This window comes from Cyanidioschyzon merolae, chromosome 15, assembly GCF_000091205.1.
Source record: "Cyanidioschyzon merolae strain 10D DNA, chromosome 15, complete genome".
NCBI lineage: Eukaryota > Rhodophyta > Bangiophyceae > Cyanidiales > Cyanidiaceae > Cyanidioschyzon > Cyanidioschyzon merolae.
The window spans coordinates 1-902900 of NC_010141.1; the positions used below are offsets into that span (position 1 = coordinate 1).

Consider the following 902900-nt stretch of genomic DNA (forward strand, 5'->3'; position numbering starts at 1 on the left):
CCCCCATTCCCCCCACATTCCTTGATTGCAACAGGAAGCCAGTATTCGAGGCTCCCCTGGTTCAGGCCAATGATTCTGGATCACAAGAAAATCGAAAATGCACCACTTGCCAATGTCCAATTTGCGACATAGGCCGTCAGAACGACCAGGCTTAAGTTCGGAGCCTCCAAGCGTCAATCCTTCTCCAGGCTACGAGATCATCGTGTCTCTACGAATGCTTGCCGCTGCTTCTGATCTGTGGGATCGAAACGTTGGTTTCGAAGCTCCTGGGCCCCGGACTTTGATGACTCGCTACTTCTCTTGTTTATACGGTTGCTGCTCGGCGCCTCGTTGTCACTGAAAACGAATTGGACCTTGCTGGGCATCGCGACTGGAAGTGGCCGGTTGCTCCATGCACTAGTTGGACATACCGGCTTCTGCTGCGGCCGAAACTTTGTGACTGCAGCTGGTTTTGCCACTGAATGTACTCGGACGAGGACAAACACAGCAGAAGGACCGGAAGTCCAAGTTTAATCCGGATTCATCGAGGCGCGGCTGCGTTGAACGGGACGGGCTGCTTTGAATAGCGCAATCCCTTTTGAGCTTCGGGTAGGCTGGCCTGCAAATACTTTCTGAGTATGCGACCTTTGAAAAAAATTTGCTGCAATGGAGCGTTTGTAGTCCCGGATCGTGCAAACCGACCTGACCTGGTGGGTCTTACCAACGGCTTAGGCTTATGTTAGCGGAGGTGTACATGTGGACCGGCAATACCGACACGAATGCGCGTTTAAGGAGAGAGCCGTTGTATAATTTTCTCTTGAAACATAAACGTCGTTCAGCTCTGTCAGGATATTTGGAGCTTGTCTATTCTTCTTGGAACACGAAGTACGTAACAGAGTGGATACCTGCTGGTACAAGACTCCTCTTCATCGACGTATGCTGCGGGGCTGCAGATGCTTGTCTCCAGGGAGAGTCGACCGCACTCTAGGGTTATGTGTATGCCAATGCTGTTTCGGGACGCCATATCTCGTCAGAAATCGCTCAAGCGAATATGCGTACCATGCTTTCACACCTATTCCCGTGACTTTCCGTTGTTGCGCTTTCCTATGAGGGAGTGGTAAGCTTTTCCACAATAGACCACTGCTCCCGCTGCCGTTTGGGGCCACTCTGGATCAAGGAACATTTATATTGTTTTTTCGGTTCGAGGGTATATGCTCGAAAGCTGTTTCTGGTAGCTTCCAAGCCGTAAAAATCTATATGCATGCACATTACTACTCCAAGACACATTCCACAGCGCAGACCATTATCATTCAGAGATGAATGTACAGTCAAATAGGAACGTTCAGCAACTCGGTAGCCACCATACCATCCCAAACCATCGAAAGAAGTGAATTGCGGATGGTTCATTCTTCAGTGAACTACACGTAATTCTGTACTCATCCACGAGTATAAGCTCCGATGCAGCCCATATGTAGATTAATATAAACCCACTGGTCTCCACAATGGGGTATACCTTTTCGTGAATAGTACATTGCCCTCCATTCTGGGACGAAGATTTCATTCATGCCTTACATGGTGGGGATTGTTGTTGTAGGATACACTTCCGTCTTGAATGGCATACGAGCAACATAACGCGGATAAAATACAAGATAGCACGCATTGGATCTCGAAATGTGTCACCGTACTGCTGTTCCAATAAATCATTGCGGCTGCTCAGCAAGTTGCAGGTATATTAATTATGAAAGCCCTCGCCGAACAAACGCGCTGCACTGGTATATTCCATGCAGTCCATCTGCACATGGCAAGATACCCAATGTGCCGTCTGAGCCGAACGCTGTGTCCCATATTCTTGTCAGCGCATTCTCACGAGCAGGCCACTGCGCAGCAGGTGCCATCGCACTTGATGCGAACGTTGTGTACCAGCTTGCAAGGGCTCTATCGACCCCAAGACGCCATGTGCACGTCAGCGGTGCATAGAGGCCATCATGCGCCACAGCGGTATTGCCTGCCACCGAGTGGTCCAGCAGCTGTGCTGCGATGTCCACCAGAGCGTCGCATCTACCGATACGGGTGCAAGGGCTGCTGCTATGGCTGGGTCTCACCTCAGTGTCCTGTCGTATGTGCTGCTGCTGCTTTCGTGAAAAGCTCGACGCGGTGGTAACTATAGTGCTAAAAACACCAGATTGTATATGCATCGTATACACCAGGTGGTAGCTCGTCAACCGCAGCTGCCACCAGAGGGCGTCTTGATCACTTGGTTCTCCGCTGTAGTGCCGGTCTCGTTGCGTAACCATACCGGGAAAGGGTCATCGATCAGTTGCTCACGCCTATCGGCGTCGATTACAGCCATGCCAGAAAGCAGCTCGCTTATCACCGGTCTATTGCCCTGACGATTGTTCGGTACATAGCGACCCGCTGGAGAGCAGAATGGAGAGCCTTCGCCAATAGAGATCTGCATTTCATCACGTTCATCGTACCCGATGGAGGCTCTGCAACTTAGCGCGTCGATGATACCATCAATGTTGCCGTAGAGAACAGCGTCGGTGATGGTGCTAGTGTCGTTGACAATGACCTCGTCTCGACGCATAAGGTGAAGAGATCATTACAGAGAGTAGAAACATATCCTCCCCGGACAACGATCGTTTCTTTGTGTTCAGTAGTACAAAGAACTGCGTAATATTGCGCGTATCGATGCATTGCATTGCTTGTCTTGATAAGCTCACCGCAAATGGATGCTCCGTCTGTTGTGTCCACGGAAGCCCTTCAAGTTTATTCAAGACTCTTAAGATTGGATGTGTAAAGGTCATTATCCACGAAGGGTAAAAAAGTTCTGAGGAAGATTAATAATGAGCGATTGAGCAAGTACCACCAAAGAGATATAGGGTGTTCGCTGGACCTACGGTGCCAGACGCGCCAAATCTGTGACCCCGGAGTGTTACTCAACCCGATATTCCCTGTTTGCCGTTTCGTGCCCCAGTGAAACCTACGCTGTCTCCCACATGCATCCAATTCTATACAACAGAACAAAATTTCAACTTCCATATATCTCTCAGATACCCTACTCATACGTCAATCAGTCCGAAACAGTCAAGGAGCTGATAGTTGTCATTAGGCTCTCGGAATCTTTTGGTCCGAAGCGTCCAGTGGAATAACTGTTCGAAATGCTTAGCGAAATGTATCGCAGCTTTCATATGGGATTTGCTTTTAAGTGCGGCTAATCCAGCTCTATTCGGTGGTCACTGTGTTGTACTCTCACAAGCCACAATAAAGAGATTTACCAAGACTTCCAGCTGGACAAAAGGGATATAAATGGCCATCTAAGCCAACACAAGTTGGGCATGCTACCGTGCCTCGGGCGCGTCGCTCGTAGATGGGCTCTCCAGAGAACCGTACCTCGGGGACGCATTGGCCTCGTAGAATCGCTGCACCTAAGTTCATTCGCCAGGCAATAGATTTTGCACTGACGCATCACTGTAGCCCTAGTTCAAATTCCAGCTTCCATGTTACCAAAAGTTCCCATCAATTCCTGTCCAGGCAGCGGATTGCTTTCTCGAGGGCGGTATGTCATCGTTCTTGGCCGCTCCAACGGAGCCTTATACACCTGAAGAATTGAGTGCCTCAGAACCTCCAACCTATATCCATGAGAATTTGTTACGATAATTGTCCCAGAGATTATTGAAGACGCCGCACGTGTCACGACTGCCAAATAACCAGAGCACTCCGCTAGCACCGGTCCGGGAGGCCGCACCGTCCCGAGCCGGAAGCATGTTTCTGGTATATGAACCACCATGAACGCCTTAGCTACGAGAGCTACCTGTAGAAGCACTAGAACTGATCCAGGCCCAGAACACAGTATCTTCGGAATGAAGAATTCCATCAGTTGTGTGCATACTCTGAACGAAGTGTACCATAACCAAGAGTCTCACTACAAACATATATTGTGGTCGCATATGGTAAATCCGGACGGTTCCGCACCGGAAAACAAACGTTACTGAGAAAATCGAGTTCCCTGGAGTCTATCGGATATAGGGGCATTAAGCCGTTGTTGTTGCTCTTCGTGCTGCTTCTGGGCTTACCACCTAGAGTTTCCGGAAAGTATTCTGATGTACCCTCCTCGAAATCGTGCAAGCACCGCAACCTGAATAAGGCAGATCTACGCAGGGCGCTCCCGTAACGAGACATTTCTAGTCTAAAACGATAAATATTTCTCTTAGTGCCTGCACGATTGTAGCCTCGGGTCCAAATTCTCTCCCGGATCCGTGCGCACGATTTAATAGGAAGCAAACGTGCGTCGATTTTATGTACAGACATGAATTGCCTTTCTGTTCGTATATGAGGAGCAGTGCACGCAGTAAACTCAAGGTACCCATATATATTCGTCATTGTGCCCTGCACAAGAGCGCTGCAGCGCAAACAAGGGAGTGGTACGGCTGGGGTTGTAATTTTCTGGCAGCGTTTGGATGGCAATCATTCTGATTTAGAGTCGATACAGGTCTGTAAAACTCGGAGCTTCGAGTGCATTCTGGCAGCAATTTTGGTAGACTCAAATCTATGTCCTTAAATACACGGAGACAACCAGTCATGCTAAGAAGAATGCCTTCTCTTTCCGGATACGGTACCAGTTTGATCCAGACGGTATTGCATATGCAAAGCACGGCCTTAGTCTCTACCAATATCGCGTCTCGCATGGCTGTGCAGAGCCGAAAGATTCAAAAACTCTAGCAAGGCGTCTGTCGCAAATGCGGACGCGGCCGGCTACGACTCAGTACGAAAACTTCCTCTTTCTCTGTATCATCTGATCATATTTCTTGAAATCCACACTGGGCGTAAGTTCGGCGTCCACTTGCCACCACCATAAGGATGTGAGCCGTAAACAAGCACTGCTGTGTTGCCAGCCTGCTTATGATAGCATGCGTGTGCAAATTTTTTCAAAGCATCAAGCTTCTGCTAATTGGAACATACTTAATCATCGGTCTTCGTGCAGCGTCCGAGTAGGTATCCATTATTTTGATTGACAGGCCGGTTATATTCAAATGCAAAACTCATATTTGTACGGTCGAGAACGGTACACGGTAAATTCAGAATCGTTTCGGCCCGTATTATCAGATGTCTCCAGTGGCCGCTTCGAGTTGATTTCAATGATTGTTGTCAGTTCGAGCTCTCTTGTGCCTTTGTCTGCCCCAGGATGCTGCACGAGCACCTCTAATGCTGGCGCGGAGGCAGCAAAGTGACAGAACGGATTTGCCATGCAATTCCTAGAATCTCGTGTATAATTCGGGCCTCCTGGTCACATTTTTGGCTCGTAGAGTCTGCTTATGCCCGCCTTTACTTACAGTGCGACACTTTCAAGATGCGCAGCCAATGCGTAGGACCCTCGGGATCGATATATCCCTTGCAGATGTGCATATATATTCCCACCGTTTCGCGATGTTGGACTTTGCTTTGAGCCCACCTCTGAAAAGTCCGTGTGTAACTTGACCCAGGTGCTCGTACACGTTGAAGGTCCTTCCGCCAAATCGTGAAACCGCTGATTTTCGTTTTTACCCCAGGGGCACCCTGGACATGTTCGACTAATTTATCTGCCCAAAATACTGCCTGGCACAGATTCATTCGCAGTTCATCGTTGAATTTCTTCGTCCTCCAAGCACGATGCGTTACTGTTTCGAATCGCGAGCGGATCCTGACGAGCTGCCATGACGGTACGAACGTGTTCACGACTTTGAAGAATCCAAAAATCTCTGCAAATGTCTGCCAGATGGATGCTCTAACGTCACAAGCTTGTGAGACAGTTGTTTCTCGAATAGGCGATCCCCACCTCAGTTCACAGGCTCTCTTTGCTGGCCGTCTCGCTGAGAGCCTCGACGGAACCTTCCCCGGATATGGAGCGGGAGCCCTCAACTAGAAAATTTCGCTATGGGATATGCCAGAGCATATCAAAGTGCATTGCGATACTCTCGACTGCGTGCGACCGCTGCTTTCAGATCTGCCAGCAACAGAGTGACTCAGCCGATCAGACTTCCTACATCACAACTGGCGGTAACAGAGGAAATACTTAGCTACTATCTTCTGCGGCCACTGAAGACTCACGCGCAATATTTGGGTCTCGAGATCTGATTCTGTGCCAGCAAGGATTACTTTCTGGTTGTATTCAAAACGTGTACATACTGTTTCTTTAAATACCGGTGAACACGACCTATCCGTTACAGAATCCGGCTCTAGCTTTAGCTTCTCGTCTCGCGCGATGGCGCCGGAATCAGAAATGAGCCCTTATCGCTGTTCCTGACGTCCAAAGTGGGAGCTCAGAGCCGCACGTGGACACGTGTTCCGTGCAGCGCTGGCTGGGCGTACATATTTGGCGATCGCGAATGCGCGCTCGATTCGCTCGCAGGAGATTTCGCGGGCGGAGAAGACGGGATGGCAAACCCACCAATACGTGGCAGAATGAGGATGCAGCAACGAGATTAACGCTTACGTGTCCAGAGGACAAGACATAGATCGGTGTGCGCACGCTTGGGCTCAGAGCTTCAACACGAGATAATCTTTGGGCTTCTTGTAGACATAAATTGTCTCCAACGAACATGCTACGAACGCGCGGTTTTCAGTACAACCCATTGTTGAGGACAGGTATTATTTTATTGCTGATGATATGGGCCCAGCTCTGCTCAGCTTTTCAGGAAGCAGACAAAACAAGTCTTGGAGCGAGACCTACGCAGGGGCTGGCGACGAAGATATCTTGCAGCCCAGCGAGCTACGTTCCCACATGCAAAATTGAGAGATATTGCGTCAGGCATGATACTTCAAATGGGTGTGCAACAAAGGAACAAGCATGTTCACGAAATGAGCCACATCGTAACAGACTGCAACAGGTGGAAGATAGAGTCCAACATTCAAGGGGCTTCACAAACAGCATGTGGTATAATCTTTTGCGACAAAGACAGGAAAAGGTCAGTGTTGTGGACACGCGAGTTGATTGCAACTCTGAGTGCGAACAGAAAGACGCCCGAGTCTGCTTGGCATATGAGTATCGCAAAGTGTGTCTCATTTGCTCCTGCATACGCTCCTATTCGGAAATGAAGGACGCTGCTCAAAGGTACCCGGAGTATATTGGGAAGCAAGATCAAGGCCTCGGGATGCAAAGCACACTAAATGCGGGTACGAAGTACGAAATTTTTGAGAATCGTTTCCAGCATCGCTACAGATGCCTCTGGGTGCCTACAAACCAGGACGCAATCACGTCATCAAGAGGAATACTTCGGGCCATGAATTCTCGACTTTCCTGGATTAAGGCAAGATTGCAGAAGACTGGCATCCGCGATGCAGCACAAGTACCCGCTGTGTCCCAAACGGAGCGTGAACAAAGTCAGTGGCTGCCAACTGAGCCCGTTGGGAGACGTGCGCCGGGGGGCGCCTTGCCTTCTATGCCGAATACCATTATCAGCTTGGTGGGAACACCATCGCTCTCTTTGTCACCAACACCACCGTCACCATCAGCTACTTTGGTTCCGACGACGCCAACGATGCTACCGACGCCAACAACAACGGGGATATCAACGGTTTTACCGAGCACCATGGAACCTCTACCATCACCTTCCACCGCGACAACATCTGCGATGCCAACTCCGATGATGCCATCGCCATCAACGTCAACCTCCACATCATCAGCTACGCCACACACATATATGCCGTCACCATCACCTTCGGCATCGACCATGACGCCTCCGTGGACGGCAACTGCAACATCGAGCTGCTCCCATACCAAGACTCATTCTCATTGGACCGGGACGATGACTGCGCCAAACCCGCCTCCACCGACATACATGCCATCCACCCAGTACCCTCCAGGGTGCTACACTGGCCCTCCGACCGTTATGTGCACATGTGTGTGCTCATGTCCGACAGCAGCACCACCCTCGATGCCGTCAACGATGTCACCGACATTCACCGCATCCGCGTTACCCTCTGTTTCTCAATCCTCAGCTACAGGTTCTATTACAACAACAACAGCATCAGCTTCCCCATCAACGACCCTGTCTGGACCCGTGAGTAGAACACCATTCCCGTCAATCATCGTGACATTCATGTTCCGTTGAAGACCTCGAAGCACCGAACTGGGCATTGTGGTATGCAGAGAATCCGATCCGTGCGAATCCATGCGTTTGAAAGTGAAACGTGAATGAGATACTGTAGAAACCTTTAGACTGGGATGACGTACACGTGCAGCTGGATTCGTTTCTCGACTCTGCTGTACGCTTTCGCGTCCACCTGCGTGCCAAGGATGCTATCGTGCTTCTCGTTGAACGAATTTGCCTCTGAAAGAGTCATTTCCTGATGCAATCATCAAAGTCACCAGGGGCCGATGCGCCCATTCAATGGACCGAAATCTTGGACCGAAAATTGAGCTGGCAATGCGGTCTTAATGCTTGCGACAAGAGCAGAGCCACTCAGTACAACGTTTGCAGGGAGAACCCGCATGCTCAGCAAAAGGAACACCACTCTAAATTGTTTTCTTTGGGTGTGAATTATTTCTCCGAAACGTGGAAGGAGGAGATGTTCGGTGAGTACCCTTGCGGACTGAGGTGCGGCAAAGCTCACAGAGCTCTTCCCTAGTCTTCCTCAAGAGCGGTAGGCCTCGCAGGGAGCAGGTGTAACGCTTTGTGGCCCTTGAGTCCCTTCTGTCCAGGTGCAGGATCCAGTCAACCGTCATTGCTTCCAGCATGCAGGCGATCCAGACCAACTCCTCCGCCGTTCCAGTCAAAGGCCGGCTTTCTGCATGTCGCAGACGCAGCATGCGAGAACGGCTGTGGGCAAACCAGAGCAACCTCGTATGACGTGGCAACCGGTCCCCAGATGGTGGCCATTGTCAAGCGCGTCACAAAATAGTTCCGCAAATGGAATCTAGACGAAACTCCCAGCAGGAACCCACATTGCTGTAGTGGATTTTGCGTACACTGTTGCATTCCGCTCACCTTGGCGTCAAACACTGCCACAAAAGATACTTCTTCAGCTCGCAAAAAATCTTCATCTGGAACATTAGCGCGCAGAATTGTCGCTCTCTCTTCTATGGCATAGAATGTAGTCTCAGCTCTCCGGGGTGACAGTACCAGAACCCATTCAGAATGGTGCTCTCTCTCAACGCTCCATCTTTACTAGCCGCGATGTTTCGCACTATGGTATCCACGAATACCCGCTTCAGATCCAGAGCATCTGCTCAACAACACGCGTGATTCGTTATCCAGCGTGTAGGTGCGGTCACTGCAAGCCGCTCGCGAATAGCAGCACGAGCGGAACCTCGGATATAAAGCAATAATCACAGTTATATACATAGGTCTAATGCTGCCTCCAACCGCAAACGAAGCCGTAGGCATGATTCTTTTAGCTATACAGTTAATTCTAAATATACCATAATGTGTCCATGCTGGTGCGGACAAGGCTGCCATCCTTTTTTTGGTTTCACTCGGCCCTTCCATTTACCACGGATCCCAGAGTTCGGGATGGATGGGTAGTGGCGTTCGGGACGCGTCCATCATGCCCCAACCTACTTCAAGTTTCATGAATTTTTTCTTTCGGATATACTGGTCGTATTGTACGTTCTATCATGCGCTGAGCCTGCCGTGAGCACCCGCCTTAGCGCCTATACAGCTGGAGCAGATGCTGCAAGGAGACAGAACGGCTTTTCCGTACCACTTAAAGCGTCGACTCTAGGCGTGGTTTATCCAACACGAGGTCGGAGCACACAATCATTTAGCATACCTGCAAGATGCGCAGACAGACCTACTGCCTCCGGTAGCGCGAAGCAACGTATTACGAAACCATCACGACCAGTGCGACGCCCAGACGCAGCCTAGACACCCCTAGTCCCAACTTGGACTGCGTTGCAGATGAATTGCTCAGGTATCGCCACTGCACCCACCACTGGGAGAAGCACTTAGCAGGAGCCGGGCAGACTCGTTCGCTCTCGGGACCTTTCGCCTGGAGGGTACAGTTTCGGAAATGCGGTAAACCTTTCGCCCTTTTATAGCTTACCGTAAAGAGAGGAAGATGTTTTTGCCGGATAGCTAGATAGTGGCTATTCTCTTCTCTTCTTCTCTATAGCTCGCTCGATACGCGCACCTCTGTATCTAGCAGGCATGAGTCATGGCGCGCGTCTCGCTGTTGAAGGAAACAGTGATCCTGATCATTAGCGTAACGCTATCATGTACATGTTGTAACGGTGTTGACGTCACAGCAAACTATACTTATTTGTTCGATTGTGTTTTGAACTTCAACCAAGTGTGTTCAAGTGATTTTTCGCAGTTAATCGCAGACGTGCTCGAGAGTGCTCTCTTTCTCATAAAGAAAAAAGAAGGATGGTTATGGAAACGGAAGTTGATTATTCTGGAGGCCCAGGGACGCCGGCTGCCAGAAAAAAACAAAAAATAGTGCCGAGTCCGGAAGAAAAGGAAGAGAAGAAGAACCGAAGGGGGGAAGTCCTACGTCGAATGCGGCAAAAAGGACGGCTGTACGACGAGATGATGGTGAAAACCTTTCTTCTTGGACATATCAAGGATCCGTACAGGGAAAAGCTGCGAGACGCTATCGAAAAACGTGTCGACTCGTACTCCAAGAGTATTGTCAAGGCTTCGTCAGGACTGATGCATTTGGCGAGGGAGATGTACCGCGACGTGACGCACATGGAAACAGTCGATGTTCCTGACGAGTTTTTCGACAAGATGTTTATTCGTCAGCTGATGCCTGGCACAGAGAAAGCGCGGAAGGCAAACGAGCGGGTTCACGCTCTTCACGAAAACTACGCGGAATTCCGCTTCTAGGGTGCCCGATACAAGGGTGACGCGGATATTTAAAGCTATGGGGCGATGAAGTACCTCACGAATCTGAAGAACTATTTGGCAATGAACCTCGAACGTTTCATGATACGCGCCGTGTTTGCGCTCTACCCTGGCATCTCTTGCAAAGGGATATGGACGATTATCAAAGGCATCACGAACGATCGCAAGCATGAAGATGAGGTCGAATTTGTCGTGAAGAAGGCGTCAAACGAGAGTACGAATTAGGATTCCGTCATCCGTGCGGTTGTACAAAAGCACTGTGCGGTACTGGGGTTGGCGAATCCAGCAGGAAAGATATCAGAGTTGAAAAAAGATAAGGACAGATACTATCGCCTCGTCCTACGGTATTTCGTGTTTCTCGACCGAGAGCTCGAACGCAAGGCGGAGATGATGGTGAATAGGGAAAAATGAAGAGTGGGAGAGACGGAAGGCTTTCCTGATGGGGAAGCGCTTCGACGTGGTTCCAATGTGCAACATCAGGTCACATTTTGTGAGTATCGATTCAGGCGTCCTTCACGGCATCATGAAGGAGATCAGTCCCGAGTTCAATGTTAACAGGAAGGAGTTCAGCGGTGAAAACTGGGAGACGTCCTGGAAGAATATCTTCGATTTCAAACGTCTGAAAGTGAGCGAGCAAAAGTTGTTCACTGGGATGATCGAAACCGATGGAGTAGCCTTGTGTGTACACTATCGGCGGTTGAAGAAAGATCGTCCAGTTCCGCCTTCGACTGCGCCCTTGACGAAGGATGAAGAAAACAAAGAGGAGGATCCTGCGATGCAGGAGGTTGAGGATAGCGACCTTGTCGTTGGCGCGGCGAAGGATGAAGATGGGAAGGAGGCGGATCCTGCGACACAGGAGGTGCAGGATAACCACTATATCGTTGGCGCGGCCCCTGGGAATACGAATATCATAACCATCGCAGCACCGTAGCGTGTGGAAGATGGTACTGATGGTAACTTGCGTCAGAAATATATGCGTCTTTTGAGGTTCTCGAGAGCGAGATACTATCGAGAATCCGGTATGATGAATGCAAAGAAGAAAATCGAGATATGGAATGCAGGAACGAAAGAGCACCTGGAAGCTTTGAGCGAGGTGACTAGCCGAGGTGCCGACTTTCAGGCTTTTCTGAAATTCATGGATGATCGCGTTGCCCATTGGGATGCACTGTACGAGGAGTATACAAAGCCCCGGTGGGCACGTTTGCGTATGAATCTATACGGTGGGAGGCAGCGGGCGTTTACCAACTTTTTTAATGAGTTGAGTGCCCTCAAAGAAGACGAGACTCAAAGGCTCGTAATAGCGTACGGAGCAGGGCGATGGAAGACCCAAGAAGGAACTACGCCAGCTCGAACGACAAGAACGTACAAGGAGTGTCCACGGCTTTTCGTTACAATACCGATAGATGAGTTCCGAACGTCCTATACACACCATGAACTGGGGTGTACCCTTCAGAGGGTCGTGATGGAAAAGTGCCAGAGGAGCCCTGAGGAAATAGCAATTACGGACCGCTGACAGACGAGCAAATAGGAAGGAGGGCGAAAGTTCGTGGACTTCTTGCATTAGTGAGTACAACCAGTGATGGCAAGAAACGTATGGAGTTTGTTAACCGAGACTTTAACGCCGCAGTCAATATACGGAGATGTGCGGTGCTGGAGAATAGACCTCCAGAGTAGACAAGAGGGAATTTTGTTGGACAACCCCTCAAAGTGGAACTATATGAGAGAACGTTGGAAGCAGTAGTAGGTGGCCGGTCCGAAAAGACGAGGAGGCGTCTGCACATCAGCTGAAGACTTCTTGTCTAGGGCCCCGGTCGCCGCCACTACTGTACACGCCCGACGTCGTTCGACTTTAGAAGGGCGTTCGGATCGACTAGAACTTGGGGCAAGTATCCGAAGTGTTCGGGACTCAGTGTCGACAGGGCTCTTCCCGACCCATGCTTCTGAAGCATGCTCTTTTCATCGGATATGCGGTCGGTAGTCTGCGTCATCCTGCAGCGTCTCTCTGCTGACCGGTACTCTCCCGAATTCGGCACACTGGCAGTAGAACGCATCCTTCACATGCCTTGAACCATACCCTCCACTGCCAACATGCGCGCCCTGGGGTCGCCCAAAGCATCCGCGACCGAGCTTTGCATATCTAGAGAATGATCTGACCGGATGCAGAGGTCGACAAGGTCTTGTGAGGCAGCACAATGCAGTTGCGAATCACAACGCCGCCGTCGCACTCGACATGCGATCCGAGGACGCTGACACGTCCGGCCTCGGACTCGATGCCGTCACCCTCGACACGAGCCCAGGGCCCAATGACCGACGACCAGCCGATGATGCTGTTTGCGATATACGCATGCTCTCTAACTACACAATCTTCTAGGATGATGCAGTGCTGAAGGCGAACGCCTGCACCAATCACGCAGCCAGCTCCAATGGAAACGTTGGGTCCCACTTTCGCTGACGACGCCACCCGGGCCGTCGAGTGTACGAAAACAGCGCCTACAAATGTAGGACTCGTACTACTCATTGTCACTGAACCACGGCCTAGGTCGTCAGTGCTCTTGGTAAAGAGCCTGGAGGCTAATGCCTCCGGGCGGTAAGCATGATCCGCAAGCTGCTCGGGATGCACCTCAGCATAGTGCTCCAGATAAAGTTTCGAGGCAAGCAGCGCAGCGGCCGGTTCCTTGATCTGACACCAAAAATCTTTGTGCTCGTAAATATATATAACTTTCCGACCCTCATAATGCATGATAACATCCTGCTCGAGTCTGATATGGTTGCAGTCGCTCTCGCTAACGCTAAAAAGGCTTCCACCGCTCGCGTTCTCAGTGAGCGCCCAGCGACTGCACTCTACACACGTCTTCTCCAGAAGTTCATAAAATGAACCTGTCGTTGCGATATAGATACCACAGTTGATCAGGTTGCTTACCCAAGTCTCGGGTTTCTCTACATAGTGCAAGAGTTCGCAGGTATCGGGGTGCTTCACCATGCATCCGTACGCTCTTGCGTCCCCGGAAGGAGGCACCGTCTTTCCCAGCACAGTTAGTGGTTTGCCGTGTTTGCGATGAAACGCCAGCATATCGTTGAGAGGAAAGCTGGAGGCTATGTCGCAGTGTAATATGAAGAGCACCTCGGGAGAGCCAGAGCGAATAGCGTCGCGGTAGCGCCAGATCCCGCCGGCTGTGCCTAGGGAGCTCTCTTCGCGCAGGTATCGCACACCAATACCCAAGTGGTTCGAGGCGTTCTGCACGAAGTCTGAGAACAAACTCTCGTCGTAAAACCCGAGAAGAATCACTTCGAAGAGCCCAGGGACCTGTGCCAATCGTTCGAGGTGATGCAGGATCATCGGCTTTCCCGCGATAGGGATCAACGGCTTCGGCAGGTCAAAGGATAACGGGCGAAAGCGCGTGCCCTTGGACCCGCCTCCTACTAGTATCACAGCCTTGGCGCTCATCAGCGACTGCCCTTTCAGAGGTGCCGCTGGAAGAAGAACGCGGCTCCACGACTCGAGCGCAAGCGTCAAACGAAAGCGCTGAGGCTGTACGGCAGCGCCGATGGCGATGTGGCAGGCGCCGGCTATGCCGCCTCTTTTAGCGCTCGGTAGCCGAGCTACGATTTTCAAGGGGTTAGATCGATGAGCCATTTCAGGGTTTACTCGCTTTGCATATGCGGACGGGGAACAATGAAGAAACTTAACTGGCATCATACTAGCCTCTGTGCGGTATAATCTAGGAGACATGCTTCTTTGAGGAACACTTGCTAGATCCAGTAGTCTCTGGGCAGTGGAGGCACGCCCGTCCACGGCAGATATCAATGGTCTACAGCTGTGTCAACTATGACTGAAATACTGAACTGATCGCGCTGCTCTTGTGTTACGATTTATTCCGAACTTTTATGAAACAATGTGGACTCAACAATCGAAGTTCAGAAATAAGGGCGTACGGATTCGTAAATGGTTTTGGGATTCTTGTTCTTTTTTGGAGTGGCTGCCTCGACTCTTTGCCGCTGGAACACGAAACGTCCCTGAAACTATGGCGATTTGCCACGCCCTCGGATAAAGGTTCGAAAAATAGCCGATAACTACCACTCGTGTCATATGTGTGACCTTCCGATGCTCTGCTCTCCGCTCAGGGAGCATGTCCAAACCATGAACTCATAAAGGTTTCGATGCTCCTGCTTGGAAGCAACGCAAGGCAACATCGATTTGCACCGCTGGATGGACTACGACGAAAACACTTCATGTCGGCCCTGGACGACTTTCTTACGCGATCACGCTACGAGTTCACTGGGAATGTCACGTTAAATCATCGCTTCGTATCAAAAGATGAGTCCTCCTCTTATTGCAGCCATCAATGCGAACGATGCTCGATATTAGCATGGCGCCTGTCACGGGATAAGCTCCCAGACGCTCCTGTCTCTGTTTTGTCCATGCCGAAACGCCACTTGGTCTCGGACTTGTGTCACCGCTACAATCCCTGCAACTGCCGGCAGCGCCATCAGTATCCACATAGGTTGCAGAGAACGATCGATGTTTCTCGACTTGTTCTCCAGCGTGGACTTTTATTCCGGTACTTGTTTCGTCATGGAAAACGATTCGTTCCTCAAATTCGTTATCGCATAGAATAGTGTCCGATCGCGCGCCCAGCGAGCAGCGTCATAGCCAAGGGGATCTCCTGGAATACGCCCATGATCGTCGGGTACGATACCGGGCGCGGAGAAACGAAGAGGATGTCGAAGCAGAGCCTTCTCTACCCGTCAAGGGCGACTACCTAGCGATAAAGCAGACGTTTACGCGCCACAGGGGGCACGTGAACGAGGCTTTATCGTCGACAAATCGAAAAACCTGACCAAAGCAAAGTCTAGCCGCTGCGAAATGCGTACAGATGCCGTATTCAAAGAAATTGAAGGTCACAAGCGCAGCATTTCCTCCGACTGCTGGAAACGGAACTTGAGCTGAAAAACAGACCGGCGTATTCAAAGCCAGAGGCAAGGAGAAAGAAAAGGGAACCGTCACAAAAAACGCCTCAGCTGCTTGTTTCGATGACAGTGGGATTATAACCATACTTAAGCATGTGCGTCCGAGATCAGTAAGAGGATCGGTTCGATTTTTAGTCTGACATAGGTGCAGGTCTGGGCGTGGAGAGCGTTCACGCAGCGCGCGCGAAAAGGCTCACCAGTGGGACTACGCTGTCTCGGCAGCGAAGCAGCAGGGCGGAGACACTCCACACGACACGAAATCACCGGCGAGTCTCGCAGGCAGCGGCTTGTGCCTCGCCTTGGGCCATGAATGCACCTAACAAACGTGGTCAACGCGCTGGAGCATACGCGTCGAAAAAACACAGCTCAGTGCGGCAAACTCACGAACGCTCATTGCGGGAGCGTGCGGAACACGCACATAGCGCTGTTGCGTGAGCAAGAAACAGTATTTACGAAGCATTCTAGTCCTGGTCAAGTTGCGAGTGACGGACTTACATGTCCTGCGTATCGCGTACCGGGTTTATAGGCGGGCTGTGGGCGCGCTCCCCTCGAGTCGCAAGGTGTTGCAGGCTTTCCGCTTCGGTGCCCTTCAAACGTTCCACTGCAAAAACCTGATCAACTACAGCGATTCAGTGGACTGGAGCTCGAGGAGTACACCACGTTTTGCAGGCGTATCAAGCGTGCTGATCGTCAAACTGCTCGTGTCTGCTTCAATTGTCGAGCTCTTCAGGGGCTTGCTGACGTGCTTCTCTAGATAGTCGGATATGAGAACGTATTTTTGGTGTTGTTGTCCGCCGTCAGGTGCCAGGGCACCAACTCTAAATGGTGCGCCTCGAACGACTGCGAAGTTTTCCTTATCAAGTGGATTCGAAGGCGAGAGCCCGAACAGTCCTTCTTTTCCGGAAGAATGCTCATCTTCCGTGCTTGACGACAGGATAGACGCCTCTCCGTCATTATGGCTTTTCTGTATGCCGGTCGCAATCACCAGCGCCGGCTCACGACTGAGATTCTTCTCCAAATCATATTGTGACCGGTGCATTTTCACGATTTTCTCAATAGCTTTTGCCAGTGGTGGACAGGCGTTGCCGATACGCCGCTGGAGGGCGTCAGCCCAAGCGAAATACTCTGCGGTTCGTTGCTGGCTCCACCCGTGCGGGCGGCCCTGCTCACATGCAAGAATCTCACGCAAGTTCACGAGTTTGTCAGCGAGTCGAACCATTTTGGCCTCCTTACTCTTCAACATGCTACAGGCAGCCTCAATTTTTTTGCGGTCCATCCGGGTCAGCATGCTGGAAGCTTTCATGACGCGCCAGTCCTTCGCTCTTCCCCACATGTTTGAGAGTCCTTTTTCAGAGCCAGGTGTTTCCCCTTGCACGGCCGTATCCGATCCCTTCACGTCATTTGGCTGGGCTCTCGAGAAGAGACGTGTCCACAGGGACCGTTCAGTGGAAGCTCCAGTCGCTCTTGCGGTGCTCTCTTCATGGAGCATATTAGTGCTTTTCTTCTCAGTGAGAAAGTCATTCTGTAGTCTTGCTCTTTGATCCAAAGGATGTTGCACGGTTTTCTCAGCGAGATGGCGGCTTAGAACACGTTTTTCCGCCCAACATTCACGCACAATGCTGGAAATTTCAATGCCGAACTCCTTTTCGATCTCGACGATGGAAGCACTCGAAGCGGATGATGCGTTTGCAGCAGTCAAGAGAAGCTTGCCATCGTGGTTTTCGTCCAAGTCGTCAGGCAAAGCTTCTTGCGTCAAAGCGTTTTCAGTGTGTGCAGCAAAGTGCTCATCGCTGATGGCATGACAAAGAATGCCGGCCAGAATAACCCGACCATCTCGGACGCGACCATCGTGCCACAGTGCATACGCAACATTCAGTGCATGATTAATGTAGGGTGTACGTTCTGTATCCTTGCGGCGATGGTTCCGATGCTTCCGTGCAGCGAAAACGCAAGCGTGAAGCAGCATAGCGATGAAATCGTCCGGCGTGCGGCACCAACGAGCTGGTTTCTGTTTGAGTGGACGACGCTGCTTCAGTATTGCAGCAAGCTCCTCGGACCATATGCGCTCTTGCTCACTCAACTCGACCACAGTGCTGGCATCAGTGCGTTCGAGAGCAGGCTCGCCGGTTTCTGCACTCGCGGAGAGAACGCCATCCTGCTTCACTGCCTGCTCAGCGTCTTGCGCGGTACCGTGCACAGCTGCGTCAACAGCACTAGGCGCTTTCGAGTCTGCAGACTGGCTCTTCAATGACTGGAGACGCTGCACAGAGGCGCGATGCGCAGCAACTGCCCGAATTACCTGGTCGATTAGAAGCTCTTCCTGCTCCGACGCAGCAACGCCGTCCCCCTCAAATACTTCTGCGCCAGTGACTCTCAGAATCACTGAAGACGTCGTTACGACTGAGGGTGCCGGGTCTGAGCGGCGCACCTTGGTCAGCTTCGTGGAAGACGGCCGCTGGTTTCCGCGGAGCAGCCAACCGAGTCCAAAAGCGATCAAGGACGACAACACCTCGGCAGAAACAGCGTGTGTTGAAGAAGAATGATCCCGTTTCTCCTCTGAGCTCATCGTATCGCCTCGTACGTAACAAAAGGCAAATAAAATGCAGCGTCTTGCGCGCTGCTACCAGCACCCTTTGAGTCCGTAACAGCACGCGATCCCGTCGCATCTGCAGCGTCCTCGAGGGGGGGCGTTCAAAATCCAGTGGCGCGCATTCGGGGACACGCCACCAGCGTCACGCGGGCAGGCGCGTCGCTTTGGGACGCACGCGCGATGTCACAGATGCATCGCAGCTCGATCAGGACAGAGGTAAGGTTCTTTTCTATACATCAAGGAATGAAATTGAAATTCATGGACATGTGTATAAAATTTGTAATTTCGGACACGTCATGTTTGGGACGGAGCGCTTGGCGATTTCTTTCCGATGACGAGTCGGTTCCATTGACCATAGACCCCAGATTGCGGGATGGGTATTGGCTTTCGGAAAAGCGCCCATCATGAAGCACCAACACTCAAGTTCAGTCTCCCATACTTCATTTCGGATATACCGGTCATTTCGTATGTTCCACCGTGCGCAGATTACCTGCCGTGAGCACCCGCCTTTGCGCCTAAACCGCTGTACCAGATGCATGACGGAGACAGCACGGCATTGACAAACCACAGAGGGCGTCGGCCCGAGGCGTGGTTCATCCGACACCGGATCGGAGTACATAATAATTCTGGGAGCCTGCAAGCTGCGCAGACAGACCTACTGCCTGTGACAGCGCGAAGGTATAGACTAGGAGTCCACTGCGACCAGGGCGACGCTCAGACGCAGCACACGTGCTCCGAGTTCCAGAATGAAGTGCGTTTCGGACGATCCGCTCACATCTTAGTACAGCACCCGCAACTGCAGAGTCGCACGGAGCACCTGCCCGGCAGACTCGATCAGTCCGCGGAACCTTCCGCCCAGAAGACAAACTTTCGACAAAACGAAAAGGTTCTCCCTCTTGTAACGTTCACCGTAGAAGCAGAATGAAATCTTTATCTCGTTCCTACTTAGTAGTTCGTTTCTGTTCTTTTTTCTATACAGCCCGCGCCAGGCGCGCACTTCATTTCCTCGACAATGAATTCCGCTGGCCGTCTCAGCGAACCGCAACAGCGTCGGTCTCTGCGACGGGGAAGCTACTTCTTGGTTGGTATGGACGTTGGTTCCTTTGGTATAGATCCTGACATCCAGTTGCGGAATGTAAAGCTTTTCGAAGTGCATATACGCCGGACGTGGCTTGCGCTGACATTGGCACGGCGAGCTTGCTACGTGGTTCTTATAGTACTGTGCCTGCACGCTGCGTACTGCGCTAAAAAGGCTTGCAGCGCAGTCTTTTCAGTGCAGCTCTTTGGAACCAGTGTCCCCGCAGTTCAAGCCATGAGATCGAGTTTTGATCAGAGTGCTCCGGGCCAATTGTACCACGGGTGCTCTGCGAAATTTGTCAATCAGGATACTATGCACGGTGCGTCTACCTCAGACTGTGAAACGTGTGACCTTGCGTCGGCCCAGCTCGCGGAGAAACCTTGTACAAACGCCTGCGCAAATAGCCCACCGGGAACAGGCTTGGATTCTAGCGGTGTTTATGGGTGTGCGGTGGAAGCGACGCGCGGGACAAGAACCCGCGCGGTGCTCCGTCTTCTGGAAGCATTGAAGTACGCTACTTTGTGGGCACTGAGAGGCTTCTTGCCTCTATGGATCTTTTTTGGTATGGGTATTTACAGGGCGTTTCTTTTGGACTCGCAACTATACGTTATTCGTCTGAACAGAGTATTGTCTCGCTTCCATATCGTCTTTTCGCGCAGCGCTCGCCGGCTGCACAAGGCCGAGCGATATGCCTCTAGAGCGCAACACCCGAGTTCATGGACGTACGCCGAGCAACGCATTGCGAGGCCACCAGAATCGGAGCGACTCGAGCATCGCGCTGATCGGGGAAAACTGCAGAGGACCTCCTGACCTCCCACGAGCACCGAAAGTGGCCGATGACTCGGTAGCGAGTGTTCATGGCAAGCAAAATTGGCTTCAGGCGTGGACGCCTTTCGTTATCTGGATCACGAGGCATACAGGAGCGTTTTGTTTGCGCGGATGCTGGAGTTGGCAGTGGTGCACGGCGTATTGAAATGGTGCCAAAAGAGAAAAGGGCTATCACAGTTGATTTCCCTAGTGCTGCAGAGAACCGCGCTTTTGGATACTGCACATCTTGCGGAGCCTTCGTTGCAGAAAATTTCAAAGTTTGCGGTCTCAAATTTAACCAGAGCTGGCGATCTGAAAGCCTGCCGCGTATCCTGCGCTTCTTCGAAAGAAACGCATCACCACTCTCAAGCACAACTACAGGCTACGGAATGCCGGCTCGACCGATTACGTGATCTGACGGGAGGCGGAGCTTTGAGGGAAACTCCGAACCATTTTATCGCATTTCGGGCGAAAAGCGTTCCTAGCAGATTACACACTGCTGGGTCCTTGCACTACCATCAGCGGATGCTTATCGAAGAGCCAGGACCCCAGCGCTCGTATCAACCTTAACGCAACCGAGAGCCGAGACGCTCGTGTCGAATCTGTGAAGCTCCGGCCGAATTTCGTGACGGACAAAAATTGCATCGCAGCGCGCCTCGATCACAGGCGACCCCCGTGTATTCGATGGAGACTCGAAAACGGCGTTGACTCGGGAAAAAATGTCCATGCATATGCGCGGATGCCGTTGGCTTTCTCTGCAGGTCGGCAGAGCAATGTCATAGGTGCATGGAGCACGCTCCAGGCTCGACACGAATGCTAATAGCGATGGCTTCTCGGGGATTCGGCTCCACGCTCGATAATCCTGCGTTTCCACGCACACGACATGTTCAGTGACGTCGCTCGGTGGGCGCGACTCGTGAAGCTTGGAGTTTCGTAAAGTCTTTTTCAAGTTCATCGGTGACGCAGCATCGAACGGTTTCGTCGCATGCTTGCGACGCTGCGTTCGGCGCGCACAGGTTGACAACACAAAGGGGGAGGACGAACCGGCCGCATGTTGCGCTCTCGAACGATCCTCTTGAATATGCTTCCGAAAGCGTGAGACTTTCGCTTGTATCTGGACGCTTCCGGGCACGCTACAGTGCTTGACGTCAAAGGCCGCACACCATTTTGGTCGGTTATCGTACGTGCGCGCGCTGACGACATCGGGTGCATCAAAGCGATCGCATCCGCTATACTCACACCGGAGCATTCTGGAACTTTTGTACCAGCCCGACTCATTGTTTATTTGATCGTTGTTCTCGCAGATATTCGAGAAAGGAATTGTATCAAGCTGATTGGAAGAAGGTCGTGGAAGACCTTTATTCTGTGGTTGGTAGCTTGTGCAGTATGGTCTTTCCCGTACCCGTTAGTCATTCTAAGGTCAGCAAGTGGATGAACCACCATCCTCGCAGCTCTTAATCTGATCATCGTGCATTCCGAGAAACAAAACTTTGTAAACTCTATCTAGACGACTGCCAACGTGTCAATTCATGCTACAAACTGTGCTCTCCGAGGAAAACTACCAAAGGAGCCACAAAATGTGAAGTGTTAGTCAGATTTATACGCATGATGACTAAGCGACACGGATGGAAGAGGAATGACATGCCCTCATTGGACGACCATTGTGCATTGAAGAACATACAGTCGATTTCGTACAGAAAAACGAGCGCCTAGTACTCGAGCCGCAGGTGTTCGTCTCAACCGATCAGAATTCATGCGCTGGATATGGTAGACTTGTGTATTGGTACTCAACAAGAGCAAACTGCTGTTCCTAAAGAACACACTATGGAGCACTCCGACGACTTCCGCCGTAGCGCCGGACTCTGCCGTGAGGGCGCCTCCTGATCGCCGAACCAACTGGATCGTTCAACTTCGCAGCATTCGCTGATGTACGATCCGTGGCTGCTGCTGCTGCTCGTATTCCTCTGTGCGGCTTGTAGCCAACGTCATTCTGCATCACTCAAAAGGCGTCAAGGAGTACGCAACTAAGATTGGCATTGCGCTGCTTGGCATGCCCACCTAATCTCCCTTGTTTAATTCACTCGAAAGCGCCTTTTCAATACTAAACTGCCACTTTTATATTTATGGATCAGTTGAAGAGCCCTTCAGGTCCGCTCCACTGTTGTTCAGTGAGTCGTTCTCTACCTTCACGGGTCTCGAGCTACTGCACAGCTTCTTTGCTCATACACGGGAGAGCCCTAAAGGGCACGTCTCGGTCCGTGGGTCTGCTGCGACGGGGAAGGTGCTAGAACGGAACCTGAGGGCTATCAGGTGCATATCCCGGAATGAAGAGGCGACTTCCAATTGGAATGCGCAGCCACTGCATCTGACTCTCAAGGAAAGCTGGTTGTCTTCAAAAGCTCTCCGAGATATCTTAGAGTTGAGTTTGTTTCGCTTGGACAGGTACCAGCGTTGCCGAAAACCTTTAACACTGAACCTCAGGTCGTGCGGCAGCGAACGGTAAAGACCGCCACGATACTCTCCGCCCGAAATGCACCGGATGCACCCGTCACTTTCGTCGGAAAACTGGGCATTGTTTCTGAAAGCAGTCACGTTGCGACCACTTGGAACTCTCACAGGCACGGAGACCAGCGCAGATCCTTTCCGTCGCAGAATACTCGCAGAACACATTGACCGACGGGCTGCTGAATAGAAGTACCGTACTCGACGACAGCTCGCGCAGGAGCCTCCGAGTTTCGCAATGAAGTGCGACTAGCACCAGTCCTCCGAACAAGTTCAAGTAGCACGCAGTCAATACCACCTACTATGTTGCCCTTCTGGCCGATCAACGTGCACACGGCGCCTCCACGCTCACGCGATAGCGCCTAGCGCCCGCGCCTGGTGCGCTTCCGCGAAACCTCACTACCACGCTTCAAGTTGTACCTATCGAGCCTCTCACTTTCAAGGTTTAAGGATGAGCTGATGCCTTCTAAAATCGGTGCGACGCAACAAGAGAACACAAACACCTTGAGTACCAGGAGCAATCGCACGAAACTTCCGTGAACCTGGCCCCCGCATGCAGCAGCCGTGCACGATCAGATAACCCACAACGGCAGCAGGCAATTCAGTGATCCCAATCCGTGCAGCACTTGCCGACTCCTCGCCGCTGGCTGCACCCTGCGCTGACTAACGCGCTGCCCAGCGACGGTGTCCTGAGTGTAACAAACGCGATCGAGTACTGTCGGAAATGAGTATGCAAAACAACCGCCATTCTCTCCCGAAACCAACTGCTTGTTGCCGTGCACCTGAACAGTAGATGCTGTGAATCGTTAGGATACCTTCCGGCAAATTAAAAATTACGCGTTAGAAGCGTCCATATCGATGTTCGAAATACATGAAATCGCAACATCGGAGGCGTAGCCCGAGCTCAGTTGCTCGATGATGGCCCGTAGACGAACAAGCTCTTCGTCTCGCTGAGCGAGCTGCTCTTCCAGAGACTGAAGGTGCTCACGCACGCGTCTGCGGGTAAATTTTCGCAGCGAGAAACGCCCGGGCAGCTCACTCTCCGCTGTGTTTCTCCGGTTCTCTTCCGTTTCTTCTATCTTCTTTCGCAACTGCAGCAGCTCTCGCTCCGCTTCACGCGAACGCTTTTGTTCGTTGCCAAGACCTGATTCGGCTCGTCGCGCTTTCCGTTCGGCCTCAGCGAGCTGCTCATCGCGGGCTGCCAACTGCAAAACGAGTTCAATCTGGCGACGTTCTAGCTCCTCAGCGCGAGACGCAATGGGCTCTAGATGCGCCATTCGAGCGTTCAGGACCAGGAGTTGCTTATCGAGGTCGTCACGCTCTCGCCGTAATCGCGCATAGTGCCCTTGCAACTGTTTGTTTTCCCGTTCAAGAGCGTCCAACCGTGACCACGTAAGTGAAGTCTGTGAGCTCGCTTCATGACGTTCGTGTGTTGAAATCCCGCGCCAATGAACGTGTTTTAAGAGCGATAGCGGTTCAAGAAAAAGTTCCCGCGATGGTGAGTGCGGCTCGCTGACGCACCCAGCCGTCTGAGCACCGTGGTCCCGGCGCGGGGCACTGCCTGCTCCACCCGAAAAAACTCCCAGAAAGCTTCTTGGACTCGGCAGACCCGACCCAGTAGAGAACTGCTTCGTAAACTGTGGGCACTCGCTGGAGAGCTCCTCCGTGCTCCGACCTGAACGCTGAGTGTCACCGGATCCGGACGAACAGATGAGCGTGGCAACAGCAACCAGTGCAAACGCCGCCCCGTAACCCAGACTTTGCAGCGTCAGTAACCAAAACAGGTGGCTCAGGCTGGGAAACCCGTTGTTCCTGGAAAACACCTGAAACGAATGCAAGCTATAGGCAAAGCTCACAGCGAGCGTGATTCCCGCAACGACCAGCCAGGTCGCCCTTCGAAAAGAGGTGCGCTGTGGCATGCCACGCTCCCACTCACCGGCAGAAGCAGCAGGGCGTTCCCGGTTCACTAACTTGGACATTAACTCCTAAAGTGAAGCTGGACGGACCCCTGCCTCCACAACAACTGGAAATCCAAGTCGCTTTCGCTCCCCAAATTCTGTGATCCGTTGACTCGCTGCGCAGTACGGCCGCGCGCCCTGCTCCAGGTGATCGCGCGCTCTGGGGGGGAGACCCTGAGAGCGCCGGCGTCGCCTTGGCGTCCATCTACCGGTCCAATCAGCGACAAAATGGACAGATCAAAAGACACCGCCTGCGCACGGTTGTTGCGAGAACTTTCACCTCAATGGTGTTTCGCTCCCAGGGGCGTGTGATGAAAACGTATTTTCGCGGTTTATGGCAGAACTGTTCCAAGTACGTCCATTTGAAGGACTAAAATTTGCAAGAGAAGGGCATGGACGTGTAAGTCGGGGACCCAGAAAGCCGTCATGAATAGATGCCGAACAAAAGAAAAAATCCTTTTCTCACCGATTATCGAGCGTAGAAGAGCAAGTGATGATGATGATGAAGAAGGTGGCAGAGAAGAGGGGAGGTAGACGGCCAAAAGCGCATGCTTGATGCAACAATGACGAAACTACAGTGGCACAGAGGTCACGAGTGACTTCGAGGAATCATTGCAAATGTGAGTTCCACCAGAGTCAATAAACGCAAAGAGTTCGTGAAACGGGACTTCGACACCGTCATTCATATCAGACGATAAGTGATGCCGACGACGAGACCCGAGGAGGTGTCACAATCCTACTTTCTGGGGCAGCCTCTCAGGCTCGATATGTGCCTGGGTAAACTGAACCCGATAGCATCGGGCCGCTCAAAAAAAGGCTGGGAGCGTCTGCGCGTGGGTATATGTATTTTCCTTCCGTGGTCGGGAAACGTATTTTGGTTCATTGGCTGTCGACATGCGTCGATTGCTCTCGCACAGTGATGCTCGCCTGGATCGCTATGATCGCGGATCGCGGCTCCTTTCAGAAGCACTGGGCAGCGATAGAGACGTGCGCTGCGCCACAGTCCAATGTAGAGCAATATGTGCCGCTGTCACTCGCGAGGAGAGCTGTGGGCTCGCTAATCCTTGAAAGCGATACAAGAGGTGCACTACGGGCACGAGACGCACTCGTTGGACTGCTTCACTTGGCGGAAACGAGCAGCCAGTGGAATTTGCGGACGAACAAAAGTCAGCGGCATGAAGACCAACCTATGCGAACGATATCCAACATGATATACTTATGATCGCTACTATTCGACCGAGCGTTGACCTCAGCCTCTTTCGCGCGTGTTTTGCTGGTTTTCGTGGTCGAGCGATACCTTCACGAACCCGAAGACGGCTCCGCATCGTTGTGACAACGGATAGAGCGCTGCATTCTCGGTTGCAGGCGTCTCCCTGGAGCCGCAGCGCATCCAGCCCATATTGCAGATCAGCATCGATGGCATCCACCGGGGCCCGAGCCCATCCCATGCGCCCCATTGTTGAAAGCGGTCGCCGTTCCGATGTCCTTGGATCCAGAGTTTCTGGATACCCGGTTCCTTCAAGTCGCAAACGTTCGCGATAGCCAGCAACAGCGCATGCCTGATGGCATACAGAATGTGACAGCCCACAAACTAGCGTTTCCCTGCGGATAGCGTCAATGGGATGAGGACCATCAAGGCGCCGAGGACTCGCGTCCATCACGTCGTCGAAATCGATACCTGTCTCGTGATCGGAGAAGACAGAGTATCCAGCTGAATCTAGCCAGCTGGCCACCGCAACGGGCACTCTCCGTCCGACGCCACTTATCGCGTTGATGAGCATTCTGGTGGCGCGAACCCATTTTATGCAAGCAGAACAGGTCAGTCTCAGGGGGCCTCTAGGCGGGCGCTGCGGAGGGCACCACCTCGAAAAGTGACATGTCCTTCGTATCCGCTTCTGTTCTGGAGACGTGCAAGCGTTATCTGACGGAAGCTATCTTTTCTCCACCGCATGCTCATCGATAAAGAGTGGCAACTCGCGACGCATGGCTTGCATCATCCGATTCTGGCAGCTGCGAACGCTACCTCCAACGTGGACGACTCGGACTCGAAGCGGAACCCACTGTCCCGTTGCTGTCAGCTGGACCTGGTTCAACAACGAACAGGCCGCCCATAACAGCCGATACTGATCCCGTGGTGCTCGTAAAATGGCTATTCCAGTCTCAGCGTCAAAGTATTTAGTTGCGAGGGAAGGGACCAATAGACACCAGCCCAAGTCACCGAAGCAGCTTTCGATAGTTGCCCGCAGCGCAGCGTGGAGTTCCCGCTCACCAAACGGCAACGGCAGGCGGTATACTTCAGCGGTGCGCGCTTGGTGGGCGTCCGCTGTATTCCCAGTCGACGCGGGCCCGACTTTTGAAAAGTATCTGCGTTTCTGCCCAACTAGAGCGCCGCGCTCCATAGGCTGGCCGGACGGCTCTCCGCAACGAGACACTTCAGCCTCCGTCCGTGGCTGCGTTCCAGCGTCAGACGCGTTTCGAATCTGACAGACAAGGTAGCGGCATCTATAACGCACCATTTAGACTTGAAGACCTCGAGTCGAAACCTAGAACAGTGGCTCCGTCCGTGAGACGCGCTTGTCTGAAAATAATCTCGAGCCTGCGCTACATCCGGGTCAGATGAAAAAGGAACAGTAAACAGTTCGTTCTGGTCTAGATGTTTGATTTTTTCGGATCTTATGAACGATGTACAGCATCGACACTCAATGACCAAAAGTAGCACTATTGGATTCATATGCTGTTTACCGATGCTCGGTCGCCGTTTCGGGATGGCATCTTCGGCGTTTCGTAGCTGGAATCGTAATGGAACCTAAACCATGAGCATTTATAACGCCCGCGAGCAACGGCTCCTAAAAATACCCGATATCGTTATCCAGTGTATACGGACTGGCCTCCACGCTTCTCTGCTCTGTATGTGCAGCGTGCCCAAATCGTGCGGTCTTCGAGCCTCTTCGGTTTCTGTTCCGAGGCTACGACTGGGCGCATCAATGCTGGCCACTGGATTCTTGGGGAACTGCGGTCGACGTGCTCCCTTGGCGGCCTGTTTGCATGGTCATCCCGAAAGTTCACGGAGATGCTCATGTCAAACGATCGATTCGGTTCGAAAGACATATCCTGCTCTCTTTGTGGCCACCGAAGACTCCCGTTTTTTTGAACAGCACCGTGATACCTTCCTCTAATGGGTATAAACCACCAGACACTCCCTTGTACTGCTGAAATTCGAACATGGGCGAAAGTTCGGCAAATTCAAACTCGGACATCTGGGAGGGAAAAATGAAGCATTCACAAAAGTATCCTGCAAATCACGCTATTGAAGACTGTGGGAAGTGACCCAAACTTTAGTGTGCATGCACGTGTGAATGAGCTTGTCCTAGTTTATTCCCACAGAGAGGTACTTGCCATTCTGTAGAAGCGGCGGCGACGACGACGACTACTCAAGTCGCTCGCAGGCGTTCTCAGAGACTGATGCTATCGGCGGAAACTGCACCCCAGCGTCACCTCTAAAGCAGCATGCACAGCAATGTAGATAGGAACCAACGCGTCGAAAAACGAATTGACAGTTTCAATATCGCACGTCTCGTTCAGCGCATGTCGCGAACACGGCGCATGCACCCTCGTTGCCGAATCCCTAAAACAGCCAGCTGGAGCCCCAGAGTCGTTTCATACATCGAATTTATTCACGACGAGCATGTATTCAGGATCTGCGCTTCATGCGGGGAGGCGACGCTCCACGACCACCATGCCATCTCGTCGCAAACAGTGCAACTTTCCATACCCGGGCCGAGGCTGCTGATGTAGGCGAACGATTTCTAAGGCCTTCGTCACGAGTGCCCTGGTGCCCATGCCATCACGCACAGAGGTCACCCGCGGTAGACATGCTTGGAGCACCAGGCTATGTAGACGCCGATGGAAGCTGTGCTTTCGAAATCGTGTTCATTGCGATGACAACTCTACCAAGCTGGTACATTCACTTTCGGCAATTTACGAGCGATAAAGGGCGCTCGTTTCTGGTAGCGGTGCTTCCATGCTACTATTCCGCATGCGAGCTTGGCGTCGAGATGACATCGCAGGAAAAAGAGGCGGAGAGTACGAGCGCCGCCGGCGTCTGGCCCAGGATGGATTCCTTGTGCTACGATCCAGTGACCGCGGGCGCCGAGTATCGAGTCCCTGTCGCCAAGGCGTCCTTGTGGTATTTCGCACAAGCGTACAAGAACCAGATTCAGTGGCGGGATCTCCGTTCGGCGCGGGAGGCCCCTTCTGCGAGAACTCCACAGAAACCTGGCGGCAACCGATGTAGGCTCCATCCATCTCTGAGCGCGCTCTGATCGCATCGTCGAGTGACCGGAACTCGATGAACGCAAAATGCTTACGCCTCTCAATGCGTTCAATCGGCCCAAATCGGTGGAAATGGATGAGCAGGTCGCGGCTTGTGATTTCATCAGGGTCAAAGTTGACCACAAAGAGCGTTTTGGATGTCGTTACCGAGTTCTCCAAACACGCCCCATCCCCGCCTGTGATGCTATCTTCGCCCCCAAGAGTCTTTTCGCTCTCCTGCAGTCTGCTGATTGACGCTGGAGCGGTACCTCGCGCCCATTCCGCTGTGAGGATCCGAGACTGCGATCCCAGGCGCTGGCCGTTCAGAGCAGCAATAGCGTGTTCGTAGGCTTCAACCGCTGTGTCTTCACTAAAGTATACAAAGCAGTAATTGCTTTTCATTTCTATACGCTGAACTTTGCCATAGGGTTCCACCAACTTCTCAATATCCCGCTGTGGAGCACGCCCAATATTCGCTATGTAAAGCGCTTTCACCCCGGTCGGCGTTACCTTCGGTCCTGAAGAACCCCAGACATCTGAATTCGATAGCCCCTCAAACTCCCTGGTGCTCATAACCCTGAAATATGGCGAGAAGCGGCAAAAAGAAGGGTTCACTACTTTAGATCTTCGGTTCGCCAAGTAGGGGCGAAATAAAGCGGCTGCAACTCCCTGTTTGAACGTGTCTGGAACCGCTCCGGACACCTAGGGTCTGAGTACCAATTTGCCTCCTCGAAAAAATGTTTCAAAATCCGTAAGCACACGCCGTCAGCGGTGAACGCTGCCGTACGAACCAGAGGATACCTGTCCTAAGCGCAAGCAATATACCTGGATCACGGAGATGCGTACGCGGCACGACGTCTGCGTCCGGGCGGCCTGGTATCACGTCCGCGACAAACGTCTTTCAAAAGAAACACGTTGCTGCCAGTGGTACAGAAGTGGCCGCAAACGCGCCTTAGACAAATTGGCACCAATTGTTGTATAGACGCCTCCCCGTCTTTTTCGACCGGCCACCTACTACTACTGCTTCCAAATTCTTCTCATATAGTTCCACTTTGAGAGGTTGTCCAACAAAATCCCTTCTTGTCTACTCTGGAGGTCTATTCTCCAGCACCGCACATCTCCGTATATTGATAGCGGCGTCCAAGTCTCGGTTCACGAATTCCATCCGTTTCTTGCCATCACTGGTTGTACTTACTAGTGCAAGTAGTCCACGAACTTTCGCTCTCCTTTCCATTTGCTCCTCCGTCAGCGCTCGGTACTTTTTTATATTCTCAGGGCTCCGCTAACACTTTTCCATCTCCACTCTCTGAAGTACGCACCCCAGTTCATGGTGTGTATACGAGGTTTGGAACTCATCCACAGGTATCGTAACGAGACGCCTTGCGCACTCCTTGTACACCCTCGTCGTTGGAGCTGGCGTAGTCCCATTTCGTGTCTTCCAGCACCCTGCTCCGTACGCTACGACGAGCCTTCGAGTCTTGTCCTCTTTGAGGGCACTCAACTCATTGGAAAAATTCGCGAATGCCCGCTCCTTCCCACAATAAAAATTCATTCGAAAACAAGCCCATCGGGAATTTGTATACTCCTCCCATAGTGCATCCCAATTGGCTACACGAATTGCCATGAATTCCCGAAAAGCTCCAAAGTTCGCTCCTCGGCTAGTCACCTCGCTCATAGCTTCCAGGTGATCTTTCATTCCTGAATTCCAAGTCTCGATTTTCTTCCTCGCATTCATGGTTCCTGATTCTCGATAGTATCCCGCTGTCGAGAACCTCAAAAGACGCATGTCTTTCTGACGTAATTTACCATCAGCACCATCTTCCGCACGCTTGGGTGCTGCGATGGTTATGATATTCGTATTTCCAGGGTCCGCACCAACGACAAAGTCGTTATCCTCCACCTCCTGCATCGGAGGGCCAGCCTCCTCTTTGTTTTCTTCATGCTTCACCGCGTCAACGACAAGGTCGTGCCCCTCAACCTCCTGTGTCGCAGGATCCGCCTCCTTCTCATCTTCATCCTTCGTCACGTCAACGACAAGGTCGTTAGCCTCCACCTCTTGCATCGGAGGACCAGCCTCCTCCTCTTCTCCATCCTTCGTCACAGGCGCAGCCGAGGGAGGGACTGGCCGATCTCTCTTCAACCGCCGATAGTGTATACACAAGGCTACTCCATCGGTTTCGATCATCCCAGTGAACAACTTTTGCTTGCTCACTCTCAGACGTTTGAAATCGAAGATATCCTTTTAGTACGTCTCCCAATTTTCACCGTTGAACTCCTCCCTGTTAACATTGAACTCGGGACTGATCTCCTTCATGATGCCGTGAAGGATTCTGGAGTCGATAGTCACAAAATGTGACTTGACTTTCCACATTGGAACCACGTTGAAGCGCTTACCCATTAGAAAAGCCTTCCGTGCCTCCCACTCTTCATTTGTCTCTTCACTCAGTTTCACCTCTGCCTTGCGTTCGAGCTCTCGGCCCAGAAACACAAAATAGCGCAGGATGAGGCAATAGTATCTTTCCTTATCTTTTTTCACCTCTGATATCTTTTCTGTTGGATTCGCCAACCCCAGTACCGCACGGTGCTCTTGTATAACCGCGCGGATGACGGAGTCCTCATTTGTGCTCCTGCGTGACGCCTTCTTGTAGACAAATTCGACCTCATCTTCACGCTTGCGATCTTTCATGATGCCATTGATAATCGCCCATTTTCCATTGCGAGAGATGCCCGGATAGAGTGCAACCACGGCGCGTATCATGCAACGTTCGAGGTTCTCTGTCAAATGGTTCTTCAGGTTCGTGAGGTACATCATCGCCCCATAGTCGTAAATATCCCGGTCACCCTTGTACCGAGTACCCTCGAACCCCTAAAAGGGATGTTTTTCGTGTAGGGCATGCACTTGCTCATTTTTCCCTCCGTGTTTGCCCTGAACCAAGCATCAGGTGACGAATAAAGGTCACGTCAAAAACTCGTCTGGAATCTCGACCGTTTCGATGTGCATCACGTCGCGATACATCTCCCTCACCAAATGCATCAGTCCTGACGACGCCTTGACAATACTCTTGGAGTACGAGTCGACACGTTTTTCGATAGCGTCTTGCAGCCTTTCCCTGTACGGATCCTTGATATGTCCAAGAAGAAAGGTTTTCACCACCATCTCGTTCTACGGTTGTCTTTCTTGTCGCCTTCAACGTAGGGCCTCCCACTTTCGGTCCTTCTTCTCTCCCTTTTCTTCTGGACTCGGCACTGTTTTTCGTTTTTTTCTGGCAGCCGGCGACCCTGGGCCTCCAGGATCGTGGACTTGCTTTTTCATAGCTTTCCTTTTTTAGTTTTTTTTTGAAAAACAACGCTCTGTGAACGCTTCTGTTATATACTGCGAAAAAAACTTGAATACACTTGTTTGAGGTTTGAAAGAAAAATGAACTAAAAAACTGTACTCTGCTAAGACCTTAACGGAAATCCAATTTTTCCAGTACAACAACACGCTACTGATCAGGATCGCGTTTCCCTTCAACAGCGGCATTCGCATCGTGTCAGTAGACTGGCCGATCTCCGAGGTATCTGGGCGTCGATCTGGTCGTGGTGAGCAAAACCCCGGGTACAAAAACACCGATAACAAAACAAACTAGTCGCAAACTATTTATTAAAGAACAACTATCTTAAAGACTCACATATCACGCCCGCCTTAGAGGTCTAGTTTTTCCGGAGAAGCTCTGAAAGTGGGTTAACGCGGGGTGCTTGGGCGACAGCGAAGGAAGCCCACACCAGGGACCTTAACCGCAACGAACGGAGGGGCGGCGGCAGTAGCACCAGAAAATGTTGACGAAAATCCTGATCAGTCATCCGCCCCTCCCGAATCAACGCTGCAGGTTCCGGCGCAAATCTTGGATCGATCCTTAAACTCGGGCTCCGGTTTACCTCCTACATTGGGTACCTACCTCAACTTTGGAAACAGTCTCGGCGGATACTTTGGAAGACGGCTGGCAGCATGTTCACTGTCAAAAGTGGAATAAGCGGCTTGCCCGCCTATGTGTTTGGGGAGCGGATACGAAGCCGCTGAAAGGTTGGTTCATAGAGTATCCCCTGTGGTTGAGGGTAGCTTCACGCGTCCGGCAAGATAAAGGTCGCATTTGAATCGACCTTGACTAGCGTACATCTGATTCTACGCTAGCGCTGCGGCAGACACTCAGTGAACGACTGGAATGCAGGAGGCGCTGGAGGCATGTGCGATCACACACGCCATGGAGGGTGCGTCTAAATTGACGACGTATCTCTGGAATGCCGCAGCGCTATTCCTATTCCCTTACGCGCTACGAATCGGTAGGTATTGCATCATGGAATATTTGTGGGATAGCCTCGGAATTGAGCTACGAAATATCGAATTACCAGTAGAGTAAAGAGGAACTTATACAAGTCGGGGACTCTACAATAGGGAAAGAGACCCAACCAGATACGGAAAAGGAGGCACAAAGTCCTCATGATCCACGTACCAGAAGAGTAACTAGAGAAAGCAGCTCAGCAAAAAGCCCGAAGAAGAAGAAGACCAACAAGAAAAGACAGAAGAATAGAGAGAAGAACACCCAAGCGGGCCCATCACAAGGTATCCCCCGAAAGGGCACTCCAGCGGGAACTCAAGAAAGCTGTCAACAAACCGAGTCACCTACTCACAGCGCTGAAGATCCGAAAAGCCGTGCATGCAAGTCTTTAGACCAATTGGCACGCGAGTTTGTAGATGAGAATCAGAAGATCGCCAGAGAACTGGGACTGCTGGCACCAGAACGCAACAGTTGCAAACCTCAGTACCTGAAACGACGTAAAAAAGCACAGATTGATGAATGCCACCGACTCAACAAGATCGTCAACCGCACCGCCATACGCGCCAACGCCGGAGACAAGGAAGCGAAGGCAGCGCTACCGGCGCTACAGGCGCAACATGAGGAAGCTATCAAAAGAAAGAAGAAACTTTCCAGAGAAAACAAACGAGGGGATCGAAACCGCAGAATCGCCTCCCTGGCGAAATCTATGCTAGAGAGCACCAACGAAGATGAGACTTGGCGCTACATCCGATCGAGACTGGACCCACCAAAAAAGTGCTTGGGGCTCACACCAATCGTTTATAAGGAAGCGCTGAGGACGGAGAGTTCCTCAGTGAATGAGGCCTGGACGGACCACGGGATAGAGCTGCATGAAGAAGCAACTGGGAACTGCCAAGACCGAATCTATTGGCACCAATATGCTGCAGAACTACCGCGCCTCGACCTGGTACCAGAATGGAACGACCCAATCTTCTGGCCTGAATCTGTTCGGACCCTCTTAAGGTCATGCAACCGCAAAACACCTGGCTTTAACGGTATCCCTGCGGAGTGGATGAGACTGGCGACCCCAAAAGACGGGACAACAGGGACACCATCGATACCAGATGAACCTGACACAATCTTAGGCAAACGCCCTCTGGAGCTCATCCAACGCATGTTTGAAGAGGCATACATCCCTGATGTATGTAGGAGTGTTGAGGTCGCACCGATCCTCAAAAAGGACTCCCACATACACAGACATGAACAACTACCGGACTATTCGCCTCATCCCGTCAATCATGAAGCTACTTTGCGCCATCCTCACAAACCGGATCCAGAGGGGCCTCTAGGAGCGCAAGTTCTTCGCCCCAAAACAGGCTGGACTCCGGAGCCGCGAGGAGTGCATGAGCCATGTCCTGACCCTCATTGAAGTGGCGCAACGTCGCTTCATTAGCGACCAACAACCAACTTACGTATGCTTCATCGACTTCCAAGAGGCATTTGACACGGTCCCGCATGAGGCTCTATTTCTGAAGATGGAACGAGCCGGAGTCTCCGCAAACTGCTTGGCGTTTTTCCGTGCGCTCTATGCAGACTCGTGGATGCGCATCCGACTGGGCGACGGCTCAAGAACCCCTTGTATAAGAATACGCCGTGGACTGCGACAGGGCGACCCCGCATCCCCGCTCCTTTTCAACATCTTCATCAACGATCTGCTGAACAATTGCAGACAATACGGGCTTGAGGTGCCGTGGATAGACTGTGGAGATGCTCGGTGAGGAGCCCTCACGTAGGAACCGCCTCGCAGGCCTTCTATTTGCGGACGATGTCGTGCTGTTGGCACCCGCCCCGGAAACGCTTGCGGCTAGCATGGAACAAGTCAGCGCCTGGGCCGATCGCTGGGAGATGAGCATAGGAGCATCGAAGTGCGGCGTTATGGCCATCCATGGAGACTCGCAGAGCATTCGCAATCGCTCGTGGCGGTTGCAGAATCAGGAAATTCCGATCGTGGAAAAATATCGCTACCTGGGGGTCTGTCTCACGCCGACGCTTGACGAAAAGGCACACGTCGACGAGATGATCGCCAAGATGCATAGACGTACAGCGATCGCACGCCCAGTCCTATCCGACCCTTCTATCCCCTTAGCAATCCATACGAGGGCACTAAGGATGTGTATCATCCAGCCTACGACCTGGGGTGCTGAATGGTGCAGCATGAAGCACCCAAATGCCTCGCGTCTGCAGACAGCCGCCAACAGGGCAATGCGACTCGTTGTTGTTGTTGGATGCTCAGTGCAGAGCAGAGCGACCAACCTGCTGGCACTCGGACTTGAACTCGAAATACCCTCGATAGAAGCGATAGCAGCAGGCTGCTGGGCATGTATACGGACCAAAGGGCCCGCCATGCGCACCTCTTTGAGTCGGATTTTCATGCAGACCCCAACGCACCGCAAGAAAACTTGGATGAAATCAGCGCAGATTTGGCTGATGCGCCTCTTAGGCGAAAACACGCTCCAATCGTTCCCCAGGAATATAGAATTCTCCCGTCGCCTCAAGCGAACGGTCCAAACACCAATATGGGAACGTATACACGGTACCAGTCGCGCCAGTAACGCCGGCTTGACCCTATCCGGAACTACAACCTAGAATACACATGCAAGCACTGATGGGAGGCGCTGGAATTCCCGGGACTTGCTCGAGGTGCCCAGTAGCTCGCCAAAATCCACGTTGGTGGCTCCTGGCTACCAGCACGTGCTCTAAGCCGTATAGGAACACTGGAATCGCACTGGGAATCACACTGTCCCTGCTGTCGAGACGAGACCCCCCCCCCCCCCGAGACGCTGACATATTTAGGCTTACAGTGCCCGCGCTGGAAGCAGGAGCGCAGCGAGCTCCTTGAAGGACAGCAGCAGCTGGGCATCAGCGTGATAGTCGAAGGCCGGACACTCACTCTGAGTGTAGCACTGGCAACTGATGGTCCGTTAACGGAGCCTCAGCGCTCATCAATGGCGAACAAACTCACATGCTACGTTCTAGGCAGAAGGTCCAGCGAATCGGATGCGCACACGGGCCCAGTGCGCTTTCTGCGCCTACCCACTGTGGTGGGTATCGAGCACAAACCCACGTTGCCAACCGACAACAATGCATTCCATGCATGATCACGAAGGAGAGAGGCGGCTCCCAGGATATATCCTAACAACCAAGTTTCTCCAGCGTGTCGTGCAGCGAATACAAGCCTGCATCCGCAGACTGTCCGAGCACAAACTGACGACGAGACCCGATTCTACGTCGGGTGAACCACACCTCGAGCCGACGCCCTTTGTGGTACGCCAACGCCGTTCTGTCTCCGTGCAGCGACAGCACCGGCGCTGTAGGCGCTATTGCTGTCGCTTTCGGCAGGTACTAGGCACACACGATAGGACGTATGAAATGACCAGTATATTCGAGAAGAAGTAGAGGTAATGTAAAATGGAGGTAGGGGGTTGATGGATACCTCACCTCGCACTGAAAACCCCAAAAAGAAAAGAAAAATGCGCATAATCGGAGAACGCTGGCCTATGGAAACGTCTTGGCAATGAAAAAAATTCAGGGCGTCCCTTTCCCACGGTGTCCGCTATGGCGATTCGATGCGCCGCGATCGCCGCCGACGTCGCCCGAGGCGGGTGCCGCGTGCGCGGCGCCGCCTTCTTTCGCCGATGTCGCGACCTACTCCGCCGACACTTGTTTCTAAGGCGACCACCGCGACAGTGTCGACGGCTTGAAGCTTCGGTTTGTGTCTTGCCAGTGACGTTTGGACTATAGTCGCGACACTCGTCTCTCCGTGTGACTCGTTCTAGGAAGATTACTCAAAGCACTAAGCACAGATCTTCAAGCGTCTCTAACAAACGAGTGCGTTGGACTTTGGGTTGGACGGCAAGCTCGTGAGGCCCTCCGAGTGAAGTGGAACCCTGTCGAAACGAAAGCGCTGTGGGCTGTTTCTGAAAAAGCGGTCGCACTGGCGCTTCTCTGAACCGCTGCGTTTCCGTGGCGTGTATCGAGTTTATGCTGATCGAGCAAATTAGCTTGTTCCCGTTCTCGGACGAGGAAGTCTGGCTGGCCGCTATCAAGTGGAAGTGTGCAGCGTTCACGGACGTGGAGACCGACCCTGGCTAGCGTTGGCTTTTCGGTGAGGAAACTCACAAGTAGGAAACAAACTCAATGGGGTCCGTTTATGAGCCAGTAGGGTTTGAAGGCCCAGAGAAAAAGCTCGAAATCGACTTTCAACCAGCAGGTGAGGTAGCCGGTTCGCCCTGCTCGCCAAAGCATAGCCTTCGGTCGGTTCCGCGTAGCAAATGGGAAACAATTCTGGCGGTTGCGCAGTGTAATATCCTCTCGGTATTGCAGAACGCACACTGCGACGCCTATTTGCTTTCAGAGTCATCCATGTTCGTCTTCGATCGAAAAGTCATGATCAAGACCTGCGGGACGACTTCGCTCCTCCGCACAGTTCCCGAGCTGATGGCGGTCGGCCAGCAGCTGCAATTGGAGATAGGATTTCTGCAGTATTCACGCACTGCCTTCCGTTACCCAGAATACCAGCCCGCGCCGCATCAGAGTTTCCGCGACGAGATCGCATACCTCCGCCAGTACCTACCTGAAGGCTTCGAGCGCGTCATGGCGGATGACCACGCCATTCCGCCTGCCCAACGCATGGCGTGGCATGTCTTCACCTACGATAATCAGCGAATGCCCACGAATGAGCAGAGCCTCGAGGTGTGCATGTTTGATCTAGATCCGATGGCAATGCGGTGCTTTTTCGGCGATGATTCGTTACACGGAGGCGATCCAGTGCTGTGCACGCATGTGTCCGGCATCGATGATCTCTTGCGCGCCGCAAAGCGCCTCGATCAGAATGCAGTGGATGACGACGGCGCCGCGCCGCTCGTCGACGCGCACCTCTTCTCGCCGTGCGGGTATTCCATGAACGCCCTGGACGGATCAACCTACTACACGATTCATATAACGCCTGAGAACCACTGCAGTTATGTGTCCTTTGAGACAAACGCCCACTTGGGCTCTTTCGTGCCAGTTTTACGCTGCGTTCTTGAAACATTTCGGCCAGCGCGGTTTCAGGTTGCATACGTAGGCGATGAGCAGGCAGCAGGGACACACGCGGCGCGCGACTGGCCCAAGCACCTTCACGCTGGGGAGCAGCGTTTCTCGCGTCGCGACGCTCTACAGACCGGGGGATGCGCAAAACCCAAGTGCTCCCCGATGGTATGGAGAAGGACTGGGCCGTACAATCACTGGATGGCGAGCAGTGCAACCTATCAGTGCGTGTTGGGCTGGCCGTCCCTAGCTTGCGATGAGATCGCCGGCGAGAGGGCGCACTGCGGCTACAATGGGTGGAGTTCACCTGTCTCCGGTGACTCGTGGAGTACCCGGCCGACGCCGTCGCTCTGTTCCGACTCCGAGCGCGACCTCGATGACGTTCCACTGGACTCCTCAACGACATTGGATGGACAGGCTCCGAACATATCCATCGGGTAGCGAAGCGAAGGCGGTAGCTGCGCTCGCAGACGTAGCGATCAGAATTTCACCAGGACTGCAACATCACCGAGGGGAACCGAGTTCACTCGATTCATGGAAAGATTTCGATGCCCTAGGCTTCACGGTTCGTAAACGATACTTTCAACGAATAATCAACGCACTCGTATCCCTGCGATAAGCTCACGCTGATAATGTCCGCAGCAGCACACATATAGCGAGGTGCTGTTTCCAGCGTGATACCACCACTCGCTTCGATCAGGTACCGACAATGGGGCATGGTTGCGGTCTTCTCACGGAGCCGTTTCGCTGTCTCACAAAAAGTCTCTGGATCCATGTTATCCAGCATAATCACATCGGCGCCCGCTGTGATGGCGGCAAGGGCGCTCGCTTCCGAACCGCACTCAACCTCGACGCTGACTGAGAAACCAGCACAGTTGCGTGCTCTGCGAACGGCCTCTTGAATGACGATTGGGTCATCGGGTGCTCGCTGGAGCTCCAGCCCGATGCAGGCCAGGTGATTATCCTTTAGCATGATCATGCCAGAGAGGTCCACCCGGTGCATGTCAGCACCACCAATGTGCATGCCATACTTCTCAACCAGTCGAAACCCTGGCGTCGTTTTACGTGTTCCCGCGATGACACCATGCCACTGGCGTACCCGACAGAGTTGCTTGAACTGGCGAGCACGCGTCGCAACACCCGAACAGCGTGAAAGCAAGTTCAAGGCGGTGCGCTCGCCCTGGAGCAAACGCCGAGCAGGCCCGCGAACGGTGGCAAGAGGTCGTTTGCCTGCACTCGAACTACCTTCCGCGCCATCCCAGTACTGTCCTTCTAGACTAGTGGTAGAAGTGGTACCTTCGTCGCGCCAAGTGACGCTGCAGCCGAGTGTTTCGAAGACCGCGTCGAAGAACGGACGTCCCGCCACGACGCCAGCACTTTTCTGCCAGAGCGTTCCACTAGCGGGCCGCAGATCTACGAGAGAACCACTGAAATCGAAGGATGGGGCATCTTCAAGGAGCCAGCGCTCTATGTGCGCGTTCAGCAGCAGCGGCAGAGGTGCGACACGCGCTCGCTCCAGCTGCTTTTCTTTGCTATTCATGCAAAGCGATTCTCGAACGACTGGAGCTTGCGCTGAATAGCGTTTGGTAAATCTCAAACAGCTTGAGCTCTACTACAAGTTATGCTCCGTCCAGAGGGCAACACAGCGGCTAACGCAAAGCAGCCTGGACTCTTGAATGAAGCATCTGGGGCACTTCTTGAATGAGCGATCGCTCTGCGCCAGACGCCGATGCCCAGCTCGGGTGCACTGGGGTCCATCGCTACCGCTACTTGTCCGTACGCTGAAGCGTAAAGAAACGCCCGAGAATCCACCCTGGAAATCACTGGAGAGAAAAGAACGTATGGAGACCGGACGATGCCTCCTGTGAGTCACGGAGACAGGGATGTAGCAGTTGGATCACCGTTTGCGGTGAGACGCTGGCATCAGGCTCGGGAAACGTTTGTATGTGCGGTCGTATCCGTGGGAGTGCTGGTGTGCTGTGGCGGTGGTGCTTGCGAATCAGACGACACATGACCGCGAGGCATTCAACCAGCTGCGCATGCTAGTGCTGACGCAGGAGCACGTACTATGTCCGAAATGTGTGCTCTAGCTTTCACTGAAGCTGTGGCGTTGTCGGTGCTAGGCACGGTATCCGTTCTAATGCTGGAGGTTTTGCGCATTCCAGGAATCCCCAGGAACGCTTCGGTTGCCTCGATGGACTACATTGCTGCAAATTCTTCTGCTTGGGCAAGTGTTTCCGTTTAGAAGTATTTCGACGAGAAGCGCTGACCACTGCATGAAGCCGAAATCTTAGAGGGAGCCAGCAGTCCGCGCAGATGCTTTTTACTGGACACAAAGTGTCATCAAGTGCTGCTGTAGGTTTTTCCCCATTTACTGAAGAGGCGTGTCGGTGCCGAACTCGGCCCGCTGATCAGTCGTGCAAGCTCCCAGCTTGCTCTCGGAACGCATAAATGCGCTTCGTGCAGACAAGGAATGGAAGCGTTGTAGTGGTTCGTAGGTTCTTTCTTCTTTCGAGCTGTTCGATAGCGTTCACATAGAACGCTCTCATGCGCTCGCTTATTCGCTGCCATTGTCAGCTGCGGACCTGAACGGTTCCACAGGCACTTTTTTTGAGGCGATCGGCTAGCGCACGCACGCCATGTTTTCCAGTCCGCTGCACCGATAAACCAGCGCGGCGTGGGTACTCTCGTCGACGACGCGACCGCAGCACTGCTGTTACGGGTTTACGCGGGATAGATTCCAGCCGGAAACCTTCGATAGGCAGTACTGGAAGCGGTTGGAAAACGATCGCCCACGCTTCACTCGGGAAACCTTACTATAGTCTGTGCTATAGAGAGGAATATGCTCTGCGACCTCGAGCACCGTACGCGGCGTCCGGATCAATATCGCTGAAGCTGCTCTAGCACGGAACCCGCATTCAAGTTCATGTTTTAAACTGAAACATGCTCTGCGCTCATGAACAGTGTGGAGGCCATTCGAGCTATCTCCGTGCTCCTTTTCACGCCCTCGCGTGTCATCGAGTTCTTTCCCAAGACGCGTTTTGCGAAAGAAATTCTCCCTGTAAATTCATAAGGCAGAGCAGAGAGCCGGCGCTCAGCACGCCATGACTTTAGCAGCGCTCGCGTTGCAAGTTGCCAACGCCGTACAATGCCAGGGAGCCTCGGCTTGGTCTGCCACACTCAGGTCAAAATAACGTGGGACGAACCTGCGTAACTGACTCGGACGTACGTACGAAACCTGGTTCTCTTCCCAGTATCATCAGCAACAGCCTTTGCGAGATTCTTCGGCGACTGCTCCCTTTTCCGGTCTCTTGTCTCTGGCGTGCCATAGCCGATCTCTCCTGTGATCGATGTACTATGTCAGCAGTCAACGGATGCCGATGGCAGCATCGAAGCCTCGATTTCGCTGCTTCTGGCTGTCGCCGACGCGCTTCATGAACAGACCGTAGATGCGATCTACGCCCCGCTTGGCATGTTCGCCTTCTTCATCATATACCGCCTCTGTACGCCGTATACAGCGGTGACGCTTCGCTACCGTCGGTTATTCGCGTATGTCGACTGCGCGTCTTCCGCGGGCCGTCCTACAACGCGTGAACGCTTGCCTCATCGCCCGGCACATGCCCCGCCATGGCACAGAACGCTTCTCTGGGTGCGGTCCTCGGTTTCAGCACGCGGTGCCGTGCACTACGATTACGTGCTCCACCCGGGCGATCCTCTCGCCATTGTCTCTGTCCTCTGCACGAGCAAGCGCGCGCTCTTCCAATGGATAGATGATTTATGGAACGCGATGTCGTCCACGATGAAACTTGTGTCGGAAGGAAAACCAGGGCTGGATCAGCATTCGAGAGATTCGGATGCGTCAACGCTGCCTCTGTACGAATCGATGACGCACTCTGCACTAGCCGCACTCGCGGCGATACAAGAAGGCCGGTTCGAAACCTCTTCTACGTGCAACCGGAAGCGTCGTGTGCCTCAGGGAGTACAAGCCATGAGGTATGCCATGCTCCTGGGGAATGCGGTTCCGTTAGTGGCCTCAGAGAGAGGATAATTTGGCTTTCCGTGAGATTGTTTATTTGATGTGAGTGTCTCAGTGAACTCTTGGCGTGGACTTGCGAAGAGGTCGATGAGGGTCTTCGATGGGTTTTTCCTATTCAATCCAGATGCGCAGAATGCTGAGCCCACGACTTGCCTACAAAAACTGGTTGATCGAAAACTTGGTGAATGCTTATGTTGAGCATGCTGCGCGCAATAAATGGAGAAGCGCGGAGTCTCGTACTTACGCATTGGATAACGATATCGGTTCTTTTACGGAACCCTGCTGGAGGGCGTCGTGCTTCATCATGATTTCGATAAAGGATCGAATTCCAGCAGTAAAGCATCCGAGGCGCTACAGCAAAATGACGACCGAAAAAGCCACATCTGGCGTATGCATCCGTACGCTCTTGTTGCTGCAGGTCGAACGGTGAGGCTGGTCATCCCATAAAATTCTGACAAAATCGACATGCAGTTCAGTATGCCACGTTAGCGTTGACATGGATGTCGCGCCTCTGAATTGTGTGCGCAAATTTGCGCACCGCAGTTAACCAGAGTCGCCTGTACTCCATGATTGCTCAGGATATTTCCGGCGTGATACACGGAACAGCAAGCCTTGATCATTGCAGCACGCATCGTACCCAATCAGAAGCCGCAGACGAAAATCGTTAGTCTGAACTCGCGGCCTCGATCGCTGACGAGGCATTGTCGCTGGCATGCGGCGGCTCTGCTGTTGAACGCTGCGACGCTGCAACGTCTGGCGTGCCTCTGTCTGATATGGGTGTGGCGGTCTGCGACCTCCAGGCCGGGGCCGCCGCAGCTGCTGCAGCTGCTGCAGCCTCGCGCGCAGCTTCCTCCGCCAGGTCCTCCGGGATGCGGTACCGATCCATGGAAGCGAACAACGTAGATGGCGCTCCCGTCGGTAGCGGCATTTTCAGGGCTGATATCAGCGGATTGCCCGTAGGTCTTGGTCTATAGAGTGGCTTTTCACCGGGCGATGTATGCACCGATCCGATAATTTGAAGACCGTGGAAGAGGTCGACGCCCAGCTCTGCCTTACAACGGCGATAGAAATCTTTCGGCGCCAGTTTTCCGCGACCGGTGCCGCGTGCAATCATGCGCTGCGACTTGACCCAGAGCCGCACCGAGCGAAAGCGATCTCGACGACAAATAACGCTCGGATACGGATGCAATGGAGTCCATTCATCCGTTTCGTAACGCCATTGGCGGAGCTCGGCAAAACGCTCCTCCAGAGAATGTGTTCGCTTGTTTCTCTCAGCCTGAGGCGTATCTGCTGGCGCCGTCGATACGCCCTCATCCGAAAGATGATCGCCCTCAGATTGTTCAGTGGATTGTCTGGGGTGAGCGCGCGGCTGCGTGAAGCTATCGCTGCCAGTCTGGGAAGCCTCTGGTGACTGCTGCTCCAGTTCGTTTTGTTGCGAGCCCGCGTGCGTTGGTGTTGCGCGCCCCTCACTATCAACCTGAGACGTGACCTGCTGTTCCTTGTCCCGTTGGCGCTCCTCGCGTTTTCGTTGCCGCTCTGCTTCACGTTCTGCTCTACGTTTCGCAAGCAGCTCCGATTCCCGTTTTCGATAGACCGACTCCAGATCCTTGGCTGTTACACTAGCGTCGTTCACAAAGACAGGATGTTGTTTCAGCTCGGCTGCGAAAACTTTGAGCATTTTGGAGACGCTGCGGGGTTTCTTGTAGCGAAAATTAGCAGCATTCAACGCTTGAACCTGGTGGACAAAGTACTGGTGCACGCAATCAAGAAGCGCTGGCCTCTCGAGCAGGTTCGATTCCGTTGCTCCGTCCGCAGCAGGCAGCTGCTCCGCTACAATGTGGAGCTGATCTCGTATCTGGCGTAGCTGCTCTTCGGCGTCGCGCTCTACCTGACGCCAGTATCGAGCAGATGCAACCTGCAAAAGCTTCGGCTTGGTTGTTCGCAGGAATGCTAAACGATTGAAGAGTTCCTCTTGAAAGCGGTACGGGACGGAGCCCTCACTGGTGGGCACCGAAGCAAGTCGAGCAGCAACAGCGCTTTCGCAAAATTCTGCCAGCAATTCCACGAGTTCTGGTACTTTCTCCCATCCATTCGGCTTCTTGTCTCCGTAGAGGTCACGAATGCGTGCCTCTAGACGCCGTGCCACCTCTTCCACTCGCTGTGGGAGCACAACTCGTGAATGGCGCCGCGACCAGGCCCATTCCTCAAAGTCATCGTCCTGGGATGGCCCCGAGCGTCCCGTCATCCCCGAAGCGAGCTGATGACGCTCCGGCGTCGATGCCGCACTAGCAGGCCGCGGATCCGCCGAAGGAATCCGATTCCAGCGCTGCCCCAGGATGCTGGATAATACGCCAAAACCAGGCTGCATATCAGCTGCAAAATCCTCGGTTATTTCAGAGTCATCAATAAAGTCGGAGTCATAGTCATAAACGGAGTCGTCGGACTCGTAGTTGCCACGAACTGCAGCGTTCAGCCGTCGGCGTCGCCGTTTGCGACCTTGACGTTGTCGTCCGGTTGGAACTGTCGCCCTCACAGGTGCAATAGTCTGTGGAATTGAGGCAGGTGACCCCGGAGGCTGCTCGCGAACGTTTGTTTCCAGATCTCCCTGCTTCGTGGGAAGCCGCAAGCTCCCCGTCGCTTCCAAAGCGGAGACTGGCTTGTTTGCTTCCGTTTGAGAGGGCTGGGCAGCCTCAGTCCTGAATGCGACACCATCGGACGCTTCTAAAGTTCCTGAAGCGACGACGGAAGCGGTAGCAGTGGACGGCGCAAGCACGCGAGTCGCGCCGGCCGTTTCCTCGCGTACGGGAGCCGGAGCAACAGCGCTCTGCCGACGCATGAGCTCCCGAAAGTTCAGTTCATTGGTCCGCTCAGGATCCAGCCTCAACATAGTCCACCTTTTCGGACTAGAAATTTGTTCTCAGATTGTGAAGACTGACCAGCGACAGACCCAACTGTTACGTTTCGTACGGAAAACGTGGATGCGGAGGAGATTGGTGGCGCGCAATGTCGCGCGCTCTGCCCTAGGCGGCGTACTAAGGAGCGGCCGTGCGTCTGGCAGAACGCGTTTCTGTTGTTGTTGTTGTTGTTGCTGAGTAACACTTTCATTACACTGTAGGTATAAAGCTGCCTCTATCCTAGTCTCATGCCCTGGTCAGGCTGTGGTATGGTAAAGACGGCAGCGCAACGCGGATCGGCATAGGACGGGTACCTAATGGAGCTCGGACGCTTGCAATCGTCGTGTGTGCGAGACCGAAAGCGCGCTGCATGGGTCCCAAGTGCAAGCTGCTGACCGTGCTTTATTGAAAAGCGTTGTTGGGATTTCCCATTTCGTTCTTGTGTCCCTACGTGAACGGATTGTGCATCAGACGTTGAGGGTCAGCGCATTGCAGACAATGCAAACCGACCGCTAGCACATTTGCATCAGTACAGATTTTTCGTGCTTGCAGCCAGGCAATTCGTTCGGTGCATCCACGAGAGGGCCGAAACACTCCCCCAAAGTCACGTTTCCTATCAACTCTTACAACAAAAGCAGCGCACAGCTGGCGCGAGATAAAGCCGTCTCTCAAGTTCGTCACTCCGGGGGCGCGCACACGCGTACCTCTTGCGCACCGATACGATAACAGCGATGCTAAGGCGAAAGCGTCCCATATACATTCGGGATCCGTAGTGAGCTCGACAACTCGGTGGTAACTGCGTGGATCAAGCCTTTCTTTCCTGACGGACTACTACCCTGACGCTGAGGCGTGGAAATTCCCGCGAAAGGCATCAGGCAAAGCACGCTGAGGATCGCAGTCTAGCGGCCTGCTCGAGTCGCGAGTCCGGGAGCTTCCAGCTCGATGTAACCGGGCGAGACGATATAGAGTGTGTCCGCACGAGCGCGAACGGGCGTCGCGACCTCAGCACCCAAACCTCATGACAACAAAAACCACAAGCAATTGCGGGTTCCGGCAAAACTGATCAATGGTTCTTTTAGCCACGTTACGTCGTCGAGTCTGGCCAAATGACCCCGCGAATTATCTTCAGACTAGACAGGTCCTGGTTGTTTGGTCAAAGTGCGTGGCGCGAAGCTCCCCATAGCTGCTTGCAGTTGGTGCTTCTGGTGACGCCGTGCAGGGCGAACGCTTTCGCAACCAAGGCCAGTACCGACCAACACTTCACATTGTAAATCGGTACCAGTATACTGAGACCTGAGCGGTTTGGTCTGCCGGGGTATCGGTAATATACCTCACCCGCCGATGAGTGCCATTGCGTAACAACGCAGCAGCGTACACGGTCTTGGTTTGTGTACAAAAGCCTGTGGACTGTCCGCTGGCTGCGCCAAGAAGAACGCTTGTCTTTGCGCTACATCCGGGTCAGATGAAAAAGGAACAGTAAACAGTTCGTTCTGGTCTAGATGTTTGATTTTTTCGGATCTTATGAACGATGTACAGCATCGACACTCAATGACCAAAAGTAGCACTATTGGATTCATAAGATGCCTACCGATGCTCGGTCGCCGTTTCGGGATGGCATCTTCGGCGTTTCGTAGCTGGAATCGTAATGGAACCTAAACCATGAGCATTTATAACGCCCGCGAGCAACGGCTCCTAAAAATACCCGATATCGTTATCCAGTGTATACGGACTGGCCTCCACGCTTCTCTGCTCTGTATGTGCAGCGTGCCCAAATCGTGCAGTCTTCGAGCCTCTTCGGTTTCTGTTCCGAGGCAACGACTGGGCGCATCAATGCTGGCCACTGGATTCTCGGGGAATCGCGGTCGACGTTCTCCCTTGACGGCTTGTTTGCATGGTCATCCCGAAAGTCCACGGAGATGCTCATGTCAAACGATCGATTCGGTTCGAAAGACATATCCTGCTCTCTTTGTGGCCACTGAAGACTCCCGTTTTTTGAACAGCACCGTGATACCTCACTCTCTCACGGAGGTATGCTCCAAGAGGCTCTCCTCTGTCTCCCATTCGCATGGACAGAGGTCTTCGACTCGGACTTGAGCTGTCGCAGTGAACGCTCCCAGTGCAGCGCTCATTGCCGGTCCGCACCGAGCGATCATAGACAGATCGACGAATCTCGACTTCCTCTACATCCTTTACTTGCCGCACGCTACGTGTTTCATCGCGGGTAGCATCGCGCTCCACACATCTTTTTTATCGAATGAAGCAGTGTGCGTTTGCGTGTGCAACGCATAGAGCAAGTGCCGAGACGATCTCCCGGGAAAAGCACGTCATCGAAGTGCGTCGCACCGGCTGCTGAAGCCGTGCATGGCATCGAAAGAGGCGTCCTGTGTCCATCAATAGGGTCTGTCTAGCGACCGAACAAAAGGTCACGGGTTATAGGACGGCGCTCGGTCGGGAAGATGCGTTGGACATACCGAAGCACCTGACCACAGTCAAGCGTTATTGCCCGAAAAGGCGCACCAGGCCGTATACAAAGATGAAGAATAGAACGGGCGAGGCGTGGATCGCTGCTGCTGACTCTACGTTACCTTTTGTCGATAACAGCCAGACGCAGCGAGCTTCAGAAGAGAAAGCTGCCGTCAGCTTCATTCAACAGCTGAAAAAGGATAACGATCGCAGAAGAGACCTGAATACGTAAAGCCGGAGAAAACAGACTGAGAAAGGAGCAGAACGGCAGACAAAGACCGATGAATATAAATCTAGAGATAAGAGAGCAGTGTCAGTGTTAGAGAACTCATTCTGACAAGAATCTGATGCGGTCGCAACTAGCTCCAGGCTGCCTACGCGGCGAGTTTGCGACGCACCTGCTGCGTCCAACGCTGCCGTGCCCCTGAACTATTAAATCCTGAAAAGGGAAAGTTATGTCGTCCAATGTACCGCATAGACTGCTTGATTACAAGGGTAACAGCACTATCCGGTTGTGGAGCAATGCTTTCGTGGAGTATCGATTCCAAAATTTACTTGAGTCCGCAAAAAATGCGACTGAGCGCTGAGCACGGGTCCCTGCCGCTGTCGCTTGGTACCCGCGCACGGACACCAAGTGACGACTTGCAACCTCTACACGATCCATACTCAATTATGATCGCTGCCGGTGTCGCTTGGTACCCGCTCACTGACGCCAAGTGGCGACTTGCAACCTCTATACGATCTATTCTCAATAATGACCGCTGCCGGTCTCGCTTGGTACTTGCGCACGGACACCAAGTGGCGACTTGCAACCTCTACACGATCCATACTCAATCATGTGTCCAATACAGCACCACAGCAAAGCGCTGTGCCCTTTACATCAGCGCCACCTGCGCTGATCTCGACCGCATCATTTCAACAGACGCAGGAAGATTCTTGTCCCGGTTGTCAGCGGCATCAACGTTGGCGATGCGCTGCAATGGCGCAGCGGCGACGAATTATGAGTGTTCGGCATGATTTGCGACCTGTTGCTCTCGCTTTCGCTTGGCCTCCTCTAGAAGCTCAACAAAGTGTCCATGATCAGCGAACAGAATCAGCAGCCGGATCGCCAGCGGCACCAGGTCCATTCTTCGGAGCGTGGTGTCCAGCTGCCATCGTGCGTGCTTGGCCTCCTCCTGGGCCAACAGGGATGCAGCAACTTGATCACCACCGCTCGCTCGGACCTGGAGCTCTGGACGAGGATCCCGATGAACAACCAAGACACTGAAGCGCAATTCTTGATTCGATGCTCGAGAGATGCGTTGCCGAACAGCCCGCAACGCTACGCAGACCCAGGCCAAATCATTGTGATGCTGCGCTTCGGCCGTGGGTAACTGTTGTTTCGAGTCTGGCGTTCCAGGCGCCAAAAGTGAAGCATCAAAAGTGCCCACTGCCGACGGTCCAGTCTGCAGGCCATCCAACTCGTATACCTTGCCGCCGAGAGGCACATAGGAGACGTAATGGAAGACATCTTCGCGCGGAAGCAAGTTACGAAGGGATGGATCCTCTTCCAGTAAAATACCCCGCAGAGGGGAGAATGAGTTGTGAACCGCGCAAATATCCCTAGCATTGGCCAAAAGCTCGCCCCGTGTCTCCGCATCAAGTGCCTGCGCAAACTCCGCGTACTCTGTCAAAAGCGGGCCCAGTTGCAGACCTCGTTGCCGTGCGTTCAAGAGCACTGCAAGCAAAGCTTGGGTGGCACACGCATTACGAATGACTTGCCGCGAAAAGATTAAATGATGAGGAGTTTCGGCAGTCGAGAGCGGCTCAGACGCCGGCGCTGCCAATACTTGGTCGTACTTGAAGAGAAAGATGAGGCCGAAAACCGGACACGCGAGGTTGGCTGCAACAAACGCTTCTTCACTGAGGTCCACGAGTTCGTCCACCTGGACACCTTTCACGCCCAGTTCAGTTATCATGGCAGTAAAGACACCAGGATCCGATTCGATGGTACACCAGCCTCCCTCCGAGTCAGCGCCGTCATCAACGGAGCTCGCCATTGTCGTCGGTCAGTGCTGAACTTTTACGCTTCGCCAAAGGTGTACCCGTTGCGCTGCGTCTTTTCGATACGCCTTCCCGAACTGATACCACGATCTATCTGGACTGTGAAACTCCGCAGGTAGACGCACAGACGGCAACCGCAGCCGAGAAGTTCTCGCCACCCTCAGGGCTGGATGTAGAGGCGTTGTTGACGGCTTGCGCGCGGCGGCCGCTGCGGTCGTGAGCATCCGCTCATGCCATTGGTGTACCATAGGTGACGTCGCTTTTACCGCTGCGTTGCGCCGACGCGGTGACTGTTCAGCGTCCGCGGAGGCCAGGTCTCTGGTCGCTACGGGCACCGGGCACAGGTTTTCTCAGTACGAGTGGCGCGGCAGCTTCTGGACTCGCGCATCTGGTACCAGTCTGTGCACGAACGGGACTGTTGCGTCTCCGTTTCCCGCGCGCATGGCAGGGAAACGAGCGAGCGACGGTGCAGCGGCGAGCAACCCGTATAACTCGCTGTTTGCCGACATTCTTACGTCAGTAATATCCGTCACAGCCTTATTCATTGGTGCAAACATTATTCGAAAAAGGCTGGACCCAGCATTTGAATCGAAGAAGGAGCTTGAACGACGTCGCAAGGAGCTCGAGGAGCGCCTCCGGAAGCAACGCAGCAGCTGTGGGCGGCCACCGCTGGACCTTTCGGACTTGACCCCTAACGAAGAGGTTGTCGCGCACTATCTGGTCGATCCTGACGAACTTGATGTGCAGTCATTGGATGATGTTGGCGGCCTAGAAGAAATCAAAGAGGAACTGCGCGAACTTGTGATCTTACCGTTCCATCGCCCCGAACTCTTTCCTCCCGGCTCGCTTTTGCAACCGCCAAAAGGGATCCTTTTATATGGACCGCCAGGAACTGGGAAAACGATGCTCGCGAAAGCACTTGCAGCTGAGTCAAAGGCGTGTTTCTTAGCTATTTCGCCAGCGACGCTGTTGAGCAAGTGGGTTGGCGAAACGCAGCAGCTCACCCGGGCAGTCTTCTCGCTCGCGTACAAAATCCAGCCGTGCATCATATTCATCGATGAGATTGACGCGCTGTTCCGCACGAGGAGTGCGCAGGATCACGAGGTATACCGGGATTTCAAAGCGGAGATGATGCAGCTCTGGGACGGATTGACGACGGACTCCAGCGCCCAAGTGCTGGTACTGGGTGCCACGAACCGTCCCTGGGATGTCGATACAGCGATACAACGTCGGATGCCGAGGAGCTTCCTGGTGGACCTCCCGGGCGTGGAACAACGCAAGCGCATTCTTGATGTCATTCTCCGGTCCGACAGGCACCGCTTGGAGGCATCTACCGAAGAACTCGCGAAGCTTACCGAAGGTTATTCGGGAAGCGATTTGCGCGAGCTCTGCAGGGCCGCTGCGCTTCTTGTCCTACGAGATGCAATGCGCGAAGCCAAAAAGTGCGGCGTCGACGTTTCCCAAGTGCAGCTGCGCAGCATGCGACTTGAGGATTTTGAGCGAGCGATGGAGCGAGTAGCACCGACCGGTGCCCATGCTGAAATTTTTCGGTACCGCCAAACTCTGGAACGTGTGCGGAAGCTGCGCGTCGCGCAAGAAAACAGTAATGTAGAGTCCAGAGAACCCGATGAGCAAACATTGGTTGCCGGAATCGAGGAGGCGCTCCTGGTAGAGGCTAATGAGTTTGTGGAGCGCGTTGGTCGTCGGCTGGGCTGAGCGGCAAACCCGCGTAAGGCAATGGCAATTGTTTCCAGCAAGTGCTTCTCGTTGATCGAGGTGCCTGACGCAGCGCGGTCCAGAATGGAGCATGCGCACGCACGCACGCACGCACGCACGCACGCACGCACGCACGCACGCACGCACGCACGCACGCACGCACGCACGCACGCACGCACGCACGCATGTTCCTGTGACGTGTCCACCAGATCGGGGCGCACGCATTGCCACAGGCAGCGTTTAATGCGCGGATCACTCGTTGGGAAGCGCGCGTATAAATGCAGCGCGCGATCTCATACGATGCGTGTGACGATACGCAAGGCACGTTCAAGCTGCACAGCTGATGCAGTGTACCTCTGGATACAGAGCAGGATTGCGTTGTGCTCCTGCCTAGTATGGGTTGTGTGTACGGCGGGCACCTGCATCTTTGCGTAAAGACACCAGCGAAGCTTCGCAGCCGATACTATCTACCCGTAGATATGTCCCTGAATTGCGTTGTGCTTCTGCCCGTCATCAATGTGTTATGCGAAGGTTCTACCAGACGCTGCTACGCAGGAATACGCTTGCAGATCACTTCGCGCGCCGTGATTTGAGCAATTCTTGTTGGTGAAGCGGACAGACGTTGCACGCCGCGCACATCAGGCATGTGTGCACGCGATCCGCTCGTCGCTGCGTGCTGCATGAGGAAGCACAACCGTTTGACTTTGTGAGTCTTATTCGAGCCTGCCTGCTAGTTTCAGGATGGGCTTGCACCTTCAAAAGCAAAATATGAGCCAGCAATAATGATCATGTGAACCCCCAGTGCTTCCTTTCGTTCGAGGCAGGACAAACCCGGTTTCATTGGCAGAATTCCTTTCTGATTCGCAGATACCAACTTTTACCGTTTTCCTTGCAAAGCGTTGCAAGAATGAAATAAACCTCTGGCGGAGCGCTTGACACGTTCAACTGCTAGCATGCTTGCCAAACGCCACTCGAATCCCGGAACACCGAAATGAAACCCAGTTTTTCGTCCTGAAATTCTCATCCTAGAGACGCCAGCAAGATGAGCATGGATGCTGTGGGCTTTGAGCCCTGCAGCGTGCTGCGACATGCTACCGCCCACGATCGCACCTCCGAGGCTAAGAAGGCATAGGCTCGTGTGCGATGGCGCAACGTTCCGTGAATGCCATGCCCCGTGAACAGCTCGCTTGACGTCGATACAATCGCCACCGTACTGGAGCTAAGTTCGCCGTAGCGTCCAATGCAGCACCCGCTTGTTTTCGACGAGCACGACGATATTTCGTCCTGTGGAGCGGCCGAAACATGTCCAATACCATGGCCACAAAAAGAAACGTTGATCCTCTCTACTTTCATGTCAGAATATAATTTCAGAGGTTGTCTACCAAGGTCGTTCACCGTGAAGTTTTGGTCTCTTCCCAGTATCATCAGCAACAGCCTTTGCGAGATCCTTCGGCGACTGCTCCCTTTTCCGGTCTCTTGTCTCTGGCGTGCCATAGCCGATCTCTCCTGTGATCGATGTACTATGTCAGCAGTCAACGGATGCCGATGGCAGCATCGAAGCCTCGATTTCGCTGCTTCTGGCTGTCGCCGACGCGCTTCATGAACAGACCGTAGATGCGATCTACGCCCCGCTTGGCATGTTCGCCTTCTTCATCATATACCGCCTCTGTACGCCGTATACAGCGGTGACGCTTCGCTACCGTCGGTTATTCGCGTATGTCGACTGCGCGTCTTCCGCGGGCCGTCCTACAACGCGTGAACGCTTGCCTCATCGCCCGGCACATGCCCCGCCATGGCACAGAACGCTTCTCTGGGTGCGGTCCTCGGTTTCAGCACGCGGTGCCGTGCACTACGATTACGTGCTCCACCCGGGCGATCCTCTCGCCATTGTCTCTGTCCTCTGCACGAGCAAGCGCGCGCTCTTCCAATGGATAGATGATTTATGGAACGCGATGTCGTCCACGATGAAACTTGTGTCGGAAGGAAAACCAGGGCTGGATCAGCATTCGAGAGATTCGGATGCGTCAACGCTGCCTCCGTACGAATCGATGACGCACTCTGCACTAGCCGCACTCGCGGCGATACAAGAAGGCCGGTTCGAAACCTCTTCTCCGTGCAACCGGAAGCGTCGTGTGCCTCAGGGAGTACAAGCCATGAGGTATGCCATGCTCCTGGGGAATGCGGTTCCGTTAGTGGCCTCAGAGAGAGGATAATTTGGCTTTCCGTGAGATTGTTTATTTGATGTGAGTGTCTCAGTGAACTCTTGGCGTGGACTTGCCAAGAGGTCGATGAGGGTCTTCGATGGGTTTTTCCTATTCAATCCAGATGCGCAGAATGCTGAGCCCACGACTTGCCTACAAAAACTGGTTGATCGAAAACTTGGTGAATGCTTATGTTGAGCATGCTGCGCGCAATAAACGGAGAAGCGCGGAGTCTCGTACTTATGCATTGGATAACGATATCGGTTCTTTTACGGAACCCTGCTGGAGGGCGTCGTGCTTCATCATGATTTCGATAAAGGATCGAATTCCCGCTGCAAAGAGTCGAGGAAGCCACTTGGAAAATACGACCGAGACTCCCAGAACTACCTAAGAATCCGTAAGCCGCCATTGTTGCACGTCCTTTTTCGAAGCTGTTCATCTAGAAAATTTCGGAGAATTCGAAGAGCAGGAATATGGCGAGCGATTCTGCGTCCCATTCTAAGCTGGCACGGGCCTAGAAGAAATGATATTTGAAGCTGCATCAGCATGCATTATTCGTTTGCTCGCAGCATCCGACAACTGTAGAATGACTCGATAGCCTCGAATCCACCCGGTAGGAGCACCAGCCTCCTTTCGATACGCATGCCTGTTCAAGAGCATCCCAGAGAAATGACCTCGGAAGGTACGGGACTCGACAGTGTGATATCGCAGAAGCATTGGGCTACTTCAGCATGTTCACCTACAACGGCGCACTTGGTGCTGTGAATGTCATAGGGCGCCATGTGTACGATTGCCCCGCCCGATTCAGGGCTTGTATCTTTCCAGCAGGAAAAGTTATCCTCAATTCGAGTGCTCCTTCCTGGAAGCGGTCGTGTAACAATGTGCTTTGAGGAATCACATGCCGCGCCTAGTCTAGACTTGAACGATGAAAGCGCCGCGACGATCTCGCTCGCTGCCTCACAGACGTCGGGCTCCGAGCGAAACCTAGTCGTTGCGGAGACCTCTTCTGCATGTCTGCAGCATAAATCGGATTTCTCTCGGGTGCATCTTTTGAGCACTTCATGGAACGACAATCACAACGTTCCAATCGAGAGCCCTGGTTGTGTACTGCAATACCTCCGATTAGATCATCGAAGCCGGATTTCTCTGCTGTACCTCGTACGAGCATCTCAAGGGGCATAGATCACAACGTCTCCATCAAGAGCACTTGTCGAATGCTGCAATTCTTCCGGGTAGACGATGGAAACGAGCGCATTCACTGTATTCCGATAATGTGCAAGCATCTCAACTGTCCCCAGTCGGTTCGCGACATGGAAAAACCCAGTAACGTGGAGTACCTGAGCCTTTGGATAGCGTTCTAAAGCTTCCGCGATACTGAAAGCCATTGTTGCGTCCCAGAGAGATTGCGCTTGGAGCATTCTCTGCATGCGCTCCTGTTGAGCTTGTGCAGAGCTCGGATCCGGTCGCATTACCTGCTGCATGATGGCCTGAAAGGCTTCGCTGTAGGCGTTACTGGGTGCAGGCCAGGGCGTCGGTGCGCACCACGCACGTTCCTTCGGTGAGAGCGTCTCCATAACCGCTTGCTGGCCTTGTTTTGCCACTCGGCTTGTGATACTGCGAGGGGCGTTCGCGGCGAGTACAGCAAGGTTATTGGTGCGGGCGAAACGCACCAACGGCACGTACGGTTCGGGAACCACGCTCTCTATCTCGTCACGAAGCATCGCCTCGTTGAGTACATGTTGTTGGGATCGATCTAGGAACTCCAAAGAGAGCAAAAGTTGTCGATTCTGTCGTTGACTACTTAGCCACAGAGCTTCCAGAATACGAAGTTCAAGCTGCTGCGCGACCGAGTGCTCGTGATTTTCACCAATAAACACGACTTGTTCACAAACTTCAGAGGCGAAGATGCTCAAAAGTTTTTCAAGGGATACCGACTGCCCACGGAAAAAACAACGGTGCACACCCGACGGAACCGCCATGAAAGCAATATATCGTGAACCGGTCTATCGTGTGGATGCTTTCAAGTTTCAAGCGCCGCGGCTTGCCTCGTGCCGTCGTATCGGCTTTGAGGCGAGCGCTCGAGTTTTGAACCGTGTAATTGGTACTCACAGGAATTCATCGGTCATTTTCGTAACATTAGGAAGGAAACGCAACTTGCCGCGCTCGATGGGCAAGAGATAGGGAGCATGTGCCGAGAAAACGGGTACAGCAGTGCCATGCTAGAAGCGAATCAGATGAAAAAGGAACAGTAAACAGTTCGTTCTGGTCTAGATGTTTGATTTTTTCGGATCTTATGAACGATGTACAGCATCGACACTCAATGACCAAAAGTAGCACTATTGGATTCATATGCTGTTTACCGATGCTCGGTCGCCGTTTCGGGATGGCATCTTCGGCGTTTCGTAGCTGGAATCGTAATGGAACCTAAACCATGAGCATTTATAACGCCCGCGAGCAACGGCTCCTAAAAATACCCGATATCGTTATCCAGTGTATACGGACTGGCCTCCACGCTTCTCTGCTCTGGATGTGCAGCGTGCCCAAATCGTGCATTCTTCGAGCCTCTTCGGTTTCTGTTCCGAGGCTACGACTGGGCGCATCAATGCTGGCCACTGGATTCTTGGGGAACTGCGGTCGACGTTCTCCCTTGACGACTTGTTTGCATGGTCATCCCGAAAGTCCACGGAGATGCTCATGTCAAACGATCGATTCGGTTCGAAAGACATATCCTGCTCTCTTTGTGGCCACCGAAGACTCCCGTTTTTTGGACAGCACCGTGATACCTCACTCTCTCACGGAGGTATGCTCCAAGAGGCTCTCCTCTGTCTCCCATTCGCATGGACAGAGGTCTTCGACTCGGACTTGAGCTGTCGCAGTGAACGCTCCCAGTGCAGCGCTCATTGCCGGTCCGCACTGAGCGATCACAGACAGATCGACGAATCTCGACTTCCTCTACATCCTTTACTTGCCGTACGCTACGTGTTTCATCGCGGGTAGCATCGCGCTCCACAAATCTTTTTTCAAATGAAGCAGTGTGCGTTTGCGTGTGCAACGCATAGAGCAAGTGCCGAGACGATCTCCCGGAAAAAGCACGTCATCGAAGTGCGTCGCACCGGCTGCTGAAGCCGTGCATGGCATCGAAAGAGGCGTCCTGTGTCCATCAATAGGGTCTGTCTAGCGACCGAACAAAAGGTCACGGGTTATAGGACGGCGCTCGGTCGGGAAGATGCGTTGGACATACCGAAGCACCTGACCACAGTCAAGCGTTATTGCCCGAAAAGGCGCACCAGGCCGTATACAAAGATGAAGAATAGAACGGGCGAGGCGTGGATCGCTGCTGCTGACTCTACGTTACCTTTTGTCGATAACAGCCAGACGCAGCGAGCTTCAGAAGAGAAAGCTGCCGTCAACTTCATTCAACAGCTGAAAAAGGCCAACGATCGCAGAAGAGACCTGAATACGTAAAGCCGGAGAAAACAGACTGAGAAAGGAGCAGAACGGCAGACGAATCCATCAAAGGCTGGTGCTTATGATACTGAGAAGAGACCCAGACGCTACAGTGTCCGCACGAGTTCGTAGACCCGTCCCTTTTTCCTGGCAGTGGTGTAGTACAGTACACGGACTCTGGATTTCACTCGTTCAAACTAAGAGCTCGATACCCCCGGATTCTCGACCGCTCATGCTCCTGGATACGTCGGTAATGCTCCAGACTGATCTACGCTGTTTCACTTCAAGAGCCGCAGCAACGAGAACAAGCTCAATAGCGATAAACAGTTGTCGCTCGACGACCTGACGCCCGCCGGTGACGCCCACCGTAGCGACGCGTGCCCACCGGCGACGGAGCCCTGCAGAGCTCTATATTCTTCCTCGTTGACCTCAAGTAAGCCTTGGAGCGCACTGCAGTCCGCTTCTTTATAGATTGATAGATCGAACGATACAGGTTAGCTAGAGCTAACGATATGGAGGTTGAACAGGCGGCAACAATGCCCCAAGTTGCCAATGGAGGGGATTTTCCTCGAGGTAGAGACGATGATCTGCCGGTTACCGCAGCTGCCGCCGTCACCTCTGACAGGCGGACTCGACAAACCGGAACGAAACGGAGTAAAAGAGCGAGCACCAGCGTGATCCGCAAGCCACAAAAAATCAACTTGTCACCGTTGGTGCGCTCTGAGCGGGCAAAGGTTCCCGCGTGGCTACAGGTCGGCGACCTCCAGCCAGGGACACTGCTGCTGGGTTGCGTCGTCACCGTTAGGCCCGAAAGAGCAGTTATTCTCTTGCCTTACGGCATCTGGGGCACTTGTCCACTTGCCGGCACAGAGGCGCTGGAACGGAGCGCCTCGGGAGCTCCGACTGCAAGCGTGGCGGTTGCTGCCACCTTGAAGCTCCAACCGCAAACAATCGTGCGAGCCTGCGTTCTCAGCCGGCCACTTGCGTCCCACGAACTAGAGCCGGAGCGCAGAGCAACACATCAGAGTGGTAAACGCGAACGAAGCATCCATCTGAGCGTGGATCCGCGTCACGTGAACCGCGGGTTAGGTCTGTCGGAGCGGCTCGCGGACTATGGTCCCATTCAGGTGCGACTGTCGCTCCCGTTAGATGACGCACAGAAGCGTTTCACTGTCGAGGCGCTGGCAGAGGACCCGTCGCAAGATCGGCGTCTTGCGTTGCAGGTCAGCGGAGCGGGTGCAACTGCTTCGAATGATACGGGAATGGTGTGTTGGGCGTCGCTCGCATCATGGAACGAGCAACGACGTACAGGCATCCTACAGAATGATCCGAAAATGGTCGCAGAAGCGTTCACACGAGGCCATTGGACGCTCGAGCAGCTGAGTCCCGGAATGCTTGTGGAGGCACAGGTTCTATCACGTGACGAGCGCTTCGCCATCGTGCGCTTCCTCCAAGTCTTTGAAGGCATCCTTGAATGGTTCCATTTGGATCAGTGGGAAGACTTTGCTCGACTCGAGCCGGACGCCATTCTTCGTGTCCGCCTGATTTACATCGATTGTAGGCGTCGTCGGATCATGGTGACCGCCCGTACTAGTCTCGTGAACACGCTGACTCTGCCGCTATTGGTGTCTGCTGCCCGCAGGTATCACCGCGGCTCTTTCGTTGAAAGTCTTCGTGTGTTCAAAATAGAAAACGGACGCGGAATCTGGCTCCGCAAGGACAAGGAGGCGATTTACTTTTTCGCGGATCGCAAGATGCTCAGCGATGAGCGATTTTCTCGAATGGAAAGGCTGTTTCCGCTGGGCACAGTCGTACCCCGCGCCCGAGTCGTGAGTCACATGGCGATGGAAGGCATCGTGCGCGTGAGTCTGAAGCCGTCTCTTCTTGAACGAAAGTTTATGGACGTTTCAGAGTTGGAGCCTGGTGCCTTGGTGCGCTGTCGGGTCCTCGGATGGATATCCGTGACCCCGGCGACAGCGACTCCTTCACTGCGCGTCTCCATTGAGGACTGCCTCTCCGGTGAAATTCCTCTGGAGCTGCTCACCGATGTACCGGTCCAGTGGCGGCGACTAGAGAAGAAGTTTCCACCGGGCTCGCAACTGCGATGCCGGGTCTGGCTCGTCTACCCCAAGCGCAAACAAGTGCTTTTGACAGCTCGCCGATCGCTCGTGGACTCGGACCTGCCGATTCTCGCTGGCTGGGATACCATGCAGCAGGGCCAAGTATACGCTGGTATCCTGGGGCCGCGCGATCCTTCAGGCGCATACCGTGTGCTTTTCTATCAACGCTTCACAGGTATTCTGCCAGCAAATCTAGGAACGGAAATGGCCTCGTTCAAGTCCGGCCAAGTTATTCGCGTCCGAGTGGAACGAATCCATTCAAGGAGGGCGAAGCAACTGCTGGTGAGTCTAGATAATAGTGCAGTCACTGCGACGCCGATGGCGGCAGCAGCAGCAGCAGCAGCATCAGAGCAGCAGAGCGATCAAGGCAGGTTACGTCCAGGCACCCTTGTGCGTATTCAGAGCGCCTTTCGCGACCAGGTAGGGCGCATCCTGGCTCTCGTGTACATCGACGAGCCCCGCGCGAAAGACGCTGGTGCGCAGTCTGCGAAGAGAACTTGGCTTGTGCTGCTTCCTCGCCAGCATCTCACCGATTATCCGATGTTCCAGAAATCTTGGGCCGCTGATGCCGGTCTAGCCGCACTCTGTGACGAAGTTGCGCTAGTGATCGATGCTGGTCACACTGGAGACAGCTCTCTGCCGCTCATCTCGCATCGCTGGTCGCTCTGTCGAGCAGCAGCTTGTGGACTGCTGGATGACGGGGCGGTGGAGCGATCTGCACCTGGTTCCATCGGAGTCGGGTATGTGGAGCGGATAGGTGCCGCTCAGGCCTACGCTGTAGTGCGTCTGGGGCTATCGTCGCGACGGGTTCACGTCCAGCGAGCCCTGCTTGCCGATCGCTTCGTGGATCAATCCACGAGCGTGCTTCTCGAAGGCCAGCTTGTTCTCTACTCCGTTCGAAATGGATCTCGGTATAGTTTGCGCTACAGCGACGTCCAGCCTGCGCTCGAAACAGAGCCGTATCGCGAATTCTTCCAAGAGATGCGCTCTCTGGTGCCGCTCGTTCGAGAACTAGCGCGACTGTGGCGAGCACATGAAGCATCCCAATCCCTGGGTCTGAGCTTGCCGCTACCCGGCACGCTTGTTCGTGGTCGCGTGCTTTACAGTGGCGACGATAGAATGGATATGGAGGTTCAGCACGAGCAGGTCATCTATCGGGGAGTCGTTGGATCGTACCATTTTGTGGACACACAGGCTGGCGAGCAGGCTCCAACTGCCAGCCGAGAAACATCCACAACTCGTGCCGCAGTGGGGCAACTCTGCACTGCTTTGGTGCTCTGGATGGATCCACTTGCCAAAACAATGGTATTATCACGCAAAGCGAGCCTGTTGAAAACAGCACCGTTGCCATGGAGCGACGCTCAATGCCTAACTGCGACCGATAGCACTGTATCGTCGTCACTAGGCGGATGTACTCGAGTTCAAAAGGCGCAGGTCTTGGCTGTCTATGGCCAAGTTGCTGTACTTTTGGCCCAAGCTCGCCTCGCGTTCATGAGTACCCTCGATATCAATGGACGCGGAACAGAGCGGCCTGTCCATGTCGGACAGCAACTCACGGTAACTGCTAGAACGGCGAACGCAACAGCACGACCGCCTCCTGCACCTGCTGCTTCGACTCCTGCTGCTGACGACGAGAATAACGGAGCCAAGAACGGTGACGACGCTGCAGAGTGGCCTGCCTGGATGCGCGCCATGTTGCGTGCCAGTGTGCGACCTGCTGCTCCTAGTACAGAGACTGCCGCTCAGAGCGCGGGCGTTCAGACGAAACGGCAAGTGCCACAACCGCTATCCAGACCGCCTGTACGTATCGGTGACGTCGTTACGGACGCCGAGGTGACGGCTGTGCACTCGTTTCAGGTACATGTGCGCTGGTCCGATGGCCAAACAGGTCGCGTGCACATTATCAACGTAGAGAACGAGGGCGCCTTTCGGGAGCTTCAGGTCGGCCAGTTGCTGCCGCCTGCTCGCATTGTCGCTCAGCGGCGGCCGCGGCAGTGGGAACTCTCGCTGCGTCAACGCGACCTCGAAGCCACCGATGTATTGTCGTTGGACTCGCTGCCTCAAACTGGCGACCTTGTCGAGCGAGCAGTGGTGAAGACCACCGACCTCAATGCACAGGGTGACGTTTTGGCTGTATGGCTCTACGTTCGACCGGGGCTCGTTGCCCGCCTCTCACGCCTGGAGGCTACACCGCGAGTGCTCGATGAAAGCTGGGTACCCGGACGCTTTGTGCAGGGTCTACGCGTTCTCCGCGCGGATGCTGATCGCAAACGATATGACTTGACCACAACGGACCCGCTGCTTGCTGGCCAGTGCATCACTGGGGCACGAGTACGGTCGGTGCATCCAGTGGATGGTATCGTGCGGGTGCAGCTTCCGCGAGGGCAAATGGGGGTCCTTTTTATCGGCTGTCTGCCCTATGAAGACCCCAAGGATCCATTCCGAACGCTGCAAGGTATTCAAAAACTGGATGTTTACCTCGTTGAAGATTGGATTCCTTCCAAGCAAGTGCCGGTTACCGCGATACCGGAGCGTCAACCGCTCCGCTGGGCGCAACTCCACCGCGGTGATGTCGTCGGTGCTTTTGTGCGGCACGTTGACCAGGCGGGGGTCTTTCTGAACCTTGCTCCAGGGCTAGTTGCCAGGTGCCTATTGCGCGATCTCGCAGAGGGCTTTGTGCCCGACCCTGTCCAGGTGTATCCAGTCGGTATGCACGTGCAAGCGATGATCACCGACTGCGGCGGCAGTGACGCACGCCACGTACGCGTCTCGTTGCGAGCAGCGCAACAACAACAACAGCAGCAGCAGCAACGGGCCGTTGCAGCGGAGCAGGCACCAACGTCAGCGGTTCACATCGGGGGCGTGTATTTGGGGCGCGTTCGTCGCGTCGTTCCGTTTGGTATCTTTGTGGAGCTGCTGACAGATCGTACAGACGAGGGCGATGCACAAGTGCTCGCTACGGCGCTCTGTCATCGAAGTGAGCTGGTAGAGCAGGGACCATGGCCTCTGCCCGAGGAGCTTCCACAAAGGTTTCGGGTCGGTCAGCACCTGCCGGTGTTGGTGGTAGCGAGAGACGCTGCTGGTCGCTTGTCACTATCAGCGAAGGCCTCTTTGATAAAGGAGGCGTTGGCTACGCAATGCGCCTCTGCGAAGTCCATCGATGAGGTGGACTTGGGTGCTGGTTTCACTCCAGCGCTCAAGGACGTCATCGTGTCCGCCACAGAGGACGAGAATGTCGCGCACGAACCGATCTCTAGAAGCGGTAACTGCGACTCGCCAGCATCTGCGGCTACCAAATACGCAGCTTCATCTTTGATGGGGAGCGAACGATCTCCTCAGCAGAGGGATGCGATGGCGTGTCTGGGATCGAACACAACAGCACTCGATCATCTCGAGGAGAATACGGAGACGGAGGAGATGGAGCACACTGCGCACCAACCGAATGGCGTCTATGCAGCTGTGAACGGTGCATCGGCGGGTACGCTTCCGTTCCTCGCGATACCAAGCGAGACAGAACTGGTACGCGAGGACGCGGACACACATGCATCCAAAGATTGGTCACGGTCTGTCGATGAAGCATCTGGGGCTGCAAGAGCACCTCTCGACGATGAAGCGCTAGAACGTGGCGAACGTGCGCTCGTAGAATCGTTGCACAAGCCACAGACCGCAGCAGACTTTGAGCGCGCGCTACTGGGGCGCCCCAACGATCCCCAGCTCTGGATCGGCTACATGGCCTTGCATCTCGCTACCGGGAACGAGCTTGAGGCAAGAGGCATCGCAGAGAGAGCTCTGCAAACAATTCACTACCGCGAGTACCAGGCTCGCATGCGTGTGTGGATTGCGTACCTGAACCTGGAGCGTTCCGCAAACGCTGCCGCGGATCCACTCGAGAGCGACATCTTTCGCCGAGCGCTTCAGAACTGTGATAGCTTGCAGCTGCACCTGCGCTTGGCGCGTTCCCTAGAGGCAGCTCAGGAAGTCAAACTCGCTGGCCGAGTCTACGAACATGCATGCCGACGACACGGTCACCAGACGGCGTCTGTTTGGATAGCGTATGGCGCATTCTGTTTCCTTCGAAGCTCACAAGAGGTCCTGGGGCGCACGCTTCTAGAACGAGCGCTACGAGCACTGATGGACCCCGCTCAGCACGTTCAGTGCATCCTCAAGTTCGCTACGTTTGAGTTCAAGGGTTCCGGTGAACCTGAACGCGGGCGAACGCTATTGGAGAACCTGATTCAGGCGTTCCCCAAACGATTAGACTTTTGGAACGTGTACTTGGATATGGAGCTGATGCTTTTACGCCAAGAACGCGGCAAACTCGAACTCGTTCGCAGATTGTTTCGTCGATGCACAGCGCTTCCCAATCTTAGTCTGAAACAGGCCAAACACTTCTTCAAGCGATACTTGGAAGTGGAACGAGCATTTGGCGACGCGTCTTCCGTCGAGCACGTGAAGCAGGCCGCGCGCGCCTACGTTGCCCAGCGCACGGGCGAGGCGCCGCAGCGCTAAGCCACTCCGACGCGATGCACTTGCGAAAGACGCGCCCTTCTCTCGTTTCCATAAAGCATACTCACGAGGCATACAAGCCCAGCATCAAGGTTTGAGGAGCCTACAGCGAATTCATCGTGCTTTTCTCGCTCAAATACATCAAGCGTACTTGTTCTCGTTTTCATAGAGCGAACCCATGGAACACGCACGCTCACGAACAAGGTTCAACGGTCGTTCAGCGAAGTCGTCGTGCTTCGCGTTCGCTTTCGAGGAGCGTGAGGATGTCGCCCTCGCGCACTGGACCCTTCACGTTGCGGATGATCGAACGATTCTGATCATCCAGAAACTCCACCCGAACTTGAATGACACCACCCCGGGACCCAGTTCGCCCAAGAATCTGTTTCACTCTTGCAAGTTTTACCGGTTGATCCATCGCAAACACAAGCGAACTTGGATGCAAACGCAGGCACACAGCGCTCAACAAGAAACAATGCGAAACAGCGCGTCCTGAATGCGACAGATGCGCACGCAGCGTCGTCGCTGCGGCGCGCCGCGATGTCACGCGCCTAGCCCGATGTGACGTTCGCGGTGCGATGCGCCAAGCACCAGCGCACGCCGACGGGCGGCGGCGTAACCGCGGGATGCTTCACCTGCAGTATCCCTGGATGTGCGAATTCGGCGTGGAACTCGGGGAAAGGAACCTCAAGTACCGCAGAGCACTGAAGACGCTGCGTCAAAATTCTGACGAGTAACGCATTGAGGACGAATCGGTCGCGTGATTTCCACAGTGCCGAGCGCATTCGTGTCGTTCAATGGGGTGAACTTGGGGCATTCTTCCACATGGGTCCAGATGTTTATAGGGTGCAAGTAGTTAGCAAATAGGCCGTTGTTCATGTACAGGCACTTTCGCAAAACGCCAGATTCAGAGGACGCTTGCGTATGGCCTTAGTAGCGAGACCCTGCGATGATGCTGGTGGCGAGTCGGGCGCTGGTGCTTACTGCAGCACCAGATGCACAGCCCAGAAGTGTGTCGCGAGAAGGAACGGTCACGCGGTAACTGCCTCTGCTTTTTGGTTTCACACCTGCACTGTCCACGTTTCTTTCTCTCTGTCCAACACTTGATGATCGCCATCATGGTTCAGAGCCCGTCGCATGGAAACTTCAGCGGGATGCAATTCCATGACAACGGATGCGCTGGATTCGTGCTGAAGCCCACGCACGCTCAGCGATGTTGTTCTGTCTGGGAGGAAACGAGACGACGCTGGAACATCCACCATCGAAAAACTTGCCTACAGTCTGCTCCGCGTCAACAGAGTCGCTGGATGGACTGATCTGTGGCTCGTGCGCAGCGTCCTCACATCCGCTAAAAACAAGTGATGATCGCTCGTCTGGTTTTGGGCGGCAACTGCACCTTTAGTGGACTACTGTGCGACGTATCCATCAAACTGCATGAAGCGAGAAGCCGACGCCCTCTGTGTGTGCTACGGCAACGCCGTACTGTCTCCGTGCAGCGACCGCACCGGCGCTATAGACGACATTGCGGTCGCTTTTGGCAGGCACTAGGCACACACGATAGGACGTATGAAACGACCAGAATATCCGAGAAGAAGTATAGGTCATGTAACTTGGAGGTAGCGGGTTTGATGGATACTTCACCGCGCACTGAAAAAACACAAAGAAACAGAAAGAAAAGAAAAAAGCGCATAATCGGAGAACGCTGGTCTATGGAAACGTTTTGTCAATGAAGAAAAGTCAAACTGCATGAAGCGAAAAGGCGCCGCCGCCGCCGCTGCCGCCTGCTGCGCAACGAAACATCGCGCGACGTCCAAGTCCGATACAAGCTCTGCTGCTACACATCACGCCTGTAAACGTACTCGCCGCGAGTCGCGTCGTTCTTCTGTACTTTGTGAGAGCGCTTGGGAGCATGCCTGGTTGAGCACGAGTGCTCATGCGATACCTGCGATCAAGCGCATTGACTGCGCGACTGATCAAAGCCGGGTGTTTGCGTGAACCAGCGTGGATGTCGGCGCTCCGGGGTCTGGAGGCTGTACGCGCACAGCCCGTGCTTGATCCGGACGCTCGGGTTCCGAAGCCTGGAACCCGGACGCGTACGGCGAATGACCACACTTCACGGGTATCGCTGCTGCAACGACTGCGCCGCCGACTTGCGGAACGTCACCCCGAGTGGCTACTCCACGTTGTGGTTGACCTCAATGCACCAACGAGAGCAGAGCGCGACGTGATCGAAAAGTTTGTTCGTATGCAGGCGGAGCTCATTCAGAGGGAGCAGTTGTCCGAAGAGGAAGCTTATGAACGCACGCTGGCCGTGCTACGCAGCGAACTACCGCGGACGTCGCAGCTGGCGGCGCTGGTTGAACAGCAGCAGACCGCGTCAAAGAGTGTCGGGTTGTCTCAGGTTATGGTGGCCGCACCGTCGCTTTCCGTTGCTAGTCCCGAGCGCCCACTCCAGGATCCAGAGGCCGTTTTTCTGGCAAGTCTCCAGGATGCACAACGTGATCGCTGGTTATTCGAGCAGTTTAGTAGACGTTTAACGAGTTAGAGACGAGGTTTCCGCGTGAACACTGCGAACGAGTCTGTCGATGTGAACGAGCAAGATCTACTGGGCAAGCGTTCGCGGAACAGCGTTGGGGCGTTATTGTGTTCCGTGCTGGTCACGCGCGAGCATCCCAGAAACTGAGCGTGCATCAGTAGGCGGCACGCCTCTGTGTCAAAGGCGTCGCACACACACACACACACAAGTACGCACGATATGAATTTCAGCGGTGCTTGGTATCGTTGCACAGGATACCGCCGGCATTCGCTTTCCAAGGCGGGCTCCTCATACCATGTATCGATATCATGGCTCCTCCGCAAAACACGGATGATCGCCAACAGCAACGAAAACGGTTAGACAAGTCTGATGGAATCCGTGAGACAGCATTGGTGTAGCGAGCTTCGTTCAAGGGGTGCGCTATCGCATACTTCGTCGAAACAGATCGATATGATGCGCTGGCGCTCAGCGAGGCAGTATGCACCAAGAAACAAGGGAGAGACGCTGACGACCATACGTCTTTGATCGTGTGTGCGAGGTAAATTACGAACAGGCACGGGCTTGTAGAACGGGTTCATCGCTGGCGAGCTCTCGTCGAGCATGCGTCTCATGTACGTGATACCGACATAAACAGCAAGAGACACGACATTCTTGCGGTGAGCATTTCTGAGTACAGTGTAAAGAGGCCATGGGCGCAGTTAGAGAGGAAGCATCCTCGACAGATCGCCGATGGTACCGGTTGGTGTCATATATGCGCATATGTTTCGTAAATGACCCGCTTGCAAGCGAGCTCGCTTCTTTCGTATGAACTTCGAAGCCTGTTGGTCATTCAGGGTGGCGCTGAAACCCGCTCCATCTCCCGAGACATGTTTCTGGGGTGCAGCATCATTCACATGAAAAGAGGATCATCGAATCTACCGCGAGCACCGTCACGGGCGCTCCGACAGTTTCGTGCTGTGCTAAGCGACTGCAGGTGCTCCACTGGTGCAACTTGCCCCAGTGTCTGCTGACCGCATCTCATCCCCGAAACCCGACATACACCAGCTTTACCAGTGCATCATCGACAGATGTAACCAATCGTGCGCGTAACACGCAACACCAATGCCCGTATAAACATCAGAAGACCTCCGGTAGGAGACCTCGAATCTGATGCCTCAAATATGATCCGTAAACCAAAAAATATCGCCGGATCATGAAGCGTCCATTGATACCTACTCAGTGGCGCTGCCCAGCTTTTTCGGACCGGCCGCCTGCAATCGGTCTCAGTTTACCCAAACACATTTCGAGCTTGAGAGGCTGCCGTGCGATTCTAGATCGCTTCAGTTCCTCGGGCATCGTCTTGATCAGCACAAGTCTCATGATGTTGACGGCCGGTGTTGGAGTATCGGCTCACAAACTCCGTGCGTTTCTTGCCGCTGGCGGATCGCATCGATGTACGGGTTGCTAGTACTCGTGCCGTCTCTGCCACTGCAGTCTCGTCATCGTCCTGTCGAGCAAACACCTTTTCCCGCCGATCTCCTCTCTTCTTCTTGTTCTTCGTGACTTGCTCTTCTTCACTCGATATTCGACGACGAGACGATTTTTTCGTTGTTTTCCGGTACCCGGCGATGCCAACCCTCTAGGATCCTTGACTTCCATGTCCATGCCTTGCCATGAGTTCTTTATTTCTTCAAATGAACGCACTTGGAACACGTCTGCTATAAACCGCGAAAAACCTCTTCATTTCCAGTCGCCTCGGTATGAACCAAAATGAACTCGAAAGACTCGGCAGGGCACCCGTCTGTGCCAGGGTGTTCGGCCAGATTTTGCCGCCCCGCGGATCAAGTCGCTACCCAGAGACGCCACTGTTCTTGTCCCAACTTCGTCTGAGAAGGGGTCGTGCGCCAACACAGTGTTTCGAATCAGACGTATATGGACTTGAGCAGCCCGCAGGAGACCTTGCGTCCTCGCTATAACGCGGTAGCGTGGTCGGTGTTGCTGGTGCGGCGTCCAAGAACGCTGTTGGCGACGGCTGGTCAAGCTGCGCTGCGCCCAGCGCTGATGGTTCGTGGATTCAACGTCAGGGTCGGGATCGTGTTGCATCAGCTACCTGATGCACCGATCCGTGCTAGAAATTACCTATACTGTCTTTCTGAGAAACAACCGGACTCTAAAAAGCCGACGGACCGGAGCCGGCGGGACGCTTCGCAACCAGTGCCCAGAGACCAGTCCGTTGAGCAACGCCTCGCACGAGAAGCCACTCAGCACGGGCACGGATCAGAGGAGGAAGCGCCTGTCTTTGATGAGACTGCCGCACGGGCTGCTGAGATTCTGGAACTTTTGGAAGGTCTGCGCGCATTCCGGCAACGAATTATTGATGATGCGCAAGCCATGGCGAAGCAGATCAGAACCCCGAAGGAGCAAGTTGATGCGAGTTTAGCGAAACATCCCGATATCGCTAAGATTGATGCGAGCATCCGCCGACTGGAAGCGGAGCTGAAGGCGATCAGCGATAACGTGTGAGTTGCGGATCTCGGGCAGAGGCGCTCCGATACGTGGCCATATGCCACGTCAGTAGGAGTAAGAAAGCGTGAAGCACCTTCCGGCTGGCTGATCGAACGCAGCCGCCGTGCCACTCGCAAGCCGGTGATGGTGCATGGAATTCCCGTCAGATTCTGAAGCGACTAGCTATGAAGACGAGGTATATAGGTGGCAGCCAACGCAATGCTAGGATTTGCAACGATAACGGCTCAGCTTCGGGCCTGTTTGAGACGGAATGGAGCTAGCCGCTGCATTGTACAATTTTTTCTCAGCAAAGGAGCTCCGCCATGACGCGCTCTTCATCCGCTGGCGATGCAACGATTCGACAGAAACCGATTCCTTCACCAGGTGACGGATTTTCCCATTTGCCTGCAAACGACGTCACCACTTTCACCACATCGTTCTCGGTGCTTTCAAAAAGAGTCGGGTGATTGGGTCCCCGCAAAAGCACTCTCCGTATGCATTCATCCAGTGGAACCGGGAAAACGAGAACGCCTACGGGGTAGGCATTCGCTTGCGCTGCAATCGCTATCCAGACCGCTCGTTGTGCGCTATCCACGTTGCACCGGTCGACAATGACGTGGCGAGGAGGATCAGACGTGAGCGCCTCCTGCATCATGCGCTCACACTCCTGCCGAGATCCGAGATCATCCTGGCTGACTCGTACCCAGTTTTCACCTCCGTGTTTTAACACGAGTTTCGCGAATGTCGACTTTCCCGATCCAGGAATGCCACAGAGTAGGACTACGCGGGACCGATGCGCTCTCCCCGAGCTCTGGAGTTGCTCCTCCGAGGACCTGTATTGAAACTCGGAACTGGCTGCTGTCACCTCGGTCAGCGGCGCAGCCACACCCCAGCGTTGATCAGCTTCGCGGGTGCGCCCGATGTCGCAGTCGTGACCAGCAGTGTCGTCGGTGTTGCTCGGCGAACACGCAGTCGATGATAGGCAGCTCACGTGCAGCTCTCCACGCTCCTTACTGGCCAGAACCGACTGTTGCGGGCGCAACCGCTCCAGGTCCGAAGTGCCGTCTGTTCGCGAAAGCAGTGGCGCTCGGACAGCGCTCCGGATCGAAACGAAAAGCCTCTGTAAACGGTGTACCAACTGTACCGTTTGGCGAGCTGGGTTGTTCCCTGAGGCAGTGCTGGTCCGCATATCGCCAGAAAACAATGTCTGGCGTAGAGGGTGCTCGCTCAGAGCCAGCGTCACTTTGCAGTGTCGCCGCGCAGCGGGCTCCCTGCTCTTGCAGCAAAGTCGTCGAGCACACGTGTTTGCCGGCGTCGGTCGCTGCTGAACCAGAACCAAAGTTGGACCCACGAAAAGTCGAGTTCCAAGCTTCCTCTTGAGCATGGTCCTCAGCGACACCGCGATAGCCAGCCAGCTGCACAGTGCATAGTTTTCGGACAGTGCTGCGGCCAGAAGCTGCCGTTCAGTAGGGTTTACGCTGCGCGAACGGCGCTGCGGGAAGTTTGGGCGTTTTGCGCGCACATCGAATCCCAGGCGCTGGCCGCGCTGCTCCCCAGACCTGCTACGGTACAACAGGGGATTCACCGGCGTTGTCGGTGCTTATGTACTCATCTGGGGTGGCGTCCGACCAGTGGGGCTTGACTGAAATGATATATGTTGGAGTATGTTTTGTGTGGAGCGTGCATCTGGGGATACAGCACGCGCATGATGCGTGCGTGCTTGGCACCGAACGCAGTAGCCACGACGACTCCTACAGAGCGCCTCCTCTGGGTCGTTGAGGGCGTCAGATTCCATGCCACACTTGAGACTGGCAGTGCCCATACACGCACTGGAGCTGAGCGTTGTCATAAATCGGGACCTGGGGCTGCGAAACAATCGCTCTCAATGGTATTGCTGGCGTGCAACGAATGGACAGCGGGCACCACAACGCAAGTGCCCGCGGAATGCGGTGCGCTGGATGATTTCCTTGCATCTGTATGCAAGGATGCGCGCTCTGCTTCTTGTGCTGGTGCTGCTGCTTTGGGGAATTTGTGCACGTGCGTCATCCACGCTGATGGTTGCTTTTCGAATGGTGACTACTGAGGCGCATTCGCGAACATACATACTGATCTTTACCGAGCAGCAAGCGCGAAGCAGTCGCATGTAAGCGATTGTTGCGACAATCAGCTACCCGCATGCGTAAAGCTCTACCATTGCCAACGATGCTCTCTACTGAAACCGCATCATCCTCGGAAGGCACGTATCACCGATGCGCTATTATCATTGGACGCAAGCCGCCGAATCATCGTGCCGTTCGGCAGCGCGTGCACCACCAAACGATCAAAAAGCGCAGGTTACACCTGCACCCGTTCGCCTGCACCGCAGTATCTCGTTCAAGCAGTCGCACGATGATGGGGCTATTGCGCCAATCTGGAAACCGCACCGCCGTCCACCGACAATCCCGCGAACACCCGTGTCCTTTCCTACCTAACAAAATGTTAACGTACACCGGGGGATTCCGATTGGGCGCCAGCTAGCAGCGCTCTATGTAGCAAACACACGTCCACGTGTCGATCGCGCGTGCACCGGAATCCCGCCTCTGCCAGCAGCTGTGCGCTGCGGTGATCGCGGATTCGCGCCAACGACGCCAAGCGCTGCTGCTGGTGCTCTCGGTGCCCGTAATCCGTTGTTGCGCTCAGACGATATGCGCGCGCGCGCACGCTGGCGGGGGCACTGGCTGCGATCCGCGAACGTACGTTGCCGTAGCGCTGCATTTTTCGTTGAGGCTGTGCTTGCTCGTAGGTCGAGAAGCGGCCCGGTTGCGGCCGCAAACAAGTTCGAGTCCAAACGGGACCCGCAACAACACGAACAAGTGTTTTGGTGAATGTTCCTCTTTGCTAGCACGTTTGTGTGTCAGCGAGCCTGGCCGCGAGCGCGCTTTCGGAACGCCCCGTGTCGGCGCGTGACGTTGGACGCTAGGGGTGACTCAGTGAGTGCAGGTGCCGAACAGCCGACGCGTCGTCCTGAGGCGCCCGCGAAAAGGCGTGGGAGTCGCTTTCTCATCAAGGTCCGAAAGTCTGTGCGCACCACACGCAAGCACGGTAGCGTCATTCCAGCTGATGTTTGGTTACCACCCGAACTAACAAGTGACGTTTTGCCTTGCGGCGACAGCAAACTCTTGGATAATGAGGCGCACTTACCGGCGCTGGTGCTCAACGCGGACTATAGACCCCTTTCGTACCTGCCACTGTCGTTGTGGTCCTGGCAAGAAGCAATAAAGGCGTCGCTTTCGGGTCGCGTTCGTGTTGTTGCCGAGTACGATAAAATTATTCGTGCACCGTCGATGAGCATGCGGTTGCCTGCTGTGGTGTGCCTCAAGCGCTTTCAGCAGAGCACGGTCTCTCGGGCAGCTTTCACACGTTTTAACGTCTTCCTTCGGGACTCGTTCCAGTGCCAGTATTGTGGTACGAGCGGGCCTATCACAGATCTGACGTTTGATCACGTCGTGCCGCGTTCGCGCGGTGGCAAGACGTGCTGGCGCAATGTCGTCACCTGCTGCACGGCCTGCAATCGACGCAAAGGCGGCAAACTGCCCCACGAAATACCAAATATGACGTTGCAACGTCAACCTTATGTACCGCTATACTGTGAATTGCAGGAAGTGGCCCGTAAGTTTCCCCCGCGATTCTTGCATGAGACCTGGGCAGACTACCTGTTCTGGGATGTGCCCCTGCAACGAGACGAATGATGGAGGTTTGGGGTACGAACGTGACTTGGAAGTGCCCCGCCCCGCGGTTGCGTATCTCGAACGTTTGCCTGTCTGGGGCAAGCCTCGTTAGAATGCAGCACTTCAGTGCGAAGTGAGTATACGAGCTGCAAGAGCTGTCGACCAATCCACGGAGCGCGCGCTTCGTGGAACCATCTGATTCAGAGGATCCCGGGCAGAGCCATGATCTCTAGGCTTTCGAAGGCGTATCGCTGCTTTTGCCGGCATTGGCGCTGTTCGTGGTCCAGATGTATTGGAAGCGAGTCCGACCGAACGCTATGCGCTGTCGAGAGAAACGACTGATTCAGCGTGTTATTTACTTTGCGATGGAGACGAATCCGCAGGCCACGATCGAGCCCTTTGCGAACAGTGCTTATTTCTGGTCGATCTGTAGATGTGCAGAATGGAGGTGTCAGGTGCATGGAATGCGCGTCACGATACAACGCGGATCTTGTGGCACGACATGGCATTGCACAGCTGGTACCGAGGAAGCTTCGTCAGAAACCAACAGGGAGCTATTCTTTCCGTGTGGAATCGTGAGAAGCGTGCAATCGCTATGGGTTGCCATCCGTCGTGTATTTCAACGCAGCGAGGCCGTTTCATCTAGCGTGAATTCTAAAATGTGCAGTATCTGCTCATCGGTCAACTGCAGTACACTCGTGTCCGAATGAAGTGGAACCTGTCCACTTGCCTACGACAGGCGCACGCTCTCAAGTCTGGACAGCTCCCACTGCCATGAACACTGGTCTTTGCGGGCTTTTTATACAACTGATTCTTTTTTCTTCTTGACATCTTCGGCTCTAAACTCGCCTGGCTCTCCTGCCCGACCAGCTCCATCGTCCGCAATTCAAAGGATTTTGGCGGAGGCGTTCAATTCTCGTGTTCACCGCTTCTGCACGTGATTCACAAGCACCACGCGTAAGCGGAAAACTTGCGATCTACGCTTCGCTTGTTGCTTTCAATATCTTTTTGTCAGGTTTTGCGCGCCCTTCGCAGCGCTGACGCGTCACAATTGGTAACGGTTCCCGAATGCGTCGGCCGCTCCTCGCTCTTCGGTAGACGCCCTGTGGCGCGCTAACGCTCGCTTGATCGCTTGTTTCATGCCCTTGACAGGTACAGAAAGGAGGTCTCCGCTGCTTTGCTGTGTTTTGGCTCCTAGTCCGAGCCATGCGAACAACCCCTCGACTGGGAGACGCCCTCGGAGAATACTCTGTTCGCTACAGGCGCAAGCGCACGCTGTTCCATTTGATGGAGGAATCGTTGAAAGCGATATTGTCCGGGATGGAAGAAGCACCCGAAAAGGAATTCTAGGCTCGAGAACACGTCGAGAAATGTTGATCCATCTCCGGCTCCTTGTTTCCAAAATGCTGACGCTTGCTCTATCGGAAGCCGTCGCTTTATGGACAGAGGTCCATGTCCAAGACACGTGTCCGTGCAAAAACCAGGATGCCGATGCCTTTCGAGGCATATCTCGTGATAGGCTTCGAGCTGGTGTCGCATGCATTTTGCCGATGGCCTCTAAGAGAGGGGCAATTTGTTTCTTGAGCGGAATCGATTCTTTGAAGTGAAAAGATCGTTGAATTCGCAGCGTGAACCTGTGAACAAGCAATCAACGGATGACGTCGAGGTGTTTCCCTTTTCAAGTCAGCGGTGCGAATTCCAACGGCCACGATTTGTCCTGGAACAGAGAGATCGAAATCTTGAAAAATGTGAAATTTGAGCATGCTACACGTACAAAAAGGAGAAGCGTGGAAGCCTGCACATGTTAATTGGATGAAGATATCCACTTTTTTAAGAGCTCTTGTTTCATTGTGTCGCGAATCATTTCGATTCCGGCGACGTAACGAATTCCAGCAGCAAAGGATCGAAGGAATCGCTGCGAAAAGACTACCAAGAATAACAAACCCCGTATGCAACCGAACGTTCTTTCTACTGTTCTGCGACCACCAAAGCTCCACGTCTAGAACATCTTCTGAAAAACAATCACAACGCAGGAACAAAGCGACTGCTTCAGTGTTCCGTGTTTATCCGACACAACTCCAGCGGACGGAAATCTGTCCCTATCCGAGAACAGCGAATAGTTGCAACGCAGGCATGCCCTGCACCCGATCGCATCAGGTAAACGGCCTTCTTCGATTGAGACAACGTTTCTCCGCACCGGGGATTCCCGATTTATCCATCCCACAGAGCAGGCAAACCATGGAGATCACGTATTCGGTGAAAGCGTTGTCACCAGGTCTCCTCTGGTTGCGTTCAGCGCGATTGCATGCCCATGGACGTTGCCATACGACGCATCGGTCGCCTAGGCATTGGGCACTTTGACTGGCGATAGACCCATCTGTTCAAAGCGGCCGCTCTGCTCCCAGGCATGAACGCCGCCCTCAATTTCCTCGAGCACACGAGCGGCCGTCTCCGAGGAAGCTCGGAATCCCTCGAGGAGTTGCTGGAGCCGCGGACGGTTCCGGAACACCGGACGATGATGCCACTTGGGCATGATCGCAGCGTACATCGCCAGTGTGGGCGCCAAAGCGATATCTGCGAGGGTCACCATTTGCGTTTCGACGGCATGACGTCTGGTATTGTCCTCAGTGAGCATGGTCTCGAGTGTATCGAGATGTAGCTCGATTTGCGAGAGCCCATGCTCTCGCTCCGCAGGTGTATTTGTAGGCCGATACAGCACCGCCTGATTCGTCGTGAGGTACAGATCGTGCACTCGTACATAGAGACGCGCGCGAGCTCTTTTCTCTGGAGTCTGCGGCCGGTATCGCTCCCCGAGTCCGTATTTGTCGAGGAGATACTCGACGATGACGTCACTTTCCCAGATGCTCTCTCCCGTGGGCAGCACTAACGCAGGGAACTTGCCATACTTGTGCACTCTCTGTCGATATTCCGAAGTTTTCAGGTATGAACCTGGAGGTTCAATTTTTATGTCCAGGTTGTTATCGTAGATGATATACCGAACGCGAGCAGAAAAGTTCGACACGGGAACCGAGAAAAGCGTAGCAGTCTGGTTGCTTGTCGTGTCGTTCATCAGCACGCACAAGGTTCCCTTGTTGATAAAGTGACGCCGTTGGGCTCGCGGAAATATTGCTTGGATAGGCGTATGCTTAGGTCGAACAGGCAGAGCGTGAATGAAAGCCATCGGTTGTTGCGTAGGCCCCAGAAATACAGCGCGCTCTCTACGTGCCTCTGGGCGGGTCTAAGCGAAAGGACACAATAGTAATTGACAACTCTGGCTGCAAGCGATGCGATGCAGAGGCCACCGGGCGGCGGCTGCGGAGGCGTCCGGTGCTCGATGGAGCGATTCGCGAGGCCTGCCTGCCTGCCTGCCTGCCTGCCTGCCTGCCTGCCTGCCTGCCTGCCTGCCTGCCTGCTTCTCGCTACTGCTGAACAGCGTTTCGCGCCACGTGTGGTGGATGAGCTTAGGCGCTGCTCGATCAATGTTTACGCCAAGAGCTACCCGCATTGCTCTGTGGCTTGCAAACCCGGATGCTGGCCGACCGCATGGGTCCAGTACGTGCTGCTGCCAGATGAAGATCGAAGAACGAGTAGTTTTGGTGTTTAGGGTTCTCGGAATGGAGGCTCATTCCTGGTAGCGTTCATTAGAGATTCGCAAAAGAAGCCGCCGATGATTTCAGGGCTGGGTTGAGCGTCTTTTGCGCGCTAGATGACAGGCGTATGCAGAGGTATCCACCATCAAGCACCCTTCGGGACCTCAGTAGTCACCATTCGAAAAGCAACCATCAGCGTGGATGACGCAAGTGCACATATTCCCCGAAGCAGCAGCACCAGCACAAGCAGCAGAGCGCGCATCCTTGCATACAGATGCAAGAGAATCATCCAGCGCACCGCATTCCGCGGGCACTTGCGTTGTGGTGCCCGCTGTCCATTCGTTGCACGCCAGCAATACCATTGAGAGCGATTGTTTCGCAGCCCCAGGTCCCGATTTATGACAACGCTCAGCTCCAGTGCGTGTATGGGCACTGCCAGTCTCAAGTGTGGCATGGAATCTGACGCCCTCAACGACCCAGAGGAGGCGCTCTGTAGGAGTCGTCGTCGCCACTGCGTTCGGTGCCAAGCACGCACGCATCATGCGCGTGCGCGTACCTTCTAGGCACAAGGTCCAGCGAATCGGATGCGCACACGGGTCCAGTGCGCTCTCTGCGCCTACCCACTGTGGTGGGTGTCAAGCACAAACCCGCATTGCCAACCGACAACGCATTCCATGCATGATCACGAAGGAGAGAGGCCGCTCCCAGGATTCATCCTAACAGCCAAGTTTCTCCAGCGTGTCGTGCAGCGAAGGCAAGCCTGCATCCGCAGACTGTCTGAGCACAAACTGACGACGAGACCCGATTCTACGTCGTGTAAACCACGCTTCGAGCCGACGCCCTCTGTGGTATAGAAAAGCTATTCTAGCTCTATGAACTATCTGCTCCAGCGGTTCAGGCGCAAAGGCGGATGATTAGGGTAGGTACTAGACACACCCGATAGGGCATATGAGACGACCAGAATATCCGAGAAGAAGTATAGGTAATGTAACTTGGGAGTAGGAGGTTGATGGATACTTCACCTCGCACTGAAAAACCCAAAAAGAAAAGAAAAATGCGCATAATCGGAGAACGCTGGCCTATGGAAACGTTTCGTCAATGAAAAAAAATGTGCATGCGCGCCGTCGCCGCGTCGCTGCGTGCGTGCCCCGTCATCGATGCCGTGCACGCGGTAGCGCTGAACGCTCTAGCGAGCGAGGCAGCAGCGTCTTCATTCCTTCTTTGTGACAGAGGCACCGCGCTACCTTCATACGTCTTGATCTGGTTACCTCACAACGTGCATAGCGTTTGAAACTGCACTCGTATCCTACTTACAAAGGACGTGGCGGCGTGAGAGGAAAAGCAGTGGCACGGACGCGATCCCGCGAGATGGATACCACCGCCAGCTACCACGTGTTGCTGGTGTTGCTCTCCGTTGAGACTTTTCTCTTCTTTGCAGTTATTGCACAGACAGCAGTGCAGGAGCCGCTCGCACACGGGAAAATCGCCCGCTTTTTTGGCCTTGCTTTTCTGTCAGAGTCGGTTGCGGGCCTCGCACTTGCAGTTACGCCACTGCTGCGCGGAAGCGTGTTCCTGCTGGACCTTTTTGCGCTGATCGCTGTTGTGGCGATATGGGCGGGCGCCGCTGTTGCAATCATTGGTGCGGCACACGTTGTTTTTCCAGAGGATGCGAGACGGGAAGTTCGGGTAGCTCTGGTCGTGCTGTTTGCGTTTGTGTTCGCGTTCGGAACCGCGCGTCTCTATGTCGCAGTAAGTGCCGCGACACCGGCTTTGCCCCTCTGGTCCACAGACTCGCTGCGGGTGTCTGTTGCGGTTAGCCAGGGCGCTATGGCCAGCGTGGGTGCTGCTTGTGTCCTGCGAGCGCTGGCTCGACCGAAAATACGGGGCCGGAACGGGGCTTCAGTTTTGCTCCTGGGAACCTTGGTTTGCCTTGTAGGTTCAGTGATTTGGACATGGCTGTTAGGCAAATGCGAGTTGTCGCAGACGTTGGACAAGGAAGATGTACGGTGTCCGCTTCCACCGGTGTTCGATCACAACGCTCTTTACTGTCTGTTTCTTATTGCAGGCAATATTCTGAGTGCAGAAGGCGTCCTGCGTCTTATGGCTGTCGGGGACGGCGCGTTGAACTATGCAGAGATTCCCTGAAGGGCATTGCACTCCGTTCGCCCTCCGGTGATCCTAAGTCGACTGCTTACCGGTTCCATTGAGCGACAGGGTACATCAGCGAACGATAAAAAATGCATCGTGCCCGTGAGTCGCGCGCTAAAGACGCTTGGAAACTGCGTCGTACATTGTCGCCCAATGGGCAGCTGCTTGGTTTCGACGCTTGACCGACAATTGGAACCGTACCGCGCTGCGGGCGTGCATGTGGGTACCTGTTTGTGCGGGCCTTGCGTTCGTCTGGAGACAGGCATGCCGAACATGAAACCAGCCTGTTAGCAGGCTACCGTGTGGAGTCGCTATCGGACTCGCTGCGATTCCCGGACACAACGCGGCCCGTGTTCTTTTTCGCTGCGAATGCGAGGAATAACACAACCGCTTTGAGGCATCGCAAAACCAGGCTAGGAGAGTCAAAAGCTACTGACTACCGTCCAGGACGCAGTAAACACTCTCTAGTACTCTTTCTGGTAGAACTAGGGCAGATCGCTGCCTAGTTCATTAGCCGCCATTAAGAGGCGCTCGGTATGTTCCCCGGGGAGGCGTGCGGGGTAACCCGATGACGAAAGCGAATTTTTCCATGATGAAACAAGTACCGGAAGGAATGCGCAGTTTGCATATACTGTCGAGACATACCGATCGATCTACGCTCCCCTTGTGCAGAGCGATGACCCAAGCTCCTCTGCAGGATATCGCTGGGTCCACAGCACGCCGTGCTCAAGATGCTTTTCTTTGCAAGCACTGGAGACAGGAGTCTCTGGAGGCACGTCCCGTGAGCGGTTTCGTTCGGCTGTGGACTGCCGTTTCTTCCACAGCGACAAAGGGATGAGGATTTGTGTCTCGAACCGGATCGATTGCTTGCTGACGTTCCAGGTCCAGGGAGTATGCGGCGCGCGCTCCTGAACACGTCCTCAAGCCACGTCGTCGAGTTTTGGTCTCTCGTCTATCCAGCGGCGTGCACGACCGCGCCCTCGACTTGCCCTGAACTCGAAAGATCCACAGCATGAAACATGTGTGATTTGCGCACAGTACACGTCATGACATGGGAAGCGTGGCGGCGTGTCCGTATGAACTGCATCACGATAGCGGTTGGTTAGGATTCCTTGCTCCAGCGTGTCGAGAATCAGCGTGCCTGCTGTAGCATACCGAGAATCCGGCGGCAAAGAGACGATGGAGCCAGTCCGAAAAGGCATCGAAGCACCCTAAATTTACGTATGAACCCGAAAGCCCATCTTGCAGCACTGAGCGTGTCGAGTCTATATACCTACAACATTGGACGGGAGCAAAACAATCGAGTCGCAGAAACAGTGAGGAGTAGAGCGCTCCACCGTCTTCTGACACGAGAGTTGTTCGCGTTCGCAAGCCCTGCAACGGCGGGTTCTCAGCCAGAACCGGCGGTGGATCTTGCTCTTCTGCCATAGCGTACTCGTTCAAGTGACAAAAACACGTGCCAGTTGCGTGCGTTTCTCTGTCGCTTCTTGACAGCGGTGCTTACACCCTGGACTTTTGCTCTGCTTCGTGTTACTCGTGGGTACGGAAAACCAGGGCTGTAACAAGAACGCATTTCCCTACGACCTGTCTGTGTTGGGGAAGCTGCTGGGCGAGGACGCTGCAGCACCCGGTTCAACGCAGGTGAGCGCTCTCGTCTTGACGCCTTGGAGCATGCAACCAGGCACCGAAGATGATCCGCTTCCGTACTCTGAAGCAGTAGTTGAGCCACTTACTCTAGAGTATGAAGCTCCAGAGCACGACACTATGCTGGGAAACGGAGAAGCGGCGCGAGCGGGCAGTGCGGGAACCCCAAGCCGCCCAGCGCATCCCGAGGATGCAGTCAGTTTTCGTTTTGATCCCAAAGTTTGGGAGCAGGTGCACCTGAAGGATGAGAGCAACTTGATTTTTTACGAGGGCGGCCTCGACGACGAAAACGACGGCACAGCTGGAGGTTTCGACGAGATTCAGGAGCAGTTTCGGGAATCCGAGGAAATACAGGCCTCTGGGGCGCATACTCAGTCAAACTCGGCGGAGCACAGTTGTATGAGCGCGCCGTTCTACTTCTTATGGGGTATAATGCTACGCATTCTCCAACCTTATTTCGAAATCGATAGTAGCGATGTGATGCTCCGCTTGAGCCGCTCATTCGTACCTATTCGACCACTGCTCGCCGGCGAGCATCACCAGATGAATATGGTATTGCGCCTGCACAAAATATGGACCAGGATTCGCCAGTTTTCTCAGGCGCGTTCGCCGGAAACCGCTGAAACTAATGCGACTATCGACAGTGATATCAGCGACGACGAGTGGACCTACTCGAGGAGAGCGGACTTGTATGGGCCGTTCTGGATCGCGACCACCTTGATCCTGTTACTCTCGCTGAGCGGGACAGTTTCTCACCTGCTTCATCGTGCCTCGGTGCATGCTGTACAGACAGCAAAGGCGTCTACAGCTGTGAAACCGGTTTGGAAGACCTCTGAGATTATCCGCCTAACCGTTTCAGCAGCGATTATCTATGGATACGAGCTTCTGGCCGCCACTGTGCTTTGGGCGCTGCGGCTTGTTTATCGTTCGCAGGGCCAAGTACCGCCCTGGACTACCATGTTGTGCGTTGTAGGGTATGCTCAGGGCCCGCTGGTACCGGCGTCATTGCTTGCGCTGTTTCCCTATCAGTTCTTTCAGTTTGTTGTTATGGTTGTTGCTTTTGCCCTTAGCGTGGGTTTTTTGGCGCGCAACCTGCTAATTGAGCCACTGGCCGGCGCCGATACTAGTCTGGATGCTGGTGAAGCCACGATTACGGAACCTATCTGGTTGTTGAAGCAGCGTGCACTCGTGCCGGCGCTTGTAGCTGGCTTGCTCCAGATCGGCTTTGCGATCTGGTGCGTACTCTTCATCATTCTGTAAATGGGAAAACGCTGAAAACCATATCGGAATCCGAGTATGTGACGAAAAGCGGTGTTTGAACGGGTCCGGAGACGATTCAGGAAGCAAGCAATGCAATGCATTTGGATGCTAATGATATCTATGTTTTGACATCGTTGGCCTTCATGCACGCACTAGAATTCCGGTGCGAGGAAGCGGCTCGGGGTCCGTTCTCACTGCAGCTGCAGTGTCGATTGGATCGAGTCCTTCCGTACAAACAGAAGCGACTCATGGCTGCTGGAGAATGCACTGGTCCTCTGAGCGCGGGCGACACCGGCCCCCAGAAGAAACAACAACAGAAGACAGAGATGACAGGGAATAGCTCCATTAGCTTTTCTAGATTAGAGACAAAACGTATGGAGTGCCTTGCCGCCGTTGTCTTAGAACGCTGTTCCGCAGGGGCGTCGGCATCGACAGCCTACGGCGTCTTCGATGCCCCTTGCAGACCAAGAATGCGTGACCGCCCGCTGGTATAGGGCGCTGTAGCAACTACTTGGAGCGTCTTCGATGCCCCTTGCAGACCAAGAATGCGTGACCGCCCGCTGGTATAGGGCGCTGTAGCAACTGCTTGGAGCGTCTTCGATGCCCCTTGCAGACCAAGAATGCGTGACCACATAACGACGGTGGCCATAGTAGCTGGCGACCGGGCGCCAGTGACAAGTAGACTCGAGGAGTTTTCATGAACAAGCGTCTTGTTCCGGGGACTGCTGCTTCCTATCCCCCATATACATCCGTATTCCGAAAGAAGCTTCCCATTGGTTTTCGATCACCAAACGCATCTATACATCTATCAAGTCTAGTATGGGACTGTCCCATCGCGCGTCATGAGCATCGGACATTGCGACTTCATCCTGTGTGGTAGAGCGTGAGCGCCAGAGACACAATGTCCAGATTTGTGCGCTTTCAAAAAACGCAGCGTTTCGTACCCGGACAACGACCACACCACCAGGAGCGTTTCTCGACCAGTGAGTCGAGCGCCTGCACAAACTGGGTTACTCTTCGTCTTTGGAAACAAGAGCAATATGTTTTCTGTATCCTAATGGCGTCGAACGCCCTGTCAACGGCTGCTTTCTTATACCTTCATGCTCCAGACGCTACCGCCTGAAGTGGTGCGCCACCTCACCAGCGCTCCCGTGGTAACAAGTCTAGCCAGTGTTACCAAGGAACTGGTTGAAAATGCACTGGATGCAGAGGCAACCCAAATCAGTGTCTTTCTCTCTGGATATGGCCTGGAGTTCATCGAAGTAAGCGACGATGGCTGCGGAATCGCCAAACAGGACCTTGAGCAGCTCGCGCAACTCCACACAACCTCAAAGCTTCGAGCTTTCGCGGAACTATCGAGCATATCTACGTACGGGTTTCGCGGCCAGGCTCTAGCATCACTGGCTATGACGGGTCGACTGGAGATTTCATCACGACCGCGAGATCGGGACGCCTCGGCGGTACCTGGCGTCGCTTTTCGTGCTAGGTACCAGGCTGGTAGGCGCATCTCTGACCTGGAGCCCGAGGCGCGTCCCTATGGTACGACGGTGCGCGTATATGAACTCTTTGCATCCATGCCCGTTCGTAGACGGGAGGCAGAGTCTCAGAAAAAACGAGAACTTCAAAAGGCAATTCAAATCCTGCAGACGTATGCGTTAGCGGCGCCCACGGTGCGCTTTTCGGTTCAGTGGACGCCGAAAGGTCGCGAACGTCCAACGCTCTGCCTAGCCACACAGGGCAAATGCACGCTCCGTTCGTGCTTCAGCCTGTTGTACGGTGCGGAACAGCTCACGAAGCTGGTGGACCTCGCGGTAATTGTAAAGTGGCCCACACCGCTGCCCGGTGCCTGCACAGAACCTGAACTCCACATGCGGGGCCTCCTGAGCCGATGTTACCCAGCAGCAGGGCGCTCTGCCCCAGATCGACAGATGTTGCTACTGCAGGCAAAGCGGCCGGTGCAGTGGACCAGAATGCGCCGAATGTTGGACTCGGAGTTTCGCCAACGAACGTGCACTTCGCTCTACCCTGTTTACGTGTTGGCCATCGACCTGCCACCAGATACCTTCGACGTCAATGCGAGTCCCGACAAAACCGAGGTCCTCATTCACGACGATGCAGCGGTGGTTGCCTCGGTTCGGGAGGCATTGCGTACATCATGGACACAGGTGGCTGACGTCCGCACCAGGGCCCCATTCTCGGTGCAGACTGGAAAGTGCGCCGATGCGCGAGCGAAAGCCCCCGACGATCATCTGCGAGCTGCTCAACTAGCGAATCAGCTGGAATGGTCTGTCACCACAGAACAGAAGCGAGACACTAGTCAGAGGCTTGTCACAGATGCGAGACCCGCATGCGTCAAGGAAAGTGCTACATCGACGCTCGCTGCGTCGGAAACGACGCTGTCGTCGTCAGGGATGAGCGCGGGAGTTTGCGTCGCCTCGAGAGCTGAAGTAGAGGCTGCGTCCTTCATCGTCGACCATGTGAAGCCGCACACAACCGAACAGCCATTCCGTGAATCCCTGCAAGCATCCTCGGCGGCGGTTGCGGCGACGACGGGAGCCCATGAACAATGGGAAACAGCTGAGCCACTTGCTCAGCGATGGACGCATCACAACGCTGAGGCTGCCTCTAGCGGAACGGAGTCCTCGGGCACGATTCATAGAAGCGCGGATACGATCCTGAGTGGTGTGAGCGGTGTCAACAGCCACGAGCACGATCGTGTAGTCGCTCGCGCGTCTGGTGCGTCCATGGAGCGCTGGCTCGCAGTCCACGTCGTAATCGATCCTTTCCAGTGGACGTCATCTGCGAATATCTCTCGCAGCTCAGGTTGCGCCCGCGATGCCGACTTGCCGCATGTGGAGCCTATCATTCGTGCCCGTGTTGGTGAGCGTTTGCAATTGGCGTGCCTCTTGGAAGCCAGTACTCCGAATACGACGGAGGATTGCGTCACAGAATCAAGCACTGAGGCAGACCGGGAACTAGAACAGCGATTTCACAAGCATTGGTTCGAAGAGATGCGTATCATCGGTCAGTTCAACTGCGGTTTCATCCTCGCAACCTATGGTTCCGACCTTTTCATCATCGATCAGCACGCGGCTGACGAAAAGTACATCTATGAGTCATTGGCGAGGGCATTGCGTCCGCGTACACAGAGCATGCTCCAGCCACTTTCGATACCCGCTTCGGCCTCGGAAGAGCTCACGCTCTGGGAACAGCGCGAAAACCTGGCAGCGCTTGGGTTCGAGCTCGAGTTTCGGTGGAGTGCGCCTCCCACGGAGCGTGTCTGGATGTTGGGAGCTCCCACGGTATGTCAGACGGTGCTGGAAGCAACCGACTTGCTAGAGATTGCGCATCAAGCACCGCTCACTGGTCGGGTTGCCGACCTGCTGCGTGCCAGTCGAGTGAAGTTGCTGCTTGCGACTCGCGCTTGTCGTCGAGCAGTGATGATCGGGATGCCGCTGGATCGTACCCACATGCAGAGTATTGTTGCTCGTTTGGCGACGCTGGAGCAGCCGTGGAACTGCCCACACGGACGACCGACAATGCGTCATTTAGTACGGGTCTCCGAAATCGGGTTCCGCAGGGCGGTCACCTGATACCTGGGCAATGCAGATAGATCGTTTGCAGACGATGTATACGGTATGCATGAAGTAACCCGACTTTAGATGCACTCCAGACGAGTGCTGGTTGTATTGGGTCTGCGTGCGAATGCAGTGCGGGTTACGAAGGTAGAATCCTTTATGTTTTGTCGTGAAGATTTTCGCCGGCTCGTCTCGCGATGCGTAAAGTTTATGTCAAGAGAAGGGGACGAGCCTCATCGAAATGAGGCGCGAACTACTTCTACTTCTACTGATGCTGCTGCTGCTGGTGGTGGCGGTGGCGGCGGTGGCGGTGCTAGGTGCATTGCATTCCGGGCCAGATATCGCTATTTAGAACCCGAGTTTCCGTCCTGGAAACTATGCGACAAGATCTCTGAAGACCATGATGAGTGCTCTGTGCATTGACGCAAGCCAGAGTACGTTCCACGGATGTCAAGGAGGATTGTTCGACCTCAAAACAAACCGTGCTCTGCGCTTTGAACGGAGCACGCTGCAGTGGGTTGCACGGGTACATGAAATCAATGTTGGACCTGAAGCAAAATGTTCTTTCGTGCCTGTAATCCAATTCACCCGGTACGAGCGGAATAAGGCGTCTGGGTCTCAGCCGTCGTAGAAAGGCAGACAGCAAGCTCGATAACCTCGTCGCAGTGCAGACTATGTATGCGCTTACTTCACAAAATATTTAGCGTCACAGACAAGTCATGCTTTTGTGCCAAAATCGTAGGAAAAAGTTCGATTGCGTTTCCTAAAGAACCAATTCGAGTATCACGAAACAGGTTTATCCAACGCATCCTCACAATCGTGGCAGAATGAAGTGAAACGATTTCAACCAGCCTATTCTGGCGTTCAAATGAGTGGTTGAGTATATCCGGCTGTTACCAAAACTGGTCTTTGCGCGCTCGTTCGGTAATGTCTTTCGTATACCTTCGGCAAGCTTCTGCGCTGGGTGTGCAGGTCTCCTGTGTCATTCGAGCTTCGGTTTCAGTAGTGGATGGATATTGATGGCAACGGTAGTGGTACGATGCCGCAATTTCGAGTTGCTGTCGAGGCATTTCATGCACAGAAGGTAGTTGCGATCAACGTTTTGCTCGCCATGATCATCTTCATTGCAGACAGCTTCGGTGGGCGCTTTGTACCGCTGACGCATGCCTGTGATAAGGTGCCCCCATATGTCCATCGTGCCTCCGTTCCCGATAGCCGCCCTGGGTCGCGTCAAGGCCAGCATCATCGCTCAGGAACCGTCCTCGAAGCGTACAGAAGGTGTCAGTGGATACCCGCTCCCGTTTCCGCGCCCGTTGCCGTGCCCTACAACCATGTGCTTCTTCTGGGGGATCCACTCCTCGAGTACGCTCTCCACTGCACACGAAAGCGCATGATGTGCTTTGCAGTTGTGGATTTGCAGAAAGCGAATTTTTCCATGATGAAACAAGTACCGGAAGGAATGCGCAGTTTGCATATACTGTCGAGACATACCGATCGATCTACGCTCCGCTTGTGCAGAGTGATGACCCAAGCTCCTCTGCAGGATATCGCTGGGTCCACAGCACGCCGTGCTCAAGATGCTTTTCGTTGCAAGCACTGGAGACAGGAGTCTCTGGAGGCACGTCCCGTGAGCGGTTTCGTTCGGCTGTGGACTGCCGTTTCTTCCACAGCGACAAAGGGATGAGGTTTTGTGTCTCGAACCGGATCGATTGCTTGCTGACGTTCCAGGTCCAGGGAGTATGCGGCGCGCGCTCCTGAACACGTCCTCAAGCCACGTCGTCGAGTTTTGGTCTCTCGTCTATCCAGCGGCGTGCACGACCGCGCCCTCGACTTGCCCTGAACTCGAAAGATCCACAGCATGAAACATGTGTGATTTGCGCACAGTACACGTCATGACATGGGAAGCGTGGCGGCGTGTCCGTATGAACTGCATCACGATAGCGGTTGGTTAGGATTCCTTGCTCCAGCGTGTCGAGAATCAGCGTGCCTGCTGTCGCATACCGAGAATCCGGCGGCAAAGAGACGATGGAGCCAGTCCGAAAAGGCATCGAAGCACCCTAAATTTACGTATGAACCCGAAAGCCCATCTTGCAGCACTGAGCGTGTCGAGTCTATATACCTACAACATTGGACGGGAGCAAAACAATCGAAACGCAGAAACAGTGAGGAGTAGAGCGCTCCACCGTCTTCTGACGCAGGCGTGTCGCGCAGCCACCGTCGCAGGCGCTTCGAGTGCAGCAACAACTTGTTGTCTCTGAGCCGAGTTATCGGGCAGTTTCCACAAGCGCTGCTTTCTTCGTAGTGACTCTTTGCAGTCTGTCATCAGATACCTGGTTGACTCCGCAACGAGTAAGCCTACGACACAGCAGTAGTCGACTAAAGTGCACGAGCGCTCTGGTCCAGTGAGACGGTTCGTGAACCAGCCGAAGGTTGACGTCAGATAAACGCAGATTCCAGAAACGAGAGCCCCACAGGTCGTTGTGCTCAGCTCTGTGCTCGACATAGCAGCTGCAGTTTTTGCAATGTTTGATACGGAAAACGGCATCGTCTATACCATTGAAGAAGCCGATCCTGAACAGCTTTCGTCAACGATAGAACAGGAGAGCGATGCCTCATCAGCTAGTGAACTCTCCTTCGCTGCAGAGTTTTTCGACTGGACAGGTCCGGAGGCGCTAGTAGAGAACGCTGCCTCTCGTCGAAGATCGGAGTCTGAACAAGCACGCGTTGACCGGGACCCACGCCACGAAACTCCTGAACACAGAGCTAATCACCACGTCACCGATTCTGGTGAAGGCACCAAGCCTGACAGCAACGGCACCGATGCGCATACGGCGCTCGCTACTCATGATCGTCTGAAACCGCTTGAGAAACGCGTTCATGCTGCTAGCGCTACAAAGCATTCCAGCCCAGAGGCGAAAGTTGATACCGTCCGACAAAGCGAGTCTTGGGCGGCGCTTGCGCTCTCGCCTCGCATGCTACGGGTCGTCGAGTCGCTGGGCTGGATGCAACCAACTCCTATTCAGGCCCAAGCGATACCGGTTGCACTCGCTGGACGAGATGTGCTCGGATCTGCTGTAACGGGCTCCGGGAAGACGGCAGCCTTCCTGATCCCCATTATCGAGCGTCTGTATCGGGCGCAGCGTGCCGATGGCGTACGCTTCGCCGCTGATGCCTCACAGACTGCAGCTATACGCGTTCTTATCGTCTTACCGACTCGTGAACTCGCAGTCCAGTGTCATGCGGTGCTTGAGGCAATTTGCGATCGTACGGCGAGGGAAAGTGCACGCCGGATGAAGCAGGGCGTCGCAAAGTTCGTTGGCACGCCCGAGCAGACGCGCCTTCGCTCCGTGCTCCTAGTCGGTGGACTAGCGCTGAAACCGCAGGAACTCGCGCTGCGCCATGTTCCAGATATCATCATTGGTACCCCGGGGAGAATCATTGATCACGCTCGAAACGCTCCAAACTTCACTCTCGATGACGTTGAAATCCTGGTACTCGATGAAGCAGATCGATTGCTGCAGATGGGCTTCATGGATGAACTGCGAGAGGTGGTTCGACTATGCGCGGCGAGTGCGCCCTATCGACAGACGATGCTGTTCAGCGCGACACTGGACGCTGGTGTTGAGGAACTGGCTCGTTTCGCGCTCGCGCCGGATCGAGTTGTAACGGTTCGCGTGGATGCTACGTTTGATCTCGTTGGAACGCTTGTCCAAGAGTTCGTGAAACTGCAAATGCCCGAAGTTCTCGTGGAGCCGGCACAAGATACGCGCGATACCCTGACGCACGCCGAGCAAGTTGTGCAGACTGAGCGCGCCGCGTTATTGCTGGCGCTCTGTTCCCGCAGCTTCACCCGCCGAGTCATTGTTTTTTTCGCCCGCAAAAGGACTGCACATCTCTTCAAAATTATCTTTGATCTCGTCGGACTACGTGCCGCGGAGTTGCACGGGAACCTAACCCAGGCGCAGCGCCTTGATGCATTGGAGGCCTTTCGCACCTGCACCAATGCAGATTTTCTGCTCTGCACCGATCTCGCAGCGCGGGGCCTCGATATCCACGGGGTAGAAACGGTGTTGAATTATGAGTTGCCGAAAGATATTCGGGAATACGTCCACCGGGTGGGCCGCACTGCACGCGCGGGTAAGCATGGTCGGGCAGTCTCGATATTCCAACAGACAGACCGGAAGGAGCGTCATCTGCTGCGACGCTTGCGGGAGCAGGCTCGACGATATCGGGTAGATGCTCTCCGGGGAGATGCACCTGTACCCGCTCCTGTTCTCCTTGAACGTCGAATACCTGCAACGGTGATCCGGGAGTGGCGTGATCGGCTGCATTCCCTCCTGGATAGCGTTCGAGAGAAACTGCGACAGGAACGGGAGCATCGGGAGCTCGAACGTGCTGAACGGCTCGAGCGAAAAGCGCATAATCTTCTCATCCATGAGCAGGAGATATATGCACGACCGCCGCGAACTTGGTTCCAGAGCAAGGCCGAACGAAAACGTGCGCAGATGGTTGATCAGGAACCTGCCTCGAAGGAGCGTTCTGAACGTTCTAATTCTCACAAACACGATAAGGTGCGGAAGCGCAAGCTGGTAACAGCGACAAATCGAGGTGCGCACAACCGGAGTAGGATGTGAACGGGTGCGGTGGTGGTATCCACGGCTTTGTACTCAGTCGCATGGTTGTGTCGATTCTGTTTAAGCAGCTTTGGCAAAAGCCAAAACGAGCGTGTTCATCGTTCAACCACGATTTCTTAGCCCGCAGCGACTGAAAGCAACTGGGCGCGCTTTAGGTTTCCGCGGCAGCGACGGGCGAGTCGCTTCACGACGCTTCGTTCAGTTGCAAGTCGAGCATCCTGTGGTCTGTGCACCTGGGATAGACTAACGCCGTGGAGGATGCGGAACCACGCTGCAGCTGGTAAAAAGAGGTACCTCCAAAGACGCTGATACTCTCCGCTAATCGAGCTACAAGACATGCTCTGCAAAGAAGAGCTAGGAAGGGCTCTTGCAGTATGCTGCAGCTGGTAAAACGAGGTACCTCCAAAGACGCTGATACTCTCCACTAATCGAGCTACCTAGACATGCTCTGCAAAGAAGAGCTAGGAAGGGCTCTTGCAGTATGCTGCAGCTGGTAAAACGAGGAACCTCCAAAGACGCTGATACTCTCCGCCAATCGAGCTACCAAGACATGCTCTGCAAAGAAGAGCTAGGAAGGGCTCTTGCAGTATGCTGCAGCTGGTAAAACGAGATACCTCCAAAGACGCTGATACTCTCCACTAATCGAGCTACCTAGACATGCTCTGCAAAGAAGAGCTAGGAAGGGCTCTTGCAGTATGCTGCAGCTGGTAAAACGAGGAACCTCCAAAGACGCTGATACTCTCCGCCAATCGAGCTACCAAGACATGCTCTGCAAAGAAGAGCTAGGAAGGGCTCTTGCAGTATGCTGCAGATGGTAAAACGAGATACCTCCAAAGACGCTGATACTCTCCACTAATCGAGCTACCTAGACATGCTCTGCAAAGAAGAGCTAGGAAGGGCTCTTGCAGTATGCTGCAGATGGTAAAACGAGATACCTCCAAAGACGCTGATACTCTCCACTAATCGAGCTACCTAGACATGCTCTGCAAAGAAGAGCTAGGAAGGGCTCTTGCAGTATGCTGCAGATGGTAAAACGAGATACCTCCAAAGACGCTGATACTCTCCACTAATCGAGCTACCTAGACATGCTCTGCAAAGAAGAGCTAGGAAGGGCTCTTGCAGTATGCTGCAGATGGTAAAACGAGATACCTCCAAAGACGCTGATACTCTCCACTAATCGAGCTACCTAGACATGCTCTGCAAAGAAGAGCTAGGAAGGGCTCTTGCAGTATGCTGCAGCTGGTAAAACGAGGTACCTCCAAAGACGCTGATACTCTCCGCTAATCGAGCTACCTAGACATGCTCTGTAGCGATGATCCAGCTGGCGCCCCTACACCTAACTGTATCCCCAGCTGTGGAGCGGAGCACCGCTCGAGCGACACCAACCTGGAACTCGCCGCATGCACCTGCCAGCGCATCCCGTGAACAACTTTTATCGGATTCTAGCGCCTGGAGTGCGAACCGACACGTCCTGCTCCAGCCGAACACTTTCGAGGAGAGGTTTTGCGTTGATGGACGCTGATTTTCCCGAATGGGAAGCTCCAGCGGTCAGCCTCTTCGATTGTTTGCTCCAGGGGTGTCACGAGAACCCGAACGGTCGTTGTGTACGCTGCGAGAACAGCGTCGGGTGTCCTGTCGCCTCCGTTTCTTCGGACGGCTGGCTGGCCTACGCACAAGTCAGAGCGTACGTGGATCGCCTTATCGCATACCTGCAGAGCGAGCCATTGAAACTGACTCCAGGGAAACGCGTTGCCGTTTATAGCGTGTTTCGGTGGGAGGTCTCGATCGTTCTTAGCGCGGCGAGCTTTCTGCAACTGCCCGTCGTGCTCATCGACGCACACGAAGACGTCTCCTTTGCTCGTGCGCTACTCAATAACCAATGTGTTTCACTTCTGTTTCTTGGTCAGGAACAGAACTGCGAGGAACTCCAGAGCTATGCAGGTAGGTGTCTGCTTTTGGGAGCGGCGGCTCTAGACCTGCCGTCGCAGCCGCCGACACTATTCTCGGTACTGCAGGTCGACACTGCCCCGGAGGTCGTGACATCTGGGCAACCTCGTCGAAAAGACTCCGTCGCGCTGATCATGCCAACCGCGGGCATGACAGGTCCACGACGAGTCATCTGCGTAACCGAAGAACAGCTAGCCCAAGCCGCACATGCGCTAGCCCCGTTGCTTCAGTATACATCGTCGGATGTAGTCTGTTTTCTGACATACTCCATATTTCATCCATTTTTTATTGTACATATCCTGCTGTTATTCCGAGCTGGCGGTGCCTTTGGAGCCGAACTCCAGACACTCGACAATATACGAAAAATGCGTACAACCGTGCTTGTTGGCCCAGGTGCTATACTATCCACATTCTATGAGCTTCTCCGCAAAGAGGGTGAAAAGCTTCGCGGACTTGCGCGTCGCATCTTTGCGCTGCTCGTGGAGCAACCTCCATTGAATCAATGGGACCCAAAAGCGGCGCTGAAGAGCACGCGAACAGGCATCGCGCGCTCGGTGATGCGCAGCATCCGCGACCTCTTCGTGCCCCAGTATCGCCTGACGGTCAGCGGCATCTCGCGACTCGCCGAGGACACACGACTCTGTCTGGAGCGGCTCCTTCTGGAACCTGTACTCGATGTATACGGGCCATCGGAGTGGGCTGGCGTGTGTCTTGCTCGAACGCGCAAACGAGAGCATGACGAATGGTTCTGTATCCTGAGCAGTCCCTTCAACCGTCTGGGCCGTCTCTCGACACTCATGCGTCAGGGCGAACATACGGCGTACGGCGAGCTGCACCTCCATATCAACGGAAAATGGACAGCGACGGGGGATCTCTTTCGTTTCATCATGAACCGGGGTCCAAGTGACCCTGAAGCACCGCAATGGCGAGCGCTCGCATTTGTGGATAGGATCTCGAAGATCGTGCTTTGTGCAGAGCACGGTGCGAACGAGTTGGATACCTCTTTGGTGGAGCCAATTGAGCTTTCTCCACATGAGAAACAACCGCCGTTTCTCTCACTGAGTCTCATGGAACGGGCATCACAGCGCAGTGCCTTTGTTCGACAGTGCTGGATCTCGTTTGAGGCACCACAGCGTCTCATGGTTCTTCTGGTTCCCGTCCGCGACATGGTATGGAAATGGCTACGAATGCGACAATCCGCGAATGGCACTGCACTCGTGCCGTCCAGAGACGCGCTTTCGGTCGAGCCGATGCGAGATGTCTGCAACGACGCCCTGTTCCAGGAGGCTGTTGTGTGCGACCTGCGGCGCGTGCTCGTCAACTGTCGTGCCATCAGAGACGAATGGTTTGATGCGCTCTCCTGGGAAATCTATTTTGAGCCACAACTCGATGCGGGCTGCTTCGATTTGGGCTTCACTCCGCGCAACCGCCTCTTAACACCGTCGTTCGAATTGAGAACGAAATCACTTCGTGCCTATTATGGGAAAGAGCTTGGTATTCCGGTGCCGAGGGCCTCGCTGGAGCGCGGTGCGTTACTCGCAGAGCAGCTTGATGAGGAGGGCAGGCTCTCGGAATCCTCGAATAGCGACGAATTCGAATCAGACATAGGCGACGAGCCGGAGACTGCAACCGCTTCGAGTCTACAGCGATGGCTTTTGACGCTCTGGTCGGCTTTGCGCGCTGACCTCGTCGATCCTGTTTTGAATGCTGATGAAGAATGCATCGAGCATCGCTCGTTTTGGGGACGCATATTTCACCGTCAGCTAGTCACGTCCGATTCCGCCGAAAGGGCAACTACGCGAAGCACGCGAGAGACCTCAGCTGGTGAAGCTGCATCCACCAGCATACCTCGCACAGACCCCGATCCAGATGGTGCTTCAAAAGGCCCAGCACCCGCTCAGGAGATAGGCTGGATCGCACGTTTCTGGCGATCAGCGGGCGATCCTGGTCTCAGCGAGCGTCCCCCGGTGCATTTGCCACGCTTCGCGAGCCTCGATGCTGACCTGCCCGATGGTGCTTGTTTGCCGCTGTTGCATTCGACGCGAAATACTGGTCGACGACAAAGACAAAAGGCGCACGATGGACGGCTACGTAGCCGTGATGGTGGTGCAGCTTCAGGGCACTCGCGATGGCGCCTCGGTCGATTGTGGAACACGTTGGTCCATGAATCGCCAGATCACGACTGTGTGGATGCTGGTGCTGCTACACAAGTTGATCGTGGAGCGGGCGACGGGGCGGATATGGTGGGAGGCCTCACGGCATCGGGCGCCTCAGAAGCTGCAGCGCAGATGCCTCGATGGCGGCGCTGGTTGCACGTCCCGAGAGTCACAGCGTCAGGCGTGTGCGGTGCTCCCCAAATGAACGAGCACATGAGAACGATTCGGAAAGGGCGTAAGCGGAACCGCTATGATCACCACTCTGCCGAGTCGCTTTCCATATCTGATTCTGAGATAGCACGGCGATTTCAGCGCCCGTGGCGGAAGTTTCCTGTACAGTTCCATGCAGCGGCTGCCGGTCGCATTCGGCAATGGTGGACGGGCCGCGACTCCAGTGACCGGCACGTGAACGCGAGCGTCACTAGCATTCGAGAGCACAGTGATGATCACTGCATCGCAAGTGCTTCAAATGCCACTGAGCAAGGAGTTTGTACAGAGACGAGTTCGAATGTGAGCGCGGTAGATTCGCTTTCAGAGAACTACCAGGGATCCATGCGTATTCAAGGTCTTCCATGAAGAATCGCGTTGACAGAGAGGCATGGAGGCAGACAGTGGTGCATTTCGCTATGGCAGCCGATCCTAGTGCATCCAGATTCTGGGCACGGTTTGCAAAGGGACCTACTTGGGCGACAAGTCGGGTAGATGCCATTATTCATCTTTCGCATGGTTGCGAGTATTGCATTCCAGACGGTCTTTATGATCGTATGAAACGAAATGTTAATGTGACGGTGGCAAAATCTCATGGCGTCCTACAGTGTACGCAGAGCAGTGCTTTTGGATACACATGTGTGAGCGCGCTCCCTTTTTTGTTGTTGTTTTTCGAGTAGGTATTCAACAAAATGGGTGTATCCATAATATTCGAGAGACGTGGCCGGAACACGTGAAGCTACCCCTTGAAGCTTGTGGAAAATGGATTCACTTGCTCTAGAAAGTTTTGTCTAGGCTTAATAGGTGGGTGAACCATGTCTCTTTCAGGTCTGGTTGCGAGCGTCATGGACCTAAACAGACCATGTCAAACATAATTCACGCAATTGGCCCCTGGTCAGTACGTATCACTCCCGATATTCTCTACGACCTATGACAAAACGCCACAGGATGTGAGGTTCACACAAGGATCATACTTATAATCATGCATAGACACAGATGGAGGGAACAAAGCATGCCTTGATGTGCGATTCGTGCATATTGAACAATACACGATCGATTCGGGAGTGAAATGCGAACGCCTGATACAAGAGCGAAAAGCGTTCGTCTCAGTTGATGAGAATGTCCTCACGCGAAATGATAGATATGGATATGGGGATCGAATGGATGACAAAGCGCTGTTCCTAAGGAAGAGACAAGCCAGCATAATGACATCTTCGGTAATAGCGACGACTTAGCCGTGTGAAGGCCTACAAGACGCGTCAAACGGAAGATATCGCTCAACACCAGAACCGTCGTTGAAGCAGTTCTTGCCTGCATTGTCCCGTATTCGGCGGTCATGCTCCTGCTCAGCGCGACTTCCCGTTGTTCCAAAGCGGTCGAGGTGTACGCAGCTGACGTTGGTTTTGCGATACTGCACTTGCGAACATCTCCTCCCTGGTTCCGTTCAATCGACGGCGTATGCTGTCTTGTCGAACACCATCTCTACGACGGCGTATACGTAGACGAGTCATTCGCATCTGGAACATCAAAGTTCTTCGAGGAGTCGTACGCGACCTTCACCAGTCCTGAACGGGCCTGTTGCTCCTCTGCACATGCGTAGGAGCGGACGGAGCGGCGCGCTTCGGTACGTGAGCGTGCTCGCGACAGCAAAGGCCTAAACCGTACATGAGGAATTGTGTTCACTGATGCATCGAAGAGAAGGGCACCATTGCCAACGTCTACTCAGGTCGTCTGATTTCCGTTGACTCAATGGGCTTGGAGTGGAGCGCCCACGCCTACGCAAACCTGAAAACTCACGGAGAAGGCGAAGCGGTAGAAGGGGAAGAATGTCACCTCACAAGCAACAGTCAGTTGCTTTCGAAAACAGCACAAGGAGAGATCGGAAGGAAAACTGGTTGTTGCGGGGAGGTCACTCTGGACGCAGTGTCAACGCCTCGCTATGACGACACGTCAACGGGGAGGATCCTCCAAAAAACGAGTTTCGGGACGCCATGAAGTCTCTCGAAGCTTTCCTCATCTTGATGCGCATCGTCAAACACTTGTGCTTAGGCGAACCGGACGCACGATTTCGGTCTCCCGTACACTTCTTGGGATTTGCTCTATCCATCCGGCATGCGGCAACACAACTGATACCCAGGCCAGAAGATGCAACACCGCCTGATTGTAGGATAAGAACGTTGAAAACGCGCTCTCGAGGATAGCTTGCGGCGTCGCCGTGCCACCTCGGCGATGAGCGCGTCTACGACGCGTTTGCGGAAACTTGTGAAACTAACCTCCGCATCCATTTGTGGATCGGTCTGGAGCACTTGAGAAAGTATATCTTGTCGGTGTTGGGCGGTCGTATTCTCGGAGCATCGGTCGAGAACGCGGGAACCTATGCAAGGAAGGAATCCTTAGAATGTCGATTGCGGCAGATGACGTGCTGACGTTGGCGGCCGATGCTATCGATGCGCTTGTGCGTTCCAAAGAGGTGTCGCAACGAGCGCGTTGATCGCTGCAGATCATCGAAGTTCATTGGGTCGCTCACGGCCTCGCAGCGGCGGACATCGTACCCCACGCTAGATGAACCGCGATGCATCTTGCGCTATGACAATATCGAGAAGCGAACTCCCCCGAGCCAGGCGGACTTTCTTTCCGAATGCGAGCGCCCGAGCCGCTTCCACCGGCAATGACATGTGGTACCCGAACGGGAGCTAGAGGCCGAGTATATCATCGTTGACGCATGGATAGCGTATGGTCTCCTTAATGGGCTATGGCTGGTCTCTGCGACCAACATTGCAGCATTCGAACAGCTTCGCGAAGAGCATCGGCCGCGCTTGTTCAAGATTTCCCGTTTACCGGAAAGAGAGACACAGAAGCATACATAGACGAGTGAGAGCAGCAGACGATCCTTCTGCATGTGCTATGTTAGACTCAGTGCTGAGTCGAATAACGGGGCTCGTTTTCAAATGCTCCAGGTAGCTTTTACAGACACTGCGTGGCGGGCGTAGATTCCTGGTTGATGGGCGTCGTGGCGGTCGCAGTACCGCCAGACCAAGGTGACAGAGCCAAGAGACCCGTACGCAAAGCAAGTGAAGCTGCCCGACTTGCCCAGTGCCCAGGATCGTCGAGTCGGGCATGATATACGCCCGGGTGCATACGAACGAGCGGCATGACTGCTTCATGGACCATGGCAACGCCCTGAGCATCGTATCGCGCAGAAGGAAATGCTTTGTACACTACGGTATGTGCGCTAATGAGCGTCCACACGGCTGTTGTGGACGATTTCTGGCCTCGGTACATAAGCCATCACGGAGATCGCCAACGTTTATTGATGGACGAATGCGAGAAGCGTACGTCTGCGAGCTTGTTCCATGAACAGGGAAGGTAGATGACCGATTACGCGCGTCATTTAGCGGCGGTGGGAGCCCCTGCCGCAGGACGCGTTGTCGAGCGAAATAGCTACGCTCCTCCTCTCTCGAACAGAGTGTACAGCGGGTGCAGGAATCGATTCTATAAGATTTCTGTCGATGCTTTCAGGATGACATTCGCGCGTCACGAGCACATGTGCTCGCTCCAAAACGTTTAGAAGCGGGAAGCGAATCAGAGACGGACGCACGACATGGTGCCTCGCGTACGGACGGCATATTAGGTAGCGAGGCAATCGAAGGGAAACGACTTGCGGGGGTGTGATTCCACCAGCAAGCGTTCGCGCAAGCACTCGCTGCACCGTCACTTGAGCGTCTCGGTGAGCACTGGGAAATCTGTAGGAGTTCAGGAGTGTCCAGCGGCTTGGAGTTGTGCGAGCGTTAACGGAATCAATTTGTACACAGTGCATGGGTATTGTAGTGAATCGCAGGGGGCCTCGCGATGAAAACGATCATTAGTCACGAACGTGCGCATTGGACTCTCGCATGGTGCAACGCAAGGAAATGGTGCGGTTCAGCGATCCACTGAGACTGGAACGCCCTGCATACACACCAGAAATGGTTTACATTGCCATGCGGTAAACGACAATGGTGTTCCGTTGATTGCTATTTTTCTGAGTGCAAGTCTGAAAATTAGCAAGTACCTTAGATCTGTACCAGGATGTCACCTTTTATTAGAATGCATGTGGCGAAGAAGGCAGCGCAACAGATTGAACGCTGCACTGCTGAATTGCGTTTCCTCCTCAAAACTGATCGAGTCCTTCGAAGCTCACCCAGCATCGGCATGATAGTTTTCAATCTCGACCGAGCATGTGCAATTGAATCGGGAACTGAGCCTCGCCTGGAATGGATTTGCGGCTGTACAGGATCTCGAATGCGGGAAAGGGCTTCGAAGCTCACCCAGCATCGGCATGATAGTTTTCAATCTCGACCGAGCATGTGCAATTGAATCGGGAACTGAGCCTCGCCTGGAATGGATTTGCGGCTATACAGGATCTTGAATGCGGGAATAGAGATACTGATCTAAAGCGCTGTGCAACAGAGTGTGCGCAGTCGCAAGGGGCTCCCCGCTTTCGTATCATATAATCGGGGCTGCAGCGCGGCGCACAAAGAACGCTGTTTCGATCGTGGCTAGTGCGGGTGTTTCGCGCCCGCCGGTTACAGGTGTAGGGACAAGTACAAGGTCAGTCGACAGCTCGATACTAGCTCGCGAGCACGTATTTGAGCTACTGCTCTTTGCGGCCGAAACGAGAAAACTTGCATGCACAGCGATCCCTCGTCCTACAACCTGGCTGGCTCGGAGCGCCACACTCGATCTCTGCAAATGAATACGGTGTCGCTGCTCAGAGAGTTCCACAAAAGTAATGCTCCACGTGCAGCGATAGGCGCGCATGGCGTTGCGCGAACATAACCAAGATGCTTCGCGAGACGGGATACGCAGGCACCTACTTGCACACTCTGGCAACGTTCCGACACGTATCCCCGCTCGGAAAAGACCCCGTCGCGCCGCATCATCCCGAGTACGCGTCTGCGTGGAGAGAAGCCTATCTCTGCCCGCAGCCGATACCGCGATATCGAGAGAGCTGAGTCCTGAGCATGCAGCGTTCGAGTCCAAGCTACACAGCATCACGCCCATAGGAAACGCGATAAGCATTGTTGTGACGAAACGTTGGCCATGCGAATTGTCTTGATTCGGCATGCACACAATCCATGCAGCCGGACCTTGACCTATCGAGTGCAATCGATGCGCGTACCAAGCGTTCGCTAGTGCACAATCGTCATCAGCGTCTTGAGATGCAGCCTCTGGGCTACGAAAATCCCAAGATGTTTTCGCATCGCCTACCAGCGATGCATCTGCAGAGCCCCGACTATGCACACGCACACACCGGATCGAGTGCGTGCGTGCGCGCGTAAAATTCTCCCGCGATCACCGCAGGACACGCATCGCTGGCGGGGCGCCACTTTTTCCCTCCGATGCGTTTCCCGCGGAGACGGATAGCATCGCCCTACCGCTCCATTCATATCTAATTAACTCATGTATTCTTTCTGCTTTAGCCTATGGCCTGTAGAATAAACGCGGAGAAGGACTTCGAGGCAGAGCCCGAGTCTTCCACGAGCGGTACAGGTAGCCGGGCGGAGCGCAACCGCGTTTTGCCTGAAAGAGCAGGCAGAGCAGCAGAGTCCATCGTATCCTGGGGTCCTGAAGTGTACGACGCTGCCGCTGCTTTGTCGCAGTTGCGCGAGAACACGCACTGCGGGCCGCCAACACAAACGAAGCGTCGTGGACGGCCAAAGAGAACTTTCCGTTCTCCGACACCTTTCGGGCCTACCGGACCGAACCGCCGCTGGAAGCGATTCGAGGCAGGTCCAGGGCTGCGTTTAGAACTGACGCGGACGGAACTCGAAAATAACGCGTCCACGCAAGTGGAGTGCCCTCAGCCGAGCTGTGGTCGTGTCTTTGGATCGCGGCAGGCGTTGGCCGCACACTTGCGGCATTTTCCATCTCATCGTTCTTTCTATAACGAAAACGTAGGTCATCGGTATGGTAACTCTCGCGTACGTATTCGCTACATCGCAGCAGAGGAGTCGCACCAGGCTGCTTGCGGATCGGAGATGGCGCCTTCTTCGGCGCCCTTGGCGACTGCCCGAATGGAGGTCCCAGTGGATCACGCATCCAGGGATCAGGCTGAGTCGAGGGAGCGTTTCGCCAAACGAAACCTTGTTGGCGGTCGTGTGCTGGGCAATCTCACCAATATCGCTGCCCAGATCAATGAACAAGGCGTTTCTGTGTGTGACGATGTGGCACGAACTCCGGGCGCCTTGGAATCGAAGCGCGTGTCGTAAGCCAGCTGGCACCGAAGACTCCGCAAGCCTACTTTCGCCTTCCAGGTGCGCGACTGGTGCGGTTACCAGAGGCGCACAGAAAGCGCCATCGAGTCGCACCAGCGTCACGGGGTCGTATACGTTTGCTGCTGCAACCGCCCTGCTGTTGTTTCCTCCTGTTCATGATTGGTGCCAACGCTCCGATTCTTTCTGCGAAATGGTGACGGCAACGTAGCAATCACGCAGACAGCGCAACCAGAACATGCGAATCACTGGATATCGTCTGGTTTGCCACACATCGCGAACCCATCTCTCAAATATGGTACCTGCACATGCTCCGGGTTCGAGTGCAGGCCACAGCGGTGCGCGTCTCTCAGAAATGGCATCGGCAGGAGCTTCCAGTTCGAGTGTAAGGCGCACCTCCTTGAACGCCGTGCAACGCGATGGTGCGATTCCTGATTGTCGGCGAGCTCGCAGGCTGCACGACCGGGGCATCGAGTGGATCATCCGAATAGAGGGAGCGCGTTGACGACCTCAGCGCCGAATGCATCCGCAAGAGATACGACTTTCGCATCCTTTACGCAGATCGTCTAAAGCAAGATTGATGATGGACACAAGCTCGACGAAGCGCCTTTGCTAGTGCGTGTGCATGATCGCGAGGCATTCTGATACCGCAGTTTTCGAGGCCAGCCACGCCGCCCTTTTGCTGCGAAATACCCGCTCCATACGAGCGTCACTCGCTGTATCTCAATCGACGACGTTGAAGCGATTGTGCAGACAGGAAAACATGAGGTTCTTAGGCAGGGTCAAAGCGGTTCTGGGCTCCAAGCTATGCGCAAACGCTGCCTTTGCCAAAAGGCCAAGCAGCTTGCATTCAGAATTCGAGGTGAGGCTCCGACGGAGGCTCAGCACGTCGGCAGTCTGTAACCCTAACGATTCATTTCGCTGGCGGGAGCGTCGTCCGAGACGGCCTGCAAACGGTAAATTAATTGAGCATGCGCAGCGATCAGGGATTCCCCTCTGGAGCCGAACACACAGCTCCCCATCTGATGACGTAAGCGAGGAACCACAACAGATGCCACCCTAAGAGCGTCTTCCAGACGGTACACGTGGATTACACCGGCATCCGTTGCAACGCATACCAGGCCGGGATCAACGGCAGTCCCGATGTGGTCCTCATCGAGCGCGACATCGATAGCGCCGCATCCTCCTCCGCTGCCGCGCAGTCCAATGACCCTCTCGCCCCGCCCGGACTGATTCCAGATATCTGTACCCTTCTCATAATCAAGGTAGCGTAACGAATCAGATGTTTTCACGACGAGACCGCGCGGGCCACAGCGCACGACTTCGACAGTACTCGCAACTGCTGCAAGGAGGCGACCACCGTCGAGTTCAGCCAGTCGACCCTGCAACACTTTGCTTTCCGCACCGGGTGCCTCGGCCGGCCCCGTCCAAGTGCTCTCCTCAAATCTGAGTTGCCACACTCGGATTTCGGACGGCTTCGTACGCGCTACGAAAAGCGCATCCTCCGGAGAGAGCGCGAGCGCTGTCGGCCGTTCCAGATGGACTCGCCCGATGAGCTGCACATGACGATGACCGCCCAGAAGCTGCCATACACAAACCCCATTCCCTGAGGCAGATGCGAAGACACCCTCGCGGCTGGGGTGGGCGCCCACCGCGCGAATGCCGAGTGCATCAGCAACCGCATGCAGATCGACTGCGGTACAGGCCTCTGCTGCGGAGAGCGGTTTTCCAGCTTCATGCGATATGATGAGGATTTCCGAGGCTTCCGCGATGCTGAGAACCCGCAGCCGACCAGAACGGCAGCCGATGACGACCAGCGTCTCCAGGGTTGCTTTGCCTCGTTCACTTGCTGGCACCCATCGCTCTAGCCAGGAGCGCTGCTCCCTCGTCGTGACCGGCAGTACGAAACAGCAACAGGTGAACTCGTCTCCATCCGAAGACCGAAAGGCAACACACAAGTCCAAGTTCGGACCCAGGTGCTCGTTATCATAAACAAAGCAATACTCGGAAGAAAGAGAGGCGATTAAGTTGTGTGCAGTTGCTTGCACTGTGTTGCGCTCGAGTGCGCGAATATCTTCGTTGTGCGGTTCACGAATGATTCGCTTAAGCTCCAGTTTCTTCAAGTTCGTTTCCCATACTGACATGAAGCGGAAAGTCCAAACGTCCTTAACTGACTTGTGCGCTACCCAGGTGAGTACGCACCAAAAGCGGTAGAAAAAAGATACGGAGAGAGCGCGGGCACGGGAGACGCGCGCCTTCCCGCGCCCTGGCCAGCACGACAGCTGCGCCATCGAATGTGTCGCAGCTGCGGATACGGGCTGGTGTGCGCTCGCAACCACTCGACGCAGTATCGACCATAGTGGATTCTCGGGGAAAAGCCTGATTTTCAATTAGACGTATGCGCGATGGTTGGTTGAAGCTCCATTCCATGTTTGAAATGATGCATGCTTGCCTAGAAGACGATATTCGGTGCGCACTGGGGATATCTGGTTTGTCCCGACGATCCAATACGAAATATATCCATCGTTAGGCAGTGGCGGCGTCGTGCACTTGGACCTCCACGGTGCACGCCGCTCGTATCATGACAGTAAGGCAACGATGCCTGTATGTGGATGTGTGCTGGATACGGAACGTCAGGAACGTGGGCCTGCGCGAGAACGTGGCAAGGCCATCCAGAGGGCACAGACAGCGTCGAACGGGCCCGTGAATCGGAATCGTGGGGTATCGGAGAGCGCCGCACTGGGGCAGCGGATAACCGTCGTATTCGTAAGGCGGATGTGGTCAGGGGCATTCCCCAGTTACCATGCGCTAAGTATTCGATGGTCCAGGTGAGGCCTTCGAACGATCTCGCTATTGATTGGGCTGTCTGTGGGCGGCCTATACAGAAGGTTTGTCGAATCAGGAAATCGTGTACGTGTGACCGTTGACACATCGGGAGTGAACCAGATTTCTCCGTAAAACCCAGAGACGGACGCACGACATGGTGCCTCGCGTACGGACGGCATATTAGGTAGCGAGGCAATCGAAGGGAAACGACTTGCGGTGGTGTGATTCCACCAGCAAGCGTTCGCGCAAGCACTCGCTGCACCGTCACTTGAGCGTCTCGGTGAGCACTGGGAAATCTGTAGGAGTTCAGGAGTGTCCAGCAGCTTGGAGTTGTGCGAGCGTTAACGGAATCAATTTGTACACAGTGCATGGGTATTGTAGTGAATCGCAGGGGGCCTCGCGATGAAAACGATCATTAGTCACGAACGTGCGCATTGGACTCTCGCATGGTGCAACGCAAGGAAATGGTGCGGTTCAGCGATCCACTGAGACTGGAACGCCCTGCATACACACCAGAAATGGTTTACATTGCCATGCGGTAAACGACAATGGTGTTCCGTTGATTGCTATTTTTCTGAGTACAAGTTTACCAACCCCAGTACGATGGAGCGCGTGACACAGCTTTCCGGTACGCATACCTGGTATTCCAACAACCCAGTGGACGTGCAAACACGAGCACAACCCCTTTGAACTGAAGTTGAAGGAAAGGTACATCGTGCAACGCTTTCCCAGTCCGGGATCATCGCGTTCATCTGTGCGACGCGGTGCTCTGGGATCGATTCGCATTCCGCGTGGAGCTTTGGTGCATGGAAACCGAATGTTTGTTGGAACGGGTACCGCAAGGTTTTTCGCCACAAAAGCCCAAAAGGCAGCAAATGCAGGACAGCAGCACGGCCGTTTTACTGGCTATGACCACGTCGTGCTCGTGAACCGAGTGAATGCGCCGCGACGACCTCGCGGTAACACGCGAAACGCTTCCAGTGCCTTGCGCATTCAGCAGCCTCTATCACTTTCAGCGAACTTGTTCCGGAACGAAAAGAAAAATGATTGGCCACGCTGTTTCCCGCAGGTGCTCTGTGGGCTTCTAGTGGCGTTGCAGCTCCAGTCGAGCGATTGCACGGTGTTCGCGAGCGCGAACCCCACCGAGAACGCTGGTACGGCACCGCTCGAAGCAGAGCCATACCTGAAACAAGGGCGACCCGTCCCAGCGACGACTGAGCCACTGACTCTGGGTCATGCCGCGGATGTTGAGCACCGCGTCACGCGCGACGCTACAGGCACCCTGATTCCCCTCGACATTGTGCAGCTGCGGGCACCGCGCGACGTTCGCTCGCCGCCAGTTCGGTCACGAGATGCCGTGCTTGTCCGGTACGTCGCGTTCCTTGAAGATGGAACTGTGATCGAAGACAAGAGAAACGGCAAAACTCCGGTTTTCTTCCGGGCGGGCACTGCAACCCTGCCGGCGGCTGTCGACTTGGGGGTGGAGGGTATGCGGGTCGGCGAGCAGCGACGTGTTCGCGTCCGAGCGGTGGACAACTTTCACGGAGTGAATCTGCGGCTAGGCGCTGCTGCTGTGGTACCACGTGAGAGTACCCTTTATTATGACATAGAGCTGGTCGGGATCAATCCGTATTCGTAAGCGGTAGATCCGGATCACGCGGGGCATCACATGGACGATTTCAGTTCGCGCTTCATGGGTATGATCAAAAAAACTGGTGTGTGCACCTCTGCCCTGAATGATCGTAGTGCTTGCTGACGACCCAGGACGTGTTATTTGCACAAGCAATCGAGAATAGCTGCCAATGACGCGTAACAAAACTGACCGAGCTGAAACCGTGACGAAATGTCGACGACTAGGTACCCGCGAGATGGAGTTCGGCCACGAGTCGTTGGCGCTCGTGCTTATCACCGTGTACGCAACGACGACGCCAAAGTCAGCGTGAAATGGAACGGGTGTACACGCTCACGTTTGAGTCTCTTCCCATCGTTATCAATGCCAGCGTTTGCGCGCTTTTTCTGTGACTGTTTCCTTTTCATCTGTGCGAATACGGGTATTCTATAGGCCGGCTTCTGTTCTCGCTCCAGCGCCATTTTCAACGGTTGAGGGATGTTGATGGCAGCGTTAAAGTCGCGATTCCGTAGCTTGCTCCTGTTATCGAAGCGATTCATGCGTAAGCAAAAGTCACGAACAAAGCTTCACTTGTCGTTCTCATCTCCGTTGCGTCCAGCCTCGATACGCTTTTCGTGGCGCTGACACATGCTTGTTACGGGGGTGCTCCTGGGCGTCCGCCGCACTTGATCCTCCGAGAATCGCCCTGGGGCGCGTTCAGGTGTGCGTCATCGCGCTTTACATACCCTGGACGGATACAGAGGTGTCTCCCCGGTTCCATCATCCGTTTCCGCGTCCAGTTTATTACCCTACGATCACGACTTTCGTACGAGCGATCCGCTCGTCGAGTATCCTGCTCGCTGCGCGCGTACACTGTTCTTTTCGATAGAGAATTTGTGAAACACGGTGTTGCCCGTAATGGCACGAGAATCGGAAGGGACATAACGGCTGGAGAACGAGTCGTAGCATGTCCTTACGTCAACGCTGGCTTTGCCAAAACCGGTGATCGATGTTCCGCTGGAACCAATCGCTGCGAAGTCGCAAGTCCGAGTCCAAGACTCTATTCCATAATATAGAAGAGACGGCAGTCTCTATGAACATGTCCCGTGGGCGGTAAAATGAGGATCTAGTGTTCGGTTCCGTCGATCTCCATGCGAAAATTTTTCTTTCCGATGGAGACGATTATCTAACATGGCAAGTTCAAGGAGCGCTTCGCTTGCGCCTATGAAGCGTTACTCAACGAACCATGCCGACGCTTTTTAGGCGGCGATCTAGCGACGCGAACTTTCTGCGCCCACGCGTTACTCTGAAACAGGAAGATCGAAAGCTTCAAAAAGACTAGAGTAGAGAAGCAGGATACATGTCAGCAAACTCGAAAAGCGGAGACGTGTGTATACGAATTGGAAGGCGATCTCGGTTGCTTTTACGAACCCAAGTGCGAGGGCGTCGTGAATCATCTTGACTTCAGCTACGAAATGCATCCCAGCGACAGAGAGTTGATGAACCCATTCTGAAAAGAGGACCGAGAACCCCAAATCTACATATGAATCTTTCAGCCCCGATCTCTACCCGAGAAATGTTGATGCTGTACATGTACAAAAAAAAGAATCGAAAGACCGAACATGCAGGATAGGAACGACTCGTCCAGGGTTCCATTTTTAAGCGAAACGGACCTCGGCGCAAAAGCAAAAGCTTCCAACCAGTACAGATTTGAAACTTATCGACCAGCTCTCCGCTCTGGCCGACCGCCTCCCTCTCTCTCACCAGAACAGCATCACGCGGTAAATGCTTGTACCCATAATGCGTTCCACTGAGCGAGTGCGGACAGCCAGTCGTGACGGATGCTCGGCTGGTCGACCTCATGATCATTCGCTGCGGCGCCGTGCCTGCTGGCATCATCCATGCGAGACTCTGGTGCGACACATGCGGAGGCCTCGCTCGAGGACTCAGTCACTGAAGCGCTTGTATGAACATCAGTCGACATCCATAAGCAGGTATCGAACAACGCGTACGTGATCTCATGTCCAGGGGATACGTTTCGAGCCGCACACTGCGGCAAGATGTGTTGAATGACGATTTCGAGCAGCTGGCGACGTAAGCACGCTGGCAAGTCCGTCGAGGAAAACATGCGGCTTGCTCGCTGCAGCATCTCCAAAATTTGTTCATCAGAGAGGAATATTCCGCGAAGTTTGCATAGGATAAGCTCGTAAAACTGAGCATAGTCCGGCAAAAACGCAAGCGCTGCTAAAATTTGCCGCCGCTGTTGACCCACGGAAGCAGGAGCCGGGCGATCCTGCAGCGCAGCCTCAAACGCGTCCAATAAACTCTGCTTCTGTGCAAGAAACCACATCATGTCCGGCAACCGCACGGAATCACCGATTTCCAGGCGGCGCATCTGTGCAGTGCAACATCGCAAAGCCTTTTCTTTTTGCCCCAGAAGGACCCATTCGTAGAAGGCAGCAGGCCATATTGCGTTTGCTTCCAGCAGGCGCGCACGAGCAGCGTGCAGCGCATCGCCCAAGGCCTCGCGCTCTAAAGTGGCGACTCCCGCACGGTGCATCATGCGTATTGCTTCGGCCTCGAACAGCCGTTGCTCCCGAAGAGAATGCAGACTGGATGGGATCAAGGCCAAAAGCATTCCTGACACGGCATTGGCCGCGGCAAACGACGTCCGGTAACGTAGAGTCATGCGCCAATAGTCGGTAAATTCAGTGCGCTCCATGAGTGTGTCAGCGTATCGCTGCATAAGCGGGCCTGCGATGGACGTCATACCGCTCGGAGGAGAACATGTGTCCGCCATGTGAACGGCGTGCCAGATCCCAAAGGGAAAAAGTGTCAGTGCCACTATGGCTTCTTCAAAGTGGCCCATAGCTATCGCGTTGGATATCCAGTACAGCACTGCAGCGGGTTCCAGACTGCCTTCTCGTATCGTATCGAGGTACTCGGCAGGGGACGCGAGCGGAAACCTCAGACAAGCGCTTTTCGCTGCTTTCGAGGAGAGCGCTGCGAATGAGCGCTCGTCCTCATAGCTTCCGCGTCCGTACAACACATGGGCTATGAAATCATCCGCCCAGTTCCTTACAACGTCTAGGGAAAATTCCTCCTCACCACTGAGGCATTTTAGGAGTTGATTCGCCTCATGGAGCCCGTCTATGTTGCGTCCATTAGCTCCTAGCTGTGAAAGCGTCTCTGCGGCAACAGCGCACGCTTCCTGCCATTGTCTCCAGTTCGGGGCAGTGAGTGTTTCGGGAGCCTCGTGCAGCGCTGCCGCCACCAGCTCAAGAACCGATGTCGCGTCTAGCAGTTGTGTGTCGCCACCCGCTCGATCGTTCCTGCTTTTGGACAGCGCAGCGCCCAGCAGCTCCAGCGCAGCAGAAGGTCGACCCTGGGCGCAGGCGCGATGAACGGCCCGCCAGTCCAGGGTGCCGGAGCGTTCAGAAGGTGCGCTTTCCGGGTGCTCGGGTTCTGCGGTACTCACGCCAGCATACCACTGGTGCAGACACTCGTCGATGGACAAAACATTTTCAAGCGGCTCGTCGCAAAAAAGCAGCGCCTGGGCAAGCCGCCAAATGCCCCCGAGCGCGGGTAAACTCGCCAGCACCCGCGCCTCTTCTGAACTGCCACAGTCGCTCGCTTCAAGACCGTGTGCCGAAGTTGACTGCGCACTCACCTGCTCTACCAGGTCGACATAGGATTTCCAGGCAACATGGCGCTCACGCGAGCTTCGCACACCAGGCTGATCGCGAAAGCAGCGCCATATTGCATAACCACCACAAACGAGCTGTGCTGTGGGCGTTAAAGAGCCGTTCTGGAACACTTGCATGACCCGATCGGGACGCCTCGTCCACCAGTCGAGTGCAGGGACGCTGCCTGCCACTTCCAGTGCGATCAAGTTCCGAACCCAGAGATAGACTCTGGGTACACGTGGAGAACGGAGCTGGTGCAGGCCCTGAAGGATGCATTCTTCTCTAGCTGCAGTGCGCCGGTGCGCGAGCGCAGGTCCGAACATTCCACTGGGGGCTCGCTTTCACAGCCCGACGTTCACGACTGTTGGCTTGCACTGCGTCTAACCGACACGAGCAGCAGCAAGCCTGCCTTTTATTTCTCAGTGTGACACTTTAACATACGATAAAAGGGTGCTCGCTTCAAATCAATTGAAGCTATCACGGGCCGGTTGCGCAGAGGAAGCACAGGCTACTGGTGAGGAAGAGGCCTCCGGTTTCCAGCGAAGCTACCCATGCGACCGAGACTGCTCTTCTTGTCGTCGCTACCCCAGCGCTACTGGGGCAGGTTCACCAACCCAAGTTTCTGTCTGCACGAAGCGAGCGTTCGATCGTTGCGCAGACACGGCGGTAAGCAGGGTCACTCGCCGAGCTTGGAGCTGCTTGCCTCGGACGCGGCCCCTGAGCACTCGGCGAAGGTTCAGGCCGCAACGGCGTCCTCGGCGGCTGCGTCGCCAGCACCGAAGAATGCTCGGGGCCGCCAAAACCCCAATATCGCTAGCCCCGAGTCGGGTGCAACTGCAAACAACCTTCGCGTACTGCGGAGCGCCCGCCTCGAGAAAGTTCACGCCATGCGTCAGGCTGGAGTCGAGCCCTACGCGTACCGTTTCGAGGTGAGCCACTCGACACAGGATCTTCACCAGTTGTTTGGGGACGTCGAACCAGGCACGATCCGGGATGATGTTCATGTTTCGATCGCAGGCCGCATCATGAATCGTCGCATCTTTGGGAAACTGGCCTTTTTCACACTCCAGGACTCGAGCGGTACGATCCAGCTTTATTTGGACAAACAACGCATCACCGAGCACATGCAAAATCGAATACCTGAATCTTTTTCGCGGTTGAAACAGTGGATCGACGCAGGTGATATCATTGGGGTCACTGGCTCGATCCGAAGAACTGAAAAAGGCGAACTTTCTGTCTACGTTAAGGAATGGACGATGCTTACCAAGTCCCTGCGTCCTTTACCGGACAAGTGGCACGGCCTCACGGACATTGAGAAGCGCTATCGCCAACGCCACATGGATCTCATCGTGAACCCCGCTGTACGTGATGTGTTCCGCAAGCGGGCTCAGATCACTGCCGCGATTCGACGCTTTCTCGATACGCACGGCTTTTTGGAAATCGAGACACCTGCGCTGCACCAACAGGCTGGTGGAGCCGAGGCACGTCCCTTCGTGACGCATCACAATGCCCTGGACATGGATTTGTATCTGCGAATCGCCACGGAACTGCATCTAAAGCGACTGGTGGTGGGCGGCTTCGATCGCGTCTACGAAATGGGCCGCATCTTTCGAAACGAGGGCATTAGTACGCGGCATAATCCCGAGTTTACCAGTATTGAGATTTATCAGGCGTATGCGGACTATGGGGATATGATGCGTCTCATGGAGGATCTGGTGGTGCAGGTCCTGCGGGATGTGCATCAGGGTGTGTTGCAGGTTCGCTATCAAGATACAGAGTTGGACTTTAGTCCACCGTGGCGGCGCGTTTCCCTCTTTCAGATGCTTCAGGAGCGCACCGGAATGGACTGGCGCTCCACTGCTTTGAGTCTGGAGGAGGCGCGAGCGCTCGCTCACAAGCACGGCTGCCCGGCTGGCGATGCACGTAGTATAGCCGAAGTCGCGGTAGCGGTGTTTGAATCGCTTTGCGAGTCGGATCTCGTGCAACCGACGTTTGTTGTCGACCATCCGAGGGAGACGAGTCCGCTTGCGAAGCCGCACCGCTCCGAATCGGGCCTTGTGGAGCGTTTTGAAGTTTATTGCGCGGGTCGAGAGCTCGCGAACGCGTTCTCGGAACTGACGGATCCTGTGGATCAACGGGAGCGTTTCGTAGAGCAGTCTGCCCGTAAAGCGGCCGGGGACCTTGAAGCGTGCGACGTTGACGAGTCGTTTCTGGCGGCCCTGGAGACTGGTATGCCGCCAACAGGAGGTCTCGGAATCGGAATCGACCGTCTCGTGATGCTGTTGACGAATGCGCCCAGTATTCGGGATGTCATCGCTTTTCCGCTGCTGCGGCCGACGTTGGAGTACCCGAACGACGGGTCAGATGATGCAGAATAGCGGTGTTTGGAATGAGAATGGCAGCTCGTGACCGGGCCTGATCGAAATGCTGTTAGAGATGCTTGATCTTTTGTATGGCAGGGGATATGCTCGTTAGATACGGCGAGCGTTGACTATCCGCGACTGCGTGCTTCATGTGCTGGAAAAACCACATCCTGATGACGCACTGTTGCTGCACAAGCAATGGCAATGCTGAAAAACACCAGGGAGAATCGGATGAACTTACACCATTTAGTATGTCCTTGGATCGACTCATTTGTATTCCGTCGAGTTCAGGTGTAGCAACGACGATCAAGAGGGCGCAGCAGGGGTCGTCATGCTTTGGGGCAAGTGCACCGGCCACGTTGGTGAGCGTCGACTTGCACGGAAACCATGTTCGCCTCGATTGACTCCAGCTGCTTGTACAGAGGCGAGCCATACCCGGATTACCACTGGCAGGCACGGAATTATTGGGAGACGAGAGCGCGTACGTGTCGGTGTGTTTTTGTGGGGCTACAGATGCGATGCCTCAAGACGAAGAACGCTGGTCTTCGGCGCCGGACATGCGGAAATGCATTCTGTCACAACATTACCGTGAAAAGTGGTGTGTTCATGTGCATGGGCGTGCGTGACCTCCCAGACGAATTCGGACGCTACTGAATGAGTATACTATTGGGAAGCGTGGTGGACAAATGGATCGTCGGCTTATTGCCATCAAAGCTGGCATCTTCGTGTGTGAATCATTTAGATGAGTTCGAAAGCAACTGAATGTGTACATTGGCAGGGATCGCAAGTGCCTTGCTCGCGAGCATCGCAAAAACCGCAAACGTACCAGCGTCCACAGACGACGCACGCTGACCGAGGTATGTCATCGGATGGATACGCTTGATGCTGATGCTGCCGGATAGCAAACACCATGCTCAGCAAGCGCGTTGGCCCTCAGCATGTCGGACAAGGGCTTGCGTTCCATAGGAAACATTCCATGCTCCGTTGGGGCCCAGCCCTGCGGGACGAATTCCATGGGTCAAATCTTCGACAAGGCAAGGTCTACCAGTTACAAGACATGTAGTAGTCTTTTACCGCGAGTCGTCGGTGCTTGTTCGCGACTCGAGTACTTCAAGTTCCCAAAGAATTCTTGTCATGCTGCCACGAAACACGCGTTCCGCACCCACATGCTATGTCCGTGGCTTGCGTAGCGTTCGGAGGTAGCTGCGCAGCATGTTCAGTACCGTGAATACCATTCGTAGCATATGCAGAAACCATAGACGCATTCGGTATCTAATCAGCCGGCTGAGGCCAATGATGCCCATGGTGGAGGTCGCACGGCCCCCAGCCTCTGCAGGGTCGACGAATGCAGCGCGATCGCTGGTACGCTCCGTTGGAGACGCCCCCCATGCGACCGTGTTTTCGTCCATAGATATTTCTGGGCAGCTCAGATTTTCCAGGTCCTCGGCAGAGATTTCCACATCTGCTGTAGTTGCTCCGTCTTCGGATTCGCTTTTGCCGGGACGCCAGCCACGGCGGATGGCGTAAAGAATGTCTAACCTTTGTCGCCCTAGTTCAACCGAGGTCACTTTTGCAGGTTCCGAGGGAGCGCGTTTCGTCGTCGACTGGCCTGTTGGGACGCGAAAGACATCCGATATCCTGCGAGGCCTGCCCAGCGGTCGACGCGGCATCCTTTCCAGAGTCCCAGGCTCTTGAGCGTGCGCATTCGCAAGCTCGTCTCGGGTTGGCTCGTGTTCGGTGCTCTCTTTCGCGTCGGAATCGGTCGCCATGCTCCCGAGTGTTTGATGCTCAATAGCAGAGGCGTGCTCTGATTCGGTTTCATCATGCGGCATTGCTTCGAGCGAATGATTCGAGTCATCGGGCGCGAGCTCTGTCTCCGAGGCAGCTTCGGCGGCAGTAGACGGTCCATTCAGCACAACGTCTGAATCAGCCAGTCCATCCACGGGCTGCACCAGATCTTGATCACGCTCTGTGTTCGTTTCGTCAAAAGGATGAGTAAGTACTAGATCTGCTGTTTTTTCTGCCGAGGTTCCATCCGTGTGTGCGTTCGTTTCCTCTTGCGCTAATGAATTGCCTGTGATCTCCTCCAGACAGCGCTGCATCGGCGCAGTTGCACCATCAAAAAGAGTACCCATTCCGAAAGGCTCGTCTGGTAGCGCTGATGAAGATAAAAGAGGCGATTCCTTCATCCTATCACTGTTCAAGTCATCGACAATGCCTTCCGGCGCTTTCGAGTTCGAGGGCTCTTTCTTATGCAGCAACCGTGCCTCTTCGGCTCCAGGAACCGTTGCCTCCGTTCGGGGTGAAGCTTTTGCCTGGTGTTCCTCACAACGCAGCGGTGTCGCACCACGTATAATCTCCGATCGGCCGGCTCGTGAGCTCTCTCCACCGACACGTACAGAGTGATCAATAGGTACCTCTTCCCGCGCTTGCGCCGCGGGATAAGATGTCTGGTCTGCAGTGCGGAGATGATCACTTTCCGTATGGCAAGACTGGGTCGCCGCAGATTTGCTTGAATACTTCCGCCGCCTCCCGAGGTCGTTTATCTTTACCTGAAACCAAAAGCGCCGTTGGTGGAGAGCGTCCATAAGCAAGCGCGCAGACGGCGCCTTGCCGCCATAGAGGTGTCGCTCCATGCAGCTTCTGTCCAACCCATAGTGGACACGACAAGTGGGTTTCTCCAGACCGCGACTACGGTGATACGCAGCATGCATACCCGAAGGCGTTGTGTAACAAAACATAGGCCTCATTATTTAAGAATGATGACTCGAGCTCTGAGAAGAGCGGAACGCTATCGCCGAAAACCGGGAAAGCCATCCATGCAGCGGGATCGCGAGGTCGAGTGAGTCGCTCCCGGGCCGCTCGCAGCGCCCCCGCCAATTTCGTGGTCGCAATCGGAGTTTCGATTTTCGGGAAATTGACGGCTGCTGCTCGGCTGGAGAACCGGTGGTGAGTCAGTTCTTGTAGGCGTGGAGAATTCCGGAACACCTGTACCAGAATACCCCTTTCGTTTCAGTATATTTCTGTCATAGAGAATCAACGAAAAAATGTATCATGCAGGTTGGGGGAAGCTTGCGGACAAAAGGGATGATGTCGCTGCTGCCTTGTGACAAACGGCCTTGCTTCTGCCCGCTAGTCATTCCAAGGCCAGCACGTGGATGAACCGCTCTTGTTCTAGTCCTAACACGGAACGTTGTCCACGTAAATCAGAAATCAAACGCTATGTACACGATTGTCTACGTGCTACTCTAGTCCACTGGAAAGTTTCCCCGTTGAATGCTATCAAACGAGGTACTGGATTTCAAGTTTCAGTATCGTTGATACGAACGATGATAAATAAATAGGCTTGGGAAAAGAATGAAGCACGGTTCTATGGGAAACCGTTGCGCATTGAAAACCATGCTCTCGGTTTCGCACTGAAACATGCACGCTTATTATGAAAGCGACGGATGTTCACGTCACTCCATGAGACTGCAATCGGGAGCATTGTCAGATCCATGCATATGTGCACTGAACAAATGGGCAACTGCTGTCCATAAAGAACATACAAGCGTGTATGACGAGAACATCAGTCGAAATGGCGATTCGGTTGTGTATTCGGTAGCCTGTTCAACGCGCTGGAAGCAAAAGTCACCAATTCGCGGTGTCGTTGGGTTGTGGTAGCCACTATGACGGTGGGCGCAGTACAGCGCGCAAAGGCTGCCATCCCGCCCCCTTGGCAAGCGCGTATGGTGTGCACAGGGTTCGATGCTATACGAGTCCCACGGATATGTTCAGGACCGAATACACGTGCGAGGGTCACAGATGCGCGCTGAACCAGGCGGAGAAACAGTATTCAAGCAGAGACAGACGCACAAGGTGGTGTGCGGTAAGCTGATCGATTGTCGGCTACCAGGGCAATAATTGGTGAGAGTCTTGCTGTGGTGCACGTGCGCCAGCGATGGTGTGCCGAAGCGTTTCCTGTTCCGTACCCTAAACGGCTCGATAAACAGCAAGGAATGTCTTGTGCTCCTGGAAAGACCGGCGGATTAACTTCGAGAGAAGGTTCGGAGACATCGTTTGGTAGTTGGTATGGGTATGATAATGAAACGCTGAAGACTTGTGATACAAAAAAATCAGTGGCCAGAGAGACGGCATTGGAGTCTCGGATGGAGCAAGGCAACGACATGATACAGATCAACAATCGAGCCAGTCTACAGCGTTGCGTATAGGTGGATAGGGAACGGTTTTCTTGAGCAAGTGGTCATCGACGCTGGCGCTCTGTTATTTGACATTATCGTATAAATCGATTCGATGAGTTAAACAAATTCATCTTGGGTACGGGAATCAGCCTGCAGATATCAAGGAGACAATCGAGTCACTGCGCGCACTTCAACGCTCGGGAAACTCGAGAATTACCTCTATTCCGTGCAGAGAGGTTCAGTAAATTCAGCAATTTTCTGGATGTCACTTATCCCGGAGACTGGATTTTGCTGGGGCGCCTCCTGCCGGCGATGGCGCGCACTCATGCTTTTTCGCATCCAGAGGAAAAGTACGCTCCAAGAAGACCAGGAGGTCGAGGCAAACAGTTTTCGCTGCACCGCGACCTGCGAAGCAAATTTCATCACTTGCGTCATCCAGTAGGCACACGAGACCCAGTCCAGATGCGATGCACGCAACAGTGGCGAATTTCCGCGTTTCGCTACGTGCTTCCCCCAGGAACACCAGTTCTCATAGAAGGTTGCTATCGTTTTTGCGGGAGATCACCATGAGCTGACCTCCGGTTCTCAGCGACTTTCGGACCCATTCATACCAGTCCTATCGCACTGATGAACTAGCGTCGACGTTTTGCGGATATCGCTAGAACGCATGCGTCCATGTTTCTTGCATCGTACTTGCTCGGACACGGACACCAAGGCTAGATTCACTGACATGGCGGCCTCCCAGAGTTTTCTCACGTGTCCATGCATTTGAAAGAGACGTGATCGGAATCCCGCTGCCCCAACGTAGTATCCATTGAATCTGAAAACTTTATGAAGTAGCCTTTGCAGATCGCTGGTGCATCGTATCTGATTCATTGTTTGTAGCAAACAAAAGCGTCATGTCTCTAACGTTTGCTAACACGTATAGGGGGAAGAACGGCATGGCTAGAGTTATTTGTGTACCACGTGCAAGGCTACCTGCAATATATCCATGGAGCCCCTGCTGCGACGAACTTATGAGGAAAGGCGGGCCGCTCTTCTGCGAACAGGTGAGCTGAAACGATCAACTCTTTTGCGAACAGATGAGCTGAAACGATCCGCTCTTTTGCGAACAGGTGAGCTGAAACGATCCGCTCGAGCGTTCCCTGGCGATTTACCCCGCCGCCGCTTGCCGCCCTGCGCACGCATTCCCCCCATTTCCCCCCATTTCCCCCCATTTCCTCAGTGCGCACGCATTCCCCCCGGCGCACGCATGCCGCCATGCGCACGCATGCAGTGAGACACGTAGGAGCGGTGCTCGTAACCTGCGCACGTACACCAACAGCTTCTGCTTCATAGTTCAGTTGCATTTGTTTCAGCCTCCTCAGCGGCACTTTTTCAGGCACGAGAGCCGTATCGCTGAGGGCAAGTCGAACTGGTGCTGCAGGTGAGGCTCTAGCCTGAACAGATGCCGTCGTCCCCGACACCGGGGGAGCTGCGCGCTCGACTGGAGGATCCTCAGCTCACCTCTGCAGAGCGTCTCAAGTTGCTTATCGAATTACGGGAAAACATTGAGTGGTTTCAATCTACAGATTACCAGCAGTTTCTGGACCAATTAATCCCGTGCTTTGAGCAGATTCTCACAACGTTAACGAGACCGCAACTTGAAGAGAATGCTGAACAGGCTCTGCGACGAACCGTTCTCGAGGTGCTGAGTCGTTTGCCGCACGGGGAGGCGTTGCGGCCGCACGCACGACGACTCCTGCAAATGTGCCAGTATGTGCTCGACGTTGATGATGCGGAGCCGAACGCGGTTCTGGCGCTGCAGATCATGTTTGAGTGCCACAAAGCGTACCGTCCGCAACTTGCAGCGGCGATACCACCCTTTTTGGACTTTGTTTTGCGCATTTACGGCGTTTTTGAGTGGCGTGAATCAGATGATGATTCCCTGGTTGCTGAAGACACCGGACAACAGGATACATACCTTGAGCCGGGTTTGGAACAGGATGGCAGCGTCGAGGCAGCGTCGCGCAACCGACCGACGAATGTGCGGTATGCCCCGGCCTTGCGCTCTTATCGGACGGTTCGCGAATGCCCTCCGTTGTTTATGTATTTGTCGCAACACTATCCTGCTCTGATCGAGCCGCGACTCGATGAGCTTCTCGCAGTGATGGTGCGCGCTATCGAGATCCAGGTACCGCCGACGTCACCGGCTCGAGCTCTGCCGATCTACCACGACTTCATTACAGCGCAGATGAAAACCGTATCGTTTATTTCGTTCTTGCTGCGGCAGTTTGAGTCGCGAATGCTGCAGTACGCGGAGCGCGTTCCGCGCTCCGTCGTGAATCTACTACTCAACTGCCCAGACAGTGCGGTCTCGATTCGGAAGGAGCTGCTTATTGCCAGTCGGCATTTGTTAGCAACTGAGTTTCGCAGGGGTTTTTTCCTGCAAACAGACCTCCTTCTGGATGAGAAAGTCCTCATTGGAACCAGTCGAGCTGCTTACGAGACGTTGCGACCTCTGGCCTACTCGTTCCTCGCAGAGTTAGTTCATTTTGTGCGTTTAGAAGTGACGCTACCTCAACTGAGTCGCATCATTTATCTCTTTTCGACGAACGTTCACGATGCATCCCTTAGTTTCTCTATGCAAGCAACATCCATTCGTTTGTTGCTCAATCTCATTGAGGGTATCATGCACCGTCGCGAAGACCTCAACACCCGCGGACGCCAGCTTCTAGAACGTATTTTCGAAACGATTGTAACCAAGCTGATGGAAGTCGCCGAGGTGGTGCCGTCGTTGCTCGTGAGCACCGGCGCCGCCGACGGCAATGACGCCGAGGATAAGGCGAATGGGTCTGCGTCGAGCCAGCGCGCCTCTTCACCCATACCTGAGCCTTCTGCGAGCACAGAGACAGGTGCGATGCGCCCATCTGCAGTCCCGGATGAAAAGTCTCAAGAGGAGCGTTCCAAAGAGGTGCAGGAGTGCCGCCAACTCGTTAGAACCCTCGTTCTAGGTCTGAAGACCATTGTATGGAGCATGAGCAACGCTTTCGGAGACTCACGCACCCGGGGTCTGACTGAATGGGAATGCATTCTTGTCAGCCGGATGCTGCCGGCAGCGCGAACCTGTTTCCAGCTCTACAAATTCGGAGAGCCGGCGGAACAAAAAGAGATTTTGGACCAATTCGCTCAGGTGTTCACGGTAATGACTCCGCGCAACTTTCAAGACATCATCGGTGGACGCCTGCCCCAGCTGCTGGCGTTCATGGTCGAGCACCAGACTGCGCTCTCCATCCCGCAACATTTTTTGGCGAATACGAGCACCTCACGGTTCTTTGCGGATATCCTGATCACTTTTCTGACGGAGCATTTGGAGCAGGTGGTAAGCGACGATGCTGCGCGAGCGTCGGTGCTGTTGCGGTTATTCAAAATCATGTTCGCTTCGGTAACCCTATTCGCCGATAATGAGCCGGTGCTGAAGCCTCACCTCGGTACCATCGTTCGAAGGTGCCTGGAGCTCGCTGCCACTGCAGAGAATCCTACGAATGCACTGCAGGTGCTTCGGGCACTCTTCAAGTCTCTTGCAGGGGGTCGCTTTGAGCTGCTTTATCGCGAATTCGTACCTATGCTCTATTACCTGCTTCATAGCCTGGAACGACTCATGCAAGGGCCTCTAGGCGAATCGCATGGTCTCCTGCTCATCGAGCTGTGCCTAACTGCACCGGCTCGCCCATCCACTATTTTCCCGTACTTGCGTATGCACATGCGACCATTGGTGCGCGGCCTAGATTCCGAATCGGAGCTAACTTCCTTAAGTTTCCGAACGTTTGAATTTTGGATCGATACGCTCCACCCCGAGGTACTTGAGCGATTGATGCAGGCGGTGCAACCAGAACTGGAACGAGCGCTCTGGCGATACTTGTCGCCGACAAGCCCATTTTCAGCACAAGCAGTGCGCATTCTAGGCAAGCTGGGTGGTTTGAATCGCAAGACACCTCGAGAACTGACACCCTTGCCATGGCAGCAGCCTGTTCAAGCCATACATGCCGCGTTGGCCTGGTGTGATCGCGCCGAGCCGCTCACGGTAGCGCTCGATGAAGTGATCAATGCTGCAGTCGACGCAGTGCTATTCCAGGCCTCGTACAAAGTCGCCGCATACACTCTCTTGCAGCAGGTGATGATTGCCGCGCTCTCCAGCGCGTTGCCGCCACAGATCAAAGGGTGCCCTGCGGACCTCTTGCCCGCAAGCGTGTACACGATGACGAGTGCTTTCCCCCGGTTGCAGGTGTCCAAGACGATTTACACCAGAATGCTTACCGCGCTGTTCTTTGCCAGCGGTGATGACGCTCTGCAGCAGACTCGAAACGCTGTGGAATTTGCGCGACAACTCTGTGATTATTTTTGTCGCATATGGATGGCACCTGTTCTTATGGAGAAAAGCACGTTGTCGGCACTCGAAGCAGCAGCGCTTAATGCCCATCGCACTCCCCCGGAAAACATCACCGAATGGACTCGATTTCCAGCCGCAGTGACCATCGACTGTTTCCTGGATGCACTGGTGGAGGCTGCTGTGCTTCAGCAAAAGACCCTCGATCTGGCTGCTGCAGCGAAGGATCTTAACCTGTTCGCGCTGAGCCGCTGTGTCGAATTATTCAAAGGTGACTTTAGAGGCCCGCAACGCCCTGTGGTACCTGCGAGCGACGCAGCCGAGGTCGCGGCGCCTGACTCGAAACCGCTGACAGCTGCAGCCAAAGGTGCCCGCGCGACGGAGGCACCGAGTGCTGAGACAGCGGCAACCACTGCAGTAGACGCTCCCGAGCACGAAAGCGTAGACCGTCTGCGCGACGACCACCGAGGCGCAGATACAGCGACTTGCGTGGACGAAGAGATCGCGCCACCGCTGCATAGTGTCGCGGGGGCCTCGCGCCTGACCGAGCAACTTGCGCTGCTGGTAGAGCGCATCTCCCATTTGGGTTATCGGGAGCGATGGCAGGATCGCCTCAGCTGTGCAATGCTGCTGGCCGGCATCATCGAGCAACTGCCAACGGTGGTATTCCTGGATCGCTCTTATTGTCTTTACGAAGCGCGACTTGTTCGGGTTCTGCTGCAGGTTCTCAAAGGCTGCGCGCAAGAGGGCATGGCCAGCCGCAAACCTGCCCCACTAGTTCGACAGACATTGGAGACCCTACTGCGGCGTTGCCACGAGCCCACTAGTCCCGCGTGGGCGCTCGAGGACGTCACGTCGTCGACAATCCCGGAGACCGATCGACCCAGCAAGACCAATGCATCGACACCTCGTGCGCGCTGTGGAGATGTGGTCGCCTGCCTTGTCTTTGATTTGGCCTCAGAGCACCAAGCTGTGCGCGAGACTGTGCACGCGTCGCTGGCACAACTGCTGCGCTACGGCGTTGGCCAGAACATGGCCGAGGTGCTCGCGCTGGCCCAGACACAGATCCTGCGGCCGTTACTCTCTCGTCGTGTTCGCACGCTGCACTATTCCAGTCAGGTTGGGCATGTGGATTGTCTGCATTACTGCCTCGAAAACGGCATTATCCGGCCTTTCATTGATCAAGAGACGTCGCTGTTGCGCACCTCGTTGGTTGCAGCGATGGAGATATTTGAGGATCCGATTAATACGAGGCTCGGAGAAGCGGATGCGCTCATGCTGAACCGCCTGCTCGAAAATCGTTTCGTCGACCAGGAGACCATCACGGCTATTGTGATGCTGCGGGAGAAGGTGCTGCAATTTTTGGCGCTTTGTCTGCGGCAGATCGACCAATTGGTACACACGCCGAACGAGGATATACGCTCGCTGTACGCACGCCTCGTTGCTTGTTTCTTCCGCGGTGTCGAGAGTCGGCATGAGGCCGTCACCAGGGCGGCGAAGCATGGACTGCGCGTTTTCACAGAACGTTCGCGTCAACTGCCCCGTGGGATTCTGTCGAGTAATCTGCGCCCGATTCTCCAAAATCTCTCCGACACGAACAAGCTCTCGCTGCCGTATGCGCAGACGTTGGCAAATGTGCTGGAAGTGCTCTCAAACTGGTTCAATGTGCAACTCGGAGAGCGACTCGTGGAGCATTTGATGAACTTGCGCGCTGGAAACCCACGCAATCCGTCGTTGCTAGCAGCGCGCATCATTGACTTGTTCCATCTATTGCCACCGGCTGCTTCGCGCTTTCTCGATCGGCTCATCGCCATTGTGCTGTCCTTCGAGGATGAAATGGGGCCAGCGGATACCGGAGCTGGTCATCACGGTCTGCAAAGTCGCTGGGCAGGCTCCATGTCGCCGTATCGTGCTCCACTGTTGCGTTACCTGGAGAAGCACGCCAATCTGGCGATTGGCTACTTTTTAGAACGCATTCGCTTTGCGAACTACGCCTTGTTGTTTCAGTCATTGCTGCGAGCGCACAATGCGGAAAACCTGCGTCGCGAACTGGCGAACGACGTTTCGCGCTTTATTGCGGCAACCTTTGATCGTGGTCATCTGTTGCAGGGTCTGCTCATTGTGGATGCACTCGAATCGTTCCAAGCAGGCTGGATCGCCACCCAGCGCCCAATATACAACATCGCCTTGCAGATCTGGCAGTCGGCAGAGCGACTGGAGCGCCTCCGCCGCGAGGAGACGCTCCCCGTTGACCAGCTGGCCGAGTCGTCACTGTTGGCACACGTGATCCTAGCGTACTGTGCTGTACACCATGGCGAAGTCGACGGTCTGTATGCGTTGCTCTCGATATTCTCTTTACGCACATTACGCGACTTTAGTTTCGTTCGACGCTTTCTTACCGAGACGGTAGCCCAAAGCTATCCTATTCTGTATCGCAAGAAGATTGTGGAGCGATTTCTGGAGCGTTACCTGGATCCTGAGCTTTCGGACGAAGTGAAAATGTATGCGCTGCTCTATCTCGTGATTCCAATTTTGCGACAGGCGTTTCGTGCCGGTGAAGGGCTCGCGATTCTCGATGCCGTGACGCTCGAGGTGCTGGTGAAGCGTCTCTTCACGAGCACACCACCAGCATCGGAAGCGCTAACAGACGCCAGTGCGGATGGCGGCGGCGGCGGCGATACGGCGCCAATGCTCGCGTCTCCTGCGGAGAGCGACGTGCTTGGAGAAGCGCTGCTGCAACTTTCGACGCTGCTGATTGAGGAGATGCCCATCGAGCTGGTGCAATATCGCCGCGAAATCATCCGCTTTGGATGGAATTATCTGAAGCGAGATGATTCGATCGCCAAGCCGTGGGCATTCCTCAATGTGGCACGCTTCTTTGAGGCCTACCAAGCCCCGGAAAAGATTGTGCTGCAGGTTTTTGTGGCGCTTCTGCGAGCAAGTCAAAGCGAACAGCGCGCACTCGTACGCCAGGCGCTTCGTATTGTGACGAGCATCTTGCCATCACGTCTTCCCGCGACGCTGGGTAAGGCGCGCCATGCGCCCTGGATTCGTTTCACCAAGAAGATCTTAGTGGAAGAGAGTTATTCAGCGCTGCACTTGGCGCATATTTGGTCGTTAGTCATTGATAAGCAGGAGCTTTTCTTTCCAGGCTACGCGTCGCTGATGCCGCACATGGTGAACTCGTTGCCGCGTCTGGTCTCGGGCAGCGTTTCAGCTCGAGAGCACCGACGCCTTGCGTTGGAACTTGCGGGTCTCGTGGTCGCGTGGCAGCAGCGCTTGCTGCAAGTCGGGAACAACGCCTCCATTTCATCTAACGCACCATCAGAAAATGGGGAAAGCGCAAACGCTAGTCCGCAGACGGGCTCAGCGCCGATGGCATCGCCAGATGTCGCTCGCCGTCTGGAGGATCTCTCCGCAGTTACCGAAGTGGTGCTGCAGTTTCTGATTCGCCTGCCGTTCCTGGTTTCGGAGCCAGGAGAGCACACAGAGCTTTTCACGCGAGCGCGATCGCTACTCGTCAAAGCGCAACGCGTTTGGAACCACCTGGGCAGTGAGCGCTCACCGATTGCTCAAATGTCCTGTCTCGACAAGCTGCTGGATAATCTGGCGGCTACGGCTGCTGCGTCGCCAACGACAGCCACGGGGCAAACATCGGCTAGCGGTACAAATACCGCCGCGATGCCTGGCGCGCCGGCACCCGCGCAGAGCCACAGTACGACGAGCACTATCTCGACATCGACAACGAGCGCAGGCGCGGCGAGCGCTGCACATCATCGCACAGCGAATGCCGGTACCGCGTCTGCGACTGTAGCACCGCCGAATAACCCGCGAGATGCGCCAGCGAGCCGAGCACGGGAAGCACTCGCGCGTTCCCGACGTCTCGTGCTGGAGCACATCGTGGAGCTGTGCGAGTTGTTTCTCGATTGGCAGGGCATTCGCTGGATTCTCGCGAACAGTAACTCACTGCGCAAACTCGTGCGTCCGGTGCTCGCAGCGGGCATGCTACCGCTTGCCTACCGATTCGCACTGCTGTTGTGCAAACTCTGGCTCCAGATAGGGGACGCCCTGCGTACACCCGAGTCAACAGAGGATCAGAGAGCAAATCTGGAAACGGTGCGACGAGACTTGGAACAAGCGCTGTTCGAGGCACTCGATATCCATTCGGACACGGCGACGTTGCATCGCTCGTTGCTCCTGGCCCAGACGCTTGATCCAGAACGTTTCACGACGAAGCATGTGGAGCTGATTGTGCGCATTTTGCAAATCCTCATGCGAGAGTGCCTCGCAGGTATCCAGACAAATCGTCGCATGGTGCTGATACCGGCACCAGCGTCCGGGGACCGACCCCAAGCATCTTCGAGCCGAGCGCAACTCGGCACTTCAGCCGGGCGTTCGTCGCATCCGCCTGAAGCTTCTGTTACTGGTTCTGGTACCGGAGCTTCCTGGCCAGCCGCTACAGGTACGGTTACGAAGACTGGTACTTTTTCGACCATGACGCGTCTCGCACAGGTTGCAGGTGAATCAGCACCGTTAGGGTCTGTAGCGGACCCAACCGCCAGTGTCAAAGAGACCAAGTCCGCGCATGTGGCATCCGGCGATGAGCACTTGCCAGCCAAGGGCGGGTTCGAGTATCCAGGGGTCGCGAACCCGCTCCTTGTGTGTCTGGAGATTCTTGAGCGGCTCTTCCATGGTCTCGCGGATTATCGCCGGTCGTTTTTGCAGATGCTCTGGGTGCTCTTGGACAAGTGCTGTTACAGCGAGGTACTGATGCACGTGGTGCGCGTCCTGAGTCAGTGGATTCTCATGGATGCCGATGATCCTGGCGCATTCCTTCAGCCCAAAGAGAAAGTGCATTTTCTTGTGAAAATGACCGTGTTTGAACGTATTACCGGTGCGGAGGCGCACCTGGAAGCTTTCCTGCCGCTCGTACTGCGCCTCTTGGCGGAACCGTGCCATGCACTGCCTCGAGACTGGCTACCTCGACTCGAACGGCCGTTTATGATCGGATTGCGCGCGAGTAATCCGCAATTGCGTCAAGCGTTCTTCCAGCTTTTGGATGAATCCATCATTCGTAACCCAGTGGATCGACTCTACTACATTTTTGAGTATCAGAGCTGGGAATCGCTTGCCGACTCGTTGTGGATTCGACAGGCAACCGCCTTGCTTCTGGCACTGGTGCAAGTCCCCGGCTCACGGATTGAACTGACCCCGGACTGCGTTCGCCTTGGCTGTGTATCGTATCGTAGCGGCACCGCTGCGGATGACGCCATGACCTGGGAGGTCTCGCGGCCGGGCGCTGACGCTCCTACTGACGCTGCTGATGCCCCCCGTGAGACATTGACAAAGGGCGCTCAACGATCACCTACGGACGATGCGTATGTAGAAGCGTTTGCCGGTGCCTGGACGGCGCTCGACGGGCACGTCGATACAAATGCATTCTTCGAGGCGCTCCATGAACTCTTGCATCACGATGTGAGTACGCTACAAAGTCTCTGGACCCAGCTGTTCGGAGCGGTGTGGTCGCTCCTGAGCGATCGCGAAGAACGCCTGGCCATGCAAGACGCACTGATCGCACTGCTCTGTCGCGATTATCTGCTGACACAGTGCAGGTGGCGAGTCAATGTCGTGCAGATCATTCTGGATGCGGCGACCAAGTGCGCACCGCAAGTTGTGATTCCGCCTCAGCTCGCATTGCATCTTGCGACGCACTGGAACGCCTGGCATATTGCACTGACCTATTTGGAGCGACGTTCGCGCTCGTCGACTTTGGGTGTGGCGCGGCATTCGGATTTCGTGTTCGATTCGCTGCCTGATGGTCATGAATTTGCTGGGATTCTGGACGCGAAGGCAGAGCTCTATCGGCAGCTGAACGAGTACGATCTGTACATTGGCCTATGGAAGCGGCGCGCGATGGACTCGCGAACGCTCTTGGCGCTGTCTCTGGAGCAACAAGGCCACTTGCCGGCAGCTCAGAACCTCTACTATGATGCGATGACGAATACAGAGAGCCGAGTTGCTGTCACCGAGGCCGAAGCCGCACTCTGGGAAGATCGATGGCTGCACTGCGCCGAAGAATTGAACCAGTGGGATGCACTCACCGAGTTTTCGCGCACAGTGATGCACCCAACGCTTCTACACGAAGCACTGTGGCGGTTGCCGGACTGGGCGGCGCTCAAAGAGCTGCTCATGAAGATGCCGCCCGAGGATAGTCCACGCCTCAAGATTCTCCAGTCGTTTGTGCAGTTACAGGAGAATCGACTGGATCAGGTGGAGCCTTTCATCTCTTCGGGAATTCGACGCGCCCTCGAGGAGTGGCAAGGCCTCCCCGAGAACTCCAGTATTACGGCTTTTGAGCCATCGCTGGTGCTTTTCCAGCAATTTGTCGAGCTGAGTGAGAGTGCCTCGATTCTACAGGAGCTTAATAACGCGCTCCAGAACCCGACGCTGCTGGAGACGCACGCGGAGAACATTCGACTGGTGCTGGCGATGTGGCGCGATCGTCAGGCCAATCACTGGGATCGGCTCAGCGATTGGAATCGCTTGATCTGCTGGCGTAATCACGTGCTGACTGCGGTAGTGCATACGCTGCAGGGGTTGCGTAATCGCTCGCGGGTGGATATCCCACAGCCGCTACTCTGCATGGGAATCAACGAGACTGCCTGGAATGTGAACTGCTACGCGCGAGCGGCGCGGAAACAGCGTTTGTCTGAAGTGTGTATGCAGGCCCTGCAACGCATGTATCCTTACTCGACAATGGATGTGCAGGATTTTTTCATGAAGACCAAGGAACAGGCCAAGGCACATTTGCTGTTGCCTTCGAATGATGACGTCGCCCTGCGCGCCGGCCTCGTTCAACTACAACATACGAATCGGGAGTATTTCAATACACGCCAAAAGGCATACCTCAGTGCCTTGGAGGGCGAGTTCTACCACCGATTGGGCGAGTTTGGGGCAGCGAATCAGGCGTTTGCGTCCAGCGTCCGTGAATACGGCGAGCACGGCGGCGTCTGGCTCCGTTGGGCCCGCTACTGCGATCAACGTGGTCGTTTGGCGAGCGCCGTTCACTGCTACCTGCAAGGCATTCGCTTTGGATCTAGACAAGCGCGCGAGCATCTCGTGTCTGTGTTCCGCATCGTTTTTGCACTGGACGGGGCGTCGTCGAATGCCGTCGCTGACTCGAGTAGCCTCGAGGCGATGCAGACAGAGCAGGCAGCAGCGACGACGACGACGACGACGACGACGACCGGCACGGCAGACGCTGCTGCTCCCGCCTCGCCGCTTACAACGACATCGGCGCCTGTTGCCGTGTCGTCGAGCAGCGCGGCGGTGTCTGCGGGCGCTTCCGCTGAGGTGCACGCCTCACAGACGCCTTCGGAGGGTCTCGGCGAGTCGCGCACCGACGCCTGTGATGTGTGTGAATCCTTCGTCGGGGTACTCCCGGTCTGGATCTGGGTACCCTGGAGCCACGAGCTCATTTCGTTATTGTCCTTGGGACGCGAGCTCAAATTGTTGCGGCATATTTTGCTCCGCGTTGCCGGCTACTATCCAGAGGCACTCTTTTTCCAACTGCGGACGTTCATCGAGGAGCGACGGCTGCTCGATCGCCCTACCCGGATGCTCTGTCCGCGGGTGGATCAGATCCAACTTCCAGTGATGCATCCGCTGCGTTCCCAAGTCGCCAGCGGGATACCTCCCTCGAGCAGCAGCAGTAGCAGCACATCGAGCGCGAAGAGGAACGACCCCACAACAATAACCGCAGCAGCTGCAGCTGCTGCTACTACTGCCGGTGCGGATCGGTCCCGCAAACCGGAGTCGACGACGACGACGACGACGACGACGCTCTCTGCTGCCGGAAATGAACCATCGAGCGTTGCTGCTTCAGCCGGGAACACTGCCGGGAACAGCGCCCAAAAAGATGCGGAAAACGCAAGTGCCAGCGGTGCGAACGCGGCTTCAACGGGAGCGACGCCCGCACCAAACCAGCCACGCGGCTCAGGCACGAGTGCGCTCCCGAGTGTCGAGCAGAATATTCTCAGCATGTTGCAGTTGCCACTCGGAGATACACCATTCGAAATCGCCGACACTGTGCTGGCGTTCATGGTGAAGCAACACCCCCAGCTTCTCGTTGAGTTGGAGACCATTGCTCGTGAACTTAGTTTGCGCATGAAACCAAGCGCTGAAGAACAGGTGCTGCACGTGCTGAATGCACTGCTGCATCGATGCTGGAGCCTGCCACCGCTGATGCATCGTGAGGTGAGCTCGGGCATGCGCAGCGCCCTCGAGGAGGTCAGCAAGATGTGTTTCGGGACCGGGTTGGCCGCGGACGAGTTCCACGTACCACCGACGTTGGCAGATCTCCGTGAGGCCTTTGAGGCAGAACTTGCACCGCAGACCGCCAAAAACTTTCCAAAAACGATAGAGCCGTTTGTTGCTCTGCTGAGAAAGTGGCGGGGAATCTTCAGCCGGCGCGTTCAAGCCATGCCTGAAACGCTGCGCCTAGAGCGAGTCTCCCGCAAATTGGTCGACGTTCGTGATTCCCAGCTGCACGTGTTCGGTCAACTCATTCAACTGGCCCAGGAGGATGGCGAGCCTCTGCCCGATCTCCTGGTCCATATCCAGAGTTTTAGCGTCGACGTGCAAGTTGTCCACCATTGTGGGAGTTCCGCACGCGGCATCGCGGTAACCGGATCCGACGGCCGTCAGTACCGGTTCCTCGTGGAGACAGCACTTGGGGCGTCGCTCCAACGCAGTGAAGATCGCGTTGGACACGTTTGTCGCTTCATGAACGCACTCTTCCAACGGGACAGCGAAGCTCGCCGTCGTCGGTTGGTAGCTCTGGTGCCGTTCTCGCTGCCGCTGAGTCCGCAGGCACGACTCGTTGCGTATCAGGAAAACACCCTGCGCATCCAGCACGCGTTGCAGGCATTCTGTGAGTGTCACGGATTTGACATGGATGATACGCTGGTGGCTTTCCGCGATACCTGTGCACTGCGATTGGAAAGTTTGGGAAATGTTGCTTCGCGTGAGCTGGCGCTCGAGTACCGCCTCGATGCGTTCAAGCGTGCGTGCCTGTCGCTACCGGACTCGGTGCTGGCGCACTGGGCTGCAGCCTCGCTGCCGGATGCGAATTCGCTTTTCATGGTGCGTAAGCGATTTGCGCTGAGTCTGGGAACCTCGTCGTTGCTCCTGTATCTCTTGGGGGTGGGTTCACGGACACCAATGCATATTGGGATTCATGGAAGCACTGGTGATGTGGTGCATCTGGAGACGCACCCCATTGTGGTGAGTCGCGGTCAGCAGGTTTACATTGGATTTGATGAAGCGGTTCCGTTCCGATTGACGAGGAATATTCGGAGTCTCATTCGCCTGACGGGAGTTGAGGGCCCCTTTGCTGGCTCGATTGCGGCGACGTTGAATGTTGTGTATCGTAACTGGGCGCTTCTGCGGGACCTCATGGGCATCGTTTACACAATGGAGCTCTTTGAGAGAACCAGTCGAGAGACGCTCCGTGTTGAGGATCTGGCGCAGGCGGTGGAAGAGAGCCTTGTGCGGAGCTGGGCCCGAGTCGAGCCGCTGCCGTTCTCGGCAGCACCGCTGGTTCAGTCACCAACAGCACCAGCGTACGCTGCGGCAACGGCAACGGCAACGGCAAACGGGAAACGCGTACCACACCCAGAGTCCAGCCACGGTGGTGATCATGATCATGATCATGATCATGATCACGAGGTGACGCAGACCCTACCACCGCCTGTGAATACAAAAGCGAATGGCCTCGAATTCGCGGAGCGTTGCGGGCCGGCGACCTCGGTTCGCGACGAGCCCGAGGGTGTCGCTCGCCGCGTCGCTGAACTCATTGCGAACGCTGGTGACCCTGCGCACTTGTCGCAGATGGAGCCGCTGTGGTATCCATGGTTCTAACGCATCGACAGCTGCAGTGGGGATGCAGGATACGCGCGACGGCGAGCTAGTTCGTTCACGAACGTTTCGTGATCGGAGCACGAGTAGCGCGCTCGCTGGAAACAAGGTTGAAGAGCGCACGAGTTGTTTCGGGGGATACACGAACAAGCGTTCCCGAGTCGATTCTGGATCGAGGCACAGCTGCTTCGGGAAAGCAACGGATCAGTGAGCGCGATGTCAATGTCAATGACGACAACAAGAACAACAACGACGAGGTCCGGGCGTCTTGTTGTTCATATGCGGCTGCAGGGTATCTTTAGTCGTATTGAATCATAGAACAGTATGATCGTGTATCCGTGTTCGGGGTAAATCTTACGCTGTGAATATAAACGGCGCGAAAGTGTTACTGGATCGTTGAACGACACTCTACAGGTGCGTTGCTCTAGGCGAGCCTCCGATGTCCTTTGCTGCTGACCACGAAGTTTTTTCCCATCGCACGTCATCAGCGTTCCAATACAATACCCACACACACACACAGACAGAGAACTCAATGGAACCTCGAAAGTTCGCTCAGTACAAGGCCGCTAGACGCTGCAGAAGCACGAGACATCTCCGGATGTTGATCGAGGCGTTCAACTGTGTGTCTACAGAGAAGGAAACGTCAGCGCATGTGGTTGTTCGCGGGAACACACACACACACACACACACACAGACAGACACAGACAGACACACACGCCACTGCAAACCTGTCAGGTTCGATTGCCTCGTCATCTGTGGTCCGGTCTGCCTAAAGTACACCATTTCGTGGATCGCTCTCCGTTTTATGCTGTGCTTTTGTACCGGTTTCAGGGTGTAACCGGGCTTTTGATGCGTATCTTTCGTCGTGGACGCCTCCATGGGAATGGTACAGGGTGCGCTTCCTGCACTCGTTGGATGCTCTCGTCTGCGACACGCGATTACAGCCTTTGAGCGCTGCAGGATGCCCAGTGGTGCAGAATGGAACAAAACCACGCGACTCGATGGTCATTTGCTTTTCCAATTCATTGAAAAAGTTGGTGCATACATGCTCTCTGCCTCTGTACAACAGAGACCGTTCGCAATTCTAGATCGATCCCGTGGAAACCGTCCAAGTATCGCCACATGCCCTTTATGGACGCGCGTATCCTCTCTAAACCGTAAAATTTCCTATACCAGTCAGTAGGTTTTTTCTGGAAGAGTGAAGTGAACGTACAATGCGAACAGAAGAGGGCGTACATCGTGACGCGCTCGAGAGTGCTCCGCATAGGGTTCGCATTTCAAGGTTGGTTTTGAGTTTTTTTGGTACCGCAGCTGGCGATATTCCAGGTGTCGACTCGATGCGGCGACCTGTAAAGTTAAGTTGGGAATCAAGTGTTCCATTCCCTGGACTTTTGCTCAGGTCGCACGGCGCATCCTGCCCCGCGCGCCAGCTGGGTTGTCGTGCGTAGCTTTCATCGACAAGTTCTGGATGAATGTGGATTGTTGGTTGTCCTGCGTCCGGACTCCTACGTACCGTTGCTTATCGACGTGCATCGAGAGAGTAGAGGCGACCGCTACTCGAATAAGAAGCCATACAATTGCTAATGGAGTACGGTCTTTCACTTTTCAGAGGAATCTCCCCGGTAATCGGTTATAGGAAGGAGGGGTTTAGAAGGGTTTCCGGCTGATCTTTCCACCCTGGCACTCTTCTCATTACTGTTCTTGCTTGTACTCTGTTCGGAAGGATGCTTCTCTTCATTGTCGGGCGGTTTGCGCGTTATATCCTTGGCTCGTCGGGGCGTCATCCATGAGGTCGCTGTACCCTGTATGCATTTTTCCACGCGATTCACATGTGTGGAGTTATCTGTCGGCCAGAGGCTGGTCTCGTCCATCCATGAATCTACGAATCCTCGAGTACCTTTTCGTAGTTTTCTCTGTCGAAAGCACGCTCCAGGACCGGAGCGCATATATGCGCTCCGTGCTGCACTCAAACTGAAGAGCGATAGTGCAGAACGGGGGCTCGTGAAGGTAGAGACCGACTTGTCGGAGAACAGAGCCACGGATGCGAACGCCGCATCGAGTGATTGAAGGTCGTATAAAAGGTGTTTGAGAAGAGATAGTTCGCCTTCGACTTAGTGAAACAGGGACAGAAAGCGGGTACGAAGTGCAGCTCAACGCTAGTCGCAGGCGCGTACTCCCTGACCGCTGTTGCGTAATGTAAATCGACGTTGTCAAGAATCGTTACGAAAGATTTCCGGAAGCACAAGTCAGAGGGTGTTTCGGCGAAGGATTCGTTACTGAACGCTCCTGAAGGTTAGGCGATTTGTAGTGTTCAAAGAACTAGATCGCTGCTGGGGCTCACGTTGTCGTCAAGCCAGGTTGTCTCGTCTTGATGGGCAGCAGTCCAGCGCTTCTTGAGTGCGCTTACACAAGTCGACTAATACTGCCGAGTAAATTCTGCTCGAATGAGACGGATACTTTTGACCCTTGTACGAAGAGCTCGAATTTCTCCTTGAAATTGATAGAATCTTGATCAGCGTGCGACGTTGTACCACGGAAACATGCGTGTTTCTTAGTCCTTCCGATTGTCTTCCTTGCGTATGGAATCTCAAGTACGGAAACGTCGTATCTCGTGGCAGCTGCGGTAGTATTTTTCCGAACACGTATGGATTGGAACGGGTTCCCCGGGAGATGATTGTATAGATGAATTCTTGAAAGTTCTGAGTTCGGTGCATGATTCACAGAATCGGGACTGGATCAAGTGTGCTTCACACGCCTGCAGACAGCAGACGCCTGGTTTGCTCGTATTTTTGCGACCACGCGCTAGTTCACAAGAGTCTCATCTTCGCTTGACTGCGTGTGAGAAAACGGATAAAAACAGAAAACGCGTGCCGATGACCATATTCTAGAATTCAATGCGCTGCGAATGACCTGGGCATGTCGTGTGCAAGTCAGCCGATAGCGTTCTAAGTGCAGCATCGGCTGAGTGGACCGTATCACTTGGGTCAGCACAGAATGGGACACCGAACTGCTCGCGCTGTGTGTGCCTTGCGATTTTCGTCGCAACTTGGGCTTAGATATCTAGCTTCGACGTTCGGCATTGTAGCGGTATGAGGTTACGGGTTGATGGGAAGTTTCATCGCGCTCAGCAGTTCTTCAGGGGTGAATTTTCCGACTGTTCGACGCCTCTAGATCTTGTATACAAGCCTCGACTCTGCTGTTTTCCTTAAGCGTACCATGTTCAAATCACGCATTCCTCAAGTTTTCGATCGTTCTGTTCCAAGGGAACTCGTGGGTGCAGCTGCTCGTGCGGCTGGACTCGCGAAGAGAGAAACTCGATGCTGCACCTAGGAAACTCCTTCAGATGTTCATGCCAAACGCCCAGTAATTGCCCTAAAAATGATCGGTACCGTTCGAAAGACAAACCCACCACGCTTTACGTTCATCGACGAAAGAGCGTTCCATAGATGCGTGACATATGTAATGGGATATGCCTCCAGAGACTCTATTTTCATCTGTTTATATGTCGTATTGTCTTGGACTCGAAGCTCGGTCACCGCGACATCGCGTGCAATGGAGCATCCGTTACCTCTTTGCACCAGGAGATCGAAGGTTATAGTCGGATGAAAAGTTTTCTCGACATCATCTCCTGCCTGAATGATCTCGTCGATACTTGCTTCATCATGGATCACATCGCATTCCACAATTCTTCTTCTGATTGAGACAGCGTGCACTTGCGTGTTCAACGGATAAAGTACTCGCCGAGTGCATTCCCCGCAAAAGCCCCTGACCGTTGGGCACGACATCGGTTTCGAACGCGGGAGCGGGCATCCAGCCCAGCCCTCTGTACACGTCAAGGGCTTCTACCGAGCGATGATGAAAGTCTCCACGCGCTACAGGTCAGCTCTTGGAGGAAAACGTGCGGTGGACATCTGGGAACACCTGATCGCAGCCAAGCTTCAATTTTACGAATGGCGAACCAGCGCTGTATGCAGAGAAGAAGAGCTTGGCAATCGACACGTAGATTCAACCGCGTAGCTGTACATGACATAAAAAAGCAGAATAGCCAGAGGTCGCGAAATGAAAAGGCGAGCGCTGCCGTCAACATCCTCTGACTGTTGACAAAGGAGCCAGAGATGCAAGAGAGATCGGCGTATTGAAAGACGACGATAACAAGAGAAAAGGAAGCAATCGCAGAAGAAGCCCACAAAAATTAGAATTCACGATCGTTGAAAGATATGCAAGCTTGATCGTATGCTTTCGAGTTTGCGCACTGCACGCACTCCATTTCATGCTCGTACGAGTCTAGCGCACGGGGTTGCGATGGATCCATCGAGACCCTGCAGCGCGCATCTTTCTCCAATGTCAAATTAATTCCAATAAATACATTGAAATACAGTGTTGTATCGAAATGTGCTGGACATCATGGAGACGCGGCATGCGCGCAGTCGTCAGCATTCCAGCGAGCGTCTTGCAGGGCATCCAGCATACATAACTGCTTCGAAACGCGGTTGCGGTCCGTTCGACCGGCACCATCGCGTGCGCTCGTGTGTGCAGCGGTGGTGCTGGCCCTGCAGCAAGTGAGCTGGCGCTTGATGCATACCTTGCACCTCGCAACGAAACAGCCGTTCGGCGTGCACTGTGTTGCAGTGTCGCCTAGGGGGCGCCGACGGCAGCAGCAGCAGCAGCAGCAGCAATATCCCCAAAAACGCACTGCAGGCGTGCCTCTCGCGTTTGGCGGCGGCTGGGAAGTCACCCTGGGATCGTTGCTTTCTACACTACTCGCCCTGGGGCTGGTGCTCTGGGCAGAACGAAGATCTTGCTCGGCTTGTCAGGGCACAGGCATGGCCCCGTGTCCATCCTGCAGGGGAACGGGCTGGGCGCCCGGCGCTCGTGCACAAGTCTGCGGACGTTGCGACGGCGTCGCACGCGTGCCTTGTCCGCGGTGTGCCGGGCGCCGGCCTCGTCAGCGGCAATCAAGCCGGCGATCGACAACATTCACAACTCGAGGCGACAAGTGAAGAGGCACGGGAAATCGTCAACCGCTGTCGCAGAAAACGCCTTGGGGTCTGCGTAGATCGTAGTCATGGCGTTACAGAGCGCGGACGCTTCACCAGCACCGGGAATAGAAACCGCACTCGAGGGAGGCATGACGCCAGCGCCGCGAGCGCGTTACTCCTTCACGCGTCTCGGTAGCAACGATGCTGCTAGTGATCCTGGTAGTCATGGTTTACGGACTGCGCTCGGTCCGATGCGCTAGCGTACTTATGACGACAGTGCCTGCTTATCATGGATTTCAGGAATTGGGCTGAAGTACGGTGGGAGTCTCTCGAGACCGCTCAGTGCACTGACCACAGATCAGACGCTCGTGCGGCGCACTTGCGCAGTGCTGGAGCCAGCTCCACTCGCCCGCGGTGCTTCAGCATCAATGAGGCAGCGGCACGGGCATCCAAAATCTCGCTGAGTGCATCGTACGCAACCTTCGCAACGGACGAGATGCCTAAACCGGGTCGTTTGAAGATTGCAGGCAGACTCTCCAGGGCTTGGGTGAGGAAGGGTTCGTCTGCCAGGGCCGACACCGTCGCAAACGCGAGGACGCACTCGCGGCGAACATCCAGCAATGTGCTGTTCAGGGCCGCCTCCCATAGGCCGCGCAGCAACTTGCTCATTGAAACGGAGAAGAGACGTCTCTGGTCCTGGTCGTCAGGTCGATCTCGAGCGGCAATGAACAGCAACTCGACACCAAAGCGGCGACTGAAGGCCGCCGCAGCCAGCGCCAACCACGCCTCGGGGCTGCGCAGACACCGCAGCAGCGAAGCGTGGACATCGCGTGCTGCTGACGGGGTCTCCATGCACAGAAGCCAACCGTTTCGTAACCAGCTTACAATCAGGGGACTGGATGCATATTTGGAAGCGAGTTGCTCACAAAATTGGATATGCAAACGGGCCAGCTGCGGTGAAGTTTTTGCATAGCCAAACGCGCCCTCGCGGAGAAAGAAGATGGCATCACGAGGCGCACACGATAACAGAAACGGCTGCAGGTGCTCCGCCAGTTCGGAATACCGGTACGGCCTCTCTTCCAACTGGCTCAACTGGCCAGTATCTTCGATATGAAACATGTAAATAAACGCAATTGCAGCAGCAACGCGTACAGCTGCTGAACGATCGCCATTCATAGCGATTACGATGCGTTCTCGCAGCGCTCCGTACACGGGTCGTTCGCGAATCCATTCCATGGCTGCTGGGGTTGCGTTCGCCACCGAGCGGAGAACTTGGAGCCACAGCGTGAGCGCTGCGAGTCGTCGAACAGATTCAGCGCTCGCCAGAGCGTAGAGCGCCCGTCGCATGGCCGTGTCTGCGAGCGGGCGTCGAGCCTTGTGCGCATTGTCGCCGTTGGGCTGTGACCTGCGCTGCAGCTGCGCAGAGCCGCTGTCAGAGGGTGCTTCGGTTGTGTGTTCGGCATCCGAGCGCTCGTCCTGTCCGCCCGAGAGAAGATCGTCCAGCTCGAGTAGGACGTTCGATGATGCTGTATCGCGCGTAGGATCGGCGGAAGCCGCCTCGTCTACTTGGCGTTGCGTAGACAGTAGTGCTGCCTCGTTGGTAAACGGCCAAGAGGGATCGTTAGCCTCCAGGAACATCCATTTCTCCCAGGGTAACGATCGGGAAAGCATGGCGAGCATTTCCAAAATGCTACGATTACCGGTGGAGTAGTCACAGAGCTCCTGAACATACGTGAGAATCTCCTTGTCACTGAATTCTTCCGACTCGATATGATCGCCTGTATCGACACTCAGTGACTTGTTTCGTGCCATTTCAGCTTTGACTCGCGCTGCCAGGAGACGGCGATTCGTCATGGCCATTCGCTCTGACGACAGTTCCTGGGCGGTAGACAGCATGCTGAGGCGCATTTGCGCCAGCGAGATGTACTGTGCCCCCGAACGCTTCACGTCTGTCGTATTCAACTGATGAATATGAACCAAGCATTGTAGAATCTTCACTAAGTAGACCTGGGTGGCCGGATCCGCAGCCAGCCTCGCCAGCAACACTCGATTACAGAATGCTCGACGGATCAGACCGCGCATTCGAGTTGGCAGGTTGAACTCCCCGCTGGTCCGCCGACAAAGCTGGGTATATTGCAACACCAGAGCCACACCATGACGACGCACTGCCGCTGAGCGCGCATTCCAGGCTAGTTCAATAAAATGTACGGGAATGGGGTAGGGTTTCTGGGCTAGTTTTTCCAGTCTAAGTGCCTGGAGCTCGCGCCAGCCTAGCAGCAGCGCTTCCAGGAACGCGTCGCTTTCCCGCGGCGACGAATGCAACTTCAGCGGTCCAGCGGTGGCGGCAGCATCGTCAGTTGCGGTACCACTGGTGTACAGCGCATTCGAGCGTGGACGGAAATCAGCTGTCCAACCGCTGTCTGCGAGGGAGCAACGACCCAGTTGGACCTCTTCATCTGTTTCCCAGACGTTCACCAATGCGCTGCATGATGCTATATCCAAGTCAAGTGTGACAGAGGCTTGCTCAAGTTCTGAGTAGGGAGCCCCGACTACGCTACATGAACCGCGTAGCAAAAGAGTCGCCAGCTGATCAACGATACCCGATGAAGGCAACGCCACCGCCAGCGCAACGGCAGTCTGCAGTGCACCAACCTCTCTTGCGTGGTGCCGTTTCTCGAACTGCAGAGACCACTTGCGAAAAGCTTCGGCGATCTCAGAGGTGTGCTGAGAGAGCTGCGTGGCGAGTTCGTTCTCATCGTTGCTTCCAGTGGTCACGACGGCCACAGCTCGAGCGCAACGGCGTATAAGCAGACGCGCCGCCCCGGCGACCCGCGAGCCATAACCTCCAAAAGTGAGTTGGAGTAGCTGTGGGAAAAGATCGAGGGGTGACTCATCAGTTACAAGAAGTAAGCGTAGTGCTGCCAGGAGCCGACTTTCGCTGCGAAGCGCCTTGTCGTTCTGCAGCTCCTCTTGGAGGGCGATTCGGCCGATTGTTCGGTACGAGTCCTCCGAGCGTTTAACACTCTCAGAAACTGCTGTGGTTACCCTTGACTCGCAAACCCTACCGACTCCGTATTTTTCTATACACTGAACGAGGTACTGTCCTGGGAAAAACCACATGAAACTACACGTGTGCGAAGCCACTCGGATGACGAGAAACGAAGCGCATTCGTTGAGTGAGTCAGTGCGGCCTGTCTGGACAGGTTATACCACGAGTCCAGAAATGGGAGGATTCGGACTACCACATAGGCACAACTTCATAACGTCGGATTCGCTTTCAACTCGGGGGTGACATTCTCCGCAGCAACGAAAAGGTCTTTTGAATCTTCGAGTTTATCTACCAGATTAGCTGTGGGAGGTGTGTTTTATCGGACTGAGAAAAAAATTGACTCTGGTGGGATCAGTTTAACATAACCTCTGGCGTGCTGGACCAGTGTGCTGCGGGACGCTTGCGGGGAGAGAAAGGACGACGAGCAGACACAAGTGACCGCAGGCAACGTTGGCTTTGTCAAGATGAGGCTGAACGCTCTTCTCCAAGAAAGCTGCCGCGAACGGATATAGTCCTCGGTCCCAATTATTAAGCCAGCCGTGGCAACTGGTTCGAAGGGGAAGCATATGCCCTCGAGAACTTACACATTCTGACGATTTTCTCCAGCGACACCTGACCCAGCTCAACATATTGCTCATTTCGCTTCTTACAGATAACGAACAGATATAGGTGCAAGATGGTCAAAAAATGGACGGGCGGAGAGGCCACAAACGCGCTCCCGCTCCTCGATGGGAACTTTTTCGCTCTTGCATGATTGCTTGTATCGAGAGAAGCATGTACAACTTCGAGAGAACCATCGGCTCGAGTGTCACTTCGATCGTCTCTGACCCAGACGCACGGGAGGACAACCCGAAAGGGAAGAACAGTGAGCGTGCGCGACAGTGGATTTCCTCGGAATGACTCAAACGCTTGCGGAGCTTAGCCATCAAGGTGGCGACAACAGAAACGAATCACATGCAGATGAACGTCGAGTCAAACGTCGCCCATTACTGAAAGCCCAAGCACGGAAACAAAATCAAGGAAGACGCTAGAAAGAGAGGGAGGGAAACATTGTCTGTGTTGTCACCATTCGATCGTTCGTATGCCTCGACGCGTCACCCGCCTCCCGAATGATCGAGAAATGAAAACGAACGTGACACTGGCGGCTGCGATCACGGAAGACGTGATGAGATGCATTCGCGAAGGCTTGTTTGTGAAGCACTCGTTCATGATGCGAGGGGTCCTTTTATCTGGCCAGCAAATAGTTGAAAGAGTGTGTGAACGTTTCGAATACCTGACGGGAGTAGGACGCAGCACGCAGAACAAGTGAACGTCACCCAAAGACGTTCGCTCTCCTGTCTACGGAGCGTGGCTTCACTATAGGTTACGTTGCTTTCAGTTACTTGAACATCGTGGGCGTGCTGCGATGTCGTGGCATCGAGAAAATGAGAGGAAACGAAAGGAAATCCTGTGAGGAAATAAAGAGGACGGTTTACCAGGAAAACCTCAATATCAAGAGTGCCGAAACGAAAAACAGTCCATTCGATTTCCGGATACTCGGACATGGGCACGGTGTCAGCCATGCACTGATAGCATCGCCGAATATTTCGGGGCGAAGGGGAAACGATGGAAGCCTGCCGCCTCAGCATGATAATCAGAGCCTCGTGGGCATCGATCCGGGTTTTCCAGACCTGGTTTTTTGTGCACCCGAGTCCAGGGTCAGAATAGCGTCATTATAGCAACAGAACAAACGCCCACGAGGCGAGGTTCGTCTACAGCGCAACCAAGAGACAAAAAATACAACTTACAGCCGGAGGGTGTGACTGCTCGTCTCATCTTTTGCGGAACGATGCATTCTACTGACAATACTTATCTGCGTAGGTAACTGAGCGTTCTCCTTGAATGACTGGAAAACAGAGCTGGTTCTCGATACCAGCGCTAGCGGTTCCTCCGTCACGTGTTTGAACACTAAACAGTCCAGGGGATCTGCGACCCGCCTCTGGTGCGGTGTGGCAAAGAGGCAATCCTCGTGTTCCGGAACTGGGATGCCGAGGTCAAGCATCCGATCTCCCGTCGGGCGTGCGGCGCATTCGAAGCGACCAAACAGAAGTTTCGGGAAATACCGGATTTTTTTCATTGACAAAACGTTTACTTGGGCCAGCGTACTCCGATTATGCGCTTTTTTCTTTTCTTTCTTTTTTTGTGCTTTTTTTTTTCTGTGCGCGTTGAGGGAAATGCCGGATGTGCGCATGGTGGACATCGATGAATGCCGGACGTCGATTAAGTATTCTTGTCACGCAAGTCGCCTCACGAATTTGAAAGGGATGATGACGAGAGCTATCAAAAACAAAGAAACGAAATCAAAAGAAAGGAGGTCGTATATTTCTCGGATCCGCAAAGTGCTGCCCTGCAAGCGTGTACGAGGCAGGGGCGAGAGGTAATTCTCCCAGCCGAGGCACCACATGGAACCGTGACGACAACGGATGCCACAGCATTCCGCAGCTGCTACAGATCAGAGTGAGTAGCGTTTAACAACCTGCACCGTTGCAGCGCTCGACAGAAAATGAAAATCATAGCCCAGAGGCCAAAAAGACTTGGCAATCTTACAGACCAAATGTCTCGAGGCGAGAGAAAGGTTACGGTACCCCGAGTCTCGTATGTGACGAGCATTTTACACTGATACAGGCATGCAGGAGAGCGTGCGATGCAAAGACTGTCCTACAATGTTGGAGCATGCTCGTACACTATCATAGAAGCAAGCAAGCAAGAACGCGCGCGCACACGCACACCTTCGTATTCATACATGAATGTGCGCAAGCACTTGTATAGAGGCAAGTATTTTTTCATGGCTTCATATCGATGGATCTGTGTAGATTCCGCTGGGTACTCGCCGAGTGCCGGTCATCAAACAAGAGACTGACGGGACCGTAGCGACCGCACGCAAGAATCCGAAGGGCAATGCAGTGAACATCCCCAGTTCAAGGCACCGAGTCCACATGGCGGCATCGATCCGGGGATACGCACCAGGTTGCGACTCGTCTCCAAATCGTTGATCTGGTCGGTTATTCGAGATCTCGGGTGCGCTTGTAATGCATTTTCGATATGGGCAAATGACCGACGCAGAGCTTTTCTGGTCGTCCAAGTCGAACGACAGCGAACATGTTATAGCCGGGCGTCCATGGAACGAGAAGGCGCCTACGACATCCGCATCCTATCGCGTTCGTTCAACCGAGTTTATGGTACGCAGGAGAAGACCGCCGCAGCAACGTACAATGCGCTGTCGTTGGTTCTCAGTTTCAGTGCGCGCTTCACGGGTATTTGCAGGCGTTGTCGTGTCCGGCGCGTTGACCAGAACCTGCCTCTCTTCCAAAACTTGGACCTGTGGACTTGGTTACCTCCGGAGACACCGAACCTGCCAAGTTTTCCGGATTACCGTTGATCCGTCTGGAAAGCGCTCATTCGCTGAAAGCTGCTTGTGCCGAGAAAGCAGCACGCATCGCCAGCAGGTTCACGGACTAGCACTAGAACACGCGAGTGCAAGGCCTCATCTCCGGAGCAGTTCTATGTATCATGTTCGTACTCGATCTCCTTTCCTGATACATTGTAAACGAGCTGCTAAGAGCGCTCTTCAGAACTGCTCGGGTTCGCAGGCGCTGACCAGAAGTCGCATTCGATAGAGGCATCTTCCAAGCCGTCGACATTCCAGGAGCCGCCATGTGGTCCATAGCGTAAACGCGTGGGATTCGGCAGACTCGATGGCCACAGGTATTCGCCCGAGTCGAGTCCAATGCATGCCAAGCTGGATTCAGAGCAGTTGGGACTTTGATATCTCGCCTAGTTGCTAGTCGTATATTGGCTCAAGAATGTTTTCCAGGAACTGATGGGCGTCTGCACACGTTGCCAAACTCATGATCTGAACGCCGTTATTGCTCAAGCCTGACGCACATTGCCGCGTCGAGCCCATTTCGCCGGAATCTTCATATCCAGATGCTCTACGAGCCCGTGCCCGCACATGTTCTTGGGGCGCACAAGCCATGTCGGCATAGTGCACTCCCGTTTGCCCTGGGTTCAATAAAAATCCCACAACGCCAGCATGCAGCACTGAGCTTACCGAAATCACCCGCAGTAGCTGACTCGTACAAAGAAGACTGCTGGTCGGCCCCGTTGCCGAAGCGAATACGTGGTTCAAAGCTGCTTGCAGAGTCGGCACTGTCGAGGATGGCTCCGTCAGGGCTTCAAGTACCAAAGCATCCTTGCAGACATAAATCCGCTGGGCAAACACGACTTCGAATAAGGTTCATACAAACCCCGCCCGCTACGTCCACGCACAATCGTTCTCGAGAGATAACGCTCGATGCGAACGCACCCTTCTTCGTCAAGATCATGGAAATCACCTCGTGTGCAGTGTGTTGTTACACTTGCTCGCTGAGCCTCTTCCCATGTACTTGCTATCCAGTTTTACATGTGATGTCGCTCTTCAACTGGTGGCCGCGACCCTCCATGCGGAAAGCGGACCCCATGCAACTGCCGCCGATGATGACCATTGGGGTCAACTAGGTCAGCACAGAGTCGCTCGAGTAGCTGAGCGATCCCCGCCATGCTCGGTCGTGCGTCCGGCTGTTCTCGCCAGCACAGATGCATCAGTCGAGGGATACGCAGGTCCACGAAGCGGTGCGGTATCTGCGGACGCGCCCTCTGCAACGAAACCTTGAGCTGGATCTGTAGAGGGGTACACCCCGGGTACGGTTCGATCTGATGTGTCATCAATTGCCACAGTACGATGCCGAAACCGTAAACATCGGCCTTTTCGCTGTAGGCCTCACATCGAATAACCTCAGGTGCACTGTACGCAATCGTTCCACATGGCGTCATCTTCTCACCGAGCGACGCCATCACCCGGCTGAGACCGAAATCAGAGAGCTTTAATACAAGACCATTATCCCGGTCGGCGAGAAGGAAATTGTCACTCTTCACATCGCGGTGGATGATTGGTGGTTTCTGGGCGTGTAGAAATGCAAGAGCACGTGCAGCGTCTCTCGCAAACGCCAGGTCTTGCTGCAGGTGCGGTTCCGCCTTCCGAATCCAGTTTGTGAGCGTTCCTCGGTTCAAGTACTCGCAGATGAAATATGGTGGAAGAACGGATACGTCAGAAACGCCCAGAAAACGGACAATATTTGGATGGTGCAACGTCGAGAGCAGTCGCACTTCCTTCTGAAACTGCTTTAGCAGGTGCTCGCGTTCAGCCTTCGATTTACCAGAAACGTGGAGTACCTTAACCGCAACGATATGAACGTCTTGCCAGCGAGCTTTAAAGACCTCACCAAAGCTCCCCTTCCCGATCCTCGCCAAAACCTTGAGCTCGGCTGGCTTCACGACGATGAGCGGAGGCGGGTGCCCAGCTGCGGGTTCAGTCGCAGTTTCCCGCCCTGTCTTCCAAAAGAACATATAATGGTGCGACAAAAACCAGAGACTATCTGCAGTGTTTGCTAGGAAACAAAAAACAAGCAAAGAAGCACAGAGCCGAACCAGAGCCCAAAAAGTCCAGCGCGAAAACGCGTTTTCCCTTGTATTCGTACTGGATGCAGTGCGACTGTGGCATCGGCGCGTGGGCGTTTGAAAGCGCTCCGCTGGCGGCTTTGACTAGGGGCGCTCATGCTGCTCTGGCGTTGCCGTTTCGCCTACGGATATCTGAGGGTGTCATCGATGCCTCGATATACAGAGGCTCTCGCGGGCACCAACGCTGGTGCTGTCCGGAGCAGCCCGAGGTCTAGAACAAGCGTTCCCCGTACCTATTCGTTCCGCAGCATTGTTTCGTTGTAGCGTATAGGTGCCGGTAAGCGGCACCTTGGGATTTTGTATGCGCGTTTTTATAACGTAGGATCGATGAATCAAACGTACGTTCCACAGAAGAGCAAGCTGTCTACTCATTTCCATGGAAGAGGCACCATCTCATCTACGAAAGCTTGTGTACTAAACCAGCTTCTGCAAAAAGAAAGTCCCGTCGGCACTTGCGATTTTATAGAGAGAGCGTGTAGACGTAGTGTCCAAAGCAGGGACTCTATATACAAGTGGACGGCGTTTTGGACGCCTTCAACGATGCCGACATCCCTATGCCATAGAGCACACACACTTTTCAGAATGATGCATCGATCTCGCACGTTCACGGCGTATCGTCTCGGGTGACGGCAGTAAACACCGGTTCGTGTCCAGGTCGAATCGATCGCAGCTGCAATCAACGCAAGCGCAAGACTGTCTGTGAACGGCGCTTTGCCAGAATAGCGAGTGTTCAGGCCTATAACGAATACGAGTTATGAACGAATGGCAGCAAAACAGCCACCAGACGGTAATGGGCAGCGACCATCAACGTCCTCCGGCCGTGTCTGTTATCGCTGGAGTATAGTCTCGAGACCCGCAGAGAGTCAACTGGCCAAGCACGACCTGTGGTCGTCGCGAACACCAGAGGTGAGCTTCATGCCCGACGTGCCCGGTGAGTACGTTTTGTGCTTTAAACAGTTTTATCAGGGCAAAGTCTTTACGGATCAAGTGCGCATCTGGGTAGAGAAATCGAATCGAGTGGATCAAAAGCAGAAAGCGTCTGCGGCTGACGCAAACAGCTCGCCCAGAGAGACAACGGCCGTCGGATCAGGGACTCCAGAGGCAGCGAATCCGGCCTCTGCTGGAACCGACGACACTGGCGCTCTGATATCAGAGGGGCAGCAACAGCAGCACCAGCTCCCTCGTCCACCGGTCGACGCGGAGCTCTGTGTTCACATCAAACTCCCAAGTTCGTAGAGGCGCCGGACACTGAGGTCTATGCTGGATACTCGTTACCGGTTGCGAGCAAGGAAAAACAAATCGACCTGCACGCCCCGGAAGACGCAGGCGAAGCAACAACGGTTGTTGGCATCGCCTTTCAGAAGCACTTTAAAGGCGACTGGGAAGCATGTCGCATACGCTGGCGGTCACGATTATCCATGGGATAGGAAACAGCGCCCGGGGTTCGGTTGCGGACGGTGCCCATTAGGGCTCCGAGGGATCACGGAGCGGTTCGGGCTTCATATTCAGCGCAAATACAACAAGCACATCGCTAACGATGAACCAGAAGCATACGCGATGCCTTGCCATCGCCACCCATTGATCCGAACGACGATGCGGTGCTGGAGGGGTCGGCTCGTCCGCTAGAGCGACGACTTTGCCGTCGTTCCCGATCATGCTACCGCATGCGTACTAGATGCATGGGTATATCAAGTCGGTTGCCAACCCGCGTCCTTTACGATGAAAGAGGCGTCTGCTTGCGTTTCCACATGCACCCACGCACACCTTCCGGGACGTTCAAGCAGCGTACAGGTGCCACAGGATACTTGTCATGATCTGTGTGCACCCGGCGATCGGTGCAGGTGCCGGCTTTTCGCTCCCAGCAAGCTCGATGTGATTCCGAAACGATTCCCCTGTATCAGTCGCTTTCCTGGACGGCGATCAGATGTGTTCAAGATGATTGGCGCTCGCCTTCCGGGAACATGCTCAGTCGGCAGCAAGGATTTGGGTGCCACTGCCTGAACGCCTCCGTCGTTCGGTTTCGCGAGAGCGACTCTTACTTGAGGTCACTGTTAAGCCGACAATCTCGCGGAGGACATGTCTGGCGTGTCCAATGTCGGGTAGGAAGAACTCGGCGCTGGTGGGCGCGGAGCTCCCCGCAGTCACCACCCCGGATCCGACGCTACACGTCCACGCGATACGATCGCCAGTGTCGCGTCGATAACCGCGAAGCAGCGTGTACACTTCGTTATCATCCCGTGTATCAGCGGCCAAGCAGAAAACGAGATGCCACGAGGATCCGAGATCCTGCAGAACTCGGGCTACGGCAGCAGCCCGGCTACCGCCGCTGGCTCGAAAGTCAATGCGCTTGGCGCTGCCACCCTGGTGAATGACCTCCATCGGCATGGTGGTACAGTAGTCCACGAGATGGGCTTGCAATTCACGGGCCTGCCAGACTCCGTAATCGGGATCAGCATCGCGATAGTGCCAGGATATAGAGCGCTCTTTGATCTCGAGAAAGCTTCCCGGTGTTCGTTCGGTGTAATAGTTCAAAATAGGCAAGATTTCGTGTTTCCATTTGAGCTCGGTCTCGCTCGCATTTGCTTCGGTTGCACTCGTGGTGACTTTCCATTCAGTTAGCCGCCCAGGGTGTCGATAAAACTGTCCATCCTCTGCGATCAGGCCCATGGATAGGAGCGTGGCGTTCGCAGAGCGCTCTCCACCGGCCCGGACTTCCTCAAACCAGCTCATGAGATGGCTGCGATCCCTAGAGCTCATCAAATAGACTCGATTATTTCCGTCCGAACAGAGACGCATCAGCAAGCGCCAGAGCATTTGCGATGGCGCCGCCAGCTCAGGGACACTTTGTTGTTCTTGGATGCTTCCCTCGTAACCGAGAATGAACAAGCGATGCTGAGCACGAGCCACTTGTTGCATGAACTCCGGAACAGTCAGCAGCTGCTGGCTATCTGGCTGCTGTTGTTGCTGCTGCGTGCTGCGCAGCTGCTGCAACTCGGAGACAAACGACTGCGCCCAGTACGACGCTGTGTGCGTGGTAACATACCGATAGAGCTTCCAGTGCTTCATTTCACGCTCGCGATCACTCATGGTGAGTGCCTCATGCATCGCGGCTGCAAGCTCCTCGATATTCCATGGATTCACCCGAATCGCACCGGAAAGCGACTGTGCCGAGCCGGCAAACTCGCTCAGAATCAGAACACCACATTTCTCTCTCTGGCACATAACATACTCATAGGAAACTAAGTTCATGCCGTCGCGAATCGACGTGATAACGGCAACATCAGCGACGTGATACAGGGCGCACAGCTCCTCAAAAGGAATGCTCTGATTGATAAACATGATGGGTGCATACTCCACGGAGCCGAACCTGCCGTTAATCCGTCCCACAAGCTCGTTCGTGTACGCGATCAGCTTGCGGTACTCTTCGACCTCAATTCGAGACGGGACAGCGATCTGGGCCAGTACCACTTTCTCGTGCCATTCGGGGTACTTTTTGAGCAGGGTTTCAAAAGCGAGCAGCTTGTGCGGTACCCCCTTAATGTAGTCCAAGCGATCAACCCCGATGAGAATTTTTTGCCCTCGAAATCGATTGCGCAGTTCCTCGATCCGGGCTTTGACCAGCGCCAGCTCCATCGTTCGCAAAAACAGGTTCGGATCAATGCCGATGGGGAAAATGCCGACCCGCGCAAAATGACCGTGGAAGGCGACGCCCTTGTGTGACGACTCCAGTCCGAGGATCCTCGTACATACTGAGAGGAAATGGCGCGCATAGTCGAAGGTGTGAAAGCCAATGAGATCCGCCGCAAGGACGCCCTCGAGAATCTCCCGCCGGACAGGTAGAATCCGGTAGACCTCGCTCGAGGGAAACGGCGTGTGCAAAAAGAAACCAATTCGAGTTGAGTGACGCAGTTTTCGTCGGAGCAGTGCTGGGAGCAGCATCAAGTGATAGTCCTGAACCCAGACTGAGTCGCCCCGTCGATACACCGACATGATTGCTTCGGCAAAGCGCTGGTTGGCTGTCGTGTACGCGGCCCAATACTTGTAATCGAACTTGCGCTCTCCGTCCTGGGAAACAACCTGCAATGGAACGTAGTGGAATAGAGGCCACAGCACATCGTTGCAGAATCCATTATAGTACAGTTCGTGAAGCTCTGCGCTCAAAAATACAGGCACCAGACCGTACCTATGAAGCAGCTCCGTGGATACCTGCGTCTCGTCTGCGGGATCGACTTCGCCTCCGGGCCAACCAACCCAAATGAATGGGAGCTCACGCGGGTCCAGCGCACCCTCCAGTGCCGATACGAGGCCCCCAGAGCTCATGGTATAGTCGTACTGCCCATCATTGCGACGCTTCATCGTAATCGGTAAGCGATTCGACACGATGATCAACTTCGGCTTACTCTCATCCTCTGATTGCATTTCAGAGTGCATATCGGTGCGTGTGTTTCGCGGTAACGAAGCCGCACGTCGACTAACGCGCCAGGAACCAGTGTGCTCCGTGGAGGCGCGAGCCTGGGTGCCGGCTGCGTCCAGTGCCGCTGCCGTGCCGTCGCTTCCTCCAAACGCCTGGATAGCACTCGATTCGGTATCTGCTGGACTACCAGAGGCTTGCGAAAACTGACTGGGGCCCTCAGCGATCGTTTCCCTGACGGTCTGTGTTGCTGCCGATGCGGGAAGCGATATCGTTCTGCTCAACGCAGCGGAGGCGGCGTCATCGGAACCGGTGACACCAGTCTGTTGCAGCTCACCAGCGACGGGTGTACTCTCCGCTGGTGTCCCCAAATTCAGCGGCGTTCGGTTTGTGCCACTCGGTGGATTCCCCGACTCCCGAAGGTCCATGAGCTGGAACTGGAGCTCCTGAATGCGCGACAGAAGCTCATCTTCGGTTACATGATTCGGGGATACTGACGCTCCAGCTAAAGGCGAGCTCTGTTCAACAGCATGCGATCGTGCATGCGATCTTCTGTACGCAGCGCCAGTCGATCGGTAGGGGTTTTCACCCCCGATCTGCCGGCCGTACAGCGCGGCCGTGACGTCTGTGTAACTGCCCGCTCCCGACTGACCTGCACTAGAGTCTTCAAGTTCAAAGTCTGTCGAAGAGAAATCAACCACTTCTTCAACATCTTCAACGGAATCGGAACTTTGATTGTTGGCATTCATCGGCCCAGGAAAGGTCACGAGGAAAAACTCCAACGAAATCCTCTGCACTTGTTCCGCAGAAGCGAAACTGCTGCAATTTGAACGAGAAGACGCCCCGTCACGCAGTCTGATTTTCGTACAGAAGCTCCAGTTTAGCACTTGAACCGCCAATACTATACAGAGCTGGTAGAGAGCCCGCGCTTTTTTAACAGTACGCGCGCTCCAGGTTGCAACGACCAGGGCAAGCACCAATAGCCTCACGAGTACGAAGCGATACAATCGCATCGATACGGTTCTGGGCGCGTAGGCTCAGCGCCGATCGTCTTCTCGCACCCGTACGTTGATTGTCGCCCTGTGTGTGTGTGTGTGTAGGATCGGCATGCGAACATCGAAACGCTTTGATCTTTTACGGTTTCATCGTAGGTCGGTTTGTTCGGATACAATATTCGGATTATGAATGCTGTATTCAAGCAGAGGACAAGACGAAGAAGGAGCCGGTGTTTAGGAGCAAGGATGAAGTACTCGAGCAACGTCGCGAGATGCGTTGCCGCAGCTCTATCAAGGTGTCTCGTACGCTGCAAGGAAATGGAAATCAATGCACAACGACGATGGAGACAGGCGGAATCCCATTTTGCATGCAATTTGCGAAACCGTTGCTTGATCCAGCCAACGAGGCTCAGGTTCGGCAGTTCAAGGTAGACGAAGAGAAAGATCTGGTGATGAGCGTGCATCTAGGATTGAAGAATATCGTGTTTGGTGGCTCAAAACCAAACCAAGAGGCCAGCGCCAAAGAGCGGAACGGAAAACGGATTAGGCTGGTTAAATTTTCCAGGGCGCGCTCGTCAACGAGAAACGCGCGCTATAAACGCCACGAGATACACCGACAAATGGAGTGGCAGCCTCAGTGCTCATCCAGACGCTCTGAGCACTCTTTCGAGCAGAGAACGATGCTTCACACACTTCATGACGTGGTTGTATAAGCGTTACAATGGCTCTCGAAGAGGATTTTTTCACTCGAGTACATGAGACCGTGCTGGGGCCGCAAACGCGGCTGCGGTTGTACCAAGACGGATCGGGCACGTTACCCAATTTGTTCAATGCGATGGAAGAGGAATTGGAAATAAACGTCGTGTCGTTTGGTGGTCGCCTAAGCTGCTGAACGCGCTGTAGCGCACAAAGGGTACCATTCTGCTCCTTCGACGAGAGCGTACAGCTTGTGCAGGAATTGATTTATCCACATTCCCATCGATGAGTACAGAGTGACATGAACAGATGACGAGCACGGTTTTACGCTGTCACAAATAGAGAAGAAATGCGAAAAACAGACCCGAATCAACGAAATGGTGTACGGTACGCTGAACAGCCGTTCAAGATCTAGACAATCGACGTTGAGACGCGTGCGATAATGTGATTCCACACGAGCAGCCAGGTGCGCAAACCCTTTCTGCACCCAGACTACAGCGCCTCGATTAACTTCAGGAGATCTTTGGTACCCTCGGAGCATCCGGATGATTTGTCTAGAGCATATATTCGAGACAATCGTTTGGTACTCAGGGTGGGTATTGTGATGGAAAAAAAGTCGTTGATCAGCAGAAAGAGAGAGCGTGTGTGCACTCTGTATTCCTGCCCGATCGCGAGCCCATGGTATGGTACGGTTCAGCGGAATCCAGGTACATCGGAGCGCCATATACGTACATATACCGAGAATAAATTTTCTGGGCAATTCTTCAACGATAACTGTTGTGCATGATACGATATTTCTGCGTATTCGTTATCCAGAGGCGGCGTACGGGAACTCCTAGGAAACGTGGAAATACATGGACAAACCTGTCTAAACTACAGCCGAAGCCGCATTCGTCACTCCAGATGGTGGACACGCGCGCTTCCCTTCCTTCCCTGACGTCGTTTCTTTTTCTGTGCTGCCGCCTGACGCAGACTACACAGATTGCGCACTGGAGGCTAGCTTTCTGAATAGTGTACTAGGCTCTTCGCTAATGATCATACATACCTGAGGAGCAAGTCACTTTGAGCGTTTGCGGTCCGAATCTCACACATGAAGGCGGCAGCACAAAACTTCACGCCGAACGGTGCGAACGGGGGCCGCACCTCGCTCTTCCGCGCTGTCCTTGCAATGGCCTACTACATCACAGCAGCTTCGGGCTTGACAATATTGAACAAAAGTATTTTTTCCAGTTTTGGCTTCCGGTACCCGCTGGTGCTTGTTGAAGCACAACTCTTGTGTACACTCGGGCTCTTCGAGTTGTTGACGCGGTGTCATGCGCTCCAGCGGCCGACCTGGAGCTTCGCCAGCGCATCGAAAATGCTGCCCCTTGTTGGCTCTTACCTCGTCATGCTATTGAGCGGCATGTTTGGACTCCAGAACACGACGCTGGTCATCTATAATACGTTACGGCGTACCACTGTGGCTTTTGTTCTCGTCCTCGAGTACTTTATTTTGAACGTGTTCCCGACCCTGCCAACGCTCTGCTGCGTCCTCGCTATGACGTTAGGTGCCACGTGGGCTGGTCTCGTGGACAGCACCTTCGATCTATACGGATACGTGATGATTTTCGTTGCGAATGTCTCTTCAGCGTTATATGTTGTGTATGCGCGACAAGTCAAACAAACATCAGCATGGAGCAACACCGACATCCTGTACTTGAATAGCTTATTCTCCGCACCGCTGGTGTTAGGGTTTGTGCTCTGGCGTGGTGAGTTGACACAACTCTATCGTATGGGAATCGGAGCATATCCATGGAGTTTTTATTTGATTTTTGCATTGGCCTGTTTGATGGGCTTTATTATCAACCATTCAATCTTCTACAACACGAACACAAATTCGCCACTGACGCAGACCATCTCTGCGCAGGTCAAAGATGTGATTTTGCTCGTTGCAAGTGCACCGTTCGATGGAACCAAGGCCATCAGCGAGAATTTGGTAGGTATCTTGATCAGCCTGCTTGGCAGTGTAGCGTACTCGATCATCAAATACAGGGAGCACAGGGCGCTAACAGAGGAGCGTCACTAGCGCTCCCACGTTCCATGCACCTCATTGAAGTAGCCTGCGGAGATGATTTTCCTCGAAGAACGTCTCCAACGAGAGCCATTGGCTACGCGCGAGAAACCGGATGCGCTTCCAGACGCCAGTGTCGCTGCCAGGCAACCTCGCTTTGTTTTGCTGATCGCGAATGGCTACTCCGTCTACGCTGTGGACCGCTGAGATACATGTTGTGGTATTCTCAGGGGGGCGTGTCGCGTGGAAGCGGACGCAAGTTTAGACGAGTACGTAGAGGCATGGCAGTCGTGACTGATAAGAGACGCTGACGTCCCAGCTGCGTACCGGCAATATCGACAGGCCATGAACGCCAACTGCACGGATGCAACAAAGCGAGTCGGCTTTCCGGTGCACGCGTTTATAGCTGCCGACGGATGATGGACACTGCTGTTGTATCGCTCCTGGAGCAGAGCGCCCGCTTCTTGCGACAGTCTCCAAAATGCTGGGGATCCGCGTGGTTGCATGCCCACAAGCTCGACTGATGGGCGTGCGTTGCTCCGACGTTTGCACGCTTGCCACGTGCATGAAACTGGTGGAACCTGAAGCGCGCTGGTCCGTTCACCATCGAACTCGAAGCAGTGCAGCGTGTCGAGTCGAGTGCATTTCAGAGCGTGTATCAAGGCGCGTCGCATGAGGCATCTGTCACGTAATTTGGCAAGAGAACCGGGGTATTCACGATGAGCGCTGTCTCGCTTCATGGAAACCGATGTTCATCGATCATTCCGCGTACGAGCTAGGATTTCGCGGCCCATCAGCTGAACAGGACCCCAAACGCCCAGGTGGCAGTCTCTCGAGTCGACTTTCGACGGCCACTGATACATAGTTTTTCTACAATGGGGCGCAGCCAACCGAGCTCACGGAGTGCGGACACCGCGGCCGGGCCAAAGGTCTGTCCGATATCACCCATGACACCCACAACTGCGCGCAGCATATCCTCATCGTCCACAACCTCTTGGCTGACCTGCTCGCAGAACCGGATGACCCACTCAACTTGCTGGCGATCGATAAGAAGCCCGGCTTTCTGAGCAGCATTCAATCCGTTGATAATCCCCGTGTAAGCGTCCAGAATACACTGCCGCATTTCCAGGATCCAATCATTGGTCTCATCGTCAAGCACGGGTGTTTGCAACGTCGACCAGGCTGCGTGTTGCAAAGCGGCAATGCAGGGGTCCAGGTAAGGCTCGAAAGCTCCCTCCAGGGCCAGCGCAATATCCCCAATACAACAGAGGATTGGAGGCTTCACTGTCCGGTTCAGGAGAGTGTTCTCGAGCGCCGCAAGCAGCACTTGGACGGTTTCAGCTGCGAAGGGCTCGAAGCGCTTCTCCAGCGCCCTACAGATATCGCTTATTGTGCCAATTGCAACCGCGCAAACATGGTAGGCCTCCCAATTGCGCACACTTGCGAGGACAAATGGCATAGCGCGAGCTGCATACGACGCAAATGCGTGTTCCACTGCGGAGGCAATCGAACCAAGGGCCATCAAGGCATCCTCGTGCACTGCAACGGAACGATTTCGATTGAGCACTTGCAGAATCATCTCCACTAGGCGAGAGGTAGTACCCTCCAGTAGCGGTGGATCAAGATGCTGGACGAATACCTGAATGAGTCCGCATAAGAGGCCTTGAATTTCTATCTGGAACGCTGGCTGATTTGCAGACGCTGCAAGCATCGCATCAGATTCCTGTAACGCCCTTTCCAGGCTGTGCATGGTGAGCGGTAAATACTCTCGGGCTAGTGACCTGGCATTTTCAGGTGAGCTCTGCTGCACCAAAGCAATCAGCGTTTCGTACGACGATGCCAACAAGTTCCATTCATCCGCATCATCGCGTTGCGCCGTCTGCCACAAGGCGTTCGCCAGCGTCAACGTAGCCGCCGAAATACTTGCCAGCGCTTCCGCCGACTCGTGTTGTGTTTCTATCAAGGAGGTGAGGGCGTAACAGGCACTTCGTGCAACCCGAGGAGTATCCGCAAGCGCTCTCATCAGTGCGGTCAGTGCCGCTTCTATGACATTCGCATTGAGGTGCGTTACCAGATGGGCAATCAAGCGACCGAGGCTCCATGCTGCTGTATCGCGGACTGCCTCGTTCTGCGCGGTTTCCAGCATCCGCAGGGGAAGCGCGAAAACTTCCAGTGTGGTCTGCTCGTCGTTGGCGCTCGTAAACGTCACTGCGATGGAGCCGACAGCGACCAGTGCCGCCTCGTGGGATCGCCAATCCCGTTGAACATCCAGATGCTCTCGAATAAATGGCACAGCAGCCTCCAGTGTTGCTTTCGGAGCGACCTGCGCAAACAGAGAAACGCATGCACTTGCAGCTAGGACTCGATTCCAGTTCTCGCCTTCGACGTCCTCGTCCTCGTCGCGCCGGATCAGACACTGAGTGAGGAGCGGAATTAGCGCTGGCGCTGCCTGCTCCACGATCCCCAAGTACGCTGTCTCTAGCGTGCCATTCTGTAAGAGTTGATGCTCTTCCAGACGCTTGATCTCGACATCGGCCACGGATGACCAGAACTCTATCGCTTGCACCGCAACATCCTCCTGATCGTACTGAATCGCATGACATGTGAGCTGAAAAGCCATCTCGATAAAAGTGAGTGGTGGATTAGAGGGGCTCGGACAGGCAAGTTTCTCATAATACTGGCTCGCTATACCAACCAGGCACTCGTAGGCGCTGCGTCGGAGCTCGGCATCGGCAGGCTCAGCCGCCGCCATCATCACGGTGCGCATGATCATATCGCGCTCGACTTCGTTCTCCATATTCTGTGCGACGAAAGCCAAGGCGTTGAAGAGCGCAGTCGTTGCAGCCCGTCGAACGAGCGTATTCTCCTTCGGAACGGGCGGCTCGGTGGGCGTGGTCTCATGATCGCCGCGCATGCCTTGAACCAGCGCCGTTAGGATCAGGTTCGACTGGTGGGCGATAACCCCCGCGACGGACGGTTCCTCGCAAATGTAGCCCAGTGCCTCGACACAGCCGTGTTTCAGAGCATCGCTAGAACCAGCCTGGGTCAGCGGTTGGACCAGCTGCTCGATCAGTTGGGGCCACTGGCCGTGCGGAAGCTCCACCACCGCAACCTGAGCGAGCGCTTGCGCAGCCTGTCGTCGGACTGAGGCTCCCCCCTGTACAGTACCCAGCGCCTGAATAAGCACACAGTGTACTTGCTTTCGCTCTGCAGCACCAATCTGAGCAAGCCAGCGCTCTGTAGCGCCCTCTTTTGCGGAGCCAAAACGCCCACTGAGCGAGTTTTTGAGCAGGATACCCGCCAACTGTCGCGCTTGAATCGGCGCCGTCCCATCGGCCAACAGCCCAACTAGATCAAGCACGAATCGTACGTATTCATCGTTTTCCAGACGAAATAACTCTGCTTCGGCGGCCTCTCGAGCTTGATGATCTGGTGATTGCGCCTGTAACAGCAGAGGCGCGAGCTGACTCATGAAAACGGCGCGTTACCTGGCGTTCGGGCTAAGAGGTTCACGCGATCTGTCCACGGATGAATCAGGTTCAGAGCCTCAGCTTTGCTACACCGCTGAGAACCTGCCAATGGATCTCACCCTTTCTGCAAGAAAGCGCCTCGCAGAGCGGCGTCTAACCTCTTCCAAACAACACCCCGGGCTAACTGCGACGCTGCCCAGAGCACGAGTGCACAGCAGCGCGGCTTCGACGTCTGCGTTGTGCCGCTGCCGCCGAACTGGCAGCCGCGCCGACGTCCATCCACAGGCGCGATCGCGTAGGCGGACACGAGCGCCGTGCAGCATGCGTCTATCGGCTGTCAACTCAAGTGTGTTTCATCCGCGGGTGCGTTGCAACGAATGCTTTTTCGCAGGGTATAACAGGGGATGGAATTCACGATACAATGTACCGTATCGATCGTAGATCAGTTGGATGTCGGATATGGATTCTTTACTGAACAGGGCAAAGAGGACTGCATTCCGCCTTCGGGTCTCTCATAGGGTCGTACTCAAATGGCTGAGGAATATTGAAAGAAACGTGCAGATGTACTCCGTACCAAAAACTGGTATTCTCTAATACTGCTTGCGGTCTATGGTAGAAAACGACCAGTTGATCGCCTTTTGCGGAAGGTAAAAGCGATAATAATAGACACCAGCGGCGTCTCTGTTTCTCAACAGGTGGTTCATGTGGACGTGAAATCTCTGGGATCCAATCGCAGAAAAAGTACGAGTTCACGCACAGCCATCTTCCACGGAAATCGCAACTACGGAATTCCTGGAACGTCAAGATCGGTATGAAGTAGACGAACGTCAATTTGTTTCTGCAGAAGATGTGAGTTCCTTCTGAGGAAACGATCGGAACGTCTATCGGTACGCGCGGAGCAGGGCACCAGTTTTGTGTACGATTGAATTCGAAGAGAACGGCGACATCATCTGCTCTAGGCGCAGTGGATTCATTTGGCAGCCTCAGCGTCGCTCCTCGAGAAGGCGCTTACCAAAGCACCCACTTGGTTGAACCATTGAAGATCTTCCCGAATGTCTGGCGAAGGCCTTCCATTGGACAACATACCCTTTCACCATTCCACATGCGTTCGAGCTTTTCTTCGATTCTATCGGGGCAGAGCTGCTTTTCATTCCTCCATACCCTCAGAGATTCATCCCCATGAAACAAGTGTTTGCCATCGTGAAGCGTAATGATCCCTCCACTGCACGAATCCATGAATCGTTCTGCTCACGGTGACTCACAGGGACATATTTCGCCGTCCTTCCGCAAATCTATCTCGCTCCTGCAAGGTCCTCAGCTAGGGACATAAAGAAGTGCTTTCATTTTGAAGAAAAAATGTTCAAGGCATGAGCTGAGTTGTAACCTTCAGCAGGTCGAGCTCGAAACAAGGCAGCCGAGCGCTTCTGCGATAGAAAAGTACGGAAAGCTGATAGACCACCAAATGGTAATGAGGGCACGGCCTCGAGGACTCCTTGCGCTGGTAAGTTCCACTAGCGGTAGAGCATGCAAGGAGGTCGCGAACCGAGACTGCAACGTCGCCACCAAGATCAGATGATATGCGGTGCCAAAGACGAGACTCCCGGAGCTGACGCGATCCAACTTTCTGGGGCAGCCTCTCAGGCTCGAAGGGTGTTCGGATAAAAAATGAAACCTTTAGCAGGAAGCCGGTCAAAAAATGCTGAAAGGCCTCTGCCGATGGATATCCATTTCCCCTACAGGGCCGTCGGACATTTTGTTTCACTGACGACGTTTGTATACGCGCAGGTTTTCAGACATTCGAGGTATACTTGTTTGTGTACGTGTTCATGTATGTGTTTGGTTGTACGCGTGCTTATGTGCAGCGCATCCGAGACCTCCAGAAGAAACGTGATGATCTGGATGCGAATACTAGGGACGCGTGACGGCGTTGTCTGTAACGTGCTCCAGTTGTCCGGAAAGCAGTAGAGTGTTCGGGGCAGTAGTTTTCCAGTGCTCGAGTTAGTATTCGTGTCTGGTTGGCGACATCGCAATCTGGTTGTATCCATGATGGCAGCGCCGCTTCGAACTGGCACGGCCTGCAGCTACCCGAGCGTACGTGCATATCTCATGGTGCTGGTAATTTTGATTTCGCAGAAGTTTTCGGCGACAAGCGTATAAATGCGTGTAATCTACACGGAGACGTCAGACGTTCGCGGCTGGTGCGGCGAATGATGGCGCTAGTGTGCGACGCTGCTTTCAAACGATGCCCAGTAACGTTGGATGCACCCGTCTGTAAACATGACCAGGGAATCGATCGTGTCTTGCAATCGAGACACTACACAGTGCGGAAGGTCGACGGCGCCGCAGAGCGCACCTCACGTGTACGCCTCCAAGCGAGACTGCACTGGATGTATTGATGAACGGAACAGGGGTGCGATTCCCTGGTCTAGTGCCCAGCACCGTTCCCTATGACCGCAATCTGCACATGTTCAGATTGGTGATACGGAAGAGTTGCTGCGCACGCTGCGGAAAAAGGAGACCGTTGCGGTATTGCAGCATATCAGCGACGGACATAGTGCAGCACGCGTTTTTCTCGCTGTACAGCTGGTGCCAGGCACGCGCTTTGGTAGCAGAGATGCATATGCTTGGCTTCGTGTCTGGACCGTATTCGGCAAATACTGAATGATGATGTAGAATGGCAGATTGTGATCTTGCGCCCTTCAGAGGAAACGAGCCGCAAACTCGAGTTTTTTTCCAGCAGCGAAGTTTATAGTGCTGGCTCGTTGAATGCAAGTCCACGTGCACTCGTGTCACGCTCGCTCCAGCGCATGGCTTCATGGCGGAAATCACATGACGTCTCACAGATATGCAGCGTACGATACGTTTCGATGAGCGCTCGGATGCGCTGCAGCGACGAATGGCGTCGAGTCTCTGCTCTAGTAGAGCTGTCGCTCAGGGCGTTCAGCACACGCAACCTAGAACAGAGGCGGCTACTTGGTCTGGAGCGGTGCCTTTGAGCTGCCCAAGAGTGGCTCACACGAAGCCGCGGGCGGCATTTCATTCGACTGCAACGCCGCTAATGGTGCATAGTGCGTGGCGTCGGGCGCCCAGCATAGAGGTGGAACGCAGCGGCACCAGTTGTCGACGAAAGCGGCACCTGCCGAGCTCACCCTGCCGCTGCCGCACGCAGGTTGGTGTCTGCAGAACCTCCGGGTAAAAAACTCGAGCTCGACACCCATGTCGATGCAGGCGGATTCTACTTCAGAACGTTTTGCGCGACAGTTGCCCATCTGGGGCGACTACGCCCAGCGCCTGCTACAGCGAGCGCGTGTTGTTGTCATCGGTGGAACAAGCTCCGCAGCGGAGGCGATCAAGTGCTTGGTACTAGGCGGGGTCGGCTCGATTCTTCTGGCAGATAGTGCTCGGATCACGCCCGCAGACACGGAGGGCAACTTTTTCTTACCACCTTGGACGGTGGGCGAGTGGCGTGCGACTGCTCTGTTGCGATCTTTGGTGAAGCTGAGCCCGACGACGCGGTTCACGGCACGACTGGGCACTGCTCAAACTCTAGTGAACGAGTGGACGACACTCCAGCCTCTTTCCATGGTTATTCTGACGGAGGGTACCACCGCAGAGAAGCAACAGCTTGCAAAATTTTGTTGGTATTCAGCGATACCTCTATTCATTGTCAGCGTTCACGGTTTCGGTGGCTCCTTGATACCCCAGTTCCCAGAGCGTGTCTTTTTCCGGTCGACAGGATTGCGCCCGGCGGTGCACACAATAGAATATTTGCAAGCCATTCGTGTGATGAATCCTTTCAATGCCCTAGCGGAGTGGTGTACGAAACGTTTCTGGCCTCTGCAGCAATGGAGTCCATCGCAGCTCGCAGCTATCCCCTGGCCGGTGCTCGTGGTTTTAGCGCTGCAACAGGCCAATCGTAGTATGCGGCCGGAAAACCGCGATCCCAGGCAATCCACAAACACCGACCGTGCAACTACAAGTGATGGATGTCGGTGCACGGAAGCAGAGGAGCGCGAACACCGTCACGAGCCGACCGAAGCCGGTGGGGCGCTAACCCAGGCCGCACTGCCGCGTGAACGTCAGAGTCGGGGCGCGGGCGCGCTCCTGGTACCCGGCTGTTTTTCCGCAGTATCTGGAGGTTCCGCGTCCGAAGCCGTATCTAGTCGAATCGAACGGGCATTGATATTGCTGCGAAAATGGGAACCAAGCGAGCTGACGTCAGCGAACTGGAATATGGCGGTCGCGGCTCTGCAGAAATTGCGTACTGCGAGCACAGATCCGGATCCGAGGATCATTCGAGAATCCTGCTCCTTGCGTAATCGTCAGCTTACGCGAATACTGGAGGCGACCAGAGCCTTTGCCACCCAGCACGGTTGGCCGGTATTTAGCGATCTTGGCGAACTCCACGGCGATCCAGAGAGCGTCCACGAATTACGACGCCTCTATTGGGAGCAGGCGGAACACGACATCGAGACTATCTGGCGGCTCGTGCGGGCAGACCCGATGGAGGCCGAAGCGCCGGACTCTATTTCGAAGGAGCTTGTTCGAGAGGTTTGCTCGAACTTGTTTTTCATGAAGACATGGCGCACGCAACCGTTTTACTGCCTATATGAAGACGCGGCGGTGGAGAAACCGCAGCTGGCTCCACCAACGACAGCAGCACAACGCAGAGCAGCATCGTTGTTTCTCGCCCTGATTGCTCATGAGTGCTGCCAAGAGCTGGACCGGACCCAGCAGCTTGTGCGACGTCACGGTGCGGATGCTGTGCTGCTCGAGGAAGCCCAGCGAATTGCCAGGCTCTGGAGCTGGCCGCCCGACCTGATTGATTCCGTGCGTCTGCGTCATCTCGCGGAGCTGTTTGCCGAGGAGGAGCATCCCTCCGTGCCCATAATGCTCGGCTCATTTGCGGCACAGGAGGCCATCAAACTCGTCATTCAATTATTCGAACCCTTGACGACGATACTGGTGTATGACGGTCTCGCCGACAAAGCCGATCTCCTGCACCCCGCGGTTGCATCATAGCGCTAACAGGGAATTTTTGTTTCCTGGTGTCACATCGATGCTGCGAACCAGTACCCTGCCAGGTGGACGACTGCGGCCGACAAAACGGGAAAACGACCAACAGCGCACTCGCTCGTGTGACATCATCGCTGCACCGTCCTCGAGCGGACGCCCTTCGACACGCCACCGTACCGTCCTGTCCCTGCAAAGCGACCGCAGCAGCGCATCTCGCGTCACAGCAGGCACGCACGCGACGCCCTACCCAGCACGCAACAATCGTCGGATTCCTGTAACCAAAGGATCTCACCAGGTCTGACCTCGCGTCGGTTCAACCTAGCGACATGTTTGTGGGGTTGTAAAAGTGACCACACGTCTGTTGGTGGCAGCTGCTCTGCTTGTTGCCATCCATCAAAACACATCTGGCGGAGGATCCCAATGCGATGCACGCATCGATCCCAGGCGAAATTGCCGCTGCGCACGCACGCACGCACGCACGCAGCAGCTCCTGACGTGTCCCGCGATGCGGTGCCTTGCTGGCCGGCCGCCAGCATCGATCACGAACGGCACACAGGTGCGCGCCTGCCTACCGCTCGGCGATCGCTACGCCACGAGAGAGCGTCCGGGTGCATGCACTGACCGCCTGCATGGATGGTGTCGCTTGACGCACGCTGTCCAAAACGCATAGGCTTAACGCTTGACGTATTCTGGCCCAAGCATCCCAAAGCATGCGTTCTCAAGACGCAGTGTAGGCAGATTCGAACATCCTGGGTGTTGTCATCGGTATTGGGCATGGTTCTGTTCGCGTATATGGCGGAAGAGCGCGTTCCTCGAAGTGAATAACTCGCTGCACGTCTGGCACTTGTACGCGGCAGGAGCACCAGCGGCAGCAGCGCCTGCATTTTGCGCTGCCGTTGCTGCTGCGAGATGACGACGACGACGACGATCCTTCGCTGTTTCCGCACGTCGACGGTGTGGTCGGCTGCGCTCGCGATCTCCCAGGGCCCGCAGCTCGTCCGTATGGGCTGCAGCGTGCGTGCCTGCTTCGATATCTCGGCCCGCGTTCGTTGATTTGCCGTTCATGTGGGCGTCTTGCATGGAGCGAGTGCGTTCAGCCTCTTTAGTGGCGCTCTTGGGATCACTTTCAGAATGTGCATTCCTGGTGCCGACTGGAACGGCGAGGTCGTCTTCGATCTCATCATCATCATCATCATCGGCATGGTGGCGCCTAGAAACGCTCTGTTCCGATTCAGAAGAAGCCTCGACGGAGCTTGCAGGACGCACACCGGCTTGTTCGTCTTCTGAACATTGACCCTCGCAGAGCGAGCCGTCCCCGTCAGGCAGCTTTTTTTGTCTCTCGCTGGATGCACGTTGTCGCATCGTCTCGTTGGGGTGCGCGTCTCCATTCACCACGTCGTAGACGTGATCCTCGTCTCCTGTTGCTTCCACCTGACCCATAATCCGGAATACCTGCACTTCTTCGCCTTTGGCAAGACAAAGATCCTTGCGAAAGCGTCGTACGCAATCCCGATGCTTCTTGCTATGCTCATGATTTTCCCACTGGGCAAACGTTTTGAAATACTTCTTACACGCAAGGCATTGAACACCTTCGATCGTTGGTTGAACCGCATCACTTGCTCCGTGAGGCTGGTTCACATCAGGTGCCTCCTCGCTGATGCCAGCGTACTCCAAATGCTCCAGTAGCTCCTCAAGATTCGGTATATCCTCTTCAAGCTGCGCAGCAAGCCTCGCCGCATGCAGAGACCGAAGGCGTTCCCACTGTTCTCTTTCCTGGACTTGTCGTTCTAGCTTCTCAGCTTCTTTTCGTGCTTCTTCTTCCTTGTGTTTCAATACTCGACGATCCCGCTTTTTCACAAAGGCAACGAGCTCTCGCACGAGCGCTTGGAACTCTCTGCGAGCACGCTCCCGCTCGCGGCGGTTGTCGCGTTCTATGGCCCGTCGAATCTCCCGGTTCGGCGCCTCGCTCGGGTTCCAGGAGTCCGCAAACGCGAACGTCTTCGCTGATACAAAGTTCTCCCAGAAGTTATAGAAGCGACGTACACTGGGCCAGTCCGCTGTGGCACTGCCGAACGGGGGCGGCTGTGCGCCTCCGGCTGCCACCTCTTCTCTCGCAAGCTGCTCGAACGCTGCTCCGTATACGTGATAGAAACCTCGTTCTCCGTCTTCGTAGCCATTATAAGCAGAAGATCGGAAATATTCATATATATTGAGTTCTGTCGCCCGGTTCACCGTACGCTCTGTACGAGAAGCGGCACCGGTGTCCGTCCCAGGCGCTTGAGTCGCCTCCAGCGGATCCCGGCCGCGCAGGATATCCTCTCGGTGGTCATCATACCATTTTCGTTCATGTGGGTCTGAAAGCACTTCGTAGGCTCTCCGAAGCTCCTTGAAAGCCTCCGCTGCCTCTTCTGGTCGGTCGGGATTCTTGTCAGGGTGCAGGCGAAGCGCTGCTCTGCGAAACGCTCGCGTGATCTCCTCCGCGGTGGCGTCCCGTGGAACACCAAGAACTTCGTAGTGACAGCGCATGACAAATGTTTGTGCCGCTTTTGGGGTCTGCCCCTGATCGTTATTAGAACCCCACCAGAAGAAACGCATTTTCCCACGGAAGCGGCAGCGAACGCCGTTCAACAGTCGAAAGTCGCCAGCAGTGTACAGTAGTTGCGAATGACCTGCCCTAGACGAGACACGTCCGAATGACGTGCAGACGCCTCCCAGTATTTTTGGACCGGCCACCGACTACTGGTTCCATTTTTTTCTCATATAATCTAACCTTGAGATGTTGCCCTGCAAAAATTTCTCTTGTCATCTCTGGAGGCCTCTTGTCCATCACCGCACGTCTCCTGATATTGATAGTGGCATTAAAGTCTCGATTCACAAACTCCATGCGTTTCCTGCCATTGGTAGTTGTATTCATTAGTGCGAGTAGTCCGCGAATTTTCGCCTTAGTTTCCATTTGCACTTCCGCCAGCGCTTTGTACTTTTTTACACCCTCAAGGCTCGGCTGACACTGCTCCATCTTGACCTTCTGGAGCGTACACCACAGCTCGTGGCGTATGTTGGATGTTCGGAACTCATATATCGGTATTGTGACGAAACATCGTGCGCATTCCTTGTACGCTCATTGCGAGTTGCTGTAAACCGGAAACGAAATTCTCCTCGACAAGCCATAAAAGTGGTGTTGTGGCTTTCCGCCAGACACGGTGGCTGTTTTTGCCGTGTCCATGGTCCCGCAGGCGTGTCCCGGAGTGCGCTGACTCCATAAAAGCCGCGAGTTCGCGCTGCTGCCCTGGCATCGGGGTGCTGGCGGCTCCACAGCACAGATACCTCATGATGTGCGGGCGAAGCATGCTGCTTCAGCACCGTAAGAACGATGCGCTCTCATGCGCGTTCCCCTATGATCCGAGATGTAATCCACAGAGTGATGCTGGCGGCTATGACCGAGCGTCTTGCATATAGAATGCAAATCTGGGAACTGCGGCCTAAGGCTCGGAGTTCCAAGTCACGAATGGTCCATATGCTCACGATCGGTACTCGAAGCGAGCGCGCTGGACATTATACACTGCTTTGCTGCACGAGAACAGTGCTATGCTCGGGGCCGGCTAGAGTACCTTACGAAAAGTCAGCAGGAACGTCGCTTTCAGGTACGGTGCGTGACACGGGCTAGGCGAGAGCGATCCGTTTGCGAATCATTTCGGAATGCGAATTCGATGTTCATGAGTGTCTTCCCGTAGTAATGCCTCTTTACTTCAGGTTCGAGGCGCGCCTGTTCGAGTTGGTTTAGCGCTTGCGTTCGAGCTTTTTGTCGATTCCATCGGGAAGCAGACCTGCTTTTTATTCTTCCTTGCACTCCGTGATTCAAGCCCATCACAGACGTGTTTTCTATCGTGAAACGTAATGATCGCTGCACTGGGCGAATCGCTGAAGCGTTCTGCACAATCACGTCGGAGCATATATCGTCGTTTTTCAGCAAGTCTTTCTCCCTCCGGGCAGGTCGTCGACTACGGGCATTCAGAAGTACGTGCATTTGTCGAAATAGAAAATCCATGCGAAAAGTATGGACATGAAAGTTAGGGATCCCGGAGGGTCGTCATTGCCAGGCGCCGGAAAAATGGATATATTGCTCTCCTCGTCGACCAGTGAGCGAAGAAGAGCAAGCGAAGATGATGACGAAGAAGAAGAGAATAGATAGGCGAGAAAAGATGGATGCCCGACGAGACGCTGGCGATTCTTTATTAGCACTGACGGCGCGAGTTCTAGCAATCCTGGCAATCGTGCGTTCAACCGTCGACGATGCTCGCATGTAGCTCGTGAACCGAGACTTCACTGTCACCATCAATATCAGACGATGCGCGGTGCAGGAAACGATACCCGAGGAGCTATGACGATCCAACTTCGTAGGGCATGCGCTCAGGCTCGACGCGTGCCTGGATACACTGAAGCTGCCAGCAGGTGGCTGGTCAGAAAAAATGGGAGGCTTCTGCACGCGGGCACCAGTTTAACCTCCATGGGCGCGAAATGCCTATCGTTTTACTGACTACAGACGTTCATTCTCGAGCTCGCTCGTACGGCCACCAGCAACTAGTATACTGTGTTAAGAAGCATGCACAGTGAAATTCCGCAAAAGCTGAGCAGTCACCTGCATGCTGTTCTGATCTGGTAGGCTCGTACGCCATTTGGAACGTTGGAGTCGTTTGCTTGTGCCTCCTTCGCGAACGAGCGATGCGGCGTCCGGAACCTTGGCCAAAACGCGTTCCAATACATTATTTCGAAAAGCTGGGCGTGAGACGCGAGTCAGGACGAAACGGCAATGCGCGCTCAAAGTATGGAAGACTCGATAGAGTCGACCTATCGAAAACAGCTGAGAACCCGAGGATACCAGTCGAACTTCAACGGTCTTGGACGAAGTTCACAGCCTCAGCACTTGAAATGCCATCCAAATCGCATCAAAACTTGAATATTGTTATTCGGGAGCAAATCGCGTCTCCGCGCTGGCCTGCCAGGGTTACGCCTCCGATGCCGTTCAGGTAGCCTTCATTGGAACTGGTTGTCTCCCAATGAGCCGTCTCGCTCGGCGGACCGCTCCCGCAGGCAATGTGCGTTTCCATTCAAAGTCAATCACATGCATCAAGCGTTCCAGGCGCTGCTCATTCGCCTGCACGGGACACTCGCAGGGCAACACGCTCTGCAGGCACAAGACACTAGTACGATATGCGCGTCCTTCGCAGATCAGCTCCATAGATTGTGGAACCCAAACGACGCTCCACATTCACCCAAGGACGAGAGAGCGCCCGCCCCGCAGAGCGATGGGATCCGCACGCGGCTCCGGTGCGCAGCCGCTGCCACGCGTCGTTATCGGGAGGCCTCTTCCGACTGACGGCATCAGGTCATCACACGCTCATACAATGCTCAATCTCCAACCGGCTACGGGGAAAAGCTCTGGAAGAAGGAAATCGAAAAACCCTCGTCAAACCGGTCGCCATCGCCACGTCGCAGAATACGTGCCCAGTTGACTTCAAACCGACCGAGGCTCGTACAGCAGGCGAGTCCAAGACCCGCTGACATGCGCCAACTCTGGCGCCACGCGACAGCGTCCGACCATTCCCGACAGTCACCTATTGCACAGAACGTGTGGAACTGTAAGCCGAGGGAGCGTGCCACTGCACTGGTAACGATCGGGACGCCTAGATGTAAACCTAGTTTGTAGTAGACATCTCCACCGATGCTGTCTCCATCGGCGCTGGGCCCTAGGCCCCGATTCCGGAAGCCTCGGAATGCATTCGCACTGCCGCCGACGAAAAATCGATCGCAGATCCTCGTCTGACGCAACGCATGCCGGGGGCCGGCACGGTGCTCGCTTTTCCGGTCTTTCATCGCAGCGAGCGCTTGGTGGAAGGGAATGATCATTCCCCCCTGGAAGCCAACTGAGAACACGATAGGAGGCATCAGACGCTCGGGTGGTGACGGGGCAGCGTCACCAGCTGCAAGTGAATCGTCCACATTGCGCACGAGTTCGCTGCCGTCGGCTCCCGTCAGTGGCACATTCCACTGCCACGAGAGCTCGCTTCGAATAAATCTCGTTGCGGGATCGCCACCGAGTCCCGCTAGTTCACAGTTCCACTGAGCATTCGTACCCTGACGAGGCGCCAGCGGATCGTCGCGACCATCCCGGGTCCAGGTGTATTTGAATGAGCTCTTCACTGAGTGCCCAGCTTGTTCACGAACCCTGATGCTTGCGTGCGGTGCGACTTGCCCCAGCTCGCGCCAGCTGCACTCATAAGCGAAACGTCCGAACCGCGTCTGGAGGCCGGCTTCAAAGCTGCGCTGAAACTCACTATACGAACTTGTGTCCATGCGATTCAGCAGGGCGCTCTCGGCACTTGCCGTCGCCAATGCGTCCAGTAACCCCCAGGGATGTGGTTTTCGCCAACCGCAAACAAGATGATTCGTGGCTGTTTGTTTTGCAAATAGGTAGCGGTTCGGGTGCACCAGTGCAGCGAGGCTACTCAAACTCGAGAGCGCGAATCCGGACCCGCCGACGCCCGCACCAAGTTGGCAATGCAAAGCATCTCCCGTCCCAGTAAAGTTTATGAAGCCTCCATCAAGCTCGAGAGCGGTCTCGCCGGTGCGCGTATCGGTAGAGGTCCCAATACGGAGTGAAAAAGGTGGCGCCTCACGCACAGTAACGAGTGCATCGCAGGGCACAGACTCTGCAGTTGGCTCACCGTTCGCAGGGACCGCCGATTCATCGATGAGAATGTCCACTGCACGGAAACACTCGGTCAGACGGAGTCGCTCGGTTGCGAGTGACGCTCGTTCGAGGAGCTCCTCGAGTGTCAACGAGCGGCGGCTAGACTCAGGAGGCAACGAGTCTCGGTTCTGCTCCTCCGACAAAGATGCATCTAGGAGGCTCTGGACAAAGTCGATGCGAGTTCGTTCGACGCCGCGAATAATGACCCGCCGCAGACGAACTGTTTCACGCAAGATGTCGCGAACTGGTGCTTCAAGATTTTGCGCTGAGGCAGTAGCTTGCTCAGATCCGGAAACCATCCGCGGGTGCGTACCAGTGCAGCGCTCCTTGAAGAAAGCTGCCGATTTCTCCACCACACACTGGAGACGTAGACCTCAGACAGTCGAGGTCGATCGCAGCTGCCGAGCCTTTGCAAAACCTGTCCACGGTGTAAGCAGACACGTCGTCCCCAAAAGTCTGCACCAGCGCAACGCCACATTGGTTCGGGCGAGCGCTTCCGCTGCCGAGGGCGATCCTGCGGGCCTGCCTGCACAGCCGCTCGATGAGTGCATTGTCGCCCGTTCGGCGTTCTGGATCGACTGCGTTGAATGGGACTGCATCTGGCAGTGACGTCGGAGGTGTTATGGTGTCATCTGGGTGTGCAACGATGCTCAAATGCGTTGCATGGGACTGCATCTGGCAATAACGATCGACCGCGTTGACAGGGACTGCATTTCGCACTAAAGTCGGAGGTGTCATCGTATCATCTGGGCCTCAAGTCGTTCGTGCAGTGTTGATGCCGGGTCGAAGAAAGGGACCGATTGCCCGTGCGCTTTTGTCCATGCGCACAGTCCCTGGAAGGCGGAGTGCGTTGATGATGGAGGTCCTTTTTGGATGCGTCCCCCAGATATCCCGCTGTTCAGACTCAAAAGGGTGACAGTCCTATTGAAAAGGTTCTCGTGCATCATGCCGCTCGCTAGTTTCGTCCCGGACAGCAAGGATAACCCCTAAAAGAGCTACAGACCACGGCGACGAGCTCGATGAACAAGAGTCTGCTCGTTCGGCGGCTGAAAAGCAGCAGCAGCAGCAGCAGCAGCAGCAGCAGCAGCACGTTGCGCTGTCACGATCGAATTCGTGACATCACCGCCGCGCTTCACGGACGGCACACATCGCGCACCATCTACGAGCACATCTGTTTTCGCGCTGTACGCTCTTGAAGAGCAAAAACCAGGTGGCATATGAGGGCCAAGTGGAAGAAGAAGCGTATGCGCCGCTTAAAGCGAAAGCGACGAAGGATGAGACAACGTAGTAAGTAAGGCTGCTCTTTTCGTCTCCATAAATGTTGGCAGCTTGGCTCGCAACGTGCACGACAGGCACTCGGGGCGCCAGTTCATGAACGAGCTCGCGGCTGTGTTGCCGGTTTACGTGTTGGGGCGACTCTTTTTAGCTGAGAGTCGTCGTTGTCGTTGTCATAAATTGCGACACAAAGTATTTGCCGCCTCTTCTTCTCTAGACGGGTGAGTTGAAGCTACGAACTCGGAGGGCACAACTTTGACCTCGGAAACGAACCAGTTGGAACGGTAACCACTTTTAGCGGTATTATAAACAGGACGGACAGCCTTTTCCCCCGATCACTTGCAAGATGAGACTCTCCAGAAAACGAGGCGTTCGCCGGTCTCTACGAACACTGGCCGCGTGCCCGCTGCGTTAGTGCGTTTGCTGGATCTCCCGTTGAATCTCAGCAAGCGCCAGGCGCACGTCCCGCTCTGTTACCACCCTGTTTTCTCGTGCACACTCTTGGAAGAGGCTGTACAACCGCCTTTTGGCGGCGCCCCAGGCATATGCGTACTCCAGCTCCAGCACCCGCTTGCCCTGAATCGAAGGCGGAAACGGAGACATTTCCACGTCGACGGCACCATCCGCAGCCTGTTCCTCATCAAAAAGCCATTCCAGATGCGCAGCGTTTCGTTGTGAGCTGCAGGCGTCACATGGACAGACTACCGCCTCCAGTTCCTCCACAGTCACAAATATCGGAGCCATTTGCTCCGACTGCGTCGACGTGTCGCTGTCAAGTACCGCTTGCGCAATGCAAAGCGGTTTCGACACGCTGCCCGCTGCCTTGGCAGCGGGCACCCATAGCGCCAAGGGGCTGCAGCTCCGCCGGCACGCAGTGCACACAAGCAGCCCGTCCGTGGAGCCCGTCGTCGCGTCCAGGCCACCGAGGCACTTGACGTGGAACCAGTCCTCACAACCAATACACTGGTGCATGGTGTCGTCTTTCTCGCCTTGATACTCGGCGTCACATACACAGAACCTGTTTCGAGCGTTGTGATGCTCTCGCAGCCACCACACCTGAGAGGTCGGCAACGGCGCAGCGGCAACGTCGCTTAGCGCACAGTGCGGAGGCGCACACTGGCATACGAGTCCGTGCTTGTTTCCCAGCGCAAACGTGTCGTGGTCTGCGTGGCAGGCATCCGCACACGCCTGGCATACGATGGACGGTAAACTGGGGCCCTCGGGCAGCGCTGCCCGCGTCGTGCACGTCCGACAGACACACACTGCTATTGCACGTTCTGCTTGAGAGCGCTCGCGAGCACACTGCCAGTTGTGCTCTGGACACGCAGCACTGACTAGGTCCTCCAAGGTCACCACATCCTCTGAGTCTTCGACTGAACCGAGAGCGTGCTCACTAGACCCCATGCTTCGGGCGCCGTGGCAAAAGTGCAAACCCCTGGAAACAAACGTCTTTCAAAAGAAAAACGATGCAGCCTGCGGTATACAGAAATGGCGCGCAGCGCGCCCGAGTCAGAACGTCTCCAGCTGACGTGCAGTCGCCTCCCCGTCTTTTTGGACCGGCAACCTACTACTGATTCCAACTTTTTTTCATATAATTCCACTTTGGGAGGTTTTCCAACAACGTTCTCTCTTGTCAACTCTGGAGGTCTTTTCTCGAGCACCGCACATCTCCTTATATTGATGGCGGCGTTAAAGTCTCGGTTCGCAAACTCCATACGTTTCTTGCCATCATTGGTTGTACTTACTGATGCAAGCAATCCTCGAACTTTCGCTCTCCTTTCCATTTGCTCTTCCGTCAGCGCTCCGTACTTTTTCGTATCCTCAGGGCTCCGCTAGCACTTTTCCATCTCCACCCTCTGAAGTGTACACCCCAGTTCATGGTGTGTATACGATGTTCGAAACTCATCCATTGGTATCGTAACGAAACGCCTCGCGCACTCCTTGTACGTTCTTGTCGTTGGAGCTGGAGTAGTCCCTTTTTGGGTCTTCCAGCGCCCTGCTCCGTACCCTGCTACGAGCCTCTGACTTTTATCCTCCTTCAGGGCACTCAACTGATTGAAAAAACTCTCGAACGCACGCTGCTTACCACACTATAGATTCATTCGCAAACGAGCCCACCGGGGCTTGGTATACTCCTCCCACAATGCATTCCAATGAGCAACGCGAACTTCCATGAATTTCCGAAAAGCTTTAAAGTCCGCTCCTCGGCTCGTCACCTCGCTCACAGCTTCCAGGTGCTCGTTCATTCCTGCATTCCATTTCTCGATTTTCTTCCTCGTATTCATGATTCCCGATTCTCGATGGTATCTCGCTCTCGAGAACCTCAAAAGACGCATATCTTTCTGATGCAAGGTACCGTCAGTACCATCTTCCCCACGCTTCGGTGCTGCGATGGTTATGATACTTGTGTTTCCAGCGTCCGCGCCAACGACAAAGTCGTTCTCGTGCATCTTCTGTGTCGCAGGACCCGCCTTCTTCTCATCTTCATGGTTCTCCGAGGGCGGAACGGGCCGATCCACACTCAACCGCCGATAGTGTATGCACCTGGCTACTCCATCGGTTTCGATCATCCCAGTGAATACCTTTTGTCTGCTTACTTTCAGACGTTTGAAATCGAAGATACTCTTCCGGGGCATCTCCCGGTTTTCGTCGGTGAACTCCTCCCTGCGAACATCGAACTCCGGACAGATCTCCTTCAAGATGCCATGAAGGATTCTCGAGTCCATAGTCACAAAATGTGACTTGATATTGCAAATTGGAACCATGTTGAAGCGCTTCCCCATTAGGGCCGACTTCCGCCTCTCCCACTCTTTATTTGTCTCCTCACTCAGCTTCCTCTCTGCCTGGCGTTCGAGTTCTCGGTCCAGAACCACAGAATAGCGCAGGACGAGGCGATAGTATCTTTCCTTAACTTTTTTTCAACTCTGATATCTTTTCTGTTGGATTCGCCAGCTCCAAGACTGCACGGTGCTCTTGTATTACGGCACGGATGACGGAGTCCTCATTCATGCTCTGGTTTGACGCCTTCTTGTCGACGAATTCGATCTCATCTTCATGCTTACGATCGTTCGTGGTGCCATTGAGGTCCGCCTATACTCCATTGCGAGAGATGCGCGGGTAGCGTGCAAACACGGCACGTATCATGAAACGTTCGAGGTTCATTGTCAAATGGTTCTTCAGATTCGTGAGGTATTTCATGGCCCCATAGTCCTAAATATCCCGGTCACCCCTATACCGAGTACCCTCGAAGCGGAATTCCGGGAAGGTTTCGTGGAGGACATGCACTGCTCATTTTCCCTCCGCGCTTTCGCTGTACCAAGCATCAGGTGACGAATAAACGTCGTGTCGAAGAATTCTTCCGGAATCTCGACTGTTTCCATGTGCGTCACGTCGCGATACATCTCCTTCACCAAATGCATCAGTCCTATAGAGTCCATACGAACCCTCGTGAAGTACGAATCAACATAATTTCTGATGGCCTCTCGCAGATTTTGCTTGTGCGGATCCTGAATATGGCCTAGATGGCATGATTTCTTTACAATCTTGAAGTAGGGTCGTCTTTCGAGTTGCATTTGGCGCCGGGCCCCCCCTTGTTTTGCGTCATCGTCGTGTCTTGTTTCTCTTCGGTCGGTATTCTTTTTCGCTTTTTCCGCTAGCCGGCGACGCTGCCCCTCCAGGATCCTCCACTTCCTTTTCCATAACTTTCCTCTTTTATTTTTTTGTAACGCACTTTGAACGCTTCTGCTATAAACCGCGAAAAAAACACGAGAATACACTTGTTTGAGGTTTGAGACACAAATGAACGGAAAAACTGTACTTTGCTACAACTTTAACGCAAGTACAACTTTTATATTAGAGCAGCACGCTATTGATCAGGATCGCGTTTCCCTTCAGCTGCGGGATGCGCGTCGTGACTCGAAAACTAACAGATCTCCCTGGTGCGCAAATCGATAGCGCTATGTAGAACAAAGAACAGAGACTCACGACTAGCGAGCAACGATACAGCAATTTCTCTCCCGTTCTACGATAAACGTTGAAAACGGGGAAAAGGTTCCCATATTCTGAAGAGTCCTCCCTCTAGGCGAAAAGTCCCGCGAGCCGGACGAGTCTCCCGGACTCGTGCTTCGTGCTCCACCCAGTAGCGGGCGCTGTGGCGAGACCTGAGCAGTTCGTCCGCAACGCGGTTCATTCTGGGACTAGATGCGGGATGCTGTGTTTGGTCGTCGCCCTGATCGCAGTAGACTCCTAATATATCGGTTCGCGCTTTCGCAGGCAGTAGTTCTGTCTGTTTAGCCTACAGGCTCCCAGAATTATTCTGGACTCCAACGCTGTATCAGGTAAAGCGTTCCTCAATCCGTCGCCCTCAGTGGTATGGCAACGCTGTTCTATCTCCATGATGCATCCGTCCCAGTGGTATAGGCGCTAAGGCGGGTGCCCAAAGCAGGCACTCGGTCGCACTACAGAACGCACAAAACGATCTGTACATCCGAAAGGAAGTATAAGGAACGGAGCATGGAGGTAGAGTGCATCATGATGGACACTTTTTCGATCAGCTATACCCATCCATCTCGCTATCTGGAATCCAAGTACAATGTAAACGTTTTGTCATTGGAGAGAAATCAGCGGCAACAGCAAATGCAGCGGATTTTGTTCCATGTGAAAACTTCTCACACAGGCGAGCGTGCCGCGACTCTGTGTGCTTGCTACCTGCGCGCGGTGAAACTTTCGTCGTTCCACGCTTTACGTCCGAGTTTCATAACCCATACTTCTTCTCGGATGTACTGGCGTTTCAGACGTACTATCGGGCGCCGAGTGCCTGCCCGTGAACATCCGCCTCAATAGCGCTTGTAGCGCCGGTGCTGTCGTAGCACAGAAACAGAACGGCGTTGCCGTACCGCAGACGGCGTCTGCTCGAGGCATGCTTCACCTGACGTAGAACTGGGTCTCGTTGTCAGGTTGTGCTCGGACAGCCTGCGGATGCAAAACTTGCTTTCGCTGCACAACACATTGGAGAAACTTGGCTGTTACGATGAATCCTGGGAGCCGCCTCTCTCCTGCGTGATCGTACATGGAAAGCGTCGCCCTCGGTTGGCGACTCGGGTCTGTGCTTGGCACCCACCAGTGAGTAGGTACGCGTAACACTGGTCCCGTGTGCGCATCTGGTTTGCTGGACCTTCCACCTAGAAGGTAGAGTATGAGTTCGCTGACCACTGGTGAGTGCTGGAGCTCAGTTACGGGACCATCAGTTGCTAGCACTACACTCAAAGTAAGTGGCTGGCCTTCATTTACCACAGTGATTCCCAGATGTTAATGTCTCTCAAAGAGATAGCTGCGTTCTTTTTTTCCAGCACAGGCACAGAAAGCTTAAGTGTGCTGGCGTCTCTGGCATCCCGATTCCGCTGCACCGAACGCCGCGATCCTTCGAAGCCCTGCATCGCGAGCACGCTGCCGCCCATCGTCGATGATCACGAAACGATTTTTCCGTTCGTGTTGCATGAACGTTTGCGTTCTTACTTGATTGCAACTCGCAGTTTCATTGTTGTGTATAACGCTGGATAATGTTCGTGCTTACAACAAATAGCCTTACGTTTAGAACGGTGCCTCGGTGTTATCCTGGTACGGTCGAACGTCAGCATACAACGCTGGGCAGGAAGCGTGTGGCACTGCGCATGACGTATGCGCTGCCGAGTACAGTTGATAACGCGCGTGGAGGGAGCGGAAGCGGTGGCGACGGTGGCGGCTCCTCGGGCTCCGATGACGACTACATACCAGATATGGGGAAGCGCACGCTGCTGAGCCTCATTCTCTTGGGTTCAGTTGGACTCCCAGCAAGCATCATGCTGAGCACATACGCAAGCTACTTCATGCCGCCGTCGAAGAACAAGAGTTCAGGCGGCGTGATTGCCAAGGACGCCCTCGGGACGCCTATCAAGAAGGAGGAGTATCTGAAGACGCATCCCCCCGGCTCTCGTGATCTTGTGCAAGGCCTGAACGGGGAGCCCACGTATCTTGTTGTGAACGACGCCGGCGAGCTCGAAACCTACGCACTGAATGCTGTTTGCACGCACCTCGGCTGCGTGGTGCCTTGGTACGCAGCACAGAACAAGTTCATTTGCCCTTGCCATGGCTCGCAGTACGATCGTACAGGGAAGGTGGTGCGCGGTCCAGCTCCGCTTCCGCTCGCTCTGGCACATACCAAAGTGGATGATGACGGGTTCGTACAGATCAAACCCTGGAAGGAGACCGACTTTCGAACTGGTGAGAAGCCCTGGTGGAAGTGATGTTCTGTAAAATACCTAGTGTGTTGGAGGGCGCGGTCGAACAGACCTCGAGTGGTAAACGACATGCTTTTAGCTTGACTTGGTCGTAGTGCAATGCGCGATCATACGGCCTGTGGGCCAGCGGAGACGGCCTCGTAACGAGACGTTTTCGGGGTTCCCGTTTCTGCTGCGCACGTTCGACGTGTCTGTTCATGACCAGACTGTGATGGATGGACCCGAGGAGCAGCGCTAAAGACGCGCCCTTTCCGAATACATGTTGAAACGCGGTGCGAAACAGTCTCACGAAGGGCACGCACGAAGCGGAAACCCGGCAGTGTCTCCAGGTCACGCTCCACTGCATTGAACGTAGCGCCTTGGATGCACCGGTGGATATCGGATTCGAGTACTACACGAGACGCAAAACGACGGAATGGAGAGGCGTCCTTGTTCCCACGACCAACTCTTGGCCAGGTACACCTACATGGCGCGCTTCCATAAACAGACAGCCCCACGACAGGTTCATCTCAATCACTGCCTGGAGAATATCATCAGACCAGTTGCTGGCCTGATGCAGACGAAGCGTGAACGGACGCATATCGGTATCATGCACTGAATGCACAGAGACAAGTCCGTTGTCGACGGCAGCGCTGCAGGCATATTTGCACATGTGCACTTTATCGGGGGCGCGTCTTTGCTAGCTTGCTTGCTTGCTACTGGATGCTCGTTACCGCTTGTGGCGCCTTGCGCTCCAAAAGAGGTCTTGGAATAACAAAGTTCCGGATACCGCAGAACGCGCTGTTTGTAGCGAACGCAGCACGTCGCCTGCACCAGGCTGCCCCAGACTCGAGTGCCGACCAGCGAGCAGGCGGCCGCGGGTAACCTCGACGACAACAGCTCTGATTTGCGAAGACTCCCCAAAAAGCCAACAAAGTCCAAAGGTGCTTTCAACGTGGAAATCATCCCAGTCGGCCGCACAGGTTGCGGACGATTACCACCCAGAGCGAGGTTTAGCTGGTGTCCGGCGTTTGGCCCGTCACCGCCGGGTTCGGAAGTCGCTCTTCACGTCGTGCCTGGCGTATTTCGGCCAGCCAAAGGTCACGACAGCGTCGATAGCACTCTTTCTTTTCGCGGCAGGTATCGTGTGCCCCAGGCTGGCGCTTGGCTTCCCCGACGCAGCGTAGCGCCTCCTCCCTGAGCCTAGCACAGGGGTCCGCCGGCGCTGCCGGACTCACCACGCTCGTCGAAGACGATCGCGCAGCGCTCATGGCAAAAACGCAACTCGTGAACGTCCCCCGGCTGCTGGGTTTTCCTCTCGCAACAAGCTCGACTCGAAAGGCAGCGAGATGTCTACCGAAACATTCCAAGCGTTTTACGGATCAGTGCGCCCTCAGCAGCGCCGTGCGGAAAAGCGCTCTGAACGATTGGATGGGATCCAGATGCCTATGCTGCAGGGTATTTCCTGTGAATGCAGAGCACTCGTTTCCGGTTTCTATGTTGCCGTCGCATGCACAGGTGTAAGCGGACAGTGAATTGACCTCTTGCGCTGCACTCGTGAAATGTCGAGCACGAATTCATCCATGTCAAACTGAAATGGTATTTGCCGCAAGCTTCCCATGAAGAGGCATTTGCTGGTCGCATTTGGACTTTGGAAGCGATGCTGAAGACAAGTTCATCGCCGCGAACTCGCGTTGGAGCGGGATGCTTTGGCATTTCGCGACTGCAAAGCAACGTTCAGTGAGTGCTGGTGAGTGCCAGCACGCACATGCCAGCACCATGCCCTGAACAGACCCAGAAAACGAATCGACGCGAATGTTTAGCTGCTTTTTCACCAGATGTGTCATATTGGCATCTATCGGATGCGTGAACGCTACCATCAAAGAGGCCCGAGGTTTCCGTTCTTGTAGTCTTTGTACTAAATTCTGTTTCACTTCCGCTGCGATGTCTAGAAGGAGATCGAAATCACAATGCAATGCATAGTGTAGATCGTAGATGATTTGCATGTAGCATATACATTCATTTCTGAACAGTGCAAGGAAGACTGTATTCCTCGTTTAGGACAGTCATACCACCGTACTCAGATGGTTGGCAAACACTGTAAGAAAAATGTAGATGCACTCCGTGCCAGAGATCGATATTCATTGAGGTCGCTTGCAGTCGATCTTAGAAAACGATCCGTTGATCACCATTTTCGGAAAGCAACAGCGACGATAATAGCCGCCACAGGCGTCACCGTTTCTCAACAGCTTATTCTTATGATCCCGAAAACATTGGGATACAATCTCAAAAAAAGTCATCGTTCAAGCAAAGGCATCTTCCATCCAAATCGCAACGACAGAGTCCCTGGAACGTCACGATCGATAGGAACCACTGGATCGTCAGTTTGTTTGTTCAGTTGATGAAAATTGCTTCAGAAGGCACGCTCGGAGCGTCAATGGGTATTCGAGGTGAAGGGCGCCCGTTGTACGTTCGATCGAGCTCGAAGAGAACGACGAAATCATCATCTATTATAGCTTTAGAAGATTTATTTGGCGGCCTCAGTTTCACTTGTAGAAAAGACACATGCAACAGCACCAACCAATTTGTCCAAGCATTGAAGACTTTTACCCGACGTCTGGCGACGTCCTTCTATTGGGCAACGTGGCATATCACCATATCGCTTGCGTTCGAGCTTTTTGCCGATTCTATCGGGGTAGGGGTGATTTTTGTTCGTCTGTGCGCTCCGTGGTTCAAGCGCATTGTAGGAGTGTTTTCTATCGTGAAACGTGATGATCGCTCCCCCGGGCGAAACGCTGAGCGTTCATCACTCGGTAACACATCGGGGTACATGCCATTTATCTTGCGAAAGCCACGCTCCCTCCGAGAAAGCCCTCATCTAAGGGCAAAAAACGTGCGGTCGTTTTGACGAAATAAAACTCCAAAACAAAGCTATGCACGTGCAAGTCGGGGATCCTGAAGGGCCCTTGCCGCCGGCTGGCAGAAAAAAACGAAAAATTCTGCCAATGGAATAGGAACAAAACAGAACGAAGAAGCAAAAGGGCGAGGCCCGACGTCAAAAGCTGCGCGAAAGACGACTATGCGACGAGACGCTGGCGAAAGCCTGTCTTGGTAACCATATCAAGGATTCGGACAAGCAAACATGCAACAAGTCATCCGAGACCGTGTCGAGTCGCACTCCATGAGTATTGTAAAGGATTCTTCAGGACTAATGCCTTTGACGAAGGAGATGAATCGCGGCGTGACGGGCATCAAAACAGTCGAGGTTCCGGGAGAATTTTTCAACACCATCGTTATGCATCACCTGATGCTTGGCACAGGGGAAACGTCGAGGAGAAAGGAGCGAATGCATGCCCTCCACAAAATTACCCCGAATACCCTTTTCATCGGTAATCGATACCGGCGTGACTCGGATATTTACACGTACGGGGCGAAAAAGTACCTCACGAACCTAAAGAACCATATGAACATGAACCTCACACGTTTCATGATACGTTCCGTCTTCGCGCTGGACCCGTGCCTCTTTCGCAAAGCGATAGACGGGTTACCATCAATGGCATCTCGAACGATAGTAAGAACGAACAGGAGATCGAACTCGTCGACAAGAAGACCTCGCACAGGAGCATGAATGAGGCTTCTGTCATCCGCGCGGCTATTCAAGAGCACCGTGCACTCTTGGGGCTCGTTGACCCAGCAGAACAGGTATCAGAGATGAAAAAGATGGAAAAAGAAAGATGTTACCCACACTTCCTGCGCTATTTCGTGTATTTGGACCAAGAACTCGAACGCAAGGCTGGGATGGAGCAGGGTGTGCGGAAAAATGCAGAGTCGGTAGAACGGAAGGCTGCGCTTGCGGGTACGCGCTTCGAAGTCGTTCGGTTATGCGAGATCAAGTCGCACTTTGTGACAATCGACTCCAGAGTCCTTTACGGAATACTGAAGGAGATAAGTTCGGGGCTCGATGTACGCAACAAGGAGTTCACCGGTGAAAATCGGGACACGTACTGGACGCATGTCTTCGACGTCAAGCGTCTCAATACGAGCCAGAAAAGGTATTCAGAGGTGTCATCGAAACTAAATGAGTAGCCATGTGTGCACACGATCGGCGCTTGAAGGCAGATCGTCATATCGTGCCTTCGGCTTCGCCCGTGACGAAGCATGAAGATGTGAAGCAGGCGGATCCCGCGACGCAGGAGGTTCAGGATACTGGCTTTGGCGGCGGCGCGGACCCTGGGATGACGAATATCATAACGATCGCAGCACCGAAGCGTGCGGGAGATGGTGCTGATGGTAACCTGCGTCAGATAGAAATGCGTCTCTTGAGGTTCTCGAGACCGAGATACTACCGAGAATCCGGTTCAATGAATGCGAGGAAGAAAATCGAGACATGGAATGCAGGAGTCAAGGATCAGCTGGAAGCTATGAGCGAGGTGACGATCCGACATGCGGACTTTCAAGATCTGCCAGAGTTCATGGACACTCAAGCTGCTCATGTCGAGGAGCTGCGGAAAGAGTATCGAAAACAAAGGTGCGCTCGTCAGCGTTTGAATCTGTACAGAGAGAACCAGCGTGCATACGCCAACGATTTCAATCCGTTGAGCGCCTTGAAGGAGGACGAGAGTCAGAGGCTGGTAGAAGCGTATGGGGCAGCGCGCTAGCTGGCCCGAAAAGGGACTACGCCAGCTCCAACGACAAGAACACTCAAAGAGCGTACACGGCGTTTTGTTACGATACCAATAGGTGAGTTCCGAACATCGTATACACACCATGAAGTGAGGTGCGTACTTCAGAGGGTCGAGATGGAAACGTGCCAGCGGAGCCAAGAGGATATAAAAAAGTACAGACCGCTGACGGAGGAGCAAATGGGAAGGAGGGCAAAAGTTCGCGGACTCCTTGCATTCGTGAGTACAACCAATGATGGCAAGAAACGCATGGAGTTTGTGAACCGAGACTTTAACGCCGCAATCAACATCAGAAGATGTGCGCAGCTGGAGAAAAGACCTCCAGAGTTGACACGAGAGAGAATTTTGTCAGACGACCTCTCAAGGTCGAAGTATACGAGAAAAAGTTGAAACCAGTAGCAGGTGGCCGGTCGAGAAAGTCGGGAAGGCGTCTGTACGTCGGCGTATAGGCATCCGATCTGCGGCGCGCCGCTCGCCACTCCTGTACCCCTAGCGACAGCGTTTTTCTTGTGAAAGGCGTTTGTTTCCAGGGGTGCCCAGGGGGTCGCTTTAGCCTAGCTTTTGGTCTCGAAAATGCCTCAATGGGACAAGCGCGCCAGACAGCGAAGAAGCAACCAGTCTCGTTGGCGTCGGGAACCATGGGAGACGCAGGAAGTCGCTTCACCGTTAAGTTGGCTCTGCTTGCCTGCGCGTGTGCTAGCGTGCTTTGGCTCACCTCCGAGCGAAGAGCTCGCTGAGTCGGCGCAGCCGCCCGACGACATTGTGCCTTGGGAGGACTCCGAAACCGCCGACTCGTCTTCTCAAAGCAGTTTTGGTGGCTCTGATGAAGGTGCGCGCCAAGAGCTTGCGTGCCGTACGCGAGCGGAGAAAGTGGACGGCAACGGCGCTGGCACCGAGAACGACCAGGATGAGCAACTATCCGTCGAGCTGGACGCGCTTCGTCGACGTCGCTCCTTCTCGGCCACGAGCTTCCACTTGCCAGCTGTATCCCGTCCAACAGCGGCAGGTAGCATTGTCGACATACCGTCAGAGCGTCCACAGACCGCGCAACGCAGAGAACGTCAACGTATCGTGGGCAAGTTGGCGCTCGTTGGGCTCGGTACTCAGCTTCTGCTGCTCAGCTTGAAGTTGTACAGATTTGAATCGCTCTCACCAGCGTATCTCGTTTTTTCCGTCGCGTTTTTCGTGTTCAGCGGAGGACTTGCTTTCCTGAGTCTCCACTACTTTAAAATGGGGCGCCTGCCACCTTTTCTGGATGTGGCTGCAAAACGGCGAGAAGCGTCGCACAACCGTTCGTGTGGGACAAGCCCGGCCCGCTCCAACACCGACTCGACGATGCGTACGCTGAGCGGAGCGGGTTCGGCGTTCAGTACTCCAACGGCGGACAGATCGCCATGCACGCCCAAGTCTCGAATTGCCTCGCGCTCTCGAGAGTACGCTCAAAGCTTCCAAGAAAAAGGCGATGCGCAGGTCGTCAGAACGTCATTTGACTCGCGATCAAACCGACGAATCTTCTCAGTGCTGGGTGTCGAGAGCTCGCAGTCATTTTGCGAGCAACAGGGGTGCAGTACAAGAATGCCGAGCAAGAGTCGACCGGCAGCGATACGAATCGACGTTACCAGCGAGCGTACCGCGGCAACATCAGCGAGCGATGACGCAGTTAGTGCGGACAACATCGCCGTGTCCGTCAGAGAGCCGTCCACGCTCTCTGATGCCGATGCTGATCATACAGAGCATGGTATCGAGAAGCGTCGCGGCACCTTCCGCGAAAAGCCCGGCCAGCGAGGCACGCCCGGTGTTCGCGCTGCTGTTGCCGAAACCCAGCGACGACATGTGCAGCGGGCGACAGAAACTCGTAGCGCCGGCGCACCGGCCTTGCCGGTACCAGACGCTTCGGACCAGATGAGAGCTGGCGCATCCTTAGAGCAACGGCGTCGATCCCGCGAGGCATCCTCTCTGTCAGACGACGGAACGCCTCCCGAAGTGCAAATTGAGTCACTGCGTATTGTAGAGAGTTGGGAGAAGATGCGTATAACAGCAAAGAAGGAAATCTTAGCGGAAGATTTTTGCGAGGGAATGCTCAGTCTATTGAGCGTCATCGATGCATTGGGTCCCGCTTTTCGAATCATCAAAATCGACATTCGAAATCATGTGAATGGGATCCACCGCAGCTGCACGAAACACAACTGCCGCACCCTGCAGCGCCTCATTGATGCAGAGTCGAATCGGGTATCACGCTGGTTGAATCCATCGGGCATTGGCGATGGTACGGAACATGTGCTCTGGATGAAACGGGCCATGCAGTTTGTGTACATGCTGTTGTACATGTTTTTGGATGGCATCGATTTAGACCGGTGTGTATACCATGCATATCGCATGACGCTGCGAGCCTGTCACCCGTACATTGTCCGGAAAGTAGCGGAGAACCTGCACCGCTTCGTCCCTACCAGAGCTGGCTTTTTGCGCAGAATCCACGCAGATGAGGACTTTGTTTTAACGCAAATGCGGCGATTCTTGAAGGCAATCGAACCGCGTCTTGATATTATCGTTGAGGTATTCAACGCAAACCAGCTGGAACCGCACTGTCGATTCTCATGCGCAGAATTGCGCCGGCTGGCACAGCACTGTGCAAAATATGATATCGACGAGGATATGACGCAGTGAATGTAGATTTCAGTTGAGTCCAGCGAAACTCCTGTTTTGATCGGCGGTTTCCGCACGCGTCGCGTTCGCTGGCCTTTAGGTGCTCGCGGCATGACGAATGCGGATAAACGATCTCGTATCTTCAGAAAGCTCCTGAGCCATGGATGGATCGCGACCTACCCTGGTTCGTCATGCGACCTTGTCCTGCGGTTGCGCGCACTCATTCATCGATATCGCCACAAAAATGCCGGTATCGGACACGGGGTGGTGTGTTCGCGAGGGTGATAGGGGGTTTTCTGTAATCATGCTGCTTGCATATCACGTAAGTGACATGCCGTAGAGTCGTGGTCAATCCAGGCTCTCGAAAAGCAACCTTCGTGGACTCGTTTCATAAACCCATCATAAGCTTCGTTTGGATGCTGTCGCGTGCAGACTGCCGCGTTTCTCCGAGTCAGCTTTGTTCATGGTCCTTGACCCATTTCAAAAAGAGGATGCTAGCGTCCAGTGGGTCCACTTTTGGCGAAAAGCCCCAGTAGTAGACCGAGGCAGCGTGACCGCCCATCAGTGCTGCCGCTGCAAAGCCTGCAGTTGCAGCGAGTGTTGCCCCGAGCCCCGAGCGCCCATACTTGTACGCAAACGCACCCGACCCAACCGCACCAGCAAGTCCAGTGGCGATTGCGAAGTTACCTGCCCTTCGACTCTGCCTGAGACAGTTTGCCTCCGCGGGGTGCTCCCTGGCAAACTCGCGAAAAGCTCCGCGCTTCCAGGACTTTACCTCACCAACAGCGGCATACTCTTTCAGTTGTCGAAACGTTCGGAACTGATCCCAAAAGGAATCTCCCTCTCTTGACATAGAGTCTCGGTAGCCTAAACTGTGAAAGCGACAGCAAATGCGCCCACGCAGAGCCAGGTGTCGATCATCGGAGAATGTCCGAGCGACTGCGAGCGTGCCTGTTTGCATCGCTGCGCGCCTCCGCGCGTAACCGCTATGTTTTTCGTGGAATACGACGTCTGCGATGAACCTGAATATCTCGAGTACGTGATTGTTGTCGGCAACGAGAAAACAGGCGACAATTCCTTTTCAGATGGTTTGATGCTTCACGCCTGCCAGCACAGTCTCTCGATTCGAACATAGGATTCGACTCAACGACTTTTGGGCTACAGTGCTCACTCGACGGTAAGCTCGCCACGACATCCGATTCTTTTCATGGACAAAACGTTTCCATCGGCCAGCGTTCTCCGATTACGCGCATTTTTCTTTTCTTACTTTTTTTGTGTTTTTTTTTCAGTGCGCGGTGAGGTATCCACCAAATCCCCTACTTCCATGTTACATTACCTGCACTTCGTCTCGGATATTCTGGTCGTTTCATACGTCCTATCGTGTGTGCCTAGTACCTGCCGAAAGCGACAGCAATAGCGCCTACAGCGCCAGTGCGGTCGCTGCACGGAGACAGAGCGGCGTTGCCGTAACACAAAGGGCGGCGGCTCGAGGCGTGGCTCACCCGACGTAGAATCGGGTCTCGTCGTCAGTTTGTGCTCGGAGAGTCTGCGGATGCAGGCTTGTCTTCGCAGCACGACACGCTGGAGAAACTTGGCTGTTAGGATATATCCTGGGAACACGACATCCGATGCACCGCCGCAGTCGCTATACGCGCGCTCCGAGCGGCGTCGACATACCAAAGCAGGCGTCGGATCGACATAAAGATACAGGGGGCGACACCTAAATTTCCGGTGTAGTGGGATCGATGCATCCAACCAGAATCCCGGTAAGCACGAATTGGAGCAGCAATTAGGGAAGCATTCCACGCTTCTCTCCGAAAACTACGCAACACTGGCATCCACAGAGGCCCTTCTGCACGAAGAGCAGATGCAACCTCAGGCATTTTCGATCCGGCACTGCAGCAGCAGCAGCAGCAGCCGATCGGCGGCAGCAGCGGCCGATCGCAGAATTTGAAATTGCCGTGCTTTTCCGGCTCGCTTGCCCCTTCACGGCTTGCCGCCATGGCGGATGACAAGGAGAATCAACCGCGCCGGACACTTTATCCGAACGAGAGCACAAAGCTGTTCGGAGAGGGTCATGATGTGAGAGAATGTCAATCCAACGGAGACGCCTCGTCAGAAACTTGGGTAGACGGCTGCAGTGACGCTATTCGGGTCGTGCTGCGTGTGCGCCCGCTGACGCCGGCGGAGCATGAGCGCTCCCAGAGAACCTGCCTCGAACTGGACTCGGCAACAAACTCAGTTTTAATAGGAACGAATAACGACCTACGTCGATTCACCTATGATCATGTGGCGTCGCCCGAAGTTGACCAGGCACAGATGTTCTATCTTGTCGGTCGGCCGATCGCCGACAGCGCTCTTGACGGCTATAACGGTACAGTTTTCGCTTATGGTCAGACAGGGAGCGGCAAAACGTATACAATGCAAGGAGATGTCTACACGAACAAGGAATCCGAAGAAAAGGACAACCGGGGGCTCATGCCACGGCTGTTCGAATACATTTTTGCGCAGATCGCCCGCCGGGAACGAGAGCACTCTGCAACGCGGTACCTCGTCAGGTGCTCCTACCTCGAAGTATATAACGAGGTTGTCACAGACTTGCTGGATCCTCTGTCTACAAATCTGGCCATTAGGGAGGACTTTCGCAACGGCGTCTCTGTGGAAGGCCTCTCCGAGGAACTCGTGTCCAACGCGGACGACTGCTTGCACGTTCTCGAGCGAGGTCTCTCCAACCGCCATATTGGAAGCACGTCGATGAATAGGGAGTCCTCACGCTCGCATTCGGTGTTCATCATGGTTATCGAGAGCGAGACGACGAATGAAACACGTGTAACGACTCGGCGCCGATCCCGTCTGAATCTTGTTGACCTTGCAGGCAGTGAGCGTCAAAAGCTTGCCAGAACCTCTGGACAAACGCTCCGGGAAGCCGGCAATATCAACAAGTCTCTCTCTGCGCTGGGAAACGTTATTAATGCACTCGTCGATATCGCGAACGGCAAGGAGCGCCACATTCATTATCGCGACTCGAAGCTTACGTTTCTGCTCAAAGATTCTCTGGGCGGCAACACGAAAACGACCATGATCGCAACGGTCTCTCCTAGTGAGCAGAATTTCGCGGAAACACTGAGCACGCTCAAGTTCGCGCAGCGCGCGAAATACATCAAGAACAAAGTTGTGGTGAATGAGCACCTCTCCAGCAACAACATTGCTGCCCTGCAGGCAGAGATCACTCGACTTCGGCAACTAGTTACTTCCGCTGGCATTCCAGTAGACGCAGACGTCTCCAAAGTTGGCTGGATTGTTGCACGGCAAAGCGTGCCAGGCATAGACTGTGAGAAAATGCACCTACAGAGAATCGGCGATCTCGAGCGTCTCCTCCTTGAGGCCCTCGATCGTGCTCGCTATCACCAGGAGCAATACCAGGCACTAGAGCGACAGAACGAAGCTCTCAACACAGCGTGCCGCAAGCGAGACAAAGTTTTGCAGCAAAACAAGATGATCCTTCGATTGCGAGATGCCGCACTGGAACGTGTACGCAGTAGCGGCGAGGTCTATCCAACGTCAGAGGAGCTCCTGAAAGAAATTGAGATTCTCCGCGAACAGATTGAGCACCACCCTCAAGTAACGAGCTATGCTGTGGAAAATATGCGTCTGCAGGAGCGAATTCGCGTGCTAGAGAGCCTGGTGCCCGCAGATCAAGATCAAAGTGCTTTCGTCAAGCTGGAGCGCTTCGTGGAGCAGCTACGAATAGCATATCAGGCGTGCTGCGAAGAAAAGAATTCACTGCACAAGAAATTGCACGAGCTCGTGTACGCTGAACTGGAGCCTCTTGATCAAGCGGAGAAAACACACAATCGCTTTATCGCCTTGGAACTGTACAAATGGCGGGAGAAGGAACGTTTCGAACAGCAAGTCGAGGAAGCTCGTTCGGAATGCCGTCAGGCGATGCTCAAGTACGAGCACGCACAACGTGAGTTGGAGACGCTTCGAACGAAATTCAAACAGGTAGAACAAGCATACGAGGAGAAGAGAGCAGCATGCGTGGAGATGGAAACGGCGCTCTCCACGCTCCGTCTTCAACACGACAAACAAACGGACATCGAGCAGAAAATACTCATTTTAAGTGATGAGTTGCGGGAATCCCGTGAGCGGTGCCAGAGTCTAGAGACGGATGCCGCGGCGCTCGAGCAAGAGTGCGATCGCCTGCGTGCAGTGTTGAATGACACCAAGGACCGTCTGCAGCACACTGAGACGGAGAAAGAAGCTCTGGAGCAGCAGCGAAATCAGCTCGAGAAGCGCCTTGAGCAACTTGAAAAAGATGGCCAGCACATGCGTCAGGAAGCTGCGGAACGCGCGCAAGCCATGGAGGCTGCACATAACGCCGCGCTCACCGATCTGGAGAGCCGTCTCGCGAACGTCCAGATGGAGCTCGAGTCGCAACTGGAACGGAACTGTGCGCTCCAAGATCAAATCGACCAACTGCAGTCCGAGACAGATTATCACCGAGGTCGATATCAGGAAGCCCAGCGAGAGCTCGCCAACGCGCAAGAACAAGTCAAGGGTCTGGAGAGCAAATTGGCTCAAAGCAACGCCACCGTTGAGGAGTTGCGCGCCTCCCAATGCCAACAGGCGGCGAGCCACGACGAGCAATTGCGGAGCGCTTTGCGTCAACAGAGGAGTGCTGAAACCGCGCTGCAGCAAGAGCGCGAAACGCTTCACCGATTACAGAGCGATCATGAACAACTCCTTGCGCGACACGAAACCATTCAACAGGAACTTCGTGAGAGTAGAGACATGATCCAGCGACTGCGCGTGGGCATGCAAGCTGCACAGCACGAGGCGCACGCTCAGCAGGAAGCGCGGCTCGCACTCGAACGTCGCGTGACAGACTTGGAGCAGGAGCGAGCCCAGGGCTGCGAGCGCGTGGCGACGCTCGAGCAGGACCTCACCAGTGTGCGTCAACGTGCTGATGAAGCTTCCACAGAGGCTGCGGCTCGCATCAGCGAGCTCATTCAGGAACTCGAGCGCAAGCACTCGGCGCTGACCCGCGCCCAGCTCGCTCTAGCAGAAACCGTCGCCAAAGCCGACCTCGAGCGCAAGCAGCTAGCTGACGAGCATGCGGAACGCCTCAGGGCTCGCGATCGACTGCTAGCCCAGTCTGAGGTAGAGACTGCAAAGTTGCGCCAGGGAATTGAGAACTTACAGGCTTCTGTTGCCGAATATCGCAACGAACAACGTGAACTGCATCGCCTTGCAGCCCAGGAGCGGCAGCAGCGCAAAATGCTCGAAGATGACTGGGAGAAACAACGGCGTCAGTACGCGAGAGATATGGATGCACTCCGGAAGCGCCTCGAGGCGGCCGAAAGCGAAACGCGAATGCGCTGCGATGCCCAAGCTGACGCTCAGCGAGAGATCGCTTGCATTCGTCAACAAGCGGAAGCCTACCAACAGAAATTGGCGCATGCCGAAAAGCATCGCGCTCAACTCGAAAATCGACTCGTCATGCTCGAGCGAGATAAGCAGCGACTTGTCGCCGAGAACCGCCACGCCAATGAGGCTTTGATTCGCGCACAAGCCCAGTTCGAAGCACTCGAGCGCGAGCACAGGCAGACCAGTGAAGCGCTCGAAAAGGAACGAGTAGCGCTCGCGAGCCTTCAGACCGAATTCGAACAGCTCCAGATCATGTGCGAACGCCTGGAGGAGGAGAATACCAAGCTTGGTGGACACCACAATTTGCGTCAGCGCATTCATCATCATATTCGAGTCAAGGAGGAGAACGCGGTGCTTCGCAAAGAGCGCGACCGCATCGCTGCTGAGCTCGATGCCTGCAGAGCTCGTCTTGCCGAACTAGAGAACGCACCCGGCACCAGCTAGCACCCCGTCACATCCGCACACTGTCGTCGACCGCCGACCGCGCCTAGAGCCGTCCTCCGAATGACGCGGGAGTTGCGACTCGGACACCACGTGCTACGTCGTTGGTGCGCTCGACGCTGCACCCGACACCGCTCCCGTGAGCTGGTCCTCTATCGCTCGAACGATGGTGTCGACGCTGGCCATTGCCCCCACTCCGGTGTCACCACAGGCAAGCATTTTCACCGTCGGCTCAATGATGTGCGTCCCTCGCTTGACCAGTAATTGTAAATGTTCCGTTGTTACCGGATGATGCCACATGGCCGTGTTCATTGCGGGCGCAACCAGAACGGGTTTGGAGCCAAGTTCCCACGCTCGCGCAACGCACAACAGCAAGTTGTCACAGATGCCGTACGCCAGTTTCGCAAGCGCGTTTGCGGATGCTGGCGCAACAACCAAGATATCCGCCTGACGTCGAATCTCAATATGAAGCACGGGGTCCCCGATTTTCGCCCAGCTGCGCCACTCGTCCTCGTCCGTGAAAAGCGAAACGCCTCGCTCGCGAAAGAACGCTACTAGATCAGCAGGTGCTAGCGCTGACGCAGCACCAGAATACTCGGCTGCCGCCTGGCCGAGAAAGCGCAGTCCGTTGGCGGTTGCGACAACCAGCGCGTTTGCCCTGCGAGCCCGCAACGCTTCCACAAGCTCCAAAGAGCGTAGCGCGGCAACGGAACCGGTTACGCCCACGACGACACAGCGTCCTTGCAGGGTGGTTGCAACCGCTGAACGTGGTGCACTCGGAGTGCTGTCACTGTTCTGGTTGGCTTCACGAGCCTGTGCACGCATGAGGCCAGTCTTGTGTACGGTGCGCCGCGCTGTGCTCCGCGTGAGCTGCACCGTGCGCGCACTGCCGAGAAACAGCGGTGTTCGGGTTCTGGAGCTTCCGACGCTCTCGGGATCTTTTCAAGTTAATGTTTTAAGTGCGTAGCATGACGACCCTCGGAACGCGTCTCCCTGTAGCGAGGTACGGACGGTTGCAGGCAGCTGTGCGCTCAGCTGACAACTGGCGTGCCTAAAGGCATATTTGACGCAAAAGTATCAATCCTGAGATACGTTCTCCATGATTCGCGTATGGACGTATCGAATTCATCTCTTATGAGTCATATTTATATTTATCTGGAAGAGTTGCACTTCGCAACGGGCAGTTTGCGGCGGCGTTGCGTTGCTGGTGGATGGGCGCTCGTCCAGGTGAGGGCTTGCCTGTTCATTCGTGCGCAACTTCGAGCCTGCGATATCGCTTGGCTCCAGATTCCGTACCAGAGATGGTATGCGCTTCCAGGCGCATCGACATACAAAACAGATGCCCGATCTCCTGGTTATTCTCGACGAGGCGTTCGTACTGGATATGTGGATCGGAACGGGCCCTGCTTACCGCAGTCTGCGACTGTGCAGTGCAGAGGCACGACCGTGCATCGCTTGTCGTCTTTTCCAAACAAGGTTCGTCTCTGCGTATCGTGGTTATTGAGCGTCACATCGCCGTATGCTCATTCAGAAACATAACGTCCCAAAATGTTCAGGTTCCACGCATCGCCACATGTGCTTCCGCATTGCAGTCCAGGGAATCCGAGCCGAGTGCCCGGAGAGATTCCCATCACGACGTTTTCCTTCGTGCTGAATAATAGCTGGCGTTGCCGCAGCCATCAGCGTCATTGACGCGTCCGCCGGAAAGCCGAACTCCCGATTCGAAGCCCGCCTCCCCGGCCGCTTCCACAAGTATCATCATCCGGTCTGCTACGAGAGCCGAGATACCAGCATCAAGGGCGAGCTACGCGTCGGGTGCCACCAAACGTACATATGCGGGCCAGGTTTTCATCCAGAATGACATTTCAGGGCGCTTGCCCGAGCTTTCTTACTGCCGCATCCAGGAGCGTCCGAGGAACAGTCGCACCGTTCACGCGTTCAAGGTTTGCATGGCATCACATCAGTGTATCTGACAGGTTTCCGCGAAGAGGTACGTGCTGCCGGAGGCAACGCAGCGGCCTTACCAGACGCTTCAACGTGTCCGACGCTGGAGCGCGCTCCCCGGGCCAAGTAACGCACCCACATCCAGTGCGTGACACGCCCGGCGGGTGCTGCGAGCCCGCCACCACCATCGAGCAATATCGCGCCGCCACGTGTCGGCACCAGATGCGACACCGGCGAGGCACCCCGGGATACGCTGCTGCACGCAGCACGCGGGAACGCCTCCGGGGTGACCCCGCGCGCTGCCTACAGAGCGGCGCCTGTTCCGTAGGCGCGCATCTGGATACGGAGCATCCGACGGCGCGGTTGGAGTCTCGGCGTCAAGCGTGGCACCAGAGCTCGCGAAAGCCGCTGGCGAGCTTGCGCCCGTCGATTGCGGTCCAATGAGGCATGCGGGCGCACGCTTTGGATTGCTGCCCGCGCCCGGCCGCACACGGCAGCGATCGACGGGCGCTAGCACCGAATTCGAATGCGCGCAGCAGTGCCGCGCTGTGGTGTCTGCTGGTGTTGGTGGTACCGGGTGTGCCTCGGATCGCGGCAGCCGATCAGGGCCGTGCGCGGCGGCTGGGCGTTTATTTCCTATCCCGTAAGTGTTCTGACGTTTTTGTTTTGCGCGCAGCCTTGACTTTCCTTGCTAACAAGACCTTCAGGTATGAGCGAAGCAGCAATCCTCGCGGAGGCGATTGAGAAGGGCTCGACCTTCGATGAAAAGCTTGTCACACAGCACGCGAATTGGGTCCAGAGCATGTCGTTCTCGCCCACAGCGCGGTCGCTGCTCACAGGCTCGAACGACGGCTCCGTTCGAGTGAGTGACCCTCGAACGGGTGAGAATCGGCTTGAGCTTCGGGGCGACTTTGGTGGTCAGGTGTACGCGTCGCTCGTAACGCCGACTTCAGACGCAGTGGTCGTGGCCTGTGGTGACGGCAAGATTTACGTCTACGACACCGAGACGGTCAAGGGCCCCCAGAAAGAGGTGCGTCTGGCGGCGCGCCTGCGTCGGACGATGGAGGCGCACGGATCGAATGCGGTGCTCTCGCTGGCGATAACGAAAGACGGAAGCACCCTCGTATCGGGGTCGGTCGGTCGCGATATCGTGAAACATGACATGAAGAGCGGCGAGGAGCTCGGACGGTTTGTAGGACACGAGGGCTACGTGTATTCTCTCGCGATTTCAAGGGATAATACGCTGCTTGCTTCTGGATCTGGTGATGAAACCGTGCGGGTATGGAATATGAAGGAATGCACCTGTATCCACACGCTTACGGAGCATATTGGTTGGGTATGGGGCGTTGATTTCCACCCCAAGCGAGATATTTTGGCCTCTGGTTCGAATGACCGGACGATTTGTCTGTGGAATCCTCAGACTGGAGAGCTGCTCCAAAAGATCGAAACGTTCGAACACGTTTACTGCTTGCAGTTCGCACCAATCACGGGCCGGTTTCTGCTCTGCGGAACCAGCGGAGAGAAACCACTACGTATTTATGATATGGAGAAAAACTATGCCGAGTATTTGATCAACAACACGAAGCAAGGGGGTCGAGTGTTCGCTGTCGCATTCGCCGCCTCTGAATCTGCATTCGCAGCCGGCTCCGAGGACGGCAACGTCGTGCTCTACCAACCCAAAATGCCGAGCGACAGCGCCAGTACGACGCGTCGCAGCGCGGCCGCTGCACGCCCGGCGGCCGAGCCCAGCCCAGTGGAAGATGCCGGTGCTGCTCGTGCGCCAAGCACGAAACGCACTGGCGGACGTCGCTCAAACTTTTGTAGCTGTTTTGGTGGTGGTGGTGGTGGTGGTGATGGTGGTTCCAGCCGCCGCTAAGGCGAGCGCGCTACCGAGCAGGCCGCAGCACGCAGTACTTTTCGGTGGCAGCGAGCGCACACGCTATACTGCAATTTGGCGGCTAGAGAAGCGCCCCCGTAACCCATTGATATGCTCGCTTTGAGAGAGCCCGTCGTATCGAGGGCGGCTGTGGGTCGTTGTCGGTAGAGTATTAAGCAATAAAAGATCTTGGTCGATATCGTGAACGTGTATCGGATTGATCCTCAGTCATCGTCGAGTTTGGTGTCGTTGCGGCAGTGCGAGTCTTCATCGAACGGCACCGTCTATGCTGCCGACACGCGAGAATACCCGTCGAGCACACTCCTGATCCCGGGCTTGGTGCCGGCACCAAACCCGTATGCCAGACATCCAATGAGCATCCTAGCTGGAAACGGGATGCTGCCAGGGACCCGCTCAGGGCCATGCGGCAGCGACACTCCTAGATGTCATGGTGGCGGTACCCGCTGGGCTACGTGACTCGCCCGGCTACACGACAGATCCGCGCCATCGCGGTGGCATCGATAACGACTGTTTGTTCACATATTATGCATATAATTTCATATTTTTCTATTTCTGGACAATGTGCGCGGTGAGACACGCAGGACACCGCTCGTGTCACACGGACCGAAGGTCACGTTCCCAGCGACTGGCGTGCGCGCCGCGGAGCGAGACGCATTTGAATGCCCGTACGCGCTCGGTGCTGTTCTGCGAGAACTACCAGGCTTGGTATGACAGGAGCAACCTGGAACCAGGGCCCGTATGCAACAAGATACACACCAAGGACTAGAGATAGGCTCTCAGCACTCGGTCGCCAGCTTTTGGATGCCAGATATGGCCGCTCACGAGAGTCACACGCCACAGTTCCGACAGCTTCATCTGTAGCCGGTGGTAACTTTGAGCACAGCGCGGCGTATACTGGGCGCTTTTATGACAGAACCGGAGTGGCTGTAGAGGGTAGCGTATTGAAATCCTCAACGACGGCGAATGACCTGGATGCGGAAGGCTTCTTGCGAGCGCACACTTCTCGAATGTCGCTCTGTAACGATGGTGCGCAGCGCTCGCTTCTCGCTGACCAGAGCTCGATGGACACGAGCTCCCCGGTGTACCATGGTATAGCGGCCGCCAACGTAGGTGAACGAGACACAGAGCCGTTTATAAAAGAGCCGAATTTCTGGATCACAACCGGCTCCAAGCCAGCGGTCACGCGGGCGGGGCGCGGCTCCCGAGCCGCTTTGGAGCCGAGGCCGCAGCCAGTGCTGCATCGACTGCACACCACGGATAGGGTCCTGGACAGTGCTACGATCACATCGCCAGCAACCGGTAGTGACCTGTCTCCACAACGCTTCCAGAGTTCGCTCCAAGCCTGTGTTGCAGGCAGCGCACCTGCAGATACGTCGCCTCGTGCATCCGCCACGATGCCGCAGGCGATCGATGCGAACCGTCGGATGCTCTACGCAAACGCTTCCCCCGCATGGAATCGTGCGGTACCCGAAGATAACAGCGAGAACAACGACCTCGATTCCATAGACGCAGCATCCAGTTTGGATCCTGCTTCAGAGCGAGATTTCTATGACGAGATTGCGACGGGGAGGCGTCACGACATGAGTGCTAGACTTGAGGCTCTTTCCCCCGATCGAGCGCCGAGTGTCTCGGCGTGCAGCTCAAAGAGCTCCCCGCGTTCCCCAGTGGCGTCCAAGAGCTTTGCGCAGTTGCCTGATCCAGTCGCAGGACAAGCATTCGAATGGACAGAGGCGTGCGATCCGTTCACCGATGACGGCAGTGTAGAGGATACGTCCTCGAGATTTTCCACAGGTGAAATAACCCAGAGGCTGGAGCTTTTGCAACAGTTGCAAGAGCGCCTCGAACGGATCCGTGAAGACCTGAGGCATCAATTCGAATCAGATTCCCCGCCACGAGCGCACACTCGTGATCAAAATCAGTCGTTCGAACACGATCCGAAATGGAGGCTTATCTCAGAACATATTCGGTGTCTGCGTGAGTTGTGGCGGCACGAGTCAAACCAGGCCAGCGAACTGCGTTCGGTACTCGCAAAGCAGCAGCAACAGCAGCAGCGACAAGAGAAGCATGCAGGCCAGTGCTCAAGATATGGAGCTGCAGGGGTACCCGCGCCAGCCCGCTCACCCCGTCTCCAAGCTAGACAATCATCACCGTTGACAAGTCGCATGTCTGCCTCTTTTGAGCGGTCTCTACTGCCCGAAAATGAAAACATGGACCCCAGTTCCAGCTGCGCCATGCAAAACTGCGAGGGCTCACATCACCAGCACCGTTTGACGGGCGGAAACTTCGCGTCGTCAGTCAACTCAAGAACACTCGTAGAGCGTGCTGCGTGCACCCACAAGTCCAAAGAGGCGGCGAAAAAGCACCTAGCCGGCGGCAAACGCGTTTGCTCGACTCGTGACGCAAAGATGCCCGTTCGCGAAGCAGGTCGAGCAGCTCGCCAAGAAAACCGAGCGCGTGCAGTGGTTGTGTCTGCTTCGTGTAACCAGAAACCCGGTGCACACAATGATGAAGTGAGCTCGCAAACGGTTTCAGCGGCAGCACCGATGCACCTTCTGGCTAACGAGGCCGCAGCGAGGCATGCACACGTGTCGAAGGGAGCCACCGACACGTCACTGAGCAAAATCCCTGCTCGACGCTGTGAGCGCTGCGCGTCACGGCTCAGTCGCACTCGCCAAAAGTTGCGAGTTGCGGTTCACGCTTTGGTTGCAATGCTGCGGTTGACAAAGCGCGTCCATCGAAGCAAATCTTCGCCCGAGCCGAAAGCTCCAAACTTCGCCTCTCCTGGGCGGCGAGAACAAACGCCCTCGCACCGAACAAGAGCAGCGAGCGCTTGTTTGTCAGTTGCCCAGGCTGCGGAAAACGAGTACGAGCCGACGTTTCCAAGCCACCGAGCGACACGTTTCTCTGCACCGTTATCAGCGCAGCCGACTACTCAGTTACTCGAGTCCTCGTCCGAGCAAGCCGACCCAGTGCAGGCACGAGCCAGGCGTCGAGGCAACGAAAGCTGTGACGGTCGTAGAGCGCGGGCGCTATTCCAGGCGCCGCCTTGCGGCAGAGACCCCCGACGTGCCGACGTTCGAACAGTCTGTGTATACCGCCAGGCACTGCGGCGGGTTCTTCGCCGACTCATAAGCCTCACCGCAAGCTCGACTGCAACTGCGTCCAGTCCCGCACAACCAGCGGAGAACGCTGTAGCATCTGAGCGTTGAACGCTGTGGTCGGTAGTCGCAGGCCTCGTTCGTTGAGATCGCCGGGTCTGTCTTCGCGGTCATCGAAGCACCGACGGACACTGATCCAGCGTTTTTCTTGTACCACACATGCCTGTGCGATAAACCAAGGCGACGCGTATGTTCCGCAGTGTGCTCGTTGAAGCCGCTGTTCGAGTCGAGTCGCCGCTACTCGCTCATCGTCTCGAGGATGCGCTGTTGCACGCTTGCAAACAGCGCTTTTGCAGCCGCATTCTGCCGTCGCTGGGCGTTTGCCTCACGGCTTTGCGGATCTGTAAGCTGGTAGACGGGGCGGGAAAACAGTTGGCTTTGGAGATATGGCCTGTGGAGGTCTCCGGCGGTGGCCTACGAGCTCGAGTTCACGTGGAGCTCTTGCTGTGGAGCCCGCTTCCGCACGAGCTCGCTTTCGCTCAGGTCCGTTCCTGTAGCCGGTTTGGGATACGTTTATCCATATTGAACGGATTCGATTATGCGTTCGTACCACCGGGGAGCATGCCGGAGCCATGCACCTATCACGAGGAGCAACGTTGTTGGAGCTGGCGTTTCAACGAGGACGATTTTGTCATCGGTGAGGGTGACTGGGTTCGTGTTCTCATTGAGCGTGTGGAGTATGCCACGGACAGCGCAATGGCCACTTTCGACAGTCCGGGTACTGTCGGTAGCGGTCCGCCGCTGCATATTCTGCCGCCGCCTGTACCCGTAGGAAGAACTGTTATGGAAACGGATCAAGCGAACGCAACACCCGGAGCGCATCCCGAACATGCACCGCCGCTGGAAACGGAACCGCCAGAATTCTGGGAAACGCCCAGCATTCTACCACTGCGTGTTTGGGCACGCTTGGACGCACCCGGTCTGGGACCGATCGACTGGTGGTCGTAGAGTGCGCTGCGTCAAGCACCGAGGACACGAGCTCGTTACCCGACTCAACCGGTTGCAAACGGTACCCTTGGACGCTCGACGAGGGCGATGGCGAGGTGTGCGCCTCCGTGTACCGCCCGCAAGTTCATGGAGCACAGCTGCAACGGGTCAAGTTTCGGTATCACGTTGCTGGAACAGAAGCTCGTTTCACGCGCGTCAGGCGTGCGTATGTGCATGCTCGGGTATCGTATCTGGGAAGAGCAGGAGGAGGCGCGGCGGCTCACCCGGACTTGTTGTTGGGGCCGGTTTGCGGCTGCGTTTGCTGTCCGTAGCATCGACGCGCGGGCTGTTGACGAAGGCATACAATGTTGCTGATCGAATGCGCGCATGCGGTGGTGACTTTCAATGCAACAGCAGCAGCAGCAGCAGCAGCGAGCGGTAGCCAGCATCGGGAACCTCCATCAAACAGGATCACGATGTCTCTGAAGCGCACGCTGCTAAGGCGCCTCGATGAGCGCATTAGGAACGTGTGTGAGTGCATGTGGTGGCGATGGTGGTGGCGGTGTGTAGGTACACGGCGTCGCGTGTTTTCCTACACATCCGGTGCGAGTGTGCGCTTGCGCACAAGGACCACGAGCGCTGTTGCAAGGCACATTCTAGTCGATTGAAAATGGGACACGAAACGACGCGCTCTGATTCTGTGTTGAGATGTTGTCAGAGCTAGTGTTTCATTGGACAGCCTGGACATCAGAAATGTAGCGTGCTTGGATTACGGATGCTTAGATTTTTTTAGGATTGTCGATCGTGGTTTCGGAGTGGCTCCTGCGACGCCATGCCGCTGGTTTTCGTGATGCCGCTACGATCCGCATGATTCGTGACGCTTTTGCGGACGATTCCGGAAATAAATGATACCATGATTCCAGTTCACATGCACAAGCTTCTATGCTCCTCCGTTCCTTGCATATAGCATGCTTGGATCATGCATTGTTTACGTTTTTGATCTCTCCGTTTCAACGCAACTCGCGCCGCTGAATCGACGACGAAAAGAGCTCGACGAAACCCCGTGAAGACCGCGTCACAAGATCGTACCACAAATTCACTAAACTTTTCATTCCAAATAATAAGTTCAATTCAAAAGATAAATCCTCCTCTAATTGCGGTCATCAACGAAGCTGCATTCGACAACAGCGGCGGCATGATGCCTGTCACAGGAGGTGCTCCCCGAGGCTTCCGCTTTCTCTGTGAGGAAAATGGTAATGGACCCGGCCATGGGTCATCACAGGGATCGCTACTGATAGAGCGCGCGTCGACATATAAAGCGCGAAGCGAGCGTAGACGGATCGAAAGTTTTGGAGTTGATCTCCAGCCTGGGTTGCCGTCTTGGTGCCTGATTCATCATGGACGGTAACATCGCGTCCCAAACAGCCTCGATCTTGGAAAGCAGCGTGCGCTTGCACGACCAGCGGACAGGGTACTCACCGAGGATCTCGCGCAGAGGAAACCCGTAATCGTCGGGTACAGCACAACGCGCTGCATCAAAGGGAGGCATCTTGCAGCGCCCTGCGTACCGGTCAAGCGGTTGTACTGAGCGGTGAAGCGAGCGCTGACGAGCGATAAGCGGCGGTTCCTCAGCAGCAGCAGCAGCGATACTGACTTTTTCGATGACAAAACGTTTACATGGGCTATGGATCTCAGATTGCGGGATGGATATCGGTAATTGAACATGCGCCCATCATGAAGCATCTACATGAAAGATCCATCACCTGTACTTGCTCTCGGATATACTGGTCGTTTCGTGCGTTCTAGCGTGTGCCGAGTGCCTGTTTGGAGCACCCGCCATGCGCTTAGACCGGTGGGGCTGATGCATCACAGCGGCAAAACAGCTTTGCCCTGCCAGCGAGGGCGTCGACTCGAGGTGTGATTCACTATTCACAGGATCGGAATTGGTGATCATTTTGGGAGCCTGCAAGCTGCGCAGACAGACGTACTTTATGCAGCGGCGCCAAGCGATATTCGAGAAGTCCACGACGACCAGGGCGACGCCTAGACGCAGGCTATGCGCTCCTAGTCCCAGAATAAACTGCGATGCGGACGAGCTGCTCAGGTCTCACGAAACCACCTGCAACTGGGGCGAGCACGAAGCGCGAGCCCGAGACACTCGTCCGGCTCTCAGGACCTTCCGCCTAGAGGATAAACTTTAGACAGTACGGAAACCTCTCCCGCTTTTAACTTTATATCGTTGCTAGTTAGGAGTGAGCCTCCGTTCTTTGTTCCGTATTGCGCGCTCGACACGCCCACCTCCATACTTGGCTGGCTGGCATGAAACACGACGTGCATCTCGCCGATGAAGAGAAACGCGATCGCGATCATTCGTTGACTTGGTGCTCTAACAGACAAGTTGCGTTTGCGCAAAAGTCCTAGAAAAGTATAGTTTTCATTTCAATCGCGTTTCAACCCTCAGTTTAGTGTACGCAGGTGATTTTTCGCGGTTTACACCAGAAGCGTTCAAAATGGGTTCATGTTCAAGAAAATATAGGAAAGTGATGCACGTGCAAGTCGGGGATCCTGAAGGGCCCTTGCCGCCGGCTGGCGGAAAAAAACGAAAAACTTTGCCAATGGAATAGGAACAAAACAGAACGAAGAAGCAAAAGGGCGAGGCCCGACGTCAAAAGCTGCGCGAAAGACGACTATGCGACGAGACGCTGGCGAAAGCCTGTCTTGGTAACCATATCAAGGATTCGGACGAGCAAACATGCAACAAGTCATCCGAGACCGTGTCGAGTCGTACTCCATGAGTATTGTAAAGGATTCTTCAGGACTAATGCACTTGACGAAGGAGATGAATCGCGGCGTGACGGGCATCAAAACAGTCGAGGTTCCGGGAGAATTTTTCAACATCATCGTTATGCATCACCTGATGCTCGGCACAGGGGAAACGTCGAGGAGAAAGGAGCGAATGCATGCCCTCCACAAAATTACCCCGAATACCCTTTTCATCGGTACTCGATACCGGCGTGACTCGGATATTTACACGTACGGGGCGAAAAAGTACCTCACGAACCTAAAGAACCATATGAACATGAACCTCACACGTTTCATGATACGTTCCGTCTTTGCGCTGGACCCGTGCCTCTTTCGCAAAGCGATAGACGGGTCACCATCAATGGCATCTCGAACGATAGTAAGAACGAACAGGAGATCGAACTCGTCGACAAGAAGACCTCGCACAGGAGCATGAATGAGGCTTCTGTCATCCGCGCGGCTATTCAAGAGCACCGTGCACTCTTGGGGCTCGTTGACCCAGCAGAACAGGTATCAGAGGTGGAAAAAGATGGAAAAAGAAAGATGTTACCCACACGTCCTGCGCTATTTCGTGTATTTGGACCAAGAACTCGAACGCAAGGCTGGGATGGAGCAGGGTGTGGGGAAAAATGCAGAGTCGGTAGAACGGAAGGCTGCGCTTGCGGGTACGCGCTTCGAAGTCGTTCGGTTATGCGAGATCAAGTCGCACTTTGTGACAATCGACTCCAGAGTCCTTTACGGAATACTGAAGGAGATAAGTTCGGGGCTCGATGTACGCAACAAGGAGTTCACCGGTGAAAATCGGGACACGTACTGGACGCATGTCTTCGACGGCAAGCGTCTCAATACGAGCCAGAAAAGGTATTCAGAGGTGTCATCGAAACTGAATGAGTAGCCATGTGTGTACACGATCGGCGCTTGAAGGCAGATCGTCATATCGTGCCTTCGGCTTCGCCCGTGACGAAGCATGAAGATGAGAAGCAGGCGGATCCCGCGACGCAGGAGGTTCAGGATACTGGCTTTGGCGGCGGCGCGGACCCTGCGATAACGAAGATCATAACGATCGCAGCACCGAAGCGTGCGGGAGATGGTGCTGATGGTAACCTGCGTCAGATAGACATGCGTCTCTTGAGGTTCTCGAGACCGAGATACTACCGAGAATCCGGTACAATGAATGCGAGGAAGAAAATCGAGACATGGAATGCAGGAGTCAAGGATCAGCTGGAAGCTATGAGCAAGGTGACGATCCGACATGCGGACTTTCAAGATCTGCCAGAGTTCATGGACACTCAAGCTGCTCATGTCGAGGAGCTGCGGAAAGAGTATCGAAAACAAAGGTGCGCTCGTCAGCGTTTGAATCTGTACAGAGAGAACCAGCGTGCATACGCCAACGATTTCAATCCGTTGAGCGCCTTGAAGGAGGACGAGCGTCAGAGGCTGGTAGAAGCGTATGGGGCAGGGCGCTAGCTGGCCCGAAAAGGGACTACGCCAGCTCCAACGACAAGAACACTCAAAGAGTGTACACGGCGTTTTGTTACGATACCAATAGGTGAGTTCCGAACATCGTATACACACCATGAAGTGAGGTGCGTACTTCAGAGGGTCGAGATGGAAACGTGCCAGCGGAGCCAAGAGGATATAAAAAAGTACAGACCGCTGACGGAGGAGCAAATGGGAAGGAGGGCAAAAGTTCGCGGACTCCTTGCATTCGTGAGTACAACCAGTGATGGCAAGAAACGCATGGAGTTTGTGAACCGAGACTTTAACGCCGCAATCAACATCAGAAGATGTGCGCAGCTGGAGAAAAGACCTCCAGAGTTGACACGAGAGAGAATTTTGTCAGACGACCTCTCAAGGTCGAAGTATACAAGAAAAAGTTGAAACCAGTAGCAGGTGGCCGGTCCGAAGAAAACTGGGACGCGTCTGCACCTCAGTTCGGGACGTCTTGTCAAGGGCGCTGTCGTCGCCACGTCTGTATACTGGCGGCGGCGACGTTTGTTTTTCGAGAAGCGTTCGCTGGTATCAGCCGTGGTCGCGCGTGTTTATTCGGTCTTCGACAGGCGCGACATGTTCCTAACCCCAGTTGGCACGTCCTGCACTGGAACGCTTCGACGTCCGATAATTGGGAGGCAGCGTTTACAAACCGCCAAGCTCGGGCGTCTGGTGGCTCGCACCGCGGTCCCCGACTCCCTTGAAGTTGCGGTAGCGCAGGCGCAGGAGGCTACTCGGCGTGCCCTGGCAAACTCCTTGCGTCAGCTGCGACTCGAACTCGATACGTCTCTCGGGGACGAGACCTACTCTCGATTGAAGCAAACGTTGCCGTTCTTGCGGCTGCTTTGTTTGGCCCTGCTTCAAAGTGACGAGTCGTTGAGGTCGAGTCTACGAGTCCTTCTTCCAGACGAGGGTGCGGCGGCAGCTCTGCGTAACGACTGGAAGTCCGAAGATCAACTATCTTCAGTTCCGGTATTTTCAATAGAGAGTAGAGTGCGGCGACGTGAGCTGGTCGCCGAAGCACGTGAACATACCGTGACCTGTCTGGCGGTGACGCCGCGCGCTACCGAAGTCGACGCGCTCCAGGAACTGGCTCGTGCTGCGAACGAGCACGATTCACTGCGTTTGATTGTACTCAATCCAGAGTTGATCGATATGGGTGCAACTGGGCTGGGACTCGCAGCGCGTCGCCTGCGCGATCGCCTCCTGAACGGTCTCGAGCCTGTCTATTATCTGCGCACAGCGCCGTGGGGTCTCGTGCTACGTGTTTATCCCGACGCGTGGAGCGTCTGGATTGATCGTGAGCGGTACCTGGCCGTGAAAGGAGAGCATGAAGCAGAAAATGCTGCCAATGACGACGACGCCTTCGTTTGCATTGCAGACGACTGGCAGGAGCAGCCCACTGGTGATGCGCTCGCAGACCTGGTGGAGTCATTCATGAATCCAGAGCAGGCGTTAAGTGGTCCGTTGGCAGGGCTTATGCAGTCGTGGCGGAGTCTACAACGTTTTCTTCGGGCGCTTCGCCAAACTTAGTATAGTGGAGTGCCGTAAAGGCTTCCCTTGAAGAGCGCGCGTTCGCGAGCCCCGAATGTGCTCTTGGTATCGGCAATGAGCGGTGGTCGATCACTGCACGTACCGCAAGTGCGAGTAGATGCAAGCCAAGGCATTACGGAATCGGAGACGGAATGCTCCTTGTAGACGCAAGCCCCGAGCACACGCTCAGGCGTGCTCTGTCGTCGAAATGGACAGCGCAAAGCACATCCACTCGCGGTTCGCAGCGACGAGAAGCGCGATCACCGGTGTGATGCGACTTCGGGCTAGGTTTCTGTGATTTGCTCGTTTTAGAGGCAAGACGGGTACGCTCGTTCGATATCAGTACCAGAGGCGTCGGTGTCCGCTTGTCATCGTGTCTTTGATTATCGCCGAGGCCCCGCGTTCATCGCTCGCTCAAGCAGTCTCACTGAATGGGATACATACGAGCATACCCGCTCATTTGAGCAGGCCGCATCAAACTGCCACGGATGTCGCTAGCATGCTCTCTGGTTCAGGCCTGATGAAAGCCAGCTTCCAGAAGGTACGTTCCTTCAGGAAATTCTCGTTCACGAGGCGCGCGCGTGCATACTCCCGCTTCCCCGAGCAGCAATGCCCCGGGAAGCTGCGGCTACGAACGCGGTGCGCACGCTACGGAAACACTCAACCATTCGACGCAAGCGGTTCAGCGCTACCAAACACTCATGGCCCCAATGCGTTGCATGAGCTTGACCGCTGCCGCGGATCAGCGGGATCGCCGCTCACACGCTGCGGTATGCGCAAGGCTTGCAGTTCGGCGCGACGCTTGCGAGCGGCTTCCAGCAGTGCTTGTGCCAGCTGCTGCAGTCGATCCAGCTCTTCGGCGGACATCTCGGAAACCGAGTCTAAGAGCACCTTTTCGAATACCGCTGAATCGAGCGCAGCATTGCCGACTCGCTCGAGCAGTGTGCGAATCGTGTCCCGGAGCACGTCGGAGGAGTTCAGCGGCTCGGCATGCGTTTGAGATTCCGTCTGGAGCAAGAGGTGCCGCTTCCTCATTGAGACATCTTTGTCCTTACGATAGTAATACCTGCCACCGTGCACTGTCGCACCAGCAGCTGCCAGTCGTCGGGTGATCTCAGCCAGGCCCGTTGGATCAAGCAGAAACGAGGTTCCCAGTTCAATGGCGTCATCGTTCATACAAGTCACTTGAGAGCGATAATAAAGGTCCGCAGCGCGTTCAAAACTGCGCACAAGTCGCAAGCGTGCGGCCTCGAGCTCGCCAGTCGGCACCAGGCCTGTGGCCCGCTGTCGAGGATCGACCGCGGGCGTCGCAGCGCCTGCAGTGCACCCGTGCAGTCCGGCTGCGACATGTTCCCGTTCGAAATAGGACAAAACAGCCTGAATAAAGGTATGGTAAACCTTCGGGCACCCCCGGTACTCGTATTCCATACGACCTTCGCGTAATGCAAGCTCCACATTTACCATCCGTTCGGGATGGAACTGAAGACCCACCAGAAAGCGTCCCTGTGTTGGATCGAAACAGTTTGGGTCGTAGAAGGCCTCCACGAGGCCGTCATCGGCGTGCGCCATCGGCTTCAGACGCGGTGCCAGCTTCTTCACGCCCTGGTGATGATACGAATTGACCCAGAGCTCATCTTCCTCGAACCATTGATAGAGCGGTGTATCGCGCACGATTCGAATCCGATGACGGTGGCCGTCGTAGTTGTTATAGTCGATGTGCTTGACGGTGTCACCGAGCTCGGCTTCGATATCGGCGTAGAGGGTACCACCGCAGGCGACGTTCATGACCTGGCTTCCTCGACAGATGCCCAAATAGGGAATGCCGCGCTGGAGGCAGCGGCGAGCCAACTCGAACTCGATCGAGTCCTTCGCTGTATCGTAGGTGGTGTCTTCAGCGTGCCGTTCCCGAATTCGACGCAGCGTTTCCTGATCGGCAAGCACACCGCCCTGATTTTCGTAGTGCTTGTAGAATTTGGGGTCAATGTCTTCACCCTCACAAAGCAAGAGACCGTGGAACGGTTCATACGAGTCCAAGCAGTCGATCATGCGCGGAACTCGCGGCACGATGACCGGCACGGCTCCCCCGCCGAGGACGAGTTCCAGATGAAACTCGCCAACAAAATCAACGAACTTTTGTTTTCGCACGTGGCGACGAGAGACGATGAGCACACGCGGTAGCTTCTTGGCCAACGCCTCCAGAGCGACGCGGTCTTCGAGGCCCACCGTTTCCATCCTCGCCGCAGAAAGTGAGTTTCCCCAGTTGGGACCTGTGAAGAAAATAAGCAGGTTTCTGAAAAACCTGATAAGAAAGCAGTCTCCAGTAACGAAGAGCAACTATGTTTCTGTGTTTTTGTCAAGGGAAGTGGTGTTGTGAACACGCCGGCGTCTCCATGGTACGGCGTGGCACGGCATTTTTCGACTGACTTGACCCCTCTTGCAGGGCGGTTGCGCTGTTCACAGCCGTCATGTCGTTGAGCGTTAGAGTGGTGCTCCCCGGTGGGGACTTTATCTTCATTCGAGGACTTACATCGAATAGTCTGGTGAAGGACGTGTTGGATCGATTACAGAGCCAAATGCCGACGCTTCCGCCTGGACTGCTCTGGTATCAAGGTCGTGCACTTGCCGAAGCGCATACCCTCGCTGAAGAAGGCATCACAAGCGGCGTCTCGTTGAACTGGACAACCGCGTCATCTAAACCTAAAGAGACTTGGAAAGGAGAACACATATCAGAGGGCTTTGTTCCCGGGGAGGCGCTCAAAGCACTGGTGCCGTTCAGCGAGCAGTTAAACGCCTGGACGCTTGGAGACCTACGAGCTGGAAAGCTGCGAGCGTTCTGGAGGCTCCGTCAACTACAGACTCTAGGAACGATAGACGGAGACACAGCCCGGGTTCCAGGTTCCGTCGAAAACGCTCAAGATACTGAGCAGGCGTTGCGAGCCGGACTAGAGTTGGCGCAACGCACGCTAGCTTCAGTGTCCAATACTTCGTTGAGCACACTTGAGAACGAGACAGAGGCCCGCTGGCGTCTTGAGCAGCTAGCTCTGGCACTTCGCTGGCTTAGTGACGGGCTGTTCTGTGTCAGTGCCATCGCGTCGGCGGGTGCCTATTCCGGCCGAGGCGACGCAGAAGAAGCCTTGGGTTGCACCGCTGCACTCCGAGAACTGCTAGGGCGGATCCAGTCGAGCGAGTCCCCCGGGTTCCAAACTGAGCAAGCGGAATCCCAAGCAAATGTCTCCACTTGGCAACCGGAGATTTCATCAAAGTCGACATCGGCTTCCAGGTCGGGTACATTGTCTTCAAGGGCGACTGGCGCAGGCTCCGTGCTTGCAACGTCGCTTGGTGGCATCGCAGGCGCAGCGACGGCTAAGAAAACGACATTTCGAACACAGGCAGTCCCTGCTGCGTCGGTACCCAAGCGCTCGGCAGCTTTTGCGACAACTCGAAGCGCGCCGGTCATAGATTCTCGACTGGAGTCGCTCATTGACGAGTCGGAGCTGCAGCGATGGAAGGCTTTACTCGCAAGGGATGCGCGATATCAGCCGTCAGCAGGAATGCGGACACTGAGTGTGCTCTATCGCTCTACAGGCCGTCATAGTGTTGGGCTCTGAGAAGCATTATTCGCAGCAGCTGATGCAGCAACAGCATAACCGATTGGACTAGCCTACCATCATCCTCAGTGCACCGGAACCCGGCACTGGATGCTCCGGCAGTGCTTTTACCTCAAATCACTTGACGGCGTATAGCAGCATTCTAAGAAAATTCAAGAGAAGCAGTACCAAACAGGAACGATGCTCGCTGATCCCTTCTGATCATAGGAGGACGCGATGTCCAGCGTTTCACGGCGAGCGAATCCGCCTCTTGTAATGAGTTCTCTAGTGCGACGCGCTTGTGAAACGTGGAATCGCACCACCAACATCATCAACACCAATACCGTTACGATCGCCATGACTATCGCCAGAGGCTAACATGCCTCTGCGCGGCTTGCACCATGCGCTTTCACGGAGCGCATATGTTCCAAATCCCACAGAGCAACGAGACTCGCGTCTGGTGATGGTCCTCAAGGCAGCGGCGGCCTGGATTCTCAGGGCTTGTTTGAAGGCGAATGTTGCGAAGAGCATTCGGTCTCCTCGGTAGGCTCGTTCCACGTACTGTAGCGGGGTATGCCCTCGTGGCGCCAATGGTGCACCATAGAACGAGTAAAGGGCGCTATTTTGCGTTCGTGAAGCGGTTCCTCGTGTGGATCATAGACGACGTACTGAAAACCATATTTTTCAGCGTACTGAATAGCTGCCTCTTTCGAGGAAAAAGTGAGCGTTGTTTGCGAGAGCGGATCACCGCTGCTGTACCAACCCATGAGCGGGTTTGTCCAGCGCCCGAAACCGTCCTGAACCTCGAACTCTGCTTTCCAGAGCTGCGTCCGGGATCCTCGCCCTTGCTGCGTTGCGGAACGAGCAGGTCGGTAGATGCGCAACCGCCGAGACCGGTGCTCGTCGGGAGTGCCGCTAACGCGCCCGAGGGCACCACGGGTGTCCTCAAAAAGCCTTCGCTGACCACTGAGTGGGTTCTGCCTTTGGAGTATATGTTTCCACAGCCCACTAGCTCTGTGGAGAACGTAAGCCATGGACACGGAACTCGCAGACGCGCCTGGAGCAAACCGCTGTTCGTTTGTTGAGCGTGCCACAGCGGCGTGCAGTCAGCGGCGCAATGCCGACCTTCATGTCTGTGCCTGCGGGAAGGCGGCCTGCTTGGGTGCTTCTTTTTCTCTTGGGTGCAGCATCGTTCACGGGGGCTAGGGAACCCCGATTGCATGCAATTGCTATCGATATCCGGAGAAGAGTCCATCGTACCACACCAGACCTTCGAGTGCCACCATTAACCACCATTATCACTGTCTGCAATTACCTCCAGAGATTCTGGTTATATTGTGTGATTCTCCGGTTGCCAAGCACGCTACGAGTGCCTGTAGCAGCGGTGCCCGTATGGACGTCGACTCGACAAGTCGATGATACTCCCTTGTCATGCCGTGTCGCCATGTAAAGGTATTTCGCACCCGCGTGCATCACCACGCGATCCGGTGTGTCGTCCGGGTCGCGAATCGGAGACGCTTTCGCTAGTGCGCGCTCATCGACTGTGTTTTTACCACCATTCCTAGACTGCTCTCTATCAAACGCTATCGTGACAGTGCAGCGGTCTCAGGATACTGCAGGAGTGCGACGCTTCCTCGGGCGCCGCATCGACATGGCTGCGTAGCAGCGGGCGATTGTTCAACGATACAACATACGTATGCAGAAACGCAACACCTCGCTTTGCTTCACACTGATGTATCCTGTGGGCGCACACTGTATCCTCTGCAAGGATACGCACACTTCATCGAGTGAAGTAGATGACTGGAAGAGGCCTCGCAGCCACCGATACGATGCTTGCTGCAGATAAATCTGTGCATCTCTCGTGCAATAGCGCTTCAGAGTCACATACACGCTCCGTTCGCCCCAGATGCGTCTTCATAAGCGTCTTTGGTCCAACAAGAGCCAGGAACCCAGCACTGAAGCATATACGCAGAGGCGATTGTGCGGAAAGCAGGGTTTCTTCCGCCGAGGCGGCGCAACATTTGTCCGTGCGAATCGTACCACGAATACTGAGAGAATACAGCTGTTTCCCGGAAACCGTTGTTATCACCTTGATCCAGATGCCACCGGTGTTCTGCTCAGAGTTTGCAGTTGGATACCTTAACACGATTTATATCGACATGATGGAGACAAGTCCGGGAATCGGAGCCAACAGCCAGCGTGCAGGCAACTGCGCTGCGCTAGCGCTGGGCGTCTTCGCGTCGTTTTCGCCAAACACATGCACACACAGAGGCATACAATCACTCCAATCTGCAACCGTGGCACGTTCAACTGGAACACAGAACAGCTCGCTCTGACCATTCCCTGCGATTTTTTCCAAGAAAGTTAGTAACTGTACGGTCTCGGCACTCGAAATGCAGCAAGACCGGCCTACGTATTCAAACGTGGATTCAGGATTCTTGGGCGTGTTCTTTTCGGAGTGGCGCGTTCGACCGTTGCCGCGGCAAGTCGCTACGCTACCGGAATCAAGATGATTCGCAACACCCTCGAAAAGCCTCCGTATAATCATCGATATTATCATCCAAGTTATACGTGCAAGCCTCCATTCGTCTCCATTCCTAACGTAGAACACATGCAACGCACGCTTGCTTCAGGTTCTCAGTCAGTCTTTCTGTTTCAAGGAAACTGGAGGGTGCAGCGAAATGCGCTGCTGGATTGACGAGGAGAAAACCTCGACGTTGTTCCTCTTGATACGCTCACGAGCGCATGCCGGAAGCTCGCTGAACTTTTCACCTCAAATAGTCGATCTCGTTCCAATAACAAAGCGTCCTCCCTTGATGGCATTCGACAGCAACATGATACCTCTCACGAGACATGCTCCCAGAGGCGCGTGCATCCTCTGGTTGCACCATTCAGGGTCTTTGCCTCGTTATTGAGTCGTCGCAGCGATTGCTTCCAGTGGAAAGGGCGCGACCGCTTTGCAACAGGAATATGTTGACATATCGAATATCGATACGACTGTTCCTCAGGTTTGGATCTTGATTCGATTACCTATTTCATCACAGACAACATCGCGTTCAACAAACCCCGACCAAATGGAACAGCGCGCGCGTGCTGTTCCAGCAGACAGTGTACTCAAGGAGAGGATCGCCCAGAACAGATCCGTCATACGACGCTGTGATATGGAGTGCGGAAACGGAGCAGCGTATCGAAGGGAACCTCCTCGGCCCGGTCAAGTGCCTGTACCGAGCGATGAAGAAAACGTTCACGCGCCACCGCGTGGCCCTTGCCGGAGAACGAGGAGTCCGTCTGACGGACTTGCGTCCACACCTGACCACAGTCAAGTGTCAGCGCTACGCAGGGCGCACCGATGCAGCACACAAAAGAATGTATACTGCAAGCGTCTTCGAAAGACGGAAGCGGTGTACCCGGGCCTTGAACGCTTCCAACAGCATCCCTCGATTGCTTACAGCGGAGCTGGGTCGACACGGACGACCGACCGATTATGCAGCCCGAGATAAGAGCGGAAAAGAAAGCAGTCACACAAAAAGCCCGCAAAGGCTGATATTGACGACACTGGGAAGAAACCGAAACTTTAGAGTGTACGCTCGTATCCTTGGATCTGTTCCACGGTATTATTCTGACGTGAGCGTCGTACTACAGAACGAAACTCCAAACTCCTCGACAGGTCTCCAATGACCCTATTCCAGTTTATAGCAGCAACGGTGGCTAGCACTCGGCTCAGCGCAACTGCAAAGCGTGCCCGGCACTCCGGGAGACACCCCGCGTGCGCGCAGCCGCATCCGGTGTGCGTGCATCTCGCCCGCCGCTGCTGGGCCACCACAGCAGCACAGCAGCAGCACAGCAGCAGCGGCAGCAGCAGCAGCAGCAGCAGCAACAGTAGCAGTGGACGTCCACACGAACGGCACCTGGGATCGTACCCGAGGCATCGCCCGGTGGACAAGCCGGTGGTGCAACGCGTCCCTGCTGCTCTGTGGATATGGCGGGGGTTCGGGAGCGTGATTCTCTCGAACCTTCGAGAGAGCCTGCTCCACGGGTGCAGCGAAAGAGCTCTCGTGACGGGAGCGAAAGCAACCCGAACCGCAAAGCGAATCGTTGGTCCTTCTCCGGCATCGAAGAGGCACTCGAGTTGCCGAGCGCCCGAACGAATTCCCTGTCAGCACTTGATGTAGACAACACGAGAGCAGATTCAAGCCGGAGACGACGTCGTGACGCGACCTCGACAACTTCCTCCAGTTCTACGGCAAGGTCGCGCAGCCGCACCCCGGAACGGTTCGCTTGTCGACAGCTGGCGTATCGTGCACCCCCTGGAGTCGAGACATTGGCGTACCATAGCTATGGGCTATTCCTTGGAAAGCTCGAAACGCTGCGTTTAGGTGTGCGTAGCTTCTTTCGAAAAACGGTTCCACGCTTTCTGAGTGCTTGCTGGTGTCTGCTGCAGTTGCTTCTGCTCCGTGCCAGGTTCAATCCGACAGCATTCGTCAAAATGGAGCAGCTTCTGGGCGGGTCCTGCTGGATTCGACGCCCAAGGAGTCGAGATGGCTCTGCTTCGCAACCATTAGATGCGAAAGCGAATGACAAACGTGCTTCAAAACAGGTGAAAATGGGCCGTGATGCCGAGCGCAGCCGCTCTGCCCAGAACTCGACCGAGCCGCAGGCGAAGGGGTTCTCTTCTCGATTGGCTGCAGCTGGCGACCGCTTTCTTTCCTATATCGCTGCATTTGGATTGCTTGGCATTTCGCCATCATCGATCTTGGGTGGCATCCGCAAGCGCCTCGTTCAGTATCACAGTATGTTCTCGTGGGAGGGCGTCGTCGGCCGAGCATCACGCTGCGCAGCCGCGCGAGGCCGGACGACGCTCTACTGGTGTCGCGACACGGTGTTGCGACCCGGCTCAAAGCCAGTGCTACTAGGTCTGGCGTCGGCGCAAGTACTCGGTGCGGTCTCATGTGATATTGCCGAATGGGTAGCGCGAATAGTTCTGGAAACGTTTGCGCGATGCTTTACTCGAGTTCGCGTCGATAGCACCACCCTGATCGACAGTATCCAGTTTGGCGGCTTGTTGCCGCGCTTCGCTCGAGTGTCGTGCGGCCCGTTTCTTGCGTACGCCTCGACGCCGACGGAACGGAAGATTCTTGTGCTCGATCTGGACGAGACTCTGGTTCACAGCAGCTTCAAAGAACGCAATGGCTGTGACATCACCGTCGAGGTTGAGGTCGATGATGTTCCGACGGTATTCTTCGTTCGAAAACGACCGCATTTGGAGCTATTCATTCGAGTCGCTCGCCAGTGGTACGATCTGGTCATCTTTACTGCTAGCCTGCGCCGTTACGCAGACCCCCTGGTAGACGCACTCGATCCAACGCGCACGCTCTTCAGAGCGCGATACTTTCGGGAGGACTGTGTGCGCCTGCCTCCCTATAATTTCGTGAAAAACTTGAATATCATCAGCCCGAATTTGGGAAAAGTCATTATTGTGGACAATTCACCGGCGAGCTATGCTCTCCAGGCAGCCAACGCTCTGCCAATCGACGCTTGGTACGATGACCCATTCGATGAGGAGCTGCTTAACCTTTTACCGGTGCTTCGTAGCCTGAGTATTCTGGAAGATGTCCGCAGTGTACTTGGTTTACGCTTAACGCGAGGTTCATTGATCAGTCGATATAAACCGCTCGTTGCGATGTAGTTAGACCGCTAGAAAATCGGCTCCTTGCGCAACAGCAGCGAAGACACTCCCGCCCGACCCAGAAGCACCTAGTCGACTCCGGCCGCGGAGAGAGAATGTCGCTTTATCCACTTGGTTTCGGAGCGAGCGTCTGCATTGGTGTTCGCAGTGGCACCACAGACAATCGTGACACGAGTCGTCGTTTTACGTAAACGAGCGCACCCTGGGATATCTGTAGCCGCAGGTCCTTTTTGCGTGTTTCTCTCGTTGGTACTCAACAAAATAGTGTTTTACATGAACTGGAGAAAGGTCGAGAACCGACTTTATAGTGTGAATACTAGGTGACGAAAAACGACTTGGCTTGTAAAGGTCAGTGATTCTAAGGTCAGCAGCTGGACGAACCATCCTTGAGGTCGTCCGTATCAAGCAAGTCGTGCGCCCAGCACAGAACTTGGCGAAACCCGTACCCACCCAACTGTCTCCAGGTCAATCGGTTCAGCTCCATACCTTATTTGATACTAACTATCAATGAAGCCACCGGATGTGAATCTTCCCTTTTGTTAACACAAACATGAGTAAAGACACAAGGACGAGCAAGAAAGAGACAGGCTTCTTTCAACGAGCGTCGCGCGTTGTGCGACCCATGCTCGGTTTCGCCGCAAAACGCATACACATCGGATACGAGTGATATTCGCCTTACTCCATGAGACCTCTTTCCGCGGAAATGATAAAGCGCTTCATGGGTTCTCCAAAAACGGCAAACTACTGATTACAAAGCAGAAATACGAGAGAGGGAGGCCGTTGTCAGCCCAGCGGCGACTCAATGACACGGACGTTGACAAGTCGCAAAGCACGGAGGACCGTTCACCACCTCATTCCTCGTCGCAGTACTTTAGGACTGTTGCGTGCCACATTCACCTGCCCTGGTGTATGAGACTGCATCGCTTTCCAACAATCTAAAGCGTTCAAAGAGTACGCAGGTGAGACTGGCAATGAGCTGCTCTCCATGGAAGCCCGTTCTCTCTGATTCGATCCATTCGAGCGGTTTTCTTGTATTGTGAAATGCCTGTTAAACGCTCAAGGAGCACTAGACGAGTCCTTCGCATCTATGACAACGTTCTTCGAAAACTCGGTCTCTACCTTTACCAGACTTGCACAGTTGAGTCGGTTTTCTGCTCGTATGCAGGAGGCAGCGGAGAGGTGCGTTTCGGCATTTTTTGCGCGCTGACGGCGGTCAAGGTGGCGAGCGGGCACCCCACGACTAACACATACAAACATAGAAAAGGTAAACTTAAGTGCCGCCGCCCATTCAGTGCGTCTAAATCCCAAAGAAGAAACACGGATGTGGAGTAGAGCGATCAATTGAATGCAAAACCTCCGATGATCGTAAAGCCGGAAAACCCAGCAGACAAAGAAGCGAGCGATCCTCCCAGATAGGGGATCAGGAGCGGCACGAAAAAAGCCTGTTCAAGCGGAAAGATCCATCCGGAATCCTTGTCGACACCTCACTACCAGAACATACGGACGGGGAAATGCCCCTAAAACGCAAGATCTCGGACTGCATTCGGGATCACGTAGCGTCTCTTCCCGGGGCAAGGCACGCTGAGCTTCGCCCGTCTTGCCGCACCTCATCAAGCAACTGTTCGTGTGAGTTTCGGACGCCGGGCCGACCCAGAATGTCCAACCAGCACACGTATGCATGTTGTAGGGTTTCCATCCAAGGCGATCTCGATGACATCGACGCTTCACGAGCAAAGATGGATGCTGGAACAGGTGGAGCAGAAACGTGTGAGATCGCGCTGAACGCATAAATCGGTGTGAATCAGTTCTCTGAAGCTCACTTGACGAGGCAATCGAAAATGAGAGGCTTGCCACCGCATGATTCCATCAGCAACCGAGCATGCAAGCACTTGTCGCACCAGGACATGAAGGCCTCGTTCAAAATCCGGAAATGACTCTTACTGGCGGACTATCCAGCGGATTCGTATCCAGCGACTTTACGAGGAAATCCCAAAGCGTCTAGTCTAGGCAGAGTATTAGAATGCTGAACATTTTCAACGAAAAAATCAACAGTTCGGAGAGAGGGCATTGGATTACCGCCCGCAGCGAGGCACTGGTATGATACGTTAGGCAATCCGAGTATGCTGGAGCGCCCTGCATTTGTTCCGATACGAATTTCCTGTGCAAATGTTTGAGGATCATCGTGTTTCATGATTCCATGTAACTGAGCATACAATGACACAGCACCGCAGAGGGCAACTTCTCCGGCCCCAGAGAGAAATCTTTCCCGAAAGTGCTGCCGTCTCGCAGCAGCGCTTGGTACAGCGTTCCTGGACTTGAGAATGATTTGGATGCGCAGAGGCCACGCTAGAGCATATGATTGAGGGTGCGGCACCAGCCAACGGACCGCGCAATGACGAGGATGCTTGCAAGCCTGCACCTCATTGCTGCGTGCAGGATGTACACCAGCACACGACATTTTGGTGCACGCGTGTGACTTGACTGTGTTCGTAGAGCCTGGAGCAAGCGACCTGCACCACGTACAATAGAGCGTCTAGTACAGATCATGCTGTACGTCATCACTTGGTCGGAGGGAGGACGCGCACCCGCTCCTGCCCAAAATGCGCCCGCAAAATGGGTTCCAGCTTGTTGCGATCGCCGAGAACCAAGGTTATTAAGGCATCATCATCGATGCGGTCTCGAGCCGCTTGTTGCAGGGAGCGCGCATCCACTCGTTCAATGCCTGCTCGTAATTGTTGCAGAAAGTCGTCGGGGTACCGATGGAACCGGTACAACACAAGACGACGGAGCATTTCGCTCTTATTCGGAGCAAGCTGAAATACCATGCTATTCAAGACATAGTCTTTCGCATAGTTCAACGCGTCTGGCGAAACCAGCTCGTTATCGAGTCGTCGGAACTCGGCCTGGATGCCCTCAACGAGCGCAGGCACCTGAGCGGTCTCGGTCTCGCCACCAGCGATGAATACCCCGGGATAGTTGTACTTTGGCGACCACACGCCATATACCGAGTAAGCGAGACCTTTTCGTGAGCGTAGCTCATCGAACAGGCGTCCGCCGAGTCCATTCATGAGGGCGTTCATGACATCCAGCGCAGGATAGAGTGGATCTCGTAGCGTGCCGCCGAGTTCGCCCATCGCCACCTGAGCCTGAGTGAGTCCCGGCTTCTCCACCAGCAGAACCAGCGACGCATTCGGGTTCGGCCGGGGCGCCGGTGCCAACGCCATTCTGGGCGGGTCGACGAGTCGCGACCAGTCACCAAACGTCTCTTCCGCAAGCCGACGAACAGACGCTCGATCCAAATCGCCATACAGCACCAGAAAAGTATTGAAATCCGGTCCGAAATGATCCGCATGAAAACGAAACAAATCATCTCGTTCAATGCGATCGATGGACTCGTCGCTCGATTCGCGAGCAAACGGCGAGACGCTTCCGTAGACGAGCTTTGCAAACGTACGCCGGAGCACAGAGCTGGGTTCATCGTTACGACGCGCGATGTTAGCGTGCTGGTGCTGCTTCACGAGCTCCAGTCTGGGTGCAGAGAAAAGAGGCGCTCGAACGAGTGAGCTGGCTGCCCGCAACACCTCACCTAGGTCCGATGGTTCGCACTGGAAAGCGATTTGAAATGACTTGACCCCCAGTGACGTTTCGATACTTGCGGCGCGATTCTCCAGGAAATCATCGAGCTCCTCGGGGCTATATGCTGCGCTACCGCCCTCTCGAATAAGAGCGGTAACCGTCTCCGCGAGCCCTACCTTGTTCGGCGGGTCCAGCCACGAGCCCGCCTCAGTGAGCAGAAAACCGCTGGTGAGCGGGACTTCATGGTCTTCGAGGATCAGAAGATGAAGGCCGTTCTTAAACGTCTCTTCGTAGATCGACTCTAGGGTTGGTAGAGCAGGTAGCGTCGGAAACGACAACGTTTCCCAAGGTGCGGGACCCGGTTCTGAACGCTCTGCGCTCACCTCAGTACACGGTTCCACCAGAGCGACAGCCTGATCAATGTCGTGGGAAAAATACGGGCTGAATCCAAGAAGGACAGAAAAGCCTATGACTGCGAGCTTGGCCAGCCTCTGCAAGGACGCCACATTAGGTCCAAGCTGCTTCCGTTCGGGCGTCGCGCAAGCTCGCCCCAGCCTCAATCTCGTTGCCGCAAGTTCATGTCGCCTTGTGAAGGGCGAAAAGGCCTCTGCTCGTACGAGCTTGCCACGGCCGAGTCGCTCTCTGCCTGGCGGGATCGCAACGAAAGCAGATTGCACGCACGCTCGCATAGCACTCCCTGCTACAAGTGTGCCCTTTGCACCACTCCAGCGACCACAAACAGTAATAGGTCTAGGGAGGCCGCGTTTTCCGACAAAAGATCCTTGTCCTGGCGAGATATTTAGCCCCGAGTACCTGACCTCACCAAATGATCGTGCCAGGTGCGCAAGCATGCGGCGACCCGTGCACGAGCGAGCATGTTGCTTGATGCGCATGGTGTACGCCTTGACAAGACATGTCCAGTAATGGGTAGCTTACCGCTCAGCGCTTTGATCCGCGCACAGGCCATCGGATGGACGTTCAGGCAGCGATCGCGTACGCACATAGGATTCTAGAAATTTGGCGACAATGCTGGAACTGACAGACAAGTGCGCAGGGCGCCTCCTGCAGTTGACCCTTACATGGCGCTTCTTGAGTCGTCGGGGTAATGCAGTCTTTTAGGATTCGCTGATTACCGCCTGTAGGCCTGTTGGCTCACAATGGACGTCAGAGCGGCGTTAGACAAAAGGTCAGATTCGGGGCCTCATCGGCATGGAGGCACCTTGACCGATTGTCGCAGATGCCCAGCTCGCCTGCGCCTTTTGATTGCTAGCTGGTCAGCGTTTGCGTGCGCAGCACTGGTTCGTGAGCAGACCAACGCGTGCGCGCACTTTACACGAAAACATCACCGAATTGCATTTCGTGGCGAAGCAGCGGTGGCCCGTGGAAGCAAGAACTGCGGATGCTCGAATCGCATCGTCTTTTAGAGAGCTGCAGAATTTGGTCTGAATGCCCACGTTTGGGAGACACCCGGGCGTCGGCACTGCGGATGCACAACTGCTATCGTCAGGTACGGGCTGCCTTGGTCATTCACGGAATGCTTGGCCTTGAGGTCGGCACAGGAGCTGTCCGGAGCTCCATAGTATCGGCGAAAACCATCAGCAACCAAGTATCGCATGCACCCGCTTATTCGGGAATCGCGAACGCCACGGAATTGCTCCATCTCAGAATACCCGTGAATTCCTCGGACAGACGCAGACGCCAGCCGGCATGATGCCGCCGAGCTCGTAACGTACCGCCCGCATCGCGTAAACACCGTCGATTCGAAGCGGCTGTGGGGTTCGCACGCGTGTGCAGCGCACCGTCAAAAAGCCTAGCAAGCATGAGCATGGTGATGAGATACCCAAGTTGGCCGCATCAGGTCTCTCGGTATCAAGCCCGGAGCTGCCTGCATCAGGTGCAACAGGGCCACGGCAGGCTCCGCAGCGCTCGAACGACTCGAATAGCCGTTAGAGTGCCCCGGTGGTCGCAAACAGCACCCGCCGCATCACCAGAGATTTCATTCAATTCGATCCGCTGAAATGTCAGTGCGCAACACTGTCTGACCGCTGCGGTACCTGGCAGAGAAACCCTGCTCCGGGTACGTCGATACCCACCCTGGAGCCGGGAATTCCCATACAGTACCATCGATCCTGTCCTGAAAAACAGCAGCCTCGCCTGCAAGTCGCCATTGCATTCGCAGCTGATTTCCATTCTTCTGATGGTGTCTGGTCGATGCATCAAGCCTTGGACCCTAGGAATGCGCGACGAGGATCAACAGCGGTAAAAGTATCAGTGATGCTGTTCATCTGGTGTCAGAAATGGCGATGACCCCGTTGCCACTGCCACTGGTGTCATCCAAAGCACCGGGCGAACGTTGCGCGCTACCAGCATGGGCGCATTCGTTCGTGCGAACGCTTCAGCGCTGTGCAGCTGCGCTCCATGTCGAAGTATGTTCCTATCATCTATATATGGAACAAACGATAAACCATCTTTCTTGGAACTTGTTTCACAGGAGCAGCTGCTGTTGGGCTTGCGACCGGCACTGGACCGAGTGCTCCACGGCCTGTGCGAACGGTTCTCCGGTCAGCACTGGTTACGGGCCCTGCACCGTCGCACTGACGAGCTCTGGTTGCTGATTCTGCTCGTCGTTGAAGGCCGCTCGCTTTATTCGAACGGAGCCACTGTTGCAGAGAGTTTTTACGGACTCCGAAGACGCACGAATGAAACGTCCACACTGGCCTCGCGACCAAAAGAGGAGCACGGGCCAGCGCCTGGTCTGCCAGCGGCAGCGGTATGGAAAAGCGTTTTGGAAAGCGCAATATTGCCGTATTTGAGAACAAAACTTGACGCGTTGTATCAGGAATTTTATATCCAGGCTAGCCTTGGCTTAGACGGCTTCTGGAGCTGTTTTTGGAAGCGACTATTCCTCCGCCTCTACCCTTTCTTGCGAACGTTGGACCACTGCTTCGTGTTTCTCTTTCGTCTTCTCTATCTGTTCGGTCGAACCGAGTACTACAGCTGGCCTTTACGACTTGAACGAATCGTTGTCGTGCGAGCGCCCTATGCCGCTGGGCTAGTCCAGGGGCGACCTGCGGCTACACTGCTGCAGCGGTTCCTGGACCGCGCGTTCTCTGGCGGCAAGCTCGCTCTTATAGTAGGACTTTACACGCTTCGTTTCGTGGACTGGTTTCGATCCAATTTAGAGCGCGAGCGCCGTGAGCAGGTTCGGTCCTTGCCTTTACCACCACCGCCAGAGCCTCTGGGTCCGCCGCAGACCCACGCGTGGACACCAGGCGCTTGCGCTCTTTGTCACAGAGCGGACTGCTGCGAGCCCTCTGTTTGTCTGGTCAGCGGCTTTGTTTTCTGTGACGCTTGCTTACGCGAGCATATTAAGATTCATCGGCGTTGCCCGATAACAAAGTTTCCCGCATCCGAGTTGGACATACGTCGGCTCTACTTCTCAGACGCTCTATGACGCGGTGATGCGCAGCGGTCTCTCGAGCGATGTTCCAACATCGTGCCCTCCAGACGTAATGCTCACTGACTAGCCATTATCGATAACCCAAGGCATGTTCCTGCCGTCGAGTTCCAGCTAGGGCCTCACATGCCTGCACAGAGGGTGTTCTTCGCGTGCCACAGCAGCACACCGCGGGTGCGCGGTTTGTCTCCGCACCAGCGAATGCAGACACCACAAGCGCTTGCGCAGAGCTCGTTTTCGGGCCTATCCAACGGCCTCGAAGAACGGTTGCCTCCGCATCTGCTCAGCAGGTACTCGCTTACGGTTCCGTGCTGCAGCGTTCAATAAAGTTCCTGGTTCGTTCTTGCAGCATTCGGAGCATGAACCGCTCACGCCGTAAGTGCTCGTGCGCGGAGCGGTTGGCCCCCGGCTCAAGCGTTTGTTGCTCGACAGCGTGAACGTCCATCTCCGAGATGTTTACCTCAAAGTTTGCCAGGTTCGCACGTTCCCGTGCTCTCTGCATGCGCTCTTTGGACAGTTCGAGGCGCTTCCGCAAAAGTTCTTCCAAGTTCGTTTTGTCCAGCTTGGCTGGCCAGTAGAAACCGTCCTGTGGTCCCACGAGGATCGGCTCTAGTCTACGCTCCTCCGGCGGATCAAGCTTCATCTTCCGTAACTTGAACCGGAACGCCCCACCCTCGTTGACAGTCCAGTTCACGAGCCGGAAAAAAGCCAAGGAACTCAAAGACCCCACGAGAAAGTATACAAGCGGTGCTCTCCAGGTCGATAGTCGCGAAGCCTCAGAAAACGCTCGCATTTTCCAAAGAGTATACCTTTCGTTTATAGCTCATTCAGAGATGTACAGTAGAACACAAGGTGCAACTGAAACAGGCATAGTGCGCCTTTACCTGAAACGAAAGCGAAACAAAATCGTTAGGCCGACGCAGGCACCTGCGGCGTGAAGCGCTGCAGCTGGAGTGGCGAAACGTTGCGGCTGTGGTACTGCCGCTGGACCCCGCAGGTGTGCGGGTGCGCTCCACCCACGATCACAATCATTCCAGTAGGAAACAGTGCGGATGAACCGTATAGTTCGCAGCGCATAGCTCGTTGGTAAGGACCAAGTTGGATACAAAAGCGCGTGCAGCATCGAGCATTAGTGTCAAAATCCAGCTCCGAAAGTCACCTGCTCCAGAGGAGTCCCTTGCACCAGGTGCCGGTCATACGAATTGCATTCAGAAGCAACACAAGCACCGTGCCAATGACACACACACATGATGCACCAATGTAGGCATTGCGAGACCGTTACATTCTGATGCTGAGCCTTCTTGCCGCGTGCTCTGAAAAGCCAGGTCATTGGCGGTGGCTCTCGCGATGAGGTTCTGCATGAAGCACCGCTCAGCGCTTTAAATGTACGGACAATGCGGTAATGGGATCCACTAAGGTTCCGCTGCAATGCATGTATTTCCAAGCCCAGTGCTCGGTGGTGTCATCCATGCAGTTGCTCTCCTGCACGGAAACGGAGACGCTGCGGCGCACAGCCACAAACGCTCTGGTACGACCTCGAGCGAAAGCGGCGATTGCATCATTCTACAGAAATCGGGCCAAAGCTGCTGCTCAACTTCAAACGCAGATGCAGCGATGTGCATACACAAGTATAAGCGGCACGAAAGACCTCGCTACTGGAGCGATCGCGTAACGAGGAACCCTACTGATCCGAGTACGAACCTTCGAGCACTCGACGTCCACGATACAGACCGACGGGGTCCCTGCTCCCGTGGCTAGTCAGTCCCCAGCAGCCAATATCCGCTGATATTGCTGGTAGCCAGCGAGACATCATCGGCAGAGACGCCGTCGCTCCGAGCTCAGACTGCTAAGCGTCAAGTGCTCGCGTTTTCATGGAACGTCAGGTCCGCCGATCCAAGAGCGACTCGTCTCTGGTATAGCCCGACGTATGGCATCACCATATAATGAAGACGCATCGTGATGGAGTTGCCGCGAAGTGTTTCGTTCGGAAACGCACGCAACGGATATTTGGCTCTCTCACCTATGAGTCGGATAACTCGGCTGTCCCTGGATCCGACTACTTTATCCCACAGAGTAACTTGGCTCGACGCGTTTTTACTCTCTGCAACAATGAAGACATAGAGCTGCCGGTACGTACCTCTCCAGACGGGTTGGAAGTCAGCTTCCATATCTATGGAGAGAAACGCAGTTTCCGAGGCACGCGGTAAGTTACCGTGGAACCCCAGGATGCGCCCTCCAAAGTTCTTGACTGTGATCTGTGGACATCGCGCCGTGCGCACTGCGTCTAACGCAACCTGCAGAGCCAGCAAGATCAAGAACCAGAAAAAGCAAGTAGCAGCGTAGGAAGTGAGGCGCTGCCTCCAGGTAGACGCAACCATACTGGACGCTACCAAAAACAACTGCGAATGAATTGCCGAACGATCACACGTTCCTCCTTGTGCGAATACGCTCGAGATCTCCGTTCAATAACGTCTGCACTGAGAGCAAAAAACGAATGACGCTGCTGGGCCCTGGTCGACCTGCGCCCAGCATTGACCAATCCTAGTTTCGCGGAGACGACTGCTGATGATTCGCGTTCGCGCCGCTGCCACGGCAACGCAGGGTCACAAGCTGCATCACCGATGCTGGAAAGGCACGTCCCATGCAAGGTCCAGCACATCATGTTCTCCAAGGGACGGCGCTGTACGAACCAGTTCCTCAGACGCAGTTTGTAGCTGCGTATCTGCATCGAGATGGATCGCTGGTTAGAACTGGGGGACGCACTACACAACGCTGCCTGGCGTACGCTGGAACGCTTCACCTCGATGTGTGCAAAGAGGCGCGCAAATACCGGTGCAGTTCAGCCGGATGGAGCTCGACGAATCGCTCGGTGGAAGCAGGTATCAGCATCTGCGATTCGAACGCATGTCAATGTCGAATGGAACGGGGTCTCCGACTCGAGCGTATACACGAAAATTCGGGTCTCTTTCTCTGGTCTTCAGCACTAGCGTTTGCGGAACTGTTCTGTGACTGCTTCCTTTTCCTCTGTGTGGCCGTCGGCTTTCCGTACGGTGTCCTGCTCTTTCCCTACAATGTCCTTCGTTCGCAGTGGAAGGGTTTCGGTGGCAGCGTTGAATTCCTGAATGCGCTGCTTCCGCCTGTTACCGATGCATTTCATCCGCAGGCGAAAGCGGCGACGTATGCCTCGCTTGCCATTTTCATCTGCATCGTATACAGCTGAAGTGCGCCTTACATAGCGGTGGCACGCAAAACTGGTCAGCTGCTCCCAGAGGTCCGCCATACATCCACATCTAAAGGCCACAGCGCGGCGCGTGGACGCTTGCTTTATCGCGTCATACGAGCGCTTGACGAGCCCATGAAGATCCCCTGGATGCTCCCCGCCGTTTCTTCGCCCGGGGTCGTACACTGCGATCGCGGGCCTCTTCGGGGTGACGTTCTCGGTCAGTACTCTGTGCAGTGGAGACGCAAGCGTACAGTGTCCCATTCGATAGAGGATATCTGGAACGCAAGGTTGTCTATGATGGAAAGAGTACAGGAAGCAAAATCCAGCATGGAGAACAAATCGAGAAATTTCGATTCATCTATGCTACCCTCGCGCAAAGCGATGGTGCATTCTCGACTAGAGGCGATCGCAGCGACGACAGAAAGTCTCAGTCCAGGGCCCCCTTCCATGGAATCAGAATCGAGGAGAGCCTCTGGGGGCATATCCAGTGGGCGCGATGATGCTGTTGCGAAGTGTTGCCTCGCCGATGCCCGCAAAGGGCGGATTGTATGCCTTTTAAAGGGATTCAATCATTTGAAGAGCCAAGTCCAGTGAACTTTCGACGTGCGCTTGTGAAAAAAGTCATCGGGAAACGACGCGGATTTTTTTCCGCATCCATCCTGCGGCGCGAATCGTTGTGCCGCAGAGGAGCCTCCAAACAGAGCGAGGGAAAAGTTGAAGAATACGTGATCTGACTCTTCCACATACGTACGGAAAGGAGAAGGGTGAATGCATGGAAGTATGCATTGGAGAGTGATATCGGTTATGTTATGAACTCAAGGGGCACTGCCTCGGAGATGCCAATGGGAAATGACGACCAGGAATCCTAAACCTATGTATTACACCATGAGCGCTTATTCCTTCATTGAAATATTGGGGCGCTATCCCTAAAGAAAAGCTCGTGAAAAAACCAAGGCACGAACAGAGAAAGCAGTTCTCTTTCCGTTTCCATCCGACATGGGTGCAGGCAGCGGGTCCGTCGAGGTGGATAACCACGAGGATCCAGCGCTTCGTGCAACTCCACACGCTTGGGTCCTGGTCAAAGGCCCACGTCGCAAAACGGCGCCAGAGTCCGCATCCAATAGCGGAACGGAGTCAATGTACTCTGGAATCGTTCAAGCTGCTAAGTTTCTCCATCGCTTGGTGCCCGTCGCAAAACGGCGCCAGAGTCCGCATCCAATAGCGGAACGGAGTCAATGTACTCTGGAATCGTTCAAGCTGCTAAGTTTCTCCATCGCTTGGTGCCCGTCGCAAAACGGCGCCAGAGTCCGCATCCAATAGCGGAACGGAGTCAAGGTACTCTGGAATCGTTCAAGCTGCTAAGTTTCTCCATCGCTTGGTGCCGCGCCGGCGAGTCCGCATGCACAGCGCGTCGGAGCACAACCTGAAGACGACATACGACCGCTCGTTATGCGAAAAACTGCTTGAACGAACGTCCTTATGGGAGTCGATAATCGGTTGTATCTCTGAGCTGCATACGTACCAGCGCTACGGGCATCCATTGAATGCTCGGCACCCAAATGATCATAGGAAATTATCAGTATTCCCAAAGAGACCAATAGATTATAACCTGTAGAATTTTTTGCCGTATCTTGTGGAATAACGGATTCTTTCTTACGTGCTGGTAACAATCGCCGTCCGAGCGATGCCCTGGTGGTCGTGCACACGATCCTCCACTTTCGGCGCTCTGCGATGCAGCCGAAAATGTAGTGGCGGCGCGCTCCGTCTGGGCCTTTAAAGCACGTTTCGAACGAACAAAACCCGCTTACCAGGATGCAGCGCCCAGAGGGCCCAGGGACGCACACGATTCCTATGCCGAAACTAAACTCAGCAGAGGATGTTTTCACTTTTTGGTTTGGGGTAGAGCCGTCTCTTGAAAAACGCCGAAAGTGTCTTTCCTCCTTCAGCTACTTCGAGTCGCGCGTTGCAACGTGGTTTCTCGGGAAGAACAAGGAGTTCGAGCTAGTTCAGCTGGAAAGCGTTGACCTCGTGCATCGAGCCGGGCGAGGCGAGCTGCACGGCGGCGAGTGGGACCAACCTCTTGGGTTGCTTGCTCGGATCTTGCTGACGGATCAGTTTCCACGGTGCATCTGGCGCGGACGCGCGGAAGCCTTTCAGTACGACAACGTAGCGCGCGGCATATGTCGTGCAATCCTCGAGAAGGGCTGGGACAAGAGCGAGTTTTTTTTCGCAGAGCGTATATTCATATATCTACCTCTAGAGCATAGTGAATCCCTCGCAGATCAGCGCGAATGTGTTCGTCTGATGCGCACCGCAGCAGCGGGCTCGCCATGGCTCACACGCTGGAAACACGCGCGCAGCGTCAACGTGAAAATGGCTGAGGATCATCTCCGCGTAATCGAAAGGTTTGGACGATTCCCATATCGCAACGAGTCCTTGGGTCGGGCTTCATCGCCCGACGAAATAGCATGGTTGAGATCAGGGAACTTGCCGGTATTTGCAAAGAGCCAACTCGCATCATCGCAGCACAACGAGGCCGCGAGCACCGAGCCAGCTTCTGCGGGCGGGAATGCATCCACAGAACGTGCTTTTGGCAGAGTGTCCCGGTCACCGTGGACTGCGCTATCGGCTGCGGTGCTGGCCATTGGAACTGCAGCTGCCATCAGCTATCGCATCTACCAAAGGCGCCATGAAGTCTGACGTCTGATGGGACTCATTGACCATCTGGTTTGCTTTTCCGCGATGCGCAACGCCAACGCAAACTGGTGCGCCAGGATCACATTTGGTGACAACGCCTCCCCGCGAAGCTCAGCGGTCATTGCTGGGTAGCCAAATTACCGATTTCATCGGATACCGCAAGGCACCATCATCAGCAGTGGCAGGTCTTCTGTTATGGCTCTGGGATAAATGGTGCATTCGTTGGAATCTGTACCGACTCTGGGACGCAGTCTGGAACGGAGGGATCTGATGGCGTGCCGCCTTCTCAATCTGTATCAGACGAGAATGGAATGGTGAACTGCTCGCGCTGTTCCTGCATTTCGGTTTTTTTCGAACATTTCTGGAGTTGGTGGCGAGCTTCGACATTCAACGTGAAGCAACGAGGGACGATGGATTCATGAATATTTTAAGGATTTTTGGTCGTCTTTTCCGTATGTCGTCTCTGATTCTATGTCGCGGGAATTCGTTACATCAACGCAATCAAGATGTTTCGGGACGCCGCCGAATAAGAGTTCGTAAAATATCTGACAGAATCATCCAATGCATGCATACAAGTCTGGATGCTTCTCGTTTCCTGAAGTGCGGTCTGCTCCAATCTTGCATTCTCCAAATGTTCGGTCTTTCTGTTCTCGACGACGTCGTGGCCCGTCGACTTGCTTATTTGCTCATGGCATACGTTGACTGAACTTTTCGCTTCAGCGAATGATCGATTCGGTTTAGGAGACGAACCCTCCTATCTCACTGGTCATCGACGAGGCGGCATTCGACAGCAGCCTGCTGCCTCTCACATGACACGCCCGCAGACAGACCCGTCTCTTCTGTTTCCATGGAGAGAGGCCTCGTTCTCGGACCTGAATCATCCCAGCGATCGCCCGCGGTGGAGCGTACGTCAACGCTTTCCACGCAGGTAGGGTAGACGAAACGAAATTTCTCGCCCAGGTTTCCCGCCTGAGTTTTATTGCGATTTCTGATGCCATCATGATGAACATCGCGTTCCACAAACCTCGATCGAACCGAGGAGCGTGCCCGTGCTTGTGCAGCGGACTGAGCGCCTACCGAGGACTCTCGCCCGGCGGGTGCTCGATAGTGTAGGGTACGGTGCCGGGCGTGGAAACGGAGGATTGCAACACCGACAAGCATCCGTACCCGTCAAGCGCACAGCCCAAGCGAAGAAGCAAGCCCGTGCGTGGGCGCCACGCCCACCCGCAAGCTCCGTCGCGCTCCGGGGATGTCTGGTGGTGGATGCCCCGGAACACTCCACCACAGGATGCAGTCCTGCATCGCTTCAAGAGGTCTCGCGCCGGCAGTGCCGGATCGCAGCCACACCCAAAAAACCCCATTTGTGACAACTGTCTATCGTGACATTCGTGCGCGTGTCAGAACTGCCGGTGATTTGGCGGCAACGCGCGCCCATTCGGACCTGTTCTTGGCGTTGTTTGCACGTCTTGCGAAAAACATGCCGGACTTTGCGTTCGTCACGACTGTTCATCACAAATTTAACACTCATTCGCATACCGTCTGTCGTAATAAAAGTAAATCCAGGTGCAGAAAAGGCCTAGCGAACGTCGAAAGCCTACTTGACGCTCACGGAGACGGCCTTGAGCAACGACCGACGCCGCAGTCTGTATTGGCGCACAAGGCGCTCCGAGCCGGTCAAGTGGGACTCTCTTCAAGTTCTCGATCAGACTACCAACAAAAGCCGGTCGACACGGACACACCACCGTGTGTGGTCAAGGTTTTCGGCGTTGGCGGTGGCGGGTGTAACGCGATCTCTCGTATGCTGGAAGACGGAGAGTTCCGCGGGGTGCGGTTCGCTATCGCCAACACAGATCATCAGGCATTGATAGAGTTCAAGAAAAAATACATTTTATATACGCAGAACGCTGTTCTAGAAACAGTTGTTCCACTGGGTGAAAGCATCTGCAGAGGCCTCGGTGCTGGGGGCAACCCCGAGGTCGGCTGCGCAGCAGCCGAAGAGTCCCACGATCGCATCGCACAGGCGATTGGTGTCGGGACAGACCTCCTGTTTATTACCGCGGGCATGGGCGGCGGCACCGGCACCGGAGCCGCTCCCGTTGTTGCGCGCATTGCCAAGAGTCTCGGAGCGCTCACCGTTGGGGTGGTCACCAAGCCGTTCTCATTCGAGGGCCGCCATCGAATGCAGCAGGCCTTGGATGGCGTTGCTGCGCTTCGTGAAAACGTGGACACACTCATCGTTGTCAGTAATGACCGCCTCATGCATGTGGTTCCCAAGAATATGCCGCTCAAGAGAGCTTTTCGGGTAGCAGACGACGTTTTGAAAAATGGTGTGCGCGGCATTTCCGAATTAATCACGCGACCTGGTCTCATTAATGTGGATTTCGCTGACGTTCGCTCGGTCATGGCCGAAAAAGGCTACGCGCTTCTCGGATTGGGAACAGGAAGCGGCGAGCGCCGAGCTAAGGAGGCAGCACTCGCCGCGGTGTCCTCGCCACTGCTTGATTTCCCTCTGAACAGCGCAAAAGGCGCAGTGTTCAATATTTGCGGTGGACCCGATATGACGCTCAGCGAAGTGAACCAGTGTGCGGAGGTCATATTCCAGCATCTGGATCCTGACGCGAGCATCATTTTTGGGGCAACGGTGGATCCGACGCTTGGGCCGCGCGCTGATATCTCCGTTACTGTCGTTGCGACCGGGTTTGCGTCCTAATGAAACTAGACCGCAAGCGTTCCATGCAGTACAGATTGCTATAAACAAGGAAGCTCGTTGCTATGGAATGTCCATCGAGTCGGCGCGAGCGTCGATAATCTCGCTGGGGGCCTCATCATTCATATGCAATCCCTGATTTTTCCCAAGCGAGCAGTGCTCCAATGCCACACACGCGATGGTCACTCGGTGTGATACCACAGCCATTCCGTTGGTAAGGAAGGATTCCTGTGCGCCCGAGCGGCTTCTCTCGGCACTCTATAACAAGCAAAAAGCTCGTGCCGGCTCGTAGCAGGGGCAGCGATGTGCGCTTCGCCACCATGGACCGCTTCACAGGGTCAGCGTCGTCCGCTCCGTATCCGTCTCGATCAAACCGTCGTCCTCAAATGCCGCCTGACCTAGCAGATTGGTCTCGGTCAAGTGATCCAGCTCGGGAATGTCGGCCATGCCGCGTGAAACCCGGATTCGGTGGAGCATGTCCACAATCTTCGGATGCAGATGTTTCAACGCAAGCTCACGTCGTGGATCGTCGCGCTCCCAGCTGCGAAAAAATGGACCAGGAACCCGCAGTATTCCATTCTCAATATCATCCAAACAGTAGTCAAGGGTGAATACCCGATAGAAGTACTCTCCAAAGAAGCGATTATCCCGAAGGCCGCTTCGCACTGGCGCCCCGTGGACCATTCTAACGTGGATGAACATCACATTGTAGAGAACGACCCAAAATCTGATTTTCGCGTGATCATCTGTTAGCGTTCGCGGATCCGCTGACTGCAACTGCGACGCCGCGAACAAATACTCCTCGCTCGGCAGCTTTCGATGCTGCATGCATTCGCGGCGAATACGTTGCAGCAGCGATTCAACCAGCTCAATGGCACTTGCCAGAATCGGGTTCCCGGTAAAGTCGGAAGCAAGGTTCAAGACCCGTCGCGCAGGCTGTCGCCATTTCTCGTGTGCAGCAAAGAGCTCTTTCGCTCCGGCGTCCTGGAGTGCCTGGGGCTCGCGTGTTGCCCGGCGATGGGCATGGGTGCCGCGCGGCCACCACGAGTTTATCGCTCGGGTCACCCGGCGAAAGCCCTCGGCCGCGTGTCCTGCACTAGAGGCGGCATCGAAAGACAAAAAATCTCGCTTTTCGAATGCATCGGGCCCCAGAAGCTTACTCGCATCTACACGGTGCAAATGACGAAAGTCGATGCCTTTGAAGAAAGGATGCAACTTGAGTGCACGCATCGTAATGCGTTGGGCTGGATCCTTGTTGAGAAGCTTCTCCACAAGGTCTCGACCCGAACTTGTCGGAAGACATGACTTGGGGAACGCAACGTCGTCTTTCAAGATACTTTGAAAGAGTAAGTAATCTGTTTCGCCACGGAACGGGAGCTCGCCGCCACACAGCATCTGGTATAGGACGACACCGAGCGCCCAGAGATCGCTCTCGAACCCGCCTCCTGGTCGTTCTCTTCGGAGCTGCTCTGGTGCTAGATAAGCGAAAGTACCAACAAAGGAATCGTAACGATGTTTGTCCTGCGGCCGCGGAGACCGCCCCGCCAGTTCGTCATCCGGTGTTTTGCCCAAAATGGCGGCAACGCCGAAGTCTGCAAGCTTACAGTGGCCCTTGTTCCCAATGAGAATATTGTGTGGCTTCAAATCGCGATGGACGATGCCGTTTTTGTGAATCAAATCGACCGCGGACACAATCTCTGCAAAGTAGAAGCGCGCTGCATCAAGGCTCAAGGCGCCGACATGATTCCCACCGCTCGGAGCCGCCCCGTTCGGCTCACGCTTCTGGAATCTGTCTCGATGCGACGGATGCGGCGTTTCGCTTGAAGCGCGCCTACGAGCGAGCAGGCGCGCCAGGTCACCGTGTGGGCAAAGCTCTATAACCATATAGAGAAAGTTCTCATCCTCCAGAATAGCTTTCAGCTGCACGATGTTTGGATGGCCCAGTCCCACTTGTAAACAAATCTGCTCTGTTCGCAGGGGGAGCACCTGCTCATTCTGCTCTGCCAAAGCTTTCGAGATAACTTTCACCGCATACTCCCTCCCGGTCGGAAGGTAAGTAGCTCGCAGCACCCGCGAGCATGCACCCTCTCCTATCAGTTCCGTCGCTTTGAAATCAGCGCGCGATGCACCCTGTAGCTCAAGAGGCGGAACGCCAGGCAGCAGGGCAATGAAATGACGGCGAGCATTGCGCTCGCCGTCGGTATGCCAGGAGTGGCTGTCCGCTACTGGGGGGCTTGTTTTGCTCGAGACTTCCGGGACCGGCGGCTGATGCGGTAGCATTTGGTCTGTCTCTTTCTCAGATTCGTCCCGAGAATCTTCGAAGCACACAACAGGCTCCGGTTTAGCGGATGTGTCCACAGGGAGACCGGCCGCGCAGCCACCCTTGATGCCTCGCTCGAGTTCGGCAAACCAACTTTCATCCACTGCCCAGGAGGGCGTCCGGCGCTCCCGGCGCCACGTACTCATCATTTCGAGCTAGGCCGCTCTCACCACCGACGAAGAATCGAAAAGTTTCCCCGAAGCTGGAACTCTACAGAAAGCGTTGGCGCCCCGCGCGCTTCCCCAAAAGCTTGCGCCGAGCTCACCCCGCAGTTGCGTTCCAAGCAGCAACCTCCGGCACAAACGAGGGCTCCCTGCTGACTTCCGACCCTCTGGGCGCGAGCCCCAATGGAGGCGACGCTCAATTCGAGTCCCTAAGTCCTTATTGTCACGCACGCGTGATGCACCACAGAAATCGGCGGTATACTCCACCAACCAATCACGTATTCAACATTGGAGGAAAAATGCCACGCATACGCGGACGTCCCGCGCTGCATGCGTGCCGCGAGTGGCGCACGCACATTCGACTGAACGCACCCGATATCTAGCGGACACGTGTCCATATTGCTCGAATCGGCGATGTTGCCGACGGCACGTCGACGGGCATCGGTGAGCAGCAGGCACCAGCGCATGCTTGGGAATGTTCGCTGCGCTACACGCTGAGCCATCGGAAGCGAAGAGGTATATAGTGCGACAAAAGTGTGAAAGCAGCGTGTACCAATGGTTTGAAATACCTCTCCGGATTATAAAATGTACAGAACGCAGTTGATGCGTCAGGGCAAACATGCGTTGACTTTACAAAGTTGGTAGATTGTTGTGTGCTTTTACGCAGAGATATATAGTATGGTGACTTGGTAGCTCCGTGTTAAGGAGTGGATGTTCGTGTCCTCACAAGGCAGATATTCAGTTTGATTTATGCACGTCCACACAACAGCAGCCGAGTGGGCGCAGAGCATGCAGCGGCGGCGGTAGCGGTTGTCAAAACTGCCGCACTCGATTTCTTGTCGAGCATCGTTTGGGATCGATAAGAGCGCCCAGATGCGGTCGCTTCTGGCGAATGGAGCTTTCGCGCTGCGTACGCACGCGGAAGCGATAGGTAACCTCGATTTAGGTGCTGGAACGGCCGGGAAAACTCAACAAACTCGGGGGCTCGGCGTACTTGCCAGCGTTTGACTTGTAAAGCCACCGAAAGAAAACCAGAAGGACCTACACGAAACGTTCTAACCGTGGCCTGTGCCAGTGCACAAGCTCGAGTCACTCGAGAACCTCTACATGCAGTGCATCGCGGCAAACGAGTTCGGAAGCTTTTTCAAGACATGAAGCACCTCAACTGGATTCGCTTGTGGTACGATCCCTGACACCGATTGATGGAGCACCGTGGTCGTTAGCCAGGTGCATGGGAAATTCGGTCTCGATGGATCCAGGTATTACTGGATTCCCTCTGCATTCTCGGTATTTGCACCGTTCCACAGCCTTGCTCCACGCGTGGTCCGAATGTCCTCTCTGCTGCGCTGATTTTTTCATCGCAAGTCATCTGCGTATCGGAGCCATGCCACAGTGCGTCCGAAACGATGCCTGCGGACGCTCCTGGGGCACGACATCCTTCCGCATGTCGATCGAGCCGCTCAAGTCCAGGTTGAGCGTGTGTTTGCGCGCACGGTTGCTCCTGGGGCACTCCACAGGGAGCAGCTCGCATGCTAGTGCCTCGCATTCGGACGTTCAGGCATGTTTCCGCACTCCGTACCGTGCATTTGTCTCTATTTGACGCCCCTGTGCTCTGCTTGTTTCGGCGTACGGTTGTATGCATGATGAGCGTAGATGCCGTTCAGGAGGCATCGACGAGCCTCGAAGAGAATCGATTCGTGAACGTGTGTGACGCTCTCGTCGACGGAGCAGGAGCGCAGCCTTTGCGCGTGAGCGCACGTCCAGCGTCGTGCGCTGCTACCAGACGACCCGAGATGTTAGTCGTGATCGTGGCGAACATGTTGAACGGGGTGGCGAGTGCGCGCTTCTTCCCGCCGACCAGCGGAAGCTGCTTGGGAGCCCCAGCTCAACCGCGTGGTCCCGTGTCCTCCTGCCGAAAATCCTTCTCATGAGCCGTGTGCATACTCGTGTATGTACTGGTGCACAGCACCCCTTGTATCTGTACCCGCTTTTCTGGGCCTCTGCGGCGGCGGTACATTGCGCAAAAGATGCACTCTACAGGGACGCACAGACGGTTGTTGCGGAGAGTTTGGTACTCTTTGGCACTGGCGCTGTCGGTGTTCCTGTCGCTGAGCAGCATGGCAGTGCATCGAAGGATGCTGGAAAGCCCGTGTGTGTGTGTGTGTGTGTGCGTCGCTGGTCCGCCGATTAGGCCGCATTGCATCCGCGGTGCCGAACATCACGCTTCATGTCGCATGCGGGTTTGGTCGAGCAGGTCTAGGCCAGTGTGGACATCCGGCACACTTGCACCCGGAATGCCGTCGAACTGCTTGCTCGACGAGGCGCTTCCGTGCAAGGACAGCGAAACGAGTATTTCTCGAGTGAAGCGTTACACGCTCATTCATGACGCTCTGTGTCGTTGCGCGTGTCGGATACGAACGACTCGCCTACTGATGCGTGATCCTCGAAGCGGTGTAGAAGCATTAGGAAGGCGGATTTGGCCCGATGGAACCAGGGAGCATCGGCTAGCACGTGGCGCACCTGAACGCCTATGCCAGCTGCGTACGCCTTGACCACGTATCAGAGATGGAAAGCGACGCTGCCCCTGAACAGGACAGACGCGTACGGGAAGCAGAAGCCAGGAAGCGTGCATCGACGAAGAGTGCGCTGTTGAGCGATCCAGTCTGGTTGGTGATTCACAGGAGACCGCATCCTTGGATGGTCGTTCGCGTTGATGTCGACGGCATGCTCGTTTGACTGTTCTGAGCAGACCGAGGCTTGCCCCTGTTTGCGTATCCATTGTGGAAGTCGACCAAGTCTTCTTGCGTGGAGCCTCGTCGAGCGAGACGATCTCTGGCCCCTGCCACGCTCCGCCCTCGCGTTCCAGCATGACGCCGATGGTGTGGTATGCATCGTGCGTCTGTCTCCCCGAGAAGCGTCCTTTCTTTCTTTCGTGCTTCGTCCATGGTGTCTCTTCGTCACTGTTCGTATCAACGGCACGCGGAATTCGGAAGCTCCGGCTTCTCTGAAAGTACTTCCTGCACAACGCGTAGAATGGGATGGATTGACGAGTACTGGGTTGCATAGGCAGCGTTTTCATCAATTTTGTTTACGGGTTATGACATTCAGAGCAGGGACTTGCACGGTATTTGGTCCAGTGGCTATCGCAGATTGACTGCATTGGACAAGCACCGCCGTTCTTTTTCGCGAGCTTGCACTCGCAGCATCACGGCATTCCGTAACCTTTCTCCAGAGCGCAGGATACAATCCTCTGTATTGAATCGCTGTGCGAGAAACAAAAACAATACGGGTGTGCTGGCGCAGCTTCTCCAGAATTCACTGGTCTGAGCGTAACGCCCGAAAGGTGTTGGAAGCAGCGAGTCGCGTCTCGTCTCGACACTATTCCTTCCCAGCACCTGGATCGCATCGGAAACCGATCACGCAACGCGTTCGCCATCGTACCAGCAACGAGACGCCCTAGAGGCACGCGCACCATCAACGCATCACGATGATCAGCGTACGTACATCGAAAGCGCCTCTGCCCCGCCATTGTCCCTGTCTCCCAGCAGGTGTGGCGCTGCCGTCTGGCCGCATCGCTGGCGCGCAAAGCGCTGCATTCGCCAGCGCTGGGACACGCTGCCGATCCCGCCATCTTGGCATTTCGAATCCGTGAGCGCTGGGGGCCGCGCGTTCCCGGGTGCTCTCGTTCCGGTTCCGTAGTCGCTTACGGGATATGCCTGTGGGCAGCGGGGTAGAACCCCAGGCGGCTGCGTTTGAAAGTCTGCAGCCGCCCTGGCTGGGCTCGAAACCTCCACATACACAATCTACGCGAGATGACTTAGAAGCTGTTATGACAGAACAGAAACTGGAGTTGGAGAGCGCCCAGAGACAACGTTTAGCTCGTTTGGAGGAGCGAGCGCGAAACCAGGATAAGGTTATCGCTCGGTTACAGAGAGAGCTCTATGAAGCTCGAAGGCTTATTGAGGAAAGAAAAACCAGTCCAACACTGGTGGACGCAATCCGGGTACCCGCAGGTGTTCAAACGACAACGTCCAGCGCCGGCAAACAACACGACGTCGCATCGCTCGCGCTGCAACTTGAGGCGGCCAAAGAGGCACTCGCAGCTGAGCAGAGAAATAGGCAGGAAACTGAGAGGCTCAGTGAACGATTGGCGAAATCTTTTGACTCGTATCTGCAGGAGATGGAGCGACGTCAGCGCGCTCAGGAGCAGGAATACCGTCGCCAGGAGATGCACCTTCGAGGAGAGCTTCGGCGTTGCAACATGGCAAAGGCGCACCTGGAGGAGCAGCTCGAGCTGGAAAAAGAGTCACTCCGTGCGGCCCAGCAGGAACTCCGTGGGCTGCGCTCCAGGGTGGAAGGCACCATAGAGGACATGAAGGCTCGCCAGCTGCAACTGGAAGAGGGAAAGCGGGAGCTCGAGCGAAATCTGAATAAACTCTCCGATCAGCTTGAGAAAGAGCGCACTCTCTTTCAAAGCGAGCGCGAACGTTTTCAACAGGCGTCCCGTGAGGCGTACACGATGCTGAGCGAATCCGCCGCCCGGAGTGATGAACTCGAAAAACGACTCGCTGAGACTCAAGCGCAAATGCAACAGCTTCGAATCGAATTCGGCAGTCAGTTGCAGGCTGAGGTAGCACGCTCTGCTGCACTTGAGCGCGACCTTGACAGATATCGCCAGCGAAATCGACAGTTCGAAGACCGTATTGACGAGCTACTTACCGTGAATCAGAAACAGGCGGAGGAACGCGCCTCCCTTCGGGCGGAAATACGACGACTGACCGACGAACTGGTACGTGTTCAAGCACGCAGCACATTCGCTGAACGACGCCTTCAAGATCTGCTTCTGGATGCATCAAGCCCGCAAACGGAGGCAAACCTGCTCCCGGGAGATACAGGTGACGTCCCGACGCCATTGTCGGGCAGCATCATGAAAAAAACGTCTCCCTCAAGCGTCCACAAGCTTCAGAACATCGAATCGTCCCTTCGTGGCATTTCCGAAGAAAATGCAGCGTTCCGAGCCAAGGTTCGCGCCTATCTGGACAAGCGAACTCCCGAGCCGCGCAGTCGTTCACTCGCTGATGATACGCATACAAGATCTCAGAAGGGAACGCCTCCATAGGGTTTTCACGTGCATCGACAGACACAAGTAGGTGCAGTTTCCGCGCTAAGCGGCTTCATCGCATTGGATCTTTCGAGGTAGGCGCGTGAGCGCTTCGAATTCCGTCGGACTTGCTTTACGAATCGAAGTGGATCCGTATGGCAAGCGCCCATGCATGCCTCTCTGGGTCAAGAAGAAGCTGCCATGCGCTGCATGCTCTTGCAGCCAATATTCCATGACGCTGCTTTATGGGCAAGAATTTTCCGCCGCTTACACGATCCAACGCCAATGCCAGCATCAACAACGGCTTGTCCGTAAGTTTACAACAGTGTCTGGACTATGCTTACATGGTGACAACGACGGGAACCGTCGTCGTCGCGCCGCAACGCTGCACCTGACTCGCGTGCCCTACAGAGACAGAGAGAGAGAGAGAGACAGCGCGCTTTTCGCTCCTCACCACCAGGTCAATAACGTGCATGCCTATCGCACGCGTGCAGGCCTGGTGATCGCAGGTGCAGCACCGACAAGCCAGCTTCCTATCGCGTGTGCTGGCCATCCGCGAGGTGCTATTCCCGATTAAACAGCACCCGATCTCAATAAAGTCTGAGTACCCATTCCACGTCACGTCTCTGGAGATGTGTCCGGCAGGAGCGCAGATGCCCGCAGGCGCCACACAGCTCTGTTGCCATCACCGGATTCGCTCAGATAGGCGACAAGCTTGAGCACTGCTCGGAACTCGGCAGCGTTGATGCCGCGTACGCGCAAGGAGGACTTAAAGGCGCCCGCAAGCTCCGCAGTCGTCGCCCCGGGCCCGCGTCGCTGTAAATACGACGTAATCTCGTGCACAAGAGACTGCAGCTTTCGAACCTGCTCCTCATCGTCATCGACCGCTTCGCGTTCGTGCAGACACTGAAGCAGTGCCTGTGACGCAAGTTTCGATGAAGGTGCTCGGTTCGCTGTCGCTGTCGAGCAGAGCCACGGCGCCTGTGTCGTTGGTTCAGGTAGCGGGGTTGTCGGCGTCTGGTGGTTCAGTGAACGACGCAGTGCCGCCAGCGCTCGTTGGGCGACTCGATCGGCCTCGGCCTGGAGCACCTGTCGATCGAATGCGGTCCGGGGATGCTTTCCTGATACCTCCAGCGTGGAGTCGTGGTTGAAGACTGCCGCCACTTGATCAAGCGCACGGGCATCGTTGCCGTCCAGTAACTGTCGCATGATCCGCATCTCCGCTGTTAGCTGTTCATTCTGCTTGGCATCTAGCTTACAATGATTATCGGCATCAGCATCATCACCAGCTGCTGCTGCGACGCTCACCGGAGCGAGCGACTCCCGTGCAGTCGCCTGAACCTGAACAAAATCCTCGTCTGTAGCGTCTTCATGCAGCGTCAGAAGCTCGTGTATATCTTTTCGTTTGAAAAATCGGCGCTTGCGAGGATCATGCAAAACCTTTTCAGAGAGAAACGTTTTGAAGATCTGGCGGTGGTATATCTTCTCCTCGATGGTGCCGCGCGTCAACAGGCGATAGACGACAACTGGGCGCTCCTGGCCGATGCGCCAGGCCCGTTCGCGGGCCTGGGTATCGGACGCCGGGTTCCAGTCGGGATCGTAGATAATCACGCGATCTGCTCCGATTAGGTTGAGACCGAGCCCACCCACGCGAGTGGTCAACAGGAAGGCGAAAATCGAGCTATCGTGATTGAAGCGGTCTACCAACTCGGCTCGAAGTGCAACATTCGTCTCACCGTCCATGCGCAAGTACGTGAACTGCCCCTTGTTCAGCGTTTTCTCGAGCAGAGTGAGCATGCTACGCGTCTGCGAAAAGATCAGCGCTCGATGATTCGTCTCGCGGAGCTGGTGCAGCAGGCGATCCAAAGCGAGGAGCTTACCCGAAGTACTCTGGCGCAGGAGCTTCCTCTCTGAGCCGGATACATGGAGATCAGCAGCCGCGAGCCGCGGATGGTTACAAATCTTGCGCAGGGTCGTGATGATTGGCAGTAAGTTCAGCTGTCCATCTGCGGCTCGTTCGACGTCAATGGCATTAAGGTAGTTCTGGTAGATCCGTCGCTGCTCGGGTGTCAGTCTGCAGAGGAGAACATGTTCCTGTTTTTGTGGTAACTGGAGTGCAACGTCCCTTTTCAAGCGTCGCAAAAGATAGGGCGCAATCAGATCTCGCAGTGTCGATGCACAGCGATACGCGATGTGAACCTGGGCGGGCGTTGCGTTCGCGAAACCGCCTAGAGATATGGGTATGCTGAACTCCTCCTCAAAGGACTGCAATGTTCCGAGCCTGCCAGGGTAAATAAAATCAAAGAGACTCCAGAGCTCACAAAGACGGTTTTGCAAGGGTGCACCGGTCATCAGAATGCGATGTACCGTGTTGAGTTGTTTGCATACTCGTGTGACCTCTGCTTCGGGATTCCGAATGCGATGGCCCTCATCCAGAATTACATAGTCCCAACGTCGGCTGGTAAACCAACTCGCATGAATGCGAAGGTGTTCGTAATTCGTAATGAATATAACTTGCGATGGACACTGATTCGGCTGGAGCGCGGACTCCCCGATACCCAGCACGGCGTGCAGGACGCGCACTTGCAGTCGAGGCCACCAGGTTTCCAATTCTCGTCGCCACTGGTCCAGAACAGTGACAGGTGCCACCACTAGAATCGGGCCTTTCAAGAGTCCCGAGTAGTCGAGCGCTGCGAGAAAAGCGATGATCTGAACAGTCTTTCCTAACCCCATTTCATCGCCCAGAATCCCACCGGTACCCTGTACATGAAGCGACCAGAGCCAAACAAGCCCCTCCTTTTGGTACGGAAACAAACGCTCATACAGAGACCGCGGAAGCCAAAGTCCAGGTGCAAGTTCCATAGCTGCCTCAGTTCCTACGGCATGACCTGCTTCGAGCGTACGCGCAAGCTGCTGCGAAGCTAGTGCGTCCGGCGAGCCCGTTGGTGTAAACGAAACTTCTCCGTTGCGATAACCGTCGGTGCTCGCAAGATCTCCGAGTTCATGAACTTGTTCAGCTTCAAGCTCAACCAGCTCGCTTCTAAGTTGTTCCAAGCGGTTGTGCAGGTAGTGGAGTCGTCGCCGCGCCCGGCCGCTAGCCGCAACGCTGCCCGCGTCACAGGCGTCGTCGCTGCGCTGAGCCCGCTGCGACGACGTGCCCGCTCCGTGCTCGCTTCCGAGCACCTGCTGGAGTAGCTCATTCGTTTCTTGCTCTAGCACAAGGATTTGCTGTCGTGTTTGCTCGATGAGATCGCGATGTGCTTTCTGCACAATGTCAACAACGAGTTTTCCCTCGTCCACCACCTGCACTGCAGGATCAGTGACCAGTGCATCGCTCCTCGCGACGTACGACGTTGAATTCGGGGCAGACATTGTTCGTGAAACGTACGACCAAATGCGTTCACAACCATAAGTCCACTTCTAATGCATAGTTCTCGGGGAAGACTCTTTTTTTACGTTCTTGTTTCGTACCGCACACCAGCGCCCTGTTCACGATCGAGCGTCGAGGGCGCGCGTCGCAACTGGAGAACGGCACCGATTCGCGTACCGCATGGGGGTATCTGACGCGTCCACAGCGCTGTGGTATGGAGAGTTTGCATGTTCGTGATGTGCATCGCTTCGGATCGGTCATGAACTGTGGAAGAGTTATGAATTGGTTCAGCGGAATAGATTACCATTTGGATTTGATTAAAAAAAGCGGTGAAACCTGCGCACGCTTCACGGATTGGAACGGGGAAACGAGCGAGAAATACGTGCTGCAGCGGGAGCGCGCTCTCCGCGACAGCCTCTGCTGGACGACGTCGATGGTTGCTTCAGAGCTTGCTGCGAACAGCTGGGAGTACTTTCAATCATTGTCTGGTGATTTTGGTTCGTCATTCACGGTAGGGTCTTGTTGGACGGCGCAAACTTGGACCCGCAATGCCACGGATGAGCCGCGGGAGTGTCGACCGCGTATCCAGGTGCCGGTGAGGGTATACCCAATGGAATGCTGCAGCTCGAGCTGTCATGATTGCCCCGCATACACTATCAAGATAAGATCCGCCTCAGCGCGGTGACTTTGGAGCTGTATGTCTCGCTATACCCGTGTCAAATGAAAACGGGATACTGGATCGATCGCTCTGGTCCTTACCTGAGCGTTGCCCAACTTTTTCAGGCGTTTAGCCCTGAAATTCGAAATGCGATCAAAAAATTCCTATTCATTTATACCATGTCGTATGATTCTCGGTCGTCTTTTAGACATGTCAAGTGCGACGCGGTGCCACTGGGTTTCATCGCTTCTGCTTCCTAACAAAGATTCGCAACGACGATGAGCACGGGTTCGTAAATTGCCGACGTCATTCTACAATGCATGCGTGGAAGTCTGGATGCTTCTCGTTTCCTGAAGTGCGGTCTGCTCCAATCTTGCATTCTCCAAATGTTCGGTCTTTCTGTTCTCGACGACGTCGTGGCCCGGCGACTTGCTTATTTGCTCATGACGCACGTTGACTGAACTTTTCGCTTCAGCGAATGATCGATTCGGTTTAGGAGACGAACCCTCCTATCTTACTGGTCATCGACGAGGCGGCATTCGACAGCAGCCTGCTGCCTCTCACATGACACGCCCGCAGACAGACCCGTCTCTTCTGTTTCCATGGAGAGAGGCCTCGTTCTCGGACCTGAATCATCCCAGCGATCGCCCGCGGTGGAGCGTACGTCAACGCTTTCCACGCAGGTAGGGTAGACGAAACGAAATTTCTCGCCCAGGTTTCCCGCCTGAGTTTTATTGCGATTTCTGATGCCATCATGATGAACATCGCGTTCCACAAACCTCGATCGAACCGAGGAGCGTGCCCGTGCTTGTGCAGCGGACTGAGCGCCTACCGAGGACTCTCGCCCGGAGGGTGCTCGATATTGTAGGGTACGGTGCCGGGCGTGGAAACGGAGGATTGCAACACCGACAAGCATCCGTACCCGTCAAGCGCACAGCCCAAGCGGTTAGACAATCGCTGTTGCGCCGCATGGTAGAGCGCCATGCAGATTCTGTGTGGTCGACACATGCAAACACCTGACCAGAGTCGAACGTTATCCCTGCGAAGGGCATACCAAGATCGTTAGCCGAGAAGATGGAATATGGCAAGCGAAGCATAGTTCGTAATTTGTGCCTATGCATGAAATGCAGCAACAACAGCTGGAAAGCAGCAAGATCAGGAGTTCAAGGTAGCTGCCAATGGCCTTCGACTGCCAACACCAGAGCTGGAATGCCAGGAGGAACCGTCGTCGTTAAAACAGGCGATAAGAGAGAGGAATAGGAAGCAGTCACAGAAAAAGCCCGCAAAGGCTGGTGTTGTTGATACTGGGAAGCGACCCAAACTTTAGAGCGTACGCCCGTGTCAGGTAAATGGGCCCGTCGCATTTCATTCTGACCTGGACGTGTAGCAGAAACGGATGCGCTGCTGCTCGAGTTCGATCCCGACGACGACGATGGAGGTTTCGCTATGCATCGAGCTTACCCCATCCGCAAGCGTCATCGCTTGCCTGGTCCAGCTGACTACCACGGACACGCAGCAGCTTCAACGTGCGCTGCAGCAGCGAGGCGCCACCTATCGACGCTTGCCCAGGAGTAGTATTGCCCCGACGCCGGACTCGGGTGTGCGCCCGTGGCCAGACCCTCGAGTGCGCGCACCGCCTCCCGACACATGCCCAGGAGCAGCGGTGCCTTGTCGTTGCACGCGTGTGTGGACCCGCGCACTGCCATCCTCCTGGTCGACGGGTGCCTGATTTCCTCCAGATTCCTTCGGTGTCGAGCCATGAGATGCACAGTACGTGAGCTCGTCACGTAGGCTCGGATTCCCGGACGCGTCCAGCTACGGAATTCTCCTGACTGGCGAGACCACCGGGGAATCCGCGTCTTACGTCCAGGCCAAGTAGGCGATCTGCGCACATCCGTCGTCCAAGTGCTGCGCAGCAGGCGCATGCCCAGTCCCAGTTTATCGGTTATCGTCCCTCGAACCAGACATCGTTTTCACGAATGCAAATTCACGAGCATGCGTTTATCACCGAGCATTCGTGCGCAGAATTCATGGAAGTGTCACGAATGGAGCTCACGATGCACGTGAGCGAGGTTTAATCATTCCTGTCCGACGAGCGTACTCGAACAGACCGCCGGCATCAATGACAGGCTGGATTTCACCGAGCGGCTCCAGTTCGAAACGCTGCCCGCTATTGAGATTCCGTATGCTGAGGGTCTCAAAGTCAATCACGGCCTCATCTCCGGTCTTAAAGTGCTCAACTAATCTCGTCTTCGATACCCATGGATACAGCTCACCCGTCGATGAGCAGTTGCGGAAAAAAATACGTGCGTATGAGGTCGCGACGACCGCCTTGGCACCGGCCGCACCAAGAGCAATAGGTGCGTGCTCCCTGGAGCTTCCGCAACCAAAGTTCTCACCTGCAATAATGATGCTATACTTTGTGGATAACTGTCCTTCTTCAACAAAACGCTCGGGATAGAGCTCTCGAGGAAGACCTTCCAACGCGTGGGAGCCAAGCAGTTGATACTCTGCTGGCACCGATGGCAGCAAGCTCAGGTGCTCAGCGGGGATGATTTGCTAATTTGCACGTGAATAGGGTTAGTATCTGTTATACAGCCTTCATGCACCCAGGCAAACAACTGCGTCTGCTGTTTTTAGACGATTCTCCGCCAACTGAAGCCGTCCACCCAAACCCCTGCACCGGTTTAAGAGCGGCAACCGAGTGCAAACGGCGATAATTCCACAAAACTTACGTCTGTATCAATGTTATCGTGAACAACGAACACACGTCCTTGAATGTTACCCGTCTCTGGATCGCGTTTCCGACCAACAGAGCAGACGTCCTCCATTCGAAGCGGAGCGGGCGTCTCCATTCGCACGGTAGCCCGACGAGAACAGCCCCTCGAGCGGTAACCAGCCAAACCAGGAAGACGAGGCGCGGAGCACCTCCCGAGAGCGCTGCTCCTTGCTCTGGTCCCCTGAACAACCACAGCGTTCGAAAAAACGAAAACCATTGTGAACCTTGAGCTTGTTTTCTCCGAGAACGTTCCTCCGGGTGTCGCTTCGTCCCCAGAGCGTATTGACCGTCGCGCGGGGCAGCGACACCGCGCTGCGCTGTCGCGGGAGGTCACCCGTGGAGCGCTCACACTCCGAGGCACTAGGATCGTACACCTGCTTTGTACACCAAGAGCTTGAACCGCTTTGGAGCTGGGAGCGTCCTCGGTAAGCGTCTGAGAATAGAAGACGCTGCCTTGGTATACGACGGGTGCAGTGCTCCCGAGCACCATCGCTGGCACTCAAAGGGTGTCGTTTCGCACGCTAGCGTTAGGGGGGTGTCCATCGCTTGACTTGGTCGTGAGCGGGGAGCGTTCGCTAGAAAACGCTTCATTGGATACTGCTCAGTGCTTTCCTTCTTGAGCGCTAACATTTTCGGAGCACGACGCACGCACAAACGGCGATCTGGAGGCTACGCAAGCTCTAGAACGGGAAACCGCTATGGAATGACGAATTCTGACCACATTAGTCTCTTTAACTTCGCTGGAAGACAAGTTCCCACGCTTTCATGCTTTTTAGGTCCGCGCGAGCGCATGTCCCAGAATCAGCGACCCCAGCGGACTGCTTTCGTTGCGTCATACGCGGGTCCGCGTGGAAGCGCTGCAGCTGTGCCGCAGCGTAGAAACGCTGAAGAACGAATACTTGTGTGCCGGATCAAGCAAGCGAGTTGCACCGTGAATACGCATTTGCATCGAAAAGCGCCTACCCAGCTTTTGTCTGTGGAGAGCGCGAGATGGCCCGGCGGCATGCTATTCAGCAAGAGGCAACAGCGTCATCAACGACAACGAAAACGGGCGCTGGCGCTGTGCGCTGAGGCGCCACACCCCGGGAAGCCACAGCTCTTGGTACAGCGAGCCGCAGCGTTCGCTGGACAGGCCGCTGTCCTTGGCCTGCTCTGCTATCTCCAGTTTCTTCTAGGCAATGGATCCTTCTCCATTATGGACAACACGGAACCCAAATTCGCTGTATGCGCAAAGAACATGCTTCGAACGGGGAACTGGCTCATTCCGCAATGGAATGGACGAGTTCGCTTTGATAAGCCTCCGCTTGTTTACTGGCTCCAGGCTGTCGCATATCGTCTGTTTGGATTTACGGAAAGCGCCACGCGACTGCCGACTGCGCTAGCAGCTTGCGCGGTAACCCTCATGGTGTACTGTTTCAGCGTAGGCGCCTCCAGCGACAACATGAGAAAGCGGCAATTCAAGGGCCTGATTTCCGCCGCAGCATTCGCCTGCAGCCTCTATGCAGTCGGCTGGGCCCGAAGTGGTGTCTCCGATATGGTCTTGTGTGCATGCATCACAGCGTGTTTGGGGTGTTTCGCAGCCGCCTATATCTCGGAAACAAAAGCGACCCGTTTCGCCTGGTACATTGGTATGTTTGCAGCTGCGGCATTGGCACTGCTCACGAAGGGCCCCCTGGGCGTTGCGCTCCCAGCCCTGATCGTGAACGTCTTCCTCGTGCTCGTCGGTCAATGGCGTGCGGTTGTCCTTCACGAGATTCCCTGGACTCGAGGTGTTCTCCTCGCCGCTGCAATCGGTCTTCCGTGGTACATGCTCATTATCCGTGCATACGGGCTAACCTATATCAAGGCCTTCTTCGGCTATCATAATCTGGCCCGCCTGACAAGCGCTGTGAATGCGCATAGCGGCCCCTGGTACTACTATCTGGCGTGTCTTCTACTGGGGTTCCTTCCCTGGGTCGCAGCGTTACCGGTTGCACTTGTCGCTGCCTATCGTCGCTCCGGCTTCGCCGCAGCGTCGAGAAAGTCGTCGCGACGCGAGCAAATCCCCTTATTCATCACCACCTGGTTTCTGCTTACAATTTCGTTCTTCTCCTGCATCCGCACGAAGCTCTTCAGTTACATACTGCCTGCTATACCGGCTGCTGCTCTGCTCATTGGCGAATACTTCTCAGGCGTGGATCCGCGCAAGCCAGCAGACTGTGGGCGCGCAGAGCGTCTGATCACTGCGCTGGCAGTCATCATAATCATGGCTGCAATGGCGCTGCTCTGCCTGCGACTCGAATCACTCATTATCGGCAGCAGCGGAGGAGCTGGCGACCCCTGGATTCTGCGGGTCTGTCTCGAACAGGTGCGAGCTCAGAAGCTGGTCTGGCGAGGCGTTGCGCCCTGGGTGCTCGGTATCGTCGGCGTTTTGGTGACCTGTTCCATCAGCCGCTGGTATCGTTATCTGCCCACAGCTATGGCGGCAAGTTTTATGCTCTTTCAATGCATGTTCCTATTGCCAGCGATACGTGTCTGGGACCGCGCCCACCAGCAGCCGCTTCGCGAACTAGCCCAGTGCGTTCGCAGCCTGCGTGAGCGAAGCGAGGCCGACCTCCGCACCGACCGGGTCTACATGATGGTATTTGGATGGTGTGATGGTGTCCCCGAAGGCCAGCCTTCGGTTGTTTGGTACAGCGACTTTGATGGATGGCATTTTGCTGAGCGTCCCGAGGAGACGCTCGCAGACATTGTGCTCATGGCACGACGCGATGATCGTGCCGAACGTGTTTGCCTCGTTTCCAGGCCAGCCGCGGACGTTGCACCAAACTACGCCAGTCTATGGTCGGCTTGCTGCGATGGAATCGCTGAAGACGACCTCCGCGACGCTAAAGATGTGCTGATCCTGGCGGATACATCGATCTGGCGGACGATTCCCGGGCAGCTGCCGGATACCAAGGTCATCGAGCGACGAGGTCCATTTGCGCTCTATCGCGTACCGCCACGAGCGGCACTGCGAGCAGTACAAGCGATACGAAATCGTGGTGGTACATACGCTTTCCAACGTGATCGTCTTGACTTGAAGAGCATGGAGCCAGCTTCGAATATGAAGGAGTATCCTTGACACCGATTGATGGAGCACCGTGGTCGTTAGCCAGGTGCATGGGAAATTCGGTCTCGATGGATCCAGGCATTACTGGATTCCCTCTGCATTCTCGGTATTTGCACCGTTTCACAGCCTTGCTCCACGCGTGGTCCGAATGTCCTCTCTGCTGCGCTGATTTTTTCATCGCAAGTCATCTGCGTATTAGAGCCATGCCCACAGTGCGTCCGAAACGATGCCCGCGGACGCTCCTGGGGCACGACATCCTTCCGCATGTCGATCGAGCCGCTCAAGTCCAGGTTGAGCGTGTGTTTGCGCGCACGGTTGCTCCTGGGGCACTCCACAGGGAGCAGCTCGCATGCTAGTGCCTCGCATTCGGACGTTCAGGCATGTTTCCGCACTCCGTATCGTGCATTCGTCTCTATTTGACGCCCCTGTGCTCTGCTTGTTTCGGCGTACGGTTGTATGCATGATGAGCGTAGATGCCGTTCAGGAGGCATCGACGAGCCTCGAAGAGAATCGATTCGTGAACGTGTGTGACGCTCTCGTCGACGGAGCAGGAGCGCAGCCTTTGGGCGTGAGCGCACGTCCAGCGTCGTGCGCTGCCACCAGACGACCCGAGATGTTAGTCGTGATCGTGGCTAACATGTTGAACGGGGTGGCGAGTGCGCGCTTCTTCCCGCCGACCAGCGGAAGCTGCTTGGGAGCCCCAGCTCAACCGCGTGGTCCCGTGTCCTCCTGCCGAAAATCCTTCTCATGAGCCGTGTGCATACTCATGTATGTACTGGTGCACAGCACCCCTTGTATCTGTACCCGCTTTTCTGGGCCTCTGAGGCGGCGGTACATTGCGCAAAAGATGCACTCTACAGGGACGCACAGACGGTTGTTGCGGAGAGTTTGGTACGCTTTGGCACTGGCGCTGTCGGTGTTCCTGTCGCTGAGCAGCATGGCAGTGCATCGAAGGATGCTGGAAAGCCCGTGTGTGTGTGTGTGTGTGCGTCGCTGGTCCGCCGATTAGGCCGCATTGCATCCGCGGTGCCGAACATCACGCTTCATGTCGCATGCGGGTTTGGTCGAGCAGGTCTAGGCCAGTGTGGACATCCGGCACACTTGCACCCGGAATGCCGTCGAACTGCTTGCTCGACGAGGCGCTTCCGTGCAAGGACAGCGAAACGAGTATTTCTCGAGTGAAGCGTTACCCACTCATTCATGACGCGCTGTGTCGTTACGCGTGCCGGATACGAACGACTCGCCTACCGATGCGTGATCCTCGAAGCGGTGTAGAAGCATTAGGAAGGCGGATTTGGCCCGATGGAACCAGGGAGCATCGGCTAGCACGTGGCGCACCTGAACGCCTATGCCAGCTGCGTACGCCTTGACCACGTATCAGAGATGGAAAGCGACGCTGCCCCTGAACAGGACAGACGCATACGGGAAGCAGAAGCCAGGAAGCGTGCATCGACGAAGAGTGCGCTGTTGAGCGATCCAGTCTGGTTGGCGATTCACAGGAGACCGCATCCTTGGATGGTCGTTCGCGTTGATGTCGACGGCATGCTCGTTTGACTGTTCTGAGCAGACCGGGGCTTGCCCCTGTTTGCGTATCCATTGTGGAAGTCGACCAGGTCTTCTTGCGTGGAGCCTCGTCGAGCGAGACGATCTCTGGCCCCTGCCGCGCTCCGCCCTCGCGTTCCAGCATGACGCCGATGGTGTGGTATGCGTCGTGCGTCTGTCTCCCCGAGAAGCGTCCTTTCTTTCTTTCGTTCTTCGTCCATGGTGTCTCTTCGTCACTGTTCGTATCAACGGCACGCGGAATTCGGAAGCTCCGGCTTCTCTGAAAGTATTTCCTGCACAACGCGTAGAATGGGATGGATTGACGAGTACTGGGTTGCATAGGCAGCGTTTTCATCAATTTTGTTTACGGGTTATGACATTCAGAGCAGGGACTTGCACGGTATTTGGTCCAGTGGCTATCGCAGATTGACTGCATTGGACAAGCACCGCCGTTCTTTTTCGCGAGCTTGCACTCGCAGCATCACGGCATTCCGTAACCTTTCTCCAGAGCGCAGGATACACTCCTTTGTATTGAATCGCTGTGCGAGAAACAAAAACAATACGGGTGTGCTGGCGCAGCTTCTCCAGAATTCACTGGTCTGAGCGTAACGCCCGAAAGGTGTTGGAAGCAGCGAGCTCACTGCGCGACGAGCATGCGCCCTCACGTGGGCGATGTTTTCCTGCCGAGGTCTGCGTGCTCCGCCGCCCTCGCCAAGGTGCTCGGTAACGACCGCGCCGACAGAGTTCAGCTTGCAGCAGGGAATAACTAACCGTGAAACTATCCCAGAAACTCGCCGAGCAAATTTCGAAAGCAAAAAGCTGGCGACAAGGTTAAGCATCCGGTCCTGTACGAAAACAGCGACTCAATCCGAGGTTAGGAAATACAAGAGCAAGCTGTCGCGTGTCCGTATGGCGGCCACATACGCGCATTCCATATCGCAGAGATTCTGGACTGGTAAAAATCCACACCCAAAGCGCACTGAACCATCGTGCGGAGCGCACACGATACTCACAAAAGACACGACATTCCGTGGCTTCCAGGATCGACCAAAGCCGCGATACTCCATAAGACCTACCGCACTGGAATGGGGGCGGCTGTACATACAGGCATCCGCGGAACCTACGATGGTGACGCTCCCCATACACGAAGGTATCTGTGCATCCAGGTCGTCTGGTTCGATCGATCGATAGAATCTGGAATATGAAAAGAATCTCCCACACCATGTCCATAGCCAAAAGTATCGGTACTGAACGTGATAAACTCGTCTGTAGCTCGCTGCATTTCACAATGGCATCCTACTCGTAAGCGTCCTGCACATGAGGCAGGCCCCCACTGAAACAAATACAGTTTCCAGCATGCCATCCGCTCAAATGGACGCGATTGTTCCGTCTGTTCCGTTGCGTATTCGTCGGAATCACCCGGTATACATACATACACACGATGATGCATCTCGACTCTGACAGTTTGCGGTGACGTTCGTGTCCAGTGCAGTGCGTCCGTGGCGGCGCCACGACGCCAAGGGTGGCACGGCAACGACATCTGCATCATCATCGTTTGGGTCGTGGATCTTTCACCGTCACCGGATGCTCTTACATGCGTCACGCACTGCAACTGGTGAGCGCTAACACGTTTGCAGAAAAACTACGGTTTGTGGACCAAGAAGAAGCTGCGTTCTTGCTCCCTAATATGCCTTGTTCGCGGTATCGGGCCATAACATGCGCTCATAGGCATCACCGTGCAGTGGAAGGAGACAAATCGCTGTCTCAAGGGGCTTCCAACGGAGCGCGCATGCTACAGTTCACCTTTCGCATTGCATGTTTAGAGCCGAACGAGCACCCCTTGATTCTTCATGTACTGCTTGAGGTCGGGAATGCGAATCGTGTTGTCATGGAAAAGGGAGGCAGCCAACGCTGCCGATGCGCCACCTTGCGTCACTGCGTCCACAAAGTGCTGCATGGTGCCTGCACCACCACTCGCAATAACGGGAACGCATACCGCATCCACAACAGCACGGGTAAGCTCCAAATCGAAACCCGCCAAAGTTCCGTCCGCATCCATGCTTGTCAGCAGGATTTCCCCAGCTCCTAGCTCGGATCCTCTTTGCGCCCACTCCACAGCATCGATCCCGGTGGGTTTACGTCCGCCAGCGACATAGACTTCCCATTTACCCGGACTGCGCCTCTTTGCATCAATTGCAAGTACAATATTGGCCTTTCCGAGCTGGTATGCACATTCTTGGAGCAGCTCCGGGCGTGCAACAGCTGCGCTATTGATGGCGACTTTATCCGCTCCAGAGAGCAGCGTGCGTCGCGCATCCTCGACCGTGCGTATTCCACCGCCAACTGTCAACGGAATGAAGATGGATCCTGCGACCTGTTCTACAACTCGCAAAGTCGTCTCATGGCCGTTCGGTGTTGCCGAAATGTCGAGAAACACGAGTTCGTCGGCACCGTCCTCGTAGTAGACTCGGGCCTGCTCAACGGGGTCACCTGCGTCTCTGAGGTTTACAAAATTGATTCCCTTGACAACACGGCCATCCTTCACGTCCAAACATGGAATGATGCGCTTCGCGGGTCCCGAAATACGCTCCTGAGGTTCAAGCTGCTCATCCACCGACAATATGGTTGTCGTTGAAAGCGGCGACGAGGACGCAGCCGCCAGACATTGAACCGTGCGCGCTGCCCTGGAAGCTCGCCCACCAGATCCGCGACCAAAAGCAGCACAGCACCGCAGCTGCCAAGCCCCAACGCTAGCCCGCCAGGTGCTCTGCCGCTCGATCGGGAGACGCAAACAGAGGCTAAAGCCAAGCGCAGGACACTTCCGACTGCAACGCGTGTTCACCGTTCGACGGCAACGAGGTAGGGCGCTCGCCATGGCCCTTCCCCAGGACCTGGACGTCAGCTTGAAGCCGCAAAAGATCCACCCGCAGTTGAAGTGGACGCAGCACACGCTGCAGCAGGAACCAGTACGAGTTCGGACTTGCTCCTGCTGCTCCTGCTGCTGCTCTCAAGCGTCAGCCAGGAGTCTGTCTCAGCTACGCCGCTGCTTCAGGCCTGCCTGCGCTCTACGGATACCTGTGCTGGACATTCGGTGCCATCTCTAAAGTTGGACATCCGATGCCATCTCTAAAGTTGGACACTCGGTGCCATCTCTAAAGTTGGACATACGATGCCAGCGACGGTTCCCAGGCCCCGGCTTGCACTGCGACATCTCGTCGACGTCGTCGACTGTACCGGGGATGATCGTCAACGGCATTGCGCTCTGGGCGTGCTGCTGCGTCTCTCCTGCCTCAGGTGTTGTTGTTGTTCTTGTTGTTGTCAGCGGCGTTGGCGGCTCGGCTCTGAGGTGCTTTCAAACCAGTATCCATTGTCAAGCCAAGCTATGCTTACACGTGCAGAAAACAGGGGTTTTGTGCGTTTATTGTTCATCTCACGTCTGGGTCTACTGCGCACGCCGTCGACCTTTGGACGCTGGGCAACAGCGTGCGCCCCCCAGCGGCGTGTACGTGTCGAACAAACAGCGAGGCCGCTTGCTCATTGCTGCGGCGTCCGAGGGCTGCGGTCGTGCTCAGCGGCATCGACACCGCGTACCAGTCAACAAGCGAACGCAAGTCAGAAAGCACCTGTCGCTGCTGGTGACGCAACGGGGACCTCTCGACTCGACGCACTGCCGACGAACGAGACGAATCCAAGGCTGTTGCGCATTCGCCATACCTGTGCTCACGTTATGGCTATGGCCGTACAGAGAATATTCCCCGAAGCCAAAGTGACTATTGGGCCTTGGATAGATAACGGCTTTTACTATGACTTCGATATCAGTCACCCATTCTCACCGCAAGACCTCGAGCGCATCAAACAGGTCATGGATGAGATTATTCTAGCGGATTTGCCGCTAAAATGCGTGGCGCTCTCACGCGAAGAGGCGCGCGCCCGCGTCGAAGCACTCGGTGAGCCGTATAAGCTGGAGATATTGGATTCGATCACCGAGGAACCAATCACGATCTATTCCGTTGGAGACGACTGGTGGGACCTCTGTGCCGGGCCACACGTTGCCAGGACCGGCGAGATCAACCCGGAAGCGGTGCAGCTGGAGGGTGTTGCTGGCGCCTACTGGCGCGGCGACGAGTCGAAACCGATGCTCCAACGCATCTACGGAACCGCTTGGGAGACGCCTGAACAGCTTCAAGAGTATCTACGTCGCCGTGAGGAGGCCAAACGCCGAGATCATCGCGTGCTCGGAGAGCGGCTTGGTTTATTCTCCATTCAGCAAGATTTGGCTGGACCAGGGCTTGTTTTCTGGCACCCGAAAGGAGCCTTTATTAGGAATATGATCGAGACTTTCTGGAAGGATGCGCATCTTGCGGACGGCTATCAATTGCTGTACACTCCGCATCTTTCCGACCGCGAATTGTTCCGCGTTTCCGGTCATGTGGACTTTTACGCGGAGAGCATGTTCAAACCGATTGAGTGCGAATCTCGAGAGATTATAGCCAAGCCAATGAACTGTCCACATCATGTTCTGGTGTACAAGAGCAAATTACGCTCGTATCGAGAGCTTCCGGTGCGCTTCGCCGAGTTGGGTACTGTCTACAGGTACGAGCGATCGGGCACGTTGCACGGTCTCATGCGCGTTCGTGGGTTCACTCAAGATGACGCGCATATTTTCTGCACGTTTGATCAGCTGCGATCCGAAATCAAGCGAGTCCTAGACCTCACTGAAACAATACTATCGCGTTTTGGATTCCGTGACTATCAGGTGCATTTATCGACCCGACCCAAAGTTTCCATTGGTAGTGAAGAGGCCTGGTCGCGTTCCGAGCAGGCGCTGCGCCTTGCGCTCGAGGACAAGGGATGGTCTTTCACCGTTGATGAAGGTGAAGGGGCCTTCTACGGAGCGAAGATCGATTTGAAAGTTCGTGACGCACTCGGTCGTTTATGGCAGTGCTCTACCATCCAGTGCGACTTCAATTTACCCGAACGATTCAATTTAGAATACGTAGCGAGTGATGGTTCACGCGAGCGACCTGTCATGGTGCATCGCGCGATATTCGGCTCGCTGGAACGCTTTTTTGGGATTCTGATCGAGAATAGCGCCGGGGACTTTCCGTTGTGGCTCGCGCCAATACAGCTCCGGCTGCTACCTGTCTCTGACAAATTCTTACCGTTCTGCGAGCAGGTGGTCGACAAGGCCCGTCGACGTCGTCTCAGAGCGGAGATCGATCTGTCAGCGAATCGCCTCGGCAAAAAAGTTCTCAACGCAGAAGAGGAGCACATTCCCTACATGGCCATTGTCGGTAAGCGCGAGGTTGAATCGGATGCACTGTCGATGCGTTCTAGACACAAAGGCGATCTGGGATCTGTACCAGTAGACGAAATCCTCGCCCGTCTGGAATGTGAAGCGTCTATGCAGCTCTGAGCACGCGGCACTGCGAGCTCATGACGGCTAACCACCGAAACCGCGACGACTCGCGGGCGTGCCTGCCCGCTGACTTGCCGCATGCGCGCCGCCGCCGCCGCCGCTGCTGCTACTGCGTCGTCGCCGCATCCGATCAGCGTACGGCGTGAAGCAGCGAAAAATCTCCCGCACCCGGGGTTCCAGCGTCGCATTAGCAGTACCCGATCCACCGTAACTGGGCACCCTCTGACCAATCAGGGCTTTCATAGACGCTAAAGTCTGTGCAAGCACCGCGTCGTCGGCGAATCCGAGGGCATCAGGGTGCGGCAGCGCTGCGCGAACCCACAAGATGCCCGTCACCGTGGAGCGTCCCCGCACATAAACCACAATCGTGTGCTCAGGGCCTGGTAATCGACCGTTAGCGCTTTCACCAGAAGCGTCCACTCCCGAGCACACGTACTGATACATCTCGTCCGAGGCATGGAGATCCCCAAACCAGAGCAAAGTTGTACTCCCGAAAGAGAACTGATGCGCAGCCTGATCGCTGTAGACTTGCCGAGCGCCACGCATATTGCGCGCCGCCATGCGTGCCGTACGGCATGCGTGTTCGAGGCCGCAGGCGCGTCGACGCCCAGCGACGGGATCCGGGAAGCACAGCGCATCGCCAGCGACGTACACGTCCGAGGCAGCTGCCAGCTCTCGATTGCAAACGATGCCACCAAGGATTGCATCGATTTCCAGGTGTTGCACCTGTTTGAGCACTGCAACGCCGCCGGGTGGACGCGCTTTATTCAAGACGGTAAATCGATCGGTGCGAAACGAGACAGCAACGCTACGATCGTAGGTTCGGACGAAGAACAACTCTAGATCGCTCTGGGCGGCAGCTGTATCGGTGCGCTCCTGAATATAGCGCGGTTCTGCGTACGGGATAAGTTCGATGCCCAGATCGCGGAGGCTTTGTGCGACTTGTTTGGCAACTTCTTTGGGTAGGAATTCTCCGAGCGGCTCCGACTCGGGGAACAGAATGGTCACTGAATGGAGACCGCCGCTCCAAGTTCGGATTTCGGATGCGAGCACACAGGCATACCAGTCCAGTCCCAGCAGGGTGTAGTGCCTCGGTTCGGTGCATTCGCGCCAATCACAGCCCGCATGAAGTTGGCCGGCGGGTATAAAGTAGCGGCTCGCATTCGGACCCATGACGCAGCTGTCTGGGCAACTGTTTTCTTGGCCGGTTGCAAGCAGAAGTCGTCCGTAACGAATGGGATCGACGCCCTCGAGTGTAACGGTCTTCTGTTCAACGTCTAGGGCCTGTAATCGATGGCCTTCGTGGAATACCCGGTGGTGGTTTACCCATCGTTTACACTGTTCTTGCGTCCAGGATGGATCGTAGCTCTGGTCCGTGACCACCAGAAGCGAGGCGTCTGCGTCACACCGAGCAAGTTCTGCCGCTGCCTCGTGGGCCGCTGGTCCACCGCCAATAATCACATAGTCGTAGGAAGAACCAATAGATGCTGATGCTTTGTGCGAGAGAGACTTGACTTTCGAGTTTTCGGCCGCCTCGCAAGAGGTTTCGTTCGCTATTGCGCTGGAGACGGAAAACCAAGGTGCCTTGAGGGCGCACCAAACGCGAAACTGATTCCAAAAGTGAAATCGTCGTCTATAGTTGCAACGTTCGTGGGGCTCCTTATCCAAACGATCCGCTGCACTTGGGTGCCACAAGCCTGCACCCAGCTGGTTCGTCAGACTGTCGCTATCCCCTGCGAAAGCGAAGAGTCCGAGCCCCGCAGTCAGGCCACTCGCCAGGCAAGTCTTGAGCAACCCACGACGTGCTGAACAAGTTCGCAGACCAGAACAGGAACGAGACAGCAGCTCGAAACAGTACAGTGCTCTTCCCCAGCTCATGAACCAGCTGCTCAGTGCGCTGAACCCGCCGTTCCAACTGTATAGTGAGAGCACGTTTGCGAAAGACCATTACCTGAAGTATGCGCATTGCGATCTAGCGGAAACGCATTCCCTGGCTACGAGGCGACTGCGACTGCAACAGACGCCTTTTGTTGCTGGAAGGCCCAAAGCGAAGTGCTCCTGGTGCGTTTTCGGCACTTTGCAAGTCGCATGTGCGCAATGCACAAACCCGTAAAGCGGAGATTGGGGCAACACCGTTGATTCTTCAGCGGATAAGCATGGTCCATTTTTTAGCTGCAGGATAGATGTGGCTTCCAGGGATACCGCAGTAAGGGCTTGTTATCATCATCGGTGGAAGTAAACACGATTCCATGTCAGATTCCCTAAATTGCACCAACCAGAACCCAGAATTCTGCTCGGGCGTGGTTGTAAGACGGGCGTCCATTTGCTGCGTTTTCGTGATACATCGCTGAGCAATCTAGTCAAATCTCCCGGGAAGCGCGAACGCCACCAATAACAATGAAGCAACTTCTTCTCCGCATGAGATTGTATCAGGCTGAACCAGTCCCCGAATCGCTCGCCTTGCAGAGGCCAATGCTCCATCCATGCATCGCTGGCACGGGGCAGCGTCTCAGAAGCACCATGCGGCAGCTCTCGCGGGACCGAACCATTGCAAAATCGGTGCTTCCAGAACGATACGATCACAGGCTCAGGACTAAACAAGCCCGTTCAGTGATTGGCTGCGCAATTCGCTCGCGAAACCGCGACAAGGCGCATTCTGCATCGGTGAGGTCGGCGCGGTCCAGAGATGAACGCGTGTCGCTCCCAAGCGCCCGGCTACATCACCTCAAGCAACCCAGGCACTGAGGCGCGATCACGCCCGCCCCAAATGTGACACACGTGCGTCTGCCGCTACACGTCGTCACATTCCTCATCCGCACACGTGCCTCGTTCCGTGCCGATGCTCGAACGCATGCACCCGTCTCAGCTGTCACGCAGGCGCGAACGCGTGCGACCTGGTGATTCCCTGTTGGCTTCGAGCAGCGCACGCACCGGCGCTCCAGGCGTCCTTGCAGACTCTTAACCCTAGGGGCCATAAGAACCAACCATTACCCCCAGAGGAAAGTGTAGATGGTGCCGATCCTGCTGGTGATGGTCATTGCGGTTATTGCGTGGAGAGCCGAAGCCCAATTGCGACAAATTGGCCTTCGGGTCTACCGCGTGCCGATCGCAATCGCGCGCACTCAGGAATCCTCGCCTGGATGCGGCGTTCCCGCACCCCTATAAGGAAAATACAGTCTAGCGCCTGCGCCTGACGTGCCCGGCCTGTCGACGCGCGAAATCTCCGGTGTCTCTGAGAGCCGCACACGCCCGAGCGATCGGTGCAGGCGACACGCGCGCACCAGTCGCAGCAACGTGATGGCGTCGATCGCTGCGTCCCGCCACGGCACGGCATCGCTTGACGTGGACCGTGATCTGTCTGATGGTGTGTACTGGACTGCGTGAATAGAATTTCTGTAGCTTTGTGTGTTGCCCCAGTCGCTTCAGGCACCTGAAACCATGAACGTACCACAAAAGTTCCATATAGAGGATGCGACGATACAGGGTGTGCGAATGGCGCTTTCTCACCCGCGCGAGTGGGTGCCTGGTCTCGTCCACGCGCTGCGCACAGCGCAGAGCCCGGTGGGCGCTGCACCGCTAGCTGCAGCGCTCTGGTTCTCTATGCTGTGTGCGCTATGGGCGTATGTACGCTCAAACATAACCGGCAGTACGTCGCAAGTAGACATGATGTGGTCACTGCTGCCGCCTGCATACGTTACCTGGTTTGCTGCACTTGCTTTCTACACTTCGGGGGCGTCTCCGCGACTCGCGGTGATGACGGCGCTCGCGCTGGCGTGGTCGATTCGAATGACGTACAACTTCGCACGCAAGGGTGGATACTCTGGCGTGGAAGACTACCGCTGGCCGGTGTTGAGGCGGAGGATCTCGAACCCGATCCTCTGGCAGCTCTTCAATATCGGCTTTGTGAGTATTTACCAGAACTTGCTGCTTCTGAGTCTGGCTCTGCCCGCGTGGGCGGTCTTCCTTCGGAGTCAAAGCGCCTGGACTGCAGTGGACACTGCAGCTTTATCCATGTTTCTCATGTTTCTGCTTCTCGAGACCGTGGCAGATGAGCAGCAATGGCGTTTTCAGTGTCGAAAGCACGCCTTGACGCTAGTTCAACGTGCGCAGCACCCGAACCCAGATATCCGCCGAGGTTTCCTCACAAGTGGCCTCTTTCGTTTCTCACGGCATCCGAATTTCTTTGCCGAGCAAGGTATGTGGTGGGCGTTTTATCTCTTTGCTGTAGGTGCCGTACTAGGCGAACAGAAGAACCCCGCATGGTGGCGAGTGATCTTCCAGGGGAGCGCGGTGCCTTTCTTCCACTGGAGTATCATCGGGCCTGTGCAGTTGACGCTTCTCTTCCAGGGAAGCACCTGGTTAACTGAACAGCTCAGTTTGGAGAAATATGGGGATCTGTACCGCGCCTATCAGCGGCGGACAAGCCGCCTGATACCCATGTGGGCGCCCGCGCTTCTCAAGGAGCATCGAGCGTAAGAGCTGGAACAGGACAGTTTTCTGGTACGCTGATGTTATTCTGCTTACCCAGACGAGACGAGGCTGAAAAATTTCCAGTTGCAGACGGCACTTAGATTTCAAGTGTCTGGCGCATGTCGTTTCCTTGGTTGCGATCATGCCGCGTGAATATGATGTGACCAGACGGCTTCTGATTTGAAGAGCGATCGCCGCCCCTGCCGGTCGAGCAGGAATCATTGTGTCGGACTATCCGCGGGACTGCGAGCTCCTCATATCGTTCTCGGCATGCGCAAACCGACCCACACGGGTCATTGTTTCCAAGTTCCGTTCCCCATCCGCTTGCATAGTGCAAGCAGTTTCAAAGCTTGGTACCGGCGGTCTCCATTGAGGTGCGTCACTACTTCTTGTAAAACATGCGCAAGCCCAAGAACATCTAGCGCAAACGTCTACAGAGGCCTGCAGCGCCGTTCTTCTCATGCGCTGCGACCTGGGCAGTGCCTCTCGTGTCGTAGCAAGCGGTCGCTACGCGGCTCAGCGCCAGCAGGGTTGCAAAATCGATCATACGTCGATGTCAGTTGGGGAAAGGGAGCTGGAGCGCATTGAGCGGAGACAAACATTAATAGGACCGCGGCTTCCTCTATGGTTACCAGCAGGAATCGCACATCCGAGGTATTCAAGAACCGGGAAGAAAAGTAAATGAATGCGAGGCCGCAGTTCCATGCGTGTGCAGAGTGCCTACCCGGCCCCTTGAACGCAAGCTGAGGCGGTCGAGCAGCGGCACTACTCGCAAACACGCCTCGAATGGGAAGCTGACACACTCGAGTCCTTGAGCACAAGTCTCTGACCCGACGCAGTAGCAGTTACTCAAACGTTTGTGGCCAGTCAATGCCCTGCAACGCAACGGATCCGCACACTTTACGAATTTGCCCATGGCAACGGGTCAAGCGGCACCATGTTCCTTTTGGCGGAGACTACCCGGGTACGACCACAACTGGCAAACATCTGAGCGCTCCGCCGGGATGCTTCCGCCTGCCACACAGTTCGTCGCGGCGTCAGCGGAAGACCTCGTGTCGAGTCCGTAAAACGCATTGGACCTTCTCGTAACTCGAACGTGGCGTAGCCATGCGCGATGAAGGCATTCAGTGTGAAGCTGGATGGCATCTCAGGGCTCTCGCTCGTCTACCCATACTGTAAGCGATGTTGACCGAGTTTGCTCCTGGTCCCTAGGCAGGGCGAGCCATGTAGCTCGGCCCCCGCCTGAGTCGTTCGAACGAGCCGGGCGAGCGCACTGCTGCCGAGACTCGTACCCAGAAGACCTCTTCGTTATGAATGCATTGGATACCACAAAATACGAGTTTATCGCCGAATCGGGCGCGAGGCAATCAGAGCAGGCTTCCAGATGACGCGGGAGGCTCAAACGAGACCCAGAAGGTCGCAGATAACCCAACACCGAGTAAAAGTCGATTCCAGGAACAATTAAAATCTTTGCAAGCGGGTAGGCGCGCCTCTCGAAGCCGTATGCACCATCCAGTCGCTGCAGCTGGAGCGACCGGGCGCACGCCTCACCTGGTAATAGTCGTCTCCTCGGGAACGACTCCAGCGTGTGGATCGGCTTCTCGAAGGTGTCCCTGGTCAGCTTTGTCGGAACGCCCGGGCCCCGCTAAATGGCAGCATACTGCGTACGCACTGCTGCAAGTATTGCGTGCGGATCGCAGTCTGGACTCAGGTGCGCCTCACAAAATATCTCGTATTCGTCGCTTTTGCTCCTCTGTGAGGGTTACAGGGAACAGAACCTTGAATTTCAGGATCATGTCACCCTTCTCGTTCGGGTTCTTGCTATTCGGCATGCCCAGGCCGTTAATCCGTTTTTCAAAGCCCGGATGGACGACCTCCGGTATTTTGACTCGCAGCCGACGGCCATCGAGGTGCTTGAACTCGATCTCCGTCCCAGTCAGCGCATCCTTGAGCGGAACCTGCACATTGTAAATAAGGTCATTACCTGAGCGCTCAAAAAGCGGATGCGGCTTCTGTTTCAGAATGAAGACCACATCAGCTGGAATCTCGTTAGGGTCGATTTCGTCGCCCTCTCGCTCGAAGCGGATTTTCGTACCGGCCTTGAAGCCTGGTCGAATATCAATCGTAAGGATTTTCTCGACGGGAACAATTTGTCCGGACGAAGCGTCCCGTATTCGTTTCGTGAGCTTAATTTTCTTCTGAGTGCCACTGTACAGCTCCTCTAGGGTCAAAGCGAGGGGCACTTCATGATCGGGCGCCTTCTTTTGAGTTCGCCGAACGCCGCCAAAGCCGGAATCGAAAGGAGACGCTCCGCCAAAGCGACTGCTTCCAGCACCGCCGCCAGTTCTCGATGAAAACGATGTGAACGGATCGTCTGCCGCAGCGCGACCGAAAAATTCGCGGAATAACTCTTCGGGATCCTGGAAACCAAAGCCTCCGAAGCCACCGGGCATGCCGGCGCCACCGGGCCCCGCTGAAGAAAAGAAGAAGGTCGTGCCGTTACCGCCGCCGCCACCGCCCGCCCCTCCTGGAAAGCCGGCGAAGCCGCCAGGAAAACCGCCGGCGCCTGCACCACCGTTCTCGTGCATGCCGGCCTTGATGCCTTCTTCACCAAATTTATCATATATTTCGCGTTTCCTAGGGTCTACGAGAACCTGGTACGCCTCGCTGATTTCTTTGAACTTTCGCGTAGCGAGCTCCTTGTTGTCAGGGTTCTTGTCCGGGTGCCATTTCATTGCGAGGCGCCGGTACGCCCTTTTCAAGGCTGCCTCATCTGCATCCCGGGGAACGCCAAGAATTTTATAATAGTCGAGTCCCATTCCTCTTCACGACAGCAACTCCCTCGAAACGCTCGGGGCGTGCTTCCACGCGGGTTTACGTGTCTGTTGTGTGTAGCAAGCCAGAGGATCTTGCAACACTCAATGGCCCGATTTCGCTATCCACATTGCCGCTTTCATCCGTTGATGCTCGAGGCACGCGCCTGGCCGGCCGCACGCTGATCGCTGGCGCGCGCGGAAGTCTCTGGAAGGCGGGGTCATATTTTTCCCTTAATGGACAGTTCCATCACATGCTGCGTGTCGCGTTGTACCCGCTACGGAGAACGTAGATCATCTGCAGCGGGGATGTGACAAGCCGATCGCTGTGCCCTCATGAAGCTGGGTATGGACAGGCTCGCAATGCTTAGCGTTTTGGTATCTGCACTTGGGGACGCAATCCATCAGAAGGCCTCTGGGTGATGCATAGAATGACTGGATGGTCTCTGGTTCAGTGAGTAGGAGGATTCGATCATCGCAGATCTCGAACGCCCAGCTTCCTATTCCTCTCTCGGGTGGAAATGCAGTACTGAACTGCTCGATCTGCTCTTACATTTCTTCATTCATTTCGGGCTTGTTTTGGGTGTACTGTCTCGATTTTCGAAGTACGATACGAGGGACTTGCGAGTTCGTACGTATTTTTAGGATTCTTGGACTTATTTTTGAGTGGCTCACTCGAATCTCTGCTGATGGAGCTCATTGCGTCTTAGGAATCAAGATGATTCACGTAATCGTAGAGCAAGTGTTCGTAAAATGACCAATGTCATTATCCATTGTATAGGAAGTATCCTCCATTCTTCTCGTTTCTTTTGCGCACTGCATCCTCTAATCACACGTTGTATCCAAGTTTTAGACCTTTCTGCTTCGGGCCAACCTGTGGGCTCAACAATTTGCGCGTCTGGACTGACGACGAATACCACTCGTCGATCTCAAATGGCGGCATGTGTAGAAGCTCGTGCCAAAAGTTCGTTGAGCTTCTCGAGTCAAATATTCGATTCCGTTCCAAACACAAATCTACCACGCTCTGTGAACATCGACGAAACTGTTTCGGCGGCAGCATGATACCTCTCGTGCGATATGCTCCAAGACATCCCGTTTCCTCTGTTCTTTTTCGATGGAAAAAGGTCCTGGAGTCGGACTTGAGGCATGACAACGATCGCTTTCGTTGGAGTATGTGTGACCGCTTTGCACGAACGCAGCGTCGATGCATCGAGAGTTTTCGATCTTTTCTCCACCGCTCTTTTCGCTTTCGGTTCTTGATTCGCCATGAATCAGCTCGGGTTCCGCCAACATCTGTCGAATGGTACAGCGTGCGCGTGCGTGTGCACCAAAAAGAGTACTCGCCGAGGATATTGCTCGCAAGAGTCACGCGATCGTAGGGCAGGGCACCGGGAGCGAAAACGATGGAGACTGCCCAAAGGAGCCTTCCGTAACCGTCAGCGACATGCGCCGGACCCTGAAGCCAGTCTGAACGCGGTGCAGGACGGCCCTCGGGCGAGCGGATCTGAAGTGCCTACAGAAGCCCTGGTTCACGTTCAAGTGTCACCGCTGCACAGCGCGCACCGAGGCTTTATGCATAGAGTATCAATATGCGAAACGAGGCGTGGATCGCAACCACCGTCTGAGCATGAAACGCGTCGGTAACAGCCGGAAGCATCGAATCCGAGAGTTTAACACTGCCGTCAACATCGTTTGACTGCTGCCAATAGGGCCACAGGGACAAGAGAGACCTCTGTGTTTAGATCTAGAGGTAAGAGCGAGGGCAAGGAAGCAATTGCAGAAAATTCTCGCACTTTCTTGTATTGATGACATTGGGCAGAGACTCGAACTTTAGAGTGTACGCACGAGTTGGATACGCGGACTCTAGTCTGAAACGGATATATTCAGCGACTCGAATGGCCTCTGAGTAAACGGGTCTATTGAAGCGATAGGAAATGGAACACTCCGGAAGGAACGTTACAGGTTCTGGTACTCGTGAAATATAGAAGAATTTGTGCGGCACACGAGCTCCGTTTCCTGATTAGCACCAAAGCTTCCGCATCCGAAAGCCTTACTGGTTGCTTCGCGATATCCGTCGCCCATGCAGAGATTCTGCCGCCTTCGGCCTCGTCGCTGGCAAAAAAGGAGCGGCTGTCAGGTCAGGTCCGTGTCATGGCCTCCACACAGAAGCGGAAGCAACCAGACCGCGGAACTGCTTTCCGTACTCGAGCTGGGCACGAGACGATGACCCCAGCTCTGCGCTTCGTATCCGACTGCAGGCATGCAACGCGTCCAGTCCATTCGTTGTATGCAATCGTTAGTTGCAGCCTCCTGGAAGCAGCAGATATTGATTCAATTGCGTGATCTGTATGTCCAACGCGAACTAGGCTTTATCAGAGTCGCATTCGCACGCATGTATCGCTCAGTTCTGCGTACTTCAAATCCAGTACGCAAATATGTGTCCGAAATATGCAGTCTCGCATTTCTACGCACCTATACTTCCCACAAATGCCGGTCCGAAAACCATTGTCAGTGTCGATAACATCTTGATCAGCACGTGCAGACTCGGTCCCGCTGTGTCCTTAAGCGGATCGCCGACCGTGTCTCCAGTGACACTCGCCTTGTGTGCCTGGCTACCCTTGCCGCCGTAGTGCCCATCCTCGATGTACTTTTTCGCATTATCAGCCGCACCTCCAGCATTATTCATAAAGAGCGCCATAAGTATCCCAGCAATTGTGGCAACCATAAGGAGACCCGCCGCGCATTCAAGTCCTAGCAACGGGCGTCCGGTCATATTACCTATGAAGCGGAAGAGCATCCCAATCATGATAGGAGCAAGAACCGGCAAGAGTCCCGGCAAAACCATTTGACGAAGCGCCGACGCTGCAACGAGCGCAACACAACGCTCATACTCTGGCTTCTCAGTGCCAGCCATAATGCCAGGATGGTCACGAAACTGCCGCCGAACTTCCGCAACGACGCCCTGTGCAGCGCGACCAACGGCAGTCATCGCCAGACTCGAAAACAGAAACACCACTGCTGCACCTAAGAGACCAGCGACAAATACCTCCGGCTTCGCCAGGTCCACCGAATTGAACACCATCTTTTCCGGCAGCTGTGCACTCATTTCCTCCATAAAGGAGCTGAAGAGCAAGTAGCCCGCAAGCGCTGCGGAGCCGACGGCGAAGCCCTTGGTGAAAGCTTTGGTGCTGTTCCCCGCTGCATCGAGCCGATCGGTTATGCGACGAACGCTGGGGTCCGCTCCGCTCATCTCCGCGATGCCACCTGCATTATCAGCAACGGGCCCGAACACATCCATTGCCAGAACGATTCCCGCGGAGCTCAGCATGCCCATGGTGGCCACAGCAGTGCCGAAAATTCCAGCCGCGTTTCGATCCGGCATGCCAGACGTTGCACCGAGCCAGTACGCACCAAGAATCGCAGCTGAAACGACGATGGCAGGCAACGCACTCGACTCGAGACCAACAGCGAGCATTCGTATCACATTCGTCCCGTGACCGTACTCTGAGGCTTCCGCAATGCTGCGCACAGGCCGAAACTTGGTATCCGTATAATACTCCGTTATGAGTACGTAAAGATAGGATACTGCCAGTCCAATCATCCCGCAGAGCGCGTAGTGCCACCAGGCACTTGGCGCCACATTTCCGACGCGCAAAAGCAGCCAGCATAGTACCCAAATGGAAATTGCTGCAAGCACCATCGTCACACGAAAGCCTCTTTTCATGATCGACATTGGATCTTCAAGCCTCGTCTCGAAGGCATCGTCAGTCCTCAGCAAAGAACGCTCTTCGTCTCTCGCAACGCCGCTGCTCACACGAACGGTGACGCCGCCGAGAGCGCTACATACCAGTCCGACGGCATGCACGCAGAGCGGAAACAGAACGTACGCCGCTTGACTAGCCCCGGACAAGTTCGCCGTTCTCGCGAGCGTGCCTCCGAGAATGCTCGCTCCAACTAGCTCCGCAGAGATCGACTCAAACAGGTCACAGGAGCGCCCGGAAGCGTCGCCGACGTTATCGCCTACCAAATCAGCGATGGTGGCTGGATTTCGCGGATCGTCCTCGGGAATACCTGTGTCAACTTTGCCGACCATATCGGCCCCGACATCCGCAGCCTTGGTGTAGATGCCTCCCCCAAGCTGTGCGAAGAGCGCCACAAAGGAGGCTCCAAAAGCGTAACCCACGAACAGGACAGGGACCTGCGTTATGTCGCCAGCCGCCATCCCCGTCACAAGGGCGAACCAGTAGAGCAAGATGAAGCCCACCAAACAGTTGCTCAGTATGAGGAGACCCCCGAAGAGGCCACCTCGGAAACAAACCTTCATCGCTTCAGCATAGGACCTACTTGCAGCCGCTGCAACACGCACGTTCACCCGAACAGCCAAGTACATTGTCAGCACACCAGAGAGCGCCGAGAGCGTGCCACCAAGCAGAAAGGCTGCCGCGTTGAAGAAAGGTGAGGCTTGCGTCGTGCCGCCCGCACCCCCTGTGCCGAAAAAATAGATCACAAGCGCGAATATACCTGCTATGCTAGCTATCGTCGAATACTGCACCTTGAAAAATCCGGAGGCACCCTCTTGAATCGGACGCGCGACATCGCGCATGGACTGCGGCCCTTCTGGACAGCCGATCAAGTACTCATACAGACGGTATGTAAAAATCAGTGTTCCAAACGCTATCACTGCTAAAACTGCCAAAATAAAACCCGCCGTAAACATTCTCGTTTCTATGTAGCAACTTGTCTGGGGAGAGCGTCACTTGAGCGCGCTAAGTACAGTTGCGCGTGTCTATGGGCTGCAACCTGCGGGACAAGCAGTAGCAGCAGTAGGAGCAGTACAAGCGATTTTATCCTATCAGAGATAGCTGCAAGAGCTGCATCGCAAAACAGCGCTGCGCGGGTGATCTGGGGCCGTGCGCTGCACATCGAGCGCAGCCAGTGCCTCGATCGCCATGCGCAGATGTTGGTTCCCAGAAGGTTTCCACTGGTATGGGATTCGATACTGCGGGATGGATGGATGGATGGATGGTTGGTTGGTTGGTTGGTTGGTTGGTTGGTTGGATGGATGGTTGGTTGGATATGGGCTTTTGGGAAAGCGTCGATTATTCTCCACTCTGCCTCCAAGTTCGATTTCTTATACTCTCTGTCGGGTGTAAGAGTCGTTATGTATGTTCTATCGTGCTCTTAACCTGCCTTGAGCACGGGCGATAGCACTTATGCCGCTAGAGCAGATGCTGAACGTAGACAGGAAGGTTTTGCCGTACTACTATGGGCGTTGGATCCAGGCTTGGTTCATCCGACATGGGGAGTGGATTCATTATGATTCGGGGAACTAGCAAGCTGCGCAGAGAGACGTGCTGCCTGCGGCAGCGATAAATGATATCCTAGCAGTCCACTGCGACCAGGGTAACGTCCAGACGCAGCCTAACTGCTCCCAAATCCCGGAATGAACTACGCTGCGGACGAGTCGCTCAGGTCTCACTAAAGTACCCGCCACTGCGAAGAGCATAACGTACTAGCCTTGTGGAGCCTTCCGGCTGGAAGGTAAACTTTCGACAATACGGAAAGTAGTTTTCCCTTTTGACGTTGACCTAAGAGGGAGAGAGAGATCGTTATATTGTTGCTAGCTAGTGGTTCGTTTCTATTTTTTTTCTACAACGCGGTCGATGCGCGCTCCTCCATATCTTGCAGGCATGATTCACGATGCACATCTCACCGTTGAAAGGGAATGCGATGATGATCAATAGCCTGTTGTTCTGACTTACAAGTCGAATTTGCGTTGTGGTCGTAGCAAAGTATAGTTTTTCAGTTCAATTGTGTTTCAACCCTCAAGCAAGTGTATTCAGGTGCTTTTTCGCAGTTTATAGCAGAAGTTTTCAAAGTGAATTCGTTATCCAAAACAAAATACAGTTATGGAAATGGAAGAGGAGGATCCTGGGCGGCCGCTGTCACCGGCTGCCCGACAAAACGAGAAACAGTGCCGAGCCCAGAGGAACAGACGAAGAACAAGAAGCAGAACTGGGATTTCGTACGTCAGATGCAACTCGTGATGCGATACATCGACGAGAATATGGTGAAAGCCTTTCTTCGAGGCGATACCAAGGATCCCCACAAGCAAAAGTTTCTAGAGGCCATCAGAAATCGTGTCGCGTCCCACTCCATGAGGATTATCAAGACTTCTTCAGGAATAGTGCATTTGGTGACGAAGATGTATCGCGACTTGACATATATGAAAACAGTCGAGGTTCCGGGAGAAAATTTCAACAAGGCCATTATCCGCCACTTGATACTTGGAACCAGGTAAACGTCGAGGCCAAACGATCGAGTACACACCCTACAGGAAAATCACGCCGAATACCGCTTCACCAGTACTCGAGACAGGGGTAATTCGGATATTGACACTTGCGGGGCAATCAAGTGCATCATGAACCTGAAGAACCATATGACCATGAACCTCAAACGCTTCATGATACGCTACTTCGTTGCACTCTGCCCGGGTCTCGTTCGCAAAGGGATCTGGGGCGACATCGATGGCATCATGAACGATCGCCAGCATGAATAGGATATCGAATTCGTCGACCAGAAGACATCACCCAGGAGCACAACTGAAGCTTCTGTAATCCGCTCGGCTATTCATGAGCACCATGCTGTCTTGGGGCTGGCGAGTCCAGCAGAGAAGCTATCAGAAATGAAAAACGATGTAAAAGGATACTATCCCCTCATCCTGTGCTATTTCATGTTCCTGAACCTCTAGCCGAAGAAAGCTTTCAAACCATCAGAAACATTCGACGACGGCAACTCCACTGGAAACATAGCCGTTCGCAGCTGATTTTGCACCGAGTTGCGCGACGCGCTTGTCGCATGCACCCTGTAGCCGTCGCCTACGCATATGTTTATTTGCGAACGGCATTCAAATAGGTCACATGTCAATGAAAAGGTGCATTGCATGAACCGTGGATGCGCTGCCTTGCCGTTTGCTGGAAACTGCAGCAATCAAGAGGCACATCGATGAAAAGTTGCGATGCATGGTCCCAGACTCGCTGCCTTGCTGGCTGGCAGGAAACTCCAAAAAAAATCCCCACACGTCAGAGGCTAAGCAATCCAAACCACTCGAGTTTCGCGAGTCAAGAACGGCGCGATCCCTCTTGTAAACATATCCACATCCAAAAATCAAGTTCCAGGATGGGTCAGTTTAAAGCTTGGGCTCCAGCCATGGTAATAACGCAACCGTGTCATCCTCGATAGCAAGAACAGAATATTCCACTTATTTAACATGAAATATCAACAGCCAGTATAGAATCGCTTCGCGTTCCATTATCGTGACGTATCCGCGAGCGTTTCCGATGGCATCGCATCGATATCCAGAAGCTTTGCTCTGGATGCGCGTCTTCCCCCAAACACATACGACTGCAAACGCGCTGCGGGGCGTTCGCGAGCACTTGCGCAAGCCTAAGGAGATTTTGTTCGACCTTGATTTCAGTCAGGTGTCGGCTGCAACAAGCTTCAGTTCAAAACATATCATTCGCGATGTCGCCATCGGTGCGTCGTCGTTTGCACCGCAGTCGATGTACAGCTGGCGTATCGGTGCTTCTGTGTGCCTTCTTGGTTTCATGAAAATGACAGAGAACTTCATATGCCGCCCGAATGCCGCTAAGATACGCACCACCTGCGGTGGTTGGATGTTTCCGGCTGGTATGCTCGCCGGCAAAGAACAGGCGTCCATCCACTGACTCCGCAGCTGTGTCATAGGCAGCGCCAGAGCTCCCCACCGGAACGTAAGAGTATGCACCTTGAGAATACTGATCTGATCTCCAACGCGTCACAACTGTCTCGAGCGGGTCAGGAGCTTCGGGAAAAGCCAATCGTAGTCGCTGCATAGCGGATGCCGTGATCGCATCATCGCTCAGCATCTCCATGGAATCAGCGGCATCTGCGGGCAGCATACCCATGAGTGCAGGACATCCAATCAATGGCGTAAGGTCCCAGAACATATAGAAGCGTCCATCGTCGTGGGCCACCTCTTCAAGAGGGCATGCAACTCCGAACGAGCACAGCTTTGCGCTTTTTCGATCCGGATGCGTATGTGAAATCCAAAATGCACACGAAAAAAGGAGCACGATTTTGTTGAGGTTGCCATTGCCGACAGCGCGCAGGGCATCACGTTTCCAGACCGGCAACTCCGGGACAAAACGCAATAGTTTCGGGTCACGCAGAACACCGAGTGGTACAGCCAAAATGACGTAGTCTGCCAACTCGACACTGCCGTCACCACAAACAACCCGAACTGTGTCATTCATCCATTCAACTTTCTGCACTGGTCGCCTCAGCTGGATGTTCAAGCCGGTGGCTAGAGCCTGCACGACTTGGTCGAGTCCGCCCTCGACCATGCAGTGCTCACCTTCAAATCCGAAAGGATCATCTTGGTCCCAGTGACAGAGGGAGAGTTTCTCGAGCGGTGCTGCGCATGCGTATTCCAAGTTGGATACGTGCCATCGGACGATTGGCTGAAACTGATCAGGCTGCTGGTGGAGTTTCTGTTTCATGGCTTTTCGAAAAGCGTCTCCCAGAGATATACGATCAGCATCCCGGAGCTTCTGGCGCATTTTCACAGTCTCTTCAAGAATGCTGTTGTAGATGTCTTCGATTTTTGCGTCTAGCTCGGGGTCGAGAACCTCGTGAACACCAGCGAATATGGGACAACTCGGGTCGACTTCGCGTAAATGCAGCCTCAACTGATACAATGCAATTAAACCAAGGGGATTCTGGCGGACTCCGGTGATGATCATGGCACCGAGATCCATAGACGCCTGCCCGAGCGAAGCTCTATGCGTCCAGATTCGACCACCAATCCGCGGACGGGCCTCCAACACCCGGACATCAAATGCTGGCTCGCATGCCCGCAAGTGCCGGGCAGCTGCAAGGCCTGCGATGCCTCCACCGATGACCAAAACTCTTGCAAGCGACTGGACACCATAGCTGGCGAGCTGTTGGAGAGGTACGGCGCCAAAGAGGATCTTGCCTCTCCAGTGCAGGAAACGGAAACAAGCGCGAACGAGTTTGGTATATTCTGATGGTGTCTCCTGCTCAATATCCTCTGTGGATAGCCACTGCGTAGGATTACGCCACCACTTCCGAATGATATGATTTCGCACATCCAGAAAGAGGTCCGTGAGCGCTGATACATACTCGGGGAACTGGGCTGCCTCCTCAGGTTCGATCTCATTGACGGTGATGCCAGACCGCACCACAGCGGCAATATGTTCGCCTGGATTGAAGCAATCAAGCTTTGGCAAGTCACTTTGCGTAGCTGTGTCCACCGCCTCTGCGAGCAACTTCTCGCAGGGCTCTAACCACTTTCGGTAGGTCTTCCCGAGAGCGTTTCCCGCATTCGTTGCCGTCCATGCCAGTCGCTGTTGCTGGGCTATCGGTTGAAAAGCCCGTTGCTGGTGCACCGTATGTATGCCTCCTCCAGCACGTACGCCCTCAAATAGCATAAACAAGTCAATCTGGCGCCAGCCAACCCGAGGAGCCTTTAGTTCAGCGAAGCCCTTCTCGGTCCAATAGCTCGTCAGGGCTCGGTCGAAAGCTGCGCGGCCGATCAGCCGACAAAGCGGGTCATCTGGTAGCGTCGACAAAACTGAGCAATCTTTCATTTGTCTCTCTGTACTACCTTTGACCTAACACAAAGATCCTATTCCCTATGGAAGAGTCTTATGGACACACTTGCGCGGCATGCGCCACTCAGAAGCAAGTCTGCGCGACAAGCCGCGAGGCGAAAAATGCGCGGATCGATGCCGGAAGTGCAGCAACTTTTGGCGATCCGCTTGGGAGACAAAGACAGAGAGAGAGAACGAGCCGCGAAGCAGCGCAACCATCCCGAATACGATGTGATGGGTATATGTCGCTGCTCACCACTGCTGCATCAGCATACCAAGGAGCTTTACCCGCTCAAGCAGGGGATGCGCTTCAGCGATGCACAGTGCCTCCAACGCTGCGGAGTGCATCTTGCAATCGATGCCATACCTGTTTATCTAGCATTCTGGAATACAGCAGGCAGTATGCACCTACAGCAATCAAATATTCGTTCCAGTAGTGCGGCTCGAGTCCTATGGAAATGCTGTAAGCGCACGCACACTTTTCTTCCATGTGAATAAGCCACGCCATGAGACCAGCGCTCATTGGACGTTCCGGTTCCCGAACAGGGGCATCTCTTGTCGAAGATCATGGAATTGCGCTCGGGCGTTTATCGCGCACACTCAAGCTTCATGGACATCGAATGTACCAATCATCCGATAACGTCGAGCCAACAACCGCAGGGGAATGGTGGAGCTGCTCTGTCTTCCTACGGCGTCTGCAAGGATCCAACAGGCGCGTTGGTTAGACAAGGTACACTGCAGTGTGTTTGAACGAACCATGATCCGCAAATGAATTGTCAAGTCTGACGTTCGCGGAATCTTCAGGTCTGAAGCAGACTCTTGTTTGTTTCCCTGCATGCCGGAACCAATCGTGAACTCGAAGGGTCCCGGTTCGATGCATCGATCCTAAGCTATCATCATTGTCATCTCGTCCGCCGTGGTGACACGCTCACGGCACGTACCTATGCTCATTTTGTTTTCAGCGACGTGCTCGCTGTATAAGCGCCGTCTAGAAACTTGCGTCTGGCGTGGAAGGCTTCCCTGACGTGAAGCGCTCCCAGAGGCACACCTATACCGTACAGATTAAGAATTCGACTCGCGCAAGCATGCAGCTCCATTGTTCATAGGAAATGCTTCGCTCGGATGCATCTTCACCTACCCGAGGTTGAAAAGCGTCGCAGCATTTTACGAGACATGCGCTTTCATGAGTAAGTTTCTTCAGCGCCAGAACGTACGAAGCCAACACTAGTTCGCCCGTGTTGCTTACCTTGATGTCCATGTTTCCGCCGCAACGTAACTGTCGCCTAAGAGGTCGTATCGCACCAATTATCAAGAATTGGAAGATGTCCAACCGAGGCTTTCGATTTTGCACCCGCATGAAGGCTGGTTGCACAGAACACTGCTCCAAGCCGATGAAAGGTGCTGAACAGCGGGACATAATCAACAATTTCGCTCCCGAAGAGCCAACCACTTCACACAGAAGACTGCTCCATGTTCGTGACAGGTGCATACAAGCGGAAAAAATCAGTGATTTCGCTCTTGTAGAGCCAACAGCATCCCGTAACGGCTGTTCGATTCACGAAGAAGCTCCTCATGTGTGCCGTATTCGACAATCTCGCCATTCTCCATAACCGCAATGCGATCAGCATCTCGAACGCTTGAGAGACGATGAGCAATAAAAATAGTGGTTCGTGGGTACGCGCTTGATGCGAATAGCTCACGAAGACTCGAAAGAATATGAGTTTCATTTTCGGCATCGAGAGCGCTGTATGCTTCGTCGAGTATGAGAACACCCGGCTCGCGGTAAAGCGCCCTAGCGATAGCAAGGCGCTGCCGTTGCCCACCCGACAGATTTGAGCCACCTTCTCCAACCAGCGTTTCGTACCCTGCAGGCAGATCCTTCACAATGAAATCGTGTGCTTTTGCTAATTGGCAACAATATTCAACTTTCATGGGGTCCATTGGCAAGCCAAACGCAACGTTCTCCGCTACTGAGAAATTCAACATCGGTGCGTCCTGGGGCACCACGCAAACCTGTCGGCGAACATAGTCAAGCGGCATGGATCGGATATCGACACCGTCCAGGTACACGAAACCGCGCTGTGGATCACACATGCGGCTCAATACAGCAATCAATGTTGATTTGCCGGCACCGCTTCCGCCAACGATGGCTACGCGCTCGCCTGGATGAACAGTCATCGTGACGCCACGCAGCACATATTCCGAATCTGGTGCATAGCGGAACCATACGTTCCGTACTTGGATTTTTGATGCGGCTGGTTTGGGAATACTGGAGGTCTCTATTTGAGTACGCTTTTTGGGACGCAGGTTGATAACACGAAACACTCGTCTTGCCGACTCCTCGCCTTCTTTCACACTCCCCAGACCAGAGGCTATCCCTTGCACTGGCTCTATGAGAAATGCCACAGCGGCGATGAAGGAAACGAGCTCTTTCGGCTCGAGATAACCCCAACTGATACAAAGTGCGCTTGCATAGAGCATTGTCAGGACTGTTATAGCGTAGCAAACAGATATAGCAGGTACAATCCCGGCTCGAATAAAATGCATGCGGTTCTTTGCGAGAAGGAGCTCTTTCGCGAATGCTTCCAGTTTTGACGCAGCAAAATCCTGTGCTAAATACAACTGCAGGAGTTGCCGATTCCGAAAAGAGTCTGCAGTCGCTGCAGCGTACCGAGCGAACAGCTTCTGCGCCTGTCTTACATACTGGTCCAGTCTTCGTTCAAGAATCGCATAGACGACAGCCATGAGCGGTGCGGTACATAATATACACAGTGTCAAGGGCAGAGAAACATACAACATATAAGCAAGCATCACGACGAATTGGAGCACGCTGGGCGCAAGCGAGCGGAGAACGAGAAGCATGGCACTACCTACCCGCTCTATCTCCATGGTGGCTTGCATGGAAGCTTCACCAGAGTCTAGGGCGCCCTCCTCTAGACCGAAATCAAGGGCGGACGCAACATAACGCGCCCTGAGCGCGTCTTCGACAAAGTTGCATGTTCGGGATAGCCATACATCCTGACCAAACTGAGATGCTACCCGCAAAAGGAGCGCAACGCTGCAGCCGACCGCTAGTTGGCCCACGTTTGCCAACGAGCCGGCAGCCACGGCCGAGCTTAGACGCCCGAAGAGGCGAATAAGCCACAAAAGGGACGAACTCGACATAAGGGTGCATAGTCCCGAGAAAACAACCTCCTTTGTGTGTGTCCTGATCAAGCTAGCGAAAACCTGAGCCAATTGCCACCGACCAAGGCTTTGAATACCTGCCCCAATAGCCGAGTCGCGGGAGATGCTTTGAAGTTGTGTCACACTGAGCTTTCGCAAGCGCTTTCTAGGAACGGCTACCACTTTCGGAGCCCTCCGTCCCAGAAAGCAAACGACAGGAGACACCAGATATCGCGACTGCTGACAGAGCTGATCGTTGCCACCATAGAACGCAACACTACTCCATAAACTTGGAACGATGAAAGCTAGCGAGCGGCATTCTTGGACAAGGTGCCTTCCCCTTGCCATAGCTTTTGGACTACACCGTTGCTGCTGGCGTCTTCGACAGGGCGCACTGCGGGGCCACTGACCCGCACGGGCTCGACCGTCGAGATGGACGTGCTGCCGGGGTCGTCCCAACCTGCGCTAAACGCTCACTCGTGTCATATTAACATGGAATACCGGACTGGTAGCTCCGTGCCTGCCTTTCTGTCTCTTTCCGGACCTTTTTTGGATGTACATCCTAGACATTCAAGGTGCAGCGACGGGGGATTACGGATTCATGCACAGTATCAGAGTTCGTGGTCGTCGTTTCAGAGCGGCTTTTTCGAGCTTTTGCCGCTGGAATCCGTTCCGCTACGGGGTAGAAGATGACCCGCTGCGCCCTTGAGTAACGGTTCGTAAAACAAGCCGTGTCATTATCCACTGCATACGTAGAATCCTCCACTGTTCTCATTTCCGTACCTGCAGCATGCTAAAATCATACATGCTTAAAGTATTCGATCCGTTCGATTCATGGTGGTCCATGGGCGCAGCAATTCGCGCCTTTAGATAAACAATGAAAAATGCGACTTCATTGCCGGACGACTTGTTAACAAGCCCATGCCAGAAGCTCATTGAAAATATCAAATGAAATAATTGATTCATTTGAAAATATAGATCGTTGTCTCTTTGTCATCATCGACGAAACGCAATTCGACACTAGCATAACGTTTGTTACGGGTTTTTCTTCCAGGATATCTCGCTCAACTGTTTGCGCGGAAAAGATTCTTGGACTTTGGGCATCGGAGCAATGGCTTCTAACTGAGCATGCGTTATCAACTTGCATAAAGGGAGCGAAGACGGATCGAATTTTTTCGACGTGATCATCATCCTGAATACTCCTTCTGGAACATGTTTCATCATAAACAATACAGTATGACGCAAATTCTCTACTTAATGGCGATACTTGCGCTCGCGCCCGCGAGGGATGGATTACTCGCCTTGGATTTCTCTTAGAACTAGCCCATGATCGTAGGATTCGGCTACGAGCACGGAAACGGCGGAGGACATGAAGCGAAGCCTTCTGGACCCGTCAGGAGCATCTACCAAGCCTTTCGTCGATAATTACAAAGAGACAACGATCTATATTTTCAAATGAATCAATTATTTCATTTGATATTTTCAATGAGCTTCTGGCATGGGCTTGTTAACAAGTCGTCCGGCAATGAAGTCGCATTTTTCATTGTTTATCTAAAGGCGCGAATTGCTGCGCCCATGGACCACCATGAATCGAACGGATCGAATACTTTAAGCATGTATGATTTTAGCATGCTGCAGGTACGGAAATGAGAACAGTGGAGGATTCTACGTATGCAGTGGATAATGACACGGCTTGTTTTACGAACCGTTACTCAAGGGCGCAGCGGGTCATCTTCTACCCCGTAGCGGAACGGATTCCAGCGGCAAAAGCTCGAAAAAGCCGCTCTGAAACGACGACCACGAACTCTGATACTGTGCATGAATCCGTAATCCCCCGTCGCTGCACCTTGAATGTCTAGGATGTACATCCAAAAAAGGTCCGGAAAGAGACAGAAAGGCAGGCACGGAGCTACCAGTCCGGTATTCCATGTTAATATGACACGGGAGTACCAGCAGGCTATGGAAAGAACAAAGCGGCCCTAGTGCTTGGGCCCAGCATAGTCTGCCTTCGCGACAACAGCAAACCATCTCGCACGAACACGTATCGAGCCGTCACCTTCATGCTTAGCGCACTGAGTGATTTCCAGGCAATCTACTGACAGAATCGATGCAAGTCGGCTAGAACGGCGAATGGGTGAAATTACCATCAATGGATGCGCGTGACGCATGCCACTTATCCAACAGGTATCTTTTTGAAACTTCCATAATCTATAGCAGACTTGCACCAGCGCAGGGAACGACGAAGGCTCTCCGACGGCTTTCGAGGTGCTGTTGCCTGGACGCGGTAGGTGCATGCCGGTTCGCATCCTGCTAACCAAACTTCCGGATCAGAAGCGATCCAGCATTAGAGACACGACACAGCTCCGAACACATCTGTGATGCATCACAGCGTCTGCACCTGTTCACAGCCCATGATCAGCTTCCGCTGAGAGACTCACCACTCGGTGACAGGTAGCTAATGCATTCGTCCGATGCATCTTGCGATCACGTGTACGACGCGGTTTTGGAATCTCTCTAGAGGTCCGCAGCACTGCAAAACACGCTCCGTGCAGGTTCAACACGGCACTGCTGACCATTTTTCTTGTGGAATTTCGTGAACGCAAGCTTGTAGGCGCAGCCCGGCCGCTCTATCATTCCCTCAGCATCTCAACCGTGAAGCATACTGCAGCTGAGACGGTGCCCACAACAGCACTTGCTGCGAGAAAATAGCCAGCACTCCCGGGGCGCAGTTGAGCTCCATTCGAAGACGAGTGCAGCGCAAGCCGATTCCTCAAAGCGATGAATAGCCACTTCATCCAGAGCGTCGAGATCCCGCTGGCTGTTCCAGCTGCGGCTGCTATCAGGCGCGGATTCCGTAGCTGTTCAACCGTAGAGAGTTTCTCTAAAACATGCCCAGAGGAGTGATCGAGGATCTTATCCGTCCAGATCGCGCTCTGGCGGTCCAGGAAACAGTATATTCCATAATACTGGGCAGTGAAGACGCCAAATTCCGCTGCACGTCCGATCGCACTGACAAAAATCATACTCATATACAAGTGTGACGGGTACGCAAAAGGTCTCGGTACTCGAAACTGCCATAGGTGTCTCCAGTCGAGAGCCTTTCCCCACGCCGTGTTCGTGCAGTCCCGCACGCTGTTGTCCACGTGGGCAGTATCAGAGCGGTGGGAGCCCCAGACTCGGTGTACCCCAACAATGGCGCCCCAAGCGAGGCCCAGAGGAACGCCTTTCAGCGCTCCGTCGAGTACCTGAGAGGTACAAGACCAGTCTGGTTTGCGAGTCCTTACTGGCTCCGCCATGGGACCCGATCAGAGACCAACACCCGCAGCAAAACTGCCATTGCAGTCTCGGCCTGTGAGCCACAAAAAGCAAACGGTGCTGAGCGTTTCGCTGCCCTTATGCAACAGAGACGTCACCGCTACCCCTTTAGCCTCGCAGGTTGCTCTCTGGTAGATACCCACTCAAACGTACTAGGCCGCAGCTTGCTCACGAAACCAGTGAAGCGTCCTGCATCGCGCAGGTACCTGCTTCTGACAAGCGCTCGACGCGAAAAATTTTCATGCGTTGCTTGATGGACGAGGACGTTGCTGAGACAGTCTCTGCCAGTGGAGCCGGGTGCGTTCTCGGGGATTTCGGGGCGTTTGGGGAAGATCGTACCAAGTTTTGGGAATGCCACAGCCATCCGAGTTAAGTAAACTTGGAAAGGGCAGCTGCCAGCCAAAGCCCCCCGCGGGACTTGCGTTTGTGGCCTTGGGACTGGACGCTAGACGCATAGTAAGAGCGCTGGTACACTGCGGCTACCGCGAACCCACTCCAATCCAGCGCAAAGTGATACCTCTGATTTTGTCTGGAAGGGATGTGGTTGCCATGGCCCGCACCGGTTCTGGAAAGACAGCTGCCTTCTTAGTGCCGCTGATCCAGCGCATAGCGCTCCATCCGACGCAGTGCGTCGGTGTCCGCGGGCTCGTGCTATCACCCACGAGAGAGCTGGCTCTACAGACCTTCAAGTTTTTATGCGAATATGCAAAATATGCAAGGTTGCGGGCAGCGCTTCTCATCGGCGGAGAGTCACTGGAAGCACAGTTCGCCGCACTTGCGCAAAATCCCGAGGTTTTGGTCGCGACTCCTGGTCGCCTGCTGCAGGTGCTTGACCAAGTTCCTCACTTTTCTTTGAAGCTATTGGAAATAATCGTTCTCGACGAGGCCGATCGCTTGTGGGAAGGCAATTTGGCCAGTGAATCGAGGCGAATACTCGACATGCTGCGGGGTACACCGCAGGTTGAGAACGTGTCGGGCCTGAACGTTGCTGCTCAGACACAGAAAGTGCTGGTATCGGCGACATTACCAAAAGATCTCGCAAACTTTTCGCAGATGGTCCTCTCATCGCCTGCATTTGTGCGGCTTGATGAGGAAAAATTGCTCTCCGAAGCTGTGGAGACCGGCTATATTTTCTGCAGGCAGGAAGAAAAGATCGCTGCTCTGATCCATGTACTGCGCACGCTCTTAGCGTCCAGCAAACGGATTTTAGTATTTTTTGCCACGAAACATCATGCGGCATATGCACATAGGCTCTTATCTAGGTATGAAAATTGGCCAGTCGCTTGTATTCACGGTGGGATGGACCAAATATGCAGAAAGAGGACCCTAGAGGAGTTCAGAAAGAAGGAACAAGTCTCACTTTTCGTGACAGATGTGGCAGCGCGCGGGCTCGATTTACCACAGCTGGACGTGGTGATCAATTTCCATTTCCCACCAAGCCCGAAACTATTTGTGCACCGCTGTGGACGAGTCGGTAGACGCGGACGCAAAGGGTGGTGCTGGTCTCTCGTGTCGACAGATGAAGTACCATATATGCTCGACGTGTGGTTGTTCGCCAACGACGGGAAATCTTTTGCCTTCCGAGAATCCAGTGAAGAGTGCCCCGTGGATGTCGGTAACCGCGGGTACGTGCGGGACCTTAGATCCCAGAACGTCGGTCGCGTGTCCTCTGCCATTTGCCAAAGTATTGCAGAGCGTATACAGAGGGCCGAAATGGAAGATGCAGAGCTGCAATCGCTCCATCAGAGTTGCGTCCGTGCCTATGATCTGTACCGAAGAACGAGGATCAAAGCATCCGGAAGCTCTGTTGTGCGTGCACGACATCTTCGTAATGAGTACTGGAGCCACGTGTCGATTCACCCGATTTTTTCCTCTGCGACTGCTCAAGAGGAAACGCCTGCACAGGAGCAGGCTGGGAGAGTGGTCCAAGTTCCAAACAGTGACGGCCCGGAGACAAAACGAAGCGAAGTGCTCCGGGATATTCACTGCTGGCGACCACGTGCGCCCGTTTGTAACGTGCAGCAGACAATATCCGGCCATCACGCATTGCTTCGCACTGCCTCAGGTCCGGGACCTCGTCTTAATGAAACTATCTGCCGGGAGACTGAGGCCAATGATACAACCACGGCGCCTAGCAGTACCGCTGCTTTGGACGAAGCAGCCGCGATTTCTGTGGACTGTGGACAGAGCGATGCCTCGTCCGCTGATCGAATAGAATCGAACACAAGAGAGAAGCCTCGCCAGCGGAAGCGTGCTCGTGAGGCGCTGCTGCAGCGGGAGCACACGTTCGCCGTTCCAGCAGAACCTCCTGCCTCGACAGTTACGGATCGGATCCGGGCGGCCTTTCTGCAGCTGGATCAGAGTACGGACGTCGATCCGAAGAAAAATGACAACAGTGCTAGTGGCGTTGGAGGATTGGGAGCATCTGTTTCTCGCCGATCATCCAGCCTACAATGGGACTTCCGTCGTAAGAAATTCATTCGAACAACGTCACAGAATGGAAATATCAACGATATTCGGGTTCGGCGAAGACTGCGTCGAAAGTTTTCAGAGGAGAAGAAACAAAAGAATGCCACCCGAGATACCGTTACAGCCTATGAAAGATGGACACAGAAAACACAAGCCTACATTCAGCAAACAGGAGCTTTGCCTAGATCATCCATATCAACGCTAGCGCTCCAGACTGTGCGCAAACCTGATTATCGCAGCAAGCAGAAAAAGAGCTCGCGGTGGCGTTCGCGACATGCTCCACTTGGGCTTCATATCGACACAGAAGTGATGCCGAGCTCCGCGCAGATGATCTCAAACCGAGCTGTAACGCGCTCTCTTCCTGAAATTCGGAAGCATAGGAAACGCAAGGCCGTGATTCAACATATTCAGCGAAAGATCGGGAAACCAAGCCGTTCGAGAAAGTAGGGAGCGCATCCTGCGACAGCATGGACGAAACTGCAGATCAGAACATGCCGGGAACGTCTTTCCCAGCAATGAAACTTTAGAGCATAGATGCCATACATGCACCACTTAGATAGCCTGCGGCAAATCCGATGTGGCAGTCTGCCCCTGAAAGCACATGAATGGAGCCAACCTGTTTGCGGGCGGACTGGGATATTCCGCAGACGAATCCCCGGAATTTTTCCACGTTGCCTAGTGCCGCAATGCCACAAGGCGGGTGTGTCTGAGCGGAGCTCGATGCATGAATTGTGACGCTGCAGCTAGTGACTTGGATGGAATACGTTAATCTGCCCGGATAATGCCATCTACCGTTCATGTTTGCATCGATTCGATCCTTGGATATCCTTGCAGACCGCAAACCTGTATCCGCCATAAAGCTCATGTTTTGGTCATCCTGAGACCTCTCCGCGACTGCCGTCAGCGCACTAGAACGATCCTCTCCCCAGCGACTGCAGTAAGCTCATGGCTCCGTCCTTGTTTTCCCCAATGATCAGTATCGTCACGAAGATAACGGCAAGCAGCACGCCTACGAGTAACTCTCTTTCAGAACCCGATTCCCTGGATTGCCCGGCTTGGTTTAAATTACGCAACTTTCGAATGATACACATGACTTCATCATCGCCTGGTTGTCTGTTTTCGTACTGCGTTTGATCAAGGGTCCCAACTTTGGTGTACACAATTTTGGACCTTTCTTGCATGGCTCGTTGCCAGCTGGCTGGGTGCAGCCTGGTCGGCGAGCATGCGAAAACATTCCAGTTTTCACCAAATGAACGTATGAGCACACCGTGCTCTACAGCGATGAGATCCGGCCGCAAAATCTCCACAATTGGCTCCATGAAGAAGCCGATCTGGAAACTATACAGAAACTGCCGTCTCCTGTCAATTTCGCGGATCGACAACGTGACATTATCAGCCTGATCCTCGAGGTATGGATTCAAGAGAATCCAGATAACTTGAAAGTCGCGTCCTGGTCCATGTGATGAGACAACATCCAGCGCCTGCATCTGTTGCTGGATCAGGTTTTCAAGCCGCGGGATCGCCGAGTCACCGCGAAGATTTCTTGGTTCAACGATGATGATGAAACCTCTCCACGTCGCTGATTTCTTGGACAGAAGCTCACTAGCGTCCCATGTAGCATTTGCAGACTCCTCTCCAAAACAAGAAAACTTTGCCGATGCCTCTCCGCAAGGCGTGACGTCGCCCAGTTCATCGAAAAGACTTTTGGCCGCGTTCGCCTTACCTGCTGAAGAAAACACCAGTCTTACTTCGTTCAACTCATCACCTATTGAATAAAAATTCGTGGCGGTCAATTTTTGGGCAAATGCGTAGGTCAAAGCGAAAAGAAGCGTTTCCGAGTACGGCACCGTTGTTTCAAGTTTCTCGTTAATGCCAGGCAGAGCAACGACACACCTCAGACGTGTGCAACCGGCATTAACAGCCTTGAGGATCGAGTCACTGAGTGTTTCAACTGTGTTCTCCAGGTCCAACGGAGGCTGCGCATCCGTAGAGAGTACAGAGGAACCCAGCAGCCCACGAGCACCCGAAGCGCCTTGCGACCCGTCCAGCCCCTGAAACGCAGTAGTCTTGTGGGCCAAGCCTGGTGCCCCGCGACGCTGTTTGTCTGCGAACGGCGCTCTTCGTGGGAACACAACCCGGTGCTCTGGTCTGTGTCCACGAGCTCCAGCGAGTCTTCGCCTGAGCCTCCTGAACGAGACAAAGGTTGGGTTGAAACTGGTACAGTCTACACTGAGGCTAGAAAGGAAGCATGATGCACCAGCTTGCACGTGACTGTACCCGTTTACGAGCATAGACACAGCCGGTTCGGATTCTGAACCCTTGGAGATTCTTGTGTACTTGCGGCATCTCGGGGAAACGGGATCGATGAGCTTGCGGCAGAGGCAGTTTTGCACAGATGGAAATAATTGTATCAATAGGCACATGAACCAAAAGAATTCGCACACGCGTCCGCTTGACTAGAAACGCCTCGCTTTATTACGCTTGGCTTTCAAGACGTTGCCCGGTGTGCTTTGAACACTTCTTCGCAATGCCAGTCAAGCATTTGTCTCTTGAGGCTCGAAAGCGCAAGCCCGAGAAGCGGAGCGCTCTCTGGCACCAGAAACCGCTGCCACAGCAACTTGCCGGGGAAGTCCAACCGGTTCGTGCCAGACCACGTCGCAAGAGCCTTGACGGCGCTCAGCGCGAGGCACGCTCTCCAGGTCATTCGAGTTCCGACTCCGATGAACTTCGAGATGTTGAACAACTTAAGGGATCTTTGGCGTTCGATCTATTTCAAGGTGATTCAAGCCACAACCGGGAAACTCGGGCGTTACAACTTGCGACGGAGCAACTACTTGAAACTGATTATGATCTGGACGAAGCGGCACTCGTGTGGGGAGCCACGGAACCTGGACGCCCTAAACGTCGGCGCGCTTCCAGTAATTTAGGTGAGATCGAGTTCGAGTCAGACTTCTCAAAGTCTGAGGAGTCGTCGCTATCAGGGTCCAGTGACACTTTTTCGGATTCTGCCGTTGAAGATAGTATTGTCCACTCAGAAGATTCCACTGCACTTCTACAAATGACGGAGGAAGAACGGGACGCGCTTAGATCATTTGAACTTTCGCGTGCTGATCCGTCTGCAACAATCAACTTGGCGGACTTGGTTGCAGCAAAGCTCCGTGAGGGCGCCGCCGCATCCCCTGGTGGCCTCCCCGGTGCTGGGAGCGCAACGGGCGCGCCAGAGAGCCAAAGTCGAGAGGCTAGATTTCGTCAACTTTACGAATCTGTAGGTGAAGTGATGCATCGATACAAATCCGGCAAGGTTCCAAAAGCGTTCAAGCTCATGCCGGCTCTGAGGGACTGGTACGACGCGATGTGGCTGACCCGGCCAGAGCAATGGTCGCCTCAAGCTCTTTTCGTCGCTACGAAGGCATTCGCGTCGAACTTGGACCAAGCAGCAGCTCAAAAGTTTTATACCTCTGTTTTGCTGCCGAGGTGTCGCGAAGACATTTCTGCAAGAGGCAAATTGAATGTACACTTATTTCAAGCCTTGCGAAAAGCGACGTACAAACCGCAGGCTTTTTACAAGGGCCTAATCTTTCCATTGATCGATAATGAGTGCTCACTACGAGAAGCAGCGGTTTTTGGTGCTGTCTTGAATCGTTGTCACATTCCGGCCCTACATTCGGCGGCTGCGTTACTCTATCTGTCCCAGAAGCCGTATTCTGGACCCGTCGCACTCTTTATTAGAGTGCTTTTAGACAAAAACTATGCGCTCCCCCGCCGCGTCATCGAAGCATTGTTGAAGCACTTCCTTCGGACTCGAGGGGACTGCCGCGATTACCCTGTACTCTGGCACCAGAGCCTGCTCGCCTTCGTGCAATACTTTAAGTCAGATCTTTCTGCAGCGCAGGTGGAGTCCCTTCGTTCGTTGCTTCGGGAAAAGCGGCACCATTCAATTACACCTGCGATTCACCACGAAATTCAGAGCATTGTCCAGCAGAGAGACGGGGAGATTTGAGCTGACCACAAGCGAAGAGCGAACTCACTCTGGCGTTGGCAGCTCGAGAAGCGTCTCCGAGAGTCAGCAGGTACGCCATCAGGCACGTGAGCTACCGCGTTGCTGCTGTGACGAGTCGTCACTGCAAGCGCTTTATTCGACCGTGGTTCTGCTACATTTCAGATACACAAGCCCATGGCCTGCTCCAGATTACCAATTCAAGCCCGAACGCGGACGGCAGCGTCTGCATATCCTGATGCGGCAACGTGCCAGGAACTCTAGATATTCGGACCCAAGCATGCCACCTGAAGTGGGAGCTTGCCTGGCACCATGCTAGAGAGCGCCGCATCTTCGGGAACAAATTCGCCTTGTTCCCGTGGCGACATGATTGCGCAGAGTGCGTACCACAATAACGCTCGCGAGGACGGCTCTGCTGAGTGACCAGTGTACTGCTCGGAGACTGGTATTTGGCTCAATGTGCTTTGACAAGGAAATTCACACCGCTTGGAATGAATTTGATGCGAGATGGCTCGCTGGAATGCGCGGTCTAACTCACGTGACTTTCTGAAAAATCGAGTCGTTCAAATAGGCTTGTATATGGCGAGAGCGCGAATCGCGAACCAAGAATCTAGGCTTCTGTGTCGAGTTTCGTGTAAAAGATTCACTTACGCTGGATCGAGAGCCCACGATCCTCGCCTCACAAACGCGTACCGTTTCTCGGCGAGCGCCTCTCGTTCCGTCGCTTCGCTCTACATCCGAGGACGGTTGCCTGCGAGGTCTCGACGTCGCAAGCAGTGCTCTTTCATTCATAAGTCGCGGAAATCCGTTGACGTTCGATGCATTTCCTCTATTGTCCACGATCGAATCTGCTTCAGAAACATGCTGGGCGAGTTTTCGTTCCTCCATAACTCATTTGACATTCCTAGCGAGCGTCCGGCCCACACGCGGTGCACAGGAGTAATCACTCGAGTTGCGGAGACGAGGAAAACCTCAGACCATTGCGCACGCTCCTCAACTAGAGGAGGTTTCTCGAGTCGAAGTGGAACGTTGTGCGCTTCGCAGACCCTAAGGACTAGCTCCCGCATGTGACCGTGTAGTACGTCATTCACGGCAGTAGCAACATACCCCTCTTTGTAAATGAAAAAAATATTGCTCACAAGGCCTTCAAGAATGATCAGCGACGTAGATGCTCTCCGCACAATTACAAGCTCAATAGAGTCGGCGTGTTCTCGAAGTTCCTCGCATCGCTTGCGATCACGAACCCAGCCACTGTACTTAATGCTAGGATTGGACCGTTCTATTCCTAAATGGAACTCAACCTCCGCGTGCTTGGATACCACTTCGTGCTCTACTGTTGGTGGAGCAAGTTCAGAGCAGCGCACGAATACGGGTACAGTTTCATGCAGGTTACAACACGCTTTGGAATCGCTGGTTCTCGCGGAAAAGACTTTATTTCCATCGACGCATGGAATGTAGATAATAATCAGAGCCTCTGCCGCCTCGCCGTTTCCACCCTGTTTACGCTGATAGACGAGGGCCCACTGGTGAAGTGCAGTTCTTATACTATCCCTCAGTTTCTTGGTGGAAAAAAGGGAAAACCGACAGCTCGCGGCTTCTGTATCCTCTAAAAGGGGCTGTAGCGGTGCTCTGCCAGCGTCCTGAACCAAAGCTGCAAGCGTTCGCTGCAAGCGTTGAACGTGGAAAGCATAGCACACAATGCTTCTGCCTCCGTTCACGGTACGCGCCGCAGTGTACGCACCCTGCGGGAGTTCGAGTAGAAACGCTGCCGGCGAATAACTGTGCAAAAGCTTCCATACAACAGCGGCGTGCTCCGCGGGTTGCACACCAAGCTGCTCTAGTGCACTCTTGAGAACATAGACGGCTCCCGAGTCTGAAGTGGTCAGAGCGAGCGCGCTTGAGACTGCAACGCCGTTAATGACCAGTACCGTTGCGGACTCATCGAACGCCACCTCGCCCATTCGACAGACCCCCAGAGCTTTCGAAATAGTGAGTAGTGGCGACACCTATTTAATCTCAGAATAAGTTTCCGCCATATCGTCAACAGACAAGAAGATAAACTGGGTCTAGTGCATCGCATGTACCGAAAATGGGGCGTCCCGTTTCAGACTTTCAATTCAATTCTATTCCACCTTTGCTGCGATTTATTGGAGGAGGTCAAAATCGCTTTGCAATGTATATATCCTAGACGAATTGCTTGCAGGACGCATTCATTACTGTGCAGTGCAAGGAGGACAGCTTCCTTCTTCAGGCCAGTCATAACACAGCACTCAGATGCTTGCGGAACATTGAAAGAAACAAGTATATGCGCTGCGCATCAAAAACCGGTATTCTCAAAGAGTGCTTGCGATCGATTGTAGAAAACGGCCTGTTTATCACCTTACGGGAAGCAAAAGCAACGATAGCAGCCATCATGAGCGCCTCTCTTTCTCAACAGCTTGTTCATGTGGTCCTAAAAACATTCGGATACAGTCGAAGAAAACGAGACTTAGTTCACGCACGAGAGTCTTCTACCGAAATCGCAACGACTGTGTTCCTGGAACCTCGAGGTCGATGTGAAGCACCAGGACGTTGGTTTGTTTTTCTGACAGTCGAAGAGACTTGCGTCGGAGGAAAAGGTCGGAGCGTGTGCGGGTTTTTGCGGTTCAGGGAGCTCGTTATCTGCACGATGGAACTCGAAGAGATCGAGGATATCATCATAGGCTCTTACTGCAGTAGATTCATTCTGCGGCATAAGTTTCGCTGGTACAGAAGGCTCACATAATAGCAACAACCATCTCATCGAATCATTGAAGATTTTTCCCTGACGCTTGGCGGCTTCTGTCCATTGGACAACATGCATTTCATCAAGTCATTTGCGTTCGAGCTTTTCCGATTTCATCGACATAGAGATGCTTTCCATACCCCCGTACGCTCCTTGGTTGAAACCAATCCAAGGAGCGTTTTCTGTTGTAAAAAGTAATGATAGCTCCGCTGGGCGGATCGTTGATGCCTTCAGCTCACAGTAACACACCGGGGCACATATCGTCTTTCTTCCGCAAGTGCTCCTTCCTCCGGGAAGGTCATCATCTGAGGCTATTCAGAATTGCGTTCATTTTAAAAAAAATAAATGGATGAGCCTGTGTGTACGTTTCAGAGGTTCAATATGGAATGAAGGCGGCGAAGCGTATCCTCGACAGAAAAGCAGAGAGAGCTGACAGAGCAGCAAATGGCACAGAGGGCACGGGTCCGTGATCTCCTTTCATTGATGAGTTTATGCAGCGGCAAGAAACGCGTCGAGATCGTGAACGCAGACTTTGACTCTGCTATCAACATCAGAAGATGTGCATTGATGAAAACGAGACCCGCAGAGCTGACGCGATCCAACGATGTAGGGGAGCTTCTAAAAGCCGAAGTGTACAAGCAGAAACTGAAGCCGATACCAGGGGCCAGTCAAAAAACGCTGGGAGGCGCTTTGAGTGGATACTAATTTACCCTCAGTGGTCGCGAAACTTTTTTTCTTGTACTGACATGTCGTCTATTAACGAAGTTTTCCGTAAAGCACGGATGGATACCGATTTCGCAGGGCTCTATCTTTTGCATGCGAGTCTGATCTCCTCTGCTTCATACGTGTCAGCGTCAAAATAGAACACTGAACAGCTCGCTCTTATCTCGCTTCTCGAATTTTTCCCGAACTTTGCTATGTGCACAGCATCGAAAGTCGAAGCACATCAAGAAATACTTTCAGTCTCTCACGTAGGTTTAGAATGCTCTATTGTCATTTCAGAGTGGTTCCTGCCAAACCTAGGTACTGGAACACGTTATGCCATCCTCATTGATATGGGCAGTGGCGCACTTGAACAAGCGCCCGTAAAATAACCTATGTCATTATCCAGTTCATACGTTCAAGCTTCCTCTCTTCTCCTTCCCCAGCTTTATGATGCTCAAATCACGCGTTCTCCACGTTTTCATTCTTTTTGTTTGAATGCAACTCATAGATGCTGCTAGATGCGCCCTCTATTGAGGACGAGAAGAACCCGACGCTTTCCCTTGACGGCTTGTTCGCAAGCTCATTCTCATAGATCATGGAACTTGTTATTCCAAATAATCGATTTCATGTAGAAGACAAATCCTCTTTTCTTTGTGACCGTCGATGCGGGAGCATTCGTCATCAGAGTGATTTCTCTCTCTGGATACTCTCCATGGTTCCCATCTCTTCTGTTTGCATGTAGATGCTTCTTGGACTCGGACTTGAGTCATCGCAGTGATCGCTTCCAGTAGAAATTGAGTCATCACTATACAGGAAAGGGACTTAAACGGATCAAAATCTCTCTACTTGTTCTCCAGAGTGGAGCCCCCGTTACTTTGCTCGCCATGGACAACGTCACGGTCCACACAGACTGTATCGAACGAAGCAGCATGCGCCCGCGCATGCGACGGGTAAAGTGCTCGCCTTTGAGATCCCGAAGAACAAGCCCGTGATCGTGGGAGACTCCACCGGCCATGCTAGCCAAAGAGCGCATCGAGGGAAGCCTTCTTCAGCAGTCAAGCGCGTACGCCGAGCGATGAAGCAAACTTTTTCGTGCCGCAGGGCGGCCTTCGGAGCTGGAATTGTGGCAGACATACATGAACATCCGACCCCGACCATGTTTCACCGCTTCGAAGGGCGCGCCGACGCAGTTCACAAAGAAGCAGAAAATTGGCAAGCGAAGCGCAAATCGCTGCCACAGGCCGCGGGCACATATCATCGACAACGGTCGGGAGCTGCTGAATCTGGACTTGAACGTCGCAATCAGCATCCTTTGGCTGGTCAAAACGGAGCTGGAAGGACACAGGAGACAGATGTATAGAAAGCCGGAGTAAAGATAGAGGAAAAGGAAGCAGTCGCGGTGTGAGCTCTGCAAGCTGCTCTTGACGACAGTGGGAAGAGATCTGAACTTTATCTTGTACTTACGAGTCAAGTCAGTTGTCAACTTCCGTATTATTTTGATGTTGGTGTAGCGGAATAACGAGGGTACTCGATCCTGAGCGTTTCCGCCTCGCAACGGTTCAAATGTGGTTCCAACACGGCTCTCAGAAAAGAGGGCGTCTCCAACGAAACCGAGGACGCAAGGAAATTCCGGATTTTTCTCCATACCGCAAAGGCATTCGAGCGTGCATCGGGCATGCATCCTCACTGTAATGTGATGCGCCTACGTTCTTTGATCGGGGGCTCCTGCAGGCCTCCGGAGCACTAGCTGCACTCGAACCAGAACTGCTATTTCCATGGTCCAAAAATTTCCAGTTTCCTCTACGAGCCCCATATATACGTATTCCGAGATCGTTTACGATGTACGCACAGCGCGGACCTCATCGCTGTATACAGAGGAGGCGCTGCGACCATACGTCCCGCACCGTAACCCCAAATCAAGCATCCAGCCGGAAACGCCGCCTTGAAAGCCAGCCCGGGGAAGAAAGATCTATCAGATCCCGCCTCGCGCACGTTGATCGCATCCGAAGCCACCTACAGGACGCTTCCGTTGACAACACATCGGCGTGCATAGTCCTTGTACAGCTTATTCTGTAAATGTCCAGTATTTTCACGTCATCGGCTTGATTGCGAGTCTATGTTCTGAGGCTGCGGCGGCTGCGGCGGCTGCGGCGGCTGCGGTGGCTGCGGAAGCATCTTTCAGGTGCCAATTGGCGCGCACTCGGCAGGAATCGACAACGAAGTATCGGATTTAAAAGCAGTTGTCTTCAAAAAAGAGCGGGGAAACAAGTTCGGGCGTGACCATTTCAAGATCATGGTGATCAAGCTATTCTCAAAGCTTGGAGAGAACTCGAAGAAGATTTTGAACGATGATTTTGTTTTCCAGCCGAAACTCACTGTGAAAAGCACGACACAGAACGGTGTAACGTACTCTGTGAACGGTGTGCAGACGCCGAACGGAAACATTGAGGCGGACTTTGGGACGAAATTCAAATTAGAGCCTGCGAACCTCGGATCCATTATATCCGGTGGTGCTGCAACAAACACAATCTCTCTGAAGCTTTTCACCACCGGTGCAGTGAGTGCAGAAACCGTGCTCGACGACGTTGCAAATGTCAGCGGTCTGAAGGCGACCCTGTCGGGCACCGTGCGTGACGCTTCCAACTTTGTCGCTCTCACTTCCGAGTACGTCGGGCACATACTTGCGATTTCAGCTGGTGTCAATGTGTTCGGTACCACGGCGGCGACGAGTTCAGGTGACACATCGTCACCGAGCACTGCGCTTTTCAACGGCTCCCTTGTTTTGGGCGCTGAAGGCATATATGTCGGCGGCGAGCTCGAGTACAATGCGAGCAATGCAGCCATAAGCAAATACAATGCGGCGATCAGTTACTGCGATAAGGGTGAGAGCGAGCTGCTTCTTGCCCTCACGGACAAAGCTCAGTGTATTCGTGCTTGCTATGCTCACGCTATTTCAAAAAGATTGAGCGTCGCCGCAGAAATCAGCTATAGAAGAGCGACGGATGCCAGGCTTTTGACTGTAGGATTCAAATACGGAATTGACGAGCTTTCATCGGTCAAAGCTAAGGTAGATTCTGCAGGCGAACTTTGTATGGCCTACATCCAAGAAATTCGGCCGAGGACGACTTTAGTGCTTGCCTCCAGATTGAACGTGAACCAGTTGGACAAAGGAGGCCATCGGGTCGGGTTGTCTTTGACATACGATGCCTAGGTCTGCTGTTGTTGCCGCTTCTGGCTAATTTGCGGTTCGTAAGCCGTCTTTAAGCGACTTAATCCGATACAGGACGGTCCAGTTGGCAAATCATGGTCAACAGAGCTTTTCGAAAGAATTGGTAAAGTTTTGCGTGGGCATCTCTGATTTTTCGCCAAGCGAAACACGTACAGCGAGCAAATACCGATCGTCGAACGGAGTATATTTGACCTTTAGACTTCATCTGGGAACGCACAAGAGCTGGACGCTTTTGCGGGTGTTTGATGGAGGCGCTGTTTTGCAAGCCGCGGAGAGTTATGCTCTTGTGGTTACCGAGTCATTTTCCTCTTCGGGCCGTAAAGTCAATTTGCGGACAAGAATGGGAACGCACTCCCTTAATACATCGAAGAACTTTTGCACTTTCTGCAGGTATGCATCTAGAGCTTTGGAGAGACCTTTGTTGGGGCTTCGGGCGTTTGGTGGATCGGTCGTGGCACGTATATTTTGCTTTTATCTTTTTTGGAACACCGAACGCTGTCCAACCTTTGGAACGAACTGCTTTTACAGCACGATATGTTTCGTTCGTATTGAAATTGCATATCTCCAAGGAAGCATAGCCCCATCTATTGTTGGACTAAAAATGCACAGAAATATTGCTCAAATTTTGTTGCGTAGAATAAGAGAATCTGATGGGATGCATCCGGGATCGCCACGGCTGCCGTTTATAGACTCTCGAGACAAAAATCAAGCCCATGGTTTCTGGGGAAAAAGCCAGCATTTTAGCGAAAATTCCTCGCAAGACGAGAACCGAAAAATCTCTGCAGGATACGCACCTCCTGAGTGTGCTAGGCATCTGCTCAATAAAGCTCTTGGACAAATCCTATCCTGGATGCGCACCTGAGAGCTCTTTGCAGCGAATTCAGGAGATCAAACAAGCAATTCACTAATTCTGGAATTTTTGCACCATACCAAGTCTCGATGTGTCGCAGGAGTGCAAACGCTTGGACAACATCAGAGTAAACTCGGATGTCCTATTCTACATAGTTTTGCATACCCGAAACATTGATCATCCATGCTGCCAATCGTTGGATGATGCCAGCGATCAACGAACTCTGACGTACAACGCGTGCGCGCAACACGCGAAGGGCGTTTGTCGGCCGATACGAACGTTTCCGAAATGGCAAAATTTAGGTGGCACCTCGGGCAATCTGAATAAATATGCACGAGACTTGTCGCCTTTTGCTTTTAGAAGGCTGCGCTGACGGCCTCTACTGGTGCCACGTGACTTGCAGTGCAATGCCGGGCACCAAAGCGAAAATATGCATTCCAGTGTTCGCTGGAGCATACGGAAGTGAAATTTGCAGATTTGAGCGAGCGTTTCCTTGAGACCTGCACGAACTCTGCAAATTTGACGCAGGCAACTTGAAGAATGGATACAGCGCGGCCTACCGCGATATCTCTTTGCAACCATAATAGGATAAAAAGGAAAGAGTCTACTTGCGTAACTCACACAGGTGTTCTAAAGACTGTGTCTCTTCACATTGCCATCAACATTAGCGGGTTTTGGCTTTTTCTTTGACTGTGTCCCTAATTTCTCCCCTCTTTCCGGTATTGAATTCGCCGGATGCTCATTGGCCACCAGCCCTTTTGTCAGAAGTCGAAGGACGCAAATGACAGAGTTCATGTCCCGATCTCGCTGCTCCCTGCTGTTTTTGACGACTTTCCTGCACAGACGCAAGTTGCAATCTACTTATCGCTTGCCATTTTCATCATCTTCTTCCACCAGCTCTGCATGTCAGTCGCAGCGGCGACACTCGACTGTAGTCAGGTGTTCATGCCTTTCCACCCAACCACATCCTTCGAGTGCCAACTTGTAGCGCGTGAACATTTGTTTCATCGCATGGTACATGCCCTTTTCAGTTAAAGAGGGCTCGCCCCGGTGCATTCCTCTGTTTCCGCGCCCGGTGACATTCCCCTACGAATGCTGACTTCCTGTAGGCAATCTCCACGAAGAGGACACTGTCAGCTGCAAGCGCAGGTGCACACTGTCCTACTCTATAAAGGATTTGTGGGATGCGATACTTTCTGTGATGAAACAAGCACCGAAAGTACAACCCAAGCTGCAAAATTTTTGATTCATCTGTGCTCCCTCCGTGCGAAGCTGTGATGCACTCACTGCAAGAGGGATTAGCTGCGATGAATGAGTTCCGAGTACAAGACCATTTTCAGGCAACTTGAAGAGACGGGCACCTGCTGGAGCTTGTCACGTGTGAGGCGTCATGCTGGCCCCGAATGCCGTTTCGTCGATAGCCACAAAGAAATGAGATTTTTTTCTTTCGGGCGTAATCGATTTTTTGACCTGGCAAGCTCAGGGAACTTTCGGCATGATTTTGTAGACAATTCATCAAGGGACGACGTCGAGTATTTTTCCTCCTCAAGCGTTCAGCACGATCAGCTCCACCCACAATAACCCTAGAAACAGAAAGATCCAAAACCTGAAGAAGGCGTGATTTGAGCATATTATACGCACGGCACCGGGCTGAATGGAGGCATGCATACATGAACGTTAAAATGACTTTGGTTACTTTTCGAAAGCTTTCTTGAGTGCGTCGCGTATCAGCCTCATCCCGGTAACGTAACAGATATCTGCGCCAACAAGTCGAAGAAGCCACTCTGAAAACGCGGTCCAGATCCCTAAAAGTTCATCAGAATTCGTAATCCCTTATTGCTACAATGCGCATATCGAGTCTGTGCATGTAAGAAAAATTTGGAGAAATCGAAAAGCCGAGACACAGCGAGCAGTTCAGTGTTCAGTTTTAATCTTACACGGGTATGGTGAGATTTTTTCTCGCTGCCCGACGAGTATTCATGAATCTCCTCATCTGTTGCGCGAAGCAGTGAACTGGAAGTTACACGGACTACGGGATAGAGCAAAATCCTTTCTGTAGCTCAACAAAACAACAACGTAGCTCCGAAACCCCAGAGTTCTTCACAGATATTTTCATCTCAGACCTAAGCCTGCGCTATGTACTGAAGGCATGTACCCGGAAACAGCGCTGCCAGCGAAGTCTAGTGTCTCAAGTTGCACCGTCGCTCGCGTCGACTTTTCCAGTCAAGAACGGGCAACAGCTGTCTAGGAGGCGCGCAACGTATGCATTTTCTGGGTTCGCACACCGGAGACAGTGCCTACTCGGCTTCAAGACGCGAACTGATCGTTGAATGCTCGTTTCTACCCAGTACTATTCACTATCTATCTCTCTTAACTTGACCGGTGCCACAAAAAGTGCGAGGACACTCTCTGTGCAGCTTACAGTTACGCCAGACACTGCTCCGCGTTCCAAAAAAGCTGTGGTGCTGCGCGGGCTCGAACCGCGGACCTTCGTGTGGCAGCTATCTGCTTATCAGCACGATGCGATAACCATCTTCGCCACAGCACCTTCACTAGATCGCTTACAGCAATGGCGCCAGCGACGTAAGTTGGATTCAGGAGACCAAAAATTCTATATAAATCCCATGGCTTGGATGCGCATCTGGATTAGATCGCTGCTTCGTGATTTAGACGCCGAAGCGCTACAACTTGGCGAATGCTTATAGTATAGAGCTTTGGCGGGGCTATCGTACCAGCTCAAAGCGGTTGGACTCTTTTGCTATTCTTCACATGCGGCGTGAGAACGCTTTCAGAGCGCTAGCTCTCTGCATAGCGCTCTGTATTCTAACGATAATTATTTGGGACCAGTACTGGAACGTCCTGCTGCGACATGGCTACGGTACTACCTGGTTCCGGCGGCGTGCGGAACCGCATGAGCGCGCGCCGCATTCGCTCCAGGAAAACGACGAATCCGTGGTTGAGCTTGAGGAATACGCGAGTCTCGGAGAACTGCTTTCAGCTGCAACGTGTACTTCGAATTCAGACTGCACCTATGGCCTAGTGTGTGTGAACGCCACTTGCACAGGGTGCTCTAGCACAGAACAGTGCAGCAATATTCAGCTTGACTGCGATGCCAACTCCAACAGATGTGTGCATAAGCCTCTCTCTAGATTTACTTGGCGCGATGGCCTTACTTTCGGTCTAATATTTGTTATCGCAGGGTTATCGAGCACAGGGGGCGTAGGAGGCGGCTTTTTATTCGTGCCTGTACTCGTGCTACTCACTGGCTTTCAAGCAAGGCGCGCTGCTGCACTATCCCAAGCACTCGTAACTGGCGGCTCGGGTGCTAATGCCTTCTATGGTTTAATCACACGCCACCCGTTTCGAGAACGCCCGCGAATCGACTATTACGTTGTGACTGTGTTCATGGCGACGATCCTCTGTGGGACGAGTGTTGGCGTCATCCTGAATATACTCTTCCCGAATTTCTTCACGCTCTTCATGCTCGCGGTCCTCGTTGCGTACGTGTTTTACATTAGCATCAAGAAAGCCATTCAACTGTGGAAAGATGAAAGAGCTGCATCGCGGAATGTTCGGGCCCAAGACCAAGGCGCCGATGCGGCTGCATCGAACGATGTGAACGCAGATGGCTCTTACGACGCATCGTGCCGTGGAACTGAGGCAGAGCATTGCACCGATGAAAGTTTCTCTATCCACAGTGACCAAATTGTAGACATGCAGGATACCGGTCACGAGCGTACATTTTCAGTCAAGTCCGAGTCAGTTCATTCTACCGAGGGCAATGAAGGCATGCGCACCTGGGCTTTCGGGCGCCTCTGGACCAGACTCATAGGTTTCTTTGATCCGACACTTCAATTCCACAGCGCAGACGAAATTATGAAGTATGAAAGTCGTCAGTATCCGCTCGGATCGCTTGTATATGTGCTCGCTATCTTTGCGTTTCTTGTCGTCTTGTCGGTATTCCGAGGTGGAGGCTCGAGCCGAGTGTCTGTGATAGGTGTGGAAAACTGCAGCGCAATTTTTATATTGCTATATATTGTTCAGGAAATTGGACTTCTCTGTTTCTCGGTCGCCGCAGGTTTTCGTAATTTGCGCATGCATCTGGTCAAGTTACGTGTCGGTTATGAGTTTTACGAGCGCGACATGGAATGGACGCGCAACAGAATTTTGTGGATTGCTCCGCTCATGATCTTTCTTGGAGCCGTTGGTGCATGGGTCGGCGCTGGTGGCTCTTTCATGTCGACTCCGATTTTAATTGCTGGAGTCGGAATGGATCCGCTCGTGGTGCAAGCAACTGCGGGGTTCATGAACTTCGTGGCGGCTTTTTCCAGCGCGATTCAGTACTATGTGAATCATGAGCTACCGCTGGACTATGGCCTCGCGCTCGGGGGCACCGCTTTCCTTGGATCACTGTCTTTCGTTGTCTTTTTCAATAGGCTCGTGTACAAATTCAAACTCCAAGCTATTCTTGTGTTTATCATGGCAGGGGTCATGTTCGGGGCCGCAGTTCTCAATATCTACGCGGGAGCGTTAGAGCTCAAAACAACACTCAACCAAGGAAAGCCGTTCCCCTTCGGGAACATATGTGGGTGATTTTCGAAACGAATTCGTACTGATTGGAGAGATACCGGCGTCGATGCAGGCGGAGACATCTGCGACTCTCGTCGCAGCACGCTCTTATCTGGAACTCGACTCGCTGGCAAATGCCGTTCATCACGGAAGCCTAATGGTTGCGATCAAAAAGGCACGATATGCGCTGCATATGCCGATATTCGGAGGCGAGATTAACAGTGGTGCTTATTTTTGCTGAGTCTATGCAAATACGAGCACGTGATGCGATGTCCAAAGTCGGTGACAGAGTCAACGAATGCTTTTTCCTCTTTTAGCGGGAAAAAGCGGCATGAAAACAATCTGAATGAAGTAAGCGCCACTATATCAAGGGCGCTTTCGGAGATGGAAATGAGCCCTATGTCTCGAATCTTACCAGGCCGGCAGCGCTCCTCAGCGGATTCGACAGCCAGCCGGTCGATGACTTTGAAACTAGATTCTCCATCAGAATTCGAGATGCACTGAATAAGAAGAATTTCACCTCTGCTCGTTCCAAGAAAAGCGTACCGATTCCCTGAATTTGCGCCATACTCACGGACAAAGTAGACGCAGCTGATCAGAGCATCCGTAAGTTTTTCCGATGAGACAGCAGTGCCCGAGTTAAGGTCATACATTTCGAGAATACTGCGCCCTGCGAAGAAAAAGACAGCAGATTCCGGACACCATTCCACGCTTTCGGGCCGGAAACCGAGCCGGAATCGAAGCTCAGGAAATGCGAGGCTCTTGATGCTCTCGCGTCCATTGGAGGTATTTCTCGGTCGACATCCTCTGTTTCGCTTTGATTCTAGCAACTTCTCCAAACTCCATAAAGTCAATTGCGGTCTTTCATCCAGCGTGAAAAACTGGGCTTTGTTTCTTGTCATAACGATATGGGTTATCGGCCATTTCCCAAGCGAAAGCGTTTTCTTTAAGAACCACTTTCTGAACGGCTGGCCTGTACAAAGCCAAACTGCTAGTTTGCCTCTCGTTTTGCCCCCAGCCGCGAGCAGAAAAGTCCGGTCATGAAGCCGAACGAAAGCCAGATCGTTGACGCATTCTGTCTGGCTATCGAAAGTCTCAAGCAAAACGCTTCGGGAAACGTCTAGAAACGCAACTTCACCGTTAGAAGCCCCGAACGCAGCGAAAACTGCCGCTTCACCAGCATCTGCAGCACTATAGACAGCGACTTTACGAACGGAAGCGCTGAGCACGACCGATCCAAACGCTTTTATAACAGTTATAGGACTATTTTCGCTAGACAACGAGCACTGTTGATGCTTTTCGCTGTCAACAGAGGCGAACTTTTCGCCGGGCAATATATTTTGAGCAAAGTTGAGCTTCGCAATACCTCCAGAGTACGTTCCTATAAAGGCCTCTGCTACTGTTATCCTAGAACTTGTTTCCGAGGTCCGCCCAGCGGCCTCCATAAGGAAGCAACAACCGAATACCCCGTGCCAACTCAGCACATCTGCTGGCAGGTCGGCGTCGACAGCGGCTTCGACATCAGCGACGATTTGCGCGCTGAAGTTTCTTGGTTGAGGTCGACCCATGGATTCGAAACTGGGGCGTGAGCTGAGAATCAAACTAGGCGTTGCGCTTCGTACTGCGAAAGATCTTGACTACTATGAGAAAGAGCTTGTGACGCTCCGAATGAGGATAGAAGAGGAAAGGAAAAACGGTTCGGATTGCTTGCGCCAACTGCAGGACGTTTTTAGTGAGACGGAGGCTATGATCCCGGACGCACGGTTCCGGCTTCAACGAGCTACCCAGGAGCTTGAAGTGGCACTAAATAAGGCCAGTTTTGCTGGTGCAGCTGATGAATCCGACACGAGCCGGGCGGAAGTCTTGTTACAAGAACTGAGAACGAAGCAGCTTGTCCGCTGAGATGTTTCGAGTACTAGAACGTGCGATACCCCCGACGTCAAGATAGATTTTCACACCGTATCAAAGTGCTCATTTGTTAGAGCTTGCCTGGATTCATTTTTATTCAAGGTAAACACGGAACCGTTTCGAATAGAACATGTGTGTCGAGTTGATTTTCTGTAAGTCGACTTGGGTTGCAGAGTTTGAAATAGGCATGAAACAGCGTAAGTCTAAGGGTATTCTTATGGGAGATTCTAAATGGCTGCTGCAATCTAAAATGGAATGGGTTTCCCCAATCGCCAAAAATGCGGATAGCGAGAAGAGCAGCGCTCCCTTACGATGCGATGCTGAAGCTCAGCCAGTTGAAGGATATCTTTTGCTGCAGCGGAGGGTTCGCGCTGACCTCCAAGTGGATTCATGTTCGACTTCACGTCACCGGGGCAAATTGCATCTATTCGAATATGCGATGGCGCCGTCCGAGCTTGTAAAAGAGTTAGCCGGTTTAACAAAGCCTTTGACAGCCGATACGCAGGTTCGTCACCGTGGACGACTGCATATGGCTGAAGACCGGCCTGATCAACTCGCTCGACCACTGCGTGCATAAAATCGGTCAGCTCATCATAACTCTCCAACTGCTCGATAGCCCTGCGCCAGTATGAATTAAAGAAGCACAGTTCCCCGTCACCTGAGCTCACATTTATGACTGAACAGGGCTCAGGGTAGTGCCTCATGTCCAGATAGTGAAAAACCTCGTAGAGTCGCTGCGGAAACACGACATTGACAGAGAAAGTTTCCAAAAGTGTAAAGGCGTCCCAGTTTTTCGGGCATATGGCAGCAATATTTACTACGAGCTGAATGCGCGGAAACTTCTCCCAGGCAGACACTAGCAACGAAAGTTTGGAGTGAAAATCCTCTGAGGTTGCGGAACGAGCATCAAGTTCAAACAAGAATAGGTTTTGCGGACAGGGACCCCGCGTCGACTCCAGTGTCTTCCTTTGTCGCGTTAAACCGAGTACGATCCAGCCCTCGCGCAGTAAGTTGTTTACGGTTGACCATCCGATAGAGCCCCCGCAGCCTGTCACTAACGCGACTCTTGGTTGTGAGTCCATCAGAGCTGCCCTGACACGAAAACACTACTGCGAGCGGAACGCTCGGAAAGCTCTTTGTGGACGCCCTCCAGAGTAGACACTCAAAAATACGTCCAAGTCACAACCACGACGTCGTACGGACTAGACAAAAGAGGGCTCAAATGAAAATAAACATGCAGCCACTACAGTTTCTAAAGCTTTTCAACGACCAGACGAAATACACTGCGCTCTTATCTGTGCGAGGCGACTGGATGGTCGCTGTACACAGACAGTGCTCTCACAGAATTTTTTGACACCAATTTGTCGGAGGATTAGTTGAATCAGCAGAGCCTTTCGCAGCGATGGAGACACCCTGATGACATCTAAGCAACTCTGGTGTGCGGGTATTGTAGTCAAGTCGAGTGTAGCTTCCATTTATACTCAGTAAAATAAAAACATTCTACGACCATGGAGGGTATCGTGATACCCGCTACCAGATGCCTCCTAATCTCTTTTGACCTGCCGCCTGCTATCAGTCTCATCCTCTCATTGTAAACGTCAAACCGGATGGGCTGCCTCACAAAATTCGCTCGCGTCAGCTCCTCCGGTCTCGTCTTCAGTACCCCACATTGTCTGGTATTGATGGCGGCATTGAAATCACGGTTAATGAACTCCGTGCGTTTGTTCCCTCTTGTGGAGCTCACTATTGGTAGAATTACTCGAACTCGTGCTTTCTGTGCCATTACAGTCTCGTCGTGCTCCCGCGGGACGAACACCTTTGTCTCACCTGCCTCCGCTCTTTTTATTCCACGTGATTTGCTCTTATTCGCTCGATGGTTGGCGATAAGAGGATTTTTTCGTTTTTTTCCGGCAGTCGGTGATGACGGGCCTCCAGGAGGATCGACTTCCCTGTCAATGCCTTCCCCACTGATTGTTTTATTCTAAAAAATGGACACGCTTCTTTATGCTTTTATACGAAGATCTTCCCGAGAAAGAGGCACTGGTATAAGAAAGAGGAATCGTGCCCAGGCGTTACCATGCTGAAAGCTTCAGAGGTTCGCCCAGTGGAGCGACCATTACGTTCCACAATAGAAAACACTCGTACGATGGGGTTGAACCTCGGGCAGTGCGAAGGAGTAAAAAGCAGCTCTAGCCCTACAGAATCGGTAAAAGCTGGAACGCAAATGGAATGGTGCAATGTCATGTTGTCCAACTGAAAAACGTCGCCAGAGGTTAGGGAAAAGTCTCCGACGATTCGTCGAAGTGGCTGCTGTGTTATAAGTATTCTCTACGAGCGAAACTGAGGCCGCCAACACTATCTACTACAGCTAGAACAGATGATGGTGTCGTCTTTCTCTTGGAGATCCATCGTACACGCCTTGGGCTCCTTCTCCGCGAATACGCATATACGCCCCAACGGTTTCGTCCGAAGTTAGTCTCATCGACCGAAAAGACAAACCGATGTCCCTCTGCTTAATACCGGTCGCGCCGTTCCGGGAATTCGGTGGTTGCGATGTCCGTGGAAGATGGCGGAGCCTGAAACTGAAAAATTTTTGGGACTACATCCGAATTTTTTCAGGACAACACGCAAAAGCTGTTGAAAAAAGAGACGCTCGAGGCGGCTACCATCGACACTTTTGCTCCCCATACCGTGACCAATGAGTCAGTTTCCACGATCGACCGCAAGCAGTCTTTTAGTATTTTGGTGTTTGGCGCAGAGCCCATGTTCTTGGTTCTTTCAGTGTTTCGTAATTATCTGAGTACTGTCGTATGACTCACCTCAAGGACGAATGCAAGTCCTCTTTGCACTGCGCGGTCAAGAATGTATTCATAGGAAATTCGCCTACGATCTAAACGGTACATCGCAAAGTTAGTTCGGTCGTCTGCAATACACTGTGTAGAACCACGCATTTACACTCAATGGGAGTGGCCCAGAACAGAGTTGAAAGAATAACCAAGACGCAACTTGGCGCCAGCAAATTTGGCACGCATTGTTTTCCAAGCGACTTCAGTCTTGTGCTGTCACTGGCTGTTGCCTTAATGAGGTTGATGGTATCGAAACCTCGTATATATATTAGCGCGCTTATTTTGGGAGTCATTGTCGTTGCAGTGGCCCTGCGCAGCTTGTCAAAGTTCTCCCATTCCACTCTAGTCTCGAGAGGGAACAGAGGGCTAGAGTTACACGCTTTTTATAACGTTTTCTGGAACTCAGGGACGCCACGTATAGCGCAAGAGCAACTATCCTGGCTCGAATCAAGCGGAATCAAAATCGATGCTCTGCACGTGTTCGCTTTCGGGACTAACCTGTCAGGGTTGGAAAGAATCGAGAAGTGGACAAGTGCACCAGTCGTATACGAGCAGTTGAGCCCGATCGGGAACGAGGAAGTTACGCTTGCGGCTCTACACAGGTTCTGCACAGTTGCGGAACTGAAAGGCAAAAGTGTCTTCGTTTTATACTTCCATCCAAAGGGTTCGTTTCATCCGAGCATTCGAAATGAAAAGTATCGACAAGCCGTTGGGCATTATGTGCTGCGAAAGCCCCAGGGTTGCCTGAGCGCCATGGCGCTTCAATCATGCGACGCTTGTAGTCTCCGCTTCTCAGAGTATCCGCACGCTCATTTTCCTGGGAATATGTGGTGGGCAAACTGTAGTTATATCTCCATGCTGTATGCGCCGGATATTCCGAGAACAGAGCTCAAGTCTGCAAAGCTTCCGGAATATTGCATAGGGCTCGGTCGGTTTGCTAGTGAACACTGGATTGGTTCGCACCCTCAACTAAGACCATGCGACTGCTTCCCCGTCACTGAGGACGCATTTTACTGGTATGGGTTCTCGGGTCTCGATGGTGTCCACCGTCTGATGAACAGTACGATGGACTGCAGGCGGGGGCCGCGTCCGAATATAATTGAGATTGCGCGAAAAAAAGGATACGATGTCGAGCTTAACCTACGCTGCCGTGAAGTTTCGGCCGCAGGCGACAGACGCGCCTATGGCTTTGAAACTACGTCGAGCTAAGGCTCGCAATGGACACGGTATAGAAAAATCAAACCGGTTTTGAAAATTGCGATCCGGTGCGCCGCTCGAATTATTCATCGACATTCGATTTTATGCTCAGTCGGAGTGCCGTTTTACTCCTGTATTCTCTAAAACCTTGGTACGCTCGCTACGGGAAGTCTTTAATGCGTTTCTGGCGTGCAAGTCTTATTTCCTGGGGAGTAATTCCATTCCGACATCACTTAGACACACGCCTATTTTGCATCTTCGGATCACTCAAGACATCCACACGGGTCTCGTCCGTTCGCTACGGTGGCCTGCTCCGGTCTTCTTTTACTGGAATAGGGCTGTTTTCCTCCATTAAAAATACTTTCCGCATGGATCCTCTGAGATATATATTCAAGGCTTTAAAACCCCACTTGGTAGTTGACAGGTTCAGTTTATGATACTCTCACTAGCGAGATTTCACACTCGGAAGCTGTTTCCTTCAAAGAGAACACTGGCTGCACCTTACGAGAGTGGGGCTTAGTCGCGCAACAGCACTATGATTTGAAGCTCACCAACGTAGGGAAAGGCTGTAGCGCGCACTGTCAGCGCGACATAATTCCAAAACCTTACTCTTTTCGAACGCTTTGCTGGTTCCGAAAATATGAATTGCCCCATTCGAGTACGATCCCAACAACTGCTTTTGCACTTCAAAATACCTGAAGACGCAACTGCGCCGCATCCATTGCGAGCCTTAGCTCGACGTAGTTTCAAAGCCATAGGCGCGTCTGTCGCCTGCGGCCGAAACTTCACGGCAGCGTAGGTTAAGCTCGACATCGTATCCTTTTTTTCGCGCAATCTCAATTATATTCGGACGCGGCCCCCGCCTGCAGTCCATCGTACTGTTCATCAGACGGTGGACACCATCGAGACCCGAGAACCCATACCAGTAAAATGCGTCCTCAGTGACGGGGAAGCAGTCGCATGGTCTTAGTTGAGGGTGCGAACCAATCCAGTGTTCACTAGCAAACCGACCGAGCCCTATGCAATATTCCGGAAGCTTTGCAGACTTGAGCTCTGTTCTCGGAATATCCGGCGCATACAGCATGGAGATATAACTACAGTTTGCCCACCACATATTCCCAGGAAAATGAGCGTGCGGATACTCTGAGAAGCGGAGACTACAAGCGTCGCATGATTGAAGCGCCATGGCGCTCAGGCAACCCTGGGGCTTTCGCAGCACATAATGCCCAACGGCTTGTCGATACTTTTCATTTCGAATGCTCGGATGAAACGAACCCTTTGGATGGAAGTATAAAACGAAGACACTTTTGCCTTTCAGTTCCGCAACTGTGCAGAACCTGTGTAGAGCCGCAAGCGTAACTTCCTCGTTCCCGATCGGGCTCAACTGCTCGTATACGACTGGTGCACTTGTCCACTTCTCGATTCTTTCCAACCCTGACAGGTTAGTCCCGAAAGCGAACACGTGCAGAGCATCGATTTTGATTCCGCTTGATTCGAGCCAGGATAGTTGCTCTTGCGCTATACGTGGCGTCCCTGAGTTCCAGAAAACGTTATAAAAAGCGTGTAACTCTAGCCCTCTGTTCCCTCTCGAGACTAGAGTGGAATGGGAGAACTTTGACAAGCTGCGCAGGGCCACTGCAACGACAATGACTCCCAAAATAAGCGCGCTAATATATATACGAGGTTTCGATACCATCAACCTCATTAAGGCAACAGCCAGTGACAGCACAAGACTGAAGTCGCTTGGAAAACAATGCGTGCCAAATTTGCTGGCGCCAAGTTGCGTCTTGGTTATTCTTTCAACTCTGTTCTGGGCCACTCCCATTGAGTGTAAATGCGTGGTTCTACACAGTGTATTGCAGACGACCGAACTAACTTTGCGATGTACCGTTTAGATCGTAGGCGAATTTCCTATGAATACATTCTTGACCGCGCAGTGCAAAGAGGACTTGCATTCGTCCTTGAGGTGAGTCATACGACAGTACTCAGATGGTTGAACAATACTGGAAGAAATAGGGATATGCGTCCAGCGCAGTAAACCGATATTCTCGAAGACTGCCCGCTGTCAATGCTAGAAAACGACCCGTTGATTACCATACGGAATGCAGAAAGCGACGATAGTAGCCGCCACGAGTATCCCTGTTTCTCAACAGCGTGTTCGTGTAGTCCTCATAACACCAGGATTCAGTCGCAAAAAAGTCCGATTTACGTCACGGCCATCTTCCACCGAAATCGCAATGACAGCGTGCACGGAACGCCGCGATCGATATGAAGCAAAGGGATGTCGGTTTGTTTCAGTCGATGAAACTTCTTTGGTACGACACCCTAGGGGCGTCTATTGGTAATATGCGGAGAGGAAGCCCGTTGTTTGTACGATCGAACTCAAAGAGAATGAAGATATCTTTTTTTCTAGCTTCAATGGATTCATTCGGTGGCCTCGGTTTTGCTCGTGGTGATGGCTCGTACAAGAGCACAAATCAATTCGGTGAATCATTGAAGAATTTCCCCTGACGTCTGGTGACGTCCATCTATTGAAAAATGTGACATTGCACCATTCCCCTTGGGGGCGAGCTTTTGCCGATTCTATCAGGGAAGAGCTGCTTTTCATTGCTCCGTGCTCTACGTGTTCCAAACTATTCGAAAGAGTGTTTCCTATCGTGAAACGTAATGATCGCTCCACTGGCCGAGTCGCTGAAGCGTTCAGCGCACGGTGACTCCGGGGTGCATTCGGTTATTCTTGCGCAAGTGCTTCTCCGTCAGAGAAGGCCCTAACCTAAGGGCATGAGGAAGTGCTTTCATTTTCAAAAATAAAAAATCCAAGGGAAAGTTATGGAAATGGAACTCAAGTATCCTAGAAGCCCGATGTCGCCGGCAGCGTGAAAAATCGAAAAAATTCTTTCCTCGCTGACCATCGAGCGAAGAAGAGCAAGATATGAGGAGAAAGAAGAGGGAGATATGAGAGAAAAAGTATTTTCCCGACGGGAAAATCGCTAGACTGTAGTGACACCGAGGGCAAGAGTTCGAGGACGCCTTCCACTGGTGTGTTCAAGCAGAGGCAAGAAACGCATGGAGTTCGCGACCCGAGACTTCGACGCCGCCATCAATATTAGGAGATGTGCGGTGCTGAAGAGGAGACCTGAGGAGCTGACGCGAGCGAACTTTGTGGGGCAGCCCCTCAAGCTCGAAGTGGACACGGAGAAGCTGAAACCGATAGCGAGGGTCGGTCAAAAAATGGCTCGGAGGCGTCTGCGGATGGGTAGATATATTTATCCTCCATGGTTATGAAATGCTTATTGTTTCAGTGACCGTTATGTGTACAATGCCGAGAATATCATTGTCGGCTCTTTCTGGCAATGCGTTGCAGTTGAGTCAATCATACTGAACAACTACTACCCGTCGTAAAATAATGGAGAGAGCATATCTTTATCTTACAAGCAGAATCCAATGGATAGAACGAAAAACTCTAGAATAGGTCGAGCAATGCTGCATCTTTCGTTGCTTCCGAGTTGCTGCGAATGAGCTGTTTGTCGGCTCTTTGCATCACTGCAGATTCTCTGCAGCCGTCACGCCCGTCTGAGCCGAGTATTGACGTAGAGCAGCTATATTATCGACGAACCAGTCAAGGTTTTCGGTACTGGAAAATATCTTTTGCTACTTCGAGCGATCGGATGCACTCTGTTTGAAGAGCCTCACAGGTGGCTTTCCAGGATTTTCTTCTGAATGGCTCTCGGTTTCATTGTAGACTGACGCGTGACCGGACTCTAGCTATCCGAACCAATCGACTCTACGTGGGTATTTCAAACTTCAAATCTAAACTCGAAGAAGCTAAAAACATGCCAAAGAAAAACGTGACACTTGGTCAGGTCAGCTGAGTACCTGATCCCTTTGAGCGCACAGTTTTCTACAAGACCATCTCCAGAACCCAATTTTGTTGCTCAAAAAAACCCACTTTTTGGTTAAGAAGCTGCGAGCTTGACTGCAGACTGTATCGACGAACTGAGGAACTCTCACTTGTACAGCATGATAGCGCACAGCTTTCGATGCGCAGCGCTTTGAGCAGCCTAGAGCCGAGTGGATAGCCAGAAGCATGATGATTGCACGTTGCATCGCGCAATGATATTGGTAAAATATTTGCTCTGTCTTTGTTCGTATAGTTTTGTTGTGGTCTAGTTTGTTTAATTCACCTGTATAAGAAAGCGTACGGATAGTTTCCGCAGTGGATGGAAGCATACCTCTCAGCACCTTCACGACCGAGTGTGACGCTTTCTGAATTCTCTGGTCGCCGGGTTTGCCAGACGAAACGGAACGATTCTCTTCTGGGCGCTCGGGGGAGGTTTGCACCGGGCACGTGGGAGCGCGTAGTGCTCGGGCGTCGCGGTGGTTCCCGTACAGTCAGTCGTTTGCCTCAAGTGCGTGCAACAGCTACTGCTGGGGTATCGCTAGTGAAGCCAAAGCAGACGGGGAACGCGTTCGCTGACCTCTGCATCAACAGCATTCGTTTCCTGGCTGTCGACGCCGTAGAGAAGGCGAACTCTGGACACCCTGGAGCGCCCATGGGTCAGGCCCCGCTCGCGTTTACTCTTTGGGACAAGTATCTGCGCTTTAACCCCAAGAATCCGAACTGGGTCAATCGCGATCGTTTTGTGCTAAGCTGTGGTCATGGGTCTATGCTTCAGTATGCTCTGCTTTACCTTTATGGATACGATCAACCAACAATGGACGATATCAAAACTTTCTGTGAATTTGGTTCTTGCGCTACGAGTCACCCCGAGAACTTTCTTCTTCCTGGCGTTGAAGTGACCACAGGGCCTCTGGGCTCTGGCGTGGCACAGGCTGTTGGTCTCGCTATCGCCGAAGCGCACCTCGGAGCAATGTTCAACACCCCAGAGGAGAAGCTGATTGACCATTACACCTACTTCATTATGAGTGATGGATGCATGCAAGAAGGAGTAGCTGCAGAGGCCGCATCTTTGGCAGGCCATTTGGGACTGGGGAAACTAATCGGGTTTTTCGATGATAACAAGATAACTTACGATGGACCAACAGACCTTGCGTTTAGTGAGGATGTCGTATCTAGATTCAAATCGTATAACTGGCAGGTAATTAGCATTGCAGATGGAAACACAGACATCGACAACATCTCGAAAGCAATCGAGGAGGCGCAAAAAGATCTGACACGACCATCACTAATCATAGTTCCGACAACAATTGGTTTTGGCTCACCAAAACACGCGAACAAAAGGACAGCACATGGAGAACCTTTCGGATCTGACGAAGTCAAGGCAACGCGGGAGAATCTTGGATGGAAATATGCTCCTTTCGAGGTCCCAGAGGAGGTGCTGAAACATTGTCGCCGCAAGATCCAAGAGGGGGCACGTCTTGAACAGGAATGGAATGAGCTCTTGCAGCGGTACAAGAGTAAGCACCCAGAACAGGCTGCACTATTCGAGCGGATGGTGATTCGCAAGGAGAAGAGCCCTGGTTGGGAAAAGGCCCTCAAGGATTGTGCGGCAAAGACAGGCTCCATGGCTACGAGGCAAGTCTCCGGCGCAATGCTCAATGCGCTCGCTGCGGTGATGCCGGAGATCATCGGGGGATCTGCAGACCTGGCCCCTTCGAACAACACGCTCCTGAAGGGCTTTGGCGATTTCTCTCGTAACAACTACAAAGCCAAGAATATGCGCTTCGGTGTCCGCGAGGCAGCGATGACTGCGATCACCGCGGGCATCAAGCTCCACAACACTGGACTGTTTCCCTACTGCGCGACTTTTCTGATATTCACCGATTACGCCCGGGGCATGCTCCGCCTTGCTGCCCTCTCCGAGGCGGGAATCACGTTCATTACAACGCACGACTCCGTCGCCTTAGGCGAGGATGGCCCCACGCACCAGCCCATCGAGCATCTGGCTAGCCTGCGAGCTATGCCGAATGTGTACACGTTCCGTCCGTGCGATGCGAACGAGTGCGCAGCTGGCTATGCGCTCTCGATCCGGCATGATGACAAAGTCGTTCTGTTGGCGCTCACGCGACAGAAGACGAACAAGCTCGAGACATCCTCATACGATGGTGCCCTGCGCGGAGCGTACGTGGTTTCGGATAATAGCCCTGCGGGCAAGCACCCGGATGTGATCCTTATCGGAACAGGCTCCGAGGTGGACGTCGTCGTGGAGGCCGCCGATCAACTACGAACTAGCGATGCTTTGAATGTGCGCGTGGTGTCGATGCCCTGCATGGAGCTCTTTGAGGACCAGGATGCAGCTTATCAAGAGTCTGTGCTTCCTGCTGCCGTGCCTCGCAGCCGGAGGGTCGTATGTGAGGCTGCCTCAAGCTTCGGCTGGTCGAAGTATGCGGATCACTTTGTGTGCATCGATCGCTTCGGAGCGTCCGGCAAAGGGCCTGACCTGATGAAGTACTTTGGGATCACGCCGTCGAACGTAGCGAAGAAGGCGCGAGAGGCTGCAGGAAAAGGCGTTTGAGGACGCCGCGGAAGCAGCGGTTCTGTGCCGGGCAAAGATTTTCAAGCGGCGTTTGCTGCGGCAACGCTCTGCGGAATGGGAACGCTTTGGAAGAGAGTATTCTTGCAGGGTCTAAACACGGCTGTAGTATCCCGCGTGATCACGTTGGGCCTCATCGTTCTCGTTCGCAAATGCGTTCCGTAGAACGTGCTGTTCTCTAGGGTAACAACGGCTGGGTACGCGGCAGCTGCATCGCCTCTGGGCTGGAGCGGGTCCTGCGGTTTTGAACCGTTGTCCACCTCGAAGGTTTTCTCCCGCCGATGGCGTCCGGGTTGGAGCACCTCCAACGGGCGCTCTGGAGACGGGGCCTTCCGTGCTTCAGCCTTGACTGGCTCACGCAAGCACACGAACGTTACCCAGACGTTGAAGAACTCGTAACGTTTGCTCTGGAAACAGTCGACTTTGAGGACCGGCGCGTCGTCGAGAGAGGCAGCCTTCCTGCGGAGGCACAGCCAGCGCTGCTCTCCAAGGAAGACGGCGTGGTCGTTCCCATACGCGGGGAGCTTCTCGTTTTTCAGGTGCTGGACGTTGCGGACGTCAGCGCCGCTGAGGAAAAAGCGGATCTTCCAAGCGGGCCCGAGCGCACTCTGAAGCTTCTGCTGACGGACGGTCGCCTCGAGTTGGCCGCTATCGAGGACGCTCCGATACCGGACCTCGGAACGAGTCTCCCTCGTTGCACGAAAGTCTGTGTGCGGAAACCTATGCTGCTGCACGGGTTGCTGGTGCTGCGTCCCGAGAACACGTCCGTAGTGAGGCCTCGGCCGAGCTGCATATAGAAGGAGTGGCTGCGGCTGCCGCTTGGGCGTATCGCAAACGAGTTCTTGGTGATGCATCGGGCGAGCAGCTGCCGCGTCCAGCTCGAGTGTCGGACCGAATATCGCCTGTTTGATGATGTATCTGCGTGGAGCTTTCGAGATGGATACGCTTGTACGAAAAATGATCGTAGGTGTGGCATGCCTGCATGCTCGAGACACCGGCAGGATGCGTTCTACGACTGTGCCTCGGAGGCTCGTGCAGAACGCTGCCGAGACGTGCACACTGGCGCTGTGGCGCTTTCGGGCTACGGAAGTCTGGAAAGAGCGTTCTCCAAGCTTTGCACAACGCCTATGCCGGTACCTGCAAGACCACGCTGTGTCGTGAGGCACCCCTGGTTCCCATGGGTCATGCTTCAGAGCGCGAGTGAAGCGCCGCGGATGCTGCTCCATAGCAGAATAGGTGCGGTGCTAGATCGAACTAGCGGCCTGATCTAATATGCACGCTGGTGCGTGAAAGTCTTCCATGCACATTTTGGGATATGGAATCGAGTGCGTAGCAGAAGATTGCGCAAGACTGTTTCGATGCATGCGAGTGCGCACGCTGTGACGCAGCAGGGGATTTGCGAGCCTCGGCTGGCAGGGCCCCCAGCCGGCGTCCACGAGGGAATAGCTGAGCTGTCCCGTCTGTGTGTGGCGTTCGCAGTAGCAGCAACAGCAACAGCAACAGCAACAGCAACAGCAGCGCGCTCGACTCCAGAGCAAGCGCTCACTGAAGAAACGCCACCGGGTAGGGCATCTATGCAGCGAACCATAATCCTCAGAGCGAAGTCTGGAGACTGGTGTGTGGAACACGGTGGATCTGGTGCGGAATGATATCTGCTTCCGTAAATGCCGATTGGAATCGAGACATTTAGGGATCCCCTATAAGATTCAAGGATCCTGCGCTACTGAAGAACAACTTGCGGGGACTCACCGAGGATCCATCGTCGTGTCCGAACGATCGCGGCGAAGGATGCAAACGCATGATCTCCCCAGTCACGCATAATGCCACGGACGGAAGGTGCATAAGATATTTCGATTCCAGTTCTATTCGTGCACGCATGAGCTCCCTAGTCACGCATAATGCCACGGAGTAAAAGTACACAACGTATCTAGATTCCGGTTTACTTCTTGCGCTTCTTGTTCATACTGTTGCAAGGCGAAATCGTCGGTGTTCGCAGTTATTCACGGGTATAACGCCGAAATTTGCGATACCCTGACGCTTACCGGTGGGCGGGAGCCCTCCTGTGGACACACTCGGCGATACTCGGTGCATGGGCTGTAGATCACAGGCGGACGATCGTTAAAGGTCGCTGTGATTTTAGTGTTGCCCATACCTCTACGCGTGGAAGTCATCCCCAGAGGGCGGCTCTCGAGCGCGCTGCCCTCGGTGACTCGGAGCGGCGCATGGTCTCCGCACTGGTAGCGATGATGCAGGAGCATCACTCGAGCGCAACCTGTGTACGCCCCTCTCGGGCACCAGTCTGCGTAAATCTACCAGAAAAATATTCGATCGTCTCTGCCGTAGGTGTCTTGCTCGACAGTGCGGTCAGCGCGGTGCATTGGATGCGCGGAGCTGCCCCTGGGATGGTCCGCTTGGTTTCGGGTTGTGCGCGGGTCTTCCAGTGACCCCTCGCGTCCACAGAAGCATCAGGCCGGTGTCACGTAGAGCGCTCCAGTTGCTGCGAGCCTGTGGATCCTGCACTAGCCGAGCACCGACTGGGCGCTCAAGGTTACAGCGGGGATCGTCCAGTGTCTGTATCACGGTGGTAGTCGAAGGGCTCATTGAAAACGCATCCAACTTGACCCCGTAGATATCTCTCCATGAGATCCCTGGTTGAAGCGTTGAACTCTTCCGAAATGGGGCGGCCGAAGTAGCGGCTTTCGTTCAGCTGCTTTCGGACACGCTTTGCGAGCACCTTTCCGAGTTCGACGCCCCACTGGTCGAATGAATTGATGTCCCAGATGAAACCCTGGACTGCCGTGCGATGCTCATAGAGCGCGAGCAACTGGCCAGTGGCGTACGGATCCAGCCTCTGCAGCAGCAGCGTCAGACTCGGCCTGTTGCCAGTCGTCACGAGATGCGGAATCAGCCATTCGGGGCGGCCCTCTGCACGACACTCCGCCGCTGTTTTGCCGTACGCCAGAGCATCTGGCTGGGCGAAAAAGTTCGCCATGAGCTCGTCTGCATTGCTGACCGGCTCACCCTCGATGCACAGCGGGTACTGGGACTCGATGAAGCCAATAAAATCGCAGGGTACCGTCTGCCCCATATGCAGCAGCTGGAAAAACGAGTGCTGGCCGTTGGTGCCGGGCTCTCCAAAGTCGATCTCACCGACCGCGTAGTCGACGTCGTCGCCGCGCAGCGTCACGTGCTTACCGTTGCTCTCCATGTCAACCTGCTGGATATGAGCGGGGAACTTGAGAAGCGCCTCTGCGTAAGGATGCAGCGCCCGGCTCTTGTAGCCGAGAAAAGACAGGTTCCAGACGCCGAGAAGCCCCATGATCACCGGCAAGTTCCCCGCCAGCGGACTAGCAACGTCGTAAAAGTTCGCATCAACAGAGCGCGCGCCCTCTAGAAATCGCAGGAACGTGGGGAAGCCGTACTGAATCGAGAGCGGCAGCGCTCCGACCGCAGAGCACACGGAATACCTACCCCCGACCCAGTCCCAAAACTCAAAAGTGTTCCGCGGGTCGATCCCGAACTTCTCCACCATCGGCACGTTGCTGCTGCAGGCAACCATGTGGAGCCGCACGACCTCATCCGAGCGCCCCATTTCGGACCAGAGCCATTCGCGCATCGCCCGTGCATTCAGAAGCGTCTCCGCGGTTGTGAACGACTTGCTCACGATCACTATCAGCGTCTCCTCCGCCGACAGATCCTGCGTGCAGCGCTTGATATCCACAGGATCCACGTTGCTGAGAAAATGAAGGTGCCGCCCCCGCGCCGCCTCAAACGCCTCCGGATCCGTCCGAAACGCCTCGTGCACAAAGTCTGGCCCCAGATACGAGCCGCCAATCCCCACAGCGATGACGCTGCGAAGCGGCTTCCCCGTGGCGCCGCGATGCTCCCCGCTGCGCACCCGCTCGCTGAACTCACGCACGTGATCGAGCACCCGCCACACGTCACGAACAACGTCCGTACCGTCGACAACAAGGCTTGCGTTCCGCTCCGCGCGAAGCGCCGTATGCAGCACGGCGCGCCGCTCGGTCACGTTTATGTGCGCGCCGGACTGCATCGCGCGGATCTTATCCACCAAACGCGCACGACGCGCTAGCGCGAAAAGTAGCTCAATCGTATCCTTCGTCACCCGCTGCCGCGAGTAGTCGAGGTAGATCCCGTCATACTCAGCGCGCAGAGAACGCACGCGATCGACGTCCTGCATCAGCTCCCGCAGGTGCAAACGATCGATCTCAGATGCATGCTCCACCAGCCGTCTCCACTCGGCAGTCTCCGAGATGAGGACGTAGTCGGTCGGCACCGGCAGTGGTGGCGGCGTTTCCGAAGGAAGCCGCCTCCCAACGGTGTAGCTCCCGCGAACGTCCCCCGCTGTGCAACGCGGAAACGCACGTCTCCGCAAAAGCCCAGCAGACCCGTGGTGCGGGTACAGCGCCCTGGATCGGCGCGATCCAGCTACCCCACCCCGAAGCGGCCACCCAGGCACGACAAAGGCGCTCATCAGGCGAACACTCTCCCAGCAAGCAAAGACCAGGTGCACACTATTGCGCACTGCACCGCGCAGCGAGCTTTCAACTGGCGTCCGCTTCTTGGGCGATTCGCCTCCGGCACGCGCGGCAGGCGGGTGCAGCTGCGAGGGCGCGGCCAACGGATCAGCGACTCGTTGATAGACTTTCACCTGAATTGCGTTCCATACGCAGGTGCGTGCCATCAACTGCTCTTTCGCCGCTGATGAGAGACGCGTTCCGCGTGCGTGCCTTAGCAGAAATAAAAAATCTAGGGGAAGGTATGGGCATGGAAGTCGGAGATCAAAGGCGGTCGCCATGGCCGGCTTCTTGAGGGAAAGGACGAAAGAAATCCTGGTCTCGCCGACCATGGAGCGAAGAAGCGCAAGTGACGAAGAAGAAGAGAGGCACAGGGGCGGCAGGCGAGAAGAGGGGTTCGCCCGATGAGACTGCGACGAGACTGTACTGGGAGAGGGGGCACGAGATCGAGGAACTCTCGCAATATCGAGTTCATGCAGAGGAAATATAGAGATGGAGTTCGTGACCTGGGACCTCTATGCCGCCATCAATATCAGGGAATGTGCGGTTCTGGAGACGAGGCCCGCAGAGCCGACGCGATCCAGCATTGTGGGGCAGCCCCTGAGGCTTGAAGTGCACAAGGCGAAGCTGCAGCCGATGGCAGGGGCTGGTCAGGAACTGCTGGGAGGCGTCTGGGACTGGATATATATTTACCTACCATGGTTGTGGATTATTGCGCGTGAGGCAGCGCGATATTTCTTCCACCTCGTTGATTGGGCGCTTCTCCCAGCGCGCATACATTCACACCGACGCATTCGATCACGCACCATTCTCTTCCTCGCCACCCTTCGTTCCCGGTACAATACTTTTCACAAAACGTGTAGATTATTACGAAATTCATTGCGGCACTTTGCACTGTCGCGGGCATATCGTACAGGACTTTCTGCTGAGTGCGATAACGCCTCCAAGGCTTCTAAGACATCATTGCGTTTGGCCTGCACGTTTCTGGATTATTCGCCCAGTCATTACTCTCTGCTGAGATAAAGATGAGACGTATGTTAGTAGGTCTTACAGCTGTTGGTTGAAGTCCGATGGTTCACCAACGATTCCTCCAGTGCGTCGTCGTTTACCACAGGCAGGCGGACTCCTCCTCGAGCCTCAACGAAGCGCTGGTGTATGGAGTCTCTTTCCCTGGCTTCAGGCCGACGCACTGTGCATAGCGGAGAAGATTCACGAGGACATGCTTCTGCATTGCTTGATGTTCCACCGTGTCTTACCTCATCTGAGCAGAGGAGCGTTTGGGCTCTCAGTGGGCCGTGTACCGTGCAAGACGCCCGCGTTTGATGATTTTGGATGCAGCTACGTCATTGGTCTCGAAGGAGGACGCTACGTCTTGTCGTGATGGTGCGAATTCTTTGTTCCTTCTTTATTTCTTTCCCATACGCATCTATCTTTGCTTTCATTGACTTGTCGCTCCTCCTCCCGTTTTTGCGTTCCTTCGAAGCTTCGGGCCAAGAGCGCACAATTTCTTCCATGCACTCCAGGCAGTCGATAAGCTCCTCTTCTGCTTTGATGCTCTTCGTGTTGTGCATCAGAAGCATCTACGCCGCCTGTACGGAGGCGCCCCACTCAATCAAATTGGAAAAAAGCCTCATATCGAGGTGCTGGTAGGAGCGACTTAAAGATTCGATTGGAAAAGTAGAAAATTTCTTCCCTTCAGGGACACGGTACAGCACCCCAAATGCAGAAGCATCATCCCTTTCTTTTGCTGGTTACTCACAGGCGACAGCTGAATCATTTCTTTGGCGTATTCGTCTCGGAAAAGCATTCGACGGAGGTTTACAATGCTCCCTCTCTTTCCAGTCGATGGGCTTCGACGAAACGCCGATAACGAAGAGCTCCTTCATGTCGCCCGGACTTGAGACCGACTCGTGGTTTTTTCGTTTCAACATCAACGAATACATCACCCGAGGGTGGAAGTGAACGCTGACGTGTTTCAGGCTCGCCGTGCATACTTTTCGTCCCAAGTGCCTCTTTGTTTTTCTGGAACGCTTTGAGTCTCGCAACGAGTGAAATCCTCGGCATCCGCAAATTTGTTCAGCTGAAAGACCGAAGAGCGTTCGGCGTCGATGAAAGCTCAGAGCGAGAGAGGAGTACTCGGCATGTACTCTGGAAGAGTGAGGGCATAGAAGGCGGTCGGTGTCAATAGTCTCTCAAAGAAATTCATCACTTTCACAAGGTCCTTGAAGTGAGGAATGTCCGCAGTCTTGTGCGAAAGGCAAGCATGTTGCTGGAGCTTGCTGAAAGAAATGCATATTTACATGCGCAGGATGTGTGCTCCGGCAAGAGCAAGCACGCTCAGATGAATCCCTTTATGAGTGTAGCGTCGCAAAGTAGCGACACGCAAAGCTCCTCGTTCGCGTAGCTGCCCGAGCGTTGAGGTTCGTACAGCAAGGCGATCCGTCGAAAGGTGGCGACGTTCTCTGGGACGGGTATGCACCTCTGTTCGAAATGCTCTAGGATTTCTTTTTAGTCCTTAAACAGCTGTTTCCCTCTCTCACATGGTGTGGTTGGGCTGTGTGCCTCTGTTGACGAACCAGCAATTTATTGTCATTCTCAATTCATCTTTCAACTTTTTCCCTCACGTCTCTTCAGAAATCCGCCAACCTAAAACTTGGAAACCTTGTGCGAAACAAACCCTGGCAGGCCGGGCGGTTTCAATTGCGGCCTCTAAAGCGACGAGCACCAGTTCGTATTGAGGACAATCCAAGGTATTGACATGTGCATCCGCTTCCCCAGGTCAGTGCCTCGCGGAACCGGAAGACGTTCTTCATTTGGCGAAACTATGGAAAATAAGTTCGAATGCATAAAATGATCCATCCTCTGGTCTCTACTCATTACCAACGGAAAAGTATTTGTGGAACGCGATTTTTCCACGAAGAAGAATATACTGGGGCGAAAATCCGGGTTTGAGGACGAGTTGAGAAATTTCGATATTTGCAAGCTCCCTTCTTGTGAAGATCTGATGCGCTCTTCGTGGAAAGCGATCGCTGGGATGACTGACGTCCGAGTCTTAGATACTTTTCTCTCCAAACAGAGGAGGTCGGAGCCTCTGAGAGCTTCTCTCGATTTTGGTACTATGCTGCTATCGAATGCCGTTTCATCGATGGCAGGACGGAGTAGGGGACCCTCCTTTTGAACAGAATCTATTGTATTACCCTAGATGGTCAGTTACGTTCTAGAGTGATCTTGTCAACGAGTCTCCAACGAGCAGCCTCGAGTAATTTTTGTCGTCAACCCAGCAGTAAGCGAGACCTGCTGCGCCCACGACTTGTCTTGAAACATAAAGATAGAAAACTTGAAACATGCATGATTTGAGCACCCAACTCGTAAGGAAGGAGGAAGAAAGGAGGCTTATAAATACAAAATCGATCATGATACCGGGTATTTTACAATTGCTTGTTTGACAGCGTCGAGAATCAGCTTGATTTCAGTGACGCATGGAACTCCAGCGGCAGACTGTCGAAAGAGCCGCTCAGAAATGCCAACCGAGTGTTCTAAAATTAAGTATGAAACCATATGCCCTTATGGCTGATAGTCGAACGTTGACGCTGTACATCTAGAAAGAGTGCATAAAAACGAAAGACAAGAGAAGACCGAGCAGTTCATTATTCCATTGTGTTCGGCATTGGCGGAGGCACAAGCATTCGCTCCACAGTGGCAAATCTCGAGCGAGTGCGTTTCTGGAGTTCTTCCACAGGCAAAAAGACCCGACCGCGTGTAACAATTTCCTCTGCTAGAAATAATCGATTACGTGCGTGGACTCCTCGGTGACCCTGCAGCAGTCGAATTTCTGCGTGCTTCGTGCGTATCGGCGCCCAAAACGCCCTTAGGCTGTGACTGGGCTGGACACGCTAAGGACTGACACGGGAGCCAGAGGCTGGGATCCAGCCTGGGCAGTTTGGGTTTGCTGGTCGCGTGGAATTATAAGCAGTGTAAATCACTTGTTCGGACTGAGGTGAGTGCCTTAAGTAACTTGGCTGTTTGCTGAACCAGCTCTCGTGCGTGCTGTTGGCGACTTTGGCTGGGTTGCACAAGCTTGGTGCCCAAGTTCGTAGCCCCCAAACGCCAGGTTCGAAGTGCACATTGGCCACGGTCTCGGCTTGTTTACTGACTTTGCGCTCTATGAAACCCGCAGTAGCTCAACAGGATGGTCCGAGGCGAAGCCAGCTCCAGCAGCATGCCACGCGCTTTGAGCATCGCAGGCTCGGACTCGGGAGGCGGTGCCGGCATCCAAGCCGATCTGAAGACTTTTGAAGCCCTCGGCGTGTACGGCATGACCGTTATCACAGCGATCACGGCCCAGAATACGGTTGGAGTGCAGGCCGTGGAGGGTGTGTCTCCCGCTTTGGTTCGCGCCCAGTTACAGAGCGTTCTGAGCGACATCGGCGTTGACGCCATAAAGACTGGTATGCTTTTGGACTGCGGCACCATCAACGTGGTGGCAGATACCATAGAGAGCAGCGAACCAGCTGCCATGGCGCCTCTGGTCGTCGACCCAGTCATGGTGGCAAAGAGCGGCGACCGCTTGCTTGCCGCCGATGCAGTAGCGGCCTTGAAGACTCGTCTTGCACCGCTGGCAACGGTTCTAACGCCAAACATCCCCGAGGCCGAACAGCTGCTAGGTAGGCGCCTCACAATCGATAGCATGGATTCAATGCGACGTGCACTTGTCGAGCTCATGGAGGAGTTGCCTGAAACGCGCGCAGTTCTTCTCAAGGGCGGCCACCTAGACTCCACTGGCAACGTCTGTGTTGACCTGTTTAGCGATCGCGTACACGGCGGTCTAACTGAGCTTACACTTTCAAGACTTAGCTCGAGGAACAGTCACGGAACGGGCTGCACCACTGCATCGGCGATAGCTGCTGGCCTCGCTAAGGGCTACCCCTTGCTTAAAGCAGTTTACCTGAGCAAGCGATATGTGCACGGGTGCATTGAGCATGCCTTGCCGTTGGGCGCTGGGTGTGGTCCGCTCTTCCACGCACACCTTCAGGCAGCAGATGGTGCTCTCGATGCTAAGCTGAAGGAGCTTATCGGAGACTGAGGCGACATCCCAGCAATCTTTCTGATTGGACTCAGAAGGATTGCCTCGGGCGCTGCAGCTACTTGCCGCGGTAAAGTAAACAGGAGAGAACAACCGTCCTTTCATGGAGCATCCACGGTGACCGGCCGCAAAGTGTGGGAGTGACTTGTCAGCGTCCCAAAGGTATGAAGGCCTCTTGCGGCTTTAGGCCACGAGTGATCCTCTATAGGCACCGACAGAAGAACCAACCCTGGACAGGGAGCACTTCATCGAGTTCGCTATTCGAGCAGTCCATTCCTTGCGGGTTTCAGGGTTCTGAATCGCGCGAGGCCCCCACCGCCCGGTTGCCTCCGACAAGAACCGCTCGCAGCACTGAGGGCCACCCGCGTATTGTTCGTGCTGTAGCGCGTCCCGAGAAGCTCCAGATCCAGCACACAGATGGGGGCATAGAGCGCATGCGCCTCATTCGTGTCATATCCTCGCCTGGAGAATATCTGTACGACACGAACCAGACAGAGCGTGATGTTCTACCGGCCGGTGCTCCCGAAACCCTTGCAGCCGCGTTGCGTTTCCTCCAGCTCGGCCACCTCCACAACTGGTGGTGTCTCGATCCGTTCCAGAATAAGCTGAGCAATCCGCATCCCAACTTCGACCTGGAAGCATTCCTCGCCCAGGTTGAAAATCACAACACCGAGGTTCCCGCGGTAGTCCTGATCCACTACTCCAGCGCCGAGATCGATACCGTGCTTCAGAGCCAGCCCGCTACGAGGTGCAACACGGCCATACGTGCCGACAGGTACGGCAACTGCTAGGTCAGTGCGGACGAGCGCGCGGCCTCCTGGTGGAATCTCGACGCTCTCAGCGGCAAAGAGGTCGTAGCCCGCCGCGTGCTCTGAAGACCGGAGAGGCAACGTAGCGCACTCACTCAATCGTTTCACACGTAATGCACCAGACTCTTGATTGCTTTCCGTTTGGCACATGGTGAACCTCTTCACGCACTAGCAGCGAAGCAGTAGTACGGAAATGCAAATTCCCGCCAGATATGTTACCGATGCGCGAGCGCATATGGCCAGATTCATGGGTGGCGCGCGCTCAAGCCACACGAGACCATGTTTGCGTGCCGCGCGCGCAAAATGCTACGAACAGCGTCCTAGTCAGCTGTATACTGCGCGGGAAATCATCCCTCAAATAGCTGCCTGAGTCGCGTCCAGTGAACGAGTCGGGAGCATGCTATCTTGTGGTCTCGCAGCGCGGGAACGCTAGAGCCGCTGCTGGTGGGGCTGTATACGCTGACGCAGTTATTTAGGTGCGCTATTGTCTAATCGAATGTGGATCCCACCGGCTGCACACAAGCACCTGAGGACGAGAGGAGCACCTGCCGTATCCGTTTGAGTACGCATATGTTCCAACAGCGTGAGAATGATCGCACGAAAGGGAATGGTCGCCAGATTGTGCTAATGACGAGCTGTCTCCGAGTGCTGAGCCTGCCTCGTGCGCCCACTGTAAATCTCTGTTTGCCGCCGGCGCGCCTGAGGCAACCGCTAGGTGCAGACGTAATGGCCTCGTGATTCCTTGTGGGCATCATCTCGAGGACGCAGGCGGTTTCATACTATTTGCATTCGTTTCCGAGTGCGCTCCTAGGCGTTTAAACACGGCACTGGCAGGTTGCGCTCTGCGCGAGGCGCCGCTGCAGTTCGTGCTGGCTCGAACGGGCTCGTTTCTTTCTCGCGCAACGTGTGGCTACTGCAATTTGTGATTTGTAATTGCTTATTGCTGCATGAAGCCGCGTCCGAGGCATACTCTATGGAACTCGAGCCCGAGCACCGAGAGGATTGGTGCAAAACTCGAGCGAGCTTAGCAGATTTCGAGCTATACCTTCGTGGCGATGTTTGATGAGGGGACCTGGCATACGTTCCCGCAGCATCAGCTTCTTGCATAAATGTCCAATGGTTTGAGCATGCAATATCGCCTGTTATCTTTTTATTCTGAAGCAGCACGCGGCGATTGATTGTTGAGTTCACATCGGAGCAATTTAGGCGCTTGCCTCGTATTTGCGCCGGCTTGCATCTATTTTCAGAAAGTTGGCTTCTTGGGACCCTATAGCATCTGTACAACCGACTCCGCATCAAGTGGTTTCAGTTTTTTCCCATTGTGAGGAAAACATGCTTGCATTGGATCCGTTTCGGTAATGCATGCCCGGAGGCGCACCTGATGATGCAGCCGCGATTAGCTCTCGTGCGTTGCGGTCGTTGGCAGGATGCGTATCAACGTGTGATGTTCAAGTTGATCCTTAGTTGTACATAAAATTCTAATTCAGGTCAGCGCAATCGACAACCATGCGTTTCGCACGCGTTGACGACGACGACATCAAACATTCATAAGTTTTTGGGGAACGACTTTCAAGAAGCTTACCTTTCTGCAAAATAATGCTCGCATACCTCTCAGCACCTTCACGACCGAGTGTGACGCTTTCTGAATTCTCTGGTCGCCGGGTTTGCCAGACGAAACGGAACGATTCTCTTCTGGGCGCTCGGGGGAGGTTTGCACCGGGCACGTGGGAGCGCGTAGTGCTCGGGCGTCGCGGTGGTTCCCGTACAGTCAGTCGTTTGCCTCAAGTGCGTGCAACAGCTACTGCTGGGGTATCGCTAGTGAAGCCAAAGCAGACGGGGAACGCGTTCGCTGACCTCTGCATCAACAGCATTCGTTTCCTGGCTGTCGACGCCGTAGAGAAGGCGAACTCTGGACACCCTGGAGCGCCCATGGGTCAGGCCCCGCTCGCGTTTACTCTTTGGGACAAGTATCTGCGCTTTAACCCCAAGAATCCGAACTGGGTCAATCGCGATCGTTTTGTGCTAAGCAGCGGCCACGGGTCAATGCTATTATATGCTTTGCTTCACCTCTATGGGTATGATCGTCCAACAATAGAAGATATCAAACAGTTTCGGCAGCTTGGTGCGGTAACCGCGGGTCACCCCGAGAACTTTCTTCTTCCTGGCGTTGAAGTGACCACAGGGCCTCTGGGCTCTGGTGTGGCACAGGCTGTTGGTCTCGCTATCGCCGAAGCGCACCTCGGAGCAATGTTCAACACCCCACAGGAGAAGCTGATTGACCATTACACTTACTTTATCATGGGTGACGGATGTGCGCAGGAAGGTGTTGCCTCCGAGGCATCGTCTCTTGCAGGGCATTTACGACTGGGGAAGCTGATCGGTTTCTATGATGATAACAAAATAACGATTGACGGGCACACTGATCTTTCATTCAGCGAGGATGTGGGTGCACGCTATGAGGCGTACGGTTGGCAGGTCCTGAGGGTTCCCAACGGTAATGAGGATCTCGGAGCAATTGAGCAGGCCATCCTCACAGCAAAAAGCGATACAACGCGTCCATCACTGATAATTGTCTCGACTATTATTGGCTTTGGATCCCCTCACAAAGCAGACACGCATGATGTTCACGGAGCTGCCCTCGGTGCCGACGAAGTCAAGGCAACGCGGGAGAATCTTGGATGGAAATATGCTCCTTTCGAGGTCCCAGAGGAGGTGCTGAAACATTGTCGCCGCAAGATCCAAGAGGGGGCACGTCTTGAACAGGAATGGAATGAGCTCTTGCAGCGGTACAAGAGTAAGCACCCAGAACAGGCTGCACTATTCGAGCGGATGGTGATTCGCAAGGAGAAGAGCCCTGGTTGGGAAAAGGCCCTCAAGGATTGTGCGGCAAAGACAGGCTCCATGGCTACGAGGCAAGTCTCCGGCGCAATGCTCAATGCGCTCGCTGCGGTGATGCCGGAGATCATCGGGGGATCTGCAGACCTGGCCCCTTCGAACAACACGCTCCTGAAGGGCTTTGGCGATTTCTCTCGTAACAACTACAAAGCCAAGAATATGCGCTTCGGTGTCCGCGAGGCAGCGATGACTGCGATCACCGCGGGCATCAAGCTCCACAACACTGGACTGTTTCCCTACTGCGCGACTTTTCTGATATTCACCGATTACGCCCGGGGCATGCTCCGCCTTGCTGCCCTCTCCGAGGCGGGAATCACGTTCATTACAACGCACGACTCCGTCGCCTTAGGCGAGGATGGCCCCACGCACCAGCCCATCGAGCATCTGGCTAGCCTGCGAGCTATGCCGAATGTGTACACGTTCCGTCCGTGCGATGCGAACGAGTGCGCAGCTGGCTATGCGCTCTCGATCCGGCATGATGACAAAGTCGTTCTGTTGGCGCTCACGCGACAGAAGACGAACAAGCTCGAGACATCCTCATACGATGGTGCCCTGCGCGGAGCGTACGTGGTTTCGGATAATAGCCCTGCGGGCAAGCACCCGGATGTGATCCTTATCGGAACAGGCTCCGAGGTGGACGTCGTCGTGGAGGCCGCCGATCAACTACGAACTAGCGATGCTTTGAATGTGCGCGTGGTGTCGATGCCCTGCATGGAGCTCTTTGAGGACCAGGATGCAGCTTATCAAGAGTCTGTGCTTCCTGCTGCCGTGCCTCGCAGCCGGAGGGTCGTATGTGAGGCTGCCTCAAGCTTCGGCTGGTCGAAGTATGCGGATCACTTTGTGTGCATCGATCGCTTCGGAGCGTCCGGCAAAGGGCCTGACCTGATGAAGTACTTTGGGATCACGCCGTCGAACGTAGCGAAGAAGGCGCGAGAGGCTGCAGGAAAAGGCGTTTGAGGACGCCGCGGAAGCAGCGGTTCTGTGCCGGGCAAAGATTTTCAAGCGGCGTTTGCTGCGGCAACGCTCTGCGGAATGGGAACGCTTTGGAAGAGAGTATTCTTGCAGGGTCTAAACACGGCTGTAGTATCCCGCGTGATCACGTTGGGCCTCATCGTTCTCGTTCGCAAATGCGTTCCGTAGAACGTGCTGTTCTCTAGGGTAACAACGGCTGGGTACGCGGCAGCTGCATCGCCTCTGGGCTGGAGCGGGTCCTGCGGTTTTGAACCGTTGTCCACCTCGAAGGTTTTCTCCCGCCGATGGCGTCCGGGTTGGAGCACCTCCAACGGGCGCTCTGGAGACGGGGCCTTCCGTGCTTCAGCCTTGACTGGCTCACGCAAGCACACGAACGTTACCCAGACGTTGAAGAACTCGTAACGTTTGCTCTGGAAACAGTCGACTTTGAGGACCGGCGCGTCGTCGAGAGAGGCAGCCTTCCTGCGGAGGCACAGCCAGCGCTGCTCTCCAAGGAAGACGGCGTGGTCGTTCCCATACGCGGGGAGCTTCTCGTTTTTCAGGTGCTGGACGTTGCGGACGTCAGCGCCGCTGAGGAAAAAGCGGATCTTCCAAGCGGGCCCGAGCGCACTCTGAAGCTTCTGCTGACGGACGGTCGCCTCGAGTTGGCCGCTATCGAGGACGCTCCGATACCGGACCTCGGAACGAGTCTCCCTCGTTGCACGAAAGTCTGTGTGCGGAAACCTATGCTGCTGCACGGGTTGCTGGTGCTGCGTCCCGAGAACACGTCCGTAGTGAGGCCTCGGCCGAGCTGCATATAGAAGGAGTGGCTGCGGCTGCCGCTTGGGCGTATCGCAAACGAGTTCTTGGTGATGCATCGGGCGAGCAGCTGCCGCGTCCAGCTCGAGTGTCGGACCGAATATCGCCTGTTTGATGATGTATCTGCGTGGAGCTTTCGAGATGGATACGCTTGTACGAAAAATGATCGTAGGTGTGGCATGCCTGCATGCTCGAGACACCGGCAGGATGCGTTCTACGACTGTGCCTCGGAGGCTCGTGCAGAACGCTGCCGAGACGTGCACACTGGCGCTGTGGCGCTTTCGGGCTACGGAAGTCTGGAAAGAGCGTTCTCCAAGCTTTGCACAACGCCTATGCCGGTACCTGCAAGACCACGCTGTGTCGTGAGGCACCCCTGGTTCCCATGGGTCATGCTTCAGAGCGCGAGTGAAGCGCCGCGGATGCTGCTCCATAGCAGAATAGGTGCGGTGCTAGATCGAACTAGCGGCCTGATCTAATATGCACGCTGGTGCGTGAAAGTCTTCCATGCACATTTTGGGATATGGAATCGAGTGCGTAGCAGAAGATTGCGCAAGACTGTTTCGATGCATGCGAGTGCGCACGCTGTGACGCAGCAGGGGATTTGCGAGCCTCGGCTGGCAGGGCCCCCAGCCGGCGTCCACGAGGGAATAGCTGAGCTGTCCCGTCTGTGTGTGGCGTTCGCAGTAGCAGTAGCAGCAACAGCAACAGCAACAGCAACAGCAGCGCGCTCGACTCCAGAGCAAGCGCTCACTGAAGAAACGCCACCGGGTAGGGCATCTATGCAGCGAACCATAATCCTCAGAGCGAAGTCTGGAGACTGGTGTGTGGAACACGGTGGATCTGGTGCGGAATGATATCTGCTTCCGTAAATGCCGATTGGAATCGAGACATTTAGGGATCCCCTATAAGATTCAAGGATCCTGCGCTACTGAAGAACAACTTGCGGGGACTCACCGAGGATCCATCGTCGTGTCCGAACGATCGCGGCGAAGGATGCAAACGCATGATCTCCCCAGTCACGCATAATGCCACGGACGGAAGGTGCATAAGATATTTCGATTCCAGTTCTATTCGTGCACGCATGAGCTCCCTAGTCACGCATAATGCCACGGAGTAAAAGTACACAACGTATCTAGATTCCGGTTTACTTCTTGCGCTTCTTGTTCATACTGTTGCAAGGCGAAATCGTCGGTGTTCGCAGTTATTCACGGGTATAACGCCGAAATTTGCGATACCCTGACGCTTACCGGTGGGCGGGAGCCCTCCTGTGGACACACTCGGCGATACTCGGTGCATGGGCTGTAGATCACAGGCGGACGATCGTTAAAGGTCGCTGTGATTTTAGTGTTGCCCATACCTCTACGCGTGGAAGTCATCCCCAGAGGGCGGCTCTCGAGCGCGCTGCCCTCGGTGACTCGGAGCGGCGCATGGTCTCCGCACTGGTAGCGATGATGCAGGAGCATCACTCGAGCGCAACCTGTGTACGCCCCTCTCGGGCACCAGTCTGCGTAAATCTACCAGAAAAATATTCGATCGTCTCTGCCGTAGGTGTCTTGCTCGACAGTGCGGTCAGCGCGGTGCATTGGATGCGCGGAGCTGCCCCTGGGATGGTCCGCTTGGTTTCGGGTTGTGCGCGGGTCTTCCAGTGACCCCTCGCGTCCACAGAAGCATCAGGCCGGTGTCACGTAGAGCGCTCCAGTTGCTGCGAGCCTGTGGATCCTGCACTAGCCGAGCACCGACTGGGCGCTCAAGGTTACAGCGGGGATCGTCCAGTGTCTGTATCACGGTGGTAGTCGAAGGGCTCATTGAAAACGCATCCAACTTGACCCCGTAGATATCTCTCCATGAGATCCCTGGTTGAAGCGTTGAACTCTTCCGAAATGGGGCGGCCGAAGTAGCGGCTTTCGTTCAGCTGCTTTCGGACACGCTTTGCGAGCACCTTTCCGAGTTCGACGCCCCACTGGTCGAATGAATTGATGTCCCAGATGAAACCCTGGACTGCCGTGCGATGCTCATAGAGCGCGAGCAACTGGCCAGTGGCGTACGGATCCAGCCTCTGCAGCAGCAGCGTCAGACTCGGCCTGTTGCCAGTCGTCACGAGATGCGGAATCAGCCATTCGGGGCGGCCCTCTGCACGACACTCCGCCGCTGTTTTGCCGTACGCCAGAGCATCTGGCTGGGCGAAAAAGTTCGCCATGAGCTCGTCTGCATTGCTGACCGGCTCACCCTCGATGCACAGCGGGTACTGGGACTCGATGAAGCCAATAAAATCGCAGGGTACCGTCTGCCCCATATGCAGCAGCTGGAAAAACGAGTGCTGGCCGTTGGTGCCGGGCTCTCCAAAGTCGATCTCACCGACCGCGTAGTCGACGTCGTCGCCGCGCAGCGTCACGTGCTTACCGTTGCTCTCCATGTCAACCTGCTGGATATGAGCGGGGAACTTGAGAAGCGCCTCTGCGTAAGGATGCAGCGCCCGGCTCTTGTAGCCGAGAAAAGACAGGTTCCAGACGCCGAGAAGCCCCATGATCACCGGCAAGTTCCCCGCCAGCGGACTAGCAACGTCGTAAAAGTTCGCATCAACAGAGCGCGCGCCCTCTAGAAATCGCAGGAACGTGGGGAAGCCGTACTGAATCGAGAGCGGCAGCGCTCCGACCGCAGAGCACACGGAATACCTACCCCCGACCCAGTCCCAAAACTCAAAAGTGTTCCGCGGGTCGATCCCGAACTTCTCCACCATCGGCACGTTGCTGCTGCAGGCAACCATGTGGAGCCGCACGACCTCATCCGAGCGCCCCATTTCGGACCAGAGCCATTCGCGCATCGCCCGTGCATTCAGAAGCGTCTCCGCGGTTGTGAACGACTTGCTCACGATCACTATCAGCGTCTCCTCCGCCGACAGATCCTGCGTGCAGCGCTTGATATCCACAGGATCCACGTTGCTGAGAAAATGAAGGTGCCGCCCCCGCGCCGCCTCAAACGCCTCCGGATCCGTCCGAAACGCCTCGTGCACAAAGTCTGGCCCCAGATACGAGCCGCCAATCCCCACAGCGATGACGCTGCGAAGCGGCTTCCCCGTGGCGCCGCGATGCTCCCCGCTGCGCACCCGCTCGCTGAACTCACGCACGTGATCGAGCACCCGCCACACGTCACGAACAACGTCCGTACCGTCGACAACAAGGCTTGCGTTCCGCTCCGCGCGAAGCGCCGTATGCAGCACGGCGCGCCGCTCGGTCACGTTTATGTGCGCGCCGGACTGCATCGCGCGGATCTTATCCACCAAACGCGCACGACGCGCTAGCGCGAAAAGTAGCTCAATCGTATCCTTCGTCACCCGCTGCCGCGAGTAGTCGAGGTAGATCCCGTCATACTCAGCGCGCAGAGAACGCACGCGATCGACGTCCTGCATCAGCTCCCGCAGGTGCAAACGATCGATCTCAGATGCATGCTCCACCAGCCGTCTCCACTCGGCAGTCTCCGAGATGAGGACGTAGTCGGTCGGCACCGGCAGTGGTGGCGGCGTTTCCGAAGGAAGCCGCCTCCCAACGGTGTAGCTCCCGCGAACGTCCCCCGCTGTGCAACGCGGAAACGCACGTCTCCGCAAAAGCCCAGCAGACCCGTGGTGCGGGTACAGCGCCCTGGATCGGCGCGATCCAGCTACCCCACCCCGAAGCGGCCACCCAGGCACGACAAAGGCGCTCATCAGGCGAACACTCTCCCAGCAAGCAAAGACCAGGTGCACACTATTGCGCACTGCACCGCGCAGCGAGCTTTCAACTGGCGTCCGCTTCTTGGGCGATTCGCCTCCGGCACGCGCGGCAGGCGGGTGCAGCTGCGAGGGCGCGGCCAACGGATCAGCGACTCGTTGATAGACTTTCACCTGAATTGCGTTCCATACGCAGGTGCGTGCCATCAACTGCTCTTTCGCCGCTGATGAGAGACGCGTTCCGCGTGCGTGCCTTAGCAGAAATAAAAAATCTAGGGGAAGGTATGGGCATGGAAGTCGGAGATCAAAGGCGGTCGCCATGGCCGGCTTCTTGAGGGAAAGGACGAAAGAAATCCTGGTCTCGCCGACCATGGAGCGAAGAAGCGCAAGTGACGAAGAAGAAGAGAGGCACAGGGGCGGCAGGCGAGAAGAGGGGTTCGCCCGATGAGACTGCGACGAGACTGTACTGGGAGAGGGGGCACGAGATCGAGGAACTCTCGCAATATCGAGTTCATGCAGAGGAAATATAGAGATGGAGTTCGTGACCTGGGACCTCTATGCCGCCATCAATATCAGGGAATGTGCGGTTCTGGAGACGAGGCCCGCAGAGCCGACGCGATCCAGCATTGTGGGGCAGCCCCTGAGGCTTGAAGTGCACAAGGCGAAGCTGCAGCCGATGGCAGGGGCTGGTCAGGAACTGCTGGGAGGCGTCTGGGACTGGATATATATTTACCTACCATGGTTGTGGAACATTTTTTTGTTTCGCTTATCTTACACAGTGCGAATTCCGTGATTAGAATTGGGATTCCTGGGCTGCGCAATAGCGGCCGAGGTTCTGGGGAGTGCCCACAGTTGCGCTCCGCGTATGGGTATGTTCCGCAAAACGGCTGATGCCATTCTTGCCGTTGAAATTTAGGGTTTGGTTAATTCCAACGGCGTCTTATTTCTGAGTGCCGAACGCGACGATTGCGCTCCCTGTGGCGCTGGGTACGCCATTTTCGCATCGGAGCTGTGCTCTACGATGCTTTGCGAGCAAATGGACCTTGGCGGGACCCATATTCATAAACTTCGAATACTTTATATTCTGCACGCGAGTTCCTGATGGTTTTATCTGTTGGCGCGCGATTTGAGTTACGCGTTCCCAGGCTACTCGCTTGGCTCTAATTTCCGAAAAGACCTGGAATAGCTTTCGTTCATGAGAGACCCAAGCTTCTAGATTAGATCCTCTTTTCCTTTGACGAGAGCGTCGCTTGCAGTGTTTGAATCTTAGGGGACATATTCTGGTGCACGATGCTGTAGCTTCTGAACTCCCCGCCCCGAGCGCGGGCAATCGCCATGACAGCAGATCACAGAACTTCGGAACCTAACAAGTTTTAATCTCTTTCTACTCATTCTTAACCAACGCGTCAGAGGTTTGAAGGCCTGCAGCAGCGAGAATTTCTGGTGACGGGGCGCCCCGTTGTCTGAACACAAATGTCCCGCTACGTCCAAGATTTCACGCTCAATGGCTTTGTATGTGTTTCGTCGTGCATGGTAGGTGCCTTCCACGAGGTGCCTTCCACGAGGTGCCTCCGCAAACTCGAACATTATTCCATATTCATGGAGGAGAAGCGTCCAGGCAACCTCTCTTCTTTCCATAAGCTCATAAATTCCGCCACCCTTCGGCGGTTGTCTATCCTTCTGATCAAACTGCAGAACTAGCTTGCGGACCACATATCCGTTTTCCTAATGTCTATTTGAGGCTCAGACAAATATTCCGAAAACGCTTGAAAAGCATTCTCTGTGATGAGTGTTACGTACACAATTTCGCGCAGAGGGCTCTCTCATGCAGACGCTGCCGATCGTTGGAATCATTGCGATTACCTCCTCAAGAAGTTTTTTCCTCTGTTGCTCTATTGAATCGGGAGCGTGAGCTTAGAGTTCGAACAGAGATATGATCTGGGTCGTGGGAGCAGGTTTACTTGCAATATTCGCAGGAAGAAGCCTCTCGAGAAGGGGAAGGGAAAAAGATGATATCGCTCTGAGTACCGAGGAGCTTCACAAAGCGCCTCCGGCAGTTTTCCTCGAGTGGGGGGACGTGCGAGTGAAAGTTAAAGACAAGCGGCATCCTGCTGGACGCCTCATCTTATCCCATGCAAGAGGGGTTGCTCGACCAGGTCGAATTCTCGCAATAATGGGTGCTTCAGGTAGTGGCAAGTCCACGCTGTTGCGGGTACTGGCGGGCCGGCTCCCCAACTCTGGTGCTTATTCCGTTCAAGGTTACTTGCGGATTCGCATTCGACAAGCCTCTCAGGCAAGGGAGCTCGTGGGGAATACTTCGAACACGGGAAATAGCGGCAGCACTCAAGCTCCTTTTCGGACTGCGTTTATCGAGCAGGAGGAAAGTTTCTTCTCGCAACTGACAGCTCGCGAGACGCTCGAATTTTATGCGGAGCTCTTGCTGCCCCGACGACTCAGCAAGAGCGCACGCCAAGCTTTTGTGGAGAATCTTATTTCTGAGCTTGGTCTCGGGCGCTGTGCTGAAACACGTATTGGTGATGCTCGGAATCCTGGTTTGTCTGGAGGCGAGCGGAAGCGCCTCGCCATCGGCTGTGAGCTTTTTGGTAGCCCGAGTCTCATTTTTGCGGATGAACCTACAACGGGCTTAGATGCGAGTCAGGCGCTAAAAGTGATGGAGGTGTTTCGAAGACTTGCCGATGAAAGCCGGACTGTGATTGTGACCTTGCACCAGCCGAGGAGCAGCATTCTCGATCTCATTGATGATCTCATAATCCTCTGCGATGGTGAGATCGTATATGCTGGTGAGTACAGATTGGCTGCAGAGCACTTTGAACAAGTTCTTGGCCAACAGCGGCCTGCCGAGTCATCCGTGGCTGAGTGGCTTATAGATGAGGTTTCACCAGACCAGCTTCAACCTGAGCACTCACGTCGAAAAGTGTCGAAACTTATCGCAGCGGTTCCGATACATCTTTCGATCCCGTCTAATGAACTGGAAGGAACGAAAGCAGTTTCCGAGAGAGCTTTAAAGGTAAGGCTGCGGCCTGTGGTTCCGCTTCGGACACAAGCCCGGTTGCTGTTGCAGCGCGCCTGGCGACAGGTTTCGAGGGACTGGAAAACAAATTTGGCACGCTTGGGGTCAACAATTTTCTCAGCGCTTCTTTTCGGATCGATCTATTATCGCCTCGGTCTCAGCCAAGCCGCAGCTCAAGACAGGCTTGGTCTCTTGCAGGTTTCTACCATCAATACAGCCATGTCTGCGTTGGTTAAGACATTGTATATTTTCACAGAGGAGCGTTCGATTGCATCGAAGGAGCGCGCGAGGGGAATGTATGATCTCTCTGTATACATAGCGACGAAGCTGTTGGCAGAAGCTCCCATAGCCGCGGCCTTTCCTGTGCTGTTTGGAATTTTGACGCACCGTCTCTGTGGTTTGCGAGCCACCCAGGGACGTTTAGGTCGATTCCTTGGCATGCTCACGCTCGAGTCATTCGCCAGCGCGGCCTTCGGGCTCTGCGTTGGCGCTATTGCACCCACAACTCAGGCTGCAGTTGCAATTGGACCGGCACTGATGGTTATTTTCATCGTTTTCGGTGGCTTTTTTGTAACAAACCCCCCCTCGTGGGCGCGCTCTATTCCCGAGATCAGTCTTATTCGATGGGCGTTTCAGGGTCTCGCAGTGAATGAGCTTCGTGGACTCCGTCTGCAGAAGTCAAACACTGTTGGAGAGGCAGATACCGGTGATGCAATCCTGGCTCGAATGCAGATGAATAACGTCTCTCTAAGCAAAGCGTTCCGGCGGGAGAGCCAAATTCTCTTGGGGTTGTACGCGTTGACGCTCTCCATGCTGATGCTGCGGGAGAAGTTTGCATCAGAGAGCAAGCAGCTGTTACGTATTCAGATATCGAGTCCCGTGGATCAATTTATATCTGAGAGCGGCCCTTCAGACACTCGGAATTGACAAGTCCTCTGGAATACACTTATCCAGATCGCATACAATCGGAATCAGCTGATCACTGGCGGACTGTTTTGGAAACGATTGTTTCTATTTCGCTCCAAATGGACGCGCTTGAAGAATCCGACCAAATCGGTTGCATCAATGTAATCACCAAATGCTTGTGGAACGGAGAAGCAACTGAAAGGGAGCTGAGATTTCTGACTGGTAACCAGCGATATTGGTGCGACAGGCGGAATCCAGGTTATTTCACCCAACCACAAAAACATAAACAGATTCTTGCTCTGTGTGAGCGACCTTCACCCGATCCCACTGTGCGGCTTTTGCCGAGCTTCAACGAGATTCCTGCATTCTAGATGGTGACTGTTGGACGTGAGCAACGGAATAGAGACTTCAAACTCCAGCGACAGTGGTCACGAGCGTGGTGCTCCGGAAGCGAAAGGTCCATGTGATGCTGGAATTTTTCATGGCCTTTGATCCAAAACACATGTCAGTAAACGGAAAAGTTTCGCTATCAAGGAGTGCGTGCATATGCCGACGCGCAGAAGCCTCCCAGCCTTTTTGCCCGACACTCTGCAAATGGCTTCAGTTTCACCACAGACACTTCGAGCCTGAGACGCTGTCCCACAAAGTTTGCTGTCGTCTGCTCCTCGAGTCTCGTCTTCAGCATCGCATACCGTCCGATGTTGAAGGCGAGGATGAGGTCTCGGTTCATGAACTCCTTGCGTTTATTGCCTCTTGTGGAGCTCAACTTTGTAGGGATTCCTAGAGACGACGCCCTTGGTGCCACTGCAGTTTTGTTATCGTCCCGTTGGGCAAACACTTTTTTCTCGCCTATCTCCCTTCATCATCTTCTGCTCCTTCGTCACTTGCTCTTCTCCGTTCGATGGTCGGCGAGAAGAGGAATTTTTCGTTCTTTTTGCCCTACTCGGGGATTATGGCTTCTCAGGATCCTCTACTTACGTTTCCGTCACTTTCCCTAGGATTTTTCATTTCGTCAAATGAACGCAGTTGTCTATGCCCTTGGGTTGGTACATTCCCCGAGCGAGAAGGACTTGAGGAGGATGGACGACTTGTGTCCAGGCGGCACCGTTTGGTAAGAGCGTCACCGATTGGTCTTTGAGCGATCATTATTTGTCACGATAGAAAGCACTGATTTGATGGGGTTGAACCTCGAAGCGGACAGAGGGATCAAAAGCTGCTCTAGCCCGATATAATCGACATAAGCTCGTACGCAAGATGGAATGCGAAGTGTCACGTGGTTCAATAGAGAAACGTCTGCAGACGTGAGGAAAAGTCTTCAGTGATTCGGCAAAGTGGGTTCTGTTGTATGAGTCCTCTGAACGAGCGAAACTGAGGCCGCCATTTGGATCCACTTCATCTAGAGAAGAATACGATATCGTTGTTCTCTGCGCATCCGATTGTACATATACCGGGCTGCCTACTCCGCGAATACGCATATATGCTCCGACAGTTTCATCCGGAGAAATTCTCTTCGACTGAAGAAACAAACCGACGTCCTCATACCTCATTCCGATCGCAAAGTTCCAGAAACGCTGAAGTCGCGATTCGCTGGAAGGTGGCCGTGCTTGAACCAGAACTGTTATCTTCTTGGCTGTATTCCAGTGTTCTCAGGACAAGAAAAACACGCTGATGAGACAAAATGACGTCCGTGGCGGATACTATCGTCGCTTCTGCTTTTCCTAAAGTGATCAACGGGTTGTTCTGTAGCATAGACCGCAACTGCACTTTGAGAGCATGGCGTTTTCGCGCAGAACGAATGCATGCTTTTTTCAGTGCTCCTCACCCATCTGAGTACTGCAATATGACTGATCTGACGGAGAAATGCAGCCTTAGTTGCAATATTCAGGAAAAAATATCCTACGGGCAATTCGTCTTCGATCTATAGGGTTATATCGCATCGTAATCTCGATCTCCTGCGATACACCACAGCGGGGTCGAACAAAACTGAGTTGAAAGACAATAATAAAACAGTGATCGTATCAGATCAACATGGAATGCAGAACTCATTGCTCTGTTCCTGCCTTACCATTCTCTTCCGAACATTTGTTTGTATGTTAACCCTCGACATTCCAAGTGTATCGATCAAGGCTTCCGCATTCGCGAACAGTTTCAGGATCCTAAGTCGCCTCCTCGGAGTGGCTCCAACGCTTTCGCGCTGATACTCGTTACCTCAACTGATTCAAAATGATTCGAGGCGCATTCTAAAACTGGTTCTTCATATAAGCCACACTATTATCCATCTCATAAGAACAAACATGTAGTCTTCGCTTTTCTGTATGAGAAAGACGCTCAAATCAGGGATTCCTAAAATTTTCGATCGCTCCACTTCAAGGCAACTGTCGGGCTTTGCAATGCGCTTCGCAAAATTGACGAGGAAAATAATTCGACATCATTCTTTGACGACTTTTTCATAAGCTCATGCCAAAGGCTCACAGAAATATGCACATCAAGTAACCGATTCCGTCCAACGGCAAATTATCCGCTCTTTGTTACCACCCACGAGAAGGAACTCGACACTGGTACGGCACCTCTCGTGGGATATGCTCTCAGAGGCTACCGTCTGTTGAGTTTACTTGGAAATGGTTCTTGGACTCTGAAGTGAAGAATCGCAGCGATTTCTTCCAGTGGAGTGGTCGTCATCTTTTTGCTCGAACGGAGCCTAGACGGATCGAAACATCTCGACTTTTTCTGTAACTTGGATATTCCTTTTGGTACTTGTTTAGACAAGGACAATTTCTAGCTCCACAAATCCTCTTTCGAGTGGACGGCGTTCACATCAGTATACATGGAACAACGCACTCGCCGAAGGGAGTCGCCCAGAAGAAGCCCGTGATCGTAGTGCACGGCGGCGAAGGCGAAAACGGTATGGGACACCAAGTGCAGTCTTCTGTGCCAATTACAAGCATGCACTGTGTAATGAAAGAAGCCCTAGAGCGCCACAAGGCGCCTACTGTCCCCGAGGCGGAGTGGTGGACAGTTTTGAAAACCCGATAACATTCAAGAGTTATCCCTAACAGGGTCGCATGAACACTGTACGCGAAATGGACGAAAATGGCAAGCGAAGCGTGAATCGCTTGCTCTAGCTGTTTATGAAATGCGTCGACAACATCTTGGAGCGGTGAGATCGCGATATGAACGTGGTCATCAACATCCATCTACTCATGGCGAGGGCGCTGGAAGGAAAGGAGATACTGGCGCGTTTCAGACTGGATGTATGAGATAGAAAAAGAAACCAGTGGCTCTAAAGGCCTAAAATGACTTTTGTTGATTAGGATGGGACGTGGAACAGACTTAAGAGTGTGCGCCTACGTTAGAGAATATGTTTCGTTTCATTCTGGAAAGCGTCTAGTTCGAAATCCACTCAAATCGTCAATTCGGTATCCAATTTGACCGCCTCAGTAACGCTGGCTACGCCGCGGCGCTGTGTAGAGATTCAACTTTGTTTCGATACTGTCGCTTGAAACGCTCACGAGAAAGATGAAGCGCTCAGCGTCAAAACGCTCCACTGCCTGCAGACTCTGCATTTTTTATCTTTTGATATCTATGGTTATTCAGCACGCGCTGCTTTTACAGCAGCCCGTCTCTGCTACAGAAGGAGCTGGACTATTGGGGAGTCCTCGTGTTGCGGCTGAGTCGCAGCCGGCAGAGAACCCCCACACGCCGCACTCGGGGCAAACTGCCAGTGGCCAGTCTCAACAAGCTGAAGCAGCTCAGCGTCTCGGTCGTGAAAATGCTAGCGAGGGCTCTTTAGAGGAAAGTGATGAAGATGAACTCGATGGAGAGCTATGGCGCCTGCGTGAGAAGACGAAGGAACTAGAGCAGCAACTTGCGCGTCTCCAGAAAATTATTGAGGAGAAAAGCAGTTCGGAAAACTCTCTTCTGGAACAACTCACGCGGCTGACAGAAGATAGGAAAAATCAAGAACAGAACCGGCTCGATCTTGAGGCACAACTGGAGCACGTTAGAGCTGAACTAGCTGAGCTTCAGGCGCGACCCACTCCGGAACCAGATCTGGCTCGTTTAGACCTGATTGCTGTGGTCCGAGCGAAAGCCCATTATCGTTCAAAGCAAATTATGGGAGCGCTCGAGCGACGCGGAGTTTCCGGACGTGCGCGGAAGTTGCGGCGTCTAGTGGCTCGGACTGGCCGTCACGCTGCGCGCAGTCTTCGTGCACTGAGGAAAAAGGCCAAGCCCCATTTGAAACGTCTTCGGCGTTTGTTACGTGCGACGGGCCGGGTGACATCCCGCCGAATCCGAATCGTAGCGTATAAGCTTGAGCCGCATTTGAGGGTCATATTCGCACGTGGCGCCGTCCTGTTTCACAAAACCGCAGCGAAGGTTAGCCGCTCTGTCCCTCCAAGCCAGCTACAACGCCTCCAGAATATTTACCACACCGTTTTGGCGCGTTTGCTGGACTTTAGACGTTGCTATAGGAAGCAAATGAAACTCGTCCCAGAATACACAACAGCTGAGCACGGGAATGGCTACGCATCCACCTTTGAACGCGCGGTCTTCCTCAAAGAGAACGCGCGAATTGCAGCATGGTGCTTCTGGCAAGCAGACTCGACATCTCGAGTGATTCTTATGGGCGCTTTCTGGATGTCTATGATGTTCGTCTGGATGAGTATGGTCATTCTGGTTGTGATTGGACGCCTGGCATCCAAAACTTTGCGCATACTTATCCCCGGGAGATAGAGCGTGCACGTTGCATAGGCTTGAGGATCCAAATTATAGGCGAGCAGCAAGCGCTATGAATGCCCTGTTCATATAAATGCGTGATGCATGCTGCAGCAAAAGTGAAACCGGGCATGGATGCGGCATGTCGACTCTTGCGTGCTCCTCACACAACTGAGTTTGATCAGACTCCTGAATAGCCCGGGCGAAAGTTGCGCTCTCTTGAGTAGAGGAACTGGCGAATCGATTAGGGTCCAAGTTCACCCTTGAAATTTAGCTCAGTACTCACAGCTCAGCTCGCACTCGTTGCAGTCGCCTTTCTTGGGCCATCATGGAGCATTGATGAGTCTCGCCACTCTTCATCTGGCGCGCGTTCCCTGTCAGTGGCGCGAATACGTACCTGACCTCCTTCGCGGGCAAGAGCGCGATCTAGCAATGAAGCGGTGCGTTTCCGTGGATTGGTCGCCGGATTCATGGACCCTGCGTGTTCCATCCGCTGACGGAAACGCGTTTCCATTCTTTCAAGAATCTCGATTCGGAGCGTGGGTTTAGCAGCGCAAAATCAGCGCTCGTCGTCGGTCTGAGCGCCCGCAAACCAGTTTCCGCAGCGTGCCAGCGACGTGGAACAACACGCGTGAGGGATTCGACGGTCAGGTCCAAGTCTTGGGACAGGAAGTCCCGTCGAAGCTCCCAAAGCATTGTATTTTATCCGTTACAGTGGTAGCCACCGACGCATCTGCATGCAGCTTTGGCCAGGAGGGCGCTTCCGGCGTACGCACCATCTATCTGAAAGGTGGCATTCAGGCTTGGCCACCACCATTGCACGACTAAATTGGCGAAAGCATCTTCTGATGTGCCGTATCAAAGCTCTGTTACTTTTCGCCCATGCCAGGGGTACCCCGTCGGGCGCACATGCTTCGATGCCCCTGATCCGTGAGCATGTTTGAACTCGATGTTCAGGGAGACAAATACCGAAGCTGAAATACTGCTGTTGCGACCATGTCGCTGTTGACGGTTGTATCCGGCACTGGTGACCTTGGCGGCGTCGGAAGCTCGCACTGAACCGGAATTCTTGGATGCACGATTGCCGTTTGCTGCTATGAGAGCGAGCCAAACAGGCCGGTCAGGCCTTTAGGATCTAAGATGCATGCATAGAACCATTAGACTCAGACGCTAGGTCACGTTTTGCATCCTGGAAACAGAGCGAAAGAGGTCTGAGTGATAGCTAGGGTCTGAGATTCACGCAGCTAACCAGAATACTCGAATACTCGATTGCTGTTTGCATGCGGGAAGGGGACCCCGGAGGCTTGTTGAGTATTGAGGCAGTAAGAGTCATGAATCTTACGAGAATCCTCGGATACACAAGTACTGTTTGCGGACAGCGGCCTAGAATCACCGCTCTTTTCCCGCGGAGCCGCCTCGATATGCAAGGTGCATTCCACGCGCTATAAAGAGTGCGTTGATCGAATGCCGTTAAATGAGGCGTGCAAATGCCGGATACTGGACCTTTCTTTTGTCAAGATGAGCACGGAAACATCTGGTTAGTAATGTCAAACATGAATATAGCAATCTGTTTCTACATCGAAAGCCGCGAGTCAGCAACGCAGCATGCTCGTTGCTGCGGACGGGGGTTTATTTTAGTGAGGCGTAGAACACATGCTACGCAGATCATGGACGTCGCTATCATTGGCATTACCATCTTGACATCCTGCATAAAAGTAAGTTGCATTCAGTTGGCGGCCTCTCTATTTCCAAGAGCACGATCACGGTCCGGCAGGAAGTTGTAGGCGCTAAAGTGGTGGTCAATTCTCTCCGATCGCATTCAACTTCGCTGTTTCGCAACACGCCGTCCATGTTGTAGAGTCTTTACTAGCCTTAATCTCTTGTCTTTAAAAGACGGTTTGCAGGCAAGTTATCAGGTGGCAAAGTCACCTGTCTGTGTTGGAAACGACAATTTGCCGTCGAAGGTGGCGGAGCGTTGCTTCTAGATATTACGAACGGAAACAAATACCTCCCTTCTTGCCAGAGATCACACTGGAGGTAGAAAAACGCTTTCTCCGTTCCTGCTACGAATCTGCAGCCCCTGCTGGCTCCGATGCTAACACGAAGCTTGCTTGCGGTCACGGCTAGCGTCAAATATAGAGCACCTTTTGCCAGCAGGTGTCCGTTGGGCAGCAGCCCGTGTCACTGCGTTCTCCGTCCAAGAATACTCCGATTTTTTGCTCTAGATCGCAATCAGGATGGTTCGCAACTAAGAAGTTCAACGCCCTTACTGCGGCACTGGGAGAGGATCAGGCGTAGATATCCCCAACACATTCTTTTATACCAAGTTGGCGACTTCTTTGAGTGTTTTAAGGAAGATGCTGTTACGCTCTCCGAGACGCTCGGCATAACGCTTACCCGCCGTGGCGTCGGCAAAGACGCGACTCCCATGGCGGGCATTCCTGTTCGCTCTTTGGACGCTCACTTGCATCGCCTTGTACAAGCGGGACATCGAGTAGCCTTATGCGAGCAAGTTGAGCCAGCCTCGTCAGGGAGTCGCCGCCTCATAGATCGGCGTGTAACACGCCTTGTAACACCGGGAACTCTGGTGGAGTCTATCCAGCAAGCCAATGAGAATAATTACCTTGTAGCGGTTTCCTTGCCGGCGAACTCAGCTTTGGACGGGAATGAAGCGAACAACGCCACGTGTCGCATAGCTCTGGATCGTACAAGCGCATCAAATCAATTGGACACGACATATCTAAGCGAAGTGCATGATGCATGCGTCTATTATGGCGTTGCCTGGGTAGATTTGAGCACCGGACAGGAGGTTCAGTGCAGCCTCGAGAGCTTCGAGACGATTGGCGAATGCCTCAGTAGGCTCCAGCCGCGAGAGATTCTCGTGCGGGGAACTCTTCCTGATGATGCAGAGGCTTGTTTCGCATACACCCTGCTGCGCAGAGTAGTTTCAGATAAGTGCCTCATGACCTGCCATGATGAGCGCTTCCGATACCAGCTCCCAGACCAGACTGGAAATGGAACCTTGACCCCCCAGGAACGACGCGCTGTCGAAACCTTGTTTTCCTACATCGAGCAAACACGCAATCCAATGGAGGACAATGCTGAGGGCGTCGCATCCTCTGCTGAGAGACTGTTATGCCTGCGACCGTTGCCATTAGAACTCTGGCCAATCGTACGGCGCTTTGACGCCGGAGGTTTCATGCGCATCGATGCTTCTACACGGCGAGCTCTAGAGCTGCACAGATCCCTGCGAGACCCGTACTCGCGCAGAGGCTCACTATTGGCTGCTATCGACGCTACCGTGACGGCGCCAGGTGCTCGTCTGCTTTCGCTGCGACTTGCGTGCCCTTTGGTGGATTCGGCCGCCATCGAGCGCCGGCTTGACGCGGTGGAGTTTTTCGTGAAGCACCGTGCAATAGCGCGCGAAACGCGAAGGAGCCTCCAGCACGTGCTCGATATTGAACGAATCGTTCAGCGAATCTTTCTCACAACTGGGCAAGCGGTTCGAGAGGGCCGCTTCACGGACTTTGAAAGAGTAGAAAATACGAACGAGCATTTGTTGAGCTCGCCCGCAATTGCCCGTATACAAAATTTGATTCGGGACCTTGTTGCCCTAGGTGAAAGCCTGGGGCATGCCCAGCGTCTACGTGATCATATCTGGAAACGCTTTGCTTCAAAGGAGAGCCATCATGACCCGTGTTTCGAGGCCGTCCAGCGACAAATGGATCGCATTCGCTGTGACAACATTTATAATGTTTTATCAACCGCCCTGGAGGGTGTCTTGGGTCCAGGCACGACAGTCGTTGGCGTTTCACCTCCAGATTCGGAAGCACGGGTGCGTTCCGGAGACATCACGTGGCCTCCGGACTCGAACGCGGATGGTCAGGAAGCACGAACATCAGACGGTACCCGAGCTGCGGCTACTGGCCCAGCAAGCACTCAAGCAGGGGCGATACGTCCAGGATACTCTGCGGAGCTTGATGCAGCAGTGGTAGAGTACGAGCGCAGCTTGCAAGCAGTGGGTGCACTCGAACAGGTGTATCGTGAGGTGCTAGGTCTGAAAACTCTCAAAGTTAGAAGCAATAATCTGTTAGGATGGCACCTGGAACTAACCCGAAGAGAGGCCAGCCGCCATCAGCTGTTCCAAAAGGCCCAAACTCACGGCAAGTGGGAGCCACTCGGGCTCCCCGTATCCGCTGCTAATCCATCGCCCTCTGATATTGATCATCACAACGTGCCTTCCTTGATGATGCGGAACAAACTTACTGATGATGCTGTTAGACGAATCAATGAGACCCAACACACTGTTCGATTTCGAAGTAGATTATTGGAACACTATGTGGCCAATCGTCTTCAAGCTGAGGCGCGCTTCCTCCGTATTCAGCAGAACATCCTACTCGAACTGACTCATCGGTGTGCAGGCGACCCACATGCACGTGAGCAAATACGTGAAACTGTCGCAGCGTTGAGCGAGCTCGATGTCGCAGCAGCGCTTGCTCAGGTCGCTCATGAACACAACTATTGCAGGCCAGTTCTGCATCGACCTGCTTCGGAGAAACCTCGCTACATGATTCGCATCGAGAATGGCCGACACCCAACGGTTGAAAGAGCAGTGCGGAATTTCGTTCCGAATTCTTGCTATTTGGAGATCGCTGAGGATAGCAAGATCGCGTCTCCTTCTCTGCTCGTGCTGACCGCAGCGAATGCTTCAGGAAAATCCACATTTTTACGACAGATTGCTCTTATAACGATTCTGGCACAGACCGGGAGTTTCGTGCCGGCTGATCATTGCGAATTACATCCTGCAGATAGAGTTTTCGCCCGCGTCGGTGCCGCATCAGGTGATGATCTTCTCTCTGCGCGTAGCACGTTCTTCCTCGAGATGGAGGAGACGGCGGCAGTACTGCAAAAAGCTACGCGACAATCCCTAGTCGTTCTGGACGAAGTCGGTCGAGGAACGTCCGGCGAGGACGGGCTCGCAATTTGTGAGGCCGTTGCAACGGCTCTTGCCCCCCGGTGCCGCACCATACTCGCCACCCATTATCTCGAAATACCGCGTAGAATTCTGGAGAGAACGCACCCTGCTGCAAAACACACCAGGTGCTTCACCGCGAAAGTCGAGCACGATGCCACGAAACGGGCGCTCAAGTTCTCCTATCGACTCAGCGAAGGAGCAGCAAGCTCCAGCTTTGGTATCGAGGTTGCACGGCTCGCCGGGGTCCCGGAGCCCGTCTTGCGTCACGCAGAAAGCATCGTCCAGTCGAGGAACGCTCAAAAGCTAGGAACTCGTTCCGGCAGCTGAGTGCGCGGTAGTGCTCGGCTCCGTCTCTGCACCGTGGTGCTCGGCGCCTTTCAAGAACGGCTTACTGAAACGAGGGTTCACCGACCTGCGATAGTCCTCTTCCCCAACTCTGCCGTAATATCCAGCTAAAAATAGAACGACACCGAAACCTATGGCGAAAGGATATGTTTCCGGTTTACGGACCTCCGAAATCACTGCTCGAAAGTACTGCCACGACATGATTAAGAAGGGAGCGCCACAGCCAACTACAAGTGCGGATCGTAGGAGCGAATGTTCGAGCGAATCGCCCCAACCCGTCGTGCATGCTCGGCCTGCCTATGTCCTTTATGTATATTTATGTCCAAAAGCATGGACAAGTAATGGATGCGCTCCAGAATCAGAGAATTCCACGAGTGACGCTTTTTCATGTGAAACGAGCGAAATGGACCGGACGGTCCCAACATACTGCGAAGCTCGAGCGCATTTCTTGGTGCGCCAGAAACGGAACCTTACTGATTTGCCGCACATCGCAGGTAGAAGTTGCATTGCGCTTATCTACTCCTCGTGAGAGGTGCCCGCACGAGCTCATCGGGCCGTTCAGGTGGACAAGTACCGCGCTGTGAACGGCTCTAATTGGTGAAGCCTGACAAAGAGCGACATAGACCGGTTGGTTACGAGGTCAGCCGCTTTATACGCATGGCAGGATGTTCTGAAATAGGCCTAACAGCACGTTTCATTGTTTTTGCTCGTTTTCTTGCATGTGTTCAACAAAAGTAATGGATCCTGTACATTGGAGCGAGGTCGCAGAAAGACTTGATGCTTTCATTTCTCGTTCGCGACAAGTTGCTTTAATCTTCAAGTCAATCAGTCTCCGTTCATGAGCAAGATGAATCTTCCTACTCGTGGTACCCGTACTGGACTTCGTGCATCCAAATAAAGGACTAATAAGACTCTGTGTAAACGACGGTTTCCCCTGCAACCCTCTCCACTCTATGAATTTGCTGAAAAGTATTATAAAAAATGTGCAGGATGTCACGTTACCGACTTGTTGATACGAACGGCAATGAAGAGACGCGGATACTCGCTGGAAATGGCGCGCCTGCCTGGGAGATGGTAGCGCGTTGAACAAAACGCTTTCGGTCTCGTCAGGAGTCTCGAACATATGTCTCAAGGGCGACTGATATTCCTCTGGCTTGATGAAACTTTATTCGGGGAGGTGTGGTAGACCTGTATATGGATATTCAAAGAAGGCAAACCGTTGTTCGTAAACAAGAGACAATTGACTGGGAGGACAACATCAGCTCGTAAGAAGATTCAATCGTATAGTCGCCTACAATTGCCTGAAGGGCTGGATCGTTCACCAACTCTTCCATCCTTGCAGCAAGTCGTGGCTCTTCTTTGCGTATTTCTTCTGTCCAGGTCTTAGACAACCTCGCTTTCAATCCTTGAAGAACGGCCGAGGAGAGCGCGGCTGAGACTGGCGTCGAGATGCTCGTCGTGTCACTTTGTTCTTCCAGGTTCAATCCAGCCGGTGGCATCTTCCCTGATATCGAGCTTCATTTTTATGCTAATGGACCAACAGATGAGTTCTTAACATCCTCGCCAACGTTCTTCGGCATATCCTCTTCTACCGTTACCAGCCCTGAACTGCTGTACTGCTCCTTTGCTAGGTCGTGGGAAGCATGGTAAAGGTGCGATTCAGTCAGTGGTCGTGCCAGCGACGGAAAAAGTACCGAGCTCGAATTCTACAATAGTAGATTCATTTCTTGATAGAGAGAGCATCGGGCCCAGTATCCATCCAGTGCATTTGAGCCCTGAGGAAAAACGCACGAATATAGAGTATAAAGACCAAATCTATGAAACCCCGCCGAGCAAATGAGGAGGCGGACACACTTTCAGACGAAAAAAAAGAATGATCCCCCTTCTCTCAAACGCGGACGAGGGCGGACGGGAAGTATACATCCTCAGAGCGCAAAGATCCGTCTGAGACAATTTTCACGATCCTTTACTATAACACGTCAACGGGAAGAATCCTCCATTAAGTGAGTTGCCGGAAGCCAAGCAGGATCGCCTGGCTCCTTACTCGATGGAGGTTCAGCTTGCTTCCCTCGCTATGGGACATCTCATCGAGTACCTGGGTGTATCAGTTCCGGGCTCACGACTAACAGCTGTCCTCGTTCGTTTGGTATATTCTGTCTAAACTTCCTGCGACATCTGATGCTAGGGCCAGGAGAAACAACGCAGCCGAAACGAAGGATCAGCGGGTTGCAGGGAAGCTTCCTGGAACACTTTGACGGATGACCGTGCCGCGTCACCATCACGACCTCAACAGCGCAGGAGCCAGGAATATCAGACCTGCCTCAAAAATCGTATCGGGATCACTCCCGTGCGTTACATGTGATATACCCTGTAGAGGTTGTAACCGTATTTCGCTCACCTTAGAGGCACAGAAAAAGGCGGACTCAGGGAAGGAATCTTAGAGGTTTCGATGGATGTACGTGATGATCAGATGGTGCCGGAATAGATCGAAATGATAACGACTTGTAATAAGGCGCCTGATTGAGAGCAAGGGTCGCCTCAGATCGTACAAACCCGTCGTGTTGTTTCAGGCCTCGGCCCGAAGGACCCCGTTCCCATAGTATGGATGAAACCTGATGTCAGAAGTCCATGCATATTGCGCTACAATTTTTCCTAAATAGAGCGCTCCAGGGCGAAAGATTCCATTCCAGAATGCGGGCGCCCTCGCCGTTCAAGCTTGTACTCGGTATGGTCCGCATTCGTCATATCTATGCCGACTATATCGCTGTAGACGTTTGGCTTCCGTACTGTATGGCTTCCTGGCCGCAACAGTTTGTCTCTGCGAGCGCGCTCGAAGCTTTCGAACAACTTCGCGAAGAGCATCAACAGATATCGTATAAGACTTCTCGTTGACATGGGGAAATGGAAATTAGTTACAGGGACGACAGAGGTCGACTGAACACAAAGCTACATGCATTTTAGGAAACTTAGACGTGGGTCGCGCAGCGAGACCTCATTCCAGAATTTCGAGGTAGATGATCGGACAGATTTCATTTTGCACGCGCACTTGGGGTTGAAAAACATCATGGCTGTCGCCCGACATCTCAGTCCAAAGGACGAGGTAAAAGACTTGAACTGATGGCTCATGAAGCTGCTCAAATTTTCCAGGGCATCGCAAGATCGACATTTGGGCATGATGGACGCCCGGAGACTACCCGCAAGTGGAATGGCGGCTTCAGGCATATCTCAGCATTCTGTGCGCCGGGTCGAGCAGATGAGAGGACTTGGTACGCTTCATTCAGAGAGAACATAAGCATCCGAATGGCTCACGCGGACCGTCTCTGACATGGGTGCATGAGATCGCGCTGGTGCTTCTAAAATTTTCGGACGCAGGGAGCCAAGAATTGATAATTCGAGGACCTTTTCAATCGGTTAGAAAAGGAACTGCGTGATGAGTTGCGTCATTTGATGAGAGCCTGTGGTGCTCGGCGTGCTGCTGCGCGGAAAGGCCGTACTCGTGGTCCTTCGAGGAGAGCATGGGTGAAGCACGGGAACCGATTCAGCTCGATGTCCACTGATAAATGCAGAACGATACTCACATCAGAGTTACGTGTGCATGCCGGAACTACTAGAGAAGAAGAAGAAAGTGAAAGAGATACGTATACACGAGATGGTGTCTAGTAGGCCGACGGAACGTCAACTGGCGATTCAATCGAAAGCGAGACACCTGCTCTGGTTCGATTCCACCAGCGACCTCGCGGGCGAGCATCCTCTGCACCCAGACTTGAGTGCCCCTGTCAACGTAGGAAAGTATCTCGTGCTTCGGGAGCGTGCAGTAGCTTTCTTTCAAGCCGACATTCGAATAAATCGTTTGGAACTGGATGTGGACATTAAGCTGTGTCGCTAAATAGTTCCGATGAAAAAATCAGCGGCTAGGAGAAGGGAATTGGATTCCCACTCAGAGCAAAGCAAACGTGAGTGACGTTTCCGCAACACAGCATGAGTTGAGCGCCATGTGCCTACACGGGGAGCCGTTTTACTGGGCAATCGGTTAGCGACAACAGGGTTCCATTTTCCGATATTACAGAGCATACGGCAGTGTAAAACGCCAAAGCCCAAATTTTTCCGCGTCCTGCTGACGTGCTGTCAGGGATAGACCAGGGCTGTTCGTTGTTGATCTGTGCTCCAGTGCGATGCATGCCTCTCCTTGACGGAAGCTATTCGAGGTTCGCGCCAGGAACGGACACAAGCCCCGGGGAAAAGACGGTGGAGTAGCGTACCCCGGTATCGACGCCCCGGCGACGCATGGAACGGCACCCAGTGTGATGGGATCGTCGCGTGCGCAACGCGCGCAACGTAGTATGCCACGCTTTTCAAGTCGGGAGCGGCACACTGAAAGAAAGCGCTGAAGTTTTGGCCCCCAAGGGCACCAAAAGCGCTCCGCTGCTCGTCATGGCGGGAGATGCAGCGCGTGCAGCTCCGCAAACTGGTAAAGAGCGACCGCCACCGAGGTTCATAGAAGTTTTCCACGACAACCTTGAGCGAGAGCTTGACGTAATTTCGTCACTTGTTGCGCTTGGCAAGTACAAGTTGGTTGCCATGGATGCAGAGTTCCCTGGCGTCGTCGTGCGACCTCTTGGAAACTTTGACTCACCAGAGGACTTTCAGTACCAGACCATTAGGTGCAATGTCGACCTTTTGAAGGTTATTCAAATTGGGATCTGCCTGGCCGACACGGAGGGCAGTCTGCCAACGACAGAGGAAGCGCCCGCCGGCAACGTATGGCAGTTCAACTTCGAGTTCTCTCTCGCACGTGATATCTATGCACAGAGCTCCGTAGAGATGCTTCAGGAAGCTGGAATCAAGTTCGACGTGCTTCAAGAGCGCGGCATCGATCCGATCTATTTTGGAGAGCTCCTGATCACATCTGGGCTCGTAATGAATCCGGATGTAACCTGGATTACGTTTCATTCAGGATATGACTTTGGTTATCTGGTGAAGACATGCACAGCAGACTTGATGCCCGCGACAAGGCAAGCGTTCTACGAGCTTCTTAGCATTCTTTTCCCAAACTTTTTGGATATCAAGAGTTTCATGCCGTCTCTGCAGCTGCATGGCGGCCTCAATAAACTTGCAGAGACGCTGCGAGTGCGTCGACATGGCCCCGCACATCAAGCGGCAAGTGATGCGCTGCTCACGCTGGATGTTTTCAACCGTTTGGCGAGAGTGCATGCGAACTTTATTGCGTTCGATCAATTTCTCAACAAACTATACGGGCTAAGCTTTCCGACCAGCGTAGACGTGACCAACACAAGCATGCAGGCTCAGCCTCAGAACGCGCTGGAGATGAATGCGTTGCTGGAGGATACAGACCGAATACGCTCGGAAGATGGGTCAGGTTTCGCAAAGCCCGCGGTCTGAGCGTCTCGAGACCTGTTGAGCTTCGTTATGGCGAGATTCATGCCTGCAAATATATGTTAGAAATGTTTCTAACGAAATATGCGCAGTTGAAGCCATAAGCTTGAGTTTTGACTGGAGCCAGAAGATAGAAACAAAGGCGCTGGTTACCGCAGCAAGCCTGAATATGCATTTGTGACCTGATTTTTCTGAGCTGTATTCTCTAGGTGCGCTGCGTCCGTATGCGATTTTTCAGCTGCGACATTTCCGGCGATGGGCGCGGAGTGTGTGTGACCGAGTTAAAAATCAGCGTGGCAACAGATTCCGTTCGAAACTTGTAGAAGGAAGAAACTCATTGTGAAGAATCGGTAGAGGAACAGCAGGGGGGTGGATGGCGCGTATGAGCTTTGAAACGGTGTGCGATGCAGCTCCCAAACAAGCACAATACTTAATCCAATCGGCTGGATCGCTTGGCTTCACAAGCTTTCGCAAAAAGCTTGGAATGGACACTGAACAGGATTCACCAAATCGTGGTGGACGAAAGCAGCCTCGTGTTCCAAACACAAATGTTCGCAGTTTTAAGGTAACATGTCGTACATGTAAGCAGAATTCTATGCCGAATGATAAACTCGACACCTGTAGGAAAATGGCAGGGCACGTAAGCAGTCTCATATGCGTAAGGAGAGGGTTGTCACTTTGAAGAAATAGATTGTTTGACGAAAGCAGGTTTGGGTGCTATATGCTAGGCTTGAAATTTTAAGGAACTAGATCGTGGACAGATTCTGTCTTGTTCACCAAGGGGGAAGCGGAACATTTTGAGGAAAGAGATAAGATCGTCAAGACGAAACAGATGTCTCGCTGTTGGACTCGCACGATGAAAGCATACCAAGCATTGGTTTCAAAGTGCGAAACAAAACATCAGATGAGTCGCAAGCGTGGAATGCAATACCTTTGAATATGTTGTAATCTGCAAAGGGCTTCCATTCCCATGGCAGAAAAAATGGACCAGGCCCTTCGACACGAGCGCACACGCTAAAGTCTGGTTCGCTTCTCAACGTTGCCAACATCAGCTGTTGTGGATTTGTTCTGCGACTGCTTCCCTCATCTCTCTGATCTCTCCAGCTTTCAATACGCCGGTCGCTCCTGTCGCCAAGGTCCATTGTCACACGTCGACAGATGTTAATGGCAGCACGCAAGTATCGATGCCGCTGCCTACGGCTATTGTGGATGCATTTCACTCGCAGATCGTAGTTGTGATGGTACTTCGCTTGCCATTTTTGTCTTCTTCGTATACCGTCGCGATGGGTTTTCGTGACGGAGGCATATGACTGTAATCGGCGTGGTCCCGTGTACTCACCAAACCCTCTCCGGGCGCCCGGCTACGGTGCGTGAAGGCTTGCCTCATCGCTCAGTTCATGATCTTGCTGGATATAGAAGGCTCTCCTTGATGCCCTCCATTACAGCTGCGTCCGGCGCCTTACCCTAAACTCGCGAACTTCTTCTGTTCGATCTCCTTTGCGCGTACTCTGTCCGCTGCACGTGGAAGCGCACGCTAGTCCTTTCGACGGGGGATTTGCGGAACGCGGTATTGTATACGATTGAACCAGAACTAGAACGAAACTCCGGACTGGGGTGAAAGTCGAAAAATGTCGATCCGAGTAAGCGCCTCGCATGCAAATAGGTGACACAGTCTGAATGAGGTGCAATCGCTGAAGTTCGAGTCCGCAACTGTTTGCCATGCAAACGGAAGCGACGAGAGCCCTTGAGAGCATATTCTATGAGCGGTATCATGCCGATGTCGAATGCCATGTATTCTATGGCCACAAAATGATGAGGTGTTATGCTCGAATGGGGTCGATCATCAGACGTGAGAAGCTCAGTGCTGCCCTGGGCATGAGCTTATGGAGACCTGGCACCAGGAAGTCGTCTGTTCTCTATTCGTCGTCAGGCCAGCAGTGCAAATCGCTGCGCCCACGAGTTGGCTTGAGAAAGAAAGGTCGAAAACTTGAGGAACGCATGATTTGAGCATGCAACAAGTAACGGAAGGAGAAGGTTTGAGTCTTGCGTGAATGTTTTGGATCATAATATGGTTTACTATTCGAACCCCTATTCAAAGGCGTAGGAAATCATCATGATTCTATTGACGCACCAAATTCCAGCGGCAAGTTGTGAGTGCTCAACTCCGAAATGATCGAGCGTTTCAAAATCATCTATGACTCCATACGCCCGTATTCCTTCACTTCAAATCTTGAGGCTGAGCAACTAAAATAAGTACGGAAAATATCGAATAGCTGAACAGAATGAGCAATTTAATATTCCATTTAAAAGCAACAAGCTGTACTTGACAAGGTCTCACGCACGAAGTAATTGAAGGGTTCTTCCAGATCTGGATAAAATGGCACTCACATCAATCGTTAGGTCGAACACCACGTCTCATTTTGCTCCGCCGATGGGTTCATGGCGAACAACACCAGTACTCTCCGTAGAAGGTGCTCTGTCGTGTCACAGTAAACACTCACATTAGGCAAGGGGATGCTACGCTATTCGAGCGACGATGTGATCTACCAGCGGAAGTCGATGTGCCCAGTGCCACCGTTGAAGTTAGACAGATGGGAGGCTAAACTTCTATTCGAAGCCTCGATTCGAGCGTATAACTTGCCAAAGTGTCGTTCTGGTCTTCCATCTCTATTTTTTTCCTGGGTACTGCGGAAAGACTGACCTGGGAGAGGAATGCAGTCCCCCTAGTACTGTCCAGGAAAGAATATATCCTGCAGGCAATTCTTCAAAGATCTATGGGCTACATCGCACACTGTTTTCGATCTCCTGCTCGATACCGTATCGGAGATGGAACAAGAGTAAGTTGGAAGACCATAAGACCGCTTTCTTTCGAGTGCTTCCTAGCAACGACATGTCGAAGCGTGATCTGGCGCGCACCAGCGCTGTGATCCTGCCAGCGAATGAGCGCGCATCGGCGCGGGTGTGCTGTCGCGGAGCGCGTCGTCCGTCGACTGCTTCCGCAGATCATTTTCCGGGGGTACACCTGGGCACGAGCTTCGAGACTCCGGTGCCATACGTGCAACACGGAATCCTAGAAGAAAAGCGTCTGATATCCTAGGATAGGGCTGCGTATCGCTGTAAACGATTCTGTCAATCTTTCCATGGCGCCTCTGTGTTTTACAGTTGCGCCTGCGAGGAAAAACGGGTCAGAACGCTTGCGCCGGTTGGGGGCCGAGCGAGCGGACGGCGCGTTCCTGGCGGCTTTATGCAAGTCTAGATGGGCGCGCTTCGGGCGCAGAACACAAGTCTCAGGTCTCCACTGGAAACTTACCTGCATTAGCACGCATGAGAATGTGTCTGAGGCACCGAACTCACTATTACGTGAGGAAGACCTTCAGAGTGGCCCGCTGACGACCGAGCACCAGAGACATATTCAAGGTGTGCCTCCGGTACACCCCAGAATGCGGGCGAATTTTGAGAACATGATAAGAGCTGCTCAGAACTCCATCTGTCTTGCGTTAGAGAACGTCGATGGTTCCGGAAAGAAGTTTCGTGAGGACGCATGGGTACGCGGCGCTGATGGCGGTGGCGGCATTTCCCGCGTTCTCCAAGACGGTCATGTTTTTGAAAAGGCCGGTGTTAACGTGTCCATTGTTTACGGCACCATGCCTCCCGAAGCCTTGCAGGCAGCCTCTGCCGGCGCTGTCGCTCGTAATGCGGGATACGCCCGGGACGAACGAGTCCCGTTCTTTGCGGCCGGAATCTCATCCGTCATTCATCCATGGAATCCGCATGTTCCGACGATGCATTTCAACTATCGGTACTTTGAAACCGACAAGGGCATGTGGTGGATGGGCGGGGGCACCGATCTCACGCCGTCCTACCTTTACGTCGAGGATGCGCAGCATTTCCATGGCGTTCTGAAATCAGTCTGTGATCGCCACGATGCCGCGTTCTATCAAAGATTCAAAAAATGGTGCGATGACTATTTCCTCATTCGTCATCGGGGCGAGCGTCGCGGCATTGGAGGCGTGTTTTTCGATGATTTGAATGATCGCCCGGCAGAGGAACTGTTCAAATTTAGTTCAGATATGGTGGGCCATGTGGTTGAGGCGTACGTCCCCATCGTTGAACGCCGCAAGCACATGCCATACACTGAAGAGCAAAAACGTTGGCAGCAGTTGCGTCGAGGTCGATATGTGGAGTTCAACCTCGTCTATGATCGCGGCACCGTCTTTGGTCTCAAGACCGGCGGTCGTATCGAAAGCATTCTTATGTCGCTGCCGTTGACGGCACGATGGGAGTACGATCATCAACCAGCAGAAGGGACTCCAGAATGGGATCTTCTAGATGCGTGCAGACATCCTCGTGAATGGGTGTAGTGCGATGCCTTTCAGGTCGCAGGCGGTGTACGTGCCGAATTCTAGACAGGAAATGAAAGTTCCACTTACAAAACAAGGCGGAAACTCTCCAGCGTACATAGCAACCACATGTCATCTAGCGCATCTCGGATCCACTGCATGGTTTGGCTTCCGCAGGATGGCGCACTTGCATGGAATTCACTCCGGGGATTCCACTGCTTGCTGCATCGCTCCAGGATAACAATGGTTGAGCAAGCCATGGCGATGCTGTTCGGTGACCGACGCGCTGCGTTACGAGTGGCGACTCGCACATGCCGTTCAAGGCGCCACCAGTTTCGTTCCGGCTCGTAGCATAAGTGTCAGCCCGCATCTCGTATACGCGTATGGCAGGATGTTCTATGTAGCGCGTTGGCCTCCATGCAGCGTCGTGTTCCGGGGAGAACATCCGATTCGACAACAGGTGGGGATTCCGAGGCATCGGATGGGTCGCACCTCCGATACGCATGTAGTGGCGAACCGGACGCCTAGCGCTGATATCCCAAGGAATGAGACCTGCATCGATCTGTGCAGGTTGAACTTCGCGACGGAATAATGCACCAATCTGTATATACATACTGCAGTGGGGTGCAGGGAGAAACGGGGTTTGGCGGTTTGTCGTCAAGATGCTGCCGTGGTAAAGCACGAGATTTGCACTATGAGGGACCGAGGCTCGCTGCCCAGCTTCCCAGCGATGCGTCGGTGAGGAATCGACTCTCGATGGCATCGAAGTCGAAGTCGTCCAGTGCACGTTCGACAAATGTTTTTTCGCCACCCTGTTGATCGTTCTCAGACAAGGTTTCAGTCGCTGACGGCTGCCACAGTGGTTCGACAGCAGGCGCCGCAGCTTCAGAATCCGGCTGAGGATGCTCTCCGGGTCGTGCTGGCTGAAGAACGGGCTCTTTCTGCACCGTTTCGTTTCTTGATGGTTGCCAACTCGTTTCAGGGTTCAGGTCGAGCCCTGAATGGATTGGCAAGCCTTCTTCCATATGAACTTTGGATTCGATGCCGAGCTTCTGGAGAACGAGCTTGGCATAATCAAGGTAAGCGTTGTCGGGATCCGATGAGAAATCCGATTGACGCGGATCCCCGCCTCCCGTCAAGAAGTGTTCCACAAAATCCGGATCTACGACAACTATGGCGAAGATGGCATCCTGGACGACAGCGCGCTTGCGATACATCAAGCGAGCGTGGGCCTGCGTTAGTCGAACGAGCGATTCCAGGAGGCGCACCGTTGTGCGAGCAGCGCTTCGCTCCGAGTTCGTCCTTCGCAACGCATAGTACGCGCCAAGCACGCACTCGGATGCGGGAGACAGCGTCGGGCGAAAAGTGCCTCGCACATGGTGCAGGTACTGACGCAGTTGTTCGAGGCTCCAGTCCAGCGATGGAATGGGATTGTCGAACACGTCATCTGGAGGTCTTCGGAATGGACTTTTTTTCTCAGCGTAATCATTGAGCACGAAGTCAGCGACTCGTTCATCCCATTCATCATCCTGTTTGTCTGTCAGGATGAGAATAACGTCGAAGCGACTGAGTAGCGGTGACGCAACTCCCAACGCAATGGACAAACTGTTGCCTGTCTCGCCTGATTTCCTTAAATGCTGCAGTGAGGCCTTTGTTGCTTTTGGATTAGTTGCCGCGAACACGGTTGCTCTCGTGTTCAAACGACAAACAAGACCGGCTTTTGCGACGCTCACAGTCTGCTGTTCCATCGCTTCGTGGATCGCCGCTCGATCATGTTCGCGTATTGAGTCAAATTCATCAATGCAGCAGAGCCCGCCATCAGCGAGCACCAGGGCACCGGCTTCGAGAGCCCATTCGCCGGTCGCTGGTTCGCGTACAGCGGTGACTGTGAGGCCTGCGCCGCTCGTTCCAATGCCGGTTGTTAATACGGCGCGCGGGCTCAGAAGTGCTGCGTAACGCAAAAGGCGGCTCTTTGCCGTACCAGGGTCGCCGACCAGGAGCAAATGAGATTCACCGCGAACGCGTGCGCCGCTAGAGTCTTCCTGGGGAACGCCACCGATAAGCGAGAGCAGCACAGCCAATTTCACGATGAACATACCATACGTTTGCGGACAGACCGCTCGGATAATGCGATCTCTAGCTCGGAGGATAACTCCATCACGCTTAGCTAGGCGCCAAAAATGCCCAAATGCATCTAAGAGATCTGGGCTGATATCGACGATCGCTTTGCGTTCATTGTTGATCTGGACGTAGTTTGCCTCCAAAATTACATCCATATCGCAACGTGTACCGGGTACGAGAGGGCGAAGCCACCGGCGCTGCAAAATGCCGGTCACGGTTATCTCATCTCCGGCTTTGCAAGACCCCGCCAATTCATCTGTAAGCACGACAAGGATCGATCGTGGTATGGAGCCCATTCCGAGATGCTGTACGGATTCCTGAAGGCGAATTTCCTGGTAATCTCCACAGGCGCAGGTGCCAGCGTCGCCGTTGCTTCGAGTCACAGGGGCGAAGCGTGTACCCGAACACGGAGCATTACATCTCTTGAATCTTTTCCAGGGTCTTCCTCGAGTCGTTGAGGTCGCCTCAGACGTTTCTGAGTCTTGCAACTCGTTTCCAGATGGACAACGGAGTGGCAACTCAAATACAACAGATTTGCTGACCGGCGTCGCTTGGGCTCGAAACTGATACCCACACTTCAAACATTCGTACTCGCGTTCCTTTTCGCGTACCATAACGCTCCCGGTTCGCGTAACGGTTCCCGATAGTACGATAAGGCGTCCCATGTCTGCCGATCTTAGGCCCGAAATCGTCGGCTTCGTTACTTCCGCACATTGCGGCAAGTTTGATATCCTCACATGTACAAGTGGTTTGAACGACAAACGCTGTTCTTGCGTTTCCGAAGCATGCGAAGATTCTCTCTCCGTTAAAAGTCTTGTTTGAGCATCACGAAGGGCCTCGTCCAGAATAGGGAGAAACGTCGTGGGCCTCGCCAAGATAAGAGCCGCGAGATCGCTATGAAAACAGGCCAAATCCAGAAAGTTCACCCGCACGGCAGCGTATTTGGATACGTCCGGCTGTGCTAGGATTCGTTCGATTTCCTGAAAATGCTGGGATAGAAGAAAACTCGAGAAAGTGAAGATATACTCGCTAAGACAGGGTTCGGTGCCCGCGGGGCCCGCAACTGGAGGCAGCTCCATCGCTTACCCGTAAACCTTTGGGTCAGACGTTCAAGCGCCCGCACTCACGATGCCTGCACGACGCGGGGGGCGCAAACCAGGTTCCTGCCGTCTACCTCCTGATGCCCTGTCTTCAACAAAGTTTCCTACCTTGGCACAACGTAGGTGCTCTCTCCGATCCTTAAGTCGGTGCAGTGGACGTATCAGCACCGGTTGGTCGCGGATGGAGCTGGACCCCAAACCGTGCGGAAACACGCCGGAGCACGTCGAGTCTGAGGGATATTCGGGCGTGACTTGACCAACCGCAAATTGATCCAAAAAGCGCAAACTCTCACACACCGCGGAATTCCAAGAATTTTGCATGAAAGCACTTAATCGCACGCCTAGCGAAACTGGTGCGGGCGACACCAAAGCGCGCTTTTTCGCGCCCAGTCGCGTGCCGCAAAGACACGCAGTGAGGGGCAACACGCATGCGCATGTCCGCTGACTACGTGTCCGCATTGTGGCGCGCGCTTTTTCCCGCTGCTTCCCGAGCGTGTCGATTCATTCGCTTCACGAACTTGGAAAAATTGGCAGAAAAGAACCATTACCTGGCAACCCGATAACAATTTGCTTCCCCCTATACTATAAGCGTTCATAAGAGAAAGTTTCCGTATTTTAGAAAGATCATGGTCCAGACGGACAGTTCCGCGAGCCGAACGAGTCTGCCGGGTAAGTGCTCCGTGTCGCCAATGGCGAAGGCTGTAACGAGACACGGGCAGCCCGTCCGCAAGCTGGTTTATTCTGGGACTAGGGTAGTTAGGCTGCGTCTGGGAATCGCGTTTAGCGCGGTGGCCTCCTAGCATATCGTTTCGCGCTGCCGCAGGTGATACGGGTGTCTATGCAGCTTGCACGCTACCAGAATGCTGATAAACCTGACCCCATGTCTGGTGAACTACCTGTCGAGCTGACGCTCTCAGTGGTATGACAAAGCCATACTGTCTCTGTGCCGCATCCGCGCCTACGGTAAAAGTGCTATGGTGGGGTACTCACGATAGGCACTTGGCGCTCGATAGAGCGTATGAAACGTTCAGTACATCTGAAAGGAAGCATAAGTAATGCAGCTTGGAAATGGGAGGAACGGCGAATGTGTTGCCGTGTGCTGATATCAAGCCCACAGTCGCGCATCTCTGCCGTGTGTAAACTTTTTGTCAAATTATAATCGTCTTTGTTTCATCCTTCTCCAAATATCTGAGTACTGTGGGATCACTCAAAATTGAAGGAGGAATGTAGTCCCCCTTGCACTGTTCCGTAAAGAATATATTCGTACACGCATTTCATTTACCATCTAAAGGGTACATTGCATCGTGATTTCGGTCTTCCGCTATACATTGCGAAAAAGCACTTTATTGCACTCCGTGGGGTGAGTTAATGTTGATTTCAAAGACCATAGGCGTTACAGGCTGCGTTGCTGCATCCGGGAATAGAATAGGACCATATTTGCCAACAGGCTGTAGCAGCGATTTTCGCAACCAGCTACTCGATGAACTTTACTGAAGCCGCGTATTCATGCGGCATCAGAGTGGAGCTCACGCACCTCGTATATCGCAAGGCGATGCGACTCGGATACAAAAATGACAGAGAAAAATGAAACTTCTTCCTTTTGATAAATGGGATGTACGCATTATAGTTTGCGCCTTTTCTAATTGTCCTCAACATCAGCCTTTTGCAAGCTTATTCTTCGACCGTTCTTTTCTTCTATATCCGGCTTTGAACACTTCTTTCTCTCCTTTCCCTCCGGTTTCGTCGTCAGCAGTCCATGGGTGAAGGACGCAGGGGTAAAGTACCGAATTCGCAGCTTCCGGCTGTTATTATTCATGCATTTCATGCACAGGTGGCAGTTGCTCTTGATCGATCGCTTGCAGTCGGCAAATACTTCGGAGACAGCCTCTGTGCGCCGGCTGCAGCTGTGCCAATGGATTGCGGTTGAGCGTTCCCACTCGTCCACCATATGTCGTCCACGGAGTGCCACCCGGTGGCACCTCAATGATTGCTTTATCCTCGGTATATGTCCATGAAGGGTAAAGACGGCTCCTCAGGAAACCGTACACAGTTTCCCGGTCCCGCAACGTGCCCCACGCTCACCTGCTTCCTCAGGGCGATCCTTCGGAAAGTTCCTTGTCCGCTGCACGCGTAAAGCTTACACAGTCCCATTTGATACAGAATTTTTGGAACGCAATGTTGTCCATGATGAGAGGGGCATCAAATGGAAAGTCTGGGCTCATAGTCGAGTCGTGAAAATTCGATTCGTCTACGCTCTTATCGCGCAAAGCTGAGACGCACTGTCGACTGGAACAAATGGCTGCAATGACACAGACCCGGGCCCAGGACGCTTTTCCACGCAATAAGAAGAGAAAAGTGCATCTGATAGCATACTCTGTAAGGGTGGTATGCTGCTGTCGTGTCCTGTTTTTGTCAATGTGCGTGAAGAGCGGAGGGTTCGTCTTTCGCTTAGAATCATGTATTTGAGGAAAAATTTTAGTGAACTTGTGGCATGAGTTTATGACGAAATCTCCAAGAAACGGCGTCAGGCTTTTTCGTTTTCAATGCACTGGTGGTGATCGCTGCGCCAACGACGCTGCTGCAAACGGAAAGGGCGAAAACCTGAAGAATGCTTGATTTTTTTAGTGCATACTACGCGTAAGTAGACGAGAAGAGAGGTGTCTCGTTCGTACGCATCGGACAATATCATCTGTCATTTTACGAACGCTTGCCCGCAGGTGTCACAAATCACCTTGGTGCAGGTGACGTTCGGAATTCCAGCTCCAAGGAGTCAAATGTGTCACTATGAAAAACTGACCGAAGATACTGGGAGCATACGTAAATCGGTACGCCTTCACTGCTGCACTTCGATTTTTGAGGTTGCGCAAATGAAATAGCTCTGAAAACTATCAAAAGGCAGTAAAAGAACGAGTATATCCATGTTCCATTACAATCTGATACGCGAAAACGCGGACACATCGCTGTCAACAACTGCAGACGAGCCGAAGCACCCGGCGGGTGCATCGCTGCGCGCCAAATTCCTCTGCATGCGCGTGCGGGATTTGTTCTCCCGAGCGAGTGCCTGATATCTGCCGCTGCAACGCGGTGGGACTTTCCCAGAGGGAGCTCGCTTCCTCTGGAACTGAGGCTCTCGAACCTTGAGGATCATCAGAGATCCTTGCATAGAGACCTTCTTGAATTTGAGCAGCAGATTCGTGGCGATCTGGCTGCGTTGGAGGGCGCAATGCTTGGTAAATTTCGCGCCTTGCTTGCCTTTCTGAAGAAGAGCTCCGTTGTCGGTGCTTCTAGCCAAACGGAAGCTGTCGGGGCGTCGAGAGTCCTGGCCACAATTCGACCTGCTTGAGAGATGCGGTTGGGAACGTCCGTTACTGCACGCGAAGCGCTGAAGCGCAAGCGGAAACAGCGCCACCGAGCGGTGTGTCGACACCGTGTTTCACGTGTTCAGGCCAACTAGATCGTGATCGATATTCCCGTTGGATTTGAGAGTTTCGCCTCGCACTGGCTCGAGTGGAGCGAGCTCGTGAGGAGCTCGCGAAAAGACTGGACATGGTCGAAACCACGACCGCAAACCTAGTGCACATGGTCGAGTCAAGAGCCCGTCGTTTCGGCCCAGGTGGCCGCTTCGCGGCAAGCGGCGACGCCTGGAATGAAATATTCCAAAAGGACGGAACGAGCTCGCGCGTTCAGCTGTACCTATTGCGTATGATTGACGGTGTCGAAGAAAAAATAGCAGGTATGGTCCGCGACCAGGCAACATGCTTTCGACGACCATGAGGTGTCGACTGCAACAACCAAGATGCGATAACGAGTCACACGAAATCAGGCGCCTTCGAACGACGAAATCCTGAGACATTACAGTTTTTTACGGCAAAAATCTATTACTGCAGCGTTGTGTACGTGGTTATATCGAATAATGGAACATTACGGTCGATTAGCAATTACCGAGGAAAATTTTTCACGGCGTACGTGCAAGGCGCTTCAGACGTTCTGGATAACTGACCATACAATTGAAATGCGTTGCTCCGTGAGAGAATCCGATGCTCGCTCCGCAGGCCAAGAATCCTTTTCACCGCACTTCTTCCGCATTGGAGCAGAATTTCCATATGGAATACTGAACGACTCCCTCGCAAGTATGCATGACAGAAAGCCGCTGAACGATCCGGAAGCACATGACTCTTCCTGATTTTGATCGAGGCGTTTAAGCCGCGGTGTGAAAAGTGCCTGCGCACGTTTTAGCTGGTGGAATCAGACCAGAATAATCAGGTAGTTTTTGGTTTCCTTGCAATCTGACACTCATTCAGCCTACCGTACACTATATCGTAAATCCGTATCTGTTTCAAGCTCTTTTTCTGTATCTGTTTCTGTGTGCACTCGTGCCCGTGATGTGTGAATCTCACTCCAAGCTCATCGACAAGAATCAAACAGAATCGATCCCCGCACTAGTTGTAAGCTTTCGTGTGCGGAGCCGGCATGCAACATTTGCGCGCTAAAGCACGTCCAGCGCCGCAAGATACCACCACCGAACGACGTGACATATATATATCTATCCATTTCTAACTTGCAGTGCATTTTGGTCGATGCACGCTTCTTGCATGCGCACAACTGACTCTGCTTGCGAACCAAGCACGCTCCCTTGTACTCGTGCAAAAAATCGTCCGTTTGAGTCAGTTGGACTCTACGGAGTATAAGTTTAACGCAGACCGATCTGCTCGATTCGATGCCCAGAGCGTCGAGATGGGTTCCGACCCGGCCACTCGACACGCTGGTATATCTCCTGACGTCCTGCGTACCCAGCTCTCGCTGGTACGGAGGTCTGGGAAAACTGAATGCCTGCACCAGCTTTCCTTTCAGGTCTTTGGGTTCGGCCCCTTGGTTTGGAGATGCGGCGCTGGTTTTGACGCCTTCCAACCTGGGATCCACGCCAAACACAAACGCTTGCTTTTCGCTTACCTTGAAGGGTTGAAAATGAGTGTCGTTACTCGACTCAGGCTTTGTCCTCAAGACTTTGACAAAGTACACGTAGACTGATATTCCGTCGGCCTCCACCGTCGCTGTGGATTGCTTTTTATATTCTCCCTGTAAAGGAGAAAGCTCCGATTCGCTCCATCAATGCTGCTCGACGTTGTTCGAATGCTTCATATTTGCTCTTAGAAACCGGCCGTGGCTCACCGACAACGCCATACACTGGACGAGTGTCTACGATGAGCATACGGGCTCTGATGAAAGATATCCCAATAACGTCGCATAGACACTTCAGGAAGCCATGGAGCTGGGATTCACAGAGCAGTTGTGCCATGCTCTTGCGGGCTCTGTTCAGGAACACTTCGAAACGCAAAATCCGAGGAATGTAGGCATCCCGTTTCACCGATCGTTTGGATATCACGTCCGCCAGTTCTGGGGAAAGGCTATCACAATGAGTTGGAACTGTACGAAGCTACCCATATTCTCGTTGAGACATCTCTTCTGAGCTCGCTACCATTTCGAACGTTCCAGGTATCAGCTCTGGACATGATTTAATCGACGCACCCGCGATCGTTTTCTTCAGTATTCACCTTTCTGAACCAGTAACGTGAGGCTACGATACCCACAGTGTGATCCTAATGAAGCGCTCTAGACTAAACCGCATCTCACTCCGGTTTTTGAGGTCTGCTTGATACTTTTTCAATCTGGTTCTATAGACTTTTATTCCGATCGATGCGGCACCGCGAAGACTCGGGCATGCTGGAAAGCGTTCCAGCGAATCTCGGATCCTAGTAACAGGCAGTGATGCATCTTTAGCCCCGGGAGTCAGCAGTGCTCCAACATGAAGGCTAGATCGAAAATTTCGAGGGGAATATAGACAGCTCGTCGTCCTACGTCCCGTACTCGTGCGAAAATCTGTTTGACGTGGTGCGTCCAGGCAAGGGAAACTGGGCTAGGCTTCCTCAAGAAAGCTGCTACGCAATCCCTACTGGCGCCATCTGTAATATGTTTTGGAATATTCTCTCCAGTGATGAGATTGAATACGGAGCCATTGAAAGCGCTCTCAGACTGATTTTGCGGCGCCGACATTATTCCCTTCCAGTGAATCCTCATCGTCGTGGCTGGAGGGTCTTTCTCTTCTTTGCCGGGTGGTTTCCTCTTCTTCTCCTTCACACGGTGGAATGCCATGGATGTGATTGCGTTACTCCATATCGATTTGGTTCCCTTGAGATTCAGACACATGGGGAGAACGACCGGTACAAAGCTCGCCTTCCCTACGAATCTATCCACAGCTATCAAATTTCCTTTTGTCACTATCTCTGTTGCGAGCATGTCCACGATCTGTAGTGCTTTTTAGCGTCCCATCACGCATAAGAGCGGAGGAGTGGCACGCTGGTTCGTGGATGATACAGGGTAAAAACGACTTGAGAGAGAACCGTGGCATGGACGCGAACGACTCCTGAATTCATCCACAAGCGCACATGCGACGTTAAACAACATCGATGACGCCCTCAACTGCAATAAACTGGAGAGAATAGGTTGAAACGAAATATAGCTCAACGCCTGTCTCAGCTGCATGTCGTCCTTTGTGTTTTGTAAAGGAAAGCGGCCATTTCGAAAAGTGAGAAAGACTAGTGAGGCGAAAAGCCCCGAAGTGCGTCGGCGACGAGTCCAATATGTGATGATGGTATCCTTTTTAGATTTTGTACACTATCACATGATTCGAATGCCGGTTGGACTTCTATTCCAGGAGTGCTGGCTTGTTTTGTGGTGATGGACATCGGGTTGACTTCTTCCACCGTCGAGTGACAAGCAGAATATTTCTCCCGCATGAATTCTCATCGAGTGAGTCAAACACCATTCTTTGCTGTCATCAGCGTTCACATTTGAGTACGAGATCCATTCTCTGTGCTTCAACACTTGACGGTCTCCTGTGGAAGCACAATTTTCTCTTTTATCTATCCGTATCTGTTCATTAGCGGTCGATTCTGCGGTAGAGATCCTCCATATCCTGTGCCTTCTTAGATAATAATTCCAAGAAAACGCAGTGAATAGAATGAACCAACAAGGTTAACAACATGAAGGTAGAGTTTGATTAGTTCTGTTTTGGTGTAGAGCGTTTTGGATAAGGACTACGAGATAGGTGGCTCATCTACCAGGTGCCTGAAGAATTACTGAGTTGTTCATTTCGAACCTTTCGCGCCAAAGCTGTCAATGAAAGAATAAACTGCTGCCGCGACCGTTCTCCGTATTAGATGATATATTCCTTATGTTGAGAGCATTCGATAAAAACAAAAACAAAAAGTTCATGCACGTACGGGTGTTCAAGGGACACGCTAATTTCATAGTCCTTCAACTCAGGATTTTTCACGCCCGCAGCAGTGCATAGCAGGAGATCGAAATCACGATACAATGTATTCTATAGACCATTGATCACTTGCCTGTAAGATATATACTCCTTACAGAACAGTGCCTGGAGGACTCCATTCCTCATTCATCTCAGGCATATCACAGTACTCAGATGAACGAGAAACACTCAAAGAAACAAGAACAAGGGCTTCGCGTCGAAAACCGGTATTCTTAACAGGTGCTTGCGGTCAATGGTAGAAAACGACCCCTTGATCATATATTCCTGAAGGCAAAAGCGATGATAGTTGCCAGGATGGGCGTCTCTGTTTCTCAACAGCTTGTTCGTTTGGCCCTGAAAACACTTGGATACACTCGCGAAAAAGATCCCTATTTCACGCACAGCCATCGTCCACCAAAGTCGCGACGACAGCGTTCCCGGAACTTCGTTATCCATATGAAGCAGCGGGACGTCAATTCATCCTCGTCGCCGAGACTTGCTTCAGACGATACGGGTGGAGCGTATATGGGTATTCGAGGAGCAGGGCGGCCGTTGATAATACGGCCGAACTCGTGGAGACCGAGGACGTTATCAACTGTTCTGGCTGCAGTGGATTTACATGGCGGCCCCAGTTTCGCTCGTTGAGAAGCCTCATGCAATAGCACCAGCTTCGCCTTATCATTGACGACTTTTCCATGACGTGTAGCGACGTCATTCTACTGGACGACATAGCATTTGGCCATTCCCATCGCGTTCGATTTTTTGGAGATCCTGTCCGGGTAGAGCTGCTCTTCAGTAGTCCGTTCTCTATGTGGTTCAAACGCATCGAAGAATGGTTTATTCTACTGAAACGTAATGGTCGCTCAACTCGTCGATTCGCTGAAGCGCTCAGTTCGGAGACATCGGGACACATTTTTGTCTTTTTCCCGCAAGTGCTTTTCCCTCCGGGAAGGTCCTTACCTAAGGGCATCAAGAATTATGTTCATTTCAAAATGCTATGGGATGAGTTGGGGTGTACACTTCAGAAGTTCGATATCGAGAAAAGCCAGCGGAACGCTTCGGCTATTGAAAAGTATGGAGAGCTGACCGAGCCGCAAATGGCACCGAGGACACGAGTTCGAGGACTCTTTGCATTGGCAAGTTTAAGCGGCGTCATGAAAAGAATTAAATTCGTACGTCGAGACCAGAACGCCGCCATCAATATCGGGAGATGTCCTGTGCTGAACACGAGACCCGAGGAGCTGAGGCGAGACAACCTTGTGGGGTAGCCTCTCGGGCTCGAGTTGTACAAGGAAAAGCTGAAACTGATAGAAAGAGGCTCGTCAAAAAGGGATGGGAGGCATCTGCACAGGAGTTTTCATTTACTCTTCTTGGGCGTTGGACATAGTTTTGATTCACTGGCGATGATATGTCTAGTATAACTCTTTCGCTACACGCATGTTCCGAGAATTTCCGCGAATCCGGTTTTGTCCGTGATCAATTTTATGGGATCAAAATACATTGGTCAGATAAGAGAGCTTTTAGTTGGCTGCTAATGCTGAAGGTTCATTTGATCTCTTGAATGCAGCAGATTAGATGCTTATTTCATAAAACCTCTGCTGTAGATCTTAATTTCGGTGGGTTCTTGCGATGGAAATAGTGGAGTATGTTGTATCGAAACGGTATCCGCGGAGTGCCCAGTTGAAAGCTCGACGCTTGATGGTAAGTTTTCGACGCTTTGAATTCGGCAGCTAGGGTCGTGAAAGAGTTTGTGCTGGAGAGAAAGCGCGCATATTCAGCGGAATGCAACGAGGCACAAAACGCCCAGAGCCGACCATTGCAGAGATCGGAGGCAACTGAGCGTGAACGTGTTTATTCCACAAGCGCCTCTGTACTACAGCCTCAGGTGAGCGCTCGCTGAATTGCTCACTGGCGGCAGCATCTCATCGTATTTAGATGCCGTTGGATCGCAAGCGGGTCGCAGCGCCAGAATTGACTCCCAGAACGACGCCCAACTTGAGAACCTCATTTTGATTCAAGTTCAACACGGAAACTTTATGTACGGCTATGGAATGAGTTTCTTCTCTTTGCCTACTTTTGCGAAAGCGGCAACGCACTGCTCGATATCATCAGTGGAGTGGGCCGCTGAGATCTGGACCCGAATACGCGCCTTGTCCCGCGGCACCACGGGGTATGAAAATCCAACGACGTAAATACCCTCCTCAAGAAGAGCCTTGGCCATGTCGGCTGCTATTTGGGCATCTCCGATCATGACAGGTACTATAGGATGCCACTCGCCGCCCAGACGAAAACCTGCGGCGCCCATTTTCGTACGAAAGAGTCGAGTATTTCTGGCGAGTCGAGCACGTAATTCAGAGGCTTCCAAGGCCTCAGCGCCACCTGTTTCCGTCGTACTGGCTCCGGTTCCATCACTGCGAGCAGTGTCCGCACCAGAAGCCGGCGATCGCTTGCGCATTAGCATATCAAAGACGGTCAAACTGCCGGCTACAATAGATGGCGGCAATGCATTGCTGAAGAGGTACGGCCGGCTGCGTTGTCGCAGAATCTCAATGATCTCCTTCCGGCCAGTGGTGTAACCGCCCGCGCCGCCACCGAGCGCCTTTCCTAATGTGGATGTAACGATATCAACTCGATCCATGACGCCGCATAGCTCTGGAGTCCCGCGTCCTTTTGCACCGACAAAGCCAGTCGCATGGCAGTCGTCGACCATGACGATCGCGTCGTATTGGTCCGCGAGGAAGCAAATCTGCTCCAGAGGCGCGACATCGCCGTCCATACTGAAAACACCGTCGGTTGCTATGAGCTTATGGCGCGCACCTTCCTGATTCGCTTTCTCCAGTTGACGCTCGAGGTCCTCCATGTCGAGGTGGCGATAACGATAACGCCGAGCTTTGCACAGGCGAACGCCATCAATGATGCTCGCGTGATTCAGCTCATCACTTAAAATCGCATCCTCCGGGCCCAGCAATACTTCGAAAAGCCCCTCGTTCGCGCCGAAACAAGAATGATAGAGTATCGTGTCCTCAGTATCGTGGAACGTTGAGATTTTCCGCTCAAGTTCTTTGTGTACATCTTGTGTTCCGCAGATGAAACGCACCGAGGCAACACCAAAACCGTGGCTATCCAGTGCATCACGAGCAGACTGTTTGATTTCGGGATGATTCGCCAAACCGAGGTAGTTGTTGGCGCAAAAGTTCAACACTTTGCGCGGCTTGTTGTTGGTCTCCGGACTCTCCACAACCACGTCTGCGGCTTGAGGGGAGAGAATGCGTCTCTCCGACTTGTAAAGCCCAGCGGAGCGAATGCCGTCCAGCTCTTGGTGAATCCACTGATATAGGCCGGTGTCGCGCCACTTTCTCCGCCGTGCTTCCGTGCTCTGCTCAGGCGTCGCCGCCAGGTGTCGCCGAGTTTGCCAGCCCCATAAACACGACGTGCGCTCGCTGTTTCTTGTGAACACCCCAGGAGAAGGCGCTCCGCTGTACCGTCTTACAAATGATCTTCCATACGAAAAACAATGGAGAAAGTTTCTTCCCATATCGTGTGCAACTAGTTCCAAAGCCGAGGAGGATGCGAATGCAGGTCGATGCAGACCCCCATTTGCCCTCAGCGAATGCATCGCTGAGCACACGACGATGCGCCCCGCTGCGCAACGGATGGGCCGCATTCATCGCCGTTCCGTCTCTGCCAGATGCAATTGGAAGAGTGAATAGCTCGAGCTGTTCCTGCTTTTTCATTCTTCCGAACTTTTTTACACATGCAGCATTGACGTTCAGATTGCATGAACGAGCGGTACATGATTCTTACGTACTTGTAGGATTCTCGGTCTTTTTTTAGATTTTGTTCTTACGAGACGTTGCGGCGGGAATTCGTTCTGCCACTGAAACCATGGTGATTCGCAACGTCATCAACGAACAGATCGTAAAACAATCTATATCATTCTATAATGCGTACGCGGGAATCGCCAGACTTTCAAGTTCTTTACATGCAGCATGTTCAGATCACGCATGCATCACCGTTTCGATCTTACTATTTCATGGCAACCCGTGAGCGCTGCAATTTGGGCGGATAGATTGACGAGGAAAACAACACCTCGTCGTCCCCCTGATGACTCGTTCACAAGTTCATGCCTAGAGTTCAATGAACTTGTCGCGTCTAATAGTCGATCCGTTTGCAGAGACAAAGACTCTTCTCTCTTGGGCAGTCGAGAAAACCAGAATCCGCAGCAGCATAATACCTCTCACGAGATATGCTTCCAGAGGCTTCCATCTCTTCTCTTTGCATAAAAAAGGTATTGGAGTCGGACTTGAGTTATCGCAGCGATCACTTCCAGTGCGGAATGCTTTGCCGCTCTGCGCGAAGGTAGCATACAGACACCGAAATTTCTCGACTTGTTCTCACGCCAGAATTTACCTTCCAGTACATGTTTCATCATGGGCAACCTCGCGTTCTGCATGTCCTCTATCGAGTGCAACAGCGTACACTTGCGCGTCCAGCATACAGAGTGCTAGACGATAGGATCGGCCAAGGCAAGCCCCCCATATAGGAGCGCTTCAAAGAAGGCGGATACGGAGTGACGCGCGGACAGGAGCCTTCTGTACCTGCCATTGGCATGCAACGAGCGTTGAAGCAAGCGTTCACGCGTTGTAGGACGGCGCTCGGAGTGCGATACCGTGTGCTGGATACCTTTTTGCTCCTGACAACACTCAAATGTCAGCGGTACGAACTGCACACCGAGGCTGTCTGCAAACAAGATGAAAATGGCTAGCGAAGCATAGATGACAACTTCCATCGATGCATGAAATACATCAACAATAGCCAGAATCAGAGAAATCGGGATTTGCATGATTTCTTGACCATTCTTCGATAGCTGACAGCGGAGCTGGAGGGCAAGGAGAGATCAGCGTACTCAAAGCCGGAGACAAGATGGCGGAAATGGAAGACGTCAAAGATAGAGCCTGCAAAAGCTTGTGTTGATGGCAGTGTGAACTGACCCAAATCGTAATGTGCGCGTTCGCGTTCATCTAGTAGACCTATTCCATTTTTTATTCTGACATGGGTGGACGCTCGCGAACAGGCGGATCACTGCACAACAGCTGATCTCAACAAAACGGAGAATTGCAGAAGAATCCACATACACTCTTGTCTTGGGACGTATAGTCTCTGATCTCTGCCCTATCAAGTGGCACCAGAGGTTGTAGCGCATGCAAATCCACATACACTCTTGTCTCGGGATGTATAGTCTCTGGTCTCTGACCTATCAAGTGGCACCAGAGGTCGTAGCGCATGCAAGGCGCACTCACAATCCGGCCGCTCCCGCTGTCGGCAATCATGAGTACCACGTCGCTTTGATACAAAACCAGGTGGCGCTGCGTCACAGCATCTTCGTACGCGGGCACCTCACATCTGAGGCTCAAACAAAATAATCAATAATCGGGATTCTGCGCCAGCGTCTCAGAGCCTTGTCTTTGTGCACCTAAGGGCGCGCGCAGCGGCAGACTGTCATGGATGGGATACCAGCATCCGTACGGAAAACACGTCTCCGGCGACTGCGTGATTGGAACGCTACTCCGTGAGCCGGCTCACGCCCGAACTGGTGCTGCTGCCGACAAGCAGCTCAGCCATCGAAACAACGAATCTGTTTTCCATCTGGACAACATCAGTTCCTTTCGAGTAAACGATGCGCGAACATCTCATCAACCCGTTCATATTTGCAGAAAGACGCTTCGAAGGAGGCACGTCCACCAGTCAAGCTGCGGAGCGCGTTCGCATAGCCGATCAGACCCTCGAGCGGTACGAGCGCCTCGACCACAGAGCCGCTTGCATCTGTGCCGAGCACCTGCCCGCGGCGTTGCGGGGACGTCAGGTCCCGAATCACGACGCCATACAAATGCTGCTTATCGACGCTCGTGTCGGAACGCGTAGGCTCGTCGGGCTCGCTTGCAAGCTCTCCAACTGCATCCAGTCGTACCTCAACTCTCATGACAGGCTCGACGAGTGCGACTGTTGATCGACCGAGTGCATCGTGGACAGCATCCACAGCACAAGCTCGGAGCGCGGTTTCCACTGGATTTTCCGCAGAAATCTGATGAATGACTGCCCTGACCCCAACGACAGGGAGACCTGCTCGAGGGCCGCGCTGGAGCGCCGCTCGCGCACCGTCCGTGATAGCGTCCCGAATTGACGCTGGGATTTCGCGACTTGAAGGCGCGAGACCCTCTTGTGGCGACGCGCCCCTGAACACGAGGTTGGGGCACAGACACACCTCGCGTTCAAGTCGAATTCCATCATTGCTCTCGTTTCGAGGCAGTGGGTGCAACGTCACACGCATCGATGCTCGTAAACGAGTCGCGCCCACAGTACGGTCCATTGTGGAAAGCGGCATCTGATCGTGGCTCTTCAGCGTGCACTGGACGCTGTTCACAGCGGATACGCACCCAGCACCAGGCTCAGCGACCGTTTCAAAGAGCGCCACTCGCGGCGCACTCGCATGGAGGTCCTTTATTCCGAACTCCCTCTCGAGCCTTTTGCAGGCAATATCAAGGTGAAGCTCACCCATGCCGCTTAAAAGCAACTCTCCCGTGCGTTCATCTTCGTGAAAGCGAAGACTTGGGTCATCAAGTACCAGAACCTGCAGCGCGGCAATCAGTGCCTCCTGCGCTGAGCGCTGGTATCCCGTGTCACGCGCTAGCGCGACGCTAAACATAGGCTCTGGTACCGGCACTGGCGGGAGACGCACCACACTGATGGGATCGGCATCTGACGAGACCAATGTGTCACCGGTGCGGACCCTTTTCAGACCGCTCAACGCATAGATACCTCCTGTTTGCACGTGCTGGATAGGCATGAAGTGGTCTGCGTGCACGCGGAAGACGCCTGTCACGCGTTCCTGTACGGCATCATGCCATTTGACTCTGTCTGTCGAGAGAATTTTCAGGACAGACCCCGTCTGCAGGCACGCTGTGGCTCCCGCGGAAAACACGCGGACAAATGTAAGTGGTCCGCGGTGCAGATCCTGCTGAACCTTGAATGCGTACGCTACTAAAGCGTCTTTCGAATTCATGGCGATCTTCCGAGTCGACCCCCCATCGAGCGCCTCCCCCAGTCTCGCCGGACGCTCCTCCGGCGAGGGAAGCAGCTCCTCGACCGCATCCAACAAGGGTTGAATGCCCATACCACGTAACGCTGACCCGCAAAATACCGGCACAACGTGGCGTTCCAGCGTGGCACTACGAAGCGCACGGCTCAAGTCGTCGTCGTGGACGGGCTTACCGTCCAGATACTGTGTACACAAGCGATCATCATATTCTGCTAAAGTCTCGACAAGTGCCTCTCGTAGATCTGTTGCGAGCTTCGACCAGGTCAGCGGGGTGTTTCGATTCACTGTCAGAAGCGGCTGGACGGATGCTTCCGCATCCATCGCAATGCGCTCAACTGCTTCGCCGTGCGATCCGGTGAAAAGCAGCATATGGTTGGTGGCCCTCAAATCCACGATCCCTACATGTCCGTTCCATGCTACCGGCGCTGTCAACAATACTGGTCGTCCGCCCAGGGAAGTGCGAATTTGCTGCAGACACCGAGACACATCCGCCTCTTTTCGATCGCACTTGTTCAAGAAAATAAGCCTTGGCAGCCCGTATCGATTCGTCTGTCTCCAAACTGTGGCAGTTTGCGCCTGAATCCCCGCGATTGCGTCGACGAGCACCACAGCGCCATCCATGACGCTTAGAGAGCGCTCCACCTCGAAGGTGAAGTCCACGTGACCAGGCGTGTCGACGATGTTGATGAGTACAGCGGACTTGCGATCCTTGGGTTGCGGGAACGGCGGCCACGTTACACTGGTAGCTGCAGCTTGGATCGTAATCCCCCGCTGGCGCTCTTCCCACAGGTAGTCCATGACAGTGTCGCCGTGATCAACGTTTCCGACCCGCCGCGAAACTCCCGCATAGTACAAGATCTTCTCCGTCAAGGTCGTTTTCCCTGCATCAACATGCGCGACTATCCCTATATTTCGTATAGAGTTCGGGCGTACCTCAGTCTCTGAAACGGAGGATGCAGCCTCACTCCAGAAGCGCCACTGGCTGTGGCGTTGTCGAAACGGTGCACACTTTTTCGTTATTCGAACTGGATTCAAGGGCAACCAGCTTCTAAAACTCGCCCAGAACGTGAAAGTTCCCTGTCTCAGCAAGCCCATATGGAGCGTTTATGGGCAGCGAGCCTCATGCGGTTCCCAGACTTGCGCTTCGACAACGTCGACTACCCGTAAAAAGAAACGTAGCTGCTGTCTGCAGCACGCCCGCATTTCGCCTTGTAGTCTCTCGACTGGGCTCTTTTGGTTGCCGGCTCTGTGGGTTATGGATGAGGGCTGCAGCAGGTGTCTGCTTGAAATCACTGAGATCTTGGGTTTTTCTTGGTTCCACTAGAGGTCACCAGTGTACGCTGTCTGGCTTGGTTGCCCGTACTAGTCAGCAGAGAGGACAAGAGGTGTTTTGGCGTCTAGAGCGGACCTCGGAAAGCGTGCTCGTACCAACACGACGTTGGTCGTCTAGTTGGCGACGATACGTTGCACATCAGTCGACAGGCGCTGCAGTTGAATCAAAGAGCACAGTGGGAAAGGCTGAAGAGAACCCTGCCGAAGCAGCAGAGACTATTTCTGTAACCTTTGTGGACCGAGAGGGCGTGCGGCACGCTGTTCGAGCACCGATCGGCTCCTCGATGCTGGAGGTTGCACACGAAAACCACATTGACCTGGAGGGTGCCTGTGAAGGCTCTCTTGCTTGCTCCACTTGTCACGTCTACGTCAGTGAGGAACACTTCCGACGCCTACCCGAGCCCACTGACGACGAGAACGATATGCTCGATCTTGCCTTTGGGCTGCAAGAGAACTCGCGTCTGGGCTGCCAAGTCATAGCGACGAAAGAGCTAGACGGCATGGAACTGACCCTCCCGAAAGCTACTCGGAATATGGCAGTTGATGGGTATGTTCCGAAACCACACTAGTCTTTTCGAGTCAATCGCTTGAACGATAAGAACCGCACGTGAAAGCGTGTCCTGTTGGAAGTAATGACGCTCGCGTGCGAGACCACTGGACATGCAGCCGCCAGATGTCGGGGAACCAGGCGTTGGGCGAGGAGGCCTAGCGTATGGTGGAGACGCCACCAATGAGGGCCTTGATCAGATATAGCGACCGGGAGACGGACACACAGACAGCATGACTGACGGACTGACAAACCAACCGATCAACTGGCTGACTGAATGGCTAGCAGACTTACTGACTGACAAACTCGAGCAGAGCATGGGATCACAGGTCTCATTGCCAACGACAACGACGCAGCAACATGCTCTATGCCTCGCTTTTCATTTCACCGGTTTTGTTGGATGGGTGGCACATTCCTGGAATCCCACACAAAGAGTGCGGCCAGCATGACCTGACTCTGGCACACGCTCTGCATCCATCGAGCGCTTGAGACCCCAGCCCACGCCAAAGATAAGTCATGCATGAAGACGTCACTTGTGCTCCAAAAGCAAATCGTGTTTTCCAGGACGCTGAAATTCGGTTTCCTGGTGTGCTTAAAGGCGCTGCAGCCTCGGGAGCTCGACGTGCTGAACCATACTCTACAGCTCGCTGTCAGAAATCCAGGATGTACGGTACTGCAGGGTGGACAAGCTTTCAAATTCGGGGCACGTTGCTGTTTTTCAAAGGATCAAACGCTGGATATCCAGTTGTCTAGGTCCAAAACCGGTCCAAATTCGGTGTACATCGCTGTTGTTCAAAGGATCAAAAGCTGAATATCCGGTTGTTTAGGTCCGAAACCATCCAAATTCGGTGTACATCGCTATTTTTCAAACGATCAAAAGCCGTGTATACAGTGATGCAGGTAAAGCATGCCTCGAATCTGGTTCGCTTTGCTGTTCTGCAAACAGTCATTGATTGTGAGCAAGTGCAACAGCGTCGCCTCGGATAGACGCTTACGAAAGTGTCGTCCTTGATCTGAAACTGGGTTGGCATACGTATCGTAGACTTGCCCGGATGCGCCAGCGGGGCGCTCCCATCGACGGCATCAAGCTGCATTTAGTGAGCGTACGCTTTCGTCTGCATGATTCAGGACTGGTGGATACGTTTGGGTATTCCCTTCCAAACGTCCTCAGCGACTTTTTCCATGAATACGTCCTAGCACATGTGCTCAAGAGGGCAGCCCCGAAGGGTCTGGCTAGAACTGCTGCACCTCATGCGTGCATGTGCCGCCGCCGAGCTCCCTTTCGCATACCCGGGAGAGAAGCCACAAACACACACACCGTTATCGTCGTGCTTTTCGTTGCTCTCGTCAGCATCTTTGTAGCTTTATACAGTGCTGTCACCATGCAGACGAGCAATCTAGTCGCGGTACTTCATTTCCGAAATGGACCAACCAACGGGGTCAAACTGTCGAGCGAAGCGGTGCACTTTGTCCCGAAGCTCCAACAAGGAAGGAAAGCGCGTGCCCTCAGCGCCGTCCGCCATTAAAGCTCGAAAATCCTTGAGCTTGGGTCCAGCAATCTTCTTGAGCTCTCCCGTAACCTTCAGTCCCTCGTCAACGAGCTCGGCAATGCGTGCAAAGTCTTTTTCTGTGCAGCCCCGAGTCGTCATGGCGTGCGCACCCATCCGAATGCCGGAAGGATTCATCGCACTTAGATCACCTGGTACCGTGTTCTTGTTGAGCGAAATATCTGCGAGCTCAAGAACTCGCTCAGCACGAGCTCCATCCAAACCACGGGAGCGCAGGTCGCACAACAGCAGATGATTGTCTGTGCCGCCACTCACAATGCTAACGCCGCGTTCCGTCAAACCGCGAGCGAGCGCCTGAGCGTTCGCAAGAACCTGGCGCTGGTACTCTTTGAACTCTGGTGATTTGGCCATCTTCAGGGCTACTGCTAAGGCACAGATTGTATGGTTGTGAGGTCCGCCCTGGAGTCCGGGGAACACGGCGTTCTTAATTGGATTTTCCAGGTCGTACTCCTCTATGATTCCTGTTTTGGGGTCCTTGCTCTTCACGCCTTTGCGGTAAAAGATGAGCGCACCGCGCGGGCCCCGAAGCGCCTTGTGTGTCGTCGTCGTGACGACGTCTGCATATTCGAACGGCGACGGTATCACACCAGCCGCAACCAGACCACTAATATGCGCGATATCGGCAAGGAGGTATGCCCCTTGCGAGTCGGCGATTTTGCGCATCCGCTCGTAGTCATAGAGCCGCGAGTAAGCCGAAGCGCCCGCAATCAACAAACGGGGTCTGAAGAGGTTCGCCAATTCCTCTAGCTTGTCGTAATCGATGCGCCCGGTAGCCTCGTTTAGGCGATAGGGCATGCTCTCGAAAAAGATGCTCGTAGCGGACACACGCTTCTTGGCTGTCATGAACCCGTGACTCAAATGGCCGCCGTGCGGTAGGTCAAGCGCCATGATGCGATCATGGGGCCGTAGCAGGGCAGTATAGACGGCCATATTCGCTGGTGACCCGGAGAGCGCCTGCACGTCAACCCCCCAGCGCTCTGGATCCAGGGAAAACGCTTCCAGTGCCCTTTGCGTACATAGCATTTCCGAGCGGTCAATCCACTCATTCCCTCCATAATACCTGGCCCCTGGTCGGCCTTCCGAATACTTGTTGGTTAGAGGCGACCCAATGGCCTCGAGAACGGCTCTCGGTGCAAAGTTCTCCGACGGAATGAGCGTCACACAAGACCACTGACGCTGCTTCTCTCGTTCTATTATTTCCACAATATCTGGGTCCACTTCCGCTAAGGAAGCGTTCAACACCGGTTCCGCTGTTCCACGACGCTCCGGCGAGGGTACCGGTTGAGCCGCCGCGAAGAAGCGCTGTCCTCTCGTTGAATTCACCGCCAAGAGGCCCCGTAGTGCGTCTAAGGTTTTATTCGCCCCCCAGGTGCCCTTCGAACGACTAATGAATGAGCGTAGAGTAGCAGATGAGAGCATAGAGGCAGTTTATTGAGAGTTATAGCGCACAAGGCGTGTGAAAACTGGCGGAGCGCACCGCAGGCGTCAGCGATGCGAAACAGCCGGTAAAGGACGCAGATGAATTCGTGGCCGCAGGGACGCGCAGCGCCATGGCGGCACGCTCGGACGCTGTTGCTACCAAAAGCAGGGGAAGCTCCATGCCGCAGGCCCTGGAGGGTTCCCCCAATGCAGCCCAGATGATGCACACCGTGCAGCTAGATGCACTCTTCTCCCATGCAGCATAGTCTTATCTTCCAGAGGTACATCGCACCGAAGCTGGTGTGGCGTCCTCGGTTGCACCAGCTGCGGGGCGACGTCTGCGAGAAACTCTTCAGTGCGTACGATTGTGGAATACTGAACGCACCTGGTTTCCATTTGCCAAAATGTCAAGACTGTCCAGGTATAATTCATGTGAAGAACAGGATATCCGTTTGGTTCATTCGAGGCTTGTCTCCGGAACGGCTTCGAAATGAGACCAATCATCGTGATCGGGGCAGATCTGTGGTCTCCATGTGAATGGCGATACCTGCGGGCGGGGCTGTTGCAGCAGCTTGCAAAGAATGAGACGGTTCCGTTTTTGTAAATGCGTGTACAAGACGGGTCTCTCGCAGAGCTCGAGAACAATATCGCGTACGCTATCGTAGCGTGGTTGATCATGCAGGCATCGTGCGGATGCACTTCGCCCATCGAAAGACTTCGCTGCGCATATCCGTGCCGGGCAGGGGAGCAGAATGCTATCGATACTGGCTCGGTGTCCTCATTTGCTGCTTCGGCTTACGGAGGCAGTAGCGAATTGTGCACGGGATCGATGTTGTCGAAAAGAGCGCCTCTGCGATGAGGCGACCTGAGACATTGAATTGATATCGGGCAAATCCATTCCCAGCGGGCAACTGGAAGTTCGACGCTCGGCAGCGGGATCTCGTGGAAGGCAGTACCCGTAGCAGCGATTTGATATCGGGTAAATCCATCCCCAGCGGGCAACTGGAAGTTCGACGCTCGGCAGCGGGATCCCGTGTACGAGAAGGCCAAAGCACATGAGCACCCCAACGGGACAAGTCGCGAGCCACTCGCACGATTTGCCGCTGCAGCAAGGTCAGCGAATCGAAACAGAAGACCATGGATGGGCGGAAGCTGCCCAACACAGCCAGGAATGTCTGCGTTTTTCTCCAGAAAACTCTAAAAGTTGCAAATCTCAGAACGGTTTGCGTATTTGTTGAACGCTTGGACGCCAACACGGATACGGGACGATTTTCGAGAGTTTCGCCTCAACGCATGTACTGGAGCCTCTGGACGGACAGCATATCCGCGCGAAGAGATTCCATATGTTTCCAGAGACAAAAAGTTTACGTTGATCGGGGATCCCATATTGCGGAATGGGTATTGGCTGTCGGGAAAGTGTCCATCATCCTGCGCTATACTCCCAGATTCCATCACCTGTTCTCGGGTGTACTGGTCGTTTTCTACGTTCGATTTTGCACCGAGCCTGCGGTGAGAACCCGCCTCAGCGCTTATACCGCTAGAGCAGAAGCATCACGGAGACCGGACTGCTTTGTCATACCAGTGAGGGCGGCGACTCGAGGCAGGGTGCACCCCGCACGGAATCCGAGGACAGTATCATTCTGGAGCCGACAATCTGCGCAGGCAGACGTACTGCCTGCGGCACCGCAAAGAGATGTGCTGGGAGACCACGTCGACTAGGGCGATGGCTGGGTGCATCCGAACCACTCCTGTTCCCAGAATAAACCTGCATTGCGGACGAGCTGCTCAGGTCTCTTCACAGCACTAGGCACTGGGAAGAGCACGACGCACTTACATAGCAGACTCGGTCGGCACGCCGGACATTCCGCCTCGAAGGTAAACTTTCCACAATACGGAAACCTTTTCCCCCTTTTAACGCCTACTGTGAAGGTCGAACGAAAGTATCATCGAATTGCCAGTTAGTGTTTAGCTTCTGTTGTTTTTTCTATAGTGCGGTCGATACGCGCACCTCGATTCCTGGCAGGCATGACACACGAGATGCATCTCGCAGTTGATGAGAAACGCGATCCTTTTTTCGCGTGTTGCTCTAGCGTACAAGATGTATTTGCCTGAGCGTAATACCAAAGTAAGTTTCCCAACTGAATTGTGTTCCATTCCCAAATTAGTGTATTCAAGTGATTTTTCTCGGTTTATAGGAGACGCGTTCGAAGCGCGTTCATCGTCAGAAATGGAAAATACCAGAGCAAGTTATGGACATGGAAGTCGAGGATCCTGGAGGGCCGGTGTCGCCGGCTGCCGGAAAAATTAGGGAAAACAGTGGCGAGCAAAGAGGAACAGAAGAAGAAGAAGCCAAGCCAGGAGGACCGACATCAATGACTGCTAGAAAGACAACAATGCGACGAGTTGGTTGTGACAGCCTGTCTTCTTGGACATATCACAGATCCGTGCAAGCCAAAGTTGCAAGCGGCCATCAGAAATCGTGTCATTTCGTACTCCCTGAGTATTCGAAATGCTTCTTCAGGACTAATGAATTTGGTGAGCAAGATATATCGCAGCGTGACAATTACGAAAACAGTCGAGATTCCGGAGGAATTTATCTACAAGAGCTTCATTTGTCACCTGATGGTTGGCACAAGGGAATCATCGAGGAGAAATGGGGGAGTGCACACCCTCCACGAAACCGACGGGGCAACAAAGTACCACAAGAGCCTGAAGAATCATATGACCATGAACCTCGAACGTTTCATGATACGCGCAGTGTTTGCGCCATACCCGGGAATCTCTCGCAAAGGAATATGGGCGACTATCAATGGCATCACGAACGATGGTCATCATGAAGATGAGATAGAATTCATCGACAAGAAGACGTCACACAGGAGCAAGAATGAAGCTTCTGTAATCCGTGCGCGTATTCAAGAGCGTCGTGGGTTACTGGGCGGGCGGATCCAACAGAAAAGATATCAGAGTTGAAAAAAAATATGCAAAGATACTATCGCCTCATCCTACGGTATTTCATGTTCCTGGATCGAGAACTCGAACGCAAGGCAGAGGTGACGTTAAGTGGGGGAAAATGAAGAGTGGGAGAGACGGAAGGCTCTCCTAATAGGAGAGCGCTTCAAAGTCGTTCCGTTGTGGAACATGAAGTCACATTTTGTGACTACCGACTCCAGAGTCCTTTACGGTATCATGGAGGTGATCAGTTCGGAGTTCGATGTAAGGAAGACAGAGTTCTCTGGTGAAACCCGGGAACGAACTGGAAGAATATCTTCGATTTCAAACGTCTGAAAGTAAGCAAACAAAAGGTATTCACTGGTATGATCGAAACAGATGGGGTAACCATGTGTGTACACTATCGGTGCTTGAAGGTGGATCGCCCAGTTCCGCTCGTGACGAAGCATGAAGATGAGAAGGAGGCGGATCCTTCGACGCAGAAAGTGCAGGATAACGACTTTGTTGTTGGCGCGGACCCCGGGGAATATGAATATCATAACCAACGCAGCACCCAAGCGTGCGGAAGGTGGCATTGACGGTACCTTACGTCAGAAAGACATGCGACTTTTCAGGTTTTCGAGAGCGAAATGCTATCTAGAAACGGGTAGAATGAATGCGAGGAAAAAAATCGAGAAATGGAATGCAGGAATGAGAGAGCACCTGGAAGCTGTGAGCGATGTGACGAGCCACGGAGCGGACGTTCAGGCTTTTCTGAAATTCATGGAAGTTCGCATATGGCGCACCGGGATGCGCTGTGGGAGGAGTATGCCAAGCCCCGGTGGGCTCGTTTGCGAATGAATCTATACGGTGGTAAGCAGCGGGCATTTGCGAATTTTTTCAATGAGTTGAGCTCCCTGAAGGAGGACGAGAGTCAGAGGCTGGTTGTAGCATACGGAGCAGGTCGCTGGATGATCCCGAACGAGACTACGCCAGCTCCAAGGACAAGAACGTACAAAGAGTGCGCATAGCGTTCCGGCACGATACCTGTAGATGAGTTCCGAACATCGTATACACACCATGAACTGGGGTGTATACTCCAGAGGGTGTAGATGGAAAAGTGTCAGCGGAGTCCTGAGGATATAGCAAAGTACGGAGCGCTGACGGAGGAGCAAATGGAAAGGGGGCGAAAGTTCGAGGACTTCTCGCATTGGTACGTACAATCAATGGCAAGAAACGTATGGAGTTTGTGAACCGAGGCTTGAACGCCGCCATCAATATCAGGAGATGTGCGGTGCTGGAGACGAGACCTCCAAAGCTGACGAGAGAGAATTTTGTGGGGGAACCTCTTATGGTCATATTATACGGCAAGAAGCTGGAACCACTCGTAGGTTGCCGGTCCAAAAAAACCGGGAGGCGTCTGCACGTCAGTTGGACGCTTTTCGTCTGGGGCGCCGGTCGCCGCCACTTTTGTACACCGCCGGCGGCTGCGTTTTTCTTTAGAACGGCCTTCGGTGTTAGCGTTGGCACTAGCAGTTTATCATGTTCAGCTACGCTGGAAACGCTTTGACCCGTCTTACATTTAGCAATGGAATAGAACGTGAACATCGGAGCGAGTTGACGGGTAGCAGTCGCTCCAGACGGTCGCACCGCCAGGTAACGCTGCCGCTGCGGACGTACGCAGCACGTACGCGCGCTTATAGCTCCGCCGATGCTACCAAATTTTTGGATGCGAGGAAGTTACCGTTTTTGAGAGCAACGAAAGTGATCAATTGCTGCTCGAGCTTGTCGATGCGGGACTCGGGCAGCAGTGGTGCAACCGGCACCGCCCCTGTTGGCACCAACAGAAACACAGCAGCGCAGCGGGTCGGACGCGCTGCAGTTGACTGGCAGTCTCTCGGTTTCGGGTTCACGCCGACCAACTGCTACGTCAAAGCGGTCTGGAGAGAGCAAACTGGGACCTGGTCTCCTGTAGAGGTCGTCCCATACGGACCCAACGGTGAAGCTACGTTCCCTCTGCACGTCGCGTCGACGGCCCTGCACTATGGACAGTCCATATTCGAGGGCCTCAAAGCGTTTGCATGTGCCGACGGGCACGTTCGATTGTTTCGTCCACAGGAGAATGCCCGCCGTCTCGAGCGCTCGGCCTTGCGTCTGAATATGCCAGTGGTACCAGCTGCGCTTTTCCTCGAGGCGGTGACCCGATGTGTATACGAAAATCTGGAATTCGTGCCCCCGTATGTCGAACAAGGCGGTGGCGGATCACTCTATGTACGCCCTGTTCTGTTCGGATCTGGAGGTCGCATTGGCCTCGGCCCAGCTGATGAGTATACCTTTATGGTGCTGGTGGTGCCGGTCGGCAACTACTACAAGGGCGGCTTATCGCCAGTCACAGCATACATATCCACGAATTATGATCGAGCTGCGCCCCGCGGTGTGGGTCACGTCAAAGTGGCAGGCAACTACGCCGCCGACTTGAAACCGAGCATGGAAGCGAAACAACGAGGCTACCCGATCAATCTCTATTTGGATGCGCGTGAGCAAAAGTTTATCGAGGAATTCGGAACCAGCAATTTTTCTGCGGTACGCTATCTAGATGAAAACGGAAACCGATATGTATACGTTACACCAGACAGTCCCTCGGTTCTGGAAGGTGTCACCAACAAAACGCTCATGGAGCTTTCACTAGATGCAGGGATGAAGGTGGAGCGACGACGCATTCCTGTCGAGGAGTTGGCAACGTTCGATGAGGTGTTCGCCTCGGGAACCGCTGTTGTGATCACAGCTGTGGACCAGATTGTATATGGTGATCAGGTCATCGGCATCGGTAAGCATCCCGGCTCTGGTCAGGTAGGACCTGTGGCGCGCCGACTCTACGACACCGTGCGCGGGCTTCAGACGGGGCGATTGCCAGACCGGCACGGATGGACGTATTTGGTCGCCTGAGCGCTGTTCACGGTGCGTTTCCACAGCAACAGGCAGCCGCGTTTGCATACCTCTCACAGAAAGCAGTGACGAATGAAGAACTGTCTGCGAGCATGTCGGCGCATACGATTTTATGATACGAATGCTGTGCGGCTAGCGACTCAGGAACGAAAGCGCACGCGTCTCAGTACTTGGCCAAGCTCGATCGAATTCCGATGGACTGGGGAGCGTTTGCGTCAGCCAGTGTTCCATTGCTCGCGCTTTCCAGTGTGAATCGCGAGGCTAGATCGCCCTAGTATCATCCATGCTGGGTTTGGTCGTAGCCGGCTCCCTGGACAAGTTTCTCGACCGCGGCGGCCGCCTTGGGGTCCATGCCGGACTCCGAGTCGTCAATCATGCTTGCAGCCAAGCGGAAAATTCCGACCAGAGCTGCCAGCTGAATGCGCTCTGAGGTTGCGCTTACGAGACGCCATTCCATGTTGGCTAGCTGCTCAAACAAAAACGCCTTCACCTTTGGGCTGAGCTCCATGAGCATAACGGCCTCATGGAGGCCGTGGATCATGTCGAGCAGGGCAAAGCCCTTACCTTTCTTGATTTCGCTTATTTTGCAAAAGGCTTGTGCGAAAGGATCGTAGAGCAGTATCTGGGCGATCGCATGCAGATCAGCGGGGCTGGGCATGCCAGCATTCGCATAGACTCCATCTTCTGTGACTCGAGCGGAGGCAGATGCGAGGAATGTGCTTTGCATGAGGTAAATGGCCCGTCGCATGTCGCCTTGTGCGATGCGGGCTAGCGCATCGAAAGCGGCCCGATCTACTGGGACGCCTTCGCGATCGGCAATGTACTCAAGACGCTGGATCATCTGCGCAACTGGTACCGGTTGGAAGCGGAATCGGGTACATCGCGACTGGATGGCGGGAATAATCTTGTTGGCGTAGTTGCAAATCAGGCAGAACCGAATGTTGCTCGTGTACTTTTCCATGATCCGGCGTAGCGCTGCTTGGGCCGCGGAGGTCATCGCATCCGCTTCATCAAGGATAACCAGCTTTATCCCGGCCTTCAACGCGTAAATGTGTCGAGTCGAGGCAAAGGTTTTGATTTGCTCGCGGACGACGTCGATTCCCCGGTCGTCTGAAGCGTTGAGTTCGAGTACCATTGTCTTGAACTGAGCCCCGAACATTTCTCGTGCACAAGCGAGGATTGCTGTCGTTTTGCCTGTTCCCGGTGGCCCGTAAAAGAGCAAGTGGGGCAAGGTGCGTTCCGCTATCAACCTGCGGAGCGTTCCGCGGATTTCATCGTGGGCAACGATCTCGTCAAGCTCGCGAGGCCTGTACTTTTCGACCCAGATTGTCTCCGACTGCTCGCTCTGTGTCGCTGTCAGTCGACCGTTTGAAGACATTCCGATTCGCAAAGCGCGGGTCGTGTTCCGGACGCCCAGGAATGCCGTCCCGAGTTCACTTTGACAGCAGCGACGCTCGACAAAGCTGCTTTTCCTGGTTTACGGAGCAGCCTACAGCGGAATCGTACCCAGCGTAGCGACAGCGCAGCGTCAAGCGACACTGTTTCGCGGGTAGCGTTATCGCCGCGCGCTCTGCAGCGGGTGTACGCACAGGCCTCGACTCGACGACCGCAGACAGCGGCACACTACGAGGCCGCTATCTCTGCGTCCGAGGACAGCAGTGGTCATCCAGCGCCATGACTCCGTGTTTGTCCTGGGACTGGGGTGGACTCGAAAGTCGCAGAATCCCTTGATCCGTCGAGCGTCTATGCCCCCGACCACAAGGTCGGTCTGGAGCTGCTGGAGCGCACATATGTCTGCGCAGGCAGGCGCTAACACCTGTTTCCTGGACTGTGTAGTCTCTTGGTACTCGGGTGCCTCGCTGAATCAATGTAGAGCCATTTAGTTTACACCATGAAAGAAAAGTGACGCTGAGTGCTCCAATGTCTGAAAAGGAAACGTATAAACTTGTGTGGAAATGTCGTTGGCGTGCATCCAGCGAGGCTTACGCGCTCAATGGGAAACAGAACTGTTGGCGTGCTTGCCATCGAAGGATGCCGTACGCCTGCATGCAAACTGACCTCTGTGGAGATGCTCGCCAGTTAGCACTCGGGGGATGCATCGTACACACCTAGCTTGTCGTCCGTTCGAGCTGCGTCTGTGGTCGACGAAATCACGACATGCTAGAGAGCGCCAGCACACACGGGTCACGACTTGAACACCGCAGCGCTGGGGGCGCGTACGCCCGTCGTGCGCAAGCGCCGTCAGTATCGACTGCTGCAGGTTGCGGTTAGCTGCTCGCCACAACAGTACGGGAGTTAGATAGCGTTTGACTCTTGAACGGTGTCGGTGGTAATGATGGAGTGCCCTGCGCGGGATCTGTGTTGCGTTGACCATGCTTAGTGACTGCAGCGCTTTTGTGGTCGTTCCAAGGTTCTGCTACCGGTTGCACGTGGGCGCGTCGCCGCCCGGAGCGTTGCAGTCGTCACGACGGCGAGTGGCTAGGTTACGGGAGCGCTCTGCTGGCACGCTTCCCTGGGCACGTGCAACATTCTGCAAGGCTGGGTGTCGTATTGGCAGCAGCAGTTGCAGCGTGTTGCTTCGCTGGAAGTCGTGCTTTCTTGCCGGTGAGGAGCGTTCGCACCTCCGCCAGCTCGGAAGCTTGGTACAACAACCGGGCGCTCTCCGTCAGCACGTAAGTATGAGCTTGTTCTCAACGCCTGCTCAAGTCAGTTCTTATGAAATAATTGAGTCATATCCACACGACCCGAGTGCGTTCACGCAAGGCCTCGTCTACGCTGAGGCGCCGATTCATTCCCCAGACGAGGCCGAGTGGACGATGTTGCAAACCTCGACTGAGGTCTTTTACGAGTCCACCGGTCTTGTGGGGGAATCTTCACTGCGCTGCGTTCACAAGTTATCAGGGAAAGTCCTAAAATGTGTGCAGGTCCCGGCACCGCATTTCGCTGAGGGCCTCGCGCTCGTTCCACGACCCACTCGGATGCTGTTCCAGCTCACGTGGCTGACCCGCACAGCCTTCCTCTACGACGGTGTATCGCTGAAACAGGTGCGGGAAATACCGTACGATCTCGAAGGCTGGGGAGCAACCTATGATTCCAATCGCCATTGCATCTACACGAGTAATGGAACCGACCGAATCCATATCGTGGACGCAGACACCTTCGAGATCCTGGACCAAGTTCGGGTCCGTTCGAGTCCGTACAAGTTCTCGCGCTCTTGCCCGACATTGTGGTACCTGAACGATCTCGAAATGATTCCCGATACTGACGAGCTCTGGTGCAACGTTTTCTTCAGTGACTATGTTGCGGTTGTGGATCCAGCGTCATGGGAACTGAAACGATGGATTGACCTGCGCGGTTTACTCTTACCCGAGCATTGCCTGCCTTGCCATGAAGTGGATGTCTTGAATGGACTGGCCTGGGACAGAAATCGGCAACTGATGTACGTGACCGGGAAACGCTGGCCGCGAATGTATGCCATTCGAGAACGCCCATAGCCAGCAGCGTGATATAGGCTCTAGCGCCCACCAGGTCGGAACCGGCAGTAACTAGAATCCCCAGTACCTCTCTGGTGCTGAAGAGCGATAATCCGATTCCGGTACCGGGGGCGATCAGAGCGCAGCATTTGCTGCTGCCCGAGTCGAGGATCTCCTGCAGCAGCGCATGCGGCACCAAACCTGTTCACAGCGAAATGCATGCAGTATTTATGGGAAGGTAACCCCGCGCTCCGATTCCATCGGATATCACGAATTACTGCAAGCTATGGTGAAAACAGCTTGCGGTAAGGGAACGTCACGTACGGCGTTTGAATATCGGCATGATGTACAGGCTGAGTCATCGCATGGTGCACCAGGCGTGCTTTTTTCCGCACTGGTCGTGACGTCATTCATTGGCGCCGTGTGCATGGCAATGCATGCGTACACACAGGCGCGCATTTTCTATATACATAGACTCGAATGCGACACATGCGTTCACTACTGATCGCTGTATACAGCGAGCACCAGCAGCAGCACTGGACTTGAGAGCGCCTAAAAAGAATAGAGACTAATCGCTAACTAGCTGCAACTGTGCCGGAAGTACAAATACTAACAATTAAGTAGCTACTCGATAACAATTCCGTGCCACCTTCACGGTAAGCTTTGAAAAGGGAGCATTATCCCGTAATTTCGAAAGTTTACCTCATAGGCGGAGAGTCCCACCAGCCGGACGAATATGTCGGACCTGCGCTCCCTGCTGCTCCCAGACCCGAGTGCTGTGGCAAGACCTGTACAGATCGTCCATCACGCATTTCATTCACGGACTAGGAATGGGTAGGTTGCATCCAAGTGTCGCCCTGGTCGCTGTCGGCTTGTGGTATAGCGCTTCGCGTTGCCGCTGGCAGTAGGTCTGTCTGAGTAGCTTGCATGCACCCAGCATGATTATGGATCCCGATCCCGCACCATGCAAACTACACCTCCAGCCGATGCCCTCATCGATACCGTAAAGCGGTTCTGTCGCCCTAACGCATCTTCCCCAGCGGTATACGCGCTATTGCAGGTGCAGCAAGGCAGGCACTCGGCGCACGCTAGAACCTACGGAACGACAAGCGTATCCGAAAGGAACTCGCCGAAATGGAACGTGAATGCATGATGCATCATGATGGACGAGTTTCCGATTACCAATATCCATCCCACAAACTGACATCCATGTACAAGTAAACGTTCTGACGAATGAGAAACATAGTCTTGAAAATGCTCCTCGACGGCGCCTGTGTCCAGATGATTCCCGCCAGGAGTGCGCAGCGCCGCAGGCGATCGTGATCCATCCTGCCTTGGACCATGGTATTCACTTTCCGCAGGCGGGGTAGTGTGTGCACAGTTTCAGGAGAGGCTGACGCACGTAGACGTTGTTTAGGGGAACTTTTGGCCGCGTTTAGGCCCTATGTTAAGGTATGACGTCCATAGATTTGATAGGATAGTGATTGCGAGGACGTCGGTGGCGCCCGCCGGCTTCGTGGAGGCAGTGACGACGCTGCTTCCGTCGCTGACGAGCAGAATCAGCTGCGTTGGAGCGCACGCCACTCTCGCGGGTAGGGACGCAGTCGGTTCACGCACGTTGGTGAAGCTATGCAGGCGACCGCTTTACGTATCTGCAAAAAGAGTGGATTGCGCGCGGAGCTTGACGCTGCACCTCCAGGAGTTTTCCGATGCTGAAGCGGAGGAAGTGCGCGGACCTGTTTCAAGAACGAACAAACGCAGTGCAACTGTGGCGAAAACACCTCAGCATGCAAATGAACGGGCCCTAATCAATCCGGTGGAGACCAGTTCCGCACCCGTAGAGGCCGGAACTGGGAAACGTGCGCTCAAGTCGCTGCAGGCGTTGTCGCTGTGGGAGTATCTGTGGCCGCGTGGACTTTTAGTGCTCGTTGCGGCCATCTGGGGCACGAATTTTGCAACTGTAAAATTCATCGGGGACGCGGACTCTTTGGATGTGTCCGCTGGCGCCTTTGTTCGGTTTGGTATTGCGGCAATCGCGATGGCACCGTTCACCTGGAGGGCCGTTCAGCGCCTCCTTGACGACAAAACTCCGACCTCGGAGCACGGATCGGATGCAAACGCCGCTCCGCAACCTGAGGTAGCGGGAACGGAAGACCCGTCAGCAACTGTAGAGCAGCGTTTACGCAAACGTACCTCTGAATTTCTGTTCGGTGTACTCGGTCTTGGGACTGTCGTGTTCACCGGCTATTTTACGCAAGCAATTGGTTTACTCGGCACAGATGCCAACAAGTCAGCATTTCTGTGCTCACTGACCGTCGTCTTGGTTCCGTTCATGGAAAGAACTTTCCTGGGCAAACGCATCGAGCCGCGGGCGTGGATGTCCGCGTTCTTGGCCACGATTGGTGTAGGGCTCCTTGAGCTCGATGGCTCTGCGTCTGTGTCGCTCAGCGATTTGTGGTCGTTTTTGCAGGCGGTATGCTTCGGTGCAGGCTTCATGATTGTCGAAAAGCTCACCCGGAGGTTCCCAGGACACCCATTGGAGATTGCCGCCCTGAACCTGACAATCGTAGCGGTTTACAGTGGCCTATGGTGTCTGAGCGCAGCTTTCGTGTCCGGGACCACCATGCAAGACCTCTTACAAAGTCTGGCACAGATCCTGATAGATCACGGCTCTGGAGTGGCGGGAGCGCTCCTCTATACTGGTCTGGTTACAACCGCGCTTGCGGTCATGATGCAGACAGTTGCGATTAGCAAAGTCAGCGCCGAGGAAGCGGCGGTCATTTTTTGTTTGGAGCCCCTCTTTGCGGTAGCGTTCTCAGCAGCACTACTTGGAGAGAGTATGTCCATGAAAGGCGCGTCCGGCGGTGCGCTCATATTGCTTGCGGTACTCTGCAACCAGGCGCTGAACCCAGAGATGCGCTCGCGGTTAGGTTTGCAGCGATCGCGTACCAGAAATATTCGCGCGATAGAGGGACACACGAGGACCCTTGCCCCATCGGATCGTACTCCATCGGTAATCGCGCCGATGAAACCGCGAATGGTTTCCCCAGCTACACCAGAGCAGTTCGTGAACGGTACCGCGCCTGAGTCCGCTTCGTCCAGTAGTACACATCTGGAGAAGCCGCAGCAGCCTCGAACTCGCCCACGCCCGTCAATCTTGCCGAATGAGATCACCTTCATCGCGTCGAAAGACAAAAATAGTGCGTCTACCGCATCGCAAGCAGAGGACACGCGATCCGACGAGTCGGAAATGGCGAGTGTCCACAGCTAAACACGGCAGCATGAAATTTTCGGATTCAACTAAAATGTTCTTTTGTATTCAAGGGGGCAATGCGCTACGCTGTGTCCGATATGTAACCACGGAATGACGGATGATGCTGAATTGCTGCATCTGATTGGATGTCACCGGAAAGGCAATTGCTGCTGACGACCACGGAGGATGCGTCGTTTCCTGCAAATACGACGATATTGATGGATGGTATCACAATGGGATAGCGTTTGGCGAAGCTGGGGACGCAGCGAGTCCTTTCTGATCCCAAGTCGCCGTGAATCCGGCGGTGCGTTCCTCGTAACCCGGTGATATGCTGCTTGTCGAAGTCTTGCGATTCAATTGGTAATACCTCTGTTGCGTCTGGTAGAATGCTTTTCGGCAGTGCCGAACATGAGATCGAAATCCCCATGAAATATACCGTATAGATCGCAGACGAATTGCCTGTAGGATGTACGTTCCTTACTGAACAGTGCACAGAGTACTGCATTCCGTATTCAGGTCCGTCGTACCACAGAACTCAGATGGTTGAGGAACACGGAAAAAAAGAAGGATACGCGTTCCGCGTCAGCAACCGATATTCTAAAAGACTGCTTGCGGTCAATGGTGGTGGACGACCCATTGATCACCGTACGAAAAGCAGAAAGCGACGATAGTTGCTATCGCGGGCGTATCTGAATCTCGCCAGCTTGTCGCTGTGCTCCTGAAAACACTGAGATGCGGTCGTAAAAAAGAATCCTAGTTCATGCACGATCAACTTCTGCTGAAATCGCAACTACGACACAGTCCCTGCAAGGTTACGATCGATATGAAGCACAGGGACGTCGGTTCCTTTTTGCAGTCGACGAGACCTGCATCGAACGAAACCGTCGGCGCGTATATGGGTATTCGCAGCTAGGGAGCCCGTTGCGTATACGGATGAAGTCGAAGAGAACGAGGATATCATCTGTTCGATCTGCAGTGGATATATTTGGCGGCCTCAGACGCTTTCACGGAGAAGGCTCACGCAACGGCACCAACCATTATGTCGAATCCTTGAGGACTTTTCCCTTGACGCCCAGCAACGCCCCTCTACTGGACAACGTGGCATTTCACCATTCTCTTTGGCTTCGAGCTTTTGCCGATTCCCGCGGGGCAGATCAGCTTTTCATTCCTCCGTACGCTCCGTGGCTCAACCGCATCGACGGAGTGTTTTCTATCGTGAAACGTAATGATCACTTTACAGAGCGCATTGATGAATCCTTCAGGACACGGTGACACACCAGGGCACAGTACCTCGTTCGTCCACGTGTGCTTCTGCCTCCGGGACGCCCCACTCCCTGGGTCATATTGAAGTGCTTTCATCAAAGGAAATAGAACATCTATGGGACAGGTATGGACATGGAATTCGGGAATCCTGGAGGCTCGGTCTAGCCGGGTGTCGGAAGAGAAACGGAAACATCCTCTTCTCGCCAACCAGCAAGCGAAGAAGAGCAAGTCGTGAAGAAGAAGAAGAAGACGAGGAAAAGCGGAGATAGGCGAGGAAAGTTGGTTGTCCGATGTGACGATGACGGGACTGTAGTGGCGCAGAAGGCGCAAGTTCTAGGAATCCTTGCATTGGTACGTTCCACCAACGGTATTGCAAGCATGGCGTTCGTAAACAAAGCCTTTAACGCTGCTATCAATATCAGACGATGTGCGGTGCTGAAGACGAGACCCGCGGAGCTTACGCGATCTAAATTTGTATGGCAGCCGCTAAGGCTCGAAGTGTGCAGGGATAAACCGAAACCGATAGCAGGTGGCAGGTCAAAATACGCTGGGAGGCGTCTACACGTCGGTGTAGATACAGACACGCTATCGTCGTGAAGCTTTTCAGGTTTCATCGATAAGGCATGGACATGCTCGTTGGTGGCAGGGAAAACCTCGCGAGACTTGCCGTGCGCATGCTGGTGCGATCCGCTACTGCATGCGCCAGCAAGCACTTTATGAGCGCACTCACGGTCATGAGATCACGGAAGACCAGGATCCGCTACGACACGCGCCAGCAAGCACTTTAGAAGCGCACTCGCGCCCATGACAGGCCGTCATAGATCCGATTTCGACACCACTGGCGAGATTTCACGGGAATCGCCCAACTGGCTCAGGACTCGATGATCATCGTATCCGTGGATGCGGCACCAGTATCCACCGTGGATGCCGTCGTTGGTGCCGTCTGTGCTCGGAAGCCCATGTACTCTGCGTACTTGGTTATGCCAGAATCATCATGGGACAAGTTGACCCAGCCATCGGCTTTGACATGATAAACGTTAATGTAGCCGCCGCTGTAAGCATCTCGGTGGGTTGCGTGGAAGATAGCGCGTCGGCCGAGCTCCGCAGCCTCAGCTGCATCCATGTCCCAGCGATAGAACTGGTCCAGAACTCCGTAAGCAAATGTTGAACCTGACCCGACTGAGAATCGTGTCCCCCGTAAACGAACACCATCGCTATCGACGTAGAAAAGCTGCGGGCCGGTTTTATCCCAGCCCGCAATCATCGTGCCCATGGACAATCCCATGCCCTTGTATTCGTAAACGATATTGGCAAGAAGCTTGGATGCAGCGGCGACTGAGATCCGTTCCCGGTGCTGCAACTCGTGTAGACGACATCGCATTCCGAGATAGCGCTCCCAGAATGAGCAGTCGGCCGCGCCGCCCGCCATGGTGCCCAACAGATATGGATTGATCTCGATGATTTTCTTCACGGTACCAGATCCAATGTATTGGCCCATAGACGCTCTCGAGTCGACGGCCACAATAATCCCATCGCGGAAGACAAACGCTAAAGTGGTTGTCCCGTGCAAAAACTTCACCAAGGAGCTGTTCTGTTCGTCCCGTAGAACGTCCCGCAACCTCGGTGCGATGCTTGCTCCGCGAGGAACTCGAACTCGCCCAAGACTCAGGTCCATGGGTGCAGCGGTGTTGTCACCGTCCGAGCTGGGGCATATGTCGCTCCCGCTGCACAACGAAAACGTCCGATCTAAAAACTCCAGCGGTGCGTACATGAGCGGAACAGGACGCTGAAACTTTGAGCTGTGAAGAGAACCGCGGTTTCCCTAACAAAGAACCGCCTGGTCGATGCAGAGCGCCGTTTGACCAGGAGTACACACAGCAAAGCCAGTCAGAGAAGGGCCTCCAGAAGCGTCCCCGTGCGACAGTAAGGCGTGCCTCAGCCCGAGAACGGACGTGCGAAGTAGCTGCAAGTCTCCCGTGCTCACTTAAAGGAAACCTTCGGTTTTGTGCGTGGCAAGTCAATGGCCAAGCTGCTGAAGAACGAAGCAATCCTAACGGTGCGAGAACGTTGAACTGAGCCAGCCGCTCACGTCCACGCGAGAAACGCCTCGAGCCCGCGCAATACGCCTGAAACGTCGTGCCCGGCTTGCGGTTCAGCGCAGAAGCGCTGTCCATATTGGACCATTTTTGTACATAACTGCGCTTCAGCGTCGCTACACCCTTACCTGGAACACGGAACCGCTCGATATGTTTCTGAATTTTGATGTATTCGAACTTTTTAGATGTGCAACATCGACATTCAAACTGCATCCGTGCGAGATTACGGATTCGTAGATACTTGTAAGGTGCTCGATCTTCTGCTGGGGTCGCTCTTTCGAATCGTCTCCGCGGGAATTCGTAATGTCTCTGAAATCAAGATGATTCGCAGAGTTATTGAACACGAGTTGGTAAAATAACTGATACAGGTATCCCATGCAAATGAACAAGTGCCATACCTTTTCCGTCCTTACTTGTACAACGCTCAAAACACGCATACACTCCGAGCTGTCTACATATCTGCATCAACGGAAATTTTGGACTCGACACTTTTCGCAGCTTGATTGACGAGGAATCATACTCCACTTTTTCGCATGAAGACTTTTCAAAAATTCATGCATAGAGTTCAATGAACTTGGCAAGTCGAGTATTCCATGCGGTCCAATAGACATATTCTGCTCTCCTAGTGGCTATCGAAGAGACGCCATTCCACGATAGCATCATGATCGGTCTCATCGGGCACCATCCTTGAGGCTCCCTGTCCTTTCTGTTTGTATGGGAAAGGATCTTGGACTCGGACCTCAGTCATTCCAGGCATCGCGTCCAATGGAGCATGTCTTGCCAGCTTGCATGAATCACGCGTACACAATTGCAAAGTTCTCGACATCGCCTTCCGCCTGGATGTTCCCTCCGGTACCTGTGCCACCACGGGCAGCTCCTCGTTCGACAAATCCTCTCTCTCGTACCGGACAGCGTACGCTCGCATATGCAGCAGACGTTGCACCCACTGGATGCCTTATCCAGAAGAGATCCGCTTTCCTAGGGTACCGCACTGAGCGCGAGAACGGGGCAGCGCCTCCCAGAGAGCCCCCTGGATCTGTCAAGCGTATGTAGCAAACGGTAGAGCAAGCGTACGCAAGCTACAAGGCGGCGTTCAGAGCATGAGCTGCGGCACGCATCCGGGAACACCCGGCGAGGTCCACGTTTCACTCCTGGAAAGCGCGCACGGCTGCCGCAGATGATGATCATCAAAATGGCAAGCGAAGTATCGTTCGCAACGACCGCCCGTGCATGGAACGCGCGACCAAAGTTCGCGAGCTGCTACATCAGAACTTTCATGCTGCTATCCACATGCTTCGGCTGCTGACAATAGAGCTGGAGGCGCTGCGCATACCACGCGAATGAAAGACGTAGCTGGTGGAGCAAGGAAAATCAAGCCGTCAGATACCTTGCCTCCATTGACTGTTGTTGACGACAATGGCAAGAAATCCTGACTTGAACGTGTACACTCGAGTCCGTATAGTGAAGCTCTTCCATTGTGGTCTGAAAATGACAAGTGCAAGGCAGAACTGTTCGTGTGCATCGGCAGTCGTGCGTTTACCCGCTGAGGCCGCCCGCGCCCAGCGTCCAGATCCGTCGAGCGATTCGTTTCCGTTCACAGCGTCTAGGGCTTGACCTTTAACGCTGTCTGTATATGTGTGTGTGTGTGTGTGTGGGTGCTCCTGCGTACGCTCGATAGTCGACTACACCCAAAGAAGAATTTGAAATAGCAATCAAACGCTCATGTTTGTCACATGTTTACTCGTGTCCGGTTCGAGGCGTAAAGGAACCGCTAACTGTGCATTGAACTTGCACAGAGCACAAACGGCAACCTGGGCAGCCTCGCGAAGCACGCAGCAGTTGCAAGTGCAAGGTTGGCGGAAACCCGTCAAACCAGGGGCATGCCAGGTCCTAAACGCCCAGTTAACTGTCTTTCGAAATCCGAAAAGCGGAGGGCCCGGCGCTCAAGCGAGCCGCGAGCCGCCGTCATTCGCACAGGTCTTGCGTGAAATGGCGCCCACTGGAAAACTCGACGACTTTGTCGTTTACGACTCAGACGGAAAACAACACCAGTTGCTCGATGTTGTCGGGAGTTACGGACCAGAAGATAAGGATATGAAAGCAACGTTAGTGATCTGGCCGCGGCACTTTGGCTGCGTGCTTTGTCGCCGCCTCGTGAAAGAGCTCGCCGCCCGTGAACAAGCCTTTCGACAAGAGCGCAAGTGGCGGCTCATGGTGATAGGTTGCGGCACTCCGGAGCAAGCTGCCAAGTTCCGTACGGATGCAACGCTTGGGCCCTTACCAGCGAGCATTCCGGTATACACAGATCCGTTGCGTCGTTCGTATCTCGCACTACGTTTCCGACGCGGTATTCTGTCAACGTTCAACTTGCCTGCACTACAGAACATCTTGGACAGTTTTCAGAAAGGCGAGCGTCAGCGCTGGGATATGATTCCTCCGGACGCGTTCCAACAGGGTGGTATTGCGCTCATTGAACGGGATACCGGGGCACTCTGGATGCTGTACCGTAGTCAGTACGCTGGCGATGCGCCCACTGCAGAGGACCTCCTGAATATAGAACTTTGATGCAAGCTGGGATATATTTTGCGCATATTCATGGAACCAAGGCTTGTCGCCTGTTCTGGCATGAAACTCTGGTGCATGATGCCGGCGCGCCAGAACGATTCACGTTTCGACGTATGACTTGGTACCGGCCCGGACTCCCTGGCGGGCGCTACTCTTTGGTCACATGGACAGCGTGCCGGGCGAACAGAGCCATAGCAGGAGCCGAGTGTCCCTATATGGCCGACGTGTCTGTGTTCAGATAAAACGAACCTGGGATTGTGTGACGCCCACGCAAGGTGCGAGGCACTGGCAGCGGCTGCTGCTTCGCCTTCAGGAAAGACGCCAGTCGAACAGAGCCTCGTGACCGGCGACGGCACGCGAACGTACGGTCGCAGGTTGCTGCAGCTCACACCCTCTGTTGACAGCGTTTGGCGGTCATGACGCGTGCCGTCGCAAAGCTTCAAATCGTTCGGGCAATTTTACCCAGCGAGCAGGACCCCACACAGGAGAAGCACCTGAGACATCGTTCACGTACGGAATTGCGATCTGTTACCCACCCACGTGAAACTGCACCAGACTGTGCACCCAGACGCTGTCCGCTGCGTACCGTCGACGGGACAGCTTCAGTGTGAGGCCATTTTACGAGCGACCAATTCACGTGTTGCTTGCACTTCAGCGGTTAGTTTCCTGGAGGTATCGTCGTTTTGCGTACGCGATATGGTCAAGCCATCTGCGAGCCGGCGACGTATTCGTACCAGCACCCGAACCAAGCCAGAAATTGCCATGACGAGTACGGCAACGATGAGCAAAGTACGCATCAGGCGGAGCAGCGCTCGCTGATGCCTCGCAGCGCCACGGCTGGTATGCCCAGCGACATGCTCACGCAAGCCGAGTTCCAAGGTGTAGAGCTTGCGCCACCATTTGCCCGTAACATAAAGATTTCGTGGTCGATTCGCATCCCAGGCAATCCCATTGAGCACTGCATCCGGATGTACGGGGTGCACCGGTGACGGGCCCTGCGCTGTTCGCTCCAGTGCCAGCACCGACAGGTTCAGTTCACCGACAAACAGCGCATGACGCTGACGCTCCAGACCCGCGCAAATATCCATAACAACGATGTTGCTTGAAAGCCAGATATTTGCCCATAATTCGGGGAAGCGTTCCGGCCGATTTGCAGCTGGTCTCATGACGACCTCCAGTTCGTTCAGAGACGAGACCTGCTCTCCCGAGCAGGGATGGTGTAACGCGGGAAAGCTCGTGAGCCATGCTAGTGTCCGGGGATGTCGCACTGTAATGATGCTCGATCCGTTGCTCATGAGGAAGCAAGCTGGCTCCTCATCTCGTCGAAGACAGTGCTCCGAGTCGGAGCAGGTCCATTGCCGCAACGCACCCGGGCAGGCTGCCAGGTGGTCCCAGTGGACTGCAGCGAGACCCCAGGCACCCGAGGGCCCGTACGGAATGTCCTGCCCAAAACGGTATCGGAGCTCCGTGCGATCGAAGGTTAGGGCACGTCCAGCGCTCAAGGTCAAGACGACGATAGCATCGTCGAAGGCGCGGTATGCAGCACCTTCGGCAAAGAGGCTAGCAGGTTCCACACGCGCTGTCTGTAGGACGCGACCTGTTGGTAGTTCAACGTGTTGCAGCCTCGAACGAAAACGAAGCCCGCTCGACTCGTATAATCGACTGCTATTGATGGGGTCAACGAAGAGACCCTGCGTAAACGTAGTCTCGTCGTGTGGGAGTGCGTTTAAGACGCGAAAGGGAATAGCGTGTTGAAGGTAGCAGACGCGCTGAGCGTCTGGCGCCCAGGCCCGGTGCAGCACCGCTCCAGAGACGACAGCTACGGCACTTGCGATGAACAGAAAGAGCGTGTGGAGTGGTCTGTGCATGCTCCTCTTTGAATGCAGCTGTGCTCTTTTACGGCAGACGAAGCCGTGTTGTTCATACTACCGAACAGTGGAATCACTTCATCGGATCCAGTCGATGGCAGAGCTTGTTTGCCGCATGAAGCATTTGCAAAGCGAAGGCAGTTGCGCTTCGCATGCGGGTGCACTTGTTTTTCCTGGAGCTGTAAACCCCTGCGGGCTCTCATCAACGTACGGTGACGAGGTTGCACACATCCGGGAGACATTTGGGCAAGCGCCTGTTCTCGAGAAGAGGTGCTGGTTCTGAGGTAGCGCTCACCTGGTGTTTGGTGTCGCTATTCCGCTTTCCGAGACGGTGCTGTTGTGGAGCATCGTGCGCAGGTCTCCAGGCTTCTGTTCGGTGCTTGGTTTGGTAAGCGTAGCGAGAACAGGCCTCGTGATGGCCCAGAAGCGCCACACGGTTGCACAGGACCGCGAAACGGCAAACGCTGGGCACGGTGAACCGCAGGATGAGGTTGCAGGTTCGACGTCTGATGCGTGCCAAGCTCTCTTCGACGCCTACATATCCTGTACACAGCGCTATTTGAGCAGAGGCGGCTTGATCAGAGACGAGTGTCGTCAGGAAGCGAGAGCCTATCGGGAGTGCATAGCGCACTATCTGGAACAGCAGCGAGCGACCTCGAGTGTCGGTAGAGTGCGGGCAGAACCGACGCGTTTCCAGGACTCGTGACGCGATACGACTCGAAAGCTACTGCGTAACAGGGCAAGTACAGAAACGAGAAGCTGTCACTGCATCCTGTGACGTGGCGCTGTTCAGGGAGCACTGCAATCAAGTCGCTTTACCGAAACTGCTGTATAGCGATGGGGGTTCTCTCGAGGCCGCTTCGCTGCATCGTTGAAGGAATAGAAGCCCCGAGGAAATCGCTTTGACAGAGAAGTCATGTGAAAACGATTGCACCAGTGAAAGCAACTGTTATTCCTGTGTTCTGATTACAACTGCTCAAAATGAAATGGAAGCGGAGTGCGGTGTCATATCATAAAAAATGTGATGCTGGCGCTAGTCGACATCCATCCAAGCAAGCGCCAACATTGGCCTTGGTTGGTCGTTCATGATACGCTGATACGTGTTCTTTGTTTTATTTCTTTTGAACAAGGTATCCGCTCTGCAGCGAGCTGCTGGGAAGCCGCTCGGGAAACGCTCATGACAGCCTAAAGTTCTGTGTTCGGATCAAGCGAAACCTCTAGTGCAATCATCTTCGCAATGAGACGCTTGTCGGCAGGGAGCAGATGTTTACAAAGCCTCCCGTTACAATCGTGCGTTTACGAGAAGCTGCAGCGATAGCCCTGGGGGCCTCCCAGCGTCAAGAGTCCGCGCAGCATCCTCGCACGACGGCCAAGCTGGCGGTATACTCAGGTCCGAGGTCAGCGATGCTTCCTGGGACGACATTCGCAGCCGCAGCGTCCCGTACACCGCAAAAAGGGTATGGTTGCGTCAGAGACCTGTTCGGGATAGATTCGCTCCCCGACATACGTTCAGCGGCAGTGCTTTCTTTTGCCGAAACGGCTATGCGATAAAGCAAGCCAGCGAGCGAAAAACCATGGATACCAGTCCAGTTCAGCGCGTTCCACTCGCGACGCTCGCACGACAAGTGCGGCAACTCGGACTGGTTTGGCACTGAGCACGATTCCAACTTTTCCGGTCGCTAGCGGCGAGGAATTGCCCCGCTTCGACCAGACATAAGCTGCTGCATGACGCGCTGGAGGCCACCCGGACCGCTTCCCAGTTGTTGGAGCATGCGTGGGTCCATCATTCTTTGCATCTGCTGCTCCATAGCGCCTATATTGGGTATGCTGTTTGGGCCGGTACCGTGGCCAACGCCGCCGTGCCCGGGCTGCATCAGGTGCTTCATATTCTTCCCGATACGACTCCATGCCTTGCTGATCAGTTTGTATTGTGTGAGAACCTCATCAACCTCCTGCACAGAACGACCACTACCACGAGCAATGCGACGTTTGCGTGAATCATCCCACCGCACTGAAGTACTTTCATCAAGCTCTTCCCGATTCATGGAATCGAGAATGACGAGCATATTCCGCACTCGAGTTTGAGCGTCCTTCTCGGAGCCTTTGGGCAGTATCTCCGCCATGCCCGGCATCATGGAGGCGACTTTGCTCAGCGGCCCAAGCCGCAGCACATTCGAGTACTGCATCTGCATATCGCGCAGCGTCAGGATGCCCTGTGAAATGCGATTCATTTGCTCCTCATCGGGATTCTCCAGATCTGCCTCCGCAATGGTCGACACGAGACCACGCACGTCTCCCATGCCTAAAAGGCGTCCGACAAAACTCTGTACCTGGAACTCTTCCAAGTCGTCTAGGTGTTCGCCAGTGCCCAGGAACACGATCGGTGAATGGGTAGCGGCCACTGCGCTGAGGGCACCACCGCCACGGGCGTGGCCGTCCATCTTGGTGAGGATGACGGAACCCACTCGAACGCGCTGTTGAAACGCTCGTGCCTGGTCGTAAGCTGCCTGACCGATGGAACCGTCCATCACGAATATCACGTGATCTGGAGTCAGCGCTCGGTCCAATTGCTCCATTTCAGCGAAGAGGGCTGCCTCCTGCTTGTGCCGTCCACTCGTATCGACCAGAATGACTTCGAAGCCCTCGCGACGGAATCTTTCGACGCCCTCGCTCGCAACCTTGACAGCGTCGGTCTCACCGTAGCGCCCATAAAAAGGAACACGTGCACGTGTTGCATTCTGTCGCAGTTGGTCGAAGGCTCCCGCTCGAAAGGTATCGGCACAAACGAGGCCGGTGCGGTATCCCTTGCGCTTGTAAAAATAGGCTACTTTGACACAGCTGGTAGTCTTGCCGTTTCCCTGGAGACCGACGAACATGATGACGTTTGATTGGCCGCGTTGTGGTCTATAGGGCGGTATGCCTGGGTCCAGCATACGACATAGCTCCTCGAAGACGGTTTTGTGGATGAGGCGGCGACGATTGGTGCCCGGCGGGAGCTCGGCTAGTCGAACGCGGTTCTTCACGCGCTGGCGCAGCTCCGAGACCTGTTTTACGTTGACATCAGCCTCGAGAAGGGCACGTGCTACCTCTTTTAGAGCTGCTTCCAAAGCTGTTTCATCTACGACGACTTGGTTGGTTAGCGACTGCAGCGCCTTGACGATTTTGGTTCCAAGTGTTTCGAGAACCATGAAGCTGTGCAGGTGGCGCCGAACCGCAACAGCCTCCAGCACTTACGGCCGTTTTTTGACCTTGGAAGGCGCACCCGCTCCAATAAAAAGTGCTGGAGGCAGCCGCTGTTCCTTGTGACAGGTGCGTGCGAAGCACCGCGTACCGCAAAAACGGAGCGTTCCCCGGTAAACGACTGACCAGGTTGAGGTTTCGGGTCTGGGTAGCTGCTGGGACGTAGCAGCGGGCCCCGGTGCGGCCTGCTGTTCAACTAGATGGGTGCGTTCATAGAATGAGCAAGTATATACTATGGTGTTCGGAAAGTATAGTTTAGTCGCAGGGGCGAACACGCCTCGCCGATCTGCGCGCCTTGCTGCCCCGCTGCGTTTGGCAGATGAGCATGGGATGCGACGCTGGTCACTCGGTTCCCGAATTTCGAGTTGTTCCACCAGCATGAGCACCGAGATGCAGACTCGATATTCATAGAGTGGCAATCAAGGCTCACGAGCGCCCGGGTAGCTTTCGAATTCGCGGTCGTCGTTTCGGAGTGGATTCTGGGAGACGTTGCAGTTGGAATGCCTCATGGGAGCGGCATCAAAAAATGATTCGCGACACCTTTGAACAAGGGTTCGTCCAGTAACCGACTTCGCCATCCCGTTTGTACGTATACCGCTCCATGATTCGCTTTTGCGTACGTATAGCATGCGCAAACCGCGCATTGTTCAAGTTGCAGGTCTTTTATTTCTAAGAAAACGCAAGGATGCAGCAATGCGCGCTGCTGCATTCACGAGGCGCGAAGCTCGTCGTCGTCCTTTGGCGACTTGTTCAGAAACGCATGCAGAAACTTCGTTGACCCGATCACGTTAAATACTCAATTCTATTCGAAAGAAAAACGCTACTCCTTTCTTTGACCATCGACGCGAATGCAATCGGCGTCAACATGTTCTCGCTCATGGGACATGCTCCCAGAGGTTCGCGTCTCTTCTGTTTGCGTGGAAGTGGGTCTTGGGGTCGGACCTGATTTGCTGCAGCAATCGCCTGCAGTGGGGAGTGCGTCACTGCTTTGTACGAAGCGGTTTCGTCCGATCGAAAAGATTTCGATTGTTCTCCAGCCTGGATTCTCCTTCCTGTTCTTGTTTCATCATGGATAACATCGCCGCTCGCGAATTCTCTATCGAATGTAAAAGCGTGCACTTGCATGTGAGCGAACAGAACACTCCCTGAGCGGATCGGCATGAAGAGGCCTCTGTTCGTGGTGTACGGCGTCAGGCGCGAAAACGGAGAAGAGCATCGGGACGACATTGTGTATCCGTCAAGGGCATGGACCGAGCAGTGCAGCAAGCATACGCGTGTGACGAGGCGGCGTTCAGAGGAGGAGATGTGGGAGACCTACGGGAACACCTGGCAACGGACAGGTGCCATTGCTGCGACGGACATGCCCTGATCATATGCGAAGGAGACGATACCGGTTGGTGAATCGTCGATCGATCGCAACTTTCTGCTGTGTATGAACTGGGTAGAAAACAGTGGGAAGCAGCGTCATCGCGACATGAACGATGCCATCAGCATCCTTCGACCTCGTTCATCGGACCCGAGCTGGCGCGATAGACCTCGGTATGTGAAGCCGGATACCAGAGCGATGAAGTGGAAACATTTGCGGAAGAATCCCGTAAAGGCTGACGTTGATCACAGTACGAAGAGACGCAAACTTGCGCGTGCACGCCAGAGTTCGCTACGTGGACTCCCGCCACCTTAGTCCAACACGGATATACTTGTTCACGTCGCACAGTCCTATTACCCAACTGTATCTGCTTTCATGGTCGAGACTACCGGTCGCATACGACGCATCAGAGACCGTATCCCGCAGAACTGAAGATAGCGCTTGTGAGCGCCCGGGAAGTGTTTGCGCGCTCGACATCGCAACGCCACCGCGCGTTGCTCTGCGGTGAATCACCGAGTGTTGCGCATGATTCGATGTATTGGGGGCAACATTGCTGACAACGTTCGCGTTAGCCTGTTGGTTTGTTGGGATACCTGCCCTCGACGCAACGAGCGCTTGCCGCAGAGCATTCAGTGTCTGCAAACCTCGCTCTATGGCACTGCTCTATGAAAAGTCCGCGACCTGGCGTTGGCTCGTGCAGCAGGCGCGACGCTCCACAGCAGGGTTGCTCCGAGTGAGCGGCGCCTTCATTGCGATAGGTATGGGCACTGGTGTTGCGATTTATGCTTTTAGTGAGTGGTTCTCCGGTGGTGCGGAAGTGCGCGCGGCAAACTACCGGGCAGCTATGCGTCACGACCCGGAGGCTAAGCGCTACGCCGACCACAGCCGGGACGCGCTGCGAGCACTTTTCGCCCAACGAGCGGACCAGCAGAATGTGGAGCCGGAGACGAGCTCTGAAAAGAGCTCCGTAGCGCTCCCGAAGATTCCCCGAGTGGCCTGGCACCCCAAGGCCGACCCCAAGCCGGACTCGTGTTCCTAGACGACCACGGTCGCTGGTCGCTTCCCCGGGTCGGTTGGGTCCCGGGTGTCGCTCCTCTTCTTGAGTCGTGTTGCACACTCGGGTGCACCTCGCTCGATGCCCTCATACCACTCCGCCAAAACAGGCAGCCAAGTCGGAGACGCCAACATAGAGGCCTCGACGCTGTCGCCTTGGAGACCAGGGGTGTCTGCTGTTGCGGTTGGCGCTGAAAGGTTACTCGAGCCCTGGATAGAGCCCTGAGACGCACCTGCTTGCTCGCGAGGTGCCTCTCGGGGTGCTGGCCCCTGCCTCTGAGCTGGCTGGTCGGAGCGAGTCCGCCGTCGCCAACGAAACCAGCCCCCTGAACCCGTGCGTGCGGCGGGTGCTGTGGACCCTGAACCTGTCGCCTTTAACTCACACAGTGCCTGTTCACTGCAAAGCATCTCCGCCAATTGCCAAGCTCGCGTTTGAACCAACTGCCTGCGCGCCTCTGCTAGCTGCGACTCGCGGTGCTTAAAGTCTGCGATCTGTAACCGCAGGCGCTCTTTATCGTCCTCTAGCTGCGTTTTACGCTCTAAACCCTGCAATGCCACTGCGAGCGCTAAACCAGCACACCCCATAGCGATCCAGTCCCAACGAGGAGCCATGTTAGTGGCTCAGCAGCGGCCTGCTATCGAAGACACCGACGAAGAACGAAAACGGGGAAGCAGCGCCGACTGCCAGCATATCTGCACGGCGACCAGAACGGTTCTCAGAGACCGGTTCGATATTGACCGGGCGCGCACACTCATACGCTTCCTCGCCTAATACCTTCAGGGGTTTATCTAAACATCACTGGTACAGTTGATCATACGACCAGGAGTGTGCGCTCGCCCGAGTCCAGGAACCTGAAAGCGGGACGGGAACAGAACGTCGCCTCGTGGACAGCGTGGCGCTCTCTGGTGGTGCACTGGACCCAAGCACGCTTGGGTGTTCTTGTGAATAGTTTCAACCGGGGAAGTAGTAACTATTCTGGAATAAGAATGGAAACCCGTTGGAAAAGCGTCTTGTACACGTTCACGACACCAGTGGGTAGCGAGAGGACCTTCCCGGAACTTCCTCGCAGCTACCTAGCAGGTAGGTCGTCTGCGGGCACCTGTTTAGAAGAACCAGCGCAGCGAAGCCTGCTGAACGCAAAGTTCGCAAACTTGACGAGTTCTACGCGATGAATTTACAGTGTGTTTGCAAGGCGGCACGTAAGCGCAACGTTCGAGCACTTGATGGCGAACGGGGGTCGCTTTGCCGCTGCACCGACGATAAGACACCGTTTGAGCTGGTGTCAATAACGACGACGGAGAAAAGCGCGTATATTCAAGGACGATTCTGCGAGGCGTGCACGTCGTCATGCATCCAATAGAAACAAGAGTTTATAGAGTGGAAAAAATGCTCGTTTTCTTGGTCCCTTGGACCCACGAACAGAAGCGCGTCGGTGGCTTTGGTAAACAATGTGCACGACATCGTCGTTCCCTGAACAGAATGCTTCGAAGCGTGCTTGCGTCATCACACAACGACTCTAGTCACGCCAACGAAGATGTCTGGAATCATCCTGCTCCTGTTTCTATGACGAGTGTTCCATTTCGATGCTACGCTGAGCAAACAGACACACAGACGCTTGCACCCAAGCATTCGTCTACTATGGTGCGCGGATCCTAGGGTCTCTGCTGCACCAGCGTAGCAGCTAAGCGTTTCGTGAATCGAGCCGAAAGCTGCCCGCACCTAGCACACAGGCCAATGCGGAGATGCAGCCAGGCTCCTGGGGACAGCACCACGGGTCCAAGGCACGCGACGACACCGCAGCGTGTTCCAGCGACCGAGAAGCTGCAGCAGTAGCGGGCATGGAGGTCAATGTGCTGCCATCCAGAAGCCAAGGTCTTTACACAGACAGCCCTGCTGTAGTATCGAGGGCGCACTCAAAATGGAGATTCTGCACCCGATAGGGACGAGACGGCGTACATGCCTTCCAAGTCGGAGGCGCTCCACGCATCCATGTTGGCTTCGTCGTCCTCCGCCGAGAGACGCAGATATTCGAGTGCTGCGAAGCGATCCCAGTCCGTTAGGTCGGGGACTGCCCGCTCCTGTCTCAAGAGTGATGGATCTCGACTTTCGATCGCGATGAACTTGTTCAAGTTGAACAGGATATTGAAGAAATGGCTCTGCATGCGACTGGATCGTAAAGCTGAACGCGTGATCACCGGTGGATCAAGATCCTTGCTGATCATGTCCAGCAACTGACAGAGAATATCCTCAAATGCAACTGGTTCGTGCCCCAGACACTCCATTCGATGCAGTTGTTCTGAATAGAGCCAATCAACATCGTACAGGGTGATCTTTCCATCGCCGTCCGCATCAATGCAGCGAAACCAATAATCCAAGGCCGTCTCTGAATTCTTGTCTTCCTCGCTGAGGATAAACCAGATGAAATCCGTATAGCTCATGTAGCCTGGGCGTGCGCAGTCGAGAGGCCTTCCTCGTCCACTAAAGATACAGTCAATGATCCGGTAGGTCAGGGCGTGCCCGTTGTAGCGCAGCAGATCCTCGCGGTCGATCATGAGATCATGATCTGTGTCCAATTCCCAGAATCGACAGTAAATCACGTAGAAATGCTCGTAGCTGAAACAACTACGCTCCTGGTTGATGTCCTCTTGTTCGTCGACGCTTCGAAAAATGTCCAAGAGACGATGTCGGCGGATATCCGACAGATACGCCTGCCCATTCGGCCGGTTCAGATAGTAGAATATCCGTTCGATGACTGTCTCAGCGTAGCGATGCTGGAACTCTGGGGTGGACTGCAGAAACTGTAAGCCGGGATGCGTCGCCAGCAGCGCATCAATGAAGGGTCGAAAGTCGGAACCAACAAGGTATCGGCGCTCATGTGCTTGTCGGTCGGCTCGATCCCGTTGCCCGTCGAGATTCCGCCGATTCGATGTCCATGAAGCTGCTGCAGACCTGGGCGAGATGCTGCTTCTTGGTGAGGATACGCTGTGAGCGTCGCTCTCCGTACGCTCCTCGTTCGGAACCGATGCGTGATAGTCACGGGAGCGTTGGAGTGCGTGGAAGAGGCGAGCGTGTCGATCGTAGCCGGCACAGTCCTCAACATACCATTGCAAGAATATGGACTGATGGATACGCTCACCCGTTGCCCCCGGGATGCTGATCTCCTTTGCGCCCTTCTTGTTCGTACCTTCTACCTCCGAAGCTACGTTGGACGTTTCGAAGTGCTGTTGGCGTTGGAGCAAGCGCTCGAAAATGACCAGCGAGACAAAGCTCGGCAACCCGACAATGTCCATAATGAGTTCAACGACCTCGCGCTGGCTCAGTGCTCCGTCTTGGCAATCAAAAGCGGCCTGTATGGCCTGTTGTTCTTCTGCAGCCCGGATGACGTGTTCGTGCGCGCGCCCATCTGGATAGTAGAAGCGCGGGATCGTCTCCGCCTTTGCGAATGCGCACTCTGATGGTACAAAGAGCGCATTCACCGCTGAACGCTTGTTCAGACCTCCTGAATGGAGCGCATTTCGCTGGTGTGCTGTCTCCTCACATGCAGGTAATGGTGGCGAGAACGATGCTCCATTCTCAGTCGAAGAGCCATCGTGGCCTACTCCCGAGTCCATATATGATGCGATCTCATGGCAACGCTCCTCGGTATCGGATTGACCATGTGCCATCGCCGCATCGCTATCCTCAACTTCGGACCAGATCCTAAAAACCTCATACTTTCTGATGAAATGTGATACTGGCGACTGTGGGCTCGACGTCAAAGAAGCTTCCTCTGTGGAGCTACTCCGTGAACGGCCTTGCCTTGCAACGCGTGCTTCGCCACCAGCGGGCGAGCCCGGAGTTTGGCTCAAGATGCGATAGAAGGCGCTGCGCGCCGCTCCGGCCGGGGAGTTTGGCGTAATGGTATCGGCATTCGTCGGACGCTTTGCGGTTGCCCCGTGCGATGCAGCATTACACGAAGCTGTCGGGCTCGAAAGTCGTTCCTGGCGGAGCATGGTAGGCTTCGGTGAACCAGCAGTCACAAGATCTTCGTCGGTCACCCTTCCCGTGACGTCCAGTTTCCCCAGGACCTGCTCCAACCAAGCGAGCGTTTCCGGGAGAAACAACCAACGCATAAAGAGGTACTCTAAGTGCCGTTTCGGCTCTAGCGCAATATCCGTGGCCGATAGCGTCACCAGCAGTTTTGGTGCGTCCATGGTGCCGGAAATCGCGTGCACACCGGACTCGTCGCCCCCGGTAACAAACACAGCTGTAACCTCTATACCAGACTCTATGGTCTGCTCAGAGGACATTATTGAAGCGTTCCTACGTAGATCACTCGAGCTGCTGCAGCTCAGCGGAGTCAGGCCGGGGAGATGTGTGCCAAGCCTCACCCGCTTGCGTCTCAAGACACGAGGCGAGACTGGAACGCACCTTTCAACTTTACAACCATCGCCAGAAGCCGTTCGAAAGTCGAACGACGTCGGGCGTGTACAGTAGTGGCGGCGAACGCGCCCTAGACAAATCGTCTCCAATTGCTGTGTAGACGCCTTCCCGTCTTTTTGGAGCGGCCGCCAACTACTGCTTCCAACTTTTTCTCATATAGTTCGACCTTGAGAGGTTGTCCAACAAAGTTCACTCTTGTCAACGCTGGAGGTCTCGTCTCCAGCGCCGCACATCTCCTTATATTGATGGCGGCGTTAAAGTCTCGGTTCACAAACTCCATACGTTTCGTGCCATCACTGGTTGTACTTACTGATGCAAGCAATCCTCGAACTTTCGCTCTCCTTTCCATTTGCCCTTCCGGCAGCGCTCCGTACTTTTTCGTATCCTTAGGGCTCCGCTGGCACTTTTCCATCTCCACCCTCTGGAGTGTACACCCCAGTTCATGGTGTGTATACGATGTTCGAAACTCATCTACAGGTATTGTTTCAAAACGCCGTGCGCGCTCCCTCTACGTTCTCGTCGTTGGAGCTGGCGTCGTCCTTTTTGGGTCTTCCATCGGCCTGCTCCGTACGCTACTATGAGCCTCTGACTTTTATCCTCCTTCAAGTCACTCAACTGATTGAGAAAGTTCGCGAACGCACGCTGCATCCCACCGTAGAGATTCATTCGCAAACGAGCCCACCGGGGCTTGGTATACTCCTCCCACAGCGCATCCCAATGGGCAACACGAACTTCCATGAATTTCCGAAAAGCATCAAGGTCCGCTCCTCGGCTCGTCACCTCGCTCATAGCTTCCAGGTGATCCTTCATTCCTGAATTCCATGTAACGATTTTCTTCCTCGCATTCACTATACCGGATTCTCGATAGTATCTCGCTCTCGAGAACCTCAACAGACGCATGTCTTTCTGACGAAAGTTGCCGTCAGCACCATCTTCCGCACGCTTGGGAGCAGCGATGGTGATGATATTCGTGTTTCCGGGGTCCGCGCCAAGGACAAAGTCGTTATCCTGCACTTTCTGCATCGCAGGATCCGCCTCCTACTTTTCTTCATGCTTTGCCGCGTCAGCGACAAAGTCGTTATCCTGTACCTCCAGCGTCTCAGGATCCGCCTCCTTCCCATCTTCATCCTTCGTCACGTCAACGTTAAAGTCGTTATCCTGCACTTTCTGCATCGTAGGACCCGCCTTCTTCTCATCTTCATGCTTCGTCACGTCAACGACAAGGTCGTTATGCTCCACCTCCTGCGTCGCAGGACCCGCCTCCTTCTTTGCTTCATCCTTCGTCACGGGCGCAGCCGAGGGCGGAACTGGCCGATCTTTCCTCAATGCCGATAGTGTACACAGATGGCTACTCCATCGGTTTCGATCAACCCAGTGAGTACCTTTTGTTTGCTGACTTTGAGAAGTTTGAAATTGAAGATATTCTTCCGGTACGCCTCCTGGTTTTCACCGGAGAACTCCTCCCTGCGAACATTGAACTCCAGACTGATCTCCTTCATAATGCCGTGAAGGATTCTGGAGTGGATGGACACAAAATCTGACCTTATGTTGCACATTGGAACCACGTTGAAGCGCTTCCCCATTAGGAACGCCTTCCGTCTCTCCCGCTCTTCATTTCTTTCCTCACTCAGCTTCATCTCCGCTTTGCGTTCGAGCTCTCGGTCCAGAAACACGAAATATCGCAGGATGAGGCGATAATATCTTTCCTTATCTTTTTTCAACGCTGATATCTTTTCTGCTGGATTCGCCAGCCCCAAGACTGCACAGTGCTCTTGTATAGCCGTACGGATTACAGAATCCTCATTCGTGCTCTCGTTTGACGCCTTCTTGTCAACGAATTCGATCTCATCTTCATGCTAGCGATCTTTCGTGATGGCATCGATAATCGCCCATATTCCATTGCGAGATAGGCCCGGGTAGCGTGCAAACACGGCGCGTATCATGAAACGTTCGAGGTTCATAGTCAAATGCTTCTTCAGGTTCGTGAGCTACTTCATCGCCCCATAGTCGTAAATATTCGAGTCACCCTTGTATCGAGTACCATTGAATCTGTAAAAGGGATGTTTTTCGTGGAGGGTATGCACTAGCACATTTTCCTTCCGCGCTTTCTCTTTACGAAGCATCAGGTGTTGAATAAACGTCTTATCGATGGACTCGTCCGGAATCTCGACCGTTTCGATCTGCGTCACGTCGCGATACATCTCTCTCGCCAAATGCATCAGTCCTGACGAAGCCTTGACAAGACTCTTGGAGTACGAGTCGACACGGTTTTCGATTGCGTCTCGCAACTTTTCCCTGTACGGATCCTTGATATGTCCAAGAAGAATGGTTGTCGCCACCTTCTCGACGTACAGCCGTCTTTCTTGCCGCCTTCGACGTAGGGCCTCTCCCTTTAGGTCCTTCTTCGCTTCCTTGTCTTCTGGACTCGGCACAGTTTTCGTTTTTTTCTGGTAGTCGGCGACACTGAGCCTCCAGGATCGTCGGCTTGCTGTTTCATAGCTTTTTTGTTTCTTTGAAAAACAACGCTCTTTGAAGGCTTCTGTTACATACAGCGACAAAACGCTTGACTAGACTTGTTTGAGGTTTGAACCACAAATGAATTAGAAAACTACACTTTGCTACGACCTGAACGGATATCCAATGTTTTACAGCTGAACAACACGTTACTGATGCCCACGACAGGGACCTTTACCACAATGAACGGAGGGGCGGAGGCAGTAGCAGCAGAAAATATTGACGATAATTCTGAGTAGTTATCCGCTGCTCCCGAAACAACGCTGCAGCTTCGGGCGCAAAATCTGGGTCCATCCTCGAGCTCGGGCTCAGTTTTACCTCCTTCTTCGGTTTCTACCTCAACTCTGGAAACAATCTCGGCGGATATTTTGGAAGACGGCTGGCGGTATGTTCGCGTTCGAAGCTGGAACGAACGACTTGCCCGCCTATGTGTTTGGGGAGCGGATACAAAGCCGCTGAAAGGTTGGTTCGTAGAGTATCCCCAGTGGTTGAGGGGAGCTTCATGTGTCCGGCAAGATAAAGGTCGCATTCGAGTCGACCTTGACTAATGTACATCTGATTCTACGCTAGTGCGGCGCCAAGCACTCAATGAACGACTGGAATGCGGGAGGCGCTGGTGGCATGTACGCTCACACACCCCGTGGAGGGTGCATCTAAATTGACGACGTATCTCTGGAGTACCGCAGCGCTATTCCTATTCCGTTACGCGCTACAAATCGGTAGGTATTGCATCATGGAATATTTGTGGTGTAGCCTCGAAACTAGAATAAGAGATATCGAATTACTAGTAGAGTAAAGAGGATCAGATACAACTGAAGGACTCTACAAAAGGAAAAGCGATCCAACGAGATACGGAGAAGGAGACACAGGAACCTCATGATCCACCTAGATGCAAAATAACCAGAGAAAGCAGCTCAGGAAAGAGCCCGAAGAAGAAGAAGACCAACAAGAAAAGACAGAAGAATAGAGAGAAGAACTCCCAAGCGAGCCCATCATGAGTGATCCCCCGAAAGAGCACCCCAGCAGGAACTCAAGAAAGCCGTCGCCAAACCGAGTCACCTACTCACAGCGCTGAAGATCCGAAAAGCCGTGCGTACAAATCTTTAGACCAATTGGCACGCGAGTTTGTAGATGGGAATCAGAAGACTGCCAGAGAACTGGGACGGCTGGCACCAGAACGCAACAGTTGGAAACCGCAGTACCTGAAACGACGTATCAAAACTCGGATTGATGAATGCCACCGACTCAATAAGATCCTCAACCGCACCGCCATACGCGCCAACGCCGGAGACAAGGAAGCGAAGGCAGCGCTACCGGCGCTACAGGCGCAACATGAGGAAGCTATCAAAAGAAAGAAGAAACTTTCCAGAGAAGACAAACGAGAGGATCGAAACCGCAAAATCGCCTCTCTGATGGAATCTACGCTAGAGAGCACCAACGAAGATGAGACCTGGCGCTATATTCGATCGAGACTCGACCCACCGAAAAGTGCTTGGGGCTCACACCAACTGTTAAAAAGAAGAGCTGAGGACGGAGAGTGCCTCAGTGAATGAGGCCTGGATAGACCACGGGAGAGAGCTGCATGAAGACGCAACTGGGAACTGCCAAGACCGAATCTATTGGCATCAGTATGCTGCAGAACTACCGCGCCTCAACCCGGTACCGGAATGGAACGACCCAATCTTCTGGCCTGAATCTGTTCGGACCCTGCTATGCTCAAGCAACCGCAAAACACCTGGCATCGACGGTATCGCGACGGAGTGGATGAAACTGGCGACCCCAAAAGACGGGACAACAGGGACACCATCGATACCAGATGAACCTGACACAATCTTAGGCAAACGCCCTCTGGAGCTCATCCAACGCATGTTTGAAGAAGCATACATCCCTGATGTATGTAGGAGTGTTGAGGTCGTATCGATCCTCAAAAAGGACTCCCACATACACAGACATGAACAACTACCGGACTATTCGCCTCATCCCGTCAATCATGAAGCTACTTTGCGCCATGCTCACGAACCGGATCCAGAGGGGCCTCGAGGAGCGCAAGTTCTTCGCTTCAGAACAGGCTGGATTCCGGAGTCGCGAGGAGTGCATGAGCCATGTCCTGACCCTCATCGGAGTGGCGCAACGTCGCTCCATTAGCGACCAACAACCAGCTTACGTATGCTTCATCGACTTTCAAAAGGCCTTTGACACGGTCCCGCACGAGGCTCCATTTCTCAAGATGGAACGCGCCGGAGTCTCCGAAAAGTGCTTGGCGTTCTTCAGTGCGCTCTATGCAGACTCGTGGATGCGCATCCGACTGGGCGACAGCTCAAGAACCCCTTCCAGAAGAATCCGCCGTGGACTGCGACAGGGCGACCGCGCATCCCCGCTCCTTTTCAACATCTTCATCAACGATCTGCTGAACAACGGCAGACAATTCGTGGCTGAGGCGCCGTGGATAGACTGTGGAGATGTCCGGTGAGGAGCCCTCAGATAGGAACCGCCTCGCAGGCCTTCTATTCGCGGACGATGTCGTGCTGTTGGCACCCACCCCGGAAACGCTTGCGGCTAGCATGGAACAAGTCAGCGCCTGGACCGATCGCTGGGAGATGAGCATAGGAGCATCGAAGTGCGGCGTCATGGTCATCCATGGAGACTCGCAGAGCATTCGCAATCGCTCGTGGCGGTTGCAGAATCAGGAAATTCCGGTCGTGGAAAAATATCGCTACCTGGGGGTCGGTCTCATGCTGACGCTCGACGAAAAGGCACACATCGACGAGATGATCGCCAAGATGCATAGAGGTACAGCGATCGCACGCCCATTCCTATCCGATCCCTCTATCTGCATAGCAATCCGTACGAGGGCACTAAGGATGTGTATCATCCAGCCTGCGACCTGGGGTGCTGAATTGTGCGGCATAAAGCACAAAAATGCCTCGCGTCTGCAGACAGCCGCCAACAGGGCAATGCGACTCGTTCGTGTTGGATGCTCAGTGCAGAGCAGAGCAACCAACCCGTTGACACTCGGACCTGAACTCCAAACACCATCGACAGAGGCGATAGCAGCAGGCTTCCAGGCACGTGTGTGGGCCAAAGGGCCCATCATGCGCACCTGGTTCAGTCGGAGTTTCATGCAGACCCCAACGCACTCCAAGAAATCTTGGATGGAATCGACGCAGATTTGGTTGGAGCGCCACTTAGGCGAAAACACGCTCCCCAATCATTCCCCAGGAATATAGAAGGCTCCCGCCGCCTCTAGCGAACGGTCCGAACAACCATATGGGAATTTAGACAAGGTACCAGTCGCGCAAGTAACGCCGGCTTGACCCTATCCGGAACTACACCCTAGCATACACATGCAAGTACTGGTAGGGGGTGCTGGAATTCCCGGGACTTGCTCGAGGTACCCAGTGGCTCGCCAAAATCCGCGTTGGTGGCTTCCGGCTGGCAGCACCGGCTCTAAGCCGGAAAGGAGCACTGGAATCGCACTGGGAATCACACTGTCCCTGCTGTGGAGACGAGAGCCCCCGAGAAGCTGACGCATTTACTGTTACAGTGCCCGCGCTAGAATCAGGAGCGCAGCGAGCTCCTTGAAGGACAGCAGCAGCTGGGCATCAGCGTGATAGTGGAAGGCCGGACACTCATTCTGAGTGTAGCACTGGCAACTGATGGTCCGCTAACCGAGCCGCAGCGCTCGTTAGTGGCGAACAAACTCACATTCTACCTTCTAAGCGGCAGGTCCAACGAATCGGATGAGCACACGGGTTTAGTGCTCTTTGTGCCTGCCTACTGGCGGGTGTCAAGCACAAACCCGCATTGCCGACCGACAACACATTCAATGCATGATCACGAAGGAGAGAGGCGGCTCCCAGGATTCATCCTAACAGCCAAGTTTCTCCAGCGTGTCGTGCAGCGAAGGTAAGACTGCATTTGCAGACTCGCTGAGCATATATCGACGAAGAGACCCGATTCTACGTCGGGTGAACCACGCCTCGAGCCGACGCCCTCTGTGGTATAGCAACGCCGTTCTGTCTCTATGAGCTATCTGCTCCAGCATTTAAGGTGCAAAGGCGAATACGGAGCGGCAGCTACTAGGCACACACGATAGGACGTATGAAACGACCAGAATATCTGAGATGAAGCATAGGTAATCTAACTTGGAGGCAGGTGCTTCATCATGGACGCTTTCCCGAAAGCCATTATCCATTCCAAATTCTGGGATCCATGGTCAATGGAAACGTCTTGTCAATAACAAAAAAACAAATTGCGCTCGGTGGGCGCACCTCGGAGATCGGGAAGTCAACTGACACGACGCGCATGCCGCCGTAGAAGGGTAACGCGATTGGGATCAGTAACGTGTTGTTCAGCTGTAAAACATTGGATATCCGTTCAGGTCGTAGCAAAGTGTAGTTTTCTAATTCATTTGTGGTTCAAACCTCAAACAAGTCTAGTCAAGCGTTTTGTCGCTGTATGTAACAGAAGCCTTCAAAGAGCGTTGTTTTTCAAAGAAACAAAAAAGCTATGAAACAGCAAGCCGACGATCCTGGAGGCTCAGTGTCGCCGACTACCAGAAAAAAACGAAAACTGTGCCGGGTCCAGAAGACAAGGAATCGAAGAAGGACCTAAAGGGAGAGGCCCTACGTCGAAGGCGGCAAGAAAGACGGCTGTACGACGAGAAGGTGGCGACAACCATTCTTCTTGGACATATCAAGGATCCGTACAGGGAAAAGTTGCGAGACGCAATCGAAAACCGTGTCGACTCGTACTCCAAGAGTCTTGTCAAGGCTTCGTCAGGACTGATGCATTTGGCGAGAGAGATGTATCGCGACGTGACGCAGATCGAAACGGTCGAGATTCCGGACGAGTCCATCGATAAGACGTTTATTCAACACCTGATGCTTCGTAAAGAGAAAGCGCGGAAGGAAAATGTGCTAGTGCATACCCTCCACGAAAAACATCCCTTTTACAGATTCAATGGTACTCGATACAAGGGTGACTCGAATATTTACGACTATGGGGCGATGAAGTAGCTCACGAACCTGAAGAACCATTTGACTATGAACCTCGAACGTTTCATGATACGCGCCGTGTTTGCACGCTACCCGGGCCTATCTCGCAATGGAATATGGGCGATTATCGATGCCATCACGAAAGATCGCTAGCATGAAGATGAGATCGAATTCGTTGACAAGAAGGCGTCAAACGAGAGCACGAATGAGGATTCTGTAATCCGTACGGCTATACAAGAGCACTGTGCAGTCTTGGGGCTGGCGAATCCAGCAGAAAAGATATCAGCGTTGGAAAAAGATAAGGAAAGATATTATCGCCTCATCCTGCGATATTTCGTGTTTCTGGACCGAGAGCTCGAACGGAAAGCGGAGATGAAGCTGAGTGAGGAAAGAAATGAAGAGCGGGAGAGACGGAAGGCGTTCCCAATGGGGAAGCGCTTCAACGTGGCTCCAATGTGCAACATAAGGTCAGATTTTGTGTCCATCCACTCCAGAATCCTTCACGGCATTATGAAGGAGATCAGTCTGGAGTTCAATGTTCGCAGGGAGGAGTTCTCCGGTGAAAACCAGGAGGCGTACCGGAAGAATATCTTCAATTTCAAACTTCTCAAAGTCAGCAAACAAAAGGTATTCACTGGGTTGATCGAAATCGATGGAGTAGCCATCTGTGTACACTATCGGCATTGAGGAAAGATCGGCCAGTTCCGCCCTCGGCTGCGCCCGTGACGAAGGATGAAGCAAAGAAGGAGGCGGGTCCTGCGACGCAGGAGGTGGAGCATAACGACCTTGTCGTTGACGCGGACCCCGGAAACACGAATATCATCACCATCGCTGCTCCCAAGCGTGCGGAAGATGGTGCTGACGGCAACTTTCGTCAGAAAGACATGTGTCTGTTGAGGTTCTCGAGAGCGAGGTACTGCCGAGAATCCGGTATAGTAAATGCGAGGAAGAAAATCGTTACATGGAATTCAGGAATGAAGGATCACCTGGAAGCTATGAGCGAGGTGACGAGCCGAGGAGCGGACCTTGATGCTTTTCGGAAATTCATGGAAGTTCGTGTTGCCCATTGGGATGCGCTGTGGGAGGAGTATACCAAGCCCCGGTGGGCTCGTTTGCGAATGAATCTCTACGGTGGGATGCAGCGTGCGTTCGCGAACTTTCTCAATCAGTTGAGTGACTTGAAGGAGGATAAAAGTCAGAGGCTCATAGTAGCGTACGGAGCAGGCCGATGGAAGACCCAAAAAGGACGACGCCAGCTCCAACGACGAGAACGTAGAGGGAGCGCGCACGGCGTTTTGAAACAATACCTGTAGATGAGTTTCGAACATCGTATACACACCATGAACTGGGGTGTACACTCCAGAGGGTGGAGATGGAAAAGTGCCAGCGGAGCCCTGAGGATACGAAAAAGTACGGAGCGCTGCCGGAAGGGCAAATGGAAAGGAGAGCGAAAGTTCGAGGATTGCTTGCATCAGTAAGTACAACCAGTGATGGCACGAAACGTATGGAGTTTGTGAACCGAGACTTTAACGCCGCCATCAATATAAGGAGATGTGCGGTGCTGGAGACGAGACCTCCAGCGTTGACAAGAGTGAACTTTGTTGGACAACCTCTCAAAGTCGAACTATATGAGAAAAAGTTGGAAGCAGTAGTTGGCGGCCGCTCCAAAAAGACGGGAAGGCGTCTACACAGCAGTTGGAGACGATTTGTCTAGGGCGCGTTCGCCGCCACCGCTGAAAACTGCGGGAAGCAACGTCTTTCTTTTGAAAGAGGTTTGTTGTTGCTGGTGGCGGTTGTGCATCTTTATATCCTGGATCGTGTCAGCGATCTCACACGGTACAAAAGTTGAAGGGGTGCAACACACGTACAGCTTCTCTGTCTGGGCACGTGCAACGCTCGAATCCTGGCGGCGCTCTCGAGACTGATAGAGAAAGCCCGCTTGTGAGGTATGCTCGGCGCTTGTTTGATTCGCGCTCTTACCCTGCGCAGGAAGCCGTGAACAAAATACTGCTGGCATGGAGGCAGAAGGGGTTGCTGTTGCGACTGCCGCAGAGCAGGCAGCACTAGTATTCTTCTGCGGTCCGCTGAACGGCAGCATCTTTGTAGCGGAGTGCGCAGAAGTAATAGATGCCGCTATCGTTGAGAGCTCCGAGGCGTGGCGCTGGACGGTGCGACCAGTGTGGCTGCGCTCTCCCACGAGCGACAACGCATTGAGCCCCGCACTGGCGAGAGCAACCACTGACGGACGCGAAAGAAAGCGACAGCGGACGAAACCTGCTGACGTATCCGCCAATGTGTCCGAACGAGAGCACCTCCGAGCAGCCAAGGTTGCCGCTGCCCGCTCTCTGCGTGGCAATGGGGTACGCTGTATCGCGGCTCAGCGCTGCGGGCGGGCGACAAGTCGGGGCGATGGCGAGACCTGCTGGATGCTTGCCGCTGCCGGAGATGATAAGATACTGCGCGTTTTTCGAGGGAAACACATACAACCCGCGCAAGCGACAGATGCAGCGATGCTCTGGGAGACTGTCGTCGAAAAGTAAGCTGGTTCGGTACGAGTACCTCGCTAGCATGCCGAGATCTAAGGATGAAGCGTATAACTGCATTGGACTAGAGTTTCTGAGTCTAATTCTGTGCTGAAAGCGTTGCTTTCCCTTGGCTGTCTGAAGCTTTCCGGAACGCTGGCCGGGTGCCTCGCACGCTTGACGATACGAGCGTCGCGGATGGAGCCTTTGCTGGACAGATAAACTAACCGCGGTAATTTTGAGCACAGAGCGAACCCGAAACGGATGACAGCTGTACAGCTGGGTTTCGACGGCCGTGTGGCGCTCACAGCCGACAAATTCGGTGACGTCTACGCGCTCCAGATCGGGGAGGAAGCGTTGCTGCCAGAGCCGGCTTGGCAGTATTTGTTGCGTCAGCCGGTATATGTTGCGGGGGACGCTTCTGTAGAGCCAGTCATGGGGCATTTGTCAATCATTACATCGTTGGCAATCGATCCTGGAGGCCGTCTCATAGCTAGTGCTGACATCGAGGGCCAAATTCGCATTTCGGCATTTCCGGAGGTGTACAGAGTAGAGCAAATCTACTCTAGTTGCGGCGGTGATCCATCATGGTGCACATCCAGCGACTTTATCACGAGACTCTCCTGGAAGCATGGTAGTCAAACGCCAACGCTCATAGGCGCTGGGACCGACGTCTGGTTCGTGGCAAAACAAGTGAAGCCGGTGCCCGCGGCACGCGACACTTGCGATGGTGAATCCTGTTGGCGTATCTGGGGTGGGCGTCTCGGCTCCTTGCGCGGAACTGGAGCGGCCTATGAGGGATCAACTTCAGACGAGAACGCATCAATGGTGGCCCGAGCGCCTTCTGAGGGTGCAGCTGGCCGCGCACTGGGTCGAGCATCGGGGCTGGAATCTTGCTCGACGCACGGTTTCACGTGGATTTGTCTGGATATCGATGCTCGCCTGACGCTAGCGCTCTGGGGCAACGCTCAGCATCAGACGTGCTTCAGTATTATTTCGTTGATGAACGCGGAATCCGAGAGCGCACTGCATCGTTTGAATGAAAGACTGGGCGATGCTCGAGCTCGCTATCGAACGCGTATACCAACCGGATGCTGCTCACTGCCGCTCAGCACGTGCTTGCCCAAGGGCCGTGAACACCAGCTCCGGTCGTTATCGACGCCCGTAGAACTGTGCTCGATGATCTTCGTTCCGACAGCGCCTGGTCCACTTGATGCCGCGGTCTGCTCGATGCATGAGACAGGCGCCCGGTGGACACCTGAGGTGACCCGAACCTCCACAGACGTCTCTGAACCCGAAGCTGTTCGTTTCTTCTTTGTTCTTCCCTTTGTGGAAAGCGATGACCCAGCAGCGGAGGATGCGCTGTTGCCTCTGGCGGCGACGATGCAGTGGACGCTCAACCAGTCCGTCGCAACTTGCATCCGAGAGTCCAGCGGGGCGTTCAGTACATCTGAGCGAGCAAACACACCTTACAATGCCTTACATCACTCGGGCTGGAGCTGGATATTCGATCAGGCATGCAACGCCGTGACCGGAGGCGACGGAAGCCCAGCGCCCGTGCCGACCCCCACTACGGAAACCTCGAGGTAGAGCAGGGACAATTGCCAAGGAAACCTCGAGGTACAGATTGTGCGTGAGAAAGCCTCACACGAGCGCTTCACGCGCGCAAACTGGTTTTTGGATGACGATTACCGCACGGAGAGTCGCGTCCGAGCCCAACGCGATGCATACATCGCGATAAAGCGCACAGACTTTCACAGCATACGTCGGATACTCGCCTATCGCAGCACAGTTCGCGTCGATGACGAGACCGTTACATGGTGCAGTTTTTAGCGTGCAAATGCTCAGGATATGATATCCCGACGACTCCAAGCTCCGCAAAGCCAATATCGACGCAAATTCTACGCTGCAGCCGGACGCTTTGGTGCTGCGGCTCTGGGTTACAGGGCTCTAGCGCCTGGTGACGGCATGCGGCTGCACCTGGAGATGTCGGTGACGCCCGGATCCACATATATCCACTATTGCCTGAACCAGTTCTCAAATCGACGGCGTATCCGCAGCGATTTCAGATATCCACGATAACGAAAACCTCGTAAACGCGCTCGGGGTCGTTGTCGGCAGCTGTCTCTGCCGGTGTTCGTTTACGAATCGTCATTGCGCTGTACGTGATCGCTTTTACCTCAGTGCCAGTGCCGTGTTTTTGTGGGTCAAAAGCCTCACCGAATGCAGTGACTTGCATCTGATAGGATTCTCGAGCTTCAGCGGTTAACTGGCCTTCCGAATCATTTAAATCGCTTTCTCGAAATAACTCTTTGTCGGAGACTGGTATTTGCCACGCCGTCACCAGCACTCGTGCAGCCACGAAGCCGTCCACGTGAAATCGATATAGACCCTCGGACAGAAAGTCGTACAGAAGACTCTTGAGATCGTGACCCCGAGCGCTCCACGTTTGCGGACTCGCATCCAAGCGCGCACGCACTTGTTCCACGTTGAGCATGACCCCGTAGAGTCCCAGCAGGCACTGGGCGAACGCCCCAGGCAATGAGCTCGACCACGCATGGATCATGACGTCGGCAGTGTGGTCAAGATACGTAAACTGGCCACGCGAGTCTAGAATGCTCGCCTCGGCGATCGCAACCGGGAACGCGTCGAGTGCCTCAGGCTGCTCCTCCGTTCGCTCCGGGACGTGGTGAGCACCAGAGTCCCGACACAAACGCTGACTTGAACCAGAGGCGTGGGCGCCTTCCTCGCCCTGCCCCATAGGATCATGCGTTTGGTCAAGTACCGCTTGCCCTGGCTGGTGCAGACTCTCCAGTGAAGAGGCAGCCGTCGTCGCTGGCTCAGACGTGCGAACCGTAGCCCGCCGCTGGCAACGGGGCCCCGCGGGACGCCTCGGAAGTGAACGGAACCCCCATTCGATCATATGCGGGTCAAGAGACATACTGTGGCACTGTTTGCTTTCAGGCAAGCGTCCAGTGCTGGCGTCGAGTCGCACGTTCAATACCCGAACTGAGTTTTGTCCACAAGCGACTTGTATCGCTGAGAAGCTATCTCCCAGCCGCGTACGGCGTTGCGCATGTGCTGGCGTCCTGCCGACGCACCGATGACTCCCAGGTCGTTGCCGCATTCACTTGTGAACTTGGGTGCCTGTGGGGCCACCTAAACAGCATAAATCCAGAAAGCATGGCGTTTGGAGTGGTTCCGCAGACACCAAGGCAACAGCCGTCTTTTTTTCGTTCGCGAACGACGTGCTGTTTCGTGCAACGAACTGCGCAGAGCTCTCCCGCAGTCCTGCGAGCGGCTAGTGCGCTCTCCTGGAACGAAGGCGGAGCCCAGAGGCCGCTTTGGTTCGTTCCCCCGGCCACAGGAGGACAATCTAAACATTGTGCGAGTGGTAGTCTGTTGATCGCTGCCTCTGACGGGAAACCGGCGCACACGAACTTGAACCGTCAACGTTCGGGGCCTGCATATCGACCGTCGCGGGACACCAGGCGCGGTGGACACCACCGTGCAGGCGGACGCCCCCAAGCAAGGCGTTCCGAACAGCAGTGTTTCGTGCTCGTCGCCAACCCGTGCAGACGACCAACGCAGCGCCCGATTATTGAAGTTCGGGCAAGCAAGGCTGTCTTTGGGAAACGAGCAACGGTGCGGACCCGAGCGCGAAGACGCCTTCGCGCTGCTGCACGGCAAGTGCTGGTGATCTGGGGACGCAGCGACTTTTCCTACGTTATTCACGGCTTACCGGAATGTCTCTTTGTGTCGTGGAAAGACCTGCTACAGGAAATGATGGAAGCTTTGCAACGGTCTGGTTGTGCGCATGAGAAAGCTCGTGCTCCGCCACGTCTACCGCAGCACCCACACGACGCCTCCTCTTCATCAAATGGGCAGGCGTCTGCCGCGGAATCCACCAAAGACGGTTCTCCAGCCGCGCAGTTGACTCAAACAGATGAAAAACCCACTACAGACGCGTTTCGACGACAGTAGCGCCAATGTCACTGCAGTGAAGCGGCGCTCGAACCATACCAGCATGACGACTCAGACAAGAGCTGGAAGTACTGTATCGCATGAGCCGATGTTGGCGACCATTCTTCCATTCCATTGAGGAGTAGAATCGATGATGCGAGGAGGTCGCCATGCGCGCTAGTGGATGATAGCGAATAGAGCGAAACGGCATTCAGTGCTGTGGCCGACGACAGTGCCCCAGATGCATGCCCCTAGCCCAATGCCCCTATTCTGATCACGATACCTGCAGCGATGCCTTGGTGTAGCGTTTTTCGGATGCAATACAGGCAGGCTGCATCGAATGGATGCGGAATATGGCGGGAAACGGGACACGTGTGCCTTGAATGAACCCCGCGATCATGAGGAACAAGCGGACTCGCCCGTGTGTGTATCAACCGCGTCTCCTTGCGGTGTTCACATTCCGCTGATAAAGCGCTTTGCTGAGTACGAGACGTTCTCGTGATGAGAGCGCAGCCCCGGTGCTTGTCTCTCGCAGTGATCACGCCCATGGCAGAGCACTGGGAACCCCCGCATTGCACTCATAAAGCGCTTTGCTGAGTACGAGACGTTCTCGTGATGAGAGCGCAGCCCCGGTGCTTGTCTCTCGCAGTGATCACGCCCATGGCAGAGCACTGGGAACCCCCGCATTGCACTCATAAAGCGCTTTGCTGAGTACGAGACGTTCTCGTGATGAGAGCGCAGCCCCGGTGCTTGTCTCTCGCAGTGATCACGCCCATGGCAGAGCACTGGGAACCCCCGCATTCCACTCATAACGCGCTTTGCTGAGTACGAGACGTTCTCGTGATGAGAGCGCAGCCCCGGTGCTTGTCTCTCGCAGTGATCACGCCCATGGCAGAGCACTAGGAACCGGAACGAGTGCGTGCACTGCGATTCAGCTTGAGAATGAGGAGATCCTCGATACCATGTGCTAAACGAATACCTGGTGGACAGCAAATATCCCGACCATATCGCCGCTCTTCGAGTTGCATACGCGCCACACTGATTGCTAAAAACGGAGGCGGTATCACGTCGCGCTCCACGAACACATCGATGGCTCGTACGATCCAGTTCACGAACCCGAGTTGAAGGTCGGTGCATTCCTCCAGATCGGTCGGACGAACTGGCAGCCGCATTCGAAAGCCACGGGGGTGCAGTACACCCGATACATCAACGGCATAAAAACCCGCATGAATAGGCAGCATGTTCACCGGATCGATTTGGAGCTGTCGTAGAACAGCCCGATAACAGTGGTCGATCGGTTGTGCTGATCCGTTTTGCACAGCGCTTAATGCCGCTTCATCAGTGTAAACAATGAGGTTATAGAGTGGTCCGCAAAACGTCAGTGAGTTACGTCGATTCCGAGCGCAGCGGTGGTAAACATGCAGGTCCGCATAGAGCGGCTCCAACGGCACACTAAGATAGATGTCAGGCTGTTGATAGCGTTGAATCACCGCAGGGATCATGGTTTTCGAGTGTCTGTTTCGGGACCTTGCCGAGCTGGCACGGTTCGGTCGCAGCATCCCCGTCAGGCTAGTGAGTGCGGGGTGTAGAGGCGCCAACCACTGAGGCCCCGGTGACTGCTCCACTGCTGCAGACGCTTTCTGCACAGTCGCTGCCTGAGCTGCCTGCCGGTGCTGTTGGTTGCGTAGGCCCCAGCGCGACTCTTGGAGTGATCTAGCAACGCGACTGGCAACCTGAGGCTGCACGCGAGCCGAGGCTAGCGCCGCTCGTTGCACAGCGATCCAGCCCTGCATGTGCCTCTCGGAACAACCGGCGTTTGTTGAGCTATACCAACAGCTGGACGTGAAACTCAAACTTCGAAACTGAAGTATAAACGCTCTGAAAGAAAACAACGCCAACGCTGCAGCGGCAGGTGCGCTGTCGTCTCTCGGAACACTGAAACCGATGATTGTATGCCGCTGAATGCCATGGTTGTGGGCAAAGCAGCGAATTCTGGAGAACCTGTACCAGAACACCCTATTTATCTTGGTTTCCCCAAAGGCATGGAACAAAGGGAAAGTATCGAGTAGAGTGGAGACAAGTCCCGCAACGTCTGTGTGCTGTGCCTGCTGGCATGACCTGTACCAGAACACGCTATTTATCTTGGTTTCCCCAAAGGCATGGAACAAAGGGAAAGTATCGAGTAGAGTGGAGACAAGTCCCGCAACGACTGTGTGCTGTGCCTGCTGGCATGAAGGAGAACGGCATGACGTGTCGGTGTCAGTCACTTTTTCGGTCAGCAGGCGGATGAACTACCCGCGCCGTTGTTCCTATGCTGATAGCCTTGCACCGAAAACAGAACTTGGGAAACTCTATTCACACCACTGTATCTAGTGGTCCTCTGGTTCCACTCCGCACGCCCAATCCGAAATACCATTGAATACGTCGTAGAATGAGAAGTTTCCATGCCTTGGATACGAATGGTGATATATGGACGCGCATCGACCGAGATAAGAAGCACTTTTTGCGATAGACCTTTCGAGCGTTGAACAACTCATAATCGATTTTTTAGTGGCATATGAACGCTGATTACCGGAGCAATCAGAGATTCGTCTCTTTCGATGAGACGTTATGAGGTAGCAATGCTAGACCTGCATATGCATCATCCTGGAGAGCGCAACCCTTTTGCTCCCAGAGATGGGCCTGAGCGGCGACTCAGTCGTACGCTCGCCCACAAATCGCTAAATGAACAGAGACCTTCAACATCTTCTCCTTCGTCGAAGCACTCTTCGTGCCTTCTCCTTCCAATATTTTTGCGTCCTGCTCTTGGACAACGTCCCTAAACATGCTTGGACAGCTGGCGAGGCGGACACGGCTGAGAATTGCTTTGAGCTGCGCTTCGTGCTTGCTGATTCTCCTTCGTTTAATGCAGTCGATGGCGTCTTCACTGTTGCCCAGTGACAGTTTTTCAGTAACGGACCAATAGGGGAATCGTTCGCGTCCAAAACATCGATGGATGCAGGGCGCTATTAGGAATCGTGTAGCTTCTGACTTGAGGCAGACTGGCCGAGATTTCCTCGTATGAAGCATCCAGTTAAGCCACTGATCGTACGAGTTCGGGACCTAGGGATGCCAATTCTCCACAATTCTCTGGTTTGCTTCCAGCAAACCTTCAATACGGCAACACAGCTAATGCTCGGGACTGAAGAGGCTGCACAGATTGTACATAGGATCCGGGATGTACACATCCGCGTCCCAGAATACCATGACACGTTGCCGCAGCACGTCGGCGATGCGAGCATCCAAAGCGCGGGTACCGAACCTTGTCTGACGAACATCGAAAAAGAACATCTCCATATGCAGATCATTGTCGTGAAGTTCATGCAGCGCAGCAGCTGAGCGTTGTGCCCACAAATTCGTGGTCCGGTAAAATGCGAAGTGATGCACATGATTCTTGGGATGTTGATAGAGGCAAGTGATCGGCTGGTGCCACAAGACATCGAGGTGATTGCGAGCTCAGACGAGATGCCGCAACGAGATCCAGAGACGCTTCAGGTCGTTCATGCTTATGATGGTGCTCTGTTTCTCGGACTGTTGGATGTCGCATGCAGATATCGTTGGAAATGTGATGTGTTCGTGCATTCCTTGCTACCTGCACTCCCGTGTTTTCCTGAAGCGAACGCTCCAGAGCAAGGAATGCTCCATGTCACTGCAACCCGGGCGCTCTCGCCTCCTCAAAGCTTGAGGACGATATGGTCCCCATGAGTCACATCTACGCCAAAGATATTACCATGGACAATTGGATAGCGTACTTTACGGCCTGTTCAGGGAGCGACGGCTTGTCTCTGGCAGCAAACGTAGAGGAGTATTCCGACAACATCGCCTGGAGCGTTGGCGGAGCCTTTGCAAGGTGTCTCGTTTACAGGGAAGAAACGGAAAGAAGCCGATCAGACAATCGAGATCAACGGAATATCCATTTGTATGCAATTCTTGGAACCTTTGCCTGAAGCGAGCGGCTACAATCGATTGCAACCTTTCGTGTAGATGAAGCTCAGGACTTTGTGGTACACGTGGATGCCGGGTCGAAAGCCGTCATCGTCATCGCCACGCGTCTCGATCAGGAGCGCGGATCCAAACGCCTGATCGGGAGCATGGACGACGCTGCAAAACTATTCGAAGGCTCTTTACGATAGCGAGAAGGCCACGCTGGAGGCCAGGATGCGTACCAGCAGGTCGAAGGACGGGATCAGGACCCGTTCGACGCGCTGAGCACCGCATCGAGCCGATGAGGATGCTATTTACGCAGTACTCAGAGCGTCCGTGAGCATCCAGATGCTTTATGAAGACGAGTTTTGACAGGCGTGTATGTCAGATCGCGCTGGAGTCGCCAATTGTTCTGATTGGATGGAGACAAGAACATGCTTTAGCCAATTGCATGAATGAGTTGGAAAAGTGACTCGCCGACAAATCGCGTCTATCACTGGTAACCTATGGTGCTAGACGTGCCGTAGCGCGCAAAGGCTGCCCGTTTCCCATGATGAACCGAGCGTACAACGAGTGCAGGTATTGATCCTGAGCGATTCCCATCGATGCGCTCGAGGCGGCATATGCGCACCACGACCATGAACGCATGTGGAATCTGGTAGAAGGAACCAGTGTGAAGCAGATTCGGATGCACTATCTGGTGTCCGGGAAGCGGACCGGACGCCAGATACCGAAGTGATCGAAGATGAGAGGCTTGCTGTGCTGCGATTCCACGAGCAACAACGCACTTTCTGAACCCAGACCTGAATGCCTCCATCACCAATACGAAACGTGTCGTGCTTGCAGGGCGTCCGCCGGCCTTGTATCGATCGATGCTTCGAGGTGATCGCTTCGTACTCAATGTTAGCGTTGTGCTAAAAAGGCTGAAGGCTTCTGATGGGTAAAAATCAATAGCCAGGAGGCCGAGCATTGGAATCTCGAAAGGAGTACGGCATTGGCAGGGCACGGTTCAGCAATTCAAAAACGCCAAAAGCGTGGTATATATGCGACAGGAACACTTTCAGCCTGGGCAATCAATGACCAATTGATGAGCTTCATGAATTGATGTTGCTGAGTACACGAAACTCGCCATCGACGAAGGTTGATGGCGTTACGTCTCGATCGCAGTGATGAAGGCGTAGCAAACAATGGGGAACAACGAGTATTCCCATGCATTTACGGGAAGTAGTCTCCGAGCACGCGGTAGCAGCTTGGGGCGGAAAGATGCCCCGCTTGGTGACCAGCCAGTCACTCGGTCTGTCAGCCAGACAGCCGGTGCCATGAGGTATCTTGCCGACAGGTGTCTAGCCCGCCATCCATGCTCGTATCCCTTTCAACTACAACGTTCTAGAATTCGCCAGTACCGTCCACGCTTTGTCACGAACGGCTGTCGCGGACGCCGCCTATGGTGTGTCCAGTTCCTGCCTAACGTTTTCGAATCAATCGGATGCTCGCTAATTTCGTGCGGCGAAAGAGTCACGCCCCTTGTCGTTGCAGCACAGGCACGCCATCCCCAGCCGCTGATGACCGAATGCAGGGTCAAACGAGCCTTCGCGTGCCTGCATACAGCGCCTGGAAGAGCGGGACGCCGGCACGCGGATGTGCTGACGCATCATCGCAACTGCGGCTGGGGAGAGTCGGTGGCATTCGATGACTCGGTGTGCGTCGATGACGGCAGACTCTGGCTGGTACGTCGCGAAACGAGCCATGCTGAACGGGGCCATGGCCAACGGCGATACGTCGTTGCACCGGTGCTTGCTTCATGAGCTTGCGTTGCTGGCGCTACCGGCGCATTCATCATGGTGCCGCTCGGCGGGAGCGCTTCACCAATACCCCGCTCGACGTCTCCAGGTTGTGCAACTGGATCCGGTAAACGAGGTTCATTTGGTAGAGCATGGTTCCGCAACAACGGCGAAAAGTCTTCGCGACATACCGGGCACGCCGGATGCTTGCGCAACCACGGGTCAATGCAGTCTGTATGAAAAAGGTGGTGGCAACCGACCCGACGCACGCGATCCCCATCTGCAAAATCCTCCAGACACACTGGACACGTGATGCTGCTGTAGGCGATCGACCTCTCTGGGTCGAACATGGCGGATTCGGGGGGTAGTCGCGGCACAGCCGCTAGATCCGTCGTTGATTTCGCCAACTCTCGCGCTTGAACAAGCAGCGACGGTGAAGTCAACGATTCCGCGGAATTCGGCATCATCATATACGGTGTCGTGTTATCATTGATCGCATCAGGGGTGCGCTCGCCCCCTAGAGGTACCCCTGGAGTTGCTGCAGCGTTTTCCCCAGCGGCAGCGTCGTCACTCGTATCCGAGCGCTTGCAGGATTGATGCTCTCCGCTGCAATACAAAGACGCTGGGAATACAGCTTCAATTTTTTCAGGTGGTATCGGAGGAAGACGGTTGCGGGCACCGCGCTGCCCTCGCAACGGCACGATTCGAATGCCGCTGTTCGCGAGCCTCTGAGCTTCGGCCTCGCTGACGTAAGGACCCATCGCATAAAGAACGCCTGGATCCGTCGGGTATTCCCGCCGCGGGAACAACCAGGCGAGAAGCAGCCCTATACCCAAGACGCCGGCGATGCCTCCGAAAAGTATCGGGAGTAGGAAAAACCAGCTGTTGTAGAAAGGCGGCCCGGTGCACGCCGGCGACGCCGGTGGACACGAACCACTGCTACCGCCACAAATTTTCACTTGCAGGGTCACGTTTGCCTTGGAGAACGGATCCATATTCGTTGGACAATACCGGTTTGCAACCGAAACCCAGTACGTGCTTGCATTTGGTGACAGCAACACGTTTTGCGTCGAATAGCCGCAGATGAAACTGTTCGTATCCGATTCGTTCGCTGGGAAGTTATCATTCGGAGAGAATGTTGCGAACACAGGCATCGACCGGTAAGATCCATTGTCCGGGGTAACCAAAAGCTCTGGGCAGCCGTTTTGCCCTTGAATCGCTAACGTAACAGCATAGTTGGTAGCTCCCGAGCTCGTATTCAATGTTTGTGCGGAGAAGCGATAATACGACAAGGTGCTGAAATTCACCAAAGTCGTCGTGGATTCTCCAACAGTAATATTGGGTGCCTCCACTGAGCAGTACGGTCCGACAAGGCTGCCGCTGCAGTCACATACCCCCCTGGTACTACAGGTCCCATTTCCCCAGCACGGACTTTCGGAGAACGGTCCTAAGGCGCAGGTTTGCTTCAGCGAGTCCGCGAAGCGCAAACGAATCGGCCCCTGTATCGTGATTGATTGCGGCTCGCTCGTTAGTACAGAAGAATAGTTCCCCTGGACTGCTACATTCAACGTCCTATTCCCAAACTGCGTCTTATTCAAGACAACATAAACGTATGGGAGTCCAGCGAGATAGCCCCAGTTGTCCGTAGCCAGCGTCAGATTTCGTGCAACATCCTGAACAGTGAGCTCGACGCGCCCAGCCAAGCGAAAAGCATCAACCGTCACGTTTTCTCGTGACATTTCAATTATAAGATACGAGCTATCCATGGAAGATGTATTGACGCGAAACGACAGCGCGGGGCTCGCTACCGGCAAACTAGCGAAACAAGCCGAGCTATCCTGTGTCAAAACGGTGTCGTTCGAGCACGTTTCATTTATCGCGCTCCATGGTACTGGAGTCGGCACAGAAGCGTTGACATGCCCAGTGAAGCGTAGCAGTAACAGGGATAAAACCCCAAGCAAGAAACCGAGCTGCGCTCGGTGCTCATGGCTCGCCATGGGCGCTGCTATCTGCCGTGGAGCGCGCGCCTCGTGCTCACGTTGGCGTTCACGTACCGCCCCAGGCGTGAAACTTGTGCCACTGGTCAAAGCTTTGAAAGTGGAAACTATCACTGCTAGGTTGTACGCACACACCGCAACTCAAGAAGCAGGTATCCGAGCGTTCGTTCAGAGTCCGGATTCCGGGTGCGGAAATCGACGTTGGCGTTGTGAACACGATCGCGCTGCATGCGGCAACGCAAAGGGCGCATCCTCACAGAGGAGCCAGAATACGCTGAAACGTGCAGTTTTTTGGCCATTCTATATGCTTTTGAGAGAGCCACAACATAGCGCACAACTCCTCGCACGCTACCCCTGTACCAGGTGAAAAGAAGGACACGAAGCTGGTTGCTCTGGTTCTTTTTATTCGATTTCTTGTACAATATTAGCTGTAAATGGACAGTCTCTACATTTGGCGTACAGCGAAAGAGCGCTTTACGTACATGGACGTGATTTAAGGACTTTCGGTCATCGTTTTGAGGTGTGTACTTGGACGCTTTGACGAAGGCATATGCTACGTAACGTTAATGAAGATGGGTCGTGACACACTCGAATGAGAGCTCGTAAAATAACCGATAGCAGTATTCCATGCGAATGCACGAGCCTCAACTCTCGTTCCTTCGCTATGCGACGCATGCTCCATATGATGCATGCGTCAGGTTTTCGATATCTCTGTTTCAAGACACATTGTGGGGGCAGCGATTCACACACTCGGATTGACGAGGATAAACAGTCGACGTCGTACTTTGACGACATCTTCACAGCAGAGGCATCCGCGAAGGGGCTGAATTCTCATCGCTTTTAGCGACGCTATGTTATCGCGTATCTGCCAGTATCCCGCCCGATTCATCCACTGTACACCTTTCAAAAAGTATTGAATCGGATGCCGGGCTTCAAGTAGGCACACCCGCCGCAGCAGAACGAAGACGCCACGACTCCTGTAGACGATACCACGGAACTCAAGGCTATTTGGGTAGCTAGATCTATGAAGTCTCTGGTGCTTCGTTGAGAGTCGGTGGAAATCTCTAAACATCCTTGGAGGAGCTGAGATCTCCTCTCTGGATACCTGTAGCGATTGTGTACGCACCGTATTTTGGTTCGATTCACGTATCTCGCAGCGTAGAAAAGTTCCGCTCCGACCGGTAAAGTCGCGTTTCCTCAGCTTCGAATGTCATGAGTCCAGCCAGCCGGTACTTGCACACATATCTACCCATACATGTCCATGCACATGTACATAGAATGCGGAGCTGTCGTCGAACGCATGGGCGAGGCACGATCCCACTTCTTAGCCGCCACGAGCCCCGTGAGAATACACCAAACGACCCATAATCATCATTTGCAACGGAAATATCCATCCGCTCCAGTTACCGTGCCCTAGCGATGAAGGATGGTACGCACCACTTGGAAGCAAGCGCAGCGAAGAGCTGAATCACTGAGCGAGACCCGCTTATGTCGCTGGGATTCCCTCGAAGCCTGTTAGGACAAAGCGCTTGGAAACCTGCCCTATTGTTTCCACATTACCCTCGAGTAAAAATCGATCTCAAATGCACTTGAATACAATACCAAAAGCGTCTAGTGACGACGCAGATCCCTCAAAGCTCTATGGTATAGAGCGCGGCTCGCTTCACCGATCATCGAGGTGGCGCTTGTTCGGAACTCGGAAGACGTCCGCACTTGAGCGGTTTGTCGACCTGCACGCTGCTCGGGACGTGAGGCATACGTTGACCTTTAAATCTTCGAATAGCCACAGTTTTCGGTCTTCTTAACTGATTCAGCATTCGATCTTGAACGCGTCTTCGACGAAGCTGGACACCGGTCTGGCCCGTGCGCCTACAGAGGCGCAGCAGCCGCCAGAGGACCCTGGCCTGACTACTGTCGTAGAAAAGTTCCGAGCGACGTTCGATGCTAACTTGGACTGGCAACCGCTGCAGTATGGCTTGGTAGATGCTGTAACGCCGGGCGCACAGCGGAAAGGTTCTGTTTCTCAGGTCCTTCGCGCAGAACGCAAAGCTCAGCGACAGAGAGCGAACAGACTCGCCTCTATCGCCGTGGACGCGGCAGCCGTCCAAGCACTCTACGAACAAGGCAGCTGGGTACTTGCGCCTGAACTCGCTGGAAACGCTGCTCTTGGGACGTCCCCAGAGCAGAACTGGCTTCGTTGCTGGCCGCTGCTGGGGAACAAACGTTGCGGACGCTGGTACGTGCCGCCGCCGAACACTTTCGCTCAGCTGGGCGAACTTTCATTCGAACCAGTGGTGCACTTCAAGTCCGTTGATGGGCATCATGGCAAACAGCGCTTTTCAATGCGGTTCATGAACTTGCCAGCCTTGTTACAATGCATTCGCTGCGGAGGCCTGGCGATTGTGGATGCGACCCGCTCCGGGAAACTCTGGCCGGATGCGTTACGCTGCACCTTGCCATTGTGGTGTGCAGTAATGAACGCTTTGTGGTGGTGGCCCGTTTTCCACAGCTCGGTCGACGATGTCCCGGATCCTGCACAGCTCTCGTGTGTTGCAGCATTCTGGCTACGCCTTTGTTGCAACTGGGGCATCGACAAGGACGAAATGACACAGTTGGGGCAAGCGGCCGCCGCTGCACTGGGCGCATTGATATCCTGCAAACCTTTTATGGACTGGTTTGAAGAAATGATCCGCCAGCGCAGTGACTGGGGTGTACTTTGGCCAATGGTCGCATTTCGAGGCGACCAAAAACTCGCTGAAAGGTTTCAGGGAACGTCCGCATGTCGCGTTTGTTCGGGACAGTCGTCGAGCGATACCGGGGACTGGCTCTCGCTCAGCTGCTCAGTACGCGAGGCCTTGGCGGTGCTGCAGCAGGTCGGAATGCGTCTGCAGTACACCGGGGGCAAGCAGTCGTCTCTGCATGTGATACCTGTGGTTGGGATTTCCGCATCTGATGCTCGCCAGGAGGGCAACCCGATCCTCAGTTGTCGTTACCGCTATGTCGCTGGTGCCGGAGACGACGAGGAGTCCTGGAGCGAGGGCCTCGAGCCGACGCTCTGGTGGCAATACCAGTCGCGTATTCGGGATGTGCTCGCACAGGGTGAAGCACTTTCGTCCGTCCTGCCTGATCAGTCGGCTGAAAACAGGCACATTTGTGGGATAGATCACGGAAGCTGCAGAGTAGAGATCCTTGCAAGCATTTGGAAGCAGGAGCGTGTACATGTTTTTCTGGGACGTTGCGCCTGTTCCAGGGCTAACCCAACATCTGGAGACCACTGTGGACTCCAGTCGGAGAATTCCTTGCACGCTCGCCGGGTTTTCTGGCTGGATGCGCTCCCTTGCAAGCGCTCTTCGCGTGCAGCAGCAATGCTAGAGTCCAGTTTACGGAGTGCAAGCGTCGCAATACAGCAGACGCGCTCAAACGAAGACCTAAGCCCGACGCGTAGCCCGTCTACGCAACCTTTGCATTGCACGCCGCACGAACTCGAGAGAGAGCAATCGACAAAAGCTTGGAAGCAGCCGGAAGCCGCGGGAGCGCGCTCCGCGCCTCGCGCCTATGCACACCATGGGGATAACTCCGCCCAACAGTGTGCTCGCTCGGCATCGTATGCTCCATGCAAACATTTGCTGAATTCAGGACAGCCTGCAGCGAGTAACGGTCAGCAGCGATGCGAGGATTGCCTAGCGGTAAGCAACGGCAAGCTGTCTCGTGCAGAGGCGAGCGCTGCCGCCCTTCTCGATACGCTGTTGCCCCAGATACGCCAGTGTATACAGGAAGAGGATCGATCGGTGGTGCTAGCCTCCACAGCGGGGGACGGCCTGGCGCTCGCAGCCGCCCTTGTCTGGCTGGCCACCAGTGGTCTGCAGCAGCCAGAGACGGGGCTGTGTCGTCTTCAAGAGACTCTCCTGCTCCTACAGTGTCGATATCCTTCAGCGGAAGTGTCTCAAGCGGTCATGAAGCTGGTTCGCGCACACCTGCGACGTTATGCGAGGTAGACATCTGGACATAATGCCAATTTCCATCGATACACTATCAAGATTAGAGAGGTCGAGGAAGTTTCGCAGGGCACCGCTGTAGATGGCGGCATGCAAACAGGCTCTCGCTTACGCCCAAGAAACCCAGATGCGTGAGCGGGTCCTCACGAACGCCCACAGAAGAGATAGCGACGCGGCTGACGTGGCAACGGTACGAGAGCGGGTGCCTGCTGGCTCACCACACGCCTGCTCCTAGTGCACCTACGAACGCACCATACCAAAGCAGCTGGCAGTGCAGCAACACAAGAACAGGTGCCTCGAGGTTTATCACACGCTTGCTCACAACTGGTCTCTGGACACGGAAGCGAACTTCATTCTTTCCAGCGCAAGAACTGGTGGCCGTTGCGAGCCCGCGGGTATCCCTTTCGCCCTAGCGGACGACGCGAAAGGGGTTCCACTGCCTCCACTCGTCAGGGTGCTGCGGCGGAGGCAACCACTCGATGTCAACGCGATCCACCCGCGCAAGCTCTGGACCACGACGACACCAAGCCAGGAGCTCCTCAACTTTTGTAGTGGTTCCAAACGCCTCGAGCTCCACGGAGCCGTCGGCACAGTTTCGCACCCAGCCAGCTACGCCGAGCTGTGTGGCTTTCTCCTGCGTGGAAGCTCGATAAAAGACGCCCTGTACAAGACCGTAAACTCGAGCTCTACAGTGACAGAGGCTTGGACTCGCTTCCATTTGACCCAGTAGGTCACGTGTCCTATGTGTTTGCTGTGAACGGGATTGCAGCACTCGCGAGCAGTTCATCGCGGTTTCCTCGTTCCGTTCGCTTCCAGGCGATACCAACACGCTGTCTGTTTCAACGACCATTTGCATGGGTTTGTGTGTTGACTACCAGCTGTTATTCGGATTCGAAGTAGCTCAGATATGCAGTGCTCTGATACATACGCTTGAGAGCACCTTAGCGCTCCTGGGGCATTCTGTGCGCTTGCAGCGATGTTCTTCTTGACCCTGGATGAGGAGCGACTTGGATTGCCTCGTAGCGTATCGTACTATTTTCGCGGTAAACGAGTCGTTTAGTTCCCGAAATCGCTTTGTAAACGCAGTGTCTCTACGCCTTGAGGCAGTGCGGAGATATCGGGCTTGTGTTGCTTTTCAAGGCGAACATGGTCAGAGCCCCGGAGTTCCGCCATGTGTGCGTCCGCCTTGAGAATGCCCGGCGATAGCTTGAGTGCATCTCTTCCGAGCACATATCAAGCAGAGTCTCAAGAATCCCCATGTTGGTATTGATTCAGTACGGAGCATCGGTGCAGCACGCCTGCGACCTCAGAACTGATGCCGGAAAACAGCGCTCCAGAAAGATCCCATCCCCGGTTTCCTGATCCAGCGTAACGCTTACCTCGACCAGCGTACCCTCATCGTCTCTAGGTGATTTCTCGGGACCTTTCGCTGCGTGGCTATCGTGGATTGGAAGCCGCCGTCTCTGTCGGGGCATCCGCAACCACCAGGCACCTGTCGTCCATGCGCATTCCAGGTCATCGCTCGCCGAGACTTTGCTCGCAACGAGTCGTTCGCTGCTTCGTTGTGAGTCATCTTCGAGGGATTTGCCTCTGGCTCTGCGTCAAGCACTTGACGCCCTCTCTGGGGCTGCCTCATCGACGACGCGATCGACGGGATGCTGGTTCCGCTCTGGCGGCATCTGCAGCGGCTGTGGGCGCACTGCTCGGTTCCCCGGTGCGCTCTGGATCCGCCTCCGGCGAATTCGTCACCATGGCTTCCTCATGCTCTGACGATTCATCAACAGAAGGCGATGCTCTCGCAAATGCCTCCTCCGCTAGAGGTTCCGATTCAATCATCCGCGTTTGCGGACTGTCGCCCAAGTTACCAGCGGTATCGCTGTGCGCATGCGTCACGATGGCGACTCGCTGGTTGACTGCGTCGGACACTGCGAGCACGGTTGAGTAGCCGCCTCCGTCTGTGGCTACTGGCAATGCTCGTTTATTGAGTTCCCGTTTCCTCTTCTGAGCCGTCACCCGGAAAACCGGAGCGGTGAGTTGGAGTTCCTCGGGCGGGAGCTCCACTGTATCGCGATCGCCTCTGAATACAGGCAGGGGAACCGCATTCAGTTCACGAGCGTGAAGCATCTGCACTTCTCGCGGTGGAGGCTGCACGAACTCTCGTTGTAGCTTGAGTTCAATAGCTAGCTTCACGTCGTTCACGTCGATCTCAGCCATGTCACCAGCTGCAGCAGCTGCGCTAACTCCAGAACCAGTGCGACTAACTTTGCCCTGGCCACGATGAGCGTGTTCTGACAAGTCCCGCGCGTCTGTCAAGACCTCTGCAACATAGCGATAGAGAAGCTCCAGTAGTTGGTGGATGACGCGATCATCATACTCTTCGATGCCCATCGATGACAGGATGCTCGCGAGTATGCGCGCGTCCAGCGGCGCTCCAGCGACCTCCACTTTACTCATGTTGCTGCGTGTGCAAAAACTATTTCCTTAAGTGAGGTCCAAAGCGACACAAGAGTCCAGCTGAAAGTTCGAATCGGTCAGCCTCGGTGCACCGACGCCTCAGCGAAGCGAGCGTTGGTTGTGGGCAGCGGCCACGTCCGAGCGAAACCACAAGTTTGTGTTCGTTCGGGAGCTACTAGTCACCTTCGAGGCAAGCCAACCTGCCCACGGAATGAATCGACTCCTGAACCCGTACACGCTCTGAATAAACGTCACTGGTGACCGATGCGAGTGTCTCAGCGCAGCACGCGAACAGGTATAGAAATGCGAGGATGTGTGCTGGGCGTGTTGGTGCGTGCGCCAGACGCTGCGTCGGCATGAGCACGTTCCAAAGCGAGTTGTCTGCATGGACTCAGCCTTGCGCGCTTTGGAAGGTTCCTGTATGGGAACAAGGGTACTATGTGGTGTCGGTCACTGTAGGAACTGAGTAGAACAGGTTCGGTTTGGGAACTGCTTGGGTTTTCGAGCAGTCGAAGACGACTGAGCTAGCTCTCGTGGGTTGTTTGAACAAACGCTGCGTTCTTGGATAATAGTGCAGTACGTTGCTTTGGATTGACTGATAAATTTTCATCGCACTGGGTCACCGACAGAGTTACGTGCTACAAAACTGCAGGCAAAGCGCTGTGTCCGTGCACGACAGAGCACTCGGTTGCTGCGGAGACAGCATCCGGCAGCGTGGTGCCTCCACAGCGAGCCGGATCGTTTCTTTCTCGTGCGTATTTCCCGAGGACATAGAGGATGAGCGCCATTGCTGGGCACTAGATTATAAGGTATCGAGGCATTTTGAGCCAGACGAGGCTTAGGGCGCACGACTAGACTCAGCCTTTATCTCGTTAGTTACCAGTACGCGTTTGGGCGCATCCACGGGTTCCGTCCGAGTCATTGGACCGCTCGAGATATGGTATGCGGTATCTGGCCTGTTCGCTATGTCGACGCGGAGCCATGTGCCGCTAGACCTGATGCCAAACCAGTGTTTGTTTCGTTTGTTGAAAATGCAAGGAGCGAAGCCTGGTCAGGTTCGGTAAGCCGGCGGTGTCTCTGCTGGAGCCCATTTGAAACCTCGCTCAGTGATGCAATGATCGTATTGAGGGTCATATCTAGTTTTACATGGATATGGGGGAAACAACATGGGGTCATGCATCCGCCCGAACAGGCGGTATGAAAATGATAAGCAGGAGCGCAGACCAAGAGCCGCGTACAACTTGGTAAGCGGTAGTATGTACATTAGACGGCAGCCCCGGGGCAGCCAATGTGGTGATTGCTGCTGGCCCGAAATCGCGCTTGCCGAGTTGTCAGTTTAATCTGTGAATCAGCATCGCGCGGTACTCATCGTATCGCAGTTCCGCCTTGGTGCTTCGGTATGTGGTCAGGAAGACGCATTCCGACCACCAGGAGTCGGTTTCCGTCGCCGGAACGTCACCTAAGTAACCAGATTTTCTGATAAGAGAACAAATGGTCTCGTATTTGCTCCATTTCAGTTCTAGCGGAACCTCGGGTAGATACGTTGCGCTGTACCGCGAGGTCCGTGGCCTTGTGAACCTTCTCCACGCAAATCGCCGCTGCTGAGACTGCGGTTCCACTTCAACAATCAATCCATGGACGCCAGGTTCCCAGTCCCAAACCGAGTCGCGCTCCGTAAAGTCGCTCAGAAGACTAACAACGCATAGCAGCCGGGGAAGTTCCTCGATACGGATCGGGGCGAAGCGACGATCATGCAAGGCCGCGGTGACTGCGTATGAACGCAATGCATCGTGGAGGCCGGTCGGTGTCAGTGTACCGATGCAACCGCGAAGTTGCCACACCGAGTCGGTGGTCGTCCGCAGATGCCCTCTGTCCGCGAGTATCTTCCATGTGATGAAGAGTCCGTAAGCGTCGCTGTCTGGTGGCAGCGCTTCACGGAACGGGTCGTCATCGGTTGATAGACGACCTCGAGCGCGCAGTTCCCGTTCTAGCACCGAGAACGCGTATGCACACATGACAGACGTCGCGACCACACCAGTAACCCCACCGGGGTGCTGCGCAGCCCCGCCGGCACCGCTGACCGTTGCGTTCGAAGCGTCCACCTGGGCGGTTACCGAATTGTTGAGCGGCAATCCCGGTGATTCTCTGGCTTTCGTTGCATCACTCAAGTTCCGTGCCGTTGGTTCGGTGGTAACGCTGCTCTCGTCCGACGTTGCCGCTGGGCTCCGTGTCAAGCGCTCGCCTGCACTTGCGGCCGGCTCAGTTGCTGCTGAGGAAGCTTTGTCACCAAAGTCAGTGTCTGAACGCTCTGACTGAACAGCGTCTCTTCGAATTAACTTATTCCACATAGGCAAGCAAACGTTTTCAGGTGAACGTGCGTGCGCACGTCCATGGACGCACGCATCCGCTTCCTAGACACGCACGCGTGCACGCACGCATGTCAAGTCTTTCAACTCAATTCTGTTTCACCCCTGCTGCAGCGTATAGCAGGTGATCGATATTACGATGCAAAGTACCGTTTGAATCGTTGGCGAATTGAATGTAGGATACATATTCTTTACTGAACATTGGGAAGAGCACTGCACTCCTCTTTCGGGTCAGTAGGACCATAGGAGAGGTACGGTTGGGGAACACTGACAGGAACCCATGTATGCTGCCTTTACCAAGACCCGATATTCTAAAAGTCTGCTTATGGTCAATGGTAGAAAAGGACCCGTTGATCACTTTAGGAGAAGCAAAAGCGACGACAATGGTCGCCACGAGCGTCTCTGTTTCTCAATACGTTGTCTGTTTGGCCCTGAAACCCTGAGCGTTCCGTCACCAAAAAGTCCGATTTCGATCACGGACATCGCGCACCGAAATCGCAATGGCGGCGTTCCTGGAACGTCACAATCGGTACGAAGCACATGGACGTAGGTTTGTTTCTTAAGTCGATAAGACTCGCTTCGGAAAAACGGTCGGTGCTCATATGGGTATTCGCCGAGCAGGGCGCCCGTTTTATGAACGATCGAACTCGAAGAGAACGACGACATCGGCGTATGTTCTAGCTGAAGTGGGTTTATTCGGCAGCCTCAGTTCCGCTCGTAGAGAAGGCTCATGTAACAGCACCACCGACTTTGCCGAATCATTGAAATCTTTTCCCTGATTTCTGGTGACGTCCTTCTAGTAGATAACGTGGCATTTACCTGTTCCCGTTGCGTTCGAGCTTTTGCCGATTCTGCCGAGGCGTAGAGCTGCTTCTCATTCCTTCGTATGCTCTGTGGTTGAATCTCATGGATGGAATGTTTTCCGTCGTGAAACGGAATGATCGATCGATCGTTCGAATTGATGAAGCCTTCAGCACAGTGACACACCGGGGCACATTTCGTATGCCTTCGGGAAACCGTTTTCCTTCAGGCAAGGTCCTCTCCCGATGGCATAAAGGAGGGGATTCAGTTTCAGAAATAAAAAACCCCAAAGAAAAGTTATGCACATCGAATTCGAGTACTCTGGAGGGTCGTCACCCCCGGGTCCGACAAAACCAGAGCGAAAAGTTCTCTTCTAGCCTACCATCGAGCGAAGAAGAACAAATGACGAAGGAGACGAGGGAGAGTGGGACCTTGGCCAGAAAAAATGTGTATCTGACAGGACGGTGACGAGACGTAGTGTCACAGAGGGCACGAGTTCGAGGACTACTTGCATTCGTGAGTTCAACCAGAGGACACGAACGCAGGGACTCTGTGAACCAAGACTTGAACGCCGCCATGAATATCCGGAGACCTGCGGCGCTGAAGACAAGACCCGAAGCGCTGATGCCATTCAACTCTGTGGGGCACCCTCTCACACTCGAATATTGCACGGAGATGCTGAAGCCGATGGCGGGCGGCCGGTCGGAAACGGCTTGGAGGCGTCTGTCTGGAGGTATATACGGATAACCTCGATGGTTATAGAGCTGCTCAGTTTCACTGATAGGTACGTTGACACGCACACCTCTGAACACGCCGCGGTTGCCCAGCGCCCCGTTGTATGCGAAGCACAGCATTCTGAGTTATCGGACCCAGCACGTCCTTTTCTGTTTCTGTCTATTTTTTCCTTGCAGCTATTCAACGAACACAATGTATTTAATGAATGGGAGGAACGTCACGAAAAGACTTGACACGCTCACCGCTAGCGAGCGAGGAATGGTTATATGTGTTCAAGCCAATCACTGCACCGTCCTGAGGTTGACGAACGGACCCTCTCATGGCTCGTATCCTGAACGCTGTCGTCCCAAAATCCAAGTTTCCAGACTCTTTCTACAAGAATGTCTCCTGGTCACTCAATTCTCGTCACATATAGTCTATTAGGAAAACGATTAAAGAAGGCACCAGACGAGCAGTTTCCATTCCGTGCATACGAACGGTGATGATGGGAAACGGATGCGAGGGAGAAGCGCGCCTCTATACAAGACGGTCGCGCGTCCAGCTCCACACAATCGATTTCGTACTGACACGCGAATCCTCATTCCAGGACAGAAAGGTATTCGTCTCACTCGATAGGATTCCGTTCGCGAACAACGGCGGACCTGTGTACGGGTACTCAAACCGGGGCCGAACCGCTGTTTACAATGAAGAAACTAAAACGAGCATGACGACGGCATCAGTCCTAGTGGAGGAGCTGTCGTGTGGTCTCGTATTTATCGCAGATGGCTCGGGATCGTTCTCCACCTTATACTTCGTCGAAGCAGTCTTCGCGGATCCTCCTTCCCATATTCTTGCGTCGTGCTCTCAGACAAGGGCGCTTTCTATCACATATCTGGGTCAAGGGCATCGGCGGAATGTGTGGTGCTTCAAGCTTTATTCTGAAGAGCAGCTGCGCTGTAAATGCAGAACGCTTCGGTACTTGGGCAACGCAAAACTGGGCCTGTCGAGAACGGGTGCAGCATGTTCCCGCTGCAAACTCGACTCGTCGATGTTGTTATTGTGGGTTCTGCCCTGCACCCGAAACTCACGAGCGGCGTCGCAGCTAGGCCCTCATCTCTGGACCCATGCATCGTTGCTCTTGACACGTGCGGGAAACCTTGCAGATGCTGAGCATTTTGGGCTCGATCTCCAGAATGAGCTGAGAAAGCAGTCGGCGCTCAAATCCAATCTGTTCCGTTGCCGTATCGCCAGTCGCACGGCTCCCGGGACGCAACCCGTCTCTGCATCGCTTCCAGGCTCGCTTGACGCACTCTGGGCCAGCTACTGGGCTAATGCTCCAAACACCCGGTGCATGACCCGCAGACAAGATATTGCACAGCGAGCGTGGACGCGTCATTCTGGCGGCCCGCAGGTGACCTTGGATCTGGAAGCGCCTTTCTCCATCTCACGATGGATCATGCCTGATGTAAATGAGAACATTTACGATGTTGGCGCCTGGGTTCACCATCGAAATCACAATCTCTAGGAATTCTCTGACGACATGCGCGCAGAGGTGTCCGCAAAACGGAAACAGCTGTTGGAATGGATCTGAGCGTGATCTCATCCGTGCCCGCACAAGGAGATGCGATCCGCTTCTACCAAATCAAGGTTTGATACATGGCGGACAAGTGCCTTACTGATCTCAGCCCGAAAGACCGTTCCGAACGCGGTTTCCGTTCCTTGGTTCATGCGGCAAGCAAGGGTTCGACGTCGTATCGGTTAAGTCCGACGATGACGTTTGGACACTGGAACTTCGTCCTCGTCTTCGTCCTCGTCAACGGCATCCTCGTCGTCGTCGTCGTCGTCGGCTTCCTCTTCCTCTTCGTCTTCATCAAAGTCTCCGCCCCCGTCCTCATCGTCATCGAACTCATTATCCTCATCATCCTCTTCTTCACTAAACTCATCGTCCTCGTCTTCTTCGTCGTAGACATAGTCGCCCCCGTCATCATCTTCATCGTCCTCGTCATCAACGTCGCCGGCGAGGTAGTGCCCGCCCGAAGGGCCTGACGCCTCATCTTCCGAATCCGCCCCATTATTGTCATCTTCCTCCTCTTCGTCCTCGTCATAGTCACCCTCTTCGTCCTCTTCTCCATCCTCCGCGTCACCACGGTCGTCTTCCTCGTCTTCCTCGTCCAGATCCGCCGGCCTTGTTTTACCATACGCCTGTCGAAGCACTGCGTCCTCCTGTTGAATCTCTTCCTCGTCCTCTTCGTATTCCTCATCGTTCTCGTCTTCCTCTGCCCCCTCACCTTCAGCCTCTTCGTCGTCCTCAACGTCCTCGCCATTTTCATCCTTACCATCTAGCACCATAAGTCCGCGAATCTCGCGGAACATAAACGCGCGATAGTCTTTCAGGTTGCTCACCGGGCATCCGTAGCAGTCGACGACCCTAAGGTGCAAACAACCGCGCAACGGCTTCAGCGAATCGAGCGTGCGAATAGCGTTTCCAGAAAGATTCAATACCTCCAAGCGAGGAGCGTGTGTAGGCAAAAGCTCCAGCCCGGCACCAGTTAGGCGGTTGTCGCTGAGCTCCAGCCTCCGCAGCGCCGGAAGCATCGGAAACCCCGGGGTCAACGAAGTCAATCCGCATCCGTTCATGGACAGAACCTCCAGCGAATCGAAGTTCTCGAGCCCACTTGGATGCGATTGTTTGCAACGGTTGTCCAGCACTAACTCCTTGACCTGTCGAGGGAGTTGCTCCCCGATGGCCTTCTTGATTGCCGCCTCCATCTCCAAAAGGTGGCGTCTTTCGACGATCTAGCTTCTTCCTGTCTCCGAAAATGATTCAAATCGATGATCCTCTGTGTAGCGTAACGCGGTCAGACTGCTATCCCGTTCCTTACGACGGCCAGCAGAGACTAGTCGGAGACTCTGCTGCTCGCCTCAGCTCGCTACAGATGAAGAGCGTCCTCTGCAGGCTGAATGCGCGTGTGCGCGGGCAGCGCACGCACCCGCGTCCACGTCGCCGAGCGATTCGCCACGGCACGCCGCCCAGCGCAGGCGACGCAGTCCAGCGGCGCGACGGAGGTTCGCGCGCGTGTGCGCTGCCCACATGCGCATCCACGTGACTGTCCCCGCCGCCGCTGCTGTTGTGCCGCGCGGAGATTCCACAGACAGCGATCGCCTTCGGGCGCGCATGCGCTTCAGGTGGCCGATCGCGTGACACCGAGGTGTCCGCTATGGTGTTTCACTTCAATTGTGTTCCAATCGCCGCTGCGTGCTATGGAATGCTTTTTCGTGGTTTATGGCGGATGCGTTCAAAGTGAGTTTCTTTGAAGAAATGAAAAATTCACGGGGAAGTGCGTGGACATGGAAATCGGGGGTTCTGGCGGGCCGTCATCACTGAGTTCTACGAAAACGATAAGAATCCTCTTCTCGCCGACCATCGAACGAAGAAGCGCAAGTGACGACGAAGAAGAGGCGAGGTAGGCAAGAAAAGGTGTTTGCCCGACGGGACGATGACGAGTGTGTCGTGGTACGGGGCCACGAGTTCGATGAATCCTTACATTGGAGTGTGTGTGTGTGTGTGCAGTCAACGGCAATGCACGAAAGGAGTTCGTGAACCGAGCCCTCAATATCATGCGCTGCGCTGTCAAGACTCCGCACTTTTTTATATCGTCAGGACTGATCTGGCACTTTTCCATCTCGAGCGTCTGAAGTGTACACCCCAGCTCGTGGTCTATGCAGGACGTCCGGAACTCGTCTATCGGGAATGTGACAAAACGCCTTGCGCACTCCTTGTAAGCGCGTGTCGGTGAGGCTGGAGTGCACCCTGTTTTCGACGCCCAGCGCCCTGCTCCCTATGCTGCTACGAGGCTTTGACGCTTGTCCTCCTTGAGGGTGCTCAGCGCATGAAAAAAGTTCCCAAATGCACGCCATTCCGCACAGTACAAGTTCATATGCGGACGATGGCATGGACATTGGCTTTTGAACGCTCTCTCCGCCGCTGCTTCCATTGCCGCTCTCTTAGCCCCGAGTGAACATGTGCCGGTCTCTCTTGTCCTTGCAGTTCCCGAGTCAGCAGTCGAGGGATGTCGGTGGCAGCGTTCAAGTTCCGATTTCGCCACTTCCCGCCCGTGGTAACGCGTCCCGCGCGTAGGGCCAAGTTGCGGTCCGCACGTCGTTCCCCACGTTCATCTTCTGTGCACATACAGCTTCGGTGTGTCTTTCGCTGCGCTGACACCGGACTGTGATCAGACGTTCGCATATTCGTCTGCCGCATCTCTCACGCGACCGAGCGCCGCCCTGTGGCATGCGAAGGCTTGCTTCAGCGCTCGATGCATGTCCGGGACTGGCGTAGAAGGCGCTCGTCGAATCCATTCTTTGTCTGCATACCCGATGCCGTGACGAACGATGACGGGCTGGTTCCGGGCGATTCCCTTTGCGAGTGCGCTGTATGGTGCAAAAGCAAGCATACGCAGTCCCGTTTGAGAAGGGATTCGTGGAATGCGATATTGGCCTTGGTGAGGCAGGCACCGGAATGATAACACTCATAGGAGAACCAGTCGAGTGATTTCGATCCGTCCACGCTGTTCTACAGCGAAGCGGCGATCCAGTCTGCACCAGAGGCGATCGCTGCGACGACTATAGTCAAGGACTTCATTCCATGCAACCAGAAGAGGCGAGTGCATCTGGGCGCGAATCCCCGTGTAACGTACGATGCAGCTGTCGAATTCCCTGTCTCGCGGATGACCACAGGGACACAAGGATTTGTCTTTCGAAAGGATTCGATCATTTGATACGAGAAGCACGATGAGGCTTGGGCGTGAGCGTGTGAACACGTCGTCAAGGAGCGACGTCGGGCTCCGTGCCGCGCCAGTCCAGTGGCGAGCATTGCTGTGCCCACGGGTTGCCTTGAAACAGAAAGATCGAAAACATGAAGCATGCATGATTTGCGCATGCTATACACAAGGAACGCGATAGCGGTAGAGGCTTGTGCCTACAAATTGGTTCATAAAATCGGCTATTTTACAAACCTTTGTTTGGCGGCGTCGAGAAGCATCTCGATCCCGGTGACGTATCGAGTTACAGGGGCAACGCGTCGAAAGTGGCACGCAGTAACGCCGACCGGGAATCCGGAAACTGCGCATGAATTTCCAAGCCCTGATTGTTGCACTTTGAGTGTCTAGACCATATATCTAGGACAATGCCGGGAAAAAAAATCGAAAGGCAGGGCCAGCGCGTGCAGTGCAGTATCCCGTATTCATCCAACGGTGGCACAGCGCTGCGGGAATCGGGCACCATTGAGGCGGGGCGTGTGTTGCGATGAATTCTATAATCAAAAGAACGTTCTGTTCTGAGCACGGGACCGAACGCTCGATGGATATCATCACCCTGGAAAGCGTCCATTATGCCTCGCCTTACGTTCAGGTACCAGCCGCCACTAGGCATACTTTTCCTCAGAGATACTAGTCGTCATATGTGTTCAACACTGTTCCGAATCTTCCGAAAATGCCGGGCAAATTGCGCTGGCTGTGGAGCGCGCTTCGAATGTAGTGCACCAGTGCCGAGAGCGCTTCGACGGCTCGTGCCATCGCGTCTCTGGTACGCCAGGCGAAGACGAGCCAACGTTGTTGCTGGTGTAAAACTTCTGAAAGGTGCCATGGATTTGGCATTCGCAGGCAGGAGTTGCACAGGCGACACCGACAGCGTACTATCAAAAAAATAGGCGCATGGCATGTCGTAGCATAGGGAGCCTTCGTCTCATGAGTGTGTACTGGAAACACGAGTGGCTGCCGCACAGAAGCTGCGGATCGCGCCGAGAAGCAGCTGGGCATGCGCACAACCCGAGTAATGGGGCACACGCGAGCGTCTCGACGCGACTCCAGTGCTCCAGAATGCCTGGAAGCGTGTGCCGCGGCCTAGGCTGCCAGGCAAGCCTCGTTCGAGCGGCACCGTCCGGCGCGAGTCGAGTGCGACCTCCCCTCCCACGAGTCAGGCATCCGGGTGCCGGACGCAAATGATCCTCAGTCGGTATAGCGCGTGCGCATATTGTAGCGACGTGCTCCGATATGGCCGCAACACGTAGGCCACTGGCGCAACTTTTTCGCAGCCCGACATACTCTAAACTGCCCAGAGGCTTCTCACTGCGCTTCATGCCGCAAAGCGTTTCCAGTCAGTACTTAGGGCGGTGTCGAGCGCCCTGCTCGACGCAGCGTTCTCGCGCGCCGCATCAAGTCGTTCTGCAATTCATCATCATTGTTCCGCCTCCGTGACTCGATTCAGTCGCATGCCCTCTAGACTTGCCATCCCGAGTCGCTGCCCGCGCATTGCGTCCACGAAAGCTCGTCTGTGTAGACAACAAGCGAATCGTTCCAGTCACAACGCTCGTCCCCGTGGACGCGATACAGGATACCCGCGTCGCCACACGCAGCGGTTACTCGAAGCGTCCCGCTCCTGCCGCTGATACGAGTGCTGCGGCCTCAGCGTCGATATGCCTGCGCAGCGCATGTTTCCGGCCTGCTTTTTTTTCATTGACAAAACGTTTACTTAGGCCAGCGTTCTCCGATTACGCGCATTTTTCTTTTCTTACTTTTTTCTGTGAGTGTTTTTTTCCCCGCCCTGCTGCGGAGGCGCGGCGCCCGCGCGATCGATGAACGCATCCCCGCGGATCGTTGCAAAAGCGCGACACGTCACAGCGCCGCATGCGTGCGTGCGTGCCGGCGGCGGCGGCGGCGGGAACAGCACTGTGGCATGCGTGCGTGCCGCGAACGCTCATTCAACAGTAGGCTCTCAGCGCAGCGTTCTGTTTTTGGGCGAATACAGGGAGCACCGGCAGTGTTCATCGAGAAGGAGTGTACTACGCGCCTGTGCGAGCGGTGACCGGGCGAAGGACCATTCGGTAGGTATCACTTGGTACTCGTTCGAGAACGCCAGAGTTTTCTGCAGAAGCTTTTCGGATTTCGGTAAGAGGAGCCAGCGCGCCGAGGAATGCTTGGTGATAGCACACGTCCCGTGTTCCTCTCGCCGGGCTTTTGGTGGATAGCCACAGCGCTCCTTTCAACGTATGCCGTTGTCGACGCGCACCTTGGTCACCTCACCAGTGTTTTCGAACGCGTTGCCGTGGCAGTGCCTTTGGGCTGGGCGGTGTCCTCGTGGCTCGCGTATTTGTTTGCGTCGCTGCGCTACCAAACGCTTGATGTACGATCCGTTCGAGCTGCTTGGCTAGTGCAAGCTGCAATCGGCTTGTTTCATGTGTGGCTGGTTCAGCGACGGAGAAAGGCGGGTCATGAACCAGCTGGCACCGTGAGGGACTCGCCGGCCCGCAGTGCGAAGGTAGCACCGCACAGGCCTGGGATGGGCGTCACAGCATTGACGGCTTTGATTGTCTGGCCCATGGTCTCGAGTCGTTTCCTGCGGAACGAACCAGATGGTAGCGTGAGCTCAGGTGGCGCAACCTGGGCCGATTTGCCGTTCCACATGAATATAGCGGCATCGTTCCTCTATGGAACGAACCGGGAATTCGACTATCGTCGCACAGAGGCAGCATTTTATGCAGGTTCGCGCCTTGTTTATCCGCTACTTCCAGACTTTCATGCAGCGTGTCTGCGGGTATCGGGCATGAGCTGGCGCATGAGTTTTCTGCTACCGGCACTGTTTCTGGCTGTATCAGCATCGGCGCTGCTGTATGCGGTGAACTGGCGTTTAACCGGCAGTCGCGCCGCTGCCGTGCTCTCCGTTCTCCTCGTCATGTGTGCAGGTGGTACCGGGTCCTTTGAGCACTGGATCGAGCGAGGCTGGAGTCACGCGACGCGCGTAGCCTGGGATGTGGATCCGGTCCAAGCTGACCGTGAGGGCGGCAGACAAGAGATCCTGTGGTTTGCCTACTTTGGGCATGTGTTCTTGCCACAGCGACCGGCCACGTATGCAATTCCCCTGATCCTCATTGTTATCCTGCTGCTTGTTCTTGCCATGACCGAAGGTGTTCCGCTTCAACAGAGCGCTATTGTGTTGAGGCTGGCGGCCTTTGTCGCCGGTATCTTGCCCTTATTCCAGGCGCACGCATTTGTTGGTGCAGTGATTCTCTGCTCTGTGCTCTTCATTATGGATTTCGACCGATGGTACACACATATGGATCTTCTCTGGCGAGGGTGGCTCACAGCCGCTTTCATCGGTTTGGCGTTGTCGGCGCCCCAGCTTCCGGTATACATCGGGAGGGTGGCATCGTCGAGGGAGCAAAGAGGCTTTCTTCGCTTCTCTTGGACGGCAATGTCATCCTTCAACAGAGGGTTTTGGAGAACCTGGTTCCGCGCCCTGACTCTACACGTTCCAGTCTATACACTTGTGTTTGGCATTGTGTCCGTGGTGCTGTTGGCACAGGCGCTTGCAGATCTGGAGAGACTTTTCGGAGTACGCGGATACTTTCCGATCGTGGAACGCATCCAAAACCGCGTTGTGCACTTGCTGCGGGGCCTTGCTCCGGCTTTTAGCGGGCCTTCACATTACTGGCGTTTGAAGTTCTTCCCCGCATTCGCTGCAGTTTTCGTTTTCTGTAATCTTTTCCTCATTCAGCCATGGGTCAAGGATAACGTCAAGCTCGTGTATATTTGGCTCTTTCAGGCTGCAGGTGTCGTTGGGTATCTGCTGGTGCGTTTATGGCGGCGCGGTGGGCCTCTGGGCAAGCTCCTGACCCCGCTGATCCTGTTTTTCATGCTCTTTAGCGGCTTTCTGGGGATGCGCCGAGAATGGGGTGGCGTTACGGCTGAGCTCTTCACACCCGCCGATCAAGAGCTAGGTGAATGGATCAAAATGAACACGCATTGGCGATCGGTGTTTCTGACTGGCGAAGAGCACGTCAATCCCGCTTGTGCCCTCGGCGGAAGATCGCTGTATCTTGGCTACCTGGGCTGGGTGTGGTCCCATGGTCTGCCGAATATTCACGAGCGAGTGCAGCTTCGGGACAAAGTGCTTCGAGGTGATGATCGGAATGGGACAGAGCTCTTGAATCTGCTCCGATTCCGGCGAGTGAGTCATATTTTGCTGGAGCCAAGAATACCGGATCCAGGCTTTGAGAGCATTTTTAACCCGTCCGACGTATGGCTCGGGTACGAGAACCAAGGATGGCGTCTGTACTTCATCAAGGATGTCGTTCTCGGTGATCGGCCCATCGAGTCTATCTCGAGAGAGCAGCTCTTCTTCTCGACTGGAGTCTCGCTCGTTGCACTCTGGATGGCCGCTATCTGCTTGTGGTATTTGCCGTGCGTGTTTACGCGGCAGAAGACCGAAGAAGACGGGAACTACGTGCTGCCGCATGGCACGATCGGCGGTCGACGCATGAAAGCGCTGTAGCCAATGGCTTCATGAAGAGGGGTTAACGCTCGAGGCTCGACGATATCTTGCTTCTGTCCGCTACATTGCGAAGCGATTCTTTGGCCGACGCGAGTTGTGCGTACGTATCCGGAATTCGGTGTTGCAGCATCTCAGCGGAGAGGCCATGAATGCTGCACTCGTCAGGCTTGCTCTCTGACTATCGCCAACGACGTGTCTCTTCATATCTAGTGGGGTCTAGTGACCATTTCGTGCCTGCTACAGCGATGCCAAACGACAAGCATGCAGGTAGGCAGCCATGTATACCCATACACATACGCAGGCGCTGTTCGTGTTGGAGAAGGCACGGCGCCCTGGTCGCATGCTCGTTCAGGGCACAGGCCAACGCGGTGACAACGAGCAGCATCCCCGTCCTCGCGGATCGCAAACCGGAGAGCGTCGATTCACTACCAGGACTGCGTGCTCGGGTTGTGTTGTGGCGACGCATAGCGTCGGGGCACTCATCTTGATGACTAAGCGGGTGCAGCTTTTGAACCGACCGGCTTGAGCCGGAGATCAGCCGCCTGAGCAGCCACGGGAACGATGACGAAGCGTGCTGGGGTGCGCAAATGCCGCGCACTATTCTAAACGAGACATCAGCGATTCTCTCGTAGTCCCTGGGTACGAGTATTCCCGCATTGCGACGACATGGCGGGCCATTGATCCATGCGCCTGGTTCACGTTCAGCACAAACCCTGTGGTGTTTTGCAAGTTGTCCCAGTAGTGTCGCCTTTTTGAACGCGAGCAAGCCTGAGGCTTCGATATCAACCGACTGCGGGCAGGAATTTACGGTGCCAGCGTTGCCGGATGCCTCTGCATGATATGGCAACCTAGACACCGTCGTCGCCAGAGGCGGGTATGTTGAATCAGCGTATGTGACAGGTCATCGATACATGGGATGTATTGGGTACTCCATGAGCGAGTGCAGCCTATCAGCACATCACATTTGCCCGCCACTCTCGGAATAACAACCAAACACCTCCAGTCCTCTGGGCGTCGTTTCGTCCTAGAGTGCCACTCCATAATCAGCTAGAACGGGAGAATCAGCAAATTCGAGCGCTGAAATCTCCGCTTGTCGGTAAAGGCGTCAACGCAGGGGTGATCTGAGCCAAAGCGACACGTTTCCGTGCGCTGCATATACCCGGGTCCATGCCATCGAAGCATTTGTGCAGCGCGGTTTCTCAGTTGCGCGTTGACGTCCGTGTTGCGCAGTAGCACCCCGTGGGGTATTTCAACGCGACCCGTTTGGATGCGTCATAAGCGCACACGATTCATGGAGCGGGCACGGCGGACTCGGGACACGCTCAGATGCGTGCCTGAGCGCTCCTTCGATATGCAGCACCATCGAAAGAGACCAACATGAGGAACGAGCTGTACCTCTGTTGAATGGATACAGATGAACGTATATGCTGCGTTGAGGATGCGGGCACGCGGGGATGACGCCCGAAACAATCGCATCGCCTCCAAGCGCTGCAAGGAGAGATGAAATTTTTGTTCGTCAACGGCACCTTTACACACACACACACACAGAGCGATACTTCGGGAATCTGCTATGTCACGACTGGTATCGGCTTTCGGGAAAGCATCCATCGTTTCGCGTCCTTGTCCCGGGGATTCCACCTCCCCCCAGACTTTCACTCTGGGACACGCGTTCTGTCTCACGCTCTAACGTGCGTCCAGAGTGCCACCTAGAGCGCCGGTGCGGTCGCAGTACGCAGTCAGAACGGCTTTGCGATACCCCAGCGGGCACCGGCTCGTCATGGAACAGACGAATGGACGTGCGATGCCCGCTTGCCTGTCGCCAGGTCCGCTGGTGGTCGTGCAGGCGCTGGGGATGCCATCAAGCCAGCGCCTCTGGCCAATCGATACGCAGCAGCGAAGGGACGCGGAAAATACGCTCACTGCAGCGGGTACGAACTGGCTCTGCACTCCTGGACTGGGTCTACGTTGCTATGAACCTTGTTCGGAGCCAGCTTGCCTTACAGCGACTACAAGACGGAATTGAGTCCGTTCGATGGAGATATACTGTATTGGATGCGTTGCGAGTAGAGCCGCGGTTCGTTTCTGCGCTCGTGGCTCGTGAACGGAGCTCCGGAGAGCGTCCTGCGACAACGTCCAGCTCGCGTGACTGCCTCGTGGCGGAGCGTCTTGACGGTATCGACGTCGGTGCGGCGGTGACCGAGGCAGAGCTGTGGACTCGGGCGGCAGAACGGGCACCAAAACTTGTTGTACGCCTTGTGGAGTTTATCAAGGTGGGTGCACGGAGCTGCGTGTTTGTGTACGAAACCTACACGCCAGTCGACCGCGACGCCACGCCGACAGACGCTCAGGTAGTTCGGGTTGCTGCCCAGGCTTTTTGCCTAGTACGCCTGTGCGAAACGCTGGGCACAAGTGTCAACGGTAGACTGGACAGGTCCGAACTTAGCTTTCAAGGCAAAGCGCGTGGTTTCGGACCTGGAGTTCTTCTCAGGAGGGAGGCACCGGCAGGCGTCCTCGAAAGCGAATCGGCTGCATCCGAAAGCATAGCCCAGCAGGATGAAAAACAAGTCGTCTTTCAGCTGGGATGCCTTATGGGCGATCTTTTAGCCGAGGACACGCAGTACTATTCTCGGCGGTTACTACGCCTGCAAGCTAGTTGTGTTCGAGAAGCACCTGAAGCGCGTCCAACGCTGAATATCGTGGAGCGGAAGCTTCGACGTCAGATTCAGCGCCTGGTGCGAGCACGCTCCGACAGCGGCTCCACCGAGGCACGCGATGAACCACCGTCTACCCCGGAAATCAGCGATGTGACTGCACCGGTGCCGAGCCACGAAGACCTAGAAGAAATGTTGCACCAATGGGAGAGCGGCATGTCTGGTAGCCAGACACCGGGACGGGCGTCGAAGAGCTCGCGGGACTCGGAGTCGACGGTGCCAGCCTCTTGTGCCGCTTACCCCGCTGGACCCAGCGTCGACTCAAATCCCCTTGGCGGTCATGTCGAGGCACCCTGGGCCATGGAGTCGTGCAGTGACCCGACACCGAACGCTGATCGAGTCGAGCAGCTCATTCAGCTGGCTTTGGGACGTTCCGAGCAAAGCTTCGGGTTTCCGCACTGCATTCGAGCGTTGCTGCTCGAGGCGTTCGCTCGACCCGATCGAGCCGTCATCGACACCGTGCTCAAAGCGCTTCGTCGGCGAGTCTTGCAGGACGCTCTGAGCGTATTTTCTCGTTTGCAAGCGCTGTATATTATTCACTTTCTGTTGCTCCGCGGGCCGCGGAGCGTTTACGATAGCGCCATAACTTACACGGATTTTATTTCTCTTCTTAGGTCCGCTGGTCAGCGTTCCACAAAGACTGCCTTGAAGCAGGTGTCTCCCAGACCAAAAGGGGCAGGCTTTTGGGTCCAGGGTTGCACTGGCGGCTCCCGGGATGCAACAGGGATCGTGCACCGATACCGTGAAAGAGACCCTTATGGCTGGGTGGTCGGCAGCGCGGTGCACGCAAAAGGCGACCAGCAGGCCGAGCGCTCGGCGAACCGCCGACAGGAGATGCTTCTCGAGCAAGCCAATGAGCTATCGAGGCACTACGGTGCACTTATCCTGAGCAAACTCGACGCGGTGCGGACCTGGCGAGACCAACGGGGCGCAAACAACGACGATGCGCGCCACCAGTCGAGACGTTTGGGGATGGCGTCCTCGTTGTTGCAAATTTCGAAATCCGCAGGCAAATTGGCTGAAGAGCTCCTTACAAACCCCGCTCCATTACCATTTCGAGAGCCAGTGATTGATGAGCTACTCTTGGATGTGTTGTGCGGCTTTGCTACCGTGACCTCTATTTTGGCGCCCCGTTTGAGTGGCGTCGAGCGCGTTCGACTGGATCACGAGTTCGTCGTGATTTTTCGAGGACTTGCGCGCCTTTTTGGGCTCGCAATTCCCTATTACATCGAACGGAGCCACGAGGCCTTCCTGCGGATCGGTCGGAGTCTGTGGGGCCTCTCGCAGAATTGCTCCCTCGACGAACGAACGATTTTCATACAGGCTGCGCGGCGACTTCCGGCGGAGCTGGCTATCGGCTGTGGCCTTCGCGCTCCAGACACTTATTCGGCGCTACCAGCGTTGGCGCTGTACGCGTTCCGCGCATGCTCATCGTCGAAGTCGGGTAACGTTCGGTCGATGCAAGTGGATGCAACGCTGGCTTCCGCCGTGGCAACGACTGCAGATATAACAGCCGATGATTACCGTGCCGCACATTGCCGGGCGCGGAGTAAGAGCATCTGCACTGTGCCAAGTTTCGAGACCAGGCTCGGGAATCTGCCCCTGAACCCTGAAGCAACACCTGCGAGACTTGGGCGAAATCTGGATATCGACTGGTTGAATATCGAGCTCATTGAGGAACTCGGCCGCGGCAGTTTTGGTACCGTCCATAAGGCAAGATACCTGAATCGCTTGGTGGCAGTGAAAATCTTCGAAATGGGGCGCAAGTATGCACAAGGCGATCAATATCGTAATTTCTATGCTGAAGTGCGCACGTTGTGTAGTCTCGATCACGAGAACATCCTTCCGTTTATTGGAGCGGGTAGAGCGCCCGATCCACCGCGTCTTTTCATCGTGACGGAGTTCATGCCCCGCGGAACGCTCTTCGATCTTTTGCATCGTCGACGGGAGGCGCTATCGCCGCTGCGGAAAAAGTGCATCGCGCTGGACATTTGCCGGGGGATGGCGTACCTGCATGAGCATGGTCTTTTGCATCGCGATCTCAAGTCTTCGAATTTACTAATCGATGGTTCTTATCGGGTGAAAATTGGGGATTTTGGCCTGTCCAAGTCCATTCGTTATCTGGCGCTGGACCAGCCAATGACGGGGAACTGCGGCACTCCCCAGTACATGGCACCGGAGGTGCTGGCGTCTGCACCCTACGGCACTGCTGCAGACGTGTTCTCATTCGGAATTCTGCTCTGGGAGCTACTAGCGGAACAATTACCGTACCAGGGCTTGGAGCCGATGCAGGTCATCACCGCTGTGCTGCAACGCGATGAACGACCGCCGTTAAATCCGCGATGGGATGTCGAGCTCGTGCGATTGCTCTGCGAGTGCTGGGATCGGGATCCAGCGAAGCGGCCACCATTTCGAGCATTGGTTGCGCGACTGCCGCCAGTTCCATTCCCGGTACCTGCGCTTGCCGACTAGAATAGAGGCGTGCGGCTGTCTGGGGCGCTTCTTCGAGTCTGGGCGGCGTCGGATGCGCACCACTGGGGTGCGCGTCTACTCCTGCTCATACGCGAATGTATCGCACAATCGGTATCGTTTTCCGGTTCCGTTTGGCGATCTCGCGACAGTTACGATGGTATGATAAAGTCGGGGAAATAGATGGCCCCGTTTTGCAACGCGTGAAACTGCATCGGTGGCAGGAACATACCCGCGTAAACATCATCGTGCAGAGCGAATGTTGCTTCCGATCCACCAGGACAAGCATGCGCCTCGGAAGAAATTACGGGATACCGCTTCATGGACACGCTGTCGTTGTCGCAGACAAAACACAGCTTCCGTCATCGGCATGCCAACAAACGATGCCTCGATCATGGCCAGGTCAGGGGTCCGGGGGTGCAGCGCCGCGCTCCAGGTGTGCACACCGAACACTCCCGAGGCGTGTGCGATGCGCGAACGCCGATGCGCGCACGGGCACATTCACGCACACGTATGCGATGCGGGAACGGAATGCGTGCGAAGCGACACGTGGCACCACCAAAATGCGCCGCGGAGATTGTCGCGCGATTACGCACGAGCTGCCCAGGTGGGCACGGATGCGGTTTCCGCACGTCAAGTCACTTCATTTTACATTGGTGTTGATCATTAAGGTTGTACGTTGCGTCAACAGCCGACAGAGTTTTTCTAGGTACTTCGTAAACGAGTTCTATGGCGCCGCAAGGAGACAAAGGTAAGGGAAAGGAGGCAGAGCAGTCCAAACCGATGGGTGGTCCAGCGATGGCCAAGCCTGCTGCGGATAAGCCTGGGGATAAGCCCGGACAAGGCAGGGCAGGTGGAAAGCCCAAGGGCAAGTGAGCACGTCCTCTGAAGGTTGTGGGTGTTCTACCGGAATCGTATGGTTGGTTAGTTGGTTGGTTAATTGGTTAGTTGGTTGGTTGGTTGGCTATCGTATTGACAAGTGGGTGCTAACTTTAGCCGCCGGCGTGACACACGTTGTTTGGTAAGGTGTCGCAGTTCGCGAGCGAGGTCGCAGCGTCTGGACCGTCGACACGGCTGAGGGCGCGTCCTTGTCAGGTAATCGTCCGCACTGGCGTGGTTGTCAGAGCACGGGTGCGCTGGAACGGATGCTCGTGGTCGTCGTCGATGCTCAGTAGAACAGCGGCGGCGCCGACTGCATTCCGATGAATGGCAGGGTTTTCCGGCGAGGTCTTGGGGCATCATGAGCATTGCCACCATCGTCGTCGTCATGTTGGTGCCGATGTCGTCATGGATTCCATGGTGGCCACGGGTGTGGAGCGATGACATTCAGTGTAAACGTTTTTTCTTGGAGAAAATTAAAGACTTCCATCGGTGTACCAGGCGCACAACACGCGCTGTCCATACGCCCGTGGCGCCGAAAAGACTCAGTGGTAACAAAATCGTGGATGCCGCTGACCTCCTCGACAGCGGGTGTATTTGACGCAACACGGTACGGGCGCGGCGGCATGGATCGAACGGAGTATGCGGTCTCTGCTTCCTTGTATTTCGTATCAGGGCGCGTGTGCCGCAGCCGTGAAACGGAGCGCGCGCGCGAACCCCAACACACCCATGGACAGCGGTGATATCGCCGCAGCGATTGCATCGCTGGTATCGCTCCTCCGGAATGACCTATTCCGTGCAGCACGAACTGCCTCGACAACGGCTCGATGACGCCCCGCATCATTCAGAGCCGGGAGCATGCTCCATAGAGACCAGACGGGCGTCGACTCGAGCGTCGCCTCCGGTTCGAACTGTTGCCGCTGTCCCAGACGCTTGCACTCGATTCCAGCGTCACCACGATGTTGCTGTGGACTCGGCATTGCACCGAGTCTCGATATCGCTGGTGTCAGTGTCCTGTGCATCATCATCGGTATCGATCCAGGGAAAGCGCAAAAGCGCGGCAATGCCGCCGATATCCGCCAACTGCTGGCCAGTCGCGTGTGCGCTACTGAAGAGATGCACCTGGCCTCGGGCCGACTCCACCTGATCGACCAGGGCAACGAAGCGCTTCCTTTCTGACACCTCTCGATGGCGGAACAAGGCGTCCGTGATTAGGAGGTGCTCGACTGCACCCATTTGTGCGGCTCTCTCTACCTGGTCCGGGCCATAAAGCGCACGATCTGAATCCTGATGTATCTGCTCGTAAAAGGTCTGTAGCAAACGCTGGTTCACAGCAGCCTTGGTGTCATTGATCAGGGTCATGGTCTCGGGCGAGGCGAGCACTTCATGAACGGCCTGCATGCGACCACTGCCTGCCGCCACAGCGATGAACTGTCGCTTGTGTTCCAGAATAGACCGCAGGTCCCGTCGAGCGGCCTCGGCAAACAGGTACTGCAGGAACTGCTCCCGCACGTAACCCGGTGAAGCGATGACGACGCAACGCACTTGTTCTAAGTTTACCTGCTGGAGCAGTGCTCGCATTACTGCCTCGAAAAAGCGTTCCAGCGCTTTATCTCGCACGCCGAAAGCGGTTGCGGCGCGCTGCAACTTGCTGGGAACGTGCTGCTGGATCCGCGCTCGAAGCAGCGTTGCAGTGCCGCTTACGAGACAGAGGTGCGCGAGTCCTTCCTCCATGACGCAGATCGCGATGTCCGCGGACTTGCTGGGATCACAGGCGGTTTCCAAGGTTCGTAGGTGGACGCGGTCGAACTGCGACTTGATGAGATCGAACCGAAGCCCGGTCGTTATCTCGAGCGTGTGGTGCTGCTCTCGCTTCACATACTCGTTTTCGGACACGTTCTTGCCCTGGATCCGGAGGGAAGGTGCCTCCGTGTCATAGTCAATTCGTTGTACCCGGATCGTCAGCACGAGTCGTACGCGTTCCGTGTGCCGAGCACTGGCGCGTTGCTCAGTCGCCCCCGCGAGAGCGACTTTTCGCCAGGTGGTTGTTCGCACCAAGTCGCCTTTGTCGATGAGGTTATAGGCGTGCCAGAGGTCCTCGCTGTTTTCTGGTAAGAGCGCAACTTCAAAGCGCTGATCTTTCAGGCTCACACTGCGTCGGAGGAGCTTCATACGACGCTGCAACGGGTGTCAACAACGCCAGCGTCAACCGCTTGATGGATACCTCGGGCTGTGCTTAAGTTCGCTGTAAACGCGGAACGAGAATGCTTCGTCAAGCGGAAATATCTGCAGGACGTTCGAACCCGATTCTATAGATCGGGTGGGTGACGCTCTTGATAAAGAGACACCAAGAGCCGGCTTCGTATGTGTAGGTAGACTGGTTACCTGGTTGCATGGAAGCACGGATTTGGTAAACACGCTTACTCGTAGCAGCGATGGCTCGGTTTTGTGTGGTATGTTCAGCTGCGCGCCTCATATGGAACACTTGTGAACAACAACTGGGGCAATAGAAACGCTGCGGAGACGCAAACCTTAGAGCGGACACGGTTGGTGGACTTCCCGCACAGCTGCACGCACGACTTGACGTTTGTGTCGAGCTTGCTATCCGCGAACGAGCTTGTTTACACGGTCAAAGGACTCATCGGGGTCGACAAACGTCCGACTACCCGGTTACTCTATCGAGTTTGCGAATATGCGTTCCAGAGCGCTACGTTATGCTGCGAAAAGCCGCGTGTCACAGCACGAAGCGCTGCTCAGGGCACAGGTAGCTCGCTGCCGCGAGCGTATCGGTTCACGACTCGCTGGAAATCCCGTTCTAATGCAAGTGGTTAGCTTCTTGGCGAGTCGCGGAGCTGCAGCGGTAACGCTGTTTGCTCCGTACGCAGACTCCGTGGCGTCCGCGCAGGCTCTCCGACCCGAACGCTGAAACCAGTACCCGTCAGGAAGCCTGCTGCATAGATGGATATGAATCGGCATGGTTACCTCGAGGGCAAGGCTACATGCTGATTGATACAATACGTTTGCTCGACGGACTCGAGCTTGCCATTGAATTCGTTATGACACTAGGCTCGTAACAGCTGCAACGAAATCACGAGTTTGCCCCAAGGTGCAGCAGCAGCAGCAGCGCTCACCCGGGTGCAGACGCGGGCTTGTTTCCGCGCGGCACCCGCGGTACGCTCGACGTCCATATGTTCCCTGAATCGATCAAGCCTAGCTTTCAGAGGACAAGGAATGGACAGGAGCAGGTAGACCGTGAAAGCATCCACAGAAGAATCGAAATCGCTTCGCTGGAAATCGGTTCTATTTGCATGCATGCGAGTGTTTGTTTCGATGATTCATCGAGCGTAGATTGTAAGAAACAGCGAGCGAGTCGCATTTCGCGCGAGCAACTGTCCTGAGCTGGCGATACGCACGATCCTTGCCTTCATCAGTCAACATGGAAGCGGACTTTTAGGATGATCGCACAAGCACGGTATCGGTGGCGAGCGAATGATCGTGATGCCTCACGAATCGCATAATCCGCACGCTTCAAGGAACTGTTCAGGGTGCTCCAGAAACGGTACATGGCCACATGCCGGAATCACCCGGAAACTGACCTGATGCTCCCGAGGCGCTGCCTTGTCCATCACTTGATATGCTCGCTCAAGTTCATGCACGCTGATCAGCGAGTCCGTGGCTCCAGCAACGATGCGGATTCGGCCATTCACACAACATGGGAGTTGCTCGAGAATAGACCCGCCAGTAGTCTCACCATCTGAGGCCAGCGGGTGCACGCAACGCGCTGTGCGTTTCTTATGCGATACGGTTACGAGCGCTGCGAACGCCAGATCAGCACTTTGTCCGCCACGACGTGTTGCCAAAGCGTACGTGTAGCGGCGGAGGTACCGCGAGCGAAATCCCAAATCGCGTCCGGGCCATCGCAGCCGGAATGCTAGATAGCCAAGCACTCCGGCGTTTCGCATGATCATTTGCGGCGTGAGCTGGAAGTACACCGCTCGTTTGTAGCTTTGCTTGGACCAGATGCCTGCGGGCGTCACGAGCACGAGGTTCTGGACCAGCCCATTCGATGCTTCGACGGTGTAGCGGCTGGCAACGTAGGCGCCGAGCGAATGGGCAACAATGTCGATACGTTTCCCGTTTTTGCGACACCAGCTTTCGATGCCGGAACTGTACAGAAATTCAGAGATGCCACGAATCATAAAATGGACAGCTACTTGGGCCCTCGCTGCGGTGTCCCTCGGGGCACGTCCTGTCGTGTATGGCGGTCGAGACGAGCGCCCCCATCCGAGCATATCGATGGCGTAAACGACATAGCGCCCGGTAGCGGCGAAATCCGCGAGAACGTGTCGGAAGTAAGCAGAAGACATGGAGTGTCCATGAATGAGCAGCAGAGGCCTCAATTGAGGATTTGTCCCCGAAAACATGTCCTGCTCGTTGCCGGCCACCAGCACGTGCACAAAGGGCAAGGCCGCAGCTGGCGACCGGTTACCGCTTTCGGGGACTTGGGAGGATGTGTCGCTTGAAACGCTCGACATGGGTGTCCGCTCGAATGACTCACTATCGGCTACATCCGTTAAAGGAGACAAGTAATCATCTACGCTGAGTGGCGCCTTCAGTCTCGAAACGCTCATCTCAGAAGACCATTCAGGGAGCGCTTCAGAGCTGACAGAGCTCAGCGAAGGACAACGCCGAAGTATGGGATCTATCGCTTGAAGTGCTCCACTTTCCGCCTGTTCGACGGGAATATCATCGAAATTGAGTTTTCGCTCGAGCCGTTCCGTACTGGTGCTCGCAACAGCTGCGCACCGGGTCGCTGCCGTCGGGCCGGACTGCTCCCAGCGCGCGAGCGTGACGCGCCGTGCAGTGACCACCTCGGTATTGGCCTGTTGGGGGCTCGTTCCTCGTCGCCATGAATTTCGGAGGGAGCGAATGCGCTCGTATGACAGCTCATCGCTCCCAGCAGGCGGTGCATGGGAGCTTGAGCACGCGCCCTGGTATTCACGACGCAAGCAGAGCCCCACTTCTGCGAGCACTTTTTCCTCCAGAGCGTCAAGATCCCGCTCAACCACCGGTGGTCGCGTACCCAGTAGGCGAGATAAACACTTTTGCGCCTCCAGGCTTATGAAAAAAAAGGTTATAACTCGTAACATGGCAGTGCACGTGGAAGCAGCACCAACTCGCGCACTGCACATGCATGGAGCCGCAGCTGCCGCCATGTCGCTACCCGCCCGGATCCGGTACCGATGCGGTGCGATGCGTTGCCGCGCGCGCGCGGGCGCTGCGGCGCGCCATCCGTTTGCGCTTACGATTATAGAGTTTCACCTGAACTGTGTTCCACGTTCAGATCCGTGTCAACGAATGCCTGTTCGCGGTTTATTGCAGGTGCTTTCTACGTGCGTTGATTTTCAAAAATGCAATATTCAAAGGAAAAGTATGGACATGCAAGTCGGGATCATGGAGGTGAGATGTTGCCTGATTCGACAAAAAGAAACACGATAAGATTCCTCTTATTGCCGAGTATCGGACGAAGAAACGCGAGTGACGAAGGCGAAGTGGAAGAAGCGTGTTGATAGGCGAGGAGAGCTGTTTGCCCGACGAGGCTGTGACGTGACCTTGGTGGCACAGAGGGCACGAGTCCTTATGCACCCTTGCGTTGATGACTTGTACCAGAGACAATACACGCTGGGAGTTCATGAATCGAGACTTCAACGCTGCGCCATTAAAAACAGACGATGTGCGGTGCTGAAGAGGCGACCCGCGTACCCGACGCGAGCCAACTTTGTGGGCCAGCCTCTCACACTCGATGTGTGCAACGATAAACTGAACTCACTAGTCCTGAAGCTTTACGTATATCGGCGTTATACAGCAGTTCGCTACATGTCGGAAGCGTCGGATGCCACGTGGTTCCTAAATTCGCATGAAAGTTCACTACAGCAACGCCGTACCACACACCATGAGTGATGCTCGTCGTCTTTGCAAAGACGCTTCCGTGCATTGTCGCTGGTATAGGGGCAGTCAGCTTGTCAAATAGCGTCGTGCGGGTACCCTGAATCAACTGGAAACCAAGCATCCAATCGATTCAAGGTGTTTCTCAGTCACAGTTGGGCGTCAAGTTGTCCTGATCATGCAGCGACAGAGGCGGCAGCCGCTCAGCACCCCCTGAGTCGGAGTTCCACGTCTGCAATCCGCCATTGTGCTCGGCTGAAGAAGCGTATCGACAAACGTGCAACAGGCATGAGCCACAGATCGGCCGCTGAGCTACATGTATCCGGACGCTCGTTTCCGCCTGCAGAGCCATCACGTATGCGCATGAGAAAGTTCGCACCCGATGCATACATCTCGAAGCAAACCGCATGCTGCCGGCTGTGGATAAAGTGCTCTATTCAACGGACAAGTCGAACGCGAACGCCCTCCAAGTGGCGGCACCACTGAATCGGACAATGTTTACAACCTGCCATGCCTTGCGGTATGCTGCTAACGCTCATTCCAGGCGCTCGAGGTCTAGTTCAAGGGTTTCGTCGCAAGCCACACCCGATGCCGCGGCGTATTGTTTTCGGTCTGCACGTCAGTGAATCCACTGATTGTCAGTAAACTGACCATATCGACGCGTTCATACTCAGAAAAATACGGTTCAGTGCTGCGGAATATGGCTGCTCCGACCGGGGGTATCGAACGGAACGCTTCGCTGTGCGGATCAGAATCCATCATCGCCAACATGCCTCCGGGGCGAAGCACTCGATACGCCTCTACCACGAGACGCTCGGTCGCTGCCATGGGCAGCTCATGTGTCACCAGGGAACATAACACGAGGTCCACCGAATCCGCTTTCTGAGGGAGGTTCTCGACCGCGGCGTGCTTAAAACGCACCTGAATCGATGACGGGTAGCTGCGCTCCTCTGCACGTAACTCGGCAACCGCAAGCATGAACGTCGATAAATCGATTCCTGTTATGTCGAGCGGGCGTTCCGGATACCGTGCTAGCCATGCATCGATGAAGCGCATCGTGCTGAGTCCAGTCGACGCACCCAGGTCGAGTGCTACCAGTGGACGTCCCATGGGCACGAGCAGCTGTTCCAGACGAGGCCAGACTCGGTCCAGGAAGGTGTCGCGTAGCAGGCGGTCACCTTGCGTGGGCGGTGCTTCCGGGAAAAGGCGTGCATGGACCGCCAGAGCCGACGACTCGACTTCCATGGCAGGAATCCAGCCAAGGTTCCCTTCCGGATACGTATGGAACGGTGCACGTACGTAGTAGTCTGGATATACGAGGTCGCGTTCGACAAGTCGCGCTCGTTTCTGTTCGAGGGTGTCCCACTTGAGCCGCAGCTCACGAACGTTCTCTCGCCAGGGCACGCCGATCTCCTCCGCTCTCTTGACGACACCTGCACGGCCAATTCGCTTCAGTAACCAAGCAGTGGGCGGGAAAGCTAAAATCCCTTGTACTATCAGAGCCGGCAGTTTGCCCTCGGGGTTTCGCGTCACTGGAGTCGTCGCCGAAGCGTGAATCCATCGACAAGCTCGGTATCGAGTGCACTTCTGAGACGGCAGTCTCACGCATGGAACAAAGTTTAACTGCGTCATGAGGCTCGCTATCAAACGCCGTTCTAAAGTCGAACGACGTCGGACGTGTATCGTAGTGGCGGTGAACGTGCCTTCGACCAGAGGTCTTCGACTGTCGTGCAGACGCCTTCCGGTCTTTTCGGACCGGCCACCTACTCCTGATTCCAACTTTTTCTCATATAATTCCACTTTGAGCGATTGTCCAACAAAGTTCTCTCTTGTCCACTCTGGAGGTCTTTTCTCCAGCACCGCACATCTCCTGACATTGACAGCAGCGTTGAAGTCTCGGTTGACGAATTCCATACGTTTCTTGCCGCCGTTGGTTGTGCTCACCAGCGCATGTAGTGCTCGAACTTTCGTCCTGCTTCCCATTTGCTCTTCTGTCAAGACTCCGCACTTTTTTATATCGTCAGGACTGATCTGGCAATTTTCCATCTCGAGCGTCTGAAGTGTACACCCCAGCTCGTGGTCTATGCAGGACGTCCGGAACTCGTCTATCGGGAATGTGACAAAACGCCTTGCGCACTCCTTGTACGCGCGTGTCGGTGAGGCTGGAGTGCACCCTGTTTTCGACGCCCAGCGCCCTGCTCCGTATGCTGGTACGAGCCTTTGACGCTTGTCCTCCTTGAGGGTGCTCAGCGCATGAAAAAAGTTCCCAAATGCACGCCATTCCGCACAGTACAAGTTCATACGCGGACGATGGCATGGACCTTGGCTTTTGCACGCTCTCTCCGCCACTGCTTCCATTGCCGCTCTCTTAGCCCCGAGTGAACATGTGCCGGTCTCTCTTGTCCTTGCAGTTCCCGAGTCAGCAGTCGAGGGATGTCGATGGCAGCGTTCAAGTTCCGATTTCGCCACTTCCCGCCCTTGGTAACGCGTCCCGCGCGTAGGGCCAAGTTGCGGTCCGCACGTCGTTCCCCACGTTCATCTTCTGTGCACATACAGCTTCGGTGTGTCTTTCGCTGCGCTGACACCGGACTATGATCAGACGTTCGCATATTCGTCTGCCGCATCTCTCACGCGACCGAGCGCCGCCCTGTGGCATGCGAAGGCTTGCTTCAGCGCTCGATGCATGTCCGGGACTGGCGTAGAAGGCGCTCGTCGAATCCATTCTTTGTCTGCATACCGGATGCCGTGACGAACGATGACGGGCTGCTTCCGGGCGATTCCCTTTGCGAGTGCGCTGTATGGTGCAAAAGCAAGCATACGCTGTCCCGTTTGAGAAGGGATTCGTGGAATGCGATATTGGCCGTGGTGAAGCAGGCACCGGAACGATAACACTCATAGGAGAACCAGTCAAGTGATTTCGATCCGTCCACGCTGTTCTACAGCGAAGCGGCGATCCAGTCTGCACCAGAGGCGATCGCTGCGACGACTATAGTCAGGGACTTCATTCCATGCAACCAGAAGAGGCGAGTGCATCTGGGCGCGAATCCCCGTGTAACGTACGATGCAGCTGTCGAATTCCCTGTCTCGCGGATGACCACAGGGACACAAGGATTTGTCTTTCGAAAGGATTCGATCATTTGATACGAGAAGCACGATGAGGCTTGGGCGTGAGCGTGTGAACACGTCGTCAAGGAGCGACGTCGGGCTCCGTGCCGCGCCAGTCCAGTGGCGAGCATTGCTGTGCCCACGGGTTGCCTTGAAACAGAAAGATCGAAAACATGAAGCATGCATGATTTGCGCATGCTGTACACAAGGAATGCGATAGCGGTAGAGGCTTGTGCCTACAAATTGGTTCATAAAATCGGCTATTTTACAAACCTTTGTTTGGCGGCGTCGAGAAGCATCTCGATCCCGGCGACGTATCGAGTTACAGGGGCAACGCGTCGAAAGTGGCACGCAGTAACGCCGACCGGGAATCCGGAAACCGCGCATGAATTCCCAAGCCCTGATTGTTGCACTTTGAGTGTCTAGACCATATATCTAGGAAAATGCCGGGGAATAAAATCGAAAGGCAGGGCCAGCGTGTGCAGTGCAGTATCCCATTCCAATCTAACGCTCGGCTAGCATAAACCGCTGTTCACGAAACGGCATCCATGCAATAAGAGGAGTCAGCGTACGCTCCGCAAGTCGAAATTGGACTGGGTATTCGGCAGCCTCGCAGGCGCGTTCATCGCTCTGGGCGACGAGTTCCAGAACTGGAGAAGTCTCTCTGCTCCTTCGGTGCCTCCGCGTGCAACCGAGACTTGGCCAAACAAGTGACAGGTAGCAGGCGCCCGTCACGCAATCCCCAGCATCTTCGACCGTATCATCCGTACCGGGAATTCGGATGCTCAACACGGCCAGGCGACGATGCGCGTCCGTTTCGGAGCAGGCGAAGCGGTGCGCTCCAACGCCGGCACCCGTGGCGCCTCGCATCTCTTCGGCGAAGCGACTCGAACGCGTCAACCCCAAGATATTTCTCTAAGACTTGGCAAAGCTATTGAATTGCCGTGACGCACACAACGAAGCGCTACCCCGATTGCACCCTGCTTTTATGGTACACGGTCGATGCACCGAGCCAGATTGCCATCGGTAACCGGAAATGAAATCGATGCGCTCATCCAGACGTTTTTGCGTATCTGAACCCTGGACCCGTATTCCCCGTAACACTGCACGCTTGATCGATCCCGCAACGCTCAGAGTGCAACGCCCATGGTACACGTCAAGCAGAGACAACACGATTTTCATCGATCCTTGGAGGCATTCGTTCAAGGCAGTTGCGTCATTTTGCATGCCGAGCGCTCGCTTGGCCGAGATCCGCGCACCTCTGTGCGCGGCGTCCATGCGCCGGTACCCGTGTCCGTGCGCGGCTGAATGGCGCAGCGATCGCCGTCGCGCCGCCGCCACGCATCGCTGTCCGGTGTCGCATCCGTGATCGCGGCATCGCATCGGATGCGTGCAGCGCATGCACCCCGCGCGCCCAGCACGGATCGCGCAACCAAAGCATCGACGTCACGCGCCCTGAGCGCAGCGCCCGCGGACGCTTGAGGGCGTCGCGTGCATTCACGACGCTCGCGGGATCGGAATCTACTTCCGTGCATTTCGCAGCTTTGAGTAAACTTCAAGACACAGAAGCGCAGCTTATTTCGATCTCAAGTTTCATCTAGCGTTCGCTTACGTGTCGCAAAAGTGGAGAAAGCAATATGCTGGTTCTGCCTGCGCTCTGCAGCGTACCAGGCACCGCGTCACTCTGATCCGCAGTTGTTGACCTGCGCGCCCTCATCGACACACAGACGTGGTATCCAGGACGAAGCGCGTCCGCTGGTCTCGTTGTGATCCGGCAAATGCGCCCACGCCCGTGGCGCAAACACTACATGGAACTTTTCTCTGGGTTGCTGCTGGCGTTCGTCTCGATTTTCTGAACGCGATCGCGGGCGTATTCGAGCATTCTGCGAGTGTACCTGGAAGCAAACACCTCAAAGTAATAGTTACTTCCGTTCCACACGACGATGAGACCGACAAATGCCAACACGATTTCGTGCATCCATTTGTAACGCCAGAACAGCGCCGTAGGCAAACAAGTCACCCCAGTGAAAATCAGCTGCCAAAAAGCGAGTGCCAAATTCTGGTATCGCTCGCCGAAGATATTCAGCATCCGGGAGACTGCCGAGCCCGAGTGACGTGTGAGCCATCGCAGGCTTGTGATCAATTCAGGGTTTCGATCGAGCTTTCGACGAGAGATAACCAGAATCTTTGCAAGATACAAGGTTTGCCAGATTAGAAAGATCACCAGCGGCACTGCCACCGTAAACGCGCGACGTCCTAACGCGATACAGTCTGCTTCGTGGCTGCAGATACCGATCCGTCGCGAGATGATCAAGTCTGAATGCCAACGAGCATTGTACGTCACTAGTGGGGGAAATATATGGATAAATACGGACGTCATCTTATCGAGCGAATGAAAAACCAGCGCATTGCGCCACGCCACCATCGCCCAGAGCACCGGTCCGTTCGCCGAGGCAAACAGGGCCACGAACATGACCTGTCGCCAGGCTTGCGTCCGCGGCCAGCCAAAATAGAAAGCTACCAGTAGTGCTTGCACAAAGTAACAATAGTCGTACATGAAATAATGCTGAGCAGACTTGCGGTATGAATAATAGCGGAGAATAAGCAGAGGCGTCAGCTGGTACAGATACCACTGCCATAGACGCGCCGGCTGGCGTAGAATAACGTATTCCGTGAAGAGCACGTTGAGCAGACCCAAGACAAACGAAAGTTTGTCTCGCAAACGAATGACCTCTGGAGTGCGAACGCGCCTTTCGATGGCTCGCCGCCGCTCCACGAGCCGATGTTTGGTGTTACGGATCTTGTCATCTAGATTAGCAAGGCTACCAAGTGTAAAAATATCGGACAAAGAAAGGCTGAGCAGGTCAGGCTCGTAGTACGCTTCCGAGTCGGGAAAAGCGGAGGAGTCCGTCTCGTCGAAGTGGTCAACGCTCGCACTGCCCAACGCACGCCCACCGTCGTCCATCTTTGTTCAATAGTTTTCGTGCCACTCGGTTCAGAACGGTTTCCTCGAACCGTTTCGAGAAACGCTTGACGCTGACACCACGACGAGAACGCTCTGAGCTGGTAACCCGCCCGCCGACCGAACGTTCGTCCTGACGCTGCGGCGCGCAGGCTGCGGGTGCCCGGTCGAGCAGTGGTGGTGGCGTCTGAAAATGCGCACGCGCGCGCGCTAACGCAATCTCCGGCATCGGCACCGACCGCACTAGATAGAACAAAGGACAGAGGCTATCCAGTAACTAGCAACGATATAAGGATTTATTTTCTCTTCTATGATTAATGTTAACATGACGGAAGGATTTCCGTATTGTCAAAAGTTTAGCTTCTAGGCGGAAGGTCCCGCGATCTGGACAAGTCTGTTAGGCTGATGCTTCATGCGCTCCCGCAATAGCTGTTGCTCTAGCGAGACCTGAGCAACTCGTCCGCAAACGCAGTTCATTCTGGGACTCAGAGCGGATACACTGCGTTTCGATGTCGTCACGGTCGCAGTGGACTTCTTGTATATTGCTTCGCGCTGCAGCAGGCAATAGGTCCGTCTGCGCGATTGGCTCGTTCCCGGAATGCTCATGAATCCTGATTCCGTAGCAGGTGAATGTAGGCAAAAGGTCCGTCTGCGCGATTGGCTCGTTCCCGGAATGCTCATGAATCCTGATTCCGTAGCAAGTGAATGCAGGCAAAAGGTCCGTCTGCGCGATTGGCTCGTTCCCGGAATGCTCATGAATCCTGATTCCGTAGCAGGTGAACCACGCCTCGGGCCGGCACCCTTTGCAGTATGGCAAAAACGTCCTACCTCCGCGATGTATCGTCATCAGCGGTATGAGCGATAAAGCGGACGCTCACGACAGGTACTCGGCGCACGATAGAACATACGAAACGACCAGCATATCCGTGAGGAAATATGGGTAAAGGAACTTGGAGCTAGGGTGCAGCACCATGACCAACGCTCTTCTGATTACCATTATCCATCCGGCAACCTGTCATCCATGCTCCATGTCCACCGGTTTGTCATCGAGAGAGACGGAGAGAGACCGGATAGCGCCATCGATGCGCTATCGTCGATCGCCGCCGCTGCCATCATCTGTTGAGGGTGCCTCCAGCCGCCAGCGCGCGCCCGGATCGCGGCGACCGCTCTGCGCATCCGTCGTCCAGAGGCACGGAGTTGTGAACCTGCCCCCAGACACGTACGCTGCACCGTGTACTGCCTTTGCAGGAGAGGCGCTCTCAAGTCTCCGCTATTCAGGTTCACTTCTGGCGCATCTTCTATCGGAATGTTTGTTAGCGGAGCTTTTCAGGTTCCTCGGGAGAGACGCTGGGGTGCGGCTCGGGTTGCACGTCCTAGGCGTGCGCTCCGGCTACGGGACGCGCAACGTCGTCACAGTGGCGTCTCGATTCTGGAGGCCAACGGCGAGAGCAAGGATGGCAAAGCAGGAGGCAAAGGTGGCGGCCTATTTGGAGGCCTTGGTAACCTCATGGATGCAATGAAAAAAGCACAAGAGTTCTCCAAATCGGCACAGGCGCTACAGGAAGAGCTGAAGAACACGGAAGTTGAAGCAACCTCGAGCGACGGTCGGGTTCGTGCAGTCGTTTCCGGACAGCAGGTGCCAATCCGAGTTGAGGTTTCTGATGAGCTCATCGCCGAGGGGAACCCAGCGGTCAGTGACGCTGTCACGGAGGCAGTGCGCAACGCTCATGTGAAAAGCGCGGAGCTGATGCGACAACAGCTCGCGGACCTAACCCAGTCCTACGGGCTGCCGCAACCACCGAAACAACCCTAGCGGAAAACTAGTGTCTTTAGTAGGGATAAAAACTGTCCAACGGAAAAACCATTCAGATTTTCAGAAGGAGTCTGCGCCATGTAATAAGGAACTGTGCATAGCTATGAAGGCCATTCGAGGCCGGCTGCTGTTGCTGCTGCTTCTGGGTGCTGTGACGCAGGCGATACCAGAGGCGCAAGGGCGCAAAGGCCCAGTGTGCAGCACCATGCGACGCAGTGTCCCCATAACTCGACACGAGATAGCCGTCCACGAGGAGCGTGCCTTCAAAAGTGAGCGGCGCGTACGCGTTGGTGTCCACGTGCTCGGTAACTCGTACAATGGTGTCGGTGGATCCATCTTCATGGAGCAAGGCCATACCCGGAAACAGGTTGCGGGCTCGCGTGAATCGTGGGCGTTCGTGCGCATCTCCCGGTTGGACGTACACTAAATGATCGGGTGTCATGTGCAAAACGCCACCGCTGCTGGTGTGCAGCGCGATATACTGGAACGGGCCTGCCGCAGTTTGTTTGTCCGCAAACGCGTACGCGGTCGTGAAGCGCTTCGTCCAGCCACCGCGATTGTTCGGGACTAATGTGGCAATACGCGTCCCGGGTTCGAGTGCGGATAGCGGCACCAGCGTGCCGTCTGCGCGCTCTACGGTGCTCTCAGCCGGAAAGCAGCCGATGAAGCTCTGCCCACCAGCCAAGGTCGAGGGACAACCAGAGAAGGACTCTAGTGCGACAAACTTTGCGCTTTCGTTGTATATCGGGGGTCCGAGCGTGATGGTGCTCCCCTGCTGCGGCCAGAAATCAAACGTCGCAGACGTCTCCACAGGTTCATACATGGGAATATTGGTTTCCATCGGGTTTGCCGGGCAATAAAAAGGTGCACTCATCCCCGTCTCTCGATAAAAATCCAAACACTCCTCACACACAGAATAGCTGAGCTCCATACCAACATTTTCAACGAAACGAACGTCAACGACAGACGCGCACGTTGGCTCCATCCCGTTCACGAACCCGCCTTCGGGAACGATTACGACGCTTCCGGAGGGAACGACAAACACATACGCCACCCCGGCTTGCTGGCCCTTGATAAGCCCCAGCGGTATCGTGAGCGAGTCGGTCAGTGGCGGGTATGGTCCGCCACTGATGGAAGCGAGCTGCGTGCCATCCGTTTCACCAGTCAAGTATGCGGGGAAGAAGGCACCACCAAACGGATACGCAGCGACATCGGTTGCTCCTCGGTTTAGAACCACAGCCAGGCTCTCATTTTTCGGGTTCAGAAACTGCCAGTATACGATGCCCTCAGAACGCGAAATCCACGACCAACTCACCTCAACGCCCAGCGGGCTCGAGCAACTCTGTTGACTACGGACTCGCTCCAAGATACGTCCAACGGTTAGGGTACCCGCCGGTTTGGTACCTTTTGGGTAGTACAAGTGCCGCAACCTCGCCTGTTTCGAACGAGATATGTCGCTGAGCCCTAGCGTTTTCACAGGCAAAGCGTACGCCACGTAGCAGCATAATCCCACACTGCAAAAGAGCGCTAGCAACAAAATCCAGGAAAAGAGCACGCGACATCGTAGACTGTGGCCCATGGCGGGCCACTGCTGCTCCCCGAGTGTGCAGGTCTAGCTCAAACCTCGCCACCTAGAACGTCGGGCATGAATACCCGCAACGGATGCGGCCATGTGCACTCAAGCATCGATGCGATGCACCACGTGGCGATGTCCAAGTTCTGGAGTTCCCTGCAAGCGGCCACTCAACGGCCGCATCGCCGGTGCGTCGGAACTCGCAGCGCGTTCGATGCTTGCACGGCCAGCACCGTGGAGATTAAAATTCGTGGTACCTGCGAGTGCTGCCAGCACGTGGCATCTGGAGGTTCCCTGGTGTGACGTGCAGATACAACATTCTCGGAATTGTTCCTGTAGGAAATCATGCGACTCGCCATGAAATCCCTTACGACGCTGGTATTCGTCGTAGAGATCGTTGTTTGCCTCAGTGTATGGTCTGGGTTAGCCCTTCCGGTTTATCGTAGTGACCGCCCCCAGCTGGTGTTCGCAAAGCCGCCGCAGCAGCAGCAGCAGCAGCAGCAGCAGCAACTCGCCGCCGGGGTGCGTCTCGAACGGGCACCGCTGCACCCTCTCGACCAGAGGGTTGTTCAAGAGGTTTCCGGTGCGCCGCTGGGACAGCCTTCACTGCGTACAAGCGGCACGAGTTGTACGAGCGGTGCAGGTGTGGAGGTTTCCTGGACATGGTTCAACCAGACCAGCGGTATCGTTGTATGGCAGTTCTACAATCCGACTTCGAGTGAACGGGCAGTTGTTCTGAACCGCGGGGCGAAAGGCAACAATAGTATCATTGAATCGTACACCTTCGGCGGCGCCTATACATTCGCGTACCTCGGGAACGGGCTCGCCACGCTGGCCCCGGGGCCGTATCCGACGCTGGAAGCATCACCGAGCGTGTTGCCGGTCGCCATTATAGATAAGAGCGATCCGGATATTGGCTTTCTCTTCACTATTCGTGCGGGTGGCACGGTAAGCGTCGAAGAGGGTGGCTTCGTGAACTTGGAACCGTTCTGTGACAGTGTACCTGACGTCTCGTTCGCGGAGAACGCCGACGTCAACATCACTTATGCAAAGAGTGTTATGTGTGAAGAATACTATTTTCAGGAAGGTAGTTCGAATGTTACGTGTTCTTCGAATCCTTTGGTGACGACTTGGCCTATTTATCAAGTGGCAAACGGTTCCGTGACGGGACAGAATTACATTATCATGGACTCTAATACACAGATCGAGTTTTTGAACGTATCAAACTCACAGGGTGGTTCATCGTCGGGATTCTCCTGCTTCCCGGGCGATGCAACCGTCACACTGTCCGATGGACAAGTCAAGCCCATTCACCAACTCAAGAAAGGCGATTGGATCTATACGCTTTCGTACGACGCCAAGGATCGCAAGTGGTCCCGTGTTTCGACGAGATTTCTCGGATTCCTCGATCACAAACCTGCAGAGCGGACTGAATTCCTTCGGATTACGCTGCACGGGACGGATAGCGTTCTAGAGATTACACCGGATCACTTGTTGCCGGTAGTCGCAGCCGGTCCGTCCCCTGGTGAGCAACGTGAGCGCTATATGCCCGCTCGGCTGGTTGTGCCTGGCGCATTCCTCTTTCTGGAGACCGGTGAGCTTGCCCACGTACGCAGCATGACATGGGTGCAACGGACGGGTGCCTTTGGACCGCTCACCGAGGCGGGAACCCTCCTAGTCGACGGGGTCCTCGTCTCGTGCTATGCGCACACAGGGAGTCATGAAGCTGCGCATATGAGTATGTGGCCGTTGCGCGTTGGATCCCGTCTATCTCGCTGGCTGAACCCGGTGCATGCCCGTGTCCCAGGGAGCGCTTGCGCAAGTACTGGTATGCATCCGTATGCGCGTGTGCTGCTCGCTCTTCAGTACATGCTACGCATGTTCGAGCATCCGAGAAGCAAACAATACCTCCATAAGCATCAGCATATTTGGCTGTGAAATTCTGCGCATAAGCGCTGCGGCGGGTCTGTGAATTCCGATACGAACAACCCCCTATACCTGTGTCAGCTTAAGAATGAACCATTGGAATGCTCGCCCTGTTCCTAGCGTGCGAATTTCTCCCGACCTTGTTTGTAGATGTACAGCCTCGCCGTTCGAAATGCGACAATGAGCGATGACGGATTCAAACGTAGTTGTAGGGTTCTCGATCGTCTTGTCAGTGTGGCTCGTTTCTCGCTTTGCCGCTAGAATTCGGTACGTTACCGGAATCTAGGTGATTCGCGATGCCATGGAACCAGGGCTCGTAAAATAATCGATATCGTTACGAAGTGCATATGTAGAATTTTTCACGCGTCCCTTTTCGGTACCTGCTACATGTTAAAATCGCAAATTCTTCAAGTCCTCCATGTTTCTGTTTCGTGGCAATTCGTAGACGCAGCCATTCGCGTCGCTGGATCGAGGAAAAAAAACTGGACGCCGTCCACTGACGAATTCATCACAGGTTCATGGCTGGCGTTTACTGACTTTGTCACGTGAAAAATTCAAAGCAGCTCGAAGGACAACACTCTTGCTTGATTGTGGCTATCGAGAAAACGACATTCGACAGCAGCATGATACGTCAGCCAGGACACGCTTCTACTAGAGGCTCCCGTCTATTCTGTTACCACGGAAAAGGATTGTGGACTCGGGCTTGAGCCAGCGCAGTGATCGCTTCTAGGGAAGCGCCCGTCACCGCCTGGTCCGAACTGAGCATAGACGGATCGAAATTTCTCGACTTGATCTTGAGGATCGATTTTTTTCTGGGATTCGCTTCATCATGGACAAGTTCGCAGTGCACAAATCCTCTATCGAATGGGACGGCGTACGCTTGGACATGCATCGGGCAGTGTACTCGCTGTGCGTATCGGCCAGAAGAAGGCCGGAATTATAGGGTACGGTCTCGGGCATGGAAACGAGCCACGGAAACGACGGGTGCGCTCTCTGAACCTGTAAAGGGTATGAAGTGAACGCTGAATGAGGCGTTCATGGTCAACAGGACAGCTCTCGGAGGATACGGTACCGTAGACATATGGGAATACCCGACCGCAGTGAGGTCGCACCGGTGCAAAGCGCACATCGCGACTGTATGCGAAGAAAATGCGACCGGCAAGCGAAGCATATGAACTGCATCTACCGCCTATGCACGAAATGCGTCGCTAGCAGCCCGGAGCAGCAATATCGGCATTTGACTGCAGCAATCGACATGCTTCGACTGCTGAAAATGGAACTGGAGGGAAACGGGAGCAATGCATTCTTGAATCCGGAGATGCTTGTAAGGCAAAAGAAGCAACCACAGAAAAATCCGCAAAATCCAGTTTTCATGACAATCAGATGTAATCCGAACGTCCTTATGTACGCCAGAGTTTGGTACTTGGTTCCTGTCCATCTCAGCCTGACATGAACGCCCATAAAGCATCCATAGAGTCGACATGAGCCAGGAAAAGAGCACATAGCGCGAACGCGCTGGCCTCGGGATGCGTCCGCCCAGGAGACTGCACGCGCTGTGTGGGCGGCCCCAGTTCGAACGCTTTGGTTCCCGGCTTGAAGCAGGTCGTGCATACGAGTTGCTCCATCTTTGAGGATACCATTCAAGTCACCCGCGGCTGTGATTCTTTATGATACCGTGGATCGCGTCTTCGGAATACCAGACAGGTTGCGCTGGTCCCATGTCCACAGGAAATATGGCTAGCTGTAGCATCCCTAGCGGGACGGCCGCCAGCATTGGAGCTGCACCCAACAAATAGATGTACACGACGTGCATTTAGCTCCTAGTGCCAGGCACGTGAACGCATCCGCCAAGTATTCGCTCAAGGTGCCTTGCAGGTGCACGCGATTACGGTGGAAAATCCGCGTACCTAAAAGCAAGCAAATGCCCCCAGAATGCAGCGTCTCTCGGAGCGTCTCTCTGCCGTTCAGGGATGTACCGGTACGCTGTCGCTCATTTCCTTGAATTTGACGATTCCGATATCGAGGAGAGCGCTCCTGTATTAGACGCTCGCAGCCCTATCCGATTTCGGAGCGAAACGGAACAGGAAAAGTCGAAGTTCCATCGGTAGGCAGCCACTCATCAAGATCATCCAATTACCCGTGAACGTCGACCTGGTCTCTGCACCAAGCGTACCCATGGTATTGCACGACGTGACGAGCCTTGCGATCTATGCGTCCAGGTGGGCGACTCCGGGAACCCGGAACCAGCGTCCTGCGAACACTTCGTAGACGCGACGCCTCGACGGTGCCCAGTACTGGCGCGTTTTCGGAGGTGCGCAACTGCACAGTTGCATTGCACTGACTCTGGCTTCGCGTCGCATACGCGTTGTACGATTACTGAGCAGCGACACTCTCTATGCACGCGCTGGTGTTGCTCCCGATGTACGCACAACGTCCAACTTGGAACGGAACCGTCGCCGCAACACACGCCTAGATCCTGGTTCAGGAGGAGTAACCAATGGTGCTGCTTCGAGTTTTAGGACGGCATGAAAGAGAGCTCCGGCGTATCTTGAATTCAAGATTATCGCCAAGATCAGATTGCCGAGTTGTACGCCATTGCCCCGAGCCCTGTTTGGGTCTCGCTCACAACGGCCAGCATGTGCGCAAATAGAGTTGTTGCGTTCCCGATATTCGCTTCCGATAAGCTACGCACGATCTGTTGTTTCACGTCGAGCGTGGGCTGCAAGCACTTGAGCCAATCCCCTGCATGTATTTCGCTTGCCAGCGGCTGCAGGTTGTACGCTGCTCCGCACTGAGCGGTCGCAGCCTGCACTTGAGCCAATCTCCTGACACCATTCGAGGGAAGCAGCCGCAGCCGCAGCCGCAGCCACAGGCTCTTTGCGTGCTCGCTCTCCATTGCATTTTCGTACGTACGCTAGACAGACACAGACTCGATCATTGCGGGAAATGGATTTCCGCATGCACTCTGAAGCGCCATAGGCATCAAAAACATGTTCGACAAAAGCGACGTACGACTGAGAACCTTGTACATGTTCGCTTTCGTGCGACGAGCGTGCACAACACCTCGAGTCGGCGAGCGTCACGACGACAGAGACCAGTCGGCAGCGGGTCAGTTGGCGTCAGACACTGCACGTTTGGACGCGTTTCCGAGGAGTTCAATTCTCGATCGAAACTGACTCTGGTAGGTGCTTTCGAGTTGCCGGCAAATTCACCGCTTCCGGGTAGAGTAAAGCTCGAGAACGCCTTCAGCGCAGTGCCAGTTCTGCCACACGCCACCTTCCCGGCTCCAGTGAGGTCTAGTTACAAACCGACGCTCCCCGATGCTCGACAGTAGTCTTCGACTCGACCAAGAGGAAACACGGAGAGGCGTCTACGTCACGGGAATCAAGCGGCGATCCGGGAAAATGCAGCTCGTCAGGGGCTTTGCCACGCCCTCATCGCGCGAAAACGTCGTATGCTCCAGACGCAAGCGTTGTAACCGCGAGTGCATGCTGTCTTCGGAAGCGCCGATTGCTCTCCGAACCAAAACACCATCATGAGCAAGGATTCGAGCCCTCGCACCGGTCTCACGATCGCACGCGCTCGAGTCGAAGCATCGCTCGCCGTCATCGATACAGTTTCTCAAGCCGCAGCCGACAAAACTTCCTGTCCATCACCCGCATGATCCGGCTGCATGCTCGTCACAGGTTCATTGTCTACTCGTGGAAGAGCGCGCCCCCCGATACAACCGGTACGCGAATGGACAATGCTTCAGAGAGCGCATCCCTCATGACCGTCACACTCGGGCAGGTACCAAGAAGTGCTGCAGCGTAGAGCTGCTTAGCAACGCATCCCTCATGACCATCACACTCGGAAAGGTACCGAGAAGTGCTGCAACGTCGAGCTGCTTAGCAACGAGCGCGTCGACCTAGATGCCACCGTGGCACCCCCAGTGCCGTCCAGTCTCCGTTGGCCAAGTGCAACGGCGGATGCGACGTCGCCACGAGTGCCCACGGCAGACCCGGTTTCCCAGAAGATCGCCCGAAGCTATCGGAGCAACCATGAGCTCCTCAGCGGGAACCCTCTTGCGGCGAGTGTTCCAACGCGGCCTTCACTGCGATCCTATGACTGGTCGTCTTCCGGAAAGTTTGTCTGGAGCGTTCTACCAGATTCAGTCGGTACGCGACGGCGACGTAACATGCCCCGGATGTTCGCCTCGCCAGTGCCCAAACAAACCGGACACACAAGGTTCCCCTTTCCGTCACACTGAGGACAGACCGTGCCTTTATACTGCGCTCGCTTGTCTTCAGCGAAGCCACCAGCCCGCCAGAAGCCCGTTCCACCACACATGTCACAGACGACACGCCCCTTGCCGCGACAGTTCGGACACGGACCCGTCGGTGGTGGCTCACGAGCGCGAGCGTCGGACACAGCCCCCAGCAGCCACTGTGTCATAAAAGCGGCTATGCCCACACCAACTTGTTTAATGAACGTTCGTCTCTTGGGATCGTTTGGCTCCAGGGAAGCTCGTACCTCTTCCCGGTGTCGCGAGCGAAACACTGCGTTCACTCTGGGGACACTGCATCGGCACACGGGTCGCCGCTCGACCCAGTGCCCGAACCAGCCGTCCGGTGCGAAAGCCAAAGGTTCCATGACCCTGTCGAATCTGCGTTCCTGACGAACGCCAAGCAGTCCAAGAGTGGAACGCTCGTTCCAGACTCGGTCTCGAAGGGTCACGGGTATAGCGCGCCAGTCAGCAGTCGTTGGCCTTGCAGCGTTCACCATCATCATCATCATCATCATGTCGATGCCGTGAGATGGCACCGGGCGCTGGGCCGCAGCACATGGTGCTACGTTCCTCCAATGTTCTTGGTTGCGTTCCAGCGGGGGCCAGGGTCGGGGTTATTGTTCGCTTTCCATGATCACTTGGATGGTTTTCAGAAAACCAAAGCGTTTACTTGGAACACCGTGCGCAGGCGGGAGGCTTTTTACGGGGGCGGTGGTGCAGGATCCTCTCCATGAGTCGGGGCTCGCCAACTGCGCGATGCTAGGCGCTATCCGGGAGAGCGTGCATCGTTCGCTACGCTCTCGCCATGCTTCCTGATGCTATCTGCGCGAGTCCTTGCACAAGCTACTCCATCAAGTGCTGTCTTCAGCACCGGCAGTCGCTGTCACGTCGACGGCAATGCGTAGCGCCAGCATAGGGGAAAAAAGTACGCTCGAGTAGCGCTTTACGTTGTTTCTGATGAGCCGGTTGGTCCCTGCAGGAGAACATCTTCACCGAGGATGCGCAGACCTGGTACGCTCGGGGTGACTTCCGGTGCACTGCGACCCGGGCGCGTTTGCTGCTGGTCGAGAAACGCGTGCAGGGTGGAGAATCCAGCTCGTTCCTCTTGATACATTTGTTGCATTCGCTGTTGGAGCGCGTCTAGCTCCTGATCGATGATGCCGCTCTGCTGAACGGAGCTGTACGCGTCTGCAACTGTGGTTTGCGGGGTCTCCCGGCCGAACGAGTCGCTGGTGGTATTACTAACAGAGGCATTTTCCAATTGAGATGAATCGGGTTGTAAAAGCTCCAGCGGGTCCGTGTCGTGGATGTGCTGGCCAGAGATCGCACCCACCTGGCGCAGGTCAGGCACTGGCCGGTTCGAGAGATCTCCCTGATCGCTTAGATACGTCAGTGCTTGCGTCCATTCAGGACTGAGGGCTAAAAAGTCCAAACCAGCAGATGCTAGCTGGCTGTTCATTATCTCCACGGAAGAAAAGAGCCGGAGCATGAACCCTTGTAGGTTGTGGAGCTGTTCCTCCCGTTCAGATTCTCGCTGCTCACTTTCGACGAGTCGCTGTTCAAGGCGAGCATAAAGACGACGCAGTTCGCTAAGCTCTCGCAATAACAGGCTGTTGTCGCGGCGAAGACGAGCAGCCTCGTCCTCGAGCGAACCATACTTACCAATCTCGATTGTTCTGTTGCCCCGTCCGAAGATGCGACTCAACCATGGCGGTTTTCGCTGATTCCCTGAATCCGAAGTGTTGAAGGTTGCCAGATCCTCCTCGCCCAGCAGCTCAGATGCAGCCAACGGGACATTGATGTGCTGCTGAAGGTAGGCAGCGTTCGCGTCTAGCCGCGGTTTGGAGGCAACCCCTCCGGGCAGCATGCGCACACCCTGCACTGGCTTGAAGGCGCTGCCATGGTTCACCGAGCCCGAGGAGCCGCTCGTACCAGATGCTCCCAGTACCCTCTTCCGTCGCTCGGGCCGGTTCCGCTTGATCTGACTCAAAAGGTCCGGCCGGTCTCGTCGGAAGAACTCGTGCTGGAACTCCCAGCGCTCGTGACTGATCTTGTGAAACCCGTACTGATTCAACTGTCTCACAAAAGACGACATGTTGCTGTGTTTGAAATAGGCAGGAAGCACTTTTTCGGTGAAGTCTCCGACCCGCCAGATAACGAAAGACTCCCCAGACTCTTCCCAACTGACAGTGTCCGCCGTCTCAGCATCCTGGACGAGATCGTACACTTTTTGGATGAACACCGTGGTCTGAGGCTTATCCGTATCCATTTTTGAGTCAAAGCTTGGGTCCTGTGTGATGTCTGCAGCGCCCATGGCGAATACCAGCGCCGTGCACTCGGAAAAGCGAGCGCGAATACCAAGCACGCCACAAGGAGCGTTCTCAACAAAAGCGAGAGCCGCCTACCTCGACAACTACTTTCAGATAGATAGACAGACAGCCAAACACAGACAAACCTCCAAGTCGAGTCTTTCCCCGTACCGATATCGTGGCACCCGAGCAGAAAGCGCACCCTCGGGTAACTTGTCGTCTTCGTGCAAGCGAAGCAACACACTGTTCGTTCGGGCTGTTGCCCGCTGCATCAGGGAGCGCGTCGATCGATGCGCGATCACCGGCCGCACCGGCACGCCAGTCAATCATCGATGAAAAGCTGCGTAACCCGTGCCCGCTGTGGTGGTGGTGGTGGTACCGAGCGACGCACCGCCGCCTCCGCCGCCACACTCTGTAGAATACGTATCCACCGAGCCGATCGGCGGACGCTTCGCCGGCTTTTCGGACCGGCAACCAACTACTCCTGCGTGCAACTTCAGGTCGTACTATTCGACCTGGAGAGGTTGTCCCAGAAAGTGGGGTCGTGTCAGCTTCGGAGGTCTCGTCTCCTTCAGTGCACGTCTCCTAATATTGATTGCAGCGTTAAAGTTTCGGTTCACGAATTCCATACGTTTCTTGGCATTGGTTGGTATCACCGACGCAAGTAGACCTCGAACTCGCAACCTCCACGCCATCAGGTGCTCTGGCAGCGCTCCGTACTTTGCTATATCCTCAGGGCTCCGCTGGCACTTTTCCATCTCGGCACTCTGAAGTGTACACCTCAGCTCGTGGTGTAGATAGGAGTTTCGGTTCCCATCTATTGGCAACGTGACAAGACGGTGTGCGCACTCCTTGTACGTTCTTGTCGTTGGAGCGGGTGTACACACTTTTTTAGACGCCCGGCGCCCTGCGACGTATGATGTTACGAGCCTTTGGCTCCTGTCCTCATTGAGGGCGCTCAACTGGTTGAAAAAGTTGGCGAATGCACGCTTTTTTCCCACTGTACAAGCTCATACGCAAGCGATTCATCCGGGGCTTTGTATATTCTTTGCACAGCGCTTCCCAATGAGCAACGCGAACTTTTATGAACTCCCGAATGACCTGAAAGTCCGCTCCATGGCTCGTCACCTCGCTCATAGCTTCCAGATGCTCGTTCACTCCTTCATTTTACGTCTCAATTTTCTTCCTTGCATTCATTATTCCCGATTCTCGGTAATATCTAGCTTCTGAGAGCTTCAACAGAGGCATGTTTTCCTGGCGCAAGCCGCCGTCAATACCATCTTCCCCACGCTCGGATACCGCAATAGGTATAATATTCATGTTCCCGGGGCCCGCGCCAACGACATAGTCCTTACCCTGCACCGCATGCGTCGCAGGATCCGCCTCCTTTTTTTTCATGCCTCGCCGACGGCGAAGCATGAAGATGCAATGGGACGATCCACTTTCAAGCGCCGATCGTGTACACACACGGCTGCTCCATCGGCTTCGATCATCTCAGTAAATAACTTTTGTTTGCTCGTTTTCAGACGTTTGAAATCGAACATATTCACCCAATTACGTCTCCCGGTTTTCGCCCGTAAACTCCTTGCTGCTTAGATCGAACTCCGGATAGATCTCCTTCATTTTGCTGTAAAGTACGTAGGGGCCAACTGTCACAAAATGTGACTTGATGTTGCATAGCGGAACGACATTGAAGCGCTTACCCATTCGGGCAGCGTTCCGTTTCTCTGACTCTTCATTTTTCCCCTCACACGCTGCTCCATCTCCGCCTTGCGTTCGAGTTCTCGATTCAGGAATACGAAATAGTGCAGGATGAGCGGATAAAAACTTTTTTTCATCTCTGATACCTTTTCTGCTGGATTTGACAAGCCCCAAGACTACACAGTGCTCGTGAACAGCCATACGAATGACAGAAGCTTCATTCTTGCCCCTGCGTGATGCCTTCTTGTCGACGAATTCGATCCCCTGTCCATTCTGGCGATCGTTCGTGATGCCACTGATGATGGCCCGTATCCCCTGGCGGGAGAGGCCCGGGCACAGTGTAAAAATAGCCCGTATGATGAAACGTTCGAGGTTCACGATCATATGGTTCTTCCGGTGCTTGAGGAACTTGATTGCCCCGTAGGTGTAAATATCACCATCATCCCTGCATCGAGTACCGTCGAAGCGGAATTCGGCGTAATTCTCGTGGAGGGCGTGCACTCGCTCATTTTTCGTCGACGTTTCCCCTGTGCCAACCATCAGGTGGCGAATAAACGTCTTGCTGAAAAATCCCCCCGGGACCTCGACCATTTTGATGCCCATCACGTCCCGAAACATCTTCTTCATCAAATACATAAGCCCTGACGGAGCCTTCATAATACTCATGGAGTACGACTCGACACGGTTTCTGAGTGCATCTCACAACTTTCCCTTTTAGGGATCCTTGATATGCCGAAGAAGACGGGCTTTCACAACCATCTCGTCATAGTGCCGTCTCTCTTGCAGCCTCTGACGTCGGACTTCCCCCTTTTTGCTTTTCGTCCTCTCCTGTTCTTCTGTACTTGACACTGTTTCTTCTTGCAGCCGGCGACATGATGCCTCCATAATCCTCCATTTCCATTTCCATGACTTGCACTTTTCATTTTTTTCAAAAAGAACACGCTTTGAAAGCCTCTGCTATAACTCACGAAAAATCACTGGAATACACTTACTTGAGGGTTGGAACACAGTTGAGTTCAAAAACTCGACGTTGCTATGACTTCAACGTAAATCCATCCGGTAAGTTAGAGCAACACGCTGATGATCAGGATCGTGTTCCCCTTGAACGGCGGCGTACGCATGGTGTATCATACCTTCCAGATTTAGAGATGCGCCTATCGACAGCACTATGCGGAGCAAAGAACAAAGACTTACCACTAAATGGCGACGATACATCGATGTCTTTCGCTCTCTACGATAAACGTGAAAAGGGGAAAATGTTTCTGACCTGTCGAAAGCGTACCTTAAAGGCGGAAGGTCCCGCGAACCGCACGAATCTCCCAGGCTTGCGCCTCATGCGCCTCCCAGTGGCGGGTGCTAGAGTGAGATCAAAGCAAATCGTACGAAACGCAGTTTATTCTGGGACCAGGGGCGGGCGGCTTGCTTCTGGGCGTCGCCCTTGTCGTGGAGGACTCCCCGGAAATCGCTTCTCGTTGCCGCTGATAGGATGTCCGTCTGCGCAGTTTGCTAGTTCCCGACATGCTAGTGAATTCCGACTCCGTATCAGGTGGAGCATTCCTCGAGCCGGCACCTTTCGTAGTATGGCAAAAACGTCCTGTCTCCGTGATGCATCGGCATCAGCGGTTGAGGCGCTGTTGCGGATGCAGTAATGCAGGTAATCGGCACACGATAGAACGTACAAACCGACCAGCGTATCCGAAAGGAAGTATAGGTCAAGGAACTTGAGGGTGAGGTGCAGCAGCATGATGGACGCTTTTCCAATTACCATTACCCATCGCGCAATAAGGGATCCATGGTCAATGCCAACGTTTTGTCATCGAAAAAATCTCCCAACTCAGCTCTGCATCATGCCGCCGCTGGAGCGCGCGCTCGATCCGCCACCACGCGATCGTACCGATGGCAGAAATGTCAGGCCTGGAACGGTGCTGCTGCTGCTGCTGCGTGATGCATTGGGCGCTGGAACTGCAAGCCGCTCACTTGCTACTGCCGCGCCATCTGGCATTTGGTCAGCTTACCATCACATCATCTCATACATCCGTAACTGTTTCACGCGCTTCTTGTCTACCAGTTTCGAAGAGCAGTCGTGCCCGTGATTCGCTCATTTCATCCTGGACGCATCCGTGTGAATCGTGCAGAGTCGACTCCTGCAAGTATGGGGTGCTCACGTCGAGGGCGCGGAGGTGCAGCGAGCGCGCAGTCGCATGTCCAGCGCCATGGGTTGCCGCCGAGCGACGTGACGTATCGTTCAGTGGCAATCAACATCATTGAACAAGTTGGCGACTGCACGCCTCTTGCCTCCATGTAACTGTTGCCGTCGGTGTCGCTAGCGCGATATTATGTACTCCTGCCAGATAACGTTCGCATGAGCGACGTTGGCGCTCACGCACTCTGGGAATGAAGTGCGTAACGCTCGCTACACTGCTCCGTGCTGTGGTCAGCGCTTCGGAATGGGCCCCCAAACCGCCATTCCACTTATTGGCATGCCCGTTGGCGTCCATCACGCTGACTCCCCGATCGTACCATTTCGTGGAAAACTCGAACGGATTCATGCGCTTCCTGTTCAGCCATTTGACTTGTTTGTCTTGATCTAGAGGGACGTCGATGGCCGCAAAACCCTTCGACGGGGGTTGCGTGCGCTTTTCCTCGCCCATACGCGTCGCTTCATCGCCGTTCGCATGAACGGCACGGAAACAACACATCATGTGATTTGTTGCATAGTTTTTCGTTGAGAACGTATGTATTCGGATGGTGTGATGAGAAAGTAGCCCTTCAAACACCGTTTGAAAGCTCTATCTTTGCCGCAAAACCTTGCGGATATGGACGACGAGATGCATGGTCCATGCGCCTGCTGACCACAGCATCCAGGATATGTCTAATTAAGATCTAGCTTGTCGCAATCGAACAAGGACATGTCGACATCTCATCGCGACTACGCTCCACGTATCTGAGCCGTCCTGTGCTCTTACGTATCTGCGAGAAAAACAAACAAAACCTAAAAGGGCTTGCCAGATCAGGTGTTCCTGAATTCACTGCTCTAATTATAACTATACTTGTTCTGGGAACGCCAGCTCCCAGTTGCCTGCGAAGCGAGCCTTCAGCTTCCGCGCTCGTCGACGCCACTCGGACTGCGCAGCTGCTCCAGTGGTCGTATGCAACACGCCCTGAGCAAAGCCGGAAGACTTTTCCTCGCAGGTGCTGCGGGCGCTTTCGTACTGAGAAACCCAGTCCGCGCAGATTTGGTTGCCACTGTCGGGGAAATCTTGCCTGGCACCGAAAGCGTTCTCCGTGGTCACTTAAAGGAGCTTCAGAAAACCGAAGAGGGTCGCTCTATTTTAAAAGAGAGGCCACAGATCACCGCGGAGACTCTGGCAGCGGTTGCTCTGCTCCCGCCTGAGACCCTTGGAGGTGCGTACTATGCGTTCTTAAAAAAGCACAGTTTCAACTCAAGTGAGCGAGCAGAGGCTTCTTTCATCTCCGATCCCGATCTAGCTTACATAGTCCAGCGTTACAGGGATATCCATGACATTTTCCACGTGGTAACGAACCTCACGCCCACGTTGACCGGAGAGGTGGCTCTAAAGTACTTTGAAGCGCTGCAAATGGGCTTGCCAATGGCCGTACTTGGAGCAACGTTCGGGACATTCCGTCTTACCGCGAGGCAGCGGGCGGCCCTGTTCCGGGACTATGTGCCTTGGGTCGAACGGAATGCTCGCTCATGTGAAAATCTCCTGGGAGTGTACTTCGAGCGGTACTGGCAAATGTCACTCACAGAGCTGAGGAAGAAACTCAGGCTCGAGCCTTTTCGGAAAGAGTTCTGATGGCTCGATTGCGTGATCCGGAGCGAAAAATACGGCTGGGCGAAACGCTCGAGGTATACAAGGCATTCCGGTATCTATGCTCAGTAATTTCGAATCATGCTTTACCATTGGTTTGCAGTAATTGCGCATGGAAATCGTTCTGGGATATAGATATAGACGACGCTCCGGCCTTTGTGGGATCGTCAAATGTACCGTACCAGCAGCTTGCTCCAGGCCGGAATCAAAGGCGCTCTCACCTGGCCACCAGGTTCTCTCCATCGCAAGTCTTCAGCGTTTCAGCACAGCGCCCGCTCTGAGCAGTAAACGATTCACGCGAAACTTCGCTCGAAAAAAAATCGCCGGACGCTCCGGAAGCCCGACATTTTTCCGGACGTGGATCAAGGCGTTCAAGTTCCGATGGGGACCGTGTGCGGGCGCGCACGCTTGCTCGTGGAATCACTGCGTAGCAAGATGCTCTCCTTGGATTGTATCACCTGCCGACATTCGGTCAGCTTTCAGTATATCATCTCGTGCATTTGGCTCTGTTTCACGCGCTTCTTCGGCACCAGTACAGCGCGCTCCGGTACACGGGATGCATCATTGTAGTCCTGAACGCATCTATAGCAATCGCTCAGAGCCAATTGCTGCTTGCGTTGTGCGCCCTTGTCTCTATGTACGGCAGCGAGGACTCGTTTACCATGTACGGCGTTGGTGTAGCACGAGCGTACGCAGACGAGACACCGTATCTACGATCTCTTCCGCGACTTGCGACCACGATTTCGTTTTTGCCGGAAGATTTTCGGACGCAACATGGCCATGGGCTTCCGTTTCGCCTTCTCTGCATTTGAGAGACCGCCAACCTTCTTGTGATGTCGATGAGGATCTCCGGAGTAACGTGGTCGGTCAAGACGACCACGCTGCACAGATGCGAGGCGCTCTTCCAGACTCCGACGCCGGCGCTTAAACGCGGATTCCAAGCGCTGGGGACTCGCCGGACAGAATGGCTCTTCAAAGCGCACAACAGCGCTCTGCATGAAGGCCGCATTGGCGAGCGCACGATCCTCTTTGGTGCTGCATGATCTCAGTGCTTCCCGATCCGTCATCGCAATATTGCCACCATCTGCCTGGGGTATATCATCATCGTCATCATCGTCATCGTCTTCAGGCGAATGCGGCATACGAGCATGCGGCAGGGTTCCACAAGGATCCATCAGCGCGGTGTTGCGCGCTTCTGCATCCGCTGGACTCCTGCCGTCCGCCGACTGAACACCTACTGCAGTTTCTAACGATGCTGGCGGCAGCGTATGCCCCATCGGATACAAGCTGCAGCGATCAGTCACAGGCGAAGACGACGACAAGGACAACCCATTCGTCTGCTCGGAAGAAGCCTCATCCGAAAATGCGTCACTTGCCAACGAATCTGGTGACATCGAGTCGTACTCCTGATCGCTTGTCGAGTCGTACTCGAGGTCTCCAGGTACACTCACATCTGCACGATGCTCTGAGCGTGCAGCATCCTTCAATTCCGTCCAGGACAACTCTGTGGCAGCATCACTGTCGTCTTCCGTGGCAACCACAGATGCAGTGCGATGCCGGCTATCTGCACTAGACGCTGCATTCGCCGCTGCCACGGGCCGGCCCCGTTCGCGTCGAGGCAGCAACGCTGGCAACACCCGCCGATAGAGCTGGAGAACGCCACGAGCAGCCATCATGATGCCCCGATCACGTGATTTTCGGTACTGCACCAGATCCTGGAGCAGAATCGAGTCCATGGCGTCTGGTACACGAGCACACAACTCCCGGATCGTATTCAAACCGATCGCAACGACTTCATCTGTACGACGATCGCTCACAAAGTAATGCGCCAGATGTCGGAGCAGGGGCGTAACCAGCTCGGCAGGCACATCCGCATGTACTGCATCCACCAGCATCGCTAAAACACGCGTCACATGCTGCTGAGATGGCATCAGGTAACGCTGGAGTGCCGTATACAACAGGGGTACGCACTGGCGGCACGCGCCACTGCAGCGACAGGCCAACTGCAAGATCAACATTCTAAACTCAAATTTTTCCTGACGTGCTCCCAGTCGATGCAACAGACGCTCGATGAAACGCTGCGGGTCGTACAACAGGGTCAGAGCAGGTGCATCGGACCCGGGATTCCCTCGTCGGGTATTCATCGGTGGGAATGAGGAAGCCCCCGGTGACGCCCCGTCCTCCGCGGTGTTGCGGAGCGCTCGTCGCAGTTCACGCTGAAAGCGTTGTTTCCGTCGACTTGATTTCTTCTGCGTCCGCTTGAAGCGTGTATTCAACATCCGGAGCATACCGTCATCGGCGCTTGCTACGGACTTGCACGCTCGACTCTGAACTGCCTGTTGTTTCTCCGAGGGTGCCTCGTCGTCCGCCGATGTCGATTCCGCAGCGCTGTCGCTGTCGTCAGCACTGGATCGACCGGCTGCATCCGTCTCCAAAAGAAAGCGACAAGCCTGTGCTGCTACGCTAGTGTTCGAATGAAAGCACGTATCTGCGACAAGCTGAATGAGTCTTGCGTCGGACTGCCACAGCCCAAGGCCATACGCTCGATAAAAGAGACGCAAGAGCGATTTTGCCATCGATGCATCTGCCTCCGGTAGCACCCGTTGACAGACCTGTAAAAGTCTAGTCTTGATTTTCTCATGCAATGGACGCTGGTTACGCTGCGACCGTCGCAGCTCCGCGAGAACTTGCCCAAGCACAAGTCGCCGAAGTGTCTTGTCTTGGAAGCGCAGTAAGGCCACGTAGAGGTCGACTGCCGCCGTAGCCGTCAGAAATGTTTCACCTTTTCGGTTTCGAAACCGGGTGACTGCTTGCACCAGTTCATAGCGGAGCGCTGCATGAAGCGTCGCTGCCCGTTCCGTGAGGAACTGAACGAGAAACTCAGCAACCGCTCGACACGCGTTCGGGTACGCTCCCGCAACCGTGGCCAGGAAAGCGACCAACTTGGTGAAGCGATCATGGCGAGCGCCAGGCTCCAGGGCCACAAGTGCTGCAAGCGTTTCAAACTGTTGGCGTTGAGCTGTAAACACTTCCTGGTAGGCGGCCGGATCGGCTAGGCAGCGACTCGCCAACAGGCTGAGGTCGGTGGCGAGCACTCGCTCAGTTTGACGCTGTCGAGACATGCAGTGCAACCTAGCTGAGCAAGGAGCTATACTCCCTCGACACGATCGGGTGTTCCAGTAGAAGCGTACCTTGAACACCAGGCACGACTCGGCGAGCGCTTCCGCCTAGCGCGCTGCTCAGAGAACGACACACGAGAGGCGTCGTCTGCGACTCGCTGATAGAGGCCACCCGCGGGACCTCCTTCAACTTTGTGGTTGAGTGCCTGCACAGTTATGATTGAATGGTGATAAACGTTATTTCAGTGCTAAAGTGTTAGTGTTCCGAGTGCACCCGCAACGAGCGCTGCGAACGTTTTACGAAAGCCAATACCTTGTATATCAACGAACGCTGCAGCTCCATCGACGAGGCGTGCAACGGGTATGCCAACAGTGGTGCTGGTGCTGGTGCTGGTGCTGGTGCTGGTGCAACGGGACTGGAACGTCTAGGTTTCAGGGGACACGAATGCACGTTCATTAAACGTCTGTCCTTCCTGAACCGGGATACACTGTGAAAGCAAAAGCCATGTCGAGGACCACAAGGCGTTCCAATAGACGCAAGTCCGAAGCGACTGTGCGGATCGCGTCTCCGCAGTCGACCCTTGTCAGAAGCAGTGCCACACCGAGTACTGGAAGCGACACCCAGCCTGATCGACAACGTACGCCCTCCATAACCAGCGATCGTACGCAAGAGACGTGCAAGGAAGCAGCACGCCGCTCGCAGCAGTGGAGCGACCTGCTCAACGTCATCAGCCTCTGTCTGGCAAAGCGAACAGACCGGGTGCTCTGCTTCCTGGCGCTCCCGTTGACAGTTGTCGTTTCGCTGTGGCTGTCGCATCGGCTCGTAGTGCAAACAGCGGTTCTTTCTGCGGTGCTTTGGTCTCGCGATGTACAACGCATGCAGGATGAGCTGCGGCATCTACTGGTGCTGTCGCTCTGCCTCAGCGTCTGGCGTATCCTTCGTGCTGCCTTGAACGAGTTTATCGCGATTCGCTGGCGTAGGGCGCTCTCAGAAAAGCTCCATAGCATCCTGGTTGCACCAGCGAGGATTACGGCGGAGGTGTCGCAGTCGTCGTCCGACGAGCACAGGGAAGCAACGCGTCCATTGACGACTGGGCTGCATCGGGGTCGCTTTCCGCTGATGAGGATTGCGTCGGAGCGAGCCTGCTGCCAATTGTACGAACAAGTAACCACATCGAGTCTTCGTATGCTCAGCGTGGACCTGATTTCCCTCGTATCCGGAGGTACAGGCGGCGCTGGCGGTCTCGTGGAGAATGCCGGCACCGTGTTCTGGCAGTTTGCACGGACGTATCAGCGTCTGCCGCTTCTACCGCTGCTGTTGGGTCTCGGATTCGTGCTCGGCTCCTATACGCTAATCTGGTTACTAGCGTTTCGGGTAGAGCGCGTCAATGTTCAGCTGGATGCGGCGGAAACTGCCCTGCGAACAGAGTACATGACGCTGGTGGAGCAGGCGGAGACACACGCCCTGCACAGCTGCGGCTGTGATGCGTTACTGGCCCTGGAAACGCATGTAGACGCGTGCTGCCGTGGGATGCGTCAACTTGGGCTGTCGCGTCTCCCTCTGGTTTTCATGCAACACATCACGGGGTACGGTAGTGCGTGGTTGGCGTACGCTGCCGCCGTTGTTGTCGTCTTGAAGCGCGCTTCCAGCGACATCGACGAGCATGGGATCGCTTCGGGTGCTAAGGAGGAGCTCATGCGCTGGACCTCGCAGTTTATCGCGGAGCTTTTGCAGCTGCTGGGCTCGCTTGTCGGTCTTCTGCAGCTATGCACCGACATGCGCGCTCATGCTCTGCAGGCGAACCGGGTGCTTTCGCTCTGCCGCCTGGTGCACACGCGACGCGTCGCGTAGGAGGCAGCGCCCGGCCGACTCCCGAAGCTTCGCAATCCTACCTGCTTCGACTCGAGCACGTCCATCTGTCGATACCCGGAAGCGAACGGCTTCTCCTCAGAGACCTGACTCTACATGTACATCGTGGTGAGCACACGCTCATCGAGGCACCGAGCGGTGCTGGCAAGAGCGCCTTGGTGCGAGCGCTCCGCGGTAACTGGTAGTTCCAAGTGACCGCTGATCAGCGCCCGTACTGTTTGCAGCTCCCTCGCAGTGCACTGTTCCTGAATGAGGCGTCAGGATTGCACCCCGATCGTGTCGCTTTTCGACGATCCGAATACCTGGGATACGGCTGTGCTGGAAACCTGGGCCAATGCCTGGCTGGGAGCCACACAGCACCAGCAGATCCGGAACCTATGTGGAACGCGCTTGCACAACTGGGACTCGCAACCCAGCTCCGCTGCACCGGAGACCTGGAAAGCAACATCCATTGGCACCAGCAGTTATCACGAGTCGCACGGGTTCAGCTCAGCGTTGCTCGCGTGCTCTATCAACGACCCGCGCTCGTTGTCATGGATGATGCACTGCACGCTGTGTACAGCTGTAACAACAACAACAATGGCATGTGTGATAATATCGAGGGCTCTGCGGACGACCTGGCTACGATGCTGCTTCGGGCCTGTTTCGCGCAGGGGATTACCGTGCTCTACCTCCGTCCTCCTGCAGACAATTGGATGTATTTATTTAAGCAGCATTCCATGATTGATGCTCGCGGAAGGTTACGGAAGCGTTGCCTGCCCGCATGACTTGCGTGGACGCTTTCTCAGCATCTCGCGGCAGCTGCTGACAGGTGCCAGTATCGACACCAGTCGCATGCTCCGGACTCGAGACCGCCGTCCCTGAAATACACCAGAAAAAAATCGCTTCCCTTCCCGACAAGTGTAAAGCGTATACACACAAGGCGGTAGTTGATGCCTCGCATTCGACGATGGAACGGTTTACCCGGTGAGATGCCGCCTGATACACCAGGAAGCGTCGTTTTCCTTCGGTGCGATGCAAGCAGCGCGCTGCTCTCGTTAAATAGAGCACGAAACCTCCAGAGTGCGCGCATCACCTAGGCGATAACGTGGTCTTTTTGATCCAGGGATACGTGAAAACTGCCCTATTTGAGGTCCAGTTGCGACCTGCCCAGTTTCCAGTGCAGTGTGTAGGCTCGAACAACCACTGTGGTGTTCCCGGCCGACTTTTCACTCAGGCCTTCCCGAATCTTCCATTCATATTCATCTATCATACCATTTTTGATCTGAAGGGAAGCACCCCCTGATATCCATTGCACAGCTCAAACCAATCTGCCGGATTCGGGGAAAGGTCATCGCTTCGTACCGGAGCGTTGCTATTGGAATACTGGCACCGCTTGGGGTGGTGGTGGTGGTGGTGGTGGTGGTGGTGCTCAGCCCTCTGAACTCGCCAACTCAGCGTCTAATTCGGAATCAGCAATCTCCAGCGGCTCCTCGAACTCGGATGCAAACTCCGTCAGCAGCCTCTGCAGGAACAGGGACACAACGTCGCTGTTCGCGACTGCCGGCGGTGTCGTCGTCAGGGTCCTGCTTCCCGCCTGTTCGCCGTCCTTCGAAAACCAAGGCAGACGCATCAGGTCCCAGGCCAGGAGACAAGAATTCGCCTTCAACCGCTGCTGAGTCTCTGCACTCGATATCAGCGGCAGCTTTGGATAGCGCTGCGAAAAGTGGGTCAATACTGCTCGCTGTGGCTGCATGCTCTCAATGGTACCCAGAGCTTGGCCAATGGTAGAGTGCTTGCGCAACAATGCTTCCGCTTCCTTGCCGTCCTCGAAGGTTGCTTCGTGAATCACTAGTGTCGCTCCTCGTGCAGCTGCAATGAGACCCGCATCATACGGCAGCGTATCCCCGGAATAGACGAGCTTCCACGAAGCAGCAGCTGCAGCGTTATCGCTACTCCGCGCCGTACTTGGTGCGCTTGTTGGCACAGGAAGCGCTTGCTGCTCCTTAGAGCCGTTCTGATCCCAACCGGCTGCAAGCGCGCTCTCCAAGACCAGACCGTACGCCTCAGGGCAGTGATCCACCGGCAGCGTCCTCAGATGGATACCCAGCGTCTGTGGGAAATACTCACTCAATGGAGACGTATCCGATTGCAGCAACGCAGCATTATCCAGAAAAATGTACGACATGGGCTCGAGCTCCGCCAATGCCTCCAGCCAACGTCCCAGCAGTCGTGGTCCGAGCACCATCAGCGGCATCATCGCTGTTCCGAGTCGCTCAGATTGCGGAAGTTCCCTCGCTAGTCGCGTCCGTAACGCGACCAACGAACCAACGCCCAGATGATGATCGGCATGCATATGAGATATCCATATGCAACGCACGCGGTGCAACAGCATCGCCTTGGCAGTATCAAGCCCGACAGCTCGAACCAGTTGACCAAAAGTGCCTTCACCGGCGTCAAGGAAGAGTGCATGATCCACGAGATCCACGAGAATCGCGCTCACATTACGATATCGACTGGGAAGTGCGCTGCCGGTTCCCAGAAACAACACGGAATACGTCTTGGAATCGTTGTTGCTTGACGTTCGCTTGAGGGTATCCGGCTCTCGGGGAACGTTCAACCTCGACCATCCATGGTTTGCAGCAGCGTGCGATTCGGGTAACGCCCAACCAAGTGTTGTTCGCGGGGCAGCGTTGAAACGCAGGAGCGGCTGCGCAAGCTGCCATGTCGCAGGCAGTGCCGACGTAGTACGGGCTCGTGGATCCGCTGGGGCCGTCCACGGCTCGAGAAACCAGTTCCAGTCTACGAATTTGAGTCGTTCGAGCATTGCCGCTTGGCCCCGGAAGGTGATACGCTGGTTACTGAACGATTCACAGGCCACTGAGTGGTACGCGTCCGCACCGAACACGTCCAGAGCCCACTCCTGATATTGAGGATCGCTGAACACTTCCGCACAGAGGAAATGAAAGACGCATACTGGTCGTTTTTGTCTGTGCGTTGGCGTCGATGCAGCAAGCCGCTGAAACCATTGCTTGAGACGTTGACGACCGCTGGGTGCCTGCATCTGTGATACCAGGTCCGGGGAGGAGGCACAGAGCATCACGAGGAGTGGTCCCGGACTCGAAGGTTCCATAACGTCAGTTGGATGCACTGTTCGGCGGGTTCCATCAGGTTGCTCCACTTCAATGGACTCGCCTCTCTGAAGTCGACCGTAGAGCGGCCCCCGAGGAATCCCCAAGGCTGCTGCACGCTCGGTCACAAAACGACCCTTCTGGTCAGCGACGCGTACTGCATATGTTACGAAAATTCGCTCAGCGACTTCGTTCTTCGACGACGAGGATAGGGCTTCCGGAACCTCCTCATCTCGTCGTTCCCCGCAGTGTCGTTTCACTTGATCCTTTTGGGTGGCCAGTGAGCGCTGCAGCTGTTCATCGACAAGCCAAGGCAACGCATACACGGCAAACAAGGGATTCTGAACGAGCGGATCTGAAGGCTCGTCCTCGCCCAGTTCGTGAACATGCAGCGGATACTGGGGTCTACTGGCAAAGCGCTTCGCCGTGGAGAGGGTTTTCTCTAGTCCCCGCGGTGCGAACATCGTCAACCCTGCATGCCCGGCATCCGCCAGGGAAAGCATCAGACCCAGGAATCCGGCGCAGGTGTCGGCATCCAGTCTACTGAGAAAAACATGGGACAGTTTTCCCAATCGCACTTTATACTCAATGCAGAGTCGCTGGGTGCCTTCGCTGCAGTTAAAGAGCAGCCGACGCTCTTCCGAGTGGAATACCACCGACGCTGCCGCATCAGCAGCACCGTTCCCGAGCCACTCTGCAAACGCTCGCATCAAGAACAAGAGCTACCAACCGTTTCCAACGCGGACACTCACAGCACGCGTCCCGGAGAGTCGCTGCTGGCTCGGGTAGCGGTAGCCGCGTTAGACGCTAGTCCTGGTATGTCACCAGGCGAAGGTATCGCCGCAAAAAAAAACAACGTGCTACGCAGTCCACACACCGTGTACTGTGAGCGCGGTTTGGGTGCTGGTCACTGTAAGGCGCGAAAATCCGGAGACTCGAGGAGCTGCTCCACAACCGCTAAACGAATGAGTACAGGGTGCGCCTCGTTGACAGCTGAGCCTTTCACCAAAGGCGCCCGCGTTCAAGCGACGTCCGGCGAGAGCGTTGTACACTTCCAGACAGAAACACCGTTCACTCGGCACTGTCGTCTGCACTTGCAATCCGGTCTAAAAGCGTCCCCGACTAACCAGAACCCTAACAAGAGACGCTGAGTGTGCCGGCAACGACGCCTTGCTGACGACGTAGAGCCGTTGTATCGCCGCCGGCGTCCGCATTATAGGCGACGGACGTCGCAGCGATAGCCCTTAAGAGACGTGATAAGAGGAAGGAGGTTACTTTCCCGACGGGGTATCCAAGTGAGGCCTGTTTGGGTACTGTGCCGGTTCATTGGACTCGATCAAGCATCGTGATAAGAGGAAGGAGGTTACTTTCCCGACGGGGTATCCAAGTGAGGCTTGTTTGGGTACTGTACGTGTTCATTGGACTCGATCAAGCATCGTGATACGAGTGAGGAGGTTACTTTCCCGACGGGGTATCCAAGTGAGGCTTGTTTGGGTACTGTGCCGGTTCATTGGACTCGATCAAGCATCGTGATACGAGTGAGGAGGTTACTTTCCCGACGGGGTATCCAAGTGAGGCTTGTTTGGGTACTGTACGTGTTCATTGGACTCGATCAAGCATCGTGATAAGAGGAAGGAGGTTACTTTCCCGACGGGGTATCCAAGTGAGGCTTGTTTGGGTACTGTGCCGGTTCATTGGACTCGATCAAGCATCGTGATACGAGTGAGGAGGTTACTTTCCCGGCGGGGTATCCAAGTGAGGCTTGTTTGGGTACTGTACGTGTTCATTGGACTCGATCAAGCATCGTGATACGAGTGAGGAGGTTACTTTCCCGACGGGGTATCCAAGTGAGGCTTGTTTGGGTACTGTGCCGGTTCATTGGACTCGATCAAGCATCGTGATACGAGTGAGGAGGTTACTTTCCCGACGGGGTATCCAAGTGAGGCTTGTTCAGGTGCCCTATCGATTATATCGTATTCATCACGAATCTCTGCGGTCACTTGGAACATGAGTCGGCTGCAGGAACAACTACGAATCATTCGCGAACGAGAAGAGGCACATCGCATCCTCGGAGCGAGTCGCTGTACGGTGCTGTTTCCTGACGAAACTATTGCCTCCCGAGTCTCCTGGTCCGAGTTGGCTGCGCTCGCTCGCAATGGACTCGAACAGCTCATCAAGTTCGACCAGCGGTTTGCATCATTTCTCGACAGCGACCTGTTTCACCACCGCTACGTTATCGAGGGAGCGACAGCACTTCCAGCACTCGATCGCGGCCAAGAGTCAGCAGCAGCGAACGCGGAGACCCAACAGCTCATTCAACACTTCTGTTACCTCTTGGTGCCGTATTTTACCACGAGACCTGGACAAAAGTGCGTTGAATGGCTGCTTCGTGCGCACTCAGCAGGAGCACTGGACCCCGCGTCGCTGGTGGTCGCCGCCCTGCCCTATATTGGGACGGAGGCATTTGAGCGGCTCGTTGCGGCCTTGCACCTAGCGCAGCATGGTGTAGCAAAAGTGCGCTGGCACTGGCTAGAGCGAGTACACTCCTTGGACCACCTAGTAGAACAGAGCAGCGAACTCAACTGGTTCGTGCCGTTTCTCCTGGACACCGCAGAAGCGCTCGTGCGTGCACGCGTTTCGGCCGAGGGCTGGCATCGACTGCTTCTCTGCTATGGCAGCACGCTGGTAGCCAAACATCCGCTACGAGCCGGAAGCGTCATTCGCTTGGTTACCTTGAGCCTATCTCGTGTTGGACAGGCAGCAGAGCGCGACAAGCATCTGTGGCAAGCGTTCTGGTATGCTGCATTAGGGATGCTGGTCGCAGCCTATCGTGCCGTCGGTGCCGCAGTCCGCAGCGATGTATTTTCGGCGACTGTACGAGCGCTGCTGCGACTTTATGTGCGCACGCGGACATGGTATTCCGGGGACCCAGCCTGGTGTCGAAGACTCACCCTTGTACTGGCCAACCTCTATGCCGGGTCTCCGCACCAGCCGTTTCCACATGAGTGCCTGGAGACGCTCTCCAGTTGCACAGATGAATGGTATAGGGTGCTGGGAGCCTTGGATGCGTCAGAAACGGAGTCTTTGCGCACGGCTTACAGTTTAGCGCTGTTGGAATACTGCTGGCACCAGCAGGACGCTGATGATGATTGCTGGCACCAACTGGTTGCACGCTTGCCTCCATCCCCTTCGGGATGTAGCGCTTTGATCGGGCGCCTGTTGGAACTTTTCGACGCGACAGTGGCATCGGAGTCAGCTGATGCCACTAAGGTGCATTCTGCAGCAGATGCGCAGATGATGCGGTCACAAAGGATGATGGACGCAAGCACTGAGACGCGGGCTTCACTATCTGCAGATCATGCGAATGCGAACTTGGAGACTCCTGGCTCTCCATGCAGCGCAACCGAGATGCAAGCTCCTGCTGAATGGCATGAAACAACGTCACATGGTCCGGAAGTGTTATTATCCAAGGTGTCGTGCAAGCGGGGAGGTCGCACCACGACCCATCCACCAAGTGATTCGGACGCTGATCGGGAACGCTTCCGGTCTGCAGCACCGACGACTGAAACGGCATCTTCGACGCTTGCAGCGACGCCTTCGGGGTCACTGGACGCCAAGCATAGAGCGCAGCCTGCTGGGATGCTCCCGGGGACGCGTGCACCATCAGCGTCTGCCCTGACGAGGGCAACGGTGGAGCCTGGAGACGCCTCAGCAGCCGACGCAGCATCCGGCGCAAGAGTCGTTTCCGCAGGCATCGGGGCGGAGGCGCCTCCAGAGGATACCTCTACTGCGCCGCACTCGCTTCGTCGTCGACAGGTACCCAGCGAGGTCGCAGCGCTCGATAGATCTCAACGCATATTGCGCCCGCTGGTAGCGCATGTCGATCCGGTTACGTTCTGGGAAGCGCTCTACGCTCATGAGCGTCGTTTTCGCGGCAGGGCCAGGTCGTGGACCCTGCTGTGCGAACGCTGCATTGCGGCGAGCAGCCCGCTTCGAAGCCTGCAGCATCCGGATCCCCGAGTGCGTACTCGGACCCTCCATGCGCTCAGCCAGGCGCCATCTGCAGTACAGGAGCAGGCGCTTCCCATCATCCTGGAGCTGCTCCAACAGCCGAACGGCTTCGAGGATGATGTGCAGCGAGCTCTCTGCGCACCTGATGACGCTACTTGTGGTGACGTATTATGGTTGCGAGATCAACTGGTGCGGGTGGGTGCTCCAGCACTCGAATCCCTCCTACCGCGCGCGATGCTTCTGTATCTGCGCGCTGTAGGGGCGTGCCCTGTACGAGCGCTCGTGCGATGCTACCGACTGGCGAGTCGGTATCGCCACGGAATGAGTGCCTCGCCAAAGGAAGCCGATGAAATTCATAGCCGTGGATTGGCCGAGGGCGTCATTGTCTGGGAGGCAGCGTTTGAACAACTCTGTGCACACTGGAAACTAGCCCCCGAGACGAATGCCGAGCGAGCTGCACGCCGGGCAGAGCCGGCTGAAATGTGGTTCAGGCGTCTAGGCGAACGCTTTGGACGCTCCAGAGGCGCCGAGGCTTTCACTGCGCTTCTGGAGCAGCTCGTCGACTTGACGATGAATGAGGATGAGAACGGCGTTACCGCATGTACTTTGCTACTCGAATGGCTTCGCACAGGCGCTGACTTGCTCGATGAGGTGACCATTTGGCGTTTCCTGGCGAGCATTGTGCATCGACTTGCCGCTGTCCATTGGCTAGCGCCCGTGTCGCGGATACTGCACACCCTCAACGATCGACTTGCACAGACAAAGCCGATCACGGATCCAATGTTGGTTATGCCTCATGTTCAGCGGATTCTAGAGGCGATTGCTTCGGTACTGGCTCGTGCGCCGCACCCGAGTGCCATCACCGTGCTGGCGGAAACGTTCATTTGGCTGGCGACGCAATCGAGTCCCATGGAATGCGAGGCGGTGTGCTATGCCCTGCAGCTTGACACTTACCGCGAACAAGTGCTCGAGTTTTTGGCCAACGCTGGTGTACAGGCGGCGCGCTGGCTCGCAGTCGGAGCGATTGAGCCGGTCGATGTGCCCGCTGCGCTCGCACTGCTGGACACGTGCTCTGCAAACCTGGGTGTCGCTGGTACAACTGCACTCTTGGAGCATTTATTCAGAGCCTGCGCAACGGATGCAACCTGGTCGGCCCAGTTGCGGCAACAAACGCGGCGCTTGCTGCACCAGATCGTGCACGAGCATCCCGAAAACGATCATCGAGAGCACCTCCTGGACCGCCACACTGCTCAACTGGTTGCGACCTGTATACGACTACTGAAACCGCTCGACGATTCCGACTGGTGCGTGGTTGAACCGTTGTGGGCAGTATCCAAGGCGTCGACGGGTCTCGCAGTCATCCGAGCGCTCCTCGACGCCTTGCAGGAGCGGGCGACGGACGCAAGCATACCCCAAGCACCGTTGTCGCGCCCGCTTATCACAGCGCTGATCGCGGCCTGCCGCTGGCTCGCCACCGGACCAACGGAGCAGCCAGCGTTCACGCTCGTTGTACCACGCTCATGGTTAGTGGACCTGCTCCAAAGCAGTGCCTTCCACGCAGACAACCAGAAGAGCTTGTGGTTACTGGAGGCTATCGACCTCGGACGTCTTGACTGGAAACCAGAGCCTCCTGCTGCATCCAATGAACACGTATCGACAACACCAACAACAGCGACACGCTCCGATTCAGACCCATGGATGAGGTTCATTCAAGAACAGTTCGACCTGGCATGCAGCGGGACGCTCGATACGAATCGCCTCAGCTGTGTGCTGTGCGTGGCGCTCAGAGATGGAACAGCGCGTGCAGCGCTCCAAGCGCGCCACGTGGCAGCACTGCTGAACGCCAACAAAGCATCGACATGCACGCATGTGCCGCAGGGTGATCACCAGCGATGGCGGCGACACGCAGCGCGCCTCCTGATCCAGTGCCTGCACGATGCGGGCACGCGTGGATCGGGGCTCCACGGCGAGCTCCTGGAGGCGCTCCTGGGAGCTCTCTGCCAGCACCATGAATGGCTCCCTGCATCGGAACGGCCTGCGTATCGGGTGACGGTTGTCAGGGGCCTGGTGTGTTATGCGCAGAGCCTTCGGAGCGGGGACGCTGTGCACGCGATGTGGAACGTGGTATGCTTGACCGCGAGTCGCGATCTGCCTTTGGATGCAGTGCGCGATCTGTTTAGGGAGGTCATTGGGCAGGATGAGGCTGCGCTAGAGCCGGTGTTTCGGGCGCTTCGTGATGCGCGGCGCATACGCGCTGGTACGCTGGCGCCTGTGCACGCTCCGGGGGCAGCTCGGCGAGGCGATGCGACGCTGTCCGAGCATCGCTCGTCATTGTCGTCGTCGTCGTCGTCGTCGTCAACAACAACAACAACAACAGCAACATCGCCGGTATCCGCAACTGCGATGGATCGCTTATGGCTACAGCTGTTGCAGGATGCGGCGGCTTGTGCGCCGAGGCACGTGCGCCGGCTGCTCTCGGAAGCGTCCGGGATTGCGCCGGCGGTACTCCAGCGTCTGCCTGAGTATCTGGATATGGGGCGCGTCTTCGGAAATGACAGCACCGAAGATATATTGAGCTTTTTAGAGACGCGGCATTTGCCAGTAGCGCTTGTGCAACACCTGGTGACGCAAGTATGGCCCTTGACGCGCATTCGTGAAGCGCTTGAGAAACGCGCACAGCCAGTCGTCATGGCGATTCTGGTGGAGCATCTGGTACGCGTGGCGCGGGCGGATGTACCGCGCAAACAGCATCACCAACGTCGGGAGCTGCAGGAGACGTTACGGGTGCTCGGCCGGCTCTTGCTGGAACAAAACGCTGATCCTGTGCTGGTGCGGCGCTGGCTCGAGCATCCGTATACGCGGACGCTGGGGCCGGGTATGTTGCCGCTGCTGGCCGCACATGCGGATCCTGTTTGTGTCGCATGCGCTGTTCGGACGTTTGGGCACAAAATGGTACCGCATTTGCCGCGCGTGTTGGCGCACTGGCCAGCACCGCCTGTTGTGCAAGCGCTCCTGGAGACGCTTCCCGAGTTCGTATCAGCGCCGTACATCCGCCAGCTTTGGGCGAGCATGTCGGAAAGCTTTCCCGACGATCGGGAGGCGGCAGCGATGCGTTCGCTGCTGGTTGAAGCGGCTCCACCGATGTCGATCCTGGAAGCGCTGAAAGCGGAAACGCAGCACCTGGCATGTTTGAGCGGCTGGAAAATGATGCACACGGAACCGTTCCAGAGTTTAACAGCGGCGCTTTCGAGCTGGGATTCAACTTTGGTCCAGCGCTCTTCCGAGCAAATTTTAGCTGTGATCTGGCGAGGTCTGGAAAGTCGTGAACGCATCATGATGAAAGCATTCTATGCAGGACGCGAAACAGAGCCGTCCATAAGCGAGCAGCTCGAGCAGCTCGAGACGCATTGTATGGAAGCGTTGGTTACCATGGTGCTGGTGCTGCCACACCCGGCTTGTGGCGAGATCCTCTACCGCAGCTTGCTCTGGTGCCAGTCGTTCGCAGCGGATGAGGACAGCGCGGGCGGAGATATCGCTAGCGAGCGCCCAGCGCGTCCGACAAAACGACAACGAAGCAGCAGCAGCAGCAGCAGCAGCACTAGTAGTAGTAGTACTATCGGTAGTGACCCTGATGAAGCAGCACCTCTTGGAAGAGCGCACATGCGTCGCGCGTCTCATTGGCGACGCATCGTCTGGTTCAAACTTATAACAAAGTTCGCATCGCGTCTCGGTAGTCGCTTCCAGGAGTATGTCGAACTCGTCTGGGATACGATTGCGGAACACGCTCAGCTGGACGCGGCTGGTGCGGCGACACCAGACCCGACGCCCAGCGAGGCGGCTGAGGTACGAGTTGCAGCGCTCGAGACGCTTGCGGTGTGCCTCGAAGCAGCGACACCATCGTGTGCGCAACTATCGAGCTCGCAATGCGAAACATGTCTGGATATCCTCGCCCAGTGGCTGTCCGAGGCGCACATGGCATCGCCGGTGGCAGCCACTGCCCTAGAGCGTCTGGTAGCGGCGCTGGCGCGCAGCGGCCTGTCCCAGCGAGTCACAACAGTGTCGACGACGTCCGGCACGTCTTCGCCGCTGGTGCGCCTCGGACGTCTCATTCTGGTCATGCCTGAGGTTCGTCGAGTGCCGGCTTCGTCGGCAGCGGCAGCCTTGCGCTTACGGGTGCGCCTGGTGCGCGTCCTCATCGAAACGCTGGACGAGGCGTATCTGCCGCCGCTGCTGCCGCGAACCCTATCGTGGCTCGCCGAAGTGCTCGATAACCCCGACAGTGCCGTTGAAGAGATGGCACGAGATATTGCAAACCGCCTGAGTCGAATTTCGGGCGAAGATATCTTGACGCAGTTGCGCGAAACGCCAGCGATTTAGGTCTCGAAACGCGACGAGTACCGGTGAGCCGACGATGAAGTGGAAAACGCATGATGCTTCTGCGTGATCGACGGTTGCCAGGTACCGATGCTATACGACGTGTACCCAGACACAAGTAGTGCATCCAGTGTTGTCGAGTTCAGCGCCGGCTGTGGCTCGCGAGCACCTCGGCTGTATTAGACACGCGCGAGCATCCACGGGTTTGCACCAGCACCAGCATCCGCGTATATGTCTTCATGAATGCCGCCAATGGCGAGTCGCCACGCCTCCAACAGAAGCGTCACCAGCATGGCAGCGGCGAGCGCATCCAACGCCACCTGGCTGAGCGTCCAACGCGTGGCAGATGCAGGCCGCTTCTTCCCCTGTGCCGGTCGACGGTATTCGTCGAAGCGCACCGCCGGCACCTCATCCTCGTCTATTCGATAGTACATCGGAAATGAGACGACAAAGTAAAGTCCGTAGAATGCGGATCCGATCCATACCATACGCCTCCAGTCTCGGAAACGGTAATGCGGAAACGCGGCAATGGTGACGGTTTCCGCGAAAGCGGTGCCGTACGCGAGCACCAACACGACCAGGACTCGCTGAAGACGCGTCCAGCGCTGCGATCCGAGCCTCAGCACCAACGTCACAAGCGTATGGTACATGCAAAAGTACGGCTGTGTGGCTAGATAACAGGGTATGGGTACGTCATTGAGCCGCCAGCTTGGAAAGGTGTACTCGGCGCCGAGCAACCGGTAGAAATAGTGCGTCCATAAATAGTTCCCGATGAATCCGAAGACCCCGTTCCAGACGTTCGCTTTGAAGATGAAGCGCTCCTGCCAGGGCAAGGTGCGGTCGGGTGTTCCCGGGAACAGCACCGGCGGCAGCACGCACACCAGCGCCATAGCCAGTGACACGAGTGCGTAACCGAGTGCGTCTAGTCGCTGGTACCAGCCGGTGGCAACGACCGCACCTAGCAAAAAGCCGACGGCAACCGGGCAAACGAGCAGGAGATAGCGTTCGGCCCAGGCCTTGGACGGGTTCCGTGCCCAGACAGGCATCCGGACGTTGAACGACTGTTGGTGCTGGTCGTAGACAACGAACGTCGTGCTGCTGCTGCTGTTGTTGTTGTTGTTGCGGACGTTTGTTCGCTGCAAGGACAATGCATTGCAGGGATTGGATAGATGGACGGATGGATGAAGGGTTTCATAGGATCCATCGATGCCCGTGAACTAGTGTACGCTGGATCATTTGTGGATGCTCTTGATAGACCCCGGGTATTGATTCACTTGGTTAGAGGTCGATTGCCGAGTCATCGATGGAGATCGAGCACCACTCAGAACCTCTGTTGGTGTCGGTTCCGCGAGCTCACCCTGTATACCACGTTTCGCTAGCATATGCACTGACAACACGGTGCTCTCGGAGTGCATATGAAACCGCTGACGCCTGGTTCCTGCTCTGAGCCGTCCATATCGTCGCTTCGCTATGGGACGAACGCGGAGTCGATATCGACCCAGCGGGACGTTGCCTGGGGTGTCTGCGCCTCGGTCGCTGCTGCTCGCAGTGCAGTGCTCGTAGCGCTCGTACGGCAGTACGTCTGGGACGGGTTACGTTCGTGCGTGGCGCAGACGTGGTATCGGTGCTCGTGTGTGTGTATGACGGTGAAAAGAACGCGCTTGACGTCCAGATGGTGCTTTACAGTGCATGACGCCAGGAGGTACGCTCGATGCTCCTGAGGTCGTCGCGCCAACCGACGCAGGATTACCGACTCGGTTCATGGAGTGTCCGGCTGGATGCGTACTCTGGAAGGAACAACACCCGAGTCAGAATGAAATGGAGCAGGTCCTCGAACGGGAGCGCAAACGCACATGTTTGAGCATCGTCTCGTTGTCCTGCATCGCGAACGTTTTCCGGCTTTTCCCGGTACGGATTCATGCGTCTCTTGTCCCTTACTTCGGGGCGTCAACTACGCGAGCCCTCTCATGCCGCCAGCGCCGTTACCTGCAGTCGAAAGACGATCGTGGAAGCGTGATCCTTCCGATATTGCCGATTTTTCGGCTGCTGTGGACGCGTTTCATGCACAGGCGGAGTACCCGACCTGCGCTTTGCTGGTCATTTTCATCCTGATGAGTACCGCCTCGGTGCACGCTCTACAGTCGTCATCGTCGACTGTGGTCAGGTATTCCCGTAGTAGATCGATCAAACTGCCTCCGGAGAGCGCTCGTTTGGTTATTCGGCAGAGAGGCCCCTGACGCGTACGGTAAGCTCGCCTCGATGTGCGCTTTCGTCTCCGTGCCCAGTGCCGTACGCTAGGATCACGGGCTTGTTCTGGGCAATGCCCTCAGCGAGCAGACGACGCACTGTAATCACACATGTGATCCCTGGGCCATTCGATAGAGGATTCTGCAGAACGCAATATCTTCCGTGATGCATCGTAGAGCGCAAGGAAAATCCAGGTCGCGGATGCAGTTGAGAAATGTCGATAACGTTGACGCTGGTGCCATGCAAACCAGTGATGCATTCGGCACATCCAAGTGACCGCCATCATGACTCACATCCGAATCCGATATACGTTTTCATTGAAAAAGAACAGGCATGAGCCTCCTGTACCCGAATCGGATGCTCTTGTCGTCGAGTCCCGTTTCGTCGATGACAGCCCAGAGAGGATGATGTATCTTTCTAACGGAATCAGTAGTTGGACAAGTTGCGTGATCTTGCTCTGAACCGCACCTGAAAAGGAATTCGTCAAGCGACGTTGTCGAAGAGCGTGCCGCGAAACCCAACCATCGAAACCTCGAAACATGCGTTATTCCAGCGTGCTCCAAGAAAAAGCACGGTATAGATTCTGGAGTAGTAGATATGATTTGGATCATGATATTCGTGGGTTCACGAACGACATTTCGAAGGTGTTCGGTGCTGCGATGATTCCGGTGACGTGACGAGTTCCGGTGCCAATGAGTCCACGGAGATACATCTGAGGTTCGATCAAGAACCATGAAACGAAATATGCGTCTGGAACACCACATACCTATACTTTGATTGTCTAGGTTTTCATACAAAATTTTGCAAAGAGGAGCAAGATCGAACCATGCTGTTTCCTTTTTGTCATCTGCGACGGTGGTACTCCTGCTCTGCATTGTTGTGATCGTTGTTGTCGACATCGACGGCGACAAGTTGCTTGTTTACGCGTTGCGCTGGCGGTGCGCGCGCAAACGAGCCAGACGTTCACGTATCTGTTGAGTTTGCAGCGTAGGTGCACTGGTTGGTGGTGGTGGCGATGCTTCACTGCGTGGTGCTGCTGTTCCAGATGACGGAAGCGCTTCTAATGGAGTTGCAGGCGCGATAAGTGGAATCCGCTCCCAGTCTGTGTCCTGACGAGCCAACGCGTCCACAAGGCGAACGAGGAAAGGCTGCACAGCTACGGGAACGAGTCGCAAGTGACTGCGAACGGTGTCGATACCGCAGTGGTGGCAGAGTGCGCGAACCAAAAGACGGGCTTCGTCGCAGGTCTGTTGCACCCGATCTGCCGGCAAAGTGGCACACATCGTAAACAGTACGTGCAGTTCGTAGAGAAGCAGGTCCAAGTGTGTTTCCAGTAAAGGCGAGGTCGCACCAGTGACAGTTTTTTCAGTATTCGGGCCACTTGTGAGCACCTGGTTGCAAAGGCGATGTAAACACTTTTGCAGCATGACGATGCGGCTGGGCGTGGTTTCTTTCGAGGACGTTGGCGCTTGTGACACGGGCACTGTCTGGACGGAGCGCACCGCCGCACGAAGCGCCCGAACCAGCGCTCTGCTTAATACAAGCACGGGCGCGTGCTCCAGCGTCTTCAGCATGAGCAAGTTGTAGGCGCGGAGTAGCTGGGGTCCCTCAGGATACGCGGGTACTCGATGATCAAGAAGGCGATCACAGACTTCAGTGATGAGTAGCTCCAGCGCCGCGAGAGAGAGCAGGCAAGCGAGTTCTCGTTTCATGATCAAGTGCATGAGCGCGTTGAGTAAGTACTTGACGATGCGCATTCCAGCAGCGTCGACTGGCGATGCCTCGGCTGCTGCAGCCAGCACCGACCGTATGCCTTGCGTCAGACCGAGGCACAGGTCTGCAGCGTGATGCTGGAGTGAGCGTTCCTGACCTGCTTTCATCATCGCTGAAAGCTCCTTGGCCGCCTGAATTCGTTCCTCTGCCGACGCTGACTCGCCGAGCAGCGTATGGCTGAGTCGTCGGACCTGCTGCTCGGCGGAATCCGCAGCAGCAGCAGCGCCAGAAGCAGCAGCACCAGAAGCAGCGACTGCTGTTGCGGTGACGCCTGCGCCAGCGGCGGGCACTGCGGTACGTCTCCAAAAACGACCTTCCGGGAGGCACGGGGTCGGTGCGATCGGCGGCTCGAAGCTGGTGTGCCTGTTTGCCGTCTCATCGAGACGGATGGCGCGCTCTGGGGGCAGCTGCAGGGACGGCACTGCAGACAGCGCTCGAGGCTCGCTCAATCCATCGATTGGTGGCTGCACGGGCCTCCGCCCGGTTGGCACCTGCGAGTCCAAGGCCGCTGTGCCCGTACCTACCACCACAGCGGTGTCTGCTTTGGCCCGAGCGAGCATCGCAGCAAATTGGGTATCACTGTGTTGCATGTCGGCGTCGAGTTGGAAGGCGTCCCTGCTGACCGGGACTGCTCCCAATGGGCTGCCATCACCAGCATTCAGGGTGTCTGCCTGCTCCGCATGCAAACGTCGCTCAGAGACATCGGATGCAGGTGTCTGCGGGGCCGATGCACCCCCCGGGGACGCCTGCGGAGACGACACAATGGAGCGATTCGATCGTGCCGGTGACATGCTCCGAAACTTTTCAGTTCTGGTGAGAACGTCTTTGCGAACTTGTTCGTTGCTGATATCCCGAATTTGAGCTGCGATTGGAGCGTACCCAATGAGCCGAACGATAACTTCAACAAGTCGCTCTGCGAGCTGTCTCACGTGGCCATTTTTATCGCGAAAGCAGAGCAGGACCGGCTCCAGCACGAGGCGAGCTTCTGCCTCAGAGGGTGTTCTCTGCTCAGCGCCGCGAGACCAGCGTTCACATAGCCACTGCAGTGTCTCGAGACGAGCGGCGGGCAGCTCGAGGCTCAACGCTGCTGCGATGTAGCGCGCGAAGCTTGGCCTGCTATCTGTGTTATCACGTTCTACAGCAGGATACCACGCGCTCATGCACTGTAAAGCTGCCTCGCGTACCATTCTCTTGTTGTCGTTGACTCCATGCTGAATGACGGAACCCAGAAACAGGCGTAGAATCGAGTCATCCGCTCCGGGTAGTCGTTGCGTCTTCATACTTTCCACCGTTGCTTCGCCCAGGTGCGTGAGCACGTTCAGCGCGCATACCCCGAGGTTACGGTTTGTATCCGCAATGCGACTGGCTAGTGCTTTGAGTAGCTCAGGCGAGATGGTGCGAATATCCACCACAAGATCCGGCTCGGCGAGCTTTCGAAGTAAATCCTGGAGAGCCTCTTGGCGTAGTTTCCAGTTCGCGCTCTCCAGGTTTCGAAGCACGGGCTGGATCCGATCCAACACGAGCGTCCTTGTGGTGCCAGAGTGCCGTTCAGCGGGTGATGACCAAGCAGTCGAACCACAATTCGTTGGCATGCTGGACATGGTGCAGTTCGTGTAGCGCGACCCGCGTACCGACTTGAGCGGATTCTGCTCAGAACCTGCACCAGATTTTTCGACATCACCGCTCATGGGACCGTTGCAGTTCACCACTGATGGTGCGGCATTTTCCTGATCCAAATGTTCCAGTTGTGCCCGATAAGCGGCAGGAATACCGAGTTCGACGAGTCCGCGCTGCATCTCAGTGCCATATTTGCTTCGTACAAGCGAAGCAATGACTCGCAAAACAACATCAGCACAAGCTGGTGGCTGCTCCGGAAGCAGCGGTCTGGTCATGTCGAGCACAGCTCCCATGGGCAACGAGTCCATTCCGAAACGCTCTACCAGCTGGTACTGAATGAATTCCAACGCCAAGATTCGAGCACGTAAATCCGGAATATCCCTGCATACTCGTTCGAAACAGGCGAACACAAGAGCGGGCGTCCCCAAGCTCGCTAGTTCGAGTAGAAGCTGGGAGCACTCGGTCAGGCCGGGTGCCTGAATCAACAAATAGGCAATCGTTTCCGCAAGGGAAGCGACACGTGCAGTACGAAGACTTGTCTGCGGACACTGCGCAATCGTCGTATGTATTCGTTGCACGAGCGCTCGACATCGTCCAAGCGCTCCGTGATCATCGGATTCAACCGCTTGTTCCACGAGTTGCTCAAGCGCCTTGCATTCCTGTTCTAGGAGCGCCCCCGAGTATACACTTGAATGGTCCTCATCGTTCCCAGCTACGAGCATGTCCTTTGCGATCGGTGTTCTGCGGGATCCCGCGGCTGCGTCAGCCAGCACGATGCCTTCTCCATCCGATGCCTTGCGAAGCATTCGCTCAGGGCCCGCCCCAGCCGTTGACGCTATCCGTTCGTGAGCGTCATGCGCTGCTGCTGCTCCTGCTGCTGCTGCTGCTGATACCGGAGCGTCCATCTTGCCAGGGCGTTTCGGCGGCACTGCAAAGGAGTCCTCGATGATACTACTGGAGAGGTAAGATGCAGCATTCGGTTTTCGCCCGGGCTGCGCGCTAGACACTTGTTGTGCAGGAGATGCAGGTTTGGCACGCAGCTCTTTGCTTTCATCTGCCACAATTTTCTGAATCTTGTCCAACTTGCTCTTCTCGAGACCTTCGATAAGCGACGAAACGGCGTTCGTGCCACATTGAACTTGCAATAGTGCGACGCACTCGAGAGCTGCCTCCCGTACATCTGCAGCGGCATCAGCCGTGGTCTGCGCAAGCATCAGTTTGAGCTCGCGCAGCGCCGGACGCAAGTCTTGGGCGCTACATTGGCGAATGAGTCGGGAACACCATTGCAGTGCGATGGTGCGGCTCCCAGGCACTTTTGCAGTTGCAGCTTCTATGATTGCTGGAGTCACTTCGGAAAACTCAACAGCTCTGCTTGCTGCCAGAGCATCCAAAGCCGCGCGCAACGCCTCTACCAGAATGCGATTCTTCTCCTTGAGGCGACTCAGGGCTACGATAGCGAGCATTTTGCCGTATGCACGGAAGTTCTTGTCCGACTTGGTCGCCAACTGAGCGATGACGCGTGCGGCCGCTGTTGCTACCGCAACATTCGCGTCTTTTCCGATCAGTCTCTGAATCTCTGCGGCTAACTGGCTTCCTCGAGTGGTGTCAATATGCGAGGCTGCCTGCAGCTTCTCCAAAAAGTTATCCAAAGCACTCTTACGTACACTCCATTTTTGATGACCTAAAGCCTGAAAAAAGTCCAGTGTCTGTTGTGACTTACCTTCATCCTCTGCATCCACCCGAACCTGTACCGCGTCTACGAGGCTACCGATGCATACACCCGGATCAGCGTCCGCCCTACAGGCCAGAGAAGGGTCCCTTTCGGGTATCGCCTTGGTCGAAGCGCGAGGTGCACCTGCGCTCTCCTCCCGCGGTTGCTGTGACCTGACTCTTTGCGTTCGTTCCAGGCGACGCGTTAGACGCGGCGGCTTTCGCTTCTGGCCTGGAACATGGGTGGCGTGCTCCGCTAGGTTCCGACAGGCCTCGGTGAGCTCCGCCTTCATGACTGGTTTGATGTCCACTTGCTTTAAGATGCGCTCTAGGAAGGATTGTCCCAGCCATGAGTAGATTTCAAGAAGCAGTGCTTTGCCGGCTGATCGAACTTCCTGATTGGAATGGTCGAGGAGCTTGTCGAGCCCTTTGCTTGCTGCGTTCGCAGAAATCGCAGCTTCGCCGTTGCTACCACAACCGAACTCCCTGATGCATGTCCGCAGGATATCAGCTGCTGCAGATACCACTTTTGGTAACCGGTTTTCATAGCCCACGTCGCAAAGAACGGTGACTAGGTCATCACCGGCATCGCAGGAAACGAGCCCCAAAGCAGCGTCAAGGGCTCTTGCTCGGTTCTGGGGCCGCCCCGCAAGGCACTTTTCGGCTATGCCTCGAGCAATAGCCGCAGCGGCACCGGTTTTCCGCAGTACCGCACTAGCAGTCGCGTCATCCGCACAAGCATCACATAGTGCAACCACAGCATCAAGTGCAGCGAGTTGCACTGCTGCATTCGCATCCCGAACTGCCCCTGCAAGCAGGTTCGCATCAGAGGCACTCGGCGCCGTGCTACCGTTGGCAATCGCCTCTCGTACCTTTCGCAAGGCTGCCTCGCGAACACGCCAAAGTTTATGGCAAACCTGTTCAGGAATCGGGAGTTTCTTTGCTTCCTCTATCAGCTGATCTTCGTCAGTCATGACGACGAGACCCAGCTGCAGCAACAGCAGTAACTACAAAAGCTTGACGGCAGCGTTGCGCTTCGCGTGATCAGCAACGAAGTCGCCACGGCAGAAAAATTCAAAATGGCGAGCGGGCTTTGGGCCGCCCTTTCATGAAGGCGCGCAGTGGCAGCAGCGAGGATGGCCCGCTGATGCTGTGGTCATATATGGATATAATGTACTAATTAGTACAGACTGCATCGGGTATCCCTAGACCCCCTGCTACGCAATCACGCAAATGCTTTGATCGCTTCGCAGTCCGGAAAAGTCAGGGCGCCACGTATACATCCATGTCTCGCGAATGATGCTCCTGGACAATTGATGAACGATAATGGTGTTTCAGCATTCGATTCTACCGAATTTATGATCCAGATACGTTGATTCCATACGAGGGAAAAGCTGCTATCATGACTAAGCGCTGAGAGCTACGAGCGCGCTTTCTTGCCAAAAAGTTCCGTTTCATGTTCAGGCTGCATTCTTCAGCTCGGATTCCTGATGACGCAGGTATCCGTTCGATGGTAATGCCGTATGGTATCCCGTAAATGGCCTTTCTGGTCTGGGCCTCATGCGCAGGGCTCGGTACCCACCGATGATCGAGTCGCAGGTCACCCGATCCATTTTCTCGATAGCGGAAGGAGGAAGTGTTCGCGGCCTATATGCACGTACATCGACAGCGATGCCGCTGCTTCTTGAGCAGTTTCCTCTTGTATGGAGCATTTTAGCGCTTGTGTGTATGGACCGGAGCTCTCGAAAGTACGGAAATACTTCCCGAAAATTTGCGGCTTGTGGAACACATCCGGCTCGTGCACCATCGTTGACGTGCCCTGGTGCCGTAAGCGAGGCTTTAGTGCCGGTCCGGTGCGTTTCCGGGACCCTCCACGACAACGGAACTGTTCCCGTATATGTCCGTAAAACGCCATAGCCGTGAATGGAAGTGCTGTCTCTGACGTCTTTTATCTAGGTCTGCGGCGTACCGATGACGATCTTGACAGAATCCACAGGGATGAACGGTGCATCGTCGACACGGATTCTAGTTTGGTGCACGTGCATGAGCAGGAACTAGGGATCGATGCACCGCATGATGCTCCAATTGGAAATGTTGTGTCCGACACTCCCTATGCATGCGTTTGAATGTGTCCAAATTCTAGACGCTTATTGTCGATGACGATCACGTATCCATGGAAACCCGCCTAGATGCGCCTACCTTGCAGCATGAAATGCCCCGGCAACATTTTGCCTCGGTGCAATCCTAAAACCCATGCAGTTTTTTGGTCCTGACCCTGAAGCAAAGAACCTGCTCGGTAACGCTCCTGCAATAGACACATCTGACACGTTCCTCGCGTTTGCGCCATACGGAAATCCATCGATGCCAACTGAGACGCGATCCCCAGCTTCATCTATATCCATCCTTGGCAAAGTGCTGATCGGCTCCATAAATACTCGCACCGCGTCGAAAACTGCACCTGCCTGCTTAACGTCTCTATTTGTGGTCAGCTACTGTCATCCGTCTGCAGGAGCTTGCAGCGATGAACCGCACGGAAACGCAGCAGAGGCCGGTACGACCCGCCGCACGCGTCCAGGACGAACTGCACCAGCCGCATCGCGCGCTACGCGCCGTCGGTCTGCTGAAACTGCTCGTGCCGTGCAGCTTCTACACAGTCACGGGTTTGGTGTGCACTACGGCCTCCAGGTATGGCCGGTGTTGGATCAGGTTATGATCTCACGACGACAACGTTTTCACCAGAGGGTCGCGTTTATCAAGTGGAGTATGCGACCAAGGCTGTTGAACAAAGTGGCACGGTGATCGGCATTCGCTGCGTGGACGGTGTGGTGCTCGCTGTCGAGAATCTGCGCGGTGTCAAACTATTACGTCCAGACTCGCTCCGCCGAATTTTCGCAGTGGATCGTCATATTGGCATAGCAGTTGCGGGTATCGGCCCTGATGGCCGGCACATGGTCGGCCGAGCGCGCAGCGAAGCACAGAACTACCGTTCCGTTTATGCGGAGGAAATTCCCCCGAGCCTGCTCGCAGAGCGTTTAGCGAGCTATGCGCACGTGTACTCACTTTATTGGCACGTGCGGCCTTTTGGTTGCACCATCCTCATAGGCGGTTGGGATGCTTCTCAAGGACCCTGTCTATACGTTGTCGAGCCTGACGGTAGCGGATACAAATACCGGGCATATGCAAACGGCAAGGGTCGCACCGCAGTGCGCACAGCGCTGAATAAACTCAACTTTGAGCAGCTCACTTGCACCTCAGCAGTTCAAGAGATAGCGCGTATGATTCATCAGTCTCGGGATATCGCTAAAGATAAACCGTACGAGCTAGAGATGGCTTGGATCAGCGAGGCCAGCGATCACAAGTTCGCTCGCGTCCCAGGGGCACTTGTCGTCAGTTCTCGACAAGCGGTTGAGGAGGAGCCTCAACAGATGGAGACCGGTGGAAGCACTGCCTCGGCGGATAGAGGTGAAACCCCGTCAACATCAACACACATCATGGAAGAGAGCTAAATGAATGTCGGTGTGATGCTGGTACTCGGTTTTGCTGATGGCAGCAACGCCCTGGTGTTCGTATTCACCAGCTTGGTTCTTGGAGAGTGTCTCTGCGCTGTATCGAATGCTCTTCGGTTTTAGACTGGGCCGGGTGACGCATTTTCAGCGTAAGCGCATGAAATGCTCGAAAATGTAGCTGTTGCCTTGTTTCTGCGTGACATGCTTCTCGAATTCCTGCACGGAGACTACTCTGTCCGTGACCATATTGACAGCGTTTCCTCGCTAGGATACTGTCAGGCACCAATTCGAGCGAAACAGTGCACGTCGAGAACCTCTGGCATCTCGGTTGTCCCTGGGGATTCCAGTGAGGATCGTTGCTTCCATGGAGAGGTCGTGTGGGTACATCAAGAAAATTCTTCCTATCAAGATGCCAGTTGCGTACTAGCTGGAGTTCATGAAATTTAGTTCTTGAAAAAGGGCAACAACGTGCATGAAATGCGTTACCTACACGTCATTCGTTGCCCATGGCTTATTGTTGTCCATGCCCTGCTGCATGCGGGCACCGGAAGCGCTCTAGATCGGTTATCGGGGAGAACACGTCCTGGATCAGGGAGTGCTCCTCTGTGGATACGCGTCTCGCGCACTGGGCGGTAATCGCTTTCACCGGCATGCCATTTTTATGATCCCTCAATGGGTACCATGCGTGATGGCAAATTTTGCATGCCTGGAGCCCCGGTACATCCATCCGTTCTTTTCACACGAGTTTCGCATCCGTGTCTTTGCCAGACAAAACACATGGCACATGGAACTCTTGACGCAATGTGGTTCTCTCTACCAAAACAGTCAGCTGGTATCCATTGGCTGCGTGGATATCCCCGACCGACGAGCATACGTGCGCACCAGCGTCCGCTTCACGTGACGTGCACGCTGTCGAGGCCACTGCACGCCGCCTATTCTATGGCGTTGTTTTAGATGCTTTCTGCGTATTACAGGCAAATGCGCTTCAAGCAAATTGCGTTTAGATGAATTCTTGAGCAGCTCTGACAGTCTTCCGTTTCCGATGTATGCTAAAAAACGTGTCCAACTCGTGCCATACTTCAGAGTTGAAACACCATGGCTCAGGAGGCTCCGCAGCTGCCGTTTTCGTGTAGAGCCTCGTTCCAGAAAGGCCGTGCGCATGCATTATGGAGGCTTCACACCCGGCTGTTTCGTAGCAGCGTCGCTCACACAGAGCGCCTCGAACCGCCCTGCCTCGACCCTATCCGCTGTGACACGGCTGACGCAGCCGTTCGCTCGCCGTCAAGCCGCGCTTCCTGTCACGAGTTTCGCATCCAGTCACCGCTTCTGCAACATGCGTGCGTCCGTTTGAAATGAAGTGAGTCTAAGGAAAGAACGTACGGAAAAATCTGTAGCGACAAGCCCTAGACATACTCTAACAGCTTGATCCATAAGTCGCGCGTGTTGCGAAACGTGCAGATAGCAACTCGGTAAATGCGTGTGCACGCACGCATCCGGTTCATCGCATCTGTGCTGAACTGACACAGCCGATTCCTTTATATACTGATTTATGCAGGAAATAACTACTGCGCGCGTGGCCTAACACGCTGCGCCTCACGGCATGACACCGATGGGGGCGGTTGGGCCCGATGGAGAAGGCGTTGGACTTCGGCTTCAGTTTGGAATCCATCCAAAGATTGGGGGTTCAAGTCCCCCCGCGCGTGTTGTTTTGTACCGGATTCCACGGAGGTGATGGAACGAGACGCACTGTCTGGACAACACTTATGCGGTGCTCAACACAACGGCTGAGTGATTCCCAGCACGAACGCGTACAGGTACCGCTGGTTGTGACCGAACGCTGTAGACTCGGGATCCGGGTTGTCCGTTGAACTGCCGGGATGCGCCTCGCGACAACGAGTCCCAAGTTTGGAAAACGTCCACGAATATCACTCGCTGTCGATAGCGGCTTGCGAGTCGCTTCCGCTTGCCGAAGAAAGTACCGACACTGCACCAGTGACTTTCGCACCAGACTAGAGGTGCTCCAAAGGCGCTGCAGCCTAGTTTATGAGATGGTTATCCCTAGAAAATTGGGCAGAACCTGGAATCTCCCTGGACGTCACGGCGTTTGAGCATCGCATGCAGCTGATCACGTTTCACCGAGGCGTAACTGAGCGTACGCTCGAACTGGGAAACCAAAACGAAACGACGACTAAACTCGGATACGAAACGTTTTGGCAAAAGCGTGCCAGGCAAGCCGCCTCTCTATCCTACGAAACCAAACGCACACGACTGCTATTCTCGGACTCGGAATTTTTTCAGAAACGCGTACCGGACGATTACCCGCGTGCTCCGGGTCCAGGAAAAGTCACACACTCGTTGTTTCCGCGTTGCAGATTCCGCATCGATAGTCTCACCAGGGCACGGTTCCCTTCCGATGGGTATCGAAGCGATCATTCTTTGTGATCTGCGGTACGCTTACAAAGTCCGTGAATGCGCGGAGGAAGCACGTACAGCTTCTCGAGTTGATCAGCGGACGGCAGCGCCACACGCAAGCACATACACACCGAGAGAGACACCATGGCGACAGCGTTCGCCATTTCGTCGTACCGTGCCACCACGTCGTCCAGTCGGACACGAGTCATTCATGTCCAGCGCATGTATGCCGAGTCGATATCGAAGTATTTTCATCGCTTTAAGAAAGATGCACGTTTGCCTTAGTATCAATAGCCATGGCATCTGGTTCCGTTTCACCGTCTTCATCAAGGTGAAATTCGAGCAGAATGTCGTCGGTTTGTGCCAACAGCTCATCCGTGACACGTAGATGGTCACGAGGTTGCTCCTCGGTGTGCGCTGCTGGTGACTCTGACGCCATCGAATCTGGCTCGGGGATGATGATCCCCGTCGGCTGAACACGCGCGCGTTTTTCACGCTCTGCGGCTAGCAACTGCTCCAGACGAATGACTACAAAATTCGGTACCTTCATGGCGGCTCCGACGTCGTTGGCTTGGCGCCAGTTCGAAATCGCAGCGATGTCGTCCTTCAGGCGTGCAACCAAAACAACGAGGCGTTCGCGCAGGAATCTCGATTTGCTGGAACGCAGTAAGCGAATGAGCTGCTTCTGGATTGGGAAGGCCAACTCGGGAAACGCCGATTCTCGTACGTAGAGCGTCAACCAATTCAAGAGCGAGTAGACAACTTCGTCTACAACAGCTTCACCGAAATTGCTGCTTTGAAGCACCGCATCCTGGATGCGAAGCAGACGAGGCCAGTCGATGACGGGCACCTCGCGCCGGGCTGCGCCCTTTGTCGTTCGATCACATTCAACTTGGCCGAGCATTTCGAGCAAGGACGCGCAGAGTGGGACATAGCTATGCACCTCTCCAGCGAGACGAAGAAGCGCACGTATGCAGGCAAAGCGTGCCCCGAATAGGCGCGCGCTCCGCAGGCCGTCAATCAGAATGAGCACGATTTGCAGGTACGGGAAGCGAAGCGATGCCAGTTGCTCGTGAACGGCAAGAACATGGGACCACCATTCAACAGCATGGATGAAGGACCAGTTCAGAATGGCCTCGCAATCGCAACCTCGACCAGATGACAGTGCTTTGCGCACCTGGAAACCCAGTTCCTGAACTTCACCGAATGCAACGCGGTAGGATGCATCACCGGACTCGGCGAAAAGCTCCCGTGCGCTTTGTAGGCAGAAATCCATCGACGCTGCTGTTCGCGGATTCCGGCTCTTAAATGTTTGCGTGAACGTCCGATAGCATTCCCGCAGTACGACCTGTGCGATACACGGTTGAAGGTTGCCGAGCAAGGCGCGTAGCGTCGCATGCACCTGCGAGCGAATCATGATGAGCTCCTCAGGGCGAGCCCAGATGATAGTGAGATCGCGGATCAGGGTCTTGCTCCACTTGGGCAAGAGTGGTAGAAAATGTGCAAGCTTTTCAATTCGACGAATCAAGTAGCACTTGGTCAGTGGATCCCGAACCAGCGCGAACAAGGAAGAAAAGCACATTCCATATGAGAGCATGAGCCGCCGGTATCGCTGCCACTCTGGATCGTTGGGATCCAGGTCACGCAGTTTGGCTCCCAGGTGGCGCTGCAGCACAGCGGGCACTGCTACAATAGCGAAGAGCATGACACGATGTCTTGCATCAGCATCAGCAAACGATCCGATCCGCGCCTGGTCGCTGTTCCCAGCTGGTACATCCCGTTCACGCACCAGGTGAGAGAGCACGCTGACCAGCCTTCGCAAGGCGGCCATGCGTTTCGACGGGCGCATAAGTTCGCGGCGTATGCGCTGTATCCAGGATACGTCGAGGCGCAATCGTTTGGCGTCATGTCGCGTGGGACGTGTCGCAGACTGCTCTAGAGCATCGAGGCGATGCGCTTCGTATGTGTCGCTTGTGGCATGATCTGCAGGTCCCGATGCCGAGCTGGACGCGTCTGACGCTGCGCTCGCCTGGTCGGATTCGGCACTGCTGCTAGCGTTCCCATCGGCCACGGTTGCCTTGCTTGCCTCACTTTCGCCGAACCGCAACAGCGCATCGTCATGTGATCGCAAATAGGCATAGAATTCAGGGTCCTGCTTCTGAAGGTTGACCAGCTCTTGCTGATGTGCCGCGACTGGATCCAAGTCCACGAGACTGGTTTCAGTCTCGTAGTCTTCAGAGAGTCCCGAAGTGCCCGAGGCATTTCTGGAGTTGTTGTTGCGTTGGCGAGCTGCCGGCGCTTCTAGAGCTCTTGTTGCACCAGCGAAGGCGCCACCATCGGCCGCAAGTCGGCGTCGTTTGTGGCCTGTGTGGTCTCGTTTTAACTCGCGCTTGCGTCGAGCGTCCAACGAGCCTTTTTGCGGTGCATCCGAGGACAGCGTACGCTTGGAGGCTGAGTGGCGACGCTTCGGTTCCTGCCACGCCACACGTCCAGAGCGTTTATAGAGTTCTTGAGGAGGATGCTTCGATCCCATCGGCGAGCTTTCTCCTTCAAGTTTTAGAAGTGCAAGACAAAAATCTTGTTTGTGACGTCGTTTGATCCAACCTAGTGCACGGCGGGAGAAACAATATTCCCTGTCACCCGAGCGGAGCTCCGCAGAAAACTGACTCACTTTGATCTGAGGCTAACAACGGTGCCTTGCCTACAGGTATAATCCGTGACCTGCGAGGTTCTCGCGAGAGCCTGATCGCGCCTGGTGACTCGATTCTCTTCGGGCCCTGGTGAGGCCGCCTCACAGACTCGCCGCGCTCACTGCTCCGGAGTGATCAACGACGATGCGGTAAGACTCTTATGCGACTTCTTCAAACCGTACAGCACTCAATCCCTCTGAAAAATTATCGCACCAGAGCTGCAGCCCGTAGGAAAGCAACGTGGCGAGCACCGACCCTAAACGGCCAGGTCTAGCGAAAACACCGTGGTTTGCGGCGCTATGGCTTGGGCGCTTCCGCGTTCGGGTTTAGGCATTTCGCCGTTGTCGCTTCTGCGGAAGCGCTTTTGCCAAGCACCAATTGTTCCCGGGGAAACGCGCTAAGCGTTGCACTTGCCACGCCAGCTTCACTCGGGCGAGTACCTGGAATCGGAACACCAGTCACGTTGAGCACGGTCACAAACGAATACTGCAGGTAAAGACTTTGGGTTCTTTGCACAAGATTGCGTTGCTTGGGTCAGTCATGCGTCGCTGACGCCGTTCCTCCATAGACGCAGCAGTCGAGGCGTTTAGCCCAGTGCAGAGCAGCTCCCCAACGATCGAGAAACAAAACCTCTGTACTTCTTCGCAGAAGAAGAAAAGCGCGCAATGTCCCGTTTCTGCTGTCGAAGGCGAGAGCTCGCACGCTCATATTGGGTTGCCCCGGCGAGCGTTCACGTGCTGCCATTAAGCGCTGGATGACCACACGGGGGTTCGTGCGTCGACGTACGGTTACGTCACAGGGCGAACATCCGTAGACGTCGTCTCTGATCCTTAGCAGAGCGGCTGGTATTTTAGAACTCGTTCACCACGATTGACATCTAGTAAGGATTCAACGGCTCACGTGTGTGGCTGGGATGCGTCCTGCGTGCTTCGGGCTAGCGCGAAGCCTACCATCCGCCTCAGCGTTTTGGAATCGCCGCTTGCTGCGACCTGTTTCCGAACGAATGAATCCGCGGCGACGTATCGCGACCGGGGTGTTTTCAGGTTACCAACGAGGAGCCGCAAGTAGCCAAAGATGGTATCATAGAGTGCGCTTCGGATGCCTGTGTATCGTCGAGCGCATCGGCGAACTGGCACCGTTCTGCATTCAGGCTAATGCCGAGCTGCACATTCTCCGAGACCTTCAGGTCTACGTACCACGAGGTCTTGCGAACCACCAGGAATCCTCTTTCTCATCAGATGAACTCAACATGGACTTTGGCTTTAGCGATCGATCCATCTTATCCGGCGATGGCTCTTCGGCGAGCGGCACTGAGGTCCTCTCTTCGCGTGGTGTCAAGACGAAGAGTCCAACAAGCTGGCCAGGGGTTTCGGGACGATCCATGGCCCTTCATCTTAAGAGCGACTCGTCAGCGGCATTGCCATTCGAAAAGGGAGCGTGCGCTTTTGCCGAATGCTTGCGTACCTCTATCGAAGGTCTGTGTGCATGTGACGCAACCTCGCGGATCCGCCACAGCGCCACGACCCGATGCACTCATGGAGTGATTTCTACTCGTACTTCCAGGCAAAAGTGCGGACAGGAACCCATGCGTCCCATTTTCTTGGCGATCATCCCATTCGGTGACCGTTACCACTCGGCTGAGAAAACCGGATGCGAGCACCAAAACCGCCTCCTATCGAGTGCATGAACAGATGTAAATGTGCGGATGACGTAGACCCCGCCCAAACAACCCATACCATCGACAAGAGAACAGATATGAGGATGGTGAAACGCCCTATTCTGTGGAGAAGAACGGTGGTGGTCGCTTCCCTGGTTTCCGCGAGCGGTCGTGTCTCCGGGGGCATCCGCTGAGACGCGACAATCCTCCACTACGGAAAACAAAGCATTGGTGCCCCGGTGAATCGCGTGCGCCACAGCGCGCGTCATGAGCCGGTTCGATGTGCACACAGATCCCAAGTCTCCTTTTGATCCAATTTTACCCAGCAGGAGCGGTGGGTACTGCACCTCCCTATGCACATGGGTCCAGTTTCGTCATGCACTTTCAGGGCGGATAAGCAAAGCTCGCTTCCGTAGTCGCTCTGCGTTTGCTACGCTTCAGGTACAAGTAGCGTGCAAGCTGTCTGATCCCGTCATGTTTCTGGTGACAAAAAATTATCTAGCAGTACGCTTGTCGATCCGTGCAGAGGGAAACGCAGCGTTCACTCGAACGGTTTCGCAGAGAGGCAGGCTTCGAAGCGAACGTAACCGCTGGAGTATGCACCACAGAGGCAGCGGCTTTGGGGCTAGGGCGCCAGTCACTGCAGACAGCTCCTCACGTAAAGAGCGAAACGTGCTGCGTTCTTTCGCCACTGCAGCGCTGGTAGCGCTGATGGCCGTTTCCAGTTTCAACTCGCCACTGAAACTTTACCGGCCGGCGTTCGCTGAGGAGGTTTTCAAGGTACCCGGAGGTGGTGCCTCTACTCTCGCAACAGGCACCTCAAAAATCGTCACAAGAGGCGTCAACTTGGAAGGAGCAAACTTTGCAAAGCAAGACTTACACGGGGTCTCGTTTCAGCAGAGCATTGTGCGGGATGTCGACTTTTCCGGAAGCAACCTGCAGGATGCTTCGTTTTTTGATGCGGACTGTAGCGGAGCAAACTTTCAGAATGCCAACCTCTCGCGAGCAAATCTGGAGCTCGCAAACTTACGCAAGGCGGATCTCAGAAACGCAATACTCACGAATGCCTATGTCGTTGGGCAGACCAAACTCGAAGGCATACAGATCGAGGGTTCCGACTGGACCGATGTTCTGCTTCGACCCGATCAACGACGGTTGCTATGTAAGCGAGCCTCCGGGGAGAACCCTGTGACACACATTGCGACCAAAGACTCGCTCGGTTGCGCGGATTAGGTAGGTGCATGCTCTGGGGAGTGATTTGGAGTAGGTATGTGCCTTGTCGTCAACCAGACAATCCGACACCAGTCGGTTTAGAGCTGACGCAGAATGTTTTTGCAAATGTCGCTCGTCGGAATACTAGGAAAGTTGCCGGCGTTTCATTTTGCGTTTAGGGCGGGTATTCACGGGAGCGACAAGCCTAGATGCAACATTGCAGGGTAGCGTGTTCGTACCTAGAATGTCGAGGTCGTCTGCGCGCCATTTCGGTCCGCAAGCTAGCCTTTGCATCGTTGCTGATTAAAGCGCAAGGCGCTTGTTTGTTGATAAAGGCTGATGCAACGTCAACATCGGCCGTTGGCGGTATTCCCGGCCCACCGCTTCTCGACAGCAGTGTTGGAAGAGCGGGATCGTTGTATTGCTAAACTCACTTAACTCCCCCATGGATCCGTGTCTACTAGGAAAGCCCTATGGGCATCAGATATGAGGTGTGCCAGCACGTGCATTGGAGATAGTGGAAACGCCAAACGCCGAATAAATCAGCTTCTCCAGGAGAGTTCCGCCCATGGGTGATGAAAGTGTCACCATCTCGTCTGGCGGTAAGTTCATGAAGAACCCCGTACTTGCATCGCAGTCGCTATGGCATCGTCTAGAACGCACAGCCAGCTCATCGAATACGCAACTCAATAGGGAAATGCAGTCGCGATATGAAAACAAAGGTTATGTGGCGGGGAAGTCACTTATCCTAGGTAGAGCCCGAGTGGCGCCCCAGTCTGGCTCTAGAACTCAAAGTGCAGCATTCTCATTTTTTCTCGCCGGCACGCCAGCTCTAACTTGTTCTCGAACCAGCGAAGATAGAAACGATATGACAGCATAGATGCGTTTGCAGACAACAAAGTCTGACGGAGTGCTATTTTTTAAAGCTCGTACCATTTTCAGCATAAAATGGATCAGGTCATCGAAAACGGGCTCACACACGACACTTTGGGTCACTTGCCAGAGCAATCAGCACCGGCCTCTGCGACGTATTTCTCTGGTGGCTTGCTTTCCCTCCATCTGATCTCCAGCTTCAAATACACCGGTCGCTCGTCACGCTCCAGCTCCATGCACAGCAGTCGACGGTTGTCGATGGCAGCGTTCAAGACCCGATCTCGCTGGCTGCAGCTGTTGTTTACGCATTTCATGCCGAGGCAAAGGTCGCGATCTGCGCCTCGCTTGCCAGGCTCCTCCTCTATGTGTACGGCGTCCGCGCGCCCCGAACAGCCACGACACGTGGCAACGGCGAGTCGTTCCCGTAGGCACACACGACGACCCCGCCGCCGACTGCCGGCCTGCGGTGCACGACCGCCCGCTTCATCGCCCGGGACATGCCCTTGACGGGTCCGGAGAGCTCCGGTCGATGCCGGCCACGGTTTTGCCGCGCCCGATGCCCTACTCCTCGATCAAGCACGTCGTCGGGACGACGCTTTTGCTGAATGCACTGCCCGCTGCACGCCCGAGCACACGCGCTTCCATTGGATGAGGGATCCGTGGAATGCGATGTGGTCCCATGAAGAAACAAGCACCAGAGACAGAATCCTGGCTCGGGAACGGGTCGAGGGATTTCCACTCGCCGACGCTGCCGTTGTGCGAAACGGCTAGGCATGCTGGAATGGACACGATCGCTGCGATAGTTCAGGCCAGAGTGCAGCACCCGTTTCGGTGCGAGCGGCACCGCCGGGAGCCTGCTGGAGCGTATCCCGCGAGACGTATCCTGTTGCTGTCGAATGCAGCTTCATCGATAGTCGGGAAGACAGCAGGGTTTTTGTTTTGAGGGGAATCGATTCGCGAACGTTTGACGGGTCATTGGGTTTGGATGTGAGCTTTTGAATGGATCTTCAAGAAGCGACGACAAGTTTTGACCGCCGTCAACGCAGTGGCGCAGGTTGCTGTGCCCCGCCTACACGGCGTCCAGTAGGTCGATCGATGACTTGAGGAATGCGTCGTTTGCATATGCTAAACGCAGGGAGCGGAGAAACGCGAGTGCTTTTGCCCATGCATTCGATCATCATACAGGTATTTACGAATCCCAGTGTTATCGTGTGTCGCGAATTCGCTTGATCCTGGTGAAGAACCGATGTTGAGCGGCAAAGCGCCGAGGGCGTCATTCGAAGCCCTCGACCAAGCATCTTAGAACTACACATGACTCCGCAAATTCCCGGTGATGCATCTTGAATGTCGAATCTGTGCATCCTGATCAAGTTGGAATTGAATCGGAAGGCAGTAATAGGGGGCAAGCAGTTCAGTGTTCCAGTTTTATCTGACACTGCAGCCGAGCCGCGCGATGACGCACGATGCTCCAAATCGTCGCCCGCTCTACTCGTGCACTGGTGATACGACAAGAGGCGCTGAGTCGGAGACCGAGAAGCATAGCCATTGACTGCGCCTACGCAAAAACCTCTTGGGACTTTATCCTTTTCTCGAGCACCTTCCTGGAATAAAGCTGCTGTTGAACAGTTACGAAAGGATGGTGGTTCTCGCGATCGCTATTTTGAACAAGCTCGGCCGGCTACTGATTTCTCGTCAGTTTCGTGAGATGCAGCGGACCCGCGTCGAAGGTCTACTCGCCGCTTTTCCGAAACTTTTGGAAAACGAGATGACACGGAGTGGGGAGAATCGCCAACACACGTTCCTCGAGTCGGACACGGTTCGCTACGTATACCAGCCAGTGGAAAATCTCTATGTGGTGTTAATCACGAACAAGACGAGCAATATCGTCCAAGATCTTGAGACGCTTCGTTTGGTCAGCAAGTTGCTCGCAGAGCTCAGCCCGATCGTGGGAGTGATCGATGAAACCGCCGTATACGAAGCAGCTTTCGACTTGATCTTTGCCTTTGATGAGGTCATCGACTGGGGCGGCTACGCAGAGGCCGTGAACGTGCCTCAGATTCGTCAGTATCTCGAAATGTATAGCCACGAGGAGCGCTTAGCAAAAATGATCAAAGAGAGCAAAATGCATGAGGCGAAAGAGGAGATGCGTCGAAAGGCGAATCTCATTGAGAAACAGAAGCAAGACCTTGCGAAACTGCCGCCCGAGATACGACGCCTCATGGGCCTTGAAGGGAGCTCAGTTTCGGCAGGCTCTGGCGCGCCTGCAGTGTCTACCGGTGCGTATTCAACGGGGAATATGCGAGGATTCGGGCCCCAAGACTTTTCTGGTGCTCTCGGAGGCAGCACTCTGCTTGGCGATGTTGGACCTGCTCCGTCCTTGACGCTGGGCGCCACCAGAATAGCAGCGGACCAGTCGGCAAGCATCACGGTTTCAGCCGGAGGCCGGGGTCTGTCTCTCGGGAAGCCAAAGGCTCGCACCGAGGACTGGATGGCGCACCTGCATGCTGAGAGTGAAACATCTTCCGCAGATGCGCAACGCTCGCGCGTTACTCCCGATCATACGGAGCCTACAGCGTCGCAACGAGCTGCGAAGACAGTCCCGTCCGAATCCGCCACTCGAGCGGTTGCAACATCTTCAATCCCTGCGTCTGATTTCCATCTAACGACCGAGGAGAAGCTGAGTATATCACTCACTCGTGACGGTCGACTCGAGAGCTTTCAAGTACACGGCGAGCTTCTCCTTCAGATACGCGATCAAAAGCGGGCACACGCTCGCATCCGGCTGAAACCGCTTCCGGAATCGATGATGCAAAAGGTGCAGCTGCGACTGCATCCGATGTTGGATCGTTCGCTTTGGCAACAGTCGTGGGTGCTCGCACAACGCAACGCGGAGCGCCCGTTTCCCTATGGTAGCCCGACGCCAATGAGCCTGATCAAGTGGCGTTTTCAGTCCACTGATGAGAGTCTGCTGCCTGTGCTTCTGACCTGTTGGCCAACAGTCTCCAGTGATGAGACGTCGATGACGATCGAGTATGAGATGATGTCTCGCGCATCGGTTTCCTCAGACTTGTGTCCTCCGTCATCGCTGTCTTCCGTGCAGGTGCACGTACCGTTGCCGCGAACAGCAGTACAGCCTGGATTCTTCCAGTTGACACGTGTGGACGGCCGTGCAACGCTGGATGAAGCCGCCGCTGCCGTGCTTTGGACGTTGCCTCCGCTGGAGGCGCCCTGTAGCGGTGCGCTAGAGTTTACGATTGCAGCTGTAGAAAATCCCGAGCGTATGTTTCCGATTCAAATACAGATATCGGCCACAGAGGTTTATACGAAGCTTGAAATTTTGCGGGTGGAGGTGGCGACATCCCCAGAGTCGGTGCCAACGGAGGAGACGGCGTTCACGCAGGAGCATCGCCTGCTCACCGATCGATTCGAGATTGTATGAGAAAGCACCTGCCTGGTGTAAGCGTTTTTTTTTGCATTCGCGTGGTCTCGTAGAAATATGCCTCCGTGGACGCCAGTATGCGTCATGTTGGGCGCGTCGATATTTTGCGGCAAAGTGCGGCTCGATCGCCAGTCTGGGAAGCTGATGCACCAACGCACTAGTAGTGGATGCTGCGATTCAGAATAAGCGCCTTTTATATCGGTGGATCGATGCTTGGTAGCCGCATAGGGGTTCCGCTTCGTATACCAGGTGGGTCTGATTCACCTCCGGAAACCAGAGCAGGATCTACACGAAATCATGTAGGAGGATTACCGTGGACATTACGATCCAGAAGAATTCTGCACGTATTCCCCATGATTCAGGGATGAGTGCGAATGTACCCGACCCGGATGCCTCGGCTGCAGTGTCAGATAAAACTGGAACACTGAACTGCTTGCCCCCTATTACTGCCTTCCGATTCAATTCCAACTTGATCAGGATGCACAGATTCGACATTCGAGATGCATCACCGGGAATTTCCGGAGTCATGTGTAGTTCTAAGATGCTTGGTCGAGGGCTTCGAATGACGCCCTCGGCGCTTTGCCGCTCAACATCGGTTCTTCACCAGGATCAAGCGAATTCGCGACACACGATAACACTGGGATTCGTAAATACCTGTATGATGATCGAATGCATGGGCAAAAGCACTCGCGTTTCTCCGCTCCCTGCGTTTAGCATATGCAAACGACGCATTCCTCAAGTCATCGATCGACCTACTGGACGCCGTGTAGGCGGGGCACAGCAACCTGCGCCACTGCGTTGACGGCGGTCAAAACTTGTCGTCGCTTCTTGAAGATCCATTCAAAAGCTCACATCCAAACCCAATGACCCGTCAAACGTTCGCGAATCGATTCCCCTCAAAACAAAAACCCTGCTGTCTTCCCGACTATCGATGAAGCTGCATTCGACAGCAACAGGATACGTCTCGCGGGATACGCTCCAGCAGGCTCCCGGCGGTGCCGCTCGCACCGAAACGGGTGCTGCACTCTGGCCTGAACTATCGCAGCGATCGTGTCCATTCCAGCATGCCTAGCCGTTTCGCACAACGGCAGCGTCGGCGAGTGGAAATCCCTCGACCCGTTCCCGAGCCAGGATTCTGTCTCTGGTGCTTGTTTCTTCATGGGACCACATCGCATTCCACGGATCCCTCATCCAATGGAAGCGCGTGTGCTCGGGCGTGCAGCGGGCAGTGCATTCGGCAAAAGCGTCGTCCCGACGACGTGCTTGATCGAGGAGTACGGCATCGGGCGCGGCAAAACCGTGGCCGGCATCGACCGGAGCTCTCCGGACCCGTCAAGGGCATGTCCCGGGCGATGAAGCGGACGGTCGTGCACCGCAGGCCGGCAGTCGGCGACGGGGTCGTCGTGTGTGCCAACGGGAACGACTCGCCGTTGCCACGTGTCGTGGCTGTTCGGGGCGCGCGGACGCCGTACACATAGAGGAGGAGCCTGGCAAGCGAGGCGCAGATCGCGACCTTTGCCTCGGCATGAAATGCGTAAACAACAGCTGCAGCCAGCGAGATCGGGTCTTGAACGCTGCCATCGACAACCGTCGACTGCTGTGCATGGAGCTGGAGCGTGACCAGCGACCGGCGTATTTGAAGCTGGAGATCAGATGGAGGGAAAGCAAGCCACCAGAGAAATACGTCGCAGAGGCCGGTGCTGATTGCTCTGGCAAGTGACCCAAAGTGTCGTGTGTGGGCCCGTTTTCGATCAGCCGGGATACCGTTCTTCGCTTTCCGACATTGATGTGAAAAGCGCGTACCGTTCCGTTCTTTCTTGCCCAGATATCGGTGACGATGCGTCCATAAGATGACACCCGTAGAGACCAGATACGATCACAATATCCGGTTGGCATGGGCCCCCACATCTCGCACAAACGCCCCCTGATGTTACTGGGTCGTTCTTTGAGCGCTGCAGCGCTGACGACCGGCTCCACCCGGAAACCGGCATTGCCTCTTTGCCGATGTTTATCGTTCGTGTGAGACGCTCTTCCAAAAAGCCGTAGGTGTTCTGGACACGCGTCCCAGCCTAACACGCGATTTTGATAGAGAATGGAGCGGTTGCTGACCGCCATTTCAAGATTGAAGCTGGGCACGCATCCCCAGGTCAGTTCGGTGGCTGACCACCAGCTGAAGTCTTCGGCAGCGGCGCTTTCGCGGACGCTATGCAGTACCAGTGACGGTACGCGCCTTTTCTTGCTTGGGGCAGACGGCGGGCTCTGGCTGACGAATGCCGAGGAACTGTGGCGTTCTGCACAGCGGCTCGGCGAAGAGTCGCGAACGGAGTTCTTCGTGAGCAGCTCTGGAACGCTGGGGACTCCCGTACACTTGACTCCAGCGTTACGCTTCAAGCCGATCGCTTGCGCGCTTTCGAGCTCGGATCGATTTCTTGCTCTTTATGACGAGGAGTTTTGCGCGGTTGTGGACCTCCAAACAGTGCCGAGTTCGCAGACTTGGCTGGATCAAATAGCCCCCGCACCTGTGACTGCACCCGCTGTGCTACTAGGTAGTCGAACTAGTCAGAGGGCTGCTTTCACGCTACGAAGCATTCGCCAGGTAAGTTGGCATCCCTGGAGTGATGGACGCCTCGCTATCCTCTACGATGATGGCATGCTGGAGCTTTACGATACCTTGGAAGCTACGCTACCGGAGCAGACCTTGCGCATTCGCTTGCCGCTGTCGGGGAGTGAAGCACCTGCCGCAACAGGCGTCGAAGACACCACTGTTGCATCAGTCAGTATCCAGAACGTCTCTGGTGCGCTGGAGCAAACCGCAGGACAGCGCACATTGGTCAAAACTGAAGCTCCAGCGGCATTCGCTTTCGGCCCATTAACGGAACCATCGGAATATCCTTGGGAGCTTGTCACGCTGTATTTGTTGCGAGAGTCTGATGGAGCGCTGTTTATTCTCTGTCCGTTTGCTCCTACTGGACTGCGCTTGCCCGCAGTGTGGGTAGAAGCTGTTCATGGTCAGCTGGAGACTGGAGCGCTCGCGGATACAGCAACTTCTTCGGCAGCAGACGCGACCACATGGGCCGAACTACAGATGCGTTTACGACGAGAATGGCTGGCACTCTGCACCAGTCGGCAAGCTCGTATGGATCTCGAGAGCCACCGCGCAGACTCCGAAAAAGCGCCTCCCGTATATCGTTTGCTTCGACCTCCACGCACCTTTAACATGCAATGGACGCCGCTTCTGCAGGGCCCGGTCCATATCGAGCATGATGCTGCAACAGCAGCGAGTCATTGGGCACCCGCGTGCGGCATCCAGGTTCTTCCGAGCCCGCTAGGTCCGCTCCTGCTCCGTACCTGGTGGCACGGTGTTCTAGACGTGCTTGTCACTATGGAAAAGGTGGAACCTGTCTGGGCCCCGTCGTCAGAGTGTTCAGAACAGCTGCCCGCAGAGGAGGATGTTGCGCCATCGCTGCTTCTCTATGAGCGCATCTTCACGGGCGCTCCCTGTGCTCATTCGATCGTTGGCGAGAGCCCCACAGGGCTCTCCACGTCCTGTGCAGCAAACGATGAGCATTTACCACTTCCATGGGTGTCACCTGCGCAGACAGTGCCCCGTCTGCAACGCAGTGTGCTGCTCATACGCAGCCACCAGGGCGTCTCGGCCCTCTATTTGACGTGGCTGGATATGATCAGCCACGTGCTTTCCCCGAGAAGTTGGCCGTCTAGCTCGCTTTTCCATTCCGAACCGGATTCCAATGACGAGTTTATGGAAAGTGAGCAGCTTGAACAGCTGTTGGAGCAGTTGCCATGCTCCACGCTTGTGCAGTCGCTGGCGTCAGAGGCGGCTCCGCTGGGCCTCGCAGAGCTGCGCCTCCCCAGTACAGTGACACTTGTGAATGGCCCAGCCGCGAACCTGCTGCTTGCAATGGATGCTGATGGAGAGCACTTGCGAGCAGCGGCATTGCACTGGTGGCGCTTACCGAGCGTGGGCGCGAGCCTCCGTTTCCCGCGCTCTTCCATGACTACGCGGGAACTCGAATACACGGATCTGGTGCACGCATGTTCGCCGGCGGTGAAAGCAGGAGCAGCAGCAGCATCAACAACAACAACAACAACAGTAGCGACGAAAATACGTTCAGCATCGGGGCTAACGCCTTTGGAGCAAAAGCTCACGCAGGTATTCGGTTCCCTGGTGCCATGGCACACGTCCGGAGTCAGTCATGCTGCAGCGACAGGCGACGCGCAAGAACTTTGGGAACAGACGCGAACGCTCGTTCTCCTTTGGCAGATGATACAGACGATTATCCAGCCGCTGCGACTTTTCTATGCACAAACGCTATCATCGACTATAGAACAGCTTCCTCTGAGACTGGAAACGAACGCACGTCAGTACAGCTACCTCCAACACCGCCTAGAAATGCTGCAAAGTCGAGCAAGAGACTTGGATCATCGCATTCGTATCCTGGCGACAGGAATGAATGAAAATCTCCAAAAGCGCGCTGCAGGTCTATCGGAGCTGCTGCTGCATCGGAAACCTATGATCACTCCGCTGGAGCGCCAGTGTTTTCGCCAGCTCGAGCGCTATCGCGAACGCCTCTGCGAGTTCCAGCAGCGCCTTACGCAGTTACAACGGCAGGCTGCAGCGGCGCGGCAATCAGGAAGCAGGGCGCTGCCCGAGCTTGATATCAGGGAAGACTGGTCGCTGTTACGAAAAACCCAACAGCGTGAGATTCGTCAAGCTATCGAAGAGAACACCCGTCGTTTGGAACGGCTTTGCCAGGTTTCGCAGGAAACACGAGCGTCGATCGAGCGACTTGTGCATATGCACGACATGCGGTTCTCGTCGTTAACGGGAACGTGCAAAGACGACACTCGGATTCTCTAGCAGTGCTTTATGTAAGTTGCAGATGCGAGCGGGGAAGGCACGCACCAAGCGAGCAAGTGGGTAAACCCTGCGCTTCCGTTTGCCGCGGACGCGAGTTCTTAGACGACTCCACCGGTGTTCGCGTCGAGCCGCTCTCGAAGAAATTTCTACGCCCTGAAAAGCTCCGTATAGATGAAGCGCCGGCCCTATGCTTATCCAGCTGGGGGTCGCTTCCATGCAGCACTGCTCACGACAGTGCCTGCTCACCGCTGAGTGGCCATGCGTGACCAGCACCGAAGGCGTCCCAAATTTTATGTGTTCACGGTTGGTGAAGCACAGAGAAGTGACCTCGGAACTTGCTATCGTGGATGAGTTGTCCGTGATGCTTTCGTGAGCATAATCGTGATCTGCGGCTCGAAAATCATGGATAGGTGCGTTCTGCTACCGCCAAGCCGACAACGAATCATCGCATGCGCGGAAAATCGTGGTTGACTCGTTCCAATAACGTAGAAGACGACCAAGCAGTCTCGCTGGTGGCAGATGACTGACCACCAACATGGGTAACTGTTGATGTTGCTGTTGACGCGCGGGCGCATCCTCCTGGTCGACAGGATCAGAGTGCTGGTCGTAAGGCCGGCATGCTTCGCGCTGACACTCAGTTCGGGGCGGCATCAGCACTCCCGAAGCAAATTCCGCGTGACACGGAACCATGAGATGTTCTTCACAGCGAATACCCTTGACGAGATTGCCTTCGAACTCCAAACACTCAAGACAGATGGCGAAATTGATGCCACAAGCTGCTCTGCATACACTACAGAACAGCGTCGAAACACAGATTGCCTCTTGCCACCAGCTGTGCCCTGCGACAAGTCGATCGATTGCCATTCGCGGAAATCGCCAAACCTGCGCATTGGCTAGGGTATTCGTCACGCTATTCCAAGCCCGCTGTCGCGTGGTCGTCCACGAGCGATGCAGGCGTTCAAGGCGCAACTTTCGTCGCCAGTGATGCAGCACAGCTGCAGCCTCCAAGCACGCTGCACTGGAACGAATCCAGTACACGAGAAAGCAACTTGCAGGATTGTCTGCTCGGCATTTTAGAGTCTGCTCTCGCCGAAACAGTTCAATGAGAAGCAGGTTGGCACGAACACAGGGACACAGCGCTTGCCGCAGCAGACTGCGTTCCCGATTGCTCCAAAGCGCAGCACCCGCCTGATTCAGCGCAGCCAGCATCTGCACAAATCCAAGTAACACGTCATTCACGGTTCCTGTTTTCTGGAGCGCACGTTCCCAGCCGATGGCTCTGCGGCTGAAAGCAAGCCACTCCAGTGGTGCCCAGTTGACTGCCTCTGCCACATTCCAGCCACAATTGAAACCGCAGTGATAGGCTCGCGGCATGGTCAGCACGATTTGACCCGGTACTTGCACTGCACGATACACGGGAATGCCGTGCTGAGCCAATGACGCCGGCGATATCAACAGCGACTTGCTCGTTAGAGCCCAGGGCAGGGTGTGCGGGGTGCGCAGCGCCCCCGAGCACGAAGCGTTGGCCCCGCTCAAGGACGCCGCGCTCCAGCGCTCCATGATCAGGTGCTCGACACGATCCGCGAAACTTGCTGGTATCGCGTACCAAACTTTGGGTTCACCGAACCAGAGCATCGATAACGAGCACAGATGCATATCCTCGACGTGTAAACCGAAACGAGTGAACAACCCCCCCAAATACGCCATAGGTACGTTGATCCCTCCTGCTCGTGGCCAAAAGCGCAACAGGGAGAGAGGTTTCAGGGGTACTGCCTGCCCCCCGGGCGACGTACCCGCGCCTGTGCATCCCTCGCAACTTGTTGCCTGATGATGGTGGCGATGATAATGCAGGCCCTGCGGTAACCATGGTGGAAGTTCAGTGTCGCTGACACTACCCGAGAGGCCAACAATATCTATTGCGTACTGGACAGAGCGAGGATGACCTGCAAAGCCGTGCTCCAGCGCTTCCCAGAAACAAGCCTCGAGCCATTGCACCCGTTCGGGGATGATACTTTTCTGCCACTTCAGTCTGGTTTCTAGTGGGATGCTCTTCGTTTCTGGCTCGCTCGTTGCGGGGAGCGAAGCACGCGCGTGCGTCTGCAGCCAATCCACGAGCTGGGCATCGAGTGCTCGCACTTGATCGCGAAACGCTGCTGCACTCATGGAGCGATTGCTCTCGGGAAAGCAGGGCCAACCAGCGTTAGACCATGTTCGACGGACTCTTTTCTGCGGTGAACGTTGGCTACGCTCGCTGGGTGCGAACTGCGGGAAGCGTTGCACGCGAGGCTGCACCATGGTCTGATGCAGCGCCTCGGTAAGCTCCATTTCGGAGACGCCGTATTTTTCCAGACAAGCCGGTGGAATCGAAAGCACCACGATACCGTGGCTTTCCCATTCGGTGAAAGAACGATGGACATAATTCACAAAGTTTTCGAGGTCCTGCGGTGACGGGCGATAGACCGGTGCGTCTGCAGCAAACGCCGCGGGGGCTGCTCGTTCGCTATGCGCTCCAGATGCAATAGAATGCTCTTTTTCAGCATAAACACCAGATTGGGCATCGTCTGCTATACTTTGGTGAACGTTCTGCTGAGGCATGGCGGCTGGTGCTGCTGTCGCTGATACGACTGCAGGAGGCCGTTAGCGAGCAGGCGAGCGCCGGTCTCAGCAGGTCGCTGTGTTGACGGCAACGCGTTTCTTGCCCCGTTCAAATATGAAAGCCGCTATCCAGCACCTTTCAGGTGCACAAACTCTTCATCAAACTCGCATAAAGTTCAGTATACTGGAACTGGAAACTCCGTTGCGGCACGTTGCGTCTGGTACGAACGGCCCAAGGCGTGCAACGCTGCTTCGATTCCGTTGCCATGGGGTGGCGATCGCTCGCCACGTCGCGCTCTTGTAGGCTCGTATCCAATGAACGTGTCACTCTGAACTGATCGCACTGATCTTGCTTTTCGATTTTGTTTCCGAACCTTTTCCTAGACGTAAAGCATCGCTATTCGGAGTACGTCAATACGGGCTTATGGATTCATGTGTAGTTATAGGGAGTCATGGTCGTCATTTACGAATGGCTTCTTTGGATCTCTGCTGCTGGAAATGATGAACACAACAGAATCAAGATGATCCGCAACGTACCCCTACAAGAGTTCGTGAAATACCTGAGATCACTATCAGATTTTAATGTACAAGCGTCCAGTCTGCTCCTTTCCGTACGGGTATGGCATGTTCAAATCATGCATTTTCCAAGTTCCTCTTTCGTTCTGTTTCAAGGCATCTCTTGGACGCTGCAATTCGGGTCGCCTTATTGACGAGAAAACATCCACGATATCGTATCTTGACAGCATTCGCACCTGCTTACGCCGAAATGTGAGTCAACTTCTGACGCTAAATAATCGATCCGGCTCGAAGGATAAATCTGGGTACCTTCGTGGTCATCGATGAAATGGCCTCCAACAGCACTTGGGTATCTCTCAAGGCAGATGCTGCCCGGTGCTTCCATCTCTTCTGTTTGCCTGGAAATGCGCGTCGGGCCCGGACATGAGTCATCGGAGCGAGCGCGTCGAGTGCAGCGTACGTCACTGCCTTGCACAAAGGGAACCTAGAAGCATCGACATTGCTCGACGTGCTCCCCGGCCTGGATATTCCTTCCCGTGCTGTGTTTCATCACGGGCAACGCCATGCCCTGCACATCCTCTACCGAACCGTGTTGCGTGCGCTCGCAAGTGCAGCCGACCGAGTACTTGCCGAACGTAGCGATTAGAGGAGGCCGCAGAACGCGGGGTGCGGCACCAGACGCCGATGCAGAAAGCGCGCCCAACCTATCGTCAGGCACCCGTCGAGGGAATGTAACGTGCGGTAAAGTAAGCGTTTGTGGGCCACATGGCGGAACTCGGAGGAGGACCTTTTATGGACAGATGGGAACACCTGATCACAGTCAACTGCCACCACTGCCAAGGGTTCACCGAGCATGCATACAAAGGAGATGAAAAAAAACAAGCGAAATATAGATCGCAACTTCCGCCTCTGCATGAAATGCGTTGAAAACAGATCGAAGCTACGAAAACGGAGCTTGAACGCTGACATCAGCATCCTGCAACTGCTTATCACGAAGCGGGACGGAGACGAGCGACCAGCATATTTAAAGCCGGTGATCCGAGAGAATAAAACGAAGCAGTCATGGCAAAAGTTCGCACGAAGCTGATGATGACGACACACAGAGGAGACCCGGAACTTTAGTATGCATACACGAGTTACTGAACCCGTTCCATTTCTTATTCTGACATGGATGCAGGCTAGCAATATGGGAGCTACGATTCGGATTGTCCAAAGCTGGTCTGCGACGACGAGCCTGAAACAAGATATTCGGACGACAACGCCATAGGATCAAGATGTGTCAGGCGAGGATGTGGCGACGCGTCATCGATAAAATACGCTTCGTCTATTCGCGCTAGACCCACGGTTCTTTAAAAGGAGTAGCGCATATAGCTGCTTGAAAATCTTACCTAGCCTGAACTCATTCATTTGCTTTACAATATGTAACCGCTGGACCTGATATCCCTGATTCCCTAGCTATCGTGCTTCGAATGTTGCGAGCAGCTCAGCCGGCCGCTGCTCTCGTAAAAAACAGAGCAGAGCAACTGGACAAGAGCATCCTCCACCGACTGTTTACTGGTCGCTAGCTAGTGCACAGGTTGGTTTCGGCGAGTTGACGCTAGCAAGCCCGGAACGCTGCCGGCGTTGACAACTACCACGCTTGGCACTTTGACCTTAAAGAGAAGCTCCAGCCTCGCGCCCCCAGCTCCAAACCCGTTCGCTGCGCTACGCTCTGTAACCGACAAACTGGACTGCTTTAGCTGACTCGGCCGTATTCACCGTGATTTCAGGATCAGCTCTGTGTTCATCTGCTCTCTCTGCCGGCAGAAAGCCTGACTGGTATCCTCGCGCTAGACATGGGTTCAGGGCGCAGCGCACGACCATGACCTTAGAAGCGCTTCAACGATCAGCGCAGCTATCGCGGAACACCATTTTCTGACCAGGTTTTCTGGCGTGTGTTTTCGAGCCAGCTAGACATAAGGCCAAGTCTCGACAGCCACGCACCGACTCTAACGAAAGAAGTACCACCAAGGCAAGTTCATCGCGAAAGGTTCGCTAAAGACCTGCAAGGAAAACTCACACACGTAGGCGTGTCGCTGTTGCGGTACGCTGTGAGCTAGCAGCTCGCGCAGCGAGCTACGCATATCTTCAGGCTCTTGATGGCAAAGAATGTGAATGATCAAACAGAGCTCCGGATCGGACACGAGGGGAACCAACAGATAGAGGCCCTGCTCAAAGAGCGGAACGAACTCTCCGAGGCACTCGCACAGACACAGGCCCAGCTTGCTGCAGCGCTCATGCGGGTCGAGGCCGCAACTCGTGTGATAGAACGCCTCCTTCGTGAACGCCAACCACTGCCTCAGGAAGAGTCGAGCCCATCACCGTCACCTACTTTATCGAAAGAATCCGTGGGTGCGGCAGAGCCCGCGTCATCGACGACGAGTCGCGCAGGGTCCAACACCCGTGGCCGTCGTACCCGGAGCTGTGTGCGCCGCGGAGGTTCCTTCCAGGACCTACCGGAGCGCTCCGCTAAAAAGCGATGACTCTCCGAGGCCTCCAATGATTTTCCGCCACATATGGATGCAACACCATTCGCTTGAAGCGCTTCTTATGAGAGATTACGCGGATAGCTTGGTGGCGCTTTTCTTCACCAGCGGTTTCCCGCGCAATGACTTTGAGCCACAGACATCGAAATCTCCGGAAGCAGGAAGCAATGCAGAAATGCAGGTCCATCGTCCTATATGGATGGATTATATCGGCTTGCTTCCAATGATGGAGCACGATTGACGAATGCACGGATATGGATGGCAGCGCTTGAGCCGTCCCATTGTGATCCAGATCATTACCCGGAAAGATGCGCGCTGCTTTCACTGTTAATGTCGAAGCAGCGCGCTGTTTGGCACGTGGCTGCTTTCATTTTCCAAGAAGATATTCGTGGCTTGCGCTTTCGTTTTTCGAAAAACGTGCAATCCCGAAATCCGCACATGGATAAGGACCTCGAGCAGGCAATGCTGAGCGTATGCTGAAGCCATCCTCTCTTCATATGGCGACTGCAAAAGGTACGGTATTCGGCAGGTAACCAGATCGATCGAGTGCCTTGGATGAAGCGCAGCAATCCGCTGGGACACCTAGTCCAGTTTGCGCAACGCTGCAGTGATGTAGAGACTGTACATATGCAGAGATCGGGTTCTCAGTGAACAGCAACCGAGCAGTATTCACTGGCATCTCGAGCTCGTATGCAGAGCCCAGGGTCGTGTTTTGCGGGCAGCGCTTCAACCGAGCGCATGGAACGCTGCGGTGCGAGTGCTGCGACATGAATATGGTCATGGAGCAGGCGAGCTCTTCACCAGACTACGGGCATTTTTTTCCGCAAAAGGGTACATTCTGGTGGATGCTGCGGCACCATGTCACGGAAATTCGAACAGCTTTTCAGAGAGATAGGCATTCATCGTAAACGTCATTGCGCGGACTAAGTGGCGGGCGTTGTCCAGATACGTGACGAAACGCAAGGCGAGTGGGAGCTATTAATGGCAGGCAGGGCTCGAATCTCACCTTCGTGACTGAATATGGAGTCGCTGAGCGGACGTTTTGCGACGAGTTTACATGATCGCCCTTAGACGACGATGAATCAGAGATCGCCAGGTACAAGCGTTCCACCAAAGACGAAAATATCTGTGATGACGCTGCCGGATGCGCAGTGCTCTCACAAGGCCATGTGCAAGCGCTCCATAAAACAGACCCAAATCGCTGATGATCCGGTTGCATCGTCAGCGCTTCCAACAGGTAGCGTGGTCTCCGAATCAAGCCCCGATTCACCAAGATACGATGCCGAACAACAACACGTCGCTCCAGTGCCGATGCTTCAGTGGTGCTAGAGCCAACAACAAAGTCCTCAACCAATAACGCACGGGCACTTTTGCTAGTTTGTCACTTTGGGGCTAAAAGAAAAACTTGCCAGTGAAGGACTGCTTTGTCACGTGCTGTGTTCGCGTGAACAGGTTCCGGCCTTTTGGTGGAGGTCACACCACCTCCACCTGAGACGTCTACGATGCCCGTGGGTTCAGGAGATCACGACTCCGACCAAAAAAAACAGGCCGATTCAGGTCCTTCGACCCAGGACCAGCGGCCCGTCTGGCGGCGACAGCTTCACAGTTTTACGTGCGTAGCGGCAAACCGTACGCACCGGAGCCAGTCTGCGCGTTCGTGCGCCGGACGAATGGGCAACGGGTCAGACTCAGCATGACTCCAGGATAAACGGCATGAAGGTATTTCGGACATGATCTGCGTACCGAATCCGTCCCATTTCGAACCGGAGGAAGTATATACGCCCTCCAGGCGCGATGTCGTGGCACCAATCACGCTGTGAACCAAGCACTCGTTGCTGATGGCTTCTTCTCGCCAAGCTGTGCCACAAGTTGCTCGCGCAGAATGGGATACATAGCAACTGCAGCCTGTTGCGCACAGCAAAATGCCTTTGAGAAGCTCTCCGGAGCACGAATATCGTCGACTGTGCTGTCATCCCGACGTCGTTGGCTCGTGGCACCACGCCACTGCAGATCTGCAGTTAGGCCCAGATTCGGCAACAGAGCAACCCATAGACGCCCTTCGTGGGCGCTGGCTTCCTCTTCCGATGTTGGAAAAGCGATGCAGGTCTGCTCTGTGCCTGCATACCCCGGTGTCGCGTTAACGGCGACAGAGACGCCGACAAGTGCATCAACGAGCGCGACCCCGGCATCTAGACAAGCGGCCCAGGCCGCGGTTGTTGCAAGCGCAAGTTCACTGCCACCCTCCTCCAGAACCCAGATATATACCCAGAACTGTAGTCGTGGGTATTCAGTGCGAGCGATGACACACTCGAGGGAGCGCGTTAGCGCCGCTGCGAACCTTCGCTCCGTTTCGCTGAGCGTAGCGCGTCCGCGCGAGGGTGCCCAGCGCTGCTCGTCCGATTCTCCACCGGCAAACTGGAGTCCAGTGGATATCGTATCTGATTCTAGCGTCTGTATTGATAACGGGCGGCTTGAGAGCCCCTGGCGGTACTCCACGACCACGGTTGCCAGCTCAGTGTCGGTGTCGGTGCTCCCCTGGGGCGGCCGCGGTCCGAATACCGCAGCCACGACTTTTGTCTTCCCTAACTGGCAAACAGCGCTGCCCTCGGGCCTGGAAAGAACGCCCAACTGGCAGCGGAACGACTTCATCGCATACTTACGTACTTGGCACGCGTCCTTGAAGGCACGGCGAAGGCCTGGAGCGCTATGTACTTGGGCGGCGGTTGGTACAACCACGAGCATTTTTTTCATTTTTTCTCGATTTCACGAGATGTTGACATAGGCCAGCGTTCCTCGACGGTGCGCCTGATATCAGCGCGCGGTAAAGCATCCATTGATCCAACTACTTCCAGGTTCAATATTCTATACTTCATCTCGGATATACTAGTCGTCTCATACGTACTATCGTGTGCCGCGTGCCTGGCGTAATCGTCCGCGATATAGCGCCCGTACCGTCGGTGCGGATGCAGCACGGAGACAGAACGACTCTGGCGCGCCCCAGAGTGCGTCAGCTCGAGCGCGTAAACTGATACCCACTCACTGGCGCTTCTCCGGTTTTGTTGACCCGCAGACTGCAGTCGGTTTCAGTTTGTCCTGGCAAACTTCGAGACTGGAAGGCTGCCCCACGAAGATGGCTAGCATCAGCTCCGCAGGTCTTTTCTTCAGCACTGCACATCGCCTGATATTGATGGCGGTATTAAAGCCCCGGCTAGAGAATTCCATGTGTTGATTGTCGCTGGTGGAACTCATGAATGCGAGAATTGCGAGAACTCGTGCCCGCTGTGCCGTTTTCTGCTCTGTAAGCGCCACCTGCTTTTCTATCGTTGAGGCACTCCGCTGGCTTTTCTCCATCTCGAATTTCTGAAGTGTGCGCCCCAGCTCATCCCTCGGATTTTAGGTTTCTTTGAAAGCAATGAAATTGTTTATGGCCTTAGGTGAGGACCGTCCCCGAGGGAGAGCGACTGGAAGAAGAAAGACGACACGTGTCCAGGTGTCACCGTGTGCTGAACACTTCAGCGAATCACTCTGTGTAGCGATCATTATATTTCACGATAGAAATCACTCCGCTTTATTGGGTTGAATCACGCAGAGCATGTGAGAATGAAAAGCAGATCTACCCCGGAAAGAATCAGCAAAAGCCCAAACGCACGGGGGATGGTGAAACGCCACGTTGTCCAGTAGAAGGACGTCGTTAGACATCGAGGAATAGTCTTCAATGATTGGACAAAGTGCGTGCCGTCGTTTGAGCCTTCTCCACGAGCGAAACCGAGGCCACGAAATGAATCCATTGCCGCTCGAACAGAGGATGTCGTCGTTCTATTCGAGTTCGATCGTACATACAACATGCTTCCTCGCCGCGAATCCCCATGTACGCTCCGACACTTTCGTCCGAAGCAAGTCCCATTGACTGAAACAAAATACCAACATCGCTGTGCGTCATAACGATCGCGACATTCCAGGAACGCTGTCGTTGCGACCTCGGTGAAAGATGGCTGTGAATGAACGAGGACTCTTTTTTTGCGACTGTTTCCGAGTGATTTCAGGACCATACGAATAAGGTGCACCGGAACGGAAATGGCCTTGGATGCGACGATTGTCGCATTTGCTCTCCGTTACCTGTTCAAAGGATCGTTTCCCGCCATTGACATCAAGCGCGCTTTGAGAGTGTCGGTTTGTTTTTCGCGGAACGCATATCTTTCTTTCTTTCAGTGTTCCTAAACCACATGAGTACGGTCGTATGAATAACCGAAGAGGAATGCAGTCCTCCTTACATTCTTCAGTAAAGAATATATCCTAAAGGCAAATCGTGAGCAATCTATACGGCACATTGCATCGTGAGTAAACCGAATTCAGTTGTAAGGCTATACCGCATTTGGATTATACACCTCGTTCGATTCACGGATCATCATGTACCACTGCAACGGGCGGCGGTTTTCTCACCGCCACGAGAAAATGGTATCCGTGCCAAAAGACAGTCCAAAAGGATGCTTCCTTCAGATACTCGGCGCGCCTTTGTTCTACAGAGTTGTCCATGTCGCGTACTATTCCGCCTCTGTGCCGAGTCCCGCGGCCATTTTCTTGAAGAGGGATTCTGGAATAGCGCCTGGCTCTCGCACCGATGCATCGCAGCGCTGGAACAATGCCATCGGTGACGCTGTTGGACGCAGAGGTGCCCCGAGTATGCACACTGCTGCTCATATTTCTTGAGTCTGTCAGCTGTTTTAGGTGCTTCACATGTAATCTAAATGCACATCGATTGATGCGCACGCAGATGCCAGAGACACGGAAATTCGATGTTTATTCCGCGTGCGATTATGGAGCCTGTCCAGAGATCTACTGGATGCACGGGCGTTACTGGTCGGAAAATTGATGGACCCTGCTTGCGTCTGGGACACGGCCCGCAACACACTTTTCTCTGGTGTGGAACGCCCACATTTGCATGTGAGTTGTCCTTTCAGGTCCAGCGTGCGTAGCGCTCGACGCCTGGTTCATTTCATGTACAGGGGCGTCTCTGGTGGCCGCTACAGACTCCAGTGACTGCGTTAGGATGCCTCCCGGCCGCGATACGCAACCTGTTTACATCGGCGCCAGCGTCTCCAGATGAACGACATGCCGGATGCTCGGCAATCGATTCGAGTAGCGAGGTGCTTGCACGCTCTGCACGGCAACGCTCGACACTGAAGCAAGCGGTTTGCGTAGAAGTTTCCGTGCGCGCACCAGTCTCAGATAAGTGTATCCGTGGCGGCTGCTACAGTTGCTGAAGCATCGCGCACAGGAATGATGTCTCTTTGTCATGTACGACTGGAAGCGATGACTCTCAAATAACGCTCCTCTGGGACGCGGCGAACCGACAGAAACCAAGACACTTGTGTATCGCTACCAAATCGGCATCTGTTCCCACCTGGTGCGATTGTATTCTCAGGGCATCAATGACACCACACACACACACACACGAGACCAGCTCGGATGATATGGAGCCTCAGGCGGGCGCAGGTGCACCCATGATGCTGGAGAGGTCTCAGCGTCTGCTGTACGACTGCCAGCTACAGCATGCGTCCCGCAAAGGCATGACACATTCTAGACGGCGTCTGCGTCCCGAAATCGTGATCGAGTCACGCGCCCAGCTTTGCCAGCGCAGAGACCTAGTGGTCGACGTCGCTCGCGGACTGCGCGCCATCCAGCGCAGTGCACGCTCCATTTGATCCTTACATGCGTACACGGCACGTACCGTAGATCCTGCAACGCCTCGCATGCCCCATGAAATGCTTATCATAGCAGTGAGAAGCCAGCACGTGTATCGAAATCGCTGCCTGTACCGCGATACATGCGACGGATAACGCCATAAAGCGCCGCAACAGACCTTGCAGATCCAAGGTCTACGCGAACATCGCAAAGTATCCCCTCTATACATGGCGTCCAAAGGAGAAAATGAAGCGTGCCCTTATGACCCGTAGAGCCGATGCCCTGCGTGTCGGGATTCACCACACCATCCGTGGAGGAACGGCAGGCGCATCCCTGGTCACCAGCTGTTCGAGCGCAGCACGCACGTATCGATGGGATTCCTCACCGATCCGCGACACACAAACATCCGTGCCGCGCACGCTGTGATCTGGCGAACATCGCCCTCGAGATACGCAAGGCGCATGCGCGCTGCGTGTTAACGCTGTATGCGTGCGTGCATGCGTGCGTGCGTGCGTGCGTGCATGCGTGCGCAGCGCTTCGAGGCACGCACACGCCCCAGCAGTGATTGCTGTGCATTGCCGGGACGACAGCGCTGCGCCCAGTACCAACGGTGAGCGTTGCGCCTGAGTTCACAAAGACCCGTTTGTTTAGAGCGTTCCAGAGCATGTCGAGTTCATCTGCAGAGCTTTTTGTGCGGGATCAGGCTGAGGAAGATGGTGCCTCGTCCCAGGGCGCGAATGTGGCTACGCGCTCGATTCCAAGGGCGCACGCCGGCATGAGCCTCGGCCCTATGATCGGACCCTACAGCCTTGGCCGAACACTGGGCGTCGGCTCTACTGGCAAAGTTAAGCTGGGTGTTCACGTGGAAACTGGTGAACTAGTTGCAATAAAAGTGATCCGAAAAGAGTTCATTGAGCGAAAGGAGTCGCTAAAGAAGAAGATGCAGCGCGAGATCGCTGTTATGAAACTGTGCGACCATCCTAATGTGCTGCGCCTGCTCGAAGTCTTTGAAACGAATACGCACCTTTTCCTGGTAACAGAGTACGCGGACGGTGGCGAGCTCTTCGACTATCTGGTCAAGCGAGGGAGCCTCGAACCAGACGAGGCGCGGCTATTTTTTCGTCAGATAATCGAGGGCGTCGACTACTGTCACCAGCGATACATCGTTCACCGTGACTTGAAACCAGAGAACCTCTTGCTGGATAAGGAACATCGAATCAAAATAGCTGATTTTGGGATGGCAAGTATGCTGCCGCCGGGGAGTATGCTGGAAACAAGTTGCGGGTCGCCTCATTACGCCGCACCGGAGATTATCAGTGGTGAAATGTACAGTGGTTTTGAAAGCGATGTCTGGAGTTGCGGTGTGATTCTGTACGCGCTGGTTACGGGTAAGTTGCCATTCGATGATGATAATCTGCAGAGGTTGCTGCAAAAAGTGAGATGTGGGCTATACCATCTGCCGAGTTATCTGCCTCCTCAGCTCCGCTCTCTGATCCACTGCATGCTCACAGTGGACCCGAAGCGGCGAATTACCGTCGAAGGCATCAAAGCGCATCCCTGGTATCTGGGGAAGGGCGAGAAAGGTAGCGGACCACATCACTCGCAATCGACCGCAAGCGATGGGGCAACAGCTGAAGGCGCTGACGCCAGGGAATCGAGAACCATACCGCAGTCGCTGGAACCAGCGGCGCCGTTGTATCGAGAGCCGGTGCTGGATCCAGTTCCTGCGATCCTGCAGTCTTTAGTTGATCTCGGTTGGGGTGATTCGGACTCTTTGCGAGCGATTCTAGCGAGTGAGCAACCGAGTTTAGAGCGTGTCTTCTACCGGCAGCTCGAAATTCGCGAGCGCGAGATGAAACAACAATCTGCGAATGATAGCGACGAGGGCGAAAGCGGAACTCCGAGCCCGCGCGCTGGAAGTGCAGCTGAGAAAGCCGCGGATATGTCATCGGCAATAGCTGCATTATCGAACGCAGAAGCGACGTCAGCGGTACGGACGCGAACGCGCCGACCGCAATGGTTTCCACCAGAGTGGTCGAATGCAACCGATGTGCCTGCTGGTGCTGGTGGTGGTGGTGGTGGTGGTGCTCCTGTTCAAGCCGCTGATCAGACCAATGACATACAGCATCGGCTCGCGCAAACGCACATCGGAGCTGAGGACGCAACCAAGGCAGCAGCGTCCACCGAGGCGGGCAATGCCGGTGTCCTTTGGGAGCGTCCGACAGTTGCCTCTGCGCCGCAGCGCATTCCGCGCGGTACTGGAACGCATCACGGGGCGCACGAGAAGGAGAGCATATCGGGTGACACTGGGGAGCAGCCATCGGATGGTGCTGAAGCCCAGAATGCTGACGAGGACATGTTCCTGGCCGACCTGTCAGGTCCGAAGAAGAATTGGTTCGATAGCCTCGGTCGCTACTTCTACTCGCGCCAGCGACGTCGCAGCCGAGGTCCCCCGTCGTCTCACTCGCAGAGCACGGACCAGACACCGAAAAACCCTACAACTTCAAGTAGCGATAACGGGAGCACGGCGACTGAGCAGAGTGCGGATACGCCCGTCAGCGCAGCGCACCTCTCATCCTAGCAGTCAGGGTAAAATCCGGTTGTTCAGTGTGTGTGAGTGTGTGGCATGCTTCATGGGATACATTGCACAAGTCGTGTGGCTTGGCGCGGTATCGTGGCCCCGATGTCGACTCGGTGACCAGCTTCGGCTGAGAAGCATCGCTCCCGGCCGCAACCGGTGCCGGCAGCGCCCTGCCCCCCGTTTCTCGAACCCGAAAGCACTGGTAATCCGCGCGTTTACCTGATCCGTCTTTCGGAGGTTACTTGGCTGCGCAAGTGCAGCCAAACAACCTCCGAACCGCACCGTCATTGGACGTGAATCGTAACGCTGCCTCTGTTCATGCATCCCGCGTACGTGCGTCGGATGCATCCTACATGCCTCCGACACTGGATTCTTCCGACATGTGAACGCATGTCCATATACTTCAACAGTGTGTATGTGTGTGTGTCTCGATCTATGCAATTGCATCGTATATGCTTCACATGACTGCATGCCTCATCCATGTGCATATGTTTGAACGCGAATGACCCTCTTGGGAATGCATTTCACGCGACAGCCTGTGACGCTCGAGCCGGATCCAAATGCAGCGCATATTCGAGTCCATCTACCAGGGCATTCACAGATGCAACGATAATATTCGTATCCGCTGATACGGTCGTAAATCGTAGACCGCGTTTTCGGTCATGGAAAGAAACCAAGACTCTAGTGGTTGCGGCTGTCGCCGATTCCGAGTCCAAGATCCTGACTTTGTAGTCTTCTAGACTGATATGCTCGAGCTCGGGGAACGATCCCAGAAGCGCTCGACGCATTGCCGCGTTGACCGCGTCTACCGGGCCGTTGCCTTCCGCACACTCGAGCGTTGGTGCAGCACCATGCACGAGTACCTTCACAACAGCATGGGTGTGCGTCTCGTTCCGCCAGACGGCCACAGAGGGATCTCGAGCAAGTGCCCTACGGCTATTTCTTTCGGGTATCTGAGCGCTCGGCAGAGGTGTTACGAATAGTGGACCACCCGTTACCGGTGCCGCAGTACCATCGCGGGCGCCTTCCGAGAGCGATCGGGCAAGCGGTTCCGAAAACCAGCTATCTTCAGCATCCTCTGGGTCTTCGGGTGTAAAACAACCCTCCTGGTTCACATACAAAACGCGTTTGTTACCAGTGAAGACGGAAAAATCGACAAGTTCGAACGGCGCCACATAATTGGGAACCGCTCGACGCCACATCATCGCTAGCGATGCCTCGGCGCCTTCGAACGTGAATCCCTTGTTCTCCAGCGCCTTGATACGCTCGAGTATCTTGGTAATACGCGCCTTCCAAACCGGATCGCGTTCATCAAAGGCGAGGTTCAAGGAGCGCAGTTTCGATTGAATGTTACCGCGTCCGCTGAGTTCGCTAACGAGTACTCGTGGCCGATTGCCCACCAAAGCGGGATCAATGAACTGGTAGCTGCGAGGGTCTTTCAGCATAGCGGCCACGTGGAGACCGCCTTTGTGCGCAAAAGCGCTCTCACCAACGAATGCACGCCATGGAACGTGCGGGCGATTCGCAATTTCGTCCACGAAGCGAGACACTGCCGTCAAATTCTGCAAGTGCGTCGTTGAGGCTACTACGGAATACCCCAGTCGCAGCTGCAAGATCGGGATAATCGACATGAGGTTGGCATTGCCAGTACGCTCACCGTAGCCGTTGACGCAGCCTTGGAGCAGCGTGGCGCCCCCGCGCACAGCTGCAATGGAATTCGCTACCGCCAGTTCCATATCGTTATGGCAATGGATACCCAAACGAACACCAGGTGACGACTCAAATCGAGACTGCACCACACGCATAACATTTTCGACGACCCAGGGTGTAGCAGCGCCATTCGTGTCGCAAAGCACAAGGACGTCTGCGCCGGCCTCTACTGCCGCTTCCAAGCACTGCATCGCGTACGAAGCGTTCGCTTCATAGGCATCGAAAAAGTGCTCTGCGTCGAGCATGACCTCCCGTCCAGCTGCTTTGAGATACGAGACGGTGTCCCGAATCATCCGGATGTTTTCATCCAGACTCGTGCCGAGCACCTGCAGAACCTGAAAATCCCAGGTCTTGGCGACTATGGTTACGGTGGGCGTTTCAGCGCGCAGCAGCGACCCTAGTTGCGGGTCCGCGTCGCAGGGAGTCCCTTTGTGTCGCGTTGCACCGAAAGCCACCAACTTTGCGTTACGCATGCGCGGCAACAGTTCCTGCTTTGCCCGCAGGAAGAATTGTTCGTCCTTGGGATTGGATCCGGGCCAACCAGCTTCGATATACGCCACGCCAAGTTTCGCATCAAGCTCCGCAGCGATGCGCAATTTATCTTGGCAGGAGAGCGATATACCTTCGCCCTGGGTGCCGTCGCGGAGTGTGGTGTCGTAGATCTGGATGTTCAAACCAGCGGTAGGTTGATCTAACGCATCCTTCCGGCCTTGGTCAACGTGCATGCAAGGCTGCCTAAGCAGAGACTCGGAGGCGTACTCGAACGCGGCACGTCGGCTTGTGCGTTGTATTCGATTGCGAATAGTCGAGCGACGCTTTCCGTGATTCCACTTCCCGGTATCGAAAGAAGAAAGCGCGACAGGTTCTGCTGAGAGGCCACGCCAGCGCCAGTAGACCGGAAGGCAGAACGCAGTTGCAGGGCGATGGTGATGAGTGCGCACACGCGCACGCGGCTGAGCGCACTGAGCCCAGCCAAGACCGAGTCCGTCACGACCTCCGCCGCTCGATCCAGAACGACACCACATCCCGGTCAGCAGCAGCATCAGTAGCAGCAGCCGTAGGAGTGGTCGTGCGCAAACAAACACAAACACACGAGAGAACGGTACACCCGAGAAACGTGTCGTGCGGCCACGAGTCCCAGGGAGTCGACGAGTTTCCAGCAATAGCTTTCGTCACGATCGCACCCAAAGGTAGATGTTGGCCAGCTGCGTCCAATCCTTTACAAAACCTTCACGTTTTAGACTATCCGCGTACACCGCACCGCCCTAGAGGCTGCTCGTACGCACCGCAACTCTTCCGTCGAAGCGAAAAGCACTACCACTACTACCACCACCACCAAAGAATCTCGCAGTCAAGGTGCTCGATGCAGGTACAAGTGCCCGGCGGCGCCGGCGTGCTACCCGAAAGCCTGGATCACAGCGCGCCTGCCTGCCTGCCTGGCTGCCTGCCTGCCTGGCTGCCTGCCTGCCTGCCTGCCTGCCTGCCTGCCTGGCTGCCTGCCTGTCTGCCTGGCTGCCTGCCTGCCTGCCTGCCTGCCTGTCTGCCTGCCGGCGCGCCGCGCACCCCCGTCGCGCACAATCGCAGCAGCGATACGCTGCCGCCCCTGAATTGCGTGTGTGTGTGTGTGCGCGCGCGCGCGACGGGCGGGTATCGCGGCGTCGACGACGCAGTCACCGGCCCGGGCATCGCGTTCATGGACACGAGGCCGCTGCTGCTGCTGCTGCTGCTGCTGGGATGCGCACGCGCAATCATCCACGGTGGGTGCGGAGAGGCAGCGCGTTTGCGTCCATGCTTCAGGGGTTGTTCAGCGACGCAGAATTCCCGTAGGTTACAGCCGGGTTGGTTACGGAGATTAGCTGCACTACTGAAGGAGGCATGGGGCAGTCGAGTGTCTACAAGGAGGCGTTTGTAACTGCTTTGAATTGCGGTGGAGGAGTTGCGAACGGTATCCAAGGTGAAAAACCCTCAGCAGGCGTCAGGAGGAAAGAGTCGCTGACGACGACGACGTGCCCTCGAACCAGTGCACCCACTTTTAAAAGCGGAGAGCGAAGATCTAGAACAGCCATTTGCCTTGAGTCTCGCTTTAAAACGCAGATAAATGATGGACGATGCGACTCGCCGTCGTGGGTCCAGGGAACGGTGCAGGCGTGCGGCCTGGCAGCGCACACGCGGCTATGTTTCTGGTCGTATAGGCGAACGCAGGGTCGCCTTACACGACGCATGGCGCGCTCTAGTATACAAGGTTTGCGGGACCGATGGAGCATTTCGCCGGTGCGTCTGTATGACGCATCGTTATGGGTGGCAAGCGCAGGCGCGGTCGAGACCACCCTCTTAACGCTGTGGAAGGTACTGCGCAGCGAGGTGACCTGCGCTATGCGCGGCTGCAGTGACGTTCTCTCGAGTCCATATGCTAGTTTATTGGGCATTCCCCTGACTTTTTTCGGGGCGCTAACCTATTCCCTTCTTGCATTCTTTACGTTTCAGGCTCGGCGGGAAAGAGTGTCCAGAATGACATCCGGGGCTAGTGCGCAGAACGGTACTGCTCCAGTGGCCGATGCCGTCGACGCTATCCCGCTCGATGCAATATCTTTCCGATTGTTTGGGCGACAAGTTCGACTGCAGGGGATATCGTACCAAGATCTTATGTTTGGTGCGTCGACCTTTATGCTGGTATTCAGCGGCTACCTTGTATGGTTGCTGGTCTTCGAACTGCAAGCAGTTTGCCCGTGGTGCATATTCTCCGCCGCGAGCTCCGTCATCCTCTTTACGCTCGCCTGTGCGATCGAGAATGCTTTTTATCAAGGTGAACGTTATCGAAGATGGAGCCGACTCTTCTGGGTCGCCGGATGCTCCACTGTGCTTTCGCTTTCAAGTGCAGCAGCTGCCTACGCAGCTGCACAGTGGAGTATGCGAGTGACAGCTACGGTTTCCGCGAGTGAGCTGTATGCGCCGCCACCAATCGAAAGCCATTCTTCTGAGTCGGCTGTGGCGCTCGCGAAACACCTCAGGTCCCTGGGCGCCCGAATGTACGGTGCGTACTGGTGCGAGCACTGCCACGCACAAAAAGAGCTTTTCGGCCGCGAAGCCTTCTCTCACATCGAGTACATAGAATGTTCCAAGTACGGGGTGAACGGAAAAATGAATCTGTGCAGAAAGCGGCACGTTCCGGGATATCCAACGTGGGAAATCCGCGGGGAGCTGTATCCGGGAAAGAAATCCCTCGATGAGCTCAAGGAAATCAGCGGGTACACTGGCCCGTAGCTACACGAGCATACGCGCTTTTGACCTGCATGGATCCATGCAGTACTGGATCGTCAATGATGACACGCCCTATGTTGTCCAGATAAATGCTCGAGGCCCATAAAGGCAGGCGCCTAGCCCAAGCAGGTACCGCCTGGACATGCATGCCTCGCGAATGCTTCGTGTTTGATGAGTACACAAGTGGCGTTTCGTATGCGGCAGGCAGGTCGATGCGCTCGCTAGCCGCGGACGTTGTGCCTTATCTTCCATGTGGACGGGCGTAGAGAAAACCACACCACGTATCTCGATCGAATAGCTCGAGCTGCCTGATTCTGCGTTCAGCATGTTTCCCAGATACCATGCGCGTGAAACCGGGCTCATTGCTGAGTCCCATATGTGCTGTGCACCCGATCATGGGAGAATCCGCGCTGCGCAAAAAACTAGCCACAGTGCTTGTACGACCGCGGTGATCGAGCTTGCGCGTCATTCTCTTTCGGGGCTGGGTGATTTTGATCCATATCACCAGCGACTCGGGCACCGTTATGTGCGTAGGCGAGCACGTGACGGAAGCGATCCAGCATCGCAGCACTCGTGACTCTGTCGCTCACGTTTCCTCCGTCGATCACGTGGCTGGGTCGATTCGCGTGTGTAGCGCTTGTCCGGCGACGATGACCGGAATCGAATGGCCAGTACGATTGCTCTGGTTCCTACTCGCCGCTTTGCACCACACCGATATAAAGAGGGCTCATAGTGTCCGTTCTGCACATGCAGTCGCCATACTCTGGCTGTCTGATTGGTTGGTTGGCTTTACGGCTGATGCGCACGGTTCAGGCAGTTGCGGTATGCGTCCCATACGCGGACTCGACCTGCGCTTGCCCTGCCCCACCGTCAAACAAATCCACGAGCATCGCATGCCTAGCGCTGCCTGCGTAACCGGGGCTACGCTCGCGGCAACGCCCGTCGGTATTTCGCATCAGGAGGCCTCCGGTGTGAAGGGCACGCGATTTCACCCCTGAATCCGATCCGGATCCAATGTGGTACATTCGCGAGCGATACCATCCAAACAGCAAGGGAGATTGACTACATGGGATCATGCGTGCGTGGAATCCTCGGGATGCAGCAGCTGGCGTCGCGGCAACGTCCCGTTCAGCTCCAATGCAGTGCAGACGTAGCGCTGAAAGAGGCATGCCTTCGGCGAAGTCTGCTTCACCAATGCTGCGATCGCATGTGATGAACGGGATCACTCTAGCACACGCGATGATGACTTCCTCGTACTACGCGCAACAGCAGTGACACAGGCCTGCGTTGATGACTCCAAAACACCGCTGAGAGCGCTGGAAGAACGCATGATCATGAGACGGCCATACAGATGACCCTTGTTTGACGGCAACAGGCTTCCTTTCAAAGCCATCCGTGCAATGAAACAAAATAGGATCTCTGACATGGTTTGACCCCAAACGAAGTCACCCAGAACCTCCAGTGAGGCATCGGTGTCGCGGTGCACAGCACACGCGTTGCATGTCGCACTTTTCGGATAACGGGGTTTATCAATATTTGCGCATGATTCGCTGCACTGTATCCAGTGCTTCACATATGGATCATGCGCGCGTTCAGCGGAGAACCCGCCATGATGGAAAAATTCCGTGAGTGCCGCACCTGGAATCCGTTTCGATATCCTCTGAAAACTTAGCCTCGTGCTCTGCACATAAAACTTAGGATGCATGGTCATAAGCACGCATGCTAGGCTAGTCAGTAAAACAAAAAAAAAGTTTAACGTCCATGGACTAGAAGTATATCTACCCAATGCAGACGCCTCCCAGCCTTTTCTGACTTCCAGAATGCTATCGATTTCAGTTTCTGCTTGTACACTTCGAGCATCAGACGCTACCTCACAAGCTTCGATCGCGTCAGCTCTGCAGGTTTCCTCTTCAATACTCCACATTTCCTGATATTGATGGTAGCGGGAAGTCTTGGCACACGAACGACATCCGTTTATTGCCGCTGTTTGAACACATTAATCCAAGGTTCCTCGAACTCGTGCCCCGTTTACCACGAAACTCTCGTCGTCGTCTCGACGTGCGAACACTTTTTCTCGCCCATAGCCGCTATGTTTCTTCTCCTTCGTCATTTGCGCTTCTTCGCTCGATGATAGGCAACAAGCGGATTTTTCTTTTTTTCAGGCACACGGCGACACCAAGCCCGCAGGCTCTCCGCCTTCCATGCCCACACCGTCGCCTTGGGTTCTGTACTTTAGAGACTTAGCGCACTTGGAACGCTTCTCCTATAAATTGCGAGAAAGCGTTGCAACGCAGGCATCCACGCGCGTGGAACCCAGCCGTGCTGAAATCGAGTGTTGCGCGTGACGGCGAACGCACGCCATGCGATGCTGCTGCTGCTGCTGCTGCACCGGTAATCTCGTACGCGACGCTAGTTTCTACGAACCAACGCGATATTCTGCTGCGCTGTTGGTTTTGGTTGCAGTTTCGTTACGTATTTTTGAGCTAGATCGAGTTTGGTTGCACCTGAACCTCACGTCGTGATACCCTGAGCGCCGTCCGTGGTGTCCTAGGGAGAGGCCTCTCGGATTCCGTGGCTTTCACACGCCATGGATCTCGTGTACCTGCTGACGTTCCTCACGTTATGCTTGACACTCACAGCGCTGCAAGTGGACAAGTCGTCTGCAGCGTTGTCAATCCAAAAGCTCATCATTCGTAAAGAACAACGAAATGTTGTTGATGAATCTGGTGCTGATGATCAAATAAAGACACAACGGTTAGGTTTTTGCTCGTTTCAACGCACGTACCTAAGTGTGTACTTCCTTGCTGTAGCAGCGGACTGGCTGCAGGGGCCCATGGTGTATGCGCTCTATGATGCCTACGGGTTTTCAAAGCACGAAATTGCAGCCCTATTCATCGCTGGTTTCGGTTCAAGTATGGTTCTAGGTACGTATGCTGGAGCACTGGCTGACAACTTTGGGAGAAAGCGTCTCGCCTTGGTGTACTGTGCGTTTTACACAGTCTCCTGTCTGACGAAGCATTTTCCTCACTTTGGTGTGCTGCTCGTCGGTCGTTTACTCGGTGGCATGGCGACGTCGCTGCTTTTCTCTGTGTTTGAGGCATGGTACGTGAATGAGCACGAATCACGAGGCTTTCCGGCGGAATGGTTGAGCGAGTCGTTTTCGCGAGCATCTTTTGGTAATGGTCTCGTGGCCATCTTATGTGGACAGCTTGCGGGGTTGGTGGCGGGACCATTTGGCTTTGTGGCGCCCTTTGACGTGGCCATTGGCGTCCTGGTGCTTGTTGCTGTCCTGATCCATCACAACTGGACCGAAAACTACGGCATGCGGGGTGAGCACGTCAGCCGAGGACTCCAGCGAGCGCTGAGGCACACACTCCGCGACTCGAAAATGCGCTGGCTGGGGATTCTCCAATCCTGTTTTGAAGCAGCAATGTATATTTTCGTGTTTTTATGGACGCCGGCGCTACAGGGCGCTCAAGAGAATCCCACGAATCCCATTCCGCATGGGATGATCTTTTCGACGTTCATGGTTGCGCTGATGCTTGGTAGCGTTCTCTTCGATCGCATCCTTCGGCGCATCACACGCGAAGAAAAGGACGCATCCGCCGTGAAAACCATGAACAACGCGGTGCTTTGGCTTATGCAAATCCTTGTGGCGATCAGTATATGCAGTTTTGTGGTTGCCGCAGTCGGCGATCGCCTCCACTGGAGCGCAGCTTATCTTGCCATGATCGGCTTCGAAGTCACGTGTGGCCTCTATTTTCCAGCCATGGGGTGCCTGCGAGGTATCCTCATCCCTGAGGAATGTCGAGCCGCAGTTATGAATCTGTTTCGGGTGCCGATGAATTTGCTGGTGGTTCTTATTCTCGCTTATGTGGATCGATTTACGAACCGCTCCGTTTTCTTCGCGGCGGCAGGGCTGAACGCGATTGCCCTTCTCGCGCTAGTCCGTCTGAAGGCTGCGAAACCGGAGCCAGACACGACTGGGGAAGCTCACGCATGAGCCTGCACACCTGTCATATTGACGTCCCTGAATACTTGTGTGTGAGTGTGTATGTCGCTTGCGCGCCGGGCGTGGTGGAGTTGGCGGCGGCAGTGCCGGCTCGCGCGGAACCCCGTGCTTGCCCCGCAGTCCAGGGCTTGTCGAGGCTGGACGCGATCGCTACCCGAGATGGATACGGGATACGCACCCTACTTGTGATAGGGCGTATGGTTGTAAATCTCAATAGCCCGATAAATTTGTTCCATCAACACAAGTCGAGCTAGTTGATGGGTAAACGTCAGCGTAGACAAGCTCAATAATTCGTGGGCATGCTGGTAGACTGCTTGTGGCAGACCCGAGGCGCCGCCTATCACGAACGTGACGCGGGAGCCGCCTTGTTCCATCTGCCTCATGAAAACCTCTGCAAACTCCTCACTTGTGTATACCTTTCCGCGCTGGGCATCAAGGGCAACCACTTGACCGCTGCTGCTGGCACGTTCCTGTCGAGTCCGTTTGACAAGGGCCTCCTCGTCGCGCACCCAGACCTGCTCCACGGTAACAAACGGAGCGAGTCGCTTCGTGTATTCCCGGAAACCTTCCTCGATCCACTGGAACTTGCTCTTACCCTGAGCCAGGATTGTAACGTGTAATCGCGCACATAAACTGTTCAAGGGGCGTGTGCGTTTGCACCGTGCCCGGGCCGGCTCGAGCGCGGTCCAGAGCGCTACAAAGCCGCAGCTCCGCGGCATCAGTCCGGCTGCGAAGCGCTTCAAACCGTCAAAACGCGTTCAACGTCGAGGTCAGCAAACGTGCAACCAGCGCTGGAACCGCGCTTCGCCGGACGCGCCCCACAAACGCAGAACGAACGCTAGTCGTTCTTATGGATGAGAGACACGAGCGCCGCGTCCGCACCACGAAAAGCAGTGAAACATAGGGGTTGCATCAACAGCCGTGGAAGTGCTCTATGCGCTTCCAAACTGCATCATGCGTCCATGAATCGCTTTTACAGCATCCGCAGTGCATCCGATTTTTCATCATGCTAGCCAGCGGGTACGTCAGGGAAGTACTCGTGAACAAGCCGGTATCCAGAACTGGGGCAGCATGTGGTTCCCTTATTTGCGCACACTCTACCCGGTCATTTGGCAAACACCGGATAGCCTGGAAACCGGAATTGGTTTGGATGCGAGAACTTTGCCTATCCAACTCACATTTATCAAATTCATCTACTCGACATACCTTTTGAACCTTCCATCGCCTTGTTTGATTTTTCCAATAAACTTTCCGCGAAATTCTCGATACCAGGCCTCGATGCTTCCTCAGCACGACCCAGGTCCGATACAATGCGCTTCGCCACCTCAGTATCGACAAGCGCGCCCGCCTCTCCAACGTGCCGCTTTCGCGGTCATGATGGGCGAATCCTCCATGCGTCTCCATGGCACGGCGCTCGCTTGCCGAACACTCGACATTGCCAACGCAACGAGCCAGAAGAACAAGAAGAGGAGGAGGAGGAGGAGGAGGAGGAGGAGGAGGAGGCGGAAACCCTCGCAGGTCGCTCCTTGTGATCGCAAGCATGCAACTGCGAGCCAGCAACTAGCGATACGCTTCCATGCCCGAGCGGCCGTGTATGGACGGCATCACCATACATACAGCGTTCCAGTCGTCGTCGTCGTCGTCGTTGCCTCTGGAAGCGCTCTCGTGTCCACGAGGCTAGCAACAAACCCATCATTGGACGAAAAAACAGCAGTGCACCCAGAGTGCATCAGCTTCGCCAGCAAACGCTTCGACCGCTGGCACGCAGAACACTCGGAGCATCTCTCTGTTACGAGTTGGCATCCGTTGTGCTAGCATTGTCGTTGCATCCGAAAACCCATCATGACAGCAGCATCAACCGGTGCGCGCACATCCTACTCTCCAGCGTGGCTGTTTCGCAGTCCACCTTGTGCTCAGAAATCGACACCTTCAATACGGTCTTCGATTTCGCGGTACAGATCCCGCAAGCGTTCGATATTCTCCTCGGAGGTTTCCCAGTAGCCACGGCCGTGTGCCTCCAGCATCGTTGTCACCATAGAGCGGAAGCTGTTGGGATTCGAGTCCATGAGCTTCTTCCGCATGGCCTCGTCGACAAAGAAGGTCTGGTTGGCGTTCTCATAGACCCAGTTGTCGACAGCGTCCGAGGTCACCGAGAACGCCATGGTGTTCCGCAAACGCTTGGAAAGTTCTCGCACACCTTCGTAACCAGAGTTCACGAGTCCGTCGATCCACTTGGGATTCAGCAGTTTGGTCCGGCTATCGAGACGAATGGTCTCGTCGAGGCTGCGCACGGCAACGTTCGCCGTCGTCGAGTCCGCGATATACGAGCGGGGCTTGCGCTTGTCACCCCGAAGGGCGGCAACCCACTTCTCGTTTGCGCCATCTGCATAATTCGAGACGTCCGTCAAGGAGATCTCAGACGAATCCAGATTCTGCATCGTGACCTCGACGGTTTTGAGCGCCCGCTCGAAGCGCTGCCGCGCGGGAATCATGGCCCCCGGGCGATCACTATCGTAGGCGAAGGATTTGCGAGAGAGGTACTGTTCCTGGAGCTGCTGTTCATCGGTCCATCCTCCATTTTCAATGGCAATGCCAACGTTCGCAGAATAACTGCCCGATGCATTCGAAAACACACGCGTTGCTGCCTCCCGTACACTGATGTTCTCCTCGGCTGCCTGCTCCAGGGCGTGCTTGCGCACGTAGTTCATCTCGGGCGGTTCATCAGCCTCTGCTGCCATCTTGATCGCTTGGTCCATCAGCGCCATCTGGTTGATCAACAGATCGCGAAAGATGCCGCTAACCGTGACGACCACATCGATTCGTGGGCGTCCCAGCTCCGAGAGCGACACCAGCTCCACCCGGTTGACTCGTCCCGATGCGTCCGGCACCGGACGTGCCCCAATGAGCCACAGCACCTGGGCAATGCTCTGGCCAAACGACTTGATCGCCTCTGTGCCATAAAGTACCAGCGATACCGTCTCTGGCATTTGACCTTGGTTCGCGGCTGCTTCCCGCTCGAGCAGGCGCTCTACGACGACTTTGGCTTCGGCGAAGGCCGAACTCGTCGGAATCGACTGCGGATCCAGCGCGTGAATGTTCTTGCCGGTTGGGACGACGGCGGGGTTCCGGATGGGATCTCCCCCCGGACCCGGTTCGATGTAACGTCCTTGGAGTGCCTGCATCAGCGAACCGAGCTCGTTATCCTTAATGATCTGCTCTAGGCAGACCTCAAGGTACTCAAAGAGCGGCTTCAGGTCTCGTGCTGAGCACTGGGGAAAGCCGCTCTCCTCGAGCGCCACCAGATACGTCGGTTTGATCGCTTCGGACAGGAACGATACCATCACGCGATCAATGCGTCCATCCTTGTTGACTGACTTGGAGACAACCCGCTCAACAGCGTTGCGGCACGCACGCTGAATGCGATCCAACAGCTCGACATCGTCTAGCGCTGTTGAGCGGTACAACTGCTCAATATCCCGATCAACAGACTCGGCTACAATACGGGGCAAGGCCTTGAGTCCTTTCTCCGGCCGATCGACACCGGCGATATTCACGAGTGTTGCTACCGCCTCCGCCGCAGTCGGTGGTTTGCCTATCGTATGCAGCCCGATCGGCAACAAACGAGCTTCTATCTCCATGAGACGGGCGTAGATCGATCCAATAACCTGGTCCCGCTCTTGACGCGTGAGTTGATCGAATCCGTCTACGGGCAAGTTGGGAATGTCTCGGTCGAGGTTGCACTGTCGAGCGGTTGCGACGATCGCTGCGCACAGTGCAGCAGCTCTGGACTCATTCGCACGCAGTTCCTGGTACTCCCGGATAAGCGATTGACACTCTTTGAGTTCCTTGTAGAGGCCGGCGTTCTCTGCAGGCGGTGTAAGGTAGGAGATGATTCCGGCGTAGGAGCGTCGCTTCGCTATGGTTGCCTCCGAGGGATTATTCGCGGCATAATAGTAGAGGTTGGGTAGACCCCCGATGAGAAGGTCGGGGTAGCAATCTCCACTCATGCCGACCTGTTTGCCCGGCATAAATTCCAGACTTCCATGCGTTCCAAAATGAATCACCGCATTCGCGTCGAAAATCTTCTGCAACCACGTATAGCAGGCTGCGAATCCATGATGCGGCGATGCAGACTTGGAGAACAGCAGCCGCATAGGGTCGCCTTCGTACCCGAAACTTGGTTGCACGACCACGGCGACATTTCCGAACTGTGCACCGTAGACCAGCAGATTTGTGCCGTCGGTGTTCAGGGTACCGGGAGGCGGACCCCAGTGCTCCTGCAATGAACGCTGATACTCACATAGACGTTCGTATTCGGATACAGGCATTCGATAGAGCACGTTGAGTTCAGGCGAGCTGATTTTGGCCTCGCGATCGTGCAGTACGCGCTCCATCAACGCATCAACAGTCTCGGGAATATCACCGACGGTATAACCATCCAGCTTCATTGCCTGGAGGACCTTGTGGATCGAGCCGAACACGTCCAGATAGGCCGCGGTACCGACATTGCCCTTGTCTGGTGGAAACGAGAACACGACGACTGCAACCTTCTTCTCGCGGTTCTTCATGCGTCCAAGTTGGGCCCACTTCAGCGCTCGTGACGCCAGCAAATGAATGCGATCGTGCAGTGGAATACTCCGCCCTGTGAGTCCGTCTCGCCCCGCATAGATGAGCGGCTCGATCGCGCCGTCCAGCTCAGGCAGACTAACCTGTAATGCAGTCTGAATCGGATGCAGTCCGAGCTCGCTTCGCTTCCACTCATCAAATGTCTGGAATACAAGCGGCAGCGAGCAAATGTATGGGCGATTCAGGGCTTTGAGGGCTGCAACTGCGCGCGGATGGTCCTGTTTGGCGGGACCCCCAACCAGCGCAAATCCCGTAAGCGACACAACGACGTCGACCAGGGGCACTGCTGTATTCAGCGCATAAAAGAAACGGTTCACTGGCTCGCTGAAATCCAGGGCTCCCGAGAAAATCGGGATTACTTTCGCTCCACGGGCCTCCAGTTCCTGGATGAACGACACATAGTGACAATCATCTTTGGTGACCAGATGAGAGCGCTGCAGTACGATGCCGATGGTGGGCGCATCATTCGCAAGCCTTGCTCGCGGAGCGTGCTCCTTGTCGTACCAACGTATGTACTCGGTGACGTCCTCAAACATCTTGGGTGCCACAGGATGCCAGATTCCTGCATCCGGAAACAGGACCGGATCCTTCACTTCAAACTGGAAGCTCTGAACATCCTGAACGTACTTGGATGCAACCATTAAGATCATGTTTTCGAGGTTCTCTACAGTGCCCCCGAGCCAGTACTGAAAAGAGAGCATAAACGATCGCGCATCCTGAGCCTTGTCGCTCGGCAAGTACTTAAGCACCTTTGGCAGAGTGCGCAGCAAGCGAAGCATTTGGGACTCGAAGTCTGCACCCTGTTGTTCTCGCCGTTTCTTCATGATCTGCCCGATGAACGATGTCGTAGACTGTCCAGTCTGGTTCAGTTGGCCCATACTAAAAGCCCCGAGTTTGTTCAGTTTCATCACCGGAGGTAAGGACGGAAACACGACGCATGCATCGAGACGATCTCTTACAGGCGCGACGGCGGCGACGACCTTGTCGGCAAGCTCTTGGACAAAAATCAGAGATCCGATGAAAATGTTCGCATCCGCAATATCGCGCTTGAAGGCGTTGTAGTTGGCCTCGTTTCGAAGCTCCTCCAGGAGATAGCCACTCAGTTCCACCGCCATGTGCTCCTGTTTCGCGTTGATCTTTCGAACCGCAGCCGTCAGCGTCGACTGGTACTGCGACTCCAACACGACATATACAATTTTGACCAGTTTCCGTCCTTCTAGCACTGGAGGTACAATGTGCCTGTCCTCTGGCTTCGACGCCGTAAACAGGCCGCCTGGCGCTCCGGCCAGAATGCCCGTACCGTCGTCATTCACACCGTTTCCACCAGCGTTCCAGTTCACTGCAGCACCCGTACCTTTACGGCGCTCGTTCGCAGCAGTCATCACCGACCGAGTGCGCATCTGTTGCGAGCGGCGGCTGCTCGAAGGCAGCACCAGCGGCCCCCAGGCTGAGGTCTTGCCCCACTGGTGCAGCGGCTGCACGGAACCAGCTTTCACAGCAACACCGGTTCCTAAAAAGCGCTTCTGCAACGTGGTACTCGGCGCTACAAAGCTAATCTCCATATTTAACGCACGGTGGAATGTTTACCAGACCCTACGCTGGACGGAAGAAGCGTTCAGGTTGTGAAGCGTACACTACTTCTCTTCGTCAAACGTGTCTACTATGCGCAAGCCTCTGCACACGTGACAAGATGCTACGAGTTACTATACGCTCCAGGGAACGCTGAACTAGAAAATATCAAAACCAGACGCCAAGCCACAGCAATGCTATGCGCTCGTAGCAAAAGAGCGCGATAGGTTGTAAAGTGACCCGGAGATCAGTTCGACGAGGGCATGCGGCGGTGCAGTCGCACCTGCGCGTATCAGCGACGGCAGGAACGGCGGCGACGATCAGAAAACGACCGATGCAGAAGCGTTGAGGGCCGCATTGCGCAGCGCCCCGGATGGTGACCTGAAGCGTTCCTCCGGAGGTGCAGGGAAATCAGTGGAATAAAATGGATATTTATGGATAGAGTGCGTCGGGATCTGATTCTTATCTTCACGAAACGATGACATCGGGACCATGGATCCCCGAATTCGGAATCTATGATGGCTTTCGGGAAAGCGTCCACCATGAAGCACTTTCCTTCAAGTTCCATTACCCATACTTGCTTTCGGATAAACAGGTCTTTTCATAGGTTCCATCCAGCGGCGAATGGCTGCCTTGAGCACTCGCCGTAGCGCCTGCACCGCTCAAGCAGATGCTGCATAGAGAGTCAGAGGGGCTCTGCAATACCACAGAGGGCGTCGGCTCGAGGCGTCATTCATTCAACCTCGACTCGACATTCATAATGAAACTGGGAGCCTGCAAGCGCTGCTGACAGACCTACTGTCTGCGGCAGCGCGAAGCAACAGACTAGGAGTCCACTGCGACCAGGGCGACGCCCAGACGCAGTAAAGCGGCGTCTAGACCCAGAATGAACTGCGTTGCGGAAGAGTTGAACAGGTCTCACGAAAGCACCTGCCACTGGAGGAAGCATAAAGCGCGACCCGGGCAGACTCGTCCAGGTCGCGGGACCTTCCGCCTAGGGGGTAAGCTTTTGACGGCATCGGAAACTTTCCCCTCGTTTCACGTCTATCGTAAAGCGGGGAAGGAATCGTTATCTCGTTGCAATGTAGTGGTACGTTGCTGTTATTTTGTCTATACGGCGCTCGACAGGCGCACCTGGAATATCTGGCGGTCACGAGACAAGACGGATATCTCGCCGTTGAAGGGAAACCCGATCGTGATCATTTGCGTGTTGCTCTGACGTACATGTTGTGTTTGCGTTACAGTCGTGCCAAAGTACAGTATTTCATCTCGATGGTGTTTCGACCATCAAGCAACGATATTCCGGTAGTTTTCGCGCAGTTTGTATCAGAAGCGTTCAAAAAGCGTTCTTTTTCAAAAAAACAAAAAAGGAAAGTTTTGGAGAGGCAAGTCGTCGATCCCAGAGGCCAAGTGTCACCGGATGCCGGAAAAAGCGGAGAGCACTGCCGAGCCCAGAAGCACTGGAGAGGACCGCGACGCGGAAAGTGCATGAGAACGACTTGGTCGTTGGTGCAGACGCCGGACACACGAAGATCCGTAGCCATCGCGGTTCGCGAGTGTGCGGAAGATGGCATGGACGGTAACCTACGTCCGAAAGACATGCGGCTTTTGAGCTTCTCGAGAGCGAGATGCTATCGAGAATCTGGAATCATGAATGCAAGGACAAAAATCGAGACGTGGAACGCAGGAATGAAGGATCACGTGGAAGCTTCGAGCGATGTGACGAGCCGAGGAGCAGACTTTCAAACTTTTCTGAAATGCATGGAAGTTCGCGTCGCTGACTGGGAGGCGCTGTGGAAAGCGTATCCAAAGCCCCGGTGGGCTCGTCTGCGTATGCGTCTATACTGTGGGAAGCAGCGCGCATTCGCCAATTTTTTCAATCCACTGAACGCCTTGAAGGAGGACGAGGGTCAGAGGCTCCTAGTAGCGTACGGAGCAGGGCGCTGGATGACCCAAAACAGGATATACGCCAGCTCCAACAACAAGAACGTACAAGGAGCGCGCACGGCGTTTTGTCACCATACCGATAGATGCGTTCCGAACATCGTACACACACCATGAGCTGGGCTGCACGCTTCAGAGGGTCGAGATAGAAAAGTGCCAGCGGGGCCCTGAGCATTTAAAAAAGTACGGAGCGCCGACGGAAGAGCAAATGGAAAGGAGGGCAAAAGTGCGAGAGCTACTCGCATTAGTATATACAACCAGTGATGGCAAGAAACGTATGGAATTCGTGAACCGAGACTTGAACGCCGCTATCAATATTCGGAGAAGTGCGGTGATGGGGAAAAGACCTCCAGAGTTGACAGGAGAGAATTTTGTGGGGCAGCGTCTCATGGTCGAATTGTACAGAATGAAAATGAAGCCAGTTGTAGGTGGCCAGTCGAGCGAGACAGTGAGGCTTCGGCGTTTCAGTTGGAGACGTTTTGTGTAGGGCGCGTTTGCCGCCACTGCTGTATACCGCTGCGCCACCGTGTTCCCATGGAAGAGAAATTTCGAAAACTTGAAGACTGCGTGACTGGGAGCTTCTGCACACGAATTCGAGAGTATATCATTTGCTCTCCGATGCCTTGTTCGACGGCGTCGCGAATCTTCATGTTTCCCGTGGCGTATCGAACTGCAGCGGTAAAGATCCCAGGTATCCATTCCGAAAACCCGACCGAGAATCCTAAAACTACCTTTGAGTTCTCAAGTCCGTCTCTTTATATTTCGAATGTCGACTTTGGAAATCACGGAATAAAACATTCAGAAAAAAATGCAAAGCCACGAACACAGTGCGAGCATCTCCCAATCCACTTGTAATCCAGGATTGGCGTGGTATCATCTGCGCGCTGTTGATGCAGCACTAGCACCAATACGCTGGTCTCTCAGGAACTCAAGTCGGTTGGGTCCTAAAAACCACCAGCGTGGGAGGAATTTTCATCTGTCCGTGCTAACCGCTTGGCTGTTTCTTTGAACCAGTGGCGGGAAGCAAGGCTCGGTTCACTAGGACGAGTCTAGCGGAGCGTTACGGTGCTGATCGAAAGGCCGTGCCGCTCTACCGCCGAGCACTCCGAGTTCATGTGGCTGGCTCTTTCGACATGAGCGCCGGTCCACGTTACAGCGACGAGTCAGGCACGTTCTTGCTCGAAACGAGCCGTTTGGCTCGGCGCCGAAGAGCCGTCGTCGAGGAGCTGTGGAACCATCGTCTGGCGTGGCCACCAGCACAACTGCATCACGTTTACCAGGGCACGTTTTATACGAGCCTGAATGATCTAGACGTTGCTCGAAGTGCCTTCCGCGAGTCTCACGTTCCCTTACGCGAAGCGTTGGGCACCGAAATCCAAATGCTTCTGGGTTTCGACCTTGATAGTGGAAAGTGGTGCGGCCGTATGCCTGCACCGCCTCCGTTGCCGGACAGTTTCGTGTACAAAGTGCTTTTCGAGTCCGGCTTGCCTTGGCAGGAAAGCGTGCTCGCGCTTGGGTATATCCCTTTCCAGTATGGTTTATCTGGCGATGCTACCGATCGGTTAACCCGGTTTCGTGAAACCTCTTGGCGCAAAGCACCAAGGGCGGCACCAGCAGGCGCACCCGAACAGAGTCGTGGACGCTCGCTAAAGAACAGCTCCTTGGTGGACACTACGCAACCAGTGATAGTACCTTTGCGCTTGAGCGCCGTCCTCCTGGAGCAGGCAGTGACCTTTCTAATGACAAGCGTTTCTGGAGCTTCTTTGGAGGACCCCGACACGATCGTCGTTAGAGAACGCACGAGCGCTGTTCTCTGTGGAGATGTACAAGTTGCTTCGCAGGATGAATCGACGCCATCGTCGATACCAACATTGAAACCTCACCATGAGTTCTCAGATCGTGTACAGCAACAGACGCATCGCGCCGAACCCGCCACGGATATGGCGGTTGGAGAAAATAGGTCCAGGAGGACAACACCTGCTTGCGTGCGTCGCATGAATGTGTGCACTGGTGAAGCGCATGCAACGGCACCTAGTAGAATCACGTCGCCTACTCGGCCGGATAGGTACCAAGCAGCGTTTGGGCATCGAGCCAAAACAGGTCGATTAGCGGCCTCATCTCATGCCAGCGCTGCTGATGCTGCTGCTTCCGCGTCTACGAATACAGCCCCAGCAGGTACGGGACAATGCGAGCAGAATGACCTGGCGCAGCGAGAGCGGCATTTTTTGATAGGGAGACATATCGCAAGGCTTCCATCGATGCTAGCGCGCTGTTTGCTCATTCGTCTGATTGCCACAAACCAGCTAACGCTGCCGCTGCTATGCCTTTTCCAGGGATTGGAGCTGCCGATCCTTTCGCTGAGATCGTGTCGTATGCACATCACCGACACGTGGATGCCGTTAATTGGGACTTTTGTGGGGCTCGAAGAACTCGATCTCTCGTTCTGTCATCGCATCACTGACCAGGGTATCCGTTTCCTCGCTAGGCGTTACGGATCCGAAGAGAACACCGAGGAGCCGTCGGTGGCGTCGAGAACGCTGCGATCGCTTTCTCTCCAGGGGTGCAACCAGCTGACCAATACGGCAGTTTTACACCTGGAGGCGTTTCCGCGGCTGAAACGACTCGACGTGAGCGATTGCCCCAATATGGGGAATGCGGCGCTTCAGGTTCTCGCGGAGCGCTTTCGGCTGAGAGCACTCTCGGTTGCTCGTTGCGAGCGGGTCGGGAGCTCCAGCATAGCGGCGCTGTTACGGGGAGAAAACCACAATCGCATGGCATCTAGCAAAAGCGTACAGCTCGACCAGAAAGCACCCATCGAAGAGGTACCGTTGGAGACCAATGAATGTCAGTTAGAGTTTTTGGACGTTTCTGGATGCCCAGCTGTTGGCGAGTACGCCTTTCTTGGATCCGCAACACGCTTCAGTAATCGTATCGCTGCGAACGCTGCATCGCCGTCGACCGGCTTGCCGCTTCGGACTCTGCGTTTACGAGGATGTACGCGGGTCAACGACACGGTTTGCGAACAAATAGGGCATCTGTTCCGAAATCTGCAGGAGCTGGACCTTTACGGGTGTGCACGCGTTACCGATCGCGGCATACTAGACTTGGTACGAAGCCTCGAAGAATCCCTCCAGGTGCTCTGCTTGGCGGAAACCCAGATTACGGACAAGGGGCTCGCCGCATTGGCACAGCTGCGGTGTTTGCGTCGCTTGCACCTGACCCGCTGTCGACGGCTGGAGTTTGCACCAGGTGTTATGGAGATGTTCTGTACCCGAATGGCTGCGCAGGCGAGTCTGAGCGAACTCCGATTGCGCTCTCTGCCTTCGGTGAACGCCCGAGTCATCGCAGAACTGAGCGGTTTGTTTGTCGCGGGCGAGCTCAAGCATTTGAATTTGACGGACTGCCACCAGGTGAACGACGAGGCACTGCTGGCTCTGGGCGAGGCGCTGCGCGTACGCCTTATGGACGCCACGCCTCGAACGTCGTCAAGAACGGGAAACTCCTCAGCTGTCGCCACACAGCGACCTCCGCGTTGTCTCGTACAATCTTTATCGTTACGGAATACCGGTATCCGCGATACAGGCCTAATATTCAAGGTTTTTATTGGCATGCGTCATCTGGACCTGGGCGAGTGCCCGACCCTAGAGAAACTGGATACGCTCTTTGGCGACATTGCCGAGGCGGAGGAAGCACTTGCACGTTTCGGACGCCGTTCGATGCGCCTAGAGCGGCCTGCGGTGCCCACTGCGAACCGCACCAGTGCGCCTGCCTTCAGTGCCTACGAGGGCATCGTTTCAGGCACCTGCAGCCGTGCTTGCCGCGATTCGCATGATGACGTCGCAGACTGGCGAGGTCGCACAAACACCAACACAGAGGATGCCGGCTGCTGGGCGCCTTGGGGCCTCGCGAACGCACGCGCCTCACAGGAAGCGGGGTTGTCCCATGGACCAAGCGCACTGCCCGTGGTCCCTCCCTGGCTGAATACGCTCGAATATCTGGACTTGTCCCATTGTCAGTCGGTTTCATTCGCAAATCTGCGTACACTGCGCTCAGAAAGTTTGCGAATCCTCATACTCGATCATTGTTCTGGGGTGACAAACGCATGCGTCGCCCTGCTTGCCTATCACGTACCGAATCTCCAGGAATTGAGCCTGCGCTTCACTGCCGTTGGTGACCTGGGAATTGCCGCTTTTGCGAACCGCTTCCGGCATTTGGAGAAACTGCACCTTCGAGGCCTACCCGATGTGACGCATGTTGGCATACGACGACTTGCTGCGTCTCCACTGGCGACGAAGCTCCGTGTTTTGGAGCTTGCCGAGTGTCCAGCGATCGGCGAACTTGCGCTCGCATCCCTGAATGGCATGAAAGCGCTCGAATATCTGAGCCTCAAAGGATGCACCGAAATCAACGACGCTGCATTGCGGCAATTAGAAGACGTACCAGTTTTGACGGTTCTTAACCTGCGGCAGTGTCCTTTAGTGAGCAGCAAACAGATTGAATTGTTGCGCAGTCGACTGCCAAGTCTTGTCGAAGTGAAATTTTCAAATGAATCCAGGGGCCTTGCGGAGCACACCGGCACGCCGAGTGCGCTTGTGGATAGCTTTCTCGCCTACGTTCATGGCGGTTCGCGAAGATCACCAACGGGTCGAAATCAGGCGCTTGCGCGGCAGCAACAAGTCGATGAGGCAGCACCGTCTCCGACTCGCATTTTTCTGGACATGTTTGACGCTTGGGAGATGGGACAGCGTTCAGCCCGACGCCGCTGCAGCCGTAGTAGCAGCAGCGCAAACCGCTAACTTGGATCTCGTATAACGACTGCAAGTTGCCACGCTTCTGGATTCGCACATGAACGCTCCCCAAAGACCGGGTCGAATGCAGGCTACAGCGAGCGCTCGGGCACGCGGAACCGAGACGCTTTCCGTTTAGACCGTTATCACATGCGGCGACGATGCGTTCTTTCGGACGACGACGAGACCGCCATACTTGCCTCCGTCAAGCGGTGTTTTCTGGTCGCATCCGGTTCACTCGCTACTCGGCGACGTAGAGACGTCAGGTGCCGTCTCAGAGCACAGCATCCGATCGATTGATGCACCTCAAGGCACAGGGCGCCTTTGTTGCAAGCATTGCCGCCAGTAGCGGCGGCGGCGGCGGCGGCGGCGCCTGACACGACTGCCGTGCCCTGTAGTGCCTCGCTATGTACGAATACAGCCCAGGCGCATGCCCTGTGTATGTGTGTGTGTGTACAGACCTCGGCGGAGAAGTTGCGGCGTGAAACGCTTCGGTGCACAACTGGGTCACGCTAGTGCAGAGCGAGCGTTTCTCGCATGCGAACACTGCACAGGCTGAATACAGGCGAACAGATGGGACGCTGGGGCCTGGTTACCCGCTGGGATTCCCTCTCGCGGCTGGCAAGTTGCCCCAGTCATGTCTGGCCACTCGCTTCTCATCGCGTAAAGCGCTTTTTCGCGAGACGGCGTCGTCTGCGCATGCCGGCTACGACGCCCTGCAGCATATCACGAGGGGATCAGCGGCAGCCCGCGTCGCCGCTGTACAGCGCATCCCAGGTCACATCAGCACCTGGAGCATTGTTTAAACGTACCGCGCTTCTCAAGCCAAGTGCGGTTTATCGCGTGCTTTCGAAGATAGGGAATGGCTCTGGAACGGAGAGCTGGTCGCTTTCCCAAATGGCGATGCAGAAACGCATATCCCTGCATCCTTGGTTCGATGCAACGCGTCCACAGAAAAACGTGCCGCAGAGGCGCGATCACCGCTACGTCATCTTTATCCATTTATATACTATATCGTCCAGATTCTTCCGTGCTGCCCGATGCCTTGTGTCTGCCGTTCGCATCCGCCTCGTGTGATAACGACAGCACCGCTACCGTCTCTATATGCGGTGTGTGCGGGAACTGGTCAACCAGCGCCACTTTCTCCAGGCGATACCAAGGTGCATCTCGCAAGAGTAGGTCTAGGTCACGCGTCTGGCTCGCTGGATTACAGGACACGTATACAAGGCGGCGCGGTCGTAGTGCCGGCGGTGCACCGGCGATCGCTTTGAGCTGCCGCGGGTGCACGCCGGCACGCGGCGGGTCCATTACCAGCAGGTCCACTGGATGTTGCCGCGCCAGCGGCAAGTGTCGAAAGATGACTTGCCACAAGTTCTCTTTCTCCAGGTCCGTCACTTGAAAAACCGTGTTTGTGCGTGCATTGAGTCTGGCGTTCGTGCGGGCGTCATCGACGGCACTCGCCACGAGCTCCAGTCCCAGAACTTGCTCGGCGAAAGGTGCCAAGCAAAGCGCAATGGTGCCAGTGCCGCAGAAGAGGTCCACAACGAGCGCACCGGTGTCTTGTCTGGCCTGCGGGCTCGACACGGCAAGCTCGGCAGAAGACTCTGCAGCGGGTGACACCTGACCGACGCTCGGCTGTTCCAGGAGGCCGCTGTTCTCCAGAACAACCGCCATGAGCCGTTCAGCTTGTGCTGGATTCGTCTGAAAGAAGGAATTCGCGGAAATCTGAAAGTTGATGCCCGTCTCGGACCAGGAGCTGGTTTGGATTCGAGAGCGCACGTGGCGAAGCGGACGCAGGCACTGTTCGATGGTATCCTGGGTACCTGCCAGGCGTCGTTGGCTCTCTCCGACCGCAACTCCGGAGCGATTGCTGGTAATGTTTTGCAGCACGCAAACAAGGCCACGATTGGTCTCACCGAAAGCTTTCCACAGCGCAGCCGCAACGTCCTCCAGTGCAGCCTGCTGGTGAGCGTCTGCCGGTGGGCTCGTGACTAGGTTGACCATCACCTGCGTCTGATTGTGTCGGTCTTGAGCTGTCCGAATGACCAGGTTGCGCAGGAAACCAACGTGTTCCACGAGGTCGTAGGGCGGCAAGAGCGTCTCGGCCAGCGGTCGACAATGACGCTCGACGAAGCGAAGGATTTCGTTCGCGACGTCGATCTGAAGTGCGCAGTCCTCAATGCAGAGCACCTTATCGTAGCGTCGCGGTACGTGCAGTCCCAGCGCAAACCCAGTGCGCATGTCCTCACCGCTTTCCGGAGCTGTGTCCGTCCCGGGTCGTTTCCTACCAGAACTAACCGTGTTTTCGTCTCGCGTGGACGTGTCCCGGCCCTGACGCAGCGTGACCTTTCCGCTATCGTCTGCTGTATTCGGTTTCGGACGCCATACACGAGTTCCAAAGGTGAAATCCATCTTGTTCCGATACGCGTAGAGTCCTGTAGGCACCGTTGCTCCTACGGCCGGTAAGAACTCTACCGATGCCTCAGATGCAAGTCCATCTGTCTCCAGACGGCGGAGCAAGGCCCGATACATGTCACGAACTTGCTCCTCCTTCTCGGACAACTGTTTTGTGTAGATCAAGTTCTGAAACTTGCAGCCTCCACAACCTTCGAGGAAGTGTCGACACAGTGGCGCAGTTGCGAACATCGAGGGTGGATCTAGGCGTTCCACCACTATCGCCTCCGCATGGTTACGTTTCCGACGAATGATGCGAGCACGCACTCGTTCTCCTGGAATGGCGTTGTGGACGAGCACCACGAATGACTCGTTCTCACTCAGTTGCAAACGACTGACGCCCATGCCAGTACCGTGCGCCAGTGACTCGACAGCGAGCTCCACCAGGAGGCCGCGCGAGGGCGACTTTTGTGACGAGGGCGCTCCAGGTCCATCGGTCGCTACCATGGTAGCGCTAGAGAGTCGCTCGCCCGCTGAAAAGTGTCGAGTTTGACGACTCCTGTGACACGGACGCTGCCAGACGCGTGCCCTGTAGATAATCGGTGAAAGCACTCGCGCAAAAGCAGGTTTTAGCGACACAGGTCTTTCGAAAAGTGAAACATACGTTCGTTCGACCAGGACAGCACCAGTGCGAATCTCTGTCCGCATCCACGAGCAGTGCGAAAGGGCAAGTACTCGGAGCCTGGAAACACAGCGTCAGTGCCAGTTCGAGACTGAGCGACCTGCGTCCGTCTTGGTAGAGGTTTTCAACTTGGCAGGCTCGCGAAGCCGACTTTTCGGTTAAGGGACGCACTGTTGCTGCTCTTTAATCCTAACGAGAGCTTGCCTCTTCAGCAGAGACTACCGCGTTCCAATAGCCCCGCAGTAAAGTTCGTGAAGAGAATAGAGTCTGGTTTTTCACGCGGCTCTGCGGGGGTAGCGTCTACCGCTGGTGTTTTAAGAAAAAGCGGTACGATGTGTGGTTTTGGAGCAAAAGAGCATCGCGCAGCGTAGATATGTCCTCGATGACAGAACGTCTCCATTGATCAGGGATCCCAGATTGCGGGATGGATTTCGGCAAGCGGGAAAGTGTTTATGAAACTGTACCCTACCTTCAAGTTCCATTACCCATACTTGCTTTCGGATATACAGGTCTTTTCATAGGTTCCATCCAGCGGCGAATGGCTGCCTTGAGCACTCGCCGTAGCGCCTGCACCGCTCAAGCAGATGCTGCATAGAGAGTCAGAGGGGCTCTGCAATACCACAGAGGGCGTCGGCTCGAGGCGTCATTCATTCAACCTCGACTCGAGATTCGTAATGAAACTGGGAGCCTGCAAGCGCTGCTGGCAGACCTACTGTCTGCGGCAGCGCGAAGCAACAGACTAGGAGTCCACTGCGACCAGGGCGACGCCCAGACGCAGTAAAGCGGCGTCTAGACCCAGAATGAACTGCGTTGCGGAAGAGTTGAACAGGTCTCACGAAAGCACCTGCCACTGGAGGAAGCATAAAGCGCGACCCGGGCAGACTCGTCCAGGTCGCGGGACCTTCCGCCTAGGGGGTAAGCTTTTGACGGCATCGGAAACTTTCCCCTCGTTTCACGTCTATCGTAAAGCGGGGAAGGAATCGTTATCTCGTTGCTATGTAGTGGTACGTTGCTGTTATTTTGTCTATACGGCGCTCGACAGGCGCACCTGGAATATCTGGCGGTCACGAGACAAGACGGATATCTCGCCGTTGAAGGGAAACCCGATCGTGATCATTTGCGTGTTGCTCTGACGTACAAGTTGTGTTTGCGTTACAGTCGTGCCAAAGTACAGTGTTTCATCTCGATGGTGTTTCGACCATCAAGCAACGATATTCCGGTAGTTTTCGCGCAGTTTGTATCAGAAGCGTTCAAAAAGCGTTCTTTTTCAAAAAAACAAAAAAGGAAAGTTTTGGAGAGGCAAGTCGACGATCCCAGAGGCCAAGTGTCACCGGATGCCGGAAAAAGCGGAGAGCACTGCCGAGCCCAGAAGCACTGGAGAGGAGTGCGACGCGGAAAGTGCATGAGAACGACTTGGTCGTTGGTGCAGACGCCGGAAACACGAAGATCAGGAACCATCGCCGTGCGCGAGTGTGCGGAAGATGGCGTGGACGGTAACCTACGTCCGAAAGACATGCGGCTTTTGAGCTTCTCGAGAGCGAGATGCTATCGAGAATCTGGAATCATGAATGCAAGGACAAAAATCGAGACGTGGAACGCAGGAATGAAGGATCACGTGGAAGCTTCGAGCGATGTGACGAGCCGAGGAGCAGACTTTCAAACTTTTCTGAAATGCATGGAAGTTCGCGTCGCTGACTGGGAGGCGCTGTGGAAAGCGTATCCAAAGCCCCGGTGGGCTCGTCTGCGTATGCGTCTATACTGTGGGAAGCAGCGCGCATTCGCCAATTTTTTCAATCCACTGAACGCCTTGAAGGAGGACGAGGGTCAGAGGCTCCTAGTAGCGTACGGAGCAGGGCGCTGGATGACCCAAAACAGGATATACGCCAGCTCCAACAACAAGAACGTACAAGGAGCGCGCACGGCGTTTTGTCACCATACCGATAGATGCGTTCCGAACATCGTACACACACCATGAGCTGGGCTGCACGCTTCAGAGGGTCGAGATAGAAAAGTGCCAGCGGGGCCCTGAGCATTTAAAAAAGTACGGAGCGCCGACGGAAGAGCAAATGGAAAGGAGGGCAAAAGTGCGAGAGCTACTCGCATTAGTATATACAACCAGTGATGGCAAGAAACGTATGGAATTCGTGAACCGAGACTTGAACGCCGCTATCAATATTCGGAGAAGTGCGGTGATGGGGAAAAGACCTCCAGAGTTGACAGGAGAGAATTTTGTGGGGCAGCGTCTCATGGTCGAATTGTACAGAATGAAAATGAAGCCAGTTGTAGGTGGCCAGTCGAGCGAGACAGTGAGGCTTCGGCGTTTCAGTTGGAGACGTTTTGTGTAGGGCGCGTTTGCCGCCACTGCTGTGCACCGCTGACGACTGCTTTCGACTTTTGAAAGGCGTTTGCTAGCGGTGTAAGCGTTGGCGCACCTCCGGAGGACTGACACTGGGCCCGGGCGGTCATCTGTGCAACAGTCGCATGTTCTCGGTATTCTTCGCTCATATCTGCTTCGCCCGCTCACCACTCGTGGACGCAGTCACTGGCACGCAGTACCGAGCCGAGCACTCGTGGCCGTAGCAGAGCGCCCTGCTGGCCCTGGAGGCGTGCAAAAGCGCACCGAACGCGTCGTACCGAGTGAGGCCGCTCGACAGGAGCGCACTGCCCGTCTGCGTCGCGCCGTAGACCTTCCACAAAATCGCATTTATCCCTTTCTAGAGCATAAGGTTGCTGGCGAGGCCAAACGCAAGGACCTCCTGGCCGTTCTGGAGCAGGACTCGAGTCGCTTCGAAGATGAACGAGCCATTCGTGACTGGGTTGAGTCACAGATTCAGGAAGCGATTCGGCAAGGGGCGTTCGAGCGGCTCCCGCGAGGGCCACTGCAGCTGCCGCAACCACCACTCGGTGTCGACCTTGTCACGTATACCATGCATGGTCTTTTACAGCGGCACGGACTGCGACCTGTCTGGATAGAATGTATGCATGAAGTAGACGCCGAAGTGAAACGTATTCGTCTGGCTCTGGAACGAGCGTATCGAGCTCGAGTTGCTACCGCCGAGGACACGTCACCTGCGAGCACAGCACAACGAGCTGAGCGCTGGGAGGCAGCAGCGCGGGAGCTCCAGGAACAGATGCATCAAGTGAACCGACGAAATGATGCTTTTAATCTCATGAAACCCGAGCGCCTGGACACTGTTTTCCGACTGCGCATGCGTTGGGAGCACGAATTCATGCGCGTCAAGCAACGAGTGGAAAGCGAGTACTCAGCTGAACCGCGTAGCAGTTTAGCTCCGGAGGCAACGGACCCGAAAGCTTGACGGTTTCATGGGATGTTTATGAACATACGGAGCGCCTTTACAATCGATAAAGGTCATAGCGGTCAAGTATCTAGTGGTCGTTGATACCGATGATATTTGCCATGGCGAGCATGATGATGAGAATGAGCATCTTCACGCGATGGATGTGCGATGCATCATACAGTAGATCATGCGTTCGTCTACGTTGATCCGATAACGCTCATGTCAAAATACAGTTCGATGGGATCGGGTAGACAAGTCAGGTGTACGTCCTTAAATTTCATCTCTTCCCATTGTAATAAACACCAGTCCGTGTCGGAGTTTTTTGCAACTGCTCACTTGTCGTCTCCCTCGTACCGCTGGCTTTCAATTAGCTGGTACCTCCTAGTCCTGCAGCTCGGTCGCCAACTCTTGAGAACTGTTTACCGCAGCGTTCAGGTCCGGTATTCTGCTGCTTACTCCTGTTGTGCACCAATTTCGTGCACAGACAAAGGTTGCGATCTAGGCCTCACCTGCCATGTTCATCGTTCCTGTGCACATTTTTGGTGCGCTCGTCACTGCTGTGACACTTAGTTGTGGTCAGGTGCTTCCGTGTGACCGCCGCTTACGCTTCTTTGCGCGTCACCCTGTGGCGTATAAACGCTTGCCTTATCGCTCAGTGCATGCCCTCTACGGATACGGAAGGCGTCCACAGATTCCCGCATCCGTTTCTGGAACTCGAGCCATTTCCTGCGATCCTGGGCTTGTCATCGTCAATGCTTTCGGCGAGTACACTGTCTGCTGCATGCGCTAGCGCACACTGTCCCAGGCAATACAGGGCTTATGGAACGCAATGTTGCCCGTGATGAGAAAAGTACCGGAAGTAAAATCCAAGCCGGAGAACAAGTAAGGAAAATTCGGTCCGCCTGTCCGCCGTTCGTGCAAGGCGACGATGCACGCTCCACTGGAAGCAAGCGCTGCGATGCCTAAACCACGAGTCGAGCAACCCTTTCCACGCAACTAGAAGAGATCGAAGCCTCTGTGAGCACATCTCACGGGGTGTATCATGCTGCCGTCGAATCCTGACTTGTCGATGGCCACACAGTCAGGATGATTTATCATTCGATCTGAACTGATTTTTCGACCTGAAAAGTTACGGGTACTTTCTGCATGAGCTTATAGAAAAGGCCGTTAACCAGTGGCGTCCAGTTTATGCCTTGTCAATCAAGCCGCGCAAATAGCTACGCCCGCGAATTGCCCTGAAACAAAAAATTCGAAAACCTGAATCACGCGTGATTTCAGCATGCTTCTCGCAAGGAAACAGGATGATTCGAGCCGTGTCCATATGCATCGGATTCTGATATCCATCATTTCACGAATCCTTGTTCGAAGGTTTCCAACATCCTTTTGTTTTCCATAACGCTACAAACTCCAGCTGCAAATCACGAAAGCAACCCCTCGAAAATTCAACAGAAAACCGGTTTGCGCATTCCTGAACTCGTTATGGATGAACCTCGATGTCGAGACTGTACATCTAGCAACCATTTCAAACAAAAATAGTTATTCATAGACAGCGCATGTATCTCGGTAAACATCGATCACAGGGATCCGCGGCGCGCGCGCTCGCTCGCGCATCTGGCACAATCGATCCAAACCTGCACGCACGCGATGCCAGGAGCGATACTGCCCCGCGATTCGACGCAGCGGCGATGCGCGGATTCCCAAGCAATATATCTGGCAGGGGCGCGGAGCGTTGCCGGTTGAACGCCGCCTCGGTCGGTGTGCTGCGTGGCGAAAGGCGGCAGCATGCAGCGCAGCGCCGCCTGCGCAGCACGGGACACGTGTACGAACGCCTCCGCTGCGCATCCGTTTTTTCGCGTAGTGCCTGCTCTGGACGCTTGCTGTGACGCGTCATAGACCCTGGGGCTTGCTCTCTCTGTCTCTCTCTGTGTGTGCGCGCGCTTGGGTGTGCCCTTGTGCTGTACAACTGTCGCCGTTACGTAGGTGAGTTGTCAGACCGTTGGCACGCGTTTGTGCGCGCGCGAGTCAACTGGTGTCCGCACAACGTTTCGGGTGAGACGCGTAGAGGCTGCTGAGCGGACGCGTGTGTATCTGCAAACCTGCCCTGCGTGGCGCCTAGACTCGCGGGAGACACGCGTCTGGAACGGTGATCGACGTGGTGGAAGGAACGCGTGGTGCTGGTGCGTGAAGCTTGCGTGTTTTTCACGAGCTGCACCTGCGTGCGGAATGCCGGCTGACTGCAGCGACCGGCCTTCAGCGGCAAGCGACGCGACAAACGGTTTGGAGCACAGGCACGATAGCCTCGTTTCCGAACCTGTAGTTCAGGACTCTGATCTCGCTGGAGGAAGCAGTGGAAGCTGTCCCGTCCCGACGGCACCGGTGAGCTCGTTGCAGTCGGAGTGCACCTCGGCGACCAAAAGCAGTGTGGGAGCACCGGCGAGCGATCCGCACCATGCCCGGGAGCTGGCGCTTGCAGACCTTGCGGAAAACGGCCCCAACAACTTCGCACCTAACTCCAATGCAATCCACCAGACCATATCTTATTCAGCGGATCGTCTGATAGGCAACGGTTCCTTTGGCGTCGTTTTCCAGGCGACAGTGGTCGAGACCGGCGAGATCGTGGCCATCAAGAAAGTCATCCAGGACAAGCGGTACAAGAATCGGGAACTGCAGATTATGCGGATGCTCTCCCATCCAAATATCGTAGAATTGAAACATTGCTTTTTCTCCTCCGGAGAAAAGACAGGGGAAGTGTGCCTCAACCTTGTGCTCGAGTACATACCCGAGACGGTCTACCGCATTTCAAGGCACTACTCGAAACTACGCCAACCGATGCCGCTTTTGTACGTGCGTCTCTACGCATACCAACTACTTCGCGCCTTGGCCTATATCCACGACTTGAACATCGCACATCGCGACGTGAAACCGCAGAATCTCCTCGTCGAGCCGCGCACGCAAGTGCTCAAGTTATGCGATTTTGGGTCCGCCAAGGTTCTAGTACCCGGAGAAAAATCCCTCTCCTACATAGTTTCACGCTTTTACCGGGCAATCGAGTTACTGATTGGTTCAGAAGACTATACGCCAGCGATTGACCTCTGGAGCGCAGGCTGCGTCATTGGGGAACTCCTGCTCGGGCGTCCGCTTTTCTGCGGTGAGTCGGGCCTCAGCCAGCTGATCGAAATCATCAAAGTTCTGGGCGCACCAACCGAGGAAGATCTCGTCGCGATGCGGAGCAAGCACAGTGACTTCAAAATTCCCCGGGTGCAGCCATTGACGCTTCGGCGTGTCTTCAAAGCACGCACGGACGCCGATGCTGTCGATCTGGTTAGCCAGTTGCTCGTCTACAATCCGCAGAAGCGGATTCGGGCGATGCAGGCGCTTGCGCATCCCTTTTTTGACCCACTGCGCCAACTGGAAGCAGCCCTGCCGAACGGTCGTCCGTTACCGCCCCTGTTCAACTTCTCCCAACGAGAATGGGAAATCGCTGGAATCGACCTTGCTCATCGTATCCTTCCACGCGAGCACTTTGAAGCGGCGCTACGCATGTACGGGGTGTCTCGCCAGCGGGCGTCGGGCGCCTCCGCGTGAACGGCGCCACTGGCTGGGTACCCAGACGCCGCGAAAACAACCGTATGCATGTTCGACGGCTGGACAGGGCATCGCGCTAGGTTGCCTTCGGATCCTCTGTAAAGTCTCTAACCATCGCTGCGACGCGCAATGATCATGGATTCTCTCCATGAGGTTCCAGGGATGTTGGAGGCGACTCGTACTCGCGCTCCGAGGGGTATCTGCTGGCATGCTGTTGCCACTTTCGAACAGAAGCAGCAGTTGCCAGCAGCAGCGTCCGCGTTCGTTCTTCGAGGCCCTGCTGGGTTTCTTTCGTAGCCAGGTACGCGGCAACTTGGTCGACCTGCAGCGCGCCGCCTTCCACTGGCATCCAACAGAACGGAACCGCGTAGACGCGCAGGCTACCTCCGTGGCGATGTCCGCAGACCTCGTTTTCCCAAAACGTACGCAGCAACGCGTGGAACTTGACCAGCGAAAGCGTACCTGTTGCGTTCACGTCTGTTGCCGCCTCATCGGTGTCTTGCTTCAAGAGCGCGCGTAGGTAGCGAGCCTCCTGTTCTCCTCGTTGGTACTGGTAGGTACCGTGCTCTATCTCGGCCCAGAAGCGCGCACCCCGTTCGGGGAGGTTTCGATCCGGCTCCTCTCGTTTCTCTGCCATCGCCTCCAGGTACGGCCGCAGGTCATCGACGCGCAGGCGCTGCAGCTGGTTCTGGTAAAAGTCGTGGAGAAAGCACTCGAGCCGTTCGGCAACATGCCACGGCGGATGCCGCTCCGTCGACTGTACCAGGAAGAAGAGTCCCTGCGCTCCGCACCGGCGATACACAAAGTTGGATACCACATAGCCCAGCTGTTGGACAGTGCGTAGCTCGTGGAACAGCGGCTTCTGGAGCAGGTTCGAGAGCACCTCTACCAAGAGATCCCGTTCCAGGGAGCGCACGCCCGTCTGCACATAGTATCCGAGGCTCGCATTCGACTCCGTTGCGTTTGGCAGTGGAATGAAGAGCCCCAGGGGCGAGAGCTCCGCAGGGATGCGCAACTGGTGGCACTCGAGTCGCCGGAGAAACTGACGAAGGTCGCCGACCTCTGGACGCAAACACGGCTGGACAATCGCCATGCAGCGATCAAAAAGCAGTCTTGCTTCGTCTTCGGTCACATTGCCATGGAGAAGCGCTTCGACGACGAGGTTGCGCATGGAGCACCCAGGCGCCCCGGATGCACCACCGAACAGTGTCGTTCGGAATGCGTCGACGCTTTCCAGAGAGAAACGTTCGGTCCCAGCTGATGACGCTTCCCGCAACAACGAGAGATAGTCCCAGGTCGCGTGCCAGTGCGGTAGCTGCAGCAGCACGCGTGTGTTGTACATTACCTGCTGATACGGTTTCTGCAAGGCAGCATCCTCGTAAGAGCGTCGCAGACGATCCAGATGCGCGTCCAGGAGCCGCTGACGAATCTCCGTCGACTGCTTGACATCCTCGCCTGAGCAGGTTGCTGCAGCGGTGCGGAAAACATGCTCGGTGAAGCGGATGAAGGTATCGGCGAAGCCGCTGAGACCAAGGAAAACACCCGTTGCTGTGGGCGTGAGTGTATACGACATGCCCGCGAGTTCGGCATCGTACGCACTCGCTGTGAGCGCATCTTCAATGAGAGCTATCGCTAGTTTCGTGAAAATGGCCTGCTCAGGGCTCGCGTACGCCATATCTGTGTAGAGTTGAAAGAAGGCCTGAATTCGTGGCTGCCGAAAACTCGTATCCAGGCTGTGGTGGAGCACCCGACCTTGGGCCTCATCCAAGAGAAGGCAGCGAGGCAACGGCTGCTGACCGTTTGCGTCGGCCGCAGCGGTTCCCGCAGCCGGTGCTACCTTCAAGCTGAAAGAACGCGGCATGAACGGGTTCGGAAGCGGTACGTGGAGCGCACGCGCAGCGGGTGTCTCTGAGTACCAAGCGGCTGCTGGCATGGTGCCCGTCAGGTAACGCGTCTGGTACCAAGGCTCCAGGCCGTGCACTAGCTGCGTGGATTCCAGCCCATAAGCCTCAGGCTGCTGATACATTTCAGTGGTCACCAGAAAAACGATCGCCTGTTCAGGGCACATGTGCTCAGAGAGAAGCTCCCGCAGCGCACAGGCGGATGGACGATCCCAGTAGAGAAACGGCCCCGCCAGCACGTCCTCTGGATCAAAGACGCGGAGTGAGGAACTCAGCTCCACAACAGCCTGGAATGGTGAGGACTCTCGCTCCTGGTATCGAAAGTGGATCTCGCCAAGTAACTGCAGTTCCTCGTAGATGTAGGAAGGCAAGTCGGCGTCGAGGATATCTCCGGGCCCCAGCAGAGTACGCAGTAGGCGCAAGTAGGCACCTACTAGACTCAGCGTTTGTTGCCAGTGAACAAGGCCCCGCTCGGTAAGTGCGATATCGATGTCAAAAAACGCGATGCCCGTTAATTCCCAAGAGACGCCCGCACTGAGGGCAGTGGCGAACCCGTGCTCCTTTAGCGCGGCGAGCAGCGAGCCATTCGACTCATGTCCCAGGAGGTGTGCAAGACAGTGTGCCGGCTTTGTGCGATACAGCGGCCGTTGCGGCGGTATCGTGAAGACGATGCGCATCTCCCGGAGCGCCTTCACCGGTTCCACGACATAAAGTTTGCCTTGGGGTTGGTGGTCCTCTCGAAAGAGTGGCTGATGCGCATAGGACGCGGCTGGCGCCTTCTGGAGGGCACGCGGCACCTCTCCGAATAGCGACCAAACAGCGGACTGCATTTCCGCCATCGTCTGGTGCGCGGTAAAACTGACGCATAAACACATGAGGTCAGCGCCATAGTACTGACGATGAAATTCGCAAAGTGCTTCCCGAACGCTTTCCTGGCTTTCAACGACCGCAGCTGGTAGGCAGGTTGGTGCTTGGTGCGGTTCTGCTGCGGCTTCTGCTGCTGCTGCTGCTGCTGCTGATGCGGACCCCAGAAGCGTCTCGCGGTTGCCCGTTCCAAAGTTGTGAAAGGGATGCACGGGGTCCGTGAGCGATTTGAGTAGTTGGAAAAGGCGATGGGTATCACTCTGAATATTCATGCGATACTCGGCATCGACAGCATCTACTTCACGCCCGACCGCGGCTTTGTGGAAGCGAGGGTGTAGGAAGCACTGTGCAAAGCGATCGAGTGTCTCCAGCAGCTGCTCGGGTCCGATTTCGAAGGCGTAGTTCGTCTCCTCTAATGAAGTGAAGGCATTTGCGTGCCCACCGTGACGAGCGATGTGCTCATGATAGGCTCCTTCGTCAGGGTATTTGTCCGAGCCCAGAAAACACATGTGTTCACAGAAATGTGCCAGGCCAGGATACGAGGGCGGGTCCTGCATGTGACCAACGCCTACCGACATGGAGGCGGCAGCGCGGTTGGCCTTGGGATCTTGGATGAGAAGCACCTGCAAGTTGTTCGAGGCGAGTCGGAAATAGCAGTAGCTGCGTTCATCGATATCGGGTTTGCGGGGCCACTTGAACACAGTGACACCTTCAGGAGGCTCCGTGGCGGTACGGCAGGGCTCGATGGAGCGCTGCGGTGCCGGCTGAACGGCGGGGTTTGAGGTAGGATCACTCATGGCTATGACAGCAAACAGAGCCAGGCGAGTCCTTCAATGTTAGAGAAGTTTTCCGCGAATCCGATCAGGGCCTGGTGGGTCCTTCTACCGTAGTGTCGTGACCGCCGACTGCAAACAAAGCCAGGCGAGTCTTCGAGACTTTGCGTAGTCTTCCGCGTTGTCGACAAAAGCCAGACAGCTCTCGCAATCTTACGGTCCTCTTCCGCGCCCTCAAACGGAGTCAGGCGGATCTTTACGTCGCAGTGTAGTTACCTGCGACGATGAATAGAGCCAGGCGAATACCCTTTTTTCTGACGTTTTCACTCACGAGCAGGCACCGGGCCGACGCGCAATGGTGCAGTGTGCTTCTCACTCTATGCTCACGAGCACGCGAAGGCAACTCATGAAGCGGCAGTTTGTTTTCGAAGTGTGTTCACTCGGGGGTACGAAATCTCCGCCTCGCACTTGATTTGACCAGGTCGAAACAGTGGGCATTATGCTGGGAGCATTCTACGCTGGAATCTGTATACCAGCACCTCATTGTTTTTGTTTGTTTTCTACCAGCTGTTGAACAAACCCGGAGTATCCTGTGGATCGGAGAATAGCTGCGGAAAGACGATACGCGGTCACTGGTGGCTTACGAAGGACCGCGTTGCTTCGGCAAGCCAATTATTCTACTATTAGCAGGTAGGTGAAGCTCCTGTCACGCAGTCCTCATTCAGAACGTCGCGTACCTAAACCAGAACTTGATTAACTCGATGAATATGAATGCCTCTTCCTCGATCTTTTCCACTCGATAGATTCCCCAAGAAATGCTACCGAACAAGGCTAAGGATGCAAAGTCTTCGCACCGTGGATACGACCGGTGATTACCAGACACGAATGTACTGGAAACAAATCGCGTTTCTATGGAGGAGTATCGCGCATTGACCAAGTACCTATCGATCTCGTACCGAGTCGCTAACGCTTACTACATGGCGGGACGGATGCTCGCCAACTGTGGGGAGCATTCACCTGCGAGAAACGATAGACCTGTCCATAGGCTGGCAAAGAGCAGCAAACCGCTGTTCAGAAAGCAGAGGCAAGGAGCCTCTACAAAAGCGTCACCCCAAGCGCCGATTTCATCCTGTGTACGCCAACCAAGCGCCAAATGCATGGGATCATTCACCATCTCGTCCTTCATCGAAGCGATTCGTGGCTTCTGTTTCCCACATGCCTCTGTCCAGGGCGTAGAACGTGTGGCTCCCGATTACCCAGAAGCGGTCGGCGAGTAGGCAGCTGAAATCCGCGTCGAGCTGCTGTTCCTGCTAGCCTCTTCTTTCTCGGTACGTCCGGTCAAAGGAGTCTTGTTTTTCGTGAAACACCGACTCGAAGCTCACCGATCCATCAATGAGTCGTGCCCATCTGGGACACACTTCCTCGATGAATCGCTCTTCGACATGTCGTTCTTGATGTCACCTGGCCCTGAAGTGGTGTGTTGCACCTCTGGTCATGCACTGGAGGGAGTGGTATGAGGCGCCTCGGTCCACGGGCGTGCTCGCGACCGAGAAGGTAGCAAAGAGGTATTCGACGAGTCGCACGTATGCATACTTATAGAGAAAGCAAGTTTCGGTTCTACCTCTCACCCAATAAGACTGAATCCCGACGGAAACGAACCGATGTAGAGGGTACCGATCACGGCTATGCTACCGCGCCAGGTAGCGGGGAAGAAGAGATCGGACAAGGAAGAAAAAAGATCCTCACGAAAAGAGGACAATAGGAGGCAGGAAGGAAAAACACGTCGGATCGGAACCATCAGTTTGCTGTCGTCGTTAATGACTTGCTAATACAACACAACAACGAGAAGAATCTTTTGAAGCGTGCGATGCAGGTCGCCAGGCGCGATCGCGTAGCTTCGAACTCGACAAGTCTCGCGGAGCGTCTCCCGCCTTGCCGCGCATCGTCGAGCATCTAATCCAGGGCACCCGGACACCCAGCGCTGCTACCTGTCCACATGGTTCTCGGAATCTTTCGATCAAACCTTCATGCGATCATACAGTTCATGTTCACGACAGAACATGTCGTACGGTATGATCCAAGGATCGGAAGTTTGCATACTCACACACATAGACAGTCACGCTTCCCAGTGTACCTTGAGCGGTCGCCACACCACCTCAGCGACTGGAACCTTAATAGCACAGATACCAAACAGGATCAAACCATGCCCAGCCGCTCCTACACCAGACGTCTGGGGACAGAGGCGCAAAGCAATGCTCGGATGCACGTCGCACCCGATGACATCATCGATCTCATTCGAAACAAGGAGCATCTCACGAACGGGGCGCTCTATCCATGCGGCATACTGAAAAAATAACACAAAAAAGTAAGACAAGAAAAATGCGCATCCTCGGAGAACGCTGGCTTAAGGAAACGTTTTGTCCATGAGAAAAAAATCCATGCGGCATCATCGCGGCGGACTGCTGCACACACGTTGCGCCGAGACGCCAACGCGCCCCTGCGAATCGATCGTCGCGGATACGCCGCCGCCCGGCAGGCCGCAGCGGCGCCCGGCAGGAGATCGGATCTACGGGCGAGGCGCGGGTAGCCCGCAGGTCCCCGCAGTCGTAGCACGAGGCGTTGTCGTCACTGGTGCTGGCGAAGGTCTGCTTTCACTGGGCTCTTGATGATAGGCTCACACGGTGAACGCGCTATTTCCATGCCTCCTCGACCTGTGCGTACCGTACTACGACGCTCCGTGGAGTTTAGTCTTTGTGCTGTTGGCATCTACGCAACGTACCTGGGCTATGGCGTGCTGCACGAGCGGCTGTACTGGCGGCTTTACCGGACGCGTGATGGAGCAGCATACGACCGCTTCCGATACCCTCTCTTTCTTGTCTTCTGGCAGTGCCTGTGTAACGCAAGCGTCTCGTTTTTTTCTCGGAAAATCGCGCGGAGCACGCCTCACGACGAGCGTCTGCGGTTCAATGAAAAACGACGTTTGTACAGCGCGGGAAGCGCAGCGTCGAGCCGTTTCTATGCGTTGGTTGCGGCGTGCCATGTGGTCGCCATGTGCTGTGCTTTCGGCGCACTGATTTACGTTCCGTATCCTCTGCAAGTCCTCGCCAAGAGCAGTAAAATGATCCCAATCATGCTCACTGGAGCCGCGATGCGACGAAAGCGATACACCCGCACCGAGATCATCCGCGTACTTTTGATCACGTTCGGTGTGGTGCAGTTCTCTCGGCAGCGGCACTCGAAGGAAAGTACTTTCCGACAGGCAGCAGTTCCAGGTCCGCAGTCAGGCGGTGGCCACCAGAGGCACCTGGGATGGGCGTTGCTCCTCATGAGCCTCGTTATGGACGGGATCGTAGGGCCGCTGCAAGAGCATACGCGCGCCCTCTTTGATGTTGAGGCGATTCACTTCATGTTTGCGCAGAATTCCTGGGCTACGTTCTGGATGACGTTGGTCCTGCTGGCGACAGGCCAGGGTGTTGCTGCATGGAGCTTTCTCCGAACACACCCGAGTGTCTGGCGAGACCTGTTCGGTTTCGGTCTGCTGAGTGCAATGGGACAACATTTTGTCTTCTACGTCGTTTGTCATTTTTCCGCACTCACTTTGGCGATGATCACGACAACTCGGAAACTCTTTTCTGTCCTGTTGAGCATTGTGGTATTTGCGCACAGGCTCTCCGTTGGTCAGGCCCTAGGGATGTGTTGCGCGTTCGCAGGATTGCTCTGGGAAGCGATAGCGAGTTTGGCCACGCGGAACGTGGCGGGCAGTGCGCTCAGCGGCAAGTGCTCGAGTTCTGTGCCAGGGGCGCAGGAGAAACAGGCCAGTGGAGCGAGTTGCAGAAACACGAGTACGTCTGTACATGTCGGCGAAGAGGGCTAGCGTTTAGAAACATGGGAGGTCGCTCGAACGCCATGAGCTGCGTCGAGACACCAGCGGTTGCGAGCGACGGTCCCGGATCTCGCGGTGGTGTACCCATTACAGCGGATACTCAATTTGGCAGACGCGAAGGCACCCCGAGTTCGATCATTGAACGGAGATATCTACATTCAGCAGCATGTATGCCGGGGGATTTGTCTGCGACGCTCACCTGAGCAGCCTGGACACGTCCCAACAAACCTCGTCATTCACGGGATTGGATGCTCTTGTCACAGCGGATCGCAGCAGGTGTTCATACCGCATTCAGCACTGGTTACCGACGAGGTTACATCCTCAATCAGCAACTCTTCTTGATCAACTTGATCCCAGAACCCAGCCTGTTCGAGCACGAGTTCACGTTTCAAGGCCGGACTGCGTCCGGGCGGGTGGCGCACCCGTGCGTGCACCGTCGCATGAGACACGCGCGTCTGCTCCTGGAGCAGGTTCGACGCCTCATTTCCTGTCGTCACTGCCGACGGTGTCAACTTGTCCGAAGAGCGCTCATTGATTGGTGACGCTTTCGCGCTGCGCAGCCGACGCGCCCGCGACTTGCGCGCCTGTACAGACGGCGCTCCAGTCGTCGACGACGCGGATAAGCGCTTCGGCTCCAGCCGCTCTGTAGTGCTCGACCTCAGGTTTGACTCGGGTACCTCGGCGTTGGGCTCGAAAACGGAGCTCCCGATATTTTTTCGAAAGCGACGCTCAAACGTAACAAGCTCTTCTTCGGTGCTCGTTGGCGTGCTCAAAGAAATGATTTCGACGCTTTTGTCGCTGTCGTTTCCAGAAGGCTCTGGTGCGCCCGACGTCAACTGCCTCAGACCGTCTCCTGCCGTTATCGCGTCGACAGGTTTTCCAGGACTAATATTTGCTTCTAACGTCGCGTTAACCGCCTTCGTGGACGTAAGAAGGCGAGCCTTCTTGACTTGGGTCGCACGCGCCTGTGAGAGGCGCCCCCGAGCGTCTGCACCACGCTGTGCCTCGCGGTTACGCAGGTGTTCGACGTCGCCCGTCACGTCCGCCAGGGGTTGCCTGCTCCCGGCCACTCGCTTGGGAGAAGAGGGCTGCGTTGAACGGCGCTTACGGCGAGCGCGCTGCATGCTAAGCAAAACCCAACGCTGCGGATACGAGAGCCGTAGCGGAAGCCCGACAATGTCGAAGTGTGCGCGCACGGATCGCGCCAGAGCGTCCCGATGCCGAATTTGTTTTCTGTTCGACAACGGCATCTTTATACGCATAGAGAGAGGCTGGGAATCTTTGATGATGCGACTGGTAGCAGCTTTGAGGAAAGCATTCACCGTTCCACGCCTTAGTCGTCAGAATTCCAACACCCTTGCTTTCCCGCGGAGATACTGGTTATTCCTCGTGTTCGCTCGAGCGCCAAGTGCATCGATTGCGCGTCCACAGTGACGTCTGTAGCGCCGGTGCGGACACAGCACGAAACCAGAGCGGCTTTTGTCATGCCACTGAGTATCTTGGCTCGAGACGGGCGCGTTTGTGCCGCTACGGGCGCTTTTTATTGAGCGCATCGACACCCTCCGGAAGGTTGCCGGACTGGATGCGGGAGAAGTGAAGCGCCCTAACCTTATGATCGTAAAATGATCAGAACTGTATAGATAGTGTTGCACCGCTTTCGTTCGCGAAGAGGACGCCTCCGCTGCCTGGTTTCTTATAGTTTTTCAACTCATTTATGTTCCAGTACCTCTGCGATATAGAGCAGGAGATCGAAATCCGGTTTTAATGTATCCTACAGATCGTAGACGAATTGCCTGTAGGATATATATCGTCTACTGAACAATGCAACTAGAACTGGATTCCTCTTTCGGGTCAGTCGTACCGCAGTTTGCAGATCGTTAGGGAACACTGAACTGAACAAGTATATGCGCTCCGCGCCAAAACCCGATATTCTCAAAGCGTGCTTGCGTTCACTAGCGGAGAACGACCCGTCGACCACCTTACGGAAAGCAAGAGCGACAATAGTAGCTGCCGTAGACGTCCCAAATTCTCCACACTTTGTTTGTAGGGTCCTGAAAACACTAGGATAAAGTCATATAAAAAAGTCCTAGTTCGCGGACAGCATTCTTCGGATGATATCGCAACGACAGCGTTCCTGGAACGTCTCGATCGGTATGAAGCACAGGGACATGGGCTTGTTTTTCCAGTTGATGAGACTTGCTTGGAACGAACCGAACGGTACATATTTGAATATTTGCGGAGAAGAGTGCCCTTTATATGTTCGATCTAGCTCGAAGAGAATGAGGACGTCATCTTCTGTTCTATCCGCAGTGGATACGATTCGCAGCCTCGATTTCGCGCACAGAGAACGCTCATACAACAGGATTCGCTTCGTCATATCATTGAAGAAGATTCCGCGGACGTTTTGCAACGTTCTTCTATCGGACAACATGGCATTTAACCATTCCTGTTGCGATCGAGTTTTTGCCGATTCTATCTGGGTTACTGCTGCTTTTCATTCATCCGCACACTCCGTGCTCCAAGTCTATCCAGAGGATGTTTTCTATCACGAAAAGGCATGATCGCTTTACGGAGCGAGTGTCAGCAGCTTTCAGCACATGGTGACACTGGGGCAGATATCGTCTACCTTCCGCAAATCCGTCCTCCTCGGGGAAGGTACGCACCAAATGGCATAAACAACTGTGTTCATTTTAAAAAATTACGGGATGAGCTAGGATGCACATTTCAGAAGGTCGGGATGAAGAAAAGCCCGTGGAGCGCTTCGGCGCTAGAAAAGCACAGAGAGCTGACAGCGCACCAAACGGGACGGAGGGTACGACGTCGAGGAATCCTTGCATGGATGCGTTCAACCAGTTGCAATCAATGCATGGTATTCGGGAACCGACACTTGAACGCCGCTATCAATGCCAGCTGATGTGTGCGGTGCAGAAGACGCCACCCGAGGCGCTGACGCGATCCAACTTGTATGCCACAGCCCCTCAGTCTCGAAGTGTACCTGGATACATCGAAACCGATTGCAGTCTCTCGAATAATAAAAGCAAGGAAGCATCGGCGAGAGTATCTATATGTAAATAAGCGTATGAATAGGTGCCCGCCATGGTTGTGGAACGATCGTCATGCTGCTGATCGCATATGCCACACGCCAAGCCATCCATACCACTTCCTCACAATCGGCGAGGAAGCATGCAAGAATGTATTTCAAATATATTTTCTAAATGAACTACCAGGAAAGTGACCTTGCCCCATTCAGGTACACAAAGCGTGGCAGATGTTGTTCCAAAGGCAGCAAATATCGATCATCATACGCTGTGCATGGCCAGGGGCGCGGTGATCCGCCAGCATACGCTCCTTGGGGCATGCCTTGCAACGCGCGCTGGTGATGAACGAGCTTCAGCGCCTCTTGTTCGTCGTTTTTTGCTTACGTGCTACGGGGTATACGGTGCCGTGCGCTTGAGGAAGAGGTTAGTTTCTTCATAGTCACACGGTATGGGAGAGCATCGGGTGAACGTGGCGTTTACGTTGGCACCAGTGCAGCCGCCCTGCTTCTCCAGTTATCTGAATGTGACTCGAGCTTGGAGCGCCGATGCCGCAAGCCGTGCGACGCGTTTCCGGTATCAGGGTACGTCACCGTACCCGAGACAGCGAACACTGTTTCTGAACTTTTTTCATCGACAGGACATGGTTCCGTGCGGGTTTGCAGCGCTGCACCCATATCACCGGACCTGCAGGTGGCGCCGATCTTTCATAAAAAGCGCTCGCTCCTGCTGCGCACGAGCGGAAGCTATCGCGCGCGAACATCCACCAGCATCACATGAACCGCTAGTGCGCTGCAACGGGAAGGCTTCGTGCTTCGGGGCCCGCCGAACACGACCTGGTGTAGCGGGAGCCGCTGGGGCTCCGCGCTTCCCCGGAGCGCTCAGGGCGCACCCCGTGACCGCGAGTCTCGGCATCGCGCTGGTGCTTTTACTCGCGGCGTTGCACAGTCCGTCTGTCGCAAGCGCGGCCCCAGTTTTCCACGCCAGCAACCTACAAAGCCTGGGCACTAAGATGCTTCATTCCTTCGCATCGGGTTACGCATCGTCGCTAGCACTGGTTTTCTTCTCCGAGCTCGGGGACAAGACTTTCTTCATCACCGCTTTGCTGGCCATGAAGTACCATCGAACGTCGATTTTCATTGGCGCCATTGCGGCGTTATCCCTGATGACCATGATCTCCGTGGTGCTAGGTCAACTCTTTCACGCGCTTCCACCGCTTGTGACGTCATATATCCCATTCGATGACTGGGCAGCGTGTGCCCTGCTAATCTTCTTTGGCGTATCAAGCATTCGACAAGGTTTGAAAGCGCGAGCAACACGAGCTGGTCCAGGATCGAAAGCAGAAACACCAACATCGCTCGACAGCAGCAGTGCCGGCGCATCCGAGCGATCAGGGACGCTTTCGGATTCGAGGTCTACATCTGCGCAAGCTGAAGAGCTTACGGAAGAGGCAGAAGCAGCGAAATTCATTCGGGAACGAGAGGAGCGTTTGCTGAGCACCAGAAGCCGCCCGGCCTCTGCAACAAATACGCAGATGAGCGACAAGACGCGCGAGCATCCCCGTCTGAGCCAGGCAGGTGCCGCGCTAGCCGCCATAGCGATGCCGCTAGCATCACATGCGCAGCTCGCTGCTGTCGTCGAAGCGTTCACGCTCGTCTTTCTCGCGGAATGGGGTGATCGCAGCATGCTCGCCACGATCGCGCTCTCTGCAGCAAAGAATCCTTTTGGAGTAACGGCCGGGGCGATCAGCGGACATCTGGTCGCTTCACTCCTGGCCATTCTTGGCGGAAGTGTTCTCGGGCGATACTTTAGCGAGCGCTTCGTTTCCCTAGTCAGCGGCGGGCTGTTCATCGTCTTTGCCGTCATGACTTTGCTTGGAGTTTTCTAAGCGATGAAAATCGTGGTGCAAGTGGCGAGTATGCGCTGGGCATACGAATCGAGCGGGTCGCAAACAAAAAAACCGACTCGTTAGTCGCTTCAGGTCGGCAGCTATTTGTTGAAGCTTTTTGTGTAACATGGATGCCGGTATCAAACATGTTGTCGAGTGTAGGGCTTTTCGCCCGTTTCGAGCTTGCGCTGTGCTATAAGCTAACGTATGCATGGATCAAAATTTTTTATATGGGCGAAATCAGCGATGCATCTGGTCGCTGAGCCCGTACCATACCTATGTTGCCACTTGAGTGCATTAGGAAAGGTTTCTGCCTACGTCTACGTCAGTCCCATGATGCGACGACGGATGCATTCGCCTGCAGGTGCTCTCATATCGGCTACTCGGGATGCTCACGCCATGGCGCAGCGAACGTCTTTGAACAAAGCACGGGCACCGTTGCAGCGCATGCTCGTTACCTATAGTGGAAACCTCACCCCGGTAAACTCGACCTGTTGTTTGCGTGCTGCCGCCAAATCCGAGAGACACGGGAGCGACCTCGCTCACCCCTGTGAAGCATGTATGCATCTTGCTATGGAGGAACTTCCCCCGTCCAAACAGAGAATAGAAGCTCCAGTAAACTGCGGTACGGGCAATGCACTTCTCGCCAGGATCAGTCGTCGCGACCGCCTTTTTCCACGCCAGTCTCCTGAGGTTGTATCATCGGGGAGCAGGGCGGCGGGATGCCTTCCTAGCCAGTCCGTGCTGTTGCGCTTGGAGTGTCCCTATTTCTGCGAGATCTGCAGGCGCTTGCCAGTACAAAGGATTGCGCTCCAGAATGCCCCGTAGAATCGGGGATAATATGGAGTGCTTCGCGGCTTGCGCATCGACTCTTCTTCCGCGCAGCAGCAAGAGACATTTGTTATGAACACCTAATCCGGCCCAGGACGGGCAGTCACCGACCTTGATATGCTCCATGGATGCGGCAGCATCGGCTCTGTCATCCGCCCAATCTAGATTTGACTGCTTCTGCACCTGTTCTGCTGCGACTTTGTGCCAGGAGCGCATCCACCACCAGGGAGAGGGCAACCGCAGCACGCGCTTCCAGGCTGGTACGCTGGGCGGCTCCGCTGGATGGATCTCATAGAGTTCAAATGCACCGCTAGCAAACGGGGTGCGCGATCTTGTCAGAGGTCGAACGTAAAGCGATAGTCGCAGGGTATTCTCGGACGCAAGTGGACGCGTGGACGGCCAAGCCGTTGCCCGCGAGTCGATGCGCTGTTTCCTAGACCGTTCAAAACGCGTCGAGTCCGACTCGGGCGTGAGGCTGGCTACCAGCTGCCTCGCGTTACCGCTACTGTCGCCTTGCTCGGCAACCAGTTTGAACGTGCCACTTGCATCGTGCACAAACGTCAAAACCTGATAAGGGTAGGCCAGCAGGAATGCAGCGCCCTCGCGACACCACTTGACTGCGTGGATGTGGTCGGTATCGTCGATACGCTGCAAGTCGTTTCCCGCGGCACCAAGCGTGCGACTTGTTCGCACTGGTCTAAAAGCGAACAGCTTTCGACAGAGAACCGTCTGGGAGGCAAGCGGTGCCGTTGCACCAGAGCGAGCAGCAGTCACCAAGGGCGACTGTGACGCAGCGAGCACGCGACTCGTTTCGAAACCCTCCACGCGGGCGATCAAAGCACCCGAGCTCAGGTTGAATAGCTCACCCGAGTACGCCCAGTGAACAGTGCTTTCGTTGTGGTTTGGATGAAAGCGACGTCGCAGAAACGTGTTCCAGGAGTCTGCTCGTCTACGAGAAAGCGGCAGCGTCTCGCTCTTATGAGGTTCCGTTGGTGCCGTTGCAGACGGTGAGGTTGGGGTTGGTTCAGCGGCTTGCGCAACGATCAAGCTCGGTTTTAGGCCTTTAGTCATGCTAAAGCAAACCCTAAGGTCGCTCAGCGTCCTCGCAGACACGAGCGTTACCGGGTCTGTAGTCGTCACGCAAGTCCCGAGCAGCAGCAGCACCAGCAGCAGCAGCAGCAGAAGTAGTAGTGCACTTGCGGCTTCGAAGAGGAAGCGTACTCTTTAGGAATTCATTCGCGGTGTCGCTGATCGCAGAGCGAGCGCTGGACTATTCACAGATGCTCAAGGCACTGGATGTGCTTGTGAAGGCGACCTCGGTATTCTGCGAGTTTTTCTAATAGGAACGGTTCTTTCGGACCTTGAGAAACATGCAAGATAATGTACCTGTGTTCGATCCAAACGAAAACCCAATGCGATGACGGTGCATGGGTCTGGGAAACTCGCGCTTTTCGCTGGTACTTCATTCAACGACACTGTATCCCTGGGTATCGGCTTTGGGATATCGCGCGAGTGGGTGTCATGTTCGAGTAAAGTAGCGGTACAGGCGAGGACCTATTGCCTTCGCTTTTCAGGGCCGAGCGTGGTCGCGACTCGGTTGCGGCGACTGGGCGAACCGCTGAGAGCCTGTGCCCTCAGCTCACCTAGGACGCTGGGTTGGAGGCGTCGGACGCCCACTTGCGAGAAACGCACCGGAAACGAGCAAAAAGCCTCCTTCCATCGTAGCGTGTAATCAAGCCTCTGATGCAGCTCTATGGGAACGTGGTTTGCCGAGCCAGCGCACGTTCGATGAGTCATCGACACAGTGGCCGTGCGGGCACCTGGGCAGGTAGCGCTCGCGCAGGTCCATGCTTTGTATCCTCTTGCTTTTGAAGCGTATCCTGCTTCGAATGGAACGGTTTCGAAAGTGCAACATATGTGGGCGACTTGAAGTGCAAATTTTTCCATGAGGAAACAAGCGATATGCTTCAAGATGGTGTTCCAAACGCAGATGCCGCAAGACGCTTTGCAAGCGCGTTCTTCGTGGACATACTGATTCGCTGCAGGGCAGGAGTCGCTGCATACTTGCCGTCCCTACAAGCCGGTGAGTACAACTGTTCCCGTTGCTGCTGGTATGGCGGCTGCATACGACCGTTTTTCACCATACCAAGTTCGTCGACAGCGTTTCACAACGCAAGAGACACGACTCGGGTAAGACTTTTGTTCCAGAGCGCGCGTTCCGGGAGCCGAATGTTCGGGGAGAGGGCGCCACGAATCCCATGCGGATGTCTGTGGCGTTCCGGCGTTTTTCGATCACGGGTATCGCACTAGTGCATACCCGAGAAATACAAGTCGAGTCTGGATGATTCGTTGCTGCATTGGTTACACCGCTGGCAACCAGCGGTATCTTTATTGAAGGCCCCTTTCTTACACGAGCGAGACGCTATGCAGATACTCTTGATTTTTGTCAAAACAAGCTAGGAGGTCGTGTATCGTTGGAATGAACGCATCCCAAGCCACATACCCGTACGACAAGGAAAACTGCGCTGATCAAGCATCCGCGTTCAGAGGCATTCGAACGCGACAATGAGAAGGCTCTCGATATGACGCAACCCAGTGGCTGTGTCGCGGGCATCGTGTTCTGCGGCCCGGGGGGCGCTCAGCGTGGACGGCAGTTGGAACGGACCGCTTCGAGGAATCCGAGCCGTCGCCGACTCGCAACATCGTCGCTACATAAACCCATGTGATCGTTTTTACTCCCAAGAACGTGCTGGTTTTTCACGCGAGACGTATCCAAGTTAAGTGACATCACGGGCGGGGCGACAAGTACATGCACCAAAACATCGCTTATGAAGCATGCGCTGATCAAGTCCCAGCAGCCGCAGTGAAGATGACAGCAGGGCTCCTGCTCTAGCTCGGCGCGCAACGGGTCGCTGCCAACGCTGCACCTGTGGACAGCAAACTCGCCAACCGCTACCAGACGTGCATGTTCGAGCACCCATAACCAGCCGCTCGCGGACGACACCTATGCACGGCCTCTAGGGCGTCAAGAAGCTGGGACGTTTCCGAGGTTGTGATTGTGGAATGCGCCGCCGTGCGCCCGCGAACGGCTCTCTAAAACATTGCAACGCTGGCGTCTAGCGCGAGAATGCCAACCCCATGGCCAGTGAGAATACTGGGTCGTACTTGCCTTTCCCGTCCATGAACGTGCCCGCGGAGGCATGAACCACAAGCCCCCGGGCTCGGAAACCGAGAGAGTCTATTTTCTCATCAACTTGGCGAGAGAACCGACGCGCCTGCGCCTCTTCGCGTGACTCCCCACCCTTCCTACGGGACCAGTGAAGAAGGCATTCCACACCGATTCTTGCATCAGCGCCGTATTCTTCGTCGCTGCGTCTCATTGCACCGAACTGAATGAAAGGGCGCGGGCGTCCTCGCAGCGGACCCAGCAGCGTGACACTGCTATCCAGTTCACCGTAGCGGCGATATGCTAAAAGGCTCTCTCCGCCGATAGATAGCGCATTGGGACCTTCCAAACGCCGCACGTAACACGGGGTCAGCAGCCCGTTCGTACTCACCGCAAGCACCGAGTCGCTGTAGTCAACGAGAGCGCCTTTCACAGCGCGCTCCGAACGCTGCAGGGTTCTCTGCAGCGAGGTCGCCGCCCGAGCCTCCCCGGCGTGCGCGCTCCTAACCGAAAACGGCGCCATAGCACTCGTACGCATACTGCCCTGGTCCCTGAGTGAAACTGTTCCCGAACTTCTGGACACGTTTGTAGCTCTGCGCAGCGTACCGTCTATCGAACCCAGTTGCACCTCGTTTAGCGCTGATGCAGGGAGCACCGTGTGCTCATAGCGCAGTCCACTGGATCGACTCGGTAACGGCACAAGGCTCGCTTGGAATGGATTATCACCTTCTACATCTGCTGTCCACAGAGACCTAATCTCCTGTAAAAAAGCGTAGGGCATCAGTGTGCGTTGTAGCGTTCTCGCAAGTCGCCGTATCGAGCAGCGAAACGAGCTCCACGAGCGTGCGCCTTTTCGAACGCCGGAGCGCGCCAATCTGTGGCGATGCGTCGCGCCAGTCGCTCGACAACGTGGAAGAGCGCTCTTGCGCGTGCCTGTGCTGTAGTGCGGGCGCGCTCTACGGCATACTGCAGAGCACATCGCCGCGATATGCCAAGAGGCGACGCCGCCCTTGTCGCAAAAGGCACTGGAACGCTATTGGCGTAGTGAGCGGTTTCCGGCTTGGGGCGCAGCGCTTCGGCCCTGAAAATATGCCAAGCTGCTCTGGGTCTGTCTGATGACTGCAGTGGGTGATGTTGTTGGCGGTACATCCAGTATCACAGCAAGCATTGATGACGGATGCGGTACCTGGAGATATCGGTGACGCGGACGCGTGTCTCTCGCTGGTGTGTCCTTGTATGGGCTGGGGAAACGTGGTGACCTTCGGGGATGAACGGTGACACCAGACCAGATAACTGTCACGAGACGCGCGTCCGGGGAATTCTGGTGAGCTTCATCGCTTCGATACCAGTTGGGACGGGGCTCGCGGGGACCGTGCGGAAGTGCTCGCCCTTACGCATGCACCCAACAGAGAAAAGTTGCAGTGAGATGGCGCATCCCTGGCGGATGGTACATGCGCTGGATACGCGCCCTGCAGCATCGAGTAGCGTGCATGCATGCGTTAGCTCCAGAGATGGCCATGGATACACCTGAAAAGTGGGATCAGACTGGGCGCCGATTCACGATCTGCGGGACTCGAGCTCCACGAAATGATTTTGTAGGATGCGTAAATTTTACGCAATGGACATATGGATGCGCGCTTTCCATGACGCGCAAGTCTGTCGTGGCAAAGGTAGGGGGTACGATCCGCCAAGTGCGCTTCGTATCATTATGGACAAATAGGAGATCCGATTTCACCAGCGTCTCTCCCTTGTCGAGATGTGCTGCGTCCCGGTTGCCGATACTCCGCATCGTAGTCGAATAGATTCCGACCTGTTCCCTATATGCTGCCTGAAATCAAACGCTCACATCGACATCTTTCCACGAACAGCGTTCCGGAAATACGACGCGTGGAAGTGAAAGCCCGCAAATTTCCTCCGTCAGCAACATGCGTCCGAGACCCTTGAACGATGCATGTCGAGATCCACGGCGAGCGAGCGACATTGAAGCTGCCGCAGTAGACGTCCCTCGAGAAGCGCAACGATAAGCGCGCTCATGCCCAACACTCTCAAGCGCTATGGTCGCATTCGGCCGGGTGCATGCCTTGCGTACCGTCATGCGTCTTGCGTGCTTTTGGAATACCCCACTATCCTGAACGCTGAGCGCATGCCTCATGAGCGGGTAGCTCATGCACATCGCTGAAGACTGCAACGCTTACCTTATCTTTCGAGAGGTATCACACATCGTGCAGGTACCCGTACCACACAGGCCTGCGGACGAAGCGCGTATCAGCAGCTGCCGTCAGCTGAGCTAGCCGCATGCGCCAAGTCCACGCGGGAATCTTGACGCCGGCGCTGATGCAGGCCTTTCGGAAATAGGAACTTGCTGCATTTTAATGTACATAAATGGAAAGGGCGAATCCGTGCACGCGCAGATGCATGCCGTGCGCTGCATCGCGTTTGCCTGCGGCCGCGTACGCTGAACGCATCGCTGACACCGCCTTGAAGCACCAGGAACGCGCCTTGCCGAGCTAAGGATGACGTTAAACTTGGAGCGTGTGGTCGCATCGAAAACCCTGCCAACGGTTCTGCGTTATGCAGCGCTGACAGCAGCAGCTGTATTAGCTTTTGCGATCCGTCTGTTCAGCGTCGTGCGTTACGAGCCTGTGATCCACGAGTTTGATCCCTACTTCAACTACCGCGCCACACGTGTTCTTGTCGACAAGGGTCTATACGAGTTCTGGAACTGGTTTGATGATACATCTTGGTACCCACTTGGTCGAGATGTGGGTGGTACCGTGTACGCTGGTACTATGTACAGCGCCGCCTTGGTCTACTGGGTACTGCAAGCACTTGGTTTCCCCGTCGACGTGCGCTACGTTTGCGTCTTCGTATCGCCACTGTGGGCATCGTTCACAACGCTTATTACGTACGCCTTTACAAACGAGTTGACTGAACAAAAGGACTCAATTGCGGGCCTCTTTGCGGCAGTTTTCGTTGCCATTGTGCCTGGCTACATTTCGCGGTCATCGGCCGGAGGATTCGATAACGAGTGCGTGGCGATTTTCGCGCTGATGAATACCTTCTATCTTTTCATGAAGGCGGTGAATACCGGTGCGCTGCAGTGGGCGCTTGCGTGTTGTCTCGGCTATCTTTACATGGTAGCATGCTGGGGTGGCTATATCTTCATCATCAACTTGATTCCAATCTATGTCATCGTCATGATACTAGCTGGGCGGTATTCTCATCGGATCTATGTCGCCTATTCTACTTTTTACATCCTCGGCACGTTGTTATCCATGCAGATACGCTTCGTTGGCTTTCAAGCCGTGCAATCGGCAGAGCACATGCTCGCTGCTGTCGTCTTCCTGGCGCTGCAAGTTTATTGCCTTGGGCAATGGATTCGCTCCATTGTCGCCGAACAGGTCTATCACGCATTTGTGCGTTATTTTGTTATAATCGTTGGATCCGCTTTTGCAGGGCTCGGGGTACTGCTTCTGGCCGCAGGTTACATTCAGCCGTGGACGGGGCGCTTCTACACGCTGCTGGACCCAACGTATGCGAGCAAACATATACCCATCATTGCGTCGGTGAGTGAACACCAGCCAACGGCATGGTCGTCGTATTTTTTTGATTTGCACTTTCTGACTGTGCTAGCGCCACTCGGTCTCTACTACTGCTTCCAAGAACTGACGGATGCAACACTCTTTGCCATCCTGTATTTCGTTTTTGCAGTCTATTTTTCTGGGGTTATGGTTCGACTCATGTTGGTGCTGGCGCCTGCTGCATGCGCAATGGGTGCTGTTGGCACAAGCCGTCTCCTGCAGTCCTTTGCTGTGGACTTGAAAGCTGAACTTGCTGAACGCAATTGGATTCCATGGATCAGCGATATGCAGCAGGCGAGCAATGCGTCGCCTGGCAAAAAGCACACTGCCGGTGCAAGTAGCACCAGCAGCACGAGCGGCAACCGGGGTCGCGTCACGGGCAGCAGTCAGGGAAACAATCGGGCGAGCGCGCTGCGCTTGGAGGTTTCGTTGGGGATCCTCTTCAGCGCACTCCTTCTCGGAAACGCGTACGTCAAGCACTGCGTCTGGGCCGCTTCTGAGGCTTATTCTTCTCCGTCCATCGTATTGGCAGGTCAAGGGCCATCTGGCAGGTTCCTCATCGACGATTTCCGAGAAGCCTACTACTGGCTGGGGTCCAACGCAGCGGCGGACGCAAAAATTGCCTCCTGGTGGGACTACGGCTACCAGATCGCAGGTATGGGTTTCCGCACGACCATTGTGGATAACAACACCTGGAACTTTACGCATATTGCAACAGTTGGCAACATGCTCAGTCGACCAGAGAAGCAGGCATACCAAATAGCGCGTATGCTGGACGTTGACTACGTGCTGGTCATATTTGGCGGCCTGATTGGATACGGTGGCGACGACGTGAACAAGTTTCTTTGGCCGGTACGCATTGGCGGCTCAGTTGATCCAACGCTTCGTGAGGCGCAGTTCCTCACTCGAAGGGGTGAGTTTCGCCTCGACGAAGAGATGGCTCCAGCGATGCGAGAGTCACTTCTGTTTAAGCTCTGTTACCATCGTTACGGTGAAATCAGCAACGGCTATGATCGCGCTCGGGGTTATCGGGTAGCGCATTTGGACGTCAGGTTGGAACTATTCGAAGAGGCATTCACATCCGAGCATTGGATCGTACGAATCTATCGAGTGAAACCGCCAAGCAACCGCGGTAATGTAGCATGGTGAAAGCGGAAGTCGAGGAACCTTGAGGCATATTTGGCTATACGATGGATGTCGACCAGCTTGCAGCACGCTGGTACCGCTTCCTGCACAGTTTACCCATGGCTTGCAGCTGAGAACGCTATGCTCGACGCGCTGGAAGCATATCTGTGTGTTGTATCGATGGCGATACTCAAGTTCGGAGCGGGCATCGATCCAACGAGCTCGCTGTCCACGACTGCGTCTAGACGAACAAGTTGATCGTTCAGCATAGCTCGAACAGGGCAGCTGCAGTCCAGCGAGTGCAGCCTAATGACCAAGTTGTCGTCTCATTTTAAACGATACATGCGTACGCATCCAGACGCTGAACACGCGTCCCCAGAATTGGATACAGTTCCAGTAGTCCAAAAAATCCGGAAGCGAATAGCGACCAGCTATGCAGCTTACGTGGCCCGACAAACGAGCGCCCAGCCTGCACAAGGACACATGCACCAAGGTCCCCAGAAACAGTCCCCGGTACGAGTTCCTTTGGATAAGCACCGCTATCGCTGAACTCGGCCTGCAATACCTTAAGCAACGGGTCAGCTGGTGTGCTGGAAACGCTTCCATCCTTCGATTCATCGATCGGTTCAGCAAAAAGAGCCGTGTCTAGCGACGAAACCGCTTTTCGCACAACCTGTTCCAATGGTTGAAGCATGTCGCAGGGATATCGCGCTCTAGAGAAGCGCGTCTCTGCTTCATCGCACAGGAACTTGGGAGTAGGGGGTTGATGCATACCTCACCGCGCACTGAAAAACACACACAAAAAAATAAGAAAAGAAAAATGCGCATAATCGGAGAACGCTGGCCTAAGTACACATTTTGTCCATGAAAAAAATCGCACAGGAACGAGGTCACAGGTTCCCAAGCGACAGCCTACACACTAAAACACGTTACATGTATTGTTCCAGCTAGAAGCGCTCTCCCCGTGCCGTTCGCGAAAACAAATACCAGCGCTAGAAGCGTGCTCGTCACTATGGATAGTTTAAAGCCGGCGTGCTTTGAAGCGCGATACGGCACGTTCCAGAAAACTCCACGAGCACGGAGCCTTTTATGCAGTGCCGAACGAGAGCCTCGAGGTCTGCTCGCGCTGCTGGGTGCACCGGGAAGGGCCTCACGGGCTTTTCCAGTCCATAAAAAGCACAGCTCAGCGCTATTCACTCGGGAACTCGAACAACATACCATCGCTTGGCGTACTGTGGCTGTGCTTGCAGTTTCCCAGTCGGTACGTTGAAAGCTGATGCGGCTTAAGAGCGTATATTTTGTTCCAGAGGATCTTTGCGTCTCATCAGAGACCTTTGAGAAGCGCAAGCCCCACTCCGAGTCCATACCATGGCACCTATGTGCAGCGCCACCACCGCTGCTCCGCTGTCGACGCTCACCCGATGACCAGTCCCGGAACGATACCCAGCGGCGATGGCGTACGTTGCTTCGTTTCGAAAAGGGTTGGCGAGCCACGTGCGTCGCTTCTTCGTCGCAACACGAAGCCGACCAGTGTGTGTTTAGCATATAGCACTCGGTTTGGAGAAGCTTGAGGGTGTCTACGCGCCGACCACGCTGACCCAGCAGACGTCCATGGCTTGCAGCGGGAAGCGCTCTGCACGAGACTGCATCGAGCGCTGTGAGAGCCTCAACTTTCCGAGCTGCTTCAGGCGATCTGGCTTCAGCTTCATTGGTCCCTGGACGGCACATGAGCGTCAGGATGCATCCATTTTCATACCGTGTTGCCCGATATCGTTTCAGAAACGGAAGTTTGTACGTTTTAGACGAGGTTCCGCGAGCGTCCGGCGTACGCAGCGCGGAGGCGACGTTCGAGCGAGTTCGAGTGACCAGAACGGCTCCGTCGCCCGTGACGACGTAGACACGCCACTAGCCCGACGGGGGCATCACCCGGAGACGCAGCCTCCTGACACGACTCAATTCGCTCAAGCAGGTGCGAACGGCGGGTCAGAGACACCAGCGAAAACGGCGTTTCAACCAGCGCTGGCCCCGAGCCTTGCACACACGTTGGAGCGACGCCTGCCGCAACTCCGCAGCACGTTTCTCAGCCTATTCGGATGTATTACAGTGCTATTTATTCGCTTTGCAACGGCCACTGTTTTCCTGGGCATCATGGTGTTGGCCTGGCTCGGATACTTTGCCGCGAATCAACGGCTGGGTGCGCTCGTTCACAGCGCAGCTTCAACGTCGCTAGGACGCTCCATTAAAGTCGGGAGACTGAAGCGGCTCGTATTGCCACTCGGTGTTGCCGCTGGAAAACTCGAGATGGCCCCGGATGCCTCCAAACCCTGTGGTTCACTCGGTGCGGTGCAAGTACGACTAGCCATCGAGCCGCGTCGCTGGATAACCCTTCGTACTGGACGAGTACGTTTCGATGTGCAGTTCCGGCGGGTTGCCCTGGAACTACACCAGCATCAGCCGGGCGAATGGGACCTCGGATGGTCAGTCACGCCAGGCAAACGCACCGACGATGCCTCCAGCGACGTCAACACCGCCGATGCACTGCCCAGCGGGCAACGAGCCCGCAGTGTCCCAACACAGGAGTTACCAGCGAACGGTGCCGAGCAAGCGCTGCCTCCGGCGTTAGCGGAAGCGACGCTACCCGTGGCGCTTCGTGTGGTAGAGTTCAAACGCTCAAGCGTCGCATTGGACGTGCTAGGGACAGGTGACTCGGCCTTTGGCCGAGGAATTTATGTGTTCCGGGGGATTCACGGGCGCCTGGTGTTTGCCCAGGGCATGAACGCGCTCACGGGCAAGCTGTCGTTCGAAACTGAGCACCGGGGAGCGGGATCCTGCGAGCTCGCCCTCGACTTGCAGCGCAATATTCATCGTATCAGCGTACAGACTAGAGCGCTGCCGGCGAAAACTGTGGTAGCGCTGCTGAACCTGCCCTTCGAAAGCGATACAGGTCGAGTGCACGGCCAGGTCGCGTTGGTGCTGCGACCCGATGCCAAGGCTCCCGAACTGACCGGAACCGGTAGATTGCAGCAGGTAGCACTGCGACTCGCCCCTGACGCGCCAAGTTTCACGGGCATATCGGGTCGCCTCCGCTTCGATGAATCGATGGTGATCTTCGAGGGCCCAACCGGTTTCTTCGGGCAGCTACCCATAACCGTCGTCGGGTCCATCGACTTGTCCAAAGACTACAATCTGATTGGTTTCGTGCGTCGGGTAGCGATCAGCGACGTGCTCAAGACGTTTCGAGTGGAGTCTCCGATTCCTGTCCATGGGAGCGTCAAGGCAGAGGTTCGCATGCATGGCCCACTGGAGAGTCCGCTTCTCACTGGAGCTGCGATTTCAGTCGGAGCTCCCTGGAGAGCGGATCGAATTCATCTGCGAAATGCCCGGGCAGACTTCCAGCTTGATACGCGTTCAATGGAACTGCAGATTGCCGCAATGGAAGCGACGCTTCAGGATGGCGGTCAACTTAGCGGCCATGGTGTACTGAAACTGGCTGCGAACGGTGCTGTGACCGCCTCGTCAATTCGGGATACCGAAGCAAACGAGTCATCGTCTCCGGTTGCAGTGAACGATTCCAGAGCAGAGCGAGATCCTGCAACACAGGAGCCGTCTGTTCAGCTGGCGCTGAACCTTCGCGGTGCCCACGCTGGCCCCTTGTTGGCGAGGTATCTCCATGAACCCGGCAAGCAGGGCACCGTTATGGACCCTATTGGCCGCCTGTCTGCGGAGCTGACGGTTTCAGGTCCGTTGAGCGAGGCGGAACTCAACTTGCGGTGGCGTCTGGTGGGCACTGCGCCACCAGAGGCATCGCAGACGGTTGCGTCTTGCGGGGCGGAAGCACCCACACCGAATGCGAAGCTCTATGGAGCGGCCTCCGGAACGCTCCGGATGCCCCTGGTTGCTCGACATACCAATGCGAATATCGATATCAATACAGGTACCGGTGCTCGTGCGTTAGCTCCAGTTCCAGCTCCTCCTCGTACTGCTGTAACTGGGAATACCAGTACGGATCCGGAGCCTCAGCGCCTTCGTTTCACCCTAGACGCCTATGGTATCGACCTGCGTCGTCTAGCATGGCGACCGGAATGGACGACTGCTCCCAAGGCACTGCTGGACACGCGTCTTTCCGCGGATGTAACGCTGCAACAACCGAAGCGCTCTACAGCCGACGCCGCACAACGCCAACAGGCTCCTTGCGTAGAAGCGTTTCTCGACGTGAGACGCTTGCAGCTGAACGAGTTCGGCTATACGCGTCGTCTTGCGGGAAAACTGCGCTTTCATCCAGACGAGGGTGTGCAGTTCCAGGCGCTTCCGCATGAGCACAGCTCAGCGCAACGCAGCGCTGCTTCGACTCTGCAGCCAGGAAGCGACGAACTCCAAAAGCTACCTGTTTTCCTCAGCGTTCAACTGGACCCGAGTTTCCGACGTGATCTGGCGGTGCATCTTCGTCGTGATCGTTTCCGTCTTGATGTTTCGTACCAGGAAAACAGCCGCTTCGAAGCATGTCTCGAAAATATGCCCATCGAAGAGTTGCTCGGCCCCGATTACGGGGCTGGTGGCCTCGTTGAAGCCACCTTGTCCGTTGACCTGCAACAGGAGCGTGGCACGGGCTCGTTTGCCCTCCGTGATGCGTATTTTCGTCAGTTTCGTTGCCGGGCGTTCGCCGGTGAGCTCTTCTGGCTCGATAAGACCGTGTTTCTGCAGAACAGCGTGATCCAGCAAGCGCGTTCCGAATACCACATTGAGGGCGTCTACTCGTCCAGCAATGTTGCCGTGGGGTCAGCTGCGTCAACGCTGCCCAGTTGGCAGACCAAGATCGTGATTCCTCGCGGGGATATCGCGGAGCTCGCCTGTCTCGCCCAGGCGGTGAACGGGCAACTGGACCCAACGATCCTCTCGTATTGGGAAATTCCCCCGCATCTCTCTCTGGAGGAGCAGATTCTCTGGTTTGCAGACTATCTCTGTCAGAGCGCTGATGTGTCTCCCGACGATTTTCTCAATGACGATCGCACACTGCCGCGAAGGGCAGAGCCCGGGAGCAGCGCTTCCCCTGCTGGCGACGCAAGCGCCGGGTGCCGTCATCTCAGCTGACGGCAGGCGAGCACAGCGGAAACGACCTCTGAAGCCACCGAGTCTCGCTGACTTGCGCGGAAGCTATCGGGGCACCATCTCCATGAGCAGCGGTGCAGAGCGACTGGCCTTTGACCTCAACGGCGAACAGTGGGCCATCGGGCCGCACGAACTCGGTACGATGTGTGCTCGCGGGGGCATCCATCGAGGAATCATTAACCTGGAACAGTTATCGTTTCAGGTGGCGTCTTCGTCGGGGGCTATGGTCCATCTCAGTGGCACTGCCGACCCAGCGGGAGCCTTACACGCGAACCTACATCTAGCCAAAGTTCCGCTGCACCTGCTCTCTGACTACGGACTGGCACCGGTTCGTCTCACCGGAGTGCTGCACTCGTCAGCAGAGTTAGCCGGCACGGTTCGGGATCCGACACTCCATGTGAAAGGTCTCTGGCAGGAAGCATCGCTGAATGGTCTTCGGTTGCGGGACCCGCAGGCCGAGCTGCGCTGTGACCTCGGACGCTGTCGTGTCCGCGCTACCGCAGCTGTTCCAGTTCAGCAGCGCAACTGGGGTCCGGTGCGCCCCAGTTGGCGCTTCTGGAAACGCCCTAGGCCCAGTGTCGCGCAACAACGCTGGCTGGACGGCAGCGAAACCTCTACAGCGAAACCGGGAGCATCCCGAGCGGCTTCTTCAGATGCTGCTGCTGCTGCTGCTGCAATGACGCTTCACGGGAGTATGCCTTTGAGCGGCGTTCGTCTTGAGGGGTCGCTTCCGATTCGACTCGCTCATGTGCTGGAGCGTCTCTTGGACCCGCGGATACCTCTGACAGAACGCTTTACCACGTTCTCGTTGCACGACCTGCTCGTAGCGACAGACGCGAGCGAGTCGATGCAGATTGATGTGCAGGTGAAACGCAGTGGTGCTGCGCTTGTCGCAGCTTTTCTTCCTCAGGTGCCCGTTGCAGGCGGCAGCGCTGACCTGCGGATTCGTTTACGCGGAGCGCCGCTTCAGCCCCAGGTTACCGCTCGATGTAGTCTATCGGATGTGCGAATCGCCCCGCCGGACCTGGAAACACCCATTGAGAGCGTGTATGGCGAGGTCGAGCTTCGCGACTGGATGCTGCACGTCCACTCGATGACTGGCCTCGTCCAGGGTCGTGTGTGGTCGCTCAAAGGCGTTCTTCCTGTATGGACGCCAATGACGAACTGGGACGCCAGTCCCAGCGACGCGGAGAACGTACGAGAACCCGAACCGCTTACGTTGCAGCTGGAGAACCTGCCAGTGCATCTGCGGGATCGCTATCACGGCAGGGCAACGGGTCAGGTCACCGTTCATGGCACAGCGCTGCAACCGGTACTGCGGGGCTCGCTGACCCTCCACGATGGCTCGATCATGTTATTGCCGGGATCCTCGAATCGAAATACCCAGCGAATAACGAATGCAAACAGTAGTAGTAGTGGTAGCATTAGTAGTAGTAGTAGTGGTGGTGGTGGTGGTGGTGGTGGTGGCGGTGTTGGTAACAGCACTACTACTACTACCAGCAGCAGTAGCAACAGCAGCAGTACTAGTACGAGTAATGGTAACGGCAGTAGCAACAATACGACGCCGCTGCGCCCGGATAACGAACTCGACATGCGCACCTACGAGTCGGATGAGAGTTTTATGAATCCTTTTCTGGAGCTCGTCGAGCAAGGTTTCCCAGACATTGTCTTTGAAGAGTTTCGATTGCGTTTGGGGTCGCGAACGCGGGTCGTTTTCCCGCTGGTGCTCAGCCTGCATCTGCAAGGAGACGTCGACCTGAACGGACCGCTCAGTGACTTGCGACCGAGCGGCTCGTTTCGCATTCTCGACGGGTCCCTCAATTTGCTTACCAACCGCTTGTACCTCATTCGATCGGTTCCCAACTCGGTGAGTTTCAGTCCGGATGCTGAGCAGGGCGCGCCGCTGGACCCCCTGCTACACGTCTCGTTATCCGATCGTCGCAAGTATACAGTTCGTCTGCGAAACGTACGGGCAAGCAAATGGGAGAGCGCACTTGAGGTGCTGGACGCCCAGGGTGTTCCCCTGGAACGGAGTCAACTGGTAGCGATGCTCAATGAGCGTCTCGGGAACGTTTCTGCAAACCTGCAACTGCGAAATGGTGGCTCCTTGGCGCTTCGATCCCTGCTGAACACGTATACCGTCGGGGGCTCGCTTGGACGTGGTGGTGGTACGCTCTGGCGCCTCAGTCCGAACGTGACGGCACGACCCGAGAGCACAGCGCTGCCCGGCACCGGCTTGCTGTCAGAGCAACTCGGAGTGTATGGTGAACTTGAGAGTGGTCGCTTTGTTTTGTCATTTTCGCGCGATATGCAAGGTTTGGGGATCACGTCGATCTCCTATCGACCGTGGGAGCGTTTCAAGATGGAGTACGAGAAGCGGGAGACCGGCGAGCAGCACCTGGAAGCGAAGATCTACCTCAGAGGCGCCAGTGATGATTAGAGGCACTGGCTGGGGCCGAGCACCGCCACCCGCGCCAGCACCGCACTGGTTTGGTTTCATTACGAGCGCACGAAGATTGTCGAGTGTTTCTTTCCAGTGCAGGCGGTCTCGGGACGTAAGCGCCAACCATATCAGAGTCGTGAGCAGTGCCTTGCTGGCAACTTTGGCTGGAAGACGAGCGGCAGAAATGCCGGCTTTTGCGGGCAAAGCAAGCAGTTCTGGTGTATTCAAAGACGGTGCCTGGAGCAGGTACATGCTCTAGTGATGGTCTAAACTCGTTTCAGATGAACATGGAACACTGAACGTTTCGCTCTGTTCCAGCCTGGAGCATTTGTTTCGGAATGTGTTGGTATGAATAGCATGGCATTCGAGCTGGAATCAGACTGGCTTGATTCTTCACATGTAGGTATAGGATTTTGCGGGGTCGTTCATTCGGGGTGACCCCTTCGATGCTTTGCCTATGGTACGCGTTACGTCACCAGAATCATGACAATTGGTGACACTTCCAAACAGAAATTCGTGAAATAAGCACTATGATCATTCATTGCATACGTATAGGTTCACGATTGAACCCGTTTCTTGATACGGACCATGATCAAAATATGCATGCTTCAAGCTTTCGACCTCTACGTTTCAAAGCTACTCGCAGGTGCAGCAACGCAGGCCGCCGAACTGCCGAGAAGCGGCAACTCGGCGTCGTTCCAGGACAGTTTTTTCAAAACCTCATGCCGAACGTTCCCTGACCTTGTCGCGTCGCATCAAGAAATTCGAAGGAAGGAACAGTCACGCCTGGTTCGTGGCCAGCGACGGAACCGCATTCGACAACAGCAGCGTGATAGCACTCGCGTGTCACGCTCCCCAGAGCTTCCGTCGGTACAGATTGCATGGAAACGAGCCTTGGAAACGGACTTGAGTCATCGCAGTGATCGCTTTCTCTGGGGAATCCGTCATCGTTTTGCAGGAAGCGTGCGTAGATGGATCGAAGTCTCTCTACTTGTTCTCGTAAGGCGATGCTGCTTCCGGTGCTTATTTCATCATGGACCACAGCATCGTACTCAACACATGCTTCGTTGAATAGAGCAGCATGCGCTGGTATCTGCTGCGGACATGGTACTCGACGAATGAGCATCGCTCCAGAGAAGCAACCCCTGAACGTTGGGTATGGCGTCAGGCGCAGAGACGCAGCAGAGCGCATGGACGGGAGTCGTCGGTGCCCAACGACGTCATGTACGGAGCGGTGAAGTAGGTGTTCGCAGGCCACACAGAGTCGTTCTTGGAGAAGCATCTCTGGCGGACACGTATCTCTAAGCACCTGAACAAATCCAAGCGTCAACGCGACGACGGGCGCACCCAAGCTCTGAACCCAAAACATGAAAGCGCCAGTCGAAACGTAGATCACAACGAACGTCGACGCATTCAATACGTCGCCACCAGCCAGAAAAGTAAAAGCATACGAACTTGAATGTTGGTATGAACATCTTTCGCTACTGCAGAGAACGGAGCTGGATGAAAAAAGAGAGGCATCTGGAATGAACGCTCGCGACAAGAGAAGGGTACCAGAAGCAGTCGCAGACCCCAGCGCCCAAATCTGGTGTTGATGACAATGGAAGGAGACACAAAGCTTCGTATGGACGCCCGAGTCAGCATAGTGGGATCATTGTACTCTATGCTGACGCAGGTAGAGTTGGAATGACATGCTTTGACCTGCGTCCGTGTACACGTGGCTGCTTAGGTGCATCCGTACGTCGGTGCGACATGGTGTAACGCACACACACACACACACACACACCACAAGGCGATAACGACCCAGTGCTTGGCGACTTGTCTTATGCGCCATGCATCTGACATGCCCTAATCTCTTCGAGTCTGCGTCGGTGCGTACACTGCCGCATGAGGAACAGTCGCATTCGCCTAGACACTCGCAATGTCATCGTTGCGACACTTGCGCCGCGTTTCGGATCACGTCCTGATCAGAGAAGCGTTGGATGCAGTAACGAAAACGCTGGACTCAACAGCACCTGTTAGCTGCTCATGTTCATAGCCAACTCGAATGCACCAGGTTCAGTAGCGTACGCTTCGATACCTGCATCGCAAGCCATGCACATACACACTTGTCTTCAGACAGAATGGTCATGCGCCCTATGAAGTGCCTCCCGTAGCCCAGCAATCACACGCCCAGCATCCGGCCCTGCACCGAATACAGCAGAGCCAGACACCAGAACATTGCATCCTGCCTGAGCAGCTGCGTCTGCGGTTGTCAGGCCGATGCCACCATCCGCTTGAATATCAAGGAGCGGATATCGTTCGCGAAGAAACCGCACCTTGGGTAGACATTCAGGCATGAAGCTTTGCCCACCGTGTCCAGGCTCAACGGTCATAATCAGAACCATATCAACTGCGGCTGCGTCTACCAGCGGAAGCACAGCCTCAACTGGGGTACTCGGGCGAAGGGCCACGGCTGGTCGCGCCCGTAACGCTCGAACACGCTCGCAGAGTGCCAGCGCCATGCGCAGACCGTCTTCTCCAAACACCTCGTAGTGGAAGGTGCAGCCCAGGTTTGGAGCTGGGCCCTGGTTATCGCCGTTGACGCGGGCGAACTGCTCGATCCAGAACACCGGCGCGGTGGTCATAAAGTGGCAGTCCAGAAACACTTGTTGGCCGACGGCTCGTCGGAGACCCTGGAAGACAACAGGCCCGAGTGTCAAGTTGTCGACAAAGTGCCCGTCCATGACGTCCACGTGCAACCAGTCGGCCCCGGCGTCGAGCACGCGTTTCGCCTCAGCTCCGAGGTTGCCAAAGTCACAAGAGAGCAACGACGGTGCAACGATGGTCGCTAGAGGTTTAGACTGCATCTTCTCGTTGACTGCAAAAGGGAGGCAGCACCAGTGCTTTCGCTGCTCGGGCTCTGCTGGTCGAGAGGAAACGCGACTCACACACGGTTTCTGGGCCTCTGCAGTGCAGCCTCGTCTCCGGAAACGGTACGCTGATGCGACCGGGCAACCGAGTCGAGCGAGGCGGCGTTCGCGTCTGCGGTAGCTCCAGCAACGGCAAAAGCAGCAACCTCAGGAACGAGGATGCAAGCAACGTTGCGTATGTTGAGGCCGTCTACAGATTGGATTTTTGCACGATACTTGTTCACAGTCGGACTGATGCGTGGCGGGTTTCAGGTGCCGCACGACTTGGGTGTTGGCATATGCTTCGGGGAATCTCAGCAGCATCGAAACAACGTGCGTGTTTCAGTTCCTGGGGAAACTTAACAGCGCTGATAGAAAAGCACTGCTGGCGACGGAGTGTTGCGGTATTCGCCCTCCTGGTGTCGAGGTCGGCAAATGCCGCACCATAGTGTTGTGCGAAGCGACTGCATGCTCGACGAAAGCGTTGCGTATCGTCGGATGCTGAGAACGGCATGCGGCTGCCAAGTCAGCGGTGTGTCGCTGTTGCGGCCGGTGTCGTGCGCTTGGGGTTGGCATCCCGGCTTTTGGACGACATCTGCACCAGTTGAGCGGATACACTGAAAGACCGGTCGCACGCTGGTTTTGTTTGCAAGTGCAACGAGCGTGGTGTCGGTGGAGCGTTATGCGCTCCTATCTCGATGCAGGGGCTCCTTCTTCAGAAAAGCGCTAAGCAGCATAAAAAACTGAGTGAACGAAGCGATCACTGGAGGCCCTAGCACACCTTTCCAGCTTTGGACGCTTTACGAGGGGCTTTTCTTATCGACATGTGCAGCAGCTCCCTTGCGGACGATAAACAGAACGACTTGGCGGAACGGCGACAGATTCATGTTCACGAAAGCGGAAACGTACCGCCCCTGCATCAAGTTCTCCAGATCCGCACTGCGAGGTTCCGCTGCCTCTGATGCATACCAGTACAACAAATCATCCGGTGCTTGTCTTGAAGGATGTTCGGGGACGTGTCAGATGAAGGCACTGCAACCATGGCAGTCACTGGAGCGACATACGACGATGCCGTACTCTTCGAGACGATCCCTGCAACCGTACATGATGCAGCGTAGCGTCACCATGGGATAAGCGTGCGTACCTTTGTCCGGTCGAAATAGGACTCTTGGCAAGGCGGCCTGCTCTTTCTGGTGGAGAATTCGATGCCAACTGGCATGCCAAGTACACAAATGGAAGTCATCGAGTCCCTAACCAACAATTTTTCATCCTAGAGCAAGAATCATGTATTCTTTTCTGATAAGAACGAAGAGTTTTACTCGCTTTCCACGCTCGTATGCTTTCTCGTTGAAAGACATGTACCGCAGCGATCGAGTGGCACAGCTAGACATGCTACAACGCACCGTTTCGTCTGGACCGTGCTTGACGCCCTTGCATCGTCATCACGACAGCGACATACTCGCTCCGGCAGCAAATAGTCCGACTTGCGAGCGGCGCTTATTTTTGTACAGAGAAGTCGTGCGCCGCAAGGACATGATCTACAATGACAATCACGATTTTCACTTGTGCTGCTGAAGACGCGTTGCCGCCTCGGACAGAGGCCGTGGAGGTCGCACCGCCTCCGCTCATTGCCCGTGAGTGGCTCTCGTTGATCCGGTTGCAACGCGCTGTCAGCGGGGAACGATTGCCACCTGGCGGGTGCACGCCCCTTCCCTCCGAGGCAGACGTAAATAGTACGAATGCGGGAGAGCCTCTGACATGGCGCTCGAGGTCCCAGACGAACGGGCGAAACGCACGATGGCTGCACCACCACCGCAGATCGGTGAGTCGCTCTGCGCTCATTTTTGATCCAGTGTCTGTTGGATAGAACGCTTGCGGTGGTGGTCAACAGGCTGCAAAGTTTCGTTGCCGGGTCCGAAACGGGACTGTATGAGGTACTTTTGGGATACGCGTGGAATCCAATGCAAGTGTCTTCAAGTGCATGTTCAAATGCTTGTCCCTAGACACATCCAGACATGCCTAGAGGGATGCACTGATCTCCATACGAATACGCATCGACTCATGTGCACAATTTTTCATGGATATTCATGGAGGCCTGAGCTTGGACACGCGTCCACAAATCCAAAGATCGTCGTATACACAGGTACTCACGGGAACACGCGACATGTGCGATCAGAAGATTGCACCATCGCTTCACAATGGAACGCAATGGTATCCTGGGCAGTAATATCGAAGTAAAGAACAAACGTATCGTGCACCAATTGCGCAGAGAAATCGTTTCCTTTTTAAAGATACAGTGTTTCGGCCTTGCTGATTACCGACGATGAATCGGAAGCAGTGCCTGGTTCCAGGCAAGAGTCCAGTGGTCGCTATCCTGGTCATTGATTGCTTGTTCGGAAGTATTCCGAATTGGAGCAAAATGCTTACACCGAATACGAAACGCTTCCCGCGAAGCTTCGCTCCATGCAATGCTGGTGGAAGCTCCACAAAGCACGAGACACGAACGTATGTCCCTAGCGGCCTTCAAGTCTCGATGCGGAAAGTGCTCGTGTGCCTGTGTTCCGATGCAATTCCACCTTAGTAAGGCATTGACGTGCGTATGCCTCACCAGGTGACATTCGGTCAGGTTATTCTCGTGCGTCAGCGCAAGCGACTGTCCCTGTTTGACGCACCTCTTCTCTAACTGTTTCAGAGCATATTGCTGCTCGTCATGCGCGAATGTCGTCTGGAATTCATCGATGGCATTCGTACAGAGTCGATTCTCGCATTCGAGGTACGATCTCGTTAACGGTGCCAGTCTACGACGTATTCGCACCACAGCACGCCCGGCGTCATTGACGACAACCACCAAAGGATGCGACTTGCCGATTGTTTCCTTTTCCAACACACTGAAAAAGTACGCGAATGAACGCTGCTTGCTCTTTTGCGACAGCGACCGTTGGCGCGCACAGCGCTGTCTCATAGGCTCCTGCCAAGGAGCTTCCGCCCGGGTCACGAGAACGCTCGTGTTCACTCTGAACGCAGCGTAGAATCCACGACATACGTACTGACTTTCTCTGTGGCAGCAAGCTGGTGGCAGGTACAACGCCCACGCGGTGCGCTTCGTGACGCGCTCGACACTGACCCGTCTCTGGTGTTGGCTTTTACGGTTGGTTTTGATGCTTTCTGGCATCAGCGCTGTTGATCTTCCGATCATAAGCTCGACATGGTAACGCTTCCAGGTATTCTGGGATACGCTTGAGCGCAAGTCGCGGATGCGACGATCAGGCAGTATGCTATGTTCTGTACTGAGCATCAGTTGTGTTGGCCTATGAATGGTTCATCGAAAAGTTGCCGAGAGAGACATGGACAGCTGGCATCTCAGCGTCCCGAACTCGTTCGAACAGTTGCTTGACGAGGTGCGTCGAGTTGACTGAAGCTGGGCGAGCCTTTCTTCGACTAGGGAGCTACATGCACCCTGATTACATCCTGCGTCTTTCGGTGCCGCGGATGCGAACGATTCGTTTATGGATCCGCAAGCGTAAAGCAGACGTTTTCAAACATAAAAGATGCGTTCGACGATACCGAACCAGGATGAATAGCCCAGAACAGAGGGCAGCTTCATGACGATTTTGACTAGGTGTGCCTCGGCCACATCCTTGCGTCGTGGTAGGTGACATGCTCTGGGTGCCGCAGCAAAGTCTATGCGAAGGACAAACCATGAAGATCACTTGGACGAAGGATGACGTGATGAACGATCCCGTCTATTTTGCGATTTTCGAGGCGTCCACACACACACACACACACAATGGAATCGCCCGCGTGGCAGCTGTTGTTGATATCTTCGCTCGTCCCGGCTTTACGAAGAGCGGCTTGACCCGCTTCGAGTACCAGTATACCTGTGTAACCATTTTTCTCTGATGTCGTCTCATCGAGTGAGCCAAAGACTCGTCATGCCCGTTACATGGATCCGCATTTGAGTACGAAATCGATAGTGGATTGTTGAGCGCTCGACAGTCCCGCATGGAATCATGTTCTCTCCTGTGTCCATCCGTGTCGCTTCAATGCCGTTCGTATCAGCAGTACGGAAACTTCGCATCCTATGGCTCCTTCCGTCGTGTTTCGTAACGCACATCTGGAGTGGAATGGATTGACGAGAAGACCGTCGTACAGCTAGTGTCTGAAAAGTTCTGTTGTGGGTGCATGATGCCTGGGACAAAGAAGACGACGAGAAGAGGCCGGCATCCAGCTGCAGATGGTAGAGTAACGGACTTGGACGAGTCAAGCACCTCTGACACGCTAGCACTGCCATCATCGACTCTCTCAGTAAGCTTTCTCCAATCTACCGATGTCAATGCATCTGTGAAATATCTGCGAGAGACACCAACAAAACAAAAAGAGCGTACTGGTCCAGACATCGCAGAATTCCCTGCCCGGAGGCTAACAATCCAGCCGAACGCATGTCTCTCGATGGAGGCCAGCACTCGCGCTCTCCCAATGCTCTGCAGGTGCACGCACCGTGGAGCGCAAGTGTGTAGGAGTGTTTGGTGCCTCTTACAGACCGCAGTCACGAAATCCGTATCGCTCTATTCACTAGACCCTCGTATGTGCCCGAGCGATATTCCATCGACTTGCTACTGGTCCGGGGCCGCCCGCTTATTCCATCACCAAGACATACCGAGGTGAACCTGCGACGCCCACAACGAAGCCTGTTCCCTCGGACGATAATGTCGCACCACGAATGCGGTAACGCTTTTGACAGTTTGGGTATTTAGCAAACACGCAGCTCGAGCTGTACCGAGCGTCAATCTTCTCTATCCCAGAAGACATTGACCGAATCAGAGACCGATATCGAGATGGCAAAGCGCGACCCACACCCATACACTTACACATCCGCCTGAAGCGAGATGAGGAGCGGTTCCTTGCGCACTCACCACTCCGGGACCGTACAATGTCTATACGCTAAACATGACAACGCTGCACAGCAGAATATCTGTTGACCCTTGTGGTTATCTCTCGGACTTGGCCACAGCGTACGTCTCATGGAAGCGCGTTCTCGCTGGACCAAATGCTCGAATGGCTCTTCGTCAATCGGTGCACGCGAACGCCTCACATCAGCACGAATAGAGCCTAGGTACGTCATGAAACGAACGCCTAAAGCCCTGAACGCCTCACATCAGCACGAATAGAGCCTAGGTACGTCATGAAACGAACGCCTAAAGCCCTGAACGCCTCACATCAGCACGAATAGAGCCTAGGTACGTCATGAAACGAACGCCTAAAGCCCTGAACGCCTCACATCAGCACGAATAGAGCCTAGGTACGTCATGAAACGAACGCCTAAAGCCCTGAACGCCTCACATCAGCACGAATAGAGCCTAGGTACGTCATGAAACGAACGCCTAAAGCCCTGTGGCTTTCGACGTGCCCTCTCGTTGGGTATTTCGGCCGCGATTCCATTCCCCGTCAAGGTCGTAGAGACGCAACTCCAGCGCTCTGTTTCGTCTTTGCAATGTTTCCACCTCGTCAGAGAGGTGAAGTGACTTGAGCTTGAGGGCTTCGTAGGCCTCTCGCGTCGCATCCAAGGCTGTCTCAAGCTCTAGAACTCGCTTTCGGAGCGACTGCACTTGGTACTCAAGTCGCTCTCGTTCCGACTCTGCATTGGCGGCTGCGACTTTGGTCTCGACCAGCAAGCGCTCATAATCTTCTAAAGACGAAGGTTCCACACGTAAAAGTTCAGCGATAGACAGGCGCTCGACTTGTTCGGTATCCCAGTTCCCGGTTGATGACGTGGCTGGCGTCGGGCGTTGGCGTGACTCGTCGACACGGTCGTGCTGCAGCGTGTCCCCAGAAGTCCCGATACTGAGGTGTTCAGAACAAGTCACCAGCGACTTTGCCGGAGAGCACGCTTGTTCCGCGACGCGCCTCCGACTTGATGCTTCACGCGTTTCACCGGGGACAGCTTCCAGCGGCTCTTTTGAGGTGCGGCTCGATGAGCAAGTGTCAGCTGATGCGCAGCCTCTGTCCGTGCCGCCACGCGCTGCCAAGGCGGCTGTCGTGACTTGCACTCCAGGCAGCGATTCGTCTGTACATTCGTTGCTGAGAGCGTTTGAATTGAGGCCCGTCGCGTGTTCACCTCGCGTTGCGTCTCGACCGGTGGGGCAGCGCGCACTGGACGCGTCGCTTCCAGCGCTCGTCGACATGGGTAGGCAAGCGACTTTTGCCTTTTCTAAAACCAAAACCGGTACCGACCAACGGTGCACCCTGGTGCTGGCTAGTGTGTCTCTCGTCGGCTTGAGCAGCACGTTCACACACCGTCTCCACTGTGAGGCACAACGAAGCGCTTTTCCACGCGTCAACTCTCTGAAACGTCCAGGTAACGCGCACCGATGCATCGCATTAGAAACGCTTTCATACCTGAACAGGTACAGCCAAGAGCATTCTGACTGTTGGACTAGCGTACACTCATTTCATCGTAAATAGGAAAAAGATCGACAATGACTATTCACAAGTATACACTAAAGCACTGGTACTGTCCCTATTGTCATCAACATCGGCCTTTGCTCGCCTTTTCTATGACTGCTTCCAGTTCGGATCTCTTATCTCCGGCTTCAAGTACGTCAGTTTCTCAAGTGCCTCCAGATACGTTCTCAGCAGTCCACGGATGTTGATGGGAGCGTTCAAGTCCCGATTTTGGAGCTTTCGGATGGTGTCAACATTATTTATGTTCTGGTGCAAGTTGCGATCTACGCTTCGCTGGATATAGATAGAGCTTCTCTATGGAGAACCTCGGTACACCCTTCGCTGCAGGAACACTGGGCCATGGTCAAGTCTTTGAACATCTCGACAACGTGTTGCCTCTTCCTGGGTCTGCCCCGTTGCACGTGGATGCTTGCTTCATCGCCCAGCACATGCCCTTGACCGGTACATAGGGCTTCCATTAATGCCCCACTTCGTATCGATACTTGGTGCAGTCCACACCGGTGACGGGACTCCTTCTGGGCGATTTGCCAGGCGAGTACGCTTGAAGCTGCACACGCAAGCGTACGCCGTTCTACTCGATAGATGATAAGCGGATTCCGATGTCTTCCATGATGAAACAGCAAGCGTACGCCGTTCTACTCGATAGATGAGAAACGGATTCCGATGTCTTCCATGATGAAACAGCAAGCGCGCGCCGTTCTACTCGATCGATGATAAGCGGATTCCGATGTCTTCCATGATGAAACAGCAAGCGTACGCCGTTCTACTCGATCGATGATAAGCGGATTCCGATGTCTTCCATGATGAAACAGCAAGCGCGCGCCGTTCTACTCGATCGATGATAAGCGGATTCCGATGTCTTCCATGATGAAACAGCAAGCGCGCGCCGTTCTACTCGATCGATGATAAGCGGATTCCGATGTCTTCCATGATGAAACAAGCACCGGATGAAACATCCACGCTCGAGAACATGCTTAGATCTTTCGATCCATCTACGCTCCCTTCTTGCAAAGTGGCAGTGAACGCTCCCTTGCATCGATCGCTACGTGAATTCAAGTCCGAGTCCATGACCGGGTTCCATGTAAACAGAAGAGACGCGAGGTACTCGAAGTGTATGTATTGAACGGAATCATGCTGTGGTGGAAAGCCGTTTCGTCGATGTCTACGTAGAAAGGAGGATTTCTCTTTCTAACGGGATGGATGATTTCAAGTGGCAGGGTCAGTGAATGTTCTGCAGGCGCTTATGAAGAGGTTTCGATATCGAACGTCGAGCTTGTTTTCTTCGGCAGAACGGCGGCGCGCGTTGCTGCACCTGCATTCAGACTTGAAACACGAAGGTCAAAAAATGGAAGCATGCTCACTTCGATCATGTTCTATATCAAGAAAACGGGAAGACTCGGAACTTGCACATTTGCATTGTATCATCATGTCGGATAGTTCACGAATCTCTGTTCGAGGGTGTCTGGTACCAGATTGATTCCGGTGACGTTTCCACTTGGTGCGGCAAATCGTCGACAGAGCCACTAGGTTCCGGTCGATACCCCTTCAAACTGTGTATGAATCCGCAAGCCGTTCCTGCGACACATGAAACGTCCAGACTGTACAGCTGGAAATAGTTTGGAAAGAAGCTCGAGTCCAGGAACACATCGTGCACTACAGTGTTCCATTTTAATATGAAACGGATGTTGAGGGTCGAAACGGGAAAATCAAAGCGTTCCGGTGACGTCAAACGCTTCGAATCGTGTTTGGGTATGTTCGTATCGTCATGTTTAGAGCAGTACGGCAGATCAGGCGTCTCGTTCGCCTTGAACGAAACCATTGGCAAGATACGCTTCATGGGTGGACATGGCGCGGTGCTACCATTGTTCACGTGTCCCGCTATTGCCTAGCACTGTCATCCCTTCGATGATAATCTGGTAGAATGCAGACTACTCAACAGGGAATCATAAACGCTTGCGCTGGGGTCGGTGGCACTGCTTTCGTCGCTTCACGCCAGCTCTGAACGAAGGCTTCACCCCGTCCAGATTCTTGCGCCGATTTCTTTGAAGGCGATCCTGTCTCTGAAAGAGTCGAACTTCGTACTGGGACCGGTTCCAAGGCTTTTGTATCGGTGCTGCACCTATAGGTGCTCGAACGGAGAATCATCTATCGTCAGGGGCGTACACCTTGAGCGCCTGCATGGAACGGCACAGGCGGGTCCGTCTTGCATCACCGACGAATGCCGAGCGTGTTTGTGCCGAATCCAGTATTTTCGTATCATCGGTGTAGAGGCTACTACAAAGAACAAGTCGAAAAACGGATGGAATCAGTGTCCGTAGATATTTAAGGGTGTATGCGGCTCGTCATGCAGAGCGCTTTTGATACAGACAGGCAGTCATGCCGGCATCAACGCCGGCGACGAATGCTCTTCGCTAGAAATACCCAGCTGGTTCCTGCTCTGCAAACAATTTTAGGACTATACACGGCATCCGCTGAGCAGGAGTCCTCGCCTATCCCATGTGGTGTTGCGATGCATGGTCGCCTTATCGCCACTGGTTAGCGCCAGCGACGAGCGCAGAGACGCTTTCGAGTGTATGGCGAGAGGCATCTGCCGGCATTTAAGGCTCACGCGGGCGCTGTTAGTGAGCGATAAGTACAAATCGTATACTACATGGTTCACCACGAGACGCCTTCACAATCGGGTACAGAGAGCGCTGCAGACAGCGCAAGTTGCCATGTTCACCAGCTGCTGCACTTTCTACCTCATCCGCGAGAGTCTCGGGCTGTTTCCACACCACGAGAAGCAGCAAAAGAGGCGATGCAACAACGGATCCTGGACGTGCGCCTGCTTGTCTCTACTCGTTGTTGTTGCTGCTGTTGCTGCTCTCCATTCGAAGTCGTCTAAGGAGCATGGGTAGACGACGGGCGCGCACGCCCCGCATCACCTTATCCAGCCGTTCGAGCGCACTGCGCATCTCCAGGAGACGTTGTCGCTCTGCTGTTTCTGGTGTAGTATGATGGGCCAGCCAGAAACTAATCCTCGTGACCGCCTGTACGCGACTGCCTCGTCCCTCTGGACCGCTTCGCGCTGGCGACCGGGGACTCGTCTCCGACTCGGTCTCACACTGCGTCAGCTCCGACAGCGACGGCTCTTCCATGGTACCCAGCACCGGCGTCAAGCCGTGCAACTCCGGCGAGACGCTGCCCTGTGATGCAGGTGTAAAAAGCTCCACCCGTGCCGCATCGAAAGCGAACTCCAAAGCGTCTCGAATCAGAGAAACAAAGCGCGTCCTGAGCTCGGGATCGGGTCCTCGACCGTTCAAATAGGCGACGTCAGGGTTTTCAGTCTCTGACTCTGAATCCTCATTCCAGAGCTCTACTCGCGCAACCACATAGCCATCCACGATGTGGACCGTTTCCGGGATAATCCTAAAGCGATTGATCCCAATCACGTCAATGAGACTGCGTCCATCGCCAAGTCGTTCACAGTCCGTGACTTGGAGAACCGTGCCTACGGTGGCCATGAACGGATGCCCACCCGCTGCCCGTATAACGTTGAGCCCAGCGGGTGGTTGTCGGAATACGGCTACGAAGCCGAACTGCCTTGAACTGGCCATGACTCGACGCAGCATCAAACGGTATCGAGGTTCGAAAATGTGCAGTTGGATTCTCTGATAAGGAAACACCGCCTCATCCAGCAGAAAAAGCGGCAACCAGCGGATTCTTTGGTTCACAGTCACAGCTGGGCCGCTCGTCACAGGCACTGTTGTCTCGGTGGTACCGCTGCTCCTGCTGCTGTTCCCACTGTTACTGGCAGGCTGCGTCTCCACCGGGGGCGTTCCGTCTGGTGCTACTGCTGCTGTTGCTGCAGGTGCGTCAAACTGGTGTGTGCACTCTCGTTCTTCTTCAATAGCACGCTGACGGTACACATCGGGAAATAGCTCCTCGCATACCTTCGCAACTGCTACCGTAACAGGGTGCTTTTCAGAGTCTACGTACAGCACTGTCCGGCATATTGGACAGTACGATGCGTGGTCCAGTGCTCGAGCTAGGCAACTGCGGCAGAACGTATGTCCACAAGGTGTTGTCAGCGGTTCGTATAAAAGACGCATGCACAAAGGACAATCAAGACCATACCGCTCAAAGTTTTGTTCATCGACAGTCTCCATGAACGTGAACACGCGCAACGTTGCGCTGCAGACAAGTTGCGATGAACGCAGGGTGCTGCGGAGGCGCTACGCACGAGCTGCTTGCTCGTGGATACGTTATGGAGTTTGTTTGGAAAAAGCACGCTTCCTACGGGGGCACATCTTTGATGTGCTGGAAGCTCGACAGAGTCTTTAGATGATCAAGGGTGCGGTGTTGGCGGTTGTTTGGACTAGATTCAGGTCCGTCGGGGGCAGCTGTACCCGCACCGAACACCGCTTGAATCCATCGAATCGGACGTTTGGTTCAAGCAATAAAAAGTTTCGTTGAATGCCTGCGTACAACTGGTGCGTTGGTGCTGCACAGTCTTTGCGTAGGGCAGGCCCGCTCATTGAAGCACAGTGCAGATGGGTGCACGAGACCGCCAACTGTGATAGAGTGTTTTCAAAAGAGTACGGGTTGTTGTGGCGCAGCTTCGAGTTGGAACAAACATGCTCTCCATGTACGCCGTTGGGAGTCGTGCTCGCAATCCCAGTCTGGTTGCGTCGGCTTTTAAGCTAAAATCTAGCTGCAAAACACTCTGCAACGAGCATATTCTGATCCGCACTGCACATATAAGGCTGTTCCGCCTTTGCTATGCGAAAAAGTCTGGTACGGAGCAAACTTCATCTACAGAATCCAAGCTATGCAACTTCATGATCAACGAAGACTGCAGTACGGCAGACGATCACTCTGGCGAGGGTCAAAGATGTGCACCTGGACCCCAACGCGCAGTGCGGAGCACTTCATTCATGATTCCTATAACTGTCTCCTCTTGCTGAAATCATGAACGCTTTCGGATGCTCTCTCCGCTGAGTAAGCAGTTTATTTCGCGCATGCCGTGGGCTTTCCCCCGGGGAAATGCCGTATCCCTCTCCCACACAGGCGATGCCAACTGCTCAGAAACCTGTTTAAAAACCTATGTTTTGGGTGTCCGCTCTAAGCACCATCACTGAATACCTTGCGAGAAACGCAGAGCACGCCGCCATCTGCGAACTTCGAGCGAAAGAGTACACTGCGTGCCGGCTGTTTCGACAAGCGCAACTTGTATCTGACGCATGCGGAGCTGTACCGCGCTTGTTCGTCGATATGCCACAGTTATTGGATTTGCATATAAAATTACAAGCGATCGTAACTCGTCATCCAGTCAATAGCACGCTACCCGTCCAAGACGGATGAACAACGAACCGAAGATAGCCGCATTTGATGTCCACCAGGTCATGACGTCGACGCGCTTCGACTTTCTTATAACCAGTGCCAGCTGTGCAATGCTCTCTTCTTCCTGATTGCATAGAGTCCGTCTAGAGCGGTTGCAAAAGATGCGTCTCCACTGTCGTCAATACGAGAATCGTCGCAAAGAATAGGAAAAAGAAGAGCGCCGTTTCGAGTGACCAGCGGTGCAGACGCGTGAGGAGCCACCAGCTGTGCGCCAACCAGTGACGTGAACGACGCTCGAGCTGGCGTTGCAGTAGAGCGCTGCCCAGCGCACTTACCTCCAGCGTCAAGAACACGACGGGTGGAGAAAGACTAGACGCTTTAAGCGGTAAACTCGAGTCCAGGTCGTGCAGTTGGGCCCAGGCACCGAAGCCGCAGAGCACCGCAGCTAAGCCGAGCACGATTTCCCACGATACTACGGCATATCCGCAGCTCCAGAGCCAGAGTCTTCGACGGAGTTTCGTTTCCACACTCGGAGTGCCAGCTGTGTTCGCACCAACAGGGGCACGAGTCGGCTGGGTTTCAGCCTCCTGCCGAACACGTCCCGAAAGCCGCAAATGGGCGTCACCGGGCGCACCTTGTTGGTCTCTACGAGCTGCCTCCTCTACTTCCTCTGGCGCTGAACCACTTGCCACAGCTAAACGTTTCCTTCGGTTCGCGAGGATCCGTTCTCGCCGCCTTGCTGCCTGTTCCGTGAGCGAGCGGTCACTACCAACCTCGCTTGCCTCCATCCGCTCTTCTCTCACTAAAGAGTACCGTAAAAACCAAAGTCAAACAGTGTCCAAAACGGCAGGACACTAGTTTCTATCAAGAATATCCCCAGTGTGCTGTCAGCAGCGGTTGATGAGGCGGCTTCGGAGCACCCGCCTCGCAAAAAGGCTACCTCCTAGGCGAGACCTGCATTTGTGAACGCTCAAGCGCGCTGCCCAGCTCGTCGAACGGCGCCTCTACAACACAAACCGGCCTTTGGGGTTTCCCAGTTCAGCGTTGTGACCAGTGCTGAACCGTACCCAGTCTTACGGATAACATGGTGCTTGAGGCGACGATGATCTGCATTGACAACTCTGAATGGATGCGTAACGGGGATGTTGCGCCCAGTCGCATGGATGCGCAGCTCGACGCTGTGAACCTGCTGTGTAACGTCAAGCTAGACGAGAACCCCGAGAACACTGTCGGCCTCCTGACCTTGGCAGGTCTACCCGGTGGTGGTGCACTTTGGACAGCGAATCACAGTGCGAGCGCTGCTGCAGAAGGTCGTCCACGTTGGCTTGGAACCGGCGCGGTTTGCCGGGTTCTCATCACGCAGACGCGCGATCCCGGAAGGGTTCTCTCTGCAATGCACCAGGTAATCGTGGAGGGTGAAGTGGACTTTATAGGTGGTCTTCAGAAGGCGCAACTGGCGCTGAAGCACCGCCAGAACCGAAATCAGCGCCAGAGGATCATTTGCTTCATCGCAAGCCCCGTTGCTGCAACCGCGGAAGAGCTGGTCCAGCTCGGGCGCAACCTGAAGAAGAATAACGTGGCGGTGGATGTGGTACTTTTTGGAAGCGAATGGAGTGAGAATGAGGAGAAAATGAAGGGGTTTATTCAGAGTGTGAACGTGGACGATAATTCGCACCTGATCACGGTACCGCCGGGTACAGCGCTCTTAGCGGAGGCACTGATGACGACGCCGCTCATGCAGAGTGAGCAGGCACTCATGGCTGGTGCTGCAGGCTCGGACGCTCGTTTAAGTGGGACTGGTATCGGCGCCTTTTCTGGCGGAGCAGCTGATATAGGCGGCTTTGGCTTCGATCCGAGCGCGGACCCCGAGCTTGCGCTAGCGCTCCAAATGTCACTGGAGGAAGAACGTAATCGGCAAGCAGCAGCTGCAGCGGGAGCAGGATCAGGAGCAGATGCTGTCGAGAACAATGCTCCGGGATCATCTTCGATGACAATGGAGGTCGTGAACGATCGTTCACAGGCTGCTGCTGTGGATTCTCGAACGAGTCTCCAGAGCCGTTCGGAGGCTGGCAGCATTGGCCATCGACCTGATTCCTCCGCTGCCGCAACAGCGGATTCCGAAGTGGCCGAGAGCTCCGATCTTGGTAATGCGAACAGTGACATCGTCAATGACGAGGACGAACAAATGGATGAAGAACTTCGTCTCGCCATAGAGCTCTCCAAGCAAGAGGCATCCACCGGTGGACGCCAGCCGCGATCGAGCTCTGGCCAGGCACTGGCCCCCGAGGACCAGTCTCCGGATGACTCAAAGAAGAAATCTGAGCCTCGTGGTAGCACTTGAACTTGACAGCATAGGAAAATGCGTCCCTGATGGTGCTTCATCGGCTTCCTGTGTTGAAGACAGTGTCCCCGGGTTTTGCACCTTGCGCACGACGATGACCCGGTGGTGGCGCCTTGAGGCTAACGTTACCGCCGCCGCCGCTGCTGCCGACGACGACGTCGACGTTGCCGCGGCTTTCGTATACGTGCATCAAAGTCGTTAAACAGTGGCCCTGCGGCAGCAGCAGCAGCAGCAGCAGTAGCAGCGGCACTGGTGATGACTGCGGTATGCAGTCTACGAACGCAGCCGTACATGAATCGGCGCCCATAAGGTGGCACCTCTACTCTCGACGCCAGCTTGAACAAGCGCTCGGCGAGTTGCTGACGATGCTCTGGTTGAGACAAGTACACGAGCTGGTCTCGTTGATTTGGTACTGCAGCTGGGGCACGTACCAGCGGTTCCCACAGTCTCTCAAAGGCGCGTCGCATAAGTACTTTGCGGTTGCGCTGCTGCGTGGCGCTAGCGCGCTCCATCGGCGCAAGATATAGACGTAAGAATGGTTGTACGGCGATATCAACCGGGTGCGTTGAATCAGTGTCCAGGGTAAGTGATTCAAGGCCGCCCGGCGCTTGACAGAGCACCAGTTCGAGCCACTTGTCGCAGACGTGCAACGCCATCCCGAGTGCTGCGGGTGCCGCTTCGAGATCCAGGTCCGCGCTTGTCCCTACCAGTGGTTCGAATACGACACGTTCCACAATGCCGGTGAGACGTCGCCAGTGGTCCACCTGATCCACACATAAAGAGGTTGCGGCGCTGAGCGACCTGTTTAGCAACGCATAGTACTTGTCCAGCCGTAAATGGTCAATTTCTATCCAGTATCGACAAATTGTCTCCCACATGACCTCAAAATAGAGCCAGTTGTCCACCGCGAGCCCCAACCACGAACAGAGTCTTTCGAGGGTCCAGTTGATCGCGGACGGTGTGTCGGCGAACCAGAGTGTGTAGTAGAGCGCTCGCCAGACCCTTCGCATACCTTTCGGAGAGAGTGGTGCTGGTTCACGTTGGCACAACATCCGCTCTACTTTACGAAGTGCTCGGTTCCGCACTTGCGCATCGGAAGATGCCAGTTGCCGCGCGAGCGCTGTCTCTGCAGTTCCTGCGACCGCCATAGTGCTGAACAGCGTTGCAGCGTCCGCTGGGAAGAGACCGGGATTCGAGTCTCGCGTTACGCACCCGCTCCGGAACTATTCAAGAATATCTCGAGAGCTTGGTGGCTAGTTGCCCGATCCAAACGGCTCAGTTGGTCCAAGTGAAGCGCAGAAACAACCAGGGTTTCGAGTAAACCAGCACCGTGTCGTTTGGCGGCGGTGTCGCTGGCGTCGCCGCGTTCTCAAGAAGCCGGTTGTTGTCTCGCGGCTCGTTGGGTTCGTGCCACACCAGCACCAGTTGCCGGGGCTGGGGCGTCATCCAGACTCGTGGATGACTTGCGGGTTTACCAGGTGGCTACGATAGCCAAAAGCTGTTCACTATGCTATTCGGGAACGCTCAGCTAAAACGGTTGCTGCAGGTGTTCCACGAGATGGAACGCTTTGGCGCGGCTGGGGCGTCATCCATACTCGTGGATGACTTCCGGGTTTACCAGGTGGCTACGATAGCCAAAAGCTGTTGACTTTGCTATTCGGGAACGCTCAGCTAAAACGGTTGCTGCAGGTGTTCCACGAGCTGGAACGCTTTGGCGCGGCTGGGGCGTCATCCAGACTCGTGGATGACTTCCGGGTTTACCAGGTGGCTACGATAGCCAAAAGCTGTTCACTACGCTATTCGGGAACGCTCAGCTAAAACGGTTGCTGCAGGTGTTCCACGAGCTGGAACGCTTTGGCGCGGCTGGGGCGTCATCCAGACTCGTGGATGACTTCCGGGTTTACCAGGTGGCTACGATAGCCAAAAGCTGTTCACTACGCTATTCGGGAACGCTCAGCTAAAACGGTTGCTGCAGGTGTTCCACGAGCTGGAACGCTTTGGCGCGGCTGGGGCGTCATCCAGACTCGTGGATGATTTCCGGGTTTACCAGGTGGCTACGATAGCCAAAAGCTGTTGACTTTGCTATTCGGGAACGCTCAGCTAAAACGGTTGCTGCAGGTGTTCCACGAGATGGAACGCTTTGGCGCGGCTGGGGCGTCATCCAGACTCGTGGATGACTTCCGGGTTTACCAGGTGGCTACGATAGCCAAAAGCTGTTCACTATGCTATTCGGGAACGCTCAGCTAAAACGGTTGCTGCAGGTGTTCCACGAGCTGGAACGCTTTGGCGCGGCTGGGGCGTCATCCAGACTCGTGGATGACTTCCGGGTTTACCAGGTGGCTACGATAGCCAAAAGCTGTTCACTATGCCATTCGGGAACGCTCAGCTAAAACGGTTGCTGCAGGTGTTCCAGGCGATGCGGCTCGTGAGCGTTCACGGCGGCGGCTGAGCGGCTTGGACCTTCGTTTCGTCCAGCAGTGTCGTTCAATTGGATTTGTTTGCGCAGTTCAGAGAGCAGTGATGTCAAAGCGAGTCTCATTTCCCGAAAAGCATTGCGATCCGCATTGATGCGGAAGAGTGTTTTGCCACTTGCAGAGCCTTTTTCTAGCCAGCACCAACCGGCGCTGTGCTCGCAAAGCTGTTGCAGCTGTTGACGAGCATCCTCGTAGCTTTGAGGAGCACTATCGTGTTGTTGACACAGAAAAGCGGTCAACTGGTCAAGTTCTACAGATCGGCGAGGTCTACCCAATACGCATGGCGTCTGAAAGAAGCTGTAAACGAGGTCTGCTGCGTGTATGAGCCGGCGAATATTGAGGCACGTTTCCTCATGACGCCGACTGGATTCTATGCAGTCCCGCTCTGCCGCTCGATCGCGAATGCGTTGAATGAGCTCCGCTGGTAAGCACCCGTCGATTTCGAGTGTAGCAGAGAGGGCGTCATTCGTGGACCGCAATACAGCGTTGTCTCTTTGCATTCGTTGATCACGTGAATCGACAGTGGAAACCTGGGAGAAAGACGCTGGGTGCGACTTGCCGGACGCCGACGACTCTGTGACAGGCGATGCGTAACCGACAAGTTCAGGGCTCTGCATGGACGCGCAACCGTCTACGTCCATTTCTCGACGGAAACTGGCCCCGGGTCGTGGCGCCGACGCAACCGGCGCCTGTGGGGCGCGCTTCCACGGGGTATGCTCTCCGACCAACTCGTCTGCCGGAGAAAAATCATCATTCGTCCGCTTTCGCTTTGCGAATGGTTGTGGTGGCGTTGGTGGTACTGTATCGTGGCTCATGTCCTGGGAATTGCATCCATCCGCGAAGCGTCGCTTCCGATGAGCGTGTTGCTGTGGCGAATAGGCTGTAGCGTTCGAATCGCCTTCGAGGATCGGCTTCCCGCACGAAGGCACATCCAGCGGTTGTGATGCGCTTCGGCGCATTGCTTCATCTGAACAAGCAGGTGCGGGCCGTTCCATGGCCTCGAGACGCTCACGAAGCAGCGCGCGACGCTTCATAATGCCATAGGCGTCACCGAAGCGGGTAACTTGGACCGAATCCGCTGAGGATTCCGTTCGCATTGAGGAGAACTGCTCCCGCAGCTCAATGCACAAGTCGGTTTCGCCAGGTCCGAAACGGTGAATCATAAATACCTCTGGAACTAGCCCCAGTAACTGATCCAGTCGCTGCCTTGTGAGCTCCCGCCGACACTTCCACTGAACCACAGCTTGAACTTGCTCGAATGTAGGTCGTGCTTGGCGAGCCCGGAGCAGTAAGCGTGCACTCTCAATGCCATCCATGATTTCGAGCAACGGCACCCAGTCTTTTTCTGTTACTTTGGTCCTGCATCCAGTGACGGGCGCACTCCAGTGCTCCTGATCCTCGTTGCAAGACCTCGGAGCAGCAATCGTGTCGTCGTTGCGCACTCCAGTTGTTGAACCATCGAAGGCGAAAACGCTGGACCCAACAGCCTCGGAACAGTTTCGTTCGGAAACTCCAGAAGCAGCGCTCAGAGCACGACTTGTGGTTTCTGCTCTATCAGCGGCATCCGAAGCCTCCAGTGTCGTCAAGCTCGCAGACCGCTGAGCGGTGTGTGGCTCCTCAGGCCAGCCCCTGGGGCTCGTTTGCAAATCCCCGTGCTCAGTTTCCTTTCCATTGCGGAATAGAGCATGAACACGCCTCTGCTTCACATTCGAAAAGTAGTTTGAGATCATGGATCGCGCTTACATACGCTCGTGTCCAGAGCAGCCCACACAGAACATGGAATATATCCCCGAGGATGATGAGGCCGTATTCCCGCCCGACCATCGATGCAGATGCGCGTAACGCCGGAAGCGCCTGTCCCAAAATTTGGCGCGAATCGCGCATGGACCCGTTTGCCGGTGCTACGTGCTGCTTTCGGATTTGCCTCTCTACTTTACTTGTTCTGTTTAACGGAGCGTTGACAAAGACCAAGCAGCTTGGATTGTGTGCTTGATATAAGCGATTGGAGGAGCATCCATGTCTCGACATACCTCCAGGTTTTATGTCGTTTGCTTGTTCTCGTTTTTTTGTGCACGTTCTGGCGTGCGCCCGGTACCCGCAAGGAGCGACCCTGGTACCACGTACAACAACGACGTGAATGGGACACGTAGACAGAATGCGTGTGGGATACCAGAGAGAGCGCCGGCTCTAGTTTGTTGATCTATTGACAGTCAAGCATAGGGCACGGGGAACGAGTTCCAACTGGGAAGGAGGCTATGCTATCGCCATCTCGTTATGCATTAGGTGGATGATGACGCAGGGTAGCGTGAAGCGCGATGACCATTGATTGATCCGACAGTGATTTCCTTAGAAACAATAAATAATGGTACACCATGATCTTGCGCTATTTGTTCATCAGAATCGTTACGAGTGTATACAGAGGGCGCCCCTGTCCTGCTGGATTGCTCAACGTACCGTGGCAGTGCCTTGCTCCATGCGGGAATCCAGTGCCCGCGGTTCTGGTACCTAATTAACTTTCATTGAACCTCTTCAGCGCTTGAAGACAATCCCAGCGCTGAGTACCTAACGATTCCCTTGAGTGCTCAATTGATACGAAACCGCGGGACGTCCAAGGAGCAAATGCCATTTCCGTACGTTGATCGATGCGTTCAGGTCTCGATACCGAAGGAGTCTGCGTGTATTGTTGTCGGCAGAATCGTACCGTAGCAAGTCTGTCGCACTCGACTGCCGTGGTATCTGGCGTTCAGTCTGCTTACCGCGTGTCATCTCGTGCGTGCGGCTCTGTTCCAGATTCTTCTTCTCTACCCCAACAAGCGTACACTCGTGCTCGTAATTCTGGTTCGTCGCTCTGAATCTATCGATGAACATCGTACAGTACGGATTCGTGCTTGCGTTGTAGACCCATCGTCGCAGATGCAGGAGTGCAGCCATTCCGCATCACAGCACAGTGAGCGCCATTGGCTACCAGCGAACGAGGTGACATGTCGATCATTTCCTCTCCCGACTCATTGAACACGTTGGTGAACGCAGGCTTCTTGTCTCCGTCCGCTTGAGATAGAAAGACGGCGACTGCGGCTACGCGCTTCGAACGGAGATCCACGCTGACAACAAAGACTGTATGATCATCTACCGTGAAATGCTGAAAAGGAGTCTCATCGCTCGAATCGGGCCGAGGTTCCATTACGAAATCGATATCGCATGAGTCTCTATATTGTCGTCGCAAACTGCTTTCCATTTTTGCCCGTGAACGAGGAACATTATACGATCTTCGCGAATGCTTTCTCGAACTTTTCGTATGCTTCAGAATTGGCCGCTGCGATGGGCTCTTTCGTCTTCTCGTTTACTTGGCGGGATGCCATGGATCTAGTAGCTACACTCCAGACCTCTTTCATTCCTGGGGATTCAGCATCGCTGGGTGAACGGTTGCACTGAAGCTTTCCTTTTCTATGCGCGTGTATCCACTATTCCCTGTGTTACTTTTCGTCGTCTTCGTCGTGAGTGGCGCTCACGGACTGTTGCGCGCCTTGCCGCTCCCTTTTGCGCACGAACAGAAGAGCAACACAGTATTTCAATGCTGGTGAAGGTAGAGAGCGACGTATTCAAGAACGGTGTCACAGATGCAAACGACGCTTCTTTTGGTCCATTCCCGCAAAACCTTCGTTTGACAACAACGAAGACGCCATCGACTGCCTTTAATCGTGAACGATAGGTTTCCACGAATAGCAATTGAAGGGAAATCGCAGCTGCGTCGTCATGACCCGCTTTTAAGGGATGTTATGCAACGTGCCCTGACAGCAGTGCAGAAGAATGTCGAAAGCAGAAGCCTTACGGTGCTTCCACGATGGATGAGGCGTTGAAGGATCCAGTCCGTGTGGCAGTTTGTACGGGATCGCGCGATAGAATCGCCGCTACGACTCGGGTTGTCGTCATTCTCGCTCGTCCCTTATTGACGAACAGCTGTTGCTACTCTTTGAGCACACATGTGAAGGTCTTCCATTTTCCCAAATGCTCTGCATCGAATGAGACGAGCATCTTTTCATCCTCGATTAGGCGTTCGCACTTCGTTAGGAAATCGATCGTGTTCTATTCAGCGCTCCACAGTCTCGCATTGAAGGGTGCTTTTAGTTTCGATCATTCGTACCTCTTCAATCCCGTTCATATCAACGGCACGGAATATTCACGATCTAGGCTTCTTTGACAGACTTTCTTAGAGGATTTATGGAGAGGACCGGATTGACGAGGAGACACTCTTTTGTAGAAAGAGTTCGATAAGTTCTGTTTCTGGTGCTCGACGTTCAGAATAGGGAAGAAGAGAACGGTGGTTTATCCATCTTATGACAATAAAACGACTGAATTGAAATAGTCCCACTGTTTTATTCGCCAGTGTGCACTGACTGCATCAAGTCTCTCCGCGAAGTCTCTCCAGTGCGCGAGAGACATTCCTTTCTACTGAATGCCAGGGAGAAAGACCAACAAAAACAAATCATGTATTCTGGCGCAAGTATTAAAGCATTCACCAGTCTAGGCATGACGCGGTTACATGCCCTGTAGGCGACAACGGCGGCTGCACTCCGTGTGCCGCAATCCAGTCGATGTGCCTCGCGACGTCTTTTCGAAGCGCCAGACGGAAAGCGCATCGTTCCATGCGCATGTGCAGTACTCAAGGCAAATGTAGCTCTCCAGAGGGACCAAAATTCTTCTAGACATGTTCACGGCAGACTCGCGATGATGCATTCGCAAAGGTCTCCGGATACGCTCGAGCTAGACGACACAAGACCGACGCTGCGCCAAGGTTTGCCCGTAGAAACGCTCGATCCACATCATGCTCGCCCTCGACTACACCATACAGATCTGCCTGCCAATCCTCTACGCAACGTCCTGCAAGAACCGCCTCCTCTGTGCTAATCCTTCCCTGCTGTATGTTAAGGCCGATGATTGCCGACTTGCTCAAGCATGCTATAGAATGAAGCGCGACTAAGGACCATAGGTCAAGTTGATCAAGATACTCTTGCATCCTTTGTAAAGCGAAATCACTTTGAATACCCGCAGTCACGAGCTCCGCGGTGACCTTAATCGGAACGCCGAGCACCTGCGAAGCGTTCTCACGTAAAGGACGCCATAGCCGTTCCTGTCTCGCGAGCAAACTTGCATGAGCGTGTTCCAGAAAACAAAGTGAATCGGCGCCAAAATGCTCCAAAATCTCTCGTACGTACAGGGCTCGGCAAGAGTCATCCACAGACAGACTCTTTGCCAGCAGCCGTGTCAGCGGCATTAATGCGGGACGTAAACGCTCGGACTGCCGATCCCATTCATAGAGCAGTGCAAGGGCCAATGGGAGCGTTGGAGCCAATAACGGCTGTTGTGGACTCAAGCATAAGGTTTTGCCGTCCACCTTCAGGCAGTATACGTGCTCCGCAGGTCTTCCGATTTCTGATGAAATCAACGCAGCAACTTCAACTTTCTTCCAAAAACGCGGCGGTCCCACTCCTGACCAGTTCGTTCGCAGCGTCCGCTCAACGTTGAGCCCGCGGGTATCCGAAGCAATCTGCTGGAGCAGTTGAGGGCGCTGCTCCTGTCCAGTTTGCTGCTTAACAGAGTCGTGCACATTTTTCGTTGAAAAGCTGATCGCTGGCGTGTACACAGACAAGGTCGCGCGAGCGCTACCGGTTTTTGTGCAACTTGTGTGGCTCGAAAGGAGCCAATCGTCGCCAAGACGTGTTCCTAGCAAACAGTGGAACCTAACGGGCACCACGTGCTGTTTCAGCCCTTTCAGACAGCCCCGAATACGATTCATAGCTGCTGCACGCTCCCTGGGTGCTCCTTTTTAGAGCATCTCTCCAACGGGAAGCGTCCAACGCTGCATACAGTCGTTTCTAGCACGTCTGCACAACTGGCTGCGTTCCAGCGAATGGCCACTCGGCCGGGGCAGGGGTCCCGAGCTCTGCCAGCACCAGGTTTTGCCACTCGTGAGAATGTTTGCGCATATAGTTCCGGTGGACCAGAAGCACGCCTTGGAGTTCACTTTGTAGAGTCTGTTAAATAAATGCCGCAAGAAATGCTTGTCCGTTATCGCAGCGGGAAAGAGACGTTCGAGGTGGCAACGCACCCGGGAGCCGTGACCAAGTATCGCGAGGGCACGCTCAAGTCTCTCGATGAAGTTCTGGTAAGTGATGTGGTTTTCACGGACTATCACAAGAGACTGCGTGCCTCTGAGCTTGAGCTAAAGTCAGTTTTTGGTGAAAACTATAATAAGGAAGAGGTTCTTGATAAAATCCTAAGAAAAGGCGACTTTCAGCTGTCTGCCGCAGAGCGGCGTCAGAAGCTCGAGCAGAAACGCAACGAGATTATCGAGTACGTTCACAAAAACTTTGTGGATCCGAAGACCCATCTGCCAATCCCAAGAATGAGGATTGAGCAGGCACTAGAGACCGTGCGTCCGAGAATAGATATGGATCAAAGCGCTGACCGACAAGTAGCTCTGATGATGAGCAAGCTCAGCGCTTGTATGCCAATGAAGAAACATCAAGTAGAAGGGACATTACGTGTGCCGCACGGTGTACTAGGAGCCTCCAACGCAGTTATTCGATCGTACTGCACGGTTGCCCGGGAGCATTACACGAGTGAAGGCGCTGTTCTCGAAATCATGATATCCCCGGGCGATTACGATGCATTCATCAAGGCCCTGAACAATGCTTCTAAGGGCAATTTTCATTTGGATATTGCTGGCGCGGCAGCTAGCGCTGCGGCTAGCACTGAGGAGAAGCCTGGGAAGAAAACGAAACCGAAAGGCACCAAGGGTCGGCACGGATGACCAGCATACGTAAGACGTGTTGCACCCACGAGTCTGGCGCGCACTGGGCACGAGACCTCCAGTTAGGTGCTGCGAAGCCATACACCGCGTCCGCTGGAGCCGCCTATGCTCCACAGGGGATGCAATTCGGAACCCCAGCATATGTACGCAATGGAGCGAGCGAAAGCATCAAGAACAGTGCACGTGATGCGCAGCAGAATACCTGGGATTTTATCGGAATGTGTCTTCGTGCAATGATAGAAGCTCTCGAGTCCTCTGTACGGTGCCGTGGGACTTGGTTTCATGGTACGCCGCTCTGCACGGATAAATGCTGCCTAATCCATCGAGAGATTCGCGATGCTCTGCCTGGAAACAGGATGGTGATGCGTTTTGTATTGATCTTTGGGACGGGCCTCTAGCGCATTCAGGACACGCTGCTTTTCACGGCAGTCAAGGGCAAGATTGCTGGGCTGGGCTGCTCTGGGCTGAGCTCGGCTGTCTCACGCTGCACTAACTTTGAGCAATATCGGAATCGCGAACAATTCGAACGTGTCCTGGGGCCTAACTTGAAAAAAATGCAACATGTCCCGAGCACCGCGTCCTATGCAGAGGCCGTTGGTTTTTCTTGTGCGGCACCATTTTGGTGAAATATCGAAGGTATCGATATCCAAGCTCGGTGGTGAGCCTGCATTTCCCGCGCGACAGTGAATGCCTCTGTCGGTGATGGTCGACGTAGACGCAACGTCACCGCTGGGGACAGATTCTCGTGCATGTGCGTCCTCAGCAGAGCGTCACGTATAAGGGTGCGGGGTGCACGATACCATCGAGCGAGCGCATCCACTGGGACGCCCAGTGCGAACCCCAGCAGGATACACTGATTAAGGAGCACTGTGTTGAGGACACCGAGCTTTTGGTAACGGCGAGCGCTGGTCTGTACATGCTCGGGTGCTATGCGGCATGCATTGCCCCAGCCGAAGCGTCGAAGCGCTCGATGTCCCAGTGCAACGTCGTCAAGAAGTGGCCAGTCGGCGGGGAACCCCTCGAGATCCTGAAATGTCTGCTTCCTGAGAAAAATACCCTGATCACCATAGGGCGCTCGGAAAAGACGTGAACGCAAGTTCGCGCCCCAGGCTACCAAGCGCAGTACCCAGGAACTCTCTGTAAACTCCAGCGAGAAGGCGCCGAGTGCCGGATGACGCATCCTCGCCTTAGACTCGCCACTGGTGTTGGTCTGAATCAAACCGAGCGTCCGGGCAATAACCTGTGGATATTGGAACGGCAGCGTGGTATCCGCGTGCAGAAAGAGCAGGATATCGCCCTGTGCTAGTCGTGCACCCCAGTTCTGCTGGTTTGCGCGACACGTGCGCTGTGTGCTTGGAAGATGAACGATTCGGAAGTTCTTGTAGGCCGAGCGCTGAGCCAATCGCTTCGCCCTCGAGCAAGTGTCATCTACCGAGCCGCCGTCTACGAGCAAGACCTCGTGCAACACGAGGCTCTGCTCGCAGCTCGGACGCAGCGACTCGACTGCTGCTCTCTGCCGTACGGCCCTATCATAAACACTCTCAATGGCTCTAGCAATGACTTGAGCTTCGTTCAAGGCGGGGATGATCACGGAGAGGCGGAGCGGCTGGTACGTTGGCGACTGCGACATCCTCGAGTGCCCAGCTGAGCAAGGCGTAGGTTGCCGCCCCGTGCGCTGCCCACTGGATGGGTCTCGTCGCTGCACAGACGCTGAGTGCCGGTGCGGACGGCACTGTTTCGGGTACCTGTGACCGTTCGAGTCAGGATGAATAACCAGTGCGCTTATGTCTGCTTCATGAACAGCGCCTTTCGACGAACGAGCGCGTCGAACTCGACGGGCTTTGCTTTGATGCTCGCGGGACGTCTCCGGTGTTGGAGTGCGCACCGACCTCGCACGCTTCACCAGGTTGCACTGCGGACGAGTCGGTTATGCGGAGCGGGTAGAGCTCCAGCGTACGGCGAGTCTGTTCGAAACCGACTGCGAACGCTGCGTTGTCGGAGTCACGCAAACTTGGCAGTACCGTCGTTGCGAGCGTATCGGAACACGTTATTCGTACCGGCGCTAGTTGCCGAGGACGGCTGTCTCGCAAGCGTCGAGGAGCAACTAGGCAGCTGCTTGTCGCAGCTAGACGAATGGTTACGCACTTATCAGGACTATGAAGTGGCCACCCTTCGGATCAACGTCGCCCCGAACCACGACACGCAGCTGCTCCAGCGCCTTGAGCGTGCCTGGGCAGAAAAGCAGCTCCAATCGCCAGCGGTAACGTGGCTCGAAGCGCGGCCTCTAGTTCCCGCTCGAGACGTGCTTATAGAGGCCGTGCTGGGGCTGCGGGAGCCGGCTGCAGAGCACTCGCTCCAGACTGTGGCAACCGAGCAGGCGGCCCAGGCGGTGGGCCCCTACGTCCAAGCTGTGCGGTTCCCGCGTGCCGCTACGCTCTATGTGAGTGGCTGTATTGGACTGCGTCCACCGCCGGCAAACGATCTCGCGGGTCCCGATGTCGAAAGCCAGACCAAACAGGCGCTAGCCAATATGAAAGCAATCCTCCGGGCAGGAGGCAGTGATGTTGTCAACATTCTGAAAGTGATGATCCTGCTAGAGGATTTGAGCGACTTTGCCGTTGTGAATCGGCTGTACGAGGACTGGCTGCGGCAAGGTGGATGCCATGGTAGTCGTCTTCCAGCCCGAAGCACATTTGCGGTGAAGGCGCTGCCCAAGGGCGCAAAAGTTGAAATTGAGTGCATCGCAGCGATCCAGTCGATGGGATCAGAGATCTCTCCATCGAGCTGCTGAATGAAGGGGCAGCGATCGATGCGAAAAGTCGGTTACGGATGTCATGCTGGATCCTCTGAGGCGTTTGTTTCGAATAGATCGCCAAAGAGACTCGGTTTTAGAAAATGGCCTGCACGGTGACCTCGGGAACGTTTTCTCGAATAGGTGACGACCCAGGTTTCCTGGTGCCCAAATAGGAGTTTGGATCGAGCTTACGATCCATAGCAGGTATCAGCGCACAGCAGGAGGCACATTCCGCAAAGCAGTCTAGTAAAATGCTTTATGAGCGTTGAACCTGAACGGGGTTGCTTTCACGAGTACTTGGTTCGTTGCCGGAACAGAGCGGGCGACAGAAAGCAGGCGGATTCCAGGCGTGTGATTTTCGGTAATGCGCCGCCGCTCGGCACTTGAGCGCTGCGCGCTTGGATGTTCGCGCTTTGCCGCAAACGAGCACATGTATGGATATCCCGGAGCTTCTGAGATCCTATTCGAGAAACATCCAGTACTTTGAGTCAGACCCTGTCCAGTGGATGAGATCAAGCTCTGAGAACCGCTCGCAGAACGGCACGTGCGACTCGTGCAGCCGCGTGAACGTCTCGAGGAGAGCCCTCGCGTACTTCATGGCTCATTCCAGGCTCATATATCCGATCAAATTCGTGAATGCTGGACATCGGGATCCAATCAATGGTGCTGCACGATGTTCATCATCTATCGTGTCCAGATCAGAATGCATCCTGTATGCGGAACTGCGTCATTGGATAAGTGCCGACGTCAGCTGGCGGCCTACTCGGATGCTCGATGCACATGATAGCCGCTCTGGTGTGTTTCGATTGTGAATACAAGAACGCTTCGCAGTGGCTGTGGTGTGCAACTCCAGGCACCATGCGCTCAAGCTGCCCTTGTGTACGACGTGTGTCCAATCTAGCGCTCCGTCAGGCACGTGCAACTCCGAGGGTGAACAAAGCAGGCGCGAAGGCAAAGACAAGGGGACTGCTGCATCGAGCAGCCGAGGCTTTACCAAACACGCACACTCATGCAACGTTTGAGGACGCTCGCGAACAATAGGCCTCTATCAAAGTTAACAACCGGAACAGCTCATTGCTGGTCTCCGCAGTGTACCAGCGACAGGTTCGAGCACCGGCACCCGATACGGGTCTCACTGATCCATGGTGTCGATGCAGAGCGCTGGGCCTCGCTTCCAAGCACGTGCCGCAAGCGAGACGTACAGGGAACCCCAGCGGAACCCGCGTCGCCACGAGGGGACAACCAGTCTAAGCTTCTTCTCTTGTGTAGCGAGATTACAAGTCCCGAAGCTCTTCCAGGATAACTGCGAAGCTAAAATGCCTCCAGTTTTCCAACCCGGGTGCAAACCTTGTCACACAGCGTAACCGATGAAGCTACACGGCATACACCTTAGCGTCACACGTTATGCCTTCGAAACCCGAAGCGTATACCTTCCGTTACCGTCCAGAGAGGAATCGTCACGTTGACTCCAACACCGGAGAGAATGCGCTTGCTGGAAGTCGCCGTCGGCGGCGGCGGCGTCTCCAGATCAACAGCGTCGAATTATGGAAAAGTTCTCGTTGCACCGCAAAGCTCACAGGTATGCTTCGTTCCGTGAGTTACGGTACTCTACGCCAAACAGTGCGACGTTTTCGAGGAAACTTTCTGAGGCGTTGCTCTAGTGCGCCTGAGTCCAAACCGGGACGTCCCTCGGAGCCAACGCATACGACAACAGGCAGTTCGTGGCGCCAGGGTCCGGTAACCTGGCGCTCGTTGGCCATTACGACGGGTGTGGGTGCCGGCATCGGGTTCCTTTACTGGCAACAGAAAGAGCGAAAAGCGAAGGAACTGGAGCGGAGTGTTACTGCTCAGGTTAGTAGTGGGAAGCCAGCCATCGGCGGGCCCTTCCAGCTGGTCGACGCTCGCACTCGACAGACGGTAACGGACGCTGACTTTCGGGGCCGTCTACCACTGTTCTATTTCGGGTTCACGCACTGTCCTGACGTGTGTCCGGATGAGTTGACAAAAATCAGTAAAGCGCTCGCGCTGTTGGATCAGCGTCTCGGACACGACCGTGTTTCGGCGACAATAGCACCGGTGTTCATCTCAGTGGACCCCGAACGAGACACACCTGACGTTGTGAACGAATTTCTTCGTAACGAGGAGTTTGATGAGCGCTTCGTCGGCCTGACCGGGAGCGTTGAGCAGTGCGCCGCAGCAGCCCGGGCGTTTCACGTCTATTACATGAAGACCGACGAAAGCGAGGAGGATTACCTCGTGGACCATAGCATCATAACGTACCTAATGGGTCCCGATGGTGACTTGCTCGACTATTTCGGGAAGAATATCAGTGCAGAGGAAATGGCGCAGCGAATCGAAGGCCATTGGAAGCGAATGCGTCTGAGCCTGGCCTAGAGACCATTCAACAGGACTGGAATAGTCGAGTCTGTGCAGCCGCTCTATTCCGGAGATGTTAGCACCGAAACCAAAGCGCAGACACGTTCAAAGATGGTGCTCCGTCTCTCTCTGCTGCTGCTGCTGCTGCTGCATTCATCTCGAGGACCGCTCGAGGGAAGCGGGATCGATCCAACTGGCGTGTTGGATTGGTGCAGCAGTGCGTATAGCGTACGCGTTATGGAATCGGCATGGATTCAGACTGACACAGTGACTGACCGACACGCACTGATATACAAGCACGTACGTACGAATGCACACATAGGGGCCATCCGGTTGTCTTCGAACGGGTCCATAGCAGTCGTCTCATGATAGATAGTCAAAGCAACTGCGCAACAGATGCATGTCCACGTCAACTTAATACGCTGTTGCGCTTCCAGACAGCTTTTAGTTGAAGAAGCAGGCATCCACATGGGGGTATCGCTTTCTTGAGTAGAATTCGTTTCATTCCTAGGATGCGGAGTGTGCTGAAACGGAACTGTTCGGAAAGGGTACAAAAATTGCACTGTACAGAGGCAATTGGGCCGGCAAGGAATCCAAGCGATTTGCACAGCACTTGTTCCAAGGCGCTCTCTCCCATATAGCCAGCATATGGTCTATACAAACAATTATCAGTCTGGAGCATCCTTCAGCCTCGGCGATTTCGTTGGAAACGAAGGATGCGCGGTCCATGATCCGTGCGTGGCGAATGTCAAGTTGCGGACTTGCCGACGAACTTGGACGCTGGCGGTAAATGGCATTAGTGCCGCCAAAGCGGCGCTTGCTCCAACTGAACCAGCCTTGGTTTTTTAAAGGATATTTCTCTTGTCCACAATCCATGTTTATCCAAAGATGTGGTACTACAAGTCCATCTGAGAGGAATCTGGTTGACGCCGGCGTCGACGCTTCCTGGCTCGACTTCTCCGAACTGCGGAGCACGCAACAGTCAAAGCTGATCCGGGGTCAACATGGCTCTGTCGATGACCGCCTAGCGAAGGTCTCAAAGGCTTCAACAGAGCGGCACGCGAGGCAAGTGGTTCGGGCGGCGACCATCTGCTGCGGCCGTCCAAGGCAGCGAATCGTAGGAAAGTGTCGTCCATAGATTGCAAATCCTTCAGATCGCCGTGCTTCTACAAGGAACTGCTGGCGAATCGCAGCTGCGGGCGCTGCCTCTGACCGCATGTCGCTCTACTGCGTGTCCACAAAACAACGTCTCTCCATCTCAATCCGAAAACAAGCCACTACTCTGGATGTTCTCCGGTGGCTAGCCACGCATTGCCATGGAGCCTTGGTAAATTTTCAAAAGGTCCTCAACATCCCTGGGGCTTCCGCAAATGAACGGCTCTCGCTGATGGACATCTCGCGGAACAATATCCAGAATTCTTTGCTTTCCCGTGGTCGCTATACCGCCGGCCTGCTCCATGAGATACGCCATAGGTGCGCACTCGTACAGAAGACGCAACTTGCCGTTCGGGTTCTTCTTATCACCAGGGTATCCAAAAACGCCGCCGTAAATCAGCGTGCGATGGACATCGCCAACGAGAGATCCTATGTAGCGCGAAGAATAGCCCTTTTTCTTCATCGATCGAATATATTCTTGAAGAACAGGGTCCCAGTTATCCGAGTTTGCCTCGTTGAAGGAGTAGATCTTGCCACGCTCCGGAACACGAACATCTGGGTGCGTCAAAACAAACTCGCCAATCGCTGGGTCCAGAGAAAAACCCTGCACTCCGTGACCAATAGACAGCATGAAAATCACCGATGAGGAGTAGAGAATGTAGCCCGCTGCCACCAGATTCGCACCCGGTTGCAGCGTCTGCACGAGGCACTGCATTTGTCGCTGACTTATATCCGCGTCCTCGGGTCCCGTCAGACAGTGCTCGCCGCTGCGCATTACACCAAAAATCGTACCCGTGGCGATCGCTGCATCCAAATTCGAGGATCCGTCCAACGGGTCAAACGCAGCAATAAAGTCACCTGTATACGCCTCTTCCATGAGCGACACTGGCTCGTTTTCCTCTTCCGAAGCCAAGACACCTAGTTTCCCTGTTGAGCGTAGCGCGTTCTTGAGCACCTCGTTCGTCAACACGTCCAGCTTTTTCTGCTCCTCGCCCTGCACGTTGACCGAGCCCTGAAGGCCAGTCAAGTTGCTCACGCCCGCTCGGGCGACCAGTGAGGCAATCTGCTTGCCAGCTGTCGCTGTGGCTGTTATCAAAGGAGCCAAATCAGCGGTCTCTGGATGCTGCCTCTCCTGTTGGAGAACCCACTGTCCGAGTGTCATGGGTAGGTCTAAAGCTGCGCGCAGTCTCACTGCACCAAAGCGACGTTGATGCCTTGTTTCCAGCGGCAAGACCGACACCGATACCCTTCCCCATATGTTTGTTGAGCGCAGCTTAGGAGCCCCAAGGCTAACGAAAGCGTGCGGTGCTTGCTTCGCCATGAATATCGTTGCTGGCTCCTTGAGGTCAGCAAGGAGATGAGTGCTGCAAACGTCGGGCGTCGCAGCGGCGGGCACGGCCGCAATCGTCGACGGCGGCTCGATCGGCTGCCGCATCTGCGATTCGCCCCGTGCAGCGAACTAGCTTCTGTTCTTTCGAGGGGGTACACTACGACCCATCGGCAGATGCCTCCTCCAGGCCTTTTTCGACCGGCTCCTGCTATTCAGTTCATCTGCTCCGTGTAGACATCGATATTGAGAGGGTGCCTTACAAAGGTAGAGGGCGTCAGCTCCGCGGGTCTCGTCTTCAGCACCGCACATCTGCTGATGTTGATAGCGGCGTTGAAGTCTCGGTTCAAGAATTCCAAGCGATTATAGCATCTGGTGGAACTGATCAACGTAGGGGTTGCAAGAACTCGTGCCCTATGTGCCATTTGCTGCTCTTTCAGCTCTCTGAGGTTTTCAATCACCGAAGCGCTCCGCTGGATTTTGTCTTTCTCGACCTCCTGAAGTGTGCATCCCAGTTCATACCTTATTTTAAAATGAAAGCACTTGTTCATTTCCTTAGGTAAGGGCATTCCCGGGGCGAGAGGGACTTGCAGAAGAAAGACGAAACGTGCTCCAGCGTTACCGTGTGCTGAGCGCTTCAGCGATTCGCCCAGTGGAACGATCGTTACGCCTCACGAACGGAAAGACTCCTTCAATGGCGTCGAGCCACGGTGTGTACGTAGTAATGAAATGCAACGCTACCTCGATAGAATTGGAAAAAGCTCGAACGCAAGGGGGATTTGTGAAACGCCACGTTGCCTATTGGAAGAACGTCTCCAGACATCAGTGTAAAAGCCTTCGATGGTTCGACGAAGTGTTTCGTGCTGTTGTATGAGCCTTCTGTACGAGCGAAATTTAATCCGCCACACATATCCACTGCTGCTAGAATAGAGAAGTTCGTCGTTCTCATCGAGTTCGATCGTACGCATGGCAGGCTCCCTTTCCGCGAATACCCATATAGGCCCCGTTCTGTTCGCCCGAAGCAAGTCCCATCGACTGGAAAACAAACCGACGTCACTGTGCCTCGTATCGATGGTGACTTTCCAGGAACGCTTTCGTTGCGATTTCGGTGGATGATGGGTGTGAATAAACTAGGACTTTTTTTGTTACTGGATCGCAATGGTTCCAGGACCAGACGAAGAGGCGATTGAGAAACAGAGACGCTGCTCGCGGCTACTATTGTCGCACATGCATTCCGAACGGGATCAACGGGTCGTTTTTCTATCATTGATAACAGTGAGTGTTTGAGAATATCGATTTTGGCGCGGAGTGTGTATCATTCGTTCTTTCAGGGCTCCTCAAAGATCAGAGCCCTGTGGTATGACTGACCTGAACGGGGAATGCAGTACTCTTCGCACTGCTCTGGAAGGAATCCATCCGACATGCAAGTTGTCTACCATCTATAAGATACATTGCATACTGATGCCGATCTCATGCTATAAACCGCAGCGAGGACCGTACAAAATAGCGTTGAAAGACTTTGAGTCCGATCATATTCCGTTTCCAGAGTCGTAGGAAGATAAATACGGTGTCCATTGCTGTGCATTGCACCGAGTATCTCGCTTCCATGAAACGAATCAGAGTGAGCTGCAACTCCTACGTGTCGCCTGCTTGCTTGCTTGCTTGTTTGCGAGCCAATACGTATGTGCCACAGTGGAATGGTGCACCTTCGTGGCCACCTATGCATCGTATGACGTTCCGCAGCTAACGTGTATGCATCGCTGCAGACGCTTCGCGATGTCGAGCGACGGGATCGTACGGTGAAGGGATACCGGAGCATCCAGGGATGCAGCTCGCCCTCTCTACGACATATGGACGCGTTTCACGCACGCTGGAGGTCAACGTGCTTGAGTGACACTGTTTCTGGTTGATCCCTGCAGGCAGCGCAGCAGGAGGCTCAGCGTTTCTAGATCTAAACCAGGTCGAGTGCGAGCGGCACGATTAGAGAGCAGACCCTCCGTGGTGTGCGATACTCGCGTTCCGACGACTTGTGCTGCATAACGCTCCTCGAATACGTTCTCAGGTTACATCTTTAGTTTCGGTCCAGGTTGTACCAGCATTCGCCAAACTGTTGAAACTCGAAACTGATCTTTCGAAATCGCTGCGCTCGCCCGCATCGAGTCACTTTCAGCCGGCCGAAACTTCACGACGGAGACCTAGTATTCTTCAGGGAGCCTCAATGCACCCACATTGTCATACGTTATTCACTTAACTGGCTAGAGTGACTATGGAAGAGCTGGTTCTGCAATGTCGGAAAACGCTTCCACAAAACGACGACTGGAGTCACGGCGACACCGCAGCATTCCAGCAAGCTGCTGCATCCCAGGGCATTGCGGAGAGGTGCACGTCGTGGATCCTTTGCGTACACGTCGGGTACTGCACGTCATGTTCGCCACTGATTCGAAGGAGAATTCTAGGTTGATTGTGAAAGGATTTGCTTCCTACATCTCCGAGGAGCGTCTACGAGCACACTTCTCAAGACTTGGTGATGTTACGGACGTGCGGGTTTCCCGGACGGCGAGCGGGCGCTCGCGGGAGTTTGGATTCGTCGGTTATCGAACACCTGCGGAGGCAGCAGCAGCCAAGGCATTTTTTGACCAAACGTTCCTAGATACTCGTCGCATAACTGTAGAGTATGCACTTCCTCCGCGATCACCGGCGCTAGCCGAGAGGAAACGTTTTCATGCGGAGGTTTCTGTGGACAGGCGGCAAGCAGCAGCCACCGCCCGTGCTGGCGAAAGAAGACCCCCAACGCTGACTGCAGCGGAGAACGAGCACCGCGGTGCAGAGGTGCACTCTACGAGTGACCACGCTGTCGAAACCGCTGGCAAAACCGGAACACTCGAGGGGGTACCTCGAGATCAGACAAGAACGAGTCAGACTTCGCTGTGGCATGCCGCACACGCGACCTGGGGTCAAGAAACGAGCGAGTCGGAGCCACGTAAGGTGCACAGGCGACCGGAAACGACTCCGTCGCGTGGTCGTCAAGCTGCTGACGAGGGCAGCGCTGTCTTGCTCGCGGACTCGCCTGATGATCAAGCGCTCTCGCGTACCGTTTCCCAAACGGAACCGCCGACCAGTGCGGTATCCGCCTCGTCTGCATCTTCAGGAGCAGAGCAGGTGTCTTCCCGTGCGGAATCGATGGCGTCCGCTTCTAAGGAATGGAAGTTGTGTCGGTCTAGTCGCATCTTTATTCGAAATCTGGGGTTTAACGTAACTTTCGAAGACCTGGAGAAGTTGCTTGAACCTTTCGGGGAACTCGAAGATGTCCATCTGGTTCGGGATCGGGAAAGCGGCCAGTCGCGCGGCTTTGGGTTTGCACGCTTCAAGACCGTAACCTCTGCGCAACAGGCAATGGACGCCTTGGACGGGTCAGTGTACCAGGGACGCCTTTTGCACATCATGCCATCCGAGGCAGACCGGTACGAACTGGATCAGAGGTCGTCTCTGGAAACCGAAGGCAAACGCAGAAGCTTTAGCGTGGAGCGCAAACGGCAGCGTCGTCGAGAAGCCGGCACCACAAAGGACACCATTTCGTGGAATCCGTTCTTCCTGGGAACTGATGGCGTTTTAGAGACGACCGCCGAGCGCTTTCAGATGTCCAAAGCGCGCTTTCTCGGTACCGATGCGCTAGAAGGGGGGATTTCAGCCGCCGTGCGGCTCGCTGTTGCCGAGTCGAGTCTGCTGTACGAGGTTCGCGAGGCGCTCGCCGAAAGCGGAATCAACGTGCAAGCTTTGCTCGATGAACAAACTCGGCAGCGAAGGGCTTTAGATCGGAAACAGCTCTCCCGAACAACGATTATCCTGAAAAACCTTCCGGCGAGAACAACGTCTGCAGACCTAGGACCAAAGCTCGGTCGCTACGGTCAACTTGGACGATTGGTGGTCGCTCCCGGGGGCCTTATAGCATTCGCCGAGTTTCTCGACGAAAACCAGGCCAAGGCAGCATTTCGGGGGCTCGCTTACACGCGTTACGCTGATCTGCCGCTCTATCTCGAGTGGGCACCTCGCGGCATCTGGGCCGACCCAACACCTCCCAATGGAGACGATATCGCCGAAGCATCGCCCAAAGCTTATGCTTCTGTTGACGACTCTGGATCAGGTTCCGAAGAACCGCCTCCGAATTGGTCCCAAACTTCGCTTCTGATTCGTAATTTGAGCCTTGACACGACAAGTGGCATGCTAGTCGAGCATCTCGAGTCCTTGGGCGTGCGACCTCGAATCGTGCGCATACCGCTGGATGAGGAGACCCCCAGTATGGATTCCCGGAGTCCAAACATTCCATCGAAATACGCTTTCGCGGAATTTGCAACTTGCAAAGAGGCCTGGCGCGCTCTTCATATCCTGGATGGATCGGCGCTGCGGGGCCACAGACTCTCCGCTGCGCCCAGCGAAAAGCACGTCACGAGTCGAGTGGCGGCCTCGGAGACCGCGGTTGTCCCCGAGGCTGGCAACGAAACCAAACTTATCATCAAAAACATTGCTTTTGAAGCGAGCAAACGGGAGCTACATCAGCTATTCAGTTCCTTCGGCCATGTGAAGTCGCTTCGACTACCAAAGAAAGTCGATGGCAGTGGACGAGGATTCTGCTTTGTGGAGTACGCAACGCCTCAAGAAACAGCCCGGGCCACAGCACTCGTCCAGGGCACTCATTTCTATGGAAGGAAACTCGTAGTCGAATACTCCCATCTTTGAAAGAAACCATCCCACAAAACAAAATGACGACTTTGGCAGCGGGAGCGACTCGTTGGCAAGGATGCGCACTTGTTCCGCGTGTTTGCCGCTCGATGCCGGGCCTTTGCACACAAGCGGCGCCTCGGGCTGAGGCCGTGACCGCCGCACCACCACGATGGGACTCCATCTCTAGTCCAGACGATCCTAGGCGTGGTCTGCGCTCCCTTTGGCTGGTGTGATAATGTGCATTCAATGTCCAGTAGATGAGGATTATCGCAGAGAGACGTGAAACACGCTCCAGTTCGCTGGCCATGCATTTCAGCGGCAGTCTCGACAGCGCCGCTGGAGCGCCCGACAAGACCCTAATCTTCATGATAGCGGTAGGCACAGATGATACGGGTAGTATTCGCAGCGTTCTTGGCTTGTCTGCGGATACCCCAGAAGTGCACGAGCGACTCGGACGCACAACAGGGACACGCAGTCCAAAATGCATGTCCAAGCCTGTTTCCTGCAGCGACGCAGACGCTCCCAGCAACAGCATCGTCGTTGTGTGCGATCCGCGACTCCAAAACCGAGAACCGCTGCTGGAGTTCACTTTTCGGCCATTTGCCTGTGATATGGTGCTGGTCCGGTACCCGACGTCAGTTCTGAATCGTGGTGAGCACTGCGTTTCCAGCTTTGAGGCGAGTACCAGGAAACAGGCTCGGCGCCAGCACAGGCGTTTACCTTGCCTGCTCTTTCTGGTACTGTTCAGTATCCGACTTGTGCCAGTTCCTACAAAGTCAGCGTGTAAACACTGAAGAACGAAGAACGAACGTGCTGCTGGTGCTCGTGTCGCCAGAGAGTCCAGAAGACCTGCCGAGTCGCCCACGTCAGCTGGTGCCTGCTGGTGCCCGCTGTCCAGACGACCAGGGGCGCGCGCTACGAGTCTCCCGGTTCGGCAGCGTTGACCTCCTCTATGGTGTCTATCCAGTCCGAGTAGACATCCACCGGCTCGCTCAAGCTGTTTATAGCGCACTGATAACTGGCCCCGCACACGCCACACTCTAAACGCCCGCGCATGGGCACCGTGCTTCGGTCCAGGAGCACCTCCACGGCTTTCGGTTGGTTGCAGAACGGACAGTCGAACCGCTTGTCCAGCTTTGGCTGAACTCGCTTCACTACTGGTTTCGATGACTTTTTGCGCTTACCCATGGAGTGGTCCAGCGGACATCCACGTCAGCGACCAGCACCTGCGACACAGCAGCGCTCGTACGGTCAACGTGGTGCGGCACGACGCACCAGGCAGCCGCGAGAGGTACGGCGTCATTCGCGTGCGAAACTGTTGCGAGGCTGCTCCACATGAGCGTCTACAGGGCGCACCATACAACAGATGACGGAACACGCAAATATATTCGGAAGCGATCGTTTTGGGTCCTGAGGAACCGCCCAACCTCTCTGCATCAAGTCCTTGTCGAGGTAAGCGTGCTGTTCTATCGACAAAATCCGGCGATTGTCCAACTGTATCGACTCTGTTGCAGGGCCTGCGCGGCCTATCGGCACTGCCGCCCCCTGGTGATGCGTCCACGGAGGTAGCGTCCAGCATGCAAGGTTATTTCGGTCTGTAGCTTTCCGCGGCAACGATCCCACTCGGTGACTACAGTCGTCGAATGGCGACACCTTCCCTGCTTCACGTGCGAGGCGCACTCCAGAGCATAACACCCGCATTCCTCCATAGCGTTGCCCGCTGCGAACGTTTGGCGTTCCGGGGATTACGCTGACCCTCGCAGCGTATCGATCCCCTGGGGTCGATTCATTCGGAGCTGCGCAGCAGTCCTCGAGTTCAACGCGCTGCCTGGAAAAGCTCAGTACGGTGGTAGCGGATCAAGTTGCTATTGACGCCGGCGCACGGCACCCGGAGAGCATGAACCAGTCATCCATCCTGTTCTGTCGTAGCTGACGAACCCAGATAACGGCGATTTGATGCTCGTAGTCGACGCTTGAAAGGTTGCATCCTCCGCAATGAAGAGCGCCGTCTAATGCCCGGTGCAGGGCGCGATGCATCACATCCAGGGACAACGAGTTCTGCTTCGAGCCGCCTCTCTCATGCGGGTTGCGCAACGGAGGGATCCCGCCAGGCCCCATGTACCTCGAGTGCTGCTCACCGTGTGATGGGCGACCACCTGGAGGCGTTCGGTCGTCGAGCTCTTCAGGCTTTTTGCACCCCGGCAGCGTTCTGGACGAGCCACCGCAGTCAGACGCGGCGTTGCGAGCGACCGCGCCCACAACGTTGCCTTCGACGGTGCCAGAGGCGCGAGCAGCAGTGGTGCCGTGTTTCCCCGGGAAGGTGTCTCCGGCTCGAGTTGGCTCAGAGGGAAACCGTAGAAAAACGGAATGAATCGTCTTTAGCACGTGTTGTATTCCGATATTTTGATCAGTGGAACAAGCGGGAAATCGCGGGTATCATTCCGCTCTTTGCTCCGGACGTGTTCTATGAGGACGCGCTTTATCCCAGAGCGCTTCACGGGCGAGAAGCGCTTGCTGAGCACCTCACTAAAGTAGCTCGTGTCTTACCACCTCAACTAGAGTTTGTAATCGATGACGTTTGCGAGGATCTCGAACGCGGCAAATGTGCCGTTCGGTTCCACCTCGAAGATCGTCGTACGGGGAAGCAGGTTCCCTTTTCGCGCGGGACTTCGTTTTTCACCGCAAAAAGAGCTCCGGACGCTCCTGAAGGCTGGTTGCTGACCTCGGGATGGGATCTGCCGGAACCCCTCATCAAGGCAGGGAACGTTCTGCTCGCCATGGCTGGTATTGCTGCGCGTATTCTCGGGCTCTTTCGGCGGAGAACCTGAGACACGAGAGCTGGGTACTGCCAAGGCAGGGAACGTGCCGCTCGCCATGGCTGGGAATGCTGTGCATGAGTTTGAGCTTTTGTCAGGTAGAGGACCTGATGCATGTTGGCAAGATACTGCGCTTCTGCACAGATCTCAGGGCGTGCGCCTCTGCTTGTTAGAAGTTGTCTACGCAGCCGTGTTATCCCTGAACACAGGACGCAGCATCTCAGAGGCCGCAAGTATGTGCTTGAACGTGGTGCCGGCTTGGCATGCGGCTCCTCGAAATGTTTTTTCTTCGGTATGAAGGGTGCGGCTCCTGGGTGCAACGAGAAATTTCTTTTACATACAGCTCGCGAAGCCTGATCACGCTGCACATGATCCCGAGGTACCCTGAGCACCGAGCCTTGTCTTCTTTTCTCACGCCATGTGCATGCTGCTGTTCCGTCTTGTGCACGCTTCACGAAAGCAGCGGGTCCCAGAGTCGCAACCCCCTCGCTATCCGCCGAAGCAGCAGCGCTGAACCTGCCGCAACCTGCATGATACAGATCCCATACGAAAGCTCGTTTCATACAGTTTCTGATGCGCCGCCTCTCGATCGAGCAGCGCGAAATGAGAGGTACCTGCCACTAACGCCACCACCGCTGATCCAGCAACCCGTCTGTCGTAAAGAAACCCTCTTCCAGGCACCGTGTATGCCGTAGTAACGGAGCGTGCGCGCGCGCTGTGAACACGCCCATCGCGCCGTCGAGATGCAGACGCACCAGCGCGATGGCGCGCAATCGCGGAGTACGCCCCAGCGGTGCCGCATAGAGTGAATCACGAGTCCGTTGATAAACGTCACTTTTTGCGACTGGTGGTACTGGTGTCTCGAGCCAGCAAAGTGTGACTGAAACATGAACCTTACGCTTCTGAAACGCATCATCTATACCCTAGTTTACAGACCGCTTGGTTTTCTCTATCTTTTCTTTGGTGTGTTTTACGGGCGGTTTGTGCTTCCGAAACAACCTGCGTTGACGTTACTGCGGCCGTACGTTGACGACCGGACGGTCGTCGTCGTGACCGGCTGCAACGTTGGCATCGGCTATGAGGTCGCGCTTGCGCTTTCAAAGGCTGGTGCGACAGTGTTTATTTGCTGTCGCACGGAAGAAAAATGTAGTGAGACTATCAGGCGGATCAAGCAGCAAGGGGGGCGCGGGCAGCTCAAGCCTATCAAACTTGAGCTGTCCTCGTTCGCATCCGTCCGCGCTGCTGCCGATGCGATTAACGCGCAAACAGCCTACATTGATTTTCTTGTGTTAAACTCGGGTGTGATGAACATTCCGAAGCTGGAATTTTCGGCCGACGGCTACGAGATGCACTTTGCGGTGAACCACCTCGGACACTACCTCCTAACCAGACGCCTGGTTGCTAAAGTGCGAAAAGGCATCGTCGTTGTTAGCTCTGATGGACATATCATGGGCGCTACTGATGCGATTGATGATATAAACTGGGATCGACGTGGACGGGAGAACTATGACGGCATGGTCGCGTATGCGGACACGAAAATGGCGAATGTTTTGTTTGCTGCTGAATGCAATCGGCGGTACCCTTCGATCCGCACTGTTGCGGTACACCCCGGCGCAGTACTGACCGAGCTCATTCGATATTCCGTGAAACCGGAGGCACAGACGCGTCTTCGCCAAATTCTCAAGTATATTTTTCGAACACCTGCGGAGGGAGCACTCGTCGTGGTGGCAGCGCTTGTGGCTACCGCCGTGCCTTGCGCCGGAAAGCGTGCGCCTCTTTTCTACCGCGACGGCCGGCCGAGCTGGGCAGTTGCGGAAAACGATGTTGCTGCAGCGCAGCATCTCTGGGACGAGAGCGAGCGCATCGTCCGCAACTACCTCACCTAGATTTGAATAGAAGCAACTTGTGCGGGAATATTTTTAGCATGACAAGAAAAAAGGGATATTCAAGGCGTTGGAGCGGAATCTCGGCCTGTTTTGATGGAAGATCCGTAACAAGACCGTCGTCGTCGTCGTCGTCGTCGAATGCGAGCAAGGTCCGCAATTGTCATGGATGAAAACCTGCTCGACCATTTTTCCTGCTCGTGCCGTAAACTAAAAAAATCGAGAGTGCTCTGGATCGTGCGTTTCCAGGACGATTCCGCAACCTTCACAAGGCACGTGGCGTCGCCGATGTGGATCGTGCCCTGCACGGCCAACGGCATACGTGGTCTCCGAGATGCTCCGAATATTAAAAGAGGTTGCACAGACCGAAAACGCATCCCCAAGCGAGGCCCATGCCAGCACCCCAACCCATGCCCCGAACACATGCGTTGCAAATGCCCTGAGAGACCTCTGATCGAGAATGCGACGGTGGTACCTGGCCAGTCGCCGTTTGATCGTCGTACTGGTATCGTGTGGGCTGCGCGGCCTCGCCTGCCCTGTTGCCCGGATAAATGGGTGCACCAGTTGGTCGGTAGACTGGAGGCAGAGGCGCGTACGGTGTGCTTTCTGTATAGTAGTAGTAAGCCCCAGGTGGCGGCTGAACGCCGGGCTTTCCGTCAAACTTTGCTGGCTCAGGCTCGGCGGCTTCTTCAGCATAAGCACCTTTAACCTCCTTTTGGGCCGAGAAACTCTGGGCCGGTTGCACCGCAAAGTCCGGGCGTGTTACAGGAGCGCTCGTTGTATCTGGAGCGCTCCCAGCAGCAACCGCAGCATAGCTTGTCGCCGGCCTGTCGGGGTGGTAGTAGTAGTATGACATAGACCTATTTGAGTCTGACACGGTTGAAAATATCTAGCTCTTTCTCGTGCACGCTAGTTTGAGCGCTGTGTGGCGTCTGGAACTGTTGCGCCCAGCTCAAGGAAACGCACAAGTGTTACAGTCGGATTCGTTGGCACAGTTCGACTATAAGAAGCCCAGCTGTAGGCGGAGGTTTCCTTCGCTGAGGCGTTCACGCACTGAACGAGTGTCAACGTTCAGCGCGCAAACTTTTCCTAGGGCTATTTTTTCTCAAACACGCGAAGCTTCGATGGCGCCAGAATGTCGACGCTAGCCAACCGCGTATCTGTATCGTCAACGTGCTTGTTCCGCTTACGTCTTCGCGTTGAAAGAGCATTCGACATAAAACGAAGATTCGACGACGGAATTCGGGAGCGTCCGCGGGAGACACGCGGTCGGGCGTCGTGTCCAATTTGGGCCGTGCCTCACGCGCAACGTGTCCGGCGGATACAGACATGCGCGCGCACGCACGCACGCGCCGGCCGGCGCGCCTGCGAGCTAACTACGTCATCGTCATGCACCGCAACTGGATTCCATAGACAGGCGCGTGTCATCTCATGCTCTTTCGAGGTGTAAGGCAGACGCGTTCGATTGCGTCTATTTAAAGTAATATAAAATCCAAGGTATGGAGATGAAAGTCGGGGATCCTGGCGGACCGTCATCGCCGGGCGCCCGGAAAAACGAAAAAGTCCTCTTCTCGCCTGTCATCGAGCGAAGAAGCGCAAGTGACGTAGATGAAGAAGAGTGGAGATAGTCAAGAAAAGGTGCTTGATCCACGAGACGATGACGAGACTGTAGTGGCACAGAGGGCACGAGTTCAATGAGCCCCTGCGATCATGGGTTCAACCACCGGCAATGTACGCGAAGAATTTCGTGAACCGTGACCCCAACGCCGCCATGAATATAACACGACGTGTGGTGCTGGACACGAGTCCCGCGGAGCTGAGGCACTCTAGTTTTGTGAGGAAACCGCTCAAGGTCGAATTGTGCAAGAAGAAGTAGAAACCAGTAGCAGGTGACCGGTCAAAAAAAGGCGGGGCGGTGTCGGCGAGTGGGTATGCGTACCCCGCTCTACGGTCGTGAGCCATTTTTCGTCTTGCTGAGTATATATATGGACGCTAGTGGAGGCGATGACTTAAACTACGCATAAGCGACATTCCGCGGGGATGTTCCCGAGGGCCTTGTCCTGATGTGTTACCCGGTATCGCGCGCTCCCTGACCAATGTTTCAGTTTGCCGGGCAGTAGGTGAACCAGCCAGCTATCCAGCGGGTTGTTTAGGTACAGGCATATTACATTCCCTTAAATTCACGAATCTTTTTAAGGAATCCTCTTGTTTCATACTACTACTTCCGTGCTTTTCGCGCTTAAACTGAAATGCGCACAGAATACTCCGTCATGGATACCGATTGCGCAGCGCCTGCTTCTCTTCCACATGCGTGTGTCTCGGACCTAAAAAGTGCAGTATTTTGCGGTTATCCTGGAGTGTCGCCCTATCCACCGCAGAAGTAAACTCGTCCGGTGCCTGCTTCTTCCGATGCGCTGCGGCTGTACTGAACAGCAACGCCCGCTGAGACGCGGTCGTTGTGGAGTATTCACGTCGCAACCCAGCCAAGCGCAGCTTCCATACAAGGAAAGAAAGCTCTAGCGTCTCCTTTAAGTGTTGCCGACGTTGCGTTGGGGAACACCACTGGCCAGTTCGACCTTGGTGATGCGCCCGCCCATCTTCATGATCCGCTGCTGCTCGCTGTACCAGGAAGTGAACGGCACCATCTTCGTTGTCGCAACGTTCTGCAACTCGCGACCGCTGTCAACACGTGACTGACTGGGCAGCACATACGAGACCTTAAACATGCGGCGATCATTCGCAACGCCAGATGACTTGATGCGCCGCGGTCCGAGGTTCCCCGCGCTGCTCCCGTTCATATCGTACCCTGTCATGCGGACGCTCCAGGACGAGTGTGCCAAGCACCGCTGCGACTCTGCAGACTTTGCAGAAGCCTTAACACCTGTTCCAAAGAAACTGGTCTGAACGAACATGGTCAACGAACGAAGAAACACAGAGAACAAAGATATCGCGAAGTTGTGAGTCAAAAGACGGTGGTGCAGCGAGCGCAGCCGGCGAGCTCGCTTGCGTATTCTCGCCACGTTCTCGCCGGCCGTGTACAGTAGTGGCGATCGGCGCGCCTTGGACAAAACGTCTCCAACTGATGTGCAGACGCCTCCCCGTCTTTTTGGACCGGCCACCAACTACTTCTTCCAATTTTATCTCATATAGTTCGACCTTAGAAGGTTGTCCAAAAAAGTACCTTCTTGTTCACTCTGGAGGTCTCGTCTCCAGCACCGCACATCTCCTGATATTGATGGCAGCGTTAAAGTCTCGGTTCGCAAACTCCATACGTTTCTTACCATCGTTGGTTGTACTTACTAATGCAAGTAGCCCTCGAAGTTTCGCCCTCCTTTCCATTTGCTCTTCCGTCAGCGGTCCGTACTTTTTTGCATCCTCAGGGCTCCGCTGGCACTTTTCCATCTCCACTCTCTGGAGCGTGCGCCCCCGCTCATGGTGTGAATGCGATGTTCGAAACTCATCTATCGGTATTGTAACAAAACGCCGTGCGCACTCCTTATACGTTCTCGTCGTTGGAGCTGGTGCAGTCCCTTTTTGGGTCTTCCATCGCCCTGCTCCGTACGCTACTACGAGCCTCTGACTTTCATCCTCCTTCAGGGCACTCAACTGATTGAAAAAATTCGCGAACGCCCGCTGCTTCCCACAATACAAGTTCATTCGAAGACGAGCCCACCGGGGCTTGGTATACTCCTCCCACAGCGCATCCCAATGGGCAACACGAACTTCCATGAATTTCCGAAAAGCTTTAAAGTCCGCTCCTCGACTCATCACCTCGCTCAAAGCTTCCAGGTGCTCGTTCATTCCTGAATTTCAAGTCTCGATTTTGTTCCTTGCATTCATGCTTCCCGATTCTCGATAATATCTCGCTCTCGAGAACCTCAACAGACGCATGTCTTTCTGACATAAGTTACCGTCAGGACCATCTTCCGCACGCTTCGGTGCTGCGATGGTGATGATATTTGTGTTGCCGGGGTCCGCGCCAATGACAAAGTCGTTATCCTGCACTTTCCGCGTCTCAGGATCTGCTTCTTTCTCATCTTCATCCTTCGTCACCTCAACGACATGCACGTTATCCTGCACCTGCTGCATCGCAGGATCCTCCTTTTCGTTTTCTTCATCCTTCGCCGCGTCAACGACAAGGTCGTTATTCTCTACCTCCTGCGTCGCGGGATCCGCCTCCTCCTTTTCCTCATGGTTCGCCGAGGGCGGGACTGGTCGATCTCTCTTCAACCGCCGATAGTGTACACACAAGGCTACTCCATCGGTTTCGATTAACCCAGTGGACAACTTTTGCTTGCTCACTCTCAGACGTTTGGAGCTGAAGATATTCTTCCAGGACATCTCCCGGTTTTCACCGGAAAACTCCTCCCTGCTAACATCGAACTCGGGACTGATCTCCTTCATGATGCCATGAGGGATTCTGGAGTCGATAGTCACGAAATGTGACTTGATATTGGACATTGGAACGACGTTGAAGCGCTTCTCCTTTAGGACAGCCTTCCTTTCCTCCCACTCTAAATTTTCCCTATTCAGCCTCATCTCTGCTTTGCGTTCGAGCTCTCGGTCGAGAAATACGAAATATCGCAGGAAAAGGCGATAGTATCTTTCCTTATCTTTTTTCAACTCTGATATCTTGTCTGTTGGATTCGCCATCCCCAAGATTGCACGGTGCGCTTGTAGAACCGCGCGGATTACAGAAGCCTCATTCGTGCTCTCGTTTGACCCCTTCTCTCCGGCGAATTCGACCTCATCTTGATGCTTACGATCTTTCGTGATGCCATTCATAATCGCCCATTTTCCATTGCGCGATAGGCCCGGGTAGAGTGCAATCACGGCGCGTATCATGAAACGTTCGAGGCTCGTTGTCAAATGGTTCTTCAGGTTCGTGAGGTACTTCATCGCTCCGCATGTGTAAATATCCCGGTGACTCTTGTACCGACGAACCCGTAAGAGGGATGTTTTTCGTGGAAGGCATGCACTAGCTCATTTTTCCTCCGCGCTTCCTCTGTACCAAGCATCAGGTGATGAATAAAGGTCTTATCGAAAAACCCGTCCGGGAACCTCGACCGTTTCCATGTGCGTCACGTCGCGATACATCTCCCTCGCCAAATACATCAGTCCTGACGACGCCTTGACAATACTCTTGGAGTACGAGTCGACACGTTTTTTGATAGCGTCTCGCAACTTTTCGCTGTACGGATCCTTGATATATCCAAGAAGAAAGGTTTTCACCACCTTCTCGTCGTACAGCCGTCTTTCTTGCTGCCTTCGACGTAGGGCCTCCCCCTTTTGCTTCTTTTCCTCTTCCTTTTCTTCTGGAATGGGCACTGTTTTTTGTTTTTTCTCCAGCAGCCGGCGACCCTGGGCCTCCAGGATCGTGAACTTGCTTTTTCACAGCTTTCCTTGTTTTGTTTTTTTTTTGAAAAAGAACGCTCTTTGAACCCTTCTGTTATATACTGCAAAAAACACTAGACTAGACTTGTTTGAAGTTTGAAACAAAAACGAACTGAAAGACTGTACTTTGCTATGACCTCAACGGAAATCCAACTTTCTACAGCTGAACAACACGCTAGAGATCAGGATCGCGTTTCCGTTCAACGGAGGCATACGCGTCGTGTCTCATGCCTGCCTGATCTCCCAGTTGCGCTCACTGAGCGCGATGCGTGCACCGCGCGAGACGCCTCACCGATCAATAAAGGACACGTGTCCGACACCCTGCATTGGCACGTGCGTGTTCGCATCGCACTGCAGCCAAAATAACGTATCGTAGATCGGAAACTCACGTAGAATGCACTCCTGCTATAGGCTATGTCGTTGGTGCCTATCGCAGTGCCGCCCTGAAGCACAGTCGGTGTTGTGGCACGCTTGGATCTCCATAATGCCTCCAGAAGAAGCGTAGCTTTCGCAGCGGCTCACGCTTGTCTGGATGAGGTGTGCATCACACTAGCCTTGAAGAGTTTCGTTAGTTTTATTGATCGTAACCAAAGTAGGCATATTAGTGTTCCCGAACACGGCTACAAGTTTATTCCCTATGCTTGTTATGCATGCTGCACGGACGCTGCAGGGAGTATCTAATTTGAATTGTGCTTCTATCCTGCGTCATAGGCTGGTACTGATGACAGCTCAAGTCATTTCCATGCTGCTTTCGTTGTCTAAATTATGGTGCCTGCTTCGTCCTCCGGATCCGGTGATCTTGGCAGAGGCAGAGCACACTCGACGGGCCCTTTGCTATCGGTTTCAGCTTCTCCTTGTTCAACTCTGGGCTGGGAGGTTCCCCCATAAAGTTGGACCGCGTCAGCTCCGCCGATCGCGCCTCCACCACCATACATCATCTGACATTGATGGCGTTTTGTCTAAAACGCTCGTGATAGAGCTGAGGTCAAGAAGCGATCAATCTTGACCGACGCTATCAAACGAGCGGTAACAGAAGCTGAGGGCTGTAGCCGGCACCAGGTGCTCTGGTGCCTACATGCTGGCCGTGAATCGTGCGTGACGAAGCCGCACAGCATGCCACGGTTTCCTAGTACGTAAACCAAGCACGTATTCGAAACGTTCGGGTTCAGTGTGATGACGAGTCGCCGCTGCGGCATTCTGGGAAAATCATCCGAGTGCGCTATGGTTTTTCGAATATCGAGCATCATCACGAGTGTGGGTGCGCTTCACTGCACGAGTTGCAACGATCACCGAATCCACCATCATCCAAAAGTGACGAAAATTCACATGCGCACCGGCCTCGCACCTCTAGGTCAGGACGTGCCCACCAGCACGCAAACAAATTTCGTGCCCCGCTGTGCTTTCACCAAAAACGAAAGGAAACATGCGTTTCCTCGACCAGGGATAGAGGGTTCCGAATTCCTTCAGATACTGCCGATGTTTCGCCCGAACCCAGACCAGCATCTGCAGTGTGCCCACGAGCATACACAGGATGCCTGCGATTGTTCGCATCATCGAGATCAATCCTACGCACGCCAGTACCTCAAATATGCAGTTCGGATACGACACGAACTCGAAAAGCAAGCCGAATGGGATCCGCCACCAGCGGCGACCGCGAAACCCGATTGCAAACCGCTCCCGCAAGCCATTTGGGCAAACGAGTGGTGCAGCGCGCATGTTCATATAATGCAGCAGCAGCAGCAGCAGCAGCAGCAGCAGCAGCAGCGTGCAAATACCCCACTGCATCTGCGCAGTTCCTGGACCAGCACCGATGAGGCACGTGCGGGGCAGTCCAGCCGTGCAGGCTGTTGCTAACTTATACGATCGGTACCTTCGCAGCCTCCAGCGATACCCCGTAACTACAAAGTCGCTGACTGCTGCCTCGGTTGGTGCTGCAGGTGACGCGTTGGCGCAGTTGCTCGAACGTCGTCAGCGAACACCGACAGCTGAGCGATTGGGAGACCCTGGTCCACAGAAGCCGTTTAACTGGCGAAGGCTAGTGTTATTCGCAACGTTCATGGGTGTCTTTAGCGCACCAGTTTCTCATTATTGGTACCTTTGGTTAAGCAAACGCTTTCCCGCAACCAATATGGTAGCGGTTAGCAAACGCGTTGCCTGTGATCAGTTGCTTATGGCGCCGACAATCATCCCGGCAACACTGTTTTTTCTCGAGTACGCCGGGCGAAAGTTTGTCGCTGGAGAGAATGGTGACGGCCTGTTGCGACACGCCTTGCAGGTCGCAAGCGAGGAAACCGGTCGTACGCTGCTGGCGAACTGGACGATATGGCCTATAGCGCAAGTTGTGAACTTCCGCTTCGTCCGCAACGAGCTGCAGGTCCTGTTCGCAAATCTGGTCGGTGTGGGATGGAATACCTTTCTCAGCCTTGTCGCTGCCGAAAACCTGCAGAAAAGCCATAAAACATTGACGAAAGCTGATTGAGAAACCGGACGGGCTCGCCTGGTTGGATGCCGTCAATGCATCTTTCCCGCGAGCCGTTCAGGTACGATCATCTGCTGGCAACGCCCTTCCTGCGTTCGTTCGCAGGCATCGTCATCGAGACCTGCTGCTCCTGGTTCGTGCAACAGACTACGCGGTGCGGGATGCCTCGATGGTGGGGTTTATTTAAGGTGTCGGATCGAGGCATCCCCCGAATCTGCGATAGTCATCGGTCTCTGGTCGTGGATGCAATGGCACGGTGCTTTCGTTGCAAACATGACGAAGATCATGGAACCGTTCAGTTCCGAGAACCAGACACAGTCTATGCCACAGGTGGACGGCCTAACGCACCTTGCATCGAATCATTGCGAAACATGGCCTGTGGATGGTTTCCCATGTGTGCCAGGTCGCCCGAAGCATTGCTCAGGTACACGCGTGGCGGAGTAAAACGGCCAATGTCCTGCAACACGGGCGCTCACTATGTGTTTGGAACTCTTCCCATGGCCATGAACACCAGTCTTTGCGGATTCACGCTGTGGCTGCTTCCTCTGTTCCCGCTCATATGTCCGGCCTCGTGACGTCGGTCTCTCCGCTCACTGCAGCTCGGCTTGCAGCGCCCGATGAATGTTCGCAGGAGTGTCCAAGTCCAGATTTGACCAGTTCCGACTGTAGTTCACGCATGTCATGAACTTTTTGGAATTTGCGATTCAAGCCTTGTCTGCCGTTCACAGCTTGTTTGTTTAAAGCATCTGCGCGTGCTTCGTAGCCTTGACATCTGATTGTGGTCAGGTTTTCTCCAATGCCAATCGCAGCTCCTCCTGCTCCTGTTCCAGTTCGTCCGAGGTCTTCTCTATGGCACGTGAACGCTTCCTCCGTCGCTCAACAGATGCGAGTGACGGGTACCGAGGGCCCGCCACGATACAGTCCTCCCTTTTGCGCGCCCGGTGCCGTACGCTGGGATCACGGGCCCTTTCTAAGCGATATCCTCGGGGGTTACGCTGCATGCGTTACGCCCAAGCGTACGTTGGTCCATTCGAGAGCGTCTCTTTCGATTGCTATAGTATCCATGACAGGAACGAGTATCGGAAGGATGATCCAAACGGTAGACCGCCAAAATGAGAACTTTCCATCTACGTGCACCCGACTGATACAAAGCAGAGACGCACTCTCCATTGAAAGCGACCACTGCGACGACTCGAGTCCAAGTCCAGCACTCTTTTCCATGCGAACAGCAAAGACGGTTGCGCCCCTGAGAGCACATTCCAAGAAAGATTTCATGCTGGTGTCGAATGCCGTGTCGTCGTTGGCCACAAAGACAGATCGATTTGTTTCTTGAACTGTACGGATTCTTTCACGTCACAAGTTTCGTGCGCTTGCGGCATGCGCTTGTGAACAAGTCGTCACGAAACGATACCGAGCTCTTCTTCCTCGTCAGCCGAGCGGTGCGTTTCGATGTGCCCATGAGTTGCCGTGAAACAGAAAGATCAAAAACTTGAAAAATGCGTCCTTGGAGCATGATTCTCGTAAGAAAAATGGAAACATTAAAGACGATGCCTACGCTTTGGATACTGGTATTGGTTAGTTTACGAACCCTTGTTTGAGGACGTCGCAAACCGTCGTGAGTCTGGTGACGTAGCGCACGCCAACGGCAAAGCGTCGAAGGAGTCGCTTTCAAAACACGACCGAGAATCCGATAACTATGCATCCATTGGCAAGTGCTTATGACTGCGCTTGGGGCGTGTCGATGTTGTCCATTTGAAACAAGTTCGGAGCGGACTCAACGGACGGGACTAGAGCCAGTCGTTGTGTTCCATGCTATGGGGCCACGAGCTTCGTGCACATCTCGAAACAAACTCGTTGCATAGGGTCCTCGTCTGTGCGTTCGCGCGGGGGCGGCATGGCGGTCCTTGTTTCGACCGATTACAACGAGGCGCTCACCACTGATGAATAGCTCCTCCTTTTGGAGAAACGTTTGGGAACGGCTGCGAGCAGTCGGGACCCGAGCGCCGCGGGGTCCCGTCGAGCGACCGCCCCCGCAGTGCAAGGACTTTCTGGACTGGGACGACCTCACGAGCTACGATAAACAATATTGTGCCCAGTTCCGGTTGGACGTGGTTTCGCACCTCATGAAACAGGTTAGGAAGGGAGAGATCCAGGATCCGCAGCTCCGCCAACAGATTGAAGCACTCTGGAAGGAGATCACTGCTGCCAGGCAACGTTTACGTTCAAAGTGATGCGGCAGGTCCCTCAAGCGCCTTGTGAAACAGGTCAGGAAGGTCAAAGTCCAAGACTTGCAGCTCCACTCAGAGATTCAAGCACCCTGGAACAAGCTCACTCCCGCAAGCCAAGATGGACCTGTAAAGTAGGACCCAAGGCCCCGGTATCATGTTGCGATACCACAGGGAAGCGATCCCCCGGAGCCTCGTCTCCGAGGACGAGCGCGGCATCACTGGGTCCCGTGCCCGCCGTTGCTTCGCGCAGCTGCGTTTCTCTGCTGAAACTGCTGCAGCGTTGCCAATAACTGCTTGACTTGGTCCATATCGGCTCCAGGCGGTGCCGTCGATGGCTGGTTCGCCGCATAGGGTGCATTTCCGGAGAAGCCAGGATGCTGTGCATGCATCACAGGGGCATTCATGCCCGTCGGTGGCAACGAAGCCATGTATCCGGGGTAGGCACGCTGACCGATGGTGCTCCCGGGGCCGTTCGAGGTCGCTTGCGGAGGTGCCGAGGGCTGCGGCTGCGGCTGCGGCTGCGGCGCTCCCGGGTGGCCGTACAGATAGCCTGGCGGCATCGAGGCGTAGGGATAAGGCATGGTGCCCGGGGCCGCCACCATTGGATTCTGGTACCGGTACGCTGCTGCAGCGGTCGGGAGTGAGGGCGCTGGAGGCGTCATTCCAGGGACCACCCCGGACATCATCGATGAGATGTTGCTGGGATCCGCGACGGTCGGTGGCGAAAGCGCCATCGCAGCTGAGGCCACGGTGTACGCAGCGGGCGGCAGAGGCAAGTTAATACGTTCCTCGCGGAAGATAATGGCAAGCGCCTCATGAAAGGGTATGATGGAGCCTCCCCCAGCGTACTCGAATCCTGTTTTTTCATAAGTTCGTATGGAACACGTTCCCTTGGAGGCATCCTTGCTGCTAACCACGATCACGTAACGTACGCATTGTGCGTAGGCCTCTTTGAGCGCAGTGCCCAGGGAATCCGAGAAAATATACGCCACATCAGCTGAAATTCCAAGGCTGCGGATCACGTTCTGCATGGCGTGGGCCATGGATCTCGACGTCGTTCCAATAACCAGAATGCGTACATAGGGTGCACCAGGTCTAGGTGGCGGCCGCGGGCCACCCGTTTCCAGCGCAGCTGCGTCACGCTTTCGCCACCCGCTGCTCTGCTGCAGGGGGCCTCGTTTGCCCTCGACAACGGGACCGGTGCTATGGTGTGCAGCTGCCTCCCTTCCGGTGGCACGGCGGGTGCCATGGTTGCCGCTGCCGCTGTCGTTGCGACGTCCGGACGCAACGCTTAGATCCAGGTGGCGGCCACCGATCAGGCGCCCTTGCTCGTAACGAATCGCGAGTTGCGTCGATTCCGGATTATCATACTGGATGAAGGCATAGGAGCGGAGCAGGAGTGGCTGCTCGATGATGCGGCCGTACTTGGAGAAAATGCTTATCAATTCAACCGGACTTGTAGTCTCTGACGCCAAGTTTCCAATAAACAGGCGTGCGTCGTTGGTGCCTTCTGGATGCCGCCTCGGCAGCGTCTGTATGTATTCAGCCGCCTCTTTCAAACTCAAGGCTGGTCGCAGCTTACTGGAATCATCATCCTCCAGTTTGTTCCATTCCGCTTCAGATTTCTCGGGCACGGCTGGCGTCGGCTGCAGGTCGTGTGCTGTCGAGGCCTCCTCTTGAGCGCCTCCTGTGGAGGGTTCTGCGGACTCCTCTTCGGATGTGGACTGGTTAGGGGCTGGTGCGGCCAGCTCCGTTTGATCGGATGCGACATTCTCGTGGAAGGCGCTTCCTTTGGATCGGCGTGGAATGCTTGCTCCAAATGATACCGGGGACGACTCTGCCGCTCCAGAAACGGCTTCTGTTAGACCTGTCCCGTCCTCGAGAGTGACTGTTGCCTCTGCCACGCTGCCTGACTTTGTCTCCACTGCGTCGGTTTTCTGGCGCTTACGGCGAACGACAGGCGGAAGACTATCGTCATCGAGCAGGTCGTCGTGCTCGATGCTGGCCCTCTCGATGGTGTCATCGTCGTTCAGGGTCACCTCATCGGTATCATCGTCGACGACGGCCGATGGTGGAACTGGTGACCCCCGAACCTGTTCATCCAACGAAGAGTGCATCGAAGGCGTGGTGTCGACGCGATTCCGGAGCTCCTGTGCAGCTTCCGCTGATGAAAAGCCATTTTTGGAGACGGACTCGACAGCGGCGACGGCGGACTGTAATGGGGTTGCCTCAGCATCTTGCGCCTCAGCGCTGCAGTGCCCATGCGGGCTCGTAGCGCTCGGTAGATCTAGGGCAGTTTGCTCCTGCTCCGGTAACCCGAGGCACACTGGCCTGGCTGGTGACTCCTCTGACGACAGCACTGCGGATGTAGCCGCCATCGCATCCCCCTCGCTCTTCCCACATTCCGCAGTCGGCTTCGGGTCAGTCGTATGCTCGGTGCAAGCTGGGCGTTCGTCTCGAGAGCTGGACGCCACCGGGCTGGTTTCGTGGGCACCGACGGACATGGGCCCAACCGGGTCCTCCACCCCGACAGCGGAAGCGCGCTGGGTTTCCGGTGAAGCTGGTTCCTTAGAAATCGGGTCTGAGGCCTCCTGTTGCTCAAAGGTTAGCTCTTCTGGTATGGCGGTAACGTTTTTCACAGTGTCCTCTTGGACTTTAGACTCGCCGTCGTCGTCGTGATGGTGGTGAGCAGCGGGCGCTGGCTCCTCCGCAGCTTGCGCGTCATTGCGCAGACGACGCCCGCGAGGCATAATTAACACGTGGACGGTGCTGCTTCTTCCTCCTAAGTAAAACAATCACCACAGATGCTTAGCGCTTGGCACCCTGGGCTGAAGCGGAAAGCTCTGCGCTTTACCCTCTGAGAACGGGTGACTATGGTTAAACCCCTCGCGCTAGGAGCGCAACACGTCCCGCGTCGGTGATGCACGATACACTGGACGAGGCCGCGCCCTCCGAGGGGGCATGTCACGTCACGCGGAATGCGCGATCATCGATCGCCAAGGGCGCTGGCGCCCTCATGCGCATCGCGATCATCGATCGTGCGTAACGCACCCCGGCGGCGCGCGTGGATGTGCCAGGGCGCACGCGCGCGCCCTGGGATCGCGAATGCCCGCGAGGATCGGTGCAGCGAAAGAGTGTTGTGTATATCCAATCATGGACAAAATTGTTGCGGTTGTGACTAGGGAACCCCAGTGTGATTCCGGCGCGCTGCTCGCTGTAGCTGTCGTCCGGAAAACTTGCTGTGGCACCTGGGCAGAGAGCGAAGGAGAGCCAGAGCAATCGCCGTTCTATAACAGGCAACAGCGATGCGTTGTGCAACTCGCGGGTAGCGCCGGGATAACAACGTGGGAAGCACGTTGATCTGTGCAAGCTTCTGCATACGACATTAGACTCTGACTGAGACTGCGCTATCTATTACAGAGGTCTTCTGGATTTTTCCATAGCGCGCACCTTCATTGCGACCTCTGGACGCAGCTTCGGGTCGCTGCGCGTTTGCGAGCTGGGCGCTGGTCTCTTCGCGCTCAGGTTCCTCTGTGTCGTGATGAAAGAGACTGAACAGGTGTCGGAAGCGCCACACGGCCTAGAAGGAGCCTGGTTAGACTTGACAAACAGAGTGCGCGTCTCCGGGGATACGGTGGAAGCGTGTTCGGCGTTTTCAATTGGTCCACCGCGTTGCCGCTGGCTGCTACAAGCGACAGACCGCGGCGTCAACTGTGCTGCACTGGATCACTACGTACCGCACATATGCGGCACACACACGGAAACAGTGTATCACATTGCACACCATCGATATATAAAGAGGGCAGTTTGTGAGATACCGTTTTTCAGGTTTCACAAAGCTCGGATTCAAGTCTGCACGGCGAAAATCGCATGCACCGAACAGGTGCTTCCTTCGGCGGATACAGACTATCCTTGCCTGGAACCGAACGACTTGATCGTTGGTCCATCGGCGTTAAACCGTGCACCTCGGTACACACGCGCACAAGACAGCACGATAGAGGCCCTGATACTCATCGTCGTCGGGCCCGACGGCACGTCCGACTGGCGCGATGGCAAGCTCGATGATCGGCCGCCGTATCTGACACCCGCTGCAATCGAATCACTGGCGACCCGCTACCCGAACATGCGTCATTTGCTAACGAATTTGCCATCCGTTGATCGCCGGCGAGATGGTGGCCTTGTCCGTAGCCACCGAGCGTTTTTCGCAACTGACTTTGCTGGAGATGGGACACCGTCCGAAAGCCCCCAGAAAACCATAACAGAGTTACTACGAGTGCCTCCAGACTGGCAATTGTACGACGATGCAGAAGGCGTTGTCTGTATCTCCCTCGCACCCATTGAGGGGCTCGATGCGATCCCCAGTTCCGTCTACTTTAAGAGTCACTGATTTGCGGATGCAATGCTTCCGTGCTACACTCTGCGAGTTCGCTGCAACCAGCTTCATTTGCCGATACCTAACATACTTGTAGAGCAGTGTCCACGAAGCGCATAATGCTAACAGCAGCCGGCGCTCGACGGCTACGTGCTATTGGAGCAGTCCGCGCGCCCCGTACGGACACGTACCATGGTAAACAAAGAACGATCGCCAGCGCGGGTGGCGCTCCACGAGGGCGCCCCGGAGCGTTCGCCGCCTGAGCGATCGCACCGGCGACGCGAAGGCGCTCGAAGGGGACGCGTGCGTACCGCCGTGGCCAGATCTGTCCAAGGATGTTCATGATGTGGAAGGGGTTCTGAAGTTCGCACTTCCCGATTGGCGCCTTGGCGGCGTCTCTGGTTCGTTGCGGCAGGCGACGTTCCCGCCCGAGTTTTACCCCTTACCCCACGGGGCTCGGTCAGCAGGCGGGCGTTGACCCGCCTATGCCCAGAATAAAGCACACACCCGTAAATAGACCTCGTAAAACCCATCAGTGTGTGCACTGTGGGACGCTTTTTGCCACAAGTTCTCAACTTTGTCGCCATACGCGGACCGTGCACGAAGGACGGCGCGACTATCGGTGCGAACGCTGCGGTGCGGCTTTTACAACGAAACAGAGTTGTGCGACGCACGTTCACACGGTGCACGAAGGTGCGCGGGACTTTCTATGTTCGCTGTGTGGTTCGCGTTTCACGCAAAAAGGGGCGCTCACCGTTCATATTCGGACCGTGCACGAGGGTCATCGCGATCATCGTTGTGATATATGCGGGAACACGTTCACTGCGAACTCCAGTTTGAAACAGCATATTCGTGTTGTTCACGAGAACGCTCTCGACTGGGTATGCGGTAAGTGCGGCGCCAGGTTCACGAGCCGCAACGGTCTGAAATACCATCTGCGAACGGCGCACAGTGCACATGGCGGGCGAGACTTTCCCTGTCCGCGCGAGGGCTGCGACCGCGTATTCACAAGCAAGGGCGGTCTTTTGAAGCATCTGAAAGCCCAGCACGATCGCGTGAAGGACCAAATCTGTGACCTCTGTGGAGCGGCTTTCGCGCATCGCACTCAGCTGAACCAGCATAGAAAGCGCGTGCACGAACAATCCCAGAGCCGGTCGAGTACCGCCCCAGGCTAGTCGTTCAAAAGGATGATGGACGGCCCCTAGGTTGCAAGTGTCGCAGTACTGCGGCGGAGGCTTCTACGTGCTCTTTTCGGCTTGAGTGCCTTGTAAAATGCAAGTGTTTCCCTGGCATCATTTCGGATTGACGGACCTTTACGTGCGATCAGGGGATTTAGATTTGCGTGCACATCGCGCACAGCTTGGTCCGTTGGAGGCGGACCTGGATCCGAGTCCCATCTCACTGGATTGTAACTGGCGTCTATATTCATATCCACGTGTCTGAACTTGGCAACCACGTTATTGGTTGCTAAGCACCTTCAAGCGTTTGGCGACTTCGAACGGCACCTGGACTGTACGCGGCGGATGTTCACGCAAAGGCGGTCTGTTACTTGTCAGCGGAGGCAGTCCCTATACTCAACGGCAACAGCATTTACACGGTTCGACCAGAGATCAGAGTCGATCGAGGGTTTCGTCCTCTTCATATCGCGGCACATAACAGGAGAATTCGAATTCCTCACCAGCGAAATGAAGCAGGACGAAATCCGTGAGCACGAAACAAAACGTCTGTTGTGGATGGACTAGACGCGCTTCGAGCGCATTCGCTAGAGCGCCCACCGGAATCTTTGCGCTTATCAGGTGATGCACGGCAGCAGCCGAGCTGTTATTATCGTCCGCGTGTCCCGGGGCAGCTGCTGAACCCGGAGGTGCATCGGGGCATTCACCTTCCACATACGCCAGTTTCAGTTCAGTGAATGTCAGACCGACTCGGATGGTTGTCGTCGGCACCGAGAGGCGAAGACGTGCCGTCGATGATGTTTCTCGCTTCACTTCAATGCTTAAATGGGCACAGAGCGGTTCCATTTCTGTTATACTGTATCGATGAAGTGCTCGTAGGCGCTTCGCGGCAGCATGGAGGCGTTCGGGGCAAGACAGCACCACGCCGCGTGCGCCAGCGGTCACCGGCGGCTCGCGTAGCTCCTGTAGGCGAGCTGGTGGCAGCACCTCCACGGCGACGTCCTGGATGATGTCCCATTCAGGTACTGTTGAATCGTGGAGGGCAATTTCCAGGCTAAGCACGGCACCGAGTTTGCGCCGCAAACGCAGCTGCACAAGCTGGCCCCGTAGCGCCGAACGCAGTGCCCCGCTGAGGCTTGTCGGTTCCAGCTGCAGAGCAATGTGATCCTGGGCCTTAGACTCGAGCTGATAGCTGGAAAACCAGGCCACCTTTTCTAACGAGGCCCATACCGCGAGGAGGTCGCCATCGCGCTCTCGATCACGGCCGACCAAACCGTCTCGATGTCCAGTGCTGGATACAATAAACTCGATGCGATCGTCAGCGGGCGGCGTCAGGTGCAGAATTACCTGTCGGTGATACTTGGCGAGTACGTTCGATATGCTCACGAGCTCTGGCACTTTCTCAAGCCGAAGCGCCGCTTTAAAGCGCATGCGTCGACTGAAGTGAGAACCGGGAAAGTGTCGTTCATCCAAGGACGTGACCCGCTGGCAGGCGACTCCGGCGTTGATCACCCCAATTCGCACCTACAACCATACGGTTCCTCGAGTGTCGTTGGCGCCAAAACGTGCACCTCGGGCAGCGTGCGCTGCATTGGAGCACCGCCTGCGATCTTGCGAATGGCGCCGCGGGCGGGCCTGGATGCATGCGTTTCATCAAAACTGCACACAGTACGCTGCTAGGTTTGTCCATGCCTTGAGCATTCTGGGAGCTTGTTTCAGATGTACCGTCTCTACATTCGACGTGCAGCAATGAGCGCGTACATGTTGATGGGCTGGTTCCAGGTTTTCGGTCGAGTTCTAGGGGTAGCTTCTTCGGTTATTTGCCGCAGGATTTCGTCACTTCATCGGAATCGAGATGATTCGTAATGCCATGGAGCAAGCGTCCACGAATGAACCCATAACAATATACAATGTTGGCATACAAGCCTGCAGTATTCTATGTTCCATTCGTGTCGTATGCTCCGATCACGTGTGGTTTACCGTTCGGATCTCTCTGCTTCGGGGCAACGCGAGGGCGCAGCAAATCGTGTCACTGGATCAACGAAGCGAGACGCTCGACATTGTCCGTTGAAGATCTCTTGAGAAGCGCACGCAAAAAGTTCGCTGCATTTGTTGCGTCCAAGAATCGATCCCGATCGAAAAAGAAATCATACTTGCTTCATGATTATCGGCAGCGCGGCACTCGACAGCAGCATGATTTCTCACACGTGAAATGCTCCGAGAGGCTCCGCGTTCTCTTCTGTTTTGCATGGAAGAGAGCCGCGGGCTCGGTCCTCAGTGATTGCAGCTATCGCGTCCAGTGGAGTGTGTCTAGCCGATTTACACCATGTGAACGGAGCTGGTTCGAATTTTCTCGACATGTTCTCTAACCTGGGTTCTCCTTACGGTGCTTGTTTCCTAATGAATAAATTTGCGTTTCACAAATGCTCTACCGAAGGGCAGTGGGTTCGCTTCCGTGTGCAACGCGCAACATTCTTGCCAATGGAACCCTCAGAAGAAGCCCTTGATCCCGGGAGACGGCACCTGGCCCGGAAACCGAGGAGAGCATCGACTGGTACATTCCATCCCCGTGAAGAATATGTACCAGAAGATGAAGGAAGCTTTCATGAATCAAAGGGCGGCGCCCGGTGGAGGCATAGGCGTAGAAATCGTATAACAACACCCGACTAGAGTCCAGTGACACCGCTGCAAAGGGCGCAAAGGGCGTTTGTGGGCGAAGAAGCTGAATTCGGCGATGAAAGCGTATATTGCGACTGCCGCCTAATCTTCAAAAGCGTCCACAACAGCTTGAAGCAGCGAAATCAGAACTTGAGCTCTGCAATCAACATCTGTCGAGTGCTGAAACCGGAGCTGGAGCAACGTGAGAGACTGGCGTTATGAAGCTTCAGGAAAGGGCGAGGGAAAAAGCATTCGGGTCAAAAACCTAGAGAGACTGGTGTTGATGACAGTTCACAACGACCCAGGCATGACTTCTTACGCGCATGTTAGGTAAAAGGACTCGTTCCATTTTATACCGATATCAGGAGAGTCGCGTTGACGTATATTTTGACCGACGAATCGTTGACAGGAACCCAAGATCACCTACGCCGCATCTGCTATCCGCATCTGGGAATGCGCCCATCATTCCGTTCCATACCGTCGGGTTATAGCTCCACCATTAACTTTATTCACACCTGATTGCGGAATGTTGGCAATGAGTGCATCCTGATTGTTGTCTGCATGGGGCTGCTTCGGAACCGTTCCGCGCAGGTTCTTACGCGTGGCGATGTGGACGGAACGCCACCCTCGTTCCGCTCAGAAGCATATCGAGATACGCACGATGAACCAGGAGTCTTACACAGAGCAGGGCTGCAAATGCGCAAGCACTGTATCATGCAGAGATGCCGCACGCTGGCGATGCTGGTTCGAAGGATGACGTTCGCAGATTCGTATTCGATTTGACGCTGATCAGGCTGCGCAAGCATCGTCGTACTTCTGGGGGCAAACAAGCATCACCGGAACATGTATGAATCCGTCTTCGACAGGGCAAATTTTCCCACAATGTGACGAGCAGTGCATGCTTCGAGAGCCAACGCTTGCGTCGGAAAATACGCAAGCTGCTGTTACTGCCGCAAAGAACGCATCCATGATTTCTCGGCCGTTTCACTCCTTGATACTCAGTTTGTAGGCAACGGGGATTTATTCTGTTCAAGAAGGCACACTGGGGTTGCAGCTCACCCACATGCTCTGATCGATACAGCTGTGTTTCTGGGTCGGTGGTAAGCAGCCTCCGACACCGTTGTTGAAATGCATGAGGGCGGGAACGCCCCGTATCGGGGGCTCCGACGGTACACTGCATCCCCGAGAGCATCTTGTACGGTGTAAGGCGGATGGATCTGAACAGGTTGCCTTGGAGGTACAGCGCATGTCGGCAACCGGGACAACAGGCTTTACACTGCTCCAGACGTGGGTGTATTTCGCCAACGTCAGATCACGCTGCCTGCTGGGACCCATGAAAGCATCGTCCATCCAGCGACAGCGTAGATGCCGAACCTATCGAAAAGCGGCTGCTACGGCGCCATCTACGCTACTGCTGACGCTGTTCGAAGAGAAGACGTCCTTGCGGAACCCGAACTCAAGTCGACTGGAAGCGTGTCCGGGCGTAAGTGTGTTCCTTGCATTAGATCGCTGTGCAGCGGGTAACCTTCTGAAGACATAGTGCTGCGTTTCTAATATCCAGGAGGTACCGGGCGCGCTAACCGCGTACTCACAAGACAAAGTTTTTCGGCCTATGATAGCGGCAGTGTGGTGTTTTCACGCACCGGGTTTTCTGGAACTAGAGCCAACAGCGTGTGTGGGTTGTTCAAGAAAGGCTAGTGCTCTATGCACTACCCGGCGGGGAACGCACTGCAGCTCGGCTTTGAGCAGTGTTACTGGAGCCTTGTGGCGCCAAATGCTTGTCCGACGAACAACTCAGCTACTAGTGTATGCGGCGAGTGGGAGCCTGTCCCTGTAGTGGACGCGGTTCCAGCCCAGAGAGCTGACAGCGGAGCGAGACGATCGAGCTATGAGAAGCTTGTTGCCGCTTCTAGCGGTGACGACTCGAGTGTGCGGCTCGTTTGCGGCTCAGTGCCTGGTCACTTGTGCAGTGAACCTCGTTGCTCTATGACTGTGCTTTACTTTGAACCTGCGTTCGGACGCATGACGGATCACTTGCTCTGGATCGAAGAGCAGCCCGATGAAGGCCCTCTAACCGGCAACGCCGTCTTCGTCATGGAAAAGGCCACACATCAAGTGGAAATAGGATGGACGCAGTGGTCCATCAACCTACGACTGCACCCGCACCTGCAGTTCATTGCATGGGAGCCACCCATACGGAGCGCAGCTGGTGCGTCGCTCATGCTGCATCCTCAAAACGGCGGTATGCAGCTCGCGTGGGTGGAGCTGCAGTTTGCTGCTGGAGAAGACTCTGCGCTGGTATATCTGTTGAGTGCTAAGGAGCTTCAACGGCTTCAGTTGACTCGCAGGCACGCTCGCCAATGGGAAATAGCGGATCTGGATTGCATTGAAATGGTCGTTCCGCTGCCGACACCAGTGCATAGAATCCTGCGATGGATTCGGCCTTTTGTCGATTCTGACAAAGCCGTGGTTTTGCTCCATGAAAATCAGATATGCTCACTGCCTTCCGCCCAGCGCATCGACTTGAGTGCTCTAATCCAACCGAAAGGTCGCATTGATGATGTTGTTGCGCTCACCGATGATCGCATGCGGCAGGTGTGGCTCGCTCGCTGTGTCGATGGAACGACACACGCGATAGAGGTCGATGCCTCGTTTCGAGCGAGCCCGCTACCGATGATACCCACGTATCGAATGTGGCCGAGTGGTCGACTAGAGGCCACACGACCGCCAATTCCTCGTGTGTACGTAGTTCGTCAACCACGTTTCCCCGCTGTTGCGATGACGCAGCCAGATGCAGTTACCGCATCGATAGATGGTGATCGGGCGTCGCTCGCTCGACATGCGGACGAAGGGCATCCAGCTGGGGCTGTGAGCCTCAGCTCACCATCACACGGAGCGAGGTCAGAGAGCGGCCCATCGCGTGCCTGCATAGTCACAGAACGCGACTCCGGCGGAATGCGCAGCCCACGATTGTTGCCCGGAAACTTTGTACCGAATCCGCTGACACAATCGCTGTCATCAAAGCGATCGGGGTCAGCGTGCAGCGATGTACTACCGACTGAAGACCCCGCACAGGGACATTCGTCGATGTCGATGTCGATGACCACCGCAGTCGGCGAGTCGGCACCGAATAGAAGCCTCGATAAGCGGTCGACGCATCGTTCTGCAGCGCAACGCATCCTCTATTCTACCGGATCCGGAGTCTGCCTCGTTGAGCTCGATGTTTCAAGCGGCGCTGTAGGCGAGCACATGGTCGTGGACGGAGTAGTTACCGGTCTGTGTTTCTTCGACAGCAGAGAGGCGTTGGTCGTACTGCGCTTGCCGGGCGATCCGCTGATGAACGAGCGCATCGCTTGCTTCCCTGCGCACGTAGTGCATCCTTGGTTGACTGAGGGCCGGCAAGGTGCCTGGCCCTTTGCACCGCCGTGCTCCATGGAACTTATGCTGGACGCAGTTACCGAAATTGCTGAAGATCGTCAGGCGCGCTTGCAGGAGCAACACGAGCAGCTTGAACGCACGCTGCTGGCGATGCGTCCCGCCCCGCAGTACGCTTACCTGCTCGGCAAGAACGAGCACGATCGTGAGCGCCTTGCCACCTTGTTCTCGGTGGGTGTCCGAACAGAGCGTGGCTTCGCAGAAGCGCCGTCATTACGGGTCGCTATACGCCTGTCGAGTGAGATCAGGGATGCGTCTGGGAGTCGACAGGAATTACCATCGCTCTCGGATGCCTGCAGCTTTGTCGTGCACTTGGGTGCGGCATTGGAAGCCATACCTGGTCCTCTTGCTGGCGCTTGCATGGACAACTTGAACGTGGTGCGATGCATCCCGGCCGGAGACTGGGTAAGCGCCACCGAAGAGCGTGTGATGCTGGTACCCTTGCCCGCCAACTCCCATGCACCAGTGCGGCTACTGGTGCTGCTCTGCTTTCATGGCCGTTTGGAGGATCCCGAAGCAGCATCGGCAGCAGTTGCGTCTGCGTCTGGATCGGAGGCTTGGCAGTTAGCTCCGCGAGGTAGCCAAGCCTGGTGGCTCGTGCTGACAGAGCGGCATCTCGATGTATTCGACCTCGTCGAGCGCGTCACGGGTGCGGATTTTGCGGCAGCGCTACCCCTGGCACCATATCATCAAAAGCCGACTTGGTACGGCGACGTACCGATTTTGCCAGCAAGGAAGCGGCCGCGCTGCCAGCGACTTGTTGCTGGTATACCCGGGGCCGTTCTGCGCGAGACGTTCCCGTCGTGCTGGTCAAACGGCGATGATCGAGACACTGCTACGATTTTCGTTGAGACGCTGCTGGGCAGCAGATTCCAAGTACACATACAACGCCAGGACTCGGACCTGGCTCGCTTCCAGGTCCAATTCAGCGGCCCGCTGGACGTGATTTCGTGGGCACGAGTTGCGCTCCGGGAGCGCTGCGACCGACATCGCTCTAGGCGTGAGGCGGCAGAGGCGCTCCCGGTCAGCGGAGGGCGCGCAGCGTCCAGGACGCCTCACCTGGTGGATTCTGAGTTTCTCAAAGCTTGGCTTGGCGCGCGAACAGGGTCGTCAGCGCCTCCATTGTACCCGCGAACGACTGCAATGCCACTTAGACCAACTCCAGCGGAAGAGAGGCATCTGCTCGCCTGGATCCGCGACGGATTAGCGACCTTTTCGGAACGTCTCGAGTCTGCGGAGCGGGTGTACGGCATCATTGCGCCTTAAGCTCTGCTATGGACGAACGTTGAAATCACCGCTTGCTCAGTGTCGCTTGCGGAAACGAACAAACGCAAGATGGAAACGAGGTACCCCGGGCAACATCGCCGCCCGTATTGGAGCTGTTGTCGTCACAGGACGCTAACGTGCTTGCTCCTGTGCGACGAGCTTGACGTGAGTGCGTACACATTCCCGACGTACGCTCGTATCTGCTGGCAGCGTTTGTCTGAACCTTGCGTGGCACCGACCAGGCACTTGGCTTACCTTTTCTCACCAGGCAGTCTTTGTCTGAATTGATGATGTTGAACGGTTGAGCATGCCTCTGGTTGCTCGACTAAGCTTCAGGTGTCCCGAACGACATGCAAGTGCGTATTCCATCGATCGGTACGGTTCCTGTAGACTCCCTGCTGTGTCCTCGCTGTAATGTTCGGGATTCTCCCTATTGATATCTTTCAGTCTGGAGGCGTTGACAACGATTCCAGACTGAGGTTACCGCTTCGACCGTTATCCATCCATGTTTATCCTCTTTCCGTACAAATTTTGGTCTTCTCTGTGCGATGATTTCTTCTTTTTTTGGTTTTTACTTGCCTGGATAGAATGGATTTGATCGCTGCGCATCATATCCGTTTGTGCATCCTCGGTGTTCAGACACATGCGATGCACAGCGGCATAGATATTCGCTTTTCTCTATCGATCTATATATCTGCAATTTTCTGAGTACTTTCCGGTCATCTTCCCCCTCGCGAGCACGCCAACAGATCAAAGCGCGTCTTCCCGCGCCTTATCGTACAAGAGCAGAGAACCCACACATCTGTTCTGGACTGCTCAAAGTAGACAAAAACTTGTCATACACTTTCAGTGCCGTGGGTGCGAAAGACTCGTCCATGGATCTCTCTGCATGCAGCTGACATACGACATCACAGAAGACGCTTTCGATTGCACGATACCCGGGAGCATGTGCTGATCCCAAGCGCACCTCGAAGGTCAACCGCTGCTGCATGCTCCCTGACCAATTTTGAGTGACGGAAAATAACGTTGTTATCGAGCATGACAGAAAAACATCGCATGGAACTAGCGCAAAGCACTTCAACGGAGAATGACACACATAGAACGATTCTATTCGTTCGGCGATCAACATGCGATCACGAAATGGATGGGCGCCTAGTACGAATCTTGTCGCCGTGCTCGCTTGGGTCGTGCTCTCGGCCAGCAGTTTGCGTTTCTACGAGTGCACAAACAATTTCTCTGATTTTTCTCCACTGAATAATCGTCCAGTGAAACAGACATCCGTCCCAGATGAAGCAAGATTCTGTAAGAATCAGCACAGAATCAGTTGTGCGCGAGACCCGACGCGTGAGCGTCTCCGATCGAAGCGTACCGCTTTTGCCTCGCTCATTGCTGTCCGCATGAAGGGTATGAGAACCTCATCTCCTGAGGGTACTCTAACCATTTATCTCAGAGAGTATGAAGAATGCATATATTGACGAGGAGGTACGCTTGGAAGTCGAATCTGGTGCATTCTGTTTTGCGTATAGTACGCACCGTATAAAGACGAGAAGTTGTTCATTCATTTGCTGACCGTAGAGTAACTGACCTGGACAAGTAGGGTCGTTTTCGGCAAGCCACCAGTGACAGTACCCACTCGCTCAGCGATACGCTTCTTCTGATGAATATCTGCGAGCAAAACACTCAAACTCAACATGCTCGTGCTGCCACCGGTCATCCAGAATGCACGGCGCTGCGTGTCATGCACCGTATACAGCGTGCACTGGATTGCGGCAACGTTTCGCGATCCACTCAAGTATAACTCCTCAAGTTTATGACTTGTTCTGGTTGGATTCACTGCCTTCCAGCACGGACGGCATGCGATACAACCGCAACGACTGTCGATGCGCTTCTTTTGTCAAGATCGCCCGCTCCCCATCCGCGAGTAAACTGAAACATACTTGGACTAAATGGTTCATGATTCCCCACATATTCCGCGTATTCACGCCAATCTGCTTCGCAAATTCGTTCGGCTTGTATGCCTGCATACCCAGGATCACGTGATTGCGTGTATCACGAGGGTTGACCCGCGACACAAAGCCCAGTTTCAGCTGATCCGCGCCAGCTATCAGCGCTAACACTGTCCAGCGAACGAGTTTGGCGGTGTGATTGCGCAGCTCCGTCGCCAAAACACTGCCACGCTGGGCGTCGAGACGTGTACGCCAGTCGCCCACACCTCCCCCGGCAGTGGCACCAGCAGCGCCTACAGCACTTCCAGAGCTGCCGCCAGCGCGTACATTCGTGTCCGGTATTTCGTTGAGCGCGCGCAAAAGGATCAAGGCCGGAGCAGTGGATTCTCCCGCAAACGCTGGTCCAGTAGTTTCCAGTGCTGCATCAACTTCACAGCGCGCAATCAGTTCCAGCTCATCCGACAGCTCCCATCGGCGATAGCGGTAACCCACGAGAACCGCATCCGTCGCACTGTCGGTGAAAGGGCTCTCGCCAGCAAACCGATACGGCTCAAGGTCAGCGCGGAGCACGCTCTGAGAAAAGTTGTGATTGATACGTGCCGCTTCCAGAGCGTTGCTTTGCGCCTGCTGAAGTGCAAACAGCATGTTGGCCCCAGCAAAGGCCAGTCCAGAGCGCTGACTGTTATCCGTAATGGTCTCGAACATGGTAAGCGTCTCTACCTGGCTATCTGGACGCCTGTCGATAACCAGCACGTTACCGTGCCGTTCGACGACCACATCCCATGGATAGCTCGATTTCGGAGCCGCCATCAGCAGTGCCAGCAGCGGCCCTGTGGTGAGCACGCGTCGTTTCTCCGTGGGCGCGTCAGCTGCTCCATGATCGCTGTGCTCTAAATCGCTCCGATAGGACTGCATACGTGGATCTTCATTGACAGTTGGATAGAGTCGCTTGCGCTGCTCGAAGGATGCCAGCGGCCGAGGTTGCTTGCACGAAATACGATCACAGCTCTTGTCGTAGTAGCTAACTGCTCCGCGTTCACAGAGCATTTCCGCTTCCGGGATATCTTGTCCGAGTTCCATCTTGATCAGCTTCGCAAAGGGTATTTCAACCAGCAGCGTCCACTGAGAGGTGCCCTCTAGTGTCAGCAGCGGTACTGCGTCCACAAATGGACTCAGCAAGCTTTCGTCGCGGTTGCTTGCCTGGGCGTTTCCGGTACGTGCGAGCTGGGTCGTCGGTGCGCCGGCTGCTCCGAGGAGCGGCGTCGTTGCACTGGTTTGCTTGCCCGCGCCAAAAGCACCCGACACACTCGAGCCGGCAGCCGTTGATGCCACCGCTCCACCGCGTGCAAGCGCTGCTGCTGTTGTACGTCTCGCCGGGGCACCGCCCCGAGCAGCCCCAGCACCACCTCCATAGCCAGAACGCTGCTGCTCTCGGTAGGCGCCATAACCCGCTTGAGCTGCACGCTCTCGACCGGATCCTTCGACAAGCGTGAAGCCCTCGTTCCCTGCAGATCGGCTTCCAGCGCCCGTGAACCGGGTTGTAGCCAGTGCGGACTCTTCGTCGCCGAGGCCGTTCGTTAGCCCCGTCGACGCTCGACCGCGCTCGCGAGGCGTTGCCTTCTGGTGACGTCGACCCCGTCTTCCTAGCTCATCCTCTCTTGTATCCTCTTCTGCAGCCCATACGCTTTGGGCATCATTGCCGATCTGGGACGCTGCTGCTGCTCCCGCAAAGTCCGCTACCCGTCCGAGTCGCTCCAGCCGAGTGAACGGGGCGTACGGCACGTGGCGATAGCGATCGGGCCCCAAGTCCAGTGGTGGTCCCCAGCCCTCGGGATTTTCATAGAAACTGAGTCGTTCATAGAGCGCACCAGAGGGCATAGCTGGTGTCAAACGAATGAAGCTGATTCTTGGCAGACAAGGGCGCTCACTGATACCCGACTGCAAACATGAAGGACGCAGCAGCGGCGCCGCTGCATCCGTAGGCTCTGATCGCTTCCGTTCACGAATAAGCAGACTGCATTGCTTTAACGACTGACTTTTTTTAACGACAGCTCTGGTATCCTGGATGAACTGAGGTTGCTTTTTAGTTCATCGGTAACATCGGCGTATGCGGTAGAAAGCTGGATAGGTTCATCTATCTTGGACCGGAAAAGCCGATTTGGGTGTAGGGTACGCGGAACCGTTTGCAGAAGAACTGGGTTTGCACTCTTTGCCCTTCATTAGTGATATTCACGTTTTCCTAAGCGACCAAGGGCGCTTTGCGTTACACCCCGCGAAGACGTCATCGAAGACAAGAGGCGGGGCACGTGTGCACCGAGACAACGCGGCAGCGAACGGTAACCTTCGAAGCAGTCGCGGTGCTTTCGACACCGTACGAGTTATTGAATGGAGGCGCAAGAGCGTTCTGTCGATGACGCAAAGGACACCTGTATTGGACAGAAACTTTCGAAACGAAGACCTGTTGGCTGCAGCGTGGATTGCGCGTTGGGCTTCAGCGCTCCGAGCGGACCGCCTACGGTACCGCTCCGCCGGGTGCTCCTGCCAGCGTCTCGCGTTAGAACGCCTCCATGTCGTGAGGCGTCCCGTTCAGGAACAGTGTGCTCCACGAGAAACGTTCCCGGAATCGCCCGTATTGCTTGCAAGTCCAGAGGAGCGTTGCGAGCACGAAAAATTGGTACACAGCGAGCTGTGATCGTACTTCGGCACGCACAGCGACCACCGTTACTTTGGGGAAAACCGTCGCCAGCACTAGTCTTTGGTCTGGGAACCCTGCTTGCTGCTGCACTGGTCTGGAACCGTCTGGCGAACCTAACACTGGTGGAAGGTACACGAGCGCGTGCCGATCTCGTAGGTGCGATTGCAAGCAGTGCGCTCCTGTTGTATGCGGTGAGTGCCTGGCAAATAGAGGTTCGCAGCACAGCTCCGGTACGCATTCGGGACGGGCACCATCTAGAGCAGACAGAGACTATTGCCTTGGGAGGCGAACTTGAAACCGCCTTGGCATGGCTCATTGATACGGTGTTTGGGGCGTGCGCGAATGTCACGACTGCGGTCTGGCTGACAGGTGATAATACCGGCCGCATCGTTGCCCAGCGGGGCATGGTCAAGGCAGCACTTGGATCCCAGGTTGATCTAAGGCGTTTTGAAGAGCTGGGCGTATTGAACCTCCGCGACCCGGTGAGCTCAAGGTACTTTGCGGACCTGAAAACCGTCCCACGAAGCATCGAGTGGCAACAACTGCTACCAGCGGATACACAGTCCGCCTGGCTGGGTACCTTTAAGGCGCCACTCCAGCGTGATGGATCGCAACCTGCCCAGTCTTGTTTTCTGCTGATCCTTGGTTGCAACAAGATACGAGGTTTCTTGGATAAGGACCTGGAGATGTTGGCATGCTTCCAGCAGCAGTGGATGCCATGATGCAGCAGAGCGAAGGACGACATTCGTCGTCGACGGGAGCAGCGGCCGGTCGCCGTGTTCCGCATGACCAGGATTTGCGTGGGAGTCCCAATGCTGTGGAGAGGAGAGCTGCCGAACTCCTTCGGGCTCGAGTGGCTGCATGCGACAGCGTCTCCTACAATCTAAAGGAGATATCTGTGAACGCCCGACAACTACGCGAACTTAACATCAATCAATGCACTACCTTCCGTTTGGTATCGTACCGCTCGAGGGCATGCTGCGTGGACCATGCGCGCTCTCCCTGGTATTTCTACGGCGAGTGTTGCGCTGGATATCCGAAGAGCTGCAGGCGCGTTCATCGGACAACTTAACTGTAGTTTCGCTGCCGTCAGCCAACGAGCGCCTTCCTCGCATATTCAGGATAATGAAGCTAACCTAGGGACAGCGCTGGCATACTCATATCGCCATCGTGGCGTTCGCGTGTGCCGCGCGCTCAACACCGGTGTCAGGTGATCGTAGAGCATTGAACAGCTCGCGATGTTCCCGCCTTGGGATCTTGTTCAGAACCTTTTCATGGATATATAGCCTCAAAATTCGAAGTAAAGCAATAGGGGTTTATGGATGCAAACGAGGTTTTAGGATTCGCGGTTGTCGTTTTCCAATGCCTGCTTCGACGCGCTGCCGCTGGGACCCTGTACGCTACGAGAATCAAGATGATTCGCAAAGAAATCAAAAAAGGATCTCGTGAAATAACCATAACCGACACCCACTGCATACGTCCTAGCGTCGACGCTTCTCTTTTGTTTACGTGTAGCGCGCTCAAATAACACATTCTTCAAGTCTTCGATCTTTCAAGGCAATTCGTAGGCGCTGCGATTCACGCCGCTTGATGAACGAGGGAACAGAACTCGAAGTCATGTCTTGGCTAATTTTGCACCTGCTCATGCCGAAACTTCATTGAACCGCTCACCTAAAATAATCATCTCTGCTCGAAAGAAAAACCATCGTCTTTGGGCGAACAACGACGAACCGGCGTTCCCTAACAGCCTCAGCATGATACCCCTCACGGGATGTGCGCCTTGAGGCACCCGCATCCTCTGTTTGCACGTAAAGGGTCTCGGACTAGGCCTTGAGTCGGTGCAGTGATGCTTTCCAGTGGAGCGTGCGACATCCCGGTACAAGAAGCGAGCCGAGGCAGGTCGAAATCGCTCGCTTTGATCCCCATTCTCGATTTTCCTTCTGGTACGTGTGCGGCATCATGGATAACCTCGGGTGCCACAAATCTTCTGTGCTATGGAGCAGCATGCGCTAGTGTGTGCGGCGGAGCGCTTTCTCGCCAAGGATATCAACCAGACCAGACCCGTGATCGTAGAATACGGCATCGAGCGCGGAAAAGGAGCAGGGCATCGAGAGTAGCGTTCTGTTCAGGTCATGCGTATGTACAGCACAGAGAGTCAAGCGGTCACGTGCCACAATACGAATCCCAGTTGAGGAGTCATTGGAGAGGGTATGGGCATAGGTGTCACCTGTCGAGTGTCACCTTGGCGAAATGCGCACCGAGGCTGCATACAAGTACGATGCAACTGGCGAGCGAAGCGTCGATCACCACGACTGTCTATATATGGAATGCGTCGACAACAGCTGGCAGCCAAGAAATCGGGACTTGAACAATGCCATCAGCATGCTTCGACCACTGACAACGAAGCTGGAGGAGCGGCGAGACTGGCGTCCTTGAAGCCGGCGATAAGAGACAGAAAACCGGTCCAGTTGCGGAAAACGCTCGCAAATTCTCGTGGCGGTGATCGTGAGAAGAGGCCCGAAAAATAATTATATCGTACACTCGACTAACAAGGCCCGCTTCTTTTCATGCCGACGTGGGTGTAAACCCGTCGACGCAGCCGGCCCCGTCATCCGACCAGATACTGCAAGGACACATGTCAGAATACGGTGCACTCGTACCAGCAGTTCGGTGTGGCGCTCACCACCATCGGATCATGCCGTACGCAAGCAATCGATCAATACAAGACGCCCGAGAAGACAGTTCATCGACAACTCGATCACCGCTATGTCGGATAAACCCGCCTTTTTACCGTCGCCAATGCTTCGATTCGTCTGAGAAGCATGATCGATTCTGTCGGAATGAGCGTCGAATGAAAACGGCGGACTGCGTTCTGGAACCGCAGCGAACTCGGATACGAGATCCCCACCCCGGGAACAGCTCTTTAGGGACAGAGACTCCTGGGCCTGTAGACAAGCGGAACAAACGTCGCGGTCAAGATGCACGCGTACGAATCTCGGTATCGTCGAATCCCGAACCCGACATGACACCGCAACGCCTACCCGATCCGGAGCCGGAGAGAGTTCATGCTGTGGATATACTCAAGTCGAGTTGGCCTCGTTAAGCGTTTCACCGGAACGCGACACAATGCCCAGATGTAGCGACACGATCAGCAATGATAGCACCAACATTGCGTCCGCTGGAGCATCATAGCATTCGTTTGCTATCCGATACGAACGTCGATTCAGTACAAGCGGGCATGCCAGCCCAGACTAGGAAGTTCCCAGTCCGAAAGGCGTCGTCATGCAGTGCTGGATTCCATTTTACGACGATTGCGGTGAGTATCTGTACCGCTGCTGCTGCGGCTGGTGGCGGTGGTGGCGGTGGCGGCGGCGGCGGTGATATCCGTCCAGACCGCCGCGTAACCCAGCCAGCAAGCAGCCGTGAACATGCAACAGGGCCACAACACCCAGTTCTGCACACCCTCGCCTACAGACTCATTCGAAAGATGGTGAATAAAGAATACTGGTAGTGTATATCTTCATTGCAACCGCTCGAGCGTGGTGCAAGACACAGTTCTAATCATCGTCTGTAAGCAGTAGGTGGATGACGTCTGCGGCATCGGCAGCGATGATAGCGCGGGTTGCATCCCCGCGGCCTCGCTTGCCGTTTTGCGTTTCATGCGCACTAACATGAATTCGCGTGCTCGATGACGCTTCTTGCAAGGCATGAACGCATGCCCGATGACAAGCGCCCACCTGAACTTGACTGCTAGAAAGCAAAGCAGGTGCAGTTTCCTAATCGTTCCAGCAGAAGCACCACCGCGTAGGCTCTTCCCATTTTGTTTTTGGTGAACCGCCGTTTCGGAACTTGCCGCGAGACTTCCTGCGCCCGTCAAGGGCGTGCTCCGATATCGTACGCGCATCGCTTGCGAGCAAGACGGTGCGATTCGTCGTACTCGATCGCTGTTGCTGGTGGCAGCGTTAGCGCTTGTCTCGCGCCCCGAGTATCAGCGCTCAGCCGCTGATGATGTCCATCGCGTTTCGTGCCTGCCCGTGCGCTTGCTACCCAAGGGGCTGCTAGCTCGCGGGTCCATGTTGCGGTGAAGCGGTCGTCTGAAGCACAAGATGCAGTCGTCAGGCGTTCCTGACGGTCGCGCACGCGCTCCGACCCAGAGAGCTCTCTCCTCCGAGCATCGCCGAGCAGGACGCCAATTCGCTCTCCCGGACCGAGGTTCATCAACGAGTCCAGTACCGGTAGACGTCATCGGTTTTGAAACAGAAGAGGACTCCAACCGACTTCGAGCACTTCTCTGTCCCCAGATGGACGCTGGACACAAATACACGCGCTTAGATTCGATCCAATGGTACAGGAGCCTGCGCAGCATCGTCGCCCTCTTCGACGCACCGTTGTACGTACTCCTCGAACGATTCAAAATCATACCGAAACTGACCTAATTTGGCACGCGAACGTGAAGTATCGAAACGCTTTCCCGCTGGTCGAGCACTGCCACCACCACGAACGGCTTCCGATTCTGCGGTAAAGACAGGCATTGGGCTCTTTGCGTACATCGGATGTCGTCGAGCGACCTCGCAGATCTCACGTCGCGAGAGCGGCTTTGCATCGGCAACGACAAGCGTCTCGCGCTCGAGACCCGGTTGCTCCAGTGCCGCTACAACCGCACGTGCCGCGTCATGGTAGCTTACGAGACTGATGAGCCCGTCGGGTGGACCACCAGTGACGGTTCCCCGACTAAGCCAGAAGCGGTGCGGGCCGCGTTCCAACGTGTACAGGCCGGCCAATCGAAGCACCGTACCGCCGGCATCGCGTACGACTTGTTCACACGCCAGAAGTTTCAGTGCCGACGGTGACGCGCCCGGCTCCGTCGGGTCCGTCACCACAGGCGAGTCTTCGCGAAGCACCGTCGGCGTCAAAGGCTCGCGGTACACGCCGATGGAAGAGGTGAAAACAAACGCAGCCGTTTCGGTGTCTGGTGTGCGTGCGACCCAGTATCGCTCCACTGCGCGACGAACCGCGGCAACATAGTCCTCGTTTTGCGACGGTGGTGCACAGAAGACGACGCGACGAAAGCGATCGAGACCGTAAGTTGCGGCATCCGCAAGCCGCAGTTCCAGAAACGGCAGGGTCGCACGCAGGACGCCGTGCGACGCAGGTGTGCGGCTCTCAGCCACAATTCGGGACGACGGGTATTTTTCGTGCCACATCGCAGCCACCGCACGACCAAGCACTCCTGGTCCGACGATCAGTAGCTCGTTCGGGTCCGCGGGTGGCCTGCTGGCGGACTCGTTGCCAGCGAGCATCCTGGTCGTTGCGCCGCCTCTCAAATGGACACCGTTTCGAACACTGCTCCCGTTCCGATTGCGAACGCTTTCACAAGCTGGTCTAGAGTGGCGTCCACGTGCCTCTGGTCCTAGCCGCCAAAGCGCAAGCGCTACGAACATGAGTCGTTTAGGCAACGGGATGACGTGTTCTACAGTAGGTTTTTCGCTGCGCTGGAAACGCGACGTCGTACGCGATCACAAAGCGGCAGCGACGTCTAGTGTGCAGTAATGTGTAGGTAGATTCTAAAATATTCAGTATTGTCCAGTTGCTTTGTACAGCATCACGAAGATCGCGTCGATCCACATCTCCGAGAATGTTGGCGTCTCTGTGCGATACCCGTATGCACAGTCTGTTTCGTGCGGTACGCCTGGGGCGTACCCAGCATACGCTGCTGACACCACCAGCTACGGATGTCGTGTGCATGCATCGAACAGTGCGTGTTCGGAGATTGCAGGACAAGTTGTAGCTGCCGGAGCCGGGTCCATAAGCGCTGGATCGGGACAACTCGGGGAATGCACCGAGTTGGGAGCCATCATAAGCGGTGCACACGTTGGATAGATTTGTCGCTGTCGCGCGTTTCACGAAGCGAATCTCGACAGCTAATCACCTGGACGGGTCGTGTGCACGTGAAGATCGCGGAGTCAGCGTGTGTGTCGACGCGCAGAATTCGTTGGGTTCTGGCGTCGACAGATGCCCTCGACTGTGCAGCGCGCCGTGCTTGTTCACCATGGTGCCGGTCCAACAGACCCAAAGTTTGAAACTTGCCTGCCGTGTTAGGTGTCAGGGGTCCATCGCGAGCTTCCAAAAAATATTTCGGAAAGCGTTCTATTCTTGCGCTGCAGCGGTGCCAGCGGCCTTGCCATGCGTCTGGTGCTTGCCGAACCGCACGCGAGTCGTCATGATCAGACACAATGCATATCGTACTCGCTTGCGCTGTCGCAGAGCGAGCGCAATCCTTGTAGCACGCTGGTGTCGTTGCTCTCTCGGACAGACGGCACGCGGAGAATGCACTGATGCAGACGAGCCACCGCAGGCATGGCGTTCGCCTACTGCGCTTGGCCCACGGCCGGTGAATCCCGCGCTGGACTTTTGGCATCACATCGGCTATCACAAGCTGATCCCGCCTGCGCTCGAGGTCGTATACTGAACAAATATCCGTCGGCATGTGCCGTACGCTTTGGTGAGCTCGGAAATACATGGCGCTCGGGCGCAGGGATCGGTTCGATGATGAAGCCACGAGCAAGCATTTCGTTCTCCGCCGTAATTCGCTGGCGGCGCAGCGCCTCATCAGCACTGAGATCGTCATCTGGATACAGTTTCTCAGCGGCACACACGTGCCAATCTATGGGTGCTCGTAGCACGTCTGGATCGCCTTCGCGATTGAAGGTTCCCACAGTCTTAACATCTTGTGGTAACCGACCACGTTTGGGTATCCATAAGAAATGACTGCCTTCATAATAGCAGCACTCCAGGGCGCGCTGAAAATCGATCGTTTCAAAAGTCAGGTGGGGATACTTGGCCTCGTCCATACACATGACCGATTCATGAGCATCCTGTGCATCCTCGAAAAAAGCGATCGCCGGTCCGAACGGAGTATCGACCGCGATCAATTCGTATATGGGAAACTCCTCATCAGACCGGATATACGATAGCACGGAAACTTCCTCGACATCCGTGAACGAGACGCGGACAGGATCACTTACCGGTTCGTGGACACCCTTTGCATTGCCGATTCCGTCGTCAGGAGTCCATCGCTCCTCGTCCACAGGCGGCCGGCTGGACGTGCGCTCATCCAAATCTCGAGGTAGCAAAGCGAGTGGCGAGCGCTCTGCCCCATGCTCTGCAGGTACGAGGTGTCTCGGCTCCGGTGCTACGACTGGAAACGATGACGCTGTGGCGCTTCCAGTCGATCGAGCTCGGCCAGCATCCCCTGATCCCGTACTGCTCGGTTCCGCGGATGTGTCGCTGTCAGCAGTCGCACGACAGCCACCTGTACCGCGTTCCACTGACGCGGGTACAGAGCCGGCCTGCGAGCGCAGCGGATCGCACGATCTATGACAAGGCGTCATCGGGCCACTGGTGCCACCGAGAAAGGAACTGGAGCGGGATCCTACCCCTGGCGTCGCCCCCGATGTCCAGTTCCTCGTCATTTTGGTCTCATTGAGCCAAAAAGGATTCCACTCAGCTAACTCGCGTTCCCATGCAGCAACAGCTGACCGTTTCACAGCGTCAAGAACAAAAGTGGGCGGTGATTCAAAAGTGGGTAGGCCGACTTGCTCCCAAATGAAATCCCAGAGGCGCTCGAGCCACCGCAGAGGACTTCCACGACCACTGATCCCGATGTCACGGTCCATTGGTGGCCCTGGAAGGCAGTCCGCTGACAACGACGGTGCTCCGGATGTCGCATCATACTCTGACACGACGGACTGCTGGCTGTCGTCCGCCCAGGGCCCAAAGCCAAGAAGCCCCCAGAGACCACCGCCCCCGCCTAACCCTCGTTTTCGGCGCCAGCGTTGGAGCATTATCTTGTTGATCTCGTTCAGACGCAACCGGAAATCGTCTTCCGAGCTTGAAAAACTCGCTGGAAGAACCGCGGGGCTCGGGGGCCGCCGCCCTCCAATCGCCACCGTCGACCCGCCTAGCACAGGCTGCTTCGACAGGCTCTCGTTCAATTTCACCAGTTCTCCAAAAAGCTCCCGCCAACGCAAGCGCTCTGCCTCCTCCGTTTCCACCGCATTCTCTGAGGCGCCAGTCCCGACCGCTAGCGCAGCTCGCGGCAAGCAGCGAACGCGAGGTATCCCCGGTCGCTCACGCACCAACAACGTAGACGGTGTCACAACACGTCCATTCGAGCAGCCCGCGCTCAGCGTTGTTGAACTCGGCGATACATAGCCAACACTGAGGCCAGAATCAACCGAGCTCGACTCATGAGAACGCCACCACTGGCTCCGACCTGGAGGCGGCGAAGGCGTTTCCGTAACAGCTGTAGTGCGCTGCGGTGGACGCTTCCACGCATACGGCCAAACAGACGCCTGTAGTGCGCGCTGCCGCCCGGGCTGTGTTGCGGCAAGTGCGTTCGTTGCCTCCGATCGAGCCTGTGCGGGCTTCAGCCAAAACATATGCGTCGTGTTAGAAGGAGCCGTGCCCAGGCCTATAGTCCAATGAAAGACGACGAGTAGCGCGCACTGTTCAAGCGCGTGCGCGCCATCGACGTATCGAGCGCGCCCGGCGGGATTTGGAAATGGGTGCGCAGCGCGCCGAGACGTTGAGATCGCGCCTTCGGCATCATGGACGCGCACGTCGGTTGCTCGCCGCAAATTGCCACGCACGCGATGGGGTCTAGAAGAAACTGTAATAATTTGTAGATTTATGGATGGTATGGATAAGAGGGGACACAGTGCTTGGACGCGCGATCGCCGCAGCTGGGACACGAATGGACACAAGCAGGGCGCTGATGCTCGGTGCTCCCGGAGCGCGCTGCACGCATCACAGAGGCTTCATTCGTTCTCCTGTGTGTGATGTCTTCTCGTCGACGAATCCGTTCTCATCTTCATGCTGGCGATCGTTGTTCGAGCCATGGATGATGGCACATCTCGCCTTGCGAGAGCCGCCCGGGTACAGCGCAAAGATGGAGGGTATCATGAAACGTTCGGGGTTCATGTTCATATGGTTGTTCGGGTTCGCGAGGTACTTGATTGCGCCGTATTCGTAAACAACCGAGTCGCCCCTGAATAAAATAACGTTGAAGCGGTATTCAGCATAATTTTCATGGAGGGCATGCACTCGCTCGTTTCTCCTCGACGTTTCCCCCGTGCCAAGCATTAGGCGTCTGTTGCAGGTAACGTTGAAAAGCTCCTCCGGAACCTCGACCGTTTTCAATTCCATAACGTAATCGTACATCTCTTTCAATAAATGGATTATTCCTGAAGAAGCCTTGCAAACACTCAAGGAGCTGGACGCGACACGGTTTCTGATAGCCTCTGGCAGCTTTTCCTCATAGGGATCCTTGATATTCCATAGAAGAAAGGCTTTCACCTCTATCTCGTCGATCTGCAATCTTTCGGCTAGCTTCTGACGTCGGACCTCCGGCTTTCGCTTCTTTTCTTCTCCTGTTCCTTTTTACTCGGTTGTGAATTTCGTGTTGTTCTGGCAGCCGGTGATACCGGCCCAGCAAGATCCTCGACTTCCTTCTGCATAATGCTATGTTTTTGGAAGAAACACACTTTGAACGCATCTGCTATAAACCGTGAAAAATCTCTTGAATCCACTTACTTGACGCTTGAAGCACAACTGAAATGAAAGACTGTATTTTGTCACAACTTTAACCGAAATATATCTTGTACGGTAGAACGAAACGCTATTCGTTAGAAGCGCGTTCCTCCTCAACGGCGAGATGCGCGTCGTTGCTCTCGGCTGCGGAATATGGAGGTGCGCGACCCGACCCCAATATATAGAACAAAGAGCAGAAACTAACCACTAACTTGCAACGACGTTACGATTTCTTTCCCTCTCTATGATAAACATGAAAAGAGGGTAGGGCTTTTCGTGCTGTCGAACGTTCGCCTTCTAGGCCGAGGTTCCCGCGGGCCGGACGAGTCTGCCGTGCAATCGCTCCGTATTCCTCTGCAGTGGCAGGTGCTGTGGTGAGATCTGAGCAACTCTTCTGCAGCGCAGGTAATTCTGGGACTCGGAGCGGGTAGCATGCGTCTGGGCGTTGCGCTTGTCCTAGTGGACATCTAGTGTGTCGCTTCGCGCTGTCGCAGGTAGTACGTTTGTCTGTGCAGATCGCAGGCTCCCAGCATGATAACTAGCCCTGATTCCGTGTCAGATGGAGCATCCCTCGATCCGACGCCCTATGCGGTTTGGCAAAGCCGTTCCAGCGTGGTGCTGCATCCCTACCAACGATATAGGCGCTTTGGCTGGAACTCAAAGCAGGCACTCGGCATAAGATAGAGCCTAGGAAAACGCCAGCACATCCGAGAGGAAGTAAAACGAACGGAGCCTGGAAACAGAGCGTGGAATCATGGATACGTCAACGCGCGCTATTCTCAAGGGCATCGGTCACGGAACGCTGGCCTCTGTGTCAACGACTCGCTCGAAACCGAATTCCGTTACGTCTCGCCTCTTCGTATGCGTGCGCTTTGGCAGAGACTCGCACGAGCGCCGAGAGAGTTGTGGCTCATCTACTTGTTGAAACTACTCTCTTCCTATGCATACTTCAGTCTCTCGTTAGCGCTCGTCCTCTACCTGTCAGAGACGCTCGGCTACGATGACGAAACTGCAGGTCTACTGTACGGGCTCTACGGGGTCGTTGCCAGCGCGTACGGCCTTGCGAGTGGCTGGCTCATCGATCGTCTGGGAGCACGTCGATCGTTGCTTTTCGGTGCAGCGCTGGGCACGCTTGGGCGCACTGCTTTGGCGGTGCTTTCGCAACGCCTCGTGGTGACAACGCTGCTGGTCACGGTGCTTCCGTTCGCCGAGTGTCTTGGGGTGCCTGTGCTAACAATATGCATCAAGCGGTATACGAGTGGCAAAGACGGTACTCGCACAGTGGCGTACTCGTTGTTCTACACGGTCATGAACGTTGCAGCGCTCTTGGCCGGGCCTGCCGTGGACCTCTGCCACCGATTCTGGGACTTGCGCGCCCTCTTCTGGACCTGTGCGCTCGCCAGCGCGGCCATGTTCGGTATCATCCTCCTGGGCGTCCGTGAAATCGAAGTCGACGCAGAAGGCCGAACTCGTGATTTTGTTTCACCGTTTGCGGGAGAGACGGTTTTGGAATCCCTGCGGCGCCTGGCCGTGGACCAGCGCTTCTGGCGCCTGCTCGTTTTCACGACGCTCATTGTGGGTGTTCGACTCATTTTCCGGCACCTGGACGCAACATTACCCAAGTATATGACTCGAGTGTTCGGTGAAAGTGCCCCATTCGGACTATTCTATGCAATTAATCCATTCATGATCATCACTCTGGTGCCGGTTCTTGGCGTTTACACCAGTCATATCGATCATTTCCAGATGATCCTATACGGATCATTTCTTTCGGGATTCTCGGTGTTTTGGATGATGCTCGGTGATCGGTACTGGACGGTGGCTTTGTTCATCATGACGCTGTCTCTGGGCGAAGCGGTGTACTCGCCGCGGGTGTACGATTACACAATGGCAATCGCTGCGCGTGGTAGCGAGGGCACCTACACCTCGTTGGCGAGCCTGCCACTATTCGGCGTACAGTTTTTCACTGGCTGGATGAGCGGCACCTTGCTGCAGCGATATTGTCCTGCGAGCCCGGCCAGCGCTCGGCAGCCTCGAAAAATGTGGTTCATTATCGCGTTGGCAACCGCTTGGTCCCCACTAGGAATGTGGTTTGCTCGCAACTGGCTACGAACGGACGTTGCGTCGCGAAAGGCGACCGCATCCGCGGACGCATCACCGGCGAATGCCAATGTCGAGTACGCAACGACAGTTGAGGCCCCGGATGCCGAACAAATGACGAAGCGAGCTGTACCCGAAGACAGCATTAGCCAAAGCGTATCAATTGAATAATCTTGTCAAGGCGGACGGCCCCGATCGTTGATCAGGTAGTACATACAAAACGATACCGAGCGGATGTTATCGCCACGATGGATGATCGCTAGCAGCCGCCAAGTCACAGGAAAAAGGCTCCAAATGCTTCGTACGCGTCGTCATGCACGGCATACGACGCGACTCCAGTCTCGATATCGCGTTGGTTCGCTCTTGATGCGGCTCCGTCGAGTCACGTTTCCGAATACGGCACGCTCACCATGACTCGGTCTGAAGCCTTCGGTCATACCAAACAACATAGCAGCAGCGTAGCGGCTGTACCCGAACAATGAGATTCGTTGTGAGTTATCGTGTGGCATTCATGGCGAGGTCGCAACGCTAGCACTCCCTGAACCAGGCTTGTTACCCGAGCACAGTGGATAGACCAGGAGCTGCAGGACGTCTGCAACCCTCATGGAGCGCGCTCAGTCGAACACACTACAATACAAGGGCCCGCTCTTCAGCTGTGATGATTCGTCACCACATGTATCCGAGCTAATCGGGGCACGCCTCTGAATCATCACGCTCTGGGGCACCGATGTCGTTGCCGGTACCCCGCTGCGTTCGAATCATGAACGCCCAAGCCGTGTTACTCGTTTCGCGAAAGCAATGATATTGCTGCCGATTCCGCGTGAATCGTAGGGATTTCTTTACGAACAAGCGGTGATTGCGCAAACCTGCTCCCGACCTTGCAGGCCGCTGTGCTCCATCGACGCTCGTTCACCCGGCAAATACGAGACTTTATGGGTAAGGGTATGCATGGGCTCGATGGCAAGCGACCGAGCGCGACTCCAAGGAACGGCACGCATCATCCTTCGACAGGCAAGATACAATATCAACGCTCATGGTCAGCGCGTTTCCCCCCTAAGATATCCTGAGCGCATCGTTCCGGTACAATCGCTCGTTACCATCAGATATCGAGTGCGTTGCGTACTGCCAAACTCGATACGATGCGAGATATGTTTTTTCCCCAGAGATGACAATAGCTACCAGGCAAGCGTTGCGAGGGACTTTTCGTCGGTTGCAGAGCCCCATGCAGGCATCGCGTGCAGTTGTTGCGGCAGATATGGCAACACCGATGATCAGCTCGTTCGCATCTGCCCGTGACATGCACGAATACATCATGATATACGGTACCCGCGATGCATCGTAATTGCAGCGCTTGGCCAGACGACGACACCCGTCGGCATTGCGCTCCATTCCCGCACACAATCCACAAAGATAGCATCCTATGGAGTATGGTTTCCGCGCTATGAAGGCAGCGCTCGGTCACGGGGTTGCGTATGTCACCGAAACTTGCACTGTCGTTGCGCCTTGGTCGTACCCTGGTAGACGTCACCCGATTCGGCCCATGCCTGGCGATTGTTGTTGCACTCGCTTACAGTACAATGCAGTTCAGCGTTGAAGCGCTTCTAGCGCAAGCGCTGAACTGCCCCTCAACGCCTACACAGATGCAGGAACCCAGCAGGAACCTAAATTGCAGATCAACGAGACCAGCGCAAAAGTCCGCGATGTAGTTGCACTTCGAGGAGCTCGGCTCCAACCTCTCGTACAAGGCGATTCAGAATGGAGAGCTGCTGCCCCGATTGCGATATCAGGTTCACAACGCAGCCGCGGCGGTGAAAACGCCCAGTCCGGCCTGCACGATGTGCGTAGTGAATGGGGTCGGTCGGCAAGCCCGCTGCGTTGATGACAAGCCCCACATCCGGGAAATCGAGACCGCGAGCTGTCAGTTCCGTTGTAACCAGCACTCGAATGATGCCGTTCCGAAAGTAGTCCATGACTTGTGCCCGTTGAAACTTGCTTTTTCGGGGACCGCTGCCCTCTATGCGGCCGGATAAGGCTGCCGCAATGACGCCTCGTGCATCGAGTCTCTCTGCGTAAATATCTGCCGTGCGTTGATCAGGCACGAACACCAGAGTCTGTATCACAGCTTCGTTGGTGAGTTCAAGATTCTCGGTGCGGAGATGATCGGGATCGTCCCAGGATTGCTTCAGTGGATCCACGGGAGACACCAGCAATCGGGTGACGGCATAGGTGAGCCTCCGAATGGTGTCCATTCGCAGATGGTCCGGCACCTTGAGGTAAAAATGACGGATGGATTTCGGTAGCAGTGCCTGGCTGGTGTCGGCACCATGCCCGGTGCGCAGTAGGAATGGTTGCTTACGCGTGCACTGTAGCGCCGTTCGCAAAACGTGCGGCTGATCGCTAGTTGCCGAAACAAAAACAAACTGGCGCTCCTTTCCAGACGACGTCGGCGAGCGAAAATGGCGCAACAAGCGCTCTGTTTCCTCTAAGTGAACACCTTCGAGCAGGCGGTCTGCCTCATCGAGCACCACGGTTTCGAACGAGGCCGCGGGAAGCCTACGACCTCTGCGATCGATCATCACCTCGATCAGGCGTCCCGGGGTACCCACAATGACCTGCGGTGGCAACTTGCGGAGGCGCTCGAGCTGTCTCTCCACACTGGTCAGGCCGATCAGGCCCTGCGCTCGAATGCTCAAGGATGCAAAACGCTCACATTCGCGGACGACCTGAACGACTAGTTCCTGACTCGGAACCATGACGAGTAAGGTAGGCGCGCTTCGTGCCGAGCCCCGCTCAATCTCCTCGCAAAGAGTATCGATCGTTGGTAGCAGATATGCCTAAACTCGATGCCAGCTCACTTCAATGGTTAGTTTTCTTGTTCGCTTTCAGCAGGAGCACTGAGGCTCGCGCTTCCGTTGCCCGGCCTGGAGCGGCAGGGCATGACGACTCGAGCGAGTCTCGGTCTCCCGAAGCAACCCTCGCGTCGTTCAACCGACGGAAAGTCTCTTTGCTCTCGGCCGCATTCCATCGATAGGACGCTAAGCGCTCAGCAACGCGACTGGCGCTCGCCGCCGCGTCGTCCGATCGTCAAACTTCGGCCTAGTTCCTCAAAGCCGCAGCGCATAATCCATAACTTACCCATGTCTTCCCGGAGCCTGTAGGCGCCTTAATCACGCCGCTCTGACCTGTTCTCAAAAGAGGAATCGCACGACGCTGCACCAAGGTCGGTGCGTTGATGCCGTTTGCAGCCAGTATCGCCCGCACTTTTGCATTCGCGACCAGAGCGGAAAAGTCAGCGTCAGCATTCGCTATCTCCGCTTCGCTGTCACCGGGTATGAGATACGAGTCTATCAGGGAAGCCGACGCTGCTTCCACCTGCTCAGCTGGGCTCTTTTCGACCGCCGGAGACGGCGGCAGCTTCGCAGATGAACCCGAACGTTGCCGTCGCTTTTCACCTGGGGGTGAAGCCAAGGCTTCTTGCCCGTTGCCGTTCCGTTTCTGTGCAAAGCTAGCTGGTTTACCATAGCCGTTTTTAGGGCCGTCACGAGCACTCGGTGGACCGGAAGCATCCCGACGTCGCGGGCGCTCGCGAGCCATGCACCACCAGCGATGCCGGCTGTAGCAACGTTCGCTGCTCCTCTCCAAAGCAGTGGAATTGTGCTTTCTCGCTGAGGGCACACTTGGGCTCAACGCAATCCAAGACGGTATTTCCGTAATCGCCATCGAAAGAAAACCTCTTGAAGCACGCTCAGCGAAGAGGCCGTCGAGTCCAGCGGTGCCAGGACGCTGTGCACGTCGCCGCGGGGCACTGGAATGACCCTCGCCCTCCTGCAACCCGCGCTGCACCTTGTTGTGCTGAACGAGTTGATCGTCGTAGAGGTAATCACGCGGTTTCCGCATGCTTGGAACGATATTCGGGACCGGGTTATTGTTCTTGGTCCCAGTAACGCCAACTCTGATGAAACTGCGGAAACGATCACTACCTGGTACTTGTGCTGCGAGCAGTCGCCGCGCTGGTGCTGTGCGAGCCCAGGTCGAGCGCTCTTCCCCAGAAGCAGAAGCGGTTCAGTTACCCGATCGTTCGGCGGAAAAGATCCAGAAACATCGCCTTGGAGCGAAGAAGCATGCCGTTGCGTATTATTTGGTAAAAAGCGAGGGTTCAGGGCCGCGCAAGTTCACCGTTGATGACCTTGCGGCGAGTCCTCTGCGTTGCACCAGCTGGGACGGCGTGCGTAACTTCCAGGCCCGCAACGTGCTACTATCCATGCAACTTGGAGACTTTGCCCTCTTCTATCACTCAAACTGTAAGCAAGCGGGGATAGTGGGCATTGTCGAGATCGTCCGGGAAGCCTACGTCGACCAGACCCAATTCGATAGCACGGACTCCGAGGCGTACGACCCCCGTGCGACTCCCGACAAACCACGCTGGTATGCGGTGGACGTGAAACTTCAGTTGAAGCTACCGCGACCGATTCCGTTCGAGGAGTTGAAACAGTATGCAACGCCGGGCGGTCCACTGGACGGTATGCTGCTGTTCTCGCAGGCGCGCTTGAGCGTGCAACCGGTGCGCCCGGAGCATTTTCGATTTATTCTCGGCCTTTTTTGACTCTAGTCAACGAATCGCCTCGAACATAGGAATACAGCGAGGAAGCGCTGTCAAGGAAGTGCGCAGCAGCCCTGGGGAGCGTCTCGGGCGCCGGTTTGCACCAAACGAGCTTCGCTTGCGCGCTTGCCCGCCGTCGGGTATGCCCACGGAACGTGCGACCTGTTGGGTGTAACCACGAGCACATGCTGCCGATGACAGACGCTTTCTGCTATTCTAGAGTTGCTTGCTACGAGGCAAGAATATCCAGCTGTGCGTTTTACGACCATATGGGAGTGGCGGCTTTGCAGCAACTGCGGGGAGACGTTCCCTTTTTTCCTCCAGTTACTGTGTGACGCAAGCATACCATGCCGTGCTTGCTAAGATCATGCGGGAGCGGCGGCTTTTCCAGCAACTGCCCCTAGATGCTTTCCTTTTTCCGAAGTTGCTAGGACGCAAGCACATCATGCCGCTTTTTCTATGATCATGAGTGAGCAGTGGCTTTTTGTAGAGCACGGTATGCACTCCAGAACCGCATCAAGACAACCTGTGTCGATGTGATCGCCTCGATGACGCACTCTTGACGCATGGACGCACAATTCAGAGGGTATCCCTGAGAGACACCAGTGTCAGCTGCTCAAGTCGACGAGCATAGCATGGTGCTCGTCGTTTGCTGTCGCACACGTCACCGCATCAACAAGATTGGTGCAATCCTGCAACCCGGCGATGCTGTGTTTAAACAATAGCCGACCGAAGCACCTCCAGGCCGCGAGGTGAACGCATCCATTTGCTCAGCAGACGCGAATCTCGATTCACCATCATCACGCGCTGGTGAACCGCGCGACCGCATGATCAGGCATTCACGAAAGAAGCTTTAACGATCAGGCGGCCTTTTTCTTGGCTGCGTCTATTTTCTTCTGATCCATATGCTTCGCATACGAATAGATGAGGGTACCACCGACGGCGAGCGCCACACCGAGCCAATTAAGCGGGCGCATGATCGTACCAAATGCGATAACACTGGATAATATGATAGCTAAACGCTTCACGACGTTACCAATCGAGAATGTCAATGGCGAAACATCCTCCAGTACGCCATACGATGCTTCGTTGTACAAGTGATAGAGCAGACTCGCCACTGCGATGTAGCCGAACACAGTGCCAGCGCCGATTCCCGGAATGCGGGACGCGACTTTCGGTAAACCTTCAAAGAGCAACGCCATGGGCAGCTCCAAGAAGAAGCTTATGATTGTGATCAGACCGTAGGTGTTGAAGGCGGTCAAGCTGGCGTCCTTCTTGGTGTCGCCGAGACTCACCTTGGAGGTTACGTTTCGAGCGACAAACGCAAAGTTGCTCGCCATCGCGTTCAGGAAACCAGCCATCGTAAACGTTAACTCGCTGATGGATGAGAGTGCAACCCCAACGATAATGGGAATCATGGCAAAGTACACCATGGGCGAGTAGTACTCGTGGAGAAAGAGCGCGGAACCCAGTGCACCGACCACTGGTTCCGCCGACTTCACCGTGTGCGTGAAGGAAATCGCTACCGACGAGAAAGATAAACAACTTGTCGCATGGCCTATGGTGTGGAAGAGAGACGGCAGAATTAGAGAGCGAATGAGCTTTCCGTTCACCTGCGGACGCCGGCGCAATCCCAGCAGCCACAGCACACTCACGTAGAGCGCTCCGACGCCAAGTTGTATCGTCGATAGAACCCAAGGATACGACCACATATTCAACGTCTTCTTGTTCACGATATTAAAAACGACATTATACAGGTACCACATGAAGAACCAAAAACCGACTTTCAAGCGCTTTCGGCTAAGGCCAAGAAACACGGGTTTCGTCTGCGCGTCACCCGCGCTTGCCGGCATCGGTGACGACGGCGATGATGCGCTCTCCACCGCACAGCACAGCGCGCGACGTGAAACACCCACAGAGTGCACTGGAGCGGAGACGGCAGCACCGACTCGGGCCGGTCTCTTGGGGAGCACAACACCCCCGCAGCGAAACGCCGGCGAACCTTGAGACGCTAACCCAGACGCAGCGTGATGCACACGACTGCGCTGCAGCGTCCCCGTACCTCCGGGATGGACAAAGCTCAAACGCGTAGTGATGCACGCCGCACGCATGGCTAGCACTGCTTCAGAAACGTACGAACAGACCAGGAGAGATACCCAGGAACAGCAACTTCAGTTTCAAGTACGATCGTTTGCACGGCGTGCGCAACGACAGGTGCGGCGTCGATGATCGCGCCCTGGGGCGTCTGTGGCGGGCGGGGCGCCTCGCACTGCGCCAGCGCACATCGCGATGCCGCACCTGCACGCATGGGCCGTACAACATAGTATAAATATGGAAGTATGTAGACGCGTGATGTGTCGCTGGGCGGCGGGTACGCCACAGCCCAGCGCAGCACACAACATATCTGGTCAGTGCGGCGACACGGGTGCGCGTACGCATTACTCGAAGCGCTCGCGGTGTCGGTATGTTCGATATTCACGAGCGGACGCTGCTCCCGGGAGAGTCGAGATCTGGGTCGGCCGGGGCGTATCGAGTGCGCCAAAGCCGCCACTGGATGCTCGAGTACGACCACCAGAGGTATCGTATGTGCCGCAGCTTGTACATTGGCGCACCACCAGAAATTGCAATCCGTACCAGAACCCTGACAAATCCTTGTTGAGTCTACCAGCGGCTATTTCTTATCCGCTCTTTCCCTATAGATACCAGGCATAGTATCCCGTACGTCTCCATCTCATCTTTCCCTATAGATACCAAGCACAGCATCTTGTATATGTCCATCTCATCCTTCCCTATAGATACCAAGCATAGTATCCCGAATATGTCCATCTCATCCTTCCCTATAGATACCAGGCATAGTATCCCGTACGTCTCCATCTCATCTTTCCCTATAGATACCAAGCACAGCATCATGTATATGTCCATCTCATCCTTCCCTATAGATACCAAGCATAGTATCCCGAATATCTCCATCTCATCCTTCCCTATAGATACCAAGCACAGCATCTTGTATATGTCCATCCCATCCTTCCCTATAGATACCAAGCACAGCATCATGTATATGTCCATCTCATCCTTCCCTATAGATACCAAGCACAGCATCTTGTATATGCCCATCTCATCCTTCCCTATAGATACCAAGCACAGCATCTTGTATATGCCCATCTCATCCTTCCCTATAGATACCAAGCACAGCATCTTGTATATGTCCATCCCATCCTTCCCTATAGATACCAAGCACAGCATCTTGTATATGCCCATCTCATCCTTCCCTATAGATACCAAGCATAGTATCCCGAATATCTCCATCATCGACATAGCAGCGTCAGCGCTATGGACACCGTGCCTCCGCTGCGTCGATGGAAACGCGCGGCCGACGGCGCATCGGCCGGAGTACGCACCTCAGACGCGTCAACTGAACAGCTCGCTGCTGGCTGCGGTATGCGTTTATGCGCTGCGCTGCGTCGTTTCAGAGACCCGCAGAGAGCTACCATGATCTGCAGCCTACGCTGACATTGCGAACGGAGTGCAACCAACGCAGTTCCCCGGTGAAGCGTCTTGAAACGCGTCCAGTTATCATGCGGTTAGGCGTAGGGTCTTGCCGGTTGTGGCTGGGCGCATTCGTGTACGCACTGCGTCCCGCTCTGCGAAGAGACGGAAACGTTTGGCAGCAGTGGCGCCGGGCACATGCCCTCGTGCCTGCTGTGCCTCGACGACGCTGGCTGTGTGCGAACGCCCGCCGTTCGGCTGCTAGTACCTGGGACGAGGAAACGGACGTGGTTGGTGACGAGTTCAGCTCCGTGAACCTGGTACAGGCGAGCGCGGCAAAGATAACCGAAGGCGACGAGTTCACCGCCCAGCGACTGCAGTTGCTGAACGCGCCTGAGCGCGAGAGCGCTGCCGCCACGCTCGAAAGGTCACCGCCGCCTGGTGTAACCGTCGTGCGCAACCGCGCAAGTGCGTTGCGCGTGATTGATCGGCTTTGGCAACTTCAGAAAGAGTCGGAGCTTCTTTACGGACGTCGGGCTGCTTCGGTGCCGAGGCGATGGCGTCTCATAACGGAGGGTTGTACCCACTCGAATGGCAACGGTGTGCTCCACGAGGACAACACGCTCCAGTGCAAGCGTCTGTATCCACCGACCGCAGCGGACTGGATGGAGCACTCGCAGTGTTATCACGCTTGGGATACGGAAACCATTGGCATTGATCCGACAGAGGACTCCCCTGTTGGGAAAGGTCAGGTGATCTGTCTCTCGGCGTTCTGTGGGCCGCGTGTAGACTTTGGGAATGGACCCCGCCTTTGGATCGACAATTTTGGCGACGCACAAGGTACGCTGGACTATTTCAAGTCTTATTTCGAAAATGAGGAAATTCCCAAAGTTTGGCATAACTACAGCTTCGACCGAGCGGTCCTTTATAACCACGGCATCGACTGTCGAGGATTCGGCGGCGATACCATGCACATGAGCCGACTATTGGACGCAGCGAGACTGCGTTACTCTCTGGAGGCGCTCACGGAAGACTTTCTGCTGCGGAAGAAACGCAGCATGCGGGAGCTGTTCGGTCGGCCTCGTATTTTGAAAAATGGAAAACCAGGCAAGGAGATTATCGTACCGTCCACCAGCGAACTCCAGATGGACCCTGAGACCATGTACCACTGGGTGCAGTATAGCACCTATGATGCCGAGGCAACCTGGTATCTGCGCGATAAATTTGAGCGTCTGCTTCGTGAACAGGAGATCCTCGGCTCGGAGCGAACCATGTATGACCTTTATACGGAATGTTTCGTTCCTTTTGGTGCGGTCTTAACCGATATGGAACGCATCGGCTTCAAGATTGATATTGCGCGACTCCAAGATGCGCAACGTGTAGCCGAAGCCGACCGCCAACGTTACACTGCAATGTTTCGAGAATGGGCAGCGCGCTACTGTGCTGATGCAATCCACATGAATGCCGAGTCGGAGAATCAAAAGCGCCAATTCTTTTTCGCCCCGGTCCGGAACAAGAAAACCGATGAATTGTTGCCAGCAGAGCGCACTTTCGAGGTCGAGAACACGGAACAGGTCGTGGAGTCCGCGGGGAAGAAGCCCCGCAAGAAGCGAACCATACAAATATCCGGTCTCGGGCTGCCGCCCGTGGCGTTCACTGCAAGCGGTTGGCCGGCTTGCACGGCGGTGGTGCTGCGGAAACTGGCGGGCACGCCGAGCGCGAGTCCCGCCCAGGGCGGGCTCCTGTATGACTTTCTCACCAAAGAGCGACGGGAGAGCGCGGAGGATGCGCTTGCGGCGTGCAAAGCCGTTGAGGCGCTACTTGAGGCTGGTGCAGTCGGCACCCTGCTCGACAGTTTCATCGATCCGCTGCAGAAGATGGTGGATAAGAACCATCGCATTCATGCGTCGCTCAACTTGAACACGGAAACAGGTCGGTTGTCGTCGCGGCGGCCGAATCTGCAAAATCAACCCGCTCTAGAGAAAGATCGCTATCGTGTTCGGGATGCTTTCACTTGCGAGGAGGGCAATACGCTGATTGTAGCGGACTATGGCCAACTCGAGCTGCGATTACTTGCGCATATCGCCAACTGCCGCAGCATGATTGAGGCGTTTAAGGCTGGTGGCGACTTTCATTCGCGCACGGCGAGCAGCATGTACCCGTACATCGCAGAATCCGTTGCCCGCGGCGACGTGCTTCTTGAACCCGAGCCCAATGCCAACGGACAGGCCACTTCGTCGAAGCCGCTGCTCAAGGATGTATACGCAGGGGAGCGACGTCGGGCCAAAACACTCAATTTTTCAATCGCATACGGGAAAACGCCAGCTGGGCTGGCGCGAGACTGGGGCACCAGCCTGAAAGAAGCTCGCGAGACCGTAGATGCTTGGTACCGGGATCGACCCGAGGTTCGTGCCTGGCAGGAGCGCGCTATTAAGTTCGCGCAAACCCATGGATTCGTGAAAACGCTGCTGGGTCGACGGCGGCCTCTGCCGGAGATCAACTCCCCGAATACGAATGCGGCTCGCCATGCGGAACGTGCAGCGATTAACACCCCTCTCCAAGGTAGCGCAGCCGATGTTGTTATGAAAGCCATGCTGCTCATTCATAGCAACGCACGTTTGGCTGAACTTGGCTGGCGAATGATCCTCCAGGTCCACGATGAGATCATCCTCGAGGGGCCCGAAGAAACAGTCGAAGAAGCGGAAGCAATTGTCGTTCGGCTTATGCGTCAACCGTTCCGTGAACCGCTGCGCGTTGACCTCGCTGTTTCGGTCGCTCACGCGAAGACGTGGTTTCGTGCAAAGTAAGGGCGAGATTCGATGTCAGCGGCATCGGAGAAACGGGCTCATGTGCCGGCTCTGCGAAGCGTCTGCAATCGGGCGAGACTCGGCTAGAGTGCTGCAAGATATCGCAGATACGGTGCTTCGGGCAAGCCATAGATTGTGTTGCAAGCATTCGAGAAAAAACGGGCTACTTGAACGCAGTCCTTCATCGTTCGGATGTTTGTCGCATCGTGGCTGGTCTAGGATGATGCTTCACGAGGGACTGCGGTTGAGGTCGCGGACGCTGAGCCCGGTTCCTCAGGTCGATGATCTGCACGCGGTGCGACGATTGCAGTTACAACAGCGGTGGTACTGTGCACCATCAAAGAATGGCTCACTGAGCTTTCCGGAGGATCATAAAGGCCAAAAACCCGAAATCTTCCCAAATCTACGAGGAAGATTTTCTCACAAAGGGATGCTCTAAAAGAGCCGAGGCTGGTAGACGTCGGCGGCAATTGAGTTCGAGCATCTTGCTGAGGAGGTCAAAGGCCTCGTCTGGAACTTCCGTCTCGGAGGCTGTGTTCGGCCGCCTGCCCACCCGCAGCTGGAGACACAGTTGGCGCAGGTCCACTCCAGGAAAATTGTTCGCGGGAACAAAAGGGCGTCGACAGGCTTTTGCTGCGGACGCTAGTTTCTGGGTCCCGAATATCTGCTCGAGTTCCAGGAGGGCTTCTTCGTCGCTGCTCGCGCGAAAGAACGGATATTGACATGATAGCATGGATAAAAAGATGACGCCCGCGCTCCAGACATCGATGCAGGAATCTTGATCACGATATCGCAGAAGAATTTCGGGTGCACGAAATCCGCGAGTTCCCGCCCGCGGTGCCTCTGCCGATTCCATGGTTACTGCCCTACGTCGAGTCCGATCCTCTGTTAAACGAGAGACTTTCCATGCGGGCGCTCTAGCTGGCGTCGGTGTGAAAACGGGCGCCGTCATCGCAAGTCGCCAGTCATCCAAGCGATCGCGGTCACTGGATACCGTGTCCACTGCATTAGCTCCTGAGGAAAGTTGCCGGCAAGCGGTTTGCGCCCTGGGATCCCGCCACAAGTTTTGCCCGGAATCGCAGTCGCGGTTTCGCGTTTGCTCGGATTTCTGGGCGAGGCCAAAGTCAACAAGCACCGCGGCGTCTGGATGCTTGCGATGAAAGAGAAAATTTCCCGGTTTCACATCCCTGTGGATGATCTGATGCCGCTCCAGAACACTGAGCACGTCCAGAAGCGCGCGCATGTACACGCGCATATCGTCGATGCCCATATCCGCGATCAGGAGACGGAACGGCTCATTAGGGTAGAGCGGCATCACCATCCAGACTTCATCGTCCCGGCGAAAGATACCCTCAAGGCGCGGAATACCTTTCTCCCCTTGGAGCCCACACAGAAAGCGCACTTCCTGCTGTATTCGTCGCGGCTCGTTCGTTTTGTAGAAGCGTTTCACGGCATATGCACGATTTTGAGCGCACGCTTGGTCCAGCACGGCCCTGTACACAGTGCTAAACGTTCCTGCACCGACGCGTTCGTGCAAAACCAGTGGCGGCCACAAGCTACCGCCTCCACCAACATTTGAAGTATCCGTATATTGGGTCTCGTCAAGGCTTTCCTGGACGTCTTTCGGAATCGCGCGGGCTGATAATTGGTTTGACGATGTGCGCGCCAACACTTTCCACCTGGCGGAAAGCGCAGCTGCACTCCAGCACAGTTCCTGATGAGCCAACCCAGATATATACGCTCGTGGTATCGCCGCTGCAGACGTAATATCCATACGAGACTACCAACTTGGCCCAGGAAAGGTTCCCAGTTGCGGATCGCTTCAGTCAGTCCAGAATAAAAGAAAAGTTCAGCACGAGAGAAACGTGCATCCGGGGTGTTACACGGCGGACAATTTTTTGAAAGCACGCACGCACGCACGCATCGCCCGTAAGGAACGTCGCCGCGCATTGCGATCATGCAGCGCGATGCAGCGTTCGCGCCATCACGCGTTGCCGGGCAATAGGGTGCACGATTTGCCTGTCGCGCTCGAGGTGTTTGCTTTGTACTGGATTGTACAGGAGTCCAGTGGCGCGGCTGCCATGGCGCTGCGCTCGACGCGCTCTTCGCTACCACGACGTGCACGCGTATCGTTGCATTGAACTGCATGGCGCAGGAAAGTAGCCCGGAGAAGAGGGTATTGATACACCGGTTTGGGTTCTTCAAAATGAAGCGAACTGATCGCTGGCGCGAGCGGTATGCAGTGCGGAGGAGAGAAGTTTGTCGGTTTCGCGACGATCGCGTATTATTTGCGAGCATGGACATGTCCATCCATGCGCAGACTCCGACCATAGAGGATTTTTGCCTGCTGGTGGGAAGTGTTCTTTCTTCTGCGCTTATTTGCAAGGAATTGCGGCTTCGACTTCGATGCGAACGTACGCCAAAGGGTATGTTTCGGAACCAGGGTTGGTGTTTGGGTCAGTACGCCCAGAAATAGTTCACATCGTCCAGTTCGAGGCATGTCGGCTGATACGAGCGTAGAGCAACCATGGAGAGCCTCACCAATGAACAGCATCAATTCTGAAGCACCGCAGGACTTGAGGCAGTCGCTTGGACGTAGCCTCGAGGCCGCATGCGGCCAGGTTTCACGGGGTCCATATCGCACTTCCCGTTGGTTCGCAGAGCAGCTGGCCCGCGACCTACATAAAAGAACTCGTAAGCGATACAGCTCTCTTTATGATTCTGTTTCGGACACTCTGCTGTGGACAGAGCAATCCATCTCTGAAATGTGACGTTGATTCGTCCAGCGTTTGCACTTTGTCTTGCTGCGCGAGCTCCTTGATCACAGCCACCGCCCGGCAATGACAGATGCGATTCGATCACCGGATCGCTTGGCTTTCAATATGCCCGTCAGGGCCGGCATTGACGCCCCGTCGGCTGCACCGGATACCACGGGGAGCGCAGCGTCACAACACAGCGGCTCAGTGCATGGCATGGATGCAGCGAGTTTCCTTTCAGTCACATCACGGGCATTGCGTCGCAAATGAGCAAGAAGCGGCGGTCACGCACCCTGTAAGGTTTGGTTACCAGCATGTCTCAGGTGGCGAGCAGTGCCAGTTCCATGTGTTCAGACGCTCTGCTGATGGCTTGAGATGCTCTCGTGAAGGCGATCAGAAACCGAACTCGCACTGCTGGACAAGAATTTCCCTGTGACGCATGGTCGTTTCCCGTTTGAAACACATTTAAACCAAATTTGGTCCCGTGATGAACATGATAGCGTTCTTGGCGACCTGGGAGAGCCAAAGCAAGTATTTGCCTCGGTCGGCTGCCACGAGCAGCATGCTGCTTCAGAGCCGCACGGAGAGGCATGTCCCGTGGGTCACTGTACAGCCGGCAACACGACTGGGTGCACTATGTCGCTGTATTGCTTCAGTAGCCGACTCCTTAGAAGGCGTGGCGAAACAGCACGATTCCCGTCCAACGCGTGCAGTGTATAGAGTGCAACCAAAGCGCCTAAGCCTCGATTCCAATCGAGAAGCGCATGGCTACACGGGGGCAACGAGCAGTGGCCGCCCTGACGCTTGTCCGCGAGGACCTCTGCACCCCCATGCTGATGATGTCGGTGTACTGAACGCTTCCCGGTACGGCATCGGTGTCACCAGCGGAACTCGTGTACACGTTTGACGACGCGAAAATCACGTGCAACGCTCGCAGATACAGCCGCTGAAAGCGTACAATACACGAAACAGGCCGTGGAATTAGAGTTTCTCCGAGCGGCTCCAGACTCGGAACTCGACCGCCTGCGCAAGCATCGCGCTTCGGCGTTCCATACAAAGCGTTCTGGGTAGAGAGAGCGTTCTAACCGGACGCCATTTCCATCCCAATCTCCAATCGTTACCTTTAGGCGAGGAATAGTTCGACGCGTATCCAGGAAACGGACGGTCTAAACGGCTGCTCAACTGGAGAAGCTTCAGGAGGCACCTGCGTATTCAGGTCCAAACACCAAATCCTCGGGTATCCCGCACGGCGCTCGTTATCGGAAACGCGCGAGTTCACAGAACCTCTAACAGCACTTGGCCCCACAGGAAGCGATCGCCATCACCGGAATGCGACCCAGACGGTATCGATCGACACCATGACCTGCAGCAGTGATCGAGCGTTGCGGGTCGCGTCGCCAGTTCCTTGCCAAACCTGGCAGGAGAGCTCCAGCCTAAGTCTAACCACGTATAGAAATGTAAAATATTGCGTTCACCGCTCCAGATTGCACGAGTGATCACCATTTCCGTAACACCAATACGTATAATCATCAAAAAACACGACACTTGCGACTGTAGCTTCACGAGCCCAGGAGTCTTCTGATTTCATTGACGACACATCGGGCGAGTGAGCTTGCATCCGCTTCGGTGTGCGCTTCTGCATAAACGCGCACAACATCTTCCGTGCCGCTGGGGCGCACGACGATGCGCGCCCCAGCAACTGCTGACTCGTTTGCGGAAACGCTCTCACGAGCACTACGATAACTCGCCACGATGCGATCTATGCTTCGTTGGAGTTCGGGCGGCTCAACGACACGCTGATCGTAATCCGATGTTACAATCTGGTGACGGTCTGATACCCGCTCAACCAGATAAACGCTCGCAAGCGGTGTATAGTAGGCAGTTGCCCAGTCTACCAACGACCAGCGTTTCCACTGTAGTATCGTGGCGATCAGGAGCAGATTCGCGATGCCGTCGCCAACACCTTGATTGGCGACTCGCGCGCAGCACCGTAAGGGAAGCGGCAATGTCGAAGCATGCGACTTCAACAGCGCATCGCTGAACAGAATCGTGCCGTGGCCATTGGGTTCAAAGTATAGGCCAATATCAAACCGTCTGGCTTCCTTCTCCAAATGCACGACTCCAGTCCAGGTGCAAATGATCTGTAGCTCAATGACGCAGGCGTGATGCGCTCGCTGGGATTCCAGTTCGCGTTGCCGCTTGCGCCAGTACGCCACTGCGGCACCATTGGCGTACACGGTATGGACGAGCGCTACACGCCAGGATTTCCGCGCTGCACCCGCTGCGGCCTCAGCGCATGTATTTTGGCTCAAGTACGCATGTTCGGGATGCAGAAACCCCAGCACAAAGTCCAGGAAGAGTGTTGCCGTCTGATCCCCGTCTAGCAACATGGCTACGCCCTGCGCATCCGCTAGGAAGCACACGAGGCGATCGGCATCGCCATCGAGACTCGCACCCTGACGTTCGGGTTTGCCAGCTGGGGTCTGTGGCCAACGCTGGGGCAGCCGGTTTCCTTTCTGGACCCAATCTGCTCCGCATTGCACGTTCAATAATTCCGTTTGGGCTGTCTCCTGGTTACAGCATACAATCTGGATACCGCACTGTGTGCGGAGCGCAGACGCCAGCTCGCACAGGAGCGGCGCACCGACCCCGTTCGCGCAGTCTACAACCCAGTGATCCATAAGCGCCCGGTGCTCCACGTCTGCCAAATGGAGTGCTTCCGAGAGCGCCCTCGTGGCCTCCACCAAGGTCGATTTGTAGCGGTTGAGCAGAAACAAGGGCCGTCGCTCGAATGCGTCCCGGAAGTTTGACAAGTCCGATTCGCGCATGTCGACAGGGCTTTCGTTCCACGCTCGGACGACTGCGTGCATGGCCGGTGTCGTTGTCATGCCCAGAAGGAGCGCGTCCGCAAACGCCAACGTCTCGCCACCGGAGCATCTCGTCGCGCGCAGATAGTGTGAAAGCACGACACGTGCGCCTTCCTGCGCATTACTAGCGAGGTGCGGGCTCGAGCTTCTGCTATCATACCCCAAGAGAACGACCGGTATGCAGAGGGCGTCACGTATGGCCCGGGCCTCCGATATTTTTTCACGATGCACTTGTTCCAGAACGGTGGCGAGCGAGTCGGGCCCCGCTGATGCCCGGACCAGCCGAACAGCGAGGTGGATCCAAGTTGGGTCCGCCATGCCTCCGTTGGTATCGATAAACTTCACGCCATTCTCGTGCGGTGGGTTATGTGACGCAGTGATCATCAGTCCTACAGCTACAGTTCTGAACACTGAAGCCGACAAACCCGGAGCTCCCAGATCATCATGGTGTCCGACTTTGTTGGCAGGAAGAGTGCTTCGGGCCTCGGTTGTCGATGCCCTTTTGGAACCGTCGAGGGCGTGCCTCAGAGCTAGGAAACCTGCTGCGAGCCCGCAACAGAATGCAGCTTTATCGAACGCGTGATCTCGTGCTGAACCCCGAAGACCTGCCGCGCCGCACTGAAGGTCTTCTGGAACTGTGTCCGACCACGAAGGTAAATAGCGCGCAAGCTGGTGTGCCTCCCAGTCCATATATGGCGTTGTCGCCCCACGAGAGCACCAGAGAACACTGCGCTCTGCGGGCACGACGAAGGAGAGTCGCAAATCGTTGAAGTACGGAAGCTTTCTCGCAGCGCTTGAACAGTCTCTCAAGAAGCTGGTGTCAGACAAAGAAAGGTGCCTGAACAACTCACTCTGCTACTGCGTTTCGATTTCGTTCGAGGATTTCTCTAGGTTGACAGCCTCATTCATGGAAAAGCCGGACTCAAGGTTCATGGTTTCATACGCCGGTGAAAGGATGCTGGGTCGCCCATGTATTGGCCTGACTCCATCCCTTCTCTGTCGCTGGATCTCGTTACGTCATTCGAATCAAGACGATTCGCCACATACCCGTAATATTATTCGCAAAATAACCGCATTCCTTCTCACATTCACACGTACGAGCCTCCGGTCTTCTCACTTCCTCACGTGAAACATGGCTCAAAGCGGGCAAGCGTCAAGTTTTCGATGTTTCTATTTTAAACGAATCATGGGCAGTGCAGCTCGCTTCGCTCGATTGACAAGGAACGAAACTCCACGCGATCCCGTGACGGCCAGTTGAAATGCTCTTGCCGAAATCTCACTGGACTTGACACGTCAATTCCGGTGGAAAGACTAATTGTCGGTTCTTTATAAATATAGATGACGTGAATTTCGACACGAGCCTGATACTCGCCCCAAGATGTACACCGAGAGGCTCGCGTCTCTTGTGTTTGCCTGATAGAGAGTCTTGGGTTCGGGCTTGAGGCACTGCAGCGATCGCTTCTATTCGAGATTGCGCCAGAAGGTTGCACGAAGGACAAGCAGACAGATCCAAATTTTTCAACTTGGTCTCCAGCCCGAAGATTCGTTCCTACGCTTGGTTCACATGGAAGGCATCGGGTTCCACTAATTCTCAACCGCACGGGATCGCATGCGCTTGCCTCTGCAGTGCATAGGTTATGCGCCCGAGGTGATCGTCCCGATCAAGCGCACGGTCGTAGAGTACGCCATCGGACGCGGAAACGGGGCAGGGCATTGAGAGTGGCCTGCTTGGCCCGTCAAGAGCATGGACCAAGCGCTGAGGCAAGCGTGCGTTTGTCACAGGGCGGCGTTCGGAACCAGCGCATGTGCAGTGGCCATACGGGAACACCGGATCACAACCAAGTGTCGCCGCTGCACAGCGCACACCGAGGCTGCAAACAAACAAGATGAACATGCCAAGTGAAACTCCGATCGCAGCCGCCGCCTGTGCATCAAATGCTCCTAAATCGCCCGAAGCAGTGACATCGGACATCGAACGCTACCATCAACATCATTCAACTGCTGTCAACAAAGCTGCACGGACAAGAGAGATCCGCGCGCGCAACACCAGTGCTTCGAGCGCGGAAACGGAAGCAATCACAGAAACCCCCCGCAAACACCAATCTAGACGACACATGAAACTCACCCAAAGGTTAACGCATCCGATCGATCCAGAACATGCACTCCGCTTTATGTCGACTCGGACCACATCGTGATTCGGTGCATCACCAGCTGCTTCGGCGAGCTGTTCGTGAGCTGCATGCGTTGCCGGCAGGCTGCAGGCGACGCAGCGGTCGCGTGCATGAGCGTGGCGCAGCGGGCGTCGCGGACACGCACCGTAAACACGCATACGCATGCATGCACGCACGCAGACGCACTGAGATGCGATCGCGCGCGGGCGCATGTCGCGGCACCATCGACGCTGCTGCCGCCGTAGAAGGCGCCTGGCGATGCATCGCGAACGGATGGCGACGCAGCGCGCGCCGTGGACACGTGGCGCGCATGATGCGTGCATTTTCCCTTGAACACGCAGGTATCGCCGGAAGTACACAGAGGGCACGCTGCCCCAGTACATATGCAGAGGCTTGCTCCTCATATGTCGGGAGCGGATAGCTGCCGCAACTTTGATGGGCTTGAACCCTTCCGTGACCAGCGGGAACCACGGCCGTCTGGCAGCGGCGCGAGGAGCGGCGACGCAGTGCACGCTGCGGCTGGTCCGGTCAACGACTGGGGCGGCGGCGGCGGCGGCAGCGGCAACGCCGTGCGGGATCCTGCAGACACCAGAAACCTAAGGGATGCTGGGCAACACTTTCCACAAAAGAAAAGGCGCTTGAGTGAGGGCGAGTCAGAAGCGTTGATGCGTTTTCGAGAGCTTCGCTGTGAGCGACTTGACCTGAGCGAGTTGCCCCCGTTGATGCCGGCGAACGATATGCTATCCCCGGCAGCCGCACTCACACCGTCAGGTGCTATATCGGCCACGATTTCTGAAACAGAACTGCGACTGGTGCAGACAATCGCAGAGTTTGGACAAAATACGAATACCCCGCGAATTCTAGCGGCGATCCAGGAACATCATCAAAAGGACCTACTGGGCATGCCCGCTGGGACTACGCTCGGGCCCAGCAACATGCCCAGTACGCTCAAGCCATCGGATTCATTGCTCTCTAATGCAGCGCCAGCGGGACTTTCTGGGACACTGGACGCGATGTCGTCGCCAGCGCTCTCTCGGGACAGCGTTCCGAACGTTCCAGACTCGGGATCGATAACGCCGCCCATGGACAGTAACGTTGAGCCGCTCATGCCCGGTTCAACGCTGGAATGGTGTCGCCAATACGCCCGTCAGATAAGCTGCCAATATGTTGACGAGCTGCGACGAAGGATGCGGGGCTCCTGTCGACAGTGCGCGGCGCCCTACGGCTCGTGCAGTCACCGGCCAGTCGACCGCGACGCTGCGCTGGGCGAATGGAGTGCGCTGTCGCCGTCACGCCGTCGAATTGCGAAGAACAGGGAAACGGCAGCTGTCTCACGCTTCCGCAAAAAGGTGTACATGGAGAGCCTCGAGCGAGCGATTATGAACCTGGAACGAAAATATATGGAAACGAGAAATGAACTTGCACAACTTCGCAAACTCTTTGACATGAGCGTCACACCCGTGACACCGATGCATGGACGCGCGGCGCCAGCGACGCAGCCTGAGCGCAGGGCTGAGGCGGACAGTGCCGCGCGCCCGCCCTTGGCAACAGCTGCGAGTGACGCGACAGGCGCCCTGCAACTCATGGGTGCCGTCACCGCATCCGACGCCCTAGGCATGCTCGATGCCGACCGCAGCCCGCCAAATGTGCAGCAGAGAGCACCTGGGCCGGTCGCACTGGCTGCTGAGCCCGCGGAACCGTCACCGCGACTGCTGGAGGGTTTCCTGCGTCCGCTCCTGGCCAGTGTGGGCATCGAAGGCGAGAACGCCGCAAACGCAATCTCCGGGGCGATGACGACGGCACTCCAGGATGCACAATCGCGCTACGCCCTGCTGCATGCGCTGCGTATGTGCGCAGGCACCGTCGCCGGCACCCATGAATCCGAAGAAAACGTGGATGCAGCCACGGACTTGACTGGGCTGGCGACCAGCCCGTGTCTTCGTCCGTCAGCAGCACGCGCTCGAGCGAATTCCTGTTCCAAGTCGCCGGTCGAGGATCTGGCTGGCGACGCTTCGCCGCTCGCCCTGGGTCGCATGCACTCGTCTCCGATGGTGTCGGCACGGGCGTCGCGCGCCTCCGGCTCCAGACCTCCGGATTCGGCATCCTCAGGGGCCTAGACGTTTGCTTGCAGGCCACCACGGGAGCCGCTCTCCTTGTGCATGTGCATCCATTGAGCGTTGCGGTTGTGGTTGCTGGTGTCCTCATCTGTGAGAATGAGGAGCAATGGTGATGGCGCGCTAGCAAGCCTGAAACCAATCTGCCTTTTGCCTGGCATGTTTGGCTCGCGCACGCGTACGCAGGCATCGCTTCCGTCTGTGTGCGTCTCGCGTGGCTCGCAGCAGCAGCAGCAGCAGCAGTAGAACACAGGCGCGAACGGCGCGAGCAGTGCCCGTCGCGGTCGGATCTCGACTCCATGCAGTCGCAGTGCGTGGTCGGGCACCAATTCCACCGGCTGCCTGGCCTTGATCGGGCGTCAGGTATGTGGTTACGGGCGAGTGCATTACGAGATTCCGCCTTGGTGCATTTTTTAGGACAGTAAGAAACCCGCTGCGAGCGATTCATTGGATACCAAAAGCAGGTCAGGAAATGCAGCTTCATGAGATACGACAGCGTCCGCCGGGTGCTGTGAAGGATTCACTCCGAACCGGAAGCGATTTCCGGAATCAGTGCACTGGGCAGCAGCAGCAGCAGCAGCAGCAGCAGCAGCAGCAGTGCGGTGCGTTGATCATTTCATTGGATGCTGAAAGCGATGCAGGGAATCCGTGCAGTTAGACACAGCAGTGTCTGTGTCTGTCTGTGTGTGTGTGTGTGTCGAGCCTCCCTGCTGCGATCACAAACGCAACATCGAGCCGATCGCAAATCCTGGGAACCACAACAACCTGGGCGCTCCTTTCGACTGCGTTTTACTCAACTGCCGGGAGCGATATGATAGCTAGCTTGTCTATCGTACCAGCAAAGGCCTGTGCACCGACTTTTGCGAATGCCTCTGCGTATCGAGACTATTTGCCCTGTAGGCATGCACAGGATGCCAGATACAGGTGCGTCTGTCGCTTCAGAGAATCGGGACCACGCGACTGGCATGTGCAAATTGCTTCTGCGTAATGCATTCAGCGATCCAGGTAAGGTTCCGGATTTCCTGTTCCAGCATCCGGAAGTAAGCATAGAAGACCCCGTAGTGGAACTGGGCATCGAAAGACTCGCGCAGAAGCTTCATCTCGAATTCTAAAAACTGATCCTCCAAGCTATATTCTCCCCGTTCAGCCGCTCGCTGGAAGAGCGCTCGGTATGTACTGCTGAGGTCCAGAGCCATGGCAACCGCTTGCAAGTCGTCCGCCCTCCCTAGTCGTTGGATGATCTCGTCGTCGAGTCCACCGGGCACCCGCGGAAAGAGCATCATTCGTTCATCCTTCCGTAATGATGTTTCCAGTGAATTCAAAGTGATGTTGATGACTCGACGATCAGCCTCGAAAGCGATGAGCGTTGCCATGATTGACCCCGTCATGCCACCGATTCGCTCCACACAGAGCTGATAGAAATCAGTAAGGTAAGCCTTGTACAGTAGGTTGCGGATGATTTCCACATTCATCTCCGTCAGGTCATGGACATTGACGCATTCCGCAAAATAGGGCGCCAACGGCGTATCGACCAGAATCTCTCTATAGAGTTCCTCTGGCGAGTGGATTGCTGTTAACGTTGCAATACCCTCGAATAGGCCCAGTGGGTGACACTTGTCCAGCAGCTCGCTGAGGTCGCGATTCCGGAGCACACCCATGAGCAGCAGAACTAAATTGTCGATCATGTACGGATACGTCACATAGTCCAGAAAGGTGGAGAGCGGTGCGTAGGATTGCCCGCGAATGCTCCGAAAGTCGTAAACGAGGCGGTTCATGAGGCAGTCGTACAGGGCCTGGGTCTGCAGGGGGGCTGGTTCATTCTGCAGCCATAAACCGTAATCCGAACTGTTCAGAATCGTGCGCATATCTTCTGGAGACTCGCACTGAGCCAAATTCGTGTAGTCTTGGCGACGGAGTAATGAAGCCTTGAGTCCTCTCACGACAGCCTCGAGGTAGCCGTTGTCGGCGTTAAACGTAAGCATATCCATGGTGAACGCGCGAATCAGCCGTGCTGAACGGAGTCAGCACTTGCGGCTCGCTAGCAAACGCGCAACTGCTGAGTCAGCGATCACGAAATAAACACCAAGCACACGTCCGGACGTCAATACCAGAAAAACTCGCTAGACTCGCTGAAGCGTCCCTGGAGAGCCACACCAGAAGAGTCGGCGATGGACGCGACACGGACTCAACTGTGCAAAGTCTTGCACACGTCGGTGCAAGCCGGTGCAAACCTGCGTCAAGCGTTCCTCAGCTTTTGATACGGCTCCGGCAGATCGTTTCAGATGTTGCTCGTGGTCAGCGAGCGGCGACGATGTCTGGCGCTCGAAACAGCGTCCACCGCAGTCGCGACTTGGGTTTAAGTTTGTTAACGCTGCTACGGTTGCTGCGGTGTGTGTCCACAGAAACAATACGAGGGATCGTTGCGTATAGACCTCGGTTCTGCAGCGATGAGCAGGAAACCTCCAATCCAGACGCCGGTGCCGAATAAGGTTCTGACCTCGAAATCGGGTACCCCGGGTGCCTCCTATGCCAGTTTCGAACGTTTGGACGATGTCGGCGCTCACCGCCTGCTAGCCAAAAACGTTTCAGCAGTCAAGCGTGGACACTTTTTAATCTGGTTCACAGAAGCGCTTACCACTATTTACAAGCACTCCGAGTCTTGAGCAGCCGAGCTCTTTTGAACGCTACGCTTTCGCCTGGCCACCGCTCAGGCACCCCGATTGTCAGAGACGCTTTCAGCGTTCTGCAACACGAGCGAGCCCCTGGTGCTGTGCGCCCCAAATCCTCAGCGGTACCATACTGGACTGGACTGGAATGGAAAGGAATAGAATGGACAGGCTGAGCACCGTTTCCGCTTGCCGAGGCGCTTTTCGCAGGTATCTTCCGAAATGCATTATCCTGTGTCGATACCATTTCTAGTCTTTGGGGCATCATATCTAGCAGCTTGCTTCGGAAACGCCTCGCCGAACACTGGTGACGACTCTGGTCGACGGGCATTCGTATCTAGCATCTATCTTCCGGGAAGCGTCACCAAAGGCAGGTAGCATTTCTAGTCTAAGGTCCATCGTTGCTAGCAGCTCCATTCTGAAAGAGACATGGAACCCTGGTAAAAGTACTAGACTGCTGGGAATCTGTTCTAGCATCTGTCTTCTAAGAAGCGCCACTGAACGATGGCAGCCTTCCTAGTCAACGGGACTTGGTTCGGAGCACCGGCACAGCGTCGATGTGCAGACTCGCCACTATCTCAATGTTGGTGCGTTCTCGGCACGACGCGGACGGCTCGTGACGAGCTTCGGCAGTGAAGCTAGGTTTTGGTGACTGCTTCCCACGAACTTACTCTCCTAGGAATATTAACAGGGATTGAGATAAGAACGCTAGAGCTTATAACGCAGCGGTCTAATCTGAGCAGTTACGACGAGCACTCGTTCGTGTTCTTCGTGTTTAACGTGAGCACAGCTTGCGTTTTACACCCCTGCTTTGTGTATGAGCAGCAGTACGAATAGCCATTCCGGAGATGAGAAAGCTTGCACTATTGCTCCAGGTCAAGTTTTGGAAGCTTCACAGGCAACCACGGAGCAGCTGCTACGCCACGCCGTAGAACTCGCGCGTCAAGGCGTTCGCAAGCGCGCTGGCGGTCCTTTCGGTGCAGTTATAGTCCGTAAACTGCCCGCGTCTGAGCATAGTGGTAAGCAGTTCGTTGAAATACTCGCTTCTGGTCATAACTGCGTTTTGAAAACGCAAGATCCTACGGCGCACGCGGAGATGGTTGTGCTTCGAGAAGCTGCACAGCGACTGAAGCGTCGGAACCTCTCGGACTGCGAGCTTTATACATCTTGCTTTCCGTGCGCGATGTGCTACGGGGCCATATGGTGGGCCAAAATACCCCGTTTCTGGTATGCTTCGAGGAGTGAGGATGCCGCCGGAGCGGGTTTTGATGACGCTCGCATCTATGAATGCTTGAGAGGAACGGGTCACGCAGACTTGCGAGGTGAGCATGTAACGATTGCGGAACACCACGAGCCCTTCGAAGAATACCTGGACGCTCTCAAACATGGTCTATCAGAACTCTATTAAAAATGGAATCGGATCAAAATGTGCTGGCGGACGCTGTGATGATGCGCTAGATCGATGCTCGCGCTAGAACACGGTTTATCAGAAGTTTTGGCAGAAAGGGAATAGGATCAAGATGCAGCGGGGATTCTGTGATGATGCTCCCGCCTCTCGGTCTCCATTATCGACGCTGCATGATTGTTTGGGTATGCGACTCGTTATTGAGCGCATATGTGCGCTCAAAGCTAGCTATCAGGCGGATCACGGAACACGAGTGTCATCGGGTCGTTCGCCTCCTCAAAAAGAGGTTTGGAGGCAGTCGCCTGAGGACTTCATGGGGTGCACGCTCCGGAGCGTGCACGGAGCCGAGCGTGCCGCTCCAGGACACCGGTTGTGGACACTGGCTGAGCAGCTCTACGATTCGCGCAGTCGCATCCACCGAGTTGCAGGAAGATTCATTGATCGTACACCATACAAAACGACGTTCGAGCTCCTTTTTGCGTCATACGGGGTGCACGAACCACCGGATTTCTGTGGTATCGCTAACGCGCTGACGTTTGCTTACCGCACAAGTGAGATCGAGCACGAGACGCACGCCTCGACGAGAAACTGCCTCGCTTTTCGTGCTCGTGAAGACCAGGGTAGCCAAGCTCCCGCAGATCGCGATGGACGGTGCTCTCTGTGCTTTCGCAGCCACAGGAATAAAATTAGATCATACGCTCTCACCATCGCTACCTTTGGCAGAATTCATTCTTTACGTCTGAGGCGCCAACAAACGGGTTTCAGCTGCCTTCGCTACGCGTCGCTATTGAGCAGGGTTCGTCCGCGTTGGTACGTCGCCGTTTTCGCGCACAGGCGGCAACGACATTGCCGCCTCGCAGACAAGACCCGAGGCTTCGGGTGACCGATGACAGGATACGCTATGCAGGACGTGTTCGTCGGAAATACCACCAGCACACGGATGCACCAGTGTACGCACAGGACGCGAGAACCCCCAGCAGACCCGTGAAATAAACAATCCGCTCGGTATGCTCCATCAGAATCGCGCGCGTCTCATACCAGCGTCGGGGATGTTTGAGCGCTCCTGCCGTAGCGCTTGTGGGTGGAAAAGTGTCGCTCGCCATGCGCGCTGCAACGACGTGTGCACCACGCAGGCCGAGGTCCTCGGCGAGCACCACTTTCACGGGAATGCGCCGCAAGATCGTGCTCACACGTCCTTTTTCCCGGAAACGCTTCAGAAAATCCGACTTGCCTTCCTGGAGCCATTCGAGGTTTTTAGGAGCTATTCCGCCCGCAATATAGAGACCACTAAACGGTAGGTATTTGAGCGCTGCGTTCCCGCACTCGGTACCGTAGATATCCATCATCATACGCATCGCCTGCGCGCAAAGGCCACACTCGTACACGTAGCGAGCGATGGTTGCAGCGCCATCATTCGATTCTAGGATGGATTTATCGATACTTGGTTGCACTTTTTCGGGGTACTTTTCCCGCAGGAATTCATAAATGTTGACGAGTCCTCGTCCGCTGACGACGCGTTCCACAGAGACCCTATGGCCGCTGTCACCGAACTTGTTTCGCAAGTACTGCAGAAGCTCCAACTCTAGTTCCGTTATTGGCGCAAAATCTACATGACCTCCCTCGGTCGCGTGTGCCTCATAGTGCCACACGGTGGATCCCTGACCCGACACATCCGGCTGGGCGCACGCAGTGAGGTAGCACTCCCCGAGACCAGTGCCGGCTCCGACACAAGCTTTTGGCTCACCAGCACTCGGCTCGCCACGCTGCAAGACATAACACTCGTCTGGCTCCCTCAACGTGAGCAGTCCGTACCCGTTCGAAACAAAATCGTTCAAGAAACGGACGCGATCAATATGGAACGCGTCTCGCAACTCATTCGCATCCAGAATCCACTGCTGTCGGTTCGTGAACGAGACCCGGTCGGCGACGACAGGTCCCGCTACCGCAAGGCACATAGCAGCGATATAGAAGGAGGCATCGTTGAGGTGTGCACGCGCTTCCTGCACGAAAGTGTCCAGTACATCGTGGAAGCGGGAAAACTGCTCGTTCCTATACGATGTTCTGTGGACGCACGGCTGAGCGCAGACATCATCCGAGTCTGTCGCATCGAATATCGCTAGGCGAGCATTCGTGCCCCCTATATCACCTGTCACAATTAACTTGCGCATTCCTAAAGCATGAGCCGGTAGGTTTGCAGGCACGAGCGCTCTTGCCGCAGCCGCAAAGCGATAGCGGTATTCGCAATCGCGTACAAGGTTCGTGTGGTGACGCCAGACCGGCGTCGCTTGTCGTTGCCGCACATCCCTGCTGCAACGACAAGTCCGTACAATGACGCAGATATTTTGGTTTGAAAGAATGTTTATATGGACTATGGATATCCAGATTGCGGGGCGGGTATTGGCTTCTGGGCAAGCGTCCATTAAACTGGACCCTACCTCCAAGTTCCATAACTTGTACTTTCTTTCGGATGCACTGATCGGTTCGAACGTTCTATCAGACGCCGAGTACCCGCATTGAGCTCCTGTCTTTGCGCTTCTACCGTTGGAGTCGATGCATCCCGAAGACAGAGCGACTTTACCATACCACTGAAGGGCGTCGGCTCGAGATGTCGTGTACCCGACGCCAGGTCGTATCTCGTTGTATGTTCGTGCTTGGAGAGACTGTGCAACAGGCCTGCTTTCGCGGCCTTTCGCGTTAGCGCAACCTAGCTCATACAAAGAATTCTGAATACCGAGTCACCGACTCGCAGTATTGTGTCGAATACGTCGTCGGTTCGTGTAGCGGGCCTGTGCTCGGCAAACACCGGTAATGAGTGCACGAATCGACGAACCCGCGCGCTCATCTGGTTTGCCGGACCCCCGTCCTGATATGTAGAAGGAGAGTTTCGTATCCACTAGTGAGTGATGTCGTTCGTATAAAGCGATGTCAGGTGCCAGGGCTGCACGCGATGTGAACGAGCGCCCTTATCAACTACATGTACATGTAGAGGATGCAGTCACGCACGGAGATCGCTTCGTTCCTGCTGCCAGCTTGGACAGCGTAAGCATAAACCTGTCAGAATGACGGCAGTTGCGTTCCAGCAGCAGGTTCACTGTGGTCCCCAGTGAATATCTAGTGTTTCGACACGGTATAGAGCCGAGGCTAACCACATCCCACGGATCCGCTCTTTGGTGCACGAATGAGTCCCTCTGGTACGAGCCGCGGACTTGAGCCTGCAGGCATGCTCACAAATTTTGAGACATTCATGTCATTCCACTTTCTTCTCAATGCTCGTATCAGCATAGAATTCTCGTCATATACGAGACCCCGGATACTGTAATCTTTATTTCGCATTAGGGCGTTTGTGTTCCGGGATGAAACTGAAGGTTTGTTGTCTCTGCGCTATGATTTGCATTTTCTGTCGCGCGATGAAACGGTGCAAGTCGTTGACTTCTTCTGACTCTGGTCTTCGACAGCTCCGGAATGTTGCGGCACTCGTTGTCGTGATTGTTCCATGTGGTGCCTCATCTGGGAGCGTCTTCCCGGCATCCTCCACGCTCTCAGTGCAGCACGCTGTCGATCGGAGAAGTATATGACCTTCTTTCAGTTTCGTTCGTTTCTTCATTGGTGATGGCCCTCGTCGTTATCACTTTCAAGTTCGTATGTCGACTTGCGCAACGAGTACACGCTTTCGACGTCCGGCATTCGCAGATGTCCACCACACGCACATGCAGTATTTCTGTAAACTTCTGTGTGGTCGCTTTCTATGCGCTGCATTTACGACGGGATATCGGACGCATGGCTACTGCACCCCAGTTTACGAACCAGATGACCGTCTTTTCGCCACTCGGCATCAGAGGAGAATGCAGATCGCCTAGATTGCATTCTGGTCAAACGAGTGACGCAGAGCACCTCAGCTGCTGGTCTCCAGAACGAGCTCTGTGTTTCAGTTATTCAGGGAGAACGCTCAAATTCGCTCGCATATGAGTATTGTCGCCTGAAATCGTCTTTTCGCAAATGGTGAGACGAGCAGTACCATCCTCTGTCTGTTGCCTCTCTTTTTGTGTTTTCTTCGCGCTGTAAACGAACCTCGCCTGGTGGTCCTCTCTTCTGCTGCTGGAATGACGCGTCTCTGACTCCGGACTAGAGTCTGAAAAGGTAAATTCGACGTCTGAAAAACCCGGGTCCACGCGTACGAATCTTTGGTTATCTTCCAGAATGCGGAAGACTTTCGTTGTCTCCGTTCTCGCCTAGAGATATTCGGCGATGCTCGAGGTTGAACCCTGACATCGTACCCGTGCGAGAGAAAACGGAAACAGAATTGACTGTCTATGGCTTCAGCAGCTTTGATATTGGAGTTTTTCTGGTAAACCTTCCTGTTCGTTGACTTACTCCATTTCATTTCGTTCTTTTCCTACTCATGATTTCATGGTGAGGTGGAGTTCCCATGACACCCGAGAAACTGAAAGAAACGTAACCAATTGTGAAGCCAAGCATCCTCGGGCGGGAGAGCGAACGTCTTGGACGGCGTGTACCTCTTCTGCCTTATGAATCCCGTTCTCGCCAGGTATTCGCAGTGTTGACACCCTCTTCCAACGATTTCGTAGTACAGAGAAAATGCGAAACGTGTCGGAGACGAATGCTTCAGTCAGAGAGAATCCTTCGAGGGAATTCGTCTCCTCAAGTCTGCCGCGAGCTCGACAGCCAATTTCATCTTCGGTTTTCATTGGCGATCACTTCCGGTGAAATAGGACGTCGAACTTTCGAACGATCCGGCGGGTGCCGCACAGACAAGCTCTCTCTCTCTCTCTCGAAACGCCCTCGATTTAGTTACCATGCATCAGCTTGACTTAATGAACGACACGAAACCCGATATTCATCAGGACGTGATTCGTTTCTGCCGTCGCCATCGTGATGGGAAGCTCCACGTGCATCTGCGTCATTCCAAAGAGATACGCCTTCATTGACGCTCACTGTTCGTGCCCTTCGGTTTCTTCTTCATTTCGTCCGGGTTACAAAGCACCGAATTCATCAACGCTTAACCTGAGACTCGAGCTGATACTTTTCCTGCAGTTGTTTCGGTGCCTCTTGAAACAAGCGATGACACAAGCGTAAGAAAGTTCTCATTCAGGGAAGGCAGCACGTTTTTGGGAGCGTTGCTCGCCCATGCTCTCGCTTTCTCGCGTGAGCGTCCTCTAGGCGTCTGTCACAAGGGAAACAAACGAGCGTGTGCCTGGCGTCAAAGGTCGCGAAAGAGAATTCTCAAAAAGTAGCAGTTCGTCAGAGCGTCTGGCTCGCTTTCCACTCCTTTGACGAGGATAGCTTCATAAGGAAGACGGAGGCTTTATCCGTTGAGGATGACGTTCCTCGAGGAAACAGCTCAGCTTCAAACTTCAGATGCGAAATTTTCCTTGCGTTACTGCTTCCCGTTCTCTCCCCGCGGTTAACTCGGACGCTGCATCTCTCCTGCGCACCAGAGGATGCCGTACCCTTATCCAAACAGAATCATTTCGGTGTTCTCGTTGAAAAGCACCTTCGACCGCTGATTCAATAGAAACCCCCTGAAAGATCCGAAGCACCTCTGTCTTGCACCAGAAGAGACGTCCCTGTTTCAGCGCAGCGCTACGCGATGCACGGGTTGCATCCATCGCGCTCCGGCGCATGCGCGATCGATAGCGCCCAGTACTCGTGAAGCGTTCAACGCAACGTTCGTTATCCGGCAAGGCAAGGCAAGGCAAGGCCGGTACACTCCAGAGCACGATACGTGAGTTTTCAATAGAACATACTCCACATCCTTCAGATAGAGGTCAAGAGAAGCATGGCGCTTGTTGCTGCGGGTTTTCGTACAGTGGTGCAGCGACGCTTTGGTAGCGCGCAAGCTGCAGCCGCTGCTGCAACAGAGTTCTTTTACGAACGAAACGGACCAGTCGACACAGTTCTAAAACGAAGATCCATCGAAGACTCATCGTCGGGGAAGGCCCTGCCGCGGAACGCAGCTCGCGTCGAACTGCTCGCTTTTCCGCTGACGCCCTTTGATGTCGCAGCGATCGAGCGCGGCTATCGAAGCACGGGAGTGGCGGGTGTTCAAGGCATCGCCCGTGTTACAGCCGCGGCACCAGAGACCCCGTTCCAAGTGGGTGACCTGGTGTTGGCGTTGCCAGCGATGCCTGGCACCTGGCGTGATCACGCAACGGTGCCGAACGCGAGCGAAGCGTTCGTCGCTGTTCCCGCAACCTTGCGTCGTGCAATCGAGGACAAAGTTCCCGGTATGCTTGAAAGAGCGGCAACTTTACTAGGGGCACCTGCAATGGCTTATAGGCTTCTGGAGGAGCATGGCATCCAACCCGGTGAAACCATCCTGCTGAACGATGCCGATGGTGCGGTGGGGCTCGCCCTGGTGCAGCTCGCCAACATGCGCGGTATCAAGACGGTTTCCCTTGTCGATGATGAGATTCCCGAGGATGAATTACCACCTGAAGGCCATGTCGAATCCTATGCGGTGGTCGCTGAGCGTATTAAAGCACTCGGCAGCGATGTTGTGGTCAGCAGCTCATTTGCCCGTCAGACGGCCACTTTTCGTGAATTAGTTTCTGAGCTTGCTGGTAATCGTGGTATGCCGCGTGTCGCTTTTAACGGATCAGGTGGTGCTTCGGCAAGGCAATTGATATCCTGTCTGCGACCGCATGGAACCCTGGTGACGTACAGTGGTCGCCGCGCTACCCAGCCCTTGGTCATTCCAACAAGCGCATTCACTGAATTTCAGCTGAATCTGAAGGGATTCAACCTCATGCTCTGGCTCGAGAATGCACCTCGAGACCAAGTCCAGGCTATGGTTGATGCGCTCGGGCAAGCGATGACTCGCGGTGCGCTGACCGGCTGGCTCGAGCGAAAAAGCTTCGCATCCCTCCAGATCACCGACATTGCCACGATCCGATCAGGGACCAGACCTCGCCAGTTGGTCGCTATCACCGCAGCCGGGCAATCACTGGTCCAGTTAGCTGGGCCCTGAACTTTGGCGATTGGAAGCAGACCCCGGAACTTACCGATGAAGGCTGTGCGCCTTCGACGGCGCCTTCGTACCGGAGCGCTGCCGTCGCGGAGCGCACCGCAGGTATCAGCAGGTACTGGATGCGTCGTGCATCGAGCGCCCGTCACAATGAACGCACAGGTCGAATGAAGGACTCGTAGGAGGCGGCAGCGGCACTGGTGAAGAGCAGCGATCTTCAACGCGGACGCTGTCATCGGCTGGTGGCGCCCATCGTCTGCCCAAGTTGTGAGCGCGCGCACCGCGACCAGTAGTGCTATACTGATGACACTTTCCCCGCTTTACTCCTTTTCGTACGTGACTGGTGCAAGCGCGCATGCTCTGGACACGTGCAAGCCGAAATGCCGTAGCCCCCAGCGCACCGCGGAGCTTCGGATCTGGCGTGGCTCTTGAATACGAACGCATCTGGCATAGCGTCCCATTCTGGGTATTGCCGCGGCTTTATTGCCGCATTGCACATCGTAAGCTGTTCAAACCAGGTAGAGAGGAACCACCTCCGCTTCCAGGATGTGTCGAAGGTCGCTGTCTAAAGTGCGTCCCGCTACACTTGGTATGGATACCCGAGTCGTTCGGAATCGTTCGCAGGCAGCAGCCGAGTCTACGCCACCGTGGAATCCCCCAGCGGGCTAGCGTCCTCAAGTCTACTGATTCATTTCATTTGTGCAAAATTCATGACCGGGTTCGTCCGTGTTGTGAAGATCGTGTATTGTGAGTCGAACACCGGGTGCGCAGTGTAAAGCGAACGTACCGCGTCAGTCTTACACGGTACCGGGTCGGGGCTAGCCCCTGAAGCGCTGTTTCGCTACGAATGACGTTGATCCAGATCCCTCGTCGTTCATCGCAAACAAATACCGCGAATACGACTAGATCGCTGGTAGCGACCAAGGTCAACTTCGCACGCCCGGAAACAGCGACCGCACCAGTGACCAGCTGCGACGTTTGGACACGGCTACGGTGCTGCAGCGGTTCCGCGAGTGCCCGCTGTCACCGTTCGAACACCCGAGCGACACTTTGAAGACTGCCAGCCGGTTAGCGACACGTCCTGGCAGGAGTGTTCGACGAGCAGCGTTTCACGAGAAGTGAGCTGTCCAATGCTCGGTTTGCTCTAGTGTTCAGCGCTGCGTGCCGCGGGAAGCGAATGAGGAGCGCGACATCCAGTTTCCCCTGGAATCATTTGAGGCGTCTATGCTTTCCTGTGGAACGAGACTTCTCCAGTAGGGCGCTCTAGAACTGAAAGAATATACTGAGGTTTTCGTCGTCGCCAGCCTGCATATTCTTGGTGCTCCGGAGCGTAACGGAACGTCAGCACCTCCGTCCATGCAGCTGCCTCGCCTCGGGGACGGGCAATCACCAGACAACCCATCGACATGGTCTAATAGTCGGCGTGGCAGTCAGCATACATGCTAAATGGCCATGAACTCGAGGTTTTACAGGCACCACGATTCGCAAGTAGGTAGGCTCCGACATCGATACGGTCAACGGCAGTGAACGCTGCATGCTCATATGTGCCCCGCAGGTTGCACGTTGCAAAACCAGCAGAACCGCAGATACCAGCACGCGTGTATCGAACGACTCCTCATTGGAGTTGAATAAGAACGTAGTATCCGGGGAGCATTCGTTCCATTACCAACCGCGGATGCTTCCGTGTACGGGCGGTTACCGAACGTGGCCTCTATCGATGCAGCGCAATCGGCACCGTGCCAGGCTGGACGCTGGTCGTCCAGTACTCCAGCGGGCGCTGCTCCAGACGGTCTACTTCAAACGCACTCTTGGCCGAAATCACGCGTAAAGCGCTCGTATGCTCCTAAATCTGCTTTGCTGACAGTCGGCTTGGTATGGAGCAGTACTTCTTCGAAATCACTGTAACGGACATCGGGTACGAGCAGCTTGTCGGCTGGGACGTCGTACAGGTTCATTTCCACTGCTCCTGGTGCCGCCGGAGAGCACGGCGTCCAGAGTAGCTCTGCAGATGCAGTGTTCGTGAACCGAACACCGCGCGCCGCATTGTTGTTCGAGGATGTATCTTCGGCACCGCCGTCTCTCTGCAGGGTTCGATGGTGTGGACGCGGCGATACTTGTCGGAAATGCGTCGCCATTTGCAGGCGCCGAATCGGCTGCATGATTGCATCACGGACAACGATTTCGATATCCGCACCGCTGTAGCCTTCAGTTACATGGGCAAGGCGCTCGAAATCGCAAGCGCTGAGACTATGTGGTGTATCTCCGATGTGAATTTCGAACATTCTCCGACGCGAGCGTTCATCTGGAAGTGGAATGTATATCCGGCGCTCGAACCGCCGTCGAATAGCCGGATCCAGCTGCCATGGCAAATTGGTGGCGCCCAGTACCAAGACGTGCTTTCCCTCCTTACGAGTCTCATCACCAGTTGAAAGGCCTTCTTGCATCTGCACCAAGAATTCTGTTTTGATTCTTCGAGTTGAATCAGAGTCAGATTCGGATCTGCTCGAACAGAGCGCATCCACTTCATCAATAAAGATAATAGAGGGTGCAGACTCGCGCGCCATTCGAAAGAGTTGTCGAATGAGCTTTTCTGATTCACCCTGCCATTTGCTGACCAGATCTGCAGACGACACGCTGAAAAACGATGCCGCACTTTCTGTGGCAACAGCCTTTGCAAGGTACGACTTACCGGTGCCCGGTGGGCCGTACAGCAGAATACCACGCCACGGTTCTCTCTTACCGGTAAAAAGCAACGGTAAGCGCATCGGGAGCACAACCGCTTCCTTCAGTGCCTCTTTCGCGCCGTCTAGACCAGCTACATCATTCCAGCGAACCTGGGGGCGTTCGCGAACGATCACGGACGCCAGTTGCTGGCGCAGGCGCTCGGTCTCGTCTTTGGTTGGAGCCGAGGCGGCGGTACCCGCTTTCTCAGCACCAGCGCCAGAACCGCCGCTTCCATCAGCAGGCCCTCTACCGCGGCGTCGCTCTCGAGCTGCTGCTGCTGCTGCTGCTGCTGCTGCCCCGTTCGACTCACCCGAGCCGGTGTGCGGGCTCAGGGTAGCCGCCGCCGTCGCACCTCCGTTTGTGTACGACTCGCTCTCGAAGGGCAACCCGTCCGCACCGTCGTCGCTCCCCGAGGCCTGTTCATAGGCGCCACGCTTCAGCAGCTCCTTAATAGATTCAGCACGTGATATGTACTCACGCACACGAGTCTGTAAGAGCACCCGGGTTCTCTCGGACTTTTCCCAGCGAATCGCGGTCATCAGGTACTCGATAGCACGAAGATAGTAGTGATACGCCGCCTCAAACGTCTCATGGTCCCGTGTTCTCCGCGCCTCTCGATCAGTTTGAGTCGCTTTATTCGCGAACTCTATTCCTTTGTCCACAAACGAAGTCATTACGCTTGTAACGCGGAAAGCGTCCCCCAGGCTGCAAGCCCAGGCTTTGGCAGACAAAAACGCACTGTTTTGCCTGGACAGCACCGCGCGCGCACGCAACGCGCACCCGCTGGCCATTGCGATGCGCTGCTGCGCGCGATCATCCGAACGGGGGTGTGTGTGCGTTTCGCCGGTGTCCAGTGAATATGGGATGCTGTGCTGTTCGTATTGTCCCTATATGTTCAGATATTTGTGGGCGAGTGTTCGTTGTACTGTCTCGATTGTACAGGTTCAGAGAAATGGGGCTTGTGGATGCTATAGACGTTTTAGGATGCATGATCGTGTTTGTTTGTTTGTGTTTTGGAGTGATTTCTCTTCGATGCTTTGTCGCTGACATTCGGAAAGACAGCGGCGTGAAGACGATTCGCGATAAGCTCGAGCTAGGGATCGTGTCATACTGGATATGATGATGATGGTGATGCAGGTGCTGCGTACGAGGCTGCACGCTTCTCCATGTGCACGGACGGCGAGCGCTAGTCATGCATATTTCAGGTTTCGGATCTTGCCGATCCAAGGCAAGTCGTGTGCGCAGCACACGGTGCAGTTGTTGATGGACAAGGTCGAATAGTCATCGATGTGGTTTCTTGGCGATTTGCTCATCAGCTTGGTCCGGATATTCACTGAAGGTGTCGCGTGAAATGATCGATTCCGTTCGGAAGATAAATCTTCCTCTCTTTGTGGCCTTGAATGAAACGATTTTCGACGCTAGTGTGATATCTTTTATGGGATGCAATCGTGGAGGCTCCGATCTTTACTGTTTGCATGAAAAAGGGTCTTGAACTCGGGCTTGCGTCATTGGAGCGATAGGTTACAGTGAAGTGCGCGTCGCAGCGTGTAACGAAGCGAACACAGGCGGATGGAGATTGTCGTATTCCCTTCCAGCTTGGATTCTTCTTTCAGTGTTTGTTTTATCATGGACAACAGTGCATGGAAACCATCGATCGATTGGAGCAGCTTGTAAAGCGGCATGTGACGAAGCGAGCACTGGCGAATGGACTTTGGTCGTATTCCTCTTCAGCTTGGATTCTTCTTTCAGTGTTTGTTTTATCATGGACAACGATTCATGCAAACCATTCATCGAATGGAGTGTCGAGCGCTCATATGGCCGGTAGCCAGCGCACTCGCCGAAGGGGTCGCCCGGAACAATGCCGTATTCGTACGATACGGCACTGGGTGCATAGACGGTGTAGAGCATCTAGAAGAGCCCTATGGAGGCCTCAAGAGCATGTACCAAGCTATGAAGCAAGCGCTCACGAGCGACGGGGCGGCTCCTGGAGAAAGAGTTGTGGTGGACCTACCGACGCATCTGATCGCAGGCAAGAGCCGCCCCTGTGAAGAATCTGACGAGGTTGTCTACAACGAAGATGAAACAGGCAGTGGAATAGTGGAGAGCTATTTTCGCCTGTGGATGACATGCGTCGCCAACATTTGGAAGCTTCGAAATCGGCACCTTGACGATGCCATCGACATCCTTCGACTGCTGACAACGGAGCTAGAGGTACAAGAGAGACAGTCACATCGAAAGACGTCGAGAATATGGAGCAAAAATGAAGCAGTCGGAGAACAAGGCGGCGGAGACTGGTGCTGATCACAGTAAAACGGGTTGCAAACTTTATCGTGTATGCGCGAGTTAGAGGACCCTCTCTATGCCATTCCGGCTCGGGCGTAGACTCAAACACCAACAGACATCTTGATCCGCGAGGCGTGTCTCGGCATGCTTTCGATGCTAGTAACGACAATTGATCTGCTTTCTGGCTAGTTTTTCTTTTTCGCAGGGTGCAGAATCGTTTACACAAAGCAGGTATCTCCGATTGCGCAGTATTGTCAGCAGCCGGGAGAGCATCCATCTTTCCTCATCATACGCCCAGACGCTACCAGCTGCCGGCTACTGGAGACGCTCGTTTCGACAGCCGCTTCGTCAGCGTTCATGGTCGCTGAGGTGCATCAATCTCACCCGGTGCACGCCTGCTGCTGGCTCTCAGAAACGACTGCTTCGTCCCTGCACAGAGACACCCATGTTACGCCAATCGCAGACAGGTCGTCCGTTATGGAATACGTTCGCGACCTATCGACTGATATTCTGGGTAAAATGCAGGTTGGGAGCGCTGCTCGGCGAAAGGACGTCTTCACCAGACCCGCGAAGGCGTCACCTCGTAGACAAACGGATCGGGTCGGTGCATCCAATGTATCAGGCGGAAAGCTCTCTTCAACCCAACCACCTCTGGAGACGAGGCTCTGTTGTCCATCTTCTGACAAGTCCGGTTTATCCTTTGTAGCAACGTGTGCCCTTGATATGCAGACATACTGCGACAGTCCCCGAAGCTGTACTCTAGAAAATGTCTCTCGTCATGCGACGTTGAAGAGAGTCTGGCTATCACGATTAGGCTTTGCGGCAACCGGTTGCAGAGCTCACAACGCCCCGCAGGCCTCTACAGAACGCGAACGAAAAAATATGATCAAAAGTACCAGGATTCATGGGCACTTATGGTGATCATGGAAGCGGCCGCAGTTTGTCGAGACAATGCCTTCGATGAGTCGCTCATGCATCCTCGATGAAACATAACAACATGTGCATCGTTCACGGGACATGCTTCAGCCATGGTTTTCGTACGATCTACGATCGGCGCACCCGCCTAGATACTTTACAGGCTTTGTCTTTCGTGGAACAGGTAATTCAGTAGGATGTTTGCATACCAGAAGGCAACGGATCGCTCGCTGGCACTAGGCATGCACCAAGAAGACGTTCAGCAACGGAACGTGAGTTCCCCTGCTAAAGACGTCGAGCAGCTCCAATTTGGATATCGACGGACGATGTTCCTCAGCAGCTCTTTCAAGCTCGTTCTCCTCTGCATTGCTTGAATGGTCAGTGACCTCGCGTCCACAGCAGCAAGCCCAAGACGTATATGAACGAGCTGCCGCTGACATAGCTGAGTGATAAGCGGCTAGTTGCCATCCGTACGCCAACATCAGAAAGCATCAGCATCGCTACCTTGTATACTTCCATCGTCGAGGTCGAGCGACCAGCGCAGATATCCTTGCGAACATCTGCAACAGAATTCGGTAAAACCGGTATCAACAAGTTGCTGATCTCCTAAACAAGGAAAACCATCATGCTAAGCTACTGCTCTGGAGAGCAGCGCATGCTCCAAGCTCGCTGCGTTCAGCCATTCAGCATGAGCATAGCGCCACCGTGCTTGCTGCAGATATAAGAATCCCGCCTATCTCGATAAAAGTGGCTGCTATGGGTGTACGCTGCCATCCGGGTCGCCGCACAGCAAGCGCACCACCAGCAACAGACGATGGAGCGTTACTGCACCTGCGAAACAACGTTGCACATGCGCTGTGTTCAGGTTGTGGTGACGTCGCAGCACTAAAGCCGCGCCACGAAAGGAAGCAGCAACGAAGGCTATAGGCTCTGGACACTAGCACTGAGGATAACGTTAGATTAGAGTTGCACCCCTGAGACGAAGTTCTGCACGGTGAACGCTGTACGGAGCGAGCGGCGCCAGCTGCTGGGCGCAGCGGCCAGCGTTCCACTTCCAGTCACAGCGCATGGGTCGGGCTCGGGAGCCCGCGTATCGTAAGAGGGGTTTTCAACGGACCTGGATCAGCAAAGTTTATCTGGCAAACTTAGGCGAGTCATCGGCGGTGGATGAAACGCAGTCCCCAAACCTCGGTCTAACGTGCTGGGCACCGTCGATATGTCCTGCTAGCCAGCACGGACGTGCTGGCGCTTTCCTCCCGCTGGCTTCTGGACCAATTGTTGGCCTCCTGAGGCACCGCCCGGACCGCAGAGAGCGCCTCCAGACGAGCTTGAACGCTCGGAGCGCCACCGCGGAAGCGAAACGCTTCTTTCTCCAGCGGCGTCGATGCCACCATGCACCGCAAGCCTTTTCTAGGGCGCTTCATACACCGCCGAGAGGCCAGCGCACGCTGCATGACTCCCAGTTTTTGGGAAGAGCAAGTGAGTTTCACCGACCTTGTCTGCTACGGCGACAAGCACGTGCACCATGGTCCTTGTGCATGGAGCAAGGCGACCGCGCTTCCGCTTCGGAGCGTACAACTCCTCCGCGTACCGCAAATGACGTTCAGCAAGGCATCCAAGAGGCAAGTCAGCGAAAAGCCGGTGCACGAAGACACCCGGGGCGGCGTTTTGCTGCGTTTACGCAGATGCTGGCCCGTCGTTCGACCTACCGCGATGGCCTCGTGCTGCTCCTGCTCGTACTGCTGGCATATGCCATGGCGGGAACCACGAGTTATGCCATAACGCAGCGCTATGATCCAAGTGCGGTACGAATATCGTGCGACCCGCGCGTGCTACCGGCGTACGGTTTCCAGTCGCTCATGAGACTGGTACTGGCCTACGGATTCTCACTGGTATTCTCGTTAATCTACGCGTACATTGCGTACAGGGCCTCGTTTGCTGCGCAAGTGCTGCTTCTCATTATTGACGTTTTGCAATCCGTCCCTATTCTCGCTTTTGTCCCAGCAGCAGTGCTGGGCCTGATCGCCATGTTTCCAGGGCAACGCATTGGGGTCGAGCTGGCAGCGATGCTGTTGCTCTTCACCTCGATGGCGTGGAATATGCTTCTTGGCTTTTACCAGTCCCTAATATCCATACCGCCGGACCTGATGGAGGCAGCCAGAATACTGCGACTCTCAGCGTGGCGGCGTTTTTGGTTGCTGGAAGCGCCTTCGGGCGTGTGCTCCCTCGTCTGGAACTCCATTATCTCCGTGTCCAGCGGGTGGTTCTTTCTGATAAGCATCGAGAGCTTCTCACTGGGGCCCGGCAGAGAATATCGTCTGCCGGGCTTGGGAAGTTTCCTTGCTGAGGCTGCGGATCGAGGCAATATGCGCGCGATCTTCTGGGGTCTGTTCACTGTAGTGTCGCTTATTATCTGCATCGATATGTTGATCTGGCGTCCGCTGATCGTCTGGAGTGAGCGCTTCAAGTTCTCGACGAACGCCAGTTCCGGCATCGGGGCGATCAGTTCGCTGCAGAGGAAGGCATCGCGCTCGCCTTCGTCGTCGTCGTCTGGGCTGCGTTCGTCACTGGGGTCGGACGCTAATTTCGCGGATGAAGACGACGACCGCGAGAACGATAACTACGACGACGACGACGACGATGATGATGAGAATGACGCGTCTTCTTTCGCGTGGGCTGGTGCACCACGTCGGCAGTTCCGTGTTCTGGAGCTTGTCCAGATACCGGATGCAACCGCGAGTGCCACAAGCAGCGCGCCCGGACTCGCGATCATGCACAGCATCGAAGGTGAGTCTGCTCCCGGAGCCGAGCAGGTTGTCATCCAACAACGCGAACTGGACGCACCACGAAGCATCGTGTTTGCATATTTCCAGCGCTCTCCATTGATGCGTGCCGTTCACCGGCGATTCTTTCTGCCTCTCTGGCAGAAATTCATTGATGCAGACGTGATCTGGGAGCGTGCAACGGAAACAACTTCCCAGACGCTGGCACTAGCCTGGAAGCGCGTGCATCAGCCGCATCTGTTGCTGCGGCTCTGGGGCTTTATGGTTCGTTTGCTTACATGGAGCAGTGTGCTGGGCATCGCCTGGTTGGCGTTTCTGGCGTTTCGCGTTGCCCACCACGCGCTACGGATTCTGCAGACGATTTCGTGGCGCTCGTGGATCACCATTCTGAGCTGTGCTGGACTGACCTTTGGTCGTGTGCTGACGGCTTTAGCGCTCTCGTTATTATGGACAGTTCCACTGGGGGTTGCTGTCGGGTGCTCACCGGCACTGGCTCGCGTCCTCCAGCCGCTAGTCCAGATCGCTGCTTCCGTGCCAGCGACGGCAGTATTCCCGTTTCTGCTCCTGGGGTTAGCGAATTTCGGCGGGCTTGGCTTGCAGATTGGCTCGATCCTCTTGATGATGTTCGGCACGATGTGGTACATTCTGTTCAACGTCATTGCAGGTGCTGCAGCGATTCCCGCGGAGCTCTGGGAAGTTGACGCGGTTTACAACAAGGCCACAGACTCGTGGCTTGCTCGCCAGTGGAGACGATGGCGCTTTCTCATCCTGCCCGGTATCTTCCCATACCTCATCACTGGTATTGTTACGGCTGTTGGAGGCGCGTGGAATGCGAGCATCGTTAGTGAGTACGTCCAGTTCCAGGGCCAGATTTTATCGACCAAAGGTCTGGGGGCGCTCATATCGAACGCAGCGGCTCGTGGTGATTTACCGTTGCTGTTAGCGGGGACCCTGGTCATGTCTAGTTTGGTGCTGCTCACGAATCGTTTTGTCTGGGCGCCACTCTACAAGTTAGCGCGTGAACGCTACACGCTCAACTAGGAGCAGCGCAGTGACGCCGATCCAGGTTGTTTCACTGCTAGGATTGGAGGCTCTTTGTGATGATAGATCCCCTGGTATCTGTGTTCGATACCTGTAGTGGTGCAACTTGCAAGACTAGACCCTAACTTTAAATCAGTTCTGTGTTTAGTACATGGCTCATGAATGACTAGTGCGTTCTTCGGGATTAGACGGTAAAATGCAGCACTTTGGTTACTCCGGGCGCTAGGCTTGCCCAGTGACAGTCTTCCCGATGACAGGTGCTTCAATACAACAAAGCGCATCCAGAGAGCGATGCAAGGCCTACCTTCTCAGCATGATCGGTGTCGGGAAACGCCCTGCATGACAACGTGTCGTCAACCGTTATACCGGGGGCGGTACGGGAACGCTCCGTACGCGAAGCCATCGTCATGCTGCGCGTTTGCTCTGCTTCTGCAGGTCCGAATCATCCATGCAACATATACAATCAATAACTTTTAGCATATGCGTCTCCGGATGCAAACACAATGCATCACTAGCGACTTTTTTGCTGGTGTGAAGACGCACCCCGTCGCTGCGGCGCCCTCGCCCGGACAGCTGCAGATTTCAATGGGTTCGGGAAGAACGCGTTTCGGTTCAGTGACTTGTACTCGGCAAAGTTCTCCAAATACCACTGATGGTTGCTCCGTGCCCTGGGGTATAAGTTCGAAAACGTCCAAAGCGCGAATGAGAACGCTGCCCACGTCTGTGCGGCGATCGCAAAACCCGTCCATTCCACAAACTCAGAGAAGTAGTTCGGCGCGCTGACGTAGCGATACAGACCACCATATGGAATAGCGTAACGTTTCTCTTTGATCTCTTCAGGGTTTCGCCGCAACGCTCTCGTGATCGCGTCGCTATGCCAGTTGCCAATCAAGCCACACACCCAAAGCAATAAGCCGCTGCAGAATGCCCAGTCCAAGGACCGACGCGAGCGAATGACCAATTCGTAAACGAACAGTGCTTTCGCATTTAAATAGGTGTTAATGACGCAGAACAGGATAGCTGTCGAAACAACAGTGAAGGTGGTAGGCTTCGAGCCTCCACGCATCCGCAGAGGGAACACAAAGGCGCGGTTCGCATAGTGAACAAGCCAACAGAACGCCAACGTAACAGTCATCCACTCCCGTTCATCAAACCCGAGCTTCAAGAGTTTGTCGGTACGCTGACGAAGCCAACGAGTCAGGTACACGGCCATAATCAGGAACGAGGGGCTCTCTTGTATGATCCAGCCCAGGTCGCTGCGCAGCGTAGGGCCCCAGCCGGTACGCAAATGCCGCCCGTATGGTGCTGATACGAGGAAAAGCACTGGAAACACAAGTACGGCGAGAGCAATCCAGCTCCATAATAGTGCATCATCCGAAAGAAGGTTCATTATGAAAGGGGGCGATACCGCTTCACGTTCAAAACACCACGATCCAATTCTGTATCATAGCCGTATGTGAAGCGCGAGGTGATATGCGGTGCGGCGCATCATCAGAGACGCCATCCCTGCACGAGATCGATGCGCCTGAACGGTTTCAATCTGTATATTTCTTGACATGATGGAAGGGAATGGACATGGCATGAACGGATCCAACACAGCCATGAACGCCCATGATATAAATTAGAACATCAATGTATCTGTTAGTACAAGGAAGACAGTCGGTTGACGGATGCACCCCTGGCGGACGCACTGCGTACCCGCTGCAGCGACTGTGCAGAACGTTGCCTGCACCTCCGGCAGCTGGTCTCTTTGGTTACCGTGGTTCGCTCTTCACAGAGTCAGCGATGGTGTTCTTGATTGTGGATTTTAGCGAAGTAAGCCGGGGTGGCGTGAAAGCGCGGGTCCAGGTTACACCGAACAGCCTGCTGTCGGAAGTTCTGCGACAAGCCTGGGAACAGGTGCAGACAAGGTGCGGGAGCGCTGTTGGCGACGCTGCCGAGCCTCGGCTCGCATCTTTACCGGCAAACTGGGGACTTCGGCATGGGAAACGCTGGCTAGACTTGTCGCTACCTTTTCGGCTGTCGGGTTTATCGGCTCAGGCCCGGATAGTTGTTGACGAGCGCAGTGTCAGTGAAACGGCGAAGACGAGCGTTACTGGAAAACCTGGACAGACAGCAGACCTCGCTCAGGGCGTCACACCTGCGCATTCGCTGACTGTGGCTGTGCAGTACGAGAGCGACCCCCCAGAGCGCTACATCGCACCTGCAGTATTGGAGGATACGCTCTGGAGCGTGCTCGAGCGGGCGAATCCGGAGCGTCTGTGGTGGTGCCGCCCCTACTTGCTAGTCGCACGGTACCTGGAGACTGCGCACTATGGAGTCAGCCATTTTCGAAGCCTCCGCTTACGAGATCTGGGCCTAAGTCCGGGCACGCGTCTCCTGATTCGAATACAGTGCCTCACCACGGATGACGACTCCGGTGGCTGGGAGGAGGTGGAAGCGTCGGCAGGGGCGGCTCGATCGCCGGTCGCTTCCAACAGGCACGATCACGCGGATGCAACAGGCGGTTCTGATATCGCATCTGTGGACAAGGTGAGCAGCGGTCAGGCGGCGACGCGAGAATCACAGGCAACTGCCGATTTGCATCTGCAGCATGTCGAGCAGCAAAGTACGCACCTGGTTTTGGGAAATCCAGGAGCGAAGTCCGCTTTCGTGGATGCCCCAGCACGCGTGCTCGACACTGTCTCCCGAACGATCGAGGAGCCAGCAGCATCATCTCCGCAAGGAGAGCGCGTGCCGGTTACTGGCTCCAGTGATCCCTCGACTGCCAATGGTGATCGGCAAAGAGACACGCGAGCCGACGCGAGCACGAACCCACGGACACCGTCGCCTTCAAGTCGAGGCGCGAGGCCGTCCACTTACGCTCTTGTCGAGATGCACGAAGTGGACACCTCTGTCCCGAAAGTCGATGGAGTCGTAGCTGAGCCAGCGGATGCACGAAACTCGGCCTCGTCGGTGAACACGGAATCAGGTACAACCCAGATACCTATACAGGGAGCGGAGTCAACCTCGGAGCTGCTGATTCCAGGTCGCACTGCATCTGACGCCCCTGTTTTAGAGACGAACGGAAATGCAGGAGCACCTGCAGGTCAGGTGCCTGAGCGGTATGTCCGTTTCTACCTGCCGACGACGATCCGCTTTGATGCGCAGCTCCTCGACCTACCCGATACTTTTTACGATCTAACACCGGGGGAACTGCGACGGATCCTTCATGCACAGCAGCGACAACAGGAAGAAGCAACCGTTCTCCGAACCCGCAGGCATACAACTGCTTCACGAGCAGGCGCAACGCAGCCGGAGCAGTGTGTGGTACGTGTCCGGCTTCCCGATCAGACGGTCATTGAGGGTCGTTTCTGGTGCAACGAAAGCCTAGACGACCTGTACGCTTTCGTGCGGCGCTTTGTAACGAGCACGAACGGGGCCTTGGACGCATTCAAGCTCTATCAAACGCCACCGAAACGGGTGCTGCATGCCGGGCCAACAACGCTGCACCAAGTGCAACTCTGCCCAGCTTCTGTGCTAGTCCTGGTTCCGTCAACATCGAATACGTATGTTACTCTGGGCTTGCGCCCAGAATTTCGTTCTCGCTTGGAGAAGTCCCCGCTGGAGGCTGCATTTGCGAAGGAGGTTGCACAGGCAGAGGCGCTGCGTCGCGAGTATGCTGGTGTCATTTCGTCACCACATACCACGCCACCGGAGGCTGCCGCGGCGACCGCAGACGGCACGGCAGCCAACGCCGGCAAGCAGATTCGTTCGGAAGATGCAGGTACCGGAGATCGCGAGCCGGATGCTTTCTCGAAGGCGGATAGAGCTCGCAACGACGCTGAGCAGCAGTTGAAGCAGCGGTTGCCCAAGTGGTGGCGGCGTCCTCCAGGTGGGCGTTCGTGAATCCTTCTGTTCGGGTCAGGAAATCCACAGCTTTGCAGCTTCTGACTCGTGTTGCGTGCAGCGAGGGCAACTCAGCCGGCATGGACGCCCTCACAAACACGCCCATGCACACACGCAAACGCACGTCTACGCCCCGGACTAGAGACAGAGCACTCGGTTGCCGGTACGGAGTCATCACGTCTACACATGCGGTTTGCGCCCAGTGCGCGTCTGCACATATCCACGCAGGCGAAACAGATGCCGAATTTGAGACGCTCTGATCAGTCACCAGAGCGCTCTGTCGCCGGTAAACTTTCGTTGCGAGAGTCGCTACTTTTGCAGCAACTACCGCAGACATGAGTATAGTTTCTTTTACCCCGCAATTGCCTGCGTTTCCGCTACGCAGCATGGAACGCTCCCGTTGCATAATCCAGGCTCAGCTGCGCGGTGTCGTCCAGTTCGAGCCTCTGTCGCTGTCTTAGATTCTAAACCGGCAATGTATCGCTTGTTTAAACATCGCCGAAGCCTACAATACAACAACCGCTCGGCAACAGTGGCGACACGTACAGCGTCTCTTGCTCGACGCCCATTCCAGGAGACGTCTCCGCACGATGTCTCACTATCTCATGATGCGGACGAAGCGTCCTCATTCGGTCAGACGTTCTCAGGTGGCGGTTATGGCGCTGCTGGACCCCGAGCATTCTCGCATTCGCGTACGCACTGAGTGCCAGCATACGATCCTGGGACGCGCTTGGCGCCTAATCCGCAAGCTTCTTTCATGGAGTCGGATTTATGCATCAGACCAGGATTCCCCGAGAAGGCATTTTCAGCTGTTAAGCAAGAAAAAAAGAGCTAAGCTCTCCGGATCCATCAGCATTCTACGTACCCCAGAGTGGTTTCCAAGTCTGGAAAGAAAGATAGACCAGGCTGGTGCGATCGGTGTTCTGGGTGCAGCGTCTTGTGCTGACGCCTCCGGTAACGCGGAATGCGCCGGTTCCGCCACGGTTTTCGCACGGCGACGTCACGGCTTGGGCGAATGCCTCGTACGGTTTCTTTCATGACCTAGGACCGTTGTTTCTGACCAAGGATCCCCTAGTGACTGTCACCTATCGATATCGAAGGAAATGTCGTGAACGGGTGAAGACGCGCAGTCTCAGCTCCGGGGCATCGATGCACGGAGCAGCAGCATAGAAGCTGGACGTATCTGGTCAATGATGATCCTATCCGTTCTCATGCGTGACAATGGTAGATAAGATCCTAAACATTCATAAAATTACAAATAAGTATAATATAATACATATTCATAAAGGAGCATGGGCGCCGTCGCAGCGCGCACGTCGTCAGCGCATCGCAATCTCTGCCTCAGTGCACCGCTATTAGTTTGGACGCTAACGTCAAGTTTTCGTGTTGGTTAGTGTGACTGCGCATGACCGAGGTGCAGACAGAGCGTGCGTTCCAGAAGCAGGAGGCGGTGTCGTTGAATGGGCCGGCAGTGAGATTCCATGGTGCCCGGAAGCGCTGGTACAAGTCTATCGGGCTCGGGATCAAGATCCCGCGCGAAGCCATCGAAGGCACGTATATCGACAAAAAGTGCCCCTTCACGAGCAACGTGAGCATCCGTGGCCGTATTCTTCGTGGCGTAGTTGTGAGTACTAAAATGACGCGCACAGTCATTGTGCGACGGGACTATTTACACTGGGTGGCCAAGTACCGGCGGTACGAGCGCCGGCACCGCAACATTCCGTGCCATGCCGCGCCCTGCTTTCGGTTACAAGAGGGAGACATTGTTACCATTGGCCAGTGTCGACCTCTGAGTAAAACTGTGCGCTTTAACGTTATCCGAGTTGATCGATCTGCTGGCGGAAAAGACAGGACTGGCAAGAAGATGTTCACGGGTCTATAAGTGTTGCACATAGTGCGCAGGCGTGGCGAACGCGTTCCACGTAACCGGCGTCGCGAACATACACACACACTAGGAACCGTTAAGGCACGAGGGCGCCTAGATCGGAACAGGTTTCTGGAACTGATATGGGTACGTCGGCAGTTCGTGCGGATAGGTTTGGGACAATCTTGAAGCGGTATGCGCGAGTCTGGTCGAGAGGCGTAGCTACCAGTTCACGGGCGCAAGCGCGTCCGACGAGACCTCTCACTGCCACGCCCAGAGGATGCCTCTCGTGCGGGCGTGAAGGATCACACATGTTCGTGTGTTGGGACCTACTTTTCTGCGTCTGTGAAGGTATGGCGAACGCTGTGGTGTGGGCGTTGTGCCCGATATAGGAGATGCATCGCGCGGTATCTGTTTGATGCTGGTTCAAACGTCTCTTTTTTCCAGCGGCGGAAGTATCCGATTCTATGTTGTTTTCCTCGATGGTGCAGTAATTGATCTGCCGACGCTCCAGAACCGCCCAGAGACACTGCGGTTACGCGCATCGCTCACACTACATCCAACATGAGAGTTTAGAGTGCAATAAAAATCGCAGCACCGCACACATACACCTAGTGCAGAATAAAATAGGACGGGCCTAGTCACCTAAAACGAGTGTACCCTCTGAAGCTTGCATTCCTTTGCATTGTCATGAACATAAGCGTTTACGGTTTGTAGGCGACAATTTCCTTTGCTTCCTACTCATCTGCGATTTGAAACGCGCAGGTCCCTCACGTCCGTCCAGTTCCGTGTTCAGCAACCAGGAGATGTTGATGGTAGCTGTACGATCCCGACGTCGCTGATTTCGAATGTTGCCCGTGTACTTCATGCGCAGGCGGTAGTTGCCATCTATACTGCAGTCGATATCTGCATTTGCGTTTTATACACGCTTGGAACGTGGTTCGCGGCGTTGACACTTGACTTTGGTTAGGTGTTCCCTCTGTGTCCACCGATTCTCCATGTCCTTCGATGGCCGGTCTGTGACTCGTCAGGGCTTCCTGCATCGCTCGACACATGCCCTGCATGGATACCGGAGGCTCCCTCGATGCTCTCCTCCGACTCCCGGTCAGGTGCCGCACCCCACGATTACGCGCTTGTTCGATGCGAGCGCCTCGATGATACCTGCCTGCTGCATGCACAAGCGCATGATGTTCCACCCGATAATTGATTTGTGGAACGCGATGTCGTCCATGATGAAACAAGCACTGGAAGGAGAAGCCAGGCTGGACAATACCCCGAGAAATTTCGATCCATCGACGCTCGCTTCACTTGAAGCGATGGCTCCGATGACCCAAATCCGACTCCAAGACCCTGTTTCATGCAAGCAGAAGTGACGACAGCCTCCGGGAGCGCATCTCATGAAAGGTATCATGCCGCTGTCGAAAGCCGTTTCGTCGATGACTCCATAGCCAGAGGGACTTGTCGTTCGAATGGAATCGATCACGCGACGCGGGTTGTTCAACAAGCTTTCAGCATGATTGTGTACTGAACTCCTCAAGGGACGACTTCGGGTTTGTTCCTTCGTCCATCAAGCGGCGTGAATCGTTGCGCCCATGAGTTGCCAACGAACGGAAAGATCAACAACTTGAAGCATGCGTGATTCGAGCATGCTTTTCATACGGAAATGAAAAGCTCAGACGCTTGAAAATGTACCTTGGATCATGGTCTTGGTCATGTTACGAACGTCTGTTCGACGCTTACGCGAATCACTCTGATTCCGATGACGTCATGAATTCCAGGGGCAAGGCATCGAAGACGTCACTCTGGACATACGACCGAGAATCCTAGAACTACACATGAATCCTCAACGCATATTTCTGCACTTTGCAAGTCGAGACTTTTGCTCTAACCCATTCGGAAACAAAAGTCACAAAGCAGGAAGCGAGCATCCGGTACACTGCCCTATTCCAGTCTGGCACACAGACCGATGCAGCAGCGCCCCGATTCGGCAGCGGAACAGAAGCGCCGCTCCTGGACACACTGCTCCGTTTGTTTTTGAGCGCTCGCCGAGCTCCGGGGAATGCGTTCCGGGAACGATCATGACATCCCAGCGAGAACTCCTTCGTTACGTGGAGAGTGATTTGCGGTCTCTGGTAGCGAAGCTGGGGAAACGAAAAGTTGAACGAGCGTTTGTCGAAGATCTCCCGTTTCTTACGGAGCGTTTCTCGAGCTGGAAGAGTGCCGTGGAACGCGTACTGACGCAGTTGCGTGAGGATGATACGCAAGCTCGTCTTTCGTTCTCACTTTCGATCGACCTGGTGGGTCACGTGCTCATCCACAACGTACAGTCAGTGGAGAACTGGCGTAAAAGTGAAGCAAGTACGCTTCTTGCACTGGGGCTTCTGCACCGTCTCGCAAGCCAGGCAGCGTTGCCAAGCCACCGCGTCGCAGACGTCGTCGCCTTGCTGAGCTATTTCGTTCTCAGTGTTCAGAAACTGGTCCTTCGAAGCGAGTTTTCGAAGCGTCGTTGGTTGATTTATGGCGAGCGCAACGGTGCCCAGGTTCCGGGAACGAACTCGGATCAATCGGACGCAACGGACTCGTTTTCACGTCGATCCTCGCCCGGAACAGTATCTTTGGTGGAAGAGGCCCTCGAGCAAGCCACCTGCGAGCAAACAGCTGCGGTCGGACAACGTGCCACCGAAACCCAAGTGCTGCCGGGAAACGACCTAGTCTTGGTCGAGCGGCAACTGCTACGAGTCCTCCAGGTCCTTTTCGAAATACCATCTGTGCAACACAGGGCCGGTGCAGCTCAGGAATACGATGTAGACGCTTCGAAATCAGACTCAGCGGCTAGTGTCTCCAAAATGTGCCAAGCATCCCTACCACAGCGACTATTTACGCTCCTGACGCTGATTGAGCAGCTTCCCGGAGTGACTGCAGTGGTTGCTCGCACTGCAGCAGCTGCGTTAGAGCGATACTGCACAGCATTATTCGAGGATCGTCTCTGGAGAGAGCAAGTCGCGATAGCTTTCGTGGAGGATCTCTGTTTGCTGACGCTGGAACGGCCGCCTGTTCACGGCTTTGGGACGCTCTTGTCCCTGCAGGTCCAGACGAACACGAGCAGTCCAGTCGAGTTGCCGGGTGCTTCGGCCTCTGCCGCAGAGCGCACGTCATCATCGCTGCAGCAAGAGCGACGAGCACAGGCGTCGCCCGAGGCCGAGGACCTTGACGAAGCCCGAGAGGGCCATCCAGAATCGCTATCCGCCGCTCAAGTGACGTCCACTGGTGCGATGCAACAGAAGGAAACGTATTGCCTGGAAGTGATCACCCCAAGCCCTGATGTTATGACGTCGCTGCTGGCGGAAGCGCTGGGCAGGGCGATGCGTGGTGGTCTCGCTCCCCAGGCTTGCCTGCTCAAGCGTCTTTTTCCTTTCGTCGAAGCACAGCTGAATGAGGCCGAGCTCTCCTGGTCAATATGCAGTCTCGCAGCCGCGTTAATCCAGGCACCGGTGGCCTCGTTTGGCGCCCTGCTCGCGTCACTTGCTGGAAGGATGCTGGAGCAATTAAGGGTCTCGATGGATCCGAGCTATTCATCATCTGACACGAATCCTAATCAAGTTCTGTTGATGCATCATCGCGCACTCTTGTTGATCGAGACTTTTCGCGATGCATTGCTTACCGGAGCGTCCACTGCAGAGGACCGTGCTTTTATCAGCAACAGCAGCAGCAGCAGCAGCTCCTGGTCACCACAAGCGCTACTCCGATACCTGGAGCGCGAATCAGATAGGACGTTCGCGTCACAAAACGCTGCTGCTGGAGCAGGCGATACGACCTCAGCGCTGGGTACGGAACAAAAATCGTTGCCTTCAGTCGATGAGCGACGTCGTCTTCGGGAGGACGTTGTTACGTCCCGAGAAACAAGCGCGGAGGCCTTTTCAAAATTGCCTGCGTCGGAGACCGGGGGTATACTCACTCAGTGGGTGGCGATGCTGCAGCTGTGTGTCACCACCGGCACATCGATGGTGACGGAGCTGCAAATGCTGCCCACAGGTCCGTTGCGGCATCAGCGCCCGCTACTTCGCCAACTCGGGCAACTTATCGAGGAGCCCAAGCATAGAAACCTGGACGGCGAACTCTGGGGGCAGCTTACGAGCGCGGCGCTGGGTCTGCTTTTCGTCTTGTTGGAAGCCACCGATCCCGTGGCGGATGTGGACTTTCTGCGACGCACCTGGCCGGACTTTTTGACGGCGTTTGGAGCTTTGCTCGCACGTGCACAGCAGGTTCCGGCGGTGGTGCTTCAGCCGCTCATCGAACGGGGCATGGATTCTTTGCTCCAGCGTCTGGCAGTTGTACGGAGCTCTGTGGACGCGCCCTCGATCATGAATGACTCCAGCACCGACGCATCTGGGCTTCTTGGTGGCTCTGCTGGGCAGCCACCTGCGATGCATGGCTCGACGTCGGCACTGGAACCCTTTGAGACGGTGTTCATCTGCCTGTGTCGTACCCTGCGGCTGGTGCGAAGTACACGATCCGCCTCTGCTTCTGCTTCCGACAGCGAGGCTGTGCATGTGTTGACCTGCCTTGGGCGCGTTTTACAGAGCAACTTGCAGCGCGCGCTTTCGACAATGCACGAATCGGAGTACAACACGAACACACCGCAAGCTGTGGTCGAACGCAGGCCGCTTTGTAGTTCCTGGAGTCCCAATACTTGGCTTGCTCTCGTGGAGAGCATTCTAATCGCAGGAGACGACGATCGTGATGCTGCCTCGGGTGAGCCGATGCTTGATCCCGTGATCGACAGCAGCTTCGAGCACTGGGACAAGTACCTATTGCAGCAGCAGCAGCAGCAGCAGCAGCAGCGCGCAGTAGGCTGCGTTCCCGCAGTGGCGTTGCTACGAGCGCTTTTCACTGTTGCTCACGCGGCCCAGGAAGACACCTCCACGCGGAACCGTGCCTTTTTACATGCCGTCTTCGTCGTCAAAGCATACTTGAACGCTGTCCAGCGGCAAGCAAGGGCAGCAATTGTTGCCTCAAACGGAGATGGACCCTATACTGGAAATGCCTGGACAATACCAACATCAAATGCTACGAATGCTGCTGTTGTTACAGCAACCGGTCCCTCTGAATGGCCTGATGGTACAGGCACCGAGCAGGCATCCACGGAAACAGGCGAGCAAGTCGCTAGCGGCGCTATGTCGTATGCGAGCACCACTGGAACTCAACCGCCTTTCCTGTTTTGGCAGACACCAGTAGCGGCTCAAGTTTGGGACTTGTTTGCGCAGTTCGTTCCCATGATGGCCTCTACAGATCACGTCCAAGTCTTGAATGGATGGCGCGGACTCTTCCAACAACTCTTCCTCGCACAGAGCATAGACGATAAGACCGCGGCGGCGCCAGATGCGGTACAACACGCGTTTCGACCGACACCGCAGGCACCGCTGTTCGCTCCGCTGCTGCAGCTTATCGAACAGAGGCGAGATAACGCTCAGTCGGATCGAGTGGACGGGGCTGTGATCTCCAATGCGATATCGCCACTGCGTCTTTTCCGAGAGATTCTGCAGCTCGTCATGACGCTGGTTCAGGACTATGGCGAGCTTTTCGTTGCTGACGGCTGGTACGCCGTGCTCACGCTGTGCAAGGAGGCAGTGCTTGCGGGTCACGACCCGCTGACATTCACATCCGAAACAGATCGCAAGGGTATTCATGATGCCGGTTTTGCCTTGCTGCAACTCTTGGCTAAGGAGTATGCGTCCAGTTTTTTGCACCAACCGGCTGCATCAGAAGTTCGAACGCTGTGGCTAGAAACCTTGACATCATGGGCGCTGCATGCCGCTGATGTGAACATGGCGCTCAGCAGCATTGGGATGCTGTGGAGTCTCTGCGACCTCCTGCAACCGAGCGAATCAACAGATGCCGCGTTATGGTGCCGAGTGCTCTCTACCTTGGCGCGTCTCTGTATAACGGAGCGCGTCGATGTCCGAAACAGTGCACTGAAGACGTTTCTCGGAACGCTGTTGGCTCATGGCCAAAACCTAGTGGAGCACGACCGCTGGCGAGGGATCTGGGAAGAGGCGCTCTTGCCGCTCATCGAAGGGCTCTTGGTGCGCTCACCGGCACCCTCGTCGCTGGCTGGTGAAGGTACCGCGCTAGAAGCGCCAGTAGAGGCAACATCAACAACCACCGATGCCTCTGCAGAGGCGACAGCGAAGCATGCGCCGGCACGCGCGCTCACCAGCGCTACTACCAACGATGATGGCAATGATAGAACCATCGTCAAAGGTGATGCTGTTGTTGGGATGCATCCAGCAAGTGCAAAAGATGCAATCAAGCACTGGAACGCGAGTCGACTGCTTCTCATAGAGGGCCTCGTGCGACTTATCCAACAATACCTGGTTAGTCGCTGGTTAGCTCTGGAAGCATTTCCGCGCCACTGGGAATCGCTGCTAGACTATTGGGAGCAAACCAGCTGCCTCTATGACGTCCACAAGAGCCCGCCGTCGAACCAGGAAGCGCTTTTGATCGCACTGGTTGCGTTGTGGCAGACCTCGCTGGAAACGCTGAGCCAGGTCGTTTGCTGTGAGCCGGCATTGCCCGGCTCCCGATCGTCCAACCAAAGCGCTCGGCAACTCTGGTTGCAGACCTGGCAACGCGCCCAGCGACGGGCTTTTCTCGCCAACTGCTGGCCGCGTTTCTCTGTGAGCGTCGTCGAGAGCATCGTGCAGGCGTTGTTGTCGCTGTGCGGACGCGTTCAACAGCAGACACCAGATGTGGATATTCTCGATATCGTGCAGAGCCTGGGATACCAGTGTCTCGAGGCGCTTATCGAGGACACCATAGACCCCAAAGTCGCCAAGGCATCCTCCGCCACACTAGGGATGCAACGGGGCAAACCGGTGCAACGATCCGCACTCGTACGCGACGTTTTCGACGTGCTCGCGCGTTGGCCCGGTGACTCGGTAGGTGTTCACCGATGTGCGCATCTGAATGCCCTGCTATCCTTCCTGGAACGTATATGCGGGAGCATTATACGAGCCACGACGGGATCAGCGGCTGGTGTGACCTCCAGCGACGAACATTCTGTGATGCTCTGCATTGTCCAGGGCACGCTGGAGCGACTCGTACGCGGAATGCCTCCGAGTGCCACTTGTGCGGCAGAGCAGGAGCAGTTGGTGCTTCGTTTTCTGGAGCTGCTTGCGAGCATCCTGGTACCGAGGCGTACCTGGAACGGGAGTCTAGTAGCTGCTGTCGTCGACGGGTCGTCCACAGCACCAACCGATGCACCAGCAGCATCTGCACAGCAACAGCCGAGCAGCCTGGTGAGCACCAAACATGTCAGCGGTGCGAACGCGTTTGTCGAGAGTGCCGTGTTCTCGCTTGCTGCCCTGGTTGACAAGCTTGAAGACAACGAGGAGACCAGGGCGCTGCTGACGGATGCGGTGCTTGCACGTATTGCTGCGCTGTGTGAGCGCTTTCTCTTCGAGCACGACATCCCCCTGCCTGAATCCTTTGACGGTGGCACGCTCCATATGATTCACACTGGTCAACTGGATGAAGAGAAATGCAGCATCGTGATGTTACAGCTGGGTGCGCGCCTCGGTCTGGTGGACTTGCTCGAGCGTGCACTGGGCCTCGCCCCGGATATCTCGGTGGACGAACACTGGTTTTTACTCGTTACGAGCGCCTATCGCTTCAATCTGCGTCTTGCTGCTATAGAGGCTCTGTTTCACGTCGCTGCTGGACTGGATTCTGGGGCGGCACCTGCTTCGCCATTTGCGCTGAGCCGCCTGGCGAGCGCCGCGTCTACGGTGGCCGCAGCACGTGTGGCAGTTCAGCGTTTGATGCAACGAGTCGAGCGGTGCGCTGCTGCGTATCGACGTCAGTCGGGGTGCTGTCCACTGCCGTACCTCATGCGAATGTTCGAGGCCTATGTGCGATTTCAGGCGGACGCGCTTACGAAGCGTGGTGTTCACTTGTCCTCTGCAGCAGACGTTGGGACTCAGAGAGCAGCAAACGGCACAGCGTGACTTGAGCGCCCTTGAGCTAGGCGGAAAACGGGCTATGGACAACGTCGAAGCCGTACCGAGGTTTCCAGGGTCCGGTTGAAGCGCAGGCACGATTCTTGTTTGCACCCGTATCAGGCTTTGTGGCGACTCGAGCGGAACGCAGCAGCCACGAACGCAATAGGGGTTGCACGTCTACCCGTTTCGCCACCTGAGGAGAGAACTGGATGGATTCGCTGCGCTTCAAAGTACGACGCTGATGTTGCGTGCGAGATGTTCAACCGCACGCCGCTTCCTGATAAACGGGATCGGGTCAGCTCGATACTTTGCTCTTTACGATCGATGTTGTGGAAGCAGTTGCATATCGATGCACAGCGAGAAACCTTTCTCACGGCCTGTGCGGATATCATGAGCATCGTGTGCACGGTATTTTGCTTTCTGCACCCGATTTTGTTGTGGGAGTAGTTGGTTGCTGAAGCAGAGCGAGACAATTCATTCGCGCCTGGTGAGCGTCTCGCTGGCATCCGCTTTCGTTCGCAGAGCCGTGCGCAGCAACATAATATAGGGCGCAGGTTCCCGCGTAGGAGCCTAGGGAACTCGCGCAGCGTCCTCCTGCAACAGCGCATCGCGGTTTCCGAAGTATCCTTGTGAGGCTCTTTACCCGCAAAACCAGTAGCTGTTCTCAATAGCGTGAATGAAAAGGGCGGCATCTGCTCCAGAAGCCGTTATCGGGTGTAGCGGCGGCGACACTTACCTCAACGCAGTTCATTGCGACAAGCGCAACCATCGTATGCACGGACGAGCCCCCGCTGATACCCATACGACTCACCAGGTAAACAACGAACACATACACGACATCAGTGTACAGGAAATGCTGCCGATGCAAAGTCCATCCCTACGGTGCAGGTCGATCGAGCAGTGCTGGATCCAGCTTGCAGTGCAGTTCCTGCTGCGCTTCGAATAGGCGAAGGAACGCCTCAACGGCGGCACGTGTATCCGCTCGCCAGCAGAGTGTCGCCCTCAGCTTATCGATAGATGATCTCTCCGCTGCACTATCGTTGTGCGCTGACGCTGTATCCAGCGGAAGATAGCAGCGTTGCCGTAGGGTAGACTCTGGCCACTGGCCTCCTTCCGCCGGTACCAGCTCGAGAACGCGCCCCAGGAACCAGAACGTCACCGCCGGTCGACGAAGCGTGCCTTTCCCGTCCAAAGAGTCAGTACACGGGACCGCTTCACAGAGACTGCAGTGCCGAACCAGCGGTCGAAGTAGTTGCACACGGGCACCGGCCTCCTCGAAGGCCTCGCGACAGGCCGCAGCAGCGGGTGTTTCACCGACCTCGACACCGCCGGCCGGTAAGATGTAACGGGCTGGCTGTTGCCCCGCTTGTCGCTGATTAGCGCCGTCGCTGGTTTGATGTCGAGACGTCACAGCTAGGATGAAGCGCTCATCCGGTGACAGGGCCAACACACCGGCTCGCACGCGAGCATCCAAGGCGCTCCGGTCGGCGGAAAGCCTCTGGGCACAGCGGCACGGCTCGAAGCCAGTCACAGTTTGCCATCCGAGCTCCGAGACTGAAGCTGGTGTATCGTCCGACATTATAGGGCGGCTCAGACCCCACCGCGCTACTGGTCTGGGGGTCGCATTCCCGCAGACCTTGTGCTTTGGTACCCGCGAGCAACGCAGAAGCCGGTCAACGTCGCTGTTGCGCACTGTTCGAAACGAAGCGCTGTACGCGCAGGGTAACGTTTGTGTGAATCGAAACGCTTCTCTGCGGCTGTGTTCGCTGCTCGGGCGCCTTCGGGGACGCATGGCTACCTTAAGCTTCCTTTTCGGTACGTCTTCTGCCAGGTTCACTTCAGGACACGATGCATGGTCGCGGGCGGGTGTCCGAGCGTCGTGGAACGTGGCGCCAGCCCAGCGTTTGCCCCGAGCGAAGGTCGGACTGCGGACCCTGGTGGCGCGCACCAAGAGCACCTCGAGTCCTAGCGTCGAAAACCGTCGAATAAACTTTCAGTATGAGGTTCTTTGGACCTTGGAATGTGGAATAGAGCTCAAAGGAACGGAGATTAAGTCGGTGCGGGCGGGGAAGATGAACATCCGAGACGCGTTTGCGCGGGCGAAGCGAGGAACCAACGACCTCTGGCTCTATAACTGCCATATTGCGCCACATGACCGAACAGCGACGTTCTTCAACCACCAACCGACACGACCTCGCCGTCTCTTAGCGCATAAACAGGAAATTCGGCGGTTGCTGCAGGCTCAAGAGGAAAAGGGACTTACGCTGGTACCGCAGCGGTGTTACTTCGACCAGCGCCAGCGGCTGAAAGTGCTGCTCGCAGTCGCCCGTGGTAAGAAACTTCACGACAAACGCGAGAGTATTCGGGAACGTGACGAGGCACGTTCCATGAAACGATTCGCCAAATACGACCTGAGAGACTTGTAGAGGGCCATGCCCACCAGCGTTGTGGCTGCATGCCTTGTGTCGTCCGCGATGCTGCTTCGAGGTCGTTTGAGCAACCGCGGTAGCCGCTGGGGCCCAGTTCCTTGGCTTGCATGAATAGGCACATCGCCATTTCCCAGCGATTCCAAGAAGGAGACTCGAACCTGGAGGCCATGCATTTTTGCAGCTCAAGCCGCTGAGGCGCACACGCGCTACCACCGTTCTGGGTGTATGCATCTACGTTTATCCCGTTCCGATCCCGAGCGCCTAGCGGTGCTTTTCGTAAACCCCTTGTGCCCCTGCGACAATGACCACAGAGGCCATGTCGAGAAATAGTCCATGCTCGACAACGCCTACTGTGTCGCGCAGCGCTTGTGCTGCCTGGTAGGCATCGGCAATGGGCTTCTCGAAATACAGATCCACAATATAGTTCCCGTTGTCAGTGACGTACAGGGCACCAGCGGCATCGCGACGTGCCTCAGCGCGGCAGCCTGCCAGGGCAGGAAGCGCGGCAATTTTCCGCATGGTATGCTGCCAACAGAAAGGTGTGACTTCCACAGGCATGGCTCCGCTGACGCCAAGACCCGGTACAAGCTTGCTCTCATCAACAATAACAATGAACTGTTTGGCGCAGACTTCGACCATTTTTTCCCGCAATAGAGCACCACCGCGTCCTTTCACCAGGTTCAGTGCCGAGTCAACCTCATCCGCTCCGTCTATGGCAACATCGAGTTCTGCATCCTCGTCCAAGGTGGTCAAAGGGATATTCAAAGATCGCGCTTGCTCCTCGGTGCGCACCGAGGTTGGTACGCAGCGGATGTCGCGCAGTGCTCCAGCGGCGAGTTTCTGACCTAGCCGCTCGACCGCAAAAGCAGCAGTGGAGCCTGTACCTAGACCAACCACCATGCCCGAGCGAACGTAGTCATCGACTGCCTTGTACCCGACCTGTTTCTTGAGATCGTCGGCGCTCGCCATTGATGTGGAGAAAACGCCCCCAACAGCTAGTCGACGTGAATGCGCGCGTAGCCAGCGTCCACTGGTACTGGCTGTTGTGCTTCTGCCCAGGATGCGTGTATACCGGTCAGTTCTGGCGCCTATGTTGCAAACCCGAGGTTGATTTTTGAGAGTCCACAGGAACGTTCCTGTTGGTGATGCGAAACTCACAGAGCGGTCGAACATAGCCTACGAATACGTCGACAGCTTACGACTCCTGCAAATGCGACTGGGGAGCGCAGTCGCACCGCGAGCCGATGCGCCTCCTGGGCAGCCGCTCGCGCTGCGCCACAGGCGCACGGCGTGTTACGAGCAGCACGCCTTGCGGCAGGCGCTGCTTCGCCTCGGCAGACCTGCTGGTCGTTTTGTGCACGAGGGTTGCAGCTGCACGTTCCATGTGGGTTGCTGAAGCGTCACGGCTGTATTGCCGTACGATGAATGGCGGCGCATCCGGTGTTGCGCCTCACGCTAGGCGAAAGGCGACGCAGCAGTGGCACGATCCCTGGCGGGACTCGAACCGCTGCTCTCGCTACCGACTCTAGAACATAAAAGACGCACGTGTCGTGGACAGAGTTTGCATGTTTCCTGGTGAACTCCATTTGTCAAGCATGTTGGGTCGCATAGAGCGTGAGGCACGCGCGGTTGCGTCTGTGCGGAACGCACACCCGTTTCGTTTCGGTGCTGCGCGCCCGAACGTGGACTGCGCGGTCGAGCCCCCAGACACCACGGCAGCGAACTGGATTTGGAATGGTAACGATGATGGTGATGGTGATGGTGATGATGAAATTCGAACTCCGAAGCAACCACAAAGGAAGTGTGCTTGATGGCCCGACAACCGCTCGCAGTCGCATGTTCGGGATTCTCGGATCCGATGCATCAACGCCGTGCCATGGAGGCAGTGAAGAGGCGCAACCAGCAGCGAGTGCGACATGCGCGCCTGATGCTCAGCTGTCCGGGCATCATGCGGATGCCTGAAAACCCGCTCCGAAGCAGTACATCCAAAACCACGATGAATGCTGGTAAAAATGGAATGTATTACAGCATGCATGGCGGCTGCATCGATTTGGAACTGTTGATCTGGGACCAAGATCCGGCTAGATGGATCCCAGAATACAAGTGCGAACGGCGGTGCACGAATCGATATCCTCACCGCTTCCTATGCGCATGCATCTTTACAGCCTCCTGAACGCAACTGGACTCGAGACGGCGCTCTGTACGCAAATCGTCCATGTTGTATGGTGAGGTACATGCGCTCACCGTGCCTCACCACGGAGCTTGCATCCCGCCGTCTACGCGGCACCCTGGTATCGAGCGCGCAGTCAAGGATCCCAGAATGATCATGTATCCTGATTCCGTGTCGGGATGGAGCATTCCTTCATTCGACGCTCTCAGTGGTATGGCAAAGCCGCTCTGTCTCCGTGCAGCCTCGGTAACAGTAATTCAGGCGCCAATGCGGGCGCTCAAAGCAGGCACCTGTCACACGACAGAACATACGAAACGACCAATACATCCGAGAACAAACAATGGAACTTGGAGGTAAGATGCAGCATGATGGACACTTCTTCGATTACCATTACCCATCCGGCAATATGGGATTCATGGTCAATGTAAACGTTTTGTCATCGAAAAAATCAGTGTACCATTTTCATCGCGTCCGGGGTGAAGGGCGAAGCACCGGTTGGTGCATCAAAAACAGTGTTGTGTCCCTAGACTGACGCAAGTTTTGGATAAAAACGGGCGTTTACATCTTGTATGTGGACGCGTGCTCGCAACTGAACTCGCTCTAGCACGTTGCTTGCAAACACATAACTACCCGTACATAGTAGACACGGTTCCAAGGTAGCTTCAGCGTTACCGGGAAAGCCACCGAGCCTAGTTGCAGCGCAACGTGAAGCAGTTGTCACTTGCCTGCATCTGTTCAGGACAACTGAACGAGACAGTTTTCAAGTTGTCCACAGTTTAGGCTCAGTTAGCGAGAGGAATACCGTTGAACAGCGCCAGGTACCTGTCCAGAGTCATACCTCCCGTATCTGTAGTACATCCGCTGGAACGCTTGAGGCAGTTCTCTGCCAGCGCTCATGCGAGCCGTCGGCTACAGCCCTGTGGTGCCGCGGGACTCTTTAAACGCGGTAGAAATGGCAGCAGCAAACACTGCAGAATGATAAATAACAACAAAAGAAACCGGTCACAAACTATACATGAAAGAACAACTATCTTAACGCCCCATGCACCACGTCCGCCTAGGAGGTCTAGTATTTCCGGAGGAGCTCTGAAAGTGGGTTAACACGGGGTGCTTGGGCGACGGCGAAGGAAGCCCACACCAGGGACCTTGACCGTAACGAACGGAGGCGCGGAGGCAGTTGCAGCAGAGAATGATGACGAGAATTCTGAGCAGTTATCCGCTGCTCTCGAAACAACGCTGCGGGTTCCGGCGCAAATCCTGGATCCATCCTTGAACTCGGGCTACGTTTTACCTCCTACCTTGGCTACCTACCTCAACTTTGGAAGCAATCTCGGCGGATTCTGCGGAAGACGGCTGGCAGCATGTTCGCGGTCGAAGCTGGAATGAGCGACTTACCCGCCTACGTGTTTGGGGAGCGGATACGAAGCCGCTGAAAGGGTGGTTTGCAGACTGTTCCCAGTGATTGAGGGGAGCTTCACGTGTCCGGCAAGATAAAGGTCGCATTCGAATCGACCTTGACTAGAGTCCTTCTGATTCTACGCTAGCGCTGCAGCAGACACTCAGTGAACGACTGGAATGCAGGAGGCAATGGTGGCGTGTGCGTTCTCACACCCTGGGGAGGGTGCATCTAAATTGACGACGTATCTCTGGAGTACCGCAGCGCTATTCCTATTCCCTTATGCGCTACGACTCGATAGGTTTCGCATCATGGAATATTTGTGGGATAACCTCGAAACTATACGACGAGATATCGAATTACCAGTACAGTAATGAAGAACTGATACACGTCGAGGACTGTACAAAAGGAAAAGAGATCCAACGGGATACGGAGAAGGAGACACAGAAACCTCATGATCCACCTAGATGCAAAATAACCAGAGAAAGCAGCTCAGGAAAGAGCCCGAAGAAGAAGAAGACCAGCAAGAAAAAAACAGAAGAATAGAAAAAAGAACTCCCAAACGAGCCCATCACAAGTTATCCCCTGAAAGGGCACCCCAGCGGGAACTCAAGAAAGCCGTCGCCGAACCCAGGCACCTGCTCACAGCGCTGAAGATCCGAAATGCCGTGCATGCAAATCTTTAGACCAATTGGCACGCGAGTTTGTAGATGGGAATCAGAAGACTGCCAGAGAACTGGGACTGCTTGCACCAGAACACAACAGTTGCAAACCTCAGTACCTCAAACGACGTACCAAAACTCGGATTGATGAATGCCACCGACTCAATAAGATCCTCAACCGCACCGCCATACGCGCCAACGCCGGAGACAAGGAAGCGAAGGCAGTCCCAACGGCGCTACAGGCACAACATGAGGAAGCTATCAAAAGAAAGAAGAAACGTTCCAGAGAAGACAAACGAGGGGATCGAAACCGCAAAATCGCCTCCCTGGCGAAATCTATGCTCGAGAGCACCACCGAAGATGAGACCTGGCGCTACATTCGATCGAGACTGGACCCACCAAAAAAGTGCTTGGGGCTCACACCAATCGTTTATAAGAAAGCGCTGAGGACGGAGAGTGCCTCAGTGAATGAGGCCTGGACGGACCACGGCACAGAATTACATGAAGACGCAACTGGGCACTGCCGAAACCGAAACTATTGGCACCAATATGCTGCAGAACTACCACGCCTCGACCCGGTACCGGAATGGAACGACCCAATCTTCTGGCCTGAATCTGTTCGGGCCCTGTTAAGCTCATGCAACCGCAAAACACCTGGCATTGACGGTATCGCTGCCGAGTGGATGAAACTGGTGATCCCAAAATACGAGACAACAGGGACACCATCGATACCAGATAAACCTGACACAATCTTAGGCAAACGCCTTCTGGAGCTCATCCAACGCATGTTTGAAGAAGCCTACATCCCTGATGTATGGAGGGCTGCCGAGGTCGCACCGATCCTCAAAAAGGACTCCCACATACACAGACACGAACAACTACCGGCCTATCGGCCTCATCCCGTCAATCATGAAGCTACTTTTGCGCCAACCTCACGAACCGGATCCAGAGAGGCCTCGAGGAACGCAAGTTCTTCGCCCCAGGGAGGGCTGGATTCCGGAGCCGCGAGGAGTGCATGAGCCATGCCCTGACCCTCACTGAAGTGGCGCAACGTCGCTTTATTCGTGACCGACAACCAACTTACGTATGCTTCATTGACTTCCAAAAGGCCTTTGACACGGTCCCGCACGAGGCCCTATTTTTGAAGATGGAACGAGCCGGAGTCTCCGCAAAGTGCTTGGCGTTCTTCCGTGCGCTCTCTGCAGACTCGTGGATGCGCATCCGACTGGGCGACGGCTGAAGAACCCCTTCCATAAGAATCCGCCGTGGACTGCGGCAGGGCGAGCGCGCATCCCCGCTCCGTTTTAACATCTTCATCAACGATCTGCTGAACAACTGCAGACAATTCGCGGCTGAGGCGCCGTGGATAGACTGTGGAGATGCTCGGTGAGGAGCGCCCACATGGGAACTGCCTCGAAGGCCTTCTACTTGCGGACGATGTCGTGCTGTTGGCACCCGCCCTGGAAACGCTTGCGGCTAGCATGGAACAAGTCAGCGCCTGGGCCGATCGCTGGGAGATGAACGTAGGAGCATCGAAGTGCGGCGTCATGGTCATCCATGGAGACTCGCAGAGCATTCGCAATCGCTCGTGGCGGTTGCAGAATCAGGAAATTCCGATCGTGGAAAAATATCGCTACCTGGGGGTCGGTCTCACGCCGACGCTCGACGAAAAGGCACACGTCGACGTGGTGATCGCCAAGATGCATAGACGTACAGCGATCGCACGCCCAGTCCTATCCGACCCCTCTATCCCCTTAGCAATCCGTACCAGGGCACGAAGGATGTGTATCATCCAGCCTGCGACCTGGGGTGCTGAATGGTGCGGCATGAAGCACCCAAATGCCTCGCGTCTGCAGACAGCCGCCAACAGGGCAATGAGACTCGTTGTTGTTGGATGCTCAGTGCAGAGCAGAGCAACCACCCCGCTGGCACTCGGACCTGAACTCCAAATACTCTCAATAGAAGCGATAGCACCAGGTTGCCGGGCACGCATACGGGCCAAAGGGCGCACTATGCGCACCTCTTTGAGTCGGGTTTTCATGCAGACCCCAACGCACCGCAAGAACACTTGGATGAAATCAACGCAGATTTGGGTGAAGCGCCTCTTAGGAGACAACATGCTCCAATCGTTCCCCAGGAATACAGAATTCTCCCGTCGCCTGAAGCGAACGGTCCAAACAACAGTACGGGAATGTAGACATGCAGTCAGTCGCGCCCTTAACGCCGGCTTGACTCTATACCGGAACTACAACCTAGCATACACATGCAAGTACTGGTGGGAGGCGCTGGAGTTCCCGGGACTTGCTCGAGGTACCCAGTGGCTCGCGAAAATCCGCGTTGGTGGCTTCTGGCTACCAGCACGGGCTCTAAGCCGTATGGGAACACTGGAATCGCACTGGGAATCACACTGTCCCTGCTGTGGGGATGAGACCCCCAAGACGCTGACATATTTAGGCTTACAGTGCCCGCGCTGGATGCAGGAGCGCAACGAGCTCCTTGAAGGACAGCAGCAGCTGGGCATCATCGTGATAGCCGAAGGCCGGACACTCACTCTGAGTGTAGCACTGGCAACTGATGGTCCGCTAACGGAGCCTCAGCGCTCATTAATGGCGAACAAACTCACATGCTACCTTCTAGAAAAAAGGGTCCAGCGAATCGGATGCGAACACGGGTTTAGTGTTCTTTGTGCCTACCCACTGGTGGGTGTCAAGCACAAACCCGCATTGCCAACCGACAACAACGCATTCCATGCATGATCACGAAGGAGAGAGGCGGCTCCCAGGATATATCCGAACAGCCATGTTTCTCCAGCGTGTCGTGCAGCGAAGGCAAGCCTGCATCCGCAGACTGTCCAAGCACAAACTGACGTCGAGTTCCGATTCTACGTCGGGTGAAACACGCCTCGAGCCGACGCCCGCTGTGGTACGGTAACGCCGTTCTAGCTCGATGAACTATCTGCTCTAGCGTTCAAGCGCAAAGGCGAATATCGAACGGCAGGTACGAGGCACACACGATAGGACGTATGAAACGACCGGAATATCCGAGAAGAAGTATAGGTAATGGAACTTGGAAGTAGGCTGTTTGATGGATACTTCACCGCGCATTGGAAAACACAAAAAAAGTAAGAAAAGAAAAATGCGCATAATCGGAGAACGCTGGCCAAAGTAAACGTTTCGTCAATGAAAAAAATGCCGCAGTTGAAGGGAAACGTGATCTTGATATCTAGCATGTAGCTCTAATGTAAACGCTGTATTTTCGTTACCTTCATAGCCAAGTATAGTTTTCAGTTCATTGGAGTTCCAAACCTCAAACATGTGTATTCAATTGTTTTGTCGCAGTATATAACAGAAGCGTTCAAGGAGCTTTCTTTTTCAAAAAAAAAAAACTAAAAAAGGAAAGTTATGAAAAAGCAAGTCGACAATCCTGGAGGCCGAGGGTCGTCGGCTGCCAAAAAAAAAACAAAAAACTCTGCCGAGTCCAGAAGAAAAGGAAGAGAAGAAGGACCGAAAGGAGGAGGCTCTCCGTCGAAGGCGGCAAGAAAGACGAATGTACGACGAGATGGTTGTGAAAGCCGGTTTTCTTAAACATATCAAGGATCCGTACAGGGAAAACTTGCGTGACGCTTTCGAAAAACGTGTCGACTCGTACTCCAAGAGTACTGTGAAGGCGTCGTCAGGGCTGATGCATTTGGTGAGCGAGATGTATCGCGACGTGACGCACATGGAAACGGTCGAGATTCGGGGCGAGTCTCTCGACATCGCCTTTATTCGTCACCTGATGCTTGATACAGGTGAAGCGCGGAGGGAAAATGTGCTAGTGCATGCCCTCCACGAAAAACATCCCTTTGACGGGTTCGAGGGTACTCGGTACAAGGGTGACCGGAATATTTACGACTATGGGGCCATGAAGTAACTCACGAATCTGAAGAACCGTTTGACAGTGAACCTCGAACGTTTCATGATACGCGCCGTGTTTGCGCTCTACCCGGGCATCTCTCGCAAAGGAAAATGGGCGATTATCAATGGCATCACGAACGATCGCAAACATGAAGATGAGGTCGAATTTGTCGACAAGAAGGCGTCAAACGAGAACACGAATGCAGCTTCTGTCATCCGTGCGGCTATAAAAGAGCATCGTGCAGTCTCGGGGCTGACGAACCCAACAGAAAAGGTATTAGATTTGAAAAAAGATAAGGAAAGATACGATCGCCTCGTCCTACGGTATTTCGTGTTTTAGGACCGAGAGCTCGAACGCAAGGCAGAGATGAAGCAGAGCGAGGAAAAAAATGAAGAGTGGGAGAGACGGAAGGCGTTCCTAATGGGGAAGCGCTTCAACGTCGTTCCAATATGCAACATCAAGTCACATTTCGTGACTGTCGACTCCGGCGTCCTTTACGGCATCATGAAGGAGATCGGTCCGGAGTTCAACGTTAGCAGGGAGGAGTTCTCCAATGAAGCCCGTGAGACGTACTGGAAGAGTATCTTCGATTTCAAACGTCTCAAAGTAAGCAAACAAAAGGTATTCACTGGGATGATCGAAACCGATGGGATGGCCATGTGTGTACACTATCGGCGGTTGAAGAAAGATCGTCCAGTCCCGCCCTCGGCAGCGCCCGTGACGAAGGATGAAGAAAAGGAGGAGGCTGGTCCTGCGACTCGGCAGGTAGAGGATAACGACCTTGTCGTTGGCTCGGTGAAGCATGAGGATGAGAAGGAGGCGGATCCTGCCACACAGAAAGTGCAGGATAACGACATTGTCGTCGGCACAGCCCCCGGAAACACTAATATCATAACCATCTCTGTACCAAAGCGTGCGGAAGATGGTACTGATGGTAACTTATGTCAGAAAGACATGCGTCTTTTGAGGTTCTCGAGAGCGAGATACTATAGAGAATCCGGTATAATGAATGCGAGGGAGAAAATTGGTACGTGGAATGCAGGAATGAAGGATCACCTGGAAGCTTTGAGCGAGATGACTAGCCGAGGAGCGGACTTTCAAGCTTTTCGGGAGTTCATGGAAGTTCGCGTTGCTCGTTGGGATGCACTGTGGAAAGAGTATACAAAGCCTCGGTGGGCTCGTCTACGTATGAATCTATTCGGTGGGAGGCAGCGAGCGTCCGCGAACTTTTTCAATCAGTTGAGTGCCCTCAAAGAGGACAAGACTCAAAGGCTCGTAGTAGCATATGGAGCAGGGCGCTGGAAGACCCAAAAAGAAACTATGCCAGCTCCAACGACAAGAACATACAAGGAGTGTGCACGGCGTTTCGTTACGATACCTGTAGATGAGTTCCGAACGTCCTAAACACAGCATGAACTGGGTTGTACACTTCAGAGCGTCGAGATGGAAAAGTGCCAGCGGAGTGCTGAGGATATAGCAACGTACGGACCGCTGACGGAGGAGCTAATGGAAAGGAGGGCGAAAGTTCGGGGACTACTCGCATTAGTAAGTACAACCAGCGATGGCAAGAAACGTATGGAGTTTGTTCAACGAGACTTTAACGCTACCATGAATATTCGAAGAGGTGCGGTGTTGGAGAAAAGACCTCCAGAGTGAACAAGAAAGAACTTTATTGGACAACATCTCAAAGTCGATTTATATGAGAAGAAGTTGGAACCAGCAGTGGGTGGCCGGTCCAAAAAGACGGGGAGGCGTGTTTGCACTTCAGTTGGAGACGCTTTTGCTAGGGCACGTTCACCACCACTCCTGTACACCGGTGGCGATGGCATGCAGCCTAGGAGACGGTATCGAGGCCACGCAACCATAAACGAGGAACGACATCGTGCAGCACAGTTCGCCACTGCTGCTTCTGGGTATGTCGAAGAGAGGGAGGCGGCGCTTCGTGAGCAGTGCGTCGTTTTCCAGGGAAAGTTGCAGGCGTTTGCGAGAGAGCACCGACGGGAGATAGAGTCTGATGGCGCGCTTCGGACTCGTTTTCTGGAACTCTGTATGAACCTTGGTGTTGAGCCGTTTTTGTCTCGCCGCTCAGTATGGTCGCAACTGCTGGGACTCAGTGAGTGGTACGCCCGACTCGGGTTTCTGGTCGCGCAGATCGCTTTGGCGACACGGGACTGGAACGGTGGTGTCATTCGTCTGACGGTTCTCCGAAGGGCGCTCCAGCGACGTCTGGACGTAGACTGTGGCACTCAGGAACCCAGTGAGAAACGCGCACGCATCGTATCCAACGACGATATCGCACGCGCAGTTCGAACCCTGGAGCGATTGAGGGCAGGGTTTCGGATCATCAGTATTGATGAAGGTAAAAAGGAGTGTTGCCTTGTCTCGGGAGCGGCTGGCGAGATCAGTTTTACAGAAGACGAGAAAGCCGTGTTGCAGCGTGCACGAGCAACAGGCGGTTCGATTTGTCGACAAGACCTGCCATGGGAGAATATTCGATGGGGGCGATCCATAGAGCGTCTGCTCCAGCTGGGCATTCTGTGGGTCGATGACGGCGCAAGTGATGGCCAGCGACGATACTGGGCCCTCGGGCTGATCCCAGAATCCATCGAGGATCAGAATCCAGTTTCCGAGTCGGGCCCCAGCGATCGATACGAAGGTCGCCCCATAACCTCAGTGGCGTCTAAGCTCCCGTGAGCGGCCATCATGCGAACTTCACTATCGTACGTCCTGCTTGCAAGATGCGTGCCATTTCCACCCGGTGGACTCCGAGTGCTCTCGATACGTTCGTTGACAAGTCGGCACGACGAACGATGCCTGCGACCTTTGCTCTGGGATGGAAACTGAGCCGTCTCTGAATGTTGCAGCGGGCAGGGTCGAACGGCGATTTCCAGCACCGCTTGCAGTGCTGCTCGCTTTGAGGCTGTGACGCGTGCTCCTTTCATAAAGATGACTTTTGTTTCGCTTGGTACTGGGTCCATGGATCGAAGCAGGTTTCCCCAGAAGTACGGCTGCTGTGGGGATCCGCAATGGTTACCGCCCTTCCCCGAGAAACGTTCCTGTGCTGTCCAGGCACCAGGCCTGTCTTTCTGTCGAGAAGTTAGATTGCGTCGATGACCGTCCGGGTCAGATGCCTCATAGGTTGTCGCTGGACATGCTGCTGCGCAGGTAGGGTGCACGTCATTGTCTTTGCAGAAAGGCAAAATTCGGTGAATGCCGACCCTCGCATTCGAAACGGATTTTGGCTCGGTTTCCATATCGAAAACGATGTTCTGCAAGCGAACATCAATAAGTACTGTGGTGGACGTCTCTGATACCCGATTCGGAGAACGCTGGTGACGAACCTGGCCCTCGTGACTGTTGCTCTGTGTGGATGCTCGCGGTACCGCTTAGCAGGTAGCATCGCGTGCTGATCGCCAGCGAAGAGGACGAACACTGCACACCTCGTACACATGGTGTGCGTGGTGCCCACTGGAAGTACTGCACTCGTCGAATGCATCGTAGACATGGTGCGCATCCTTTTCGTAGAGCACGGTCGATGCATCAACATGAATGATCGCAGAAGCACCGGTGCTGTCCGTAACCAGGAAACACAGTGTTGTTCTTCCCTGTACGACGCAACGCTAGTACCGCTCCAGTCCAGTGCTCCCCAATGGGGTAGAGGCATGGTGCAGGCAGTCGCCTGCTGGTCGCCGAGTCTACCGTAAGCGCCTTCTCCGGCATTGCATGCTTTTTCCTAGTCGTCGCACAGAGAAACAGAGAGAGCACCAGAGCACTATCGGGTGATGTCAACAGGGCGACAACGCCCATGTACAGGGGCGCGTAGTCCTTCGGGTCTCGGTCTGTATCGACGGGTGCATTCGCGTGTGAGGTCGTCTGCGAACACTGACACATGAATAGGCCCGGTTCCGCATTCACGTGATATCCGGGCCACTTTGGTTCGATGCAGAGGCTATCGGAGGCATATCGACGGTCGCCGAGGTCTGCTGCACAACGCTGCGACTATAGAGCGGTGGTATCGCGACGTCCGCAGGACGCAAAGCATTGGCTCCAGAAGAGGCAAACGCATACGAGTGTGTGGGCGTTACCTCCGAGCGGCGACAGCGAATCCTCAGGGACAGGCGTACGCTTCGCTGATCACGCTGCAAAGGAAACACAGCGAGTATGCACTGGCGACCGTCAAGGACGCGTGACCTCGAGAATTTTCGTGTGCGATACCGCACGACGATACTCCCGTCGCTCTGCATTCTCGACAACCATGATATCCAGAATTTACCCAGGCAAGGATCCACGACGACAGCCTATCTCCCTGTCTGCGTGCTTCCGTGAATCAGCGACATACGCCAGGCACGATCGTTCACAGGCATTGAAGCAATCATCAACACCTTGGCTGGTAACCTACCCGTTCCAAACATGGAACAATTCTTCACATCTAGATTTTGTTCTTGTGGCGGTTTTGTTTCCGCCTCTTTCGGTGTTTGTGTTTGTTCATTTTCAACTTGCGTTTTTTCAAAACGGAGGCGCAGTCCATGTTGGCCTCATCTTCGAGGCAGGTGAGCTTGCATTGTGACTCTCGCGAGCCCTGAAGACCCGCAGATATCCATCGTCGAGACGAGTCGTATCCTGCGCAGAGCAACAATGTCAAGTCCAGCCTGGAAAGCGGTTGAGCGAACGGAGCCTTCGATGCGTAAACCTCGGGTACCGGTGACCCGGGCGCTATCCAACAGTCGTTGCCGACCGCCGGGCTGTGGAGCCTGGTTACAGTCCTTGGGCCAGTACGGGTGAGACCGTCCAAAGGAAAGCGTGTTCCCCTGCGAGTGCAGTTGCAAGGTGGTGCTTGCTTGAGGAACTGTGGCCAGAAAGCGAGCAGGTTCCAACGCCAAGCTCGCAGGAGGAGGTCACGCATCCGACACGCTGCACCAGCCACCCGGTCCTTCGGGATAGAACACGGCCTTTACCCGATAAGCGGCAACGCGATCAAGCTAGTTGGTCCACCTTTGTATTTCTACAAGGGTCTGGGCCCTACCGCACGCTGTGACACGCCACAGGTGCCACGTCTTCGTCCGCTCCAAGTGCCAACGCCGTGCACCAAACCGGGTAGACGTTATCCAGGCAGCGGGTACGGACTGCACAACGCAATAGCGGTTTATGCGAAGTGAAAGCTCGTCGCCCTAAACAGAGAACGTAGAAGAGAACGGCTGTGCGCTTTGCACCCGCGCTCGAGAGTACACACGACAGGCGTGTCAGGTGGAAATGGATTAGTTCCCGTCTTTCGATTTTTTCTGAACTTCCGTCTGGATGGACAGCCCCGGTAATCGAAAAGCCAAAATAGAGGCTTATGGATGCACACGTAGTTTCAGGATTCTGCGTCGCGTTCTTTTTTTCCGGAATAACTGCCTCGACGCTGTGTCGGAGGCATTCGTTAGGTCACTGGTGTCAACTTGTGTCTCAAGGCGCTCGAACTAGGATTCGTAAAATGACCGATATCATTACCCGATTCATACGAACAAGTGTCCACCCTGCTCCTATATTTGTCCAGCATGCTCCATTCATGCATTCTTTGGTTTTCCAATTTTTCCAGTCCAAGGCAACAAGTGGGTGCAGCTGTTTGCGATAGCGGATTAACGAGGTTCGATGATCGTCGGCATCGTTCCTCGAGGACTTGTTCAACGGTTCGCGTCAAAATGCCACTGAACCCTGTAATGTCAAATGACAGGTTCCGTTTGGAAAACAAAGCCTTCTCTCTTTCTGGCCATCTCCGAGATGCCATTCGACATCAGCATGGTATCTACCTTGGAAAATGCTCGCAGAGGCGCCCGTCTCTTCTGTTTATATGGAACAGAGTCTTGCACTCGGCCTTGATTCGTCTTGGCGATCGCTGGCAGAGGAGCGGGCGTCACAAGTTTGCACGAAGACAGCGTCGAAAGATCGAGATTTCTCGATATCACCTCTGGGCCAGATATCCCTTCCTTCACCTGTCCCTTGACGTGTACCGCCACGTTCCTGAAACCCTTTATCGACTGGAACAGCGTTCGTTTGCTTGTACAGCGGACTGTGTACACGTCGAGCGGATCATCAAGAAGAAACCCTTAATGGTATCGTTCAGCACCGGGCGTGGGAGCGGAGAAGAGAATCGGTGCGAGCCTTCTGTACCCGTCAAGGGCATCTGCCGAGCGATAATGAGAGCGTTCACGCGCCAAAGAGCAAGCCCCTGAGGAGAATGTGTTGTTGTTGGCATGTGGAAAGACCTGACCACAGGCATCTATAATCGCCTCGATGGGCGTCCTGCGGCTGTATACAACGAAGATGAAAACATGGCAAGCGAAGCGTAGGTCGTAACCCCCCTCTGTTCATGACATGCATCGGCAGTAGCCGGAAGCAGCGTACTCGGGGCTTTGACGCAACCATCAGCAACCTTCGGCTGCTCCCGATGGAGCTGGGGCGAAACGAGACACCAGCATATTCAAAGCTGTACATTCGGAAAAAGAAGCAGTCGCAGAAAAACCCCGTAAAGGTTGGCGTTCATGAAACTGGGAACAAACCCAGCCTTTAGAATGTACGTGCGAGTTAGAGGAACCGTCCAATTGTTATGCTCCTAAATCTATAGATACGAAGAGTGTCTCCTCATTTTCGCATTGTGATTGAACAAAGTGAACGCTAGTGTAGACGGACAGGTCAGCTGCTCTCTTTCGGTTCGCAGCTGGTTCCGTATTCTCACCAGCCTGACGTTCATTTGCTGTATGAACTTGTTTGCTCCCAGAGTAGCGTTTATGTATCGGTACCAGCTATTCGTATCTGCTTTCGAGCGGGTGTTTCAGCAGGTCAACTGCGAGGGTGTGCGGATCCCGCTGCAGCTAACGGGTTTCCGCACTGCACTTGAGCCGTCGCAAACTTGCCAATAAACCGTCAGCCGCTGGTTCGAATGCTTCCGGACTCCAGCAGGTAGCCCTCTGTTCGCGCGCGTCCTGCACTGCATTCGCTGGTATCATATGCGGCGGGCGTACCAGGGACGTTTTGGACAGAGAATGACGGCTTGAGCGGAAACGAACCCCCGACGACGGGCCCGAGCGTGCACAGTCGTGGAATGTTGGATCGCGATACCTCGACGATCGCTCTTTGGCAGGGTTGCGAGACTTTCCTCGCCGCTTTGTACTGTCGAGACAACAGCTGGATACTCGGTCACAACCCTGGACTTGAATGCTGCATTCGTCAGGACAACGACAATGCAGCCAGCGTGCGCATGAGGCACCGAGAAGCCACAAATCGCTCCGAAAGTACCGACATACACGGAACTCGCCGACTCGGTGCAGTACCGCGAAAAAGGCCCTCGCTTCGGTGCACCATCATGTGAATGCGTTCACGACGAGAACATAAGTACAAGACCCAGTACCAAAAGAACTTGGTGCCTACACTGAAAGCTCGTTATCGAAGTCGCAAAATCAGCGCCTCAAGCTCTCACTTGGATGAATGTCCGAATGAACTGGGCATTTGCCTCCATCCTGGACGCGTCTCTATCGGTTCAACGTGAGAGCATATGCATACGCTCACTGGGCCGCGCTCCTTCAACGACGGCAACAAGACCTGGTCAATGAGTACTCGTGCCTGTGCAGCCCTGATTCCACACGAGACCACAATCGTCCATTTTCGGGCTCTTCACCCAGGACAAGGTATCTTCAAGACGCCATGCACAGAGAGGGCAAGCGCAGCGACGCAGCGTGCATCCATCTGGAGAAAGAAAATGGAATGCTCGCCTGTACCGGCATCAGCTGCATCCACCGAGAATGCCCTCGCCACTCAACCGAACGATCGAGCTGTGGTACGCCATTGCGAGCCTTCAACAGAGACTCGGATCGTTGCTTACGGCATCGCACACGATTTCATCGCGAGCCAGTACTCCTTGTGACTCTGGCTCGACATGCAGCGTTCAGCTGCTCTGCTGTGCGGATGTTAGTTACCCAACACTGTCAGATGGTGCCGGTGTCATCGATGATGGTTGCGCATCTTGGGACGCTCTTCGTAGCTGATGTTGTCGTTTCAGTAAATACTTTTGCAGGTGACTTCGTACTTGCTTGTTGTCACGCGTTCCAATGCGTTCGCTCATAAGGCTTACATTGTATCGGCCATCCTCTGTTCGGCAGGATGGATCGTGAACAAGTTCGAGAAACTTGGCATGCTCCTCAGGTGTCCAGTGGCGATTCATCGTTTCCGAACGGATGCGCTTTCTTCGAATGCTACCTGCTGTGGGCGTCTCCGAGGGTGCCTCCAGGGCATCCTTTCTGGCCATGGCAGCAGCACCGATTGCCATCTTTGCTGCAATGCTGGCTGCTGCATTGGAGCCCACGTGGCGCGGAATCTGTGCCCGAGCTTGCAGCTCCTGTGCAGCAGCTGCTTTTTCTGTAGCGGCGATGGTATTCGCCGCAGCGATGCCTGCTAACCCAGGTGTATTGGCCGGTTGATGGTCCGCCACTGTCGCCAGATATACCAGGTTGGCATGCAGACGGCTTCCTAGTGCTGCGCAGTGTTCAATACGGCCCAGTTCTTGTGCAGCGCATATGGCCCGAATCAAGTCATAGTTTTCATCCAAAATAAGTTGAATAGCGTCCGTCGTGAGCAGCGGAAACGGCGGTCGTGTCGTTGGGTTTTGGAGCGTCGATAACAGATGCGCCGCTGCCTGCTGCTGGGTCGTGACGCCTTCCCCGTCGCGCGGTGTGGCGCCCCCCGCTGCGGAGCACTGACTCCTGGACCTCGTGCCCGTCGAAGTGTCCATTTCTAACGTTATATGCTCTGTCACAACGTCTTCATGAACACTAGGCGACGAGGACGTTGCACAAAAAGACGTCGCCGTCAAAGTAGGTGTTTGCTGACCTCCTGACCCGTGAGCCGCAGCACCGGGAGCACTGCCGTTGTCCATAAGCGCTCTGAGAAATCCAAGACCAGACAAGGTCAGAGGACAGCTCCCAGTGCGGCTTCTTTCACGCGACAAGAGGCCTGAGCGGAAAACCTTGGATAGAGCCCTGCAATCGCACCGGCGCCGCTGCAAGGCGTCTACGCGACGTCAAACAGACAGTGCGCGAGCTCGCACCTGTAGCTTAACTTGAGCACGTCACGCTTGATGAGTGCGTAACCAGCTGGGTCAACTGCCCCGGCTCTGCTGGTACCGCAACACGAACGCGTAACGAACGAATGAATAAATGCAGGAAATGAAAATGTGCGCATTGCGCGCCACTAGGCAGCGCCAGGCGTACCAAGCGCGTACTGTAAAGAAAAAAAGAACAGAAACGAAACAGTAACTAGCAACGAGATAACATTTTCTTTCCCGTCTAGGACAAGCCTTAAAAGGGAGAAGAGGTTTCCGGGTTATCGAACGTTTCCTTCCTAGACGGAAGGCCCGCGATCCGGACGAGTGTGCTGGGCTCGTGCTTCATGCTCTCTCCGGTTGCGGGCGCTGTAGTGAGATCTGAGCAGCTCCTCCGCAACGCAGTTTATTCTAGGAGCGGACTACTGCATGTGGGCGTCGCGCTGGTCGCAATGGACTCCCAGTCCATCGCTCCCTGCCACCGCAGGCAACAGGTCTGTCTGCGCATTTCGCAGGATCCCAACATGTTATTGAACCCCGATTCTGTGTCGGGTGAAGCATTCCGTGATTCGGCGCCCTCAGCGGTATGAAAAAGCCCTCCAGTCGCCGTGATGCACCTGTTCCAGCGGTGTAGGCGATATGGCTGGAGCTCAAAGCAGGCTCAGTGAACGATAGAACGTACTGAACGACCAGTACATCCGAAAGAAAGTACAAGTAATGGAACGTGGAGAGAGGGTGCAACATGGTAGTCGTTTTACCGATCATCAAATTCCATACCGCATCCCGGAACATACGTGGTCAATGGAAATCTTTTGTCATCGGAAAGAGAATACCTTCTAGGCAAAAGGTCCAGCGAATCGGATGCGCATACGGGTTTCGTGCGCTTTCTGTGCTTACCTTCTGTGGTGGGTGTCACGCACAAACCCGCATTGCCAACCGACAACAATGCATTCCATGCATGATCACGAAGGAGAGAGGCCGCTCCCAGGATATATCCTAACAGCCAAGTTTCTCCAGGGTGTCGTGCAGCGAAGACAAGCCTGCATCCGCAGACTCTCCGAGCACGAACAGACGATGAGACCCGATTCTACGTCGGATGAACCACGCCTCAAGCCGACGCCCTCTGTAGTATAGCAACGCCGTTCTGTCTCCGTGCAGCGACCGCACCGGCGCTATAGGCGCTATTGCTGTCGCTTTCGGCAGGCTCGGCACACGATAGGACGTATGAAACGACCAGAATATCTGAGACGAAGTATAGGTAATGGATCTTGAGTGTAGGGGGTTGATGGATACCTCATTGCGCACTGAAAAAAAGAGAAAAAAGTAAGAAAAGAAAAATGCACATTATCGGAGAACGCTGGTCCATGGAAACGTTTTGTCAATGAAAAAGAAATCGCAAAGAGAATCGCCGTAGCGTGCAGCGCGTCGATTGCGCATATCTATTTCGACGTGCTCCTGCTGCTTTTGGCTGTTAAAGTGCTCGCCACTGCTATGCCGAACCCACGTGTGTATCTCGATATAGAAATCAACAAAAGCCCTGCAGGCAAGATCGTTTGCGAGTTGTTCGCTGATACCGTGCCGAAGACAGCTGAAAACTTCCGGCAGTTCTGTACGGGAGAGTCGAAAAAGGCGGCAGGGGGAAGCTACGAAGGGTGTCCTTTCCATAGGATCATTCCCGGTTTCATGATGCAAGGCGGAGACTACGAGAGAAAGAACGGCACTGGAGGGCGGAGCATCTACGGTGGCAAGTTTCCGGACGAGAACTTTACGCATCGGCACACCGGACGGGGGTTGCTCTCCATGGCAAATGCAGGCAAGGACACGAATGGTAGCCAGTTTTTCATCACGTTCGCGCAAACGCCTTGGCTTGACGGGAAGCACGTCGTTTTTGGGAAAGTTGTTGAAGGGCTCGAGGTCCTTGACAAGGTCGAGGCTGTAGGGAGTCGCTCGGGGACACCCACCGCAAGTGTGGTGATCGCATCCTGTGGCCAGCTGTGAGCGTGTATCGTGTCTGAACCGTCCGTCTTCTTGACGCAGAGGTTGCCACTGACCATCCAGGATACTCTAATACATAAAGGACAAGTGTAATATCCGAATGAGCTTGTCAGACGCAGGTCGGTCGCGGAGTGTGACGCTTGTCGCGCCCCTCCGTGCAAGGTTCAGCGATATCGCCACAAGCGTTCCACTAGCGGGCGTTTATGTTTGCCGTGGCCTGCTTCACCATGCAGTCATTACCATTTGTCATGGTGATCCTAAAACCTCATTGGTGGTGTCGACTCTGGCATGCGCTGATTCTATAGCAAAGTATCTCGTCTAGGGCGCATGCCCGACTGAAAAAGATTTCAAAACGAGGCCGGACCGATGATCCCGACCATAAACGTCCCGGATGGGCTCATATCGCCTGCAACCAAAAAACTTATGTCAGCGACGCAGCCGTCACCTGAACGCTCTGCGAACAATGGAACCAGGTTGCGCCAAAGGTCGTAGACCTGACGGATCCAAAGACCCTGCAACTGCCGAGCCTATGAAGAGGTCGCCCGGATTCGGAACCGCTGTTCTGCGGATGCCCACCCGAGGGACAGCACCGGCAGCGGCAAACCGTTTCTTCATCAGGCAATGCTTGGTACAGGCGTACGAGCCATGCTGAGCTGCTAACGAAAAGCTCGGCAATTTGACAGAGCCGCTGCCGCCGCGGACAATGGTTGCGCGCCTGATGCATAGAGTCATCATGATTTGGCGTCGTTTTCACCTATGTCTGAACTCGACGCCTCTTGACCCGGGATTCCTCTGAATGGATGTCGGACGGAGCTCCGCGCAAGCACATGCTGCAGCCCAGAACGCGCGATGCCAGCAGCAGCGCGACCCCGCACCAGTGTACGCTCAGCGCGTACGAGGCGTGGCTCGGGGACGCTGCGTCGCGCTTTCCCCAGTCAGGCCAGTTATCCGCCGTTTTTTCCAGTCGTCATCCGTTGGCAGCAGCTCATGTGCATCATTCCCAGACATATACAAAGTATCTGGAACCAGTCCTGCAAAAAGATAGTCAATTCGATGCTCACGTGACTCGCGTATCGCTCTAGCAATAGTATCGCAGATCGGGGCTCCCGGTAGCGTTGGTGCTGCACCCGCAACTCGGGGTCTCTATTTCTCGATGGATGAGAAGGAAACGAGTGCGTGTCGCAGCTCCTGAAAGAACGCACGATCTCCGACATATCAGCGAATCCATTCAGTAGGCATACGGGTTTCATCCCATGATCCGCTCGCAAACAGCTATCCTAGCAGTATGCGCCTAGCGCTCGAACGATGCAGCTTCGTGCTGGTTCGCGTCCATGCTCCAGGAAAGCGCGCACAGGGCGCAAGGCGATCGACGACCTTCGACCCGCTACGATGGCGCGTACAGCGCACACTGTCACGTGACCGAACGCCACACATCGGCGTGATCGCCGTCTGCGCTGCGCCCGTGCTATCGCCGCCGTTGTGCACGACGGCAGCGTACGGATGGTTGGGGCGTAAATGTACATGGATGTTTATGAAGATACAAGAATTGGGGAGGGATACGTTTGAAGATACTGGAATTAATGTCGAGGGCGGAGGCCGGGCGCGCAGTGTCCCTTCCGCTGCGCCGCGCCGCGCCGCCCCGCCCGACCTGCTTCGCTACGCGCAAGTGCAACGATCGCTAAGCGCTTGTTGCGACCTTGGCATTCGCTCAACGTACCTGGAGGGGCAGGGCACTCAGTGGGTCTGCTCCTTTGATTGCGCTTTTGCGCGGAGAGTACCCGAGTACACTTCGGTTTCTGCTGTCGGTTCTGAGTCTTCCGTGGGCATTGTTGAACTGGTCTATGCCGTTTAAACAATATGTTGTTGTGGGCAGGCGGTTGCCGGAACAGCAGCTCGTCAAGGGCGCAGTGGACGACACGCTCTACAAGATGGTTATTTACGCGCCAGATCCTGTTAAGGCAAAGTCGAAATACTACTACTTTCTGTCGCAGCTACTGAAAACAAAGCGATCAACTGCGGAAGTGGTGGCTATTACGGAGGTCAAGGAGCGCGACACGACGCGCGTGAAGAACTACACCATTTGGTTGCGGTATCGGAGCCGCACCGGCCAGGTGAATATGCTGAAGGAGACTCGTGCAACATCTGTTGCCGGAGCAGTCGAGAATATATACCAAGAGATGGCTGGGAGGCACCGGGCACGAGCTGAGTCCATTCAGATTCTCCGCGTTCAGGAGACGCCAAGCAGTCAGTGCAAGCGTCCGGCAACGCTACAGCTTATTGACCCGCAGCTTCGATTTCCACTGCCTCGTCAACGCCAGAGAGCATCGAAGCAATCGCTTCGAACAACGTTCAAGGCGAAACTACCGGTGACCACGATAACCAAGTGAGAACAGCTCGGCAAACAGCTAGTTTACAGTGGACGCGCAGTGGAGCTTGATGAAGCAGGCAGCTTAAGCCATTGTCTCATTTTTTCGTAGACTGCGAAACTGATGCCAACAGTGGGCGCTGCTTTGATAAAGTTAAGACTGAGTCCGCGATAGAGCGCCCGAACGCCTTCGGCACGCACGATACTGTAAATGGTGGAAACGACGCCTTGGCTGGGGATCCGCGGCTGCCGCTGGATAAACCTGCTCTGCTTTCGATCAACCTTGGTTTCCCACGCGTCCATGTTGTCACCAGCAGCAGCAGGAGCAGCAGCAGCAACATCAAAGTCCGTTGTTCGATGATGATGATGATAATGATCCCAGCAGTGCGCTCGGCGGCGTACCGTTTCCAGCGGGTATGCTGCGCTCTGGCCAATAAGGCCGGCGCTGCCGCCACAGACCAGCGCGGATAAAGTTGGATAACGTTCCGCAAAGCCATTGTTTTGCGCCAGTTGCCGCAGGACGCCATACATGTAAAAGTTGATGCCTGCATATGGTATGATGCCAACGAGCGTTGCGGAGAGCCCACTGTACAAGCCACGCACACCGCCCCGTCGAAAGAGTGAACAAAGTGCGTCAAGGATACTGTGGTAGATCATACCGGGATGTGCACCCCCGGAGAGCGCCACCGCCTGGGCAGCGAGGCGCGTACGTACGAGGTCCAGCGGATAGGTGGCCACGACGGCCGTGGAGCCCGCCAGAGCACCCGCCAGAAACCGGAGGAAAGGTGGCGACTGCGACGAAGATGCGGCACTCTGCTGGTGCCTCCATCCACGAGCCAACATTCGGGACAGAAGCTCATGATATTTTTCAAAGGCTGTAAACTGTATCGCTGCGTAGGGAAAGATGCGGGTCAGAGTCGCGCTGTTTCCGCGAAAAAAACCGCGCAAACCCTCTTCTATGTAGATACTCCGAACAGTTTGCGGTATGGAGGAGTACGCACGCGCACCTCCATGCAGTTTCGAGACCTGAAGGAGGATTTTGACACGATCGAACGGGGCTACTGCAGTCTTCGCGACAGCTCCAGCTGTTCCACCCGCCAATAACGTTTTCAATAGCGTGACTGCGCGCTGCACTTCGCGAGTCTCTGGTTGAGAAGTCGGGCCCACGAAACTCCGGTGCACGGGTTTTGTCCTTGGCCGAGCGTGCGTGCGTGCATCTGCTGAATTTTCGTCCATCAACGAATTCCCAAGTCGCTTTCGTGGCGATCCTCTGCTCGCCGCTTTCCACGTCTAGCACAGCGGGAGCCTGGTTGGAACTTGCTGATCACGCCCGCACGGCAACCGCTGCAGCAGCGGCAACGCTGGGCCTACGACGAACCGAACCGCGCACTCGAGCGCTGACTCCTGTTCACGCACTTAGTTCTCGTCTCCGTTAGCTGCTGACTGGAGCTGTGCTTGAGGGCGACGCCTTCGCTCGGTTCGTCAGCTGAAGCCATTCCAAAGCAGCACCATTTTCCGGTGAGTTCGTGCAAGCGGTTACGCGGCCGGTGCGTTGTTTTTTTTGATGACAAAACGTTTACATTGACCATGGATCCCAGATTGCAGGATGGATATTGGTAATCGAAAAAGTATCCATCATGCTGCTGTACCCTACCTCCAAGTTCCATCACCCATACTTCCTCTCGGATATACTGGTCGTTTCGTACGTTCTAACGTGCACCGAGTACCTGCCATGCCGTACCCGCCGTAGAGCCTATACTGCTGGTCCGGATTCAGCAAGGGAACGGAACGGCGTTGCCATACCACTGAGGGCGTCGACTCGAGGCATGGTTCATCCGACAGGGAGTTGGGATTCATTATCATACTGGGAGCCAGCAAGCTGCGCAGACAGACGTACTGCCTGCGACAGCGCGAAGCGATATCCTAGGAGTCCTCTGGGACCAGCGCGACGCCCAGAAGCAGCCCATCAGCACCTTGTGTCAGAATGAACTGCGTTGCGGACGAGTTGTTCAGATCTCACCATACCACCTGCCACTGGGGGAAGCATGAAACGCAAGCCCGGCAGACTTGTCCGGCTCGCGGGACCTTCCGCCTAAAAGGTAAACTTTCGACAATATGGAGACCTTTCCGCCTTGGCAGGCTTCGATGGCGTCGAGGCGGTCGACTGAGCACATCCCCAAATCCTATAGTACGGCATCTGGCTCGGAAACGATGCACAACATTGAACCGGAGCATACTGTATATGTCAAGGGCATCTGTCGAGCGACGAAGCGAGCGTTCACGCGCCGACGAGCGAATCTCCGTGGCAAGCGAGATACTGTCGACATACGGGAGAACGCCTGACAAGCAGCAATTCTCACCGCTGCGGAAGGAGCATCGAGTTTGTGTGCAAGGAGGACGAAAATGGCGTGCAAAATTTAGACCATAACTTTCGTCTGAGCATGAGATGCATCCACAACAGCCTCAAGAGGCGTTATCGACACCTTAACGCTGATATGAACTTGCTTCACCTAGTTACAATGGATCAGGAGGAAAAACAGAGATCCGCGTATTTCAAGCGGGAGATTAGATAGACATATCAGACACATTCGCAGAAAAAGCCAGTAAATTCTAGAGCTGACGATACCGGGAGCAGACCCCAATGTTGGCCTGTGCGCCCGAATCAGCAAAGTGGATCCAAGCTGTTTCATGCTGAAATGAGTGCGTACGCGTGTCCCGCTTCGTACGAATAGAAAAGTGCGGATACGCCAGTGACACCCGCCATCGCTGCGGTTGGGCTCTCCACAGGTCTCTGCAGAGCATCTCACATCGCCTGCCGTTCTATGTTCCTACAGGACGCACAATACTTGAAGCATTACCCAACCACAGGCAGAAGCGGGTGCATGTGCCTGCACTGCGCCTCGAATTCACACACACACAGACAGACATTTGTGGAACGTTGGCCACGGTGGGTCAGCCGTGCCTCATCGCATATGTGGCCTGCGAGACGACACCGGCTCAGGCAGCTCAGGCCCGTTTTTCTTACTGCAAGGCATTTGCGGCGTTGCAGCAGTTATCTGAAGCAGGCGTGCTATCCAGACGAACCGTTTTCTTGGGCGGAGCTGAACGAATATACCCGATATGAAGAGTAAAATGAGCTGACTGGTGTACAGCGAGATCCAGCGAGCTCCGGTAGTCTCCTCTTTGGTAGCCAACGGTAATCGCGTTTCCGAGCGACTCTGGTTCGAAGCATCGGTCATACACTCCATGAAAAATACCCCTGGGTGTTTATCATGAGCCTCTGCGCCCGCTTGACACTAGTGCATCGCTATACCAATCATAACCGATATGATAAGTGAACATAGCAAACGTGCACCATATGCTGCAAGGATAACCGTGCCCGTGTCCCTGGTCCATACTGCATAACGCGATGTATTTCGGAACCGCCTGATGATGATCATGCAGCCACGAACCGGAACGGCCTTCGTCTTCTCGACATCGCCTCGTGTCAAGGCATGCACGAACCTTGAGCGCGTCCGAGGCCATGGACAGGCTAGACAGCGCCCTTCTAATCGACTTCCATATCGCTATCAACCGGTGATGCGAGCAGTCCCTCCGAAACAGCTTCCACCCCAGCTATCCTGACTTGATTCGCCGTTCGAGGACGACCAGGCTCTTCAATGACCCATTCGTTTGCCTCTGCATACTCCCTGCAGCGCTGCTTTGCGTCCTGTATAGCGGAGCGGACACGGCGAATGCGCTGCTCCCAAGCGTCGAGTCGCTGCAAAAAAAGCTGCACCTCCTCGGTCTCGACCTGCGCACTCGCCTCTACGCCGTGCACTGTAAACACCTCACGCTCAGAGTCAATTTGACCGCAGATGACTCCGTTTTCTATTGCGGTGAGCAGCAACGATACGAGCTCGGAACGCTCTCTGATCCCGAGCGCAGCAGTCAACTCTCCGTACGACCACACGTTCCGCCTTGCAATCAAACGAAGCAGCGTCCCTACCGCTGAATTATAGCCCAGCAGTTCACCACCAGACTTTAGCCTCTGTGAGCCCGGTCTTTCAGCGTGCAACGCTGTGCACACAGCTTCATTGGTTTCGCCAGTAACGCTGTCTGTCACCACCGGTTCCACCGAACTGTGCAGTGCGGTAGCTGGCAGCCGCTGAGCTTCCCCCAAAGCCGTTGACGCCGGTGCTTTCGTATGCCCACTCATAACCGTTTTCCCTGTTCAGTGCTTTGTACGGACTCCACATCCTTCAACAAACGCCTTCCCTCGCACCAGCTGGCGAGACAAGTCCAAGCAGAAGACGTCAGTCTCAGTAACTGCGAACAGTTGAACTTGGCGGGCGCGCGGGCACCCACCCACTACCTGCTGCGTCCGTTGCGGCAACGCTGCTGCTTCCACGAGCAACGTGCTGGTGCATACTGCACCTCCTGAACTCTGCTGACACGCCTTGAATTGTTTTGGTTCCCTTCTTAGCACCAAAGTTGATCTCTCTTCGAACGTGACCACCTGGTGCTGGACGCATGTCGAGTGAAAGCGGTGTGCCGGCAACGTCGGGTAGCGAAGCGGCAGAGCGTTTGACCAAGACGCTGTGCGGTGTTTACGCACTATGCTTCGTTATCGGGTGGCTCTACAAGCGCTGGCTCCTTCGGCGTTGGAAGCGCGCCATCCTAGAGGTATTGCGAGAACAATGTGCGGTGGTTGGCGAGGACCTTGTGCGCTTAGCGGGGTCCAGTGCGAGCCGGGACGCCACCACACTCGTTACCGACGTCTGGAAACGAGCAGACAACGGCGTGCTCGAAGTGTACGCCTCTGGGAGGCGGCACGTTGCTGGGGTTCTACTACGCCTTGATCCCGTTCCTCGAGAGGACGTCTTTACCTTGATTCACGACTTTTTGTTCGAGGAAGCACCGGATCGTCTGTCGATCAAGGCATTTATTTCTACGAAAATGGAGCGTTGCGTCTTTGCCTTGGCAAAGAAACATGAACTGAAACGCTTGCATGTCTCGTATCGAGAGCTCGAGCACTACACAGAGCAAGTCACAACCGTGGCACCGGAGCTCTCCAGTGAGTACGGCGTTCTGGCGGATACGAAAGAACTCGCGCAGCGAATCTTGAACGCTTCTCGCGTCGCCCTGCTCAATCGATATGTCGATATCATTCAGCGGCTGCGTTTCAGTGATATCTATGAAGACGTACCTCAGGACGATGACGAGGATGCCCAAGAAGCTGATTCAGAAAAGCCGAATGCATCGGTGGAATCTCGCGAGCCGCCTGGTACGCTGCATCCCAGCAGCTGGAGCCAAGTCGTTCATTTGCAGCTTGCGTTACCTGTGAATCTGGAGTCGCTGTCGGAGGTGCTTCGCTTCTTTTTCGATTTGGTTGACGAGGTTGCCACGATGCGGATGTCGCATGAAGCGCAGCATGCGACGCAGGCGCTTCGGGAGCTCGTCCAGCGGGAGCGTCAGAAGCGACTCAATCGAGCCCGAGCGAAAGAGGAGAAGGAAAAAGCCGAAGAGCGTGTGGCTCGTTTCGAAGACGCAGAACGCCGTCGCCGCGAACGTCGTGAGTACCGTCGCCGGGCCAGGAGCCAACGAGCACCCCTGCGCATCTTTTTCTGATGCACAGGGCGAAAGCTGCGAGTTTCAGTGCGGGGCACCCCAGGCGTCGCCCTCGCGGTGCATTTACGCCGCTGAACGTCGCCCATGCCGGTTGTCTCTGCACGTATACGTCCATACTGGGCGTGTTCGGTCGCAGGTGTGCACCCTGCACGCTGCCGAGGCTCAAGCGCCCATCGCCAAACTGCCGCCAAAGCGTACGTATCGCTGGGTACACGCCAGGCAACTGGTCGCTGGTATCGCCAGTAGGCGTAGACGCCTACCAGTGGTTCAGGAGTGGCATACCTGCAGCGTTGATCGGACGGTTTCCTGTTCCAGAGTTCATTGTGCTCATCTCACCGATAAACTTTAATGACTAGGGCAAATTGAATTCGAGCATTTGCGCTTCCGGGAAGAGAACCACCAGCTTGTGAACATCTGGATTGCCCTTGGTACAAAGCGTTTTGGCATTTGCGCACGCACCAAAAGAACCACCTACCGAGGTGATCTAGATGACCCCTGGTACATGGTCCTCGTACCTCGTCCATCATGAGTGCCATATGCGAGCACCGGATCCGTGCCAACGGGCAGAAACACATCGGGCTATTGCGTATGCATACGCTGCACCATCGCCAGACGCTGTTGCATGCGTTATCCGCACTGCTGGCACGTTACCAGCGATGCAGAGGCCCACAGAAGCCGGCCTGCCAAGTTCCTAGGCTTTAATCTCGCTGGTTTTCACGGGACGGCCTTCATCAAGGCTCTTCTTCGCTGCCCGTGCGATAACCATTGCTGCGCGACCGTCGCGGCCACTGGTCGGCATCGGTTTGTTGTTCAGCAGGCAGTCCACAAAAACTGAGACTTCGTTGCGATAGGCTCTCTCGTAACGATCCATGAAGAACGAATACGGCATTGCCGCACGACGCACGCTGCTTTTGTCCTCTAGCATCACATCATTCGGATACGCGTTTCCAAAGGATACTTGGCCTTTGCTGCCAAAAACCTCCACGCGCTGATCGTATCCGAAGCTGCATAACCTAGACACTTCCACCGTTCCGAAAGCACCGTTATCGAACCTCAGCAAAACGACCATGACGTCGGTATCGCCAGCCTCCTGGGCAATGCGCGGATCCACCCGACACGCCCCTACCGTGTAAACCTCCGTGCATTCCGCCCCGTTCATGAGAAAGCGAGCAACGTCAAAGTCGTGGATCGCTTGATCATTCGCCTGCCCACCGGACATTTTCAGGTACTCAATAGGCGGCGGTGCTGGGTCCCGCGATGTGAGCTTGAAGGTGAACGGCTCGCCGATATCTCCGCGAGCGACTGCCGCCTGGGCACTCGCGAAAAACGGATCAAAACGACGCTGGAATGCGAGCATCATCTTGACGCCGCTGCGCTCTACTGTCTGAATGACTTCATCCGCCTCAGCTAAGGTGATTGCAAGCGGCTTCTCACAGAATATATGCTTTCCTGCAGCGCAACATGCTTTGATCTGCGCTGCGTGGAGCGTTGACGGCGAACATATGAACACGGCGTGTATGTCCTTGTTCTCTACAAGATCCTCAAATCGCGTCGATACTCGTGGTATTCCGAACTTAGTGGCAGCGGACTGGGCTGCTTTCTCTATAGTGTCAACGATGTGCACAGCCCGGGCGTTTGGCAGACGCGAGAGCGTCTCTGCGTGCACCTGGCCGATACGCCCGGCCCCGACAATACCAATGTTGACGCAGGCTCCCGCGCTGCTTTGAGACGACAGCGAACGCTGCGTGCTGTTTAGTTGGCGCACAGCAAAAATCTCTCTAGTCGATCCGATGCCATTCGAGTTAAAAGTGCTCAGTCGAATCAATCGGCCACAAAACTTTGCAGCTTGCATGGTGGACGCCCAGTACACGCAACGAGCAGCGCTCAAGGGAGGCGCATCGTCCGAAACGACGCAGAAGCTGCAGCGGCGACGGCGGTGGAGAGCGCCGGCGTTGGATGAGCGGCGCCAGGCGCAGCATCTGCACTCTAGGATGTCGTTTCCATTTGATACCAAAACATTCATGAATGTTCATTATTTGCATGCTTTTGTCGATGCAGCATTCGGGAACGACACGACGGAGCGATCTCGCTGAAACCCGAACTCGAATAAGCGACGTGACACGTTCAGTGAGACCTTCGGCAGGGGCTTTTTTCAACAACTCGCCAGGGAACGACGTCGATTAATTCGCGTCCTCAGTCTAGTGGCGCATATTGCTGGGTCCACGAGTTTCCTGAAAACGTAAAGATCGAAAACTTGAAGAATATGTTATTGAAGCATGCGGTATGTATGGAGAAGAGAGACGTGGAGGCTAGTACTTGCTAGCAGGAAGATATCGATTACTTTATGAATCAGTGGTACACTGCATCGCGAATCATTTCCAAGCCACTTACGTCAAGAATCGCACCGGCAAACTTTCGAAGGAGTCGCTCTGAAACGACGACAGAGAATCCGAAAACTTCGTACGAGGAGTCCCTGAGCTCTGATACCTGCACTCCGTGCCTCCAGGCCGTGAATCTACAGTGCATTCGGGAACGTAATCGAGAGGCAGGAACAAGGCAGCCTGTTCAGTGTACCAGGTTCATTGAGCACGAGTCCTTCGAAGGTGACCGCTGCCCAGCTCCCGTCAAGGCGCTGGGTCAACCAGCACGCAGTCAGCCCTATTTGCTTCCACATCCATAGCGCCAGGTGTCGCACAGTGGCATATCATATCAAACGGACATGAACTGCGTTTCAAGAGGAAAAAACCCTGCCGAGATGCCAGACGTGGAGACGCAGGCTCGCATCCCGGATCTCGACTACGAAACAAATTCTAGTCGGCAAGTTTCAGGGCTCTGGTGCTGTTTGACAAAGTGCATCCGCGCTGACAGACTATCTGAGGGTAAAGCGCAAAGCGTCTTAGTCTAGACGAGACAACCGTTGGTAGTGCAAACACGACATAGTTGTTGCCGGAAAAGCAAAGCTCCGCGAAAGCACTCGCGTCCCTGGCAACATTGCGATCGACGTTTCGCGAGCTGTCGCGTTCGATGAACAAACGAAAGTTGCGTCGTTCGCGAACGTCAAGTCCTCAGTGGAAACTGCGTTACTCGACCAGAACGAAAGTTTTTATAGGTAAAAGAGCAAGACTGAACCTTCTATGGGGTTTTACCCTTTTCACTGGACCTGGCGGACCCGCTCTGGTGGTCAGGTGCGACTCTTTGGCGTGCTTGTGACGCTTCCACTTCTCGGTGGGAGCTGGTGGTGGTCGCAAAGCGCGTCCTTCCACGAACGATCCACAAATGTTGTACCTAACGACCGATTTCAGCGTGAAAAAGATGGAGGCAGTAACTCACGGGAGCTACCGCCTCCACAGTGACGGTTGTAAGAGTTCTGGGAGTTGCCACGCCTTACTGCAAACGAGGTCGACCTGGTCGCTGCTCACCGGGAGGTTGTCTCGGGCCCAGCTCCGCCCGAGCTTTTTCCGCCAAGAGTCGCTCTGACTCGAGCAGTGCGTCGGCTTTGTCTCTGAGCAAACGAACAAACCGTGGAGCGTTGACGATCATAAGCACCAGAGCCATGAGTATAATGTGCGCGTACGGGGCCGGTACTTTGGAAAAGTACCAGCCCAAAGCGCGCGCCATGTACTCCCCTATCACTGGACGACTCGAAATGGACTCCATGTTGCTCAAGGCTTGGCAAGTGTGGAGCTTGTCTTGAAGTGCAGGTGAGGTTTCGCTTCCACAGTGCCAGCTTCCGTTACCTTCCCAGGAACCTGTGCCGTTGACGCCACTGCCGCTGCCGCCGTCGATTGATAACAACCGCTTGCGGGAGCGCTGACGGAGACACAGTAGCCTTTGTAACAACCACTACTTGCAGTGATGCTTGCCTTTGTACGAACTGGTGCGGTAGACGCCTCTACAGCTGCTCGTAGCGAACAAAGGCACCTGAAAGCGCAAGCGTATAATCGTTAGCGTCGCGGCGTCATGACGCACAGCGGCAGCAAGTCTCCAACGACACGCCCTGTTGACTTTGGACGACAGGCATCGTTTCTTCAGCGTGTACGTTTGGGACCTACGCATTCGCGTACTTTTGCCTTTGTAAAGTAGAGTTTGAGTTGTTGGACCAGTTTTTTGGTGGAAGCCTCGGAATAGTTGGACAGCGTGTCTCGAACGATCTCGTGACATTGTGATCAACGTCGAGCGCTCTCCACGACCGCGTTTGTGCTGGTTGTCGCCTCGCACAACCGCCTCGAACTGTGCGATGCTCGGTACGCAACAAGTTCAACAATCACGGCAGACCTGGGAACTAGACGCAGCATCATGACCGACCTACGACCAACTTTCGGGAAGCGACCTCTGCGGCGCTCCGCAATACTGGAGCACTTGGCGGCAATTCGTTATCGTACGGGTCGCCGCTACCCTTGCGCCATACTGGACGGCGGCTTTGCTACCGAGATAGAACGATTAGGGCACGATCTGTCGACGACTGCAACCCAAGGAGAATGGGCAGCAGCCGTGCTTCACAAAGCGCCGCACGATGTGCAGCGAGTCCACAGGCGATACCTGGAAGCAGGTGCTGAAATCCTGACATCTGCCTCTTATCAGGCTTCTATGGCGAGCATTCCGACTGCAGTGGAGGTTCTAGCTCGGTCTCTTGATCGACTTGACACACAAGCGTCGTATGTACTGCGGGCTGTGTCGCTAGGCCCCCTGGCTGCTAGGCTTGGGGGCGGCCTCGAGTACCGCGGCTACGCGGATACCGAGCTATTTGCGGCGGGTGATGAGGCCGCACGTGAAACGTTTCGGCGGTATCACGAGCCGCGTATCGCTGCATGTGTACCGTTTTTTGCGGAAAACTCGAATGACCGGGATCTCACGGGCGATGGCACGGTTCCGCGAGCTGACTTTATCCTCTTTGAAACCGTACCAGACGCCCTCGAGGCAACGTGTATTTCGGAGCTCATGACCAGTGATACGCGATTCGAGAACATACCGTGGGCCATATCGTTGCAGTGTCGACTGGCATCGTCATCGCCGCCTCTAGCGCCTGAGTCCTCAGAGCGCTGCACCAACATGCCGCAGCTGGCTGGCGGCGGCCCAGTACCCTCTGTTGTTGAAGAGTTGCTTGTGTCGAGTTTTGGGCCTGATCCCGAAAGCGGTACGCGAAACGGTCCGCTCTTCATTGGATTCAACTGCTGTCCTCCGTGGTTGATCCGCCCGATACTTGAAAGCCTCCAGCGGTGTCGTCATCCGCTGGCGCGACAGTGTGCTATCTTGTCCCGGACTTTGGAACGAACCGAGGTCAGGTCCGCTGACAAATGGGCAAACTTCGCCGGTTGGGCCGTGTACCCAAACTCGGGGGAAATGTGGGACCCCGGAACCCAGACTTGGGGACGCCCATCGGCCTCGACGCTGGATCCCGAAAACGACGCGTTTTGGCAGTATCACGTACCCGTGTGGAGCGCTCTTGGCGCTACGATCATCGGTGGCTGCTGTAGAATCGGACCCCAGGGCATTTCAGCGTTGGCGCGTGTCGTTCTTGGATAGACGCAAGGTGTTGCGACTTCAGAATCGCGCTATTGTCTTCCATGAGCGGGTCTGTCGACCGCCGTAGATGCCGGGTGTAGCGACGGATCATTTGCGACTGGTCTGGTGCGTGCCAGCGTTCGTGCTGCGGGCCCTGCATCCTCGTTACCTGCAAAGCGACGCAGCATCTCTGGCCTCAGTACAAAGACGCCTTTCGAGAGCGTAATGGCATCAGGATGAGCTATGATCGCAACATGAGCCGGTAGCCTTTCCGCCTGCAAAGACTCGGAGCAACACGAACGCGGTGCGACGGTTCAGCCCAGGGGCGCCGACGATTGCAGCGATCTGCGAGCGACTCTTGCCTCTAGCATCTCAAGACGGAGACGTTTTCACACTGATGTCAGAGGAATGTTGCACGGGCGCGAGGAGAACCCGTACACGCCTGCGAAAAACCCGAATGTCTATCTCGGGGGAACCGAACTTTCTCCCGTATCCACGTGTAATTCGTTCGATACATCGCCTGTGTTCATAAAAGATATCGTCATCTGCAGAGCGCACCTCCGCAGACGCCGCGGCAATTACATATCCCTCTGATCGTATGAGCACCGTACATGGATGAACCTCTTCGGCACCGGTGCCTATGAACAGCGCGTGCCCACGAGCTCTATGGCTACGCAGAACACGTGGCAGTGCCTGGTGGTGGCGACTTCGAGGGCCCTCCGGATACATTTGAAGGACTCGAAGGATCTCGACTTTTATGGACGTGTTAGATCTAGGAGGACAGATCGACAGCTGTGCGCTGCTGGCGCGCGCCACGCGCTGGATACATATGCGGGACTGGAAGGAGCTCTACGTTTATGGACAAGTTAGATCTAGGCGGCCAGATCGACAGCTATGCACTGCTGGCGCGCGCCACGCGCTGGATACATATGCGGGACTGGAAGGAGCTCTACGTTTATGGACAAGTTAGATCTAGGCGGCCAGATCGACAGCTGTGCACTGCTGGCGCGCGCCACGCGCTGGATACATATGCGGGACTGGAAGGAGCTCGACTTTTATAGACAAGTTAGATCTAGGCGGACAGATCGACAGCTGTGCACTGCTGGCGCGCGCCACGCGCTGGATACATATGCGGGACTGGAAGGAGCTCTACTTTTATGGACGTGTTAGATCTAGGCGGACAGATCGACAGCTGTGCACTGCTGGCGCGCGCCACGCGCTGGATACATATGCGGGACTGGAAGGAGCTCTACGTTTATGGACAAGTTAGATCTAGGCGGACAGATCGACAGCTGTGCACTGCTGGCGCGCGCCACGCGCTGGATACATATGCGGGACTGGAAGGAGCTCTACTTTTATGGACGTGTTAGATCTAGGCGGACAGATCGACAGCTGTGCACTGCTGGCGCGCGCCACGCGCTGGATACATATGCGGGACTGGAAGGAGCTCTACGTTTATGGACAAGTTAGATCTAGGCGGACAGATCGACAGCTGTGCACTGCTGGCGCGCGCCACGCGCTGGATACATATGCGGGACTGGAAGGAGCTCTACTTTTATGGACGTGTTAGATCTAGGCGGACAGATCGACAGCTGTGCACTGCTGGCGCGCGCCACGCGCTGGATACATATGCGGGACTGGAAGGAGCTCTACGTTTATGGACAAGTTAGATCTAGGCGGACAGATCGACAGCTGTGCACTGCTGGCGCGCGCCACGCGATTCTCCATTGCATTATTTTGTTTTCCCGGCAAGGTGCCGTGTGTTGCAGCGTCTCTGCAATGGAAACAGCAACGAGTTCACCGGAGCGAATGCTGGTGGGTTCTCTTATCCAGCTCATCCAAGCAGAGACACGCCTGATTATGCTAGGATGGAAAGCGTCTGACCAAAATCAGCCGACGCTCCGAACCCAGCCCTTGCCGTGGTCGCCGAGGTCCGCTGCAGACGAGTTTGCGGAGCCGCTGCAGGCATACTTCGTCCTCGGCTGCGGGGGCGAACTGCGTGCGCCCGCTGCATGTGGCCGAGTCGTCGGCATCTACCACAGAGGCTTCGTGCGCTCCGTTCATGATAACGACGAGGTGCTCTATGCGGATGTGCGGCTCGTCGTTGTCCGTGAAGCCGGAAGCGCCCTCACCCCTGCCCTGGAACGAGCCTGGCTGCGTCTGGAAAACTGGGTTTCGCTCACAATAAAACAACAGAACGACCTCAACGCAGATGCGTCAACTGATGGCTGGCGGCGACGCTCAGAGTATTTTGAACGGATATGCCGAGACTTGACTCACCTTGCGCGAGAGCGAGACCGGCTTTTGAATCAGACCAGGGAGCGCTTGAACGTTGCGCGTCGATCACAGATGCACCTGCGACGCGTCTTCGTCGAGGCCTTCGCTGGACACCTGCTCTGTTTCGAGTCATCTAGGCCGGATCAGGGTTTCGAAGGCGCATCTAGCGAAGCCGGTGCGAGTAAGTGCGATGCTGCATCCGCGTCTGAACCGGTGTTTTTTACTGGCCAACCGCTCGTGCTCTTGAACGACGCTCTCCCGAATGACCTGCCTGCTGATGGTGATGAGAAAGAGCATCATTCATGGCGTTGGCTCACGCACGATCTCTTTGGACGCTTTCGCATTCCATTGGGTAGACCGCCGGCGATCCAGTCGCTGGGCTGGCTCTATATTCCTGTGGTCGACGACGTCGGCAACGCGATTCGCGTTGAGGAGATTATTGAGGGGGATCCACCCACAACTGATCCGAAAACGAAGCGTTATTTGCATACGAAACCCATTCGTCTCGCACCGGACGTTGAGCGAGAGGTTCAGTTCCGGTTGACAGCAGCGAAACGCTGCTGCACGTGTATCCGCGAAACCGCGTGTGCCGGAGCGCCTGTGCAGCCGGATGCGAGCGGTACAGATGCCAGGTCTGCAAACCGACATGCCCTGCATTCCTGTGTAACATGCAGCGCGTGGGCACTAACCTGGCCCGGTGTCTTCGAAGTGACCAGTGATATGCTTCGAGGGTGGTCAAACTGGCAGGTCCACCAGAATCGTTCCGATGAGAATACGTTTACGTTTGCAGTGGACGGCACGGAGCGCGTGTATCGCGCTTGGTCGCGGCATGAACGCGATGTCATTGTGGCTTGTCTGCGCCACTGGCAAGAGGAGGCTCGCGCTGGTGCCCATGATCCGGGAGCCGCGTTGCCCGCAAGTGGAGTGCCCCTCAGCACTGGTTCAATGTTCCAAGACAAGTGAGCATTTTCCAAAGACACTTGGTTGCGAATGCCTTTCGTGCGGAGATCATACCAGTAGAATACGGGAACGATCGGAGCCTTCAGCGCATGAGCGTGTTCGTGTATGATCCGTGTCTCCGGGAAAATGAAAAGTTTTGCGTCCAACAGCGTTGGCTTCCAGCTGTGCTTGGTTGGCAGGAAAGCCGCCGAGCGGTAGAATGCTGGACCCCAAAACCCACGCGGGGCGGACAAGTGCACTCACCAGGCTCGCCATGCGATGCCTTTTCGAAAAGCACGTATTTACGCGATGGCATGATTTCTTTGGTCGCATTCGCCAAAATCTAGGTGTATCGTCCTCGGCGCTTTGTTGGTCTCAGAAGGCGCAGCACCAAGGCGTGCCTTGTCGGACTGCTAACCTGCAACCGAGTCGGTTTCGTATTCATCACTCGGACCGACAGACGTTGGACGCCTGGTACCAGCTTCCGTTAGCGCCAGTGCCTCCCACAGAGACTCTACCAGATAAGCAGCTCGTCTAGTTCATTTGCCGGATGAGTCTGTTGATGAGTTCTTCGCGATTTCCATGGGAACCTCCCTCCACGAAATGGCGGAGCTTGCCGCGGCGCCCATATCCACCACGCGGTGACGATAACTTGAACGGCCACAGCGCCTGGTTCACAATCTTAAACTTGGGCCCACAGGTGAATAGCTCGTGAATGATGTCTTCCACGCAAATGATACCGTGCTTGCCCAAAACCCGCTCCACGAGGTCGTTGCTCGTAATTCCGATGCGGCTCCAACCGCCGGGTTTCCCTACTTTCAAAAAACCCCGTTTATAGACGAGCTCTCGTACAGATTTGAGGTTCGGATAGCCATACGCTATATAGGGCTCGATGAGCTGCAGCATGCGCAAGGTAGCGTAGTTGATCCGCACAAACACACCGTTGTGGATCTGTCGAAGTCGGAACAGTTGCAAGATCTTTCTCTGCTTCGGTGGAACGCCACGAATACCTCGAATCCGAACTACGAAAGCTACCTTTGCTCCTTCGGGAACATAAAACTTGCCCTCTGCACGCGCTGCACGCCGAGCGTGGATGACGGCACGCTCTTTCGCGAGGTACTCGGCGACGTACGACTCCGCTCGACGAATAGCTTCTTCCTTGCTCTTTTTCCGCTTCTCCCGCTGCGCTTTGAGCTTAGCCAAGTGAGCAGCCTTCGACTTCTCTTCACTGACCCTTTTCTTCAACACACTTTCTGGTACCTGCTCCATTGTGGCTTCCAGTGCGCACAAACCGATACCTTTTACGCTTATCCGTCGTGTAGGGTGCGCGTGGACGACGCCTCCGACGCGGCGGCGTCTTACAATATCGACATTAAGGAATCAATCTGTATTTTCCTGGACATCGATCTAGAGTGCCATGCGCGCTGCGCTTTCAGCCACAGCAGCTGCAGCCGCAGCAGCCTTGGGCCTCGACGCGTGACCCATGATGGAGCGACAGCGCGTGCCCCAAGGATGCCTGCTCCCGTTCGGAAACGTTTCCATGGCTGCTGCTCACGAGCATCCTTTACGTGATATGTAAAGAGCGCACTCAGGCCGTCAGTGATCGGGGTATGGGCGCTTTGTTTCCGGTCGTTGGTACACAGAGACACACACACACACACAGAGAGAGAGAGACCTGTTGCAGTGGCGTTGCCCTCGTGGGATGTCCTCTGCACGGCGCTTGCATGCGCATGCTCCCAGAGCGACCTCCATCGAGCGTCTGATTGCCATGCGACGGCATTGGTATGCAATGCGACTCCAGCGGGACACTTGTCCCTCAGAGCACGAATGCATGCGCTTGAACAATGCATGCATGTTGTGCACTGATCACTTTAGGCAATATGCAGTGATATGCCTCCAGCTCGTCGATCATTCGCCTCTATCCGAGGAGCGTCGGAAATTCGCCGCACCGCCCGTGACTTGTTCCGAGAGCGCCAGCATTCAGCGTCCAGTCGAAGACGCATGAACTAGATGCAAAGTAGGCCGGATTTGTTCGGGTTCCCATACACGCGAGCACTCGACAGAGACAGCAGTAGCGTCGTCGTCGTTGTCGTCGCATGCAAGAAAACTGGGTATCCTTTTTGCCGTGCGATTTCCAGGCACGGCGAGTGCCCGGAGCTTGCGTTCCGGCACATGGGTTTCTGCGTATCAGGTTATCGAGAAACCAGAAGAAATCTACTGAGTGTACTGGTGCAAGCTTCACGGAGAGGAATGTGCTGTTTCGAGCACTCGCATGCTCAGTTGAGCGTAGGTGCGCAACGCCGTTGCCGAGGCCGCTGGCGTTGCGCGGCGCAGCGCAGCGTTCATCCGCCATGCTGTTCGACGCTACGAAGACGCGGAGCAAGTATCGTTTTGGTGAGCACGGCAGCTGAGCGCGTCATCATGAGCAGCATCTGGTCACGTTTGACAGATAAGCGAAGATCGAACAAACCAGACGACGCTTCCGGTGAGAAGTCGGATATTCTTGGAGCTGGAACCTCGTTAGACTCACGAGCGGACCCGGCACCGGACCACTTGTGGGCACAGGTCGACCAAGTTGACAGCGTCCCCGATATCGAAGAAGAGAACGGACCCCGAGTGGATTTTTCGAACTTGGACAGAATACAAGCGGAGACTGTGGCTCCAGCGTTGGGCATTTATGCGACGCCGCGGGGCAAGTCCGGCGAAGTGGATTACTTGTTCGCGGAGGAGTATCACGAGTATCGCCATAAGAGCTGGGGCGAGCAACTCACCTTCTGGGCAGGGGTGAGTTATTTAGGCGGTGCGATAATTGGAGGCTCGTTAGGGTTTCGTGAAGGCATCCAGAAAGGAAACGAAATGGTCGCGGAGCTTGTGTCGCCAGTGACAGGAGCTGGCGGCGGCCCCAAAGCCGCAACTTCGCTGTCAGTCTCGCATGTATCCAAGGCAAAGCTTCGACTCAACGCACTGCTCAATGCAGTAGGTCGACGCGGCGGTCGCATGGGTAATGCTGCAGGCGTCTTAGCGATCATGTTCTCGGGATTTGAGTCGTTTCTGCACTGGCTCCGCGATGACGTCGACGACTCGTGGAATTACATTGGTGCCGGAGCGCTGACTGGCGCGCTCTACAAGTCCACCGCAGGTCTACGGGCAGTGTCTATGTGGAGCGCAGGGCTGGCGACTGTCGGCCTCGTTGGCCTGTACGGAGCCAGACGAGGGGTCTACGGCCGGCGGTTACGGCAACTGCTCTAAGCAGGTAGGCGGTGGTGTTGGGCGTCACGTAGACGGGCACAGCTCGGGAACGCCGCAACCTACGCTCATGGTGGTGATGGTGATGGTGCTGATGGTGGTGCTGGCGGCCGCCTCTATCGTTGGCATGTTGCGCGATGGCTTGCTCTGAGAAGCGCGCAACTCCTTCGATGGATCCAGACTCGGGCGATGTGCGCTGCGCGCAAGCCCTGGGTACGCCCGCGCAAAGCCTCGTATTGCTGGCGACAAGTACCCGATTTCCATACATTGTACTATGCTCGGCTTTCGGTTGAAAACGGAGACACGCGCGTTGCCCTGTGTACAGCGCAGCATGCGCAGCAGCGCGAAAGCAGTAGCAGCTTCCGGCATGAGCACTGGACGCAGGTCAAGCTTCGTCAAGCCTCAGATGCTTCAATGGACCAGGCTCGATGTCAACGAGTCCAAGGCACGATCCACATGACAGGTTGGCACCTGGGGATCCCCGAGGGAATGCAGCGCAGATGCTGTATCAGAGAAGTTCATTGACGGATCCGAATATTTTCGTTCACACTTGAAGCAGAGAGACAAGCACCGCTCTGTTTGAGGCTGTTGAGCTGCCGTTGAATAGGAAAATTCGTGAAGATACGATCGTCGTGTAGTGAGCCCCTGGGCTGCAACTCCGCTCCCTGAGCGAATCAGTTCGTTCGCCTGCTCGGACGGACCTGGGGTCGGATGTTCCAGGCCTCAGCTCAAACGCTAAAGGACCTTTGCTCCCTTGCTCTTGCACAGCCGCGGGCACACGCTGGTGATGCAGTGAGCTCTTGAGTCGCATATCGATCCCAAATGCGAATCAAGGCGTTTACATGCTCGGACGGCGCTGGGGTGTGCTGTTCCAGGCGCCCGGCATACCGATAAAGGCACCTCACTCCGTGGTGATGCTGTTGTCGCTTCCCCATCGAGTCTACCAAGTTGGAGAGGCGGCAATGCCGGCGTGCACAGCTGCTCGCTGGCACCGCGGCTTCCCTGCCGTTTCCGACCGACCAGCATATTATCGTTTCCGATCGCAACGCTTGGACTCGTAAAAGCGAGCCAGTGCTCCAGCAACCTGCTTCACCGTTTTGAGTGAAACTGCTTCCTACTGAAGCCTGCCGCAGGCGTCGGCATTGCCACATGGAGCCGCTCGTGCCCGCGCGTGCTTCACTCGATCCAACGGAGATCCGTCGAGACTTGGAGTAGTTTCGATGGCAGCTTGCCCGGTGACGGGGACAGAATTCGCAGACGACCTCGAAACCGATCCACCGCCGTTATCTGTACGAAACCGAAAACCGGAGTGCCCACCATACGAGTAACGATGGTCGGATCATCCAAGTGAGGCCGCTCCCAGACGGTGCTCGGCGCGTCAATATGGCTGGACGCCTCGGCCGCTGGGGGCGCTGCGGAGGCCCCGGATATCACGTTTGGTAATCTCGCGGCCAGCTCTTGCTCTGAGGCCTGACTCACCGCACCCACCGTATGCAGCATCTCCTCTTGAAGCTCTGTAAGGAACTCGATTTCTAGGGATTCTTGGTCCGGAAACGTTTCGCCTAGCGGTAACGCCGTCAGAGGCGCGAGCGCTCGCTCACAGATTCGATAGAGTAGGATGTCTGCGGTCGGAAGCCATAGCGGGTGGGGATGAAGCTCCCCGTGAAGACCATAAAAGTAGGATCGAAAGCGCTTCGCACGCTCTGCTCGACGGATGGATGTATCCCGAGGCACGACGCCACCGCTCTTGGGAATTCGAACGAGATCCACGCGTTGTTTCGTATCGGTGTTCACCCGATCGTCATATGATTGACGGAGTAGCGCATACAAACGTTCCGATTCAAGAACAACGACACAAGTGGGTGATAGTTCATGAAGCGCATCGGCGAGCAGATCGAAACTCTCGCGAGTCTCTGTCCATGCGGGCAGTACTGCAATGCAACCGGCGTTGTAGAGCAGAGGTGCCTCGGTGTCAGCTCCCTGATCACCCGCTTTTGCCGCTTTTGCGTCTACTTCCGTCATCCACGCGTCCAGCTGACGTCTGATGGCTCCAATGAGCGTCAAATAGGACTTGGCGTTATCATGTGGATAGAAATGCCCAAAGTACCAACAGATTGGCCGTTCAAATGCCGCCGCATCTTCCAGCGCAAGCAGCGGCCGATGCAGCGACATCATCACCAGGGCGCCGGGAACCGCCGTTAGTCGGCTGCACGGCCCGAAGCCAGCGCCAGGGTCCAAGTCTAGCCACGCAAGTCGAGCACCGAGGTGCCGCAGTGCGTAGGCTGCCAGAGTTGCCGCCACCGTCAGCTTGCCGCTGTCATGGGGGCCCACGACGGCCACCCGCGGTGTCTTATTCGAGCGACCGTCGCGTCCAGTGCGAAAGCTTTGCTCACGTTGCCGCTGGAGCACTGCATGAATGTTCATCACAAGTGGGTTTGGTGTTTCCTCTGCAATATACGGCGGCACATGGAACGATCCGCGAACCTCGACACGACATCCATGCCACGTGAAGACGCCCAAACGACTTCCAGGCCGCAGATCAAAGCTCTGATGAAGCGCCAGCTCCCGTCCGAGGACTTCCGCAGTGCCACGCAATAAGCGCAGCTGTGCGGTCGACTGTGTGTCGTCGGAAACCTCAAGTCGTAACTCGTTCTCGGCTCTCAAGTCAAAAACTCGCCAGGCATCTGCGTTGTGTCCGGTACCCAGGCCTGAACTGTGCGAACTTAGGGTATCGGCCATGGCAGAGTCTTCCTCCGCAAAGTGGTTGCCGAATGGACGTCCGATCCGGTGAACGCTCGCACTGCTACGAATTCGGCACAAAAACACCACAACAGTGTGTTCTCTGGCAAGCGCAGCAGCAAGCGTATACCGCAGCAACGCCTATCATCAGCTGTGGGGAAAACACCCCTGCGAGTCTCCCGTTCAAGGTACTGCTGATCAAGCCGACTGCTGTTGCGAGTCTCTCTGTCTCTCTCTGTCTCTATCTCAGCGGTCCGGTTTTCGGTGATAGGTGTACCCAGTCACTCGGTGGTGTTGCAGCCGTAGAACCCTCGGGGCACCTTCCGTAGCAACTTCCGCTGATCCGTTCGAACTGCTTGTGCGAGTGTCTATTTCAGTCACCCTGTTTCCGGTGATATGTTAACCAGCCACTCAGACCGCTAGCAGTACTTGATCTTTGGGAGTTTCTCGTAATAGTTCGTGAAGATCAGTCCGAATCGCTTGCACGAGTCACTCAGGATGCTTCCAGTACTAGACTAGAGGACGTTCGTATCCGTCTGGCGGTCGAGATTCGTCTAGCCCAGCAGGGTCGCGGCGAGTCGCTACTGGGAGGACGCGCTGCAGACTGCGCGGGAAAGCCATGAACAGGAGGCGTTGACCGAGCCTACACGTGTACCTGTATTAGACTTGTCGCCACGTTCTATGCGAAAACGAGTTATCGCTGAGACCGCTCCTGGAGAAGAGGAGCTGGCGGATCAGGTCATTCGTATAAAAGCGAATGATGTCGATTCGGGGCTCGCTGCACTCAAAAGCTGTGCGCTCCCTGCACTGAGTCGGGCGGAAAGTCTCCAGCGTTATTACGCAGAGTGGTTCCCGGCTACGGTTTTGGCACAGTGGCTTGCTGGCCGTCCAGGGGCTGAAGGCGAAGACCTACTTTCACGTCGGGAGTTCAGTTGCGAGGCGGATGACGGAAGCGGAGGCGAGAAGAGGATTCGCTACCTTGCCTATCAGGATGCTGCTGGACTGCGTGCCGAATTCTTGCGACTGCTTCCGCTCCGGTACGATATAGGACCTGTGTATGATGCGAGTCCCAGAGATAGGTACCGACGTATAAATAAACTGGAACCCGTAGAGCGCGAACTGGTCTTCGACGTGGATCTCGATGTGTACGAGTCTGTCAGTGCGCTAGGTCAGTCAGAGCCGGCAGGTGCCGCTGCGAACTTTGCTGACGACCCTCTGCGGGCGTGTGCCGATAACTGGCTATTTGTTGAGGCGGCTGTGACGGTTATGGAACAAGCGCTTCGCGAAGACTTCGGATATGAACACGTTCTTTGGGTTTTTTCGGGACGGCGTGGTGTCCACGCCTGGGTGTGCGATACGCGGGCCCGGCAGCTGACCGATGAAGCTCGTGCCGCTATCGTGGAATACCTACAGTATCGCGGGATATCCGCCGTTTCGAACCGCTCGTCTCTATCATCTACCTTCAACAGAACTGCGACAACATTCCTGCACCCGGCGCTTCGGAGGGCTGCAACAATCCTGCTACCATTCATGGACAGGTTTCTTGAAGAGCGGCCGTCGATTTGGGCGGACGAAGGCGCCATGGACACTGTCTTGGGCATGTGTCCCGATGCTCAGGTACGAGAGACGCTCCGTCGCTTTATTCAGCGTTCCCATACGAGAGAATCTGCTGCCGCCGTCTGGCGCCTGGCGTTGGAGCAACTCGACAGCAAGCGCCTGGATACGGATGCCGCCATGCATATCGTGCTAGGATTGCTCTACCCACGCCTGGATGTGAACGTAACCCGACAACGAAATCATCTGCTCAAAGGCCCGTTTAGTATCCATCCGAAAACGAACGCGATTTGTGTCCCGTTCAGAGCCGACCAGGTCTCCAAGTTCCGACCAGAACGTGATGTGCCGCGGCTTGTACCCCTGGTGACGGGCGACGCGAAAGCGCAGAAACAGCTACGCGCCGCCCTGGATATCATGGAAGCCTTTGTAACGGAGTTATACCGCGCTGATACGTAAGATCCCTCTATCCTACTCTATAGACCTTGGGGTGCGCACCTGGACATCCGCCTCAGACGTTTTCCGGATGAAATTTGAGCAGCACGCCATCAGCACCCAAGACAAATCCTCGCTGCGAGCCGAAAAATTTGATCTTATAAAGATTGGCGCCTACTTTGCTCACAAGCGGATCGCGTCGCCATGTTTTGCCGCCATCATCGCTGCGGTACATGCTTCCACCACCAACCGCTGCCCAGACGTGCCGATCGTCCTGAAAAGCGACATCCAGGATACCGTAGCCACCAGTCTTAGAATCGACCATATCGAAGGCAATCGTCTCAGTTGAATTCAGGTTCACGTTCGGCTTGGTGAACCCCAGACCGCCGCCCCTGATCGTTTCCCAAATACCTTTGGTAGCGTCATTCTGAATGAAGCCGATTGCGCTGATGCGTCGCGAAGTGGATCGAGCGTGAGGCGTCCAAAAATCGGATCCCGGCACCCAGGTGAGGAAAAAGTTACCCCTTGAAGGTATCGCGATATAATTCCCGTGAACATCGCGCGACACGGAAACGATGCTGCCGGTGAAATAGCTCGCTCCGGTGATACCAGAGGAGATCGTTCGATTCAAGGTAGCATCAATAGTCTCCCGTACCAGCGCCTTCCAATTGATACCACCATTTTCCGTCACGTAGATGGCACCCGAGCTGGTCACCATTTCAGCGCAGTTCGGACCGAGCGCAGTAACCAGCAGTGGCTCTCCGGGTAGCTTTGGAGAGAGGAGAATACGTGACCAGTTTTTGCCCCCGTCGGTCGAACGCAACATAACCGGAGGCTTACCTATGACCCAGGCCTCATCTCCACTGAAACTCACGTTCGAGAAACGGTAGTTCAGCTCCTCCTCACGCTCGACGTCCTCGAAAGCGCGCGGTTCCCAGGTCTCGCCTCCGTCACGCGTTTCGAGGACCAGGCCACGAGTCCCTACAAGCCAGCCGTGATTAGGATCCTTCTGGCTGAAGTCTATGTCGAAGAGCACACTCTCCGTCGGCAGCGGCACCTGTTTCCAGGCGGCGCCTCGCACGGTCTCAGCGAGCGGTGCCGCAACTAGCGCTCCGCTGCGCGGCAAAGCAACAGCTAGCGCGCCAAGAGCTAGGTGATGCAAAAGTGCTCGTCGCGAAACGCTGAATCCAAGCTGAGACTCAACAACAGTTTCCGTATAGGCGTGTACGCGCTCGCCGTCGCTCATGCAGATACGCCACCGCTGACGGTCCCCGCTAGCTCTCTCTGCTGCTGACCTGCTTCGCAGTACCTCCGCGTTACGACACCTGCTTTTGCTGCCGTGTGCCAGCAAGCCAGCAACGTTCGTGAACGCTACAGATACTGACGTCATCGCCCAATATATCCTGATCAGAGGCCCTTCTAACCACTCACCACCACCGTCCCCTAGGTCGCACAGTGCTTCTAGTGATGCGATGCAGTACAAGATGCTGGCAGCGATGTGGGCGTGAGCGCTGCGGCTTCGCAGATCGCCGCCGCTGTCGCCGCGGATGCAGCGCATCGAGGAGCCTCTGCGGCGGTGCGTTGCTAAAGTGTGAAGCGACCTGTGCATCGTCGGAGTAGGTGCAGGAGTAGGTATAGGTGTAGAGGTAGGGGGTAGGAGTCAGTTGCGTCTGGGATAGACTTGACGACATCCACTGCGTCGCTGGATCTAGCCATTATGTCTGCGAGGAACTCTTCTCTGGGATATTGAGATGCACAGGCGCGTTTCTGGGGCGATCCAAGTCTCTTTCCAGCTCTGCTGAGGCAGCGGATGCACCTCGCGGCGGTATCTGGTTCGATGCATCGATCTGACGGCATGGGAAGACTTGCGTGGCCGGTGTCTGCTGAGCCTCGGAATTTTTGGCGGGTCTCGGGGCCAACGTTGCCTCCTGCATGGTTTGGAATCGAAGGTAATTGCGACGCTTTGCGCATGGTCACGTGGATTAGTTCGCTGGGGCATGGCTATTGCCTCTCGTTCAGACACGCGTATATGGACCGCTTTGCAGGGTGTGCCTGCGTGAAGTAGACGCTGGACCAATCGGGGGATCCTCCAAGCGTCGAGCCTCTGATATTCGCAGCTGTACTGGCGCTTATGGGGCGTCGACTCGCTTCAAGCTATTGGATCCGATTTTTCTCCCGAGCGATCGGATGATTGATACTTCCTGTCAGACACACTCGAGTACGCAAATGCTACCAGTAACCGGGACGTCAGCGCCCATTCCCCCAGGGAGAGAGGCTCTCACGCTGGACCAGTCCCAGTCCAGCTTGCTCGTATGAAGTAGAGGTATGACTCTTCCCGTCTACATGACGCTCGACCAGTAACCAGAGCCTCAACGTCCATTTCCCCAGAGAGGGAGGGAGAGACTCTGACGCTGGACCAGTCCCAGTCCAGCATGCTCGTATGAAGTAGAGATATGACCGTTCCCGTCGACACGACGCTCGACTTGCTGCCTGCTGACGCTTCCTGCTGTATATGATGCGAACGCATCTCGGAGGCGACATCGCATTTAGCACCCAATTTTGGCGAACGGAGCATCGCGGCGGAATGCACGCTGCGCTCTCACCAGCCCTGCTCTAGCCGTACGTGTGGGGCGGCGAGGTGTCGAACGCTGTGACGTGGAGAGCGCTGGGCATATCGCTTGATAGGGCGTCATATCCGGAAAAGCGATGCGGTTGCTGTACAGTGGCTTTGTGTAAACGCTTGATAGCGTTGTTTCTTGCTGGAAGTACAGCTTGCTTGCTTGCTTGCTTGCTTGCCTGCAGGTGCTCCACGAGAGACTGAGCACGCTCACGTCGTTACCCGGGTATAGCGTTGCGGTAGCTGCTGACTTTGTCCTGGAAGCCTGGATTTTGTGCGCGTTTCTAGTGATCGCGCGCTCGTTGGTACAGAAATCTTGTCAATCTGTGCTGTCTAAGTGTGCATTAATCACGCCTTGGTCGCAAGGGTTTGGGCTTGAACAAGGAAGCGCGGACGCTGGGGTTTGCGCCACAGTTCTCGGTGGGGGACACGCTTGCGGTGCTTGACAGCCGCACCTACACAGTAGAGAAGCGATTGATGCTCTTTCGCCGAACATGGCCGCTTACGTTTGGCGCTGTAAATTTGAGAGGTTTCCGTTTCGGAGCCTTCGGGAATGCCTCGATGAGGACAGCGGGAGCTGTACGTGTTGCTTTCGACGCTGGAGCTCGAGTGCTGAGTACTCGAGCGGCAGAGAGAGTTTTTCGGAAGATTGGAAAGACCGTACACGTGATGCATCGGAGTTGACGGGAAAGCGGAAGTACCCACGCGAGGCGCAGCCTGTTCGGATATGGACCAATCCCCGAGAATACGCGTTTTCAGAGTCATGGCTATCCAGCGATAGTGCCTTCGACTTGATTGCTATGGATGCGCAAGGGCGCCTAAGCACGTACCACTGGCACCGACGTCGGCTCCTACATGAGCTAAGTACGAACAGCTCAAGCACGCGACGAGCATCATTTACTGAAGCCGATTCCCGCAGCTCACCGGTACCGCATTCACAGTCGGACTGGGAAAGCAGAGCCGCAATCTTGCAGTCACGTGATTTGCGGTTGCTGAATCCGATCTATCGAGACCAACCCGTATTTTTGATGCGTTCTGACCTGATTTTAGCTGCACTAGATCGTCATGTGTTGGCAATCATGCAACCAGGCAGACTTTTCCTGCAGCAACTAGCGTGCCCCGAATCGAAGTCTCTGAATGACCGCCTGATTCAGTGGATCCGCGTACGGCTGAGTGAGCACGGCAATGCATTCGAAGTGGTCGCTCTCGAAGCTCTGTTGGTGCTTGCCCACGAAACCCTCGCGCGACGAGCGAATGTGGTCAAACTGGCACTTGAGGAGCGTCTTGCACCGTTCGCGAGTCACCCGAACAAGCGCTTACTCGAGGAAATCCGCGTGTTGAAACGTGAACTCGCCTCTGTGGCTACCGAGGCGCAAAACTACAGTGCCGCGTTGGAACGCGTGCTCGGTGACGATTTGCCGTGGCATATCGCTGAAATGACGCTTGTAGTGGCGTCATCTGGCGATATGCTGACAACGAGTAGCGATCTGGAATCGCTTTTGGAGAGCAGTATGCAAAAGTTTCGGGGCTGGAGCCGCCTCGCAAACGAGTTATGCCATCGGGTCGGGAATGCGGAGCAGATTATTGAGTTGAGTTTAGCAGTCACGCAGATGCGCCTATGGTCGTTCGATGCCCTACTTCACCTCGTTACCGTGTCAGCGTTCCTGATAATGATTCCACCCGATTATTTCGGGATGAGCATCTGGATTCCGGTCTATGATCGTGTAGATATCTACTGGCCGTGGCTTCTTACTACGTTCCTTTTAATGTTGCTCAGTTTCGGATTCCTCGGGACTGGAATTTGGATACTTCGCAGAAAGAAGCTCCTGTTCCCTTTATTTAAATCGCGGGTAGATCATTAGGGTTCAGGGTTGATCGCAGCGCCGAGACGCTGTTGACGTAAAGCGCGTAGCAACTGGCTGCGGTGCATTGCACGAAACCTGGAGATTGATATCAAGTGCGTATCATCTGGGTGCTGTGTTCGCTTGAAACCGATCCCGCTACGCTGGAGCGCTCACCGTCGGGACGTTAGGCTCTCCAGGATATGCACATCACAGATCTCGTGGCCTGATAGCGATCGCTTTCACAAGTGGTGGCGCGCACCAGCCGACCATTTTCTTCGGTGTAAGATCCAAAAACCAAACCGGGATCTCCCCGAATGCACCACAGCATTCGCCAATGCGGGAATCGAACATCGCTCCACTCCATATAGCGTTATGTTTCAGAAAGCCCGGACCGGCTTTCACAAATCCATACCCCAAAGGAAGTTGCACTAGGGCGACACTGCGGCGACCGAGTACCTGGCGCGTCATCTTTATTCATGAGGTCGCAGCGTGCCATCGGACGGTTGCGTGTGGGTGATCCCGCTGACCTCTCATTGCAGTTTGCGTATGCGAGAAAGTCGCTTTCTGGAGTTGACCGCATACCCCTTGCAGGATGATGCGCCGCATCATCAACATATGGGGCTGGTTCCGCGGTGCAATGATGACTCGAAACCTATCGAGTAGGGCAGGAGGTATGCCCACCAGCCCCAGAAACAAGCCAGTATGCCACATGCATGTTCTCTCCAGCGAATAGATCCCTTGCTGGAAAGTCGCCAGATAAGGATACGGCAAAGCCAAGGTTGCTTGTGGAGGCAGCGCACCATTTCCAAACTTCTCGAGCAGAAGAGCGGTGGCGGACCTCGTCCATGCGTCCACGGTAACTTATGCTGTATCGCATTCGATGCTCTGAACGAGCGGACCAGTTTGACCAGTGGGAGCACTCCAGCTCCAAATGAATGCAGATAGTGTTTTGGCCCCGTGGCCTGGCATCACCACACGCGGACTTCATCAAGACACGGCACAAACGAGCGGCAACATCCAGAACAATGCATTTCCGCTCCGGAATGCTGGTGAGAAACCGCCATGACGGACAATCGAAAGCCCGACATTCTATTGCGTCTAACACATTTACGATCATGCGCCACCCAAGTACGCGCACAGTCGTCCATGCAGTGTTCAGCACCTGGAGCGAACGCAGCAAATGAGACTCCAGCGCAAGTCACATACACTAGTACGCGCACAGTGGTCCATGCAGTGTTCAGCGCTTGGAGCGAACGCAGCAAATGAGACTCCTGCGCAAGTCACATACACTAGTACGCGCACAGTGGTCCATGCAGTGTTCAGCGCTTGGAGCGAACGCAGCAAATGAGACTCCTGCGCAAGTCACATACACCAGTACGCGCACAGTGGTCCATGCAGTGTTCAGCGCTTGGAGCGAACGCAGCAAATGAGACTCCTGCGCAAGTCAGATACACAAGTAGGCACATGTAAGCGCGCGTCCATCGGATCGCTTGACGCGTTATGGGCGCACCCTGCCGTTCCGTCCGCATAGACACGTTCATGATCTCGACGTTGGAGATAAGTTGAACAAAGGCCCATATTTCTGGACTATCCCCACGGCGCCTACTCCAGATCTTGCAAAGCACACGGGCGCGAGGGTCTCGGGTTCCGCGCAGTGCACCCGGCGACGCGGGGGTTGCATGTCCATCGAGACATATTTGTACAACTGTGGAGGTGCATCCCAGCGCCTCGATGGGCGCACGCTGTATCGAGTCAACAGGCTTTTATTCTCTAGTATTGGTGTGCGCTACCGCGTGCCCTTGTGCAAACGCGCACGTTGGTGAACACTATGGAAAAATTTGCGGATAATATTCCTGAAGAGGACCTGTCAGCCCTGGTGGAACTGGTTGAGGAGGGTGAAATCACGTCGGAGGAGTTGGTGCAGCAACTGCAGCGCGCAGACTTGGGTGACCTCTCAGCGGAAGACGTCTACGAGCGCGTTTCGCGCTGGTTGGAGCGCCAGGATCTCGCCGAAAACGTGCACGAATCTGTGGGTAGCGATGAGCCGGTTGAAGCACAGCCAGCTCCACAGATCGAGACTGACGTCAGGTCGGGTGAGGCACCGCGTGCCGTGACATCGAGTGCAACTAGTGACGCGCTGCTCGTGAGCCTTCTCCAAAAGGTACGCCAGCGACAACGCTTCTACGCTTCGCAGGCGGAACGGGTTGGTGCGGAGCTCAAACGCCTGCGCCGCCTTCTCCTCGACGAGCTGCGGCCGGGTTTGGAGGCGATTCACTCGGAAGCTCTAGATCGCCTTACAGAGTTGGCTGGTGATATCGGGGAACTTCGCTCGATACGCGATGAACTGCTCCAGCGTCGGGAAGAACGTTTACGAGAGCAGCTTGCAAGCGCTTCTGCAATGGCGAATACGCTCGAGAATGAACTGACCGAAGCGCTTAAGGAGGACGACGGCGAACGTGCTGCAAATTGCATGCTGCGTATCGAGGCGCTGTCGCAGGAAATCGAGGAGACACTAGGGCTGTCGCCTGGACAGATTGCAAAGGCCCGGCGGATGGCTCTCGAGCGCTACCGCACCTGGGTCTATAAGAGATGTGGAGCGTACCTCAATCGTCTGGGTCCGTGGCCGTCTAATCCGGACGCTGCTTTTTTGCGCAGACTGGAGGCGAGTGAGATCGCTGCTCGAATTCGAGCTTTAGCACAGCAGTCTGTGCGCGTGTTCCGGGGTCCAGATGCTGCCGGTTTCTACGGAGGCACGCTTAACGAAGAGGATGACCGCCGGAGTGCAACTAGTGAGTACAGTGGTTCCACCGCACATCGAGCTTCTGGACGCGATCGTCGCTACTTCGAGCACTGCTTCCTGCAGACCCAGGTAGCTGCGTTTGAAAAGGCGTTTCGCGAGGCCATTCGCGCACCACCCGTACAAGCGAGCTCGGAGTCCAAGTTGTCTGTTGAGCAAGGAGCCCAGAAAGTTTCAAGCCAAGTCAGCGAGACAACGCCCAGCAGAGCAGTAATCGATTTCGCTGTTCACTATTTGAAAGAGTTTGCTGAGCGTTATCGACCGCTTTTGCGAGTCGTGTTTGATGGCATGGACGAAGACGTAGATTTATTGGTCGAGTCCATGGTTCATGAGTTCATGGCGACCATCGCTGAAGTTGTATTTGCAGAGTTGGAGAACCGTTACAGTTTCGGTGAGGCCGAAGAGGATAACGCGCGCCCAGCTTCAGGAATCTCGCACCTCTACGCGCATACATTGCAGCTGGTTGACGCGTTGGTAACGTTTGATCGAGATATGGCGTTGATAATTGTCTCGGAGAATCACTCCTTAATGCATTCCTGGATGGAGGCGGAATTCCAAAGCGCGCTAAACAGGTTCGAAACCGCGCTGCGAACTCCTGGCGCTCTCGGTATCGTGATCCCCGGAACTGCAGCCTCCAGCGACCAACTTGACCTGCTCACCAAGGGTCGAGCCATTCTGGATTCATTTGCAGGTCATCAAAACCGCGCAACGACCGCTGCAGCGCTGCAGCTGGATGCCCTTCAACAGGCATCTCTAATCGGAGAAACGCTGCATTCCTTGGCGACCAGATGTCGAGCATTACCGCCACATCCTCACCGTGCCCGTTACCGTTTTGCACAGTCTGTGATCGCTCCTCTTATCGGGTGGATCATGGCACAAATTCATTACCTGATGACCGAGACTGAAGCGCAATGTGCGACAAGTCTTCAAGCATCCATGCATGCAAGCGGGGCGCCCTCGGCGGAACGCTTCAAAGACTGTTACCTTTTGAGTGCGGATGCCTTGTATCGGACGCTTTCCTATGCGGCGGCTGCCTACTTGCTTGCCGAGGATATTCGCCAACGAGTCGAAATATACCTCTACGAATTGGAGTTCAGCAACGCACCCGATCAAGGACCCGACAGCGAGCTCGAGTCCGAGAATGAGCAGAGCGCGCGCAGTGACGTGGTTGGCGCAGGCAATCCCTACGACGCCATCACCGCTGAGGTGACTGCTTTGCGCAAACTCTCAAGCAAAGCACTCGCTTCGTATGCTGACACGGTCACTGATATGCTAGCACCGTGCTTCCTTGAAGCTGACGCCGATGCGTCTCTAGCGACGCCGGCGCTGGTTGCGGCAGCGATGAGTACCATCCAGGATCTTGTTGCTTTGAGCGAGCTTCTCCTGCGTGGACACAGAACGCTGCTTCTCTGGCTATGGGCACCGTTCTTCCTTCAGCTCGATGCGAAATTGGCGATGTTCATTGCCCAGTGGCGACAGCAGCTGCAGGAGGCGAACGAAGCATCGCAGCCATTGCACAGCGCACGCGCGCACCACGAGTCAGAGGCACGTTCCATGCAGCAGAGTTTTGGCGCCTCCAAGCATACAGCACTTCCTATCCAAGCGGGTACTGTGCAGCAGCTTGCTGATTTTGCTGCTGCACATTTCCAGCTACGCCACACGCCACTGCATCAGACCCGCTTGGCACTTGAGCATATGCTCCAGTTCAGCGCTTCGGAGTGATTGCGGGAAACGAAAGATGTATCGCCGTCGCAGTGCGGATTTTTTGATGCGCTTGCCGCAGATGATTCATATGCTGTATCTGAATATCATGCGCAGACCGTTCAGCGACTAGCATTTCGTGCCTTGACCCAAACGAGACAAACCTTGGGAGTTCTAGATGCCAACGTCTTAGACGCGGCGTGTTGCTCACTCCTGCAACCTGTTCAGCGCACGAGAAAGGCGCTGGATCACACCAGTCGCCTTAGGTCTGTCCTTGACTTGGTATTTATGTCGGGAATTTCAGACCCTGTTCGCCTCGTTTCATACCTGCTACTCGTCGAAGAAGAATTCGAAGCACTCCATTCGGGGTCATGTCCAACGAACACAGCGCTCAGTGTCGCCTTTCTCCTATTCGTGTCGTGCTCTAAAGCATCCTCGCCAGCGGGCAAGGTACTGTTTTTGTCTCCTGCAGATTCCTCATCCTTCGCGGACATCGTGTCTGAGCAACTCGTTCTCGTGCACGTCAAGCTCTTTGCCTGATGTCTTTTTTCGTGTCTAGCATCGACGATTGACATCAGGTCTTCCCGAATGCACTCACAGCTACAGCCGGTAGCCAGGTGCAAGAACTTTGCCGCCAATGGAGAAACTCCCGGTACACGGAGGCATCTTGCACGCGGAGTTGTTCCACGGACAAACATGCGCAGTGAGCAGGTCGCTGATGCACCACGGCGACGCGTTTACTAGTCAGCTGGATCGGTGCGATAGCGTGCGGCTTCCGTGTCGTACCACGGAAAACCGACAATATCCCGAACCTGTTCGAAATCCATCAGATGCGGAGCGACTTTCTCGGGATTCCCGGACTGCAACGCTGACAAGGCAGCTTGCATGGCTTTCATGGAAGCCGCCAGGAGCGTCAGCGGATAAGCAGCGATTCGATAACCCATGCTTTCGAGCGTTTTCGCTGGGAGCATCGGGGTCATCCCATTCTCCAGCATATTCGCCAACATGGGAACACCGGCGAACGTTTTCGTGAAGCGCTCCATATCTGCCACGGAGCGCGGTGCCTCTAAAAAAAGCACGTCGGCGCCAAGCTCCAGAGCCTTGTCTAGTCGCCAGAGAGCCTCATCGAGTCCGTGGGTGGCTATCGCATCGGTACGCGCGACAATGACGATGTCCTCGAACTCGTTGCGAGCATCGATGGCTGCCCGCCAGCGCTGCACCGCCTCGCTGCGTTCAACCACGGCTTTGCCGCGCGTGTGTCCACAGCGCTTCGGATTGACTTGATCTTCAATCAGGATACCAGCCAGACCGGCCAGAGCGAATCCTCTAACGGTACGCTTGACGCTCACCGGGTTTCCGTAACCAGTGTCGCCGTCGCCAATGACTGGATAGCTTGCGGGGAGCACTTCCATGATGGAGGCCGCGCGGTCGCGAATCTCACCAAAGGACAGCAAGCCTGTGTCTGGAAGCCCAAAGCTCGCAGCGACCCCGAATCCGGTCATGAAACTCAGCGGAAATGCTGCAGAGCAGATCATTTTCGCAGAGAGCCCATCGAAGCAGCAAGGCATAAGATGCAGTTTCGGCGTTTGAAGCAGGAGACGCAAGCGCTCCACCGCTTCCATTCGTCCCGAACGAGCAGTGCGTTCGAGCTGGCTGGGATGCAAGCTCTCTCCGGCAGCATCTGCAACAGCCACAAGCCGCCCTCGTCGCCACGAGTGAGACGATCGCTCGAACAGCGCCAGAGCGCTCCTCAGGCCCGCTGAGGGAAGGAGCGTACGCGGGCCCTTTCTGGTGCGCCGCTGACCCCACAATGAATTGTAGTCTACGACATGTCCCGAGATCGTGAACATGTTTTCTCGTGCAGGTGGTAAACGGCGTTCCAAGCGAGCTAGCCTCTGCAGTGCGAACACGCCTGAGGAGGGCGCATCGACACTGTGCCCGTTCAGACGAGCGCATCTGCCGCATGCCTCGTCAGCGTGGTGCTCTAGGGTGGTTTACGATCATCACGCTTTCAGCGTTCCGATGATAACACTCCACTATTTGAACCAGTCGAGGGCGCTGAGAGTTTGGTGGCTACTAGAAGAACTTGAGGTTCCGTACGACGTCAAACGTTATCAACGCGATGAGACGACTATGCTTGCGCCCGCAGAGTTGAAGCGGGTTCACCCGCTTGGCAAGTCACCGGTCATAGAAGACGACGGGCAGGTGATCGCAGAGTCCGGTGCTATCATAGAGTACTTGACGGGAAAGTACGATAAGAAAGGTCTGGTTCCGCCGGCCGGAACACCTGAGCGGCTGAGGTACACTTTCTGGTTACACTACGCAGAGGGGTCACTGATGCCGCCGCTGTTGCTCAAGCTGGTTTTTAACCGGCTGGCTACTGGCCCTTCACCGTGGATAGTGCGTCCTCTATTGCGCGTTATCTCGAGGCGTGTGCAGGAGAGCTTTGTGGACCCCCAGGTGCAACTGCACCTGGGTTACGTAGAACAGGAGCTTACCCGCTATCGTTGGTTTGCAGGTGACCAGTTCACTGCTGCGGATATACAGATGGGCTTTCCTTTACTGGTGGCAAAGTCACAGAAAGCACTGGACGATCGCTATCCGCATATTATGGATTTTCTAAAACGTATGCGGGAGCGTCCTGCATACCAAAGGGCGCTTGAAAAGAGCGGTGGCGATGAAATTTGAAACGGGTAGGTAAGAAAGTACAGAATGCCCAAGTCCCGAGGTCTCGGCATATCCAGGCTAACGAGGACGCATCCATGCATACACGATGGCATGGAAGTACCTGCATAAGATGCTCGGCTTTCGAGTGTCTGGGAGTAAGTCGCTTTTTGAGGCGCGCGTGCATAGACTAGCTTGTACGTGTTTTCGAGTTCAGCCTTGGAAATCAATGCTTTCGACTGCGATTGCGCTTCTTTCTGGGCAAGTACATCATAGTCGAGTGGCTCTTGCATGATGGCGCTGTTGCATCGTTGCGAGGCTGGGTTTCTGCACCATCAAGTAGGTGTTTTCGCTTTTCAGCATGAATCTTCACCAACGGTGGTAAATGGGAAAAGCGAGCCAGCCTCTTGGCATAAGATCATTGAACAAAGACTGACGGGCGCGAGCGCCTCAGCTCAAAGGCACTCCATGAGCCTATCTTGGATGGAATTTGATTTCAGGTCTCTGTTTATGGTATGAGATAGTTGGACGGAGCGCTCACCGGCATTAGTAGGTCGCACATGTCATTCACTCTACCTCCCGCATTCTTGCTCGGGAGCTATTCACGTTTTCGGGTTCACCAGAAGCGGCTTTCCGTGCGTCCAGAACCCAGCACCACGTTTGGCGATGCAGCTCTGGAGAGTGGAACTTCATCAGGATAGCCATGGGCAACTTTGGGAAGTTCCCTCCGCAACTTCGCTGGCATCGCAGTGCTTGGGTCTACCAGAGTGCGCGCTCGACTGGACGACACCAAGTACCGTTCTGCTCAGATGCAGAGCGTGCTTGCGAGAGCGTCACAGCACTGCAGAGCATCCTGAGCAGAGCAGGTGCTACTGCAGCTCATCCGAAAACATCAGGGGACCTCGATTGCCACCGAGGGCTGATCAGTCACGCTTTTCTCCTGATAAAGAATTCCAGATTAAAGAAAAATTGCGCACAAAGGCCTCCTGTGCCATACCACCGCCGTCACTGGAGTAGAGACTCTCGCGTGAGAGCGCCTCATCCACGCTGGTTCCCTGTGTGATCCGCCAGCAGGCAATCATTGTGCCAGTACGTCCTATACCTGCTTTGCAGGATACATACAACGGCCAGTTGCTGGGTTCATTTACAAGTTGCACAAACTGCATAACTTGTTCCAACGTTGGCGCGCTGAAATCTTCAATATGGAAGCGTATCATGCGAACATCACCCCACGCCTCCTCGTGTGGCGCATTCCACTGGTTGCCTCGGTCGGTGCCACGCAAGTCGATGGTCACACGAACCCCGTAATCTCGAAGCCACTGGATACCTGCCGAGGTCGGTTGGCCGCCTCTCAATAAGCGGCGCGGAAGAACAACTTCGAAATTCGGAATGTCCGACGGACGCGGTCGCAGCAGCATCGACTCACCGTGCAGCGCTGGAGCCCGCTCCGGAATGAGCGTCGCGTAAGCCATGTCCTCCTCGAGCGCCTCCTGCAGCATGTCCAATGAATGCCGCACTGTAGATGGGGTCGGCAAACCGCTCGAGCGTTCTAGTTCTCCAAGATAATGCGCGAATGAACGAGCTGCCTGGAGCAGCCGAGACCTTCCCCGAACTCGATAGGTACCCAAATGCAACTGCGTGGCCGCGTCACGCAGCTCACACAAGTACCTCTTTGCGTTTTCATCTTGCTGGACCCAGTCCCACGATGCGCAGCTTAACTGGACCTCGTGCTGCAAAATTCGTAGCGAGAGCAACTCTAGCATGAGAAAGTTGTCCTGGACCAATAGTTGCAATGCGAAGAGCACAGTCTGATCCTGCTCCCTGAGGCGTGGTTGCACGTCACCAGGTTCGGCGCCGGGGGATCCCCCAAGGGCGAGGCTCTCAAATCTATTGTCCATGAGGCAAGAACGCAGCTGCTCGACAAGCATCTGGAGCACTCTCGGCGGATTGTTCGGCTCAAGCAAGCACCGCAGTTGCCATAGCTTCTCCCTCATAGCCGACTTTGTTTGCGGAATACCGGCGCGAAAGCCAGGATTTTTGGAATACTCCTGCAAAAGCTGTGCGTCTCGCTTGAGCGCTTCGAGCAGAGGTTCCAACTGCTCAAGGACCTCGTCTCCCACGGGAACTCTGCACTCGTTACGAAGCCGACTAACCAAGTCCTCCGTCAAGAGTCGTAACAGCTGAACCTTGGCCTGCAAGACCTTAGCAGCAAGCTCTTCTTCTTTATCGGAACTATGATGTTTCGCCCGAAGCAGCTCGCCTGCAACGTGCTCCAGCTCCTGGCGCAGCGGCAGTAGTTGTGACGTGGGCGCTACCAGCCAGCGTGCCTCAGCTTCCTGGGCCATATAGACCCTGGCTCGCGGGAGCGGGCGCGAATCCCGAAAGCGGCTCCCTTGTACTGCTCTTCGCTGCCGTTTTCTCACAACATACGAGTCAGGTGCCGGTTCCGGGCAACACTCAGTTGAAACAGGCAACTTCTGCAGTGCAGTGCGTGCCGATGGTGCCTCCACGAGCTCGGGCCCGAAGCAGGAAGCCGCTCGAGCAACTCCACGTAACGAGCTTACTGGTTTCCAAGCAAAAACAGGCACAGCGAACATGCAGCAGACGGTGGCCCGATTCAGCACGTGATTTATGCTACACAGGTTTCACTTGCGGTTGGTTGTTTCCACGGACGCGGCAGAGTAGATTTACGAGATTGCTTCAATTGTTCGCGAGTCGCCATCTGTCGCTACGCGATTCACCGGCAGCATCGCGGAAAGTGTCCATATATGCTTGCAAGGAGGAACGCACACGCCGACATCGCGGATCGATGCTTTTGACGCCGTATCGATCGCGATGGTGATGCGTCTTTCTGTGTGGAACATGTCCATATATGCTTGCAAGGAGGAACGTACACGCCGACATCGCGGATCGATGCTTTTGACGCCGTATCGATCGCGATGGTGATGCGTCTTTCTGTGTGGAACATGTCCATATATGCTTGCAAGGAGGAACGTACACCCCGACATCGCGGATCGATGCTTTTGACGCCGTATCGATCGCGATGGTGATGCGTCTTTCTGTGTGGAACATGTCTTTGTATGCTTACAAGGAGTAGTGCAGACCCAGGCATTTTAAAGAAATCCAGTGAGCATTCGACAAAAGACTCACATTCATAATAGCTCGATTCGTGTCTTGCGCTCCTTTCGATGAAATTGAACCTCTTCGCAAGATCGCCGTCTCTTTTCGAGAATGATTTTGAGTCGACCACCCCGGAGCTTTTCGATTAAAGCCTATTGCTACCCTGGTGCGCCTATTTACTGCATCGATTGCACAGGCATCCGAATAATCTCTAGCTCCGGAGAAGCGCACAGACTCGTGGACTCTGTAGAGACGACACCGCCTATGCAAGACTTGACCATATTTCAGATTATCTGACGTGCATCGCAGCAGCTCGAATAGCCGTGATTCAGCGACGTTGCAAATTCATGGCTCCCGTGGTATCACGAGGTGGGTTCCAGGACACACGTGCGCCCAAAAATGTTTACAACTCTCGTCAGCTGCTAGCCGCACTATTGCAGACAACTTGCCAGGGGCATCGCCCTCTCGCGGAATCAATCAGCCAACAGTCGTCCGCGTTCGCTGGATTATACTCTGGTAGGTCAAGGCGATTCGGTTTGTTTCGACTGGAATTGAACGCAATCCATATAAGTTCCCCATCGGATTTCCTGGGATTTGCACGCTGAAGAAAACATAGCGTGCGAAGCATCCGTCGATCATTAGCGTCATGGCGGCAAACTGTATCGCCCATGTCAAATCTGGCGCAAGGCGCGCTTCGTCTTGCTGCTCATGTTGCTACAGTCGCAAGTAGACACATCCCAGAACTTAAACCATATGAGCGAACGAGGTATACGTTCCTGGTTACCGCACAGCAGCACTGGTACAAGATCGCTTGTCATCTGCAAAAAGCGCTGGCTGGCGCGCCGGAGTCCTCTCTGCGCCTGGCCAGGGCGACGACACGACACGTTGCCCAGAGACTGCACAGCATAACAACGCAATAACGCATTTTGAGGATTGATGTTGCACCTTGTAACAATCTCACGGCTCGTCTCGTGCTCGAAACTGACGAAACGCATCCAGTTCCCTGCAGCACAGTAGGAGCGCATGATCAGTCGAGCGTCCATCTTCCGTTATCGAGTCAAGGCATTGTCCACGACGCCGGCTCGAACGGGTTTCAGAATTCGTCGGAGAATCCATCGCAAACGTGGTCGAGTCTTGCCGAACAGGTATGGAGGCAGCGGTGTAGGCCAAGAAACTCCGCTCGCCTAAAATAGCAAGGGCGCGGCGTTTGTCTGTCTCACGAAAGCGAACGATACCACGAACCTGATCGATGGTCGGAGTGCATTCCGCCAAACCTAGCAGTGACTGGTCAAGCTGGACGCTCTTTTCGGCAAATGCTCCAAACTGCTTTCGTTCAAGCATGCGGGTCAACACTTGTTCGACATCGATGCCCTCCACGATGTTTCGCTGTTCTCCGTCTTGATTTGCTGGTGCGTCCTTTGTGGACAGAGCCCCGCAACAAGCGTCAATTCTCGGTATAGGTGGCGAAACAAGACACCTCAAATCCTCTATATGGAGAGCATCACAGTGCTGTGCGAGTGCGTGTAGGTTGTGTTCCGCTATAGCCTGGTAGAAATGGTGACCACGCTGATGGGGCCGCAGATACTCGTTCGCCACGTAGCAATAGTCTTCGAGCCATTGTGGCACTTGTTGCGAAGAGCGTAAGACGTCGTCCGGATTTCCTGCTCTCACAAGGGGCCACCGAATCGTCCGGCCTGCAAGTAGATGATCGAGCAGAGCGAACGGAGCGCGATATAGGTAGGCGTCGTACGCGCGCTCTACCCGCATATGTGAGACCCAAAGCGAGGCAGTAGCACTACGAAAAGCACATTTTTGAAGATACCTCAAGAGTCTATGGCGCAGCGCATCAGCAGGGCTGAGAACACACGAGCAAAATGCCCTTCGAAATACGCTCGCAAATAGAATCTCGACTGCTTCAGCGTCCGTGATCCGATGAAAACGCGCTCCGAAAGGCGCACCATTCCTGCCGCGTAAAGTTCCTGCCTCCGGTTCAGAGCTGGCAAGCGATGACAACACCCTGGACGCCGCTGGGGCCCGTGCAATCGCAGTGACCGCAGACGGCCCCGGTTTTTCAACCCAAACCTGACTGCCGGTTCCGTCGTGTGCCCTGCATCCGTTCGCAGTTTCCTGTAGGCGCAGCAGAAAAGCATCGAGACCGAAGACCACTGCGACGTACTGAAGTGCCGCACGGCTGTACTGGGCCCTGGCTTCTGCGATACGTCCCTGGCAAAGGCTCTGGGCCAAAACGAAACCGATATCCTCCCAGGTTTCCAGCGTGAGCCCCTGGACACCTAGGTAACGACCAATACAGCGTGGAGAACTGAGCGGTGCTCCTGTGGCAACGAGTTCACTAAGCGCCGTCGACAGCTTCGACACCTCTTCGTGACGCCCCTTAGCAAGCTCGCTCTCCGCGAGTTGGGTGAACGACTCGCTTCTCGGTACCGATGCCGGAAACGAGAAATCATTCCGCTCCTGCAGCTTCTCCCATAGATTTAGGAATAGTAGTGCTCTGATAATTCGTATCCGGTATGGATCCGCAATAACCTTCCAGAGCGCGTGTACGTGGGAGATCTCACCAGATTTCGGGTAAGGTTCAAGCATCGACAACGCAGAACTCCATCTCTGTTCCCTGTTCGTGGAGCGTGGTCTGTTTTGCCTGCAGAATACATGCCGTCGAAAGGCCAGAACATCATCCATCACATCCAATGACTGTTGCCAGCATCCATTTTCCGCGTACCGCTCGACAAGGTACAGTTTGAGCACCTGAGTTACAAGTGTCACATCAGAAGAAAACCTCGTGTCCAAGGTTTGCTCTAGTTCATGAACAAGCTGTTCAAGGGATGATGCGGAAAACGCACCGGTGGTGTTTATTCCGTCAAAGGTCGCATCAGAGCCGCACAGAACGCCAAGCCAGCCTGCTGGAGGCAGCTCCTGCAGCAGCCGTTCCGCAAAGTGGCCAGCAATGCCACCTGCACAGCTTTGATTAGGTTCCGCCACTTCCAGAGCCTTTCTCAGTAGGTTTATCAGCGGTTTCCATAGGGTATCCAAATAATCAACTTCGGTACTCTCTTCTCCATTTCGGAAGCGCCTAAGAAGTGAAGAAAGCTCATCAAGGTTGCGCGACACAGATAGTTCAGGCTCCACGTCCATATTCTATTTCAAAACAAACAGAAGTTCACACCCGTACAGATGGGCGTTCACTAGCAATACTCCGCCTGCTATTCCTGTCGGACGCCAGGCCCCGAAACAAGGATGAGTCCTTGGGATTCTTCGGCAGCTTTTCCGAAGCTGCCACCAGCCTCTGGGACCCTGAGACGCGTGCCGGGTTGGCACTCACTCCACCACGGTTCGCTGCCTCTATTGCCTGCTTGTCGAAAGCCTGCCTGGGGATACGGCAAAAGCTGCTACACAACTCTAGAGCCTGCGTTGTCTTCGGCCCACTGGGTCAGTCGCTGCAGAACATTGCAAAGCAGCTGAAAGCGGACGCAGTGCACCCAGGAAGCTGTGGGCGAGCTGCACGCTTCAATCCAATCTGAAACCGTTGACGCGGGCGATAGCTGTAAACGCCCGACTAGAGCGACTTGGACTGCCATGGTTTACGCTCCGCTACCGCAGATTCTGCGGCGAGCAGTGGTTTGCAAACAGGAAACGTGTTTGAGTGTACTGCAGGGGTTTCGCAGCTTTAAGCGTGGACAGCATCTTTTGCTTGCGGAGACACGGTTCCGACCGGGGTTCCGACCGGCCTCGCACAAGCTCGAATCAGCTCAAAAGTTGCGGAACGAGATGAACTGGTTGCAACGCCCCAAAGGACAGGGACAGATGTTTTGCACCGAAGCCGCCTCGAGTTCGCAGGAGAGTTCAGCCGCGAACTCGATGATTCCGCGAGTCTCCATCGCGGACTACTCTTACGAACTTCCTCCGGAGCGGATCGCCCAGTACCCGTTACCACTGCGCGATCATGCCCGCTTATTCGTGTTTGATCCTCAGCAAGGCATGCAGCATCGATTCTTTTACGACTTACCGAGCCTGCTGCCACCCGAGAGTGTGCTCGTTGGGAACGACTCACGCGTCATCGCTGCGCGGCTACTGCTTCGTCGTGCTCCGCCCCAGACAGACTCATCTCCGCAGGCGCCCTGTGCGGCGCGTCTCGTTGAAGTTCTGTGCTTGGAACCCATCGTACCCAGCACTGACCCTGCCGTTGTCCTCAGCTGTCGCGAGCCACCGGTGGAATGGGCATGTTGGATCGGCGGCAGGCGTGTGTTCCCCGGACTCGAGTTGCGGGGTGAGCATTTGAGAGCTCGAATTCTAGAGCGAGCAGGTCAGGAGGGCACTGTTCGTTTCGATTGGGAGCCAACGACAGCGTGTTTGAGTTTCGGTGAGCTCCTCGAGCGTGAAGGTCGGACACCGCTCCCTCCGTATCTGAACAGGGATGACACTCCGCGGGATCGCAGCGACTACCAGACCGTGTTTGCCCGGGAATCGGGGTCAGTCGCTGCACCGACTGCTGGACTGCACTTCAGCGAGGAGCTGATCAAGAAGCACTTTGAAAAACGATTCATCCGGTTTACGCTTCATGTAGGTGCGGGGACGTTTGCACCGGTAAAAGCGGCTGATATTGGTGACCATATCATGCACCGTGAGCGAATCATTGTCCGGCGGGAGCAGCTCGTACAGCTCATTCGGGCTGTGGAGAGCGCGTCCCCGTTGGTGGCTGTCGGCACGACCACGGTACGCATCTTGGAGAGCCTCTACTGGTACGGGTCCGCTCTATGTCGGCCAGGTGCGAAGCGAGCGCACCGAGGCGCGGCGGCTGCATTTGACGAGCATTTGAGCTTTGTGGTCGAGCAGTGGGACCCCTATGTCCGCTCCGGTGACGTTCCCGTGGAGCATGCGTTGAGCGCTGTTCTCGACGTACTGGAGAGGAATCGCGCTTCTGAGATTCATGGATACACGAGTCTCATCATTGTTCCTGGCTATTCATTCCGGGTGGTTGATGCGCTGATCACCAACTTTCACCAACCGCGATCTACACTGCTGTTGCTCGTGGCTGCATTCTTACCGGGCGGCCGCGAAACACTCTTCCGCATCTACCACGAGGCACTGGCGCGATCCTATCGTTTCCTTTCCTATGGTGACGCCTCGTTGCTATGGAGGAAATCCGTTCAAGGCAGATAGCGGCAGCGAAGCGAAGCAATTGTCGTCCGGGGAGATCTGACTTGCTATCTTGATAGATCAGGTGGCGCTGCAGACATGCAGGGTTCCGGCAGCCGCTGCGCAGCACAATGCCAGAGTAGATTTTTTGGTAACACCAGAGTGAAACTAGCGAGCACCACACATCTGCAGGAAGCGAAACAGGTGTGCATGTTTTTGAGACAAGGGCGATATCTAGAGCGCCCTCTCGGTGCTGCCTGCTGGCGCTACTCGTATCTGGAGCACGTCAACCGGCACCAGCATCGCAATGCACCCCAGAGAAGCGAGCTTCCAGCGACGGCTCGCTTCTGGACCCCTGTGACAGATTAGACGCTCTGAAAACGCTCAGACCGAATTGCAAATGAACGATAGTTCCCGTTCTTGCTCGCATGCATCTACCAATGATTCGTATCAAAAGGCTCGGGTAAAAGGGGGACGCTTCGAGCTCACCTTTTAACAAGGATGACTAGACTTTGCAAGGCACCGGCTCTTCCGGCCTGCTCTGTTTCTCACCAAACGGGATTTCGATTCGAGCGTACCGCCACCGAGCACCACCCGTAGTGCCGCGAGATAACGTGGGTGCTGCCTCACGTGAAGTCTTCCGTCCATGGGCAGTCTAGACACCCAAATGGAGTTTGCTTGATAACATAGGAAAGCAAAGATTCGAATTCGGGATCTGTTCGCTCTACTTGAATCTGTGCGCGCGAGCCCTTCACGCGCACGCATCTTGACACGCTGGTTGGTGCGTGTCTCGCCGCACGCATGCACGCACGCATGCATGCATGCGTGCACCGATCATCGCATATTAGCCGCCATGCATCAAATCATGTCGATTTTCGCAGCGCTTTTGGAGTTCTTCACACTGCTTTCGCTCGTCGAGTGCGAGGGTCATCTGGGGAAGGGTCCATGAACAGAGAACGGCCAGCTGGATGCAAATCGATGCTGAGAGATACAAGGTGACTCTTACGAGCCCGAGGTCCCTCTTATCACCACAAAACATCAAGCTGGCGTTCACACTCCCTGAACAGCACGCTGCTGAGCATTCCTGTTCTCGCTCAGTAATCGCGCGCCACCGTTATTACGCTTTGACTGCGAATGGGGGAGCTGCGGACCAAAACATCGGCGATTCCGAGGACACACGCAAGGTGGGTGACGCTGTGCCTGACGTCGCAAATATCACCGGTGCACTGGCCTCTGGCGGTACGGCTCACGCTCGCGAGCGCTGCTACCATGTAGCGTCTGCGATGCGGATACCCGCTAGACCAGATAAATCCGTCGTGTTATTCCGCGATCGATACGTCACACAGGACTCGTGGAAGATCTTCAACTGGGCGCCTCCATTGGCGAGCTCGTCCAAGTTTCATCTCTATACGCGAGCATCTCCTCTTCACGCAAAGCAAGTATGGACTGCGTCAGCATCCCGTCTCGGAATGCATTGGAACGAGAACGACCCACCAGTGAGCCGCACACCGGCACCGCCCGATGCACACGAGCGCCGATCTCAAATTACCCAGGTTCTGGCGGCCGCGAAGTCGAGCCGCAGCCCCGCAAAACCTCATCCGGAGCCACCTGCGAGCGATCTTCGCTCGCCAGAATGCAGAGCGGGTGCCTTCGCAAACGCCGCGGAGCCGTTGTGGGACCAGGATGCTCGGATAAGCGCTGGTTCGAACCACGATCACATGTCACCATCCCAGGAAAGTGAGGGCATGCACGCCACGCATCCCATGGGAACCGATGAACATATCGAGAAAGGCGCTGATCCGCTGCTTTTGGCTATGCCCATGACTCGCGCCGTCGCGAAACAGCGTCGAGCTGCGTCTCCAATGCGCGCTGAGAACGCTCGTCAGCGTGCGAATCGACTATGGGTTCCAGCGAGAATATCGCACAAGGCTTCGAAGCGGCGATCCAGTGCGGATTCGAGACAGAGGAACGGACCTGGTTTTTCTCAAACTCGACCTGCTGAGCTGCTGATCCCCGTTGGAAAATTGCGGCCCGAATCGGAGCACCACGAAGATCCAGGACGTGTCATCAAGCCGGAAGAAATGGCTCGTATGGGTAGAGTTTTTCGGGAGCGCTTTCCAGAGCCTCCATCCGCCTTGAGCAGCATCCCATCGAGTGGCTGGTGTCTAGAGCGCATTACTGAAGAAGCAAGCGCTTGGTGGCGGCGCAACTACAGCGAGCAATCCGAGACGTGGTTCCAGCGCTGGCATGCGTACGTGCGTTTCGTGCGGCAGCGTCTCAGTCGGAGCAGGTCGAAAACCGCTCGAATTTCTGCTGGGTGCGCCCGCCGCTGGCTGGCTCAATTCCTTCGATCGAACGTCGCGGTGGATGCACACAGCGCGCCATCGAGCTCGTACACCGATCAGTCGGATGCCGCCGCTGAACGGCCAGCACAGACGCACCCAGTACCACTATCCGTGCGCAACGGTTCCATGATGAAGCGCTCGTTTGCGACGTACCCAAGTTATACACCGCAAACCAGAGCGCGATACCGCCGCTACCAGTACAGAGAATGCGATATGATCTCGCTGCCGGTGGGTTGCGATGCACGCACACTGCTGCGCTGCTTCAGCGAGGACGCACCTTTGCGCCAGGCACAGGCACTGCCTGCCAAAGAACCAGTGTGGATACGAGGTCTGCCGGGCCAGGGCACACGACGATGGCCGGGTTACATGCTGGGCACACTGGACAGACGCCTCATTGATGTCGATGCAGGCGTTTCGCTGGTTGCAGTGCAAGCCGCTGACGGGAATCCAGAGTACGTCGCAAATGCGCAGATGTACGTTCTGCCGCAGCACCAAATAGAACCATTTCGTGCCTCCGAAGTGAAGGCAACGTTTGCAGCAGAGCTTGCTCTTCGACGGCCAGCGTCCCGCCAGAGCGCTCGATTCGAACATGCGTTCAGCGAGGTGTACGCTTTGTTTCTGCAAAATGCTGGTTCACAATGCGTGTGAACCGCATGCAAACCCTCCCGATACTGCGAAATGCGATCAAGGTCTCCGCTGGGTAGCCAGCAGCATCATTCAGCAAAATTCGATCGATGTGGTTCGCTGCTTCTCAGCTATACAATGCTTTGCTATCCGATTCGACACAGCAATAACATCTACAGGATACTAGATGCCGCAAACATCCGTCCCTCATCACGCTGCTCGGAAATAAGTCGAGCGCTGCAACTAGGGCGCTGGACATGGCCCGGCTTCACACGGAAATGCCTCTACGATTTCGACCGATTCCGCCTGCAGTGCCTCCCTGATGGATTCAATGACTGATCTGGCCTTCAAAAGGGTTTCTTCGTACTCGTCTTGGGGGTCGCTGTGTGCAACAATAGCGCCGCCAACTCCGATGCTGACGCCCCAGGAGTCTTCTGGCGCATCCACACCATTGGCGTTCCGACGGCGTTCCCATACTGCAGTGCGGATGATGACGTTCCAGTCCGCATGTTGGCCGTTTGCTGAGACGTAGCCGATGCTACCACTGTAGATGCCCCGGGGCCTCTTCTCCAGCGCCTCGAGAATTTCCAGGGTTCGTTGCTTTGGCGCCCCCGTCATGGATCCCATGGGAAAACAAGCTCGAAGGACGCGCCCCAGAGGTGCAGCCCAGGTGTTATGTGGGCCCGTGTTGCGCATGGGAGACGGCAAACGTCCCTGCACGATACTGACCAGTTGATGCACGCTAGCGAAGGTTTCGAGCCGCATGAGTTGCGGCACTTGAACGGTACCAGGTTTGCATAATCGACCAAAGTCGTTGCGAACCAGGTCGACGATCATCAGATTCTCCGCTCGATCTTTCCGGCTGGTGCTAAGTTGGAATGCGAGGCGCGCATCCTCAGCTGGGTCAGCGCTGCGTTGTATGGTCCCCTTGATGGGTCTCGACTCCAGCATTGTTCCGTTGCGTAATAGTAAGAAACGCTCCGGCGACGCGCTGCAGATGACTGTATCGGGGCCGAGCTGCAAGTACGCAGCGAATGGCGCCGCGTTCACACGACGTAATACCAAGTAATGGGTTAGAGGATGAAACTTGGGAGGCAGCTTCGTTGGTCGTAGTCGAAGAAGATTGGTGAGGCAGATTTCGTAGCTCTCGCCATTACGAATATATTCCAGACACGTTCGAATATCTTTGAGATACTGATCACGAGAGCGACTCCATTCGAACTGGATAATCTTCTGGGGTGCATTCGATGACTGATCACATGGAGCATTCCTTGGTGTCTCCTGATTCCTGATTCGATCTGATACCTGAAGATCAACCCGATTTGGCGCAGAATCCGGTGTCGTTAGGGCGCATTCGACTCGTTCTATCCACATGGCGGCGTCGCTCGGATCTGCGGAAGCCGCATCATTCGTGACGAGCAGCACCGAACCCGTCTGATGATCAAAGATCGCAAGTCGATGCACCCAACCTAGAAAAGCATCAGCCGGGTTTCGACGCCCGCTCTGACCTCCATGGGGAGCATCGAAGCTCTCCCTCTTCAGTTCGAATCCAAGATATCCAAGGTAACCTCCAATGAAAGGCGGCAGCTCATCGGATGTTTCCAGCTCCGGCCACGAAGCGGCACTGGTCGAGAGCTCTTTGTCAAGCGCTTCCCAAAACGGAAAACGAGACCCGTCCAGTGCATGACTTGACTCCCATTCGCCGATCATGCTCCAGCGCACTGCCGGCCAGCGTTCTTGTCGATACTCGTAACAAGAATCCAACCAGAACACTTGCCGATTGGGATCATTTCCATACAGACGCAAAAACGCTTGTGCCGGTTGCGCACAGACTCGTTTTGCCTCCAGACGGTGCATCTGAACGCAACGCTGCGGTCGATGAAGCTTACCCATGACTTCTTCGTATACTGCTTGGAAACGACCTGCGTTTCCAGGGTCAGTGCTGTGGGGCACGCGCGGCGCGAGGCGCTCTACTGGGTATCCACGCTCGAGGCGATACCTCTGGGCGATACGCAGAAAATTGCGAAGGATCTGGTCACCATATTCAGTGCCTGCAGATTCTATATGAAACTGGACGCCGAAAATCGGAAACTTTTGATGCCGCACAGCCATAAGGATGCGCTCTTGCGTGTCGACATCCGTGCACCAGGCCAGTGGCTCGAGGCAGGACGGCAACGAGGCCGTCTCCGCAACCAGGGAGTGGTAGCGCACGGCGCGGAAACGAGTCGATGGAAGACCAGAAAACAGGGCCTTCTGGCTTGAGCGCTGCTCGGTTTTCTCAACGATGGCGACCTCTCCGTGAACGGGTCGCTGGGCGTGAACAACACGCCCCCCGAACGCGTGCACGATGCCCTGGTGGCCGAGACAAACGCCCAAGATGGGCGTCTGATGAAGAGAAAAACATTCGATGACTTTGCAACAGAAGCCAAAGTCGTTCACGCGTTCAGGACGGCCTGGGCCCGGTGAAACGATGATGGCGTCAAACGGACTGGGTCCCTGTTCGCAGGTCGTAATCGACGCCAGCACCGTAGCGTCGTCGTGCCGAACGACAACTGGAAGTTGGCCTCCATCTACAATGCCGACTAACTGGCACAAGTTGTAGGTATAAGAGTCGTAGTTATCAATTATAAGAACGCGCATGTTTTCGTGAATCGGGCTCGAGGTTCCTCGTCATTGTCCGTGGGGGGCGCGTTCGTGTTCACCGCGGGTCTCTTTCAGACAGCCTTGGCTCAAATGTTGGTGAAGCGCAGCCAGTATAAGAAGCCTGGCTTGCGGTCGCCCTTCAATCCCGATAGTGAACTGCCTCGGCAACTGATCCCGACAAGTGAAGGCTCCGGTGCTGCACCAGCTCAGGTGAAGCGCTGCGACTCGAATGCCGCAGGCGCCGCATCCACTGCCCCGCGCGTGGCGTTTCGTTGCTGGCGGCAATCTGCGCTGCGGCACGGCGCAACGACTCTACAGACTAGGTGCTTCGCTCTGCACACGGCAGCCTGCGGGTTTGGCCTGCGCTAGGCTAACTTGGGCTAGCCAGCTCTACAACCGCTCCACCGCGTCTCATGGTAGGTCAAACAGAGCTGGAAGTGCTCGCCGCAGAGCGTCAGCGCAAGGCGCTCCGACGAACACCCAAGCTCCGAGCGCGGTCTCACGCAGTGCTGGCCAGCACTGGCTCTGTTCAAGGTCATGCCACCGACACTACGACTTTCGGGACTCTCTATGGAGTGCTGGTTGACTTTGGTAGCACCGTATCCGCGAGTTGTGAGAAGATTGCGTCGGTTTGCAGTGCGCTGCCTGGCTTCCGGTCGGATAGTCTGGGATCGGAGGAGCTCGCGTCGAGCAACGCCCTGGAGCACGTGCGGGATAGTTTGCAGTCCTTGTTGCGATCATTGGCGAAACTTTTCGCTAACCTACGAGATGCACAAGTTCGTCATCGACTTGATTCCGTGGAGCTTCCTGCTTGCATCGTTTCGGATATGCGACAGATCCAGAATAATTGGCTCGATCTGAGTTGCCGCATCGCAGCCAGCATTGTTTGTGTGCAGCAAGCAAACCAGTGTATCGGGGACCCGCAGAGCCAGAGCTTCACAGCTCTCCATAGCGTACTACAGAAACATCTCTACCTCTGTCGCAGAGAATGCATGCTTCTGGAAAGAATTCGTACCATTCAAAAGGAGTTGCGGCTGCGGGAAGCCCGCATCGACGCCCCCAACCGCCGAGAGGCGCCTGCCCCCGAAGCGTTTCAAGGATGCAGCGGCGTGCTCCGGCAGATTAGGTCGATGCAGAACGAAGAGCGAACCTCCAAGAGCCCGAAGAGATGCGCTGTGAGAACCAGGCTTGAAATTAGCGCACCTACGACACCGAACTTGCCAACTGCGGGACGCGAGGCGTTTTTTGTCGGCGCTGTAAATGAAGCCGCTTCTCGTTCGCGTTGTTCGGAAGCGCTTGCTCCAACGCCGTGCCTTTTTCGTCTGTTCGAGCGCAGCAGCGCCACTCGACAACATCCTGGAAGCGTTGGCGAACACTTGGACGGATCGCGATGGACGTCGCTACTCCATCATTCAGCATTGAGTAGCCAGTGGCAAATATTGCGTTTCCGGTCAGAAGGTTTCCACGATGAGGGTAGTTTGCAATGCTCGCATGGATCAGGTAGCCTTCGTGTCCTCGCAGACTCATTGCGTACGGATGCCTATCATTACGCGGCAAACTTTGTGGGCTCACCGTGCTCGTAAGCATTCGCAGACGCAATGGAATGCTTTCCATTGTACGTATTTCTCATCGAATACCGGTATGATGTCCATAACAGTTGTGCGCTCGTGGATTGCAACTCTTGAATGAGCAAATTCTCCATAGAAATCAATTTACAGGTCTGATTTTTTGCCTCGTAGCTTGGCACTGCATAGCGTCTATCGGCATGACGCAAGGAGGATGCGTCGTTCGGCGTGATGAAGCCTCGGATAATCGCCGTGTGCTGGTTGAGTATTCGAATCGAGTATGCGCTGGTAACCTTGAATGGGTAGTTCCATCGTATCACTGCAAACGACTCTCCGTGCAGCTCTGGTTATATGGTATCGCAAGCAACCGGCATTCGACCAGGTATCTCAGAGTACACAGCGGCTGCCTGCACAGAATCCCGAGACGTTACGGAACGCTTTCCCCAGGTGTGATCTTTTGTGCCTGATCCATGCGATACTGGGTAGCGCTGGCTGGCGCTCAAAGCACGAAACTGCATCGATAATGACGATTCCCTTCACTTGATCCATATGGTGCAATGCCCTGATGATTTGCGCCCAAGGTACGAATCTGCTTGTCATGTAAGCCTTGATGGATGTACATGAGCAGATGCGACACCTGTTCGAGGCAGGTTCTCCATCGAGCGCTCGAGAACACGAGCGGGTCAAGGCGCACTCTGGTCGGCAATGGAAACGACCCGAAGGGTTCGCTCAATGCTGGACCCTTCTTGAATCCGACATGACTTGTAGATCATGGATACGGTATACGGAATTGCACAAGGTACCACATTGCGTGGCGCAAACGTCAGATTCTTCAACTTATGAGCATATCGTCATTACTGCCCTTCTGCGTTGGCACGCTGAGCATAAAGTCGTATTGAGCACGCGTGCCACGACGCCTGTGCACTGCTTGGTCGGTAGATCCGGCTCGTTCAAGGACGCGTGTATCGACATCAGGCGCTCTTCAAATAGCCCGAGATAAATACCGCAAAAACTCCTTGAGCATTTTGCGCTCGCCGAACGTTAGCCGCGGTTGCACCGTCGATACCAGTTCTTGCTGCTCAGTCTCGGTTAGGGCCAATACAACGCGACCGTCGACGAGCTCGCGTGCTAGCCACTTGCATACTCGAGGAGGCAGACCAAAGCTTTTCGCCGCCTCAGCTACATCACGCTCGGTCCATCGCTCGACCTCCTTTCGCGAGACACCCCAAATCTTCTTAGGGGACTCCTGTGCCAGGCGCAAGGGAAACGGTAACTTGGTATTCTCCCGTGTTTCCGTCAGCATGTCAGGAGCGCTTGCTCCATATAAGCGCGCATCGAATTGGGCCAAGTCTTCCCGGACGCGCTGCAGATAGGATTCCTCGGGTGAGGTCTCGCCAGGAGTGGGTAGCTGAATGTCGTCTGCGGCTTGCAGATCCACACGCTGTCTGCGTCGGCGTGAAAACAGCCAGTATGTGCCTACAGACGCGATGCAGAGCGCTGGCCATGCCAGCACTGAAACCGACCCACTCAGGGCCAGCACCGGCATCACGACCGCTCCGGTAAGAGCGACTCCACTGATACAGAGCAGTCCACCCAAGCCGAGGAACGATACAGCACCGAGCAGGAACACTGGAACGCCAACCACCAGTGCAAGCATCATGAGCTGCGATGCCACTGCAAGCAAAACAAGAAAAATTGGAATGACCAGCGCCATAATTGCAATCAAAAACAAACCAAGGATAGCAGTGGAAGTAGGAGGATGTCGCACTCCTGTTGTCGACCAGGCAAAGTACTCGTCTTGGAACAGAGTTCTGAACGGCTGCTGCCATAACCGTTGCCAGCGCGCGCGAGTCTCTACTCGATTCCTGAACAAGTCGTCAGCAGGCCCTTCGGAACCTCTGCCTGAACCCGAACCCGGACCATTTCTGCTACCACCTCCCCAAGCGCAAGAGATGTCGCATAATCGCCGCGTGCTACCCCAGTGCACTATTCGAGAGCGTTTCTGGAGCGCAGCGCCGGTCTTCGACCACGAGGTGCCCCGGTTACAGTGCCCAACAAGTTTGCCGCTAACCCGACTACCATACCTGCACCGACAATGCAACCACTGTACTGGAGTGCCAATCCAGCACAACCGTGCGAAACTACTCATATCAAGTTAAAGAGCCGCAACGCGGGGCTCGTCAGCGCGAAGGCAAGTCCGTAAAGTGACGAATCTGGCCGCACGATATCGTTGCGCGACTTGCTGGCGACACACCTGGGCATAGAGACGCTGTCACTGGGTGTAGGATATACGGTGCTTCCACTGCAACAACTGTAAACGAGGCTCACTGTATGAATGGGTCGATAAACCGAGGCAAAAGGTTGTCCCTGTGCGATTGTAGTTTCCAGCTTGGTAGGAGAAGGGAACTCGGCGCTAAAATCTTGAAGCAGCCTCAGCCACTGCATGAACCTGTCAGGATGCGTTCCTGCGGGCTCCAGGAGCAGTGCACGTCGGTCGACCCAGCAGCGCCTAGACTTCCAGGCGGCAACGCGTTTGTGCATGAGGCATGCACCCGATCTGTTTGGGGCACTCAAAGCTCTGATATTTCGAGTAGCTGCTCCGAAGCTTCCAGAGTGGCCGTGTTCCGCACGAGACGTGGATCAACCTTTTCCGCACCTGTAACAAAGAGAGAGAGATTCTCGGGTAGAGAATCCCGCGAAGCGCGGCGCATCCTCGCCTGTATATCCTTAGCGCCACGGGTTTCGGACAGCTGAGTCGCCTACGGTTATTGGTGTACGACGCAAAAGCCAGTAGTGTGGAAGAAGCTCATGCGAGATGTTGCCCGCTACAACGGCACCTTGCTGAGCCAATTACCGCCTTGTCGGCTCCGAGGTAACAAAGCATGCCGTTTGGATGCATAAGTATTTCGGTTGCTGGCGTCGCTCTTATGCGCTGTCATCTGTTCACGCTTGTGGTACATCGTTCTATGACGTACCGCATGGGCATCTTCAGTCGATGTGCACGCTTGCAAACACGCACCTGAAGCCCTAAAGACAGTATCCAAGCCAGTGCCGCATCGGATACACTTTGAAATATCAAATAAGGGAGCATCGTTGTCGTGCACCAGGTGCCAGGGACACCTCTCCCTGGTGTACATACGAGACGCTCTAGCTCTCCTGAATGGCTGCACAATGCGATACGCCTGCTGCGCTCCCGGAGGAAACCGAATGCCCCGCACGCTTCCGGTTTTTTTTTTCATTGGCGAAACGTTTACGTAGGCCAGCGCTCTCTGATTCTGCGCTTTTTCTCTTCTTTTTGGGTTTTTTTTTCAGTGCGCGTTGAAGAATCCATCAACCCCCTACCTCCAAGTTACATGACCTATACTTCTTCTCGGGTCTTCTGGTCGTTTCATACGTCTGGTCGTGTGTCAAGCCTGATGAAAGCGACAGCAATAGCGTCTTTACCGTTGGTACTGTTGCATCACGGAGACAGAACGGCGTTGCCGTACCACAGAGGGCGTCCGCTCGAGGCACGCTCTCGGTTCATGAGTATTTTCTCATCAAAAGTCCTCAGCTGTTCCGCAAAATACCCACACTGAGCACCAAACGATTCCTTCGAAAATTCGCTCAGTACAAAGCCGCTCGAGGCCCAGAAGCACAGGGGCATTCCGAATGTTGATCGAAGGGGTAAAGTCTTGGCGCAGCGCCTGTCTGCGCCTATGTTTGCCGGTGGAAATACGCCATGTAAAGCCTCTGACATTTGATTAGCTCGCCGTCCGACGTTCGCTCACCTAACCATACAACGTCTTGTGCATCCCGCCCGATTTCACGCACATTCTCCATTCCTGTTACAGCGTGCTCCCGCGCGCTACGAAGCCACCTGTTGCCGCCACACACGCACCTGTCCTCTACGTGGCCATGGATGGCCATGCTTCACAGCGACGGCATTGCGGCGGTTCCAGCGAGTTATGAGCGACGCACTGGAGCGACCCTGCTGGTCGCAGCCTACCGTCTCGATCAACGCAACCCTCGACCAGAATGCGAAACAAGGCGGTGCTTCTGGAATCGTTTCCTACAGTCGCAAGCAAGCGCTTGCGCAGCTAAAGCGCATACAGGATTCTGCAGGCATGCTTTACGAACGATGGACGAATGGTACCAAAAGCGTGCTTAATCCGACCATGATCGCGCCCGAGGTGAGTACCCGATTATGCTGGACTGCGACGGAAGCGTGGCGCCCCAATACTGGGCTCAGTAGAGCAACTGCAATCTCGGGGAAACACTGACTCGCGTTGAAGAGCGTCGCAAATGTACCAGCAGCGTCTCGTGCATTGCTATTCGCAACGGATGCACCGACAAGGGCCCAGGGAATCGTGATGCTCGTTGCCCACGAGATACCAAGGACAGCCTGCAGGCACACCGCGAGTACCACATTCCGAGCGCCAATGGTTGCCAGCGCGAGTAAAACGGTGGCCTGTACCACCAGAGAGAACCCGTACTTCACCTGCATTGGTGAGAGTCGCCAAACTCGATACTGGATCTGCGGCATGAGCATGGCGTACAAGAATGCGATGATGCTCTGCAGCGCTAGAGCGACATTCGCGTGACGTATTCCCGCTTCGTAGCGTTCCCTCGCGATGCTCCCCGCGAGGGCATGCGGATCACCACCGAAAACATTGACCCCGAACCAGGAGCTACCGAAAACGAACAACGAGAACCATCCGTACCATGTACCGAGTTGTATCAGGAAAACAACCCAAAATGTCGTGGACGCAGTCTTCAGTGCTCTCCGGCAGTGCTGCACAAGGCTCAGCAACTGGCTCGCCACTGGCTTTAGCGTCAGTCCAGTCGCGCGCATCATTCCGGGCGATCGAGAGGCGAGTTCGCGGCAGTTATCGCTTTCCGCTTCGTCCATTGATTCGGTATCAGGTATCGGTAGGCGTACGTTATCACTTTCGGGTACGGTCCATGGTGTCGTCTGGGCTGGGCAGGAACGGTTGCGTGCTAGCGGCGCGCTGGCGACCCAACAGACTGCTGCAGTTCCGAGAACAAGCACAGCACCGATAGTGTACAGCGCTTCTGTATCAGTCGAGAATACATGCCGCAAAAATGTGTCTCTAGTTAATGCCGCACCTGCCATAGCACTGCCAACGAGGTTTCCTATCGCAATGTAGACCGCTATGGCCACATTACCGCGTTCCTGCTCAGCGGCTTCGACGTGGTCGAAAATCAAGGCTCTCAAAGGCCCTTGCATGGCATTTATTGAAAAGTCTAAGCACCAGAAAGCGGAAACAGCAACAAAAAGCGGCGTCAAGAAGCGAGAGCGGCGCGCTATCGGCACCGCGTAGGCGAATGCAAGTAGCGAGGCTGACGTGAGCACCGCACCGACCGCTACAAACGGCCTGCGTTTTCCGTGCCGACTGGAGCTCCTGTCCGAGAGCAGGCCTACGAGCGGCTGTACAACTAGGCCTGCAATTGGTCCTGCCAACCACGCCAGTGAGACCCAACGTGCAGTCATGCCAAGTTCCAGAAGTACCGCCGTCGTCACCCCGACTTGCACCGCCCACGCGTACTGGATGCCTAGCATGGCCGATGTCACCAGGTATAGACGTAGGGTACTGAGTTTAGCGGCTTGTTCCTCCATGCTCAAGAATATACGGTTCCTATTGCAATCTAGTCCTAGATGTTGGCACCATAGCCTCTGTGACTCGCGATAGTCGCGTTGGAGTGCAGCTCCCTACTCCGGCTGCGTTCCGCGAAGCACAATGTTGAGCGGCAAGACGGTGCTGACGCCCGCAGCTGCGGCATGGAGCGCGCTGCAACAGAGGCGAACTGTGGAGAAAAGAACAGAAACGAAGCTCAAACGACCAACGAAATAGTACGGTCTATCGTCGTCTAGGGTCAACGGTAAGAGCGGGAAAGCTTTGCTTATCGTCGAAAGTTTACTTTATAGGCGGAAGGTCCCGCGAGTCCGACGAGTCTGCAGGGCACACGCTCTGTGCGACTCTGCAGTGTTTGTCGGGGTGCTTTAGTGAGAGAGCTACGCAGCTCGTCCGCAACGCGCTTTATCCTGGGACGACGAGCGGGTACGCTGCAACTAGGCATCATGCTGGTCACCGGTTTATTCTAGTATGTCGCTTCGCGGTGCCACGGTGAGTACGTTCGTCTGCGCATCTTGCTGGCTCCTTCAACGATGATGGACTCCGATTCCATACTGAATGAACCACGCATCGAGCCGACGCACTCACTGGTATGGCAAAGCCGTTCTGTCCCTGCGATGCATCCGTACCAGCGCTATAAGCGTTACGGTGGGTACTCGAGGCACGCTCTCTGCGAACGATAGAACGTACGGAACGACCAGTACATCAGAAAGGAACTATAAGTTATAGAACCTGGAGACAGGGTGCAACAGCATGATGGACGCTTTTTCGATCAACAATATCCACCCATCCGGCAATCTGCGATCCACGGTGAATGGGAATGTTTTGTCAGACCAGAAAAATCGTCCACCGGCACTGGAACCGGGCGCAGGGGCATATGCTCCGAGCCAGTGTTCAGTTCTCGAAGCGCTTCTGAACACGAACGTGAAGCGTTCTCAATAGAACTCTGGCGTTCAAATGAATAGGTTCAATCAACGCAACGTCCGTGCACGACGGATCTTGCACGGCGACTCAGAATGATGACGACACAGGCCCGACGGTTCCTGCGAACCGGGCCGGGCACGAGCATGAGCACCCCACGTCCGTCGTCACTGAGCCCCGTTTGTTGTAGGGCATCGTATTCCAAGAGCGCCAGCCAAGAACGCTTTGCAGCACCTCTATCCAACCGGGGTATACCGGAAGCTGCTGCCGCAAACTGGTTGTTATGAATGAGGCACCATGGGGGAACAGGTCTCCGTCATACGCGTTATGGACTGACGCGTCGGGTTCAATACGCGACTCGCGCTTCGATCCGAGAGCGCATACTGGCATCGGATAGCAGATGTGGAAGCGATTTGCTTTTTCATTCAGTAGAAATGTATCTGTTTACGTGAAACGATGAGAGGAGGCGGCAAGAAGCGATCCAACTGGACATACGTGCCTGGTACCATTTTTGGCACAAATGTCCAACAGATGTCCTCGCGCAACGCACGCATCCATGGAGACACGTGTACCTTTCCGTGTGATTCTCATTGATTTCGAGATGGTGTTCATGCTTCTCGTTGGAAGCGTTGAATTCTCGTGTAAGTGATAGCGTGGCTGGCTATGCTTCGGCGTTTCAACCAGCCAGTAGTTATGGTTTAGCTTTCGTGCGCAGGTTCTAGCGGCGATCTCTGCACATCGGAAAGCTCTGCGCTCCTCCAGCGAGAACCATGTACGGATTCAAGTCGCACTGTCTCGAGTCGGAACGCATGTTTCGTTACAGCAGGCGACGCAGGGCCAGGCCTAGCTCTCGCGGTTGCTTTGGTTGCGATATACATAGCGAGAAGTGCGCTGGTGTGTCGGTAAGTCTAAACCAGTAGGGGCTCTATCCGCGAACGCATCTTTTCTTGGAGCATGCGTCGACCAGCGCATACTTACCGGAGAAGCGCGCGGGTCTTCTCGCGGCCCGTACTCGCACCCATCAGGTCGAAATCGTGTTACTGGGGCAGGATTCTGCGCCTGCGCAGCACCGTACAGATCCGGTGTTCTGAGTTCCCTCGTCAGGCTCTATGCGGTGCATACGGATGCTATGCTGCAGCGTTTGCAGTCGGTGCCTGCGGTGTCCCAGTGCCCGTCACAGACGCCGAATCCACATTCTGGTCGGTTTCAGCGCGCGTATCGCGCAACAGTGCCCGGTACAGGCGCCAGAGCGGATACCACCAGTCTGATTCGTCTGGGCTGGAGATATCAACGCCACGAGCTTCCAGGCGACTATACAAACGGGTTGCCGCTCCGACACAAACCTCCGGTTTCAGACGGCTCGTGAGAGCCATCCCGGCAGCTTCGGCGAGCGCTGGATTCGCTGGAATATCAGCACGGAAGCCGAGCGCCGCGTCGATGACGGCATCAAGCAATGCCTCCACACCGTCGCCGGATGTAGCGAAAGCGTATCGAGCGGACAATGCGCTTGCCACCCGGCGAGCGCCATCGTGGCCGTCTACATCAAACGACATCTGGAGCGCAGCGAGCTCCACCGCAACCCGCTGGCTCAGCGTGCGACGCTCGCGGATGCGCTGATGCACCCAGCGTGCCGCGACCGCGAGAATGTCGTTGCCAGTCGACCGGGGCTGGAGGAAAAGGAGAGGAATGGCTTCCATGGCCACTGAGGCTGGTCCAATTAGGATGCGTTGGCAAAGCGCAAGCACGGCATTATCGCAGACAGCGCGTGCGCGAAGCAGATCCCGGAACAGGTCGCGAACACTGATGCTGAGTGTCTCTTCGGTTTCCATGCCGAATGCCCAGCCGCGCCCGAACGCGATGCTCCACAGTGAAAGCAGCACTTCGAGGCCGGTCGTCACGATTTGGGCGTCCTCGTCATGCTGCGCAACATGCCATATTGATCGAAACGCTAGATCCCAATGCTCATATGCCGATTGCGGTTCATTGTCAGCGGAGGCGTCGTTTGAATAGCTCGCATGCCACAATACATCGAGAAAAAGAATTCGACAAACGAGCGACGCCACGGTGGCGGGAATTTTCGCTGACCCAGCTTGGCGCTGGGCCAAGACGATGTAGAGGACCCGTCGCAGGCCATCCATCGAAGCGGAGTCTTTCGGCGATATCCACTCGAGCGCGGCGAGCAACTGGTTGCAGCGAGTTTCTGTGCACACGTCTAAAGTGTGCATGCAGCATGTACTGAGGAGTTCCTGCAACCGGATAGGGATGCTGTCGCTGTCGTTTTCCGTCCTGTTCTCGAGCGCGTAGAGCGCCCGAACGATCGCCCGCATCGCTTCTAGGCTCTGGGCATGACGGTGGAACGCGTCCATAAGGAGCGGCTCGATGACCTCTTCATGAGCGTGGAAAGCGTCACTGCAGAGCCGAACAAGCTGTGCGAGGGCGGCAACAAGCGCCGGATCTGACTGGAACCTGCGCATGAGGCGCGGAAGCGCTTCGCGACATGCTGCAATCAGGAGCGTGCTTGCGACAGCAGGCTGGAAGGTCCCCTCTGGATTCGTTGAACACCGCGCGCTGGACTCTTCCAGGCACTGGACGCGCTCCGCCACAGCGACCCAGAGACGAATCAGCGCCAGCCGGTCAGCATCGGTCAACGGCTCCGACCCATCATCTGGTTCTCCTTCCTCCAGTAGTTCCACGTATGCGTTCCAGGTGCAGAGCGCCGTGATGGCTGCATCGTGCCAGAGCGCCTCACAGACTCGTGTGTAGGAGTTTTGATTTGCCGTCAAGATTAGAAAAACGATTTCTCGTAGCATCGCTTTGGGGGCATGTTCTACCCCGAATCGCTGAATATAGGCGCTATTGGCGAGCTCTATGTAGGTGATGGAGAGAGCGCCAGCAGCAGCTCGGACGGGTGCTCTCGGATCCTCGGTAATGAGGTCTAGTACGCCTTCGAGCTCGGCCTTGCCCAGCCAGTCCGCAGGGAGCAGCGTCTGTGCGAGTCGAATGGCTTGAATTGCAATCTGCTCCTCGCGGTCGCGAGTCATTTCTACGAGTCGCACACGAAAACGTTGCAAAAACGCCTGCATCGGTACCACATAATTCGGATTGGATACGAGCTGTAAGATAGCATCCAAGGCAGCGTGCCGAACCTTGCTGTCCTTGTCGTAAATCATCCATCCGAGATACTTGAGAAAGCGATCTTCAAGAAATCGAGCAGGAGCGGAGCGAATCCAGCGGCCCAGGGCGCTAATGCAATGGAAGCGGATGTCAGCGAAAACGTCACGGTAGCGCTTTGCAAATACCGTCTGAACAAGGTGCTTCACCAGATCCTGCGTGTCACTGGTTTGGAGCCGGATTTTCTCGAGTGCTGATCGATTCCGCACGACATTCCGTTGCACGGCAGCAGCCTGATCCTGTAGCGCTCGTTCTACAGCGAGCAACCCGTCCACCGTATGGAGCGCTGCAACGACCGCGGCGAGCCGCACCGCTCGCAGACGACTCTCTGTCAGGTAGGCCAGCCATGAGACCCAGGCATCGATCAAATCGGAGTCCATCCAGACGGACTCTGGGCAAGTCTGCACAAGCTGCTGGAAACAGGTCTCATATTTTTGCGTAAAGCGACGAGCATCCCGCGTTGTTGCACTTAGCGGTGGGATGAGAGCTGCACGTCCGAGTTCGCTCTCCGAAATGCGCGGCAAGATCGCCGTACTAAGGGCATCCACGAGTACTTTGGCGTTCTCGGGGGTAGCTACCCGATCGGGGCCCTCGATGACGCTATCGGCCAACAGTTGAAGAATCTCCGAGCGGCAGCTTGGCTCTTCGGCAAGCGTCACTGGATGCGCGGCGAGCACAACCAACTCTAACAGTTCGCAAATCGTCCACTTGAAATCCGTACTCGCTCTGCTCCAGAACTCACTCAGTGGCCGACTCAAGTCCGCGGAACGGAGTCTCAACGCATCGTAGAGGAAACCGCCGCCCGAGTGCACCTGATGGGTGAATGAAGCAGAGCGCGGGCTGCACGGGCTTGTTGTCAGGTCCGGGACGCGCGTCTGCTCAATAGGTTCTTCATCAGTACGAAGTTGGTGTACCGGATCGACGAGAGCAGCCTCCATCCGTTTCAACAAGCTCCCAGAAACGGAGTTATGCTTGCCAAGGAAACCCCGAAAGTCGCAGGCACTGCGGGACGTCTAGAGTTCCAGGAATCAACCGCGCGTTCAACGACTTGTTCTTCTCAAAGTAGATTGCTTGCGTATACAAGTGTGCTGCCGCACCGTTTCTGTTCGAGAAGCAAAGTCGCGTCCACAACACGCCTCTATGTACGGCCAGTGAGCACCGTTCGAACAGGAGGCGCGCAACCTCGTTGCTGTGAAACGCAAGGCAGTACCGAGGCGCTCGATCCTCAAGTCACATTGGCGCCAAATTCGTAGCGGGCAGCATCAGGATCGTTTTGTTCAGAATTCCGCGTTGATGGATCGATGTTGCTTCGTGAACGCTGTGGAATCTCCGAGTGTCCATACTTTCTCATTCGATTCTTTATGTACGTTTCGCGACCTCCGGACCAGTACCGGCCGTGGAATGCCTGGGACTCCGGGTGCGTGCATGGATGCTGTGTCCATGAGCGGCGGGATGACCGCGTGTCATCTAGGCTGCATGGGCATCTCACGATCTGGGCAATGGTGTGCGTTTTTCGCTGTCTGCAGCACATGACCCCCTTTGGCGACCACGTTCTGTTCGGGCAAACTGCTCGCCGCAACGCAAGGCCATCGCGTGCGCCACGTGCGTTCTCTGGCGGAGAGCTCACTAGCAACGGGTGCTTTGCATGAACAGACTGTTTCGTTGGGCACTCGAATGCGAATCCAGCCGCTCTTGCGCGATGGATGAAAGCAGAGGCGTCCGACGATGTCTGCGTGCGCTCGTTGCCGGATTGCTTTTCTTTTTCACTGACGAAACGTTTCCATAGGCCAGCGTTCTCCGATTATGCGCATTTTTCTTTTCTTACTTTTTTTTGTGTTTTTTTCAGTGCGCGGTGAGGTATCCATCAAACGCCCTGCCTCCAAGTCACATTACCTATACTTCATCTCGGATATTCTGGTCGTTTCATACGCCCTATCGTGTGTGCCAAGTACCTGCCGAAAGCGACAGCAATAGCGCCTACAGCGTCGGTGCGATCGCTGCACGGAGACAGAACGGCGTTGCCGTACCACAACGGGCGTGCGCTCGTTGCCGGATTGCATGCCGATGCCGTTCGTCGCCGAACACGGCAACAGAAGCCGCAGCGAGATCGGAACAAAGCTGCTGTGGGAGCGTTAGCGGAGGCGTACCCGTCTCAAAAGTTTTGACATCAGTGGTTTCACGACTGCTCACCCGGAAGAAGCAACTTCCAATTGGTCCGAAAGCTTTTTCGGTACGAATGCTTCCTTTGCTTTGCGGGACGGATCGAGTTAAATATCAAAGCATGTTTTTGTTCTGATCACGAGGCGGGAGTGTCTGACAAGAGGTACCTGCTTGAGTCGTCTTGCAGCGTGCTTGGAATCGTCCAAATCTTCACCTATACTCGGTAAGAATCATCGTCGTCACTTGCTTGCCGTAAAACTTGACACAAAACAGGGGTTTCGCTGGCGTCCACAACGGTGCTCCTTCTCCTGCCGTGGCATCAGAAACGGCGATTATCGCAACCAGTTCCATGCTGCTGGCCGAAGCCCCAAACTGAGCCACTCGGTCGCGAGACGCGAAGCCTCAGTAGTGGCATCCTGGTTCCACGCTCGGTGGAGTGCTGTCTGGGAGCGCCCTGCACAAGGGAAAGACGCCCAGCGCAGCTCGGATGCAGCCAAACCGTTAATGCGTCGACCTCCGAGTGCTTACAGTCTCTAGATGAGGCTCGGTGGAGCGCGGGGCATTCTAAACCCGTGACCCACTCCAGCGTTCCTGTTGTCAGCGGTGATGGTGAACGCTTCCGATGTCGAGTGCTTCAAAGCACAGCTATATTTATGGAGGAAAGCGAAGTATTGGCGGTTCAAGTCTAGCAAGACCTGAACCCGACCGTCCGGGTGACAGGTGCGCCTTTTCAGTCACCGGCAAGTGATCCTCCTCCGGGAAAGGCTCCTCGTCAAATGGCATGAGAAGTGGTGTTTTCTCGCGCGGCAGACCGCTTGGAGATAGCGAGCACAGCATCCCATGGACCAGGCGGTGCTCTCTACTTGGATCCAGATCTATATCCTGTTCGGCGAACGAAACAAGCGGCTCGTAGAAGAGCGGATCCGTTTCTGGCACGGAGATGGCATTCGGAACGATCTCTGGTTCCGGAATACCGTCGTCGTGATCCAGTAGCCTCGCATCCAGAGCCACGACATCCGGTGAAGCGAGTTGCGCATCCAGGTGCCTCCGCGAGGCATCGCTGGCAAACTGCGAAAGCGGTTCATAGAAAGCTACCTCCGCAGCACCGGGCGGCGGTTGCGTGGCGAGACCCCAGGATGTCCTGCTCGTCGGCGTCGCCTTTCGACCAGTTTCTGGAGACTTTTCACGCGCTCTCCGGCCTCGCGGTGTCCGGTGCACATAGTGCTTCTTCTGCTGAACTTGCCCATCGATTCGTGGAATATTCGCAGCGTCACCCAGGGGTCGACGCCGCGCTCTGACCTCCGAGGCTGCCGCTACGTTCTGCCCGAGCTTGCTGGTCGCTACCTGTTGCCAGTTTTCTTTTTCCGTCGCCTCTCTTTCTCGAGAAAGGTGTGTGTCACTATCAGAACTCCAAACTGCAGCGCTTGCTGGTCGTTCCCTCATGCGCGCAGTCTTCCCCGTACCCTGAACACACACACACACACACGCAAGTCACCACTGCTTCAGGTGACTACTTGACGCAGTCGCAGTTCCAAGAGCGCTGCCCACAAGGATGCGGCCCGTAAAACGCCGCGCGATACACGAGCAGGCGTCTCGTGCTCGGCCGCCGCGTCACCACCGAGCGCTCGCTGCAGAATACAGGGCTCCTGGATCTGCCGCTGCGGCTGCTGCGGCTGCTGCGGCTGCGGCTGCGGCCGTCCGTTTCAGCATTCCGCCACCGTTACGAATGATCGCGATGCCGCGCTGGCATTCGTGGCGATTTGAATTTGGAAAGCACGGGACCAAGATAGTACAATAATGAATTATAAGGTACAGTTATATACCTGTTCAAGGTGAGCGCTTGCGATCGGACAGTATCCAGGCGGCAGCCATGTGTGCGTCCACGAAACGGTCGCCGCAAGCAAGCTGCAAACACTTTGCTGTGCCTAACTTGCCGCAGTTCCGCGTTGTGCGACGACGTCTTGCGATAGACTAGTGCTTCATCAGGCTGCACTAGGTCTTGCAGTTGGCGAACAAGCAAACGAAGCGCTGCTTTCCAGAACGAACAATACTACATTGCAAGTCGACTCCTGGTGTGGAACGGCTCGGAGCGGACGCTCGAGTCGCGGGCGGCCTTAGTGTGTTGGAGTGCAGGTCCGAGTTGCTGCGCATAGCACTGACCGAACGTACTTACGTATTGCGCATCGGTTCAGCGGGAATCTCTTGGTGGTCGCACTGCACTCGAGCCGCTTCTCACAACCGTTAGCGCACCTGCTTTGACGCACAGAGTCTGCGCAGGTGCCGAGTGCCCGCGTACGACTCGACGTGCACTGTTGTCAACCGGCAGGCTGCATTTCTCGCAGCATCAACGTGCCATTTCAGGACGGTCAGAAATTCCAACGGACTAGACGGAACGTTGGCACTGCACCGCCACGTGGTTGCTTGCAGCTGATACGCACTGGCACACAGCGGCCTTCTCGCAGGCCTCGTTTTCGGTCGCTTCCGTCGAGAACACTCAGACTGGAGGCTGGGTGTGATTCTTCCGATTCCTCGTTTGCTCATTCTAGCTTGCTACTAATGCTTGGGAACACAAGACGCTCGCGAGGTTCGTTCTCTATACAGATTCCACCTTACATGCAGCAGTTCCCGCTCTGGTGGTTATGCAGTCTCGCCAGCGGATACCCCGAATGCCCAGAGAATCCAGGGTCCAGCCTCCAATACCTCTGGCATCGTGTGCAGCTCTCCGCTGCACCATGGAACCAGTTCATGCAGCAGCAACTCTGTGCGCTGCAGGACTCGTGGATATTTTCGACGCTGCAAGCCACCGGCGATAGCTTCTCGAATCCCCCAGCGGTATCCTGGCCACTAGCTCGAGGTTTGAGCGTTGCGCTCGACTCCCAGTGGACTCAAATTCGAAAACGAATCACCGAATACGTCAAGCCGTTGACGCTGGAGTCGATACCCACCCGCGTGCCGTACTTGGCGTCGCTTGAGGAGCGCCTCCGTCCTTCTCGTATGCTCGAGTGCCAAAAGCATCTCTGGGGACGGATTCAGTCAAGATCCGCGCAGTCTAACTCGGAGTCGCGGAGTTCCGTGCGAGCCACCTCGGACAACAGCAACCGCTACAGCGAGTGGCTTGCCATCGTGTTGACCATCGGTGCTACCGCGCTCTTTCTCCGCTGGATCTACATGGGTGTGCATCGATATCCAACCGCCGCGCATCTGCCTCCTCATTATCTGGCACTGCGAAATCCCCGAACCGGGAAAATCGATGCGGGTCGACAGCTTCATGGTCTCGTCGTGCATGTTGGTGATGGAGACAACTTTCGCGTACTGCATACACCGTGGCTTCTGCGTTGGTGGATCCGTCTGCGTTGGCGTCTGAGTGGCGGGCAGCTGCCCTACAAGGGGAATCTCTCGAGTCAGACTATTCATGTTCGCCTCGCTGGAGTTGACGCACCAGAGTGCGCTCACTTTGGGCTTGCTGGACAGCGGTTCGGACCTCAGGCACGAGCATGGCTACAACGCACCCTATTAAACCAGCCGGTGAAGCTCTTGCTGTACCAGCGCGATCGGTATGGACGAATCGTTGCGCACGTCTGGCGTCCGCGACGCATACCGCTGCTCGGGCCGTTGTTGCCCGGACTTAACGTCAGTCTCGAAATGGTTCGTGCCGGCTACGCGGAAGTTTATCGGGGAGCTGGCGCCTGCTACGGTCATCTCCGGGAAGCGCTCGAGTTGGCTGAGCGGCAGGCCCAAAAACGTCGTCTGGGCATGTGGGCGCGCTCGGGTAGCCATTTTCTCTCGTGTGCTGGTCACGTTGCCATCCAGAGTACGCGGAAACTACGTAGCTCGCCATGGCAGCAGCTCATGGGCGCCCTCACTCGACCCAGTGCGTACAAACGACTCGTACAGGTAGTCAAACAACCGTGCGGCTCTTCCCCGGACTGGAAAACAGCCCCGGCATCTCGAGTGGCAACTGCGATTGCCGTATCTGCGTCTCGCACTCCACACCAGCAGGGGCGACTCTTGGCGAGTAGAATCCCCCCGAAAACGACCTCCTCATCAGTCCTTCAGATCAGGCCGCGTCTGCTGCTTCGAGCGCTCAGCACCGCGCTGTGTCAACGATCAAGAAAGCGCCACATCCTCGGATCCTAGTCGCTTTTCGGGCATCGCAAGCACGTCATGAGCGTCGATGCGCATTGGGTCTCATGAGCGCATTCGCTGCCGCATGTACGCATCTGTGCATCTGCGTATACGAAAGCACCCCAGCACACACGCAAGTGCACAGGGTACTCGCGTGCAACCAGCCGTGCAGTATAGGGCTTTCCTCGGCACATAAACACGCACAAGTGCTGGAGACTTTCCAGCTGTCGTTGCTGCCGCCTTCGCTTGGGGATTGCATCGGCTCCGCGTGTCGAATGACGCGCACTTCGCTGAAGACGCACACCTGGGGCATGGTTCATCCCTGGTTTCCCGTCCATGGAACGTCCTAGGGCACCGCCGTCTCAGCGTCGCCGGTGCCCGAGTCTGCAGCTGGAACGGTTGTACGCGATGGATTCGGCGCCTGCAAAAGCTGTTCGCTGCGCTCGGCAACGCGGAAGAGACGAGCCGCCAAATCCTCATGCGCTCGCTGATAGTGCGGTGGCGCCTCTTCGTAGAACACCTCCGGGGAAGAGGCAGCGGCCGCACTCGGAAACATGCGGTCTGTCTTGCGGAGCACCAGGAGGTACCGTCGTAAATCGCCCCGCATGCGCTGACAACAGGGTACTCCGATGTACTCGAACGATGCATGGCGTGGGAGGTCGTATGCCGTTAGCGCCGCTACCGCCGGTAACCAGAAAACCAGGCGACCTCCTGGACAGAGCACTCGCGCTGCCAACCTGAAAAGTGCTTCTAGATGGGCAGCAAAAGGCGCCCGACGCCGTCTCATGGTTCGGGAGGTGCGCTCCTCGTCGGAGTCGCCAGCACACGCTCGCGATGCCTGCCGAGTGCCCTCGCGGATACCGTACGGAGGATCACACACGATCGCATCACACCAGCCGAAGCGTTCCGGACGTGCCGGGTCCGGGACTGCCCAGGCGGGCTCCAGCAAGTCCATGCGCACGAGCTCCGGCCACTGATGCCGTGGAATCCCATAAAAGCGAAAGTTGTCCAGGATATGGTATCGTTGAGCGATGTTCCGATCATGCGTACGAGCCTCTAGAGCGTGCACACGATTCGTTGCGTTTGCTGGATGCTCTTCGATGGTACTGGTGGTGCAGGTTCGCCCCGGAGACGCCCGCAGCAGCGTTATCTGCGAGTCGGATTTTGTCTGGGATTCTCGCCCAGCAGTACCGTTCCTATGCCTTCGTCGTGCCGTATGACTGGTGCCGTACAGCACCCAGCGATCGAGGTCGGAGCCGAGGACCTGGCTCGCACCCAGTACTGCACTAGCAATCAGGATAGAGCCGGTTCCCACGTACGGGTCCAGAACCGTCTGACCGGGTCCAATGCCAGCCACATTGGCCATGAGAAACGCTAATTCTGCGTCCATGGACGTCGTTCCGATAAACGGTCTCGCCGACAAGCGGTATCGATGAACGGGGCAGAGCTGGCCGCCGGGGGCGAGTCGGCGTCCCACAAGGACGCGAGCTCCACAGTCGGCAGCCAGCTCGTGATCCTCCAAGAGTGCAATGCGCTCAACGTCGTCTCCAGAGAGTTGAATAGTCCTCTGTTCCACAGTTGTCCAGTGGTCAAGCAGCTTTGCGTATATCTGAAGGTTTCGTTGCTGCTGTGTCATGGAAAGACGCTTCCCATGGCTCGCCTGCTCGAAGCGAAAATAAGACGCGTCTTTCGGCAATGCATATTTAAGACCGCCCGCTTTACAAAGAGAATCGAGAAGTGCAGCGCAGTCCGCATGCGACGTGCCACTGCACCATAGGCGATAAACTGCGTGCACGAGAACAGCTCGACGGGCCACTGCTCGAGCTTCTGCGTCTGTGAGACCGAGACTCACAGCGAATGCGCTTTGTTGATGTCGATGTAATATGCACTGCTCCGTAACACCGAATACGCGGTGACTGAGGTCTCCACCGGAGTGCTCTGGCGAGCTGCTAGCCGCGGAGGCGTCCAGGGCTTCCGGTGCGCGCACCGTGTCGAACAGGCACTGGAGCTCGAGATCCGCAAACGTTTTCGGGTGGTTTGAACGACGCCACCATATGTGGTACGTCCTAACATTATCATTGGTGTCCAGATCGCCCCGGCGAAAGCAGTTGCACATGAACAGAATGGAGCACGGTGGATACCGTTCCCAGCGGGCACGCAGACGGGTTGGTGTGGCGGGTGTGCGCTGCCGACTTGAGTGGAAAAGCTGCAGTGGCCGTTTTGTTTGAATTGTCGCATAAGTAACGCTCGCGCTTATGGCCGATCATCTGCAGGCGTCGTCTCAGCGCTACAACGGTCTCGTGCAGCGCTGCCGAAACCCCGCTTCCACGTGCTGCAAGTTGCGCTTTGCGTGCTTGATACTGGTGTGTTGGCTCGATTGCGGTATTCTGGGTGCTGTTCCTGTGTCCGAAATACGATTTGCGAGGCGGCAGTCTATCGTCGGGTTTGTTCCGCTGGCCCATCTATAACGCTAGCGAGCTGAGCACCGTGTAGCGCCGGTGTACCGCGTGCCCCAGTAACGTGCAACGCGATTGCTCCTGGTGCGTCCTGATAGACGCTTGGGTACTGGGTTCGATTACGGTATCTCCTGTGTACTCGCAGTAGTGGCTCAAATCGTAATCAGCTGAAAATTCGAAAGTGAAGTGGCTTGCCGCGCAGGTGCACGCCTATTCTTGGTACTTTTGTTCGTGATCCTCGACCATGGTTGGTGTCGTCAATAGGAGCATCACATCGCAACCGTCCCTGATGCACGCTGAGGCGGGAGACGCGTCGCCGGATGCTGATGGGAGTTCTAGTACGCCGGACGCGACGGTAACGGATACACTGCGACGGACGGTGTTCGTTGGCAACGTTCCAGCTACCATACGCAGACGCAAACTGGAGGCGCTGTTTCGTTCCTGTGGCAAAATTGTTTCATCCCGTCTCCGGTCGTTCACACCTGCAAAGCCGAACCTGCCTCGAAAGGCGGCCATGAATCAAGGCGCCATCCATCCTACCAGGCGAACATGCAACGCGTTTTTAGTTTTCGAGGATGATGTTGCGGTGGAACGTGCCTTGCTCCTGAATGGTACCCCACTCGAGACAGACGATGGTAGTCAAGTGCACATGCGCGTTGATCGTTGTTACCTTGCCCCGCAAAAGATGCGTGAACAGCGTACGACACGAGCGGATACCGGCACCGGCGATGCCGCGGCACCATCGTACACGTCGCCAGACGCTCTGAGTGCGAAAATCGCCTGGGATCATCGACATTCTATCTTCATCGGAAACGTACCATTTACTGCAAACGAAGAAGAGATTCGGAGCGTTTTCAGTGACTGTGGTGCAATTTTGAACGTGCGCATTGTTCGAGATGCCCAGACTGGAATGGGAAAAGGTTTCGCATATGTGACGTTTGCCCCAGAGGCCAATATGGACCTTGCTCTGAGTCGTCACGAGACTGTGCAGCTGCACGGACGCCTTCTTCGGGTAGAGCGTTCCGTTGAGCGTCTGGCGAATCGACGTGCGCAGCATGGCAAAACCGACAGCCGCAGCAATGCAGGAAACGGCGCTAGAACGGCTGATTCGCGACGGAAACAAACGCCGCGTCATAAGGGTAGAGGAGCTGCTCGCGATTCGCAGACTACCTCGAAGCGTGCGAAGCGGGAGCGATCAGCGAAACGGGCTATGATACCGAAAGCAGGTCGACGCAAGGGCGCCAAGCGTCGCGCTGGGTCTAACTTGGGTTCACCAGTGAAAGAAGTCGCCGCAGATGCGCTGCCGCCCTTTGCTGGCCGGGTTGCTGATCCGAGTACCACACCCTTCTCGCGACCGAAGCACCGACGCCGAAAACGGGGCCCGGGAGTCTCAGGCAATGCAGGTGTCTCGAAGCGTGTGCGAAAACAAAGCAAAATAGGCAAGCCGAGGAAGCGGGTGCGCTAGCTTGCAATGGCCCTTCAGAAGGACGTCATCCTTGTGTGTGCACAGATGCTCGGCGTGCTGGAGATGCAAATCACCAGGGTGGAAGCACCCGGTGACTTGCAGCCAGATCCAGTGATGAATCCATAGGTCATACGAGAAATCGATCTGCACAGCTATAACGCTCATTCGACTCGCAACTTGTCAGTGATTCTTTCGAAAGCGTCCCAGGAAAACGTGGACATGGAGTCGAAACCGCATGATACCCCAAAAACAAATCCGTTTCATAACACCAGACCTCTAGATCCATGGCGTGTCTGTGTCCGTCATCGATGCACTCAGCGACGAAGGATCGTTCAAAACTGGTCCGCGAAAAACGCTACCGACGATTGTTCTAATTCACAGACGGAGACCCACTCATGTCCGATTGAGTGCGAGGTCCCTTGCTTGACCTCAGATTCGTGTGTCTCACGCGTGAACGCCAAGAAATACCCTGGTCAGGGGGCACCCCAAAGGCACGTGCAATCTGCATGGTGCACTTGTTGTAACGCTAGCGAAATCGTCGCTGGGATGCTTTCATGATGTAGCCAGCGGTTCGTTGCCTTGTCTCTGAAGCGTTCTCGAGAAAGCTCCCGACGCTTTGTCCTTGGGTCTGATGGCTCGCATGCTTCGAGTATTCATTCTCGCTGGTGTGGAGCACCAAGCCGAATGGCATTTCGGTGCGAAGGGCCAGCATGATTCGAGCGTTTGTGCCGCTGCGCAGTATCAGCGGCAGAGGCAGTGTCCTCTGGAGGCCAGCACCTATCCGGCAACGAAGAATGCCACACAAGTGAATGACAGCACTTGATCGTATTCCAAGATATGCTTTCGTGCGCTCTGGGTGAACCGTGCGCCGCCCAGGGAGAACGCTCATGACGCGCGTACTCGCTCCCTCGCTCACGACAATTCTGGAGGCCGATGCTTGCTGATCGGAGGCGAGGCGCCCGCTGCGTCTCGACAAGTGCCAAAACCTTGGGTCGTAGGCTGCACAGGGAAACATATTGAGGTTCGCTTGGCGCCGCTTCAAACGGAAACGGCACGTCTAGTGCGTTGAAATATGTGCAAGGAGCTTGGTGCTTCTGAAAAGACGCGAACTCGATTGCGCTTTGTACTGTCGCTGGTGCTCAGCGCAAACGGGAGCACGTAGCATACGCAGCATATTGTTGCAAGATGAGGGTGCTCGGCACAGGTCTATGGCGGGTTCGGGAACGGCCACCATGCTGTGGTGACCAAACTCATGACGAGGCGTTCTGTTGAGGCTTGTAGACTTGGCTGGCCTCCTTGAAATGTTTTTTCCTTCCTGCGATTCTCTACAATATCGAATTATGGAATACCATGATGCCTCATAGATTGTCCGGGAAAATCGGAACCATCATCAGACATATGGATATATGCAGCGCTCCAGCTGCTCTGCAAGTGCTGAACCGTACCGTCGCAGTGCCTTGCAGCACCAAGCACGAGTCGAAACCTGCTTCCAATGGTCACTGTCCTTTTTCCAGTTTACGACTGCAACGATTTACGATCATGTCCACATTGAGTACGAAAGCATTCCCGCCGAACGTTCGCTGGATGCAAAGCTGTTGGACGCTCCGAGAGCACGGGAACTTTCCATATCTTGATCGGGGCGCTGAGCGCTCGGTGCAGAGACAGCAAGCGCACGTGTTTGCTGGTTGAATCGCACCGCGGAAAGCCTCTCACCTTGCATTGCCTCGCTATCTGAGGTTCGTTCAGCTCACCGTGCACCATCTCTTGCATCCGTCACTGTTTCATACGCTTTGCTCAACCGGTTTCAGTGTGTGTGTGTGTGTGTCTTGTCTTGAACCCAGCGTTGGGTATCGCACGGAATCGATTCCTGCATTCATTGTATGCGCTTGTCAAAGGCAGAGGAGTGCAGTCCTCACGTTGGATCGTACGTCCAAGGAAATCGACAACCAGGAGAGACGGCACGACTTGTTAGTCATCTCTTTTTTCAACGCATGGGACAAGGTAGCGAATGCGTGCTGCTTGCCACAGTAGAATCGCGGTCATTGGCGAACCTTGCGCTGTCTCATGTACGACCGGCCAAGATCGTCCACATGAGTCATGTAGATGCTCGTGCACGCTCGGAACGAAGCGTATTTTGCATCCCGCCTCTGCTCGATACGCTACGCAGAGCGTCGAGATACCTCCTCACGCCAGCACTCGTCTTGTACGCTCGCCTCTGGGCGCTCATCATGTATGGTGCCCAATGATGCAGGACCCTGGATTCATTGTACAGCTTCATCTGCTTTCTTTTTCATCCATTCGGCTGCGGTCTCTTGATTTAGAGGTACGGCATCGGGCGTGACGCACATGAGCTGGGGATCCACGCCCCCAGCAAAGTCTCCCTCTTTATCTACCTTGAACAGTTTAGAAAAAGCTACGTTGCCTGACTGAGGTCGAGGTTTCACAAGAATGCCTGCAGATGCATCGTCCTTCCGTATCTATCGTCACTGTGAACCGCTTTCCAATTCAGTCCGCGAACGAGAAAACCTGGCATGAGCTCCGCCAATGTCTTTTGCGAGCTTGTTCGAAGGCTCCTCGCTTGTTCGTGCGGACGAGCCGCCGCCATGACGGAGGCCATTCACTACATTCCACAGGTATCCATTGGATTACAAAAGGACTTGATGTGGCATACAGAGACCGTCTCGAATAGACGCTTGGAGAAGCTGTGGCACTCGCACTGGGTAAGCGAGTCTGCGTTGCTCTAAAGGGATCTGTACGAGACAAAATTGCAGCGCAAGACTGAAGCAGGCTAGGCATCACGCTCCAATGATCCTTCGCGTAAGACGTCCGTCTGTCCGAAGCCCACACCAACACCATGAGCTCGGACGATCTGAAGCAACGCTCGCTCTCGTTGCAACATCTGTGCTGAACTCGTTACCACGCCGAGCTCTTCCTGCATCAGCTCCTCATTTGTGTCCATCGACACGCTGAGGGTGCCTTGTAGCAGTGCCCCCGTTCTGTGCCAGTGCGTTGAGCAACGCTCGGGTACACCGCTCACGGGGCATACCGCATGAAGCGCACGAGACTGACCCTCGATATCGTTTACGAGGTTGGTTTCTTGTTGCTGGCGCCTGCGCTTTCCAAGTCCTGACCGGTGACGTGCGCCACGACGACGCGTCACCGTATTCCAGGAAGCTTCTGCGCGAATCTCTGATCCTATCATGAGGCTGTATTGCGTCTCCTGCTCCCAAGCATCGGTGTATGAACGACGTTTGGATTGCATTATGCCAAACGAATGAGGATAGCTAAGAGCCTTACGGCGGTACCTCGTACAAACAGTTGGTTGATGAGATGCTTCGATTCGAGGGAAGCGAAGCGAGAATTCCTCGATTAGGAAGCGATCCAAATCCTGATTGCGTGCTGCATGTTTCGTTATCACGTGTGCGAACGACTCTTCTCTTGATCACTGGGCGAAAGCATCACGTGCGGCCATAGAGAATACGACTTTGACCGGACTGAACCTGGAGCCTGAAGGCGCCATACAGGGCAGCTCGACGCTCATCACAGCTTCGTGCTCCATGACGGCTTTTGAGTGATAAAAAGCGACGTAATCCAAGAGCGAACCAGATGAATGTGGGAATCAGAAGCCGCGAAGAGTACCTCGACGAACCGCGAGCTCTTGATCGCTGCTACCCGAACGGTAATTTGGATACATCCACCCGATAGAATCGCCAGTCGCGTTGATCTTGTCGTCAATACCGCGTTTCGCTTCGTAACGACCAAATACTTGTCCCGCTTTGAGTCCTCGTGTTCGGCTCTAGCGTTCCTCCCCAATAAACTACCATTGGCTGAGACGAACCTCCGTCCATACTGCCAAAAGCGTTCGCAGTCCATTTCGAAATCGATTGTAGGCTGAGCAACGCACGACGGTCTCCGACAGAAACACCCGTTTTTGTCTGTCCATCGGTGTTTCTTCATCGCCGCTGGTATCAAAGGGAGAAAGCTTTACATGATGTGGCTGTTTTGTTCGTATTTTTAACAAGAAAACGTATGCAGTGGAATGGATTCACGACGAGGCAGCCGTTCAGATTCCGTTTGTAAAGTTCTGTTTTGCGTAAGCGCCCTTCGGGGTAACGACAAAGAGACGATTGGTTCATCCACCTGCTAACCATCGAATGTCTGAGTCGCAGAACCCAAGAGGCTTTTCTCGCAAGCTACCAATGACATTGTAACGTACTTCACCGACTCTTCTGTAAATCCACGGACATGCCTTCCATGCTGCACAGGAGAGAATCCAGTGAAAGCCGAGAATCACCAGCTGCTACAAGCATTCCAAAGTGCACCTCTCACAGAGCACCGTTGTGGGACGACCACCAGTACCAACAACAGCTCTTTCCGCCAAGCGCTACGAGCACGTTTCCCGAGCTTCACTCCGAACTTTGGACAGGGTTTTTGCGGTGCTCGCGTATCAGGCGCTCACTCTAGTACATCGACCAGTTCGCGTCTAATACCGAGTACCTCCTGTGTGTGTGTGTGTGTGTGCGCGCGCCATGGAGCGCCCATACCTACCAGCTGGCTTGGAAGACGCCAAGTCCAACCAATGCTCAGGTTGCGGGCAGCGCCTTCCGTGCCTGTGCCCAGCACGTCCAATACCACCTCAACCTGTAGCTGCACACGAAAGTCTGCCAAAGCCCCTGGACGACAACTGCAGGTTCCAGGCGTTTCACGGGTTCAATGTAGCGACGTTCACGCCTGGAGATCGTATGTCCGACACTTGCTGAACGTGTGTCTCAACTGGAGTTAGCCATAGCTCCGAACCCCCCAGCGCTCGCTGCTGGACGCCGTGGGTTCCGGCGCTATCGACGCCGCCTCCGTCGCCCTTCGAGGCCTGCGACTGGCCTCGTTGACGGTTTCACATGCCATGGATGAGGAGCAACAAGGTCAATCGAGCGCTGTTGTCGATGAACACCCCGAGCTACAATATTACACTGTGCTAAACCTTTCGCCTGACGCTAGTCGTGAAGATGTGCGTGCTGCATATCTGCGTCTGAGTCAGCTGTACCATCCGGATCGCCAACCGGACCCGGTGCTCAAACAGCGGGCAACAGAGCTCTTCACTCGCATCAGGGAGGCCTACGAAGTGTTATCGCATCCTCTGAAACGCCAGGTCTATGATGCGTACGGCACGGAGGGCCTTCGCTTCCTCGAGTCCACACAAGTTACCACTTACGCCGCAGTACGTGCGTACTTTGGTGAGCGAGGCAGCCAGCCCCAGCGGCGTACACGAGGTAAGAGGAAGCCACACTCAGCGCGTCATGAGAACACCGACGAGCTCACTGCGGAAACACTCTTGGCTGTAAACCATGCGGTGCAGGTCACGGTGGACGGCACCGGGCTGGTGCAGCTGCTTCCGGACCTGGTGGCCGGCGAGTCACTCTACTGGCGCTCAGCGATCGTCGTTCGCGGGGCTGCACTAGATACCCAGGGTTCGTGGTACCTGACTCCTAAGGACTGCTTGTCATGGCAGTATCAGGTCGCAACCAGTAGGTCCGCGGGCGTCATGAGCGACGACGACGACGACGATGATGATGATGACGAAGACGACGACGACGATATGGACGACGACTTCGGCGAGGACGGCCAAACTGACGAACACAACGAGAATCAGGACCCCCATACAAGTACTTGGGAGTCGTCAACAGTCGACTCGGCACATGAGCGGCGCTCTAGCGCAGCCTATGCGTCAGGCTCGACCAATGCGACCAGCAAATCGTCATCTAGAGCGCCCGGGACGACTTCTCGGGATGATGACGCCCATTTGCGAGGCACACCGCCAATGTTGAAGCACGCTCGTGATGAGCCTTTATTCCGGAAGCTAACGCAGGTACAATGCCGGGGTATCAGCGTCTCGTATCGGCGCCTTGTGTCTTCCGAGCAAATGATGGAAGCTGGCCTAGCCTGGGCTGGATCACCGTCTCGCACTGGTGCGACGCTCTTTGCCGATGATTCATGGACAGCACGTCCACTGCTTTCGGGAAAGCTGTGGCGTCGTGTGAGTCCGCACGCTTCGCTTGCGCTTGAGGCGTCGTACGCTCTTGGGCGCGACCAGCGACCCGAGCTGGTGCTGAGTCACGCTCGTCAGATCTCGGAGAGGTGGCAGGGCCATCTAGCCTGGGCCGCTGGACCTGCACCCGGCTACATGGCTTCTTTTGTCTACGGAGCGGAACAGTGGAATGCAGCTTTTACCGTGAACCTGGGTCTTGGCGCCAGCGGCATCAAGTTCACCCTCCGACGGCTCTGTGATCAGGCTCAGACGATCATTGCGCGACTGCGAGCGCACTTGTCGTTATCGGGCTGGTCCCTGGAGACCGGACTTGCCAAAGAACTCGCTTTGGATAGTTATGTGGCAGTTGCAGCGCGCGTATCGCATGTTGGCGTGGCACTGCGACTGAGACTAAGTCGAGCCGGTCACCGCCTAACGGTGCCGATCCTTTTGTTTCCGAACCCGGACCCGTTGGCGTTTGTCGCTGTGGCGAGCATTGGGGCAACAACTGCAGCTGCAATTGAATACCTGGCGCTTCGACCGCTGCGGCGGCTAGCACAGGAGCGCAACCGACGTCGAATACGCGAACGTGTCTATCAAAAACTCGTTGAACGGCGGCGTCAGGCACTTGAGGAGCGCGAGTTGTTGCGACCACAAGCGGCTCGTTCGCGAGCACTCGAGCAGCAGCGCAACGGTCTGGTGATTGTTCGAGCGCTCTACGGTGCCGCAGAAGTCGTACGGCGAATGCATTCACCGGACGTGCCAGTTGCAGTCATCGATGCACTCGAAGACGTCTGTGATGTCACCGATGCCCTGCAAGCGCTGGTTGACGATCGGGATTCGAGTTTGCGGCTCTACGCTACGAGCAAGGCAGCGCTGACGGGATTCTTCGACCCAACCATGGGCGATGCTGAGCTTGCCTTGCGTATTTGGTATTTGCTGCGTGGGGAGCCTCTCCAGGTGACCATCGGGGATCTGGATCCGCTCTATATAGGCGCAGATACCTGAATTCGCGGGTTCGCACGATGTGATTGGGGGTTGCGCATCGCGAGCTGCACGTAATTCGAACGAGGCAGACTTGATGCAGCTGGGCACACGGGCTCTAGGCAAAACGTGAACGACTGGTGCATCGGGACGTCCGTAAAAGTCACAGAGCGCACGGCGCTCGAGACGGCGTTGCCCGCGAACAACATCGAATGCGGCATACACGAAGCAATGACCTGCTCTATTTACAGGGAAGTATCATCAAGGTCAATAAGTTGCAAGATCGCGCGTTCTTTGCGGCGTTTGAAGCGACGCGGCAACGAATGCGGTCGAAGCGAGGCTTCGGCTGATGTTGTTGTTCCTCCTTGCACCTGATCTGCGACGGCAGACCAGCTAGGTGCCGATGCACGCGGCCGAGAGTCTGACGGTACGGTCGCGTGCAACGTCCGAAGACCACCACCACCACCACCACCACCACCACCACCACCACCGGTGTCGCCGCTGTCGTCATCGTTGTATTCAGGCCAGTGACAGCTGGACGCCTCTACGAGCTTATAGTGCTCCACCACCATGCGGTTGATCGGCGTTGTCTCTTTGCCTGGAGACCAGGTAGCGCAGCGGACGGAGGCACGTGGCACGGATGTCGTATGCTCACGGACATCGTTTCGCTCAGTCGAGCGCTTTTGCCAATATCGATAGCATCGTTGCAGGAACAGCATACAGTGATGCAAAGCGGGATATATCCATTGTTGCACGAGACATCTCGCAAGAAGAACCAGCGCCGCCACCAACCCAAAGATGCTCGTAAACAGCTGCGTGAATGCTTGCGTAAGCTCTGGACCTAGTGCACGCACAATCACTTGACGCAAGAAAATACCGAGTCGTTTCAGTTGCCTGAGCAGTAGCTGTGCGATGTCGCAAAAGCTGCGGTACACGCGCCATCGCACTGCCCGCATATAGCGATGTCGCCAGAGCGCTCCGAGCTGCTTTGCAACCAGCTTGATGAGTTGCAGGCTTAGGCTGCCGATGCTCATCAACAGATGGCGCGATACCATGAGCTGTTTACGAAACCTAGATGACAGGTACAGTTGCCAACCTGCGGCCTGTCGCAGCAAAGCGCCAGAGCTCGCCTTCACTGCAAGTTTCTCGTAGATACCCGTGGTAGACGTTGTGAGCGGTTCATTCGCGAGCACCGTGTGCTTCTTGCCTTGCAAACGAGCTCGCACAGTTTCCTGAAGCAACCTAGCCTCAGCAGAGCGCTCTGAGGAACCCAGCGAGCTCGTACTGCAGCTGCTGCTCGCCGGGTGCGTCACCGATCGTGTAGAGTCGTTAGCTCGAGGGTGAGCCTCGCGCTCCATTCGGACTCTGCGATTTTTAAAGATGTACAAGCCCTATGGTGTTCTTCGTTATCTGAAAAGCGGTCCTATGTGCTTTCGTTGGTTTCCCGGAGCACCAGCAGCACCGTGGGCCAAGCAACGGCACGCCGAAGACTCGACAACCCCGGACCGTATACACGCTCTGCTTGAACAGCAACAGGAGCCCGTCTAGTTCTCCTACTTAACGCTAGCAGAATAAGCGCGAGTCCCAGTGCCACGCGGGTTGCAGGGCACCCCACGCATACGCAACGTCAGTACAGCACGAGCGTATACCCGCTCGGGTTCGGTAACGACTAGACGCGCGTCGTACGCGAACGCGAACGGTGCGCGCCATATCCCTGGGCGCATGGTTGGCGCTTCGGCGCTGCAACGCTTTCCATAGGGATGGCGATCATTTTAGAACGAAACTGTATGTTTTCGATCAAAATTTGAAGAAAATGCCTCGGGTACAGATCGTGCACGGCATCCCCGATCCATGCAGTGTGACCGCTGTGCCAGCGTGACCCCCGGCGCCGGATCTGCGACTCCTTGCCAGTGATGAACGCGTACCATGGAACAGGTCGACGGGTACCGGTGTACGAGGGAAGTTTTTGGTCTCTTCCCACTGGCATCAACAGGGGTCTTGAGTGGACTGTTTTTTCTGTAGGTGCTTTGGTTTGATCTTTTTCCTATGTCTGGTTTTCTAAACGCTGATCTCTCGATTCCCTATCGCTCCGTTGCATGCAGTCGAGGTATGTAGTTGACACCCAACGTCCGGGTATCGCTGCGATTGACGCTTCGCTTGTCTGTCTCATTTTCAGTTGGTAGGGATTTGGTGTACCGTTGTGCAGCGATGGTACCCTAATTTCGTTCAGGAGTTCTCATTTGTCCATCACGCCTCCTCTCCCGTGCACCGCATGGTGGCAAGTGCGTGCGCTCGGCACATGCGCTTCGTGGGTTCAGTAGGTTCGCCTCGATGCCCGCGTTGGCTTTCAGCGCCCGGTGCCGTAGCCCAGGATCATGGGCTTCTGTGCAGCGATCCCCTGGTCGAGGATGCTGTCCGGTGCGTACGCACGCAAGTGCAGCTCGTCCGATATGATGCACGATTTCTGGATAGTGATACTGTCCATGATGAAACAAGTACAGAGAGGAAAATCTAGGCTCAAGTCGAGTTATCCCGAACCGTCTGCGCTCCATTCTTGAAAAATGGTGACGCATGCTGCACTGGATATGAACGCTGCGATGATTCACGTCCGAGTACAAAGCGCTTTTCTGTGCAAACACAGGAGGCGGGAACTTTTGGGAAAATACCCATGAGAGGCATCCTGCTTGTTTAGATACCGTTTTGTAGATCGCCACAGAATGAGAGTGACTTGGCTTTCAAACGGAATCGATGCATTTTTGTGAAAAGTTCAACGATCTTTTGGTATGCGCTTGTGTACAAAACGTCGAGAGACGACACCCGGTTTTCTACGTGGATGCTGTGGCGAGCATACCTCGTCCCACGAGTTACCTCGAAACGCAAAGCTCGAGCTCTTGAAGCATGCTTGATTTGCACATGGAAGCCGTAGTAAAACGGGAAGCATGGATGCTTCCGCGTATATGCTGAATCATGGTTTCCATTAGTTTGCGCTCCGTTACATGAACGCGTCACGAATCATATCGATTCCGATGATGTAACGTGTTCCCGCAGCAGAGTGGCAGACCAGCCACTCGGAAAATATCGCCGAGAATCCCTCAGCACGAGCACCTGGGCATGGAGTGTCGATGCAGTGCGTCTAGAAGGAAAAAAGTTCGAATAAAAATCTCACACCAGCAACAGAGTGAACAAATCAGTGTTCCACTCTCATCTGAAACGGGTAGAGAGTCAGCGCCATTCTTGCGAAAGCGCTTTCGTGAATGTGGTCGCGTACCCGCAAACCTGCAAGCATACGTAAAACCTGCATACTTCCCGGGCGGATACTCAATATGTGAATACATGGCTTCGCTGGCCGTTGCTCCTTCAGATGCACACTCTAGCTGGTGACCGGACCACTAGTTCGGAGACTGAAGTCGCCCGCAAGCGGTACGCTCGGCGTGCCATCTGCTCGGAAACTCACTGGAGCCAGCACCCACACAGGCTAAAGCAAAGCTGGTCTTTGTTCGTACGTCGTCCGCAGCGCCATTCACCAGGCACAGTTGTCGATACTCGATGGATCCATGCAAGACACCCGCGTGCATCGCATGAACGTACCATGATCACGAAGCAACTTCTGGTCTTGGATCCATGGTACACACGAGGTCCGGAAGCGCATAGCGGGCGCTTCTCTACCTGCCGATCGTAGTCGTGCACACGGGTAGACTGCGGTCAGGTTTAACGATCCCTAAGGATATGCAATAAACTCGTTCGAGCGCATCGTGCGGAGCTTTTCCCCCCGTGACCTACCGGAAGACTAGTCTAATAAAGCATGCTCTTCCAGTCACATCGATAGATTAGAATTCCATAGGGCACGAGCGGTCGTTCTTCGCCAGCACATTGCCCACTCTGCGGCGCAAGGTGCTGCCTCGTGCGACACGCTGAACCGATCCTCCGTTGATCAGCGTACACAGGGACGTTCCTCAGTGGATGCTTGTACACCTCTGCTTCGAAGAACGCAGACACCCAAAGCTTCGTGACTCGTTTCAAGGTGCTGCCTCGTGCGACACGCTGAACCGATCCTCCGTTGATCAGCGTACACAGGGACGTTCCTCAGTGGATGCTTGTAGACCTCTGCTTAGAAGAAAGCAGACACTCAAAGCTTCGTGACTCGTTTCAAGGTGCTGCCTCGTGCGACACGCTGAACCGATCCTCCGTTGATCAGCGTACACAGGGACGTTCCTCAGTGGATGCTTGTAGACCTCTGCTTAGAAGAAAGCAGACACTCAAAGCTTCGTGACTCGTTTCAAGGTGCTGCCTCGTGCGACACGCTGAACCGATCCTCCGTTGATCAGCGTACACAGGGACGTTCCTCAGTGGATGCTTGTACACCTCTGCTTCGAAGAACGCAGACACCCAAAGCTTCGTGACTCGTTTCTTTGCAACGTAGAGGCGTTCGACGGAAAGCAACTCACAGCTCAGGAAACGTTGCCCCGCCGCAAGCAGCGCGGCGCAACGGCATCCTCAGACGCAAGGCGTCGGGACTCGGAAACCAAAAATGTTGTTGGTTCGAGAACTCGACTATGACTTTTTGGGCCTGGATTGCGCTCACGGGACACAGCGGAATTCATTCGAGGTCGAGTCTGAGAACGCTCCCACGAGAGACAGCGCGAGTACGTAGGGTGCTGTGGCGGTTGTCGCCTGAACACCCACATCTCGGGCGCAGTGTGTTTACACCATCCCGTACCACGGCGCGTCCGTCAGAAGCGCGTGAGCGACTACCGCGTAGCGCTTTGCCACACCTCCGCTCAAACTACTCCTTACCTGAAACAGCGATGCTCGGGAGCGGTACTGGACACGGAAGTTCTGATGGAAAGGGAGCACCACTACCAGCAACGACGACGACGACGACACACCAGAGTGACGAGCGCCTGCTCACACTCGACGAACTAGTGCTGAGTGCGGGGTTCGCCAGTCGTCTACCCGCGGACCCGGAAACTGCAAACTACGTCCGCGTAGTGCGCGGTGCGGCACTTTCGTTTGTGCACCCGTCACCGACCTGGACGGAGCCGGTGCTTGCTGTCTGGTCAGACAGGTGTGCGCGTGCTTGTCTTGACCTCGAGGTGAGGCCCTCAGAGCGAGACTATGCAGCACGTGTGTTCAGTGGCCTCGCGATGTTGCCCGGATCGCGACCCTATGCGCAGCGCTACGGCGGACACCAGTTTGGCGTCTGGGCAGGTCAGCTTGGCGACGGTCGTGTCATTGTGTTGGGTGAGTACCAGAATCGATGCGGCGAGACCTGGACCTTGCAGCTGAAAGGCGCAGGCAAGACGCCGTTTGCTCGTTTCGCTGACGGGCGCGCTGTCTTGCGCAGCAGCGTGCGAGAGTTTCTCGCCAGTGAAGCGCTACATGCGCTGGGCATCCCTACCAGTCGTGCGTTGTCCCTTGTGGTCACTGGTGACAAAGTCGTGCGGGACATGTTCTACGACGGCAATCCACGCGAGGAGCCTGGCGCTGTCGTTTGCCGTCTAGCTCCTTCATGGGTGCGGTTCGGAACGTTTGAATTGGCAACGGACTGGAATGAGCTGGAGCTTCTTCGACAGCTTGCGGACGATACGATTGTACACCACTACCCGGCATTGCTGGCACATGAGCGTTCTCACGGCAAGCGCACATCCGCAGACTCGAGCCGCAGCGCAAGAAATGAAGAGTCCCAGAACCCAATGCCGTATCGAGCGCTTTTACTCCAAGTCGCTGAACGAACAGCTGCGCTAGTTGCCGGCTGGCAAAGCGTCGGTTTCGTACACGGAGTCTTGAACACCGACAATATGAGTATTCTGGGGATCACCATAGACTATGGTCCGTTCGGCTTCCTGGACGCTTACATGCCCGAGTACACGCCGAATACCACAGATCTTCCGGGTCGACGCTATTGTTATGCGTTACAGCCGACCATCTGTTTGTGGAATCTGCTTCAACTAGTGCGTGCATTCGAGCCGCTCACTGGTACTAATCTCTCGGAGGAAGTGAGTCAGACCTACGAGACCAAGTTTCGCGAAGAGATGTCCGCACGCCTGCGAGCCAAACTCGGTTTCCAAACCTGGAACTCGGATGCAGATAATGGACTTGTGCGGGACCTGTATGAGCTCATGCGTCAGGATCGAGCGGATTTTACACGCACCTGGCGAGCGCTGTCCTGGTTAGAGCCCGTTGCTTGTCTACAGAAAAGCGACGCCTCGCTCGAGCCGCTGCTTCGCGTACTCCCAGAGCCGGTTCGAAAGAATCCGGACCGACTTGAAGCTTGGCGACTTTGGGTGCAACGTTACGCAGAGCGTACGCTGGCCGAAGACAACTTTGATGGGACTGCACGGCGCAAGCAAATGCAAGCCGCGTCTCCCAAGTACATTCTACGGAATTACATGGCTCAGGTGGCAATTGAAAAGGCGGAAAATGAACAGGATTTTTCGGAAATCGAGCGACTGCTCAAGTTACTCGAACATCCGTACGCAGAACAGCCCGAAATGGAGGCACTCTACGATCGGGAGCCACCGACATGGTCCCAGCGCCTTGGAGTGTGCATGAACAGCTGCTCTTCCTAACAAATTAGGCGAAAAGGTGAGGTGTCTGGTTCGTGTACCCGATCGCATGGATAGACATCCACGGATGCCTATTGAAGCACCTGTAGGAATACTCCTACGAATACCTGCGCGGATACGGCTATGGACACAGGCATGTTCATGGGTGGCAATGGTTGAAGTGCACGATTCGTGCTGGAAACTGCCTGCAACCTGTCACGTTCACAGTGTGTTGTTGCAACTTGTTTCGCATGCGTCGCCAATGCCGCGTCCCGAGTTTTCTTTTTGTAAAGAACCGCTTTCACCGAATACGGTTGGATGCGAATCTTGATGCTCTGGTGGATCATACGCCAGAGACTAGTGGGACCGCTGCAACTGTATATATTCTCAGGACGGCGCTGTTCGTCGATCGCGTTTCCAGACACCACACCCGAGCAGTCCATATGATCAGTTCGCATCTATGGGTTCGCCCCGGAGACGCAACGCGGGAGACGTCTTTGCACCCGATCCCATGGGTGAATCTGCATCCACCGAGAAAACCGAGTTGAGCGCTTACCTCGTACCGTTTAGGCGATCGCTTTTGAGATCCGATGCTAGCGGGGGTCGGGGTATCCGCTGACCTTTCTACGACTGGATGCCAGCGCTATGCAGCCTGAACCTCGTCGGAGCTGCTGCTTCGATCGCCATATGAAAACGTGAGATTCGATTCGTGCAAAGCCAACAAAGAGTCCATATGCAGAATACAAACTTTTCCTTCAGCAAAAGCAGCCTCTTGCAAGTAAGGATCTACGCGAGGTTTGTGGTGTAGGACCCGTACCTCATTCGCGCTGGGGCGTCTAGAGTGCTGGGGGTCTCCGAGGTGCCCCCGCTGCACGCTCCTGCCCTGCCGCCTGCGCTAAACAACACCTTTCATATACTGGGCACTCGCGCTCTCTCTACAGGTCCTTCGCTTCATTCATCAGCAAATATCCGCCTGAACGTTTGCCGGCACTGCAACACCAGACTTGGATAACTGCATTCAATGAAAGAGTGACGCTCTTTTTCCAACGTAGAGCGCCACCAACCTACAACCGCGTCCTAACCTGCAGCTGTTGCAAGACGCCCTAACGAGAGCATCTTCTGTACCGAACAATTTCCATACCAGTGCTGCTCCCTAAGCGCTATCCTAACCCAGCGCACAGTGTCTTGAACGGTTTTGTGGTACGCACTCGGAAACAGTTGGCGTACCAGTGCTGCTCCCTAAGCGCTACCCTAACCCAGCGCACAGTGTCGTTAACGGTTTTGTGGTACGCACTCGGAAACAGTTGGCGTACCAGTACTGCTCCCTAAGCGCTACCCTAACCCAGCGCACAGTGTCGTTAACGGTTTTGTGGTACGCACTCGGAAACAGTTGGCGTACCAGTACTGCTCCCTAAGCGCTACCCTAACCCAGCGCACAGTGTCGTTAACGGTTTTGTGGTACGTACTCGGAAACAGTTGGCGTACCAGTACTGCTCCCTAAGCGCTATCCTAACCCAGCGCACAGTGTTGTTAACGGTTTTGTGGTACGTACTCGGAAACGCTCCAGTGGCCGCGTCAGCGTTCGCTGTCCACCTGTGTGCCAGCCCGTTCAACGAGTGCAGTTCTCTTTTTGAAGATAGAGGCTTCTTTATGCTTCTATTCCAGTCTACACTGGTTCGAGTTTATGTTGTCCGGAGCCCGCCTCGCAACCGACAACTGTGTCTCCGCGCTGACTCGAGTCAAGGACGACACCTCCTGGGAGCACGACCTGCACAGCAGACGACGACGACGACAACAACCACTACAACTACAACTGCTGCGGCGTCGAGACCGATAACCAAGCTAACAGTATTGCGAGTACAGCAGCGTTTCTGGGAGCGCCATGGAAGCGCTCCAGCGCTGGCTTGTTCGCAGAGCCCGTTGCAGCCGCACCTGGGCGTCGGTGCAGAGGCTTGCACCCGGCAACGAATCTCAGACCTCAAGCCGAGCGTCGGTGAGCGCCTCCATTCAGCCTATTATACACGATTGCGGCAAGCTGTGGCGGTAGTTAGAAACTGGGTTTGTGTTGCAAGCGCGCTTCTCTTTGTCTACCTGAGTACCAGCGACCAGGTGGCCCTGGCGGCTGCCTCACTCGCCAATGGCATGCCTCAAGACCGTCTGGCTCTGGCAACGAGTACGCCCGTTCCAGATCGCTACCGAATTCTTTGGGAGCAGGCACTGGACATCATCACGAACCTTCACTACCAACCCGGTCAACATATCCATGCAGCCTCGTTAACCATGCCTTCGCACTTGCCGCCTACGCGTGCGTCCACGATCCCATGGGGATGCTCTCTGGGAACACGTGCCTCGACCTACGATGCCATTCGGATCCGACTCAGTGAATTGAATGATCCCTACTCACGTTTCCTGGAGCCGGATGAATTTGAGGCGGAACTGAATCCTTACCGGCGAGCTCGGAAGCTCAGCGGGGTCGGCATCATACCGGAGCGCAGTCCAAAAGGCCACGGCACGCTGCGCGTTATAGCCGTTATTCCCGAGTCACCGGCTGAGGAGGCCGGAATCAACCCCGGCGATGAACTCGTTATGATTGACGATATTGTCGTCGAGCCTTCACCTTTGAACCCGATTCCTGTGACCCCCGATGAAGCGTTGGCGTTGCTGCGCGGCCCAGCGGGTACGCGGGTTCGTCTCACTGTGCGACAAACGACAAACTCGTTGTCGTACGCTGATGCATCGCTGCAAGTAGCGTCAGCGTCCACAGCGCCGACCTCTATGATGCGTACATATACATTAACGCGGAGACCGCTTCTGGTAGCTCCGGCTGTCTACGGCCTTGTCGCCGCGGAGCCCACTTTCGGTTACATTCGCCTCCATACCTTCAACGCCGAAGCGACACGTATCGTCTTCGAGGCTCTGAACGCATTCAAGAATTCTAGCGATCGTTCGGCAGCGGCTGGTGTTATCCTAGACCTGCGCAACTGCCGAGGTGGCGTCTTCCAGGAAGCACTGGTGATTGCTTCGATGTTCATCGCAAACCCCGATGCCGTACTCGTCTACACCGTCGACAGTCGGGGTATCGAGCGCGCACACCGGGTGCGTGACCAGTGGAACGGTTGGCCTGAAGCTCCTGCTGCCGCTGCTCGTACTCCTCGTACTCCTCCTGAGACGCTCGGGAGCGCGGCGTCGGCCCGGCATCCGCTGTACAATGGCCCACTGGTGGTGCTCGTCAATGGTGCCTCAGCTTCCAGTAGCGAAGTGCTTGCGATAGCCTTGCGCGATCACGGACGAGCAGTGCTGTTGGGCATGCCAACTTTTGGGAAAGCCCGCATCCAACACTACTTCCCGCTTTTGGACGGCTCGGCGATCGCGCTCACTGTCGGGGAGTTTCTCGGCCCGCAGCACGAACGCCTCGCGGACCACGTCGGCTTAGTGCCGCAGGTCTCCTGCAACGCTGCACCCCGGAACTTTGCGCTCCTAGAGAGACACACGCCACCAGATGCCTGCATCGCAGAGGCAGCTCAGCTGCTAAGCGAAGAACCCACGGGGTCATCGGCTACAGAGCCGGTGCCGGTCGGTGGCTCCGTGCGGTCTGCGTTCACATCCCGAAGCAGGTCCACTGAAACGACACTGTTGCCTCGGATCCAAACCTGACCGAGTTGCGCACCCGTTCGGCAGTCTAGAGCATCCGACAGCACCAGGTTCGCGTAGTGATCAAAACCGCTGAGTTTTCCGCGCACGCACCTGTTCGCGTTCAGGTACACTTGGACGGAATGAAACAGCAACGCTTCGAGTTCCGCAGTATCGACCTCGTCTTTTGCCATAAACCAAGCTGATCAACAACCAACACGACGCTGGTCAAATGCTTGGACGCACGCGGGTTTCCCACAGCCTGCCAAGACGCCGTCGCAGGGTACCGGCAAACGCACTTGTGTGTATGTTGCTGAGTTGCGCGACGTTTCTGTGCATATCCGAAGCAGGAGCAGCAGTAGTTCCAGCCCAGGAAGCCTTTCGTTTCGACCTTTCAGGAACGTGTAGTGCGCACGTCGTTTTGACGAAAAGTCACCTTCCCTGCGATAACCGACGACTCAACCTGGACTGCAGGGTAAAGTCGTTGCAGCGCGTTCGGGTGTACGCGCGAGCTCCACGAGTCGCCAGTGAGTGCCTCGGCATACCTCGACCTCGACGGTGTTCGTTGAACCCAGAACACGAATTCGGGAGCTTGGTTGCCTCAAGGCGAAAGCGAGCGACAGGCACTTCTCGGAGTCTGTGGGTGTTTCTGGTGCCTATCCCAGTCTGTGGCCGGAGTGTGTCCGTTCGTCCAGTTCAAGCGGAGGTGTACCGAGTGTCTTGAGCAGCGTGCGGACGTCTGGGTGTCACGGTGGCTCTCTGTGGTGCGTCCTGCCTTCACGGGCGTGATTCAGACTGCACCCGCGAGCATGCGCTACTCACTCGTGCTGCAAACGCCCGCCACCTGCGCAGTGTTGCAGGCGAGAGACAGCGGAACCTACCGCTATGCGACTTGGCGTTAGGTGCGTAGGTATATGCGTTTATGCGACGGAAGCAACGTTGTTGTCGAGTACCTGCCCGCGGGTTATCTGGGACCGTGTTGAGATTCACGTTTACGCATTCTCTATATATGCTGCCTTTAGATGAAGCTGCCGCCTAGCCTAGCCAAGCGCATCTCTTCCTAGGCACCAGAACCCGCTCTGGTCCAAGATATGCACGCGTATCCATTCCCGGCTTTTTGGTGACGCTCAGGGAGTATTCCTTGTCCGGCTGGGTATGCCACTACTTGATCAGCGCTTTCAAAAGCAGATGCCAGCCCCGCGCACCAGCGCGTCCAGCGTTTACATTACAGGCTTGCACACCGCCGCTACCCGCTGGTATCATACGCCGGTTTGTCTTCATCGTGAAGCTCTTCGTTCCACGACTTGCTCTACCAGAGTCTCCGATGCCGCGGTAGCATGTCTGGGAATGCTCTACCTCCGGCAAACGCACACACACTCACTCCTTCACAACAACAACAACAACAACCAATGGGAATCGAACAAGGCACAGATGCACGCCTCAGGTGCCGCTTTCAAGTGCATCCAATCCACGAACGACGTGAACGGACATGTGGACTTTGGTGACGCACGAGTTCGCCAACAGGTGCACTGCTCGCCAAACAACATCCGGCTCGATGTCGCCCAGGTGTTGTACTGGTCGCCGCAACGCCAGCGCATGCGTATGAGAGAGCAGCAGCGACGGGTGCTGCTGCAGCTCCGAACGGATCCTCTGCAGCGCCATGAGTCGACAAGTGTGGCACGAATGATCGCCCTGGTCAGCAACGTGTCCATCTTGGGGCGTCTGCTGCTCAGGCGAGGCATCGACGGTATCGCGATCCGCATAGAGTTGGAAGTAGCCGCGGTAGAGGTGTGCATCCAGGGCCGTGCGAAATGCCTCATCCTCAATGGCTTCCGCGACGCTCAACAGACCCACTACGGCTGCGGGTTGAGAGCCGGTGATCAGATTCGGCTCTCGATAGTACTTGTGGCGATTGGCAATCACATTTTCGTTGAAAACGGGCGCCCGTGAAATAGCTGTCGCTGTGAAATGCGAAAACTCAGCGATGCCGTAGAAGAACAGGGGGTTCGTCGTTCCCGTCTGCAGGTACAGATCATTGAGTACACGTGACCACGGCAGGCCTGCTGGTATTTTCTTGGAGCCAGCATTGGTACCCTGAACCCCGGTAGGCAATTGCACGCCGGGCGCCTCGTATGATACGTAAAAGTCGGGTACAGCACCCTGGGGCATGCCCAGGAACGCGACACTCGAGAGGTACCGTCCACGCACCGTGCGGTAGTACTCGGCTGGTGGCGCCTCAGGCGCTTCCGCTGGGCTTTGCTGCTGATTGCTGGTCCCGTCGGACGTCGCTGGAGACGTTGCTGCTGGCAGTTCACCGGTCAGCGTACAATACGCAGTCCCGTGAACGATGATGGCTTCACCCATGGTCTCCGGCGGACGACCGTCCACGGTGCCCAGCTCAAAACCCGCAATATAGTCTTGGGAATCGATTGGAATCCGCGACAGCGCCTCTACGGACGGTATCTTACCCTCGATGAGGTTCCGCACGGAGCCCAGCGCTCGTGCTCGGCTGCCTGGCGGTTGTGGTGCATGTGGATGCAGGTTGTAGACCTTGACCGGGCTCTGGTTGGAATCCGGACTGGACTCCAGCGGCTCTACCAGGAGTTTCTGGGAGGCGATGCAACCGAAAAAGTCGCCACTGCGCAGTAGCTGCAAAAGATATTCGCGATCCTCAGTTGACAACGCGGCGCTCGCGGCAACATCCTCCGTTTCGCCCGCGGATTCAGCGTCCATCCGCTGACGCTGTCGATGCACCATGATAAAGCTGTCGAAAACCTGGCGGGCAATCCGCATCTCTTCGGGTGAGATGAGTCCGTCGTTGTCCAGGTCAAAGATACTCAACAGCTCCATGTCGCTAGCAGTGAGCGCCTCGGTAGGCAGGTATTCGGCAATCAGACGCAATACTGGTACCCGGTTGCTTTCCACGGTGGCGTACTCGGCCTTGAGCTCAGGGCTCTCGACCAGATCGATGAGGAACGAGTGCCGGGCATCGCCTCGTTGCTGTGCAGCAAGAGCGGACTCCAACGCCGCCGGTGCTTCCGCTGGTCGCTGGACGCGGGCGAAGCCCATACGGTACGCCTGGGCGAGTCGCTGCAAGTCTGGAAGGATGATTTCGTCGCCAGCGACGCCAGTATTCCCAAAGCGTACCCGTCCCATAACGCCGTTGCGGAGGACAATCACGACAAGGTTATCGAGGCCCTGCTGCAGGGCAGTTCCAAGTTCCTGTTCAGCCATTTCGAAACCGCCATCGCCAGTGATGAGGTAGACGACACCCTCGCTTTTGCGTCTCTTCAGCGAGACGCCCATCGAAACGGCAGCCGGAACCGCGTACCCCATACTGCCCATGTTGATGCTGGAAAGCAGACGCGTTCCCTGCCCATCGAAACAGAGGCAGAGACCTGCCCAGATGGTAACATCTCCGATATCCACAACCACAACATCGTCTGGACCAAGTTTCGCGGACAAGGCGGTGAGCAGGTGGCGCGGATGACAGAAGCCGCGTACCTCATCATCGCCCTCGTCAGCGGTATCGTCTGTGTCCAGCATGGAGCGCCTGCCAGTGACCATAGCGTGTGGCGTTTTGCTCAAAACTGCAGCACGACGCGGCGATGAAGGCAATGAAGCTTGACGCTCACGCCATTCACCGTCTAAAAAGTACTTCCAGAGCCGGCTCGAGTAGTCCCGGGCCTGTTGAGGGCCCGGCGGCAGCATGCGCTTTGATTGCATCTCCCGCACGCTCGCTGTTAGTGCGCTCAGCAGGGCCTCCAATTCAGGATCGATAAGCATACACTCCACATGGTAGTAGACCTGGAGGCGCGTAGCCAGTGTATCGTCTACACCGAATACTCGGACCTGCTGTTGACCAGTAGAATCGAGCACGACTGGATCGCAACGATCGACGCCTATCGCCAGAATACACTCGGCAGTGCTGACGAGGGCCCGCGGCGCTGCCATGCCGGGGTTCCCAAAGATCCCGTCAACACCGAGTACCAGCGGGTGATGCTCATCGACGGCACCCTTGGCGTCCAGTGTGGTAATCACCGGCGCACAGAGCGTTTCTGCGAGTTTCAAAATCGTACTCGAGCAACGAGCCTGTGCTGCACGCAACCCGCACAGAATGACGACGCGATGTCCCAGCAGAAGGCGTCCAGCGTGCTCCACGGAAACGGCAGCGCAGCGCGGTACCTCGGCAATATGAAAGGGAAGGCGAGCCAGGGCGCTCTCGTCTGAGGGCGACGTCTGCACATCTACTGGTATCGCCAGATGTGCTGCTGTGCTTCGCTCCAGGGCGAAGCGGATAGCCGAGTCCAGCAGAGAAAGGAAGCGATCGGCAGTCATGGGGGCCTTGGCAAACTGGACGCCTGCTCCGTGCATCAGTTGTGCTGTTCGGGTGTCCTGGAAGCCCTCGTGTCCGATGTTACTCCGCGACACGAGGCCGCTGAGTAGGAGCACCGGCACAGAGTCCGCAAGCGCATCCACCATGCCGCACACGGTGTAGGCGGCACCCGGACCCGAGGTGGTAACGCACACACCCAGCTTCCGATAATACTTGGCGTATGCAGATGCGGCAAACGGTGCGGCAGTTTCGTTTCGAACGAGAACCCAGTGCAGACGTGGATGCTGCACAATCGCTGTGATAAGAGGACTCGCAGCTGCTCCGTGTCCACCGAACACGAGCTCCACGTTTGCCGCCGCAAGCCGGTCTGCAATCAGGTTCGCAATGGTGTACGTGCTACCACGACTCGCTGGCATCTTGGAGGTGGTACTATTCAATGCTTCAGCACGCGCCCAGTCAAGTTCTTGGTGCTGGTCGAGCGTCTGTCTCTGGAGTTACCGCTTGTGTGAGGCGTTACGGGTAGCCTGCGGTGGCAACTTGATCGAACCGTGCGCTCTCTGAGCAAAGCCTCCACTGGATACCTTCGGGCAACGCGAGCTGAGCGAAATGCAGCCACAAACTATCGTCTACGAACTTTGAAGCGACTCTGAGATAGGACCTAGCGACGCAGTTCACCCTGAAAAGTCGATGTTCGGTTGCGAGCAGGCAGAGCAGCTTGTTCAGTCTGATACGTCAGCAACTGCCTCTCTGGAATACACCTTTTATTGGCAGCGCTCCCTGATTATAAACACTGTTTGCAATCACCTCTCCAGATTTATGGGATGCACTCGTCACACTGGTTCTGTGGAGTCGCGTTCAGGCCGGTGCGCCAACAAGTGCCTCCCTGGACCAAACCGGTTATTGAGGGTGCTCGCCGATGAAACACACCGTTCGCAGTCGCTTTTCCAGATCTATAAGATGCACTTGTCAAACCTGTTCCCTCGAGTCGCGTTTCGCGCTGTGGCACTCCCTCGAGGAGGCAAGTGGTTGCGTAGGACACGAGGCCGCCTGCCGGTCGTTGCAACGTCTGGTACCCCGAGCGCGATACGATGCGTCTCGCGTGGCTCTGGAGCCGTGTGGAGCACCCGCCACCCAGCGACTGTGAGGCCGAAAGCCCAGCGATGCAGATCATCAGGAGTGCCGCTCAACCGGGATCATCGAACTTCATCTGATTCCGCTTCAGCTCAGTTAACTCCAATGAATTCCAGTTTATCTCTTCTGACCTCATTCCATCTCAAATGATCCCACTCGTTGGGATAGCAAGGACGCTTGGTAATTTTGCAGGGTACGCATCAGGAATATAAGAGCTATCATGAATACTCATCACGAGAGGCACTTGGCGCTGGGAGAGTCCCACGAACGAATGAAAGGATCACCGGAGGCAAGTATAGGTCATGGCGAGTGGTCAGCAGAACGCTCGGGAGAGATCGTGAGGCGTCATCACGACTGCCTGCCCGGAAACCGATACGCGTCGTGCAGTTGGGAATCCCTGTTTGCTCTACGCGATGCAACGTCATGGTTATCCATCGAGGGTGGCGCTCGGGCTGGTCTACTGGAGCGCGTGCACGCACGCACACACACACACACTTCGCAGTTTACCGCCTGATGATCATCGCCCAGGTACACCGTCAACCATCTACGTAGCGTGCACTTGCATCCGATTTCTTTCGTTTCCATACCCCATGACGCCTTTTCGAATGCATTCTGCATCGACAACGACGAGCACACGAGTGACTGCAGCTGACGTTTCTCGCTTCCTATAACCCGAAACGCTCGGCAACGACGCATCTCTCGAGAGCATCGCCCGCAGCCTCGGAGCATCGCAGAGGACCTGATTGCATGCAACGATGCTAGTCCATAAACCGATGGAAAAGAATTGACCCTGTGTATGGGAGCATCTGCAGCTTGCAGCTCATATCCATCACAAGCATCTGTACGAACACCACCGGGTTGACTGCCACACGAAGCTCTCGGGGGTGCGCGGGCAGCTCATATCCATCACAAGCATCTGTACGAACACCACCGGGTTGACTGCCACACGAAGCTCTCGGGGGTGCGCGGGCAGCTCATATCCATCACAAGCATCTGTACGAACACCACCGGGTTGACTGCCACACGAAGCGCTCGGGGGTGCGCGGGCGCTCGCGCTTTGCGTCCCGATCCGGCTGTGTGAAGCGAGGCGCTCGCGGGCGATACGCACGACTGCCGAGTGTATCTCGACGGCTCGGGTGAGCGCGTGGAGCACTGTCGACCGCAGGTGACCATCGGGTGCAGCTTAGACCTGGTCAAAGTGTACGACGCATATACTCCATTACGCGTAGCGGTTGACGCTGACGGAATAAGATGCTGACGTCAGCAGCTGACGACTTGTCGTCGGGATATCGGGAGGTAAGGGCGGAGCTGGGCGAAGCCTTTCGGAGTGGGGCAACACGCTCGCTTCGTTGGCGTGCAGCGCAGCTGGAAGCCCTGAAGCAGGCGCTAGTGGAACAGGAGCGCGCAATCATCGCGGCATTAGCTGATGATCTCGGGAAGAGTGCTGAAGAGAGTCAGCTTACCGAGCTACAACCCGCACTCCAGGAACTAGCGTTGGCGCTGGGGAACCTGAAGCTCTGGGCTGGGCCCCGCACGGTAGAACCCTGCTTAGCACCCAAGTATCTGGCGCCGTGGTTCTGGTTGCAACGTGTTTGGCGCGCGGTGCTTCCTCGAGTACTGGGCGGTGGCAACCCGCCGGTGGCAAGTTACGGCGGCGTAGCACTGGCGACGATACTGGAGCGTCGCTGGGTCGTTCCTGAACCACTGGGCGTGGTGCTGATCATCACAGCCTGGAACTATCCTCTACTGCTTGCGATTTGGCATATGACAAGTGCTATCGCCGCTGGGAACTGTGTCGTCTTGAAACCAAGTGAACGTGCTCCTGCAACAGCAAAACTGCTGGCAGAGCTGGTGCGCACCTATCTCGATGCTCGCTGCATCCGAGTCGTGCTGGGCGATGCCAGCACTGTTCGGCGTCTGCTTCATCTGGATACCGAGTGTCCGGCGGATGTTGCGTTCCGCGTTTGGGCACAGCAGCGCCCTTTTGATGCGGTGCATTTCACGGGCGGCTGGAGGATTGGGCGTGAAATCGCACGCGCTTGTGCGGCCTACCTGATACCGTGCACGCTCGAACTGGGCGGTAAGAATCCGCTTGTGGTGGACTGTGCATCGCTGTCCGAGCGAGACTTGGCTCGGGTTGCCCGAACGACCGCATGGGCCAAGTTACTGAACGTGGGTCAGACGTGCATCGCCCCGGATTATGTGGTTCTATGCGGTGCAGACCGGGCACAGGAGGCGTTCTTCATAGAAGAGATGTGGAAATCGATTGAAGCATTCTACGGGAGGCCAGTGGAAAACAGCACGACCTTCCCACGGATCGTGAGCAAGGCACATACCGCCCGTCTGGCGGACCTGCTCCAACAAAGCCGTGGTGAGGTTGTGTTCGGTGGAACCCACCGAGAGAATGACTGCTTTTTCACGCCGACCATTGTGCGCAATGTGACTCTGGATGATGCGCTGATGGCGGAGGAGATTTTCGGGCCGATACTGGTTGTTCTGCAGCCGTGTGCTGGTACCGAACAAGCGCTCGAGGTGATCGGGAGTCTACCATCTCCGCTGGTAGTCTATCTAATGTCTCGTGACGCTGCTGTGGTGCAGCGTTTTGAACGGGCATCCACCTCTGGATCGCTTGTCGTGAATGATCTGCTGGGTCAGGTAATCTCGCCGGGTCTTCCGTTTGGCGGGGTCGGCGCTTCTGGATACGGCAAGTCCAAAGGTCAAGCGGGGTTCGATGCGTTCTCGAACCTCAAGAGTGTCCTCTGCAAACCGATATGGATAGAGCGAATAGCGAGTGATCGCTACCATCCACTAACCGCTACCAAGATCAGTCGTTTTCGTCGCTTAATCGCGCTCTGAGACTCGAGCGCGGACTCGCGGTAAACACGCGATGTGCTCAGGATACGTCCGAGAGCGCCCGAATGTTTTCGTCGGTGGACAATATCGGGGACCTTGGTGGATGGAAACGGGTGCATTGACAAATCGAGCTACACGTATCGCCGCGGCATCGATTCTGAATCGTTTGGGCTGCACTGCGGCCATCGGGTCGTTACGTTGTGCGAAATACCGGTGTGTATGGCGTCGATGACGGACTACCGCGTCGCTTAGGGCGTATTCGAAGACGGTCTGTTCTGATGCGCCACTGGCATCCGGTCTTGCGGTGTCGTTCCAGCGGGAGCACTTCGAGCGCCATCTAGCGTTTCACGCGAGCTGCACCGCATGCTTCCTCATCCTATCGTCCATGCAGCGTTTACGCATTCTTCCGAAACTGTTGCTGCTGCGCTGCTGAATGCCATTTTCGTGAGACGACGCTGTGGGTATCGCGCACCGCTCCACCCGTGTCGGATGAAAATGGAAGCCTGAACTGCTGGCGCCTTGCCTGCTTATCGGTTTTTTCCCGATTGCACATAGATCTACAACCTTGACGTTCGATATGCAGCAATCAGGGTATACGATTGCATTTGTAGTTTGAGGATTCTCGGTCGTTTTTTTTCGGAGACGCTCCTTCGACGCTTTGCCGCTGCCGTTGGTGACGTCGTCGCCATCACGATGATTCTCGACGCGTTCGAACGAGACTTTTTAAATTCAATGACGTCTTTGTCGAATTCATATGTGCAAGCCTCGACTTGTCTCGTTTTCTCGCGCATGCGATAATCAAATCAAACATGCTATCAGTTTTCGATTCTTCTGTTCCTGTGCAACTCATGGGTGCAGCAATTCGCGCCGATGAACTGACGACGAAGAAAAAGTCGACGCTGTCCCATGGTCACTTGTTCACAAGCTCTTGCCAACGGTTCACTGAAGTGTTCATGTCAAAAAATCGATTCCGTTTGAAAGAAAAATCCTCTTCTCAATGTAACCATTGACGGAGCTGCGTTCAACATCCATAGGATATCTCTAACGGGATTCGCAGGTAAAGAATCCGGTCCTTCGGACTTGTATGTAAGCTGGTGCAGAACATGAGTCATCGCGGTGATCGCTTGCAGTCGAGTGTGCATCATCGCTTTTGAGCGAAGGGTGCGCCAACGGATCGAAAGTCCTCGACGTGTTCCCCAGCCGTGAATTGCAGTTCGGTACTAGATTCATCACGATTCACATCGTGCGCCATGCATGCTTTACCGAATGGCATAGCGTTCTGTTTACACATGCAACCTGAAGAGCATGCGCAGAGCGCGCTCGCCCAGGAGCAGCACGTCATTGCAGGAGACGGCTCTGGGCATGGAAACGGAGCAAGGCATGGTAGGGAGCCCTCTGGATCCGTCAAGGGCATGTAACGAGCGATGAAGCGAGCCTTGACGTGCTGCAGGACGGCGCTCGAAAGATGAAGAGGTGTGTTGGATACATAAGTGCACTTGACAGCATGCACATGTTACCGCTTTGAAGCGCGCACCGGGCTCTACACAAAAGGAAACGAAAACGACAAGCGAAGCGTAACGCAACTTTCGTCTGTGTATAAAATGCGCCGTTGACAGCAACCGGAATCGGGGAAAGCGGAGCTTGAACGCCTCCAGCAACATGCTTCGACTGCTGACAACGGAGCTTGAGGAAAACCCGAAACCAATGTATTCAGACCTTGATCTATGAGAGCACGAAAAGGAAGCACTCACAGCACAGTCCCGCAACATCTGGTTTTGATGACAGCCGCAAGAGCCCTCGACTTGCGTGCATACGCCCGAGATCGCCGCGTGCACCTCTTCCAAGTTCACGCTGACACAGGCGTCGTCTAGGTGCTCGAGGACGGCATTGCTCTGCCCGCAAGCCGCATGCCCATGCAGTGCATACAAGCTCTTCCAAATCGTCACCTGTACGTAAAAACAATACCAGCATTTCTCTATGGAGATTACGGTCACTATCGTTTCCGAGGCAAGTGCGTTGTCTCCATCTGCAGGAACGCTGGGGGCGCTCCCTTCTGGCTGCTCGATCGCTCGCCTCGCCCGGTGCGGGAAACTTATACCGGCCGCTTTGGCAACCAGCGGCGCGAGCGCAGCCCAACGTCGCCGCTGGCGTTGCGCTTGCTGCTGGTCAGGCCTGGAACTACTTCCAGGCAGCGGCACGAACCTCCGGGCGCCTGCAGAAGACACGCATCACTATCGTTCGTCTTCGTAAGTCTTTTATTGGATATAAAGGCATCAGATCAGGCGTGCGCAGGTGATTACTGTACATAACGGCCATATGTGATGCTGGTGCGCGCACGCGTTTTTCCAGCAGCGCTCCTTCGCCGCCGTTTGACGATACCGGCCGCTGACGGGCGCGACACGTGTCCACAAGCGCTCAGGGAGCGCGTGTCCATACGACCTGGCGGTGCCGATTTACAGGGCGCGCGTTCATGCTGCGGCAGGTGAGAGCGCTTTAGAACAATCCTCGTGTGCTGCGTCCGAGGTCCTGCGTTCGAGTCGTGGACAGCGTGCGTCAATGACAGAGTGCTACACACTAACACGGCGCGTAGTCCGTGCACACAACCATGAAAACGACGCCTGGGTGATCGTTCGTGGTGGTGTCTATGACGTGACGGGGTTCTTGCGGTACCACCCGGGCGGGCGGGACGTCCTCTTGAAGCGTTTGGGCGAGGACGTCACCAGTGTTATGAACGGCGAGCTCAAAGGTGGTCACGAGCACTCCAGTGCGGCGTATAAAATTCTGCAGCAGTACTACGTAGGCCCGCTGGCTGACGCGGACGCTTCTCCCGCAGAGGCAGCCGCCCTAGACGGCACGCTGGACGAGCACGGTAGACCGCTGGTCGACTTTAGTAAGCCGCTTCTGGACCAGGTTGGTAAGCTTGGGGATAAGTATCACCGCTGGGTGCATTCTTTTCCGACCAGCGACCATCATGTGGCCCTTTTCGCGAACCCGACGCTCGAGTCACTGACAAAGTGTCCCTGGTACGTGCCGCTAGTGTTCTGGATTCCGATCTTTGTCTGCGGGCTGTGGTTTGTGTTTGCGCGCCTCGGTTGCTCGTTTGTTCGAGATTTCCTACCGTTCACGACGTTTGGCTATATATTTTGGATGTTCTTCGAATATCTGTTACATCGATATGTATTTCACGTGCGGACCGGGACGTACTGGTCGAATATCTTTCATTTTCTTATTCATGGACATCACCACCTGGCGCCGATGGATTATGATCGACTCGTGTTTCCACCGATTCCCGCAGCGCTCGTCTCGATGCCGGTATGGCTGACTGCACCTCGAGTGTTTGGTCTCGTGCGCGGACTGTGCTTCCTTTTTGGATTCGGTGTTGGGTACCTTCAGTACGACATGACACACTTTCTGGTGCATTATGGAACGCTACGTACGGGGTTCTTAGCCGCTCAGAAACGGCGGCACATGATACACCATTTCAAAGCACCAGGGGCGAATTTTGGTATCAGTGTTCCCGTGCTGGACATTGTGTTCGGGACATTGCACCGGTAACAACCACTGGTTTTCGCACACGCCTGCATGGACGAGCATGCCAACGAGAAGTGCGGTATTTCTGGACGGCGCGTCGAGCGCAGCGTGATGGATACCCACGGGCGGCTTGCGATGCTCGTATGGAGTCAAGCGTGCCTTGAAAGAGAGGTGTTTTTCTGGTTTGCTTGGTAACATCCATACGAAAACAAATTCATGATACAAACGCACCTGAGTGTTAGATAGCTGATGAGCTGCTAGCAGACTGCTTTTGTATTCTTGCGAGCTGCGTTCCGCGCGGGCCCGTGCACCTGCACAGTAATTAGCCTCTCCTATGGGCGTGTGGTCCCCGCTCCACGTGCGACATACAGCCTGCGCGCTTTGGGCATTGCGGTTGCGGGTATCAGTTTGCTTGGTGGTGCCTGTCCGGAGACTTGCTTCTCGGGTATGGTGAGGTAACGCAGGTTTTCACCTGCTTCTGCCGCCGCTGTCGCACACCAAGGATGGACGCTACAATCACATCTTTGTAAAAGATTTGCTGTGCCCGATCACCGCGGACCTCGTTGACATGGTGCTTTGGAGTAATGACAGAGGAATCCACGCTGTTGTGGACGCCGGGTTCTGCAGCCCCTCCGAGCGCCTGCTGTTGGCCGGTCGCTGGAACGAACGCGCAGAAGCCGCTAGCCTTGGCGGGCCCATAGTTGGACAGCTTCTTGTCAGTCGATTCGTCGCTAAAGATGCCAGCATTCTCGAGTACGCGAGAACCTCGCATCGATATCCATGGGCGTTTATTACCGGCGACGATTCTGCTGAACAGGGCTGGTGGGACTTGTTCCATGTCCCAGTATCGTACCACCAAACAGTTGAATTTCTCCTCGTACTGCTGTTCATGTGCAGATACAGCTCATTGACTCGGATGATCCAAGCAGATGTGCACCCGCGCGAGCACCTCGTGGAGTGGAAGAATAGGGGAAACCCCCAGCACATGTGCTCGCGACCCTATGTAAACCCGAGGGATGGGTGCAGCGATCGACGCTCTTCACCAGCGCCGAACGCTCCCTTGAACCTAGGATAAATACACAGCGGTGTTCAGAAGAGACTGGATCTGGGTTCTAGTGATTGATAGCGTCTCCGCACGCGTTCCATGCCAGCTCGTTTCCTCGGTGCGGTACGTGGAGAGAAGATCGCCACGATCGCTTGCAGTGGTGGTATCGGCGGCGCGCCTGCGGATAGACTCGGGTGAGGTCGCTGCGAAAAGCTCGAAAAGTCGCGCGTTGCTACCCGGCCCGTTGCCGCAATCCCGTACCGTGGTGTGAGACGTCGTCTAGACTCGTGTCAGAATCAAATGGAAGAGGTCCTTTTTTCGCGAAAACTAAGGTGTGCACGCTAAAATTTTGGTCTCTTTCCATTGTCATGAACAGAAGTCTTGTTGGCTTTTTCTGCAACTGCTTGCTGTTCCCCTCTCTGCTCCGTGGCTCTGAATACACCGCGATCTGCTCTGCCTTCAGCTCCGTTGTACGTTGTCGAAGGATATTGCTCGAAACGATCATGTCCCGATATCGCCATGTTCAGCTGTTGTCGACGCTTTACACACATAGAGAAATGTTACGATCCTCGCATTGCTTTCCATTTTCAATTTTGGTTGTATAGGGCACCGGTATGCGCTTCGCGGCGGTCGCATTTGGCCGTGGCCAGGTGCTCCCGGATGTTCAAGGATCCTCCTACTCCGCCTCCGAGCGCAGCCCCGTAACGCGTGAACTCTTGCATCAGCGCTCGGTACTTGTCACGGAGAGGAAAAGAAGGCCTCCGGCGATTTGCCCCTCAAGTGCGGCGCCCGGTGCCATAAACCACGTTCATGAGCGTATCCTAGTCGAACTCTTCGACGGGTACTCTGTCCGGTGCACTTGCAAGCGCACGTTATTCGCTTCGATGGAGCATTTGCGCATCGCGATCTTGTCGCTGGCGAAACAAACACCCGCAGGAAAATCCAGACATGAGCAGGACCCGAGCTGTTTCGATCGTTCAATGCTCGCTTGATGCAAAGCGGTGTCGCACGCGCAGCTGGAAGCAGCTTCCGTGATGACTGGAGTCCGAGTTCATAATGCATTCCCATGAAAGCAGAACAGATAAAAGCTTCTGGAGGCATGTCCCGTCAGCGATATTCTGCTGCTTCTAAGTTCGGTTTCGTAGAAAGCCAAAAAGACAGGAAGAAATATCTTTCAAACGGAATCGATGATTGAGCATGAAAAGTTTCACGAACATGCGGCATGAGCTTGAGAACAGGTAGTCAAGACCGATGTAGAGGTTTTTTGCTTTGCAAGCCCAGCGACCCCAATTGCTGCGCCCACAAACTGCCTCGAAACAGACAGGTCGAATACTTGGAAGATTCATGATTCGAGCATGCTCCACACAACGAAAGGAGAAGAGCGGATTCTCGCACATTTGAACTGGATCATGATTTCTTTGATTTTACGAACCCTAGTTCTCGGATATCGCGACTCTTGTTGGTTCTGGTGACGTTCCGTTCTCCTGTACCAATGCATCGAAACAGGCACTCCGCGAACACGACAGAGAATACTAGGGAACTACGTATCAGTGCATAGGTCCTCATCATTACATGATGGAAGTCCAGGATGTCCTTCTATAAAGCTATGAAAACATTCTACTTGCAACAAAGAACACCCTGCTCCGTGTTCCATTTTAAACTGGCACAGTAGGAATACTAGCAAGCAATGGGATGCTTCTCGGCACCTTATAGCGCACCCGAGTACCTCACCTGCCATGATCCAGTCACCGCAATACTAGCAAGCAATAGGATGCTTCTCGGCACCTTATAGCGCACCCGAGTACCTCACCTGCCATGATCCAGTCACCGCAATACTAGCAAGCAATAGGATGCTTCTCGGCACCTTATAGCGCACCCGAGTACCTCACCTGCCATGATCCAGTCACCGCAACAGCGTCGTCGCTGCCCTGCGCGATGCTGCACCAAAGAGCGCGCGCGCGCGCGCGCGCGGATCGCCTTACTACTGCGCGCTCGCTTTTACCTAGACCCAAGGCGAAACTAGTGAGGTGTTCGCTGGGAGGCGAGATCGCCTTATGGTGCAGGACCCGGTAGTCGGATCTGAGACTGAAAATGATGCGCTTCTAGCGCAGCTGCTTTCGGCGGAGGAAGAGACGGCAGATGCGTTATACTACGCGAACGGCAACGACTGGATAGATGCGTTCTCGTGGGCGAGTCCCGAAGGTCTGGAGGCAGAGCGCAGCCAGCGCAAGGGACGGCACAAACGGAACGGCAGGCGGCGGAGGTTCAGTAACATTGACGAATACGATGAAGATGGTGAAGACGACGACGATGAGGACTGGATTGAAACGGTAAAGAACCGGAGACCGCGCTCGACAGCAGTAGGTCGGAGGCCGACGGCTAGCGCGCCAACTGCCGGCGCGCAGCCTGTCTCCAGTGAGCGAGAGCGAGGCGACAGCCGCGACAATAGTGTCGGCCGCGACAGGAACCCTTCAGAGGATAGCCCGGAACGGGGTCGGAAGCGCCCCACGGCCTGGAGTCCCGAGGAAGAGCAGCGTTTTCTCGAGGCCCTCGAGCTCTACGGACGCGACTGGCGACGAGCGGCGGCGCACGTCGGAACCCGGAGTGCGAGCAACTTCCGCTCACACGCGCAAAAGTATTTCATTAAGCTGTACAAGGAAGGGCGGCCTGTGCCGCCCAAAGTTGCTGAAACTGGTGCGGGTCACACGTTGAGTGGAAAACCTTTGGATCCAAATAGTGCAGCAGCGCGTGCATACTTACAGGGCAGTGTCTACCGCAAAGAGCTACGTAGCCGCCACAAGTCGAGCGGTGCCGCAGAGAGCCCGGCAGGGTCAGAGGAACCCGACTTGAGCACACCAAAAACGAAGCATGCGTCACCAGAGGCATCCGTCGCTGCACCAACCTCAGATATTCATGAAGATGAAATTTTCCAGCAGATGCAGCTCGACGCACAGCTGCAGGCTGAGGAAGCGAGCGCTCCCTACGACGAGTACGCCAAAGAGAATGCCCATCAGGATCCAGAGTATACGGTAAGGGCACCCTCGATGCCGGGACCTGCGGCTGCTGCGGAGCCTCCGGAGTACGCGAAGCGGAGACCGAAGCGATCGACCGCGGGGCGACGGAGCATTCGTTCACTCTACAACATCGCGTCCGCTGATGATGAGCTGCGGTTTGTGAGCTGCCTATCGTACGAGCCCGACGCCCAGCCATTTCGAATCGTTGTTCAGCCTCGCGCCTTGTTCATGATGGACCTGCATGCGCATCTCGATCTACGAGAAGTCATCGGCTTTCTGGGCGGCCGCTACGACACCACACGCAAACAACTCGAGATCATTGACGCGTTCGCCTGTCGAGCTGCCCAAGGGCGGGCCGGTCACCTAGACGTGGAGCTGGACCCGGAGTCAGCGGTAGAGGCGCGGAACACCATCGAGGTATCCGGTCTCGCCGTTGTTGCCTGGTATCACTCCCACCCGACATTTCCTCCTGAGCCATCCGTTCGTGACTTGGATAATCAACGAAATTACCAGAAACAATTTGAAAGCGAGGGAGCGCCTTATCCGTTCCTTGCCGCAATCATTAGCCCGTACGATCCGAACTTGCCGAGTGTGCGGTCTGCGATTCAGTGGTTCCACGTTGGCCTCAGTCCAGCCGAGGATAGCTTTGCTTTCCGTTTACAATGGGAACCGGGGCCGGTTCCTCTGCTTGCTCCAGCGGTGTCGTCGCCTGCATCCCATGCGACGTCCGAGAAGCTGTCGGATGAGCTGCAGAAACGAGTTCAGCAGTTGCTGGACAACCGTTCAGTGAAGCTTGATACAAACTGGAGCCTTCGCAACGGCGAACGCGGTGAGAGATCGACGCTTCGTCGCGGGGAGAAGCTTTTACGAAGTCTCCGATCACGGGTATCGGAAACGGACGCCGACGGCCTGGCTCTGTTGGAGGAGCTGAAACCCGCTCTCCTCGCTGCAACCTGAACGATATTTCCATACCCTACCATGTCCCGTGGCAGAAGTGCGAGTGACGCGTGTGACTGCGATATCCACTGGAGCAGCCCCAGAGACAGGTGTGGGTTCTTTGTGGATGCACCTCCACGGATACGTCGATGAACTCTAAAGTGATGCGCTGGCATTCAGGTGCAGTGCGTTCGTGAAAGCGTGGGTTTTCTTTTACGATAAAGCGGTTCCATGCTTACAACCCGATACCTGGCTATACCTGCATGCGAATACGATGGGCAGCGATCGCTCTTGTCTTTCTCATGAGCATCAAGTTCGGTTCATGCGATATCACTCACACCAGTGTCTATGCGGTATCGAGGCAGCCCATCTGGAACCGCATGAACGCCTGCCCAGCTGAACGCCCGTGATGAAGTATGCGGAAGGTCACGGGCTCCCCGAACACCTCCTGTGACGTTATGCGAGGTTGAAAGACGCCTTGGCTAGCCACGAGTACGAACCGACGACGTGCGCGCCGTTGAGAGTGCAACGCTTCGGCGACCGCTGACGCGCGCCCTGGGCACTCGGTCCGCAGCTTGTCTCGGCTACAGTGCCCAGCGAGCGGCACGGTTAGCAGCGTTCAAGTCTATCCAGACTAGTTGAAGCGTTACGGAGCAACGTTCGGAGGTGCTCGCTCGAGAAACTCCTCCGGAAGCCGTCGGTCGCTAGTGCAAGCGCTATGTCTGACAGAGGGCATGTGGTCCATGAATGAAGGATACGACGCACTCCCCTCGGCTTGCTTCGGTGCTCTGAGCGTCTAGATGGGCGCTGACGCCATCATTGCATTCGTTGGTTCGTCTGGGGGCGTCCATAACGAGCACTGGAAAAGTTGAGAACCTGTATCTGCTTTCCGTTGAGGTCTTTGGCTCCGATCTCTTGATTTACAGGTGTGGTGACAGCCATGATGTCCTTAAACCCAACGTCCATGCCAACGCTAACGTCATTCTCATCATCCATACGGAACAGACGAGCATGAGTTCTGTCGCTTGGCCCAGGTCTGGGTACCACACACTGCATGCAAATGAATATTTCGTCAGTCACTTCTGTCCGCGTAAAATGCATTCCATTTGCTCCTTGTAAACGAGAAAACTTGAATGAGCTCTGTCAACGCCCATGGCGAAGCTGCTCGGATGCTTCCTCCTCTCTAGCGGAGACCAGTGGTAGCTCACTGAGGACACCAGCCAGCGCACTGCATAAGTTTCTACACTGATACCATGAGCCTTGCTCTGCAAGATGGTGGCCACGTATCGACGTTACGCTTCCAGATGGCGAAGGTATTCGGTTTCGGTGGACGGAATCTGCTTTGCTCCCGATGACTCTTTTCGGGGACACCTTGTAGCATGAGGTGCTCCAAAGACAGGCATCACGTTCAAAAGATCGTTGGAGTATCACGTTCACTGGTCTAATACCCAGACCATCATACTACGCATGGCCAATCTGGAGCGATGCTTGCTCTCGTTGCGACATCTCTTCCGAACTCGTAACCTTCTCGATCTTTTCCGACACCAGCTCGTCATTTGCCCTTATCGACACACTAGGAATCGGTTCTATCAGTATGGGACTCGGAAACCTCTTTATCTCTACTGATACCAGCTCGTCATTTGCCCTTATCGACACACTAGGAATCGGTTCTATCAGTATGGGACTCGGAAACTTCTTTATCTCTACTGATACCAGTTCGTCATTTGCCCCTATCGACACACACAAGGAATCCTTTCGACATGTCGCTGATTTCTGCGCCAGCCAGATTCTGGTGCAATTCGTAGAAAGCATGCCTCATGAAGCGCTCTATTTTAACCCGCATTCGTTTCTGGTTCCCGTAGTTCGTTTGCTGCCTGTCGGTACCGGCACTGGCGCATGTTTCTTCGGTGGCCGACGTGGCAGCACCACGCGTCAAGTTATGCCAGCAAGCGTTTGTGCAAACCCCGCATCCTACACTGACGCAGCGATGCATGTACCGCGCAGCACTCCAGTTCCCGCATGAGGGTTTGATCGAGAAATTTCAGAGGAAGATGGATAACTGGTAGCGCTGTGTCGGAAACTCCTCTGCACAGTTGCTCGGCGAGATGCATCATGAAAGAGAGACTGGACGTGGCTTGCCTGCGTAACGAGCTACATGATGTGGGGCGGTTTTCTATATTCCTTGTCATCGAAGTTGCTCCCGATTTGCGTGTTTTAGCATAGAAGCCTTGAGAATGTTTTGAGTTTGGTTTTTCGGCTCCGACGGTTTTTCCTTGCTGAGATTTCTCGTCATGTCTTCTGGAGGATCGTTCGCTTCTTTGTGTGGCTCGGTTCAACGCCTTTTCGTTTTCTCGGCAAAAGTCGTATGGACGTGGTCCCGGGAATCAAGCACCGTTTCTTTTATTCAGACGCAGACGCGTTCGGTGGCCGTGCACCTCAAACGCTTCTACGATCTGTACGTATCTTCTCCTTCGACCGCATATTTTCGTCATCCGTCTTCGTCGCGCGCACGCCGACGTCCCGCAGCACTGCTTTCCGCTCCGCACAGCGCACGAGAGCAGGCAAGCAACATACGAGTTCAGTGCTGCTGAATATAGAGAACGACCTGTCGAAGCACGGGGTCGTCTATTTGATCGACTTTTCAATGGATCCATGATTGTGCATATGGTGTTTGCCGACAAAGAACACGCCCTCGACTGGACTGAATCAGGGAGGCTGAGCTAGCCCGTAGAGCAGCGCATCCCATGCTGCAGCTGCGTACACCTTGACCGCTTTTGAGTGATGGAAACCGACGCTTCTCAAAGCCGGACATAGCAATATGGGATCATGGAGCCACCGAGTGCTTCACTGAGGGATAATCTTTTGTGCGATCCTTCCGTTTGAGCAAATCACAGGCGACTACATGATTGCATTGCCGCCAGCGCTGATACATCGTGAATTTCGCTTGCCGCTCCCGCGCGAAGAGCGGTTCGCTCTTCTTTGCGTACCAGTGAACAAGTCTACCATTGGTCGTGAGTGAGGTCTCATCGGCTGAGACGGACGTCTGTCCCTCTTGTGATAAGCGTTCGCGTTTCAGAGCGAACTCCGTGGTGTCTTGTTTATGGTGCGATAGTCTCCCGTAGAGGCCTGCATATTTTCTTTGACGTTTGCATCATTTCATCACTGTTCCGGTCAACGATAGGAAAACTTCATATCCTGTATCATCTTTGATCGTATTTCTTAGAGAATAGTAGGGGACGGATTGAATAGACAAAGCAACAGTCATGTATGCATTGTATAGCGAGATGTGTATGTAGACTGCTCGACGCTGAGCATGACAACGACGACAAGGGCGGCATATCCACCTGTTTCCCATGCAATGACTGACTTGTACAAGAAAGGTCCTCAGCTCGCAGGCTAGCTCCTGCACCATGCAACCTTTCCGTGACATCGCTCTTTAATCCACGGGTTCCATTCCGTTTGTTGCATGCCTGCGAGAAAACAATCAAAAAATGCATCCGGGTACAGGAATTCCAGTACTCATGGCTCCGCGTACAATCGTAGATAACGATGCTGCCGCCATCGCCTTTCGATCTCGATCACCCTGCATCGCGGTGGTGTCGCAGTCGATAAACTTCAGACTTGGAGCTCCCAGAGCGCTATCGAGTATCCTTGGTTCGTGTGGAAACGATCCGAACCCCCTAAACACGAACTAGGAGGGCGTATGTGGGTCATCTTGACCATGGCAAGTGCAGTTCACTGGTTCCGAAAGGGTCTGCGCTTGCACGACAACCCTGCCCTGCTTGATGCGGTGCAAAATCCCACCACAACGTACGTGTTGCCAGTATTCTGCCTTGACCCGATATTCCTGCGACCCGAGACTGTGGGCGTGAACCGCATGAACTTTCTGCTAGAGTGCTTACAGGATCTGGACCAGCAACTTCGCAAGCTGCACTCTAGACTGTTTGTGCTTCGGGGCAATCCGCTGGAGCAACTACCCGTCTTTTTCCGAAAGTATCATACGCGCTTGCTGACGTTCGAGTTCGACACAGAGCCGTATGCGAAGCAGCGAGACACACAGGTTCGGCGACTCTGTGCCGAGCTGGGCATCGAGGTGCGCACTCGTGCGACGCACACGCTCTACGATCCCGAGGATATTCGACGTGAACTCGGAGATCGTCCCACACCGCTTACCTACAAAAGCTTCTACGCGTTCGTAACGGAGCGTCTGGGCCAGCCGATGAGTGCGCTGGACGCACCCGCGCCTGCGAGCGGTTTCCAAACACCCGATGTGGACCTGGACACCTACACCGTTCCGTCGCTTTCGGAGCTGGAGGCGTATCAGGGCCTCGAAGTGGAGACACCTTTCCGCGGTGGCGAGACTGAAGCACTCAGGCGCATGGAGAACTTTTTACGAGAACGGGCGGATGAAGTTCGCTCGTTCGCGAAACCCGCGACATCGCCAACGGCATGGCCAGTAGCATCCACGACGCAACTGTCGCCGTACTTCAAGTTCGGCTGCCTATCGCCGCGGCTCTTTGTCGAGCGCGTCCGCTCACTACGACCGCTCCAGCAACCACCGGTCTCTCTGATTGGACAGATCTGGTGGCGGGAATTCTTCACATACGTCGCCTATGTGACGCCGCACTTTCATCAAATGCAGGGGAATCCTATCTGTCGACAGATACCGTGGCGAGAAGCTGCAGATGATGCACGCTATAGGGCGTGGGAGGAGGCTCGAACCGGATACCCCTGGATCGATGCTTGCATGGTGCAGCTGCGACAGGAGGGCTGGCTGCACCATCTCGCACGACACGCTGTCGCTTGTTTCCTGACACGGGGTGACCTCTGGGTCAGCTGGGAACGAGGTCGTGAGACCTTTGATCGTCTGTTGGTAGACGCCGACTACAGTCTGAACAATGCAAATTGGTTATGGTTGTCAAGCTCAGCATTTTTTCATCAGTACTATCGCGTCTATTCTCCGATCAGTTTCCCCCAAAAGTACGATCCAAATGGTGAATATGTGCGACATTTTCTGCCAGTGTTGAAGGAGATGCCGTCAAAATACATTTACACCCCGTGGTTAGCACCAGTTGTGGTGCAGAAAAAGGCCAAATGCATCATTGGTGAGGACTATCCGCATCCGATCGTGGATCATGCAGTCGTTATGCGAGAGAATATGAGGCGCATGCGCGAGGCACTTGACGCGGGCGCTCCGCAGCGTGTTCCGAAGCGGCCACGACGCGATGCCAACGAAGCATCGTCATCGTCATCGTCGTCATAGTCTACAGTAGCTGCTTCCTGAATGCAACCTTATCCATTATCCGAATGCCGCCAGCACCAAGCATGAGCGGCAAGGGCGATGCCAGAGCGCGCTACGTCGTTCAGCTGGCGAGTCGACGACACTGGCACCAGTGCGGGTTACGTGCATGGCGTGCGTCTTGTATGGGACACGGGTGCGGCACATGACTCGCCGGAAACTCGTGCATACTCCATCTGCAGACGGCAGGGCAGCTGGTTCCTCGTCCAGCTGATGGGCACGAATCCGAGGCAGATCACGAGAATCAGAGATGCAGTATTCGTCGCGTCTGTGAACGGCCATGCGTATGCATTCACGAGTGCGTCATAAGCGCACCAATGATGAGACACACGCTCCTGGCGGCGAACAGTACCAACGGGCGCGCCAGTGAACGCATCAGGTTCAAGTCGTCGGTGCCTTTTGTCTTTGCTGGAACGCTGTCCAGAAACCTGTACGGCATTGGTGTGCCCAGCGTAGGTGCCGCCCAGGCTATGCGCATTGGGCGCTCGGGACCAAGTTCCGACGAGCAAGACTGCGCTCTCCGTTCCGTACCTCGTTTCGTATGAAACGGCGGACCACGCACAAAGAGTATCACATGAACGGAATTTAGCGGGCTTTGCGGATGAAAAGCATGCCCTACAGCTTTCGATCAAACACACACGCCCGACTCCAGCACCTATCGCGGGTCGCGCTCGTTCCACCGGCCGTGGTGCATCGTTGCGGGTCGCTCGACGTGCGCAACTGCATCGTCGCCCGAGCGAGACGTTGAACCTGAGGAAACGCTCGCCATGACACTGCCGATATACATCGCAGGTACTAGTTGTGTTCGTGTTTGAGCTAGCGACCGCACGCCCGTTCGTTGCATGTCAGGTACGCTCTGTGCATCGCGTAACTCGTTTTGGGTTCATGCCAGCGTGAATCCGAGCGCAAGTCTCGAAAAGCACACCAGAGCGCCTTGTCGATAACAGAGCCTCATTGGCGCATGATGCCGATAACAAAGACTCGTATGCCTGTATCAAGCACGCCCTCGATTCTCCCCGAGTCTGAGTCAAGTGCAGCCCATAAACGCACACACACACACACACACCTGTCTTGCGCGTCTCGAAATACCCAGCGGCGATAAACGACCAGCTACATCGTATGCCGCCCACAAAATTGGTCAAGTGGGGTCTCCGGCAGGGCCTCCTTCGGGATACCGTAGACCACAGCTTTCGCCCTCAAGTAAAGCTCGATCTGAGCCATTGCTTGTTCCGTACGCCGAATCTCTGGCCCAGCTCGATACGAGTCCAGCAACACCCAGTACAGTTTCAACCCGCAAACGACACGTCGCCAAGCCAGCCAGTGCGAGTCATAATGGACGAGCACCGCTCCGTACTGGACTGCTTTCTGAGCCGCTCTCTGCAGCGATCGAGTTTCGGAAGCCTTCCAGCGCAGCGGCTCCGGGTGGATACCGACCGATGCCAGCGCAGCAAGCAGCACTTGTGCACTGAAGAAGCCAGTGAGACTCGCGTTCAAAGAGGCGGGTGTGTACGCCTGCAAGAGCTCGTGCCCCTGCAGTAAAGCCCGCTCCGCTTCATCAAGCTCGTTACTGATGCTGATCAAGTCGTCCAGCGAAAAGTACGGCCCCTGCAACACGTTGTTCAAACAGTGCAGTACGCAGAGGTACGAGTCTGGCTCCTGGTGTTCAAAGTAGACCGCTGAAAGCACCTGCTTCCGACTGGGTACCCGTGGTGGCCCTTCCTCGTCGATTGCTCCCGAGTGCCGGCCTCTGCTCAGGAACCGGGGTGCGAAGCAGACCATACAGCACGCCCAGTGTTACTCCGAGGTCTCGAAGCGCTGCTTGTTCGCTTTCACGACGACGGACGTTGTCAACGAGTTCCTGGCAAGTGCGTGGCGTTTCGACAGGTATGCGTACGCATGCCAAGCGTCCTCCTGTATACTCGCGTCCCGTGCGTCCTGCTTGACACAATTCAGATGCAGTGCAACCCGTTGCTAGCTTACAGCAGCAGCAGCAGCAGCAGCAGCAGCAGCAGCAGCAGCAGCAGCAGCAGCAGCAGCAGCAGAAAAAGTCAGGTATAAAGTGGCGTGTAGCGCACGTAGCGGCCGCCCGACTGCTCGACGGATCATGCCCGAGCGTTGCGCGGCTTCCGCAGAAGCGCTCGGGATACCCTGTGAACGCCTTTAACTGGATCATAGGTCTAACCAGCGGACTTGGACTTGTGTGTTACAGTATGGGGTGCTTGCCGGTGTGTTAGCAACACCAGCCTTTAAGGTTGTTTCTGTGACTGGTTCCTTTCTCTCTCTCTCTCGTTGCATAGGGGTTACAAACGCCAGTCTCTCCTGTTTCTCCAGCTCGGTTGTTCGTAGTCCGCGGATGTTGGCGGTAACGTTAAGGTCCGGATTTCCCTGCTTCCGGCTGTTGTTGATATAGTCGATGCACAGGTGGAAACGGCAAGCTACGGCTCACTCGTCGTGTTCATCTTCTATATGTGCGGCCTTGGTGTGCCGTTCGCAACGGTGATACTTGGCTGTGGCCGGGTGTTTCCGTAGGTCCAGTATACCGCCTGCTCCAGGGGTTGTCCCGGGGCGCGTGAACGCTGTCTTCATCGCTCGACACCAGCTCACGACGACTCCAGCAGGCTGCTTTGGATGCCCTGCTTGGTTTCTGCACTCGGCACGATGCGCGATATTCACGGGCTTGTAGAGGAATGCATTCGTGTTCTGAAGGTATCTTGAAGTGTGCAAAACGTTGCATCTGGATTGCTCCTTGTTCTTCCGCGTTCTCTATCTTGTGTAAAGGAATCCATTCGTGTTCTGAAGGGATCTCGAAGTGTGCAAAACGTTCGTGGCTGATGACGACAGATACGTTCACGACTCCGCTCTCGATGGAGAGCACTACGTCTGCTTGCCGCACTGCCAACATCCCGCTCCTCTCTTTTCCTTCGCATTCACACATTTCTCTGCCTTGTTTTTCCCTTTCGTTCATATGGTACGCATGAGTGCCCTGCAAGCCACGGACGAAAGCTGCAACTTTCGCTTCGTGAACTCGTCGTTGTTGCTGAGTTCCCTATCGTTTTCGGTACGCTAACCTTTCATCGGACGCATCTGCGCCGCCCGGAAGCCGGTACCGCTCTCCACAACAAGCCGAAATAATGCCCCTAAACGAATCGCCGTTACGAGCCCCGCAGGGATGCAATAGGAGAACGCGCAGTCTCTATCATTCAGGAGCCCTGCTGCATCGCTCCAGATCCGGTGGCATCATCGCTTCGGAAGGCGGGGTTCTCGCATTCAACGTATTCATCTTCTCCTCGACATCTTCGCTTATGAGGAAAATTCGACCCAGGCATAGCATGCCATCTCTGTTCACCGAACGAATGGGCTTGGACGAAAGGCATGCAACAATGCCGTCATTCGTGCCGTTCAGTCCGGTACTTGAGTGGAGCCCGCAGCACCCAAGTCCGCATGCTTCTGTACCGGCTCCGTGATCCCGGCAAAGAGCAAGCACATTCCGCGGTTTCCCTCTGCTATTGTGGTGTCGTAGAAATGCGGCGTCGTCAGGCACAGGCGTGCCAACGAATTGGGCAAGATTCTCGTAAGTTTATGAGTCTCTACGCCAAATCCTCGGTTCACCACTTAAGCACGGATACGAGCATCTTGACGAGAGCTCTTTTGCATAGCGCTATTGTTTATGGTGCCGGCTCGCCGTACGTCGCCTATAGAATGGATATGGAGCCAGCTAGTGTTCAGTCGTATTGTTTTCGTCGTTCGACGATCTCATAGGCGAAAGGCGCACCAAGTATCTGTCGTATCGAAGTGTCGAGAGGCGCTCGAAATCAGCGTCACATCTCCACCGCCGATCGAAACGTATGTGATACCTCGTGTGAAGCGAGCAAGGGCGTAGCGCATGTCGAGTTGCGCTGGTTTGGTACTCGTTGCCTGTATTCGAGTCTGCAGGGTGCTGCAGTGATTAGCGCTTCAGGTGGGAGTCTTCGGTCTCGCCATGAACGTGAGACCCGGCGCTGTATGAAGTGGAATACTGAAGCGCCTGCGCGCGCGTCGATGTCTACACCAACGCATGGAGCTGCTTTGACGTATTCGAAAGCGTGCGCTTCTATTCATGAGTAATGCCCCATTCAGTCCCCGTCAGGCACAGCTGCATACGGCGTACATAACGTATGGACTCGTTCGGAATCGTATCGACCAACGGGGGCATATCGTGGCGCCCTTGGGGGCAGTTATCGACAGCTGACGCTTGGGTACCCTCTACCTGCCAGGTCGACGACTCGGATTCTACGGACATGACCTTCAATGAGTGCCAGCAGTTACGGACCCTGCAGACTGCAGTTCGCCACAGTCTAGCCGTATGACAGAGGGTTCGGTGCCCATACAATGACGCACCAGCACCTGCCTGCCAGTCACCTGCTGTGCGCTTCATAGGATGCATAAGGCTTCATGTTCGCTGCCCGCGCGTCCTGTACCCACCGGTGCATTCTAGGAAATCGCAAAAAAACGCAATGATGCACTTCTCGGCATGCGACATGTCCTTCTCATTGTCAATGGTTGCTCGCCTCGTTCCTGACGCAGATGCACCCTAAAAGTTGGCCGAATCCACCCAGTTCAGTAGCTACTGCTCATGCTCTTGTGCTCACTATGCTGGTCAGTCACACACAAACGGCTTTCCACGGTATTCTCTGGAGGCCGCGGTACCGTGCTCAGACGCCATCGTCCTCGCCACGGAGCATGCGTACGTTCTATTGCGAGTGGATGCTCGATGCCTACCTTGACCTATATACACTGAGATCGTGATCCGAATGGGCTGTGCTCTGGTTCTGTCATCGATAAAGACCTAACCACATGCGGTTTCCGTGGCCCACTCCTGATCTTTTGATGCTCGCAATGCAGCAAGTCCTCATCACGGTCACACAGGTTATCCAAGAATGTCCTTACCTACGTCTACAGCATCCTTCCGGCTATGTTGACGTGTTTTCGCCAAATCAGTCTGATCTAGGTGCATCCTGATCGTCTCTAAAAAGTGACATCATGGCAAAGCCGCGACTTCTCTGCGAGCCAGACACACCAGCTGGACACCGCTGTAGTTTCCAGTGAACGGACATGGGTGTCGGGGCCGAGCCATTGTCGCGCCTGGGCAGCGACTTGCTCCGACTCCGTCGTGCGTCGTCGACCGTTCCATTCCATATGTGCGAGCAGCTGCGCGTACCGCACCAAAGCGCCAATGTAGAGAACCTGATGGCTCGCTGGACTCAGCGCTGGACACTGCTGCTGCTGCTGCTGCTGCTCTCCTGGCTTTGAAGTACCAGAGTGTCCCGACAGCGAGCGTTGCGGAGGTGCACGCTCGAGACAGGCGCGATACAGACCTTCCGCAATGACGGGATCTCTGCGGACCTGCCAGTAAAAATTTGCCAACGCAGTGAGCGGAATTAGGGCAAAACCCGGATGCTCCGTTTCTTTGGCCCTGCTCAGAGCTTCAGTCAGCATGGATTCGCACTGCTCGTCGTCAAAGGACAGCGAAGCTGTTACTTGCGGCCGCTGTGTGCGCCAGAACGCCACGCTGGCGTTTTCTGAAAGTGCTACCACCTTGCCAAACAGCCGCATGTCGCTGTGGTTACCCGCTGGTGGCGACTCGTGCTCAATATGTGTCAATGCAGCCTGGAGCATATCTTCCGAGTGCAGAGCTGCACCAAGCGATAACAGCGCCCGTCCGAGAAGTGCGCTTCCACTGGCGGACGCTCTCAGCTCGTCCAGGAACCGCTTGGCGTCGGACACAAGCCTCGCGTGGATCTCTCTAGAAGCGGCGTCTGCGGAAGGATTCCCGGCATACAGCTGTTGTGCTCGGCTCAGCAGCGAAAACAGATGGACCCCACTCTTGAGGAGGCCTCTGGGCGACTCCCTATCGCTGATCGTGCCGGTCATACGCGAGCACCTCGTGGAATGCCAATCGCCCAGCTGCACCGTTCGCAAACACTGCACCAGGAACTGCTGACTATTCCAGCATGCCATGCTATCCAGATAGAAATCCTCTCCACTTCGTTGAAGCGCGACCCATGCTTTGCGGTAAAAACGAAGAGCGCGGCTGATGCCTGCTCTCGTTGACCAAGAGTCAAGCGTCGCAACGTGTGCATACAGTGCTGCCGCATCCAGACTGTGCTGAGGAAGCTTCTGTACGACAGCTACCACGCGCTGGAGCGCACGCTCACTTCCGTCCGATAACTCTGGGAGACGCTCTGCTTGAGCCAGAGCACGCGCAAAGGCAGCAGAGCGTGCTTTCGGTCGGAGCACCTGGAGCCAGCTTTGACTCTGGGCACTCATCAGGCGTCAGTGTCCGCGTCGCCGAGCACGCTGTGTACGCTTCTCGAACCTGAAAGCGACAACACTGGACTCGTGGCGATGCGTGCCGCACGGTGACGCAGTATCCGTAGCTATCCAGAGAAGACGCGCTTTCTGTTGGCTAGCGTGCGGCCTAGAGCCAACGTCGCTTCACTATCGTTTCCGTACCTCGTTTACCGCCTGGTGCGCGTGGCTGCCTTTCCACTTAAGGCGCATGAGCAGCGCTTGCCTTTCGTCCCTAGAGTTGTACTTCGCCGGTTACGTCCGTCGAGATCAATGAAGATCACCCCTTTTTCTTCGCTTTGAAACGCAACTGCCTGTCGGAAGCGCGCTTTCTCAGTTTAGAAAGCCCCGATCAGTGACGTCTAACTAGAATCCAACATCTCAGCATGCAACTACCAGCTCAGGCGCCTGAGGGAAACGTCGTAGCATCCGCGCGACAATTCAGGAAACGTTCTGCGATGATGAAAGGTCAACAAATACCCAATAGCAGACGCCTTCCGGTCTTTTTGACTGGCCGCCTGCGGTCCGTTTCAGTTCATCCTTGCACAGTACGAGTCGGGGTGGCTGTCCCATAAAGTCGGCCCACCTCAGCTTCTCGGGTCTCGACCTGAGTACCGCACATCGCTTGATATGGATGGCGGCATTTGGAGCCTCGGTTCACGAACTCCTTGCTTTCTTTTTTTGACTCGTGTTGAACGCACCAGTGCAAAGAATGCTGGAGTTCGTGCCCTCTCTGCCACCGCAGACTCGTCATTGTTCCGTGGGGCAAACACAGTTCGTCTCTTGTCTTTCCTATTTTGCACGTTCTTCTTCATCCGATGAACACAGAGAAGAGGTTTTTTCGTCTTTTTCCGGTACCCGGCGATGACGGTCCCGCAGGATCCCCAACTCTCATGTCCATACCTTTTACTTGGATTTTGTATTTCTTCATGTGAGCGCACTTCGAACGCCTCTGCAATCAACCGAGAAGAAGCATTTGATGACACGCTCCTCGAGATGGAACACCATCGAGGTGAAAGACTAGAAAAGCTCCCGGAATGCGAATGGCTAGTATCCATTCGGAGACATAGAACGTGCTTTTCTGAACGCATGTAACAGGTATTTTGCGTTTCTTGGTGCTACGGAGGGAATCACCATACATGCCAGGCGCCCAGTGAGTGCATGATCCTACACCTCGGATCGAGTCAGGCGAAGTGTATCCAAGGTTCGAAAGCTTCTACACGGCATCGCGTGCGCTGCTTTCGTGACGTGCTTGCTCCAATGCACGCTGTTCGGAAAATGGAGGTCACATTGCACAGCTGATGCTGCCTTGGTTAGAAAAGTGCTCTAGGGCGTCGAGTGCGCACCTGGTTTGCTGCTGGTGCTTGCGAAGTTCTCGTTTGTACCGCTATGCTCGCGCAGCGTTGCGCTTTTGAGGAAGGCAGCCCTAAACCAGACCTGGACGACGATTTAAAACATTTCAGAGAGAGTCTTGTCGAGCGACACCTATGACGCCTGTTAATGCTCAATGGTTTGCCTAGGCGCTTGCCCGACCGGGAACGAACGTCTCACTCGAAAGGGCGCCTTCAGTCTTGACCAGTTGCGCTGGCAGAATACATGTCGCTGAAGCATCACCCCGTGCACCGACTTGACGCCATCTCGAGGCGTTTATCGTGCACAATACATGTATCAGATGCTTCCTAAGAAGAAATGCGGCAGAGTCCTCTGGTTAGCTTCAATGCAACCCAGGAGTATCGCTGGTGTTGGCATCCCGCATCCGAGTGCGAGTCCCGACACTGTACCGCGACCTCTGGGCAGTCCAAGCATCTCGTCCAATATCCACGATGCGGAAAGGGGCACGCTTGCGTCGTCCAGCGCGGTACACTTTGTATCCCTGCCCGGAATCGATAGATCGAAGAGGCAGAGGTGCGCGCAATCATTCTGATCAGTAAGCGGGCAGGCAAGCAGCACCGTTCCATGATGCGTATCGGCTCGTATACTGGGCCGAATGTTGTTACCGAATCGCCATGAGGTATATCGCAGCGATGCCGACTCTTCCCCAATTGATTGCAGGTACTGTGCGGCGGGATATCTGTACTCGTGAGAGAGGATCGAGTTCAGGGGTGCGCTCGTTGTATGTAGCGCTGAGGTAGCCTGCGGCAGTGCGCCAGGTATTGCAGGCTGCTCCAGTCTCGCTTGCAATGGGCTGCTTTCGAGCCCCGATGCGACTGAGCTGCTGTTTCGAGCAAGCGTAATCAATAGATTTCTTCGGTATTCTTGTTCGCAAGCGTTGCTAGAATTAGGGAATCTGGCGAAAGGTGCGGCAGACGACAGGATCCGCCCATCCTCCGCCGCCGCTCGATACGGTCGCGTAGCGCACGTTGCCTCCGTTTCTGGTTCAAAGCACCAGCGAAGGCGCAAAGGTCCATTCCATGACGTGGACGCGCCTCGTTCAACGCTTTGCCCAAAGGCCTGACGGTCGATATCCAAAATTGCGCATCGCCGGAAAGTCGGCGTTGTCACCGCAAGCGAAAGACAGTCGGGATGTTGGGCGTCTTCCGGTAGCGGTTGGATAGAAGAAAATCGACAAGGTGTTGGGAAGCGCGCTATCATCGTCGTATTTGTGACGGTTTCGTATGCGTCCCATAGATGCGCAGTCGAAGCGCTCGTACCTCCTCGGTATTGTTTGGCAAAGGATCCGCCAGATTCCTGGCGATTTTGTCCAGAGGTATTCCATGGGGATTTCGAGGAACCTGGACATACCTGTGGCCCGAGTCCGACGCCGATTTGCCCCAAGACGGAGGCTGCACTGCTCGTAAGAGAATTCGTGCTGAGCATGCGGGCGTCATGGAGCTGCAAAACGTCAGTGTAGACAACGCCAACTAGTGTGGGCGCAAGCCGATGGTGGCTGCTCCAGATGCCAACTGGCATCGACGCATGGCCATGTGTCCTGTCCCGAATGAGGAAGCGTGCAAATCGACGCCAGTCAGGACGCTCCCTTTGGTCCATGATCCCTGCGAAAGGCCCATCGCGGTTACAGCCACATAGCAGCATGAGAGTTGGGTGCGGATCCGAGAACGCTGCAGCGTCTGTGTACCAGGCGGCCGCCTGGATCCTACTCGAGCTTGCGGCGGGCAACGAAAAATGCCAGAAAGGCGCTATAGGCGACGGCTGCTCAGGGGCAGTCCACGGGTGAATCCCGGAATCGGTGCGCTCCAGACTATAGACGCCCAAAGCTCGATTCGTCCAGGCCAAGAGCTTTCCCTCGGAGCGCGTCGACTGCCACTGAATGCCGCCCCAGAGGTCAGGGGATGCACTGCCCTGAATGCCTTGGTCGCCGAATCGGCGCTGTAATCCGGGCCTGACATTGCCCGATCCACTACTCCCATTACCACCACTACTACTGGTTGAGGGCGGCATCAAGTACCCCATGACATGCCAATGTTCCATGCTGGCTGCTTGACGGATATTCCAGAGAAACGCGGACTCCGCCGTACAACAAGCGACGAGCGCAACGTCAGGGTGTGTATCTAGGGCACGCAACATCCCCTGGCCGTTGTGGAGCGGCCGACGCGCTGCCGTCAAGCGCTCGCGCGTATACCACGCTTCGCCACGTGTAGCGGAGAGCGCTCGCCACTGCCATGCTTCGCGTTTAGCGCAGGTTCGTTGGTACCAGACGCGTCGCGCGTCGGCGTGGAGTGCACTCCTGGCTGTACACTCACGCTGCTCCATCCGAGTAACGGTACTGCTCATGTCGGTTGACGGATGGACAACCGCAAGTTGGCAACCGCGGCGCCATGCGCTGCGTTGCTGCTGACAGTTAACGGCAGCAGCATTTGGAGTAACAACGGCGAGTCGGACGCCAGAAAGAACATGCGCAGGCGCTCTGATGCGTTTTTCGGGTCTCCGCTTCATGGGAGCTGTGTCTATATTTGTACAGTTTGCCGCTCGGTGCCGGAAAAACGACCGCACCGGCATGTTACCAACGTGAGCATCAGCAGCACCAGCGGCCTCCATACAGAGGAACGTATTGGAGTTAAGGCGCTGATCTGCAGGTCCTATTACCGTGTAGCTACTTCACCCAGCGTACCGCAACAAGTGCAACACAAACACACGAACGAACGAGAAAGCAGCGGTTTCGGCAGCTCTAACTTGTCCCTGGGACGTTCCCGTTCACGCCTGGTGCCCAGCAGCGTACGTGCACCAAACGTGCGTGCCTAGGCACCCGAAATAGAAACGAACACCCCGCGGGACGCGTTCGTGCACACAGCGTTTCCCGCGTGTTTGCTTACCAGGTTCAAACGCGGTCCACTGTACGCAATCAACGAAGCAAACAACCAGTTCCCGGACGCAGCGTCCAACAGCGCTTCACTACGGAGTCTTACGAAAGTGCCTGATGATTGTGTTTGACGCAAGCTGTACTCGTTCTGCATCCAAGCAGGTGCAGCTCGGGTGCGTTTGTGTACCTGCTGGATGCTGGTGTTGCCTGCAGAGGCCGCAGTGTGAGGCTGCGCCCCAGCGCCTGCGATGACGATGAAGAAGATGGTGATTCGCGCCAGAACGCCCCCCGGATCGATCCGGTGCACGATCGTATCTAACGCTGAATGAAGCCTTTCTTCGATACTGTTGCTGTTGCTGCTGCTCTAGGACGCACCCTGGCAGACACCAATGGCTTTCCTGCCTCTAGTGCCTAGACCAGTTGGGACGAGACGGTGGTCAGGAACGTGGAACAATGCTTCAGTAGAGTCCAGAAAAGCGGCAGCGTGGAGGCAAAGCGACAGGCTCAAACCGGCAAAGGAGGTGCCTGCGAAGCAGCGTACCTCTTCGTCAAGGACACCGCCTCGTTCCTCCTTAACCCAGCGTCTGCGGGCGCTCGCCAATGTACCGGAAAGGAAAGACAACGGCTCGCTACTGGACGCTGAACAAGAAGCGCTGGAGTCGATGTTTTCGTTCAGCTTGGATGAGTTCCAGTTGCGGGCGATTCGCTCCGTGCTACAGTCGCGCTCGGTGGTCGTTTCGGTTCCGACCGGCTCCGGAAAAACTGTGATTGGCGAAGCAGCACTCGCAATTGCGCTGAAAAAAGGCATGCGTGCTTTCTACACGACGCCGTTAAAGGCGCTCTCGAACCAGAAGTTTGGCGACTTTTGTGATCGTTTTGGGACAGAGCAGGTTGGCTTGCTCACTGGCGACATTTCCATTCGCCCGGACGCTCCCATCCTCGTGATGACCACCGAAGTGTACCGCAATATGCTGTACCGCTGCCGTACTGGGGTGCTTGCGGAGCTGAGCGTCGCCGCATCCCCAGTAGACGAGGTGCTGGCACCGGCGACAGAGGACGCCCACTCGATTGCACCGCTTCTGCGTGCTGGCTATCTCGATGACCTTTTCGTGGTTGTATTCGATGAGTTTCACTACATGAATGATCGCGAACGTGGTACAGTTTGGGAGGAGGCTGTCATCGGCAGTCCGACGCATACGATCCTGGTGGCGCTCTCGGCAACGATGCGCAATGCAGCAGAGATCAGCGAATGGTTCGAGGCAGTCCACGGTGTAACAGACCTGATCGTAGCTAATGATCGCCCTGTACCTCTGGAGTATGTGTATCTGGACGCGGATGGCCTGCATCCGCTTTTGGTGCCGCTAAAGCGAAGCAGCGGTGATAAGGGGAAGGGGTTTGGGCGCTCTCGCCAGCGCGGTGCCCGAAACGAGAGCAAACTTCCAACCATAGAGGGTCGCTATCAAATGAATCCGGAGCTGGTATGGAATGTCGGCCAAGAGAGCAAGCAGATCGCTGAGCGACGTCAACGTTGGCGCGACGCGAATGACCCGAACCTGCGACGCTCTGCGGAGGTGCTGGAGCGTCGCGAAGCTCGCCGCCTGCGCGAGCTCTACCGCGTTAGCGTTCCCTCGTACCCTTTCCTGGTTCGTTGTCTTCGTAATCGTCAGCTGCTCCCGGCAATTGTTTTCGTGTTTTCCCGAAGTGGGTGCGATCGAGCGGTTTCGGAGGTACTTCGGGAGCGCAGCGCCCTCAAGCTGGTGAGCAAAGCTGAGCGCGCCATGCTCGAATCTGAAATGGAGGCGTTTTTCGAAGTGCATCCAGAGCTGCGTGAGAATCCAGACTCCCAGAAACGCTATGAATCAATCATGGAGGGCGTTGCCGCTCACCATGCTGGCATGTTACCGCTTTGGAAGGCGCTCGTCGAACAGCTGTTTCAAGCCAACTTGATCAAAGTGGTATTCGCGACCGAAACCCTCGCCGCCGGAATCAACATGCCAGCTCGCTCGACGGTGGTAACCGCTCTGAGCAAACGCTCCCGTAGCGAAGGCATTCAGCGCCTGACACCGAACGAGTTCCTGCAAATGGCGGGCAGGGCTGGACGCCGCGGTATGGACCCCATCGGCTACGTCGTCGTCATGCAAAGTGCCTGGGAGCCATCCGCAGAGGTCGCTTGTCAGCTGCTGCAACGAGGTGCGGACGCCCTGCGTTCCAACTTTGTGCCGTCCTACGGCATGGCTTTGAACCTGCTCCGTTATCCGGGTACACCACTGCAGAGTGCACGACGCTATCTGGAGCGGTCGTTTGGAAGTTTTCTGGCATCGCGTGGTCGTCTGAACCAATGGAAGCCGGAAATCCACGATGAGGTCGAGGCACTCGAACGTCAAGTGAAGGAAGCACATCGCATCTTTGCGCAGCACGGCGGCGAGAAGGTTGTCGCCGCTTACGATAAACTGCTGGAGCGATTGCGCTGTGAGGAGCGGATTCTCGGATACCTACATGAGCAACACGAAGAGAGTGCGGTTAGCATCATGGAGGACCTGTTGGTATTCTCGGACCCGGGAACGATTGTCTTGCTTCCTGATCGAGCGGAACGCGCCGTACTTGCTGGTGTCGTCGTCGAGCGCACACTGGACACCCCGTTGCGCTTTGCACTTGTCGCCGCGGATGGTCGTATTCGAGTGTGCGGACCGCGCTACATTGCAGCTGTGCTTTCCAAAGAGCCGCTGGCGAAGGTTTCGCTCCCAGACTCTTTGACTGGACTCAAAGCCGAAGCACTGAGCGTCCTACATTGGCGAGAGCTTTTTTCAGCTTCCAGCCGCTATGGTGAAGTTCGGGAAACGTTTGAGCCGGTCATGGACTGCGGCCTCGTGGATGTTGGCACAGCGCCTGCGCTCGAGTACTCGGAAATGACCACCTGGGATGATTTGGCAGCACCACCGCTCGCGGTGCCCGAGATACGTCGCCAGCAGAAACTCGTCGTCGACCTTCAGGAGCGTTTGGCGAGTTTCAGTCTGCACGATCATCCTGATTGCGAACTTGTACTGAAAGCCTATCGATCCCTGGGCGTCGCTGAAGCACACCTTGGTCGTCTCCGTCAGCGGCTGATGCGTCAAACCATGCAAGCTACTGCTACCGAGTCGTGGAATATTTTTCGTGCTCTCGTCGATGTTCTCGAGCGCTATCGGTGTTTGGAGCGCGTCGAGGAAGTAGAAGACGATGCTCGTGCCGAGTCTGGGCAGGATGTGACGCGAGCTGCACCTGAGGCCTCCGACGATACCGGCTCGCGATACACGTTCTTCCGCTTGACCGAGTTCGGTTCTATTGTTGCTGGATTGCGCGTTGAAAACGAGTTATGGGCGGGACTGGCGCTCATCCACGCCGAGCAGCAACTCGCAGGGCTTGCACCGCACGAGCTCGCGGCTGTCGTAGCATCGATTGCGGCAGACACGAGTCTCCCGCCCGGCGGCTACTGTCGTTTCCTGCCCAGCGTCCGAGTTTTGGACCTATGTCGGGAGGTGCTGGGCCCGTTGCGCAAGCAGCTTGCGGCAGCACAACAGGAAGCACTGGAGACGTACTGGTCGCCGTCCATGGCGACGCTGAACGGCGAGCTCATGATTCCCGATGTGCGGCTGTCGTACGACCTAGCCGGTGTTGTGGAAGCCTGGGCGTGCGAGACGCCGTGGTCAACGCTGCTGAATGGGGTCAGCCTTGATGAAGGCGATATCGTTCGTCTCCTGCGTCGCACGATCGACCTGTTGCGGCAGATAGCGAACCTTGGCACCAGCTCGGGTCTCGGATGGTCTCGTCGTGTTGCCGCACTCGTTTCCTCACAGCTAGTGGTGAATGCGAAACGAGCACTTACACTGATCGATCGCTATCCAGTTAATGATGGCGGTCTAGAACGGGCGTCTGGTGGACAGGTTGCCGAGTCGCTGGAGCTCGACAACGACTCCGACGAGGACAGTGCGGAGGTCGAAGAAGACGTAGCCTGGGACTCGGGTGAAGATGCGATATTGGCCACCTCCGATGAGTGAAATTTAGCTTGTAAAGGCACTGAAGCGGAGCTCGCTGACCATCGATGACCTGCAGCAGCATGGAAGAGAAACGGTCTTTGCAAGGTGCACATGAAGAAGCCGATTACCCGCAGAGTCGACGACGGGACTTGCAGGCGAGACTCGCGAAGCGCCAGCCCTGGTAGCACTCGTCTTATTTCGAGTCTGGGATACTGGGAACAATGGAAAAAGGATTCGGGTGTCGTTTCGTGAAACGTTGCAGTAACTCGTTGTATGTCGGAGTTGTATGCAGAGCGGTACATTCGGGAACTACTGTAAGAGGACGTTGTTTTGTTTGTTCTTTTTTCTCGCGGATATTCTACACAAGGATTGCATGCTGTATATTGGAGAAAGATTGCATGAAGACACGATACGATGCTTGATGGATTGCGGAAATCGGCCTCGCTTGTACATGTCAGTTATTCTACGGGATGCAGGTGGTTGAATTGCCGGTCACGCCGTCCTTGTTCTCAACGTCGTGCACCGAAAACGGGACTTGTAAAAATCGGTGTACACGACACTCTCCCTATCAATCCAGTAAAAGGCGTGCATTCTCGGAGAAAAGTCTACAATAGAAGCAACAGGATGTGAGGTTTCTGTACCGCTGACACGAACGTGGATCAAGAGACGCGAAAGCACAGAGAATGATGTGCACATTTATGGGCATGCGTCGCGCCTTGAACAAAAAGCATATAATGTATGTTACACGAGCAAGCGATTGATTGCTGCAGGAAGGACTGGTGCGGGTCTCAGTGTATGCGGCTTGATTCTAGACAAGTGGTATTCCTGTATGCACGTACTCGGAGTCGCGCAATCTGCAATGCGGAAAAAAATGAAACACGCGAGCGCAGTGACAGCACCAGAAGTCACAGTGATTCTACTATAAGGGCACCAACGGAACACCGAACGCTCAGGAATGTTCGACGCCTCATGTTTCACTGAAGCTCTCCACGTGGTTACCCATTCTCGCTTTCTTTGGTCCTGTTCATGGAGAACGATGCTTTCCCGAACATAAAAGCGGTCATGGAATACACAGCTGAGTTTTGCGCTGAGCTGCCCTTCTTTCAGACGTTTTCTTCTCGGTTCAATCGAGTCGAATCCATAGCGTTTCTGCCTTGATGGAGCGTCTGCACCGGCGCGTTTGGTGCTATTGTAGACGCTCACGGCAGGCTGAGCGCACAGTAGTACGGATGCAACGACCGGTCTCTTCAGGGGGAAGGGTTGCGGTGGCTGTTGCACCTCGCATGACTCGCGTGGAATCATGACTGCCCGCCCCTATACTGATAACAACCGCGGCTTTGGGTATTCCAGCAAGTGGAAATGCGGGGAAATCAAGTAAATTCCATCCAAAGGCGTCGTCTTTGTCGTCTAGCGCTATTTCTATGCTCATGGATCAATTTACAACTCATTCGGACCGAAGGAAACGTTCTTCGACGAGTCTTTCTCTACTTTTTCCTGTCCTGAACCACAGCGCAGCTTCGAATCCTGTGCACGGGAGGGAGCGAAACGGCGTGCATCTATTCTTGGGCGTACGCACAACCGAGACAACGATGAAACCCGACGTGAGGAATCCTTGGTACATGCACAGGAGAGGCGAGGTGCCGCACCAACGGCCATCAAAGGTGTCTGATTCGCGCTAAAACATGAATATGGAGTGCAGTGAACGCATTGGTGCCACTCTGTTGAATTATAGTGTAAGAGAAAATTCTACGCGACAAATCAGAGCAAGATAATCCTAGAGTGCAGACGGGTGAACACATCGAGGAAAAAATGTTTGCACATGAAAGAAAGTTCTGAAACTATTAGAAAAGGAACTCCCTGTGAAAGCTCACCAACGGGAAGATCGCTTCAACTGGTGAGATGCAGAACGCCTTTCGAGCATCTTTCTCATAGATAGCTCACATCGCCTCTCTCGCGTTGGCGCATACCGTCAAGCTACTGGTCGTGCGAGTTCGGGGCAGAGGGCTTTCAGCTGTGCAGTTTATTCTGGAATTTTTCAATCAAATCGTCGTACAAGTACCGGTGCTCAGGCAGAGGATGCAATACAACCCGATCGCCGGGTCAGGGATTTGCAAAGACGCTCCTCTGAATCCCTTGACAGGTCGCCGTGCTAGCCCGGCGATCGGAGTATCTACTGCGCCGGTGCCGAAAAGTTTCATACCGATCTCAAAAAAACTGCATGAAATCAGGGTTCATGTCGAGCGCTTCGAGAGTCGCGCTCTGTTGCCGTTGGAAACTCACTGTACTGGCACCGGGAAGCAGGGACCGTTGCAAGAGATTCTAGGTTTCAGACAGTACATCAATGTCCAAATGGCCTATGCGGACGAATTGTGGCAAGCGTACCCGCGATCAAGCAGAAACTGCCGACTGTTCCAGTTCTACAACGGTAAGAGGCGTGAACTCGTCAGCTTGTTCAATGAGCTGGAAGAAAAAATCATCGATAACTCGCAACGTTTGGTGTTCGTCAAGAGAGCTGGACGTACTGCAGTGCACAAAGGCTGCGCTCCTGCGTCATCGACTTGAACGCATGATGCGTACATGAACCAATGCTGCACGTTTCCCATCGATGGGTTTACGACGGTATAGACGCTCGACGAGCACATGAAGACGCTGAAACAGATAGGAAAGAAAAACGTGAAACGGAGACGGATGCAAGAGATGGTGTTTGGTTGTCGGAGCAAACGTCAGATGGCTAGAGAATCGATGGTGAGCTGGTTCTGATGATATGATTCCATGAGCAAGGATGTGCTCGAGGACATTCTAAACATTGATCTCAATGCCTCTATCAACCATTCGAAATGTCTCGTACTTTTGAAGTGTCTTGAGGCTTCGCCTCGAGAGAACATTCAAGGAAATCATTCGGTGTTCAATGTGGATGTGATGCTGAAATGCTGCAGACTTTCAATGAAAAAATCAGTGGACAACACAGAGGTCACTAGATTCTCGCCTGTAGCGGTGCATTAGCGACGTGCGCTGGGCAGTCAAGCAAGCACGGCTGGAGCAACGTATTCACAACGGGAACGATTTTCCCGGGCACTTGCTGAAAGATGATTTTGTTCTGTTGTGCGATGTTCGTGCGTCACCTGATACGTAATGGGCGCTTCGTGTCAGTCGCTTCCAATCAAACTTTGTGGCGTGCATGACATCTCCCGATGATTTCGAGCGAAAATCCCGTGTTGGATTCGTTATTGGACGTAGGCTGCAGTTCGAGGTTTTCGTCTGCCTGCACGCCTCCGTCCACGAAAATGTGTTTTCGAGGATTGGCTTCACTGCACCATGACTGGATTCCATGCGAATAGCAGGCTGTCAACTTGCGCCCTGACTGCGAATTGTCGCTACATGCTGAGCGGTTTGGAATGCTTCTGCATGTCCTAGCGAGTCGACAAGAGCTCTCTTGCTGCAGAGGCACGAAGGATACCCCTGATGCCTCGGATCTATCGACCGTGGAAAGCGTTCGCACGGGAGATACGTCCAGATGCTCACGTAAGTACGCACAACGAGAATATGAAAGAAGGTGCTGCTCCGAATCGTCTCTTCTTCGAGGTATGCGCCTGAAGAAGAGCTTTTGGGGATAAGGTGCGGTTTATCCACGGTGGGTGCATGCGAGCAGTGGTGTAGACGGAATCGTCTGAACCTCGGAGTGCCCAGGGCTCGCGACTGGCGCCCAAGTCATCAAGTTGCTGCCGAGACTTCGACAGGAGTTCGCGTACGAGGAGTGCTGTCGGGCGGCCAACAACTCGTGTCTCGCAGTCGGTCGAGTCGCATCACATCCTGCGTGGAGACGGAAGCTATCCGCTCGATGTCTCGGTGGACCAACGCCTTCCTCGAGGTGCGCATTGATGCCGATGTCCGTCTATATCCGGCAATAAGATCGCAACCGCAACGGCTACCTGCTCGTTGGTCGGCAAACAGCGGACAACCAGTCGGCGCGCTTGAACCCTCTACCAAAACTCATCATCTTGTGCTCGCTCGTTATCAGCGTATCCGGAAGCTGGATTGGTTGCAGGTTTCAGATAAAGCGCACTGAGGCTTGCACCTGTTGGCAAGGCCGAGCCAAAAAGTGCCACTCGTTCAGGGCGCCCCGTGCGGGCGTGGCGCTCGCGGGATACGTATTGGACTGGCACTGCTACGAACTTTACCACAGCGTCTAAGCTAAACTCCCGCCTGCTGTAGTGTATGAGCAGCACAGCGCTGCGTAGCGTGAATCTGGCCCGAGTCCCGACACTTTGAGGCTCGTCTTGGATATGATGCGTTCTTGGCGGTGCAGCAGCTCCGCTCACAGCACTGCGCACCAAGGTCTGTGAAGCGGCGCCTTACTCGCCAGTCTTGGTTATGTTGCAGCGCGCTGAGGCATTCTGAGATTGCAACCTGCACTCGAGCTCGACACATTCTGAGGAACTTCCGGCGTTCAGGGTTCGATAAACACAGGTGGTAGGTGGCCACCACACGCCAGTACTGTTGGAGGGCTCGTTTCGCTTGCGCCGAAAGCCACTGTACGTACATAGACGGTACCGATATGCGCTCTTCTGCTTTCAGCAAGTGTGCTACGCTACTGGTGCAAACTGGACAGAGGTGGTATATGCGTGCCTCCTCTATTGCCTTCTCAAGGTGAGCGTACGCGTCCACAAACTGAGACCAGGCCCAGATGCGATACATTCCTATGCCATTGGCGCGATAGGGAGAACATTTCAGGCGAGGCATGGAACTTCAACTACTGAGCCAAGTCTTCCAACAAGTTTCAGGAACCGAATGTTATTTATGAATTAGCTAGTGTCGTGTCTTGAGCAGACCAAGGCTTGGGTTGCGCTGTTCATCGACAGGTGGACAAGCATCCATTTGACCAGAGAGTGATTGTTGGACATCTACGGTTCCTCTTCTGGATGGTTTAGATCCTTGAAATCAGGAAGCAGGTCGCCGTGATCTTGAACGAATTCCTTCGTAGGCAAAATGCCAGTCGCAGGTCTCAATGGGGCGGCCCTCACTTTCTCCCGCGTTGTATGATACGGTCTCTCGCTGAAGCGCGAACTGCGGATGGAGAGCCATGCCAAATCCATGCAACCCTTGCTGCTTTTTATGGAATGTGTGCTGTCTTGCATGCTGTTCCTAATCACACTGCCGTGTACTTCAAGGCGATGAGCGGCATGCTTGGCGCTGTCGGATGCGAGCGACCGAGCATCATCTAAACCGTCGTTCCGGTCGAGGATGAAAGTACGACATAGCCGCTGCGGCGGTGTCGCGGAGCGGTGCCTGTATTTGACCTCTTAAAATTGGATCTTTTTTTCGAAGCTGTATGCGCATCAAGGCAGTCTGGTGAAGCACGAAGGACGCTCGAATGCATTAAAATCCTCCAAAGAGAGACTAGCGGAGTGGGACGTTTGGAATGACCGAGCGAGCTGTGACCTGTATTGTCGGATTTTTTGGTCTATAGTATAGCAAACAGGAGCTTTTCATTCGTCACTGAGAAAGCGGCCTGCAATGGCATCAGGTTAAAAAATACACAACGCGTCAATGACAAAATGGAATCATGCTCGTCTGGGACCGACTTGATTTGCCCACTTATAGGCCGGGCGCTGACTGATATGGTTGCCTACTGCTAGAGCACGTTTTCGAAGGATTCGCAATAGCGCAGGGCACCATACCTGGGTCCCGGTCTCAGGGCGGAGTCACCATTGGCATGTTGTTCTGGTAGAGCACCTGACCCGCCACAGGGCCAACATGTACACAGATGCAAGCACTCTGGATAACCCTGCTCAAGTACGCACTTTGCTCGTCCTAAACCAAGTGTAGAGATGTTGCGGGACTAGGGCATACACCTGTTGCGTATGGGCGTGCGTGCGGGCTTCTCGCCACATCTTTGCATACTTCCGACAAACGCCTTACAGATTCATCAACAACCTATTCAAGGATCGTTGATCGACAGACAAAAGACCGCCGTGCTGGTTATTCTCAAGACGTTCAGGTACAACAATAGAGACGTCAGAAAGAAACCGAAAGTGTCTTCTTCCTGGGCCCCACTCGATAAAGTTTGAGTCTCTTTCTACTGCTTTCGACAAACCAGCCTTTTTGCAAGCGTTCTCTGTGACCGCTTTCACTTCCAGTGTCTCTCATCTCGGGACTGGCATCCGTCGGTGTCTCTGTTCCTTCAAGCACTGTTGTCAGCACTCGGACGATAAGGGTAGCTACGTCCGAAAGCCGAATTGGCCGCTTCCTGCTGTTGCCAACGCTTTTCATCTACAGACGATCATTCTATGTACGCTTTGCTCACCAGGTCCATCTCCTTCGTTTCAGCTTTATTGGGGCCTTTGCATGTGCGGCAGTAGACTCTGAACAGGTGCTTCCGCACGGCCATCACCCTTTCTCCCACGATCGCCGCGCTGAGGGCCATGAGGACGTTCTTCACCTCTGAGCACATGCCGATGACGGGCACAGAAGCTCCCCTTCGGTACTCTACGCTGTTTCGGCGCCCGATGCCGAGTCTTGCAAACAGAGGCTTCCTCTGGCCCTGCACCTCGGCTGGAGCTCTGCGCGCTGTACAAGCAAGCATATTCTGTCCCATTCGATAGACTATTCGTGGACTGCGATGTTCTCCGTGATGAAAGAACTACCAGAAAGAATATAGAATTAGAGAACCGGCAGAAAAATTCCGGTTTAGCTCTTCTCTCGTCGGGCAGAACCGTGACCGGCGCGGGAGTGGGAGCGATCACGGCGGTGACAAAGTTTCTAATCCATGACCCTCATCGGTGCTAACTGAAGGTACGGAGCTCCGGGGAGCATACCCACTGAGCGGTTTCAGGCTGCTATCGAATCTTTTTTCGTCGTTGACAACAATGAGAGGAATCTGGTGTCGTTCGAGCGAGATCGATTCTTTAAGGTAACAAGTACATGGACCGTTCCGCATGAACTTGTGAGCAAGTCATCTGGCGACGACGTCGAGAATCTCACCTTGTCAATACATCGGCACGAGTTGCTGCGTCTACAATTCTTGTTGACACAACGATACCGGAAAACCGGAATGATGTATGATTTCGCGATTGCTTCATGCGATGGAAGGAGACGAACGGAGATTTCCACATACAAAATGGATAATGGCTTCAGTCAAGTTACCGACCATGGTTCTAGGAGGTCGCGAAACATCCTAACTCTGGTGAAGTAACGAATTCTAGCAGCAAAGCGTCCCCGCTATCCGTCCGATGAAACGATCGAGAATCCGAAAACGATCGAAATAAAAACGAAAGCCCTTACTGATGCGCTTTGAGTACCCCAAGGCTGAATACCTACAAAAACATGCAAGAATGAAATCTACGAAAAACGCGAGTACTTTTGCTTTCGCTTTGAATCCTTCATAGGTGGAAAGTTGATGGCTTCGTAGTACGCAGCATCGCTTTCGTGCAAAAGCGCTTTACAGAGAGGGTATGTGGAGCACGGCTAGGCGGCCGTCTCCCAGCGCTCAACCTCGACATGTCCATATTGTCCAGCCACGATTTTGGCCAGCAACGCTTTCGCGGTTGTGTGGAGTAGCAGCAGCTCACGATTTCTGTTAGAGCAGTCGGGGCCGATCTTTGTTGACCACGAGGTCTCCACTGTTTCATAGTCAGTAGTGCTAAACAAATTATCAGAGGTTGCTGAATACAGGAAGAACGTAGGGAACGATCGTACCGGTTCTGGTGAAAGCACTACGTGCGAGCCTTTCCCCGCGAACACGCTCTGAATGGCGGGTTCGACGCTTCCGGGTAGCTCACCTGGGGACGAATCAGTTCGGGAAACGTCCACTCCAGAGCCACCCGCGACTGATGGAAACAGTAACATGGACGGAGAGGGATCTGTATCCGAAATAACGGCGATGAGGAGCAGAACTTCTGTCTCGAACGACGCACTTGTGCTGGAACGGAACAGTGAGCAGCGTGTAGACCAAGACACTTGGGTGCGTAGCCGGGAGCCTGCAGCCAGCGCTCGCGAGCTATCTCCTGATCTTGGGCCCATGCAACCGGGTGCATCGCCTGAAACAGCTGCGGAAAGCGATAGTGAAGAGGCGTCGGGGTGTGCGTCGCCTGCGCTTGCCTCTGGATCAAGTGCCGACTCGCCGCACTCGCCGCAGTTTCCTGTTCAAAGCGCTGAAAACGATAACCCGACTTTAAAAGAGATGCAAAAGGCGAGCCCCGCCTCGATCGCGGAGTCAGGTACCCAGGAAAGCTTTCCAGGAGAGAGAGACTCACCTGTTCCAGTACACTCGCTGGCCTCGACCCTGGAGGAAATAGGCAAGCCGGTGGCAGCGGAGCGCAAAAACTCTGCAAATGAGAACGCAATCGTGCCAACTGAGCCGGAGATGCACGCCCAGGTGCTTTCCAGGCGTGCTGATGGACACGAATACGTCGACGAAGACGAGACAGCGTCAACTGGGCCCTCGCCTACGGTGACGACAACACCGACGGCTCACAAACACGCTGGCTTGCTGACTAGTCGCCCTGGGCAGAAGAGTGCGGAAGCAGCTCGTCTTCTCGCGCTCCGCGGCCTACGCCGCATTGTGGAAACCTGCACTTCTCGAAAGTACGCGGAAACGGTCGCCAGTTGTCGACGAGCGATCGAGAAACTGGAAGTGGGCACGGAGCCTGACGTTCCTGAGGTGCTTGAAGCCATCAAGAAAGCAATTTATTGCGGCAAAATTGTCGCTGCAGATATTGCCCTTGATACACTGCATCGATTGCTCACCTATGGCTACGTTGATCCGTTGCGAGGTGCTGATCTTGACGCCGAGCAATTTGAGAATCTGATTGAATGCGCCTGCTCCTGTATTGACACGAAGGATGAAGGGGTGTATATCCGTCTGACGCAGGTTTTACTTGCTTCAGCTACGAGTACCGTTTACGGCTTACATCAGACAGTATTACTTGCGGCAGTGCGCACCCTCTACAACATCTACTTGTCGAGCAAATCGAGTGCGACGCAGACGACGGCCCGCGCTGCAATCATCCAGATTGTGAGCCTTGTATTCGGTGCACTCCAGGGCGTTCCGGTATCCACTGAATCGATGCTTTCGACGGGTTCACTGGAGCCAACGGCTATGCTAGCCGGAACCTTGTTGGTGCACCGCAAATATCGGCAGCGAGAGGCAGCTTCCGGTGCGGGCGACGACCCGGAAGCGGTTTCGCAATCGTCGATTGTCGTGCCGGGGCAGGCAACCGCCGCATCCAAAGGCGTCCTCGATCTCGAACCTGTTGAGCAGTGTCGAAAGGATGCATATTTGCTCTTCCGAGCTCTGTGTAAGCTGGCTTCGAAGCAAAGCACAGAAAACAGCAGCCTACCGACCGAGTCGATACCCATCCGATCCCGTCTATTGGCGTTGCAGCTCATACGCGATATCACTGAGACTTGCGGGGCGGCACTGCTTCAGCACGAACGCTTCGTGTTTGCGCTGCGTGAGTACCTCGTACCGACCGTTCTTCAGAACTGTATGATCCCGAATCCGCAAGTCCTTGACGTTGCCTTGCAGCTTTTCGAGCGAATGCTGCAGCTCTACAGAGCCGCCCTCAAACTCGAGATTGCCGCTCTCTTCCATGCGGTCGTGTTTCGCTTTCTGGAGAGTTTGACGGTCGCTCCGTGGCAGCGACTCCGCATCTACCAGACCGTCGAATGCGTTGTCCGTGATCAGCAGCTGCTCATGGATCTCTTTGTGAACTACGATTGTGACGTGAGCTCGCCCAAGATCTTCGAACGTCTTGTCGATGATCTCAGTCGCCTTGCGATCGCCGCCTTGCAGAGCGGAGGTCCGCGCAAGCTCTCTGCTGCGGACCGGAAGCGCTGCCTGGAGCTCCTGGCTACCATGCTGCACTCGCTGAAAGAGTGGAGTCAGCCACTGGTCGATGCACGTCGGCAACTTGGAATCGACGACGAAGACGTGTTTCAGGTGCTCGCAACTCCGTCCGCGCCTGTCGACGAGCGGAACGCTGCCGATGGCGTTCCTTCGTCGTCGTCGTCGTCGTCGTCGTCGTCTTTGGGGCAGCACTCCAGCGCCACAGAGGTGGGCTCTGGTCTTTCGGCTGTTAAGCCGGTCGGCACCTCGAACGGTTCGGCTGCACCGCTCGCTGAGCGCTCTCTTATCGAGTCGCTACGGCGAAAACGCGAACTGCAAGAAGTGGCCGAAACCTTTAACAGGGACGCTGTAGAGGGCGTGCGGCTCGCCGCCAGCAAGGGCCTCGTGGATGCCGCAGACTCCTCCAGCGTAGCTGGGTTTCTGCGGAACTACGCCGGGCTCGATCGTCGGCAAGTTGGCGAGTACCTGGGCGGTGCAGATCCTTTCCAAGTGAAAGTTATGCATGCTTTTACGGATATGGTAGATTTTAGTAACATGCGTATCGACGTGGCGCTACGGAAGCACCTTTCCGCGTTTGTACTGCCGGGGGAGGCCCAGAAAATCGATCGCATTGCAGAAAAGTTCGCCCAGCGGTATTGCGCCTGCAATCCTACGCTTTTTGCCAGTGCGGATACGGCGTACATCCTTGCGTATTCCATCATTATGTTGAACACGGATTTGCACAATCCACATATTCGTCGCAAAATGTCGCTAGAGGATTTTATCAGGAACAATCGGGGTATTAACGATGGCGCGGATCTGCCTCGAGAGCTTCTCACCGATATCTATCGAAGCATTCAGGCGGAAGAGTTGCGTCTTCTGGACTCGATGACGGGATCCTGGGGTGTGAACGATTTTCGGTACCCGGCAGCTATCCAGTCTGGTGAACAGCAGCGTGCAACGCTCTTTAAAGAGGAGAGCGAGCGACTGCTAACGCAGACGCGTGAGCTTTTTGCGCAGCGACGCCACATACAGTCGTTGCCGCCGTCTGGTAGAGCGGCTTCGCCAGAGCGCTCGAGTCGTGCGGAACAGTCTCAACCAGGAGCCAGAGCAGATGCGGGATTGAGGGCGACTGGCAATCCTTTGGACGCCCAAGTACCTGTCACCGAAGTCTACTACACAGCAAACAACGTGGGTCATGTGCGTTTGATGCTCGAGGTCAGTTGGCAACCCATCCTTGCCGGGCTCTCGCAGATCCTGGAGAACACCCCAGACACCGACCGAGAGCTCCTGGCGCTATGCATCGATGGATTCTCGGTTGCGGTCCAAATCGCTTCACTTTTTGAGATGGGCACTGAACGGCAAGCCTTGGCATCGGCGCTTGCCAAGTTTACCAAATTGCACGCTCTACCAGATATCCGTCTCAAGAACGTTGACTGTATCCGAATCCTCCTGAAAATCGCACTTGAGGATGGCGATACGCTCGGTGAGACCTGGGTGGATGTGCTGCGCGCCGTCTCCCTGCTGCAGCAGTATCGAGCGGTACTCTGGCCGGGCACTCGAGACGGCACGTCACTGCCGGTATCGCCCGGGGGGCGCACACCTACTGCCAATGAAAGCGATGTTCAGGGTCGCAACAGCGAAGCTGCAGTGGACGCGCTGGATGCTCTTGCCGCGCTCCAGCACGTCGAGGCGGATTACGACGAGGCTTCTGGTCTCAGGTCGCGCCCCGGTGAGTCGCTTCCTCGCCGTACTACGGCCGAGGCGCCGAACTCCCCGGTACCGCTCATTCCGGCCGCTGTTCGGGAGCAACTAGTGCACGTGCTCCAGAGTCCCGACTTGGATCGTCTGTTCATGCAGACGACCTCGTTGAGCGCCGCAGCTATGTTGGATTTTATGGAAGCGCTTTGCCTAGTTGCCGCTGAGGAGCTCGATGTCTCGCCCGCACCGCGTTTCTTCTGTCTAAGGCAGATGGTACGCGTTGCTCATCTCAATATGGATCGCATCAGACTGGAATGGTCGCGAATTTGGAAGCATATCGCCAACTTTTTGGAATACTGCTTGCAGCGAAAACAGCGACCTGTAGTCGGCATCAGAGCGCTCGATGCCCTGCGCGATATGGCTCGCAAATTTCTCGAGAAAGAGGAGCTGAGCAATTTCAACTTTCAGCGAGAAGTGCTACAGCCGCTGGAGCGCTGCTTTGAGCTCGACGTGAGCGAAATGCTAAAGCTCCGCACCCTCTCCGTCGGTGAAGTGCTGGTGCGGGAGCACGCCACCCGCATGCGCTCTGGATGGAAGTGCATCTTTACTGTGCTGCAGCGGGCGGCAGAGGAGCGTTCTGAAAAGGTTGTGGAGCGTGCCTTTTCTCTTTTGGATTTTATTGTGCGCACCTATTTCGGGGAGATTCCCGAAGTCTTTGTCGACGGGATTCATACGCTTGCCGTCTTTGCTGTGAATCGAGTATCCACGACTTGTGCGACGCAGGCCGTAGAGCACATAGGTGTGCGAGCGCCCGTCATGGTTGCCGAGCAACGAACTGGCGTCACTGGTGGACCCGCTGGCGACGACGGTAGCTTGTGGTTTCCGATCCTCACCGCTTTGGCGAACGTGTGCACAGATGGCCGTGAAGTGCTTCGTGCTTACGCCGTAGAACTGCTTTTTCGTTCGCTGTTAGAGTATGGCGGTGGTTTTTCGGGCGAGTTTTGGGTGCTCGTGTTCCGCGGCGTTCTTGCCCCGATTTTCGATGATCTGCATCATATGCCGGGTGGGGATCGCTTCGAGGAGCCACCAGCAGCTGAGACGGCCTCGGGTCAGAGCTGGGCTCAAACGACGGGTGCAGGCGCACTTCACGGCCTTTTGATGGTGTTCGAAGCGCACCATGTGCATATGAAGTCGCTCTTCACAGACATGCTAGAGATCTTGCGTATTTGGATCTGTCAGGAGAACGAGGCAATCTGTCGCGAGGGCATGCGCTGTTTGCAGCGATTCGTTGACCAAGCTGCTGCCTGGATGGAAGCAGCTGATTGGGATCTGGTGGTGAACTTTATCGACGATCTTGTCAGAATGATGCTGCCTGTTGATATCAGTCGCGAGGGGAGTCTCGTCCAAGATGTTGTGGCGGGTGCGGAGCCGAAGCCCACGGGGTCGCCACGCCAAGCTGCCGTGCCTTCTACCCTGGAGCGCATCGCAGTTGCCGCAGACTCGGTGCCAGCACCCGTGCTTGAGCCAGCGCTAGAGCAGGACGCACCGCCCGGATATGCAAACGAGACCAGTGGTGCCCCGGGCGCTGCTGTGCGGCTGAGCAGAGAGTCCGTTCAATCGCCAACGGCATCTTTGCCGGGGATAGAATCAGCAACAACAGCATCAGCACCTGCGCCTGTTACCGCTAGTTCAACTCGCGTTGATATCCATGCGGATGGTGATAGCGGGCTCCTGACTAGCATGTCGCCGGGCCAAGCCGCAGACCTCAAGGATACCGTCTCGACTGAACGACGGACATCTGGGCAGCGCTCAGCGACTCGAGGCGTTAGCGAACGGCGTCAGGCGGCTTTCGTTGCGATCCGTTGCAAATGTGTTGTGCAGCTGCTCTTGATTGAACTTGTTCGGGATCTGGTATCGGAGCATTATCCGCGACTCGAGGCGGTACAAGTTCTGGCGCTGGGCAAGGCCGTCCACTGCTCTTTTCGATTCGCACATCGTTTCAATGCGGATCTTGCGCTACGCTTTGACCTATGGCGGGCGGGTTTTATGTCGCAGGTTCCGAATCTGTTCAGACAGGACACAATTGGGCGAATGGTGTATTTGCAAATCCTCTTCAGGCTGGTAGTTGACCAGCGGGCGGCATATGCAACGCAGGCGCTGGAGCCGTTGCTTGAGCTATCTGCCGAGACCTTTGCGCACTACAATCGCAAAGCGTCCGCAAGATATGCAGGGCTAAGCGGAGACGCGCGCAACACAGCTGTTGGTGTGACCTCTACAACGGAGACGACGGCAACCCCGTCGGTGGAGGAACAGCGCGAGTTGCAAGCGTTCGCTCCGGTTGTCGCATTTGTTTTGGAGAATATCGCTGCTGCTCCGGATGCCGTATTTGATTACCTCGTGCGCGGTCTTTTCAAGGAGCTCGCTGATCTGATTCGTACTGCCGGGGAGCCTGCTGATGTTCGCGTTGCGCTGGCGAGCATCTTCCATCGCCTGGGAAGCGTCTGGCTGGACAAGTCTTGCGCGCTTTCCTGAGATTCGGCCATATTTACGACGAGACATCCTATGGTGAGCGTTGTAGACATTACGCTCGACTTGATAGCGAATGCCCGACATGAACTGCGATATCGCGCACCGCTCATATACGGAGTTGGAGAGGGCGCAGTGCCCTGCTCCGGAAAGCGCTGTAAACTTCAATGGAGCCGGGGTGTGTGTGTATGTGTGTAATGTCACGCTACGATGAATGGATGGAATCGTCTGCGTCTGGTGCCGTGCAACTGCTGCAGTCGATGGAGCATGGCGCTTTTCCACGTTGCGCATTGTTTGACATCCGAGCCAGCTCGTCGCTGGGCTTGAACGACCCCAGGCCGGGGCAGTGCCGGGGGAGCGCTTCGTCGCGGAGGCTATCGCTCTGGGTCTTCTAGTTTCTGTGGCATGCCTCGTGATGGCGCGGCTTGGTGCACTGTGGTGCTCTCTTTGTGAGCTGTTCTTCTTTTTCTGAGCCTACTCTGGGCAGAGCGGTTGTGTGGTTGAAGTGAAAGGTATCGCAGATTGTAAAGTGAGGTATTGTATCGGGTGCAGGATGCACTGATGCTGTCCCAGGTAAAGACTGCATCACTGCTTCACAAGAAGGAGCATATGCAGATGGAAATCTCGCGGCTTGTATTCCAGCCTAGGCATTTTCTTCCTGTAATTTTCACATCATGAGCAACATTGCGTGCCACAACATCCTCTAGCGAATGGAACGGTATGCATTGGATTGTGCAGCCGACAAAGTCCTTGCTGGGGCATCATCCAGAAGAAGCTGGTGATCATAGGGTCATGCACCAGGGCGCCGGAACCGAGGGCGGCACGGAATGCAGCCCCTCGTATACGCTAAGTGCATATACCGAGCGATGAAACATGTTTCGATGCTCCACAGCACGACTCTCGGGGGATAAGATGATTTAGTGCACGTATAGGCACAACTGACAACTGCCATTTGTCCTGCTGCGAGGCGTTCATCGAGGCAGTATACCAAGAACATTGAATTGACAATCGAAGCGTGGGTCGAAACTATCTTGTGTGCAGCATTTACGTCAACGACAGCTGGAAGCGGCTGCACGGAAAGCTCAGCGCTGCCATCCACACGCTTCGACTGCTGACAACAGGGCAAGAGGTAACGAAGAGACCAGGATATTCCAGTCCGGAGAGAAGCGTGTGGAATTGAAAGCACTTGCAGCGAATCCCGCAAAAGCCGCTGTTGATGGTGATGGCAAGAGATTCGAACCTAAGACCGTACATTGGATAAGGTTATATGGACTCAATCCGTTTCGTTTCGACACAGGTGCATTAGTTGCCCGAAAAATTGGTCTGGTCTCTGGAGCGGTGTTATTCAGAGATTGTGCAAGCCTTGTAACGTGGGGGGTCCGCCACTGGGCTTGGCAGGTCGGCAGCGCGCTTTTGATCCTCCTTATACACACGGGAGGATGAACACGCCACGGAGCGTCGTAAGCTCATTTTACGTGCCCCATGGAGAGCGTTCCTTTGAGCCAGTCAGCGGTGCGGACGGTCGGGAAGCAAGGGCGTCAAAGCGCAGCAGTCGCCTTTACGGTACCTACAAAGAGCTGCTACAAGTGATTGAAGAGCTTCGTGAGGAAAGTGCTCGCTGGCTACACGCTGATCAGACGAATGCCGAGCGACCAGTGGGCGAGGACGTCGACTGTGCTGCTAAAGCTTCTAGCGGAGAGAGAGACGACGTGCAGCCGGCACCAGTGTCGACCGCGCTTGCGGGAAACGGCACAAGCTCCGTTTCAGGGATAGAGCTTTCTGGTTCGTCTTAGAGTCATAGGAAAGAAGCCTGTCCAGCAGGGGCGAGTGCTTGGCACGTGGGAGAGGTACGAGTGTATATACGGGGCGAGCTGCTACTCGCCACATCCATGTCAGACCAGGTGCAACGCTGCGGGTTTCACCTTGTTGACTCGGGTGCACGATGTGAAATTTTGGTAGTTCCCACCACCACCAGCACCAGCACCACCACCAGCACCACCACCACCAGCACCACCACCAGCACCACCACCACCACCATCATCATCATCATCATCATCATGACAAGCCTTTGCGGGGTTTTTGTGTGACGGCTTCATCCTCTCCTGTCTTATCTTCGAATTTGGATAAGCTGGTCTTTCCTTTCCTTCCGGCCCCATAGTCAGCAGTCGAAGGATGTTGATAGCAGCTTTCTTCCCGATTTCGCTGCTTTCGACCACTGACAACGCGATATATTCTGAGGCAAAAGTTGTGATCCACATGTCGCATGTCATTTTCATCTTCTTTATATGCAGGCTCGGTGCGGCTTTGGCAGTGCTGACACCTGTCTCTGGTCAGGTTTTCTCGTATTTAAGCTGGAGTTTCTCGGTCTCCGAGGCTGGCTCTTTGACACCCAAACGCTTGCATCATCTCCCGATAGATGTCCGTCATAGGTACGGAAGGCTCCCAACAATGCCTTTCTTCGTTTCGGAGCCCGGTGCCATACCTAGCAATCACGACCAACTCCTGGGCGCTCCTCTCAGTGAGAACGCTGTGCGCTGCACGCGCAACAGCACGCTGTTCTTTTCGATAAAAGGTTTGTGATATGCGATGTCGTTCGTGATGAAACTACTATCGGAAAGAATGTTCGACAAGAAACCTTGCCGAGAAATTCAATCCAACTGCGGGGTTCCTTCATGCTCCGCCGCATCGCGCTCTCCTCTGGAAGTAATCGCTGTGATGACACGAGTCCGAATCCAAGATCCCTTTCCATGCAGAAAGAAGAGACACGAAATTCTGGAAGCACAGAATGCTTCCACTATCATGATGATGTCCAATACAGTATCGTCAATGGCTACAAAGAGACGAGAATTCGTCTCTCGAATGGGCTCGATTACTTGACGCGGGATGCTCATTGAACATTCTGCATGAGCGTGTGAAGATGCCGCAGCGGACGGCTTGGAATATGTTCATTCGTGAGACCATCCGCGTGTGTGGTTTTACACTGGAGTGTTGCGAGACAAATAGATCGAACAATTGAAAAATATGTGATATGAACAATGTACACACAAACAAAGGAAGGCAGTGGCAGCATGTACGTATGAATGAAATGATAATTTCGTTTATATTAGGATGCCTTGTTCGATCGGACAGCAAATGATCCTTGTGACGTTGCAGTTACGAATTTCAGCTGCTAAGCGCCTAAGGAGTCATTCCAAAAGGACGGTTAAGAATTCTGAAACAAAGTCTGAATCCATTAGCGTTACCATTGTGCCTCGGGTGTCGACGCCGGGCAACCAAGAAAGCGCGGAAAACAAACCAAAAGTCAGAGGCACATCGAGGCGACCTATGATCTTTTCTAATCCGATACGGGTATGGCGCATATTCTCTGTGCTGTTTATGTTGCACACATAAATCGAGGAAACACTTGGAAAGCTCGAGCGAACGGCATACAGAATACCCGCAAGTTTCGCATGGTAGATTGGGGCGCGAACCGCAGGCTGCATGTGCAGCATGTGGTCATATCATACACCATGGTCGCAGATATATGGCGAAAATGTGTATACCTGCTTTGAGAACCCAATCGAACACCATAAAGATAATGATCATGGTCACGTACGGCCCGCGCTGCGAACGACGCAAACATGCGCTCTGATTACTTCTGAAGCATCTTTTCTGCTGTTATCACTTAGGTACGGAACCGCAAATCGAACGAAACGTTTCACGCATTTGTAGAGACATTGTCAGCATCAGGCTGCTACTGCCATGCATTGTGGTCAGACCTTGATTTTCATGTTGCTCACACAACATTCTCCATTCGAAGCACCTCATCTAGTCCCTCAGGAAACTGATTTCACAGTCGGCAGCTATGCTCGGCTTGTGAGCAGTAGATAGAGAAGCGACCCGTAACAAGGCTGGCGGGCACATGATCAACGTCGCGTGTTCATGCTTACAGATTTGAGCGTAGCAATCTTCTCCGATCCCAGACCGACGTATCCGATTTGGTTCAAAGGTCTAGTTGATATCTAGAGGAAAATCCAGGGCGATATGTCAAAATCGACGCCGCCTAAACATGGTACCGTAAACTGCAGCACCAATGCGACAACAAGCGGTATAAGCAGATTGTCGTCCAAGGCGAAGGGAAACCATCGAAGTGGCAAGGTCCTCTGCGGCGACGGCGTAAGCCATTCCGCGAGCATCGCCGCAGCGCTCGGTACCAAGCAATTCAGCCAGAGACAGAGCGTGTTCCCGGGACGGAGACTGCTCGCACGGAACACGACGAACATAGTGAGCGTCGCGGCTGCGAAACCCGCCACGCTCCCTACCAGCGACTTGTTGTGCCGAGCACGGGTAGAATGATCTAGTTCTGGTATATAGCGTCGCACCATATTTCCCACTAGTGCAGCAACCGGATCTGAAACGGACAGAACGACAATGGCTATGATTGCGACACCCTTGGGGTAGAGAGCGATAGTTATTAGCGCTCCAAGTATAAAGGGCACCATACCGCTGAACCGGTGCTGCTCTTGGCTGCGCATAAAAGGTCCCATCAAAACCATAACGAGGGCGTTGAGCCGAGGGTTGAGGAGTCTCATTATTTCCAAGAAGAGCTGAGCAGTCCAAAGCACAGCCAAAGTTGTCAAGAAGACTCGTTTTGAAGAGAACGAGCGGAACGCCAGCACGAGCAAGTAGCCGTTCAAGAAGTGGAACAAGCGACGGTTCCAGTGCAGTGCCTGGGTCTCCGCCAACCTTTTCCGAACGGTTGCGCTCCCTCCAACGGCCGACACTGCTGGACTTGTTCGGCGCTGACGCCTCTGGGCGGGCGCCGCGTCACCACCCATGGTGTCTTCTCTGTTGCTGACCAGGAGCATCGTCACCGCCGTACACAGTCGAACGCTGCCGACCGTGTACAGTGGTGGCTAGCGACCCGCCCTAGACGAAACGTCCCCAACTGACGTGCAGCCGCCTCCGAGCCGCTGTCGACCGGCCACCTGCTACTGCGTCCATTTGTGTCTCATTTCTTTCCGACGTTTAGAGGTTGTCCAACAAAATGCTCTCGTGGCCACTCTGGAGGTGTGTTCTCCAGCACCGCACATTTCTTTATATTGATAACAGCGATAAAGTCTCGGTTAACAAACTCCATACAATTCTCCCTGTTGGTTGTTGTACTTACTAGTGCACCAAGTCCTCGAATTTTCGCCCTCCTTTCCATTTGCTCTTCCGTCAGCGCTCAGTACTTTTGTATATCATCAGGGCTCCTCCGACGCTTTTCCATCTCGACCCCCTGAAGTGTACACCCCAGTTCATGGTGTGTATACGATGTTCGGAACTCATCTTCGGATGTTGTAACGAAACGCCGTGGACACTCCTTGTACACCCTCGTCGTTGGAGATGACGTAGTCTCTTTCTTAGGCGCACAGCGCCCGGCCCCATACGCTACTACGAGCCTCTGACGTTCATCCTCCTCCAAGGTGCCCAACTGATTGAAAAAGTTGGCAAACGCCCGCTGTTTCCCAGCATATAGATTCATTCGCAAACGAACCACCGGGGCTTTGTATACTCTTCGCACACTTGCTCCGAATGAGCGACGCGAACCTCCGATGAACACCCGAAAAGCTTCAGAGCCCGCTCTGCGGGTAGTCAACTCTTTCATAGCTTCCAGGTGCTCTCTCATTTCTGCAATCCACGTCTCAGTTATCTTCCTCGAACTCGTGATACCCGCTACTCGATAATTCCTCGCTCAAGAGAACCTCAAAAGACGCATACATTACTGATGTAAGTCGCCGTCGATGCAGTCTGCCGCACGCTTGGGAACAGCAATGGTTATGATATTCGTGTTCCAGGGGTTAAGGCTGACGACAAAGTCGTTCCCGTAGGGATATACATCCAGTGGCCCGCCTTCCTTTTTTCGTGTTTCGGCAAGTTCGATAACGCAGACGGGATAGCGCGAAGTGCCTGCATCCGCTGAGAGTGTCAATATTTGGATACCGCATCGTAAAAGATTGTCCCCGTGAATGCCTTTTTTTGGCCGGTTTGGGGCGCATGAAATCGAAGATATTCTTCCAGTAGGTGTCCTGTCCTCGCCGGTGACCTCTTTGTTTCTTACATCGAGCTGAGGGTAGATCTATTTCATGAAGGCGTAAAGGACTCTCGAGTCGATACTCAAAGGATATGACTTGAACTCGCGTAAACGAACAGCAATTAAGCGAATCTGGAGAAGCTTCTCAATGGCGTTTCTCCCATCGGTCATTTTTTCCACATTCAGCTCCATGTCGGCCTTGCGTTCGAGTTCTCGGTCCAAAACCATGAAGTAGGGCAGGATGAGGGGGTAATACCACTCTTCGTCTGTTTGGTCATATCTGACAGTTTTGTCGTGGGCTGACAAGCCCCAAGACCGAACGATGCTTTTAAATAGTCGAGCGGATAACAGAAGCCTCATTCATTCTCCTCCGTGACGTCCTCTTGTCGACGAATTTGATATACAGTTCACGCTGGCGATCGTTCTTGATACCATCGATGATTGCCCGCATAACTTCGCGAAACTGGCCCGGGTACAGCGCAAAGACGGCGCATATCATGAAAAAAAGACGTTTAAGATCGTATGGTTTCTTACAATCGTGAGGCACATCATTGCACTATATACGTAAATATCTGCGTCACACCTGTGTCGAGCACCGTTGAAGCGGAATTTTGCGTAATTTTTTGGTGAGGCATGCACTTGCTCGTTTCTCCTCGATGTTTGCCCATTAAAAAGAGTCAGATGGTTGATGAAATTCTTATTGAAAAATTCTTCCGAAAACATCACTTCTGCGATGTGCGTTAAGTCGCGATGCAGCTCGCTCTCCAAATGCCTCAGTCCTAAAGAAAAAGTACAAACATTCCTGGAGTGAGAAACTACGCAGTTTCTGATACCGTCTCGCAACATTCAGCCGTACGGATCATTGATATGTGGGAGACGAGAGGATTCCACACCCATCTCGTCGTACAGACGTCCCAAATGCAGCCATCGACGTAAGGCACCCCATTTTCCTTCTTCTTCTCTTCCTGACCTTTTTCACTAGGCACTGTGACTCGTTTCCTTCTGACATCCGGCAACAACGACCAACAAAAACCCACTATCTCCAGTTGCATAGCTCTAACTTTTTTTCGAGAAAAACACATTGTACGCTGCTGTTTCGACCGCGAGAATTAGTTGAACACATTTACAGGAAGATTGAAACGCCATTGAAGCCAACACTAAAATTTGCTACGTTCGGATAGCATATAGAACTGGCCCCGATACAGCAGTCGCTCAAGAAGAGGTCATTAACACGTTCCCCTTGATTGGCGAGACGCACGTGGTGGAATATGACGGCTGGAGTCCGGGAAGCGTTACCAGGGAGCACTATACAAAAAAACAAAAAAGAGACAATGTCCAAAAACGCGATGCCAAATACGAAGGCCACCTACTGTAAACATTGAAAGGAAGAAGTATTTGGGTATGGTCAAACAGTTACATTTAGGCGAGAGGTATCCGAGCGCGAAAATCTAATCGCGTGTACTCCGTGTGACCTTTAGTGGAGAGTGATGTGACGCACCTTGGTATCTCAGCCGAAACAAAATTGATTATGGGACTAGGAGCGGGCATTCTGCGTCTGAGCGTTAACTTCGTCCCGGTGGACTAATAGCACACAGCACCACGCTACCGCGGGCAATAGATCCTTTAGAACAGTTTGGAGGCTGCCAAGAAAGCATATGACCCCCGTATCTCATGTTGCATGAACCAAGCAACTCCAACGCGCTCCATGGAATCCAAGAGCTGCTCTGTTTCCAGAATGCATCCCCAAGAGAGAGAGAGATGCTACGGCGGATGCCAGACAGGCTTAGGGCGTACAATCGAAGCGTAAAACGACCAATGCCGATGCACGTGACTAAAAAGTGTGGGAAGGTACAGAAATAGTCAGGCTTAACAAAATACATCCCCAAAACAATGTCGATCCGACAATATCGGTCACCTGGTCAGAGGACAGGATCTGTCGATCAAAAAAAAGCCAGGCGTGGAATGGAAAAGCCTAAGGGCTCCGGAATGATAAATGTCTATATACCACTCACGTACGCGCCAAAAACGTAACGCCGGAGAAAAAACCCTAACGAATCTGGAAGGCTACCCTTCATAATCACAGATGCTATCGCGCTGAGAACATGGTATGTATGGGGGAATGGGGGG

At 54.9% G+C, this 902900-nt stretch overlaps 272 protein-coding genes and 32 non-coding genes across 304 annotated transcripts, besides 69 other annotated features; 154 read left to right on the forward strand and 150 right to left on the reverse strand.

Annotated features, from left to right (window-relative positions):
- Positions 1–6557: 6557 nt before the first annotated feature.
- CYME_CMO001C (hypothetical protein) lies at positions 6558–8069 on the forward strand (the record flags this gene model as incomplete). Its single annotated transcript, XM_005537384.1, has 1 exon — positions 6558–8069. One exon carries the CDS (start codon positions 6558–6560, stop codon positions 8067–8069), a length of 1512 nt encoding a protein of 503 aa, XP_005537441.1.
- A 1374-nt stretch (positions 8070–9443) lies between these two features.
- Positions 9444–12672: a sequence feature (repetitive element).
- Positions 12673–12942: 270 nt separating this feature from the next.
- CYME_CMO003C (mannose-1-phosphate guanylyltransferase) lies at positions 12943–14535 on the reverse strand (the record flags this gene model as incomplete). The annotated part of the gene is made up of 1 exon (XM_005537385.1): positions 12943–14535. The coding sequence occupies one exon, from the start codon at positions 14533–14535 to the stop codon at positions 12943–12945; it is 1593 nt and encodes a 530-aa protein (XP_005537442.1).
- A 1379-nt stretch (positions 14536–15914) lies between these two features.
- On the forward strand, positions 15915–18622 carry CYME_CMO004T. Its single transcript, XR_002461488.1, has one exon. It is a non-coding gene; the product is annotated as a hypothetical transcript (transcript).
- CYME_CMO005C (hypothetical protein, conserved) lies at positions 16393–18339 on the reverse strand (the record flags this gene model as incomplete). The annotated part of the gene is made up of 1 exon (XM_005537386.1): positions 16393–18339. The coding sequence occupies one exon, from the start codon at positions 18337–18339 to the stop codon at positions 16393–16395; it is 1947 nt and encodes a 648-aa protein (XP_005537443.1).
- An 828-nt stretch (positions 18623–19450) lies between the features above and the next one.
- Positions 19451–20251, forward strand: CYME_CMO006C (hypothetical protein; the record flags this gene model as incomplete). Its single annotated transcript, XM_005537387.1, has 1 exon — positions 19451–20251. One exon carries the CDS (start codon positions 19451–19453, stop codon positions 20249–20251), a length of 801 nt encoding a protein of 266 aa, XP_005537444.1.
- Positions 20252–23583: 3332 nt separating this feature from the next.
- On the reverse strand, positions 23584–24729 carry CYME_CMO007C (hypothetical protein; the record flags this gene model as incomplete). The annotated part of the gene is made up of 1 exon (XM_005537388.1): positions 23584–24729. One exon carries the CDS (start codon positions 24727–24729, stop codon positions 23584–23586), a length of 1146 nt encoding a protein of 381 aa, XP_005537445.1.
- Positions 24730–26639: 1910 nt separating this feature from the next.
- CYME_CMO008C (ribonuclease P protein subunit POP5) lies at positions 26640–27224 on the reverse strand (the record flags this gene model as incomplete). Its single annotated transcript, XM_005537389.1, has 1 exon — positions 26640–27224. The coding sequence occupies one exon, from the start codon at positions 27222–27224 to the stop codon at positions 26640–26642; it is 585 nt and encodes a 194-aa protein (XP_005537446.1).
- Positions 27225–28686: 1462 nt separating this feature from the next.
- On the reverse strand, positions 28687–29592 carry CYME_CMO009C (similar to splicing factor RSp31; the record flags this gene model as incomplete). Its single annotated transcript, XM_005537390.1, has 1 exon — positions 28687–29592. One exon carries the CDS (start codon positions 29590–29592, stop codon positions 28687–28689), a length of 906 nt encoding a protein of 301 aa, XP_005537447.1.
- A 317-nt stretch (positions 29593–29909) lies between these two features.
- Positions 29910–33212: a sequence feature (repetitive element).
- Positions 30895–36147: a sequence feature (retroelement, dead).
- A 1364-nt stretch (positions 36148–37511) lies between these two features.
- On the forward strand, positions 37512–38843 carry CYME_CMO012C (S-adenosylmethionine decarboxylase; the record flags this gene model as incomplete). The annotated part of the gene is made up of 1 exon (XM_005537391.1): positions 37512–38843. One exon carries the CDS (start codon positions 37512–37514, stop codon positions 38841–38843), a length of 1332 nt encoding a protein of 443 aa, XP_005537448.1.
- A 112-nt stretch (positions 38844–38955) lies between these two features.
- Positions 38956–39942, reverse strand: CYME_CMO013C (probable nicotinate-nucleotide pyrophosphorylase; the record flags this gene model as incomplete). Its single annotated transcript, XM_005537392.1, has 1 exon — positions 38956–39942. One exon carries the CDS (start codon positions 39940–39942, stop codon positions 38956–38958), a length of 987 nt encoding a protein of 328 aa, XP_005537449.1.
- A 1113-nt stretch (positions 39943–41055) lies between these two features.
- Positions 41056–42908: a sequence feature (possible transcribed region).
- Positions 42909–43102: 194 nt separating this feature from the next.
- CYME_CMO015C (hypothetical protein) lies at positions 43103–45325 on the reverse strand (the record flags this gene model as incomplete). The annotated part of the gene is made up of 1 exon (XM_005537393.1): positions 43103–45325. One exon carries the CDS (start codon positions 45323–45325, stop codon positions 43103–43105), a length of 2223 nt encoding a protein of 740 aa, XP_005537450.1.
- A 197-nt stretch (positions 45326–45522) lies between these two features.
- Positions 45523–46822, forward strand: CYME_CMO016T. The gene has a single exon (XR_002461489.1). It is a non-coding gene; the product is annotated as a hypothetical transcript (transcript).
- A 784-nt stretch (positions 46823–47606) lies between these two features.
- Positions 47607–49367: a sequence feature (possible transcribed region).
- Positions 48794–49834, reverse strand: CYME_CMO018C (ubiquitin carboxy-terminal hydrolase L5; the record flags this gene model as incomplete). The annotated part of the gene is made up of 1 exon (XM_005537394.1): positions 48794–49834. One exon carries the CDS (start codon positions 49832–49834, stop codon positions 48794–48796), a length of 1041 nt encoding a protein of 346 aa, XP_005537451.1.
- Positions 49835–50279: 445 nt separating this feature from the next.
- On the forward strand, positions 50280–51554 carry CYME_CMO019C (unknown conserved AAA protein; the record flags this gene model as incomplete). The annotated part of the gene is made up of 1 exon (XM_005537395.1): positions 50280–51554. One exon carries the CDS (start codon positions 50280–50282, stop codon positions 51552–51554), a length of 1275 nt encoding a protein of 424 aa, XP_005537452.1.
- A 3370-nt stretch (positions 51555–54924) lies between these two features.
- Positions 54925–55734, reverse strand: CYME_CMO020C (hypothetical protein, conserved; the record flags this gene model as incomplete). The annotated part of the gene is made up of 1 exon (XM_005537396.1): positions 54925–55734. One exon carries the CDS (start codon positions 55732–55734, stop codon positions 54925–54927), a length of 810 nt encoding a protein of 269 aa, XP_005537453.1.
- Positions 55735–56197: 463 nt separating this feature from the next.
- Positions 56198–57508: a sequence feature (possible transcribed region).
- A 206-nt stretch (positions 57509–57714) lies between these two features.
- CYME_CMO023C (similar to rRNA biogenesis protein; rrp5 homolog; multiple S1 rna binding domain protein) lies at positions 57715–63831 on the forward strand (the record flags this gene model as incomplete). Its single annotated transcript, XM_005537397.1, has 1 exon — positions 57715–63831. The coding sequence occupies one exon, from the start codon at positions 57715–57717 to the stop codon at positions 63829–63831; it is 6117 nt and encodes a 2038-aa protein (XP_005537454.1).
- Positions 58926–59547: a sequence feature (possible transcribed region).
- Positions 63832–64045: 214 nt separating the features above from the next.
- CYME_CMO024C (40S ribosomal protein S28) lies at positions 64046–64243 on the reverse strand (the record flags this gene model as incomplete). The annotated part of the gene is made up of 1 exon (XM_005537398.1): positions 64046–64243. One exon carries the CDS (start codon positions 64241–64243, stop codon positions 64046–64048), a length of 198 nt encoding a protein of 65 aa, XP_005537455.1.
- Positions 64244–65758: 1515 nt separating this feature from the next.
- Positions 65759–66370, forward strand: CYME_CMO025C (hypothetical protein; the record flags this gene model as incomplete). The annotated part of the gene is made up of 1 exon (XM_005537399.1): positions 65759–66370. The coding sequence occupies one exon, from the start codon at positions 65759–65761 to the stop codon at positions 66368–66370; it is 612 nt and encodes a 203-aa protein (XP_005537456.1).
- A 1902-nt stretch (positions 66371–68272) lies between these two features.
- CYME_CMO026C (hypothetical protein) lies at positions 68273–68863 on the forward strand (the record flags this gene model as incomplete). Its single annotated transcript, XM_005537400.1, has 1 exon — positions 68273–68863. One exon carries the CDS (start codon positions 68273–68275, stop codon positions 68861–68863), a length of 591 nt encoding a protein of 196 aa, XP_005537457.1.
- Positions 68864–69149: 286 nt separating this feature from the next.
- CYME_CMO027C (hypothetical protein, conserved) lies at positions 69150–70229 on the reverse strand (the record flags this gene model as incomplete). The annotated part of the gene is made up of 1 exon (XM_005537401.1): positions 69150–70229. The coding sequence occupies one exon, from the start codon at positions 70227–70229 to the stop codon at positions 69150–69152; it is 1080 nt and encodes a 359-aa protein (XP_005537458.1).
- A 1480-nt stretch (positions 70230–71709) lies between these two features.
- CYME_CMO028C (hypothetical protein, conserved) lies at positions 71710–72573 on the forward strand (the record flags this gene model as incomplete). Its single annotated transcript, XM_005537402.1, has 1 exon — positions 71710–72573. The coding sequence occupies one exon, from the start codon at positions 71710–71712 to the stop codon at positions 72571–72573; it is 864 nt and encodes a 287-aa protein (XP_005537459.1).
- Positions 72574–74893: 2320 nt separating this feature from the next.
- CYME_CMO029C (hypothetical protein, conserved) lies at positions 74894–75733 on the reverse strand (the record flags this gene model as incomplete). The annotated part of the gene is made up of 1 exon (XM_005537403.1): positions 74894–75733. The coding sequence occupies one exon, from the start codon at positions 75731–75733 to the stop codon at positions 74894–74896; it is 840 nt and encodes a 279-aa protein (XP_005537460.1).
- A 1777-nt stretch (positions 75734–77510) lies between these two features.
- CYME_CMO030C (hypothetical protein) lies at positions 77511–78287 on the forward strand (the record flags this gene model as incomplete). The annotated part of the gene is made up of 1 exon (XM_005537404.1): positions 77511–78287. One exon carries the CDS (start codon positions 77511–77513, stop codon positions 78285–78287), a length of 777 nt encoding a protein of 258 aa, XP_005537461.1.
- Positions 78209–79651: a sequence feature (possible transcribed region).
- A 310-nt stretch (positions 79652–79961) lies between these two features.
- Positions 79962–81194, forward strand: CYME_CMO032C (hypothetical protein, conserved; the record flags this gene model as incomplete). The annotated part of the gene is made up of 1 exon (XM_005537405.1): positions 79962–81194. One exon carries the CDS (start codon positions 79962–79964, stop codon positions 81192–81194), a length of 1233 nt encoding a protein of 410 aa, XP_005537462.1.
- Positions 80815–82495: a sequence feature (possible transcribed region).
- CYME_CMO034C (similar to postmeiotic segregation increased 2) lies at positions 82295–84787 on the forward strand (the record flags this gene model as incomplete). The annotated part of the gene is made up of 1 exon (XM_005537406.1): positions 82295–84787. The coding sequence occupies one exon, from the start codon at positions 82295–82297 to the stop codon at positions 84785–84787; it is 2493 nt and encodes an 830-aa protein (XP_005537463.1).
- A 185-nt stretch (positions 84788–84972) lies between these two features.
- On the reverse strand, positions 84973–86920 carry CYME_CMO035T. The gene has a single exon (XR_002461490.1). It is a non-coding gene; the product is annotated as a hypothetical transcript (transcript).
- Positions 86921–87294: 374 nt separating this feature from the next.
- Positions 87295–89406, forward strand: CYME_CMO036C (probable ATP dependent RNA helicase; the record flags this gene model as incomplete). Its single annotated transcript, XM_005537407.1, has 1 exon — positions 87295–89406. The coding sequence occupies one exon, from the start codon at positions 87295–87297 to the stop codon at positions 89404–89406; it is 2112 nt and encodes a 703-aa protein (XP_005537464.1).
- A 1511-nt stretch (positions 89407–90917) lies between these two features.
- On the forward strand, positions 90918–94085 carry CYME_CMO037C (hypothetical protein; the record flags this gene model as incomplete). Its single annotated transcript, XM_005537408.1, has 1 exon — positions 90918–94085. One exon carries the CDS (start codon positions 90918–90920, stop codon positions 94083–94085), a length of 3168 nt encoding a protein of 1055 aa, XP_005537465.1.
- Positions 94086–94229: 144 nt separating this feature from the next.
- Positions 94230–95879: a sequence feature (possible transcribed region).
- CYME_CMO039T lies at positions 95362–97719 on the forward strand. Its single transcript, XR_002461491.1, has one exon. It is a non-coding gene; the product is annotated as a hypothetical transcript (transcript).
- A 3156-nt stretch (positions 97720–100875) lies between these two features.
- On the reverse strand, positions 100876–102114 carry CYME_CMO040C (hypothetical protein; the record flags this gene model as incomplete). Its single annotated transcript, XM_005537409.1, has 1 exon — positions 100876–102114. One exon carries the CDS (start codon positions 102112–102114, stop codon positions 100876–100878), a length of 1239 nt encoding a protein of 412 aa, XP_005537466.1.
- Positions 102115–103178: 1064 nt separating this feature from the next.
- Positions 103179–104640: a sequence feature (possible transcribed region).
- CYME_CMO042C (hypothetical protein, conserved) lies at positions 103614–104435 on the forward strand (the record flags this gene model as incomplete). Its single annotated transcript, XM_005537410.1, has 1 exon — positions 103614–104435. One exon carries the CDS (start codon positions 103614–103616, stop codon positions 104433–104435), a length of 822 nt encoding a protein of 273 aa, XP_005537467.1.
- A 1539-nt stretch (positions 104641–106179) lies between the features above and the next one.
- Positions 106180–108228, reverse strand: CYME_CMO043C (hypothetical protein; the record flags this gene model as incomplete). Its single annotated transcript, XM_005537411.1, has 1 exon — positions 106180–108228. The coding sequence occupies one exon, from the start codon at positions 108226–108228 to the stop codon at positions 106180–106182; it is 2049 nt and encodes a 682-aa protein (XP_005537468.1).
- Positions 108229–108642: 414 nt separating this feature from the next.
- Positions 108643–110469, forward strand: CYME_CMO044C (lysine--tRNA ligase class II, chloroplast or mitochondrial; the record flags this gene model as incomplete). Its single annotated transcript, XM_005537412.1, has 1 exon — positions 108643–110469. The coding sequence occupies one exon, from the start codon at positions 108643–108645 to the stop codon at positions 110467–110469; it is 1827 nt and encodes a 608-aa protein (XP_005537469.1).
- Positions 110470–111623: 1154 nt separating this feature from the next.
- CYME_CMO045C (hypothetical protein) lies at positions 111624–113204 on the reverse strand (the record flags this gene model as incomplete). Its single annotated transcript, XM_005537413.1, has 1 exon — positions 111624–113204. The coding sequence occupies one exon, from the start codon at positions 113202–113204 to the stop codon at positions 111624–111626; it is 1581 nt and encodes a 526-aa protein (XP_005537470.1).
- A 2878-nt stretch (positions 113205–116082) lies between these two features.
- On the forward strand, positions 116083–128922 carry CYME_CMO046C (similar to PCAF histone acetylase complex subunit; the record flags this gene model as incomplete). The annotated part of the gene is made up of 1 exon (XM_005537414.1): positions 116083–128922. The coding sequence occupies one exon, from the start codon at positions 116083–116085 to the stop codon at positions 128920–128922; it is 12840 nt and encodes a 4279-aa protein (XP_005537471.1).
- Positions 128923–133493: 4571 nt separating this feature from the next.
- CYME_CMO047C (hypothetical protein) lies at positions 133494–133919 on the forward strand (the record flags this gene model as incomplete). Its single annotated transcript, XM_005537415.1, has 1 exon — positions 133494–133919. One exon carries the CDS (start codon positions 133494–133496, stop codon positions 133917–133919), a length of 426 nt encoding a protein of 141 aa, XP_005537472.1.
- Positions 133920–134237: 318 nt separating this feature from the next.
- On the reverse strand, positions 134238–137018 carry CYME_CMO048C (hypothetical protein; the record flags this gene model as incomplete). The annotated part of the gene is made up of 1 exon (XM_005537416.1): positions 134238–137018. One exon carries the CDS (start codon positions 137016–137018, stop codon positions 134238–134240), a length of 2781 nt encoding a protein of 926 aa, XP_005537473.1.
- Positions 136861–138372: a sequence feature (possible transcribed region).
- Positions 138373–139791: 1419 nt separating this feature from the next.
- Positions 139792–140505: a sequence feature (possible transcribed region).
- An 879-nt stretch (positions 140506–141384) lies between these two features.
- CYME_CMO051C (similar to Raf-related MAP kinase kinase kinase) lies at positions 141385–142371 on the reverse strand (the record flags this gene model as incomplete). Its single annotated transcript, XM_005537417.1, has 1 exon — positions 141385–142371. The coding sequence occupies one exon, from the start codon at positions 142369–142371 to the stop codon at positions 141385–141387; it is 987 nt and encodes a 328-aa protein (XP_005537474.1).
- An 839-nt stretch (positions 142372–143210) lies between these two features.
- Positions 143211–145824: a sequence feature (possible transcribed region).
- CYME_CMO053C (alpha,alpha-trehalose-phosphate synthase) lies at positions 144448–147906 on the reverse strand (the record flags this gene model as incomplete). Its single annotated transcript, XM_005537418.1, has 1 exon — positions 144448–147906. The coding sequence occupies one exon, from the start codon at positions 147904–147906 to the stop codon at positions 144448–144450; it is 3459 nt and encodes a 1152-aa protein (XP_005537475.1).
- A 71-nt stretch (positions 147907–147977) lies between these two features.
- On the forward strand, positions 147978–149338 carry CYME_CMO054T. Its single transcript, XR_002461492.1, has one exon. It is a non-coding gene; the product is annotated as a hypothetical transcript (transcript).
- Positions 149339–149674: 336 nt separating this feature from the next.
- CYME_CMO055C (similar to UDP-sugar transporter) lies at positions 149675–150649 on the forward strand (the record flags this gene model as incomplete). Its single annotated transcript, XM_005537419.1, has 1 exon — positions 149675–150649. One exon carries the CDS (start codon positions 149675–149677, stop codon positions 150647–150649), a length of 975 nt encoding a protein of 324 aa, XP_005537476.1.
- Positions 150650–151427: 778 nt separating this feature from the next.
- On the reverse strand, positions 151428–154106 carry CYME_CMO056C (probable importin beta gene; the record flags this gene model as incomplete). Its single annotated transcript, XM_005537420.1, has 1 exon — positions 151428–154106. One exon carries the CDS (start codon positions 154104–154106, stop codon positions 151428–151430), a length of 2679 nt encoding a protein of 892 aa, XP_005537477.1.
- Positions 154107–155770: 1664 nt separating this feature from the next.
- Positions 155771–157595: a sequence feature (possible transcribed region).
- Positions 157321–159126, forward strand: CYME_CMO058C (Rub1-activating enzyme E1 N subunit; the record flags this gene model as incomplete). The annotated part of the gene is made up of 1 exon (XM_005537421.1): positions 157321–159126. One exon carries the CDS (start codon positions 157321–157323, stop codon positions 159124–159126), a length of 1806 nt encoding a protein of 601 aa, XP_005537478.1.
- A 753-nt stretch (positions 159127–159879) lies between these two features.
- CYME_CMO059C (unknown heatshock protein) lies at positions 159880–161715 on the reverse strand (the record flags this gene model as incomplete). Its single annotated transcript, XM_005537422.1, has 1 exon — positions 159880–161715. The coding sequence occupies one exon, from the start codon at positions 161713–161715 to the stop codon at positions 159880–159882; it is 1836 nt and encodes a 611-aa protein (XP_005537479.1).
- A 21-nt stretch (positions 161716–161736) lies between these two features.
- Positions 161737–163055: a sequence feature (repetitive element).
- Positions 163056–164541: 1486 nt separating this feature from the next.
- On the reverse strand, positions 164542–166167 carry CYME_CMO061C (hypothetical protein, conserved; the record flags this gene model as incomplete). The annotated part of the gene is made up of 1 exon (XM_005537423.1): positions 164542–166167. One exon carries the CDS (start codon positions 166165–166167, stop codon positions 164542–164544), a length of 1626 nt encoding a protein of 541 aa, XP_005537480.1.
- Positions 166168–167085: 918 nt separating this feature from the next.
- Positions 167086–167163, forward strand: CYME_CMO062C (60S ribosomal protein L41; the record flags this gene model as incomplete). Its single annotated transcript, XM_005537424.1, has 1 exon — positions 167086–167163. One exon carries the CDS (start codon positions 167086–167088, stop codon positions 167161–167163), a length of 78 nt encoding a protein of 25 aa, XP_005537481.1.
- Positions 167164–167554: 391 nt separating this feature from the next.
- Positions 167555–168547, reverse strand: CYME_CMO063C (similar to yeast chromosome segregation protein MLO2; the record flags this gene model as incomplete). Its single annotated transcript, XM_005537425.1, has 1 exon — positions 167555–168547. One exon carries the CDS (start codon positions 168545–168547, stop codon positions 167555–167557), a length of 993 nt encoding a protein of 330 aa, XP_005537482.1.
- Positions 168548–168572: 25 nt separating this feature from the next.
- Positions 168573–171127: a sequence feature (repetitive element).
- On the reverse strand, positions 170960–172500 carry CYME_CMO065T. Its single transcript, XR_002461493.1, has one exon. It is a non-coding gene; the product is annotated as a hypothetical transcript (transcript).
- A 201-nt stretch (positions 172501–172701) lies between these two features.
- Positions 172702–173424, forward strand: CYME_CMO066C (cytochrome b6/f complex iron-sulfur subunit precursor; the record flags this gene model as incomplete). Its single annotated transcript, XM_005537426.1, has 1 exon — positions 172702–173424. The coding sequence occupies one exon, from the start codon at positions 172702–172704 to the stop codon at positions 173422–173424; it is 723 nt and encodes a 240-aa protein (XP_005537483.1).
- Positions 173425–174062: 638 nt separating this feature from the next.
- Positions 174063–174784: a sequence feature (possible transcribed region).
- Positions 174785–176558: 1774 nt separating this feature from the next.
- Positions 176559–178612: a sequence feature (repetitive element).
- A 40-nt stretch (positions 178613–178652) lies between these two features.
- Positions 178653–180743, forward strand: CYME_CMO068C (similar to glycolipid transfer protein; the record flags this gene model as incomplete). Its single annotated transcript, XM_005537427.1, has 1 exon — positions 178653–180743. The coding sequence occupies one exon, from the start codon at positions 178653–178655 to the stop codon at positions 180741–180743; it is 2091 nt and encodes a 696-aa protein (XP_005537484.1).
- Positions 180744–181173: 430 nt separating this feature from the next.
- Positions 181174–181575, reverse strand: CYME_CMO069C (hypothetical protein; the record flags this gene model as incomplete). The annotated part of the gene is made up of 1 exon (XM_005537428.1): positions 181174–181575. One exon carries the CDS (start codon positions 181573–181575, stop codon positions 181174–181176), a length of 402 nt encoding a protein of 133 aa, XP_005537485.1.
- A 1148-nt stretch (positions 181576–182723) lies between these two features.
- On the forward strand, positions 182724–186596 carry CYME_CMO070C (kinesin-related protein; the record flags this gene model as incomplete). The annotated part of the gene is made up of 1 exon (XM_005537429.1): positions 182724–186596. One exon carries the CDS (start codon positions 182724–182726, stop codon positions 186594–186596), a length of 3873 nt encoding a protein of 1290 aa, XP_005537486.1.
- Positions 186597–186689: 93 nt separating this feature from the next.
- On the reverse strand, positions 186690–187418 carry CYME_CMO071C (unknown flavoprotein; the record flags this gene model as incomplete). The annotated part of the gene is made up of 1 exon (XM_005537430.1): positions 186690–187418. The coding sequence occupies one exon, from the start codon at positions 187416–187418 to the stop codon at positions 186690–186692; it is 729 nt and encodes a 242-aa protein (XP_005537487.1).
- Positions 187419–189246: 1828 nt separating this feature from the next.
- CYME_CMO072C (unknown WD-40 protein) lies at positions 189247–190413 on the forward strand (the record flags this gene model as incomplete). The annotated part of the gene is made up of 1 exon (XM_005537431.1): positions 189247–190413. One exon carries the CDS (start codon positions 189247–189249, stop codon positions 190411–190413), a length of 1167 nt encoding a protein of 388 aa, XP_005537488.1.
- A 680-nt stretch (positions 190414–191093) lies between these two features.
- On the forward strand, positions 191094–193643 carry CYME_CMO073C (hypothetical protein; the record flags this gene model as incomplete). The annotated part of the gene is made up of 1 exon (XM_005537432.1): positions 191094–193643. One exon carries the CDS (start codon positions 191094–191096, stop codon positions 193641–193643), a length of 2550 nt encoding a protein of 849 aa, XP_005537489.1.
- Positions 191558–193433: a sequence feature (possible transcribed region).
- Positions 193644–193781: 138 nt separating the features above from the next.
- Positions 193782–194540, forward strand: CYME_CMO075C (RNA polymerase III subunit; the record flags this gene model as incomplete). Its single annotated transcript, XM_005537433.1, has 1 exon — positions 193782–194540. The coding sequence occupies one exon, from the start codon at positions 193782–193784 to the stop codon at positions 194538–194540; it is 759 nt and encodes a 252-aa protein (XP_005537490.1).
- A 1926-nt stretch (positions 194541–196466) lies between these two features.
- Positions 196467–199279: a sequence feature (repetitive element).
- A 109-nt stretch (positions 199280–199388) lies between these two features.
- Positions 199389–200345, forward strand: CYME_CMO077C (hypothetical protein, conserved; the record flags this gene model as incomplete). Its single annotated transcript, XM_005537434.1, has 1 exon — positions 199389–200345. One exon carries the CDS (start codon positions 199389–199391, stop codon positions 200343–200345), a length of 957 nt encoding a protein of 318 aa, XP_005537491.1.
- A 699-nt stretch (positions 200346–201044) lies between these two features.
- CYME_CMO078C (hypothetical protein, conserved) lies at positions 201045–202577 on the reverse strand (the record flags this gene model as incomplete). Its single annotated transcript, XM_005537435.1, has 1 exon — positions 201045–202577. One exon carries the CDS (start codon positions 202575–202577, stop codon positions 201045–201047), a length of 1533 nt encoding a protein of 510 aa, XP_005537492.1.
- A 233-nt stretch (positions 202578–202810) lies between these two features.
- Positions 202811–203953, forward strand: CYME_CMO079C (hypothetical protein; the record flags this gene model as incomplete). Its single annotated transcript, XM_005537436.1, has 1 exon — positions 202811–203953. One exon carries the CDS (start codon positions 202811–202813, stop codon positions 203951–203953), a length of 1143 nt encoding a protein of 380 aa, XP_005537493.1.
- Positions 203954–204426: 473 nt separating this feature from the next.
- CYME_CMO080C (NADH dehydrogenase I iron-sulfur protein 18kDa subunit) lies at positions 204427–204966 on the reverse strand (the record flags this gene model as incomplete). Its single annotated transcript, XM_005537437.1, has 1 exon — positions 204427–204966. The coding sequence occupies one exon, from the start codon at positions 204964–204966 to the stop codon at positions 204427–204429; it is 540 nt and encodes a 179-aa protein (XP_005537494.1).
- Positions 204967–206076: 1110 nt separating this feature from the next.
- Positions 206077–207649: a sequence feature (possible transcribed region).
- A 262-nt stretch (positions 207650–207911) lies between these two features.
- Positions 207912–209618, forward strand: CYME_CMO082C (similar to nuclear LIM interactor-interacting factor; the record flags this gene model as incomplete). The annotated part of the gene is made up of 1 exon (XM_005537438.1): positions 207912–209618. One exon carries the CDS (start codon positions 207912–207914, stop codon positions 209616–209618), a length of 1707 nt encoding a protein of 568 aa, XP_005537495.1.
- Positions 208496–210217: a sequence feature (possible transcribed region).
- Positions 210218–212176: 1959 nt separating this feature from the next.
- Positions 212177–213883, reverse strand: CYME_CMO083C (similar to processing protease; the record flags this gene model as incomplete). Its single annotated transcript, XM_005537439.1, has 1 exon — positions 212177–213883. The coding sequence occupies one exon, from the start codon at positions 213881–213883 to the stop codon at positions 212177–212179; it is 1707 nt and encodes a 568-aa protein (XP_005537496.1).
- A 1739-nt stretch (positions 213884–215622) lies between these two features.
- Positions 215623–216648, forward strand: CYME_CMO084C (similar to C3HC4 zinc-binding integral peroxisomal membrane protein PEX12; the record flags this gene model as incomplete). Its single annotated transcript, XM_005537440.1, has 1 exon — positions 215623–216648. One exon carries the CDS (start codon positions 215623–215625, stop codon positions 216646–216648), a length of 1026 nt encoding a protein of 341 aa, XP_005537497.1.
- Positions 216649–216949: 301 nt separating this feature from the next.
- Positions 216950–217444, reverse strand: CYME_CMO085C (hypothetical protein; the record flags this gene model as incomplete). Its single annotated transcript, XM_005537441.1, has 1 exon — positions 216950–217444. One exon carries the CDS (start codon positions 217442–217444, stop codon positions 216950–216952), a length of 495 nt encoding a protein of 164 aa, XP_005537498.1.
- Positions 217445–218504: 1060 nt separating this feature from the next.
- CYME_CMO086C (similar to microsomal signal peptidase) lies at positions 218505–219029 on the reverse strand (the record flags this gene model as incomplete). The annotated part of the gene is made up of 1 exon (XM_005537442.1): positions 218505–219029. One exon carries the CDS (start codon positions 219027–219029, stop codon positions 218505–218507), a length of 525 nt encoding a protein of 174 aa, XP_005537499.1.
- A 263-nt stretch (positions 219030–219292) lies between these two features.
- Positions 219293–219871, forward strand: CYME_CMO087C (hypothetical protein; the record flags this gene model as incomplete). The annotated part of the gene is made up of 1 exon (XM_005537443.1): positions 219293–219871. The coding sequence occupies one exon, from the start codon at positions 219293–219295 to the stop codon at positions 219869–219871; it is 579 nt and encodes a 192-aa protein (XP_005537500.1).
- A 1815-nt stretch (positions 219872–221686) lies between these two features.
- On the forward strand, positions 221687–222574 carry CYME_CMO088C (hypothetical protein, conserved; the record flags this gene model as incomplete). Its single annotated transcript, XM_005537444.1, has 1 exon — positions 221687–222574. The coding sequence occupies one exon, from the start codon at positions 221687–221689 to the stop codon at positions 222572–222574; it is 888 nt and encodes a 295-aa protein (XP_005537501.1).
- A 1246-nt stretch (positions 222575–223820) lies between these two features.
- CYME_CMO089C (plastid division protein FtsZ2-2) lies at positions 223821–225281 on the forward strand (the record flags this gene model as incomplete). Its single annotated transcript, XM_005537445.1, has 1 exon — positions 223821–225281. The coding sequence occupies one exon, from the start codon at positions 223821–223823 to the stop codon at positions 225279–225281; it is 1461 nt and encodes a 486-aa protein (XP_005537502.1).
- A 327-nt stretch (positions 225282–225608) lies between these two features.
- Positions 225609–227747, reverse strand: CYME_CMO090C (probable 3-phosphoinositide-dependent protein kinase; the record flags this gene model as incomplete). Its single annotated transcript, XM_005537446.1, has 1 exon — positions 225609–227747. The coding sequence occupies one exon, from the start codon at positions 227745–227747 to the stop codon at positions 225609–225611; it is 2139 nt and encodes a 712-aa protein (XP_005537503.1).
- A 3727-nt stretch (positions 227748–231474) lies between these two features.
- CYME_CMO091C (similar to myosin heavy chain) lies at positions 231475–232881 on the forward strand (the record flags this gene model as incomplete). Its single annotated transcript, XM_005537447.1, has 1 exon — positions 231475–232881. The coding sequence occupies one exon, from the start codon at positions 231475–231477 to the stop codon at positions 232879–232881; it is 1407 nt and encodes a 468-aa protein (XP_005537504.1).
- A 600-nt stretch (positions 232882–233481) lies between these two features.
- On the reverse strand, positions 233482–236235 carry CYME_CMO092C (DNA repair and recombination protein RAD26; the record flags this gene model as incomplete). Its single annotated transcript, XM_005537448.1, has 1 exon — positions 233482–236235. The coding sequence occupies one exon, from the start codon at positions 236233–236235 to the stop codon at positions 233482–233484; it is 2754 nt and encodes a 917-aa protein (XP_005537505.1).
- A 212-nt stretch (positions 236236–236447) lies between these two features.
- CYME_CMO093C (hypothetical protein) lies at positions 236448–236918 on the forward strand (the record flags this gene model as incomplete). The annotated part of the gene is made up of 1 exon (XM_005537449.1): positions 236448–236918. The coding sequence occupies one exon, from the start codon at positions 236448–236450 to the stop codon at positions 236916–236918; it is 471 nt and encodes a 156-aa protein (XP_005537506.1).
- Positions 236919–238937: 2019 nt separating this feature from the next.
- On the reverse strand, positions 238938–240707 carry CYME_CMO095T. Its single transcript, XR_002461494.1, has 2 exons — positions 239627–240707; positions 238938–239450 (listed from the first exon to the last, which is right to left on the reverse strand). It is a non-coding gene; the product is annotated as a hypothetical transcript (transcript).
- CYME_CMO094C (3-isopropylmalate dehydratase small subunit) lies at positions 238944–239887 on the reverse strand (the record flags this gene model as incomplete). The annotated part of the gene is made up of 2 exons (XM_005537450.1): positions 238944–239450; positions 239627–239887. The coding sequence occupies 2 exons, from the start codon at positions 239885–239887 to the stop codon at positions 238944–238946; spliced, it is 768 nt and encodes a 255-aa protein (XP_005537507.1).
- On the forward strand, positions 240374–242773 carry CYME_CMO096C (hypothetical protein, conserved; the record flags this gene model as incomplete). Its single annotated transcript, XM_005537451.1, has 1 exon — positions 240374–242773. The coding sequence occupies one exon, from the start codon at positions 240374–240376 to the stop codon at positions 242771–242773; it is 2400 nt and encodes a 799-aa protein (XP_005537508.1).
- A 3349-nt stretch (positions 242774–246122) lies between these two features.
- On the reverse strand, positions 246123–247178 carry CYME_CMO097C (imidazole glycerol phosphate synthase, cyclase subunit; the record flags this gene model as incomplete). Its single annotated transcript, XM_005537452.1, has 1 exon — positions 246123–247178. One exon carries the CDS (start codon positions 247176–247178, stop codon positions 246123–246125), a length of 1056 nt encoding a protein of 351 aa, XP_005537509.1.
- Positions 247179–247685: 507 nt separating this feature from the next.
- On the forward strand, positions 247686–249719 carry CYME_CMO098C (threonine--tRNA ligase, chloroplast or mitochondrial; the record flags this gene model as incomplete). Its single annotated transcript, XM_005537453.1, has 1 exon — positions 247686–249719. One exon carries the CDS (start codon positions 247686–247688, stop codon positions 249717–249719), a length of 2034 nt encoding a protein of 677 aa, XP_005537510.1.
- A 27-nt stretch (positions 249720–249746) lies between these two features.
- CYME_CMO099C (similar to apoptosis-inducing factor AIF) lies at positions 249747–251600 on the reverse strand (the record flags this gene model as incomplete). The annotated part of the gene is made up of 1 exon (XM_005537454.1): positions 249747–251600. One exon carries the CDS (start codon positions 251598–251600, stop codon positions 249747–249749), a length of 1854 nt encoding a protein of 617 aa, XP_005537511.1.
- A 1560-nt stretch (positions 251601–253160) lies between these two features.
- CYME_CMO100C (hypothetical protein, conserved) lies at positions 253161–254198 on the forward strand (the record flags this gene model as incomplete). The annotated part of the gene is made up of 1 exon (XM_005537455.1): positions 253161–254198. One exon carries the CDS (start codon positions 253161–253163, stop codon positions 254196–254198), a length of 1038 nt encoding a protein of 345 aa, XP_005537512.1.
- Positions 254199–255910: 1712 nt separating this feature from the next.
- CYME_CMO101C (DnaJ homolog, subfamily B) lies at positions 255911–257011 on the reverse strand (the record flags this gene model as incomplete). The annotated part of the gene is made up of 1 exon (XM_005537456.1): positions 255911–257011. The coding sequence occupies one exon, from the start codon at positions 257009–257011 to the stop codon at positions 255911–255913; it is 1101 nt and encodes a 366-aa protein (XP_005537513.1).
- A 2458-nt stretch (positions 257012–259469) lies between these two features.
- Positions 259470–261722, reverse strand: CYME_CMO102C (vacuolar-type H+-translocating inorganic pyrophosphatase; the record flags this gene model as incomplete). The annotated part of the gene is made up of 1 exon (XM_005537457.1): positions 259470–261722. One exon carries the CDS (start codon positions 261720–261722, stop codon positions 259470–259472), a length of 2253 nt encoding a protein of 750 aa, XP_005537514.1.
- Positions 261723–262739: 1017 nt separating this feature from the next.
- Positions 262740–263751: a sequence feature (repetitive element).
- A 759-nt stretch (positions 263752–264510) lies between these two features.
- On the reverse strand, positions 264511–266655 carry CYME_CMO104C (flavin-containing amine oxidase; the record flags this gene model as incomplete). The annotated part of the gene is made up of 1 exon (XM_005537458.1): positions 264511–266655. One exon carries the CDS (start codon positions 266653–266655, stop codon positions 264511–264513), a length of 2145 nt encoding a protein of 714 aa, XP_005537515.1.
- Positions 266656–268161: 1506 nt separating this feature from the next.
- On the reverse strand, positions 268162–270171 carry CYME_CMO105C (ATP-binding subunit of unknown ABC transporter; the record flags this gene model as incomplete). The annotated part of the gene is made up of 1 exon (XM_005537459.1): positions 268162–270171. The coding sequence occupies one exon, from the start codon at positions 270169–270171 to the stop codon at positions 268162–268164; it is 2010 nt and encodes a 669-aa protein (XP_005537516.1).
- A 2282-nt stretch (positions 270172–272453) lies between these two features.
- On the reverse strand, positions 272454–273119 carry CYME_CMO106C (hypothetical protein; the record flags this gene model as incomplete). Its single annotated transcript, XM_005537460.1, has 1 exon — positions 272454–273119. The coding sequence occupies one exon, from the start codon at positions 273117–273119 to the stop codon at positions 272454–272456; it is 666 nt and encodes a 221-aa protein (XP_005537517.1).
- A 370-nt stretch (positions 273120–273489) lies between these two features.
- CYME_CMO107C (ATP-dependent RNA helicase) lies at positions 273490–276054 on the forward strand (the record flags this gene model as incomplete). Its single annotated transcript, XM_005537461.1, has 1 exon — positions 273490–276054. One exon carries the CDS (start codon positions 273490–273492, stop codon positions 276052–276054), a length of 2565 nt encoding a protein of 854 aa, XP_005537518.1.
- A 461-nt stretch (positions 276055–276515) lies between these two features.
- Positions 276516–277898, reverse strand: CYME_CMO108C (hypothetical protein; the record flags this gene model as incomplete). Its single annotated transcript, XM_005537462.1, has 1 exon — positions 276516–277898. One exon carries the CDS (start codon positions 277896–277898, stop codon positions 276516–276518), a length of 1383 nt encoding a protein of 460 aa, XP_005537519.1.
- Positions 277899–278134: 236 nt separating this feature from the next.
- On the forward strand, positions 278135–279607 carry CYME_CMO109C (pre-rRNA processing protein bystin; the record flags this gene model as incomplete). Its single annotated transcript, XM_005537463.1, has 1 exon — positions 278135–279607. One exon carries the CDS (start codon positions 278135–278137, stop codon positions 279605–279607), a length of 1473 nt encoding a protein of 490 aa, XP_005537520.1.
- A 785-nt stretch (positions 279608–280392) lies between these two features.
- CYME_CMO110C (hypothetical protein, conserved) lies at positions 280393–281565 on the reverse strand (the record flags this gene model as incomplete). Its single annotated transcript, XM_005537464.1, has 1 exon — positions 280393–281565. The coding sequence occupies one exon, from the start codon at positions 281563–281565 to the stop codon at positions 280393–280395; it is 1173 nt and encodes a 390-aa protein (XP_005537521.1).
- Positions 281566–285366: 3801 nt separating this feature from the next.
- On the forward strand, positions 285367–286284 carry CYME_CMO111C (outer mitochondrial membrane protein porin; the record flags this gene model as incomplete). Its single annotated transcript, XM_005537465.1, has 1 exon — positions 285367–286284. One exon carries the CDS (start codon positions 285367–285369, stop codon positions 286282–286284), a length of 918 nt encoding a protein of 305 aa, XP_005537522.1.
- A 1158-nt stretch (positions 286285–287442) lies between these two features.
- CYME_CMO112T lies at positions 287443–289674 on the reverse strand. The gene is given in 2 exon segments (XR_002461495.1): positions 287443–289648; positions 289663–289674. It is a non-coding gene; the product is annotated as a hypothetical transcript (transcript).
- On the reverse strand, positions 289613–289700 carry CYME_CMO113R. Its single transcript is given in 2 exon segments — positions 289613–289648; positions 289663–289700. It is a non-coding gene; the product is annotated as a tRNA-Ile (tRNA).
- A 221-nt stretch (positions 289701–289921) lies between these two features.
- Positions 289922–291745, forward strand: CYME_CMO114C (hypothetical protein, conserved; the record flags this gene model as incomplete). Its single annotated transcript, XM_005537466.1, has 1 exon — positions 289922–291745. The coding sequence occupies one exon, from the start codon at positions 289922–289924 to the stop codon at positions 291743–291745; it is 1824 nt and encodes a 607-aa protein (XP_005537523.1).
- Positions 291746–291936: 191 nt separating this feature from the next.
- On the reverse strand, positions 291937–293166 carry CYME_CMO115C (hypothetical protein; the record flags this gene model as incomplete). Its single annotated transcript, XM_005537467.1, has 1 exon — positions 291937–293166. The coding sequence occupies one exon, from the start codon at positions 293164–293166 to the stop codon at positions 291937–291939; it is 1230 nt and encodes a 409-aa protein (XP_005537524.1).
- A 121-nt stretch (positions 293167–293287) lies between these two features.
- CYME_CMO116C (hypothetical protein) lies at positions 293288–293623 on the forward strand (the record flags this gene model as incomplete). Its single annotated transcript, XM_005537468.1, has 1 exon — positions 293288–293623. The coding sequence occupies one exon, from the start codon at positions 293288–293290 to the stop codon at positions 293621–293623; it is 336 nt and encodes a 111-aa protein (XP_005537525.1).
- A 251-nt stretch (positions 293624–293874) lies between these two features.
- CYME_CMO117C (hypothetical protein, conserved) lies at positions 293875–294711 on the reverse strand (the record flags this gene model as incomplete). Its single annotated transcript, XM_005537469.1, has 1 exon — positions 293875–294711. The coding sequence occupies one exon, from the start codon at positions 294709–294711 to the stop codon at positions 293875–293877; it is 837 nt and encodes a 278-aa protein (XP_005537526.1).
- A 911-nt stretch (positions 294712–295622) lies between these two features.
- Positions 295623–296376: a sequence feature (possible transcribed region).
- Positions 296377–296589: 213 nt separating this feature from the next.
- Positions 296590–297684, forward strand: CYME_CMO119C (hypothetical protein; the record flags this gene model as incomplete). The annotated part of the gene is made up of 1 exon (XM_005537470.1): positions 296590–297684. The coding sequence occupies one exon, from the start codon at positions 296590–296592 to the stop codon at positions 297682–297684; it is 1095 nt and encodes a 364-aa protein (XP_005537527.1).
- Positions 297685–298402: 718 nt separating this feature from the next.
- CYME_CMO120C (hypothetical protein) lies at positions 298403–299497 on the reverse strand (the record flags this gene model as incomplete). Its single annotated transcript, XM_005537471.1, has 1 exon — positions 298403–299497. The coding sequence occupies one exon, from the start codon at positions 299495–299497 to the stop codon at positions 298403–298405; it is 1095 nt and encodes a 364-aa protein (XP_005537528.1).
- Positions 299498–301892: 2395 nt separating this feature from the next.
- On the forward strand, positions 301893–304148 carry CYME_CMO121C (transketolase; the record flags this gene model as incomplete). The annotated part of the gene is made up of 1 exon (XM_005537472.1): positions 301893–304148. One exon carries the CDS (start codon positions 301893–301895, stop codon positions 304146–304148), a length of 2256 nt encoding a protein of 751 aa, XP_005537529.1.
- A 41-nt stretch (positions 304149–304189) lies between these two features.
- On the reverse strand, positions 304190–305392 carry CYME_CMO122C (hypothetical protein; the record flags this gene model as incomplete). The annotated part of the gene is made up of 1 exon (XM_005537473.1): positions 304190–305392. The coding sequence occupies one exon, from the start codon at positions 305390–305392 to the stop codon at positions 304190–304192; it is 1203 nt and encodes a 400-aa protein (XP_005537530.1).
- Positions 304305–306090, forward strand: CYME_CMO123T. The gene has a single exon (XR_002461496.1). It is a non-coding gene; the product is annotated as a hypothetical transcript (transcript).
- A 624-nt stretch (positions 306091–306714) lies between these two features.
- Positions 306715–308661, reverse strand: CYME_CMO124C (glucose-6-phosphate isomerase; the record flags this gene model as incomplete). The annotated part of the gene is made up of 1 exon (XM_005537474.1): positions 306715–308661. One exon carries the CDS (start codon positions 308659–308661, stop codon positions 306715–306717), a length of 1947 nt encoding a protein of 648 aa, XP_005537531.1.
- Positions 308662–312893: 4232 nt separating this feature from the next.
- Positions 312894–313787, forward strand: CYME_CMO125C (phosphomethylpyrimidine kinase; the record flags this gene model as incomplete). The annotated part of the gene is made up of 1 exon (XM_005537475.1): positions 312894–313787. One exon carries the CDS (start codon positions 312894–312896, stop codon positions 313785–313787), a length of 894 nt encoding a protein of 297 aa, XP_005537532.1.
- A 506-nt stretch (positions 313788–314293) lies between these two features.
- Positions 314294–314746, reverse strand: CYME_CMO126C (dUTP pyrophosphatase; the record flags this gene model as incomplete). Its single annotated transcript, XM_005537476.1, has 1 exon — positions 314294–314746. The coding sequence occupies one exon, from the start codon at positions 314744–314746 to the stop codon at positions 314294–314296; it is 453 nt and encodes a 150-aa protein (XP_005537533.1).
- Positions 314747–314926: 180 nt separating this feature from the next.
- Positions 314927–315688: a sequence feature (possible transcribed region).
- A 504-nt stretch (positions 315689–316192) lies between these two features.
- CYME_CMO128C (transketolase) lies at positions 316193–318448 on the forward strand (the record flags this gene model as incomplete). Its single annotated transcript, XM_005537477.1, has 1 exon — positions 316193–318448. The coding sequence occupies one exon, from the start codon at positions 316193–316195 to the stop codon at positions 318446–318448; it is 2256 nt and encodes a 751-aa protein (XP_005537534.1).
- A 41-nt stretch (positions 318449–318489) lies between these two features.
- CYME_CMO361C (hypothetical protein) lies at positions 318490–319692 on the reverse strand (the record flags this gene model as incomplete). Its single annotated transcript, XM_005537478.1, has 1 exon — positions 318490–319692. One exon carries the CDS (start codon positions 319690–319692, stop codon positions 318490–318492), a length of 1203 nt encoding a protein of 400 aa, XP_005537535.1.
- CYME_CMO362T lies at positions 318860–320390 on the forward strand. Its single transcript, XR_002461516.1, has one exon. It is a non-coding gene; the product is annotated as a hypothetical transcript (transcript).
- Positions 320391–321014: 624 nt separating this feature from the next.
- On the reverse strand, positions 321015–323336 carry CYME_CMO363C (glucose-6-phosphate isomerase; the record flags this gene model as incomplete). The annotated part of the gene is made up of 1 exon (XM_005537479.1): positions 321015–323336. The coding sequence occupies one exon, from the start codon at positions 323334–323336 to the stop codon at positions 321015–321017; it is 2322 nt and encodes a 773-aa protein (XP_005537536.1).
- Positions 323295–324031: a sequence feature (possible transcribed region).
- An 866-nt stretch (positions 324032–324897) lies between these two features.
- On the forward strand, positions 324898–326922 carry CYME_CMO130C (ATP-binding cassette, sub-family G; the record flags this gene model as incomplete). Its single annotated transcript, XM_005537480.1, has 1 exon — positions 324898–326922. One exon carries the CDS (start codon positions 324898–324900, stop codon positions 326920–326922), a length of 2025 nt encoding a protein of 674 aa, XP_005537537.1.
- A 3495-nt stretch (positions 326923–330417) lies between these two features.
- CYME_CMO131C (hypothetical protein) lies at positions 330418–331635 on the forward strand (the record flags this gene model as incomplete). The annotated part of the gene is made up of 1 exon (XM_005537481.1): positions 330418–331635. One exon carries the CDS (start codon positions 330418–330420, stop codon positions 331633–331635), a length of 1218 nt encoding a protein of 405 aa, XP_005537538.1.
- Positions 331636–333709: 2074 nt separating this feature from the next.
- Positions 333710–336919, forward strand: CYME_CMO132C (probable DNA mismatch repair protein MutS; the record flags this gene model as incomplete). Its single annotated transcript, XM_005537482.1, has 1 exon — positions 333710–336919. The coding sequence occupies one exon, from the start codon at positions 333710–333712 to the stop codon at positions 336917–336919; it is 3210 nt and encodes a 1069-aa protein (XP_005537539.1).
- Positions 336339–337158: a sequence feature (possible transcribed region).
- An 855-nt stretch (positions 337159–338013) lies between these two features.
- Positions 338014–340983, forward strand: CYME_CMO134T. Its single transcript, XR_002461497.1, has one exon. It is a non-coding gene; the product is annotated as a hypothetical transcript (transcript).
- A 385-nt stretch (positions 340984–341368) lies between these two features.
- CYME_CMO135C (probable catabolite repressor protein (CCR4)-associative factor 1) lies at positions 341369–342337 on the forward strand (the record flags this gene model as incomplete). The annotated part of the gene is made up of 1 exon (XM_005537483.1): positions 341369–342337. One exon carries the CDS (start codon positions 341369–341371, stop codon positions 342335–342337), a length of 969 nt encoding a protein of 322 aa, XP_005537540.1.
- Positions 342338–345471: 3134 nt separating this feature from the next.
- On the forward strand, positions 345472–346692 carry CYME_CMO136C (coproporphyrinogen III oxidase; the record flags this gene model as incomplete). The annotated part of the gene is made up of 1 exon (XM_005537484.1): positions 345472–346692. One exon carries the CDS (start codon positions 345472–345474, stop codon positions 346690–346692), a length of 1221 nt encoding a protein of 406 aa, XP_005537541.1.
- Positions 346693–347363: 671 nt separating this feature from the next.
- On the reverse strand, positions 347364–349871 carry CYME_CMO137C (probable DNA replication licensing factor MCM2; the record flags this gene model as incomplete). The annotated part of the gene is made up of 1 exon (XM_005537485.1): positions 347364–349871. The coding sequence occupies one exon, from the start codon at positions 349869–349871 to the stop codon at positions 347364–347366; it is 2508 nt and encodes an 835-aa protein (XP_005537542.1).
- Positions 349872–353749: 3878 nt separating this feature from the next.
- Positions 353750–354450: a sequence feature (possible transcribed region).
- A 4795-nt stretch (positions 354451–359245) lies between these two features.
- On the reverse strand, positions 359246–360736 carry CYME_CMO139C (2-amino-3-ketobutyrate coenzyme A ligase; the record flags this gene model as incomplete). Its single annotated transcript, XM_005537486.1, has 1 exon — positions 359246–360736. One exon carries the CDS (start codon positions 360734–360736, stop codon positions 359246–359248), a length of 1491 nt encoding a protein of 496 aa, XP_005537543.1.
- Positions 360737–362857: 2121 nt separating this feature from the next.
- On the reverse strand, positions 362858–365392 carry CYME_CMO140C (mitochondrial translation elongation factor G2; the record flags this gene model as incomplete). Its single annotated transcript, XM_005537487.1, has 1 exon — positions 362858–365392. The coding sequence occupies one exon, from the start codon at positions 365390–365392 to the stop codon at positions 362858–362860; it is 2535 nt and encodes an 844-aa protein (XP_005537544.1).
- Positions 365393–365403: 11 nt separating this feature from the next.
- Positions 365404–366198, forward strand: CYME_CMO141C (probable adrenodoxin; the record flags this gene model as incomplete). The annotated part of the gene is made up of 1 exon (XM_005537488.1): positions 365404–366198. One exon carries the CDS (start codon positions 365404–365406, stop codon positions 366196–366198), a length of 795 nt encoding a protein of 264 aa, XP_005537545.1.
- A 1375-nt stretch (positions 366199–367573) lies between these two features.
- CYME_CMO142C (serine hydroxymethyltransferase, cytosolic) lies at positions 367574–369163 on the reverse strand (the record flags this gene model as incomplete). The annotated part of the gene is made up of 1 exon (XM_005537489.1): positions 367574–369163. The coding sequence occupies one exon, from the start codon at positions 369161–369163 to the stop codon at positions 367574–367576; it is 1590 nt and encodes a 529-aa protein (XP_005537546.1).
- A 2242-nt stretch (positions 369164–371405) lies between these two features.
- Positions 371406–373592: a sequence feature (repetitive element).
- Positions 373593–373633: 41 nt separating this feature from the next.
- Positions 373634–375037, forward strand: CYME_CMO144C (branched-chain-amino-acid transaminase; the record flags this gene model as incomplete). The annotated part of the gene is made up of 1 exon (XM_005537490.1): positions 373634–375037. One exon carries the CDS (start codon positions 373634–373636, stop codon positions 375035–375037), a length of 1404 nt encoding a protein of 467 aa, XP_005537547.1.
- Positions 375038–375314: 277 nt separating this feature from the next.
- On the reverse strand, positions 375315–376415 carry CYME_CMO145C (replication factor C subunit 5; the record flags this gene model as incomplete). The annotated part of the gene is made up of 1 exon (XM_005537491.1): positions 375315–376415. One exon carries the CDS (start codon positions 376413–376415, stop codon positions 375315–375317), a length of 1101 nt encoding a protein of 366 aa, XP_005537548.1.
- Positions 376416–377409: 994 nt separating this feature from the next.
- On the forward strand, positions 377410–378531 carry CYME_CMO146C (similar to glutamine cyclotransferase; the record flags this gene model as incomplete). Its single annotated transcript, XM_005537492.1, has 1 exon — positions 377410–378531. The coding sequence occupies one exon, from the start codon at positions 377410–377412 to the stop codon at positions 378529–378531; it is 1122 nt and encodes a 373-aa protein (XP_005537549.1).
- A 1423-nt stretch (positions 378532–379954) lies between these two features.
- CYME_CMO147C (unknown permease) lies at positions 379955–381781 on the forward strand (the record flags this gene model as incomplete). The annotated part of the gene is made up of 1 exon (XM_005537493.1): positions 379955–381781. One exon carries the CDS (start codon positions 379955–379957, stop codon positions 381779–381781), a length of 1827 nt encoding a protein of 608 aa, XP_005537550.1.
- Positions 381782–382696: 915 nt separating this feature from the next.
- Positions 382697–383035, forward strand: CYME_CMO148C (transposon; the record flags this gene model as incomplete). Its single annotated transcript, XM_005537494.1, has 1 exon — positions 382697–383035. One exon carries the CDS (start codon positions 382697–382699, stop codon positions 383033–383035), a length of 339 nt encoding a protein of 112 aa, XP_005537551.1.
- An 862-nt stretch (positions 383036–383897) lies between these two features.
- Positions 383898–384797, reverse strand: CYME_CMO149C (20S core proteasome subunit beta 5; the record flags this gene model as incomplete). The annotated part of the gene is made up of 1 exon (XM_005537495.1): positions 383898–384797. The coding sequence occupies one exon, from the start codon at positions 384795–384797 to the stop codon at positions 383898–383900; it is 900 nt and encodes a 299-aa protein (XP_005537552.1).
- Positions 384798–386844: 2047 nt separating this feature from the next.
- CYME_CMO150C (hypothetical protein, conserved) lies at positions 386845–387687 on the forward strand (the record flags this gene model as incomplete). Its single annotated transcript, XM_005537496.1, has 1 exon — positions 386845–387687. The coding sequence occupies one exon, from the start codon at positions 386845–386847 to the stop codon at positions 387685–387687; it is 843 nt and encodes a 280-aa protein (XP_005537553.1).
- A 602-nt stretch (positions 387688–388289) lies between these two features.
- Positions 388290–389555, reverse strand: CYME_CMO151C (hypothetical protein; the record flags this gene model as incomplete). Its single annotated transcript, XM_005537497.1, has 1 exon — positions 388290–389555. The coding sequence occupies one exon, from the start codon at positions 389553–389555 to the stop codon at positions 388290–388292; it is 1266 nt and encodes a 421-aa protein (XP_005537554.1).
- A 152-nt stretch (positions 389556–389707) lies between these two features.
- Positions 389708–390692: a sequence feature (possible transcribed region).
- A 542-nt stretch (positions 390693–391234) lies between these two features.
- Positions 391235–392743, reverse strand: CYME_CMO152C (signal recognition particle recognition component SRP54; the record flags this gene model as incomplete). The annotated part of the gene is made up of 1 exon (XM_005537498.1): positions 391235–392743. One exon carries the CDS (start codon positions 392741–392743, stop codon positions 391235–391237), a length of 1509 nt encoding a protein of 502 aa, XP_005537555.1.
- A 2203-nt stretch (positions 392744–394946) lies between these two features.
- Positions 394947–396484: a sequence feature (possible transcribed region).
- Positions 395933–397359: a sequence feature (possible transcribed region).
- CYME_CMO155C (probable protein phosphatase 2A regulatory subunit) lies at positions 397129–399504 on the reverse strand (the record flags this gene model as incomplete). Its single annotated transcript, XM_005537499.1, has 1 exon — positions 397129–399504. One exon carries the CDS (start codon positions 399502–399504, stop codon positions 397129–397131), a length of 2376 nt encoding a protein of 791 aa, XP_005537556.1.
- A 134-nt stretch (positions 399505–399638) lies between these two features.
- Positions 399639–402980: a sequence feature (repetitive element).
- A 1062-nt stretch (positions 402981–404042) lies between these two features.
- CYME_CMO157C (retroelement, dead) lies at positions 404043–404621 on the forward strand (the record flags this gene model as incomplete). The annotated part of the gene is made up of 1 exon (XM_005537500.1): positions 404043–404621. One exon carries the CDS (start codon positions 404043–404045, stop codon positions 404619–404621), a length of 579 nt encoding a protein of 192 aa, XP_005537557.1.
- Positions 404622–406647: 2026 nt separating this feature from the next.
- Positions 406648–408754: a sequence feature (repetitive element).
- Positions 408755–409163: 409 nt separating this feature from the next.
- On the forward strand, positions 409164–411260 carry CYME_CMO159C (unknown WD repeat protein; the record flags this gene model as incomplete). Its single annotated transcript, XM_005537501.1, has 2 exons — positions 409164–409684; positions 409919–411260. 2 exons carry the CDS (start codon positions 409164–409166, stop codon positions 411258–411260), a joined length of 1863 nt encoding a protein of 620 aa, XP_005537558.1.
- Positions 411261–411735: 475 nt separating this feature from the next.
- CYME_CMO160C (similar to archease) lies at positions 411736–412611 on the reverse strand (the record flags this gene model as incomplete). The annotated part of the gene is made up of 1 exon (XM_005537502.1): positions 411736–412611. The coding sequence occupies one exon, from the start codon at positions 412609–412611 to the stop codon at positions 411736–411738; it is 876 nt and encodes a 291-aa protein (XP_005537559.1).
- Positions 412612–412853: 242 nt separating this feature from the next.
- Positions 412854–413654, forward strand: CYME_CMO161C (hypothetical protein; the record flags this gene model as incomplete). Its single annotated transcript, XM_005537503.1, has 1 exon — positions 412854–413654. The coding sequence occupies one exon, from the start codon at positions 412854–412856 to the stop codon at positions 413652–413654; it is 801 nt and encodes a 266-aa protein (XP_005537560.1).
- Positions 413655–414532: 878 nt separating this feature from the next.
- Positions 414533–415426, reverse strand: CYME_CMO365C (hypothetical protein; the record flags this gene model as incomplete). The annotated part of the gene is made up of 1 exon (XM_005537504.1): positions 414533–415426. The coding sequence occupies one exon, from the start codon at positions 415424–415426 to the stop codon at positions 414533–414535; it is 894 nt and encodes a 297-aa protein (XP_005537561.1).
- A 3821-nt stretch (positions 415427–419247) lies between these two features.
- Positions 419248–421374, reverse strand: CYME_CMO162C (similar to ring zinc finger protein; the record flags this gene model as incomplete). The annotated part of the gene is made up of 1 exon (XM_005537505.1): positions 419248–421374. One exon carries the CDS (start codon positions 421372–421374, stop codon positions 419248–419250), a length of 2127 nt encoding a protein of 708 aa, XP_005537562.1.
- A 2342-nt stretch (positions 421375–423716) lies between these two features.
- Positions 423717–425369, forward strand: CYME_CMO163C (similar to initiator tRNA phosphoribosyl-transferase; the record flags this gene model as incomplete). Its single annotated transcript, XM_005537506.1, has 1 exon — positions 423717–425369. One exon carries the CDS (start codon positions 423717–423719, stop codon positions 425367–425369), a length of 1653 nt encoding a protein of 550 aa, XP_005537563.1.
- A 409-nt stretch (positions 425370–425778) lies between these two features.
- Positions 425779–426087, reverse strand: CYME_CMO164C (similar to acylphosphatase; the record flags this gene model as incomplete). Its single annotated transcript, XM_005537507.1, has 1 exon — positions 425779–426087. One exon carries the CDS (start codon positions 426085–426087, stop codon positions 425779–425781), a length of 309 nt encoding a protein of 102 aa, XP_005537564.1.
- A 914-nt stretch (positions 426088–427001) lies between these two features.
- CYME_CMO165C (TATA-box binding protein-associated factor 9) lies at positions 427002–427823 on the reverse strand (the record flags this gene model as incomplete). The annotated part of the gene is made up of 1 exon (XM_005537508.1): positions 427002–427823. One exon carries the CDS (start codon positions 427821–427823, stop codon positions 427002–427004), a length of 822 nt encoding a protein of 273 aa, XP_005537565.1.
- Positions 427824–428192: 369 nt separating this feature from the next.
- CYME_CMO166T lies at positions 428193–430540 on the forward strand. The gene has a single exon (XR_002461498.1). It is a non-coding gene; the product is annotated as a hypothetical transcript (transcript).
- On the reverse strand, positions 429155–430171 carry CYME_CMO167C (hypothetical protein, conserved; the record flags this gene model as incomplete). Its single annotated transcript, XM_005537509.1, has 1 exon — positions 429155–430171. One exon carries the CDS (start codon positions 430169–430171, stop codon positions 429155–429157), a length of 1017 nt encoding a protein of 338 aa, XP_005537566.1.
- Positions 430541–432206: 1666 nt separating the features above from the next.
- On the forward strand, positions 432207–433229 carry CYME_CMO168C (hypothetical protein; the record flags this gene model as incomplete). Its single annotated transcript, XM_005537510.1, has 1 exon — positions 432207–433229. One exon carries the CDS (start codon positions 432207–432209, stop codon positions 433227–433229), a length of 1023 nt encoding a protein of 340 aa, XP_005537567.1.
- Positions 433230–433462: 233 nt separating this feature from the next.
- CYME_CMO169C (similar to proliferation related acidic leucine rich protein PAL31) lies at positions 433463–434473 on the reverse strand (the record flags this gene model as incomplete). Its single annotated transcript, XM_005537511.1, has 1 exon — positions 433463–434473. One exon carries the CDS (start codon positions 434471–434473, stop codon positions 433463–433465), a length of 1011 nt encoding a protein of 336 aa, XP_005537568.1.
- Positions 433644–433970: a sequence feature (possible transcribed region).
- A 475-nt stretch (positions 434474–434948) lies between the features above and the next one.
- Positions 434949–436712, forward strand: CYME_CMO367T. The gene has a single exon (XR_002461517.1). It is a non-coding gene; the product is annotated as a hypothetical transcript (transcript).
- Positions 436713–436716: 4 nt separating this feature from the next.
- Positions 436717–438289: a sequence feature (possible transcribed region).
- Positions 438290–438673: 384 nt separating this feature from the next.
- On the forward strand, positions 438674–441031 carry CYME_CMO170C (hypothetical protein; the record flags this gene model as incomplete). The annotated part of the gene is made up of 1 exon (XM_005537512.1): positions 438674–441031. One exon carries the CDS (start codon positions 438674–438676, stop codon positions 441029–441031), a length of 2358 nt encoding a protein of 785 aa, XP_005537569.1.
- Positions 440940–442808: a sequence feature (possible transcribed region).
- Positions 441309–441557, forward strand: CYME_CMO171C (hypothetical protein; the record flags this gene model as incomplete). The annotated part of the gene is made up of 1 exon (XM_005537513.1): positions 441309–441557. The coding sequence occupies one exon, from the start codon at positions 441309–441311 to the stop codon at positions 441555–441557; it is 249 nt and encodes an 82-aa protein (XP_005537570.1).
- On the forward strand, positions 442486–446214 carry CYME_CMO173C (similar to Raf-related MAP kinase kinase kinase; the record flags this gene model as incomplete). Its single annotated transcript, XM_005537514.1, has 1 exon — positions 442486–446214. The coding sequence occupies one exon, from the start codon at positions 442486–442488 to the stop codon at positions 446212–446214; it is 3729 nt and encodes a 1242-aa protein (XP_005537571.1).
- Positions 446215–446861: 647 nt separating this feature from the next.
- On the forward strand, positions 446862–449321 carry CYME_CMO174T. The gene has a single exon (XR_002461499.1). It is a non-coding gene; the product is annotated as a hypothetical transcript (transcript).
- CYME_CMO175C (cell division protein pelota) lies at positions 448042–449262 on the reverse strand (the record flags this gene model as incomplete). The annotated part of the gene is made up of 1 exon (XM_005537515.1): positions 448042–449262. One exon carries the CDS (start codon positions 449260–449262, stop codon positions 448042–448044), a length of 1221 nt encoding a protein of 406 aa, XP_005537572.1.
- CYME_CMO176T lies at positions 448560–451672 on the forward strand. Its single transcript, XR_002461500.1, has one exon. It is a non-coding gene; the product is annotated as a hypothetical transcript (transcript).
- Positions 450594–452282, reverse strand: CYME_CMO177C (hypothetical protein, conserved; the record flags this gene model as incomplete). Its single annotated transcript, XM_005537516.1, has 1 exon — positions 450594–452282. One exon carries the CDS (start codon positions 452280–452282, stop codon positions 450594–450596), a length of 1689 nt encoding a protein of 562 aa, XP_005537573.1.
- Positions 452283–453591: 1309 nt separating this feature from the next.
- CYME_CMO178C (similar to bacterial putative methyl transferase) lies at positions 453592–455394 on the reverse strand (the record flags this gene model as incomplete). The annotated part of the gene is made up of 1 exon (XM_005537517.1): positions 453592–455394. One exon carries the CDS (start codon positions 455392–455394, stop codon positions 453592–453594), a length of 1803 nt encoding a protein of 600 aa, XP_005537574.1.
- On the forward strand, positions 455028–456407 carry CYME_CMO179T. The gene has a single exon (XR_002461501.1). It is a non-coding gene; the product is annotated as a hypothetical transcript (transcript).
- Positions 456408–457670: 1263 nt separating this feature from the next.
- On the forward strand, positions 457671–458500 carry CYME_CMO180T. Its single transcript, XR_002461502.1, has one exon. It is a non-coding gene; the product is annotated as a hypothetical transcript (transcript).
- Positions 457946–459106, reverse strand: CYME_CMO181C (hypothetical protein, conserved; the record flags this gene model as incomplete). Its single annotated transcript, XM_005537518.1, has 1 exon — positions 457946–459106. One exon carries the CDS (start codon positions 459104–459106, stop codon positions 457946–457948), a length of 1161 nt encoding a protein of 386 aa, XP_005537575.1.
- Positions 458620–460052: a sequence feature (possible transcribed region).
- Positions 460053–460409: 357 nt separating this feature from the next.
- CYME_CMO183C (hypothetical protein, conserved) lies at positions 460410–460916 on the forward strand (the record flags this gene model as incomplete). The annotated part of the gene is made up of 1 exon (XM_005537519.1): positions 460410–460916. The coding sequence occupies one exon, from the start codon at positions 460410–460412 to the stop codon at positions 460914–460916; it is 507 nt and encodes a 168-aa protein (XP_005537576.1).
- Positions 460917–460968: 52 nt separating this feature from the next.
- Positions 460969–462495, reverse strand: CYME_CMO184C (similar to hedgehog protein; the record flags this gene model as incomplete). Its single annotated transcript, XM_005537520.1, has 1 exon — positions 460969–462495. One exon carries the CDS (start codon positions 462493–462495, stop codon positions 460969–460971), a length of 1527 nt encoding a protein of 508 aa, XP_005537577.1.
- A 339-nt stretch (positions 462496–462834) lies between these two features.
- CYME_CMO185C (similar to hedgehog protein) lies at positions 462835–464427 on the forward strand (the record flags this gene model as incomplete). Its single annotated transcript, XM_005537521.1, has 1 exon — positions 462835–464427. The coding sequence occupies one exon, from the start codon at positions 462835–462837 to the stop codon at positions 464425–464427; it is 1593 nt and encodes a 530-aa protein (XP_005537578.1).
- Positions 464428–468516: 4089 nt separating this feature from the next.
- CYME_CMO186C (hypothetical protein, conserved) lies at positions 468517–469047 on the reverse strand (the record flags this gene model as incomplete). Its single annotated transcript, XM_005537522.1, has 1 exon — positions 468517–469047. The coding sequence occupies one exon, from the start codon at positions 469045–469047 to the stop codon at positions 468517–468519; it is 531 nt and encodes a 176-aa protein (XP_005537579.1).
- A 578-nt stretch (positions 469048–469625) lies between these two features.
- Positions 469626–470996, reverse strand: CYME_CMO187C (heat shock transcription factor; the record flags this gene model as incomplete). The annotated part of the gene is made up of 1 exon (XM_005537523.1): positions 469626–470996. One exon carries the CDS (start codon positions 470994–470996, stop codon positions 469626–469628), a length of 1371 nt encoding a protein of 456 aa, XP_005537580.1.
- A 540-nt stretch (positions 470997–471536) lies between these two features.
- Positions 471537–473504: a sequence feature (repetitive element).
- Positions 473505–475841: 2337 nt separating this feature from the next.
- Positions 475842–476510, forward strand: CYME_CMO189C (similar to ubiquinone biosynthesis protein COQ4; the record flags this gene model as incomplete). Its single annotated transcript, XM_005537524.1, has 1 exon — positions 475842–476510. One exon carries the CDS (start codon positions 475842–475844, stop codon positions 476508–476510), a length of 669 nt encoding a protein of 222 aa, XP_005537581.1.
- A 725-nt stretch (positions 476511–477235) lies between these two features.
- On the reverse strand, positions 477236–479647 carry CYME_CMO190C (hypothetical protein, conserved; the record flags this gene model as incomplete). Its single annotated transcript, XM_005537525.1, has 1 exon — positions 477236–479647. The coding sequence occupies one exon, from the start codon at positions 479645–479647 to the stop codon at positions 477236–477238; it is 2412 nt and encodes an 803-aa protein (XP_005537582.1).
- A 1764-nt stretch (positions 479648–481411) lies between these two features.
- On the forward strand, positions 481412–481699 carry CYME_CMO191C (hypothetical protein; the record flags this gene model as incomplete). Its single annotated transcript, XM_005537526.1, has 1 exon — positions 481412–481699. One exon carries the CDS (start codon positions 481412–481414, stop codon positions 481697–481699), a length of 288 nt encoding a protein of 95 aa, XP_005537583.1.
- Positions 481700–482925: 1226 nt separating this feature from the next.
- Positions 482926–485334, reverse strand: CYME_CMO192C (hypothetical protein, conserved; the record flags this gene model as incomplete). The annotated part of the gene is made up of 1 exon (XM_005537527.1): positions 482926–485334. The coding sequence occupies one exon, from the start codon at positions 485332–485334 to the stop codon at positions 482926–482928; it is 2409 nt and encodes an 802-aa protein (XP_005537584.1).
- A 1297-nt stretch (positions 485335–486631) lies between these two features.
- CYME_CMO193C (hypothetical protein) lies at positions 486632–493012 on the forward strand (the record flags this gene model as incomplete). The annotated part of the gene is made up of 1 exon (XM_005537528.1): positions 486632–493012. One exon carries the CDS (start codon positions 486632–486634, stop codon positions 493010–493012), a length of 6381 nt encoding a protein of 2126 aa, XP_005537585.1.
- A 176-nt stretch (positions 493013–493188) lies between these two features.
- Positions 493189–494055, reverse strand: CYME_CMO369C (hypothetical protein; the record flags this gene model as incomplete). Its single annotated transcript, XM_005537529.1, has 1 exon — positions 493189–494055. One exon carries the CDS (start codon positions 494053–494055, stop codon positions 493189–493191), a length of 867 nt encoding a protein of 288 aa, XP_005537586.1.
- A 76-nt stretch (positions 494056–494131) lies between these two features.
- Positions 494132–496540: a sequence feature (possible transcribed region).
- On the reverse strand, positions 496177–501330 carry CYME_CMO196C (probable microtubule organization 1 protein; the record flags this gene model as incomplete). The annotated part of the gene is made up of 1 exon (XM_005537530.1): positions 496177–501330. One exon carries the CDS (start codon positions 501328–501330, stop codon positions 496177–496179), a length of 5154 nt encoding a protein of 1717 aa, XP_005537587.1.
- Positions 496230–498216, forward strand: CYME_CMO195T. The gene has a single exon (XR_002461503.1). It is a non-coding gene; the product is annotated as a hypothetical transcript (transcript).
- A 1713-nt stretch (positions 501331–503043) lies between the features above and the next one.
- On the forward strand, positions 503044–503862 carry CYME_CMO197C (20S core proteasome subunit alpha 7; the record flags this gene model as incomplete). The annotated part of the gene is made up of 1 exon (XM_005537531.1): positions 503044–503862. The coding sequence occupies one exon, from the start codon at positions 503044–503046 to the stop codon at positions 503860–503862; it is 819 nt and encodes a 272-aa protein (XP_005537588.1).
- Positions 503863–505475: 1613 nt separating this feature from the next.
- Positions 505476–505565, forward strand: CYME_CMO198R. Its single transcript is given in 2 exon segments — positions 505476–505513; positions 505530–505565. It is a non-coding gene; the product is annotated as a tRNA-Arg (tRNA).
- On the forward strand, positions 505513–509249 carry CYME_CMO199T. The gene is given in 2 exon segments (XR_002461504.1): positions 505513–505518; positions 505530–509249. It is a non-coding gene; the product is annotated as a hypothetical transcript (transcript).
- Positions 506534–508807, reverse strand: CYME_CMO200C (similar to nucleolar ribosome transport complex component Noc2p; the record flags this gene model as incomplete). The annotated part of the gene is made up of 1 exon (XM_005537532.1): positions 506534–508807. The coding sequence occupies one exon, from the start codon at positions 508805–508807 to the stop codon at positions 506534–506536; it is 2274 nt and encodes a 757-aa protein (XP_005537589.1).
- Positions 509250–510888: 1639 nt separating the features above from the next.
- CYME_CMO201C (hypothetical protein, conserved) lies at positions 510889–511854 on the forward strand (the record flags this gene model as incomplete). Its single annotated transcript, XM_005537533.1, has 1 exon — positions 510889–511854. The coding sequence occupies one exon, from the start codon at positions 510889–510891 to the stop codon at positions 511852–511854; it is 966 nt and encodes a 321-aa protein (XP_005537590.1).
- Positions 511855–514342: 2488 nt separating this feature from the next.
- CYME_CMO202C (coatomer protein complex, subunit delta) lies at positions 514343–516145 on the forward strand (the record flags this gene model as incomplete). Its single annotated transcript, XM_005537534.1, has 1 exon — positions 514343–516145. One exon carries the CDS (start codon positions 514343–514345, stop codon positions 516143–516145), a length of 1803 nt encoding a protein of 600 aa, XP_005537591.1.
- Positions 516146–518237: 2092 nt separating this feature from the next.
- On the forward strand, positions 518238–521024 carry CYME_CMO203C (hypothetical protein; the record flags this gene model as incomplete). Its single annotated transcript, XM_005537535.1, has 1 exon — positions 518238–521024. One exon carries the CDS (start codon positions 518238–518240, stop codon positions 521022–521024), a length of 2787 nt encoding a protein of 928 aa, XP_005537592.1.
- A 420-nt stretch (positions 521025–521444) lies between these two features.
- Positions 521445–523619, reverse strand: CYME_CMO204C (similar to retinoblastoma binding protein 2; the record flags this gene model as incomplete). The annotated part of the gene is made up of 1 exon (XM_005537536.1): positions 521445–523619. The coding sequence occupies one exon, from the start codon at positions 523617–523619 to the stop codon at positions 521445–521447; it is 2175 nt and encodes a 724-aa protein (XP_005537593.1).
- A 2654-nt stretch (positions 523620–526273) lies between these two features.
- On the forward strand, positions 526274–526657 carry CYME_CMO205C (hypothetical protein; the record flags this gene model as incomplete). Its single annotated transcript, XM_005537537.1, has 1 exon — positions 526274–526657. The coding sequence occupies one exon, from the start codon at positions 526274–526276 to the stop codon at positions 526655–526657; it is 384 nt and encodes a 127-aa protein (XP_005537594.1).
- A 1812-nt stretch (positions 526658–528469) lies between these two features.
- On the reverse strand, positions 528470–529411 carry CYME_CMO206C (similar to ribosomal RNA processing exonuclease RRP41; the record flags this gene model as incomplete). The annotated part of the gene is made up of 1 exon (XM_005537538.1): positions 528470–529411. The coding sequence occupies one exon, from the start codon at positions 529409–529411 to the stop codon at positions 528470–528472; it is 942 nt and encodes a 313-aa protein (XP_005537595.1).
- Positions 529412–533006: 3595 nt separating this feature from the next.
- CYME_CMO207C (GIN4-like protein kinase) lies at positions 533007–534923 on the forward strand (the record flags this gene model as incomplete). Its single annotated transcript, XM_005537539.1, has 1 exon — positions 533007–534923. The coding sequence occupies one exon, from the start codon at positions 533007–533009 to the stop codon at positions 534921–534923; it is 1917 nt and encodes a 638-aa protein (XP_005537596.1).
- Positions 534924–535447: 524 nt separating this feature from the next.
- CYME_CMO208C (2-isopropylmalate synthase) lies at positions 535448–537676 on the reverse strand (the record flags this gene model as incomplete). Its single annotated transcript, XM_005537540.1, has 1 exon — positions 535448–537676. The coding sequence occupies one exon, from the start codon at positions 537674–537676 to the stop codon at positions 535448–535450; it is 2229 nt and encodes a 742-aa protein (XP_005537597.1).
- An 832-nt stretch (positions 537677–538508) lies between these two features.
- CYME_CMO209C (hypothetical protein, conserved) lies at positions 538509–539894 on the forward strand (the record flags this gene model as incomplete). Its single annotated transcript, XM_005537541.1, has 1 exon — positions 538509–539894. One exon carries the CDS (start codon positions 538509–538511, stop codon positions 539892–539894), a length of 1386 nt encoding a protein of 461 aa, XP_005537598.1.
- Positions 539895–542478: 2584 nt separating this feature from the next.
- On the forward strand, positions 542479–543894 carry CYME_CMO210C (hypothetical protein, conserved; the record flags this gene model as incomplete). The annotated part of the gene is made up of 1 exon (XM_005537542.1): positions 542479–543894. The coding sequence occupies one exon, from the start codon at positions 542479–542481 to the stop codon at positions 543892–543894; it is 1416 nt and encodes a 471-aa protein (XP_005537599.1).
- A 188-nt stretch (positions 543895–544082) lies between these two features.
- Positions 544083–544622, reverse strand: CYME_CMO211C (hypothetical protein, conserved; the record flags this gene model as incomplete). Its single annotated transcript, XM_005537543.1, has 1 exon — positions 544083–544622. The coding sequence occupies one exon, from the start codon at positions 544620–544622 to the stop codon at positions 544083–544085; it is 540 nt and encodes a 179-aa protein (XP_005537600.1).
- A 1194-nt stretch (positions 544623–545816) lies between these two features.
- CYME_CMO212C (magnesium chelatase subunit H) lies at positions 545817–550091 on the reverse strand (the record flags this gene model as incomplete). The annotated part of the gene is made up of 1 exon (XM_005537544.1): positions 545817–550091. One exon carries the CDS (start codon positions 550089–550091, stop codon positions 545817–545819), a length of 4275 nt encoding a protein of 1424 aa, XP_005537601.1.
- Positions 550092–550613: 522 nt separating this feature from the next.
- Positions 550614–552726: a sequence feature (repetitive element).
- Positions 552727–553175: 449 nt separating this feature from the next.
- Positions 553176–556838, forward strand: CYME_CMO214C (hypothetical protein, conserved; the record flags this gene model as incomplete). Its single annotated transcript, XM_005537545.1, has 1 exon — positions 553176–556838. One exon carries the CDS (start codon positions 553176–553178, stop codon positions 556836–556838), a length of 3663 nt encoding a protein of 1220 aa, XP_005537602.1.
- Positions 556839–557831: 993 nt separating this feature from the next.
- CYME_CMO215C (similar to RNA methyltransferase) lies at positions 557832–559931 on the reverse strand (the record flags this gene model as incomplete). The annotated part of the gene is made up of 1 exon (XM_005537546.1): positions 557832–559931. The coding sequence occupies one exon, from the start codon at positions 559929–559931 to the stop codon at positions 557832–557834; it is 2100 nt and encodes a 699-aa protein (XP_005537603.1).
- Positions 557934–560157, forward strand: CYME_CMO216T. Its single transcript, XR_002461505.1, has one exon. It is a non-coding gene; the product is annotated as a hypothetical transcript (transcript).
- Positions 560158–560477: 320 nt separating this feature from the next.
- Positions 560478–563275: a sequence feature (repetitive element).
- Positions 563276–565427: 2152 nt separating this feature from the next.
- Positions 565428–566789, forward strand: CYME_CMO218C (shaggy protein kinase; the record flags this gene model as incomplete). The annotated part of the gene is made up of 1 exon (XM_005537547.1): positions 565428–566789. The coding sequence occupies one exon, from the start codon at positions 565428–565430 to the stop codon at positions 566787–566789; it is 1362 nt and encodes a 453-aa protein (XP_005537604.1).
- Positions 566790–566922: 133 nt separating this feature from the next.
- On the reverse strand, positions 566923–570351 carry CYME_CMO219C (insulysin; the record flags this gene model as incomplete). Its single annotated transcript, XM_005537548.1, has 1 exon — positions 566923–570351. One exon carries the CDS (start codon positions 570349–570351, stop codon positions 566923–566925), a length of 3429 nt encoding a protein of 1142 aa, XP_005537605.1.
- Positions 570352–572992: 2641 nt separating this feature from the next.
- On the forward strand, positions 572993–574201 carry CYME_CMO220C (similar to UDP-galactose transporter; the record flags this gene model as incomplete). The annotated part of the gene is made up of 1 exon (XM_005537549.1): positions 572993–574201. The coding sequence occupies one exon, from the start codon at positions 572993–572995 to the stop codon at positions 574199–574201; it is 1209 nt and encodes a 402-aa protein (XP_005537606.1).
- A 266-nt stretch (positions 574202–574467) lies between these two features.
- Positions 574468–575334, reverse strand: CYME_CMO221C (hypothetical protein; the record flags this gene model as incomplete). Its single annotated transcript, XM_005537550.1, has 1 exon — positions 574468–575334. One exon carries the CDS (start codon positions 575332–575334, stop codon positions 574468–574470), a length of 867 nt encoding a protein of 288 aa, XP_005537607.1.
- A 2362-nt stretch (positions 575335–577696) lies between these two features.
- On the forward strand, positions 577697–579133 carry CYME_CMO222C (hypothetical protein, conserved; the record flags this gene model as incomplete). Its single annotated transcript, XM_005537551.1, has 1 exon — positions 577697–579133. One exon carries the CDS (start codon positions 577697–577699, stop codon positions 579131–579133), a length of 1437 nt encoding a protein of 478 aa, XP_005537608.1.
- Positions 579134–579832: 699 nt separating this feature from the next.
- Positions 579833–581035, reverse strand: CYME_CMO223C (hypothetical protein; the record flags this gene model as incomplete). Its single annotated transcript, XM_005537552.1, has 1 exon — positions 579833–581035. The coding sequence occupies one exon, from the start codon at positions 581033–581035 to the stop codon at positions 579833–579835; it is 1203 nt and encodes a 400-aa protein (XP_005537609.1).
- Positions 581036–581240: 205 nt separating this feature from the next.
- Positions 581241–582696, forward strand: CYME_CMO224T. The gene has a single exon (XR_002461506.1). It is a non-coding gene; the product is annotated as a hypothetical transcript (transcript).
- Positions 582697–583080: 384 nt separating this feature from the next.
- CYME_CMO225C (hypothetical protein) lies at positions 583081–583911 on the reverse strand (the record flags this gene model as incomplete). Its single annotated transcript, XM_005537553.1, has 1 exon — positions 583081–583911. One exon carries the CDS (start codon positions 583909–583911, stop codon positions 583081–583083), a length of 831 nt encoding a protein of 276 aa, XP_005537610.1.
- A 1732-nt stretch (positions 583912–585643) lies between these two features.
- Positions 585644–587860, forward strand: CYME_CMO226C (oligosaccharyl transferase STT3; the record flags this gene model as incomplete). The annotated part of the gene is made up of 1 exon (XM_005537554.1): positions 585644–587860. One exon carries the CDS (start codon positions 585644–585646, stop codon positions 587858–587860), a length of 2217 nt encoding a protein of 738 aa, XP_005537611.1.
- An 888-nt stretch (positions 587861–588748) lies between these two features.
- On the reverse strand, positions 588749–589057 carry CYME_CMO227C (hypothetical protein; the record flags this gene model as incomplete). The annotated part of the gene is made up of 1 exon (XM_005537555.1): positions 588749–589057. The coding sequence occupies one exon, from the start codon at positions 589055–589057 to the stop codon at positions 588749–588751; it is 309 nt and encodes a 102-aa protein (XP_005537612.1).
- A 390-nt stretch (positions 589058–589447) lies between these two features.
- On the forward strand, positions 589448–592924 carry CYME_CMO228C (hypothetical protein, conserved; the record flags this gene model as incomplete). Its single annotated transcript, XM_005537556.1, has 1 exon — positions 589448–592924. One exon carries the CDS (start codon positions 589448–589450, stop codon positions 592922–592924), a length of 3477 nt encoding a protein of 1158 aa, XP_005537613.1.
- A 4575-nt stretch (positions 592925–597499) lies between these two features.
- Positions 597500–598234, reverse strand: CYME_CMO229C (ribulose-5-phosphate 3-epimerase; the record flags this gene model as incomplete). Its single annotated transcript, XM_005537557.1, has 1 exon — positions 597500–598234. The coding sequence occupies one exon, from the start codon at positions 598232–598234 to the stop codon at positions 597500–597502; it is 735 nt and encodes a 244-aa protein (XP_005537614.1).
- A 2356-nt stretch (positions 598235–600590) lies between these two features.
- On the reverse strand, positions 600591–601571 carry CYME_CMO230C (hypothetical protein; the record flags this gene model as incomplete). Its single annotated transcript, XM_005537558.1, has 1 exon — positions 600591–601571. The coding sequence occupies one exon, from the start codon at positions 601569–601571 to the stop codon at positions 600591–600593; it is 981 nt and encodes a 326-aa protein (XP_005537615.1).
- Positions 601293–603206: a sequence feature (possible transcribed region).
- A 451-nt stretch (positions 603207–603657) lies between these two features.
- On the reverse strand, positions 603658–604650 carry CYME_CMO232C (hypothetical protein; the record flags this gene model as incomplete). The annotated part of the gene is made up of 1 exon (XM_005537559.1): positions 603658–604650. One exon carries the CDS (start codon positions 604648–604650, stop codon positions 603658–603660), a length of 993 nt encoding a protein of 330 aa, XP_005537616.1.
- Positions 604651–607572: 2922 nt separating this feature from the next.
- CYME_CMO233C (hypothetical protein, conserved) lies at positions 607573–608886 on the reverse strand (the record flags this gene model as incomplete). The annotated part of the gene is made up of 1 exon (XM_005537560.1): positions 607573–608886. One exon carries the CDS (start codon positions 608884–608886, stop codon positions 607573–607575), a length of 1314 nt encoding a protein of 437 aa, XP_005537617.1.
- A 1317-nt stretch (positions 608887–610203) lies between these two features.
- On the reverse strand, positions 610204–610848 carry CYME_CMO234C (hypothetical protein; the record flags this gene model as incomplete). Its single annotated transcript, XM_005537561.1, has 1 exon — positions 610204–610848. The coding sequence occupies one exon, from the start codon at positions 610846–610848 to the stop codon at positions 610204–610206; it is 645 nt and encodes a 214-aa protein (XP_005537618.1).
- A 296-nt stretch (positions 610849–611144) lies between these two features.
- On the forward strand, positions 611145–612401 carry CYME_CMO235C (26S proteasome regulatory subunit RPN10; the record flags this gene model as incomplete). Its single annotated transcript, XM_005537562.1, has 1 exon — positions 611145–612401. One exon carries the CDS (start codon positions 611145–611147, stop codon positions 612399–612401), a length of 1257 nt encoding a protein of 418 aa, XP_005537619.1.
- A 125-nt stretch (positions 612402–612526) lies between these two features.
- On the reverse strand, positions 612527–613549 carry CYME_CMO236C (hypothetical protein, conserved; the record flags this gene model as incomplete). The annotated part of the gene is made up of 1 exon (XM_005537563.1): positions 612527–613549. The coding sequence occupies one exon, from the start codon at positions 613547–613549 to the stop codon at positions 612527–612529; it is 1023 nt and encodes a 340-aa protein (XP_005537620.1).
- A 53-nt stretch (positions 613550–613602) lies between these two features.
- Positions 613603–616044: a sequence feature (possible transcribed region).
- Positions 614788–616605, reverse strand: CYME_CMO238C (hypothetical protein; the record flags this gene model as incomplete). Its single annotated transcript, XM_005537564.1, has 1 exon — positions 614788–616605. One exon carries the CDS (start codon positions 616603–616605, stop codon positions 614788–614790), a length of 1818 nt encoding a protein of 605 aa, XP_005537621.1.
- Positions 616606–619574: 2969 nt separating this feature from the next.
- Positions 619575–620669, reverse strand: CYME_CMO239C (hypothetical protein, conserved; the record flags this gene model as incomplete). Its single annotated transcript, XM_005537565.1, has 1 exon — positions 619575–620669. The coding sequence occupies one exon, from the start codon at positions 620667–620669 to the stop codon at positions 619575–619577; it is 1095 nt and encodes a 364-aa protein (XP_005537622.1).
- Positions 620670–620918: 249 nt separating this feature from the next.
- On the forward strand, positions 620919–621686 carry CYME_CMO240C (hypothetical protein, conserved; the record flags this gene model as incomplete). Its single annotated transcript, XM_005537566.1, has 1 exon — positions 620919–621686. The coding sequence occupies one exon, from the start codon at positions 620919–620921 to the stop codon at positions 621684–621686; it is 768 nt and encodes a 255-aa protein (XP_005537623.1).
- A 580-nt stretch (positions 621687–622266) lies between these two features.
- Positions 622267–623316, reverse strand: CYME_CMO241C (hypothetical protein, conserved; the record flags this gene model as incomplete). The annotated part of the gene is made up of 1 exon (XM_005537567.1): positions 622267–623316. One exon carries the CDS (start codon positions 623314–623316, stop codon positions 622267–622269), a length of 1050 nt encoding a protein of 349 aa, XP_005537624.1.
- A 135-nt stretch (positions 623317–623451) lies between these two features.
- Positions 623452–624477, forward strand: CYME_CMO242C (translational inhibitor protein p14.5; the record flags this gene model as incomplete). Its single annotated transcript, XM_005537568.1, has 1 exon — positions 623452–624477. The coding sequence occupies one exon, from the start codon at positions 623452–623454 to the stop codon at positions 624475–624477; it is 1026 nt and encodes a 341-aa protein (XP_005537625.1).
- A 249-nt stretch (positions 624478–624726) lies between these two features.
- Positions 624727–625914: a sequence feature (possible transcribed region).
- A 147-nt stretch (positions 625915–626061) lies between these two features.
- On the forward strand, positions 626062–626874 carry CYME_CMO244C (inner mitochondrial membrane protein Sco1p; the record flags this gene model as incomplete). Its single annotated transcript, XM_005537569.1, has 1 exon — positions 626062–626874. The coding sequence occupies one exon, from the start codon at positions 626062–626064 to the stop codon at positions 626872–626874; it is 813 nt and encodes a 270-aa protein (XP_005537626.1).
- A 1282-nt stretch (positions 626875–628156) lies between these two features.
- On the reverse strand, positions 628157–629332 carry CYME_CMO245C (fructose-1,6-bisphosphatase precursor; the record flags this gene model as incomplete). The annotated part of the gene is made up of 1 exon (XM_005537570.1): positions 628157–629332. The coding sequence occupies one exon, from the start codon at positions 629330–629332 to the stop codon at positions 628157–628159; it is 1176 nt and encodes a 391-aa protein (XP_005537627.1).
- A 2292-nt stretch (positions 629333–631624) lies between these two features.
- Positions 631625–634072, forward strand: CYME_CMO246C (probable RNA binding protein Mrd1p; the record flags this gene model as incomplete). Its single annotated transcript, XM_005537571.1, has 1 exon — positions 631625–634072. The coding sequence occupies one exon, from the start codon at positions 631625–631627 to the stop codon at positions 634070–634072; it is 2448 nt and encodes an 815-aa protein (XP_005537628.1).
- A 900-nt stretch (positions 634073–634972) lies between these two features.
- On the reverse strand, positions 634973–635245 carry CYME_CMO247C (hypothetical protein, conserved; the record flags this gene model as incomplete). Its single annotated transcript, XM_005537572.1, has 1 exon — positions 634973–635245. The coding sequence occupies one exon, from the start codon at positions 635243–635245 to the stop codon at positions 634973–634975; it is 273 nt and encodes a 90-aa protein (XP_005537629.1).
- An 824-nt stretch (positions 635246–636069) lies between these two features.
- CYME_CMO248C (hypothetical protein, conserved) lies at positions 636070–636885 on the forward strand (the record flags this gene model as incomplete). Its single annotated transcript, XM_005537573.1, has 1 exon — positions 636070–636885. The coding sequence occupies one exon, from the start codon at positions 636070–636072 to the stop codon at positions 636883–636885; it is 816 nt and encodes a 271-aa protein (XP_005537630.1).
- Positions 636886–637760: 875 nt separating this feature from the next.
- CYME_CMO249C (similar to short-chain dehydrogenase) lies at positions 637761–638759 on the forward strand (the record flags this gene model as incomplete). The annotated part of the gene is made up of 1 exon (XM_005537574.1): positions 637761–638759. One exon carries the CDS (start codon positions 637761–637763, stop codon positions 638757–638759), a length of 999 nt encoding a protein of 332 aa, XP_005537631.1.
- A 2525-nt stretch (positions 638760–641284) lies between these two features.
- Positions 641285–641668, reverse strand: CYME_CMO250C (phycocyanin-associated rod linker protein, fragment; the record flags this gene model as incomplete). Its single annotated transcript, XM_005537575.1, has 1 exon — positions 641285–641668. The coding sequence occupies one exon, from the start codon at positions 641666–641668 to the stop codon at positions 641285–641287; it is 384 nt and encodes a 127-aa protein (XP_005537632.1).
- A 106-nt stretch (positions 641669–641774) lies between these two features.
- Positions 641775–645043: a sequence feature (repetitive element).
- Positions 645044–645497: 454 nt separating this feature from the next.
- Positions 645498–645790: a sequence feature (pseudo-gene of 3-oxo-5-alpha-steroid 4-dehydrogenase).
- A 170-nt stretch (positions 645791–645960) lies between these two features.
- Positions 645961–646629, forward strand: CYME_CMO253C (similar to peroxisomal membrane protein PMP22; the record flags this gene model as incomplete). Its single annotated transcript, XM_005537576.1, has 1 exon — positions 645961–646629. One exon carries the CDS (start codon positions 645961–645963, stop codon positions 646627–646629), a length of 669 nt encoding a protein of 222 aa, XP_005537633.1.
- Positions 646630–648621: 1992 nt separating this feature from the next.
- Positions 648622–650340: a sequence feature (possible transcribed region).
- Positions 649073–651607, reverse strand: CYME_CMO255C (similar to nuclear polyadenylated RNA-binding protein NAB3; the record flags this gene model as incomplete). The annotated part of the gene is made up of 1 exon (XM_005537577.1): positions 649073–651607. The coding sequence occupies one exon, from the start codon at positions 651605–651607 to the stop codon at positions 649073–649075; it is 2535 nt and encodes an 844-aa protein (XP_005537634.1).
- Positions 651608–652398: 791 nt separating this feature from the next.
- On the forward strand, positions 652399–653244 carry CYME_CMO256C (hypothetical protein; the record flags this gene model as incomplete). Its single annotated transcript, XM_005537578.1, has 1 exon — positions 652399–653244. The coding sequence occupies one exon, from the start codon at positions 652399–652401 to the stop codon at positions 653242–653244; it is 846 nt and encodes a 281-aa protein (XP_005537635.1).
- Positions 653245–653714: 470 nt separating this feature from the next.
- On the forward strand, positions 653715–654404 carry CYME_CMO257C (similar to zinc finger protein myoneurin; the record flags this gene model as incomplete). The annotated part of the gene is made up of 1 exon (XM_005537579.1): positions 653715–654404. One exon carries the CDS (start codon positions 653715–653717, stop codon positions 654402–654404), a length of 690 nt encoding a protein of 229 aa, XP_005537636.1.
- Positions 654405–654839: 435 nt separating this feature from the next.
- On the reverse strand, positions 654840–655835 carry CYME_CMO258C (hypothetical protein; the record flags this gene model as incomplete). Its single annotated transcript, XM_005537580.1, has 1 exon — positions 654840–655835. One exon carries the CDS (start codon positions 655833–655835, stop codon positions 654840–654842), a length of 996 nt encoding a protein of 331 aa, XP_005537637.1.
- Positions 655836–658766: 2931 nt separating this feature from the next.
- Positions 658767–661763, forward strand: CYME_CMO259C (hypothetical protein; the record flags this gene model as incomplete). Its single annotated transcript, XM_005537581.1, has 1 exon — positions 658767–661763. The coding sequence occupies one exon, from the start codon at positions 658767–658769 to the stop codon at positions 661761–661763; it is 2997 nt and encodes a 998-aa protein (XP_005537638.1).
- Positions 661764–663571: 1808 nt separating this feature from the next.
- Positions 663572–665587, reverse strand: CYME_CMO260C (eukaryotic translation initiation factor eIF-3 subunit D; the record flags this gene model as incomplete). The annotated part of the gene is made up of 1 exon (XM_005537582.1): positions 663572–665587. One exon carries the CDS (start codon positions 665585–665587, stop codon positions 663572–663574), a length of 2016 nt encoding a protein of 671 aa, XP_005537639.1.
- A 507-nt stretch (positions 665588–666094) lies between these two features.
- Positions 666095–667126, forward strand: CYME_CMO261C (hypothetical protein; the record flags this gene model as incomplete). The annotated part of the gene is made up of 1 exon (XM_005537583.1): positions 666095–667126. One exon carries the CDS (start codon positions 666095–666097, stop codon positions 667124–667126), a length of 1032 nt encoding a protein of 343 aa, XP_005537640.1.
- Positions 667127–667722: 596 nt separating this feature from the next.
- Positions 667723–669196: a sequence feature (possible transcribed region).
- Positions 667836–668349: a sequence feature (possible transcribed region).
- Positions 669197–670732: 1536 nt separating the features above from the next.
- On the reverse strand, positions 670733–671845 carry CYME_CMO263C (hypothetical protein, conserved; the record flags this gene model as incomplete). The annotated part of the gene is made up of 1 exon (XM_005537584.1): positions 670733–671845. The coding sequence occupies one exon, from the start codon at positions 671843–671845 to the stop codon at positions 670733–670735; it is 1113 nt and encodes a 370-aa protein (XP_005537641.1).
- A 208-nt stretch (positions 671846–672053) lies between these two features.
- Positions 672054–674387: a sequence feature (possible transcribed region).
- Positions 672773–674845, reverse strand: CYME_CMO265C (hypothetical protein; the record flags this gene model as incomplete). Its single annotated transcript, XM_005537585.1, has 1 exon — positions 672773–674845. The coding sequence occupies one exon, from the start codon at positions 674843–674845 to the stop codon at positions 672773–672775; it is 2073 nt and encodes a 690-aa protein (XP_005537642.1).
- A 2011-nt stretch (positions 674846–676856) lies between these two features.
- On the forward strand, positions 676857–678266 carry CYME_CMO266C (hypothetical protein, conserved; the record flags this gene model as incomplete). Its single annotated transcript, XM_005537586.1, has 1 exon — positions 676857–678266. One exon carries the CDS (start codon positions 676857–676859, stop codon positions 678264–678266), a length of 1410 nt encoding a protein of 469 aa, XP_005537643.1.
- A 1502-nt stretch (positions 678267–679768) lies between these two features.
- Positions 679769–681815, reverse strand: CYME_CMO267C (similar to ATP-dependent RNA helicase; the record flags this gene model as incomplete). Its single annotated transcript, XM_005537587.1, has 2 exons — positions 679769–680929; positions 681231–681815. The coding sequence occupies 2 exons, from the start codon at positions 681813–681815 to the stop codon at positions 679769–679771; spliced, it is 1746 nt and encodes a 581-aa protein (XP_005537644.1).
- A 175-nt stretch (positions 681816–681990) lies between these two features.
- On the forward strand, positions 681991–682698 carry CYME_CMO268C (hypothetical protein, conserved; the record flags this gene model as incomplete). Its single annotated transcript, XM_005537588.1, has 1 exon — positions 681991–682698. The coding sequence occupies one exon, from the start codon at positions 681991–681993 to the stop codon at positions 682696–682698; it is 708 nt and encodes a 235-aa protein (XP_005537645.1).
- Positions 682699–683555: 857 nt separating this feature from the next.
- CYME_CMO269C (probable glucose 6 phosphate/phosphate translocator) lies at positions 683556–684806 on the reverse strand (the record flags this gene model as incomplete). Its single annotated transcript, XM_005537589.1, has 1 exon — positions 683556–684806. The coding sequence occupies one exon, from the start codon at positions 684804–684806 to the stop codon at positions 683556–683558; it is 1251 nt and encodes a 416-aa protein (XP_005537646.1).
- A 1335-nt stretch (positions 684807–686141) lies between these two features.
- On the forward strand, positions 686142–688988 carry CYME_CMO270C (plant organellar DNA polymerase; the record flags this gene model as incomplete). Its single annotated transcript, XM_005537590.1, has 1 exon — positions 686142–688988. One exon carries the CDS (start codon positions 686142–686144, stop codon positions 688986–688988), a length of 2847 nt encoding a protein of 948 aa, XP_005537647.1.
- Positions 688989–689391: 403 nt separating this feature from the next.
- On the reverse strand, positions 689392–690762 carry CYME_CMO271C (cell cycle protein kinase CDC7; the record flags this gene model as incomplete). The annotated part of the gene is made up of 1 exon (XM_005537591.1): positions 689392–690762. The coding sequence occupies one exon, from the start codon at positions 690760–690762 to the stop codon at positions 689392–689394; it is 1371 nt and encodes a 456-aa protein (XP_005537648.1).
- Positions 690763–693303: 2541 nt separating this feature from the next.
- On the reverse strand, positions 693304–695301 carry CYME_CMO272C (phosphoacetylglucosamine mutase; the record flags this gene model as incomplete). Its single annotated transcript, XM_005537592.1, has 1 exon — positions 693304–695301. One exon carries the CDS (start codon positions 695299–695301, stop codon positions 693304–693306), a length of 1998 nt encoding a protein of 665 aa, XP_005537649.1.
- Positions 695302–697165: 1864 nt separating this feature from the next.
- On the forward strand, positions 697166–698899 carry CYME_CMO273C (hypothetical protein; the record flags this gene model as incomplete). Its single annotated transcript, XM_005537593.1, has 1 exon — positions 697166–698899. One exon carries the CDS (start codon positions 697166–697168, stop codon positions 698897–698899), a length of 1734 nt encoding a protein of 577 aa, XP_005537650.1.
- A 935-nt stretch (positions 698900–699834) lies between these two features.
- Positions 699835–700884, reverse strand: CYME_CMO274C (V-type ATPase V0 subunit d; the record flags this gene model as incomplete). Its single annotated transcript, XM_005537594.1, has 1 exon — positions 699835–700884. The coding sequence occupies one exon, from the start codon at positions 700882–700884 to the stop codon at positions 699835–699837; it is 1050 nt and encodes a 349-aa protein (XP_005537651.1).
- Positions 700885–702379: 1495 nt separating this feature from the next.
- Positions 702380–702970, forward strand: CYME_CMO275C (similar to cytidine deaminase; the record flags this gene model as incomplete). Its single annotated transcript, XM_005537595.1, has 1 exon — positions 702380–702970. The coding sequence occupies one exon, from the start codon at positions 702380–702382 to the stop codon at positions 702968–702970; it is 591 nt and encodes a 196-aa protein (XP_005537652.1).
- An 896-nt stretch (positions 702971–703866) lies between these two features.
- Positions 703867–705135, reverse strand: CYME_CMO276C (glucokinase; the record flags this gene model as incomplete). The annotated part of the gene is made up of 1 exon (XM_005537596.1): positions 703867–705135. The coding sequence occupies one exon, from the start codon at positions 705133–705135 to the stop codon at positions 703867–703869; it is 1269 nt and encodes a 422-aa protein (XP_005537653.1).
- Positions 705136–705539: 404 nt separating this feature from the next.
- On the reverse strand, positions 705540–708562 carry CYME_CMO277T. Its single transcript, XR_002461507.1, has one exon. It is a non-coding gene; the product is annotated as a hypothetical transcript (transcript).
- Positions 708563–708764: 202 nt separating this feature from the next.
- Positions 708765–709955, forward strand: CYME_CMO278C (similar to nuclear receptor binding factor-like protein; the record flags this gene model as incomplete). Its single annotated transcript, XM_005537597.1, has 1 exon — positions 708765–709955. The coding sequence occupies one exon, from the start codon at positions 708765–708767 to the stop codon at positions 709953–709955; it is 1191 nt and encodes a 396-aa protein (XP_005537654.1).
- Positions 709228–711093: a sequence feature (possible transcribed region).
- A 655-nt stretch (positions 711094–711748) lies between these two features.
- CYME_CMO281C (vacuolar protein sorting-associated protein Vps4p) lies at positions 711749–713350 on the reverse strand (the record flags this gene model as incomplete). Its single annotated transcript, XM_005537598.1, has 1 exon — positions 711749–713350. The coding sequence occupies one exon, from the start codon at positions 713348–713350 to the stop codon at positions 711749–711751; it is 1602 nt and encodes a 533-aa protein (XP_005537655.1).
- Positions 712112–712487: a sequence feature (possible transcribed region).
- A 2294-nt stretch (positions 713351–715644) lies between the features above and the next one.
- Positions 715645–717268: a sequence feature (possible transcribed region).
- CYME_CMO283C (unknown ABC anion transporter) lies at positions 716942–719698 on the forward strand (the record flags this gene model as incomplete). The annotated part of the gene is made up of 1 exon (XM_005537599.1): positions 716942–719698. One exon carries the CDS (start codon positions 716942–716944, stop codon positions 719696–719698), a length of 2757 nt encoding a protein of 918 aa, XP_005537656.1.
- Positions 719699–720209: 511 nt separating this feature from the next.
- CYME_CMO284C (probable 3-oxo-5-alpha-steroid 4-dehydrogenase) lies at positions 720210–721088 on the reverse strand (the record flags this gene model as incomplete). The annotated part of the gene is made up of 1 exon (XM_005537600.1): positions 720210–721088. The coding sequence occupies one exon, from the start codon at positions 721086–721088 to the stop codon at positions 720210–720212; it is 879 nt and encodes a 292-aa protein (XP_005537657.1).
- A 395-nt stretch (positions 721089–721483) lies between these two features.
- CYME_CMO285C (hypothetical protein, conserved) lies at positions 721484–723586 on the forward strand (the record flags this gene model as incomplete). The annotated part of the gene is made up of 1 exon (XM_005537601.1): positions 721484–723586. The coding sequence occupies one exon, from the start codon at positions 721484–721486 to the stop codon at positions 723584–723586; it is 2103 nt and encodes a 700-aa protein (XP_005537658.1).
- CYME_CMO286T lies at positions 721709–724737 on the reverse strand. Its single transcript, XR_002461508.1, has one exon. It is a non-coding gene; the product is annotated as a hypothetical transcript (transcript).
- A 254-nt stretch (positions 724738–724991) lies between these two features.
- On the forward strand, positions 724992–725468 carry CYME_CMO287C (40S ribosomal protein S11; the record flags this gene model as incomplete). Its single annotated transcript, XM_005537602.1, has 1 exon — positions 724992–725468. One exon carries the CDS (start codon positions 724992–724994, stop codon positions 725466–725468), a length of 477 nt encoding a protein of 158 aa, XP_005537659.1.
- A 1817-nt stretch (positions 725469–727285) lies between these two features.
- Positions 727286–733456, forward strand: CYME_CMO288C (hypothetical protein; the record flags this gene model as incomplete). Its single annotated transcript, XM_005537603.1, has 1 exon — positions 727286–733456. The coding sequence occupies one exon, from the start codon at positions 727286–727288 to the stop codon at positions 733454–733456; it is 6171 nt and encodes a 2056-aa protein (XP_005537660.1).
- Positions 733457–734327: 871 nt separating this feature from the next.
- CYME_CMO289C (hypothetical protein) lies at positions 734328–735029 on the reverse strand (the record flags this gene model as incomplete). The annotated part of the gene is made up of 1 exon (XM_005537604.1): positions 734328–735029. The coding sequence occupies one exon, from the start codon at positions 735027–735029 to the stop codon at positions 734328–734330; it is 702 nt and encodes a 233-aa protein (XP_005537661.1).
- On the forward strand, positions 734869–735876 carry CYME_CMO290C (ssrA RNA (tmRNA)-binding protein, small protein B; the record flags this gene model as incomplete). Its single annotated transcript, XM_005537605.1, has 1 exon — positions 734869–735876. One exon carries the CDS (start codon positions 734869–734871, stop codon positions 735874–735876), a length of 1008 nt encoding a protein of 335 aa, XP_005537662.1.
- A 264-nt stretch (positions 735877–736140) lies between these two features.
- On the reverse strand, positions 736141–737052 carry CYME_CMO291C (ribose 5-phosphate isomerase; the record flags this gene model as incomplete). The annotated part of the gene is made up of 1 exon (XM_005537606.1): positions 736141–737052. One exon carries the CDS (start codon positions 737050–737052, stop codon positions 736141–736143), a length of 912 nt encoding a protein of 303 aa, XP_005537663.1.
- Positions 737053–739051: 1999 nt separating this feature from the next.
- Positions 739052–742860: a sequence feature (retroelement).
- On the reverse strand, positions 740536–743133 carry CYME_CMO293T. The gene has a single exon (XR_002461509.1). It is a non-coding gene; the product is annotated as a hypothetical transcript (transcript).
- Positions 742587–745747: a sequence feature (repetitive element).
- Positions 743120–745827: a sequence feature (repetitive element).
- Positions 745828–745831: 4 nt separating this feature from the next.
- On the forward strand, positions 745832–746698 carry CYME_CMO296C (similar to EAP30 subunit of ELL complex; the record flags this gene model as incomplete). The annotated part of the gene is made up of 1 exon (XM_005537607.1): positions 745832–746698. One exon carries the CDS (start codon positions 745832–745834, stop codon positions 746696–746698), a length of 867 nt encoding a protein of 288 aa, XP_005537664.1.
- Positions 746699–748433: 1735 nt separating this feature from the next.
- CYME_CMO297C (hypothetical protein) lies at positions 748434–748907 on the reverse strand (the record flags this gene model as incomplete). Its single annotated transcript, XM_005537608.1, has 1 exon — positions 748434–748907. One exon carries the CDS (start codon positions 748905–748907, stop codon positions 748434–748436), a length of 474 nt encoding a protein of 157 aa, XP_005537665.1.
- A 3045-nt stretch (positions 748908–751952) lies between these two features.
- CYME_CMO298C (hypothetical protein) lies at positions 751953–752912 on the reverse strand (the record flags this gene model as incomplete). Its single annotated transcript, XM_005537609.1, has 1 exon — positions 751953–752912. The coding sequence occupies one exon, from the start codon at positions 752910–752912 to the stop codon at positions 751953–751955; it is 960 nt and encodes a 319-aa protein (XP_005537666.1).
- Positions 752781–754333: a sequence feature (possible transcribed region).
- Positions 754334–754568: 235 nt separating this feature from the next.
- Positions 754569–755075, forward strand: CYME_CMO300C (cyclophilin; the record flags this gene model as incomplete). The annotated part of the gene is made up of 1 exon (XM_005537610.1): positions 754569–755075. One exon carries the CDS (start codon positions 754569–754571, stop codon positions 755073–755075), a length of 507 nt encoding a protein of 168 aa, XP_005537667.1.
- Positions 754923–756405: a sequence feature (possible transcribed region).
- Positions 756406–756913: 508 nt separating this feature from the next.
- Positions 756914–757459, forward strand: CYME_CMO302C (60S ribosomal protein L18a; the record flags this gene model as incomplete). The annotated part of the gene is made up of 1 exon (XM_005537611.1): positions 756914–757459. One exon carries the CDS (start codon positions 756914–756916, stop codon positions 757457–757459), a length of 546 nt encoding a protein of 181 aa, XP_005537668.1.
- A 23-nt stretch (positions 757460–757482) lies between these two features.
- Positions 757483–758673, reverse strand: CYME_CMO303C (similar to mitochondrial carrier protein; the record flags this gene model as incomplete). Its single annotated transcript, XM_005537612.1, has 1 exon — positions 757483–758673. One exon carries the CDS (start codon positions 758671–758673, stop codon positions 757483–757485), a length of 1191 nt encoding a protein of 396 aa, XP_005537669.1.
- Positions 758674–760984: 2311 nt separating this feature from the next.
- Positions 760985–761635, reverse strand: CYME_CMO304C (hypothetical protein; the record flags this gene model as incomplete). Its single annotated transcript, XM_005537613.1, has 1 exon — positions 760985–761635. One exon carries the CDS (start codon positions 761633–761635, stop codon positions 760985–760987), a length of 651 nt encoding a protein of 216 aa, XP_005537670.1.
- A 314-nt stretch (positions 761636–761949) lies between these two features.
- On the forward strand, positions 761950–763047 carry CYME_CMO305C (similar to adipocyte-specific protein 4; the record flags this gene model as incomplete). The annotated part of the gene is made up of 1 exon (XM_005537614.1): positions 761950–763047. One exon carries the CDS (start codon positions 761950–761952, stop codon positions 763045–763047), a length of 1098 nt encoding a protein of 365 aa, XP_005537671.1.
- A 691-nt stretch (positions 763048–763738) lies between these two features.
- On the reverse strand, positions 763739–764899 carry CYME_CMO306C (probable myo-inositol dehydrogenase; the record flags this gene model as incomplete). Its single annotated transcript, XM_005537615.1, has 1 exon — positions 763739–764899. The coding sequence occupies one exon, from the start codon at positions 764897–764899 to the stop codon at positions 763739–763741; it is 1161 nt and encodes a 386-aa protein (XP_005537672.1).
- A 260-nt stretch (positions 764900–765159) lies between these two features.
- CYME_CMO307T lies at positions 765160–766171 on the forward strand. Its single transcript, XR_002461510.1, has one exon. It is a non-coding gene; the product is annotated as a hypothetical transcript (transcript).
- Positions 765966–766970: a sequence feature (possible transcribed region).
- Positions 766971–767343: 373 nt separating this feature from the next.
- On the forward strand, positions 767344–768570 carry CYME_CMO308C (probable homocysteine S-methyltransferase; the record flags this gene model as incomplete). The annotated part of the gene is made up of 1 exon (XM_005537616.1): positions 767344–768570. The coding sequence occupies one exon, from the start codon at positions 767344–767346 to the stop codon at positions 768568–768570; it is 1227 nt and encodes a 408-aa protein (XP_005537673.1).
- A 1758-nt stretch (positions 768571–770328) lies between these two features.
- Positions 770329–771789, forward strand: CYME_CMO309C (hypothetical protein; the record flags this gene model as incomplete). The annotated part of the gene is made up of 1 exon (XM_005537617.1): positions 770329–771789. The coding sequence occupies one exon, from the start codon at positions 770329–770331 to the stop codon at positions 771787–771789; it is 1461 nt and encodes a 486-aa protein (XP_005537674.1).
- Positions 771790–772299: 510 nt separating this feature from the next.
- Positions 772300–773034, reverse strand: CYME_CMO310C (60S ribosomal protein L7; the record flags this gene model as incomplete). Its single annotated transcript, XM_005537618.1, has 1 exon — positions 772300–773034. One exon carries the CDS (start codon positions 773032–773034, stop codon positions 772300–772302), a length of 735 nt encoding a protein of 244 aa, XP_005537675.1.
- A 1152-nt stretch (positions 773035–774186) lies between these two features.
- Positions 774187–775014, forward strand: CYME_CMO311C (similar to mitochondrial presequence translocase subunit Tim23; the record flags this gene model as incomplete). Its single annotated transcript, XM_005537619.1, has 1 exon — positions 774187–775014. One exon carries the CDS (start codon positions 774187–774189, stop codon positions 775012–775014), a length of 828 nt encoding a protein of 275 aa, XP_005537676.1.
- Positions 775015–776187: 1173 nt separating this feature from the next.
- CYME_CMO312C (similar to pre-mRNA cleavage complex II protein Clp1) lies at positions 776188–777750 on the reverse strand (the record flags this gene model as incomplete). The annotated part of the gene is made up of 1 exon (XM_005537620.1): positions 776188–777750. The coding sequence occupies one exon, from the start codon at positions 777748–777750 to the stop codon at positions 776188–776190; it is 1563 nt and encodes a 520-aa protein (XP_005537677.1).
- A 681-nt stretch (positions 777751–778431) lies between these two features.
- On the forward strand, positions 778432–779760 carry CYME_CMO313C (DNA primase, small subunit; the record flags this gene model as incomplete). The annotated part of the gene is made up of 1 exon (XM_005537621.1): positions 778432–779760. The coding sequence occupies one exon, from the start codon at positions 778432–778434 to the stop codon at positions 779758–779760; it is 1329 nt and encodes a 442-aa protein (XP_005537678.1).
- A 52-nt stretch (positions 779761–779812) lies between these two features.
- On the reverse strand, positions 779813–781126 carry CYME_CMO314C (photosystem II stability/assembly factor HCF136; the record flags this gene model as incomplete). The annotated part of the gene is made up of 1 exon (XM_005537622.1): positions 779813–781126. One exon carries the CDS (start codon positions 781124–781126, stop codon positions 779813–779815), a length of 1314 nt encoding a protein of 437 aa, XP_005537679.1.
- A 1721-nt stretch (positions 781127–782847) lies between these two features.
- Positions 782848–784215, forward strand: CYME_CMO315C (similar to mitochondrial magnesium transporter Mrs2p; the record flags this gene model as incomplete). Its single annotated transcript, XM_005537623.1, has 1 exon — positions 782848–784215. One exon carries the CDS (start codon positions 782848–782850, stop codon positions 784213–784215), a length of 1368 nt encoding a protein of 455 aa, XP_005537680.1.
- A 1810-nt stretch (positions 784216–786025) lies between these two features.
- Positions 786026–788716, forward strand: CYME_CMO316C (hypothetical protein; the record flags this gene model as incomplete). Its single annotated transcript, XM_005537624.1, has 1 exon — positions 786026–788716. The coding sequence occupies one exon, from the start codon at positions 786026–786028 to the stop codon at positions 788714–788716; it is 2691 nt and encodes an 896-aa protein (XP_005537681.1).
- Positions 788717–789435: 719 nt separating this feature from the next.
- Positions 789436–790545, reverse strand: CYME_CMO317C (similar to carboxyphosphonoenolpyruvate mutase; the record flags this gene model as incomplete). Its single annotated transcript, XM_005537625.1, has 1 exon — positions 789436–790545. One exon carries the CDS (start codon positions 790543–790545, stop codon positions 789436–789438), a length of 1110 nt encoding a protein of 369 aa, XP_005537682.1.
- A 172-nt stretch (positions 790546–790717) lies between these two features.
- Positions 790718–791383, forward strand: CYME_CMO318C (similar to glutathione S-transferase family protein; the record flags this gene model as incomplete). The annotated part of the gene is made up of 1 exon (XM_005537626.1): positions 790718–791383. One exon carries the CDS (start codon positions 790718–790720, stop codon positions 791381–791383), a length of 666 nt encoding a protein of 221 aa, XP_005537683.1.
- Positions 791384–792282: 899 nt separating this feature from the next.
- Positions 792283–793956, reverse strand: CYME_CMO319C (hypothetical protein, conserved; the record flags this gene model as incomplete). Its single annotated transcript, XM_005537627.1, has 1 exon — positions 792283–793956. One exon carries the CDS (start codon positions 793954–793956, stop codon positions 792283–792285), a length of 1674 nt encoding a protein of 557 aa, XP_005537684.1.
- Positions 793263–795248: a sequence feature (possible transcribed region).
- A 188-nt stretch (positions 795249–795436) lies between these two features.
- CYME_CMO321C (hypothetical protein) lies at positions 795437–797629 on the reverse strand (the record flags this gene model as incomplete). Its single annotated transcript, XM_005537628.1, has 1 exon — positions 795437–797629. The coding sequence occupies one exon, from the start codon at positions 797627–797629 to the stop codon at positions 795437–795439; it is 2193 nt and encodes a 730-aa protein (XP_005537685.1).
- Positions 797630–798070: 441 nt separating this feature from the next.
- On the forward strand, positions 798071–799654 carry CYME_CMO322C (similar to S-adenosylmethionine tRNA ribosyltransferase; the record flags this gene model as incomplete). The annotated part of the gene is made up of 1 exon (XM_005537629.1): positions 798071–799654. The coding sequence occupies one exon, from the start codon at positions 798071–798073 to the stop codon at positions 799652–799654; it is 1584 nt and encodes a 527-aa protein (XP_005537686.1).
- Positions 799655–800598: 944 nt separating this feature from the next.
- On the forward strand, positions 800599–802623 carry CYME_CMO323C (hypothetical protein; the record flags this gene model as incomplete). Its single annotated transcript, XM_005537630.1, has 1 exon — positions 800599–802623. One exon carries the CDS (start codon positions 800599–800601, stop codon positions 802621–802623), a length of 2025 nt encoding a protein of 674 aa, XP_005537687.1.
- A 219-nt stretch (positions 802624–802842) lies between these two features.
- On the reverse strand, positions 802843–805239 carry CYME_CMO324C (4-amino-4-deoxychorismate synthase; the record flags this gene model as incomplete). Its single annotated transcript, XM_005537631.1, has 1 exon — positions 802843–805239. The coding sequence occupies one exon, from the start codon at positions 805237–805239 to the stop codon at positions 802843–802845; it is 2397 nt and encodes a 798-aa protein (XP_005537688.1).
- Positions 805240–805655: 416 nt separating this feature from the next.
- Positions 805656–806825, forward strand: CYME_CMO325C (hypothetical protein; the record flags this gene model as incomplete). Its single annotated transcript, XM_005537632.1, has 1 exon — positions 805656–806825. One exon carries the CDS (start codon positions 805656–805658, stop codon positions 806823–806825), a length of 1170 nt encoding a protein of 389 aa, XP_005537689.1.
- A 964-nt stretch (positions 806826–807789) lies between these two features.
- CYME_CMO326C (hypothetical protein) lies at positions 807790–808956 on the reverse strand (the record flags this gene model as incomplete). The annotated part of the gene is made up of 1 exon (XM_005537633.1): positions 807790–808956. The coding sequence occupies one exon, from the start codon at positions 808954–808956 to the stop codon at positions 807790–807792; it is 1167 nt and encodes a 388-aa protein (XP_005537690.1).
- A 111-nt stretch (positions 808957–809067) lies between these two features.
- Positions 809068–810537: a sequence feature (possible transcribed region).
- A 381-nt stretch (positions 810538–810918) lies between these two features.
- On the reverse strand, positions 810919–812427 carry CYME_CMO328C (similar to sucrose transporter; the record flags this gene model as incomplete). The annotated part of the gene is made up of 1 exon (XM_005537634.1): positions 810919–812427. The coding sequence occupies one exon, from the start codon at positions 812425–812427 to the stop codon at positions 810919–810921; it is 1509 nt and encodes a 502-aa protein (XP_005537691.1).
- A 139-nt stretch (positions 812428–812566) lies between these two features.
- Positions 812567–814286: a sequence feature (possible transcribed region).
- Positions 814003–816988: a sequence feature (possible transcribed region).
- Positions 814492–817473, reverse strand: CYME_CMO331C (sister-chromatide cohesion complex Cohesin, subunit SA; the record flags this gene model as incomplete). The annotated part of the gene is made up of 1 exon (XM_005537635.1): positions 814492–817473. The coding sequence occupies one exon, from the start codon at positions 817471–817473 to the stop codon at positions 814492–814494; it is 2982 nt and encodes a 993-aa protein (XP_005537692.1).
- Positions 817474–819346: 1873 nt separating this feature from the next.
- Positions 819347–820138, reverse strand: CYME_CMO372C (hypothetical protein; the record flags this gene model as incomplete). The annotated part of the gene is made up of 1 exon (XM_005537636.1): positions 819347–820138. The coding sequence occupies one exon, from the start codon at positions 820136–820138 to the stop codon at positions 819347–819349; it is 792 nt and encodes a 263-aa protein (XP_005537693.1).
- Positions 820139–821251: 1113 nt separating this feature from the next.
- Positions 821252–822832, forward strand: CYME_CMO332C (similar to micrococcal nuclease, mitochondrial precursor; the record flags this gene model as incomplete). Its single annotated transcript, XM_005537637.1, has 1 exon — positions 821252–822832. One exon carries the CDS (start codon positions 821252–821254, stop codon positions 822830–822832), a length of 1581 nt encoding a protein of 526 aa, XP_005537694.1.
- A 334-nt stretch (positions 822833–823166) lies between these two features.
- On the reverse strand, positions 823167–824936 carry CYME_CMO333C (hypothetical protein, conserved; the record flags this gene model as incomplete). The annotated part of the gene is made up of 1 exon (XM_005537638.1): positions 823167–824936. One exon carries the CDS (start codon positions 824934–824936, stop codon positions 823167–823169), a length of 1770 nt encoding a protein of 589 aa, XP_005537695.1.
- A 584-nt stretch (positions 824937–825520) lies between these two features.
- Positions 825521–826741, forward strand: CYME_CMO334C (similar to nucleolar RNA-binding protein; the record flags this gene model as incomplete). Its single annotated transcript, XM_005537639.1, has 1 exon — positions 825521–826741. One exon carries the CDS (start codon positions 825521–825523, stop codon positions 826739–826741), a length of 1221 nt encoding a protein of 406 aa, XP_005537696.1.
- A 926-nt stretch (positions 826742–827667) lies between these two features.
- Positions 827668–829493: a sequence feature (possible transcribed region).
- Positions 829107–831528, reverse strand: CYME_CMO336T. The gene has a single exon (XR_002461511.1). It is a non-coding gene; the product is annotated as a hypothetical transcript (transcript).
- A 113-nt stretch (positions 831529–831641) lies between these two features.
- On the forward strand, positions 831642–833771 carry CYME_CMO337C (similar to J-domain protein D3; the record flags this gene model as incomplete). Its single annotated transcript, XM_005537640.1, has 1 exon — positions 831642–833771. One exon carries the CDS (start codon positions 831642–831644, stop codon positions 833769–833771), a length of 2130 nt encoding a protein of 709 aa, XP_005537697.1.
- A 221-nt stretch (positions 833772–833992) lies between these two features.
- On the reverse strand, positions 833993–835105 carry CYME_CMO338C (hypothetical protein; the record flags this gene model as incomplete). The annotated part of the gene is made up of 1 exon (XM_005537641.1): positions 833993–835105. The coding sequence occupies one exon, from the start codon at positions 835103–835105 to the stop codon at positions 833993–833995; it is 1113 nt and encodes a 370-aa protein (XP_005537698.1).
- Positions 835106–835794: 689 nt separating this feature from the next.
- Positions 835795–838190, reverse strand: CYME_CMO339T. Its single transcript, XR_002461512.1, has one exon. It is a non-coding gene; the product is annotated as a hypothetical transcript (transcript).
- A 110-nt stretch (positions 838191–838300) lies between these two features.
- On the forward strand, positions 838301–840316 carry CYME_CMO340C (hypothetical protein, conserved; the record flags this gene model as incomplete). The annotated part of the gene is made up of 1 exon (XM_005537642.1): positions 838301–840316. One exon carries the CDS (start codon positions 838301–838303, stop codon positions 840314–840316), a length of 2016 nt encoding a protein of 671 aa, XP_005537699.1.
- A 1626-nt stretch (positions 840317–841942) lies between these two features.
- Positions 841943–843946, forward strand: CYME_CMO341C (similar to protease; the record flags this gene model as incomplete). Its single annotated transcript, XM_005537643.1, has 1 exon — positions 841943–843946. One exon carries the CDS (start codon positions 841943–841945, stop codon positions 843944–843946), a length of 2004 nt encoding a protein of 667 aa, XP_005537700.1.
- CYME_CMO342C (similar to Sm protein G) lies at positions 843814–844116 on the reverse strand (the record flags this gene model as incomplete). Its single annotated transcript, XM_005537644.1, has 1 exon — positions 843814–844116. The coding sequence occupies one exon, from the start codon at positions 844114–844116 to the stop codon at positions 843814–843816; it is 303 nt and encodes a 100-aa protein (XP_005537701.1).
- A 113-nt stretch (positions 844117–844229) lies between these two features.
- On the forward strand, positions 844230–846116 carry CYME_CMO343T. Its single transcript, XR_002461513.1, has one exon. It is a non-coding gene; the product is annotated as a hypothetical transcript (transcript).
- CYME_CMO344C (similar to acetohydroxy acid synthase, large subunit) lies at positions 845363–848674 on the reverse strand (the record flags this gene model as incomplete). Its single annotated transcript, XM_005537645.1, has 1 exon — positions 845363–848674. One exon carries the CDS (start codon positions 848672–848674, stop codon positions 845363–845365), a length of 3312 nt encoding a protein of 1103 aa, XP_005537702.1.
- A 1966-nt stretch (positions 848675–850640) lies between these two features.
- Positions 850641–852245, forward strand: CYME_CMO345C (probable aldehyde dehydrogenase; the record flags this gene model as incomplete). The annotated part of the gene is made up of 1 exon (XM_005537646.1): positions 850641–852245. One exon carries the CDS (start codon positions 850641–850643, stop codon positions 852243–852245), a length of 1605 nt encoding a protein of 534 aa, XP_005537703.1.
- Positions 852246–854798: 2553 nt separating this feature from the next.
- CYME_CMO346C (similar to fatty acid hydroxylase) lies at positions 854799–855797 on the forward strand (the record flags this gene model as incomplete). The annotated part of the gene is made up of 1 exon (XM_005537647.1): positions 854799–855797. One exon carries the CDS (start codon positions 854799–854801, stop codon positions 855795–855797), a length of 999 nt encoding a protein of 332 aa, XP_005537704.1.
- A 3075-nt stretch (positions 855798–858872) lies between these two features.
- On the forward strand, positions 858873–860789 carry CYME_CMO347C (MYB-related protein; the record flags this gene model as incomplete). The annotated part of the gene is made up of 1 exon (XM_005537648.1): positions 858873–860789. One exon carries the CDS (start codon positions 858873–858875, stop codon positions 860787–860789), a length of 1917 nt encoding a protein of 638 aa, XP_005537705.1.
- A 3682-nt stretch (positions 860790–864471) lies between these two features.
- Positions 864472–866031, forward strand: CYME_CMO348C (6-4 photolyase; the record flags this gene model as incomplete). The annotated part of the gene is made up of 1 exon (XM_005537649.1): positions 864472–866031. The coding sequence occupies one exon, from the start codon at positions 864472–864474 to the stop codon at positions 866029–866031; it is 1560 nt and encodes a 519-aa protein (XP_005537706.1).
- Positions 866032–867177: 1146 nt separating this feature from the next.
- Positions 867178–867846, reverse strand: CYME_CMO349C (similar to Machado-Joseph disease protein ataxin-3; the record flags this gene model as incomplete). Its single annotated transcript, XM_005537650.1, has 1 exon — positions 867178–867846. One exon carries the CDS (start codon positions 867844–867846, stop codon positions 867178–867180), a length of 669 nt encoding a protein of 222 aa, XP_005537707.1.
- Positions 867847–868215: 369 nt separating this feature from the next.
- Positions 868216–868836: a sequence feature (possible transcribed region).
- A 2235-nt stretch (positions 868837–871071) lies between these two features.
- Positions 871072–872373, reverse strand: CYME_CMO350C (hypothetical protein; the record flags this gene model as incomplete). The annotated part of the gene is made up of 1 exon (XM_005537651.1): positions 871072–872373. The coding sequence occupies one exon, from the start codon at positions 872371–872373 to the stop codon at positions 871072–871074; it is 1302 nt and encodes a 433-aa protein (XP_005537708.1).
- A 1689-nt stretch (positions 872374–874062) lies between these two features.
- CYME_CMO351C (hypothetical protein) lies at positions 874063–876390 on the reverse strand (the record flags this gene model as incomplete). Its single annotated transcript, XM_005537652.1, has 1 exon — positions 874063–876390. One exon carries the CDS (start codon positions 876388–876390, stop codon positions 874063–874065), a length of 2328 nt encoding a protein of 775 aa, XP_005537709.1.
- A 651-nt stretch (positions 876391–877041) lies between these two features.
- CYME_CMO352C (ATP-dependent RNA helicase) lies at positions 877042–880686 on the forward strand (the record flags this gene model as incomplete). The annotated part of the gene is made up of 1 exon (XM_005537653.1): positions 877042–880686. The coding sequence occupies one exon, from the start codon at positions 877042–877044 to the stop codon at positions 880684–880686; it is 3645 nt and encodes a 1214-aa protein (XP_005537710.1).
- Positions 880687–882675: 1989 nt separating this feature from the next.
- Positions 882676–884745, reverse strand: CYME_CMO353T. Its single transcript, XR_002461514.1, has one exon. It is a non-coding gene; the product is annotated as a hypothetical transcript (transcript).
- An 81-nt stretch (positions 884746–884826) lies between these two features.
- CYME_CMO354T lies at positions 884827–886730 on the forward strand. The gene has a single exon (XR_002461515.1). It is a non-coding gene; the product is annotated as a hypothetical transcript (transcript).
- A 1682-nt stretch (positions 886731–888412) lies between these two features.
- On the forward strand, positions 888413–894724 carry CYME_CMO355C (guanine nucleotide exchange factor; the record flags this gene model as incomplete). Its single annotated transcript, XM_005537654.1, has 1 exon — positions 888413–894724. The coding sequence occupies one exon, from the start codon at positions 888413–888415 to the stop codon at positions 894722–894724; it is 6312 nt and encodes a 2103-aa protein (XP_005537711.1).
- A 1419-nt stretch (positions 894725–896143) lies between these two features.
- Positions 896144–898293: a sequence feature (possible transcribed region).
- A 426-nt stretch (positions 898294–898719) lies between these two features.
- Positions 898720–899565, reverse strand: CYME_CMO357C (similar to ER membrane protein; Hsd1p; the record flags this gene model as incomplete). Its single annotated transcript, XM_005537655.1, has 1 exon — positions 898720–899565. The coding sequence occupies one exon, from the start codon at positions 899563–899565 to the stop codon at positions 898720–898722; it is 846 nt and encodes a 281-aa protein (XP_005537712.1).
- An 80-nt stretch (positions 899566–899645) lies between these two features.
- Positions 899646–902035: a sequence feature (repetitive element).
- Positions 902036–902900: the final 865 nt, after the last annotated feature.